The 1,153,433-nt window shown below is 38.6% G+C and overlaps 6 protein-coding genes, 1 long non-coding RNA gene and 1 pseudogene across 12 annotated transcripts; 3 read left to right on the plus strand and 5 right to left on the minus strand.

Annotated features, from left to right (window-relative positions):
• Nucleotides 1-262,566: 262,566 nt before the first annotated feature.
• On the minus strand, nt 262,567-480,217 carry LRRIQ3 (leucine rich repeats and IQ motif containing 3). Its single transcript, XM_055403712.2, has 8 exons — nt 480,123-480,217; nt 457,131-457,379; nt 452,519-452,842; nt 428,700-428,833; nt 393,634-393,787; nt 351,676-351,784; nt 269,684-270,413; nt 262,567-262,723 (listed from the first exon to the last, which is right to left on the minus strand). The coding sequence occupies exons 2-8, from the start codon at nt 457,377-457,379 to the stop codon at nt 262,567-262,569; spliced, it is 1,857 nt and encodes a 618-aa protein (XP_055259687.2). The 5' UTR covers nt 480,123-480,217.
• Nucleotides 333,890-337,252, plus strand: LOC148778043 (uncharacterized; annotated as a pseudogene).
• Nucleotides 480,218-480,361: 144 nt separating the features above from the next.
• On the plus strand, nt 480,362-864,097 carry TNNI3K (TNNI3 interacting kinase). Of its 4 annotated transcripts, XM_055402899.2 has the most exons (27): nt 480,362-480,517; nt 482,308-482,475; nt 483,604-483,696; nt 532,946-533,054; nt 546,847-546,932; nt 548,159-548,256; nt 566,421-566,531; nt 623,181-623,279; nt 625,714-625,852; nt 631,555-631,699; nt 631,793-631,897; nt 637,360-637,454; nt 638,166-638,315; nt 652,874-652,960; nt 653,536-653,592; nt 654,542-654,634; nt 654,721-654,778; nt 654,898-655,092; nt 655,818-655,922; nt 744,791-744,843; nt 745,315-745,367; nt 749,372-749,504; nt 767,610-767,719; nt 797,496-797,555; nt 801,314-801,483; nt 860,430-860,509; nt 863,846-864,097. In XM_055402899.2, the coding sequence occupies exons 1-27, from the start codon at nt 480,436-480,438 to the stop codon at nt 863,920-863,922; spliced, it is 2,811 nt and encodes a 936-aa protein (XP_055258874.2). In that variant the 5' UTR covers nt 480,362-480,435; the 3' UTR covers nt 863,923-864,097. The 4 variants fall into 4 exon arrangements, with proteins under 4 accessions (XP_055258874.2, XP_088691519.1, XP_088691517.1 ...); XM_088835391.1 differs by lacking the exons at nt 480,362-480,517; nt 482,308-482,475; nt 483,604-483,696 and adding exons at nt 532,203-532,340; nt 849,126-849,194; XM_088835392.1 differs by lacking the exons at nt 480,362-480,517; nt 482,308-482,475; nt 483,604-483,696 and adding an exon at nt 532,203-532,340.
• LRRC53 (leucine rich repeat containing 53) lies at nt 772,139-785,979 on the minus strand. Its single transcript, XM_088836009.1, is given in 5 exon segments — nt 772,139-774,468; nt 777,037-777,552; nt 782,764-783,071; nt 783,073-783,571; nt 785,892-785,979. Coding segments are annotated over 5 exon segments (3,741 nt in total).
• A 32,696-nt stretch (nt 864,098-896,793) lies between the features above and the next one.
• ERICH3 (glutamate rich 3) lies at nt 896,794-1,022,101 on the minus strand. Its single transcript, XM_055403336.2, has 15 exons — nt 1,021,729-1,022,101; nt 991,019-991,112; nt 988,028-988,153; nt 983,679-983,750; nt 981,945-982,073; nt 975,296-975,454; nt 966,676-966,894; nt 952,279-952,459; nt 943,108-943,294; nt 934,026-934,327; nt 927,205-927,441; nt 916,544-916,987; nt 905,061-905,171; nt 899,169-901,543; nt 896,794-898,561 (listed from the first exon to the last, which is right to left on the minus strand). The coding sequence occupies exons 1-14, from the start codon at nt 1,021,749-1,021,751 to the stop codon at nt 899,187-899,189; spliced, it is 4,641 nt and encodes a 1,546-aa protein (XP_055259311.2). The 5' UTR covers nt 1,021,752-1,022,101; the 3' UTR covers nt 896,794-898,561; nt 899,169-899,186.
• A 30,474-nt stretch (nt 1,022,102-1,052,575) lies between these two features.
• LOC129540942 (uncharacterized) lies at nt 1,052,576-1,062,977 on the minus strand. Its single transcript, XR_008682735.2, has 3 exons — nt 1,059,367-1,062,977; nt 1,057,559-1,057,789; nt 1,052,576-1,055,092 (listed from the first exon to the last, which is right to left on the minus strand). It is a non-coding gene; the product is annotated as an uncharacterized LOC129540942 (long non-coding RNA).
• A 3,414-nt stretch (nt 1,062,978-1,066,391) lies between these two features.
• CRYZ (crystallin zeta) lies at nt 1,066,392-1,096,010 on the minus strand. The gene is made up of 9 exons (XM_055402506.2): nt 1,095,893-1,096,010; nt 1,090,055-1,090,178; nt 1,087,996-1,088,148; nt 1,083,935-1,084,098; nt 1,078,411-1,078,462; nt 1,072,500-1,072,649; nt 1,068,258-1,068,359; nt 1,068,065-1,068,160; nt 1,066,392-1,067,431 (listed from the first exon to the last, which is right to left on the minus strand). The coding sequence occupies exons 2-9, from the start codon at nt 1,090,163-1,090,165 to the stop codon at nt 1,067,267-1,067,269; spliced, it is 993 nt and encodes a 330-aa protein (XP_055258481.1). The 5' UTR covers nt 1,090,166-1,090,178; nt 1,095,893-1,096,010; the 3' UTR covers nt 1,066,392-1,067,266.
• On the plus strand, nt 1,096,011-1,117,544 carry TYW3 (tRNA-yW synthesizing protein 3 homolog). 3 transcript variants are annotated; one of them, XM_055402507.2, is made up of 6 exons: nt 1,096,012-1,096,294; nt 1,100,525-1,100,605; nt 1,102,847-1,102,945; nt 1,103,159-1,103,230; nt 1,105,762-1,105,895; nt 1,117,106-1,117,544. In XM_055402507.2, exons 1-6 carry the CDS (start codon nt 1,096,121-1,096,123, stop codon nt 1,117,320-1,117,322), a joined length of 777 nt encoding a protein of 258 aa, XP_055258482.2. In that variant the 5' UTR covers nt 1,096,012-1,096,120; the 3' UTR covers nt 1,117,323-1,117,544. The 3 variants fall into 3 exon arrangements, with proteins under 3 accessions (XP_055258484.1, XP_055258482.2, XP_055258483.2); XM_055402509.2 differs by lacking the exons at nt 1,105,762-1,105,895; nt 1,117,106-1,117,544 and adding an exon at nt 1,103,949-1,105,728 and having other exon boundaries at nt 1,096,011-1,096,294; XM_055402508.2 differs by lacking the exon at nt 1,103,159-1,103,230.
• Nucleotides 1,117,545-1,153,433: the final 35,889 nt, after the last annotated feature.

Here is a 1,153,433-nt window from a genome sequence, read left to right on the forward strand (position 1 = left end):
CCGTCTAGTCAAGGCTATGGTTTTTCCCTTGGTCATGTATGGATGTGAGAGTTGGACTGTGAAGAAAGCTGATTGCCGAAGAATTGATGCTTTTGAACTGTGGTGTTGGAGAAGACTCTTGAGAGTCTCTTGGACTGCAAGGAGATCCAACCAATCCAATCTAAAGGAGATCAATCCTGGGTGTTCACTGGAAGGACTGATGCTAAAGCTGTAACTGCAATACTTTTGCCACCTCATGTGACGAGTTGACTCACTGGAAGAGTCTGATGTTGGGAAGGATTGGGGGCAGGAGGAGAAGGGGACGACAGAGAATGAGATGGCTGGATGGCATCACATACTCGATGGACATGAGTTTGAGTGAAGTCCAGGAGTTGGTGATGGACAGGGAGGCCTGGCGTGCTGTGATTCGTGGTGTCGCAAAGAGTCAGACACAACTGAACGGCTAAACTGAACTGAGGTTGGTCATAACTTTCCTTCCAAGTAGTAAATGTCTTTTAATTTCATGACTGCAATCACCATCTGCAGTGATTTTTGGAGCCCAGAAAAATAAAGTCAGCCACTGTTTCCATTGTTTCCCCATCTATTTCCCATGAAGTGATGGGACCAGATGCCATGATCTTAGTTTTCTGAATGTTGAGCTTTAAGCCAACTTTTTCACTCTCCTCTTTCACTTTCATCAAGAGGCTCTTTAGTTCTTCTTCACTTTCTGCCATAAGGGTGGTGTCATCTGCAGGTTATTGATATTTCTCCCCAATCTTGATTCCAGTTTGTGCTTTCTCCAGCCCAGCATTTCTCATGATGTACTCTGCATACAAGTTAAATAAGCAGGGTGACAATAGGCAGCCTTGATGTACTCCTTTTCCTATTTGGAACCAGTCCATTGTTCCATGTCCAGTTCTATCTGTTGCTTCCTGACCTTCATGCACATTTCTCAAGAGGCAGGTCAGGTGGTCTGGTATTCCCATCTCTTTCAGAATTTTCCACAGTTTATTGTGATCCACACAGTCACAGGCTTTGGCATAGTCAATAAAGCAGAAATAGATGTTTTTCTGGAACTCTCTCGCTTTTTCCATGATCCAGCGGATGTTGGCAATTTGATCTCTGGTTCCTCTGCCTTTTCCAAAACCAGCTTGAACATATGGAATTTCACAGTTCACGTATTGCTGAAGCCTGACTTCGAGAATTTTAAGCATTACTTATACCCATGTATAAAACCTTAAAGCTGAAATAAATTTTTTTAATTGGTTTCATATAGAATATTTTCTTTGACCACATGCAATTATCTTAAAAATTAATATCAAGCAGATAAAGTAGAACCTTTAGAAATTTAGGAATTAAACTTTAATGACCTCTAAATCACAGAAGAAATAACAATGGATATCAAAATGACTTAGAACCTAGTAATCAGTTCAGTTCAGTCACTCAGTCGTGTCCGACTCTCCGCGACCCCATGAATCACAGCACGCCAGGCCTCTCTATCCATCACCAAACTCCTGGAGTTCACTCAAATTCATGTCCACTGAGTCGGTGATGCCATCCAACCATCTCATTCTCGGTCGTCCCCGTCTCCTTCCGCCCCCAACCTTTCCCAGCATCAGAGTCTTTTCCAGTTCAACTCGTCGCATGAGATGGCCAAAGTATTGCAGTTTCAGCTTTAGCATCAGTCCTTCCAATGAACACCCAGGATCGATCTCCCTTAGAATGGACTGGTTGGATCTCCTTACTGTCCAAGGGACTCTCAAGAGTCTTCTCCAACACCACAGTTCAAAAGCATCAATTCTTCAGCGATCAGCTTTCTTCACAGTCCAACTCTCACATCCATACATGACCACAGGAAAAACCATAGCCTTGACTAGACGGACCTTGGTTGGCAAAGTAATGTGTCTGCTTTTTAATATATTATCAAGATTGGTCATAACTTTCCTTCCAAGGAGTAAGCATCTTTTAATTTCATGGCTGCAATCAGCATCTGCATTGATTTTGGAGCCCCAAAAAATAAAGTCTGACACTGTTTCCACTGTTTTTCCATCTATTTCCCATGAAGTGATGGGACAAGATGCCATGATCTTAGTTTTCTGAATGTTGAGCTTCAAGCCAACCTTTTCACTCTCCTCTCTCACTTTCATCAAGAGGCTTTTGAGTTCCTCTTCACTTTCTGCCATAAGGGTAGTGTCATCTGCATATCTGAGATTATTCATATTTCTCCCAGCAATAATGAAGCATTAAAATTCGGCCACACAATCAATGTGGGAATTTTAACATTTAAAATACAAATGTTAGAGAAAAAGAAAGGCTGAAAATAATGTGGTAAGATTTAATTTAAGAAATTAGAAAATAAAGACAAAATAATTCCAAAAGAATTGAAGAACAAAAATAATATGCAGAAAATGATAAAATTGGAAGTTGAAGCTACACAAAAGAGAATCAACTAAGTCAGAATATAGTTTTCTAGTTTCTTAAAGCTTTGTAAAATAGTTAAATCTGGGAATATTGGTAGAAAAGGGGAAGGGGAAAGAGAAATAACCACATATTGAGAAGAGGTATATGTTAATAACAGAATAAGATTGACTTTAGGCATGCTGCAAGTGTTATTTTCAGTTGTGACCACTAATGAGAATGAAAATTCATAGCTATATCAAGTTGCCTTTATTATCACCTTAACAGAGTGTGGCTCAGATGGTAAAGAATCTGCCTGCAATGCAGGAGACCAGGTTTCCATCCCTCAGTTTGGAAGATCCCCTGAGAAGGAAATGGCAACCCACTCCAGTATTCTTGCCTTGAGAATTTTATAGACAAAGGAGCCTGGTGGGCTACAGTCCATGGAGTTACAAAGAGTCAGACACAACTGAGCAAGTAACACATTCACTTTCACCAAGAGAGATAAGAATACAAGTAGATGAAGCTCCCAATGCTAATTCCTCCAGAATATGACCCACACACCTGCAGTGAATAGAAACCCACCAAGTGTGAGAATCTCAGTCCAGAAATCAGCTGCCTTTTATACCATTAGGTTGGAAGGATAGACAAGTTAGTGCTTAAGGACTGACCTGCTGCTGCTGAGTTGCTTCAGTTATGTCCGACTCTTTGTGACCCCATAGACTTCAGCTCACCAGCCTTCTCCACCTATGTGATTCTCCACGTGAAAATACTGGAGTGGGTTGCCATGCCCTCCTCCAGGGAAGGACTGATCTAGCACGTAATTTGATTGACTGCTGTGCCACATCTAGGTATATCTGTGTTATACTTCAAGTTTACAGTGAGTGTGGCCATGTCTTTAATAAATATAAATGGAGAGAAAATTGGAAACTTTAAGACATAGAAATAACCAAGAAGATTATAACTTCCTAAAACTGCTCAAGAAGAAATGGAAGGAATCTATAATCATTAAAAAATTTGGTAGCCATTAAAAATTGACCATATACCAACAGTTTTACATGCAATTGTGACCAAATATTCAAGGAATTGACATCTGATATATATACAATTTGTTCCAAAGAATATAAAAAGTAATATACGTTTATTTTTTAAGGTTAATGTGACCTTATTACCATATAAAGAATAAATATAAAAGGGAAAAATTACAAGCCAATTTCACTTATAGATGTCAAATTCTAAATAAAATAATATGCAATGATAGAACAAATGTAAAATGAAACCATATAAAGAAATAATTTTAGCAGAGTACAATAAGTTACTGAGGAAAAATGTGATATAAAATAGATCATTACAGAGAAAAAATTAGATAAAATTTTAAAAGTATACTAAAATAGATGAATAACCATGACATCCACATTGATAAAAAGACTTATAGATATCTCAATTATTCAAAGATATAACACCATTCAAGCTAAATATAATACCAATTGATATCTTAACAGAAGGTTTGAGAACTTGATATGTTGGTTTTAAATTTTATATTGAAAAGGAAAAGATCAAGAACAGCTGTTGTATTGTTCACTCACTAAGTCATGCCCACTCTTTGTGACCCCATAGACGACAGCATGCCAGCTTCCCTGTCCTTCACTATCTCGTGGAGTTTGTTCACACTCATGTCCATTAGTCACTGATGCCATCCAACAAATTCATTCTCTATCTCGCTCTCCTCCTGCTTTCAATGTTTCCCAGCATCAGTATCTTCCAATAAGTTGGCTCTTCATATCAGATGGCCAAAGTATTGTGGCTTCGGCTTCAGCATCAACCCTTCCAATGAACAGTCAAGGTTAATTTCCTTTAGGATTGACTGCTTTGATCTCTTTGCAGTCCAAGGGACTTTCAAGAGCCTTCTCCAACCCACAGATCAAATGCATCAATTCTTCAGTACTCAGCCTTCTTTATGGTCCAACTCTCACATCCATACATGGCTACTAGAAAGACCATCAGTTCAGTTCAGTTCGATCGCTCAGTCATGTCCGACTCTTAGCGACCCCATGAATCACAGCATGCCAGGCCTCCCTGTCCATCACTAACTCCCGGAGTTCACGCAAACTCATGTCCATCGAGTCGGTGATGCCATCCAGCCATTTCATTCTCTGTCGTCTCCTTCTCCTCCCGCCCCCAATCCTTCCCAGCATCAGAGTCTTTTCCAGTGAGTCAACTCTTCTCATGAGGTGGCCAAAGTATTGGAGTTTCAGCTTTAGCATCAGTCCTTTCAATGAACATCCAGGATTGATCTCTTTTAGAATGGACTGGTTGGATCTCCTTGCAGTCCAAGGGACTCTCAAGAGTCTTCTCCAACACCACAGTTCAAAAGCATCAATTCTTCGGCACTCAGCTTTCTTCACAGTCCAACCCTCACATCCACACATGACCACTGGAAAAACCATAGCCTTGACTAGATGGACCTTTGTTGGCAAAGTAATGTCTCTGCTTTTTAATATACTATCTAGGTTGGTCATAACTTTCCTTCCAAGGAGTAAGTGTCTTTTAATTTCATGGCCACAATCTATAGTTTTGACTATACAGACCTTTGTCAACAAAATGATGTCTCTGCTTTGTAATACACTGTCTAGGTTTGCCATAGCATTTCTTCCAAGGAACAAGTGTCTTTTAATTTCATGGCTGCAGTCACTGTCCCACATTGATTTTGGAGTCCAGGCAAATAAAATCTGCCACTGGAATTAGAATTGGCAGAGGAACCATATATCAAATTGCCAACATCCATTGGATCATCAAAAAAGTAAGAACAGCTAGGATACTGCTAACGAAGGACAGTGAGGAGGACCTTTCTGTACAAGGTATGAAGATTTATTACAAAGCTATTATAAATTCTGGTATTAACACAATGACAACAATTATACCTCTTAATAAAAAAAAAACTCAGAAACATACACACGTATGGAAACTTGATAAATATAGTTGAAAAGGACAAAGAAAGACAGAAAGACAATTTGTGAATGGTTCTCAAAACTCATGTTAAAAATAAAAGAATACATGAATAAACAAACAAATATACTCTGGTTAATAAACAAATGAAGTTGAAAAAATAAGCAAGTTTAGGCTATGAATTATATTTTTTGGCTGTCTAAATATCCATTCAATGAGCCAGGTAAACTGAATCTCCACTTGACTTTTTGCTGTGTAAACGTAGTCTGAAAGACATTTTAAAGAAAGGAGGATGTTGTGAGTAATTGACCTTTTCTCTGGAAAGGAAATAGTGATATTTTCAACAACTACAGTAACATCAAGCAGGTCACACAAAAGGAAGGTCACTTTTTTATTGAAAAGGAGGGGGAAACACGGTGGAGAAATTTATTTTCTTCCCTAAATAATTGGAAGTCTTGTGTAGAAAATGAAAGGCATGAAGCTTTTAAGGGGACTATTAATGCTCATTTCCTGAGCTTTACATCATATTAACATAGTTTTACCTGGAAAAATGCACTGCATAGTGTCCTGTCACCAAGGACATTTTGGCCTGTGAGCCTCTCCACCTTAATTACAAGGTTATCTGAACCTCCAAAGGTGACTCCCTTGGATTAAATTTAGCGACACCTTGTCAGTTTCAAGCATTATGAGCCTCATAATAAGTTTTAAAATGTAAAGTTGTACCCTACAGCATTTCGTAATGACAAAGTATGATTTTTCTGAATCTCTTAAAGGTAGTTTTGTCAAGGACTGAACATGCAAAACTGACCTTATCAGAGAAGTAAATGCAGCTCCAATTAAAACTGAACTGGGGAGGAGATTTTGGAGGGATGATCACAAACTCAAAATGTTTAAGCCTTATAGATAAGGGACACTGCCATATGCTGCAGCATCTTTATTCTCATCCTGCAATTACAGGGATCAACAAAACATTGTTGGAAATCATTTCAGTTAGCATGGATGCTACTGTTGAGATTAGATTAATTAAACTGATAAATCCCAAGCATGGATCAAAAACATCTAGTAACATGAAAGCAATAAAAATATGAGACAGGCTAGGGCTGCCAAGAAGTTTTTCAAAGCTCCCACTGGCCTAGTATGATTGGAAAACCTACAATTTTGAAGAAAAGAAAACAGATCAAATGCCAGGTAAATATAAGTCTGTAGGTCTGGCATTTGCCAGAAATGAGGCTTCGTAACCAAGAGGAGCTTATCATAGCCAAAGCAGGATGCACAGTACATCAAAGTGAATTAGGCAGTTTCACCTTGGCATCCAACTTAATAACAAATAACATTGGGTCTTATTGGCAAGTGCTCTGTGCCTTCATAATTGAATGCTGAATATCAGTAACTGACCATGTAGTAGGAGCAATGACCTAAGGACGTAGAGATAGGACTGATGTAGATTATATCTGCGTGTAAAAAAGAATTCAGGCTCTTTTCCAGTGAAGAATTAACTTGAAAAATATACTGTGAAATCCTGAGAGAGTCAATTCCTAGAGCGGTTGATAAGAAGTCCAGGGTCCCTGAGGAGGAAAAGGAGTCTGGGGCTCTCAAGAAGAAGATAGGGGTCTGGAGTATTCAGGTAGGAGAAAAGGACAAACATCTGTTTTTTTTTTTCTTTTTCTCCACATTTCTTAGTCACATAAAACGTTTTTTTCTTTAAACCCAAAACTGATGATTATACAGAATCATGGTCCACTGGAGAAGAGAATGGCAAACCACTCAGGATTCTTGCCATGGGAACCCCATGAACACTATTAAAAGGCAAAATGATAGGATACTGAAGGAAAAACTCCCCAGGTCAGTAGGTGCCCAATAGGCTACAGGAGATCAGTGGAGAAGTAACTCCAGAAGCAGTGAAGAGACGGAGTCAAAGCAAAGACAATACCCAGTTGTTGATGTGACTGGTGATAGAAGCAAGGTCCAATGCTGTAAAGAGCAATATTGCATAGGAACCTGGAATGAATCAAGGCAAATTGAAAGTTATCAAACAGGAGATGGCAAGAGTGAATTTTGACATTCTAGGAATCAGTGTTTAACTCCGATGACCATTATATCTACTACTGTGGACAGGAATCTCTTAGAAGAAATGGAGTAGCCATGATGGTCAACAGAAGAGTCTGAAATGCAGTACATGGATGCAATCTCAGAAACAACAGAATGATCTCTGTTTGTTTCCAATACAAACAATTAAATATCATAGTAATCCAAGCCTATGCCCCAACCAGTAACGCTGAAGAAGCTGAAGTTGAACGGTTCTATGAAGACCTATAAGACCTTTTAGAACTAACACCCAAAAAAGATGTCCTTTTCATTATAGGGGACTGGAATACAAACATAGGAAGTCAAGAAACACCTGGAGTAACAGGCAAATTTGGCCTTGGAATATGGAATGAAGCAGGGCAAAGCCTAATAGAGTTTTTCCAAGAGAATGCACTAGTCATAGCAAACACCCTCTTCCAACAACATAAGAGAAGACTCTACATATGGACATCACCAGATGGTCAACACCAAAATCAGATTGATAATATTCTTTGCAGCCAAAGATGGAGAAGCTCTATACAGTCAACAAAAATAAGACTGGGAGCTGACTGTGGCTCAGACCATGAACTCCTCATTGCCAAATTCAGACTTAAATTGAAGAAAGTAAGCAAAACCACTAGACCATTCAGATATGATCTAAATCAAATCCTTTATGATTATAAGGGACTAGATCTGATAGACAGAGTGCCTGATGAACTATGGAAAGAGGTTCGTGACATTGTACAGGAGACAGGGATCAAGACCATCCCCATGGAAAAGAAATGCAAAAAAGCAAAATGGCTGTCTGAGGAGACCTTACAAATATCTGTGAAAAGAAGAGAAGCAAAAAGCAAAGGAGAAAAGGAAAGATATAAGCATCTGAATGCAGAGTTCCAAATAATAGCAAGGAGAGATGAGAAAGCCTTCCTCAGCAATCAATGCAAAGAAATAGAGGAAAACAACAGAATGGAAGGGACTAGAGATCTCTTCAAGAAAATTAGAGATTCCAAGGGAACATTTCATGCAAACATGGGCTCGATAAAGGACAGAAATGGTATGGACCTAACAGAAACAGAAGATATTAAGAAGAGGTGGAAAGAATACATAGGAGAAGTATACAAAAAAGAGCTTCATGACCCAGATAATCACAATGGTGTGGTCACTCACCTAGAGCCACACATCCTGGAATGTGAAGTCAAGTGGGCCTTAGGAAGCATCACTACGAACAAAGTTCGTGGAGGTGTTGGAATTCCAGTAGAGCTATTTCAAATCCTGAAAGATGATATTGTGAAAGTGCTCCACTCAATATGCCAGCAAAATTGGAAAACTCAGCAGTGGAAGCAGGACTGGAAAAGATCAGTTTTAATTCCAATCCCAAAGAAAGGCAAAGCCAAAGAATGCTCAAATTACTGCACAACTGCACTCATCTCAAATGCTAGTAAAGTAATGCTCAAAATTCTCCATGCCTGGCTTCAGCAATACGTGAACCATGGAATTCCAGATGTTCAAGCTGGTTTTAGAAAAGGCAGAGCAATCAGAGATCAAATTGCCAACATCTGCTGGGTCATCGAAGAAGCAAGAGAGTTTCAGAAAAACATCTATTTCTGCTTTATTGACTATGCCAAAGCCTTTGACTGTGTGGATCACAATAAACTGTGGAAAATTCAAAAAGAAATGGGAATACCAGACCACCCGGCCTGACTCTTGAGAAACGTATATGCTGGTTAGGAAACAACAGTTAGAATGGGACATGGAACAACAGACTGGTTCCAAATAGGAAAAGTAGTATGTCAAGGCTGTATATTGTCACCCTGTTTATATAACTTATATGCAGAGTACATCATGAGAAACGCTGGACTGGAAGAAGCACAAGCTGGAATCAAGATTGCCAGGAGAAATATCAATAACCTCAGATATGCAGCTGACACCACCCTTATGGCAGTGAAGAGGATCTAAAAATCCTCTTGATGAAAGTGAAAGAGGAGAGTGAAAAAGTTGGCTTAAAGCTCAACATTCAGAAAACGAAGATCATGGCATCTGGTCCCATCACTTCATGGGAAATAGATGGGAAAACAGTGGAAATAGTGTCAGACTTTATATTTTTGGGCTCCAAAATCACTGCAGATGGTGTTTGCAGCCATGAAATTAAAAGACGCTTACTCCTTGGAAGGAAAGTTGTGACCAACCTAGATTGCATATTAAAAAGCAGAGACATTACTTTGCCAACAAAGGTCCGTCTAGTCAAGGCTATGGTTTTTCCCTTGGTCATGTATGGATGTGAGAGTTGGACTGTGAAGAAAGCTGATCGCCAAAGAATTGATGCTTTTGAACTGTCGTGTTGGAGAAGACTCTTGAGAGTCCCTTGGGCTGCAAGGAGATCCAACCAGTCCATTCTAAAGGAGATCAATCCTGGATTTTCATTGAAAGGACTGATGCTAAAGCTGAAACTGCAATACTTTGGCCACCTCATGAGATGAGTTGACTCACTGGAAAAGACTCTGATGCTGGGAGTGATTGGGGTGGGAGGAGAAGGGGATGACAGAGCAAGAGATGGCTTGATGGCATCACCAACTTGATGGACATGAGTTTGCGTGAACTCCGGGAGTTGGTGATGGACAGGGAGCCCTGGTGTGCTGTGATTCGTGGGGTCGCAAAGTGTCGGACACAACTGAGCAACTGAACTGAACTGAACTGAACTGAATCCTGTTATCAAAAATGTAAATTATGGGAGTGGATCTAGTAAGATCTTTACAACCTTGAGACATTCTTTGATTTATTGTAATAACCAATTTAAAAAGTATATAACTCCCTTGCTAATACTAGTGAGTGGGGCACTCTCCATCCCCTTTCTGATGTCTATGTCAGAAGCTTTCTCTGCCCCTTTTCATACTTTAATAAAACTCTACTATACAAAAGCTCTTGAGTGATAAAATCTGGTCCCTGATCCTGAAGCTAAATCTTCTTCTTCAGAGATCACAAATCCGACATCATTCACCATGAGCTATCAACCCCAAGATATATTCTAATAACATATTAATTAGAAAAAAACAGAATGATTACTACTGACTGAAATTAAAAAAGAGAAGGATGGAAAGGCAGAGGAAGGGAAAGAAGGAAAAGCGATGGATGAAGGAGGGAAGGAACAGTTGATTATTCTGTAACTATTCTAGGTAATGGAATATGCTTAATGTCCCCAGGAAACAGATACACAATCTCAAAGGAAGCCTTCTATTTTATAAAGCCTATATGGGCTCATGAGGCCAAGATCAAATCAGTCTCTTTTGGAGGATGTTCTTGGACAGTCCTACTCTCAAATTTTTCCTCTGAGAGATATTCTAGGGTTACTTGTGCAATTTACAAGTAAGCCATATATATATTTTATTTACTGAATTATTTTTAAAGACTAGAAAACTATCACAAGAATAGCAAAATGGTCTTTGTACATGATACACCACCCCTCCTAAAATCAGTTTTCTTATTGTATCTATCATTGGTTCTAACCCTGGAAAAACCTTATTATCCTTCAAGCCCTGCTAAAAATGAGGTCTGTGGGGTCAAGGAGACAAAGAAAAATAGACCCACTAGTAAGGCTCAGACTTTGGGAATAAATGATCTCCAGGATGCAATTAGCACAATCCTTCACCTGGGAGATGGCAAGAACTAAGAGAAAAGACAAAAGTACGCAGGTTCAAGTGATGACTTTTAGAATAATTTTCTGTTCCAGCCACATTTTACCCTAATGACCATGCTAATCTAGTCTTGATTAGCGTGACCATGAAAATAATTATCATTTATATGCAATTTTAAATCTTAAAAACCTTTATTAAAAATGTTCTTTCCTGCTATAGGACATCCAATATTGTCTGGGATAATGAGTTCATTATAGTGTTTGCCTTTTTTTTCCTGAAGTCTATAAATGTATAGCTTATATTCAAGTGCTAATATTAGCACATCGACTCTTTTGAACCTCCAATGTGTCTTTCTGACAATTAATATCTTAACATTTTAATTTATATATTTGCTGAGATATTAGAGGAGACATTTCTGTAGTTTATATGTATTATAAACTTTTTACATAGCAAATTATATTATTCCTGGTTTGCATTATTTTTTCACTTATATCATTCTGTGTTGAGAAGGCAAAAATCACTTACACTTAAGTGCTCACTGGCTATTATTGTCCTGAAGATAGAAAAAAATATGCTTGTCCTCAACATGTACACTGAAGATTTGCTTCTATTTTTAAATGAAAGCATATGTTTACATCTTTAATGCTTTAGAATTATACTACCAATGGATATACTTGAAATATAGAAATCATGAGAAGATTTCAATGTCACAAAATATATGCAATATAAAAAGGCTGTGATTTAAAAAAAGCAACCTGACATTATTTTTAAAGTGTTCTGTATGAAAAGTTCTTTGTGAAAATTTAAAAAAGAAACTACATAGATTCTGTGGGTAAGGACTGGGTCTGCTAGAAGCATCTTTCAGCATTAATAAAGAAGATTTAAGGTAGCTTCTACATTTGCAAAGATCACACTTTTTCTTGATTTTATTAATAACTATCAGAAATTCATAAAAGATGTTTTAATCCAGATATATGCCTAGGAGTGGGATTGTTGGATCATACGGTTCAGGTCAGTTCAGTTCATTTCAGTCGCTCAATAGTGTCCGACTCCTTGCAACCCATGGACTGCAGCACACCAGGCCTCCCTGTCCATTTCCAACTCCCAGAGTTTACCCAAACTCATGTCCATTGAGTCGGTGATGCCATCCAACCATCTCATCCTCTGTCATCCCCTTCTCCTCTTGCCTTCAACCTTTCCCAGCATTAGCGTCTTTTCAAATGCATCAGTTCTCTGCATCAGGTGGCCAAAGTATTGGAGTTTCAGTTTCAGCTTCTAATGACTATTCAGAACTGATTTCCTTTAGGATTGACTGGTTGAATCTCCTTGCAGTCCAAGGGACTCTCAAAAGTCTTCTCCAACACCACAGTTCAAAAACATCAATTCTTCGGCTCTCAGCTTTCTTTATAGTCCAACTTTCACATCCATACATGACTATGGGAAAAACCATAGCTTTGACTAAATGGACATTTGCTGGCAAAGTAATGTCTCTGCTTTTTAATATGCTATCTAGGTTGGTTATAACTTTTCTTCCAAGGAGCAAGCGTCTTTTAATTTCATGGCTGCAGTCACCATCTGCAGTGATTTTGAAGCCCCCAAAAATAAAGTCTGACACGGTTTCCACTCTTTCCCCATCTGTTTGCCATGAAGTGATGGGACCAGATGCCATGATCTTAGTTTTCTGAGTGTTGAGTTTTAAGCCAGCTTTTCCTCTCTCCTCTTTCAGTATCATCAAGAGGCTCTTTAGTTCCTCTTCGCTTTCTGCCATAAGGGTGGTGTCATCTACATATCTGAGGTTATTGATATTTCTCCTGGCAATCTTGATTCCAGCTTCAGCTTGATTTCATGCTCCATCCAGCCCAGCGCTCCTCATGATGTACTCTACATATAAGTTAAATAAGCAGGGTGACAATACACAGCCTTGACATAGTCTTTTCCTGATTTGGAACCAGTCTGTTGTTCCTTGTCCAGTTCTAACTGTTGCTTCTTGAACTGCATAAAGATTTCTCAGGAGGTAGGTCAGGTGGTCTGGTATTCCCATCTCTTTTAAGAATTTTGGCCGGCATCGTATATTTAATAAGAATGATTGAAGATCTACAACAACACATGCAGTTAAATCTGAAAGCTAGTTTGCTCTGCATATACCTACTATTGGTAGAATTTCAGTTAGGAGGGCACATGGAGCACTTCCTTAAAACCAGTAAGGAGTTCACTGAAAGATAGCAAAACAGCACAGGTTTTAGATTTTCATTCAGACTCTGCTGCACCCAAACTAGAGGCCTTTTTTAAATTTAGATTTTTAACCTATGTAATGTGGATAGTAATGTTTGACTTACTGAATAGTCTCTAGTAATAAAAGACATAATAAATGATTAGCACAATTCTTCAACTGATAGCACACAATAATGATGGCTTATAATATTATCAGAAGTTAGAAAAAAATACAAGTTGTAACTTTAATAGCTTAATAAAAATCTTGCTTTAGTCCCTATATTTAGCAGCATATTTTTATTATCATAATTCTTTAAATATAGATGTCATTGCTAAAGTAAGATCTATCATTATTATATGTACACCTATGAAAGAAAAAACTCAGCTATAATACACAATATCTCATTATCTTTTTCAATGAATTACATGTCACTGTAGGTTAATCAGCTTCTGTTTAAAGCCAGCTGGAAGTTTCTGACATGGTGATATATGATGCTATATCACTGTCCTGTACAGAGCATGAAAGGCTCATACCAGTCTCTTGCTGCCTTGAAACTTTTCATCTGCTCCATGGAATTGTCAACTCTTCCTACTTTTAATTACTTTGTTTAATATATGGTAGACAATCTTTTTTTTCATGTTTTCTCACAAAGTGTAGCTAACATCGTCTATTTACAAATTAACTTAAAAGTTAACCAAAATTTTCTGTATAGAAATGAAAACCATCAACAGAATGAAATGGCAATTTATAAAATGAAGAAAATATTTATAAATCATATCCAATAAAGGATGAATATCCAAATTATATAAAGAATTCATACTGTTTTATTGCTGTTGTTTACCCACTAAGTCACATCCGATCTCATGGATTGTAGCCGTGGACTTTGAGACCCCATGCACTGTAGCCTGTCAGGCTCCTCTGTCCATGGGATTCTCCAGGCAAGAATACTGGAGTCAGTAGCCATTTCCTTTTCCAGGGGATCTTCCCAACCCAGGGATCAAACCCAAGCCTACTGCATTTGCAGGTGGATTCTTTACCACTAAGCCACCAGGGAAGCCCAAAGAATTCATATAGCTCAATAGAAACCAACAATTTATTTTTTAAAAATGGGCAGAGAATCTGAATAGATGTTTCCCCAAAGAAGTTGTACATATGGCCAACAGTTACATGAAAAAAAAGCTTAATATCAACTAATCATCATTAAAATGCAATTTAAAACCACAATGAGATATTTTAATAGAGAAGAATAAACCTGACTCCATATTGGGTCTCTAGCTCTAATCTTTGTGCTCAGTTGCCTGCACTTAGTCAGGCTGGTTCTGTACCTTTGTCTCAATTGGTGAAAGAATGTTATCTATAGACTGAAATATGCATAGCAACCCTTTCTCAAGGTTCTGCCTCCCACGCTTGACCTTTCATTCATACAGAGATTAAAAGCTACAGATGAAAAAACATTTATCTTGCTGAAGGTTTGCAGGAACATCATGATTAGATCTACCTGGACAGCTCTAAGAATAAAGATTATCACATCTGGCTAGCACCAAGAAGTCTATAACAACCAGTCAAAACCCCTTGTCCCGTTTTAGTATAAAAGAAGCCTGAATTCTAATTCAGATAAGACTGTTCTTTGGGACACTAGTCCACCATCTTTCTGAACTGAGTTATTGGGAAAAGGAATAGTGACTTATCTCTCAGTTTATTTGCCTGTTGTTTGTTGAACAGTATGAGTCTGGTCTTGATAACAATATCATCTCACATCTCTCAGAATAACTATTATCAAAAAGATAAGAAATAACAAATGTTAGCAATTAGGCAGAGAAAAAAAAACTTTGTGAACTGTTACTGGGAGTGTAAATCAGTACAGACACTATGGAAACTCTGGAAAACAATATGAAACTTCCTCAAAAATTTAAAATATAGATACCCTGTAAGATATTCCATAGTTTCCACCAATGGATAAATGGTTTAAAAAATGTGATAAATTTATTTAATGTGATAAATATATATAAATATTCTAAATACAATGAAATATTCAGTTCAGTTCAGTTCAGTTGCTGAGTCGTGTCCGACTCTTTGCAACCCCATGAATCATAGCACACCAGGCCTCCCTGTCCACCACCAACTCCTGGAGTGCACTCAAACTCATGTCCATCAAGTCAGTGATGCCATCAAGCCATCTAATTCTGTGTCGTCCCCTTCTTCTCCCACCCACAATCCCTCCTAGCATCAGACTCTTTTCCAGTGAGTCAACTCGTCTCATGAGGTGGCCAAAGTATTGCAGTTTCAGCTTTAGCATCAGTCCTTCCAATGAACACCCAGGATTGATCTCCTTTAGAATGGACTGGTTGGATCTCCTTGCAGTCCAAGGGACTCTCAGGAGTCTTCTCCAACACGACAGTTCAAAAGCATCAATTCTTCAGCAATCAGTTTCTTCATAGTCCAACTCTCACATCCATACATGACCACGGGAAAAACCATAGCCTTGACTAGACAGACCTTGGTTGGCAAAGTAATGTCTCTGCTTTTTAATATGCTATCTAGGTTGGTCATAACTTTCCTTCCAAAGAGTAAGCGTCTTTTAATTTCATGGCTGCAATCAGCATCTGCAGTGATTTTGGAGCCCAAAAAAATAAAGTCTGACACTGTCTCCACTGTTTCCCCATCTATTTGGCATGAAGTGATGGGACCAGATGCCATGATCTTCATTTTCTGAATGTTGAGCTTCAAGCCAACCTTTTCACTCTCCTCTTTCACTTTCATCAAGAGGCCTTTGAGTTCCTCTTCACTTTCTGCCATAAGGGTGGTGTCATCTGCATATCTGAGCTTATTGATATTTCTCCCAGCAATCTTGATTCCAGCTTGTGCTTCTTCCAGCCCAGCGTTCCTCATGATGTACTCTGCATATAAGTTAAATAAGCAAGGTGACAATATACAGCCTTGACGTACTCCTTTTCCTATTTGGAACCAGTCTGTTGTTCCATGTCCAGTTCTAACTGTTGCTTCCTGACCTGCATACAGGTTTCTCAAGAGGCAGGTCAGGTGGTCTGGGATTCCCATCTCTTTCAGAATTTTCCACAGTTTATTGTGATCCACACAGTCAAAGGCTTTGGCATAGTCAATGAAGCAGAAATAGATGTTTTCCTGGAACTCTCTTGCTTTCTCCATGATCCAGCAGATGTTGGCAATTTGATCTCTGGTGCCTCTGTCTTTTCTAAAACGTGCTTAAACATCTGGGAGTTCACGGTTCACATATTGCTGAAGGCTGGCTTGGAGAATTTTGAGCATGACTTTACTAGCGTGTGAAATGAGTGCAATTGTGCGGTAGTTTGAGCATTCTTTGGCATTCCCTTTCTTTGGGATTGGAACGAAGACTGACCTTTTCCAGTCCTGTGGCCACTGCCGAGTTTTCCAAATTTGCTGGCATATTGAGTGCAGGACTTTCACAGCATCATCTTTCAGGATTTGAAATAGCTCAATTGGAATTCCATCACCTCCACTAGCTTTGTTCGTAGTGATGCTCTCTAAGGCCCACTTGACTTCACATTCCAAGATGTCTGGTTCCAGGTGAGTGGTCACACCATCGTGATTATCTTCGTCGTGAAGATCTTTTTTGTACAGTTCTTTCCTGTGTGGCTCAGATGGTAAAGCATCTGCCTCCAATGTGGTAGACCCGGGTTCGATCCCTGGGTTGGGAAGATCTCCTGGAGAAGGAAACAGTAACCCACTCCAGTACTCTTTCCTGGAGAATCCCATGGATGGAGAAGCATGGTAGTCTACAGTCCATGGGGTCGCAACGAGTTGGACACGACTGAGTGACTTCACTTCACTCTTCACTCTTTACACTTCACTCACTTCACTCTTCACTCTATGCCACCTCTTCTTAATATCTTCTGCTTCTGTTAGGTCCATACCATTTCTGTCCTTTATCGAACCCATCTTTGCATGAAATGTTCTCTTGATATCTATAATTTTCTTGAAAAGATCTCTTGTTTTTCCTATTCTGTTGTTTTCCTCTATTTCTTTGCATTGATCACTGAGGAAGGCTTTCTTATCTCTCCTTGCTATTCTTTGGAACTCTGCATTCAGATGCTTATATCTTTCCTTTTCTCCTTTGCTTCTCACTTCTCTTCTTTTCACAGCTATTTGTAAGGCCTCCTCAGACAGCCATTTTGCTTTTTTGCATTTCTTTTATTATTCACCCATAAAAAAGGATTTCCAACCATTTGCTATAGTATGGATGAATCTTGAAGGCATTTTCCTAAGTGAAATAAGTCAGACAGAAAAATAGTTATACGTGAATAAAAAAAAAAAAACATAAATATAGATAACTTTTTGGTGGTTGCCAGAGGAGTTTGAGGGGGTGGGCCAATTGGGGAAGGTGATCAAATGGTACAATATTCTGCTTAGTCAGGCAGTCATGTCCAACTCTTTGTGACCCCATGGACTATAGCCTACCAGACTCCTCTGTCCATGGAATTCTCCAGGCAAGAATACTAGAGTGGGTAGGCATTTTTTTCTCCAACAAGACTCTAGTTATAAAATAAGTCCTGGGTTGTAATGCATAATCTGGTGACTACAGTAAACAGTATTATATATTTTAAAGTTTTTAAGAGTAAATTTTAAAAGGTCTCATCATAAGAAAAAAATTTGTAATTGTGTGTAATGGAATGTTAATTACACTGTGATGATCACATCACAATACATACATGTATCAGCCTGTTATGTTTCACACATATCATTAAAAAATAAGATAAAAGGAAGTTCTTTGGGACAAAAAATAAATTCTTGAATATTGGAAAGCATTTGTGTGTTGCTTTATAAGAAAATAATAAACTGTGTTCATTCCTATAAAGAAATTTTTCCCTTTAAACATATCAAAATAATGTCACACTCTAACTAGAAATTTCAATACACAAAGTAATGTTTTATTAAAATACTGATAGTATAAACTTCTTAAACTTAATTGAAATAGCAACTAAACTCAAACAGGTTATTGTGTAAAATGTTTGAACTCAACTTACTTGATGACAGCATGAAAAATATGATCAAGTTGACATGCTATGTGATGTCTGTCATCTGATCAACACAAGTTGTAAAATAGTCAACTGTAAGATGCAGAATCGACGGCGGCTCTGAAGGAGTGCACAGAAGCATGGCCAAGAGGAGCTACCCCATGCCCGAGGCCAGGGCAGCAGCCAAGAGGAGGTACCCCACATGCAAGTGGCGGCGGCTGCGCAGGTGCAGGAGGGCCGAGAGGAGCTACTCCATGTTCAAGGTCAAAAGGGGAGGCCGTGAGGAGATACCTTTCGTCCAAGGTACGAGAAACCCAAGTAAGAAGGTAGGTATTTCAAGAGGGAATCAGAGGGCAGACACACTGAAATCATAATCACAGAAAACTAGTCAATCTGATCACACAGACCACAGCTTGTCTAACTCAGTGAAACTAAGCCATGCCATGTGGGGCCACCCAGAATGGGCGGGTCATGGTGGAGAGGCCTGACAGAATGTGGTCCACTAGAGAAGGGAATGGCAAACCACTTCAGTATTCTTGTCTTGAGAACCCCATGAACAGTATGAAAAGGCAAAAGGATAGGATAATGAATGAGGAACTCCTTAGGTTGTTAGGTGCCCAGTATGCTACTGGAGATCAGTGGAGAAATAAATCCAGAAAGAATGAAGGGATGGAGCCAAAGTAAAAACAATATCCATTTTTGGATGTGACTGGGGATAGAAGAAAGGTCCTATACTGTAAGAGCAATATTACATCAGTTCAGTTCAGTTCAGTCGCTTAGTAGTGTCCGACTCTTTGCGACCCTATGAACCACAGCACGCCAGGCCTCCCTGTCCATCACCAAAACCCGGAATTCACTCAAACCCATGTCCATCGAGTCGGTGATGCCATCCAGCCATCTCATTCTCCGTCATCCCCATCTCCTCCTACCCCCAATCCCTCCCAGCATCAGAGTCTTTTCCAGTGAGTCAACTCTTCGCATGAGGTGGCCAAAGTATTGGAGTTTCAGCTTTAGCATCAGTCCTTCCAGTGAACACCCAGGATTGATCTCTTTTAGAATGGACTGGTTGGATTTCCTTGCAGTCCAAGGGACTCTCAAGAGTCTTCTCCAGCACCAAAGTTCAAAAGCATCAATTCATCGGCGATCAGCTTTCTTCACTGTCCAACTCTCACATCCATACATGACCACAGGAAAAAGCATAGCCTCGACTAGATGGACCTTGGTTGGCAAAGTAATGTCTCTGCTTTTTAATATGCTATCTAGGCTGGTTATAACTTTCCTTCCAAGGAGTAAGCGTCTTTTAATTTCATGGCTGCAATCAGCATCTGAAGTGATTTTGGAGCCCAAAAAAATAAAGTCTGACACTGTCTCCACTGTTTCCCCATCTATTTCCCATGAAGTGATGGGACCAGATGCCATGATCTTTGTTTTCTGAATGTTGAGCTTCAAGCCAACCTTTTCACTCTCCTCTTTCACTTTCATCAAAAGGCCTTTGAGTTCCTCTTCACTTTCTGCCATAAGGGTGGTGTCATCTGCATATCTGAGGTTATTGATATTTCTCCCGGCAGTCTTGATTCCAGTTTGTGCTTCTTCCAGCCCAGCATTCCTCATGATGTACTCTGCATATAAGTTAAATAAGCAGGGTGACAATATACAACCTCGATGTACTCCTTTTCCTATTTGGAACCAGTCTGCTGTTCCATGTCCAGTTCTAACTGTTGCTTCCTGACCTGCATACAGGTTTCTCAAGAGGCAGGTCAGGTGGCCTGGGATTCCCATCTCTTTCAGAATTTTCCACAGTTTATTGTGATCCACACAGTCAAAGGCTTTGGCATAGTCAATGAAGCAGAAATGGATGTTTTTCTGGAACTCCCTTGATTTCTCCATGATCCAGTGGATGTTGGCAATTTGATCTCTGTTGCCTCTGCCTTTTCTAAAACCTGCTTGAACATCTGGAAGTTCACGGTTCACGTATTGCTGAAGCCTAGCTTGGAGAATTTTGAGCATGACTTTAATAGCATGTGAGACGAGTGCAATTGTGTGGTAGTTTGAGCATTCTTTGGCATTGCCTTTCTTTGGGATTGGAATGAAGACTGACCTTTTCCAGTCCTGTGACCACTGCTGAGTTTTCCAAATTTGCTGGCATATTGAGTGCAGGACTTTCACAGCATCATCTTTCAGGATTTGAAATAGCTCAATTGGAATTCCATCACTTCCACTAGCTTTGTTCGTAGTGATGCTCTCTAAGGCCCACTTGACTTCACATTCCAAGATGTCTGGTTCCAGGTGAGTGATCACTCCATCGTGATTATCTTCGTCGTGAAGATCTTTTTTGTACAGTTCTTCTGTGTATTCTTTCCACCTCTTCTTAATATCTTCTGCTTCTGTTAGGTCCATACCATTTCTGTCCTTTATCGAGCCCATTTCTTTGCATGAAATGTTCCCTTGATATCTTTAATTTTCTTGAAAAGATCTCTTGTTTTTCCTATTCTGTTGTTTTTCTCTATTTCTTTGCATTGATTGTTGAGGAAGGCTTTCTTATCTCTCCTTGCTATTTTTTGTAACTCTGCATTCAGATGCTTATATCTTTCCTTTCCTCCGTTGTTTTTCGCTTCTCTTCTTTTCACAGCTATTTGTAAGGCCTCTTCAGACAGCCATTTTGCTTTTTTGCATTTCTTTTCCGTAGGGATGGTCTTGGTCGCTGTCTCCTGTACAATGTCATGAACCTCCATTGGAACCTGGAACGTTAGGTCCATGAATCAAGGCAAATTGGAAGTGGTCAAACAGGAGATGGCAAGTGTGAATGTAGACATTCTAGGAATCAGTGAACTAAAATGGACTGGAATGGGTGAATTTAATTCAGATAACCATTATATCTAGTACTGTGGGCAGGAATCCCTTAGAAGAAATGGAGCAGCCATCATGGTCAACAAAAGAGTCCAAAATGCAGGACTTGGATGCAATCTCAAAAATGACAGAATATGATCTCTGTTTGTTTCCAAGCCAAAGCATTCAATATTACAGGAATCCAAGCCTATGCCCCAACCAGTAACGCTGAAGAAGCCGAAGTTGAATGGTTCTATGAAGACCTACAGGACCTTTTAGAACTAACACCTAAAAGAGATGTCCTTTTCACTATAAGGGACTGGAATGCAAAAGTGGGAAGTCAAGAAACACCTGGAGTAACAGGCAAATTTGGCCTTGGAGTACAGAATGAAGCAGAGCAACTCTTAATAGAGTTTTGCCAAGAGAATGCACTGGTCATAGCAAACACCCTCTTCCAACAACACAAGAGAAGACTCTACACATGGACATCACCAAATGGTCAACACTAAAATCAGATTGATTATATTCTTTGCAGCCAAAGATGGAGAAGCTCTATACAGTTAGAAAAAACAAGACTGGGAACTGACTGTGTCTCAGATCATTAACTCCTTATTGCCAAATTCAGACTTAAATTGAAGAAAGTAGGGAAAATGACTAGACCATTCAGGTATGACCTAAATCAAATCCTCTATGATTATACAATGGAAGTGAGAAATAGATTTAAGGGACTAGATCTAATAGATAGGGTGCCTGATGAACTATGGACGGAGGTTCATCACATTGTACAGGGGACAGGGATCAAGACCATCCCCATGGAAAAGAAATGCAAAAAAGCAAAATGGCTGTAGGGGCAGCCTTACAAATAGCTGTGAAAAGAAGAGAAGTGAAAAACAAAGGAGAATAGGAAAGACATAAGCATCTGAATGACAGAATTCCAAAGAATAGCAAGGAGAGAGAAGAAAACTTTCCTCAGCGATCAATGCAAAGAAATAGAGGAAAACAACAGAATGGAAGAGACTAGAAAACTCTTCAAGAAAATTAGAGATACCACGGGAACATTTCATGCAAAGATAGACTCAAAAAAGGACAGAAAGAAGCAGAAGATATTAAGAAGAGGTGGAAAGGATAAACAGAAGAACTGTACAAAAAAGATCTTCATGACCAAGATAATCACGATGGTGTGATCACTGACCTAGAGTCAGACATCTTGTAATGTGAAGACGAGTGGGCCTTAGAAAGCATCACTATGAACAAAGCTAGCAGAGGTGATGGAATTCCAGTTGAGCTATTTCAAATCCTGAAAGATGATGCAATGAAAGTGCTGCACTCCATATGCCAGCAAATCTGGAAAACTCAGCAGTGGCCACAGGACTGGAAAAGATCAGTTTTCATTAAAATCCCAAAGAAAGGCAATGCCAAAGAGTGCTCAAACTACCGCACAATTATGCTCATCTCACACACTAGTAAAGTCATGCTCAAAATTACCCAAGCCAGGCTATAGCAATACGTGAACCGTGAACTTCCAGATGTTCAAGCTGGTTTTAGAAAAGGCAGAGGCACCAGAAATCAAATTGTCAACATCTGCTGGATGATGGAAAAAGAAAGAGAGTTCCAGAAAAACATTGATTTCTACTTTGTTGACTATGTCAAAGCCTTTCACTGTGTGGATCACAATAAACTGTGGGAAATTCTGAAAGAGACTGGAAATTCAGACCCCCTGACCTGCCTATTGAGAAACCTATATGCAGGACAGAAATAGTATGGACTAACAGAAGCAGAAGATATTAAGAAGAGGTGGCAAGAATACACAGAAGAACTGTACAAAAAAGATCTTCATGACGAAGATATCACGATGGCGTGATCACTCACCTGGAACCAGACATCTTGGAATGTGAAGTCAAGTGGGCCTTAGAGAGCATCACGATGAACAAAGCTAGTGAAGGTGATGGAAATCCAGTTGAGCTATTTCAAATCCTGAAAGATGATGCTGTGAAAGTCCTGCACTCAATATGCCAGCAAATTTGGAAAACTCAGCAGTGGCCACAGGACTGGAAAAGGTCAGTCTTCATTCCAATCCCAAAGAAAGAGAATGCCAAAGAATGCTCAAACTACCGCACAATTGCACTCATCTCACACGCTAGTAAAGTCATGCTCAAAATTCTCCAAGCCAGGCTTCAGCAATATGTGAATCGTGAACTTCCAGATATTCAAGCAGGTTTCAGAAGGCAGAGGCACCAGAGATCAAATTGCCAACATCACTGGATCATGGAGAAAGCAAGAGAGTTCCAGAAAAACATCTATTTCTGCTTCATTGGCTATGCCAAAACCTTTGACTGTGTGGATCACAACAAACTGTGGAACATTCTGAAACAGATGGGAATCCCAGACCACCTGACCTGCCTCTTGAGAAACCTGTATGCAGGTCCGGAAGCAACAGTTAGAACTGGACATGGAACAACAGACTGGTTCCAAATAGAAAAAGGAGTACATCAAGGCTGTATAATGTCACCCTGTTTATTTAACTTATATGCACTGTTCATCATGAGGAACGCTGGGCTGGAAGTAGCACAAGCTGGAATCAAGATTGCCTGGAGAAATATCAATAATCTCAGATATGCAGATGACACCACCCTTATGGCAGAACGTGAAGAGGAACTAAAGAGCCTCTTGATGAAAGTGAAAGGGGAGAGTTAAAAAGTTGGTTTAAAGCTCAACATTCTAAAAAAAAAGATCATGACACCTGGTCCTATCACTTCGTGGCAAATAGATGGAGAAACACTGGAAAGAGTGTCAGACTTTATTTCTTTGGGCTCCAAAATCACTGTGGATGCTGATTGCAGGCATGAAATTAAATGACGTTTCCCTTGGAAGGAAAGTTATGACCAACATAGATAGCATATTAAAAAGCAGAGACATTACTTTGCCAATAAAGGTCCGTCTAGTTAAGACTATGGTTTTTCCAGTGGTCATGTATGGATGTGAGAGTTGGACTGTGAAGAAAGCTGAGTGCCGAAGAATTGATGCTTTTGAATTGCAGTGTTGGAGAAGACTCTTGAGAGTCCCTTGGACTGCAAGATCCAACCATTCCATTCTAAAGGAAATCAGTTCTGGGTGTTCATTGGAAGGATTGATGTTGAAACTGAAACTCCAATACTTTGGCCACCTCATGCAACGAGTTGACTCACTGGAAAAGACTCGGATACTGGGAGAGATTGGCTTCAGGAGGAGAAGGGGACGACAGAGAATTAGGTGGCTGGATGGCATCACTGACTCAATGGACATGAGTTTGTGTAAACTCCGGGAGTTGGTGATGGACAGGGAGGCCTGGCGTGCTGTGATTCATGGGGTCACAAAGAGTTTTACCTGACTGAGCGACTGAACTGAACTGAAGATGCATCCCAATTTCAGGTATGATTCTTAGAACCTCTCAGTATAAAACATGATCATATTTACTCTTGTCCCATTATGAGGGGAGATGACAAGGACAGAAATTCGAGAAAAAAGAGTCAGGTACAGAATTTGCCATAAGAAAGTCAATTTTTAATACATAGAACAATAATACCTATTTAAATGTTTATCAAAATTCAGAATATATTTTCAATATTTAACTAATTATTGGATGTTTATAAACTTTCCCTTACCAGAAAAATACAATGTTTCCCTTTATTTAAAAAAAAATATATAAGCATAAGTTCTGGAGATTTTTTCTTAAATCATCAAAGTATTTTTTTTATTAATTTATTTTATTTAGAGGTCCATTACTTTACAATATTGTGGTGGTTTTTGCCATACAGTTATATGAATCAGCCACGGATGTACATGTGTCTCCCTGTCTGAAACCACCCTCTCACCTCCCTCCACATCCCACCCCTCAAGTTTGTTCCAGTGCACCAGCTTTGAGTGCCATGTTTCATGCATTGAACTTGGACTGTTCAACTATTTCACATCTGGTAATATATATATTTCAATACCATTGTCTCAAATCATCCCCACCCTCGCATTCTCCCAGAGTCCAAAAGTCTGTTCTTTACATCTTTGTCTCTTTTGTTGTCATTATTACCATCTTTCTAAATTCCATATATATGTGTTAATATACTGTATTGATGTTTTTCTTGCTGACTTACTTCACTCTGTATAATAGGCTCTAGTTTCATCCACCTCATTAGAACTGACCCAAATGTGTTCTTTTTAATAGATGAGTAATATTCCATTGTGTATATGCACCACAACTTTCTTATCCATTTGTCTGCCAAAGAGCATCTAGGTTGCTTCCATGTCCTAGCTATGGTAAACAATGCTGGAATGAACACTGGGGTACATGTATTTCTTTCAGTTCTGATGTCCTCTATGTGTATGCCCAGCAGTGGGATTGCTGGGTCATATGGCAGTTCTATTTCCAGTTTTTTAAGGAATTTCCACACTGTTCTCCATAGTGGCTGTCCTAATTTGCATTCCCACCAACAGTGTAAGAGGGTTCCCTTTTGTCCACACTCTCTCCTGCTTTTATTGTTTGTAGACTTTTTGATAGCAGCCATTCTGACTGGTGTGAGTTGGTACCTCATTGTGGTTCTGATTTGCATTTATCTGATTAATAACTAATGTTGAGCATCTTTTCATGTGTTTGTTAGCCATCTGTATGTCTTCTTGGAGAAATGTCTGTTTAGTTCTTTGGCCCATTTTTGATTGGGGCAGTTATTTTTCTGGTATTGAGCTGCATGAGCTGCTTGTATATTTTTGAGATTATTTATTTGTCAGTTGCTTCATTTGCTATTATTTTCTCCCATTCTGAAGTAAAATCATCAATATATTTTTAAAATATTTGTTTGAAAATCTGCATTTTATAGCAATGCTAGGATGAATAATTATTAAAATGTTTTACTTTAGAGAAATCATCTGTCATTTTAAACTTAAAAAGGAAAAGGAAACATGACACATGATCACTATTTGCTCAAATGTAGTGAACAGGCATGAAAATTCTAAATTTGAACTTGGACTGTGGGTGTGAAAAAAAAATCAAGACAAAAACTATCTACAATGTGTGGAGGAATGTGATGACTCATGGAATTAGCAATATGTTGCTAAAAGTGCCTAAAGTAGCACTGAATTACATTTTTCTATCCTATATATTCCTAGCTAAACCAACACTTCTGAGAGATGAATCAGTGCATGTATGTCTAGCTTATCCAGAAGGAAAGATTCAATAATTAGCTATTTTCAGGGGACCACAGATAGAGTGTAATAGAGATAAAAATTAACAAAGAAGTTTATTGCTTCTATCTGAGCTTGGTTCATCCTGACTTCAAGGTGAGACGTACCACAAGTTGTTACAGCTCCACTATAGCCAGTTGTACCCAATCTGACAGATAGGAATGGGGGAAGATATATTAAATCAACCTGAAGCAAAGAATGGTTGTTGAATGTTTGGGTTATAATTCACAAAGCAAAGTAAAACCTTGGGGTTCCAGAGGGAAGAGATGATAGCAAAGGCCTTGGCCTTTATGTGCATTCTTGCATCTAAAGCAAAATTATCAAGAAACACCATAGAATCTGGGAGCAGATGGATCCAATCGGGATGAAAATTTAATTCTTTCTGAATTTTCAGATGTAGCAAGAAGCCAGGATTGAATGTAACCACTAAGAAGCAAGGATTTAATAGGACAAATGAAGTGAAAGTCTCTCAGTTGTGTCCGACTCTTTGTGACCCCATGAACTATACAGTCCATGGAATTCTCTAGGCCAGATCCTGGAGTGGGTAGCCTTTCCCTTATCCAGGGAATCTTCCCAATGCAGGGGTCAAACCCAGGTCTCCTGTATTGTAGGCAGACTCTTTACCAGCTGAGCCACCAGGGATGCCCAAGAATGCTGGAGTGGGTAGCCTGTCCCTTCTCCAGGGATCTCCCCGACCCAGGAATCAAACTGGGGTCTCCTGTATTGCAGGTGGATTCTTTACCAACTGAGCTATAAAGGAAGCCCAGTAAAAATTAGGAAGCTTTTATAGAAAATCATTCTCATGTATATTGGGACTGATTGGATCAGAGAGGAAGACATACATTTCCTCTCCCTGGAATATATTAAATTATTTAGACCTAAATCCCCTACATTTTCCAAAACTTCCCTCAGTTTGCTTCGTTCTATTCACCTCTACCTGGAACCTAGTTGATACAGTATGAGAAGTCGAAGTCATATGGTCAGGCCACATATAGGGATTCCTGTTGACAGTATCATGTGGCCCACCCAGCTGAATCATCCTAGCCCAGTTTCCAAACATGTGACTGCAAAAGCCATTTTAGAACTAGAATCTCTAGCCTCAGCTATTTCAGCATCCCTTTCAAGTAACCCCCAGACATCTGAGTCTGACCTGCAGAAGTCACAGGCATCTGGGGCAGAGGATAGCTCTCCCTGCTTTCCTAGCTATCCTTTCTATATTAATGACCTACAGAACCTGTGAGCATAATAAAATGATGTTTCAAGCCACAAAATTTAGAATTATTTATTATGAAGCAATAATAACTAAAATACATTTTCTTTCCAAATAAGGAAGTTACAGCTTGGACATGGTTGTATAGTTAAGTCTCTATAGTTCACAACCTCCCTTACAACTCAATGGGGATGGATGTGTGTTGTAGACAATGGAATAAGAACAGATATGCTATCATCACTTCTAGATATGCCCCATAACTTCCTGCAATGAACTCCTATATACACATTGACTGTCCTGCAAACTAAGCCATCAAATAAGAATAATGTCCTTTAAGACAATAAGCAAATAAGGTAATCAGTTCAGTTCAGTTCAGTCGCTCAGTCGTGTCCGATTCTTTGCGACCCCATGAATTACAGCACGCCAGGCCTCCCTGTCCATCACCGACTCCCAGAGTTCACTCAAACTCATGTCCATCGAGTCGGTGATGCCATGCAGCCATCTCATTCTCTGTCATCCCCGTCTCCTCCCGCCCCCAATCCTTCCCAGCATCAGAGTCTTTTCCAGTGAGTCAGCTCATCGCATGAGGTGGCCAAAGTATTGGAGTTTCAGCTTTAGCATCTATCCTTCCAATGAACACCCAGGATTGATTGGATCTCCTTGCAGTCCAAGGGACTCTCAAGAGTCTTCTCCAACACCACAGTTCAAAAGCATCAATTCTTCGACAATCAGCTTTCTTCACAGTCCAACACTCACATCCATACATGACCACGGGAAAAACCATAGCCTTGACTAGACGGACCTTGGTTGGCAAAGTAATGTCTCTGCTTTTTAATATGCTATCTAGGCTGGTCATAACTTTCCTTCCAAGGAGTAAGCGTCTTTTAATTTCCTGGCTGCAATCAGCATCCGCAGTGATTTTGGAGCCCCCAAAAATAAAGTCAGCCACTGTTTCCACTGTTTCCCCATCTATTTCCCATGAAGTGATGGGACCAGATGCCATGATCTTTGTTTTCTGAATGTTGAGCTTCAAGCCAACCTTTTCACTCTCCTCTTTCACTTTCATCAAGAGGCTTTTTAGTTTCTCTTCACTTTCTGCCATAAGGGTGGTGTCATCTGCATATCTGAGGTTATTGATATTTCTCCTGGCAATCTTGATTCCAGCTTGTGCTTCTTCCAGACCAGTGTTCCTCATGATGTACTCTGCATATAAGTTAAATAAGCAGTAACCTATAATTTTGAATGGTTCTCTAGTTATTCTAAAAGTGAAATATATATTATTTGGGGAGCTCTTTGTTATAGCAGACTAATCTTACACCGACTCTACCATATGCAATATAGAATCCTTCATTTTCTCTTCTAAAATGGAGATCATAAGCAATGCAAGTTATAACACAGAATTGTGAGACAGTTTCAATCATCTTGTTTTGGATAAATTTTCTCAGAATTATATGAAAAGACAGCAACATGGCAAAGGGATTAGAGAGTTTAAATTTGAAGCTATTCTCTTGAGAAAACACTGGCTGTAACCTCAAACAATTTTGAAAATAAGTGCAATATAAAGATGGAGTTAAGATTTACTATTTCAAGTAGTATTAAGAACTTGCTATTCACTTTCAAACTCAGGATAATAAAAATGATCCTCTTCACTTTCTCCACCTAGGGAAGGAAAAAGAGAAGCAAAAACTCTTTTAATAAAACAAAGAGGCATTTATTAACCCAAGAAATTATGAATAAAGGTTGAAAACAGAGAAACATTAAATAGCTAGCAAAGAAAAGGAAAGTCAAGCCTGTGTACAATTAGGTTTGTAGTGCAAGTGAAGTGGAAAAGAGGGTCAGTTGGCTTCAAGAAGAAGCACAGCAACTCAAAAGCATGAAAGTTGATGGGAATTGGGAGAAACAGTATCACATAAAGGGAGATGAGATGAGGACAGAAAATAGGATAATTTAGAAATCTGTTTTAGGAAAATGAAAGCCCTTCATCTCCAACCTGACCTTTACAACTAGGGATGTATTTAATCCTAATGCTTGCCAAAGTTATTAGAGACTTTCTATACCCCAGCCTCTGTAACATCAGCCTTTTTTTTCTGTCTCCTGTATGCTATCAGCCAGGTTTATATCCCCATGTAGAATATTGAAAAATATCAGAATTGCCAGCAGCAAAATATAGAATTCTCAGAACATTAGAAAGTTCTTTTTCTCTAAAAAACTGAATGTCTAGAGCACAAATAGGAACATGTGAAAGTGTATATGTATTTCTATTTAAAATCCAAGTAGTTATCTTACATATAGTGACTTCTACTAATCCATCAAGCTCATCAAGTATAGAGAATCCAATAAGCATTTTACTGTCCCATTCTTAAGTGTGAAGAATGGAGTCAAAGGTTACAGTATATAAATATTTGAAATGGGCTATACAGCAGTCCCATGGACGGAGGAGCCTGATAGGCTATAGTCCATGGGGTTCCAAAGAGTCGGACACGACTGAGCGATGTCATTTTCAGTTTCACATACCGCATAAAAGAAAGCCAATATATGACAAAAGGACTCAAATGAAAAAAATTATTAAATTATTACTTTGTCTCATATAATGAAGATAATGTATACATAAAAAGAAGATGTTATAAAGGAGGCACAAAAAATAATCTTTGGAAATTAAAAGTATAGCTAGTTTTGGGCTAAAAAATAATTAGAAGATAAAACTGAGTACAACAAAGACCAAAAAAATGAAAAAAAGATAGAAAAGAAAAATCAAGGAGATTCAACATTTCAGTTGAAATGTTGATAATATGAGCTTCAATATGAGGTATCACAAAAAAACAATGAAGAGAAAATTGCCAAGAAAATACAAAAATATTTCATACAATGTTATAATGTGAGACTCCATAATAAAAGGGTTCATCAATGTATAAGGGCAGAAAGCAAAAAGGAATTAAGGAACCTCTTGATAAAGGTGAAAGAGGAGAGTGAAAAGCTGGCTTAAAACTCAACATTTAAAAAACAAAGATCAAAGCACCCCATCCCATCACTTCATGGCAAATAGATGGGGAAACAATGGAAACAATGACAGACTTTATTTTCTTGGGCTCCAAAATCACTGCAGATGGTGATTTCAGCCATGAAATTAAAAGACACTTGCTCCTTGGAAGAAAACCCATGACAGGCTTAGAAAGGATGTTAAAAAGCAGAGAAATTACTTTGTCAACAAAGGTGTGTATAGTCAAAGCTATAGTCTTTCCAGTAGTCATGTATGGATGTGAGAGTTGTACCATAAAGAAGGTTGAGCACTGAAGAATTGAAGCTTTTGTTTATTTTTTTTAATTGGAGGCTAATTATTTTACAATATGATATTGGTTGGTTTTGCCATACATTGACAAGAATCCGCCCCGGGTGTATATGAGTTCCCCCTTCTGGACCCACCTCCCACCTCCCTCCTCTCCTTATCCTCCCTCTGGGTCATCCCGGCACACCAGCACCGAGCATCCTGTATCATGCATTAACCCTGAACTGGCAATTCATTTCACATATGATAATATACATGTTTCAATGCCATTCCCCCAAATCATCCCACACTCACCCTCTCCCACAGAGTCCCAAAGACTGTTCTATACATCTGTGTCTCTTTTGCTCTCTCGTATACAGGGTTATCATTTCCATCTTTCTAAATTCCATATATATGCGTTAGTATACTGTATTGGTGTTTTTCTTTCTGGCTTACTTCACTCTGAATAATAGGCTCCAGTTTCATCCACCTCATTAGAACTGATTCAAATGCATTCTTTTTAATGGCTGAGTAATACTCCACTGTGTATATGTACCACAGCTTTCTTATCCATTCGTCTGCAGATGGACACCTAGGTTGCTTCCATGTCCTCGCTATTATAAACAGTGCTGTGATGAACATTGGAGTACATGTGTCTCTTTCAATTCTGGTTTCCTCGGTGTGTATGCCCAGGAGTGCGATTGATGGATCATATGGCAGTTCTATTTCCAGTTTTTTAAGGAATCTCCACACTATTCTCCATAGTGGCTGTACTAGTTTGCATTCCCACCAACAGTATAAGAGGGTTCCCTTCTCTCCACACTCTCTCCAGCATTTATTGCATGTAGAATTTTGGATAGCAGCCATTCTGACTGGTGTGAAATGGTATTTCACTGTGGTTTTGATTTGCATTTCTCTGATTATGAGGGATGTTGAGCATTTTTTCATGTGTTTGTTAGCCATTGTTATGTCTTCTTTGGAGAAATGTCTATTTAGTTCTTTGGCCCATTTTTTGATTGGGTCGTTTATTTTTCTGGAATTGAGCTGCAGGAGATGTTTGTATATTTTGAAGATTAATTCTTTGTCTGTTGTTTCATTTGCTATTATTTTCTCCCATTCTGAAGGCTGTCTTTTCACCTTGCTAATAGTTTCCTTTGCTGTGCAGAAGCTTTTAATTTTAATTAGGTCCCATTTGTTTATTTTTGCTTTTATTTCCAATATTCTGGGAGGTGGGGCATGGAGGATCCTGCTGTGATTTATGTCGGAGAGTGTTTTGCCTATGTTCTCCTCTAGGAGTTTTATAGTTTCTGGTCTTACATTTAGATCTTTAATCCATTTTGATTTTAGTTTTGTGTATGGTGTTAGGAAGTGTTCTAGTTTCATTCTTGTATTAGTGGCTTACCAGTTTTCCCAGCACCACTTGCTAAAGAGACTGTCTTTTCCCCATTTTATATTCTTGCCTCCTTTGTCAAAGATAAGGTGTCCATAGGTGTGTGGATTTATCTCTGGGCTTTCTATTTTGTTCCATTGATCTACATTTCTGTATTTATGCCAGTACCATACTGTCTTGATGACTGGCTTTGTAGTAGAGCCTGGAGTCAGGCAAGTTGATTCCCCCAGTTCCATTCTTCTTCCACAAGGTTGCTTTGGCTATTCAAGGTTTTTTGAATTTCCATACAAATTGTGAGATTATTTGTTCTAGCTCTGTAAAAAAAAATCGTTGGTAGCTTGATAGGGATTGCATTGAACCTATAAATTACTTTGGGTAGTATACTCATTTTCACAGTATTTATTCTTCCAATCCACGAACACGGTATATTTCTCCATCTATTAGTGTCCTCTTTGATTACTTTCACCAGTGTTTTATAGTTCTCTATGTACAGGTCTTTTGTTTCTTTAGGTAGATATTTTCCTAAGTATTTTATTCTTTTCATTGCAACAGTGAATGGAATAGTTTCCTTAATTTCCCTTTCTATTTTCTCATTATTAGTGTATAGGAATGCAAGGGATTTCTGTGTGTTGATTTTATATCCTGCAACTTTACTGCATTCATTGATTAGCTCTAGTAGTTTTCTGGTAGAGTCTTTAGGGTTTTCTGTGTAGAGGATCATGTCATCAGCGAACAGTGAAAGCTTTACTTCTTTTTTTCCAATTTGTATTCCTTTTATGTCTTTTTCTGCTCTGATTGCTGTAGCCAAAACTTCCAGAACTATGTTGAATAGTAATGGTGAGAGTGGGCACCCTTGTCTTGTTCCTGACTTTAGGGGAAATGCTTTCAGTTTTTCACCATTGAGGATAATGTTTGCTGTGGGTTTGTCATATATAGCTTTTATTATGTTGAGGTATGTTCCTTCTATTCCCACCTTCTGGAGGGTTTTTACCATAAATGGATGTTGAATTTTGTCGAAGACTTTCTCTGCATCTATTGAGATAATCATATGATTTTTATTTTCAGTTTTTTAATGTGGTGTATTACATTGATTGATTTGCAGATATTGAAGAATCCTTGCATTCCTGGGATAAAGCCCACTTGGTCATGATGTATGATCTTCTTAATGTGTTGTGGGATTCTGATTGCTAGAATTTTGTTAAGGATTTTTGCATCTATGTTCATCAGTGATATTGGCCTGTAGTTTTCTTTTTTTGTGGGATCTTTGCCAGGTTTTGGGATTAGGGTGATGGTGGCCTCATAGAATGAGTTTGGAAGTTTCCCTTCCTCAGAAATTTTCTGGAAGAGTTTGAGTAGAATAGGTGTTAGCTCTTCTCTAAATTTTTGGTAGAATTCAGCTGTGAAGCCATCTGGACCTGGGCTTTTGTTTGCTGGAAGATTTTTTATTACAGCTTCCATTTCCGTGCTTGTGATGGGTCTGTTCAGATTTTCTATTTCTTCCTGGTTCAGTCTTGGAAAGTTGTACTTTCCTAAGAATTTGTCCATTTCTTCCAAGTTGTCCATTTTATTGCCATATAATTGCTGGTAGTATTCTCTAATGATCCTTTGTATTTCTGTGTTGTCGTTTGTGATCTCTGCATTTTCATTTCTAATTTTATTGATTTGGTTTTTCTCCCTTTGTTTCTTGATGAGTCTGGCTAGTGGTTTGTCAGTTTTATTTACCTTCCCAAAGAACCAGCTTTTGGCTTTGTTGATTTTTGCTATGGCCTCTTTTGTTTCTTTTGCATTTATTTCTGCCCTAATTTTTACGATTTCTTTTCTTCTACTAACCCTGGGGTTCTTCATTTCTTCCTTTTCTAGTTTCTTTAGGTGTAGAGTTAGGTTATCTAGTTGACTTCTTTCTTATTTCTTGAGGTGTGCCTGTATTGCTATGAACCTTCCCCTTAGCACTGCTTTTACAGTGTCCCAGAAGTTTTGGGTTGTTGTGTTTTCATTTTCATTCATTTCTATGTATATTTTGATTTCTCTTTTGATTTCTTCTATGATTTGTTCATTATTCAGCAGCGTGCTGTTCAGCCTCCATATGTTGGCATTTTTAATAGTTTTTCTCCTGTAACTGAGATCTAATCTTACTGCATTGTGGTCAGAAAAGATGCGTGGAATGATTTCAATTTTTTTTGAATTTACCAAGGCTAGATTTATGGCCCAGGATGTGACCTATCCTGGAAAAGGTTCCGTGTGCGCTTGAGAAAAAGGTGAAATTCATTGTTTTGGGGTGAAATGTCCTATAGAGATCTATTAGGTCTAAATGGTCTATTATATCATTTAAAGTTTGTGTTTCCTTGTTAATTTTCTGTTTAGCTGATCTATCCATAGGTGTGAGTGGGGCATTAAAATATCCCACTATTATTGCGTTGTTGTTAATTTCCCCTTTCATACTTGTTAGTAATTGTCTTACATATTTTGGTGCTCCTATACTGCAAGGAGATCCAATCAGTCCATTCTAAAGGAGATCAATCCTGGATGTTCATTGGAGAGGCTGATGTTAAAGCTGAAACTGCAATACTTTGGCCACCTCATGCGACAAGTTGACTCACTGGAAAAGACTCTGATGCTAGGAAAGGTTGGGGGCGGGAGGAGAAGGGGACGACGGAGAATGAGATGGCTGGATGGCATCACCGACTCTGTGGACATGAGTTTGAGTGTACTCTGGGAGTTGGTGATGGACAGGGAGGCCTGGCATGCTGTGATTCATGGGGTCGTGGAGAGTCGGACACAACTGAGCGACTGAATTGAACTGAACTGGACTGATGTTGGGTTAATAAATATTTATAATTGCTATATCTTCTTCTTGGATTGATCCTTTGATCATTATGTAGTTTCCTTCTTTGTCTCTTTTCATAGCCTTTGTTTTAAAGTCTATTTTATCTAATATGAGTATTGCTACTCCTGCTTTCTTTTGGTCTCTATTTGCATGGAATATCTTTTTCCAGCCCTTCACTTTCAGTCTGTATGTGTCCCTCGTTTTGAGGTGGGTCTCTTGTAGACAACATATATGGGGGTCTTGTTTTTGTATCCATTCAGCCGGCCTTTGTCTTTTGGTTGGCACATTCAACCCATTTATGTTTAAGGTGATTATTGATAAGTAATCCCATGGGTGGAGGAGCCTGGTAGGCTGCAGTCCGTGGTGTCGCTAAGGGTTGGACATGACTGAGCGACGTCACTTTCACTTTTCACTTTTACACATTGGAGAAGGAAATAGCAACCAACTCCAGTGTTCTTGCCTGGAGAATCCCAGGGATGGGGGAGCCCAGTGGGCTTCGATATATGGGGTCACACAGAGTCGGATATGACTGAAGTAACTTAGCAGCAGCAGCAGCAGCATGATCCCGTTGCATTTTCTTTATTGTTTAGGGTTTGAGTTTATATACCCTTTCTGTGTTTCCTGTATAGAGAAGATCCTTTAGCATTTGTTGCAGAGCTGGTTTGGTGATGCTGAATTCTCTCAGCTTTTGCTTGTCTGTAAAGACTTTGATTTCTCCTTCATATTTGAATGAGATCCTTGCTGGGTATAATAATCTGGGCTGTAGGTTATCTTCTTTCATCCCTTTAAGTATGTCTTGCCATTCCCTCCTGGCCTGAAGAGTTTCTGTTGGAAGATCAGCTGTTATCCTTATGGGAATCCCCTTGTGTGTTATTTGCTGCTTTTCCCTTGCTGCTTTTAATATTTGTTCTTTGTGTTTGATCTTTGTTAATTTGATTACTATGTGTCTTGGAGTATTTCACCTTGGGTTTATCCTGTTGGGGACTCTCTGGGTTTCTTGGACTTGGGTGATTATTTCTTTCCCCATTTTAGGGAAGTTTTCAACTATTATCTCCTCAAGTATTCTCTCACGGTCTTTCTTTTTGTCTTCTTCTTCTGGGACTCCTATGATTCGAATGTTGGAGCGTTTAACATTGTCCCAGAGGTCTCTAATATTGTCCTCATTTCTTTTAATTAGTTTTTCTTTTTTCCGCTCTGTTTCATTTATTTCTACAATTCTATCTTCTAGCTCGCTTATCCTGTCTTCTGCCTCTGTCATTCTACTGTTTGTTCCCTCCAGAGTGTTTCTGATCACATCTATTGCATTATTCATTGTATATTGACTCTTTTTTATTTCCTCTAAGTCCTTATTAAACCTTTCTTCCATTTTCTCAATCCTTTTCTCCAGGTTATTTATCTGTAACTCCATTTTGCTTTCAAGATTTGGAATCATTTTCACCACCAAAATTCGAAATTCTTTATCAGGTAGATTCCCTATATCTTCCTCTTTTGTTTGTGTTGGTGGGCATTTATCTTGTTCTTTTACTTGCTGGGTATTTCTCTGCCTCTTCATCTTGCTTATATTGCTTTGCTTGGGGTGGCCTTTCCCTCTTCTGGCAGTTTGTGGAGTTCTCTTTATTATGTAGTTTCCTCGCTGTGTGTGGGGTTGGACGGGTGACTTGTAAAAGTTCCCTGGTTAGGGAAGCTTGTGTCGGTGTTCTGGTGGGTGAAGCTGGATTTCTTCTCTCTGGATTGCAATGAAGTGTCCAGTAATGAGTTATGAGATGTCAGTGGGTTTGGAGTGACTTTGGGCAGCCTGTATATTGAAGCTCAGGGCTATTTTCCTGTGTTGCTGGAGAATTTGCATGGTATGTCTTGCTCTGGAACTTGTTGACCCTTGGATGGTGTTTGGTTTTAGTGTAGGTATGGAGATGTTTGGTGAGCTCCTATCGATTAATGTTCCCTGGAGTCAGGAGTTCTCTGGTGTTCTCAGGATTTGGGCTTAAGCCTCTTGCCTCTGGTTTTTGGTCTGATTCTTGGAGTAGCCTCTAGACTACTCTATCTGTCATTTCCATGGTGGTTCCCTCTGTTTTAGCTTCTTCTGTTTGCTGGTCTCTTCAGTGTCTAATTTCCGCCCTAACACTAGGGTGCAGGTGGACACTTTTAAGGCTCAGTTGTTCAGTCCTGTTCTGGGAAGGGAGGAACACTGCAGACAAATATCTCTGGCATCTGTGGGGAGTCCTTGTAGTGTCTTGGCCACTCTGGGTTTGCCCCTGCTCACGGTGCATGTCCTTTCACAGTCTATACTGCACAGGCTCTAGGTTGCTCTGCTGGGCACTATCCGAGGCCTGTGCTGGGTTGTATACACTTCCCAGGTCTGAGAGGCTCAAGTTCAGGTTCTTGGGTACTCCACAAATGCACAGACTTGGTTGGGCCTGCGTTTTGTGCCTTCCGCGGTCCGAGCAGCTCAGGTGACCAGGTGTTTGGCAAGCACAGTCGCTGCGACTTATCGCCTCCCTGGTCCCTGCCGCTCGGTTTTCTGGGTGTACAACCAGCGCACCTTCTCAGGTGGATATCAACCGGCTGGAGCCCAAGAAGTCTTGATTAGCAATGAAACCTGCCTGCAGTTTGGTATCGGATGCCTTTCTGGGGTCGCGGTTGGCCCCTTCCGGCTCTGGCTGCACTCCCCTGCCTGTCTCCGTGGGTGATGGGGGATGGGCCAACCACAGCCGGCTCGTTCTGCTCAGTCCTTTGTTTTGTGAGCGGGACTGGCGGAGTCTTAAGTTAGGGCTTTCCGCCTTTTCATGGAGAAGCTATCCCACAGTCTGCTTTGCTATCCCCAGTTCTCTCAGATTGCCCTCACAGCATTCAAGCCCAGTCCTTTCTCTAAGCAGTTCAGCCGGCTCCACCCTGCGCAGCCCCTGCTTGCTAATGGTGAATGCGGGTGTCTGCGCTGCTTCTCCGCTGGGAGTTACCGTTTGGCAGGTAATCTGTGGGTTTTAATTATTTCTTTCTTTTTCTTCCTGGTTATGTGGCCCTCTGAGGTTCCAAGGCTCGCCACAGACTCGCCAGTGAGAGTGTTTCCTGGTGTTCCGAAACTACTCTCTTTTTAAAGCCTCCTTTCCCAGGACGGAGCTCTGTCCCTCCCTCTTTTGTCTCTTTTTATCTTTTATGTTTTTATCTACCTCCTTTCAAAGACAATGGGCTGCTTTTCTGGGTGCCTGATGTCCTCTGCCAGCATTCAGAAGTTGTTTTGTGGACTTTACTCCGCGTTCAAATGTTCTCTTGATGAATTTGTAGGGGAGAGAGTGGTCTTACTGTCCTATTCCTCCGCCATCTTGTTCCGTCCACCCTCGAATTGATGCTTTTGAACTGTGGTGTTGGAGAAGACTCTTGAGAGTTCCTTGGACAGCAAGGAGATCAAACCAGTCAATCCTAAAGGAAATCAGTCCTGAATAGTCATTGGAAGGACTGATGCTGAAGCTGAAACTCCAATCCTTTGGCCACCTTATGCAAAAAACTGACTCATTGGGAAAGATCCTGATGTTGGAAAAGATTGAAGGCAGGAGGAGAAGGGGACAGCAGAGGATGAGATGGTTGGATGGCATCACCAACTCAATGGACATGAGTTTGAGCAAGCTCCAGGAGATGGTGATGGACAGGGAAGCCTGTCATGCTGAAGTCCATGAGGTCACAAAGAGTCAGACACTGCTGAGGGACTGAAAAACAATAACAACAAAGTCAATGCATAAAACAACAAATTTTAGAGAACCCAAAAGAAGGCAAACTATCATAAATTTCTTAACACCAAAGAAAAAGAATCTCTAACTTTCTAAGAGGTAAAACAATGCATATAAAGGATAATCACAATGACTTCATAATTCCCAACAGAAATTTTAACAGAAATATTTACTGTCCAAATAGTGTTATTTAACTTAGAGCAATGAAGTGAGAGAATAAAGAAAATTTCAGATTATTAATGTTTTAAAATGTATTTTCCATGTAGCCTTTATCAGAAAACTACTAGCTGATGAGAAAGCAATCCAAGAAAGATGAAATGGGATTGAAATAATAGAAGAACCAACAGAGGAGAGATGAGAATTCCAAGCACAATAGCAGAAGGAAGTCTCAGACAATAGAACAGCTGGAGAACAACTTTTAACATGGGAGCAATAGGCCAAAGCCTCCAAAAAGAATGTCTCCAAAATAAAACAATGACTAAATAAATGAACTGGTAAGTTATATAACTATTTTGACCATATATCTGGAGGTAATTTATGGAACTGTGAAAGTGTTTGAGAACTGTTCATGATATGTTCTAAGAAAAATAAGCAACTCAGAAAAAATTATTAAGCCTTGGAAAATAAAATTTTATGCTAAAACATATTATAACCAGAGCATATACCTAGACTCAGTAATGAACAACACATGCATAATTGTAATGAAAACACTGAAAATGTATTCAACAGAAACTAAGATATAAACATATTAGGAAAATGTAGAAAGAACTAGGGCTAAGTTTTATAAAGAACCATTGCTGCTACTGCTGCTGCTATGTTGCTTCAGTCGTGTCTGACTCTGCGCGACCCCATAGACAGCAGCCCACCAGGCTCCCCCGTCCCTGGGATTTTCCAGGCAAGAACACTGGAGTGTGTTGCCATTTCCTTCTCCAAAGAACCATTCATTCAGTCAGTCAGTTAGTTCAGTCTGATTAAAAAATTATTTTACACAAATTTTTTGCATTTAATCCTTTGAAAAATAAAATTTAATTTAATTAGCTAATTAGAACATCCTATAAATGAATATTGGGTTTTTTTTTATCTTCTCCATTTCCAAATCAATGAATCTGGGCTTATCACACACACACACACACACACACACACACACACACACACACACAGAGAGAGCATCATAAAATAACTGTCAGGCTGACTGAATCACTGAGATGTCTCCAGAAGTTATAATATTGATGAACTCTAGCATGGACTGCAAATTTGTTTCCATTTTTTTAAGTTCCTCTTATCAAGAGTTGACATTTATGCACTCTTTGATTTGGGTTTAGTCTTATTACTTGTCCTGGCCAATTAAATGTAGAGAAAACAATGTTATGTGAAGCCCGGGCCTCGGCAGGCTTTTTGCACTTCTGCTCTTGCTATTGGGACCATACCCTCTGAACTAGTCTGCTGAAGAATGAAACAGGACTTGAGCAGAGATACAGTCTCATATTAGGGCAACCTTCGACTAGTCAGACCCCAGCTGATGAAGCAGCTGACTCCAGACATGAGTAAGCTCAGCCAATGCCAGGCAAGCCTGCTGTAGATCTGAGAACTTCTTCCTACTGACTCTAGTTTTGAAACAAATGGTTTTCTAGTTTTTAAATAAATGGTTTTAAATCTCCCAATTTGGGGGGATTGATTACACATAAGAGTGAGAAATCCTAAGGGAGATTATAACCCCTTAACAATATAGTGTACCCAAAATTGAGTTCCCTTAGAAAGATGCTGAAATAACCCCAAATTATAGGCCAATGGAACTTAAAGATGGAATGAGATGTAGTTGGTTCAGTGGAAGAAAATAACTAAAGGACAAATGGAATGTGCCTTTGTCAGTTCAGTGTGCTATAACAAAATATCACAGACTGGATGGCTTAAGCTACAAACATTCATTTCTCACAATCTGGAGGTTGGGAACTCCAAGATCAAGATGCTAACAAGTTTGATGTCTGATGAGAGTGATCTTCTTGGTTTGCAGATAGCTGCCTTCTATATGGCACCTGAGAGACATTTTTGTTTCTTCTCTTCGTCTAAGGACACTAATCGTATCATGGGGGCTCTATCCAGTTATCTTATCTAATCCTAATTCCTTTCCAAAGGCCTCATCTCTAAACACCATCACACTGGGGTTGAGGTCTTCAGAATATGAATTTTGGAAGGACACATTCAGTCCACAGCTGGATGATTGTGTTAGTCCCAAGATTTAGATGTTGTTAAAATCTGTGTCTGCCTTCAAATTAGAGCTCAATGAACAACCCATAAAATAGCTACCAGAGTAGTAATTCGGATCACACAATACAGTGGAGTATAAGACTGCACAATGGTTTTGGAGGCCAATTCTACCTGACATTTCTATCTTTAAAATGTATCCAGCAGATGTAGATATCTATATTTACAAGAATATCTGTACAGTAATACTCCCAGAAACATTAGTTTTAATAGAAAGAGAAAGGAAATATAAATGTCAATTTAACATCTTAAGAAGTGTACTATATAAAATAATGTCCATTACATATTTCTGAGTTTAAAAAGGCAAGCCACGAAACTGATAATATCCTGAATAAAATATAAACATATTCTGTAATAATGGAATTCAATTAAAAGTATACAGTCAGCAAAAGCAAGACCAGGAGCTGACTGTGGCTCAGATCGTGAACCTCTTATTGCCAAATTCAGACTTAAATTGAAGAAAGTAGGGAAAACACTAGACCATTCAGGTATGATCTAAATCAAATCCCTTATGATTATACAGTGGAAGTGACAAATAGATTCAAGGGATTAGATCTGATAGAGAGTGTGCCTGAACTACAGCTGAAGGTTCACAATATTGTATAGGAGGCAGTGATCAAAACCATCCCCAATAAAAAGGCACTGTATTAGAAGCTGGTGAAGTATCCACCTGCAATGCAGAAGACAATCTGCAACGCAGAAGTCCTGGGTTGGATACCTGGGTTAGGAAGATCCCCTGGAGAAGGAAATGACAATCCACAGCAGTATTCTTGCCTGGGAAATCCTACAGACAGAGGAGCAAAGCAGGATACAGTCCATTGGGTTACAAGAGCAACCCAATGCCTTAGCAACTAAAGCACTACCATACTTGGAATAAAGGACAAGGAATAAAATTTCTAGAAAGTATCATTTAAAAATTAATTTGATCATGTTTGGCTTAAAACAAGTTTCTAAAATAAAAATAAGAGAATAATAATACTAGGAAAGGATTTTTGGTTTTAGCCATACCACACAGCTTGTGGGATCTCATTTTCCCAACCTGAAACTGAACCCAGACCATGGCAGTGAAAGCTTTAATGTTAATTACTAGGCCACCAGCAAACTCTCCAGGAATGGGTAATCTTAACTGAGGCTAGGCTAAGTAGATATGTTTCTCCTAGAACATTTGAATGTTGCTTTTCCCAAACATTGTAGCAAAAGGGTTGGGGGGGGGGGATGCTGAAAATTAGTGTGCCCTCTCTTACTTGTTTTGTTGGAGTTCAGTTCAGTCGCTCAGTCGTGTCCGACTCTCCACGACCCCATGAATCACAGCACGCCAGGCCTCCCTGTCTATCACCAACTCCCGGAGTTCACTCAAACTCATGTCCACAGAGTCGGTGATGCCATCCAGCCATCTCATTCTCTGTCGTCCCCTTCTCCTCCCACCCCCAACCTTACCCAAATGCAAATGTGAGCTCCACTGCTCAGCTCAGCAACAATATTTTAAAATTCATTGAACCATGGCCAGATGGCAAAGCAGAAATAAAAGAGAGAGTTGAGCTTTTCATTTGAGTCCAAAATACAATTTAATAGCAGGCTTAAAGCAGAATCTTTTTTGAAAAAGAAAGGATTTTCTAAATTGGTTTGTGTCTTTAGTCTGTTCAGGTCACTATAACAAAATATCATAGATTGGGAGGATTATAAACAACAGAAATTTATTTCTTATAGTTCTGGAAGCTTGGAAGTCCAAAATCAAGGTACTAACAGATTTGGTGTCTTATGAGAACCTATTTCCTGGTTCGCAGACCACCATCTTTTCACTATGTCCCCACATGTTGGAAGAGGTGAGACAGCTCTTTGGCGTCTCTTTTATAAGGGCATGAATCACATTCATGATAGTTCTGCCCTCATGACCTGATCTCCTTCCAAAGGTTCCATTTCCAAATACTATCACATTAGAGGAACATGTTTCAACATATGGATTTGTGTTGGCTGTATACCAGTGTTTAGTCTATAGCACTTTGCCATCCCCTTTAATATGTTAAGCTGCACATTCAATTGGTGATACAATTTTTCATCAAGTGATTGCATCATCCAGATGGAACTAATGGATTGGAGATGGATAAAGAGGACAGAAAAAAGGAAACAGATGTCATCTCAACCTACGTGTTTGAGAGGTTTTGGAGGGAAAGGTTGAGGGAGGACTTTGTGTTTTGCTTTGGGAATTCTAAGAGAGTAATTCTAGCCAAGTTTGGGATAAGGTATATCTAAGCAGACAGATCCCCTGGAGGAGGGCATGGTAACCCACTCCAGTATTCTTGCCTGGAGTATCCCATAGACAGAGTCTGGCAGGCTACAGTTCATAGAGTTGCAAAAAGTCAGACACGACTGAGGTGACTTAGCACGCATGCAAGCAAACTGAGCAGGGCACTATACTTGGGCAGACTGAGGGTTTGAACTGCGTGAAATGAACTTGGTCCCTGTGTGGAATAAGCAGACACAGACTTTCATACATATCCCCAAAGTTCAGCATGAATGTTTACAGTGTCTGGTTGGGGAGCTCGCAGAAGGACTAACCATACCAGAAATAGAGGCAAAGGCCACAGCAGATAGTCTGTATCAGGAACACACATGAGTTACTCCCAGAATTTTAGAGGGATCCAACCACCAACTGCCACTCAAAGATGTAGGAAGGTATTGGGGCTTTTAAATCTCCCCCAGGGGATTCTAACCTGCAGCCAACATTGAGAACCACTGCCTTTGAGAAAACTTTCTAGCAGTCATGAAAATCTCCATATTCAAGAAAGCATTGTGTAATGTGCTTTTATCTATAATATTTTTAATTTTCATGCTAATCCCTAGAGTAGAGAGTATTAACCTTATTTTACTGGTAGTAACCTTGAACTTAAAGTAAATTATTTGCCCAGATTAGCTTGGCAGTAGAGATGGAATTCAAACTTTCTCCTCATTCAAAATTGCTTTCTCATTTAATGTGGCCTATAACACATAGTGTTTTCTGTGCTCTCCTTCTATCCTTGTATAGGCTACATAATTTATGAAACACTTCTTCTGGATATTATCTTTGGAAAGGGCATTACACAATGCCTTCTATTCAATCTGGTAACAAGTTTGCCATCGGAATTACAAGTGGATATGTAATTGAGGACTTGATATGGTCTCTTAAGACAGCCATTGCCCTGAAAAAGGATCATAACACATTCTACTTTAATATCACTCCGTAAGGATCTCCCAAGTTAAAGAATTTCCATAAGTTAAAAGGAAATTCTTCCTCTGACAGATTAGTTTAAGTAACAAAACATCTTATCACCATTTTTACATAAAAGATATTGAGATCTAGGACAGAGACATAATTAAGTTAGGCCTAGATTTATAGAGATACTACCTTATGCAAGGTGCTATTCCTGACACCAGGAAGTGCATAGACTTACAGGACAGCCAAACAAAACAATGATCATAAATCATTATGTGTCAGATACTGTGCCAGACACTTTATATGCAAAGTTCTATTAACCCTCAGAGTACAGTTATGAGTTAGGGGTCATTCTTTCTCTTCCACAAATGAGGAAACTGAGGAAAGAGAGGTTAAATTACTTGTCTATAATCACATAGTTAATAAGTTATAAAGCCTGAATATAATGTGATCTATGTCAAGATAGTAGCAATAGAGTTGGATACGTTTACCTCTTATTTAAAGCAGGGCAGAGAAAGCTTAGAAAAAAGCGACACACCCAAGCAAATGTCATTTGAAATCCAAATAAGACTTTAACAGACAAATCAAAGAACCCTCACAAAATGTGACATAATACATAATGTGTCTTGCATATTAGACACAAATTTATTTTCTGTGCATTAAGCTTAGTGATTTGTCATTAAAATCAATTGTTTAACCACCACAATGCCAGTGTTAAATCTAATATATACTTGGCACATAACTAGAACTTATTTAAAATGACACATTTTGTTTTGAGAGTAGAGGGAAGGAAGAGTAACTTGAGTAGTCAATATCATAGTCTTCGGTAGACTTGGTCTGGGAAGAGACCTTGGATGCCCACAATGAGTTTGAAGGGCACAGCAACCCCACAGGGATGCTAGCATTGAGGTTAGGAGTTCAGATCCCCAAACCTCACTCCTGGCATGAAGCAGAACAGAGTCCAACCTTAGTGGTACTTTGATTTTCAAAGCACACTTTGTCAGCTCACATTATCTATATCATAGATAGCACTTATCACATGATGTTGCACATATTCATTTATACAGCTGTTTTTGTACTAAACTACTAACTTCTACAGTACAAGGAATTGTGTTTCACAGCAACTGCATACAGTTTCTGATACCTCTTAGGCACCCACCATTTGATGGTTGAACTAAACAGAAACAATTCCACTTTGTGATAGCAAATATCATGCAAAACTAAAATAAATAAAATAAAATATTAATATTTCTCAAATACCAAATCACTCCCACTTGAGGATCTACTCACTTTTCCATGGTGTTAGAACCAGAATATGGTAGTAGATGCCAAAAGAGCCAGATGTACTTCTCTACCCATTTTCCTTGGACTTTAGGCCATATGACTTGCATCATTCCTATAATGAGACTTCAAGTTTAAGATTCAGAAGTCCATCATTTCCAAAATGCATGGCTCTGACCCAGAGCCCAGGCTATTTTTTCCCTAAGTTGACTTGGCGCTGGATCATGGTGTGATGAATTTATTATGTGCAGCAGCAGTCATGGTGCTTTTTTTGAAAGCAAGTGCCAGAAACAGAAGCCCATTGATTTTTTTAAAAAATGTTAAAACTTTGCCAATTTTCTCCAAATACCATCAGAGTAAACTATCATCAAATACAAGTCGTTTCCCCATAAATAACGGCATGGAGCGAATTTATTGCATTCCCAACTTCTTTGGAAAAAAAAATATAAAATCTAAAAATAACCTCAGAAATCTGATCTAATTATCCTGCTCATATGAACATTAGAGTGTAGCATTGACTAGCTGAACAGCTAAGACTACTGGAAAACTTTAAACAGAAGATTCCAAGAGTACATGAGTAATAATGATGGCATTGAAAGAATGTAATGATTTTTGCAATATAGTTTGAAGCCCATAAAGCACTGTAAATAACAACTGCATTTTGATATGCAGATAAAAGTCTAACTATGGGAACTTTGCTTTCAGGCTCTTTATAATAATGTACCATAAACTCAGAGCTTTCTAGGTAGCTCAGTGGTAAAGAATCCACTTGCCAATGCAGGAGATGAAAAAGATGGATTCGATCCCTGGATGGGGAAGGCCCCCTGCAGGAAGAAATGGAGACCCACTCCAGTATTTTTGCCTGAGAGAGGAGCCTGGTGGGTTACAGTCTATGGGGTCACAAAGATTTGGGCACAATTTAACGAGTAAGCACATATACACACACCATAAACTGAAGGGATCCTCTTCTTCTGTAAAAAATTATATTTTTCTGTGGAAATACAGATTTACTCAATTTCCTGACACTGAACCTTTGATTACTACAGAAAACACTCTATTCCTATCACACTCTAGTGAACCTAGTTATACTAGCATTTTCTAATTTACACTGGAAGCACTCCCATTAAAAGCCTGGTTTTTGTTAGCACAGTTTTGTACAAAACAATAGGTAGTAAATATGTGCAGTACCATCAAATGTGAGTGCTAGATATGAAGCAAAATGAAATACCATTGTGACTAACCAATGATTTCCTTTAAAAGATGCTATTAAGTTTAGATGATAAAGCAATACATACCCATACTGAAGTTGGGGCAGTGGCCAATACTCTTCAGGAAATTAAACACTGGAACCAAACTACTGATTTTAATGCAGACCATTGACAATAAACACACAATTTCTATGCTAGTATGAAATCCAAACCTCTGACATTCATTAGATTTCTTGCTGTTAGATTTTTTCTTTCTTCAGCTAGCCAAAAACATCTTTATTTTATTCTATTTTTTTGAATGGAAAGTATTGTTTACCGTTTGGTAAGAAAAAAAGCTAAGCCATAAATCCAAACATACTTCCCTACTCTTGACCTGTACTTAACCCTTTTTCCAACTCTCCTAAAAGTGTTTTCATTAAAAAAAAAAAAAAAGACTGTCTCTATAAATGCTTCAAATATTGGAATTAAGAGCTTGTTAATTTCCCTAGTTAAAAGGTATATTGAAAGGCCATGAACAAGATAGAATTGATGTGAAAAAAGAAGATAAGTCTGGAAGTAGAGCAAGACATCACAGAGTGGACAAAATCTGGAGTAGATAAGATTGAGTGAATACCTAATGTAAAAATCATACTAATAAATTACACTGTCTGGTAATTGTAGTAGGCAAGGATGTGAAAATTAAAATTGAATTAGCTAAACCCAGACATAAGTTGTAAGATTAAAATAAAAGTTTCAAACTGTTGGACTATCTTGAACAGAAATATATAAATTAAAAAAAAGTATTTTGAGGTCTTGACCAGGGTCAGTAGGAAAAAAGCATCATGATCAATTAATAATATAAGGTAATATGGATTTTTGGATATTTATCATGTTTCATTTATTTTAGATCCTCTGATTTTTTTTTTTTAAATAATGTCATACACATGCATCATGTCTGACACTTTGTAATCCTATGGACAGTAGCCTGCCAGGCTCCTCTGCCCATGGGACTCTCCAGACAAGAATACTAGAGTGAGTTTCCATGCCCTTCTCCAGGGGGATCTTCCTGACCCAGGGACTGAAACTGTGTCTCCTGCAGCTCCTGCATTGCAGGCAGACTGTTTACTGCTGAGCCACCAGGAAAGCCCCATAAGAAATAATAAAAGTGAAAAAAACATGGATAAAGATTATTATGTCATTATTCAGTACAGACAAAAATAGAAGCAACCTAAATGTCCTACATAGCAACACCAGATAAAAATATTTTAAGACTATTTAGTAATGTGGAAATGTACAAATAATAATGTTAAGAGAGGGAAAGGGAATCTAATAATAAAAATTATATAGAACAAAAAGGATAAGACATACTTCAAATGAACAGAAATTATGACAAAAAAGGGGATTATGCATAATTTTAATTTTGTTCTTTGAATATTTCATATTTTCAAAATACATTAAAACTATTTTTGTGATAAGATATTAATACATTTTAAAAGTTTTAAAATACTTATAACTCTAAAAGAACCCCCATAGAAATGGTTTTCTTTCCATACAGAGGTACCATTTTATCTAATCTCTGATATAGGTATACTCATACTATTTCTTAGATATTACTCCCTATGGAAAGGAATTCCAAATTTCCTGTTTTCCAATTCTTTCTTAAAGAATCAGTTCACCTTTCCATTAATTAATAAACATATCTAAAAAAAAAGAAGAGACCTAAATTCATCTCATAGGTAGTGTGGGATTAAGGATGTCACCCTGATCTCCAGGGGTGCACTACCAACTCTAAGGACATAAGAGACAGAAGAAAGGACTGGGGAATTCTTTAAGCATTGGTAGTCTGCTTTTTCAAGAAACGTATCGATATACAATGGGGACAAAATTTCCACTAGTTTCAATATGACTAAAAACAGGAATCGGTGAGTCTTTAAGTGACAGAACTTGTGCCAGATTATCTAAAAGGTACCATGAGAATGACTGTGACCCTTCACTCCCAAATAAATCAAGATATACCTACTGAGCTTCAGTTACATGCCTGATATGGGTGCAGGGGGAAACATCTTTCACTTGCTTAAAATTATCAGAAATAACTATGTTGTAATTATAATTATGTAAATGCAACTGTGAGAGTTAAGGGCCAAGGGAACAATTCACAAAATTAAACATGCATAAACAATTTTCCAAATCCCCTTTAGTCTGACAATGAATAGCCCAGTGGAATAGAAATTGTGGATATCTTTTCCCTAAGGTAGTTTCCTGTCATACCCAAAAGACCCAAAACCTTATGAATCTGTTTTAGTTCCATCCAATTTTAACTCAGCTAGCCTAGAGCTGTTACTAATCCAATTGTGTGTGTGACCTGGCTAAAGTGGACAGCATAATAGAGATGTAACTGTTTTGACAATATCATCCCTCTGATATGTTCCAATTATGCAATTCCATCTATGTATTAGATGCTGAGTTCTCCATGGTTTAGTCATAATTCACCTGTTTTTATGATGGCAGGGGAATAAAAGATGCCTTGGGATCCATTCATGCCCTCCAGTTCTGCTTTAGATACTTTTTATCACTCTCAGAAATACAAAAGCCCTAAGAATATATCATGAAAAATAAAGTTCAATTCAAATAAAACCAAAGGGTGACCCACAAGAGAAAGGTTTTTAAAATGTACTGCAAATCCAACACTTCTCATAACTGAGGGACAATGCCACTTTTCAGTTTAATGGAGACTACAAAACCTGATATAAATTGCCTTCATGATCTAGTCCTTCTTAAATCTACAATCAAATATCTTCCTACATTTCACCTCCCAACTTAAGCTTTAATAATACTAAGCTCCTCGCAGTTCCTCAAGTCTATATGCTGTCTTGGGCATACACCTGCTGTCTCCATCTGGAAATAGTCACGATCTCTGATAACTGTATCTCCCCAACACAATACCAGATTTTCTCTGGATAATTTCTAGTCAGTCACCGACATTCAACATAAGATTGCAGAATTAATAAATGCCCCCAATCTACAGGAATATTTGTATATGCCTTGAGAAGACTCTTGAGAGTCCCTTGGACTGCAAGGAGATCCAACCAGTCCATTCTAGAGGAGATCAATCCTGGGTGTTCATTGGAAGGATTGATGCTAACGCTGAAACTCCAATACTTTGGCCACCTCATGTGAAGAGTTGACTCACTGGAAAAGACTCTGATGCTGTGAGGGATTGGGGGCAGGAGGAGAAGGGAATAAGAGAGAATGAGACAGCTGGATGGCATCACTGACTCGATGGACATGAGTTTGAGTGAACTCCAGGAGTTGGTGACGGACAGGGAGGCCTGGCGTGCTGTGATTCATGGGGTCGCAAAGAGTCGGACACGACAGAGCGACTGAACTGAACTGACTGAGTTCTATAAGGCTTATACTCTTTTAGATAATTTAGTTTATTTAATAACTTTTTCTTGTACCTGAAATAATGCAGTAAACTTGTCATCCAATGTTGACCAATGTTATGTTCCAGAGGAAGCAAGCCAAGAACATCTGAGGCTATCACTTCCTCCCACTGTGTAGCTTGTAAAGAAGAAATGTCACTCTGGGACACAGTCCCACAACCAGTTCTGAAGTAGTAGCTCAGAGGTTTTACTCAAGAGGGGGGTGTGTGTGTGTGTGTATGTGTGTGTGTGTGCGAGTGCGTGCCCGTGTGTGCATACACACACTCATGTGTGCTCAGTTACTCAGAGAAGTCTAACTCTTTGTGATTCCATGGACTGTAGTCCACAAGGTTGCTTTGTCCATGGGATTTTCCAGGCAAGAATATTAGAGAGGGTTGCCATTTCCATCTCCAGAAGGAAAGGTAGGCAATAAGAAAAGAGAGCTCTGAATCTTTTCCCCAAGGGAACTTACATTATTTGGAATAGATTGTGAAAAGTTAAAAACCTCAGAGAACTCCCCAAAACAATGGAGATTTTGGTGTTGAGCAATTAAGAGGAGGCTGATAGCCTTTGCTAAATCATAGGCCAGCTAGTTGACCAGAAAGAAACAGAGAAAGAGACAGGAAGAAGTCTTCCTGGAGTTACAACCAATCTCAGAGACAAGCCTTAAAAACTAAATCAACTAAGGAACTTGAATTTAATTGCATCAGATTGTTAAGCAATTTATGCCCCAGGGCACCGATGAAAATACTGTAATCAGACAGCAATTAATAGAGCCTAAATCTGAGTACGATACCAATAGAAACAGCTAGTTTGATAGAGTGATCAGGACAAGAGACAGTCGAAGAGAACCCTGCTAAAGAGTCATCAAATGTGATCTGCCTAAATGAGTTTTGCTCCTCTGAAAGGTGATGTCAGAGGTTGTATGCTGTGGGAAAAACAGATGTCATGAAAATAGTCAACCAAAATCTTTAAACAAGTGAATAAGGAAACAGCAACAAGAAGCTCTGAAGCAGAAAAAAAAAACCACATAAATTTATTATCTAATTTTCCATTTAAAATTTTGAGCCAGGTAAAGAAGCAGGAAAATGTGACCCATATGCAGGGGGAAGAAATAGACAATAGGAATTGCCTGTGAAAGGGCTCAGATCTTGGACATAAAGAAGGTATTAAATCAGTTTTTAAAAATATATTAAGCATAGGCTTAACAAAATAAACAAAGGTATCATGTCTCACAAAACAGAATATTAATAGGCGTGAACAGTAGAAATTAAATTATAAAAAATAACCAAAAGAAAATTTGAAGTGAAAAGTTTAATAACTAAATTAAAAATAAAAAAGGGGCTCACTGTACATTTAATGTGATAGACAAAAATAGAAAACATAAAGATAAATCAATAGAGATCTTACAATCCAAAGAACAGTGAAAGAAAAGAATGAAGAAAAATAAGCAGAACCATAAAGAAATGTGGGACACCATTAAGTACCAGAGTACCAGAAAAAAATATGGGTTAAAAAAACAGCAGAAAATATTCGAAGAAATAATGAGTAAAACCTTCCCAAATGTGATGAAAATCTTTAATCTGCACTTTCAAGAAGCTAACTTCTTGAATTTAAATTATTGAATTTACCTCTTTGGTAAATAAAAAGAGATTCAAAACCAAGACGCATCATATTAAAACCATAGAAAGCCAATGACAAGCAGAAAATCTTGAAAGTAACAAGAGAAAAAGGACTTACATACAAGGGAACTCCAATAAGGTGAAAAGCTAATTTTTCATCAGAAACAATAAAGACCAGTGTACAGTGGGATAGAAGTGCTGGGAAAATAAATCAGAAAACAAGAATCTCATATCCAGCAAAGATATGTTTCAGGTGAAGGCAAAATAAAGACTTTTTGAAATAAGCAAAAAAATGAAAAAAAAAAAAAATCCTTCTCCAGTAGGCATACCTTACAATAAATACTAAGGGAAGTTTTGTTTTTTTTTTTTAAAGTCTGAAAGAATGTAAATCAGAGAGTAACTGAAATATATATACATAAATACACAGAGGCATAGATAAAGACAATTATGGAATTATTCAATAAAACAAATACATATTTTATCAAATTTATGCTGTTAATTTAAAAACTAAATTTGTAAACTGTATGAATATTATTCTGAAATGTTGATATAGTAGATAGAAATATCTGATAATAATAGCACAAAATAGGTACAGAAAAACACAATTCTATTGGAGTAAGAAAATGACAGCAGACAATAATTTCAATCCAGATGAAGACACAAACATCTGTTTCTGCTTTATTGACTACACCAAAGCATTTGACTATGTGGATCACAACAAACTGTGGAAAATGCTTAAAGAGGTGGGAATACCAGACCACCTGACTTGCCTCCTGAGAAATCTGTGGGCAGGTCAAGAAGCAATAGTTGAAACTGGACATGGAACATCATACTGTTTCCAAATTGGGAAAGGAGTACATCAAGGTTGTATATTCTCACCCTGCTTATTTAACTTATATGCAGAGTGAAGTGAAGTGAATTGAAGTTGCTCAGTCATGCCCGACTCTTTGCGACCCCATGGACTGTAGCCTACCGGGCTTCTCCATCCATGGGATTCTCCAGGCAAGGGTACTGGAGTGGGTTGCCATTTCCTTCTCCAGTATATGCAGAGTAGATCATAAGAAATGCTGGGCTGGGTGAAGCCCAAGCTGGAATCAAGATTGCTGGCAGAAATATTAATAACCTCAGATATGCAGATGACACCACACTTTTGACTGGAGGTGAAGAAGAACTAAAGAGCCACTTGATGAAAGTGAAACAGAAGAGTGAAAATGTTGGCTTAAAACTCAACATTTAGAAAACGAAGATCACGGCATCTGGTCCTATCACTTCATGGCAAATAGAGGGGAAACAATGGAAAACAGTGACAGACTTTATTTTGGAGGGGATTCAAAATCATTGCAGATGATGACTGCAGCCATGAAATTAAAAGATGCTTGTTCCTTGGAAGAAAAGTTATGACCAACTTAGACAGCATATTAAAAAGCAGAGACATTGCTTTGCCAACAAAGGTCCGCCTAGTCAGTTCAGGCTATGGTTTCTCCAGCGGTCATGTCTGGATGTGAGAGTTGGACTATGAAGAAAGCTGAGCGCTGAAGAATTGATGCTTTTAAACTGTGGTGTTGGAGAAGACTCTTGAGAGTCCCTTGGACTGCAAGGAGATCCAATCAGTCCACCCTAAATGAAATCAGTCTTGAATATTCATTGGAAGGAATGATGCTGAAGCTGAAACTCCAATACTTTGGCCACCTGATGGGAAAAACTGACTCACTGGAAAAGACCTTGATTCTGGGAAAGGTTGAAGGCAGGAGAAGGGGATAACAGAGGATGGGATGATTGAATGACATCACCAACTGGATGGGCATGAGTTTGAGTACCCTCCAGTAGTTGATGATGGACAGGGAAGCCTGGCGTCCTGCAGGCCATGGGGTCATAAAGAATTGGACACGACTTAGCAACTGAACTGAACTGAACAGACAAAGAGAATGCAGAATGGTAAATAAATATTAATATAACAAGCAGAATGGTAAATAAAAAGATTAATATAACAAACTTTATAAATACACTCTCAATTTCCTTTTTCTGTCAACTTCTTTAAAACCATAAAATATATAAATTATTGTAAGAGAGATAGTTGGTTTTGGAACATACATAGAATTAGAATATACAATGATAAAAATGATAGCTACACAAAAATTGGAAGGATGGAATAGAGCTATATAAAATCAAGTTTCTCTGTCTCACTGAAAGCATATTTTGATAAGAAAGCTGAATGTAGTAATTCCTAACTCAATAACTAAGAAAATAAGTCAAAAAATCTAGAAAAATGAATATTAAAGGAATTAAAATGTTATATAACTAGAAAATATTTACTTAGATGACTAAAAATGATGTAAGATTTATTGAAGACAAAAGTAATGCCAGGCAAATACAACAGTTGATTAGAAAATCCAATCAAAGAGATTGTCAGATTAGATAAAAAACAAGATCCACTGATATGCTTTCCACAGGAGACACATTTTAGATTTTTACACAGAGATAGGTTGAAAGATCAAAAAAGGTAATAAAAGACCTGAGCAACAATATAAGCCAGATAGACCTGACCAACACTTAGAGAGTACTCCAACCAAAAATAAAGAATGCAATCTTTCTTAAGTGAATATAGACTATTCTCAAGTAGAGAATATATATTCAATTTCTAAATTGTGTCTGACTCTTTGCAACCCCATGGATTGTAACCTACCAGTTTCCTCTGTCCATAGTATTATCCATGCAAGAATACTGGAGCGGGTTGCCATTTCCTACTCCAAGAGAGACTATACACTGACTATAAAAGCTATTTCAATACATTTAAAAGAATTAAAATAATACAAAATATGGTCTATGATTACAATGGAATAAAATAAGAAATCTACTGCAGGAGGAAATTTTGGAAATTCACAAATATTTTGGAAATTAAGGAACACATTTTTAAATAGAAAATGGATAGAAAAATAAATCATAAGAGAAATTACAAAATACTTTAAGGAGAATAAAAATACAACAAAAAATTATGAGATACAGATAAAATCCTACATAGAAGGGAAAATTATAAAATAAAAAATAAGTCAAATCAACAACCAAGACTTACATCTTAAAACTCTGGCATGGGAAATAAGGGGAAGAGCAGACTAAACTTAGAGCAAGATGAAGGAAGATATATTGGGATGGCCAAAAATTTCATTATAGTTTTCATATATGATGTTATAGGGAAAAAAATCAATGAAATTTTTGGCTAATCCAATATTAGAAACAGTAGAAATGAATAAAAAAGTTTATGAAAACGAGAGAGAAAAATAAATCCAAATATTGGGGTTTTAAAACGATCAACAAAATTGACAAATTTTTAGTTAATCTATGTAAGAAAAAGATTTTATTAATTTAAATGTCCTTAAAGATTTTATCCTGCACTTATACATCTAACATGCTGTATCCTACTTTTAAGTAAATTGTCTAATAGATAAACTTTCCCAAGTACTTATGAAGCTATTGTAAACATAAAATTTTAAACATAGGCAATCTTCAGGGCACTGATGTTTAGTTCAGTCACTAAGTTGTGTCCGACTCTTTGCAACCCCATGAATTGCAGCACGCCAGGCCTCCCTGTCCATCACCAACTCCCGGAGTTCACTCAAACTCATGTCCATCGAGTCAGTGATGCCATCCAGCCATTTCATTCTCTGTCATCCCCTTCTCCTGCCCCCAATCCCTCCCAGCGTCAGGGTCTTTTCCAATGAGTCAACTCTTCGCGTGAGGTGGCCAAAGTACTGGAGTTTCAGCTTTAGCATCAATCCTTCCAAAGAACACCCAGGACTGATCTTTAGAATGGACTGGTTGGATCTCCTTACAGTCCAAGGGACTCTCAAGAGTCTTCTCCAACACCACAGTTCAAAAGCATCAATTCTTCGGCGAACAGCTTTCTTCACAGTCCAACTCTCACATCCATACATGACCACTGGAAAAACCTTAGCCTTGACTAGACAGACCTCTGTTGACAAAGTAATGTTTCTGCTTTTTAATATGCTATCTAGGTTGGTCGTAACTTTCCTTCCAAGGAGTAAGCGTCTTTTAGTTTCATGGATGCAATCACCATCTGAAGTGATTTTGGAGCCCCAAAAATAAAGTCTGACACTGTTTCCACTGTTTCCCCATCTATTTCCCCTGAAGTGATGGGACCAGATGCCATGATCTTAGTTTTCTGAATGTTGAGCTTTAAGCCAACTTTTTCACTCTCCTCTTTCACTTTCATCAAGAGGCTTTTTAGTTCCTCTTCACTTTCTGCCATAAGGGTATTGTCATCTGCATATCTGAGGTTATTGACAATCTGAATTTTCATTAAATACTAGTACTTTTTACAAATTTAGAAAAATCATGTTATCCTGTTACAAAAATTTCACAATTACTGCGTGACAAATTTTTAATTGGAATCACAAGTCCAATTTGTTATGAGCTTTAAATTATACATTTAAAACACCAAATTATCTTAAATGTTACAAGTACTCAAAATACCAAAAATGCACAAATTATTTCCAAATTAACATAAAACTATGGAGAAGGAAATGGCAACCCACTCCAGTGTTCTTGCCTGGAGAATCCCAGGGACAGGGAAGCCTGGTGGGCTGCCATCTATGGGGTCACAGAGAGTCGGACACGACTGAAGTGACTTAGCAGCAGCATGAATACTATGGATTTGATTTAATCTTCCCAAAATTTAATGTTAAATGTTCCCAAGATTTAGGATGATAATTCACAAAAAGGATAATTTTGTGTTTTCAAGAAATTTATGCTTATTATCTAATGCATTTTGGGGTTTCCTCTCCTAATAAGATTGGGGTCTGCTTCTCAGCTAGCAGAGGCTACATATCAAACACAGATGTGAATCTGTTGTATTGGTGCAGACATGCAAGTTACTTTTTTTTAATCTCAATGACAGACAAGTAGGTCATTATGCCCTTTAACAGAGTAGTCTCACAATTCACCTTCCCAAACCAAAATGTACACACTATCTAATAACCAAGCACAATTATGTTCTTAATCTTTTAGTTCCCATCCTTGCCAGGATACAGTTAACCTAGTTACTTCAAGATCCATGTCTGAATTATTTTTATAAACTTCTTGTCCGGAAAAGCCAGAACTCCTTATAGATATTTATGAATATAAATAGCATACAATATGATTCTGAATGTCTGTCATGACCTTGCCTCCCTATCTCTACAATTAGGCCACTATTATAACCTCTCACTATTCATTCAGGGTCTTCCCTGGTGGCTCAGTTGGTGAAGAATCCACCTTCAATGAAGGTTCAATCCTGAGGTTCAATCCTGGGGTCGGGAAAATCCCCTGGAGAAGAAAATGGCAACTCATTCCAGTACTCTTGCCTGGAGAACTCCATGGACAGAGCAGCCTGGCAAGCTTTAGCCCCGTGGGGCCAAAAGAATCAGACATGACTTAGTAGCTAAGTGAAACTCTTTGCTACACCATAGACTATAGAGTCCATGGAGTTCTCCAGGCCAGAATACTCGATTGGGTAGCCTTTCTCTTCTCCAGGATATCTTCCCACCACCACCATAATTCATTCATTTAACAAATTCCTAAAAAGTACCTACAAAGCCCTGGGCAATTATCATATTGTGCTCTGAGTATATATCTACATGTCAGTTTCCAGCATAGCAACCAGGTTTTAGTCAGCTTGCAAGCAACACAATTGCCTGGTAAGCTATAGTCACTAAGTGCATGGAGAAATTAAAGAATTGCATGATGTATATTTGCAGGTATTTTCTTCTCTCACTCCTTCACTCTTTTCTCTCCATGTGAATCAGAAACAACCAAAAAATATTTTTACTCTTTGCATTAATACATCCAAATCACTTTGAAACACCAAATTTCAGGCATTAAATATCTGAGATATAACAGTTCTATCTTATAGAGTCATATCTACACAATGATCAGAACAGTGCTTGCACATGTAAGGTATATAAAAGTCATTAGATATTTTAATAATACAAAAAGAACAACAGAACACAATAGTCTCTGTTTTCAAATAGTTTACAGTCTAAGCGAATTAATGCAAAATTTGAAAAGTCATTCAATGTCATCCACTGAAGCTCTAGCACTGTCCATGGTGAAAGTGAAAGTCACTCAGTCGTGTCTGACTCTTTGCGACCCCATGGACTTAGTCCATGGAATTCTCCAGGCCAGAATACTGGAGTGGATAGCCTTTCCCTTCTCCAGGGGATCTTCCCATCCCAGGGATCAAACCCAGGTCTCCTTCATTGCAGGCAGATTCTTTACCAACTGAGTCACAAGGGAAGCACGTACTAGTGATTCAAAGATGAAAAGATCAGTTTTTGCCTTCAAGAGGTTCCCAGTCTCCCCTACTCAGAAATCTTCACTGTATCTTCACAACCTACAGTTTACTTGGAATGCAATGTAAGCAAACTGGATGGAACACTTGTTTGCAAGCTTATGTTACACAAGTTTCATGTTTAAAACTATCAACTGCTGTCTACATCCGCCCCACAGTTATAAGCTTCTTCCTGGGTACTGTTCATGCTATGTTTTCTGCCTTGAATATCACTCTATCTCTAGCAATTTAAATCTTTAAATCCTGAATAAAATGCAACTTGAAGGTTCATCTAATGATTTGATATCCTCTCTCCTTTCTCTGAACCACGTGTCACATGTGTACCTCTCCCTCCCTTCCGTTCCGTCGCTCAGTCGTGTCCGACTCTTTGCGACCCCGTGGACTGTAGCCTACCAGGCTTCTCCGTCCATGGGATTCTCCAGGCAAGAATACTGGAGTGGGTTACCGTTTCCTTCTCCAGGGGATCGTCCCGACCCAGGGATCGAACCCGGGTCTCCCGCATTGGAGGCAGACGCTTTAACCTCTGAGCCACCCTCCCTGGTAGCACTTAATTCATCCTAACTTGTATTATGGCGATTTGTTCTCCCTGCTGCTGCTGCTAAGTCGCTTCAGTCATGTCTGACTCTGTGCGACCCCATAGATGGCAGCCCACTAGGCTCACCCATCCATGGGATTCTCCAGGCAAGAACACTGGAGTGGGTTGCCATTTCCTTCTCCAATGTGTGAAAGTGAAAAGTGAAGTCACTCAGTCGTGCCTGACTCTTAGTGACCACATGGACTGCAGCCTACCAGGCTCCTCCGTCCATGGGATTTTCTAGGCAAGAGTACTGGAGTGGCTTGCCATTGCCTTCTCCCTACTTGACCTTATTTCTTTATGTTTTATTTATTTCTGCAACCTCTAGGGGTTCTACATAGTGCCTTGAATGCTGTTCAGTCAATAAATATTTTATAAATAAATAAGCTGGATTTGTTTTTGGAGAGACTTTTTGGACAGGTTCAGTTCATCAGTTCAGTTGCTCAGTCGTGTCCAACTCTTTGCAACCCCATGAACCACAGCAAGCCAGGCCTCCCTGTCCGTCACCAATTCCCGGAGTTCACCCAAACCCATGTCCATTGAGTCAGTGATGCCATCTAACCATCTCATCCTCTGTCATCCCCTTCTCTTCCTGCCCTCAATCTTTCCCAGGATCAGGGTCTTTTCAAATGAGTCAGCTCTTCACACATCAAACCTATCAGGCAACTTGATAAAAACTAGTTACAGTAAATCCAGTTAGTTTTATATACTATCATATGGCCTTGATTCTATCAATGTAGAACTACCAAAATGTTGAGAAATGAGGGAGAATGATGGAGAACAATTAAACTTACTTGGCCATCTACTGTATCCCAGGCATATTATTCTACATTTTACTCTAAATAACCTGTTTTAACAGATAAAATATGTAAAAGGGAGGTTAATAACCTACCCCAAATCACATAGCTATTAAGACGTAAGGCAGCAAATGACAACCAGGTCTATGTGATTCAAAACCAATGTGTTTTGGGTTGATTGATTAGTTGTTGGTCTCCTTCTCTTTTCTCTCCTTCAACATAAGGCCTGCCTTCAAAAATGTTGATGTGGCTACTTGAATCAATATGCTATAAAGAAAATTATTGGATCATTTAGGAATCACTCCAAAAGATAAAAATTAGTGAACACTGTTGATTATTCTCCACTTAAAATCTGTTTTATTTTAAATAAATGGAACCATCATTTTCATGTCTACTGCTTTTGACACAATGCACTTATATCTGGGAGATATACAGATGTGGAAGGCAAATATTTTTGCTGGAACCATTGTTGATTCATCTAATGTTAGCCCATGAATATCTTTTCTTTTCTTATCCCAATCAAAATAAATTTTACCAAAGTAAAGAACAGTCAGAGAGGAAGTAATAAAACACTGATCATAACCTACATTATCAGCACAAAAGAAGCAATTTCAAAGTATACTTTGGATGTTATAGCCTGAAATATAAAATGCACATTTATTCCTTTTCCCCAAAACACCTAAGTGACGCAGTACATGTACTGTGACAATAACATAAAATGAGAAGCAACTAGTCCATTTTCTTTTCCTAAGTGGCATGGTTTCTAGTAACTCCTCTCTGTCAATTCTTCAGAAATATTTACTGCATGGAAGAGCATTACTCTGCTGATGATTACAGAATATTTTTAAAAGACAAATTTGAGATGAAGAAAGTACAAAGAATATGTACAGAGAAAAAGCCAGGTAAAATCTTAGCACCTAGGGGAAATCCATTATGCTAGAGCAAATAATGCACAGTTAGAGCTCAAAAAATCCCTAATACCAACACTCTCCCTTACCACACCAAGCACTGGGATTTAAGATTGTGGTATTAAGCATCCTTCAGGCACAGCTTGGCACACCACAGTTGAAATTGTTTTCTGAGTTTTTACCTGGGGTTATTGTCCACCTCTTGATGCAAAAAAGCAGGAAGCTAGCTTAAAGTGTTTAGTGAGAAATATATGAGTGTTGAGTCTGTGTACTTTAAACTTACTCCATAAATCCCTTAGAATCCAGCATGTTTTAAAAATAACAGAGGTTAAACAGGAAGCTGTTACATTTTATTCAATCTACGACTCAAAATTTCTGTGACTTGCAGTAAGACAGATGTTCTCTGACTCCTTCAAAAGTTCTAAAATAAAGAAAAAAGAAGATGTAGACAACTGTCATGTAGAATGAACATGTGAAGCAGTAAAATTATTAAAATATGGGAGATAAATTATCATCAGGATGCTGGGAAAATAGCAGAAGAGCAACATGTAATACAACAAAAATATGCAATAAGCATATAAATATTTTGTTTGTAAATTAGGACATGCATAATATACAAAAATATACAACAAACATGCAAACATTTTGTTGGTATATTAGGATATGCATACTTTGTTCATTGACTTGCCCAGTCCTTCGCCTGATTCAGGCATATATGGGATCCCCAGTAAAGATTTTTTTTAATGAATTGTGTCATACAATCTAGAATTCTGGGCACTATTTCTAGGTTATTCTCAAATTTTTATATCACAATTTACATAAATAAAATAAAGCAATATATTTTTATGTTTTTCAAGTGAATTTTTTTAGCATAACTAATTTGGAATCTACATGACAAGATAATTATAGCTTCAAAAGAATTTCTTACATTACAAACTGATCCAAAGAGGAATCCTCTTCCAAATACCTGTTTCTAAGTGGAGGGAAACTTAACAATGATGTATTCCGTGGCATGTATTTTGTATGTATTATTTCTTTTAACCATTCATTTTTTCTATCAATATAAACTAACTATTATCATTCTCCATTTCATAGAGAAGGACACTGAGGCTTACAGAAGTTGAATAACTTGCCCAAGGTAAAAAAGCAGTAAATGTGACTACTGCACTTTAAGCACTGTGTGTGGATCCAACACTTTGGATCTTATACCATCATAACAGAGACTATAGAAAGAACAGCTTGTTAGACAAAACAAAGCTACTTTAAGAGAAACTGCTCCTTAGTAGAAAAGTCTTAACAAAAGATTACTTTTTCTTGATATCTTCTCTATTTTAAAGCAGCAATATGTTTACAGTATTTATATAATTTACCAAAATTGATGAACATATTAAGAAATTTACATTATACTCACTAGCAAGTGCAAATTAGATCTTTTCCAGTTTTCCCATTGTTTTTCATTCAAGGATATGTGGAAGACTCTATTTTCCAAATGAAGCCATACAAGTATAGGTAAGTAAGTACATTGAGCTATCCCATCTAACCTGCTCTTCTGACCATGTTATACTGACACATCTTCCTCAAGAGCTGAGGTCTATTTTTATTCTCTTAAACCTTCAACAAGTGTGGAATAACAGCCTCTACTAATAGAATGTGGTAGAAATCTATGAAATCTCCAAGGTAGATTAAAAAAAAGGCAATATGTTTTCATTCTTACTCTTTCAGAATGCCTATATTAGAAACTAACCACCTATTATTAAAAAAGAAAAAACCCACAACAAACAAATAAACAAAAAAAGCCAATCCATATGGAGAAGTCCCATGCAAGTGTGTCAAGCAGCATTTTTACCCAAGCTTCCAGCCAACAGTCAATATCAACAATTAAACCTAGGATGCAGGTCTTTCAGATGAATACAGTATCAAGCCTTTGATTCTTACAACTCATACTCTAAATATCATAGATGAGAGACAATACATAATTTAGTGACTAAACCACTAAACCACCATCAAAGTGGTAATGACAGTAATAACTACAATTATTACAATAGTAACAATATTTAATCCCTCAATACTGATCCTTCTATCACAGCCATAAATCAGTTCTATCTCAAAAATCCTTATTTTTAAAGTGCCACACAGCTTTGGAGGGTAAAACAGTTAATCTGAGAAAACTTAATAACATAGGAATGCTTTTGTATATAAGACACACACCACATATGATATCATTATATATTTGCATTTCAGTCACTCAGTCATGTCTGAACTTTGTGACCCCATGGACTGCAGCACATCAGGATTCCCTGTCCTTCACCAACTACTGGAACTTGCTTAAACTCATGTACATTGAGTCACTGATGCCATCCAACCACCATGTCCTCTGTTGTCTCCTTCTCCTCCTGCCTTCAGTCTTTCACAGCATCAGGATCTTTACCGATGAGTCAGCTCTTTGCATCAGTTCAGTTGAGTTCAGTCAATCAGTCATGTCCAACTCTTTGCAACCCCATGGACTAAAGCACGCCAGGCTTCCCTGTCCATCACCACCAACTCCCAGAGTTTACTCAAACTTATGCCCATTGAGTTGGTGACGTCATCCAACCATCTAATCCTCTGTCATCCCCTTGTCCTCCCACCTTCAATCTCTTCCAGCATCAGGGTTTTTTCAAATGAGTCAGCTTTTCTAATGAGGTGGCCAAAGTATTGGAGTTTCAGCTTCAACATCAGTCCTTCCAATGGACACTAAGGACTGATCTCCTTTAGGATGGACTGGTTGGGTCTCCTTGTTGTCCAAGGGACTCTCAAGAGACTTCTCCAACACCACAGTTCAAAAGCATCAATTCTTCTTTATGATTCAACTTTCACATCCATACATGACTATTGGAAAAGCCATAACTGTGACTAGGTGGATCTTGACTAGGTTGGTCATAGCTTTTTTCCCATGGAGTAAGCATCTTTTAATTTCATGGCTACAGTCACATCTGTAGTGATTTTGGAGCCCAAAAATATAAAGTCTGTTACTGTTCCATTGTTTCCCCATGTATTTGCCATGAAGTAATGGGACCAGATGCAATCATCTTTATTTTTTGAATGTTGTTTTAAGCCAGCTTTTTCACTCTCCTCTTTCTATTTCATCAAAAGTTTCTTTAGTTCCTCTTTGATTTCTGCCACAAGAGTGAAGTCATCTGCATATCTAAGGTTATTGATATTTCTTCTGTCAACATTGATTCCAGCTTGTGCTTCATCCAGCCCAGCATTTCACATGATGTACTCTATGTATAAGTTAAATAAGCAGGGTGACAATATACAGCTTTGATGTATTCCTTTCCCAAATTGGAACCAGTCTGTTGTTCCATGTCTGGTTCTAACTGCTGTTTCTTCACCTGACAGGTTTCTGAGGAGGCAGGTAAGGTGATCTGGTATTCCCATCACTTTAAGTATTTTTCACAGTTCATTGTGATCAACACAGTCAAAGTCACTGGAAAAGGTCAGTTTTCATTCCAATCCTAAAAAAGACAATGCCAAAGAATGTTCAAACTACTGTACAGTTGCACTTATCTCACACACTAGCAAAGTAATGTGTTATTTTGCTCACATTATTGCTCAAAATAGTACACAAACTGTGAACTTTCAGATATTCAAGCTGGATTTAGAAAAGGCAGAGGAACCAGAGAACAAATTGCCAATATCTGTTGAATCATCAAAAAATCAAGAGAGTTCCAGGAAAAATCTAGTTCTGCTTTATTGACTACACCAAAGCCTTTGACTGTGTGGATCAAAACAAACTGTGGAAAACTCTTCAAGACATGGGAATACCAGACAACCTCATCTCCCTCATGAGAAATCTATACACAGGTCAAGAAGCAACAGTTAGAACTGGACATGGATCAACAGACTGTTTCCAAATAGGGAAAGGAGTATGTCAAGGCTGTATATTGTCACCCTGCTTATTCAACTTATATGCAGAATCAGCTCAGTTCAGTTGCTCAGTCGTGTCCGACTCTTCACGACCCCATGAATCACAGCACACCAGGCCTTCCTGTCCATCACCAACTCCCGGAGTTCATTCAAACTCATGTCCACAGAGTCGGTGATGCCATCCAGCCATCTCATTCTCTGTCATCCCCTTCTCCTCCCACCCCCAATACTTTCCAGCATCAGACTCTTTTCCAGTGAGTCAACTCGTCGCATGAGGTGGCCAAAGTATTGCAGTTTCAGCTTTAGCATCAGCTTTTCCAATGAACAACCAGGATTGATCTCCTTTAGAATGGACTGGTTGGATCTCCTTGCAGTCCAAGGAACTCTCAAGAGTCTTCTCCAGCACCACAGTTCAAAAACATCAATTCTTCAGCAATCAGCTTTCTTCACAGTCCAACTCTCACATCCATACATGACCATGGGAAAAACCATAGCCTTGACTAGACGGACCTCTGTTGGCAAAGTAATGTCCTTGCTTTTTAATATGCTTTCTAGGTTGGTCATAACTTTCCTTCCACGGAGTAAGTGTCTTTTAATATCATGGCTGCAATCAGCATCTGCAGTGATTTTGGAGCCCAAAAAAATAAAGTCTGACACTGTTTCCACAGTTTCCCCATCTATTTCCCATGAAGTAATGGGACCAGATGCCATGATCTTTGTTTTCTGAATGTTGAGCTTCAAGCCAAACTTTTCACTCTCCTCTTTCACTTTTATCAAGAGGCCTTTGAGTTCCTCTTCACTTTCTGCCATAAAGGTGGTGTCATCTGCATATCTGAGGTTATTGATATTTCTCCCGCAATCTTGATTCCAGCTTGTGCTTCTTCCAGCCCAGCGTTCCTCATGATGTACTCTGCATAGAAGTTAAATAAGCAGGGTGACAATATACAACCTCGATGTACTCCTTTTCCTATTTGGAACCAGTCTGTTAATATATTATGCAAAATTCCGGGTTTAATGAAGCACAAGCTGGCCAAAATTGCCAGGAGAAATATTAATAACCTCAGATATGCAGATGACACCACACTTATGGCAGAAAGCGAAGAAGAACTAAAGAGCCTCTTGATGAAAGTGGAAGAGGAAAGTGAAAAAGTTGGCTTAAAACTCAACATTCAGAAAACCAAGTTCATGGAATCAGGTCCCATCACTTCATGACAAATAGATGGGGAAACAATGGAAACAGTGACAAACTTTATTTTGGGGGCTCCAAAATCACTGTAGATGGTGACTGCAGCCATGAAATTAAAGAATGGTTGCTCCTTGGAAGAAAAGATATGACCGACCTAGACAGCATATTAAAAAGCAGAGATATTACTTTGCCAACAAAGGTCCATCTAGTCAAAGCTATGGTTTTTCCAGTACTCATGTATGGTTGTGAGTGTTGGACTATAAAGAAAGCTGAGCACCAAAGAATTGATGCTTTTGAACTGTAGTGTTGGAGAAGACTCTTGAGAGTCTCTTGGACTACAAGGAGATGCAACCAGTCCATCTTAAAGGAAATCAGTCCTGAATATTCATTGGAAGGACTGATGCTAAAGCTGAAACTCCAATACTTTGGCCACCTGATGGGAAGAACTGACTCGTTGGAAAAGGCCCTGATACTGGTAAAGATTGAAGGAGAGAGGTGAAGGGGACAACAGAGGATGAGATGGTTGGATGGCATCACCTACTCAATGGACATGAGTTTGAGTAAGCTCTGGGAATTGGCGATGGATGGGGAAACCTGGCGTGCTGCTATTCATGGGGCTGCAAAGAGTCGAACACGACTGAGTGAATGAACTGAACTTAACACAGTCAAAAACTTTAGTATAGTCAATTAAGGAGAAATAGATATTTTTCTGGAATTATCTAGCTTTTTCTTGGCAATTTGAACTCTGGTTCTTCTGCCTTATCTAAATCTAGCTTGAGCATCTGGAATTTCTCAGTTCACATACTGTTGAAGCCCAGTTTGGAGAATTTTGAGCATTACTTTGCTAGTGTGTGAGATGAATGCAATTGTGTGGTAGCTTGAATATTCTTTGGCATTGACTTTCTTTGGGATTAGAATGAAAACTGACCTTTTCCACTGCTATGGCCACTGCTGAATTTTCCAAATTTGAAAACTGGCATATTGCATGCAGCACTTCCACAGCATCATCTTTTTGGATTTGAAATAGTTCAGCTGGATTCCATCACCTCTACTAGCTTTGCTCATAGTGACATTTCCTAAGGCCCACTTGCCTTCACACTCCATGATATCTGGCTCAGGTCAGTGATCACACCATCTTGGTTATCCAGGTCATTAAGATCTCTTTTGTATAGTTATTCTGTTTATCTTTTCCACCTCTTCTTAATATCTTTTGTTTCTGTTAGGTCCATACATTTTCTTTCTTTTATTGTGCCCATCTTTGCATAAAACATTCCCTTAGTATCTCTAATTTTCTTAAAGAGATCTCTATTTTTTCCCATTCTATTGTTTACCTCTCCTTATTTGCATTGATCACTTGGGAAGGCCTTCTTATCTCTCCTTGCTCTTCTTTGGAATTCTTCATTCAGATGGGTATAATTTATCTTTTCTTCTTTATCTTTTGCTTCTCTTCTTTTCTAAGCTGTTTGAAAGGCCTCCTCAAACAACAATTTGCCTTTTTGCCTTTCTTTTTCTTGTGGATGATTTTGATCATTGCCTCCTGTACAATACTACAAACCTCCATCCTTAGTTCTTCAGGAAACTGGCAATCAGATCTAATCTCCTGAATCTGTTTGTCACTGCCACTGTATAATCATAAGGAATTCAATTTAAGTCATACCTTAACGGCCTAGTGGTTTTCCGAGCTTTCTTCAGTTTAAGTCTGAATTTTGCAACAATGAGTTCATGATCATATATATATATATATATATATGAATATATATGTATTCATATATATACATATGTGTGTGTGTTTTTTTTTCTATGTATTAGCCTCTGCTGCTGCTGCTAAGTCGCTTCAGTCATGTCCGACTCTGTGTGACCCCACAGACGGCAGCCCACCAGGCTCCTCTGTCCCAGGGATTCTCCAGGCAAGAACACTGGAGTGGGTTGCCCCTTCCTTCTCCAGCATTAGCCTTTATGTATAGATATATTAACATAAACATGTATCTGTGTGTGTATGTTTTTGTGGTGTATGTTTCTGTGAAATCCTGTGCTAAAACATATGTGTGTGAGGGGGTGCTAATTATAATCATAAACCATAAGGATAGAGTAAATGGAATAGGAGGAATATAGTAGCCATGAAAATGCACCTCTCAGATCTTCTACTGTGGGGAGCATAAATGACCAACAACTCATCTATTTCACTCTGAAATATACCGCTGCATTTACACTGAGGCCACATTTCCCATAAGCTGCTCCTGGCCAAGGAGTACACTTTGCAGGAATACTAACACAAGTCAGGTCCTGGGAGATGTGGACTTCTTTGAGAGGTGACTTTAGTTTGATCAATTTCATCAACTTTACTGAATACTCTGAATTACATTGCTACCTAAAACTCCTCCACTCATTTTTTCTTCCTTTCCTCACTCCTTCAAACTATCAAAACTGCAAACTGCTCTGACAGATCTCCCAGCCTCCATCAGGTCTCTCTCTTATTTTTTTTCCTCAACTAACACAAGAAGTAAGAAAGGGCAGACAACTTCAGAAAAAGAAAAGAATATAGTCTTAACTCGGCAAATTTAACCTTAAGTTCTAAAAGCTAAAATCCTGTATAAAATGACAAAACATACAAGCCAATTCAGGACACACAATCATTGAAATGTGTGTAAGTTAGAGCTATGGGTTAGTTATCAGAGAAGATTGTATTTGTGATGTAACTGAAGCAAGACCATTTAGACCAAAAAAATCTAAATAAGGAAAATTTGTAACCAGGTCCCGTCTCCACTGCATACAACCAGAAGAATGCTCCTCTGTCTCCCCAGAAGAGAGCACATGTGTCAGGCACTTAACTGAGAACAAGGAGGAGGAGATATTTTAGAAATAATCTTTATTTCATCTCCCCAAATTGAATAGCAAGGTTTTCCACACAGTTGAAAGAAGAAGATAGAGAGATGGAAAAAGACCAACAGACTGATAGGAGAGTGGGGTAGATAAGGAGGCAGAGAGGGAAGGAAAGAAAGGAAAGAAGGAAGGAAGAAGGATGGATCACTCTGAGATAGTAGGTTTGGCAAATCCAGCAAATAAAAATGCAAGAAGGGCCATAAAATTCTAAGTATTACAATGATTTTTAGTATAATGTGTTACATGCAATGTTTGGGACACACTTCTGTGAGAAATGTATTTATTATTTATCTGAAATTCAAATTTAATGGGGCATTCTGTACCACAACGTTACAAGGTACACCACTGAAAAATTTCAAAGCACCACAAATAAAGAGAAGGCCTTAAAGTTTTCCAGAAATAAATATATAAGAACTGGGAATAGGAATGGTGTCTCACTTTCTAAAAGCAACCACAAGAGATAAACAAAAATTGAGCCATGTGTTTGAAATTCTGGGGGAAAAATTATTTTCATCCTAGAATTTTATGCCCTGACATACTGAGTTAGGATATAAATTCTCAGACATGTGAAATCTCAAAATATACCTCTAATAGCCATATGATATAAACTGAGCTTTGATCTAAATAAAATTGTGCTATTACCACATTCAGTTCAGTTCAGTTCAGTAGCTAAGTCTTGTCTGACTCTTTGCGACCCCATGAATCACAGCACGCCAGGCCTCCCTGTCCATCACCAACTCCCGGAGTTCACTCAAACTCATGTCCATTGAGTCGGTGATGTCATCCAGCCATCTCATTCTCTGTCATCCACTTCTCCTCCCACCCCCAATCTTTCCCAGCATCAGTCTTTTCCAGTGAGTGAGTATGAATAACTAAGAGAAACTGGGAGCAGCAGAAGACCCAAAGGGATAGAATGCTACAAATTGTGTTACTCAGCCCTTTGAGGAACTCCAGTGGCTCTGCCTCTTGATGTCCATTCCCTCAGATAACTCCCTCTTGCACTGGACCGATGTCTGTCCGTATGACCAATAGAATGGGACAGAAATTATAATATGTCATGCGCAAGATTAGATTACAAAAGGTTACAGTATCCTTTTAACTCAAAAATACCTGTGCCTATGAGTATGCTCTTGGGTAATCAGCTGCCATGCTTGAGGTTACACAAAGATTTGAGGATCCTTGAAATGTCCCATGTGGCAAAGAACTGAAGCTTCTCTCCAACAGCTGCCTATATGAGGCTTCTTAGAATTTGATTGTCCAGTCCCAAATGAAGCTTCAAATGATGCAGCCCCACTTAACATCTCAATGGCACCTTCATGAGAGAAGCTGAGCAAAACCAACCAGCTATATGGGCTCCTGGATATGTGACTTCCAGAAAATGTGAGATAATACATGTTTGTTGTTTTAGGCTACTAAATTTGAGGATAGTTCACTTTCTAAAAATTTTTATTGGAGGCTAATTATTTTACAATATTATATTGGTTGGTTTTGCCATACATTGACATGAATCTGCCCCGGGTATACATGAGTTCCCCTTCCTGAACCCCCCTTCCACCTCCCTCCTCCCCTTATCCTCCCTCTGGGTCATCTCTGCACACCAGCACCGAGCATCCTGTAACATGCATCGTCCCTGAACTGGCAATTCATTTCACATATGATAATATACATGTTTCAATGCCATTCTCCCAAATCATCCCACCCTCACCCTCTCCCACAGAGTCCCAAAGACTGTTCTATACATCTGTGTCTCTTTTGCTGTCTCATATACAGGGTTGTCATTTCCATCTTTCTAAATTCCATATATATGCGTTAGTATACTGTGTTGGTGTTTTCTTTCTGGCTTACTTCACTCTGTATAATAGGCTCTAGTTTCATCCACCTCATTAGAACTGATTCAAATGCATTCTTTTTAATGGCTGAGTAATACTCCATTGTGTCTATGTACCAAAGCTTTCTTATCCATTCGTCTGCAGATGGACATCTAGGTTGCTTCCATGTCCTGGCTATTATAAGCAGTCCTGCGAAAACTGGAGTACCATGTGTCTCTTTCAATTCTGGTGGGACCTAATTAAAATTAAAAGCTTCTGCACAGCAAAGGAAACTATAAGCAAGGTGAAAAGACAACCTTCAGAATGGGAGAAAATAATAGCAAATTAAACAACTGACAAAGAATTAATCTCTAAAATATACAAGCATCTTCAGCTCAATTCCAGAAAAATAAACGACCCAATCAAAAAATGGGCCAAAGGATAGTTCATTTTGAACTACTTTGCTGTTATTGTTAGTTACTAAGTCATGTATAATCATAAGGGACATTCATAAGAGCCATATCTGAATGGTCTAGTGGTTTTCCCTACTTTCTTCAATTTAAGTCTGAATCTTGCAATAAGGAGCTCATGATCTGAGCCATGGTCAGCTCCCAGTCCTGTTTTTCTGACTGTACAAGCTTCTCTGTCTTCGGCTGCAAAGAATACAATTAACCTAATTTCAGTATTTTTGGTGATGTCCATGTGTAGAGTCATCTCTTCTGTTGTTGGAAGAGGGTGTTTGCTATGACCTATGTATTCTCTTGGCAAAACTCTGTTAGCCTTTGCCCTGTTTCATTTTATACTCCAAAACCAAAACGTGCCTGTTACTCCAGGTATCTCTTGACTTCCTACTTTTGCATTCTTGTTGCTTATGATGAAAAGGACATCTTTTTTTTTTTTTTTTTTGGTGTTAGTTATAAAAGGTCTTATAGGTCATCATAGAACCATTCAACTTCAGCTTCTTTGGCATCAGTGGTTGGGGCATAGACTTGGCTTACTGTAATATTGAATGATTTTCTTTGGAAACAAATAGAGATCATTCTGTCGTTTTTGAGATTGTTCCACCCCAATCTCATTTCGGACCCTTGTTGACTATAAGGGCTATAGTCATCTGCAAGAAAAAGAAATGAAAAAAGGCAAAATGGTTGTCTGAGTAGGTCTTACAAATAGCTGAGGAGATAAGAGAAGCAAAAGGTAAAGGAGGAAAGGAAAGATGTGCCCATCTGAATGCAGTTTCAAAGGATAGCAAGGAGAGATAGGAAAGCCTTTCTAAGTGGTCAATCTAAATATAGAAGAAAGCAATGCAATGGAAAAACTAGAGATGTCTTCAAGAAAATTAGAGATATGAAGGGAACATTTCATGCAAAGATGGGCACAATAAAGGGCAGAAATGGTATGTATGCAACAAAAGCAAAAGATACTAAGGAGAGGTAGCAAGAATGCACAGAAAAACTATTCAAAAAAAGATCTTAATGACCCAGGTAAACATGATGGTGTGATCACTCACCCAGAGCCAGACATCCTGGAATGTGAAGTCAAGTGGGCCTTAAGAAGCATCACTATGAACAAAGCTAGTGGAGGTGATGGAATTCCAGTTGAGCTATTTCAAATCCTAAATGATGATGCTGTGAAAGTGCTGCACTCAATACACCAGCAAATTTGGAAAACTCAGCAGAGACCACAGGACTGGAAAAGTCAGTCTTCATTCCAATCCCAAAGAAAGGCAATGGCAAAGAATGCTCAAACTACCACACAATTGCACTCATCTCACACGCTAGCAAAGTAATGCTCAAAATTCTCCAAACTGGGCTTCAACAGTACGTGAACTGAGAAATTCCAGATGCTCAAGCTGGATTTTAAAAAGGCAGAGGAACCAGAAATCAAATTGCCAACATCCGTTGGATCATAGGAAAACGCAAGAGAGTTCCAGGAAAACATCTACTTCTGCTTTTTTGACAGGCCAAAGCCTTTGACTGTGCAGATAGGAACAAACTATGGAAACTTCTTCAAGAGATGGGGATACCCCTCACCTGCCTCCTGAGAAATCTATATGCAGGTCTAGAAGCAATAGTTAGAACCAGACATGGAACAATGACTGGTTCAAAACTGTGAAAGGAGTACATCAAGGCTGTATGTTGAAGCCTGTTTATGTAGAGAACTTCATATGAAATGCCGTGCTGGATAAAACATAAGCTGGAATCAAAATTGCTTGGAGAAATATCAATAACCTTAGATATGCAGATAACACCACCCTTGTGGCAGAAAGTGAACAGGAACTAAAGAGCCTCCTGATTAAAGTTAAAGAGGAAAGTGAAAAAGCTGGCTTAAACTCAACATTCAAAAAACAAAGATCATGGCGTCCAGTCCCATCACTTCATGCCAAATAGATGGGGAAACAGTGGCAGATTTTCTTGGGCTCCCAAATCATTGCAGATGGTGACTGCAGCCACGAAACTAAAAGATGCTTGCTCCTTGGAAGAAAAACTGTGACAAACCTAGATAGCATATTAAAAAACAGAGACATTACTTTGCCAACAAAGGTCTATCTAGTTAAGGCTCTGGTTTTTCCAGTAGTCATGTATGGACGTGAGAGTTGGACCATAAAGAAAGCTGAGTGCCAAAAGATTGATGCTTTTAAATTGTGGTGTTGGAACAGACTCTTGAGAGTCCCTTGAACCACAAGGAGATCAAACTAGTCAATCCTAAAGGAAATCAGTCCTGAATATTCATTGAAAGGACCGATGCTGAAGCGGAAACTCCAATACTTTGGCCACCTGATGGGAAGAGCTTACTCACTGGAAAAGACACCGATGCTGGGCAAGAGTTAAGGCAGGAAGAGAAGGGGATGACAGAGGATGAAATGGTTGGAAGGTACCACCGACTCAAGTGGACATGAGTTTGAGCAAGCTCCAGGAGCTAGTGATGGATAGGGAAGCCTGGCATGCTGTAGTCCATGTGGTCGCAAAGAGTCAGACACAACTGAGTGACTGAACTGAACTGAAGTCATGTCCTGCTGTTTGTGACCCCATGGACTCTAACATGCCAGTCTCCTCTGTCCTCCACTGTCTCCTGGGGTTTGATCAATTTCATGTCCATTGAGTTAGTGATGCTACCTAACCATATGCCTAATAAAAAACCTAACATTGCAAAATCTTGACTTCTAAAAATACAAACACAGAAAGAGTAGAATAGTTTTATTTTTTTAATTTTTGTTTAAAAATATTCAAGGAAATATCTAAATGATTACAAAGTAGTTTTATCTGTGGAGAAGGACTCTAGATTTGTGAAAGGAGAAAGGCAGATGATTATAATTTTTTATGACTCATCATTATAACTTTTTAATATTATTTGAATTTTTTAAAATAAATAATGTGTTACAATAGTATACAGATGTTCATATGTAAAGAAAATGTAGCTGTTCAGTGATTTTGTTTAAATATTTAATGTGGATAAATTTTGTTAGCTCTTACTCTAGTAAGAAATCCACATACATACATATTGAAAAAAACAAATAGACATAATCATATCTTATTTATAGCTATATAAACGACAAAATTAGGTGTTCAATAGATTTCTGTTGTTACTGTTTAGTTGCTAAATCATGTCCAACTCTTTTGCGATCCCGCGGATTGTAGCCCACCAGTCCCCTCTGTCCAAGGGATTTCCTAGGCAATAATACTGGAGTGGCTTGCCATTTCCTTCTCTGGGGGATCTCCCTGACTCAGGGATCAAACCCTCATCTCTTACATTATAGATGGATTCTTGACCACAGAGCCACCTTATTAATAGTGGTTTTTTTTTCTGTTAATATTATTATTTTTCATTGTGCAAAATGCTTAAGTCCCCATCTAACTGGCTCCAAGAGAGAAAAAAATCAGTATTGAATTCTGAAAGAACTAAGTAGGGTAATTTTAAACATTTGTATTAAAAAGATTGTCTCTGTATTATCCAGGCAATCTTTTTTTCTTTTCTAGTTTTTGATCATTTAGGTCACTTTTCCCCTCTATTAGCAGAGATAATTTAGCTGAATTCATGTTTGGTTGAACCAGCAGTAGGGATCTAACAGAATGAGTTATTATCTTTCTCTCTTGGATCCTTGCCAAAACAATGTATCTTCCTATTGAACACTGCAGCTCTGAAGCCAGTTTGGATACTGAAATAAAAATTCCACATTTCAGAAATAATGCTACTAATACTATTTCAGTACAAATAGAAACAACATGATTTTTAAGCACCCCAACTAGAACATCACATCCTAAGTCAGTTTATAGGCTAACTTCAGACAAGCAGCATATAGATACCAATTTCTCTGACATTTAATTAGCAAAAGGTATGTTGACCAAGGCCATTGTTCAAAGATTTCTTAGTAAAATCCACATATCCCTAGAAAGCAAAATACTTTAAGATAGCAATCCGAAGCCTAAAAATTATATGATTACTGCTGAAGAAAGAAGGCACTAATGGTAAAAGCACTGACTAGTACAGTGAAAGATGGATATTGAACTAACTGTAATAAGAAATCCATGGAGAACAGAGATTTCCCAAACTGCAAATAACCAAGCACCACACCATGTTGCATACCAATTAGGTAAATGTTTTAATATGGTCAAGATGATTTTCCCCCACGAAAGACCCTCTGTTGGAATTGTAAAAAAAAGAATTCACTATGAGCTGGAAGACCAGAATTGACTGTTTGAAGACCTGTAATATAATACAAATACACACATCAAAATTATGCATTTGTTAAAAGGCCTTTCTCAACACCATGCAATTCTGGTTTACTCCCTCTACCACGCTTTACACCACTTTCACCCAATAAATCCTTATCTTTAACATGCCACACAACTTTGAAATGTAAAGCATACAATCTGAGAAAACTTCATAATTTGGAATGTCTCAGCTTTATTTCTACAAAGGATTTTCTCAAGTGGAAGTTTACTGGTGATCTGAGGCTCTGTAGATCTCCCACGATGCTATATGTTGCCCTTCCAGTTGTGTAGAACAGATTGACCATGTTTGTATCTCTCTTCTTCCTTCAAAGGAACAATTAAAATGACCAGTCAGGGTCAGGAATGTCTGTTATTTCTGGCATCTTTCTCCCTCACTTCTGCAGAGTGCAATTACAAAATCACTGCAAGAGGCAAGAATAGAAAGTGAGAAAAAACTGAGGACTTTTTAAAAAAAAATCAATCTATTATATATGTTTGACTTAAAAAAGGAAATAAATACCTGAGAATCCACCATCCAAGGGAACAACTAGTATTTGGCATCAACTTAAGTCCAACAGTATGGTTTCCCCATCATCCTAGTTCTCTTTTCTCTAGCCCAAATTAACCATCATCTTGAATACCATGTTCATCTTTGAAAGCTAGTAACTCAGTTGTGTTTCTTTGTAACCCCATGGACTGTAGCCCACCAGGCTCCTCTGTCCATGGAATTCTCCAGGCGAGAATACTGAAGTGGGCAGCCATTATTCATCTTTACCTGGCATCTATTTTTATGTATCTTATTATATACATAAAATTAATATATTTTAATTTTTAACTTTCAGTTCAGTTCAGTTCAGTTGCTCAGTCGTGTCCGACTCTTTGCGACCCCATGAATCACAGCACGCCAGGCCTCCCTGTCCATCACCAACTCCCAGAGTTCACTCAAACTCATGTCCACAGAGTCGGTGATAACATCCAGCCATCTCATTCTCTAACGTCCCCTTCTCCTCCCGCCCTCAACCTTTCCCAGCATCAGAGTCTTCTCTAGTGAGTCAATTCGTCGCATGAGGTGACCAAAGTATTGCAGTTTCAGCTTTAACTTTAGCATGCAGTATTTAACCTTTCAGAACCTTTTTACATTTACTATTATATTGCTAATGTTCATGCATATAGTTGCATACCACTGTTTCAAACTGCTATATAATATTCAAATATGTAACTTCATTTTACTTTCATATTTGCTTTTTGACATGTTACCCCCAAAATCATCATTAAGGACCTATAAGTCACCCTTCAGTTCAGTTCAGTTCAGTTCAGTCGCTCAGTCGTGTACGACTCTCCGCGACCCCATGAATCACAGCACACCAGGCCTCCCTATCCATCACCAACTCCCGGAGTTCACTCAAATTCATGTCCACAGAGTCGGTGATGCCATCCAGCCATCTCATTCCCTGTCGTCCCCTTCTCCTCCCGCCCCCAACCTTTCCCAGCATCAGAGTCTTTTCCAGTGAGTCAACTCGTCGCATGAGGTGGCCAAAGTATTGCAGTTTCAGCTTCAGCATCAATCCCTCCAATGAACACCCAGGATTGATCTCCTTTAGAATGGATTGGTTGGATCTCCTTGCAGTATAAGGGACTCTCAAGAGTCTTCTCCAACACCACAGTTCAAAAGCATCGATTCTTCGGCGATCAGCTTTCTTCACAGTCCAACTCTCACATCCATACATGACCACGGGAAAAACCATTGCCTTGACTAGATGGACCTTGGTTGGCAAAGTAATGTCTCTGCTTTTTAATATACTATCAAGGTTGGTCATAACTTTCTTTCCAAGGAGCAAGCGTCTTTTAATTTCATGGCTGCAATCAGCATCCACAGTGATTTTGGAGCCCAAAAAATTAAAGTCTGACACTGTTTCCACTGTTTTCCATCTATTTCCCATGAAGTGATGGGACCAGATGCCATGATCTTTGTTTTCTGAATGTTGAGCTTCAAGCCAACCTTTTCACTCTCCTCTTTCACTTTCATCAAGAGGCTTTTGAGATCCTCTTCACTTTCTGCCATAAGGGTAGTGTCATCTGCATATCTGAGGTTATTGATAGTTCTCCTGGCAATCTTGATTCCAGCTTGTGCTTCTTCCAGCCCAGCGTTTCTCATGATGTACTCTGCATATAAGTTAAATAAGCAAGGTGACAATATACAACCTTGACGTACACCTTTTCGTATTTGGAACCAGTCTGTTGTTCCATGTACAGTTCTAACTGTTGCTTCCTGACCTGCATACAGGTTTCTCAAGAGGGAGGTCAGGTGGTCTGGGATTCCCATCTCTTTCAGAATGTTCCACAGTTTATTGTGATCCACACAGTCAAAGGCTTTGGCATAGTCAATGTCACCCTTAGTAGCTTCAATATTTCAACGTGAAGCACATCCTGGGATAAGATTTTGAACAAAACATTACCTGATTCTCTCAACAGTTATATGTGCATTACTGACTGACTGACTCTCCATAAAGACTCAGGTGGAGAGAAGGCTTTTCATTGTGTCTCTCTTTCATTAAAAACTATAAAAACAGCAAAAAAATTAAAGGCAAAACATCAATTTTTAAACAACTTGGTGATTTCAATATTAGATTGTCTTTTGTTAACGTAAAAAAGCCAGTTACTTAACAATGTCTACTACCTGAAATATGATATCAGGCTTAAAGAGTTGGATCATTTTTTTAATGCAGCCCACTCTATGAAAGCCTAGTTTGTAGATTCTGCACTTATGACTATACAACTATGAGCTACTGTTTCTGAAATGACAAGCATGAAAAAGTTGCACCAACCTCATGCCGGTGAAGGACCACTTCCAAATGATCCCATGTGCCAGTGGGCAGTGTGACTTAGTGGCCTGCATACACAGGACCCCAGCTCTCTCCTGCTGGAGAGCTAGTCTTGCTAATCTTGATACAAAACAGACCTTTTGATGAAACTGATTAGCATTTCTGTCTGCCTCATCCTGTTAATTGAGATTTTAGAGGCCATCGTATATCGGACATTATTATAGAAGTCTGGATAAAGCCTTAGTTCTTAGGCTCTTTTCCTTCCCTCCAAATTACTGTACTTACAGAAATACATGCTGCAGTGAGTGGGACACTGCCCTCCTACTTCTCACTGAGCCAAGAGTGTTTCACACTTCTTGAGGCAGGTACTATTTGTCTAATTATAATTTTAGACTAATGATGTTCTGTGTATAGAGAAGGGGAGGAAATAAAAGAGCTTTGGGTAAATTCAAGGAGCAGTTCTGGGTAGATTGTATAGAATAGGGCAAGCACACATAGCATAGGAGCTGAAAATCTGGGCCTGTGGCCTCGTCAGCAGGGTCCGGCTGTATGAGCTCCAGGAAAGCACTTATCATTAGGGTTTGCTTTCTTTAGTGGAAAATCTACAATGAATTGGGCTGCAATCAGAGGGATGATTTCTTACCTTTTCCTTTATTTTAAAATAATGTTACTTATTTACTTATTTTTGGCTGCACTGGCTCTTCGTTGCTGCAGGAGTTTTCCTGTTGTTTGCAGCGAGTGGGGGCTACTCTCCAGTTGTGGTGTACAGGCTTCTCATTGTGGTGGCTTCTTCTTTTGTAGAGCACAGACTGTAGTTCATGTGGGCTCAGTAGTTGTGACTCCTGGGCTTTAGAGCCCAGGCTCAATAGCTGTGGCACGCAGACTTAACTGCTGTACAGCTTGTGGGATATTCCCAGACCAGGGATCGAACCTGTGTCTCTTGCATTAGCAGGCAGATTCATTACCACTGAGCCACCAGGGAAGCCCTTCTTTTCTTTTTACTGAGACACTGTACACTGTACCTACTGTTTGTCTCCTGTCAGGCCCTTAAACATGAAATGCTCCTTCTCAGTGACTGCAGAAATACTGATTCATCTCCCCGACCTAGTTCCAAATTCCTCCCTCTCACTCTTCCCTTTCTCATAGTTACACCCTCCTCATCCATCAGATCCCAGCTCAACAAGCACTTCCTAAAGAAAAGTTTCCCTACTTGGCCTTAGCTACATGTTCCCATGCTGTTGTTGTTGTTCAGTCACTAAGTCATATCCAACTCTTCATGACCCCATGAACTGTAGCATCCCAGGCTTTCTTGTCCCTCACCGTCTCCTGGAGTTTGGTCAAATCCATGTCCATTGAGTTAGTGATGCTATCTAACCACCTTATCCTCTGCCTTCTCCTTTGGCCTTCAATCTTTTCCAGCATCAGGCTCTTTTCCAATGAGTTGGCTCTTCACATCAGGTGGCCAAAGAATTGGAGCTTCAGCATCAGTTCTTCCAATGAATATTCAGGGTTGATTTCCTTTAGGATTGACTGGTTTGATCTTGCAGTGCAAGGGACTCTCAAGAGTCTTCTCCAGAACTGCAACATGTAACCATCAATTCTTCAATTAGTGTGCTTGTGATTAAATGATCACTTGTCTCATGGTGACCTTCTCAGCTAGAAATCAAGTTGAGGGCAGTGGCCACATGTCTAGGTTTACTTTCACACTTGCACATAATAATCATGTAATAAATGTTTAAAGAATGAAGTAGTACATGTACATACACTAGAGAATTTTATATAAATTTTTAGAACATTTACAGAATTTCTAGTATCTGTATACTTTTCAATAAGATCCCCCATCAATCATTACATTTCAGACAAAAAAATACCATATGTTGTACTAGAAACAAAACTAAACAAAGCAAAACATGTTTAAGAAGAGATCAAATGAGAGAAAAATGTTAAAAGAAAATATAGAAACAATTGAAAACAAGCCCTTGCAGGATTGCTAATAATTGCACGCTTATGCCAACATAGATTTCAGTTGCTTTCAGCAAAGAGAAGATACTAATTAGTAGAATAATCTTTGTCTCCCAGTTTGAAAGATTACTGTGATTGCTTTCCTTCAGTGCCATGCTAGGTTTTAATGGTTTTAAAGATTAATTGACAGCATGTGAAAGCCAACTAGCCAATTAATGGCTGCATGTCACCTAAGTGCCCTAAAGAATGTGTTCATATTGCTTAGGTAGCTAGGTCTGATGCATTGCTTTGCACTTGTTTTTCTCATTGCAATGTGTATCTTCAATATATCTTTTCTCCTTATAGACTGTAAGCCACATATAAGTACCTCCTCATAGCTAATTTGTAAATTAACATATATTATATATGCTTAATAGCAAAAGTCTTAACGATACCAATCAAAATTTCTAGCACTTCAAAAAATGTTATATTTTTATTTTATATGTCAATTTCATGTCTAAATTTTATCTTTTGGCAAATTTTAAAATGAAGATTAATCATATGAAACCTGCCTATTCAGAGAGTTGTATGATGTGGGACAAAACACCTGGATCTTAAAGTGTTTTTATTTTTTTTAATAGAAAAAAATTACATAATTTTCTAGCCAAGGATCAGGAAATGTTGTTTTGAATTTGAAGCATCTTTTTTGCTACAGATAACTTAAATCCTCTTGCTGACTATATATTATTTTTTCATGATTATAAGGAGCTGAAAAACATTTACATTTCAATTTGATTTAATGTATAATGGTAAGCATTTGGGGGATTGACCACTCAGTCGTGTCCAACTCTTTGTAGTCCTATGGACTGTAACCCACCAGGCTCGCATTCTTCAGGCAAGAATACTGGAGTGGGTAGCCATTCGCTTCTCCAGGGGATCTTCCTAACCCAGGAATTGAACCCAGGTCTCCTATATTGCAGGTGATTCTTTACTGTCTGAACCACCATGGAAGCCCGTTTGCCCCCAGTCATGCTTTATCAGCTTCATTTTTCTTTAGACCCTAATTCCTCAGCTATTTTATTTGTTATCTTCTAATGAATTTGATCCTGGAAGCTGCTTAAATTCCTTTGGAGAAAAACTGTGAAATGAAAATAAATGAATGCACAAATTAATTAATAGCAAATCCAAAAACATTTTCTATAAGTAAATTATCTCATTCTATAGTAAAAAGCACTGAAATACAGGGGAGAACTCATCTATTTCCTGAATTCCACTTCCTTGAGCTTCCAATTTTCCCCAGGAGATACTTTAAGCTTTTAAAAAGGTCCCAGGACATGAAATAGTCATATGCAAATAACCAGTGAATAACCATTGTAGCTGTTAATTTCAATATGTCAAAATATTAGATTTACATCTCTCTATGGATATCAGCATTTTAAAAAGAGGAATGACATCCCTGATTTCATTTTATTAAGGCATTTAAGTAAGCAGTCCCACACTGCTGTCTAATCACTTGGCAAAGAAGAGGGTTTAGTTATGCAGGCTGAAATTCCTTGTTTCTCTCAATGAAGAAATTTTGGGCACCGCAAAGAGAAATGTTGGGCAGGCCAAGGATTGCCAACCACTGCATATCTCTTTGAAAGACTTGCTATTTCTTCATGCAACGAATGAACTCTGTATTGAACTCCATGCCTGTGGTGGTTTTACCTGGCTACAACACTTACTTGCCTTAAATCTTTCTGTTGCATACTGTTTGCACCTGCTATTCATTCCCCCTGGAGCAGTGTGTCTTGGCTGATTGGGATAGCAAAATCCTCTGTCGTGTTTCAAAGAAGTAAGTCAACTCCATGTTGTTATCCCAGTCACTGCCCCGTAGAAAGACTTCTGAAACAGGCCCATGGAACACAACAGGATAAAGGGTACATCTACTGGGCTGTTAATGGGTGTAAAGGAAAGAACATCTGGGCCCCAGCTAGTTCTACATCTGGCATTAACTGCCCATGGCCTTTAAGGCTGTTGCTTGGCTTCCCTAAGTCTCAATTTCCTTACCTGTAAAGTAAAAGAAGTTAGTCTGTGGTACATGTCAAAAAAGGACAAAGTCAGAAAACTTTAATGTGCGTTAATTCTCCTAGTGATCTTATTAAAATGCAGTTCCTGATTCAGTTGATCTGAGATGGGGTCCAAAATTCCAAATTTCTAGCAATCTGGGGTGATGCTAATTTTGTTGATCTAGGAACTACATTCGGAGAAGGCAATGGCAAGCCACTCCAGTACTCTTGCCTAGAAAATCCATGAACGGAGGAGCCTGGTAGGCTGCAGTCCATGGGGTCGCTACGAGTCAGACATGACTGAGCGACTTCACTTTCACTTTTCACTTTCACACAATGGAGAAGGAAATGGCAACCCACTCCAGTGTTCTTGCCTGTTGAATCCCAGGGATGGGGGAGCCTGATGGGCTGCCGTCTATGGGGTCACACAGAGTCAGACACAACTGAAGTGACTAAGCAGTAGCAGCAGGAACTACATTTGAAGAGTTAAGGAGAGAATCACAAAAAAATTCTTTGACTTCATTAGACCACCTAATTGAAAAGTAACACAGAAATATATAAAAACATCTTTCAATATTTATATTGAAATTCTTTTTCATTTACTGTGTTTTTAGGTGATACTTAACTGAACTTAGTTGAAAGCTATTCCTTTTTCTCTCCTTAATAGCCCTTTGCCCTCAAAAAAGAATAAAAATAATGTTTATTGAATAGCATGTGCCATGTGTTGAATCCTACTATGTCCTGTGAACACATAGAGTAATCACATGACAAAACTTGAGTCAAACCCAAACTAGCAGTGATATTTCTTAGGACCTCTGACAAAAACAATGAACTAGGGAACTCCAACAAAGCTGCTTTCATTGAAACTCTGGTTGTATCATTGCTATGCTCTGAGAACTAGACTAACCATCTTAGTGTGTTAGTCACTGTCGTGGCCGACTCTTTGGGACGCCATGGACTGCAGACCACCAGGCTCCAATGTCCATGAGATTTTCCAGACAAGCATACTGGAGTGGATTGCCATTCTTAATTAGAAACAAAGGGTTTAAAAACACATCTAAAAGAAAAATTATTAAAAATGAAATGCTCTAGTAGGCTACACACATTTCAGCTCAGTTCAGTTCAGTCAATCAGTCGTGTCCAACTCTTTGCAAACCCATGAAACAGAGCAGGCCAGGCCTCCCTGTCTATCACCAACACCCGGAGTTCACTCAAACTCATGACCATCGAGTCGGTGATGCCATCAAGCCATCTCATTCTCTGTCATCCCCTTCTCCTCCTGCCCCCAATCCCTACCAGCATCAGAGTCTTTACCAGTGAGTCAACTTGTCGCATGAGGTGGCCAAAGTATTGAAGTTTCAGTTTTAGCATCAGTCCTTCCAATGAACACCCAAGATGATCTCCTTTAGAATGGACTGGTTGGATCTCCTTGCGGTACAAGGGACTCTCAAGAGTCTTCTCCAACACCACAGTTCAAAAGCATCCATTCCTCGGCAATCAGCTTTCTTCACAGTCCAACTCTCACATCCATACATGACCACGGGAAAAACCATAGCCTTGACTAGACGGACCTTGGTTGGCAAAGTGATGTCTCTGCTTTTTAATATGCTATCTAGGTTGGTCATAACTTTCCTTCCAAGGAGTAAGCGTCTTTTAATTTCATGGCTGCAATGAGCATCTGCAGTGATTTTGGAGCCCAAAAAAATAAAGTCTGACACTGTTTCCACTGTTTCCCCATCTATTTCCCATGAAGTAATGGGACCAGATGCCATGATCTTTGTTTTCTGAATGTTGGACTTCAAGCCAACCTTTTCACTCTCTTCTTTCACTTTCATCAAGAGGCTTTTTAGTTCCTCTTCACTTTCTGCCATCAGGGTGGTGTTATCTGAGTATCTGAGGTTATTGATATTTCTCCTGACAATCTTGATTCCAGCTTGTGCTTCTTCCAGCCCAGCATTCCTCATGATGTATTCTGCAGAATTTAAATAAGAGGTTGACAATATACAGCCTTGACGTACTCCTTTTGCTATTTGCAACCAGTCTGTTGTTCTATGTACAGTTCTAACTGTTGCTTCCTGACCTGAATACAGGTTTCTCAAGAGGCAGGTCAGGTGGTCTGGGATTCCCATCTCTTTCAGAATGTTCCACAGTTTATTGTGATCCACACAGTCAAAGGCTTTGGCATAGTCAATGAAGCAGAAATAGATGGTTTTCTGGAACTCTCTTCCTTTCTCTATGATCCAGGGGATGTTGGCAATTTGATCTATGGTGCCTCTGCCTTTCTAAAACCAGTTTGAACATCTGGAAGTTCACAGTTCACATATTGTTGAAGCCTGACTTGGAGAATTTTGAGCATGACTTTACTAGCGTGTGAGATGAGTGCAATTGTGCGGTAGTTTGAACATTGTTTGGCATTGCCTTTCTTTGGGATTGGAATGAAGACTGACTTTTTCCAGTCCTGTGGCCACTGCTGAGTTTTCCAAATTTGCTGGCATATTGAGTGCAGGACTTTCACAGCATCGTCTTTCAGGATTTAAAATAGTTCAACTGGAATTCCATCACCTCCACTAGCTTTGTTCGTAATGATGCTTTCTAAGGCCCACTTGACTTCACATTCCAAGATGTCTGGCTCCAGGTGAGTGACCACGCCATCGTGATTATCTTGGTCTTGAAGATCTTTTTTGTACAGTTCTTCTGTGTATTCTTGCCACCTCTTCTTAATATCTTCTGCTTCTGTTAGTACCATACCATTTCTGTCCTTTATCGAACCCATCTTTGCATAAAATATTCCCTTGGTATCTCTAATTATCTTGAAGAGATCTCTTGTTTTTTCTAATCTGTTGTTTTCCTCTATTTCTTTGCATTGATCACTGAGGAAGGCTTTCTTATCTCTCCTTGCTCTTCTTTGGAACTCTGTCATTCAGATGCTTATATCTTTCCTTTCCTCCTTTGCTTTTCACTTCTCTTCTTTTCACAGCTATTTGTAAGGCCTCCTCAGACAGCCATTTTGCTTTTTTGCATTTCTTTTCCATGGAGATGGTCTTGGTCCCTCTCTCCTGTACAATGTCACGAACCTCCGTCCAGAGTTCATCAGGCACTTTATCTATCAGATCTAGTCCCTTAAATCTATTTCTTACTTCCACTGTATAATCATAAGGGATTTGATTTTGGTCATATCTGAATGGTCTAGTTGTTTTCCCTACTTTCAATTTAAGTCTGAATTTGGCAATAAGGAGTTCATGATCTGAGCCACAGTCAGCTCCTGGTCTTGTTTTTGCTAACTGTATACAGCTTCTCCATCTTTGGCTGCAAAGAATATAATCAATCTGATTTCGGTGTTGACCATCTGGTGATGTCCATGTTTAGAGTCTTCTCTTGTGTTGTTGGAAGAGGGTGTTTGCTATGACCAGTGCGTTCTCTTGGCAAAACTCTATTAGCCTTTGCCCTGCTTCATTCCGTGCTCCAAGGCCAAATTTGCCCGTTACTCTAGGTGTTTCTTGACTTCCTACTTTTGCATTCCAGTCCCTTATAATGAAAAAAACATCTTTTTGAGTTGTTAGTTCTAAAATGTCTTGTAGGTCTTCATAGAACCATTCAACTTTGGCTTCTTCAGTGTTACTATTTAAGACTTAGAAATGCCCATTCCAGGAATAACACTGGTGATTAAAGATGCAGGTCTATCCAGGGTACCTCCTGAGACAGGAGGACCTCCCCTTACCCGCCAAGGCAAAGCAATTGGAGATTCATTCCCTATGGACTAAAACTTCAAGATGAGATTAGCAGAGCAATTAAGGCAGGAGTCTGGGCCCTGGCCAGACCACATACCTCTCATTCCTGAAGTCAAGAGACCTCCCTGACAACACGTGCACATAAAAGGCTCTTTGGAGGCTGGAGGGGAGCTATGTCAAGAGATGTTCCCTACCCATATGCCTTTTTGGTAATATCCACTTGGTTAATGATGCATGTATACACATGGGAAGATTCTGAGATATATCAAATATGGACTGTGAACCAGGCAAATCAAAGTGATTGGCCAAAGGAAACCCAGAAGTAATGCCCCCATCAGAGTGATTCAAACTGCCATGAGGGCGTGACCTGGCACTCTCCCTCTGAGTTTGCTCTTGTGTGTATCCACAAGTACTATACTCTTTTTCCTCATAATAAATACTTGAATTGTTTCACTACTTTCCATCTTTGTGGAAATTCATTTCTGCAAAGCCAAAGGGCCAAGGCCCTTGTCAATCCTATCTATGGCCTAGGATCTGATGCTTTCACTGCCACTACCCAGGCTCAATCTCTAGCCAGGAACCCAAGCACTTCTCCAAGCCTTTGCAGGCCAAGGCCGCTCAAGATCACTCCCAATCTCCTTTACACACTAGATTTTCATACTAGGAGCAGATTCAAGGCCAAGTTTCTATTGCACTTGCATGTTTAGCTCTGACCCATTTTAAATGACCCCACAACCAGTTTTTCTGTATGTCATCAAAAACTTATTTCCAAAAGTATTATTTGGGAAAAAAAAATGGAACTCTTTATTGATAGTTCACTTAGTAAATCAACAGACTCAAATTAAAAGTCTATATATGTATAATGATTCCTAAGTTCCTTTTAGCAAAAAATAAGGTAGAACTATAAAAGAATGTAATGGATTATTTATAAAACTCTGTTTCAGTAGTAAAACTGCCATCCTACCTGTAACTCCAAAACTATCTTTGCACTATTCCTAAAGTAACTCCTACTTACTCTTTCATTTCTAGCACAAGCTGGAATCAAGATTGCCAGGAGAAATATCAGTAACCTCAGATATGCAGATGACACCACCCTTATGGCAGAAAGTGAAGAGGAACTAAAGAGTCTCTTGATGAAAGTGAAAGAGGAGAGTGAAAAAGCTGGCTTAAAAATCAACATGCAGAAAACTAAGATCATGGCATATGGTCCCATCACTTCATGGCAAATAGATGGGGAAACAGTGAGAGACTTTAACTTTTTGGGCTCCAAAATCACTACAGATGGTGACTGTAGCCATGAAATTAAAAGACACTTGATCCTTGGAAGAAAAGTTATAACCAACCTAGACAGCATATTAAAAAGCAGAGACATTACTTTGCCAACAAAGGTCCATCTAGTCAAAGCTATGGTTTTTCCAGTGGTCATGTATGGATGTGAGACTTGGACCATAAAGAAATCTGAGCGCTGAAGAATTGATAATTTTGAACTGTGGTGGTGGAGAAGACTCTAGAGAGTCCCTTGGACTTCAAGGAGATCAAACCAGTCAATCCTAAGGGAAATCAGTCCTGAATATTCATTGGAAGGACTGATCCTAAAGGTGAAACTCCAATACTTAGGCCACCTGATGGGAGGAACTGACTCACTGGAAAAGACCCTGATGTTGGGAAGGATTGAAGGTGGGAGAAGAAGGGGTCAACAGAGGATGAGATGGTTGGATGGCATCACTTAATGGACATGAGTTTGAGTGAACTCTGGGAGTTGGTGATGGACAGGGAGGCCTGGCATGCTGTGATTCATGGGGTCGCAAAGAGTCAGACACGACTGAGTGACTGAACTGAACTGAACTGAACTGAACAGACCCAGTGTTACAGTTCAGTTTTATTGGCAAGCAAAGGAAAATACATTTTTGATGTGTGAGTGTCAGTTCAGTTCAGTTCAGTCGCTCAATCTTGTCCGACTCTTTGCGACCCCATGAATCACAGCACGCCAGGCCTCCCTGTCCTTCACCAACTCCCAGAGTTCACTCAAATTCATGTCCATCGTAGGTGACCCAAAAGATGAGAAGAGAAGAGAAACCCCCAGCTCAATTTTGGCTCCTTTTTTATATGTTTTTTTTTCTCCCCTCTCTGAGCCTGACCTATGTAAATTGGGCTAGCCAGGAGTGCTGTTTATTTTACCTGAGGTCCTCACTCCTTGGGTCCTGAGACCGTCCTTTGATCTATTTTCACACACTTTTCCCTTCTTTGTCTTTTAGTCACTGCCATTTTGGACTCCTTTTTCCTATTCTAACTACATAAAATTTCCATCCCTATTACAATCATATTTACTCCCTAAACTAACATCTCACAAACCTTCTGAGGCCACAGAGACCTGGGTGTATTTATGTAAAGCACAAGATGAGAAAACCCCTATTTCTGCCTTTCCATTTATTCATTCACTTATCAAATACAAAAAAACCCTAATTTTATATCAGTCTTTGTAATAGGTGCTAGAAAAAAGTTTATGTCTTGATTTTCATTTTTCACCAAGTTCTTGACATGAATCTCATTTAATCTCAGATGCCCTCATGGAATGTATGATAATAACCTGATTTGGCAGAAGAGGTACAGGTTTCTCCAGGAAAGTGACTTTATTCATAGCAGCAAAATGTGAACTCTTACCCATATTTTATAAAGCAGAACTTTGTTCTTAAGCCTTAGATTCTTTCCACTTCACACACTCAGTTTCGTAACTTAGGAGAATTATAGCACTCATGTCAACTTTTGCAAAAACATTTTGTTTTTTTACTGTAACATCTAGCAGTACACAAGAAAGTTTCTGAGAAGCCCAAGCAGCATGTGTTACTAGTAGTCTAAAGCAGCCCATTTTTCTTGGGGCTGTGTACAAAAAAGTCCATGGCACAGGGAACTCAACTGAGTGCTCTGTGATGATTTAGATGGGTGGGAAGAGGCGGGGTGGGAGGGAGGTTCAAGAGGGAAGGGATTATATTTACACAGAGCTGATTCACTTTGTTGTACAGCAGAAAATAATATGAAATTGTAAGGCAATTATACTCCAATAAAATTATATGTGGAATCCAAAAATAAATGATAAAAATGAGCTTATTTATAAAATAGAAAGAAACTCACAGACTCAGAAAACAAACTTAGGGTGGTTGAGGGGAAGGGATAGTTAGGGACTTTGAGAAGGTCATGTAAACATTCAAAGGTTCAATCAATTCAGTTGCTCAGTTGTGTCCGACTCTTTGAAACCCCATCAACTGCAGCATACCAGGTTTCCTTGTCCATCACCAACTCCTGGACCTTTCTCAAATTCATGTCCATCCATTCAGTGATGCCATCCAACCATCTCATCCTCTGTCATCCTTTTCTCCTCCTGCCTTCCATCTTTTCCAGCATCAGTGTCTTTTCTAATGAGTCAGTTCTTCACATCAGGTGGCCAAAATATTCGAGTTTCAGTTTCAGCATCAGTCCTTCCAATGAATATTCAGGACTGATTTCCTTTAGGTTTGATCTCCTTGCAGCCCAAAGGACTCTCAAGAGTGTTCTCCAACACCACAGTTCAAAAGCATCAGTTTTTCAGTGCTCAGCTTTCTTTATGGTCCAAGTCTCACATCCATGCATGACTACTGGAAAAACCATAGCTTTGACTAGACAAACCTTTGTTGGCAAAGTAATGTCTCTGCTTTTTGACATGCCGTCCAGGTTGGTCATAACTTTTCTTTGAAGGAGCAAGTGTCTTTTAATTTCATGGTTGCAGTCACCATCAGCAGTGATTTTGGAGCCCAAGAAAATAAAGTCTGCCACTATTTCCACTGATTCCCCATCTATTTGCCATGAACTGATGGGACTGAATGCCATGATCTTCGTTTTTTGAATGCTGAGTTTTAAGCCAGCTTTTTCACTTTCCTCTTTCACTTTCATCAAGAGGCTCTTTAGTTCCTCTTTGCTTTCTGCCATAATGGTGATGTCATCAGCGTATCTGAGGTTATTGATATTTCTCCTGGCAATCTTGATTCCAGCTTGTTCTTCAACATTTTTTTCTAGTGAATCCTACTCAAGCCTGTGACTCTCTCCTGTCCCCCTTGAGTGTTATGTATTAAACAATACAGAGTAGAGAAAACCAATACGAGCTGCCTAATCCCATGGATGGAGGAGCCTGGCGGGCTGCAGTCCGCCAAGTCACTAAGAGTCGGACACGACTGAGCAACTTCACTTTCACTTTTCACTTTCATGTGTTGAAGAAGGAAATGGCAACCCACTCCAGTGTTCTTGCCTGGAGAATCCCAGGGATGGGGGAGCCTGGTGGGCTGCCGTCTATGGGGTCGCACAGAGTCGGACATGACTGAAGCGACTTAGCAGCAGCAGCATCCTATTTTGAAAATTCTTTAAAAATATGATGTAATTTTTGGAGGGATCATTTGTATACCTTTAAAAAATATGATACTAGCTTTATTCATCAAATTATCTTCCTTTTGCCTCCTCAGAAAAGCTGAACACAGAAAGATCTATCTACACCCAAACCCAAAGATGTGTGCATTATCTTGGCTCAGTCAGCTGTACAAGGAGAGAAATGTACTTTCTCCAACTAAAGATGACCTTCTCCAGGGGGTGTAAATCACCACTTAGATGGATAATACCATGGTGTGCAAACACAGTCAATCTTTAACTAAATTTGCTTACTCTTTAAGATATTCAGTTCAGTTCAGTCGCTCAGTCGTGTCCGACTCTTTGCGACCCCATGAACCACAGCACGCCAGGCCTCCCTGTCCATCACCAATTCCCAGAGTTCACTCAAACTCATGTCCATCGAGTCGGTGATGCCATCCAGCCAACTCATTCTCTGTAGTCCCCGTCTCCTCCTACCCCCAATCCCTCCTAGTATCAAACTCTTTTTCAGTGAGTCAATTCGTCACATGAGGTGGCCAAAGTATTGGAGTTTCAGCTTTAGCATAAGTCCTTCCAATGAACACCCAGGATTGATCTCCTTTAGAATGGACTGGTTGGATCTCCTTTGCATAATACCTGTTCTGTCAATAATTCTAAACAATAAATATTTAGGCTTCCTTTGTGACTGAGATGGTAAAGAGTCTGCCTGCAATGCAAGAGACAGGGGTTCAATCCCTGGGTCAGGAAGATTGCCTGGAGGAGGGTGTGGTAATCCACTCCAGTATTCTTGCCTGGAGAATCCCATGGACAGAGAAGTCTGGTGGGCTACATACAGTCCATGGGGCCACATAGAGTCAGACACAACTGAGCAACTAACATACAACTCCCAGTAATTCTAAACTCCAATAAATATTTATTGAATGCCTACTGTGTGTGCAGGAATCTGCGCGACTCAATAAGAACAAGTTCAGTTCAATTCAGTCGCTCAGTTGTGTCCGACTCTTTGCGACCCCATGAATCACAGAACGCCAGACCTCCCGGACCATCACCAACTCCCAGAGTTCACTCAAACTCATGTCCACAGAGTCGGTGATGCCGTCCAGCCATCTCATTCTCTGTCGTCCCCTTCTCCTCCCGCCCCCAATCCTTCCCAGCATCAGAGTCTTTTCCAGTGAGTCAACTCGTCGCATGAGGTGGCCAAAGTACTGGAGTTTCAGCTTTAGCATCAGTCCTTCCAATAACAAAGGAGGCAATAAAACCATGAGAAGACATAGAAATGATTAAATGAGAGCAATAAAAATGCTTTTTTAAAAATATTCTTTGTAAATGAGAAAGGTCTAGAAACTTTAGAAGTTAATTTTGTGAAAGTTTTATTTTCTTAAGCCTGAAAGGAAATATAATTTAAGGCATATTAATATATACCTTGTTCAAGGAAAAAGTTTCAAGTCTTGAATCAAAGACATGTTTATTATACTTGCGAACTACCTGGTATCTGTATTGTTTCAATTACTGCCTTGAAGAAAAACTCATCTGGTTTATGCTACAATATTTTATAGAATCTAATCTCTTGCCTACAGAGAGAAATAGTCTTTAAATACAACAAGGTAGTCTTCAGAAGCATTCAATAAGACAAAGCAAATGCAAACTGGGTCTAATAGCTAAAGACTTTTTGACTTTTTAAGATGTTCAATTGAACATTTAAAAGGTTTAGTCTCATATCAGTTCTAGAAAGCCCCCCTGGGGCAGGCTTAAGTAACTATGCCATTAGGCACTCAGCTGCAAATTGCCTATTAAGTTGACTGAAACTGTAAAATTGCTTTTCACAATGCAAATTAATGTAAATAAGAACAATTGGTTACACATATCACAGGCTATCAAATTGTCGACAGATGATGCATACTCCCCTCCCCCACTCAAAATTAGCATTACTTTAAAGTTATATTTAGTAGGTTTTAACAGGCTTGGGTATCCCATGATAAATTCCACAAATTTATTATAAGCAGTACATGTGTCCTATGTATGTTATCTATTATATGAAATTTAAACCTGTTTTTACCTCCCTCTGAGGGTATTTATATTCAGATTCAGTGGATATTCTACAACATAATCCATTTAGCCTCAGCTTTTCCATTACAGTTACTTAACATTATTAAAAACATTTACCTATTTTTTAACAAGTGTATTATAAGAAAGAAAAAAGTACAAGATTATAAGAATGGCATTAAGTCTCTGAATAGTAATATACAGAGAAACATTATTTCTATTATATTTATGTTATTGTTTTAGAAATTTACAAGATATTTAACATTTTAAACGCTTAGTTTCCATATCTATCAAATGAAAGTAATAGCATGCAACTAATAGAAGAGGGATTTCATACTGTAATCTGTAATTACAAGGTGGAATGAGTGAGACTTGTAAGATGTCACCAGAAAAAGCATATTCTTAACCTTACTTCCATTCAAGTACAATCTGTGGCATCTTAGGAGTTTTGGCCATCTCCCAATGCAAATTTGAAAAAAATAGCCTTGCATCTCAATGTAAAAATACATGCCACTATTGTCTTGTCCTTAAACTTTTAAGGTCTCAGCTAAAAAATGAAATAAAAATATTTTATATCTTATTACAGTATCTATGAACCTATCAATTAATCAACAGTTCTTTTAAGATTCTCCTATCATTATCACTGTACTAAGATAAATATGAGACCAGCCTCAACTTCATTTTGGAAAGAGAAGGTATAAAAACAATTAACACAGAAGTATAAGTGTATGACCTCAATCTATAACAAGCAATATTTCTCTAATTTTAGTAAAAAATGTAATACTTTACCAGAGAGTATAAATATCCATGTGAAAATAATCTATTGAACCTTATTTCTAAGATTTCATTCTACTACTATATTGCAGAAATGATCAAGATCCTATTCTTAGAAAAAAGATCATAAAAAGAATTAAAAGCTTATATAATTCTGAGGCAAATGTATAATTCAGGTGAGAAAAAGGTTATATACCTGATGTTTTATTTTCATTAATTTATTGTCATCCAAGTGCAAGTTGCAACCTTTCACCTGATATAATCACATAAAATGGTAAAGCCATTAACAAAAAATGTCATACTGCATTTCAAAGAATATCACATAGGCACTTTTCTTTAATTTCTATACATTTGTAAATAACAATATGTGAAGCACAATTTATATTTTAATATTTCTCTTTTAAGTATATTTTGGTATTATATTATATTTGGTATCTTTTGGTATTAATCTTAAAGAGTAATACCAACTGGTAAGTAATTTATTTTGGAGTGAAAATAACCACCCAAGTCCAAATAATCATGCAGACTTCAATTCCATGGAGGCAGTATTCAACAGACTAGAAGAGTGATATTCATACATTAAAAAATAAAGTAAAAAAAGAATGTGGGAAACAATCCGGGGTCTCCTACACTGCAAGCAGATTCTTTACCATATGAGCCAACAAGGAAAATCCTCCAATAAATTTGTTCCTGTATCTAAATTCAACTTACTTTTTAAAACCATCAGTAATAGTAAATGCTGGGGCTTCCCAGGTGGCTCAGTGGTAAAGAATGTGCCTGCCAATACAGGAAAAGTCAGAGATGTGGGTTTAATTCCTGGGTGGGGAAGATCCCCTTGAGTAGGAAATGGAAACCGGCTCCAGTATTCTTGCCTGGAAAATTCCATAGACAGAGGAACCTGGAGGGCTACAGTCCATGGGGCTGCAGAGTCAGACACAACTGAGCAACTAAGCAGCAGAGAGTCAGACACAACTGAGTGACTAAGCACGTATGCACACACACACATGTGCACACACACACCCAGTAGTAAATGCTATGGATACACATCAGTAGTACCTGTTAACCTGCTACTCTAACCCATCAAGAGGGAAGGCTGGAAGTTCAAGTCCTTAGGAGCAGGAGTAAGGCAATGAAATATGAGCATCAACTCCTCTACCCACTGAATGTGACATTACTGAAGAATGGTGTATGTTGTCTCCCAGAGTTCTCCAGCAGAACTGAGCAGATTTTGTCCACAGTATTGACCTACTTGATAACACAATGAAATTTCTTCCCTTTTCAATCTTAGTTCCATAACTCCCTACCTGTATTTCCTGGATGACTTCACAGATAAACTACATATACTCAAAACTTTTAAGAACCCATATTTTGATGGCACCATTATATTTTCAATACTTTTACATGTGCTACCAGTAAAGTAGAGCACAATTAAATGTTCACAACTTACTTTCTTCCTTAATTTACCGTTCATCAGTTTGTATAAGATATAAGCTCTCATCATGAATATGAGAGTGATATGTTTGCCATTTGAGGAAGTCCAGAAAGTATTGTTTTTTTAACTGAAGTTATTAAAGACACCACATTTTCTATAGTAAAAACAGTAAAAATGGATAGATGTATACCTATATAATATCTGTCCTTACATGTATTTTTCAGATGATTCTGGTAAATTGACTTTCACTGAAAAAGAAAAACATAAAATTTGGGGTTGATGTTCTCTACTAACCTGAAGAAAAGACATGAGAGCATGAGCATAAGTTGAAGGTAAAAATGAATCTACTGTCAGAATAGAAGAAAAACTATAGTTAAGCATCATTCTATCTTCCCACTGTTGTTTGGTGAAGATGGTTTTCTTTGAGGACTAGAGATCAGAGATCCTTGTTAAGAATCTATAGTAGGGCCAGTCCTTAATAACATCTTGAAACAGAAATCTTTAACTTTTTATCCTTTTATTAACTGTGATCCTTCTAGTCAGGAATCCATTTATATTACTTAGGGGAGAATTAGCATTGTTATAGAAGAAATGCAAAAAAAAAAAAAAAAGGTCAATGAGTCAAAATTCGTTCTTTATTTTTTAAGCTTCCAAATGAGGCTGCTGCTGCTGCTAAGTCGCTTCAGTCGTGTTCGACTCTGTGCGACCCCATAGATGGCAGCCCACCAGGCTCCCCCGTCCCTGGGATTCTCCAGGCAAGAACGCTGGAGTGGGTTGCCATTTCCTTCTCCAATGCGTGAAAGTGAAAAGTGAAAGTGAGGTCGCTCAGTCATGTCCGACTGAGTGACCCCATGGACTGCAGCCTACCAGGCTCCTCCATCCATGGGATTTTCCAGGCAAGAGTACTGGAGTGGCTTGCCACTGCCTTCTCCGCCAAATGAGGCTGCTTCTGCTGCTGCTGCTGCTAAGTCACTTCAGTCTTGTCCGACTCTGTGTGACCGCATAGACGGAAGCCCACCAGGCTTCCCCATCCCTGGGATTCTCCAGGCAAGAACACTGGAGTGGGTGGGGAATCAAAAGACATAACCTAGTGGGCAGTCAAGAATGGAGTATTTGATCATAGTAAAGAAATAGATTAGATTCAGAATCAACCTAAATTTTCCACTCAAATTTTCCAAACTTTCACCTTCATACCACTATTATTGGAGAAGGAAATGGTAACCCACTCCAGTATTCTTGCCTGGAGAATTCCGTGGACAGAGGATCTTGGCAAGCTACAGTCCATGGGGTCACAAAGGGTCAGACACAACTAGGTGACTAACACCACAATTATATGTAATCAAAATTCTATTCTGCCTCTTGTCTAGGAGTGCAGCCATCAGCATCTTTCTGGTGTTGTCTATTAATCAGCCAGGAGAGATGACGTTGACAATATCTGAGATGCCCAAACTGACATATTTAACCCCGTGCAAATACTGCCCAGCACATTAGTATTAGTTGCTCAGTCCTGTCCGACTCTGCAAGCCCATGGGCTGTAATTCACCAGACTCCTCTGTCCATGGAATTCTCTAGGCAAGAATATTGGAGTGGATTGCCATTCTCTTCTCCAGTGGATCTTCCTGACCCAGGGTTGAACCTGGGTCTTCTGCATTGCAGTCTGATTATTTAACCAAGTGAGCCACCAGGGAAGCAAAATATCCCTGCTGCTGCGTCACTTTAGTCATGACCAACTCTGTGCGACCCCAGAGATGGCAGCCTACCAGGCTCCCCTGGCCTGCGATTCTCCAGGCAAGAACACTGGAGTGGGTTGCCATTTCCTTCTTCAATGCATGAGAGTGAAAATTGAAAGTGAAGTCACTCAGTCTTGTCCGACTCTTAGCGACCACATGAACTGCAGTCCACCAGGCTCTTCCGTCCATGGGATTTTCCAGGCAAGAAAATATCCCTAAGTATCCCAAAATGGAGGGTGAAAAAAATGGGAACTGACAAGAAGAGACAGAAAAAGCCCCTGTGATCTTGGGTGAGACCTGCAGTGGTATTCTACTTGCCACCATTCTCACTCCTCTAACTATATCATCTGTTTACAATAGTGATTTTCAAGAGATCAAAATAATCAATGCATTGAATTGGATTTACCTTTTAGACCCCATTCTAGAGATAGAGCTGTATTTTGAAACTTCACTCAAAAACACTTCCCAATGACAAATAACCCATCTGAATATATTTTCCTTTTTTAAGTCGAATGTTTTGTGTCATGTGTCATACTGGCAGTGCTTTTAAATGTTTCTGATGGTTTTTAAGGTAATTCCTATTACACACAATCTAATTTTTATTCACCCTGACATTTCAGTATTAAAGATACAGTCTATGAGTTACAGTGTTGTTTTCTGGGAATGCTGCTGCTGCTAAGTCACTTCAGTCGTGTCCGACTCGGTGCGACCCTGTAGACTGCAGCCCACCAGGCTCCCCCGTCCCTGGGATTCTCCAGGCAAGAACACTGGAGTGGGTTGCCATTTCCTTCTCCAATGTGTGAAAGTGAAAAGTGAAAGTGAAGCCGCTCAGTCGTGTCCGACCCTTAGAGACCCCACGGACTGCAGCCTACCAGGCTCCTCCATCCATGGGATTTTCTAGGCAAGAGTACTGAAGTGGCTTGCCATTATTTTATTTCAATTCTACAGAATTTCTACTAGTCTTCTTTTATTAAAAAAGGCTTTATTCTCCCCTGATAAATTTGAATTTTTAATAACAAGATGTTTGTTGCTGCTGCTGCTAAGTCACCTCAGTCGTGTCAGACTCTGTGTGACCCCATAGACTGCCTCCTACCAGGCTCCCCCGTCCCTGGGATTCTCCAGGCAAGAACACTGGAGTGGGTTGCCATTTCCTTCTCCAATGCATGAAAGTGAAAAGTGAAGTCGCTCAGTCGTGTCTGACTCTTAGCGACCTCATGGACTGCAGCCTAACAGGCTCCTCCATCCATGGGATTTTCTAGGCAAGAGTACTGGAGTGGGGTGCCATTGCCTTCTCCGAACAAGATGTTTACTAATAAAATAAAAGAAATTTAAAATAATTTCTTTCACATGTAATCTTTAAAACAATATAGAGACTGGAATTTAATCCAAAGAGCAAAATTATCACTGATTTTAACAAATCAGAAGGCAGTATCTAAGTCTGTATTAATTTTCCGTTAGATTAGCATAAGGATTATTTTAAAACTAGTAAGTTAAACTCTATAAATTATTTGTATCCATTATTAATATAAGAATTTTAAATCACCCTATATATTTAAATATCTCTTTTTTAGGAAGTTTGCCATAGCTGTTTCTGGAAATTAACTAAATGCCATTCTTACCCATTATTATCTAAATGTCAGTCCAAAGGACTTAACATGCAGTGGTATCTTATTTTTTAAGATTCGATCTATTTCTCTTTGTCACTGTAGTCATCATGTGACTCCTTGGGTTTAGATAATTGCTGTTACTTGTGGACATTTTTTGCTCTATGTATGTTATTGTTGTTCAGTCACTTTGCTGTTCAGTCACAAAGTCATGTCCAGCTCTTTGCAACACCATGGACTGCTGCACACCATGCCTCCCTGTCCCTCACTATCTCCCAGAGTTTGCCCAAGTTCATGTCCACTGAGTCAGGGATACTATTCAACTATCTTATCCTCTGCTGCCCTGTGTATTTAAATATTCCTTAAATTCTTTTATTACATAATTCTTATGTAGTTTTTCATAGAAAACATGATAGTACAAAGATATGAAAGATATAAATCATTGATAATACTAACATCCAGCAAAAACCCATTGTCAATTAATACAATATAAATGTATTCCATATATGGTATGTGTATAAATGTGTAATTTGTATATAGGTATGCAGATATATCTTAATAAATATACATTAATACATATATATGTATACATGGCAAAGTAAGATTGAACTCTACATGCTCTTATTTTCTTGCCTCTTAAAAATTTCATTTCTACAAACTTCAGTGTGAAAATTAGTCATACATTGATGCTTCTATAATAATATTTGTTACTTATGATGAAATCCAAAAAATTATTTCCAAAGATACAAAGATATTAGATGTTTCCATATATTTAACTTTATTTTCAAGGAAAGGTTATTGAGAAAATCTGTATTTCAATGCATTGGCTTGTCTTATTTGGTAGAGATTTTATTAACTTTCTCATCTCCTCCCCCTCCCCTGTCCTTGGAAAAACATCTCCAGGAAAGACCTCTAACTTATTAATCTTTACAAAATTTTCATTTTATTCGGTTTCCTTCAGTATCTAATGCATACCACTCAAACTAGCTTTTCCATTTTTTCTCCTTCCCACCTTATTCATTGTCACTAAGATCTAAATCCAATCTACCTAAATCCCACTGGGACTCTATATCACCTTCTGGCTGGCCATTTTCTCAGGATTTTGAGAAGCCTTGTGAGCTGAAGCTTGATGATTTTGAAGACCTTACCATGGTAGCAGAACTTATATGCACTGGAGTTCTCTCTGGACTAGTTGCTATCTAAGACACATATATTTGCTGCCTACAAGAGATTCACTTCAGATCTAGAAACATACAGACTAAAAGAGGAGTGGAAAAAGATGAACAAAAGTGATAAACCTTTAATAAAGCTTATTATGAAAAAAGGGATAGGGCTCAAATCAATAAAATCAGAAATGAAAAAGAAGTTACAGTGGACATCACAGAAATACAAAAGTTCATAAGAGACTACTATAAGCAACCAAGCGCTGTTAAAATGGACAAATTCTTAAAAAGGTAAAATCTGCCAAGACTGAATTAAGAAGAAATAGAAAATATGAACAGATCAATTACCTGAACTAAAATTGAATCTGTAGTTAAAAACTAACAAGCAAATGTCTAGGACTAGATAGCTTCACAGACAAATTCTACCATACATTTAGAGGAGAGTTAATACCTATCCTTCTGAAGCCATTCCAAAACATTGCAGAGGAAGCAACACTTCTGAACTCATTCTATGAGGTCACCACCACCCTGATAGCAAAACAAGATAAAGATATCACAAAAAAGAAAATTGCAGGCCAGTATCACTGATGAACATTGATGCAAAAATCCCCAACAAAATATTAGCAAACTCAATCCAACAATATATTAATGATCATACACCATGATTAAGTGGGATTTAACTTAGGGATGCAGGATTTTTTGATATCAGCAAATCAATCTGTAGAAAGTGACTAACAAAATGAAGAATAAAAATCATATGATCATATCAATAGATGCAGAAAAATCTTCTGATAAAATTGAACAATCTTGAAAAAGAACAGAGCAGTAAGAATGAGACTCCCTGATTTCAAACTGTACTATAGAGCTATACTAATCAAGATAGCATGATTCTGACACAGAAGTAGAAGTAGATCAATGGAACAGGATAGAAAGCTCAGAAATAAACCCACACACTTAGGGCCACTTAATCTATGAAAAAGGAGACAAGAATATATTAATACAATGGAGTAAAAGACAGTCTCTTCAATGAGCAGTGCTGGGGAAACTGGACAGCTACATGTAAAAAAATGAAATTAGAACATTCTCTGACACCATATACAAAAATAAACTCAAAATATATTAAAGACCTAAATATAAGAACTGACACTTTAAAACTCTTAGAAGAAAACACAGGCAGAACATCCTTTGACATAAATCAGAAAAGTATATTTTTGCACCCATCTCCTAGAATAATGGAAATCAAAACAAAAACAACAAGTGGGGTCTAATTAAATTTAAAAGCTTTCACACAACAAAGAAAATCATAAACAAAACAAAAAGGCAACCTATGAACTGAGAGAAAATATTTGCAAATGATGCCACCAACAAGGGATTAATTTCCAAATGATACAAACACCACATACAGCTTAATAACAAGAAAACAAACAGCCCAATCAAACAATGGGGAGAAGACCCAAGTAGACATTTCTCCAAAGAAGACATACAAATGGCCAGCAGGCACATGAAAATATGCTCAATTATCAGAGAGATGTGAATCAAAACTACAATAAGGTACCACAGATACCTGTCAGAATGGCCATCATTAAAAGGTCTTGTTGTTTTGCAGTCACTCAGTCATATCCAACTCTTTGTGACCCCATGGACTGCAGCACATCAGGCTTCCCTGTCCTTGACTATTTCCAGGAGTTTGCTCAAACTCATGTCCATTGAGCTGGTGATGCCATTCAAACATCTCATCTTCTGTCATCTCCTCTTCCTGCCTTCAATCTTTCCCAGCATCAGGGTCTTTTCCAATGAGTGAACTTTTTGCATCAGGTGGCCAAAGTATTGGAGTTTTAGCTTCAACCCTTTCAATGAATATTCAGGGTTGATTTCCTTTAAAACTGACTGGTTTGATCTCCTTGCAGTCCAAGAGACTTTTGAGAGTTTTCCAAGCACCACAGTTCAAAGGCATCAGTTTTTCCATGTTCAGCGTTTTTTATTGTCCAGCTCTCACATCTCATATCTGGGCTTCCCTTGTGGTTCAGCTGGTAGAGTATCCACCTGCAATGCAGGAAGCCTGGGTTCAATACTTGGGTTTCGAATATTCCCTGGAGAAGGGAATGACTACCAACTCCAGTATTCTGGAAGAATTCCATGGACTGTATAGTCCATGGGGTCGCAAAGAGTCGGGAACAACTGAGCAACTTTCACTCACATCTGTATATAACTACTGGAAAAAACATAACTTTGACTATACGGACTTTGTCAGCAAAGTTATGTCTCTGCTTTTTAACATACTGTCTAGGTTTGTCATAGCTTTTCTTCCAAGGAGTAAGCATCTTTTAACTTCATGATTGCAGTCACCATCCACAGTGATTTTGGAGCCCAAGAAAATAAAGTCTGCCATTGTTTCCATTGTTTCCCCATCTATTTGCCATGAAGTAATGAAACCAGATGCCATGATCTTAGTTTTTTGAATGTTGAGTTTTAAGTCAGTTTTTTTCACTCTCCTCTTTCACTTTCATCAGGAGACTCTTTACTCCCTCTTCGCTTTCTGGCATAAGGTTGGTGTCATCTGCATATCTGAGATTATTGATATTTTTCCTGGCAATCCTGATTCCAGCTTGTGCTTCATCCAGCCCAGCATTTCACATGATGTACTCTGCATATAAGTTACATAGCAGGGTGACAATATACAGCCTTGACATACTCCTTTCCCAATTTGGAACCCGTCCCTTGTTCCATGTCTGGATCTAACTGTTGATTCTTGACTTGCATACAGCTTTCTTAAGGGGCTGGTAAGGTGGTCAGAAATTCTCATCCCTTTAAGTATTTTCCACAGTTTGTTTTGTTCTGCACAAGAATTTAGCATAGTCAGTGAAGCAAAAATAGATGTTTTACTGGAATTCTCTTGCTTTATCTATGATCCAACATATGTTGGCAATTTGATCTCTGGTTGCTCTGCCTTTTCTAAAAGGTCTACAAATAATAACTGCTGAGAAGGTATAAAGAAAAAGGAATGCTACTGTTCTGTTTGTGGCAATGTAAATTGGTGTGGCCACCATGGAGTATAGTATGGAGGTCCCTTTAAAAACTAAAAATAATGCTTCCCCATGATCCTCCAATCTAAATCCTGGGCACTTATCTGGAAAAAAATTCTAATTTGATATTATACATACACCCCAATATTCATAGTAGCACTATTTACAAAACCCAAGACATGGAAGCAGTCTATATGTCCCATGACAGATGAATGGATAAAGAATGTGTGGTATATGGACAAAATGGAGTATTACTCAATCAGAAAAAATAATGAAATAATGTCATTTGTGGCAACATGGATGGATCTAGACATTATCATAGTAAGCGAAGTCAGGCAAAGACAAATATCATATGATTCCACTTTTATGGGGAATCTAAAAAAAATGAAACAAATTAATTTATTTGCAAAACAGAAATAGACTTACAAACATGGAAAACAAACATGTTTACCAAAGGAGATAGTGGCAGGGGTCGGGGCAGGGAGATAAATTAGGAGTTTGTGATTAACATCTACACACTGGTATATATAAAACAGGTAAACAAGGACCTACTGCATAGCACAGGGAATGATACTCAATAACTTGCAATAACCTATAATGGAAAAAATTTTGAAAATTTTATATATATATATAAATATATGGATAACTGAATTGCTTTGCTGTATATATGAAACTAACATGATGTTATAAATCGTCTATCCTTCAATCAGAAAATGAAAAAATTTGATGAAATACTCAGATCATGGATGTCCTTATATTGAAAAATAGCAAAGGCTGTAGACAGGTTCAACAAAAGCATTGACATTCTAGCTTGAGAATTTTTAGAAACTCAATAACCCACTCTGCATAACCAAAAGACTTTCCTCTACCATCATCTTGGAATTCACTGGATTAATAATCTCCATAATTCAATTTCTGGCTCTTCATTTTAATGTGGTATTTAATATTTCTCTTACTATAGCTGATCTTTGCTACCAGCTCTAACAAATGATTCAACTGGTTTCATAAGAACAAGAATCTTCCAGACACTATTATTCACACCCTGTTTTGACCCATTCAAGAGGTTTCTGATCATCTCTAAATTGATCAATATCATGATATTTGCTTTGAGTAGAAAAAGAGACTGACACTTGAACTTCATGGGTGCTCAGGACTCAAGAAACTAGGACTACTGAGAGTGCTCCCACCCTTCCCCAGGCATATTTTTGTGTTCTGGATATTAATAGGCTCATCGGCTAACCAGTTATCTTCAAGAATTACCCTTTCCTGGAGTATTTCCAAATAAGATCTACTTGCATTCTTCCTCATTAACTCAGGTAAGACCTGTCTCCTCCTTTCTTCAAAATTCCTTTGAAGACACAAAGTTTCTCAGTTCCCAATCCTTTTCTCTGAGATGTTCCTTATTAAAGAACACTGTGCCTATTTTGGCAGCCTGAATAAAATCATCTCCTTAATTCTTTAGTTCATTGTTTATGACTCTGGGTCAGAAGGACAAAGTCTATATCTGGTTCTATGTGCTTTTAACATGATCCTAAGGTTTCATCAGGTACCAGAAATTAAAATGTCACCTCAAATGAGTTGTTTTGTTCTAGAACTCACTTTTCATATAATCCTACTGTAATATGTCTTATTCTTCAAGTATAAAATTTGATAGACAAAGGAGTGTCCATTTGTCCAATGCAACAGACTAATTATCAGATCCTCTTCAGCAATGTAATCCATAATACAAGCAGCTACCATTTATTAAATGTGCACTAAATTCCAGACATTTTTAGAGTATTTTCTACTTTAGCTTCATTTTAAAAACAAGCATAAATATATACTTTTTATAAAACTGAAAGAGCCAAGGTTCTTTTTTCCTGTTTCCACCCTTTTCAAAACCCTCTTACTAAGTTCTTGTTTATAACAAAGCCAAGATTAACAAGGAGGCAGGTGGCACAAAGATTCAAGATAGGAGAAGAGACCAAGTCACTTTCTATATAATAACCAAAGACTTAGCATAATGGTGCACAGACAACATGCTAAAAGAGGATGTGTCTTGGCGGGGTTAAAAGTCAAATTATCCTACAAATGAGGTATCCACAAAAACTAAAAGGAAAAAAATGTTCTAAATAGTCTCATCTGTATCCTCAATTTAGGGCCCAAATAGACTAGAAGTAGCTGGAAATGAATTGGAGCTAGAGGTTGAGGCAAATAACAGAGATACCCTAGAACAGCAGAGCAGAGGAATTAAAGGAAAGAGCAAAAGGAGGTCAAGGACATTTAGCTCTTATGGAGGTAAAGGGGTTATGTTGAGTGTGGAGACTGAAGGACTCATTAGGAACTGAGATGAAAAATTGAATAGAAGAGAAAAGTCACTTAGACGTTCCCTGAGGATTCCTCATGGATAGAAAGACACATTCCCAAACCAGAGAAAGGAATATTCTGTACATTTTTTCTGGATTGCTTGTGGGTGCATTACCAGCTAAACAATATAAATGCTTAATAGTAAATAGTATAATTGCTCCCTTCCACCAGTAAGAGTATTAGTAGGATAGTTTCAGCCCATGCATACCTGCCTCTTTTCCAATGAATCGGCTCTTCACTTCAGGCGGCCAAAGTATTGGAGCTTCAGCATCAGTCCTTCCAATGAATATTTAGCATTGATTTCTTTAGGATTGACTGGTTTGATCTCCTCGCTGTCCAAGGGACTCCCAACAATCTTCTCCAACACCACAGTTCAAAAGCATCAATTATTTGGTGCTCAGCGTTTTTTTATTGTCCAGCTCTCACATCCATACATGACTACTGGAAAAACCATAGCTTTGACTATATGGACCTTTGTCGGCAAAGTGACGTCTCTATTTTAAAATGTCAACTCATTGGAAAAAGCTCTGATGCTGGGAAAGAAAAAGGCAGGGGAAGAAGGGGATGACAAGAGGACAAGATGGTTGAATGGCATCACCAACTCAATGGACATGAGTTTGAGCAAGGTCTGTGAGATGATGAAGGACAAAGAAGCCTTGGGTGCTGCAGTCCGTGGGGTCACAAAGTCAGATGTGACTGAGTGACTGAAAACAACATGCTTCCCTTAAAACATGATTCATTCATTCATTTTCTTTATTTCTTCCTTTCTTTTTCTCTCTTTTTCTTTACTTCTCTCTCCTCCCCGATTCTTCTTCTTTACCTAACTTATTTCTTTCTTCCCCTTTTTTTCCCTGTTTTTACTTTTTTTTTTCTCTTTTGCTATTGCCTACTTCATCTTTTGTTTCAAGAAGTCAAAAGTTACTAAATAACATGGTTTCAGTTAAGAATAAGGGAATTCAGTAGTCACATAAGTAAAACCAGCAGGATAAATTCTATTAGTTCTCTTATGAAAAGTGCCCTGCAGTCCTTGAAATGTACATTTCACAAAGCAGTTTTCTGTGCAAAGCTCGTGATGTGTCAGCATCAGGTTATTTATTTACAATCGTATTTCTTGCTAAGGTGAAAGGTAAACAAGGAATGAAAGCAATTATCACAGTTTTTTTTCCACTGGTCCTGTCAATGCTGAGTGCCCCTGTGACACAGCCTGACACTTTTAATGAATTCCCAGGGTTATGTGACATTGCTACTAACACCCACATCTGTCACTTGGAGATAGGGATTTTCCTTCCGTTTTTGAGCTTGGATGTTAACATTCTTTGTCCCAGTTAATGAGGATCTGACTTTTTATTTTGGAGCAGGCCACTTTAATAATGTGCCTCCACAGATCACATTGAACAAACCCTTAAACTGATTCAGTCAGAGGTAATTCCAAATACAGCGTTTAATAATACTTCAGTGGAACATGCTTAGAGACTTTTTTTTGCGGATACAGCTGTACGTATTGAGTGAGAATGCCCATAGTTAAATGTACCACTTTCTTCTTTACAATGGGCACTACTTTGCCTTAAGTCCATTTTTGTGCACTTGCTCACCTCTTTTATTGACAGAGATTTCTGAAAAATTATTTCATTGAACTCTGACAGAAATGTATGGCTGCCCAGCACAAACAATCTATGCTGGGGGAGAAAAACTGTCTTCTAGGAGTCATAGATTCTTGACTTCCTACTCAAACCTGATTTTAAAGAGTCTCTACTCAACCTGTTCTGTTATGAGAAACCAAAACATTGATAAACAGGATATAAGGTGTGAGCAAACAAAAGATAAACAGGGTCTTCTGGGACAAAACTCATAGTCTGAGCACTGGATGTGGGTTCAAATGAGAGTTATAATAAAACTCCAGCATCTTAGGAAGAAGGGGAACATTCTCAAGAAGGGATCTGCCTATAAGCCCATCTCTGGAGGCTAACTAGAAGCCCAAGGTATTGGGTACAGTCATAAGAGAGGCTGTGAATACAGTCTTAGTTTGCAAAGTCCATTTCCGAAGATTCATTGTAGTAGGTGAGCTGGGTCAGGGAAAGTCCAAGTTGTGAGTAGTATTAATGGGTAATATTAACACAGATGTGCATTCCCAGCCAGATTTGAAGTTGTCAGTCCATTTAGAGCAGATCACTAGTCAAGAGCAGGAGAGATCACATTGGATAGGATCCAGTTAGCAAAAGCCATGGAGGATGTCCAACCCCAGAATGTGAACAGAAGGTGAAAAAGAGCTTAAGTACCAGTTGAAAACTTAGATACCACATTCTAGAACCAAGTTAGATTCCTGATGATGATACTTCAATAAAGAAAAGGTATAAAACAAGAAAGGGCAAGAAACAACTAGTAAAATGAGTTAAATTTTTAATCAATTGTTCATTAAGCAAATTGATCCATAAGAAAACAGGTATGAGGTTAAATGACTTTGGCAAAGTGGACTTTTCCCGGGTGTAGAGAATGTAAAGGGCAAGCTACAATCTGCACAGCCCACAGATGCCTGAGATAAAATCAGATCAAAGGCAGTCAAGTTTGTTCCATATCCCAGAGGTTGAGGTGTCAATGATCTCAACAGGTACCTTTCCAAGATCAATAATGGTCAGAAACTGAGTGAAGCTCAATATACAGGTAGAAAGCGTCAGTGACACCAGCAGAGAATGGCTGGAAGAAGACTGAGATGTACTCACAAGTGAAATCATCTTATGAGGGTCAGAAATGCCAGTAAATCAGTTCAGCTTGAGAAAGACATTGCTAAGATAAAGGTTCTGCTGTCACGGCTTTTATTTATTTATTTTACTGTTAATTTTGTGACAATAATTTATTAATGGTCATATCTGAAACCTTTAATTTTATTTTTATTTTAAACTTTTTATTTTGTATTGGGGTATAGCTGATTAACAATATTGTGATAGTTTCAGGTGAACAGCAAAGGGACTCAGTCATACATATACATGTATTCATTTTCCCCAAGCTCCCTTCCCATTCAGGCTGCCACATAGCATTGATCGGAGTTCCATGCACTATACAATAGGTCTTTGTTGACTATCCATCTGAAATATAGCAGTGTGTACAGGACCTTCCCAAAGTCCCTAACTATCCCCTCCCCCCAGCAACCATTAAGTTCACTATCTAAGTCTGTTAGTCTTTCTGTTTTGTAAGTTTATTTGTATCATTTCTTTTTAGATTCCACATATAAAGGATATCATATGATAGTTCTCCTTCTGTGACTTGTTTCACTCAAGATGACAGTCTCTAGGTCCATCCATGTTGATGCAAATGGCATTATTTCATTCATGGAAAATATTACTCTGCTGCTGTTTTGGGGACAACAAAGATAAGGACTATAACATTCCCTGATAAATATATTTAATCTTCCCTTACTCCTGCCACGTTTATTACCTTAACTTCTTATTTGAGAAAATCCAAGAATATCTTTCTGAAGATCCCACAGCAGAACCACGATTTAACATCAAGGACAAGAAAGCCTCTCATACTGTAGTCCATGGGGTCGAAAGAGGCAGACATGACTTAGCAACAGAACAACAGCAACAACAGCACAACAGCAACAACAGCCTTAACTTCTGCAAAACAGCCTACAAACTTCTTAAACAATCAACAAGCAAAATGGGAAACATAACTTTAAGGCTACATGTCCAACATTGTGAAAGAAACTACCATTCTGATTTCTACCACATTTTCAGACAATTTTCTGCATCCTCCAAATTGCTGGTCTCTGTACATGGGATGTAACTCCTTACTTTGTGAATCCTTACTAAGCATACTTTATTCTAAGAAGTCCTTCCTAGGGATGCACTGGTGTTGAGTAAAGGCAGCAAAATGTTGGCCTATTAGTCAATGTAAAATTTGGGCAACACTGAAAAGGTGATAATTTGTACTTTTTTCTAGATGGTGAAGCATGGGCATATGATTAATATGTATAGAACTATTTCTACATATATATACATATGTATAGTTGTATACATGACAAATATATATATACATATAGATATGTATATCTATACAAATATACATATGTATATTTCTATACATATGTATAGAAATAGTTCTATACATATGAATAGGCATATGAACTTGTAAAGAACTATTTCCTCTCAAACTTCCTGCACAAATACTATGATAAGAATTCCAGTGTGGTGGCAAAATTTTATCACTGAAAGTCTCGAGCTTTGGAACAGACAATTTGGTGTTTATATCTCCTGGATCTACCTCTTATTAGCTGGGATCATAATTTGTACTCTCAAGCCTTAGTTTTCTCATCTTGTAACACATATAATTTAATCCAAATCAGAATGTTAGTGGGAGGATTAAATTAGATGTTATGAAGCATCTGTGTCTAGTGCTATCTCTAGTAGGTAGTAAGTGGGCATTCGGTAAGTCCAAATTCCTTTTCCTTGCCTCGTTTCCCTTTCATGAAAATCACTTGAGGTTTGAGCAGCCTGTACAAAGCTGGAAAGTTCTAAGAGATCAGAAGCTCTGTGCAGACTTCCAGGTTAGGATCCCATACTAGAGGGTGAATTTTCTGAGAAAAATTATCTTCCATTCAAGGCTGCCCCATATGGTTGTACAGTTTGTGCCCTGCAGACCCATTCACAGGACAGACCTCATCCATTTGTTTATTTATGACAACGATTTACTGGCAGATGGCAGTGTTTTGTTCCAGCAAAATCAGTATATCACAACAAGTTTCCAGCAGATGGAAGTAAAGTGTCTTGAGGAACGGGTGTTTTTAATGTCCAGAGGTGCTTCAGGTGCTAGCAGAGACCTTGAACTCTGATTTGCCTGAATGTTTTTCACTTCCATACAGCCTAAAATTCCACAAACTATATTAATTTTAATATATTTTCTTCAAAATGGATATGTATTAAAATTTATTAACTCTTAAGTCATTCATGCCTGCTACATTCAGGCCTTATTTTTACTACCCTGGGATAGCTCTGGGGAAATATACCTCTAAAGCTCTCTAGAGGGAGATACTATTTCTAGGTTCCAGGGCTGCTCGCTGTTCAAACAGATCAGGAAGTCCAGGCTATGAAAAAACATGAGCAATCCATGAAGAACTGTCTCTCAACACCCTCCACCCTAAAGACATACAGTGTAATAATACCACTGTGGTGCTCAGTCACTCAGCCATGTGTGACTCTTTGAAACCCCATGGACTGTATGTAGCCTGCCAGGCTCCTCAGTTCATAGGATTTCCTAGGCAAGAATACTGGAGTGGGTTTCCTACTCCATGAGATATTCTCAACCCAGAAATCGAACCGGAGTCTCTTGTGTTTCCTGCATTGGCATGCGGGTTTTTCTTTTTTTTTAACCACTATTGCCACCTGGAAAGCCGCATTACAGGATACTAAATAGAGGCTGATAATTCAATATTCTCTGTTCTGCCATAATATAATGGAGAAGACAATGGCAAGCCACTCCAGTGCCTAGAAAATCCCATGGATGGAGGAGCCTGGTAGGCTGCAGTCCGTGGGGTCGCTAAGGGTCAGACACTACTGAGAGACTTCACTTTTCACTTTCACACATTGGAGAGGGAAATGGCAGGCAACCCACTCCAGTGTTCTTGCCTGGAGAATCCCAGGGACGGGGGAGCCTAGTGGGCTTCCGTCTATGGGGTCACACAGAGTCGGACACAACTGAAGTGACTTAGCAGCAGCAGCAGCAGCAGCCATAATATAAACATGTATGAAGGATTCTATGCCATGCTAATTTTAGAGCCCAAGTATAAAATATTTTGTAACTTACCACTTAAAGTCATAAATAAATATAAGGTACCTGTACTACCCATGAAGCATTATACTGTTATTTTAAAGTAGACTTAGATTAGTAGTAAATGTATATGCCAAACTTTAAGAAAAACATTAAAATATATTTTAAAAAAGTATAATAGGTATATTAAGAGAGGAGAGAAAATGGAATCATAAGATGCCCTTCAGTTCAAACTAGAGAAGGCAGAAAAAAGTGAAAGACCAAAAAAAGAAAAGGACTACAAATTTAAAAATTGTTATGCAAATAATGAATTTAAATGTGAATGGTTAAAATATACAAATCATAGGCAGAGACTGTGAGTGGTTAAATCTAACCATTTTCTTTCTTTAACAAAGCATGACCCAAATATAAGTTGCCTATAAGAAATTCACTTTGCAAACACGTATCTGATAAAAGACTTGTATCCACACTATACAAAGTATCCTTAAAACTCAACAATGACAAAACAATTCAATAAAAAATGGACAAAAGATATGAACCTATATCTCACCAAAGAAGGTAACAGATGACAAATAAGGATATGAAAAGATGGTCAACCTCAAAAGTCACTAAGAATTGCAGATTAATATAACCAGTTAGTACTACAGAACCATTATAATGGCCAAAATTCAGAGTCCTGACAATAACAAATGCTAGCAAGAGTGTGGAGCAACAAAAATTCTGTTTCATTGCTGGCAAGAATACAGAATAACACAGCCTCTTTGGAAGACAGTTTATAAGTTTCTTATAAAGCTAAACATATGCTAAGTATATGATCTAGCAATAGTGTCTCTAGGTGTATATCAAAATAAGTTGAAAATTTATGACCACACAAAAATCTGCACATGAACATTTATATCGGCTTTAGTTATAATTTATTTTTTTTAATTTATTTATTTTAATTGGAGGCTAATTACTTTACAATATTGTATTGGTTCTGCCATACACTGACATGAATCCACCCCAGGTGTACATGTGTTCCCCATCTTGAACCCCCTCCCACCTTCCTCCCCATACCATCCCTCTGGTTCATCCCAGTGCACCAGCCCCGAGCATCGTGTATCATGCATCGAACCTCGATGGTGATTCATTTCACATATGATAATGTACATATTTCAATGCCATTCTCCCAAATCATCCCACCCTCGCCCCCTCCAACAGAGTCCAAAAGACTGTTCTATACATCTGTGTCTATTTTGCTGTCTTGTATACAGGGTTATCATTACCATCTTTCTAAATTCCATATATATGTATTCAGTTCAGTTCAGTCGCTCAGACGTGTCCTACTCTTTGAGACCCTATGAATCACAGCACGCCAGGCCTCCCTGTCTATCAGCAACTCCCGGAGTTCACTCAAACTCATGTGAATCGAGTCTGTGATGCCATCCAGCCATCTCATTCTCTGTCGTCCCCTTCTCCTCCTGCCCCCAACCCCTCCCAGCATCAGAGTCTTTTCCAGTGAGTCAACTCGTCGCATGAGATAGCCAAAGTATTGGAGTTTCAGCTTTAGCATCAGTCCTTCCAATGAACACCCAGGATTGATCTCCTTTAGAATGGACTGGTTTAGTGTACTGTATCAGTATTTTTCTTTCTGGCTTACTTCACTCTGTATTATAGGCTCCAGTTTCATCAACCTCATTAGAACTGATTCAAATGTATTCTTTTTAATTGCTGAGTAATATTCCATTGTGTATATGTACCACAGCTTTCTTATCCATTCATCTGCAGATGGACGTCTAGGTTGCTTCCAAGTCCTGGCTATTATAAACAGTGCTGTGATGAACATTGGAGTACATGTGTCTCTTTCAATTCTGGTTTCCTCGATGTGTATGCCCAGGAGTGCGATTGCTGGGGGTAGTTATAATTTCTAAATTTTGAAAGCAACCAAGATGTCCTCCAATAGATGAATGAATAAATATAAATATAATGGAATATTAAGTGGTAAAAGTTACACTATCAAATCACAAAATGACACAGAGGGGACTTAAAAACATATTGCTAAGTGAAAAAGCTGGTTTGAACAATCTACATACTGTATAATTCTAACTATAAGACATTCTGAGAAAGGAAAAATTACAGAGACAATAAGATTGGTGGCTGTCAGGGATTTGAGGATGGGGAGGAAGCAGTAAATAGGTGAAGCACAGGGTATTTTTATAACTGAAATTATTATATATGATACTATAATGTTGGAAACATGACACAAATTTGTCAAAAACCACTGAAATTGTACAAAGAGTAAACTCTAAATGATGACTTTTAGTTAATAACGATGTATCAGTACTGTTTCTTTATTGTAACAAATGAACCACACTAATGCAAAATGTTAATAGGGAAAATGCTGGTGAGGAGGAACTCTAGTACATAAGAAGTCTGTACTTGCACAATTTTTCTGGAAGTCTAATACTAAAAGTCAAAAATTATTTAAAAATTATATTAAATTTATACTTTAAAATTATTTAATGTCTCCTTCTACTTCTTGGGCTTCCCTGGTAGCTCAGAGGTTGGAGCGTCTACCTGCAACGTGGGAGACCTGAGTTCAATCCCTGGATCAGGAAGATTCCCCTGGAGAAGGAAATGGCAACCCACTCCAGTATTCTTGCCTAGAGGATCCCATGCATGGAGGAGCCTGGTGGGCTACAGTCCATGGGGTCACAAAGAGTCGGACACGACTGAGTGACTTCACTTTCACTTTCTGCTTCTAGACTATATGCTCTGTAAGGATCAGAGCACAATGGTTGCTGAATAAATTAATAAAAACCCCAAATACATTAATATTATTTATCCTATCTAGGAAATACTGATTAAGAGTTTGTACAGTATTACCCTAATTTGTATCCACACCCTTACCATTTCTGAGTCCTCTTGGAAATATCTGACATACAGATATAATCTTGCCAAACTAATTGCTAAGTTTTACATCAATGATCAGTAAAGACATTTAATAGAAAATTATATGTGATGATCATTAAGCCAGTGTAAGGCACATGAAAAGTGAAAATTCTATATATTATTGAGCCCCAGTTTTGTTCATATTATTTGTGATGGCTAAAATAATGGAGGGCCTTTTTAATCCACCTTCCTTGCTGGGCTCTGCTAGGACCCTTCTACCAAGGTTCTCTCACTGACTAGAACTATAACAGAAACATTTCCTCTAAATCTTTGTTTCGTACAAACATTTGTATGTTGAGGTATTAATCCAATCACTTGTTCTATGCTCAGTGATTAATATACCAGCTCTCACTTTCATACATGGCCTTAAACCAAGAGAAATAAAAAAACTGCAGATTATTTTTTTTCAGTTACTTTCTTTGCACTTCCAAAGATATCTTCCTCTTTCTCTTGATAGTTTTTGAGCTATTTGGATTTGTTTCACTTTTAGTTTTTGTCCTTTTGGAAGACTTCCTACCTCATCAATCTAAGAGGTACCCCCCCACCTCCAAAGCAACCTGTATCTCATAAAAATATCCTACCCTCAGTGTTTATGACAGTCAACATCTCCAGTTGTTTTAATTTGCTTCCATATATGTTACAACTTTATGTTTCATGTACATGCACTTATGTATCTATGTGAAAGTAAGAAAAACCCTGACTGTGTACTAGAGTGAACTTCAGATATTAACATGCATCTTTTTCCAAAAGTAAAGCTCTAACTAAAGTTACATAAACGGGTAATGAGAGACCTAGGCTTACAAGCACGGATTCCTGTTTACCAATCCAGTGTTATCTCTACAAACCACTCTGAAATTAGACTCTACTTCTCTATAAGCATTGCCTACCCTGGATGGAAATAAAGATTATTTTCATTGCCATGTTGCCTGAGGGATGTCAAGAGGAAATCAGAGTCCCTTGCATCTTCCAATTTCTTGTACTCAAGCTTAGTAACAATTGGAAATTATCCTCTGGCGCAATGCCATTTCCTGAGCAGGGGGATGCTAAGTCCCACTCTGGTGCAGTTTGCATTTTAGTGTATTTTGTAAATAAATTCTTAACAGATGGACAGAGCAGCAGGAAGCCAACACCAGGGAGTCAGCAGGTGGACAGGAAAGCCAGAAATGGACTGGCACTGATCAGATTAACAAAACTAAAATATCTTGGGATTCACACATGCTTCCCACAGAATAAGTTGGCACTGACCAGATAGGCAAACTCAAATCAACCCTGAGCATGGAAAATTTCCATTACTCTGTTCCTATGGGGTACCAGGGTCCCTCCCAGATGGGGATGCCAAAGCTATAAATCCTTCAGAGTGGCAGTCTGTCTTCTTTTCTTCCCTTGGAATTGTCATACAGCAAGAAGGTGAGATACAGATTGCAATTATTAGGAGTATTAAACTGCTCTTAATTGCTGCTGCTGCTGCTGCTGCTAAGTCACGTCAGTCGTGTCTGACTCTGTGTGACCCCATAGACGGAAGCCCACCAGGCTCCCCCGTCCCTGGGATTCTCCAGGCAAGAACACTGGAGTGGGTTGCCATTTCCTTCTCGAATGTGTGAAAGTGAAAAGTGAAAGTGAAGTCGCTCAGTCGTGTCCGACCCTTAGCGACCCCACAGACTGCAGCCTACCAGGCTCCTCCATCCATGGGATTTTCTAGGCAAGAGTACTGGAGTGGCTTGCCATTGCCTTCTCGCTCTTAATTGCACTAACCACGAAACTAAGCAGAGAGGGAGGAAGATACAATCATTGTACCCTATAAATCATTGGTATAGTCTCTCAAAAGACTTAGATTTCATTGCTTACTATAAGAATATCCCCCTCTACTCTCTAATCCATGGCATTGTTCCCCATAAAGTATAAGTCTAATAGCTTCATTTTAAGGTCTGCTGCCCTGCTCACTCGAAGATGTTACTCTTGCATTAAAAGCCTCTTTCCCATACTAAAATCTGTCTCCCAAGGATCTCTGCTTTTTGCCTTGAAATGTGGGTATTATCTGATGACATAATGGCTGGTAACATAGGTCTAATGCTGGCTGGACATCCGAGACCATTGTGCTGGGCACTTATCCTGGTCAGGCCCAGGGGTCTCTAACTAAGTGTCAAGGTTTTCCAAGACTCCAGGAACTCATAGTCTTCATTTGGAACTTCAGAGATGCTTAATTACATTGCTTAATTTTTATGAGATTTTTAAGATGTGCATCAAATCCTTGGAGTCCAAAATAGATTCATATTTAAATTCTGATTTTGCCATTAACTGTCTAATGATGAAACAGTTGCCTAAGACAGCTAAGCCTAACTTTCCTTAGTTCTGAAATCATGATTGTGAGAATTAATTGAGAACATGTATACAAGAACTCAGCAAAGCAACTGGTACATATTAATGAATATGTAATAATTTTTGCCTGGAGAATCCCCATGGACAGCGGAGCCTGGCAGGCTATATAGTCCATGAAGTTGCAGAGTCATACCTGACTGCAGTGACTTAGTACATACACACACACACCATAGTGTATTCTATCATCATTAACATTTTCATTTTTACTGAAACTTGAACAGAACTGGTGTAAAGAAGGTGATTTGAAAATTATTCTTAGGGATCATTGATATCCCTGGCATTTTTGTTATTGTATAGTCGCTAAGTCATGTCTGACTTTTGAGACCCCATGGACTCTAGCATCTCATCTGTTCATGGGATCTCCCAGGTGTTAGTACTGGAATGGGTTGCCATTTCTTTCTCCAGGGGATCTTCCCAACCCAGGGACTGAACCCGTGTTTCCTGCATTGAAGCTGAATTCTTTACTGCTGAGCCACCAGGGAAGCCCTTATACCTGACATAGGAGATTTCAAAACAGTTGTAATGTATGGTGAGAGTTCAGAAGAAGAGATAAGTGCAAGGGTAAGGTTGGAGAAAGTTAGATTTGATGGCTCAACCTGCCTGTACATGATTTATGAAACCCACAATGTTACAAGAAATGTGGTTGCAAAGAGAATCCAATTCTAGTCCAAACTGATGGTAATCATCATCTACATCAAGTAGACTAAACTGATATTCCAAGTTTAGTCCAAACCGGTAGACTTGAAACAGACAGTTCTTCATATAACAAGGATAATCCAATTCAGAGACCAGACTATGACCAGGATATTACGGACAAAACCAAACTAGTCCCAAAATTCCAAATAAAATTAATTTATTACAAGACCAAATATGTCCTGTTCTGTCTTGACATCCTTAAAACCCACAGGGCCCTGAAGATCTAACCGTGAGTTCCCCTCCTCTCACCAGATATGCCCTCATGGACGAGGGAAGAAAGGATCTCACCAGGCTAGTTTCCCTCTCAGCCGGGCCAGCGCTACTTCCCCTAGTGCTCAGCCCACTGGGTTTCACTTCTCTGTTAGTCCTGGAAATGATTCAAACAAATCAATAGTATCCTCTCACAAGAACCAGGGGTTGCCACACCCTCTTGTTACAACAAAGCCTGTCTCCCAACCCCCTGCTCGTTCACCCTACTCCCAAGTATAACCTAGGTGGACCTTGACTGCATTCAGTGTCTTTCTCCCCCAAGCTGTGAGTATGCGTAATCAGTGCACTTCTGTTGAAGTTTCCTTTCCAGGATTAGATATTGTGCATTTGGTCATCTCCATAGCCTTAGGATGAGAATTACCCTTTGCCAATGGGGTGGTGAAGAGATGGATAAAATATCTACTATAATCAGATCAACTGAATAAAGAACAGATAGCCTTTCCTGGTGGAGAAGAACATACTCAGAAAACTAAGTCCAACTAACTGGTGTTCACAGTGAGGATATGAAAGGAAGGCTGCATTATACAGTAGGTTTAAGATACAAAGATCAAGAAGGGGAATGGCAGGTACAGGATATCATAAGCCTCTAGATACCATAAGCTTCCTGATTTCCTGCCGACAAGGGCTTCCCAGGTGGCTCACTGGTAAAGAATCTGCCTATGGATGCAGAAGATGTGGGTTTGATCCCCAGGCCAGGAAGATCCCTGGAGGAGGACATGTCTATCCATCTAGTATTCTTGCCTGGAAAATCCCATGGACAGAGAAGCCTAAAGGGCTACAGTCCTTGGGTCACAGAGTTGGACATGACTGAGTGAGCCTGTATGCCTACAAATGGATTACAGAGAGTAGCCTTCAAAGGCTTGCTTTGTCTTTAACCCAGGTGAAAATTGAGCTGCCAGAGTTAAAGGCTACAACTCAAACTAGTGGTATGCCTTAGTATATCATACCATTTGAAAAGGAGGAATAAAAATGAGGAAACTTAAACTTGTTTACCCATCTATTATCTCCATAAATGATGAAACAGAAAAAGAGATTGAAGGGAAAATTTATAGATGTAATGTTTTTATATGCTGTCCCTAAGATTCACCCTTCTATTCTCAGGAGTTGGGGACAGAATATAATTTATGATGACCTACTGGATCACCTCTATGTAGCCGTTAACATTTTCTTTATAACTCTTGAATTACAGGGTGAAGAGTGAGTAAAATTCAAGTTTGTGTGGCCCCCAGCCATGCTGCATATTCAAATTGTTCTAATTGACTTTTTGAGCTATCAGCAAGTGCTTCATCTATATTAATTCTAATCAACTAAGCTAAAATCTGATTTTTAGACCTCAATACACATTACTTAAAATACAGCTCTAGCAGATTTAGCCAAGATGACTTTTTCCAACCCATATTTATCCACATCTGTGAAATATAATAGGATGAGACTCCCAACTCTTTTTGACAGATACGCTGAAGTATTCCCTAAAAAGCTTTCCTACATCCCCTCAATATTATAAGGATTTGTTTCTAGCTATTCCTGAATGAAATGCCTGAATTGTGGATCAAAATGTATGATTATTGATTCGGATACCTCTATGATCATGATGAAAGTTAAAGCTAAGCAAACCAGGATTTAGAAACAGCATAATGACTAATACAAAAAAGCTATTTTATGCAAAGGACATTTTGGCACCCGGTTTTTAGTAACAATATACACATCAGAAGATACAGTTTAAGTTAACATTTATGTAATCAATCTGATGCTTTAAGTAATTGATGACTTCTTTTTTATTAAGGCCTATGATTAGAGAGTCTTAACTGAGTTCCCCTAAAGTGGACTCTGAGATTAGGATTTGAGTACAAGTAATTCATCTGGGAGCTGATCCCAGGAAATGTCATCGGAGGAGTGAGGAATGAGATAGGGAAGAAAAGAAAGGTAATAAAAGGTCTACCATCAAGCTAGTCACTATAGTGGTTAACTCGAGCTCAGAAACTGTGGATCCTTCACTTTTAAATGTGAAAGAAAGGGGTAGAGAATCACTTTCCAAAATGATTTCTGTGCAGCCCAAATTGGGATAGGAGGGTGAACCACATGCCTTCTCAAGGTCTCTTCCAATCTTGTGATTATATGATTGCTCATTATTGAAAATTGGCTGGTAATTGGTTTGACACAAAGAGGTCAGGATGTGAAGGGAACTGCACAACCTCTGGATTTTATAGTAAAGAATGATGTGCTTATTCCAGGCACATTTCAGAGAGAACTTTTTAAAAAAAATTTCATAAATATACCACAATAATCTTCAAAACTTCTAATTAAGAAAGACTATCTAGGAGTTGGCCTCAATTCTGACATGTAGAGAAGGAGTTTTGATCGTGATGGACAGGAGAAGGACTCATGATGAACCGTTAAGTACTCTATAGGTATGTACAACACTGCTTTTGCTGTCTGTTTGCTTTTAAACTACATATGTTCCTCATATATCATTAGATACTGGTTTTAAGTATCTTAAAGGCTTAAGTTAGAAGAAAAAAACCTATGCTTCATCTTTATTGCTTTTAATTGGAAAATATCACCTTTTTACAAACAAATGGGGATCTGAATATAATTATGTGACTTTTTGTACATAAATTTACATAAGATTAGTCACCCAGAATGCATATTTTAAATTCACTGGCTCTTGCTAATTGGCCAACAGTGAATTTTCAAAGTGATCAGTCCAATTACTATCTGCCAAGATGCAGAGATCAAACATAGCTTTTTTCTTTTTTAGAGTTCTAATGTTTATAGAAACAGAACACTTATGAATTTATACTCAGAATATTTTTAATGTAGCAAATTAATGAAGTTAAGATTCTGTTTTAACTGAAATAGGCAAAAGAATGCAAGATAAATTATCTAAATAATCTTTATTTTAATTAATTTTGTTCACAGGATCTCTTAAATCAAACCTGCAATAATATAAAATTGGGGAGCTGAAAAAGATCTTAGAGACTATACAAGTCCAATCTTTGCATTTCGTAGATAAGGGTTGAGAGAGGTCTCACGCCAGCAATAATTTGGTGACACCAAGTACCCTGTGTTAGAATTTGAACTCAGATGTCTCATTTGTTAAGTTAATGTTCTTTCCACAACACTAATTGGGGATATAAAACTATGTGTTAAACCATTTGAGAAATAGTTTAACAAAATTTGAAAAGCAAGTGTTTGTAATAAGAACCAATGAAAAATTACATCTTCTGATTATGTACCTGTAAATATCACCCTGTGAGTCTACTGTAGAAATTCTTTAAGGAAGAAAAATTCAAGATTGGGGTGCTCATTTTTAAGTCTAATTGGCTTGTTTTTTGAAGTTAACACTAAAGCAACATTTTCTGGCAATCTGATTATTGCCATATTACCTAAGTCCAAGATTGCCCTGGAAATAGATTTAAATAATTTATTCACTTCTACCAAAGAGATTTATAGGCTTTCAGTGATCTGAATTTCCTTTAGCATCCTCTCTGGATGAAGAGAAGCCTATAACTACTAATATTTGCTTCAAAAAAAGATTATTGAGGAAGAGGGGAAAGGAGCTTCCTAGTATTGCAGAGAACTCTTATGAACAAGCAAGAAAAAAAATTAGTTTTTCCTACGGCATATATGATTTTCTCTTACTACCATTCAGTTCAGTTCAGTTCAGTTCAGTCACTCAGTCGTGTCCAACTCTTTGCGACCCCATGAATCACAGCACGCCAGGCTTCCCTGTCCAACACCAACTCCCGGAGTTCACTCAAACTCATGTCCATCGAGTCAGTGATGCCATCCAGCCATCTCATTCTCTGTTGTCCCCTTCTCCTCCTGCCCCCAATCCATCTCAGCATCAGAGTCTTTTCCAGTGAGTCAACTCGTCGCATGAGGTGGCCAAAGTATTGGAGTTTCAGCTTTAGCATCAGTCCTTCCAATGAGCACCCAGGATTGATCTCCTTTAGAATGGACTGGTTGGATCTCCTTTCAGTCCAAGGGACTCTCAAGAGTCTTCTCCAACACCACAGTTCAAAAGCATCAATTCTTCGGTGCTCAGCTTTCTTCACAGCCCAACTCTCACATCCATACATGACCACGGGAAAAGCCATAGCCTTGACTAGACAGACCCTGGTAGGCAAAGTAATGTCTCTGCTTTTTAATATGCTATCTAGGTTGGTCATAATTTTCCTTCCAAGGAGTAAGCATCTTTTATTTCATGGCTGCAATCAGCATCTGCAGTGATTTTGGAGCCCAAAAAAATAAAGTCGGACACTGCTTCCACTGTTTTTCCATCTATTTCCCATGAAGTGATGGGACCAGATGCCATGATCTTTGTCTTCTGAATGTTGAGCTTCAAGAATAAAGAACTGAAAACTATGCTTTTGTTTTTATTTACTTTATTGTAATTGTTTTAGTACTTCAACTACACTTTTATTAGGCTGTGGTCTATGTAAACTGTCTTATTAATTTTCATATTTTTAGTGTCTAGCCTAAATGTCTACTATATAAAAGACAAAAAATATCTCATAAGTGAATGACTGAGAATCTGATATAGCTAGAAGTTGTAATAAAATCTATAACCACAGAAATAAGAGTACAAAGATAGAGCCAGGTGCTAATGGAGAAGAAAGAGAAAAATTTTATCAACAAGGCCTAGGAGAAGGTATTGTAAATGAACAGAAGTCAGCTCAGAACTTCCTGAGAGTCAACGTAAAAAGATCATATGATTTTCACACTTAAATAAGAAAAATAATAACTATTAAAAGAATATTTTATAATATTTTATGAGAATATTTTAAAAATAAAATTCAATAAATATAAATGAAGCACCTACTATTTCTAAGATGTTCCTTTAGTCATCAGATTTAGAAGCGTTGTCTAATGGATGACACAGGAGAAACAATGCATGAACATAATATTGGACAAGATATAAAATAATACAGAGGAATACAATGGGATTCAGAGGAGAGAGGAATCACACATGACTGCAGGGATCATGGAAACATTCTTTATACGTTCGTTTTTTGGTTGCATCCTGCAGCATGTGGGATCTTAGTTACCCAACCATTAATGGAACCCATGTGCCCTGCAGCGGAAACACAGAGCCACTGGACTGTCAAGGAAGTCCCCATGGAAACATTCTTAGAGGAAGTTTGGGCCTTGACTTTTAGGTAGATTTTTCAAAGTTGCATGTGAGAAAGCTAAGGAAAAACTTTTCAGACATAAAGGCAGCATGTACAAAAGCACTAAATTAATAGAATGCATTTCATGCTCCTAGGGAAGTGAACAGTCCTTGTAATACAAGTTTAGCTCTCACAAAGGTTTTCAGTCAGGAAATAGTAAGAGATAAAGTTGAATTAGTACTTGTAATACTAGTAGAAATTCCGTTCCTCCTGAAGAGAAGTAATTTTGCATGAATCAAATTCAGGATCCTTATCTTGATTCAAAGCTCATCTTTAATTTCCACTCAGGTTTGAATCCTTTGGCATATCTAATTTTAATAATTAAAGGACTCTTTGGACTACATAGCATCTAGTGTTCTTTTATAATTCATGAACTTGGAAAAGTTTTAATATTGTATGGATATGAATGAGATTACTAAAACAGGCTAACAAGCCATCTGCTTCATGACACACACTTCTATAAATGTCATGAAACTTTATGTTACCATAAAATTGGCAACAAGGAAGCACCTTTCTGTGGAAGAGAAGTTCTCTAACAGTCAGTTGCAAGATACTCTGGTCTTTGCTTCATCTGGCACGTTACAGCTATAACAATAAATGCCCCTATTAGAAACAGAAGAAAAATTGGCTGTAAACTTTCAAAGGAGAAAGCTTGATGCTTTAACCATGGTTTCTAAATTCCTGTTCCAACAAAAAAAAGGCCATTACTATCAAAGTACCTACAATATTTAGAAGATCCCACAGGACTTAAATCTTCTTGTTTAGAAGACTCGGATACCAAGCCAGAGAATATACTATTTTCTTGGTAATGTCAGTGGGTGATAGACAGTGGGTGTTTTTACTGCTCCCTGTTCAGGACAAAAGAAACTTGCTAATATCTTTCCAAAAACCCTACTGCTATACTTAAACTGCCTCCTAAAGGAGTTAATCCGGGTTCCAAGGATGAAGTATTTTAACTCTTCCTCATAGTAAAGGGTACGCAAAAGAACTCTTTGTATAAAATATCCATATATTCATCATGAAGTGAGGCTAGAGTCTGCTTTGGTTATTGGTATCAGACACATCTTTAAAATGAATTGTAATTCTGTAGTCACAAATGGGTTGCCACAACTAGTTCCCCATTTATCTGTGGCTTGCATGGACTTATCAGCAAGTCTGCAAACTTCACAATTCTATGGATTCATTTCCATGTGGTTTCAATGTCTTCCCTGCTTACACATATGTAGAAGTTACTAGTAAACAACAAATATGCCATAGAAAAGCAATCCTGCAATGGTTCAGGTTTTATGTTCTAATAATACTTAAATCCCAACTTCTAGGATTCAGTGTACTGTATCACAATAATGAGTAAAACTACTGAAACTCATTAAAAAACTTGCTGATCAGTACGTTAATTGAGGCTATCTGTTTCCTATTATACAGAGACAAATTAAGCAGGTTACAATGATTTCCAGAAAACATCTGTGGAAACATGTCAAAATTAATGATAAATAAAATCGAGCTCCCTTTGTGCTTGATTTTTGATCCAGCTGCATCTTAAAAAATGCTATCAAAGAAAACTGCTCATTATTTGTCAAATAAGAATAAATTCCCCAAACCACGAACAGTATTTTTCTTATCTTCTCTCAATTAGAGGTGAACAGACCTTAAAATAGCCACCTACTTGCACAACATTGTGTGAATTGGAAAAAAAAAATATTGATCCTGTGGAAAGAAATGTACCAAATCTATGTGAAAAGTATAGGCATAGATAATAACTTTCAGAATGTGTCTTATAGCATAAATCAAAATTATCTTTTCCAGAAAGAACTGCTTGGGTTATTAGAAGCATGTTTTCCATCAAGAGTCTTTTCTTTGGTGAAGGAAACAAGCTATTTAGGAAAAGTTAGCAGAATATATAGGAAGATTATCTCTATATAAATCCATATATAATATATGTACAAATACATATGGACCACAAGGAGATCAAACCAATCAATCCAAAAGAAATCAACCCTGAATATTCATTGGAAGAACAGATGTTGAAGTTCCAATACTTTGGCTACCTGATACGAAGACGCAACACATTGGAAAAGACCCTGATGCTAGGAAAAATTGAGGGCAGGTGGAGAAGGGGGCAACAGAGAATGAGACAGTTGAATGGCATCACCAACTCAATGGATGTGAATTTGAGCAAACTCCAGGAGATACTGAAAGACAGGGGAGCCTGGAATGCTGCAGTTCATGGGGTCACAGAGTCAGACATGAATTGGCAACTGAACAATTCATATATATATGTGTGCGCATGTGTATGAAAATCATGCTATGAAACCAACCAGTCCCTATTGTAACTAAATTAAATATCACCAGGTCATGTTACCCTCCTGCTTAGAACTCAACTTTCCTTTGTTCTTAAAGTTCAAAATTCTTGATAGATGATATGAAGCTCCCTACAAACTAGCCTTGAATTTCCATATCAGCTTCATTTCTTATTCCACTCTCTGCTTTACCCTGATAATTTATATATACTTATTTTTCTGTGTTTTTTTAATTGTGCTTACCCCACTAGACTCCAAGATTTTTTTTTAATTTGATGTTTCTGCTCCCCTAATAGCCTCTTCACCGATTCACCACTTACTGTCCACAACTGGATGACTGTCATACACCCTATCAACTTAATGTCAGTTCCCTTTGAACTAAAATATAAACTAGATTTTCCCATAATATACTTTTTATTTCCCCTGTCTCTTTGGTAAACTTTTTTACAAAACTGTGAATCAATTTAATCATGAATGCTGAGTAGTAAAATTGGTGGGATTCTTCTCTGTGTGAAGAATGATGGAGGGAAAGACGAAGTTTATAGATTGGGAAACAGGATAAAGGATATGCCATTCACAGGGAAAGGGAAAGGTAGGACAAGAACAGAATTAAGGAGAAGAGAGGTAATGAGTTCAGTTCGGGGAATATTCGGATTTCAGTACCTCAGTTTAGTTCAGTTCAGTCGCTCAGTCATGTCTGACTCTTTGCGACCCCATGAATCACAGCACGCCAGGCCTCCCTGTCCATCACCAACTCAGGGACCTCCAAATAGAGATGTCTAGCTCACAGTGCCATAGAAAGCATAAAGAAAATATGTAAAATATAAATTCAATACAGTTGTAGGGAAATAAGACCATATAGAGTGTAATACTAAAGCTAGCATAAGGGTTAACAGCCACAATAGTAAGAGAAAATCCAAGAGAGTTGGTGTCGACAAAGCAAAAGAAATATTCTTTAAGAACAGAGAGTCAACAGTGTCAAATGTGGCTAAAAGGTTCAGGAAGATATGGACTCAAAATGTTTGATATTTATCAACAATGATAACCTTGGCAACTGTAGTAAGAACAAAGTGCTGAGAGAAGATTGGATGACACAGAAGTAGAAAAAAGTACAGTAGTGAATGAAAGAAGGAATTTTGTGAATGAAAGAAGGAACTATACTCTCTAAAGAGACTGTGATACAGAGTTCTGTTTTGTTTTTGTGTTTGTTTTTTTCTCTCTGTTTTATTTATTTGCATAGTAACAAGAGTATGTTCAATTGCTTATAGAAAGGAATCAGCAGGAAGCAGAGGTGAGGCTATGTAGGAGAGAAAAATTAGTAAATTAGGTCTTCCGAGAGATATTTACATATAAGAGAGAAATGGTAAAAAAAAAACATGAAAGGACTGAGAAGCAGTTTTAAATGCACAGTGGAAGCTGAAGACATAAATTTATGCTGAACAAAACTATACCATTTTATAAATTCTTCAGCTACGTTAAGCACTTCAAATGTAAAGACAAGATTATTAGATTAATCAAGATGTCTTTCCTGCATAAGTTCAACAGCAGAACAGGTAATAAAATTGAAAATATTGCTAAGAGAGTCATGAAGGTAATGGTAATTTGAAGTTCAATCTGAAGAAGAAATAAAGTAGGGGTGAGGAGAGGAGGCTGTTGGAGAAAAAGTAGATGGACCAAAGGACTGAAGAGCTAAATGAGGAGAATCATCAGTAACTTATTTAGACTATCTGAAGGTTAGGAAACTGTGTCAGACAGTAGGCTCTTTGAATTTAGTACTTTAAAGGGGTACTATTCCCAAATAATGAGAAAGCTCAGAGTATCACCATGGGAATGAGTGGATAAAATGCATAGAAGTAATAATGCCTAAAGATGAAGAAGTCAGGGGCCTGAGAGACCAGAATATTTTTTTAAAAGCCAGTTTCCCAACATGTTTGTTGAAGACATGTTAAGTCCATAGGTCTCTAGGGCAGGGAGTAAGCATATGAATTGGGTGTCAAAGTCTTCCATAAATGAAGAGGGATGATCGGATAGTTGGTGTATGATAATGAAGCAGTAAGTAGAGTGCAGAAGAATCAAAAGCCATGGGCTTCATGGCTATGTGGGAACAATAGCTCAAGTTCACAGTTAACAAAGACAACCGAGTCTCTAACTTTGAAGTAAAATGACTATAAAAGTAGAGTGTCCATCCGTGCATCTTTCTTAATGCCAATATCAAACAAAATGTACTGCAAGGGTTAAAGAAGTCAACAAGGATTCTTGAGATCAGTTAATGAAAAGGTAGCTTATAATCCAAATATGGCTCAAAAATGCATTTTACTTTGTTGGTACAGTTTTACAAAGACAAAATTTGATAACCTTTGGACTTCCCTTGTGGCTCAGATGGTAAAGAATCTGCATGCAATGCAGAAGACCCAGGTTCAATCCCTGGATCGTGATGATCCTCTGGAGAAGGGAATGGCAACCCACTCCAGTATTCTTGCCTGGAGAATTCCATGGACAGAGGATCCTGGTAGACTACAGTCCATTGGAGTTGTAAAGATTTGGACACGACTGAGTGACTAAAACACACAGTCTGGGCATACAGTTTAGTTTTTTTTTTTTTTTTCTTAGCCATACTACTGACCACTTCCTATTTTGTTATAGCTGACATAATAATTTCTATACAAACATTACATACTTCCTGTCAGTGGTACTGAGTATTGAACATCTGCCCCAGATTTTTTTCCAGGAAGAAAAAGGGGAAATTTTTCTGTTTGCATTCATTCTCAGTTCTCCAGAAAAATCCAAAAATGGCCTTGGGTGGTCCACAAAGCTTATGTGTAGTGATAGGATGAGCAGGATAACTGTGTTAGTGAGAAAGGAAACTAAGGTCAAATAGCACTCTCAATTTAAGGCAAATTAGACATCAATTACTGTGAAATTTCTAAGCTAGTAGACAATCAGAAACTAAATAAGCAAGAAGCTTAATCACTGTGTAGTTAAACATTAGACTTCTAGCTTTAAAAGGCAAAAGTATGGTTATTCAGATCTTCTCCTGCGAGAACTACAAAATTACAACTCATTGCTGAAGAACCATCAACAGGATCCCACCAAAAAAAGATACTGCACATCCAAGGGCAAAGGAGAAGCCCCAGAAAGATGGTAGGAGGGGCAAACTGACATTTAGAATCAAACCCCAAACATGCCAGAGATGCTTGGAGGGCTCAAACAAAACCTTGTGTGCACCAAAAGAACCAGAGGCCTCACAGAGACTGAGCCATACCTGCCTTTGAGTGTTTGAGTATCTCCTGTGGAGGTACGGGTCAGCAGTGGCCTGCCACAGAGGATGGGGGACTGGATGCAGCAGACCTGGGTCACACAGCATGTGGCATAAGCCCTCGTGGAGGAGGTTGCCACTAACCTCACCAGAGAGCCACTGAGCAGAAGACCCACAAACTGCAGAACAATTATACCAAATAAGTTCTCACACTGTTAAGAAAGTTCGGGACCCACAACAGATTTCCCAACTTGGAGATCTGGCAGAGACTGACAACCCTCAGGGAATTTGACTTCGGAGGCCAGTGGGATTTGATGAGAGAACTTACACAGGACTGGGGAAACAAACTCTCAGAGGGCACAAACAAAACCCTGTGTGCACCAGGACCTAGGAGAAAGGAGAGTGACCCCATAAGAGACTGAGCCAGACTTTTCTGTGAGTGTCCAGGAGCCTCTGGTGGAGGCATGGGATAGTGGTGGCCTGCTGCAGGACCAAGGGCACTGAGTGCATGCATGGGACTTTGGACAGAGGTCACCATTATCTTCATTACTGCCACCATAGTTTGGTCTCAGGTCAAACAACAGGGAGGGAACACAGTCCCACCCATCCACAGAAAATTGGACTAAAGATTTACTGAGCATGGCCCTGGCCATCAGGGCCAGTGTCTGTGAGAAACAAGACCCAGTTTCTCCAAAATCAGTGTCTCCCACTAGGAAGCTTCCATAAGCCTCTTGTCATTACCCATCAGAGAACAGACAGAATGAAAGCCACAATCACAGAAAAATAATCAAACTGATCACATGGACCACAGCCTTGTCTAACTCAATGAAACCATGAGCTATGCCATGTAGGGTCACCGAAGACAGATGGGTCATGGGGAGAGTTCAGACAAAATGTGGTCCTCTGGAGAAGGGAATGGTAAACCACTTCATGAACAGTATGAAAAGGCAAAAAGATATGACACTGAAAGATGAACTCCCCAGGTCTGTAGGTGCCCAATATGCTACTAGAGAAGAGTAGAGAAACAACTCCAAAAAGAAAAGAGAGACCAAGTTAAAGCAAAAACAACACCCAGTTGTGATGTGATGGGTGATAGAAGCAAATTCCAATGTTGTAAAGGACAATATTGCATAGGAATCTGGAATGTTAGGTCCATGAATCAAAGTAGATTGGAAGTGGTCACAAAGACGATGGTAAGAGTAAACATCAAAATTTCAGGAATCAGTGAACTAAAATGGACTGAAATGGGCAACTATAATTCAGATGACCATTATATCTATTACTGTGGGCAAGAATCCCTTAGAAGAAATGGAGTAGCCATCTTAGTCAACAAAAGAGTCTGAAATGCAGTACTTATAATCTCAAAAATGACAGAATCATCTCTATTCATTTCCAAGGCAAACCATTCAATATCACAGTAATCCAAGTCTATGCCCCAACCAGTAATGCTGAAGAAGCTGAAGGTGAATGATACTATGAAGACCTACAAGACCTTATAAAACTAACACCCCTATAAAAAAAGATGTCCTTTTTATCATAGGGGACTGGAATGCAAAAGTAGGAAGTTAAGAGATACCTGGAGTAACAGGCAAATTTGGCCTTTTGCACGAAATGAGCAGGGCAAAGGCTAATAGAGTTTTGCCAAGAGAACACACTGGTCATAGCACACACCCTATTCCAACAACACAAGAGAAGACTCTACACATGGACATCACCAGATGGTCTATACCGAAATCAGAATGATTATATTCTTTGCAGCCAAAAAAGGAGAAGCTCTATACAGTCAGCAAAAACAAGACTGGGAGCTGACTGTGGCTCAGACCATGAACTCCTCATTGCCAAATTCAGACTTAAATTGAAGAAAGTAGGGAAAACCACTAGACCATTCAGGTATGACCTAAATCAAATACCTTATGATTATACAATGGAAGTGAGAAATAGATTCAAGGAATTAGATCTGATAGATAAGAGGGCCTGCTGAACTATGGATGGAGGTTCATGACATCGTACAGGAGTCAAGAATCAAGACCATGCCACACATAAAAATGCAAAAAGGAAAAATGGTTCTCTGAGAAGACCATACAAATAGCTGAGAAAAGAAGGGAAGCTAAAGGCAAAGCAGAAAAGGAAAGATACACCTATTTGAATGTGGAGTTCCATAGAATAGCAAGGAGAGATAAGAAAGCCTTCCTCAGTGATCAATGCAAAGAGATAAAGGAAAACAATGCAATGGGAAAGACTAAAGTTCTCGTCACGAAAATTAGAGATATCAAGGGAAGTTTTCATGCAAAGATGGGCACAATAAAGGACAGAAATTGTATGGACCTAACAGAAGCAGAGGCAGTTCAGGTGGTCTGGTATTCCCATCTCTTTCAGAATTTTCCACAGTTTATTGTGATCCACACAGTCAAAGGCTTTGGCATAGTCAATGAAGCAGAAATAGATGTTTTTCTGGAACTCTCTTGCTTTCTTATATGCAGGTCAGGAAGCAACAGTTAGAACTGGACATGGAACAACAGACTGGTTCCAAATAGGAAAAGGAGTACGTCAAGGCTGTATATTGTCACCTTGCTTATTTAACTTATATGCAGAGTACATCATAAGGAATGCTGGGCTGGAAGAAGCACAAGCTGGAATCAAGATTGCTGGGAGAAATATCAATAACCTCAGATATGCAGATGACACCACCCTTATGGCAGAAAGTGGAGAGGAATTCAAAAGCCTCTGGACGAAAGTGAAGGAGGAGAGTGAAAAGGTTGGCTTGAAGCTCAACATTCAGAAAACAAAGATCATGGCATCTGGTCCCATCACTTCATGGGAAATAGATGGGGAAACAGTGGAAGCAGTGTCAGATTTTATTTTTTTGGGCTCCAAAATCACTGCAGATGCTGATTGCAGCCATGAAATTAAAAGACATTTACTCCTTGGAAGGAAAGTTATGACCAACCTAGATAGCATATTACAAAGCAGAGACATTACTTTGCCAACAAAGGTCCGTCAGAGTTGGACTGTGAAGAAAGCTGATCACCAAAGAATTGATGCTTTTGAACCGTGGTGTTAGAGAAGACTTGAGAGTCCCTGAGATCCAACCAGTCCATTCTAAAGGAGATCAATCCTTGGTGTTCATTGGAAGGACTGATGCTAAAGCTGAAGCTCCAGTACTTTGGCCACCTCATGTGAAGAGTTGACTCATTGGAAAAGTCCCTGATGCTGGGAGGGATGGGGGCAGGAGAAGGGGACAACAGAGAATGAGATGGCTGGATAGCATCACCGACTCGATGGACATGAGTTTGAGTGAACTACGGGAGTTGGTGATGGACAGGGAGTTCTGGCGTGCTGTGATTCATGGGGTCGCAAAGAGTCGGACACGACTGAGTGACTGAACTGAACTGAACTGAACAGAAGCAGAAGATATAAGAAGAGGTGGCAAACATATACAGAAGAACTATACAAAAAAGTTCTTCTTGACCCAGATAACCATCATGGTGTGATCACTCACCTAGAGCCAGACCTCCGGCAATGCGAAGTCAAGTAGGCCTTATAAAGCATCACTATGAACAAAGCTAGGGAGGTGATGGAATTCCAGTTGAGCTAATTCAAATCCTAAAAGATGATACTGTAAAAGGGCTGCAATCAATATGCCAGCAAATTTGGAATACTCAGCACTGCCACAGGACTGGAAAAGGGCAGTTTTCATTCCAATCCCAAAGAAAGGCAACGTCAAAGAATGTTAAAACTACCACAAAATTGCACTCATCTCACATGCTAGCAAAGTAAAGCTCAAAATTCTCCAAGTGAGGCTTCAACACTATATGAATTGTGAACTTCCATATGTTCAAGCCAGATTTAGAAAAGGCAGAGGAACCAGAGATCAAATCGCCAACTTTCGTTGGATCATTGGAAAAACAAGAGAGTTCCAGAAATGCATCTACTTCTGCTTTATTGACTACACCAAAGCCTTTTACTGTTGAATCACAACAAACTGTGGAAAATTCTTAGAAGTGGGAATACTAGACCACCTTAGCTGCCTCCTGAGAAATCTGTATGCAGATCAAAACTGGTTCCAAATCAGGAAAGGAGTACGTCAAGGCTGTATATTGTCACCCTACTTATTTAACTTATATGCAGAATACATCATGCAAAATGCTGGGCTAGATGGAGCAAAGCTCAAATTAAGATTGCTAGGTAAAATACCAATAACCTCAGATACAGAAATGACACTACCCTTATGGCAGAAAGTGAAGAAGAACTAAACAGCCTCTTGATGAAAGTGAAAGAGCAGAGTGAAAAAGTTGACTTAAAGCTCAACATTCAAAAAACTAAGATCATGGCATCTGGTCCCATCACTTCATGGCAAATAGATGGGGACAATGGAAACAGTGACAGACTTTATTTTCTTTGGCTCCAAAATCACTGCAGATGTTGATTGCAGCCATGAAATTAAAAGACACTTGCCCCTTGGAAGAAAAGCTTTGGCCAACCTAGATAGCATATTAAAAAGCAGAGACATTACTTTGCTGACAAAGGTCCATCTATGCCAGCAGATTTGGAAAACTCAGCAGTGGCCACAGGACTGGAAGAGGTCAGTCTTCATTCCAATCCCAAAGAAAGGCAATGCCAAAGAATGCTCAAACTACCGCACAATTGCACTCATCTCACACGCTAGTAAAGTCATGCTCAAAATTCTCCAAGCCAGGCTTCAGCAGTATGTAAACCGTGAACTCCCAGATGTTCAAGCAGGTTTTAGAAAAGGCAGAGGCACCAGAGATCAAATTGCCAACATCCGCTGGATCATGGAGAAAGCAAGAGAGTTTCAGAAAAACATCTATTTCTGCTTCATTGACTATGCCAAAGCCTTTGACTGTGTGGATCACAATAAACTGTGGAACATTCTGAAAGAGATGGGAATTCCAGGCCACATGACCTGCCTCTTGAGAAACCTGTATGCAGGTCAGGAAGCAACAGTTAGAACCGGTCATGGAACAACAGACTGGTTCCAAATAGGAAAAGGAGTGCGTCAAGGTTGTATATTGTCACCCTGCTTATTTAACTTATATGCAGAGTACATCATGAGGAACGCTGGGCTGGAAGAAGCACAAGCTGGAATCAAGATTGCTGGGAGAAATATCAATAACCTCAGATATGCAGATGACACTACCCTTATGGCAGAAAGTGAAGAGGAACTCAAAAGCCTCTTGATGAAAGTGAAAGAGGAGAGTGAAAAGGTTGGCTTGAAGCTCAACATTCAGAAAACAAAGATCATGGCATCTGGTCCCATCACTTCATGGGAAATAGATGGAAAAACAGTGGAAACAGTGTCAGACTTTGTTTTTTTGGGCTCCAAAATCACTGCAGATGCTGATTGCAGCCATGAAATTAAAAGACGCTTGCTCCTTGGAAGGAAAGTTATGACCAACCTTGATAGTATATTAAAAAGCAGAGACATTACTTTGCCGACCAAGGTCCGTCTAGTCAAGGCAATGGTTTTTCCCGTGGTCATGTATGGATGTGAGAGTTGGACTGTGAAGAAAGCTGATCGCCGAAGAATCGATGCTTTTGAACTGTGGTGTTGGAGAAGACTCTTGAGAGTCCCTTATACTGCAAGGAGATCCAACCAGTCCATTCTAAAGGAGATCAATCCTGGATGTTCATTGGAGGGACTGATGCTAAAGCTGAAACTCCAATACTTTGGCCACCTCATGAGACGAGTTGACTCACTGGAAAAGACTCTGATGCTGGGAAAGGTTGGGGGCGGGAGGAGAAGGGGACGACGGAGAATGGGATGGCTGGATGGCATCACCGACTCTGTGGACATGAGTTTGAGTGAGCTCCGGGAGTTGGTGATGGACAGGGAGGCCTGGCGTGCTGTGATTCATGGGGTCGCGGAGAGTCGGACACGACTGAGTGACTGAACTGAACTGAACTGAGACAAAGCTATGATTTTTCCAGTAGTCACATACGGATGCTGTAACAACATCTCACAGAGAGTTGGACTATAAAGAAAACTGAGCACTGATGAATAGATGCTTTTTTCTTTTTATTTCTAAAAAAGAATTTTATTAAAAAAGCACAAATGCAAAGAAATGAACAGAGAACAGTCTTTGGGACTCTGTGGGAGAAGGTGAAGGTGGAATGATTGGGGAGAATGGAATTGTAGCATGTATATTATCATAAGTGACCAGTCCAGGTTCGACGAATAGATGCTTTTGAACTGCGCTGTTGGAGAAGACTCTTGTGAGTCCCTTGGACTACAAGGAGATCCAACCAAGTCATTCCTAAAGGAAATCATTCCTGAATATTCTTTAGAAGGACTGATTCTGAAGCTGAAGCTCCAATCCTTTGGCTACCTGATGCGAAGAACTGACTCACTGGAAAAGACCCTGATGCTGAGAAAGATCTAAGGCAGATGGAGAAGGGGATGACAGAGGATGAGATGGTTGGATGGCATCACTGATTCTATGGACGTGAGTTTGAGTAGGCTTCAGGAGCTGGTGATGTACAGGGAAGCTTGGCATGCTGCAGTCCATGGGGTCACAAAGAGTTGGACATGACTGAGCGACTGAACTGAAATGATGGTTATCCTGTGTAAAATAACTTGCAACTGTTTGTCCCAGGGCACATTATAGATTAAGATAAATGAGAAAAAAGTACCGCCCTCCATAGTCATTCCTACAAAAACAGAGGGACACTAAAATGACATTGCCAAATGACTGTACAAAGCAGATGTGAATATTGATCAATGTTTTGTGACATAAGCATGGCACATAGAGAGCAGGAATGGAGATAAGATTAGCAGCTGAAGAAATAATAAGAGCCTATCATGTCTCCTCAAACACATCTACATTGCCCATTATTTTAAGTACAAAAATAAAATAAAAATAGGGGTAAAAGAAAGGGTTAAAAAGCAAAAGAATAACAACCAACACATAGAATTCTGGTATATGATTGCAAGGAAAAGCAGTTCTATAACATTAGCTTATTTATTCTTTCAACAAATATTTCCTGAGCACTATGTTAAACTTAGTAGTACACTAAGCCCTGAGGCCTGGTGACAAAACATAATGAGCCTGAGCTCTCTTAAGTTTATTGTCTATCCATGAACTTGATGCAATGTTTCCAGCAATCAATTCGTTCATCATCCAAGAGTTACAGAATAGCAATATCTGAATGAGAGAAAATGATACACACACACACACACACACCTGGAAATGTGCAGAGAACAGTAATATAAACATGCTATATAGTTTATGCAGTTTTTCAAAGGCCTATGCTGGAAAGCAAAAGCAAGGATGTACTTTTTATCTCCCACCACCCCCCAACAAAAAACTGGTCTAACTTTGAAAGAGACGCAGAAGCTAGAAAACAGAATCCAACTTTTATAGTATAAAACATTTTATAACTATTATCCCACTAGAACAATAATAAAAACTGTGATCAAGAATCATTCTACATAGACAAGCTACTATCAAAAAAAGGAGACTAGAATGGACTTTCAGAATTAAAATGGGCTGAGATTACACATCTCAAGTGAGATGTGTACACATTCAACAGGGAACGCTTTGGTACAACTTGTGGTGAAAACTGTAACAAAACCCAGAAATATAATCCCTCTGGACTTCCTATGAAGCTCCTAACAGGTCCTTAGAGAAAAATGACTTTGTGTCAGGTATGGTGATTACCAGTTTTTTGAGCAAACTGAAAAGGTCCCACTGACACCAGGAAGCATGCCATTGTCCCCTCCACCTCTGTCCTCTGATCTGGCTGCAGTATCTTCCCATCCAGATGGATGGCATATCACAACAGGCCCAGACTATTCATGCGCTTGACCTACTAAATTGTTTGCTAATATTTTTGATGCTGGCTCTTTAAGGCTGCCATGACAACCATTTCTGTTACAGATTCACTCTTTGCACAGCATCTCCTTTGACAGTGATAGTATAAAAGGGCATTGAAATCAAGACTCACAAACCCCTTCTGCCCAGGATAAAGGAACTTCCTGAGGCACTTCAAGCCCTCTGTTGCACAGACGAATGAGATAAAAGGAAGCAAATCCTGTTGATAGTCATTCAGAAGCAGCCAGTTTGCTCTGCTGTGTGCTTCCCCATAGATCTCCAATTTACCACGATTGTCTCATTTTCACAGAGCACTGACAGCACATAATGTAGGTACAGAGACCCTTGAGCAGTCAAAGCCTCTGTGAAGAGATCTCTGGTAGAGAAATCCATCGCAGGAAGTGGGTTCATATCTGCCCTATCATTTGTTTTGTTGATTGGTTAGTTTTTGTTCATAAAGAAAGTCAGGGAAACGAACTACCTCCATTTGAGGATCATCAGCATCCTAGAAGCCTGAATCACTAATCTTTAAAATAGTGGGCCTGACAAGATAGGATCTACAAACAAAGCTTGTTGACTAGATCAAGTGTTTCTTTAAATCAACTGCTTAAGTATTGGGTTGGCCAAAAAGTTCGTTCAAGTTATTCTAAACCATCTTACAAAGACCCAAATGAACATTTTGGCCAATCCAATAATTATTAGGTATAGTAGGGTCTGACTTCATTTTTTTTGTTTTTTTAATATTTGATTACTGACAGCTTTTAAGCCCTACTCTCTTCCCTTCTGCCCCATATCTGAGCAAGCTAATAAAGAGCCAGGTGTCCTTTTTTTTTCGGGGTGGGGGGGTGGGCACTGATGGGAATTTAAAACCATACAAGCCCTAACCCATGTAGGGGAACCCTCATCCCTGGTCTACCCTCTATCCACCATAAAATTCCAACCTTGTTGTTACTCCTGATCTCCAGAGTCATTTTTGGACCTATTTAGCAGGCTTTCCTGCTCTCCCCAGAAAACCTAATTTACATACTAAACCATTTTAGATCCTATTGAATGTATGACATCATCATTCTCAACACCCAAAGCAAATTTTGGGTGGAAGGTCTCTCAACCCTGCATAATGACTACTACATTAAAATTATCAGGAGAATAGTAATTTTAATAAAAAATAACCTATTATTAAAATCTATGCACCATACCCCCATGAACATTATTTATGCAGAACTCTGTGGGTCTTACACAGAAACTATTAATTTTCATTTACAAGCAATTTTAACAAACTTTCCCAGGTGGCGCCAGTGGTAAAGAATCTGCCTGCCAGGGCAGGAGATGCCAGAGATGCCGGTTCAATCACTGGGTGGGGAAGAACCCCTGGAGGAGAAAATGGCAACCCTAGAAATTTCCATGGACAGAGGAGCCTGACATGCTACAGTCCATGAGGTCGCAAAGAATTGGACACGACTGAACACATATGCCATCCAATCACAAACTTACTAATCTGACTTTTAAGTCTTTAGCTGTTTAAAGTAAGAAATTAGAAAAAGGAAGAACTTCTTGATTTTTCCATAACATTCATAATCACTATTATGAACTTCAAATGCAACATATTTTATGTAAACACAGGGACAATGATAGGAAGGGAACATCTGATAGATAACCTAAGAGCAAAGGAAGAAACAAGTTGTAGTCATCAGCCACAAAAATTCAGAAAGTCAGAGACCTGAGAAATGAGCTGTACATTTTGATTGCTTGTGTTTAATCACAGCAAATTATCAATGATTCTGGAGTAAAGAAAAAAGGTTTGTAAATGTTTAGTGTACTTAAGAATATAAAAAAATCATAATGCTGATTTAGAGAAGGTTCCATTAAGAAAAATGTCAAATATACCCTTTGGTGATTAAAGTCATTACAAGTAATCCAATTCTACTACTAATATTAGGAAAAGAGATACTTTTATTTATTCAGTTGAACTTAATAACCATTTCTTTTTTCTGTCACTGCTATTTTGTTCAGTTTATAGAGAGATTCCATCTCCAGTATTCCCATAGCCAGCAATCAATCTTATACTACCCACATACATATTTGTGACAACTCTCTTACATGCAGTAAGCCTATCATATGACAACACAGTATAAAATTAAAAACTTCATACAGAGAATATTAATGCCACTATGAAATGATAGCAAAATGTTTCAAAGCCATCCATAACTTTGTTCACATCTTCCTCTGTTCACTGCTCTCTCTGCCTCTATCTGCTCCCATCATCCTCATAATTCCTTTTCAAGTCCTCTAGAACAAAAGGGCAAGTGCTCTCAGTAACCCCTCATCTCTCTCTCCACACACACAAACCCCCAAGGGAAAGAATAGTAGTCTATTCTTCCTACATAGAAAAGGGTCAGGAACTGAGTCTTGTTGCAGATACCCTATGAGTCACATTTACAGAGATGAGTATGAGTTAGCCAGGTTGATGGGAAGGGAAATGCTATGACTGTGACTCTTACTATCCCTGGATATCTATTCACACACCTGCTGCGATCCTTTTATGAATTGCCTGCAGGAGACTGACTGGTCTTCAGACAGCAGGACAACTCTGAGCTTAGTTGCTAGAAACTGCAACATCAGTTTGTCTGGTAAGCGAGTGTTAGAGCAGAGTACATGTCAGGAAAAAATGCCTAGTTGCTGTGTTATCTGCAGCTAAGACAACACACTAATAGTTTCTGACTGAGAATTAGGACCACTTCCCTAGTTACAAAGACAGTAACAGCAGTGCGCATGGCAGTCATTCGAAGTATTTGAAACTATGATCTTTGTCCTGCCTGGCACTCAACACTCCTGCTGTTTTGCGGAAATAGCACTCTCATATTCCTCTGAAGAATCCTCCTCTGCCTATGTTTTGCGGGGTACACTACTCAGGTTCTAGGCCTCAGAATGTGACCCCAGGTGTCGTATTGACAGCATCTCACACTCTGGGACAGTGAAGTATTTTCTAGGACAGTACTTTCTTAGAGTTACTCAGAAAGAGGGGGTCTCTTTTTCCTGATGAGTTTGTTACTTCTGCTGGTTACGCTGCCTCTGTAAGGTTAGATTCTACCTAAATCACAAAAGTCAGACAGATCAGAGGCGTTGAAGCCAAAATTTGGAGAAATATAGATCTCTGACTGCATAATTGATACATCTGTCCTCCCTGAAAATGACTTGGGTTATCAGTTATTTGAGCCAACTCAGTTCCTCTGATTATTAGGCCTATTTAGTTGGGCTGTGGTCACTTGATATCAAAGACTTTTAGTGTCTTTGTTGTCACATATGTTTCTCTTTTTGGCTGAAAACACTTAAAAGTCAGAGATAGTTTTCATAGGCTTTCGATATTTTGTTAGAAATGTATTAATCCATATCAGTCTCTAATGCAGTAGGTCAATAAATGTTCTTTAGTGAAAGACTAGGGAAAATATGTAAATATACACACACGGAAACTTGTGTTGAAAGACCTTGTAGCAGCAATAATACATTTGACACTATCTTGAATTTTCAAAATTTGAAATTGAAAATTTTCAGAGATAAAAGTATATTCTCATGGAATTCAACAAATAACAATTAGTGGTTCCTAAAATAAGGTTTCAGTATCTCTTTTCCTTTTCTTCTCCTCTTTATTCATTATATATTTATATGTAGATATTAGAAAGTACATAAAAATGTTTTGGTAATTATTACATTTTCTTTCATTGGAAACAATGCTAAATCGATTAATGGGGGAAAGTGAAGTCTCTCAGTTGTGTCCGACTCTTTGCAACCCCATGGACTGTAGCCTACCAGGCTCCTCCATCCATGGGATTTTTCAGACAAGAGTACTGGAGTGGGTTGCCATTTCCTTCTGCAGGGGATCTTCCCGACCCAGGGATCGAATCCAGGTCTCCCTCATTGTAGGCAGACGCTTTACCGTCTGAGCCACCAGGGAAGCCCAATGGGGGAAAGGTGAAGGTTAACGAAAACTTTTGGTAATTATTGACCTATTCACTTAGATAATATATGAATTATGCAGTATAAAGTATACACAAAATTCAAAAGTAAAGAAACAAATTACTCAATTCAATTTACCAAAATTTTACTACCAGCATTTACTTGTTTACAGGTTTGATGTTCCTTCAAAACCAAACACATTTTGGTAAAGGAATAGGATATCATGCCATTCAGAACTTCTCAGTTTTAGCAGATGTCAATGGCTAAGAGTTGGACATGACTGAGCGACTTCACTTTCACTTTTCACTGTCATGCATTGGAGAAGGAAATGTCAACCTACTCCAGTGTTCTTGCCTGGAGAATCCCAGGGATGGGGGAGCCTGGTGGGCTAACGTCTATAGGGTCGCACAGAGTTGGATATGACTGAAGTGACTTAGCAGCAGCAGCAGCAATGACTAGTTCAATGATACAACAACAAACATATTCATAAAATGCACAAGTAAATTAAACAATAAAATAATTATTTAAATCTATGTTTATTGTGTATGCTACCACGTGTAAAATAGCTTGTGGGAAGTCGCTGTGATGATCTAGAGTGGCAGGATGGAGAGGTGGGAGGGAGATTCAGAGGGTGGGGATGTATGTATATTTATGACTGATTTATGACTGATTCACACTGTTGGACAGCAGAAATCAACACAACATTGTAAGGCAATTACCCCCCCCCAATTAAAAATAAATTTTAAAAAGGCTGTTTATTATTATCTGGCTCTCTATATAGAAATTATATATTTGGCTAATTTTTAAATATCAATTACAATTTTCTTATTGTTCTTAGGGGTATATCATGAGCCTAGATCATTTCAGAGATGATGGTTATGAGAATTTCTGGGAAAAATAAAGAAGTGGAAGATACTTAAGACCTTTTTAGTGCAACAAACTATATAACTAAATCATATCTCTACCATATTGTTCTGTTCTATATTTTTTGAGTCATAAGAGTGAGAATGAATGACTGTTGTTAAATCACATACTTGCCATGTCTTCCTACAAAACATACGGCCGTGGACACTGATATGGCATCCCTCCACTATCTCCCAGTAGACAACAAATCTGTAAACTAAAACAAGACCACAGTCGAGGAGCTTTTTATGGGAAATAATTTTCCAATGTATTTTAAAAGAAAATAGTTAAAAATGCCATCACTTATGGTGCAAAAACTGTGTGACTAAACATTAAACATATTTATTCTTTGAAATGCCAGTAATGTATATAATTTTAAAACAATTAAACATTGAAGCTTTAATACAATAAATTCATATAAGTTCAAAATAAAATATGGCATAAGGGAGTAGTTCATGTTACTTTCTTTTTCTTTTTTTTTTAAATCCAAAAGGGCACTTCTCAAAATTGCTGTCTTCTGCTTACTTAAAAATGTCTTCGGAATTCCTTTATGCAAAATCTCATACTTAGCCTCGGCTTTCTACCACTTGTGTAGGTTGAAGAAGTTAAGAAATAAAATACCACAATGAAAATTTTAAAAATTGACAGTGTCAACACTGGGGAATCTCCTCATGGTGTATAAAATATCCTCTTTTTCTGTGTCCCTGAGATTTCTCCAGTCGGTGAGGATGCTAACTGAACCCCTGTCAGATGCCAGGTATTACGTGAGACATTTTCACATATATTTATGGGCTGAATTCACCCAGCAATCCCAAGAAAGTACATTTGATTCTCTTCTCAACCAGAGAATAAACAAACAGCTTTTACAAGGTCACAAAGATAGTAAGCAATTGAACAGGGACTTAAACCCAGTTCTGGCTACTTCAGAACCTATTACTTAAGGATTTGCCTTTGGTTGACTGATTTTTCAGGTGAAAACTGTATCTCTTCATGGCAGAAATCAGGACTCTGCTGTCAAAAGCCTCTTCCAAATGAAAAATGGCATCATTCTTTCCCTTCCTCTTTTAATTGGCTGTGTAATTTATCTGCTATAAAGTTATCACATATTTATATGTATTATTCTATAAGTACAAATAGAAAATAAAAATGTTTCTATTCATCTTTATTATTATATGAACAACTAGAGATATAGCTAAAAGAATAAATATCATTATTATTTTCTGGATTAATGCATCAACCACAAAAGTAATGAACAGAGTTGGGGTTGTATATCATCAAAGGTCCACTTGAGGAAGAAGTCCAGGTGCTCTGGGTCATTGGAAATCATCCTCTGGGCCTGTCCCTATTTTAAATATCACTACACAAATGACTACAGCATACAGTGTATAATCAAGTGGTGGGATATTTGGTTTGAACTGCAGAATCTTTAGGAATTTAGAGGAGAGACTGATGAATGAAATTTACACAGGTAAGGAAGCAGAGCATCTCTTAAGATTTGGTAGTCTGAATTCATGTACTATGAAAAGTTATTCTTTAGGGTGCACTAGAATTTCTCATTTTTAGGAAAGCAAGACTTTAAGCAGTGAGAAAATTTAATAAAAAGAATATCATTGGGATGACTCAGCTAAAATAAATCAAAAGCCATAAATTGAAGTACAGAGGCCAGCAGTTTCCTTTATTAGAATCAAGGCGGGGAAGAAGCATTATCTCCGCTGGTCCCCTGTGCTCACACTGGATCCAGCAAGAGGTACCAAATGATAAATGGCCACAGCATACTTAATTACATTCCTTAATTACTTGGAGATCTGTGGTAGCAATAGTATTTCACATGGGTCCATTTTATTTCTACCCCTTGATTGGGTAAGGAAACCAGGTTTTCCTTAGCTCATTTCCAAATGAGCAAAGTTGTAAACAAAAGTCAGTACTAAGCAACAAAGGTAGTCACTTCCATGACCCAAAGCCTCGCATCCAGAAAAAAATTTCTTTTTAAAAGCTAATTCCAGACTTTCATGTTCACAAGTTATCCTGGAATAATCACATGTGGGGTCCAGGAGAGACTATGATGACTCCTCTGCTACTCTCACTACAATCAGTTAAATCAAGGATCTAACTACTGACCCTGTGACCTCAAATGCTGTAGCTGAGTGGTACCATGAAAAAAATATTCTGAAATACCTGAAACAATGTGGTATTTCATTTTGCAACCGTGAATCATTCCCTGATTTAGTCTCCTGAAATTCATTGTCATCATAAACTAATCTTTAAAGTGTCAGACTGTGATTCGTAACACAGACACATTTGACAGACTTGGTCCTCAGAGCTGTGCCTACTCTGTCACTATAGAAAGTTTGGTAGAGATCTTGGTGATAATAATCTTGACACTTGGAAAACTGGCCCAAAATGAAATATGTCTCCTTACAAAATAAAATTTGACCAAAATTTCACATCCATAATGGCTGAATGCTTCTGAATAACCTATATCATTACATAGATGATAGATGGAACCTATAGGTTTGTGAGGGTTGGGAGGTGAATTTTGTTTAAGATTTCAGAGAAACATCTGTATGTTTCTGAGTTAATCACATTTTCACTCTACAGTAGTATTTGAAAGGTCACAATTTAAGAAAAGGTTTTTGGACTATTAGTTTTAAATATCATTTGCTCTGAATAGTCTTAAAATGTTCTTAATATTAAAAAATGCAACATATTTTCTAAGAATATTCTTTACCAAAAAAGTATTATAGAAAAAATATTGTGAGGAAGAATTTGAAATACAGTTTAAGATGCCATGAAAGATACATGAGTGAACCAAGGCAAGTGACATTATAAATCCCTTTGCAACTCTTAAAAATGTTCATGGTTTGTGTGTATGACAGTGTATTCACAGAGTCTTCCTGTAACTTCTTAGAAGGATATTTGCTTTTTCTTTTCCATTACAGTTTATTACAAGATACTGGATATGATTCCCTATACTATAAAGTCAGACCTTGCTGTTAATCTATTTAATACATAGTAGTGAAAGTGAAGTTATGTCCGACTCTTTGCGACCCCATGGACTGTAGCCTACCAGGCTCCTCCATCCATGGGATTCTCCAGGCAAGAGTACTGGAGTGGGTTGCCGTTTCCTTCCCCATAGTACCTGCTAATCCAAGTCTCCTAATTTATCCCCACCTACTCTTTTCTTTTGCATTTCTTTTCCATGGGGATGGTCTTGGTCCCTGTCTCCTGTACAATGTCACGAACCTCCGTCCAGAGTTCATCAGGCACTCTATCAATCAGATCCAGTCCCTTAAATCTATTTCTCACTTCCACTGCATAATCATAAGGGATTTGATTGAGGTCATATCTGAATGGTCTAGTGGTTTTCCCTACTTTCTTCAATTTAAGTCTGAACTTCGCAATAAGGAGTTCATGATCCGAGCCACAGTCAGCTCCTGGTCTTGTTTTCGCTAACTGTATACAGCTTCTCCATCTTTGGTTGCAAAGAATATAATCAATCTGATTTCGGTGTTGACCATCTGGTGATGTCCATGTGTAGAGTCTTCTCTTGTGTTGTTGGAAGAGGGTGTTTGCTATGACCAGTGCGTTCTCTTGACAAAACTCTATTAGCCTTTGCCCTGCTTCATTCCGTGCTCCAAGGCCAAATTTGCCAGTTACTCCAGGTGTTTCTTGACTTCCTACTTTTGCATTCCAGTCCCCTATAATGAAAAGGACATCTTTTTTGGGTGTTAGTTCTAAAAGGTCTTGTAGGTCTTCATAGAACCGATTAACTTCGGCTTCTTCAGCATTACTGGTTGGGGCATAGGCCTGGATTACTGTAATATTGAATGGTTTGCCTTGGAAACGAACAGAAATCATCCTGTCATTTTTAAGATTGCATCCAAGTACTGCATTTCGGACTCTTTTGTTTACCATGATGGCTACTCCATTTCTTCTAAGGGATTCCTGCCCACAGTAGTAGATATAATGGTCGTCTGAGTTAAATTCACCCATTCCAGTCCATTTTAGTTCACTGATTCCTAGAATGTCGACATTCACTCTTGCCATCTCCTGTTTGACCACTTCCAATTTGCCTTGATTCATGGACCTAACATTCCAGGTTCCTATGCAATATTGCTCTTTACAGCACCGGACCTTGTTTCTATCATTGGTCACATCCACAACTGGGTAATGGTTTTGCTTTTGCTCCATCCCTTTATTCCTTCTATAGTTATTTCTCCACTGAGCTCCAGTAGCATACTGGGCACCTACCGACCTGGGGAATTCCTCATTCAGTATCCTATCATTTTGCCCTTTGTTACCGTTCACGGGGTTCTCAAGGTAAGTATACTGAAGTGGTTTGCCATTCCCTTCTCCAGGGGACCACATTCGGCTGTGGTCCATGTGATTAGATCAGCTAGTTTCCTGTGATTATGATTTCAGTTTGTCTGCCCTCTGGTGCCCCCTAGTAATACCTACCGTCTTATTTCGGTTTCTCTTACCTTGGTCGTGGAAAATCTCTTCACAGCCGCTCCAGCAAAGTGCAGCTGCTGTACCTTACCTTGGACGAGGGGTATCTCCTCAAGGCCCCCCCTCCTGACCTTGAACGCGGAGTAGCTCCTCTCGGCCCTCCTGCGCCCGCGCAGCCACCGCCTGTTGGACGTGGGGTAGCTCCTCTCGGCCACCGGCCCTGGCCTCAGGCGTGGGGTAGCTCCTCACGGCCGCACCTCTTTGCGTGGCTCGTTGCGCCGGGGCCTGCGTCTCTCGCGTCGCGTCTGCGCCGCCGGGGCCGGCGTCTCTCGCATCTGGTCCCATCACTTCATGGGAAATAGATGGAAAAACAGTGGAAACAGTGTCAGACTTTGTTTTTTTGGGCTCCAAAATCACTGCAGATGCTGATTGCAGCCATGAAATTAAAAGACGCTTGCTCCTTGGAAGGAAAGTTATGACCAACCTTGATAGTATATTAAAAAGCAGAGACATTACTTTGCCGACCAAGGTCCGTCTAGTCAAGGCAATGGTTTTTCCCGTGGTCATGTATGGATGTGAGAGTTGGACTGTGAAGAAAGCTGATCGCCGAAGAATTGATGCTTTTGAACTGTGGTGTTGGAGAAGACTCTTGAGAGTCCCTTATACTGCAAGGAGATCCAACCAGTCCATTCTAAAGGAGATCAATCCTGGATGTTCATTGGAGGGACTGATGCTAAAGCTGAAACTCCAATACTTTGGCCACCTCATGCGACGAGTTGACTCACTGGAAAAGACTCTGATGCTGGGAAAGGTTGGGGGCGGGAGGAGAAGGGGACGACGGAGAATGAGATGGCTGGATGGCATCACCGACTCTGTGGACATGAGTTTGAGTGTACTCCGGGAGTTGGTGATGGACAGGGAGGCCTGGCGTGCTGTGATTCATGGGGTCGCGGAGAGTCGGACACGACTGAGCGACTGAACTGAACTGAACTGAACTCTTTTCTTTTGGGTAATCATCAATTTTCTATCCTTGTGATTCTGTTTCTCTTTTTTAAATAAGTTTATTTCTATCATATTTTTAGATTCCACATATAAGTAGTTTCATATGATATATGTTTTTCTTTGACGTACTGCACTTAGTATGATCATCTCTGCTGCTGCTGCTGCTAAGTTGCTTCAGTCGTGTCCAACTCTGTGTGACCCCATAGACGGCAGCCCACCAGGCTTTTCCATCCCTGGGATTCTCCAGGCAAGAACACTAGAGTGGGTTGCCATTTCCTTCTCCAATGCATGCAAGTGAAAAGTGAAAGTGAAGTTGCTCTGTCGTGTCTGACTCGTAGCGACCCCATGGACTGCAGGCTACCAGGCTTCTCCATCCACGGGGTTTTCCAGGCAAGAGTACTGGAGTGGGTTGCCATTGCCTTCTCTGATGATAAGTTCTAGGTCCATCCATATTGTTGAAAATGACATGATTTCATTCTTTTTACAGCTGAGTAATATTCCATTGTGGTAAGTATACTTTCAGTTCAGTTCAGTCGCTCAGTCATGTCAGACTCTTTGCAACACCCTGAATCGCAGCAGGCCAGGCCTCCCTGTCCATCACCAACTCCCAGAGTTCACCCAAACTCATATGCATCGAGTGGGTGATGCCATCCAGCCATCTCATCTTCTGTCATCTCCTTCTCCTCCTACCCCCAACCCCTCCCAGCATCAGTCTTTTCCAATGAGTCAACTCTTCTCATGAGGTAGCCAAAGTATTGGAGTTTCAGCTTTAGTATCAGTCCTTCCAATGAACACCCAGGACTGATCTTTAGAATGGACTGGTTGGATCTTCTTACAGTCCAAGGGACTCTCAAGAGTCTTCTCCAGCACCACAGTTCAAAAGCATCAATTCCTCAGCGATCAGCTTTCATCACAGTCCAAATCTCACATCCATACATGACCACTGGAAAAACCATAGCCTTGACTAGACAGACCTTGGTTGGCAAAGTAATGTCTCTGCTTTTCAATATACTATCTAGGTTGGTGATAACTTTCCTTCCAAGGAGTAAGCGTCTGTTAATTTCGTGGCTGCAATCAGCATCTGCAGTGATTTTGGAGCCCAAAAAAATAAAGTCTGACACTGTTTCCACTGTTTCCCCATCTATTTCCCATGAAGTGGTGGGACCAGATGCCATGATCTTAGTTTTCTGAATGTTGAACTTTAAGCCAACTTTTTCACTCTTCTCTTTCACTTCCATCAAGAGGCTTTTTAGTTCCTCTTCACTTTCTGCCATAAGGATGGTGTCATCTGCATATCTGAGGTTATTGATATTTCTCCTGGCAATCTTGATTCCAGCTTGTGCTTCTTCCAGCCCAGCGTTCCTCATAATGTACTCTGAACGTGCACATACACAAATTAACCACATCTGCTTTTACCTATTCTTCTGTCATTGGACGTTTACATTGCTGCCATGTCTTGACTGTTGTAAATAGTAGTTCTATGAACATTGGATTAAAGGCATCTTTTCAAACGAGACTTTGTAAGGATATTTAGATTTGACTCAGCTGATATGACAAACAAGCTATTGGAGAATGACTCTTGCACCAGGTCTTCTTTTACCCATCAACTTTGTTTGTCAAACCAGAAAGAAAAACTTTATATTCAGAGGGAAAAGTTAGTCCTTCAAGTAGCCTTTCTTCAAACAGATATCTACAATTATGGGACCATGGAGTTCACTCTCAAGTGTGTATGGTTAGGAAATGGGCTTTAATGTGTATAGGAAAAGCAAGGGAAGGATGTAGTAGTGTTTCTAATTTCTATCTTCAAATGTGAGGCTCCCCTGGTGGCCTGATGGTAAAGAATCCAGTTACTAATGCAGGTGACACAGGTTTGATCCCTGGGTTGGCAGATCGCTTTGAGAGGGAAATGGCAACCAATTCCAGTATTCTTGCCTTGAAAATCCCATGGACATAAGAAGCCTACCAGGCTACTCCATGGGATAGTAAGAGTCAGAAATGACTTAGCGACTAAACAACACATTTGCAAGTGTGTGCTATTAGGAAAAAGCTATAGATCAGAATTGTCTGTAAAGTTTCTCTGTCAAAGATGCAAAAACTCGTTAAGAACCTTCCTATGTATCTTTTTACATGGGACTAGGGCAAGAGCTGGAGAAGGCAACGGCACCCCACTCCAGTACTCTTGCCTGGAAAATCCCATGGACAGAGGAGCCTGGAAGGCTACAGTCCACGGGGTCGCTGAGGGTCAGACACGACTAAGTGACTTCACTTTCACTTTTCACTTTCATGCATTGGAGAAGGAAATGGCAACCCACTCCAGTGTTCTTGCCTGGAGTATACCGGGGACAGAGGAGCCTGGTGGGCTGCCATCTGTGGGGTCACACAGAGTCGGACACGATTGAAGTGACTTAGCAGCAGCAGCAGGGCAAGAGCACCTGTCTATGATGAAGGCTCAGACTTGGAATCTATCGATTTATCACTTTAGTCCAATGGCAGGCATTAACATTTAAAATATAGAAATTTTAACACATGATCTTTGAAAGAAAACTATCTGTTCATTTGAAGAGAGCCACAAGTTTGCCATTTGAAGTTTACATGGCATCATCTAAGTTATATACGAAAAAAGTCAGTCTCAAGTTGCTGATACCAATCCTCTGTAAAACCTGCAGATATAAAAGTTGAGGAGTAAATTAGAGCACTAATAAAGTTAACCTGGTAGAGTCCAAAATGGCATATGCAGCAGAGAAAAAAAGCAAACAGAAACAGTTCATGCTGTTCTAATTGCTACAATTTCATTGGCAATTTAAATAAAATAATTCAAATTGCTGCAATTAACACACACACAGAATTCAAAGGATGTCGTGTGACCTCGCACAAAACACACAGTGGAATCAGCCCTCCTCCAAAGAAATAACCTTCATAAATAAAGGAAGCCTGGCTTTACACTCTGCAAAAATTATCAGCACAGTAAAATTAAGGTCCCTAAAAGAGAATGCCCATCAACAGCAAGCACTGTCTCCTGGTTTATTTCATCCATATGAATCCACACAGGTTGACTGTGTTACATTCACAAACTCCCTGACTGACAGTGGGATTTTGCTTTTTCTGCCTGGGTGCCCCTAAGCAGCTTCAGAGGAACTGTTAGCAAGGACTCCTGGCTGCTGCATTGCTGAGAAGTGAGTCTAATTCTTGTTGACAGAGATGACACTTTTACTTGACTGCAGGGGCACGAGACCATTCTGCCTGTGGTTTAGGTCTGGGTAACGGGCTCTCTTCTCCAACACATTAGAGTGCAGTAGCCACAAATTGTTATTTGAAATGCAGGAGAAATGTGTTCAATATTTTTTCTCGTCAACTGAAACCAAATTTAGGACCTACTATCTGGGAGGTGTGGGGAGCCTTTTTCTCTTATTAGGTCAGCCTTATGCAAGCACCGAATAGACACTGCCAAGAATGATGATTTGTGATCAAAAATCAAAACAGTAACAGTTGGACGAGTCTAATACAAGTGAGAGATGACCTCTAATATCCCTGGTTCCGAAGTCTAGATCTGAGGAGTAAGACAAATCATTTGAACAACTGCCTAATGTACATGGCTCAAAAATACTTTTAACATCTAGAATGTGTAATTCTTTAACCCTGTAAAAGTAAAGTCAACTTCAAAAATGCTATTTCAAGATCATAAAATTCTGACATTTGAGTATACACATAGATCCTTGATAACACAGAGGCAAAGGGAGTATTAACTTACTATTGACTATTCATGTTTTCCCTTAAAATTATTATCTTAAGGGTTCTATGCTTGTGCCTTGTGCAATTTATAATGATGCATGTTTAGTCAAAATAATGTTTAAAAGAAGGAGTCTCAGGATAAATTTAATTTGTGTTATGGCTATTACAGCATTGCAAAAGGAAGGTAAAGAATAGTTAATAAGGGAATAGTTCAAGTCAACTTGGAGTAGGAAGTACAACTGTACTATAGAAATAGTAACTGTGAATTGAGAGGGAACTGTAACGTCTCTGGAAATTATTCATATAAATAATAGTCTCTCAAATGGGGACATCAATAAACAAATGGATTTATTCAATAGAGCATCTCCTTGTGAAGGAAAATGGGAACCACTCTTTCAGAGAAATTCTATGAATGACCGTGCCTGGTTTTAGAAGTGTCTGGCAGAACAAAATGGGAGGGGGGATGTAAAATAAAATCAGAGTAGCTAGCAGAAGCATGGAACTTGCAATAAAAAGTTCAAGTCCAATTAGGAAAAAAAAAAAAGTATTGGCAAATTGAAAGAAAATGGAATTAAAAACAGAAACAAAATCAGAAGTTTTAAATTTCAAGTTTGTATGCAAATAAGCAGAAATGAAAGCATTTTCTCTTCGAAATAAGTTCTCTTTAAAAGGTTTCCAAATCAGATTATTAAATGGTTGTCTGAACAATAGTTGAAACTGCTTAAATGGTACACACTCAGAAACTTAAAAAAAAAAAATTAGTAATTTATTCCCAATGTGACCTTTTCCAGACCATAATAAATCATCCATATATGCTGTCTTTTTTCATGAACCTTCCATTTAAAGAAGGCAAAAATGGAGTAATGCTGAGAGCATGAGACAGTCACTGACTCCAATAAGAGAGAAATTGGAGCACATAAGCAGAAATCTAACTCCCTGGCTGAAATTCATCTTTGAAGGAAGTGCATGTCTTGTCAATAACTGCCTAAAATCATTCCTTGCTCCAGTCCCATATTTCTTTCACCTCTGTGCTAGTCAGGAAAAGAAGAGTCATTGTTCTTGCTATTTACATTCAAATGTTGAATAAGAGGGATTTAAATAAATGAACAAAATGATCACCAACAGCTGTATTTGTCCCATTGAAACAGAAGCCCAAAAGACTAACTTTTGAATTGGAGTTACTCAAAATGTTCAGTATTACTCTTATTAAAAAATGAACTGTCTAAATCATAGTTATTATAGTAGTAATAATAATGATGACTTTTCATCTTTTATGTCTCTGTTCTTTTTAACTAAAGTGTGAACCTCATAACCCAAAATTCTGTCTAAATTCTAGGCTAAAATTTTAAAGAAAAAAATTTCTGGAAAATCTAGAGCTTCATTATATTGTAGATTTTCACACATTCCAGCCCAACACACTATACATTATTATTCATAAATTATTTGATATGAAACACAAACATGGGAGTGGGAGAGTTACACACTTGATATAAATTCTTATATTTTAAATATAAGGTCAATTAGAACCAAAGAGAAGATGAAAAGACAGCAATATAACCATTTTCAAACCCAATAAACAGCTGAAACAAAACAAAACCACATTTCACATTTGTTATGAGTGAGTGAATTTTAAATTTTAAGTGAGTGGTAATTAAAATCCCTAAGATGAAAATGGGTTGCTCACAAGTTACCCTCTACCATCATTTTTAATTACAAAAGAAAAAGTACCACAAAGCAAATGAGATTGATAATTTGCTATAGTATTATAGCATCATAAACATACCTACAGTTTGATATTATACTCTATATTAAAATTACGTAGATATATTGCAGGCAAAACAAGAGTTGAAACAGACTCATATGTAATAATCAGCTTTGCAGAGGGCTTTTACTAAAGAGATACAGAGTGTGTTGCTTGTGTGCTTAGTCGCTCAGTCATGTCCAGCTCTTTGCGACCCCATGGACTGTAGCCCGCCAGCATCCTCTGTCCATGGAGATTTTACAGACAAGAATACTGGAGTGGGTTTCCTTGCTCTCTTCCAGGGGATCTTCCCAACCCAGGGATCAAACCCAGGTCTCCCACATTGCAAGCAGATTATTTACTGTCTGAGCCAACAGGGAAGCCATTAGATTAGTAAAAGTGCAACAAAAATAGTAAAAAGTCTTACACTGGAATATAGATTTGAATCACCTCCATAAAGTATTGTGGCTTTCACCCTATCTTGTGGGAAGAAGTACCCAGATCACAGCAGATTACATAGCCCTGTGCAGCCATGAATGGACAATTTACTGACATGAATTTCTATCATAGCAAGCAGTGTTGGAAAGGAAGAAGTGGCTAAGCACCATGTCTCTCACCGGAAGTGAGCCTTTGGCTTGATCGGTCATATGGTATGCAGTCAACCAACCAAAGCAGCTTTACTCAAACTGCTCAGACATTTTTTCAAAATCCATACAACTTGAATATAGAGGAAAAGGGGGAAAATTCTAAGAGTCTATATGAACTAGCTGTACTAGGAGAAATGGAAGGTAAGGAGGGCATTTTTCAATTTGACCAGAAAAAAACTGTTGCCCAGAGAGAATGGTTAAGAAAACTAAAGAACAAAGGTATCAAAGTGGTCAAAGTAACCTTTAAATAGCTCTGAAGAGAATATCAGAGAACTTAGAATAAACATTTTCAGTAACCCACTATATTACTTGTTAATATTTTATTTTCTTTAAGAAATATACTTCAGAAAACTCTTACTTGAAATGAGAAAAGTAATTCTACTCTTTTTGAACAATGCATCTCTCAAAGCATTACTTATGAATTATTTAACTTTTCCTTATGTGGTCATATAGTGAATAATGATTAGGTGATAACTTAAAAGGAAGAGTTAAAGTTCAAAAATTTTTCAGTCCTTCATGTATTAATGTATATATGATTAAAAAAAATAGCTAACTGCAGTTTCAAAAATGGTATAAGATGCAGGTATCATACTAGCAGGATTTTGTTCTCACTTGAGGACATTTGCAGTGATAGATTTCTTTAATCTAGCTACTTTAACCTGCTTACTTTTACCACAAGCAATAAACACTTGCCTTTTATGCAAATGATTGGGACAAGGCTATGATGAAAAGTCTGCAATTAGAGTTAAAACCTAGTAAAACATTGACCTCCGAGATTTGACAAGATTGATCAATCAGTTGAAATTGCCACACATCACTTTCTCCATTTGAACTAGGGTGGTGTATTGCCCTAGATATCTGGGATTTATAATAATCAAGTATTATGACCAGGGAGCATTTTCATAGCATAATATAAATCTCATATTTTAAAATCCTTTCTGAGATATTTATCACTGTACAATTCAAGTGAAAAAAAAAAAAACTAAGTCAAAGAGGAGTAAAATGAATCACCCCAGTTCTAAGGACTAGGAGAACATGTTGCTGGAAGTAGAATATGAAGTTTGACTCACAGACAATTGCTAAGCCAATTCTGATCCAAAGGCAATAATTTTTCAAATGAAATTTCAGTAACTAAGGAGTAGGTGGGATCCTTCACTGTGCAATACAGTGGGCAACTGATTAAGTAGTGGGGAGACAGGGACTTAAGAGGGAAATGCAAAAGGAGGTAAGAGACAAAAAAAATGCATAAGGTTAACTGCATTTTAACTTTTTAAAGTCATGTAGCAAAAAAGAGGTCTATGATTGTACAATCATACTGGGGAAATAAGTATTATTATTAACTCTTCCTTTTAAGTTATCACCTAAGCATTATTCAATGCTTCTACAGACAGGAAACTGAGTTGATTGATACAGCCTAAAAAGTAGAACCTCTATGTTCTAATTTGAGCCAGGCAAAAGAAATAAGTGTGTGTGTGTGTTAGTCATTCAGTCGTGTGCAACTCTTTGTGACCCATAGATTGTAGCTCACCAGGCTCCTCTGTCTATGGAATTCTCCAGGCAAGAACACTAGACTAGGTTGCCATTCCTTTCCACAGGGGATCTTCCCTATCCAGGGATTGAACTTGTGTCTCCTGCGTTGCAGGCAGATTCTTTACCGCCTGAGCCACTGGAGAATCCCAGATATGTGCATGCGGTACTAGTTTTTCTTAAAGAAAAGCAACTGATTAGCAGGATTGTTATTGTCTCCTTTACTGAAGCTCCTGCTCCTCTAAAAGAAAATGGATTCAGCAGCAAGTAGTATACCAGGCATTATTTTGCCAAGAAAGCAATCACATTTCAATAATTTGTCTCCAAACTTAGAACTCCTACATATCTATCCATATCTTACCATCTCCACTGCCAGTATCCTGTCAGTGCTCATCTAGACTATTTTCTTTTTTTTTTTTCCCCCGGTGTTGTTTTATTTTATTATTTCCCTTTTTTTTTTTATTGGAAGTAAATTATTTTACAATATTATATTGGTTGGTTTTGCCATATATTGACATGAATCCGCCCTGGGTGTACATGAGTTCCCCTTCCTGAACCCCCCTCCACCTCCCTCCTCCCTTTATCCTCCCTCTGGGTCATCCCCACACACCAGCCCCGAGCATCCTGTAACATGCATCGACCCTGAACTGGTGATTCGTTTCACATATGATAACATACATGTTTCAATGCCATTCTCCCAAATCATCCCACCCTCACCGTCTCCCACAGAGTCCAAAAGACTGTTCTATATATCTGTGTCTCTTTTGCTGTCTCGTATACAGGGTTTTCATTACCATCCTTCTAAATTCCATATATATGCGTTAGTATACTGTATTGGTGTTTTTCTTTCTGGCTTACTTCACTCTGTATAATAGGCTCCAGTTTCATCCACCTCATTAGAAGTGATTCAAATGCATTCTTTTTAATGGCTGAGTAATACTCCATTGTGTATATGTACAAAAGCTTTCTTATCCATTCATCTGCAGATGGACATCTAGGTTGTTTCCAGGTCCTGGCTATTATAAACAGTGCTGCGATGAACATTGGAGTACATGTGTCTCTTTCAATTCTGGTTTCCTCGGTGTGTATGCCCAGGAGTGCGATTGTTGGATCATATGGCAGTTCTATTTCCAGTTTTTTAAGGAATCTCCACACTGTTCTCCATAGTGGCTGTACTAGTTTGCATTCCCACCAACAGTGTAAGAGGGTTCCCTTCTCTCCACACCCTCTCCAGCATTTATTGCATGTAGACTTTTGGATAGCAGCCATTCTGACTGGTGTGAAATGGTATCTCATTGTGGTTTTGATTTGCATTTCTCTGATTATGAGGGACGTTGAGCATTTTTTTCATGTGTTAGTTAGCCATCTGTATGTCTTCTTTGGAGAAATGTCTGTTTAGTTCTTTGGCCCATTTTTTGATTGGGTCGTTTATTTTTCTGGAATTGAGCTGCAGGAGCTGCTTGTATATTTTGGAGATTAATCCTTTATCAGTTGCTTCATTTGCTATTATTTTCTCCCATTCTGAAGGCTGTCTTTTCATCTTATTTATAGTTTCCTTTGCTGTGAAGAAGCTTTTGATTTTAATTAGGTCTCATTTGTTTATTTTTGCTTTTATTTCCAATATTCTGGGAGGTGGGTCTTGGAGGATCCTGCTGTGATTTATGTCAGACAGTGTTTTGCTTACATTCTCCTCTAGGAGTTTTATAGAATCTGGTCTTACATTTAGCTCTCTAATCAATTTTGAGTTTATTTTGGTGTACGGTGTTAGGAAGTGTTCTAGTTTCATTCTTTTACAAGTGGCTGACCAGTTTTCCCAGCACCACTTGTTAAAGAGACTGTCTTTTCTCCATTTTATATTCTTGCCTCCTTTGTCAAAGATAAGGTGTCCATAGGTGCATGGATTTATCTCTGGGCTTTCTATTTTGTTCCATTGATCTATATTTCTGTCTTTATGCCAGTGTCATACTGTCTTGATGACTGTGGCTTTGTAGTAGAGCCTGAAGTCCGGCAGGTTGATTCCCCCAGTTCTATTTTTCTTCCTCAAGATTGGTTTGGCTATTCAAGGTTTTTTGTATTTCCATACAAATTGTGAGATTATTTGTTCTAGTTCTGTGAAAATATAGTTGGTAGCTTGATAGGGATTGCACTGAATGTATAAATTACTTTGGGTAGTATACTCATTTTTACAATATTTATTCTTCCAATCCACGAACACGGTGTATTTCTCCATCTATTAGTGTCCTCTTGTTTACTTTCACTAGTGTTTTATAGTTTTCTATGTACAAGTCTTTTATTTCCTTAGGTAGATATATTCCTAAGTATTTTATTCTTTTCGTTGCAAAAGTGAATGGAGTAGTTTCCTTAATTTCCCTTTCTATTTCCTCATTATTAGTGTATAGGAATGCAAGGGATTTCTGTGTGTTGATTTTATATCCTGCGACTTTACTGTATTCATTGATTAGCTCTAGTAGTTTTCTGGCAGAGTCTTTAGGGTTTTCTGTGTAGAGGATCATGTCATCAGCAAACAGTGAAAGTTTTACTTCTTCTTTTCCAATTTGTATTCCTTTTATGTCTTTTTCTGCTCTGATTGCTGTAGCCAAAACTTCCAGAACTATGTTGAATAGTAGTGGTGAGAGTGGGCACCCTTGTCTTGTTCCTGACTTTAGGGGAAATGCTTTCAGTTTTTCACCATTGAGGATAATGATTGCTGCAAGTTTGTCATATATAGCTTTTATTATGTTGAGGTAAGTTCAGTTCAGTTCAGTCGCTCAGTCGTGTCCAACTCTCCACGACCCCATGAATCACAGCACGCCAGGCCTCTCTGTCCATCACCAACTCCAGGAATTCACTCAAACTCATGTACGCAGATTTGGTGATGCCATCCAGCAAACTCATTCTCTGTCGTCCCCTTCTCCTCCCACCCACAACCTTTCCAAGCTTTGAAGTCTTTTCCAGTGAGTCAACTCGTCGCATGAGGTGGTCAAAGCATTGCAGTTTCAGTTTTAGCATCAATCCTTCCAATGAACACCCAGGATTGATCTCCTTTAGAATGGACTGGTTGGATCTCCTTTTAGTACAAGGGACTATCAAGAGTCTTCTCCAGCACTACAGTTCAAAAGCATCAATTCTTCGGGGATCAGCTTTCTTCACAGTCCAACTCTCACATCCATACATGACCACGGGAAAAACCATTGCCTTGACTAGACGGACCTTGGTCGGCAAAGTAATGTCTCTGCTTTTTAATATACTATCAAGGTTGGTCATAACTTTCCTTCCAAGGAGCAAGCGTCTTTTAATTTCATGGCTGCAATCAGCATCTGCAGTGATTTTGGAGCCCAAAAAAACAAAGTCTGACACTGTTTCCACTGTTTTTCCATCTATTTCCCATGCTTGTTAGTAATTGTCTTACATATTTTGGTGCTCCTATGTTGGGTTAATAAATATTTATAATTGTTCTATCTTCTTCTTGGATTGATCCTTTGATCATTATGTAGTTTCCTTCTTTGTCTCTTTTCACAGCCTTTGTTTTAGGGTCTATTTTATTTGATATGAGTATTGCTACTCCTGCTTTCTTTTGGTCTCTATTTGCATGGAATATCTTTTTCCAGCCCTTCACTTTCAGTCTGTATGTGTCCCTCGTTTTGAGGTGGGTCTCTTGTAGACAACATATGTGGGGGTTGTTTTTGTATCCATTCAGCCGGCCTTTGTCTTTTGGTTCGGGCATTCAACCCATTTACGTTTAAGGTGATTGTTGATAAGTATGATCCCGTAGCCATTTTCTTTATTGCTTTGGGTTTGAGTTTATACACCCTTTCTGTGTTTCCTTTAGAGAAGATCCTTTAGCATTTGTTGGAGAGCTGGTTTGGTGATGCTGAATTCTCTCAGCTTTTGCTTGTCTGTAAAGACTTTGATTTCTCCATATTTGAATGAGATCCTTGCTGGGTACAGTAATCTGGGCTGTAGGCTATTTTCTTTCATCCCTTTAAGTATGTCTTGCCATTCCCTCCTGACCTGAAGAGTTTCTGTTGAAAAATCAGCTGTTATCCTTATGGGAATCCCCTTGTGTGTTATTTGCTGCTTTTCCCTTGCTGCTTTTAATATTTGTTCTTTGTGTTTGATCTTTGTTAATTTGATTAATATGTGTCTTGGAGTATTTCGCCTTGGGTTTATCCTGCTGGGGACTCTCTGGGTTTCTTGAACTTGGGTGATTATTTATTTCCCCATTTTAGGGAAGTTTTCAACTATTATCTCCTCAAGTATTCTCTCATGGTCTTTTTTTTGTCGTCTTCTTCTGGGACTCCTATGATTCGAATGTTGGAGTGTTTCATATTTTCCCAGAGGTCTCTAATATTGTCCTCATTTCTTTTAATTCGTTTTTCTTTTTTCCGCTCTGTTTCATTTATTTCTACAATTCTATCTTCTAGCTCGCTTATCCTGTCTTCTGCCTCTGTTATTCTACTGTTTGTTCCCTCCAGAGTGTTTCTGATCTCATCTATTGCATTATTCATTGTATATTGACTCTTTTTTATTTCCTCTAAGTCCTTATTAAACCTTTCTTCCATCTTCTCAATCTTTTCTGCAGTTTATTTATCTGTAACTCCATTTTGCTTTCAAGATTTGGAATCATTTTCACCACCAAAATTCGAAATTCTTTATCAGGTAGATTCCCTATATCTTCCTCTTTTGTTTGTGTTGGTGGGCATTTATCTTGTTCCTTTACTTGCTGGGTATTTCTCTGCCTCTTCATCTTGCTTATATTGCTTTGCTTGGGGTGGCCTTTCCCTCTTCTGGCCGTTTGTGGAGTTCTCTTTATTATGTAGTTTCCTCGCTGTGTGTGGGGTTGGACGGGTGACTTGTCAAGGTTCCCTGGTTAGAGAAGCTTGTGTCGGTGTTCTGGTGGGTGGAGCTGGATTTCTTCTCTCTGGATTGCAATGAGGTGTCCAGTAATGAGTTATGAGATGTCAGTGGGTTTGGAGTGACTTTGGGCAGCCTGTATATTGAAGCTCAGGGCTATTTTCCTGTGTTGCTGGAGAAATTGCATGGTATGTCTTGTTCTAGAACTTGTTGACCTTTGTGTGGTGCTTGGTTTTAGTGTAGGTATGGAGACGTTTGATGAGCTCCTATCGATTAATGTTCCCTGGAGTCAGGACTTCTCTGGTGTTCTCAGGATTCGGGCTTAAGCCTCTTGCCTCTGGTTTTTGGTCTTATTCTTGGAGTAGTCTCTAGACGTCTCTATCTGTCATTTCCAAGGTGGTTCCCTCTGTTTTAGCTTCTGTCTGCTGGTCTCTTCAGTGTCTAATTTCCGCCCTGATACTAGGGGGTGGGTGGACACTTTTTAAGGCTCAGTTGTTCAGTCCTGTTCTGGGAAGGGAGGAACGCTGCAGTCGAATGTCTCTGGCATCTGTGAGGAGTGCTCACAGCGTCTCGGCCACACTGGGTTTGCCCCCGCTCACAGCACGTTGCTGTCCCAGTCTATACTACACAGGCTCTAGGTTGCTCTGCCGGGAACTGTCCGAGGCCTGCACGGGGTTGTATGCATTTCCCAGGTCTGAGCGTCTCAAGTTCAGTTTCTCGGGTACTCCACAAAGGCGCAGACTTGGTTGGGCCTGTGTTTTGTGCCTTCCCCGGTCCGAGCAGCTCAGGTGACCAGGTATTTGGCGAGCACAGTCGCTGCGACTTAACACCTCCCCAGTCCCTGCCACTTGATTTTCTGGGTGTACAACCGGCGCACCTTCTCAGTCGGATATCAACTGGCCTGAGCCCAAGAAGTCCTGATTAGCAACGAAGCCTGCTTGCAGTTTGTATCAGATGCCTTTCTGGGGCCGCGGTTGCCCCCTCCGGCTCTGGCTGACCTCCCTACCTGTCTCGGTGGGGGATGGGGGATGGGCTGACTGCAGCCAGCTCGCTCTGCTCAGTCCTTTGTTCTGTGAGGGGAGCTGGTGGAGTCTTAGGTTAGAGCTTTCTGCCTTTTCGTGGGGAAGCTATCCCAGTCTGCTTTGCTATCCCCAGTTCTCTCAGATTGTTCTCGTGGCGTTCAAGCCCAGTCCTCTCTCTAAGCAGTTCAGCCAGCTCCTCCCTGCCCAGCCCCTGCTTGCTAATGGCATATGCAGGCATCTGCGCTGCTTCTCCACTGGGAGTTACCGTTTGGCGGGTAATCTGTGGGTTTTAATTATTTCTTTCTTTTTCCTCCTGGCTATGTGGCCCTCTGAGCTTCCAAGGCTCACCACAGATTCACCAGTGAGAGTGTTTCCTGGTGTTAGGAAACTTCTCTCTTTTTAAAGCCTTCCTTCCCGGGACGGAGTTCCATCCTTACCTCTTTTTTCTCTCTTTTTATCTTTTATGTTTTTTTCCTACCTCCTTTAGAAGACAATGGGCTGCTTTTCTGTGTGCCTGATGTCCTCTGCCAGCATTCAGAAGTTGTTTTGTGGACTTTACTCCACGTTCAAATGTTATTTTGATGAATTTGTGGGGGAGAGAGTGGTCTCGCTGTCCTATTCCTCCGCCATCTTGTTCCTTCCCCTCATCTAGACTATTTTCATAGCACTGACTGAGCCCCATCTTATGTTCTCTGGCCTTTTGAGCCATTCTTCAAACTCTTCCACTGGAGAGAGCTAACTCTTTCAAATGCAAATCTGATTACATTGCCTCCAGTAAACCCCACTCTAAACCAAGCAATTTCCTGGGAAATCCCATGGACAGAGGAGCTTGACAGGCTACAGTCCATGGGGTCACAAAGAGTCAGACATGATTTAGTGACTGAACATCAACAAAAAAACTTGCAATAGCTCCCCACTGCTCACAAGAATAACCTGTCCTACAAACCTCTCTGTAGCCAGTCAGCCATTCAAACCTCAAACTGAACAGCTCTTAAACCTCTCCCTATCCCGGGCATACTAGGCTTTATTCAATTCCTGAGTGCCTTTGTTCTCTTCCACTACTGGACTTTAACACAGACTCTTCCTCTCTCTGGAATGCTCTTTCCCTTGTCTCCACTCTCCACTGGCATACTTGTGCTCAGTTCAAACTTTTCCTCCTCTGGTTGCTAAATTCTCTCATAGTCTTGGATTGTCTTCTTCCAAAGCACCAATCTTTGGAAGTTGACCCAAGAACTAGGCAGAGGTTAGGGACACAAATCCTCTGCGTACAGCCAAAAATTAAGTACAAATTGATCCGTACTCCATATCTGAAATTCTGTATCTGTGGATTTAATTAAACATGATTCATGGAGCACTGTTATATATTTATTTTTAAAAATTCTTGTATAAAGGGACCTTCACAGTTCAAACCCATGTTGTTTGAGGGGCAAATGTTTGTTTATATGTGTTTCAGTATATATTTTTCAATGCTTTTGTCATGAAATATAAAATAACACAGAAAAGTACACAATGCAAAACTGGACATCTCAATGACTTATCATAAAGGCATCATACAAATAACCTCTAGATTAGTCAAGAGGTAGAATTTTATGTGCATAAACTCATACCCTTATCTTGTCACTGCATACTTTTACTACTCCTCCAAAGTAAAGCACTGATATGACGTATATAATAAAAGCTGTGGAGAGTTTTACTATCCGAGCATGCATTCCTAAATACAAAGCATAAATCTGCTTGCTTTCTTGGTATTCTGGAAATGGAATCATTTAGTAATTATTCTTTATGTCTTGATAGTTATTAACGTAGGTCTTTCAACTTTACTTTATTTTTACTGAAAATTACCTTCACAATTTTTGGTAGTGTGCATTTCAAAATAAATTTTGAATCAGATTTTCAATTTCCACCAAAAAAAAAAAAAAAACCAAAATACTTTGCTGGAATTTTGTTAAAACTATTGATCAATTTGGGGGTAACTGATATAATGACAGATACTAAATTTCCCAATCCATGTAAAGGTTTTATTTAGCTCTTCATTTATGTAGCTCTTCATCTTACTGATGTTTTATAATTTTCAGTATAGAGGATTTGTACATATTTTTTGTTAGATTTATTCCTAGGTAGTTTTCTATGTTATTGTAAATTGTACCTATTTAGAATTTCATTTTTTATTCATTTAGCACTAGAATATAGAAAGTCAATTAATTTTGTTCATTTACTTGTACCCAGGATCACTAATAGATTAATTTTTAAGTTTTTCTGTAGAATATTTGGATTTTATACACATACAATATGCTGCTGGTGGATATTGACATTTATTTCTTCCTTTCTGTTCTCATAACATTAAAAAACAATTCCTGATTTATTGTTCTGGATGGGGCATCCAATATAATGTTGCCTAGATAATAATGAAACTGCAATACTTTGGCCACCTCATGCGACGAGTTGACTCACTGGAAAAGACTCTGATGCTGGGAAAGGTTGGGGGCAGGAGGAGAAGGGGACAACAGAGAATGAGATGGCTGGATGGCATCACCGACTCTGTGGACATGAGTTTGAGTGAACTCCGGGAGTTGGTGATGGACAGGGAGGCCTGGTGTGCTGTGATTCATGGGGTCGCAGAGAGTCGGACACGACTGAGCGACTGAACTGAACTAATAATGAATATCAAAATTTTGTTCCAAATTCAAAAGGAAAGTTTTCAATAATACAAAATAAGATATGCTGTAGGATATAACTTCTGCTCTCTTAAATCATTTTTTACATTCTGGGATCCTAGCATGGTTTTAAAAAAGCATTAGGAATGAATGAATGAATGAATACATGAATGACATTGTATATTTTAGTCATCTCATGTCTCTCAGAATAATGTCTTTAGAAAACTGGCGTAATGGATAGCAACAACAATGAAAATGTCTTAGGAAAAGGCATTTAAAAAATTAACATCAATAAAAGGGTATGAAACCTTCACCCATACAGAGTAAGCACATCTGATATCTGTTTCAACAATATCAGTAAAGCTAAATTGGAACAACTGACATTCTATATAATCATTCAAGTTAATAGATTCACTCAAACACATTTTGTATCTATTTGTTCATCTCCGCATAAACAGCAGTAAAGAGCTACTGTTTGCTAGATGCTTAACTTTTGTGAGTGCAGCATAATTATGAGTGAATTGATAAGTAATGAAAACATTAAGTGCTGCGTAAAGATTATGACTCCATTGCCTAGTAGGACAATTAAATCTGATGTTTGTTACTCTGTCTCACAGTGAATAATGATATGGTTTCCCCCATGACTATGTAAATAGCTGATTGATAACAATAGAGAAGTAGTTATGAAGGCCAATTCGACTCATTATTAAATGTGTGACTAAGCAATTCATTTTACAATTAAGGTGATTGGCTGAAAATACTGTGATATGGTACAGATTAGATCAGTGTTGGACCTTAATGAGTGCAACACAGTAAATACTTTTTATTTTTTAAATATATTGGACTGTGATAAAGATAAGAAATGAATGTCATGGAGCATTAGTAAGATGTGACTTTATTGCAATCCATTTGCCTGAGTTCAGCAAACAAATAATAACATGAAGTAGAGCCAAACTTTTCAGAAAGTAAAATCATATAAGGCCCAGTATATTGCAGATGGCATGGATTCAGTGAACATATGTTTATTTTATTAAGGTGTTTTTGTTTCTTATTTTGTTAGTGTTTAACTATCCTTATAGCAAGAAATAGTTTGACACATGAATAATACCTTTAAAATACATTTTGTCAGTCTAAAGTCTTTTGTTTTCATATTTGATTCAAGAGTGGCAAGGTATCAATAGTGGATATAAGAATTAAATAAATGGATAATAACAAATCAGAGAACCTTTGGGTTACATCTAGATGACCTAATAGGCATACCAGAAATAAGGGAATGAGCAAAGAAGAGCACCAATTTTTGGAATAATTTTATATTTTATAAAAAGGTATAGAACTATTTATGACAAGAAATAGTAAAACTGTTGGACATTCAAACTTTATTTGATGTTGTTGTATTGGTTTTGCTTTTAATTACACCAGATTGAGTGGGGCCTAGAAGTAGCTTAGGTGCTTTAAAAGTTTCAGTAGGCCCTGTATTTTGGGGAAGGTAAGAAGATAGCACATTAAAAAGCAGAGATACTACTTTGCCAACAAAGGTCCGTCTAGTCAAGACTATGGTTTTTCCCGTGGTCATGTATGGATGTTGAGAGTTGGACTGTGAAGAAAGCTGACCGCCAAAGAACTGATGCTTTTGAACTGTAGTGTTGGAAAAGACTCTTGAGAGTCCCTTGGACTGCAAGGAGATCCAACCAGTCCATTCTAAAGGAGATCAATCCTGGGTATTCATTGGAAGGACTGATGCTAAAGCTGAAACTCCAATACTTTGGCCACCTCATGCGACGAGTTGACTCACTAGAAAAGACTCTGATGCTGGGAAGGATTGGGGGCGGGAGGAGAAGGGGACGACAGAGGATGAGATCGCTGGATGGCATCACCGACTCAATGCACATGAGTTTGAGTGACAGGGAGGCCTGGCGTGCTGCGATTCATGGGGTCGCAAAGAGTCGGAGACAACTGAGTGACTGAACTGAACTGAAAGTGCTACCTTGGACACAAGAATAAATTAAGCTCTATATATTAGAATGACTGTTACATGTTCATATTATTACATATCATATAATATGAATGATTGCTATATGTTCTCTTTATTAGAATGATTATTATATATTATCTATATTAGAGTGATGAGAATGACATATTCATGTTAGAATGATTATTATACATTAGAATAACTATTGTATGTTATTATATGTACATTAGAATTACTTTTATATTTTTATATTATATATTATGCATATGAATTCCAGTTTCATATATTATGAACATGAATTCTGTATGTTATGGGATAATATGAGTATGAATTCTAATTTCACAGTGTTGATAGGAATGTTTATTGAAATTTGGACATGTACAGCTTGTATCTCAGAGCCTGAGGCTTTCTTAGGAATAAAAAAGAGGAGAAACAGTTGGAAGATATGTAATAGGTCATGTTATATTATCCTGCTCCTTGAAACAAAATTTGTCCCAACATTGTAAATAAAATCAAATTGTTTTAAATTTGAATTGGCTATTTTGATTACAGTCTAGTCCTTTTTGAATCATTATCTTCTCTTTATGTATTCAGAATAATTTTATTAGTCAGAAGTAGGTTTCTGAAGTTGCAAGGTAGAAATTGTCATTTTAAAAGATAAATAATTCTGGAAAATGTTTTACTATCAAAAGTTAATATTTACAATAACTCCAAATCTTCTTTGCTTGACACAATTAACCATCTGGCAAATGGGATATAATTAGGTCATCATTTGGCAATGTGATTTCAATAGACAGACAGAATACTAATAACACAATGAGCCAAGTTCCATAATCTAATATAATTCATTATCATTTCTCTAGCACTTCATTTTTGTTTTAAATGACTCTATTTGTTAATCATTCACCATCTCTTTGCTAAGGATAAATAATACAGCACATTCCCAACTGATATACATGAAAACTGAAAATAATCAATAGGAAGCAATTTATTCTTGGTCATACTGCCAGTATCTGAGAAGGCCATTATTATTAATTCAGCTCTGGATACCTTATGAGACAATTCACTTGACAAATATTTTCTGGATACGTACCATGTGTCAGCACTTTGTCGGCCACTATAAAATCAAACATGAAGACAATATAGGTCTTGACATAAATGAGTTTGGAGAAAGAAGTCAGGAAAAAATATAAATGCAAGCTTAAAGCAAAGTGATAACAAGCAGTTCAGAATTAAATTTTCTGGAGATTAGTAGTAGCCAGGAAACTCTTCATAAAATGGGTTTTGAGGATATAGTTCAAGAAGTTTGCCAGGTTACAAATTTATTGGCTTTGGGAGTTCAAGAAGATAGAAGCCTAAAAGAATCTTTCTTTTCTTTCCTCTTTTCCTTTTTTTTTTTTTAATTAAACTAACAATGTATATGGTATTCTTAACCAGTATGGGTGATTCGTGACTGAATATAAGGCTCGATGGCAATTTCATGTATAAAATACAAGAACTTTCTACTCAAATTCTGGCATTACTGATCAGGATGCAACATAGTTGAAGTAATAGGAATTATTAACAAAAGGAATAACCAGAAAGAATTTGAGTAAGAATAGATAAAGTTTGAGGGTTTAAGTGGTGATGAGAGAGGCCAAAATATCTAAAGAATTTGGGGGTTTAAGTGGTGATGAGAGAGGCCAAAATATCTAAAGAAGAAAGGTCACAGGTATAAGAAGCAAGAAAGGTCACAGGAGTTTGGGGGTTTAAGTGGTGATGAGAGAGGCCAAAATATCTAAAGAGTTTGGGGGTTTAAGTGGTGATGAGAGAGGCCAAAATATCTAAAGAAGAAAGGTCACAGGTATAAGAAGCAGCAGCGTATAGTGTCATAGAAACAAATAAAAACAACATCAGAACAAGGGTTAAACTTGTCAGTTTTATTTTCTCTACTGATGCTATATCAAAATCCTCAACATATTAGTGCGTAAAACCAAACATCTATTTTTCTTCGTTATTGACCCATGTGTTAGCAGGAAATTTCTGCTTCATGCTTTGAGCAAGCCAGCCTTGACTTCAGCTACAGGTTGAGTTTAGGTGCCCTCTGTGTAACCTAACGGTACATTTTGCTGACAAGACTACTACTAAGTGGGCTTGTTTTCCTCACTGCATATGGGAAACATCTTTAAACTCCTTGCTCATCTCATATTCATCAACATTCTATTGGCCAAACAAAAACATATATCAAAGGATCAGAGATATATACTCTACTGACTCTAACAATAGAGGTTTGCAAAGTTGTTTCAAAAGGAACTCATAAATTTATAAGTGTATACAATGATGAGAGTGAAAGAGTGAGAAAGCTGGTTTAAAACTCAACATTTAAAAAAACTAAGATCACAGCATCTGGTCCCGTTACTTCATGGCAAATAGAAGGGGGAAGAGTGAAAGCAGTGACAGATTTTCTTTCCAAAATCACTGTGGATGGTGACTGCAGGCATGAAATTAAAAGACTCTTGCTCTTTGGAAGGAGAGCTATGACAAACCTAGACAGCATATTAAAAAGCAGGCATCGCTTTGCCAACAAAGGTCTGTATAGTCAAAACTATGGTTTTTCCAGTAGTCATGTACAGGTGTGAGACTTGGACCATAAAAAAAGGCTGAGCACCAAAGACTTGATGTTTTGGAATTGTGGTGCTGGAGAAGACTCATGAAAGGGTCCTTTGGACTGTAGAGAAATCAAACCAGTCAATCCTAAAGGAAATCAACCCTGAATACTCATTGGAAGGATTGATGCTGAAGCTGGAACACCAATAATTTGGCCACTTGATGCAAAGAGCCAATTCACTGGAGAAGATCCTGATGCTGGGAAAGATTAAAGGCAAAAGAAGGGAGCAGCAGAGGATGAAATGGTTAAATAGCATCACCGACTCAATGAGTCTGAGCAAACTCCAGGAGATAGTGAAAGACAGGGAAGGTTGGCTTGTTGCAGTCTGCGGGGTCACAAAGTGTTGTACACTACTTAATGACTGAGCAACAGCAAAAATATACAAACAAGGTCAAAATTTAAAACTATAATTCAATCCAATCTACAATCAAAGGATGTGATCAACCCTCAGACATCAAATAGGGAGGAGTTTATTGTAATATGAAGTTGTAGACCCATTCCCAAGGACAATGATTTAGAGAAAATAAGAATTTCCTATAGTACTTATTCTCTACTTTGTAGAGAAGTAGAAATGTCAGGGGAGTTTTGGTTTTTTTTTTTTTTAATAATTATCTATGCAGTTTAACTATACAATTAAACCAAAATACTGTGGCTAAGACAGACATTTTTAAATTTTTTTCATAGCTCCTGAAGGTGATTATAATGTACAGGCAGGGTTTATAGAAAAGATCCCTCACTTTTAAGAGGATGGTAAAGAAAATATGTATAACTTCAATGTCACTTTATAATAGTTTCAATTTTATGTGTATGCATGTGTGTATGGTAGTGTGTGTGTGTGATGTACACAAAAAGAGACAGATGGACACAAATATCATGATCATCTCTAGACTTGCATATTGTAAATGTTTTTCATTTTACTCTTTGTACTTTTATTTTCTATGTTTTCTGCAGTAAAATGTACTATATCTAAACCTGACACAACATATCAGTTTTACTAAATGGAAATTCATACTAAAATAGATGCCCAGAATGAAAACTTCAAGATATTAGAGATTCATGAAAATAGAATAATCTTCTGGGGAATGTTTTGAAACCTGAAAGAGAAGAAGAAACTGAGATCAAACTATTTTCTATAAGTGGTCAACATGTTCAAAGAGATCACGAGGTGCGCTAAACTGCAGTGATGTACTTTCCTTTGAATCTAAACGATTTCAAGATTTCAATCCAGAATTCTGTCATAAGGGTCTGACTATACTCTGAAATATTAGGCGAAAATAGGATTGAGAATAAGTTAGTGACAGTTCAGTGTCCAATACACATTTATCTCTCCTGCCTTTCATGAAACTTGATGTGTTAAAATTGATCTTTTCATACTATAAAATGGGATAATTTTTCATCTCAGTTTGATTTTATCAGGCATCCTGTACCTCTTCACTTGATGACAAAAATAAAACATACCACTCCAATAGAAAAAATAATGAAGAAAACTGGAGTAAAATGGAGAAGATGGGAAAGTGGCAATTGCCAAAAGTTTGGATATATAAATATGCAAATGTAATATATCCCAGGCTTTAACTCGGTTGATTTGTTGAGGCTTCACAAAAGATATGGGCAAATTTATGGACCATTTCCCCCCATCTTTCTAAAAAATTATTTCATTTCTGAGCATTGAAAGGGGAAGACAGTCTGCATTTTTGTAAATAAATGTTCCTGTGGTTTGTGATATCTAGGCACATATGTTTCAAGCATAAATGTTCTATTGGGAACTCTATAGAAAACCTATTATTGAGAATTAGATGATTTCATGCCTCATAAGTTTAATACTAACTGGCAGGAGTCAAAAGGAATTAACTTTTCTGAAACTGTGTCACAACTCTAAACATTGTGCCAAACATCCCAGTTTTTCAAAATTGACTGGATACAATAGTTCATTTGTAGTTAATACTTCTATTGAACTTCCAGCTAATCATTGCTGTTTTTTTATATTATTGCTGCTGTTGTTCTTATTAGATGTAAATCAAATATATGCCCCTTTGCCCTCAAAAGGTGATCTGCATCTCCAAAATTACTCTCATATCTTTAGAAAAAATCTAATGTTGCAACAGGAACTTCTTTAATACTATCCTACACTACTTCCAGATGTATATTAACATTACAGAAGAAAATAAGAAGCTTGTGACCACAGAGGTATTATCAGAAAAACTTTTAAACAATACATATTTTCTTTCTTAGGGAACTTTGAACATTTACAAACTAATTAAGAGAAATTTAGTGGCTAGCCTAAGCGTGTTAATGACAGAAATAAAGTATATGAATCCCCAATTCCATGTTCCAGTCATTTAACTGTCCTCTGTATCTTTCCTTTATCCAGAGGCAAGCTTCAGGGAGCAGAGTTACATGAACTCTCCCATGGCAACACTAATGACTTGCTTAACAGAGGGTACAACTTTTCCCTTTACAAACCCATCAAACTGAAGACACCCAGAAACTTCTTTGCCCACATTGAGCTTTAAGATCTTCCCTAAGATACATTCAACTACTATTGACCTCAAGGGAGATAACTACAGCCAATGTGCTCAGCATGCAGTAATCCTGTGTTAGTCATGAAGCAAGAATAACCCTTTCCCTAGTTGAAAACTCAAAGGGAGGCCAAGATCATGTTACGTTAGTAGAGCAAGAACACTAGTATAGTGTATAACATCATTCATTGAATAGGGGGAGACAGCTTCCTAGAAACAGGAAGGTTTCTAGGTTTATTCTCACTGCTAAGAAACAATAAACTTCTTAAGAGTGGTTACCTTTAGTAGAGAAGGGTTTAATTTACTATTTCTTTAGTACCACCTATTGAGGCAAGCTATATTAACCCTGAGTACAAGATTACAATTAGGTTTTACCTAGAAAAAGAATGAACAACAAAAATCAATAATCAGATCCAGAATGACGTCTATGTGCTTTGTTCAATATGAAGAAAAACTGAAAATTCCAAGATCCAAAGATGATTTCAAACAATAGAACTTCTTCCCTTCTGGTGCCATGGGAACTGCTTTTGCTTGTTAACCACCCTGGAAAAGATCAATTGCAACCTGTCGCTTTAAAAGAAGAAATAACTGTTCGCTGCATTCAAGCATGACTTCTCCTTTTAAAAAAAATTCTGAATAGAAAATGCCAGAAACATGTATGACATTTAAAATAATGTATTTATTTTTAGTACATTGGTTTTGAGAATAGCTATTTAATGATATCTAATGAATCGCAATCTTATCATAGAAATAATCTTATGAAAAAGCATCCGTTTTGGGCTTTGGAGTAGTAGGGAGTGCTTGTGCAAACAATTTTTTTTCCTGTAATTGAAATGTTATTTACCTCTTCTTACAGAGTGAGCTTGTCTATGTGGAATGGTATTTAAAAGTAATGCTGGATTTTCATCTGGTCTTTTCTGGCTATGAATATCTCCTGACAACTCCTCCCCCCAACTCCTTTTCTTTCCTTAGATGTCACAAAAGGGCAAACTCAAATATCCAGTGTTTTTATATAAAATGTCATTTATCACATGGCTATCCCCATCCATTTATTGTAAATTATTATTGAGAGAGGTCTAAGAAGAAAAGCCTGGGGAATAACTCATATGTGACATTAAATCTAAAAGAAACTCAACATGCAATCTGCTTAAAGTCAGAGATACTACCTGTATTAAGCACAATTTACAATATACTATTCATTTTTCTCTTCCTCTAAATGTGTGCTTAGATTCTTAACTGAGTTAGAACATCTACTTGACAAAAATCTATTCCTTTAAATTTCCATGGTGAAAAACTATTAACAACCTTCCATGAGGCGATAGATCACATTTGGAAAGACCAATTTGATGCTAGCCATTTGATCTCTGAGTGGCATATATTCCAGAAGGAAGTTTAATTATACATCTGACTCCCACTTGCCCATTTGGCAGAGTTACATTTGATTTTTATTAAACATAAGACTTGAAAACATGAGATATAGCTTTATCTTTCATTCTTTTTTATCCAAGTAGAGTTTAGAAGCTGAAGTTTAAGCTCAAGTAGATGTAATTTTTTGTTCCTATTGCTTTGGAACTTATAACTTCATTCCAAATGAGAAAACAGATTTTCTTCTGAATACTTCATATTAGATAACTTTACTAAGAATTTCCCTCCATTCCAGGCTCCAGGTTACAGAGTAAAACAGAGACTCTTTCATAACTAAGAACTCTCCCAACTTTCCCTATTAAATGTACAATTTTAATACACTCTTGGGAAGTAGTAACCTTAGGTTTACTCTTTGGGAACAAGATTTATTGTCTATGTGTCTAAATTCTTCCTGAGCCTGAGTTGAATCATTCATTCAATAATCTAAATATAGCAAAATAGTTAAGAACATCCTAAGACATTCTGAAAGGTTTGAAATCTATCGCCTTTTTGTTATTCTCCAGCCTGGCATTTTGGGAAAGGACTACATAAAGTCTGCATATTGTCACGCTGCTTATTTAACCTGTATGTAGAGTACATTATGCAACATGCTGGGCTGGATAAAGCACAAGTTGGAATCAAGATTGCTAGGGAAATATCAATACCCTTAGATACGTAGATAACACCATCCTTATGGCAGAAAGCGAAGAAGAACTAAAGAGCCTCTTGGTACAAGTGAAAGTGGAAAGTGACAAAGATGGCTTAAAACTCAACATTCAGAAAACTAAGATATGGAATCTGGTCCCATCACTTCATGGCAAATAGATGGGGAAACAATGGAAACAGTGACAGACTTTTTCTTGGGCTCCAAAATCACTGCAGATGGTGACTGCAGCCATGAAATTAAAAGACGCTTACTCCTTGAAAGAAAAGCTATGATCAACCTAGACAGCATATGAAAAAGCAGAGGTGTTACTTTGCCAACAAAGGTCTGTCTAGTCAAGGCTATGGTTTTTCCAGTAGTCATGTATGGATGTGAGAGTTGGACTATAAAGAAAGCTGAACACTGAAGAATTGATGCTTTTGAACTGTGGTGTTGGAGAAGATTCTTGAGAGTCCCTTGGACAGCAAGGAGATCCAACCAGTCCACCCTAAAGGAAATCAGTCCTGAATATTCATTGGAAGGACTGATGCTGAAGCTGAAACTCCAGTACTTTGGCCACCTGATGTGAAGAACTGACTCATTTGAAAAGACCACGATGCTGGGAAAGATTGAAGGCCAGAGGAGAAGAGGATGACAGAGGATGAGATCAGAGGATGAGATGGTTCCATGGCATCACTGACTCGATGGACATGAGTTTGAGTAAGCTCCAGGAGTTGGTGATGGACAGGGAAGCCTGGCATGCTGCAGTCCATGGGGTTTCAAATAATCAGACATGATTGAGAAACTGAACTTAACTCTGCATACAGATTAAATAAGAATTGTGACAATATACAGCCTTGATGTACTCCTTTCCCGATTTGCAACCCATCTGATGTTCCATGTCCAGTTCTAACTGTTGCTTTTGTCCTTCATACAGATTTCTCAGGAGGCAGTTAATGTTGTCTGGTATTCCCACCTCTTGAAGAATTTTCCACAGTTTGTTGTGATCCACATAGTCAAATGCTTTGGTATATTCAGTAAAGCAGATGTTTTTCTGGACGTTTCTTGCTTTTTCAATGATCCAATGGATATTGGCAATTTGATGTCTGGTTCCTCTGCCTTTTCTAAATCCAGTTTGAACATCTGGAAGTTCACGGTTCATGTACTGTTTAAGCCTGGCTTGGAGAATTTTAAGTGTTACTTTGCTAGCATATGAGATGAGTGTAATTGTGCGGTAGTTTGAACATTCTTTGGCATTGCCTTTCTTAGGGATTGGAATGAATACTGACCTTTTCCAGTCCCATGGCCACTGATGAGTTTTCCAAATTTGTTGGCATATTGAGTGAAGCACTTTCTCAGCATCATCTTTTAGGATTTGAAATAGCTCAACTGGAATTCTATCACCTCCACCAGGTTTGTTCATAGTGATGCTTCCTAAGGCCCACTTGACTTCACATTCCAGGATGTCTGGCTCTAGGTGAGTGATCACACCATTGTGGTTATCTGGGTCATTAAGATCTTTTCTGTACCTTTCTTCTCTGTATTGTTGCCACCTCTTCCTAGTATCTTCTGCTTCTGTTAGGTCCATACCATTTCTGTCCTTTATTGAGCCCATCTTTGCATGAAATATTCCCTTGGTATCTCTAATTTTCTTGAAAAGATCTCTAATCTTTCCCATTCTATTGTTTTCCTCTATAATAAATTTATAACAAATTTATGATAAAGTTATTATAGATTTTACTTATGTATACTAATTATCAGGATAGTCCAAGAGTTTGGTATTTTGTTAATTATAGCTCTGCTTTCAACCTATTTGTACTTTATCTTTTAAACATAGGTCATGTTTGAGATTACTAAATATTCTATGATTTGATGATTCTCCTATGATTTTCACCAAATTATTATACATTCTCCAAGCTTGCCAAGTTTAACAAATTTTTAATTTACTTGGGCCAGATGATTCAGTCAAACAAGTGGTGATTTGAAAAGATTCTAATGAATTTGGGATAAGATGGGGAAGCTGTTGATCAGGTTAAACCATCTACCTAGTAGCCCTGTGTACTGGCATGAAAAACCAAGCAACTATTCATTCTTTTCAAAAGAATAAATATGCTCCGCCACACAGAGAAGTGACAGTCTCCCTCTGCAGCCACAGGTCAGATACAGGATAGCTTATTCTGACCAATAAATTTATGTGGGCTAGAGAGTCCATTCATAAACTGAGAACATGCTGGAGCTGCAAGGAGTTCTTGTAGCAGAATGAAATGAGATAAAGGAAAAAGCAAGAGACAATTCTCCACCAGTCAGGAGACCAGAATTTGAGTCCTGATATAGCTGGTGACCAGTGTTGATAACATGATCAATCCATTTTTCTCAGTTTTCTAATCTCATGCCTGGAAGTAATAACACTTGCCCTTTCCATTTCAAGGGCTTCTCTGATGCCCTGAAAGCAATCATACACATGAGAGCATGTTGAAAAATATAAAACACTATACAGATATGAAAGAATTTTCTGCTTTGGTCTCTATCATGAATTAGTGAATGACATTAAAGACGAAGGATATACAAGAGAAGTTGAGCTACTGGTTCTCTAGATAAAAGTTTTTTAGGGAGAAGAGATTGTAAATTCTGTTTGATTCCATTTAAATTTAATAAACATTTATTGAGCCCTATATGTGTGTATAGGGCTTCCCAGGTGGCTCAGTGTTAAAGAATCTGCCTGTAATGCAGGAAACACTGGTTCAATCCCTGAGTCAAGAAGATCCCCTGGAAAAGGAAATGGCAACCTCTCCAGTATTCTTGCCTGGGAAATCCCATGAACAGGGGAGCCTGGCAGGCTACAGTCCAGGGGGTTTGCAAAGAGTTGGATATAACTTAGAGGCTGAGCATACACCCATGTGTGTATATAACATTATGATGGCTCTTACAGAGAGCAGACAATATAAAGGTGGTTAGGTGTCCCTTCCATATTCAGATGAGCTTACTAAATGGAAAAAACACTGTGGAACTAGAAAGGTGCAAGTTTTAATAAATTCACTGACACTTTAACACAAGCATAATGAAAGGCAGTTTTTGAGCAGAATCTGAAGGATGAATAAGAGTTTGGGAATGGAGAAAGAACAGAAGAAACAGTCACATTCAGTAAAGTAAAAGCAAAAGAACAGGAATAGACATGTGAGTGTATGACAACAAGAAGGATGATGGAAGAAATGCTGACACCTTGGAAGCAAGCAGGAAATGCCATGAGGAATTCAGTACATCAGGTGAGATTAGAGGCTCCTAAACACTTTGTTGTGTGCACCTACTAATCCACCCAGCAAAATACCAACACTTTGGTTCAGATATTTGAATTGCAAAGTCTAGTCTTTGCGCAGGAGATGCTGTTGATCAGACTTTACATCTGAGTAGCCCTGGGGATGTCTGGCACCTCTCCACTTCCTAGAAAATGTTCAGAGCCAATGCATCCAAATCAGATATTACTTTGATCAAACTGCCATTGAGCTCAATAAAAGGTTCCTTCATGCTCTGTCATCCAACAAAACAGATAAGAATCAACCAAAAAATTACTTGTGAAGAGAATATTAAAGAATGAAACTTGAAAACAATTTCCAAAAGCCTATTGCCCGAAGGCATTGAAGGACTCCTTGGAAATTTTCTGAGCAGGTGGTGTGTCTGTACACAAGTGATTGAATTCATGTGCATAGTGAAATTATACAATCGAGACATGCAGCTGAAATATAAACCTGAGACAGTCATTATCAATATCAAATGGTTTCTCAGAGTCTTCCCACCTATATTTACGTGGGCTTCAGATCTGATCCTTTCTGGTAACCCTGGTTTAGTCTATGTCTCTAAAACTTGAAAAAAAGGGATGAATTCCATTACATTTACAATTGGTGCCACTTCTATTAAAGAATTGTGATTTTACCAGTCCTTTGTACATAAATAACTTGACTTATTCGAAACAAAACTCCATCTTCACTGCAACTCCTGCCTCTGCCCCATTCTCATAGTATCAGCCAGGACAGACTATGATGCAGTAAGAGTCCCAATACTATATGTGCATATTGTCCTCACTCTGAGAAGTTAATGCTGCAACCACTGTTTGAAACATGACCTACCATTGTAGAAGACAAAAAGAAAAATACTGAGTCTCTCTTGGCAATCAAATGCTTGGTCCTGAGTTGAAACCATTTTTCATCATGAAAGTCAAGCTTAAGGTCATATCAGATATTTTATCAGTCTTAGTACCATTTTACATTGATAAAAATTCTCAAATTTTTAAATAGACTGGTATGAAATTATTTCTTTTCCAAATCATTTCTTCCCCAAATGGTATTTGTGAAATCTATATGACTATATTTATTCTTGAAAGTCTTTTCCTGCTCTTTTTACACCAGTTGTTTTACCCTAACAAGTAAATTGTCTGTCATATGAACTCATATTTCCAGTTTGAGGCCCTTTGTATACAAGGATTATATTTCTTAAAACTGCTTGAAAGGAAAAAATTCTTCTGAGTCAAATATATTGAAATTTCTTCAAAACTTCAAAGCCAATATTTCAACCACTTTTAACCTGAGTTCTAAGTTGTAGAACCATCTTCCTTGTGATATATTAAAATAGCAGAATTTTCTAAAAATACTAAATATATACACCTAAAACTTACTTTCCATAGATTATATAACTGAGAGATTTAATATAGATTCAAAATATTTTCAGACCCAAAGGAGTACAGTTACAGAACAGATAAGAATGAAAGAAAAATGGTAAAACCAAAAATTTCTTAATTAAGTCAACTAGAGTGTAACTGATAAGTAGTAAAAGATCAGTTCAAAAAAATTTTTTTTTGGACTGGTCTTCTAACAGACATACTGAAAAGTTTATTTTTTGAAATATAAAAGAAGTTTTGTATCAGAACTTCATGATAGAGAAAAACATCAGACATGGCCCCTGCTTCCTAAAGTGGGATGAATAGCAAACATATTAATAAACAATATCAGAGGTGATTTCAAGTCTGAATACTTCATTGTATTCAAAAAGACACACTTAGAAGTCTGATTCAAAATTTAAGCTGGTTTAAGTATACTGAAAAGAAACCAAAAAGGTGATAATGATTTCAAATCATAAATCATAATATATAGTAATTTATACTTTATTACCAACTGAAATATTCCCCTACATCCTCCTGTACAGAATCAGGGTGTGTCCATTGACTAAGCCAATTAAAGTCAGTTTAAAGGGTTAAAGTTGGAGTAATTGCTTCTATAGGGGATGGCAAAGGGTGGTGACAATCGTAGCAGGGAGTCTGAACTAACGTGCTCACAGATCATGAAGGCCAAAAGGAAAACGTTGGCTAAGGGCCAAAGACAGTATATTAAGACAATCAGTTGTAATGAGAAAGAAGAGAGGTTAGAAGCAACATGATGGGAGTTCCAGACTGTCTTGAATGGAACTGAAATGCCATCAAACTTGTGCTTATTGTTAAAGAATATACTGAACTGGTGTAAAGTGAGAGATTTTGGTTGGAAAAGCTTCTATAACATTTATTGATCTAGTAAGAATTCTTGCTGGATGGCATCACCGACTCGATGGACATGAGTTTGAGTGAATTCCGGGAGCTGGTGATGGACAGGGAGGCCTGGTGTGCTATGATTCATGGGGTTGCAAAGAGTCGGACACGACTGAGCGACTGAACTGAAGAATTCTTGTCTCAAGGGGAAAATATCTAAATATCTCTGGTATATAAAGTCAAATAATTAACTTTAAAAAATACTAAAGTTGCTAATATTAACAATATATTTAATGATATTATAATCAAAGGAAGAACTAAGCAACTAAGATTCAATATAAAGAGGCAGCAGGCAGGTCCAGACACCGTAATAGCTAGGATTCGTGGATCTTTATTCCAGAGTCTAGAGTACTACCATTACCTTGACACAGCTCCAAGGGTCAAGTTTCTTTTCCTAGATCACTAAACTATGGCCAGTAGGTCAGAGTCATGTAAGCCAGAAGGGCAATCAGGGTGGGCTAAATCGCCCCAAGGGATGGCCACTATATTTTCTTATAGTTAGTGTTTAACTACAGACGTGAAAGTAACATTGTGTTGCATAGGAGCCACATGCTAGCTCAAAGTCAAATGAAGTAAGTTATTGTATAGCACAGCACCTCTCAGATAGCTGAAGTTAAACCAGTAGATTGCTCTGTCCTTCTGCTCTTTTGAGGTATTTGCTGTAATGATTCTCTAAATAAAGCCAGTCTCTCTGCAGTAGCATTATGAAGTCATAAAATGGCACTGAGAGATACCTGGCTTTTCTGGATTCCAAGTACCAAGAACACTTTCTGCACACAGAAGCCCTTAATATTTGTTGGATAATTTTAAACAATGAGGAAGTGTTTTCTCTGGTAACTTCTAACTTTCAATTTCTAGAATAAAAACAGTCTGTTGATTGGACATTATAGGCAGTGAATACAAGTGTCTCTAGACTACCTTACAGTGGTTAGCACACAATCACATAAAACTTGTGATTGTGTACAGAGGTCTGAGTATTCTGGATAAGAAAGTATATGAGAAAGAGTATCAGGTAAGAAATCAGGATATCTTCTAAAATCTAAAGGAACCCTTGAGTCAGAGGCTAAGACACTGCTCTGTAGAGCAAGCAATCAGGGTAAAAATCAATTGCATGACAGTTTTATCCTTTATTATTATATTTCAAATTGCCTAGAGCTTTATTCTAGAAGCATTCTTTTTGAAAATCCAATAAGATTATTAGTTCTATTCACATCCCTTACGTGACTGTAGCACATATTTGACTTTGTTTCTGTACTTTATCAGCAACTGACCCTTAGGCACAAGAACTTTTGCAGCAAAACACAATAAATAGTGACCAGAATAAGCAAGGGCTATAGGGTATAACCAATATAAAGTTAATGAACATTTCATTTTTGCTTCTGAACAACCTCTTGCAATGCCACAGTTTAATTCTCAACATACCCCAGGAAGAGAACAACTCTCACTGTTCTCAGGGCATATTTATTAGGGATACAAAGAAGCTAAAGACATTAAACCATTTTCTCTGCTATGAGAGAACAACAATGCCAAAAATCAAAGGGAGCTGTAGTCAGAGCTCAAAGTCTGGGCAATTACCAAATACCCATGAACCTTGTTCTCACTCAAGGTCAAAATGTTTCCATTTGGGGAACCCTTTCTTGTTAAACTACTTTCAGAAAATGAAAATGAGTTAAGTTCCCCTAGGGAGAGATGTTTTTCATTTGGAACACATGGTGCCTACCCACAGGGAAGACAGTAATCAATTGGCTAAATTGCTTCTATTGTCCTCACTACTGCTCTTTTGAGTGCCCTCAAAGTTAACTCTCCCAAAAGGCATAGGTGACTAGATAATTGAGCAACAGCAGGGAATAGAGTACTTTCCCTATGCGGTATTTCTTAAAGGGATTTTATGATCTGCTTCTTTATAATAAGGGAATTCTAAAAACTTAGAAATTGAAGTTCTATTAAAAGCATTGATAATTCATTTAATCCAGCATTTTCCAAATGCACTGACCTTCGGATTGTTTCTTACAGAACACATCCAAAGGAATATGTTGGATACTTTGGAAAGTGCTCCTGTGAAGGACTGAGAGTGCCTTCTGGAAAGCATACAGGTGGTGCTCTGTCTTGAAGGCACTGAGAGTCTGATAATTATTGAGTTACCTTTTAGAACTAGGATCCTGAGTGTGACTCTCTCGGTCCCTACCCCATCAGGCCTGCTGTCATGACTCAGAGCCCAGCAAAATCTCAAATGGACTAGGTGTAGCTAAAGTGAAGCTAAACAGTTTTAACAGCATGTCTCCAAGGCTGAGAGATATAAAATGTACAAGGAGAACGCAACCCCATTTGAGAAGAGAAACGTCTGATTTGCTTCTTGGGAACACAAAAGAGACCAACAGTATGTGTGATCAGTTTAAGTACCATACCCCAGAATTGGAGCCCATCCAGCATATTAGCAAGCATCATTTAGAAAAAAGTAAGAGGAGGAGGGGGAAAAGGAAGAAAAGGAGAAGAGGGTGAGGACAAGATAGAAAGGAAGATTAGAAAAAAAAAGATCATTCAAAAGAAGTCCACTAAGAAAACTTTTATAGCTTGAACTTAGAAAGGTAGATGTTTTGGCAATTGAACATTTGGGACATGAAAAGAGAAAGAGAGGTTTTTATTCCCTAGGATTGAGAGAACTGTGGGTCCTTTCACCCCGGGAGATTTCAGTCCTAAAATTCATCCACCCTACCAAGGCTTGGAACACTACTGAGTCTGAAGGGAGCACTTCTATCCTATAGAGATAATGAGCCAATAAGGTTAATTTACAGAAGGGGGTCAGACTCACAAGGCTAGCTGGGAGTAGGCTTTCAGTGAAAGTCACACATTTCCAACGAGCTCAGTACAGCCTTTATGGGTTGCCCATCTGCCGAATTATGTCCAATATGCAACTGAGTCACACCAAAACATTACACAATAGATGTACATGATAGATCATCACACAATAGATGCCCCCCTCCTACTTTTTTCTAAATGATCCTTGCCAATATGCTATATGGGCTCCAGCTGTGGGGTACAGTACATTCACAGGATTCTAAATAGAATCCTGCCCACTTACACAGCCCATATTCCATATGGTTATCAGGGGTAAAAATGAGTATTTTTGGAGCATACAACCTGAGAAGTGATTTCAGTATTGACTTACCTTGTACTCCTTTCATTCAGGGCCCTGGATCTTGACTCTAGGCAGTGGGGCTGATTCTATGGGAGGTCCACAGACACAAAGCCTTCAGGGCTATCAATACATGCTCACTATGACAGTACCTGCAAAGCCATCTTTTTCCTAACCATGCCCTTTTATGCCCATCAGTCCTCTCAATTTCTGATCCAGCTGCTTCCTACTGTTACAGCAGGCAGGTAGCTAGGTATGAGCAGAGAAATGGGGCAGGGGCCAGGTGGCAGGAAATCACGTATCTTGTAAACAGAGGGCCCATGGGCAGACACAGGAAACCACATATTTTAGATGATAAGGGTCTTCGTAGCAGACAAAGGTGGAGAAAGGCAAGAATCTCCTGCTCCAAATGTAATCTGTTGCTCATTATACTCTAATCACAATAAAATTAGCCTTGCAGACAAGAAGTACCCTCACGCATGGACACCATGACACTTCTGTAAGTAAGTAAGTGAAAGTCGCTCAGTTGGATCTGACTCTTTGTGACCCCCAGCCCCTCCCCGACTGTAGTCCACGGAATTCTCCAGGCCAGAATACTGGAATGGGTAGCTTTCCCCTTCTCCAGGGGATCTTCCCAACACAGGGATCCAACCCAGGTCTCTCCCATTGCAGGCGGATTCTTTACCTATGAGAACAAAAATCCCAAGTCCACTCAGGAAAGTGGAGCTGGGATGAAAATCAGAGACAATGACCCCCAAACTCCTCCTTTTCCAGTGAACATTGTGCCCCTATATCTTATGCCTCTCGTAACCAGCTTGCCAAAGAAACCTGGGGCAACAGCTCCTTACTTCTCTGCCCATTCTCCCTCTGAGAGCGTACCTTTGCTTAAATAAGCTTTTACTTTACTTCTTAACCTTTCTGCTTTGTCTCCAAATTCTTTCTATAAGAACCTCAAATTCCCTGGGAAACATACCATCCCCATTGCTATAATTCTAGTCTGAGTCACCACCATCTGTCTCTAGGACATCTGCAATGAGCTCCAGTGATTTCACTCATTCCCTGTTTTCCCACCACTCTTATCCCCAAGATTCATTTGTTGATAGCCTCCATACACAGAGAACGAGGAGAGACTGAAGAAAGAAGCATTTACGGTGGCAGGTTTCATGAGCAAAAGAGTATTTATTTACAAGTCTTATCCTGGGTGGTTGGCAAGATGAGTAGATCTCAGCACACCTACAAGAATCTGACAATCTTATCAAGTGAAAGTGAAGTCACTCAGTCATGTCCGACTCTTTGTGACCCCATGGACTGGATTCTACCAGGCTCCTCAGTCCATGGAATTTCCAGGCAAGAGTACTGGAGTGGGTTGCCATTTCCTTCTACAAGGGAATCTTCCTTACCCAGGGATCAAACCTGGGTCTCCCGCATTGCAGGCAGACACTTTACCATCTGAGCCACCTGACAAGCTTATAGCAAGGACTTAACAGGATTTTTTTTTTTTTTTTTTGTCAATTAGGGCTAAGTGATTGAACATGCTGTTCAAGTCGTCTATATACTCAGTGATTTTATGTCTACTTGTTTTATCAATTTGTGAGAAAGGAGTGTTGAAATCTTCTATTATGATTGTGATGGGTCTTTTTCTTCTTTCAGTCCATCCATTTTTCTTTAACTTATTCTCTTTCACCACTGCAAAATATTCTACAATATGGATGTACATATTTTACCAATCAAAGGTGAGTGAATTTAGGTTAATGTAACTGTTTTATAGTGTGGCAGTAAATATTCTTGAACTTAGAGGAGAAATTACCAAATTCACATTCACTAAGTCAGAGGGCATGTACATTTACATTTTGACAGACTGCCAGCTTGCCCTCCAAGAGAGGTGTTTTTATTTATATTCAAATCAACAGTGCCCAATTCCCTACACTAAATTTTACCAGTTGCTGTATTGTAATTTATAGAAAATATATATTTGGTCATTCAGACAACCAAAATATATTCTTCATATATATTGGCTCTTCATCCACTGCTCTTGCCTCACAGATCCCAAAGTTCTTGGGATAAGTCATAAGAGCAATGGGAGAATGTTTTTTTTTTTTTTTTTTGAACAGAGGAAAATTTATGCGTCGAACCTGGACTGGTCACTTATGATAATATACATGCTACAATTCCATTCTCCCCAATCATTCCACCTTCACCCTCTCCCACAGAGTCCCAAAGACTGTTCTAAATGCCTATGTCTCTTTTGAAGTCTCTTATACAGGGTGCAGGTTACCATTTTTCTAAATTCCATATATATGCGTTAATATACGGTATTGATGTTCTTCTTTCTGGCTTACTTCACTCTGTATAATAGGCTCTAGTTTCATCCACCTCATTAAAACTGATTCAAATGCATTCTTTTTGATGGCTGAGAAATACTCCATTGTGTATATGTACCAAAGCTTTCTTATCCATTCATCTGCAGATGGACATCTAGGTTGCTTCCATGTCCTGGCTATTATAAACAGTGCTGCAATGAACATTGGAGTACATGTGTCTCTTTCAATTCTGGTTTCCTCAGTGTGTATGCCCAGGAGTGCGATCACTGGATCATATGGCAGTTCTATTTCCAGTTTTCTGAGGAATCTCCACACTGTTCTCCATAGTGACTGTACTAGTTTGCATTCCCACCAACAGTGTAAGAGGGTTCCCTTCTCTCCACACCCTCTCCAGCACTTATTGCATGTAGACTTTTGGATAGCAGCCATTCTGACTGGTGTGAAATGGTATCTCATTGTGGTTTTGATTTGCATTTCTCTGATGATGAGGGATGTTGAGCATTTTTTCATGTGTTTATTAGCCATCTTTATGTCTTCTTTGGAGAAATGTCTGTTTAGTTCTTTGGCCCATTTTTTGATTGGGTCACTTAGTTTTCTGGAATTAAGCTGCAGGAGCTGCGACTTAACAGGATTTAATCACTATACCACCCAGGTGATCTTAATAACACATTACTCTCTTAAGGCTGCATCCTCAAAAGCCGTTCCAGCTGTGGAAATGGTGGGCTGAGTATACTTCCAAGAGAAGAGAGGGAGTAGGGATCCTAATTCCCCAGGTCTCCCAAAACCTTCCAAGGTCATTCTCCAAACAAACCAGAGATTTATGTCAAGCCCTTTCTCTTCCCTTTCCTCCCATGACTTCCTATTGCAATTAGAGTAAATCTGGTCCCATCACTTCATGGGAAATAGATGGGGAAACAGTGGAAACAGTGTCAAACTATTTTTTTTGGCTCCAAAATCACTGCAGATGCTGATTGCAGCCATGAAATTAAAAGACGCTTACTCTTTGGAAGGAAAGTTATGACCAACCTAGATAGCATATTAAAAAGCAGAGACATTACTTTGCCAACCAAGGTCCGTCTAGTCAAGGCTATGGTTTTTCCCGTGGTCATGTATGGATGTGAGAGTTGGACTGTGAAGAAAGCTGATCGCCAAAGAATTGATGTTTTTGAACTGTGGTGCTGGAGAAGACTCTTGAGAGTCCCTTGGACTGCAAGGAGATCCAACCAGTCCATTCTAGAGGAGATCAATCCTGGGTGTTCATTGGAAGGACTGATGCTAAACCTGAAACTCCAATTCTTTGGCCACCTCATGCGATGAGTTGACTCACTGGAAAAGACTCTGATGCTGGGAGGGATTGGGGGCGGGAGGAGAAGGGAACGACAGAGAATGAGACAGCTGGATGGCATCACCAACTCGGTGGACACGAGTTTGAGTGAACTCTGGGAGCTGGTGATGGACAGGGAGGCCTGGCGTTCTGTGATTCCTGGGGTCACAAAGAGTCGGACACGACTGAGCGACTGAACTGAAAAAACATTTTCAATGCCTAGGGTATCCCAGCTTCTGCCCATTTCACCCTAGTTAAACCCCTGCAGTGTCCCCACTTCATGTTCATGTTTGTTGCTCAGTTGTGTCAGACTCTTTGCAACCCCATGGAATGTAGCCTACCAGGTTCCTCTGCCCTTGGAATTCTGTAGGCAGGAATACTGGAATGATTAGCCATTCCCTTCTCCAGGGGGATCTTCCTTGTCCAGGGATTGAACCTAGGTTTCCCGCATTGCAGGCAGATTCTTTACCGTCTGAGCCACCAGGTAAGCCATTACTTGCTATCTTCTAGCCATACTGGTCTTCACTTTGTCCCTGGAGTTAAGTTTATTCTCCTCCAAGGCATTTGCCTTTGTTCATCTCTCTGCTTGGATTATTTTTTCTGCAGGACTCCTTATGACTGCCTTCCATTCATCTTTCAGGTTCAAGTTTAAAACTCATTTCCTTAGGTAGAGCTTCTCTGATCATCACTACACCTATCCCTGCCATTGTTCTTAAACATTTTTATATGTTTATTGTTAGACTATTCAACTGACACGTAAGCTCGATGATTGCAGAAACCTGGTCAACTTATTTACTGATGTATTTTCAGGGCATAAACACTGGTTGATACAAAGCAGGCACTGTGAAAAAAAAAAAGTTTCTTAAACAGATGAATGAAAAAATGATGCTTGGACTGTAGCTCAACTCAGTCAAATCTTGCAACCACAGGAATCTAAACTAACCATGACCTTCTAGTAGAGTTGATGTTGCAGTCTCTCTTCTTATCCTTCCTTGTATGTGACTGACCGGACGCCTACCTGATTGAAGCTTATCTAGCACATGTTATTTTCTCTGCAAAGCATATCAGCCTTTTTGCACTTAGGTAACACCAGACAGCATTTTGGCACTATGCTTGGGGGCCATTTTGGACAGAGAAATTACCCCCAAAATTCCCCCAAATGTGGCACTAAATATACTGCAAAAATCCACATTTACAATAAGAACGCTAAAAAAAGGCACCAGCGTAGCTCCTTGTTCACTGACCTCAGTTGGGAATGAGTTTGTCCAAAGATTCGAAATTTTTGCTAATCTGCCATTAGCTCCAAAAGCACTGGGAGTTGATTGAGAGATTACAAATAAATTTTAGCATGTAGGCAAATTTGAAAGCAGAGAATCCACGGATATTGGGTATCAACTGTATTAGACACTCCCTTACTAAAACTGCCACCAGCACTCTCTTGCAGGCTTTTTCTCCATTCTTCGTTGCCTCACCCTCTTACCATCTTGCTGGTTTATTTCAGCTCCCTTCAATTTCCCATCTTATTTTCTCATCCAGTTCTCCCAGAGTACACCTCTGGTATAAATTCTTGTCATTCTGCTATGAGAAGTGGTATATCCAAGGCAATCCTTCAAGAGGTGCATCTAACAAATGATTACACAAAATCAGCCATAACTCTGAGATTACAGCCTTTCCTGTTACATATTGCTTTAGTTTTCTAAGGTTGCCATAGCACAATAACACACATGGGGTGGTTTAGAACAACATAAATTTTTTGTCTCACAGTTCTAGAGGCTGAAAATCCATAATCAAGATGATGGCAGGGCTATGTTCCCTCTGAAACCTGCTGGAGAAGATCTGTCCTTACATCTTCCTAGCTTCTGGTGGTTTTCCAGCCAGCCTCGTGACTCCCTGTCTTGCGACTTCAGCACTTTAACCTCTTCCTCCATCATCAACTGGCATTCTCCCCACATGTGTCCCTGCATCTCTGACAACTTTTCTTCATCTGGGTGAAGGGAGGCCAATTAGAGTGGTAGATCTTGCAACTTGGGGAATAGTCTATCAAATTTCTGAGATGTGTGAGTATAGGCAGTCAGGAGGCATTATAATTTTCCATGCACTGAAGTGTTACGCACTTGGGAACAGTTTGCAATGACAGCTAACTTTCTGCTCTGTTGCCCCATTTAAGGATTATTTCACCACTTAATGGTGCCCTCATCTGAAGGTGGCTTCCCCAATGGCTCAGCTGTAAAGAATCTGCCTGCAACGCAGGAGATTCTGTTTCTATCCCTGGGTCAGGAAGATCCCCTGAAGGAGGAAATGGCAACCCACTCCAGTATTCTTGTCTGGAAAATCCCACAGACAGAGGGTTGTGATGGGCTACAGTCCATGGGGTTGCAGAGTCAGACTCAACTGAGCACACATCTGAAGGTGAATAGGAGTAGATTCATGTGTATGTGTGGTTGAACCCCTTTGTCGTCCACCTGAAACTGTCACATGTTAATCAGCTATACTCCAATACAAAATAAAAAGTTTAAATGGTAAAAAAGAAAGAAAAGAGTGGGAAATATTTGTTAAATTCTCTCTTAAACACAATGATCACCCCTCTTCACTATGAACTCACTTCTCTTCGAAGGGTCAAGCCTCAGCAGCTAAATTTGCAGTATCTGACACTCCTTGAGCATATTTGATTGGACAAGGTATACACTAAGCTGGATCACTAACATTACCTCTGCCAGAAGTTTATTTAATGAGAAAGAGATGCTGGTTCCTGCTAGTTAGTTGAATTGACAACAGCTAAACTTGGCAGCTGTAAGGAAATGATCTTCCATTATATGCCCAGAGAAGCAGAAAGAGAAAAATCAAATGGACTTGAAAGGGGAAGCCACAATGAGAAACAATGAGTTCCACAAAAAGAAAGATCAAGACAGTTTCTACCTCAGAGCCTGACAACTTTATTTCAATCCTATTGGAGTCTCAAGCATACTTTTTGCCACAGTGCTCCATGGGACACACCTGGGTCAACACCTGTGCACAAGCATTTCCTCCTTCTTTACACTAGTTTGATTTACTTCTGTTTTTGCAAATAAGTAGTCTTCATTAAAATCAAACTCAGTTAGACCTTTCCATCATCTGTCAGTCTCCTGGATAAGACAGTTGAGCTACTAACATGATTCTGAAAGGAGAGAATTTCTTTAACCTCCCATACAACTTATCTGCCCAGCAACAGTGATATGTAAATGATTCAACTGCAATATTTTAATCATATGAGACAATGATTCCTGACCCACATGATCAAACTGACATGGGTACTTTGTCTCCTACCCATTTTCAATGAAATATTCACTTCTTATAAAATAGCATTAATAAATTTATGGTCAACCCTTCAGTTGTGGCTCAGCAGGTGAAGAATTCACCTGCAACGTTGGAGACCTGGTTTTGATCCCTGGGTTGGGAAGATCACCTGGAGAAGGGAAAGGCTACCCATACCCACTCCAGTATTCTGACCTGGAGAATTCAATGGGCGGTATAGCCCATGGGGTTTCAGCTGACATCATGCTTTCTCAAAACACAAACCTTATGTTCTATTTATCATTACCTTCTTTTTTAATAATGTTTTTAAGCTTTCCTAATATTTTATGTTAGATATGATATACTTACCCTGGAACATTTTTATCTTTACAGCCCTCAGGAGCTGGCATATAAAATTCTGTGATCGTGTTCTACAACAGAGGTATTCACTCTATCATTTATACTCCAAATTTTGTGGAACATTCTCCAAAGGTGATGTTTTTGTGAGGCACTGGTCCTGCCTTCAAGAATCTAATAGTAGGAAAGCTAAAATACATACACATATTAATCTAATTTAGTTAGAAAACCATAAGTATCTTAAGAGAGAGCATTCAGAGACCAAGATAGCATTACTTCTGGATGAACAGATTAGGAAATATTTTGTGAAAGAATAAAATTGGAAATATGAGAAGTTGAGAAAAGATAACATTGAAAACACAGGAAAGGTAAAAACTGAAAAACGTTGCACAAAGTATTCATTTTCTTGGCATTTTTAAAATTAAAAAGGCATATTTTCTTTTAAGTCCAGCTAAAATATATGTCCCTTTTGTTTTTACTGATGGCTTGTTCTTTTAGCAGTCCTGCATTTATCAGAAAACCCCATGTTATTTTCATCTTTGCCTTTGACCTCCCTAAGATAATCACAGGGCTTCCCAGGTGGCTCAGTGGTAAAGAATCTATTTGCCAAGCAGGAGACATGGGTTCAATCCCTGGGTTAGGAAGATTCCCTGGTGAAGGAAATTGCAACCCACTCCGGTATTCCTGCCTGAGAAATCCCATGGACAAAGGAGCCTGGCAGTCTATAGTCCATGAGGTCTCAAAGAGTCAGACATGACTGAGCGAGTAAACAGCAACAAGGTAATCATAAGTCTTCCCATAGTCAAAAGGCCAGCCAGCCCTTCAAAGTCAACATGTACGTTTTAGTTTTCCCTGTGCATGCATGCATGCATGCTTAGTCACGTTCATCTCTGCACTATCCCATGGACTGTAGTCTGCCAAGCTACTCTGTTCATGGGATTTTCCAGGCAAGAGCATTTGCATGGGTTGCCATTTCCTCCTCCAGGGCATCTTCCTAATACAGGGATCGAACTGAGTCTCCTGCAGTTTCTGCTTTAGCAGGCAGATTCTTTACCACTGAGCTACCATTTCATCCCTTTACCACAGTTTGTAGAGCCTGTTGCTAGACCTCCAATTCCCTGAAAATTTTTCAGAGCAAATAACTGCCCATCCTTCATGTCTGCCGTGTCCTTCAATGTCTGTCCTACTTATGAATAAGCCCCAGTGAGTAGAATCCCACTATGAATCAGTATTCATCAAAAGAAGATCTCAATGAATAAAAGTATGTTTCCCATTGAAAGACATTGTTTATACCCAGAATATTGGGGAGAAAATCATTTAAGCTCAAGAAAGAATTTGAATAACCTGTCATTTCATGTGCATGTTGTTTCCAAGTGATTAAAAAAAACAACACGATATTTTATAAGTCTGACTTGAGTACTAGCAAGAAATCTAATGACGAGGATGGCTGTATTCCCAAGTTACGTGAAATTAAATGTATTTTGCCTCCTGAAATCTGCAGAACTTCAGGGACCAAAAGTATGGGTAGTTCTTTCCAAGCAGAAGCAAATTCTGGTTGGTTTATGTGTAAACTTATTCTTCAGACCAGGTAGGAGGAAGTTATTTAGTTCTCCATCCAAGGAAGAAAAACATGGGAAGCTGGTATTTAATCCATATTTTTCTTCTCTTCCTGTTTAGAGGTGAAACATCACACATTATGGATGTACTTTTTTGTTAGCTGAAGAGTCATCCCTCATCAACACTCAAACTGCATCCTTTCCATCGAGGCAGATATCTAAAAGAGACTCCCTCACCAATGTGAACTTCCAATGAAAACACTGATGGAAATACACAGACTAGTTGCACAGATATGAAAAGAGAAGAATGGATGTGATCACCTGAAGGGAGCAAGGATTTCTCTTTCTGGCACGAGGAGAGGCTGGGTCAACTGACCTCAGCAGACCTGTTCACAAACCCTGAACTGCCCTGGAAAATGAATACTTGCTGAAATTTCAGTAAGAATGGGGCTGTAATCCTGACCTGCAATGAAGGATTCTGTCATTGTTAACCACACAAAAGCATCTAGCTAAGAGGGCAAGAGGGAACCGACATCCAGTTCACAGGCCAAGACATGCTTCCAAAAGAAGTAACATGCTTTTCTAATTCACACAGACGTATTCTCCTCTCAGAAACCATGGACCTGAAGGACTTGGCTTTCTGCGATGGAGTGCTTCTCTTAATCCCCACAGAGGCATGGTATGGGCAAGTATTGTCCTAGAGACAAATACCAAAGTAAAGCTTTTAGTCTCTTATTAAGAGATAGGTGTATGCATGCTAAGTCGCTTCAGTCACGTCTGACTCTTTGTGACACTATGAGCCTGCCAGACTCCTCTGTCCATGGGATTCTCCAGGCAAGAGTAGTGGAGTGGGTTGTCATGCCCTCCTCCAGGGGATTTCCCCGACCTAGGGATCCAATCTTCAACTCCTGTGACTCTGACATCACAGGTGGATTCTTTATCACTGAGCCATCGGGTAAGCCCTATTAAGGGATAAATAATACTGAATATAAAGTAGAAATAGTATTATGTCTTAAGCATTTACTATGCACCTGGCATTCTGTTAGTTGCTTTCTTGTAATCTATTAAACCCTTCCATAAACTTTATAAGGTAGATGCCATTACAAAATACCTTCTTAAGCATCTTCCATATATCGACATTCTCCACCCCCTTAAACATACTGAACAATGTTTTGTTTTGTTTTTAAGTAATTTATTTTTTTATTGGAGGCAAATTATTTTACAATATTATATTGGTTGGTTTTGCCATACATTGACATGAATTCGCCCCGGGTTTCCATAAGTTCCCCCTCCTGAACCCCCCTCCCACCTCCCTCCTCCCTTTATCCTCCCTCTGGGTCATCCCCGCACGCCAGCCCCGAGCATCCTATAACATGCCTCAACCCTGAACTAGTGATTCGTTTCACATATGACAACATACGTGTTTCAATGCCATTCTCCCAAATCATCACACCCTCACCCTCTCCCACAGAGTCCCAAAGACTGTTCTATACATCTGTGTCTCTTTTGCTGTCTCGTATACAGGGTTATCATTTGCATCTTTCTAAATTCTATATATATGTGTTAGTATACTGTATTGATGTTTTTCTTTCTGGCTTACTTCACTCTGTATAATAGGCTCCAGTTTCATCCACCTCATTAGAAGTGATTCAAATGTATTCTTTTTAATGGCTGAATCCATTGTGTAAATGTACCAAAGCTTTCTTATCCATTCGCCTGCCGATGGACATCTGCACAGCAAAGGAAACTATAAGTAAGGTGAAAAGACAGCCTTCAGAATGGGAGAAAATAATAGCAAATGAAGCAACTGATAAAGGATTAATCTCCAAAATATACAAGCAGCTCCTGCAGCTCAATTCCAGAAAAATAAACCACCCAATCAAAAAATGGGCCAAAGAACCAAACAGACATTTCTCCAAAGAAGACATAAACATGGCTAACAAACACATGAAAAAATGAACAATGTTTATCACACACTGCATATTTGTAACCACCAGCCCATTCTTTAATACTAAAGAGTACTGAAAAGTATTCTTCATCTAGCGTTTGGATTTTTTGCTACCAAGAATCAGTTGAGTTGGAGCCTGAAACTTTTAAGGTCAATTGTAACTTGTAAACCAAAAAAAAAAAACTTAAGAAAAATAGTTGTTTTCTATAAACTTAAGTAGATTCTTTGGGGAGTTGAATAAAGATGGCTCAATAGAAATTCTCTTGAATTATTTGCTTGTGCAACCACATTAGCATCAAAAATAAATAAAATAAAAATAAAGAAAAATTTCAGACAGACGGCTTCCCAAGTGTCTAAGTTCTTGTTCCTTTGAAAGAAACTAAGGCTGAAAATCATAGATGAAACATAGTGGGAACGGTTTATGTAAGACCTCACGGAAGCCCAATCAGCAGACCTGTAGTAGAAGAAATCATTCAGCTATTGGCAAATGAGTATGTGTTTAAGTTATAATCAAAAACTTCAGTTTGCATACATCACTTTTTGTGATTGCTCACTTTACCTTTTTAAGAGAGTTTCTACCATATTATTAACATTAGGCATGATGAAAATGAGTTAGCTTGTTATACGAGTTGTGAAAAAAATCACAGTCAAGATATTAGTTATTGCCTGTTGCTTATCCTTCTGTCCCAAACAGAGTACAGGTAAATGTATTTAAGCTTACAAACTTTATATAGCCCTTTGTATAACTTTATGGGGTTACATACTGTTTATATAGTATCAAACCTAGTGCCTGACATATAATTGGTGATCAATATATATTTGTGGATGGAAATCAGGAAGGGAGATACGCTGAGAGAATTTTAATTAATCTTTTATAAGATAAGGAAATTAAAATGTCACCAAAAGATTATGAACTATAAGAACAAATAACATGCTGGTCACAAAACGTGTAGATAGCCAACCTGATCTTAACTACTTTTGATCTTTCAGGATCAGTTGATATTTACCTTTATAAAATCTATTTTTATCATTGTTTGTTCAATACATTTAAAATTTTTAAAAATACATGCTGAAAAATGACCTAAGATATTCAGAAAATAACTTTTATATACCAAGTATTTTAAAATTTCATTGTCATTACAGGAATCACATTATTTCAGACTCTACTATTTAAAATGTGTAATTATTCAGGCATAGACGAGTGAATTGTATACTTGTAAATTCAAGGATTAAAAAAATTCAACTTTCAAAACCAAAGAATAATATGAAAAAGAATTACAGGTAAAATATTTATCTGATTTAAAAGAATTCCTTAAAGCTCATTAGAAGCATCTATCTGCATAAAAGTAATCAATAGTATAAATGAAATTCATTGTCTTCTGTTCTTTAAAGCTGGTTCCTTAGCAGGTTTCCATGCAATTCTTTCTTAATCTAGGTTAGGTTACCTAAAAGTAATAAAATTCATTTCAAAAGTATAATTTTAAATTTTAATAAATTAAAATGTCCTATCTATTTCAGGCAGTTCTCAATCTTTTCTCTTTTTAATTTTTATTGGGGTATAATTAATTTACAATACTGTGGTAGTTTCAGGTGTATAGCAAGGCAATCAGCTATACATATACATACATCCACTTTTTCTTAGATTCTTTTCCCACATAGGCCATTACAAAGTATTAAGTAGAGTTCTGTGTGTTATATAGTAGGTCCTTACAGTGTGTATGTGTCAATCCCAAACTTTTTTCTACAATACACAAGAAGGATAATTATTTATCTCATTATTCATGTACACAATGTGCATTTATTAAGAGCCTACTGTTTTCCAAATATATACTCATATATTCAATAAGCATTTCTTAAAAGCCTACTATTTTTCCAAATCCTTTGCTGCTGCTGCTAAGTCACTTCAGTCATGTCCGACTCTGTGCGACCCCACAGACGGAAGCCCACCAGGCTCCCCCGTTCCTGGGATTCTCCAGGCAAGAACAGTTGAGTGCTAGGCACTGTGACTATAGCAAAGAATAAACAGATATGACCCATCTTTCTTATATTCCACTGGATACATAGGAAAAATAAACAGCAAGATGAAAAAGTGACAAGTGCCCTATGATGAAAATAAATGTGTGATGTGATATGGAGTTATTTCAAATTGAATATTCAGAAAACATTTTTCTGAGGAAGAGATATTTAAACCAAGACTAGAAACTGCAATACTTTGGCCACCTCATGCGACTAGTTGACTCACTGGAAAAGACTCTGATGCTGGGAAAGGTTGGGGGCGGGAGGAGAAGGGGACGACGGAGAATGAGATGGCTGGATGGCATCACTGACTCTGTGGACATCGGTTTGAGTGAACTCCGGGAGTTGGTGATGGACAGGGAGGCCTGGCGTGCTGTGATTCATGGGGTCGCAGAGAGTCAGACACGACTGAGCGACTGAACTGAACTGAACTGATGTAGTCACAAGGAGCCAGCCATTCAAAAATCTGGTGAAAGCATTCCAGGCAAAGGAACATAGAATAAGGGCAGAGAGATAAGCAGGGAGAGGATCATGGAGAGCTATGTAAGCTAAGAATTTGAGTTTTATTATAAATGTGTTGTGGTCGTTCAGTTGCTAAGTTGTATCTGACTCTTTACGACCCATCGACTGCAACACGCCAGGCTTTCCTGTCCTTTACTATCTCTGGGAGTTTACTCAAATTCATGCCCATTAATCTCATCCTCTGCCACCCTCTTCTCCTTTTGACTCCAATCAATTGTAAGTGCAATTGTGTGTGATTGGAGATTTTAAGGAGATGAGAGAATGTGATTCCAAATGTCCTACACATACTCTGTAAAGACTGGTTTAGCAAAGGCACAGTTTAGGGAGGAAGTGAACAAATGGAAATAGTGAAATCAGTCAAGAGACTATTTCATTTGTCAACATGACACTAAATGGTAGCACTGGAGAAATGAAAGAGCAGACAATTTGGGGACATTTTAAAGGAAGAGTCTATAGAACGTAGAGATGTTTGTCAGAAACGAGGGAAAGAGAGGAACAAAGATTGACTCCTCTGTTTTGGGGTTGAGCTACTAAATATTAATGGCATTCACTTAGATAGGAAAGACTGGGAAACAATTAAGTTGGGATGGAGGGCCCAGACCTCAGCTTTGAGTGCTTAATAACTATTTATTAAGTATCCAAATAGATAACTCATAGAAAGTTGAGGCTTAGAGAAGAGATTGAGGTAAAAATAAGCCTTAGGATTCACCAGCAAAGAGATTGAATTTATAGCCATAAAATTGGAGGAAACTGCCTAACAACAGAACAGACAGTAAAAAAGAAAAATGGTACCCACAAATGAGATTTATGGCATATCATTGTTTGAAAGTTGTGCAAAGACATTGAAGAGAAAGAGAAGCAGACTCACAAGGGAAAACAAAGGCCAACAAAATTTATTACCATAGAAGCCAGAAGAAGAAAAAATTCCAAGAAGGACGGTGTCATCTACTTTGTCAAATGCTGTTGACATCTAGTAAAGTGAAGAGAGAAAAGTGGACACTGACTTTAGGAAGATAGTGCATTGTTATCAGATACAAAAAATAATGAACAATTTTAGTAGAATGGTAGTTGTGGAAGTCAGATTAACAAGAGTTGAAGGAATGACGAAAGTGGAGGAATACAGAGTAAACAAATGGATAATTCAAGAAATTTTGCTATTAAAAATGAAAAAATGAGGATATAGTTGAAGTGGGACATGACGTCAAAAGAAATAGAATATAAAAGATCTGTTCCTCAACTTAGTTCTGACTACTATCAACTGGTGTGACCTTGGGAAAATTGCATAATTTTTATAAATCTCTAAAAAATGATATCTCTTATCTGTACCTCACAGAGTTTCTATAAATTCAATTTATATATATATAAAGTTCTTTGTATAATTCCAGGATTGTGTCAAGCACTCTTTTAAGATAATGTTGTTTTTATTATTTTCCTCTTTTTCTTCTGTGAAACTGCTGTTAAAGTACATTTTCCTCTCTGTCTTTAGCATCTCTTACAAAAGCCATCAAATTCAAAATTCCATTAACGTACTATCAATTCTGGTGAAAGAGAGCATGTCTCTTATTATTAAGACAAAGAAGACTTAAGTAACAGTATGATACCCATTTTATATTTGCTTCTAAAATGATAAGAGGTCAATTTAACATTCAATTAGAATTACTCAGTTCAGTTCAGGTCAGTCGCTCAGTCGTGTCCGACTCTTTGCGACCCCATGAATCACAGCACGCCAAGCCTCCCTGTCCATCACCAACTCCCGGAGTTCACTCAAACTCATGTTCATCAAGTCGGTGATGCCATCCAGCCATCTCATTCTCTGTTGTCCCCTTCTCCTCCTGCCCCCAATCCTTCCCAGCATCAGACTCTTTCCCAGTGAGTCAGCTCGTCACATGAGGTGGCCAAAGTATTGGAGTTTCAGCTTTAACATCAGTCCTTCCAATGAACACCCAGGATTGATCTACTTTAGAATGGACTGGTTGGATCTCCTTGCAGTCCAAGGGACTCTCAAGAGTCTTCTCCAACACCACAGTTCAAAAGCATCAATTCTTCGGCGATCAGCTTTCTTCACAGCCCAACTCTCACATCCATACATGACCACGGGAAAAACCATAGCCTTGACTAGACGGACCTTTGTTGGCAAAGTAATGTCTCTGCTTTTTAATATACTATCAAGGTTGGTCATAACTTTCCTTCCAAGGAGTAAGCGTCTTTTAATTTCATGGCTGCAATCAGCATCCGCAGTGATTTTGGAGCCCAAAAACATAAAGTCAATCTCAAATTTTGGTTGTATCTCTACCTTGTCAATAGATTTCATTTTTGTAATTATTTAAGCATGTATACATATATGACACATATATATGTGTGTCAAAATATATTTGTCCTTAAATGAATTAATTATAATTTATGGCCAGTTTTAAGAATTCCAAAGATGATAATTAGAGAATCTAAGAGCTATCTTTCAAACATCAGCCATAAGTCTAGTTAGCCCTAGAATGAATTTTGATATTCTTTTAAGCAAAAGTCCTTTACAAAGTCCTCACAAAATTAAAGTCAAGCAGATATGTATAATAAGAAATTTAACTATTAATTTGTTCATTTCAGGATGGAGATCAAGACTTTTTGTGTTTCTTTGAAATTGCATCTAAAACCTCAAAAGAAACTCACCAAAAACATGCCTCCAGGACTTACTGAACCATCATCTCTACGCAACCCTCTGTCTACCTATTCAAGTAAAAGTCTAAGGAGTTTAAGGAATTTCTCCAAGCAGCAGTTATCCACTAAGAGAAAGAATGCAACTGGAAGAGGGTGTTTCCACAGACAATTGAAGAGATGCTCCAAGAGAAACCACTCCAAAAGACTGCAGTTGCTGGCGTTTTCTAAGAAACCACAGTGTCTTTTTTAACATCAACCAATTCTCTAATTCTCTGACACCAACTGGGTGCTCAGCAATTCAAATCTTACACCAACTACCCAGTTGACACAAACCCCACAACACAAAACTGCCTTCATTTCAGATGCCAGCTGAAAATGGGGTGTCCAGGTTACCCACACTTTTGCCCAGATAACTACAAATTCAAGGGTCATTACAACTTCATCTTCAGGTTTGATAATTCAGTAGAATGACTCACAGAATTCAGAAAAGTACTTTACTTACAAAAACCAGTTCATTATAAAAGATAACTCAAAAACAGCCAAATGGCAGAGATGTACAGGGGAGAGTAGACAGGCCGGGTGCAGAGCTCAAGCCCTCTCTGGGCACACCAGCCTGCCGGCACAGTGATGGACTCCCCAACCTGGAAAGCTCCCTGACTCCTGCTGTAACTAATAAATGGAGTTTTCATTAAGTGGGCATCTAAGTCACTGGCAATTAATTACTCAACTCATTCTCTAACCCCTTTCTCATCCCCAAAACTGGGGCTGGGGGAGGCTGAAATTTCTAACACTCTAATTATGCAATTGGTTTTTGGAGGTAACAAGACCCTATCCTGAAGCTATCTAGAACCCCACTAAGAGTAACTTTATTAGCAGACCTGTGTGCATGGTAAGTTGCTCAGTCATATCTGATTCTTTGCAACCCTACGGACTGTAGTCTGCCAGGTTCCTCTGTCCATGGGATCTCTGGGCAAGAATACTGGAGTGAGTTGCCATGCTCTCCTCCAGGGGATCTTCCTGACTCAGGGACTAAATCCACCTCTCCTTTGGCTCTTGTATTGCAGGCAGATTCTTTACCACTGAGCCACCAGGAAAGCCCTTTTTTTTAGCATATGCAACATTAAATTGCAAAAAGCTTTTTGCTGGGAACTGGGGACAAAACCAGATATTTATTTTCATTGTATTGCACTGCAAGAAATGCAACCTGGCAGGTTATCCCCCTTGAATATTTGCAGTGACCTGATAACTGTCCTCAGGCTGCTTCCACAAAGGGGCAGCTTCTAGCAAAGCAGAGAGGATACACTGAGCTTTAGTTCTTTCAATATTTGCTGGAAACTTCCTTTAAAAAAAAAAAAAGGAAAGGCAAGAATTAACCTAGATCATTTGAGCATATAAAGCAGAGTTTATTCTTTTTAAAATTGATTGTATATTTATTCAATATGGATTTTTTTTTTCAAGCACCAAGCCAAATACTGTTCTAGTTGTGCTGAACACAACTGTAAGCAGAACAAAGCCCCAGCTTTGTTCACAGACAACACATTGTAATGGAGTAAGAGTAGGCACATATATGTAACAGTGTATGTAATAGTTTCAAAGGAAAGTGCTATGAAAAAGCAGGATAAGAGTACAGGGACTTGGATAGGGAGATGAGGTTATTCTAGAGAAGTTCTCATTGTAGAGTTGACATTTGAGCAGAGATGAGAGGGAAGTGAGGAAGCAAGACACATGAAAATCCAGTGAACATATTTTGCTATTCCTTAAACTATGAATGAATATGGGAACTTTAAAATAACTAAAGAAGAAATTCAGGTTTAAATAATGATATTCTAAAGTAGTAAAGGAGAGTTTGGGTAGTCTAATTATCTAATAAGTATATCTTATTTACAATTTACCAGCAATCTTTCTTTGTGTAACAATCTTAACAAAAATAAAGGAAATATATCCAATTTTTCTATATTTCACACACACTAATGCTTTAAAAGAACATACTTTTTAAATCATGCAAACTGTATATCGCCTTCTAATCGATATGTGGAAATCAATGATGTAATGATACCTAATGAGATTTGAGGGATGCAATGCTTCCTCTTATTCTTTAAATGTGAAAGTTTAAATTATGTGGATCAATAGACAATGATCTAAACTGCCCTTTCTTGCAGACAAAAGGGTATATCCAACTAAAAAACTACATTATGCAGGCACTTGGTGCAATCACTTTCTCCTTTAAAACCAGTGAATAGTTTGCTAATCTTTCTGTTATGACATTTCCTTTATCTGAATTATAGTCAATTCTGGATTTGACTTTTGACCACTAGCACAGGAACTGTACTTTAATCATCATTTTACTCCTTACCCAGCAAGGATTTGCACATAGTAGGTAGAAATAACTGTTTGTTTCCTATAATTTTAAATTCTAGTTTTAATAGATAATATATTTTAATTGTTCAACAATCAAAATAGTATAAAAAATTATTCATTGAGAGCTTTTACTCACATCTCTATCCACCCTTGACCATTCCCCCACTATACTCAAAAGATTACAACTCCTTTTAATTTTTCAGTGTTTATGTGAATGTTCAGTTCAGTTCAGTTCAGTCCCTCAGTCGTGCCCGACCCCATGAATCACAGCACGCCAGGCCTCCCTGTCCATCACCAACTCCAAGTTCACTCAAACTCATGTCCATCGAATCGATGATGCCATCCAGCCATCTCATTCTCTGTCATCCCCTTCTCCTCCTGCCCCCAATCCCTCCCAGCATCAGAGTCTTTTCCAGTGAGTCAACTCGTCGCATGAGGTGGCCAGGTATTGAAGTTTCAGCTTTAGCATCAGTCCTTCCAAAGAACACCCAGGATTGATCTCCTTTAGAATGGACTGGTTGGATCTCCTTGCAGTCCAAGGGACTCACAAGAGTTTTCTCCAACACTACAGTTCAAAAGCATCAATTCTTCGGCGATCAGCTTTCTTCACAGTCCAACTCACATCCATACATGACCACAGGAAAAACCATAGCCTTGACTAGACGGACCTTTGTTGGCAAAGTAATGTCTCTGCTTTTTAATATGATATCTAGGTTGGTCATAACTTTCATTCCAAGGAGTAAGCGTCTTTTAATTTACACAAATAAAAATAAATAACTTTAAACCCTTATTTTCTCCAACTCTTACACAAAGATAAACATAGCTCTATAATGCTTTGCTTTTGACATTTTTCTAATTTAATATTGTATCTTTCTGTAACCAAATGTCTTTATGCTTTTTATTCAGTTCAGTTCAGTTCAGTCGCTCAGTCGTGTCCAACATAATACTCTATTGTGTAAGGTGCAGCGGCTGCGCTTTCTTGGAGCAGCTGTGAAGAGGTATCCCACGCCCAAGGTAAGAGAAACCCAACTAAGATGGTAGGCATTGCAAGGGGGCATCAGAGGGCAGACACATTGAAATCATAATTAAAGGAAACTAGTCGATCTGATCACATGGACCACAGCTGAATGTGGTCCACTGGAGAAGGGAATGGCAAACCACTTCAGTATACTTGCATTGAGAACCCCATGAACAGTATCAAAAGGCAAAATGATAGGATACTGAATGAGAAATTCCCCAGGTCGGTCGGTGCCCAGTATGCTACTGGAGAAATAACTCTAGAAGAAATAAAGGCATGGAGCAAAAGCAAAACCAATACCCAGTTGTGGATGTGACCGGTGATAGAAGCAAGGTCCGGTGCTGTAAAGAGCAATATTGCATAGGAACCTGGAACGTTAGGTCCATGAATCAAGGCAAATTGGAAGTGGTCAAACAGGAGATGACAAGAGTGAACATAGACATTCTAGGAATCAGTGAATTAAAATGGACTGGAATGGGTGAATTTAACTCAGATGACCATTATATCTACTACTGTGGGCAGGAATCCCTTAGAAGAAATGGAGTAGTCATCATGGTCAACAAAAGAGTCCGAAATGCAGTACTTGGATGCAATCTTAAAAACTACAGAATGATTTCTGTTCGTTTCCAAGGCAAACCATTCAATATTACAGTAATCCAGGCCTATGCCCCAACCAGTAACGCTGAAGAAGCCGAAGTTGAACGGTTCTATGAAGACCTACAAGACCTATTAGAACTAACACCCAAAAAAGATGTCCTTTTCATTATAGGGGACTGGAATGCAAAAGTAGGAAGTCAAGAAACACCTAGAGTAACAGGCAAATTTGGCCTTGGAGCACGGAATGAAGCAGGGCAAAGGCTAATAGAGTTTTGCCAAGAGAACGCACTGGTCATAGCAAACACCCTCTTCCAACAACACAAGAGAAGACTCTACACATGGACATCACCAGATGGTCAACACCGAAATCAGATTGATTATATTCTTTGCAACCAAAGATGGAGAAGCTGTATACAGTTAGAAAAACAAGACCAGGAGCTGACTGTGGCTCAGATCATGAACTCCTTATTTTCAAATTCAGACTTAAATTGAAGAAAGTAGGGCAAACCACTAGCCCATTCAATATGACCTAAATCAAATCCCTTATGATTATACAGTGGAAATGAGAAATAGATTTAAAGGACTAGATCTGATAGATAGAGTGCCTGATGAACTCTGGACGGAGGTTCATGACATTGTAAAGGAGACAGGGACCAAGACCATCCCCATGGAAAAGAAATGAAGAAAAGCAAAATGGCTGTCTGAGGAGGCCTTACAAATAGCTGTGAAAAGAAAAGTAAAAAGCAAAGGAGAAAAGGAAAGATATAAGCATCTGAATGCAGAGTTCCAAAGAATAGCAAGGAGAGATAAGAAAGCCTTCCTCAGTGATCAATGCAAAGAAAGAGAGGAAAACAACAGAATAGGAAAAACAAGAGATCTCTTCAAGAAAATTAGAGATTCCAAGGGAACATTTCATGCCAAGATGGGCCAGATAAAGGACAGAAATGGTATGGACCTAACAGAAGCAAAAGATATTAAGAAGAGGTGGCAAGAATACACAGAAGAACTGTACAAAAAAGATCTTCAGGACCAAGATAGTCATGATAACATGATCACTGACCTAGAGCCAGACATCTTGGAATGTGAAGTCAAGTGGGCCTTAGAAAGCATCACTATGAACAAAGCTAGTGGAGGTGATGGAATTCCAGTTGAGCTATTTGAAATCTTGAAAGATGATGCTGTGAAAGTGCTGCACTCAATATGCCAGCAAATTTGGAAAACTCAGCAGTGGCCACAGGACTGGAAAAGGTCAGTCTTCATTCCAACCCGAAAGAAAGGCAATGCCAAAGAATGCTCAAACTACCGCACAATTGCACTCATCTCACACACTAGTAAGGTCATGCTTAAAATTCTCCAAGCCAGGCTTCAGCAATATGTGAACCGTGAACTCCCAGATGTTCAAGCAGGTTTTAGAAAAGGCAGAGGCACCAGAGATCAAATTGCCAACATCCGCTGGATCATGGAGAAAGCAAGAGAGTTCCAGAAAAACATCTATTCTGCTTCCTTGACTATGCCAAAGCCTTTGACTATGTGTATCACAATAAACTGTGGAATATTCTGAAAGAGATGGGAATACTAGACCACCTGACCTGTCTCTTGAGAAACCTGTATGCAGGTCAGGAAGCAACAGTCAGAACTGTACATGGAACAACAGACTGGTTCCAAATAGGAGAAGAAGTACGTCAAGGCTGTATATTGTCACCTTGCTTATTGAACTTATATGCAGAGTACATCATGAGGAATGCTGGGCTGGAAGAAGCACAAGTTGGAATCAAGATTGCCGGGAAAAATATCAATAACCTCAGATATGCAGATGACACTACCCTTATTGCAGAAAGTGAGGAGGAACTCAAAAGCCTCTTGATGAAAGTGAAAGAGGAGAGTGAAAAGGTTGGCTTGAAGCTCAACATTCAGAAAACAAAGATCATGGCATCTGGTCCCATCACTTCATGGGAAATAGATGAAAAAACTGTGGAAACCGTGTCAGACTTTATTTTTTTGGGCTCCAAAATTACTGCAGATGCTGATTGCAGCCATGAAATTAAAAGACGCTTACTCCTTGGAAGGAAGGTTATGACCAGCCTTGATAGTATATTAAAAAGCAGAGACATTACTTTGCCAACCAAGATCTGTCTAATCAAGGCTATGGTTTTTCCCGTGGTCATGTATGGATGTGAGAGTTGGACTGTGAAGAAAGCTGATCACCGAAGAATTGATGCTTTTGAACTGTGGTGTTGGAGAAGACTCTTGAGAGTCCCTTGGACTGCAAGGAGATCCAACCAGTCCATTCTAAAGGAGATCAATCCTGGGTGTTCATTTCAAGGACTGATGATAAGCTGAAACTGCAATACTTTGGCTACCTCATGCGACGAGTTGACTCACTGGAAAAGACTCTGATGCTGGGAAAGGTTGTGGGCGGGAGGAGAAGGGGACGGCAGAGAATGAGATGGCTGGATGGCATCACCGACTCGATGAACATGAGTTTGAGTGAACTCCGGGAGTTGGTGATGGACAGGTAGGCCTGGTGTGCTGTGATTCATGGGGTCGCAGAGAGTCGGACACGACTGAGCGACTTAACTGAACTGAAACTGTATTGTAATGAATAACCTTTGCTTTGCAGTAGGCAGAATTTTAGATGACCACCCAATGATCCTGGTGGCTCAGAGGTTAAAGCATCTGCCTCCAATGAGGGAGACCCGGGTTCGATCCCTGGGTCGGGAAGATCCCCTGGAGAAGGAAATGGTAACCCACTCCAGTATTCTTGCCTGGAGAATCCCATGGACGGAGAAGCCTGGTAGGCTACAGTCCACGGGTTCGCAAAGAGTCGGTCACGACTGAGCGATGGAACTGAACGGAAGGGACCCAATGAACTACACCCTTACATAATCCCCCAGCCCTTACATAATCCTCTTCCCCCTGGGTGTGGAAGACACCTGTGTATATATATGATGGACTATCACTCTCTTGATTAGCATGTTCTATGGCACAGCTGACTGGAGAAAGAAATTATCCCAGATAGGCCTGATCTTGGAGAAGGCAATGGCAAGCCACTCCAGTACTCTTGCCTGGAAAATCCCATGGATGGAGGAGCCTGGTAGGCTGCAGTCCATGGGGTCGCTAAGGGTCGGACACAACTGAGAGACTTCACTTTCACTTTCACACATTGGAGAAGGAAATGGCAACCCACTCCAGTGTTCTTGCCTGGAGAATCCCAGGGACGGGGGAGCCTGGGGGGCTTCTGTCTATGGGGTCACACAGAGTCGGACACGACTGAAGTGACTTAGCAGAAGCAGCAGCAGGCCTGGTCCGGTGTTTCCTTGGTCTCTCAGTGGTAAAGAATCTGTCTGCCAATGCAGGACACCCAGGCTCAATCCCTGGTTCCAGAAGATCCCCTGGAGAAGGAAATGCAACCCACTTTGGTATTCTTGGTTGGGAAATCCTATGAACAGAGGATGCTGGTGGGCTACAGTCCATAGGGTCACACAAGAGGCAGACACAACTTAGCGACTGAACAACAACAACAGGCCTAATCTAGACATGCTTTGAAGGAAGAAGTTCAAAGCAAAGTAAAAAATATTCCACGGCTAGTTTTGAAAAAGCAGGGGGACACATGTCAAAGATCATAAGCAACTTCTTAAAATGATAGCAAACTACCACCCCCAGCCAGCAAGAAAATGGAGACTTCAGTGGTACAGCAGCAAGAAATTGAATCCTGCCAAGGACCCAAAGGAAATTGGAAGAGGGTTCTGAGCTCCAAATGATAAGATAGCCCAGCCAGCATCTTGACTTAACTCTGTAACACCCTGTGCAGAGAAGCTAGTTATATCACAGCTTGACTTCTGACCTACAGAAACTGTGAAACGGTACATTTTGTTGTTTTAATTTTTTCAAGTCTGTGATAATTTGTTATATGACTCCACTTTATTAGAGTTTCTCAGGCTGATCTTGCTTGCTTAATTTTTTTTTATATATATAAACTTTTTAAAGTTTTTATACTTCTAGAAAGCTAAAACTATGGTATTTTTAAATTAACTTAGGGATAATTGATATTTTATTTATTTATTTTTTTCTATGTATCCTTTTATTATTATTTTTTATTGAAGGCTAATTATTTTACAATATTATATTGGTTGGTTTTGCCATACATTGACATGAATCCGCCCCAGGTGTATATGAGTTCCAATTTCTGAACCCCCCTCCCACCTCACTCCTTTCCTTATCCTCCCTCTGGGTCATCCCTGCATACCAGCACCGAGCATCCTGTATCATGCATTGACCCTGAACTGGCAATTCGTTTCACATATGATAATATACACGTTTCAATGCCATTCTCCCAAACCATCCCACCCTCACCCACTCCCACAGAGTCTCAAAGACTGTTCTATACATCTGTGTCTCTTTTGCTGTCTCGTATACAAGGTTATCATTTCCATCTTTCTAAATTCCATATATATGCGTTAGTATACTGTATTGGTGTTTTTCTTTCTGGCTTACTTCACTCTGTATAATAGGCTCCAGTTTCATCCACCTCATTAGAAATGATTCAAATGCATTCTTTTTAACGGCTGAGTAATACTCCATTGTGTATATGTACCAAAGCTTTCTTATCCATTCGTCTGCAGATGGACATCTAGGTTGCTTCCATGTCCTCGCTATTATAAACAGTGCTGCGATGAACATTGGAGTACATGTGTCTCTTTCAGTTCTGGTTTCCTCGGTGTGTATGCCCAGGAGTGCGATTGCTGGATCATATGGTAGTTCTATTTCCAGTTTTTTAAGGAATCTCCACACTGTTCTCCATAGTGGCTGTACTAGTTTGCATTCCCACCAACTGTGTAAGAGGGTTCCTTTCTCTCCACACCCTCTCCAGCATTTATTGCATGTAGACTTTTGGATAGCAGCCATTCTGACTGGTGTGTAATGGTATCTCATTGTGGTTTTGATTTGCATTTCTCTGATTATGAGGGATGTTGAGCATTTTTTCATGTGCTTGTTAGCCATCTGTATGTCTTCTTTGGAGAAATGTCTGTTTAGTTCTTTGGCCCATTTTCTGATTGGGTCATTTATTTTTCTGGAATTGAGCTGCAGGAGCTGTTTGTATATTTTGAAGAATAATTCTTTGTCTGTTATTTCATTTGCTGTTATTTTTTCCCATTCTGAGGCTGTCTTTTCACCTTGCTAATAGTTTCCTTTGCTGTGAAGAAGCTTTTAATTTTAATTAGGTCCCATTTGTTCATTTTTGCTTTTATTTCCAATATTCTGGAAGGTGGGTCATGGAGGAGCCTGCTGTGATTTATGTCGGAGAGTGTTTTACCTATGTTTTCCCCTAGGAGTTTATAGTTTCTGGTCTTACATTTAGATCTTTAATCCATTTTGATTTTATTTTTGTGTATGGTGTTAGGAAGTGTTCTAGTTTCATTCTTTTACAAAGTGGCACACCAGTTTCTCCAGCACCTCTTGTTAAAGAGACTGTCTTTTCCCCATTTTATATTCTTGCCTCCTTTCTCAAAGATAAGGTGTCCATAGGTGCGTGGATTTATCTCTGGGCTTTCTATTTTGTTCCATTGATCTATATTTCTGTCTTTATGCCAGTGCCATACTGTCTTGATGACTGTGGCTTTGTCGTAGAGCCTGAAGTCCGGCAGGTTGATTCCCCCAGTTCTATTCTTCTTCCTCAAGATTCCTTTGGCTATTCGAGGTTTTTTGTATTTCCATACAAATTGTGAAATTATTTTTCTAGTTCTGTGAAAAATATAGTTGGTAGCTTGATAGGGATTGCATTGAATGTATAAATTACTTTGGATAGTATACTCATTTTCACAATAATTAATCTTCCAATCCATGAACACAGTATATTTCTCCATCTATTAGTGTCCGCTTTGATTACTTTCACCAGTGTTTTATAGTTCTCTATGTACAGGTCTTTTGTTTCTTTGCTGCTGCTACTGCTAAGTCACTTCAGTCGTGTCTGACTCTGTGTCACCCCATAGAGTTTCTTTAGGTAGATATATTCTTTAGGTAGATATATTCCTAAGTATTTTATTCTTTTCGTTGCAACAGTGAATGGAATAGTTTCCTTAATTTCTCTTTCTGTTTTCTCATTATTAGTGTATAGGAATGCAAGGGATTTCTGTTTGTTGATTTTATATCCTGCAACTTTACTGTATTCATTGATTAGCTCTAGTAGTTTTCTGGTAGAGTCTTTAGGGTTTTCTGTGTAGAGGATCATGTCATCAGCGAACAGTGAAAATTTTACTTCTTCTTTTACAATTTGGATTCCTTTTATGTCTTTTTCTGCTCTGATTGCTGTGGCCAAAACTTTCAGAACTATGTTGAATAGTAGTGGTAAGAGTAGGATATTTTATTTTAAATATGTTTTAAGCATCTTGCTCCTTGGAAGGAAAATTATGACCAACCTTGATAGTATATTAAAAAGCAGAGACATTACTTTGCCAACCAAGGTCCGTCTAGTCAAGGCAATGGTTTTTCCCGTGGTCATGTATGGATGTGAGAGTTGGACTGTGAAGACAGCTGATCGCCGAAGAATCGATGCTTTTGAACTGTGGTGTTGGAGAAGACTCGTGAGAGTCCCTTATACTGCAAGGAGATCCAACCAGTCCATTCTAAAGGAGATCAATCCTAGATGTTCATTGGAGGGACTGATGCTAAAGCTGAAACAGCAATACTATGGCCACCTCATGCGACGAGTTGACTCACTGGAAAAGAGTCTGATGCTGCGAAAGGTTGGGGGCGGGAGGAGAAGGGGACGACGGAGAATGAGATGGCTGGATGGCATCACCGACTCGATGGACATGAGTTTGAATGAACTCTGGGAGTTGGTGATGGACAGGGAGGCCTGGTGTGCTGTGATTCAGGGGGTCGCAAAGAGTCGGACATGACTGAGCGACTGAACTGAAATGAACTGAACTGAACTGAAAAATAGAGATGCTTCAGTTCAGTTCAGTCGCTCAGTCGTGTCCGACTCTTCGCGACCCCATGAATCATGGCACACCAGGCCTCCCTGTCCATCACCAACTCCCGGAGTTCATTCAAACTCATGTCCATCGAGTCGGTGATGCCATCCAGCCATCTCATTCTCTGTCGTCCCCGTCTCCTCCCACCCCCAATCCCTCCTAGCATCAGAGTCTTTTCCAGTGAGTCAACTCGTCGCATGAGGTGACCAAAATATTGGAGTTTCAGCCTTAACATCAGTCCTTCCAATGAACACTCAGGATTGATCTACTTTAGAATGGACTGGTTTGATCTCCTTGCAGTCCAGGGGACTCTCAAGAGTCTTCTCCAGCACCACAGTTCAAGAGCATTAATACTTCGGCGATCATCTTTCTTCACAGTCCAACTCTCACATCCATACATGCCCACGGGAAAAACCATTGCCTTGACTAGACGAACCTTGGTTGGCAAAGTAATGTCTCTGCTTTGTAATATGCTATCTAGGTTGGTCATAACTTTCCTTCCAAGGAGTAAGTGTCTTTTAATTTTCTGGCTGAAATCAGCATCTGCAGTGATTTTCGAGCCCAAAAAATAAAATCTGACACTGTTTCCACTGTTTTCCCATCTATTTCCTATGAAGTGATGGGACCAGATGCCATGATCTTTGTTTTCTGAATGTTGAGCTTCAAGCCAAACTTTTCACTCTCCTCTTTCACTTTCATCAAGAGGCTTTTGAGTTCCTCCTCACTTTCTGCCATAAGGGTGGTGTCATCTGCATATCTGAGGTTATTGATATTTCTCCCAGCAATCTTGATTCCAGCTTGTGCTTCTTCCAGCCCAGCGTTCCTCATGATGTACTCTGCATATAAGTTAAGTTAGCAGGGTGACAATATACAACCTTGACGTAATCCTTCTCCTATTTGGAACCAGTCTGTTGTTCCATGTCAAGTTCTAACTGTTGCTTCCTGACCAGCATACAGGTTTCTCAAGAGGCAGGTCATGTGGCCTGGAATTCCCATCTCTTTCAGAATGTTCCACGGTTTATTGTGATCCACACAGTCAAAAGCTTTGGCATAGTCAATGAAGCAGAAATAGATGTTTTTCTGGAACTCTATTGCTTTCTCCATGATCCAGCAGATGTTGGCAATTTGATCTCTGGTTCCTCTGCCTTTTCTAAAACCTGCTTGAACATCTGGAAGTTCACGGTTCATATATTGCTGAAGCCTGGCTTGGAGACTTTTGAGCATAACTTTACTAGCATGTGAGATGAGTGCAATTGTGCAGTAGTTTGAGCATTCTTTGTCATTGCGTTTCTTTCGGGTTGGAATGAAGACTGACCTTTTACAGTTCTGTCGCCACTGCTGAGTTGTCCAAATTTGCTGGCATATTGAGTGCAGCACTTTCACAGCATCATCTTTCAGGATTTGAAATAGCCCAATTGGAATTCCATCACCTCCACTAGCTTTTTTGTAGTGATGCTCTCTAAGGCCCACTTGACTTCACATTCCAAGATGTCTGGTTCCAGGTGAGTGATCATGCCATCGTGATTATCTTCGTCGTGAAGATCTTTTTTGTACAGTTCTTCTGCATATTCTTGCCACTTCTTCCTAATATCTTCTGCTTCTATTAGGTCCATACCATTTCTGTCCTTTATAGAGCCCATCTTTGCATGAAATGTTCCCTTGATATCTCTAATTTTCTTGAAAAGATCTCTTGTTTTTCCTATTCCATTGTTTTCCTCTATTTCTTTGCATTGATCGCTGAGGAAGGCTTTCTTATCTCTCCTTGCTATTCTTTGGAACTCTGCATCTAAGATCATATTAATTAATTCCATCTTTATTTCTACTTTTATTGATTTAAAAAAAGTATACATTCAGGAAATATGCAGAGGAAGTATCCATGAAGATAACTTGCTCTCTCCTCTGTTTAGCATATATTTCTTTCTGGGCTTGTGCTTAGCCATGTCAAACTCTTTGAGACCCTTTGGACAGTAACCCGCCAGGCTTCTCTGTCCATGAGATTTTTCAGGTAAGAATATTGGAGTTGTTTGCCGTTTCCTCCTCCAGGGGGGTCTTCCCAACCCAGGGCTCAAATCCATGTCCCCTATGTCTCCTGCATTGCAGGTATATTCTTTACTTGCTGAGCCATTAAGGAAGTCCAGATTTGTTTCTAGCAAACAGTTAAACTTGGGACTCACGGTTATTTCTCAGGGCTGCCTATAACAAAGTACCACATACTAGGTGGCATAAGCAATGGATATTTATTCTTTCATAATTCTGGAAGCTAAAAGTCCAAAATCAGCGTGTCAGCAAAGTTGGTTTCTTCTCAGGGCTGTGAGGATGCATCTGTTCCGTGCTTCTCTCCTAGCTTCTAGTGGCCTCAGGCTTTGGTCTATAGATGATATTTTGCCTGTGTCTTTATATCATCTTCTCTGTATGTCCATCTATCTCTGAGTCCAAATTTCCCCTTGTGAGGACATAGCCATATAGGATAGCACCCATTTTAGACCTCATTTTAACTTGATCATCTGTTCTTCAATATGGTCACATTCACAGGTATCACGGGTACAACATCATTTTGAGGGTACACAAAAGGCCTCTTCATTGGTTTTTAAACAGATATCTAGTTCCATCTCCAGTAAAAATATGGAGAGTAATTTTTTAAATTATTTTTTAAATTCTACTACCTTATGACTAAGTGGCAAGTGATTTTTTTTTTAATGGAAAGATGTTAAAAATAATTTTTAAAAAACTTTTTTAAGCCTGAAAATCTTCACAATTCATTAATGATGAGTTCAGCTTGAGACTATAGAGGAGCATGTTTTCTCACTGAAATTTCTGACTTATCCTATTCCTGGGAAGAAACATCATAGAAACTAAACTCCAAACTTGTCAACTAACAAGATGTGTGGTGGGGGGAAAAAAAAAGCTTCCTTTTACTTTATTGCATTACTTGAAATTTAGTTAGCATTTCACAGGGAAAGTAGACCTGAATTTTTATGAGTCCTTTCAGAGTTTAATGAGTTTCAGTTCTTAAGTAAACCTTTATTGGAGGAAATTAAGATCTTACAAGACCTTAAATGGAACAAAAGCAAAATCAAAAGCTAGTGGTGAGGCAGGTCATAACCTCAGATACAATCGTTTAATCATTTGTTACCATATGTGGGGAATTCATTAGACTTCACTGTGCAGTTTTTGAGAGCAGACTCATCTAAGTCTGAAAATAAGCAATGACTTATATGTCTTGGAGTCAAATACTAACTGGTTCAGCTCTAACAGAAAATTTACTATATTCTGCCACTCTTTTTTTTTTTTGACCATGCTGTAGAACATGAGGGATCTTAGTTCCCAGATGGGTATCAAACCCATGCTCCCTGAAGTCAGTGAAAGCACCAAGTTCTTAACCACTGGATGGGCCAGGAAATTTCTCTGCCTCTCTTAACATAATCTTGCATATTGATGTGTCAGTGTGTGTCAGAGAGACAGAGAGACTCTCCTAGTGATTAGTATGGTAGTCTAGGCTTGAGGAGAGGAACAGAAAGCAGGAATGAGATTTTCCAAATTCCATTTGTCACTTTGGTAACTGTATTTCTATTGTGTGCATGAATTTTTCTTTTTTTTTGCTTTTCCCTTCTATTTGTGAAATAAAAATTGACTAACGTCTAAAGCAGCTTCTTTTCTTTCTCTTTCCTCTTCTGCCTCCCCTTCTGCCTTTGCCTCCCTCTTCCATTGTTATAACTAAAGACTTTGTCACAGGAGCTAGCAATCAGTAATGAAGGCTGATCGTCTTATTGGAATCACATCTGCACTTATAATATCACCCTGAATTCTACCTTTTCTTTAGAAATGGAGAACTCTTAAGTCCACAAAAATTACACCAACTCAATCAGCTCAGGAAAGGTTTCTTATGGCTTTAATTATTATTAAAGCCATATTAATATATTATTATTATTGACATCAATGTTGTTATTTTTATCTTTTTTTTTCCTTTTGACTTAAGCAGATTTGTAGAGTATTGAAGCAAAGGGAGGAGGAGAATCAAGCTGTCCAAAGTAAGCAGGATTCTTGATATACAAACTGAAGGTGAGCTGCTCATATAATCTGTACAGGGCAGCCTACATAGAAAGACAGAACTTACTCTATCCTTAATGTTGTCATCATATTGTATCATAGCAAAGGAACCACAGAGATCCTCTGGTTAGGCCAAATCTCCATAGATGAATAACCTGAGACCACAGTCTTGCAAAGAGTGGCTGTTGTAGAGTCCACTGATTCACCCCAATACACATTGTCTCCTCTTTCCTTTTAGTAATAAATTTTGGCTTCACATTTGACTTCATAGCTAGAGACTGTATTTTAAAACTTCCTGAATCAGATTTCTATTGCTGTTATAACAAACTATCAAAATTTATCAGCTTAAAATAGTCCCCATTTATTATCTGTCACAGTTGTGTAGGCAAGAAATCCATATAGACTCAGCTACATTATTGACCCAGGGCCTCTCAAAGCCAAAATCAGGATGGTGGCTGGGCTAAGCTCCTACCAGAAGACTCTGAGGAAGAATCTGCTCCTAATCTCAGTTAGATTGTAGGCAGAATTGAGGTATTGCCATTTCTAAAACTGAGAGGTCTCTGTTTTCTTAATACATAGTCCTTCATCTTCAAATCAACAATTCTCTTGCTCTGAATCTCTGATTTGCCCTTCTGTTTCAACCACAGAAATATCTCTGCTTTTAATAGTTCCATTGCTTATATTAGGCCCAACTGTATATTTTAGGATGATCTATTTACCTTAAATTCAGCTGATTAGTAATCATAATTACACCCCTTTTGACATATATTTAAATATAATCTTTAGAGAAACATTAGAGGGCAAAAGTTATGGATAGTACAATTCTGCCTACTACAGCTCTCTTGCAGTAGAAGCCACCAAGCCAGGGCTGCCACTCTGCACACAACCAGGGGGGGCATCAAGACCACAAAATCCAGTGCCAATGATGCCCTTGGGTGTATACAACGTGGGAAAAGCATACCATATAATTAAGTTTAGCCAATGGGATGGAAATGGAAATAATGTGCATGAATTCACACTATTTTAATGTAAAATGTCTTGCCCAGTTTTTTTCTCCTTTTCTGCTAATCTGAAAATGACAGTAACATAAGCCATTTTATTAAGAAAGAAAAAAAATTCTCTTGTATGTTATGGTTTCTTTATTACAGAGGTTTATCTTGCTAACTGTGTTGTTCAGTTCAGTTCAGTTGCTCTGTGGTGTCTGACTTTTTGCCAACCAAAGAAATGCAGCAGGTCAGGCTTCCCTGTAAATCACCAACTTCTGGAGTTTACTCAAACTCATGCCCATCGAGTCAGTGATGACATCCAAACACCTCATCCTCTGTCGACTCCTTCTTCTCCTGCCTTCAATCTTTCCCAGCATCAGGATCTTTTCCATTGAGTCAGTTCTTCGTGCCAGGTAGCCAAAGTATTGGAGTTTCGGCTTCAGCATCAGTCGTTCCAATGACTATTCAGGACTGATTTCCTTTAGGATGGACTGGTTGGATCTCCTTGCAGTCCAAGGGACTCTCAAGAGTCTTCTCCAACACCACAGTTCAAAAGCATCATTTTTTTGGTGCTCAGCTTTCTTTATAGTCCAACTCTCACATCCATACATGACTGCTAGAAAAACCATAGCTTTGACTACATGGATCTTTGGTGGCAAAGTGATGTCTCTGCTTTTTAGTATGCTGTCTATGTTGATCATAACTTTTCTCCCAAGGAGCAAGTGTTTGTTTGTTTGTTTGTTTTTTTATTTCATGGCTGAAGTTAACATCTGCAGTGATTTTGGAGCCCCCAAAAATAAAGTCTGAAACTGTTTTCATTGTTTCCCCATCTATTTGCCATGAAGTGATGGGACCATATGCCATGATCTTCGTTTTTGAACGCTAAGTTTTAAGCCAACTTTTTCACTCTCCTCTTTCACTTTCATCAAGAGGCTCTTTAGTTCTTCTTCACTTTCTGCCATAAGGGTTGTGTCATCTGCATATCTGAAGCTATTGATATTTCTCCTGGCAATCTTGATTCCAGCTTGTGCTTCCTCCAGCCCAGCGTTTCTCATGATGTACTCTGCATATAAGTTAAATAAGCAGGGTGACAATATACAGCCTTGACATACTCCTCTCACAATTTGGAACCAGAATGTTTTTCCATGTCCAATTTTAACTGTTGCTTGTTGACCTGCATACAGATTTCTCAGGAGGCAGGTCAGGTGGTCTGGTATTTCCATCTCTTTAAGAATTTTCCACAGTTTGTTGTGATCCACACAGTCAAAGGCTTTGGGGTTGACAATTTGATCTCTGGTTTCTCTGTCTTTTCTAAATGCAGCTTGAACATATGGAAGTTCATGATTCACATACTGTTGAAGTCTAGCTTGGAGAATTTTGAGCATTCCTTTCTAGCATATGAGATGAGTGCAACTGTGTGGTAGTTTGAACATTCTTTGGCGTTGCCTTTCTTTGGGACTGGAATGAAAACTGACCTTTTCCAGTCCTGTGAGTTTTCCAAATTGGATGGCATATTGAGTGCAGCACTTTCACAGCATCATCTTTTAGGATTTGAAATAGCTCAGTTGGAATTTCATCACCTCTACTAGCTGTGTTCATAGTGATGCTTCCTAAGGCCCACTTGAGTTCATGTTCCAGTATGTCTGGCTTTGGGTGAGTGATCACACCATCGTGATTATCTGGGTCATGAAGATCTTTTTGTATAGTTCTGTGTATTCTTGCCACCTCTTTTAATATCTTCTGCTTCTGTTAGGTCCATACCATTTCTGTCCTTTATTGTGCTCATCTTTGCATGAAATGTTCCCTTGGAATCTCTAATTTTCTTGAAGAGATCTCTAGTCTTTCTCATTCTATTCTTTACTCTATTTTTTTTAGTTTTCATTGATCACTTAGGAATGCTTTCTTATCTCTCCTTGCTATTCTTTGGAACTCTGCATTCAAATGGTTATATCTTTCCTTTTCTCCTTTGCCTTTCACGTCTTTTCTTTTCTCAGCTATTTGTAAGGCCTCCTCAGGTAAACATTTTGCCTTTTGCATTTCTTTTTGGGGGGATGGTCTTGATCACTGCCTCATGTACAATGTCAGGAACCTCCATCCATAGTTCTTCAGGCACTCTGTCTATCAGATCTATTCCCTTGAATCTATTTGTCACTTCCACTGTATTATTGTAAGAGATTTGATTTAGCCCATACCTGAATGGTCTAGTGGTTTTCCCTATTTTCTTTAAGTCTGAGTTTGGCAATAAGGAATTCATGGTCTGAGCCACAGTCAGCTCCCTGTCTTGTTTTTGCTGACTCTATAAAGCTTCTCCATCTTTGACTGTAAAGAGTATAATCAATCTGATTTCAGTATTGACCATCTGGTGATGTCCATGTGTAGAGTCTTCTCTTGTGTTGTTGGAAGAGGGTGTTTGCTATGACCAGTGCATTCCCTTGTGCCATGTCCTATAGGGCCACCCAAGCTGGACAGGTCATAGCGGAGAGTTCTGACAAAATGTGGTCCACTGAAGAAGGGAATGGCAAACCACTTCATTATTCTTGCCTTCATGAACAGTATGAAAAGGCAAAAAGATAGGACACTGAAAGATGAACTCAACAGGTTGGTAGGTGCCCAATATACTACTGGAGACCAGTGGATAAATAACTCCAGAAAAAATGAAGAGACAGAGCCAAAGCAAAAACAATACCCAGTTGTTGATGTGACTGGTGATGGAAGTTAAGTTCAATGCTGTAAAGAGCAGTATTCCATAGGAACCTGGAATGTTAGGCCCATGAATCAAGGCAAACTGGAAGTGGTCACACAGGAGATGGCAAGAGTGAACATCAGCATTTTAGGAATCAGTGAACTAAAATGGACTGGAATTTGTGAATTTGACTCAGATGACCATTATATCTACTACTGTGTGCAAGAATCCCTTAGAAAGCCACCTTAGTCAAGAAAAGAGTCTGAAATGCAGTACTTGGATGCAATCTCAAAGATGACACAATGATTTCTAATCATTTCCACGGCAAACCATTCAATGTCACAGTAATTCAAGTCTATGCCACAACCAGTTATGCTGAAGAAGCTGATGTTGAACTGTTCTATGAATACCTACAATACATTCTAGTACTAATACACCTAAATATATCCTTTTCATTATAGGGGACTGGAATGCAAAAGTAGGAAGTCAAGAGATACCTGGAGTAACAGGCAAATTTGGCCTTGGAGTGTAAATGAAGCAGGTCAGAGGCTAACAAATTTTTGCCAAGAGAACACACTGGTCACAGCAAATGTGTTTTAAAATCAAGATTAAGATCCAGACAGCTTGATTCCCAGTCCAGGTCTTTTTGTTGTCATCTTTTCTCTCCTTATTCACATATTTGTTTAGTTCTGAACACCACCACTAAACATGGAGCTGATTACTTTAAGTTCCTTCCAATTTGGTAGGTCTAACATCTGTTTTCTCCTCCAGTATCCTCCTCTTGTGTTCTCCAAAAGTTCTATAAGCATCTCTGATGGTACAGATGACAGACCTGGTGGGAGTCTGAAAAGGCATGGTTTGAATTAGGAGTAATAAGGGTGAGGGACTCAGTTGGGTGAGGTTGGCTTGTGTAATACCTCAAGTCTCTTTAGATAAAAAATGTGGGAGTAAAAGTTAAGTTTTATAGTTTGTGTGTGTTAGTCACAGTTATATAGAACTCTTTGTGGCCCCGTGGTCTGTAGCCTGCCAGGCTCCTCTGCATATGGAATTTTCCAGGCAAGAATACTGGAGTAGGATACCATTTCCTACTCTAGAGGATCTTCCCAACTCAAGGATCAAACCCATGTTGCATCTCCTGCAATGGAAGGTGGATTCTCAAATTCCTGAAAAGTGGTGAATAATTCTAGCACAAAATAAACTATCATAATAAAGAAAAAGCAAATGTTATTTTCTAATAAATAAAATAAAATATCAGGTATGTCAATATTACATACAACATCAATGTGAAGAGTAAGTAAATAATTAATTTTAAAAACTGAGTATCTAAAAGTAAGCATTCATAAAATAAAGTTATTGACAATGATCAATCAAGCAATAGATAGCCTTTTTGTATATCCAATAGCTATATTTTTCTACATCTTCTTCATTAACTGGCATTCAAAGTCTTTGTAATGCCTCAGATTTAGCAATTTCATTAATCTTGACATCAGTGTGAGTATTGTTCTGATGAAGCCCTCTCTAAGGAGAGAATTCAGCCAATGTCTGTGATCTCTTAGCTCTTTTCATTCTGGCTGATAACTTCCCTCTTGACTCTAATTGCTTCTACAGCTCTGAATTTCCCTGAAATGTTACTGATGATTTTTAGGCATTATTTGTATTAAAAAAAGATAAAACCTCAGAAAACATGTAACTGGAAAGAGTGTAATCTAAGACAATTTAAAGAGTACAAAATCCTAAAGTAACTGTAAGTGCAGATGTTGGCTTGGAAATTGCCTTATATCTTGCTGAATAGTTTCATATTAGGTTTCACCTCAACATTTGAAAATATTTTTGAATCAACTAATGATAAGACTAACAGTATAATCCCTACCTTGTAAAAAGTTATATTGATTGTATAATTATGCAAATTATTTCTATACATTAATAAAGGTGCTAGTTTTTTCACTGTATTCTCAAGAAACATGAAATAATTATGGATAGACTGGGTTGCCAGCTTATCAGCCACAGAGAGATACTTGTTATTTGTTCTAGGGTTGGCTGAGGAGTTAAAGTAGAATGTCTAGAAAAGGAATAAATAATAATAATAAACAAAGAGGAGACAGTAAAAGTCAGCAGGATCTGGGGGATAGGCCTTTTGCTAACCGCATCACATTTTGCAAGTGACCAAATAATTCTGAGTCCATTTCTTCTAAGACATGGGGCTCCTAGTACCTGTCTCTCTATGAATTTTTGAGGATAAAATGAGGAAAAGGTAGAAAGAAAGTATAGTCCTTGAAACCTAGCTGGCACCCTACAATGGTTTTCTCTTACTTCCTCCAGTTTCTGCAGGGGAAACTCTAAAAAGGACAAACAAGATTTAGAAAGTGGAATATTCCCTGGGTACAAGTGTATTCCCAGCCTTTACTAGTAAATAGCAGAAGAGTACACCAGACCAAGCTACTAAGGGTTATAGAAGGAGGATATTATACTAAAGTTTACCCCATGTGTTAGTTTTCTTATATTGTATAACAAATAAATAAAACAACACAAATTTATTGTCTCTGTGTATCAGATGTCATAGTGTGACTTGACTGGGTACACGGCTCCAGGTCTTACCAGGCCATAATAAAGGGGTCAGATAGGGCTGTATTCTCATCTGCAGCTTGTGGCCCTCTTCCAAATTGTTGGTCCTGATCACACTCAAGAGGAAAGTATAATAGGAAGATCTTATGCCAGTTGGTAGAAACTTTGGGGGCCATCACAGAATTTTGCATACCATACTCCATAACTTGTTTCAAAGCAATACAATAAGATTCTGAGTCAGGAAGAAATAATATTTTTCCTTCATTAAAATCTCTGTGGACCCCGATGTTGACATATCCTGCTGGTATATCATCCTTTGTAATCTGATTAGAAAAATCTCAGATATTGGCTTCTAATCTTCTGCCATTCTAAAAAGACATTACCAACCAGTTCCTTCATTCACATAAAAAGTGAACTTTTTTCGTTTTTTAATTGAAGTATAGCTGATTTATGTTTTGAATATTAATTTCAGGTACAATATAAATGATTCAACATTTTTACAGATTATACTCCATTTAAATCTATTATAAAATAGCAGCTATATTTCCCTGAGCTATACGAAATAACTGTTTTTCTTATTTATTTTATACAAAGTAGTTTGTGTCTCTTAATCCCTTACACCTATATTGCCCCTCCCCTCCCCTCTCTCCTACTTGTAACTACTAGTTTGTTCTCTATATCTGACTCTGTTTCTGTTTAATTATACATATTCATTTGATGTATTAGATTTACACGTAAGTGATAACATAGTGTATTTGTCTGATTTATTTCACTGAGCAAAATACTTTCTGGGTCCACCCACATTTTTCACAGAACTAGAACAAATAATACTAAAAATTTATATAAAACCACAAAAGATCCCAAATTGCAAAGCAATCTTGAGAAGAAAGAAGACAGCTGGAGGTATCATGCTGCCTATCTTGAGTGCTACAAATCTACAGTAATCAAAAGATCATGGCACTGGCACAAAAACAGACACATGGATCAATGGACCAGAACACAGAGCCCAGAAATAAACCCAGGCAGTTATGGTCAATTAATTTTCCTTCTGCGGAGTCTTAGGGAGAAAGTCTATTTCCTTGCCTTTTTCAGCTTCTATTCCTTATTCCTTGGTTTGTGGCTACTCCCTCAATCGTCGAAGTGTGGCATCTTCAAATCTATTTTCTATCATGTCCTCTCTTCTTGCATTTTTCTACAAGCAGCAAGAATAAACCAGGCCACATCTTCAATACTTTTCTTCTAAAAATTTTCAGCTGAATATCCAAGCTGACTTCTTACATAGTCCTAGAAAACAGATTGACTGCATCCCAAATAAAATGCTAAGAAAGTCATAGCATAAAGGTTTTAGACAACCCCACTCAAAAGGAGAGAAAATGAAAGAGAAAAAGTCACTGCTCTTAAGTAATTTCAAAATCCAGTTTCACTGCATCTGAAGGTTCATTGAAGGGACTGATGCTAAAGCTGAAACTGCAATACTTTGGCCACCTCATGCAACGAGTTGACTCACTGGAAAAGACTCTGATGCTGGGAAAGGTTGGGGGCGGGAGGAGAAGGGGACGACCGAGAATGAGATGGCTGGATGGCCGACTCTGTGGACATGAGTTTGAGTGTACTCCGGGAGTTGGTGATGGACAGGGAGGCCTGGTGTGCTGTGATTCATGGGGTCGCGGAGAGTCGGACACGACTGAGCGACTGAACTGAACTGAAGGTCTAGGAATAATACTCTTCGACCTGAGCCTCACCACTCTGGGCCAGGAGTGCCACTCTGAGTCATTCTTTCTTTTTCAGGAAGGTTAGAATGTGTTTGTAGCTGAGTAGTTCAGTCAGCCTATTTCCTGTTTTCCTTTAGACTTTGGAGAGTCCAACAGCCTTCTCTCATTTTATCTCCACTCTATCCATTTAGGATAAAGCTGTCAATATTTTGCTGCTGCAATAGTCTCAAAACTTTGTGGGTTTTCTGGGTATGTCATGGGGATTCATTCCATTAAACAAGAAGCTTTTTCACAGGTTTTCCTAGATAATTCCATCTATACATTTGACTCTTCCTCAGTTGGTAAACCCCTTCATGGATCACAGCCTTGTGGTGGTGACTTCAGCCAAGAAATTGAAAGACACTCACTCCTTGGAAGGAGAGTTATGACAAACAGACAGCCTATTAAAAAGAAGAGACATCTCTTTGTCAACAAAGGTCCATATTGTCAAAGCTATGGGTTTTTCTAATAGTCATGTATGGATGTGAGAACTGGACCATCATAAAGATGGCTGAGCACCGAAAAATTGATGCTTTGGAATTGTGGTGCTGGAGAAGACCCTTGAGAGTCCTTTGGACTCTCAAGCAAGGAGATCAAACCAGTCAATCCTGAAGGAAGTCAACTCTGAATATTCATTGGAAGAACTGATGCTAAAGCTGAAGCTCCAGTTGATGCAATTTGGCTACCTAATGCAAAGAGTTGACTCACTGGAAAAGACCCAGATGCTGGGAAAGATTGAAGGCAAAAGGAGAAGAGGCTGGCAGAGGATGAGTTAGTTAGATAGCATCACTGACTCAATGGACATAAATTTGATCAAACTCCGAGAGACAGTGAAGAACAGGGAAATCTGATGTGCTGCAATCCATGGGCTCAAAAAGAGTCAGACATAACTTAGCAACTGAACAGCAATAACAAGTTGGCAAAGGGAATCCATGAGTCATGAATCTAGTCTCCTTAAAGAGTCCTATGTGTGACTGCATACTGTGACTTTTTGTTCTTTCTGGGGTACTAACAAAAGATCGTCCAACCAGATCCTTGGCTTTTCTTCAGAGTACACTTTTCTGACTGTGAACCTCCTAATTTTTTACAATTAGATACGCTGAAACTCTTCAAAACATCAAAATCTGATTCTTTTTTGATTAATAGTTGTTTCCTCAATTTACTGCTTCCTCTCACTTATTACTAGAAGCTAGAAGAAGAAACCAAGCCTTATCTTTAATACTTTGCTTGGAAATGTCAGTTAAATATCCAAGTTTCTCACTTATAAATAAAGAACACAATTCAAGTAATCTTTCTGCCATGTATAAAAAAGGATCCCCTTTCCTCTAGTTTCTTATATTTTTTTTCTTAGGTGTAAAGGTTATTTTGATGGCAAGATATAATACATTGACACTTGAATAGGAAAAAGGCAGAACTCACTGGACAACTACACATAAAAGAATAAGATTAGAACATTTCCTCACACCATATACAAAAATAAACTCAAATGAATTAAAGACCTAAATGTAAGACCTGAAAATATAAAACTCCTGGAGGAAAATATAGGCACAGCACTCTTTGATATAAACATTATCAATATTTTTGGGACTCTGTCACCTAAGGCAAAATAAATAACAGCAAAAATAAAGAAATGGGACCTAGTTAAATTTAAAGGCCTCTGCGTGGCAAAAGAAGCCATCAACAAAACAGACAGGCAACCTAATAAATGGGAAGAAATATTTGCAAATGATATGACTAAGAAGTTAATATCCAAAATAGGTAAACAGCTCATACAATTTACCATTAAAATACTTAACTTAATATTTTAAAAAACCAACCCAATTTAAAAATGGGTAAAAGACCCAAATAGACATTTTTCCAAAGAAGATATACTGATGGCCAACAAGTATGTGAAAAAATGCTCAATATCACTAATTATCAGAGAAATGAAAATCAAAACCATGAGATATAATCTCTCACCTGTCAGAATGGCTAACATCAAAAAGTCTACAAATAACAAATGTTGATCCTGATGTGGAGAAAAGAGAACACTATTTGTGGGGTTGTAAATTGGTTCAGGCACTATGGAAAACAGTATGGAGGTTTCTCAAACACCTGAAAATAGTACACCTAGGGCAGATTCATGTCAATGTTTGGCAAAACCAATACAATAATGTAAAGTAATTAGCCTCCAATTTAAATAAATTAAAAAAAAAGAATAAAAAAAAAACTAAAAATAGAACTAAAAAAAAAAAAAAGAACTTCCATATGATCCAGAAATTCCCCTGCTGGGCATATATCTGAAGAAAATGAAAACACTCATTTGAAAAGATCCATGAACCCCCCCTCCAATATTCATAGTAGTAGTATTTACAATACCCAAGACATGGAAGCAACCCAAGTATCCACCAACAAATGAATAAAGAAGATGTGATAGACATATGTAATGGAATATTATTCAGCCACAAAAATAATGAAATTCTACCATTTGCAACAGCCTAAATAGAGGATATTATATTTAATGAAATAAGTCAGACTCTAAAAATGCTCTATGTTTTCATTTATATATGTAAACTAAAAATAAAACAAATAAGTCTATATAACAATATAGAAACAGACCTGCAAACATAGAGGACAAATTAGTGTTTACCAGAGGGAGAGGGGATGGCAAGGGGCAGGATGGTGGTGGTTCAGTCACTCAGTCGTGTCCAACTCTTTGTGACCCCAAGGACTGTAGCCTGCCAGGCTCCTCTGTCCATGGAATTTTCCAGGCAAGATTACTGGAGTGGGTTGCCATTCCCTTCTCCAGAGTATCCTCCCAGACATAAATTACTATGCATAAAATACATAAGCACATATAGTGTACAGCATATGGAAATACAGTCATTATTTTATAATAACTTTAAATGTAATATAATCTATAAAAGTATTATAAGTTACACTTTTGCTTTTGTGTTATTTATTTCTGAGCACTGTTTTGCAAGAATTTTAAAATATTTTTGTCAAGGTAAAAAGATTCTAATTTGAGCTTTATTTTAATTATATTAAACTTGCAACATAAGTTTCAGTTCAGTCAGTTCAGTTCAGTTGCTCAGTCGTGTATGACTCTTTGCGACCCCATGAATCACAGCACACCAGGCCTCCCTGTCTATCACCAACTCCCGGAGTTCACTCAAACTCATGTCCAACTAGTCGGTGATGTCATCCAGCCATCTCATTCTCTGTCGTCCCCTTCTCCTCCCGCCCCCAATCCCTCCCAGCATCAGAGTCTTTTCCAGTGAGTCAACTCTTCGCATGAGGTGGCCAAAGTATTGGAGTTTCAGCTTTAGCATCAGTCCTTTCAATGAACATCCAGGATTGATCTCCTTTAGAATGGACTGGTTGGATCTCCTTTCAGTTCAAGGGACTCTCAAGAGTCTTCTCCAACACCACAGTTCAAAAGCATCAATTCTTCGGCGATCAGCTAATATCTTAACAGTATTCAGACTTATCATCCAGAAATATGGTATGCTCGTTTTTTCAAGCATGCTTACATTCATTTCTTATTAGAGCTATTTCTACATGCTTTACGTTATTTGTTACTGTGAATGGAATTTTAAATTATTAGTATTTTATTCTCTTACTATTATTATGGAATTGATAGGCATTTATCTCTATAAATGAATTCAAGGATACATTTGTGAGTAAAACCATTGCATTTTCAGATAATTCCAAGCCAAGTAGGATTGTTACTATCTTGAGAGCAGGTAAGAAATTCAAAGTTAACAAAAAGTAGATAGAAAATCAGGATCAAAATGCAGATATGCACTTAGTGATTATTTTAAAGGGGAGCATAAAGAAAGATATTACAAGTCAAAAACCAAAAAAAATGGACTAATATCACAATTCATAAGTTTAAGCAGAAAGGGATGGTGTATGATGCTCTCTGAAAAGAAACAAACAATGGGCAAGACAATTAGACTGTTAAAAAAGAAAAGGTCAAGCAAGAGTCTGCAAGTAGTTGTCTTCATTCGTCAATAACTGACCTCCTGGTATAACAGTGAATTGTTAGGAGCCAATATTCTATTAATAGTAGCTTTTTTCATAGTAGTTTGTTTTCTTTTATTAAACATTTTAGAATCATCAAATTATTAACAGTTGGAGCAATTTGACAACTTGAAGACTTAATATTTTGTCTTTCTTATTAAAAAAAAATAATGGACTTAAGCTCTATTAGGCAAAGAATGTTAAATAGCATCACTGACTCAATGGACATGAATCTGAGCAAACTCGGGGACATAATGGAGGACAGAGGAGCCTGGCAGGCTACAGTACATGAGGTGACAAAGAGTTAGACATGACTGAGCAACTGAACAACAACAGCAAAGTTAAGCTCAAATTAGGCAAAATTATTTTCCATGATTTCTCTTTTTGGGTTAAAGCTGTCAGAAATCAGCCAAGCCAGAAATCTGGGTCATTGCAACCCCATACCCAATTAGTGATCCATGTGTTCTTTGTTTTCATATCCTAAACACCTCAATAATCCATAGCCACAGAGGAATTTCAGGTCTTCATCACTGCCTCCATCCTTGCATGCCACAACTATTTCTGTGCAACTTCTACCAGACACATATACTGGAAATGCAACAGCAAAATTCTGTTTGTTTCTGCATTGTTGTTGTTGTTCAGTCACTCAGTCCTGTCCGTCCCGTCTCTTTGTGACCCCATGAACTGCAGCACGCCGGGCTTCCCTGTTCTTCACCGTCTCCCAGAGTTTGCTCACACTGGTGTCCATTGAGTCAGTGATGCCATCCAACCATCTTATGCTCCGTCATCCCCTTCTCTGCCTGCCTTCAATCTTTCCCATCATCAGGGTCTTTTCCAATAAGTCAACTCTTCGCATCAGGTTACCAAAGTAAATTTCAACTTCAGCATCAGTACTTCCAATGCATATTCATGGTTGATTTTCTTAAAGATTGGGCTTCCCTGGTGGCTCAAACAGTGAAGAATCAGCTTGCAATGTGGGAGACCTGAGTTCGATCCCCTGGGTTGGGAAGATGCCCTGGAGAAGGGAACAACTACCTGTTCCTATATTCTGGCCTGGAGAATTCCATAGACAGAGGATCCTGACAGGCTAGAACCCATGTAGTTTCAGAGCCTGACACAACTTAGTGACTTTCACTTCACTTTCTTAAGGATTGACAGGCTTGATCTCCTTGCAGTCCAAGGGACTTTCAAGAGTCTTCTCCAGCACCACAGTTCAAAAGCATCAATTCTTCAGTTCTCAGCCTTCTGTATGGTCTTTAATACATGACTCTGCACTAGGCTCCCTAATGGCTCAGTGGTAAAGAATCTGCCTACAATGCAGGAACCACGGGAGATGCGGGTTCGATCCCTGGGTTGAGAAGATCCCCTGGAGAAGGAAATGGCAACCCACTTTAGTATTCTTGCCCAGAAAACCCCATGGACAGAGGAGTGTAGGGGGCTATAGTCCATAGGGTCACAAAGAGTCAGACAGAACCAAAGCAACTTAGCATGTGCTCTTTATTTTCATCCATCTTGCACAGATTTCCTGAAGAATTTTTACAAAACACAAATCTTATTACAATTTTCCTTGACTAAATTTCTCAATAATTTTCTGCTGTCCTGTGGGACTAATACTGAACCCACTATCTCCTCTCGATATGAACTGCCTTATGATTTAGGTCCCTTTCCTGGTTTATGTATGTGTTTTTGGTCTACCATCCCATAGATCCTGTGCTATAGCTACAATGAAATATTAACTTTTACCCAAATATGACAAGCACTTTCACATTGTAAACATAGAATGTTAGCCTCCCTTTCTCTAGTATATTTGAGGCAAAGTGAGTATGTCTTATATCTGATCCTGAGTTATCCCTTTGGTGTTGCTGTTGTATGAGATATGACTTTCCCTCTGCTCTCAGCTCTAGTCATCATTAACTCTATGGCTGGATACCACCTGATACTTAAGGATGCTCTAATCTTCTGCAGCTGCAATGGAAAATGATATAGGGACAGACACACCTTCCTTTATGCACCCATCCCTTAATTCTCCACAAGAATCAAGACAAATAATCTTCTGTATATGAGACTTTATTGCAGTTTTGATAATTAGAAGAATTAAAATGAATGTAAAACAAATCTAGATGCTGCTGCTGCTAAGTCACTTCAGTCGTGTCCGACTCTGTGCTACCCCATAGACGGAAGCCCACCAGGCTCCGCCGTCCCTGGGATTCTCCAGGCAAAAACACTGGAGTGGGTTGTCATTTCCTTCTCCAATGTGTGAAAGTGAAAAGTGAAAGTGAAGTCGCTCAGTCATGTCCGACCCTTAGCGACCCCACGGACTGCAGCCTACCAGGCAATCTAGATGCTACGAATCACCATTTCTTGTGTTCAAGGAAAAAGAATCCTTAATTCTTTTGTTCCTAGACTTGCTTTCCCATCCTGACTTTTCGCCTCTCTCCCTCTGAAGTAACTGCATACTTCAGTGCATCCCAGGATTAGTATTCAGCCCAATCCTACTCCTACCTCCTTCCCCCAGGATACTCTAATCCATCCATAACCATTAAAGTTGTTCGAGCTTTAGAACCATGAGGCTTCGGCAGCAGAGTCCAGGGAGTGCATGAGGAAACATTTTGTCACACCATGTATTCTCTTCTCTAAGATCTCTATCAAGGTGTGAGGTCCAATCAATACACTTCCTAATTCCTTGTATAGTTTGGGGTGGGTAACTACTAAGACATGTACACACCAGAGAAGACCTTTATAAGAACATTAGAAAGAATCATCTAAAACCACCTTAAAGTGAAGAATTAACTCATTGGAAAAGACCCTGATGCTGGGAAAGGTTGAAGGAAGAGAAAGGGACAACAGAGAATGAGATGGTTGGATGGCATCACTGACTCAATAGACATGAGTTTGAACAAGCTCCAGAAGTTGGTGATGGACAGGGAAGCCTGGCGTGCTGCAGTCCATGGGGTCACAAAGGGTCAGACATGGCTGAGTGACTGAACTGAGCTTAAAGCAATTTTTATTCTGTGTGCAAAAGGACTGCACTATTTTCCCTGGCCACAATTTATATAGAACTGAATCTTTTAATGAAGAGCACATTTACCTTCTTTTTATATTCTTTTTCTAAGTCCCAGATAATGTCTGAAGGATTATTGAATCTTTGAAAGTGGTCCATTAGTTTACCATGAGAAATATTGCATACTCCTGTCTGGGGGTGGGGGTGGGGTGGGGGCGGGGAAGAGGTTAGACATGTGAATGTTAGAGAAGAAAAAAAAGTTACTGCCCTTTTATTTATAATATTTTCACAACTTATTTCTCCTGCTAAAAGTGCTACTTCTTCTAATGAAAAGATTCAAGTTGGAATGTCTTCTCTGTGATACCTTTCCTAACTCCCCTGTAGTCATGCAATAGTCTCCCCTAGGCTTTGCATAGTAAACTGCACTTCTACCATAGCTTTCAACATATTTCTGTGTTTATTTACATCTACTTGTCCCATATTGCCTGTGAGCTCCTGTGAGGACAAGAACTATGTTTTATTCATCTTTGTCTTCTAGTACCTCACCACCCTAGGTGCTTAAAAAGTGTTTTGTGAATAAATGAAAGAAGAAATAGATACCTTAAGTTATACAAGTTAGTGGCAGAGCAGATAGTAAAACTCAGACTTTCTGACTCCTACTCTACTATTTCCCACCATCATCTAATTTGGTCTCCAAGTAACAGTAAATTTCCAAACCATAGACTTGAAATCCAAGAAATTTAGTGAATTGTTCAACATCGTATTCATAATGTCAGAAGTGCTATGATTTCAGTCAGGATAGGCTAGATTGTGCTGTAGGAATAACCAAAAAATTCCAAAGGCCTAAAACAACAAAGTTCTATCTGTTACTCCCAATATAGTTCCACCACGGATTAGGAGGGACAGTTGACCCTTCATTCAAAGACAAAGATTGATGGACCAGCCACAAATGTGGTCACTTCTTACTGCTATGTCAGAGTTCTGGCACTAGCTATGGCATGGAAGTTACACATGTAGTGTCCACTCAGAGCTCATGGCATAAGACCAGTCATATTCCCCACCAACCAATAAGGAGATCATGAAACACAATTCTTCAGTGTTCCTTGATGGAGGAAGAACTGGAGATAACTTGGTTAGCAACCATTTTTCATAGAAATGCAAGTTAATCAGGGCTCTTGTAGAAATATCTATGGTAAGTCCGAAAAAGAGAAAATTGAAAGTGCTAGTCGCTCAGTCCTGTCCCAACTCTTTTCAACCACATGAACTGTAGCCTGTAAGTCTCCTCTGTCCATGGAATTCTCCAGGCAACAATACTGGAGTGGGTAGCCATTCCCTTCTCCAGGGGATCTTCCTGAGCCAGGGATAGAACTCAGGTATTCCACATTGCAGGCAGATTCTTTACCATCTGAGCCACCAAGGAGGTCCCATAATAAGTATATCACAAATCTAAGTTGAGCATAATTTCCATATATTTGAGTATAATATTCTTCAGTCAGTTCAGTTCAGTTCAGTCGCTCAGTCGTGTCCGACTCTCCACGACCCCATGAATCACAGCAGGCCAGGCCTCCCTGTCCATCACCAACTCCCGGAGTTCACTCAAACTCATATCCACAGAGTCGGTGATGCCATCCAGCCATCTCATTCTCCATCGTCCCCTTCTCCTCCCGCCCCCAACCTTTCCCAGCATCAGAGTCTTTTCCAGTGAGTCAACATGTTGCATGAGGTGGCCAAAGTATTGCAGTGTCAGCTTTAGCATCAGCCCTTCCAATGAACATCCAGGACTGATCTCCTTTAGAATGGACTGGTTGGATCTCCTTGCAGTATAAGGGACTCTCAAGAGTCTTCTCCAACACCACAGTTCAAAAGCATCGATTCTTCGGCGATCAGCCTTTCTCACAGTCCAACTCTCACATCCATACATGACCACGGGAAAAACCATTGCCTTGACTAGACGGACCTTGGTTGGCAAAGTAATGTCTCTGCTTCTTAATATACTATCTAGGTTGGTCATAACTTTCCTTCCAAGGAGTAAGCGTCTTTTTATTTCATGGCTGCAATCAGCATCTGCAGTGATTTTGGAGCCCAAATCTAGTCTTAAATTCTTTCTCCCAAGCAATTCTGGAATCTCTTATTTCAGAAAAGATACAATAGATGTGAGATATATTTTAAGATGATTCTGATTAAATAAAATGAATGTGAAACTATTCAATAAATTATACATCTTGGCTTAAAACTAAGATATCTGAGTGAAAAATGGCTGACTTAAACCATAAAGAAGGTGATTATAGGAAAAAACCATCAAAAGTTTTTCTCAGATGACTTAAAGAAATAGATTTAAAGTCAATATTTAAATGTCAAATTAGGTGATTTTCATAAGAGTTACCTAAAAATGCCATGGCATACAAAAAATAAAAAAGGACACTTGGTAGGAAAGCCCAAGATTCTAGACCTAAGTACATCATGAATTAGCTATGTGTCCTTGGGTGTTCTGTAGGTATATAAAATGAAAAATGGAAGAGATGTATAAGGTTTCTTGCAACCTAAAGTAATTTGACCTATGTAATTCAACTTGTCATAACTCATTTTAGGAGCAACTACTAGGGTAATTAGAGTAATAGTTACTATAGCAAGTACACCCCAAAATTTCAATGGCTTAAAATAGCATAATTTTATTTTTCACCCACAGAACAGTATTCCTCTCTGACAGGTGATTTTTTTCCCACATTCTGACTCAGGAAATCCATGTTTTCTTCCATCTAGTGACTCCATCCTCCACTGGAGCCTCAGAGCGCTGTGCTTCTACTCAGAAGAAGCAGGGGGCATAGTGGAGAAGGCTAGTCTAGATGTGGCACACATCACTTCTGCTCACTTTCAACAGGACAAAGACCCCATTAGAGAGAACACACGGCCCTACGTGGATGTAGGGAGGACTGGAAAATGCAGTGGATGACTGGAGACCCTTCTCCCAGCACCAATTTCATCCTGTGGAAGTAGGGAGCCAAATTTGTAGAGAACATTTTGCCCTCACCTAGTCTTTCATGCGGAGAAGGCAATGGCAAGCCACTCCAGTACTCTTGCCTGGAAAATCCCATGGATGGAGGAGCCTGGTAGGCTGCAGTCCGTGGGGTCGCTGGGGGTCGGACACGACTGAGCGACTTCGCTTTCACTTTTCACTTTCACACATTGGAGAAGGAAATGGCAACCCACTCCAGTGTTCTTGCCTGGAGAATCCCAGGGACGGGGGAGCCTGGTGGGCTTCCGTCTATGGGGTCACGCAGAGTCGGACACGACTGAAGTGACTTAGCAGCAGCAGTCTTTCATGATGGCCACCTCCCTCCTTGAAAGAATTAACCACTCCTCTCTGTTGCTCCCCCTGCACTCAGACAGAATGCTATCCTGGTACCTCCACCACTTGATTCCTTTAGGTGACAAATATTCAAGGACAGGGACCACTGTTTATTCAGCCATGTGTTTCTCAGCACCTGGCCCTTTTCTGGAGCAAATATTGACTAAATGAATTTACTCAAAATCCTCTCTCCTACCTTTGTGGTTTTTTTTTTTTTTTCACAATATGTTAACTTGGAAAAGTATCTTAAATCTAAAAGAAATTTTATTGTAGAACTTTATCAAAACGCATTGATCCTGCAAAATTTGTTAGGATTATTACATGAAAAAAACTCATTAACTGTCTAGATATAAATGATGATTCCCAGCCCTTCATTCTCCTCTGGAAACCATATTCCCTTCATCAGCAGATGGAGGACAAGGTTCTTTTTGAAATCCTGATCTTAGAGACAGAACTTGAAATATCCCTTCATTCTTTCAACTTATCTCCATAAACCCCAGGTTTTTAAGTTAATAAAAGTGAAAATGATAAGTCATATTGTTCCTCTAGAATAATTAGACTGTGTAAACTTACAAAAAATACACAAATGTACCCTGAAACTTAGGAATTCTCAGGTGGCATTAGTGGTAAAGAACCCACCTGCCAATGCAGGAGACATAAGAGACATGGGTTTGATCCCTGAGTCAGGAAAATCCCCTGGAGGAGGGCATGGCAACCCAGTCCAGTATTCTTGCCTGGAGAATCCCATGGACAGAGGAGTCTGGCGGGCTACACTTCATAGGGTCACAAAGAGTCAAACACAATGGAAGTGACTTAGCAAGTACACACCCTGAAAAATAACATTTAGACAATAGAAAACACCTAGAAAATTTTGTCCATAAGCAATAGTGAACATTTTGAAAAAAAATTAACTTTTCAGTCAATTCCTATTTAGTCCAGACCAAATATATAAATATGTAATGATATGTGTATTACAGAATCCATTCATTTATCCAACATTTATTAAGCACCTAGTTTGACTTACTAACCTAGATTATTTAGGAAAAATCAAGCCATTTTTTCAAATTAACTGGATAATTATAGAATACTCAGCACTGGATATGCAGCAAGATCTTTGGGGAGAATTTTTAATTATAACTTATGGTTCTTTAAGGACAAGAGTTCACATCTACTCATTGCTTGACTTCCTAATAAATATTTATACAATAAATTACTACCAAAATAAATCCACTTTGTTTTTAAATCTGTTTAAAAACTTTTTTTACCTATGACAATATTGAACTTTATCAGAATCCTGTGACCCTGCAAAACAGCAATAATTAAACAAAATACCTTTTTGTGTTCCAGGCAGTGATTTACCATAAAGAAACAACTTTTCCCATGTGAGTTAGGTAAGATTAATGAAGGCTCCCCTTCATTACCTATGACAAAGAAAGATAAAATCTCTCTCTTTCACTTACAAATGATTAGCTGAACTACTTGTCTCCACTGATTAATCAGGGCAGAATGCTTTTTCATACCTTTCTTCTCCTGCCCCCAATCTCTCCCAGCATCAGGGTCTTTTCCAATGAGTCAACTCTTCGCATGAGGTGGCCAAAGTATTGGAGTTTCAACTTTAGCATCAGTCCTTCCAATGAACACCCAGGACTGATCTCCTTTAGAATGTTCTGGTTGGATCTCCTGGCAGTCCAAGGGACTCAAGAGTCTTCTCCAACACCACAGTTCAAAAGCATCAATTCTTTGGCGATCAGCTTTCTTCACAGTCCAACTCTCACATCCATACATGACCACGGGAAAAACCATAGCCTTGACTAGACGGACCTTTGTTGGCAAAGTAATGTCTCTGCTTTTTAATATGCTATCTACGATGGTCATAACTTTCCTTTCAAGGAGTAAGCGTCTTTTAATTTCATGGCTGCAATCACCATCTGCAGTGATTTTGGAGCCCCCCAAATAAGTCTGACACTGTTTCCACTGTTTCCCCATCTATTTCCCATGAAGTGATAGACAGCTTCAGGGTAACACAATCCCTGATCCACTCCCATCCCACTTACCCACATTCTGTTTTTATTAGCCTTGTTTATTTTTCCCTATGAAAGAAAAACCTTTCTGACTAAGTGTTGAATGCTTGCAAAGCTCGCTGCAATAGTCCCCCTCCACCATTAAAACAGACTCTTGTTCTGCTATAATAATCCTTTCAAAAAAATCTCTTCTTACTTAGGTTCTAGGTTTTTTTTTTAATTTTATACCTACATTAAAAGAAAATTACTCCTCAACACACCCAAAACACAAAAGTGAACTGAATATCTAATAGACTCTTAATTTTATTTTCCTGATCTGACATCATATAAGGTATGATTTTCTGATTCCCTGACATAGAAATGTGTACTAACATCCAAGTTGAATAAGGTAAATATTTAGAACCTATACTAAACATAGACAATTTTAGAAATAAGAATTCTGGATTTTGTCTTGGGATTTGGGGAGCACTTATAGGAACACACACACACACACACACACAAAATGACACCTGATTGTTAGGGGATACTGTGTTGTTGCTATACAAACTCTCTTTTTCTTAAGATTGAATATGTACTGCCATCTACTGGTACGTGGTACAAAATCAAGTTAATATACAGACAGCAGCTTCTACAAAATGATGAGAGCATATTTGCTGAAAAGACAGTCTTCTCAATACATAACAGACAAAATAACAAATATTTATGTTTTATATGCATGAATTATTGACCCACCATGTTTAAATACTCTTCTCTCTCAGTTTAGTTCAGTCACTCAGTCGTGTCCAACTCTTTGAGACCCCATGAATCACAGCACGCCAGGCCTCCCTGTCCATCACCAACTCCCAGAGTCCACCCAAACCCATGTCCATCGAGTCGGTGATGCCATCCAACCATCTCATCCTCTGCCATCCCCTTCTCCTCCTGCCCTCAATCTTTCCCAGAATCAGGGTCTTTTCAAATGAGTCAGCTCTTCACATCAGGTAGCCAAAATATTGGAGTTTCAGCTTCAACATCAGTCCTTCCAATGAATATTCAGAACTGATTTCCTTTATGAGGGACTGGTTGGATCCTTCTTTCAGTCCAAGGGACTCTAAAGAGTCTTCTCTGACACCACAGTTCAAAAGCATCAATTCATCAGCGCTCAGCTTTCTTTATAGTCCAACTCTCACATCCATACATGAGCACTGGAAAATCCATAGCCTTGACTAGAAGGAACTTTGTTGGCAAAGTAATGTCTCTGCTTTTTAACATGCTGTCTAGGTTGGTCATAACTTTCCTTCCAAGGAGTAATCATCTTTCAATTTCATTGCTGCAATCACCATCTGCAGTGATTTTGGAGACCAGAAAAATAAAGTCTGACACTGTTTCCATTGTTTCCCCATATATTTTCATGAAGTGATGGGACCAAATACCATGATCTTCATTTTCTGAATGTTGAGTTTTAAGCCAACTTTTTCACTCTCCTCTTTCACTTTCATCTAGAGGCTCTTTAGTTCTTCTTCACTTTCTGCCATAAGGGTGGTGTCATCTGCATATCTGAAGTGTTTGATATTTCTCCTGGCAATCTTGATTCCAGCTTGTGATTCATCCAGCCCAGCATTTTTCATGATGTACTCTGCATATAAGTTAAATAAGCAGGGTGACAATATACGGCCTTGACGTGCTCCTTTTCCTATTTGGAACCAGTCCATTGCTCCATGTCCAGTTCTAACTGTTGCTTTCTGACCTGAATATAGGTTTCTCAAGAGGCAGGTCAGGTGGTCTGGTATGCTCATCTCTTTCAGAATTTTCCACAGTTTATTGTGATCCACCCCATCAAAGGCTTTGACTTCTATCTCAGATTTTCCCAAAAACATTTTTAGTTGGAAAAAACTTTCATTTTATTATGCTAAAGCCTTTGACTGTGTTTATCATAACAAACTGCAAAAATTCTTAAACAGATGGGAATACCAGACTACCTTACTTGCCTCCTGAGAAATCTGTATGTAGGTCAAGAAGCAACAGTCAGAACCAGGTGTGAAACAATGGACTGGTTCAAAGTTAGTAAAGGAATACATCAAGGCTGTATATTGTCACCCCGCTTATTTAACTTATATGCAGAGTACATCATGAAAAAATGCTGGGCTGGATGAATCACAAGCTGGAATCAAGATTGCCAAGAGAAATATCAATAACCTCAGATATGCAGATGACACCACCCTTATGGCAGCAAGTGAAGAAGAACTAAAGAGCCTCTTGATGATAGTGAAAGAAGAGGAGAGTGAAAAAGTTGGCTTAAAACTCAACAGTCAGAAAACTAAGATCATGGCATCCAGTCCCATCATTTCATGGCAAATAGATGGAGAAAAGTGGAAGCAGTGACAGACTCTATTTTCTTGGGCTCCAAAATCACTGTGGATGGTTACTATAGCCATGAAATTAAAAGACTCTTACTCCAAAGAAGAAAAGCTATGACAAACCTAGATAGCATATTAAAAAGCAGAGACATCACTTGGCTGATAAAGGTCCATATAGTCAAAGCTATGGTTTTTCCAGCAGGCATATATAGATGTAAGATTTGGAGTATAAAGAAAGCTGAGCAGTGAAGAACTGATGCTTTCGAACAGTGGTGCTGGAGAGGACTCTTGAGAGTCTCTTGAACAGTAAGGAGATCAAACCATTCAGTCCTTAAGGAAATCAACCCTGAATATTAATCGGAAGTACTGATGTTGAAGCTTCAATACTTTGGCTATCTGATGCAAAGAGCCCACTCACTGGAAAAGACGGTGTGCTGGAAAAGATTGAAGCCAGGAGGAGAAGGGGAAGGGAATGACAGAGGATGAGATGGTTGGATGGCATCACCAACTCAATGGACATGAGTTTGAGCAAACTCTGGGAGATGGTGAAAGACAGGAAAGCCTGGCATGCTGCATTCTGGGGTCACAAAGAGTTGGACACAGCTGAGCAACTGAACAATAACAAAATAATTTTTAAATGAGTCTGGGTAAAATATCTGAATAAGTCTAATAGTTACATACATTGAATAGGGTATCAAAGTTCAGTATAATATTCAGCTTGATGCAAAAAATATGGTGTATATACAAGCAATACCAATATCATTTGGAAACTTGTTAGAAATTAATCTTAGGCTTCTCTGTTGACCCACTTGACAAGAATCTACATTTTCACAGGATCATTAGGTAATGTATATGCAGGTTCAACTTTAAGAAGCTCTGATAGGAAGTACCGTACAGCATTGTATGTCAAAAGAACTTTTTCAAGAAAGGGAAGTTCTCGAGAGTTTTGTCATGGTTTCAGAATAATTTTTCATTTTTCAATCTTCAAATGGATTTTATCTTGCAGTTAATTTTTTTTGAATCACTGTAAGATCAATTGAAGCAGTCTTAGAACAAATTATTCCTCTGTTAAAGAAAGACAAAGAACAATACCCTCAGGCTATATGTTAACATTATACATTTGTGCATACTGAAGTTCATTAAACTGTTCAGCATCATTGATGAGACTTTCTACATGATTAATTACTGATACTGCCACGCTTCCCAAATAGGTCAAGGGTTACATAATCAAGGGAAAGATACAAACAAGCTAAAGAGTTGAGTTGAGAACAGGAGAATTTAAGCAGTGAATTGCAAGCACATGGGCTCACGCACATACACACATTGACAATGAACTCCTAAAGTCAAGTTGACAGGCCACAGGAGCCAAACTTTAACAGCTCCCTGGTTCTTCACATGTCCCACAATTACATGTGTTAGAAACGAGTGCCATTGTTCAAGCAACTTCATTTATAGTACTGGATGTCTCTTTAAAAAAGCACACAGATAAAAGTGTATGTTCTACAGAGTAAAGGACATAGCCTTAATTTTTCATGAGAAAAATGTAATATAATACCATTTTTGGTGGAAAATTGTTGAGACTTCCATGGTCTAGCACATAGCCAATATTTAAACATTTCATGTATGCTTGAAAATGTGCATTTTCTAGTTAGTGGGTGCTAAGTAGAAAGAGAAATCAAAATTGTTAATTGTTAATTATGGTATCCATGTTTATATCATAATTTCTTCTTTGTTTGAGCTAGTTAATATAAGTACATTAATATTTTCCACTATCATGATGGATTTTAGAAAATATATCTTGTTCTAGCAATTTTGCTTCTTGAATTTTAAACCTGCTCCATTGTGTCCAACTCTTGAGACTCTATGGACTAGCCCACCAGGCTCCTCTGTCCAGGGGATTTCCTAGGCAACAATACTGGAGTGGATTTTCCTGACCCAGGAATGGAACCCAGGTCTCTTGCATTGCAGGCAGATTCTTTACCCTCTGAGCCACCAGGGAAGTCCCATTCTATTAATAGTAGACTATTTATATTTTCTTGAGAAAAAACAATATCATGATTATATTATGACCATCTTTATTCTTAATAATGCTTTTCATCTTAAATTCTGAATGATTTATTCTACCCAAAGTAAGCCAAATGCCAAAGGTTAAGGGCACAGTCTTCTAGAAGTCTTCAGTTCAGGCAGTACCCACAAGTTCATGCATCCAGAAGGCCACCCCAACTGCTAACCAGCTGGCTATAATTTTATATAAGCTCTTTATATATTTTAGATATTAAGGACCTATCAGACATATGATTTATAAATACTCTCTTTCATTTAGTTGGTTGTCTTTTTGTTTTTCTGATGATCTTTCTTAGTACAAAAACTTTTTAGTGTGATGTCACCTCACTTATTATTGTCTTTGCTTTTGGTATCAGTTGAACTTTTAATTGTCTAAGGTCAAAGCCTTCTTTCTAGGATTTCCTTTGTGTTGTCTTTTGCAGCAAGATAGAGATGACACCATTCATATCCACAAATAAATTTTCTGTCCATTCTCATCCAACAGTTGTTTCAAAAATAGCTCATAAAATTACTAGCCAAGTGACATTTTCTAAGAGAGAGTTTTTTGAGAGTTCTAAGGCATCTAGAAGTCTAAGTATTCTGTCACTAGTAGAGATACAGGCAAAACCTTTAGTGAATTCACAATACACAAGAAGAGTTGTAGAGATAGACATTGGAATTGTTATGTCTCTTTAACTGTCTTTTATTTCACCTCCAGGTTTATTTCCTAAATTTAAGCCTCAGAATCTTCTACTTAAGATTATTTTTAACAACCTCCTAATGGACTTTCTCAGAGAAGGCAATGGCAAGCCACTCCAGTACTATTGCCTAGAAAATCCCATGGATGGAGGAGCCTGGTAGGCTGTAGCCCATGGGGTCGCTAAGGGTCGGACACGACTGAGTGACTTCACTTTCACTTTTCACTTTCACACATTGGAGAAGGAAATGGCAACCCACTCCAGTGTTCTTGCCTGGAGAATCCCAGGGACGGGGGAGCCTGGTGGGCTTCTGTCTATGGGGTCACACAGAGTCGGACACGACTGAAGTGACTTAGCAGCAGCAGCAATGGGCTTTCTGCCCCCAATCTTGTCCCTGCCAGACCCATTCTTCACTTTAAAACCTGAGTGATCTTTCTGAATCACTCATTTAATTATGTCATTCCTATCCTCAAAATCCTATGTTATCTTACATATCTTACCTTATCTTAACTGCTTTTAGGATAGGTTCCAAACACCAATAATAAATTAGAGGCCTATTTTTTCAAAATGAATTTCAATTATTTGAATTCACACTTCAATTTTTATCCTTCAGGTCATTGCTCTTGCTTTTGTTTCCGCTTGGAATAATACACTTTCTCCATCATCTCTTCATGTGGCTAACTCAGCTGAGCCCTTGATCCTTGCATAAAACTTCCCTGAATCTCCAAAGGCTAGATCAGGGGCTGTCCTCCTCTGCCATCACATATGACCAGAGAACTCAGTACTTAACCCTGTTGTAGAATTTATCACTCAGCTCCTCTCTAAATTCTGTGAGGGCTAGCATCATATCTTAACTTGTTCACTATTCCGTTTTTAACACGAATGCACTTACAGTGCATTCCCATTGTAAGTATTCAGGAAAGTTTTTATAAATGGGTGAATTAGTAAAGCACAAAATTATTCAGAAAAAAAGAAACATGTTGCTTCCTGCCAGTACTTTTTTCTACTAGCAAACTCATTTTTGGAGAATAAATTTCACTAATTTAAACATGCTAGAATATTGCTCTAAAGTTAATAGATACAAAGAAGTAATATTTTATATAAGATAAACTCATGTTGGACTCACAGAATTAGTTGCTGATGATCCCAAAATTCAATTCAGTTCGGTCATTAAGTCATGTCTGACTATTTGCAACTCCATGGACTGCAACACGCAAGGCATCCCTATCCATCACCAACTCCTGGAGCTTGTTCAACTTATGTCCATCAAGTTGGTGATGCCATCCAACCATCTCATCCTCACTTGTTCCCTTCTCTTCTTGCCTTCAATCTTTCCCAACATCAGGGTCTTTTCCAATGGGTCAGTTCTTCGCATCAGGTGGTCAAAGTATTGCAGTTTCAGCTTCAGCATCAGTCCTTCCAATGAATATTCAGTATTGATTTCCTTTAGGATTGACTGGTTGGTTCTCCTTGCAGTTCAAGGGACTCTCAAGAGTCTACTCCACCACCACAGTTCAGAAGCATCAGTTCTTCAGCACTCAGCTTGCTTTATAGCCCAACTCTCACATTCATACATGACTTGGAAAAACCATACCTTTCACTAGTCATACCTTTGTTGGCAAAGTGATGTCTCTGCTTTTTAATATGCTATCTAGGTTGGTCATAGCTTTCATTTCAAGCAGCAAGCGTCTTCTAATTTCATGGCTGCAGTCACCATCTGCAGTAATTTCGGAGCCCCAAAAAATAAAGTCCAACACTGTTTCCATTGTTTCCCCATCTATTTTCATGAAGTGATGGGACCAGATACCATGATCTTCGCTTTTTGAATGTTGAGCTTTAAGCCAACTTTTTCACTCTCCCCTTTCACTTTCACTTTCATCATCACTCTTTAGTTCTTCTTCATTTTCTGCCATGAGAGTGGTGTCATCTGAGTATCTGAGATAGTTGACATTTTTCCTGGCAATTTTGATTCCAGCTTGTGTTTTATCCAGCCCAGCATTTCTCATGATATACTCTGCATGTAAGTTAAATAAGCAGGGTGACAATATACAGCCTTGATGTACTCCTTTCCCGATTTGGAACCAGTCTGTTGTTCCATGTCCAGTTCTAACTGTTGCTTCCTGACCTGCATACAGGTTTCTCAAGAGGCAGGTAAGATTGTCTGGTATTCCCATCTCTTTAAGAATTTTCCAGTTTGTCGTGATCTACACAGTCAAAGGCTTTGGTGTAATCAGTAAAGCAGAAGTAGATATTTTTCTGGAATTCTCTTGTGTTTTTTCTATGATCTAACGGATGTTGACAACTTGATCTCTGGTTCCTCTGCTTTTTTCTAAATCCAGCTTGAACATATGGAAGTTCATGGTTCACAGACTGTTGAAGCCTGGCTTGGAAAATTGTGAGCACTACTTCGCTAGCGTGAGATGAGTACAATTGTGCTGTAGTTTGAGCATTCTTTGGCATTGCCTTTCTTTGGATTTGGAATGAAAACTGACCTTTTCCAATGCTGTGGCCACTAAGTTTTCCAAATTTGCTGGCATATTGAGTGCAGCACTTAAACAGCATCATCTTTTAGGATTTGAAATAGTTCAGCTGGAATTCCATCTCCTCCACTAGCTTTGTTCATAGTAATGCTTCCTATGGCCCACCTGACTTGGCATTCTAGGATGGATGGCTCTAGTTTAGTGATCACACCATTGTGATTATCTGGGTAGGATCTTTTTTGTATAGTTCTTCTGTGTATTCTTGCCACCTCTTCTTAGTATCTTCTGCTTCTATTAGGTCTGTACCGTTTCTGCCTTTATTGAGCCCATCTTTGCATGAAGTGTTCCCTTGGTGTCTGTAATTTTCTTGAAGAGATCTCTAGTCTTTTCCACTATATTGCTTTCCTCTATTTCTTTGCACTGATCACTGAGGAAGGGTTTCTTATCTCTCATTGCTATTCTTTATAATTCTTTATTCAAATGTGTATATCTTTCCTTTTCTCCTTTGGCTTTTTCTTCTCTTCTTTTTACAGCTATTTGTAAGGCCTCCTCAGACAACTATTTTACCTTTTGCATTTCTTTTTCTTGGGGATGGACTTGAGCACTGCCTCCTGTACAATGTCATGAATCTCTGTCCATAGTTCTTCTATCACTCTATCAGATCTAATCTCTTGAATCTGTTTGTCACTTCCACTGTATTATTGTAAGGGATCTGATTTAGGTCATATCTGAATGGTCTAGTGGTTTTCCCTACTTTCTTCAATTTAAGTCTGAGTTTGGCAGTAAGGATTTCATAATCTGAGCCACAGTCAGCTCCCGGTCTTGTTTTTGCTTACTGTATAGAGCTTCTCCATCTTTGGCAACAAGGAATATAATCAATCTGGTTTTCATATAGACCATCTGGTGATGTCCATGTGTAGAGTCTTCTCTTGTGTTGTTGAAAGAGGGTGTTTGCTAGGACCACTGATTTCTCTTGGCAAAACTCTGTTAGTCTTTGCCCTGCTTCATTTTGTACTCCAAGGCCAAATTTGCCTATTACTCCAGATATCTCTTGACTTCCTATTTTTCATTCGAGTCCCCTATGATGAAAAGTCCCCTATGATGAAAAGGTGGCCAGTATTGAAAGGTTTGCATGCCAAGATGCATGGCTAAAATATATGTCTCTCTTACAGAGTAAGCCGTCCCAGCACAAGAAATCCTCCAGTGCTTTGCTTCAGAATACTGAAGAGCTTAACATGTAAGAGATTTTTAAAGAAAACTGGTATTTGGAGATATTACAAAAAGAGTAGAGAAGTAAAGCTTTTGTCCATAAAATAGAGCTCTTTTGTTTTGCAAATCAAGTTTAATTCACACAGACACAAATACCTGCCACTCAGAAAGAAAAATGTAAATTATTTTTTACAGGGAGAGAAAAATACTATACTTTAAAGGATTTTATCTTCTACCTTGCCAAACTGGAATCATGCACAGCTCTGTGAGGTAATTTGCACGAAGTACATTCACCTTGCAAGACTGAAAACAAAGAAAAAGCTTGCAAATTTTTTTTGTAAAATAAAGAAGCACACATATGATAATTTGGTGTATTACTGCAAACAAAATACACATTTTGAATGCTTCAGAAAACTACAACTTTGTTACAAGTTAATAGGTTGTTTCTTATAACTATATGCTAGGACACCTATCAAAATCATGTCCAGTCAAGAGGTTGACATAGTTTCAAAGAGAGGCCATTAATCTGGTGACAGCAATCCATTAAACTAACTCTGCAAATCATTTTGTTGGAGGAATGAAATATTGGAGTGAGAGTACGACTCTTGTTTACTGTCATTATTGACTAATTACAACATGACTGCTTAGGGACAAGCCAATTTTTTGTACCATGTAGAAAGATAACAAAGATAAAGAAACTCTTGTTTAGAGCAACTCAGCTTTTTAAGGGAATATATTTCTCCATTTGACTCTCCACAGAAAACAAAGAGAAACTTGTTCTTCTATTTTAGGTAGGATGGATGAGAGCAGATTTAATTTAAGGTAACATAATTAGTAAAACACTTTTTTATTCTGTGACTAAACTATGTGAAAAATTCAATAGAATTCTAAATAACTTATTATCTACTACACCACTTTACACACTACTAAAGCTAATTATTTTTCTCTCAAAAAGTTTCTCAGATTTTGGTTTCTAATATAGAGATATAACAATAACAGCCAGAAAAATATTGATCTAACTAAAGGAATCAAATATCTCTTAAAGTTGCATTTATAGCTTTTTAATTTAATCTAAGTTTGCCATTATGAAAAGTCATGATGTTTTTTGGAATCATTCTCCAAGATGTACACTCAATTTTTGATTATCTAAGACAGCAGAGTATAGAAAATAGCAACGATAGCTAGATATACAAATCACTTCCTTGCCTAAACCTCAACTAACATATTTCATAAAGCAACTTCAAGTTAAAGGATTAATAATCAGGGAAATGACCAAAAAGTGAGTAGCAAAAGAGGAAAGAAAGAAAAGAGAAAACTGAAAAATGTGTTAACTACATTAACTACTAATGATTAACTCTCAAAATACTCCTTTAAAGCGGTGGAAGAGGGGATAATTGGATTGAATAAAATGCAGGCCAAAGTTTGGCCTATCGGGTGTAAGTAATACACACACGGGTGTCCCAGGTAGCACTAGTGGTAAAGAATCCACCTGCCAATGCACGTAGATGTAAGAGACACGGGTTCAATCCGTGGATTGGGAAGATTCCCTGGAGAAGCGAATGGCTACCCATACACTCCAGTATTCTTGCCTGGAGAATCCCATGGATAGAGGAGCCTGGTGGGCTACAGTCTATGGGGTCACAAAGAGCTGGACACCATAGAAATGATTTAGCATGCACACATTATACGTACACAGAGACTTTACATATTATGAGATATAAACGGAGTAAGTGAACAGGCTGCATAGGACAGAGGAATAGAATTTAGTTTCTGTTATTGTAGAATGAGGCAGTAACTGTTTAAGCATTTTTCACTGATTTATAAAATATCCTGAGTGCATCTAGATATTGCAAAATGTGTAGGAACAGTGGTCAGTAAGACAGGTACAGTAACTGCTTGAATCTTCAGAAGAATAGATATTAAGTGATGACAATTAATTAATCAATTAATTAATGCTATACAAAGTCTATGAGGAAATAAAGGGTGCTATGATAACACAAAACAAGGACTTGACTGAGTCTGAGAGGGTATTATCCTCTAAGGAAGTAACATTTAAAGGTCACCAGGAGGTAATTCCATGTAACAAAACTTTATTGAGTGTAAGCTGTGTGTAAAGTACAACACCTTTTTTTTTTTTTTCTGAATAACAATAGTAGAAGGTATACCTCTAAATGTATTCCCAGGGCCAAGAAAGGACAGCAAAGCCTGAACGAACAGCTTGCATTCTGCACACATTTGTATCCTGCCTGAGAAAAAGCCCTCTCAACACATCTTCTAGGACCAGATCCTACAACAGTGTGAAAACAATAGTCCCAAGAAGCCTCTAGAGCTGAACTTTGTAGTGGACCATAGGCTGATAATTTGGGTACATGAAGCTCCAGCTCTGGATTTAAAATCTTAGTCATAAAGAAAGAATGAAATAATGCTATTTGCAGCAACATGGATGGACTTAAAGATTATCATTCTGAGTGAATTAAGTCAGACAAAGACCAATGATACCACTTATATGTGGAATTTTAAAAAGTGCTGGAGGATATTCTCAGCAAATAGTCAACCCAGGATTGAACCCATAATCTTATCTATCATGCTTCTATTCTTCCACTGTTAATGGTGATTAATATTCAAAATGAAACAAAAAATGAAATTTCACTTTTAATTTAACTCTGAGTTGCAAAGTTCAGAGATAAAGGGAGGAAAGAGGTCTGTTGAAGAGGAATGTTCACTGCATACCAAGTCATGTTCCTTATAGCAACAGAGAATCTCACTGCTGCCCTGGGCCTGTGCCACATGCTGTACTGAACAGATCCCACGAAAGCTATGGTCTGCATGTGATGTTTGATTTTAATTTAAAAATGACTTTTAAAGTAGCCAAACATTTTAGAGTTAGATTAAAAAGTATTTTTTAAGTTTTCATTTTTTGGGGGGTTGTTTTGTTTTACCTATTCATCTGTCAGTGGACATTTATTAATATCCTCATGTTGTATCTCCTCTTTGTTGCTTTCTCAGAAAGTAAATATATTCCTTCTCTATTGTCTTGACTGTAATATATCAATAGATGGTCCTATCACCTAAAAGGGTAAATAAAATTTGTAAGAGCTACTAGCTTACTGGTTCAATAAAGCCAGGGTTAAAGTAAGTTGACTGCAACTCAAGATAACAGAAATGACCAAGAAGGATCACTGATATGTGCCCATATTTACTCACTGAATAAAGGAACAAAGGATATTATAAGGATGATACAGTACACTGCAGTAGTGACTAATCTGATTTTAATTGCTCCAGAGTCCAATTATTTTCTTGCTCTATTTTTGCACAATGTTCGCACAATCAATTCTTTATTCATAGAAGAATTTTTCACATCATTAAAATTGAGAAAAAAATTAAACCTATATATCACTGTGCTGTTGGTTTCCATTTTAAATATGCCTACACATTTTCATTTGGAAATCAATTGGAATTCTGGGCTAACGCCTCTGTGGGTATTTGGCCAATTATGCCATAAAGCTCAAGACAAATGAGACCCTTCTGAATGATCCAGTTTTGCACACAATGGAGAGAAAACAATTGACCAGAAAACAGATCATTATCTAAGTCTTACAGATTTACTTTTAACAATAAGATTGTTGATTTTTTAACTGTATGAAAAATGTACTACTGTGACCTTCTGAAAATGAAAATTTCCATGGATACTTTTATAACTTCAAGTAGGAGGTCATCTGAAAAATGTTCTTGTGATAATTTCTAGTGTAGCCATTCAGCTAAGGTTAAAATCAAACAATAGAAGTTATTTTATGTTTATTCAAGAATTGCCTTTTCACATTTTCATTTATACAAAATTTATTTCATATTGTTCACCTGTTTTAACTACTTTTCATAGTTGGTCAATTCATTTCAACACATAAAATGTTTTTTTCTTTCTGCCTCCTTTTTTGTTTGTTTGTTTTGCTCATTTCAAGTTTGGGAAGCTTATAGGTAGTATGAGGCAGGAATTGATACAGTTGTTGCTGTTAACAACATTCATCAGCTGTCAACTCTTACCAGATAGCAGTAAGTATTATGGAAAGTTATAAGTAGATGGACGCTTAGTTTCTGCCCTCAATGATGATGTAATCTAATGAAATTCATTTAATATACTCTCTTGGAAATGTAAGATACACTAGAAAAACACATTACAGATATTTAAAGAGCAGTATTTCAAGTACCAGCTCAAGTGTCATAGATAAATGTCTCCAATTCTTTGCTGAAAGTTCATTGGGGTTCCACTGCTAATACTATTAAGAACAACAGATATCAAAATGGCCATGAAAGACCGAAGGATCTAAAAAGATACTGTGGTAGTTAAATTTTACAGAGTGTCTAACAAATGCCAAGCCCAGGAGTTTTACATACATCATTTCACTTAATCCTCATGACAACTTTGCCTGCAAGGTTTATCCCCATTTTCCATATTAGGTTACTGAGGCTTAGAGAAATTAAGTATTTAGTCAGATCATATAGCTAATAATGGCAGAGTCTGGATTGATAACACGTTATTCTAACTCCTAACTTTCCCCGTTTCCCCCACAGCCTCTCAGGCTTCTTTACCTGGCCAATTTTCTCAACTATTTTTCCCTGCTTTACTCTCTGATCTCAACCAATGCTTCATTATCTCCTCCCATTTCCCTCGCACTTTCTTCCTGCGCTGAACCCACGAGGTGACACCAGCTCCACCACAAGGTACAAGGCACTGCATCTTCTTGAACTTCTGTGTGGGCCCAAGCCTCTCCAGCCATGCTTCTGGCTATAGTCAGTGACTTGCTATCTAATCCCAGGTGGCACTAGTAGTAAAGAACCTGCCTGCCAATGCAGGAGTCCTAAGAGATGTAGGTTTGATCCCTGGATTGGGAAGATACATTGGAGGAGGGCATGGCAACCTGCCTCAGTATTTTTGCCTGGAGAAGTCCATGGACAGAGGAGCCTGGCAGCTCCTCTGGGGTCATGAAGAGTCAGACATGAAGCAACAGCACACACACAATCCTCCAGCTCCAGTTTCAGGCCTTCCTTTCTCACCTCCTCATATATTCTTCACTCCCTAAATTCCCTCTACTGCCAAAAATACATTTTGAAGCTGACTGATGTATGGATGTGAGAGGTGGACTGTGAAGAAAGCTGATCGCCGAAGAATTGATGCTTTTGAACTGTGGTGTTGGAGAAGACTCTTGAGAGTCCCTTGGACTGCAAGGAGATCCAACCAGTCCATTCTAAAGGAGATCAATCCTGGGTGTTCATTGGAAGGACTGATGCTAAAGCTGAAACTGCAATATTTTGGCCACCTCATGCGACGAGTTGACTCACTGGAAAAGACTCTGATGCTGGGAAAGGTTGGGGGTGGGAGGAGAAGGGGACGACAGAGAATGAGATGGCTGGATGGCATCACTGACTCTGTGGACATGAGTTTGAGTGAACTCCGGGAGTTGGTGATGGACAGGGAGGCCTGGCGTGCTGTGATTCATAGGGTCGCGGAGAGTCGTACACGACTGAGCGACTGAACTGAACTGAACTGAACTGATACAGTCACTAATTTATAAAACTCCTCTTTTTCATCTTCATTCATGTAGAATGAATTGCAATCAGTTTTTAAGAGATAATTCTAGGGAAAGGGAATTAGCACTAATTGAGCAGCTTCTATGCCTGACAGACAATGTCTGCTGGGTCTTTTGCATCTTACCTGATTTCCAGTTCAGTTCAATTCAGTTGCTCAGTCGTGTCCAACTCTTTGCGACCCCATGGACTACAGCACACCAGGCCTCCCTGTCCATCACCAACTCCCAGAGTTTACCCAAGCTCATGTCCATTGAGTCAGTGATGCCATCCAACCATCTCATCCTCTCTCATCCCCTTCTTCTCCTGCCTTCAATCTTTCCCAGCATCAGGGTCTTTTCAAATGAGTCAGCTCTTCGCATCAGGTGGCCAAAGTGTTGGAGTTTCAACTTCAACATCAGGCCTTCCAATGAACATTCACTACTGATCTACTTATTTCCAGTAGTAAGTCATTATACCTAAGGTAACTGCTCACTCTTCTGAATGTCCAGGGTATTTATTGACTCAACTCAACAAATGTTTACCAAGTGCTCATTAGATTTCAGACATTGTGTGTGTTGCTGATGAGAAAATGATGAGAGGACAGGTCTCAAACTCAAGAATATTACAGCCTAAGGGAAGAAAGTCAATGGACAAATACATCACTATATGATGAAAAATAATCACAACCATCTATAGAGTCGTATGCACACATGGAAAAGACTCCAGACCCAGAATGGGAATAGGAAGAGTAAAGTGAGAAAGATAACTTTCCAAGGAAGGTATACATATGCAATCTCTCAATGATGAATATGGGTGAAAGTGAAAGTCCCTCAGCTGTGTCTGACTCTTTATGACCCCATGGACTATGGAATTATCCAGGCCAGAATACTGGAGTAGGTAGCCTTTCCCTTCTCCAGGGGATCTTCCCAACCCAGGGATCAAACCCAGGTCTCCCACATTGCAGGCAGATTTTTTACCAACTGAGCCACAAGGGAAGTCCAAGAATACTGAGTGGGTAGCCTATCCCTTCTCCAGTGGATCTTCCCCACCCAGGAATCAAATCAGGGTCTCCTGCATTGCAAGTAGATTCTTTCTCAAAGCAAGTAGGTGGTGGGGGTTGGAATACATCAGGAATAAAAGATACACCGTCTTCAAAGTGTCTGTGTGTGACTGGGAAATAGTGTAATTAATAAATACTAGTGGAGAGTTGGAAGCAGAAGGAGGAACTAGATCTTAAAGGGCTTTCTGTGCTGTGCTACATTGCTTAGATATTAATCTCAAGGCAATGGGAAGATATTAATGGTTTATTTTTAGCTAAGTGGGTCTAGATTTTTACTTTGGAAAGATCAATATGTCTGAGGTTTGGAGACAGAAAAGCTAGAAGGAGAGGAGTTAAGTGACTTCGTTGCAATATATCCAAGGCAAAGATGATGAGGGTCTGAACTAGTGATGGCAAAACGTACTTTGCTTTAAGAAATAGATTTTAAAGATTTTAAATAGAAATGATCTATAGATTTCTAGATGCAGGGAAAAGAGAGGCATCAGTGGAATAGCTGGGTCCAGCATGTTGTCCTGGGGTCTGCCTTGGATGGTGGGACCCTGGGAAGAGCGTACTGGTGGCATGGAGGAAGAGATGAGGGTCCCTTTGGTTACAGGCTTGAGGGGCCTCCCGACTTTCAGATGGGAACGCCTAGAGTACATTTCTGTATGAATCGATTGGGATATATCACATGTTCATTTTTATTGTAATTTACTATTTCATGTGCATTTTTATTCTGACCAAGTATTTTTTTTTTAATTCTTTGAGTAAAGAGTGAGCAATACCTTATAATTCTTTGCATTTATCACAGGTCACACACAAATTATGGCTAATAGTGGGTGCTCAGGAAAGATCTGTTTCTTGACAACTGAATTCACCAATTAATTACTATGTGTTGACTCTAATACATACTGAGTAAAATCAGATAAAGGTTGTAAAGGTTTCATAAAGACTGTATTGTGTGAGGGTTAGAAGAACACTGGCATAGCATATTTATGAAAACCTTATATATTTCTTGTGTGTAACCCTAAATATGTAGTATCCTAAAAACAATTATTTATATATTTTTGATAACAAAAGTTATCTTATTTTGTCCTGTTTTCTCCCAAGCTTTTATAGCACATAGTAGGTATTCAACAAATACTTGTTGAATAAATGTGCAAATCACTGTTAACAATTTATGGAAACAACTATCATTTATATACCATAATTGCAAATTATTAAAATCTATATTTAATAATTTACATTAAATAATAGAGTTTACCCAATTTTTTACCATCCAGTAATCACAAAGTATCTTTGTTTGCTATCTTTGTAATGCGTTTGCAGTTGGAGTCTGTCCCTTTATATCTGAGCAATTCTGTCTCCATCTACTCGTGATGCCAGATGGAGGAGAGACACAGAGACCAAGAGACTAGTGAAGCAACTCATCGAGTTGTTTAAAAGGCAAAAATATTTAAGAAAATCAAATCGGTTGAAATGCCCTGTCTGAAAAGTGATGGTTGTACATTATATAACTTTAAAGTTTCTGGAGGTTAAAAAAAAAAAAAAAAAAAAACTAAAGGAAAACTTCTGAAGATAAATTGTTAATGACTTGTAAGGATATCCATTTTGGAAAAACATGTACTATCATCTTCTTCTCAGGGTCTATGTTACACCCCGATAGCAACGAACATTCACTCGTTCTGACCATAAGGGTAAAATTAACTACTCTGGGGACTATGGAGTCCATTAGTGAAAATAGTTTCCCAAGGCTCTTTGCTGGTGATGGACTCAGACACCGTGAAATAAGTGTGCAAGCCAGTCTCTTCAAAGAAAACTCAGTAGTTTACAGAAGGGATGGTGCCTGTAATTTATAGGAGAAAGGAAAGGCAGAATCAGGTGAACTCTACTGGATCTTACAGTTCTCCAGAAAGCAGTAGTGAAGATGGAGGGGAAAAAATCTCACACATGATATTTTAGGACTGTACCAGACATTAGCCAGTGGGGAGTACAAGATAAAATAATATCCCTCAAATAGTGCTATAATGCAATAAACTATATTATTCAACTCACAGTACAAAATACATTCTAGTAGAAATAAATTCATTTTAAATATTGGTAAGTTGTAAAATTGCATGACAAAGAAAAGATATTAGTGTTATTACAAATGAAAAACTACACAATGATAAAGTATGTTTAAATAACAATCAAAAGAAGTGAGAGATTCTACCAAAGATTCACCCAAACCAATGATCATGAAAACTTATCCATTAAATTTAGACAATTTCCCTCTTTAAAGGAAACACATATCTTCTCAGTTTTCCTTCTCAGCTCCTTCTGAGGCAAGTGACAAATAGATCTATAGTTGACAGTCAAATTCTCCTTGGGCCTAATTTGGTTTTCCTGACATTTAATTTCTCAAGGTCATTTTTTTTTTTTTTTGGTTGAAAATATCTCAAACCTATTAAGAATTCCGAGTTCAAATTATTTTCTAAACCTGGCTCATTTGACTGAATATAAGATTTTTGAACTGCAAATAATTTTATTTAGTAAAAGCCACCATCAGGTCACACTTGTAAAGAGAAATTTAAAAAAAGAAGAAGAAGAAAAGAATGAAGAGGAGGAAGAGGAAGAGAAGAATGGGAAAGAGGAAGGGAAAGAGGAGAAGCAGCACAAAGTTAGAGTATTAGGACTTAACTTGATGTACGTTATAGAGATACATGCTTGCTTTTTGCTTCTTTCAGGAATTAGAATCACTGTGAATAATCTGTATTCATTTATTTCTTCATTCACTCATTTATTTGCCAAACATTTTTAAGGACTCTGTATATACCAATCACTATTCTAATTATTAATTATAGATGGCATAGATTTTAAGTTTCCATATAAGTGTAAATATCAGAAATGAAGTCTTCTTGGGAATATTGATCTAAAAGAATGCCCAAATAATCTCCATAGTATAGGTGAGTATGGCTGAGCATGTACCCAATAAATTTTATCTGCTCCCCAGCATTTCCCAATGCTGTTGTATTAGGCAAGTCCATGTGGACAAAGAGCAATAAACAGATGTGATATATATCATTTTGGAGCCAAGACATTTAAGGGCTACTGGACTACCTTCTTTTCACTATGCTCCCTTTCCTTGCCATAGCAGCCTTGGCAGCCATGTGTAACAGATGCTGAAGCTATAAAATAGTGACACTTTTCTTAGGCCCATTGAACACGTAGTATCAGTGAGAAATGAACTAAGTAGAACTAAGCCATTGAGACTGGAGGGTTTGTTACCCTAGCCTGACTGTTTCAGGCCAGCAAGCATGAAGAGATTATCTTAGTATGACAGAGGAAGGATTGATATGAAACACAGAAATTACATTTGAAACATTTTTTGACTTCTAGACACCATGCACATCAATTCAGAAGTACTGCATACTGTAGAAACACAAAATTCATTTCTTGCCTGGTTCATCTCAATTTATAAGAAGATGAAAGAAGAATCTATAGCTCTGACAGTCTCATTTTCTCAACAATTTTTTCCTACCTCATCAAGAGATTTCTAGGTTTCAGGCTATGCAAGAAGACAATAGGACTTAATTTTTGTACCTGTCATTTTATAGGCCCCTTCCAAGGTCTTTGTCTAATTTCATATTTATAATTTTGGATAATTTTTCTAAAAAAAAAAAAAAAAGTGATAGTTGCTCAGTTGTACCTGATTCTTTGCAACCCATGGACTGTAGCCGGCCAAGGCTCCTCTGTCCACAGAATGCTCCAAGCGAGAATACTGGAGTGGGTTGCTGTGCCCTTGTCCAGGGGATCTTCTCAACCCAGGGACTGAATCCAGGTCCCCTGCCTTGCAGGCAGATTCTTTACTGTCTGAGTCAAAAGGATTCTCCCAATTTGAATAAATTTCCAGACAGACAAAACCCTGGATCCAGCCCTATCCAGTGTTTCACATTACACTTCTTACCTCACACTAGGTGTTATCTTTGTTTTCACCAGGTGATCTAAAAGTAAACTTATATAAAAAAGATACCTCTTACCTGGCACTAGGCATTATGTTTCTATTTACATCAGGGATTTGTCTCACTCTCCTATAGTAAACTAGATAAAAAGGCCTTTTCTCCTCATGATCTGGGAAATTATCATGTATATATTTCCCCTCGAGAAGGCAATGGCAAGCCACTCCAGTACTCTTGCCTAGAAAATCCCATGGATGGAGGAGCCTGGTACGCTGCAGTCTGTGGGGTCGCTAAGGGTCGGACACGACTGAGCGACTTCACTTTCACTTTTCACTTTCCACTTTCACACATTGGAGAAGGAAATGGCAACCCACTCCAGTGTTCTTGCCTGGAGAATCCCAGGGAAGGGGGAGCCTGGTGGGCTTCCGTCTATGGGGTCACACAGAGTCGGACACGACTGAAGTGACTTAGCAGCAGCAGCAGCATATTTCCCCTCTAGGCAATCAAATCCAAGAAATGTTTCCTTGGGCGAGTGTTTAAACTACTGTTTTTCCTAGCTTCTGTTATTTTCAGTAGTGCTCATTTACACATATAAACTGGCACCTGCATATTTATATAAAATGGAAACACACACACATGTAATCACAGACTTAAGAGCATATAAGTATATTTTACGATCTGTTGGGTTTTTTCCTCCATGTATTAAGATGACTTTGTAATAGAGACCTTTATTTGTAATAGAAACCTTTACCACAGGCCAGGGTCAGGTAAGCAAGGCTAATATCTACAGATTTCTGACACATAAGTTGACCATTTTCACGAGGCCCAGCTCATCGCCAAGGCCACATACTGTTCTCTGAGGCAAATTACCTCAACAATTAAAGCCCTGTGCTGATGATTTCTTGGAGTTAGCACTCCCTGGCCCTTCAAACAGAAAAAAATCAATGCCTGTAGGATAAGGAGCAGGCTTTCCTCTTTTCCAAAGCACTTTACTTTGTGTATCATGAGGGTAGTGGCATGATCATGGCTGTCATTTTCGCAGGGAGCTTAACTGCAATCTCTATTCTAGCAAGGAGGATGCAACAGGAAAGGAGAGAGGATGCCGGGAAAAGTATCGTTACAATTATGCATGCAGGTAGTATGTAAGGAACTCTTTCCAAAGCTATGATAAAGTACTTCATTCTTTATTTAAACTCCCATAATCACTCTTCTTCTTTATCTAAAGAACCACATTTTTAGAAGAAGCAAAATTCTAAAAAAAATTCGGCTTTCAAGTTCGTTTTTTCCCCTCTAAATGTGGGAAAGAAGGGAGAGTAGGAAGTTTCTGAAATGACTAAAAAATGGGGGTTTTAACCTAAAATTTGATTCATCAGCAGAACAATTGAGATAGTTAATTCAAAGAATAAGGTAGAACTGAGTTTACTTCTTGAAATTTTAGTGGCACTTAATGACTTTATCTCAATTTTATTAGTCTATGTATTTATCAACCTGTTTTCCCTACATTGATGAAAAATATTTTACTGAAAACAAAATATATTAAAGGGCAACCATTTGGTCTTGAAACTATTCTAAGGACTATGTAGTATACACAGAAAAGTTTTTTAAAAATCCTATTTTCATTTTTTAGCACTAGGGATACCAAAATAAATACTAGTCAAATACTATGGCCAACCTAGATATCATATTAAAAAGCAGAGATATTACTTTGGCAACAAAAGTCCATCTAGTCAAAGCTATGGTTTTTCCAGAAGTCATGTATGGATATAAGAGTTGGACTATAAAGAAAGCTGAGTGCGAAAGAATTGACACTTTTGAACTGTGGTGTTGGAAAAAACTCTTGAGAGTCCCTTGGACTGCAAGGAGATCAAACCAATCAATCCTAAAATAAATCATTCCTGAATATTTATTGGAAGGACCGATGCTGAAGCTGAAATTCCAATACTTTGGCCACCTGATGCGAAGAACTGACTCATTGAAAAAGACCCTGATGCTGGGAAAGATTGAAGGCAGGAGAAGTGGATGACAGAGGAAGAGATGGTTGGATGGCATCACCCATTCAATGGACATGAGTTTGCACAAGCTCCTGGAGTGGTGGTGGACAGGGAAGCCTGGCATGCTGAAGCCCATGGGGTCACAAAGAGTTGGACATGACTGAGCGACTGTACTAAACTAGTCAAATGAGTGGAACATTATGTAATCAACTTTGCTGTAATGCCATGTGATAAATGTTATAATGAGGCATATAGAAGTACAGTGGGAAAGCTCTTGTAGAGAATACCTCTCAATTCTAAAAGATCAATCAGAAATTCTCTAAGTAGACAAGAATATAAGGCAACTTCAGACAAAGGAATTTGAAATTTGTGACTCCTTTGATGGCAGGAGAGGGCTGGAAAGATAGGGGTTATCAAGATCACTAAGTTTTTTTTTTTTTTTTTCTGCTAAATGAAAAGGTTTTTGACTTCATCCTCCATGAATCCTATAAGTGGAAGACATAACCAAAGAGTGGATTTGCATTTTAGAAAAATATTCAAGGTAGATTTGAGGAAAGAAATAGAATTATATAGTGCCATTGGAGAAACAGAGATGAAGAATTTTGAGAGCAGATGCAAATGCATGGATGAGATTTGATTATATAAGGTAGGAAGTAAAGAGGGATGTTTGGGATTACCCACAGGATAGGTTATAAAAGGAAAGGAGGTGATTTTAGTTCATAGCATGTCGAGTTTGAGTTCAGTGGAGGACATCCAAGTAAACATACACAGTGGATAGTTAGAAATACATTTGGAACCCAGGAAAGATGTTTCTAGGACCTGTAAGATAAAAAGTTATCCTGTAAAGCATGGCCCTGTATCCTGTCAATCAGGATATAGACTGAGGGAAAAAACTGTAGATGGAATCATGAGTAGCACTAACATTTAAGTAAAAAACAAGAGGAGCACAAAAAAAGGTCAGAAGAGTAAGAAAGAATATGAAGACCAGCACATGGTGTCATGGAAGTTGAGGTGGAAAAAGACGCAGCAAAGAGGAAGAAAGAGATCAACATTATCCGATGCTTCCACAAACTCCAGAAAAATAAGAACTAAAAAATGTTGATTTCATTTAGCCATAGAAGATCACTAGTGATATTTTTAAAGGTGTTTTCACTAGTGTGTCATAGAAGGTAATGGAAATCTGATTTTACAGAATTGATATGTGTATTTCAGTATACACATTTATAATAAAAATAAATATATAAAAGCAGTTTTTCTGCTCTTTTTTTTTTGGATGTAGGCTTTAAGAAAAGTCTTTTCACTTAGTTATTGAAGTGAACACTGACTAAATCACAGCTGAGAAAAACATCAATGAATGATCACTGAGGACCACCTATAGTGTACAGGACTTTGCTAGAGACAGCTGGGAACAAAAAAAAAATGATGACACACATTCCTGACCCCAAGGATTTTATACCCTAACTAGAGACATTAAACGAAAAGACAAATGACCATAGTACAAGGAAAGATGAGTGTCGCAGGATTGCAGCCTCAAAATACCATGACTTACTTTCAATATATGCCTTCTCATTATCAGCCTCTGATTCATTCCCCTCCAATTTCCCTAAAAGCTGAAAAGTTACAGCACTGAAATTGATTAAAAATAATAATTTATTAATATAAATTAATACAATGATTAATAACATTATTATAGCACTTCTCTCAGCCCTGGCACTGTTCTGGGTGCATTGTATTCACTACATTTAAAATCTTCATGATTTTATAATAATTATAGATTATATTATATAATAAATTATATGTTTATAATTATAAAGATTATATAAGATTATATATTATATAAGAAATGTAAAGATTATATGATATAATATATATTATATATATTATAAAAGATTATAATATATAATAAATTATATGTTATTATAATCTTTGACAAATGATTAAGGCACAAAACCTACTATTCCAGTTTCAGAAAAGAAATCATTTACACTTGAGACAAACTAAGTGTATTAGATTCTTATTCTTGCATGCAACTGAGACTGTTGCTAGTGAAACAATAAAGGTACTCACTGGAAGGATATCAGGTTACTCAAATCAACAGGAGAAATCTGGGGACAAAGCTCACAAAATAGGCTAAAACCAAGGGAGGATAAGTAGCAGGAATCCAGACTGGACAATACCACAGAAATGATCAACTTTTGGATTTCTAATGCTGGAAATTTGATGCTGCCGCTATTGAACTCTTAATGTCATTGTGAATGACTTCTTTTTTTTTTCCACTTTATTTTTAATTGAAGGATAATTGCTTTACAGAATTTTGTTGTTTTCTGTCAAACATTAACAAGAATCAGCCATAGGTACACCCATGTCCCTTCCCTCCTGAAACTCCCTCCCATCTCACTCTCCATCCCACCCCTCTAGGTTGATACAGAGCTCCTGTTTGAGTTCCCTGAGTCATACAGCAAATTTCCTTTGGCCTCTATTTTACACATGATATTATTAAGTTTTCATATTACTCTCTCCATACATCTCATTCTTTCCCTCCACCCCTTCCCCCATGCCCACAGGTCTGTTCTTAACTTCTTAATGGTCTTTGTACTACTCTCTTACGATTAAAAGTGATAGCATGGACATCAAATGGCTGGCAGAAGCTGGGGTGAAAATTATTTGAGCCTTTTGAATTTTGTGTTGGGACATAGATTTGTACTTCAAAAATATGATCTAACTAAAGGATATGCTCCCAAAAAATGTCATTCAGACGGTATAGAGACAAAAACAAACTTGACTAATTCGCAGCTACATCTTTCTTCTGATACTAACACTTCTCAATCCCCCCAAAAGACTCAATTCTAGCATAAATGTTTTTTTATTCAACAAAAAGAAAATGCATCCACTTCCATAAGGGAAATAATTCAAATCTCATTAGTTACTATATCCTACGTTGAGCTCAGGATCACTATGCAATGTCCTTTCCTCTTTAGTTCTATTATGATTACATTAATATTATACATATAAGGACTTGGGAAAATGGAGAGAAAGAAAAAGATATTAATTAAATTATACAAATATGTTCATCACACAACTATGAAAACAGTATGAGTAGAAGTTGTAATCTTTATTTCTATATGTATTTATGAGGCCATAGTTAAAATATAGAACCCCCTCCACTGTGGTAGACAGATCTGTTTTTTCCTTTAAAAGCCTACAAAGTGGGAGAAGTTTCTGCAAATGTAATAAGGATGCTGCGATACAGTTTTTTCAAGGTTAAATACCCACCAAACTGAGAAAAAAATTCTCTAGTCTATCAGTACTTTGCCTCCACTTTGCCAGTGGAGCTGAAAAGACTTCACTCTCTTAAAATAAAGTAGGAAGATAGATTGTACTGCTACCACTTCTGCCTCCTGGTTCAAACTCAGGATCTATAGAAGCATAAAAATGGGATAATTCTTTCCCAGTCTGTGCAAGTACCACTGTTTATGTTAGATTCTGCTGAATGATTCTGTATATTCACCACTTATGATACGTGAATTATAATAAACATTGGTGAGAGGGAGGATATGCTTGGATGTGTTGGGTAGTGCTGATAGTAGCTCATATTAGACCTAGTTACCACAGGGATATGTATGTGGTCAAAGACAAGAAGAGCTCAGCTAACAATCATGTGTGACCCAGAAGGTGGGGTGGAGGGTTTGGGTGGCAAGCATGGAAGAGACACTGATGAAAAGAACACATATACACCTCTCAATCTGAAATGAAACACATCAAAATTTTAACAGTGATTACCTACAGGTTGCATATTTTAAATGCTATTAATTTTATGTTTCACTGTATTTTCTATTTTTAAATCATGATAATGCTTTTATAATTGAAATATGATATTTTAAGTACTATGGTGTTTAAGAAGAAGGAATAGAATACATATAATTGAGAGAATTTCCCATCATGGATCACAGACTTGGGTGAAGGGACTTGCATAATTCAACAAAGCTATGAGCCATGCCATGCAGGGCCACACAAGACAGGGCATAGTGAAGAGTTTTGACAAAACATGGTTCACTGGAGAAGGAAATGACAACACATTCAAGTATTCTTGCCTGGAGAACTCCACCGATAGAATGAAAAGACAAAAAGATATGATACCAGAAGATGAGCCCCCCAGGTTGGGAGGTGTCCAGTACAATACCGGGGAAGAAAGAGAGACTCAGTTTTGTCTGACTCTTTGTGACCCCATGGACTGTAGCCTGCCAGGTTCCACTGTCCATGGAATTCTCTAGGCAAAAGTACTGGAGTGGGCAACAATTCCCTTCTTCAGGGTATTTTCCCAACCCAGGGATTGAATCAGCATTGTAGGGAGATTCTTTACTGTCTGAGGCACAAGTGAAGCCACTGGGGAAAAGTGGAGGGCAGTTACTAAAAGCTCAAACGATGCTTAGTTGTGGATGTGTCTTGTGGTGAAAAAAAAGTCCAATGATATACAGAAGAATATTGCAGAGGGACCTGGAATGTTAGGTCCATGAAGCAAGGCCAATTGGACATGGTCAAACAGGAGACGGCAAGAGTGAACATCAACATCTTAGGAATCAGTGAATGAAAATGGACAGGAATAAGCACATTTAATTCAGATGACCATTCTATCTGCTACCATGGGCAAGAATCCCTTAGAAGAAATGGAGTAGCCCTCATGGTCAATAAGAGTTCAAAATGTAGTACTTGGGTGCAACCTCAAAACAACAGAATGATCTCTTTACATTTTTCAAGAAAAACCTTTCAAAATCAGAGTAATCCAAGTCTGTGCCCCAAACACTAATGCCAAAGACGCTAAGACTGACTGGTTCTATGAAGACCTAAAACACCTTCTAGAACTAACACCAAAAAAAGATTCTCCTTTTCCTTATAGGGTTCTGGAATACAAAAGTAGTAAGTCAAGAGATACCCAGAATAACGGCAAGTTGGCCTTGGAGTACAGAATGAAGCAGGGCAAAGGTTAACAGAGTATTTCTACAGAATATGCTTGTCATAGGAAACATCTTTTTCCAACAACGCAAGAGATGACCTCTACACATGGATATTACCAGATGATCACTTCCCAAATCAGGTTGATTATGTTCTTGGCATTCAAAGATGAGAAAGCTCTACACAGTCAGCAAAAACAAGACCCGGAGCTGACTGTTGCTCAGATCATGAACTCATTATTGCAAAATCTGGGCTTAAGCTGAAGAAAGTAGGAAAAACCTCTAGGCCATTCAGGTATGACCAAAATCAAACCCCTTATGATTATACAGTGGAGGTGATAAATAGATTCAAGGGATTAATCTGGTAGACAGATTGCCTGAAGAACTATGAATGGAGGTTCTTCACATTGTACAAGAGCCAGTGACCAAAACCATCCATAAGAAAAAGAAATGCAAGTCTTTACATATAGTTGAGAAAAGAAAAAAGCAAAATGCAAGGGAAAAAGGGAAGGACATACCCACCTGAATGCAGAGTTACAGAGAAGAGCAAGAAGAGAAAAGAAAATCTTCTTAAATGAACAATGCAAAGAAATAAAGAAAAACAATAGAATGTGAAAATTTAGAGATCTCTTGAAGAAAACAACATATCAAGGGAACATTTCATGCAAGAAAGGGCACAATGAAGGACAGAAATGGTAAGGACCTAAGAGAAGCAGAAGAGATTATGGAGAGGTGGCAAAAATACATAGAACTATAAGAAATGTTATAATGACCCAGATAACCACAATGGTGTGGTCACTCACCTAGAGCCAGACATCCTGGAGTGTGAAGTCAAGTGAACATTAGGAAGCATCGCAATGAACAAAGCTACACTAGGTGATTGAATTCCAGCTGAGCTATTTAAAATTCTACAAGATGATGCTGTCAAAGTGCTGCACTCAATATATCAGCAAATTTGGAAAGCTCAGCAATGGCCACAGGACTGGAAACAGTCAGTTTTCACCCCAAGACTGGAAAAGTTCAGATTTAATCCCAGGACTGGAAAAGTTCAGTGTTCATCCCAATCCCAAAGAAGGGCAATGCCAAAGAATATTGAAACTATTTTAAAATTGTGCTCATTTCACATGACAACAAAGTTATACTCAAAATCCTTCAAGCTAGGCTTCAGTTGTACATGAACCAAAAATTTCCAGATGCACAAGCTGAGTATTGAAAAGGCAAAGGAACCAGAGATCAAATTGCCAACACTGGCTGGATCATGGAGAAACCAAGGGAGTTCCAGAAAAACGTCTTCTGCTTCATTGATTACTCTAAAGCCTTTGACTGTGTGCATCACAACAAACTATGGAAAATTCTTCAAAAGATAGGGGTACCAGACTACCTTACTGGTCTCCTGAGAAACTTGTTTGCACATCAAGAAGCAACATTTAAAACCAGACAGGGAACAATGGACTGGTTCTAAATTGGGAAATGAATACAACAATTGTCACCCTGCTTATTTAACTTATATGCAGAGTACATCATGTGAAATGCAGGGCTGGATGAATCACAAGTTGGAAACAAGACTGCCACGAGAAATAACAACATCCTCAGATATGCAGATGATAGCACTCTAATCTAATGGCAGAAAGCAAAGAGGAACTAAGAGTCTCTTGATCAGAGTGAAAGAGGTGAGTGAAAAAAGCTAGCTTAAAACTCAATATCCAAACATCTAAGATCAAGGCATCTGGTCCCATCACTTCATGGCAAAGAGAAGGGGATAAAGTGGGAACAGTGACAGATTTTATTTCTTGGGCTCCAAATTAATGCAGATGGTAAATGCAGCCATGAAATTTAAACACCCTTACTCTTTGGAAGGAAAGCTATGGCATATGTAGACAGTGTATTAAAAATCAGAGACATCACTTTGCTGAAAAAGGTCCGTATAGTCAAAGGTACAGTTTTCCAGTAGTCTTATACAGATGTGAGAGTTGGTCCATAAAGAAAGTTGAGCACCTAGGAATTGATGCTTTTGATTTGTGGTGCTGGAGAAGACTCTTGAGAATCAGAGTCTTGGACTGCAAGGAGATCAAACCAGTGAATCTTAAAAGAAATTAGCCCCTGAATATTCATTGGAAGAATGTTGCTAAAGCTCCAATACTTTGACCACTGATGTGAAGAGTCAGCTCATTTAAAAGACCCTGATGCTGCAAAAGATTGAAGGCAAAAAGAGAAGGCAGTAGCAGAGGATGTGATGGTTGGATAGCATTACTGACAATGGACATGAATTTGAGCAAACTCTGGGAGATAGTGGAGGACAGAGGAGCCTGGATTGTAGTCCATGGGATCTCAAAGAATTGGACAAAATTTAGTACCTGAACAGCAACAATTGAAAGAATTAGTCAAATTTTCATAGACCACAATGTTGGGATATTTCTTGAGAAATTATTCTGGTAGTGTTTGCAACATGGAGCATTGTAGCTGGGAGGGAGAAATATTGAAATCAAAGGAGGAAAGCAGAAAATCATGGCATTTTCAAGAAGCAGTGGTATTCAGCATGATTGGAACATAAGCAACCAAGAATAGTATTAGAAGGTAAATACAAAAAACAAATCAGGGAATTTGGTAGCACTTCTAAAGAGAGAATTCTAGCAGAGGTCAAATATTGTTCTTTAAGATTTTTTTTATTGTGTCCACTACCCTTATGGCAGAAAGTGAAGAGGAACTCAAAAGCCTCTTGATGAAAGTGAAAGAGGAGAGTAAAAAAGTTGGCTTGAAGCTCAACATTCAGAAAACAAAGATCATGGCATCTGGTCCCATCACTTCATGGGAAATACATGGGGAAACAGTGGAAACAGTGTCAGACTTTATTTCTGGGGGCTCCAAAATTACTGCGGATGCTGATTGCAGCCATGAAATTAAAAGACACTTCCTCCTTGGAAGGAAAGTTATGACCAACCTAGATAGCATATTAAAAAGCAGAGACATTACTTTGCCAAAAAAGGTCCGTCTAGTCAAGGCTATGGTTTTTCCTGTGGTCATGTATGGATGTGAGAGTTGGACTGTGAAGAAAGCTGATCACTAAAGAACTGATGCTTTTGAACTGTGGTGTTGGAGAAGACTCTTGAGAGTCCCTTGGACTGCAAGGAGATCCAACCAGTCCATTCTAAAGGAGATCAGTCCTGGTTGTTCATTGGAAGGACTGATGCTAAAGCTGAAGCTCCAATACTTTGGCCACCTCATGTGAAGAGTTGACTCACTGGAAAAGACTCTGATGCTGGGAGGGATTGGGGGCAGGAGGAGAAGGGGATGACAGAGAATGAGATGGCTGGATGGCATCACCAACTCGATGGAGGTGGGTTTGAGTGAACTCCAGGAGTTGGTGATGGACAGCGAGGCCTGGCGTGCTGTAATTCATGGGGTCGCAAAGAGTCAGACATGACTGAGCGACTGAACTGAACTGAACGGAACTGATGCATACCCATACATGGGATCTGTATCTGTAAATAGGTAGATACATAAAAACATCCTGGTTAAGTCTAGAATTTACATTGAAGGCAAGAGTTATTCTATGGAATAATGCAACAGAATCTAAGAAGCTTTAAAAAACGAAGTGGGTAGAAGAATGAAGTGGGGAAAAGTTATATATATATATTAACATTTGCATATGTAATATGCAATATTACTGTTTGAGAAAAACTTTATGTTGATTTTCTGAAAGTACTGAGGTTCAAAGGCAGGGGAGGGGTCTAACACTGGTAACACAAACACTAGTAACACCAGTAACACATGGCTTTCAGTAATTATTTGTGATGGATAAGAAACAGGTGTTTGTTATGAATGCATTATTTTTAGATGAGAAAGCCTCAAATATTTCACAAACACACACACAGTCTCCTTTGTATGCTCTAGTTTGAGTAATTTCTAATTTCTCTTGAAATTAGTAAATTAGTAATTTCTCTTGAAATTAGTAAATTAGTAAACTGTTCAAGTTTACTAATTCTTTTTTCTGCTCTGATCATTCTGCTATTAAGCCCTTCCAGTATACTCTCGATTTATTATATAGTTTTTAAAAATTACTTGTTTATTTATTTATGTAGGCTATGTCTTAGTTGCAGTGAGCAGGGTCTACTCTATAACTGCATTGCAAGGGCTTCTCGATGCAGGGTCATCTGCTTATATCTTTCCTTTTCTCCTTTCCTTTCACTTCTCTTCTTTTCACAGCTATGTGTAAGGCCTCCTCAGACAGCCATTTTGCTTTTTTGCATTTCTTTTCCATGGGGATGGTCTTGGTCTCTGTCTCCTGTACAATGTCATGAACCTCTGTCCATAGTTCATCAGGCACTCTATCTATCAGATCTAGTCCCTTAAATCTATTTCTCACTTCCACTGTATAATCATAAGGGATTTGATTTAGGTCATATCTGAATGATCTAGTCGTTTCCCCTACTTTCTTCAATTTAAGCCTGAATTTGCAATAAAGAGTTCATGATCTGAGCCACAGTCAGTTCCTGGTCTTGTTTTTGCTAACTGTATACAGCTTCTCCATCTTTGGCTGCAAAGAATATAATCAATCTGATTTTGGTGTTGACCATCTGGTGATGTCACAGTTGAGTGAAAATCAAGGAAGGTATTGATTACTTGTGTGATAAATGTTATGAAAGGTCTGTAGTATGAAATGGGAGTATTCAGGAAGGGTAACAAATATTCAATAAATATTGAATGAATGAATTATGTTAAAAAATATGATAAAAAATTCTACCATTCCTTGATAAAGTGTCTCATAGCTCTTACTTGCATAGTTGAGAAATCCTCCTATAACTACACAGAAAAGACTCCTGCCTCTACTACTATACACTTACCTTTATTAAGTACTTACTCTGTGAAATGCACTATGTTGCTTTTTATGTTTTTCTCATTCAAGTCTTATTATAAGGCTATGTGACATGGACTATTATTTTTAATTAAGTCCCCAGAAGATATGTATTGTTCTAAATACAGAACAGAAAAATGGGGTAACAGAGAGATTATCTAATTTGTTATGGAACTCTACATCTGTCATACTTTTACCCCTTCACAGTTTCCCCCTTTGTTCTTTTTGAAAGATAATTAAAAATACCAATATGACTTGCTCATTAGCTATCTGCAAATTAACCAGAAAACAGAGAGCTGGTGCAATGGATTTAGATAGACAGTTACGATTTTACAGAAAATTAGGGAAATGCTACTAGGATTTTTTAGCAGTCCAACAAAGAACACAATTAATAACTGCTATTGTAAAATACTTAATTTTTGGAACTTTGGCACAGATTAATAAAATTAGAGAATTTTTAAAAAGAAACACAAAACCCTGCATATATAACTGATGAGCAGTAAAGAGAAATTTTGAATGTTATTAGCTCTACTGCATAAAGTGAACAATGTCATAATAATAGTGAGACATTTACTTTTCTAGGCTGAAAATACTATTGAAAATCATCTAAAATTTAACAAAGACTTTTCATGTATTTTTATATTGTTCTTTACATTTTAAATTCTATACCATATATTACATAGACTTCAAATGATTATATACCATTTCTGGGTACTTTATAATCACAGTTACTTAATTATGTGTCCTTTCTCTAACTCTCTCCTCTGCTCCCTATATAAGTGAAGGGTAACACAACAAAAGTAAATATAGAAAATCTTACAGTCTTCTAGGAAGTTATTACAAATATTTAATTTTCCTTTTCAATTTATATTTTCTAAATTCTTAGAAGAACACAAGTCACCGATATAATGGTGAACCTTTTATTTTGAAAAAAGAAATTGTTTTAATAAAATAAACATGAAATATAATTAAATATACGAAAACAGGCTATGAAACTGATCAAAGAACACAGTGTCTTAATAAAAGTCAACAGCTGGGACCAAAAAAACTATTCAAAGTTTGCCATAGAAGCTGTAAATAGATTACAAATTGCTGAACTCATGATATGAAACAATAAAATTAACGGCTTTGCAATAATTCCTGCAATAAATTAAGCCAGCTTTCATTGTTCCCTGGATATCTGGATATATAAGGAATCTTTGGGTGTGCCAAGCCAATCTGATTTAAGTTAAATTATGATCGAGAAGAGATACATTTTAATTATTCTTTATATTTTAGAAGATATATATACAAATCAATCTTGTGACATAGAGTACTCCTTCTTTCACAGTATTATTTCAAAGTCCTTTAACTAAATAATGGCCATAATTCAAAATGACCACAGAATGTGATCTGGCTTCAGCTCACTTTGTCATTCCATCAGGAACCTTAGTGACTAAATTCTTTTTCACAATTGCGGCTTTTGTTCTAGCATCTTGAAGTCTTTCACAAGCTTTCTCAAAGGCAATCATATCATTAACAAACTTTTCTTCACAGTGTCTTTTACGGATTTCTTGAGCCCTAAGAACAAAGAAAGGTAACACAATGAGATACTTTTAAACAGCTAAAACCATAACAATCAATCAAACTGTAACTATAATTAGATGTCTTCAAAATAGATACATACAAATGGGAGAAAGATAAAGCTCCACTTACTGCATAAAATTTTATTATATGATTAAATAATATTCATCTTTGGCTAATATTTCGAAGTTTTCTGTTAGCTGTAACTGAGAATTCTTAAAAACACTGGCTTAGATTCCCAAAGTGGCATCTAAACCAGACTCTGCCATGATTTGCAGAACTTTTACTTCAGTTCAGTAGCTCAGTCGTGTCTGACTCTTTCTGACCCCATGAATCACAGCACACCAGGCCTCCCTGTCCATCACCAACTCCTGGAGTTCACTCAAACTCACATCCATTGAGACGGTGATGCCATCCAGCCATCTCATTCTCTGTCGTCCCCTTCTCCTCCTGCCCCCAATCCCTCCCAGCATCAGAGTCTTTTCCAGTGAATCAACTCTTCGCATGAGGTGCCAAAGTATTGGATTTTCACCTTTAGCATCAGTCCTTCCAGTGAACACCCAGGACTGATCTCCTTTAGAATGGACTGGTTGGATCTCCTTGCAGTCCAAGGGACTCTCAAGAGTCTTCTCCAACACCACAGTTCAAAAGCATCAATTCTTTGGTGATCAGCTTTCTTCACAGTCCAACTCTCACATCCCTACATGACCACTGGAAAAACCATAGCCTTGACTAGACGAACTTTTACTTAAGTCTCACTAAATTCAAGCTCTATCTAGGACTCTATCTGTGGACACTACTCCACAAATTCACATGTTGAAATACTAACCCAAAGTACCTTAGAATGTGACTGTTATTTGGAGAAAGGTCTTTTAGAGGTGGCCTTATAACAGCTTCCCTGGTGGCTCAGAGGTTAAAGCATCTGCCTGCAATTCAGGAGACCTGGATTCGATCCCTGGGTCAGGAAGATCCCCTGGAGAAGGAAATGGCAACCCACTCCAGTATTCTTGCCTGGAGAATCCCATGGACAGAGCAGCCTGGTGGGCTTCAGTCCACGGGGTCGCAAAGGGTCGGACATGACTGAGCGACTTCACTATTCACTATAAGAATATGAGGGGACATCAATGATACACACACATAAAACAAAGGTTATGTGAGGACACAGTGAGAAGGTAGCCATCTTCAAACCAAGGAGAAAGGCCTCAGGGGAAGCCAAACCTAAAAACATCTTCATCTTGGACTTCTAATCTCCAGGACTTGAGAAAACAAATTTCTGTTGCTTAAATAACCTAATATGTGGTATTTTGCTATGGTATCCCTAGCAGACCAATAAAGACTCTTACTATCTTAGAGAAATGTGAACCAGATTACTCAGGCAAACCTGAGAAATGCCATAGGTCTTAGAAGAATTATTTCATTAATCCTCATTCATTCAAGAGTTATATAGTATAATGTTTGAAACATAAATAAGGTAAAATTACGAGACACTTATAGAAGGTAAAGAGAAATAAAGGTTCAGTTCAGTTCAGTTCAGTCGCTCAGTCGTGTCCGACTCTCCGCGACCCCATGAATCACAGCACGCCAGGCCTCCCTGTCCATCACCAACTCCCGGAGTACACTCAAACTCATGTCCACAGAGTCGGTGATGCCATCCAGCCATCTCATTCTCCGTCGTCCCCTTCTCCTCCCGCCCCCAACCTTTCCCAGCATCAGAGTCTTTTCCAGTGAGTCAACTCGTCGCATGAGGTGGCCAAAGTATTGCAGTTTCAGCTTTAGCATCAGTCCCTCCAATGAACATCCAGGACTGATCTCCTTTAGAATGGACTGGTTGGATCTCCTTGCAGTATAAGGGACTCTCAAGCGTCTTCTCCAACACCACAGTTCAAAAGCATCAATTCTTCGGCGATCAGCCTTCTTCACAGTCCAAATCTCACATCCATACATGACCACGGGAAAAACCATTGCCTTGACTAATGAAATACATATTATTATACTTACATTTGTATTTAGGTATATTCAGAAATGTGGATTTCGGGAGTGAAAGAGAGGCCTAAGTCTAGAAAGTCCGAAACTTATTGACCACATGATTTTGAACGTTACGTAAGTTCTCTCTACCTCATTTTCTTCATCTTTTAAAAGGGAATAATTCAACTCATAGGATTTAGTGAAGGACTAAATGAGTTAATGCATTTAAAATCCTGGTGTACCCAACATTTAATAAGGTGTTAACCATGGCCATGGTTCTCATTCAGGTCTTGGGGTTCTCTTTCCAAGACTCCTAATTGTCAGAATTCATTTCCTTCTCACTCTCCCTACATGACTCCTCTTATTTTCAAGTCAACAATGTCATGTCAAATCTTTCTACTTTGAGTCTCTTGACTTTCTCTTCTACTTCTGCATTTAAAGACTCATGAGATCTATTGGCCCACCTGAACAATCCAGAATAATCTTCCTATTTTAAGGTCAAACCTCAATTACAGGTGCAGAGTCCCTTTACCACATAAGGTAGCACATCCACAAGTGTAGTATTGATGAGCACAAATCCAGGTTTCTACAAGATGTGCCACTCTGGTACGAGAATTATTTTGAGCTAAAAAAAACCATCTAGGCCCAAAAGAATCTTTGAACTTTCCCCTTATTGCCTACAAGAATTTAAAATTGAGGGTATGCTCCAGGAAGAATAAAGTGTTAGATATTGTAGACAGTGAGGAACCTAGCACAGCTCATTTGATCAAAATTTACTCTGCAACTATAGTTTTTGGATTGCCCTGCAAACATTTTTTATCAATCATTAACTCTTTTGGCTCTTCCTGTGAATGACCTTACTTCCTTGAAACCTCACACCCCTACCTTCTTCTCCTCAGTCTAGAGTGTGTGTATATATATATATATATATATATATATATATATATACACATATGTATACACATATATGTGAAGATTTCCAAAGACATTAAGGCAAGTTATGGTGTATCTGCCTTGATGTCTTTGGAATTCTTAATACTTATGTGGATTCCCTTTGTACATGTAATTTGATTTTCTCCTGTCAATCTGTCTTATACTATTTTAATTGCCAGCCAAAAGGAACTAATGGGGAAAGAAGAAATTCCATCTCCTTCCCCAACAGAGGACATCCCTGGTCGCTCAGATGGTAAAGAATCTGCCTGCAATGTAGGAGACCTGGGTTGGGAAGATCCCCTGGAGAAGAAAATAGCTACCTACTCCAGTATCTTATCCTATTCACAGTCCTAGGGATCAGGGCATGGTATCTTCTTGGGGGCCATAATTCTGCCTAGCACAGAGGTCTTGCATTACCCATTTCAAGACTAAGAGCAAAAATAGAGGGATCATTAGTTCTTAACAGGAAAATAGGACCCTAATCTTGAGACAGTATAAAATTAAACAATAAATATAGGCTATGTAGAAGCTTATGGGCTTCCCGGTGGTGCCAGTGGTAAAGAACCTGTTTGCTAATGCAGGAGACTTAAGAGTTGTGGGTTTGACCCCTGGGTTGGAAAGATCCCCTGGCGGAGGGCATGGCAACCCATTCCAGTATTCTTGCCTGGAGAATCCTGTGGACAGAGGAGCCCGGTGGGCTACAGTTCATAGGATATAACTGAAGTGACTTAGCACGCATGCACACAGAATTTTATAGATAGTGCAAGAGAAAGTGAAATAAATTCAAGCTAGAAGGACTAAAATTTATTTGGGATAAAGTGAGTGACTTGCTGCGGAAGAAAGGTCAGAGGTAGCATTTGCATAGGAAGCTCTATAGCTGATGAAGTTTGAAATATTTTGTAGGTAATGAGAGAAAAAGTAAGCACTTGAGAGAACTGCTAAAGTTGGATGTCACAGAATTGAAATCAGCATAAATTTACAAGTCACTGATGCCTTCCAGCCATTTTTACCTGAATACAAAAAATGAAGAAACATAATTGGACTGTTCCAACGTAGGGGCTGAGGTGGTTAGCATGGTGGAGGCAATGAAAGGAAAGGACATCAGAGACACTGGATGAAACGGGAAAAAGAATTCAATGTAAGAATCCAGGAAGCTACATTAGAAAGTCTATAAGAAGAGTTATTTGAGGAATGAGTGTCATAATATATTTGAAGAATACATGTGGGGAAAGGAAAGGAAAAAAGAATTGAAAATATAATAGATTTCAGTCATTTTTAAATATACAGGAATTTAAAATTTAAGAGGTGGGGCAGTTCCAAGAGATAGGGGGCACTTGTATGGTTGTGGAAAAGAGTTAAAAGGCTGTTGGGATTCAAAAATGTTTAGGTGAGGCAATTGAGAGAATTGTTCTTATGAATTCCAACTGTGATAAAGGCAGAAGTTGGATAAAGGAAAGCTTCATGCATCAACATAGAAAGACTACAGGGAAGGACAGGAAGTCAACTGATGACAAAAATTAAGGACAAGAAGAAGATGATGTAACTGGATAACTGCCTTAGGTGCCAGATCTTCCAAGCTAAATTATACTCCACTCTAAAATGGGTACAATACTGTTCTGCCCTGGGCAGTGTCATCACTTTTTTTTAGAGTTCAGTTCAGTTCAGTTCAGTTCAGTCGCTCAGTCATGTCCGACTCTCCGCGACCCCATGAATCACAGCACGCCAGGCCTCCCTGTCCATCACCAACTCCCGGAGTACACTCAAACTCATGTCCACAGAGTCGGTGATGCCATCCAGCCATCTCATTCTCCGTCGTCCCCTTCTCCTCCCGCCCCCAACCTTTCCCAGCATCAGAGTCTTTTCCAGTGAGTCAACTCGTCGCATGAGGTGGCCAAAGTATTGCAGTTTCAGCTTTAGCATCAGTCCCTCCAATGAACATCCAGGATTGATCTCCTTTAGAATGGACTGACTGGATCTCCTTGCAGCATAAGGGACTCTCAAGAGTCTTCTCCAACACCACAGTTCAAAAGCATCGATTCTTCGGCGATCAGCCTTCTTCACAGTCCAACTCTCACATCCATACATGACCACGGGTAAAACCATTGCCTTGACTAGATGGACCTTGGTTGGCAAAGTAATGTCTCTGCTTTTTAATATACTATCAAGGTTGGTCATAACTTTCCTTCCAAGGAGCAAGCGTCTTTTAATTTCATGGCTGCAATCAGCATCTGCAGTGATTTTGGAGCCCAAAAAAAAACAAAGTCTGACACTGTTTCCACTGTTTTTCCATCTATTTCCCATGAAGTGATGGGACCAGATGCTGGGACAAGAATATTCGAGGAACCTTTTGACCAGGCTTTTACCTGATATAGAACTTCTTTCATTTTAAAGACTCTTAAATTCATTCTTAAAGACTCCTGTGGGTATTTTATCAACTTCCTAAACTAGAGTTCCCCTTTCTTCACTCATTTTTCCTCATTCCAGAACAGGATCATGAAGCTATATTCTCAGTAATGACTTCGCTAGCTATTGAGATTCATTAGAATGCTTTTAGTGGTGTTTGATACATTAATGAAGACTCAACTGGCAAAAAAAGAAGTGAAAAACTTCTGAAGTCTTTACACAGATTTTACTTTTTTGAGTTACAGATCTTTTCTGCACATTGATACTCAATCTTTACTTGAAAATGTTTATAGTAAGACTCATAATGCCTTTTAGGAAACATTACTGACATAATCAGAACATTGCCTTATTCCTGTGTGCTTTCAAGGATATCTTTGCAGCAGCTTACAAGAAAAGATAATTCAGTTAATACACATCAGGAAGCTTACTTGACTCTGTATCTTCTACAAATAAATGATAGCCAGATATTCAACTTGCTGTAATAAAACTAAGTTGATTATATTTTCTTTAACACTGATTTGTGCTAGACTTGTATTTTGATATAATAGACTAGCTTTCATTCTCCTTTCATTCACTCCTCCAAAATATATTTTCTATTAAATTATAAAAATTTATTTCCAAAATCTTTCTCCCCCTCCCCAACATGGTATACATTAGGGAAAACATTTGTAAATTTTGGAGGAGAAAATATAAAATATTTTTCATACTTAAAAAGATATTATATAAAGTACCTCAGTAAACAGTTTTAAATTTGCTTATAACTAGGAAAAGACAAATGCTTTCTTTTTATTTTATACTTCTTTCTAGTACAGACTACTTTTTAAAACAATAGCATTTAAAAATGTAAATGAAATAAGCAGTTATGCAGGAGACTTGGGGTTTGATCTCTGGGTCAAGAAGTTCCCCTGGAGAAGAAAATGGCAACTCACTCCAGTATTCTTGCCTGGAGAATCCCATGGAGAGAGGAGTCTGGCGGGCTACAGTCCATGGAGTTGAAAGGAGTCAGACATGACTGAGGGACTAACACTTTCACTTTCATGATCTTTATGTATTTACAGATAAGCCTTAATCATGTGTATTTACGGTTTGACCACTTAAAATATCACCAGGATAAAACGGTGGCTGACAAGCCTCAATCTAATATCAGAAAAAACAAACAAACAAACCTGTGTGAAGAGCACACAAGGGTAAAAAGGGAAAATTACTGGGGCCCTGCGTAGTGTACCCTTCAGTATTATGTGTGTCTTTCCATCTCTTTGAGCTTTCCTACAGCTCTAAGTTGAGGAAGAGGTGGATGACCAAAGCTCTAGAAACTTGATGGAGAAGACAATGACTGAGATCTGTCAACCCTACCATTTTTTACTGTGCTTTTCCCGGTAACCTCCCATGATTGGTTCTCTGTCCCCAATACCTCTTTTATATTTAGCTGAAGATGGTATTTATGGTGATGGCTTCACCTATTTGGAGGGGGGGCGGTACTCAGTTTTCCTGGGTCTCTCCCATGTATAGATGTTATTAAACTTTTGTTTGATTTTCTCCCATTACTGTCTTATATCAATTTAATTCTTAAACCAGCCAGGAGAACCTAGAAGGCAGAGGCAAATTTCTTCCTCCCTGACAACTTAAAGGCTACTATTATATAAAAACTGTACCAACCTAATTTCCTTCCTTTGTTTAAGTAAATCCCTTTGGTACTTTTCAGTTGCCAATTTTTGCTGAACAATCAGACTTTTCTCTTTCAAGGCAGCCTGCTTATTCTTCAATCTGTCAATTGCGCTCATTCCTTTGGTCAAAAGTGTGCGCTCATTATTTAGGTTCTGAATTAATAAACGGTCTTTAGCCTTTTGTTTTTTTTCTTCCAGGAACTGAGCTCTTCTCTCTTTAACTTTCTCAAGGTAGCTGGATCTCTCCTGATAACGTTGTTGTAAACCATCCTGAATTATCTCATCATCTCTTGCAGTCAGTTTATGTGTAGCATATATTTTATTATTTAAATTTTCTCTCATAGTTATTCTAACTCGTTCTTGGGCCATTTGTGCCATGCGTACAGCTGTTACTTTATTTTTACTGCTTTCCTGCTTCTTTTGTTCTGAGAAATATTTATCAACATCACAAAGTGCTTGGAGTTTCATACCAGCTCTTTGTGTTGCCAAAAACTCTCTTCTTATTTTCTTTTTCATCAGCATGTCTTTTATTTTAACTACTGGTTTTTGATGAGCAGGAGAAAACGGCTGGGCACACGTAGGAAAATAATCTTGTTCTTTTGCTCTCAATAGTGCAGCATATCTCAATGAATCTAAAGTATATATGGGTAGTTTGAAGACTGATATCCTAAAACTGACATCCAATTCTTCATCCTCAGTTTCATCTTCAGACTCTTTCTGACCTACATCACACAGCAGACAAATATAATCCATTACACAAGTGTTAAGCACAGTTTATTTTCTGTCACAATTGTTTTGAAAGCTACATTAATAAAATTGACAAGAACCTACTATTTACCTTATTAAGAAACATTTTCCCAACTGATATTCCTTTTGTGATTTAATCATGATTTTGGAGAGAAAAATCACTATTGGAACACTTTAACAAAGAAATACACAGGTTACTGTTTTTCCTTTATTATTTCTCACAATTATTTAACTTGCACTGACTCAGTAGCAGCATTTTATCTTATACTAAGTATGTAATTATACATATCATTTTTACATATACTTATTATTATCTTGGGATTCCTTGGTAGCTCAGTAATATAAGAATCCGCCTGCAATGCAGGAGATGTGGTTCAATCCCTGGGTCAGAAAGACCTCCTGGAGAAGGAAATGGCAACCCACTCTAGTATTCTTGCCTGGAGAATTCCATAGATAGAGGAATATGGCAGGCTGCCATCTGTGGGATTACACAAAGTCAGATGTGACTTAGCAACTAAACAACAATAATTATTATCTCACATTTGTAAAAGACTTTGTAATTCATTTTACCTTTTCTTAACTCTAGTGAGAATTAATAGCTGCCATCAAAAAGTATTTTTCTCTTCATTGAACACGCAAAGAAACAAAATCTCTCAGCTTACTCTATTCTTACATGTGGCCATGAGATTAAGTCTTCTCCAGGACAGTGTGAATAGAAGTTATATGGGTAATATCTGGACCAAGGCTATTAAGACACAAATGTGCTTCTTTTGTATTTTCTTTCTGCTTCTGACTTGCTGCACAGAGATGAGGATAAAGTGATAGAAGATGGTAGATAGATGGACTCTGGCTCCTTGAATCCCTGATTTTTTAAAAAAGTACCCAGTGACCAGGATTATCCAACGACTCTTATGGAAGCCAAAATAAAAGGGAATTATGTTTGATCAACATACATTTCTGGGTTTATTTTTTTATCATAGCTACCCCATCCAATATAGCAATCTAAATGAATCACATTATTGTTCATTATTTATTTTCTGACAAGCTGGTGGATGAAGTGAGGCTCAGGTGGCAAATACAGGTGAAAAAAATGCTGATTAATCTTCAGAAAAAATGTTTTCCATGATTGATTGATTACCGCTCTCTATTAAAACTGCATCACTGCTTACTCTCATCTATGAGGCTTCTATCTTTTCTAATCTTTTAATCTCCTAATAGAAGATTCTCTTAAAGTTTCATATGTCATAATGCCAAATTTTATAGTGGGGCATTTATGGAAGTTAAGGTGGCCATGAAGAATGGCAGAGCCTTTGGGCTAATCAGGCAGTAGGAAAGAAGTGGACAGGTAGGATTATCATTAAAGGCCTCAGGAATGTTAACATTAGAAAAGGAAGCAGATTCTAGAGGTAGCAAGTGGAAAAGGTAATCCACCAGGATACAAAGCCAAAGTGTCCAGAAATAAGTATTAAGAGTTGCTGCTGCTGGTGTTAAGTCTCATTAAGAGTTTAGTCCATAGCAAAGTACTAGAGACTCAGAGGGATGAAAGCCAGAATTTCAAGTAGAGAGCAAACAGGGTATGCTCTGGAATGACTACCTAGAAAAGGTACTCTTATGCATAAATTTAATTTTATGTGGATAACTTGACATAAGAAAGTTGGCCAAGAATTAAAGGTCAGGGCTAGAAAACATAATGTTCCTAAAGGTTCTGGTTACCAATTCTCCCATACTCCCATACTCCCAAGCAATACTCTGACACCAGCTGGGTGTCCTACAATTCAACTTAATTCTAGCACTATCTACCTAGAGATAGGATCAGATCCCACAGGTTATGAGCTCAGTTCTACCAGGCTGTCTGCCCCCTTCCCTCTCTGGACACCGATTGCAAGTCTTATCACAGGAGAGAAAGGGGGCAGGGAACAATCTTTAAAAGAATGACATAGCTCATAAGGAAACATAAAAACTGGTTAGAACATACTAGGCCCAAGATGGCTGAAGATTCGACTTCCAGAAGACGTTGAGCCTCATTATACCGTCACTGTAATATATCAGTAAGCTAAATGACACTCCCGCAGGCACCATGACAGTTCTGAGGCTGATCATAAAAGGCCAAAAAGTGAGTGGTGGCCCAATTTCTGGAAATTTCCTCTCCTTCCCCCAAATAGTTGTAGTAATCCTCTCACTTCTAGCCTATGAAATTGTGTGCGTGTGTTAGTGGCTCAGTCATGTCTGATTCTTTGTGACTCCATGAACCGTAGCCTGCCAGGCTCCTCTGTCCTTGGAATTCTCAGGGCAAGCAAACTGGAGTGGGATCTTCCTGACCCAGGGATCTAACCCAAGTCTCCTGCATTGCAGGCAGATACTTCACTGTCTGAGCCACCAAGGATTTACTAGGTGTAAGCAAGTTATTTGCTTCTTAGGACTTCAGTATGACAACTGTGAATGGATATAATAATTCCCAATTTATAGGGTTCCCAATTTATAGGGTTCTAACTGGATTAAATGAGTTAAGATAAAGAAGCCCAACAAGGTATATATAATTATTAGAACAATGTCTGACAAAGAGTAAGACGATGTTCAGTTCAGTTCAGTTCAGTTCAGTCGCTCAGTCGTGTCCGACTCTCCGCGACCCCATGAATCACAGCACGCCAGGCCTCCCTGTCCATCACCAACTCCCGGAGTACACTCAAACTCATGTCCAGAGAGTCGGTGATGCCATCCAGCCATCTCACTCTCCGTCGTCCCCTTCTCCTCCCGCCCCCAACCTTTCCCAGCATCAGAGTCTTTTCCAGTGAGTCAACTCGTCGCATGAGGTGGCCAAAGTATTACAGTTTCAGCTTTAGCATCAGTCCCTCCAATGAACACCCAGGATTGATCTCCTTTAGAATGGACTGGTTGGATCTCCTTGCAGTATAAGGGACTCTCAAGAGTCTTCTCCAACACCACAGTTCAAAAGCATCGATTCTTCGGCGATCAGCTTTCTTCACAGTCCAACTCTCACATCCATACATGACCACGGGAAAAACCATAGCCTTGACTAGACGGACCTTAGGGTTTTATTTTTTTTTTCATTATATTTGATATGGAAAACAAGGAGTTTATCTTATCTCTTTAATTCCATCAATGGTATTATGTTCAAATAGCAATATAATTTAGTAATAAATAGGGAAAAGACAGCACGGTACTTTTTCACACCCCTTAACATCTACTGGACACTTAACATAGAAAGTACAGGAAAGCCTTCTTTGTATATGTATTTTATTTCAAGACTGTATAATTCATCTCATTTATTATAGGAAAAATATTAATAGAAGTCAAGTGATAGAAGTGATCTCATGTTTCCATAACCAAATATATAAGCTTGTCTGTATATTCATGCATCTTCTTCTACCCTGAAATTCTTCACACATGTTTTGGCCCGATCCCCCTGTAGCTTTGCTTCTATGATTATCTTAGCTTTCTCCTTTATCATCCCTCTCTACTGGACCATTCACAGCCATGTTTAAACAACCATAACCACCTCTACCACCAGCAATGCAAGAACCACATTTCTTTGACCCCCATTGCCCTCTAGTTACCATTCCATTTTTTCCTATTCAATTTTAGGATGAAAACTATTGAGAACGTTTTCTTTCTCAACAACTTTCTCTATGTTGTTTTATTCACCTTTTATTAATTCCTATCCTGGTAGCTCAGATGTTAAAGAGTCTGCCCACAATGTGGGAGACCCGGGTTCGATCCCTGGGTCAGGAAGATTCCCTGGAGAAGGAAATGTCAATCCACTCCAATATTCTTGTCTGGAAAATTCCATGGACGTAGGAGACTGGTGGGCTACAGTTTTATTCACCTTTTATTAACTCGTCAATTTACCATTTTCATTTATATATGGATTTTAACTCTACTGTTTTCACCCACCTGTTGAAGCTCTCCCTAACAAAAGCTTCTATGGTGGCAAATATAAAGGACACCTTTTTTACTGTTCTAATTTTCTTGAACTTTCAATGGCATTTAACAGAGTTGATCATTCGTCCTTCTTGAAAAACATTTTTTCATATTTTCTGATTTCTAGATTCTCTAAAACTCTCCTGGTATCATGAAGATATCTTGTTCCCATCCCCCACCCCCGTTTGTTTAAAGCTCTCCTGATTTTTCTTCTAGCTTTCTGATAACTTCTTCTTAGTTTTGTTTGCAGACTCTTACTAGTCATCAAATTTCTGGAGCGGTTGAAAATTTGATACTATGTCCTCTTCCCATCTCCACTTTCTCTGCTGAAGTGAATCTCTCATGGCCTTAAATATCAGCCTCTATGCTGAGAACTCTCAATTTTATCATTTCAAGTTGGAAATATTATATGTATTTTTCAAACTTGGCACATTCAAAACACATTCAAAAGATCTCATTTGCTACCAGTAATCAATTGCCTCTAAAAATTAACCCTCCCTATCTCAACAAATAATACCTAATAGCTTATTCAATTTTATCAATCAGTCCCATAGATTTTATCTCAAAAATATAGCTCAAATTAACTGATTTTTTGCTCCATTTCCTTGCTATCACCCTACTTCAGGTTTTTATTATCTCTTACTTTGACTATGTCTTCTTAAGTAGTCTCTGCATTTTTCAACACACATCCCACATAGTGATCAAGCCAGAGTAATCTCTTAAATGGTGGGTTTAAAGATCTATGACTTATGTATGCTTTCATGATAAAATTCAAGTTCCTTGCCATAGCCTATAAAACCTTGCATGACTTTATACTTGTTTTCTCACCCAATACAGTTTCCAACTATTTCTAACATGCATTTCTAACTGCTATAGGCAAGACATGAATGATTTGTAGAGTAATTTCCAGGCACAGTTTTTGAGTGCCAGAACTATAAAAGAGAAAACAAGATCAGGTCCTTTGAATATAGTTTTACAAATAGAAAGTTCAATTTGACTTAAATAAATATGTGATACCTAAGATCCAGGGTCTTGAAAAAATGAAAATAATGCTGACTCTCAAGAATCCTACAGTATAAGAAAAAATTGTAAGTCTAGTGGGGAAGGCAAATACATAAAGGAGTCAACTTCTAAGGACTCTGGCATGTGTTAAGACAAAAGTATACACAGTTCAGTTCAGTTCAGTCGCTCAGTCTTGTCCGACTCTCTGCGACCCCATGAACCACAGCACGCCAGGCCTCCCTGTCCATCACCAACTCCCGGAGTACACTCAAACTCATGTCCACAGAGTCGGTGATGCCATCCAGCCATCTCATTCTCTGTCGTCCCCTTCTCCTCCCGCCCCCAACCTTTCCCAGCATCAGAGTCTTTTCCAGTGAGTCAACTCGTCGCATGAGGTGGCCGAAGTATTGCAGTTTCAGCTTTAGCATCAGTCCCTCCAATGAACATCCAGGATTGAGCTCCTCTAGAATGGACTGGTTGGATCTCCTTGCAGTATAAGAGACTCTCAAGAGTCTTCTCCAACACCACAGTTCAAAAGCATCGATTCTTCGGCGATCAGCTTTCTTCACAGTCCAACTCTCACATCCATACATGACCACGGGAAAAACCATTGCCTTGACTAGACGGACCTTGGTTGGCAAAGTAATGTCTCTGCTTTTTAATATACTATCAAGGTTGGTCATAACTTTCCTTCCAAGGAGCAAGCGTCTTTTAATTTCATGGCTGCAATCAGCATCTGCAGTAATTTTGGAGCCCAAAAAAATAAAGTCTGACACTGTTTGTACTGTTTTTCCATCTATTTCCCATGAAGTGATGGGACCAGATGCCATGATCTTTGTTTTCTGAATGTTGAGCTTCAAGCCAACCTTTTCACTCTCCTCTTTCACTTTCATCAAGAGGCTTTTGAGTTCCTCTTCAATTTCTGCCATAAGGGTAGTGTCATCTGCATATCTGAGGTTATTGATATTTCTCCCAGCAATCTTGATTCCAGCTTGTGCTTCTTCCAGCCCAGCGTTCCTCAAGATGTACTCTGCATATAAGTTAAATAAGCAAGGTGACAATATACAACCTTCACGTACACCTTTTCCTATTTGGAACCAGTCTGTTGTTCCATGTCCAGTTCTAACTGTTGCTTCCTGACCTGCATACACCAGAGATCAAATTGCCAACATCCGCTGGATCATGGAGAAAGCAAGAGAGTTCCAGAAAAACATCTATTTCTGCTTCATTGACTATGCCAAAGCCTTTGACTGTGTGGATCACAATAAACTGTGGAACATTCTGAAAGAGATGGGAATCCCAGACCACCTGACCTGCCTCTTGAGAAACCTGTATGCAGATCAGGAAAGTATACACAGGAGCCTAATTATCACTGAAGAAAGACATCTGGGTCAGGTAGGTGGTTGTCAGCAAAAATGTTCTGGAGAAAGTAACAGTTGGGTTTACTCTTAAGGAGAGACATTATTTTATATTTGTATTATTATAAAGCTCATATATTTTGGGTATGTGGGAAAATATAATGAACTTGCAAAATGTATAGGTAAAAGAATAGGAAACAAGGCATTCCCAGGAAAAAAGAATTTCATAATCAAAGATGCAGATGTGAAAAAAAGAACAAAAAGTGAAATTTGGTTTTACAAAATATAAAGTCAGCAGCTTTTATCAGCAGTTAGTTGCTAGAAACTGCAACTCCAGTAAGCATGAAGGTACATGAACAGAATCTAAATGCTGAAAGATAGGGAGATAAACATTTGGGAATCAATAGCACAGAGATTTTAGGTATAACTATGAACATAATCAAGGGAAGACAAGAGAGCTAAAGATAGAATCTTGGGAAATCAATAATTATCAAGTACATACTAGGTAAACCAAACATTAAGGAGGAAAAATATTTCCCAGACTCTTTGCATGTAAGTCTCTAAAGAAATCACTATATGTAAAGGAAACTAGTATATGTATGCACCCTGGTTTGTCATGGATAGTCCCTGTTTATGCCTACCATCCTGGTGAAACATAGCTTCAGAAGTGACCTAGTATGGAAGAAAATTATATGGTCACCCTAGCTACATGGATACTGCCCAAAGATAGACAAGAAGGAGGAGAGTAACACTGTGTGATCTTCATTGTTTAAGTTAAATAAAGATTTTGGTACAGTGCCTAGGACTTAGTAGAAAAATAATAAATGTTTTTGTTAAAACTTAGGTTAAGAAACCCCTGAGGCTCCAAGAAAGTTACAACCATGCCTATTTTATTTACCAATCTATACTAAGCATTTTAAAGAATGTCTGCTCCATTCTTTCAATAAATATGAGTCTACTACTTTCAACAAACATTTTTTTCTAGAGACAGTTAAGCCAGCTCAGGGACACTCTCCAGTTTGGTTTGAAGGCTTTGGATGATACATTTGCACTTACTTCTTACTTCTTCATTTTCCTGTCTGTATTCCCCTTATCGCTCATTCCCTTTAAAAAACCTACACTTAAAATATAAAAGTTACAACTTCTGAACAGGACTTAGATACTTCTTATGTGTGTCTCCCGCTATTTCCAATACTTTGAAAGACCCCATGTGAATCAACACCTATAACAAGACTGTATCTTGAGTAACATAAAAACTGTCATCTATTGAGCCCTTACCATCTGGCACCTGCTGGGCTAACTTTCTTATACATATATTTTTTATCATTTACATTGATTACTTCATAAGATAGATATTACTGACGAGTAATCATAAGAATATAGTTAATACTTACTGAATGATTACTGGAAAAGGTCACTCTTCATTCCAATCCTAAAGAAAGGCAATGCCAAAGAATGCTCAAACTACCGTACAATTGTACTCATCTCACACGCTAGTAAAGTCATGCTCAAAAGTCTCCAAGCCAGGCTTCAGCAATATGTGAACCATGAACTTCCAGATGTTCAAGCAGGTTTTAGAAAAGGCAGAGGAACCAGAGATCAAATTGCCAACATCCGCTGGAACATGGAGAAAGCAAGAGAGTTCCAGAAAAACATCTATTTCTGCTTCATTGACTATGCCAAAGCTTTTGACTGTGTGGATCACAATAAACCGTGGAACATTCTGAAAGAGATGGGAATTCCAGGCCACATGACCTGCCTCTTGAGAAACCTGTATGCAGGTCAGGAAGCAACTGTTAGAACTGGACATGGAAAACCAGACTGGTTTCAAATAGGAAAAGGAGTGCGTCAAGGTTGTATATTGTCACCCTGCTTATTTAACTTATATACAGAGTACCTCATGAGGAAGGCTGGGCTGGAAGAAGCACAAGCTGGAATCAAGATTGCTGGGAGAAATATCAATAACCTCAGATATTCAGATGACACCACCCTTATTGCAGAAAGTGAAGAGGAACTCAAAAGCCTCTTGATGAAAGTGAAAGAGGAGAGTGAAAAGGTTGGCTTGAAGCTCAACATTCAGAAAACGAAGATCATGGCATCTGGTCCCATCACTTCATGGGAAATAGATGGGGAAACAGTGGAAACAGTATCAGACTTTATTTTTTTGGGCTCCAAAATCACGGCGATGCTGATTGCAGCCATGAAAAAAAAGACGCTTACTCCTTGGAAGGAAAGTTATGATCAACCTTGATAGTATATTAAAAAGCAGAGACATTACTTTGCCAACCAAGGTCCGTCTAGTCAAGGCTATGGTTTTTCCCATGGTCATGTATGGATGTGAGAGTTGGACTGTGAAGAAAGCTGATCGCCAAAGAATTGATGCTTTTGAACTGTTGTGTTGGAGAAGACTCTTGAGAGTCCCTTGGACTGCAAGGAGATCCAACCAGTCCATTCTAAAGGAGATCAATCCTGGGTGTTCATTGGAAGGACTGATGCTAAAACTGAAACTCCAATACTTTGGCCACCTCATGCGATGAGTTGATTCACTGGAAAAGATTCTGATGCTGGAAGGGATTGGGGGCGGGAGGAGAAGGGGACGACAGAAAATGAATGGATGTGTGGCATCACCAACTCGATGGACATGAGTTTGAGTAAGCTCCGGGAGTTGGTGATGAACAGGGAGGCCTGGCGTGCTGTGATTCATGGGGTCACAAAGAGTTGGACATGACTGAGCGACTGAACTGAACTGAACTGAATGATTACTATAGGTCAAACTGTTTTTAGACCTTTAAACAAATTATCTCAATACCAAATATGAGGTAAGTTCAGTTCAGTTGCTCAGTCATATCCCCATGAATTTTTGCGACCCCATGGATTGCAGCCTGCCATGACTCCCTGTCCATCACCAACTCCTTGAGTTTACTCAAACTCATGTCCATGGAGTCATTGATGCCATCCAACCTCTGTCATCCCCTTCTCCTCTTGCCTTCCATCTGGGTCCCAGCATCAGGGTCTTTTCAAATGAGTCAGCTCTTCGCATCAGGTGGCCAAAGTATTGGAGTTTCAGCTCAACATCAGTCTTTCCAATTCAGTACTGATTTCCTTTATGAGGGACTGGTTGGATCACCTTGCAGCCCAAGGGACTCTCAAGAGTCTTCTCCAGCACCATAGTTCATAAACATCAATTCTTTGGCACTCAGCTTTCTTTATATTCCAATTCTCATATCCATACATGACTACTGAAAAAACCTTCGATGGCAAAAAGTAATGCCTCTGCTTTTCAATATACTGCCTAGGTTGGTCATAACTTTTCTTCCAAGGAGTAAGCGTCTTTTTATTTCATGGCTGCAATCACCGTCTGCAGTGATTCTGGAGCTCCGAAAAATAAAATCTGTCACTGTTTCCACTGTTTCTCCATCTATTTGCTATGAAGTGATGGGACCAGATGCCATGATCTTCGTTTTCTGAATGTTGACCTTCAAGCCAAACTTTTCATTCTCCTCTTTCACTTTCACCGAGTGGTTCTTTAGTTCTTCACTTTCTACCATAAGGGTGGTGTCATCTGTATATCTGAGGTTATTGAAATTTCTCCCAGCAATCTTGATTCCAGCTTGTGCTCCCTCCAGCCCAGCATTTCTCATGATGTATTCTGCATATTAGTTAAATAAGCAGGGTGACAAAAACAGCATTGATGTACTCCTTTTCCTATTTGGAACCATTCTGTTGTTCCATGTCCAGCTCTAACTGTTGCTTCCTGACCTGGATACAGGTTTCTCAAGAGGCAGGTCAGGTGGTCTGGTATTCCCATCTCTTTCAGAATTTTCCACAGTTTATTGTGATCCACACAGTCAAAGGCTTTGGCATGTCATTAAAGCAGAAATAGATGTTTTTCTGGAACTCTCTTACTTTTTTGATGATCCAGCAGATGTTGGCAATTTGATCTCTGGTTCCTCTGCCTTTTCTAAAACCAGCTTGAACACTGGAAGTTCACAGTTCACATATTGTTGAAGCCTCGTTTGGAGAATTTTGAGCATTATTTTACTAGCATGTGAGATGAGTGCAATTGTGCAGTAGTTTCAGCATTCTTTGGCATTGCCTTTCTTTGGGATTGGAATGAAAACTGACCTTTTCAGGTCCTGTGACCACTGCTGAGTTTTCCAAATGTGCTGACATATTGAGTGCAGCACTTTCACAGCATCTTTAAGGATCTGAAATAACTCAACTGGAATTCCATCACCTCCAATAGCTCTGTTTGTAGTGATACTTCTTAAGGCCCACTTGACTTCGCATTCCAGGATGTTTGGCTCTAGGTGAGTGATCACACCATCGTGATTATCTGGGTTGTTAAGATCTTTTTTGTACAGTTCCTCTGTGTATTCTTGCCACCTCTTCTTAATATCTTCTGCTTCTGTTACGTCCATACAATTTCTGTCTTTTATTGAGCCTATTTTTGCATGAAATATTCCCCTAGTATCTCTTAATTTTATTGAAGAGATCTTTAGTCTTTCCCATTCTATTGTTTTCCTCTATGTCTTTGCACTGATCACTGAGGAAGTCTTTCTTAATTCTCCTTGCTACTCTTTGGAACTCTGCATTCAAATGGGTGTATCTTTCCTTTTCTCCTTTGCTTTTTGCTTGTCTTCCTTTCACGGCTATTTGTAAGTCCTCCTCATACAGCCATTTTCCTTTTTTTCATTTCTTTTTCTTGGGGGTGGTCTTGATCCCTGTCTCCTGTACAATGTCATGAACCTCCATCCATAGTTCATCAGGCACTCTGTCAGATCTAGTCCCTTAAATTTATTTCTCACTTCTGCTGTATAAACGTTAGAGATTGATTTAGGTAATACCTGAATGGTCTAGTGGTTTTCCCTACGTTTTTCAATTTAAGTCTGAATTTGGCCATAAGCAGTTCATGATCTGAACCACAGTCTGCTCCTGGTCTTGTTTCTGTTGACTGTATGGAGCTTCCCCATCTTTGGCTCAAAGAATATAATCAATCTGATTTTGGTGTTGACCATATGGTGATGCCCATGTGTAGATTCTTCTTTTGGGTTGTTGGAAAAGGGTGTTTGCTATGACCAGTGCATTCTCTTGACAGAACTCTATTAGCCTTTGCTCTGCTTATTTCTGTACTTCAAGGTGAAATTTGCCTGTTACTCCAGGTGTTTCCTGACTTCCTACTTTTGCATTCCAAATAATGAAAAGGATGTCTTTTTTGGGTGTTAATTAATTCTAGAAGGTCTTGTAGGTCTTCAAAGAACCATTCAACTTCAGCTTCATCAGCATTACTGGTCGGGGCATAGACTTGGATTACTGTGATATCGAATGGTTTGCCTTGGAAACAAACAGATCATTCTGTCATTTTTGAGATTGCATTCAAGTACTTCATTTTGGACTCTTTTGTTGACTATGATGGCTACTCCATTTCTTCTAAGGGCTTCCTGCCCAGAGTAGTAGATATAATGGTCATGTGATTTAAATTCACCCATTCCAGTCCATTTTAGCTTGCTGATTCCTAAAATGTCAACGTTTTCTCTTGCCATATCCTGTTTGATCACTTCCAATTTGCCTTGGTTCATCGACTAACATTCCAGGTTCCTATGTAATATTGCTCTTTAGAGCATCAGAGTTTACTTCCATCACCAATCACATCCACAACTGGGTGTTGTTTTGTTTTGTCTCTGTCTCCTCATTCTTTCTGGAGTGATTTCTCCACTGATCTCTAGCAGCATATTGGGCACCTACTGAGTTGGGGAGTTCATCTTTCAGTGTCCTTTCTTTTTGCCTTTTCATACTTTTCATGCGTTCTCAAGCCAGGAATACTGAAGCAGTTTGCCATTCCCTTCTCCAGTGGACCACAATTTGTCTGAACTCTCCACCATGACCTGTCCATCTTGGGTGGCCCTATATGGCATGGCTCATAGTTTCACTGAGTTAGACAAGGCTGGTTAGATTGGTTAGTTTTCTGTGATTGTGGTTTTAGTCTCTCTGTCCTCTGATGGAGTAGGATAAGAGACCTATGAAAGCTTCCTGATGGGATAGACTGACTTGAGTGGGATACTTGGTCTTGTTCTGATGTGTGGGGCCATGCTCAGTAAATCTTTAATTCAATTTTCTGTTGATGGGTGGAGCTGTGTTCTCTCTCTGCTATTTACTTGGGGCCAAACTACGGTGGAGGTAATGAAAATAATGGTGATCTCCCTCCAAAGATCCCATGCATATACTGCTACAGTCCTTGCCCCCAGTCCTGCAGTACTCATGCCAGAGACTCCCAGACACCCACAGGCAAGTCTGGATCAGTCTCCTGTAGGGTCACTGTTCCTTTCTCCTGGGTCCTGGTGCACAGGGTTCTGTTGTGCCCTCCAAAAGTCTATCTCCCAGTCCTATGTAAGTTCTGGTAGCTCTATGGTGGGGTTAATGGCAACCTCCTCCAAGACGACTTATGCCATACCCAGACCCAGAGCCCCTGTCCCTGCGGCAGACCACTGATGACCCATACCTCCACAGGAGATGCTCAAACACAGTTCTGTCTCAGTCTCTGAGGGGTCCCTGGGTCCTAGTGTGCGCAAGGTTTGTTTGAGCCCTCCAAGCATCTCCAGTAGGAATGGGGCTTAAATGAGAATTCACCCCTTCTACTGTCTTGCTGGGGCTTCTCCTGTGCCCTTGGACGTGGTGTATCTCCTCATAGCTGTTCCAGTGCCTACCATCTTACTGGGGTTTCTCTGACCTTGGACGTGGGGTATCTCCACACAGCCAGTCAAGTGAAGCACAGCCACTGCTCCTGACCTTGGACGTGGGGTATCTCCACACAGCCAGTCAAGTGAAGCACAGCCACTGCTCCTGACCTTGGACGTGGGGTATCTACTCATGGCTGCTCCAGCGAAGTGCAGGCCCCGCTTCTGACCTTGGACATGCGGTATCTCCTCACAGCTGATCCAGGGCCACGCAGCTGGAGTACTTATGAGGTAAGTACTATACTATTTTTATTCCCATTATCAGATAAAGAAACTGAGGCTTAAAGAAGTAGTCAATACATTGGAGTAAGATCTTAACATCTCGCCAAAAAAAAAAGGGCCTGAAGACTTTGGAAAAAGGTCAGAAGCAAGTAGATTTTAACAGTATGTTAAAACAAAAATATTAACACTCCTAAAACACAATCTGGAGAATTAAAATACAATATTTGCAATGCCAACAATATAATTCAAGTGTTAGTCGCTCAATTGTGTCCTACTCTTTGTGACCCTATGGACTGTCGCCAAACAGGCTCCTCTGTCCATAGGGTTCTCCAGGCAAGAATACAGGAATGGGTTGCCATTCCCTTCTCCAGGGGATCTTCCCAACCCAGGGATTGAACCTGGGTCTCCTGCATTGCAGGCAGATTCTTTACCATCTGAGCCACTGCTACTGCTACTGCTGCTGGCTGCCACTAGGGAAGCCCAAAATACACAATATTAACAAAAATTATATTATGAAAGATTCATGAAAGGTAGAAGTTCAAAAAAAAATACAGAACTCATGCAACCATACATGCTGTTTAGATTCCTTTCTATAGTCTCTATGAAGTGGTACAATATTACATCCGTTCCGTTCGTTCTGTCGCTCAGTCGTGTCCGACTCTTTGCGACCCCGTGGACTGTAGCCTACCAGGCTTCTCTGTCCATGGGATTCTCCAGGCAAGAATACTGGAGTGGGTTACCGTTTCCTTCTCCAACAATATTACATAGACTGTGCTAAATTTAGAATTTATATTATAATCTCTAGAGAAAATAAACGTATAATGTGAAGAGGTTCAACTAAAACTCCAACAGATAAATTAAAATGGATTATTAAAACATTATTTGAATAATCAAAAAGAAAATAGGAAAAAAGAAACAGAAAAAAAACTTAGGACCTATACAAAACAGAGCAGAAAACAAATAAAATGGGTGGGAAGCCCACTCTAATAGGATTACTGTCCTTAAAAGGCTCTACACATGGACATCACCAGATGGCCAATACCGAAATCAGATTGATTATATTCTTTGCAGCCAAAGATGGAGTAGCTGTATACAGTTAGCAAAAACAAGACCAGGAACCTACTGTGGCTCAGATCATGAACTCCTTCTTGCCAAATTCAAACTGAAATTGAAGAAAGTAGGGAAAACCACTAGACAATTCAGATATGACCTAAATCAAATCCCTTAAGATTATACAGTGGAAGTGAGAAATAGATTGAAGGGACTAGATCTGATAGATAGAGTGCCTGATGAACTCTGGACGGAGGTTCGTGACATTGTACAGGAGACAGGGACCAAGACCATCCCCATAGAAAAGAAATGCAAAAAAGCGAAATGGCTGTCTGAGGAGGCCTTACAAATAGCTGTGAAAAGAAGAGAAGCAAAAAGCAAAGGAGAAAAGGAAAGATATAAGCATCTGAATGCAGAGTTCCAAAGAATAGCAAGGAGAGATAAGAAAGCCTTCCTCAGTGATCAATGCAAAGAAATAGAGGAAAACAACAGAATAGGAAAAACAAGAGATCTTTTCAAGAAAATTAGAGATTCCAAGGGAACATTTCATGCAAAGATGGGCTCGACAAAGGACAGAAATGGTATGGACATAACAGAAGCAGAAGATATTAAGAAGAGGTGGCAAGAATACACAGAAGAACTGTACAAAAAAGATCTTCACGAACAAGATAGTCATGATAATGTGATCGCTGACCTAGAGCCAGACATCTTGGAATGTGAAGTCAAGTGGGCCTTAGAAAGCATCACTATGAACAAAGCTAGTGGAGGTGATGGAATTCCAGTTGAGCTATTTCAAATCTTGAAAGATGATGCTGTGAAAGTGCTGCACTCAATATGCCAGCAAATTAGGAAAACTCCTCAGTGGCCACAGGACTGGAAAAGGTCAGTCTTCATTCCAATCCCAAAGAAAGGCAATGCTAAAAAATGCTCAAACTACCGCACACTTGTACTCATCTCACACGCTAGTAAAGTCATGCTCAAAATTCTCCAAGCCAGGCTTCAGCAGTATGTGAACCGTGAACTCCCAGATGTTCAAGCAGGTTTTAGAAAAGGCAGAGGCACCAGAGATCAAATTGCCAACATCCGCTGGATCATGGAGAAAGCGAGAGAGTTCCAGAAAACAATCTATTTCTGCTTCATTGACTATGCCAAAGCTTTTGACCGTGTGGATCACAATAAACTGTGGAAAACTCTGAAAGAGATGGAAATACCAGACCACCTGACCTACCTTTTGAGAAACCTGTATGCAGGTCAGGAAGCAATAGTCAGAACTGTACATGGAACAACAGACTGGTTCCAAATAGGAAAAGGAGTACGTCAAGGCTGTATATTGTCACCCTACTTATTTAACTTCTATGCAGAGTACATCATGAGGAACACTGGGCTGGAAGAAGCACAAGCTGGAATCAAGATTGCTGGGAGAAATATCAATAACTTCAGATATACAGATGACACCACCCTTATGGCAGAAAGTGAAGAGGAACTCAAAAGCCTCTTGATGAAAGTGAAAGAGGAGAGTGAAAGGGTTGGCTTGAAGCTCAACATTCAGAAAACAAAGATCATGGCATCCGGTCCCATCACTTCATGGGAAATAGATGGAAAAACAGTGGAGACAGTGTCAGATTTTATTTTTATGGACTCCAAAATCACTGCAGATGCTGACTGCAGCCATGAAATTAAAAGACGCTTACTCCTTGGAAGGAAAGTTATGACCAACCTGGATAGTATATTGAAAAGCAGAGACATTGCTTTGCCAACAAAAGTCCGTCTAGTCAAGGCTATGGTTTTTCCCGTGGTCATGTATGGATGTGAGAGTTGGACTGTGAAGAAGGCTGATCGCCGAAGAATTGATGCTTTTGAACTGTGGTGCTGGAGAAGACTCTTGAGAGTCCCTTATACTGCAAGGAGATCCAACCAGTCCATTCTAAAGGAGATCAATCCTGGGTGTTCATTGGAGGGACTGATGCTAAAGCTGAAACTGCAATACTTTGGCCAACTCATGCGATCAGTTGATTCACTGGAAAAGACTCTGATGCTGGGAAAGGTTGGGGTTGGGAGGAGAAGGGGACGACAGAGAATGAGATTGCTGGATGGCATCACCGACTCTGTGGACATGAGTTTGAGTGAACTCTGGGAGTTGGTGATGGACAGGGAGGCCTGGCGTGCTGTGATTCATGGGGTTGCAAAGAGTCAGACACAACTGAGCCAGTGACCTGAACTGAACTGAACTGAACTGTCCTTAAAGGAGAGACACCAGAGAGCTTGCTTTCACCACTTCTCCTTGCACACATGCCCTAAAAGGGCTACACTGAGCACACAGCTAGCTGGCTGGCATGTACAAACCAGAATGAGAGGTCTCACTAGAAATGGTCCACTAATCACCCTGGTATAGACTGGATTTCCACAGCCATCAGGCTCCCTTTTGTCATAAATTTTATATAGGCCTTTCGAGTTCATATGTTGTCTGACACTATTCTACAGTCATGGCAATAGAAGGGGGCTCAGGAGGCTTTCTGTCACTTGAAAATGTGCTTGAGCAGTGAGTTACTGTGTGTGGTGCTGTTTACTACTGACAAGAGACTCATAAAATAGGTTCTTAACATGGCACATAGCCCAACGTTTGCCTGATTCCGGGTAGGGCCTGCCAAATCCAGACCAGTCATCCCTTGGTATCCACAAGGGGTTAATTCCAGGAGAACCCCCACCCCACCCTGCCCGGCCCGTGGTTACCAAAATTCACAGTCCCTTATATAAGATGGTGTAGTATTTGTATATAATATATCATATATCAGTTCAGTTCAGTCGCTCAGTCGTGTCCGACTCTCCGCGACCCCATGAATCACAGCACGCCAGGCCTACCTGTCCATCACCAACTCCCGGAGTACACTCAAACTCATGTCCACAGAGTCGGTGATGCCATCCAGCCATCTCATTCTCTGTCGTCCCCTTCTCCTCCCGCCCCCAACCTTTCCCAGCATCAGAGTCTTTTCCAGTGAGTCAACTCGTCGCATGAGGTGGCCAAAGTATTGCAGTTTCAGCTTTAGCATCAGTCCCTCCAATGAACATCCAGGATTGATCTCCCTTAGAATGGACTGGTTGGACCTCCTTGCAGTATAAGGGACTCTCAAGAGTCTTCTCCAACACCACAGTTCAAAAGCATCGATTCTTCGGCGATCAGCTTTCTTCACAGTCCAACCTGTATGCAGGTCAGGAAGCAACAGTTAGAACTGGACATGGAACAACAGACTGGTTCCAAATAGGAAAAGGAGTGCGTCAAGGCTGTATATTGTCACCTTGCTTATTTAACTTATATGCACAGTACATCTTGAGGAACACTGGGCTGGAAGAAGCACAAGCTAGAATCAAGATTGCTGGGAGAAATATCAATAACCTCAGATATGCAGATGACACTACCCTTATGGCAGAAAGTGAAGAGGAACTCAAAAGCCTCTTGATGAAAGTGAAAGAGGAGAGTGAAAAGGTTGGCTTGAAGCTCAACATTCAGAAAACAAAGATCATGGCATCTGGTCCCATCACTTCATGGGAAATAGATGGAAAAACAGTAGAAACAGTGTCAGACTTTATTTTTTTGGGCTCCTAAATCACTGCAGATGCTGATTGCAGCCATGAAATTAAAAGACGCTTGCTCCTTGGAAGGAACGTTATGACCAACCTTGATAGTATATTAAAAAGCAGAGACATTACTTTGCCAATGAAAGTCCGTCTAGTCAAGGCTATGGTTTTTCCCGTGGTCATGTATGGATGTGAGTGTTGGACTGTGAAGAAAGCTGATATAGATTACTTAAAATACCTAACATAATGTGAATGCTATGAAAATAGTTATTTGTGACTAGCAAATTCAAACTTTGTATGTTGTAACTTTCTAGATTTTTTTTCCTGTATATATTTGATCAGTTGGTTAAATTTGTGGATTTGGAACCCTCAAATATAGAGGGGTGACTGTAGAGATATATCAGATACTTCAATCTATTCTTCGTTGATATACATTTTTAATGATATACTCCCTAGAAGCAAAATGGCTTTTCTTCTGTAAATTAGAATTTCATCATAATTTTGAAATGTAAGATGATATAAAAATTCAACTAGATTTGAAGTCCATTCATATTTTCATACACACATACACAATCAAGGTTATATCTGTTAATTAAAGAAATAGGAAAATAAATTCTTGCACAGAATATTTCAACTATTGAAAATATCTCAATTATTATAGAATAACTTTATATTTTTTATCAGTTAATCAGCCTAAATTACTTCCTACTGGAGACTATGAAGAGTTAAAAATGATTATCATTAAAAACTGGTATATTAGATGGTTACTGTTACACAGCAAATTACTCTAAACAGAAAGGCTTTAAAACAATAAATATTTATTTTTTTCACAGTTTCTTTGGATTAAAAATGTAGGAGTAGCCTAGTAGAGTGGTTGTGGCTCAGAGTTTCCCAGAGATATTATAACCAAGATGTCAGCTAGGGTTGCAGACAATCAAAGGCTGTACTGGAGTTGGAGGATTCCATTCCAAGTTTCCTCATTAACATGACTATTGACAAAGATCTAAATTTCTTACTGGCTGTTGGCTGAAAGCCTCAGTTCCTTGTCTGTGAGCCGTTTAAAATAATTACTTGGTATACATAAGTGTGGGCTTTTCCAGTGGCTCAGGGGTAAATAATCTGCTTGCAGTATAGGAGACAGAGGAGATGTTGGTTCAATCCCTGGGTTGGGAAGATCCCCTGGAGGAGGAAATGTCAACCTGCTCCAGTATTCTTGCCTGGAAAATCCCACGGATAGAGCAGCCTGGCAGTCTATAGTCCATGGGGTCACAAAGACTTGGATAAGACTGAACAACTAAGCAACAGTTGTAGCATATATATGTATCCTTCTGACACAGCAGTTGACTTTCCCCAGATCAAGTGATCTAACAGAGAGAGCCCAGAGCAGGACACAATATCTTCTGTGATGAAGTCTTGTGAGTCACATTATCATCTCTTTTGTCATATTCTGTTCATTATATTTAAGTTACTAAGTCTACCCCACAAAGGGAGGAGAATTAGGGTTTACTTTTTGAAGGGAAGAGTATCAATGGGTTTGTGGACATTTTAAAAATCACTACATCTGATGTAAATGTTTTATGTTCATGGGATTCAGGCTCAAGTCCATCAATGAGATGGTTCTGAAGACTACTTATAAGTTTTATATAAATTTAAAATTTGATATCTAATGATTTATATTCTATTTTTATTACTGTAATTGTATAATATAAACAATACATTTTCTACTAGTTACAAATTCTCTCATTTTAACACAACAAACTTATAAATATTATTATTATTAATTGGTGCCATAACTGGAAGCACTGTCATAAAACTGGGACAAAATCCACTCATATGGTTCACAGAGAATTCTGCTTGTGCAGTAACTATCCATCTTGACTCTTTCTGTAAGTTTAGATTTTAAAGGATAAGGACTATGTCTTATATCTGTTTATATCTTCTATAGTTAAAATCGTATTTTACATTTTTGGTATATGATTTTAAAAACTCAGCTATTTACTGAATATAAGTATTCATACACAAAACTGGAATTTTAAAAAAAGTGTGAAATGAACTTTAAATATATTAATTTTTCTCAAAGGCAGTCTGTGTTTTTTCATAAAGAAGTCAAAGAGTTCCACTATAAGATTTAAGTATAACAGATGGATAGACAATTTGAATTATTTGACATGTACTTTCCTCATCCTGTTAACTTATACTTTCACTCCACTTTCCCTTCTACTGGCATCTTTTCCTGATTAACAGTCTTTTTGCTTCAACTACGTATTTCCTAGGTCTTTATCAGATCTAGCTGGCAGCATTAGGGACCAAAACAGTGACTATAATAATCTAGGAGGTTGCAAAGTGAACTTTCAATACAAGCAAGTATAAGGTCTACATGTGTAACAGTTTTGTATTGGTGACATTGCTTTCTGCTTCTTTTATATTATAAAACAAAAATAATAATCACAAGTCTCCTTCCTTATACAAGTTCAAATCTTTGAGGTAGATTGTTGATCTGATATGTAAGCAGCTTCTGTATGACCTGGAGTGACTTGATATCCAGCAAAAACTTTTCAATAACAATGGGCCCCAAAATGACATTCCTTTTTGTGAACTGGGAATTGACAATAAATGCAATCCGAATGAAAAGTCCCGAAGGTCACCTATCTATATATACAAGGTAAGCAATACAATAAGGAGCATCACCTTTGAATATTAAGGGCATTGACATAAAATATTGCAAACTAAACACTGTTCAAATAGAAAAGGAAAAATGTGACATGAGGTAGTTGTGGTACTGCATCTCTGACCCAAGCTTACCATAGGAAAATGCTGAGATGGACTGACGCATATTTCCCAAACATTGCTTGACACTATTATGAAATTAATCCTTTACCTAAACTACTGAATCTCTTAAGAAAATAATTTATATAATCCTATTTAACACTCTTCCTTTGCATAGCATTTTTTTTTTTTAATTTCCAGGAAAAAAAAAAAACACATAGAATTGACTACTTGAATTGTAGGGTTAGAAATGACAATTACTTGGTCACTGATTTAAAGAGCTGTCATAAGATGGAAGTAAATAAGGTATTAACATAGCTTCCAGTTGCACACTTAATCTGAAAGACAAGAGCAGGCTATCAGAATTATAATTGGTTACATACACAGGTGTTCTTGGAAACCTTTGACTGAATTTCTAAATGCAAGCAGATCCAACCAGTCCATCCTAAAGGAAATCAGTCCTAAATATTCATTGGAAGGACTGATACTGAAGCTGAAACTACAATACTTTGACCACCTGATGCAAAGAACTGACTCACTGGAAAAGACCCTGATGCTGGGAAAGATTGAAGGCCAGAGGAGAAGGGGACGACAGAGGACGAGATGGTTGGATGGCATCACTGACTCAATGGACATGGGTTTGGTTGGGCTCCGGGAGTTGGTGATGGACAGGGAGGCCTGGCGTGCTGCGGTTCATGGGGTCACAAAGAGTCGGACACGAGAGTGACTGAACTGAGACTGAGAAGCTCTTTAACGTTCACCAAGAAATTAATGATTATTTCTGCCTCCTGAATACAAAAAGAGATGCTTAACAAATTGCAACTGTTAAGCAAATAACGTGAAATTCTGAAAGCCAAGCAAAATTCATGTTAGGCTGATTTTCTTTTCTTTTTTTTTTTAATGTTGCTACTAAAAAATGTAATTTGTCTATTAAACAATCTTTGAATAAAATAATGGAGTCATGTTTGGATGTCATCCTTGCCAATGATTTCTATTTGAAAATATGTTGTAAAATGGCCTGAAGAATACCACACGTAGAGAAACTCCATTTCAAGAAAGTCTTTTATATCTAACACACGACTCCAATTAAAAATAAATAAAATTAGCAAAAAACAGTTACGGTACAAATATACTCAGAAACTTTCCTGTTTCTTTGTTTTTTCCTTCTTTTTGCTGTTTCTTAAGCAGAGGGTAAATGGAGTGCACATACGGACAAAATGATGAAATGCTTAATACTGTTTTGGTAGATAACAGAGGGCATGAAATAGGTCTCTGGCTTAGTGTCTTAAAATGTCCTACTATTTGTTTTAAAAATATAGTTTATCATTTGCTCTTTAGTACTCTTTTCTTTCAAGTTAAAGAACTCCGTTTAGCCTTTTTCCTGTAGGCAGGTTTGAAAGTGAAAGTGAAGTCGCTCAGTCATGTCCGACTCTTAGCGACTCCATGGGCTGTAGCCTAACAGGCTCCTCCTTCCGTGGGATTCTCCAGGAAAGAGTACTAGAGTGGGTTGCCATTTCCTTCTCCAGGGATCTTCCCAATCCTGGGTTCGAATCCGGGTCTCCTGCATTGCAGGTAGACGCTTTAACCTCGGAGCCACCAATGAATTCCCACAACTTTTCTTATAATATCAGGAAAAAAGCAAGGATGTTATCCTGTTCAAAATAGTACTGGAAGTTTTTTGAGTAGTTAGAAAAGAAAAAGAAATAAAAGGCACCTAAAATCAGAAAGGAAGAAGAAAATTTTCCCTGTTTGCAACAAGATATGAACTTATATCTAGAAAAAACTATAGACTTCCCCCAACACACGTACAAATGATTAGAACTGATATATCCAGTAAAGTTTCAAGTTATAAAATCAACATACAAATATCAGTTTCATTTCCATACTCTAATGATAAATTATGTGAAAAAGAAATTAATAAAAGTCACATTTACTGAACAATGAAATACTAAGAAATAAATTTAACCAAGCAGGTAGGAGAGAGCTGTACACTGAAAACACTGAGACACTGAAAAATAAAATGAAGACATAAAGATACCCCATGTTCAAGGACCAGCAGAATGTTAGTAAAATGTCCATACTACACAAGGTGATCTACATGTTCAGTGCAATCCCTATAGAAATTCTAACGGCATTGTTTACAGAAACAGAAGAACAGCTCTACATTTGAAATGAAAACATAGAAGACCACAAATTGCCAAATCAATCTTAAGAACTCAGCTAGAAGGATCACATTTCCTGATTTTAAAATATATTACAAAGCTACAGTAATTAAAACAGTAATGTACTAGCATAAAAACAGATATATTGACCAAAAGAGATTAGAATAGAGCCCAGAAATAAATCCATACATATACAGTAAACCGATCTTTAACAAGCATGCCAAGAATATACAATGGAGAAAGGATAGTCTCTTAAATTGTGTGGGAAAACTGGATCTCTACATGAAAAGAATGAAATTGAAAAGTTATCTCATATAATATAAAAAAAAATCACTCAAGATGGATTAAAGACTCAATTCTGAAGTATTACTAAAACTCCTAGAAGAAAACAGGAGAAAATGTCATGACAAAGATTTAATGGACATGACATTAAAAGCACAGGCAACAAAAGCAAAGAAAGAAAGATGAGATTACAACAAACTAAAAAGATTCTGCACAACAAAGCAAACAATCAATAGAATAAAGAGACAACCTATGGACTGGGAGGAAATATTTGCAAATTGTAAATCTTGTAAGAGTTTAATCTTCAAAATAAATCAAGAACTCCTACAACACAACAATAAAAAATGATATTTCAATTTTAAAAATGTACTGAAGACATGAACAGACATTTATTCAAAGAAGATATACAAAATGGCCAACAGACATATTGAAAAATGTTCTGTGGGGGAGACTTTTCTATATTGTATCAGTAGTCAACAATAGTGTATTGTACACTTAAAATTTATTAAGAGGAAAGATCTCATGTTAAGAGTTCTTACCATACCAAAAAGAATTTTTTATAAAAATATAGTTAGGCCTAATCCGCAAAATGCACCTCTCCACCTTGAATTTAACTATTGTCTGTAATACAAACAATGAGAGATATATTTCCTTACTCCCTGCTTTCACCCTTTCTTTTATATCTTTCTTCACTTTAAACACGTCAAGACAAAAAGATATTGCCAAGTTCCAGTACAGCAATTAGAGAAGCCAGAACAGTTGACCTTAAGTGTTATTTAAATAAGTCCCTTTAAGTAATTCTTAGAATAACCTCTAAAGGATCTAATTTTATAAGTTTCAATGATACAAGCTTCAAAGTATAAATCAACAAACAAATGAAATGTCAGAAACCTCATAAAACCTTCAGAGACTATATACACTCCACTACAATGTAGCTATTTAAGATTTTAATTGTTGCTTGTGGTCATATTAGAATTCATTTTTCTCCTTTTCTCATTCCTAAATTATTAATTTCTATTTCATTTTGATTATAATTCATTCTGATATGTTAATGATTCTTTTATTTTAATTTCTTTTTGGATAATTGACCTAGTAAGTCCAAGCTTCTGTGAACATTTATCCAGCCTCAGATCTCAACTCTCAATTTCAGTGTTTTATTAATGTAATAGACACCAATTTCTTGCAATGGCAGCTACTTAAAATTACATATGGTCTCAATGAAGAATTTAATAGCTTCAAGCTTCCTAAAATCATTTTGATTTATCTATTAATTCATCTATCTATCCATTCCTCCATCCATCCACTCATATTTTAGGAGCTTGAAAATTCAACTGAAATTCAGAAAACACAGTATGAAATTTCTTATTTAAACTCCTTCCAGGTCTTAATTTTCTTAGATTTTCCTCTAAATTTTATTTTCCTTTTTAATGGTTTGAGAATTATTTGTTTTCTATGTATATTTTCAAACTTTCTTTAATAAAAAATGTTTTTATTTGCTAAACAAAGCAATCAAATAAGAAATACAATACCTATAAAAACTTAGCATTGAACATTTGCTATGTATATGACACTTATACACAAGGAGAAGAGTTACTATGAAAGGTACAGTCTCACTGAACTCCTAGTGGGAGAAACAGATAACAAAACCATAAACAAGAAAATATCAGGAAATAAGTGCTCTGGTGGAAATCAATCAGGTTAAAACAACAGCAAGTCTAGTAATTATATTAGGGAGACAAGAAAGATTTTTTAAAGGAAATACAATTCCATCTCAAATCTGAAAGATAATAAAGGATATGTAGTGGCAAAATTGGGGGGGAAAGCATATGCCAGGGGAAATGAGAAGCTATCGTAAGGAAACCAGGCAGGAACACATACAGGGTCTGTTGGGAATACAGAAAGGAAGCCACTTTTGCTAGCACACAGTGAGCAAAAGAAGGGTGGTGCGAGATGTGTCAGAGAAATAAGGCAGGAGTCAGATTAAATGGGACAATACAGGTCACAGAATAACTGGATGGAATACTTGGATATTATTCTGAGATTCAGAGCCATTTAAGTAGGTGAGTGATGTGATGTGTGATTTTACCACGAAGAAAATGGATCTGAATGTGGACCACAAGGAGGTAAAGGAAGGAAACTTGTTTATAAGTCTCCTGTAGTGGCCCAAATAAGATTTGATGGCAGGTAGTGCTGGAGTGAAAGCAATGAAGTTACACAGAAGAGGAAAGATTTAAGATATGTTTTAAAAGCAAGGCCAATACGGCTTGACAGTAAATCAGATCATAGAGGAGAGGGGGGAAAAGTAATTAAGGATGAATGCTAGCATTTTGGCTTGAGGGACCAGATAGACAGTGATGCCACGTACTGAGACAGGAAATACAGGAGGAAAATCAGATTTGGTGAACTAGATTAAATATGCTTATACAAAAATAAATAAATAAATAAATATGCTTATACATATTATTCTTTCTGAAGTTCACAGCTTTCATACTCAAACACAATCTAACACTTCCTTAATAAAATCACATTTAAATTCTTTAATTTAAAACATCATTTTTGCTATACAATGTCATTTAAGATTTTATTCTAAAAATAAGAAAAAATATTTTGAACTCATATTACTTGTTTCTATTTACATGATTACTAATAATACTTAGATAAAAATTGAGGAAAATTACACCTTTTTATACTTTTTATTTAATAATACTAGGGAATTTTGAGGTACAGCTATAATGTCCAGAAACTGAATTATTCAAAAAAGGGTGACACAATTTCTTTAGCTATAGTTTATTACATGAATAATAACTATTTGCTAAAAGGAAATTATCCTTATAGTTGTACTTTATATGAAATTTTCTATCAAAGAAGAAAACAACTAGACCACATATAACACATTTATTTTCAATTGTCTCAACAGATAGTTTTATTGTCACATGAACCTTTCAGAGGAACACAGAAGCCAGTACCATTTGCAGTCAACAGAGCTTATCTGGTCCTTCTAAATGGATTATAGATTTATGAGCTATCTGTGAAGAAACAAATGGTCTAAAACTATTTAAAATCAGTGTAGCTATGATCTGAATGGTCAAAAGTGGGTCTGAAGCACTGCTCTTTTCAACAAAAGTGTCTGATGTCTCAGCACAAGTGGATGGCTTTCATGGTAAACAAGCTTTGAGGCAGCTTTGAGTTCAGGTGAAGCAAAGAATAGGAGGGAGAGGGAAACAAAGTAAATGTAAAGGAAAAAGCAGTGACATTGACTTCTGTCATGCACTGAGTTCTTCCTGATTTGTTAGGCATATAAATGTCACTGAAATTACAGTGGCCATCAGTTTTCTTGGTAACAATACAAAAGCGTCTGAGGGCTTCCCCAACCCTATCCTATTACACATTCACACATAGACAGCCTATGTATGATTCACAATCTCCATAATAAGGAATGTTACCAAAAATCGGATATCTCAAATGAAACAGAGGTATACTGAAAACTGATTACAATAGGATAGAAAGATAGATACAGAGAAATTATCTCTTCACTTAATACCATGAATATATTTCTGAAAATTAGACATTCTATGTGGAAATGCTATCCAAGAACCTGTATCTGTATATTCTACATGGAAGAAATTGTAATGCATTACAAGTTAAATACAAAACCTTATAATCCCCCAAATTCTTTAAACATGATAGCAGTAAAAAAAAAAATTTACAAGCACTTTACATACTAATAAGTAAAATAAATAAAATATTGTTACTTGATCATCAACTAGTTAGGTTGATTACAAATAACTGTTTCAATTGCTCCTGTTAATGACAGCAACATCTCAGATAAACATCACCACTGTTGACATCCACGTGTTTTAAAAATGTTCGCAGTTACTTGCAGACGAATGGATAAGAAAACTTTGGTACATATACACAATGGACTATTATTCAGCCATTAAAAAGAATACATTTGAATCAGTTCTAATGAGGTGGATGAAACTGGAGCCTATTATACAGAGTGCAGTAAGCCAGAAAGAAAAACACCAATACAGTATACTAACACATATATATGGAATTTAGAAAGATGCAAATGATAACCCTGTATACGAGACAGCAAAAGAGACACAGATGTATAGAACAGTCTTTGGGACTCTATGGGAGAGGGTGAGGGTGGGATGATTTGGGAGAATGGCACTGAAACACGTATGTTGTCATATGTGAAACGAATCACTAGTTCAGGGTCAATGCATGTTAAGGATGCTCGGGGCTGGCATGCAGGGATGACCCAGAGGGAGGATAAAGGGAGGAGGGAGGTGGGAGGGGGGTTCAGGAGGGGGAACTTATGTAAACCCGGGGCAAATTCATATCAATGTATGGCAAAACCAACCAATATAATATTGTAAAATAATTTGCCTCCAATAAAAAATAAATTAATTACCTAAAAAATAAATAAATAAAAGATCTTTATTAAGATATAGTTAACATATCATAATAATTAACCACTAAAACATTAAAGTGTATAATACAATGACACATGCAGAGTTGTGCCTCCATCACCACGTTTAGAACATTTTTTATTATGCCAAAAATAAATGCTATAACCATTGGAGTCACTTTCTATCCCCCAGCCTCCACCATCTCCCAACCCTAGCCAATGGGTTATCTACATCATATCCCTATAGACATCTGTATTCTCGATATTTATTACAAATGCATTGTAAAATATGTGGCCTTCTGTGATGAGTTTCATTATTTCAAAGAAGTCAGCTGCAGCTTTAAGATTTCTTTCCTTTTTAAGTTTGCCTTTTTCATAGTTTTATATAGTTCTACTTCTTTGGTAATTTTAGATAGAGCAAAATATTCAAATTAACTCCACATCTAGCTATAAACAGTGAAAAACAAAATCAACTCTCCACAAATTTTCGATCAGTGAACATTCTATAGGTTCCTGAATTACTATCAACCAGTCTTTTGATATGGGCTTCGCTGGTGGTTCAGATGGTCAAGAATCTGCCTGTCATGAAGGAGACCTGGGTTCGATCCCTGGGTAGGTAAGATCCGCTGGGGAAGGAAACCCACTCCAGTATTTTTGCCTGGAGAATTCCATGAACTGAGAAGCATGGCGGGCTTCAGTCTATGAGGTAGCAAAGAGTTTGACATGACTGAATGACTAATGATTTCAATGTCTTTTAGTCTTTTGATGATTATATTACTTCCCTTTACTCAGGTTCACCATTTCTGTAATCTTCTAAGGAACATGATGGCTCTGTTTTTTTTTGTTGTTTGTTTTTTTCTCCAACTACTGTATCTTAATTTGAGGATCTAAACTTCTTAACCTGAAATCTGTCAAATATGTGTTTAACTTGGACCACACTGATCACACAGATCATACTAGTCCAATTCTATTGAAAGAATGCTTTGACTCTACCATTCTGTTGATTTTGAGTCACTGGACAATAACAACTACTATTGGATAGTGATTAGGAATATAACAATAGGAACGAGGAATATTTTAGCATTCCAGAAAGTAACTTTAAGTAAGACACTTAATTGCCTATGCCACTGTTTCTTCATCTATAAAACTGAAGAACAAAAGTGCTTTCTTTATAGATTAACTGTGAAACATTATTGTTAAGTGAAACACTTTGTACATAGGATGAATTTTTTAAATCTCAATTTTATTAGCTCAACTATTAATTTCACTTTGAACACTATAAATTCTCACTTCCTTGATGATGGCAAACATTACTGATTTACCCAAAAGCCTTTTTTCACACTCCCAGATATTTTTTCAGAATCTAAAAACAGTACTTTAGGCAGATTGCTGCAGTTAATCAGAGTGCACTATGAACTGATGCACATTTACTATATGTGAGATAATAAACTGTGATTAACCTTTTATTATACAATAATTACAAATCTCTTCTTGAACTGTTCTCTCTTTATAATATACTTGAACTACACTTCTTTTAGTCTCATATATCTGTCACACCTGGGTGTCTTAAAATTCTTGATTGTGTGAATCTTAAAACTGTTATTAATCCAGGTTTGCAATTAAGTTTCAGTTTAAAGGTAACTGTTTATCCATTTACTTGTTGACTATTCTTTCTGATTTTTTTCAAATCACATGTTTATTAAGATATAATTCTCACACCAATGAATATATCTTTTACAGTGTACAATTACAGTAATCAACACAGTGTGGTATTGAGAAAGAATATACAAATAAATTAATGGAACAGAATAAAGAGCCTAGAAATAGATCCACATAAACACAGTAGAATAATCTTTAACAAAGGAGCAAAGGCAACACAAGGGATCAAAAGAGTCTTTTTGACAAGTGATGCTGAACATCATAAGCAAGAAAATGAATCTAAACACAGATTTTATGCCCTTAAAAAAAAAACTCAAATGGATCATGAACCTAAAACAAAACTAAGAAAATTCTTAGATGAAAACACAGAAGAAAACCTAGATTATCTTGGGTGAACAAATGACTTTACAGATGTAACACCAAAGGCACAATCCTTGAAAAAAAAATTGATATATTGGACGTTATTAAAATAAAAAATTTCTGTTCTGAGAAAGATGACACTAAAAGAAAAAGACAAGTTACAAACTGGGAGGAAACATATGCAAAACACATACCAGATAAGCAGCTATTATCCAAAATATAGAAAAACTCCTAAAACTCAACAATAAGAAAACAACAATCCAGATAAAAATACTGGTAAAACACAAAATGAACACCTCAACCAGGAAGATATATAGATGGCAAATAAACCTATGAAAAGATATTCAATACCATATATCATTCAGTTCAGTACAGTTCAGTCACTCAGTTGTGTCCAACTCTTTGCGACCCCATGGACTGCAGCACGCCAGGCTTCTCTGTCCATCAACAACTCTCAGAGTTTACTCAAACTCATGTCCATTGAGTCAGTGATGCCATCCAACCATCTCATCCTCTGTCGTCTGCTTCTCCTCCCACCCTCAAACTTTCCCAGCATCAGGGTCTTTTCAAATGAGACAGTTCTTCACATCAGGTGGCAAAAGTATTGGAGTTTCAGCTTCAGCATCAGTCCTTCCAATGAATATTCAGGAATGATTTCCTTTAGAATGGACTGGTTGGATCTCCCTGTAGTCCAAGGGACTCTCAAGAGTCTTTTCTAACACCACAGTTCAAAAACATCAATTCTTCAGTGCTCAGCTTTCTTTATAGTCCAACTCTCACATGCATACATGACTACTGGAAAAAACCCTAGCTTTGACTAGATGGACCTTTGTTGGCAAAGTAATGTCTCTGCTTTTTAATATGCTGTCTAGATTGGTCATAACTTTTCTTCCAAGAAGCAAGAGTCTTTTAATTTCATGGCCGCAGTCACCATCTGCAGTGATTTTGAAGTCCCCCCAAAATAAAGTCTATCACTGTTTCCACTGTTTCCCCATCTATCTGCCAGGAAGTGATAGGACCAGATGCCATGATCTTAGTTTTCTGAATGTTGACTTTTAAGCCAACTTTTTCACTCTCCTCTTTCATTTTCATCAAGAGGCTCTTCCTCTTCACTTCTGCCATAAGGGTGGTGTCATCTGCGTATCTGAGGTTATTGATATTTTCCCCCATTTATCATTAGGGAAACTGAAATAAAAGCAATAAGGAGATATACTACACTAGTATCAGAATGGTGAAAATCCAAAACAATGACAATAACAAATGCAGGGGAGGATGTGGAGCATAGGAAATCTAACTCACTGCTGGTGGAAATATTAAATGGTACAGCTTTCATTCCAATCCCAAAAAAGGGCAATGCCAAACAATGTTCAAACTACTGCACAACTGCCCTCATTTCACATGCAAGCAAGGTAATTAATGCTGAAAATCTTCAAACTAGTTTTCAACAGTATATGAACTGAGTACTTCCAGATATACAAGCAAACCGAGCTCACTGGAAAAGACCCTGATGTTTTGACAGACTGAGGGCAGGAGAAAAAGGGGGCAAAACAGAATGAGATGATTGGATGGCATCAGCAACTCAATGGACGAGTTTGAGCAAACTCCAGGAGAAAGTGAAGGACAGGGAAGCCTGGAGGGCTGTAATCCATGGGGTCACAAAGAGTCAGACATGATCAAGCGAGTAAACGATAACAGTTACTTTGGAAGACAGTATGGCAGTTTCTTACAAAACCAAACATAGTTTTACTATGCAGTCTGATCTAGTGATCACGCTTCCTGGTATTTAACCGAATGTACTGAAAATTTATGTCCACACAAAAACCGGCACATTAATATTTATAGGAAGTTTACTTATAACCACCAAACTTAGAAGTAACCAAGATAGCCTTCATAACTGAGTGGATAAGTAAATGGTGTATATACAGAGGAGCTTCCCAGGTGGCTCAGTGGTAAAGAATCCACCTGCCAATGCAGGAGATGGAGGTTTGATCCCTGGGTCAGGAAGCTTACTTGGAGGAGGAAATGGCAATCCACTCCAGTATTCTTGCCTGGAAAATCCCACGGATAGAGGAGACTGGTGGGTTACAGCCCATGGGGTCGCAAAGAACTGGACACAACTGAGTGACTTAGTATATATCTTCCCAAAGGAATATGTTGAAAAAACTAATTTCATGACATCCACTCCCATCACTTCATGGCAAATAGATGGGGAAAAAGTAGAAATTGTGACAGATTTTATTTTATTGGGCTGCAAAATCACTGGGGATGGTGACTGAAGTCATGAAATTTAAAGACACTTGCTTCTTGGAAGAAAAGCTATGACAAACCTCATCAATATATTAAAAAGCAGAGAAATTAGCTATAAAAAGGAACACATTTGAGTTAGTCCTAATAAAGTGTATGAAACTGGAATCTATTATACAGAGTGAAGTAAGTCAGAAAGAAAAAGACATATACTGTATATTAATGGACATATATGGAATTTCGAACGACAGTAATGACAATCCTATATGCAGGGCAGCAAAAAAGACACAGATGTCAAGAACAGATTTTTGGACTCAGTGGGAGAAGACAAAGGTGGGATGATTTGAGGGAATGGCATTGAAACATGTATATTACCATATGCAAAATAGATGACCAATCCAAGTTCAATGCATGAAGCAAGGCACCCAAAGCCAGTGCTGTGGGATAATCCAGAGGGATAGGTAGGGACAGAGGCGGAAGAGGGTTTAAGATGAGGAGCCACGTATATCTGTGGCTGATTAATGTTGATGTATGGCAAAAAGCATCACAATATTGTAAAGTAATTATCCTCAAATTAAAATAAATTAATTGAAAAAAAAAAACAATAAAAAGCAGTGACATCACTTTGCACACAAAGGTCCATATAGTTAAGGCTATGTACTTTCCAGCAGTCATATACGAATGTAAGAGTTGGACCATAAAGAAGGCATAGTGCCAAGAACTGATGCTTTGAAATTGTGGTGCTGTAGAAGACTCTTGAGAGTCCCTTGGACAGCAAAGAGATCAAACCAGTCAATTCTAAAGGAAATCAATCCTGAATATTCATGTCAAGGACTGATGCTGAAGCTAAAGCTCCTGGGCCACTTGATGGGAAGAGCTGACTCACTGGAAAAGACCCTGAGGCTGGGAAAGATTGAAAGCAGGAGAGAAGGGGGCAGCAGAGGATGAGACTGATTAGATAGCATCACAGACTCAATGGACATGAGTTTAAGCAAACTCCAGGAGATAGTGAAGGACAGGGAATCCTGGTATACTGCAGTTCATAGGGTCGCAAATAATTGGACACGAATTAGTGGCTGAAAAACAACAAAAAGAAATAAGTTGGGCAGAAGATCTACAATCGTATACAAGGCTTCAATAACACTACAAATTAATCAATCCTAAGAGACAAAGTAGAAAGTGAAAGAGGAGAGTGAAAAGGTTGGCTTGAAGCTCAACATTCAGAAAACAAAGATCATGGCATCTGGTCCCATCACTTCATGGGAAATAGATGGGGAAACAGTGGAAACAGTGTCAGACTTTCTTTTTTGGGGCTCCAAAATCACTGCGGATGCTGATTGCAGCCATGAAATTAAAAGACGCTTACTCCTTGGAAGGAAAGTTATGACCAACCTAGATAGCATATTAAAAATCAGAGACATTACTTTGCCAACAAAGGTCCGTCTAGTCAAGGCTATGGTTTTTCCCGTGGTCAAGAATGGATGTGAGAGTTGGACTGTGAAGAAAGCTGATCGCCGAAGAATTGATGCCTTGGAACTGTGGTGTTGGAGAAGACTCTTGAGAGTCCCTTGGACTGCAAGGAGATCCAACCAGTCCATTCTAAAGGAGATCAATCCAGGGTGTTCATTGGAAGGACTGATGCTGAAGCTGAAACTGCAATACTTTGGCCACCTCATGCGATGAGTTGACTCACTGGAAAAGACTCTGATGCTGGGAAGGATTGGGGGCGGGAGGAGAAGGGGACGACAGAGAATGAGATGGCTGGATGGCATCACCGACTCTGTGGACATGAGTTTGAGTGAACTCTGGGAGTTGGTGATGGACAGGGGGGCCTGACGTGCTGTGATTCATGTGGTCGCAAACAGTCAGACACGACTGAGCGACTGAACTGAACCGAACTGAAGAGACTATCCAGTGAGAGAATAAAGCATATTCTTTTCAAATGCCCATGTTTTACAGAATAGACCATTTACTGGCTATGAAACAACAGTCAATGACATTCAATAGTCAATGAATTTAGAAATACTGAATCATACAAAGCATGCCATTTCAGTTCAGTTCAGTTCAGTTCAGTCGCTGAGTTGTGTCTGACTCTTTGCGACTCCATGAATCACAGCACGCCAGGCCTCCCTGTCCATCACCAACTCCCGGAGTTCACTCAAACTCATGTCCATTGAGTCGGTGATGCCATCCAGCCATCTCATTCTCTGTCGTCCCCGTCTCCTCTCACCCCCAATCATTCCTAGCATCAGACTCTTTTCCAGTGAGTCAACTCATTGCATGAGGTGGCCAAAGTATTGGAGTTTCAGCCTTAGCATCAGTCCTTCCAATGAACACCCAGGATTGATCTCCTTTAGAATGGACTGGTTGGATCTCTTTGCAATATGTAATTAAATTAGAAATCGGTAGTAGAAAGAAGTTTTGAACAGTTACAAATATGTGGAAATGAAATACACTTCCAAATAACTAATAGATCAAAGAAGAAATCACCTGTGACATTAGAAAAATATAAGATGACAGAAAAGCAAAAGAAATCATGGGATTCAGCAAAAGCATTGGTCAAAATAAAATTTATATCTGTAAACAGCTATATTAAAATGAAAGTTCTCAAATAGATTGCTTAACCTTCCACCTCAACAAACTAGTAAAATAAGGTAAATCAAAAGCCAACAGAGGGCAAACCATTCAATGTAACAGTAATCCAAGGCAAATCCAAAGCAAACTCTTCAATATCACAGTATCCAAGTCTATGCTCCAACCACGAATGCCAAAGAAGCTGAAGTTGAATGATCCTTTGAAGACCTAAAAGACCTTCTAGAACTAACAGCAAAAAACAATGTCCTTTTCATCACAGGGGACTGGAATGCAGAAGTAGGAAGTCAAGAGATACCTGGAGTAACAGGCAAATTTGACCTTGGAGTACAAAATGAAGGAGGGCAAAGGCTAACAGAGTTTTGCCAAGAGAATGCACTGGTCATAGCAAACACCCTCTACCAACAACACAAGTGATAACTCTACACTTGGACATCACCAGATGGTCAATACTGAAACCAGACTAATTACATTCCTTGCAGCCGAAGGTGGAGAAGTTCTATACAGTCAGCAAAAACAAGACTGGGAACTGACTGTGGCTCAGATCTTGAACTCCTTATTGCCACATCCAGACTTATATTGAAGAAAGTAGGGAAAACCATTAGATCATTCAGCTATGACATAAATCAAACTCCCTACGATTATACAGTGGAAGTGACAAATAGATTCAAGGGATTAGATCTGAGAGATAGAATGCCTGAAGAACTTTGGATGGAGGTTTAAAACCATCCACAAGAGGAAGAAATGCAAAAAGGCAAAATGGTTGTCTGAGGGGGCCTTAAAAATAGCTGAGAAAAAAAAGAAGTGAAAGGCAAAGGAGAAAAGGAAAGATATTCCCATCTGAATGCAGAGTGCCAACAAATAGAAACAAGAGATAAGAAAGCCTTCCTCAGTGATCATTGCAAAGAAGCAGAGGAAAACAAGAAGATGGGAAAGAGTAGATATTTCCTCAAGAAAATTAGAGATACAAGGGAACATTTCATGCAAAGATGGGCACAATAAATGACAGAAACAGTAAGGCCCTAACCCCAACATAAGAGATTAAGAAGAGGTAACGAGAATACACAGAAGAACTGTATAAAAAATGTCTTAACAACCCAGATAACCAAGATGGTGTGATCACTCACGTAGAGCCAGACATCCTGGAATGTGAAGTCAAGTGGGCCTTAAGAAGCATCACTACAAACAAAACTAGTGGTGATGGAATTCCAGCTGAGCTACTTCAAATCCTAAAAGATGCTGCTGCTAAAGTGCTGCACTCAATATGCCAGCAAATCTGGAAAACTCAGCAGTGGGCACAGGACTGGAAAAGTCAGTTTTCATTCCAATCCCAAAGAAAGGCAATGCCAAAGAATATTCAAACTACCGCACAATTGCACTCATCTCACACGCTAGTAAAGTAATGCTCAAAATGATCAAAGCTGCATCTCCTGTGTCCCCTGCATTGCGGGTGGATCCTTTACCACTTGAGCCATCGTCTAAATATTTTCCACTTTATCCTAAATGTTCTTATGAGAATCTCTTTAATTCAAAGATATTCCTGAAATCAAGATAGACTGTATAGACATTATCTATTATTGTTTTAATAATTGTGGGCACATGAAGTCTATCAATAACAACAGAAATAATAACAGCAGTAGCTACATTTACTGAACATTTATGACATGTCAGACATTTTACTGTATGGGTATATGCCATGTGTTAAGCTTCATGCCAAGTACTATACATATGTTATTGTTTAATTTTTATAGGAAACTTGTGGAATACTCTTTTAGTACATCCTTTCAGTATACCCTTTTGATTAAGTAAGATGTGATCACTGTGGTTAGAATAATTAACACTAACTGCACATGCGTGCATGCTGTCGCTCAGTTGTTTCTGGCTCTGTAAAATCACATGGACTGTAGGCTATCAGGCTCTTCTGTCCATGGGATTTTTCCAGGCAAGAATACTGGAGTGGGTTGCCATTTCTTCCTCCAGGGGATCTGTCTGATCCAAGGATTGAACCCATGTCTCCTGTGGCTCCTGCATTGGCAGGTAGTTTCTTTACCACTGAGCCACCAGGGAAGCCCCTAATTCTAGCTGTAGTAACAGATAAAAACAAAGTCAAATGGTTAATAAAGGTTGATTTTGCTCAAAAAAGTTGACTTTGCTCATGTAAATCTAAAGTAGATAGACTATCCACCTTCTATAATGTAGCTGAACCATCTGAAAACGTGAGCTCTTCAAGGATTTCGCAGGAAAAAAGTTCGGTTCTCCATAGTGACTGTACTAGTTTGCATTCCCGCCAAGAGTGTAAGAGGGTTCCCTTCTCTCCACACCCTCTCCAGAACTTATTGCATGTAGACTTTTGGATAGCAGCCATTCTGACTGGTGTGAAATGGTATCTCATTGTGGTTTTGATTTGCATTTCTCTGATTATGAGGGATGTTGAGCATTTTTTCATGTGTTTGTTAGCTATCTGTATGTCTTCTTTGGAGAAATGTCTGTTTAGTTCTTTGGCCCATTTTTTGATTGGGTCGTTTATTTTTCTGGAATTGAGCTGCAGGAGCTGCTTGTATATTTTGGAGATTAATTCTTTGTCAGTTGTTTCATTTGCTATTATTTTCTCCCATTCTGAAGGCTGTCTTTTCACCTTGCTTATAGTTTCCTTTGCTGTGCAGAAGCTTTTGATTTTAATTAGGTCCAATTTGTTTATTTTTGCTTTTATTTCCAATATTCTGGGAGGTGGGTCTTGGAGGATCCTGCTGTGATTTATGTCGGAGAGTGTTTTGCCTATGTTCTCCTCTAGGAGTTTTATAGTTTCTGGTCTTACATTTAGCTCTTTAATCCATTTTTGAGTTTATTTTGGTGTATGGTGTTAGGAAGTGATCTAGTTTCATTCTTTTACAATTGGCTGACCAGTTTTCCCAGCACCACTTGTTAAAGAGACTGTCTTTTCTCCATTTTACATTCTTGCCTCCTGTGTCAAAAGATAAGGTGTCCATAGGTGCATGGATTTATCTCTGGGCTTTCTATTTTGTTCCATTGATCTATATTTTTGTCTTTATGCCAGTACCATACTGTCTTGATGACTGTGGCTTTGTAGTAGAGCCTGAAGTCCGGCAGGTTGATTCTCCCAGTTCCATTCTTCTTCCTCAAGATTGCTTTGGCTATTAGAAGTTTTTTGTATTTCCATACAAATTGTGAGATTATTTGTTCTAGCTCTGTGAAAAATATCGTTGGTAGCTTGATAGGGATTGCATTGAATGTATAAATTACTTTGGGTAGTATACTCATTTTCACAATATTTTATCTTCCAATCTACAAACACGGTATATTTCTCCATCTATCAGTGTCCTCTTTGATTACTTTCACCCGTGTTTTAGAGTTTTCTATGTACAAATCTTTTGTAGATATATTCCTAAGTATTTAATTCTTCTTGTTGCAACTGTGAATGGAATAGTTTCCTTAATTTCTCTTTCTATTTTCTCGTTATTAGTGTATAGGAATGCAAGGGATTTCTGTGTGTTGATTCTATATCCTGCAACTTTACTGCATTCATTGATTAGCTCTAGTAGTTTTCTGGTAGCGTCTTTAGGGTTTTCTGTGTAGAGGATCGTGTCATCAGCGAACAGTGAAAGTTTTACTTCTTTTTTTCCAATTTGTATTCCTTTTATGTGTTTTTCTGCTCTGATTGCTGTAGCCAAAACTTCCAGAACTATGTTGAATAGTAGTGGTGAGAGTGGGCACCCTTGTCTTGTTCCTGACTTTAGGGGAAATGCTTTCAGTTTTTCACCATTGAGGATAATGTTTGCTGTGAGTTTGTCATATATAGCTTTTATTATGTTGAGGTATGTCCCTTCTATTCCCACTTTCTAGAGGGTTTTTATCATAAATGGATGTTGAATTTTGTCGAAGGCTTACTCTGCATATATTGAGATAATCATATGATTTTTATTTTTCAGTTTGTTAATGTGGTGTATTACGTTGATTGATTTGTGGATATTGAAGAATCCTTGCATTCCTGGGATAAAGCCTACTTGGTCACGATGTATGATCTTCTTAATGTGTTGTTGGATTCTGATTGCTAGAATTTTGTTAAGGATTTTTGCATCTATGTTCATCAGTTATATTGGCCTGTAGTTTTCTTTTTTTGTGGGATCTTTGCCAGGTTTTGGGATTAGGGTGATGGTGGCCTCATAGAATGAGTTTGGAAGTTTCCCTTCCTCAGCAATTTTCTGGAAGAGTTTGAGTAGAATAGGTGTTAGCTCTTCTCTAAATTTTTCGTAGAATTGAGCTATGAAGCCGTCTGGACCTGGGCTTTTGTTTGCTGGAAGATTTCTGATTACAGCCTCTATCTCCATGCTTGTGATGGGTCTGTTCAGATTTTCTATTTCTTCCTGGTTCAGTTTTGGAAAGTTGTACTTTTCTAGGAATTTGTCCATTTCTTCCAAGTTATTCATTTTATTGCCATATAATTGCTGATAGTATTTTCTAATAATCCTTTGTATTTCTGTGTTGTCGGTTGTGATCTCTCCATTTTCATTTCTAATTTTATTGATTTGGTTCTTCTCCCTTTGCTTCTTGATGAGTCTGGCTAGTGGTTTGTCAATTTTATTTACCTTCTCAAAGAACCAGCTTTTGGCTTTGTTGATTTTTGCTATGGTCTCTTTTGTTTCTTTTGCATTTATTTCTGCCCTAATTTTTACGATTTCTTTCCTTCTACTAACCCTGGGGTTCTTCATTTCTTCATTTTCTAGTTTCTTTAGATGTAGAGTTAGGTTATTTAGTTGACTTTTTTCTTGTTTCTTGAGGGGTGCCTGTATTGCTAAGAACCTTCCCCTTAGCACTGCTTTTACAGTGTCCCAGAGGTTTTGGGTTGTTGTGTTTTCATTTTCATTCATTTCTATGCATATTTTGATTTCTTCTATGATTTGTTCATTATTCAGCAATGTGTTGTTCAGCCTCCGTATGTTGGCGTTTTTAATAGTTTTTCTCCTGTAATTGAGATCTAATCTTACTGCAATGTGGTCAGAAAAGATGCTTGGAATGATTTAATTTTTTAAAATTTACCAAGGCTAGATTTATGGCCCAGGATGTGATCTATCCTGGAAAAGTTTCCATGTGCACTTGAGAAAAAGGTGAAATTCATTGTTTTGGGGTGAAATGTCCTATAGAGATCTATTAGGTCTCACTTGTCTATTGTATCATTTAAAGTTTGTGTTTCCTTGTTAATTTTCTATTTAGTTGATCTATCCATAGGTGTGATTGGGGTATTAAAGTCTCCCACTATTATTGCGTTGCTGTTAATTTCCCCTTTCATACTTGTTAGTAATTGTCTTACATATTGCGGTGCTCCTATGTTGGGTTAATAAATATTTATAATTGTTATATCTTCTTCTTGGATTGATCCTTTGATCATTATGTAGTTTCCTTCTTTGTCTCTTTTCACAGTCTTTGTTTTAAAATCTATTTTATCTGATATGTGTATTGCTACTCCTGCTTTCTTTTGGTCTCTATTTGCGTGGAATATCTTTTTCCAGCCCTTCACTTTCAGTCTGTATGTGTCCCTCGTTTTGAGGTGGGTCTCTTGTAGACAACATATATGGGGGTCTTGTTTTTGTATCCATTCAGCCAGCCTTTGTCTTTTGGTTGGGGCATTGAACCCATTTACGTTTAAGGTGATTATTGATAAGTATGATCCTGTTGCCATTTTCTTTATTGCTTTGGGTTCGAGTTTATACACCCTTTCTGTGTTTCCTGTCTAGAGAAGATCCTTTAGTATTTCCTGCAGAGCTAGTTTGGTGATGCTGGATTCTCTCAGCTTTTGCTTGTCTGTAAAGCTTCTGATTTCTCCTTCATATTTGAATGAGATCCTTGCTGGGTATAGTAATCTGGGCTGTAGGTTACTTTCTTTCATCACTTTAAGTATGTCTTGCCATTCCCTCCTGGTCTGAAGAGTTTCTGTTGAAAGATCAGCTGTTATCCTTATGGGAATCCCCTTATGTGTTATTTGTTGCTTTTTCCTTGCTGCTTTTAATATTTTCTCTTTGTGTTTGATCTTTGTTAATTTGATTAATATGTGTCTTGGAGTATCTTGCCTTGGGTTTATCCTGTTAGGGACTCTCTGGGTATCTTGGACTTGGGTGACTATTTCCTTCCCCATTTTAGGGAAATTTTCAACTATTATCTCCTCAAGTATTCTCTCTTGGTCTTTCTTTTTGTCTTCTTCTTCTGGGATGCCTATGATTCGAATGTTGGGGCGTTTCACATTTTCCCAGAGGTCTCTAATATTGTCCTCATTTCTTTTAATTTGTTTTACTTTTTCCCTCTCTGTTTCATTTATTTCTACAATTCTATCTTCTAGCTCGCTTATCCTGTCTTCTGCCTCCATTATTCTACTGTTTGTTCCGAGAGAGTGTTTCAGATCTCATCTATTGCATTATTCATTATATATTGACTCTTTTTTATTTCCTCTAATTCCTTATAAAACATTTCTTGCATCTTCTCAATCCTTTTCTCCACTTTATTTATGTGTAACTCCAATTTACTTTCCAGATTTTGAATCATTTTCACAATTAAAATTAGAAATTCTTTATCAGGTAGGTTCCCTATATCTTCCTCTTTTGTTTGTATTGGTGGGCATTTATCCTGTTCCTTTATTTGCTGGGTATTTCTCTGCCTCTTCATCTTGCTTATATTGCTTTTCTTGGGGTGGCCTTTCCGTCTTCTGGCAGTTTGTGGAGTTCTCTTTATCATGTAGTTACCTCATTGTGTGTGGGGTTGGACGGGTGACTTGTCAAGGTTCCCTGGTTAGGGAAGCTTGTGTTGGTGTTCTGGTGGGTGGAGCTGGATTTCTTCTTTCTTGAGTTCAATGAAGTGTCCAGTAATGAGTTTGAGATGTCAATGTGTTTGGAGTGGCTTTGGGCAGCCTGTATGTTGAAGCTCAGGGCTATTCTCCTGTGTTGCTGGAGAATTTGCGTGGTATGTCTTTCACTGAAACTTGTTGACTCTTGGGTGGTGCCTGGTTTCAGTGTATGTATGGAGGCATTTGATGAGCATCTATCCTTGGAAGGAAAGTTATGGCCAGCCTAGATAGCATGTTAAAAATCAGAGACATTACTTTGCCAACCAAGGTCCGTCTAGTCAAGGCTATGGTTTTTCCCGTGGTCATGTACAGATGTGAGAGTTGGACTGTGAAGAAAGCTGATTGCTGAAGAATTGACGCTTTTGAACTGTGGTGCTGGAGAAGACTCTTGAGAGTCCCTTGGACTGCAAGGAGATCCAACCAGTCCATTCTAGAGGAGATCAATCCTGGGTGTTCATTGGAAGGACTTATGCTAAAGCTGAAACTGCAATACTTTGGCCACCTCATGTGACAAGTTGACTCACTGGAAAAGACTCTGATGCTGGGAGCAATTGGGGGCAGGAGGAGAAGGGGACGACAGAGAATGAGGTGGCTGGATGGCATCACCGACTTGATGGACATGAGTTTGAGTGAACTCCGGTAGTTGGTGATGGACAGGGTGGACTGGCGTGCTGTGGTTCATGGGGTCGCTAAGAGTAGGACACGACTGAGCGAATGAACTGAACTGAACTGAACTGATCAATTAATGTTCCCTGGAACAGGAGATCTCTGGTGTTCTCAGGATTTGGATTTAAGCCTCTGCCTCTGGTTTTCAGTCTTATTCTTGCAATAGGCTCAAGACTTCTCCATCTGTTACTTCCAAGGCAGTTCCTTCTGTTAAAGCTCTTCTGTTTCCTTGTCTGCTGCTGCTGCTAAGGCACTTCAGTAGTGTCCGACTCTGTGTGACCCCATAGACGGAAGCCCACCAGGCTCCCCCGTCCCTGGGATTCTCCAGGCAAGAACACTTCATTGGGTTGCCATTTCTTTCTCCAATGTGTGAAAGTGAAAAGTGAAAGTGAAGTCACTTAGTCGTGTCTGACCCTTAGTGACCCCATGGACTGCACCATACCAGGCTCCTCCATCCATGGGATTTTCTAGGCAAGAGTACTGGAGTGGCTTGCCATTGCCTTCTCCGGTTTGCTGGTCTATTCAGTGTCTAATTCCCATCCTGACACCAGGGGGTGGTGGTGGACACTTTTTTTTCAGCTCACCTGTTCAGTCCTGCTGTGGGGAGGGAGGAACGCTGCTAACAAATATCACTGGTGTCTGTGGGGAGTGCTCATAGTGTCTCGGCTACAATAGGATTGCTCCCGCTCACTGCACGTGTGCTTTCCCTGTTGATGCTGCTCAGGCTCTAGGTTGCTCTGCCAGGAGCTGTCCGCGGCTGGCGCTGGGTTGCATGCACTTCCTAAGTCTGAGCGGCTCAGGTTCAGGTCCTTGGGTACTCCACAAAGGTGCAGACTTGGTTGGGTCTGCGTTTTGTGCCTTTCCCGGTCCAAGTAGCTCAGGTGACCAGGCGTTTGGCGAGCACGGTTGCTGCGACTTATCACCTCCCCGGTCCCTGCTGCTCGGTTTTCTGGGTGTACAACCAGCACACCTTCTCAGGCAGATATTGACCGGCCTGCACCCAAGAAGTCTTAGTTAGCAAGGAAGCCTGCCTGCAGCTTGGTATGGGAAGCCTCTCTGGGGCTGCGGTTGCCCCTTCCTGTGCTGGCCGCCCTCCCCTGCCTGTCACGTAGCGGGGGGTGGGAGATGGGTTGCCTGCCGCGGGCTCGCTCTGCTCAATCCTTTGTTCTGTGAGCGGGGCTGGCAGAGTCTTAGGTTGGGGCTTTTCACCTTTTCTCAGGCTTTTCGCCTTTTAGCTGCACAGTCTGCTTAGCTATCTCCCGTTAGCACCCTCAGATTGCCCTCAGGGCGGTCAGGCCTGATCCTCTCTCTAAGGGCTGCCACCGAGCCTCCCTGCCCATCCCCCACTTGCTAGTGGCGGGTGCGGGCGTCTGCGCCGCTTCTCTGCTGTTTCCTCTGAGCACTTAGTCTGTGGGTTTTAATTTATTTCTTTTTTCTCCCAGTTATGTGGCCCTCTGAGGTTCCAAGGCTCGCCACAGACTCACCCGTGAGTGTTTCCAGGTGTTTGGAAACCTCTCTCCTTTTTTTTTTTAGGCCTCCCTTCCCAGGATGGAGCTCGGTCCCTCCCTCTTTTGTCTCTCTTTTTATCTTTTATACTATTTCCTATCTCCTTTTGAAGACTATGGGCTCCTTTTCTGGGTGCCTGATATCCTCTGCCAGTATTCAGAAGTTGTTTTGTGGGATTTACTCAGCGTTCAAATGTTCTTTTGCTGATTTTGTGGGGGAGAAAGTGGTCGCCCCATCCTATTCCTCCGCCATCTTCTACTTATCCCCTCAAAATCCTTGCCACAAGTCATCACAGATCATTTGATCCTTTTTCCCCTAAATATAGAACATACTCCTGAATAAAAACAATTGAAAGTCCCATCAAGTCCAGAATCTCTAGATGTTTTTAACAGTCTCAATCAGGCCTGAATAAGGTTTTGTCTAAAGACATGAATTACAAAGACAAGTCATCTCCTGAATCACTCACCCAGACACATACTGGTATACGGAAAAATCAACTACAAATGGGGAGAACAGGAGGGACACACTAGTTACTGGTTTTCTCTGTGAACTGCTCCTGTCTTTAGGTGTGGATGGGTCCTGGATTAGTCTCTCATATTGCTTTCTGTGAGAAGTCCTGTCTTTCATTATCCTTCTTGGTCACATCTCAGATGGGGTGAAATGCCTACTCTGAAGGGTATAACAACTTTCTCAGTGTATTTCTTGTTTGCTAAAGATTGGAGATTCAAGTGTATATTTAAGTCTTGAATGTATATTTAAGTGTATATTTAAGTCTTGAATGCTCAAAGTTATCTCAGACTAAGATACTCTTGTAATACCTTCCCATTAAACTTTCAGCTGTTGATCTATTTCTAAAAGTCGTTTGGAGTCATATATAATGTTCAGATCTGCTTTCTTTTTCTTTCTTCCAATCTCTCTTAGTCTACCAATTTAATGGAAGTTACTATGAAGCTATCCACAACAGTAGGTGGGAAGCCCACACACTTAATCTAACCTCTGTCCTAAGTCATCATCTTCAACTAAGAGGTTTGGGCCTTTGTCGTAAGCCTTTTTTAATTTCCTGTTTTGTTTTACTATTTGGGATTATAGAAGCAGACAGATTTTTCCAAAGCCCTAAATTTCTGAACTCTTCATTCTCTTTTATTTTGCCTTGAAAATTAGCTACTTTGCTGAAAGTGAAAGTGAAGTTACTCAGTCATGTCCAACTCTCTGTGACCCCGTGGACTGTAGCCTACCAGGCTCCTCTCTCCATGGGATTCATCAGGCAAGAATACTGGAGTGGGTTGCCATTTCCTTCTCCAGTGGATCTTCCTGACCCAGGGATCGAACCCGGGTCTCCTGCTTTGCAGGCAGACACTTTAACCTTTGAGCCACCAGGGAAGCCCCTACTTTGATGAGCTCTTCTTTTTTCTATAGGGTAACTTTCCAAACACAGTACAGTACAACCAACACACAAAATCAATACCCTATTTTTCCCCTAAAGCCATTAAGTTAGTAGACACACAGTTTGCCTTCAAACATGTAACAGGGAAATGCTTTGCTACTATAAAACTTAGACTGCCAATTTTTCTCAATCTCTAACAGTTTTCGTATCTGGTCACTAAGATGAGACCATTTTTAAGGGTTTTCTTATGTATCAATTTCTGTATTTATCAGTATAATTAACCTTAATTTCTTCTATCTCTATAAACCCAGTAGCTTAGCAGAGTAAAGATTTATCCATTTCTCATTTAAGAACCAATGTGTGTCAGTAGTACCTTTTAAAAATGCTAATGGAACACATGGCCTCCAAGATCTACAAGGGAGGAAAGAGAATGATACTCTTAATTGCTGTTACTCTGAAGTCATGAGTTTCACTTTCGCTCACAGTCAAGTATACAGAAATAATCATATAATCCTTTAGTGCATGAGAAGCTGGACAATGCAGGCGGGTATATGGCATAAGGGCCTGGAATGTAATCGTATTGTGATTTAGAATTAGAAAGAAAAACCAATACATTTGATTCAAAGCCTATTTTCTTTCCATCAAGCTATACTTACTTTCATTTGAATTTAACCTTCTCCCTCTCTATTCCTGGTAGTAAGAATATTAAAAAATAATTAAAAAGCAATTTGAACTATTATACTGATACAAAATAAACTTTATTTGCTTTCAATTTTAAATCCAGCAACAAACATTTCTAGTTTTACATGCATGAGTATGCTCTAATTACTCATCTGAAGTAATTTAGTTTATACTGTTTTATATCCTGGACTAAAATTAAGTCATTCCAGCAAACAATTTAGGAGGAAAAAAAAAAAAAAAGCACTGATAGAACTGCCTAAAGCACAAGTGGATTGAAATCAGCAAGATATGATAAATTGGATGAATTTGGAAGAAAAATGTTGGAAGCAGAAAATGTAATGTGTTTCAATGGAAACCGTAAAATCTCCTTGAGAGTTTTCATTTCAGACTCATAAGTGGATTTAGAGAAAGACAAAGTACATAATGGAGGTAAAATAACTAAGGATTGTATAAATCTGATCACAGGCACTTGGATATAATGACCCTCAAATAATTAATCCTGTGACCTCATATTCTGAATTGAAAACAGCAGTTTTGTTCTCAGAAATGTCTTTTATATAACAGCTGGCACTTGTGAAAAATACCTGAATTTCCTTCTTCATAACTGCATCTGTATAAATTTTGTTGAAATAACTGCATATAATTGCCCCATCTTTCAGCTATACTTATAACAGAGGGTTAAGAAAACAATAACACATGCTCGTACGGTTGCAATGTCTGCTTGGTATGCCATATCCCTTCAGTGTAAATCAAGATATTTATATGTTTAATTTCTAACAATGGAAAAAACTCAAAATACAAGATAGAATAAGTATTCCTGAAACATCATATCTCTTTAAAATATCTGACATGCAGTATATCGTGAAGAAAAAATAAAATATTTGGTCAGGCAATTTAGAATAAAATCTAGAAGGGATAACAGGTTTAATTTAAATAAAATAAAACATTTATTACAAGTTAAAAACAAAGAGGAATTTTGGATAATGTTTACAACAAAAATAATGAGTAGTTAAGCTGTCATGCATAATTCGATTGATTTATTTGCTAATATAAATGAAACAATATAGTATATATCCTTAAGCATATGTTATAACTTCATAATCTTACAGAAGTTCCACTGACATATATAATATCGTCTTTACCACTAATATACTAGCTTCATGAGGATAGAGTTTTATATGCCTTATTTACTGTAGGATTTTGAATACCTAGAGCTGTTAACAATATATATGTAATAATAATCTAAAGTGTACTTAAAAAAATACTAAGTGTAATAAAATGCTCTCTAAATTTCAAAACCTGTTGGAGGTGTGGCAAGAAGGAGTTAAAGTATTTGGATGGTGATCCATTCATTCTGTTTGTAAAGTGCCCAGGGGGAAAGGAAAGAATACGCATGATCTGATCTAATCCCCATGTCAAATGGAACTCCAAAAAAAAAAAAAAAATGGACAAATGATATTTTCTAGGAGGAAGAGATCTTATCTATCAAATGCCCTTAGCAGGATGATGCCTGGCTAAAGGATTGATTATATTAAATAAACCCAGAATCTATAAGGTTACACTGTCTGGAGAAAGTCATAGAAACTATACAACTTTCTGAAAAAGTAAACAGAAATATTTCATAATGTGAATAAATACTTACGTCTGTGTGAGGTAAACCGAAAAAACTCATAGAGATCTCATCTACTTTGCTGGGCCATGGGTGCAAGTTCTTCAAGGGAAGAAAAAACCTGGAAAGCCACGTCTGATGTCCCAGACCTATGCCTGCCTCATTTGAACCTCACAATTATTTGTATGCTTGAAATTATTAGTAAAGTTTTAATTGGTCTATCTATTGAAGAGAGAAACAGTATGGCATTTAATTTATGTAATCATATATTATTCAAATTAGAACATGTTCAAGATTGAAAGGCACTATTATTAATAATTATACCAAGACAGCAGGCACTAAAAGAGACTTTACAGAGCAATAAGTACATGGTCATGGTACAAACAGCCATGGGTCATTCATTCACTAGTGTATTTGTTTATCTGATAAATATTTCAAAAGTTTGGCTACTTGAAATGTCACAGTGAGAAAGTAAACAGGGAAATATGGCCCTATGTAGGAGTTAAAATACTCAGCATATAACATACAAATTATTCTGGCTGGCCTTACAGTAACAATATAAGCATTAGAAAAATCATAGTATGACATGATTATATGTCATTTCTAATTAAACATTCAGTTCAGTTCAGTTCAGTCACTCAGTCGTGTCCGACTGTTTGCGACCACATGAATCACAGCACTCCATGCCTCCCTGTCCATCACCAACTCCTGGAGTTCACTCAAACTCATGTCCATTGAGTCGGTGATGCATTCCAGCCATCTCATTCTCTGTCGTCCCCTTCTCCTCCTGCCCCCAATCCTTCCCAGCATCAGAGTCTTTTCCAGTGAGTCAACTCATTGCATGAGGTGGCTGAAGTATTGCAGTTTCAGCTTAAGCATCAGTCCTTCCAATGAACACCCAGGATTGAACTCCTTTAGAACGGACTGATTGGATCTCCTTGCAGTCCAAGGGACTCTCAAGAGTCTTCTCCAGCACCACAGTTCAAAAGCATCAATTCTTCGGTGATCAGCTTTCTTCACAGTCCAACTCTCACATCCATACATGACCATAGGAAAAACCATAGCCTTGACTAGACGGACCTTGGTTGGCAAAGTAATGTCTCTGCTTTTTAATATACTATCTAGGTTGGTCATAACTTTCCTTCCAAGGAGTAAGCGTCTTTTAATTTCATGGCTGCAATCAGCATCTGCAGTAATTTTGGAGCCCCCCAAAATAAAGTCTGACACTGTTTCCACTGTTTTTCCATCTATTTCCCATGAAGTGATGGGACCGGATGCCATGATCTTTGTTTTCTGAATGTTGAGCTTCAAGCCAACCTTTTCACTCTCCTCTTTCACTTTCATCAAGAGGCTTTTGAGTTCCTCTTCACTTTCTGCAATAAGGGTGGTGTCATCTGCATATCTGAGGTTATTGATATTTCTCCCAGCAATCTTGATTCCAGCTTGTGCTTCTTCCAGCCCAGCGTTCCTCATGATGTACTCTGCATATAAGTTAAATAAGCAAGGTGACAATATACAGCCTTGACATACTCCTTTTCCTATTTGGAACCAGTCTGTTGTTCCATGTCCAGTTCTGACTGTTGCTTCCTGACCTGCATACAGGTTTCTCAAGAGGCAGGTCAGATGGTCTGGTATTCCCATCTCTTTCAGAATTTTCCACAGTTTATTGTGATCCACACAGTCAAAGGCTTTGGCATAGTCAATGAAGCTGGGAGTTCCCAGTTAACATATTGCTGAAGCCTGGCTTGGAGAATTTTGAGCATGACTTTACTAGCGTGTGAGATGAGTGCAATTGTGCGGTAGTTTGAGCATTCTTTGGCATTGCCTTTCTTTGGGTTTGGAATGAAGACTGACCTTTTCCAGTCCTGTGGCCACTGCTGAGTTTTCCAAATTTGCTGGCATATTGACTGCAGCACTTTCACAGCATCATCTTTCAAGATTTGAAACAGCTCAACTGTAGTTCCATCACCTCCACTAGTTTTGTTCATAGTGATGCTTTCCAAGGCCCACTTCACACTCTAAAAGATCATATATTATCCTTATGGATATTTTGCTTACCCACATTCTATTTATCCATTTGCATAATTGTTGCCATGTAATTTGCCTTGCTCAGATAAATGTAAACTTAATTTATAGCTTGATTTAAGATCTCTTAAGAGTACTCCATGTGTATATGATAAGCTGCCAAATGCTAAGGAAGACACAGAGACAGAAAATCCATCATTTTCAATAAATTCATATTTTGGCAAGGGGAAGATTGGTCAAAACAACCACAATAAAAAGTACATATAGAGTGTTATGGAATGTACAAGATGAAGACATTAATTGTAATTATTAAGGAGAACAAAAACTTAGTGTAGAAAACAAATGTAATTAAGGTACTGCAGAACAAGTGGATTTCAAAAGGCAAAAATGGACGTATTTTCAGTTGGAGGAAAAAATATAAGCATAGGCAAAATGTTATATTCTTGGAACTGTAAGTAGCACTTTATATGCAAGTAGAACAAAGACCTGGTAAGAAGGATAAGCACTTGAGATATCAGAGAATCTCTGGGAATACATCCTCACAGGATAAAATAAAACTATATCAAGAAAAAGATAACAAGCTGGACAAGAGATGCTACAAGAAGCAATATTAGACGAAATAAGAATTTCAATTAATTATATTGAACTTACAAAAAAGGGGGAATAAAAACAATATAAAATAAGAATGAGAAAAAACAGTAATAAAATATATAAGTGAAAATCTTATGTAGGTGGATGATACAAATAGTAAAATCGATGTTACTAAAGAATAGTTCAGGAGCTTAAAGATCAGACTGAACAATTTCCCGAAAGAATTCTGGGAAGGATGAAGAAATAAAAAATTAAAAAGAAATGGAAACATATAGAGAAGTAAAAGTGCTGAGGTAACTGGTTTCCCAGAAGATTAGAAAAAAATGGAGAGGGGAAAAAATGTGAATAAGTAAATGTAAGATATGATAGATCACTGAGGAAGTCTTTCCTATCTCTCCTTGCTATTCTTTGGAACTCTGCATTCAGATGCTTATATCTTTCCTTTTCTCCTTTGCTTTTCGCCTCTCTTCTTTTCACAGCTATTTGTAAGGCCTCCTCAGACAGCCATTTCGCTCTTTTGCATTTCTTTTCCATGGGGATGGTCTTGGTCCCTGTCTCCTGTACAATGTCACGAACCTCCATCCAGAGTTCATCAGGCACTCTATCAATCAGATCTAGTCCCTTAAATCTATTTCTCACTTCCACTGTATAATCATAAGGGATTTGATTGAGGTCATATCTGAATGGTCTAGTGGTTTTCCCTACTTTCTTCAATTTAAGTCTGAACTTCGCAATAAGGAGTTCATGATCTGAGCCACAGTCAGCTCCTGGTCTTGTTTTCGCTAACTGTATACAGCTTCTCCATCTTTGGTTGCAAAGAATATAATCAATCTGATTTCGGTGTTGACCATCTGGTGATGTCCATGTGTAGAGTCTTCTCTTGTGCTGTTGGAAGAGGGTGTTTGCTATGACCAGTGCATTCTCTTGACAAAACTCTATTAGCCTTTGGCCTGCTTCATTCCGTGCTCCAAGGCCAAATTTGCCAGTTACTCCAGGTGTTTCTTTACTTCCTACTTTTGCATTCCAGTCCCTTATAATGAAAAGGACATCTTTTTTGGGTGTTAGTTCTAAAAGGTCTTGTAGGTCTTCATAGAACCGATTAACTTCGGCTTCTTCAGCATTACTCATTGGGGCATAGGCCTGGATTACTGTAATATTGAATGGTTTGCCTTGGAAACGAACAGAAATCATCCTGTCATTTTTAAGATTGCATCCAAGTACTGCATTTCGGACTCTTTTGTTGACCATGATGGCTACTCCATTTCTTCTAAGGGATTCCTGCCCACAGTAGTAGATATAATGGTCGTCTGAGTTAAATTCACCCATTCCAGTCCATTTTAATTCACTGATTCCTAGAATGTCAACGTTCACTCTTGCCATCTCCTGTTTGACCACTTCCAATTTGCCTTGATTCATGGACCTAACATTCCAGGTTCCTATGCAATACTGCTCTTTACAGCACCGGACCTTGCTTCTATCACTGGTCACATCCACAACTGGGTATTGGTTTTGCTTTTGCTCCATCCCTTTATTCCTTCTATAGTTATTTCTCCACTGAGCTCCAGTAGCATACTGGGCACCTACTGACCTGGGGAATTCCTCATTCAGTATCCTATCATTTTGCCTTTTGATACTGTTCATGGGGTTCTCAAGGCAAGTATACTGAAGTGGTTTGCCATTCCCTTCTCCAGTGGACCACATTCGGCTGTGGTCCATGTGATCAGATTGGCTAGTTTCCTGTGATTATGATATCAGTCTGTCTGCCCTCTGGTGCCAATGCAAAGAAATAGAGGAAAACAACAGAATAGGAAAAACAAGAGAGCTCTTCAAGAAAATTAGAGATTCCAAAGGAACATTTCATGCAAAGATGGGCTCGATAAAGGACAGAAATGGTATGGCCCTAACAGAAGCAGAAGATATTAAGAAGAGGTGGCAGGAATACACAGAAGAACTGTACAAAAAAGATCTTCACGACCAAGATAGTCACGATAACGTGATCACTGACCTAGAGCCAGACATCTTGGAATGTGAAGTCAAGTGGGCCTTAGAAAGCATCACTACGAACAAAGCTAGTGGAGGTGATGGAATTCCAGTTGAGCTATTTCAAGTCTTGAAAGATGATGCTGTGAAAGTGCTACACTCAATATGCCAGCAGATTTGGAAAACTCAGCAGTGGCCACAGGACTGGAAGAGGTCAGTCTTCATTCCAATCCCAAAGAAAGGCAATGCCAAAGAATGCTCAAACTACCGCACAATTGCACTTATCTCACACGCTAGTAAAGTCATGCTCAAAATTCTCCAAGCCAGGCTTCAGCAGTATGTAAACCGTGAACTCCCAGATGTTCAAGCAGGTTTTAGAAAAGGCAGAGGCACCAGAGATCAAATTGCCAACATCCGCTGGATCATGGAGAAAGCAAGAGAGTTCCAGAAAAACATCCATTTCTGCTTTATTGACTATGCCAAAGCCTTTGACTGTGTCGATCACAATAAACTGTGGAACATTCTGAAAGAGATGGGAATACCAGACCACCTGACCTGCCTCTTGAGAAACCTGTATGCAGGTCAGGAAGCAACTGTTAGAACTGGACATGGAACAACAGACTGGTTCCAAATAGGAAAAGGTGTACGTCAAGGTTGTATATTGTCACCTTGCTTATTTAACTTATATGCAGAGTACATCATGAGGAACGCTGGGCTGGAAGAAGCACAAGCTGGAATCAAGATTGCCGGGAGAAATATCAATCACCTCAGATATGCAGATGACACTATCCTTATGGCAGAAAGTGAAGAGGAACTCAAAAGCCTCTTGATGAAAGTGAAAGAGGAGAGTGAAAGGGTTGGCTTGAAGCTCAACATTCAGAAAACAAAGATCATGGCATCTGGTCCCATCACTTCATGGGAAATAGATGGAAAAACAGTGGAAACAGTGTCAGACTTTGTTTTTTTGGGCTCCAAAATTACTGCAGATGCTGATTGCAGCCATGAAATTAAAAGACGCTTGCTCCTTGGAAGGAAAGTTATGACCAACCTTGATAGCATATTAAAAAGCAGAGACATTACTTTGCCAACCAAGGTCCGTCTAGTCAAGGCAATGGTTTTTCCCGTGGTCATGTATGGATGTGAGAGTTGGACTGTGAAGAAGGCTACCGCCGAAGAATCGATGCTTTTGAACTGTGGTGTTGGAGAAGACTCTTGAGAGTCCCTTGGACTGCAAGGAGATCCAACCAGTCCATTCTAGAGGAGATCAATCCTGGATGTTCATTGGAGGGACTGATGCTAAAGCTGAAACTGCAATACTTTGGCCACCTCATGCGACGAGTTGACTCACTGGAAAAGACTCTGATGCTGGGAAAGGTTGGGGGCGGGAGGAGAAGGGGACGACGGAGAATGAGATGTCTGGATGGCATCACCGACTCTGTGGACATGAGTTTGAGTGAACTCCGGGAGTTGGTGATGGACAGGGAGGCCTGGCGTGCTGTGATTCATGGGGTCACGGAGAGTCGGACACGACTGAGCGACTGAACTAAAGATATGATAAGTAGAAGGGAGAAAGAGTAAATATACACATAAGCATGTTTACTTTTAATTATATGTGTGTGTGTGTGTGTGTATAAAAAAACATATTATAGTAAAATTTAAGGACCAAAGTCAGACAACTTTAAAAGCTTCTAAAGGAACAGCTACGCTTTGCTGGAGCAGCCATGAAGATATACCCCATGACAAAGGTAAGAGAATCCCAAATAAGATGGTAGGTATTGCGAGAGGGCATCAGAGGGCAGACACACTGAAATAATCACAGAAAACTAGTCGATCTGATCTCATGGACCACAGCCTTTTCTCACACAATGAAACTAAGCCATGCTGTGTGGGGCCACGCAAGACGGGCGGGTCATGGTGGAGAGGTGTGACAGAATGTGGTCCACTGGAGAAGGGAATGGCAAACCACTTCAGTATACTTGCCATGAGAACCCCATGAACAGTATCAAAAGGCAAAATGATAGGATACTGAATGAGGAATTCCCCAGGTCGGTAGGTGCCCAGTATGCTACTGGAGATCAGTGGAGAAATAACTCCAGAAAGAATGAAGGGACAGAGCCAAAGCAAAAACAATACTCAGTTGTAGATGTGACTGGTGATAGAAGCAAGGTCTGATGCTGTAAAGAGCAATATTGCATAGGAACCTGGAATGTTAGGTCCATGAATCAAGGCAAATTGGAAGTGGTCAAACAGGAGATGGCAAGAGTGAATGTAGACATTGTAGGAATCAGTGACCTAAAATGGACTGGCATGGGTGAATTTAACTCAGATGACCATTATATCTACTACTGTGGACAGGAATCCCTTAGAAGAAATGGAGTAGCCATCATGGTCAACAAAAGAGTTCGAAATGCAGTACTTGGATGCAATCTCAAAAACGACAGAATGATATCTGTTCATATCCAAGGCAAGCCATTCAATATTACAGTAATCCAAGCCTACGCCCAAACTAGTAACGCTGAAGAAGCCGAAGTTGAACGGTTCCATGAAGACCTACAAGACCTTTTAGAACTAACACCCAAAAAAGATGTCCTTTTCATTATAGGGGACTGGAATGCAAAAATAGGAAGGCAAGAAACACCTGGAATAACAGGCAAATTTGGCCTTGGAGCACGGAATGAAGCAGGGCAAAGGCTGATAGAGTTTTGCCATGAAAACGCACTGGTCATAGCAAACACCCTCTTTCAACAACATAAGAGAAGACTCTACACATGGACATCACCAGATGGTCAACATCGAAATCAGATTGATTATATTCTTTGCAGCCAAAGATGGAGAAGCTCTATACAGTTAGCGAAAACAAGACCAGGAGCTGACTGTGGCTCAGATCATGAACTCCTTATTGCCAAATTCAGACTTAAATTGAAGAAAGTAGGGAAAACAACTAGACCATTCAGGTATGACCTAAATCAAATCCCTTATGATTATACAGTGGAAGTGAGAAATAGATTGAAGGGACTAGATCTGATAGAGTGCCTGATGAATTATGCGCGGAGGTTCGTGACATTGTACTGGAGAGAGGGATCAAGACAATCCCCATGGGAAAGAAATGCAAAAAATCAAAATGGCTGTCTGAGGAGGCCTTACAAATAGCTGTGAAAAGAAGAGACGCGAAAAGCAAAGGAGAAAACGAAAGATATAAGCATCTGAATGCAGAGTTCCAAAGAATAGCAAGGAGAGATAAGAAAGGCTCCTTCAGTGATGAATCCAAAGAAATAGAGGAAAAAAACAGACTAGGAAAGACAAGAGATCTCAAGAAAATTAGAGATATCAAGGGAACATTTCATGCAAAGATGGGCTCGATAAAGGACAGAAATGGTATGGACCTAACAGAAGCAGAAGATATTAAGAAGAGGTGGCAGGAATACACAGAAGAACTATACAAAAAAGATCTTCACGATGAAGATAGTCACGATAATGTGTTCACTGACCTAGAGCCAGACATCTTGGAATGTGAAGTCAAGTGGGCATTAGAAAACATCACTACGAACAAAGCTAGTGGAGGTGATGGAATTCCAGTTGAAGTATTTCAAATTCTGAAAGATGATGCTGTGAAAGTGCTGCACTCAATATGCCAGCAAATTTGGAAAACTCCTCAGTGGCCACAGGACTGGAAAAGGTCAGTCTTCATTCCAATCCCAAAGAAAGGGAATGCCAAAGAATGCTCAAACTACTGCACAATTGCACTCATCTCACACGCTAGTAAAGTCATGCTCAAAAGTCTCCAAGTCAGGCTTCAGCAGTATGTGAACTGTGAACTTCCAGGTGTTCAAGCAGGTTTTAGAAAAGGCACAGGAACCAGAGACCAAATTGCCAACATCTGCTGGATCATGGAGAAAGCAAGAGAGTTCCAGAAAAACATCTATTTCTGCTTCACTGACTATGTAAACACTTTGACTGCGTGAAACACAACACACTGTGGAAAATTCTGAAAGAGATGGGAATACCAGACCACCTGACCTGCCTCTTGAGAAACCTGTATGCAGGTCAGGAAGCAACAGTTAGAACTGGACATGGAACAACAGACTGGTTCCAAAAAGGAAAAGGAGTATGTCAAGGCTGTATATTGTCACCCTGCTTATTTAACTTATATGCAGAGTACATCATGAGGAACACTGGGCTGGAGGAAGCACAAGCTGGAATCAAGATTGCCGGGAGAAATATCAATCACCTCAGATATGCAGATGACACTACCCTTATGGCAGAAAATGAAGAGGAACTCAAAAGCCTCTTGAAGAAAGTGAAAGAGGAGAGTGAAAAAGTTTTCCTGAAGCTCAACATTCAGAAAACGAAGATCATGGCATCTGGTCCCATCACTTCATGGGAAATAGATGGGGAAGCAGTGGAAATAGTGTCAGACTTTATTTTTTTGGGCTCCAAAATCCCTGCGGATGCTGATTGTAGCCATGAAATTTAAAAATGCTTACTCTTGGAAGGAAAGTTATGACCAACCTAGAAAGTATATTAAAAAGCAGAGACATTACTTTGCCAACAAAGGTTCATCTAGTCAAGGCTATGGTTTTTCCAGTGGTCATGTATGGATGTGAGAGTTGGATGTGAAGAAAGCTGATCACCGAAGAATTGATGCTTTTGAACTGTGGTGCTGGAGAAGACTCCTGAGAGTCCCTTGGACTGCAAGGAGATCCAACCAGTCCATTCTAGAGGAGATCAATCCTGGGTTTTCATTGGAAGGACTGATACGAAAGCTGAAACTCCAATACTTTGGCCACCTCATGTGACAAGTTGACTCACTGGAAAAGACTCTGATGCGGGGAGGGATTGGGGGCAGGAGGAGAAGGGGACGACAGAGAATGAGGTGGCTGGAATGCATCACCGACTCGATGGACATGAGTTTGAGTGAACTCCGGGAGTTGGTGATGGACAGGGAGGCCTGGCGTGCTGCCATTCATGGGGTCGCAAAGAGCCAGACACAACTGAGGGACTGAAATGAACTGGACTGAAAGGAACAAGAATAAAATGACATCACATTTCCTAGCAGCAACACTGAATGCAAGAAGACAATGAAGTGACTGTTCGGAAGTACAGGCAAAACTCAGAGATACACAGGTTCAGTTCCAGACCAGCTTGATAAAGCAAGTGTCACAATAAAGTAAGATACAAAAAGTTTTGGTTTCCCAGTGCATATAAAATTATATTACACTATAGTATAGTCTATAAAGTGTGCAAATGTATCATGTTGAAAAATGTATATATCTTAGTTAAAAGTATTTTATTGGTAAAATCTGCTAACCATTATCTGAGATTTCAGCAAGTCACAGGGGATCTGCCCTGACGTTGATGGCTGTTGGGTGGAGGGAGGTGGTTGCTAAAGGTCATTGTGGCTGTGGCAATTAAAATAAGATAGCAAAGAAATTTACCTCTTCAATCTTCTCTTCCTTTCACAAACAATTTCTATATAACATATTTTCCCACCATCTGTGTACTCAGTCACTCAATCATGTCTGACTCTTTGTGACCCCATGAACTGTAGCCTGCCAGGCTCCCCAGTCCATGGGGATTCTCCATACAAGAATACTGAAGTGTCGTTGCCATGCCCTCCTCCAGGGGTCTTCCCAACCCAGGTATCGAACACAGGTCTCCCACATTGCAGGCGGATGCTTTATGTCTGAGCTACCCACAGTAGAACTTTCAAAACTGAAGTCAATCCTCTGAAACCCTGCTGCTGCATTAGCCACTGAGTTTATGTAATATTCTAAATCCTTTTTGGTCATTTCCACAATCTTCACAGTATCTTCACCAGGTATAGATTCCATCTCAATAAATCACTTTGCTCATCTGTAAGAAGCAACTCCTCATTTGTTCAAGATTTATTGTATGATTGAAGCGGTTCAGTGAGATCGTTAGTCTCCAATTCTAATTCTTTTGCTATTTCCACAAAATCTGCAGTTACTTTCTTCTCTGAAGTTTTGAACCCTTCAAAGTCATTGAGGAGGGTTGGAATCAACGTCTTTCAAACTTCTATTAATGCTGGTATTTTGACCTCCTCCCATAAATCACAAGTGTCCTTAAGAGCATCTAGAATGGTGAATCCTTTCCAGGAGGTTTTCAATTTACTATGAACAGATCAATCAGAGGAATTGCTAACCATTGTAGCTATAGCCTTACAAAATGTATTTCTGAAAATAAGACTTGAAAGTCAAAATTACTCCTTGATAAATGGACCACAGAATATTGTGTTAGCAGGCATCAGAGTGACATTAATGTCATTGTACATCTCAATCAGAACTATTGGATGACCAGTTGCACTGTCAATGAGTAGTAAAATTTTGAAAGAAATTTTTTTTTTCATTTTTAAGTGGTAGGTCTAAACAGTAGGCTTAATATTCAGGAAACCATGTTATAAACAGATGAGCTGTCATCTAAGTTTTATTGTTCTATTAATAGAACACAGGCAGAGATGATTTAAGGTTGTAACTCTAAGAATCCTAGGATTTTTAGGATGGTAAATCTGCCTCCAATGTGGGAGACCCGGGTTCAATCCCTGGGTCAGCAAGATCCCCTGGAGAAGGAAACGGTAACCCACTCCAGTATTCTTGCCTGGAGAATCCCATGGATGGAGAAGCCTGGTAGGCTACAGTACACGGGGTCGCAAAGAGTCAGACACGACTGACAGACGGAACGGAACGGAACGGAACGGAAATGAGCATTGGCTTCAACTTAAAGTCCCTAACTGTGTTAGACAATAATAAAAGAGTCATCCTGTCCTTTGAATCTAAACATTGACTTTTCCTCGCTAACTATGAAAGTCCTCAATGGCATCCTTTTCCAATATAAGGCTGTTTTGTCTGCATTAGAAATCTGTTGGTTAGTGTAGCCACTTTCATTAATTACTTTGTCAAGATCTTCTGGATAACTTGTTGCAGCTTCTGTATCAGCACTGGGCGCGTCATCTTGCACTTAAATTTTACAGAAATGACTTCTTTCCTTCAACCTCATAAACCAAACTGTGCTAGATTCAAACTTTTCTTCTGCAGCTTCCTTACCTCTCTTGTCATGAAAAGGATTGAAGAGAGTTAGAGTCTTGCTCTGGATTAAGCTTTGGCTTCAGGGAATGTCGTTAATGACTTGATTTTCTATCCAGATCACTAAAACTTTCTAAGTATCAGTAGTAAGGATGTTTCACTTTCTTATTATTCATGTGTTCACTGGAGTAGCATTTTCGGTGGTGGTGGTGGTGGTGGTTTAGTTGCTGAGTCGTGTCTGACCCTTTGAGATACCATGGACTGTAGCCCACTAGGCTCCTCTGTCCATGGGATTCTCCAAGCAAGAATACTGGAGTGGGTTGCCATTTCCTTCTCCAGTAGCATTTTTAATTTCCTTCAAAAATGCCTCCTTTGCATTTACAACTTGGCTAACTGTTTGGTGCAAAATGCCCAGCAAAACTTGCCATTCTCAATAAGCTTAATCATTTCTAGCTTAAATTTTTTTTTAACTGAAATGTAATTGATTTACAATGTTGTGTTAGTTTCTGCTGTGTAGCAAAGTTATTCAGATGCTGCTGCTAAGTTGCTTCAGTTGTGTCTGACTCTTTGTGGGCCCATGGACTATAGCCCACCACACTCTGTCCATGCAATTCTCCAGGCAAGAATACTGGAGTGAGTTGCCATTTCCTTCTCCCGGGGATCTTCCCTACCCAGGGATCGAACCCACAGTTCTTACGTCTCCTGCACTGGCAGGCAGGTTCTTTAGCACTAGTACCATCTGGGAACCCCACAGATATCTTTTTCATATTCTGTTTAAAATTAATTAGAGTGTACTTGCTTTACAAAGTTGTGTTTCTACTATATAGCAAAGTGAGTCAGCTATACATATGTGCATATTACCTCTTTTTTGGATAATGCATATATGTAGAATCTATAAAAATGACATACATGATCTTATTTGCAAAGCAGAAATAGACACAGATGTACAGAACAAACATATGGATACCAAAGGGGAAATGGGGGCTGGGATTAATTGGGAGATTGAGATTGATGTATGTACACTATTGATACTATGTATAAAATAGAGAACTAATGAGAACCTATTGTACAGCACAGGGAACCCTACTCAGTGCTCTGTGGTGACCTAAATCATTTCTAGCTATTGATTTATAGTTAGAGATGTGTGAATCTTCCTTTACTTGAACATTTTGAGGCCACTGTAGGGTTATTAATTGGCCTAATTTCACTATTTTTGTGTCTCAAGTAATAAGGGAAGCTCAAAGAGAGGGGGAGACATGGGTGAATGGCTGGCGGGTGGAGCAGTCAGATCGCATATGACAGCTATTGATTAAGTTATTCATTTTTATGGGCACAGTTTGTGGTGTCCCAAAGCGATTACAATAGCAACATCAAATATAATTGATTGCAGATCACCATAACAAATATAATAATTACAAAGTTTGAAATACTGCAAGAATTACCAAAATGTGAAACAGACACAGAGTAAATGTGGTTGGAAAAACAGTGCAAGGAGACTTGCTTGATGCAGTTGTGCCATAAATCTTCAATTGGTAAAAATGCATATTCACAAAACAGAAAACAAACTGAGGTACGCTTGTACAGAAAGAAAATAATCTTAAACATAGACTTAAAAATTTAGTCAACTTATTGTTCAAATGTGAGGTAAAAAATTAGGGTCCAGATAAAAGGTGAAAGGTTTTCTACTCTAGCCTCATGTAATAAATACTTTTGAAGAAAAGTGAGGTGCAGCAAATTAAGAAATAAATCCAGGAGATGCTACAAAAGATATGGAAAGTAAGGTCAAACAAATAAGATTTGTAGTTTCTTAAAAAAAAGATATTAAAATAAAATCAAACAAAAAATGACACAATTAAAACCTAGGCAATATTAGGACTGGATCCTGGACAAATCAAAAACATTACACAACTGGTAAAACATGAATATGGTTCACAGATAAATAGTATTGTGTGAAAGTGAAAGTGTTATTCACTCAGTCCTGCATGACTCTTTGCAACCCTGTGGACAATAATCCAGGTTCCTCTATCCATGGAATACTCCAGGCACGAATACTGGAATGGGTTACCATTTCCTTCTCCAGGGGATCTTCCTGACTGGAGGGACTGAACCTGGGTTTCTCACACTGCAGGCAGATTTTTTACCACCTGAGCCACCAGTATGGTTTGAATGTTAATTAAATTCCTGTTTTAATAACTGCGCTATGATTATATAAGGTGATAACATCTGGGTAACAGGTGAAGGGTATTTAGTAATAATTTGGAATATATGTGCCTTTTCTGTAATTTGAAATTATTTCAAAATAATAAGTCAAAGGAAAGGAAAAATATAGATATTTGTTATGAAAAAACAAGAAAGTAAACAAGAATAGAACTGGAAAAAAGTAGAAGTTAGAAATAGGCCCAGTTATCTCAATAAATATAGGAAAAATAAATGGACTACAGAACTGGACCAGCAATTTGCTATTTTCATTACATATATCAGAAATTCAAAAATGAAAGGACGAAAAAGTATATATGGAAAATTTAAACTAAAATATAGTTGAGCATATATACTAATATCAGACAACAGAAAATATGAAAAAAAAAACATTATTAGGAACAGAGAAGGTAAATATATAATAATAAGAAGTTCAACTTACCAAAAATATTTATCAATTATAATCAGGTAGGTACTTAATAAAATAACCTCAAAACGAGGAAAAAAAAATTTGACAGAATTAAGGAAACACAAACAAATTCACAATTAGAGTGGAAGAGTTCAATATACCTGTTTCAATACTTGGTTAAGTAGACTAAAGAAAAATCAGCAGGCAGAAGTAATTGGATAATAAAAATAGAATATTTGGATAACTATGCAAAGTTTGAAACAATGGACTTAAGAATTTGTCATAACTGCTTTTTTTACAAATACCAAAGAGTAGGTATAAGCTGGGATTGAAAAAGGTTCTTCCTATGAAAATCATGAAAGTTAAAAGATGCTGCTTCCTGTGGGATTGCAAAAGCACTCCTCTCATTACTCCCAGAATTGCTCATCTTTCATTTTAGAGGAAATGAATTAACTAGTGCAGAAAGGTTTGCATCACAAACACAATGGTATTACCTGATATTAACTAAATAGTAGAAACAGACTGCCAAACTTCTTAATCTTTCAAACTAAGGTTTGTTGAACTCACACTTGAGTATGGTCAGAGAAAGAAATTACACCAATAAATCTGAAAGGAAATCTTTATAGTGAAGAAAGGAGAAACACTTCTCAGTAGAAAAGTATTTCTCATCCTATATCACTTTGACTATGTATTTGAATATATTGTATAGAAATTGGTAGAATGGTTTACGATAATCCTAAATATAAAAATGCAATAATTGGAAAGCAACAGAAAATACTACTTAGTTAATAAAAAGGTGATTTTTAATACTGAATTGATAAAATATTATGCAAAAAAATAATACTAAACTGTTGAAGTAACATCAGTATAATTTCTGGCCGCTTAAAATTGACCAATTTGTTAAAGCAAGTATAAGGAAATTGTGATTTAAATTTAAAAATATAGGAAGAAATGTTAGTTTTTACTCTAATTCCAACGTTTTTAGATAATTATAATGATTTTAGATAAGTAAAATACTCTTTAACTCTCATGGCTTTTTTAAACATCAGGAATATTAGAATAAATGGGATATAATTGATAGAATTTTATATAAAATGGGTGGTCCCACAATATTTGAAATGACAGAGGGAGTGACAGATTTTATTAGGTTTCATGGATTCAGATAGCTTAATCTAATACAACCATATTCTGACACATATGATTTAATTATTTCATAGTGATACATTTATGGTCCTCAGGAGGCATCATGGTGAAATAGAAAGGGCACTAGGCTTTGAATCAGGAAACAGCCTGGGAATAGCAAAGCTCTGGCATTTATGGATTATGTGACCTTGAGTAAACTACCTTAGCTTTTTAAACTCACCCCTCATCTATAAAAGAGAAACAATAAATTAAATTAAATGTTACAATGTGACATTATCTGGGATGGTTAACACATTTTAATCTTCATGATCCACTGATGATGGCTACAAAAAGTATTCACTTGAAAAGGAAGTCAATCAGAATTCAGCATGATTTATAATTGACATTTTTTAAGGGTTAAAACATCCCTTGTCTCTCACAGAATATATGTTCCAAAACTTCATATTCCCTCCTTTTCACCTTCTTATCTTACCTTCTTTTCACATATCTAATATAAATTGTGAATACAAGTCAGATCAATTTAAAATATCAATGTTGATTTCAGATTAAAAAGAATAAATTGTTTCAACATATTAATTTTTTTCTTCCTCCCTGAAACCTAGTACCATAATAAAAAATGAAAAAACCATGTAAAGACAATGAGAAAGAAAGAAAAAAGCAGTGACATATTAAAAAAAATTGGAAGAAGGAAAGCAGATGAATAAAAGGTAATGGACAACAAATATTATAAAGTTGAAATTTACTGCAAGGAAACAAGAAGAAAGCTGATTCACAATACAGAACACTAAAAAGGCAGAGAATTGGAAACACGACTTAAATAATTGTTTTAAAGGCATAATTATGTCAACAGAACTTTTGGTAACCACATGTAACCAAGTGACTCTTCCATCCTTTTGTAGGAGATGGGAGATTAAAGATTCATTTTACAGAAAAGTTAAATTAGAGAGATTCTATATTCAGGGACATAAGCACAGCTAAGGATTCAGGGGTACCTGACTGAAAAATTGGGAAATGAAGGTCCTCATACCAAGTTTTGCAGAGAATTCAGGGCTCTATGGTGACCTAAATGGGCAGGAAATCCAAAAACGAGGGGCTATAAGTATGGCTGATTTACTCTGCTGTATAGCAGAAATTGACACAGAAGTATAAGGCAACTATACTCCAATAAAAAAATCAAATCCATGTGATATTAGTATTCTCAGATAAGGAAAAGAAATTGCATCTATTAACTAAATTGCACCTATTAACTAAGAACTGTTGTTGCGCATTTTAGTGTGTATTTTAGAATTTTGATTACATAATTTAAAAAATAGTTAGAAGGAAAAACTTAGTAAATATTCCATAAAAGAGGGAAAATTTAAAAAGGAGGAAACAGGTTATAAAAAGTAGGAAAGTTAGAGGATCAGTCCAAGAAGTCTGTCTGAATAATAGGGATTCTAGAAAGAGAAAAAGAAATAGATAAAATGGATGAAATAAATACAAGAATAATGGGCCAGAAAGATGGTACACTAGGAATCTATGAGAGTACCACCCATATCCTCAATCTTTCACAGGAAAATGAAATAAATAACTATAGAATGGCCAAAACAGCTTTATACAAGCTCTGGAAATGAGTCAATGATTTACAGCAACTAAGTAAGCACTCAATCCAGAAAAAGCCACATTCAAGAGTCAGATATTTCAAGGGATCATTTAGATGTAGAAACATATGGCAGAAAAGATATTTTATTAGAATGATAATACTTATTAATATTTAATGAAAATATCTATTAATATAGTGACAGAAAAGTAAGATATTTTATAACATCTTTATTTGCAGTTCCCTACTTGTACATGGAACAACAGACTGGTTCCAAATAGGAAAAGGAGTACATCAAGGCTGTATATTATCACCTTGCTTATTTAACTTATATGCAGAGTACATCACGAGGAACGCTGGGCTAGAAGAAGCACAAGCTGGAATCAAGATTGCTGGGAGAAATATCAACAAACTCAGATATGCAGACGACACCACCCTTATGGCAGAAAGTGAAGAGGAACTAAAAAGCCTCGATGAAAGTGAAAAAGGAGAGTGAAAAAGTTGGCTTGAAGCTCAACATTCAGAAAACAAAGATCATGGCATGTGGTCCCATCACTTCATGGGAAATAGATGGAAAAACAGTGGAAACAGTGTCAGACTTTATTTTTTGGGGCTCCAAAATCACTGCAGATGCTGATTGCAGCCATGAAATTAAAAGACGCTTACTCCTTAGAAGGAAAGTTATGACCAACCTAGATAGCATATTAAAAAGTAGAGACATTACTTTGCCAACCACGGTCCGTCTAGTCAAGGCTATGGTTTTTCCCGTGGTCATGTATGGATGTGAGAGTTGGACTGTGAAGAAAGCTGATCGCCAAAGAATTGATGCTTTTGAACTGTGGTGTTGGAGAAGACTCTTGAGAGTCCCTTGGACTGCAAGGAGATCCAAACAGTCCATTCTAAAGGAGTTCAATCCTGGGTGTTCATTGGAAGGACTGATTCTAAAGCTGAAACTCCAATACTTTGGCCACCTCATGGTATGAGTTGACTCACTGGAAAAGACTCTGATGCTGGGAAAGGTTGGGGGCAGAAGGAGAAGGGGACGGCAAAGAATGAGATGGCTGGATGGCATCACCGACTCGATGGACATGAGTTTGAGTGAACTCTGGGCATTGGTGATGGACAGGGAAGCCTGGCATGCTGTGATTCATGGGGTCGCAAAGAGTCGGACACGACTGAGCGACTGAACTGAACTGAACTCCTTCCCCAGTGTGGTGAAGCAGAGTCAGGAGAAATCAACCCATTGTCAGTTCTCTTACTTATGATGGAAGGAACAGAGCAGAATTTGTTTGGAATGTTCTAGCTTGTTTTGGGGTTGCCTGAAGGACTGGTTTGTCTCTCACCTGACCCAAAGATCAGAAGGGAAATGGAAATAAAGATTCCAGGCTAGAAACCAAAGAAATAGTGCTGAACACTGTAAAATCTGCAGGGAACTGTTGATCCACCGACTCAAGGGGAAAGCAGTGTGGACTGAGAAATACAAATCGAAAATCTAACATTCCAAAATAAAGCTGTGTAGAAACTCTTTGGGAAATTAAGACATTTCACCTGGGGACATAAAACAAAAATAAACAAATGAGACCTAATTAAACTTAAAAGTTTTTGCACAGCAAAGGAAACCATAAAACAAAAAGACCTATAGGATCAGAGAAAATATTAGCTAATGATGTGACTGACAAGAGATTAATCTCAAATTAAAATATACAAACAGCTCATAAAACTCAATAAACAAACAAACAAGTAAAACAATCCAATCAAAAAATGGGCAGAACAGAGAAATGGTGGGCTTGAGGCTGAGTACAGCAGGAGGAGTTTATGGAGGTGGGAAGATTCTGCATTTTGGTGTAAATATCACTTGATCAGGGATCATTTCTCAGACTCAAGTTAGAAGTGAGAGTTCAGATAAGTGAGGTCCCCATTGCTGCTTTGAACACCTCAGAAGGGGAGAATGGATTTATCAGAGGTGAAAGAGAAGTTTGCTAGGAGTCAAAGAAAATTATTAATAAAAGGTCCAGCACTAGGGCTCCTGCTCCTTCTCCTACCAAATGCAAAGATCACTCTTATAAAACTCCAAGGATCGCTCTAGAGATAAAGTGACCATCAAGGAGTCAGGCAAGAAGGATCATGACTGGTATAAAACTCAAAAGTGGTGCAGTGCTTCCACTGGTAGCAGCAGCACCAGGTCACTGTTGGCTCCATCTCCAGTTCGGGCCCCAGCATGGGCTCCAGCAGCAGCTCCAGCTCATTCTCAGCATCCAGCCTCTCAGAAGTTCCAGCATATCCTGCAGCTCCAGCTCCAGCAGCGCCTCTGGCTCTCAAGAGTCCTTCTCAGGGCAAATATGACAACAGGTGGGGCTCCCCTCCAAATTCAAACCACCCAAAAGAGATAAAAAGAAAAGGCAGAGACCTTCCCCCAAACCCACCAAAGTGCTCATCAGGAGATTCACCATGAATGTGACCAAGGATCACATCATGCAGATACACTCCAACTCTGGGAAAATTAATGATTGACATGTCTGTAGAAAGGATGCACCCGCATCTGTCTAAAGATAACACATATATGGAGTATGAGAATCCAGATGAGGTGGAGAAGGCAAATCAATGGTCAGGAGAGCACTGCTACTGCTGTGCTAGTCCCCTGGCCTCGGTCAGCTCCACCAGCAATTCCAGTCAGTCCTCCCAGGAGAATGCTAGTACCACCTCCCACATGGCACAGGTCACTCCCATGGATGAGGAGAAGGTTGCTTTCCCCTTGGCACAGGGCCTCTTTGCAAAGGCGAGCCTGCTCCCCCTGAGGCCCACCAAAGGAGCCACTCCAGCTCCGACTCTTCCCTATAAGCAGGGCCACTGAAGTCCTGCCCCTGTGACTTATATCCCATCCAACACACTCTTGTAACTTTTCTAGCTGAAGGAGTATTGCCAGGAAAAAAATCCCTCACCTGGGGGCAGGCTTCGAAGGTGAAGCAACCAATTGAGATATTTCCCCTATCAGTATGATTCCTCTGTCAGGCATGTTGTTGGTTTGGGGTCATGCTTATAAGGATGACCTCTAGTTTTCTGGCTAGAAAGATTCCACACTTATAGTTCCTGAGAGTCAGTTTAGCGGCAAAGTCAGCAGGGATGAACAGAGGGCTTCAAGTGGTGTTACAGCTCCAGGTGGGAGCTTGTTTTGCCATTCCACAGATGATCTGGGGCTCCTCTGGTGGTAGGGTCAGGCTCTAACCTGCTGGCCTGCAGAGTCCTACAGGAAAGGGAATGTTTTTACACAACTGCCTTTCCTGTTAGCCTGGCTCTGTTTCCCTGTTTGAGTCCTCCGATCTCTAGGGTCAAACACCACCTGTTATCTGCCCAAAATGATTCTTTTCACATGTACTCATGTGTATACACATATGTGCACACAAACACACCCACATCTCCCTTTCTTTCTGAAATGGTGAGTAAGTTGAAAACCAGCTCTGATAGGTCATCACAAAACCCCCTGTTGTTTTGGTATTCATGGTGGTTGTACAGGTTACCTTGGCAACATGTACATTCTTTTCTGGCTTTTCTTGTACAGTCAGTATTATTAATTTCCTGTTTTGAGTTTTTTAACTTTGCAGCATTTTAGATAATGCGATGTTTCCATTTTGTTATGTAGAATAAAATAATTGTGTTGAATAAACCTAGGATTAGAGTGCAAAAAAAAAAATGGGTAGAAGATCTAAATAGACATTTCTCCAAAGAAGACATACAAATGGCCATATGGTACCTAAAAAGATATTCAACATTGCCAATTATTTGAGAAGTTCAAATCAAAACTACAGTGAAGTATCATCTCAAACCAGTCAGAATAGCCAACATAAAAACATCTATAAATAATAAATGCTGAAGATGGTGTGGAGAAAAAACAAACCACTACATTGTTGATGGGGATGTAAACTGGTAAAACCACTAAGAATAGTATGGAAGATCCTTAATGAAGTAAAAATAGAGCTACTATATGATCCCACAATCCCACTCCTAGGCATAGATCTGAAGAAAGACATAATCTGAAAAGATACACCCAACCCAATGTTCCTCGAAGTACTATTTAAAATTGTCATGACATGGAAGCAACTTAAGTGCCCATCAACAGATGAATTGAAAAGTAGATGTGGCATGTATATTTTTATATATATTTAGAATATTATATATAATGTAATATTACTAAGTCATAAAAAAGAATAAAATAATGTGATTTGTAGCAAAATGGATGGACCTAGAGATTATCATAAGTGAAGCAAGCTAGATAAAGAAAGACAAACAGCAAATGATACAACTCATACGTGGAATCTAAAAAAATGACACAAATGAACTTATTTAGGAAACGGGAATAGACTCACAGACATAGAAAACAAACTTAAGGTTACCAAGGGAAAAGGGTAGGAGAGGTGGGATACACTGACCCAGACAGGATGCATGTCCAGAAAAGACCCAAGAAAACCTTAAATATATATTCACCTTGGGTTAAACTCAAGTTTAAGGGGTTCACTAACCAGTAAGAGGGAGAAGGCAAAGGCATCCCACTCCAGTACTCTTGCCTGGAAAATCCCATGGACGGAGGAGCCTGGTAACCTGCAGTCCACGGGGTCCTGAAGAGTGGGACACAACTGAGCGACTTTACTTTCACTTTTCACTTGCATGCATTAGAGAAGGAAATGGCAACCCTCTCCAGTATTCTTGCCTGGAGAATCCCAGGGATGGGGGAGCCTGATGGGCTGCCGTCTATGGGGTCATACAGAGTCAGACACGACTGAAGCGACTTAGCAGAAGCAGCAGCAACTAGTAAGAGATTTCCATGCAAGTCTACAAAGACTGGAACATGTGACTATTTTACAAATGTCATATTTTCAACAAGGCATACAAAGGAAATAGGGAAACAAGGCCCATTCAAAGGACAAAAAATAAATACCCAGAAACTTTCCCCAAAGAAACATTCATATCAGCTTTATTGGACAAAAGTTTTAAAACACTTTTAAAATTTGCTCAAAGACATGAAGGAAAATATAGACAAAGAACTAAAGGAAATAAGGAAAACAATCCATGAATAAAATATCAATGAAGGCAAAGAAATAATCAAAGAAACAGAATTGGGGGAGGGAAGAAAAATAAAACAACCAAATTGAAAAGTTTACTGTGCAATGCTTAGCCATTCAGTCGTATCTGACTCTTTGTAAGCCTATGGACTATAGCCTGCCAGGCTCCTCTGTGCATGGGGAATCCCCAAGCAAGAATACTGGCGTGCATTGCCAGTCCCTTCTCCAGGGAATCTTCCCACCCCCGGGACTGAACTCAGGTCTCCTGCATTGCAGGTGGATTCTTTACCATCTGAAGCCAGCAGGAAAGCTGGCTTTCACAAGAAGGGTTCAAAAACAGACCTTTAAAAAAGAAAGCAGGATCAGCAAAATTTAAAGATGTCATTTGAAATAATTGAGCCTGAGGAAAAAAATGAAAAGAGAATGAAGATAAGTGAACAGAGACTAAGAAACTTATAAAATCCCATAAAATGTTCTAATATATTCATTATGGAATTCCCAGAAAGAGAAGAGAGAAAGGAGCAGAAAGTTTATTAGAAGAAAAAATTGGCTGAACTCCCAAATTTGAGGAAATATATGAATTTGCAAACCAAAGAAGCTCTATGCATGCCAAGGAAGATAAACAAAATGAGACTCACATTGAAAGACAGAATAAAAAGCCTGTCAAAAGTCCCAAATGAGGTGAGAAATTTGAAAGCCAAAAGAGAAAGTGAGTCATCGCATACAAAGGATTTCCAATAAGACAACCAGCAGATGCATCAGCAGAAACTTTACAATCGAGAAGGCAGTGGAATGATATATTTAAAATGCTGAAATTAAAAAAAAAAAGGTGTCCACTGGGAATTTTATATTTAGTAAAACTACCTTTGATAGTCAATTTTATGTGACAATTTAGGCCATGTACTCAGATGTTTGGTCACACATTATTCCAGATGTTTCTGTGAAGGTAAATTTTGGACAAAATTAACACTTAACCAGTAGACCTTAAGTAAGGATATTCTATAATAAAATAAAGACATGAAAGACATTATATAATAAAGATGTTATATAACAAAATAAAGGCATTACATAAAAAAGGGTGAGTTAACCAAGAAATAATAATTATGAACACACATATGTCAAACTTCAGATGCACAAAATATACGATGCAAACATTTACAGAATTGAAAGCAGACACAAACATCTCTGAAATAAATGGTATGAGACTCAGTGCCTCACTTTCAATACAGGATAGAACAATAGAGATCAAAAAGTAAACAGAAGATTCAAACAAAACTGTAGATCAGTTGGACCTAACAGACATATGCAAAACACTCGATCAACCACAGCAGAATATACATTTTTCTCAAGTGTAAATGGGACAATCCAGGATACACAATATGTTAAGCCATAAGACAAGTTTTAAAAAATTTTTAAATACTGAAATCATACCAAATGTATTTTGAAATCATAAGGGAATGAGAAAATCAACAGCATAAGGAAAAATGGAAAATTCATAAATCTGTGGAAGTTAAATGGCACATTCTTAAAGAGCCAATAAGTCAGAGAAGAAATCACAATGGAAAATATAAAATATCTTGAGGCAAATAAAAATGCATGCACAGTATACTGAAACTTATGTGATGCAGCAAAATCAGTGCCAAGAAGCAAGAATATAGCTGTAAGTGATCACATTACAGAAAAAGAAAGATTGCAAGTAAACAAACTATATAGCTTATGGAATTAGAAAAAGAAGAATCAACTAAACTCAAAGCTAGCAGAAAAAAAGGAAATAATAAATACTAGCATAGAAATAACAAAACAGAATTATAAAAACAACAGAAAAAAAACACTGAAAACAGGGTTTGCTTCTTCAAAAAGGTAAGCAAAATTGGCAAAACTTTATCTAGAAAGACTAAGAGAAAAACATAGATAAGGATCAAATAGCTAAAATCAGAAATCAAGGGGACTAATCAATATTACAAAAATAAAAAATATTATGAGTACTATAAACAGCTATATTCAAATAAATTGGAAAACTTAGAATGGTCAAATTCCTAGAAATATGCACATACAAACACTGAATCATGAAGAAACAGAAATTCTAAATGAATCTATAATTCATAAGGAGACTGAATATTAATCAAAGACTTCCCAACATTTTCCCAAAGAAAGCTGAAGACCAGATGGCTCCCTTAGTGAAGAAGAAAAGAACAACAATACTTCTCAAATTCTTTCCAAAAATTGAAGAGGAAGGATTATCTCCTAACTCCTATGAGGTTATATTAGTTTTATACCAAAGCCACACAAAGAAATTAGAAATAATGAAAATGAATATACTTTATGAATATTGATATAAAAATCCTCAACAAAATACTAGAAAATTCAATTAAACAGCATTTTAAAAATATTACACATCAAGACCAAGTGGGAATTATTCTTGAAATGCAAAAAATGGTACAATATATGAAAATCAATGTAATATACATTAACAGAATGAATTTTAAAAATACAATTATCTCAATAAATGCAGGATAAAAAATGGCAAAATTCAACAAACTTTGATGATAAAAAAATACCCAACAAACAGGGAACAGAAGGAAACTACCTTGTTTGCAAAGTGGCTCAGTGATAAAGAATCTGTCTGTCAATGCAGGAGACAAACAAGAGTTAGGTTCTATCCCTGGGTTGGGAATATCCCCTGGAGGAGGAAACCCACTCCAGTATTCTTGCCTGAAAAATCCCACAGACAGAGGAGACTGGTGGGCTACAGTCCATGGGGTCACAAAGTGGTGGACATCACTGAGAACACATGCATGCACACACCTCAACATAAGTTGAAAATAACATTACTTTGCTGGCCAAGGTCCATCTAGTCAAAGCTATGGTTTTTCCAGTAGTCATGTATGGATGTGAGAGTTGGACTATAAAGAAAGCTGAGTGCCAAAGAATTGATGCTTGTGAACTGTGGTATTGGAGAAGACTCCTGAGAGTTCCTTGGACTGCAAGGAGATCAAACCGATCAATCCTAAAGGATATCAGTCCTGAATATTCATTGGAAGAACTGATGCTGAAGCTGAAGCGCCAATACTTAGGCCACCTGATGTGAAGAACTAACTCATTGGAAAGGACCCTGATACTGGGAAAGATTGAAGTCAGGAGGAGAAGGGGACGACAGGGTATGAGATGGTTGGATGACATCACCCACTGACTCGACGGACTTAAGTTTGAGAAAGCTCTGGGAGTTGGTGATGGACAGGGAAACCTGGTGTGCTGCAGTCCATGGAGTCGCAAAGAGTTGGACATGACTGAACAACTGAACTGAACTGAGGGTAATAACAAGGTCTTCCCTGTTGGCTCAGTGATAAAGAATCCACCTGTCAATGCAGGAGACGCAGGTTTGATCCCTGGGTTAGGAAGATCAGCTGGAGAAGGAAATAGCCACCCACTCCAGTATTCTTGCCTGAAAAATCTCATGGACAGCAGAGCCTGGTGGGCTACAGTCCATGGGGTCACAAACAGTCGGACATGACTGAGCATGCATGCGTGCACAAACCTCAACATAATTTACATCATATGGGAAAATAACAAGGGATTCCCTGGCTGCTCAGTAGTAAAGAATCCACCTGCCAATGCAGGAGAAGCTATTTGACTCCTGGGTTGGAAGATCCCCTGGAGAAGGAAAAATCCACCCACCCCAGTATTCTTGCCTGGGAAATCCTATGGACAAATGATCCTGATGTGCTACAGTCCACTGAGTCACAAAAGAGTCAGACAAAACTTAGCAACTGAAAATAACACGAAAATAACATACCTAACATCACATTCAATGTAAAAAATACTGAAAAAATTTCCTCTAAGATCATGAATAAGACAAGGATGCCTAGTTTTGTCTCTTGTATCTAACAGAGTACTGGAAGTCCTAGCCAGACCATTTAGGCAAGGAAATGAATTAAAAGACATGCAAATTAGAATGGTAGATATAAAATTATCTCTCTTCATAGAGGACATAATCTTATAATTAGAAAATCTTTAAGATTTTAAACACACACACACACTCTGACATGCCCCAAATCCTGTCAGAATTAATAGACAAATTCAGCAAAATTACAGAATACAAAGCCAAAATGCAAGTATCTTTTGTTTTTCTACACATTCTCAAAGAATCCAAAAAGGAAATTAAGAAAACAATTCCATTTATAATAGCATCAAGAAGACTACCATACGTAGAATAAACTTAAACAAAGAGGTGAGGTAACGGTACATTGAAACCTTAATGCATTGCTGAAAGAAATTAAAGATGACACAAGTAAGTGGAAAGGCATCCTGCGTTTATGAACTTGAAGATTTAATATTGATGGCTACTATTTAAAGTAATCTACAAATTCAATGCAATCCATATAAAAAGCCACTTGTTCTCACATATAAGCCCCCATTTTAAAACTTACTGCAAAGCTTTGGTAATCAAAACAGCATGACTCTGATATAAAGACAGACATACAAATCAAGGGGAACAGAAGAGCCCAGATGTAAACCCCTGCAGGTATGGTCAAAAGACTTTCAACATGGGTATCAAAACCATTCAATGGGGAAAGGACAACCTTTTCAACAAAATGTTGGGAAAACTGCATTCCATATGCAAAAAAGTGAAATTGGACCCTTACTTTGCATCGCATGCAAAAATTAACCCCAAATGGATCAACAGTCTAAATTTAAGGACTAAAACTATAAAACTCTTAGAGGAAGACACAGGGCAAAAAACTTCATGACAGGATTTTTAATGATTTCTTTGGTATAACACCAAAAGCACATACAACACACACAAAAACAAATAACCCAGGGAGAGGATATATGTATACGTACAGCTAATTCACACTGTTGTATAGCAGAAACTAACATAACATTGCAAAATAATTATATTCCAAAAAAACCTAAATATCTCAACTTCATTAAAATTTTATGCATCAAAAATAGGCAATCCACAGAATGAGGGAAAATATTTACATATCACATATCTGATAAGGGATTGATATTTAGAATATATATATATAAATAAATCATACAACTCAACAACAAATATCAAACAAACCAATGAGGAAATGGGCAAATGATGTGAATAGATATTTTTCCAAAGACGATACACAAATAATAAATAAACACAATAAAAATGTTCCACATAACTAATGATTATGGAAATGCAAATCAAAGCCACAATGAGATATGACTTCACAACCACTAGGATGGCAGTTAACAACAACAGCAACAGAAATAACATCTGTTGGTCAGGATGTGGAGAAATTGGAATTCTTGTGCACTAATACTGAGAGTGTAGAGTGGTATAATCATTGTGGAAATAAGTATGGTAGTTCCTCAAAAAAATAAAAATAAAATTATATCATCCTGAAATTTCACTTCTGGTTATACACAAAAAACAATTGAAAACAGGGTCTCAAAGAGATATCTGTACATCCACATTCATAGCAGCATTATTCACAACAGCTAAAAGGTGGAAGCAACCCAAGTGCCAATTGACAAATGAATGGATAAAAACATGGTACCTGTTACAATGGAACATTATTCGACCTTAAAAGGAAAACAATTTTGTTACAACATGGGTGAACTTTAAAGATATTATGCTAATTAAAATTAGCCAGTAAATAAAGGGCAGACGTTGTATAATTCCACTTATATAAAAATACCTGTAGTAATCACACTCATAGTAATTCTAGAGACAGAAAGTAGAATGGTGATTTCCAGAAAAGGGGAGGATGGGAAGACTGGAAGCTAGTGTTCAATGGGTAGAGCATTTCAGTTGAAAGAGTTTATAAAAAGCTCCTGCAGATGGATGGTCATGATGGTTGTACAACAATATAAATATGCTTAATGTACAGTTAAGATGGTTACAATGGTATGTTCTGTGTTATATTTAATATATGTATTAGCTTAAATAGACGAGAAATACTGACAAATGAGGGATATAAATTTTCAGATTGAAAAGTCACAATAAATTGCATCAAAAGAAAATCTTCACAAGCAGACAGATATTTGAGCCAAATCACTGTGAAATTGCAAAATATCTGGTACAGAGATAAACTGCTAAATGTTTCTAGTCCGAAGACAAAAACAACACACAGAAGTTCACACACATCAGAATAAGAATTACATGGCAATGGACTTCTCAAAGGTAACACTGGAAGCTGGAAGACAATGAAACAATTCTGAGAAAACTAAGAAGATTCTGCACAGTTAAATCATCAATTAAATATATATGTATTTTTATATTGTTTGGAGAAGGAAATGGCACCCCACTCCAGTGTTCTTGCCTGGAGAATCTCAGGGACGGGGGAGCCAGGTGGGGTCACACAGAGTCAGACACGACTGAAGTAACTTAGCAAATATATATGTAGCATAAAAATATGTTTAGGCTTTTAGGTTTTTTTTAATTACTTCTAATGTATAATTTCTCTGTAAACTAGTAAGAAAGTATTGTATTATATAAGAAAACAAACCAGGAAAAAGATATAGACACTTGTAAACAGGTCAAAAGCCTCTTGATGAAAGTGAAAGAGGAGAGTGAAAAGGTTGATTTAAAGCTCAACATTCAGAAAACAAAGATCATGACATCTGGTCCCATCACTTCATGGGAAATAGATGGAAAAACAGTGGAAACAGTGTCAGACTTTGCTTTTTTGGGCTCCAAAATCACTGCAGATGCTGATTGCAGCCATGAAATTAAAAGATGCTTGCTCCTTGAAGGAAAGTTACGACCAACCTTGATAGTATATTAAAAAGCAGAGACATTACTTTGCCAACCAAGGTCCGTCTAGTCAAGGCAATGGTTTTTCCCGTGGTCATGTATGGATGTGAGAGTTGGACTGTGAAGAAAGCTGATTGCCGAAGAATCGATGCTTTTGAACTGTGGTGTTGGAGAAGACTCTTGAGAGTCCCTTATACTGCAAGGAGATCCAACCAGTCCATTCTAAAGGAGATCAGTCCTGGGTGTTCATTGGAGGGACTGATGCTAAAGCTGAAACTGCAATACTTTGGCCACCTCATGCGACGAGTTGACTCACTGGAAAAGACTCTGATGCTGGGAAGGATTGGGGGCGGGAGGAGAAGGGGACGACGGAGAATGAGATGGCTGGATGGCATCACCGACTCTGTGGACATGAGTTTGAGTGTACTCCGGGAGTTGGTGATGGACAGGGAGGCCTGTTGTGCTGTGGTTCATGGGGTCGCAGAGAGTCGGACACGACTGAGCGACTGAACTGAACTGAACTGAACTGAACTGAACTGAAACAGGTCATAACACAGTATATGAGATAAATGAATTCTCAGGATCACAGTACCGAATGAGTGCACCAAGATGAAGTGATGACCAAGATGACAGCTGTTAAAAGCAAGTTTAGAAAGCATGTAGTCCTGATTTAATTAGCAAATTAATGTCTCAAGCAGAAGTATCTTGAAAAAATATATATGTATGGATGTATTTGATGAGAGTTGATTCTTATGAGGTTTCCAAACAAGTTTTTAAATAATAGTATAAGAAGGCAAACATAGTCTAGTATATTGTGGGACTCAGCTGTAAGTATTTATATAGCCATAATAATTAAAATATTAATTATTAATTAATCCCTAAATAGTGATCATATAATTCTATTGGGAGAAAAGGGGAGGGGATATGTTTAGAATATGTATTAGGGAGGATTTATAAATAATTAAATCTCCATCTTTCACAGTAGAAATTGCACACAAAATCTAAAATTAAAAAAGAAATTTTAATGGTATAAATATATTACTTGGAAATATGAAAGTAAGTAACAGAAGAGTCATCAAAAATTATTAAAGGATTATTGCTCTGGGAAGCAACAAAAGTGAGTGGGTATGGAGCATGGGACTACTATATTTCTTTCATTTCATTTTGGCTTGTAAACATAGGAGCTAAATAATTGGATTAAAATAACATAAATAAAATCTTTTAAATAAAAGATGCAGAGCTTTAGGAAATATATAAAGTACATGAACTTAATAGAGAAGTGATAAAGTAACAAAGCCACTGACAAATAAGAATCTGGTAGAGTTTGACGAGTTCACGTACACAGAAGACAAATAATTAGTAAGGATAAAGACACAACCATGAATTTTTAAAAAGAAAAATAATCGAATATTTAAGAATTAAAAGGATGGAGGGAGGGAAAAATGGGGAGCTGCTGTTTAGATATTATACATATCCAGTCATACAAGATGGAAAATTCGGAAGGATCTGCTGTGCTTATAGCCAAATGTATTGTACACTTAAAAAATCAGTTAAGAGGGTAAGCCTAATGCTAAGTGTTCTTATCATAATAATTTTTAAAGGGTTTAAGAGAAAATTGGAAATGGTCAAACAGCAGAAGGCAATAGTGAACGCTGACATTTTAGAAATCAGTGAACTAAAATGGACTGGAATGGGTGAACTTAACTCTACTACTGTGGGCAAGAATCCCAGAAGAAATGGAGTAGTCATCATAGTCAACAAGAGTCCAAAATGAGATACTGGATGCAATCTCAAAAACGACGGAATTATCTCTGTTCATTTCCAAGGCAAACCATTCAATAACACAGTAATCCAAGTCTATGCCCCGATCAGTAACACAAAAGAAGCTTAAGATAAATGGTTCTATGAAGACCTACAAGACCTTTCAGAGCTAGCACCCAAAAGAGATGTCCTTTTTATTATAGGGGACTGGGATGCAAAGTAGGAAGTTAAGAAACACCTGGCATAACAGGCAAATTTCGCCTTGAAATATAGAATGAAGCAGGGCAAAGGCTAATAGAATTTTGCCAAGAGAACATACTGGTCATAGCAAACACCCTCTTCCAACAACACAAGAGAAGACTCTACACATGGACATCACCAGATGGTCAACACTTAGATCGTTTATATTCCCTGCAACCAAAGATGGAGAAGTTCCATATAGTCAGCGAAAACAAGACTGGGAGCTGACTGTGACTCAGATCATGAATTCTTTATTGCCAAATTCAGACTCACATTGAAGAAAGTAGGGAAAACAACTAGACCATTCAGGTATGGCTTAAATCAAATCCTTTACGATTATACAGTGGAAGTGAGAAAGAGATTTAAGGGACTAGATCTGATAGACACAGTACCTGATGAACTATGGATGTAGGTTTGTGACACTGTACAGGAGACAGGGATCATGACCATCCCCAAGAAAAAATAAATGCAAAAAAGCAAAATGGCTGTCTGAGGAGGCCTCACAAATAGCTGTGAAAAGAAGAGAAGTCAAAAGCAAAGGAGAAAAGGAAAGATGTACGCATTTGAATGCATTGTTCCAAAGAATAGCAAGGAGAGATAAGAAAGCCTTTCTCAGTGATCAATGCAAAGAAATAGAGGAAAACAATAGAATGGGAAAGACTAGAAATCTCTTCAAGAAAATTAGAGATACCAAGGGAACGTTTCATGCAAAGAAGGGCTCAATAAGGACAGAAATGGTATGGACCTAACAGAAGCAGAAGATATTAAGAAGAGGTGGCAAGAATACACAGAAGAACTGTACAAAAAACATCCCCATGACCCAGATAATTATGATGGTGTGATCACTCACCTAGAGCCAGACATCCTGGAATGTGACGTCAAGTGGGCCCTAGGAAGCATTACTACGAACAAAGCTAATGCAGGTGATGGAATTCCAGGTGAGCTATTTCAAATCCTAAAAGATGATTCTGTGAAAGTCTGCACTCAATATGCCAGCAAATTTGGAAAATTCAGCAGTGACCACAGGACTGGAAAAGGTCACTTTTCATTCCAATTGCAAAGACAGGCAATGCCAAAGAATGCTCAAACTACTGCACAATTGCACTCATCTCACATGCTAGTAAAGTAATGTTCAAAAATTCTCCAAGACAGGCTTTAATTATACGTGAACCGTGAACTTCCAAGTGCTCAAACTGCTTTTAGAAAGGCAGAAGAACAAGAGATCAAATTGCCAACATCCACTGGATCATTGAAAAAGCAAAAGAGTTCCAGAGAACCATCTATTTCTACTTTAATGACTATGCCAAAGCTTTTGACTGTGTGGATCACAATAAACTGTGGAAAATTCTGAAAGAGATGGGAATACCAGACCACCTGACCTGCCTCTTGAGAAACCTGTATGCAGGTCAGGAAGCAACAGTTAGACATGGAACAACAGACTGGTTCCAAATAGGAAAAGGAGTATGTCAAGGCTGTATATTGTCACCCTGCTTATTTAACTTATATGCAGTGTACATCATGAGAAACACTGGCCTAGAGGAAGCAAAAGCTGGAATCAAGATTGCCGGGAGTAATATCGATAACCTCAGCTATGCAGATGACACTACCCTTATGGCAGAAAGTGAAGAAGAACTAAAGAGCCTCTTGATGAAAGTGAAAGAGGAGAGTGAAAAAGTTGGCTTAAAGCTCAACATTCAGAAAACAAAGATCATGGCATCTGGTCCCATCACTTCATGGCAAATAGATGGGGAAACAGTGGAAACAGTCTCAGACTTTATTTTTGGTGGCACCATAATCACTGCAGATGGTAACTGCACCCATGAAAAAAAGATGCTTATTCCTTGGAAGGAAAGTTATGACCAAGCTAGACAGCATATTAAAAAGCAGAGACATTGCTTTGCTAACAAAGGTCTGTCTAGTCAAGGCTATGGTTTTCCAGTATTCATGTATGGATGTGAGAGTTGGACTATAAAGAAAGCTGAGCACTGAAGAATTGATGCTTTTGAACTGTGGTGTTAGAGAAGACTCTTTTGAGTCCCTTGGACTGCAAGGAGATCCAACCAGTCCATCCTAATGGAGATCAATCCTGAGTGTTCACTAGAAGAACTGATGTTGAAGCTGAAGCTCCAATATTTGGCCACTGATGAGAAGAGCTGACTCATTGGAAAAGACCCTGATGCTGGGGAAGATTTAAGGCAGAAGGAGAAAGGGGACGACAGAGGATGTGATGGTTGGATGTCATCACCAACTCAATTGACATGAGTTTGTAAAAACCCCTGGAGTTGGTGATGGAGGTGGAGGCCTGGCGTGCTGCAGTCCATGGGGTCACAAAGAGTCAGTCACAACTGAGCTACTGAACTGAACTGAAGAGAAATTCTGAGAAAAATTATAAGGTCTTCTAATTATTTTACAGAACTGGTTTTATTAGTCTTCTGTGAAAGAGATAAAGAAAGTAATGTCATCTGCTTAGAATACAACATTTTATCAAAAAAATTCTGCAAAAGCAAAATAAAAACAAGTACACATATGATGGTTGTGCTAGGGGTAAAGAACTCACTTGCTAATGCAGGAGACATAGATGAGAGTTCGATCCCTGGGTTGGGAAGATCCACTAGACGATGGCATGGCAACCCATTCCAGTATTCTTGACTGGAGAAACCCATGGACAGAGGAGCCTGGTGGGCTACAGTCCATACGGTGGCAAAGAGTCAGACATGATTAAGGTGACTTAGCATGAATGTGCGGATATGATGACCAAAATGTTATTAAGATGTTTTTGTGTAATAAGAAATAATTATCTTCAAAGTCTGAAAGACATTTTATATCATTTTTAATTTAAATGATTTATATTAATCTGATAATTGACAGATTTCTTGAAGGATGTACCATGCTGACACAATCATACAGTAACAAAAATTTCAATATGGTTCTTGCTAATATGTGTGTGTGTGTTTTCAGTTGCTCAGTGTGTCCGACTCTTTGCAACTCCACGGACTGTAGTCTGCCAGGCTCCTCTTCCATGGGATTTTCCTAACAAGAATACTGGAGTGGGTTGCCATGCCCTCCCTCCTTCAGGGGATCTTCCTGACCCAGGGATCAAATCTACATCTTCTGCGTCTCCTGCATTGTAGATAGATTCTTACTGCTGATCCACTGAGAGAGTCCTTCTTGATGATAATACTTATTTCTAATTCCCAACTTCAAGTCAAAATCAGGGCTTTCATATCCATGAAACAACTTTCTGAATACATATATATATATTTATAAAATACTAAATGAGATATAGATATTTTATCTAGAAGTCTCAACATATATTTCATGGAGTCATATTTATAGTTCAAATTAACATGCCCAATGTTTAACAAATATAATTGCTCTTCATCATAAATTGTTCATAAAATATAATTTAAAAATTCATAAAACTAACCTTTTTGAATGAGATATCTTGGTTTTCTTGCTTTTAATTCATATAAAATAGAAGAAACATGTTTTCTCTGTTCAGTAGAATATTTTAAATCAACAGGAGAATATATACTCTGTGGAAACAAAATAAAAGCAATGACAACAATGATAATATCTCATATATGTTTTAGAGTTCTCAAAGAACTCTCACATGTATTATAATATATTATCATGATTGACTTTTATTTTAAAAAACAACAGCAAAACCTGTGAGGTAGGCAGGGTTTAGAAAAGATGAAAAGAGTTCCATTACGTATGATTCTGATAAACAGCCCTCCTATTAAGAGCTGATGATATACTTAAGACAATGTTCTAACAGAGATTGAGGGGATGGGGAAGGGGATCTGTCAGGAGGGTGACATGACAAAGGAATCCAAAGGGAGAAGAAATAAGAATAAACAAAAGAAGCAAGAAGCTTTCCTTCAGAAAGCCTGAAGGAAGACTGTAAGAAAGGAGGGACAAAATTATTTCACAGAACACTAAAATACAGTAAAACAGGAAGAAATAACTGAGGCCAGAATTATCACAAGCCTTAAAATTATGTGTGGAAAGGATAATAAGTAGCATACTGATAAGGAGCTCTGTGGAGAGCAGAGGCACTCTCAGATGTAAACTATACAATCTCTGTAAACTGGTTGGGAATGATTTAATAATTGATACTGTGTTATCTCTTTCTTCACAGTCCATTCAGGATTGGTACAGATAACTACTTGAGCATCAAATATCATATCTATACTTCAGTCAGCAAGATGGAGGAAAGGATAAAATGATAAAAGGGTACAGGCCATGTTGTCTTAAGGAACTTTCCTAGAGGCCCTTCCAATAACTTCTGTTCACATCTCATTGACTTCCCACAACTAGAACTGAGAGGGCAAGAAATGCAGCCTTTGTGCTATGGACTTTACTTCCTGGAGTAAAATGGCGGGTCTGTAACCAAAGAAGAAGAGAAGGACAGACATTCGTGGGGAACTATCACACTGCTACAGGAAAAAAAAATCAGAATTTTAGGAAAGACATATGCTTGTATTTGAAAAACCCTTCCCAGGATATTGATGAGAACCACTGGTCTAAATTTTGAAGATTCACTGATCTAAATTTTGATTAGACACATATATTTATATGTGTGTGTGTGTATATATATATATATTTGTGAATCATAAATATATTTGTAATTTGTAAATATATTTGTGAATATATAAAAATATATATTCACACACACACATATATATATATGTGTGTGTGTGTGTTCTCAGGTAGATCTCTTTTCTGGGATTTGGTTCTGTATATTTGTTTATTGAATACTTGTATAGTGTTTATCATATTTGCCATTATTTTATACTCTTTATAGATATTAATTTATGTAACACTCATGACCATTATTAACTGAGCTCTTTTGCCCTGGGAAATCTTACAGACACAACATACTCAACAGTTTTGATGTCATATCTTTCCTCTAAACCTTTTAGTACTTATTTCTAGTTCTTGGGAATAGTAGTACCTTCATCCAAGGGGAGAAAACTCACAAAAATTCTCTAATATATGATAGGTGATAACATTTCTAAACAGATTTTTTTCATAGTCCCCTTGCCTTAACTGTCCAGTTGTCAAAACCTCTTTTACCGTACAATTTAGAAGGAATACTTGGATATGTGTCCTAGTCCCCTGCATTCACAATTTTATGAACAAATTTCTGTACCATATAATAGACATACTTAATTAAAAATCCTTGAATTTCTTTTTATCTTTTAAATTTTATATGTCCTCTATATTATTTTTTGAAAACACAGTCTCTATGCAGTGACTCATTACGCAAGGAAATATTTTTAATGTTTGTGTTAGGTACTTGGTATTATCTGGTCCTGGAATTAATCTCAATTTTTATTCTGCTCTAAAAAATCCTTCCCTAATAACTTTTACATAACATTATTTTAAGTTCTTACATGACAAAAGTACTACTTTTTGCCAGAAAGACAAATAGGTAGCTACTTTTGAGCTTACCTATTCTCTCTGTATTTAGAAATTTTTCTTAAGGTTATCAAGAATAATTATAGTAATACACAGTAACACATTACCAAAGAATGGCAATATTTTAAGTAATGCTGTTTCATTTTCATTTGGGGTCAATTCTTTCCACTAAACAAAGTATGACAGAAAAATGTAGACTACTGTTTTGCAACCAAATCTTAACAATTTCAAAAGCTTTTCAATCTCAAATTTGTCCATCAATCTTCTTCATGCCATATTATCATTCTGGTATCCTTTTACTTGTATGAATTTTGTTCTATTTTGGTAACCACATTCGGTCTCTCCCTCTTAACAATGTAATTCATCATATGTTAAAAATCAATTCAAATTCTAATTCAGTGATAGAAATGGACTGTTTCTTTCTTCAAGATCTCACACTTACAATCTCCTTATAAGAAAATAATAGAAGTAGAATGAAATGGTACATGCAACAATTCTTTTTCTACTAGTACTTATTCTTTTACCCCTCTAGAAGAATAGAAAAAATTTTTTAAATGTATTTTTCAAATCTGAGTAGCCAAACTCTTTCACAAATAAAGTTTATTTGCAGAATCATGAAGTTTAAAAGCCCTCAAGTCAAATCAATATATATATATATATATATTGGTTTTCCCCCTTATCCTTTTTCATATATAATTCACATATCATTGTTTGTCATCATTTAAAATAATTTTCCCTTCCTTGGATTTAATAAAAGGAGAATCCATGACACAGGGTGCATATGTGATGTGAAACAAATCTATAGAAACATGATCAGAGTCTAAAACTTCAAATGAACTGAGACTTAGATAAGCTGTCAATATAAAGAAAATGGAATTTTTGTTTCATATACTGCAATTAAAAAAAGGAAAGATGTACCCATTTATTGATTGATCTTCAAAATCACAGAGAAAGCAAGTCATGATACCACTGGAAATAATCTAATAAGTATCTTGTTTTCAATAACTGAAAGAATATTCTATTAACCAAAGTGCCTTAACCTTAACACTGGTCTTCAATAACTTAGGGAAATATTTTAAGGACTTTTGGTAGCATTAAGAAAAGAAATAATCACCAAGGAGCAGCATATATTGAAAACAAACTTATTACATCAGGTATAATTTTATTTTTAACAGTGTCAGAATCAGGTTCAAATGCCCTTGATAAGATACACCTGAATTTCAGCAATGTTTGATAAATACTTTCACTACTTTAGGTACAGATCAGAGATGTTGGGTTATCATATGGAAAAGAGGAAGGAATAATAAAATGAAGGGAGCTCTCTAATGTCATGATACATGGACATGTTCTTAGCCTTATGCTGATCAATATTTATCTGAATGATGTGAATAAAACTATAAGGAAAATTCTTATAAAATTCTCAAAGGAGGTGGTAAAAGAACACAATCAGCCAAGATCAGACAAATTTAAAAGATTACAGATAGATGGAGGAATGGGTCAAATTGGAATATATGAATTTTAATAGGAATAAATATACAGTTGGGAAAATGCATTTAATCACTAAAATAATATTATTGAAAACATGAATGATAAAAATATTTTAATTAAGACTATAGTAAAAGTCTATTGTGTGATGACTTTTAGACTCTTGAGAGTTCCTTGGACTGCAAGGAGACCCAACCAGTCCATTCTAAAGGAGATCGATCATGAGTGTTCATTGGAAGGTCTGATGTTAAAGCTGAAACTCCAATACTTTGGCCACCTCATGCGAAGAGTTGACTCACTGGAAAAGACTCTGATGCTGGGAAGGATTGTGGGGCAGGAGGAGAAGGGGACGACAGAGAATGAGATGGCTGGATGTCATCACCGACTCGATGGACATGAGTTTGAGTGAACTCCGGGAGTTGGTGATGGATAGAGAGGCCTGGTGTGCTGTGATTCATGGGGTCACAAAGAGTCAGACATGATTGAGCAACTGAAATGAACTGAACTGAACTGAAAACACTTTAAGTCATCAGCAAATCTCAGCAATTCTACTTTCTAAATCTATTTCAAATCTGTTTGCTTCTCTCTGATTTCACTTCACTTCTCTAGTATAATCTACAATCATCTGTTCTAAACAGAAATATCAATAGTTTCCTATTGGTCTCTGCCATAACCCTTGCTCTCACAAGATATATTTACATTTGGCAAAAGGTAACTCTGATTATTGTTTTTCTTTGGCTTTAAAATCCCATAATGGCTGTCCAAGGTCCTTACAATCAAACTATCTTGTGCTACTCAACTTGGTTAATTATACTCCTTCTGTATGGATTTCATTCAGTCCTTTGAACCCAATCGAACTAAAACAAGCTACTGCATGCCTCAGTTCCTTGTGTAAGCTCTTTCCTCTGACTAGAACACTCTCCTTCCTATACTTTTCATGACTAGCTTCTTATCCTTTATGTCTTAATTTTAAATATTATTCCCTCAGAAAAAAACATTTTGTGAAAATCCTATGAGAAGTTGGCATCCTATTATTCTCTTTCTCAGTACCTTATTTAATTCATAACATTTATCACAATTTTATTTGTTTACTAAAGTTATATATTTTTTCTTAGGATCTAGTCCACAGAGCAGGAGAAGGCAATGGCAAGCCACTCCAGTACTCTTGCCTAGAAAGTCCCGTGGATGGAGGAGCCTGGTTGGCTGCAGTCCGTGGGGTCGCTAAGGGTCGGACACGACTGAGCAACTTCACTTTCACTCTTCACTTTCACACATTGGAGAAGGAAATGGCAACCCACTCCAGTGTTCTTGCCTGGAGAATCCCAGGGACGGGGGAGCCTGGTGGGCTTCCGTCTATGGGATCACACAGAGTCGGACACGACTGAAGTGACTTAGCAGCAGCAGCAGCAGTCCACAGAGCACTAAGAATTTTGCTTATCCTGTTTACTCAAAGTAAAGCATGGTCCTTGGCACTCAGCACATACTCAATAATTATTTGTTACATGCGGAATGAATAGCATTAAAGAGAAATGCTAGAAGCAATGAGCGGAGGTTTAGGAACATCGGCTAGCATAATACAAACTCCAGTTTTTGGAAATAGTCTAACAACTAGACGTTGCTGTTTGGTCGCTAAGTCATGTTCAGCTATTTGTGACCCCATGAACTGCAGCATGCCAGACTTCCCTGTCCTTCACTATTTCCCACTGTTTGCTCAAACTTACGTCCATTGAGTCAATGATGCCATCCGACCATCTCATCCTCTGCTGCCCCCTTCTCCTCCTGTGATCAATTTTTTCCAGCATCAGGGTCTTTTTCAATGAGCTGACTGTTCACTTCAGTGGCCAAAGTATTGCAGCTTCAGCTTCAGCATCAGTCCTTCCAAGTGAATATTCTGGGCTGAATTCCTTTAGGAAATCAGTGGTTTGATCTCCTTAGTCCAAGGGACTCTCAAGAGTCTTCTCCAGCAGCACAACTCAAAAGCATAAATTATTTGGCACTCAGCCTTCTTTATGGTCCAACTCTCATATCCATACATGACTACTGGAAAAACCATAGCTATGACTGGATGGACATTTGTCAGCAAAGTGAAATCTCTTCTTTCTGATATGCTGTCTAGGTTTTTCATAGGTTTTCTTCCAAGGAGGCAGTATCTTTTAATTTCATGGCTGTAGTCACTATCCACAGTGGCTTTGGAGCTTAAGAAAATAAACTCTGTCATTGCTTCAATTTTTTTCCCCATCTATTTGCCATGAAGTGATGGGACCAGATATGTTGATTTTTGTTTTTTGAATGCTGGGTTTTAAGCCAGTTTCACTCCCCTCTTTCCCCTCATCAAGAGGGTCTTTAATTCCTCTTCACTTTCTGCCATGAGAGTGATATCATCTGCATATCTTAAGTTGATATTCCCCCTGGCAATCTTGATTCCAGATTGTGAGTCATCCAGCCAGGCATTTCACATGATTTACTCTGCATAGAAGTTAAAAAAGCAGGGTGACAATATATAGCCTCGACGTAATGTTTTCCCGATTTTAAACCAGTCCATTGTTCCATGTCTAGTTCAAACTGTTCCTTCTTGACCTGCATATAAGTTTCTCAGGAGACAGGTAACGTGGTCTGGTATTTTCATCTCTTTAAGAATTTTCCATAGCTTTTTCCATTGTGATCCATACAGTCAAAGGCTTTTGCATGGTCAATGAAACATAAGAGGATGATGTTTCCCTTGCTTTTTCTATGCTCCAACATATGTTTGCAATTTGATCTATGGTTCCTCTGCCTTTTCTAAATCCAGCTTGAACATCTGGAAGTTCTCGGTTCACATACTGTGAAAGCCTAGCTTGAAAGATTTTGAGCATTACCTTGCTAGTATGTGATATGAGTGCAACAGTACAATAGTTTGAAAATTCTTCGGCATTGCCTTTCTTTGGGACTGAAATGAAAACTGACCTTTTCCTAAATTGCTCGTTTATATTTTTTAAAGGACTCTACCCAAGCAACACTTTAAAATAATTTGTTCTTTAATTCCTTAAATTTTTCCTACTCTAGATCTACTCCAAAGCATTTCACTGAGCAACCCTTTACAATTCTCCTATTCCCTTCTTCTAAACATTTTATCATATACATCAACAGAGACTCTCTAAATTTCCTAAAGGCTCTTTAACTTTACCATTTCTCAATGTGTTATCCACAGAAAAACATAACCATCTGGTAAAAACAATTATTTTATACACACACACACACACACAGAGATGATTCAGGTACATCTCTCTATGTACCTGTTATTTTGATTTCTATATCACAATAAGCCAGAGAAGAAAAATCACAATAAAAGAGTTCTTCTTTGATAATACTGAGTAGAGAAGCCAAGAAAAAAAATCATCTGTAAGTAGTGTTAAAATAGGGAGAGAGAATCTGTATATGAATAAATCTCAATCAATTATAATGAAAAAAACTCAGAATGTTAAGGAAAGTTAGAATACATTAACTGAGGATCCATGGAGTTTCTTGTAATTGACAAACCAGACAAGTACATGGTTGTAAAATATCAGGTGGTTGACTGTACTAGCTATTTAATTCCCCTTCCCAGGAATGGTGACAGTGGTAACAATTTCCTCAATCTTCTTTCTAGATCAAGGGTAAATATTTTAAGTTGAACTTTCTGACTGTGAAAATCAAGATTCATTTCCAATCCTTAGTGGTCTGAGTTCTAAATTTAGTGTAGTTATGTGTTCTGAAGATTGTTGGCTTTGTTTTCACGATATATATTACGCAAATAAGAGTCCTTTGACTTTAAAGGAAATTATGTCTTTGATTAAAGCAGATTGTTAATGAGACTCATTGTTATGTTATCTATTCATGCCTATACTATCGGTAGTATCCTGTACCTGAACAAGCATTTGCTTTGACTATATTGTATATTATTCATTGCAAGTAGTTTCCATTTTAATGATGATTCTAAAAACCTCTTCAGAAACCCAGCCAAGATACCAGCCCCTGGTGTCCTACCCCGTTTGTTGTTGTTTCTGTTGCCTTTTCTTTTGTCAGCCAAAACAGGACCTTTAAAAGTGCTAATCCAGATCTTAGATATTCTATATAATACTCAAAAAACTTCACGAATATGCTAAAATCCAAACTAAAAAAGTTGTTCCCTTTTGTCTGAATGATAACTAGTAGCTCTAGTGTTTGGCTAGACATCCTGTCACTAACGTAGCAAGCAAAACCTTTGCTAATGCATAGTGATCCATGTAAGCCAAGTTCCACTTGACCTTAGCTTTCAAGAATGTCAGTGTATGGCAAAACCAATACAATATTGTAAAGTAATTAGCCTCCAATTAAAATTTTAAAAATTAAAAAAAACAAAAAAAAATACAGAAGTTTCTAAATAAAATACCTAAATGAAAATGGGAAGAAAAAAAAAAGAATAAGTGTTGGTTAGCAGGAAAAGCCATTGAGGAAGGGGCATGATATAAGATAAAAGTTTTATGAGAAAAAGTTACTTTTTAAGATATTCCCCTTAAGGAACTGGCAGGTTTAACTGCTAGCTGAAAAATTGCTACTACCTTATATTTGATCCCAAACTTACTTTATTGTAACAAAAAAGACTAGAAATGAAGTGATAATATTCTTGATAAATGGGGAAGAGATTTCAGAAACCTGGATAAACAGGAGAAACCTAGCAGATATAGAATGAAATGCAACATTTCTCGTCTATGCAAAAAAGAGCCACAGAAATAAAGATGGCTGAAATTACATTTTGCTGCAATTGTCCAGTTAAAAAACATGTGAAAAAAGCATCATAGGAAGTTATGCTCCCTCAGTTGAAGAATGATTAAAGTCTAAGGTCTATCCTTACCAAGATCAGAGGTGCCAATGAGCAAATCATTGAGGCCCACTCTTAAGTGTGCTATATGACACTGGTAACATAGCAACTGCTTGGTAGCAGCAGTTGTCAAAAACTCAGTAAAAAGAAATGTTGCAAACTTCCAGATTTCAAAGTAAGTTATAATTTCAAGTTCAGAGAATACAATGGTAGTTCATCAATAATAATAATTGATACTATAGAACAGAAGTAAAGGGCATGAGGAAATTTCAGAGTATACAGGTTTATGCTTCTTTGAAAAATTTCTCCAGAAATATGTTTGATTAATTACTATTCACATGACAATGCAATTCTATTCATAATCCTTTTTTCTAAGACATTTTAACATTGTCTAATAGCCAACATATTATATAGCAGTAGTTGAAAATAATTCTGTATCTGATTTACCTAAGGATCACATTTTAAAAAGTATATAACTCTACATAATCAATATCATTTTTTCATATCTTCCAAGCACTTATTGAATTCTACCTTATATAATAGTTAAGTACATTTTTCATCTCTAGAAGACATTATTCTCTCTGAGAACTGGGGCCATTGTTTACTTATCTCAATATCCCTGCACCACTTTGACTGGATTCTTCAACCTCTGTTGCAGTATCAATTCACAAATAACAAAAAAGAATTGAGATATTTGATTAGTTTTTCAACAAATATGCATTGAGTGCCAGCTATATCCATGGTACCATGCTAGGCAAATGTACAAAGTTTTTATTTTGTGAATATTTAAATTCTATGCTTCTCAAAATATGGCATGATTTAATGATTAACCCTCTATATAGATATGGAAAATATCAGAAGCAAGATAAAAATATTGAAAGTGAGAAAAAGCTAGTAGAAAGTAAAGGCTGAATGCTAAACACATTCCTGATAAAAATCTGCATTTTATTAAACCCCAAGTATTAATTGGTTAAAATAATATTTAGTAAATAATTTTTAAATCTAATCATTTTGAAATGAAAGAGAAATACTATGCATTGGTAATATAAATTAATACTGCTTAAGTAACCTCCAAATGAGATCACTAATATGCTGGTGGTAAAATTTAATGATGGGCAATGAAATAATATTTTTTAGGGAAAAAAAAGAAAAAAACTTTTTCATTAACAGTAAAATACATAGCTCAAGAATCTGTATTTCTAGGTATATTTCAACAATGTTTGTATTTATGAAAAAAGGAGAAAAGAGCAAAAATTGAGCCTGCCAATATTTTATGATGTTTAGGTTGTTCTCCGTTAACCTACGCCGCTCAGTCATGTGTGATTCTTTGCGACCCCATGGACTATACAGTTCATGGAATTCTCCAGGTCAGAATACTGGAGTGGGTAGCCTTTCCCTTCTCCAGGGGATCTTCCCAACCCAGGGATCAAACCCAGGTCTCCCTCATTGTAGGTGGATTCTTTACCAGCTGAGTCACAAGGGAAGTCCTTAACCTACACTCCTTAAGCAAATATAACATTATAGAAAGTTTTAAATTGGTTTAGAATCTGAGAAAGGGTTTATATTCACCACAAAGATCTCAATAAATTAACATAGTAGCCATAGATATAATTGTGTTTTAAAGTGGTGGTTGGTTGGTCGCTAAGTTGTCTCTCACTCTTGCGACCCCATCGACTATAGCCTGCCAGGCTCCTCTGTCCATAGGATTCTCCTGGCAAGAATACTGGAATGGGTTGCTACGTCCTTCTCCAGGGGATCTTCCCCACCCAGGGATTGAACCCCAGTCTCTTGCAAAACAGGTAGATTCCTTACCAACTGAGCTAAGCATACTATATACAACTTAAATGTGCTTAATAAATACATATTGATAAAATATTAAATTGACTTGGTAACAACTACTTGGATAATATTTTCTAGAATTGAGGATTTAGATTTCTGCACCTGGCAGTGATATACTCATTTGGGGAATTCAGAATATTTGTAAATGTTGCTTCATATAAGATTTTATTACTATACCAAGGACTAAAACAACCGTTTTAAATGCAGTATAATCAAGCTTCATCCCTCCGAATTTTATATATATATATATATATATAATGAATTGTGGGGACTGCTTTGAGCAAAAATTGGATTATATAATAGGATTTATAATATATATGTCTACATATGTTTGTGTGTGTGTAAAACAGTATGTGTACACACACTCATGAGACAGATAAATAGAAAGGTTCAACCAAGTGCTTTAATTAACCCTGAATTGCCAGCCTGTAAGTTCTACAGCTTCAGTACAAATCTCAGTCTATTCAACTTCACAATGTATTCAGCACAGCTTCCTAAACAACCTCAGTCCTACTGCTCTTATTTCCAGTAGAAAATATTTCAACCATGGTCCAAATGCCTATTATTTAAATGAAGTCAAATGCTCCTGTGTCTAGGTAAATGGCTCAAAACTGTAGGTACTAAAACTTTCAAAAGCAAACAGGTTTATTTGCAGTTCTTAAGCTAATAAAGTAGGAATTGTCAGAATCATTATAATTTGTAAAGCAAAAACTTAAATATAAAGAAATGCCTGCAATTTACCATGAGTCTTTACAGGCTTTCTAGATGGATATAATCAGCTAAATTCATGCTTAGATGGAATGTCTCTAAAAATATCTTAATAGATCAGCGAGCAGCAATGTGATTCAGTAATTAATATTTTCCAAGTCATGGTGCTAAATTTGATTTGAGAAAATTCAGACCTATCAATTTCCAGATGAGTCATAATACACAAATCTTTGTCATTCAAAGCTTAGACCAATATTAAAATACACTGAAATAGCTACTCTCTCTTACCATGAACAAATAAAAATTCATTTTAAGTAAGTGGTAAAGAATGGTCATTTTATTAACTTTGTTTCTTTTTATTATAAAAAGATGGACAGCCTGAAAAGTTTTGCATTAGCAGTATTTGCAAAGCCAATTTTTTTTGCTAGTACATTTCACTGGATTTAAAAATGGTAATATTAGCTTTCTTGCATAAGGAAGTAAATAATTTCATGAACATTTTTATGCAAGTTTCAAATAGCTAAAACATGCAGGCTTGGATGATTATTAAGTGTATTTCTCTTTTCAACTTTACACTTATCTTGTGTGTACAGCTGATATCCCTAGTGTCCAATCAGAGACAGGTTTTCATCCTGTTGTCCAGGGAATGATGGGCACAATTCCTTTGACACTGATGAGAGGTGAATACATAAATCCAGCCCACTTCAGTGAAAATTGACCCATAATTTTTTTTTACCCTGAAGAAAAATACAGGTAATAAAGTTTAAAGATGGAAAAATATACAGTTAAAATTCTTGAGGTGTACCATTATTTAACAATAGTCAGCAAACATTATATTTTGCCTTGAGGACAATGAGCTACAGATTTGCTTTCAGGTGCTCATGAATTCTAATAATCATGGTTTTCTATATAATAGAAAGAAACCTAAAAATATGAATGATAGGTTTTTCACATTTCAATGAACTCAAAAGTTAAAACTAAAAAGAAAAGCATAATTTTTCAATATTTTCTTCTACCTCTACTCTCCCTTAAGATGTTTCTTATGAAATGAGTGTATGCATTTTCTATAAATATTTAGTAGTGGAAAATACACACGATTTTACACATAAAGACTAGCCACCAAATTAAAAATGTGTGGATCTTGTACATCAACTAGTATTTTCAAAATTATATCAGCTTTTCTAAGATTTGGGGGAGAAATGACATGGTATAGTAAGTCAGATCAATTGCCCCTAAATGAAATATCCTACCTCTAACAGTAGCAAAAAGAAATGCTGTGAACAGTCAAGGCTATTCAACAAAGTATTTTCATTTACTTTAACAACCCATTAAGGATTTATTATTATTTAATTTATCCATATAACTTAATTTGTTTATATCATTGGCCTATAGCATTTCCAGAATAATGAGTTTTATTATAATTATCACAGTATATGGTAATCCTTTTCCTTATCTTTGAAAGGTGTTCTAAGTTATTCTGTAACAGGCCCAGCAAGAAAATCTGTTTTATTTACATAGTTCAAAACTTTGTAAGATCCTTTTGCACTCTATATTTTATTTTTGACTTGCATCTTATTTTAATCTATCTTCTTTCAATGATAACCTTAATTCTTCCTGTCCCACACAAAGATCTCAATGATAAGCAGAATTCTATTAGCTACTCTTTTCATGCTAGCACAGTGCATTAATATTTTCAGAAAATATACTGAAACCACACCATGAGTTATAAATTATGACTCAAAATATGAGTTAAGTTTAAACTTCTTGTAAATGCAGATAATAGAATTTTCAATCAGTAAATATTTGTTGAGTGCCTCTTATGTGCATATTACTGTGCTAGGTAAAAGATGGAAAAACAAATAAATTACAATCTGCCATAAAGTGGCTTATATTCCTAGAATAAAGACATTCACATAAAATAGTCACTTTCTAAGGAAGTACAGTGTAAATAACTTTACATAGAAGTAGACAGAAGAAAAATATTACTAACAATATTTTAACTGAGAGAAACTAATTTCCTCTAATATAAAAAGAGAAGAAATCTCTGTTCTGGACCACGTCAGGGATTTTATTGTTTTATTTAATGCCGCAAACTGAAGAGAGAAATAGGTAAAGAGGTACAATTCTGGGAATAATCTCATTCTTAAACAAAAGGAATTAAAGATGAGATTCCAGGAAGGAGGCTTTGGCTTTGCCACCAAAACCTTAAGGTGAATGAACAAAAGCATTTTAGTCCCTACTTTGAGACGGAGGCTGTATGATGGTATAATCATAGAAAGAAGGCAATGTGCTGGAATGGGGGTGAATTGGAGGAAATACATAGCAACATTTTATATATTAGCTCTATCTCTGAAAAAGACTTTGCTTTCAATAACTGGCTGATTCACAGCAGCCAGGATCAAATGTAGTTAATTCTACTGAGTTTAATTCTAATACTGGAATCTTACACAAAATGCAGAAATGGCTCTCTTCTGAAGGAAAAAGTGCTGGTGAGATATAATGCTCAATTTCTGTAAGCATCCTTTCCCTCCTTTGGAGTTAAGTCTCCAATATACAGACTCCATCTTCCTTTCAATTCTAGGACTTAACTAACATAGGAGATAAGACTGAATTCTGTAAGACAATAAGACTAGTCTTTCAGACTTGGGAATTTCCTATTAATTTACCTTTGCTCATAGTCTACACAATATTATGCTAATTTATATTTTTCATCATTCTGAGGGCTTCACCACTCCCTTCTACCTTTGAAATGCTTCCTAGTTCTAACTTGACATGTGCCTTGGACCATTTTCTGTCCCTCCATTTGAGCAATCCAGTCTTAAGTACCAGTTTTTTGTTTTTAAAGTCATTGAGCACTGTCCAGGCTTTAATAACTAATGACAGATTTCATTAATACCACTTTTTTTTTCTCAACCTGACCCAATTTTAATTTTGCTAAACTTTTCATATCAGTAGGTCATTTCTTGCTAGTCATGTAGACAGTGAATAGAGCTCACTAGAGATGAAGCTACTTACCAGACTGACACTCCTCTGCTAGTTCCTAGCACTATAACCATCCTGCTCTAGTGGCGAAGTCAAAATTCTTTCTTAGCCTAAACAATTTTTCTTTAATTAATATACCATTTCCCATGAATCACAAGATAAAATGCATGTTAAAGTTCAAATCTGAATATTTTTGAACATGAAATATTATCATAAGATTGAGCTCATTAGAAAGTATCTTGAAGAAACTGGCAACATGAATTAGGCACATGTAAAATAAGTGATAATGCTTAATTCACATAAGGAAAGCATGGGGCAAACAGGAGACGGAAGAGAAAGGTGAAGAGAGTGAGCCATTTGAAGCATATTGTGTATAAGAGAATAGGAAGCAAGAAACATTGAAAACATCAGTTCAGTTCAGTTCAGTTGCTCAGTCGTGTCTGACTCTTTGTGACCTCATGGACTGCAGCACACCAGGCTTCCCTGTCCATCACCAACTCCCGGAGCCTACTCAAACTCATGTCCATTGAGTCAGTGACGCCATCTAACCATCTCATCCTCTGCTGTCCCCTTCTCCTCCTGCTTCCAATCTTTCCCAGGATCAGGGTCTTTTCCAGTGAGTTGGTTCTTTGCATCAGACGGCCAAAGTATTGGAGTTTCAGCTTCAGCATCAGTCCTTTCAATGAATATTCAGAACTGATTCCCTTTAGGATTGACTGGTTTGATCTCCTTGCCATCCAAGGGACTCTCAGGAGTCTTCTCCAACACTGCAGTTCAAAAGCATCAATTCTTCGTTGCTCAGCTTTCTTTATAGTCCAACCCTCACATCCATACATGACTACTGGAAAAACTATAACTTTGAGTAGATGGACCTTTGTTGGCAAAGTAATGTCTCTGCTTTTTAATATACTGTCTAGTTTGATCATAAATTTTCTTCCAAGGAGCAAGCATAAGTGGATACATAATTATAAAACTTCCATAAAGTACTGGAATCTATGGCCTATATTATGCTCTTCACAAGAAGAGCTGATTCATTAGAAAAGTGTCTGATGCTGGGAAAGATTGAAGGCAGGAGACGAAGGGGACAGCAGAAGACAAGATGGTTAAATGGCATCACCGACTCAGTGGACATGAGTTTGAGCAAGTTCTGGGAGATGGTGAAGAACAGGGAAACCTGGCGTGCTGCAGTCCATGGATTCACAGAGTTGGACATGACTGAGCAATCAAGGCTCTTTCATCTAGTTTATGGAAATCTTTCTACATTCTCTGGTCCTCTGTGACATTTTAACACATAGACAAATTTAGGCTTATAAGATTTCACTCTTTACCCTCTCCTTTACAACATAAATAAAATGATTAAATAATCATCCTCAGATTTCGTTGCCCATTATCCTATACAAAGCTGAACAGTAAATATAACATGTTAATTCTAAGTAATTCAATAGATATATAGCTGTATATATGGTATTAAAATGTATAGAGAGACTTTTTTTGGCCAAATAATCATTTTAAGCACTCAAGTGAAGACTAAAATGTCCATTAACAGTCCTATCCAACTTCAGTTTGCATAGTTCCTCTCATAGTTCCCTTCCCATTCACACATCTGTGAAGCTATTTTTCATCTCCACAATTTTGTTCACATTTTTTTCAACCTAACCTTTGATCTTCGAAAAAGTAAGAGAGTTTCAGAAAAACATTTATTTCTGCTTTATTGACTATGCCAAAGCCTTTGACTGTGTGGATCACAAGAAACTGTGGAAAATTCTGAAAGAGATGGGAATACCAGACCACCTGACCTGCCTCTTGAGAAACCTGTATGCAGGTCAGGAAGCAACAGTTAGAACTGGACATGGAACAACAGACTGGTTCCGAATAGGAAAAGGAGTACGTCAAGGATGGATATTGTCACCCTGCTTATTTAACTTATATGCAGAGAACATCATGAGAAACGCTGGGCTGGAAGAAGCACAAGCTAGAATCAAGATTGCCAGGAGAAATATCAATAACCTCAGATATGCAGATGACACCATCCTTATGGCAGAAAGTTAAAAACTAAAGAGTTCTTGATGAAAGTGAAAGAGGGGAGTGAAAAAGGTGGCTTAAAGTTCAACATTCAGAAAACTAAGATCATGGCATCCAGTTCCATCACTTCATGGCAAATAGATGGGGAAACAGTGACTGACTTTATTTTTCTGGTCTCCAAAATCACTGCATATGGTGATTGTAGCCATGAAATTAAAAGACGTTTACTCCTTGGGAGGAAAGTTATGACCAACCCAGAAAGCATATTAAAAAGCAGAGACATTAATTTGTCCACAAAGATCTGTCTAGTCAAGGCTGTGGTTTTTCCACTGGTCATGTATGGATGGAGAGTTGGACTATAAAGAAAGCTGAGCACTGGAGAATTGATGCTTTTGAACTGTGGTGTTGGAGAAGACTCTTGAGAGTCCCTTGGACTGCAAGGAGATCCAACATGTCCGTTCTAAAGGAGATCAGTCCTAGGTGTTCATTGGAAGGACTGATGTTGAAGCTGAAACTCCAATACTTTGGCCACCTGATGTGAAGAGCTGACTCATTTGAAAAGACCCTGATTCTGGGAAAGATTGAGGGCAGGAGGATGAGATGGTGGGATGGCATCACCAACTCAATGGACATGGGTTTGGGTGGACTCCGGGAGTTGGTGATGGACAGGGAGGCCTGGTGTGCTGCAGTTCATGGGGTCGCAAAGAGTCGGACACAACTGAGCAACTGAACTGAACTGAACCTTTGATTTATTCATTTTGATGTTCATTTCATAATATTTCTATCACACATTGTGTTTATTTATACAGATGTATTGGTCATTTTCTATAACCCCATCTAAACAACAAATTCCTAAAGAACAAAAAATTCTACTCTTCTGATTTTCCCATAGTATGCTGAGGTGAAAATAAGCACTAAAGTTAGAGCATAGCACTTGAAACTTATGCTTTATGGTGACCCAGATGGGAAAGGAATCTAAAAAAAAGTAGATACATGTGTTTCTATAACCAATTCACTTTGCTGTACAGCAAAGACTACCACAACATTGTTAAGCAATTAAAATCCAACACATGCTTAGTTCCTCAGTCATGTCTGACTCTTTGCAATCCCATGGACTGCAGCTTGCCGGGCTTCTTTGTCCATGGAATTCTCTAGGCAGAAACAATGGAGTGGGTTACCATTTCTCTCTCCAGGTAAAATCCAATAAAAATTAATAAAAATAAAACTAGTTTTTAACATTCATATAAAAATATCTATATTGATATCTATATCTGTATATATATAAGTATGCTGCTGCTGCTGCTAAGTCACTTCAGTTTTGTCCGACTTTGTGCAACCCCATAGACGGCAGCCCACCAGGCTTCCCCGTCCTTGGGATTCTCCAGGGAAGAACACTGGAGTGGGTTGCCATTTCCTTCTCCAATACACGAAAGTGAAAAGTGAAAGTGAAATCACTCAGTCGTGTCCGACTAGTAGCGACCCCATGGACTGTAGCCCACCAGGCTCCTCTATCCACGGGATTTTCTAGGCAAGAGTACTGGAGTGGCTTGCCATTGCCTTCTCCGATAAGTATGCTAATATATATCAATTATATTTAAAGTATGTAGGCAAAGTTGATTTTGTGATTATGAAGGCCATAAAATTTGCAATATACCATGTGGTCTCTCAGTGGGATAAACACATATTCTATGGATATAAGAAGCCTCTGTCTCTAAGGTCTTTGAATATTCTTTCCACTTGTCAGTTCTTAGAAACTCTCTCCCCACATCAAATTTTCTATCCATCCATGAATCTTAAGATTGGAAAACTTTTCAAAAACTTGGAAGTAATATATAACTGGAACACATGAGAGGAGTTTCCATATTGATTCATCTTTGAATCTGAGTATGGTGATATCAAACACAAATCTGAGGATAATAAATTTAAATCTTAAGCATAACAAAATAGAGATTTGCTAGACATTTGTAAGACATTGGGCTTTTTTTTAAGTTGCATATTATTTAAATACTAAAAATTCTAGAGTAAAAATTGATTGTGGGGGATAGACATACACATCAATGAAATAAAACTTACAGTCCATAAATAAATCTTTATATATAGTCAATAAAGGGTACCAACATAATTAAATAGGAGGAAGTTAAGTTTTTCTCTTTTCTTCCTCCAAATAAACATGGTGTGAAACAACTAGATATTTAATTAAAAAATTATTTTGTACCTCTATCTCATACTATATAAAGATTATCTCAAATGAATCATATGCCTAAATTTAGGAGCTAAATTTAGAAAACACTTAGAAAAACCATAAAAATAAATCCTTGAGACGATGGTTCAGAAAATGGTTTCTTAGATGTCACCAGAAAAATATGTGACAAAAATACCTATGTAAATTGGATTTCATAAAAATTAAAAACTTTGTGCATCAAAGGATACCATTAAGGAAGTGAAAAGACAACATACATAATGGCAAAATATTTTCAAGTAATATGTACGACAAGAGACTTGTATCCAAAAATATATAGGGGATTTTTATAATTCAACAATGAAAACGCAAGTTATTATAAAATGATCACAGGATTTTTTAATAGATAGCTCTCCAATGAAGATATACAAATGGTCAGTAAATATATGAAAAAGATTCTCAGCATTATTAGCCACTGCTGATGCTGCTAAGTCACTTCAGTCGTGTCCGACTCTGTGCAACCCCATAGACGGCAGCCCACCAGGCTCCCCTGCCCCTGTGATTCTCCAGGCAAGAACACTGGAGTGGGTTGCCATTTCCTTCTCCAATGCATGAAAGTGAAAGTGAAGTCGCTCAGTCATGTCCAACTCTTCGCAAGCCCATGGACTGTAGCCTACCTGGCTCCTCCATTCATGGGATTTCCCAGGCAAGAGTACTGGAGTGGGGTGCCATTGCCTTCTCCATATTAGCCACTAGCAAAATGCAAATAAAAATCATAGTGAAGTACTACTTCATAATCACTGTATCTATAATTAAAAATACAGAAAACCATAAGTAATGGTGAGTATTTTGAAGAAATTAGAAGTCTTATGTACTGATGTATAAATGCAAAATGGTGCAGTTGCTGTAGACAATAGTTGGCAGTTCCTCAGAAAGTTAAACATAGAATTACTGCATCATCCTATAATTTCACTAATAGATATATACACGACAAAATGGAAAAGCATGTCTACACAAATATTTATACATGCATATTCAGTGCAGAATTAGTAATAACAGTCATAAACTAGAATCAATCCAAATAACGAATGATTTTAAAATGTGGTATATTCTTATAGTGAAATATTATTAAATTATAAAAATAAAGGACTAATACATGTTACAACATGGATTAATTTTTAAGATATTTCGTTAAGTGACAGAAGGCACACAAAGATCACATATTTTATATCCAATTTATATTAAATGTTCAGAAGAGGCACACTCATGGAGATAGAAAATAGATTAATGGTTGCTAAGGCCTGTTGGGAGTACTGCTAATAGGTATGGGATATTTTTGGTTTTGATGAAATGTGCTGGAATTAAGATAGTGAGGTTGGGAAAGTTTGTGAAAAGATTAAAAACCACTGAGTTATATAGCTAACAAAGATGAATTTTGTGTTATGTAAGTCATATCTCAGTAGAGATGTTATAAAAGAAACTGTGTAGACAATAGTTTCAGCAGTGCTTGTCAGAATGCTAATGAAATGCTAAAATTATAAAGGATCAAAATTATTAACAGAATACTAAGAGACATGATTTTCCAGGTGTTTAGGAGTCAAGTTTTCAAAAAACTATAGAAGTGTTCTTCATGATAATTAAGGAATGCAAACAAAAAGTAAAATAAACATGCAGAATCATTTTTTTTAGTATTCGCCGAAACTGAAACACAAACTACCTGTGCAAAACAATACATTTATCAAAAACTAACCATGCACCGTGACCTTAGAGATGTTCAAGCTGAATTCAGAAAAGGCAGAAGAAGCAAAGATCAAATTGTCAACATCCGCTGGGTCATTGAAAAAGAAAGAGGGTTCGAGAGAAATATTTACTTTTGCTTTATTGACTACGCCAAAGCCTCTGATTGAGTGGATCACAACAAACTGTGGAAAATTCTCTAAGAGATGGGAATACCAGATCACCTGACCTGCCTCCTGAGAAATCTGCATGTGGGTCAAGAAGCAACAATTGGAACTGGACATGTAACAACAGACTGGTTCCAAAGTGGGAAAGGAGTACATCAAGGATGCATATTGTCACCCTGCTTATTTAACTTACATGCAGAATACATCATGCGAAATGCTGGGCTGGATGAAGCACAAGTTGGAATCAAATTGCCAGGAGAAATATCAACAACCTCAGATATCCCGGTGACACCAGCCTTATGTCAGAAAGCAAAGGAAAACTAGAGTCTCTTAGGAAAGTGAAAGAGGAGAGAGAAAAAGTTGCCTTAAAACCCAACATTCAAAAAACAAGAATCACGGCATCCAGTCCCATCAGTTCAGTCCAGTTCAGTCGCTCAGTTGTGTCCAGCTATTTGTGACGCCATGGACTGCAGAACATCAGGCTTCTCTGTCCATCACCAACTCCTGAAGCTTGCTCAGATTCATGTTCATTGAGTCGGTGATGCCATCTAACCATCTCATCCTGTGTCGTCCCCTTTGCCTCCCACCTTCAAAATTTCCCAGGATCAGGGTCTTTTCCAATGAGTCAGTTCTTTGCTTCAAGTGGCCAAAGTATTGGAATTTTAGCTTCAGCACCAGTCCTTCCAATGAATATTCAGGAATGATTTCATTTAGAATGGACTGGTTGGATCTCCTTGCAGTCCAAGGGACTCTCAAGAGTCTTCTCCACCACCACATCAATTCTTTAGTGCTCAGCTTTCTTTGTAGTCCAACTCTCACATCCTTACATAACTACTGGAAAAACCATAGCTTCGACTAGTCGGACCTTTGTTGGCAAAGTAACACCTCTGCTTTTTCATATGCTGTCTAGGTTGACATAGCTTTTCTTCCAAGAAGCAAAAAATTTTAATTAGATGGCTGCAGTCACCATCTGCAGTGATTCTGGAGCCCTCCTCCAAAAAAAAACCTGCTACTGTTTCCACAGTTTCCTCATTTATTTGCCATGAAATGATGGGACCGGATGCCATGATCTTAGTTTTCTGAATGTTGAGCTTTAAGCCACCTTTTTCACTGTCCTCTTTCACTTTCATCAAGAGGCTCTTTAGTTCTTCGATTTCTGCCATAGGGTGGTGTCATCTGCATATCTGAGGTTATTGATATTTCTCCGGGCAATACTGATTGCATGATGTACTCACATATAAGTTAATAAGCAGGGTGACAAAATACAGCCTTGATGTACTCCTTTCCCAATTTGGAACCAGTCTGTTGTTCCATGTAAAGTTCTAACTGTCGCTTCTTGACTAAATACAGATTTACTAGGAGGTAGGTCACATGGTCTGGTATTCCCATCTCTTTCAGAATTTTCCCCAGTTTGTTATGATCCACATAGTCAAAGGCTTTGGCATAGTCAATAAAGCAGAAGTAGATGTTTTTCTGGAACACTTTTGCTTTTTTGATGATGCAATGGATGTTGGCAATTTGATCTCTGGTTCCTCTACATTTTCTAAATGTAACTTGAACATCTGGAATTTCATGGTTCATGTACTGCTGAACCCTGCTTGGAGAATTTTGAGCATTATTTTGCTAACGTGTGAGATGAGTATAGTTGTGCAGCAGTTTGAACATTCTTTAGGATTGCCTTTCTGTGGGACTGGAATGAAAACTGAACTTTTCCAGTCCTGTGGCCACTGCTGAGTTTTCCAAATTTGCTGGCATATCGAGTGCAGGTCTTTCACAGCAACATGTTTTAGGATTTGAAAGAGCTCAATTGGAATTCCATCACTTCCACCAGCATTGTTCACAGTGATACTTCCTAAAGTCCACTTGACTTGGCATTCCAGGATGTCTGGCTCTAGGTGAGGGATCACACCATTGTGATTATCTGGGTCATGGGGATCTTTTCTGTATAGTTCTGTGTATTCTTGCCACCTCTTCTTAATATCTTCTGCTTCTGTTAGGTCCATACCATTTGTGTCCTCTATTGTGCCCTTCTTTGCATGAAATGGTCCCTTGGTATCCCTAATTTTCTTGAAGTGATCTCTAGTCTTTCCAATTCAATTGTTTTCCTCTACTTCTTTGCACTGATTACTGAGGAAGGCTTTCTTATCTCTCGTTGCTACTCTTTGGAACTCTGCATTCAAATGGGTATATCTTTCATTTTCTCCTTTGCTTTTCACTTCTCTGTACAGCTATTTATAAGGCCTCCTCAGACAACCATTTTGCCCTTGTGCATTTCTTTTTGTTGGGGATAGTCTTGATCCCTGCCTCCTGCACAATGTCACAAACCTCCATCCATAGTTCTTTAGGCACTCTATCAGATCTAATCCATTGAATCTATTTGTCACTTTCACTGTATTATTGTAAGGGATTTGATTTAGGTCATACCTGAATGGTCTAATGGTTTCCCCTACTTTTTTCAATTAAGTCTAAATTTGGCAATAAGGAGTTCATGATCTGAGCCACAGTCAGCTCCCTGTCTTTTTTTTACTGACAGTACGGAGCTTCTCCATCTTTGGCTGCAAGGAATATAATCAATCTGATTTTAGCGTTGACCATCTGGTGATGTCCATGTGTAGAGTCTTCTCTTATGTTGTTGGAAGAGGGTGTTTGATATGACCAGTGTGTTCTCTTGACAAAATTCTATTAGCCTTTGCCCTGCTTCATTCTGTACTTTAAGGTAAAATTTGCCTGTTACTCCAGGTGTTTCTTGACTCCCTACTTTTGCACTCCAGTCCCCTATACTAAAAAGGACATCTTTTTTGGGTGTTAGCTCTAGGCCTTGTAGGTCTTCATAGAATCATTCAACTTTAGCTTCTTCAGCATTACTGGTCAGGGCATAAACTTGGATTACTGTGATATCGAATGGTTTGCCTTAGAAATGAACAGAGATCATTCCATCGTTTTTGAGATTGCATCCAAGTACTGCATTTTGGACTCTTTTGTTGACTACGATGGCTACTCCATTTCTTCTAAGAGATTTTTGCCCACAATAGATTTAATCATCATCTGAGTTAAATTCACCCATTCCAGTCCATTTTAGTTCACTGTTTCCTAAAATGTCCATGTTCACTCTTGCCATCTCCTATTTGATCACCTCCAATTTACCATGATTCATGGACCTTACATTCCAGGTTCCTATGCAATATTGCTCTTTAGAGCATCAGAGTTTACCTCCATCACCAGTCACATCCACAACTGGGTGTTGTTTTTGCTTGGCTCTGTCTCTTCATTCTTTCTGGAGTTATTTACCATTGATCTCCAGTTGTAAATTGGGCACCTACCAACCTGGGGAGTTCATTTTCAGTGTCCTATCTTTTTGTGTTTTCCTATTGTTCAAGGGGTTCTCAAGGCAAGAATATTGAAGTGGTTTCCCATTCCCTTCTCCAGGGGACCATGTTTTGTCTCTTCACTTCATGGCAAATAGAAGGGGAAACAAGGGAAACAGTGACAGACTTTATTTTGGGGGGCTCCAAAATCATTGCAGATGGTGACTGCAGCCATGAAATTAAAAGATACTTATTCCTTGGAAGAAAAATTTGACCAAACTAGACAGCACATTAAAAAGCAGAGATAATACTTTACCAACAAAGGTCCATTTGTCAAAGCTATAGTTTTTCCAGTAGTCATGTATGGATGGAAAAGTATAAAGAAAGCCAAGCACTAAAGAATTGATGCTTTTGAATTGTGGTGTTGGAGAAGACTCTAGAGTCCCTTGGAATGCAAGGAAATTAAACCAGACAATCCTAAATGAGATCAGTCCTGAATATTCATTCGAAGCACTGATGCTGAAGCTGACACTCAATATTTTGGCCACCTGATACAAAGAACTGACTCACTGGGAAAGACCTGATCCTGGGAAAGATTAAAAGTGGGAGGAGAAGGGGACAACACAGGATGAGATAGTTGGATGGCATCATTGACTCAATGGATATGAGCATGAGTAGGCTCTGGGAGTTGCTGATGGAATGAAAGCCTAGCGTGCAGCAGACCATGGGTCACAAATTCGGACACGACTGAGCAAATGAACTGAACTGAACTGAAGCATATACACTTTAATAACTTTCATTTGAACTTATTAATAGAATTTTAATATGTTTTATTACTCTTTGAATCTCCAACACAAATTATTAGTGACTTTTAAAAAGTCATACTGAATCCAGTTTCAAGCTATACTACTTAAAACTGAGACAGAAACCTACAAAACCATTTATTTTAAGGCTGAGATAAAACATTATTAGAATTCGACTGTAAAATAAAAGAATAATGACAATTATTGGGTACATATTCCACCAAACACACAATAGTTACTCAATTGCAAACAATAATGTATAACATACAGGCTATTGTGGCAATGACTGCAAAAAGAAACACTGAGTAATAAATTTAACACTTTAAATTATAAAATCAATGTAAAGTAAATTAGATTTGAGATTTAAAACACACTTTAAGAAAATAAGATGACGGCTATTGGGACAAAAAAAAATTGTTCCAGTTATTTAATAACAGAAAAGGAACATGTAGGGTCAAGATACACTCACAATTGGCAGAACAAAAATTTGGGCCAATTATAAAGTATAAAAATTCCAGATAAAAGAATTTTTTAAAATTCTTTTGAAAAACAGAAGAGATTTATCAAGAAAGTCAGGATTTATGAGGTCAAAATTTAAGAGAAGGGAAAACCCCAGTGAGTTAAGCCCAGCACTAAAATCAGTGTTTGTTCTGAGATTATCTGGAGAAACAACTTTTAAACTAAAGTAAAGATTTGGTGGCTCAGGAGGTTGAGAGTCAAATATCAAAGCCCATGTCCACCCAAGGAGAGGATGCTGTCTACATTTAACTGGAAACTCAAAAGACTACATGATAAAATGTAAGTGAACAGTTGGAAACAAAAATGAAACTTGAATAATTCATAGAATCTCAAATTTTGAACTTTCAGCTAGACCAGTATTGATAGTACTTGAGTTCAGTTCAGTTCAGTACAGTCACTCAGTCGTGTCCGACTCTTTGTGACCCCATGAATCACAGCATGCCAGGCCTCCCTGTCCACCACCAACTCCCGGAGTTCACTCAAACTCATGTCCATCGAGTCGGTGATGCCATCCAGCCATCTCAGTCTCTGTCGCTCCCTTCTCCTCCCACCCCCAATCCTTCCCAGCATCAGAGTCTTTTCCAGTGAGTCAACTCGTCGCATGAAGTGGCCAAAGTATTGGACTTGGTGAGAGTAAATGAAAATACTATCTGGAGGAAACTATCTTCATTCTAGAGTCCAAAATTCCAACAAATAAAATTTCAAATACAGTGACCAGTACAAAAGACCTGAGTTGTTTAAACTGATGTAGGCTGTAGAGTTCCGTCTAGTCAAGGCTATGACTTTTCCCATGGTCATGTATGGATGTGAGAGTTGGACTGTGAAGAAAGCTGATCGCCGAAGAATGGATGCTTTTGAACTGTGGCGTTGAAGAAGACTCTTGAGAGTCCCTTGGACTGCAAGGAGATCCAACCAGTCCATTCTAAAGGAGATCAATCCTGGGTGTTCATTGGAAGGACTGGTGCTGAAGCTGAAACTGCAATACTTTGGCCACCTCATGCGACGAGTTGACTCACTGGAAAAGACTCTGATGCTGGGAAGGGTTGGGGGCGGGAGGAGAAGGGGATGACAGAGAATGAGATGGCTGGATGGCATCACCGACTCTGTGGACATGAGTTTGAGTGAACTCCGGGAGTTGGTGGTGGACAGGGAGGCCTGGCGTGCTGTGATTCATGGGATTGCGAAGAGTCGGACATGAGTGAGTGACTGAACTGAACTGAACTGAAGGCTGTAGAGTTACTTTGCTTACTAGTTTTTTAAAAAGAAAAATCAAGCTTGTCAGAGCTACAGGAAAAAAATAAAATGGAAAGTTTGGAAAAGAAACATAAAAGCCTTATAAATCTGAAGTGTAAATCTGTATTAATTAGGAATGAAAATGCAAGGTCTAATGGAAAGATGGGCACAATAAAGACAGAAATGGTAAAAACCTATTAGAAACAGAATATATTAAGAAGAGGTGGCAAGAATACACAGAAGTACTGTTCCAAAAAGATCTAAATGACCCGGATAAGCATGATGGTTTGATCACTCACCCAGAGCCATATATCCAGGAGTGTGAGGTCAAGCAGGTCATTGGAAGTCTTATTACCAACAAAACTAGAGGACATGATGGAATTCCAGCTGAGCTATTTCAAATCCTAAAAGACGATGCTGTTAAAGTGCTGCACTCAGTATGCCAGCAAATTTGGAAAACCCAGAATGCCCACAGAACTAGAAAAGGTCAGTTTCATTCCAATCCCAAAGAAGGGTAATGCCAAAGAATGCTCAAACTACTGCATAATTGCACTCATTTCACGTGCTACAAGATAATGCTCAAAATCCTTCAAGCTAGGATTCAATAGTACATGAACCAAAAACTTCCAGATGTACAAGATCAGTTAGAAAAGGCAGAGGAACCAGATCAAATTGCTAACATCCACTGGATCATAGAAAATGCAAGGGAAATAAATAAAAGAAAAAACACTATCTACTTCTGCTTCATTAACTACGCTAAAACCTTTGACTGTGTGAATCACAGCAAACTGCAAAATTCTTCAATAGATGGGAATACCAGATGACCTTACCTGCCTCCTGAGAAACCTGTATGCAGGTCAAGAAGCAACAGTTAGAAGGGGACATCGACCAATGGATTGGTTCATAACTGAGAAAGGAGTACATCAAGGCTGTATATTGTCACCCTGCTTATTTAACTTATATTCAGAGTACATCATGTACTAGATGTAGGTCAGGCTACATGAAGGTCAAGCTAAAACCAAGACTGCCAGGAGAAATATCAATAACCTCTGATATGCAGATGAGACCACCCTAATGGCAGAAATCAAAGAGGAACTGAAGAGCCTCTTGATGAAGGTGAAAGAGAAGAGTGAAAAATCTGGCTTAAAACTCAACATTCAAATAACAAGGATCATGGCATCCAGTCCCATCCCATGACTTCATGGCAAACAGACATGGGAAAAAATGGAAACAGTGACAGAATTTATTTTATTTGGCTCCAAAATCATTGCAGATAGTGACAGCAGTCACAAAATTAAAAGTTGCTTGCTCCTTGGATAAAAGGCTATGACAAAACTAGACAATGTAATAAAAAGCAAAGACATTACTTTGCTATGCAGGTTCATATAGTAAAAGCTATGGTTTTTCCAGTAGTCATGTACAGATGTGAGAGTTGGACCAAAAAGAAGGCTGAGCACCAAAGAATTGATGCTTTCGAACTGTGGTGCTGGAGAAATCTCTTGAGAGTCCCTTGGACTCCAAGGAGATCCATCCAGTTAATCCTAAAGGAAATCAACCCCAAATATTCATTGGAAGGACTGATGCTGAAGCTGAAACTCCAATATTTTGGCCACTTGAAGCAAAGAGCCAACTCACTGGAAAAGACCCTGATTCTGGGAAAGACTGAGAGCAGGAGGAGAAGGGGGCAACAGAGGATGAGAGGATGGCATCACTGACTCAAAGGAAATGAGTTTGAGCAAACTCCAGGAGATAGTAAAGGACACAGAAGCCTAGCTTGCTGCAGTCCATGGGTCTATATGACATGCCTTGGCAATTGAACAACAACAAATACTCTTCTCTATGCCTAGCAACTTTCCTTGCTGTGAAGTCTGCTCTGTCTGAACTTAACATAGCTACTTCCATTTTCTTTTGATTAATGTTAACATGGTATATCCTTCCCCAATCATTTACTTTTAATCTACATATGTCTTTAATACTTAAAGTGAATTTCTTATCTACAACATGTACTTGGATCGTCATTCAAAGTGGCTATATATAGTTGGATTAATATTTATCCTATTTGTTACCGAATTCCTTTCTTCTTCTGTTCTCATTTTTGTATTCTATACTATTTCTGATCTCTGTAATTCTAATTGAGCATTTTTATATAATTCCATTTTCTCTCCTTTCTTAGCATATCATTTAATCCTTTATTAAAATCTTTTAAATCACTGTCACAGTTTGCAATATAAATTTCCAACTCATCCAAGTTCGCTTAAATTAACACTATACAACTTCACAGGTACAATTAAGTGCCATTTAATAAGAAAGTAATCCTAATTTCTCCCTCTTATGCTTTGCATCATTAGTTAGATTTAAGTGAATACATATGTTCATAAGTTAACATAATTAAATCAGTTTAGTTCACTCGCTCAGTCATGTCCAACTCTTTGCGACCTCATGGACTGCAGCACGCCAGGCTTCCCTGTCCATCACCAACTCCCAGAGCTTCCTCAAACTCATGGTCATCGAGTCAGTGATACCATCCAATATCTCATCCTCCGTCATCCCTTTCTCCTCCCACCTTCAATCTTTCCCAGAATCTGGGTCTTTTCCAATGAGTCAGCTCTTCACATCAGGTGATCAAGTGTTAGAGCTTCAGCATCAGTCCTTCCAATGAATATTCAGGACTGATTTCCTTTAGGATTGACTGGTTTGATCTCCTTGGTGTCCAAAGGACTCTCAAGAGTCTTCTCCAACACCACAGTTTAAAAGCATCTTTGGGGCTCAGCTTTCTTTATATTTCAACTCTCACATCCATACACGACTACTGGAAAAACCATAGCTTTGATTAGATGGACCTTAGTTGGCAAAGTAATGTCATGCAGTCCATGGAATTGCAAAGAGTTGGACATGACTGAGTGACTGAACTGAATTGGACTGAGGACAGAGCCAAAGTAGGGTAATATCAGACAACATTTGTGGCTACTCAGATGCAAGGGGTGTGGCTAGCTGACAGCTCCAGCTGTTAGCTGTTCAGTGTTCACCCCTGCTTTCAAGTTGAGGTCATATTATTCTCTGGGCCAGCTTCAGGTGATTACTGAGTAAGGCAGTGTTACAAGGACCTGGCCATTACTGGTCATTATTAGACTTTCAGATAGAGACAGACTTTGCTTCAAAGCTCCTGGTTGGTTGGCAGAAACTTTGACTCTCTACTTCTTCCGTTTTCCTTTAAAGTGTTTTCTGTGTGCATGCTAAGTCTCCTCAGTCATGTCCAATTCTTTGTGACACTATGAAGTATAGCCCGCCAGGTCCTCTGTCCATGGGATTCTCCAGGCAAGAATACTGGAGTGGGTTGCCATGTACTTCTCCAGGGGATCTTCCCGCCACAGATCAAACCCGTGTCTCTTATGTCTCCTGCATTGGCAGGCAGGCTCTTTTAACACTAGTGCCATCTGGGAAGCCCTTAAAGAGTGTTACTTCCCATTAAAACTTTTGTACAATTAACTGCCACGGTACTTCCTTTCTGGAAAAACCTGTGACACCACAAACTGTGCTTGATTCCATAGACATGATAAGAAAAATTTTTAAATCCAGAAATTCCAGAATTATTTTAAAAATATATTAATAAATAATTTAAGTTATAAAACTGTGAGGGTTGCCTGGGTCACCAGAGAGCTCACTAGGAGATGAGAGAACTGAGCAGATGATTTACCTAATAGCATAACACATGTGGAAAGGCACAGGGACTAGAATCATGAAGTGCTCAAAGTAGAGTATGTGTGCTATGTTGCTTCAGTGATGTATGACTCTTTGCGATGCGATGGACTGTAGCCTGCCAGTCTTCTCTTGGGATTCTCCAGGCAGGAATATTGGAGTGGGTTGCCATTTCCTTCTCCAGGGGATCTTCCCAATCCAGAGATCAAACCCTCATCTCGTATGTCTCCTGCACTGACAGGCGTTCCTTACCACTAGGGCCACCTGGTAAGCCCGTACTGCTCAGCAAATACTTTGTATATTGAGGTTAATAAAGGAGAATGAACTGACGTAAACCTGAGATAGATAGAAATTAGGAAAAAAATATAAGGGAGATACCTATAAATTATGCCAGATGGTAACTCTCTTGGCATGATTTAACATCTCCTTGCAAATGTCAATTCTGTTGATCCCACGTGCATACCTAAGAACTGTAATATAAAATATGTTGACTTTCTTGTAAGGGTTATAAGACAAATAGAAATACAAATGTAAGTAAAAATTTCTTTATTCTTAATATTATTCAATGAAGTGTCCATTTTTCTCTTACTGAAAAATGTTTTTCATAATCATATTTCCTCCTCAGCTGTTCATATTCATATATCTTCATGTTATCCTGACCCTCTGGCACCAGTTAGAGAACAGCTGGCACTGTAACCACAGAACAACTTCTTTGGTTAAAACACACAATGTGGAATTTACCTTTTGCTCTGTGTATATATATATAAAGATAATGTGTCCACATTTCCAAGGACTGCAAGGAGTATTCCTCTCTGAATTATATCATGGAAAGGCTAGAAATATACCTGGTACCCTGTAGGAGACACAAGAGACTCCTCCCTGGGTTGGCATGATCCCCTGGAGGAGATAATGGCAACCCACTCCTGTATTTTTACCTGGAAAATCGCATGGACAGAGGAGGCTAGCAGGCTATAGTCTATGAGGTCGCAAAGAATAAGACACGACTGAGCAGCTGAGAACACACACCCTTCAGCTCAGTTCTCTTCGGTAGTCAAAGTTTCTTGATCCCCCCCCCCTTTTTTTTTGGCAACTGACTCAGAGGTGAATACTGATTTTATGACAAGCAGAAAACTGGCTCAAATTTATGTGCTTAAATTATTCTCATCCAGTACATTTTCCATACTATAGGCACTTATACCACCATTTCTTAGGATAGGTTTTCTGGCATGATCATGGTTTTTGCTGTGATCCTGAAACCACAGTCTTATTGCACACTTTCAGACAGCTTTCTTTTTGCTTATTCTCTCCTTGACTTGAACTAAGCTAAATTTGCTACAGGCCCCTTTCCTGATAAGCTCCCAACCTATTACTGTAATTGTTCTTTCCATTATGCTCCAAAATTATTAATGTTCCCTTCTAAATGATATTCTATGGCTCATTTGCTCTTACCTCTGATTATGTCACAGTTTGATAATTAATATTAAAAATTTATAAACTTAAATGACTTTGTAAACCTTTAACTCTTTGGAAACATCTAAACAAATAAGATAATATAGTTGCATTATGAAACATGCAAATTTGACTTAGACTGATCATTAATAAAAGACAACTTCTTTATAGTGACCACTTTTATTTTACACTTTGTGACTTATCTTTATTAACTTTTTCTTTGTTCATATTCTTTTTTTATTGTTCTGTTGGTATGGACTTGCCATATAGAATTTTATTCCATTTAATTTGGAAGGAATAATTTCAGTGAATTTTTCTTTATCATATGTTTTTTCCTGCTTATCACTTGTATATTAATTTTATTTATTAGTGTCACTTTCTGTTCAGAAAATTTTAATTCTAAAGTGATCAAATCAGTGAATACTTTGGGATTCTATTCTTTATACAATGTTAAAAAAAAATTATTCCCAACTCTAGGATTATAAAAAGATGAATCACTTTATTCTAACATTATTGCTTTTGTATTTTTACTTTAAAATATTTATTCCATTTGGAGATTATTTATTTTGGGGTTGTAGTAAGGATATAACTTTATATTTTTTTATGGCATACTGGCATTTGTAGCAATGTGGATGGACCTAGAAAATATTATACTTAGAGAAGTCAGTCAGACAGAGAAATACAAATACTATATGATATCACTTCAATATGGGATCTAAAAACTAAAACAAATAAAAGTATATGCAAAACAGAAACAAAACCACAGTTATCAGAGACAAATTTGTGATTATCAGAGGGGAGAGGGAAGGGAGGAGAGACAAATTAGGGATATAGGATTAACAGATACAACTATTATATATAAAATAGATAAGCAATAAAGATATGTTATTTAGCACAGGAAATTATATCCATTATCTTTTAGTAACCTATAATGAAGTATAATCTGCAAAAATACTCCGAATCACTATGCTGTATACCTGAAACTAGCTTTATATTATAAATTAACTATACTTAAATTTTTTGAAAAATATTAATTTTACAGGAAAAGAAAAATCCTTTATATTTTTATATATGGCAATTAAATTATTCCTACACTATTTGTTACTTATTATTCTGCCAAGATTCATGCAAAGGTGGGCACAATAAAAGACAGAAAATGTATGGACCTAACAGAGGAGCCTGGTAGGATGCAGTCCATGGAGTCACTAAGAGTCGGACACAAGTGACTTCACTTTAACTTTCATGCATTGGAGAAGGAAATGGCAACCCACGCCAGTGTTCTTGCCTGGAGAATCCCAGGGACAGAGGAGCCTGGTGGGCTGCCATCTATGGGGTCACACAGAGTCGGACACAACTGAAGTGACTTAGCAGCAACAGCAGCAGAAGATATTACAAAAATACACAGAACTATACAAAAAAGATCTCCATGTCCCAGATAATCACGATGGTATGATCACTCACCTAGAATCAAACATCCTGGAATGCGAAGTCAAATGGACCTTAGGAAGCATCACTGTGAACAAAGCTAATGGAGGTGATGGAATTCCAGTTGAGCTATTTAAAATCCCCAAAATTGATGTTGTTAAATATGCCAGCAAATTTGGAAAATTCAGCAGTGGCCACAGGACTGGAAAAATCAGTTTCCATTCCAATCCCAAAGAAAGGTAATGCCAGAGAATGTTCAAACTACCACACATTTGCACTCATCTCACATGTTAGCAAAGTAATGCTCAAAATTCTCCAAACCAGGCTTCAACAGTACATGAACCATGAACTTCCAGATGTTCAATCTGGACTTAGAAAAGGCAGAGGAACCAGAGATCAAATTTCAAACATATGCTGATTTGTCAAAAAAGCAAGAGAGCTCCAGCAAAACATCTACTTATGCTTTATTGGCTACGCCAAATCCTTTGACTGAGTAGATCACAACAAGCTGTAGAAAATTCTTAGAGATGGGAATAACAGACTTACCTGCCTCCTGAGAAATCTGTATGCAGGTCAAGAAGCAACAGTTAGAACCAGACATGGAACTACAGACTGGTTCCAAATTAGGAAAGGAGCATGTCAAGGCTGTATATTTTCACCCTGCTTATTTAACTTATGTGCAGAGTACATCATGGGCTGGATGAAGCATAGGCTGGAATCAAGATTGCCAGGAGAAATATCAATAACCTCAAAGATGACACCTCCCTTATGACAGAAAGTGAAGAACTAAAGAGCCTCTTAATGAAAGTGAAAGAAGAGAGTGAAAAAGCTGGCGTAAAACTCAACATTCAGAAAACTAAGATTATGGTGTCCAGTCCCATCACTTCATGACAAATAGAGGGGAAACATCTAACCCTACCATGGACCCCCTAAACCCCAGGACTAGATTGCCTCAGGCCAAACAACTACCAGGGAGGGAGTGCAACTCCACCTATCAGCTGATAATAGTTACTGAACAAGGCCCTGTCCACCAGAGCAAGTCCCTCCCATCAAGAAGCTTACAGGAACCTTTTAGCCTCATGCATCAGAGGGCAGACAGAAAAGCAAGAAGAAGCACAATCCCACAGCAGCTAAAACAAAAAACATATTACAGAAAGTTAATCATAATGAAAATGTAGAAAGTTATGTGTCAGATGAAGTAACAACATAAAACCCCTAAAAAACAACTAAATGAAGTGGAGACAGGCAACCTTCCAGAAAAAGAATTCAGAATAATGATAGTGAAGATGATTCAGAATCACAGGTAAAGAATGAAGGCAAATGTTGAGAAGATGCAAGAAATTTTTACCAAAGACCTAGAAGAAATAAAGAACAAATAAATAGAGATGAAAAATATATGAGAAGGAAGCCAAAGCAGAATAACTGAGGCAGAAGAATGGATAATTGACCTGGGGGACAGAACAGTGGAAATCATTGCCACAGAACAGAATATAGAAAAAAGAATGAAAAGAAATGAAGACAGCCTGAGATCTCTGGGACAACACTAAACACATGAACATTTGGGTCCCAGAAGGAAAAGAAAGTGAGACAGAACCTGAGAAATTATTTGAAGAGATAATAGCTGAAATATACCTAAGATGGTAAAGGAAATAGTCAACCAAGTCCAGGAAGCACAAAGAATCCCAGGAAGGATAAGCCTAAGGAGGAACACAACAAGACACATAGTAATCAAACTGACAAAAATTAAATACAGAGATAAAATATTAAAAGCAACAAGGGGAAAATGACAAATAACAAAGAAGGGGACTCCCATCAGTTGATCAGCTGATTTCTGAACAGAAACTCTACAAGCCAGAAGGGAATGGCATGACATATTTAACGTGATGAAAGGGAAGAACCAACAACCAAAAAAATACTCTACCCAGCAAGACTCTCCTTCAGATTTGATGGAGAAATCAAAAGTTTTCCAGATAAACAAAAATTAAGACAATTCAGCGCCACCAAATCAGCTTTACAACAAATGCTAAAGGAACTTATCTGGGCAGAAAACACATGAGAAGGAAAAGACCTGCAGAAAATAAACCAAGAGCAATTAAGAAAACAGTAACAGGATCATACATATCGATAATTACCTGAAATGTAAATGGATTAAATGCACCAAGTAAAAGACAGACTGACTGGGTGGATGAAAACATGTGCATGTATGCACTTTCACTTACCACATCACTCCACTTGACCCCCGTCCAAATTGTATGTAATCATTTTATATTGTTAATCATGTTTCCATTATGGCTTGCAATTGTAATTATCTTTTTTAGTTTAGCTATTGATTGTGAAAACTGATAAACATCTTTTACTAATGTGATTATGTAACTATTACTCAAGGAATACCATTGTATCATGATGGGTCAACAGAAAAATAGTAAAACTCTATATCACCAAAACTAGGATCTAACAGGAAAACCTGTAATCACTTTTTAAAATCCAGATGCATATAAGAATTATATTGAAATTGTTTGAAAAATACAAATGCTCAGGTATTGCTTTTTTTCTCTAGAGTTCCAGATATGTTTCTAATGAGCAGTCCACCCATCAGCAAAAAATTAGATTAAAGATTTACTGAGCAAGGCCTTGCCCACCAAAATAAGACCCAGTTCTCCACACAGCCCATCCCTCCCATCAGGAAGCTTCCACAGGCCTCTTTCCTTATCAATCACAGAAGAGACGGAATGAAAACCACAATCACAGAAAACTAATCAAACCGATTACATGGATCACAATCTTGCCTAACTCAATGAAACAAAGAGCCATGCCATGTAGGGCCACCCAAGATGGATGGGTCATAGTGGAGAGGTATGACAAAATGTGGTCCACTGGAGAAGGGAATGGCAAACCACTTCAGTATTCTTGACTTGGGAAAGCCATGAACAGTATGAAAAGGCAAAAATATATGACACTGAAAGATGAACTCCCCAGGTTGGTAGGTGCCCAAGATGCTACTGGAGAAGAGTAGAGACATGGCTCCAGAAAAAATGAAGAGATGGAGCCAAAGAAAAAACAACTCCCAGTTGTGAATGTGGCCTGTGATGGAAGTAAAACCCACTGCTGTAAAGAAAAATACTGCATCGGAACCTATGAATCAAGGTAAATTGGAAGTGGTCAAACAGGAGATGGCAAGAGTGAAAATTGACATTTTAGGAATCAGTGAACTAAAATGAACTGGAATGGGCAAATTTAATTCAGACGACCATTATATCTCCTACTGTGGGCAAGAATCCCTTAGAAGAAATGGACTAGCCCTCATAAGTCAACAAAAGAGTCAAAATGAAGTACTTGGGTGCAATCTCAAAAATGGCAGAATGATCTTGGTTCATTTCCAAGGCAAACCATTCAACATCACAGTAAGCCAAGTACCTGCCCCAACCACTAATGACAAAGAACCTGAAGTTGAATGGTTCTATGATGACTTACAAGACCTTAGAAGTAACACGCCAAAAAAGATATCATTTTCATCATAGGAGACTGGGATGAAAAAGCAAGAAGTCAAGAGATACCTGTAGTAATAGGCCTTAAATTTGACCTTTGAGTACAAGATGAAGCAGGGCAAAGACTAACAGAGTTTTGCCAAGAGAATGCACTAGTCACAGCAAACACATTCTTCCAACAACACAAGAGAGCAATCTACACATGAACATCACCAGATGGTCAATACCGAAATCAGATTGATTATATTCTTTGCACTCAAAGATGGAGAAGCTCCATACAATCAGCAAAAACAAGAGCAAGAGTTGATTGTGGCTCAGATCAAGAACTCCTTATTGCAAAATTCAGACTTAAATTGAAGAAAGCAGGGAAAACAACTAGGTCATTCTGGTATGGCCTAAATCAAATACCTTACGATAATACAGTGGAAGTGACAAATAGACTCAAGAGATTAGATCTGATAGACAGATTGCCTGAAGAACTACGGACCGAACAGTTCATAACACTGTACAGAAGGTAGTGATCAAAACCATCTCCAAGGAGAAGAAATACAAAAAAGCAAAATGGTTGTCTGAGGGGGCCTTAAAAATAGCTGAAAAAAGAAGAGAAGTAAAAGGCAAAGGAGAAAAGGAAAGGAATACCCATCTGAATGCAGAGTTCAAAAGAATAGCAAGGACAGATGAGAAAGTCTTCTTAAGTAAACAATGCAAAGAAATAGAGAAAACAATAAAAAGGGAAAGACTAGAGATCTCTTCAAGAAAATTAGCAATACCAAGGAAACATTTCATGCAAAGATGGACACAATAAAGGACAGAAATGGTAAGGACCTAACAGAAACAGAAGACGTTAAGAAGAGGTGGAAAGAATACACAGAAGAACTATAGAAAAAAGATCTTCATTACCCAGATAACCACGATGGTGTGATCACTCATCTAGAGCCAAGCATTCTAGAGTGTGAAGTCAAATGGGCCTTAGAAGCATCACTATGAACAAAGCTAGTGAAGGTGATGGAATTCCAGTTGTGCTATTTCAAATTGTAAAGATGATCTTGTTAAAGTGGTATGGTCAATAGGCCAAAAAATTTGGAAAACTCAGTCACAGGGCCTGAAAATGTCAGCTTTCATTCTAGTCTTAAAGAATGGCAATGCTAAAGAATGTTCAAACTACCAAAAGATTACACTCATTTCACATGCTACAAGGTAATGCTCAAAATCTTTCAAACTAGGATTCAACAGTATGTGTATTGACAACTTCCCAATGTATAAGCTGGATTTAGAAAAGGCAGAGGAACCAAAGATCAAAATGCCAACATCTGTTGGATCATAGAAAAAGCAAGAGAATTCCAGAAAATAATCTACTTCTGCTCATTGACTATGCTAAAGCCTTTGACTGTAGGGATCAACAACAAACTGCGGAAGTTTCTTCAAGAGATGGGAATACCAGACTACCTTACCCATCTTCTGAAAAAAAAAAAAAAAACTGTATGCAGGTCAAGAAGGAACAGTTAGACTTGAACATGGAAGAACAGATTGGTTCCAAATTGGGAAAGGAGTACATCAAGGCTGTATATTGTCACCATGCTTATTTAACTATATGCAGAGTACATCATGCAAAATGCCAGGCTGAATGAAGCACAAACTGGAATCAAAATTGCCGGGGGAAATATCAATAATCTCAGATATGCAGATGACACCATCTTATGGCACAATGCAAAAAGAAACTAAAAGCCTCTTGATGAAGGTGAAGGAGGAGAGTGAAAAACCTGACTTAAAACTCAACATTCAAAAAACTAAGAAAAGGCATCTGGTCCCATCTGTTCCCATCCCATTTCATGGCAAATAGATAGGGAAACAATGGATATGGTGACTTTATTTTCTTTGGCTCAAAAATCACTGTGGATGGGGACTGTAGCCATAAAATTAAAAGATGCTTGCTCCTTCGAAGAAAAGCTATGAAAACCTAGACCGAATATTAAAAAGCAGTGACATTACTTTGCCGACAAAGGTCTGAATAGTCAAAGCTATGGCTTTCCAATAGTCACGTATGGATGTGAGCGCTGGATCATAAAGAAGGCTGAGCTCCAAAGAACTGATGCTTTTGAATGTGGTATTACAGAAGACTCTTGAGAGTCCTTTGGACTGCAAGGAGCTCAAACCAGTCGATTCAAAAGGAAATCAACCCTGAATATTCATTGGAAGGACTGATGCTGAAGCTAAAGCTCCAATACTTTGGCCACCTGATGGGGAGAGCTGACTCACTGAAACAACCCTGATGCTGGGAAAAACTGAAGGCAGGAGAGGAAGAGGATGACAGAGGATGTGATGGTTGGATGGTATCACCGACTCAATGCACATGAGTTTGAGCAAGCTCCAGAAGATGGTGAAGGACCAGGAAGCCTGTTGTGCTGCAGTCCATCCAGTCACAAAGAGTCGGTCATGACTGAGCAACTGAACAACAACAAAGCTACTCTGAAAGAAATACATGACAAATTGCTTTCCCTGACTCCAAATCTTTATCCTTTAAGTTAGAATGAGTGTGACTTTCTCTTATACTATATCATTGGAAGGACTGATGCTAAAGCTGAAACTCCAATACTTTGGCCACATCATGCGAAGAGTTGACCCACTGGAAAAGACTCTGATGCTGGGAAGGATTGGGGGCAGGAGGAGAAGGGGACGACAGAGAATTAGATGGCTGGATGGCATCACCGACTCGATGGACATGAGTTTGAGTGAACTCCGGGAGTTGGTGATGGACAGGGAGGCCTGTCGTGCTGTGATTCATGGGGTCGCAAAGAGTCGGACATGACTGAGCGACTGAACTGAACTGATATCCCTTCTAAAATTCATGTTTGCAATATAGAAAATAACTATTCAAGATAAAAAAGCATAGGTAACAAAGAATATCTCGTAGTGTAGCCCAGGTTACTAAAATATTGCAATTGAATTTTAGACAAAAGCCTCAGTTAGGAACTGCTTTGTTTGTTATCACTTTCTATATATATATTCTCCTTGGTAACTTTTGAGTGACCTTTTGAGTAAAAGGATTGACTGTGCCAAAGCAGATTTCAAATATTTTTGGGTGCCCCAGCAAAATTCATCATAATAGTGTCTAGATTTTCCAAAAAATCCTCCATAATAATATATAAATGTCCCTAAAGCTTGATCTAATTACCACCAAATTCTATATTTATGTTATTCTATTCAGTAACAGGAGAAAAACCACCCCCTGATGAAAATCTGTAAGCCAGGGACAAATAATGTCCATAGCAATTGTTTTAGAGTCTCAGTTTCTCCTATGTCAATACATTTTTTTTTTTTCAGATTCTTTCATCATGGCTTCTGATTTTTGGTTCTGCATCTCATTTATAGTTTATTCTTGCACCATGAACTCTGGATGTTTATAGAACTTTTGGCTTTAAAACACAGCATTTCCTAAATGAATGTGACTTGAACTCACTCCTCTGGTTCTTTCCATTTTAGGTTACCATAAATATCAGAAATTTTAAGTCCTTAGGAGACTAAGCACATTTCATCTCAAAACAGGAGCAGATTCAGACAATGATTACTTTATCTAATTACTGAAACCTGAACTCCATTCTTGATTAACCCTTTTCATTACTTTGCTCACAGTATATTTTTCTAATGAGCTTATTAAATGCTGATATTTTCTCAAGCCTTCCCCTTTCCCTACTCTCTAATTTCTTTAGTGTTTTCTGGATCCTTGGTTCTCTTAGGCATTCTAGGGTATTAATTATTCTCACTATAGTTTCCAACAAACCAAGTCAATAAAGACAAGTGAATAGTAAAAATAATAAAAGAATAATATATCAACAGAGTGAACTGAAGAAAAGACTAAAAATGAAACTAACAGAAGATGGAATGGCAATTTTATATAAAAGGCATAGATTCAAAGATGAATCTTACAGAGAAAAATTACTTCAGTCACTTTAAGAAAGTGAGCTTTGGGCTTCCCTGGTGGCCCCATGGTAAAGAATCTGCCTGCCAATGCAAGAGACACAGGTTTGATTTCTGATCCAGGAAGATTCCACATGACACAGCTACAGAAGCACACACACTCCAGAGCCCATGCTCTCCAATAAGAGACGCTATCACAATGAGAAGCCCACACACTGTGAGCAAGAGTAGCCTGGCTTACTGCAATTGGAGAAAAGCCTGCACGGCAATGAAGAACCAGCACAGCAAAAAATAAATTTAAAAAAGAAAGTGATCTTTGGAGACAACTTCAGTAATGTTCTATGAATAATGGTCCATGAATGGTAGCTATAAGCAGTGAAAAAAACATGACTAGAAAAGAAAAGCTTTTAATAAATGACATTAGTAATGATGTGGTTAATAGAATCACTAACGTCAAGGAGTTTTAGAAAACTCCTTATAATTAATATATTTTAGCAAAATATTTGTAATATTCAAAATACTTCCAAAGATCCAAAATTGTATATTTTATGTATCTTCATAGGTATTAAATAACATAGCCTTTATAATATAGGGATTCCCTGGTGCCTCAGACAGCAAAGCGTCTGCCCACAATGCGGGAGACCCAGATTCGATCCCTGGGTTGGGAAGATCCCCTGGAGAAGGAAATGGTAAGCCACTCCAGTACTCTTGCCTAGAAAATTCCATGGATGGAGGAGCCTGGTGGGCTACAGTTCTTGGGGTCGCAAAGAGTCGGACATGACTGAGCGACTTAACTTTCACTTTCACTTTATAATATATATTGTTCCTATTTATGATTTTGTAATAGTTGCTTGCCATAACACAACATATTATATATGAATGTATGTATATACGGATCTGTATTTACATATGGTTGTTAGCTATTGGCATACCTAAATTGATTATCAGTATACAACATACCCATATCTAATTTGGATATCACTATACAACATCAGTGAAAGTCTTCTCTATATAAAGCATATAAAAAGCACATGATATGCTGAAATTAGTAAGTATATATTTTACAAAGAGAGCCAAAAGATGTTTCACATAATCTTTACAGTGCATACTATCATCTGGAGTAAATTAATACAGTTGGCACTCAGTGCTAGTGAGGAAAATGTTTTAAATAGGATAATCTGCTTTTGAAAATCTATCCTTTTATTCAATGGAAAAACTTTGGTGGGATTTAAGGGATTGAGGACATTACTATATCTACTGTGTCTAGAACACATGTCCTCAATTACACTGAAATCAGACTAATTGCAGTCTGGACATTTTGCATTTTCTTCTAATTATGTTAATGTAATAGAAATATTTGTAGCTCAGGCTACTCAGGTACAATTGGAAATATGAAGGAGTTTACATACAAAAACAGTGCTTTACAATTCACAAAAAGTTCATTTCAGTTAATTATACTATAATGCCAAGTTTTCATTTTTACAATTACCTAGTATTCAAAGCAAAACTCTAAAAAATAAAAAAAAGGCACATATTATGAGGTCAGAAGATCTCTGAGCTAAGTGCCAGCAATGTCACTTAACTGTCTGGGTTTTAGCAAGTTAATTGACCCCTCTGAGCTTTAGTTTCCCTATTCATAAAAAAAGAGGTAAAAGTATCTATATTACTGTATTATGAAGAATAAACTACCTACCACATGCAAAATACCTAGCACAGTGCCTGGTACATAGTAGGCACTCAATAAATACAAATTTCTTTCTATTTTTATTGTGTCCTTAAAGCAATACATAATTTAGCATAAATCACTCAGTGAATATTTTGCTATATGTACAATTATCAGTCTTTAATAAACTAAATATTTCTTTATGTTTTCAGCTACTGAGAAGAGATTTTATATCACTATTAATAATTACCTGCAATAATTAATAAGAGAAAACATATATACAAAGCACAAATTAGTTTTGGAGTGATTAATATACCACAAAATCATATTTATACTATATGACTTTTATCACATCACAAAAATATCAAGAATATTAACAAGATAATACAAGATATTAAAAGAGATTAAAGAAATTAATATAATATGAACTATAACTATAGTATCTTAACAATATTTCAAAGAAACATAATAAAAAATAAAGAAATAAAAATAGTAAGAAAAAAGAAACATAATAAAATAATTGTACTTACATGTTTCCAACGTGCAAACTTTTCTGTTACATTAGTTCCAGGCTGAAAAAAGAGTTCCTTAAAGAGTTTATCATCAAACCCTTTGTGTTTGTAAATCCATCTTTTTTCACATTCCCTAATAGATTTTTCATGTTTTTTATACAAGAACAAGTGGCTGAATATAACGGAAGAAGAGGGAATTGCCATTTAGTCTTTTTACCAAAAAAAGTGGGAGAAAACTACTGATAAATTCACTTACATTTTAGAAAGCACAGTGGTAAATTTAATATACTTGTTTTCATATTATTACTATATAAAACTATTTAGGCACTCTAGGACTTTCTCATCAACATTCATCAAGGGATGAATGAGTGCTGAGAAATCTCTGGTGATATGAATGCCCAAACAATTATCAAACTACACCTGGCTATGCATTTTATAATATAATGTTGGAGAGAACATGACTAAATTATCTATACGGATATAAGATAACCAATGTGAGCTCTTCTTACTTTCCTTCTCCATTTAAGAAATAACTTATTTCCACCTTGGAATACTACTCTACAGCAACACTGTCCAAGAGAATATAATGTATGCCATAAAATAACTTAAAAGTTTCTATTAGTTACACTAAAAAACAGTGAAAATAGATAAGATTAATTTTAATACAGTTGACATATGAATACCACAAGTATGAACTACATGAGTCAATTATACATGAATTTTTTTCAATAAAAAAAGTACTATACTTTCTGTGATTGATTGAATCTATCACACTATGAAAACCACAGGTATACAGGACCAAGGGTAAATGACTAGAGCATCTGCAAATTCTGGTACTTGCAGCAGATCCTGAAACCAACCTCTTGCAGATAAAAAGATGACTATATTACGTTTTATTTAACTTAATGTATTTAAAATACTACTAGATAAATGACATCAACAAATTAATATTGTAATAATAAAATACCATATATTATCTCTATAAGACCAAAAACAAGTGATAACATCTCTCACCCACCCTATTCAACATATTCAACATTGTACTCAAAGTCCTGCTCAGTTCAATGAGGCAATAAGAAGAAAATCATATCCAATTTAATCTTTGAGAATAGATGCAAAAATTCTAAACACGAGTAAAAAGAATATAGCAATGCAAACAAAGAATAATAAGAACACTATGATTAAGTATTACAAAGCTCATTACATAAATAATAGAGAGAAAATGTAAAAATATATAAATGGATACAGAAAGGCACAAGATAAAATTCAGTAACCAATAATTATTCAAAAATTTTTAAGAGAGGATATCAAAGTAAGCTACTTCAATATTATATAGACAGATCACCAAAAACCAGTAATATTCTTTATATGTTATGAAAGAGTAAAATCATTTGAACTAAAATGATGAAACAGGTAGGAAGCTTACTACTACTATTACTATTAAACAGCAAAATAAGAAGTTAACCAAGGAAAGCAATTTTTCCATTTCTGAAATTTTTAAGTGGGCTCTATCAAGTTATTCCTTCACTTAAATATTTTCACTGGTGATCTAAAAATTAGGGTGAAATACATTAAAAGAATAAAACTTCAGTTCAGTCACTCAGTCGTGTCCGACTCTTTGCGACCCCATGAATCACAGCACGCCAGGCCTCTCTGTCCATCACCAACTCCCGGAGTTTACCCAAACTCATGTGCATTAAGTGGGTGATGCCATCCAGCCATCTCATCCTCTGTTGTCCCCTTCTCCTCTTGCCCCCAATCCCTCCCAGCATAAGGGTCTTTTCCAATGAGTCAACTCTTTGCATGAGGTGGCCAAAGTACTGGAGTTTCAGCCTCAGCATCAGTCCTTCCAATGAACACCCAGGACTGATCTCCTTTAGGATGGACTAGTTGGATCTCCTTGTAGTCCGAGGGACTCTCAAAGGTCTTCTCCAGCACCAAAGTTAGGATGAAATACATTAAAAGAATAAAACTTACAATGATTCAACTAAGACAGAGGCTACTTTGCTTGCATGCAGTCTACACTGGTTGAGCAGTGCTGCTCCATAAAATAATTCCATCTTTCCTCACCATGCTTAAGTGTTAGTCGCTCAGTCATGTCTGACTCTTTGCAATCCCATGGACTCTAGTACGCCAGGCTCCTCTGTCCATGGTATTCTCCAGGCAAGAATGCTGGAGTGGATAGACAATTCCCTTCTCCAAGGGATCTTCCCAACCCAGGGATGAAACCCAGATCTCCTGCATTGCACGCAGATTCTTCAACACTGAACCACCAGGGAAGCCATGTGCAAAGACACCATCATTGACCCACATGACTAATGCATTTCAGTCCATGGGAAGTGAGAGGCATGAAAACAAAGGGAATCCAATTACCATTTAAGTGTCTGAAGCAGCAACTGCATCCATTAATTCTGTGCACTTACAAATCTAACAAAAATATAGTCAGATGAACACACTTAGATGTAAGTAAAATTGGTTAATAAATATCTAGTAGTTACTTAACTACTAAAAGAAAAAGAAAACAATGGATTTTCAAGAAAAAAAATAGTATATTGAAAATGACCAGTAAGTGCTCTCTAAACAGAAGTCTGTAATACCATGAAGCTGACATTCTCTGATAAGTAAAATTAGATAATAGAGAAATAGAAGACTAAATATATAACAAGTGAATTGCTTTTCACATAGGCTGAACTTAGTATTGCTAAGAGGACATATGCTACAGTAAGAATATTAAAAAAACATTCGAGTAAAGCAAACAAGAAAGTACAATAGGTAAAAGTATGCTTAAGGAGGCCAGAACATATTTGACATGTTTGAAGAATGCGAAGAAGGTCACTGAAATGGATAGTCACTGTAGAGTTTTGAGCAGAAGCGTGGCTTTAAGTTCAGAGAAGATCAAGATGGTGGAACAGGAGGACATGGGAATCACCCACCCCCCCGTGAAAACACATCAAAAATACATCTACATGTGGAACAATCCAGAAAAGTAATCAGAGACTTGAAGAAATATTCCTGAGTGACCAAATCTGTGAGAAAATCCACACAGAATCAGGTAGGAAGGGAAGAGATGGGATCAGGTCAGAACCTGTGCCCCTGGGAGGGAGACTCAGAGGAAAAAAGATATTACACAAGTGGAGGCCCTCCTTGGGGAATGAGCTGTTCAGATCACACACTGAGCACCCAGCCTTGGAGTCCGACACTGGGAAAATGAGCCCACTTCACTGGTTCCAGGGCTAGTGGAACTAACAGCAGGGCTGTAGGAAGCCTACTTGTAAGAAGCATGCACAAACTCACTTGATCCCAACACAGGGCAGAGAGGGAGAAGTAAGATTGCAGGGTGGTTGGCTCTTTTCCCAGAACCACCCTGGCCTGCATACCAACCTAAGAAGAGCAGTCACTTATGATGCACCTCCACACTGGGGTAAGGGGACGTGATATACCTCTACACTGTGGCTAAGCAACAAAGGACAAAGGCTCAGACCCAAAGCAGCAACTGAGGGGCAACCACTCCTGGTGCTCACACAAACAAGTGCCTTGAAGTCATCCAGGTCCCTGCCCAAGCCAGACCTCCATAGCCGGGGTCCTGGCCCACACCAAGCATATAAGAACAGCATTGAGTCAAACAAGTAGACATTTTGGATGAAATGGAAAAATTCCCCCAAAGATACAAATTTCCAAAACTAACTTAATAAGAAGCAGGAAACCTAAACAGACATTTAACAAGCAAAAAAAAAAAAAAAACCTCACTGAATTAATAATTTAAAATATTCTCATAAAGGAAAGCCCAGGCCAAGATGACTTCATTGGTGAATTCTATAAAACATTTAAGGAAAAAATAAAATTCTTCACAAACTCTTCCACTCTTTAAGAAAATAATGGGGGGAACATTTTTCAATATATTTTTATTATTCCAGAGGGAGTTTTGCTAGCATGCCAGACAGTGACAGATGCTTCTTTTTTAATAAAAAAGAATGGAATATCTTTTGTAATACTAGGTTTCCAGTGTGAAGTCATTTGCTTTAGCAAGATTACCTTAGAAGTAATAGGAAAGATTATTTTTTAAAATTAGAGGATCCAACTACCTTTCCAATTCTATTATCAGAAAGATAGTGATTTAGATACAAAATAGTAACAAACTATGGAATCAAAATACTTCTTCTAATAACTAACATCAGGAAAGCACTGCCTATGTGCCAATCAATTCTGAGCACCTGCTGCTACTGCTAAGTCACTTCAGTCGTGTCCGTCTCTGTGTGACCCCATAAACGGAAGCCCACCAGGCTCCCCCGTCCCTGGGATTCTCCAGGCAAGAACACTGGAGTGGGTTGCCATTTCCTTCTCCAATGTGTGAAAGTGAAAAGTGAAAGTGAAGTCGCTCAGTCGTGTCTGACCCTTAGCGACCCCACGGACTGCAGCCAACCAGGCTCCTCCATCCATGGGATTTTCTAGGCAAAAGTACTGGAATGGCTTGCCATTGCCTTCTCAGTCTGTGCTCACAAACATTACTGTCCCTATATATTGAGCCTCAGAGGAAACTTAACTCACTCAAGGGCCAAGAGCTGCAGAATGTGCGTATCAGGTCTCAATATCTAGGTCAGGTCACTTCTCACCCCCAAAGAGATTCATAGTGTACCAGTTGGTAACTTTGCAGAACAGCTTTCTGGCACTCTGGTGGGTAGCTTACCAGCAATTACAAAAATAAAGAATTCCACAGGCATCCTGGAAGAATATATATATCTAACTCATTATATATTAGAAATGGCAAAAATTCCTCAGTATTTTTGGCTGTTTCGCACTCTTCCTTATTTTGAGCACTAAAGAGTTATATTGATCTTCACTCACCACTCAATTTTTGCTTTTACTCTGGTTATTCTAGTCATTTTCTAAGAGGCACATTGAGAAGCCTTTCTTAGTCTTTATTTTTCTTCACTGTGAATAAAAAATTCTCTCATCCTATTTATTGTTTCCTCTCTTCAGCAGAAGTGAAGGCTGAAGCGGGGGACATTTCAGTTCATTTTCATACTGAAACTCAAACCATAAACAATTACAACAGGAAAATTTTAGTCTTGTTTTCCAGATTTTACCCTGGATACTTATTTACTTTAGTTTCAAGTACTAAATTAAGTTTATTGTTTTCCAGTTATTGTCAAAAAAAATCTCAATTATTTCTAAAATGCTATAAATTTATGACTTTCTTTCATCTATAATTTCTTTGGTTTTCAGCTCTTATGGGCCAGGAAGGTCTTCACAATTATCTTACAGGTCAGGAACATCTTCACAACTATCAGCACAAAAATAACCTACAACCTATTTAATAGACTATACATCTAGCATAATTATAGAAAAAAGTAGTCAAAAATTAAAAACTATCCTTTATTTAAAATTCCTATTCATTCATATTTGATTTTTAACATTTTAATTAAACAACAAAAAACTCAACAAGACACAATAATCTGCATATTATTTGCTACTGCAGATTTCATATAATCAGCAACTTTGATTAAAGTATAAAAATATATATGCAAAATCTTAACAAGTATGGAATTGTGATTGCTATTAAAAAGGTAGAAGTTAACTTCAACTTGCCAAGAAAGGAAGCAAGAGAAGGGAAAAGCACAGAAGACGGGAGGACTGCGTAAGGTTTGGCTGCTATTCATGTAATCCCTTAAACCAAAATCTTTGGTGACACCCATTGTGTGCTAATTTTTCTGTTAATTTTAAAAATTTTTAATGGATTTTACATGTTAGACCAGTAATAGGTTCATAGCAAAACTTAGAGGAAGGCAGAATTCTTATATATCCTTTGTTCCCATACACGCATAGTCTCCCTCATGATGAACATCCTCAACTAGAACGGTACATTACAATTGGTGGATACACATTGATACATTACTACCACTCAAGGACCATGAATGTCAGTGGTGTACACTGTGTGGATTTGCACAGATATACAATGACAAATAATCATCATTATATATGATATTGAGTATTTCACTGCCCTAAAAATCCTCTGTTCTCTGCCTATGGCAATCACTGATTTTTGTATTATCATAAGAGTCTTGCGTTTTTCAAAATGCCAGATAGTTTGAATCACAAAATATGTAGCCTTTCCAAATCTTTCAGTTGGTAATATACATTTAAATTTCCTCCATCCCATTCATGGTTTCATAGGTCATTTTTTATCACTAAAATGATTCTATCATCTGGATCCATCATATTATTTATTCATCCATTCACCTACTAAAGGATGTTTTGTTTGCTTCCAAAGTTTTGCCATTACAAATAAAATTGTAATAAACAATCATGGATAGGTTTTTGTGTAGGCAAACATTTACAACTGCTTTGGGTAAATACCAAGAAGTGCATGGCAAGAGTATGCTATTTTTCGATTTCATTGACTTATGCTCTAATTATTATGTTTCTGTGTACCTTAATTTGTTCTCTTTTCCTAATTGCCTAAAGTTGAAGCTTACATGACTGTTTTTAGATATTTCTTCCTTTCTAATACATGCATTTAGTCCTATAAATATTCCTCTAAGCACTACTTCTCTGCATTCCAAAAGTTTTCATCAGTCTTGATATAATTTTCATTTAGCCCAAAATGTTTTAAAATTTCTATTGAGAGTTCTTCAACCCATGTTTTATTTGGAAGTGCTAGAAGATTTTAGTCTGCAAGCAAACTGGAATTTTCCAGCTAAATTTCTGTTTCTGATGTCTTGCTTCATTCCACTGTCTCTGAGAGCATACACTGTGTTTTCTATCCTTTTAAAGTTGTGTTTCATTTTTTTTTATTGGAGGCTAATTACTTTACAATATTATATTGATTGGTTTTGCCATACATTGACATGAATCCGCCCCAGGTGTACATGTGTTCCCCTTCTTGAACCCCCCTCCCACCTCCCTCCTCCCCTTATCCTCCCTCTGGGTCATCCCCGTGAACCAGCCCTGAGCATCCTGTTTCATGCTTCGAACCTGGACTGGTGATTCATTTCACATATGATAACATACATGTTTCAATGCCATTCTCCCAAGTCATCCCACCCTCACCCTCTCCCACAGAGTCCCAAAGACTGTTCTGTACACCTGTGCCTCTTTTGCTGTCTCGTATACAGGGTTATCATTACCATCTTTCTAAATTCCGTATATATGCATTAGTATACTGTATTGGTGTTTTCTGTTCTGGCTTACTTCACTCCGTATAATAGGCTCCAGTTTCATCCACCTCATTAGAACTGATTCAAATGCATTCTTTTTAATGGCTGAGTAATACTCCATTGTGTAAATGTACCAAAGCTTTCTTATCCATTCTGCAGACGGACATCTAGGATGCTTCCATGTCCTGGCTATTATAAACAGTGCTGCAATGAACACTGGAGTACATGTGTCTCTTTCAATTCTGGTTTCCTCGGTGTGTATGACAATGAGTGTGATTGCTGGATCATATGGCAGTTCTATTTCCAATTTTTTAAGGAATCTCCACACTGTTCTCCATAGTGGCTGTACTAGTTTGCATTCCCACCAACAGTGAAAAGAGGGTTCCCTTTTCTCCACACTCTCTCCAACATTAATTGCATGTAAACTTTTGGATAGCAGCCATTCTGACTGGTATGGAATGGTATCTCATTGTGGTTTTGATTTGCATTTCTCTGATTATGAGGGATGTTGAGCATTTTTTCATGTGTTTGTTGGCCATCTGTATGTCTTCCTTGAAGAAATGTCTGTTCTTTGGCCCATTTTCTGATTGGGTCATTTATTTTTCTGGAATTGAGCTGCAGGAGCATGCCCCTCAAGTCAGTAATGTCATCCAAACATCTCATCCTCTGTCATCCTCTTTTGCTCCTACCTTCAACCTTTCCTAGCATTAGGGTCTTTCCAGTGAGTCAGTTCTTCGCATCAGGTGGCCTAAGTATTGGAGCTTCATCTTCAGCATCTGACCTTCCAGTAAATATTCAGGACTGATTTCCTTTAGAACTGACTGGTTTGCTCTCCTTGCTATCAAAAGGTCTTCTCCAACACCACAGTTCAAAAGCATCAGTTCTTCGGCACTCAGCTTTCTATATGGCCCATGTCTTAAATCCATACATGACTACTGGAAAAACCATAGCTTAGACTATATGGACCTTTCTTGGTAAGTAATGCCTCTGTTTTTTAATATGCTGTCTAGGTTGGTCATAAGTTTTCCTCCAAGGAGCATCTTTTAATTTCATGGCTGCAGTCACCATCTGCAGTGATTTTTGGAGCCCAAGAAAATAAAGTGTGTCACTGTTTACACTGTTTCCCCATCTATTTGCCATGAAGTGATGGGACTGGATACCATGATCTAAGTTTTGTGAATGTTGAGAATGTTGAGTTTTAAGCCAGTTTTTCCACTCTCTTCTTTCACCTTCATCAAGTGACTCTTTAGTCCTCTTCACTTTCTGCCATAAGAGTGGTGTCATCTGCATATCTGAGATTATTGATATTTCTCCCGGCAATCTTGATTCCAGCTTGTGCTTCATCCATTCCAGTATTTCTCATGATGCTATCTGCATATAAGTTAAATAGGCAGGGTGACAATATGCAGCCTTGATGTACTCCTTTCCCAGTTTGGAACCAGTCTGTTGTTTCATGCCCAGTTCTAACTGTTGCTTCTTGACCTGCATACACATTTCTAAGGATGCAGGTAAGGTGGTCTGGTATTCCCATCTACTAAAGAATTTTCCACAGTTTTCTGTGATCCACACAGTCAAAGGCTTTGGCATAGTCAATAAAGCAGAAGTAGATGTTTTTCTGGAACTCTCTTCCTTTTTTGTTCTCTGGTTCCTCTGCCTTTTCTAAATCCAGATTGAACATCTGGAGGTTCTTGGTTCATGTACTGTTGAAGCCTAGCTTGGAGAATTTTGAGCAGTACTTTGTTAGTCTGGGAGAAGACAACAATGGTGCAGTAGTTTTAAAATTCTTTGGCATTGCCTTTCTTTGGGATTGGAATGAAAAATGACCTTTTCCAGTTCTATGGCCACTACTGAGTTTTCCAAATTTGCTGGCATATTGGGTGCACCACTTTCACAGCATCATCTTTTAGGATTTTAAATAGCTCAGCTGGAATTTCATCACCTGCACTAGCTTTGTTTGTAGTGATTCTTCCTAAGGCCCACTTAACTTCTCACACCAGGATGTCTGGCTCTAGATGAGTGATCACACCATCATGATTATCTGGGTCATGAAGATCTTTTTTCTATAGTTCTTCTGTGTTTTCCTGCCAGCTCTTCTTCATATCTTCTGTTTCTGTTAGGTTCATAACATCTCTCTCCTTTATTGTGCCCATCTTTGCATGAAATGTTCCCTTGGTATCTCTAATTTTCTTGAAGAGATCTCTGGTCTTTTCCATTCGATTGTTTTTCTCTATTTCTTTACACTGATTACTTAGAAAGGCTTTCTTCTCTCTCCTTCCTATTCTTTGGAACTCTGCATTTAGATGGACATATCTTTCTTTTCTCCTTTGCCTTTCACTTCTCTTTTTTCAGCTATTTGTAAGGCCTCCTCAGTCAACCATTTTTCCTTTACCCATTTCTACTTCTTGGGGATTGTTTTATCACTGCCTCCTATACAATGTTACAAACCTCCATCCACAGTTCTTCAGGAACTCTGTCAGATATAATCCTGTGAATCAATTTGTCACTTCCACTGTATAATCGCAAGGGATTTGATTTGGGTCATACCTCAATGGTCTGGTGGTTTTCCCTACTTCCTTCAATTTAAGTCTGAATTTGGCAATAAGGAGTTCATGATCCTAGCTACAGTCAGCTCCTGGTCATGTTCTTGCTGACTGTATAGAGCTTCTCCAACTTTGAATGCAAAGAATATAATCAATCTGATTTCAGTGTTGACCATCTGGTGATATCGATACGTAGAAGTCATTTCTTGTGTTGTTGGAAGAGTGTGTTTGCTATGACCAGAGTGTTCTCTTCGGAAACCTCTGTTAGGCATTCCCCTGCTTCATTTTGTACTCCAAGGCCAAACTTGCCTTTTATATCAGGTATCTCTTGACTTCCTACGTTTGCATTCCAGTACCCTATAATGAAAAGGATATCTTTTTTGAGTGTTCATTCTAGAAGGTCTTGTAGGTCTTTTAGAACCGTTCAATTTCTGCTTCTTCAGCATTACTGGTTGTGGCATAGACTTGGATTACTCTGATATTGAATGGTTTCCTGGAAACGAACAGAGATCATTCTGTTGTTTTTGAGACTGTATCTAAAACTGCATTTTGGACTCTTTCGTTGACTAGGAGGGCTACTCCATTTCTTCTAAGGGATTGTTGCCCACAGTAGTAGATATAATGGTCATTTGAGTCAAATACACCCATTCCAGTCTAGTCAACTGATTCCTAAAATGTCAGTGTTCACTCTTGAGATCACCTGCTTGACCACTTCTAATTTACTTTGATTCATGGACCTAACATTCCAGGTTCCTATGCAATACTGTTCTTTACAGCATTGGACTTTACTTCTATCACTAGTCACATGCACAACTGGGTGTTATTTTCGCGTTGGCTCAGCCTCTTCATTCTTTCTGGAGTTTTTTTTTTCCACTCTTCTCCTGTAGAATCTTGGGCACCTACCGACCTGGGGAGTTCATCTTTCAGTATCATATCTTTTTGCATTTTCATACTGTTCATGGGGTTCTCAAGGCAAGAATACTGAAGTAGTTTGTCATTCTCTTCTCCGGTGGACCACATTTTGTCAGAACTCTCCACCATGACCCGTCCATCTTGGGTGGCCCTACATGGCATGGCTCAAAGTTTCACTGAATTAGACAAGTCTGTGATCCAAGTGATCAATTTGGTTAATTTTCTGTTTTGTGATTTCCATTCTGTCTGCCCTCTGATGGATAGGATAAGAAGCTTGCGGAAGTGTCCTGATGTGACGGACTGTCTGTGGGGGAATCTGGGTCTTCTCTGATGTGTGGGGCCATGCTCAGTAAATCTTAATCTACACTTTATGCTAACTATTAATGAAATATAACTTTTAAAAACTGTGAATCACTATGTTTTTATACCTGAATCCTACATAATATTGCAAATCAATGATTTCTCAATTTTTAAAATAAGTTTACTTTCACTTATTCCTTTCCAAATGTTCTTTTTCTATGTAGATTTGCTTCTGATCTAAATCATTTATTTCTCTCTTAAAAATTCCTCTTAACATTTCTTGCCATTCAACTGTACTGGCAACAAATTCTCTCAGTTGTTTTTTATTTATTTTTTCTTTTTTAAATGTTTATTTATTTGGTTGCACCAGATCTTAGTTGTGCCATGTGGGATCTAGTTCCCTGACCAGGGATTGAACCATAGCCCCCTGCATTGGGATATGAAGTCTTAGCCACTGGACCACCAGGGAAGCCCCTCTCCCAGTTGTTTACCTGAGAAAGTTTTTATTTTCCTTTACTTAATAAGGATAATTCTTCAATGACTAAATTCTAGGTTGAATTTTTTCCTAGGTTGCTATTTTGTTGCTGCTACTTAATTTTTCACTCCCCCCACTTCTTTATAGCAGGATTTCCTAAGAAAAGTCAGTTTTAAGTCTTATCTTTGCATCTCTATATTAAGGTGTATTTATTGTCTGAGTTTTTTATGGATTTTTTTCCTTTCTTTTGATTTTTCTGTGTTTGAATATGATATACCTAAGGGGAGGTTTTTAGCGTTTTATCTTGCTTGGTGTTCCTCTGATGTTCTGGGATCACAATTTGGTGTCTGACAATAATTGGGTTTAAATTTTCCATTCGTCTTGTTTGAAATATTACTTGTTTTTTTTTCCATTCTGTATGTGTTATACCCTTTGCAGTTGTCTCACAGTTCTGATATAATCTGTTGTGGGTTTTTTCAGTCTTATTTTGCTTTTCAGTTTTAGAGTTTTCTATTGATATGTCCTTAAGCTCAGAAGATTTTTCCTCAGTCATTTCTTGTCTTAAATAAACAACAGTAAATTATCTTGGGCAATTCGGGGCATATTTTCTTGCTTTGTGAAAGATTTGTCTAGTCCATTACTGTTTTCATTATCAAAGACAGGCAATATATAAACTCAAAAGCAGTTTTATCATTTAATCTTAGAGAGAGTAAACTAAGAATGATTACTTTCTCCTCAATAGCATTCTCATTCTAGTCTATGAAAAATACTCATTCTCAAGTTCTTAGTTGTCTACTAAGTGAAATAAGGAAATTCACTTATCCCTCCGAAATTATTAAAGCTTCAGTTTAGGCATGATCTCCTACTGAAAGTATTCTCTGACTTTCCAAAAGCAAAGTTTATGTATGACCAGTCCACCACAAAAAATGCTTAACGGTAATAAGACTGGTTGTGTTTGACACACTGCCCTAGCACATCAATCAACAGATTTAAGAGACGTAATAAGACAGTGCGACCTTGGTGCATTCCCTGATGATTCAAGTTCTCATAGAATAATTCCCTTTGTATGAATCAGTAACACTCAAGAAGTGGAAGTTGAATGGTTCTAAAAGACCTACAAAACCTTCTAGAACTAACACTCAAAAAAGATATCCTTTTCATTATAGGGTACTGGAATGTAAACGTAGGAAGTCAAGAGATACCTGAAGTAACAGGCAAGTTTGGCCTTGGAGTACAAAATGAAGCAGGGGAATGCCTAACACAGGTTTCTGAAGAGAACCCATTGCATAGCAAACACATTCTTCCAACAACACAAGAAATGGCTTCTACACATTGATATCACCAAATGGTCAATACTGAAATCAGATTGATTATATTTGCATTCAAAGATGGAAAAGTTCTATACAGTCAGCAAAAACAAGACTGGGAGCTGACTGTAGCTCAGATCATGAACTCCTTATTGCAAAATTCAGACTTAAATTGGGGACTGTTTTATCACATGTGTATAGTTCTTACTCTATTAACAAGCATGTGTGAACATTCGAGAAACAAGCATTCTTTAAAAATATATAATTAAAAACAAATCATCTGAGGAACATGGCACTTAAGCTACTGTTACAGTCAGATTTGTATTTGTGACCTATAGGCTTTTACCGTCTATTTCAGAGAGGTTTCCCTGGTGATTTCAGTCATCTCCAACTCTTTGCAACCCCATGGACTGTAGCCCGCCAGGCACCTCAGTTCAGTTCAGTTCATTCACTCAGTTGTCTCCGACTCTTTTTGACCCCATGCAGCACACCAGGATTCCCTGTCCATCACCAACTTCTGGAGCTTGCTCAAACTGATGTGCATTGAGTTGGTGATGCCATATAACCATCTCATCCTCTGTCATCCCCTTCTCCTCCTGCCTTCAATCTTTCTCAGCATCAGGGTCTTTTCCAGTGAGTCAGTTCTTCGCATCAGGTGGCCAAAGTACTGGAGTTTCAGCCTCAGAATCAGTCCTTCCAATGAATATTCAGGATTGATTTCCTTTAGGATTGACTGGTCAGATCTCCTTGCAGTCCAAGGCACTCAAGAGTCTTCTCCAACACCACAGTTAAAAAGAATCAATTCTTCATCACTCAGCTTGTTTTATGGTCCAGCTCTCACATCCATACATGACTACTGGAAAAACCAAAGCTTTGACTAGATGGATCTTTGTTGGCAAAGTAATGTCTCTGTTTTTTAACATACTTTCTAGATTTGTGATAACTTTTCTTCCAAGGAGCAAGCTTCTTTTTAAGTTCATGGCTGCAGTCACCATCGACAGTAATTTTGGAGCCCAAGAAAAAAATATTTGTCACTCTTTCCATTGTTTCCTCATCTATTTTCCATGAAGTGAGGCCATGATCTTAGTTTTTGAATGCTGAGTTTTATGCCAGCTTTTTCAGTCTCCTCTTTCAGTTTCATCAAGCAGCTCTTTAGTTCCTCTTTCCTTTCTGGTGTCATCTGCATATATGTGGTCATTGACATTTCTCCTGGCAATCTTGATTTCAGCTTGTGCTTTATCCAATCCAGAATTTCACATGATATATTCTGCAGAGAAGTTAAATAAGCTAGGTGACAATATACAGCCTTGATGTACTCCTTTCCCAATTTGGAACCAGTCCATTGTTCCATGTCTGGTTCTACCTGCTGCATACAGATTTCCCAGGAGGCAGGTAAGGTGGTCTAGTATTCCCATCTCTTGAAGAATTTTCCACAGTTTGTTGTAATCAATACAATCAAAGGCTATAGCATAGTCAATGAGGCATAAGTAGATGTTTTTTCTGGAATTCTTCACTTTTTATTCACAACTCTTTAAAAAAAAAGTAAAAAAAAAATTCTTCTTGGCTTACAGGCCATACTAGATTTTACCTATAGCCTGTATTTTGCAGACCCCTGATCTATATCACATTCTGAAACATACATCTATGTTCAGGAAAACATACATACACACATTTCTATTTTGCTTAGAGACTTCTGGTGAGAATTGAAAAAAACTGCATATATATATATACACATATGTGTGTATATATATATATATTAGAATAAAGATACATGTGTGTATACACACATATACACACACACACATGCTTCCCAGGTGTAATGAATCCACCCACAATTACTTCTCAGTAGTAATGAATCCACCTGTAATGCAGGAGACCCGGGTTCAATTCCTGGTTCAGAAAGATCCCCTGAAGAAGGAAATGGCAACCCACTCCAGTATTCTTACCTGGAGAATCCCCACGGACAGAGGAGCCTGGCGGGCTGTCCACGGGGTCACAAAGAGTTTGTGTATATATACTCAAACCACTGAATTGCCAATTTTTTCTCCAGGATATCTTCCCATCCCAGTGATGGAACCTGTATCTCTGGCATCTCCTGCATTGGCAGGTGGATTCTTTACCACTGAGCCACCTGGGAAGCCCATATGAGAAGTTATTGACTGGTAAAACTGAAAAACCCAGGGCTAAAGTTCTAGGCTTGGTTTGTTTGAAACCCAGTCCCATTTCTCTCAAGTTTACTTGGCTCAGCCTTCTGCCATGTGTCAACACTTCCCCAAGCAGGTGTGTCTTACACCAGAAAAAAATAGCATAATAATAATCCAGGAGGCAGAGAATAGATGATACCTGCTGCTGCTGCTGCTGCTAAGTCGCTTCAGTCGTGTCCAACTCTATGCGACCCCATAGACAGCAGCCCACCAGGCTCCTCTGTCCACAGGATTCTCTAGGCAAGAATACTGGAGTGGGTTGCCATTTCCTTCTCCAATGATACCTAATTACCAAAAATAAAACAAAAAGCTTGTACCTCATGCTACTTTGGGTTAAACCCGAATTCATTCCCATGAGCATGGAACTAGTATGGACTAGGCAGTGTAAATCTACCAATCCCTGTAGACAATCCCTGTAGACAAAATCTTCTTCTGGTTGGACCAGAATGATCTGGTCCAACCCCTGTATTTGAGAGTCTGATTTATCCTACTCTTCACAATGGTGAGGGGTGGAGTAGGTGTTAGGTACACAAGAAGGTCCATTAAAATCTATTAGGTTAGTGCAAACTTAATTGTGGTTTTGGGCTATGAATTTCAAATTGTTGTAAATAGGCTCAAACACATTTCTTTATTAATCAAAATAGGAACCATTACAATCAATACCTTTCTGCCAACAAGAAATGTTTATTTATTCCTATAGCATAAAAAACTGGGCTTTGGGATTCAACAAACTCTTCAAAGTGTTTTCTCCATTTTACTAGTTGTGGAAGCATTTTCCCTGCAAAATGTTGTCAAGATGCTTGAAGAAGAGGTAGTCGGTTGTCGTGTAAAATCCACTTTTTGTCCCACATCACAATCCGATTGAGAAATGGTTCATTGTTGTTGCAAAGAATAAGAGAAGACAACATTTCCAAACAATAATTTTTTATAAATTTTAGGTCAGTTCCTGTGGCACCCACTTATTAAGCTTTTTCACTTTTCCAATTTGCTTCAAATGCCAAATAAATAAAAAGAATGGTCAACTATGAGTTCTTCAGCAATTTCTCATGTAGCTGTAAAAGGATCAGCTTCAGTGATTACTCTCAGTTGGTCACTGTCAATCTACAGTGGCCAACCACTATGCTTCTATTCATCAAGGCTCTTGTCTCCTTTGCAAAACTTCTTGAAACAACACTGCACTGTATGTTTGTTATCAGTTCCAGGGCCAAAACACATTACAGATGTTGTGAGTTGTCTCTGCTCCTTTATGCTCCATTTTGAACTCAAATAAGAAAACTGCTCGAGTTTGCTTTTTGTCTAACATAATTTCCATAGTCTGAAGTACATATAAAATAAACAGCAAATAATAAGTCATTAGCAAAAAAACATAAAGCAAGAATTGTGCATTCAAATGATGTATAACATAACACATTTATTTAAGATTGTATTGCAATATCAAATGCAAATTTCAACAAAGGAAAAACCACAACTACTTTAGGAAAGGAGTATGTCAAGGCTGTGTATTGTCACCCTGCTTCTTTAAATTATAGGCAGAGTACATCAAGTGAAATGTCAGGCTGGATAAACCACAAGCTGGAATCAAGATTGCAGGGAGAAATATCAATAATCTCATATACGCAGATGACACCATCCTATGGCAGAAAGCAAAGAGGAACTAAGATCCTCTTGATGAGAGTGAGAGCAAAAAAGCTGGTTTAAAACTCAACACTCAAGGGGAGATGTATGGAGAGAGTAACATGGAAATTTATAATACCATATGTAAAACAGATAGCCAACAGGAATTTGCTGTATGACTCAGAGAACTCAAACGGGGGCTCTGGGACAGGCCAAAGGGTGGGATGGAGAAGCGGATGAAGGGAGATTCGGGAAGGAGGCGACATGCGTATAACCTATGGCTGATTCTTGTTGATGTATGACAGAAAAACAACAAAATTCTGTAGAACAATTATCCTTCGGTTAAAACGTTTAAAAACAAACAAACAGAAAACCCCTGAACATTCAAAAAACTAAGATCATGGCATCCAATCCCATCACTTCATGGCAAATAGATGGGGAAACAGTGCAAACAGTGATACAGGTTATTTTCTTGGGTTCCAAAGTTACTGCAGATGGTGACTGCAGCCATGAAATTAAAAGATGCTTGCTCCTCAGAGGAAAAGCTACAACAAACCTAGACAGCATATTAAAAAGCAGAGACATTACTTTACCGACAAAGATCCATATACTGAAAGCTATGGTTTTTCCAGTAGTCATGTACGGATGTGAGAGCTGGACCATAAAGAAAGCTCAGCACCAAAGAATTGATGATTTTGAACTGCAGTGTTGGTGAAGACTCTTGACAGTCCCTTGGACTGCAAGGAGATCAAATCAATTAAGCCTAAAGGAAATCAGAGAATAGTCATTGGAAGCAATGATGCTGAAGCTGAAGCCCAATACTTAGGCCACTTGATGGGAAGAACTGACTCATTGGAAAAGACCCTGATGCTGGGAAAGATTGAAAGCAGGAGGAGAAGGGGATGACAGATGATGAAATGGTTGGATGGCATCACTGACTTGATGGACATGAGTTTGAGCAAGTCCCATGAGTTGGTGATGGACAGGGAAGCCTGGCATGCTGCAGTCCCTGGGGTCACAGAGTTGGACATGACTAAGCTACTGAACTGAACTGAGTACCTATTTGAATATCAACATCAATATCACTTTCCCATACATTTATCTACCAAATCATCAATGTGTACATGAAATATATCTACACCTTCTCAAAAGGAGAGAGTTCAAAAACACATCTAACACTGAATCTGGGTGTAAGTTAAGGATCCTTGGCAATTCATGGTACAACAAGTCTGGATAAATATTATTCATCCCCAACCTACCTACCCAATATATAAATGCATATTAAAAAAATCACAGTGACGACTGATGAATATAAAGTGGTCACTGGACCAAAACATATTATCATATCCTAACAAACAAGAATAGGCAGGACTTTTTGCTGGGGCAGCAGAGTTTATCCCTGGTCAGTAAAGTTAAAAGCATTCCACTGTACTTTCATATAGGTACTTCCTTGAATACTGCCCTCTCCTTGAGATGAATTATAAGGGTATCTTAAAGATGTTAGTGTAGCAGAAGACTATGTCCTGACAAGTGGAACACTGAATGTGCCAAAAGGCTTAAGAAAATCTGCATTTTTAGAATAGCTCTAGATTTATCTGGCTACTCCATTCCCTAAACACTCAGTAAGCAAGTTCATATTTTTAATGCCCACCCTTGAAAACAAACAACTTTCTAGATGTTAAAAAACCTTTCTGCCAGTGTGAAGACATTCTTCTCTGCCCTCCCGACAGGATTAAGTTTAACAACTTACTTCAGCTATGCTCTGCCTTGGGGTACACTAATATTTCTTTATCATCAAATCAAAGGCTTTACCTTTCTAGTGAGGTTTAATAGTCTTTGACTCAGAAAGAGAATGCTTTACAGAAGATACTGCTGCTGCTGCTAAGTCGCTTCAGCCGTGTCCAACTCTGTGCGACCCCAGAGACGGCAGCCCACCAGGCTCCCCTGTCCACAGGATTTTCCAGGCAAGAGTACTGGAGTGGGGTGCCATTGCCTTCTCCGACAGAAGATACTAGTTTCTTCTAATGTCTTACCTTTCCAAGTCCTAACTTTATCTTGGGGTAAATATATCTTTTTTTCTATTTGATAGACTCCCAAATAGCAAACATTTCATCAAATTGCATCACAGATCACTGGCATAAAAACACCCTTCTTAGCAAAGTTGTATTTTCCTCCATCACTGATTTCATTTATACCCGTTTCAAGTTAATTATTATATGCATATTTCTTAAAATAATCTACTATTAGAGTTAAATAGAGAAGAGATAAGCAAAATGTTGATGATACATAGGCCCACAGAAGTAACCAAAATATTCAATATCTGTTATTTTTTCATACTAATCCTAATTTCATACCTTCTGTAGGCAAAAGTCAATCTATAATATAAATAAAAATTTAACCAACTATTTCTCAACTACATAAAAAGAATGACCAACTGCCCAGCTCAGGACAAACAATTTATCACCATTCTCTTTTCAGTTTAGCTAATTTTACAATTTGAAATCTCTTCCTTATAGTATCAACTTCTTTTTACACATAACAGTAAAAAGCTCAAACTGGTACAAACGTCAAGGGTAATATCAGGGTTAGGGTAGGATTCAAGTTTTATTTGGGATTCCAAATCAATTTCTGTCAATCTGCTCAGTCACATAAACTAATATACCTATTTATTGTTTATACTAGTTTGTCTTGGATATTCTTTTATTTCTTCTATTTCTTTTTTTTTCTGTTCAACTATTTTGGATACATGTATATGTATAGCTGAGTCCCTTCACTGTTTACCTGTAATTACCACAACATTGTTAATTGGCTATACCCTAATACAAAATGTTTTTGATCTTCTACTTCTTTTATTAAGATAATCAAGTCAATCCTAGTATTAATAAAAACAAAGTTCCTTATGTCAGAAATTACTCATCTGGGTGTGATGTGTATAGTCAAATCAGCCCAAATCATATTACACATGTTGGGAACAGTTAAATTCAGAGGACACAAGTAAAAGGCTGATGATATATAAGAACACTGGTGTTATCTGTATAAATTAGTACTCCTTAAATCTTGTCAACTATAAAATATTTCACAATAGGTCATTAACATTGTTGGAATTACCAATATCTATTTATGTGAGTTTATTTTTAATATTATTAAGAAACATAAATTAGATTTGAATAACATAGAATGCATGAGAATGGATGCTTGATAAGAGTCTTTTTACTGTTAAGTAAAGTGCATGTATGGATGTGAGAGCTGGACTGTGAAGAAAGCTGATCGCCGAAGAACTGATGCTTTTGAACTGTGGTGCTGGAGAAGACTCTTGAGAGTCCCTTGGACTACAAGGAGATCCAACCAGTCCATTCTGAGGGAGATCAATCCTGGGTGTTCATTGGAAGGACTGATGCTAAAGCTGAAACTCCAATACTTTGGCCACCTCATGCGAAGAGTTGACTCACTGGAAAAGACTCTGATGCTGGGAAGGACTGGGGGCGGGAGGAGAAGGGGACGACAGAGAATGAGATGGCTGGATGGCATCACCGACTTGATGGACATGAGTTTGAGTGAACTCCGGGAGTTGGTGATGGACAGGGAGGCCTGGCGTGCTGTGATTCATGGAGTCGCAAAGAGTCGGACACGACTGAGCGACTGAACTGAACTGAACTGAAAGAGTAGGGAGGTAAACTATGTGTCAATTATCTTTCTCATAATGTATAAACCTATGTCAATTTATTTTTTTAACTTTTACTTACTTTAAAAAATTCTTACATTCCTTCAAATTTAAACACAAACTAAAGCCTTAGTGCAAAGAGATAAGAAGTAAACCCAAATCCAACTTTCAACCTCAGAACATTTACTTCACTCAGATAATCTTGAACTTTTGTATTACTGGTAGGCTTGAGTATTACAAATAAAGAAGAGTAGCATCTCATCAGGAAGGAGGTTATAACGAGAAACTTTCACAAAAAATCTAGGATCAAATGATGTACACCTCCAATGCACCAACATCACTATTCCCCTCACTCTAAAAATTTCCAGAAGAAGAAAGTTTCCATCATAGACCTACTTTGCCCAAAAAAAGGAAAAACAGTCTTTACTGAAAAGTTTTAAAAGCAATGTATTCCTCACATGACCTGAGTAATCTGTAAAAACTGTGGAGATGATCCTTTTCAGTTTTAATAGACATTTAAAAGTAATCAAAACATCCTCTATGCAAAAACCAATCTTCATAACAGAGTATTAAAGACTTTAGAAAAAGTCCCAAGGAATATGAGTTGACCTTCAAAATCAGAGTGTACAAGGGAATGATGCACAGTAGGTGAAATCCATAGTAAAAGTAGACAGAAGAATCAAACCCATAAAGACAGCAACTTCTAGAATTATGAACTACTGAATAAAATAAGGATGCTTAATGTGTTTTTAAAAATAAAGGAGGATTAAAACTAGGAGAAAAGAATATTAAGAAAACAAAATCTGAAAGAGAACCAAACAATACTTCTACCTATTAAAATATATAATACTTAAAATGAAAATTTCAATGGCTAAATAGCAGATTATATATCACTGAGGAGAAAATTATTCAACTAGAAGATTAATCTAAGGATCTTCTGTATAGGATGTAGAATAGAAATAATTATAAAAGAAATATTAATAGACATTGTAAATTTGTTGTATGATTTAAGAATATTCAATTATATTTTAAAGGCAAAGAATACAAATACTTAGAACAGGCAAAGCTCATAGATGCCAAGTATAGATACTGAACAAGCAAATGAGAGATACAGATAACATTCATAAGGTGTCTCAAGTATACACATTAAGGTAGCAACCTGAAAAACATTATGTAATAAATGAAACAAGTGTGTGAAGAATATTGTCATAAAGGAAGGAATAAAGTATGGAAGGACTAAATAACATTTTAGAACATTCATGAAGCATTTATTACATCATCTTCAGAGGCACAGCTATGACTCCCACCAAATCAATCATCCATCAGTAACCTAACACAACCTCATGCATGCTATACCCAAAACAATCAAATAAAACTCATCACTTCTTGGCAGGTTGTCAGTTACTTAGTTCACAGCTATGGTGAGGAACACTTGCTCCTACATCTCTCTAAAAAGTCAAGAGTATGGTGGCTCCAATCATTTTCTGGCTGTTGAAGACCCTCACTCACCTCTACTCTGGTTCTTATAACCCAACCACCAGAGAAAGCCTGATGGAACAAAGTGAGAAAAAGGATATATGAACACTGCAAAATACATGTTTCAGATAATGTGGTCATTTCACACCACTTGTACTCACTTCTATTCCATTTTTCTCCCTCGTTTCTTGCTATATGTTTTAAGTAGATTAAATAATCTGATTCAATCATCTTAATTTGATCTCTGAGGTTTTTTACTCTGTGAGCTCTGAAATAGCCTGCCTGGTAACTTATTTGGAGGCTATCACAGCATCTAGGCAACTTTTCACCACTACAGCTGGCAATGAGAATGGGATACAATTAAAAGGCATCCTAAATAAATTATAAGAGAAACAAGATCTTGCTTCACAAATGAACATTCAAATCAAAGCAATATTTAAGAGTCCCTGATATAAAAGAACCACTAAAACTTACCCATAATACAGAGTAGAGAAGAAACTGAGCTAGAGATTAGAAAATAAAATCAGAACAAAACTCAATGGAGGCCTGATTATTATCTCCAACTAGACTCTTGGATCAATAGGAAGAACTCCTAAGCCCAAGGGCATTACCAAATAGCAAGTCAGTCTGTGACCACGACCTCTGTTCCAGTCTACCTGTTAATTTACTTACAGACTCCACTGTAAAGAGGGTAACTTCCCATCATAAGAAAAATGGGGAGTATAGATGTTTTGAATAGATTATCAATAAATAAAAGGATGTCTGGAAATCATCCAGAATTGATAAAGGAGAAACCAATCCCTAGATGCATAAAGCCAGCAAATATTAAGTTGCATAATAAATATAAGGTGATTTTTATCTCAGCAAAGTAAACATCTTCAGAAAAATATCAGAAATACCTTAGATTTAAAAGTAGTAAGAGGGAAAAGAAAGATAACCTGTAAAGAAAAATTTAGCCTGATAGTTTACTTTTCAACAGCAACAATAAAAGTCAAAAATAGTGAAAATATATTCAGTGAGCTAAAGGAAAATATCTATCAGCCTAAAATTAGAATTCTCAAAAGTATATATCAAGCTTCATAGAGGGAAAAAATTCCCCTATCTCCATTCTTTTGTTTGTTTTAGTCTATAATTTTAGTGATTAAATAATGTTTAGTGATGGTCAGCTATACTTTCATCTCTAGAATAAAACACTAAATATCTCACTTCAGAATAAAATTAGGAGAGTTTAACTGATTCTAAACAGGGATTTAATAAATGTTCCTATTTGTGCAGCACTGGTTCCATGCATCTTTAAATTCTAATTATGCCTGTGTTTTGCAATATGAATCACAGCTTTACTCGTGGGCTTCTGATATAGTCAGGATAGGCTATAGAAAAGGTTGGCAAATTTTCCCTTTAAGAGCCAAATACAGATAGTAAATACGTTAGGTTGTGGCCACTAGTCTGTATCTTATTCAGCTTTTCCATTATAGCTTAAAAGCACATTGACAGACAATATATAAAAGAATAGGTGTGACTGTGTTCCCATATAATTTAATTACAAAATCAGGCTGCCGTCCTAGGGACCATAGTTTTCTGATCTCTAGTTGTAGACTTCTAAGATCTGCAAAGTCAGTTATACATACCTATTTGCTCCTTTGCAAAATTTTGTTGCCATCTTACTCTTTGCACTTCTCTTGCCCTTTGACTTCTAAATCCTCACATTATCAGTTAAATGGGATTTAGAGAGTGAGCAGAGGCAAACTGTAAGGCCAGCACAATATTATTTTTCAAAGTATGTGTTTTAAAGGAAAACTCGTACAATTTTGTTTAGTAATGCACTGCACATATAAATCAATTTAGGAAAAACTGACATTTTTATTACACTGATTCATTCAATGTCATAAAAATGATATAGTCTTATATTTATTTCCATCTTGTTCTATCAGTAATGTTTGGTAGGTTTCTTTCTAGAGGTAATTCACATCTTGGCTTTCATGTCCTTATACATGGTTTATGACAGCTATGGAAGGGTACTTCTTAGATCTCCTGGAAGAAGACCCACTACTAGGAGCAGAGCTGACTGACAGCCCCAGCTCTAGCCATTTGTTTAGATCCATCACTACACTTTTGCCAAGTCTATTCCCAGTCATTGACCGAGGAATTGTTATAGAACTGGCCCATTTCTGACTGATGCGGGATTCCTCCAATGGTCAAGCTTTGCTCAGGGATCCCCCACTGGTCTGGTCTAGATTTTTTCAGAGTTGTGTTGCTGAATTCTTTCTGCCCAATCCATTGTCTCTCTCCCTTCACAGATTAGCATAAAAGCATGAGTATATTTCCGTGCCTATTCCCACTTCCTCTTTTGTTTGTCAAAGGTATTACTCCCAATAAATTTCTTGTACACCTAATCTAGTTTATGTGTCTGCCTTTGAAGATCAATCCAACAAGTAATGGGGTTTTTTTACTATTATAAATGGTAGATTTTAATTTCATTTTCAAGTTGGTGATTGGTACTATATATCTAAATAATATTGATTTTTGTATTTTTATTAGCGTTCACATTCAGAATTATAACAGCTATAAGAAATTATAATTTTATTTCTTCCTATCTAAACCTTTATCTTTTTATTTTCCTTACTTTGTTCCACTAGCAATAGTTCCAGAATAGTTCCACTTAGTTCCAGAGCAATACTAAAGTGCTAACAGCTGACGCCCTTGTTGTTTTTCCCTAATCTCAGGGAAATAATTCCAAGATGTCACTAAGTATTAATAAATGTGTTAAAATATATATATTATTAGATTTAGAAAGTTTCCTTTTAATCCTAGATTGCTAAAAGTGTTCTTTTTTTTTTAACCTTAAATAAGTGCTGAATTTTATATTTTTTGTGTAGACAGTAAGATGATTGGATTCAGGCAGTCCTCACTTTACACAGAACTACATTAACGAATCCCTGTGCATACCAGAACTATACTGTCATTTTGCACAGGTCTACTGCATATTATTTTTTCTATTACTGAGTAACAAATTGCACAAACTGTGAGTAGTCTGCATTCTTTCTTATCTGGAAACTTAGGGGAAAACATTTGCTTCTAAGCTCGTTCAAGTAGTTGGTAGAATCCAGTTTCTTATGTAGGACTGATGTCCCCATTTTCTTGCTGGTTGTTGGTGGAGGGTTACTCTTAGCTCATAAAGTCGTCCTCAGGTCATTTGAATGTGGTCCACTCTACCTTTAACACAGCAACAGTACATCAAATCCTACTTGCATTTCAACTTTCTCTGATAACCTGTTCTGCTATCAGTCAGAAAACACTCTGTTTTTAAAAACTTCATTTGATTAGGTAAAACTAACTCAGAAAATCTATCTTAAGGTCAACTTATTAGTAAAGAACCTTAATGACATCTGCAAAATACCATCTGCCATGCAATATAACATGATCATGGGAGTAATACCGAGGAACAAAGATCACACGGGCCATCTTGGAATTCTGCCTATCACAAATTGATGAGATCAAATCTCAGTTACTTTAGAAGCTTGAAAAATGAGAGTACGTTCAAAGTACGCACAAATTTTAGTTAATGTGATAACAAAGTGAGAAACACTGAGATGTTTTTCCCTCACTCATACTCTATTGATGTGATTGGTTTCCTAATGTTAAACTAACTTTTTATTCTTGGAATAAACCTATGTTGGCTATAGGATGTTAACCACTTTGCATACCTCTATATCTAATTTTCTAATATTTTACCTACAATTTTTACGTGTTCATACATAAGACAGCCTGAAGTTTCCTTTCTTATAATGTTCTTGTCAGGTTTTGCTTTTAAAGTTATGCTGATCTCTCAAAACATGAAAAGTATTCTCTTCCACTCTTTGGAAATTTTGGTTTAAGATGGTATTAAACGTTCCTTAAATGTCCAGGATAATTCACCAGTAACCTAGAACTGAAGTATCTTTGTGGGAAGGATTTTAATAATGGATTCAGTTCTTTTAATGTATGAGTGACTACTCAGCACTGTGATTTCTTCTGTCACACTGAAAATTGTGTTTCTTCAAAGAATCTGTACATTTCACAGATTATCAAATTATTTGGCATAAAGTTATTCACTGTATTCCCTTTAATTTCTGTGGACCTGCAGCAATGTTGTTTTTTTCATTCCTTATCATGGTAAATTGAACTTTTCCTTCTGTCTCTTTGTTACAGCAGTCATGATGGAGCTTTATCAATGTATTACTCTCAAGATAACCAATTGTTGGCTTTATTGATTTTTCTGCACATTTTCTCATGTTCTTTGTATCCTTGTTTTATATTTCATTAGTTTTTGATACTATTTTTATTATTCCTTCCCTTTTACTCTCTTTGGGTATAAATTTTGCTACTTTTCTATCTTCATGAGACAGATGCCTTAGTCACTTGGTTGCAACCCCATAGACTATAGCCCTCTACGCCCCTCTGTCCATGGAATTTCCCAGGCAGGCATACATGAGTGGGTTGCTATTTTCATTACCAGATCTTCCCGATCCAAGGATTGAACCAATGTCTCCTGTGTCTCCTGCATTGGCAAGCAGATTCTTAACCACTGAGTCACCTCAAAAGTCCCAGATCCTTGATATGCCAACACTTTTGCCTTCTTTATATATGTATTTAGAGGTGCTGGGCAATAATTACACCTTTGGCTTTCAAATATACTCTGAAAAAAAACTGGTAAATACCTTCCAATTAAAATATTTCCTTTTGGCCTTTGTCAAAAAAGCCAAATTTCTTTGTCAAAGAAACTCAAAATTCTCCAAGCCGGGCTTCAACGGTAGGTGAACCATGAACTTTCAGATGTTCAAGCTGGATTTAGAAAAGGCAAAGGAACCAGAGATTAAATTGCCAACATCTGTTGGATCAGAGAAAAAGTAAGAGAGTTCCAGAAGAACATCTACTTCTGCTTTATTGACTATGCCAAAGCCTTTGACTGTGTCTTAAAGAGATGGGATTACCAGACTGCCTGACCTACCTCTTGAGAAATCTATATGCAGGTCAGGAAGCAATGGTTAGAACTGGACATGGAACAACAGACTGCTTCCAAATAGGAAAAGGAGTACGTCAAGGTTGTATATCGTCACTCTGCTTATTTAACTTATATGCAGAGTACATCAACAGAAACGCTGGGCTGGATGAGATGTAAAAGCTGGAATCAAGATTGCCGGGATAAATATCAATAACCTCAGATATGCAGATGACACCACCCTTATGGCAGGAAGTGAAGAAGAACTAAAGAGCTTCTTGATGAAAGTGAAAGAGAGTGAAAAAGTTGGCTTAAAACTCCACATTCAGAAAACTAAGATCATGGCATCTGGTCCCATCACTTCATGGCAGATAGATGGGGAAACAATGGAAACAGAGACAGATCTTAATTTGGGGGCTCCCAAATCACTGCAAATGGTGACTGCAGCCATGAAATTAAAAGACGCTTACTCCTTGGAAGAAAAGTTATGACCAACCTATATAGCATATTAAAAAGCAGAGACATTACTTTGCCAACTAAAGTCCATCTAGTCAAAGCTATGGTTTTTCTAGTAGTCATGTAAGGATGTCAGAGTTGGACTATAAAGAAAGCTGAGTGCCAAAGAACTGATGCTTTTGAATTGTGATATTGGAGAAGACTCTTGAGAGTCCCTTGCACTGCAAGGAGATCCAACCAGTCCATCCTAAAGGAAATGAGTCCTGAATATTCAGTGGAAGGACTGATGCTCAAGCTGAAACTCCAATATTTTGGTCATCTGATGCGAAGAACTGACTCATTTGAAAAGATCCCGATCCTGGGAAAGGTTGAGGGCGGGAGGAGAAGGGACAACAGAGGATGAGATGGTTAGATGGCCTCACTGACTCAATGGACATGAGCTTGAGAAAACACTGGAAATTGGTGACAGACAGGGAGGCCTGGTGGGCTACAGTCTATGGGGATGCAAAGAGTCAGACATGACTGAGCGACTGAACTGAACTGAAAGAAGCCAAATTTCATACAGATGGCAAAGTGGTCAGATAAACATCCCATTTCATAGCAATCCTTTTTGTCCAGTGTGCCCACATTACAAACTGTGGCCATATACTGGCCAAGGAATATAAGAGGAAATGCTTTATTCCCAATTAGGCTGATTAAAGTTGCTGCTTTAGTGTGGTGATGTGACCGTTCTGCCATTCAGTACTGCATGATCCTTCCACAATGCTGCCGGATGTAACAAATGGAACTTTGGCAGCCATATCAGAACACAAGTGAAATCAAGATAGAACACACAAATAGGAAGATATACTAAAGCTAAAAGAAACTTGGGTCCTGATTTTGTGCAATCACAGCTTTATACTTCAACACTTGATAGAGATGTTTCCTAAGGCCCACATGACTTCACACTCCAGGATGTCTGGCTCTAGGTGAGTGATCACACTATCATGGTTTTCTGGATCATTAAGACATTTTTTTTGTACAGTTCTTCTGTGTATTCTTGTCACCTCTCTTTAATATCTTCTATTTCTGTTAGGTCCTTACCTTTTCTGTCCTTTATGGTGCCCATTTTGCATGAATCGTTCCCTTGGTATCTTTAAGTTTCTTGAAGAGTTCTAGTTTTTCCCAATCTATTGTACTCTATTTCTTTGCATTGTTCACTTAGGAAGGCTTTCTTAGTTCTCCTTGCTCTTCTTTGGACCTCTCCATTCTGAAGGGTATATCTTTCTTTCCTTTTCTCCTTTGTTTTACACTTCTCTTCTTGCTGCTGCTGCTGCTAAGTTGCTTCAGTCATGTCCGAGTCTGTGTGACCACATAGACGGCAGCCCACCAGGTGCCCCTGCACCTGGGATTCTCCAAGCAAGAACACTGGAGTGGGTTGCCGTTTCCTTCTCCAATGCATGAAAGTGAAAAGTGAAAGTGAAGTCTCTCAGTCCTATCCGACTCTCCACGACCCCATGGACTGCAGCCTATCAGGCTCCTCCATCCATAGGATTTTCCAGGCAAGAGTACTGGAGTGGGGTGCCATTGCCTTCTCCGACACATCTCTTCTTAGCTCTTTTTAAATTGAAGAAAGTAGGGAAAACCTCTAGGCCATTCTGCTGCTGCTAAGTCACTTCAGTTATGTCCGACTCTGTGCGACCCCATAAACGGCACCCACCAGGCTCCCCCATCCCTGGGATTCTCCAGGCAAGAACACTGGAGTGGGTTGCCGTTTCCTTCTCCAATGTGTGAAAGTGAAAAGTGAAAGTGAAGCCGCTCAGTTGTGTCCAACTCGTAGCGACTCCATGGACTGCAGCCTACCAGGCTCCTCCGCTGGTGGGATTTTCCAGGCAAGAGTACTGGAGTGGGGTGCTATCACCTTCTTCTGGTATGGCCTAAATGAAATACCTTATGATTATCAGTAGAAGTTACACACAGATTCAAGGGAATAGATCTGATAGAGTGCCTGAAGAACTATGGACAGAGGTTCATAACAGTGTTCAGGAGGTAGTGATCAAAACCATCCCGTTGAAAAGGAAATACAACAAGACAAAATGGTTATTTGAAGAGGCAAAACTATGGAGACAGTAAAAAAAATGAATTGTTACCAGGGTTAGAGAGGCAGGTAGGGGTGACTAGGGAGAAGACTGAGGATTTTATGTGGCAGTAAAATTAAATAATGTGAATCCATAATGATGGATATATGTCATTGTACATTGGTCCAAACTCACAGAATGTTCCATTCAATGAGTTTTATGTAATGTAAACTGTAGACTTTGGGTGATTATGGTATTTCAATATAAGTTTATCAATTTAAAAAAAAATGTACCACTCTGATGGGGAATGGTTATAATGGGGGAGACTATATAAGAATAGGGGCTGGGAGTATAATGGAAATCTCTGTACTTTCTCCTTAATTTTCCTATGTAACTGAAGTTGCTCTAAAATAAAATCCTATCTAAAAAAAGAAATTAAAACTTTTCAAAAATTATAAAAACATGCAAGGCCACATAAATTAGAATTAGACTAATTTAGAAATGCAATGAAAGGACCCAGAATAAGACATTTAAAACTCATTTAAATAAATACTAACCTAAGAGAAGCAAAATTACAATGAACAGAACAAAAAATACCCTAAGAGAAAGAGAAGGAAAAAACTAAGATTTTTTAAAATTAAAAATAAAATCATTAGATGAGGAATTAATACACTATGCACTAAGTGCCCATTCAACAATTATTTTAAATATATATATATGTGTGTTAGTCACTCAGTCATGTCCAACTCTTTGTGACCCCATGGACTATAGCCCACCAGTCTCTCTGGTCCAGGGGATTTTCCAGGCAAGAACTAGAGTGGGTAGTCATTTCCTTCTCCAATACATACATAAACACACACACACACACACACACACACAGCTTCCCAGGGAATCTGCTTTTCAATGCAGAAGATGTGAGTTGATCCCTGGGTTGGGAAAATCCCCTGGAGAAGGAAATGGCAACCCACTCTAGTACCCTTGCCTGGGGAATCCTATGGATAGCCAGGTGGGTTACGGTCCATGGGATTGCAAAGAGCTGGATATGAATTAGTGACTAAATAACAACACATAAAATCTATATATATGTGTGTGTATTTGTGTGTGTATGTATATATGTGTGAGTGAAAGTCACTCATTCATGTCTGACTCTTGCGACCCCATGGACTGTGCCCCGCCAGGCTCCTCTGTTCATGGAATTTTTCAGGCAAGAATACTGGAGTGGGTTGCCATTTACTCTCCAATACATATAATGTATCTATCTATCTCCAATCTAAAGACAAAGAAAAAAAAGTCCCGCAACATATTTTAGTTATAATGTTTCTTGACAGTACTTCATGTATAGTAATACTGAAACTATTTTATTCAGTTCAGTTCAGTTCAATTCAGTCGCTCAGTTGTGTCCGACTCTTTGCGACCCCATGAATCACAGCACGCCAGGCCTCCCTGTCCGTCACCGACTCCTAGAGTTCACTCAAACTCATGTCCATCGAGTCGGTGATTTAGGATTGTGCTAATCAGTAACATTACTGATAACACTGGCAATCAGAATTTGCATGGTGCAAGAAGGGAAAGATAATGTAGAAAGAAGACAGCAGTGAAGAACCTTCTGTGTTGAAATAGCATTAGAGGTATCAACATGAATTTATCACTGAAAAATATATTTTCTATTCTGTCTACTGAAATAGCCTAACCACCACGACACTCCAGTAGCCATTAACACATTTATTGCCCACTCTTTCGTTCCTAAATTCCATTCCCTTCTAAAAACACTGGGATCTTTGGAAAACAGCTGTTTCTGGGGTTTCAGAAAGAAGCATATAAAGGGCACAAAATCTGGCCTAAGTTAAAGCAATTCAACGTTTGGAGATTGAACATACAGTTTCATCTCTTTATGACTGACCAAAAATGTCCATAATAGCTTAGCTCTCTGCTATGGATACAAATCCTAATCTCTCAACCAACTTTGAATTCTTAATTCTTCATCCGAAAGACAGAAAATAAGGGACAAACTCAAAAGCTCTGCTGTATTAAATGTTATAAAGTAGATTAAACTACCTAATATAGGACTTTGCATATAACACACACTCAAGAAATGTTTGTTTCTTACTTTAGCCATTCTTTTACTTTCTTTCCATCCCAATGACCCAACTAATAATCCTACATGTGACCTCACTGTAGCTGACCTTACTTAAGTTTCAGTTCAGTTCACTTCAGTCGCTCAGTTGTGTCTGACTCTTTGGGACACCATGAATCACAGCACACCAGGCCTCCCTGTCCATCACCAACTCCCGGAGTTCACTCAAACTCATGTCCATCGAGTCAGTGATGCCATCCAGCCATCTCATTCTCTGTCGTCCCCTTCTCCTCCTGCCCACAATCCCTCCCAGCATCAGACTCTTTTCCAGGGAGTCAACTCGTCGCATGAGGTGGCCAAAGTATTGGAGTTTCAGCTTTAGCATCAGTCCTTCCAATGAACACCCAGGACTGATCTCCTTTAGAATGGACTTGGATCTCCTTGCAGTCCAAGGGACTCTCAAGAGTCTTCTCCAGCACCACAGTTCAAAAACATTAATTCTTCAGTGCTCAGCTTTCTTCACAGTCCAACTCTCACATCCATACATGACCACTGGAAAAACCATAACCTTGACTAAATGGACCTTTGTTGGCAAACTAATGTATCTGCTCTTTAATATGCTATCTAGGTTGGTCATAACTTTCCTTCCAAGGAGTAAGCGTCTTTTAATTTCAAGGCTGCAATCAGCATCCGCAGTGATTTTGGAGCCCCAAAAAATAAAGCCTGACACTGTTTCCACTGTTTCCACATCTATTTCCCATGAAGTGATGGGACCAGATGCCACGATCTTAGTTTTCTGAATGTTGAGCTTTAAGCCAACTTTTTCACTCTCCTCTTTCACTTTTCATCAAGAGGCTTTTGAGTTCCTCCTTACTTTCTGCCATAAGGGTGGTGTCATCTGCATATCTGAGGTTTTTGATATTTCTCCGGGCAATCTTGATTCCAGCTTGTGCTTCTTCCAGCCCAGCGTTCCTCATGATGTACTCTGCATAGAAGTTAAATAAGCAGGGTGACAATATACAGTCTTGACGTACTCCTTTTCCTATTTGGAACCAGTCTGTTGTTCCATGTCCAGTACTAACCGTTGCTTCCTGACCTGCATACAGGTTTCTCAAGAGGCAGGTCAGGTGGTCTGGTATTCCCATCTCTTTCAGAATTTTTCCACAGTATATTGTGATCCACACAGTCAAAGGCTTTGGTATAGTCAATAATGCAGAAATAGATGTTTTTCTGGAACTCTCTTGCTTTTTCCATGATCCATCGCATGTTGCCAATTTGAGCTCTGGTTCCTCTGTCTTTCCTAAAACCAGCTTGAACATCTGGAAGTTCACGGTTCACGTATTGCTGAAGCCTGACTTGGAGAATTTTGAGCATGAATTTACTAGTGTGTGAGATGAGTGCAATTGTGCGGTAGTTTGAGCATTCTTTGGGATTGGAATGAAAACTGACCTTTTCCAGTCCTGTGGCCACTGCTGAGTTTTCCAAATTTGCTGGCATATTGAGTGTAGCACGGAGGCTGCAAATCTGATCATAATATTTCACTCTAAAAATAAAAGTATGCCCTCCTTCTATGATATTATTTGTGTTAGAATAATACCACTTCAAAAGATAAACAGCATTAATCATAATGATTTTCCAAATTTAAGCAGCATATGCTATTTCAAGGCAGCACATACAATTACAACCAGTTTAAGTGAGTAAATTTCAAGCAAAGTACAAAATATTTGGGCCCAGGGATACATTTCTCACAGCTCAAAATAGACATACAAGAGGACCAATCACTGGACCTTTAAGTTATAGGAATCCACAGGCACCTCTCAGAGGAGCTTTTCATGTTTCTCAATTATTTCTCTTTTTGTTTTCCCATAGATTAATCCAGAAATACTTTTCTAAGCTCTTCTAGCTTCCACAAGCTCTCCATTTACTAATATATTCATCAATTCAGCAAATAGTTTTTGAGCATCTGATGTGTTGCTCATTCTATTATATATAGATACAGGGTATGTAACATATTTGTAGATATAAGATATAGATAATTATACAGACAACTTCAATACATATTGCAAATATTGATAATTAAAGTATGTGATGCACATTGTACTGGTCAATATCCCAATAGTTTGCTCTAAGCAAATTAGGAGCAACCAGAGGATTTTAAGTTGGTGAGTTAAGATTTGATCTATAATTTTGAAAGATTACTCTGTGAATGATGTAGTAAATGTAATTGGAAGGGAGCAAGAAATTCAAGGAAATATTGTTTTCCATGCAAATAAATAATAGAGAATATGAGGTAGAAAACAACAATAATCATGATATTTAAAAATATCAGCTATTAAGAATGGAATTTTCACATTTGCCAGATACTATGTGGGTTATATTCATGACCTCAATTGTCACATGCAAGTAGAAAATTAAGTACTGCTATTAGCCCCTGCTCTCTACCATTTATTAGTAACGTATAGGAAACTCAGTCCCAGAGTAGTTAAGTAATACACCTAATGGAACGGTATTTTAAAAAGAAAAAGAACTAAAATCATTCTGTCTTGAAGCACTGATATATTTTTACTACTGACATTTCTCCCCACAAAGCTCATTCAGACCCTCTTCTTGCCTGCTGAATTTTCAGACTGTTTCCATGTACAAGGTTATTATCTCATGGTACATGAATATCAAAGGAAACCTTGATTCTAAGAGAGAAAAACTCAATCCCAGGGGCATAAATTAAAGACAAATACATTTAATTAGATGTTTATTTCACATAAAATACATGCAATTTAACTGAAACATATGAGATAGAAAAAATATTTTAAATAAATATGTATGTGTTAGCAACTGCCTGATTCTTTTCACCTCTTTTACTCTAAATCACTTTACTTTTCTCCATTCATAAGCCCAGTCTCTCCCACAGTTTGGCCTTTGTTAGAGAAGTATATGGAATCTCATCTTCAGAAGTTGCAGGCACTGTATTATGTTCAGTTTTGTCTTTCATACTGATCTCTATCAGGGCTATTGCCATCTATGATGTAGTACATGCAGGCTAACACAAGACAACGCTGTCTCTGCCTTACCACAGATGCTGAATATCATTTCAGTGAAACTTTCTAATCTTTCTTTCTCAAGGAATGCCTGTTTCCCAACTCCAGATCTATTTAATCCTACCTGTATTTCAGGGCCATGTTCTCTTTCTATCTTTTGAACTCTACCATTTAGCATCTGAAAATAAGCATTAGGAGAAAGCTCATTTCTTTTCTCATGTGTTTAGTGTTTTGCATGACTAACACAAATACACTGATGACATAGTATCCTATCTTCCCTCTCCAGGTACAATGTTGAGAGAGTCATAGGAAAAATTTTCCTATATTTGTAAAATGTCTGCTACTGAAAAGGGATGCACGGAACAGAGAGAGAGGAAAAAGTATTCATCAATAGATAATGTAGATGAAGGTGGCAGCAGATGTTTTGGCAAAATTATCTTCATATCCAAACAAAATACAAAATCCTCATATACTCAGAGCTTGTACTTTTTTCTTATATTGTACATGGCTTATATTTCTATTATGTCCCATGACATAGAGAAATTTAATTTACATTTTCTACTAATGCTTTTAATTTCATTTAAAACACTATCAGAATTACTCAAGATTAATAAAAAATTATTGAGTTATTTATATGGCCATTTTAAAAAAAAAAAGATAATCAAATTTTGATTATATTAAATATTATAGTAGTATAGAGTCTGTGATGTTTTTCTCAAAATTAGTTTAAATAGTCTATAAAGTACCAGATTGATAGGGAATACAAAAATGCATATTATTACAGAAATGACTTTTGTCAATTATCTTTTAATATTTAAATAGTGAATAAAATAAAACATACCTCATTTTTTTCCTAACTAAGAAACCACGTGTCCATCTTTGAATAATCAAAACTGGTGAGTTGTGAGCCAGAATTTCATTAATTTTTGAAATAATGTATTTGATATTCTCGATTTCATCTTTATAGGTTGATCCCTGTATAAAGAAAATTACTTAATAGTCATATTTCATGAAAGTATTTCCAAAAGATATTTTAACTTGCTAGTCTGATGGAATACTATTAAAACATTCACAGGTGTCTTACACACATAATACTTAAGTAACATATACATTTTTCAAATCTATTTTTATTAGATCATAAGATCAAGAATTAATAGCACAAAATAATTCCAAATCTTTACACAAAATTCAAGATCAATAAGGATAACTTTTTCCATTCTAGATTCTTCTATCTGCTATCATAGGTATAAAATTTTGCTCATAATCATGTCGATCTATGAAAGGTAGGGGCATGAATAGATATCCAAAGACCCTTAAAAGTATTCTGCAAATCATCATAGATGACTCTGATATATGTTGGATTTATAACAACTTGTGGTAGTTCAGAATTTTGTTGCATCTTAACTAGATACTTTACAGGAAGACAGTACATTCCCTGGGGGAAAGACTTTATGTTATCTTTAAAGAAATTATCTCTAAGATATTTGGTCCTGTATATTTTTAGATTTTGGAACCATAGACTCCCTATATCTTCATAAATATATAATAATGAAATATCAGTTCAGTTAAGTTCAGTCGCTAAGTCGTGTCTGACTCTTTGCAACCCCATGAATCACAGCACACCAGGCCTCCCTGTCCATCACCAACTCCCAGAGTTCACTCAAACTCATGTCCATCGAGTCGGTGATGCCATCCAGCCATCTCATTCTCTGTCGTCCCCTTCTCCTCCTGCCCCCTATCCCTCCCAGCATCAGACTCTTTTCCAGTGAGTCAACTCGTCGCATGAGGTGGCCAAAATATTGGAGCTTCAGCTTTAGCATCAGTCCTTCCAATGAACAACCAGGATTGATCTCCTTGCAGTCCAAGGGACTCTCAAGAGTCTTCTTCAGCACCACAGTTCAAAAGCATCAATACTTCGGCACTCAGCTTTCTTCACAATCCAACTCTCACATCCATACATGACCACTGGAAAAACCATAACCTTGACTAGGTGGACCTTGGTTGGCAAAGTAATGTCTCTGCTTTTTAATATGCTATCTAGGTTGGTCATAACTTTCCTTCCAAGGAGTAAGCGTCTTTTAATTTCATGGCTGCAATCAGCATCTGCAGTGATTTTGGAGCCCCAGAAAATAAAGCCTGACAGTGTTTCCACTGTTTCTCCATCTATTTCCCATGAAGTGATGGGACCAGATGCCATGATCTCTGTTTTCTGAATGTTGAGCTTCAAGCCAACCTTTTCACTCTCCTCTTTCACTTTCATCAAGAGGCTTTTTAGTTATAATGAAATATAACTATGAAAAACTTTGAAATATTGTGAGAATTACCAGAACATAACACAGAGACATGAAGTGAGTAAATGCTGGCCACCTCCCAAAAATAGCTTATTACTTGTTCCATGCAGGGTTGCCACCAATTTAAATTTGTGATAAAAAAGCACAATAAAATGAGATATGCCTATAAACTCAACTTGCCAAAATATGAATCCTCCTCCCTAACTTGCTTTCTCACAAGCTCTTAGTGAATGGTGGTACTGCCCATACAAACCTAATCCAGAAACTCTGAACCATCAGGCTCTCTTTTTCTCTTCTTCATATCCAAATGTTGCCAGCTCCAATATATTCAACATCCCAAATATCTGATCTCTCTCTCTCTTCTTCTGTTCTCCACCATTGTTTTTTGAATCTCTTTATTACTTCTCTAACCTACTAAAAATGTCCTGATAGCAGAAATAATCCATATTCCCTACTCTTTCCAAATCATAATATGCACTATTGCAGTATGACTTTCAAAATGCAAAACTGATCATGTGGCATTTTTGCTTCATATATTTCATTGGTTTAGCATTGAAAGATGAATTACAAATTTCGTGACTTGGCATACAAAATCCTTGATCTAGTCCCTTCTTACCTTCACAGGATTATCTTCCTTCACACTACATGTAGTACATTCCATTCTGGCAAAATCCAACCACTTATATTTCTGAAAATGGCCTGACAAGCCTCCATGCTTTTTGCATGCCATTCCTGTTTCTTGACTGCACTTCTCAATTTCTTGTCTCATTATCTTAGTCTTCTGTTGACTCAGTCCTTTCCTCCAAGAAGCCTTTCTTGACATTGATCTGAGTTTAATATCTTTCTACAATATTCTGTTCTGTTCTGTTCAGTTGCTCAGTCGTGTCCGACTCTTTGCGACCCCGTGGACTGTAGCCTACCAGGCTTCTCCATCCATGGGATTCTCCAGGCAAGAATACTGGAGTGGGTTACCATTTCCTTCTCCAGGGGATCTTCCCGACCCCGGAATCGAACCCGGGTCTCCCACATTGGAGGCAGACGCGTTAACCTCTGAGCCACCAGGGATTACCCTGTGTTATTTGTTACACTTGACAATGATGAATTTTACGTAAGCTCCGTAAAACAACCTTCTTTTCCCGGGATTCTGGAAAACAATGAAGGTTAAGAAACCTCCTTATCCCTTCGTCTCAGGAAAATTTAATACAAAGAAGAATCCTTCCATCATATTACTTAGATTATACCCATGGATGTCCCTCTTGTTCATCTTTGACAAGGTCCTGACACACTTCTCTAAATTCCCACTCTTTGCCTATTAAAAATTTGTCAAACTGCTTTGTTTACTCTGAGCAGTTTGAATAAAATGCCTTCTGGGTAAGACTCTTTCTCCTAGTAGCTTGAACCTTGCCCCACCTTCTGTCTAAGCCAGCATATAACCCCTCCTTAATAATTTATCATGAAATGGACTCCTCTCAGGGTAAAATGTCAGGCTCTCTGTGAGCCCATGGACACAAAGATTCCCTGCTTGGCTCCTCTGTCCATGGAATTCTCCAGGCAAGAGTACTGGAGTGGGTTGTCATTTCCTTATCTAGGGGAGCTTCCCGACCCAGAGATTGAATCCTGGTCTCCTGCATTGCAGGCAGATTCTTTACCAACTGAACCACTAGGGAAGGTGAAAATATTTTCTGTTCTATTGTCAGATCACGCCACTTCCCCTCACCTTACGATCACGCCACTTCCCCTCACCTTACTTTGTTGTTCGGTTGCTCAGTCGTGTCAGACTCTTTGTGACCCTAAGGACTGCAGCACACCAGGCTTCCCTGTCCTTCACTATATCCCAGAGTTTGCTCAAACTCATGTCCACTGAGTCAATGATGCCATCCAACCATCTCATCTTCAGTCACCCCTTTCTCCTCCTGCCCTCAATCTTTCCTAGCATCAGGGTCTTTCCATTCTACTTAGCCACACCATTTCTTTCTAGCCTTAATCCCTCCTCTAAAAGAAAACTTCTTTTTAGCCTTTAAGGCAAAATATCACCTTTAAGACGCTACAGACCTTAACAGAAGCATTCTCCTTATTACAATAATATTCATTTGCCTATTGCAATAGCCCTTATCTCTCCCTTGAGATAATCCTTTTGAAAAAGTCTCTTAAGTCCTGATTTGTTATTTTATTTGATAAGCTTATGCTATAAAGTAATTATTGGTCTATCTTTCCCACTGCAACATAAACTCACCAAGTGTAACACCTCTTTTTTTATACTGAATCTCTATGAGTAAGTAAGCTATCTAGTCTGTAACTGGCATTCAAATATTAGTTGACTATTAAATCACTAAGTAACAGACACTTGTACACTGTCATATTGGTCTCCAGTTTTGCTGTGGCAATGCCAATCTGTTCTTATAACTTAACTCTTACTTGGCTGCAGTAACACTAATTTTTCTACCTTTTGGATTTTTATTTTTCAGTCTGTTTTCCTGTTTGCTCTTTTTCTATAACTATTTAAATAGAGTATAATTTAGGTTTGCTTCTTTTTTCACTTCTCTTTGCTAAGTTTCTTTGAATGATCACATTCCTTGCTATACCTTACTATTTCACATATGCTGATTATCCTATATATCTCCTGGCAAGAATTATCTCTTAGATTACAAACCGATAAAATGAACTTCTAGTTCCATTTGTCTACTTACATGTCAAAACCTGAAATAATTCTTCCCCCCATTTGAAAACACCCACAATCTTACTTCACACCACATTACAGATAGTCATTAAAATTATTTTCCTCCTTGTCAACCAAATAAATTCATTCTTCTTTCTCCTCTTTTCCATCTACTAAGTCACTTAATTCTATCAAAAACATCTCTCTTCAATCTGTTCCCTATAATCTATACATACTACCAATTTATTAAATCAGCTCTTATAAACTAGAGTCCGAACTATAGACTTTCCTCTAATTTCCCTACATTCAATTTCCCTCCACTCTAAAATTACAGAATATAGGACTTTTTATCTAAAATGAAAATCAGGTCATCTAAAATCCTTAAATATTCCCCTCAAATCTTACAACATACTGTGCTATATTCTTAGGATTACATGTAACTCCCTTTGCTCTATTAACCCTATTTTTTTTATTCCAGCATCTTTTGTCATGCCCAAGCATTTCTTCTAAACCCCAAGAACACTTGTTATCACTTAACTGCATTTAGCATCACCTCTGTGCCTTTGCCATGCTTTTTACTCTACCTCAACATTGCACAATTACCAACACCTCCACTTACTTGACTTCTTATTTTCAAAAGAACTCATCTGAAGTATAAATATTTAATTTTGCTTTTTATCCATGACAATAGGTATGAAATTCAAAATTTTAAAGAAAATACATGTAGATCTTTCACAGATTTTGTCCCATATTCAGAACTATATTTTTTCTCATTATTTCTTGAATTACTGCTGCTGTTGTTCAGTTGCTAAATCATGTACAACTCTGCACCTCCATGGACTGCAGCATGTTAGGCTCCCCAGTACTCCACTGTCTCCTGGAGTTTGCTCAAATTCATGTTTATTGAGCCTGTGATGATATCTAACAGTCTTATCTTCTGCCACCCTCTTCTTTTTTTCCTTCAATCTTTCCCAGCATCAGGGTCTTTTCTAATGGATCAGCTCTTCATGTCAGGTGGCCAAAATTTTGGACCTTCAGCTCCAGCACCAACCCTTCCAATGAATATTCAAGGTGGATTTTCTTTAGGATTGACTGATTTGATCTTCTTGAAGCTCAAGGGACTCTCAAGAGTCTTCTCCAGCACCACACATCAATATTCTTTGCCACTCAGCCTAAATTTACAGTTCAAATCTCACATTCATATGTGACTACTGGAAAAACCATGGCTTTTACCATATGGATCTTTGTCAGCAAAGGGATGTCTCTGTTTTTTTAAATAACACTGTCTAGGTTTGTCATATCTTTCCTTCCAAGGAGCAAGAATGTTTAAAATTCATGGCTACAATCACCATTTGCAGTGATTTTTGAGCCCAAGAAAATAAAATCTTTCACTGCTTCCACTTTTTCCCCATCTATTTGCCATGAAGTGATGGGACCTGATGCCATGATCTTAGTTTTTTGAACGCTGAGTTTCAAGCCAGTTTTTTCACTCTCCTCTTTCACACTCATCATCAGGTCCTTTAGTTCCTCTTCACTTTCTGCCATTAGAGTGGTTATCATCTGTATATCTAAAGTTGTTACTATTTCTCCCGGTGATCTTGATTCCAGCTTGTGTTTTATCCAGCTTGGCATTTCACATGATGCATTCTGCATAAAAGTTAAATAAGCGGAGTGACAGTATACAGCCTTGTGGCACTCCTTTCCCAATTTTGAACCAGTCAGTTGTTCTATGTCCAGTTCTAACTGCTGCTTGTTGACCCACATACAGGTTTCTCATGAGATAGGTAAGGTGGTTTGGTATTCCCATCTCTTTGATTAATGTTTCTCCTTAATTTTCTTTATTTTCTCTACTCTAATTACTATTCATGCATTAGGTATTCTAGAGCTCACCTCGATGTTTTACATTTTTTACTCATCATTTTCAGTTATTTTTTCTCAATTTGGTGAAGACACGCTGTCAAAGGTTAGCTTTCTTGTACTGAGGTTTTTTAATAGCTTGTCAACTACTTCAGTTGTGGCTGAGCCTAAGCTCCTTTCTGAAACTCCTGTCTGCCTGTCACAGATGATTCTTTCCACAAACTATAATAGTTTGCTATTATAACCCTGCCTGTATGAGGGCCTCTCCATGAAATGTATCCTCTGATTTCTAGCAAGAGACCCCACCTGTTATTTAGTCTACTATCAACCGTGACAAATAGGGAGATTTGCAGAATCTCCTCTAGTTCCTGTCATTTTGTTTTATATATCAAGAAGAATAGCTCAAAGTCAGGCTGACCCATTCCCTACCTTTGATTCAGTCATATCTTCATTATATCAAAAATCCATTATGTATAAAAGTACCTCTATGATACAATCTATTATTTAATTCCTATCCTTTACTGGTTTCTAGTAAAGATGTGATTTTCTCCAATCTTCATGAAGTTTTTTGTTCATTGCATTTGAGCTCATGGAGTGTATGTGCATATGTATTTAGAATAACAAAGTATGCCACCTCAAATATGCTCCATATACTGATTATTGAGTCATAGGCATTTGAAAAACAGCAAATGCAGGGAGAGGCACTCTCTGAACTTCCTTTATTTATCTAAAGACAGATTCCCCCAAAGGCATTAAATTGTCATATTTTGTCAACCAGGAAAGGAGTCGCAGCTCAAGAAAGGAGATAAGGTGATTAGAAGGGGAGAAAATTAGAAGACATCACAACCAAATGAATTTTGTCACAAATTCCCATCTATTCTTCTAGAGACCCATTCATCTTTCTTAAAAATAATTTACTGTCTCATAAGAGGCCTATATCCTCCCTCCCTTTCCCCCTATTTAGATGGTATTAAGAATGAGTTCCCATCTCAAGGAGACATTCAGTTCTCCCTGAGCATCTTCTCAGTACACATGAGATATAAATGTTAATAAGCTTCTGTTTACTTTTCTCTTGTTAACCTGTCTTATATTACAGGGTCTCAGCCAAGAGCTCAGAAGGGTAGAGGGAAAATTGTTTTTCCTCCTCTAGTTTGAAAGTGAGGAAGAATAATACAGGAAAAAATTTAGATGGCTAGGTTTAAGTGGTCCTGGTCAGACTTTGCACTTCTCACCAGCAGAGAACCATCAAGCTCACATTGCAGTTTACAGCAGAGTCTTGCTTCCCTCCAAGGTATGGATAATCCGTCTCTTTTAAGCAAATAAAGGGAATTATCAGCTGTGGGTGGGGATAGGAGTCTCTGCCAAAAAAACAAGTAACCTCTAGACAATAGTCAAGATTTATGATGTCCTAAAACAATTATGCTGTAAAATGCCAATAAAGATATCACCTACTGTATACTAGAGGGAATTTTACTCAATTCTCTCTGGTGACCTAAATGGGAAGAAAATCCAAGGAGAGGGTACATATGTATATGTGTGGTTGATTCACTTTGAGGTACAGCAGAAACTACCACAACATTATAAGGCAACTGTACTCTAATTAAAAAAAAAAAAAAGACATCACTGCAAACTTGTGCAAATGCCATAAACCATTTGATAGCTGAGGACAAATGGATGTATCTTCTAAGGGAAAGTAATGCATATTTCCTCTACCACATGAGTGATGACTTTAAAGAAAAACCGCCTGGGTTCAAATTCCATTTCTACCACTTGCTAACTATGCAATCTAGGGTAAATAACCCATCTGTCCCCTATTAATCATCTGTAAAATAGAGAAAACTTCATTGGGGTTTTGTGAGAAAATATTTGTAAAGCACAGAGAACAGTGCTAAAACATTTCAAGCATCCAAATAAGGTCATCTGTCAACAGCTTAAGGACTTCTATATACCTTACCCTATTTGATACTTAACAAATTAGTACAGGAATTTACTAAGCAATTTATTCAAACATAAAAAAATTAAGAAATTAACTGTGAACTAATATTTTCAACCCAATAAAATGAATTAAAGAATTATAGTAAAAGCTTGCCAAAGGACAACACACATTTACAGAAAATATTATCAAGAATCAACAAAACATGATAAAATAATGAAATATCTGTACTCTCCCACTTGCCATTGTAATCTTGGAATGAAAAAACGGCTACTGCAAATTCTTTCATAAAGCATAACAAGGCATTTCCAAGAAAGTTAAAACTTTTGTAAACATGATTCATATGGAAGATAGTACTGTGTTCTAACACGAAGTGTAGCTTAAAAAACAAACTTTCAAACAACAATCTTTTCAGATTGTATACAATTACACAGAGAGATTCCCAATTAATCTGATATTCTAAATACACCTGTACTTATTTTTTCTTCCTTCTCCCCATTTTTATTTCTTTCATATGTATCTATTCCCTATACTCTTAAAATTCTATTTGTATTTTTTTCCATCAGAATTTACTGATTTGACACATTCGTCTTAGCATAACTGAAAAATGTAAATCATGCTACTCCCAGAAGTATTTATTTCACATAGAATAAACACATGCAGTATTCACCTTTTTATTCCATCTGTAATATATTCACTTTAACATTCACATGCAATGGTGAGTATCTCTGAAACTCCCCATAAAGACTAGAAAGATTTTATATTATTTTAAATCAACATTTCTTAGGATCACTGGTAAACACTTTGGGAACAAACTTTAGACAATTCACCAATTAAAAAATTTCACCTGAATTAAGTAACATTAAATAACACACAAAAAAATTTAGAACCATAATAATAAAAGACTAAAATTTTTAGGACAGACAAAAGTACAAGAATAAAAAACTTTACACAAATTTCCACTACTTGAAGTACCTATTATCATTTTTTCCCTCATCCTGAACCCCCCTCCCACCTCCCACCCCATTCCATCCCTCTGGGTCATCCCAGTGAACCAGCCCCAAGCACCCTGTCCCATGCATTGAACCTGGACTGGCAATCCGTTTCACATATGCTAATATATATGTTTCAATGCCATTCTCCCAAATCATCCCACCCTCGCCCTCTCCCACAGAGTCCAAAAGACTGTTCTATACATCTGTATCTCTTTTGCTATCTCGCATATAGAGTTATCATTACTATCTTTCTAAATTCCATATATATGCATTAGTATACTGTACTGATGCTTTTCTTTCTGGCTTACTTCACTGTGTACAATAGGCTCCAGTTTCATCCACCTCATCAGAACTGATTCAAATGTATTCTTTTTAATGGCTGAGTAATATTCTATTGTGTATATGCACCACAGCTTTCTTATCCTTTCATCTGCTGATGGACATCTAGGTTGCTTCCATGTCCTGGCTATTATGAACAGTGCAATGAACATTGGGGTACACATGTCTCTTTCTATTCTGGTTTCCTCAGTGTGTATGCCCAGCAGTGGGATTGCTGGGTCATATGGCAGTTCTATTTTCAGTTTTTTAAGGAATCTCCAAACTGTTCTCCATAGTGGCTGTACTAGTTTGCATTCCCACCAACAGTGTAAGAGGGCTCCCTTTTCTCTACACCCTCTCCAGCACTTATTGCTTGTAGACTTTTGGATAGCAGCCATTCTGACTGGCATGAAACGGTACCTCATTGTGGTTTTGATTCGCATTTCTCTGATTATGAGTGATGTTGAGCATTTTTTCATGTGTTTGTTAGCCATCTGTATGTCTTCTTTGGAGAAATGTCCGTTTAGTTCTTTGGCCCTCTTTTTCACTGGGTCATTTATTTTTCTGGAATTGAGCTGCAGGAGTTGCTTGCATATTTTGGAGATTAATTCTTTGTCAGTTGCTTTGTCTGCTATTATTTTCTCCCATTCTGAAGGCTGTCTTTTCACCTAGCTTATAGTTTCCTTCATTGTGCAAAAGCATTAAAATTTATTTAGGTCCCATTTGTTTATTTTTGCTTTTATTTCCATTACTCTTGGAGGTGGGTCATAGAGGATTCTGCTGCGATTTATGTCAGACAGTGTTTTGCCTGTTTTCCTCTAGGAGTTTTATAGTTTCTGGTCTTATGTTTAGATCTTTAATCCATTTTGAATTTATTTTTTGTATGGTGTTAGAAATTGTTCTTGTGTCATTCCTTTAGAAGTAGTTGACCACTTTTCCCAGCACCACTTGTTAAAGAGATTATCTTTTCTCCATCGTTTACTCTTGCCTCCTTTGTCAAAGATAAGGTGTCCATAGGTGTGTGGATTTATCTCTGGGCTTTCTATTTTGTTCCACGGATCTATATTTCCGTCTTTGTGCCAGTACCATAATGTCTCAATGACTTTAGCTTTGTAGTAGAGCCTGAAGTCCGGCATGTTGATTCCTCCAGTTTCAGTCTTCTTTCTCAAGATTGCTTTGGCTATTTGAGGTTTTTTGTATTTCCATACAAATTGTGAAATTATTTGTTCCAGTTGTGTGAAAAATACCATTAGTAGCTTGATAGGGATTTCATTGAATCTATAGATTGCTTTGGATAGTATACTCATTTTCACTATATTGATTCTTCCAATCCATGAACAAGATATATTTCTCTATTTGTGTCCTCTTTGATTTCTTTCATCAGTGTTTTATAGTTTTCTATATGCAACTTTACTATATTCATTGATTAGCTCTAGTAATTTTCTGGTGGAGTCTTTTGGATTTTCTATGTAGAGGATCATGTCATCTGCAAACAGTACGAGATTTACTTCTTCTTTTCCAATCTGGATTCCTTTTATGTCTTTTTCTGCTCTGATTGCTGTGGACAAAACTTCCAAAACTATGTTGAATAATAGTGGTGAGAGTGGGCACCCTTTTCCTGTTCCTGACTTTAGGGGAAATGCTTTCAATTTTTCACCATTGAGGATAATGTTTGCTGTGGGATTGTCATATATAGCTTTCATTATGTTGAGGCATGTTCCTTATATTCCTGCTTTCTGGAGGGTTTTTATCACAAACGGATGTTGAATTTTGTCAAAGGCTTTCTCTGCATATATTGAGATAATCATATGGCTTTTATTTTTCACTTTGTTAATATGGTGTATTACATTGATTGATTTGTGGATTTTGAAGAATTCTTGCATCCATGGGATAAAGCCCACTTGGTCATGATGTATGATCTTTTTAATATGCTGTTGGATTCTGTTTGCTAGAATTTTGTTAAGGATATTTGCATCTATGTTCATCAGTGATATTGGCCTGTAGCTTTCTTTTTTTGTGGCATCTTTCTCTGGTTTTGGTATTACGGTGATAGTGGCCTCATAGAATGAGTTTGGAAATTTACCTTCCTCTGCAATTTTCTGGAACAGTTTGAGTAGGATAGGTGTTCAGTTCAGTTCAGTTCAGTCGCTCAGTCGTGTCCGACTCTCCGCGACCCCATGAATCACAGCACGCCAGGCCTCCCTGTCCATCACCAACTCCCGGAGTTCACTCAAACTCATGTCCACAGAGTCGGTGATGCCATCCAGCCATCTCATTCTGTCGTCCCCTTCTCCTCCCGCCCCCAACCTTTCCCAGCATCAGAGTCTTTTCCAGTGAATCAACTCGTCGCATGAGGTGGCCAAAGTATTGCAGTTTCAGCTTTAGCATCAGTCCCTCCAATGAACATCCAGGATTGATCTCCTCTAGAATGGACTGGTTGGATCTCCTTGCAGTATAAGGGACTCTCAAGAGTCTTCTCCAGCACCACAGTTCAAAAGCATTGATTCTTCGGCGATCAGCCTTCTTCACAGTCCAACTCTCACATCCATACATGACCACAGGAAAAACCATTGCCTTGACTAGACGGACCTTGGTTGGCAAAGTAATGTCTCTGCTTTTTAATATACTATCAAGGTTGGTCATAACTTTCCTTCCAAGGAGCAAGCGTCTTTTAATTTCATGGCTGCAATCAGCATCTGCAGTGATTTTGGAGCCCAAAAAAATAAAGTCTGACACTGTTTCCACTGTTTCCCCATCTATTTCCCATGAAGTGATGGGACCAGATGCCATGATCTTTGTTTTCTGAATGTTGAGCTTCAAGCCAACCTTTTCACTCTCCTCTTTCACTTTCATTAAGAGGCTTTTGAGTCTCTACATATTTTGTAGAATTCAGCTGTGAAGCCTTCTGGTCCTGGGCTTTTGTTTGCTGGAAGATTTCTGATTAGTTTCAATTACCGTGTTTGTGATGGTCTTTTAAGATTTTCTATTTTTTTATGGTTCAATTTTGGAAAGTTGTACTTTTCTAAGAATTTGTCCATTTCTTCCAACTTGTCCATTTTATTGGCATATAGTTGCTGATGGTAGTCTCTTATGATCCTTTGTATTTCTGTGTTGTCTGTTGTGATTTCTCCATTTTCATTTCTAATTTTGTTGATTGGCTTCTTCTCCCTTTGTTTCGTGATGAGTCTGGTTAATGGATTGTCAATTTTATTTATCTTCTCAAAGAACCAGCTTTTAGCTTTGTTGATTTTTGCTGTGGTCTCTTTTGTTTCTTTTCCATTTAGCTTACTCCTTGGAAGGAAAGTTATGACCAACCTAGACAGCATATTAAAAAGCAAAGACATTACTTTGTCAACAAAAGTCCATCTATTCAAAGCTATGGTTTTTCCAGTGGTCATGTATGGATGTGAGAGTTGTACTATAAAGAAAGCTGAGTGCAGAAGAATTGATGCTTTTGAACTGTGGTGTCGGAGAAGACTCTTAAGAGTCCCTTGGACTACAAGGAGATCCAACCAGTCCCTCGTAAAGGAAATCAGTCCTGAATATTCATTGGAAGGACTGATATTGAAGCTGAAACTCCAATAGTTTGGCCACCTGATGCAAAGAACTGACTCATTTGAGAAGACTACTTATGCTGGGAAAGATTGAGGGCAGGAGGAGAAGGGGACGACAGAGGATGAGATAGTTGGATCGCATCACCAACTCGATGAACATGGTTAGGTGAACTCTGGCAGTTGGTGATGGACGGGGGACCTGGTGTGCTGTGGTTCATGGGGTCGCAAAGAGTTGGACACGACTGAGCGAATGAACTGAACTGAACTTTTAAAATTTCTTTCCTTCTACTAACCCTGGGGTTCTTCATTTCTTCCTTTCCTAGTTGCTTTTGGTGTAGAGTTAGGTTACTTAGCTGATTTTTTTCTTGTTTCTTTATGTAAGCCTGTAGTGCTATGAATCTTCCCCTTAGCACTGCTTTTACAGTGTCCCATAGCTTTCGGGTTGTTGTGTTTTCATTTTCATTTGTTTCTATGCATATTTTGATTTTTTTTTATTTCTTCTATGATTTGTTATTTATTCAGCAGCATGTTGTTCAGCCTCCATATGTTGGAATTTTTAATAGTTTTTCTCCTGTAATTGACATCTAATCTTACTGCATTGTGGTCAGAGAAGATGTTTGGAATGATTTCATATTTTTTTAATTTATCAAGGGTAGATTTATGGCACAGGATGTGATCTATCCTGGATAAGTTTCCATGTGCACTTGCCAAAAAAGTGGAATTCATTGTTTTGGGATGAAATATCCTATAGATATCCATTAGGTCTAACTGGTCTATTGTATCATTTAAAGTTTGTGTTTCCTTGTTAATTTTCTATTTAGGTGATCTTTCCATAGTTGTGAGTGGGGTATTAAAGTCTCCCACTATTACTGTTAATTTCTCCTTATATACTGATTAGCATGTGCCTTACGTAGTGTGGTGCTCCTATGTTGGGTGCATATATATTTATAATTGTTATATCTTCTTCTTGGATTGATCCTTGACCATTATGTAGTGTCCTTGTCTCTTTTCACAGCCTTTAAAGTCTATTTTATCTGATATGAGTATTGCTACTCCTGCTCTCTTTTCATCTCTGTTTGCATGGAATAACTTTTTCCAGTCCTTCACTTTCAGTCTGTATGTGTCCCTTGTTTTGGGGTGGGTCTCTTATAGACAACATATATAGGGGTCCTGGATACAAAAGTATCCATTCAGCCAGTCTTTGTCTTTTGGTTGGGGCATTCAACCCATTTACATTTAAGGTAATTATTGATAAGTATGATCTCGTTGCCATTTACTTTGTTGTTTGGGTTCAAATTTATACACCTTTTCTGTGTTTCCTGTCTAGAGAAGATCCTTTAGCATTTGCTGGAGAGCTGCTTTGATGGTGTTGAATTCTCTCAGCTTTTGCTTATCTGTAAAGCTTTCGATTTCTCCTTCATATTCAAATGAGATTCTTGCTGGGTATATTAATCTGGGTTGTAGATTTTTCTCTTTCATCACTTGAAGTATATCCTGCCATTCCCTCTGGCCTGAAGAGTTTCTATTGAAAGATCAGCTGTTATCCGTATGGGGATCCCCTTGTGTGTTATTTGTTGTTTTTCCCTTGCTGCTTTTAATATTTGTTCTTTGTGTTTGATCTTTGTTAATTTGATTAATATGTGTCTTCGGTGTTTTGCCTTGGGTTTATCCTGTTTGGGACTCTCTGGGTTTCTTGGACTTGGGTGACAATTTCTTTCCCCATTTTAGGGACGTTTTCAACTATTATCTCCTCAAGTATTTTCTCATGGTCTTTCTGTCTTCTTCTTCTGGGACTCCTATGATTCAAATGTTGGGGTGTTTCACATTGTCCCAGGGGTCTCTGAGGTTGTCTTCATTTATTTTAATTCTTTTTTCTTTTTTCCTCTCTGCTTTATTTCTTTCTACCATTCTATCTTCTACCTCACTTGTCGTATCTTCTGTGTCCATTATGCTACTGTTGGTTCCCTCCAGAGTGTTTTGATCTCATTTATTGCATTATTCATTATATATTGACTTTTTTTTATTTCTTCTACGCCCTTGTTAAACCTTTCTTGCATCTTCTCAGTCCTTCTCTCCAGGCTATTTATCTGTAACTCCATTTTGTTTTCAAGATTTTGGATCATTTCCACTATCATTTTTCTGAATTATTTTTCAGGTAGATTCCCTATCTCTTCCTCTTTTGTTTGGTTTGGTGGACATTCATCTTGTTCCTTTACCTGCTGAGTATTTCTCTGCCTTTTCATCTTGTTTAGATTGCTGTGTTTGGGGTGGCCTTTCCGTATTCTGGCAGTTTGTGGCTCCTCTTTATTGTTCTTCGCTGTGGGTGGGGTTGGACAGGTGGCTTGTCAGGGTTTACTGGTTAGGGAAGCTTGTGTCAGTGTTCTGGTGGGTGGAGCTGGATGTCTTGTCTCCAGAGTGCAATGAAGTGTCCAGTGGTGAGTTCTGAGATGTCAGTGGGTTTCATGTAACTTTGGGCAGCCTGTATATTGAAGTTCAGGGCTATGTTCCTGTGTTGCTGGAGAATTTGCATGGTATGTCTTGCTCTGGAACTTGTTGGCTGTTGGGTGCTGCTTGGTTTCAGTGTAGGTATGGAGGCTTTTGGATGAGCTCTTATCAATCAATTCCCTGGAGTTAGGAATTCTGTGGTGTTCTCAGGTTTTGAACTTAAGCTTCCTGCCTCTGGATTTCAGTCTTATCCTTACAGTAGCCTCAAGACTTCTCCATCTCCTTTTGAAGACAATGAGCTGCCTTTCTGGATGCCTGATGTCCTCTGCCAGCATTCAAAAGCTGTTCTGTGGAATTTGCTCAATGTTCAAATGTTCCTTCGATGAATTTGTGGGGGAGAAAGTGGTCTCCCCATACTATTCCTCTGCCATCTTAGGAGCGCCCCTATTGTCATTTTTAAAATTTCACTGCCAAAAACTTTCCCTGACTCTGAGCTTATCTTTTCATTCATTTAACAGGGTCTTTTACAGAGTATTTTTAAAAACTGATGAAGTTCACTTTACCATTTTTTCTTTTAAAGATTGTGCTTTTAGTATCAGGTCTGTCTTTGCCTCAGCCTAAATCCTGAAGATTTCCTTCAATTTTATTTTTTCTAAATTTTTGTTTTGTTTTGTTTTCAGTTATACATTTAACTCCAAGATCCAATTTGAGTTAATTTTTTTGAGTTATAAAACTTAAGGAAGTTCATTTCTTGTGTGTGTGTGTGTGTGTATGTATGTCCAACTGTTCCAAGTAACATTTATTGAAAAAGCTATATTTTCTCCATCAAGTTTTGTTCATATTTTGTTTGATTTACATCTAAGTATTTCATTTTTGAGTGATTATAAATGACAATATGTATTTAATTTCGGTGACCATGTACTCACTGATAGTACACAGAAATAGGATAGATTTTTGTTTACCTAGCATGCTGCATTCCTGCTAAGCTCACTTTTTACTTTTAAGAAATTTTTTGGTAGATTCTGTGGCATTTTCCACATAGGTGATCATTTCACCTGCAAATAGTTTATTTCTTCTTTTCTCATCTGTATGTTTCTTTATTTCCTTTTCTCACTTTACTGCACCACCTAGACTTACCAGCAGCATGTTGACAAGAGGAATAAGAATAGCCATCTGTTTTGTTCCCAGTCTTAGGAAGACAACATTCTTGAGTCCTTTGATATGGGAGATTACATTAATTCATTTTCAAATATTGAACCAGCTATGCACCCCTGAAATAAGTTCTACTTGCTATATAATTCTTCTTACATATGCTAAATTATACTTCCTAAGGTTTTGTTAAAAATTTCTGTGTTTATATTCACTAGGGATATTTTTATACCAGGGATAAATCCCACCTCATCATGATGTATGAACTTTTTAATATATTAGTGAACTCAGTTTGCTAACATTTTGTTGAGGGTTTTGCATCCATATTCATCATGGATATTGATCTGTAATTTTCTTTTCTTCTAGTGTCCTCATATAGTTTTGGTTTCAGCTAAGTGTTTCTTTAGATTCTATTTCTTTTTGAAAAGTATGAGAAAAATTGATATTAATTTTTCCTTAAACATTTGGTAGAATTTACCAATGAAGCCATCTGCTTCTAAACTTTTCTATGTTAGGAAACTTTGATTACTGATTCAATCTCCCTGCTAGTAATTAGTGCCTTAATTTTTTTTATTTCTTCATGATTTAGTCCTAGTAAGTTGTATGTTTCTAGGAATGTATCCATTTCTAGGTTGTCTGTTGGCAAACAATTGCTGATAGCAGTCTCTCATAATCTTGTGTATTTGTGTGGTATCAACTGTGATGTCTCCTCTTTCTTTCGAATCTGACTTCCTCAGATCCTCTCTCGCAAGTATAAAAAGAGTTTGTCTATTTTATCTTTAAAAAAATAAATCTCTTGGTTTCATTTATTTGTTCTGTAGTCTTTTTAATCTCTATTCCATTTATTTCTGGTCTTTATTTCCTTCTTCCCACAAAATTTGGTTTAATTTGTTCTTTTTTTCTAGTTCCTTGGGGTGTAGATTGTTCATTTGAGTTCTTTTTTTTAATGTAGGCATCTATCACTATAAAATGCCCTCTAACAGCTTTTACTATATCCTATTAGTTGTCATTCTATTTTCAAGATTTTTTTTTCTTCGTTTTCAACACATTGGTTAAGTTTTTTAATCACCACATAATTGTGACTTTTCCTGTTTTCCCCTGTAATTGATTTCTTGTTCTATCATTCAGTTGTGTCTGACTCTGCAACTCCATGGACTACAGCACACCAGCTTCCCTGCCCTCCATATCTCCCAGAGTTTGCTCAAAGTCATGTCCATTGAGTCAGCGATGCCATCCAACCTCTCATCCTGTATTGTCCCCTTCTCCTCCTGTCCTCAATCTTTCCCAGCATCAGGGTCTTTTCCAAAGAGCTGGCTCTTTGCATCAGGTGGCCAAAGTATTAGACCTTCAGCATCAGTCCTTCCAATGAGTATTCAGGGTTGATTTCCTTTAGGATTGACTGGTTTGATCTCCTTGTGATCCAATGGACTCTAAAGAGTCTTCTTTAGCACCACAGTTTGAAAGCATCAATTCTTTGGCAACCTCTGGGACAACGTTAAATGCACCAACATTTGCATTATAGAGGTCCCAGAAGGAAAAGAGAGAAAGGACCTGAGAAAATATTTGAAGAAGTATAGCTGAAAACTTCCCTAAAAATAGGAAAGGAAATAGTCAACCAAGTGCAGAGAGTCCCACGCAGGATAAACCCAAGGAGGAACACACTGAGACACAGTAATGAAAATGATGAAAATTAAAGATAAAGACAAAATGTCAAAAGAAACAAGGGGAAATGACAAGTAACATACAAGGAACTTCCATAATGTTTTCAGTTGATTCTCAACAGAAACTCTATAAATCAGAGGAGAAGGTCAGGATATTGAAAGTGATAAAGGAAAGAACCTACAACTAAGAATACTCTACCCAGCAAGACTCTTGCTCAGATTTGATGGAGAAATCAAAAGCTTTCCAAATAGGCAAAAGTTAAGAGATTCAGCACCACCAAATCAACTTTACAACAAAAGCTAAAGGAACTTCTGTAAACAACACAAGAGAAGGAAAAGACATACAAAAAATAAACCCAAAACAATTTAGAAAATGGTAATAGCATCATATATATTGATAATCACCTTAAATGTAAGTGGATTAAATGCATCAACCCAAAGGCATAGACTGGCTGGGCAGATGAAAACATGTGTATGTATGCATTTCCATTTACCAAACACTCTAATAGACCCCCAAAATTGGTTGCAATTATTTTATATTGTTAGGTTAATCATGTTTCCACTATGCCTTGAAAATGTAATTATCTTTTATTTTCTATTAAGAAAACTGATAAATATAATTTACTACTGTTATTATGTAACTATTATTTCCTTAATACCATCGTATCATGATTGATAAAAAATAATAGAATTCTATATCACTAAATCTATCATTTAATACAAATCCTGTAATCACTTTTTAAAATCCAGATGCATATCAGAATTATCTTGGAATTTTTTGAAAATACAAATAAATGCCCAGGTATTGATATTTTTCTCAAAAGCTCCAGATGTATTTCTAATGAGCAGCAGCTGCTGCTGCTAAGTCACTTCGGTGGTGTCCGACTCTGTGTGACCCCATAGACGGCAGCCCACCAGGCTCCACCGTCCTTGGGATTCTCCAGGTAAGAACACTGAAGTGGGTTGCCATTTCCTTCTCCAATGCATGAAAGTGAAAAGTGAAAGTGAAGTCGCTCAGTCATGTCTGACTCTTATCAAACCCATGGACTGCAGCCTAGCAGTCTCCTTTGTCCATGGGATTTTCCAGGCAAGAGTACTGGAGTGGGTTGCCATTGCCATCTCCGTTCTAATGAGCAGCCATGTTTAAAAACAACTGTACCATATGATGATCTTTTACCTAAAAAAAAAAAAAGGAAAAGAAAATCATGTGGATTCCAGATATAGAATCCTTTGGCATTTAGGTTACTGAGTATAAGAATTAAGTTGTTAGATTAATTCTTATTTAGTATTTTAATACAGACAGGGGATGCTCAATCTACTTTCTTTTTAGAATTATAACTGACAGGATTTGACAGAACGTTTTTTTTCTTATAATTAAGTGAATCTCAGAATGTGATTTTAAAATACTTGGGAGGCCCCAAGACCCTTCAAGAACCCATGAGGGCCTTCTTTTTCTAATTACATATCTGTATGAGGCCATATTTCCTTTATATACTTCAGTCAAAACAACATCCCAATAGTTTGAATGCAGAAGTAGATATGAGAAAATATCTGTGTTTTATTAAGACATACAGAAGAGATGTATAAAAATGTAAAGCAATGTCATTTTTCTAATTATTTTTATTTTGGAAAGCATATTTTTTCATAAAATGTGTTTGTGTTGATATAAAATGGGTTTGTTATTTCAAATGACTTAAGTACATATTTGAAAATTCTCTTTTAATTTTTAATAAATTAATATATAATCTATATAAACAAAAACTTTCCGGGATCCTCAATAACAGGCCCAGGAATTGGACCTTATTATATTTTCTTAGTAATTATTTTTCATCCCATGTGTTCTGTCAGCTCCCAGTAAGGAAATATTTTATTCTATATTTATCTTTGTATATGTATTTCCTTACACTGTCTAGCATGCTGTAGAAAGATGTTTAATAAATGTTTTTTGAATTAAAAATAAATAAAATGTTTACAGAAACAAATTTACAGAGACAGAAATAGACAAATGGTTACCTAAGACCAAGGTAACAGTGGGGGTTAATTGCAAATGGGAAGAAGGAGAATTTTGGGAGTGGTGGAAATTTCTAACAATGGATTGTGAAGTCAGTTATATGGCACTACAAATTTACCAAAATTACGGACTCATACACGTTCAAGGTCAGGGGGGTGGCCTTGAGAATATACCCCTTGTCCAAGGTAAGGTGCAGCAGCTGTGCTTTCTTGGAGCAGCTGTGAAGAGATATCCCACGCCCAAGGTAAGAGAAACCCAAATAAGATGGTAGGTATTGCGAGGGACAATCAGAGGGCAGACACACTGAAATCATAACCAAGGAAGCTAGTCGTTCTGATCACATGGACCACAGCCGAATGTTGTCCACTGGAGAAGAGAATGGCAAACCACATCAGTATACTTGCCTTGAGAACCCCATGAACAGTATCAAAGAGCAAAATGATAGGATACTGAATGAGGAATTTCCCAGGTTGGTAGGTGCCCAGTATGCTACGAGAGATCAGTGGAGAAATAACTCTAGAAGGAATGAAGGGATGGAGCAAAAGCAAAACCAATACCCAGTTGTGGATATAACTGGTGATAGAAGCAAGGCCCAGTGCTGTAAAGAGAGATATTGCATAGGAACCTAGAATGTTAGGTCCATGAATCAAGGCAAATTGGAAGTGGTCAAACAGGAGATGGCAAGAGTGAACATAGACATTCTATGACTCAGTGAACTAAAATGGACTGGAATGGGTGGATTTAAATCAGATGACCATTATATTTACTACTGTGGGCAGGAATCACTTAGAAGAAATGGAGTAGCCACCATGGTCAACAAAAGAGTCTGAAATGCAGTACTTAGATGAAATCTTAAAAATGACAGAATGATTTCTGTTTGTTTCCAAGGCAGACCATTCAATATTACAGTAATCCACGCCTATGCCCCAACCAGTAATGCTGAAGAAGCCAAAGTGGAACGGTTCTATGAAGACCTACAAGACCTTTTAGAACTAACACCCAAAAAAGATGTCCTTTTCATTATAGGTGACTGGAATGCAAAAGTAGGAAGTTAAGAAACACCTGGAGTAACAGGCAAATTTGGCCTTGGAGCACGGAATGAAGCAGGGCAAAGGCTAATAGAGTTTTGTCAAGAGAACGCACTGGTCATAGCAAACACCCTCTTCCAACAACACAAGAGAACTCTACACATGGACATCACCAGATTGTCAACACCGAAATCAGATTGATTATATCCTTTGCAGCCAAAGATGGAGAAGCTCTATAAAGTTAGCAAAAACAAGACCAGGAGCTGACTGTGGTTCAGATCACGAACTCCTTATTGCCAAATTCATACTGAAATTGAAGAAAGTAGGGAAAACCACTAATCCATTCAGATATGACCTAAATCAAATCCCTTATGATTATAAAGTAGAAGTGAGAAATAGATTTAAGGGACTAGATCTGATACATAGAGTGCCTGATGAACTATGGATGGAGGTTCGTGACATTGTACAGGAGACAGGGACCAAGACCATCCCCATGGAAAAGAAATGCAAAAAAGCAAAATGGCTGTCTGAGGAGGCCTTACAAATAGCTGTGAAAAGAAGAGAAGCAAAAAGCAAAGGAGAAAAGGAAAGATATAAGCATCGAATGCAGAGTTCTAAAGAATAGCAAGGAGAGATAAGAAAGCCTTCCTCAGTGATCAATGCAAAGAAATAGAGGAAAACAACAGACTAGGAAAAACAAGAGATCTCTTTAAGAAAATTAGAGATATCAAGGGACCATTTCATGCAAAGATGGGGTCGACAAAGGACAGAAATGGTATGGACCTAACAGAAGCAGAAGATATTAAGAAGAGGTGGCAAGAATACACAGAAGAACTGTACAAAAAAGATCTTCACGACCAGGATAGTCATGATAATGTGATCACTCACCTAGAGCCAGACATCTTGGAATGTGAAGTCAAGTGGACCTTAGAAAGCATCACTATGAACAAAGCTAGTGGAGGTGATGGAATTCCAGTTGAGCTATTTCAAATCTTGAAAGATGATGCTGTGAAAGTGCTCCACTCAATATGCCAGCAAATTTGGAAAACTCAGCAGTGGCCACAGGACTGGAAAAGATCAGTCTTCATTCCAATCCCAAAGAAAGTCAATGCTAAAGAATGCTCAAACTACCGCACAATTGCACTCATCTCACACGCTAGTAAAGTCATGCTCAAAATTCTCCAAGCCAGGCTTCAGCAATATGTGAATTGTGAACTTCCAGATGTTCAAGCACGTTTTAGAAAAGGCAGAGGCACCAGAGATCAAATTGCCAACATCCGCTGGATCATGGAGTAAGCAAGAGAGTTCCAGAAATCCATCAACTTCTGCTTCATTGACTATGCCAAAGACTTTGACTGTGTGGATCACAATAAACTGTGGAATATTGTGAAAGAGATGAGAAAACCAGACCACCTGACCTGCATCCTGAGAACCTGTATGCAGGTTAGGAAGCAACAGTCAGAATTGTACATGGAACAACAGACTGGTTCCAAATAGGAAAAGGAGTACATCAAGGCTGTATATTGTCACCCTGCTTATTTAACTTATACGCAGAGTACATCATGAGGAACGCTGGGCTGGAAGAAGCACAAGCTGGAATCAAGATTGCTGGGAGAAATATCAATAACCTCGGATATGCAGATGACACCACCCTTATGGTAGAAAGTGAAGAGGAACTAAAAAGCTTCTTGATGAAAGTGAAAGAGGAGAGTGAAAAGGTTGGCTTGAAGTTCAACATTCAGAAACAAAGATCATGGCATCTGGTCCCATCACTTATAGGGAAACAGATGGAAAAACAGTGGAGACAGTGTCAGACTTTATTTTTTGGGGGCTCCAAAATCACTGCAGATGCTGATTGCAGCCATGAAATTAAAAGACGCTTACTCCTTGGAAGGAAAGTTATGACCAACCTAGATAGTATATTAAAAAGCAGAGACATTACTTTGCCAACCACGGTCCGTCTAGTCAAGGCTATGGTTTTTCCTGTGGTCATGTATGTATGTGAGAGTTGGACTGTGAAGAAGGCTGACTGCCGAAGAATTGATGCTTTTGAACTGTGGTGCTGGAGAAGACTCTTGAGAGTCCCTTGGACTGCAAGGAGATCCTACCAGTCCATTCTGGAGGAGATCAATCCTGGGTGTTCATTGGAGGGACTGATGTTAAAGCTGAATTTTCAGCTTTTTTTTGCTTTTTCAGCTTTTTTTCAGAAATACTTTGGCCACCTCATGCGACGAGTTGACTCACTGGAAAAGACTCTGATCCTGGGAAAGGTTGGGGGCGGGAGGAGAAGGGGACGACTGAGAATGAGATGGCTGGATGGCATCACCGACTCTATGGACATGAGTTTCGGTGAACTCCGGGAGTTGGTGATGGACAGGGTGGCCTGGCGTGCTGTGATTCATGGGGTCACAGAGAGTCGGACACTACTGAGCAACTGAACTGAACTGAACATGTAAAATGAGTAAATTTTATAGCATGTAAGCTATACGTTCATAAAGCTATTAAATATAATGAAGAACCCTCAAAATGTTAAATACTTGTTTCTCCACAATTTGATAATCCCATGATCAGTAATTTTTAGCAGCAGGCACATAAGCTTTTATAAATTTTGTTATAAGACATTAGTATGATAATATATTCACTAGTTTCTGATATTTCATGTTAGTGATAAAAACACTGATATATATAATTTAGGTAATAAAAATTAGAAGTTAAGGTTTTACGTCATTTATTTAAAATGAAACTCAAATGAAGCCAACTACCTTTTTCAAAGCAGAGCAGAAATTAAAGAGAAGTCGGTGGTTATATTTCTTGAATCTTTCGGGAAGATGCCAGTTTTGAATTATTTCTTCATCAGAAATCACATGATGATCCAATGCTTTGAGAGTCCATATACTGTTGACAAGAACATGTCTATATCCTTTTTTAAGGCTTACTGGACAATCAAACATAGTGAGGGCAATGAGGCTCGGACAGGCAGATAACATACATACATTCTTTAAGTTTGCAAACCCATTGTCATGTAGATAGAGAAGTTTTAGATTCTTCAATCCACTCCAAAATTTGGTATCTGGTAGACTCTTTATCTGAAGCAATAACAGTAATACTTTAAATACAAATACCAATTATCCCTGAATTATATGGAAAAAAGGAAAAATATTAAACATCTTCTATAATTCAATATTCAATTCAAATAAAAAATTTTTCATTAGTAAACAAAAATGGAATTTCTAATTATCCAAAGGATGACTGGGGTAAACTAAAATACATTAGCTAGTTAGTTAGTTAGTTCAGTCGCTCAGTCGTGTCCAACTCTTTGCGACCCCATGAATCACAGCACGCCAGGCCTCCCTGTCCATCACCAACTCCCGGAGTTCAATCAAACTCATGTCCATTGAGTCGGTGATGCCATCCAGCCATCTTATTCTCTGTTGTCCCCTTCTCCTCCCACCCCCAATCCCTCCCAGCATCAGAATCTTTTCCAGTGAGTCAACTCTTCGCATGAGGTGGCCAAAGTATTGGAGCTTCAGCTTTAGCATCAGTCCTTCCAATGAACACCCAGGACTGATCTCCTTTAGGATGGACTGGCTGGATCTCCTTGCAGTCCAAGGGACTCTCAAGAGTCTTCTCCAGCACCACAGTTCAAAAGCATCAATTCTTCGGCAATCAGCTTTCTTTATAGTCCAACTCTCACATACATACATGACCACAGGAAAAACCATAGCCTTGACTAGACGGACCTTGGTTGGCAAAGTAATGTCTCTGCTTTTTAATATACTATCTAGGTTGGTCATAACTCTCCTTCCAAGGAGTAAGCGTGTTTTAATTTCATGGCTGCAATCAGCATCCACAGTGATTTTGGATCCCAAAAACATAAAGTCTGACACTGTTTCCACTGTTTCCCCATGAAGTGATTTAATTACTAGTGTAATTAAACAAACATATAATGAATTCAATGAAAATTCCTTTGTAATAAGTAGACTTTTTAATCTTTACTAAAATATTTTCCTTACATGAAAAACTTAAGGGGTCAAATCAGTCAATGTGATACTCCACATTAACAAAAATGAAGGATATAAATCATATAGTCATCTCAATAGATATAAGAAAGGTATTTGCCAAAATTCAACATCCATTTAGTTAAAACTCTCAACAAAGAGTATAGAATGAATGTACTTCCACATAATAAAGGCCATATATGACAAGCTTACAGTTAACATCATTCTCAATGGTAAAAAGATAAAATCTTTCCCTCTCACAGCAAGAATAAGACAAAGATGCCCAGTTTTGCATTTTCATTCAACATGGCACTGGCAGCTAGAAGTCCTAGTGAAAGCAATTAGGCAAGAAGAAACAAAGACATCCAAATTGGAAAGGAAAAAATAAAACTGTCACTTTTTGCAAAGTAAACGACCTACATTTACACCTCAGAGATTTTGTGCATTTGGTTTCCAACTACTGCAATATAGCAAATATTGTAATAAAGAAGGACTTTTTTTTTTGGTTTCCCAGTGCATATTAAAACTGTTTACACTATATTACAGTCTATTAAGTGTGCAATGGTGGGCTTCCGTCTATGGGGTCACACAGAGTCGGACACGACTGAAGTGACTTAGCAGCAGCAGCAGAAGCAGCATTATGTCTAGAAAAAAATCAAAGTACACATCTGATGTAAAATATACTTTATTGCTAGAAACTGCTAATCATCATCTGATAATGTAGGATTGCCACAGATCTTCAATTTTAAAAAATGTAGTACTTGCTAAGTGCAATAAAGTGATACCCACTAAAATAGAGTATGCCAGTACACAGAAAACACTAAATACTCCAGAAAATAACTGTTAGAATAAACAAAATCAATTAACATTTCAGAATACAAAATCAATACACAAAGTTATGCTGTCTTTCAATTTCTGAGCTATTAATTGTTGGAAAGGGAAATTAATAAAATAATCCCATTCATAATTACATCAAAATAGTAAAAATACTTAGAAATAAATTTAACCAATGAGGTGAAAGATATGCATATACACTGAAAATTATAAGACATATCGAAAAGCAATTGAAGAATACAAATAAATTGAAAGATATTCTGTCCTTGTGGGCTGTAAGAATTAATGCTGTTATAACATTTATACTACCCAAAGCAACCTACAGATTCAATGAAAGCCACGCCAAAATTCCAGTGGCATTTTTAACATAAATAGAACAAATAATCCTAATATTTGTACGAAACTAAAAAACACTCAAATAGGCAAAGACCTTGAGAAAGAATGAAGCTGGTGCCTTCACACTTCCTGAATTCAAAGCATAATATAAAGCTACAGTTAAAAAAAAAACAAAAAAACAGAATGGTACTGGCATTTTAAAAAAATAGGTCAATGGAACAGAAACACAGCCCATGAATAAACCCACACACTGATTTACAAAACTGATTTACAGTAAAGATCAATTTATTTACAAAAAAGGAGTCAAGAGCATATACTAGGAAAAGAGCATTTTCTTCAATAAATTGTGTTGGAAAAATGGGACACACACATGTGAAAGAATGAAATTTGACCACTATCTTATGCTGTACAAAAGAGTAAACTCAACATGGATTAAAGACTTGAAGGCATAAAATTCCAGGCATAAAGACTCTGAAACCATAAAATTCCTAGAAGAAAACACTGGTGGTAAGCACCTTGGTATGGGTCTTGGAAATAGTTTTTTCAATCTGACACCAAAAGTAAAGGCAAAAAACTCAAAACTGAACACAGTGAAATGATGTCAACCTAAAAAGCTTCTGTACATAAAGGAAACCATCAATAAAAAGAAAAGGGAACCTACTGAATGGGGGAAAATATTTGCAGATCACACCTGAGATGAGGCTAACATCAAAAATCTATAAAGAACTCATACAACAATAGGAGGAAAAAATCCAACTAAAAAATAGGCAGAGGATCTAAGACAATGTTTTTTCCAAATAAGACATACTGGTGGCCAGCAGGTACATCAAAAGATACTCAGTATCACCAATCATCAGGGAAATGCATACTGAAACCACAGGACCGTTCTCATGCCTGTGAGAATAGCTATTATCAAAAAGACAAAAAATAAAGTGTTGGCAAGGATGTGCACAACAGGGAACCCTGTGCAGTGTTTAGAGGATTATAAATTGGTGTAGTCACTAGGTAAACAGCAAGCGTTCCTCAAAAAATTCAAAGTAAAGCTTCCATATGACCCAGCAATTCTACTTCTGGAAATTTATTACAAGGAATTGAAAACACTAGCTCAAATAGACACATACACTCCCATGTTCACTGCAGCTTTATTTATAATAGCCAAGACATGAAAGCAACCAAAATGTCTGTCTACTACTGTCTATGAAAATGTAAAGAAAATGTGATATATACATCCAGTGTAATATTATTGACTCACAAAAAAAGAATGAAATCATGCCATTTGAAACAACATGATGTACTTTCAGGGTATTACACTACATGAAATAAGTCAGAGAGAAAAACAAGTACCATGTGATCTCACTCAGAATCTGAAAAAACAAAAAACAAACTCTTGGTGATGGACAGGGAGGCCTGGCGTGCTGTGATTCATGGGGTCGCGGAGAGTCGGACACAACAGAGCGACTGGACTGAACTGAACTGAACAGAGAAGGTATCAGTGATTCAGAGGCAGAGGAGATGGGGGAAATGTGAAGGTGCTAAAAAGATACAAATTTTCAGTTAAAAGCTAACTGAGTCCCGGGAATGTATTCAATAATATTCAGTAGGGTAAGTATGGTTAATAATATAGGATATATATTTGGAAGTTGTTCAGTTCCGTTCAGTAGCTCAGTCGTGTCCAACTCCTTGCGACCCCATGAATCACAGCACACCAGGCCTCCCTGTCCATCACCAACTCCCGTTTGGAAGTTGTTAAGAAAATAGATAAGAGTTCTCATCATGAGGGAAGGATACTAACTTTACTTATTGTGATCATTTTGCAATATACACAAATGCTGAATCATTATGCTGTATACTTGTAATTAATATAATGCTGTATGTCAAGTATATATCATTAAAAAAATTAAGCAGTCAAGAAGTAGTCTTAATCAAGACTAAGAATTTAAGAAGCAAAATAAACCAAATCACACACTGTTGGTTTACATATTTTAAATTACAAATGTTTGATTATATTTAAAATGTTTATTAAATGGTTAAATTGTTTGCTTATATTTGTGTTTATATATTTATTTTTTATTTAGTTCTGAATTGTTTATATTTCACACAGTATTTCTCCAGACTACCTGGGAGAAATACTGTGTATAGATAACCTAAGAGCTTATTAGATAAGAGCTTCATTTATATGCGAACAAGTGAAATGACTATTGCTTACCTGATTTCCATGGAGATCAAGTTTGATTAATTTCATACAACTCTGAAGTGGACGAATATCTGTAATAAAATTGTTTGAGAAGATGCATACTCTAAGAGATATACAAGACTGAAGACTTTCCACAGATTTTAAATGAAGGCCACTGAACTTTACAAAAACAAAATCTTTTTGATCTTCTATTATGTTTTCATTATAGTGATTCCATTCTCTGTGATTGGTTAGCTCTTCTATGATTGTCCCATGAAACATCTAAGAAAAATGAGAAATTTTGAAAGTTTTTCTCAAATAAACATTTCTGAAAATAATAACATTTTCTAAGAGTAAGAATAAAATGGGTAGAAAAGTCAAAATTATTAAAAATATAATTTCCAGAAAATCTTCCATCCCAAAGCATTTTTGTGAGTTTTTCTTAAATTTTTACTGGAGTACAGCTGATTTACAATGTTGTATTGCTTTCAGGTATACAGAAAACTGCATCAGTTATACAAATACATATTACCACCCATTTTTTAAAGATTCTTTTCCCTTAAAAGCCATTGTGGAGTAATGAGTAGAGCTCCCTGTGCAGGTTCTTGGTTATCTATTTTATATGCAGTAGTGTTTTTATGTCAATCTAAATCTCCCAATTTATCCCTAGCCCCTCCTTATCCATTTTCTACAACTAAATGAAACTTGAGGACTTTATATTAAGTGAAATAAGTCAACAGAGAAAGACAAATACTATATTCTCTTGCTTAATGTAGAATCTAAAACCATTGAACTTTATTCAAATAGAAATTAAATTGGTGGTTGCCAGTGGTGGCCAAAATGGGGTTGAAGAAATGGGAAGATGTTAAACAAAGGGAACAAAACTCCAGTTATAAAATGAACAAGTTCAGGGGATACAATGTAGAACACCACAAGGGAACTTTAGGTTGCTTCAGTCATTTCTGACTCTTTGTGACCCTGTAGACTGTTGTCCCCCAGGCTCCTGTGTCCACGGGGATTCTTCAGGCAAGAATACTGGAGTGGGTTGCCAGGCCCTCCTCTAGGAGATCTTCTTGACCTAGGGATCAAACTCCTGTCTCTTATGCCTCCTGCAATGGCAAGCAGTTTCTTTACCACCAGTACCACCTGGGAAGCCTACAACACCCTGACTATAGTTAAAAATACTATATTGTATACTTAACAGTCACTTAGAGAGTAGGTCCTAAATGTCCTCACACATAATAAAAAAACCAACAAAAACAGGTTATGAGGTGATAGATGTGTTAATTAGCCTTATTATCATGATAATCATTTTGCAATTTATATGTGTATCAAATTATCACATTGTATATATTAAACTTGTAAATGTTATATATCAATTATATCACAATAAACCTGGAAGTAAAGATTCCTAATAAGTTTCTCTGATTTAGATTAAAATCTGTTAATTCTTTGAAATCCTTCAGTTTGAATTCTCTACAAACAATATCCAATGTCTTTTTTAAAAAAGTGCACATTTTTTCATATATTTCCACTGTGTAATAAAGCACCACAAAACCAACTGTGTTTAAAAAAAAAAATCAACATTTATTCTTTCTTAGGTCTGTGGGTTGACTTAGTCAAATGGCAGTTCTTTTCCAAGTGACGTTGATCTGAGATTCAATCTTGTGGGACTCATCCAAACTAATACCTCCAAGGTGGCTAATTTACATATGTGAAACACTGGCAAGGACAGCAGGAAGGTAGGTTTTGCTCAGCTACTGGGATGTATGGGTCTCCCTCACCATACTATCCCAAAGCGTCTCTAACTATCGCAGTACTCATGATGTCATCCTCTCACATGTATATTCATCTATCTCTGTTAATAAGGAAGCAAGGTTTCTATATGGTTGAATCAGGGCTCCAAAAAGTACAAACATAGAATATGTCAGGACTTCTAAAGGTTTATGTCCAACTTGCACAGCTTTAATTCTTTAATGTTCTATTGCTCAGAGGAAGTTATTTTGATGGTTTGAACCAGCTTTAAGGTAGTTACAGATATAAAGACAAAAATAAAAGTTGTTCTGAGCTTGGTGACCTCAGGCAAGTTAAGTATCCTCTGCTTCATATGTATCAAAATTATGTGCCTCAATTTCCTCATCTATAAAATGAGGATAGTAACACTATTTGATGGAAATAATTGTCATGAGGACTAAACGAGTCTGCATAACGGCTTTAGGACAATATGTGCTGGCACATAGCAAGCACTATATGATGACTATTACTTATAAAGCAAATACCTCGTTGAATTAACAACTCAAGATAGAATGTCTATTCAAAAAGTAAGTGAGGGCACTTCCGGTTTTCAGTCCATCATGTAAGGAGTTTGGAAGTTGTCACACCACCTTAGCAAGTAAAAGCAGGACAATTAACTGAAAAATCAACAAGTCTTCTTAGATTCATCAAAGAAGGGAGGTCACAGGGAAACCCAATACCCTCAAAATCAGAGACAGGTAGGCAGATATACAGATTAGAATTTATGGGAGTGGAAATTCACCAGCAAAGGTCTCTCGAGAAAAGTGTCTCCAAATAGGAAAACCTATAACTGATACACATCCTTGACGTACTCCTTTCCCTATTTGGAACCAGACTGTTGTTCCATGTACAGTTCTAACTGTTGCTTCCTGACCTGCAATCAGGTTTCTCAAGAGGTAGGTCAGGTGGTCTGGGATTCCCATCTCTTTCAGAATGTTCCATGGTTTATTGTGATCCACACAGTCAAAGGCTTTGGCATAGTCAATAAAGCAGAAATAGATGTTTTTCTGGAACTCTCTTGATTTCTCCATGATCCAGCGGATGTTGGCAATTTGATCTCTGGTTCCTCTGCCTTTTCTAAAACCAGCTTGAACATCTGGAAGTTCATGGTTCACATATTGCTGAAGCCTGGCTTGGAGAATTTTGAGCATGACTTTACTAGTGTGTGAGATGAGTGCAACTGTGTGGTAGTTTGAGCATTCTTTGGCATTGCCTTCTTTGGGATTGGAATGAACACTGACATTTTCCAGTCCTGTGGCCACTGCTGAGTTTTCCAAATTTGCTGACATATTGAGAGCAGCACTTCCACAGCATCATCTTTTAGGATTTGAAATAGCTCACCTGGAATTCCATCACCTCTAGCAGCTTTGTTCGTAGTGAAGCTTCCTAAGGCCCCCTTGACTTCACATTCCAGGATGTCTGGCTCTAGGTAAGTGTGAATGATCACACCATTGTGATTATCTGGGTCGTGAAGACATCTTTTGTACAGTTCTTGCCACCTCTTCTTAATATCTTCTGCTTCTGTTAGGTCCATACCATTTCTGTCCTTTATTGAGCCCATCTTTGCATGAAATGTTCCCCTGAACATGGAACAACAGACTGGTTCCAAATAGGAAAAGGAGTACGTCAAGGCTATACTGTCACACTACTTATTTAATTTATATGCAGAGTACCTCATGTGAAATGCTGGGCTGAAGGAAGCATAAGCTGGAAGCAAGATTGCCGGGACAAATATCAATAACCTCAGATATACAGATGATACCACCCTTATGGCAGAAAGTGAAGAAGAACTAAAGAGTCTCTTGATGAAAGTGAAAAGGAGAGTGGGAAAGTTGGCTTAAAGTTCAACATTCAGAAAACTAAGATCATGGCATCTGGTCCCATCACTTCATGGCAAATAGATGGGGAAACAGTGGAAACAGTGGCTGACTTTATTTTTCTGGGCTCCAAAATCACTGCAGATGGTGATTTCAGACGTGAAATTAAAAGACGCGTACTCCTTGGAAGGAAAGTTATGACCAAACTAGACAGAATATTAAAAAGCTGAGACATTACTTTGCCCACAAAGGTCCATCTAGTCAAAGCTATCGTTTTTCCGTTGGTCACGTATGGATGTGAGTTGTACTATAAAGAAAGCTGAGAGCTGAAGAATTGATGCTTTTGAACTGTGGTGTTGGAGAAGACTCTTGAGAGTCCCCTGGACTGCAAGGAGATCCAATCAGTCCATCCTAAAAGAGATCAGTCCTGGGTGTTCACTGGAAGGACTGATGTTGAAGCTGAAACTCCAATACTATGGCCACCTGATGTGAAGAGCTGACTCATTTGAAAAGACCCTGATGCTGGGAAAGATTGAGGGGAGGAGGAGAAGGGGATGACAGAGGATGAGATGGTTGGATGACATCACTGACTCGATGGACATGGGTTTGTGTGGAGTTGGTGATGGACTAGCGTACTGTGGTTCACGGGGTCGCAAAGAGTCAGACATGACTGAGCAACTGAACTGAACTGAACTGTATTAAGAGATTAAAAACTCCAGGAGTCAACGAAGGGAACCCCCCTTGCTTTTGTGAGATCAACACCCAGGAGCTCTCACACATCCTCAGAGTGAACACTGGACAAAAATCCACTTATGGTTCCAAAAGGGGAGAGGAAATAAATAATTCTGAAATATACCAGAGCATTCTGCTCTTAATAAGGCCTGTCTTCAAAGGAAACTGTTGAACGGACCCTAGATGACTGAGGTTTTATTAAAGTCTACCTGACGTGGGAGAAGAAAAATACTCAATTCCATCTCCCTCTAGCATTCCATTTAGAGGAAGGGGAATATCCAACTCTAGACCACTCTTACCCTCTTGCCCAACTAAGAGTTATGTAAACCAAGAAATACTTGTGAAATTCACAACCCAACAGCACGGGCTTACTGAAAGACTAAGACTTAATGATATGACTGTAGAATACATCTTTCTACCCACACCTCATCACTACAAAACACCATTATTTTATGAGTTCCTTTCACAAGTACATCATGTCTGTCTTTCAACAAAAAATTACAAGACATACTATAATAAAAGACAAAAACACAGAGTAAGCATAAGAACCACAATCAGCCTTGGCAAAGATGTTGAAAATACCAGACTAGAAATTTAAAACATATAAGATTTACATGCTAATCAACTGAATGAAAAAAAATTAGGTCATAAACAAGAACAGATGGATAGTATAAGGCAGAAAGATAGAAATAAAAAAGAGATGCTAGAGATATAAACTACTATCACATAATTGATGAATGTCTTTTATTAATCTACTAAAAGCTCATTTAGTAGATTAGATATGGCTGAGTGGCTGATGAGAGAATCTTTGAGCTTGAAAATATGTCAATAGAAACTTCAAAAACTGAAAAGCAAAGAAAACAAAGACTGAGAAAAGCAGACCAGAATAGCATAACTACAAAAAGTATTCACTATGCATACATGAAATACCAGAATGAGAAGAAAGTGCTAAAGGAGAAAGGAACATTAAAAAATATTGAAGCAATAATACTGGTGAATTTATGTAAATTAATGTTAGATACAACCTAGATAGCATAGTAAAAAGCAGAGACATTACTTTGACAACAAAGGTCCATCTAGTCAAGGCTATGGTTTTTCCAGTGGTCATGTATGGATGTGAGAGTTAGACTGTGAAGAAAGCTGAGCACTGAAGAATTCATGCTTTTGAACTGTGGTGTTGGAGAAGACTCTTGAGAGTCCCTTGGACTGCAAGGAGATCCAACCAGTCCATTCTAAAGGAGATCAGTCCTGGGTGTTCATTGGAAGGACCGATGCTAAAGCTGAAACTCCAATACTTTGGAGTTTCGCACCTCATGCGAAGAGTTGACTCATTGGAAAAGGCTCTGATGCCAGGAGGGATTGGGGGTGGGAGGAGAAGGGGACGACAGAGGATGAGATGGCTGGATGGCATCACCGACTGGATGCACATGAGTTTGAGTGAACTCTGGGAGTTGGTGATAGACAGGGAAGCCTGGAGTGCTGCGATTCATGGGATCGCAAAGAGCTGGACAAGACTAAGCGACTGAAGTGAAGTGAACAACCCAATGACAAGGAAGCACAAAACGCCAAGCCTGAAAAAGATAAAAAAAAAAAAAAAAAAAAACCTAGATATATCATTTTCAAATTTCATTAAGAAAGAAATGTGAAAGATGCCACAGGAAGAAGACCCTTTGTTCACAGAAAGGGAAAAATAAGAATTTTATCTAACTTTCCCTAAGAAACCAGGCTAACAAGAGGATAGTGGATACAAGAGTAAAGTGTTGAGAGGAAAAAAATCACCAAGGAAAAAATTTATACCTTGTGAAATTATTCTAAAAAAGCAGATGAGAAAAAAAGAATCACAGACAAAAACAAGAACATTCTTGTCAGCACACCTGCCTTAAAAGACTGGTTCTTTAGAGAGAAGAAAAATAGTATAGTTCAGAAACTCAGATCTATGTAAAAAAAAAGAATTCTGGGGCAGGAACAACTGAAGGTAAAATAAGAATCTCTTTAGTTTTCTTATTTTTAGTATATATAACAGATAAAAGTTCAAATATTAATAGCAAAAACGTATTTGATTATATATGAATATCTATATACAGTTGATGTTTCTACAACATGGCTGGAGGTAGGGGTGAAAACACTCACACAGTTAAAAGTCATTTGTCTCTCAGTAGCCACAGAGAATTGGTTCCAAATACCACCACAGATAATGAAATCGATGAATGCTCAAGTCACAAAGTCAACCCTCCACAAAATTATCCGAGGATCTGCATCTTTGGCTTCAGATCAATTCAGTTCATCGCTCAGTCGTGTCTGACTCTTTGCGACCCCATGAACTGCAGCACGCCAGGCCTCCCTGTCTATCACCAACTCCCAGAGTCTACCCAAACCCAGGTTCATTGAGTCGGTGATGCCATCCAACCATCTCATCCTCTGTCATCCCCTTCTCCTCCTGCCCTCAATCTTTCCCAGCACCAGGGTCTTTTCAATGAGTCAGCTCTTTGCATAAGGTGGCCAAAGTATTGGAGTTTTTCAGCTTCAACATCAGTCCTTACAATGAACACCCAGGACTGATCTTCTTTAGGATGGACTGAGTGGATCTCCTTGCAGTCCAAGACACTCTCAAGAGTCTTCTCCAACACCACAGTTCAAAAGCATCAATTCTTCAGTGCTCGGCTTTCTTTATAGTCCAACTCTCACATCCACACATGATCACTGGAAAAACCACAGCCTTGACTAGACGGACCTTTGTGGGCAAAGTAATGTCTCTGCTTTTTAATATGCTGTCTAGGTTGGTTATAACTTTCCTTCCAAGGAGTAAGCATCTTCAAATTTCATGGCTGAAATCTTCATCTGCAGTGATTTTGGAGCCCAGAAAAATAAAGTCAGCCACTGTGTCCACTCTTTCCCCATCTATTTGCCATGAAGTGATGGGACCGGATGCCATGATCTTAGTTTCCTGAATATTGAGTTTTAAGCCAACATTTTCACTCTCCTCTTTCACTTTCATCAAGAGACTCTTTAGTTCTTCTTCACTTTCTGCCATAAGGGTGGTGTCATCTGTATATCTGAGGTTATTGATATTTCTCCCAGCAATCTTGATTCTAGCTTGTACTTCCTCCAGTACAGCATTTCTCATGATGTACTCTGCATATAAGTTAAATAGGCAGGGTGATAATATACAGCCTAGACATACTCCTTTTCCTATTTGGAACCAGTCTGTTGTCCGTGTGCAGTTCAACCAACCACATATTGTATAATACTATATTTACTGAAGAAAAACAAAGCATAGAAATGGACCCCACAGTTCATACCCATGTTGTTCAAAAAGTCAACTGCACATTTTTAATGGCAAGCCACTCCAGTACTCTTGCCTAGAAAATCCCATGGATGGAGGAGCCTGGTAGGCTGCAGTACGTGGGGTCGCTAAGGGTTGGACACGACTGAGCGACTTCACTTTCCCTTTTCACTTTCATGAATTGGAGAAGGAAATGGCAACCCACTCCAGTGTTCTTGTCTGGAGAATCCCAGGGATGGGGGAGCCTGGTGGGTTTCTGTCTAAGGGGTCACATAGAGTCGGACACAACTAAAGTGACTTAGCAGCAGTAGCAGCAACTATGTTTATGTATAAATGAATAACAGCAAGGATACAAGGAACAGGAGAGAGTAATTAGGGATATTTTAAGATATTTATGCCAAAGACGAAGCAATATACTGTTGAGAGTGGATTTGAATTTTTGATATCTCAAGGGAAATGGTTTAAAAACTTTTTTAAAGTAAAATGGAACACTAAGAAAATACAGAAAATAGAATCATATACAACGCTCTATTAAAAATCATAAGAGGCAGAAAAGAAGAAGGCTTTTTGTGTACGAAAAACAATAAATAGAAAGATTAACAAATATAGATATTAATCCAACTATGTAATTAATCACTTTAAATATCAATAGTGTAAGCATCAAAAAAAGACAGAGTGGATCAAAGTTAGAGTGGATCAGAAAGTAGTTCAACTATATGTTGTTGTTTATAGGAAAGCCATTTATTACATAAAGATAAATGTAGAATAAAAGTAAAATGATTGAGGTGAATCCTTAAAACATTTAATGAAGAATTAATATAAATTCTTCTCAAATTCTTCCAAAGTATAGAAGATAAGGGAACTTTCTGAAACTCATTTTATGAGGCCAGCATGACCCTACCACCTAATAAAACAAGATATCACAGATAAATGTACACATCAATATCCCTGATAAACATATATATAAAAATACTCTACAAAAATTATCAAACAGAACTGAACAATACTTTAAAAGGATTATATACCATATTAGATGAGATTTATTAAAGAGATGCAAGAATCCACAGATCAGTCCATGTGATATATACCACATTAACAAACTGTCTGAACAATACAAATCATATGATCATCTCAATAGATGCAGAAAAAGCATTTAACAAAATTGAACACCAGTTTATGATAAAAACTCTCAAACTTGGTATAGACAGAACATGTCTCAACATAATAAAGGCCATAAGCTACAAGCTCACAGCTAACATCATAGTCAAAGTTGAAAAGTTGAAAGCATTTCCCTCAAGATTAGAAACAAGACAAGGATGCCCACTCTCACCACTTGCATTCATCATACTTTTGGAAGTCTTAATCAGAACATTGAGGCAAGAATAAGAGGTAAAAGGTATTAAGATTGAAAAAAAAAAAAAAAGGAAAACTGTCACCATCTGCAAATGACAACATGTTACATATAGAAAATCATGAGGATTTCACATACACACACACCACAAACTGTTAATTAAAGTATCAGTAACATTATAGGATACAGACTCAATACATAAAAATCTGATGCATTTTTGCACATTAATAATAACTTACCAGAAACAGAATCAACCCCATTTATAATTGTCTCAAAAGAATAAAATACTTAGGAATAAATTTTACTGAGGAAGTAAAAACCCTATACACTAAAAAGTATAACACATTAATGATAGAAATTGAAGAAGAAAGATATTCTGTGATCATAGAGTACAAGAATTAATAATGCTAAAATGTCCATGTAGATACTCAATGTCATCTACAGTTCAGTATCAGTTCAGTTCAGTTCAGTTCAGTTCAGTCGATCAGTCGTGTCCGGCTCTTTGGGACCCCCATGGACTACAGCACACCAGGCTTCCCTGTCTATCACCAACTCCTGGAGCTTACTCAAATTCATGTCCATCAGATTGGTGCAATATAAACCCTATCAAAATTCCAATGGCATTTTTCACAGAAATGAAACAATCCTAATATCTGGATGAAACCACAAAAGACCCTAAATAGCCAAAAAATATTGAGAAAAAAGAACAAAGTTTAAGCCATCATACTCCCTAATTCAAACTGTATTGCAAAGCTTTAGTAATGAAAACAGTATAGTACTGGCATTAAAAACAAACATATAGATCAGTGGAACAGAGTAGGCAGTGCAGAAACAAAACCATACATAGTTAATTGGCTTAGAACAAAGAACAAAATAATATACAATGAGAAAAAAGTCTCTTCCCTATATAGTGGTGAGAAAACTGCACAGACACAAGCCAAAGAATAAAACCTGAGCATTATTTTACATCATACACAAAAATAAACTGAAAATGGATTAGAGCCTTAAAAGTAATAACTGAAATCATATAACTCCTTGAAGAAAATATAGGTGGCAAACTCCTTGACACCGGTCTTGGTGAAAATATTCAGATCTAACATCAAAAGACAGAGGATGAGATGGTTGGATGGCATCACAGACTCAATGGAAATAACCTTAAGCAAGCCCCGGGAGTTGGTGATGGACAGGGAAGCCTGGTGTGCAGCAGTCCATGGGGTCACAAAGCATCTGACAGACTGAGTGACTGAAATGAACTGAACACCAAAAGCAAAGACAAAAAAAGCAAAAAAATAAAAGAAGGGAAATACATCAAATTAAAAATATTCTGTACAGCAAAGAAAACCATCAACAAAATGAAAAGACAAGCTATTGGATATTTGTAAATCATATATCTGATGAGGAATTAGTCAAAGTACATAATCATACAGCTCAACAGCAAAAAATAATTCCAGTAAAAAATGAGTAGAAGATTTGAATAGATAGTTTTCCACAGAAGACACAGAGGTGGCTAAAAAGTATATGAAAAGATGCTCAACATCACCAATCACCAGGGAAATCCAAATCAAAACCAGAACGTGGTATCACCTCACACCCATCAGAATTGTTATCATTACAAAGGAAATAACCAGGGTTGGCAAGGATGTGGAGAAAAGGGAATCCTTGTGCACTGTTTGTAGAAATGTAAATTGCTACAGTCACTCTGGAAAAGAGTAGGGAGGTTCCTCAAAGACACTGAAAATAGAAAAACCACATGATCTAGCAATTTTACCTCAAGGTACTTCTCTAGAGAAACAGAAACACTAATTTGAAAATATATCTAGACCCTCTTTTTCACTGTAACATTATTTAGAAAAGCAAAGACATGGAAACAGCCTATGTGTCTTGTGATGAATGAATGGATAAAGAGGATGTGGGATATATATGTGCGTATGTGTACGACAATGGAATATTATTCGGCCATAAAAATGAATGAAATTTGTCATTTGTGAGAACAAGAAAGGAACTTGAAGCTATTATGGTAAGTGAAATAAGTCAGAGAAAGACAAATACTGTATGATCTTAGTTATACATGGAGTCTTAAAAAAAAAAGTAAAAATGAAAAGCTGGCCCATAAATACAGATAAGATGGTGTTCCCATAGGGGGATAGTACAAGTTTGGCAAATAGGGTGAAGGGTTCAAAAGGTACTAATTTCCATTTATGAAATAAATAAGTCACAGGAGTAATATACAGCATGGTGATTATAGTTAATAATACTGTTTCATTTTGCAAGTTGTTAAAAGAGTACACCCTAAAAGTTTTCTCCAAAAGCAAAAAATATTTTGAATGGTATGGTGATAGATATTAACTGGACTTATTGTCATGATAATTTTTCAATATATACAAATATTAAATCATTATTTTTATACCTGAAACTAACATAATGCTATATATTAACTGTACCTCAGTAGGTACTGCAATTGATAGCTCCTACTCTACCAAGTTAAAAGCCTGTGTAACAAGTGCTGTTAATTTTAAATACGAAAATTTAAGAAGCAGGCTTCAGTTCATTTTTGACTTTAATAATTTTAAAATTATTTTGCTAAGCATACATACAAATGTGTATATAAAGTTCAAACAATAATATTAGTAAGTTCAAATGTATATAATATTAAGTTCAAATATGTTCAAAAGGCAAATTTAATTGAAGTATCAGTTCAGTTCAGTTCAGTCGCTCAGTCGTGTCCGACACTTTGCGACTCCATGAATCACAGCACGCCAGGACTCCCTGTCCATCACCAACTCCCGGAGTACACTCAAACTCATGTCCATCGAGTCGGTGATGCCATCCAGCCATCTCATTCTCCGTCGTCCCCTTCTCCTCCTGCCCCCAATCCTTCCCAGCGTCGGAGTCTTTTCCAGTGAGTCAATTCGTCGCATGAGGTGGCCAAAGTATTGGAGTTTCAGCTTTAGCATCAGTCCTTCCAATGAACACCCAGGATTGATCTCCTTTAGAATGGACTGGCTGGATCTCCTTGCAATACAAGGGACTCTCAAGAGTCTTCTCCAGCACCACAGTTCAAAAGCATCAGTTCTTCGGCGCTCAGCTTTCTTCACAGTCCAACTCTCACATCCATACATGACCACGGGAAAAACCATTGCCTTGACTAGACGGACCTTGGTTGGCAAAGTAATGTCTCTGCTTTTTAATATACTATCTAGGTTGGTCATAACTTTCCTTCCAAGGAGTGAGTGTCTTTTAATTTCATGGCTGCAATCAGCATCTGCAGTGATTTTGGATCCCAAAAAAATAAAGTTTGACACTGTATAGATATACAATAGAGAAAGCATCTGGGTCTAGTTACAGTTTCAAAGAAACTGCAATTAAAACGTAATCAATATCAAATGAACTTATTTACAAAACAGAAACACACCAAAAGACACAGAAAACAAACTTATGGTTAACAAAGAGGAAAAGGGTGGGAGAGGGATAAATTGGGAGGTTGGGATTAACATATAAACATTACTCTAAAATTGATAATCAACAAGGACCTACTGTATAGCACAGGGTACTATACTCAGTATTTTCTACTAAACTATAAGGGGTAAAAGTGGAATCGTGGCAGATTTTATTTTCATGGGCTCCAAAATTACTTCAGACAGTAACTACAGCCATGAAATTAAAAACCAGCTTGCTCCTTGGAAGCAAAGCTATGACAAACCTAGAAAGCACATTAAAAAGCAGAAACATCACTTTGCCAACCAAGGTTCATATAGCTAGAGCTATGATTTTTCTAGCAGTCATGTACGAATGTGAGAGTTGGACCATAAAGAAGGTTGAGCGCCAAAGAATTGACGCTTTTGAACTGTGGTGCTGGAAAAGACTCTTGAGAGTCCCGTGGACAGCAAGATCAAACCTGTCAATCCTAAAGGATATCAGTCTTGAATATTCATTGGAAGGACTGATGCTAAAACTGAAGGTCCAGTACTTTGGCCACCTCGTATGAAGAGCTAACTCACTGAAAAAGACCCTGATGTTGGGAAAGACTGAGAGCAGGAGAAGAAGGATGAGACACATGACATGGTGGGATGGCATCACTGAGCTAATGGACACTAATTTGAGCAAACTCCAGGATACAGTGAAGAACAGGGAAGCCTGGTATGCTGCAGTTCATGGGGTCACGAAGAGTAGGACATGACTTAGTGACTGAACAACAAGAATTAATTGGCAAGAAATATCAAAAGAATTTCTTTAAAGAAAGGCAATATAGTTCAGAAACTATAGTTCAGAAACTTAGTTCTACATAAAGCAAGGAAAAGCACTGAGAAATAAAAAGGTGTAGGTAAAATAAAACTTTTTAGTTTTCTTCTTCTTAACTGTTCTAATAGATACCAAGCTGTCAAAATACAAAAAGCAAACACATGAAATTATGAATGCTTGTATATATGAAATTAATCACAGTAATAATAAGAGACAGAAGAAATGAATTAGGTTTATTTTCTTATTATAAGATACTCAGAATACCTTGAAAATGGAATTGGATTAGTTATAAATGTGTATTGCAAACTTTAGGGCAACTACTAAAAAAAGTAAAATAAGAACTATAATGAATATGCTAATAATGGAGGAAAATGGAATCATATGCAATGCTCAGTTAAAACCACAAAGGCCAGAAAAAGTGTGAAAGGCAAAAACAGAAACAAAAAACAGTGGCAATAAACAAAAAACAGTAGTGAATATGGCAGATATTAATCAAATAATAGCAATAATCATAATGATCATCAGTAGTCAAAATGCAATAATGACAAGAAATTGACAAATGACAAGAGATTATCGAATGAGATAAAAAAAAGAGGAGACTCAACTATATGTTGTCTATAACAAAGCCCACTTTAAAGTAAAGTGATTGAGAAAGATATAAAATGCCAATACTAATCAAAAGAAAGCAGGATGGCTTTATTAATTTCAGATAGCAGATTTCAAAGCAAGGAAGTTAGCAGAGATAATGAAGGGCATTACCCCGTGAACTATCCAGTCCATGGAATTCTCTAGGCCAGAATTCTCGAGTGCGTAGCTGTTCCCTTCTCCAGAAAATCAGTTAAGGATATAGCTGAACTCAAAAACACTATCAATCAACTATAATTAATATCTACAGACTACTTAATCACACAAGAGCCGAATATACACTCATCAAAAGATCACATGAAACGTGTAAAGATAGAACACATTCTGGACCATAAAATAAACTTTAGCAAACTTAAAAAAATTATACAATATCCGTTCCATACTTCCATGAAATTAAAGTAGACATCACTAGCAGAAAGATAGCTTGTAAATCCCCAAATAGGTGGACATTAACAACACATTTCTAAATAACACATGTATTTAAATAATGCAAAGCTCAAAAATGATAATTTGTTTAATATTTTTAACCAAATGAAAATAAAAATACAACTTATCAAAATGTGTGAGATACACCAAAATTGGTGCTTCAAGGTAATTTTTAGCACTGAATGCATATACTGCCAAAGAAGAAAGATCTAAAAGTAACATCTAAACTTCTATCTTATTAAATTAGAAAAATAAGAGAAAATTAAATCAAAGGGAAGAAAAGAAATAATATGAATTAGACCAGAAATCAACAAAATTGAAAACAGGATGTCAATACAGAAAAACCATTAAACCAAAAACTGGTTCTTTGTCAAGATCAATAAAATTAATAAGACTCCAGCCAAGCCACAGAAAGAGATAGGGGGTGGAAGGGACAGAAATAACCAATATCAGAAAGGAGAAATGGAAAACACTACAGATCCCACAGACAATATTATGAACAACTCCATGCACACAAATTTGATAACCTTGATGAAATGAACTGATTCCTTAAAAGAAAAAATCTGCCAAAACTCACACAAGAATAATTCTGAATATGTGTATATCTAAGAATGAAATTGAATCAACAATCAATAACCTTCCAAAACAGAAACACCAAGCCCAGATGGGTTCAATAGGGAATACTAAGGAAGAAGTTATACAATCTCTACAATCTCTTTCAGAAGACAGAGCATAGGGAATACTTTCTAACTCACTCTATGAGCCACCATTATCCTGATACTAAAGGCAGTCAAAAACATTACAAAACTATAGACAAGTATTTCTCATGAAAACGATATAAAAATCCTAAAAAAAAAAAATTAATAAATCAAACCCAACAATGTACAAAAAGAATCATACATCTACTACTGAGGAAGGTGACTGCAGCCATGAAATTAAAAGACTCTTGGCTCCTTGAAAGAAAAGCTATGACAAACCTAGACAGCGTATTCAAAAGCAGAGACATTACTTTGCTGACAAAGGTCTGTCTAGTCAAAGCTAGTGTTTTTCCAATAGTCATGTATGGATGTGAAAGTGGGACCCTAAAGAAAGCTGAGTGCCGAAGAATTGAGGCTTTTGAACTGTGGTGCCCTTGGACTGCAAGGAGATAAAACCAGTCAGTCCTAAAGGAAATCAACCCTGAATATTCATTGAAAGGACTGATGCTGAAGCTAAAGCTTCAGTACTTTGGCCACCTGATGGGAAGAGCTGACTCACTGGAAAAGACCCTGATGCTGGGAAAGATTGAAGGCAGGAGGAGAAGGGGATGACAGAGGATGAGATGGTTGGATGGCACCACCGACTCTATGGACATGAGTTTGAGCAAACTCTGGGAAATGGTGAAGGACAGGGAAGTCTGGCATGCTGCAGTCCATGGGGTTGCAAAGAGTCAGACACAACTGAGCAACTGAACAACAACAAAAACACCAAGCTGGATTTATTCCAGATATACAAGACTCCTACAACATTCAAAACCAACTAATGCCATCTATCACATCAACAGGCTAAAAAGAAACATCACATGATTATATCAACAGATGCAGAAAAAGCATCTGACACAATCCATTACCTTTTCATGATAAAACTCTAATTATACTAGGAATAGAAAAAACTTCCTCAACTTGATAAAGATTGTTTTTTAAAAAATCTATAGCTAATATCATAATTAGTGATGAGAAAAAAGGAAGCTTTTCCACTAAGAAGTCCAAGACTAGAAATGTCCCATCTCACCATTACTTCCCAATATTGTACTGAAAGTACTAGCTTATGCAATGAATGAGACCAAAAAAAGAAAAAAAAAGAAAAATGTGCAGACGACATCTCTGTTCACAGATAACACGATCATCAGTGTAGGAAATTCAAAAGAATACACAAATACCCTTGGAACTGTTAATACTAAGTGGTTACAGCAAAGTTGTACATTGAGGGTTAAAACACAAAAGTCAAACACTTCTCTATATACTAGCAATGAATGAGTTAAAAAAACAACATCATTTCCATTTACCACTACCAAAAATAAAATATTTCTGTGTAAATGAAAAAAAAATGCACAAGAAAAACAAACAAAAATGCTAATGCGAAATTCAAAGAATAAATGAATGCAGAAAGACTTAATGTTCATGGATAGAATGATTCAGTACTGTCAAGCTGTCATTTTCCAAATTATCTTTTGATTCAAGATAACCCCAGGAAATCTCAGCAAATTATTTATCAGTATTGACAAACTGATTCTAAATTTTATATAAAGAGGCAAGAGATCCCCCAAACACAATATTTAAGGAGAAGAACAAAGTTGAAAAATGACACTGCCTGAATTTAAGACTCACTATCAAACTATAGGTTGGGCTTCCCTGGTGGCTCAGATGTGTGCGTCCAATGCGGGAGACCAGGGTTCGATCCCTGGGTCGGGAAGATCCCCTAGAGAAGGAAATGGTAACCCACTCCAGTATTCTTGCCTGGAGAATCCCATGGACGGAGAAGCCTAGTAGGCTACAGTCCACGGGGTCGCAAAGAGTCGGACACGACTGAGTGACTTTACTACTATCAAACTATAGTGATGAAGACAAAATAATACTGCCAAGAAAAAAGGTAGATCAGTGGAACGGAATAGAGAGGCAAAAAACAGACAAACATGAATACAATCAACCGCAATGGAGCAAAGACATATTTCCAAAAAATGGTGCTGAAACAGCTGGACATTCACATGGGAAAAAAAAGGAATCTGAACACAGATTTTATACCTTCAGGAAAATTAATTCAAATTGGAATATATTACCTAAATATAAAACATAAAACTATAAAACTCTTAGAAAATCACTTAGGAGAAAACCTAGATGGCATTAGGGATGATGATGATTTTGTTAGATACATCATAAACATAATCGATGAAAGAAATACATTATAACCTACAGTTATTTAATATTAAAGACATGATCTGCAAAAGTTAATGCCAAAGGAACAAGAAGACAAGTCACAGACTGGGAGAAAATCTTTTGCAAAAGTCACATGTGACAAAGGACTCACTAAAAATGTACAAAGAACTCAAAATTCAACAATAAGAAAATGAACTAGGTTAAAAATATAAGGCAAAACCTTAATACAAACTTCAGTAGAGAAGACAGAAAGATGGCAAATAATAATATGAAAGTTGCTTCTCATCACATGTCATCAGGAACAAGAAAATTAAGACAAGAATAAGATACCATTACACACCTATTTGACTGGCGAAAAGTCTAATACTGATAACACAAACTGCTGACAAGGATGCAGAGCAACAGGAACTTTCATTCATTCGTGTAGGAATGCAAAATCATAGAGCCACTCTGGAAGACAGCTTGTTGGTTTCTCAAAAAAACCTAAACATACTCTTTCCATAATATCCAGCAGTGCATTCTTAAGTATTTACCCAGATAAGTTGAAAACTTATTTAACATATTACCATGCACATGGATATTTATAGCAGCTTTGCTGCTGCTGCTAAGTCGCTTCAGTTGTGTCCAACTCTGGGCGACCCCATAGACAGAAGCCCACCAGGCTCCCCCGTCCATGGGATTCCCCAGGCAAAAACACTGGAGTGGGTTGCCATTTCCTTCTCCAATGCATGAAAGTGAAAAGGGAAAGTGAAGTCACTCAGTCGTGTCCGACTCTTTGCGACCCCATGGACTGTAGCCCACCAGGCTCCTCCGTCCATGGGATTTTCCAGGAAAGAGACTCATCATCAAAATTGGGAAGAAACAAGAAATACTTCAGTAAGTGAATGCGTATATAACCTATGGTACACACAGAAAACGGAGCATTTACTCAGCACTAAAAATAAATTAGCTATCAAGCAATGCACTCAATATGCCAGCAAATTTGGAAAACGCAGCAGTGGTACAGGACTGGAAAAGGTCACTTTTCATTCCAATCCCAAAGAAAGGCAATGCCAAAAAATGCTCAAACTACCACACAATTGCACTCATCTCACATGCTAGCAAAGTAATGCTTAAAATTCTCCAAGTCAGGCTTCAGCAATACGTGAACCACGAACTTCCAGATGTTCAAGCTGGATTTAGAAAAGGCAGAGGAACCAGAGATCAAATTACCAACATCCTCTGGATCATCAAAAAAGCAAGAGAGTTTCAGAAAAACATTTATTTCTGCTTCATTGACTATGCCAAAGCCTTTGACTGTGTAGATCACAATAAACTGTGGAAAATTCTGAAAGAGATGGGCATACCAGACCACCTGACCTGCCTCTTGAGAAACCTGTATGCAGGTCAGGAAGCAACAGTCAGAACTGGACATGGAAAAACAGACTGGTTCCAAATAGGAAAAGGAGTACATCAAGGCTGCATATTGTCACCTTGCATATTTAACTTATATGCAGAATACAAATTGAGGAACGCTGGGCTGGAAGAAGCACAAGCTGGAATCAAGATTGCTGGGAGAAATATCAAAAACCTCAGATATGCAGATGACACCACCCTTATGGCAGAAAGTGAAGAGGAACTCAAAAGCCTCTTGATGAGAGTGAAAAAGGAGAGTGAAAAGGTTGGCTTGAAGCTCAACATTCAGAAAACAAAGATCATGGCATCTGGTCCCATTTCTTCATGGGAAATAGATGGGGAAACAGTGTCAGACTTTATTTTTTTGGGCTCCAAAATCACTGTGGATGCTGACTGCATCCATGAAATTAAAAGACGCTTACTCCTTGGAAGGAAAGTTATGACCAACCTTGATAATATGTTAAAAAGCAGAGACATTACTTTGCCAACCAAGGTCCGTCTAGTCAAGGCTATGGTTTTTCCCGTGGTCATGTATGGATGTGAGAGTTGAACTGTGAAGAAAGCTGATCGCCGAAGAATTGATGTTTTTGAACTGTGGTGCTGGAGACTCTCGAGAGTCCCTTGGACTGCAAGGTGATCCAACCAGTCCATGCTAAAGGAGATCAGTCCTGGGTGTTCATTGGAAGGACTGATGTTGAAGCTGAAACTCCAATACTTTGGCCACCTGATGCGAAGAGCTGACTTATTTGAAAAGACCCTGATGCTGGGAAATATTGAGGGCAGGAGGAAAAGGGGACGAGAGAGGATGAGATGGCTGGATGGCATCACCGACTCGATGCATATGAGTTTAGGTGAACTCCGGGAGTTGGTAATGGACAGGGAGGCCTGGCGTGCTGTGGTTCATGGGGTTGCAAAGAGTCGGACATGACCAAGTGACTGAACTGAACTGAAGTGAACTGATCAAGCAATGAAAAGACATGGTGTAATCTTAAATGCATATTACTTAGTGAAACAAGCCAATATAAAAGGGCTACATACTTAGAATCTACCCATATGATATTCTGAAGAAAGGAAAACATGAAAGCACAAGTATCAGCAGATGCAGGATTTGGGGAGAGGGATGAATAGGCAGATCTCAGAGGATTTTTAGGAGAGTTAAACTACTCTGAATAGTATTATAACAATGTATATATGTCCTTATACTGTGTCCAAACCCACAAAATAAAAAGACCAAGAGAGAATTGTAAGGGAAACACAAACTTCAGGTGATCATGATGTGTCATTGTAGGTTCATTAATTACAACACATGTACCACTCTGGTAGGTATGTTGACAATAAGGGAGGCTATGCATGTGTGGGGTATATTGGAAACCTCTGTACCATCTTCTTAATTCTGCTATGAACCTAAAACTGCTTTAAAAAATAAAGAAAGCAAAATATAAGTTAGGGGGGAAAAGTTTCCCTTTGCCCAACAGAAAGGGGGTGAAGATTTCTTCAATAGGACACAGTGGGGATAAAAATAGTGAATAAGTTGAGACCAGACTAGCTGAGTTAAAAAATCCAAAGAAAGAAAACAGTAAAAAAAAAAAAAGGAGAGAGATTTTTTGTTTTCCACTTCACATCAGGTAGAGTAAGAGGAGGAAGAGTGGTTAAACAGAGAAATGATACTCAAATAATAGAAACAATGAGAACCCCAGCATAAACTGGCCAAGCCATGAACCTGAGCTCCATGGTCCATAATCCAGGACCTCATTTGGATTCAGTTTCTTTTCATGAAGGAGAATAAAAATTTAATGTCTCTCAGCGATTTTCACACAACCTTCACAGTTTTGCCTATGGTGATAAAAATAAGTAAACTGGCATTAATTGTAAATAAGCACAAAACATCTTATTCGAATGATGGAAATCTGTACCCGGTTTGTGGTCACAGTTACACAACTCTGTATATTTACCGAAAATCATGAAACTTCTCACTTAAAACAGGTGAAGTTAATGGTATGTAAACTATAACTCAGAAAAGTTCTTCAAAAGTCCATTTCACTTCTTTTTATGGCACTTCTTCAGATACTCTCTGCCAATAGAAAAAAAAAAAAAAGAAGCCCAAATGCCTCTAAAAAATATCTTTTTTTCAACTTATTATAGTTTGGCTTGTCTGATGTCCCTTTTAAAATATGGAACTCAAGATCAAGCACATCATTTCCATTCTATACAGAATAATGGGTTACTACTAATCTGTATCGACATATTTTATTCTGGTCACTGTAGTTTATGACTGTTCAAACAACTATATCACGCTAATTATATAAAACATAAACTTAAATAAAATCCATTAACTTTTTTTACCAGTATAATCGACTGCCAAAGATATTTATTCCCAATCACACAGTATATAACATTTTTTTCATTTTTTACTTAAAAATTAATATTAGTAATAATTTGAAGAAAATAGAAAAGGCAGAGGAAGGACAAAAACCATACTGATATAGTATTAATACAATCCCTCAGCTAATAGGCTCTACTGATCTTTCTTTCCTTAGGGCTATAATTATCTAGTTCTATAATTTAAAAATTAACTTCATCTACCTTCTGACAACTCCCCAAATTATATCTCCAGCCCAGACCTGTCTCACAAAGTCCAAATTCATGTATAATGCAAACAAACACATACACACACAAGTGACCATTACAAATGCATTGCATACATATACATCTGTGTATTTTATGCGTCCAAAACCAAATGTTGAACTCTCCGTACTATCCCAATAACTGCCTCTACTTCCTAATCCATAGCCTTTCCCATTTCACTTGTCCCTCTAGACTTCAAGCAGTTATCCATGATTCCTCTTTCTTTCACATGCCAGAGCCATTTCGTTAGCAAATTGTATTAATTGTGCCTTCAAATCTACATCCAGAATCTAACCCAGTTCTCATCACCCTCACTGTTACCATCCTGGCTAAGACTTCACCAACTCTCACATGTTTTGCTGGAGAAGCCTCTACACAAGTCTCTGTTTCTATCACTGTCTCATCTTCCATTACAGTCTATTCTCACATTTCTACATACTCTTTTCAACCATTAAGGAAGTTGCATAAAAACCCAGCAATGGCTTTGCTTCACTCAGTAAAGGAAAATCCTTTATTTAGGCTGTTATCATCTCTCTGACCTTCTCTCTTGCCATGTTTTTCCTTTCATTCACTCATCTCATTAAGTATTCTATATTTTCTAAACATTCTTAATGCACAGGTTTTTTTTGTTGTTGTTGTTGTTAACAGAAAAGAAAGCTTTTAAACAATAAAACGACAAGAGAGTAATTTCCGTTTTTATTCAAATGCTTTCTTAGTACAGAATTGAATAACAGGGTTAAAACTTTAGAAGAAAAAACTAAGTTCATGGTAGTAACTTGCAAGCCCTTGAAAGTCTAAGTTGCTGATGAAAATTTTAACGAGGACAGTCTTTTTAAATTGTATCGTGCAGTAGAATGATTTCTGAGTTTGGAATTGAAATATCCTGCTTAAATCTTCTCTCTACTGCTAATTGTGAGACCTTGACTAAGTCACTATTCTTTCCGATTCATAGCTTTCTCATGTATAAAGATGAATAGAAGAATCGGTAAAACTCATCATAAACTCGTGCTTTACAAGAGAATAAACTTATTTATCAGTACCTAACAGAAACACGGAGAAGGCAATGGCAACCCACTCCAGTCCTTTTGCCTGGAGAATCCCATGGACGGAGGAGCCTGGTAGGCTATAGTCCATGGGGTCGCTAAGAGTTGGACACAACTGAGCGACTTCACTTTCACTTTTCACTTTCATACATTGGAGAAGGAAACGGCAACCCACTCCAGTATTCTTGCCTGGAAAATCCCAGGGACAGAGGAGCCTGTTGGGCTGCCGTCTATGGGGTCGCACAGAACTGACGCGACTTAGCAGCAGCAGCAGCAGCAACAGAAACACATCCAGTAAGTCTGACTTATTGCCAGGGATGCTACTGAAAGTTCCAGATTAATCTTCGGCCACAAAAGGATGCCAAAGAAACAGCCAAAAATACCACAAATGTTAAGGGCCTCACTGCATAAGTTTATAGAATTTCTAAAGCCGATTAAGTGATCTCAAAACTGAGAGGGGTGGAGAGGCTCACTCTCTAGTAACTAAAAGGGCAAAGAAGCCACAAAGCTTCCGGAAGAAATACGGATTTTAAACGTTCAGAATGTGTATCTGAACATTGGGGATGGGGCAGATGGTTTCAGATGACGATCCGAGGATTAGGGATTATCTTTCAAGAGATCCTTGGGAACTGCTTCTGGCTAAAAGAAACCACGCGTTAGAAGGACGAATCGCCTTTGATAGAAAGCTACAAGATAGGCTGTAGTTTCGACTTCTTAAGCTGGTGAATTCTCGAAATTTCGTCTCCCAAACTGAACCACTTACCGGGTCTAGCGGGCTGCAATGCCTTATGAGTTGGGAACTAGCGGCCCAGACCCGGCACTGTCAGACAAATCTCTAGGTGGCCATTTCCGTTCCGGAGACCGTTACTAAGGCAACGGGGCGAGGCTCTACGCTGAGCCCATCGAAGTCTTTCCTGGGCGGGCCAGAGAGCTTCGGGGGCGTGGTTACGTGAAGGACGCAAGCAGGGGGCGGGACAGACGCGAAACCGGACCAGGTTTTGTCCCAGGGCGCATGCGTGCGGTGCTTGGCTGCCGCATACCTGGAAGTCCTCGGCGGCCTCGGGTAAGGTGCAACTATGGAAGCAGAAAGTGCCCCTGCCGGCGAATCTTTGCGAGAAGCCACCCAGCGAAGGTTGCGGAGGTTTTCTGAGCTTAGAGGTACCAAAGGAGGAACCCTAGCACCTCCCCTGCAATGGATAGGAGTGTTTTACGTGCTGGGATATATGCTGGACTGCCACTTCCTTTTACTAATCACCTGCAGACCTAGGACACTGGCCCAGGCGAAGCTAATGTTCCTGTTTTATATTCTTCTGTCACTCTGCTTTCTTTACGTTGTGTTTGTTACTTTCGTCCTTTAAGTTTACTTCCTATTGCATATGTGTGAGGAGGGTGGAAAAGACAGACACTTACTGGCCTGACTGCTGCTGCTAAGTCACTTCAGTCGTGTCCGACTCTGTGTGACCCCATAGACGGAAGCCCACCAGGCTCCCCCGTCCCTGGGATTCTCCAGGCAAGAACACTGGAGTGGGTTGCCATTTCCTTCTCCAATGTGTGAAAGTGAAGTTGCTCAGTCGTGTCCGACTCTTAGCGACCCCGCGGACTGCAGCCTACCAGGCTGCTCCATCCATGGGATTTTGTAGGCAAGAGTACTGGAGTGGCTTGCCATTGCCTTCTCCGACTGGCCTGACTAGTGAAGCTATAAATACAAGTTAAACATTTGGTTAGTTCATTAACAAAAATTACTTCAAATAAACTTAGAAGATATAAAGCATAGTGTTTTGACACTTATAAATACAATTTTAGCTTTCTTCCAGTCCCTACCTGTTTCACCAACTTGTTCCATAATGTGAACGCTTACTAAGTGAAAAGGCAAACAATATGGAGGAATTATGGACAAAATATTTAAAGGGTTAGAAAAAAATTTTAATTTTTTTTGAAAGACTATACCACTTGTCATTTCTTGTACAACTATGTAATAGGTTATGTTTTTATAGACATTACTGCTCTTAAAAATACAGAAAATAGTACTTAGATAACCTCACCATCAGCCAAAAGTTCAGTCTGTCTTTTGTTGAGTTCATCAAGGACCTGGGAACTTCTCTGTTATCTGGAATTTGGTATCATTCTCCAATATCCTTTGTAAGCTTGCATGATTCAGCTTAACGTAATTAAAAATTAATGTGCCCATATTTATAAACACCAACATTGTAGCAATAGATCCTTGGGTTTAATCTTAGTCAACAAACATTAAGTCGTACCCATATGTGAAAATTGATTTTCAAAGCTTGAGATTGATTGATTCCTTTGGCTTCTCTTTTTATTTAAGAATTGAGCCCATCTTTAGTACTCCAGTACTCTTGCCTGGAGAATCCCATGGATGGAGGAGCCTTGTGGGCTGCAGTCCATGGGGTCGCTAAGAGTCAGACACGACTGAGCAACTTCACTTTCACTTTTCACTTTCACACATTGGAGAAGGAAATGACAACCCACTCCAGTGTTCTTGCCTGGAGAATCCCAGGGACGGGGGAGCCTGGTTGGCTGCCATCTATGGGGTCACACAGAGTCGGACACAACTGAAGTGATGCAGCAGCAGCAGCAGCAGTTAGCAAGTCAAAAGTACTTCCCTTAATCAAGAAACATTTTAACTCTCAGAATATCTAAGTAAATGGAATGGTAGACCAAAAAAGGAATAAGTGATCTAAAAGAGAGGAAGAAATAGAATTTGTCAACAATCGTTAGGAGAGAAAAATAATTGAATTGTCAACAATCCTTATTAGAACTATTTTGAATCCTGCTGGCTGGCCGCTCCTTATCCCGGATTCTCAAAAGAAGAAGATACATTTTTGGAGATACTGTTACCTGTTTCTTCCTTTTTTTCAAAATAGGTAAAACCTGTAACAGCTAGAGAATTCTAATAATATTTATCTTTTCTTTCTTTTTCCACATAGGCAAATCTATGACAGCTGGAGAATTCTGGGACATTGTTGCAATAACAGCAGCTGATGAAAAACAGGAACTTGCTTATAAGCAACAGCTTTCAGAAAAGCTGAAAAAAAAGGAGTTACCCCTTGGAGTTCAATATCATGTTTTTGTTGATCCTGCTGGAGCCAAAATTGGTATGCATTTATGGTTAGATTTATATCATAAGTTGTGGGTAGAATAATCACTGAAGAAAAGTTTTCCTGTAGCTTACAGTTTATGGACTATGTTTCCACCTGTAGTCTTTACAAATATAAAATTGTTTAATGTAAATTCACTGTTTTTAAGAAAGATAAAAGGGATGGCAGGTGTTTTTGCACATTGTGGACATACCATGAAAAACTTCCAGAATATTATTCTATGTTGAAATAAAATTTATTAGTCTTAGTAAAATTTATTCTGATGGTAAACATTCCTTTGAACCTTATCCGTAGTTCTCTTAAGTTCCCTCCAAACTCCACAGTTTGTTCAGAAATTAAATGAAGGGAGCAAGTCAGGAAAAATACATACTGCCTTTTGAGACCACAACGCACAATGTGAAAGAGCACAGTCTAATTGCATATGTATTGTAAGATGTTTACTTTTAAAAACAAGTTGTCAGCTTTGCTTTTACCTTCCCTTATAAATAAAAATACATGCCATTTTTCTGGGGGCCTTTTTCCATGTGATATTTAAAGCTAAAGCCCCTTGATACCAAAATTAGGGTATTTGTATCTAATACTGGCATGTCCTAATTAGCCGATGTTTTAACCTTTGTAGAAAATGTGGTCAGTATGTTTGAATGAGATTTAGGCACAAAATGTTAAATAACTTGTCCAAGGTAACTAGTAAATGGAAGTTACATTTACTTCCATTTGTAAGTTTTTAGGAAACGTACATGATTTTTAGGAAATCAGGTTCTAGAAAACTTTTTGGAGAGTAAATCTAAGTCAAATATTTGATCATATGGGAGAATTATTTTAATGAATTTTATGGTTCTTAAGTCCAAGTGAATGTGCAAATTTATAGTCTTCTAGTGCCTAATTTATCATTTCTTTCTTTATATTACTATTTTCATGAGAGGATTAACTCAACTTTTATTACCGAGGCCTGATCTCTGGGTTTTATTACTAATTATGTAATTGCCAGGAAATGTGTATTTAATTTGATTCTTTTGCCTGTACCTTTGCTCTCTGCCTAGTTAATTTTAGCCAAAGGATCTTATCCTCAAAGTTATAACACCTAAATTTACTGTAATAAAATAAACCCTGCTTTTTAACTTTAAGGAAATGGAGGATCAACCCTTTGTGCCCTTCGATGTTTGGAAAAGCTTTATGGAGATGAATGGAATTCTTTTACCATCCTATTAATTCACTCTGGTAATGTTATACTTTACTAATTTACATTTTCTTTTAGTATTTTACCCTTGATATGTCAGGGACGTTTTTCTCCCTTACTAATACTTCTTTCTTTCTTTTTGTTCTTTTGTTTTGAAGTTAATTCTGCTTTGGAAGCAAATATTTCATGTATTTCTTGATATTGTTAGGTTGTTAGTAGCATAATATCTTTCACAGTGTTTAACCTTAAAATCATGGATCACGTACATTATCAACTTTGCATGGATATTGTTCCATTTTCCTAAGATAGAACTCATCAAAATATGAACATTTCTTGATAATGCTTTAGAAGGATTCTTGCTTTAGGGGAGAGGCTGCTTTAGTACTGTGATTACCAGACTTTAGACAAAACCTCTGTTACACATTTTTATCTAGTTATTGGTGGCCAAAATCTATAATCCTGAAGAGTTTAAAAACAAAAGAAAAGGTGATGACAGAACTTAAGAGTTGACAAAGTATAAAAGGGGGGAAATCACATACAAATAAGGCGGTAGAAATATAAGAAAGAAATAATCTCAGAATAAAGGATAGTTTTCAAATTGGACAAGTTTGGTTGTATTATAATTTTGGTTGTATGATAGAAACCTCTGTTACTTTCCCTCTGTGTACGGAGGGCTGGTGAAACTTTGTCAAGGACCTGCACTGTGCAGTTACAGATACTTTAGAATCATTTGTCCACATGGTTACCAAGGCACTTTTCATTTCTTACGATTCACACACAGAACAATTCTTTTTAAAGATGATATCAAGTAAAGCATCCAAGTTCTAATTTTAAGGTTAATTTAAAAGGTTAAAAAAAGGCTTACAGTTTTATTCCAGAACATTATTATTATTACCAATTTAGTAAAAATTAAGTTAGACACCAGAAAATGTATACAATTGATCCTTGAATAACACAGGGTTTAGGGGTGTTGACCCTTACATAGTCTGAAATCTGCATGTAACTTTGTAGTTGAACTTCTGTAGAGGTGGTTCCACTCTGCATATCCACAGTGTCTCATCAGGGATTCAACCAACTGGGGTCATACAGCCTTACAGTATTTATTGAAAAAAATCCTCATATAAAGGGACTGGTGTAGTTCAAACCCTTACTCTTCCAGGGTCAAGTATAATTAAAAATAGGTAATTCTTGTAATGTGAAATTTTACTGTTGGTTAGTATTTGGAAAATGACAAAGAAAGTATTAACTCTTGTTGGATGAACAATGTACTCTGAGATGAGTACATTACTTCTATTATTGATCTTATAATAATAATTATGATAAAGAAAGCATTATTCCACATCTGCTGTCTTAGAATAAATCCAAAGATGAACAATTAAAAAATGGTATACCAGAATTTAAACCCATTTTTGTGTGACTCTTTCTACCATGTCTCTCACTATAATTAGTTACGTAGTTACATAAAATGATGTAACAAATTATAGTGTATTTAATGTATTTAAGATAACGCACTTCTCAAGGAATTAAGTCATATGGCTCATCATTGAGGGAAAAGCCATTTTAAATTAAAAACAAGTATATATTGTAAAATGCTTTTGTAAAATGCACCTTTACTGCTTTTAAATGTAGGTAATAATTTGATGAAAAATGTTGCATCTGGAAATTAGTCTTTAATAGATAATTATGTATACTGGTTTTTTGGTGACATTTTTCCCCAATGAAGTGGATTTTTAATATAGGAGTTTACACATGGTTGAAATTTACTGTTTAAAATGTAGATACAAGATCATATTTTTGCTCATTTTCCTTTTTACTTGTTCTACAGTTGATTCAAAAAAGTGTCGTAGCCTGTAAAGCATATTTAGAATTCTTTCCTAGTCTAGAACTGCATTATATCAAATCTTTACAGGAGAATTGCTCTTTGAATTTGAAATTTATTATTCTTTCCTGGGGTATAGTAATGAATATATTTTAAATATCTTTAGAGATATTTTGAGTTGTAACTTATGCTCCTACATCTTTTAATCTTACAATCTTATAAACATTTTAAAACAGTTATTTTGTTTAATTCTATATAGGTGGCTACAGTCAACGCCTTCCAAGTGCGAGTGCTCTGGGGAAAATTTTCACTGCTTTACCTTTCGGTAGCCCCATTTATCAGATGTTGGAATTAAAACTAGCCATGTACATTGATTTCCCCTCACATATGAATCCTGGGATTCTGATTACCTGTGCAGATGATATTGAACTTTATAGTATTGGAGAATCTGAGTTTATTAGGTTTGACAAACCTGGTTTTACTGCATTAGCTCATCCTTCTAGTTTGACTGTTGGTACAACACATGGAGTGTTTGTTTTAGAACCTTTTAACCATTTAGAATATAGAGACCTTGAATACAGAAGTTGCCATCGTTTCCTTCATAAGCCCAGCATAGAAGAAATGTATGAGTTTGATGCTGTGTGTAGACCTGGAAATTTTTTTCAACAGGAATTTGCTGGGAGTGTCATACCCTCTCTTAAATTAGAGCCTGAGTATGTCTACACAGACAGCCTATTTTACATGGACCATAAAACAGCAAGAAAGTTACTTGCTTTTTATGAAAAAATAGGTACGCTACACTGTGAAATAGATGCCTATGGAGACTTTCTTCAGGCTTTGGGACCTGGAGCAACTGTGGAGTACACAAAAAACACATCAAATGTTACTAAAGAAGAGTCAGAGTTGGTAGACATGAGGCAGAGAATATTTCATCTTCTTAAAGGAACACCATTAAATGTTGTTGTTCTTAATAACTCCAAATTTTATCACATTGGAACAACAGAAGAATATTTGTTTCATTTGACTGCAGATAGCAGTTTGAAGTCAGAGCTTGGCTTACAGTCTATAGCTTTTAGCCTCTTTCCATCGATACCAGAATGCTCTACTAACAAACCCTGTATTATCCAAAGTATAGTGGATTCAACATGTTCTGTGACACCTGGCTCGGTTGTGGAGTATTCCAGATTGGGGCCTGATGTTTCAGTTGGGGAAAATTGCATCATTAGTGGTGCTTATGTCAAAACAACAACTGTCCTGCCTGCATATTCTTTTGTGTGTTCCTTAAGCTTGAAGATGAATGGAGACTTAAAGTATTCAACAATGGCATGTGGTGTGCAAGACAACTTGAAAAAGAATGTTAAAACATTGTCAGATGTAAAGTTACTTCAATTCTTTGGGGTCTGTTTGTTGTCATGCTTAGACATTTGGAATCTCAAAGTTACAGAGGAACTATTCTCTGGAAACAAGACATGTTTGAGCTTGTGGAATGCTCGTATTTTTCCAGTTTGTTCTTCTTTGAGTGATTCAGTGACAACATCCCTAAAGATGTTAAATGCTGTACAAAGCAAATCAACATTCAGCCTGAATAACTATAAGCTGTTGTCCATTGAAGAAATGCTTTTCTACAAAGATATAGAAGACATGATAACTTATAGGGAGCAAATTTTTCTAGAAATTACTTTGACTAGGAAGCAGTCTGATTTAGAGACATCTTATTAAATATTGTATTGGAGAAGGAAATGGCAGCTCACTGCAGTGTTCTTACCTGGAAAATCCCATGGACAGAGGAGCCTCATGGGCTATAGTCCATGGGGTTGCAAAGAGTTGGACACGACTGAACTTCTGAGCACAAATATTGTATACTTTGCCTTTCTTGATTGAGCAAGATTGCAAATGCAGGAGTTTTATGTAGACTATTGGTTTTTAATTGAAGTGAATTAATGAAAATTATATTAACATGATTGATGTAGCATAACATTAATAACACAAAAATATAAACAGTTTTTTAATGAATATTAATATTGTAGTGCTGTAAGTTCAGAAAAATGAGTTTTTAAAGTTTTATCACTATTTTAACTTTTCTTATAAAGATGGATTTATGGAATGTTATTTATTCACAGAGTAGTATAGCAGTCTTAAAGGTGATTTTCTAAATAAACTTTTAAAATTTTTCATCTTCTTTTGGACTTTGGTTACAATGAAGTTCTAAGTATTCACTGGCAGTTTTCTCCTCAAGTGCATTAATCCTATTCTAGTGAACTGTTATAAGCGTGCCATACTATAGGGTCTTCAAAACATGTAGAAATGATGTAGAAGTACTTTTGCAGAAACAAATCTATGGCAGACAGTCAGATAAAATCAATGCTTAAACTATTGTGATAGTCTTAAGAAGTACAAACTGTTCTGAAATTGATGATAAAAATCTCTTGTATTAATATTATCAAAATGAAACCAAAAGGATATATGTGCTGTTTTAGCCTTATAAACTTGAACCCGTGTTTGTGTATCTTAAAAATTTTCCCCAAAGTTTCATCTATAGGAAAGTATACATACACATAAAACTCAAGAATCTGTATAGGAAAATTTTGGAATAATTGGGATTCCCTGATAATTCATATAAGTTCATTTTGGACATTATCTTCATCCTCCCTCATTAATCCTTTAACAGAACTATTAAAATTACCAGATGGACAGATTTTTACTTTTCATTTTTTAATTTTCTGACCATACACTAGTAATGATACTGAGAAGCCGTAAATGGCCAAAGGTAGACAGCAGGAAGGTGCCAGAAAAATAGAATGACTGTGAAATTGTATAGATGATAAACAGCTTCAAGACAATAAAAGTTGACTGGAACTCTAAGCCCTGTGTTCTTATTTTGGTATAGGCACACATTTGAAATGTTTTCATATAAAAGTCTAATAATAGAGAAAAGTTTTGTCAAGAGTTTTGTGTTTTAACATGAATAGAAATAAAACTGGTCGGCGCCTCTATTATTTATATGTCAATATAAAATTAGCATATCAATATGAAAATAATTGTTTGGTAAACCAGAAGTGACTTATCAGCAAGACTCAGTTATGATATTTATGTGTATTTTCCCCAAGTTTCTTCTCAAGGGGAAAATAAAGATACATGGTAGCTGTTGTTTAGCAATTACTGATTTACTTGCAGAGATTTCAGAGGATGTTATGTGTCATTCATTAAAAATTCATTGCTATATTTCTAATCGATTTAAGGTACCATCAGTTATTAAGAATCATCATTTTATGTTTCATTGAAAAACACTGCCAATATAATAAGATGCAATGCTTTTCTCATTACTTGATGTTTTTATTTATTGGAAATCTTTTTGAAAAGCACTTGTATAGATTTGTTTCATGTAACCCTTTTGCAAATACATGTAAAGAAACAAAAAAGTGAAATATTAAAAAACAGTCAAAACTTTTCCATAGCTTCACATCTAGAGACAAACTTTTCTAAACTTAAGAGTGGTTGATCCATGTGTTTCCATCTAGTACCATCTGTGCTATCAAAGGTCTTGGTAAAGCTCTATATTCTTCAAGTGCCACCACCACACTGCTGCCTGGATTGACCTTCAAGCCGTGGCCACCAGATACTTGTTCTGCAAGTTGGATGCTGATGCTTTATTACTTGATAAAGTTGTTTCACTTTTGCCTTAGTTTAATCAACATCTATTGAAGGTGGTTGACTTCTACTTAATATCAGTGGGAGGTTTCTGAGAAGTTGGCGGTCACCATGTTAATCATATTTCTGCACGATGTATGAATGCTAATTGCTTTGAAATGTTATCTGTTCCAAGAATTTGGCAGTGTCTCCTTTAATATGCATGCCTTGGTATATAGTACCGCACGTGTACCACTGTACCTAACTGAACCAACATGATAATCACATGCATGAATAAATAAGAAATTGAACATTTTCTCTTGCTTTATCATTTTTACTTCATAAAATCACAGCCTTTAAATCATAGGCTTTCAAGGTTTGTAAAGGACAACTACTATTTGTAAATAAATATATTTTATAAACTTACTAATGAATTAATAATGACCAAGAAGGGCATAGAAAAAAATGCAACTTTTGATACTGATCTTCTATCTAGGGCATTTATCTTCCAAACTAAACAAAACAGAAGTAAAGAGTGTGTACTAATTATATTAAGTGGAAATAAATTTTCAAAAATCCAAGTAATGCTGACAGTCACAAAAATTTGATGGAATGAATCCAGAATCACTTCTCACAAGCAATGATCCATTCATCTTCTGAGTCTAGATGATATTACCTCTGTTAACGATTACCAAATTTAGCACAGAGCCAAAATAAAAATTTTGCCTACTGCAAAATATATGCATGGCTATCATGGCTGATAACTAGTGTACTACACATGCCATTAACATACACAAAAATATCCTCTGGACTTGAGCAACTTGGAGACCCAAATTTAGGAACCTTGATGTAATCTGGAAGATTTAAAATTTAAGGAAAAGCATTTATCAATTTGCTTAAAATTGTCAAGCATTTCAGGTGCTCTTTTTGTTTAGCTAAATGAAGCACAAGTCTTCATCTATGTCAATAACTAAATTATTCCTATAGATTAATGTAAAATATTTCAGGAGAAATATTTTAAGCTACCATGAGCTGCATGATCATGTTAGTACCTCAGTCATGTTCAATTATTTGCAACCCCATGGACTAGCCCCGCCAAGCTCCTCTGTCCATGGAGTTCTCCGGTCAAGAATATTGGAATGAGTAGCCGTTCCCTTCTCCAGAGAATTTTCCCTACCCAGGGATTGAAGCCAGGTCTCCTGCATTGCAGGCAGATTCTTTACTGTCTAAACCATGAGGGAAGCCGATTATTTTTAAGCATCAGTTCAGTTCAGTTCAGTCGCTCAGTCGTGTCTGACTCTTTGCGACCCCATGAATCACAGCACACCAGGCCTCCCTGTCCATCACCAGCTCCCAGAGTTAACTCAAACTCACCTCCATCGAGTCGGTGATGCCATCCAGCCATCTCATTCTCTGTCATCCCCTTCTCTTGCCCCCAATCCCTCCCAGCATCAGAGTCTTTTCTAGTGAGTCAACACTTCACATGAGGTGGCCAGAGTATTGGAGTTTCAGCTTCAGCATCAGTCCTTCCAGTGAACACCCAGGACTGATACCTCCCTATTGTCCCTTCTCCAAATACCATCATATTAGGATTTAGTTCAGTTCAGTCACTCAGTCGTGTCCGATTCTTTGCGACCCCATGAATCAGCAGGCCAGGATTAGGATTTAGGGCTTCCACATAGTTTAACTTAAATCTTTTGTTCCTATAAAATATGTTTAGAATTGGAAGTGGTCAAACAGGAGATGGCAAGAGTGAACGTAGACATTCTAGGAATCAGCGAACTAAAATGGACTGGAATGGGTGAATTTAGCTCAGATGACCATTATATCTACTACTGTGGGCAGGAATCCCTCAGAATAAATGGAGTAACCATCATGGTCAACAAAAAAGTCCAAAAGGCAGTACTTGGATGCAATCTTAAAAACAACACAATGATTTCTGTTCATTTCCAAGAGAAACCATTCAGTATTACAGTAATCCAAATCTATGCCCCAACCAGTAATGCTGAAGAAGCCGAAGTTGAACATTTCTATGAGGCCTACAAGACCTTTTAGAACTAACACCCAAAAAAGATGTTCTTTTCATTATAGGGGACTGGAATGCAAAAGTAGGAAGTCAAGAAACACCTGGAGTAACAGGCAAATTTGGCCTTGGAGCATGGAATGTAGCAGGGCAAACGCTAATAGAGTTTTGCCAAGAGAATGCACTGATCATGGCAAACACCCTCTTCCAACAACACAAGAGAAGACTCTACACATGGACATGACTAGATGGTCAACACCGAAATCAGATTGATTATATTCTTTGCAGCCAAAGATGGAGAAGCTCTATACAGATAGCAAAAACAAGACCAGGAGCTGACTGTGGCTCAGATCATGAACTCCTTATTGCCAAATTCAGACTGAAACTGAAGAAAAAGGACAGAAATGGTATGGACCTAATAGAAGCAGAAGATATTAAGAAGAGGTGGAAAGAATACACAGAAGAACTGTACAAGAAAGATCTTCATGACCAAGATAATCACGATGGCGTGATCACTCACCTGGAGCCAGATATCTTGGAATGTGAAGTCAAGTGGGCCTTAGAATGCATCACTAAGAACAAAGCTAGTGGAGGTGATGGAATTCCAGTTGAGCTATTTTAAATCCTGAAAGATGATGCTGTGAAAGTGCTGCACTCAATATGCCAGCAAATTTGGAAAACTCAGCAGTGGCCACAGGACTGGAAAAGGTGTCTTCATTCCAATCCCAAAGAAGCAATGCCAAAGAATGCTCAAACTACCGCACAATTGCACTCATCTCACACACTAGTAAAGTCATGCTCAAAATTCTCCAAGCCAGGCTTCAGCAATATGTGAACCGTGAACTCCAGATGTTCAAGCTGGTTTTAGAAAAGGCAGAGGCACCAGAGATCAAATTGCCAACATCCGCTGGATCATGGAGAAAGCAAGAGAGTTCCAGGAAAACATCTATTTCTGCTTCATTGACTATGCCAAAGCCTTTGACTGTGTGGATCACAATAAACTGTGGAACATTCTGAAAGAGATGGGAATACCAGACCACCTGACCTGCCTCTTCAGAAACCTGTATGCAGGTCAGGAAGCAACAGTTAGAACTGGACATGGAACAACAGACTGGTTCCAAATAGGAAAATGAGTATGTCAAGACTGTATATTGTCACCCTGCTTATTTAACTTATATGCAGAGTACATCATGAGGAACGATGGGCTGGAAGAAGCACACGCTAGAATCAAGATTACTGGGAGAAATATCAATAACCTCAGATATGCAGATGACACTACCCTTATGGCAGAAAGTGAAGAGGAACTCAAAAGCCTCTTGATGAAAGTGAAAGAGGAGAGTGAAAAGGTTGGCTTGAAGCTCAACATTCAGAAAACAAAGATCATGGCATCTGGTCCCATCACTGCATGGGAAATAGATGGGGAAACAGTGGAAACAGTGGCTGACTTTATTTTTTTGGGCTCCAAAATCACTGCAGATGCTGATTGCAGCCATGAAATTAAAAGACGCTTACTCCTTGGAAGGAAAGTTATGACCAACCTAAATAGCATATTAAAAAGCAGAGACATTACTTTGCCAACCAAGGTCCATCTGGTCAAGGCTATGGTTTTTCCCATGGTCATGTATGGATGTGAGAGTTGGACTGTGAAGAAAGCTGATAGCCGAAGAATTGATGCTTTTGAACTGTGGTGCTGGAGAAGACTCTTGAGAGTCTCTTTTACTGCAAGGAGATCAACCTGTCCATTCTAGAGGAGATCAATCCTAGGTGTTCATTGGAGGGACTGATGCTAAAACTGAAACTCCAATATTTTGGCCACCTCACGCGAAGAGTTGACTCACTGGAAAAGACTCTGGTGTTGGGAGGGATTGTGGGCGGCTGGAGACGGGGACAACAGAGAATGAGATGGCTGGATGGCATCACCGACTCGATGGACATGAGTTTGAGTGAACTCCGGGAGTTGGCGATGGACAGGGAGTCCTGGCGTGCTGTGATTCATGGAGTTGCAAGGAGTCGGACACGACTTAGTGACTGAACTGAACTGAACTGAAAGCCAATTTCTGTTGTGATTGAGGAATACAGCTTTTTTTGTTTATACTTAGTGAAATTATATTATTAATATTTCATGTACTGAACTTTGTCACAAGTCACATTCTCCTTCCTTTCAGTACTGATATGCTCATTTCCAATATGCTAGTATTCATGTTCCCATTTGTCTATATTCACAAATATTTCGAGCTCATTTGTTTTTAAATTATTATAAAGAGCAAATTGCATCAGTTTCTGGTGGGAAACAACCAGTTCCTGTCTCTGACAGAGCTATTTACATGAGCCACAACAAGCCAAATATGCCATATCATTCAGACTTGCCAGTTGGGTGTACTCTGCTGCTGCTAAGTCACTTCAGTCGTGTCCGACTCTGTGCGACCCCATAGACGACAGCCCATCAGGCTCCCCCGTCCCTGGGATTCTCCAGGTTAGAACACTGGAGTGGGTTGCCATTTCCTTCTCCAATGCATGAAAGTGAAAAGTGAAAGTGAAGTCTCTCAGTCGTGTCCAACTCTTAGCGACCCTGGTGGACTGCAGCCCACCAGGTTCCTCCATCCATGGGATTTCCCAGGCAAGAGCACTGGAGTGGGGTGCCATTGCCTAATAGACCACAATTTTGGATTAAGTTGAAAATTGGAATAAAGGGTCTAACTGAAAAATAGGCAGAGAATCTGAATAGACATGTTTCTTTGCTTGTCCTGGAGCTTTGGCCTGAGGGGCAGGCTTCAGATTTGTGGCCTTCCAAACTGCTATTAAGGAACATTGGCTATGGACACCACCTTGGTACTCTCCATTTCCTTGCACCAGCTTTCTGGCATCTCCAAAAAAATGACCTCATTCACTTGTCTTGGGCTTCCCAGTTGGCACTAGTGGTAAAGAACCTGCCTGCTAGTGCAGGAGATGTAAGAGACATGGGTTCATTCCCTGGATTGGGAAGATCCCCTGGAGAGGGAAATGACAATCCACTCCTTGCCTGGATAATCCCATGGAGAGAGGAGCCTGGCAGGCTACCATCCATGGGTTCACAAAGAGTTAGACACAACTTGTCTAGGGCTCCTATTTTTGCAGTTGCTACATATGAGACCTAGATTACCTGACTCTGGTGGCTAGTGGGACTTGGGTTTCTGTCCCACAGACAGTATGTATTTGCATACTTTTAAAGCTTCTGAGTGAAGGTCTAGCTTCCAGTCAGCCTGAATCTAGATAATGATATCCCCCGCTTTGAGGCATTGACAGGTCTTGGAGCATCTTTATCAGCTATGAGCTATTAAAATATAATAGCTTATTGAACAAATACAAAGATTTGAAGGACAAGAGCTAGGGTGGGCTGAGTGACAAGGTTCATCTCCTATGTGAGATCACTCCTTTACACAGAGTGAGGTAATGATTTTCATCTGCTGTGTACAAACCAATGCAGAGAGTTAAGCAAAATGAAAGAGAAATATGGTCCAAATGAAAGAATAGCATAAAACCTATACAATATAGTGGTTAAAAGCTGAAAACCTTTCCTCTAACTGCAAGAAGTTAAGTATGCCCACTTTTGTCAGTCTTATTCAACAGAGTTTTGGAAGTCCCAGCCAGAGCAGTCAGGCTAGAAAAAGAAAGAAAAGGCATCCAAATTGGAAAGGAAGAAGTAAAACTGTCACTATTGCAGATGGTGTAATACTATATAGAAAACCCTAAAGACGCCACAGAAAAATAAAAATAAAACTGTTACAACTAATGAAAAATTAGTAAAGTTGCAGGATATAGAATCAATGCACAAAATATGTTGTCTTTCTATAAACTAGTAAACTACCAGAGAAATTAAGAAAATAATTTCACTTACAGTTGCATTCAAAAGAATAAAATGGCTAATATTAAATTTAAACAGAGTTGAAAGTCTTGTATATTGAAAATTATAAGGCATTAATGAAAGAAATTTAAGAAGACACAAATAAATGGAAAGATTCTATGCTTGTGGATTAGAAGAGTTAATATTGTTAAAAGGCCTATTCTACCTAAAGCAGTCTACAGATTCAGTGCACTCCTTATCAAAATTCCAATGGCATATTTCATAGAAATAGAACAAACAATCCTAAAATTTACATGGAACCACAGAAGATCCCTAATATTGACAAAGAAACAAGAACAAAGCTGGAAGCATCACACTCCCTGCTTTCAAACTATAGTATAAAGCTATAGTAATTAGAATAGCATTGTATTGCATAGAAACCACCACTCAGTACAGAATATAGAGTCTAGAGATAAAACCATATATATATATATATATATATGTTAATATACATTTGTATATATATATGTGTTGTTTAGCTTATGATAATGGAACCAAGGGTATACAGTGGGAAAAGAACAGCCTGTTAAATGACGCTGGGAAAACTAGACAACAACATGCAAAAGAATGTAACTTCTCCACTATCCTACACTATACACAAAAGTTAACTCAAAATGGGTTAAAGACTTGAAGTATTACCTGAAACCATATAACTTCTAGAAGAAAACATAGACAGTAAGCTTCTTAACATAGGTTTGGTAATGATTTTTTGAATCTGACACCAAAACAAAAGTAACAGAAACAAAAATGAGTAAGAGAGACTACATTAAACTGAAAAACTTTTGCACAGCAAAGGGATCCATCAACAAAATGAAAAAGCAACCTACTGAACAGCAGAAAATATTTGCAAATCATATATCTAATAAGAGCTAAATATGAAGCTCAACATTCAGAAAACAAAGATCATGGCATCTGGTCCCATCACTTCATGGGAAATAGATGGGGAAACAGTGGAAACAGTGTCAGACTTTATTTTGTTGGGCTCCAAAATCACTGAAGATGCTGATTGCAGCCATGAAATTAAAAGACGCTTACTCTTGGAAGGAAAGTTTTGACCAACCTTGATAGTATATTAAAAAGCAGAGACATTACTTTGCCAACCAAGGTCCGTCTAGTCAAGGCTATGGTTTTTCCCATGGTCATGTATGGATGTGAGAGTTGGACTGTGAAGAAGGCTGATCACCGAAGAATTGATGCTTTTGAACTGTGGTGTTGGAGAAGACTCTTGAGAGTCCCTTGGACTGCAAGGAGATCCAACCAGTCCATTCTAAAGGAGATCAATCCTGGGTGTTCATTGGAAGGACTGATGCTGAAGCTGAAACTCCAATACTTTGGCCACTTCATGCGACGAGTTGTCTCACTGGAAAAGACTCATGCTGGGAAAGGTTGGGGGCAGGAGGAGAAGGGGACGACAGAGAATGAGATGGCTGGATGGCATCACCGACTCTGTGGACATGAGTTTGAGTGAACTCCGGGAGTTGGTGATGGACAGAGAGTCCTGGCGTGCTGTGATTCATGGGGTCGCGGAAAGTCGGACACAACTGAGCAACTGAACTGTCTGAACTGACTGACTGATCCAAAATATATGAATTCATAAAACTATTGATTTGATTTAAAAATGGGCAGAAGATCTAAATAGATATTTTCCAAATAAGACATACAGATGGACAAAAGATATGTGAAAAGATGTTCAACATCATTAGTTATTAAAGAAATGCAAATCAAAACCACAATGTGATATCACCTCACATCTGTTAAAATGGTGTATTTTAAAAGACAGGAAATGATAAATGTTGGAAAAGATATGAAGTAAAAAGAACCATTGTGCATTGGTAGGAATGTAAACTGGTGCAGCTACTATGGAAAACAGTATCAAATTTCCTCAAAAAATTAAAAATAGAATTACCACATGATCCAGCATTCCTTTTCTGAGTATTTATTCCCCTAAAATGAAAAGTGAAAGTCGCTCAGTCATGTCCGACTCTTTGCAACCCCAAGAACTATACAGTCCCATGGAATTCTCCAGGCCAGAATACTGGACTGGGTAGCCTTTCCCGTCTCCAGGGGATCTTCCCAGGTCTCCTGCATTGCATGTGGATTCTTTACCAACTGAGCTATGAGCAAGCCCACAGTGATAATTCAAAGAGATATATGTACCTCCATGTACATTTCAGGATTATGCTTGCAATACAGTAGTCAATATGGAAACAATGTAAGTCTTCATTTATGAATGGTTAGAGAAGTAGAATACACACACACTTATAATGAAATGGAGTAATGTGGGATTAAAAAAAATATTAGGTTGGTGCACAAGTGTGGTTTTGCATTGTTGAAGTTTGCCATTTGATACATTCTTGGAATACTTTCATGGAATGCTTTCTTAATTGTGGTTATATTATACATCCTTATAATGCACATTTCTTGCTTTATACTTTTTGCTAATGAATTTTTACTTGCTGTTTATATTATATGTGTTTTAGACTATGGAAATGAGGTTAGACAAAAAGCAAATTTGAGTGATTTTCTTATTCAAGTTCAAAATGAGTCGTAAAGTAGCAGAGAGAAACTCGCAACAATGCATTTGGCCCAGGAGCTGAAGCTGGTCCTCTTCCAACTACAGGGGAAGTTGCCCAAGAACTCAGCATCAACCATTCTATGGTCATTTGGTTCAGTTCAGTTCAGTTCAGTCACTCAGTCATGTCTGACTCTTTGCAAACCCATGGACTGCAGCACACCAGGCCTCCCTGTCCATCACCAACTCACGGAGTATTTGAAGCAAGTTGGAAAGGTGAAAAAGCTCGATAAGTGAGTGCCTCATGAGCTGACAAAAAATAAATAAAATGTCATTTTGAAGTGTCATCTTTTCTTATTCTATGCAACAACAACAAACCATTTCTCAATCAGATTGTGACACGAGAGGAAAAGGAGAGTTTACCAGCTCAGTGGTTGAACTGAGATGCAGCTCCAAAGCACTTCCCAAAGCCAAACTTGCACCAAAAAAAGGGTCTTGGTCACTGTTTGGTGGTCTGATCCACTATAACTTTCTGAATTCCAGTGAAACCATTACATCTGACAAGTATGCTCAGCAAATCAATTAGATGCACCAAAAACTGCAGTGCCTGCAGCCAACATTGGTGAACAGAAAGGGCCCAGTTCTTCTCCACAACATCTCCTGATCACATGTCACACAACCAACACTTCAAAAGCTCAACGATTGGGCTACAACTTTTTGCCTTATGTGCCATGTTCACCTGACTTCTTGCCAACTGACTACCCCTTTTTCAAATATCTTGACAGCTTTTAGCAGGGAAAATGCTTCCACAACCAGCCAGAAGCAGAAAATGCTTTCCAAAAGTTTGTTAAATCTTAAAGCATAGATTTTTATGCTACAGGAATAAACAACCATTTCTCATTGGCAAAAATGTGTTGATTTGCAATGGTTCCTATTTTGATTAATAGAGATTTGTTTGAGCCTAATTATAATGATTTAAAATTCAGGGTCCAAAATAATAATTACTTTTGCACCAACCTAATAAAAGACTCTGATGCTGGGAGGAATTGGGGGCAGGAAGAGAAGGGGATGACAGAGAATGAGATGGCTGGATGGCATCACCGACTCGATGGACATGAGTTTGAGTGAACTCCGAGAGTTGGTGATGGACAGGGAGGCCTGGTGTGCTGTGATTCATGGGGTCGCGGAGAGCTGGACACGACTGAGCGACTGAACTGAACTGAATAGCAACACACAATAAAAAAATAAAACCAAGCTCATAGATACTGAGAACAGATTAGTAGTTGCCAAAGGTAAACTGTGAGGGGTGGGCCACATGGGTGAAAAGATTCAAAAGGTAGAAACTTCCAGTCCATAATGACTGTAAGTAATATACTATATTGCATATTTGAAAGTTGATAAGAGTGTAAATCTTAAAAGTTCTCATTATAAGAAAAAAATATATAACTATATATGGCAATGAGCTTTCCTGGTGACTCAGATGGTAAAAAATTTTCTTGCAGTGCCGGAAACCCAGGTTGAATCCCTGGGTCAGGAAGATACCCTGGAGGAGGGCATGGCAACCCACACCAGTATTCTTGCCTGGAGAATCCCATGAACAGAGGAAACTGATGAGCTACAATCCATGGGGTCACAAAGAATCAGACACGACTGAATGACTAGCACTTTCTCTTTTTTTTTCTTTTTCTTATATGGTGATGTATATTAACTAGACTTACTACAGTGATCATTTCACAATATATAAATATTTTAAATCTTCAAGTTTTCTACTGAAACTAACACAATGTTTGTCTATTACACCTCAGTTAAAAATGCCTCCAAAACGGAATAAATATATAATAAATACTGATTCCCTACCGCATCAGTACCTGCAACAGCAAGAGTTTTAAGTCAGAAAATGCCTGTGAATTAGTCATTGCTATCATCTACCAGTACCACATCCTGATTATTGACGTTTGTGTCTAAAGATGTGAAACCCATGTAAGTAAATGGCTGAAACTAACAGACTTAATGTTTTCTTCTGGGATGGTTGGACAAATAGTCTATCTTTTGAAACCTTTCAATATAGGAATCTAGTAGCCTTCCAAAGTGTAAAATTCAATCATTCAAACAGCAGTTCATCCCTGATTGTTGCAGACTGTTGCAATCCATCTGCTACTGTCATTTCCTAGCTCTCTATACCAGGTTTATATTTCTTCAATTGTACTTCAGTGCATCACTAAGGCAATCAAAACTCTAATGTCTATATCCTTTGGGCACTCTTTTAAGGTGTGTCACCAACTGGTTATTGAATCTCCAGCCTCCTTAAAGGCTCTTAATATCTTTGCTTACAACCAACACTGTGGCTAAGTAATGTGAATGATATTTTTGATTTCTTTTCTTCACTAGTATCAACTCTTTTTCTCTCTGCAGATCATTCAAATGGTTCATATTAGTTTTCCTTTACCATTTCATTGTAGGAGAGTATCATATTGCCCTGAAAAGAATTAAAGCATTTACATCTTGAGGCAGAAATCTTTTTAAAACACAACTCTGGAAATCAAGTAAGTGTTTCTTTTGTTTGCAGGTTGAGAAATGTTGCATTCAATGAAATTTTACATGATTGGTTTCTTTACTATTTATTTTAGCCTTGGGGTTTGAGAAAGTAAATTATACCCAACAATATGCTGTTCTTCGAAAAATTTAAAACACTTTTAATAAAATCTAGAGCTAGAAAACTTTCGCTACACAAAGAATTATGATCATAGCAAGTGGTCCATGTACAGATTTAAATGTACAGGTGCACTGACAAGATCATAAATTAGCTTATGAAATTCACTGCTTATATATCAGTAGGATCTTTCTTAATGAAATTTAACAGTAAAGATCATCACTTATTATAATTGGTTAAAGTTAATGCAGTTTATAATTAACCATTATCCAGTCAAATCAGAAACTATTTTTGGAAGCTGGTCTATCAGAAGGAAGGGAGAAAGTTTGGAAATTCTCTTTTTCCTTGTTACAACTGAATCTGTTTAAATACAAAATAAATATTTGCCCTGAATTTAGTAGAAAAAGTATATTTTTCAGTTCCCTAAAAAATCCCTTTCCACTCATTTTATATGTACATAAATCACATAGATTATCTCCAGGAAGTGGAATCCTCTCATTCTAATAAGTTTCCCAGTTCTTCTCTCTCCAGACTGTATTCCAAACACTATGCTGATCTTCACGTATTCAGACACATCAGGATACTTAACAGAACCTAAGGGCCTTTCATTTCCAAGATATACTTTGATTAGAAGTTTTTATAGATATAAATAGACATTGTCCCCTGTAATACAGTTGCTTTTTTAACTTTGAAATTTGAGCATAAGGTTCAGTTCAGCTCACTCAATCATGTCTGACTCTTTGCAGCTTCATGGACTGCAGCATGCCAGGCTTCTCTGTCCATCACCAACTCCCAGAGCTTGCTCAAACTCATGTCCAAAAGTAGGTGATGCCATTCAACTATCTTATCTTCTGTAGTCCCCTTTTTTTCCCACCATCAGTATTTCCCAGCATCAGGATCTTTTCAAATGAGTCAGTTCTTCATATCAGGTAGACAAACTATTGAAGCTTCAGCTGTGGCATCAGTCCTTCCAACAAAAATTCGTGACTGCTTTCTTTTAGGATGGACTGGTTGGATCTTCTTGCAGTCCAAGGGACTCTCAAGAGTCTTCTCCAACACCACAGTTCAAAAGCATCAATTCTTCGGTGATCAGCTTTCATTATACTCCAAATCTCACATCCATACATGCCTACTGGAGAAACCATAGCTTTGACTAGATGGAAATTTGTTGGCAAAGTAATGTCTCTGCTTTTTAATATGCTGTATAGGTTGGTCATAGCTTTTCTTTCAGGAGCAAGCGTCTTTTAATTTCATGGCTGCAGTCACCATCTGCAGTGATTTTTGGAACCCCAAAAATAAAGTCTGTCACTGTTTTCATTGTTTCCCCATCTATTTGTCATGAAGTGATAGGACTGGATACCATGATTTTAGTTTTCTGAATGTTTAGCTTTCATCCAACTTTTTCACTCTCCTCTTTCACTTTCATCAAGAGGCTCTTTAGTTCTTCGTTGCTTTCTGACATAAGGGTGGTGTCATCTGCATATCTGAGGTTATTGATATTTCTCCTGGCAATCTTGATTCAGCTTGTGCTTCATCCAAACTGGCATTTCACATGATGTATTCTGCATATAAGTTAAATAAGCAGAGTGACAATATACAGCCTTGATGTACTCCTTTTCCTATTGGAACCTGTTGTTGGAGTCTGTTGTTCTGTGTCCAGTTCTAACTGCTGCTTCCTGACCTGCATACAGATTTCTCAGGAAGCAGGTCAGGTGGCCTGGTATGCCCATCTCTTGAAGTGTTTTCCATAGTTTGTGGTGATCCACACAGTCAAAAACTTTGGCATAGTCAATAAAGCAGCAGTAGATGTTTTCTGGAACTCTCTTGCTTTTTCGATGATCCAACGAATGTTGGCAATTTGATCTCTGGTTCCTCTGCTTTTTCTAAATCCAGCTTGAACATCTGGAGGTTCTCGGTTCACATACTGTTGAAGTCTAGCTTGGAGAATTTTGAGCATTACTTTGCTAGCATGTGAAATGCATGCAACTGTGTGGTAGTTTGAACATTCTTTGCCATTGCTATTCTTTGGGATTGGAATAAAAACTGACATTTTCCACTCCTGTACCACTGCTGAGTTTTTCAAATTTGCTGGAATATTGAATGAAACACTTTCACAGCATCATCTTTCAGGATTTGAAATAGCTCAACTGGAATTCCATCACCTCCACTAGCATTATTCATAGTGATGCTTCCTAAGGTCCACTTGACTTCGCATTTCAGGATGTCTGGCTCTGGGTGAGTGATCACACTATTGTGGCTATCTGGGTAATGAATATATTTTTTTATAGTTCTTCTGTGTATTCTAGCCACCTCTTCTTAATATCCTCTGCTTCTGTTAGGTCCATACCATTTCTGTCCTTTATCGTGCCCATCTTTGCCCTTTATCGTGCCCATCTTTGCATGTAATGTTCCCTTGTTATCTCTAATTTTCTTGAAGAGCTCTATAGTCTTTCCCATTCTGTTGTTTTCCTCTATTTCTTTGCATTGATCACTGAGGAAGGCTTTCTTATCTCTCCTTGCTATTCTTTGGTACTCTTCATTCAAATGGTTATATCGTTCTTTTTCTCCTTGCCTTTCACTTCTCTTTTTTTCTCAGTTACTTGTAAGGCCTCCTAAGACAACCATTTTGCCTTTTTCATTTGTTTTTCTTGGAGATGGTCTTGATCACTGCCTCTTGTACAATTCTTCAGGCACTCTTATCTATCAGATCTAATCCTTTGAATCTATTTGTCATTTCCACTGTATAATCGCAAGGGGTATGATTTTGGTCATACCTAAATGGTCTAATGGTTTTCCCTACTTTCTTCAATTTAAGTCTGAATTTGGCAATAAGGAGTTCGTGATCTGACCCACAGTCAGCTCCCTGTCTTGTTTTTGCTGACTGTATAGAGTTTCTCCATCTTTGAATGCAAAGAATATAAGCAATCTGATTTCGGTACTGACCATCTGGTGATGTCTATGTGTAGAGTCTTCTCTTGTGTTGTTGGAAGTGCATGTGTGCTATGACCAGTGCATTCTCTTGGCAAAAATCTGTTAGCCTTTGACCTGCTTTGTTTTGTACTCCAAGGCCAAATTTGCCTGTTACTCCAGGTATCTCTTGACCTCCTACTTTTGCATTCCACTCCCCTATAATGAAAAGGATGTCTTTTGTGGTGTGTTAGTACTGTAAGGTCTTATAGGTCTTCATAGAACTTTTCAGTTTCAGCTTCTTAAGCATTACTGGTTGGGATATAGACTTGGATTACTCATATTGAATGACTTGCCTTGGAAACAAACAGAGATCATAGTGTTGTTTTTGCATGCAAGTACTGCATTTCAGACTCTTTTGTTGACTATGATAGCTACTCCATTTATTCTAAGGGATTCCTGCCCACAGTAGTAGATATAATGGTCATCTGAGTTAAATTCACCCATTCCAGTCCATTTTAGTTCACTGATTCTTAAAATGTCAATGTTTACACTTGCCCTCTCCTGATTGACCACTTTCAATTTCCCCTGGAAGGCTTTCTTATCTCTCCTTGCTATTCTTTGGAACTGTGCATTCAGATGCTTGTATCTTTCCTTTTCTCCTTTGCTTTTCACTTCTCTTCTTTTCACAGCTATTTTTAAGGCCTCCTCAGATAGCCATTTTGCTTTTTTGCATTTCTTTTCCAAGGGGATGGTCTTGGTCCCTGTCTCCTGTACAATGTCACGAACCTCCGTCCAGAGTTCATCAGGCACTCTATCTATCAGATCTAGTCCCTTAAATCTATTTCTCACTTCCACTGTATAATCATAAGGGATTTGATTTAGGTCATATCTGAATGGTCTAGTGGTTTTCCCTACTTTCTTCAATTTAAGTCTGAATTTGGCAATAAGGAGTTCATGATCTGAGCCACAGTCAGCTCCTGGTCTTGTTTTTGCTAACTGTATAGAGCTTCTCCACCTTTGGCTGCAAAGAATATAATCAATCTGATTTCGGTGTTGACCATCTAGTCATGTCCATGTGTAGAGTCTTCTCTTGTGTTGTTGGAAGAGGGTGTTTGCTATGACCAGTGCATTCTCTTGGCAAAACTCTATTAGCCTTTGCCCTGCTACATTCCATGCTCCAAGGCCAAAGTTGCCTGTTACTCCAGGTGTTTCTTGACTTCCTACTTTTGCATTCCAGTCCCCTATAATGAAAAAGACATCTTTTTGGGGTGTTAGTTCTAAAAGCTCTTGTAGGTCTTCACAGAACCGTTCAACTTCGGCTTCTTCAGCTTTACTGGTTGGGGCATAGACTTGGATTACTGTAATATTGAATGGTTTGCCTTGGAAATGAACAGAAATCATTCTGTCATTTTTAAGATTGCATCCAAGTACTGCATTTCTGACACTTTTGTTGAACATGATGGTTACTCCATTTCTTCTAAGGGATTCCTGCCCACAGTAGTAGATATAATGGTCATCTGATTTAAATTCACCCATTCCAGTCCATTTTAGTTCACTGAGTCCTAGAATGTCTATGTTCACTCTTGCCATCTCCTGTTTGACCACTTCCAATTTGCCTTGATTCATGGACCTAACATTCCAGGTTCCTATGCAATATTGCTCTTTACAGGATCGGACCTTGCTTCTATCACGTCACATCCATAACTGGGTATTGGTTTTGCTTTGGCTCCATCCCTTCATTCTTTCTGGAGTTATTTCTCCACTAATCTCCAGTAGCATACCTGGCACCTACCGACCTGGGGAATTTCTCATTCAGTATCCTATCATTTTGCCCTTTGATACTGTTCATGGGGTTCTCATGGCAAGTATACTGAAGTGCTTTGCCTTTCCTTTCTCCAGTGAAGCACATTCTGTCAGACCTCTCCACCATGACCCGACCATCTTAGGTGGCTCCACACGGCATGGCTTAGTTTCATTGAGTTAAACAGGGCTGTGGTCCATGTGATCAGATTGACTAATTTTCTGTGATTATGATTTCAGTGTGTCTGCCCTCTGATGCCCCCTCGCAATACCTACCGTCTTATTTGGGTTTCTCTTACCTTGGTCGTGGGATATCTCTTCACATCTGCCCCAGCAAAGTGCAGCCGCTGCACCTTACCTTGGACAAGGGGTATCTCCTTAAGGCCGCCACTCCTGACCTTGAATGAAGAGTAGCTCCTCTCGGCTCTCCTGCACCCGCGCCGCCACAGCCTCTTGGACGTGGGGTAGCTCCTCTCAGCTGACTGCCCAGACCTCGGGGTTAGGTAGCTCCTCTCAGCTGCTGCCCCTGACCTCCGGTGTGGAGTAGCTCCTCAGCAATCAATGCAAAGAAATAGAGGAAAACAACAGAATAGGAAAGACAAGACATCACTTCAAGAAAATCAGAGATATCAAGGGAACATTTCATGCAAAGATAGGCTTGATAAAGGACAGAAATGGTATGGACCTGATAGAAGCAGAAGATATTAAGAAGAGGTGGCAAGAATACACAGAAGAATTGTACAAAAAAAGATCTTCATGATGAAGATAATCACGATGGCGTGATCACTTACCTAGAACCAGACATCTTGGAATGTGAATTCAAGTGGGCCTTAGAAAGCATCACTTTGAACAAAGCTAATGGAAGTGATGGAATTCCAGTTGAGCTATGTCAAATCCTGAAAGATGATGTTGTGAAAGTGCTGCACTCAATATTCCAGCAAATTTGGAAAACTCAGCAGTGGCCACAGGACTGGAAAAGGTCAGTCTTCATTCCAATCCCAAAGAAAGGCAATGCCAAAGAATGCTCAAACTACCGCACATTTGCACTCATCTCACACTCTAGTAAAGTCATGCTCAAAATTCTCCAAGCCAGGCTTCAGCAATATGTGAACTCTGAATGTCCAGATCTTTTAGCAGGTTTTTAGAAAAGATAGAGGCACCGGAGATCAAATTGCCAACATTCGCTAGATCATGGAGAAAGCAAGAGAGTTCCAGAAAAACATCTATTTGTGCTTCATTGACTATGCCAAAGCCTTTGACTGTGTGGATCACAATAAACTGTGGAACATTCTAAAAGAGATGGGAATACCAGACCACCTGACCTGCCTCTTCAGAAACCTGTATGCAGATTAGGAAGCAACAGTCAGAACTGGACATGGAACAACAGACTGGTTCCAAATAGGAGAAGGATTACGTCAAGGTTGTATATTGTCACCCTGCTTATTTAACTTGTATGCAGTGTACATCATGAGGAACGCTGGGCTGGAAGAAGCACACGCTGGAATCAAGATTGCTGGGAGAAATATCAATAACCTCAGATATTCAGATGTCACCACCCTTATGGCAGAAAGTGAAGAGGAACTCAAAAGCCTCTTGATGAGAGTGAAAGAGGAGAGTGAAAAGGTTGGCTTGAAGCTCAACATTCAGAAAACAAAGATCATGGCATCTGGTCCCATGACTTCATGGGAAATAGATGGAGAAACAGTGGAAACAGTGTCAGACTTTATTTTTGGAGGCTCCAAAATCACTGCGGATGCTGATTGCAGCCATGAAATTAAAAGACGCTTACTCCTTGGAAGGAAAGTTATGACCAACCTAGACAGCATATTGAAAAGTAGAGACATTACTTTGCCAACCAAGGTCGTCTAGTCAAGGCTATGGTTTTTCCCATGGTCATGTATGGATGTGAGAGTTGGACTGTGAAGAAAGCTGATCACCAAAGAATTGATGCTTTTGAACTGTGGTGTTGGAGAAGACTCTTGAGAGTCCCTTGGACTGCAAGGAGATCCAACCAGTCCATTCTAGAGGAGATCAGTCCTGGGTGTTCATTGGAAGGACTGATGCTAAAGCTGAAACTCCAATACTTGGCCACCTCATGTGACGAGTTGACTCTCTGGAAAAGACTCTGATGCTGGGAGGGATTGGGGGCAGGGAAATGAGATGGGGACGACAGAAAATGAGATGGCTGGATGGCATCCCTAACTCGATGGACATGAGTTTGAGTGAACTCCGGGAGTTGGTGATGGACAGGGAGGCCTGGCGTGCTGTGATTCATGGGGTTGCAAAGAGTCGGACACGACTGAGCGACTGAATTTTCAGACTGAACTGAACTGGACTGAATTTCCCTTGATTCCCGGACCTAACTTCCTGGTTCCTATGCAATATTGCCCATTACAGCATCGGACTTTACTTCTGTCACCAGTCACATCCACAACTGGTTCTTGGTTTTGTTTTGGCTCCATCTCTTCATTTTTTCTTCAGTTATTTCTCCACTGATCTTTAGTAGCATGTTGGGCACCTACTGACCTAGGGAGTTCATCTTTCAGTGTCCTATCTTTCTGTGACTCTTGGAGGGCACAAACAAAACCTTGTGCACACCAAGACCCAGGAGAAAGGAACAGTGACCCCACAAGAGACTGATCCAGACTTGCCCGTGAGTGTCCAGGAGTTTCCAGCAGAGGCCTGGGTCAGTGACAGCCTGCCACTCAGTTCACCCAGGGGACACTCAGTGCAGCAGTGCATGCATGGGACCTTTTAAAGAAGGTTGCCATTATATTCATTACCTCTGGGATGGTTTGGCCTCAGGTCAAACAACAGGGAGGAAACACAGCCCCATCCATCAATAGAAAGTTGTATTAAAGATTTACTGAGCATGGCCCTGCCCATCAGGACAAGACCCAGTTTCCCCCTCAGTCAGTCTCTCCCGTCAGGAAGCTTCCATAAACTTCTTATCCTTATTCATCAGAGGGCCAACAGAATGAAAACCACAATTACAGAAAACTAACCAAACTGATTACCTGGACCACAACCTTATCTAACTCAAGGAAACTATCAGCCATGTCATAAAGGGCCACCCAAGACAGACGGGTCATGGTGGAGAGTTCTGACAAAATGTGGTCCACTGGAGAAGGGAATGAAAACCACTCAGTATTCTTTCCTTGAGAACCCCATGAACAGTATGAGCATAAAGTAAACTAGTACAACCAAAAAGTCTCCCTGTGCTTAGTGACTGACTGAGTACATGTCATTACTATAAAGCTTTTCTAAGTAATAGACTGCTACATATTTTTGGATACTGATTTACTGTGATTATGGGAGGAGGCTGAAAGCTTAAAAGATGCTGTAAATAGTATATAAGGAGAGTTTTTTACTATAAAAACTTATATCTCTTACTCTTATCAACTGAGCTTGAAGCATTTTATTTTCTACTCTCTAGAACGCCCTGTAAGGCTCTGTAATCTTGTCTGTGTCTTTTCTGTAGTATTCTAGTGACTCCAGAGAAGCTACAACTTCTGAAATGGGTTCTAGGAATATAGTATATTATTCCTAAAGACACGAGAGACGCCGGCCCCGGCGGCGCAGACGCCAGAGACGCTGGCCCCGGCGGCGCAACCGACCAGGCAAAGAGGCTCGGCCGAGAGGAGCTACCCCACGCCTGAGGCCAGGGCCGGCGGCCGAGAGGAGCTGCCCCACGTCCAACAGGCAGTGGCTGCGCGGGCGCAGGAGGGCCGAGAGGAGCTACTCCACCTTCAAGGTCAGGAGGGGCAGCCTTGAGGAGATACCCCTCGTCCAAGGTAAGGTACAGCAGCTGCACTTTGCTGGAGCGGCTGTGAAGAGATTTTCCACGACCAAGGTAAGAGAAACCCAACTAAGACGGTAGGTATTGCGAGGGGGCATCAGAGGGCAGACACACTGAAATCATAATCACAGAAAATTAGTCAATCTGATCACATGGACCACAGCCCTGTTTAACTCAATGAAACTAAGCCATGCCGTGTGGAGCCACCTAAGATGGTCGGGTCATGGTGGAGAGGTCTGACAGAATGTGCTTCACTGGAGAAAGGAAAGGCAAAGCACTTCAGTATACTTGCCATGAGAACCCCATGAACAGTATCAAAGGGCAAAATGATAGGATACTAAATGAGGAATTCCCCCAGGTCGGTAGGTGCCCAGTATGCTACTGGAAATCAGTGGAGAAGTAACTCTAGAAGGAATAAAGGGACGGAGCAAAAGCAAAACCAATACCCAGTTGTGGATGTGACCGATGATATAAGCAAGGTCTGGTGCTGTAAAGAGCAATATTGCATGGGAACCTGGAATGTTAGGTCCATGAATCAAGGCAAATTGGAAGTGGTCAAACAGGAGATGGCAAGAGTGAACATAGACATTCTAGGAATCAGTGAATTAAAATGGACTGGAATGGGTGAATTTAACTCAGATGACCATTATATCTACTACTGTGGGCAGGAATCCCTTAGAAGAAATGGAGTAGCCATCATGATCAACAAGAGTCAGAAATGCAGTACTTGGATGCGACCTTAAAAACGACAGAATGATTTCCAAGGCAAACCATTCAATATTACAGTAATCCAGGCCTATGCCCCAACCAGTAATGCTGAAGAAGCCAAAGTGGAACGGTTCTATGAAGACCTACAAGACCTTTTAGAAAGAACACCCAAAAAAGATGTCCTTTTCATTATAGGGGACTGGAAGGCAAAAGTAGGAAGTCAAGAAACACCTGGAATAACAGGCAAATTTGGCCTTGGAGCACGGAATGAAGCAGGGCAAAGGCTAATAGAGTTTTGTCAAGAGAACTCACTCGTCATAGCAAACACCGTCTTCCAACAACACAAGAGAAGACACTACACATGGACATCACCAGATGGTCAACATCGAAATCAGATTGATTATATTCTTTGCAGCCAAAGGTGGAGAAGCTCTATACAGTTAGCAAAAACAAGACCAGGAGCTGACTGTGGCTCAGATCATGAACTCCTTATTGCCAAATTCAGACTTAAATTGAAGAAAGTAGGGAAAACCACTAGACCATTCAGATATGACCTCAATCCAATCCCTTATGATTATACAGTGGAAGTGAGAAATAGATTTAAGGGACTAGATCTGATAGATAGAGTGCCTGATGAACTCTGGACGGAGGTTCGTGACATTGTACAGGAGACGGGGACCAAGACCATCCCCATGGAAAAGAAATGCAAAAAAGCAAAATGGCTGTCTGAGGAGGCCTTACAAATAGCTGTGAAGAGAAGTGAAAAGCAAAGGAGAAAAGGAAAGATAAAAGCATCTGAATGCAGAGTTCCAAAGAATAGCAAGGAGAGATAAGAAAGCCTTCCTCAGTGATCAATGCAAAGAAATAGAGGAAAACAACAGAAAAGGAAAAACAAGAGATCTCTTCAAGAAAATTAGAGATTCCAAGGGAACATTTCATGCAAAGATGGGCTCGACAAAGGACAGAAATGGTATGGACCTAACAGAAGCAGAAGATATTAAGAAGAGGTGGCAAGAATACACGGAAGAACTGTACAAAAAAGATCTTCACGACCATGATAGTCACAATAACGTGATCACTGACCTAGAGCCAGACATCTTGGAATGTGAAGTCAAGTGGGCCTTAGAAAGCATCACTACGAACAAAGCTAGTGGTGGTGATGGAATTCCAGTTGAGCTATTTGAAATCTTGAAAGATGATGCTGTGACAGTGCTGCACTCAATATTCCAGCAAATTTGGAAAACTCAGCATTGGCCACAGGACTGGAAAAGGTCAGTCTTCATTCCAATCCCAAAGAAAGGGAATTGCAAAGAATGCTCAAACTACGACACAATTGCACTCATCTCACACGCTAGTAAAGTGATGCTCAAAATTCTCCAAACCAGGCTTCAGCAATATGTGAACCGTGAACTCCCAGATGTTCAAGCAGGTTTTGGAAAAGGCAGAGGCACCAGAGATCAAATTGCCAACATCCGCTGGATCATGGAGAAAGCAAGAGAGTTCCAGAAGAACATCTATTTCTGCTTCATTGACTATGTCAAAGCCTTTGACTGTGTGGATCACAATAAATGTGGAACATTCTGAAAGAGATGGGAATACCAGACCACCTGACCTGCCTCTTGAGAAACCTGTATGCAGGTCTGGAAGCAACAGTCAGAACTGGACATGGAACAACAGACTGGTTCCAAATAGGAAAAGGAGTGCGTCAAGGTTGTATATTGTCACCTTGCTTATTTAACTTATATGCAGTGTACATCATGAGGAACGCTGGGCTGGAAGAAGCACAAGCTGGAATCAAGATTGCTGGGAGAAATATCAATAATCTCAGATATGCTGATCACACTACCCTTATGGCAGAAAGTGAAGAGGAACTCAAAAGCCTCTTGATGAAAGTGAAAGAGGAGAGTGGAAAGGTTGGCTTGAAGCTCAACATTCAGAAAACAAAGATCATGGCATCTGGTCCCATGACTTCATGGGAAATAGATGGAAAAACAGTGGAAACAGTGTCAGACTTTATTTTTTTGGGCTCCAAAATCACTGCAGATGTTGATTGCAGCCATGAAATTAAAAGATGCTACTCATTGGAAGGAAAGTTATGATCAACCTAGAAAGTATATTAAAAAGCAGAAACATTACTTTGCCAACAAAGCTCTGTCTAGTCAAGGCTATGGTTTTTTCAGTGGTCGTGTATGGATATGAGAGTTGGACTGTGAAGATAGCTGATCGCCGAAGAATTGATGCTTTTGAACTGTGGTGTTGGAGAAGACTCTTGAGAGTCCCTTGGACTGCAAGGAGATCCAACCAGTCCATTCTGAGGTAGATCAATCCTGGGTGTTCATTGGAAGGACTGATGCTAAAGCTGAAACTCCAATACTTTAGCCACCTCATGCGACGAGCTGACTCACTGGAAAAGACTCTGATGCTGGGAAAGTTTGGGGGTGGGAGGAAAAGGGGACGACCGAGAATGAGATGGCTGGATGGCATCACCGACTGTGTGGACATGAGTTTGAGTGAACTTCGGGAGTTGGTGATGGACAGGGAGGCCTGGCGTGTTGTGATTCATGGGTTTGAAAGAGTCATTTGGTCACGACTGAGTGACTGAACCGACTGAACCGATAGGAAAAGAGATGAGGTTTGTGGTTACTAAAGGCAAGAGGTAGGGGAAAGGGAATAGAATGATGGTGGTCAGAAAGTACCAAGTTTCAATTATAAATAAATACTAGGAATATAATGTGCACCATGAACAATATAATTAAAACTGTTATATGTTAAGAATAAACGTTTTAATAGAGTAAATCTGAAGAGTTCTTATTGGAAGGAAAATATATTTTCCCTTTCATTTTGTATCTGTATGAGATGATAGATGTTTACTAAACTTATTGCAATTGTCATTTCATGATGTATGTAAGTCAAATCATTATGCTTACACCTTAAACTTATACAGTCATTTATGTCAATTATGTCTCAATTAAACTAGAAGGAAAACAATGCAGTATCCTTTCTAGTTCTCATCTTTATGCCAGGTCAGCAGCATTTGTCTCAAGTGATCATGTCTTTGCAATACATTCTTCATTTGGGTTCAGGGAATCCCACAGTACTAGTTCTTTTCCTAATTCATTCACCCTCTTTTGAAGTGTCAATAATTTGTTCCTCATCATCACTCTTTCCTCGTATTACTGGACGATAACAGGTCATTGTGTTCAGGTTTCTCTACCTGCTTTCATTCCTTTGGGATTTCATTCATTTGTATATCATCTGTGTACTATCACCTCTAGAATCTATATTTCTAATTATCAAAGTATAATTCTCAAAAGTGTTAAGAATGTAATTATTCTATAAATTGTGAACATTCATCAGAATTCTATTTAATTCATTAATGATTAAATCAGTAGACTGATGAAGTTGGCTTTGTATTGTTTGAGATATTACAAGGAAGAAAGTGTTCATACAGTATTAGAAATAACTTTGCCCAAAAATACAGTTAATTGTCTTATTAGATAATAAGCTTCCTAACGCCAGAAAGATTGAAGCAAAGTAACTAGAAGACAATTTACCCAAGAATTTTCCCACGAAGTCCTTTTTTTTTTTTTGATAAGAGGTAGGATTAGATAATCAGAGAAGGCAATGGCAAGCCACTCCAGTACTCTTGACTGGAAAATCCCATGGATGGAGGAGCCTGGTACGCTGCAGTCCATGGGGTCGCTAAGGGTCGGACACGACTGAGCGACTTCACTTTCACTTTTCACTTTCACACATTGGAGAAGGAAATGGCAACCCAGTGTTCTTGCCTGGAGAATCCCAGGGATGGGGGAGCCTGATGGGCTTCCGTCTATGGGGTCACACAGAGTCGGATACGACTGAAGTGACTTAGCAGCAGCAGCAGGATTAGATAATGGCTGCTGGTTGAGTGTTCTGGAGAGCAGGATCTGAGATGGAGTCTAGAGTCAGTGCATTTCTTAAGAAATGCTTTTGAGACTAATAATTGCTCCAGGAATGCAACAAAAGCAGGATTGAGCATAAGGGAGAAGTCAAGCTGTGATGGAGGTCCAATGACAGTCTTGTTTGGCTAATCCCAGGAGGAGTTCTGGTGCCAGAATGGCACTTTAGTGTTATCCTGAGTTGGACCTTAGTGGCCACAACTTATAGCACTCATCAACTATCACTGGATATGGCTATTTTGGGAATGAGCATTTTGGGCAAGATAGCTCTCTGTGGCTGAGGCAATCTTTGAATGGGGTTGACAGCTGAAATATATCTATTGACAGCACTCCCAGTAGCTGAAGTTACTGAAGTAATAAGGCTTTTTAGAAGAAAAATGTGGATGCCACATCACAGTGTTAGATTCTCTTTTTATATGCAACTGTTTTAATAAAACATTGCATGTTCTGATTCAAGTTGAATTGCCATGACTTCCAAACTAAGCATGCCCTATTACACATAGTTTAGGTGGACTCAATCAATGATGAAAAAAAGAAACTATGCTTTAGTAGATATGTCAATCATTGATTTATAGAAGCAAATTTTTATGATATATGTCACAAATCTACATGATAATCCCAAGTGCCAGATTTTACTTTTGACTCGCTGAGCAAGCTAAAATATTCATAAATTCACATGGAGCCAGATGGCTTCCCACTGAATATGCATTTAAATGATTCCTGTACATTATTTTTTCAAAGAAATACACAAAATATACCATCATCATAGTAGGGACTCCTAATAAGTTTATTTCAGTGAGGAATCAAGGAATAATAGGCGTCTAGTATACTTATCCGGAGAAGGCAATGGCAAGCCATTCCAGTACTCTTGCCTAGAAAATCCCATGGACAGAAGAGCCTGTTAGGCTGCAGTCTATGGGATCGCTACGAGTCAGACATGACTGAGCGACTTCGCTTTCACTTTTCACTTTCACACATTGGAGAAGGAAATGGCAACCCACTCCAGTGTTCTTGCCTGGAGAATCCCAGGGAAGGGGGAGACTGGTGGGCTTCCGTCTATGGGGTCACACAGAGTCGAACACGACTGAAGTGACTTAGCAGCAGCAGTATACTTATCATATTTTAGGGTGAGCTTTGAGTCCATGTGTGTTAAAGAGTTAAAAAGCAAAATAAATACAGTAACTTCCCAGTGGTCTTTGACATATCAAGAATCTGAAATAAAGATGTTTCAGCAATAATGGCTAGCATTAGGTAAAGAAGAAAGTTAAACTTTGCCAAGATTTTTAAAAAATAATTTGCTAGGGGCTCTAATTCAAACATATAACACTTAATAAAATTTGTAACCATTTTTTATTAAATTGATCAATATTTTTGGAGGGTGTGTTTTTTTTCTTTTCAATATGAAATTCCATGTGTGAATGTAAACTGAAAACAAAATTTAGTTGGTTTCTTAAAAATATTTTGAAAACAGGAATGAAAATTTTCTGATGCTTAAACATTTTTTAATTCATGGGTTTCCTTTTCAATGAAGTCTGCTTTTTCCCTTGAGAGCTTCCTATTCTCTAGAGATATGCTTATTGCTGTCATGTCTCATGCTTACTCTTGTTTTTTACCTTTAAATGTGGTAAGCAAGCACAATTGTTTTATAGACTGTATTTGGTAATTCCACTAGCTACTAATTCTAGTTTTTTAGATCATATCCCCATGCTTTCTTTTATGTCTGATTAGCATTAACTGTGGCTCATTGTCCTTGGTAAAGTATCTATAGAATTTCCCCATGGCCTAAGTTGAATGGACCCGCCCCCCAGGACTTTGCATTTGCTTCTGTCAGGAGACTGGAGAGGTATTACAATCTTAAATTATGTTTAACTGAGGTTCTCTAGCCCATGCAGCTCTGCATATCCACAGGAGAAGTCCATATTGAGCATATTTAGGGCCAGAATTTCTCAGGGATATTATTTTCCTTTCTTTATCATTTCCCCTGTTTTGCTCAATGCCAAAGCAGCCTTTTCCACAATTATTTTGATCTGGAGTATAGTATGACAGATTTTACTTCTAGTTGATTTTTAATCTGAAGGCACATTTGGCAGGTGAGAGAGAAGTTCCTGCCTAATCTATCAATGATCCCGTCTAAGACTAACATGTGGGAACGCTGGACTGCTCTCTGATTAAGAGCAAATGTGTAGTTTTGGCTAATTCCTCAAGGCAAAAACATATTCCATTTTCCATTTACATTTCTGGGTTCAAACTTCACCCTAAAATAGTTTTTATATACTCTGCTATTATTTTTATTTCTTCAGATATTTGCATTTATTACTTTTACATTTTATTTAGAATTTAGAAATCAGTCATCTGTTATCATTCAATGAAGCATACATTATCATTTTTCATTTACTGTCTTATTATTTAACATTTTCCCTAGTAATGTTCGGAGAAGGCAGTGGCACCCCACTCCAGTACTCTTGCCTGGAAAATCTCATGGACGGAGGAGCTTGGTAGGCTGCAGTCCTTGGGGTCGCTAAGAGTCAGACACGACTAAACGACTTCACTTTCACTTTTCATTTTCGACTTCCATGCAGTGGAGAAGGAAATTGCAACCCACTCCAGTGTTCTTGCCTGGAGAATCCCAGGGACGGGGGAGCCTGGTGGACTGCCGTCTATGGGGTCTCACAGAGTCGGACACGATTGAAGCGACTTAGCAGCAGCAGCAGTGATGGTATGTTGTTAATAGTAGAGGACATAGTATATAAGTAGAGGGGGTGGCACCAGTAGATGTTATATTTTTATAATGAATATCATGGTCATGGAATATAACGAGCATCGAAATGCTAAATTTAGGAAAGTATGAAAAGGAAAAAGTGAGCTAAAGTGAACATCTAGAATCTCATCCCTTTTTAGACCATGTTAAGGAAACCATATATTAAGGCAAACAGCCCAGAGCCTAGCATAGTGTCTCTTATGAGATGGTATGTTAGAGATGATAAACTACCTTAACTCTTCACAGAGGAAGTCAGAGGATGCATAAGCAAACAAAAATGTGTTCAATGTATGTGCTTTAAAGTAGGAAATGAATCTACACGGTTCCTTCCAAAATAAGATTATAGTTTCAAACAGATAAATAATATAGGCCACTGTTGGGCCCTCTCTGACTTCAAAGTATCAAACGTATATTGAATGTTAGCAATGTGTCAGCCCCTTTGCTAGATACTCTGAGGGTTTTCCAGTGTATCAAATGATAAGACAGATGGAAAAAGGAATCCATTGCAGTAACTAATGAGTGAAAGTGAAGTCAGTCAGTCATGTCTGACTTTTTGCGACCACATGGACTGTAGCCTACTAGGCTCCTCCATCCACAGGATTTTCCAGGCAAGAGTACTGGAGTGGGTTTCCATTTCCTTCTCCAGGGGATCTTCCCAACCCAGGGATCGAACCCAGGTCTCCCGCATTGTAGGCAGACGCTTTACCGTCTGAGCCACCAGAGAAGTCTGAAATTTATAATTAGAGTTACAATACAATTAGACTTACATCCTACAAGATGTCATCCAGCTTAAGGGACTATGTGATTAAGAAAAGCCTCTCAGGACATATGACATTTATACTGAGACCTTGAGAGACGAGTAAGATTGGCCTATTTATATTTCTTTGATTGTTTTTGGAGGGTAGGCGTAACAAGAATGAGTTCATGAATGTATTTTAGCAGTGGGAGCAATGTTTGTGAAGATTGGGAGGAGGGAGTGCCTGGTCATAGGAGGGTCTAAAAGAGGGCCAGCCTGAAGTGTAGTGTGTGAGAGTAAGATTGGTTTGAGGAAATATCTACTCTTTAGGTTAACTTATACTGGTTTATAAAAGTGTCCAGGTACCTTCTTAGAAATTAAAATGCTGACCAAAAATAAAAGGAAGGAAGTGATGGTGGCAGAGGTGGTAGAAGTAGCAGTAATAATAGTACTAGTAGTAGTGTGTGTGATGGGTGAGCGTAATCATCCCAGTACTTGACTACCAAGTGACAAAATTGACATGAGATTCTGTTGAACAGTAAAAAATGGAGAAGTTTAAAAAATATCCAGTGTATCCCCACAGATCACTTCCTAGTGAAATGATAGTGGAAAGTGGTGATTCACTTGACAGTACTGCATGTTGATGGGCTTCCCTGATAGCTCAGCTGGTAAAGAATCCGCCTGCAATGCAGGAGACCTGGGTTCGATCCCTGGGTTGGGAAGATCCCCTGGAGAAGGGAAAGGCTACCCACTCCAATATTCTGGCCCGGAGAATTCCATGGACTGTATAGTCTACAGGGCCACAAAGAGTCGGACATGACTGAGCGATTTTCACTCACTCACTCACTGCATGTTGAACTGTGTGGAAATGACACAGAAAAGAAAAAACTAGGGGAAAGAAAAGTTCACAAACATATTAACATAGCATAATATTTCACAGAACTGTGTTTGCTTTGAACTTAAAAAAAAAAATTGATTGATTTCAATACTTTTAGTGTTTAATCCCGGAGAAGGCAATGGCACCCCACTCCAGTACTCTTGCCTGGAAAATCTATGGACAGAGGAGCCTGGTAGGCTGCAGTCCATAGGGTCGCTAAGAATTGGACATGACTGAGCGACTTCACTTTCACTTTCATGCTTTGGAGAAGGAAATGGCGACCCGCTCCAGTGTTCTTGCCTGGAGAATCCCAGGGACGGTGGAGCCTGGTGGGCTGCCATCTGCGGGGTCACACAGAGTTGGACATGACTGAAGCAACTTAGCAGCAGCAGCAGCAGTGCTTAATCCTGTATTTTCAGTTCAGTTCAGTCGCTCAGTCCTGTCTGACTCTGTGTGACCCCATGGACTGCAGCATGCCAGGCCTCCCAGCATCACCAACTCCCGGAGCCTACCTAGACTCATGTCCATTGAGTTGGTGATGCCATCCAGCCATCTCATCCTCTGTTGTCCCCTTCTCCTCCTGCCTTCAATCTTTCCCAGTATCGGGGTCTTTTCAAAAGAGTCAGTTCTTCGCATCAGGTGACCAAACTATTGGAGTTTCAGCTTTAGCATCAGTCCTTCCAATGAATATTCAGGACTTATTTCCTTTAGGATTGACTGGTTAGATCCCCTTGCAGTCCAAGGGACTCTCAAGAGTCTTCAACACCACAGTTCAAAAGCATCAATTCTTCGTCACTCAGCTTTCTTAATAGTCCAACTCTCACATCTGTACATGACTACTGGAAAAACCATAGCTTTGACTAGATGGAGCTTTGTTTGCAAAGTAATGTCTCTGCTTTTCAATATGCTGTCTAGGTTGGTCATAACTTTTCTTCCAAGGAGCAAGTGTCTTTTAATTTCATGGCCTCAGTCACCATCTGCAGTGATTTTGGAGCCTCCCCCAAATAAAGTCTGTCACTGTTTCCACTGTCTCCCCATCTATTTCCCGTGAAGTGATGGGACTAGATGCCCTGATCTTCATTTTCTGAATGTTGAGTTTTAAGCCAACTTTTTCACTCTCCTCTTTCACCTTAATCCTGTATTTTATATTCTCTTTAAACACATATTTCTGGAGAATAGTTTTGTTTATACAGAAATAGCTACCTTTTGTCTTTATAAGATGTTATCATCATCTTTGCTGAACTAAAAATTCAGTATGCAGGTGGCTTTTTTATTAATATAGAAATGATACCACATATGATGGTATTTTATCAATTTGATTTAAAGAGCAAAAGCATTATGTTTCTGTAGTTAGATACTTAGTAGAAAGCTACACAGTATAAAAATAGAATCAACAATAACCAAACTACTTATATAAATGCATATTTTATAGTCCATAATCAGATGTTAGTGAAAGCAGTGAAACCATCTTCAAAGTTTTCTAGTGAGTAAAAACAGAATGTAATTTTCTAGTTAAGCATAAAACTCAGCATAGGGCAAAGTATAAAAATTGGACAGTGCTTTAGATTGGTTCCTAATGCTACCCTTAACTCCCTGTGATCTGCATTTAGCTGTAAGTTAAGATATCTGAACACCAAAGGCCACTGGGCAGTGTAAGTCTGAAATGGTTTGATATAATTTACTGGAAAGCCTTTTGCAAATTTAAATTTAAATCAAAACACCTTCTAAATGGGTAAAAATGTACAGCCCATTCAACTATGATATCTAGGGAAATTTAATGGAATTATTAAAGGAGCATTTAGAGAATATGTACAGTTACTCTCTTGAGCCAGTAATATATTTCATAACCCATTTCTTCATTTCCAAGAAAAATTTTCTTTCTTTGATTGTTCTTCCTTTCATGATCATGAGTAGATATTAAATACTACATTTCAAATGTAACCTCAAGAGACTTACAACAAGCAAAATTTTACTATCCTCTTTAAGAAATTATGCCAACGTTTAAACCACTCAGCTTCCTCAGTATTTCTTGCCATAATGTACCATGAATTCAAATATAGTTTGCATAATCTTCTCATTGATAGACACTGGCTTATACTTCTGGCCAGGTGCTGCTCTCCTCTGACAATTAAGGTTGTCTTAGCTTTTCTAAGTTCTCTTCTTTTAAAAATAATTATTTTTAATTGAAGGATAATTGCTTTACAAGATTGTGTTAGTTTCTGCTATGTATCAACATGAATCAGTCACAGTATATATATCCCCTCCTTCTTGAACCTCCTCTAAGATCTCTTGATTGGACTTTTCTCCTTTTGAAACTCTTATTGTCTTTCTTGTTCCTGTTTTCCACCATTGCTACAACTTTATGTACTTTCTCTATTACTTGGTAATTATGGCTTTTCGTAACTTAATCTCATCCATTGTTAGTCTCAAAAAAAAATCAAAATTAAGTTTAAATTATTTTGATCCCATCGTGCACGCCTGCATGCTTAGTCACTTTCATGTCCAACTCTTTTCAAGCACATGAACTGTAGCCAAACAGGCTCCTCTGTTCATTGGATTCTCCAGGCAAGAATATTGGAGCAGGTGGTCTCTTTCCCACCCAGGAATTGAACCCAGATCTTCAACATTGCAGGCAGATAAAACTAAGATCATGGCATCTGGTCCCATCACTTCATGGGAAATAGATGGGGAAACAGTGGAAACAGTGTCAGAATTTATTTTGGGGGGCTCCAAAATCACTGCGGATGCTGACTGCAGCCATGAAATTAAAAGACGCTTACTCCTTGGAAGGAAAGTTATGACCAACTTAGACAGCATATTAAAAAGCAGAGACATTACTTTGCCAACAAAGGTCTGTCTAGTCAAGGCTGTGGTTTTTCCAGTGGTCAGGTATGGATGTGAGAGTTGGACTGTGAAGAAGGCTGATCGCTGAAGAATTGATGCTTTTGAACTGTGGTGCTGGAGAAGACTCTTGAGAGTCCCTTGGACTGCAAGGAGATCCAACCAGTCCATTCTAAAGGAGATCAGTCCTGGGTGTTCATTGGAAGGACTGATGCTAAAGCTGAAACTCCAATAATTTGGCCACCTGATGTGAAGAGCTGACTCATTTGAAAGACCTTGATGCTGGGAAAGATTGATGGCAGGAGGCAAAGGGGACGACAGAGGATGAGATGGTTGGATGGTATTACTGACTCAATGGACATGGGTTTGGGTAGACTCTGGCAGTTGGTGATGGACAGGGAGGCCTGGAGTGCTGCGGTTCTTGGGGTTGCAAAGAGTCGGACACGACTGAGCGACTGAACTGAACTGAACCAGTCTGATGTAACACTTTCCTCTTTTTAATTTATTTAGCTTGGAGGTTTTTTTGCACCATTAATTAATGTACATCAAAAACTACTTTGTATGGTAAGTGATCCTTTCGAATATAAAATTAGGTTATATTCAGACATATATATGCAGTAGACAGGGACCCTACTGTATACTTATTTTATGGACAAACAATGTCACAATCACTTTGGAAGTTTTTTTTTTTCCCCTAACTCAAGGGCCTGATCCCAGTGGATTCTGATTTAGTTGATCAGGTCCTGGTAATTGTAGGGTTTAGAAACTCTCCATGATGTCTGATTTGTAAACTATTGCTAGAGCATCATATATCTTGTAAAAATGGTTAATGTTAACAACTCCAAGTAATGCAAAAACTTCTTAAGTTATAGGTAAAATTTTAAAGAGAATATGAGAAAATATAAAGAGATTAGAATTATTTATCTTTGCATGGAATTTCAAAATGCTGTCATATTTTGTCTACAGAATTGGCAATGGTTTCATCTCTACTCACTTTACCTCTGTTTTAGACCTGGGCAGTATTTCCCTTACTGAAGAGATTGAGTCTACTCAATTTAATTGTTTCAATCTAATACAGTTTGGTTCAGTTTAGTTCAATTCAATTCAAACCAAAACAATTAAATTTATATCTGTATCTGTCTGGCTCTATGCTAGGCTGTTGGGAATGCAAAAGTGAGTAAGACATAATTTCTGCTCTTAAGCTGCTCACAGCCTAACAGGAGAGATGAAAGCATTAGTTCTATCATCTGTAATAAGTGCTTTAATAGAAGTAGATATTGCCTTCGTATAGGCTTTACTGGGGTAGGACTTCACAATGTCAGTTTGCTGTATTATTGTTTTTGTGAAAAGTGTATACATATATTGGGGCTTTCCAGGTGGCTCAGTGGCAAAGAATCTGCCTGCCAATGCAGGAGAGCAGGTTTGATCCCTGGGTTGGGGATCCCCACTCCAATATTCTTGCCAGGATAATGGGGTTGCAATCCATGGGGTTGCAAAGAGCTGGACATGACTGAGCAACTTTCACTCACACAAGCCCATGGACAGAAGAACCTGTTGGGCTACAGTTCATGGGGTCCCAAAGAGTCAGACAGGACTAAGTGACTGAGCACTCACTCACTCTTATATACATATATTACATATGTATGTAACTTATGCATATGTATGTATATATAATCTGCATGGATACACATATATAGTTATAATACATACTTGTCAAATATGAATATATTTGACCAATGAAAAGGTATAATTACCAGCCTTAATAACATTAAAGGATGCTTCCCTGATCTTAAGATGATTTTGTGAATTAGTACATGTACAGATTTAATAGAAAATAAATTGTCTTGAAGTTCACAATTACAGTCTATTCTGGATAATCCAAATTAAAGAAAAGACATAAAATGTATATAAAAAGAAGAAAATGTATATAACTGTTCACAAAGTCTAATTTAAAACATAATTTTTAATTTATACTTAGATTATTAAATTCTGGATGGGAAGGATATATTATTTGAATGCCAGTAAAATTAGGTATGCTGCTGCTGCTGCTAAGTCACTTCAGTCGTGTCTGACTCTGTGACCCCATAGACGGCCTCCTACCAGGCTCCCCCGTCCCTGGGATTCTCCAGGCGAGAACACTGGAGTGGGTTGCCATTTCCTTCTCCAAAATTGACTATAAAATTGGAAGCACTTACTTGGGTTTATTATCAAAATTCTGCCTGGTATTAAAGATATACTAAGACACTTACTCCCTGGAAGGAAAGTTATGACCTAGATAGCATATGAAAAAGCAGAGACATTACTTTGTCAACCAAGGTCCATCTGGTCAAGGCTATGGTTTTTCCCGTGGTCATGTATGGATGTGAGAGTTGGACTGTGAAGAAAGCTGATCATCGAGGAATGGATGCTTTTGAACTGTGGTGTTGGAGAAGACTCTTGAGAGTCCCTTGGACTGCAAGGAGATCCAACCAGTCCATTCTAAAGGAGATCAGTCCTGGGTGTTCATTGGAAGAACTGATGCTAAAGCTGAAACTCCAATACTTTGGCCACCTCATGCGACGAGTTGACTCACTGGAAAAGACTCTGATGCTGAGAGGGATTGGGGGTGGGAGGAGAAGGGGACGACAGAGAATGAGATGGCTGGATGGTATCACCGACTCGATGGAGGTGGGTTTGAGTGAACTCTGGGAGTTGGTGATGGACAGGGAGGCCTGGCGTGCTGTGATTCATGGGGTCGCAAAGAGTCGGATGCGACTGAGAGACTGAACTGAACTGAAAACATTACTTGTTATAATAGGTCCCCTAATAATGGGCTTCAGAGACAATAGCCCCCGCAAGAAGAAATCAGATACTCTGTGGACCTATAAACTGTGACTTTCTTTTGATTCACCCAACCAAAAGTATTGATCTGTTAATGGAGCTGTGGGTAAAATTAACTTTTTTTGTACCCCCAACAACTTTATGCCAATTTAACCATAACACTGCTTTTAATTTATACTCAAGATTATATGTTGTAAAATTTCAACTGTGAAGGGAGCCATTTTAGTTCTTCTACTATAGTATAACATGGATAGAATACATTTTACAATTGAGTCAAGTCAGTTCTGATTGGTGGAATACTGAGGTGGACAATGTAAACAGAAGGGAGATCAGGAACTTTGTGTACATGCCAAAGAATGGTGCTATTTCTAACACTGACATGGTATTGAATTGAAAAGAAGATGGCATGAAATGGTATGGCATGGCAACCATTATTACTATTCTACCACTAAGAAGATACAGTATAGGGCATGTAACAAAAATAATGATAACTGTGCTTGGACAGACTACTTACTGAGATTGTTTCTGCTTGGATGGTCTAAGCAAAGAACTGGTCATATGTAATCACCAGCAGGCTCTTTAACAACCACATGTTACATAGATCCGTTGTTTGAAGCTTTAAGTAATTTATCTTACCTACATCAAATTTGTTTCACTTTGAGACACAGACACAAGTGGATAAATGATAAAGAGAAACTTCAGTTAAGTAAAACCATTCTTTTCCTTTGTCCACCGTTTTTCCCTTTGTTTTTAAATGAGGAGCCTCAGACATGGAAATGGTATTTGCCCAAAGATAATAAGTAGCTATTACCTGAACTATAATTGTAAAACAATAATATTTCCTTAGTAGGCCATCTGACTCTCAGGAGGAGGAAAATAGGACGATGAAAGAATGAAAGTGGTCTGAGTCATGTTTAGATTGGTCTGATCGTTTTAATACCTCAAAGAAATATTTTCCAATTGAAAGCTTGACTTTATTAGATGTACCTTCTCATTATGAGTCATATATATATATATATATATATATTCATCATAAGACAGATACTATATTACAATTGCCTATTTCCATGTCTGTCACTGTCCCCATGATCTCTTTGGAGTGCTAGGTACTGTTCATGCTTATTGAGTGAATAAATGAATCAATCAACTAATGAAGAGCTGAGCTGATAACTGAAATAAGTCCTATCAATTTGGGAAAGAAAGTTTTAGACACTGACAGAGATATTACTGTTTACTTTAGATTCTTTAATTAACTCTACTACATGTTCACTCAGCAACAAAGGGAGGTACAAGAAAGATTAAAATCTTTTCATTTTCAGTTGTAGTATATTGGAAATAAAAATAGTGATTTTTTTTCTTTTTTTAATATACTCTCACAGTTAGAGATACTGAGAGCACAAGTTAAAATTACTGTGATATTGATTTGTTCACATTTGCTTTCATTTTTATACAATAGTTACTTTAAATATTGTATAGCATTTATATATATTCATTTTTGAGGATTAATCTGAATATTACCTCAACAATGTTCAGATTCCTAATGGTGATTTATAGTTCCACCCAAAATACTGTAAATTTAGATATTCTATTTGAAAAGAAAGGAAATTTAACAATAATAATCTTACTTATTATGCCTGTCTAATGTAAAAATATGTTGTTTGAAAAGAAATTAATCAAAGAATGTTTTAATTGAATAGGTATAGACATCTTAGTGTTCAGTTTTTATTTCAGATACCTTTGTTTCAATACACATAATGTTTATTAAAAGAAGGTAAAAACCTAAATATATATCAATTAGTAATTCTGGCTTATTATTTTTAAAGCTATGATTCTTTTATTGCTTGTCAACCGGATGCAACACATCAAAAATTTAAACTTTTAAAACTTGGGCACATCTTAACGAGAATTCATATAAACAATAGAAGAATCATTTAGGTTTAAGTGTAAGTGAATTCACAGTCCTAAATATGATAAAAATTGTTTAAGTGCATTGGTTTGATTTCATGAGGTACATGTTCTTTATAATTTTTCTGTTGGAATTATAAAGATAGAAGAAGTGTCAGGGTCAAATTTATATTTTTCATCTTGAAAGCATCCTTTAAAATATTTATGAAAAGACTAGTATAAAATAAAAATAGCGGATGCACAAGCGTAGGTTGGGATAAATAAATCATATAACCAAAAATAAAGGAATTCAAAAAGAATGTATATAGGCTATTGCAGAAGTATTAGAATATCTATGTATGTGCTGAAGTGTTCTGATGAATCAGTTGAAAAGATGAAGTCATTAACATTAGACTTAGGCAATTCAGTAGAACGTGAATGTTAGTCAAAGAGGAATAGTTGAAGAAATAAGGTATTTACTAAATCTACCCTGACATTTTGAATGAAAAACACATACATACAAGCAAGTGTAAAAGAAAAACAAATACTGTTAGTTATATATTCCTTAGAGATAATCTTTCTTTGTGAGTTATAAACAAACACGCCTGGAAAAATTCAAGTGGTCTTGCTAAGGAGTTACTGTTTTTGTTTATTTATTGTTTTATATTTTCCTGAATTAAAAAAGAATACTAGACCTTTTCTACAAACTTATGGTTACCAGAGGATTAGGGGAAAGGGTTAGGGGTAAATTGTGAGATTGGGCCTGACATATATACACTACTATATATAAAATTGATAACTAACACTAACCTCCTGTATAGCACAGGGATCTCAACTCAATACGCGTAATGGCCTACATGGGGAAAAAAAGAAAACTCTTTAAAACAAAAGACAAAAACAGAAGTAGAGTTGCATATGTAGAAAGCTAATTTATGATTACCAGGGAGTAAAGGGGAAGGGATAAACTGGGAAATTAGGGTTGACATATGCACACAACTATATATAAAATAGGTAACTAATAGCCCACTATATACAAGAGACTATTCTCAATACTCTGCAATGACTTATATGGGAAAAGAATCTAAAAAATAATGCGTGAATATTCAGTTATGTCCAACTCTTTGTGACCCCATGGACTGTAGCCTGCCAGGCTCCTCTGTCCATGGGGTTTTCCAGGGAAGAATACCAGAGTGGGTTGCCATTTTCTCTTCCAGGGTATCTTCCCAACCCAGAAGTCGAACCCACATCTCCTGGATCTCTTTCATTGGCAAGCAGATTCTCTACCACTGAGCCACCTGGGAAGTAACCCCCAAAAAAGGAGTAGATGGTTAGATAGCATCACTGACTCAATGGACATGAGTTTGAGCAAACTCTAGGAGATAGAGTAGGACAGGGAAGACTGGTGTGCTGCAGTCTATGGGATCACAAAGAATTGGACACGACTTAGCGACTGAACAGCAACAATACGTTTATGTATAATTGATTCACTTTACTGTACAGCTGAAATTAATACAACATGATAAATCAACTGTACTCCAATAATTTTTTTTAATTAACAAAACCCTTTTATTAAAGCAGTTGTAGATTTACAGGAATTACTGAGCAGAAAGTATAGAGTTTCCATATACTCCTTCTTTCCTTTCCCCCAGAACAGTTTCCCCTATTATTAATATATTAAATTAGTTTGGTACATTTGTTACCATTGATGAACTGATATTGATACATTATTAACTAAAATTCAGAGTTTACATTACTATTTTACAGTTCTGTGGTTTCTTCCAAATATATAATGGCATGTATTTACCATTAGAATGTCATGCAGAATAATTTCACTGCCCTCAAGATTCCCTGTGTTCCACCTATTCCTCCCTCCCCTTCTCACTGCTCCTCTGGCAACCACTTATCTTTTTACCGTCTCCATAGTTTTGCCTTTCCCAGAACATAGTTGGAATCATATAGTGTACAGCCTTATCTGACTGGCTGTTTTAATTAGCAGTACTCATTTAAAGTTATTCCATGACTTTTCTTGGCTTGGTAACTCCTTTCTTTAATTGCTGAATAAGTCTCCATTGTATGAATGTACATGTACATTTGTTTATTCACCTGTAAAGGGCATCTTGGTTGTTTCCACTTTTGTGATTCAGTTTTACAGTACAGGACTATATGCATGTGTGCGTGCTAAGTCGCTTCAGTAATGTCCGACTCTTTGCGACCCTATGGACCATAACCCACCAGGCTTCTCCAGGTGGTGGGATTCTCCAGGCAAGAATACTAGAGTGAGTTGCCATGACCTCCTCAGGGATTGTCCTGACCTAGGGATTGAACCTGCTTCTCTTATTTCTCCTGCATTGGCAGACAGGTTCTTTACCACTAGCACCACCTGGGAAGCCCATGAGTCTATAGATGTATAGCCAAATCACATATTGCCTCACTGATTACCATAGGATAGAACCCACTGAAAATCTGAAACAATCTTCTTTTTCTCTTTATCTCAATTTTCTCTCCTCTTTTCCCATATACGGAATTCAGAGACTCAGAAAATTCCTGGTGAGTATGTATCTCACTTTCAGTTCAGTTCAGTCGCTCAGTCGTGTCCGACTCTCCACGACCCCATGAATCACAGCACACCAGGCCTCCCTGTCTATCACCAACTCCCGGAGTACACTCAAACTCATGTCCACAGAGTCGGTGATGCCATCCAGCCATCTCATTCTCCATCGTCCCCTTCTCCTCACGCCCCCAACCTTTCCCAGCATCAGAGTCTTTTCCAGTGAGTCAACTCGTCGCATGAGGTGGCCAAAGTATTGCAGTTTCAGCTTTAGCATCAGTCCCTCCAATGAACACCCAGGATTGATCTCCTTTAGAATGGACTGGTTGGATCTCCTTGCAGTATAAGGGACTCTTAAGAGTCTTCTCCAACACCACAGTTCAAAAGCATCGATTCTTCGGCGGTCAGCCTTCTTCACAGTCCAACTCTCACATCCATACATGACCACGGGAAAAACCATTGCCTTGACTAGACGGACCTTTGTTGGCAAAGTAATGTCTCTGCTTTTTAATATACTATCAAGGTTGGTCATAACTTTCCTTCCAAGGAGCAAGCGTCTTTTAATTTCATGGCTACAATCAGCATCTGCAGTGATTTTGGAGCCCAAAAAAATAAAGTCTGACACTGTTTCCACTGTTTTTCCATCTATTTCCCAAGAAGTGATGGGACCAGATGCCATGATCTTTGTTTTCTGAATGTTGAGCTTCAAGCCAACCTTTTCACTCTCCTCTTTCACTTTCATCAAGAGGCTTTTGAGTTCCTCTTCACTTTCTGCCATAAGGGTAGTGTCATAAAGGACAGAAATGGTATCTCACTTTAAGCCATCTTAAATGACTATGCCAAAGCTTTTGACTGTGTGGATCACAATAAACTGTGGAAAATTCTGAAAGAGATGGGAATACCAGACCACCTGACCTGCCTCTTCAGAAACCTGTATGCAGGTCAGGAAGCAACAGTTAGAACTGGTCATGGAACAACAGACTGGTTCCAAATAGGAAAAGGAGTGCGTCAAGGTTGTATATTGTCACCCTGCTTATTTAACTTATATGCAGAGTACATCATGAGGAATGCTGGGCTGGAAGAAGCACAAGCTGGAATCAAGATTGCTGGGAGAAATATCAATAACCTCAGATATTCAGATGACATCTTAAAATAGTGCTCCTCAAAGCTTCAAGTAAGCATCTACTTTAGAATCACTGCTTCTACTGCTAAGTCACTCCAGTCGTGTCCGACTCTGTGTGACCCCATAGACGGAAGCCCACCAGGCTCCCCCGTCCCTGGGATTCTCCAGGCAAGAATACTGGAGTGGGTTGCCATTTCCTTCTCCAATGTGTGAAAGTGAAAAGTGAAAGTGAAGTCGCTCAGTTGTGTCCGACCCTTAGCGACCCCACGGACTGCAGCCTACCAGGCTCCTCCATCCATGGCATTTTCCAGTCAAGAGTACTGGAGTGGCTTGCCATTGCCTTCTCCATTAGAATCACTAGGGATGCCTATTAAAATTAGATTCTAAGCCCTGCTCCTGTTCTACTGAATCAGAATTTCTGGGTAAAGAGCCCTGGTTTCTATATTTTCACAAAGCTTCTCAGGTAGTGTTTACTCTCACTAAAGTTTGAGAAGTTGAGAAAAATGACTAAAGTCATTTTTTAAATTGGGTTTTATTTTTTATAATATTTGACATTCTGCACTTCTGAAAATCTCAGAACTGGGAAGAGCAGAGTTCAATTTAGAGCATGTTATCAACTCAAGGTACAAAGAAGTAATTTTTACAGAGATACACAGTGCAGTGGAGGAAATATTTCCTGCTTCTGTGTGGATTCCCTCCAGCATTCCTTAGGAAAGAAAAGCAGGATTGTTATCCTGGATCATTTACTTATTCCAGCCTTTTCTTCATGTCCCTGAAGGCATCTGTATTGCCCTCAACCCATGACCTTGACTCACAGTCACAAAAGGGCTAATAGATAGTGTTCCTTTGGAAGCAGGAAATTCAGTAACATTTAATATTTTAGGTATTGAGATTATCATTTTCACCATTTTTAGCAAAATTTATTGCCTCAGGGTATAGAAAAATCCGATTGAGTTGTTGATTGGATTTTAAAACCTATTGCAAAAATTGTAGCTTTGAAAGTCATAGCCTTCATTTGTAAGAGCAAAGCTTTCTGAGATAATAAAAAATATTTGCAAAAATTAAAAGGAAAAATCCTAAAAATCAATGCATTAAATTTACATACCAAAGGGGAATTTGAAAAGACAGTGTAAGATGATATAAGAATTAGCTTTTCCTTCATTGGTAGAGGCAGTGCACACCCACTTATACACAGAGATATAAGCTATGAAATAGTGGAGAGAGAAAGAAGAAAGAAGATCGGGAAAAAGACAGACAGATTTAGATGTCCTCAAGAAGGTCAAAAGCCCTGGCTCCCATCCCTGTCCCTCTCGATTTAAGATATGAAAACCATGGAAATCTGAGAGAAGGGAACTTGTATGTTACTTTCCAATGTGTGGCTCTGGGAGATTGCTGGCCTCTTTAAAAAGACTATCTAGTTTGGTCTTCAGGACTTCAGGATGGGACTGAATGCTTGGTCACCAGAACCAGGCATTTAGGAAGTCAGGTGCCTAGGCCAGTGAGCCTGAGAAGAGCATATCTGGGGAAAGCAAGGACTTTCTGACCTAAAGGGATGGGCATCACCCAAGTGCTGAAAGCTGGTATAGCTGAAGTCCTCAAACAAGGAAAATGCAGAGTGCATGGATCAAGTAACCAGAGGCCACCACAGTGAAGCAGACATCAATGGCCCTGGCAGCATATACTGAGGAAGGAGAAATCAGGATTATATCCATGAGAGGACAGAGATGTCCATAAGGTTAGATACCGACTTCTCAAACTATATCTGATCAGTATAGAGACTGTCCTTCTGGAACTTAGATTACCTTTGCTGAGAAAAAGTTGTGGGAAATGATTAATTTGTCTAAGCAGTTGCTTCAAAAAGAAGCAGTTATTTGAACATTCAACTTCAATAAATAGGAAATTCATGTGTATTACATTGAAAGTATAGCCTCTAAAGGAGGATTTCAAGACTGACGTGTGTGTATTCTAGGTGTAAATAATTACATTATCCAAAAGAGATATATAGTTGAAAATCTCTGGGTTTTCCATTTATTCTCCATCATACCCTGAGTTCATTTATATCAATAGAAATATGCATGTCCAAAGAGGAATGCTGCTGTTTAGTGTAATATCTAACTTAGACTTTAGAATCATATAAACTCAGAATTAATTTCATATTCCTCTGCTGCTGCTGCTGCTGCTAAGTCGCTTCAGTCTTGTCTGACTCTGTGCGACCCCATAGATGGAAGTCCACCAGGCTCCCCTGTCCCTGGGATTCTCCAGGCAAGAACACTGGAGCGGGTTGCCATTTCCTGCTCTCTGCTAGCAAATCTGGATTTTCTCATCTATAAAATGAGACTACTATACACCTTGCAGGATTATATAAGGTATAAATGACAAAATGCATATAAAACACTTAGACTAGTGTCTGGATGCTAAGCAGTCCATCTTATTATCTGTAATCTTATTGTTCTTGTCATTGTTATTTTATGAATTGCTGTTTGTAGAAATCACTGTCTTAGATCCTTATCTGTGACTCACGGTCAATATAATCAACAAGTGGTATAAATTAATCATGGTCTATGTTGAGAATTTCTTCCTGGAAAAATAATTTTGTAGCTCTGCTCTAGGCCAAATTCACATTCATTTCTATTAGTAGTATGCCATAGGATGTTGATTTCCATTATTTATATTCTATTGAGACAAATTCTATCTCAAGTCACCATTTTCCAACAACCTTTACTTTGGCTTAGGAGAAAATGATGCTGAAAGACGATCTAGGTAGTTTTAATAGCTCTTTCTGGACCTCAGCCACTCCAGTACTATTGCCTAGAAAATCCCATGGATGGAGGAGCCTGGTGGGCTGTAGTCCGTGGGGTCGCTAAGGGTCGGACACGACTGAGCGACTTCACTTTCACTTTTCACTTTCACACATTGGAGAAGGAAATGGCAACCCACTCCAGTGTTCTTGCCTGGAGAATCCCAGGGACGGGGGAGCCTGGTGGGCTTCCGTCTATGGGGTCGCACAGAGTCGGACACGACTGAAGTGACTTAGCAGTAGCAGCAGCTGAACCTCAGATGTAACAGAATGACTTTCTAGATTAAAAGAAATGCCCATCAAGGTACATATGGGTAAATAATCAATGGATCAAGGCAAATAATCGTATGGAAACATTTACTCTTTATCTTTGCTATAGCTCTTTTAAATAGACTGACTAATTCCTTTCATGATTGCACCGTTGAAACCACAAACTATTTTATTCTTTGTCATTGTTGCATGACATTCCATTTGACAGTCAGCTTATTTTTAGCCCGACTATCAAAGTATTTTTCAACTGGACTGTCACTGCACTTGAACTTGGAATCTTGCAGCCTCAGGAACTGCACTGGGGAAAAGAAGAAACTTCTAACAAATGGGAAATTATAAATCCAGACCAACGCAAACTTGTACTGGTAATTATTCTTATATCTTTAAATGTAATATAATTCAGTAGGTATTATATATAGTTAACATTTCACTGGAATATCTGCTAATTTTTGCAAGAGGACAAGACAAAATTTATGCAAAAGTGTTAAGATTATCTGAACTCAAATTATTTTTTCTCAGAAAGATCTTTAGAAAAAGCCATAAAATTTCTTATAATACTATAATGTTTTAGTTCCTAGATATAATGCTATAGAAAAAAAATTTGGAATACTGTTGAATATAGGGATTTTAGGATTACATTTTAAGTATCTAGTACTTAAAACCTAAAAACTCTTGTCTAGCAACTAGAGATTGCTATAATTATAATGCAATAAAATCAAATGAAATAAGTCAAATATATTCTTCTATGTAAATATATTATCCAGTATCAAATGGGTTTTTAATTACTACAATTCTATATGATTGCCTTTTAAATATAAACATTTGCATTTTAAACTAAATCAGTAATTTAAATTAAGTATTGTTTAATTCAGAGTAAGAGCAGAGTTTTAATCACTTGTATGTTATGAGTTGTGTCTACATTTTGCAAAGCACAGCTATGAATCAGTCCCTTTTTGTTTTTCTTTACTAGATGAATGGAAGAAGAAAGTCAGTGAATCTTATGTTATTGTAATAGAAAGATTAGAAGATGACCTGCAGATCAAAGAAAAAGAACTTACAGAACTGAGGCATATATTTGGGTAAAGTTGTCAGAGTTATTATTTCTATGAATGTGTCTTCATTGTTGATCTAGTTTTTAGCTATACTAAAATGCAGCCCATGAAACCTTCAACATTAACCTTAGAATATAAGGTTATATTCTAACCTTTCATATAGCCCCTGACCATTCATATAGTCCCTAAAATTACAAATATCTTGCCTCCTTAAAATATGCCTTGCCTGTTCCCATCACTTAAGTTTAAAGAGAGAGGAACCTGAAGGTTAGCCTTTGAAAACAAACTGTTGCTGATCTGAGTAATCTCTAGAATTAGATCACTCTTATAAGCCATTCCATGAACAAACACTAAGACTTCTTTTCTCAAATGCTGGTGGAATACTGGCCACATTTTTCTTTTTGGACTACCGGAGAACTCCAGATTTATCAAACCCTTTGGTCCCTTGACATTGAAAGGTTGTCCCTTAATGAAACGGAGTATTGCTCTGCCCTTGAACAATCATACAACAATGTGTAATATTGGCTTCAGGCTTTCACTGGGTTTTGTTCCATGATAACAAGATAAAAATAATCTGGCATAGTGTCACAACCTTGTAAGACACAAAATGTTCAGAGAAGAGGGGCAGAGCCCTTATACACATTAGCAACCTTCTGGAGAAATTGAATCTGGCATTGAGAAACAATATATTTTCGAGAGTCAATTTGAGTTAGCTGCCTGACAGGAAAAGTTCCATGAAGGCCAATTAGCCATGTTCACTTATAGCTGTGTTAATCATATAATACTTTTATAACAAAGAACTCTATCCATTTTACTCAGAAAATAAAGGTAATAAAGCAATGACCAAATGACATATTTTCAAGAAAAATTTCAGATATAGTAAACATACAAAGCTCACATAACTGGCAAATAAAACTACCCATGTATAATATAGTTTATATAAAATTGTCAGTGGTTTAATAAGGCATTTATAAGTATTCAGTTTATAGTTTGGGAAATAGTTAATTCTTTGTGTTATTTAGCCCAAAATTATTAACTCCATTTTGACACTTTGATGAGATACCCTAGGATGGCTTTTGCAAGTATTATCACATACTGTCTTACAGGAAAATATTTGAAATTCCTATAGAGATGTGACTGACACTGTGGTATAATAGATTTATGCGTACATATTAATTTTGTTGAAAAAAGCTATGAATATAGAACTTAATCATAAGTCCTCTAGTTCTTATTGACTCAGATAAATATGCTGAATAAGATGTGATTAAACTGGAGATTTTCCTCGACTATATTTGTCATTTTTTTAAATTTGGGAAGTATTATGCCAATATGTCAAGGCTAATTTAAACAGACATATCCTTCTAAGAATTAAGCTTGAAATGTACTTTTTCTCTCAAACTATATCAACAACAAGTAGCTATTTCTACAGGTCTTGTTCTGGCCTAGTTTTCTCCTGTATTTCTACTATATGTGATAAATGTGACCTTCTTTTTGCTGATTAGTATTATGGGGGTTATAGGTGAAAGACAGGAATCAGTGTAACTTATAATTCAGAATTTATTGTGCCAGCTATATTCAAGGTGCTATTCCAGATACACTGAATATGAACCATTCATTATTTAATCATCACCATGACCCTGTGTGATAGGTAATATTCATTCTGGTGGATAATAAACTAAGGAGTAGAGATGGTGGATCTGGTCAAGATCATTTGGTCAAGCATTGGAACTATGATTTATAGCGAGGTCTACCCAGCTCCATAGAGAGAGCTTTTCCTACCACATCCTGATTCTTGTTCCAGGAGTTCATAATCTGGTTGAGGGGAAACACATATATAAATAACTCACAGAAGACAGTCTATGACAAGCACTAAGTGGAAGGAAAAACAGGACAGTTTTCAAATATAAAAAATATGAAGTTTGATGTCTTGATTTATTCATTGGCTTTATAAAGCATTCCAGATAAAAGGCAGAGTTAAGTAAGTATATATAGGCAAGAATGGATGAGAACCATGGAAAGTCTACAACAACCAAGAAAACTTTATGTCTTGGCCATTTTATCTAAGTTGAGTAAAAAAGCTGTTTCAGTCAGCATTTACAAGCTATATATCCTTGGTTATATTGCTTTATCTCCTTGAGCCTCATTTACACTGTAAAATGTAATTACAGCCTCACAGGACTTTTAAAAATGATGTCAAATTATGAGTACAGGGCCTAATGCACAGTATGCATTGAATAATTGGAGGTTTTGATTATCATGATTAATTGGATAAATAAGGGCAGTTTGAAAGACTGAAGACCTTATTGACAAGTGGGAGTAACTTTGACAAGTTTATTCAAAGTTAAGAAGTGAGAAAATTAGGATAAAGTGTTTTTACATCAAGAAGACATTTTCAAAAATAAAAATGTAAAATGTTGAAACAATTCAAAATAGTGCCAACATCTGACATATAACTTTTAAAGATTGCGATCAAGAGGGATTTGAACATTTTTCAGACTAGAGTATTAGAAAGTTCATCAAAATGGATGTCAAAGATGGTAGGGCATTTTGAGGAAAGGAAGACTGGTAGCCTGGTGCTGAAGCCATTAAAGAAGCTGTAGAAATGTCCCATTATCCAGAAGTAATAATGAGGCTGAGGCCAGGAATACCCACAGCCTAGAATCATGTCTCTCCAAGGGCTAAGGACCTCCCACAGTTTTCTTACAAAAATTTTAGATTCCATTATTCTATCCCATATCAAGTGAATCAGAATCTCTGGGGCTGATTTCCAGAGACCTGAATTTTTAACAAGCTCCCCCAGGTAATACCTTTGCATGCGAAAAATGATACTTCAGCTAAAGTTTGGAAACAACACTTCTAGAAAGGTATCTAAGTTGCACTGAGAACTCTGCTTGCTGTGATATTGTTAAAGGGATGAGGAACATGAAAACAGAAAGCAAGGCAACTAGTATGGTCTATAGAGACAAGGAAGCAAGCAAACAAACAAAACATGAGTACTCTGCTCTTCTATCAAGGCAAACAGCATCAGAGGGAAAGAAAGTCAATCCTGCCTAAGGCAAAGTCCTGAGACTTTTTTTCTTTTCTCTAGAATAAAATGATAGATGACAAGCAAAGAAAAAAATGGAGTACTGAGAATATATTATAAATTGTCTTACTCATTGGCTCACACACCAAAATTTTAAAAATAATGCAGTTTAAGCAGAATTACATGGACACAGGAGCCTGACGGGCTACAGCCCATGAGTTGCAGAGTCAGACACAATTGAGTGACTGACACCAAATATTGTATGAAATCACATTTAATTGAGTATCTACGACATTTTAGCTGTTAAATCTTAGAATCTTTCTCATTTTTATTCATACTTTATGTAATGTAAGGAGTACTTCAGTGATGAACAACTCTGTTATGCTGCTTGACATCAGGCTTCCTCTGAACAGGTAGATAGCAGGAAAAGTATCAGGTGCCTAAAATGAATTATTTAATACCAGAGTCATAACTGAAGGATCACTAGTGCAAACATAAGTTTGTCTGTGTTTTTGTGGGTTTTTTTGCAGTTTTTTGGTTGTTTTCATTTGTTGAAGTTTATTTGTAGCAACTAATACCATTCATTAAAAGAGACTTTCTGCCTCATAAATTAAGAATTCAGTTCAGTTACTGACTTATGTCACATCAAATACACAATTTCCAGTATAGCTTTCACTCACAACATAATACAAAGCAATATAAGTGCTAAACTTAAAAAAAGACAAAAAGAGCTAAAAGATGATTGATTATGCCAATTTATAGCAGCTTTGCAAAGGGAACTTGATATGGGAAAGAAGTGGAATGGAAATTGAATGTTCCTTCATCTTCCATAATAAAGTTGCATTCACTCTTAATTTTGAACATTTCTTAAGATAATAGATGAGAGACTGGAAAAGATGAGGAAATAGAGAAGCAGAAGAAGGAAAGACAAAAGTGGTACCCTGAAGTACATTATGTGGTTATTTCCTCCTCTGCACCATCTCTGATCTTTGTGTTTATCAGTATAATAACACTTAATACTTGGTGTTGTCTTTATCAATTTACAGGTCTGTCTATTAACTGGTATTAATAAATATGTTCACTAAGGAGAGCTTCTTTGACTATTCAGCTTTATCTGTAGTTGCATTTATTTGTAATACCTATTTGTATATCACTTGAAAACAAATTGACAGTTTAATGCCTACCATTTGTCAGGCATGGTAGTACGTATTTTAATATGTATTAACTCATATGATTGGCCACCTCATGCGATGAGTTGACTCACTGGAAAAGACTCCAATGCTGGGAAAGGTTGGGGGCAGGAGAAGAAGGGGACGACTGAGAATGAGATGGCTGGATGGCATCACCAACTCTGTGGACATGAGTTTGAGTGAACTCCGGGAGTTGGTGATGGACAGGGAGGCCTGGCGTGCTGTGATTCATGGGGTCGCGGAGAGTCGGACACGACTGAGCGACTGAACTGAACTGAACTGAACTGAAGGTGCTTTGAGCACAGTAACTGTCACATGTACAACACTCAAAAATGTTAGTTAAAAACTAATCATCATTATTTATGTTCACATCTTTCTGGGGTTTATATTGCACTTCCATTTTATAACTGAAGAAAATAAGGCTAGTCAAATTAAACTGGCTTGAACCAGGTTACACATAGTTCTCTCTAACTTAGTACCTTACTCACTTCCACTATCTCTCCCTCTTTTCTCCTCCCTCTGTTCTTCTCTCCCATCCCATACTGGAGGGAAAAGAAATATGGATAATATTATCTTTGAAAACTTTTCACCTTCACAATGCCACTGTACAGTTTTGCTGTGTCCTGTATATTAGTACTGTCCTTACATGCGGTAATGAAGGAATATCATTTACAATCCCACTCCCACCCCTTGGTGATACATAGACTTCTTCCACAATCTTTGTAAACCACTTACAAGTTGACTTTCCACATGCAACTTTTGAAAGACTTCCAATTTAATTGTTTTGTTTCAACGTTCTTAAGTCTTTAGAAATTTTAGAACTATGTTTTTCTGATTTCATCATCAAGCCTACTTTTTACCTGCTTAATCTGTAATATATCTATAAAGAGATTACCAAAGAAGTTATAATTTTTCAGTGCTCTCACTTTTCAACATAATCAGAAGAACCCTATTTTTTTTTTCTCATTTTTAACCTTATTTTGACATTGAATAGATATACTTTGGTCAATAGTGTATTAACACTTTGAAATTGTGAAATGTCTCACTTTGAAATTGATTAGGTTTAATAAATAAGAAAGGTCAAAAGTCTATTCAGTGAAAAAGCAGTTGCAATGTTAAGAGGAATTAAAAAAGAAAAAAAAAAAGGAAAGGGAAAAATAATGAAGGAATTTTCCGAGTTGTATCTTCCTGCTTCTTTTCTTCCTGAAAAGTTCCTCTGGGCCCAGCTGCAGTCCACCATACTTATCTAACAAATGAAATATCTCCTCTAAATCTACTTTTTCAGAACTATAAACAATTATGAAATTTAGCTGTTATAAAATGAATAGCTCCAGAAACAATACAGGCTGATCTTGCCTAAGAAGAGTGAAATTTTCTATCAGGGAGCTAAGTAGAGTGTTGAGGGAGGAAGTTACATCTTAATAAAATTGAGTGAAAGATTATTTGGTATTTTGGTGAGTGTATTGTGTTAATTAACAATGAAACAGAAAACAAACAACAAACAAACAAAAAGATCTCAAATCAAAAAGCAGAGAATTCACACTGTCCCAAGACTGTTTACCTCTCTATATCTTTTCTTGCTTGTCTCCATAAAACTTAGTGGGGTTTCCTGGTGGCTCAGATGGTAAAGAATCTGCTCACAATGCAGGAGACCCAGGTTCAATCCCTGGGTCAGGAAAATCCCCTGGAGAAGGGAATGGCAACCCACTCCAGTATTCTTGCCTGGAGAATTCCATGAACAGACGAGCCTGGTGGGCTACAGTCCATGGGGTTGCAAAGAGTTGGACAGGAATGAACAGCTAACACTACTACTACTAAGTAAAGCTAGTTATGAATAAAAGTTTTACAGGAATATTGAGTAAAAACTTTCAAGCAGCTTGATCTCAGACTCTCGCTCACTCTCTGTCTGTCTGCCTCTTTCTCTTTAACTTAGTACTTCACTAAGTCTTACTGGCTTTCTCCATTTTATCCTCCTTTCGATCTTCCCTCCCATCCCATTCTGCCTTCCTCTTCCCTTTCTACTTTCCTATCCCTCTTCTCAAATGCAAAGCAAAATAATAAAAAGGTTAAAATAATTAATACCAATAGTTTCAGCACTCTAGTAAAAATAATTATTATAGCAGGTAGTACTTACAAAAGTCTTAAAAGATCTAACTCATTTAAACCTCAAAATAACCCTATGAGCTAAGAATTCTTATTATTTCAGTTTTATTTTCCTTAACTATACTTTCGTTTCAGTTATGTCCAACTCTTTGTGACCCTATGGACTTCAGCATGCCAGGCTTCACTGTCCATCATAAACTCCCAGAGATTGCTCAAACCAATGTCCATCGAGGTTGTGATGCCATACAACCATCTCATCCTCTGTCATCCCCTTCTACTCCAGGCTTCAATCTTTCCCAGCATCAGGGTCTTTTCTAAAGAGTCAATTCTTCACATTAGGTGCAAAGTATTGGAGCTTCAGCTTCAGTATCAGTCCTTCCAATGAATATTCAGGGTTGATTTCATTTAGGATTGAATGGTTTGATCTCCTTGCAGTCCAAGGCACTCTCAAGAGTCTTCTCTGACACCACAGTTCAAAAGCATCAATTCTTCAGTGCTCAGCTTTCTTTATGGTCCAGCTCTCACATCCATACATGACTACTGGAAAAACCGTAGCTTTGATTATACAGACCTTTGTTGGCAAAGTAATGGCTGTGCTTTTTAATATGCTGTTTTGGTTGGTCATAACTTTTCTTCCAAGGAGCAAGTGTCTTTTAATGGCTGCAGTGACCATCTGTTCTGATTTTGGAGCCCAAGAAAATAAAGTCTGTCTCTGTTTTCTTTGATTCCCCATCTATTTGCCCTGAAGTGATGGGACCAGATGCCATGATCTTCGTTTTTGAATGTTGAATTTTAAGACAGCTTTCTCACTTTCTTCTTTCTCTTTCATCAAGAGGCCCTTGATGAAAGTGAAGTTCTTCTTCGCTTTCTGCCATAAGGGTGCTGTCATCTGCATATCTGAGTTATTGATATTTGTCCCAGCAATCTTGATTCCAGCTTGTGCTTCATCCTAGCCCAGCATTTCACATGATGTACTCTTCATATCAGTTAAATTAGCAGGTTTACAATATACAGCCTTGATGTAATCGTTTGCCAATTTGGCACTAGCTCATTGTTCCCTGTCTGGTTCTAACTCTTGCTTCTTGACCTACATATAGGATTCTCAGGAGGCATGTAAGGTGGTGTGGTATTCCTGTCTCTTGAAAAATTTTCCACAGTTTGATGTGATCCACACAGTCAACGGCTTGGCATAGTCAATAAAGCAGAAGTAGATGTTTTCCTGGAAATCTCTTGCTTTTTCTGTGATCCAATGGATGTTGGCAATTTGATGTCTTGTTCCTCTGCCTTTTCTAAATCCAGCTTGAATATCTGGAAGTTCACTGTTCATGTACTGTTGAAGCCTTGCTTGGAGAATTTTGAGCATTACTTTGCTAGCATATGAGAAGAGTGCAATTGTGCAGTAGTTTGAGCATTCTTTGGCATTGCCTTTCTTTTGGACTGGAATGAAAACACCTTTTCCAGTCCTGTGGCCACTGCTGTGTTTTCCAAATTTGCTGGCATATTGAGAGCAGCAGTTCCATAGCTTCATCTTTTAGAATATGAAATAACTCAGCTGGAATTCCATCAACTCCCAGCTTTGTTCATAGTGATGCTTCCTAAGGCCCACTTGACTTCACATTCCAGGATGTCTGGCCCTAGGTAAGTGATCACACCATCGTGGTTATCTGGTTCATGAAGACCTTTTTTGTATAGTTCTTCTGTGTATTCTTGCCACCTCTTCTTAATATCTTTGCTTCTGTTAGGTACATACCGTTCTGTCCTTTATTTTTTCTTTGATATCATTTAGCTCCAGGAATACAGTAACATATCAAAAACTCTTTATAACCTCATGAACTTTACAGTCCATGGAATTCTCCAGACCAGAATCCTGGAGTGTGTAGCCATTCCTTTCTCCAGAGGATCTTCCCAACCCAGGGATCGAACCCAGGTCTCCCGCATTGCAGGCAGATTCTTTACCAGCTGAACCACTAAGGAAGCCCAAGAATATCAGAGTGGATAGGCGATCCCTTCTCCAGCAGATCTTCCCAACCCAGGAATCAAACCAGGTATCCTGCATTGCAGGCAGATTCTTTACCAGCAGAGCTACCAGGGAATCCCCAGCTCTTCTTTATCTACCACCATATCTCAATAATTTTTTAATGTATGAATGAAAGAATGAATATGCTTCATAGTGTTAGTTTGCAAACTTGATCTGGGAGATACTGGAAAAATATGTTTCTGTATATTTCTTGTGTATACATTCTGAGAATAAGTCTTATTGATGATTTTTCTGTTTTTATTAGGGTTTTTGGGGGGACGGGCATCAGCAGCATCCATTAAAAACTACACAAGAATTTACAACCAGCCATTTGAAACCTAAATGATCAATTTTGGGAACTACATGGACCATAACAAAATTTGGCCTTCTTTCTACCTTCTGTGCCTTTACCTACATTTCGGCCAATGAATTAAAGAAATGTATCTACCTATCTTTAGATTTTCCTTTGCCAAGTGTTAAAATGTTGAATTTTAATAAGTTTCCATTTGTGATCATGTCACATAGTTAGTTCCTTGAAAGGATGGAGTCATGAGAAGAAGTTTAATTGGATCACAAAACTTCATACTTTTCAGGAATAAAGATAAATGCTAAGGAAAGAGTCCATTATGTTACAAGAAAGAAAGTAACCTTTGGACACAAAACAACCATTTTTAATGATTAAGGACAGAATTTACTATTAGAAGTATATTCATAATAGTGACTTCATTTTAATTAGGAACCTCATTCATGCCCCAGCAAGCACTGTGAACTCATTAGGATATGTTAAGTTACAGTATGACATGGCAGGTGATGAAAAATGTAAGGGAGAATTAAAAAATAAATTGAACTTAGAATATTAGAATATGTAAGTGATATTCATTTGGCAGCGAATTTGACATATACAGTTCCTTAGAAGAAGCAGAAGAAGAGAACAAGAAATATCTATCACAGGAATGATTGCTTTAAAATCTTGAATACTTTAATTGCATGTGTCAAAACAGAAATATATGACTACAAGCAAATGGGAAGTAAGAATTAGAATTCAAATGTAGCCCAAAAGTTACTCTCATTAAGAAAATTACATTCCAATCATTAAAATTTATATTAAAATTTTACTATTAAAATTGCACTTGACTGCCATTATGGGAGTCTATTTTCTGCTTATTCATTTTGTTGGCATTAACAGAAGCTGCGTGAGTTCAGGGAGAGTAGAATTCAAGAGGAAAACAAAAGTAAGAGACTACAGCTCAGTTTTGACAAAATGCTATTTAGCACTCTACTGATTCACACCTGTAATGGAGGTGCGGGTTTGATTCCTGGGTCAGGTTACAGTCCATGGAGTTGCAAAAGTAGGACACAATTTAGCGACTAAATCGCCACTACTACTGATTCACTTATGAATGGTCAGGTCTAGTATAAGATTTAATAAGTTGAAGAATGATTGTTAAATAAAAAGTTTCTAATATAATTCATATTTTCAGTCTTATGTAAATAGACATGCATTTGGTATTTTTTAAAAATAAAACACTGGATGTTAGCACTTTACTTTTCTGTTTATTCAGTATGTACTTCCTTTGCAAAGCTGCTTGAAGCATTAGTGATCAGGATTAATACTAAGGTCAGTTTCAGGATTCTATCTAGTATGCATATTCCCAAGACTGATGCACTTAAATGATCTGGGAATTAGTGAGTAGTTTCTATCAAATAGACTGCTGAGAACAACCTGAAACAAGCATTAAGAACAGAGGTGGAGCACACAGTTGATGTTCAGTAGATGCTGTGCCAGACTGATTGAATATATCATCAAAGTTAGATCATAGAAAAAGAAAGCAATTAAGTCTGTCTTCTCAGTAAAATGATTTTCAGCACAACCTTTTTTCCTTTGGATTTTGTTGTTCTTTTAATCGCTTCAGTGTTAATACCTTCCCCATAATAATGATGCTGCTGGACTTGCATCACAAAACCATGATAGTTTGCACTGTCAATCACTGATAGTTGCTCTTAATCACTGATAGGTGCTAGGTGTCACAACGGTGAACTTAGTCAAAATAGGGAAATTTACAGGTTGTCAAATGTGAGAGGTCAAAGAAGGTCAAACTTGGTTTGAAAACTGTGCTAAAATTCTCTCAAGATTTAGACTACAAAAGGAAAGTCATATATTCACAGTAAACTTGCTAAAAATCAAAATAATGTTTAATAACATATCATGTACCGAATACTGTAGTAAGTACTTAATCTCATTTTCTTCACAATGCAATGTCATATGAATCCTTTTAATAATTTTGTAACTGAAGAAAACGAGGCTTGAGGAGGTAAAATAACTTGCTCAAATTGGAGGGGGAAAAATACTACTTAGAAACAGGATTTCAATCCTGGTGTATATACAAGGCCCATGATTTAAAGTACTTACACTGCTGAAATGATTTCTTCCACTTTTAAAACATCAAAACATGGTAGGCATTGCTGCATAATATTAGAGATACACATTGACAAACTAATTTACTCAAGGGTTTATTACTCCAGAGGAGCTCTCAAGTTCTATCTTCTTTCAGCATTTTGCCATCCGTTCTGTTCTGTCGCTCAGTCGTGTCTGACTTTTTGCAACCCGTGGACTGTAGCCTACCAGGCTTCTCCGTCCATGGGATTCTCCAGGCAAGAATACTGGAGCAGGTTACCGTTTCCTTCTCCAGGGGATCTTCACAACCCAGGGATTGAACCCGGGTCTTCCGCATTGGAGGCAGACGCTTTAACCTCTAAGCCACCAGGGAAGCCCGCATTTTGCCATGTATTCCATTATAGTTAGCTCATAAGAAAGTACTTTCTCCCATTCTCTCTTAGGCTGAAGATTTTATATAGTTCTTTACATTTAACAGAAGGCTTCCCTCTCCTGCCCCACTCCAATACTCTGTGTTCTGTCTTGTATTCTTTTTTTTTTTTGGTCATTTAAAGCAGATCTTTATTTCTTTTAAATGGAAGGAATTGTGAAAGAGAAAAAACAGAATACATATATAACCTCAACATTAAGTTTACAACAGAGATTCAATCTTTGTTATTGAATTAACACTGAAGAAAGATAATTTTTTATGAAATGGATAAAATAATTGGCATGAATATAAAACATTTTATAAGTGTAAAACATATCAAAGGTATATGATTTTTAAAGTTAATCATATAAATTTACAGTAATTATCCTTGAGCTGATAGCAACTTTCTTTTTTTATTGGAGGCTAATTACTTTACTGTTTTGTATTCTTATTGTGTGTTTCCTTTGCTGGATGATGACAGGACCAAGGAAGAAAAGCCAAAGCAGTTCAGAGCAATCTTCAATTGCTACTTACAGTTTTCTTTTCCTTTTTATTATGGACACTGAAAGGGAAATGTTAGTCTCTCAGTCTTGTCTGACTCTTTAAGACCCCACAGACTGTAGCCCACCAGGCTTCTCTGTCCATGGAATTCTCATTCCCTTCTCTAGGGGATCTTCCCCACCCAGGGATCAAACCCAGGTCTCCTGCATTGCAGGCAGATTTTTACCATCTGAGCCATCAGGGAAGCCCATTATGGGCACTAATTTCCTACAGATTTTAAGAAAAAAATCCAATCTACCTAGCTTTAAAAGTTGAGTTCAGCTCTTCAGAAAACCGGTGTTATTTGAAATCAAAACTATAGATAAGATGTCTGTGAATGCACTTCCAAGTATGGGCTACTGAGTGCACTTTGTTTAGGATCACCTATCAATGAAATATCTCCAACACATCTATAATACAATTAACTTTGAGAATTTAGATATCTGGCTCAGCCTAAGGCCATGTATTTCCAAGAACCAAATTATTTCATAAAATTTCCATTCATACTATGAAATAGGTATAACATTTACAATTAGGCTCATTTGGGTAGACAATTTAAATAGTGGTGTTTTCATCAGATTTTTTTTTGGTGTTCTTGCATTGTTCATTGAGGTAGGAGAAAGTGCAAATAGAAACAAGTTAAATTCTTAACTCTTTTTCATGAAATCCTGGGCTCCTTGCTACATTAACAATTAGTAACAATGACTTGGAACTTATTGTACTTCTATGTGTCGCATTCCAAAGAGAGTTGAGGTATGTTTCTCAATATAAGTAAATGTGTCTATGGACTTTGCTACTGAGAAGTTGAAGCAAGAAGGCTAAGGGGGTGGGAAAATTCTGGAATATTCTCATGTCTCTGAAAACAAACCATTGGACTTGCCATTGCTAATTAAAGCATTTTACTAAGATCCTTCAAATTCCCTAGAATTAGAGGCTTCTCTTTTTAGCAGCACCCTGGAGAATAGCGCCTTTTCTTTTTCTGTTTTAAAATTTCAATAGCTTTTGAAGTTTTTAACTGGGTGCCTTGATGATAATGTTCTGAATTCATAGTACCTTTCACATGTAAGTACTTTACGAATGATAATAGAAGGCTTATTCACCAAAGACTTTGCTATCTCACTAAAGCTGCTGGAGATTTAAATGGCAGGAGGCAGCCTGAAATTAACCTGGAAGGCCAAAAATGTGATCTCATATCTACTGAAAAATGTGTGGCAGTTATCAGTGACCTCAAGAGGTCAAGAATTTAGCTTTACATTTTTTTCAAAGGCTACCTATGGCTCTCTAGGGCCCTCCTGGGGCAATAGTCTTTGTTCAGACAAAGTCAAGGATTTCATTAATTGAATCAGTAACACTACTTCTCTTCTCACCTGGGACTGTATCATAGATACCCTATCAGAGTTTAGACCTTCTTTATCTGTGAAATCTGACCCAGTCAGAGTATAAGAAAATTTTCCTTCAGGCAGAATTTGTAATACATTGGGACTCTATTCCTGTCTCCAGAATCTTATCAAACGCTACTTTTATTTTTCTTTTTGGAGAGAATTTCTTGAATTTCTCCGTAAGTATTTTATAAGGCGTTGATTGTGAGAGAAATGAGTTTCCTTTCAAATATCTGTGTTTTCTACTTATACATAAATTTTAATTCATCAGGGTGCCCCGAGAAGTTCAAATTATACACAGAACATATACCTTGTATGAGAATCATTAATTTAAACTTGATCTCTCAAACTTTTAATATTATTTCTCATGATTTTAATTGTTCTTCAGCTAGTTGTTGTTGGTCACTAAGTCATGTCCAACTCTTTGTGACCCCATGGACTGTAGGTAGCCCACTAGGGTCCTCTGTCCATGGCAATAATACTGGAGTGGGTTGCCATTACCTTCTCTAGGGGATCTTCCCATCCCAGGGATTGAATTTACATCTGCTGCATTGGCAGGCAGATCCTTTACTGCTGAACCACTAGGGAAGCCCCTCTTCATCTAGAGGTATAATCAAAATTATTTTTTCTAGGTACATAAGAATCCTATAAAAGACATATTTCTGAATTTGTAGTAACAAGATTGCTATTATAATTTTTCAAATGAGAAAATGATAAACTAAAAGCTGAAATTTGTAATCATCTGTAAATTTTTTTTTCAGCTCTGATGATGCCTTCAGTAAAGTCAATTTAAATTACCGCACAGAAAATGGTCTGTCTCTACTTCATTTATGTTGCATTTGTGGAGGTGAGTGCTTGGAACTCAATACTCTGTAAACTAGTTATATGTATACATGGTCAGTGATTTGAGCTGCTTAATAGTCTGCAAGAGAATTCTATTCATACTGTTTTTTCTTTGGCTTTGCTTCAGGTGAAGAAGTAACTGACTTCTAGACAGATATTCCAATTGATTTAGATCTGAATTTAAGTTTTATTGTGTTCCTACCTTGAATTAGGTATGCTTGGAAATTTTTTTAAAGGCATTTTTTTCAGTATCAGGTATGCTAGTCAGAGATTAGGTTAAATTCAGATGCACTTAAAGCATTCCCCAAAATATCATCAAGCAACCCCGTGGACTGTAGCCCTCCAGGCTCCTTCTTCCATGGGATTCTCCAGGCAAGAATACTGGAGTGGGTTGCCATTTCCTTCTCCAGGGAATCTTCCCAACCTAGGGATTGAACCCAGGTCTCCCGCATTGCAGGCAGACTCTTTAACCTTTGAGCCACCAGGGAAGCCCAGTAAAATATATAGAAGGTAATAAATGCCAAAGACAAAATCCCAAAGTGAAAATTGGTCAAAGTGAAGACTAAGTGAAATTTGGTTCATAACTTGTTCTGTTCTGTTCATTAATGTATCCCAAGCATCTCAGATGGTGCCTGGCATATAGTAGGTACTCAATAAATTTACAGACTTGGTAAATGAATACTTTTTTTGTTAATCCAAGCTAGTATGCTTTGAACTCAGTTTTTAAAAGAAAACTAATATATAAGTATTGACTCTAAATATATCCCATCACCACTCCCCAAACAACATATCTTCCCAAATTTAAACACACCTTTCCAACCTTAGTCATTTCCTCCATATTTCTCTGATCTAAATAAACTAATGATGTAGTGATGTTCTGATTTCTATCGAAGCTTTTTCACAAATATTAAATCATTTACTAGGGTGAATGTTTTCATGTTTTTACCTTTTAAAGCATTATTAGAAGAGCACCAAATAAAAAATATAGCATGAATTCATTAAAATACACCGCTCTGATAGAAAATTTTATAAATGTAGTAGTAGAAATGTTCACTAATAAGTAAGGCTATTGATTAACTGAAAACTTAACAAATGGCCTGCAGAACAGCAGTCTGACATTTTCATACATTGGTGTGATGTTTATCATTCCGCTAAAGATTAACTTGAAGATTTTTAAGTCCCATAGTCTATCTCCACAATTTGACTTTTCTCAATTTTTTTCTCTCTAAGGCAACAAGTCACATATTAGAACCCTTATGTTAAAAGGTCTCCGCCCATCTCGACTGACAAGAAATGGATTTACAGCCTTGCATTTGGCAGTTTACAAGGTATACAAGTTTTGTTTTAGAACCAAAGATGATGGGCTTTGTTTTTTGTTTGTTTGATTTTTCAAATTAGTAATCATGGAAAATATGCAGGGTGATGAGAGCATTACGTTACTGGATAGAGTTCTAGCTACCTCTTTGTTGAGCAGATATCATCAGAACATATTCACTTTATTGCTTTCCATCTTTATCTCATTTAATTCTCACAAGAACCCTGGGAATAAATACTATTATTATCTCAGGGTTACATGGTTAGCTAGTGGTTAGCCAGAATTTAAGATCTGACAGCCTGGTTTTCTTGCCAGAGCTCTTTCTAAGGAGACCAAGCTGCCTCAATGTAGAAGATGATGAAGCTGCATTTGAGGATAAAAGAAGCACGTTGAAGCTGCATTTTTCTGCGTGTTTTCCTAATAAACAAAATATCTCTAGGGCTCCCTTTAGTTTCTTTCTTTTATCATATTTGTGCTTCAGTTTTTTGTTTTTTGTTTTTCCTTTGTATCAGACCTTGGTTTCAACATAATTTTTTTTTTTAAAAAAGTGGATTGGATAAACTGGGATACTCAGTTTTGGGATAGATCCTTGAGACTGTCATGAATATGAATTTATTCAACATATAAATTAAACATAAAAGCTCATTTTCTCATTATTGTAAGCTTCTACTTATTCTGTACTTATTACAAGCTAAATATCTCACTAGGTTTTATATACATTATTTCTTTAACATTAAAATAACTTAGTGAGTTTCCTGTTAGTCCTTATTTTATGGAAAAGGAAATTGAAGATTAAAGTTGGATATCTAGTCAGAGAAGCCTGGCAGGCTGCTGTCCATGGGGTCACAATGAGCCAGACGTGATTGAACAACAACAAATGATTAGTATCAGGTACAGTTGGTTCTTATTGCATATTGTTCTTTCTCAATGTCGTATGAATCTGTGATAGGATTTTATTTCAGTTTTGTACGTGCAAGTGTGATAGTGGCTGGGGCAGGGGGGTTTGGAGGGGGCAGCTGTTTGCTTGTATCTGGATCACTTTCACTTTGCTTTGCAACCCTCCCCCAACCCTTAGAGAGTTTATCTCAAAGGTTGTGGGGGGAGAGAGCTGGTATTCCCGTGACTCACATTCACATATGTTCTTGTGATTCATCGTGCAAATGTTCTAATCCTCATCCTTTTCAAGCTCAGTCAATGCTTAGTCAATTTGTCCAATTCCTTGTGGAAGAGAGTGTCAATAAGTGCTAAGTTGTCTTTAACACCAAAATCACTGAAGATGGTAATTGCAGCCATGAAACTAAAAGACGCTTACTCCTTGGAAAGAAAGTTATGACCAACCTAGACAGCATATTAAAAAACAGAGACGTTACTTTGTCAACAGAGGTCCATCTAGTCAAGGCTATGGTTTTTCCAGTGGTCGTGTATGGATGTGAGAATTGGATTATAAAGAGGGCTGAGCGCAGAAAATTGATGCTTTTGAACTGTGGTGCTGAGAAGACTCTTGCGAGGCCCTTGGACTCCAAGGAGATCCAACCAGTCCATCCTAAGGGAGATCAGTCCTGGGTGTTCATTGGAAGGACTGATGCTGACTGAAGCTCCAATACTTTGGCCACCTGACGCAAAGAGCTGACTCACTGGAAAAGACCCTGATGCTGGGAGGGATTGGGGGCAGGAAGAGAAGGGGACGACAGAGGATGAGATGGTGGGATGGCATCACCAACTCTGTGGACATGGGTTTGGGTAGTCTCCGGCAGTTGGTGATGGACAGGAAGGCCTGGAGTGCTGTGGTTCATGGAGTCACAAAGAGTCAGACACGACTGAGCAACTGAACTGAACCGAACTGAATCATCCTACAGAACTTGAGTGAAGACTGAGTTCAAGGTATTGGAAACAGTAATACCCTGATACCAGCTTTTCTGCTAAATGGCAGAATGTGACAGTAGAAGTGCTCCAAGGAATAGGAAGCTGGTGATGGACAGTCAAGTCAGTATTGTGCAACCCTGAATCTGACTGTCTGGGAAAGTCTTTCTATATTAGTTCATTTTCCTAAGACAGCGTGATACAACCACCCAAAGGGTTTCTGAATGATTTAGTACTACAACGTTAAGAAAATATATTTCTTCCACCTCTGTTTATGAAACCTGCTGCTGCTGCTGCTGCTAAGTCACGTCAGTTGTGTCCGACTCTGCGTGACCCCACCAGGCTCCCCCGTCCTTGGGATTCTCCAGGCAAGAACACTGGAGAGGGTTGTCATTTCCTTTATGAATGCATGAAAGTGAAACGTCAAAGGGAAGTAACTCAGTCGTGTCTGACTCTTAGCAACCCCATGGACTGCAGACTACCAGGCTCCTCTGTCCACGGGATTTTCCAGGCAAGAGTACTGGAGTGGTTCGCCAGTGCCTTCTCCATTATGAAACCTAAATTTCTATTTTTAGAGTTTCCTTTGCTCTAGTTGTTGTGTTTTCTTATATTTTACCAAAGGATATATGGACTACAACTTTTCAATAACAAATTTAAGCAAAGTTAGAATCTTAGGACACAAAGTAGGCAAAAATTGTTAAGAAGACATAATAGAATGCATGATTACTTATTTTTTAACAAAGATGAAAACAAATGAAATTTACCATTCCACTGTAAACAAGGAAACAATATAAATTAGTCATTCATATTAATGTTGTGTTAAATGTAGTTCTAATTATGTCTTCCCTGGACTACCGCAGTAGGCCTCTAATTCATTTGGGGCTATAGTTTTCTTCCCCCATATAATTTTTTATTCTATTTTACTATTGTTTTAAATAAAATGACTTCAAGACTATTACAAGAAACACTTTATCCAGATGAATTGTTTACATTTTGTCCCATCTCCATCATCAGTCTGTTCTTTTTCGGAATCATTTGAAAATAAATTTAAGACATTTCCCATAACTACTAAAGTCTATCGATATCTTCATTTCTGAAGAAAAAGGAAATTCACTTACATAATCACAATACAGTTACCAAAATCAGAAAATGTAAACTGACACTATAGTCTTTATCTAATCTATACTCCAAATTCAAATCTGGTCAGCTATTCCAATACTGTCATTTATAGCTATTAATTTTTTTTTATTAGCGTTCTGTCCAGAATCATGTTTCTTGTTTTCTTATCTCTGTAATCTCCTTTAATCTGAAGGAGTTTCTCTGATTTGCCTTGCCTTTCTTGATCTGAGTATTTTTGATGCATACAGAATTATAATTGTTATATGATTCTTTTGATTTTTAGAAATGTTACAATTGAAATTTATTTTATTCTTAATACTCACAAAAAGAATAATTTAATTTTCAAATCATTTTATTGGCCACATTCAATTATACATCCTCCAATGCTGGGCTTGCCTCAGAACTAAATATTTTTCACAGGTGAGGGCATGTCTGCTTTCATTAGTAAGAACAGAGAAGATGATTAGCTTTTAAAAGCCATGTAAATAGTTAGATGCCATACTTCTCTTTCTTTGTTTTTTTGAAGGAATCAGATTTATTGAGATATAATTTATGCACAATAAAACTCACAATTTTAAGTGTAATAGTTGATGACTTTTGAAAACGTATATATTCGTGTACATCATTGTTATCGTGATAGAGAACTTTGCCATCATACACTAAAGTTCCCTCATACCTTTACTCAGTTAATTCCTTCCTCCATGTCACGTGGCCTCTGGAAACCACTGACGCCTTTTCTACCCCTATGCTGCTGCTAAGTCACTTCAGCCGTGTCCGACTCTGTGCGACCCCATAGACGGCCTCCCACCAGGCTCCCCCATCCCTGTTCTTGTTCTCCAGGCAAGAACACTGGAGTGGGTTGCCATTTCCTTCTCCAATGTGTGAAAGTGAAAAATGAAAGTGAAGTCGCTCAGTCATGTCTGACTTGTAGCGACCCCATGAACTGCAGCCTACCAGTCTCCTCCGTCCATGGGATTTTCTAGGCAAGAGTACTGGAGTGGCTTGCCATTGCCTTCTCCGTTTCTACCCCTATAGTTTCCCCTTTTTTAGGATTTTATATGAATGCAGTCCATTCAGTTTATTTTATTTTGTGTATGGTTTATCATAATGTTACTGTTGTGTGTTCTATAATTCATTTCTTTTATTGGAAAGTTGTATTCCCTTATAAGGATATACAACAGTTTAACACTCTACCTGTTGAAGGATTTACTGATAATTGTTTTTAGATTTTGACTATTATAAATAAACCTGCTATTAACATTCCTGTACAGATATTTGTTTGAACATATTTTTTATTTCTCTTCTGCAATACATATTAGTGAAATTGCTGGGTCATATGCATAGGCTTCCACGATGGCTCAGTGGTAGAGAAACTGCCTGCCAGTGCAGGAGACACAAGAGACTCGGGTTTGATCCCTAGGTCAGCAAGATCCCCTAGAGGTGGAAATGACAACCACTCCAGTATTCTTGACTGGAGAATCCCATGGACAGAGGAGTCTGGCAGGCTTCAGTCCATAGGGTCCCAAAGAATTGGATACTACTGAGTGACTGAGCACATACACACATAGTTAAGTGCATGTTTAATTTTAATAAGATGTCAAACTCCTTACCAGACTGGCTGTATCATTTTCCATCAGCCATGTATTAGAATTCTAGTTGTTCCACATTTTTGTCAACATTTGATATGGTAAATATATTTTTATTTTAGCCATTCTATTAGATGTATGTTATATTATCTCATTATGAATATTTTGAATTTCCCCAGTGACTAATGAAGTTGAAAAGATTTTCATGTGTTTGTCACCAAAAGGTTTTTTGGTATAGTGTCTGTTCAATTATTTTTTCCCATTTTAAAATTTGGTTTATTGTTTTCTTGACTTGTAAGAGACTTTTATATATCCTGGATACAGATTTTGTGTTGGATATACATTTTGCAAAAAGTTTCTCCTGTTCTATGGCTTGCTTTTTCATTTAACAGTGCCATTTAAAAAGAAAAAAGGTAACATGCATTACTTTTTAATTGAGGACTCCAATGATTACACTGTGATCCTTAATATATCACAGGTACTTTCTCTTAATATTGGCCTGTGCTGTGCTTAGTCACTCAGTCATGTCTGACTCTTTTCGACCCCATGGACTGTAGCCCACCAGACTTCTCTATCTATGGGGATTCTCCAGGTGAGAATACTGGAGTGGGTTGCCATGCCCTCCTCCAGGGTATCTTCCCAACCCAGGGATTGATCCCAGGTCTTACACACTGCAGGCAGATTCTTTACCATCTGAGCCACCAGGGAAGCCTATGAATACTGGAGTGGGTAGCCTATCCCTTTTCCAGGGGTTCTTCATGACCCAGGAATGAAACCAGGATCTCCTGCATTACAGCGGATTCTTTGTCAGCTGAGCTACCAAGGAAGCCCTAATATTGGCCTACTTCACTTTAAATGTAAGACCCTTTCAATTGTATAGTTCCACGTTACCTTCATTCTTTATACTACTTTTGCTATATGTCTTACATCTATACATGTATCATCTCCAATATGTTGTTAGAATTTTCCTGTTAAGCATTAATATATTTTAAGAAAGTAAAAGAAGATAAAATATCTTTGGTTGTGAGTAGATGGGTTATAATAATCCCATGTATGAATTCCTCTGTACAGTGCTTTTTGACCATTGAATTTCTTAAATATGTAAGTTTGTTATCAAATTTAGAAATTTTGACCATTATTTTTTCAACCATGTGTGTTAGATTGTTTGATAAACTTCCAAAAATAACCAAGTCTCTGTTCAGTTTGTCGATCCTCTTTCTCTTTGTTTTCAAAAATTATTGCTGTTTATTTGAATTCAAGTTTTAATACTATTTATTTGCCATCTCCCATCTGATATTAATCTACTAAGAATTATTCATTTCAGATGTAATTTTCGGTTCCAGAATTTCCACTTAGTGTTAAAATATAATTTCAAATTCTCTGCTATGGTTACACTTCTGTTCATTTATGTTTCCATCAGTTCAGTACAGTTCAGTTGCTCAGTCATGTCCAACTCTTTGCGACCCCATGGACTGCAGCACGCCAGGATTCCCTGTCCATCACCAACTCTCAGAGCTTGCTCAAACTCATATCCATCGCGTCAGTGATTCCATCCAACCATTTCATCCTCTGGCATCCCCTTCTCCTCCCGCCTTCAATCTTTCCCAATATCAGGGTCTTTTCCAATCATTCGGTTCTTTGCATCAGATGGCCAAGTATTGTATTGAAGTTTTGGCTTCAGCATCAGTCCTTCCATGAATATTCAGAATTGATTTCCTTTATGATTGACTGGTTGGATCTCTTTGCAGTCCAAGGAAATCTCAAGAGTCATCTCTGACACCACAGTTCAAAAGCATCAGTTCTTTAGTGCTCAGCTTTCTTTATGGTCCAACTCTCACAACCATACATGACTACTGGAAAAACCATAACTTTGACCAAACAGGCCTTGTTGGTAATGTCTCTGCTTTTTAATATGCTGTCTAGGTTGTTCATAGCTCTTCTTCCAAGGAGCAAGCATCTTTTAATTTCATCACCATCTGCAGTGATTTTAGAGCCCCCCAAAATAAGTCTCTCACTGTTTCCATTGTTTCCCCATCTATTTGCCATGAAGTGAGGGGACTGGATGCCATGATCTTAGTTTTCTGAATGTTGAGTTTTAAGCCAATTTTTTCACTCTCCTCTTTCACCTTCATCAAGAGGCTCTTTAGTTCTTCTTCACTTTCTGCCATAAGGCTAGTGGCATCTGCATATCTGAGGTTATTTATATTTCTCCCAGTAATTTTTATTCCAGCTTGTGCTTCATCCAGCCCAGCGTTTCTCATGATGTAATCTGCATATAAGTTAAAAAAGCAGGGTGATAATATATAGCCTTGATATACTCCTTTCCCATTTGGGAAATATATTTCCATATTTTCATTTAAATTCTTTAGCTTTTCATTAATGGTTGCTTTAAATGCCTTATATATTGTTTCTAATACCTGGATTATTGCACTGTTTGTTCCTTTGAATGCTTTTTCTGTTTGACTACATATTACATTTTTTGTTTTCCTTATGTACCAATTTTTATTGCATGTTAGACATGTGTATTGATTGTTGCAAGAAATCTTCATTAAGCCATCTTCCTTTAAAGATGTTGAGTTTGTTTGTTTGTTTTCTGGCAGTTAGTTTATGTTGGTGGATTCATGTTTTATAGCTAGTCTTGATTTGAGAACAACCTATGAATATGGTTCTTATTTCTAAGGCCTGGATTTGTAGTATCTCACCTGAATGCCCAAGATACTCGATAACATCTCACCCTTCTGGCTGACTGAAACTCTAAAATCTCCTAGCACTACCATAACCTCTGATTTTGGCCATAAATCAAGTGATGATTCCTACATCTTAGAGTCTTTCTCTGAGGCCCAACTAAAGAACCTATATTGAATCTCCATGCAGATTTCTACAGTCCTCTCTGTGCAACTTCTTTCTTTGTTCAGTTTCCCTGTTCCTCAAATTACAGCCATTTTATAATCTTTGAGCTCACTCACTCATGTTCAGTCATATCCAACTCTTCTACCTTATGGACTATACCCCACCAGGCACCTCTATCCTTGGGATTTTCCAGACAAGAATACTGGAGCAAGTTGTGATTTCATCCTCCAGGGGATATTCCCAACCCAGGGATCATACCCGGGTCTCCTGCAGCTCCTGCATTGGTAGGTGGATTCTTTACCATTGAGTCACCTGGGAAACCCATAATCCTGGAAATCTGATTGTTATTCTCAACTCAGTAAATCTACCTTTCTACCTTCTCTTCTGTTACAGGCAGAAAGCCAGGGAGATCATGGGATACTGTGGAGGCTTACTTTGTGTCTTTCCCATCTCCCAAGTTCTTTCTTCATGTTCTTTATTGCCTGAGAGCAGTTGTGTCTTATATTTTGTTCCATTTTATACATTTGACCTGTCAGTAGGGAAAATCCATACAGGTTATACTGTCATGATCACATATATTTTTAGATTGCCTCTAAAATGATCTCAAGTAAACCTGGAATGTTAGGTCCATGAATCAAGGTAAATTAGAAGTGGTCAAGCAGGAGATGGGAAGAGTGAACATTGACATTTTAGGAATCAGTGAACTAAAATGGACTGGAATGGGTGAATTTAATTCAGATGACCATTGTATCTCCTACTGTGGGCAAGAATCCCTTAGAAGAAGTGGAGTAGCCCTTATAGTTAACAAAAGAGTCTGAAATGCAGAACTTGGGTGAAATCTTAAAAATGACAGAATGATCTCTGTTCATTTCCAAGGCAAACCATTCAATATCACAGGAATCCAAGTCTGTGCCCCACACCGTAATGCTGAAGGAGCTGAATGTCTCTATGAAGATCTACAAGACCTTCTAGAACTAACACCCAAAAAAGATGTCCTTTTCATTATAGGTGACTGGAATGCAAAAGTAGGAGATCAAGAGATACCTGGTATAACAGGCAAATTTGGCCTTGGAGTACAAAACAAAACAGGGCAAAGGCTAACAGAGTTTTGCCAAGAGAACGCACTGGTCATAGAAAACACCCTCTTCCAACAACACAAGAGAAGACTGTACACATGGACATCACTGGATGGTCAGTACTGAAATCAGACTGATTATATTCTTTGCATTCAAAGATGTAGAAGCTCTATACAGTCAGCAAAAACAAGACTGGGAGCTGACTGTGGTGACTCAGATCATGAACTCCTTATTGCCAAATTCAGACTGAAATTGAAGAAAATAGGGAAAACCATTCAAGTATGACCTCAATCAAATCCCTTATGATTATACAGTGGAAGTGACAAATAGATTCAAAGGATTAGATCTGATGGCCACCCATTGCCTGTATAATAAAATTCAAACTCCTAAATTAGATATTCAAGATCCCTTAGTTCATCATTTTGATGATTTCAATTTCCAGACTTTTCTTGCATTCTCTGAACTTCCAAAATTAATGGCTTTCAAATTTAATGGGGTTAGCTGTAGGTTTAAAATGAATATTTCCCTCTCCACATCACCATAATCTAATTTGGTACATCTAATCACTTCATGGGAAATAGATGGAAAAACAGTGGGAACAGTGTCAGACTTTATTTTTTTGGGCTCCAAAATCACTGCAGATGCTTACTGCAGCCATGAAATTAAAAGACGCTTACTCCTTGGAAGGAAAGTTATGACCAACCTTGATAATATATTAAAAAGCAGAGACTTACTTTGCCAACCAAGGTCCGTCTAGTCAAGGCTATGGTTTTTCCAGTGGTCATGTATGGATGTGAGAGTTGGACTGTGAAGAAAGCTGATTGCTGAAGAATTGATGCTTTTGAACTGTGGTGTTGGAGAAGACTCTTGAGAGTCCCTTGTACCGCAAGGAGATCCAACCAGTCCATTCTAAGGGAGATTGATCCTGGGTGTTCATTGGAAGGACTGATGCTAAAACTGAAACTCCAATACTTTGGCCACCTCATGCAATGAGTTGACTCACTGGAAAAGACTCTGATGCTGGGAAAGGTTGGGGGCGAGAGGAGAAGGGGACGACCAAGAATGAGATGGCTGGATGGCATCACCGACTCGATGGACATGAGTTTGAGTGAACTCCGGGAGTTGGTGATGGACAGGGAAGCCTGGCGTGCTGTGATTCATGGGGTCGCGGAGAGTCAGACACGACTGAGCGACTGAACTGAACTGAACTGAATATAGGCTGAGAATATAATTTTCTTTAGCAAAGAGTTAAAGCAGCTTTGATGCAAGCAGTCAAAGGCAACATGTTGAGGATTATAGTTCAAGTCTTGCAACTCAAATTGTGGTCAGAAAATCAGCTGCATCTGCCTCAAATGAGAGATTTGGGGGAATGAAGAATCTTACTCCCTATTCAGCCAGAATGTGCTTTTATTAAAGAAAAGAAAAATCCCACATAACATGATTGTGAGCTAAAGTTTGAAAAACACTGTTTTAGATTATTCCATACTTTAGATTATGTACTTTCATACTTGTGTTTTTATTATTATTTCTTTTGCTGAATACCTTTTTCAAATTTATTTTCCTGATATAAAAGTATTATTTGTTTAAAACCAAGAAAATTGAGCCTTCTTGAGCTTTCACAAATTGATGTTACTGAACTCTCTTCTGAGTTTCAGTTACAAATTCATGGTTTTTTGTTTTTTATCAAATTATTAAATTAAATTGTTAATTTGTATATTTCACCTGTGAACTCTGAATACTGGTATTTTTGTTTGTTTGTTTCTTTATTGTATACAGACTGTAAAAGATCCTTGATAAATACTTTTGAGGAATTAATGAGTACTCAAACATTAGTACAAAGAATGCTTGATATTTATTTATGCAATAATGTACCTTAATAAATACTGCCAGCTTAAAAGCTACACTATTCTTGTTAATATATCAGTTCTGAGACTTAGCAATGTATATCTTAGACAAATTGCCCTCTTCCTCTGTATCTCTGAAATAGAGGAAATATAATTTCTGATTTCATTGAGTGGTTTACAGCTTTAAAAAGGAAAAACCATGTGCAATATGACATGCAGCAAAATACCTAGTACATAGTAAGTATTTATTAAAAGCTAATTATTATTGTTGCACTTTTATTTCAAAAAAATTTATTAGAGACATACTATGTCATTCATACTGTTCATGGGGTTCTCAAGGCAAGAATACTGAAGTGGTTTGCCCTTCCTTTCTCCTGTGGACCACGTTTTGTCTGCCTCCTGAGAGATCTGTATGCAGGTCAAGAAGCAACAGTTACAACTGGACATGGAACAACAGACTGGTTCCAAATCGGGAAAGGAGTACAACAAGGCTGTATATTGACACCCTGCTTATTTAACTTATGTGCAGAGTACATCATGAGAAATGCCAGGCTGGATGAAGCACAAACTTGAATCAAGACTGCCGGGAGAAATATCAATAACTTCAGATACGCAGATGACATAATCTTTAGGCAGAAAGTGAAGAAGAACTAAAGAACCTCTTGATGAAAGTGAAAAAGAGTGAAAAAGTTGGCTTAAAACTCAACATTCAGAAAACTAAGATCATGGCATCCGGTTCCATCACTTCATGGCAAATAGATGGGGAAACAATGGAAACAGTGAAAGACTTATTTTATGGGGCTCCAATATCACTGCAGATGATGATTGCCACCATGAAATTAAAAGATGCTTGCTCCTTGGAAGAAGAGCTATGACCAAGCTAGACAGCATATTAAAAAGCAGAGACATTGCTTAACCAACAAGGGTCTGTATGGTCAAAGCTGTGGTTTTTCCAGTAGTCATGTATGGTTGTGAGAGTTGGATTATAAAGAAAGCTGAGCGCTGAAGAATTGATGCTTTTGAACTGTGATGTATTTTCATCACACTGAAACCTTTAATACTTCATATCTTTTGTGAAGATATATTCAGAATTATTTCAACAAAAACCGTGAAAGTATGAACTTTCATGAGCAGTTACTATCATTGAATTAGGTCAGTCTTGGTGTCAGTACATTAATATGAGTATATAAACTTATACTTGTAAGGATATGGTATGTACTAACATTTATGTATACCATTTTGTACTCATGCAGTCCATGGGATCGCTAAGGGTCCGACACGACTGAGCGACTTCACTTTCACTTTTCACTTTCACACATTGGAGAAGGAAATGGCAACCCACTCCAGTGTTCTTGCCTGGAGAATCCCAGGGACGGGGGAGCCTGGTGGGCTTCCGTCTAAGGGGTCACACAGAGTCGGACACGACTGAAGTGACTCAGCAGCAGCAGCAGCACTTATGTAAGATAGATACAAGAGGCTTGCACATGAAAGGCAAAATTTTTCTAATAGAAAGGTGGTTGGCAGTGGATGGTAACATATCTTACCCAGGAGACCTAAGTTCAAATTCCAGATTGATTTTTATTTAAATGCACATTAAAAAGAAAACATTCTATGTTATGGTGTGCCAGCTTAATTCTTGGGTAGCAGACCTGAAAATGATCTGGAAGTACAAGAAATTTATGAGGAAGTGACATTTTAAAAGGAAAAGGAAGGTAGGATTGGTCTGGAGGTGCTGTCAGAACACAGCGCAGACTTTCTGGAATCTCTACAACCCCAGTGGGATCTCCAGAACAAACTTTGGCCTAGGAATGTCTCATTGAGTGGAAATGGCTAGGCTCTTTTACTACCTCCTTTCTCAGTCATTGACTTGGAGCCACCTTGAAAAAAATCATAATCTCAGCTCAAATGCTGCAGAGAATCCTGAAATAGCTAGCTCAGGGAGGCTGCCAGCTAACCACCCTCCTGGCACAATGTTTTTGAAGGGGAATCTGAGTGGTACATCTCTGCATCTGCCAGGCATGGGAAAATGCTCCTGATTTTATATTAAATGAAAAAGAGAATACTTACCTCTATATGTAATATGAGTTCAATTGTGCACCTAATAATTGATAATAAAAATTATGTTTCAAACATTATGATAAATTTAGTACATTATTTGATTTAATCCACACAACTCTATGAGATTTGTACTGTTATTAACTTCACTTTACAGGAAAAAATTTATCCAGAGCTCAAGAGGTAAAGAAACGCAGGAAGTGGCCTTCAGTATGCAAGCACAAGTTTGTTTGCTGTACTAGTCTGTGCTCTATTTAGTTTCATGGAGTTACATACATAGGAAAAACAATGAAAGAAAATAAATACACACATAAATGGTGATAGTGATTATATGGTAGGTTTGTTGTTGCTTAGTTGCTAAGTTGTGTCCAACTCTTTTGTGACCCCATTGACTGTGGCCCGCCAAGCTCCTCTGTCCATGGGATTTCCCAAGCAAGAATACTGGCATGGGGTGCCAGTTCCTTCTCCAGAGGACCTTCTTGACCCAGAAACCAGACCCATGTCTCCTGCATTGACAGGTGGATTCTTTACCACTGAGCCATCGAGGAAGCCTATATGGTAGGATGCAGGTTATTAAAATTTTTATTCATTTTCTGCTATGAGATACTTTGGTTATCTATTGAGGCATAACAAGCTACCCCAAACTTATTTTTATCATTCAACGATCATTTCAGAAATTCAAACAAGATATAGTGGCGATGGCTTGATGCTGCTCCACCATGTGTAGGGCCTTAGTTGAAAAGACATGAATGACTAGGAGTTACTCCATCAACTGAGGAATTGGAATCCTCTGGAGATTTCACATGTCTGATGCCTGGGCTGGGATGACTATAAGGCTGGTCTTAGGTGGGTCATTTGATTGGAGAACTTTATATGCTGTGTACCTTCTCATGTGGCCTTGGATTCCGTACAGCATGGCTACCTCAAGTTAGACTTCTTAAATGGTCGCTCAGAGCTTCAAGAGCAAATTTTCCCGAAAACAAGGAGGAAGCTATGTGGTTTTCTATGACCTAGCCTTGGAAGAAATGTAGCTCATTTCTGCCATACTCTTTTGGTCAGAATCCTCCCAGAAATGAGGGGAAAGAATATAGATTTCACATCTAAATGGAAAGATTGTAAATGAATGCTTACTATATTTAATTAATAAAACTTCCAGAGGATATGGGGCTTCCCAGATGGCGCTAGTGGTAATGAACCCACATGCCAATGCAGGAGAAGTAAGAGACATGAGTTCTATCCCTGGGTTGGGAAGATCCACTAGAGAAGGAAATGACAACCTACTCCAGTATTCTTGCCTAGAGAATTCTAGTACAGAGAAGCCTGTACAGAGAAGCTACAGTCCATAGGGTCACAAAGAGTCAGACACAATTGAAGTAACTTAGCATGTACACACCAGAGGACATATTTCCATAATCAGAAAAAAGGAAAATTTAGATATTAAACAATCCCAGTTTAATTTTTATTATGGAATAGATTTGGCAAAAATCTGTGTGTGTGTGTGTGTGTGTGTGTATTTTTAATTTATGTAATTTGGTAACAGAGAATTTGAGCTCTCTCATACTGTCTGTCTGTCTGTCTGTTCAGTCGCTCAGTCGTGTCCGACTCTTTGCGATCCCGTGGACTGTAGCCTACCAGGCTTCTCCGTCCATGGGATTCTCCAGGCAAGAATACTGGAGTGGGTTACCGTTTCCTTCTCCAGGGGATCTTCCCGACCCAGGGATCGAACCTGGGTCTCCCGCATTGGAGGCAGACGCTTTAACCTCTGAGCCACCAGGGAAGCCCCTCTCTCATACTAATACCTACATTTTCTGGATTTATCTATAATTGTAGGGTTAATAAAAGGCAAGATAGTAGATACTGTATTCAAGTTTTGTGCATAGGAAAATGTTGAAGTTGCTACCACTATAAAAATTTTTCATCGGTGTACATAAATCTTCAAAGGTCTATTGTACCCTTAACTCTGTTTTATCAACTAGATAGCTGGACTGATTTTTCTGTCCAAGCCTCACTCTTTCACACAGAATTTTCCTTTGTTTAAAAATCATAAGTGTTTCACACATGCAAGTGTTACAGAGGCTTATTTATTACACACTTTAGAATGCTTCTGTGTATTCCACTAAATAATAATGATGTAAATTTGGCTGAAAGGGAAAACCTAAGGGAAAGCCTGTCAGTTCCCCAGAATAATATTCCCAGACCACATCTTGAGTCTTTCTTTTAAAACACTTGCCCTCAGACACTTTTTATATATTACAGAATACAAGCAGGAAGTGAGGTCAGCTTTATAATATTTAAAATTTGCCTGATATTTTTATTTTCTATTAATTTCCTTTCCAGAAGATGTGCAACAGATTGCTGAATTTTTTAATTATTCCATCAGAAAACAATATTCCTGTAGAGTAGGGGAGAAATGTTTGGCATATGTCAATTAAATACAACAAAATGCAATAAAAGTAAATCCTCTCAATTTTTTTCCTTGAGATTGAAACCAAGGAAAAATCAGTGAAAACACTATGGATAGTCAAAAGTGAAGCGTGGTCTTTGGAATCAAACAGACCTGAGTTTGTATTTAGCTTCAACACTTACAAAGTATTTCTGGTTCTGCAAGAACTTTGAATTCTTGAGCTTGACTGTCATCAACTATAAAGTAGTTCAGTTCAGTTCAGTCACTCGCTTGTGTTGGACTCTGCGACCCCATGAACTGCAGCTCGCCAGGCCTCCCTGTCCATCACCAACTCCTGGAGCTTACTCAAACTCATGTCCATCGAGTTGGTGATGCCATCCAACCATCTCATCCTCTCTCATCCCTTTCTCCGCCTGCCTTAGGATTGACTGGCTAGATCTCCTTGCAGTCTAAGGGACTCTCGAGAGTCTTCTCCAACACCACAGTTCAAAAGAATCAATTCTTTATCCCTGTAAAGTAGGGATAATAATATTTTTCTTATAGGTAAATTGTGAAGCTTGAAAGAGGTGTAGATTAAACATTTTACTTGGTACTTAGCTCATAGAAAATTATGTAAAAGTAGCAATGATTATTTTATTTTACCGTAACTTGATAGAATTGGAGTTCTATTTTTATAGTATTTAATAAAAATATATTTGGATCAATCAGAAGTCAGCTTGAGAAATCCAGCCAAGATATGAAAGGGTGATTTATTACTTTTAAGTTTTAACTTCACTATTTGCCTGTTCTGAAGGAATCATAACGTACTTTCTCTTAAAATCCACAAATTCTAGCTAAATAAGAGGACATACAAAGTCAGCTGAGAAAAAGATGAATGTGTGTTTACAAGAATCTGCCCAATAGATGAATATTTCATATGCTCAATGATTTTCATATAATTTATTTTAATTTAGCATAGTATGGTACTTGTCATAAGGTATATATCCATTAATAAATATTCATTGAATTAAAGCATATCCATCTTTTTACTGATTTATATGAGTTTTTCATATATTAAATATACAAACCACTTGTCAGTTTTATATGTTGTGAATATTCTTTCTCCAATTTGTCATTTTCTTACAATATTGTTTTCCTCATGCTTTCATTTGCTTGTGTTCCCTCTATTAAAAAGATTATTTTACGCTTAAAAATGCCACCTTCATCTCTTTACATTTAAATGTTCATCTGCAAGGAAACATGTTTTAAGGTGATATCTCTCCCATTTATCTCAGAGACTATTCATGCAGGAAATGAGTGTAAAGGGGTTATGTAACTTGCCTTAGTTTATGTAGTCATTAGCAGAGCTGGGATTCTAACTAGGAAGGCTAATTCTAACAGTCTTAACCCTGCATTGTAAGTATCCCAATTTAATATTTGAAAAACAGAACATTTTTTTCTACCTCAAAAACTGCCTTTTCCTGTTCTGTATATTGGTGACATATCATCTTACTGCCTGCAAAACCCTCCAAGATCAGTTGCCTTTGATCTCATCTTGCACAATACTCTTTCCTTCTTTTATTTTTTTTAACCTTGTTCATCACTGACCTTAAATACTCTAAGCTTATTTCCATCTTATTTCTGTGGAGAGTGATGTCAGAAATAAGGAGAAAAAATGTGAGAGGTACTAGTGAGTAAAAACCAGCAGAATTCTGAAACTGATTGAGTTAGAGGGACTCAAGGTCATTTGGAATGAGAAAGTGCCATTAATGTAAATAAGGAATGCTAGGAGATGACAGTTGGAAAACACTTGGAAAATTATGAACGGTTTTCACAACAGTACTTTTGAGTTTTTAATTTGAGATGGCATTGGTAGTCAGGATATATGGAATTTGGACTTAGCAGAGAAGTCAGGACTGAAAATGAAGTTACTGGACTGTGTCAGAATAACCAAAGGTGGCAGTTAGAATGAGAAAATAGCTTGGGGCTACACTCCAAAATCACTCGATTTTTGGAGACAGAAAGGATATTGATAAAATTAGCTTACTTCAGTGGAAAAAATGATGGAGGTTTTTTGGTTTGTTTTTGTTTTAGAGTGGAAAAAACATTAAGTCTGTAATTTGAGCAGAAAGAGCCAATGGAATAGTAAAGGAAGATGAATTTTTTATTTAACTTTCTTTCTAGAGCAGGCAAACAGTGAAAGATTTGGAAAATATAACATTAATCTTGCTATTTGAAGTACTTTGTCAAAGTTATTTTCTTTTTTTTCAAATGTTATGACTTCCAGACCTTCACTTATATGTGACAGCATTAAGAAATCAGACTTTGTTTTATAATGGGAGGATTTTCTTAACTGACAGTATTTGAAATTATATGCATAAATGCAATGACCTATCCCATGAAGACTTGGCTTTCTTCCCACTGGGTGTGTGACATGTTGATGGCCAAGTAATATAAAGTTATGGTTTGAATTCTCCCTTTGAGGGAGAGAGTTAAACATGAAGACCTTTCTTCACATTCCCTTCCAGATCTAGAATTCTGTGAATATGTGACACTCCATATTACTCTTTTGAAAGTTCTGAGTTATAAAATGAGGTTTATAGTCATTTTTCTTGAGATCATTTAGATAAATTTTATTTTTAATGTGTTTTTTGTCAACAACTATTTTGAAGTCTCACCATGTGCCAGTTTAAATATTAGTGCATATGAAAGGTTAATTACATAATAAAAATTCAATGAATGTTCATTTCTATTAATATTATTAAAAAGTATCATGTCTCTCCAAAGACAGTGGAGAGGCGTACGATGCAAATAATAGTATGAAGAAAATAATTTGGTCATCACATAAATTACTCTAACTTAAATGCTCAAACAATGCTTCAAGCATTTTCACTGAGTGAAAATATTTTAATGAGCCAAGTTATTAATAAGAAAACCACCACTGATTGATTATATAGAGAGTCCATGACACTGTGCTTTAATTATGTATTGGACCCATGACACATATGTGTTAGACGAGAATCAATTACTGAACTACCATGAAATGGTCCACTGCAGCCAGTTCAATCGTGCAGTTGCTGGAAAAAGCATATTTATTGGAGTGACCTACAAGTAAGATTGAGTTGAGTTTGCAAGTGTCTAACTGTAGGTAAATGTCCTTTCTGTCTCTCACGGTCAAGTGGTAGAAGATTGATTATAACTGAACAGTCTGTCATCTGTTCCTACATTTCAACCATCTGAGAGCTTCTCTTTGCTTTTTCATGTGCTCTGTTGCTAGAAATCACACTTAAGTTTTCTCTGGGTGCGTAAACTGGCTGACAATCAGTGAATCAATATATCCTGTTGCACAGTGTTCAAACCTGCTATTAAGAGAAAAGTAACACTAAGGATTTGTTTCCTTACAGGATAGTGCAGAATTGATCACTTCTCTGCTTCACAGTGGAGCTGATATACAGCAGGTTGGGTATGGTGGCCTCACTGCCCTGCATATTGCTACAATTGCTGGTCACCTAGAGGTAAGTCACACCTTGGTCATCTGCAAAAACAAATCTGCCTCTTTGGAATCTTGTTTTTAACTGTTTTCAAATGCTGACTTTTGAAATTCTAGGAGTTGGTTTAATTTTAGCTAATGAAGCCACACATTTTGAGGGAGACCAAAATAAGCTGTATAGATGTTCTTTTGATAGTAAATTCAATCTGTTTTGTAACAGTGTAATCAAATATTAATTAATATAAAGATGGCTAGATACATAGAGGCTACGTAGCATTGAGAGACTTCCTAGGTGGTGCAGTGGTAGAGTATCCACCTGTCAAGCAGGAGGCACCAGAGATACAGGTTTGATTCCTGGGTCAGGAATATCCCCTAAAGAAGGAAATAGCAACCCACTCCAGTATTCTAACCTGGAAAATTCCATGGACACAGTCCATAGAGCAGCAAAGAACTGGACATGACTGAGCAACCAGTCCATTCTAAAGATCAATCCTGGGTGTTCATTGGAAGGACTGATGCTAAAGCTGAAACTGCAATACTTTGGCCACCTCATGCGGCGAGTTGACTCACTGGAAAAGACTCTGATGCTGGGAAAGGTTGGGGGCGGGAGGAGAAGGGGACGACCGAGAATGAGATGGCTGGATGGCATCACCGACTCTGTGGACATGAGTTTGAGTGAACTCCTGGAGTTGGTGATGGACAGGCGTGCTGTGATTCATGGGGTCGCAAAGAGTCGGACACGACTGAGCGACTGAACTGAACTGAACTGAGCAACTAAGGGTCGGACACGACTGAGCGACTTCACTTTCACTTTTCACTTTCACACATTGGAGAAGGAAATGGCAACCCACTCCAGTGTTCTTGCCTGGAGAATCCCAGGGATGGGGGACCTTGGTGGGCTTCCATCTATAGGGTCACACAGAGTCGGACACGACTGAAGTGACTTAGCAGCAGCAGCAGAGCAACTAAGTAGCAGCATATAGCAGTTATTAGAAACAGATATTGGAGTCAGGCAACTGTTGCTACCACTTGCTATATTTACCTCAAATAAGTTACTGTACCTTCAAACATCTGTTTTCCTCATTATAAAACAGAAATGATAGGCCCATTATAGTGATTAAATTAGATGATCCATATGAAAGACTTTGCAGATTGCTTCACTCAAGGTAAGGACTCAGTGAAAAATTATTCAGTAATTCATTCACTCATGCATTATTTGATTTATTAAGCATCTATTGTACACCAGATATTGTTCTAGTTGCTGAGGTGACTCTAACAAATAAGACAGGGAATATTTTGGAATTTAGTTTTAGAGACCAAAACAAGCAATAAGGAAAAAATTATATAATGTTAGTTGTGAATGTAAGAAAAATAATAAAATGAGGTAAAATGAAAACAGCATGAAGTAGGCACCATTTTAAACAAGCTATATAGTGAAGCTATGATTAATATATGTAATAGTACCTGCAAAGCCCTGAGGCAGAGATAGCTAAGTGTATCTGAAGGGCACAAGAAGTCATTAGTATATATGAGCTGGAAGTAGAGTGATGCACATGAGGTCAGGTGACGGATACAAATAATATTGCAAACTGTTTTAAAGGCCATAGAAGGGACTCTGGCTCTTATCTCAAATTTAATTGTTGAAATATTATTTTATATATGAGAAACACTTTAATTTTCATTATTTAAATTACTGCAGAAATCCTCATGAAATAGTTTTTATCATCACTGCCATTTAATAGATATAAAACCAAGGCTGTTATATAGTAATTATCTTTACAGATTACAAAGCCATGGAGGAAAAAAAGGCCATGTTTGGAATCCTGGTCATTTTACTCAAACTCCCATGATTTTCACATGATATTAATTGTGGTACCCATGTGTAACGTGTCTGAATGCAGCTCCATGGACTGCCAGGCTCCTCTGTCCATGGGATTCTCCAGGCAAGAATACTGGAGTGAGTTGCCATTTCTATCTTCAGGGGATCCTCTAGACCCAGGGATCAAACTGGGGTCTCCTGCACTGCAGGCAGATTCTTTACCAACTGAGCTATAAGGGAAGCCCAAAGTGAAAGTGAAAGTTACTCAGTCCTGTCTGACTCTTTGGAACCCCACAGACTATCCAGGCCAGAATACTAGAGTGGGTAGCCTTTCTCTTCTCCAGGGGATCTTCTCAACTCAGGGAGTGAACCCAGGTCTCCCACATTGCAGGCAGATTCTTTACTAGCTGAGTCACATGGGAAACCCATGTAAATCCAATATTGTAATAAATGAGCAGTCTTGTGTCTTCATTATTAAGTCGTTATCTATCTCTCTCTTTTAATCATGTTGCAATTTAAGGTGTACCTTCCTCACTAACACACAGGCACAACTGTGAACAAATAGAACTGCATGTAAACTCACACATAAAACCTGTAAAATAGGTGTGTGTCATCCCTCTTAATAGTGTCAATTCAAAGGGCTCTTCATTCAATAAATATTAACATATCTCATTGGGAGTAAAACAATTTCCCTCATGTTGACATTTCTACTCCTTACTGTATTTCCCTGAAAATAGATTATCTCATTTCCCAGAATATAAAGCTTTTTGATGATATTCGTTATAAACATAAATGAATTTGTATTACTTATTAGGAGAAGAGAAATCCCATTAGAATTACTTAAATATAAATATTATCCAAAAAAGAAACTGACTAAGATCAGTGATAAACTAAATGGAAGGTAAATATACAGAAATCTGGGTAGAAGAATTGATGAGGTAGACATTAAGTCCCAGTAAAATACATTCAACCTCTTAATGCCAGGAAACATTTTGCAAAACAAAATCCTCTTTGTTTAACACTGAACTGATTATATTTGTGAGTGATAGAATTATAACAGGGTCAAAAGTAAGATGGTTAAGAGTTTGGTGTCAGAAAGGCTGCTATCCAAAAGTCTACATGCAATAAATGCTGGAGAGGGTGTGGAGAAAAGGGAACCCTCTTACATTGTTGGTGGGAATGCAAACTAGTACAGCCACTGTGGAGAACAGTGTGGAGATTCCTCAAAAAACTGGAAATAGAACTGCCATATGATCCAGCAATCACACTCCTGGGCATACACACCGAGGAAACCAGAATTGAAAGAGACACATGTACTCCAATGTTCATTGCAGCACTGTTTATAATAGCCAGGACATGGAAACAACCTAGATGTCCATCTGCAGATGAATGGATAAAAAAGCTTTGGTACATATACAGAATGGAGTATTTTTCAGCCATCAAAAAGAATGCATTTGAATCAGTTTTAATGAGGTGGATGAAATTGGAGCCAATTATACAGAGTGAAGTAAGCCAGAAAGAAAAACATCAATACAGTATACTAACGCATATATATGGAATTTAGAAAGATGGTAACCTGAACCCTGTATCCGTTCCGTTCCATTTCGTCGCTCAGTCGTGTCCGACTCTATGCGACCCCGTGGACTGTAGCCTCCCAGGCTTCTCCGTCCATGGGATTCTCCAGGCAAGAATACTGGAGTGGGTTACTGTTTCCTTCTCCAACAAGACTGCAAAAGAGACATAGGCATATAGAACAGTCTTTGGGACTCTGTGGGAGAGGGTGAAGGTGGGATGATTGGCGCGAACGGCACTGTAGTATGTATTTTATCATAAGTGACCAGTCCAGGTTCGACGCATGATACAGGATGATTGGGGCTGGTGCACGGGGATGACCTGGAGGGAGGATATGGGGAAGACGGAGGTGGGAGGGGGGTTCAAGAAAAGGAATACATGTACACCTGGGGCGGATTCATGTCAATGTATGGCAAAACCAACCAATATATTAATGTAAGATAATTTGCCTCCAATAAAATGAATTAAAATAAAAAGAGTTTGGTGTCTTCGTCTCTTATTCAAATAACTGTTTTCTTGCTTTGTAAATCATAGTAAGGAAGTAAGAATTATATCGATTCTGCCAGCCATAGGGCAAATTTTACTAAAATAATTCCAAATAGGCATTAACTCCTATGGTACAGTTCTCCAAGAGTTTTCCAACTTCCTTCATTAGATCTGGTGTAATATTTAATGACTTTTATAAGTCAATCATGAATACTGCCATAATAAGGTGTATATATGTTAATCTTTATTCTCTTATCTATTGGACTAATTTAGTTACAGATCTTATAGGAAAACTGTGTTAAAAAAAAAAAAACTGAAAGCATCATATTCAAAATACAGATTTTTTTTCTTTGAATTATTTCTTTCAAAGTTAGTAATTGCAGTGCCGACTTTATATTCATTCATTCGTTCATTTAACAAGTATTTTTCAGCCTCTATTTTTTTCCATAGTCTTTTGTTAGAATATGGGAATGATAAAATAAGACATAGTTTCTCCCCCTAAAGAGTTTAAATCATAGCTGAACATAGAAAATGGAAAATTTATATAAAGAATTCAAAAGTAAAATAGCAATATAGTCATGTATAGGAAAGGAAAGAGTCAAAGATCAGAGCAGGTTTGATATTAGGAATAATTAGAAACATGATCATTGCATAATATGTGCAAAGAACAGAGAAAGTGTGAGGATTTCACTGGGAATTGAGATCAAGGTAGATTAGAAGATTTAGGAAAGGATTTTTGAGAAGTGGTTTAAAATCAGCCTGAAAAGTGGTTGAATTGGACAGAGAAAGGAGGAGAAATTATGTCTAAATCTATGAAAGAAAAATTTCAGTTCAGTTCAGTTCAGTCGTACATTTAGGGGAGAGTAAATAGAATGATAGCATGAAACATATTGTGAAGAGTCCCTTTAAGTAAAACTGGGTGTTAGGAATGGACCAGATTAAGGAAACTGAAAATGGGAGTCCAAGGAGTTTAATTTAATTCAGTAAGCAAATATAGTTCATGACGTACTATATGCATGACCAGATGGTATGGTAGATAAAGAGATGACTAGAACACACAGATTCCCACTCTTCAAGATACTTACAACAAATACGATTGCTTTCCAATAGGAAATGAGAAGATATTAAATCTTTTTGAGCAAGAGAATGATAGGATGCATGATATATAATATGTTGAAGAGGATTTCTTTGACCTCAGTGTTTTGTATTGATGCCAGAGTGATAACATGATGATTAAATAGATGAAGACAAACTGTGTAGAGGATTCAATTCTGAGGAAAAACTTTCTCCAGACATGTAGATTTGCCGATAATACCCAGATTTTCAAGTGGAAAAATTTGTTAATCATTTAAAAATGTACAGTTAGTATTCAGTGAAGAATCTGGGAATTAATGTAAGTTTTTGGAAATTATATGGGATATTTGCAGGAATATCAGTAGCTGAAATGTGGCTGAGAACTAAGCCTAAGAGAACATCTACAGAGACTTTAGGAATTACTGAACAGCTTTTGAGGAAGCAAAGAAGGATTGTTTGGAGTGGTATGAGGGAAACAGGCATATTGTAACCACACAGTAATTAGGGGGATGGAGAGTTTCAATAAATAAAGGATTCTGGGCATCAAATGATGCAGAAAATTGTGTGTAAGAGAATAAAATATATATAATAGGAGTGGAATATGCATTAGTTTTAGTTACTAGTTTTTACTCTTGGTTATCAGGAATGATGGCAGTGGATCAGTGGGAGTTTCCTTTCATTAATAGTCGCTTTCCTTTATTGCCCACCTTTTTTTTATGTGAAACAATGACTGATGCTGTCTGAAAGCCCTCTTTGTCTACGCATATCAAATTCAGACCCTCCATTACTGTCTCAAGTGTTTTGGTTCTCCCATAATTGTGAATTCTATTAAACAATTTTGTAATAAAATTTACATTGACTAAGCAGCTGTCTCCTTCAATAACAGAGGAGAACATGTGCTGCAGATTCTGAGACATGCTGACTGCAATTTGAGACTTAGATTTAGATTTACTGTGCTTTGAAAAGCAGGCCAATATTGGTTGTCCTGGGTCTCACTACTTTTCCCTGAGTGATTTATCCATCTATCAGTACATATTCACGTGCTGCTTTATACAAGGCTGAGATCCTGTCAGCACTCAATAAACAAGCATTAAGCCCTTTTCTCCTCTTTGAGTCCAGAGGGCACACGAATCATATGCTCTCTCAAGCATGGAAATTGAGAACTATTGGCTAACATGTGGTAGTGTTTTATCATTCACATATTTGTTATTCGGTTCTTTTGAGGTAGCTATCCTTAAACTCAGCTTACCAGTGAGGACTGCAGAAGTTAAGTGACTTCCAGAGGATCATGCAGATAATAAATAAATGAGATTAATAGGACTCAAGCCTGGTTATCTGACTCCAAATCTCTGATTTTGTCAATAAAAAGACAATTACTCCCTTATGACTCTTGTTCAGTCGCTCAGTTGTCTGACTCTTGGTGACCATATGGACTGCAGCACGCCAGGCCTCCCTGTCCCTCACCCTCTCCCAAAGTTTGCCCAGGTTCATGTCCATTGCATTGGTGATGCCATCCAGCCATCTCATCCTCTGATGCCTTCTTCTCCTTCTGTCCTCAGTCTTTCCCAGAATCAGGGACTTTTCCAATGAGTTGGCTGTTCGTATCAGATGATGACTCTTGTATATATTGCTAAAACAGGGCTTACAACCATAAGGCACAAAACAAGTATTCAGAAAACAAAATGGAAACTGAATATGTTACTATCTGAGGCCCAGCTATTGCTGTGAGTACAATTAAAGCAATATTAATTGATTCAAGTATAAGTTTATATGGTGCTTAGTAAATGGTCACAAGAACCCATGGGGATATAATGCAGGTATGTAAGCATTCAGTATGTACACATCCCCTCACATGCATATGCACACACATACACATACCCCAAGTGAAAACACATTATATTTAGTCATATATCTCTTTAAAAAGCTGTTACATTTTGATGTTTCATGCAGTTGTTTCTGCAGTTAGCAGGAGACAAATCAGTTACGTGTAGCTTTAGAAAACTGAATCGCAATGAGAAAAGCATATCTGGGATGATGCAATATATAATGTACAGGAATTGTGAGTGTTTTATTTTTCACGGAAAGGTATAGTTTCATGTATACTTTGTGCAGGTGATATATTATTTTCATAGTTGAATTTACTCTGTCCTACTTTATCCTATTTTTGGACTGTTGAAAACCTTGCTTCAGAAATGCTTCTCAGTTCTTTTATAATTTATATCTGATTTCAAGGAAATGTTGTCGATGTTTTTCCAGTTCATTTTTAGCTAAATCTTCTGAACGCTTCAGGAGAGAGTTGGGTTTGCCAAAAATTTCTCACTCTTGTTTCTTTAAAACGGCTGAAGTTTTCTTTCCAAAGGCACAAACAAGTGAATGCTTGGAATTACAAAATATGGTTTCTCTCTCTCTAAGAGATACTGTACTCATGAGTTTTATAGCTAAAAAGTATCAGATGTGCCTTCAATTTATGACTAGGCAGTAATTCCTTATGAACTTCATTTGCAATGAGGCAATTGACTTAATCCTCATTTGAGATTTTATCTTCATTTTCCAGATTAAAAAAACTGAGGTGCAGAGAAGTTAAGTAGCTTGCCCAAGGTGACAGAGCTAATGATTGGTAGAGTAGGTGTTTACATGCTGTGTGGTGTCAGAGCCAGCTCTCACAATGCTATACTACCCTTCTAGTATTTAAGCTTCAGAAGTTCAGAATTCAAATCTCAGGGAAACTTCTTCTATTCTCAGTTCTGAGTTGTCTCAAAGACTAAGCATATCAAGATATTACAGTCCGTTTTTATATGAACCCCATTCTTCTAAGCTCTGTTCCTAATTTCTGATATTTCTGCATTGCATTTCTAAGCAGTTCTCTTGACATATAAATCATATGCCACACAATTCATCTATTTAAAGTGGACATTCAGTGGTTTTCGACCAAATTCACAAAGTTGTATAATAATTACTGTAATTTAATTTTAGAAAAATTTCGTCACCCTGAAAGGAAATGTAATATCCAGTAGCATCAGTCCCATCTACCTTTCATGGCCTCCATCTAGACAACCACCAACCTACTGTCCATCTCTATAGATTTGTCTAGTCTGGCTACTTCATATAAATGGAATCATAAAATATGTGTTCTTTTGTGATTGACTTCTTTTACTTAGCATAACATTTTCAAGGTTTATCTAGTTCAACAAGATTGGTTTATATCAGAATCATGTTATAATTATATATGCCTTTATTTAGCAAATCATCAAAATGTATATAGTTCAGTCAATAGTGTAACTGCAGTTCTCTTCAGCTATTCCTCTATTTTCATTATAAATTGATTCTGGAAGAAAAATTTCAACCAAACCTTCAGATTCTCAAACTATATTATGTAGTCAAAAGCATGTACTTAAGTTGTCAGGCTAGGAACACCTCCATTAAAGAAAGTGGTCAAGTAAGGCCTGTTTCTGAATGGGCATACCACCTCTTACATGGGCACTAGACAAGACCCCTGTTCAAGGTGATCAATTCCCCTGTCTACCAGAGGCTCATTCTTTAGATTTTGAAGCACTTATAAATTTTAAGACATCTCTAACAATGCAAAATTCCCTAATGCTTGAAGTTAGCTCTTGTAGTTAAAATCTTAGTAATCAGTTCATACCCTAAAACTTCACTAATTGAACTATGATCCCTGACCAACAAAGTAGGATTATCAGGGAGCTAGTTAAAAAATAGAATCTTTAGTTCAGTTCAGTCGCTCAGTCGTGTCCGACTCTTTGCGACCCCATGAATCACAGCACACCAGGCCTCCCTGTCCATCACCAACTTGGACTGCGAGGAGATCAAACCAGTCCATTCTAAAGGAGATCAATCCTGGGTGTTCATTGGAAGGACTGATGCTAAAGCTCAAACTCCAATACTTTGGCCATCTCATGCGAAGAGTTGACTCACTGGAAAAGACTCTGATTCTGGGAGGCATTGGGGGCAGGAGGAGAAGGGGACGGCAGAGCATGAGATGGCTGGATGGCATCACCGACTCGATGGACATGAGTTTGAGTGAACTCAGGGAGTTGGTGATGGACAGGGACCTACCTAAAATCGACATTTTAACAAGATTCCCAGGTGATTGATATACATACTCAAACTTAAGAGGCACTTCCCTGAAAAATATTAGAAGTTAGATTTAAAGGAGATATCTGTGAGAGAAGGATAGCTTGAAAATATTATGAATAATTACAAAGAAGTACTATCTTAATTTGTTTTATAATTTTGTTTCTTTCTAACCCCGACTCAAATTATTTTAGTAGCCTTTGCAACATTATCAGAGCTTATTCCAGAGTCCAGGATGTAAATCATATGCCTAATACTATGACACATAGTAGGTACTCTGTGCATGTTAACTTCTATTTTCCTTTCTGAGATATAAATCTTATAAGAGCAGTATTTAATATAAGAAAATTTAAAATATAATGGAGATATAACACAATAATTTGAGCTACCAGCGAAGCAATAATTATTAATAACCCAGTTTAAAAATTAACTAAGGATTTAAATTGATGTTTCTCCAAAGAAGATATACAGATGGCCAAGAAGCACATGAAAAGTTGTCCATCATTACTCATTAGAGAAAGCAAATCAAAACCACAGTGAGATGCCACATCATATCCAACAGGATAAATATAATTTTGAAAAGACCATAACATGGACTGGTGAGGATATGGAGAAACTGGAACCCTCATACATTGTTGGTGGAAACATAAACTATTGCAGCTGCTTTGGGAAACAGTTTGGCAGTTCTTCAAGAAGTGAAGTCATAGAGTTACTTATAGGACCCACTAATTCTGCTCTAGGTATATACCCAAGACTCACAAAAACTTGTGCATGAATGTTCATATCATTATTATCTATGATAATCAAAAAGTAGAAACAAATGTATATCGACTGATGAGTGGAATAAGTAAAGTTTGTTGTAACCATATTATGGAATTTCAATAAGAAGGAAAGAAGTACTGAGATGTGCTGCGACATAGATGAACCCTGAAAATGCCATTGACTTGTGAATGCTGCTACAGTAGGAGGGGTGCAATGGACCCATCTAGCCTTGACATCCATGATGATTTATGCTTATATGTGTAGCTGAGCAAAAGGGTATATGAATTTTATATTTTTATAATTATTGCCAAAAAGCCTTTCAAAAAGTAGATTTATTTACTTTTTACAGTGTGAATACCTTCTTTCCTTTGCATAAAATATCAATATCTATTATCTTTTCCAACTTAAATAAATAATAAAATCTTGTTAATAAGGGGTTGAGGTTATTTTTAACTGATATACTATTGATTTTTATATTCCTTATTCTATATGATGCCTATTTTGTATTAACTTTTTTTCTTACTGACTTGGAAGAATTAAGCATTTTGAGGAATTAAGTTTTGTCATATCTGTTGCAGGCTATTTTATTAGTTTCCCCTTTCAGAATTTTTATGTGTATTTTCAAATTTTTATGACCATATTTTTAGTTTTTTGCTTTATGGCCTCTGCTTAGAAAGACTTGGTCCTTTAAACATGGTATTAAAAAAGGAAATATTTCTTCAAGTACTTTTAATTTTGTTTTTCCTCCCATATGCTTATTATATCTGTAATGTTTTTAAATATATGATAAGAAATAGGAATCCAGTTTTTAGCTTTCTCCCCCCAAAATTATCCAGGTATTCTAAAACAATTGTACTGAATTCTCCTTATATTCCCCCCTGTCTTAAATATTTGGGTATATCTGTGTATTCCAGTGCTAATAGCAAGCACAACTCTTTTATTAGTGTATATTTAGGTTATGTTTTAATACCTAAAAGTGCAAGTACTCTCTCCTGCACCTTTTTCTTCTGTTTTTTTTCTCAGAACTTTTCTGACTATTCTTCCATTTTTAAATGACCTTCAGAAGCACTCGATTACAATAATAAGAGCATGAACTCCAAAGCTAGATTCTGTGAATTTTAATCTCAGAAAATATCTACCACTTACTAGCTGCATACTATTGGGGAAGACACTTTTCCTGTCTGGTTCTCAGTTTTATAATTTTAGAAAACAGATTATATTATTATGCACCTACCTTATTGGCTTTGTGTGTGTGTATGTGTGTGTTTATTATATTGTGACCTAATATATTTTAAATTTTAGACAGTGTCTAGAACATAAAGTGCTAAGAAATTTGGCTATCATTTTTTATTTGTTTCTGACTTAATTATTATTTGATTTTTTCCTAAGGAAAAATGTGATGGTATCCTAACTAGAATTAGTTAAATCCTAATATAAATCCTAATTTATAAATTAAGACATTAATAATCCCATAATATTGGGTCTTTCTATTCAAGAATAATATGTTTCTTTCCATTTATTAAAGTTTTTGTAGAATATTTTCCCTGTGGTTTTGTTAAAATTTATTTCTATGTATTTTTTGCCACTAATGCAAATGACATTTTATTTTTTAATTTGTCATAGTTTGTTTATAAGAAACTTGTTGATTATTGCTTTTTAATTTTGTAACCATTGAACTTACTGATTTATTTTACTGTTCGTAATAGATATCTCAGGTTGAATCTTTTGTGTATCCCTGATTGACAGTTATATTCTCCAAATATGGTAATAATTTTGCTTCCTTCAGTTATTAAAATCTTGTTTTTCTCTTTCCTAATTTCCTTGGCTGATTCTCCCAGAACAATTGTCATTCTTCTGCTGAATGATTTTGTACTTCCACAGTGACACAACTGGTCATGACATATTATTCTCTTAGCTTGCTACTGACCTTGTTTTGCTGATATTCATAAGTGGGGTTAGTCTGTGGTTTTCTTTTTTGTATTGTTATATTAGTTAGCTAGGTCTTCCATAACAAAATACCACAAACTATATGGCTTAAATCATAATTTATTTTCTCACAGTTTGGAAGCTAAAGATTCAAGATCAAAGTGTAGGCAGGTTTTGTTTCTTCTGAAGCTTCTCTCCTTGGCTTGCAGGTGGCCTTCTGCACCTGTGGACATGGCTGAATATACCTGGTGTCTCTCTTTGTGTGTGTGTGTGTATGTGTGTGTGTGTCCTAATTTCGTCTTACAAGGATATCACTTGTATTGGATTAGGGACCACCATAACTTAATTATATCTCTAAAGACATTATCTCAGAATAGAATTACATTTTGAAGGACTGAGGTTTGGGGCTTCAACATATAAATCTGACAGCATTCAGGAGAAGCCCCACTCAATCCATTCCAATTATCTTTGTCAGGCTTTGGAATAAATGCTGGATTTGTAAAAAGAGTTTAAAAACTTTGTCTATGTCTGTCTGTTTTTCTTTCTCTGAGATTCTAGTATATAACACTATGTGATTTCTTTTTTTTAATAATTAGATTTATATTTATTATTTCCATGTACTTTCACATAATTTTATATTATAAACAATACCTTGTAAATTTTTTTTCTTTTTTTTAATTTTTATTTTTTATTGGAGGCTAATTATTTTACAATATTATATTGGTTGGTTTTGCCATACATTGACATGAATCCACCCTGGGTGTACATGAGTTCCCCTCCCTCAGCACTATTACCTTATCTCTGATTTCACCCAAAATTTTGCAGACAGGAATAAATCCTATGTGAACATCATGGGCTAACCACAATTCAGGTACAAAAAGCATAAACAAGGGTCAACTCTACCAGTCAATGCACATCATTATAAATTATTGCTTACATATCACCTTACTGATGCCATTAATAATTGATAGGTATTCTTATAAGTATTCATTGCCATTAACTCTAAACTTGGTATGAATAGTCATTTGTGGTTCCATGATGCCAAAATTTGAGAAAGTTTCAAGTCAAATTGTTTAAGCCCAAAACTCAACACACGGTCTTAAATAACTGAGATTTGATTTAGGAACACTATATCTTATGTGGCATTCAGAAGTGATTTTCTCAGAAGCCAAAATTAGAAACTCTATGCTCCAATCACTGAATGTGCCCTGTGTGTCAGAATACTGTTTATTAAAGGCCTGAAGGCAGTCTCCTACTGTCTAGGCTTTTGGTCTGGAGATTGAGACAAGATCATAGATCATGCATCATAATCAGTAATATTATGGTCTCAGTAGCAATGCCTTAAGCATATATCAAGTGTCAGAGAGTTGTAAGGGTATACTAGCTGAGTGTCACTTTTCTTTCTGGCACTTAAGTCTTTGCCATTGATTCTATAGGATATTATTTAACATTAAGTATTGCATATGGGGATTTAGGGTAATGTAAAATAGGATAAGCAGGGAAAGCTTTATAGGCTAATAAAAATGTAGATGAGATATTCATCAGCTTGCTACCCTAGAAAATGAGAAAAGAAACATTACTTGAGAAATTACATTCAAAGATTGTTACTAATCAAATCAATCTGAATTTGAAATCCCATTGTTACCATTCAGTGTTTTTGTGAATTTGCCTCTCTATGCCAACCCTCGTATGCACTGAATTGATTTCAACACCCTAGGTCCTTCACACATTTAAAAAATAGATAGATAGATAGATGGATATAAAGATAGGTATAAGGATTTGTATGTATCATGTATCATTCATATATAAATTAAATTATACAGTATTGGGCTGCCGTCTATGGGCTCGCACAGAGTCGGACACGATTGAAGTGACTTAGCAGTAGCAGCATATCAGCTGTAGAAATTTCTTTGTTAGGCATTTAAGAAACAATTCTATATTTTGATACATCTGCATGTAAGTTTCTTTTCCCATGCCATACTCCCTAGCAGGTATTTGAAAGCTGAGTTTTGAATCAGGGTTTCTATAGCTTGCTCAAGTTATATCCCCAGAGTTTCAGACCCCCAGGCATCCTATGTCTCAAGAGGGTCAAAAATTATTATCTCCTCAATTACAGATACATTGGAAGACCAATATGTTCTACCTGACCTTCAAATCCAACAGTAAATAGATACTAGTAAAGGAGACTGTGTGTGCTAACTTTCTCTCAGGGATGCTTCATTCTGGGATGGTATTTAGGGAGTAGAGACCTTTAATTATTTTATCTTCTCTGAATATTGTGTGTTATTTTCCATGATGACTCCCTTTAGTGGCTCTCAAAATAACCTTTAGAAACTTGTTGAGATTAAGTGGAAGTAAGAGACTAAAAACCCCATGACTGGTTCTAACAATTGCCCTCTCTCGTCTCTTTTCTGAGATGCCCCTCAAAGGCCCTCAGCACCTCTCCTTCTTATCATGTATTCTTGCCCAAGTATCAGACCAGTATAACTATTATAAAGCATAGATCAATTCAGAAAGGTACATAAAGCCTTCAGTAGTTACCCCGAGAAGCAATTCAAGTGGAACCCCTTGAAGCAACTTAAACCACTCTGCCCATTTCCCTGTTTCTGTGCCTGGAGCAGGCTGCTGCTGCTGCTGCTAAGTCACTTCAGTCGTGTCCGACTCTGTGTGACCCCATAGACGGAAGCCCACCAGGCTCCCCCATCCCTGGGATTCTCCAGGCAAGAACACTGGAGTGGGTTGCCATTTCGCTACTAACTCCCAAATCTCTGGGCTGAGCTGCCCCATAATTATTGCAAAGCTCCACACCTGAACATGTCCTGCCAGGAGTAGAAGAATCATTCTCATAATTGCCTCCTGAAAAGGTATACATTGACTGTCTGGGAAACTTGGAGGAAATTCCAAATAAATTAAGACAAAGGGCAATGGATGTACATCATTTGTCTGGAACTATCATGAATGTTCCTAGTAGTGGTCAATATGTTGCTTCAGGCTTCTCTTCATTTGTACTGTCATCATTCTCCTGGACTTCTTGTGGTAGTACTCTGACTTATAAGGCTGTCCTCCAATCTTTTACAGTCACTTTATCCTAAGAATTCCTAAAGATGTACTGGGTTCTCTAAAACATGACTTTGATAAAGTCATTCCTCTGACCAAGAACCTTGGTGACTGAAGATACACCCTGAAAGGGATTAGAGTGGTAATGACCCAGCTCAGCTACCTTTTCAGTCATGATCTTCATATTCTTAATTTTGCAACCCATGCTCTAAATTAAATTAAACGCCCTATTTATATGCCCTATGATTTTTATTACATCACAGCCTCTTTATAGCTTGCCTATTCCACCCACACTCAAAGATCAGCTAAAATCCCACCTTCATGAAACTCCTGGATCCCTCCAACTTGAGATGGTTCTGTGCTCTTAACAGCACAGCACTTTATACTTTTTTGTAGCATTTAGTACTGCCTGTTTGATAAACATGATTTTATTTGATTGCTTTATTATGTATTTTAATTGTGCATCAGAACTGCATGTTAAAATATTTACAGCCCTCACAGGTAAAAGTTTGTGATTTTGCATATAGTATATATTTTTAATAAATGTTTGTCAAATGACTATTAATAATTATTCAAGGGTTGTTTTAAAAATTATACAAAATAAGTAAAATTATTTCTACTTTCAATAAATGCAGAAGAGATTCTAATGATACCTTCCATAAGAAAAATAGCTTACAAAGTCACAATTTTTCTGAATAGTTTCATACAAATTACTTTTATAAATTCTGTAAAATGAAGTATACAGACTATGCAGACAAACTAATGATCAAGTTTCATCTTTAAAATTTTTTCTCTGTCCATTCAATATATCTTTTAACCTATTTAACAAATCAGTGAGGAATTTGAACTTGATCTAATGATTAAGCTTGTCCCTAACAAAAGAAAATTACAGAGTTTAAATTTAATTCTACTCCACAAAATGAAATCCAGCGTACCCAAAAGGGAGTGCTCACAGTTAGATCTGCATGTTTCTTTCTATGACTTGGCTGAACCTTACTTAATCTCCATTCTAATCGATAATGTTTTCTCGAATCCAACATGTGAATTGTGTTCTCTAGCATAAAATCAGTTACTGACTCACTGTCCTGTGCTATCACAGAGCCTCCACGTTGATAGCTTGTGATCCATTTGTGAACTGTCAAGATAAATAATAATCTTTGGATTATTTTTATCTAACACCACCCCCCCAACACTTATCTAATAATTAGAGAATTGCTGTTTGTCTAATTCCTATCCAGTTTGGGCTTCCCTGGTAGCTCAGCTGGTAAGGAACCTGCCTACAATGTAGGAGACCCCAGTTCAATTCCTGGGTCAGGAAGATCCCCTGAAGAAGGGATAGTTTATCCAATCCAGTATTCATGGGCTTCCCTGGTAGCTCAGACGGTAGCATCCGCCTGCAATGTGGGAGACCTGGGTTCAATCCCTGGGTTGAAAAGATCCCCTGGAGGAGCGCGTGGCAACCCGTTCCAATATTCTTGCCTGGGAAATCTCCATGGACAGAGGAGCCTGGTGGGCTATAGTCCATGGGATCGCAAAATTGGACATGACTGAACAACAAAGTCCACACACACTCACCAGTTCGATTTTATATCTTTTAGTGTAATTTGTAGCCAAAGTGAATGCACAGCTTTTACACTGATGATGCTAAAAAGGGTTGAAATGTGATGTTCCAGTAAGGAGAGTAAGTTAGTTTAGATGGTGGGACTCCCATGAGCAAGTATGACAGCATAAGTCCTTGAAAATCCATTCAAAAGGCTCTGTATTATAATATTTTACTGTAAAAGCCTCTGAATGTTTTTAGCTTGTTGTCTTGCTGTTTCTAAAGAAACTATCTTTAGATGGTTGCTTCTAACTTTTCTGGGTTTACCCTGGAAATCCTCTGTCAACCAGGAAAATTTAGAATTTCCAGCTAAGAAAGCACTTTTTGAACATTTCCACATATGGGATAATATACCAGGTTTGGGGTTACAGGTATGTATTTTGCCATTCTACATTTCTTTTCTTTTTGCAAGAGATCAAGTCTGAGCTCTCACTGGAGCTGCTGAAATTATTGCAATGGTGTCTAATTTTGGTAGCTAAAAATTTCAGATCTCTCTAAGCTTATATAACATTTGTAATTGAACAAAACACAGGACCAATATGTGAATAATAAATTTATCTTTGAAATACTGCTGTCAAAATATGATGAAAATTTTCTGCATTTTTGGCCTTAAAAATTTGTCATGCATTATAACATAGCAAATCCACTCCTAGAAACTTGTTTTATGGAATTATAAGTTAAATTATAAGGGTCCCCCTGAAGATATGTAAAACAAGAATGCCTAGCAATAAACACTGACTAAATCAACAAGGTACATGGGCACAGTGGGATACCTTGCAATTGTGCAGTACTGTGCAATAAATGTGGCATTGTACAAGATTATGCATTGACATGGAAAGAGGTAAACAAGGTGTTGTGAAGCATATATTGTCATTTAAGATTGCTTACTCCATTTACTTTTTTTCTTTTTAGCTTGTTACTAGAGTGAAAGATTTTCTACCTAGATTATCTTAAAAAAAAACTTTACAAAATAGCTATAAATTAATGGCTACATACCTCTCCCACTCATTGTTAGTCAAAGATAACTACTGTTGATATTTTGATGGGTTTTCTTCCAGATTTTTTCACATATATTTTTTTTTCAAAAATGGAATCATACTAAATGCTTCTAAAGCATCTTTTGCTTTAGAAGTATTTAAAAATACTTCCTTTTATATATAAAAAGTATATAAAAATACTTTTAAATACAAAATATTTAAAAATACTTTGGACACCTTTCCAACTATGCAATACATTGTTTTATTCTTTTCAAATATATATTTTATTGAGAAAAGTATCATGCATATAAAAAGATACATATAAACATATAAGGGCTTCCTTGTATGAGCTTTATGTGACCTTCCAGTTTCATCTTGTTTCCCTAGATTTATCACTCTTATCTCTTTTGACTTATGGTGACTATTCTTTTGCTTTCCTAGATATTATGTATATGTATGTGTACATGTATAACATCCTGAGTCATATTGTTTTTAATCTTCGTGTTCTTGAACATTGTGTAAATGGACTCACACACATAAAATTTTTGTGACTTATTTTGTTCAACATTAACTTTGTAAGATCCATGTTAATTTGAAGGGCGGCAACTCATTTATTATCTATTTTTCCACAATTTATTCATGAATTAATATTTGATTAAATAATCTTCTACTATTGACAGGTTGTACAATAATCTTTGTATATGTTTCCTGGAGTATTATCTTAAGATATTCCCTGGAATATAAACCTAAGATTAGAATTGCTAGGTTATACAGGATGCAAATATTCAAGGAATTGAACTATCCCACCCAGTGGATGATTGAATATGTGAGTGTTTTCTTGCTTTATATTGTCACTGACATTTGTATAGAAGACTTATTTTTCCCCCAAACTGGTGGGTATGGAGTGTTTTGGTTTTAATTTGCATTTATCTGGTTATTTTTGAGATTAAACATTTCTTATATGTATGTGACTATTGATGTTTCTTCTTTTTTAATACTTTTTTTATTGAAGGATAATTGCTTTACGGAATTTTGTTTTCTGTGAAGTTTCTTCTTTTTGTGAAGTGCCTTTTCATATTTTTTCATTGATTTGTTAATCTAATTGATTCAGTAGAATTGTTTTCAGTGTTTTATGAATAATAATAATAGCATTTATACATATTATGTGCCAGGTAATGTTGTAAGTACATTCTACAAATTGTCTTATTTTATCTAGGAGATAGACTTAATTGTTAGTCTTGTTTTAAAAATTAGGAACCTGACATGTAGAAAGGTGAAAGAACTTTATGTAGGTCACACAGCTAGTAAGTGATGTAGGTGGTATTCTGTCCTAGATTGTATGACTTCATAACCATGACCTTAATCACTGTTTTAAACAGCCTATCCTTTCTTTTTTATGGTCGTATGTTTTGTAATTGGCTTCTTTGATTTAAGGTTAAAGCTTGCATCTATGTTCAAGAATCCCCAAGACCCAGTTTCATGAAGTTGTTTTCTTTTATTTTCATTTTAAAGTTCTGTGGTTTGTCTTTAATATTAAGTGTTTCACCTATCTAAAATTGATTGCAGTTTATGGTGAGAGATATGGGTCCAGCTTAATTTTTTCTGTGTTCAGTTGTCAATATTTATTTAAAAGCCTGTGTTTTCCTTATTGATGATCTATAATATCAACTCTGTGATACATTAAATATCTATTTCATTGTGAGTTCTTTTCTAGATTTTATTATGTTCAGTAGTCAGTTTGTCTATCCGTAGAACATCATCATATTACCTTAATTACTATCCATAGGAAAAAATCTTACATTTCATCTAAATATTCAAACATCACATAAAATTGCTTACAATATTCTCTTAGGGTTTTTAGTTTTCCACACCATCAATAGTGCTATATTCATTTTCATTCCTGATACTAGTTATAGTGGTTTCTCTTTTTACTTGTCAGTCTCATCAGAAGCCTAGCAATTTGTAAGTCTTTTCAAAGAATCAGTTTCTTGCTTTGCTGTTTATGATGTTTGTTTTCTTTTTTCACCAACTTTTTGCTCAAACCTTTCTTATCTTACCTTTAAATTTATTTTGGTTAATTTTTACTGTTTGTTTTCCAGTTCCTTAAGGTAGGTGCATGGCTTAGTTCATTGTTTTTTTAACCTTTTTCCTAATACCCTTTAAAGCTATGCATTTCAGTATTCTATTTTGACATATTTTTCAGCTTTTGATGTGTCATATTTTATTATTCAGTTCAAAGTATTTTCTACTCTGAGTTCTTTCTGACCAACAAATTATTTAGAAGTAAGTTTCTAACTTTAAACACAGTATTTTTTTAAAATTTAACCTCTTCTTATTGATTTTTAAATTAATTTGCACCATGGTCAGAAAATTTTATCGTTAATTTTCCCAACATTTCAAATATATTAAGTGTTGCTATACAGACCAGTATATTTTTAGAGGTATTGTAAATCTGCAATAAGTGAAGGTTGTCATGCTTTCATGTGTTCTTTAAATGAATAAACATTCTACAGTTGTTTATTACATGTTTTTTATTGCCAATTAGGTCAAATGTTTCTGTCCTTCATATCTTTTATATCCTTTTGTGGGAGAGGGGCTTATTCTATCAACTATGTGTTGAAATATCCCACCATGACTCTGCATCTGTTTCTTGTTTTAATTCTATTAGCTTCCCTGGTAGCTCAGACAGTAAAGCGTTTGCCTACAATGCGGGAGACTAGGTTCCATCCCTGGGTCGGGAAGATCCCCTGGAGAAGGAAATGGCAACCCACTCCAGTATTCTTGCCTGGAAAATCCCATGGACTGAGGACCCTGGTAGGCTACAGTCCATGGCATCGCAAAGAATCGGACACAACTAAGCGACTTCACTTTCACTTTGGTGTTACGTGCTATTTAGGTGTGCAGAAATTTAACATGATTATAGTTTCCTGAAGAAGTGATCCTTTCATTGTAATGAATTGACCTTTATCTCCAGCAGTGCTCTTCATTACCTAAGAAGTCTAATTTTTCTCATATCAATATAGCAATACCAACTATTCCTGCTTAAAATTTATTGGGCATATATATTTTTTATCCTTTTAGTTTAAGGCTTTATAAATACTATACTTTCGAGATGTTGTTTACAAATAGCATATAATTTAATTTTATTTTATCCTGCTCAGATATTCATTCTTTTAAAGATTAATCCATTTGCACTGAATGTTATTACTTACATATTCAGTGTTAAATCTGCCAATATTTTTTGGTGCTTCCATTTGTTCTGTCTTGTTTTATGCTAAAAATTAGATGTCTGTATTCATAACAATCTGTTTCTGGACTCTGTTTTGTCCTACCGATCTAGTTGTTTTACAGATGTCAGAATCACACTGTCTTCACTGCTGAAGCTTTATGATGAGTTTTCATATCCAGAAGTATAAATGTGCTTATCTTGTCCTTAAGATTTTTCTTTGCCATTTTTGGCTTTTGACATCCATTATAAATTTAAAAATCAGTTTGTTAATTTCTGGGATATTGTAACTGTATCGTCTTTCATTTCTTTCCTTTAATCCCAGATTCAAAATATACTCACCTCTCCAACTTCTCTACAAAAGCCATATTTCATTACCTCATCATACTCGGATTCCGGGATCTCATAAAGTAAATCAGGTCCAAGTGTGGATGAGAATCCTTGAGTTCAGTGTCTCTACTATGCTTTATCTCAATCTGAATTCCTGTGAATGAAAGAGACAAGTTATCTGTCTCTAAGAAAACACTCAGCATACAGTGGTGAACTAGGCACATATTATCACAGTAGACATACCTGTTCAAAAAGTAGAAAATGAAGGTGCACAACAGATAACCTGATATTTGTGTCACAAAGACCCAAACACCACAAAGAGTCAGGGAGTACAAATAGTAATGAATGATTATAGTGAGAACTCTTGTTCATTTATACAATTTTGAAAGTAAACATTAAAGTAATAAATTATTGTGTGTATATTGCATTTAAACAAAAGTGTACAACTGCAAATTGATAACTATAATTTTTTTCATGCTGTTATTAACTAATATGTCATCATTCAATTTGGAGTTAAATTTTAACATCTAAATTTTTAGAGGTATCATAAATCTGCAATAGATCAAGTGCTAGGGATTAGGCTTAATCATCTTCTACTGTCCTTTTAAATCCTCAAATCATATCACAATTTTATACCTATCAAGTTTGGGCTATGAAAACTGAGGTTCTTCTCTCATATTCTATATAGAACACACTTCCCTGTACTTTATATGAGATATGCATGAAGTAATACTTAAGATCATCAGAACAGTAGACACTTCATGTTTAATGAAAGTCCATAAAATATTTTAGTTGTTTTAATTTAAATTCTCAGGAATCAGAAAGTGTCCATCTTGGCTTATAAAAGAACATTAATAGCTCCTCTAACAATGCCATAAATAAGACAGCAACTGGCAGATTTATTATTGATCCATGTTTAATTTAAACTTGTTTTTGGAATATAGGAAGAGTAGTGAAAGGAAACTGACAGCTTTGAAGATATATTTTGTCTGAAACTCTGTGCTGCATCACTCATTTTAAATTTAGACTTGATGTTATTCTTTTGAATTATATTAGAGGTGGAAAGAGACAGAGTGAGGTCCTTTTCTTTGGGGGCGGGGGGAAACAGAAATAAAGAACTCTTGAATTATTGATTCTATGAAACATATCAAATTAGTTGCCACCAAAATGATAGCAGCCTCGAACCTGAAGTGTGCTGACTGGTGATGACTTTATGTGTTTGGATGCTTATGGTGACTGGCTTTTGTACCTTTATGACAGAACACTGAAGTTTATTTTTCACTTAGATAATTTATCAATATATCTGTATGTAATCCTGTTTATCTTGCTGTTTTATCATGCTGCTAGTGTGAGCCCAATTTTTACAGTTACCTAAGTAGAGACTTTAGCAATTTTGAAAGAAAAATCTTGATATAGTAGATTTCCATACTAACAGTATATCATTGACTAAACTATTGGGAAGTAAAATATAACACAGATTAAGCCACCTGTCTGTGAAAACAACTTTTATTGAGTGTTTTCAAAATGCCAGTCATTTTCAAAGCAGTTTGCATTGATTATCTCTTTATATTCTTGTAATAACACCATAAGATAGGTGGTGATATTATCCTCACTTTATAGATGTGGAAACTAAGTCACCCTTTTTGATGTGGGAACATTTAAGGTGGAGCAAACAGTATAAATAAAGTCACAGAGGCAAGAAGCATAATGGGGTATGTAGGGGAATACAAGCAATTCTGTGTCTGGACTTTGAAATTTAAAATAAAGGGATTTGGAAAGATGATGCTGGAGAGGCAGGCAGTGGGAGGAGAAGGGGACTACTACAGAGGATGAGATGGTTGGATGGCATCACCAACTCAATGGACATGGGTTTGGGTGAACTCCGGGAGTTGGTGATGGACAGGGAGGCCTGGCATGCTGCGGTTCACAGGGTCGCAAAGAGTCGGACATGACTGAGCAACTGAACTGAACTGATTGAGTTAAAGAGGTACCAAATAACAAAGAAAGTTTGTATTCTTTTTCTTCACATTCAAAAAGCTTTCCAAACTTTCTAGCTCATTTTATAACCCAGAATTCAACACATTTGTTTTCATTTTGAGTCCCCACTTATGGCTATAGAACTATCTTCTTTGCCTTATTAATTATGGGGGAAGCATTAAATGGAGTTCATCATAACTTTCACAAAACAAAACCTGAGCAATTCATTAGACGCCTAGGGACATGCTAAGAAAAAGAAACGTTTCTGAAAAGAATTATTTGGCTAGATAGGTGTTGAATCCAGGATGTGGACCACAAGATTTGTTTTTATATAAAAAATTAATATTTGAAAGACCTAGAAAATTTACAAAGTCAGATATTTCACAGTGTATTTATACAGTTATATCAGTGCCTCATTTCTAACGATTTTCTTTTAAAAACAACTCATACTTGACCTCCAACCAATGTTAGTTACTATTCTTGAGTGGAATTGCAGAATTTTCATTTCAATGTTAGAGCTGAATTGAACCACATAAATGATTTGCCTGAGGGCAAAGTGAAAGTCAGGAGAGTGCCTGGAGAGGCGCATGGAACACTGAAATCTTAAACCCAGAGAACTGGTGCTATTTGTCTAATAAAGATCACAGTTCTACTAAGATATTACACCAGAGGTCAAATTGCCAACATTCGTTGGATCATGGAGATAGGACAGGAATGCCAGAGAAATATCTATTTCTGCTTCATTGACTGTGTTAAATTTTTGACTGTGTGGATCACAGCAAACTGTGGAAAATTCTGGAAGAGATGGGAGAACCAGACTGCCTTACCTGTTGCCAGAGAAATTTGTCTCCTGGTCAAGAAGCAACAGTTAGAATCGGACATGGAACAACTGACTGGTTCAAAATTGGGAAAGAAGTGTAACAGAGCTGTATATTGTCACCCTGCTTATTTAATTTATATGCAAAGAACATCATGTAAAATGCTGGGCTGGATGAATCACAATCTGGAATCAAGATTGCTGGGAGAAATAACTACCAGCCTCAGATTTGCAGATGATACCACACTAACGGCAGAAAGTGAAGAGAAATTAAAGAATCTCTTTAAATTAAAGAACCTTTAATTTTAAAGAAATTAAAGAACATTTCACCCTCTTGATGAGGGTTAAAGAGGAGAGTGAAAAAAATGGCTTGAAACTCAACATTCAGAAAGCTAAGATCATGGCATTTGGTCCCATCACTTCATGGTAAATAGAAGGGGGAAAAGTGGAAGCAGTGACAGATTTTATTTTCTTGGGCTCCAAAATCACCGCGGACAGTGACTGCAGTCACAAAATTAAAAGACGCTTGCTCCTTGGAAGGAAAGCTATGACAGACCTAGAAAGTACATTAAAAAGCAGAGACATCAATTTGCTGACAAATGTCCAAATAGTCAAAGCTCTGATTTTTCCAGTAGTCATGCATGGATGTAAGAATTGGACCATAAAGAAGGCTAAGTGCTAAATAATTGATGCTTTTGAATTGTAGTGCTGGAGAACTCTCTTGAGTGTCCCTCAGACAGCAAGGAGATCAAACCAGTCAGTCCTAAAGGAAATCAACTCTGAATATTCATTGGAAGGACTGATGCTGACGCTGAAGCTCATATATATATATATATACACACACACATACATATATTTATTCATTCATTTATTTACAAAATATAATATATATATGTATATCCAATATATCCACTCACTGGATTAAACCCCAATGCTGAGAAAGATTGAAGGCAGAAAGAGAAGGGGGCAGCAGAGGATAAGCCAGTTAGATAGCATGGTGGACTCAATGGACATGAATTTGGGCAAACTCTCAGAGATACTGAAGGACAGGGGAGCCTGACTTGCTGCAGTCCATGGGGTTGTAGAGTGGGCACAACTTAGTGACTAAATAACAAATTCATAATTTCTATCCTAGTTTTGAGTAGACACCAGTCATGAGGCAATATACCTATTGGTTTAAAGTGTGGTTATGCTCTAGAGACAAATTTAGGTTTCAAGTGTGAATGTTACTTTTACTACCCAGCTGGCCTTGGTGTAGGGTAGGGTTATTGCTTTACTAACCCTAAACCTATTTTTCTCTCACCTAATTATGATTACAGTGAAAAATAAATATAATGTAAGAGCCTACAACCATGCCTGATATTGATAAATGCACGTTCTGTTCCCTTTATTCAACATAAAGATGCTGATAAAGTGTGCTTGTATGTTTCAGTGGAGATGTATTTGGAGATTCTGTAAAAGATATGATTATAAAATACATAAACATTCCCTTTGTTTTGTTTTCTTTGTGGTAAGAACACTTAACATGAGATCTGTCCTCTTAACATTTTGAAGTGCACAGCAGCATATTGTTAACTATGAGCATTATACTGTGCAACAAATTTCTAGAATGTATTCATTTAGCACAACTGAAACTTCAACTCCCCATTTTCCCCATACACCAGCCCTGGCGGCCACTGTTGTATTTCTACTTGTAGAATTTGACTTTATTAGATAACCTCATATGAGAAGCGGAGAAGGCAATGGCAAGCCACTCCAGTACTCTTGCCTAGAAAATCCCATGGATGGAGGAGCCTGGTAGGCTGCAGTCCATGGGGTCGCTACGAGTCAGACATGACTGAGCAACTTCACTTTCACTTTTCACTTTCACACATTGGAGAAGGAAATGGCAACCCACTACAGTGTTCTTGCCTGGAGAATCCCAGGGACGGGGGAGCCTGGTGGGCTTCTGTCTGTGGGGTCACACAGAGTCAGACACGACTGAAGTGACTTAGCAGCAGCAGCAGCAGCATATGAGAAGAATCATGCAATATTTGCCCTTCTGACTTATTTCACTTAGCATGATCTCTAGATTCATGCACATTGTCACATATAGCAAAATTTCTTTTGTAAGGCTGAATAATATTTCATTGTAGTATATACCAAATTTTCTTTATCCATTCATCATTTGATGGACCCTTGGGTTATTTCCATATATCAGCTATCTTGAATAATGCTACAGTGAACTTGGGAGAGCTAATATCTTTTTGAAATACTGATTTCAGTTCTTTTGAATATATATTCAGATGTGGGGTTACTGAATCTGACAGTAGTTCCATTTTTAATTTTTAGGAATATCTGTACTTCAATAGCTGCAGTGCATTTTATATTCCTGCCAATAGTATACAAGGTTTCTTGTTTTTCCATAAACTCACCAACACTTGTTCTGTCTGTCTCTTTTTAATAATACCTATCCTAATAGGTGTAAGGTGACATCTCTTTGTGACTTTGATTTGCATTCTCTGGATAATGGCATTAAGCAATTTTTACATGCATGTTGGCTCTTTGTATGTCTTCTTTGGAGAAATGTCTGTTCAAGTCCTTTGCCCATTTTTTAATAGAATAGTTTGTATTTTTGCTATTGAGTTAGTACTGGATATATTCATTGCCTTGATTGTGGTGATGATACTGTGAGTGTTTACATATACCCAAACTCATCAGATCATACACATTAAATATATGCAATTCTTCATATAAAAATTATGCTTAAATAAAACTGCTTAAAAATAAAATATGTACACATTTCTCTCTTGTGTGTGTTAGTAAGGAATAATATGGAAGATTGGAAGTAACCTAGATAATTCCAGAAAAGATAAGAACAGAAAAAAAAAATGATTAACAGCAAGTCATATTAAATGCTTAGGTGGAGAAAGTCTAGTAGAGAATAGTTCAGATTCACAGGGTAGTCAAAGTCCCCAAAACACAATGGAAATTTAGTGCAGAAGAGTGACCCCCTTTGTTCTGAGAGTTAAAATCTTTGGATGACCTTAGTGGGGACCATAAAGAAGGCTGAGTGCCAAAGAATTGATGGTTTCAAACTGTGCTGCTGGAGAAGCCGCTTGAGGGTCCCGTGGACAGCAAGTAGATCAAACCAGTTGATCCTAAAGGAAATCAACCCTGAATATTCATTGGAAGGACTGATGGTGAAGCTGAAGCTCCAATAATTTGCCCACCTGATGCAAAGAGTCAACTCATTGAAAAAGACCCTGATTCTGGGAAAGACCGAGGGCAGGAGGAGAAGGTGGTGACAGAGAATGAGATGGTTGGATAACATCATCAACTCAATGGACATAAGTTTGAGAAGTCTGAGCAAACTCCAAGAGATAGTGAAGGACAGGGATGCCTGGCATGCTGCAGTCTCTGGGTCACAGAGAGTCAGACATGACTGAGCTACTGAACAAGTGTGGCAGAGCTGCTCACCAAAATCAAAAGAAACGAAAGAAGCTGTTCTTTCGTTGTTCCTGGATATTCAAAATGACTTCATCGCCGTCTTTCTGGCAGTTTGCTGTGGCCTCTCAACCGAGGACTCAGTAAAAACAAGGTACACCATTTCTAGGTCTGGACCCAAAACCCTCTCAGCTACTCCTCCATATGTTTTGCCCCTTTTAGTTGACTAGAAAGAAGTTAATTCTCAGAGGAACCTTGGAAACCACTTGGTTAAAATAGCAGAAACATCCAAAAAACTGTGTGGAAGAGGGCTATAATGCCAATTTGTTTGTGTATTGTTTATTGGTAAATGATTAAATGTGTACTTCTGTTGCGTTTGAGACATAAATTTGTTTGTTGCAGTAGCTGATGTTACCATATTATAGTTATTAATTACAATGATATGGTGATGGATATAATGAAAGTTACAGTACACTGAAGTAGGAAATCTGCTGTTCATTTTTGTGGACCTACACAGGAGAAGGCATGGAGAGAGGAGTTGAAAGAGGTAAAGGGATGGAAAGAAATTGAAGACTGTGTCTCTGGGTTGTGTCTAAGTCAGATTGTCAACTTTGACATTGATTCTCAGGCAGGGTGCAAGTGGTCAGATGTTCTCTGAGAGCCAGATTAAAGTGAAAGCGCTGTGGAAGCCTGTTGCAGCACTCATGAGAGGCAGCCTCACACAGACATTAAGTTCAGGGTGTTTATCGGAGCCGGCTTTCAGGATCAGCACCTGTAGTGAAGGGGAGAAAGCAGGAATGAGCTGGGGAGAAAGTGGACTGTGATATAGTTTCAACAAAAGCTCAGTCAATCCCATAGACAGCTCTGAAGCTGGGATGACCTTTGAGAGTTTTTCAAGTTGGAATGAGTTGGCTCAGCTTTTATACTGGCAGAACAACCTATCATTAGATTCTGGTTACAAGACAGCTCTCTTTAGCCAAAGGAAATCCCCTGAGAAGGCAGCCCGCTGAGGACTGTGCTGTTGGTCCAGCAGCTTAGGTCATACCTTCTCAGACATTACAAACCTCTTATCTCAGGTGATCAGGACCCAGATTTAATTGATTAATTGAAAACACATTGAATAAAAAAAGAACTTATATTAAAATGCATGCTATATTTGACTATTTTGTTTTGACATATAAATACACATTTATTCATCATTCTTTTGATATGAGGCCAAGGCCTTTACTTTAAATGTAGATCATTCGGTTGGTATTCAGAATCCTCTTTCCCGCTTTATCACTATTTTTATCTGGTTAGTTTTCATTAATACTCATATAAATTACATACATAAAATAGCAATAAACTAGCATTATCAAATTTGGGATGAAATATGACTGATTTTGGGGTAGCAGATGGTTCAAATTGGAGGAAGTGAAGTTCTTGAAAGAGACCTACCAGCTACAAATGTTTGAGAAATATATCACCAGCCTCTGTTTTACTAGATAAGTAGCAATCACTTTGGGACAGGCTATATAAGCTCCCACTCCAGTTCTCACTGGCTGTCCCAATTTTTTATGAACTCTCTTGAGGCATGATTGAAAAATTAAAATTGTATATTTTAAGTTGTACAGCATGATGTTTTTGATATACATATATATTGTGAAATAATTACCACATCAAGCTATTTAACATAAACGTCACCTCGTATTGTTATATTTTTGTGTGTGTGATGAGGATATTTGGAAACTACTCTTTTAGCAATTTCACATGTACAATACATTGTTATTACTATTATAGTCATCAAGCTATACAGTGGTCTCCAGAACTTATTCATTATGTAACAGAATTTTGCCCTCTGACCAACATATTTCCTCCACCCACTTAGTCTCTTGTTACTACCACTCTACTGTCAGTTTCTATGAGTTTTAATTTTTTTTTTTTGAGTCCACATATGTGAGATAAGGAAGTATTTGTCTTTTTGTGTCTGATTTAATTCACGTAGCATTCAGTTCAATGTCGTCCCCTTCTCCTCCCGCCCCCAATCCTTCACAGCATCAGAGTCTTTTCCAGTGAGTCAGCTCTTTGCATGAGGTGGCCAAAGTATTGGAGTTTCAGCTTTAGCATCAGTCCTTCCAATAAACACCCAGGACTGATCTCCTTTAGAATGGACTGGTTGGATCTCCTTGCAGTCCAAGGGACTCTCAAAAGTCTTCTTCAGCACCACAGTTCCAAAGCATCAATTCAAATCTCTAGTGTTCTCTAAATTCATCCATGTTGTTGCAAAGGGTTGGGTTTCCTTTTTCATAAGGCTAGATAATACTTCATTATATATACTATATTTTCTTTACCCATTAGTCTGTTGATGGTACTTAGGTTGTTTCCATATTGTGGCTACTTTGTAAATAATGTTGCAATGAACATGAATGTCACATGATACCAGTTGGAGACAATTTGGATTTATTTCTCTTGGATATATAGTCAGAAGTGGGATTCCTGGATAATATGATAGTTCAGTTCAGTCGCTCAGTCGTGTCCGACTCTCCGTGACCCCATGAATCACAGCACGCCAGGCCTCCCTGTCCATCACCAAGTCCCGGAGTACACTCAAACTCATGTCCATCGAGTCGGTGATGCCATCCAGCCATCTCATTCTCGGTCGTCCCCTTCTCCTCCCGCCCCCAACCTTTCCCAGCATCAGAGTCTTTTCCAGTGAGTCAACTCGTTGCATGAGGTGGCCAAAGTATTGCAGCTTCAGCTTTAGCATTAGTCCCTCCAGTGAACATTCAGGATTGATCTCCTCTAGAATGGACTGGTTGGATCTCCTTGCAGTATAAGGGACTCTCAAGAGTCTTCTCCAACACCACAGTTCAAAAGCATCAATTCTTTGGCGATCAGCTTTCTTCACAGTCCAACTCTCACACCCATACATGACCACGGGAAAAACCATTGCCTTGACTAGACGGACCTTGGTTGGCAAAGTAATGTCTCTGCTTTTTAAAATACTATCAAGGTTGGTCATAACTTTCCTTCCAAGGAGCAAGCGTCTTTTATATTTTAGTTTTTTGAGGAACCTCCATGCTGCTTTCCATCATTGATGTTCTGATTTACATTCGCATCAGCAGTAAACAAGGGTTCTCTTTTCTTTACATATCCATGAACACTTATTTTTGACTTTTGGTAGTAGCCATACAAACAGGTTGAGATAATGTCTTATTGTGGTTTTGACTTGCATTTCTTTGATGATTAATGATATTAAGCATCTTTCATATACCTATTGACCATTTGTGTATCTTCTTTGTAAAAATTTCTACTCACATCCTTTGCACATTTTTAAATTGACTTTGTTGTTGTTGTTGTCATTTGCTATTGAGTTGTATGAGCTCCTTATATATTTTGGATATTAGCCCCTGACAAGACATATGCTTTACAAATGTTATCTCCCATTTCTTGAGTTCTCCCTTCATTTTTTTTTTTCTTGTTGTGTAGAAACTACTAAGTGTGACAGAGTCCCACTGTTTGTTTTTACTTTTGTTGGTTGTGCTTTTAGTGTCAAATCCAAAAAATCATTACTATGACCTATGTCAAAGAACTTTCTCTATATTTTTAGGAGGTTTATATCTATGTTTTATATCTTTAATACATTTTGAATTGATTTTGTACGTAGTATAAAATAAGCATCCTATTTTATTTTTTGCATATGGATATCCAGCTTTCCCAATATCATTTATTAAAAAGGCTATCCTATCCTTTTGTGTATTCTTGGTACCTTTGTCAAAGATTAGTTGAACATGTATACTTGGTTTTATTTCTGAGCTCTCTATTCTGTCCCATTGGTCCAAATGTCTATTTTTAAACTGCTACCATATTGTTTTAATTTTTATCAAATTAATAATTTGAATTGAGTAAGTGTGATGCCTTCAGTTTTGTTCTTACTCAAGATTGCCTTAGCTATTTGGGTTCTTGTGGTCTCCATGTAAATTGTTCTAGTTTTGTGAAAAATGCCATTGGAATTTTGATAGAGATTGCCTTGAATCTGTATACTGCCTTGAGAAGTATGTACATTTTAGCAATTTTAATACTTCTAATTCATGAACATGGAATATCTTTCCATTTACTTGTCTCTTTGGTTTATTTGTGCAACTGATTTTTATATTTATATTTTATTTTATGTTTTTCATTTTTATTGAATTTACTTACTGATTTTAGCAGTTTTTTTATTTTTTGGTGAAATCTTTAAAAGGTTTCTATATATATGTCCTCATAGAGCAGGCCACTGGGTCCACACCAGTGAACACTACAACACACTCCTCCATTCCGTTCCGTTGCTCAGTTGTGTCCGACTCTTTGTGACCCAGTGGACTGTAGCCTACCAGGCTTCTCTGTCCATGGGATTCTCCAGGCAAAAATACTGGAGTGGGTTACCATTTCCTTGTAGAGGCTATTGGGCTCTTCAAAGAAAAGGCTGCTGTGATCCTCTGCAGTGCAGGTAACTGAGGACCATGGTGGTACCTAGTGTGGCTGATACTGAGAGTGCTCACCCGTCTTTTTCCTAGCCAGCTCCAGACATCTCAGCTATCCACATCTCCCCAGAAATACTATGAGTGTGGTTATTCTCCATTTTTTGCTCCATTGTATTGCTGCAGGTTCTTATCTGGCCTCTTGGACCCTCCCAGGGCCATCTTCCTTCATGAACTTCAGTTTGATCGTTCTTCTATTGACCGAGGGACAAAGGATTCTATCTCCTACTCTATCATTTTGCTGATATCACTCCCAGATGATTCTTCATGATGCTGAATCTGCCTTGCTTTTAAGGATGTAGCTGACTACATGGAACGTGATGGGAAATCAACTCCTTCCTGTCTGACCCATAAGTACCTGCTATGTCTCTATTTGTATGTGGTGACATGACACCTTTCGTTCACTTAGTTTCACTGAGGGAGTACCTCATTCAAGAGGAGAGAGGGTGATCCAGTACAATGATCTCTACCTCTACGCTGTACTATTCTCTTCACACACTAGTTCTCTTCACAGCAGAACTAAACTTCAGATAGCTCTAAGTCACTTCATCCCCAGTTAAACATTATTTCTTTCAGGACAGAGATTTCAAATTATAGTTCTGCTTATTGTTGGACAAGTTTGTTTTTAATTTTTTCACAATTAATCTTAAAGTGCAATTCACTGACTTTGAACTATACGGTATGATAAATTTAGAGCTGTTTGATATTTGAAAATATAACTTTTAGTTATTATTTGTGAATCATTTCACAAATATGGAGGAATTTAGCAGTTAAAGTGAGTTACACTAATAAGATTTTAATTATCATAACCAGACATATTAATTCAGAAGTTGTTGGTTTCTAGCTGTCAGGAAAAAAAAAATCAGTCATATACAATGGAGGACTTTTAAAATTATTACTTAATTAATTTCTCTTTTAGTAAAGATAATCATTAGTCCAATTATTAATTCCCTTGGTTCCAATGAAGTAGGATTAAATATGTTACATCCCCTATTTTTATATGAAAACAGCTGTAAATATATTAACACAGAATGTAATACCTGAAACATGACAAAAGCAGATGCAAGCCCTTTTTTTCTATAATAGACTCCCAGGGCACATTTATGGTGGTATCAAGAGCAGTAAATTATTTTTAGGATGATTAGGAAATTTCTATTATCTGGACCAAATTTGAGATATCTTTGTTCTTAGAGCATTTTACCATGTAAATGGGAGTGAGTCTTGCCATGGGTCTGAAAATGAAATTTTGTTCTTTGTTCTCTCTGCCTCTCCTCTGAATACTGAAATTTTGTGCATAGAAAATTCCCTACTTTTTATATAAAGCTATATGCTAAATGATAGATCCACTATATTTTGTGTAGGTGTATGTTTTGAGGAACTTACAACTTCACAGCTTTTGGGCCTAATCATGAATGATTAAAATCAAACTATAAATCTTTGTGTTTTGCCTAACTTTGTAAGCTTAATAGCCTGTGATCACCTCTGTGATTTTCACTTCATGTTGTATGTATTAACATTCTGTGAGTTCCCTGTTCCCTTGATTTTTAAAAGAAAAACAGCTTTTCTGGGGATATCTGATTATTATACTTCCTGTGTTGAAATTTCATATGTTTATTCACTTATTTACTTTTTAATTTATGAAGCATATGGTCATAAAAAGCAAGTCAGGAGGGAGATATAATTACAAAGAAATAGTGGAATGTCTCTTTTATAGATTATCAAAAATAGGATAAATCAACATCAATCTCATTTGTTATATGCAGTCCCCTGCCTAAGAAGCCAGCAGGTGGAGTTCCTTTTGTCTTCTCAGTGATCCTCTACTCCAAGATTTATGTGTTCAAGAGTATATGGCACTGACTGTTTTGGATCTAGGGTAGCACAAGATACAAGGTGTATCACAGAATGTGTTCATGAATTTGCAGCAACGATGAGTTAAGGGAAAACAAAACATAAGGACAAAAAACCAGGGTGTCTTCTGAAGCTCAGTCTACTGAAGACTGATCTTGTCTTTGCAGATTTACTAGAAGTGGTGATGAGGTCTCTTTTATTTTCAATCTAAATAACCATAAAGAATTTAAATTATGAAGAGGACTTAGGTCAGGAGGTCAATTCCTTATTATTCTGAACTATTCTCTAATTGGTAAAGTGTTCTAGCTAACCTTACCAAATGATCTTTTTGGCCATTTCTGTCTTCATCATCACTTTGATTAGATGGTTAGGAAAAGAAGAGATTATGACATCTGGCCTTTTCACTAGACACTATTTAAATATTCCATAGAGGAGAAGGGGTGAATCTTAATTAAAATGAGAATCAGGGATTCCTGGTATAATTCCCAACTCTGCTAATCTCTCTTCTATTATTCTCTCTGTTCCCCTTGCCCCAATTTCTTAGCCTCAACCTTCCTGGTTTATCTTATTAGGAGATTGGTTTCTCCTAAGAAGACTCAGTTTTAAGACCAATCTGAACCTAAGCAGACAATATTCAAAGAGCCCCAGCCACATTTTACCTGGTCCCTTCCTATGAAATTGAGACTGATTCATTGTCCTGGACTGTAGAACCTGGGATTCCTCTAGTTTTATATGTTTGGAACTTCTTTCACCCTTCTTTTGTACAACTCCCTTGCATCTTTGCAAGCAAGATTATAATACATTATCTTTTTAGGGGAGCCACTTCTCCTATCCAGTGTCTCATCTTTGTTCTATAACACTACATTTCTTTTCTAGCATACTACTCTCATTATGTTTTTATCATACATTTATTTTTCTCTCACCCAAGACAACAACCTCATTTATTACAGTATTGGTCATCTCTCTTTGTCGCCTGTGCTTGGCACAGAATAGGAATGAGATGCTTATAAATGAATGACTGATTGACTCGATCTGAAATTGCCCTGGAGTCACAATTTTCTCACACGACTTCCCAGGTCTGGCCTCTGTTTGGGTTCCTCCTTTCCTATCTTCATCTTATCAGACTTTTTCCGAAGCTTGGAGTGCTGGTTTCTGCAGCAGACTCCATGGGCGTGAGTTTGAGCAAGCTCCGGAAGTTGGCGATGGATAGGGAAGCCTGGCGTGCTGCAGTCCATGGGATCTCAAAAGTGTCAGACACGACTGAGTGACTGAACTGAATTGAAGTTAACAGATTGCCCAGAAGATAATTATCTCCCTGCTGAACTATATTAGTGCACTCAGGACTCACAACTATTGGGCTTCCTGCACAGATTCAGCCCTCGGAGTTGCCCCATTGGAACTAAACTTGCCTTACCTTTAGACATGGCATCAGGCATGATTTGGATCCCATGCCATCTCACTGACTATTCTGTCCTGGCTGGAAGCTGCTCTCTCTAAAATGCCGGTAGAGCTGATGTTCTAACAGGAGAGATGAGGAAATGAACATTTATGAAGGATTTCCTTTAGTCAGGTGTTTTGCTTATTTTATTATTACACAATTCTCACATAACTTTATTGATGAGAAAACTAAAGCTCAAAGAGATGAACTGGTTTGCACCAAATGGCATAGCTGTTAAGTATCAATAGTGCAAATTCTAACCCAGGCTGTCTGCTCCAAAAACTGAGCTGTTAATTTTCTATAGAGCCAAAGAGAGAGGACTTTTGGAAATATTGTCTCAGGGAAACTAATAGGAAAATATTTAAATATTCTTAAATATTTCTACTTCTAAATTTGGCTCTTTTTAAAAATGATTCTCAAAATTCCTCACTAATAAGGTAAATCTTTGAAAATTATACTTCCTACCATCCTTTAACCTTTATTTTTTAACTCAGTTGAAAAGGAAATTTTGTTAAAAATAATTTCAACAAAGAACATGTCACTTTTTAGTCATTTTTAAAATCTCATTTGTTTCTGTATCTTCTGCTTCAGCTGCTATCTGAGAACCTAAAGATTTATGTTTCCACATGTTGCTTTCTTCTTTTTCAGAAAAGCTTCTGTTATTTCTCTGCTTAAAGACTGGACTACAGTTTATTTCATATCTTTACTGGCTACATAATTTGCAGATCTCAATGAAAAATATATGAAGTCCCTTGTTTTAAAAATAGGGATTAATTTCAGGATAGCAGCAGCAGATCATTAAAACGAATGTGGAGATTATTTTAAGCATGGAATCCTGTGTGACTGCATAGGTTGCACAGCATGATTTGGCCCTACTTCTCATACAATTTATAAATGTTGCTGAAAATATTTCAGCAGGAAAATTATCAAAATTATAATTAAATGGAAGACTGACAGTAGAAAATTACATGTAGAAATGTTTCTGTTCTCCTTAGTTTGATTAGAATTGAGAGAGGGAAAGCATACTTGGTTAATAATAATGACACTCCACAGCCTCTTAAGCTATATGTTGTAGTTCGCTAGAGCTTAGGAAAATTATTTGGGTTATTCATAGTTAATATTTAAGAAATTGGACAAGGGAAATAAAAGCAATTGGAAATTTGTGTTTTAGGTCTCCACCTCATTGCTTGTCCAATCATAAAAGAGTCACAAAATGTCTTTTACTAAACCTCCACTAACTGTGACCAAAACACAAGCATATGGAAATATATTTCTGGAAAGAAACCACAGCTCATTGAAATTTCTCTCCATATAAATGCTGCATAGTCCATGATTTGCATACAGAGTGTTTATAGAAAGAAATTAGGTTTTGTCTTGATTTAGTCATGGGGATTTGTGACATAGCGAAAGAGAGCTCATAACAGCAGTTTTACAAGTAAGGTAACTTTAGAGAGGAAGAAGAAATCAGAGACAGCGAAGACTCCGTTATTGGCCTAGTTTAAATCCTATTTCTAAGCTGGTATTTAAAAAACATTGTATATATTCAGCCCAGCAAAGAACCACTAGAGAATGAATAATGTATTTATTATATATTTCAAATGTATCAAGTATTCCCAAACAAAAATATATTATTTTTGCATACTTTAGTCAACAGATGCCTACATTTGTTTATTGCAATATTATTACACTGGACTGAGACTTGGTTGGTAAATATTGTAGCTTTGATTTTTCTCAGTGTATTTTTGACAGATATGACCGAATTTTAGTGTCTCTTTTTTTAATTGGATCTGTAAGAAAACAAGATAGCTTGCCCCATTATTATTGCTTTCCTAGAGGCAATTTTGCAGCTATGATTATAAATAAATTTCTATTATAAAGTCTTATTTCCCAAAAGACAGGAAAAAAATTCATTGGTTCTCCCTTGTGAAAGTTTCATAGTTTCTGGCAATGTGTAAACCTTAAGAGTTCATGTTCCCTGTTTAGAGTTTTTAAGGCTAATCTTGGCTTACAGAACTTTTGTTATTCTACAGATTTTTCTTCAAGGATGTTTATAGTGTAGAAGTTATAAATATTGACTAGGGAAAAACAATTCAAGTCAGTTCAGTTCAGTTCAGTCGCTCAGTCGTGTCCGACTCTCCGCGACCCCATGAATCACCGCACGCCAGGCCTCCCTGTCCATCACCAACTCCCGGAGTACACTCAAACTCATGTCCACAGAGTCGGTGATGCCATCCAGCCATCTCATTCTCCGTCGTCCCCTTCTCCTCCCGCCCCCAACCTTTCCCAGCATCACAGTCTTTTCCAGTGAGTCAACTCGTCGCATGAGGTGGCCAAAGTATTGGAGTTTCAGCTTTAGCATCAGTCCCTCCAATGAACATCCAGGATTGATCTCCTTTAGAATGGACTGGTTGGATCTCCTTGCAGTATAACGGACTCTCAAGAGTCTTCTCCAACACCACAGTTCAAAAGCATCGATTCTTCGGCGATCAGCTTTCTTCACAGTCCAACTCTCACATCCATACATGACCACGGGAAAAACCATTGCCTTGACTAGACGGACCTTGGTCGGCAAAGTAATGTCTCTGCTTTTTAATATACTATCAAGGTTGGTCATAACTTTCCTTCCAAGGAGCAAGCGTCTTTTAATTTCATGGCTGCAATCAGCATCTGCAGTGATTTTGGAGCCCAAAAAAACAAAGTCTGACACTGTTTCCACTGTTTTTCCATCTATTTCCCATGAAGTGATGGGACCAGATGCCATGATCTTTGTTTTCTGAATGTTGAGCTTCAAGCCAACCTTTTCACTCTCCTCTTTCACTTTCCTCAAGAGGCTTTTGAGTTCCTCTTCACTTTCTGCCATAAGGGTAGTGTCATCTGCATATCTGAGGTTATTGATATTTCTCCCAGCAATCTTGATTCCAGCTTGTGCTTCTTCCAGCCCAGCGTTCCTCATGATGTACTCTGCATATAAGTTAAATAAGCAAGGTGACAATATACAACCTTGACGCACTCCTTTTCCTATTTGGAACCAGTCTGTTGTTCCATGACCGGTTCTAACTGTTGCTTCCTGACCTGCATACAGGTTTCTCAAGAGGCAGGTCAGGTGGTCTGGGATTCCCATCTCTTTCAGAATGTTCCACAGTTTATTGTGATCCACACAGTCAAAGGCTTTGGCATAGTCAATGAAGCAGAAATAGATGTTTTTCTGAAACTCTCTTGCTTTCTCCATGATCCAGCGGATGTTGGCAATTTGATCTCTGGTGCCTCTGCCTTTTCTAAAACCTGCTTGAACATCTGGGAGTTCACGGTTTACATACTGCTGAAGCCTGGCTTGGAGAATTTTGAGCATGACTTTACTAGCGTGTGAGATGAGTGCAATTGTGCGGTAGTTTGAGCATTCTTTGGCATTGCCTTTCTTTGGGATTGGAATGAAGACTGACCTCTTCCAATCCTGTGGCCACTGCTGAGTTTTCCAAATCTGCTGGCATATTGAGTGCAGCACTTTCACAGCATCATCTTTCAAGACTTGAAATAGCTCAACTGGAATTCCATCACCACCACTAGCTTTGTTCGTAGTGATGCTTTCTAAGGCCCACTTGACTTCACATTCCAAGATGTCTGGCTCTAGGTCAGTGATCACATTATCGTGACTATCTTGGTCGTGAAGATCTTTTTTGTACAGTTCTTCTGTGTATTCCTGCCACCTCTTCTTAATATCTTCTGCTTCTGTTAGGTCCATACCATTTCTGTCCTTTATCGAGCCCATCTTTGCATGAAAAGTTCCCTTGGAATCTCTAATTTTCTTGAAGAGGTCTCTTGTTTTTCCTATTCTGTTGTTTTCCTCTATTTCTTTGCATTGATCACTGAGGAAGGCTTTCTTATCTCTCCTTGCTATTCTTTGGAACTCTGCATTCAGATGCTTATATCTTTCCTTTTCTCCTTTGCTTTTCGCCTCTCTTCTTTTTACAGCTATTTGTAAGGCCTCCTCAGACAGCCATTTCGCTCTTTTGCATTTCTTTTCCATGGGGATGGTCTTGGTCCCTGTCTCCTGTACAATGTCACGAACCTCCGTCCAGAGTTCATCAGGCACTCTGTCAATCAGATCTAGTCCCTTAAATCTATTTCTCACTTCCACTGCATAATCATAAGGGATTTGATTGAGGTCATATCTGAATGGTCTAGTGGTTTTCCCTACTTTCTTTAATTTAAGTCTGAACTTCGCAATAAGGAGTTCATGATCTGAGCCACAGTCAGCTCCTGGTCTTGTTTTCGCTAACTGTATACAGCTTCTCCATCTTTGGTTGCAAAGAATATAATCAATCTGATTTCGGTGTTGACCATCTGGTGATGTCCATGTGTAGAGTCTTCTCTTGTGTTGTTGGAAGAGGGTGTTTGCTATGACCAGTGCGTTCTCTTGACAAAACTCTATTAGCCTTTGCCCTGCTTCATTCCGTGCTCCAAGGCCAAATTTGCCAGTTAATCCAGGTGTTTCTTGACTTCCTACTTTTGCATTCCAGTCCCCTATAATGAAAAGGACATCTTTTTTGGGTGTTAGTTCTAAAAGGTCTTGTAGGTCTTCATAGAACCGATTAACTTCGGCTTCTTCAGCATTACTGGTTGGGGCATAGGCCTGGATTACTGTAATATTGAATGGTTTGCCTTGGAAACGAACAGAAATCATCCTGTCATTTTTAAGATTGCATCCAAGTACTGCATTTCGGACTCTTTTGTTGACCATGATGGCTACTCCATTTCTTCTAAGGGATTCCTGCCCACAGTAGTAGATATAATGGTCATCCGAGTTAAATTCACCCATTCCAGTCCATTTTAGTTCACTGATTCCTAGAATGTCGACATTCACTCTTGCCATCTCCTGTTTGACCACTTCCAATTTGCCTTGATTCATGGACCTAACATTCCAGGTTCCTATGCAATATTGCTCTTTACAGCACCGGACCTTGTTTCTATCATTGGTCACATCCACAACTGGGTATTGGTTTTGCTTTTGCTCCATCCCTTTATTCCTTCTATAGTTATTTCTCCACTGAGCTCCAGTAGCATACTGGGCACCTACCGACCTGGGGAATTCCTCATTCAGAATCCTATCATTTTGCCCTTTATTCAAGTCAGTAAATGCTTATTGAGCATTTATACACAAGAATGTAGACTAGTTGTGGCAAAAATTGACAGAAGTATAAAATGTAACTTTAAGTATCATACTAGGAGCTTGCAAACTAGTAAAGAAATGAAAAATTGGAATACAATAGTGTACATTCATTCTTTCTTCCACTCAATTATCCAACTACTATCTATTAAGGAAGTAATAGATTCCAAGGTCTGTATTTGACACTGGTAATTTAATGATGTGTAAAACCTAGCCTCATAGAGCTTGCAGTCTAGTGGAAAACACAGGCAATCAAAAAAAAAAAAATCACACAAAATCGCCTCTGTGAGAAGAGCTGTGAATATCAGCCTGGATCTCTATCTAAAAGAGGGTCATTTGATCCCCCTCCTTCTGTCCTTTCCCCCTCAGCCTTTTCTGACAAGAAAGCCTGAGTGAGCCTTTTAAAATTTATTTCATTTAAAATTTCAAAAACTGTAACTTTCACCGTTTTCTTATTTGTTGTTTTTCAACTTTAAGTTCCTTAGACATACCAGGCACGCACTGCCTCAGGTCCTTTGCACTGCTCTGACAGGTCAAAACCACTTTTTTTTTTTTAAACTAACCGAATATCTTACTCCCTATCTTCTTAAGATCCTAGTTCAAATGTAATTTTCTCAATAAGGTTTTCCCAGACTATGTGTTTTTTCAAAGCTCTGGCACTCTTTTATTTACTGCTTCTTTATTTCTTTCCAGCACTAATCACTATATAATAATCTATCATTTATCTCCTTTGCTTTATCGTATGTCTCCTGTGCTAAATTATACGCTCAACAAAGACATAGCCTTTGTAGCTGTTCATTTTCTCTCTGTTGTCCTCAATTCCGAGCACAGGGCCTTCCTGGCTTCTAGGAGACACACAGCATTTCCTAAATGAATATGCCCATAGTCAATTGAGGTTAGGAGAGGATCTCTGAGGAACTGATTATTTGGCTTATAACCCAAGACCTCAGGAAATGTTTAGCAAGTTGTTGTTCAGTCACTCAGTCATGTCCAACTCTTTGCAACTCTGTGGACTGCAGTATGCCAGACTCCCCTGACCTTCTTGACCCACTATCTCCCAGATTTTGCTCACTCATGTCCATTGAGTCGATGATGCCATCCAACTATTTCATCCTCTGTCATCCCCTTCTTCTCATGCTCTCAATCTTTCCCAGAATCGGGGTCTTTTCCAATGAGTCTCCTTAGCAAGTAAAGAGAAGAAATAAACCTGACAGTAGTAGTGGTAGCAATAATGGTGACTTTCAGTGGTCAGTTCAGTTCAGTCACTCAGTCATGTCCGACTCTTTGCGACCCCATGGACTGCAGCACGCCAAACCTCCCTGTCCATCACCAACTCCCGGAGATTACTCAAATCCATGTCAGTTGAGTTGGTGATGCCATCCAACCATCTCATCCTCTGTCGTCTCTTCTCCTCCCACCTTCCATTTTTCCCAGCATCAGGGTCTTTTCAAAGGAGTCAGTTCTTCACATCAGGTGGCCAAAGTATTGGAGTTTCAGCTTCAGCATCAGTCCTTCTAATGAATATTCAGGACTGATTTCATTTAGGATGGACTGGTTGAATCTCCTTGCTGTCCAAGGGACTCTCAAGAGTCTTATCCAACACCACAGTTTAATAGCATCAATTCTTCTGTGCTCAGCTTTCTTTATAGTTCAACTCTCACATCCATACATGACTACTGGAAAAACCATAGCTTTGACTAGACAGACCTTTGTTGGCAAAGTAATGTCTCTGCTTTTTAATATGCTGTCTGCTGCTGCTGCTGCTAAGTCACTTCAGTCGTATCTGACTCTGTGCGACCCCATAGACGGCTAGGTGGGTCATAACTTTTCTTCCAAGGACCAAGCATCTTTTAATTTCATGGCTGCAATCAAAATCTGCAGTGGTTCTGGAGCCCCAAAAGAGAACATCCGCCACTGTTTCCACTGTTTCCCCATCTATTTGCCACAAAGTAATGGGACCAGATGCCATGATCGTAGTTTTCTGAATGTTGAGCTTTAAGACAACTTTTTCACTCTCTTCTTCTACTTTCATCAAGCGGCTCTTTAGTTCTTCTTCGCTTTCTGCCATAAGGGTGGTGTCATCTACATACCTGATGCTATTGATATTTCTCTCAGCAATCTTCATTCCAGCTTGAGCTTCATCCAGTCCAGAAATTCTCATGACGTACTTACTCTTCATTTAAGTTAAATAAATAGGGTGACAATATATAACCTTGACATAATCCTTTCCCAATTTGGAACCAGTCTGATGTTCCATGTTCAGTTCCAACTGTTGCTTCTTGATCTGCATACATATTTCTCAGGAGGCAGATCAGGTGGTCTGGTATTCCCATTTCTTGAAGAATTTTCCACAGTTTCTTGTGATCCACACAAAGTCTTTGGCATAGTCAATAAAGCAGAAATAGATGTTTTTTCTGGAATTCTCTTGGTTTTTGATGAACCAATGAATGTTGGCTATTTGATCTCTGGTTCCTCTGCCTTTTCTAAATCTAGCTTGAACATATGGAAGTTCACAGTTCACATACTGCTGAAGCCTGACTTGGAGAATTTTGAGCATTACTTTACTTGCATGTGAGATGAGTGAAATTGTGAGGAAGTTTGAGCATTCTTTGGCATTGCCTTTCTTTGAGATTGGAATGAAAACTTACCTTTTCCAGTCCTGTGGCCACTGCTGAGTTTTCCAAATTTGCTGACATGTTGAGTGCAGCACTTTCACAGCATCATCTTTTAGGATTTGAAATAGATGGAATTCCATCACCTTTTAGGATTTGAAATAGATGGAATTCCATCACCTCCACTAGCTTTGCTTGTACTGATGCTTCCTAAGGCCCACTTGACTTTGCATTCCAGGATGTCTGGCTGTAGGTGAGTGATCACACCATCGTGATTATCTAGGTTGGGAAGTCCTTTTTGTATAGTTCTTCTGTGTATTTTTGCCACCTCTTCTTAATGTCCTTCGCTTTTATTAGGTTCATACAATTTTGTCCTTCATTGTGCCCATGTTTGCATAAAAAATTTGCTTGGTATCTCTAATTTTCTTGAAGAGGTCTCTAGTCTTTCCCATTCTATTGTTTTCCTCTGTTTCTTTGCACTGATCAGTGAGGAAGGCTTTCTTATCTCTCCTTGCTGTTCTTTGGAACTCTGCATTCAATTGCATATATCTTTCCTTTTCTCCTTTGCCTTTCACTTCTCTTCTTCTCTCAACTATTTGTAAGTCCTCCTCGGACAACCATTTTGCCTTTTTGCATTTCTTTTTCTTGGAGATGGTGTTGATCACTGCCTCATGTACAATGTCACGAACCTCTGTCCATAGTTCTTCAGGCACTCCATCTATCAGATCTAATCCCTTGAATCTATTTGTCACTACTACTGTATAGTCATAAAGGATTTGATTTAGGTCATACCTGAATGGTCTAGTGGTTTTCCCTATTTTTTTTCAATTTAACTCTGGATTTGCAAATAATTCTTGATCTGAGTTCTTGATCTTTGATCACCAGAAACTAGCACGGTGCTTAGAAAACTTAGGCACTCATAAATATTTGCTGATTTGAACTGTTGTTCCACTTGATATTCAGAAGTGGCCTATTTAACTATTGAATATAGATGTCAGTTGTGACCTGGATTTTTTAGTAATAAATTGAGAGGCACAACCATACATGAGCTAACTTTTGCTGCATAAAAAATTTATCTCAAAACTTTATGGCTTAAAACAATAAACATTTTTTACCTTGCCATTTTTGTAGCTCAGGAATCTCAGGATGCCTTAGCTGGGTCCCCTGGCTTAGTATCTCTCACAAGGTTTCCAATGGGGCTGCGTCTTCTAAAGAGCTGAATGAAGGGAGTCCTCTTTTGTGCTCACTCTTGTAGCTGTTGGCAGGTTTTGGTTCTCTCTGGCTGTTACATGGAGACACCAGGGCCTTGCCAAGTGATGCTATTCTTAAGAGAGCTCATAATGAGACATCTGGTCTCCATCAGAGAGAGTGATGGAGAGATCAAGGTAGAGTAAGTGAGATGAAGTCACAGTCTTTTTGTGACCTAATCTTGGAACTGACAGTCCATAACTTTTGTCATTTTCTATTAATATTCATGAGAAATGTCATTCCCACATTCAAGGAAACTACTTAGCCTCATGAATAGCAATACCACTTACATTTTCTCAAAGATGATAACAAATGTATATGTAGATGGATTTATAGAGGGATTATAAATTATGTCTGGAAGAGAAGAGCTCTATTAACCCAGGAAACTTGGCATGATTCTATACTTATATTATTTGACCTTGTATTTTTCTTAGAATCAAAGATGACTAGCAGGTAAGTGTGGTGAACAGTGATTTCCAGTATGCACTTTCTGGATGTCTACCATTCCACGCTAGTAAAGTCATGCTCAAAATTCTCCAAGCCAGGCTTCAGCAAAATGTGAACCGTGAACTCCCAGATGTTCAAGTAGGTTTTAGAAAAGGCAGAGGCACCAGAGATCAAATTGCCAACATCCACTGGATCATGGAGAAAGCAAGAGAGTTCCAGAAGAGCATCTATTTCTGCTTCATTGACTATGCCAAAGCCTTTGACTGTGTGGATCACAATAAACTGTGGAAAATTCTGAAAGAGATGGGAATCCCAGACCACCTGACCTGTCTCTTGAGAAACCTGTATGCAGGTCAGGAAGTAACAGTCAGAGCTGTACATGGAACAACAGACTGGTTCCAAATAGGAAAAGGAGTGCGTCAAGGCTGAATATTATCACCTTGCTTATTTAACTTATATGCAGAGTACATCATGAGGAACGCTGGGCTGGAAGAAGCACAAGCTGGAATCAAGATTGCTGGGAGAAATATCAATAACCTCAGATATGCAGATGACACTACCCTTATGGCAGAAAGTGAAGAGGAACTCAAAAGCCTCTTGAGGAAAGTGAAAGAGGAGAGTGAAAAGGTTGGCTTGAAGCTCAACATTCAGAAAACTAAGATCATGGCATCTGGTCCCATCACTTCATGGGAAATAGATGGAAAAACAGTGGGAACAGTGTCAGACTTTATTTTTTTGGGCTCCAAAATCACTGCAGATGCTGATTGCAGCCATGAAATTAAAAGACGCTTACTCCTTGGAAGGAAAGTTATGACCAACCTTGATAATATATTAAAAAGCAGAGACATTACTTTGCCAACAAAGGTCCGTCTAGTCAAGGCTATGGTTTTTCCCGTGGTCATGTATGAATGTGAGAGTTGGACTGTGAAGAAAGCTGATCGCAGAAGAATTGATGCTTTTGAACTGTGGTGTTGGAGAAGACTCTTGAGAGTCCCTTGTACTGCAAGGAGATCCAACCAGTCCATTCTAAGGGAGGTCGATCTTGGGTGTTCATTGGAAGGACTGATGCTAAAGCTGAAACTCCAATACTTTGGCCACCTCATGCGACGAGTTGACTCACTGGAAAAGACTCTGATGCTGGGAAAGGTTGGGGGCGGGAGGAGAAGGAGATGACCGAGAATGAGATGGCTGGATGGCATCACCGACTCTGTGGACATGAGTTTGAGTGAACTCCGGGAGTTGGTGATGGACAGGGAGGCCTGGCGTGCTGTGATTCATGGGGTCGCAGAGAGTCGGACACAACTGAGCGACTGAACTGAACTGAACCATTCCAGAGGCACCTCGGAGCTTATTCAAGGAGAAAGGAAGGAGTTATAAGCTCATGCCTCCTACATCCAGTAGCCACCCAAGCCAATTCTATCATAGTACCTCTGCTGAGTACTTATGCTGAGTTCATTAAGTAAAAGGTTGAAAAATGTTTGAAATGTAAGAGAAACTGGGATTCTAGAGTAATGTTTTTTGGCTCCACCAGTATAATACATGTAGTGGTGGTGTAATTTCTAAGTCATGTCCAACTTTTGCAACCCCATGGACTGTAGCCCTCCAAGCTCCTCTTGTCCTGGATTCTCCAGGCAAGAATGCTGGGATGGGTTGCCATTTCTTTCTCCAGGGGATCTTCCCAAACCAGTAATCAAAACTGGGTCTCCTGCATTGCAGGCAGACTCCTGCACTGCAAGTGGATTCTTTACCAACTGAGCTTCGAGGGAAATCAATATATAATATATAGACTAGTCATTAGGTATGTGGCCTTTGGAACCAACATGCCTAGGTTTCTTTGTATCCAGGTTCTGTCATTTACTACCCTTGTGAAACGGTTAGAAATCTGGGCTTGAGTCTCACCCACAGTTATTTCTTAGCCCTTTCTATGTCTGAAGCCAACAGGCATACTTGGTATTGCACTTTTTTCATTTTCATTGTAGGCTTCAACTATTAGTCTCCCTGTGTTAATCTTAGTTTACCTTAATTTAATAGTTACCAACATTATTCCTTCCACTTTCTGTCCTGATAATAGGTCAAAGATTGAATGATGGATATTCTTTAAATAAACTTATCTAGAAAGAAAATTATCTATAATTGATCTGTATACCAGTCAATACATACTGTTTCATAATCGGCTAAAATATTTTTATGACTGGATTTACCAATATTATTGTGTCACTTATTCTAAGTTATTGCAGACCAACATTTTTAATTATGTTGTTAAATAAAGAGTCTATAGGATATAATTGATTACCTAAGTTAATATCTTGCAGTTCATCAAATAATGTTTTCTGCCTTATTTAATGAGGACGCTCAAAAAAGGAAGCCTTAAACATTCTGTATAGTGTGCTTGAAACAAGACTAATCCCTGTATCTGAGACTTAACTGTTGTCTTTTTTGACTTTTAAATCCCTGCTGGTGGAAATAAATTGATCTTTGAAATAATTTTTAGGAAGATTCTTATTAATCTTTTTTATCGAAGAGTCAAAATCTTTATGTGGTCCTTTTGAACTGTGGTGTTGGAGAAGACTCTTGAGAGTCCCTTGGACTGCACGGAGATCCAACCAGTCCATCCTTAAGGAGATCAGTCCTGGGTGTTCATTGGAAGGACTGATGCTAAAGCTGAAACTCCAATACTTTGGCCACCTGATGCGAAGAGCTGACTCACTGGAAAAGACCCTGATGCTGGGAGGGATTGGGGGCAAGAGGAGAAGGGGACAACAGAAAATGAGATGGCTGGATGGCATCACCGACTCGATGGACATGAGTTTGAGTAAACTCTGGGAGTTGGTGATGGACAGGGAGGCCTGGCGTGCTGCGATTCATGGGGTCACAAAGAGTAGGACATGACTGAGTGACTGAACTGAACTAAACTGAACTATGGTCTATTACTTGACTGCAACTCACCTTCAAAGTGGAATTTAGAAGTTTATTTTTCAAGTAGAGGCAAATTACATGATTTCACTAGGTGTCTTGGGTTGCAGAATAGGTCATGAGAAAATTCTTTGTCAGATTACAATGTCCAGGGTGTAGGCAGTGTAAGGAAGGCCATCCATGAGAGGGAGCCTAACTTGTACTACAGTTTTCAAGTCTCTACAATTGCAGTATAGCCAAAAAATGCTGGACCTTTGGCAAACTATAAAAAGAAATCTCATAGGAAAAAAAATTGTGGCTTTCGAAATGCATAGAACATGATGTATTCATAACACAGTAAACATTGAAAGCCTGTTTTCTCAGCCAGGGATTTTAAAATAAGACCCTCACATAAGGAAATGCTACAAAAAAGAATATATATAAGAAAGAAAATAGCACAGCAAGATGATGATTAGCTGGAAGGCTCAGAAAATTTAGCCTGTCTCTTCTTTAAAATTTCTCTTCCATGGGCTTCCTTAACAAGCATTCCTTTGTTCTTTTCTTTCATGGATGACTCTTCTCTTTCCTTTGCTAGCTCCATTCTTTCCCACTTTTTAGCCATAAATATCCCTCAAGTATCTCCTTTTACCTATGGAACTGGTGTTATCACCTAACTTCAATTATTACTTCTCTAAAATGATCCCACTTGTAGCTACAGCCTTGACCTCACAGCTTCTCATCACTCTTCATCCACCAGCTTTTCTACTTACATAATTACAATTTCCTGAGAAGCTATTTATATAATCAATGGAATTCTTTTACTTTATGTATATAAGTTGATATACCTTTAAGTTCTGTTTCTACAACATAAGAATATGGAGTGTCCCTTTAATTTCTTTGATAATGTTATCTTGTGGAATCATTTTCTGAGTAATTTTCAGACCAGATTTAATTTTAACCTGAGATAATAAGAGAAAGATCACATAAGAGAACCTCATTTCCGTGACAGCCTGAAGAAACTATTTTCCAGTAAGTTTTTGTACTCAAATATTTAATTAGAGCTACGTCAGGTAAAATAAAAAGTCTTTACAAAAATATTCAGTTAGTGTTTTAAATGAAAAACCCCTGTAACTATATGATAGGGAGTTCTCACTTAACAGTTGTAATGGGTGTAAAGAAGTCAGTATATATACAGCTAAAAAGTTTTACAGAAAATAGAGCATGAAGTCAAAAGAAGTGCTTATTTTAAATCTAAAGCAATGTTGTGATCTAAAATGCTAGGTAATGAAGCCTTAAATACAAATGGATAAGCAATTATTGATATTTTTAATTGGCATAGCTTTGGTAGTTGTTTGAAAACTCAGGAATTATGTTTGCATTTTGATTGAGGGATCTACCCCAGCTGAAACAACTGTGGTTGGATAAGCTCACAATGAATTGCTAAAGGGAACTGCTGCTGCTGCTGCTGCTGCTAAGTCGCTTCAGTCGTGTCCGACTCTGTGCGACCCCATAGACGGCAGCCGACCAGGCTCCACCGACCCTGGGATTCTCCAGGCAAGAACACTGGAGTGGGCTGCCATTTCCTTCTCCAATGTGTGAAAGTGAAAAGTGAAAGTGAAGTCACTCAGTCGTGTCTAACTAGTAGCGTCCCCATGGACTGCAGCCCACCAGGCTCCTCTGTCCATGCGATTTTCTAGGCAAGAGTACTGGAGTGGCTTGCCATTGCCTTCTCTGTGTTAAATGATTCAGTTCAGTTCAGTTCAGTTCAGTCGCTCAGTCGTGTCCGACTCTCCGCGACCCCATGAATCACCTGAGAGAAACTATGGGTGATGTTCCTACTTCTTAAATTCACAAATTAGAAACAGTTTTACCCTCATGCTTATTTCCCCTTGTAGGCTTCCTCTTTTATAGTCATCATTTGTTAATAACTTCCGTCATCTCTCCCCACCCCCAATATGCTGAGTCATGCAATTGTATCATCTTAATATCTCTAAAACCCATTCTCCATCCCTCGGATACTACTACTACCTCATTTTTATCTACTAGATAATTTTTATCCTTATCTCTTTCTTTTTAGCTGGCTGTTGAACCCTGCTAGCTGGTCACTCTGCTTCTAGTTTGCTTTCTCTTCAGTCTGTTTGCTATAAAATTACCAGAAGGATCTTTTTAAGGTGCATATAAAAATGTACTTTGCTCTTGCTTAAAATCTGTTGGTGAAACCCCCTATGGAAAAAATTCAGGAAAAATTCTAAAATTCTTGTCATAGTATATATGACTCTTCAACATCCCTAACATGTCATGTCTACTTAGAATAACTTTTAACTTTATTTTTTTCAGTCATCTGCAAGCAATTACAAAGTCAGAATCATACTTATTGATATACTGGCTACATAGATGTCCTTGAAAATCCTTGAAGAACATCAACCAAGGGCAATATCCTGTACAGAACTGTCTGAGGTGGCAAGGAATTATAGGCTGCCCCCAAATAATAGCACACATAAGAAAAACACTGTGGAGTAGTATGATTCTTTTGACCTCTATAGATCCGAGTTTAAACTTTGGTGCTTTTCCTTAAAACTGTGTACTTCTTAACCTTATTTTTCCTATTTTTTAAATGGGGTTATTAGTAACAGTGCCATGAGATTGTTGTGAGAATTAAATGAGATATCCTTATTTAGCTCATAGATGGGCTTCCATAGTGACTCAATCATAAAAAATCTGCCTGCAATACAGGAGCTGCAGGTTTAATTCCTGGGTTGTGAAGATCCTCTGGAAAAGGAAATGGCAACCCACTCTAGTATTCTTGCCTGGGAAAGCCCATGGCCAGAAGAGCCTGCTGGGCTATAGTCCATGGCGTTGCAAAAAAATCAAACACAACTGAGCAACTAAATAACAACATTCTCAAAGCACACATCCTAATGCTTCATTCACATTACCAAAAATCAAAGGGCAAGTGATAAAGATGAAATCACTGCAGGGGATTGTATAAACCCAGAGTAAAAGTAATTGGGAAACAGGGGAAACATATAACCAGTCTGCTGCTGCTGCTCAGTTGCTCAGTTATGTCCAACTCTTTGCAACCCCATGGACTGTAGCCCAACAGGCTCCTCTCTCCATGAAATTTTCCAGGCAAGAATATTGGAACGCCATTTCCTACTCAAGGGGATTTTCCTGACCCAGGGATCAAACCCACATCTCCTGCAGTGGCAGGCAGATTCTTTGCCACTGAGCCACCTGAAAAGCCCCCATATAATCAAATTCTGAGTTGCTAAGTAAGATAGACCCCATACTGGAGGAATCTGGATAAAATACATGCATCTGGAGAGAGAAGTATGTGTGTGTGTTTGTGTCTGTGTGTTGTAGAAATAGTACCAGTATTAGTAATAGTAGCAGCAGTAGTAGCAATAGTGATAGAATCAACCAGAGAATGTTTAAGGCGAGATAGCTAATAACTACCACTGAACACTTCCTCTTAGCTTACCAAGTTTTGTCCTAAATGGTTTCCGTGTATTATCTTAATTAATTCAAGGCAATTAAAGCAGACAAAGGAAATCAGAAGGTAATACAATGTTAGTGATAAAAAAGCAACACTGAAGAAACACTTAAGAGATAAACAGAGTCACCTCTAGAGACGGACAATAGAAAGCTGGCAGAGAGGTAGGGATCAAACTCAAAGATCATTATGTCAGTCAGTCTAAGGAAGAATAGGATCCTAAGGAGAAGACAAATAGAAATGCTGGAGAAATATTAAAATAAGGAAAAGACCCAAGGACATATGTTGGAATTGACAGTTGGGCCATCTTTGATGTCATTTTCCAAAGAAATTTCCCTGAATTTGTAAGGTCTGAAGCCAGACTGTAGGTGGGCTGAGGAGTGGTTAAGAGGTGAGAATATGTGAATAAAAGATGTAGACTACTCTTGAAAAAAATGAAAAGTTTAGAAGAGAGGGTAATAGTTCAATGGGACACAATTGGAGTGGGTTATTCAAAGTTAAACAAAAGAGATGTGGGTTCTGTCCCCGGGTCAGGAAGATCCCCTGGAGGAAGAAATGACAACCCGATCAGTATTCTTATCTGGAAAATTCCATGGACAGAAGAACCTTGTAGGCTATAGCCCATGGGGTGGCAAAAATTGGAGACGACTGAGTGACTGAGCACACACATTGAAAGTTAGAACTGGAAACATTGAAAAATTTCAAATCTAAATCAACTTGCATATTAATATCTTTGGGATCATTTTGAGTTCCTGAGGCATAAACTTTCAAAAACATTTTCTTCTAAAACTTTGTTAATACAGATTTTTTACTAAATGGAAGTGGGTATTATCCCAAAAGAGATTTATGATTCTGTTCTCTATAAGTCTCAATAGTAAAGGTTAGATAAAGATATATAGAAGAGAAAACTGTGACTTTAACCAAACTATAAATCCTAAGGAAAATATCCTTAGGATTTATAAGTATGTAAGTATGAATTTGAGAGAGACTCCAAAGAAGTCACAGGAAATGAGATATCACTTTAAATAAAGAAAAGAAAAACTTAATTTCAAAGTGTAGATATTTACTGGAAAGTCTACTATGTATAAAACACATTTAATTTTGGGAATTTCAGCTCTGATTGATTGCCATTTTATCCCATGTAGAATTTACCTTACTTTACTTTCTCTTCCATGAGACATTTAGCTCCTCTTGATGTAGTCATTTTTTTCTTCTTCATCATTGTCAATGGTTTTCATAAGATGAAGTTCAGAGTTGGAAGCCAATTGGGTGCAAGTCAATAAGTTAAAGTCATACTGTAGCAGAAACATTCAGCAAATAAGAACAATGGGGACTTTTCTCTTGTAGGCATTACTTTTTAAATCTCTGGAATTTAAAACGATAAGGTATAACTCTTTTAGTTAGAAGCATTAAATCCCAGTGTCTCAGGTGCAAAATCCTTCTTAATCTGGAATCAAAACCTCCTACACTTTATTGAGACAAGTTCAGAGCATGATAAAAATAGTTTAATTAATTTGTGTATAATAGTGGTTTCAGTTCAGTTCAGTCACTCAGTCGTGTCCGACTCTTTGTGACCCCATGAATCACAGCATGCCAGGCCTCCCTGTCCATTACCAACTCCCGGAGTTCACTCAAATTCATGTCCATCGAGTCGGTGATGCCATCCAGCCATCTCATTCTCTGTCGTCCCCTTCTCCTCCCACCCCCAATCCCTCCCAGCATCAGACTCTTTTCCAGTGAGTCACCTCTTCGCATGAGGTGGCCAAAGTATTGGAGTTTCCGCTTTAGCATCAGTCCTTCCAATGAACACCCAGGACTGATCTTTAGAATGGACTGGTTGGATCTCCTTGCAGTCCAAGGGACTCTCAAGAGTCTTCTCCAGCACCACAGTTCAAAAGCATCAATTCTTCAGCGATCATGAAAAGATTAACTTGTGAGGATAAATAGTATAAGCATTTTAGAGAAATAAATGTTTAATACAGTAAAGTATTTGTGAAAGGTTCTCAGAGGACCTGGGAACTGAGCTTGGCCTTGAGACTAGGTATATTACAGTCAGAGAAAGAAAACAGAAACTTTCTAGTAAGAAAGAGCAGAATGTTCAGACAAGTATTTAACTTACAACCTGGAAATTGTAGAGATTCTACTTGGATATTTTGAGGAGTCAACTAGCAAATGAAAATATTTTTAGTGGGTAATGTATAGTAATTCTTTTATATCAAAACAAAGAGCTCTAATCCATTTTTTGTGCTCATAAAACAATGACTTTGTGATAGACACTTTGTCGTGCTTATTCCTTTCATCAATAAAGAATACCCGTACATCAGGGCTGTATATTGTCACCCTGCTTATTTAACTTATATGCAGAATACATCATGAGAAATGCTGGGCTGCAAGAAGCACAAGCTGGAATCAAGATTGCTGGGAGAAATATCAATCACTTTAGATATGCAGATGACACCACCCTTATGGCAGAAAGTGAAGAGGAACTAAAGAGCCTCTTGATGAAAGTAAAAGAGGAGAGTGAAAAAGCTGGCTTAAAACTTAACATTCAGAAAAACTAAGATCATGGCATCTGGTCCCATCAAGTCGTGGCAAATAGATAGGGAAACAGTGGAAACAGTGGTGGACGTTCTTTTTTGGGACTCCAAAATCACTGCAGATGGTGATTGCAGCCATGAAATTAAAAGATACTCCTTGGAAGGAAAGTTATGACCAACCTAGACGGCATATTAAAAAGCAGAGACATTACTTTGCCAACAAAGGTCTGTCTAGTCAAGGCTATGGTTTTTCCAGTGATCATGTATGGATGTGAGAGTTGGACTATAAAGAAAGCTGAGCACTGAAGAACTGATACTTTTGAACTGTGGAGAAGTTCAAAGAACTATGGAGAAGACTCTTGCGAGTCCCTTGGACTGCAAGGAGATCCAACAGGTCCATCCTAAAGGAGATCAGTCCTGCATGTTCATTGAAAGGATTGCTGTTGAAGCTGAGACTCCAATACTTTGGTCAACTGATGCAAAGAGATGACTCCTTTGAAAAGACCCTGGCGCTGGGAAAGATTGAGGGCGGGAGGAGAAGGGGAAGACAGGATGAGATGGTTGGATGGCATCACCGACTCGATGGACATGAGTTTGGGTGAACTCCGGGAGTTGGTGATGGAAAGGGAGGCCTGGCGTGCTGCGGTTCATGGGGTCTCAAAGAGTCAAACACGACTGAGCAACTGAACTGAATTGAATGTTTGAATCTTGGTTCTTTAATAATAATAATACTGATATATATATATACTGATACATATGTATTTGTATCATTAATACATCTAAGTATGATGAAGTTCTTTTTTTTAACGAGTTTAAAGGTTATTAAGACATCCTTTCTGTGATAAGACTTTTTTTCTAGGATACAGTTTCACTAGTAGTTTTGTTATTGTTTTGGGGGAGAAAAAAATCAAAACTATGTATTTTCTTAAAAGTATTTAATACAACAGAATTTTATGGCCTGCAGAAAACTTAATGAGACAGTGTATGTAAAAATGCCAGTGACAGTTCCTGCAGGCATTTGGGATTTGCTAAAGGTTAATTCAGAGTAAAGGATCAATGAACGTGTGCATTGAACTATTTAAAAATTTCTATCATATATTTGGATCCTAATTGTTAATGTTTAAATTCCTTTATGACTAGTAGATATATATTCCTATTTTTTAACTAGAAATACAGTCCAATTCAATAATAATCTGGATGTCTATTATATATTTAGCATAGTGGTGAATAAAAGCAATTCAGTTTGGGACTTCATGGGACTTCATGTAGTGAAAAGGAGATGTAATTGATCTACCCACTCTTTCAGGTTCCAGATTAGGGGAAGAATGGTTAAAATTATTTAATAGATATATGTTCCAGCCTAAGCATTAATATGAGTGTGTTTATCTTAACCACAGGACAAGCATATTTGTATATCATGATACAGTATATCCCCGTAAACTTGGTAGGAGATATACTCCATATCATGACTTGAAATATAATAAGAAGCAATAGATGCATTAAATTTATATAAATAGACTGTGAAATTATTCAGATAATTCCAGTGTACATTGCTCTCAATGGTTAACTGTTTTCTTGAATTTTCAAACAAACTAACTAAAACCTACAGTTCAATAATGACTCTGTGTGGTTTCATTAAATCTTACATTTTGACAGTTTCTCAGAAGGCCAACACTTCATAATTAATGAATATTGAGCCAAAAGATTGACCTTCTGAATAACTGGATAAGTACAAACTTAGGAAAAAATTACTGTGGACTAAGAGCCCTTATCTTTTAGAATGAAAGTAAGTTCTGAAACTATGCCTAAGAAATTGGGTCTATATGTTAACATTTGAGAATTCTTTTTACAATAAAAATTCATGCTATCTACTTTATTTTATGCTATGTTTAAAATAAGAGAATTTGTAAAAAGCTCCATTTACCTTGATCACATGTGACCTCCTTTAAACGTTCCCAAGATTGAACTCACAGGCATGTGAAGTCTAAGATAGCAGACATTTGATATAAATGGTTCCAGCATTCAATTCCAAGCTGAATCTACAAAGCTGAATCTAACAAGCTTCTACTGACAGAAAGCTTCATTTCACCTGAGATTGATTCAGTTAGTTCATTTGTTTAAAGGTTAGTGTTAATGCGATCAAGGTCACAGGAAAGATCTGATGCAAAGAAACTTCAAACAAGCCTAAATTTGAATTCCAGTTCTGCTTCCTTTTAATTGTATGATCTCAGATAGGTTAAAAAGCCTCCTTGAGGCTCAGTGTCTTTACCTTTAAAATGGGAGAGTGGAACCTATCTTTCCATGTTTTGGAGTGAGACAGAGGCAATCCAGTTACCATTTATGCCCTTGACTTAGGATGCAGGCATAGAAGAGAACAGAAGAGGTGTGGGAACAGATGTTCCTTGAGCTTTTTGATCCTAGCTTCACATTCTCTCTTCTAAGACTAACAGACTTTTGAAATTTTCCCCAAATGTATATTATTTTACCAACTGAAGAACAGAGAGTACATTAGAAAAATTTACAGTGAAAAAGAACACATCTGGAGGAAGTGACTTCAATCAGTTTTCTAGAGAAAAGAGGTTTGGAGATGAGTCTTTGGTAGAATAAATCTAAAGGGTCAGCAGATTTGTTGGCAGTCTGTGCTTTTCCATGAAGGCAGTTGATCCGTAGCTCTTGCTAGTTTTTTGTTTGTTTGTTTGTTTTAATCACTCATTCATTCAACAAATTTTCATTGAATGATTACTGTTTTCATGGCAACATGCTAGGGTAGGATTATATAGATGAATTTGGTATACATTTTGTCCTTAAAGAATTTGGTCTTTAATAAAGGTGATAAGGCATGTATATAAATTTGTAAATGTTCTAAATGGTATGAAAGAAAGTTGAGTGAGATGAAAAAGGAAGGAAGACAATTTTAGCAAATAATTTAGCAACAAATGGTGGGAAAGTAAAGAAATATTGGAGGAGATGGCATTTAGCTTGGATTTAAATATCTGTAGATTGGGCAGAAGGGAACTTCTGACTGAGGAAATAATGTGAAAAAAGACTCAGAGAAGTGGGAAATAGAGTGCAGTTTGATTGTACAGTTGGGTTTATGAAAGAGAGTCATGGAAACTACATTTTAAAGGATACCATCAGATTGAGAGGACCTTGAATACCATAGTAAGGAGCTTGACTTTTATTTTCCTAGGCAAAAGCTAGCCTTTGGAGATTTCAGAGAAGGGAGAGGGAAAAATATTGTGTTTAAGAATGGTAACTCCTAAAGACGAGTTGTGTTAATACATTTTAATTGTAAAATGAATTTGTCGGACAGATGCCCCCAATGAATCTCCTAACCCAGATCTTTCTTATCCAGGCTGCTGATGTGCTTCTGCAACATGGAGCTAATGTCAATGTTCAAGATGCAGTTTTTTTTACTCCACTGCACATTGCAGCATACTATGGGCATGAACAGGTAAGTCAGTAAGTAAGTGCGTAGGTAAGTCCAAAGCCTGGGGCATCACTTAAGTGTTCCAGGCTTTTCTTGAACTGTACTGTATTCAAAGAAAGGCTACTTGAGCTATCCTTTGAATCATTTTTGCCATTTTCTCATCAGTTCTACCCTTGAAAAGCTTTTGCTGATCCACAGAAAAATAGCAGCTACCAAGTTATTCATTTTCACTGACCATTTTCATTCTTCCTCATTTTATCTCCCTAGATCTCTAGTATTACTCAGTTATGCAGCAGAATTACACCTTTGTAGAGGTCATGCTATTGCACTTCCTGAGGACCCCAAGTTGAAAATCAAACTTACTTGTGTCTCTGTGCTGTTCCAGTCATTGTGCCTTTATTTCTTTGCTGGCTGGCATATGCCTGGACACTCTCAAGCCTGTGAAGCGTGACCTCTAGCTAGGGAAGATTGCTCATTTCATTGATGTGCTGCTCAGAGTGCACTGGAGTGCACTGGAGAGCTGGGTACTGAAAATGCTTCTGAAAGTACAGGGTCCAAAGCTCAAGTGATGAAAAAACTCCAAACTTTTTCTGATTTCAGGCACACGCAGGATATACACAATGCACGTTGTTTGTTGAGTCATCCTCTTTGGCGATTAACCTCATCACCCAGCAGAAACATAAAAAGCTTCTCTGCATGTTATGTGGAGTGTTAAATTTGTTTACTTTCCCTGAATATATAGTCACAGTATTATAAAATTATGCTAAAGTGTGGATGGCCCTTTTATGATAAGGGACTCACTTTCTATGTGCAAAGATAGCACATAAGTAATTTATGGATTCTATTGTCACTTACTAAAATATGCTGACAGGGGAATGGCACATTTGTTTTATAAATGTGCCTGATATGCCATGTTCCTTGGCATTTGTTTATTTACTTATTTTTAAGTGAAAGAGTAGATGTTTTATACCAAGAGCAATATTTCCTAGGTATATAATAATAGTGCTTAGTAGACAATCGATTTCAACGATAGTTTAAATCTGTCCATTATAAAGTCACATAATCAGAATTTATGGAGTCTGTATAAGTGGAAATATCTGCTTAGGAGTGCAAGGTTCCTGAGACTAAATGTCTACTACTGTGCAGCTTTCTCCTGAATTAAGCATTGGTGTGCCCATTAGCCAACAAATGGATAAAATACACATTCCACATTGGTGCTACCTCTTCTGATGTCATTTACTGAGTACCCGGCACTTTTCTAAGTGTTTCATGTGTAATAACTTATTTACTCCTCACAACAACTCTATGAGGTATTCCCATCTTAGCGATGAAGAAAGTGAATTTTGAAAAGGCCAAATCATTTACTCAAAGTGACATAACTAATAAATAGAAGCCTAATTTCAGAACCTTTCTTCCTTACCCACTGCACACAATAAGAAGTTCTCCCACATTCCACCAGCTATTTTTTTCACCTAGATTTCTATCAAATGTATACCATATTCTTGAGAGGCTTCTGCCCAAAATATATTTGCTGCCAGAAATAGTTTCAGAGCTTGAATTCACATTTATGCTGATGCGTCAGTGGTCAAGACTTGTTTTTAGAGATTTTTTTGATATGGACCATTTTTAAAGTCTTTATTGAATTTGTCTCAATACTGCTTCTGTTTTATGTTTCGGTTTTTTGGCTGCAAGACATGTGGGATCTCAACTCCCTGACCAGGGATCATACCCACACCCCCTGCGTTGGAAGGCAAAGTCTTAACCCCTGGACCACACGGAAAGGCTCTCAATGGTCAAGAGTTTTGAGGAGTCCTCCCATAACTGTTATTTTAATGGCACAGGTACATCCTAACTTATCTCTTGGGACCACTGTGATGACTTCTGAAATTCCCAGAGGAGAAAATGTCAAGTTTAGAAAAAGTATTTGAAAGATTCCTAAGTGGATGTGTAAATAATTTGAACAAATCCCATAAATAACTAGAAACAACCCTTGGATGACTCCTGAGTTGTGAATCTCAACCAGTTTGGGAAGATACTAAAGGCTAGTGTGGCTATCTCCTGCTTACTCACAAATCAAAACAGGACCTAGAATCCCAGTCACAAGATGACCATTGGTGACCTATGCATGGAGTCACTATGAAAATGAAAAATCACACAAACGCTGCTGACTCTGGCCAGAAGAAGATTTTAAAGGATTGTTCAGAGATGATTATGGGTGACTTTTGAGAAGACTGTTTATGTACAATGAAGACCCAACTCTGAAATTGCTCCAGTTTTTAATTTCTTGCTAGGTGATATAATAATAAATACCTTATTGTTTAGGCCAATTGAATTAGGATTTTTTCAGGCAAAAATTAACCAAAAGAACATCTTAATGATATGTCTCCTTCCATACTGCTGAAAGCATTGCATTATTATTTGACATTTGACACTAATCTCAAATGCTTGGATCTTTTAGGTAACTCGCCTCCTTTTGAAATTTGGTGCTGATGTAAATGTAAGTGGTGAAGTTGGAGATAGGCCCCTCCACCTAGCATCTGCAAAAGGATTCTTTAATATTGCAAAACTCTTGGTGGAAGAAGGCAGCAAAGCAGATGGTAAGATTATGGTTAGAAGAAGAATTTTGCAGTCTTTTCCTTTATGTATACTTTTTCTTATACTTTACTTATTTACTAGAGAATAATCTTGACATTGATTAATTCTAGTTTTCATGTACTAATTTGTTCGTCATAATTTATTATTTTTAATATATTAATTAAATCTATATGTTAATCCTTCTTTGCATATTTTATTTCAAATTAATATGTTCTTAAGACGTTCTTTTGGTACAACCATAAAAGTAAGGGGTTTTCCTAAGTTTTTCCTACTTGTTGTTACTAATCTTTTTTTAATTGAGGTAAAACTTATATGTAAGAAAATTCTCAAATCTTAACTGAGTATTAAGTGAATATTTCCTTTTGAATACACACTCACAAAAGCCTCCAAGATAAAGATATAGTATTTTTTTCTGGAAGGTTGCAAATATTTCACCTGGAAAGTTCCCTTGTGCCCACTTCTTAGTAAATAGCTTTTACCATGAAAGGTAATCCATATTCTGGCTTCTGTTATTGCCATAGGTTAAATTTTTTCTGTTTTTTAGAAAGGAAGATATATATGTTTATATATATAGAGAGAGAGAGAGAGAGAATTGATGAATCAAAGGTCATATACATGTTTAACTTTGGGAGAAATTTCAGACAGCTTTCCAAAATATTTACACTATTTTTCATACCCACAACAATATATGAGCATTCCATGTTACTCCCCACATCCACCTCAGTATTTGAGACTACCATTATTTTAAATGGAAATAGAGTTAGAGTGTGATCAGTTTGGGAAAAAAGCTTTAGAATACACAGAAATATTTTAGATGCATTTAATAGAATAAAATTTCCTGTAACTTTTTTAGTTTTTTAATTACAAAATGAGTTTTGGAAAATTGAAAGTTTTGAAGAAAAGTTCTCTCTTTCTCTTTTTTTATCTTCCTCACAAACTTTATATCTTGACACAGATTCACTCACAGTTACATCTTGTTGTTAAATTCTCTCAGGCATATCCAGCCTTCTTCCACTGACCCTCAAGAGACCTAATTAAAAGCCCAGCTGTAAGAACTGCTGGCCTTTGCAGCAGAAATGATGCACATTTCCAAAAGCACAAGGTTGTCAAAGCTCTAGAACTGCCATTTCCTTGGTCCAAGGTTGAGATTGATATTCAGTTAATAAAACTAATCGATGTTTCCGTCTACTCATAAGGAAAACACAAAGGCTCCCAGGGACAACTGTGGCAAGAGGCTAAGGCAGTTTCATTTCCATGTTGGGAACAGGACCATTTTATTTGGCAATGTTTGAGAAATGTAGTTTCTATCAGTTTCTGAGCCTGTGTGCAGTAACTCAGGAATTTTTTTATAGCATTATCATAAACAACCTGTGTTGTCAGGATGCAAGGAGCGCTGTTCGTTGGACCTTATTTAAGCAGTCTCTTTGATTCTGTAGTTTTAGGATAGTCAGAAGTACACCAGTGTGAATCACTGAGCACATAATTGTTTTTGAAACTGCCTCACTTTTCCAAGGGGTCAGGAACTGCTCACATTCTTCCTTTTATTATCAATGCCAACCTCAACCTTTTATTCCTCTGAACAACTCCAAAGCTCAGTGGTGTCAAAATGAGTGTCATTTATGATCAGCATGTCTCCAGGATCAAAGGACTGTTCTACAAAAGGCATTGAAATGTGTGCTGCACCCGTATTCCCCATACATACCAGCATCATATTATATAATTTTTCGCATTTTCTTTTTGACTCACAGAAGCACTCTAATGCCTCCTACTCAATCATTTAAAAAAAAAATCAAGAGACAGACTCAGATTTTTAAGCATTGTATTTCCTTCTAATACACACTTGATATTTAAGTCCCTTTTGCACTTAAACCAGTTGCAAAGAATAAACCAGAAAATCTTTAGTGCTAGTGGATGCTGCACAAGATTTATTATCAGCTAGTTCACTTACTCTGAAATATATCTAAACCTTCAAATGATTTATTTTAGGTCTGAACCTTGCCTGGGGTTAATGGACATAAGGGGAGAAGTAAATGAATGACCCCAAAAGGAGCGCAATTTGAAATCTGGTATTTACATTATGTTTCCATGGTAACAGAACATCACAAATGAAAATAAATTAAGGTTATAAAATTAACCAAAATGTAATTCCGAATGCATGTTCAGCATGTTTGGGAGACTGACCTATTCAGTCACATATGTTTTAAGTCCCTAGTCTTCTTTATACCTTGTAGGGAAATGAGAAAGGAGAAACACAATGCTTGTTGATTGAGATTGAAAAGGTCAAATATTGCTGGACTCCATAAGAAGAAAATAAAGATACAGAGTTAAAAATGAAAAATTTTAAGTTCAGAAACTATTACTTTCTGTCATGTGATGAAGACATAATTTTGTTAACATGGACATGGATATCAGAAAAAGTCACAAAAGTTTCTAGGACATGGTCAGTAAAGAGAAGTAATTTATTTTAAAAAATATATCTTGTCAGAGCTATCACACAGATTTGTTACTGAAAATTTATTTAAGATACATTTGGAAGTTGAGTTATTGGCATGTGCTAACATTACTGGGTTAATATGGAAGCGTTTATTCTGTCTTTAAGATCAATGAGCAGAAGTGAGCAGGAAGTAGCATCCATCTACCTACGTATTCATCCACTCTTCCTTTCAAAATACACTGCTGAACACATAGCTCTTCAAGGTAGAGGACTAGTGACCACATATTTTTCTAATAATGATTTACATGTATTCCTTTGTTTAAAATTTTCCTTTACTTAGATCTCTAAATTATGTATTAAACTAGAGCAAACAGACTATCATTCATACATTCAGTTTTCCTCAGATAATAATAATATGTGTTTTTTTATCTTTGCAAATTGGTCTATGACAAAATTAAGGTATCAGAATGGCTGAAGCAGAAATGGAATTATATGTAACATATAAACTCTGTATCTGATCCAGATTTCTCCTGGCTTATCCCTTTGGTTGGTATTAATATCTTCTTTGATGGGAATAATGTCCAGGCTACTGCCGATAATTTATCAAGGAAATAATCTGCTTTGAAGTTTATTGGTTCAACTGGAGAAGAACAATGTTGGGTGAGGCCAGAGATGGCCAAAGGAAAATCATGAATTAATTGAATATTGTGCTTTATTCTGTTTTACAATGTCCCCTCTGGACCCCAAGAATCCTCATGTGACCTCCTGATTCCCTGGGCTCCCTACTGTTCTCAAGCATTGACTCATGTATTGACTTTCCCTGACTTCCAACAGAATGTGAACAAAGGAAAAGAATCTTAAAAAGGAAGATAATCAAAACAACCAGGAACATTCTTCTGAAGGAAGAGTGTCCTTCTGAGCCACTCATTAATATAAAAGATTCAAAGATTCATTTTTCAATAACAGCCCTGAAAGGAAGAGTTCAGTAACTTTGTTAAAGATTTCTTTTTGGCTTAAGATCTTACAGAACAATAAAATAAGACTCATTGTCTACAAATATAGCAGCTATAAGGCCTAAATCAGTGCTTATTAGATGTTAAATGATTATTCTATTTGAACATTTAAAAAAAAAACTAGTATCTTGCCTTTCTTTTCCTTCCTATTGCTTATTATTAAAAGAAAATCTTTCCATCAACTTTTTTGGTTCAATGGATGATTTCTATTACCTATAATAATGAAAATGAATGTTAAAGTCTATTTTTTTCTATTTTGAATAAAGCCCTCTATACAGATGGGCAGAGTAATAAAATAACAAAAAGTGGCTGTAGAGCAGTTGATCTGATTATTTTTAATTTGAAAAATTGTGCTAAAGCAATCCAAAATTTAGCAGCTTGGTGTTGACTTGTATTACTTCAGGCCTGTAATTATTGACTATTCAACTAGATTGTAAATTATTTGAGGGCATAGACTCTATGCATTTATAGCTTATTGGCCTTAGCATTTGGTAAAATTCTGAGAGGAAAATTAGTAAAAAGGGAAAGTAGACATTTTTTATTAGATGTCTAATATGTGACAGCCATCATGCTAGATACTTTCCAGAAATTATCTCCTTTAATCCTTTCAGTATCTCTGCTGCCCAACAGTGTTATTCCTTCAACTGATAAGTAGTCAATATCCACAACACCTAGCACAATGCCTGGTGCATATTGATTGCTTGTTGAGGAATGACTGTGTCAGTCAGGTGTTCTTATTTGCCAGATTTGGAAACTAACGCCTGCTAATTTAAGCATGACGGAATACTATTAAATGATATCAATTATCATAGAATCTTCCCCAGAACAGAGTAGAAAACTGGGTTTGGCATTCTCACAGTGAGAAATGGTGTCCATAATCACACCCCCAAAATTAATCCTTTGAAGGCACACTGCCACCCTTGCTAACATACACACCAGCACTTGTGTTTCTGGCACCAACAAAGTTGGGTACCCAATCTGTGGCTGGAAATTAGATGGAGCGATTCCACCACTGCTACTTTCCCAACACAGAAGAGACTCTGCTTCTGTATGTCATCAGCTCTGATGTAAGAGTCTGAAGTAACGTGTTGAATAGAAGAGCCTGTAGATAAGCGTCCAACCAGGGCATGGTTGAGAGTGAAAGTGTTGCTATTAAAAATTATGCTAGCTAAGAACACTAAACTGGGACATATGGTCACTCTGTGCTAATCCTGCGCCCTAACTCAAAGGAGACTTGGAAAGCATTTTTCCAGCTTCTATGATAAAATGTGATTTTGGCATCTAGTTAGTACTTTCAACATAGGGAATTCCCCAAATATCAGAAGAGGTTATAAGGCTGGATTGGACAAAGAAAAAGTCAAATGATCACTACCGATTGGAAAATTTAAAACTGTAGTTAATGTTAAACAGTTGTCTTGGGTAACACAATTAATGAGGTCTGAATCACTTGATGCCTTTTCATTATACCATGCTTTGTATATTATAGTATAGCATTTTTCAGTCGAGGGAACATCAGAACCTCCTAAATAGCACTATAAACATACAGCATACTAGGTCTCATGCTAATATATTGGGCCAAAATTTGGGGAAATGATGCTCTGTCCAGAGTTTGAACTTTTTAACATCTTCCATGAGGGGTGGAAGTATAATCAGTTTGAACAGTGATACTTGTGGAAATAAGGCCATGAGTACCTTTTATATACTTATTAGTTTCCTGAACTCTTTCATTGTGCAAGGTAGATTTGATTAGATGTGTTCCATAGATTTATGGGAGCTAGGAGAAGGCACTGGCAACCCACTCCAGTACTCTTGCCTAGAAAAATCCCATGGACGGAGGAGCCGATAGGCTGCAGTCCATGGGGTCGCTAAGAGTCGGACACGACTAAGCGACTTCACTTTCAATTTTCACTTTCATACCTTGGAGAAGGAAATGGCAACCCACTCCAGTGTTCTTGCCTGGAGAATCCCAGGGACGGGGAAGCCTGTTGGGCTGCCGTCTATGGGGTCGCACAGAGTCGGACATGACTGAAGTGACTTAGCAGTAGCAGCAGAAGAAAGTCTGCTTAATGTGGTAATAGGCTATAGAAGAGAATTATAACTTTTTTAATCGGTTGCACTTAATTTTCTTTATTGTTGTCATTAATTGGCAATTTCCAGGAGTCTCTCGGGTACTTAGAAAAGTCCCTGATCCTACACATGAGGAGGCTGAGAAATAGAGAATTCTAGAAAACATATCTTTCCTTTCTTTTGATGACAGTAAATGCTCAGGACAATGAAGATCACGTTCCACTCCATTTCTGTTCTCGCTTTGGACATCACAATATAGTGAAGTACCTGCTCCAGAGCGATTTAGAAGTTCAGCCACATGTTGTCAATATCTATGGAGACACCCCTTTGCACCTGTGAGTATTATGTATTGTTCCTTGTTCCATAGGTACGCCAGGTATACTGTGTGTACCTTCCTACTATTCTCAAAATATTTTCTTTATCTCTAGGGCATGCTACAACGGCAAATTTGAAGTTGCCAAGGAAATCATTCAAATATCAGGAATAGAAAGTCTGACTAAAGAAAACATCTTCAGTGAAACAGCTTTTCACAGGTAAAGGAATATTTAAGCACAATTGCCACTAAGCGAACACTCTTCGACACCAGAAGTCGTGTACGTAAAGCAAGAATGAATAGTGGCAGATGTTACAATCCGAGAGCAAGAGCAGAGGGTGGGCAGAGGATAGGAAGTCCAAGATAGATGCACGGAAGAAAAGGTAGAGGCAGATGCTGCAGTCAGTACAACAGATGGGGCTGGAGCCAGATGCTGCCTTGCTGGCAGCAGCCACAAAGACAGGGGCTGATGTTGCCAAGGCAACAGGCATGTCAACATCTGTAAGCATATTGCTTCTATTCCATTTCATTCTGCAGAAAGCTGCCAAAAGGAGCAGTGCCCATAATCCTCCTCCGACAAGAATCTCATTACCAGAATTCATCAGCATCAAAAGTGACATTTTTTTCCTTACCACTTAAACCTTATGTGCAAATGTATCTACCTATCTAAGACATCCATCTGTCAGCCTGTAAGAGCTTAGTCAGGGTGGCCACCAAGATACATAAGAAGGCATTAACTCCTTGCTAGGAATCCATTAGAGTCCTTTAGAGTGAGCTCTGGAAAAGCACACAGAAGGAACATCAGGGGGAAAAGTTGTGACTAAGAAAGAAAGAAAAGAGGAGAGAGGGAAGAAAAAGGCTGATAAAAACTCAGGACTTATGTAGCTAAGATGTCCCAAAGGAAGGCAGACATTCATATAATTTAAAACCATCATTGACAAGCTACAGTTTTGCTTATTAAATAAAAGTGTAGTCATTCAAAATGAGTAAACCTTGAATATAAGATGCATTCACCTACATATTGCTGATCTCTTGGCTGGTTTGTAATGCCTAAAACATGTATTTGAGACTAATGTGTTATTTATATAGTGTCTGTACCTTACTGGTGAATAATAGAAATGAGAGATTAACTACTGATTCATACTGAACTAAAATTAAGCTTATACTTCTGCATCAAGCATCAACGTGTCAAATTTCACTTGGATTTCCAGATTTGTCTTACCAGCCAAAGAGGTCAGCCAAAGGGGAGGAGAAGACAACTTCCATTTATGGAAAAGTGAATATGTGCTGGATGATTCACATCCAATATTTCATTTAATCCTCGTCACCATTTTATGAAGTTGGATTTACTATCCCTTTTTTACCAGTGAGAAAATGGAGGCTCAAGAAAACTAACTTGCCAAAGATTCTTATGGCTAGAAAATTATGTATTAAATGCCTGCTGCTGCTGCTGCTGCTAAGTCGCTTCAGTCATGTCTGACTTTGTGCAACCCCATAGACAGCAGCCCACCAGGCTCCCCCATCCTTGGGATTCTCCAGGCAAGAACACTGGAGCGGGTTGCACTTCCTTCTCCAATGCGTGAAAGTGAAAAGTGAAAGTGAAGTCGCTCAGTCATATCTGACTCTTCACGACAACATGGACTGCAGCCTACCAGGCTCCTCTGTCCATGGGATTCTCCAGGCAAGAGTACTGGAGTGGAGTGTTATCGCCTGCTCTGATTAAATGCCTGACTAATTCCAAATCCTATGTTTTTATGTATCTTCATGTTCTAATACCAAAATATTTTGCCTGTTTTCTACACATTCTGTCCAGAACAGATGCACAAATTCTTTAGATCATGCCTTCAGTTAAAGTGAATCATGGAATTTGTCCCTAAAGGGGCAATCGGGAGAACTGATATTTGTGAGGTATTTCAAGTCCACTTTTTCCAATAGGTAATTCTTATGGAGGCTGACACCTCAGTCTAGTTTTCAAATCATTCTGCTACTCTGTGCACACACTGAAACCAGTTATAATCTGAGGATTATCATCACCTTCAGAAGATTGTCCATAGGAGAAGATTAGTGTTGTTGTTCAGTCGATCAGTCGTGTCCAACTCTGCCATCCCATGAACTGCAGCACACCAGGTTTCCCTGTCCATCAGCAACTCCCAGAGCCTACTCAAACTCATGTCCATCGAGTCAGTGATGCCATCCAACCATCTAGTCCTCTGTCATCCCCTTCTCCTCCTACCTTCAATCTTTCCCAGCCTCAGGGTCTTTTCTAATCAGTTGGCTCTTCGCATCAGCGATCAAAGTATTGGAGCTTGAGCTCCATAATCAGACCTTCTAATGAATATTCAGGATTGATTTTCTTTAGTATTGGCTGGTTTAATAGCTTTGCAGTCCAAGGGACTCTCAAGAGTCTTCTCCAACACCACTGTTCAAAAGCATCAATTCTTCGGCGCTCAGCTTTCTTTATAGTCCAACTCTCACATCTATACATGACTACGGGAAAAACCTTTGTCAGCAAAGTATTGTCTCTGCTTTTTAATATGTTGTATAGGTTGGTCATAACTTTCCTTCCAAGGAGCAAGTGTCTTTTAATTTCATGGCTGCAGACACCATCTGCAATGATTTTGGAGCCCAAGAAAAGAAAGTCTGTCACTGTCAGTGACACTCCACTGTTTCCCCATCTATTTGCCATGAAGTGATGGGGCCAGATGCCATGATCTTCATTTTTTGAATGTTGAGTTTTAAGCCAGCTTTTTTACTCTCTTCTCTTTCACCTTCATCAAGAGGCTCTTTAGTTCCTCTTCGATTTCTGCCGTAAGGGTGGTGTCACCTGCATAGCTGAGGTTATTGATATTTCTCCTGGAAGTCTTGATTCCAGCTTGTGCTGCATCCAGCCCAGCATTTCACCATGATGTACTCTGCATATAAGGAGATTAGTGAAGTGAGTTAAAAGTATGTATTAACTGTTTTATTTTGTCTTAACCTGTGGCTACTAGCAACAACATATTAATATTTTTATTCTATTCATTTTAAGTACATATTTATAAAAGAAATACTCCTTTTACATGAGGAGCTCACTACAATTATGGTTTTTTCTATGTATAAATCACAGTGCTTTGCACATAGCACTCGGTACATTTCTGTTATTGTTTTCATATGCTATATGTACACACATTTGTATACACACACTCACATATATATATATTTATATGTATGTTCAGAACTTATCATTTCCTGTAAATAGTTACTTTGAAATGAAACAATGAGGGAATTCAGGCAAACATTAAAAGTATAGTGTTACGAGTCCTATTTGTAATATAAATAATTAATGGTGATAGGATCTATTACACTGACAGTGACTTTTTATTCACTCAGCTATTCAAGAAAGACTTATTGAGAAGCTATATTGTGTTGTCGCTGGTAGGAACATTGACATGACACAATCCCTTCCCTCCTTAAGGAAACTCTGTTGTAAGGCATCAAAGCACACACAGGTGTATCCATTACCATAACACAATATGAAAGGCACCATAAAACTGAACTGACAAGGAAGCGGAGGGGATAACAATGAACTCAGCTTTTGGTTCATGAGAAGACTTCATAGACGAAACATCAGTTCAACTAGATAAATAGTGGCATTTATTTAAAGAAAATAATAAAATTCTATGATAGAAAAAGGATTTAGGCAAAGTCATCCCAGGAAGAGGAAATAGTAAGACTCAGTGAACAACCTCTTCTGGAACAAACCTGGAAGGAAAAAACCCTGTTTTTCTGTACTGTCCCATAACACACAATACTTCACTTCCAAACACAAGATACCAGCTGTGTATAAGGGTTTTCTGCACCACACAGTTCTCCAGTTCTCTGGAGTCACTGAATGGGTGTCCTCCAGTTCAAATTATTTTTGACACTACCTACCTGGTCAGGAAGCAACAGTTAGAACTGGACATGGAACAACAGACTGGTTCCAAATAGGAAAAGGAGTACATCAAGTCTCCTTTTATATTGTCACCCTGCTTATTTAACTTATATGCAGAGTACATCATGAGAGACGCTGGGCTGGAAGAAGCACAAGCTGGAATCAAGATTGCTGGGACAAATATCAGTCACCTCAGATATGCAGATGACACCACCCTTATGGCAGAAAGTGAAGAGGAACTAAAAATCCTCTTGATGAAAGTGAAAGAGGAGAGTGAAAAAGTTGGCTTGAAGCTCAACATTCAGAAAACTAAGATCATGGCAACTGGTCCCATCATTTCATGGGAAATAGATGGAGAAACAGTGTTAGACGTTATTTTTCTGGGCTCCAAAATCACTGCAGGTGGTGACAGCAGCCATGAAATTAAAAGACGTCTACTCCTTGGAAGGAAAGTTATGACCAACCTAGATAGCATATTACAAAGCAGAGATATTACGTTGCCAACCAAGGTCCGTCTAGTCAAGGCTATGGTTTTCCCAGTGGTCATGTATGGATGAGAGAGTTGGACTGTGAAGAAAGCTGAGCACTGAAGAATTGATGCTTTGAACTGTGGTGTTGGAGAAGACTCTTGAGAGTCCCTTGGACTGCAAGGAGATCCAACCAGTCCGTCCTAAAGGAGATCAGTCCTGGGTGTTCATTGGTAGGACTGATGCTGAGGCTGAAACTCCAATACTTTGGCCACCTCATGCAAAGAGTTGGCTCATTGGAAAAGACCCTAATGCTGGGAGGGATTGGGGGCAGGAGGAGAAGGGGACGACAGAGGATGATGAGATGGCTGGATGGCATCACCGACTTGATGCACGTGAGTTTTGGTGTACTCCAGGAGTTGGTGATGAACAGGGAGGCCTGGCGTGCTGCAATTCATGGGGTCGCAAAGAATCAGACACAACTGAGTGACTGAACTGAACTGAACCTGGAATTAGCATCCGATCTTCAGGGCTTCTCTCCTCCTGCTTCTGATGTAATCACAAGTGTAATGTATCATTTAAATTTCTCAGAACCTTCCTGGTTTCCTTCATTCCATTCAGTTTCCCTGCAGAATGCCTAGAAAAGAAGTCATATCATAAGAACTATTTAATAATTAATAAGAGAATGCTAGAAATTTGATACAGCTCCTTTCTTAAAGGCTCCTCTTTGAGAATCTTCAGGATTGTATTGCTTCTGTGCTTTTTTTTCTTATCACCCCTGCTTCTCTATCCCTTCCTCCTTCTATCTTTTCTGGCTTTTTGGCACTCTTATGTAAACACCAGCATCTAAAATAGCCTGGGTAAACCAGGGCTGCTTTAGCTTTCTAGGGCTACCATAACTAAATACCATGCCCTAGATGCCTTGAACACCAGAATTGATCTTCTTATAGTTCTGGAGTCTGAAAATTCAAGATCAAGGTGTCGGGTTTGGTTTCTCCTGAGACCTTTCTCTTTGGATTGCCAGTGGTCATCTTCTTTTCTGTATCTTCATGAGCTGTCCTTCTGTCCCTGTCCTAATCTTCTAATCTTTCCTTCTTGTAAGGACACCAATCATATTTGATGAGGGCCCAGCCCACCCTAACTAATCCACTTTCACTTAATTACCTCTGTAAATTATACCTCTTTAAATTATAGTCACATTGTAAAGTTATGGGAATCAGAGATTCAACGTACTAAATTTGGAGGGCACACATTCAGCCCATAACAGAGGCCTTCTATTTCCCCTGTGTTATATCTTTGCAGTGCTTGTACTTATGGCAAGAGCATTGACCTGGTTAAATTTCTTCTTGATCAGAATGTCATAAGCATCAACCACCAAGGAAGGGATGGACACACAGGTAAGACTGTGGTGCGAACAACAGTTTCTAATGCATATCAATGCTCAAGAGAAGTATGGTCAAGAGGGAGGGGAGCAGTGGCAATGGTCAACCCCAATAATGAGGAATATTTTATCAGTGACATTTTTTAAATTGATGGTGCATGGGGATAATAGAAAGCAGATTGACCTTTGGTCAGTTTCATTTTTGTGCAAAAGTATTTACAGTCAATGCATCCAGTATGACCTGCATCAAGAACACACTGATCACACTATCTTACGCTTGGTTTGCTGCTGAAAATTTTTTTTTGTTTGTTTAAGGTCTTTATTCTTTGATTTATACAAAGATGCTAATGTTTGTTCTGGTAATTACAGTGGATGTAAAAATACTAAAAAGTGTGCTTAAGCAAAAGGTAACCCACTCCAGTGTTCTTGCCTGGAGAATCCCAGGGGCAGGGGAGCCTGGTGGGCTTCCGTCTATGGGGTCACACAGAGTCGGACATGACTGGAGTGACTTAGCAGCAGCAGCAGCAGTCTCTATATATATTGACTAGATACTTCTTTAAAGTATGTCTTGTTTTCTCAAAAACAGAATTAATTATCTGTCAGAGAACTCAACTTTTGTTATATATCTCTGGCAACAATGCTCTTATGTGGTAATGACTATCTTTTGAAAATTGGGGTTCAGTTTCCCCTTTTCTCCTTTCATATTTTCATTCTTATTCTATTATAGGGTTGCACTCTGCTTGCTACCATGGTCACATTCGCCTGGTTCAGTTCTTACTGGATAATGGAGCTGATATGAATCTGGTAGCTTGTGATCCAAGCAGGTCTAGTGGTGAAAAAGATGAGCAGACGTGTTTGATGTGGGCTTATGAAAAAGGTATATTTTTCACCATTGCATTGCTCTATTGATAACATTGAACTGTGAGCACTGTTGATGTCACTACATCAATCGTTCTTTTGCTTCCATGACTTGTATACTCCCATTTCCTTTGGAGATTGTATTTGAATCACTAGGAATGTGGATCAAAGAGTATAGTAGGGAAGGCAACTCCAGGGCTGCAGGTGAGCTGAAGGTACTTTTGGCATTGGCATTTTGAAGAGAGAAGGAGCTGTCACATTTCTAGTTCCTGGAGAAACAAAATTGTGATACGCCACGTTAATTACTTTGTTAGAGGAGATGTAGAGCTAGTCTTTACCTCCTATATGGAAGAATTTGGATGTGGCTTTGAATTATTAAAATTAAATTAATGCAAAGAAAGAATGAACAAGTATTTGTCATATCTAACCCTGCTAACAATACCTATATTAGAAAAAGTAAGGGAGCCAAAGTTCTGTGCTTAAGTATAAAATTATTTGAGTTCAAAGTGGTGAAAGCTTGGGTTGGAAGAACATGGGGTTTAAATCAAACTATAATGCTAATCTTGGGCAAGTTATTTATACTTGCTGAACTTTAGTTTTTTCATCTGAAAAATGAAGACAGTAGCAACTTCATAAGATTGTAAAGATTAAATTAGATAATATGTGCAAATTGCTTATAACAGTGACTGGCACAAAATAAATACCTAATAATTGGCATTTTGGCAATGATAGTAGTGGTTATAATAGTAGTCCATAAATAAAGAATGAAAATGAAAACTAATAAATTTTCCTTTTAAGGGAAAGGAAACTAGAGACAATCAGAAGGTAAAATATCATTTTGTCATTTTTATTGAGATATATTATACCTCTTAAGTGAGCTCTACATAAATACATAAACTCAAACAGAGTTTAAATCTTCAGGTGAGATAGAACAGTATTGAAATTAGAGAGCTACAACTAAATACTGTAAAATATATCAGATTTTGATGTCTCCTTTACCTTATTAGGATGTTCAAAGTATGTAAAGTATTCTTATGTTTTTAAGTATTAGAACACCATGCTTACAAGAACAATTACTAAACTGGAAGATTTCTTAGGCTGTCAAGGTGATCTAAAAGATTTTCTGTCTGAAGTAGGACATGAAAGTCCATTAATGAAAGGAGAGATGAAGTTTAATGAATAGAAATAGAGAGCTATTGTAAGCACATAGACAAGGAAAAAGAAAAGCATATAGGTCTGAAGACTGCTAGTGAGGAAATGATATACAAGGTACTTTACAAGAAAGAAAAGTGAAAAGACATGGAATAACAAGGCATGAGTTAGATATAGGCCTGTTATGTTTTTACTTTTTGTTTGCTGCTGCTGCTGCTGCTGCTAAGTCACTTCAGTCGTGTCCGACTCTGTGTGACCCCATAGATGGAAGCTCACCAGGCTCCCCTGTTCCTGGGATTCTCCAGGCAAGAACACTGGAGTGGGTTGCCATTTCCTTCTCCAATGTGTGAAAGTGAAAAGTGAAAGTGAAGTTGCTCAGTCATGTCCGACCCTTAGCAACCCCACGGACTGCAGATTTTGTTTGAGTATTGTATAAATACAGATACACACACACACACGCAAACATATGTCTGCACATTATAGCTCAAAGAATTTTCACAAACTGAACTCAATAAGCATTCAGATGAAGAAACTGAACATGATCCACACCAAGAAGCCCCACTTACGTTGTCTTCAGCTCACTCACCAAGAATGGTATCACTGCCTTTTGAGGCATAGATTAGCTTTACCTCTTTCTGTACTTAATATGGTTGCAGGTTCAATCCCGGGTTTAGGAAGATTACCTGGAGATCCCCTGGCCCGGCAACCCACTCCAGTAATCTTGCCTGGAAAATCTCATGGAGAGAGGAGCCTGGCAGGCTACAGTTCATAGGGTCGCAAAGAGTCAGACACAACTGAAGCAACTGAACATGCACATATGTATTTAATATAAATGACATGGTGTGATGTATACATCTTAATGTCTGACCTGTTTAGCCCAATGAGTTGCGAGATTCATCTATATTGTTGCATGTAGCTCCAGATCATTCATTCTTATTGTATGGTATTGTTTTTAACTATATTACAATTTATTTATTCTGCTGTTTCAGGGTATTTGGATAATTGAGAACTATTAGGAACACAGCTGTTATACATGTACATATCACATACACATCTTTTGATGAATATTTGTGTACATTTCTGTTAGGTATAACTACCTTCTAATTTGTATAAAGGGAAGTCCAGGTAGTTTTGTATGTGTGTGTCAGTTGGAAAATTTTACTTATTCTAAAACCTCAAGAGGCCTTACTAAGTTCTAGTTATGTTGCATTAATTCCAGTGATTCTCAGATAACACCTCTCAAGAAATCTGAGTTTCAGAGAAAGACTTTACAAAGCATTAGTCTTCCAGAAGACAGCTCAGAAATAGCTGCTGCAGCCAGCTTTTCACAGGGTTTGGCTTTGTTTGTTTTTAGTTGATTGAGAATGATGGTTGAAAACTGGCTTTACTTTTATTTTCTGTGGAGTTCTACACTTTATAAAACCTTGAATCATTGTGCAAGCTCCTAAGATTTCCTACCAAAAGACAGCAACAAAAATCCTTTAGCTTAGAGGACTTACCCACTGGTCTCTGCAACATATGCCATATTTGTCACCCTTATTTGTTCAACTAATGTGGCAGGCATCAGTGTTGCATTTCATTATTACTATGAATTTTAACAAATTGAATGTTACCACTCAGGAGACAGATGGATGTTTTGCATATGTTCTAGGGCAAAGCAAGTCAAAGCAACAAAATAAAACTGTTGCTATTTTCTCTTGCTAGAGAAACGTTTCTTTGTTTTCATGTGTTCAGGGAGCATTGAAATGTCCTTGTTAAAATATTGTCAGTGGTGCACTGTCCCTGTTTTCTTTGGATAAATAGTTTACATTCTCCTTCAGAGAGGGAGTCACCAAATTAATTGATCTGGCATACCAAGGATTTCCTCAGCTGCTTGGAAATGGAGTTGAAAAAGCAATAAAACCACTTGGAGTTACTTCTTCAAGAAATAGAGATGATGTATAACAGAAGTGACCCCACCATAGTTTGCCTGTACCCTATCCAGTCCTTAAAAGAGAAAACCCAGAAGAGAGCTTTATAACCAGAGTCTGTTTGGAAAGGATTACTTTTGGATGTGCCCTGTTTGAATAGCTCCTCCTAGTGTACCTTCAAAACAGAAAACTAGGAGACTTTCTCAACAGCACTCATCTCTGAGTGATTCTAAGACCAATTTTGCATCTGTCCCAAACAAAATTGTTAGCTGACCCTCTCTGCCATTCTGTTATCGCATATTTACAGCTGCTTTGGAGTTCTGAAATAATTATCTACTGTCTTTTAGAATACTTTTAGAAAAGAGTTTGCTCACTATGGCTCCCTGCGGGATCAAGTATGAAGAATATTTTCTATTTACATAGTCTTTTTAGCCTAAATATATCAAAATCAATCTTGGAAATAATTTTCCCAGTGACCTTGGTTCTATACAGAAGCCTACTGGTTAAGTTTCAATATTTCTCTGCTAGACTGCTCAGAGCTCCAATTTTACAATACTTAGTGTTTCCTCGGAGAAGGAAATGGCAACCCACTCCAGTGTTCTTGCCTGGAGAATCCCAGGGACAGGGGAGCCTGGTAGGAGGCCGTCTATGGGGTCACACAGAGTCGGACACGACTGAAGTGACTTAGCAGCAGCAGCAGCAGCAGTGTTTCCTCTCCCCAGTCTGTCCTCCCTTTTCTTTTTTACTCTTCTGAGAGTAGCCATATCTGGCTCACTCACTGGGATTTGTTCTGCCCTTCCCCTGGGGTACAAAGGACTTGTATGAATCAATTTAAATTGGCCAGAAGAAATAGCCAGCAGCCTGCTTATGTCCAAATTCTCTGCCCTAATCACCAGTATGGAAAACTCATTGAAAAGAGCCACATATAATCTTACATCCATTGCATTAAAGATGAAACTGCCGAATTGAAAAGATCTCAGCCAATTAGAATTGAACACATAGCTCAATAGTGTGTCTGGCAGTTAGATTTGAAAAGGCTGCCTTTGACAAAGAAAAGCACTCCTTTATGTCAGGCTGTTTAGGGTCAGAAAATAACCCAAACCAGAAACAGAACTAAAAACTTCTTATTTGCTTCAGTACTGACACCAGTTAAAGTAATTTACAGAGGCTCCTATCCCAATATCTAATTACCCAGAATACAATATTTGTATACAGCAGAACTACTCTAATTCATAGTGACAGGGAGCTGCAGTTGGAAAATTAGTGAGTAAGTGAGCAAAAACAATAAAAATCAAGGCTCCTGTACTATGATATATACTTTGTTCATTCCTTTTGACAAGTGTAGTATGGTGTGAATTATTTATAGTAAACGTACCATAGTGTATTCTCTAAAAGTAATGAAGTCTTATAGCTGTGAGTTTCTACAGTTTTCAGCCAGTAAAAATTAACTAAGAGATAAGGGTGAGGGAGGAGTATAAGGAAGGAGAAGTGACTTCATTAAATTTTTTGAGAAATCTTCATCCTTGGATTGTAAACTCCCAGTCTTTTTCTATATTGAATTCTTACCTACATGGAGTTTAGTTACTTAGTTTAATAAACATAGTTTATTATGCCAGGGTGGATCGGGATGAGGTAAAGGAAGGAATAAACAGAACGTTTAGGTGGTGTTTAAAATTCTATGTGTAATTTTCTGTCTCCTGGTTCTCTCTCTACATGTTTAGTTAACTCTCTTTTTAAAATAAATAAAATAATACCAGCTCTCATTAGAATAGGAAGAACCTTTATTCTTGTAGGGGCATAATACAAAAAATTTTGAAACATAATAACTATATGTGAAACTGTATACATCAATACAACTAGTAGAAGAGAACTTTACACTCGTTAATCACTTATTACATATGCATATGTGCAAGCATGCATGCTCAGTTGCTCAGCTGTGTCCAACTCTTTGTGACCCCATGTACTGTAGTCTGCAGCCTCCTCTGTCCATGGGATTCACCAGGCAAGAATACTGGAGTGGGTTGCCATTCCCTCCTCCAAGGGATCTTCCCAACCCAGGGATGGAACCCGAGTCTCTTGCCTCTCTTGCACTGTCTGGTGGGTTCTTTACCACTGATCCAACTGGGAAGCCCCACATATGCATATATGTATATATATATATATGTAATTATTTGTATTACAATTGTATTACAGAAAAAATGTTTGTGACTTTGAGGTGTTAAGTCACACTAGCTCAAACCACATAGCTCTTTGGTGGAAATCTGATACCAAACAGAGGTCTGTCTTATGGCACGAATCAACCTAACCACCTCACTCTAGAATCAAGTAAATCTAAGTCCAAATTCCATACTTTTTATTGAATGACCTTGGGCAAGTTATTTAACCCCTCTGAGGTTTAATCTTCAAATTTAAATAAATTAATAACTACTTTACAGAATTCTGCTATGGGTTAGGAATAAGAAATAATGTTTGGATTACAGATTCTCAATAAAAAATAGTGATATCTGTTATTATTAAGTGCACAGAAGAGACACAATCATGCTCCAGAAAACTTTAAAATCTCAAAATCTTTCTAATTTACAACATGCATTAATGTACAGGAAGAAATATGACATTAGCATATTAAGATAATGGGTATCCTCTTTAAACCTTTTCATGAAGCCAGATATCACTGACGAAACCCAGAATATAGAAATCACTTGTGTTATTTGGTTGTGTATATATTTCTTATTTATGAAAAATAGTAGCATTCACTGAAAACTTAAGGACTACAGCAAGAAGTTTTGAAGATCACTCATCAAAATGTTAAGCAATTTAAAATCATTGTTCTAATATGTATATGTGCATGATCAGTCACTCAGTCATTTCCAACTCTTTCTGACCCCATGAACTGTAGCCCACCAGGCTCCTCTGTCCATGGGGTTTTCCAGGCAAGAATACTGGAATGGGTTGCCATTTCCTTTTCCAGGGAATCTTCCTGACCCAGGGACTGAACCTGCATCTCCTGCTTGGCAGGCAGTCTTTGCCACTGACCACCTGGGAAGCCCCCTAATATGTGTAGCTGCATACAAATATATAACATTTTATATATATAATATTTTAAAAATTTAGTACAGATTTCCAAGTCTCTTTACTTCAGCAGGATTTCCCCCCTTCAGTCATGGAGAATTACATGATTCTATGGCTTGTTTTCAAACCATTACACCATCTGATTTGCTGGATCCCTTTACTTGGATATCTGAGGAGCATAAAAAGCTCAATAAGTCCAAAACTGAACTTAATATCTTTTTTTCCTTCATCATTCATGGTCTCCTACCATATCCCTTATTCATGATGTCATTTAATGTCATTGACATTCTCTTAGTCACTTGAGTCAGAAATCTGGATTGATCCTTGACTACTGCTTCTCTTTCATCCTCGCTTCCCCCATATCCATTCAATCAAAAAGTCTTGTCATTTTACTTCATACTTATATTTTGAATCTATTCTTTTTTTTTTACTCTCACTGTTTTAGTTCATAACCTTTTCCTTCTCCTGATCCATTTTATTCACCTTATAACTACTTTTTTTTTTTTTGTCTTCAGCTTTGATTCCATTTTCCAACTGTGATCTAAAAGATGTATCCATGGTGTAAATAGGACCATATCATTCCCCAGCTTAACCTCCTTTACTGACACACTATCACCTATAGAAAAAAGTCCCAGTTTATTACCATTACCTCAGTTTGTTATGATGGCATACTCTGTGCCCTTCCTACCTCTCAAATATCATATCCAGTCACTCCTGTCACATGAGTGACCCCATATGCTACAATTGTCATCACATTCTTTAGATCACTAACATTCACTGAGGTTCACTGTATGTCAAGCATATTCCAAATTGCCTTATCTCATTAAATCTACACAACAACCCTGTAAGACAGTGTCTATTCACATGATGTTGTTGTTCTTTACTCGCTAACTTATGTCTGACTTTTTTGCAACCCCATAGACTGTACCCTGCCAGATTCCTCTGTCCATGGGATTTCCCAGGCAAGAATCCTGGAGTGGGTTGCCATTTCCTTCTCCAGGGGATCTTCCCAACCCAGGGACTGAATCTGCATCTCCTGCTTTGTCAGGAGGATGCTTTACTGCTGAGCCACCAGGGAAACTCATCCACAGGATAGCTATGCAAAATTACTTGCTCCTCCCTACACATGTCCTGTTATTCCAGTTTTCTAAACCTTTTCTCATGGCATTTTCTCTTTCTCTATACCCTTCCACCTTGCCTACTCCACTTCACCTTAAATTTCTGATTTCTACTTAGACTTCAAGACTCAGTTTATGGATCCTGTCTTCTAGAAAGTCTCCCCTGACATTCCAACCTAGTACACATGTCCGTTCTTAGTGTTTTAGTGTGCCATCCTCATTCTTCTATCTCAGTTTGAAACATTATTCCCCTTAACTTTTTTGACAACAAACATTTGGGCTACTAATCTTTGTCTTCCAAAACCTTAATTCAATGACTGATTCCTAATAGCTGCTCAATACACATTTGTTGACATGAAATAGAGAATGAGGAGATATTTCATAGCATTCTATTAGGAATCTCACTACATGGCATACAATCAGTCATAACATAGCTGATCTTTTCAAGAACACTAATTACTATACTAATTCTTTTCAAGAACACTAATTACTGAACACTAATTAGTAATTACTAATTACTGATATTAGTAATTACTAATTACTGATAGGTTTTTGTATTAACTGCACAATTCTAATACAGTAATAGGCAAAAGATTTTAAAGAATATTCTAAATAAACTTCCTCTTTCTACTCATTGGAACTGCAAAAACTTTTATTCTGGCTAGAATGCTTTTATTCTCCCTTTTTGCTTAATAACTCATGCTTATCTTTCAAGTTCAGCTTAAAAGACACTTCCTCAAGGAACACTTCCATGACCCCTCCAGCCTATTGTAAAATAACATCATTATGCACACTCACAGCATCTTCTACCTTTCCTTCCTAAAGAATCCACCTGCCAATGCAGGAGACACAGATTTGATCCCTGGGTCAGAAAGACCCCTGAAGAAGGAAATGGCAACCCACTCCAGTATTTTTGCCTGGGGAATTCCTATGGACAGGGGAGCCTGGCAGGCTGCGGTCCATGGGATTGCAAAAGAGTTGGACACGACTTAGCAACTAAACCAAAATATTTGCATTCTAAACAAAATATATAAAAGATGTATATATATATATATTTATACTATACAACATACACAAAATTTACAGTGAGTATATATATATATGTTTTTCTACTACACAACATTACAAGAGTAAAGGGCATTTCTGTTTCAACATTATACTCTTGTACTTTGCTTCATTCATTCATTCAAAAATCTGTGTCACAAAACTACTATGTGATAGATAATATACTCAGAACTGAAGTAAAATAGTGAGCAAAAGAGATAATATCTCCCTGCACTTAAGAAGTTTGCATTTCTAGCAGAAGAGACATGTCATAATATGGATAACAAATAGAAACTATCAGATAATAATAAGTGCTAAGAATGAAATAAAAAGGAAACATGCCAGCAAGTGAAAAGTTCAAGGACACTATTTAAAATGAAAAAGTCACAGAGGGCTTCCCTGGAAAGATATTGTTTGAGCTGGTCTCTAATGGGCACTCAATAAATATGTGTGGAAGAGAAAGGAAGGAGAAATAAAGGCAAAGTGCAAAGGGAGGGAAAAGAGGAAAGAGGAATGTTAAATGGTTTGTATAAATGTTCTTTAGCCAAAAGTATTCATCCTTGTGGAGTCTTATCTCAAGATGAAGGAAGACTAGCGACATTCTATCTGGTCCCGGTGAACAAGGAACAAGAATTCTTGTTAAGGAACAAGAATCATGGGGGAAGCAGGGAGTGTGCTCTCTGTCTCACAATATCAAATTAAATCAGTTTTCGGGTTTATGTCAGAAGAACATGTCACAAGTCTGAAATTTTTGTTCCCTCTGGTTTTATTGCCAGTGTGAGGAACCAGGACTGTCAGGAGGCAAATGAGCCATTGAAGGGCAACAAACATCAGGAGCCATCCTCTGATCTCACTTTCCAGTGTTTCTGGAAAATGGGTTTTTAACCTGAATGTTAGGGGGAATAGCAAAATATAGTCCCATCTATATCATTGCTGTGAGAGTTCTATTTTTTGAGGCAGGTATAAAGAAGGTCCAAACTGTTGTTTTGATGGCCCGGACATGTGGTCCATAGATCAATAAGAATTTCTTGGCTTCTTTATCAAGATCAAATCTCTATGTTTTCTACTTAATCTCAGACCCACAGAGCCTCACAGTTGGAAAATCAGGGAGAAGGTCTTAATACTGGTGTCATTCACCATTAATCTTTAGATCTAGTTTTTAAAATGGTTTTCATGGCAAGCTTTCTTCTGTGTTCTTAAAATAATTTCTCATAGCAGTGAAAAACATCCATTGTTTCTAGGATGAAATGGTAGGGACTGAGAGACAACCTTATAGGGAAATAATAAAATTTGTACTTTCCTTTCTTGAATAATTTAAAATCCTCTTTTGTGTATGTGGCCACGATATAGATACTAAATTGTCCATATTCCAGCCCTTTGGATGGACTTGTAGCCTTAAAGGACAACTTAGGTTTTATTTATTTTTTTTAAATTTATTTTATTGGAGGCAAATTACCTTACATTAATATATTGGTTGGTTTTGCCATACATTGACATGAATCCGCCCTGGGTAACTTAGGTTTTAAAATAAAGAGCAATTCATAAAGTTTTGGAGGGGTGGGTTATGGGGGAAATCACTCCTAATGTAAGGAATAAAGGAACATAAGAAGACATTAAAGGGGAAGCCCGGTGCTTGGGGAATAAAGACAGGACTGGAAGAGCAGGGAGCTGGAAATGAAAGTGACTGCAAGCCAGCGGGGAAGAGTCCCATATGCCAAAACCCTCAAGGGCACCCGTGAGTAATAGTCTGAAAGTGCAAATCATTATTATAACTGCATTAGGCTAATAACATAGCAACCTCCTATTTGGGTAAAACACTTGGATGTAGATAGTAAATTCTTAGATATGGGAAAACATTTTATTTAATTAGTAGAACTTCGATTATCTCTGGATGTGTTCCATTAGTGTGCCTTGGTTATCTGGGTATGTCCATTATCAGGAGTTTGTCTCACAAGTCCATTTAGTGAGTTCCATCAAGGCCTTTTTCTGCTTAACCCCTCACAGCCAAGTATCAGGGTACTGGGCTGTAGTCATTTTCAGGTTTCTTTGCATACACTGGTAGTTTGTCAGAGCAATGCTAGCAAAGGAGAATTGCCTATACATGTAGCAGGAGGTGGGAAATCAGGCAGAGATGCCTTCCAGAGCCAAGGGGGCCTCTTGGCATTTCCCTGGCAGCCTTGTGCTTATCATCCGCCAGAACCCAGGCACTCATTAAGCTCTTGATGAAAAGCATCCTAAGGAAAATGCCAGCAAATTGTGCCACTGTGCTGGCAGGAAATTAAAACTGCTCAGAGCAAGTGGAGCCAAGAGAGCTGTTGAGATGAAAGGTAACATCAAGGGTGTGATCACGGACTCACACAGGCATTCAAGATTCAAGATGTGGCTTTCTGCTTCACTAGGGAAAGCAGGAGGCCCTCTCAGCTGTCAGTCACTGTCATTCCAACAGAGGGGCTGGGACTGGCGAGGCAGTGGGCTCTGTGATTTAAGCTTTGTTGTGCTTGGGTAAGTGCTTGTGGTTTGGGTTCTTTTCTTTCCCCAAAGGAGCCTCTCTTAGGAAAAACAGAAATAAGAAAAAGATTTGTTTTTGATTTGTTCTGTTCTTCCTGGTCCCAAACACTTAAAAATCAAACTAAGTAAAATAACAGTTTCAAAAGTATCACAGGTCTTATTTAAATAGGATCAGATAGTGTGGGTAGGAGCAGATAAAACCTTAGAGCCTAAGAATCTAGCAGTGGGATAGATGAAGGGGTGCTTTAATTCTGTGGGAAATTCTTGGTGGTTTTGCTAATTTGCCTGAGGCTCGAATGGTCATTAGCAGTGGAGAAGAAAGAAAAGCAGTACCAACATGCAAACATAAGCACATGGTAGGCAGAGCAATGGCCCCCAAAGATGCTGAGGTCCTGTTCCCTGGAACCTGTGAGCATGCTGCCTTACGTAGCAAGTGGCAAAGGGGAATTAAGGTTGCAGATGGAATTAAGGCTGCTGACTAGCTGACTTTGAAAGAGAAAAGAAACCTGGATCTTCCAGATGGGCCTAATGTAACATCGGGCTCCTTAAATGTATGCAGAAGCCAGAGTGATAGGATGTGAGAAGGACTCAGCCAGCTGTTGATGGTTTTGAAGATATAGAAAGGGGGCCACAAGCTGAGGAATTTTGGTGGCCTCTAGAGGTCTGCCTGCAATGCAGGAGACCCGGTTTTGATCCCTGGGTCAGGAAAATCCCCTGGAGAAGGAAATGGCAACCCACTCCAGTATTCTGGCCTGGAGAATCCCATGGAGGGAGGAGCCTGGTAGGCTACAGTCCACGGGGTTGCAGAGTCGGACACGACTGAGCTACTTCACTTTCACTTTCAGAAACTGGAAAAGGAAAGAAAAGGAAACTGATGTTCCCTAGGGCCTCTAGGAGGAATGCAGGCCTGCCAACAGCTTGATTTTAGCCCAGTGAGAATCATGTGGGACTCTGACCTTCAGAACTACAACATAGTAGAGTTGAATTAAACCACTATATCTGTGGTAATTAACAATAGCAGCAAAGAAAATGAATATACTGGTATTTATACTGGTATTGAATATTCATTGGAAGGACTGATGCTGAAGCTGAAACTCCAATACTTTGACCACCTGATGCGAAGAACTGACTCATTTGAAAAGATCCTGATGTTGGGAAAAATTGAAGGCGAGAGGAGAAGGGGACGACAGAGGATGAGATGGCTGGATGGCATCACTGACTCAATGGACATGAGTTTGAGTAAACTCCAGGAGTTGGCGATGGACAGGGAGGCCTGGTGTGCTACAGACTATGGGGTCGCAAAGAATCAGACACAACTGAGCGACTGAACTGAACTGATTGATTTAGAAAATTTATCTGAAGTTCCAAAAAAAGAGTTTCCAAGTTCATTTACAATTCTTGAAGCAAAATAGTAAGGCAAGAAAGCAGTGAAAAAATCCAAAAGGCATATTTATGTGTTAGAACTGTTAGGCATATTACATCTATTATCTCTCTTAATCTTTACGACAGCCTTATGAAGAAGTCTCACCACCTCTAATCTGTAAACAAGGATATTTTTGAAAAGTAAAAACAAATCATGCCCTTCAATTATTTAACATCTTCCAGCAGTCTCCCGTCTTCTCTGCGTTAGTATCCAGACTCCTTATCCTCACCTATAAGCTGTAAAGCTCCACATCAGTAGTATTAAAGTGTGGATTACTGATCAACCTCACCTGGGACTTTGTTAGAAAAGCAAATCACAGATCCTACTAGAGACGTTTTCAATCAGAATCTCTGAGAGTAGGGCTCAGGAATCTGTGGTTTAACATGCCCTCCGGGTGATTCTTGTACACACAATTAAGTCTGAAAAGCACTCCTCCACATGATGTGCACTCATCTACTTCTCCAGCTAAATGTGGACTGCTCATCCTTGCTCGTGATGCTGCAACCAAACTGGCCATCTTTCATTTTCTGAACATGTCATGCTTTCTCCTATTTGGGGCTCTTTACCTTATCTCTTCTTTCTGATTAGTAGACTCTTTAGAAATTTACCTGTTGGCGTATGTCTTTCATGTTTTGCAGTTTCCCTGACTGTGAGCACATGAGAGTCGGGTAAAAGAACATTGATGGTACTAGTTTCCCATCATTTCATCACGCATGCGTGCCTGCTAAGTTGTTTCAGTCGTGTCTGACTCTTTTGCAACCCCATGGACTGTAGCCCACCAGGCTCCTCTGTCCATGGCATTCTCCAGGCAAGAATACTGAAGTGGTTTGCCATGCCCTCCTCACCTGTGTCAATGATTTGAGAAAATCATTGATCTGCTACAGTTGATAAGATAATGGAAACTAGTTGTTAACTGTAGATATGTTTTTCTACAAGTTTAAACAATCATAGTTACAACTTTATTTTTTACTTTCTTCAGGAATCTGGATCTGAAATGTTGCTGATAAATATCTTAATCATTTCATCCCATGATCCTTCATACTCTATTAATTTTAATTTTTTTTGAAGGGAGGATTTAATAAGCAGGCACAATTCACAGCATATTCTCTATATTCTAGCTAAATGTATCTGAAGTCATGTTAACTATGAACCCTTCATGATAGATAAGCACTTATACTTTTTCAGTTTCTAAATTTTGCCCTTTATACAGTGAGTTCTGTTGGAATTCACAAGTCTCTTGGCAGGGTCTTTAAGGCTGACTTTGTTATCTTCTTGTATAAATTAACTACAGTAGATTATTTTCACAGTTAAAGCATAAAATAGTATCAAAGTTTAGTTCTATTGAAAATTGTCTACTCAAGGAGCATTTGACATTTTATTCTTTGTAATTTTAAGTTCATAGTACAATTAACAAGTTCCCGAATTTTGGTGGTATTATGTAATAGAAATTTATTTCTCAGTCATGTTACAGTTCAGGGTAGGCATTTCTGGTCAGTGGATTGCTTTCTCCCCTCCCTTATGGTCTCAGAGCCCTCCACATCCAGCTAGCAAACAGGGAGAGAAGACAAGACTCACTTATTTCTCAAAGTCCAGACCTGGAAATGACATCACTTTTGCTCATATTTACTTGATGGGTATTTGTCACAAAGCCCCAGTTAGATGCAATGGGGATACCGAGTTTTTGTCTGTGGATGGGCAGCCATTCTCAGTGACAAATTCACTCTGTGAATAGGAACTACAAATATTGGTAGGCAGCCAGCTGTCTCCTGCCACAGGAATCTATGGAAATTATCTTAATGCCCTGTTATACTGCACTTGCCAGTCAAATGTACTGCTCGGTCACAACAAATAAATCTCTCCTTCCTGTTTACCAAAGACTTTTCACTCTTCTAATCATGATCTTTTTATATACTCCCATTGCACTTGATGTTTACTCTTTTAGAAATTCTATAATTCTTATTGTTTGTTCAATTACATTAAACTTCCTGATAGTAGGACCACAGTTGCCTTGTTCATTGCATCCCCCATACCCAACATAGTGCTTGAAATAGTGCCTCACATATAGCAGTCTTTTTTTTTTTAGTTGAAGTGTACTTGACTTACAATATTATATTAGTTTCATGTGTATGACTTTGTGATTCAATGTTTTTGTATGTTACAAAATGATAGTGGCATCTTAATGAATTATTTTGAATGAATGCATGAATGAAAGCACTCAATTCCTATCACAATGTATTACTTCTTAAGATTCATCCTGTTTCAAGCTATCTCTGGTTATTTTGCAATTAGGTGATGAGCTGAACAGATCAAATAAGAATTAAGACCCTTTGCCCTTCTTTGTCTTTTCATAAAGGACATGATGCAATTGTCACACTTCTGAAACATTATAAGAGACCTCAGGATGAATTGCCCTGTAATGAATATTCTCAGCCTGGAGGAGGTACCCTCTTTCTTTTTAAATTTTCATTGTAGTGATATTGTGGCTAAAGGTAAACCTGTGTTTCTGTTAGCAACATTTTAGGGTCTGGGAGGAAGGCTTATCAGATTAGCTTTATTTTAATAAAATTTATGTCTGAGTAAGGCTGAAAATAAAGAAGCCCCCACTTAGGCTACTTTCTAACTCACCCATTTGCAGTTCCTCCAAGTTATACATCCCCTGGACTGGGTGTTTATGAGGCTGGTACATGCCTAGGAAGGCCTGATAAGCTGAGCATTCATTTTCCCTTTCAGCAATCTATTAAGACAGGACAGAGAATACTCATATGCAGACACAAATTAAATTTGCTGGAGTCTGCTAGACCTTGTATTTTTATTTTTAATCATTTTATGTACACTCTAAATAAATACTTGCTATACAGTTTCAGTATCCAGAGAAAGACCTGGGCTTAAGTTACACTCTCACTTGGTGTTATTAGCAAGTTTTCCTTTGTTATGTGCTTCTTTGTATAATGTTTAACTTTTATGTAGGAAAAATCATTTGTTACTTTTAACTCTATAATATAATTTGATTTCTAGATGGCTCCTATGTGTCTGTTCCATCTCCTTTGGGGAAGATTAAAAGCATGACAAAAGGTATTTTAATATGGGACAATTGTTATATTTTATTACTGAGTAATTACTGCCTCAAATATTATAACTTCCTATTTTGTCTTACATATTACAAATGACTATTTTGCAGGCATAAGTAATATTATTAGCAGATCATTATTTCCACGATTAACCTCATCTGCTGTTATTTTGCATATGTCCTCTTAGTTCATGAAGGTATAACAGTGAAAATTCCATATGAATATTATAAGAAGATCAAATTCTCATAGACTTCTGTATTTTTAATGAAAGTTAAGTTGTAACTATTAATATCTTTCATAAGAATTGGTAATAGGTTTGTCACAGGGAAAAAACTGAAAAAAAAAATATTTTTTAAGAGATCCCAAATAAGTAATACTTTGGGAACCTTTTGAATGTATACTGCACACAGAAATTAATACCACTGAACCAGGGAAGTAAAACAGATACAACTGTAAATTTGTATTGAACTATTTAGAGTTTGAAATTTTTAAAAATTACTTCTGGGTTTGAATGTGTCTTCTGAATGATTTACATGCTTATTTCCTAATTGGCATCTCTTTAAGGTTGAATTTATGGCTATCTGACTAAGCTTTTTGTGACAAGTTGAAGGGATTGACCAGATAAGACTCTTTATCATGATGTGATGTGAAATGTATTACAGAGTTGCCACATCATACAGACAAGTAGTTGTTGGCCAAATCAGGTATAAACTCTCAGCCCTGATAACAAAGGTCAGGTAGCAAAGGCAGAGAGCTAACATGCTTTTAATGCACAGGGATAGGGGATCATTTGTGATAAGGTTTTTGTATGTCCAAATAGTTACAATTGGAAAATTAAATGGTACTAGGGAAAGATGTTTTTGGTTAAGCATATATGTGCATGTTTGTTTAAACCTCTACATGTTTGCTGTTTATTTTTTAAAAAAATGTAAAATAACAATTCCTGTTTGCAGAGAAGGCAGATGTTCTCCTCTTAAGGGCTGGCTTGCCTTCACATTTCCATCTTCAGCTCTCAGAAATTGAGTTCCATGAGATTATCGGCTCAGGTAACTTAAGAAAATACTAGTCTGTTTTAGTTTAATGAGCTCCATATGATAACATGTGTTTACTTGTTTGTCTTACACAATTTTAGGTTCTTTTGGGAAAGTGTATAAAGGACGATGCAGAAATAAAATAGTGGCTATAAAACGGTAAGCAAGCAAATGAGAACTTTCAGCATCTGAGTAGTAAACGTTGAGCAGTATATGCATGGTGAGCCCCTGGTTGATTTATCTGGTGACTGAAGACTTCCTGTTGCTGTCATTTCCAGTTACCGAGCCAACACCTACTGCTCCAAGTCAGATGTGGATATGTTTTGCCGAGAGGTGTCCATTCTCTGCCGGCTTAATCATCCATGTATCATTCAATTTGTGGGTGCTTGCTTGAATGATCCCAGCCAGTTTGCCATTGTCACTCAGTACATATCAGGGGGTTCCCTATTCTCCCTCCTTCATGAACAGAAGAGGTATGGTCACTGATTTATCATTTTGCATGTCATTGGAATTACAGTTACAATACTTCATATGCTTTCTGCTTAGATGAGCCTTTACTTTCTGAAATCTCTGAGTTCTAGGAAATGGGGCATTCTAAAGATGGCTAATAATTTATGCCCAATAATTATTTTTTAATGAATAGAAAGACATATATTTTCTTAACAAGAATCCAGTTTAAGATAACAAATTCAAGGAATTTAAATCAGTAACTGAATAATTATGCTAAATTTGACGTACCAGGAAAGCAGATATGTGTAAGCTCAGAATAAAATAATTACCAGGGGTCACAGTATTTATTTTTAAAAGTTTTAAGAAAGAATAATCTTGTACAAGTCTAATTTGAATTCACTTCCTAGATCTATGCATATGATAATTAGAATGTGGTTTTTACTTAGTGATTAGTTTTCCTTTTTATGTTATTATAAAGAAATTAAGTGTAATATTATAAATGTTATAAAATCAAGTTGAATGTTTAAATAAGAGGGGTTGGTATCTGATTTGATCTATAGTTAAGCATTATCAGGTGTAGAAAAGCTATTTTTTCCCCATTTGTTGAGTTTTTAGCTTAACCTTCAATCAAGCAAAAAAGAACTGAAATTGTACAGAATAACAAATTACACACATATTGATTTCTTTTAAAAGATGTAGTATTGGATTTGACCATTTCATCCTCATTAAATCTATTTTTAAATTCTAGGATACTTGATTTGCAGTCAAAATTAATCATTGCAGTAGATGTTGCCAAAGGTATGGAGTACCTTCACAACTTGACACAGCCAATTATTCACCGTGACCTAAACAGGTATTTTTCCCCCTAAATAATGAACCTGAAATTGTGTAACTGACCAAGAGTCTAAGATAGATTTCAGTGAAGATACGTTTTATATTTATTGTGGAATACAATTTTCTACTCTGTGGGTGAGGGGATGGGCTACCATTAGCCTCGGCAACAGAATTTTGCACCATTGTCTTTTATAGAAATATAAAGCTCTATAACTGCTTCTCAGGGGTCTTTCAAATATATGAAAAATATCCAGAAAGATGATAACATCTGTAAAATTCAACAGCTAGCTAGCTCAGCCACTAGAGTCAGATCAAGGATTGAGATCAATGACCATTATAGAATGTCATGTCTCATGCAAAGTTAGGTATTGTAGGAGGACCTGATATAAAATTGTTTGAATACTACTTTTGTGCTAACATTTTGGTATTTTTCTTATAAGAACAAACTCAGACAAAACACAGCAGCTCCTTTACCTCACTATCACATGAAGATGTTTTCATGTGGAATGGAGAATTGAAACAAATAGAGAATTATTGTGTCTCAGTGGTGGAATCCCAAGGTTTTTTGTTTGTTTGTTTGTTTTAGTAGTGAATGCTTTCTCTAAGCACAGTCTTACAGGGAGGCCGATACACAAAATGGAACAGCTTTAGTCGAAGGCTGAGTGTACAGTTCAGTTCAGTTCAGTGCAGTCACTCAGTTGTGTCCGACTCTTTGCGACCCCATGAATCACAGAACGCCAGGCCTCCCTGTCCATCACAAACTCCTGGAGTTCACTCAAACTCATGTCCATCGAGCTGGTGATGCCATCCAGCCATCTCATTCTCTGTCATCCCCGTCTCCTCCCGCCCCCAATCCCTCCCAGCATAAGAGTCTTTTTCAGTGGAGAATTCATTTCTCTACTGTTCATTTCTCACTGCCAAAGAGGGATCTCCTTGGGCCATCTCTCTGTAATCCCAGAGATGCTAAGGAGAAAAGGTGGAAAAATCTGATAAATCACTAGTTTATGAAACAAGTCAGATTATTCAAAATCAATATGTTTATTTTATGGTTGTCAATAAGGTTCAAAGAGGTCCCATGTATGACCCTTTATATAAAGTCCACAGTTCTGAAACTACTAAATATTCATTAATTATGCCAGTCATTTGTTCAACAACTACTTGGGTATCTACTATGTTCGAAGCCTTTTTACTTGGCACAACAGAGCCAGGTAAAACTGTCATAGACTCCAGTACTCAATATACTTTAGGTATAAACCAATAAGTTATTTTAAGGAGATAGGGAAATATTTTCTGTAAAATTTCAGAAAGAAGAATAAAAATTACTTTTGAAGAATTTAGAAACAACTTTATGGAAGAGGTGACATTTGAGCTTGACTCTAAAGGATGGATAGAGTTTGAAAGAGCATCCCAGGCTTAGGGAAGATGTGAAAAAAATAGATGTTAGAAAGTTAAAGGCATGTATAGGAATACTGAATAGTTTCACTTCAGTGGATGAAATGTATAAATGTATTTAGTTTATGTAATGTATGAAGAGGACTGTTGGGAGAGAAAAATAAATTGAAACAAGAGCACAGAAATTATTAAATGCTAGAGTAAAGCAGTTTAGACTTTGCTCTAAAAGCAAGAAGAAGGCACTGAGAATATTTGAGCAAGGAGTCAGAAATTTGGGACTGTATTATGGAAAGATTAATTCAGCATCTTTGTAAAAGATCAGCTTGAGCAGAAAGTTAAGAAACTGGTGAAGCAGTTGTTGCAGTGATCTAGATAAGTAATGAAAAGCAGAATTTCACTAATGGCAGAGGAAATGAAAGGCAGAGACAGATATGAAATATAGGAGCGATAAAATTAGATATGAGCAGTGGCTGAATCTTAGATATTGGAAGTAAACATATATAGGACACAATATATTTATAATTATTTACTAGTTTTCAAATAAAAGTAATTTCTTTCCTGTTATTATTTTCTTTGTGTGTTTGCAGCTCAGTTGTGTCCAGCTCTTTGTTATGTTATGGACTGTAGCCTGCAAGGTTCCTCTGTCTGTATAATTATCCAGGCAAGAATATTGAAGTGGGCTGCCATTTCCTTCTCCAGGGGATCTCCCCAACCCAAGGATCAAACCTGAGTTTGCCACATGTAGGCAGATTCTTTACCATCTGAAGCCCCAGAGAAGCCCATTATTTTCTTTACCTCTCTTTGAAACGAATCACCAGTTCAGGGTTGATGCATGTTACAGGATGCTTGAGGCTGGTGTGCGGGGATGACCCAGAGGGAGGATAAAGGGAGGAGGGAGGTTCAGGAAGGGGAGGATAAAGGGAGGAGGGGGGTTCAGGAAGGGGAACTCATGTACACCCGGGGCAGGTTCATGTCAATGTATGGCAAAACCAACCAATATAATATTGTAAAATAATTAGCCTCCAATAAAAAAAAAAGAGAGAAAAAATAAAAATATTTATGTTAATAAACATATTTTTTCTATGGGTTTCAGTGGCTATTGGTAGGTGGAGAAGGCAATGGCACACCACTCCAGTACTCTTGCCTGGAGAATCCCATGGAAGGAGGAGCCTGGTAGGCTACAGTCCATGGGGTCGCTAAGAGTCGGACATGACTGAGCGACTTCACTTTCACTTTCCACTTTCATGCATTGGAGAAGGAAATGGCAAACCACTCCAGTATTCTTGCCTGGAGAATCCTCGGGACAGAGCAACCTGTCGGGCTGCCGTCTATGGGGTCACACAGAGTCGTACATGACTGACGCAACTTAGCACCACAGCAATAGTTAGGAAACTTAGATTTAGGTGATAAATTATCAAATTCTAACTGGTGATTGTGAGTTTTAGGCATATTATTTTTCATCCCAACCACCTTTGCCATGTGTCATTAAAACAAATGAAAGATCACTGAGGTTTCTCTGGCTGCAACTCTTCATTTATGGGGCAGTTGAATGTGTGTTCTGTTGCCCTGAGAGTAAGTGTGAATTGTTGCCACCAGGTAATAAAGCAGGACCAAAAATATAAATGTTGTTGGTTAAGAGTTTCAGTAGAACATTTATTATATAACAGAAGTTTATATTTACCACTTCTGTCTTTAACCTAAATACTTAAATTGTACCAAAATGTCTTATGAAACACTGTTTCATAGGAGCTTTCACTATAACAGAGTACCAGATTATTATATTTATTATTTGTGGACATTCTTTTCTACTGCTCTTTAGTCTCAGTTTAGTTCAGTTCAGTCACTCAGTCGTGTCCGACTCTGTGACCCCATGAAACAGGCTTCCCTGTCCATCACCAACTCGCAGAACTTGCTCAAACTCATGTCCATCGAGTCAGTGATACCATCCAACATCTCATCCTCTGTTGTCCCCTTCTCATCCTGAGTTCAATCGTTCCCAGCATGCGAGTCTTTTCCAGTGGGTCAGTTCTTCGCATCAGGTGGTCAAAGTATTGGAGTTTCAACTTCAGCATCAGTCCTTCCAATGAATATTCAGGAATGATTTCCTTTAGGATTAACTCATTTGATCTCCTTGCAGTCCAAGGGACTCTCAAGAGTCTTCTCCAACACCACAGTTCAAAAGAATCAATTCTTCAGCACTCAACTTTCTTTATAGTCCAACTGTCACATTCATACAGGACTATTGGAAAAACCATAGCTTTGACTAGATGGACCTTTGTCAGCAAAGTAATGTCTCTGCTTTGCCAACAAAGGTCTGTCTGTCTAGTCTAGCTCTTAGTCTAGTGACAATAAGACATTCAGCTTTTCAGGTTTATGTAGCATGCATACTGCCCAAAACAGTCCTCTCCTCAGAGGGCTTACTACAATCCGGTTAGGTACATAAAACATATGCTCAGGAAGCAAATTAATTGCCATTTAATGGGGAACGGTTAATCAGTCATTTTCAAAGGATTTTTAGTAAATTAAAAATCACCATAGAATGGAAAATTTCCTGGAGGATATAGAGCTAAAACTAGACTTTGAAGGCTAGGCATGTATCTTCCCTCAGTCTTTTCGTAACATACTAATCCTTGCATTTGGACAATGCTTACAGATCCCCTCCCACTGAAATAGGTGGAAGAAAAGATATATAAAACAGAGTGAAGAACTCAGGCATTGCATTTGTATTGAAATAACCTTTCATGTTTCTCTTCTCTATTCTGGGCAGGTCAGGGCTTCAGGATCAGCAACCCTGCTCTCTTCATCTCAGATTTACAAAACTGAGCATAGTGTCTCACACAGTGCTGTTCAGTCAATGCATTTCTAACTGAACCAAATTCCTGAGGCATTTCTGTGAACATCATTTCAGAAAGCAGTGATCTACTTGGTACAAGTATGACTACTTGTAGACAGAGTCCAAATAACTTGCCCAGTACCTTTTATAGTTCTAAAGGAAAGATGTTTGTGGTTACAGATCAACCTACACAGAGGGGAAACTTATATCTTTGGTTTCATGGTTATTGATTTATTTGAGTGAAAGAAAAAAACTTTGCCTTTTCCCTTGTAAGTTTCTTACCATATAAATCTGAATGTTATTTTCAATTTTCAGAATATATTAGAAATTCAAGGAGTGCTTAAGGAGGTAGTTCTTTCCAGTGATTATAATAATTTATTTAGTATTTACAATGTGAAAAAGCTCTGCTGTGCCTTTGTCATGTATATTTTCATTTAATTTCTTAGCAATTCTACAATATAATTATTATTATGTCATTTTACTGTAAGGAAATTGACTGAAGGTATTATGCCCAGACGGAGAAGGCAATGGCACCCCACTCCAGTACTCTTGCCTGGAAAATCCCATGGACAGAGGAGCCTGGTAGGCTGCAGTCCATGGGGTCGCGAAGAGTCAGATACAACTGAGCACCTTTACTTTCACTTTTCACTTTCATGCATTGAAGGAAATGACAACCCACTCCAGTGTTCTTGCCTGGAGAATCCCAGGGACGGGGGAGCCTGGTGGGCTTCCATCTATGGGGTCGCACAGAGTCGGACACAACTGAAGCGACTTAGCAGCAGCCAGAGGCATTATGCCCAGAGCCACATCCTTATAGACATATTGTGCTGTCCCAACAACAACAAAACCAAGTCAGTACAGAGAGAAAGAAAGAAGCTGGTGATGTTGGATGAGCATCAGCCATATTTATCAACCTTGCTCTTTGTACCTCAGTCCTGTAGCCTAAATTCCTGTGACCCCAATCACTTCTCATGTCATCTCCTTGTGCTTCTTTATTTCTGCTTTACTTCTTCTTCTGTACCCCATGTTCTGCAAGCACGGAGCAGAGGTTGCATGTGAGGCACACGGATGTTTTCTTTGTCCCATAGTGTTCACTGTTGTTGTTCAGGCACCCAGTTGTCTGACTCTTTGCGACCCCATGGACTGCAGCACACCAAGGCCTCCCTGTCCCTCACCATCTCCCAGAGTTTGCCCAAGTTCATGTCCATTGCATTGGTGGTGTCATCCAGCCACCTCATCCTCTGACACCCTCTCCTCCTTCTGCCCTCAATCTTTCCCAGCATCAGGGACTTTTCCAGTGAGTCAGCTCTTCCCATCACGTGGCCAAAATACTGGAGCTTCAGCTTCCACATCAGTCCTTTCAATGAGCATTCAGGGCTGATTTCCCCTAAGATTGACTGGCTGGATCTCCTTGCTGTCCAAGGGACTCTCAGAAGTCTTCTCCAGCACCACAGTTCAAAGGGAGCAATTCTTTGGCGTTCTACCTTCTTTATGGTCCAGCTCTCACAACCATACGTGACCACTGAGAAGACCATAGCCTTTACTATACAGACCTTTGTTGGCAGAGTGATGTCTCTACTCTTCAACACACTGTCTGGGTTTGTCATAGATTTCCTGCTAAGAAGCAATCATCTTCTGATTTCATGGCTGCAGTCACCATCTGCAGTGTTTAAATATTTTAAAATGTGTAGCTCTAGGCAAGAATGTACTTTTCAATTTATCATGGATCCTACCACCTACCAACTTACCATTTTATATCTGGTCCAATTTATATATTCACTTTGTGGCATTGGAGCTTGAAAAATATGGTTTACAGCTACACATTTTAATGTTTTTACTTTATACAAGTAGTATGTTTTCTTGGAAAAATACATTTTCCAAATTTTTTGATGTTGAAACCAAACATCACTGCAAACATCAAATAAATGGTCTTTCCCCTATATAATTATATAGTATCAGTTCAATTTAGTCACTTAGTTGTGTCCGACTCTTTGCAACCCCATGGACTGCAGCGTGTCAGGCTTCTCTGTCCATCACCAATTCCCAGAGCTTGTATATAGTATAACAACACTGTAACCAACAAAATAGTGACGTTTCCAGCAGAGTGGCCATGACACTCCCAAGAGCGATATAAATGAAAGCCTCTTGTATTACCACTAGCACCACCTGGGAAGCCCTGTGAACTGTGAAACACTATAGAGACGTCAGTTATTGCAGTTCATCCCTTATATGTTCCTTTGTGAGGATGGAAAGACGCTCCCCAATATTCTCATTTATATGGATATATATTCTTATACAACACAACTAACTAATTGGGGCTGTAGGTCTAGATATGAGGACATTTTTGAGTGTCAGCTTATTCGAATGACTACAAAGAAAAATAATTAGAGATGATTTAAAAACAGCCAACTTGCTGATGGCAAATGACTGATAATTTAAAATGACAGCACTAGTAAAAGAATTTTAATTTTGAAAATGGATTTAACTAGTGAAGATTTCATAAAGTATTAAGAAAATATTGACTATAATTTTTAATAATTATTTTAAGTTGACGTATGCATTTGCCTTTCAGTTGAATAAAAAATATAAAAACCATGCATTAAAAAAAACACAGTAATTAAGTACACATTAACGAATTATTGTTTTTCTAATCACCTATTAGGTACAATTGTATTCCTTGATTAACCTGAATTATAGAGTTCACTCTTAGCTAGTCCATTCACTTGTGACTTTTCTAATAAGTGACTATTCAAATAGAATTTAACATTCACTGGCAGGTACCATCTTGCAGAGAATTCTGAATACTTGAATGTAGGCCAATTAGTTGATTACACTTCAGTATTTACAGTAAATCTTAAAAGCGAACCCTTAAAACTCATGAAATTTTTTTTCACAATTTTTCACAATTCACTTGTGTAAATCTCTAGTAAAAAACCAATCACAAGTGGCATTTTTAATTTTGTCAAAAAGTTTTTCATTTACTTGGACTTAAAAATTAAGGTAATTAATTAATTAATATCCAGTATTTGAATGACTGATATGAGCCAGAGTCTATGCAATGCCTGTAAGAATGGCTGAGAATGAAGGACCAATAGCCCTTTTCCAGCAGAGTTTAGAGCCTAAGTATTATTTCCCAGCATTTCCCTGTCATAAGTATCATCTACAGGCCCTCATTTAAAAAACAAATTCAGAAACCCCCTTCTGAAGGCACAGATTGAGAATATCCTAAATTGACTTGAGAACCGATACTTTAAAAAAGATTACCATATAATTCTTATAATCAAGCAAAGAAAGAAAATGTTGTTTTAGTTGGAGTGGTTCTAAAATTTGGCTGCACATTTCCTGGTGGCTCAGACAGTAAAGGATCTTCCCGAAATGCAAGAGACCTGGGTTCGATCCCTGGGTAGGAAAGATTCCCTGGAGAAGGGAATGGCAACCCACTCCAGTATTCTTGCCTGGAGAATTTCATGGACAAAGGAGCTGGATGGGCTACAGTCTATGGGTTGCAAAAAGTTGGACATGACTGAGTGACTAACACTAGAATTTGTAGGAAAAGTTCAAGAAAACTCTGATGCTGCTATAATCAGAATCTCAGGGTCTATGCCCAAGTGTCATATTTTCAGAGAACACTGTGAGCAATTCAAACATGCAGGCAGCAATGAGAACTACCTTCTAGTCTAATACCAGTTACTTCTCTTAACCATTTGCTATACAATGCCATCCTTCTCCACTGCCAGGCTGGAGTAGGAATATTGGGGAATCAAGTTACAGTGTAATTCTAAATAGTTTGTGAATCATTGCCCCAAATACAGTATAATCATTCATTCATTCACTCATCCAACAACCAATGCCAAAGACAGATCCACATACTTATGATGCCTTTGCTACAGAGTGAGTTCCAAGATCCAGCAGTTAATCATGGGAATTGTGCTGTGTATACTAATGCATTCTAGAGCATCTAATTTCTAATTCATAGTTAATATCAGAAAGTTCCCAGGAGTGTAGAATCTTCACCAGTAGCCAAAAAGAAGTAAGAGTTTCGATTTTGGACAATTTCTATGTACACAGTTCATATAGGTATTCAAGGCTATAAAACCCTGGAAGAATACAGACCTACATATAATAAATTAATATACACATACATAAAGATTTGCATAAATGTGTATGTTAATATTATATATCAGTGCACAAATAAGCATGCACATTTTTATGTTTTTGTGATGCTTCCATTCTTTATCATCTGCAGTTTTGAGGAAATTAAGCCCTGAGGAAAATAATTTGAGAGATATTTTTCTCAGTTTAAGGACGAGACATAGCTGTCACCAGTTGGGATTTATAGAAGGAAAATTAATTCATTACATGCAAGGGGTACCTTGGAGCTTAGGGCTTAAGGCCTAAGGGCTTAAGGGGTGCCTGTAGTTGTGAAGTGTCTATATCCAAATTTGTAAGGTGACACAAGATTTTCAAAAGTATTTTTTAATTATTTTTAATTAGAAGATAATTGCTTTACAATGTTGTGCTAGTTTCTCCTATACAACAATGTCAATCTGCCAGAAGTATAAATATATCCTCTCCCCTTTGAGCCTTCCTCTCACCTCTTCCCCATCCCAGCCCTCTAGGCCATCACAGAGCACCAAGCTGAGCTCTGAATGCTCTACAGCTGCTTCCCATTAGATATTTATTTTACACATGGTAGTGTGCATATATGAGTGCTGCTCTCTCGTCTTACCCTCCCCTTCCCCCATTGTGTCCTTAAGTCTGTTTCTACATCTGCATCTCTATTCCTGCCCTTCTAATAGGTTCATCAGTACCATTCTTATAGATTCCATATATATGTTAATATATAATATTTGTTTTTCTCTTTCTGACTTTACTCTGTTTAATAGGCTCTAGGTTCATCCACCTCACTACAACTGATGCAAATTTGTTTCTTTTTATCACTGATAATATTCCATTGCATACATGTACCACAACTTCTTTATCTATTCATCTATCAGTTAAGTAATCAGGTACAATCTGTTTCAATTTCATTACTACTCTGAGTAATGAGGAAAAATTCTAAACTATACAGCTTTCCAAGATGAACTTTGGATTTATTTGAGTAGGTTGTCTACATTGGGTAGGTTATCTACTGCAATAATAGACCTCAAAATGCATAATGGTTCAAAAACAATAGAAGTCTATATCATGATTGTGTGAATGAATAGGTTATTGGGGTTGTCCCATATCCATGTGGTTGTTCAGGACCCATTTTCAACATGTGGTGTCCGGGGTCTTCTTCGTTTTCAGCTCCATTCCAGTGAGCATCAATGGAACAAGAATATGTGAGATGTGCATGAAATGTTTTACAGACCAGGCATTAGAGCCACATATATCACTTTCAGTCACATGTTATTGGCCACAGCTCAATCAAATAGCCCTGCTTGACTGCCAGGAGTTCTTAGAAACGTAGTCCAGCTGTCTGCCCAGAAGAGGAAATGAGTTTTAGTAGACAGCCAGCAGTCTAGATTACACTCACCTTCTTTGCACTAGTGATAACAGGTACTAGGGTTTGGGTAGAAAGGTGGTCTAGATTGGCATGAACTAGTTGCACAAACATAATGTTAACTGCATACTAAATATTTTTAGTCTATAAACATATTTGCACAATGTATAAACTAATACCACTAACTGGGAAATGTAGTGAAAACTACGCAGTAAAGCATATTATATATAAATTAATTTTAAAATAATTTTCATTCACTTTGTTACATTGAAAATATAAGAATAGCTTTGGAAATGGTGGAACTTGTCCCTGAACCAAAACATGGTTCAAGAGTAAAAACATGTACTGTAGAAAGATATAACAGTATGAACTAGGCTATATAAATTCAAAAACATCTCACGATTCCATTCGCTCCATGTCAATGAAAACACACACACATTTTCTTTAAAAGTGAAAATTAAAACACAGGCTCTGATCATGGTATTCAGAGAACCTTATACCATATTCATATGAAAGGGTTCCTCAAACATTTAATTCTACAAATTGATCCTATGTCTGAGCTTCACTCAAGAGTTGATATTCAGTCACATTTTCCATTCCCATTTCTGACATGTTTAAAGTCAGTCTGCCTGTCCTCAGCTCCATGAACCTCCAGAAGAAGCAGACAGTTTCCTCTGACTCTCTACCTGTTATTTAAATAAAATTCATCAGCCAGTTCATCCTCCTCTTCTCTGATAGTAGATCTAGCCCTGCCCTCTTACCGGATTCTCACAGTTCCCAGAGGGTCAGCTGTGTCCCAAACATTCTCAGCACGTTTCATTTTGGTTCCTCATCCTGAATCAAATTAGCAGTCCCCCCCTCCCCTACTCGATCCTATAATATCCCTTAATCCTGAGTTGTCCTTTCTTTGTACTCCAATGGAAATAGAAAGTTTCCTCAGAGGCCCAGTTAAAATTTTCTTCCTCTCTCAGCTGCCTCCATTAGAACCTCTCATTTAATTTTGGCTGCATCTACTAATTCTAAAAATAGTGTTCGTACTTAACACCCCATTAAGTAAATTCCCTCAGACACATACTTCCTTTAAACTAAAGCAGGTATATTTAAATCAGAGGAAAGCTCTGTTTCTTCTGCCCACATTATCATATTGCTAACACAAACCTGGTGGAACCTGCCATCTTTCACTGTAACTTCCATCAGAATCTTTGCCTTGGTCCTCCCAGTTAGACACAACCCTGAATCTCACATCATAGAGGTAGAATCTAAGCCACCCTACACCATGTGATACATTACACAAGATTATGTGTGCACCCAAAATAATGTATGTGTAAAGAGAACATAGAAGGTCATGGTTTGGCCAAAAACAGAAATTCTGTGATACCAAAATTCACTTTTGGTTTGACATAAAAATACTATTGCCCCACATGAAACCTGGCCTCAGGCTTTCTTACATCAGTGCTTTTTGTGGTGAACTGGTTCAGTCCACTGCCTCTTTGCTCAATACACAGCCATACCTTGGGAATTCCCAAAGTAAGAGAGCCTGGGGCAGGGTTACTTTCTCTCATCTAGGTTGGAGCTTGGAGGAAAAGCAGTACCCCTCTTGACCTGACAAAACCTTTCCAGTGCTTCCCTGTTCCAGGCAGTGAACTTAGTGGCCTGCAATTTTTTAGTGTTGCTGGCTCCTCACATTGCCATTTTCCATCCTTCGGGGATATGGCCTGTATAAAGTTAGCTTTTGAAAATGTCAACAAAGGCTTTTCTCTGGTCAGTCTCCTTTCTCCTCCGCTCTCATTTCTTGGGAGGCACTTTGAGTGCCCCTCTTGGCACCTTGTCGATTTCCTAAGCAGCTAACCCTTCAATAATATTAATGCCGCCTTGTGGTGATCTATTTCTCAGTTCATCATTTGCAACCTTTGTTTGCTGAGATTCATTCATGTGGTTGTATTCTTAAGATCCTGGAGTTTAACAGAGATCAACCTGATTCAGGGCCCACAACCAGAATTTCTAGCTAATAAATGAGGAACAATCTTAATAGGTGGATATTTATTTTTCCATTGATTGAATTTCCAATAACTCTACCTTGAATTTGATCTAGAAAAAGAGATGCAGAAAATCATAAATGTTCTTGCCTTGTTCAATATTTTCTATCTCAAAATCCTCCTTGTTAGACTTGTGAGAAAGCAACTTTTCCAGTAATATTAGTCTTCTTTTGAGCTTGCAGCATGGACAGTTCTGAGAATCTGTATTGCTGTGAGTTACCACCCTATTAGAAGGCTACAGGATGAAGTAATTGAGATTTCAGGCCACAAAACCAGACTGTACAGGTTCAAGTACCAACTCTGTTACATCTTACCTGTGTCCTTCTGCAATTTGTTTAAATAACAGTTTTCCAGTTTGCAGGATGACAATGATATACCTATCTTACTGGGTTTTAATGAGAAAACACATTAGATAATATTGTCATTATTTTTCTTATTTATTTCTTCTGAAGGAATATTTTCACTACTTAATATTCTTGAATGCCCAAATTTCTTTACTGAATTAAATGTTTCTAAAGACCTGGCTCCCTTTTTTATTATAGTACCACAAATTTTGTTTACGACATCTCAGATGCCTTGTTTCTTCTTGTAAGAAAGATGTAAGAGGTGACTGGATTGTTTGTAGATCTCTTTATATATGGAGAAGAAAATGGCAACCCAATCCAGTAATCTTGCCTGGACAGAGGAGCCCAGCAGGCTACAGTCCATGGAGTTGCAAAAGAGTCAGACATGACTCAGCTACTAAATAACAACTGTTTATATATGTAAAGACAGGGCCAGGGAATTCTCATCCCATATTGCTTCCTTCGTTGAGACCTCTCTATCCCTTCCTGGTTCAAACTTGCAGCAGGGATTCAGTCTGTCACATTAGGTTGATGCAGATGTAGAACAGAATTTGGATAAAAACATAGCTAAGGGTTGACAGGGTTATTTGATTATCCAATACCCTTCTCAGTGATCCTAGGGCTCATTCACCCAACTTAAACATACAGCTTAAACACCTGCCATTCAGTCATTCAGCAATCATCACTTGGGAGCACAATATAAGAAATGGGGAAGGCACATCCCAGAGTTCTTGCAGGTAAAAAGGTCAAGTAGGAAAAACCCTGATTTTGCAGAGGCTGTATGGAGTGGGGCATCTAGGTAGGTATGCATCTTTCCTTCCGTGCACACTGTCCTTCTCACTCTAAGGAGAAGGGGAGAATATTTTCAAAGTTAACATTGAGAAGGTTGCCTCTGCTCTTCCTTCAGTTGAAAAAGAAAAGGAAAAAAATCATCCTATCACACCCTCTTGATTCCCAGAAGACCATCATTTTTCTCATTTCTATTTCTGTTCTCATCGTGTCACCCTTGTTATGTCATTTGACTTCTTTCTGCCTCAGGTTCCTCATTTGCAAATGAAGATAATGATGTCTGTGTCTACCTGTTCACAGAGATATCTTTGCAGTTAATAGGGGTGTACATGGAGTACTTTAGAGAAATACTCTACAAGAAAAATCAGTATAACATTTTATTAATCATATGGTACTGTGTTGCCAGAAAGTCTCAGAGGAAGACTCATTTTGCATCCAACTGCTGGATCTCTACTATTTGTAGAGTAGTCTGAATTATCTTCCTCCCACCAAAGGTGAAAGCTGTTGTAGTTAATAAATAGTATGGGAGACAACATACTCCTTTTCTGAAAGGCTTACTTTTACCTTGACCAGCATGGAGAAAAGAGCACATGAGCCTCACAGAATGATTAGAACTCTTTAATCCTGGAGGGATGGTCTTTGTATCAATTATATTTTAAGCCTTGTATGCGAAGAACTGTATTCTCAGTCACTAAACCCTCTTTTAACGGCTTTAACAACCTACAGAAAGTAAGTGAAAAGCATGCCTAGTGCCATAGATGAAACAGTGTTAGAGCATTGATGATGTCTTGCTTCTTTTCTTTGGGGAGGGAAATCCCCTTCTAAATTCTTAAAATAGCAGTTGGCTTTCATTAAATCTATTCAGAGTTAAGGGTCTGAGGATCTTGAGTGACCCCTTTCTTTGGGAACGGAGCACATTTTAATAGGCTTTTTCCTGTCTGTGGTCCCAGAAAGATTTAGCCGCTGGCAGGCCTCCTGAATTGCTGGGATTTGTAAAGGAAAGAATTGATTACACCCTTCCTCTAATTCTTTCTCTTTCTTTAATTTCTTTTTTCCCATTTCATACAAAGAATGAGAAAGATATTCTGAGTTTCCTTCTATTGAGATATGGTTGGCCTTTAGGGCAGACATTTTAGCATTGAACTTTTATTAACTTCTACTGGGATTGACAAAAATTGTTTTTGTTTTTTTTTTTTGCTTCCTAAATATGAGGCTAAAGAGTTCCTTTTTACTAAGCTTCTTCCCCAGAATTGTAAGTAGTAGAAAGAAAACAAAAGTTTGGGGATTTATTTTTATTATTTTATTTTGTTTTAGGGTTTTTTTCTTGTTTTGTTTTTTTGTTTGGGGTTTTCTCTTTTTTTGGCTTGTCAGTTGAATTGCATCTATATGCTCTTAAATATAGGACTTAAAATAGGAGTTAACACATGCTATTTGTTCTGATGAAAATACCCACCCCTGCCCAAACCTGCTTCCTTTCTTCTTCTTAGTGCCCCTTCTCTCACCTCCTTCAGTAACACCTTTCTCCTGTCTAATTCCTGCTCCTTCTTCCAGGAAGCACTCCTAGGTGTTCCCCCAGCACATCCTACTTATCTCAGGAGAGCACTCTTAAAATTACTCATGTATTTCAATACCTTTTCTGGCACACACTCAGGACAGGGGCTGTGGATTTTATACCATTTTATTCCCAAATGCTTCTCACAGTGTTGTGCTGTGCTTAGTCACTCGGTCATGTCCAACACTTTGCTGCCCTATGGACTGTAGCCTGCCAGGCTTCTCTGTCCAAGGGGATTCTTCAGGCAAGAATACTAGAGTGCCATGCCCTCCTCCAGGGCATCTTCCCAACCCAGGGATCGAACCCAGGTCTCCCACATTGCTGGTGGATTCTTTGCCATCCTAGCACAGTGAATGGGTCCTAATAGAAATTCAAATCATATTTATCAATTGCATGAATGAATTAATAACATTTAAAGGTATATGAGAATATCATATATTAATGTTTCTTTGTGCCAGGCACTGAGCTCAGTGTTTCTAGATATTAGCTTATTAAATACTCTGATAGCTTTTTAAAAAATATGTTACAGAAACGCTTAAAGAGAGTAAGTGAATTATGAAGGTGATACAGTTAGTAAGTGACAGACTAAGGTTACTCCCCATACTATATACTCATATAGTATAATACATGGAGATATATAGTCATATAGTCCCTCAAACCAGGAGCAGCCCTGACTGAACAGCAAAGCAGTGTTTGAAAGATTGCCTTACCGAGTGAGGTGTAGTTTATAGAATTCATAGCAGAAAATGAGAGGGTAGTTTTTAGTTAATATTGAACAATTCAGTAGCATTTAATAATATGAAAGTCATTCCTGTGCTCAATTAAGACTGCTATCCCACAGGTCACTTACCTAGCTGTTTTGTGCTGTAGATAATTATTCACACGCTAGTCGCTAAAGCTTATCCAAAAAAACAGTGAAGACAGTAAGAAAAGAAAATGTAATCGGCTGTTTGACTGCTCTGATTTTCTAATTTACACAGGTGAAAAGTTAGCCAAACAAAGAACTAAAAACTGTCTGATGATTCTTAAGAAAAATACCATCCCCTGAAGTTCTAGTGATTTCTAGTCACTACTGACCATCTAGATTTGAACCAATACCTCCTTTTTCTAAATTGATTGATTTTCCTTCTCATAGGCAACATTTTATTTTCTAACCTGAAGCACTTCTATGCCTGACTGGAATATTTTTGCATTTGATTAATGTTTTCATTTGACTTTCAATGAGGTCTCAAAACAGTTTGGCTTGTCACAGTCAAATTATTTAAATATCCTCTGAAAAGAGTATGTGGAAACTAAAATCAGATGCATGTGAACCTGAAAAACCAGTGGTGACATTTCCTGAACTTGTTATATTTTTATGTCTAAATTAATCATTTCACAATTTTTTTAAGCTGATGTTCAGCTTCTTAAATACAGTGATTATTGGATGCCTTAATGGAAAAGTTTTAATTTTTAACTGACCCAGAAGTTGTTTTGTGGTAAGGATTTGTGTTCCTTTTTAAAATACTGTTTGTAATTTCCACAGTACAAATATAGTATGTCATCCACTCATATTAAGATTTGGTTCCCTTGTTTTTTTTAACACACAAAAATTTACCTAAATTATCCTTTCACCTCTTAGTTACTCTTCACTCCTAATTGATCAGAATTTTCCCAAATATGGATTCAAATATGGTCTGCATTCTCTGTCTACATTCAACTTATGCCATGTAAAAGAAGGCACACATTAAAGAGTACCTACCATAAGATTTCATTTATATACAATTTTAGAAAATGCAAACTAATCTCCAGTGTCAAAAAGCAGATCAGTGGTTACCTATGGCTGAGCTGAGAGAGGAATGAACTGCAAAGGGAGTGAGGAATTCTGTTGGGGTAACAGAAATGTTTTGTATCTTGATTGAGACAGTGATTTCACAGGAGTATATGTCTCTCAAAATTCATTGAATTGTTGTTTTTAAATAGATGAGTTCTTCCTTCTAATGTGAATACAAATGAATTCCCTAATGTAAGTGGTAAATATTAAAAGTGAAATCCTTAAAAAGAGATGGGTAAAGTAATATGAATTGTACCAGTCTGGTAGGCTGCAGTCCACGGGGTTGCAAAGAGTCGGACACGACTGAGCGACAGAACGGAACGGAATCATGAACAAAAGGTATTTATTCACTCTTTTTAAAACCTTAAAAAGGAGAAATAAACATTTACCAAATAATCTGAGGATACAAAAATCAATTCTGGCTGGAGAAGAAGAATCAACAGAACTGAATTGGAAGAAAAAAGGTTTACCCAGATGCCATCATTGAATACAAATCTGTATCACACTGAGGTCAAATTAGCTGTCTACACATGTTAGCGTTCAGTCAGAGGACTGTAGACATTGACGGGAAGGAAGATGAGAGAGTGTCTTTGAGACTGTGCACTTACCCTCTATTTATTCTTGTAGGTTCTGGTCTGATGCAAATGATATTCAGTACCAGAATTTACTCCTCAGCCAAATGTGAAAGTGCATACGTTGAATGGCAAAGACAAGACCCCGAGTATTTGTATATCATAAAAAAAGAATTGATGGGATGAAGACATTAGATCTCAAAAATTGCAAACTGGCGGATACAATATCTGGAAAGAAAAAAACTACCCTGATATCACTAAGTTGATTAAAAGCAATGTGCTCCTAGATATGCAGCATGAAACTGTGCATCGTGGGAATGCAGCCAACTGGCTTTTTCAGTTTTAAAAATGTCATTTATGAGAGAAGACATCTAAGGTGTCTAAAGAAAAATTGATGTTGTGATTCAGGAAAGATACAATGAAAGAATTAATTTACAATCAAGATTATGGAAGTGAGGTTGGATAAATAAAATAACTCATGTGCAAGAAATTTAAAATCAAATTTCTTCAAAATTAGAATTGTTAAACACTTTTATATAAGTGTCAATAAATGAAAAAGTATATGTCAAATACCTGCTCTGTGAAGTGTTACCATTTGCACTCTGATCTGAGGTCAGTATAGCCCAAATTCAGAACATTGGGTCAGAAAATTGAAAATTAGTTGGGACAGGGCATTACATGATCAATGTGACTATTTAAGCTTCAACAATAAACACAATGAAGGTGTTATAAACAGATCTTCTCTTTATGACTGTAAATGACTCAGAAATGTATAGTTTGGATGGTTCTCAGTTGAGCAGTAGTTCATTTATTTTGCTAAATTTAGCAGGATACTAAGCTACCCTACTTGTTATGAGGGCAAAGCAGGTTTAGTCACTTCAGCTAGCCCTTTGCTTACTTTAAATGTTAAAATTTCTATATATAGAAATGTATGTATGGTAATGTATCAACTATATGTATTATTCTAATTTAGAGAATACATTTAACAAATAGTTTTTGCTACAAAAACAATTACTGAATTACTGAAGAAAACTTACATTGTCTAAAAGTTTAGACCTCTTTTGGTCAAATGTCTCAATAAATGGATATTGCAAGTACCTAATTATATATATATATATTTTTTTACTTTGTATTTTTCAGAATGTTTTAAAGGAAAGTATGTTTTTTAACTGTGGGGCTTTCTTGGTAAATAAAAAAATAGCTTCTACTGTAGCAAGAACTAAGAGAATATACTCTTGGTGAAAGTACACCTCCCAAAGAAACCAAGTAATAAATTTAATTAAAATTTATATTTTGAGCATTTGATCAATGAAATGCTGTTATAACCAGCAAGTTTACAGAACTTTATACACAAGAAGTTTCTGCTCTGAAGGCCAACACTCAGAAGTATGATTTGTTGCAACAAGAAAACCTTTGAGTCTTCTCAAATTAAAGCTCTTCTCTCAAAAGCTGGGATTGACTTGCCCACACTAGCTTACAATATCATTTCTTATATAGAAAGTTACTGTAGGTTTGGGCCAGCAATACAGAAATTAAAAATTAAAATAGCAGTTTTAAGAGCAGTTTAGTATCAAAGAGAACATATATTCCAGACATGGCAGAAAGACTGTGTATTTTCAAGTCGGAGATATCCAAGGCTTAATCTGTCACTCCCTAATAAATTATTTCTAAGCATCTGTTTCTTCATTTATAAAATAGGCAAGGTATCTACTTTATAGGCAGGTCTTGGCACAACTTACTTTCTCCTAAAATGCTTTCATATGTAATTTATTTGCCTGGATGTTTACTCAAGTTCCAACTCATATATTTGCTACAAATAAGAGTTGCAAAGAATATTTCTCAAGGAAAAACTTAGTAATTATTTCTCTGACTTCTTACTCTCTCATTCAACCAATTCCTGGTGTTCTTAACGTGTAATAATTAGAGGGGCATGAGTGTACGAGCAGAGAAGGCAATGGCACCCCACTCCAGTACTCTTGCCTGGAAAATCCCATGGACAGAGGAGTCTGGAAGGCTGCATGCAGCTCGTTATTAAAAACATACCTTCTAAAAGTCAGACCATAAAGAGTCAGTCTCTTTCTCCTCTCTTCTGCAGTGTCAGATCTTACCTTAATAAAGCCACCTGAGATGTCGATAGGTAAAAAGGAAATATTGTATCACCATAAGTAATTCATAGATGGATAATTGAGAATTAACACCAGGCTTCAGCAGTATGTAAACCGTGAACTCCCAGATGTTCAAGCAGGTTTTAGAAAAGGCAGAGGCACCAGAGATCAAATTGCCAACATCCGCTGGATCATGGAGAAAGCAAGAGAGTTTCAGAAAAACATCTATTTCTGCTTCATTGACTATGCCAAAGCCTTTGACTGTGTCGATCACAATAAACTGTGGAACATTCTGAAAGAGATGGGAATCCCAGACCACCTGACCTGCCTCTTGAGAAACCTGTATGCAGGTCAGGAAGCAACAGTTAGAACCAGTCATGGAACAACAGACTGGTTCCAAATAGGAAAAGGTGTACGTCAAGGTTGTATATTGTCACCTTGCTTATTTAACTTATATGCAGAGTACATCATGAGGAACGCTGGGCTGGAAGAAGCACAAGCTGGAATCAAGATTGCTGGGAGAAATATCAATAACCTCAGATATGCAGATGACACTACCCTTATGGCAGAAAGTGAAGAGGAACTCAAAAGCCTCTTGATGAAAGTGAAAGAGGAGAGTGAAAAGGTTGGCTTGAAGCTCAACATTCAGAAAACAAAGATCATGGCATCTGGTCCCATCACTTCATGGGAAATAGATGGAAAAACAGTGGAAAGAGTGTCAGACTTTGTTTTTTTGGGCTCCAAAATCACTGCGGATGCTGATTGCAGCCATGAAATTAAAAGACGCTTGCTCCTTGGAAGGAAAGTTATGACCAACCTTGATAGTATATTGAAAAGCAGAGACATTACTTTGCCGACCAAGGTCCGTCTAGTCAAGGCAATGGTTTTTCCCGTGGTCATGTATGGATGTGAGAGTTGGACTGTGAAGAAAGCTGATCGCCGAAGAATCGATGCTTTTGAACTGTGGTGTTGGAGAAGACTCTTGAGAGTCCCTTATACTGCAAGGAGATCCAACCAGTCCATTCTAAAGGAGATCAATCCTGGATGTTCATTGGAGGGACTGATGCTAAAGCTGAAACTCCAATACTTTGGCCACCTCATGAGACGAGTTGACTCACTGGAAAAGACTGTGATGCTGGGAAAGGTTGGGGGCGGGAGGAGAAGGGGACGACGGAGAATGAGATGGCTGGATGGCATCACCGATTCTGTGGACATGAGTTTGAGTGTACTCCGGGAGTTGGTGATGGACAGGGAGGCCTGGCGTGCTGTGATTCATGGGGTCGCGGAGAGTCGGACACGACTGAGCGACTGAACTGAACTGAACTGAACTACTTTTTTGTTTATGTTTTGTTTAATCATAGCTTACATCTTTTGGCTTATCTGAGGGAAAAAAGAACAAGGTAAATGGTTGTCATATTTAGACATTTTCAGGCCTATTTACTATTATGTTTCTTGAAAAATCTACCATCGAATCATAGGCACAGAATCCCATTCAAAACTTTCACACTGCCCAGAGAAACATCTCTCAGAGATCTCTCTCCTTTAGGCTTTGAAATGAGACGAGAGCTGCCAAGTCCAGGACAGTGCAGAAGCTACCATTCTTGCTAGGAATCCTTGTCGCCTGTCTGTAACATTTGCATGCTGCCTGCCGCAGGCAACTAATACAAAAGTTTAGCCATCCTCAAAGCACCCATACCACTGTAAGAACATTGTTGAGTGGAGAGAGCATATCCCATCTCATTGCTAGCTTAACGGGCAAGGAGACAGACCACAGTTTCAGGACACCATAAGATAAATTTTCAAACATACCTCTGGCAGTGTCATAGAGGGGGGCTTAGTATGGAAGAATAAGGTTACTAGAGAGTTAAATTAGCCCATGTCAGAAGTAATAAGGGTCTGAATTGAGACAATGGCAGTGGGGAAGTAAAGGAATAAAAGGATTAAAGATCTATGGTGGAGATAAAATTGACTGGATTTGGTAACTGATCTGAAGTGAGGATCAGGAGGGGAAAAAATTGAAAGATATCAAGATACCCTGGGTAACTGGGGAGATGATGATTGGTACATTAAGATACAAGTGTGTTGAAAACAGTTTCAACCATGTATATTTGAAATTTCATTGAAATGCCAATGAAATAATCATCAATACTTTATGTAAAATTGTGAGAAATACAGTATAGGGCATTTGGAAATTGTCAATAGTCTCACTATTTTAAATGCAGAAGACCCTGTTTCAATTTCTTGCTGTAATGGATTCTCTACCAATAAGGATAATCCTCCATTTCATGTTTACTCACTTGGCTGACTTCCTATATTCCACACTCTTCCCTCAACAGGCTTTCCAGTTTCTATTTTCTGAGACTTCCAAATAAATGTGAGTTTGTATTGTGACCAAGTACCTCCTAAAATGCATAATTTTCCTCCTTTATCATTTCTGGAACAAATAGAGGAATTGCAAAGGGGCTACACCAATGAGATGTTTAATTTGAGGTTTTAATTTTGTGAGTGTTGAGAAGCATAAATAAGGTTCAGGCAGTACCTAAATGTCTTTAGGAATACAAAATAAACTATTTTGTATCTAGAATTTTGAGAACATTTTCTACTTAAATACAGACCTCTTTGGGCCGCTCTTCTTTGTGACACAAGTGCCTGGTAGATGAAACACAACATGTAGTCCTCATAGAGGTGGCAGGCAAAATGCACAGCTGTTATTGTGACAAATAGTAGAAAACAGTGTGCTGGGGGAGATGTGGAGGTGGAGGTGAACAGGAATGGACACTGGTTTTACATTTCTTTTATTCTCATAATTGCAAGGCAGTTTTCTTCAATTTCATTCTAGATGATCTCTCAGGTAATTCAAACAGTGAGGAGAGAAAGGAATCAGATGGACATACAAGTAGGATAGTAAAGACTTCTGGGGAAAATGTGAGCACAGAGAAGTTTTGAAATCTTAAGAAAAAAGTTATTTACAAGCATTTTTCTGGATCAGCATGCAACTTAATTATTTTTTTAATGAAAAAAAGAAAAAAACAATAGACACACACACAGAGGTGTGGCTCACCCATCAAGAATGAAGATGGGGAGAAAAGTGAGTTTACTTTAAATAGTGATGGAGAAAGAGCTACTGGTGTTCCAGCCCATGAAATGGCTATTTCAGACTAAGAAATGCAAGTGAAAATTTCCCAGGCAATTTCAATCTCAGACAAAGTCTAAACACAGAAGCCTGTTTGAACAAAAATAATATCAATAACCTCAGATATGCAGATGACACCACCCTTATGGCAGAAAGAGAAGAACTAAAGAGTCTCTTGATGAAAGTGAAAGAGGAGAGTGAAATAAAGCCCAACATTCAGAAAACCAAGATTATGGCATCTGGTCTGATTACTTCATGGCAAATAGATGGGCAAACAGTGGAAAACAGTGGCTGACTTTATTTTGGGGGGCTCCAAAATCACTGCAGATGGTGACTGCAGCCATGAAATTAAAAGAGGCTTACTCCTTGGAAGGAAAGTTATGACCAATCTAGACAGCAAATTAAAAACCAGAGACATTACTTTGTCAACAAAGGTCCATCTAGTCAAGGCTATGGTTTTTCCAGTGGTCCTGTGTGGATGTGAGAGTTGTACTATAAAGAAAGCTGAGCTCTGAAAAATTGATGCTTTTGAACTGTGGTGTTGGAGAAGACTCTTGAGAGTCCCTTGGACTGCAAGGAGATCCAACAAGTCCATCCTAAAGGAGATCAGTCCTGAATATTCATTGGAAGGACTGATGTTGAAGCTGAAACTCCAATACTTTGGCCACCTGATGAGAAGAGCTGACTTATTTGAAAAGACCCTGATGCTGGAAAGATTGAGGGCAGTAGGAGAAGAAGATGACAGAGGATGAGATGGCTGGATGGCATCACCAACTCAATGGACATGTGTTTGGGTAAACTCCGGGAGTTGGTGATGGACAGGGAGGCCTGGCATACTGCGGTTCATGAGGTCGCAAGGAGTCAGACACGGCTGAGCGACTGAACTGAACTGAACAGAACTGAAGGTCAAGTAGCAAGTACTCACAAAATTACTTTTTTCTGCTTCTTTTGGAATAGTATTCTATAGCTACAGGATAAAAATAGTAAAAATGATTGATGCATTCATTCAATAGATATTTATTGGGCTTCTATTAGACTGAATCATATGAAATTGCTTTTTTTCTGTCAAAGTGGTTGCAAACTGACAATATCATATGATTAAAGGTAATACTATCTTTAAGGGTGAAAATGTCTTTTATAACTGAAATCAATCAATATATATTTACTGAACATAGAGTACAGATTCAGAACCTCCCCAAACGTTCCAAATCAGTGGTAATAATGATTTTCAGTATGATAATCTCTTTGAGTGTTAAAAGTGGGACAGACCTCAGGGATGCTGTTCTACCTTTAGAGTCCATCAAGTGAGAAAATGCATAACCAAGCTGGCACAATATCAGACACTTATAAACTATTTTTATTTATAACAGTGATATTGCATATATTTGAAAAATAATAACATATATATGCTGCTGCTGCTAAGTCACTTCAGTCGTGTCCGACTCTGTGTGACCCCATAGACGGAAGCCCACCAGGCTCCCCCATCCCTAGGATTCTCCAGGCAAGAACACTGGAGTGGGTTGCCATTTCCTTCTCCAATGTGTGAAAGTGAAAAGTGAAAGTGAAGTCGCCCAGTCGTGTCCGACCCTTAGCGACCCCACAGACTGCAGCCTACCAGGCTCCTCCATCCATGGGATTTTCTAGGCAAGAGTACTGGAGTGGCTTGCCATTGCCTTCTCCAGATGCAAATAACATATATATATATATATATATATATATATATACGCACATATATGTATATGTGTGGAACATGTACATTTATATATTTAATCACTAGACAAGGTTTAGTGCAAATTTGGATTGTTAGGCTGTAAGACTTTTTCTGCCATTAGAGTGGTATCATCCACATATCTGAGGTTGTTGATGTTTCTCCCACCTTTCTTGATTCCAGTTTGTAACTCATCCAACCTGGCATTTCTCATGATGTGCTCAGCATATAGGTTAAACAAACAGAGTGGCAGCAGAAAGTTCTGTTATACTCTTTTCTCAATCTTGAATCTTAATCAGTTGTTCCATACAGGTTCTAACTGTTCACATCTTGACCCGCATGTAGGTTTCTCAGCAGACAGGTCAGATGGTCTGGTAGTCCCATCTATTTAAGAGCTTTCCACAGTTTGTTATGGTCCACAAGTCAAAGACTTTAGCGTAGTCAATGAAACAGAGGTAGATATTTCTCTGGAATTCCCTTGCTTTCTCTATGATCCAGCAAATGTTGCAATTTAATCTCTGGTTCTTCCTTTTCTGTGTGGATCACAATAAACTGTGGAAAATTCTGAAAGAGATGGGAATCCCAGACCACCTGACCTGCCTCTTGAGAAACTGTATGCATGTCAGGAAGCAACAGTTAGAACTTGACATGGAACAACAGACTGGTTCCAAATAGGAAAAGGAGTACGTCAAGGTTGCATATTGTCACCCTGCTTATTTAACTTATATGCAGAGTACATCGTGAGGAACACTGGGCTGGAATAAGCACAAGCTGGAATCAAGATTGCTGGGAGAAATATCAATAACCTCAGATATGCAGATGACACCACCCTTATGGCAGAAAGTGAAGAGGAACTAAAAAGCCTCTTGATGAAAGTGAAAGAGGAGAGTGAAAAGGTTGGCTTGAAGCTCAACATTCAGAAAACAAAGATCATGGCATCTGGTCCCATCACTTCATGGGAAATAGATGGGAAAACAGTGGAAACAGTGTCAGACTTTATTTTTTGGGGGCTCCAAAATCACTGTGGATGCTGATTGCAGCCATGAAATTAAAAGACGCTTACTCCTTGGAAGGAAAGTTATGACCAACCTAGATAGCATATTAAAAAGCAGAGACATTACTTTGCCAACCAAGGTCCGTCTAGTCAAGGCTATGGTTTTACCCGTGGTCATGTATGGATGTGAGAGTTGGACTGTGAAGAAAGCTGATCGCCGAAGAATTGGTGCTTTTGAACTGTGGTGCTGGAGAAGACTCTTGAGAGTCCCTTGGACTGCAAGGAGATCCAATCAGTCCGTTCTAAAGGAGTTCAATCCTGGGTGTTCATTGGAAGGACTGATGCTAAAGCTGAAACTCCAATACTTTGACCACCTCACGTGACGAGTTGACTCACTGGAAAAGACTCTGATGCTGGGAAGGATTGGGGGTGGGAGGAGAAGGGGACGACAGAGAATGAGATGGCTGCATGGCATCACCGACTCAATGGACATGAGTTTGAGTGAACTCCGGGAGTTGGTGATGGAGAGGGAGGCCTGGCGTGCCGTGATTCACGGGGTTGCCAAGAGTCAGACACAACTGAGCAACTGAACTGAACTGAACTGAAACCCAGCTTGGACGTCTGGAAGTTCTTGGTTCATATAATGCTAAAGCCTAGCTTGCAAAATTTTAAGCATGACCTTACTAGCATGGGAGATGAGTGCAATTGTCTGATGGTTAGCACATTTTTTAGTACTACCCTTCTTGGGAATTGGGATGAGGATGGACCTTTTCCAGTTCTGTGTCCACTGTTGGGTCTTCCAGATTTGCTGACCTAGTGAATGCAAAACCTTGATGGCATCATCCTTTAGGGTTTTGAATAGTTCTACTGAATTCCATCACATCCACTAGCTTTGTTAGCAGCAGTGCTTCCTAAGGAAGGCCCACTTGACTTCACACTCCAGAATGTCTGGCTCTAGGTGACTGACCATATGTCAGATATGCAGCTGATACCACTCAAATGGCCGAAAGCAAAGAGGAACTAAAGAGCCTCTTGATGAGGGTGAAGGAGGAGAGTGAAAAATCGACTTCAAACTAAATATTAAAAAAAACAAAAACAAACACTAAGATCATAGCATCTGGCCCCATTGCTTCATGGCAGATAGACCAGGGAAAGTTAGAAGTAGTGACAGATTTCCTCTTCTTCTTGGGCTTTAAAATCACTGAGGATGGTGACTGCAGACATGAAATCAGAAGACAATTGTTTCTTGGCAGGAAACTTATGACAAATCTAGACAGTGTGTTGAAAAGCAGACACATTACTCTGCTGACGAAGGTCCATATAGACAAGGTTATCATCTTCCCAGTGGTAACATATGGTTGTGAGAACTAGATCATAAAGAAGTCAGAACACCACAGAATTGATACCTTCGAACTGTGATGCTGGAGAAGACTCCTGAAAATCCCTTGGACAGCAAGGAAATAAAACCAGTCAATCTTAAGGGAAATCAACCCTGAATACACATTGGAAGGACTGATGCTGAAGCTCCAGTATTTTGGTCATCTGATATGAACAGCTGACTCATTGGAAAAGTCCCTGATGCTAGGAAAGATTGAGGGCAGAAGGAGAAGGGGGGAACAGAGGATGAGATGCTTGGATGGCATCACCAATGCAATGGACATGAACTTGGACAAACTTCAGGAGATGGTGAGGGACAGGGAGGCCTGGTGTGCGGCAGACCATGGGGTGGCAAAGAGTTGGACACGACTGGGCAACTAAACAACAACAAGGTTAACCATTTTAAGTTACAAATTGCAGAAAACCCAACCTCAGATGGCTTAAGCAAAACAGAAAATGATTTTTGCTTACATAACTGAAAAGTCCACAAATAGACGTGTTTTAACCATGGCTAGACCAAGGATTTCAAATTATATCATCAGACTTGTTTTTCCCCATGTCTAGGCTTTTTTCCTTATTGACTTACTCATTCTTGGCTTTATTCTGAATCTTCACCTGGTGGCCCCTGCTGCAGAGTAAATTAATCCTCTGGTTCCACATCACCAACACATGTCCTAGAATTATGTATCATTGGCTCTGACTGGCCTTGCTGTGGCCTCATGCTTATTCCCGAGCCAATCTCTATAGACAGGAGAATGTAATGTTCTAATTGGCCTGATAATTCATAAACCACTCCTAGAATCCTAGGCATACATAAACTTCATGAACTAAAACTGAAGAAGGAGAGAAATTCCTAAAGGAAAATGAAGACGTGTGAATACATGCTAAACAAACAAAAATAACAGTTTTCCAACAAAGTAATCCCCATGAAATAACTCATTGCTGCTAGGGACGATGACATATGTGTTTGACATCACTGCTACAAAGATTATACAATGAAAACTATTTGTATAGGCTTGCCTTGTTCTTACAGGTCATTGGCTTATTCGTTTGCTGGGGTTAATCGCTTCAGCTGTGTCTGAATCTTTACAACCCTGTGGATTGTAGCCCACCAGACTCCTCCGTCCATGGGATTTTCCAGGCCAGAATACTGTAGTGGGTTGTCATGCCCTCCTCTAGGGGATCTTCCCAACCCAGGGATCAAACCGACGTGTCCTGTGTCTCCTGAACTACGGGTGGAATCTTTACCTCTAAGCCACCAGGGAAGCCCCAGCTTACTCCTTTATCCAGGAAGAATTAATTGAGGGTCTATTGTGTATTATGTTTTGTACCAAGAGATTCAGATTTAACTAAGATGTAATTTCCATTTCAAGGAGTTCTAGGTCTTGACAAAATTGATGAGCAATCAACCAATTTTTAGGAAAAGTACAAAGGAAAGTGTAACCAACTCTATACAGAGAATGTGAAAAAGCTCATAGGCACAATGATATTTGAGGTAGGACTTAACAGAGTAAGAATTTTCATCTAGAACAAAAAGTAAAACAGCAATGACTAAAATAAGCCAAAGTAATTTGATTCTTAAGAGGGATTCCTAAACTCTTACTGCTGTATGAGTTGAGAGAATTTAATGCATTCACAGTAGGAAAAAGATTTTCTAAAAACTTTTTATCAGTTTTAATACTTAACTATATAATCCAGCCCTTTGTAATTCACAAGTTGTATTGAGAGGTACATGAGGGTCAGGAGGGAAAACTTTGTGTGTTCACACATACCACAAACACAAACAGCAATGAGATAAGGAAGGTTGGGAGCAGTTTAAAACATCATGAGCATTTATATACAACATCTCAGACCACTGCTTGATAAGAGAGCTTTTCTCAAGAGCTATTTAGTAGTGTAGTGTGTGTGTGTGTGCGTGTGTGTATTTATTCGCTAAGTCATGTCCAACTCTTTGCAACCCCATAGACTGTAGCCCTCCGGCTCCTCTGTCCATGGGATTTTTCAGGCAAGGACACTGGAGTGGGTTGCCATTTCCTCCTCCAGGGGATCTTTCCAACCCAGGAATTGAACCCATGGCTCTAACCATGTCTTCTGCATTGCAGGCAGATTCTTCTACACTGAGCCACGAAGGAAGCCCCATTTAGCAACAGAGAAATCAATTTAAAAAGGGAGAAATAAAAAGAGTTTACCAGCTCCTCTTGGTGAGAGACAGAGGAATAGGAAGAAATTCCTATTATTGCAGCAATGTCTTTGGGAGCAGAGTACTGAACCATTTCAATTCTGATCTTATGAGGAAATAAGAAAATATCAGAAAAGTTTTGTGTGATTTCTACAATCTAAAATAGAGCTGACCTCAGTAGCACTTAAAGGTAGGATGTCAGGAATATTGAAATATTTTAAAGTCTTAAATTCAAGATTCTTTTCAAAAGTTGATGATGAGCCTTATACTAAAAGTAAGTTTTTAAGTAGCTGTTCTGGACCAGCAAAGGGTTTTTCACTTCCATGCAGATATAGCTATGTGAGAGACAAACACATGTTTCCTTCTATAACATATTCAAATCTGTTGCATACATATATAGGATACACTAAATGCCCATATTTGTTGATTTTTTTCAGGTCATAGCAATTCTGGTACTTTGTACATTTCTCTGTGATGAGTTAAAGATTTTTTTAATGCATTCACAGTAGGAAAAAGATTTTCTAAAAACTTTTTATCAGTTTTAATACTTAACTATATAATCCAGCCCTTTGTAATTCACAAGTTGTATTGAATCTTTAATAACACTATCAATGAAAAGGCATGTACCTGTGTGCATTTTGTAACAAAAAGGAAAAATATATAAATAGCTTGCCATTGTTTGGTAAATTCTACTGCTCAGTTATGGGAAAGCTAAATAATCCATACTCCATGTGAACAGTTAGAAAAGAACATTTAATGAGCTATGGACGGAGGTGTTTTCAGAGTACTACACTCATTTTAATAAATGTTGCTGAATAGGCAATTGCTCAAATATAGTTCTCCCAATAGGGAGTTAAGAGAGATAATAACAGCTAAACACAGAAGGAGATAAAAGAAATAAGATGTCAAATATAATCAGATCTGTCTTTGCCATATAAATTCAAACAATAAGATGGCTATGTAATTATTTTAAAACTTTGCTTATTTTATTTTTAAATATTAAATTCTTCAAGCAATGGTTTACTAGTACATTTGGACTTTGGATCATCCATACTATTTGCATTTTGAGGGGAGCTCATTATTTAAGAGGAAAGAATGCAATTTTGGATCTATCCCTATTATTGCCATCCTAAATGATATTCATAAAGATGATACAAAATTTTTATTGGTATATGTTGAACCCCGAATGATAAACTCACAATGGAATAATCTGAGTAGCCTCATCCTTCACATTTTTAGTCTATTTCTTTGTATTTTAATAACTAACTTTTATTCCATCATAGTTATCCAAGTGTATATAAATCAAAATAGGATCAAGTGACCAGACTTCTTATATCAACTCTTGACAGTAATTTATGTGACTCTTGGAAGTAAAGGAATGAAGCAGTATTAAGATAAAATTTCAGTGGGCAACCCAGTAAGCCTAAAGCCTGCCTTAATGGCGATTATACTGCTCTTCCTTTAGAAGTTCCTGAGGAAGTTTTAGTACAGAGAACTGTGACAAAGGAAGGAATAGTAAGGAATTGTTAGCTCAGAATTTGGCTCCAAAAACCTACTGAAAAACTTATTTCTGCTGTGAACCGTATGGAAAACTCATTTCCCCCATTCTAAGATATACTCTGAAGTCTTAAACAGTGGAGTATCAGATCCAAGCTTGAATGGCTAAGCATCACCCCTTCCATGCTCCTGATGTGTAACACCATAAATTAATCTTGCCTGGTTCTTAGCTTTTTATATTAGATTATAGACACTCTTTGAAAACATCTGGCTTCCTTTGTTCCACAGTCTTTTTATGAATTGATCTATTTAAAACAGTAGTATTCTATTCTACAAATATACTTATTTTTCAATTTTAGTGTTGATGGGTATCTGGGCTATTTCCATAGGATAAGAGTATGCTGTGCTGAACATTCTTTACATGTCTTTTGGTGGTCATATGCATGTACTTCTGTTGATTATTTATATGGGAATAGAACAGGGAAATTCTCAAAGCAGGAAATTGACCCTTCAATTCTAGTCTCACATCTTTGTGTTTCCTTCTCCTCCTTATCTTATTCCCTTAATTCTGCAGTTTTTTAACCATTTTATGTCTTCAAATAGATTTTTTTAAATGCTTTGTATAGCTCCTCTCAGGCTTCCCTGGTGGCTCAGAGGTGAAGAATTTGCCTGCCAAGCAGTAGACACTAATTCAACCTCTGGGTCAGGAAGATTCACTGGAGAAGGAAATGGCAATCCATCTGAATAATCTTGCCTGGGACATCCCATGGATAGAGGAGTCTGGCTTGCTACAGTCCATAGGGTTGCAAAGAGTTGGACAAAACTAAGACACTAAACAACATAGATCCTATCAGAATGAAGTTGAGGTGCTATCACCAGAAGTGGAACTCCAAAGGCACAGCCTCTTTTAACGGATTTTTAACTTGTTAACATCGTTTCATGTTCAATTCTACATAGCAGATAGGATTGTATTTTGTTCTGAATTTTCTTGGTTCTGAAGTAACATTTGTTTCTCTCCTCTCCTGTATTACTGCCAAACTTTGGATATCTCATTGCTAATTTAATCAAGCAGTGCTGAACATATAGTGGGATTCAATAGACATTTGATCAATAGACTCAAAACAATAGCAAGTTACCAAAGGGAATAAAAAAAACAAAAAACAAAAAACATTGTACTGGCCATAGCTATCAGAACACCTGCATAACAAGTGAAAATAAATCAGTGGCTTTGTTTATACAACACCAGACATTTAGATTTGGGGAAATTCCTAAATCATCTGCTGGGTTTTCATTCTTATGTGAATCTTTGGCATCACATACACAGCCACATGGAAACTGTTGTTCTTGTTAAGAATTCTTGGGCATAGTTAATGAGAAGCATAGTTGAAAGACTTGGCTAAAGTCCATGCTAATTACATTACTATGAATGATGGAAAACAAGCTGAGTATTTGTTTTCAAGTGTTGTGCTTCATTTTGCCTACATCCTATTCTCATTACCTTCATTTGAGTAAGGAATTGAAAATTGTTTGGTCTTATTTATGTTTAATCTACTTAAGGATGTATGTCAGTCAAGAAGCTGGTTCCCACCCCCAATATCCTATTATATGAACTAGATCCACTGCTTGATACCCATGCTTATGCTTTAGTTGTGCTCCAAGTCAGGATGTTTGGACAAGGATTGTAAGAAGCTAATGCCTCTCACCGAGAAACAAAGGGTAATACATATCTGAGTCACCTAGAAAGATATTAAATATGAATTCTTACTCCTGTCAATTTCATCACCCCAAGGGTGTATCAGAATCCATACCTACCATTGCCACTAACCTATTGAGACTTACCACGTTAGGAAATATTGGCTCAATATTGCAGTCTTATTTGCTTTCTTTCCCCCTGTAATTATTTCTCTATCTCTCTATATCTGTTCAATTCCATCAGGACTGATAGCTTAACTTTTTATATCTAGTGTCTCTTAACTCCAACCTTTCTTCCCAGCAGTTTTGACCCTTTAGATATTTGACACTGCTGGCTAAGCTCCAAGTACCCCATCTTATTATCTTGGCCTATGCCAGTGGTTCTCAGACTACTATCTGGAGGACTTATTAAAGTACTGTTTCTGGACTCCATTCTCAGAGCTTCCAGTACAGTAAGTCTGGGTTAGAGCCAAAACTTTGCATTTCTAACAAGTTCCCAGGTGATACTGATGCTGCTAGTTTAGGAACCACACTTTGAAAACCACTGGCCTATGCCAATCCCCTAAACTCTGACTCATTCTAAGTTCAGTTCCCTATAGGTCATCCCTTATATGAATCACTTATGTTTTGGGATCTAATTGTTATGTGTATTTTCAGCCCACTTTACGCCAGTAACTTAACTCCCAATTCTAAGTCTTGATCTGTGTGTTTGGTTGGTTGGTTGGCTTTGGTTTTCTTAGACCTGAAGAACAACCAGAGCTCTGTTAACTTACTTAATTCATTATTCATATTATTAATTCATTCCATGATCATAACATATTACTTCTTGCCTAGTAAGTGACAGTCATTGTCTATGCATATGAGAAAATGCTTGCCTTATTGTAAAGAATGTTATAGTTTAAGAGGGAGAGATCATTAAAAAGCTGATGACAATACAATACAGTAAGTTTTATGACAATGTTAAGCTCAAGTTCTACAAAAACACGTAAATGAGAGATCTAACCCTGACTACACAGGAGCAGAATAGAATTCTAGATAAAAAAGGTGCGTCACTTGTGCCCTGAGGTACCAATTGGAGTTATCCAGTTGATGGATAAAGTCAAGAAACACAAAGAGGGTGGAGCATCTACAAATAACTGTGAAAAACTTAAGAATCTCAGTGTGATTAATCAAAGAGTATTAGATATGAGTCTAAAAAGAACATGAGGCTAAAGAATTAAGTATGTGATAAAATATATGAGGTTGCTGAGGTCAAGCCAGTGAGTATGGATCTGTAGGGATTGGATTTTAATCAGGTAGATGATCTGATCCTCATTACCTATTTAGAATTAGAAAGTACTGAAAACTACTACTCTTAGGGAAATAAACAAAGATGTAAGTGAATAATAGTGAGAAAATAAACCAAAATAGTGAAAACAGATATTCAACAAACTAAAGAGATTTTTAAAAACTGTGAATGAGACTGTCTTTTCTCCATTTTATATTCTTGCCTCCTTTGTCAAAGATGAGGTGTCCATAGGTACGTGGATTTATCTCTGGGCTTTCTATTTTGTTCCATTGATCTATATTTCTGTCTTTATGCCAGTACCATACTGTCTTGATGACTGTGGCTTTGTAGTAGAGCCTGAAGTCCGGCAGGTTAATTCCCCCAGTTCCATTCTTCTTCCTCAAGATTGCTTTGGCTATTCGAGGTTTTTTGTATTTCCATACAAATTGTGAGATTATTTGTTCTAGTTCTGTGAAAGGAAAATATCGTTGGTAGCTTGATAGGGATTGCATTGAATATATAAATTACTTTGGGTAGTATACTCATTTTTACAATATTTATTCTTCCAATCCACGAACACGGTATATTTCTCCATCTATTAGTGTCCTCTTTGATTGCTTTCAGTAGTGTTTTATAGTTTTCTATGTACAAGTCTTTTGTTTCCTTAGGTAGATAGATTCCTAAGTATTTAATTCTTTTCATTGCAACAGTGAATGGAATAGTTTCCTTAATTTCTCTTTCTATTTTCTCATTATTAGTGTATAGGAATGCAAGGGATTTCTGTGTGTTGATTTTATATCCTGAAACTTTACTGTATTCATTGATTAGCTCTAGTAGTTTTCTGGTAGAGTCTCTAGGGTTTTCTGTGTAGAGGATCATGTCATCAGCGAACAGTGAAAGTTTTACTTCTTCTTTTCCAATTTGTATTCCTTTTATGTCTTTTTCTGCTCTGATTGCTGTGGCCAAAACTTCCAGAACTATGTTGAAGAGTAGTGGTGAGAGTGGGCACCCTTGTCTTGTTCCTGACTTTAGGGGAAATGCTTTCAGTTTTTCACCATTGAGGATAATGTTTGCTGTGAGTTTGTCATATATAGCTTTTATTATGTTGAGGTATGTCCCTTCTATTCCCACTTTCTGGAGAGTTTTTATCATAAATGGATGTTGAATTTTGTCAAAGGCTTTCTCTGCATCTATTGAGATAATCATATGATTTTTATTTTTCAGTTTGTTAATGTGGTGTATTATGTTGATTGATTTGCAGATATTGAAGAATCCTTGCATTCCTGGGATAAAGCCCACTTGGTCATGATGTATGATCTTCTTAATATGTTGTTGGATTCTGATTGCTAGAATTTTGTTAAGGATTTTTGCATCTATGTTCATCAGTGATATTGGCCTGTAATTTTCTTTTTTTGTGGGGTCTTTACCAGGTTTTGGGATTAGGGTGATGGTGGCCTCATAGAATGAGTTTGGAAGTTTCCCTTCCTCAGCAATTTTCTGGAAGAGTTTGAGTAGAATAGGTGTTAGCTCTTCTCTAAATTTTTGGTAGAATTCGGCTGTGAAGCCGTCTGGACCTGGGCTTTTGTTTGCTGGAAGATTCCTGATTACAGCCTCTAGTTCCGTGCTTGTGATGGGTCTGTTCAGATTTTCTATTTCTTCCTGGTTCAGTTTTGGAAAGTTGTACTTTTCTAGGAATTTGTCCATTTCTTCCAGGTTATTCATTTTATTGCCATATAATTGCTGATAGTATTCTCTAATAATCCTTTGTATTTCTGTGTTGTCAGTTGTGATCTCTCCATTTTCATTTCTAATTTTATTGATTTGGTTCTTCTCCCTTTGTTTCTTGATAAGTCTGGCTAGAAGTTTGTCAATTTTATTTACCTTCTCAAAGAACCAGCTTTTGGCTTTGTTGATTTTTGCTATGGTCTCTTTTGTTTCTTTTGCATTTATCTCTGCCCTAATTTTTACGATTTCTTTCCTTCTACTGACCCTGGGGTTCTTCATTTCTTCCTTTTCTAGTTGCTTTAGATGTAGAGTTAGGTTATTTAGTTGACTTTTTTCTTGTTTCTTGATGTGTGCCTGTATTGCTATGAACTTCCCCCTTAGCACTGCTTTTACAGTGTCCCAGAGGTTTTGGGTTGTTGTGTTTTCATTTTCATTCATTTCTATGCATATTTTGATTTCTCTTTTGATTTCTTCTATGATTTGTTCATTATTCAGCAGCGTGTTGTTCAGCCTCCATATGTTGGCATTTTTAATAGTTTTTCTGTTGTAATTGAGATCTAATCTTACTGCATTGTGGTCAAGAAGACATAAAGATGGCTAACAAACACATGAAAAAATGCTCAACATCCCTCATAATCAGAGAGATGCAAATCAAAACCACAATGAGATACCATTTCACACCAGTCAGAATGGCTGCTATCCAAAAGTCTACATGCAATAAATGCTGGAGAGGATGTGGAGAGAAAGGAACCCTCTTACACTGTTGGTGGGAATGCAAACTAGTACAGCCACTATGGATAACAGTGTGGAGATTCCTCAAAAAACTGGAAATAGAACTGCCATATGATCCAGCAATCGCACTCCTGGGCATACACACCGAGGAAAGCAGAATTGAAAGAGACACATGTACTCCAATGTTCATTGCAGCACTGTTTATAATAGCCAGGTCATGGAAGCAACCTAGATGTCCATCTGCAGACGAATGGATAAGAAAGCTTTGGTACATATACACAATGGAGTATTATTCAGCCATTAAAAAGAATACATTTGAATCAGTTCTAATGAGGTGGATGAAACTGGAACCTATTATACAGAGTGAAGTAAGCCAGAAAGAAAAACACCAATACAGCATACTAACGCATATATGTGGAATTTAGAAAGATGCAAATGATAACCCTGTATACGAGACAGAAAAAGAGACACAGATGTATAGATCAGTCTTTGGGACTCTGTGGGAGAGAGTGAGGGTGGGATGATTTGGGAGAATGTCATTGAAACATGTATGTTGTCATATGTGAAATGAATCACTAGTTCAGGGTCAATGCATGTTATAGGATGCTCGGGGCTGGCATGCGGGGATGACCCAGAGGGAGGATAAAGGGAGGAGGGAGGTGGAGGTGGGAGGGGGGTTCAGGAGGGGGAACTTATGTAAACCCGGGGCGAATTCATGTCAATGTATGGCAAAACCAACCAATATAATATTGTAAAATAATTTGCCTCCAATAAAAAATAAATTAATTACAGAGCAAGAACAAGAAAAAAAAAAAAACTGTGAATGAAATATCCCTCAGGCAAAATATCCCTCTATGGCAAAACCAATAGATACACCAGGAGGAAAAATTGAACAGGCTAGTTAGATAAAAAAAAGAACATTCAGTTCAGTTGAGTCGCTCAGTTGGGTCTGACGCTTTGGGACCCAATGAACCGCAGCATGTCAGGCCTCCCTGTCCAACACCAACTCCCGCAGTCCACCCAAACCCATGTCCATTGAGTCAGTGATGCCATCCAACAATCTCATCGTCTGTCATCCCCTTCTTCTCCTGCCCTCAATCTTTCCCAGCTTCAGGGTCTTTTCAAATGAGTCAGCTCTTCGCATCAGGTAGCCAAAATGTTGGAGTTTCAGCTTCAACATCAGGCCTTCCAGTGAACACCCAGGACTGATATCCTCTAGGATGGAATGGTTGGATCTCCTTGCAGTCGACGGAAATCTCAAGAGTCTTCTCCAACACCACAGTTCAAACATCAATTCTTCAGCACTCAGCTTTCTTCACAGTCCAACTCACATCCATCCATGACCACGGGAAAAACCATAGCCTTGACTAGACGGACCTTGGTTGGCAAAGTAATGTCTCTGCTTTTTAATATGCTGTCTAGGTTGGTCATAACTTTCCTTCCAAGGAGTAAGTGTCTTTTAATTTCATGGCTGCAATCACCATCGGCAGTGATTCTGGAGCCCAGTAAAATAAAGTCAGCCACTGTTTCCCCATCTATTTGCCATGAAGTGATGGGACTGGATGCCATGATCTTAGTTTTCTGAACGTTGAGCTTTAAGCCAACCTTTTCACTCTCCTCTTTCACTTTCATCAAGAGGCTTTTTAGTTCTTCTTCACTTTCTGCCATAAGGGTGGTGTCACCTGCATATCTGAGGTATTTGATCTTTCTCCCGGCAATCTTGATTCCAGTTTGTGCTTCTTCCAGCCCAGTGTTTCTCATGATGTACTCTGCGTATAAGTTAAATAAGCAGGGTAACAATATACAGCCAGGACGTACTCCTTTTCCTATTTGGAACCAGTCTGTTGTTCCATGTCCAGTTCTAACTGTTGCTTCCTGACCTGCATCAGTTCAGTTCAGTTCAGTTCAGTGGCTTAGTCATGTCCGACTCTTTGCGACCCCATGAACCACAGCTCGCCAGGCCTCCCTGTCCATCACCAACTCCCAGAGTTCACTCAAACTCATGTCCATCGAGTCGGTGATGCCATCCAGCCATCTCATTCTCTGCCGTCCCCGTCTCCTCCTACCGTTTCTCAAGAGGCAGGTCAGGCGGTCTGGTATTCCCATCTCTTTCAGAATTTTCCACAGTTTATTGTGATCCATACAGTCAAAGGCTTTGGCATAGTCAATAAAGCAGAAGTAAATGTTTTTCTGGAATTCTCCTGCTTTTTTGATGATCCAGTGGATGTTGGCAATTTGATCACTGGTTCCTCTGCCTTCTCTAAAACCAGCTTGAACATCTGGAAGTTCACGGTTCACATATTTGTGAAGCTTGACTTGGAGAGTTTTGAGCATTTTACTAGCATGTGAGATGACTGCAATTGTGCAGTAGTTTGAGCATTCTTTGGCATTGCCTTTCTTTGGGAATGGAATCAAAACTGACCTTTGCCAGTCCTGTGGCCACTGCTGAGTTTTGCAAATTTGCTGGTATATTGAGTGTAGCACTTTCACAGCTACTACAGGATTTGAAATAGCTCAATTGGAATTCCATCACCTCCACTAGCTTTGTTCGTAGTGATGCTTCCTAAGGTCCACTTGACTTCACATTCTAGGATGTCTGGCTGTAGGTGAGTGATCACACCATTGTGATTATCTGGGTTGTGAAAATCCTTTTTGTACAGTTCTTCTGTGTATTCTTGCCACCTCTTCTTAATATCTTCTGCTTCTGTTGGGTCCGTACCATTTCTGTCCTTTATTGAGCCCATCTTTGCATGAAATGTTCCCTTTTTATCTCTAATTTTCTTGAAGAGATCTCTAGTCTTTCCCATTCAATTGTTTTCCTCTATTTCTTTGCATTGATCACTGAGGAAGGCTTTCTTATCTCTCCTTGCTATTCTTTGGAACTCTGCATTCAGATGGGTATATCTTTCCTTTTGTCCTTTGCTTTTCACTTCCCTTCTTTTCACAGCTATTTGTAAGGCCTCCTCAGACAGCCATTTTGCTTTTTTGCATTTTTTTTCCATGGGAATGGTCTTGATCCCTGTCTCCTGTACGATGTCACGAACCTCCATCTGTAGTTCATCAGGCACTCTATCAGATCTAGTCCCTTAAATCTATTTCTCACTTCCTCTGTATAGTCATAAGGTTACAAAATATGTTTTTTTAAGTGAAAAGAAAGAAACATGATTTTTTGTGATCAACTGTTGAGTTCCGTATAAAGATTTGTGCAATATTAGAATGAGCCAACTAATGTAGTATTATTCCCTAATGATTTTCAAAAAGTAAACTGACTGCTAATTTGGATTTTTTACATCTGAATGTTGATGATTTTATTTTTTAATTAATTTATTTTTAATTGAAGGATAATTGCTTTACAGTATTGTGTTGGTTTCTACTATACAGTGACATCTTCACATTTACTTGTATTCATTAATTAGTTTCTGCTATAACAAATAAACACAAAATTATTAACTTTAAAAAATATAACCTTATTACTTCACAGTTCTCTGGGTGAAAATTTGGGTTGGCTTGGCTGGGGTTTTTATTTCTGGAAAAAGAAAAAAAAATACAAAAGTGTGCCAGTCAATTAGGCTTTTACTGAGAGGCTCTGGGAACAACCACTTCCAGAGTCATTCAGACCCAATCCTTGTGGTCGTAGGACTGAAGTGCCTGTTTACTTGCTGGCTGTCAGTCAGAAGCTTCCTGTAGCTCCTAGAGACCTCGCTCTAGTCCTGATATGTTGACCACTACATTTCAGAGCCAACAAGGCACATCAAATACTTCTCATGGCCTGGGAGCTCTCTGACTTCTGCCATATCTCTTCTGCTTCCAGCTGAGAAAGTTCTGGACTTTTAAGAGCTCTGGTGGCTACATTGAGCTCTTCCAGTCAGTCCAAGATAATATCTCTATTTTAATGTCTGTAATTTTAATTACATTTTCAGAGTCCTTTTTGTCACATATATAATAATTAAAATATTCACAATTAAGGGGATGAGAGTGTGGACATCTTCGGCAGCCTCTTCTGCCTACCACAACTCCTATTAGGTCTTTCCATTTACTAAGGTAAATAGAAATTGTGGTCCAGTATGAATGGCTTATGCCATTTACCATTGTCAGAGCAGAATTTCTCTGCTTCTCCCCTCTTGACACAAAGAGCTTCCATAAATAGGCTGCATAACAGCCTATTTTGCTATATTTCAGACTAACTGATTTATAATTACCTTTTCTCTTCTTTCTTTCTTCTCCACTTTTGTCACTCCATTTGTCAAAGTTAGCATCTTTGGTATCAGTGAAAATGCATTTCTGTCAAAGCTGACTACAATAAATCAGTTGTTGATTTGAGCTCTTTTTAAGCTAATGAACACACAAGATTAGTATGTATATTTGAAAGCATGGTATTCGATGAAAACCAAAGTTAATGAGAGAATCAGTGAAGATTATTTGCTCACATTTTTGCCACCCCCCTCTCCACTGAAAGTCAATATTGCATGACAAATAATTCAACTATTGATGATGCAGTTAATCTACACTAGCAAGTCTACCAGGGGCTTCTAAATATGCCATTAACTCAGAACTCCTTGGAAGATGTAATTGTATAATATCCTTTATTGCTGTTATTATGTTGCTTTGTCTTCCAGCAGGGATTTCTGCCATATCAGATACATGGAAATGTAATTCTGGTACCTAATGTGAAAAGGAAATGTGATGGCAGGAATCAATAGGAAATTAAATTAGTATTATATTGTTTTACAATTATAAAAATATAATTTTATAAATTTTATAAATTATTATATAATTATAAAATTTTGTTGAAGGAACCATTTTTTTAGGTCTTATGATTGTGTGCTAAGTCGCTTCAGTCATGCCCAGCTCTTTGTGACCCCATGGACTATAGCCTACCAGGCTTCTCCATCCATGGGATTCTCTAGGCAAGAATACTGGAGTGGGTTGCCATGTCCTCTGCCAGGTTATGAAGGGTTGGACTTGACTGAGTGATTAACATTTTAAAGGCCTCATGATTAAATAGTTGCAACTTTGCATTTGGTACAATCACAGGTTTTATTGTTATTTTGTTTTTTCTGAAAATACGTATTGGAGTAGAGTTTAGCTGGATCCTATGTCTTCTCCAGACTCATGCCCTGTCTTCACTTTGAAATACTTGAATTTTCATTATTTTCTTTTAGTGTTACAGAAAAGAAGGAAGCTCAAGCCATATTCCTTGGTGATTTGGAAGAATTCAGCAAGACAAATGATTATCAGAATATTTCTCCCATCTTTGCCAGCATTTTTCTGGTTCTCATTTTTAAATCTCTAGAAGAGGAGAAATTTATTTTCTGTAAACCTAAATCCTTTAGTCTTAGAGACTGAGAGAAAATAGCATGCCAGGGAGATGAAACGTACTATGCCTAACATAATAAACCAGTGTGCTCTAAGTATAGAGACTGTTACAATCCAAGAAGAGATGATGCCTTCTGATACCTGACAACTCTTTCTGGTCTCTAACCTTCATCCCCTTTCTGTATTAAGAACTGTACAAGATGGTACAAAATAGAACCTCTTCTTAGGTCCCAGTGAGAGAAGATGTTGGAGATTTTGGCTTCTCTAGATCTGCTAGAGGCTAATATAAGGAGACACCTCTTATGATGCCTAAATAAGGAGAAAGATGGAACTCTGGCATTTGGGTAGCCACCTACTCATTGTGCAGACCCGGTTGGGTGTGCCCATGGTTATCACCAAGTTTTTGCCTCTGTTCCATGGTGTCACTCATCCTCGTAGATCTTGTTCACAAATGTGAGCTACTTTACTCTCTGCCTGTCTCCGCTTGTACCACTCCCACCCACATGGTCAATGTTATAATCATTTGTCTCCAAGAAATCCCTGGATTCCTAAAAACCCCTCTATTACCACTTGAAGAACAAGGTGATTTTCTCTCTACCCGCCACACATGTAATGGCTAGACATAAGAGCCTTATACTTCATAGTAACCAGTCAAACTTGTTTCCTACCACAAAGTTCTGTGGGTATGTGGGTGGGATTCTGAGTACAAAGCTGATGACAATATTTCAGTATGGCTTGTTTTTCTTATGATGAATTGACTTTAGAAAGGCCCTTTTTTTGTTCAGCCACTCAATTGTGTCTGACTCTTTGCGACCCTATGGACTGTAGCACACCAGGCTTCCCTGTCCTTCACCATCTTGTAGAGTTTGTTCAAACTCGAGCCCATGAGTCAATGATGCCATCCAGTCATCTCATCCTCTGTCATCCCCTTCTCCTCCTGCCCTCAATCTTTCCTAGCATCGGGGCCTTTTCCAGTAAGTCAGCTCTTTGCATCAGGTGACCAAAGTATTGGAGCTTCAGCATCAGTCCTTTCAAGGAATGTTCAGGGACGATTTCCTTTAGGGTTGACTGGTTTGATCTCCTTGCTGTCCAAGGGACTCTTGAGAGTTTTCCAGCACCATAGTTGGAAAGCATCAATTCCTTGGTACTCAGCCTTCTTTATGGTCCAACTCTCACTACTGGAAAAACCAAAGCTTCGACTACATGAACCTTCGTTGGCAAAATGATGTCTCTGCTTTTTAATATACTCTCTAGGTTTGTCGTGGTTTTTCTTCCAAGGAGCAAGTGTCTTTTAATTTCATGGCCATTAGCTATCACCAAAATGCTTTTATCTCTGCCACTTAGTGCTTGTGGGCAATATCAAGTATTCCATTTTATTCACTCCCACTTTCTTCTTCTATAAAAATTAAAATTAATATTACCATTTGCCCAGCATTCCTGTTTCAGTGAAGACTGATTGAGGATATGTTTCTAAGAAACCTTTCACACTGCCAAGCGTGTAACAGATATATAACAAGTGTATCTCCTTTCCTCAATTCTCTCTTTCTTACTTTTGTCAAGTATACATTCTTATTTTTCCAGTCATTCATTCTCTCTCGGCAGTTATACATCTACCCTTCATATTTTATCCTCCCACAAATCAAATTTGGAAAGTACAGACCCCAATTTTGTGTGCCTTATTAATCAAGTAAACTCAAGTTAGTCTCAGGTCATAGGCCTAGAATGTTAAATCCTTCTTTATTTGGTGTATCTTGATAAACAAATCAAAAGTCCCTGCTTCAAATCCAAATGCAGCATAGTGTTAAATTTTGCAGTTCTTCAGGCTAAGGCTGCAGTTTGTCATTCAACTTGACAATTTCAGAACCCAAATCTGTGTAAGTTATTTTGTGGTGTTATACGTTTTTGTAGAAAACCTATTTTTAATTCATCATTCAGTTCAGTTCAGTCGCCCAGTCATGACCAACTCTTTACGAACCTGTGAATCAGAGCACGCCAAGCCTCCCTGTCCATCACCAACTCCCGGAGTTCACTCAAACTCATGTCCATCGAGTTGGTGATGCCATCCAGCCATCTCATTCTCTGTTGTCCCCTTCTCCTCCTGCCCCCAATCCTTCCCAGCATCAGAGTCTTTTCCAGTGAGTCAACTCGTCACATGAGGTGGTCAAAGTATTGGAGTTTCAGCTTCAGCATCAGTCCTTCCAATGAACACCCAGGATCGATCTCCTTCAGAATGGACTGGTTGGATCTCCTTGCAGTCCAAGGGACTCTCAAGAGTCTTCTCCAGCACCACAGTTCAAAAGCATCAATTCTTCGGCGCTCAGCTTTCTTCACAGTCCAACTCTCACATCCATACATGACCACGGGAAAAACCACAGCCTTGACTAGATGGACCTTGGTTGGCCAAGTAATGTCTCTGCTCTTCAATATACTATCTAGGTTGGTCATAACTTTCCTTCCAAGGAGCAAGTGTCTTTTAATTTCATGGCTGCAATCAGCATCTGCAGTGATTTTGAAGCCCCAAAAAATAAAGTCTGACACTGTTTCCACTGTTTCATACCCATTAATTAGAAAAATCTTTCTCTTCTTTACATGTAAATGTAGAAGGCTTCAAGAAAGTTGACACTGATCTAATGCCTCTACATAGCCAGAAGAATAAAGGCTCTGCTTAGTGCCAGGTTTAGCTACTGCTCCATCAAATAAAAATACATTGGCAAAGCACTTTGCAATCTGTAATTACTTTTTCATCCATTACTCATTTGATCTTCTCAACAACCTGTCCACCTGAGGAAATTGAGGCTAAGAGAGGAATTCAGTTCAGTTCAGTCCAGTTCAGTCGCTCAGTCGTGTCTGACTCTTTGCGACCCCATGAATAGCAGCACGCCAGGCCTGCCTGTCCGTCACCAACTCCCAGAGTTCACTCAAACTCACGTCCATCGAGTCGGTGATGCCATCCAGCCATCTCATTCTCTGTCGTCCCCGTCTCCTCCTGCACCCAATCTCTCCCAGCATCAGAGTCTTTTCCAGTGAGTCAACTTGTCGCATGAGGTGGCCAAAGTATTGGAGCTTCAGCTTTAGCATCACTCCTTCCAATGAATACCCAGGATTAATCTCCTTTAGAATGGACTGGTTGGATCTCCTTGCAGTACAAGGGACTCTCAAGAGTCTTCTCCAACACCACAGTTCAAAAGCATCAATTCTTCGGTGCTCAGCTTTCTTCACAGTCCAACTCTCAAATCCATACATGACTACTGGAAAAACCATAGCCTTGACTAGACGGACCTTGGTTGGCCAAGTAATGTCTCTGCTTTTTAATATGCTATCTAGATTGGTCATAACTTTCCTTCCAAGGAGCAAGCGTCTTTTAATTTCATGGCTGCAATCAGCATCTGCAGTGATTTTGGATCCCCTAAAAAATAAAGTCTGACACTATTTCCACTGTTTCCCCATCTGTTTCCCAAGAAGTGATGGGACCAGATGCCATGATCTTAGTTTTCTGAATGTTGAGCTTCAAAGCAACTTTTTCATTCTCCTCTTTCACTCTCATCAAGAGGCTTTTTAGTTCCTCTTCACTTTCTGCCATAAGGGTGGTGTCATCTGCATATCTGAGGTTATTGATATTTCTTCCGGTAATCTTGATTCCAGATTGTGCTTTTTCCAGCCCACCATTCCTCATGATGTACTCTGCATATAAGTTAAATAAGCAAGGTGACAATATATAGCCAGGATGTACTCCTTTTCCTATTTGGAACCAGTCTGTTGTTCCATGTACAGTTCTGACTGTTGCTTCCTGACCTGCATACAGATTTCTCAACAGGCAGGTAGGTCGTCTGGTATTCCCATCTCTTTCAGAATTTTCCACAGTTTACTGTGATCCACACAGTCAAAGGCTTTGGCATAGTCAATAAAGCAGAAATAGTTTTTTTTTTGGAAGTCTCTTGCTTTTTCCATGATCCAATGGATGTTGGCAATTTGATCTCTGGTGCCTCTGCCTTTTCTAAAACCAGCTTGAACATCTGGAAGTTCACGGTTCACATATTGCTGAAGCCTGGCTTGGAGAATTTTGAACATGACTTTACTAGCATGTTCCGTTCCATCGCCCAGTCGTGTCCGACTCTTTGCGACCCCCTGGACTTTAGCCTACCAGACTTCTCCGTCCATGGGATTCTCCAGGCAAGAATACTGGAGTGGGTTACCATTTTCCTTCTCCAGGGGATCTTCTCGACCCAGGGATCGAACCCGGGTCTCCCGCATTGGAGGCAGATGCTTTAACCTCTGAGCCACCAGGGAATAATGCAAGTATGTTAGATGAGTGCAATTGTGAAGTAGTTTGAGCATTCTTTGGCATTGCCTTTCGGTTAGGTTGGTCTAATTTGTTTTATCCATTTTTTTGTCATTATTTTGAAATATCATGAAGGGGTTCTTTATTGCTTTGGTTTTTCTTAAGGTTCCATGCCTAATGCTTTGAACTATGTATTCTATGGCATATAGATATTTTATTTCATATTTCTGATTGTATTTGTGTATATCTTTAAAATTTTATGTAGAACTTTTAAAAATAATATTTTAGTATTATTGGCACTTGGATAGTATGGTGACTTTACTGTGAAAGCCAGTGAGTAAATCTGAAAGTGTATTCCAACCGATTCAGTGGTTATTCCTAGATACTCTGAAAAACACAGGTTCTTTGAAAATACCTCAACAACTGGCTTCTGCTAAAGATGCCTAAGCATAAAGTTGTCTTAGTAGAAGTAATTTAAAGCACATATGAAAACAATTTTGTTTTAAAATAATTCTTGAATGATGAATATGATAATGGGATTCTATATGATGAGCTAATTCTGGATAGCTATTAGGGGACCCAAGCTCCTAATCACATCAGTAAAGGCAATTTCTACTTTTTAATCATATATTTCCATCTATAGACTCTAACCTCAAAATATACAATTAGAGTAACAATTAACTTCCAATTACTTATTAGTAGGTGGATTCTTATTCACTTCCCCACCAGCAAAGTCACATTATGACTATCTTGGCTTCCCAAGTGGAGCAGTAGTAAAGTATCCACCTAGCAAAGCAGGAGATGCAGCTTCCAGGAAGATGCCCTGGAGTAGGAAATGGCAACTAGCTCCAGTATTCTTGCCTGGAAAATTCCATGGACAGAGGAACATGGTGGGCTACAGTTCATGGGGTCACAAAGAGTCAGACATAACTGAGCACACACATACACACACATACACATATAAATTAATACTTCCTAGAGAGGTTGTTTTAATCCCCCACAAATCATCCAACAAGTTAATATAAGTGGAGATTAGAACTGTGCCTCAAGTCTGTTAATCCTATTTTCTCCTTCCACTACTTAGTCTCCCTCAATATTTGAATTTCCCAAATTTCATGAGAGTATAGATGTTGTATCTGTTAAGATATAGAAAGGTATACTTAATTTCTAGCAGAATAAGAAATTTATATTTTTATCTGCATTTCACCCTTGACCTCAAGTTACACTACAGTTCTTTCATCAACTGGGTTTTAGACCTTGTCCTGTATTCTCTTAAGAGCTTACCAGCTGTAAAATTAAGCCATGAAAGACCAGATATAAACTCGACATAAGAGGAGAATGGGGATAAAAAAACCTAGTACTCCTTCTAAGATATAATAGTATAAAAGCCAAGATGATGAGATAACTGTCAAATGCCAATAGGGATCTTGAATTGAGATTTATTCTTTGAAGGCCTAACTATCCTCTTAGGGTGCTCTCAAAATCAGTCGTATCTTATGAGTGATCACAGCCTGAGACTGGCTTAGAATGATCCCACCATGAGTTTCAAACAGACTGATTTCTTTCAGTGCTCACGCATGTCCTGTGGTGATTAAGAGATTGTTATAAAGAAAAGGTTTCTCTCCTTGACAAATGGTGGGTCATTGTGGAATTGTTTTTTTTTTTTTTTTTTGATCTTTATGTAGTTGTACCTTAGAGCATACATTGCATGCTAAGTTTCAGGGCTGGAAGAGTTCTAATGGTCTTCTGCATTTCAATTTTATACCATAAAATTGAAGTTTCTGGCAAAATGCATAGCATCACTAACTCTATCAGCTGCTAGGCTTTTATGATATCTATATACTGTAGTTTTTTTCTATTTGAAGACTTCTCAATGAAGGATAATAGTGTGACCGTTCCATTAAATAATAAGCGTGACTGTAAGGCCCCTGAACAGGTAAGGTTCTATTTAAATGCTAATTATCATCATTATAAACCATTTGGGATGCAACTAAGTGTGGATACCCTGAGATAAAAACTTTTTATCTAAAAGAGAGGATAATAACCATGGGTATAACTCGTTGGCTCTTGTACATATCAACCTGAGACAACCCTCAATTAGAAATTCTCTTAGTACAAATGCAGCATAAAGGGGTCTAATGAGTATGTCAAACAGGTAACAAACACTACAGTGTGCATTGAAGAAAAATTTCCCCACTGCACATACACATATGCTCTCCTCTTGTCCAGAAATAATGGCTGTAAAGAACTCTGACTGCTGCCTGAAATTCTGCCAACACACCTATTCACTAAATCATTCTCGATTGCCTATTATGTGCCTTGCACTGAGGGAATAGAAAAATGAGTTTGAAACAATCACTACTCACAAGATAGTAGGATAGGTAAAGAAAAAAACATTCAGAAGAAAGAAGAACATAAGGGATACAGATAAAGTAGGGAAATACTAATATCTAACTGTTGGAGGAGTGGGCACGAGGGAAGAATTGATAGAGAATGTGTGCTTGAATCTGATCTTAAATGATGGTCAGGATTTGGGCACATAGAAACATGGGGATTAGGTTTTCCAGGTTGAGAGAATTAGATAAATTAGGGAACTGTTTCCTATTAATGTCCAAACACCTCCTGAATGTATTCTTATCAATTAATGGCAGGTGACTTTTAAGATTCATTTATACTAGATTCAACAATAAAACAAGGTTATGAGTCAAGAAGGGCTCATGCCTTCATCTTTCTTTAAGTTTCTACCTGTCATGAGAATTTTTAAATGTTCACATTTCCCCTGTCTTTAGAGAATTAATGAAAAAATAGAAGTTTGTTACTCCACTTTTCCCTTCAGTTATCTCAATAGGTCTCTCCCATCACAGGCAAACTTCTCATAAAAGTTAGAAACACCAAGCTACCACTATTACTTCTTCCATTACCTATTCTATACTCATTAATCTGAAATTCTACCTTGATTATCCCATTGCAATATTCAAAGGCATGACTTTAATTATGACTTTAGTTACGATCTCAGTTTTTTCTTTGACGCCAACTTCTCTTCTATGCTTAAGATCTTAATATCCAACTATGTACTTGGCCTTCTCATTTGGATAACTGAAAGGAGTCTCAAACTCAAGATATCCAGCAACAAACATGTGATCACAGCAATGTTCTTATCCAGTGTTTCTTTTCTCAGAAATGGTATTGCCATTTACCCAAGTACACATATCAAAAGTTTTACAGTCATCCTGTATAATTCCCTCTTTCTCATTCCCATATCCAGTCCAACCAAGTCCTTTGGTTTTTAACTCATAAATAGTTTTCAAATTTACTTGCTATTCTGTATCCCCATGCCACCCTCTCAGTTTGAGCTACTAATATCTCTCCCTTAGTGGCTGAAATAGGCTCTGAACAGGCCCTCCCAAATTTCATCTTCCTCACATTAATCAGTTCTCTATTTTGTGTCTGGGGTGACTGTTCCAGAATATATAATCAGCATATTATGGTTTGGTACGTTGTAATGTTAAGCTCACCCACCCCAGTAAATCATGCCTTCTGGGTATCCATTTCCCCGTGAGGTCTGTTCTTACCCCAGTGTGAGGCATGGACAAGTGATTAAATTTGACCAAAGGGAAATCAGGAAACATGACACACACAGAGGTCTGATAAATGCTTGTTCATTGAGACTTGCCCTTGGGAACACTGCTGTAACCATGCAGAGAAACCCATGCTAAGAACAGGGAGAAGAAGCTAGAGGCAGCTAGAACATGGGAGGAGAAAGTGGAGGCAGCCAGTGTTTTATTGTTGTTGTTTTTTTTTTTAATATTTAGGATATTTAAGATTCCTTCTAAACATTGCCTCACCTTGTCTCAATAATAAAAGCCATGTGATTTTGTACAATTTCTTGGTCACACTCAATCTTAATTCCCTGTTCCTCAAATACAAGCCATGCATTCTAAGTGAGTCAGAAAAGCAAATGTAGGTAACTCAGGAAAAATACTCATTATGGCTAGAAAAACAATCCAATGCAAGGATTATATCAGTGATGTCCAATTAACAATGCCTTGGTTAATCAATTGGTCAGTTAACTAATTCATTCATCTGTTTATTTTACTTGTATGGTAACTGTCTATTTAAACATTTATTAAATATTTACCACGTGTCAGGCATTGTAGGAGCAGAGAAAGGAATAAGAGGTTCTTCTACAAAGCATTAAATAATAAGAAGATAGCACCTGAATAACAACAACAAGATAGAAATATTGGTTACATTCATAAGTGTGTTTGTTGGACCAAGAGGAAAGTCCTAGTTAGTATTAGATAGTCACTTTATTGTTCATAGCTAAGTCGTGTCTGACTCTTTGCCACTCCTAGACTGCAGCATGCCAGGCTTCCCTGTCTTTCACTATTTTCAGGAGTTTGCTCAAATTAATGTACATTAAGCCGGTAATGCCATCCAACCATCTCATCCTCTGTTGCCCCCTTTTCCTCCTGTCCAAAATCTTTCCCAGCATCAGGGTCTAGTAGATGTACTTTGTTAAACTTTTCTAGCCTCTTCCCAATATACCAACACAATACATTTCACTGTAGAAAGGGTATTTCATATTTCATCCTAAACAATTCTAAGCTATAGTAGTTTCTAACATGTTGTCATTGTTTAGGCACTAAGTCACATCTGATTCTTTTGCACTTTTGACGTTTTTGCAAGCCCATGGACTGTAGCCCACCGGGCTCCTCTGTCCATGGGATTTCCCAGGCAAGAATTCTGGAGTGGGTTGCCATTGTCTAGATCTTCCCAGCCTAGACATTGACCCCACCTCTCCTGCATTTTGCAGGCGGGTTCTTTGCCACTGAGCCACCTAGGAAGTTCAGTGTCTAACATAGTGGTAATCAATTTTAAAGGAGTGGTCACAGGAGAGCCACATATTCTTCCTAAATTTCAGGAGTATTGTAAAATCTGATTTGATAATGTCCAAGAAATTAACTGAGCTTCTCTGATGAAATGTCTTTAATGCAAATTATATGAGTCATTGCATTTAACGTCATTTTGAAGATTCAGCTTTAATGGAAGTTAATTGGAGGACCTTTATGTTCTATATGAAGAATATTGAGAGTTCTGCCTAATTTGAATGCAAGGAAGTATCAAAAATGTGTTTATAGTGGGGTAATGTACTTGGTTTTTCAGTGTGCATCCAGATTACTTTACTTTTTAGTGTTATTTCCTAAATATGTTCAAAATGTTTTTAAGAGAGAATAGAAAAGAATGTGTAAAGTTAGAACAATATATAGATTATAGTGAAATCAGTTGTAATCAGTTGTTTCAGCTGCATGATGGCAAAGGATTTAAAGTGGGTATATTTTTTTTGCACTTAGACTGCTTTAAGATGTATACTATCTATTGGATTACATAACGATGAGCCCATGCTTTTCAGTGACTGTTTGCTACATGGTGGAATAGGAGCACTCTGCTAGTTTTAGTCCCATCAAAGCCTACTGTAAAAATTTTGAATTAATGGATCATTGAGTGCTTTGAGAGTTAATGATTTTATAATCGAGCTGTTGTGTTTATTATTACTGTACTTGTAGCATCTGAATTAACCACTTTTAAAGGTCTTTTGAAGTTTTGACTTGAAAATGTTCCAACTGTACATAACCATCTATGCTGGTTATTTTACTTTGATTATATATAGGCTAAATGTATTGTGCTTTTTCTCTAAAATTTATGTTTTGACATTATGATGTAAAATTCTAATAGCAGTTCATTTTAAAGAATAAAATATGCATGGAGTTTTGCATGAAAAATTGTCAATGAATGAAACGTATGACCATTTGGTCCAGCGTATGAATCTCAGCCTTTCTTTTAGTTCTACGGTAGCTTGTTATTCTCATGATTTATGTCGAGTAATGGGCTCATAATTCCTGGGTGACATTGAGTGCATTTTATGTTTTTCTGCTTCTAATATCATCTGACAGTGCTCATTTTAAAAGAAAAAGATCTGTATATAGAAATTAAATTAAGTTAAAAAATACAGATTGCTTATTATAGGGCAAATACTATGTTAGTGCAAAGGTTATAAGCTAAATAATACATTTATTCTGTCATCGTGAAACTTAAATTCTTGTAAGGAAGACAAACAAGCAAATCAAGAGCTACAAAAGGCATCTAACCAATCTGAAAATTCTATCAACTCTTTCTTGAACACATGTCCAGATTAGACCATTTCTCACTCTGTGCACCACTACTATCCTTATCCCAACCTCTCTCATCTCTCACCTGGACTATCATAGTGAATCTAGAATTTATCTTCCTCTTTCCATTCTTGATCCCTTCAACTCTTCATTCTATTTTCAACAAAGCAAATAAGGCATTAAAAAAAAAAAGCCAGATCATGTCAATCCTACCTTCAGAATGTTCCAATAACTCCCCAGGTCACTTGTAATAAAAGTCAAAATGCAGTTGCCTAAGAGATCCTACATCTTCTGGTCCCAGCTAATGCTCTGATGGGAACACTAGTACTCTCCCCTTGGTTTACTCCTTTCCTGTTCCTTGAACACTCCAAACTCAACCTCAGAACTTTGCAGTTTCTGCTCCATCTGACCAGAACCTTCTTCCCCCACTTTTCTTGCTTTCCTTACTCTGCTGGGTTTTCATACACATCCCTTCTCATACTTTCATTTATTTAAATCAGTGGTTTCCTAAATGTTAATATACTTATCCCAAATGTATATAAATTCATGAGTGTAGGAACTTATATGTTTTATACACTTAGATAGCACCATCAATTCAATGGACATGAATTTGAGCAAACTCTGGGAGATAGCAGAGGACTGAGGAGCCTGGTGTGCTGCAGTCCATGGGTCACAAAGAGCTGGATACAACTTAGTGACTGAAAAATAACAACAACAAATTATTGCTTGATATAGTATCTATTTTTTTTAACTTTTACCATCCCTTCTGTCATGACCTGTGCACAGATTGGAAAAGAATTTCCAAATATGAGGCAGAATGAGAAGAAAATAGAGTTTATTAGAGCAGGAAATGCTATTTGAACAGTAGGCCGGCTCAAGGGAGAGCAGACCCCAAGCAGGGGTTACTAGCCAATTTTTAGAGCCTCAAGACAAAGAGAATTCCAGCTGAAAAGGTGCCATTCAGTTCAGTTCAGTTCAGTTCAGTTCAGTCGCTCAGTCGTGTCCGACTCTCAAGGTGCCATTAGTCATGCCTAATCAACCATTAGGTGATTGGTTAAGGGGCTATCAGGTGAGTAATAGGGTAGGTATTTTTACCTAGTACGGGATCAGGGAGCTGGCCAGTTTAGACCTAGGGGACTCATGGCAATGGTTGCTATGGGACTTAGTTCTAGAGATGACCTTGGTATGGGGCTCCACATCTATGGTCTTGGTACAAGGCCTGGCACCTGAGACCTTGGTATAGGGCTCCACACATTCTTTGATTGTTTTTGCTGATTTTATTTATATGATAAATCTTCCCGTACTTTAAAAAAGTCTTTTGTGTAAAAATCTTCGTCTTTTAGTACTGGCCTTAAGTACAATCACATTTATTATCATTGTCTCTATTAGACTTTACTAATTAGGTTGGCCTAAAAGTTCATTCAGATTTTTCGTAAGATGTTATGGAAAAACCTGAAAGAACTTTTTGACCAACCCAATACTTCTTGGTTTCTATACTTTTGTTGCTTTATTGAATTTTTTTTAATTTTTTAATTTTTTTTTAATTTTTATTTTTATTGGAGGCTAATTATTTTACAATATTATATTGGTTGGTTTTGTCATACATTGACATGAATCCGCCCCGGGTGTACATGAGTTCCCCCTCCCGAACCCCCCTCCCACCTCCCTCTACCCCTTATCCTCCCTCTGGGTCATCCCCGCATACCAGCCCCGAGCATCCTGTAACATGCATCGACCCTGAACTGGCGATTCGTTTAACATATGAAAATATACATGTTTCAATGCCATTCTCCCAAACCATCCCACCCTCACCCTCTCCCACAGAGTCCCAAAGACTGTTCTATATATATTTCAGTATGTCTTTTGTATATGGACTAAGATTTCTTTGTATTTCTTTTCCCCAGTGATTTGAACAATATACACCCTGTTCTTGTTTCTGGGTTGCAGTCATCTTTACTTTTTTACAAACCACTGTTGAACTTTTTCTCTGTTTTTTATAGGGGAGGTGGGAGTCCTAGCTTTTGGCCAAGCTGTAACTACTACTGATATATAGCCATTTCTGGTTTTCCTTTCAGGGAAGACTGTATTTTAGATGGTTTGCTTGAGGAGTTCTGTGTAAGAGAAAGTTCTCTGAAACTGTAAGAGAAAGTTGTGTGAAAGAGCACAAAGAAGCATCCGTGTGGAAAGGGAAGAACTAGCATAGGTCAAGCTCAATCTGGTCTCAGACTCCTCTGAGTCCCAGTTCTGAAATCTTTAAGGGGCTCTACATTAGAGTAACAGTTACTCTTTTCGTAGCAGCATGTTGGGTTCTCAGATGTCCAATATGGCACATTAATTGGGAGAGGGAATTTTTCCTGCTTTGACATGAAACAGCGCAGATTGGAATTCAAAGGCCAGAAGAATTCAGAGAGCTGAGTCAGGTTTTCAGTGGATGATTTGCAGCAGCCTCTGGTGATAATTGCCTAGGACGTCGCAGTCGGTCCTACCAAAAGGAACCATGGTGTGGTGCCCTGGAAGAGCTGCACTAATGATGAAGCATAACGGGCAGAGCTGAAGCAGCAGGGTCTGTTGAGCAGGCATGGAACAACTGGAAAGAAGAATTTGTTAGCACACATGACGTAGTTCTCAGCACCTAGATATTATTAGAGTAAATTTTTCCAGGAGATATACATCTTAATAGGCGGGGTTGTGGAAAGAGAGCTTATATAAAGTGAAGAACCATATTGTAACTTTGGACTCCCCTATTTGAAAACAAGAACTCTAATATGCGTTTGTTTTTCCACTTCTTAATATTTTCTAACATTATTTGAAATTAGATACACTTATTTTTATTAATGCATCTTTCTACTTTTATTAAATATCTTGTCTTTCAAGAATAATTTTAGCTCTTGCAATTTAATTTTGTTGTATTCTCCACTCTCACTTAGAGAATCATACCTATTTTTGCTGGTTGCAATGTTTTCTGGAGTTCTGATGTGCCACAATTTCTCATTTCTATCTATTTTTTTCTGTTCATTTCTTCTAGAGTATATCTGTGTGAAAGACTCCGTGATGTGTATATAATTTGAACCTTTGAATATCTGATAATCTCCTCCTAGTACTTTTAGATATTAATAAAATTTTGGCTAGATTGCCTCTCCCTTTTTACTCTCCACTGAACTCCAGAAGCTTATAGTAGTTAACTGTCCACTGGTCATCTCCACTTGAACATTTAAAAGATATCTCAGAATATATTAGGTAACTGTGTCAGCATGGAAATTTCAAAGGCCTAATAATGACAATGGTAGGAGAATATTTCAGTTCTTAGGAACATAATGAACTATTAAATGTTACAGCAATGATGAAAATGTGCTGCTCAGATCTTCTATTGTAAGAGCATAGTTTACTGCTCCAGTTGCCGTTTTTATGATTCCACCTCCAAGCAGTGTTCTTAAACCATGACACAACACACCAGAGAGAGCAGAGCAGAAAAGAAAGGAGTCTGGATTCCTAATGTCTGCGGTTAGCACGGGAGCCCTAGACTTTCTACTTCCAGGATTCTTTAACAAGAGAGGGAAACAAACTCCTATCTAGTTAAAGAACTTATTTGTTATTGAGTTTCTTTAGACAGCTAATTTAAATTAACATAGCACTCAAGGCTGAAGATTTTATTTCCATCCCCACTCCCAAATCAACATTCTTCTTAGTCCATTCTTCTAGATGCTTAAGAGAAATACCTTCTAAAACTCTATACTTTTTTCCGCTGAAGTATAGTTTCAATATTATTGTAGTTTCAGGTAAATAGCATAGTGATTCAGTATTTTTATAGATCATACTCTATTTAAAGTCATTATAGAATAATGGCTATAGTTCCATGTGCTGTATCCTTGTTGCTTGTTTGTTTTGTACATAGTAGTTTGTATCTCTCACTACCTTACCCTCATTGTGCCCCTTTCCCCTTTCCTCTTCCCGGTAGTAGCCTGTTCTCTTTCATCTATTTTTGTTTGTTTTATTTACATTCATTTGTTTTATTTTTTAGATTCCACATAGAAGTAATAACGAATTTGTTTTTCTCTGTCTGATTTATTTCAGTAGGCATAATGTTCTCTAGGTCCATCTGTGGCAGAATTTCATTTTTTCTTATGATGAGTAATACTCCAGTATATATTATATATATATATATGCTTGTATATATTATATATATTGGATAATATTGGAGAAGGAAATGGCAACCCACTCCAGTATTCTTGCCTGGAAAATCCTATGGACAGAGGAGCCTAGTGGGCTATACAGTCCATGGTGTCACAAGAGTTGGACACGACTTAGTGACTAAACCAACCAACTAATACATGTGTATATGTATGTGTGTATACATGTATATATATATGTGTGTGTGTATATGTGTGTAGGGAATTTTTTTCATGTGCCTGTTGGCCATCTGTATATCTTCTTTGGAAAAATGTCTGTTCAGTTCTGCACATTTTTTATATGGATTGTTTGTTTTTTGATATTGAGTTGTGTGAGTTGTTCATATATTTTTGCATATGAACCCCTTTTTGGTTATATAATTAGCAAATACTTTCTGCCATTCAGTGGGTTTCTCATTTTGTCTATGGTTTCCTTTGCTGTGTAAAATCTTTTAAGTTTACTCAGGTCCCATTTGTTTATTTTTGTTTTTATTTCTTTAGCCTTAGGAGACAGATCTAATAGAATATTGCTATGATTTATGTCAAAGAGTGTTCTTTGACATATGTTTTATGTTCTTTTCTAGTTTTATGTGTTTAGGTTGCACATTTAGACATTTAATTCATTTTGAGTTTATTTTGTATATAGTGTGAGGAAATATTGTAATCTGGTTTTTTCTTACATGTAGCTGACCAGTTTTTCAAGCACTACTTATTGAAGATAACCAACCTATTATGTCACTTAAGATCTCTGTTCTCTAACTGATTTTCTGTCAGTGACTTTAAATGTGTTTAGCACACAGCAGAGTCTCAAAAAATAATTTTTAGTAAATGGGTGGGGATAGAATTATTTGGTTAAAATCCTATTACCCCAGAACACTATAGAACAGTATTCTATTTCCTTATGGCCCACAGGTTGTCAAGAAAAAAACCTAAAGTAGATATGATTTTTATCCCTTTTTCTTAACTCAGTTTCTTTCTTGGGTGCTTATAGGGTATCGTCAATGATCAAAATTTTAATCATTATCAGGATACATTTAGATGTATCAACATCTGAATGGTCCTACAATAGATAGGTGATGACCATTAAGGAGAATGTGGATGCCTTCTCCTAGTTCCTCCCTTGTTTCCGGTGGTCCTCTGAAAATTCTGTGCTTGATTTAGCAGGGAATCAATTTCTATCCAGTCCCATCTATGGTAGGTTCCTATGGCTGCCATGACAAATTGTCACACTTTCAGTGGCTTCACAGCACAAATTTATTACCTCACAATTCTGGAGACTGGAATTCCAAAATCAAGGCTGAAAGTCCAAAATCAGTTTCATTCTCTCCTAAGGACCTAGGGAAAATTCCCTGCATTGCCTCTTCTAGCTTATGGTGGTTCTTGGGCACATCATTCAATCTCTGCCTGTCTTTAAATCACCTTTCCCTCTGTGTATTTTTGTCTCCTTTTCTGTCTCTGACAAAGACACTTGTCATTGGATTTAGGACCCACCCAAATGCAAATAAGATGATAATAATGTAAGATTACCAATAAGGTGTTATTCATAGCATCTGGGGATTTGAAGATGGACATATCTCTTTGAGACCACCATTCAACTCACCATTCAACACTATCCAAACTGCAGTTAAGGGAATTTCTTTCAAAAGATTAGCAAATCACTAATTTGTGCCATTGTGTATTATGTGTATTTCACAGTGCTGTTGTGGAATTTGTGTGTGTGTATGTGTGTATTTCTATGTATTTGTGATGTGTGTGGGCACATATGTGTGTGTGTGTGTGGAAGGAAGCTCAGGGCTACCCAGTAACAAGTGTATACAAGTTAGGTAATCAGGACCTATATTAAATGATATGGTAGTTTTTCAGGCAAAAGTTTTACCCCAGTTTTCTTCCAAAAGGTAAGAATTCTTGATAACCTACATAGAATATTATCAAAATAGCATAACAGATGGAAACTGATGGCAAAAGCTAAGTATTATTTTATTTGTTCATTCAATACACATTTCTGAAATGACTACTAGATACCAGGCACAATGAATACAGGAAGTTAACAAAGACTCCACAATATCTTAGAGGAGTATGACATAAATGTCTGTATATCAAAAGAGAAAGTAATAAGTATCCAAGAAGAAATCAAGTGGCATGGGAGTCAGGGACAGATAAAAGATTAACATTTTAGGAAAGAGGTGCATTAGAAAAAAAAATAGACCATTTTTAGAGCAATTTTAGGATCACAGAAAAGTTTAGAGGAAGTCACAGAGACTTCCTCTCCCCACACATGCATCGACATCCCACATTGTCAACATCCCCTAGCAGAGTGGTACCTTGGTTACAGTTGATGAATCTACATTATACGTCATCATTATCACATATAATCCATTAGTTACATTAGGGTTCACTCTTGGTGTTCTGCATTCTGAAGGTTTGACCCAATTTATAATGACATGTATCCACTATTATAGTATCATAGAGAGTAGTTGCACTATCCTAAAAATCCCCTGTGCTCTGCTTATTCATCCCTCCCTCCCCACTAACTGAGGCAACTAATCTTTTTACTGTCTCCATACTTTTGCCTTTTCATCTAGTTTATGTCATATAGTTGGACATACGGAGCATCATAGAATGTGCAATCTTTTCAGATTGACTTCTTTCCCTTAGTAGTATGCACGCCAGTCTCCTCCGTGTCTTTTTATGGCTTGATAGTTCATTTCATTTTAGCACTAAAAGTATCCCATTGCCAGGTTGAACCACAGTTATTTATCCATGCATCAACTTTCAAGTTATAAAAACTGTGAATAATGTTTTAGAAATTGTGATAAACATCCATGTGCATGTTTTTTGTGTGGACATAAGCTTTCAGCTCGTTTGGGTATGTAATAAGGAATGGAATTGCTGGATCTTTTGGTAAGAGTTATGTTTGATTTTTTAAGAATCTGACAAACTGTCTTCCGAAATGGCTGTATTGTTTTTCAGTCACACTGGCAATGAACGAGTTCCTGTTGCTTCAGCATTTGGTTTTGAGATGTGCGTTTTGTTCTTTTACCACGTAGGTATGAAATGATTGAATAAATATATTAGCATGCATTTTATGCATGTATAACTACCAGAGATGTAGAAATCTGTGTAAGTGTAAAGCAGAAATTATATGGAAGAAATCCTAATGTAAAACTGCAAATAAACATTTGCTGGATGTTTTCTATGTTTAAAATTTATGCATTTAAAAGCTGCTGTTTGAAAATAAACATTTTAGATCTCATATATTCCATTCTATGCATCTAATTGCTCAAAGAAAAGAACAAGAAAAGATTCTAGCAAGGCTGCCAGAGGCAGGTGTTGGAATTTGCTTCTGTGAAGTGTCTTTCTTGACTTTCACTTTGCCTTAAGGTTAGGCATAGGACTCCAGAAATACTTCAGAGTTTTCTAGCCATCCATGTTTTGCCAAGCTTTCGCAAAGCTTTCAAAATTATCAAACATCAACATACATCTCCAACACTATTACTTTATCAGGAAAAGATACTGCAAATAGCATCTCAACTTTCAAAATTCTTTTTCATGTCATAAACCAGCTGCAACCAAACTGCAATGCATCCACTCAAGCTATAACAAAGCAATGTTGGCATTAAGACATAATGTTCCACAGATGCCAGTTTAAGCAATAGTTGTAATAAGTGTCAGAGGAAACATTATCTTGTGGTAGCTCTTTCAAGTTAGGAATGTGACTTTTATCCATCTTTGAAAATAATTGTTTGACTTCAAATTTACATGCCACTTTAAAATGGGGAAAGATAGTTTGTTCTTACTTACTTGTACTGTCTGTAATTTTAATTAGTTTTCCTCTTTTTCTTATTTTGAACATATTTTATCTCTATCTATAGTCAGTATCAGTTACCTTCTAGACGGGAGAGAAATTACTAGAACTTTCTTAAGAGTTCCTATGAAGTTTAAAGGTTTTTCCTGCTATTTGACAATTCCTACAACACTGCCAGCATGTATATCTACAGAGTACCCTGTGTGCAGAAAACAAAAACAAAACCTTCACCAACTTCTAATCCCTGAAGATTCAAACACATGAAAAAGAGGGTTTATGCTGGTAAAGTGCTCATGAAGGATGCAGAAATACACCCATGTAATGAATGGTTACATTTTGTAGTGATTTGCATATTACTAAAGTCATACAGAGAGGCCTGGCGTGCTGTGATTCATGGGGTCGCCAAGAGTCGGACACGACTGAGCGACTGAACTGAACTGAACTGAAAGTCATACAGACTTGTTTTTTTATCTTTACCAAAACCTGAAAAGTTATTAATAGCTCTTAAAGATAAGAGAATTTCAGGTAACAAATAATTTGAATAATTTTTTTTCAAAAAAGCTTCCTTATTGGGAAAGCTGTATTAAAGTCCAAGTCTTGTTTCTCTAAATCTACTGTTCTTTCTATTAATACTCTGCTATAGCTGTAAGAGTTTAAACTAGGAACAAAAATGATTATAGGATGAAGAAATTTGTTGGGACTTCACAGGAGAGGTCTAACTGCTAAGGATAAGAATACTAACATCACCTGAAAGCTGGCAGGAGTAGACATGAGTCATGTCATAGAGGTGGGTACTGGCTGGGCCCACTCTGCAGATTACCACAATAAGCACTCTTGTATGGAAAGCACTCCTGACTACCAAACTCTCTATTTAGCAACCTTCTGAAAGAGTCTTCCCCAGATGAGCAAACTCTGAAAAACTAAGAGCAATATGAGAGTCAAGGAAAAACAAGAGACCTAGGTTGTCATGCTTTTTAATTTATTCAGTGCAATAGCTTCTTTTTAGGAGCTACTCCTCCTAAGAATGAGTTTTCTAAATCTGGGGGTTAAATCAACCCTTCTGAGATATGCAATGACTTGTAATCTTTGGAGCCACTTAATGTCTTAAGTGATGTCAAGGTTATTTGTTCTTTTGCTCACAATTTAAAATTGATCATACATCCCCATTCACATGGCGATTCTATAAGGAATGATACCAACCAGGGTTCTTGGCCTTCTCCAATAAATAGAAATTGATCAGTGGTCAGACAAGAAATTCAGGCAAGGTTTTGCTGGGGCCCGTGCTAAAGTGTGTGGGGGTGGGGGGCGTTGAGAACAAACAACAGTTTTCCTTGCTTGCTCACTTCCTGAAGGGGAGCAAGCTTGTACCTTAAATGGGGTAAGGATATTGGGCCAGAGGGTGGCTTTGGTGGTTTGCCCACACCTCTGCTAGTGTTGAGTGCAAAGAGCACTCAGTACCCTGCTTTTGCTCCGGACAAAAAAAAGTGCCCTATTTTTGCTCCAGGCTCTTCAGAAGTGGCAATTGGGATTTTGGGTCTTTTTGTATCTTTTGTCTGGAATTTGCCCCAATTGCACATGCACACAGTTTCTTTTTTCTTTTTTTTCATTCTGGAGGACAGGTTTGTATTTTCTTGCCAGAGGACAAGTATATGCAGGTTCAAGCTGCAAAGGGTCCCAGGTCCCAACCTGTCTCAGAATGTATCATTTATTTGTTTGCATTGTCATCTTTGTGTCAGGTTTATGTTACATGAATTTTTTACAAGTATGATTTCATTTAATCTTTGTTTTCAAGAAACAGTGCTAAAGAAGAGAAACTTGAAGGTCAGTAAATTAACTGCTTCACTCAAGTCACTCAGTTGACTAAATGGCAGAGCTGATATTTGGACCCAATTGCTCTGATTCCCAGTGCCTTACTCATCCCATGTTCCATAAATGCCCTCTACCCAAACTTCAAGGGCCTAAATAGAGGTCCACTTCAAATCATCACATCCTCTGGAAACTAGACATTCAAATAGATGTTTGCATTTGTTTCCTTGGCTACACAGGGTTTATGGGTAACATTTATAGGATTGTTGTTTCCATCATCAAGTTAAATAGAAGGGCTATACACAAATCAAAACCAAAGCCAAAAACAACAAACGAAACAAAAAAAAAAAAAACACTAAATACTTTAGGAACAAAATGTTCTGCAGTGCTGGGTAAGTACAGAATACAAAGTATCCACAATATGCTGAATAGCTTCTAGACGTTTTTAGAATACCAATCATGTGTCACTTCCAGGCTGCATGCAAAGACTGGGTAGAGGGTAAACTTGAATAAAATCACTGGGTATCTTTCGGCTTTCTTTCAGCTGGTAGATTCATGAGTAACCCAGTCACATAAGGCCAGAATCATGAAATATGCATGTCGTTGAACTATTTAGTCACATGTCACATTTTCTATTCACACATTCTCATTAGATTTTGTAAACACTATCAAGGCAGTTCATCCTTTCATGCTTCAGCTTAGCTCCTCCTGCCCAGCTCCTCCACTCTTCCACACCTTCACCTCAACTCTCTGCTTTCCTCCTCTTTCCATGTCCAGTCTTTTCTCTTTAGTCATTATTTTCTGTACTTTATTGCACTTACTTTCTTTAATTTATAGACTTCACTATTTTGATGCTCATCCTCTTTGCTTTCATTAAAAACAATATTCAAAAGGAAAGCGAAAGTGAAAGTGAAGTCACTCAGTCATGTCTGACTCTTTTGCGACCCTGTGGACTGTAGCCCACCAGGCTCCTCCTGTCCATGGTATTCTCCAGGCAAGAATTCTGGAGTGGGTTGCCATTTCCTTCTCCAGGGGATCTTCCCAACCCAGGGATTGAACCCAGGTCTCCCTCATTGCAGGCTTTAACCTCTGAGCCACCAGGGATAAATGTTCCTAAATTAATATGACAGATTAGAAATTAGGCTGTACCTTTTAATGTTTCTTGAACTCTTCCATGTGACCTTGTTAAAGCATGTGTGGAAGACAGTAAACGAATCTGCAAAGCAACTAGATGTGGATTCCGATCATAATTCTGACACTTTTACCAAATATATAGCCTTAAGGAAAATTATTTTAAGTTTCTCAGCATTAATTCCTCAGCTACAAAATGAAATGTTAATACCACCATGTAAGGCGACTACAGAAACATAATGAAATGAGGAATTCAGAGCTCCTAGCTGTGTTACTTTAAGGGAGTTACCTAACCTTTCTATGATTCAATTTCTTCATGTTTAAAATGGTATAAGTATTATACCTACCTCAGTGGGTTATGGAACAGATAGGTTAACAAATATTACTTAGAACTATGCCTGCTGCTGCTGCTGCTAACTCACTTCAGTCGTGTCCGACTCTGTGTGACCCCATAGACGGCAGCCCACCAGGCTCCCCTGTCCCTGGGATTCTCCAGGCAAGAACACTGGAGTGGGTTGCCATTTCCTTCTCCAATGTGTGAAAGTGAAAAGTGAAAGTGACGTCACTCAGTCATGTCTGACTTGTAGCGACCCCATGGACTGCAGCCTACCAGGCTCCTCCGTCCATGGGATTTTCTAGGCAAGAGTACTGGAGTGGCTTGCCATTGCCTTCTCCGTAGAACTATGCCTAGTACATAGTTATATTTAAGTATTACTTACTGTTATTACCTAATGCCTGACACCATGTCTAACTTGAAAGATCTCCTATACATAGTTCTTTTCTCCAAATGGGAGGTGAGTAAATATTATTGACTTGTCCAAAGGGAATAAGTGCACCAGTGTAGAAGGCATAACTGGGCAGATATGGAACATATTAAAAATTTAGAATTGATAGGACATGATGACTGACTTTTATGAGGGGACTGAAGGACAGGAAGCAATCAAGGTTGGTTCCCTGGTTTTTACTTGGGTAGCTCAATTCATGGTAATATCTTTCACTAAGAGAAAAGAAGCAAGTTTGGCCAAGGAGAGCTTAAGATAGCATATGATACAAAGACTAACAGCCCATGGCATTTAGAAGAAGAGAAGTTTACAGGTGGAAAGAAGGTTTATTAGAGTGGCAGAGTAAAAGTGAGACTAGCAGATTGATGAGAGCATAGTCAGTAAAGAAGCAGCAGGAGAAAATTTAAGAAAACCCTTTAAGAATATGTACCATGAAAGGGAGAAGAGAAATAGAATCTTGTCTAGAGGGTTACTTGGAAAAAAGCAAGATGTTGTATTAGTATCTATATTGATTATTCACAACCATATTTCTTGAACTGCTATAATTTGTCAAGTCCTAGGGAGGAAAAGTATAATAAAATTATTTAAGAATATTTTTAATATATCTCAGGGAAATAAGATATAGAAGAAATAAGAAAAGAGCAAATACTAAATGCCAGATGTATGGAACTGAACATAGTGTTACAGACATTCAGTGTCAAGAGTCACTGATGTGGGCTAGAATATTTGGATAAGCTTGTTCTTGAAGCAGCTAATAAATCAGGGGCATGGAGAAAGGGTCAACTGGGTGAAGAACGTGTCAGGCAGAGCAGTCAGAGGGATAAAGTGGGAAGTGTTTGTTCAGCTCATCTCCTTAATCTTTAACAGAAAGGTGGGTTGTTCTAAAGCTTTGTCTGTGTTCAGCAGTATGAGTGAGTGAGTGAAGTCGCTCAGTCGTGTCCGAGTATAGTAGATTCCAAATAAATATTGACCAAATATTTGGTAAATGCAGATTTTATAGGAAACTGACAAATAAAAATTTTCCTAGAATAAGGCTAAAAAGTGAAATCAAGGTCTTAACTCTCAGGGAACTTGTTCTGAGTCACAAATTTGTATCTATTATGGAAAATATACTATGACAATTTGGTCAGAGTACCTTCAGAATCAATTCTATGAAATTTAGGAAAAGTCACTGCTGAATATAACCACCCCATAAAATCTCCAATCATTGTAATTCTTTCTTTACCATTAGTTCTCTAGCATCAAGAAGAAAATGTAATTCAATGAGAGTTTACTGATCACTAATAATTTCCCTGGTTCATGGATCTTGTGCCTGTGGAGTTTATAGTCATACTGGGGTCAGGCGCTAGGAAAGCCAGGATGAGAAAAAAAATCACTGGACTGAATGCTGGAAAATGGGGCTATTTATTTAGAGGAAAGTTGGAAGTGAATTCAAACTTGAAAGAGACAACAGGAATAAAGTGAAGGAGAGCCGGAGGAAGAGCCAAGCGGTATGTGGGGACAGCCACTCAGCATAGACAAAGGGTTAGAGTTAAAATAGCCCCAAACCTTCATGGCTAATGCGTTTCGTATCTGTGACTAATATTCTAACCCACGGGGCTAGACCATCCAGTGTCTTGAAAAAAACGAACGGCTCCTCTTCTCAGCAAGGGAAGAGGAGCAGAACGATTCAGAGAGTTTTAAAAAAATAAAAATAGACTCGTTCATTTCTTTTGAATGTTCAAAGTGTCCTTGAAGGAAGGCACGCAGGATTAAGTACATTTTTAACCTGCCCTTTTGCAGAGACGCGGGTATTTAGTCTCCCTGTGCTCACAGAGAGGAATGAAGATACCATAGTAAAAGGCATAGCGTCCGATTAGTCCGGCAGGTCAGAGGTTTCCTTTCCTGACTTAGCTACAAATCCCTGCTTCCAGAAGGACCCCAAACAAGTTCCCCTGGAGCCACACTTGTTTAAATACTCATCCGTGGCTCATTCTGAGAGTTAGAAAGAGACACTCAGAGGTCGAGCTCCACAGGAGCCCAGCCTCTGTTTGTCAGAGATAGAGCCTCCTCGTCTGCTCTCAGGGTGCCTTATTTGTTGATAAAGCCCAGCTCTCCTCTCAGCTGTTATTTTTAAGCTCAGCTCTCCTCTGCTCAACACGTGTACACCTACTTCGGGGTCTTTTAACAAGAAACTTGGCACATAATCAATGGTGTGTGCATGCCAAAGTCAGAGATTTTTCTTCTCTTACTTTTTCATATGTTTCAATTCTTATTCTGCCCTCTCTCTGGCTTTTTCTCTCCCCCCCCCCCCATCAGTGTCTAGGGGATCTAATAGAGATAGAGGTTTTCACAGATCTTTTGAGTCTTAGTGTTGAATAGATGCTCAGAAAGCCCAACACTCTCAAAGAGTTGGCACTGATCCCCTGGAGGAGGGCATGGCAATTCACTCCAGTATTCCTGCCTGGAAAATTCCAAGGACAGAGGAGACTCACCAGCTGGCAAAGATTAGGACATGGCTGAGCAACTAGCACGTTCACTTTCACTGCTCTCTTAAACATGGGTGAGAAGAGTCCTATGACACTTTGGGTACAAGTGAGTCTGGGTTGTCTGTAGTTGTTCTATATCTCTGAATTTAACATGAACTGGAGACTTGCTTGGATCCTGAGAGATCAGGAAAAATGAAGTAAGTGAGGAAAGAATATGAATAGTTATTAGTCAGGAGATTCAATAGTGACCTTGACAGAAAACAGCACTTCAAATTCTTTCTTTATGAACAGATCATTTAATAATTTCTAATATCCTTCCAAATTCTAAACTACTGCTTGCTATATCTCTTGCTTGTCCTAAGTACTCCTAGTTCTTGTTTCCATATTATAATCTATGTTTTGTTTTGACAGACTCATGTTCTCGCCTCACAGATAAATAAATGTCCAGTGCATTTCAGAGTTTTCATACAAAGTAGGGTTTGCAAATGGACTTAGAAGTTTGGGGTATTACTAAATATCAGAGTGTTCACTATTTGCAGGGCAACAATAGAGACACAGTAGAGAACAGACTTATGGACATGGGCAGGAGGAAGGAGAGGGCAGGACGAATGGAAAGAGTATCATGGAAGCATATACACTACCATATGTATGACAGATAACCAGTGGGAATTTGCTGTGTGACCCAGGGAATTCAAACTTCACTTCTGTAGCAATGTGGAGGGGTGGAAAGGGATTTGAGGGTGGAGGGAGGTTCGAGAGGGAGGGAACATATGTATACCTATGGCTGACTAATGTTGATGTATGGCAGAGGCCAGCAAAACATTGTGAAGCAATTATCCTTCAATTAAAAATAAATAGACTTTAAAAATCAGAGTGTTCAAAGTGGATAACCAACAAGTTCCTACTGTATAGCACAAGTTCCTACTGATGCGAGGGGAGTTTGGGGGAGTATGCCTACATGTATATGTATGTTTCAGTGGCTGAGTCCCTTTGCTTTCCACCTGAAATTATCACAGCATTGTTAATCCGCTATACTCCAATATAAAATAAAGTTTAAAAAAATCAGCGTGTTCAGAAAAGTGACTGGGAAGCAGCATTTAAATGATAGTAGAAGTAGCAAAAGCTGGAAATTTGTCAATGCTTTTGGTTTTCTGGTTTTATTTTGGTAATCAGGTTAGTTAACTGTTATTTGTCTCTTTGTTAAGTGATAATTAACTCTTTAATATCATACATCTGAATTTTCATCCTCCCTCAAAATTTTGACCATGTGCTTTGTGGGAGAAAATGTCCCCCATTGTCCTGTGACCGCCCCCCCCAAAGAAAACATAGGTTTCACAACCAACTGTCTGAAGGCAAAACCCTCTGCTCATCAATGGTCCCAGTGCATTAGGAAAAAGACTCTGTGGAGAAAATGTAGTCAATATTATGTTTTCCAGTATTCCCTTTCTCAATTTTGAATTAAAATAAAACAAATGATATATAATGAACACATAGCTGTTGATGCCTGTGATATTGATTGTCACTTTCTCATTTAAAAAGGTTCCATTTTGCAGTTTGCATACGTCAGATTCCTCATAAGATTATGCCCTATTAAGAAGCTGATAAGCAGTATGGTTAGCCATACATAGAAATGTAAATCATACGTCGTTGTCATTCTAGGACACTAGCTTGCAGAAACTTCACATCAATAGTGTGTGTGTATGTACATGTGAGTATGTGTGTGTGTGTGTGTGTGAGTGTGTGTGTGTCTATGTGTGTGTGTGTGTCTGTGTCTGTGTGGTTAGATTTATTCAGTCATTCTCACGGCTCCACTTGTTTTTCATGGTGCTGAGCAAACAGTGAGTGAAAAGTATGAAGTTTTTTCACATTACCCTCAATAAATGGGTTTAACCACAATACAAATCTTATAATCCACCTCTTCAATCCCACTGGCAATGGGACAAATCCAGTAGCTTTAGAAGTAAGCCTTCAAATATACTTCTACTGACAGACTGGAGCTTGTTTTAAGAAAAGTCAAGGTTCTGCAGTCCTCTGCATTTATTGGAGTTTTCTGTTTCCATGGTTTCCAAGAGTTCATTGAAATTAGGCTTTCAGTGTTTAGAAGTTCATGATATGGGACTTTAGTGATGTCCTTCTCTGTTACCTTGATTATGTTCAAGATCAGCGTATTGCTATTCGTGAATAAGCTTAAGGGGCTATTGTTCTGTCAACATGGTTCTTCCCTACATGCCTTTTCCAAAGGACCAAGGGTAGATACAAGTCAGTTTGTATAAAGTCAAACCAGAGTCACTTTTTGGCAGCATGGAAAAATAAAATTACAGTTCTTATTTTTTAGTGAAGAACTACCATCAAAGAGATTAATAGAGAAATATAGGCTTAGACTCCTCTGGCCTTTGGCAAGGAGGGTACCCTGATGAAATAAAATCTTAAAAATTGGGTTTCAGAGGCTTCATGCTTCTTGCAGAAGATTGACAACAGAATTTCATGGTTGTGGTAGGCATCTCAGAATAGTTTCTATTGAGCCTCAGAGTACAAAGGAAGCATAAAAAATATATGTAGAGACTTTATTTGGCTATGAAGCGGCGTATGTGATTTCTGATGTTATTGTATGATTGTTACCAGGTTTCTACATGAAGCCTAAATCGAGGGACTCTCAGGTGGTTGATAAGGGTCCTCTTACCACATAACATACATACTAAGTGACTATCAGTAATTTCTCTGAACCCAAATGTGCTGTCCCCATATCTGGGCCTCAAACCCAAGACTTCCAGCAGTTACCACTCATGAAAATAGTGAGCTTTTGATTAGTTGTTGTTATCTAATGAAGTAAGAAGTAGAGGTAGAAAGATATGCCCCCAAAAGAGTGACTATGAGAATATGTCTAGACTATAAGAATCTAATTTAGATGACTTGGAAGTATATTTTTAGGAAAGGGTAGAAAGCTCCAAAGCAAGTAAACGTGAGTTGCACTGCATTTCAAGAGTCTAGTTAGTACCTTGGATTACACTTGAAACAAATTGGAAGCAGTTCAAAGTATGAGGGTCACATATTCAGAGGTAAAGGAGCCACACTGAGTTTGGCAGTGGTAAAGGTTCAAGGATGGCTGGTAAGGAGAGAGTAATAATGTGGTTGCCTATGCTGGAGGTCAAGAGGGCAGTGCTCCCCAGAGAGTGGTCTTTAGCAGGAAGACCTGGGTCATCACGTAGTACCACCATACCACTGCAAAATGTGACAGCAGGCAGTTCTAAGACTCCTCAGCATCAGGTCTGAGTGATTGCTTGTCAAACAGATGTGTTTGTAAACTAATGACTTTCACAGTGTGATGAGATTGAAAATGAAGCCTAATTGCTTCCGCTGATTTAACCCTTGGAATGCTTCCAGGCATGCCGATAGCCATGTGTCTTTAATCATGTAAGTTAATCACCTTCAGGCATAGAACAGAAAACAGTGGCTTCTAGGAAGTCTGGGATGCATTTCTGTTCTGTTATTAGATTTACAGTTCTCGGGCTGTCATCTCTTCAAATAAGGATACTGCGAGGTTGGCCATGGTGCCCTTAAACTAGTGTTTGTTAGTAGCAACTGACATAGGCAATTACATGGTTCTATAATTCAGAAAAAAAATGAATTAATATTTATGCGATTTTTAGAAGTGACTTAAAAAAACTCTTAATGGCAGTGGAGTGAGAGTTGCAAGTCACCTTGATCCTTCTAAAGCTACTATGAACTTCAGTCTGGCTCTGGAAGAAAGTCAGAATTGGAAAATGGTCTAATAATCAGGCCAGTCTGATTAATAGTGACAATTAGTATTGGACTATAGTGCATAACCAACTGATTATGAATCATTTGAGCACTTTAGGTAAATTTTCAATACAGGCAATTAAAATGAAAAGACTCATGATGCTTACATAATGACTTCATTAAATTAATTCAGTTATGAAGTTGGAGAAAATTTTCTTTTGTTGCAAGGAACCAGCAAAATTTACCTTCCATTTATTTGTGTTAAAAAGAAAATTGAAGAAAACATTCATACTCAGGCACTAGACTCAGGCACACCCATATCACATTGAAAGCAGCTTATTCTTTCCTAAAAGTGAACTGTGTTACTGTAGAAGACAGAACTGAAGGTCAGAGCATCAGTTGTATTCACATCACTTATTTGTATGAATTAAATCTTGCCCTCAGTTATATTCTGTATTCTGCTAAGTGCATGCATTGTTAAGGTTAAAAGAACATTATTGTGGAGTGATCTGTAAGGGATAGAACTTCAAAGAGATAAATACTCAGTTCTGTTACATAAACAATTGACCCAAATCATTTGCTTTCTGATGAAAGACAAAGCTAGAGCCAAGTCCAAATATTGCAGTATCAACGTAGTCAGGGGAACAAAGATGCCTTTATTTGAAATGCAGTCATTCAATCAAGTAGTGATAGTATTGTAGACTTAGACAATGAGACCGGAAGGAGAAGAGATTCTAAGAGTGAGTTGAAATATTTCATAAGTCAGTTTCTATTGTGGTTTTGATTCAGGACTCCTATATGGCTGTGTAGTTTGTACAGCACATTTGCATTTAAGTCATGCAAATACTCTGTAAACTAAGTCTTATGTTTATTAATAATAAACTAAACCTATTTAGAAGTCTCCAGTTTACAAAATCCCATGTGTTATCTCTTTTTAATTTCCTCATTCACCTCACAATTTTTAAAGATAGGAAAGGAAGACTCAAAAAGTTTAAGTATTATTAAATTTAATGTTATGTATTATAATTTACTCACAGGACTAGAAACAGCAAAACCAGGCATCCTGAATATGGGTCCTTGCCCTACATACTACCTCCTACCCCTCCTATTCCTAAGTTCCTTTCTTCTCCTTTGTTAATGATCTTTTTCAGAATTAATTCTTACAGTTACTGTATTCTTCTCTGGGTCTTACAGAATGAAAACTGCTTTAAATTCTAGCTTGTGGTGATAAAATTTATCTCTTTGAGTCTGCATTGCATTTCCAATCAAACTGCCTTCTCTTTGAAGGCAGACACTGCAGTTTCTAGCACAAAAAAACTAAGCCTTTAGAGCAGAAAGAGTGAAGCTGAGCAGTGCTCACGGGGGTGACCATCATCACAGCTTATCATTTCTCCTACAACGCAAGATGACGGCGAGGAAGCGTTCTGAGCTGCTGACACTGCCAGGGTGACCCAACACACTTGTCAGGCAAGCAGCTTGCTTCTGAGCAAAACTTGCTTATCACAATGAAATCAAAAGTTAGCAAATAACATGGACTTTTAAAATCGTACTCACTTAGATTAAATCAAAATGATAAATCCGGAAGTGCCAAAAATTACTGTAAGAATTAAGGACTTGTGGACCTCTATCTGAGGTTTCCCGGGTGGCACTAGTGGCAAAGAACCCACCTGCCAATGCAGGAGATGTAAGAGATGCCGGTTCGATCCCTGAGTCAGGAAGATTCCCTCGAGGAGGGTATGGAAACACATTCCAGTATCATTGCCTAGAGAATCCCATGCACAGAGGAACCTGGTTTGCTATAGTCCTTGGGGTCACAAACCCTTATGGCAGAAAGTGAAGAGGAACTCAAAAGCCTCTTGATGAAAGTGAAAGAGGAGAGTGAAAAGGTTGGCTTGAAGCTCAACATTCAGAAAACAAAGATCATGGCATCTGGTCCCATCACTTCATGGGAAATAGATGGAAAAACAGTGGAAACGGTGTCAGACTTTGTTTTTTTGGGCTCCAAAATCACTGCAGATGCTGATTGCAGCCATGAAATTAAAAGACGCTTGCTCCTTGGAAGGAAAGTTATGACCAACCTTGATAGTATATTAAAAAGCAGAGACATTACTTTGCCAACCAAGGTCCGTCTAGTCAAGGCAATGGTTTTTCCCGTGGTCATGTATGGATGTGAGAGTTGGACTGTGAAGAAGGCTGATCGCCGAAGAATCGATGCTTTTGAACTGTGGTGTTGGAGAAGACTCTTGAGAGTCCCTTATACTGCAAGGAGATCCAACCAGTCCATTCTAAAGGAGATCAATCCTGGATGTTCATTGGAGGGACTGATGCTAAAGCTGAAACTGCAATACTTTGGCCACCTCATGCGACGAGTTTTCCATGTCACTGGAAAAGACTCTAATGCTGGGAAAGGTTGGGGGCGGGAGGAGAAGGGGACGATGCAGAATGAGATGGCTAGATGGCATCACCGACTCTGTGGACATGAGTTTGAGTGTACTCCGGGAGTTGGTGATGGACAGGGAGGCCTGGCGTACTGTGATTCATGGGGTCGTGGAGAGTCGGACACGACTGAGCAACTGATCTGATCTGATCTTGGGGTCACAAAGAGTCAGACATGACTGAAACGACTTAACATGGAACTTTATCTACTTGTTTTAGTGGTTTACAAACTCACTGCTATTTAGAGAGTGTTCCTTGGTGGCACTTCACCCTAAACCACATGTTTTGAGAATTTAGGAGACAAGCATGTCTATAGGTGGACATGAGTGCTATCGTGTGTACAGATTGGTATATTACAATAGCTCTTCTCCAATTCCTCCTTCCTCTCAGAGTATCCTGTCTCATGTCCTGCCCCTTACCTGGCCTGGATTACTTTCCCAGGAGGAAGGATTTGAGCTAAGGTGCTAGCGCCAGCAGTTACTGACTGGTTTGTTTATCTATCAAGTTCAAATCAAAAGGGTCTGACTCACAGGACTGTTTCCACCAGATGTTACCATGTGCTGAAGGTGCTCTGTAAAGCATCAACTTAACCACAGACTGTCGGCAAAAGCAAAGAGATAAAATGAACCTCCCAAATGGTCTTCTAGGGGAGAGGAAGTCTCAGGACTCCCATCACTGTTGTTTTGTTTCTCTCTTCTGATTCTGATGACAGTATCCAAGGCACTGGCATTCTTCCCATGTCTGGCTTATTCCCCAGGTCAGATTGCAAGTCCCAGTTCACAGGGACTGTGCTTCATTCCTACATATGACCATCAATCATACTCTGAAAGGGAGGAAGGTTAGTCTTTGCCTGCTGTGTCTTGGTACAGAGGTATATCAGATTACATTCCACGTAGCTTGTTGACGTCAGTCTCATTACCTTACAGTCATACATCAAACACAAGTATTTTGGACACTACTTGGTAGACCTCTCTCTCTCTCTCTTTCTCTCTCTTTTTTCTCCTAGCCATACTACATAACATATGGCATATAGGATCTTAGTTCCCCAACCAGGGATAGAACCTGCAAGCCCCTGCAGTGGAAGCATGGTGTCTTAACCACTGGACCACAAGGGAAGTCCTCATAGACGTGTGTGTGTGTGTGTGTATTTAGTTGCTCAGTTGTGTCTGACTCTTTGCAACCCCGTCTACTGTAGCCCATCAGGCTCCTCTGTCCGTGGAATTTTTCCGGCAAGAATACTGGAGTAAGTTGTCATTTCCTACTCCAGGGGATCTTCCTGACCCAGGGATCAAACCCAAGTCTCTTGCATCTCGGGCATTGGCAGGCAGGTTCTTTACCTATCAAACAAAATTTCTGGAATTTCTGTCCACACATCTGGACATAGCAGTTTTTGGCTCCTCAGGTCCATCTTTCTCCTAGAAAGTTTATCCTAGAAAATTTCTCCTGAAAGTTTTCTCCTAGAAAACTCAGTGATAAACCTTGAGTTCATCACTAATAATTATCATACGACTTCTATTATAGCAGCTGTGTCACTCCAAGGTCTTTCTTCTCCCTAGGAACCCTCCACTCTGATGCTGGTGACCCATCAGATGACCTCGCTGACATAACACCTACCAGGAGGCCTTGGTGCTTTCACTGATTAGCACAGATCCCATCAATTTCATCCCTACCTGCCCCTCCATTTATTTCACTCCAAATAGGAAGTAGCAGTAACTAACTAAAAAATAGATGAATCTTAAAGGAGCAGCCCCAGCAAGATGGTAGGCACTGGAGTGGCAGCTGCGCAGCACTGGAGCGGCAGCTGCATGGCTCTGGAGCAACTTTGAGGAGATACCCCACATCCAAGAACAAAGAAGCCCCAGAAAGATGGTAGGAGGGGCGAAATTGCATTTAGAATCAAACCCTATACCCACCAGAACGCTCAGAGGGCTCAAACAAACCTTGTTTGCACCGGGACCCAGGGACCCCACACAGACTGAGACAGAACTGTATTTGGGTGTCTCCTTTGGAGGTGTGGGTTAGCAGGGGACTGCCGCAGGGGCAGGGGCTCTGGGTGCAGAAGACCTGGGTATGGCATAAGCCCTCCTGGAGGAAGTCGCCATTACCCCCACCATAGAGCCACCAGAACTTACACAGGACTGGGGAAACAGACTCTTGGAGGGCACAAACAGAACCTTGTGCACACGAGGACCCAGGAGAAAGGAGCAGTGACCCCACAAGAGACTGACCCAGACTTGCTGATGAGTGTCCAGCAGTCTCCGGCAGAGGTGTAGGTCAGCAGTGGCCTGCTGCAGGGTTTGGGGCACTGAGTGTCGCAGTGCATGCATGGGGCCATTTGAAGGAGACAGCCATCATTTTCATTACCTCCACCATAGTTTTGTCCCAGGTAAATAACAGGGAGGGAACACATCCTGACCCATTAACATAAAATTGGACTAAAGATTTACTGAGCATGGCCCCACCCATCAGAAAAAGACCCAGATTCCCCCTCAGTCAGTCTCTCCCATCAGAAGCTTCCAGAAACCTCTTATCCTTCTCCATCAGAGGGCAGACAGACTGAAAACCGCATCACAGAAAACTAACCTGATCACATGGACCACAACCTTGTCTAATTCAATGAAACTATGAGCCATGCCATGTAGGGCCAACCAAGACGGACAGGTCATGGTGGAGAGTTCTGACAAAACGTGGTATACTGGAGAAGGGAGTGGCAAACCACGTCATTATTACCTTGAGAACCCCATGAAAAGTATGAAAAGAGAGAAACATAGGACACTGAAAGATGAACTCCCCAGGCAAGTGGTGCCCAATATATTACTGGAGATCAGTGGAGAAATGACTCCAGAAAGAATGAAGACATGGAGCCAAATCAAAAACAACACCCAGCTGTGGATGTGACTGGTGATGGAAGTAAAGTCTGATACTGTAAAAAGCAATATTCCTTAGAAACATGGAATATTAGATCCATGAATCAAGGCAAATTGGAAGTGGTCAAACAGGAGATAGCAAGAGTGAACATCAACATTTTAGGAATCAGCAAACTAAAATGGGCTGGAATGGGTTAATTTAACTCAGATAACCATTATATCTACTACTGTGGGCAAGAATCTCTTAGAAGCTATATAGTAGCTATCATAGTCAACAGAAGAGTCTGGAATGCAGTAATTGGATGCAGTCTCAAAAAGGACAAAATGAACTCTGTTGGTTTCCAAGGAAAACCATTCAGTATCACAGTAATCCAAACCTATGTCCTCACTAGTAACGCTGAAGAAGCTGAAGTTGAACAGTTCTATGAAGACCTACAAGACCGTCTAGAACTATCACCCAAAAAAGGGTGTCCTTTTCATTATAGGGGATGGGAATGCAAAAATAGGAAGTCAAGAAATAACTGGAATAACAGGCACATTTGGCCTTAGAATACAGAATGAAGCAGGGCAAAGGCTAATAGAGTTTTGCCAAGAGAACGCACTGGTCATAGCAAACACCCTCTTCCAACAACACAAGAGAAGACTCTACACATGGACATCACCAGATGGTCAACACAGAAATCAGATTGATTATATTCTTTGCAGCCAAAGATGGAGAAGCTCTGTACAGTCAGCAAAAACAAGACCGGGAGCTGACTGTGGCTCAGATCGTGAACTCCTGATTGCAAAATTCAGACTTAAATTGAAGAAAGTAGGGAAAACCACTAACCATTCAGGTATGACCTAAATCAAATCCCTTACAGTGTAAGTGACAAATATATTCAAGGAATTAGATCATATAGAGTGCCTGATAAACTATGGATGGAGGTTTGTGACATTGTATAGGAGACAGGGATCAAGACCATCCCTAAGGAAAAGATATGCAAAAAGGCAAAATGTTTGTCTGAGGAGGCCTTACAAATAGCTGTGAAAAGAGAAGAAAAAGCAAAGGAGAAAAGGAAAGATATACCCATTTGAATGCAGAATTCCAAAGAATAGCAAGGAGAAATAAGAAAGCCTTCCTTAGTAATCAATTCAAAGAAATAGAGGAAAACAATACAATGTGAAAGACTAGAGATATATTTAAGAAAATAAGAGATACTAAGGGAACATTTCATGCAAAGATGGGCACAGAAAAGGACAGAAATGATATGGACCTAACAGAGGCAGAAGATATTAAGAAGAGGTGGCAAGAATTCACAGAAGAACTGTACAAAAAAGATCTTCATGACTTAGATAGTCAGGATGGTGTGATCACTCACCTAGAGCTAGACATCTAGGTGAGATCACCTAGAATGTGAAGTCAAGTAGGCCTTAGAAAGCATCGCTATGAACAAAGCTGCTGCTACTTCTGCTAAGTCACTTCAGTCATGTCTGACTCTGTGCGACCCCATAGACGGCAGCCCACCAGGCTCCCCTGTCCCTGGATTCTCCAGGCAAGAACACTGGAGTGGGTTGCCATTTCCTTCTCCAATGAACAAAGCTAGTGGAGTTGATTGAATTCCAGTTGAGCTATTTCAAATCCTAAAAGCTGATGCTGTGAAAGTGCTATACTCAATATGCCAGAAAATTTGGAAAACTCAGCAGTGTCCACAGGACTGGTAAAAGTCAGTTTTGATTCCAGTCCCAAAGAAAGGCAATGCCAAAGAATGTTCAAATTACTGCAAAACTGCACTCATCTCACATGCTAGTAAAGTAATGCTCAAAATTCTCCAAGCCAGGCTTCAACAGTATGTGAACTGTGAAATTCCAGATGTTCAAGCTGGTTTAAGAAAAGGCAGAGGAACCAGAGATCAAACCAGAGTTTCAGAAACTCTCCTGCTTTTTTGATGATCCAATGGATGTTGGCAATGCCAAAAAGTTTGACTGCGTGGATCTCAGCAAACTGCGGAAAATTCTTCAAGAGATGGGAATACCAGACCACCTGACTTGCCTCTTGAGAAATCTGTATGCAGGTCAGGAAGCAACAGTTGGAACTGGACATGGAACAACAGACTGGTTCCAAATAGGGAAAAGAGTATGTCAAGGCTGTATATTGTCACCCTGCTTATTTAACTTATATGCAGAGTACATCATGAGAAACGCTGGGCTGGAAGAAGCACAAGCTGGAATCAAGATTGCTGGGAGAAATATCAATAACCTCAGATATGTTTGTTAAAGACACAAGAGTTAACTTTGAGTATTGTTTCAGTTTAATAAAAGTGAAAGCTATTTATCTGGTAAGTCCAATATTTCCAAGCGCAGAAAGCACTTGAGTCAAATTCCACAGCCTCCCAAGTCAGTCACTATCTTTTTCATAAAAAATTTTTACAGGATATTTAGTAAGACAGCCATTTCTAATTGGATATGTTATTGCTTTCTGCTTAAGAATTCCAAACTAGAAAACTTGAAGGTTATCCTAAGTTGTTTTTGTTCACTTTTGTTCTCTATAGCAATGCTGTCCCAAGACCTAGACTCTTTCAAATATGTTGATGGATTCATACTATCTTTTTTGTTTTGTTTTATTTCCCTTTTTACCTTATTGCTTTTGCTTTTCAGTACCAAAACACTCAAATTATTTTTGAACACTAGTCCCTTGCTTTCAGAGTATTGCACCCTCTACATAAAAACCTGCTAACTTTTTGTATCAAGTCTGGAACTCCCTCTCTGACTTTCAAATTCCATTGTAATCTAACACCACTGCCAGTCAATTCCCGCCTTCTCCTCATTATTCTTTAGCATGTAGTCTCCAATTTAGTAAGTACATTCTTCTTTTATTCCCCTTAAAGACTACACACATTCCCAATCCTTGGCATTTACCAAGATTTTCCCTGACCTACACTTCTTTCCTGCTTTGTCTCTGCCTCATTTTCTCCTCACTTCACTGTAAGCTCATAAGCTCTTTGCCTATCTTGGTCACCACTATTCCAAGGGTACAGGAAATTTTCTAGCACATCATCAGATCTCAGTCAATATTTGCAGACTTTCTGAATGCCCCTCAAGGCTCACTTAAAAACTAATTTCTTTTATAATTACACTATTTTCTTTAAGTTCTTATATACCCACACTCATCTAAGCTTTCATCAACCGATTATAAAGTCCTTGAAGATGGAATCTATCATGTGCATCACTTAGCATCTCTCATAGTGTCCTTTTTTAAAAAACGACATATACTTATTATTTTACATTTGTGGAAGTCAGAGGATCGAAATCAATTTTACGGGGCTAACCTCAAAACATCATCAGAGACAGTACCTTCTGCAGCCTCTAGTAGAGAGAATCAGTTCCTGGCTTCTTTCCACTTCCAGAAGTTGTGACAGTCATTGGCTACTGAATGGTTTGCTCTGCTTTTTGTCTTCATCATCACTTTGCTTTATGATTGCTGAATCAGTCCGATGTTTGCATAGATTTATATGGTTTGATCTCTCTTTGCTGAAAAACCCAAGCAAATGCAACCATTATTACTTGAAAGCCACTGGAGAAATAAGAAAAGAAGAACTAAAAAAAAAAAAATAACCTTGAGTTATTCTTCTTTTTATGTTTTTTCATTATTCTTCTCTTAAAGTTCAGGTCATCAAAAAAGTGGTGCTTAAAAGGCTGAGGTTTCTAAGGCAAAGTCAAGTTATCAAGATTCATATAACTTTGCTACTGAATTTGTGTTATCCTAAAATTAAATTAGTTATATAAGATTTTGACTTAAAATATAGATGTAGGAAAAGCCCCTCTTGGGAATGTCCTACAAACTTAACAAAAAATGTTTAAAAACTTTATTAGAATATACCTGATTGTAATGTGGTAATGCTGAAGAAGCCGAAGTTGAACAGTTCTATGAAGACCTACAAGACTTTTTAGAACTAACACCCAAAAAAGATGTCCTTTTCATCATAGGGCACTGGAATGCAAAAGTAGGAAGCCAAGAAACACCTGGAGTAACGGGCAAATATGGCCGTGGAGCACGGAATGAAGCAGGGCAAAGGCTAATAGAGTTTTGCCAAGAGAATGCACTGGTCATAGCAAACACCCTCTTCCAACAACACAAGAGAAGACTCTACACATGGACATCACCAGATGGTCAACACCGAAATCAGATTGATTATATTCTTTGCAGCCAAAGATGGAGAAGCTCTATAACGTTAGCAAAAACAAGACCAGGAGCTGACTGTGGCTCAGATCATGAACTCCTTATTGCCAAATTCAGACTTAAATTGAAGAAAGTAGGGAAAACCACTAGACCATTCAGATATGACCTAAATCAAATCCCTTATGATTATACAGTGGAAGTAAGAAATAGATTTAAGGGTCTAGATCTGATAGATAGAGTGCCTGATGAACTCTGGACGGAGGTTCGTGACATAGTACAGGAGACAGGGACCAAGACCATCCCCATGGAAAAGAAATGCAAAAAAGCGAAATGGCTGTCTGAGGAGGCCTTACAAATAGCTGTGAAAAGAAAAGAATCAAAAAGTAAAGGAGGAAAGGAAAGATATAAGCATCTGAATGCAGAGTTCCAAAGAATAGCAAGGAGAGATAAGAAAGCCTTCCTCAGCGATCAATGCAAAGAAATAGAGGAAAACAACAGAATAGGAAAAACAAGAGATCTTTTCAAGAAAATTAAAGATATCAAGGGAACATTTCATGCAAAGATGAGCTCGATAAAGGACAGAAATGGTATGGACCTAACAGAAGCAGAAGGTATTAAGAAGAGGTGGCAAGAATACACAGAAGAACTGTACAAAAAATCTTCATGACGAAGATAATCACGATGGCGTGATCACTCACCTGGAACCAGACATCTTGGAATGTGAAGTCAAGTGGGCCTTAGAGAGCATCACTACGAACAAAGCTAGTGGAGGTGATGGAATTCCAATTGAGCAATTTCAAATCCTGAAAGATGATGCTGTGAAAGTGCTGCACTCAATATGCCAGCAAATTTGGAAAACTCAGCAGTGGCCACAGGACTGGAAAAGGTCAGTCTTCATTCCAATCCCAAAGAAAGGGAATGCCAAAGAATGCTCAAACTACCGCACAATTGCACTCATCTCACATGCTAGTAAAGTCATGCTCAAAATTTTCCAAGCCAGGCTTGAGCAATATGTGAACCGTGAACTCCCAGATGTTCAAGCAGGTTTTAGAAAAGGCAGAGGCACCAGAGATCAAATTGCCAACATCTGCTGGATCATGGAGAAAGCAAGAGAGTTCCAGAAGAACATCTATTTCTGCTTTATTGACTATGCCAAAGCCTTTGACTGTGTGGATCACAATAAACTGTGGAACATTCTGAAAGAGATGGGAATCCAAGACCACCTGACCTGCCTCTTGAGAAACCTTTATGCAGGTCATGAAGCAACAGTTAGAACTGGACATGGAACAACAGACTGGTTCCAAATAGGAAAAGGAGTATGTCAAGGTTGTATATTTTCACCTTGCTTATTTAACTTATATGCAGAGTACATCATGAGGAACGCTGGGCTGGAAGAAGCACAAGCTGGAATCAAGATTGCCGGGAGAAATATCAATAACCTCAGATATGCAGATGACACCACCCTTATGGCAGAAAGTGAAGAGGAACTCAAAGGCCTCTTGATGAAAGTGAAAGAGGAGAGTGAAAAGGTTGGCTTGAAGCTCAGCATTCAGAAAACGAAGATCATGGCATCTGGTCCCATCACTTCACGGGAAATAGAGGGGGAAACAGTGGAAACAGTGTCAGACTATATTTTTTTGGGCTCCAAAATCACTTCGGATGCTGATTGCAGCCATGAAATTAAAAGACGCTTGCTCCTTGAAAGGAAAGTTATGACCAGCCTAGATAGCATATTAAAAAGCAGAGACATTACTTTGCCAACCAAGGTCCGTCTAGTCAAGGCTATGGTTTTTCCCGTGGTCATGTATGGATGTGAGAGTTGGACTGTGAAGAAAGCTGATCGCTGAAGAATTGATGCTTTTGAACTGTGGTGCTGGAGAAGACTCTTGAGAGTCCCTTGGACTGCTAGGAAATCCAACCAGTCCATTCTAAAAGAGATCAATCCTGGGTGTTCATTGGAAGGACTTATGCTGAGGCTGAAACTCCAATACTCTGGCCACCTCATGTGACGAGTTGTCTCACTGGAAAAGAGTCTGAAGCTGGGAGGGATTAGGGGTAGGAGGAGACGGGGACGGCAGAGAATGAGATGGCTGGATGGCATCACCGACTCAATGGACATGAGTTTGAGTGAACTCCGGGAGTTGGTGATGGACAGGGAGGCCTGGCGTGCTGTGGTTCATGGGGTCACAAAGAGTCGGACACGACTAAGCAACTGAACTGAACTGAACTGATAATGTGGTGTTAGTTTGAGGTATACAGCAAAATGGTTCAGTTATTGATATAAATATATTCACTCATAGGTTCTTTTCCCATATAAGCCATTGCAGACTATTGCATAGAGTTCCCTGTACTATACAATAGGTTCTTATTAGTTATTTTATATATAGTAGTGTATATATGTCAATCCAAATCTCTCATTTTTGTCCCTCCCTGTTCCTTACCCCCATTAATCATAAGTGTATTTGAGTAAGCTCTTGGAGTCAGTGATGGACAGGGATGCCTGATGTAGTGCAGTCCCTGGGGTCACAAAGAGTCAGACGCAACTGAGAGACTGAACTGAACGGAACTGAACTCTATTTCTGTTTTGTGGATAAGTTCATTTGTACCTTTTATTAGATTCCACATATAAGCAATATTATATGATATTTGTCTTGCTATGTCTGACTTATTTCATTCAGTATGACAATCTCTAGGTCCATCCATGTTGCTGCAAACAGCTTTATTTCATTCTTTTTATAACTGAGTGATATTTTCCATTGTATATATTTACTTATATTTATCCATTCTGCTGTTCATGGACATTTAGGTTGCTTCCATGTCCTGGCTATTATAAACAGTGCTGCAATGAACACTGGGCTGCATGTATCTTTTCGCTGGTGCATGCATGGTTTTCTCTGGATATATGCCTTGGAGTGGGGTTGCTGGATCATATGATGGCTCTATTTTTAGGTTTTTAAGGAACCTCTATATTGTTCTTCATAGTGTCTGTACCAATTTGCATTACCACCAACAGTGTATCTTGATAATGTGAAGAAAGTAAATACCATGCTTTGGGGTAAGGTCCATAATATGAAACATAAAATTCACTGTCACCTACTATTTGCCAGGGACTTTTCAAAAATCTGAGATTCTGGCCTCGATGAACTGGATTCAATATCTTCACTGCCCCTGAGGTGGTGCAGGTGCTCAGTTGTCCGACTATTTAAAACCCCATGGACTGTAGCCCACCAGACTTCTCTGTCCATGGAATTTTCCAGGCAAGAATACTGGGGAGAGTTGCCATTTCCTACTCAAGGGAATCTTCCCAACCAAGAGATCGAACCCATGTCTCTTGCATCTCCTTCATTGACAGGGGGATTCTTCACCACTGTGCCACCTGGAATCCTCACTGCCCCAAGCTACTTATATAACATCTGTCGATATACTTAGATTCTCTGAGATTTGGGCTTCACTTCTGAAGCTAAGAGGTTAAAATAGGTTAGTTCTAGTTTATCTTCCAATCTTACAAGTATATGAAAGTTAAATATTTATAAGGTGATGACTGATATTCAATAAGATGGAATTACCTCACAAAACATAGTCTACTGGAGAAGGAAATGGTAAACCACTTCAGCATTCTTGCCTTGAGAACCCCATGAACAGTATGAAAAGGCAAAAAGATATGACACAGAAAGATTAGCTCCTCATATCACTAGGTATCCAATATGCTACTGGAGATCAGTGGAGAAATAGTTCCAGAAGGATGAAGAGGCTGAGCCAATGTGGAAACAAGACCACATTTTGGATGTGTCTGGTGGTGAAAGTAAAGTTAGATGCTGTAAAGAACAATGTTTCATAGGAACCTGGAGTGTTAGGTCCATGAATCAAGACAAATTGGAAGTGGTCAAACAGGAGATGGCAAGAGTGAACATCGACATTTTAAGAATCAGTGAACTAAAATGGACCGGAATGGGTGAATTTAATTCGGATGACCATTATATCTACTACTGTGGGCAAGAATCCCTTAGAAGAAATGGGGTAGCCCTCATAATTAACAAAAGAATCTGAAATGCAGTAGTTGGGTGCAGTCTCAAAATGACAGAGTGATCTCTGTTCATTTTTAAGCAAAACTTTCGTTATCACAGTAATCCAAGTCTATGCCCCAACCACTAATGCTGAAGAACCTGGCGTTGAACAGTTTTCTGAAGACCTATAAGACCTTGTAGAACTAATACACGCACACAAAAAAAGTCCTTTTTGTCATAGCAGACTGGAATGCAAAAGTAGGAAGTCAAGATATACTGGGAGTAACAGGCAAGTTTGGCCTTGTAGTACAACATGAAGCAGGGCAAATGCTAACAGAGTTTTGCCAAGTTATACTGGTCATACAAACACCCTCTTCCAACAACACAAGAGATGGCTCTACAAATGGACATCACCAGATGGTCAATACTGAAATCAGATTTATTATATTCTTTGCAGCTGAAGATGGAGACTCTCTATATGTCAGCAAAAACAAGACCTAGAGCTGACTGTGGCTCAGATCATGAACTCCTTATTGCCAGATTCAGACTTAAATTGAAGAAAGTAGGGAGAACCACTAGGCAGTTAAGTATGATCTAAATCAAATCCCTTACAATTATATAGTGGAAGTGACAAATAGATTCAAGGGGATTAGATCTGATAGAGTGCCTGAAAAACTATTGTTGGAAGTTCATGACATTGTATAGGAGGCAGTGATGAAGACCATCCCCAAGGAAAAAAAATGCAAAAATGCTGTCTGAGAATGCCTTACTAATAGCTGAAAAAAGAAGAGAAGCAAAAGGCAAAAGAGAAAAGATAGACCTATATGAATGAAGAGTTCAAAGAATAGCAAGGAGAAATAAGAAAGTCTTCCTCAGTGATCAGTGCAAAGAAATAGAGGAAAACAATAAAATGGGAAAGACTGGAGATCTCTTCAAGAAAATTAGAGATACCAAAGGAATATTTCATGCAAAGATGGGTACAATAAAGGACAGAAATGGTATGTACCTAACAGGAGCAGAAAATATTAAAAAGAGGTGGCAAGAATACACAGAAGAACTATACAAAAAAGATCTTCATGACTCAGATAATCACGATAGTGTGATCACTCACCTAGAGCCAGAAATCCTGGACCATGAAGTCACATAGGCCTTAGGAAGTATCAATACGAACAAAGCTAGTGGAGTTGATTGAATTCCCCCTGAGCTGCTTCAAGACCTAAAAGATGATGCTGTTAAAATGTCGTACTCAACTCCCAGCAAATATGGAAAACACAGCCATGGACACAGGACTGGAAAACCTCAGTTTTCATTCCAAACTCAAAGAAGGGAAATGCCAAAGAATGTTCAAACTACTACACAATTGCACTCATTTCACATGCTATCAAAGTAATGCTCAAAATGCTCCAAGACAGGCTTCAATGGTACATGAACCGAGAACTTCCAGATGTTCAAGCTGGATTTATAAAAGACAGAGGAAGCAGAGATCAAATTGCCAACATGTGTTGGATCATCAAAATAGCAAGAGAGTTACAGAAAAACATCTACTTCTGCTTTATTGACTACATCAAAGCCTTTGACTGTGTGGATCACAACAAACTGTGGAACATTCTTAAAGAGATGGGAATACCAGACCATCTTACCTGTTTCCTGAGACATATGCAGGTCAAGAAGCAACAGTTAGAACTGCACATGGGACAAAGGACCAGTCGAAATTGGAAAAGAAGTATGTCAAGGCTGTATATCGTCACCTGGCTTATTTAACTTGTATGCAGACTACATCGTGCAAAATGCTGGGCTGAATGAAGCACAAGCTGGAATCAAGATCACTGGGAGAAATATCAATAGCCTCAGATATGCAGATGACACCACCCTTATGGCAGAAAGAGAAGAGGAATTAAATAACCTTTTGTATGGTGAAAGAGGAGCATGAAAAAGCTGGCTTAAAACTCAACACTCAAAAAACTAAGATCATGGCATCTGGTCCCATCACTTCATGGCAAATAGATGGGGAAACAATGGAAATAGTGGCAGACTTTATCTTCTTGGGTTCTACAATCACTGCAGATGGTGACTGCAGCCACAAAATTAAAAGGCACTTGCTCCTTGAAAGAAAAGTTATGAGCCACCTAAACAGCATATTAAAAAGCAGAGACATTATTTGCCAACTAAGGTCCATAAGGTCAAAGCTGTGGTTTTTCCAGTATCATATATGGATGTGACAGTTGAACCTCATAGAAGGCTGAGCAGCAAAGAATTAATGCTTTAGAACTATGGTGTTGGAGAAGACTCCTGAGAGTCCCTTAGACTGCAAGGAGATTCAGTCTATCCTACAGGAAATCAGTCCTGAATATTCATTGGAAGGACTGATGCTGAAGCTGAAACTCCAATACTTTGGCCACCTGATGAGAACTGACTCATTGGAGAAGACCCTGATGCTGGGAAAGATTGAGTGTAGAAGGAGATTGACAGAGGATGAGATGGTTGGATGGCATCACTGACTCAATGGACATGAGTTTGATCATGCTCCAGGAGATGGTGAAGGACAGGGAAGACTGGCATGCTGCAGTCCATGGAGTCACAAAGAGTGAGACAGTCTGAGCGACTGAACAGCAACCATACAGTTGTGCTCATTTCACATGCTAGTAAGAATATGCTCAAAATCCTTCAAGTTAGGCTTCAGCAGTATGTTAACCAGGAACTTTCAGATGTACAAGCTGGGTGTAGAAAAGGCAGAGGAAACAGAGATCAAATTTCCAGCATCCATTGGATTATAGAAAAATAGAGAATTCCAGAAAAAATATCTACTCTACTTCATTGACTACACTAAATCCTTTTACTGTTTGGATCACAACAAACTGTGGAAGTCTTAAATAGATGGGAATACCAGACCACATTACCTGTCTCCTGAGAAATGTGTATGCAGGATAAGAAGCAACACTTAGAACCAGACATGAAACAGTGGACTATTTCCAAATCGTAAAAGGAGTACATCAAGGCTATATATTGTCATCCTGCTTATTTCACTTATATGCATCATTTCATTGGAAATGTTGGGCTGGAAGACTCACATGCTGGAATAAAGATTTCTGGGAGAAATATCAACCACCTCAGTTATTTAGATGTCACCACTATAATGGCAAAAAAAAAAAAAAATGAAGAGGAACCAAAGAACCTCTTGATGAGAGTGAAAGAGGAGAGTGAAAAAGCTGACTTAAAGCTCAACATTCAAAAAATGAAGATCATGGCATCCTGTTCCATCATTTCATAGAAAATAGATGAATAAAAAAGTGGAAACAATGACAGATTTTCTTTTTTTAGGCTCCAAAATCACTGCAGATGATGATTGCAGCCACAAAATTGAAAGATTCTTACTCCTTTGAAGAAAACCTATGACAAACCTAGACAGCATATTAAAAAGCAGAGACATAACTTTGTCAACAAAGATCTGTATAGCCAAAGCTATGGTTTTTCCAGTAGCCATGTATGGATATGAGTGTTGGACCATGTAGAAAACTGAGCACAGAAGAATTGATGCTTTTGAATTGTGGTGCTGGAGAAGACTCTTGAGAAGCCTGTGGACATCAGGACGATCAAACCAGTCAATCCTAAAGGAAATAAACCCTGAATATTAACTGGAAGGACTGATGCTGAAGCTGAAGCTCCAGTACTTTGGCCACCTGATTCAAGAAGCCAACTCATTACAAAAGACTTTGATGCTGAGAAAGATTGAGGGGAAGGGGAAAAGGGGTGACAGCAGATGAGATGGTTGGATGGCATCACCAACCCAATGGACATGAGTTTGAGCAAACTCCAGAAGATAGTGAAGGTCAAGGAAGCCTGGCATGCTGCAATTAATGGGGTCGCAAAGAGTCAGACACAACTTAGTGTCTAAACAACCACAATTCAATAAGTACTTGCTTATTAACTAATGTGATCTTTATGCTACCAAACTTGTGACTTTCTATTTTAAGTTTTTTTATTTGTTTAAAAAACATTTATGAGTATACTCAAATGTGATGAGGAGTGTAAACAGTGTGCCAAAAATAAGCACATGCTAAAAATGCTGTAGTTACAACTATGAGCATGATCCCTGTATCCTGAGACATCCTTCCCCTCATACCAGGAGGAACAGAGCAGCCCAGTGATCAAATTCATTTGTTTCTTTTGCTGTTGTTTAGTCACTTCAGCTGTGTGTGATTCTTTGCAACCCCATAGACTGTACCCCACCACACATAGACTGTACACCACAGAGTACCACTGTCTATGGGATTTTCCAGGCAAGAATACTGGAATGGGTAGGCATTTCCTTCTCCAGGGGATCTTCCCAACCCCGGGATTGAACCTGTGTCTCCTGCATTACAGATGGATTCTTTACTACTGAGCCACCAGGGAAGCCATTTCTTTTGCTCGAAGAGTAAAATTATGCTAAACTATCCCAATTCCAGTTATTATCATCCTTATTCTGAATAACGTAAAATATTTAGTAGAAATTTAAACACACGAATAAACAAAATATGCCCAAGGCTTCTCGTGGACAGAAGCTTGGTGGATTACCATCCATAGGATTGCAAAGAGTCTGACACAGCTGAAGTGACTTAACAGGCATGCACACACAACATCCAAAATTTTAAGCTGTTGCCTCAAGGACCATGATTTTGAAACAGGTGAAGATTCAGTAGGGTTTCTGTCAGCCTTTTCCGGTGTTCAACTAGGGCAACTTCATTTAGATACCTCTTTTTTTGTATTGAGAATATGCTGCTAACTATTTTGATAACCATTGTTCTACATTATTAATTTGAATTAAAACTAAATTAATGGATAGGATACTATACATATAATCATTTAATTCAATTGGTAATTCATGTTTAGCATGTTTTAATGATATCTATGAACTGTGACCCTCATTATCTTTTGATAGATTAAGGGACTGTGGTATAATAACTCACCTACATCCTTCAAGTAATCTAGTGGTACAGCACTTTTGATGCATTCCTCTTGTTGCTTTTGAACTTCCAGAGAGCTCTGGGTACTGGAGAGTTCTTTATCCTGATAGTGTCATTCTCACAGAATGTATTAATTGGTAATATACAGTTAAAGATAACATCTCAGGGGGCTTTTCACTTTGAAGTCCTCTTACTTCTCTGGGCTTCCCAGGTGGCACAGTGATAAAAAATCTGTCTGCCAATGCAAGAGACACAGGAGACATGGGTTCTATCCCTTGGTCAAGAAGATCCCCTGGAAAAGGAGATGGCAACCCACTCCAATATTCTTGCCTAGAAAAGCCCATGAACAGAGGAGCCTGGTGGGCTACAGTCCAGTCCAGGAGGTCACAGAGAGTTGGACATGAATGAACAACTAAGCATGTGCTCACTCATTATGTTTTATAAATTAGCAATTAATTAACATTACTTCTACACTGGTCTCTTCCAGGCAAAAAAAAAAAATAGCTTGAATATATTGTAGATTTTTGCTAGTTTAAAAGAGAATTAAGTGTATACCATAAAAGTAAAATTCATTTATGACACAAGAGAAATTCAAAGCTAACTTTCTTATAAAGCTTAACTCAGTAGCTGAAAGCACTTATATAAATGGTTCAGTATCATACTGGAGTTATTCAGACCAAAAGATTTTCCTTTTTCCATCACAAAGCAAAACAATGAAAGAAAGAGCAGATAAATTAATATTGAATGGCCAATGTGCACTAAAAGAAATTCAGTGGATTATCTCCTAATGCTGAAATGACTCATTTAGAAGCTAAACGTGAAATGAGCATAAAGAAAGGCATTCAATAAGAAACACTCAAAGACCATCTCGGGTCACAATATGTTTGTCCATAAGAGATCTCATAACTCAGTTCACCAGTATGTGAGAGAAATGGCCTCTAGTTAGACTGTCCCAACCTTGGTTTACTTCTTGAAAAGGACATCCTTGTTCTAGCTTGAATTTTGGTTTGGAAAGGAGACTTTGAAGACCTTTCTATGTTTTCCTCTCCAAGAGCTTAAAAAGTGCCTCATTTCAACAGGCCTTAAAAACACTTCTTTTTCCTAGGATACCAGCCAGAACACATTGACCAAGACATTTTCCATAAAGATTCCTTTTCCTGTATTCATGTTAGGTCCTGCCTTGAACTGCCCTTGTGCCTAGAGTTCAAGCAAACTTGTTCCCTTGCTCTGACTCTGATATGCTCACAGATACCTTTTACTATTGCCTGTAACCAAATTTTGTTAGCAACTGAACTTCAAAGAGCTGAAAAACTTATCTTCAGCTAATGGGTCTTTAGAATTTAGAAGGTTTACCAAAAGTAAAATACTTTGAATACTTTCAAAGTCAGATATAAGATGATCATATTATATATACATTCCTTTCATATTAGCAAACTAAGAAAATCAGAGTCACTAACCTGAGATGTCTGTTAACTTTTGGGGAGTAAACATTTGGGGTAAACAAATGATGATTGTCATCCTCTTCCTTGAGAGACCATTCAGACTGAAAATAGTAAACTTTACTCAAAATCTACTTTTCATTTTTTTTATAGTCACAATATTCTTCTCTGTGAGGATGGGCATGCTGTGGTGGCAGATTTCGGAGGTGAGATTTCATGAATAATGTCCCCAGTGACATCAGTTTCTTTCTTCCTTCCTCATCGGTGGAGATATTATATGATAAACCTGGAAATGGATATCACCCTGACAGCTATATTTTGCTAAATCATTCATTCAAGTTATCATGGAGGGGTACTGGGAAAAGTTTTCAATTAGCAAGACGGAGGTGACATGTGCGTACCTATGGCTGATTCATGTTGTATGGCAGAAACCAACACAATATTGTAAAGCAATTATCCTTCAGTTAAAAACAAATAAATTTTAAAATTTTCAATGAATTTTAAAAGTAGGTCATTTCTTTTCAGTTTTTCCTCTTTTATATCTTCAGCTAAAAAAATGGAAGTAAAAATTTAAATAAGACAGAGGTTTCCTTGGGGTTTCAAACTTTTAGCTATAATCTTTGACCTTGGTTTTAAAATACTTCCTTTGACATGAATTTGTTTTCTCTTTTCCCCAGAATCAAGATTTCTGCAGTCTCTGGATGAAGACAACATGACAAAACAACCTGGGGTTTGTTGCTGCTCATGTTCCCTATAATTATGAAACAATTAGAATGTGTAAACTCAGCATGAGAGAAAAGGAGATGAAAGCAGCTTTAACTGGAAGAAATGTCATTGTCCCAGAGGCAGGATAATGTTTTATGTTTTTATTTTTAGTAAGCCCCCAAAAGAACTATTTCAAGGCTCTGTTAGAGAAATAGATTAGATATATATTTGAAAAATGTTACAGAAAAAGTAGCAGAATTTGTTTCAAATCTAATTGAAAAGTACATGGTGAGCATGGATAATTGACTTTCATGTTTAGAGCTCCTTATTAAGTGGTAGAGTTAAAATTTAATAGGTAACCATAAAATCCATAGTTTACCTGCATCTATTAACAATTTATAGTTTTCCATTTTAACATTGCAAGGCAATAGGTGATACAGTCAAGCATTAATGTTTAAGAAAAATATAAATTATAACATCTGAAGCAAACATAAATTGTACTCGAAATGTCTGCATTTAGATTCATTATCTGCTTTTCCCTCTCCTCTCCCCACAAAAGGAGTATACTTCTCTTTCTGACATGGCTGTGTTATTTAATTACCCAAGCTTGGGCTAATTTTCTGTTCCTTCCTTTTCCTGCTTCTGCTTACACAGTGCTCAATCACTTTTTATGTTTGTTTCTATTTCTTTACCTTTTTAGTTTATCACAAACTTTCATTTACCACTGCCTCAGTTCAGGTCTTCCCCATCTCTTTTCTGGACCATTGTTCTAGGCTTTTAATTCCAGTCCTCTTCTCTAGTTCATTCTTTGCAACATCAGCCAAGTGTTGTGTTCTGACAATTCACTTCTTTCTGTAAATTGTTAATGATGCTTAAAATGGTGTGTGTGTGTGTGTGTGTGTGTGCACATTCAGTCCTGTCCGACTCTGCGACCACATGAACTATAGTCCACTATAGTCCACAGGCTCTCCTGTCCACGGAATTTTCCAGGCAAGAATACTGGAGTGGGTTGCCATTTCCTCCTCCAGGGAATCTTCCCGATCCAGGGATTAAACCCACTTCTTTTGCATCTCCTGCATTGGCAGGCAGATTCTTTACCGCTAGCCCCACTTGGGAAGCATTAAAATGTTATAACACTCTCCCCCCAGTCTGAACCCAAGACTCTTCTGCGACTTCATTTCCCACTAAACATTTTCTCAAGTCCCCTATGCCTCCCGCAACATACATACAAGCCATCTGGCTATTCCCCAAATATTTTATTCACTTTCACAGATTTATGACTCTGTCAAGGTCATATTCTCTGCCCAAAAACCTTTCATTGCATCCCACCTCGAGAAAGTCTAATTATCTTGCATGACCAAGAAAAGTTTATCCATTTTAAGTACCTTCTGTCCTGTAAACTGCCCCTTCCACCTCCTCCCCACACACTTTTCTGTCTGTGCTTTTATAGCACTTTTTTCACATTGCTAGGTAGTATTCTTACTCACTCAACAAACATTTATGAAGGTCTACAATGTGTCAGGCATTGTACAAAAGGCCAGGAATACAAAATGTGAATAAAAGCTTGTCTTTGATCTCAAGTAACTCATTTTGCAGTGGGAAAAACCATGTGCAAGGGTGAAGGCAGTATGGACATTCAATGATAGAGATGTGGCAAAGCCTCATGGGAGCTCAGGTAGAATGAACAGGGATAAATCAATTCAGACAGAATGAACACATGAGCAAAGGCACAGGGGAGGGAGAAACACCAGCCTTCCTTGGGGACTTTAAACAGCTTGGCATTGTTGGCATACACTGTGTGAGAAAGACAAAGTGAGAGACGAGTTAAAGAGGAAGGCAGGAACCACGTCATGGATTAAGGATTAAGCGTGCTGGTTTCCCCAGTTAAGTTTCATTCATTCAACAGACATTTATGGAATACCTACTAAGTGTCAGACATTTTCAAAGAACTGGGAATATTGCTATGAACAAAGCAAAATTCTCATGGGGCTAATATTCTAATGGAAGATGATAAACATTGAACTAATTAGTAAAATATATATCAGGTGGTGATAAGTGTTATGAAGAAAAAACAAAGCAGAGCAGATGAATGGAAAGTGATAGGGGGTGTCATTTAGATGAGTGAAATAGAAAGATAGCATTTGATAAGAGACCTATGTGGGAGTTATCCATAAGAGGAGAAGAGCCGTGTAGAAGAGGAAACAGTAAGCGCAAAGGCCCTGCAGCAGGAGAGTCCTTTGTGTGTTCAAGGCCAGATCGACGAGTGGAGTAAGAAAGGAGTAGTATGGTAAGATATGAGAGAGGTGGGAAGAGTGGGTCCTTTTTTTGACAGGACATACAGATCTTATCTGGCATCTTTGAGCTAGAGATAGCTAACTCAGTGGACTTCAAACCTGGCTACACAATGAAATCACTTTGGAAACTTTTGTAAAAGCGTTCAACCTGAATCCAATCCCCAGAAATTCTGATCTCACTGTCCTAGGGTTCATCTTGAGTACATGTATCTTTTAAAAGTTTCCCCAGGAGATTCTAAAATGTAGCCAGTGGAGACTGGTTAAACATCCTTTTGTTGAATGAAATTGAATTGAATTTCAGCAAAGCAAGTAACATCCTTCTATCCTAGGAGTGGAGTCTTAAAGCACAGCCCTACTTAAGGTTTATTTTGAAGGCTATTTTACTTCTTACTAGTTATGTGGCCTTATATAAGTTTGCTAATTACTCTGTTACCCCCTGTGAAAAAAATGGGCATACTGTATGCTTACTCCTGCTGATGCAATGTTGTGACAAAACTCATAATCTGCTATATAATTGGAGGCTACTTGGAATATGAAAGCTCATGTGGAAGGATTGCATATAAGCACCATAATCGAAATAAAGACATTCTTGGAACGCTGCAATTATGCATGACTTCAAAATAATGTAGACACTTCAAAAGAATTATCAGCAGGCAGCACTACACACAGAATATCGCTAAGAGTAATAAGAGATACTAGTTTCTTTCCGAGGAAATACAAAGACGGAAGGTATTTGGCGAAGTTCATTTATATGATTATGTAGCCACGAGATTTTAGAGCTGGAAGGGCCTGACTCCTGTGTTACCCTTGAGGAATCTCAGGTCCAAGAAGCATAGGAGACTTTCTCAGAACCACCCAAATAGTTGATAGTAGGCCCAGAACTAGAATTTTCTTTCCCTAACTGTAGTATTCTTTTTCCTAAACCACACATAAACCAAATTTATGCAATTGCCTCCCATAATGGAAACTTATATTTAAAAATGAAAAGAACGTACAATTGCAAATAAAAAGAATGTAAATGATGCCATCAAAACATGAGGGTGGAACTTTGTACGGAGAAATTTGTCATGTTTTATGGGCTTGCTTTCAGGAATATTGCACAAACAGAATTTAGAAATAACACCACTGGGCAAACAAAGGAGATATGACAGACCTGATCCTGCCAGTGAGAAATCTCCTTCACACGAATATTCTGGGCACTCCCCTGAGACCCTTTCTCTCCTTAGTCATCAGGGCACTATTTATTGGTCTAATTTAGTGACTTCCTAAATTACAACCTGAAGCTGTAAAGGAGAGATGCTTCCCCCCAGAGTGCCTGATTCACATCCAGGGAGGTATAGAGTTCTTGGATGAATCCATGGTTGGCTATTCAGAAGCTTGCAAGGATTCCAGGGTAAAGATACTCAGAGATAAGCAAAACAGTGCTGCTGCTGCGCTCACCATTTTACTTGGCAATTAATATTGTTGCAGTATATTTGGAAGAATTATGGATTTCAATATCTTCCAATGATTAAAAAACTGCCCTTTGAAAAACTAAAAGGCAGCAGTAAACACCATTTCTGTGTAAACGTGCCAGTTTATCATTGCACACATTGAGGGCAGTATTGATGTTATTTTACGTTTATATTTTTGAGAACATAGAATAGTTAACAAATCCTCTCTAAGAAGAACACTGTCCTACAGTAGAAGAACCAAACACTTGGTCAATGACTTGTGGATGTTTCTTGACCCGTAGAACCTCCGCTGGATGGCTCCTGAGGTGTTCACACAGTGTACACGCTACACGATCAAAGCCGACGTCTTCAGCTATGCTCTGTGTCTGTGGGAACTTCTCACTGGAGAGATTCCCTTCGCTCATCTGAAGCCAGGTAAGCCATGCTGCAGTTAAGGTTTCTCTGAGGGAATTCCCTGGTGGTCCAGTGGTCAGGATTGTGTGGTTTCACTGCCAAGGGCCCTACTAGGAGAAGTAATATCCCACAAGCTGCAGGGTGCAGCCAGGAAAAAACAAAAAAGGTTTCTCTGATTTCCAGAGTTCTCTGCATTTTCACAAATTCAAGAAATATTGTTCCCCCAAAATGACAGTTCTTGGTGGATTGGCAAGATGAGAAGTAAAGAAACAGTCTCAAGGTATGTGCCCAATCCAGAAGACTTAATGGTCTATAACTATATGATTTTGGACACAGACACACAGAAGGATAGGTATATTTTAATATTAAAGTCTAAGGTTTTGATTTATCTGTTGTTAATAAAACAAGCAGATGACTATGGCCATGTGGAATGTGGGTACAAATAACATAAATAACGCCATATTTACTTTTTGAGATTTGATTTAGAAGTGCCTTTTTGGTGTGCTTATAAGGGTGAGATGAAAGTAGCAACACATAAAAATTATCTATCAGGTCTGCTTTCAGCTTGTCTCACTTTATACAAAGGAGAATGGCTTTTCTAATTTTGTATTATATATATAGATGCATTTGAAAACTGGGACTTTGTGAGTGAGCCTATAATTTTGTTGTTGATTATATTTGATAATATACATTATACTCTGTGTAACTGCAGAAGATGGAGGTAGGGAATCTAATCACAGGAAAAAATTTACAAATATTTGAAGCAAATTTGATTTGCATTTCTCTCCATTTTATTTGCTCTGCTTTTTTTGTCTGGTCACACTGTTTACTTACTTGTATCCACCATGAGTCTAAAAACCCCTTGACTTTGCATCCCCAAAACTTACCATGATTCAAAAGTAGTTTTTAAATTAAATCATAAAGAAATTTTATAATGAATTATAGTGTAAGCTCCTTAAGTGGTCACCCTATCAAAATATATCAGAAGTGAAGTGAAAGTTACTCAATTGTGTCCGAACTCTTTGCAATCCCATGGACTGCAGCCTGCCAGGCTCCTCCATCCATGGGGATTCTCCAGGCAAGAATACTGGAGTGTGTGGCCATGCCCTCCCCCAGAGGATCTTCCCAACCCAGGGATCAAACCCAGGTCTCCCTCATTGCAGGCAGATGCTTTACTCTTTGAGCCACCAGGGAAGCACAAATATGTCAGAAGGATCAAGTCAAAAGGGATGTAGGGAAAGACATACCTTTCAAATGTGTATATTCACACAAGTTCAAAGTCTTAACCGGATCACAATATTTATTAGTACTCATGGGCAGAGCAATAGCCATATCTCATACTGTCTTTTCAAGGTATTTTCCTCCTAATAACCACATGGTCTTTAATTACACTCTGCATACTGTCTTACCAAGAGCTTTTCACAAATTATATGCTCTGTACATCATTGTCCTAACCTTTCTCTATATGCTTTCATAGTTTTAAATGATGGGATCTGGCCCTTATTATAATGTGGATAAGAGGACTCTATTCTGAACTGGACAAGAATTGCTGTTTATTTCTTGTTCTGATCTGTTATCATCTCTCTACCTCTTAGAATATGATTTCTGGTAAGATTTATGAGTATATTAAAAAACCCACTGTAATTCTAGACATATTGTAGTATTTTTGTGAGAGCTTCCCTTGTTCTTCCCTTGTGTTTCTCTTGGGCTTCCCTTGTGGCTCAGCTGGTAAAGTATCCACCTGCAATGTGGGAGACCTGAGTTCAATCCTGGGGTTGGGAAGATCCCCTGGAGAAGGGAAAGGCTACCTACTCCAGTATTCTGGCCTAGAGAAATCTGTAGACTGTATAGTTCATAAGGTCGCAAAGAGTCTGACATAACTGAGCAACTTTCACTTCACATGTCTCCCTTTTTCTCATCTCCTGCATCAATCAGTTCATCTCTTCCTGTGGATTTTACATCCTAAGAACAGCTTAGATTTATCCACTACTAATCATCATCTTCCACCATCCTAGCTCAAGCCACCATCTTCGTCATTTAAATTATTGCAATTGTCATTTTTTAAAAATTATGTTTAATTTATACAGTATAAGTTGAGATATAACTTAAATAGTAAAAGTTACCATTTTAGGCTAATAGTGCAAGGTGTTTATACAGCTGTATAATCACTACTACAATCCCGATAAGCAGTAGTTCCAATACTTCAGAGGTCCCCCCATGCCTCTTTGGAATCAGTTCACCTTTCATACCTCCAGCCTCTAGCAACCACTAATCTGAATTATGTCCCTGTAAGTTTGACTTTTCCAGAATGTCAAATAAATGGAGTCATGTTAGTACATTTATCAGTTATTTGTTCTTTCACATTCCTGTGTAATATTCCATTATGCTGATGTGTGTGTGTATGTGTGTGTGTGATCCAGACAGTCACAGGCTTCAGCATAGTCAATGAAACAGAAGTAGATAATTTTTCTGGAATTCCCTTGCATTCTCTCTGATGCAACAAATGTAGGTAATTTGATCTCTGGTTCCTCTGCCTTTTCTAAACCCAGCTTATACATCTGAAAGTTCTTGGTACATGTACTATTGAAGCCTAGCTTGAAGGATTTTCAGCATTACCTTACTAGCACGCAAAATGAGTGCAGTTGTCCAGTAGTTTGAACATTCTTTGCATTGCCATTCTTTGGTATTGGAATGACCCTGTGACCACTGCTGAGTTTTCCAAATTTGCTGGCATATTGAGTGCAGCATTTTAAAAGCATCATCCTTTAGGATTTGAAATAACTCAGCTGGAATTCCATCACCTCTACTAGCTTTGTCTGTAGTAATGCTTCCTATGGCCCACTTGACTTCACACTCCAGGTTGCCTGGCTCTAGGTGAGTGACCACACCAACGTGATTATCTAGGTCATTAAGCCCTTTTTTGTACAGTTCTTCTCTATTTTTGCCACCTCTTCATAATGGTCTTCTACCTCTGTTAGGTCCTTACTCTTTCTGTCCTTTATCATGCCCATTGTCACATGAAAATTTCCCTTGATATCTCCAATTTTCTTGAAGAGATCTCTGGTCTTTCCCATTCTATTGTTTTTCCCTACTTCTTTGCATTTTTCATTGAAAAAAGCCTTCTTATCTCTCCTTGCTATTCTCTGCAACTCTGCATTCAGTTGAGTATATCTTTCCCTTTCTCCCGTGCTTTTTGCTTCTCTTCTTTCCTCAGCTATTTGAGAGCCTCCTCAGACAACCATTTTGCCTTCTTAAATTTCTTTCTCTTTGGGATGATTTTGGTCACTGACTCCTATACAATGTTATGAACCTCTGTCCGTAGTTGTTCAGACACTCTGTCTATCAGATCTAACCCCTTGAATTTATTTACACTTCCTTATGATTACACTCCCACTGTATAATCATAAGGGATTTGATTTAGGTCATACCTGAATGGTATAGTGGTTTCCCTACTTTCTTCAAATTTGCGATAAGGAGCTCAGGATCTGAGCCACAGTTTCAGCTCTAGGTCTTGTTTTTGCTGACTGTATAGAGCTTTTTCATCTTCAGCTGCAAAGAATATAATCAATCTGATTTTGGTATTGACCATTTGGTGAGAAATGCCCAGCTGGATGAACAACAAGCTGGAATCAAGATTGCCGGGAGAAATATCAATAACTTCAGATACGCAGATGATACCACCCTAATGGCAGAAAGTGAAGAGGAACTGAAGAGCCTCTTGCTGAAGGTGAAAGAGGACAATAAATAAGCTGGCTTAAAATGTAGCGTTCAAAAAACTAAGATCATGACATCTGGTCCCATCACTTTGTGGCAAATAGATGGGGAAAAAATGGAAACTGTGACAGGCTTTGTTTTCTTGGGCTTCAAAATCACTGCAGACAGTGATTGCAGCCATGAAATTAAAAGATGCTTTCTCCTTAGAAGAAAAGTTGTAACAAATCTAGACAGCATATTAAAAAGCAGAGATATCACTTTTCCCACAAAGGTCCATATAATTAAGGCTATGGTTTTTCCAGTAGTCATGTACGGATGTGAGAGTTGGACCATAAAGAAAGCTGAGCACTAAAGAATTGATGCTTTCGAACTGTGGTGCTGGAGAAGACTCTTGAGAGTCCCTTGGACAGCAAGGAAATCAAACCAGTCAGATCCTAAAGAAAATCAACTCTGAATATTAATTGGAAGGACTGGTGCTGAAGCTGAAGCTTCACTACTTTGGCCCCCTAATACCAAGAGCTGACTCATTGGAAAAAACCCTGATGCTGGGAAAGATTGAGGGCAGAGGGGAAAAGGGGGTATAGAGGATGAGATGGTTGGATGGCGTCATCAACTCAATGGACGTGAGTTTGAAGAAACTCCAGGAGATAGTGAAGGCTATGGAAGCCTGGTGTGCTCATGGGGTGTCCATGGGGTCACTCAGTCAGACACGACTGAGTGACTGAACAACATCAACAATGTGTAAAGTCGTCTCTTGTGTTGTTGAAAAAGGTGTTTGCTATGATTGGTGTGTTCTCTTAACAAAACTCTGTTAGCCTTTGGCCTGCTTTATTCTGTACTCCAAGACCAAACTTGCCTGTTACTCCAAGTATCTCTTGACTTCCTACTTTTTCATTCCAATGTCCTCTGATGAAAAGGACATCTTTGTTTTTGGTGTTAGTTCTAGAACGTCTTCTCAGTCTTCATGCTGCTGCTGCTGCTGCTGCTAAGTCACTTCAGTCGTGTCTGACTCTGTGTGACCCCATAGACGGAAGCCCACCAGGCTCCCCCGTCCCTGGGATTCTCCAGGCAAGAACACTGGAGTGGGTTGCCATTTCCTCCTCCAATGCGTGAAAGTGAAGTCGCTCAGTCGTGTCCGACCCTTAGCGACCCCATGGACTGCAGCCTACCAGACTCCTCCACCCATGGGATTTTCCAGGCAAGAGTACTGGAGTGGGGTGCCATTGCCAACTGGTTAACTTCAGCTTGTTTGGCATCAGTGATTGAGGCACAGACTTGGATTACTGTGATATTGAATGGTTTGCCTTGGAAACGAACCAAGATCAATCTGTTTGTTTTGAGATTGGAACCAAGAACTGTATGTCTTGTTAACTATGAGGGCTACTTCATTTCTTCTCAGGGATTCTTGCCTACAGTAGATATAATAGTCATCTGAGTTGAATTCACCCATTCCCATTCATTTTAGTTCACTGATTCCTACAGTGTTGTTGTTCACTCTTGCCATCTCCTGCTTCACCACTTCGAATTTACCTTGATTCATGGACCTAACATTCCAAGTTCCTATGTAATATTGTTCTTTACAGCATCAGACTTTACTTTCACCATCAGACACATCCACAACTGAGCATCCTTTCTGCTTTGGCACAGGCCTTCATTCTTTCTGGAGCTATTAGTAATTGCCCTTCACTCTTCCCCAGTAGCATATTGGATACCTTCTGACCTGGGAGGTTCATCTTCCAGTGTTGTCTTTTTTGCCTTTTCATACTGTTCATGTCCGTGGGGTTCTCACAGCAAGAATATTGGAGTGGCTTGCCATTTCCTTTTCCAGCGGACCATGCTTTGTCAGAACTTTCCACTATGACCCATCCATCTTAGGTGGCCCTGCATGGCATGGTTCATAGCTTTATTGAGTTATTCAAGCACTTTCGCCACAAGGTTGTGATATAGGAAGAGGTGTGTTGATATACCTTTGTTTTATTTATCCCTTCACAAGTTGATGATCATCTGAGTTATTCTCAGTTTGATGCTATTATGAATGTAATTGCCGAAACCATTTAGGTTTTTGTGTGTTTGTTTTCATTACTCTTGGACAAATATATATGATAATTACTAGATATTATAGTAAGATTTTTTCCAAGCCATCTGTACCAGTATGACTTATATGAGAAGTGTATGAGAATTTCAGTTGATACACATCCTTGCCAGCACTCTTTTTATTGTCCACTTAAAATAAATTATTAACAATTTGAGTAGGTATATTATGGTAAATAGTTGTGGTATTATTTTATATTTCTCTAATGACTAATAATATTGATAATTTTGTGTGTTTATCTGCTGTTCATATCTCTTTTTTGGTGAATTATTTGTTTAAATTATCTTATATACTAATAAGAGTATTTTAGATTCTAGGTAGACACTTTATCTGCTATGTGTTTTGCAAGTAGTTTCCTCTAGTCTGTGACTTGCCTCTTCATAAATCTAACCAATGCCTTTCAAACAGCAAAAGTTTTTTTTTTAATTTCAGTGAAATTTACCTTATCAAACGTAAATATTTTTATGTATCCTATCTAAAATATTCTTGCTACAGTCAAGATCACAAATATTTCCTCCTGTGTCTACTTATAGGAATCTTGTAGGTTTAGGTTTTATATTTATAAGATCTATTAGGATTACTTTTTAATGATATAAGGTAAGAGTTGAATTTGTATTCTTTGTTAATTATTTTTTAATATGGATGCCCATTTTTTAGCATGATTTATTTACACTTCCTTTATCTATTAAGTTATTTTGGTACTGTTATCAAAAATTAATTGACCACAGGTATGGACTCTATTCTGTTCCATCAATATAAGTCTTCCCTTATGCCAATATCATACTATATTGATAAAAGTCTTCCCTTATGCCAATATTATACTATATTGATAAGTTACAGTAAACCTAGAAATCACATAATGTGAATCCTCCAACTTTGCTCTTCTTTGTTAAAATTGTTTTTGCTATTGTAGAGTTTTTGTTTTTTCCATATAAATTTTAGAACCAACTTGTCTATTTCTACAAAAAAATCTTGCTGGAATTTTGATTGAATTGCAGTGAATCTGTAGAGCAATTCGGGAAGAACTGACAACTTACACACATTGAATCTTCCAATTGATAAATAGTGTATCTCTCCCTTCATTTAGATCTTTGATTTCTGTCATCAATGTGTTTGTAGTTTTCATCATAGAAACCTTACACATATTTTTTTTAGAATTATTTCTATGTTTCTTGATGCTGTTTTAAAGGTTTATTAATTTCAGTGAATAATGGTTTTGTAAGTATAGAGATATAATTAATTTTTAACAACCTGCTGCTGCTGCTGCTAAGTCACTTCAGTCGTGTCCGACTCTGTGCGACCCCATAGACGGAAGCCCACTAGGCTCCCCCGTCCCTGGGATTCTCCAGGCAAGAACACTGGAGTGGGTTGCCATTTCCTTCTCCAATGTGTGAAAGTGAAAAGTGAAAGTGAAGTCGCTCAGTCGTGTCCGACCCTTAGCGACCCCACGGACTACAGCCAACCAGGCTCCTCCATCCATGGGATTTTCTAGGTAATAGTACTGGAGTGGCTTGCCATTGCCTTCTCCGTTTAACAACCTAGTACCCTATAAATTTGCTAAATTTACTTATCAGTTCAAGTATCTTTCTTATACATTTTTGGGGCTATTAAACATAGATGATTATATCATCTTAGAATAAAGAATATTTTACTTCTTTCTTTCAAATATGTGTATTTTTCATATATTTTTCTTGCTTTCTCACACAGGCAAGGGTCTCTGGTACAATACTGAATAGAATTAGTGAAGTATATATACCCTATCTTCATCTAAAGTTTTATCCACCACCACCTTAGTTCCAAGTGCCATCTTAATCACTTTACTGCAAAAGCTCTTTGACCATTCTCTCTTTGTTCTTCTCTTCCTCTCCAATCTCTACACATCCACTACAATGATATTTTAAGAATATAAATATGACTGTGTTACCATTGCTTAAAATCATCCTATGGTTTCCCTTGTTCTTCAGAATAAATCTCAAATTCTTAATATGTCCTGCAACACTCTACATGATTCAGGATCTCGGACCTTGCTCATATTATTTCACTTTCTGTGCTCCAGCCACTCAAACCTTCTTTTGCTTTCTTGAATGTGTTGCATTTCATCTGGCCTCTAGTATCTTTCACAAGCTCAGTTTCTTCAGTAAATGCAATTAATGATGACTCCACAGAGATTACTCTGAGGATCAGATGAGATGATTCTGTGACTGAATTTTATAAATTGAAATCTCTCTGCAACTGTAAGATAAAAGATAAGGGCAAATTGTAATGCAGGCTTGAGGCTTCCTATGATTCTGTGCTTGAGTAGAATTATCATTCGCCAGAAGCCCATATAAAAACTTTAAAATCATCCTTGACTTTTCTCTTTCCTTCTTTCTTTCCTTTTTCCTTCCTTCCATCCTTCTTCCCTTCCTTCCTTATTTACTTTCATTCTTCACTTGTTTTCTTATTTTTCAATCCTTCTTTCTAAATATCTTTCAAATATATCCGCTTACCTCCCTCTCCATGGCTACTTCCTTATTTCACAAGTAGAATTCTGCAGAGTATCTTAACTATCTTAAAAGTCTCCAGTTTTGCTCATCATCTTCTTTTCACCAATTTCCGTACTGTATCTAGATATAGCTTTCTAAACACTCAAATTTGATCATCTAGCTCCCCTTACTTGGTCTTCAATATGTTCCTTTGTTCTTAAGATTAAAAAAAACACTTTTAAAACAATCTATTGGTATACAGGAATGCCAGTGATCATGGCAGGGATAGCAATGCTAGCTATTCCTACAGGAGCACTGAGAAGTGTGCTTAGCTGCCACGATATTTTCTCTTTGGGCTCCAGGGTTTCTTTCCCCCAAAAGTACATCCTGATGGACTAAAGGAAAAAATTACAATGTAAAGTAACTGCTGCAAAACATCACAGTAACAGTTTACTATACAGTCCATGGAATTCTCCAGGCTAGAATACGGGAGTGAGTAGCAATTCCCTTCTCCAGGGGATCTTTCCAACCCGGGGATCAAACCCAGGTCTCTTGCATTGCAGGAAGATTCTTTACCAGCTGAGCCACCTGGGAAGCCCAAGAATACTGGAGTGGGTAGCCTATCCCTTCTCCAGTGGATCTTCCCAACCCAGGAATCAACCCAGGGTCTCCTACATTGCAGACGGGTTCTTTACCAACTGAACGGGTCCCAGGGAAACCCTAGATATAGCTTTCCAGACACTCAAATTTGATCATCTAGCTCCCCTTTCTTAAAGTCTTCAATATGTTCCTTTGTTCTTAAGATTTAAAAAAATTCTTAAAACAATCTAAAAGCCCCTGTGGTTAGGCTTCTTCTTGCCTCTCCAGGTCCAATGCCTACCACTCGCAGCCTCTCTATGCTCAGTCACAGTGAACTGTTTCATTTTCCCAATGTGACACATTTCCTCTCCCTTCCATGTCCCTGAACATGGGAGTTGTTTGTCAGACACACTCCTCCCCACTTTTCATCGTACTAACTCCAATTTACTTTTAGGTCTTAGTTTAAATATTACTTCTTCCAAACATAGCCTCCTAAATTCTTTAATACTTGGTTAAATTCAGTCTCTTCCATGCCCTAGGTTGTCATTTATTATCATATTAATCATATTTTACTTATATATTTTTGCAATTTTCTCTACTCTTTTACTCTTTGCTAATTATAAAATGAATATTTCAAAAAGATAAACATTCCCTCTCTCATGGGCCCTCAGAAATATTTACTGTTTTTGGAGGGAGAATATTATATAATAAAACAGAAGTCTCACCAAAGATAAGTTGAATCCAATATCTCATATATTAGAATTTATAGTACTTTATTGGAAAAAAAGAGTTTGTTTATGATAGATGCTGAATTTTTTAAAGTTAGACAGTTACCATGCATCAAGAACTGAGACTGTTAATATCATTGCAGTGGTTAGGCAGTCTAGCAAATGTTCAGCAATAAATTATGTGAAGGATCAGATTCAATATAAGCTACATATTAGCCATTTACAATGAGGAACAAATCCATGACTACAGTGTGGGACAGCATTATCAATTATGGGAACAGCAACATTACACATGGCTCATCCTCCTGGATTTAACAGAATCCTATTTCCTGGGAGGAATACATAAATAGAATGCAAATATTAGCATTGACTACAAGTGATACAAGTGATGAGTGTGCCTTTAGAAGAATTTGAAGTTAGAGTCTGTTTTACACAAAATATATTCAAATTAACCTAATAATCTCAGGTTCAGAAAACACTGAAAAAGCTATCACATCCAGCATATCACGATCAAATGCCCACATGATCAGGAGAAGCAAGTAAATGCTTGATGCAGGGCAGTGTGATGGACAGGAAATCACAAGCTCTTACTCAAGGGGACAGCTGCTACCTAGTTGCAGCCAAACAGTGCCAGGAAAGAAACATAGGGATGCCTACTCACTGTTGCCATATCAACTAACTTCTGTGTGCTTCTTCAGAAATCTAAAGATTTTTAAACATTGGCAATTAACTCAATTTTTTAGAAAATATTTTTCAGGCTAAAGAGACTTGGCATAAGTGTAAAAGCATGAGTCTTGTGATCTTACTCAAAGCTGCTTAAATAAGCTATACTTGAGTACTTCGGTGTCTTTATTTTTTAAATGGGGATAATAGTAGGACCTGCCTTAAAGGGTTGGAATGATGATGGCAATAGTAAGCACTCAGTAAATATTATCTTAAATCATCATTAAGTACTCCTCTGGCCAGAAACTGTGCTAAAATAAGAGGAAGACAAAGAGGAAAACAGCATTGCTCAGGACCTCGTAGTGCAGAGGGAGCATGAGAAAAAGAACAATCAACAGAGTATAACCCAACTGGAGGGAATCAGAGAGTGCAAAGAATGCTCCCTGGAGGGCTCTCCTGCCCAGAATGGTGGTGCAATAGGATATCAGGGAAGGATTCTTAGACAGAGGATACTGAACTGCATATTTAAAAGATGAGTACTATTTAATAGGTAAATAGTGGGGAGATGGAAAAGGTATCCTGGCAGAAGGCAGCCTGGGCAAGGTGCAGGGGCATCTTTTGGGAGGAATGAATCAGAGCGTATAAGGGAATCAGCAGCAAGAGACATGCTCTAAACATGAAGCTAGAGCTTCAGGGTAAAGAGCCTTCTTTATCAATAGTGGAAGTCACTGCAGGATTTTAAGCAGGGCAGTGGTACAACTCTGTTGTCTTAGAATGTTCCCTCTTGCTGCAAAACAAAGGGTAGATTGGAGAAGTTTGAAAAAGAAGCAAGGAAACCAGGTAATCCAGAAGAGAATGTGTCAAATCTTAACTAAGATTTCACTAGTGAAGAGAAAGGAGAGGCTAGTTTTGAGAGATTTTTAACAGGACTTGCCGACGGATTGAGGTGAGAGCATGAAGGAGAAGTCCTGGACTGCCTCTGGGCCTCTGACTTAGCCAGCTGGAAGATGATGGGCACAGAAAGAGAGCAGATCTCTGACAGAAAGATGAGATGGGAGGGAGGAAGAGCCAGGCTATGAAACCAAGCAGAGAAGAATCAGGCAAGATGAAAAAGAAGCTAGTATGACCTGGCAAACAAGACCTGTCCTGGATACATTTTAAAGAAGGAAACCAACACCTGCTTCCCAAATTTTCTCTCTCTCCTGGGTCTGTCTCCTCTCATATATCATGAAAAACTAAAGGAGAAGTCTGGGATGAGTTAATTCATCAGTCCATATTTTATCCAGTCCCATCCCCTTATAACCAGGTACTCAATTATGCAGGTCATTTTTGGATTATAGTTTGGCACTAGAGAAAAGAGCCTCTTATTTTCCTTTTGTTTCCATGTATGCTGCCATCTGGTTCGCAAGGGGACTCAACTCGGTGTCCTGGGATTCCTTAATGCCAGACTCTTAACTAAGTTTGGGATATGGCAGCAAATTAAGAACAATTGACAGTTTATCCAATTTAGCCAAATTTTGGTGAAACTTCATATTGAGGCTTTATGTCAGAATTGCAAACCTATAGTCCAGTATCTAAATATGGCTTGCAAACATTTTGTGTGTCACATGTGGTTTTAAAAAACATGAATTAACGTAATTTAGAGACCCAGTTATGTCACAGATCTCATATATTTGCAGCCATTTGCTTTTTCTACCCTTGCTTAATATTAGATGACTATGTTCTGGTCCATATATGATTGGGATACTAAAGGGCATGATACAGAATAACCTCAAAGGGCAGAAACACGTTGCAGATGTGGACAGTGCTTTGGCAGTGATACGAAAATAGGAGTGAACGTAAGTTCTGAAATACTATGTTTGCTGTGCTAATCCTATCAGTTTATCACTCAGAAGAGTAATGCCAGCCAGTCACTACACAGATCACAGGAAAGATCAAATCGGTCCAATGGATGGTGATATTTCTATGAATATAGCTGATATTAACATTCCAATACTTCATTACACTGACAAAGATTGCAATGAGAACAGACAATGGTGCAAATTAATCTATTCTTCTGACAGCCTGTAATGAGAATGGGATGTGGTTTAAAAAATTAAGCCATTCTTAGTACAATCTCAAGATTGCAATCTCATGGTCTCTCTCAGATGCTGTATGCTCTGGTGATACATCACTGAAAAGTGACAGTTTAACAAAGAATGTGTCTCAGCTCTTGCTGGGATGGTAGACTGAATTTTCTTTGTTTCACCACATCCCTACCCATTAAAAACAATGAAGTAGAATCAATTGTGTTTTTTATAACACATATACACACAAACCAGAAAAAAAAAATCTGGCAATTTTATCTTAGTCAAAACTTACAAACAAAATATTGTACTTTATTGCTCTCTTTTTTACTTTTATAAAACATAAGATATGAAGTGATAGGTTACTTGAGGAATTTAGAATCTAGTACCAGTTTATCCATAAACAATGGAAAGCTAATTAAGTTCATCATGGATTACTGCATAGTCATCCTCTCCACAATGGCTATGTCATGGTATGAACTGGGGCTGATGACATGCTCAATAGCATCTGCTACTAACAGATATGGTCAAGACTTAAATTCATGGCTTCTTGTCCCCAAAACCCATGCTTGTCACCATTACAGTGTGCTCTCCTTGCTTCATCTTACATTTAGAGAAATTAACACTCACAGAGGCAAATTGGCTTAATTGGGATCTCCGAGAGAATTAAAAGCAGAACCAGACTGAAAATTAGGCCTCCAGATATCCTAGTTAAGGGAATCTTGCTATTCATACTGCTTCAGTTTATTGAAGCGCCCCCCCCAACATGTTTTGAACAAAAAATGACATTATGGACTCCATATGTCACATGCTAGTGCTAAGTTGCTTCAGTCGTGTCCGACTCTGCAACCCTATGGATTGTGGCCTGCCAGGTTGTGCTGTCCATGGGATTCTCCAGGCAAGAATACTGGAGTACGTTGCCATTTCCTTCTCCAACAATATGTCACGAGATATCAATAATTTAAGTATGTTTTAACTTCACATCAAACAAAACCTAGTATTCATTCTATATTTCTTGATAGCTAAGCATCATGCTCTGTCCTAAAAACATAATAATGAGCAACATATTAATTGGCATTAATTCATCATCTTCATTCATTTGTATAAAAAAATGTGTAGTGAGTCCTATATACCATGGTCTATAACCAGTCCATTCTAAAGGAGATCAATCCTGGGTGTTCATTGGAAGGACTGATGCTAAAGCTGAAACTGCAATACTTTGGCCACCTCATGCGACGAGTTGACTCACTGGAAAAGACTCTGATGCTGGGAAAGGTTGGGGGCGGAAGGAGAAGGGGACGACTGAGAATGAGATGGCTGGATGGCATCACCGACTCTGTGTACATGAGTTTGAGTGAACTCTGGGAGTTGGTGATGGACAGGGAGGCCTGGCGTGCTGTGATTCATGGGGTCGCGCAGAGTTGGACACGACTGAGCGACTGAACTGAACTGATATTTTTTCCAATGAAATCATGTTTTGAAATATCACATTTATTGATTTATCATTACTTATCTATTGAATGCCTGCTAGTTGCCAATCATTGTGCTAAGCACAGGAGACAATGGTGAAAAGACACAGTCCTGACCTCAAGGAGCTTGTGATCTATTTGTAGAGACAAGCAAATAACTAGGCAATTAAGTTAAGTGCTTGCTATTATAGTATACAGTGCTATGGGAGTCCATAGGAAGGGACCCCGGAGAGAGTTTATCTAAGCTAAGACCTAAAGGACAGTAGATGTAATGCAGGGAAAGAGGATAGGGAAAAAGGAATCACCGGCAAAAAGAGTCACATTTTAGAACTTATGGTTGAACTATTAAATCAGTGAAAATTACAGTAATTCATTATTATTCATTCATTTAGTAATTTTTTGAAAAGCATAACACTTCATTTTTTTCTGCCTGTCATCACTCACATAGAATGTGCAATACATTTTAAATAAATGAATGAAGGTTAACGCATGTTGTATTGAATGCTTCTTCTGTTACTAGCCTCTTTTGAGAGACAACATTCACAGTCTCCTTTCATATCTTTTCTTTTGTTGGTAACAAAGAACTTGAATCCACAAATCAAAACTGTGGTTATGCAAACACCTGAGGTTGACTCGCAACTTTGTGTTTGTCTCATTCAGGATAATGGGAACTGTGCTCTAGATTTGTGCTGTACAGTATGGAAATCACGAGACATACATGGCTATTTAAATTTAAAATAATAGAAACCAAGTAAAATTAAAAAGATTCTCAGTCACACTAGCCACATTTTAAGTTCTTAATAGACGTATGCTACTATATTGAGCAGGACAGAAGGACATTTTCATCATTGCAGAAAGTTCTATTGGACAGTCCTACTCTAGAATCTAGATTATAAATTTGTCAAACTATTGATAATTGTGTCAGGGTAGTATTGAAGGAATAAAAGGCACTCAATATAAAGTTATTGATATTTTCAAATGGATCCTTATTCTCTTTTTAATAGCAAAGTTTCAGTTGTGAAAGTGGAAACCAATGTTTATGTAAGTCATTTCACATATTTTATGTAGCAGCCAAGGTAAAAAATTTGATTAATGGGCTGACACTTCTCTTTCCTGAATCTGGAATACCAGAAAGTTCCCGGCTGCTAGTGTGGCATGGCCACTTAGGCAAGACTGACAAAGCAAAGCAATCTCAAAGGTGACAAATTTCAATTCCATGACCCTCACGTTGCATTGCCCACTTTCTGGCAGAGGTGCTAATGAGTAGTATCACTGCCAACAATGCATAAAGCAAAAGGAAGAAGGAGATGCCAAGGCCCTGCAGAATCTACTTTGAATAATGAAGAATTAAATATCATTCATCTTAAACTGATTTTTCAGACACAGTGCCAAGAAGCAAACAAGTAACTTTATATACTTGGCATCAGAGTCTAAAAGAGTTTCAAAGGAGACGTTTGGCACCTGCATCTGAGTTTAACTCACTTTATGAATGGTCCCTCCCCACCCATTAGGAGATGTATAATTAGTTTAAATGTGTTCACTACACTGGTTTGTGTGCTTATAGCTGCACCAGTTCAACAATTTCCAAATGATCATAAGGTGAAAAAGCAGGGTTAGAAGACCAATGATCATTAAGCATCAGTTTATTTGTTTGCTTATTTATTTACGTCATTCTAAAATGAATGAGAAATAGTCAAGAGCAGCCACTGGAGGAACCTAAAAAGCCTAGTTTTCTGTGACACAAAAGACATACTTTATGTCATGTTTTAAAATTTGCTGAATATGTTATAAGCAGTCTTTTGTTTCTTTGTTTTCTTAGTATCAGCAACTGTAAGTCTACTTGATAGTGGCCAGAAATGGATTGAAAATGTAACAAATATATTACAAAGGGCATTGAAGACAAAAGCAGGAATGAAATTCCTGACTCTTCCCTCAGCCTGGAACCATTGTACAGTTAGATGGCTATTGAAAGGAAATATTGAAGTTCCAGGTGGGCAAAGGGAATGAACTTAAGACTTCAAACACAAATAACTAGTCGATAAATATTAAGCCTAACTACTTATCAAAGAACAAAATTTAAACAGCAACAAATGAGCAGATATATTTGTGTGTGTGTGTGTGCATGCTCAGTCACGCAGTCATATCCAACTCTGTGACCCCATGCACTGTAGCCTGCCAGTCTCCTCTGTCCATGGAATTTTTTAGGCAAGAATACTGGAGTGGGTTGCCATTCCTCACTCCAGGAAATCTCCCCAACTCAGGGATTGAACCTGTGTCTCTTGCATCTCCTGCATTGGCAGGTGGATTCTTTACCACTGTGCCACCTGGGATATATTTACCTCTCATATTAGCAAAATCTTCTATAAAATGAGAAAACCTAACTCTGATTCAGGTATAATGACAATGCTCTCACACACTTCTTATTGAGAGCATAAACTATTACAACTGTTTGTTTGGAAAAGTGGTCATTATGCCACCTGGGATATATTTACCTCTCATATTAGCAAAATCTTCTATAAAATGAGAAAACCTAACTCTGATTCAGGTATAATGACAATGCTCTCACACACTTCTTATTGAGAGCATAAACTATTACAACTGTTTGTTTGGAAAAGTGGTCATTAGTATGTATCAAAAGTCTCTAAAATGGTTACAGCCTTTGACATATAAATTCACTCCTCAAAATACCTCAAAAATGATCTGTGAAATTGGAAAAGTTGTACTGTAAAATATATTCTTTGAAGTGTTTACACCCAAATTTGAACAACCTAAAACTAACAAATAATTAGGTAAATCACATTAAATGCAGTCATTAAAAATGTGTTAACATAGAATTTTAATAGTATGAGAAAATACTTATATTTAATTTAGGAAAAAAATATTCCATAATTTTATATTGGACATGAGCTCAATGATATGAAGAATATATAAGAAATGCTCAAAATAGTTTAACAATTGTTTCCTCTGAATAATAAGATTATAATCTTTCTAATTATTTTAATTTTCTAAACTTGTAAGAAAAACGAGTATTAATTTTACATTTTGGGAAATTATATAGTAATTCTGAATGATCCGTAAAGCAAAATGTTAAGTGACATTGCATATCATTGCATTACATCTGCTGGATGTAGATCCATACACAGAATTTAATTTGAGTAAACTTTGTTAAAAGACAGGTAATGGTTGTGGGTCATATCTCAAAAGTCATTAAGATAGAGACAGATGCTTGTGACATCATAAGAACACAGGAAGCAGTGTCCTGGAACTTTAGCCTCCCATGGGTGCAGAGCAATTTTTCAGAGGAATAAAAGAGCCTCATGTGCTGTTTACGAAGTATTTTCAATGTGAAGTGGCTTAAGAGAGCATGAAATCTGGGGGGAAAAGATGTTGTGCTAACTACTGGTTATAGTAAAATTTTTATAAGTTAAAAACTACCCACATATAACCCCCCCACATACATGCAATATACATACACATATATACACACACACAAACACATGTAACAGTAACACCTAACTTTCATGCATAGTTTTAAAGGATTGAAATAATTTCTGTATGTATCTACTATGATACTTAATATAAAATGTGTTCAATAGAAGTAACCATTAGTTTCCAAGGGAGTACAGAAATCACTGGTTGCACAACAGAAAAAATAATCAGCAATCAGGAATCTACAAAGAAGTCCCAAGAATCACAAAACAGTGATGGGGACTTTGTGATGAGCAATATTCAGAAATCTAAGCAAGCAGGCAACACTAGGGAGTTCAATCAATGAGCAGTATTAGCTAAAATGATGGATTGGAGTATCTGAGTTTAGCAAATAATAACTACTTTATAAATATTAAAAATTAAAATGCCAACATTCTTGTAACCAGTAACCAGATTTAAGTTTTAAAAAATAACCTATTTTGCCCAAATGATACAAGTGCTCTCAAGGGTGCAATGTTCAGTGGTACCTCGTCTTATACGTGTAATATAAGTGCTTTAGCCTGGGATTTATGGCATCGTATAGCCGGTCCAGTCTGCCTTTCAGTCTTTACTTCCTAAAACATCATGTATATACCCAATACTACTTGCTGCTTGTATGCTCCTTTGTTTCTTTGCTCCTGTATAAACCCCCTCTGCTCACCATTTGTTGAATGAACAACCAAAAGAATGAACAATTACAAACTTACAGTAGCAATTTATCCACTATGTTGCTTAAACATTTTAAAAAATATCATAGAGCCCTCTTTGAATCTCTGCTGATGTTGCACAGATTGATTTTTAATGATTTCTTTGTTCTCCATTCATATGTTTCTTGAAATAAATATGTGAATTTCAAAACTGACATGACCATTTGGTTTGCAGCGGCTGCGGCAGCAGACATGGCTTACCACCACATCAGACCTCCCATCGGTTATTCCATCCCAAAGCCCATAGCATCTCTGCTTATGCGAGGGTGGAATGCGTGTCCTGAAGTGAGTAATTTTTATTTCCTCTTAGCAAATGTGTTATGGTCAAAATCTGTCACCAATAGTGTAGCTCCAAAGTCTACTTTCCGTGTGTATTTTAAGGCTGTCAAGGCAGAAAGACTGATTTGCCTTCTGCTCTTTAGTCTCTAATTGCCTCAAGAAGTCTGAGCATCTCATATTTCTTTGCTGCTGCTCTCTGGTTCTGAAATGTTTCTCACAACTGATTAGTAAAAGAGAGACCAGGGTATGACAGATGACTCAGTCTCATCTCAGCTGCAATTTTATTAACTATGCTTGAGCCACACTTAGTCATTTTTTTAAGAAAGAAGTTTGGCACAAGATGGATTTGTGTGGGCCGTTCACCATGAAGCAGGCCTGCAAGCAAAGATTCCATAACCAGTGGGTTTTTTTTTTTTTAATTTTATTTTATTTTTTAAATTTTCTGGCTGTGCTGGGCCTTCCTTGAAACACTGGGTCTTCCTTGATACACTGGCTTTTCTCTAGTCGCAGTATGCAGGCTTCTCGTCTTTTTTGGGGGTAGGATTGATGCCCAAGTAACAGTTTGGAGAATGAGAAAGAGAAACCAGAATAGGACCAAAGGAAAATACTATTAAAGATCAAAAATAAAAATACTAAGAGGCCAAAAATTGAGTGCTTAGTAGAAGGCTTAACTGGTAAGCAGGGGCAGTACAAACTCTGGGCTCCGGGGATGTGGTTCTTCTAGAGGAGGATGGAGAGAAAGTATAGTAGGGAAGGCCAAGTCTCGGACTGGCTGGCAAAGCCTGGGCTTCTCAGTCACTCAGTCGGGTGGGTCCTGGCTTGGCTGTGGTATCCATCTCAGCAGTCTAAATTTGAGCTGGCTCTGCGTGTGACATGCCTAAGTCATCATTGCATTGCCCAGTAAGGTCTTCAGCTGGTCAGTGAGCTAAGTGGTGAGGAGAAAGGGAACAATGGGCTAGTTTTCACTCTTTCCTTAAATAACTATTTATTGAATCTCTACTGAATACAGCCTCAGGGATAGGTAAGGAGATTCAATGGAGATGTGCTCTTCATAGCATTTAAAGGCCTCAGCAGTTGTATGGAGATTAATATCATATACACATTTATGGTTTTATAGTTACAAGCAAAAATGAAGGAAACCAGGATTAGATGAGATGAGAATGGATGCTAATGGAGTTACAGCAAGTAGGGAACAAAGCACGAGAAGGCAAATTCTCTGTGAGAAAAGACACACGAGAGACTGTATTAGTCACTGGAATATTGTATTCATAGCTACTGAGGGACTGTCCCAGGCCCTCATTTGAAACAAATTCATCTTTAGATCTAAGACACTATCATCACACTGCCTGGTCAGTGTTTGCCAGATTATCAGCTTCACTTCTCATTCTTTCTTCTATGTCTGACTTTGCTTCATTCCTTAAATTTGAAGCACATGCATGTCTTCTTAGCCAAGGCCCATAAAGATGGGACTTCCTGGTGGTCCAGTGGTTGAGAATCTGCCTTGCAATTCAAGGATCGTAGGTTTGATCCCTGGTCAGGGAACTAGCGTCCCACATGCTGTGAAGGAACTGAAGACCGCGTGCGACAACTACTAAAGCCCATGTACTTTGGAACCTGCATGCCACAACTAGAAAGTCCATGCACTGCAAAGAAAGAGCCTGCCTGACACAACGAAGATCCCACATGCCACAACTGACACTCAAACAGCCAAATAAATAAATATTTAACAAAAGAAGAAGACAATGAAAACATTAGCCTATCAAGAGATAGAGGATGCTTGTTGGAAAACAGTGAGAAGGGGGGAAATGTTCTGATTATTAGATGGGATCAGATTTTGGAAAGCTTTGGAAACCAGAATAGGGAATTTGGACATGAAATTTTAGACAATTATATTTTTTCTCGAAAGTAGTGAAAGATATGACAAAAGTAATTCTCTGGAAAGTTCATTGGAGTTTAGTATGAAAGATTTGTTCACTTAGAGAATTGTGCGTAGTTCCTATGGTGAGGCAGTCACTGAATTATCTCATAGTGTGCACTGCAATAGCTAAGCATTGTTTCTTAGCGTAGGCTATGTGTTACATGCTCCAGATTACCCCGAAATGTTTGTCAAAATGAAGATGCTGGGACCCTATTCTAAATCTACTGAATCAAAATCTCTGGGATGGAGCCTACAACTTTGCATTTTAACATGTACCGCAGGTGATTTGTTCCTAATATATGCAGAGGACTAGTGGGCTGAAACAGAAGCCAAAGACATTGAAGTCAGAGCCTCTGACTGGGCTGCCATTGCAGTAGTAATCCAGTTGATTAGAACACAAAGACTACAGTGGTTACCATGGGGATTCAGGAGCAGAGCTAAACCTTAGAACTACTTCAAAGGAAACTGCTGCTGCTGCTGCTAAGTCACTTCAGTTGTGTCCGACTCTGTGTGACCCCATAGACAGAAGCCCACCAGGCTCCCCCGTCCCTGGGATTCTCCAGGCAAGAACACTGCAGAGGAGGTAAAAGACTGGATTTAGGAAATGGATGAGAAGAAAGAGTCCAGGAAAACCACCATCCCTGCCCTCTGAGTGAAAGCTAGTGACGAGAGTACTCTAGGCCCTTATGTATCAGGGGCATTACTGGCAGTGACAAGAGGACAAAGTTAAGGGGTCTGCAGTAAGATGAAGGTGTTTTAAAAAGTAGGAAAAGGAAAAAGAAAGACAGCTACAGAGAAAAAGTGTAACCAGCTCCACAAAACTGAGAGAGCTGGCAATTAGAATTGTTTAGTCGCTAAGCTGTGCCCAACCTTTTTGCTCTCCCATGGACTGCAGCCCACCAGACTCCTTCGTCCATGGGATTTCCCAAGCAAGAATACTGGAGTGGGTTGTCATTTCTTTCTCCAGGGGATCTTCCTGACCCAGGGATTGAACCCATAGGAGTCTCCTGCATTAGCAGGCAAACTCTTTACCACTCAGCCACCAGAGAAGCTCAGCACTTAGAATACAGTAAACTTATTCTTCAAGGAGTTTGTGTACGTGCTCTTCTCACCTTCAAGGTACTTGACAAAATGAAGTGGGATCAGGCGAGGCAGACAGATGGCGTAGGAGTTGAGCTAAAGCAGAGAGGGGAGAGGAGTAGGCATTAAAAGCAAGAAAATCTTGAAATCCAGGTAAGATGGGAAAGAAAGGGAGAGAATAAGTTTAGGGACTTTTCAAAATAAAAAGTTTGTCATTTGCTAGCAATTCTGAATAGGAAAGAAAACGGGAGACAGGTGGCCTTCTAAGCAATATTTATATTGTTCTAAAAGCTTTTAAGCTTTATAATATTGCCACATGTAGATTACAAGGATACAGAGACTTATATAGAGAGATAGGGAAAAGAAAATTGTCTTTGCAACCTGTTTTTTCCCACTAGGAAATATGAAATATTATGTTATTTTATACCATGAAGATATGGTTTCAACATTTTACTAGGATATCACTAATAAAATTGAGTATACCTCTCACTTTCAAATAAGTGTGGCTTTGAATAACAAATGCTTATTCTCCCATTGCTTGAAATCTAATATTTATGAAGACATTTAATCCCTGTGCACAAAGAGGAATACTCACACCAAACAGTAAATGGCATGCTAAATGCAAGAGCTCAGGCCTTGAACGCTTACATGCTAATGGGTTATTTAGTTTTCAAAATCTTAAGTTAATAACAACTGGCAATAAAGCCTGTTAAGATGCCTTTTGTTCTGAAGCTATTGTGTTGATTTTGAAGCCCCATTTGTTCTAAAATGATTGAAGTCAAGATCTCCACCTAGTGGATTTAGAGGATTTAACAGATTTTACAGAAATGGCCTACTACCTCTGGAAATCTGTAATGTTTTTCCCTTTGAGAAATAACAGGTTTTAAAGACTTCTACTTAGGACCTAGCATAATTGTTAACAGAACAGTTGCAAATGGTTGAAACATGCCAATATGCATATCAGCTAGACTACAGTTAACAAAACTCAATTTTTATTTTCATAGCATAATTAGGAAAACAGATCAGGCACAAATATGAATATATAATCATCTGTAGAAAGCAATATTGTAATACCACTAATTGAGATGTGTATAGTAATTTCCATAAAATAATCATCAAGTGTAAATCTGCTCAAGCACTTTTTCCTATTTAATCTTTCATTTGCTTAAGGCTTTTTTTTTTTTTTTTTAATGTTTGCTTTCTTTTCCAGGATGAGGCCCAATTCTTCTTTCCCATTTTCCCATTCTTTAGAGAAGCAAACTCAATTAATTGTGTCAAACGTATCTTATGGCTCTGTCTTTGATTTTTGTGTTATATTCAACTATGTACTTTTATTTTATTGATAACAAAGAGTCACTGAAGATTCTTCTTTCAAAATAATACTTTTGAAATGCATGCAAAGGCTAGGGGGTGTTTGTGTGTCTTTTTTAAGAAAGCTGAAGTAGAAAAGGATTATTATTTGAGTTATTTTGTTCACTTTGTTCTGCCTCTAAAGGTGATGAATTAACATATTCAGCAGCTGGTGGATACAGTGTAGGTTTAGGAGCAGAGTTTTCAGCTTCATTTATTCTTTGAGGAATTAGAGGCACCTCATTTTCTGCCTCAAAACTAATGTCTTTTAACTCTGGTAATGTCTCCCCTGTCACTGCACCTTCTTTATGTGCATTGTTATCTTTATCTGGTTGAATATCTTGAACTTCTTTCAAATAATGCATATTACTGTTAATTTTAAGATCTATTTCACTACAAGGCAGTCTATTCTGGGTGTCATGGGAACTCATCATTCTTAAATCTTTAGTTGCCTCAACAGAATTTGAATCAAATAATACATGTTTTTCACTTTTTCCATTTTCCCAAGTTTGTTGCTTTTCTTCTCTGGTGCCATTTAAGGTCATCTGTGTGGTCCTAATTAACATACTAGAATTTGCCTTGCTTTCGTCGAGCCTTTTTTTCTCATCTTTCCCTACTATTTTTATCTCCAGTGCTTCAGCTCCGTCATCTCTGGGCGATGCATTTATGCTGTCAATTCCTTTTCCACTACTATTGGTTAGAGGCCAGATGGCTTGAGTACTCAGAGAGGTACTGATATCCTTGGGAAGCGCTATTCTATTTTGGTATGGAATAAAATTTGTCTTCATAAATGTTAAGTTGCCCTTGGATTGTGTCTGGGGAACAGAAGAGCAATCAAAAGTTTCTGTTTCAGGAAGTTTTGTTTCTACATCATTTCCCTCATCCATAACACAGCTTTCCACAATTGGATGTGATATTTTGAGTTTTGTCATTAATGTTTTTTCATTTCCAAGTTGTTCGTGACTTAAGAGTTGCTCTGTATGTTTTAAGGTTTGCTTTTGATTTAAAGTATGTTCCTCGTAGGTGTCAGTCCTGCAGATTTGATTCCCTAGGGACATAGAAAACTGGCTTAGCTCACTGGTCTTCAATTTGTCCTGCTCCATGTGTTCAGTGGGCTCTGTTGCCCCTTGGTCAGTAGCCCCCCTAGAATGGTGGGATGGTAAAACATCCCTTCCTATGTTTTCCCAAGTTGCTTGTAAATAACTTGGGATGCCCATTATGATGCAAGCTGTCCCTCCCATGTGCTCAGTTGAGAAGGAGGAGTGTGAATGCCCGCGTTCAGCAACAGTGGATGTGGGCTGAGTCAGTGTTGATGTGTCTCCATCAGGAGTATGACCAGTAGGGTAACAGGTGCCTTCCACAGAGCTCTGGTTGGCCACAGACAAGTTGTTAGCACTGAGCAGAGAAGGCTTTTTCATGTTTTTCCTGTAATATGGGGTCTGCTTGGGGGCATGTTTGAAAGGCAGCCTCTTTGCAATGAACTTAACATAGTTGTTACCCTCTGACTGTTGGCGAAAATCTGCAGAGGGCTCAAGGTTTACTCTGTCTTCTTTCTCAGAAGCTGTGGAGAATTTATCAGGAGGTAATGATACTCGTTTGAGTTTCTTTGGGAGATCTGGTAAGGATTTTTCTGGATGGACTCTGACTTTTCTAAAAGGGCTTAAATTTAATTTTATCCTTAAATTTTGTCCTTTAATTTTCCCTTTGAAATCAGCCGGATTGGGTCTCTTCTTTTTCAGAATCTGTGAATCAGTAAACTCCTTTCCTCCTTTGTTTCTTTCACGACGGTTGCTATATTTTTTGAGATCCAAATTGGTCAGGTTACTTTCATTTTTCTGCTCTTTCCAATGGCTTGATGTTTTGGATGACATCACCAAACTATTTTTTTCTATTAAATCAGGATGATGGAAGCTAACCCTCTTAGGGGAATATGTTTTCTTGATTTTTGTTGATAACCCTGATAACTCCATGTTGTTCTCACTCATGAGGAATTTTTCTATTGCTCTATTAATTTGGATTTGCTCTTTCTTAGGCTTTGAATGTTTTTGACTATTTGGCTTCTTTTCTTTCATGTAATCGTGAAATTGATCACAGGGCACATATTTACAGATAAGAGAATTGTTTGGCTGAAAATACCCAGGACTGCTCTGTGTTAACAGTCTACAAGGATCATCATATTTTGATCTGTGTTTTTGCAAGATCCTTTGTACAGAGTGTTCCTCAGGCTCACAAGGCTTGGATGATGAGCCTATAATAAAATGTCTCTGCCTGTGAGGTTGTAAGCCATTGTCTCCTTTTTCCATTGGATGCTGCCATGATTCATTTGTTAAATGCTTTTCAAGACTTTCTCTTGCCAAGGCTGAAGCCGATGTTGCATATCTTCTACTAAATGTGTCACTGCTGATATCTGCTGAACAATAAATGCAGGAATTTAGCACTGAGCATAGTTTTATTACCCCAACCAAACAAATGCTTAGAAACCTTATGAAAGGTACAAAAAAGTCTCCTCCAATTATGGCAGTTCTTGAATATTTGCTTAATATTTTAGCCAAATACTTAAGGGACATCTGTCAGTTTGGTGTGTTTGCAATGACACTCTTTATGAACACATTTTAATAAGTTGTGATTGATGCTGATGTAGAAGTTGTGGAATTAGAAATAAAAATATTCATAGTTGTAAATCTTTAGATTAGTTGTCAGTTAGGTTAGCTTTAAATATGAATAATGCTTAAATTCTTTCCAAATAGCTATAGGAATTTTTTCTTAACTCATTTACCACTTGGAACTAAATCATTAGGAAGAACGTAATACAATATTGAGTAACAGTCAGGTTTCAAGCAGATGATAAACTCAGCAGCAACAGATATACTTGTGATATTACTGGCTCCATTCTTGTGGAGTCCATATCTATTTTAATTCCCTTAATAGTGTATTCATTAAATATTTGTTAAATGAATGTGTTTTGGACTGTGGCCTGGTCTGTGTTGAAGACTTTTAAATGGTTTGCATTAATATAATATTAACCATGTTAAATAATGTTAATGACAAAAATAATAGTAATAGTTCACCATTAATTGAGCATATACTAAGAGGTCAGCATTGTACAAAATAGCGTACACTCATTATTTCATTTAAGAGACCTGATCCATTGGATAAATCCTATCATGTTTACAGAGAAAGAAACAAGTTTAGAGAAGTTGAATATTCTCCACCAGTCACGTGTCAGCTAAATGATATGGGCAGAGTTTGACCCAGATCTATCTGACCCTAAACCCTATCCTCTTCCACAATGCATATTAAGTTTAAAATTACATCTTATCAGTGTTCTTTCTCTTGGTCTGTGAAATTGTTTTATCCAAAGAAGTATTTCTTGGAGCAATAGAAACAGGTGAAAAAGCCCCAGCTTGCATCCAATTCTAATCTAAGATCTGTCTTCAACATTCAGAATGACCTTGGAGAAGTCATTAACTCACTGGATATCAGGAGATTACACTAGAAGGGAACGCTTGCAGTTATAAAATTATTCTGAGGAGAGAATTTCTAGCCTTTATCATATTCTAAGACAGCTCCATTTATTAAAGATAAATATTAAAACCTTTTGGACAAAATCATCTCCAAAATCTCCTCTACCCCTGAAATACTGTAATTCTGTGTTTCGGACTTAGAAGGCCTAATCAGAGTGACATTGCCTCTTACAGACTTCTTTTTTAGAGCTGGTGTGGTCTTGACTGTTTTTCTCTTTTTCTGGATGCAGTACAATGCCTGGCATGTAGAATTTCAAGTCTTTCTTAAAGTGATTGTGTTGATTTGACAAATCAGTGTTCTCTGTGTGAAACAAAAGACTGGGTTTTAAATGGTTAAGAGACCACATTCCCTTCAGTATAGGAGTTTCCCACAGAGATGCGAAGGCTCTCAACAAAGCTAAAATGAAACATCTGCCTAAGGTATGATTCTATGGAAAGGTTAAGTGCTTATTCCTTTATAAAATAAAACTAATCTGATTGAGTTTCTGCAGCAGATGTTTCCTTTCTTGGCCATTTCTCTTTTCAATCAAATCATGATATGACCCCAAAACTGGTAAGATCTGAAGTCTGGGAGATGCAGTAGCATAAATTCACATCCTACTTTATATCACATGTGAAACAACATACAATTTCATTTGTTTCCAATTGTCCCTAAATCCTTAGGGCCAGATCCCCATGGTAAGAATTTCTTGGTGCAGCACCTCTGTCATTCATGTTCTGAGAGAAAGCTCTGCTTGTTGTAAACCAATTCAAATAAATGACAGGAACCCCTTTACAGAGTGGCTGTCAAAGTTTTCACCACTGAGCCTGAGAGCATTGCCTTACTATTCAAGGAGGAAAAGGAAGACATTTAATTCATTGCTTCCACCTAAATACTGACATCGCCCATGTACAGTGGGTAGTGTCACGGCCAGATTCACTTGGCTCCCAACATGGGACGATGAATTAAGTCCTGACTTTCCCTGAACTGGGAAGTTATCATCCCTGACAGCTCAGCAAGCATAGTGTGTGTCTCGACATCATTCCTGAAATGAATCACTAGCATTAGAAGGCCCATTCTTCTAACATGTCATGCTCTGGGAAGGTTGCTTGCTGCAGAACTGGCATTAGAGCTCGACGGATGTTGGAACAGAAGCCAATACTCAGCCTCCCATAAATCTTAACAGCGCTATTGCTATTGAAAAGTCTTCTTTAAAAAAAATTGTTAGGTGTTGGGTCCTGAAATTCACTTTCCAAGGGGTACAAGATGTACTCTCAGCTCCTGAGGGTTGAAAACATCCATGTACACCTCACTGTAAACACACATGTGCATACATACACACAAAAATGCATGTCCAGTATCTTTAGGAGAAGAATAACCTGGTGCCATGGTGATTTTTATGGCATTACTCTTTCGAGGAAATCAAAAGAGATTTAAACCAAGTGGGACTTCGTCAAACAAGACAACTCACCTGTCGTTCTTGTTACATGCTGTGGCAGAGTTTGAGGTTGGCCTTCCCCAGGCTCATGATTCCTCCACCTTTCAACTCTCTGTGGACAATATCTTGTAAGTAAGTCAGCTTCATTAAAAGCTGCCATATTCCCAGAAGGCTCTGAACATCCTGACTGCAGCAATCTGCCACCAAAGCAGAAGAAAGTGCTGTCTGCCCCATGGCCCTTCCCTTTCAGGTTTCTAAATGATCCGTCAAGGGCTGTGGAGCCAGAGGCCTGTACTGCTTGAAGGCTGCTTTCCTGTGAAAGTGGCATTTCCTTTCCAGCCCCCACAATGGACATGACCTTTATCTCGTTTTCCTGAGTTAAGTGGCAGTTACAGTATCCCTGAGCGTGGTAATTTCTTGCCTCATGATCACACAGGGATTCATTGAAGGTTCTGCAAGGAAGGTTTTCTGATGTGTGTTCATTTGCTTTGCCTTGTTGAAGTTTCCAGTTAAATACAACTAAACCTAGGCAAGTGAGACCAACAGCTCCTGTGACAAATGGAGAGACTATTAAAAGATAACATCATAGAAAGAAACATAAATCGTCAAATGTGAAATCTACAAGTACCAAGGTTAATGGCTTAGAGGGCATTGAAATGGGTGGGCGATCTATCACCATGTGGAAAATATTAGTTCAGATAGAGGCTATTTAATCAACATTGTTCTGTTTTCCAATTTGGATTTTGTATCTATTAAAAATTATAAGAAACAATACCATCTGGAATGTGTTTGACAGAAAAAGTTTTTTCATGGACTGAAATTCATTCAAATTAAAATAATTCCTACATTAAAATTCTTTTCTGCCTAAGGGGAAATGAAACTTCCATTTCTTAATCCCATAGTTAATAAAAATAGACAATGTTTAGCATATACCCTGAAATTCTCATATACAATAACCTCCTCCCCCAAAGAAAAAAAGATTCTACAAGCTATTGCCATATTTTAATCATCCCTAAAGATTTATCCCCTACCTCAGAACACATCATTGGCTTCTATTAGTATAAAGGTCAAACTCCTTGGCATTCAAGACTCTAATTTGGCCATAACCTCCCTTCCTAGCCTTATTTTTTAAATTATTTTTCACATTCAAGCACTATGCTTCAGACTCTTCAATTCATTAGTCTTAAAATGTCCTTCTAAGCCTTTATGTATTCTCTTATTAATGCTTATAATACTTACTCCTATCTCTGCTTATTTGAATTTTATTTATCCTTTAAAATCTAAACCAATACCTCATGGTTTCTTGATAGTTTTGCTTTTTTTTTTTTTTTCATCTTGCAAAGATCACCCCCTTCTATGAACTCCCACAATAAAATGATTGACACCTAATCTCAAAATTCCTGGTACTGTCATCTCATGTTCTCTGTAGGCTAGCTTATCATCTAAATATAATAGTAAAGCGCAGTATTTCTCAGACTCAAGTGTAGAGTCTTACCTATTTCTGCCTCACAGTTTTTCATCTTGACAAATGGCATCCTCAGCCACCTAGATGCTCAAACCAAAGTCTCAGTTACACCCAGCTCTTCCTCCGATAGAATGATTTCTTTTTCTTAGCACTTAGAACAGTATAAAAGTTTTGTGTTCACTTATTCATTTGCTTATTCACTGTCTGTCTGCCCTTGTTAGAATTAACCACTGTGAGCAAATGGACTTTTTCAGTCTTGTTTGAGATTGTATCTCCAGTGACCACAACACTGGCAGGGAGGAGGCACTCCAGAAATATTAATTGAATATTCTTAAGTAAACAGAAAGAATTCTGTTTATGAATTCTAATAATGAAAAGCACTGATTGGTCTAATCTCACAAATCTCCAGAACGGTAATCAGGAGAACATGTCAGTATAGACTGAGTTTGGAGCTCTGTGTTCTACATCCAGCTTTATCTATAACTTGCTGTGTGACCTTGGGCAAGTCAGTTGCCCTATAAACTCAGTTCCCTGACTCTGGAGATAAAGGCAGTGAATGAGATGTTTTCAGCTTTCTAGACTCCTTGATAGCACTTTGCCTGGTTCTCTCTATGGCAGATAACTTTAGTGAAAATGTGATGATATGTCTTTAAACTTTCAAGAAAAGAGAAGGTATCAAGCATAGTTGTTTCATTTCTTCTGTTAAAGATGAAGATTAACCAAATAGAATACCACTTTCTGGTAAAAAAAAAATGAATAAAATTTTAAAATATCTGCTAACCTTTGTGTAGCTTACCAGATCTTAATGTTTTGCACCCCATTTTAATGTATTTGACAACAATACATTCTTGGAGAATGTTATAACATATTGAAATAATGAAATCTCTAATAAAAACACAGCATTTTTTTAAAGTAGTAGCCAAAGTTAGGTCAGAATATTTTAATTGCAAGATCTTAGAATCTGGGCTATTCCAAATAAAAGTTTTGATTTTTAAATGTCAAAAGTATGAAAATAATAAAATTATAGACATCTCTATATCTCTTATGCAGAGTAAGAAAGCTTAGGATTCAAAGCTCTGTTGTGATACTTTTCTTGGGCACATTTTCTAACCTCTCTAAGCCTTATTGTTTCTCTTCTATCAAACAGGAATAATTAATACCACTCAGAGATGAAGTGAGACAATATATGTGACATGTTTAACACAGTTCTTTGACATAGTGAGATTCACTGAGTGGTCATTGTTATGTATTATTGTGGTTATAATTTCTGGTGCTACAAAAGTAGGCTTTGTATTATCCTATTAGATCCTAGAAGCCTCAGCTATTGGGGGAAAAGTCCAAAACAAATTATTAAGAGAATACTTTGTATGACTGATGCAGTTACTAAACCATAATAAAGGAAGAAAAGACCTCAATTTTATGAAACAGATGATTCAACCATTGAAATGAAAGTACATATAATTTGATTATAGGATAAAGTTTCTCTGTAATTTTATCCAAACCATGAGGAACCACTCACTCTCCCACTATTGATGCTAGAGCTATGTCTGTATCATGTTACCACTGAGGTATGGTCACTTTCAATTAGTACAGAGAGTAAAAGCAGCAAATGAAGCTTGTAGGCAGTTTGAACCTGCTGTCAAGAAGATGGCTGAATTTTCATTGCCATGGGCATTGTTGCTATTTTTTAAAAGTGTGTTAACAATCCTCCCGAGTTAGAAAAATACAGTATTAATGATAAAAATCTCATTGAAGTATTGGAAATGTTACAGCTTCATGAAAGCTTTCTTTGTTTATCCTGCAGTTCACAGAATAGGAAGGGTCAAGAGGTTAGGTGTCAATTAGCCACTTAGTTTAAATTCATGTGATATGATTTTATATATTCTCTGGAATTGTAATGATTTATCTATAATCAAAGAAGAAAATAAAATCAGAGGCCAAATTTTAGTTCTAAGTCTTCTTCCCACAATCTAGAGATATAGATTATTGATCACACTTTTGCTTTAAGAGGAATAGCACCTTAAAAGGAGTAAATTGATATCAAAAGTCAGAGTTGTATTAAAGATGAATCTCTTAAAAACAGCATCGGTAATAGTTAATCAATGAAGGGTACATTTTTCTGGTAATTTCACATGCTATAACAACATATAATAGTATTTATAATGTTTATTTTCCTATCATTTCGATAAAACCTTTGGAATCTTCCAGAATTTTTACGTATCTCTACACTAATGCAGAGTTGTTAACTTGGCAAAATATTTTCTAAAAATATGTATCAAAAAATACCTAGGAGATACTAAAAATGTATCTATTGTAATATTTCCGAAGCAACCTCCTACAAAATACAAGTTCAATGAAAATTTCCTCTGTGGGGGAAAAAAAGGTTAATGGTCAAATAAGTCTGAGATGCTCCACAGTGTATCTTCCTCTTAGAGACTCATAATGTGTATTAGAAAAATGAAAGATAGAAATGCTGTGGGAAAGAAGCCTATTTCACTTTAATCCAGTATTGCTCAAATCTGTTTGAACCTGACAATATATTGCTTATATAGGCATCTCTTGGTATTTTTATTGGAATATCTATTAATTTTCCCCTTGAACTAAGATTCTATGATAAACACATTTAAGGAAAAACTCTCTGTTGCCCTAGTGTTTTTGCTTTTTGTAGCAAATTGTTTCTTAGCACATAAAATTACTGAGATGGTTACACATTTTCTAAAACAATTTATCTTTCTGAAAGGATTTGAACTCACTTTCAAGTGAATTTGATTACTGCTGGTGGTGGTTTCAGTGTCTAGACCTGACACTGGTTTCCATCTATCCTGATTAAAAGTATAAGTGTCAGGAGCTAAAAATTCCCCAAACACACACACACACACACACACTTTTCATCACCATGGTTACCCACAAGTACAAAGGATCTTACCATGCACTGAAAGCATACAAACATCTAGATAACTCAACAAATCTCATGCATATTTGGTCTTTGACTAATGACAACAAAACATTACACTACATCATAATGAGATGTAATGAGATGTAATGATGAATATTTAAAAAAATTTAAAACTACTATAGAAAAAGGGTTGAATGGTATCCTTTCCTTAGTCAGTTGGGAGTGGGTTTGGCAATGGGCCAAGTATATGAACAAGTTAGATAAACAGAAATCTTTAAAAAATTCAAAATCCCCAAAGAGGTGAAAACCAAGGCACAGAGCCGCTAAATAACTTGCCCAAGTCACACAGCAAGTAAGAGCAGAACCAGGTTTCCAACCTGGGTAATCTAACTGTGGAGTTCATGCCCCTAATCATCACTTATTTGTTTTTGTTTAGTCCCTAGTCGTGTCTGACTCTTTTGTGACCCCTTGGACTGTAGCCCACCAGGCTCCTCTGTCCATGGGATTTCCCAGGCAAAAATATTGTAGTGAGTTACCATTTCCTTCTCCAGGGGCTCTTCCCAACCCAGGGATCAAACTTACATCTCCTGCATTAACAGGTGGATTCTTTACCACTGAGCCAGGAGGGAAACCCAATCATCACTTATACAAGCACTATAAAGCAGGACCTGATTGTCATTATAGCATCTCCCCCTGCACTTGGTAAAGCCCACTGATTCTTACTACCACAGAGAGGCACATAGATACGAGTGCCTTGAAGAAAGAGACTAGGTCTCACGACTTTTTGAAACCCCTAATATCTTAATGAATGTATCAGTATGCATCAGTGAATGGATGACTGAAATATAGGGTATTCCTTCATTACAGACAAGAAAACTAAAGTCTGAACAGCAAAGTACTGAAGATCACAGTGCTAGTTATACCAGGACCAGAGCTCTTGGGACTTCCCAGGTGGCACTAGTGGTAAAGAACTCGCCTGCCAATGCGGAGAAGTAAGAGATGCCAGTTTGATCTCTGGATTGGGATGATCCCCTGGAGGGGGAAATGGCAACCCACTCCAGTATCCTTGCCTGGAGAATGCCATGGACAGAGGAGCCTGGTGGGCAATAATCCACAGGGTCGCAAAGAGTCAGACAGGACTGAAGCGACTTAGTACATACCCACACATCAACACAGAGCTCTTGAATTCTGGCTCAAGGCCCTTTCCTCTGTGTTAGACAGTTTCTTTGCAACAGGAAATTTTTGCAGCGTATGCCAAATCAGCTAGCATCTTCCCACACTACTGACAATGTCTCTCTTCCACAAGCCCTGAAAAGGCTCCCCAGTTGCCAGAGAAAGGCGTCATTTAGTGAATTTCAAGAATACGGAGAAGAGCTGGGCACACTTCTCCCTGTCATACCTGCAAAGCCAAGGACAGTCAGCAGGGCCACATCCTGCCCTGGGAAGAGGGGACTTCTCTCCTTTAGAACCAGAGTGAGGTTGGCAGCCTTGGAATCACAGTTGGTCTCAGACAGCCTTAGTACACTGTTTGTAGTGGCTGCAGCCATGGTGGACGGCTGACAACTTAGGTCCTTGGTATTCCTGAGCGTGCGAGCAGAAGACTTTATGTAGTTTCTTAAGAATCAGGCAAGCAGGTAGAGATCACAAGTGCAGCTCCACTGGTTCTTATCTAAACTCAGAAGGATTAACTGCTTCGGGGAGTAAAAGCATGTGGGCCAACTTATTTCGAGAAAGGTCTATTTCCTGTGGTTGAGGCAGGGGCCGGACAGCATCTTTCCCAATAAAGGAAATAAAATTGTTAGATAAATCCAGATGCCTGAGACTGTGGAGACGTGTGCCTCCAAAAGAACTGTCCGTCAGATTAGTAATCTGATTCCCATCCAGCTGGAGCCGGGTCAGGCCCCTGGTGTTTCGGAACCAAGACCCTTGCAGGGTGGGGAGGGCATTGTGGCTGAGCGCCAGCACCTGAAGTCTGCGAAGCTTGCTGAAGGTGTGATCGGTGAGCGAACAGCTGGATATTCGGTTGTGCCCCAGCAACAACGACCGCAACTTTGAAAGGCTGTGCAAGGCATCTTCCCGAACATCCTCGATGCCATTTCTGCTCAAAGAGAGCAGGGCGAGATTAAACAAGAGGGACAGATTTGTACTCTCTATAGAGGAGAGATATCCATCAGCGATGATTAAAACCCTCGTGGTCACAAGGGCTGCTGTGGGGAAGAAAACCACAGACTAGAAGCAAGTACACACATGTGGGAGGGGAGCACCGCGGAGAGCAGAGATAATCAATACCCTCTGAGCAATCTTATCACCTGGGTAAGAACAATAAACAAAATGAAAATGATCCTCTGATTTCTCAGTTTAAGGGGAAGGCAGCTCTTTATCAGAATGATGGATTTTTATATTCTTTGTTACCATGACATGTTTATTTGAGAAACCTAAACCCATCTGTTCGTTTAAATGTCAAATTTAATTCATTGTTTGGGATTATCATCATGGATTTTTTTTTTTTTTGAAAGTGGCTTCTCAGGCTTTCTGTCTGTGAAGCTGTGTACCAACCTACTCCAGCCCTGCTGGCCCAAGACAGATTCACTCAAGAGCTGAGCCTGTGTCTGAGTTCCTAACCAGTTTTCTGCAAGCAATGTATATTTATACTGTAAGGCCAATCATCTTTTTTCTCAAACATAAAGGTGTGGGTTGGGGTGGGGGAAGTGAGAAGGAGCACTGGTTTCTGCTTTTTAGCTCCAGGCTAAAAGTCGGCAACTTGGTAAGGATCTATATTCTCTCCAGACAAGCCGAGGATCTGTCAGTGGGGTTCTCATTATAGTCTGGGCCATCCTGGCCTCCTGTCTAATATCTGTTCCCTCCAATAAAGTCCATCATATGATGACAGGTGGTACTCAGGGCTTCCAACTGTTAAATCCCTTCTCCATAATCACCCCAGAGCTATCACTGCTCTGTCATTAGAAATCAAAGCATTTTAACTCAATAAAGATGTATTATAATCAAGAGTTATTGTAACACATCTTTATCATGCTAAAATTGTTTTGACTGCCAATGACAGTGTCATAAAGATGGAAGAGTCCATTGTCCCTGGGAGGTCTACAGGTGATATTAGAACAATGAGCCATGGGGGAAGCAAATCATAATTCCCTTATGAAATTCAGACTACAGCATTGAAACAAAGAGAGGAAAAAAGAATGTAAAAGACAAAAGATTTCCACAGTGCCTTCTTTTGGAAGAATTGCTCTCATTTCTGTAGCAGTAGCAAGTCTATGTCATGGGGTTTTTGTTTGGGGGGTGCTATTTTTTAGAATTTATTACTGATTATCTGAATTCTGTTAATTCTGGCCAGGCTGGCATTTTGTTCCTTTCATCATTGTTTTTGATATGGATTGAGAGTTTTGGTTTTTTTTAAAGGATCCTCAGTCCCCTAGAGATTCTGACTCTGCAGGAGCAAGCTATTGTTTCTGTCAGTTACTTCTTGTTTAGGACCAGACAGGCTCCACTCGCAAGTCATCCATTTACTTCTCTGTGTTTATGAAATCTAACTTCACAAATGTGGCATTCTGTAAATGAGAAGGAAGATATAGAAGTGCAGTGATGTAGATGAGCAATATTTGTTTCTTACAGACATCAGCTCTCTCTGATAAAAAAAAAATGTAGTGAAGTTTATTTGAGCGGATGGGAATTTAGTGTTTTTTAAGTGTTTTCTACACAGACTGGAAACAGTGTACGACCAACTAGCCTTGAAACTGTCTCTTCCCTGTCAGGAAGGACAATGCCATTTTCCTCTTAATTCTCATGGAGTCATAGGATTTTAGAAATGAAAGAACTCATTTTCTTCTACTCCATCTTAAATTTGTTTCTGAAATTTTTCGATTGGCAGAGTTTATAGCTTGTTTATCTCTTCTTGGATATAAGGATGTAAATCACATTCTCCTCAAATTTGTTAATAAGGTGTCTTATTAAATTGTTGACTTAAGCAAGCAATATGTAATGAATACAGGCAGTGTATCTTGTTAGCATTTCTACAGCTCATTTACCACCAATAAAAAAAGACTACACTTTCAAAATTAGATGCACTTTGATAATAATCTGTTTTGCTGGTACATCACTTAATCTTACTAATGCTGAACAATTGCAGTTCAAGTTTCTGATTCATTGATATTCCTTCCACCCTGTGGTAGGTTTCAAATCTGCACAAAGTATGGACGAAATATAATTAAAGTGATCTATTTTTTTCATTTATTAAATAAGTGTGCAACTGACTGAAATGGTGGTATTCTTTTGGAATAGCAAGATATCTCAATTACCTCTAAAGGTCTTAAAATAGTTTTGGTTGAGACCACCGGGAACTAACAGGAAAATAAAATTTTATCAATATTTAGTTACTAAAGATGGCTTGCTCTTTAAAAATGTTTACCTCTTTCAGGCTGAGCCCAGAGATCAGTCAGTACAAAGAAGAGTATAATAATGAATTTTCCAAGTACACTTAACACTGATTTTTAGAGTGATCAGTTTTATTACCTACTATATAGGTTAGCTGGTGACAGAGAGTTACATCTTTGGTGCACACCGCACACGACGCAGGGCAGGCTGCCCCCAGCCACAGCATGATGGCAAGGAGTATGAGCCATCCACCTAAAAGGATAGTAGAGGGCAATGCATGCCATAATGTTGGCATTTATTATCCAAGGATTTCAGTATATTCAGTTCAGGAGACATTTTGGTGATTTCTCCTTTCTAATGAGCAACGTGAGTTCTCGTATGGTGCCAGATAAATGGCAAGAATCCTTAATTTGAATAGAATTTAAACTGAACCATTTTAAGGAACAAGGATATATTGGACAGTGCAGAGAAATAGAGCTATGATTTGTAATAACTTTATTTGTAAATTAATTAATTTATTTTAATTGAAGGCTAATTACTTTAAGTATTGTGGTGGTTTTTGCCATACATTGACATGAATCAGCCACAGGTGTACATGTGTCCCCCATCCTGAATACCCCTCCCACCTCCCTCCCCATCCCATCCCTCTGGCTTGTCCCAGTGCACCAGTTTTGAGTGCCCTGTTTCACGCATCAAACTTGGACTGGTCATCTATTTCACATCTGGTGATATACATGTTTCAATGCTATTCTCTCCAATCATCCTACCCTCACCATCTCCCACAGTGTCCAAAAGTCTGTTCTTTATAGCTGTGTCTCTTTTGCTGTCTTGCATATAGGGTCATTATTACCATCTATCTAAATTCCATATATATGCGTTAACATATTGTATTGGTGTTTTTCTTTCTGACTTACTTCACTCTGTATAATAGGCTCCAGCTTCATCCACCTCATTAGAACTGATTCAAATGCATTCTTTTTAATACCTAAGTAATATTCCCTCATGTGCATGTACTGTGTAATAACTTCAAATGGAGTACAATCTTGGGCTTCCCAGGTGGAGCTAGTGGTAAAGAACCTGCCTGCCAATTCAGGAGACATAAGAAACATGGGTTCGATCCCTGGGTTGGGAAGATCCGCTGGAGAAGGAAATGGCAACTCATTGCAGTACTCTTGCCTGGAGGATCCCCATAGACAGAGGAACCTGGTGGGCTATAGACCATGGGGTCACAAAGAGTTGGACATGACTGAATTGACTGAGCGCAGGTAGTTGCTTTACAATTCTGTACATAAAGTGAATCATCTATATGTATACATATATCCCTTCCATGTTGGCCCTCCCTCCCATTCCCATCCCACCCATCTAGGTCATCACAGAGCACTCAGCTGAGCTCCCTGTGCTATACAGCAAGTTCCCACTAGTGAGTTCTTTCACATGTTAGTCTGTATCTATCAATGTTACCCTCATCCCACCCTTCCTTTCCCGCCCTGTGCCCACCTGTCTGTTCTTTATGTCTGCATCTCTATCACTCTGTTCTACACCTAAAATTAATATAATATTGCAAATCAACTGTGCTTCAATATATACACATTCAGTTCAGTTCAGTTGCTTAGTTGTGTCCGACTCTTTGCAACCCCATGGACCACAGCATGCCAGGCCTCCCTGTCCATCACCAACTTGCAGAATTTACTCAAACTCATGTCCACTGAGTCGGTGATGCCATCCAACCATCTCATCCTCTGTTTCACCCTTCTCCTCCTGTCTGGCTCTAGGTGGGTGATTACACCATCGTGATTATCTGGGTCGTGAAGATCTTTTTTGTACAGTTCTTCTGTGTATTCTTCCCACCTCTTCTTAATATCTTCTACTTCTGTTAGGTCCCTACCATTTCTGTCCTTTATTGAGCCCATCTTTGCATGAAATATTCCTTGGTATCTCTAATTTTCTTGAAGAGATCTCTAGTCTTTCCCATTTTATTGTTTTCCTCTATTTCTTTACATTGATCACTGAGGAAGGCTTTCTTATCTCTCCTTGCTATTCTCTGGAACTCTGCATTCAAATGGGTATATCTTTCCTTTTCTCCTTTGCTTTTCAATTCTCTTCTTTTCTCAGCTATTTGTATGGCCTCCTCAGACAGCCATTTTGCTTTTTTGCATTTCTTTTTCTTAGGAGTGGTCTTGATCCCTGTCTCCTGTACATTGTCACTATCCTCCATCCATAGTTCATCCGGCACTCTATCAGATCTAGTCCCTTAAATCTATTTCTCACTTCCACTGTATAATCATAATGGATGATTTAGGTTTTACCTGAATGGTCTAGTGGTTTTCCCTACTTTCTTCAATTTAAGTCTGAATTTGGCAATAAGGAGTTCATGATCTGAGCCAGTCAGCTCCCAGTTGTTTTTGCTGACTGTATAGACATCTCCATCTTTGGCTGCAAAGAATATAACCAATCTGATTTTGGTATTGGCCATCTGGTGATGTCCATGTGTAATCTTCTCTTGTGTTGTTGGAAGAGGGTGTTTGCTAATTCCCGCAATAAACAAACAAACAGAACTGTTAAAGCATTTGACTGTAAATTCAGAGAATTCACATCTAAGGCATACCCATTAATGTAGATTATTAAAAAATTAAGTTACTTGATAGTTCATTGAAATTTTGTAAATACATTACCTGATTTAATTCTTTTAATTTGGCAAGTCAACTTGAGGCCAAGAAAACTGAAGCTCAGAATAAACCATCCAAGGTCACAGAGCCATTACATATTTATCATCAAGTTATTTTCATTCTAAATCCAGTGTTCTTTCTAGTATGTAGGAGCTAATCTCAGGCATTGAATATTAAATAATTACAACTAAATTTTCCTTTATTACTAAAGATGCCACACTTAAAGAGGGAGAATGAAGGAGCATTAAGATCACAAGCTCCACCTAGCTTTGAATTCAGTTCTCCTAGTTATTGACTATACTATCTTAGATAAATTATTTTTCTAATTTTTTTCCTTTTCATGTTTAAAATAGAAATAATAAATGCCAACCTTACAGGTTTTTATGAGTTTGACAAAATGTTAAGTGTCTAGTGAGTATCATTTGTTGTTGTTCAGTTGCTCAGTAGTGTCTGACTCTTTACGATCTGATGGACTGCAGCATGCAGGCCTCCCTGTCCTTCACCATCTCCCAGAGCTTGCTCAAACTCATGTCCATTGAGTTGGTGATGCCATCCAACCATCTTGTCCTCTGCTGTCCCCTTCTCCTCCTACCTTCAATCTTTTCCAGCATCAGGGTCTTTTCCAATGAGTCAGCTCTTCACATCAACTGGCCAATGTATTGAAGCTTCAGCATCAGTCCTTCCAACAAATATTCAAGGTTGATTTCCTGTAAGATTAACTGCTTTGACCTCCTTGCCATCCAAAGGACTCTCAAGAGTCTTCTCCAACACCACAGTTTGAAAGCATCAATTCTTCAGTGCTCAGCCTTCTTTATGGTCCAACTCTCACATCCATATAAGACTTCTGGAAAAATCATAGCTTTGACTATACAGACCTTTGTCAGCAAAGTGATGTATCTTCTTTTCAATATGCTGTCTAGGTTTGTCATAGTTTTTCTTCCAAGAAGCAAGCATCTTTTAATTTCATGGCTACAGTCAACATCTGCAGTGATTTTTGGAGTCCAAGAAAATAAAGTCTGTCACTGTTTCCATTGTTTCCCCATCTATTTGCCGTGAAGTGATACCATATTTTACCATTATTTTGATACTTTTTTAGTCCTCCAATGAAAGAGTAACATCATTTGGATTTAAGTTCAAGAAAAGGCTGTTAATTTATAATGCATTTCCTGATTGGTTTAAAAAAAAGGTAAAGGTAATTATAATAAAAATCCTCTCCCATACAAAAAGACAGTTTGAAAATAAAATGTAAATAAAATTTAAAACTACTAATTCTATCATACTTTCAAGTATTTATTGAATACCTTCTGTTCACCAACCATTCCTCAAGGCAGTAGGGATAGAATTCAGTTCAGTTCTGTTCAGTCGCTCAGTCATGTCCAACTCCCTGCGACCCCATGACTCACAGCATGTCAGGCCTCCCTGTCCATCACCAACTCCCGGAGTTCACTCAAACTCATATCCATCGAGTCGGTAATACCATCCAGCCATCTCATTCTCTGTCATCCCCTTCTCCTCCCACCCCCAATCCCTCCCAGTATCAGAGTGTTTTCCAGTGAGTCAACATTTCGCATGAAGTGGCCAAAGTATTGGAGTTTCAGCTTTAGCATCAGTCCTTCCAATGAACACCCAGGACTGATCTCCTTTAGAATGGACTGGCTGGATCTCCTTGCAATCCAAGGGACTCTCAAGAGTCTTCTCCAACACCACAGTTCAAAAGCATCCATTCCTCGGCAATCAGCTTTCTTCACAGTCCAACTCTCACATCCATACATGACCACTGGAAAAACCATAGCCTTGACTAGACCAAGGGATAGAATAATAAATGATAAATCCCTACCCTCATTGGACAGTCCCAGGTAGCTCTAGCAGTAAAGAAGCTGTCTACCAATGTAGGAGATGCAAGAGATGAATGCTTGATCCCTGGGTCAGGAAGATGCCCTGGAGAAGGAAATGGCAACCCACTCCAGTATTGCTATGAAGGGATGTAAACAACAGACAAAAAGTATGCAATATGTATTAATATGTATTAAGTCATTTAATGGTAAATTCTATGGAATAAAGACTTCTTCAGTGATCAGTGCAAAGAAATAGAAGAAAACAATAGAATGGGAAAGACTAGAGATGTCTTCAAGAAAATTAGAGATACCAAGGGAACAATTCATGCAAACATGGACATGAATATTTTATTAGGACCTAACAGAAGCAGAAGATATTAAGAAGAGGTGGGAAGAATACACAGAAGAACTATTCAAAAAAGATCTTCATGACCCAGATAACCACAGTGGTGTGATCACTCACTCTTAGAGCCAGACATCCTGGAATGTGAAGTCAAGTGGGTCTTAGGAAGCATCACTACGAACAAAGCAAGTGAAGGTGATGGAATTCCAGTTGAGCTATTTCAAATCCTAAAAGATGGTGCTGTGAAAGTGCTACACTCAATATGCCAGCAATTTTGGAAAGCTCAGCAGTGGCCACAGGACTGAAAAAGGTCAGTTTTCACTCCAATCCCAAAGAAAAGCAATGCCAAAGAATGCTCAAACTACCACACGCTAGCAAAGTTAGCTCAAAATTCTCAAAATGCTCAAAATTCTCCAAGCCAGGCTTCAACAGTACATGAACTGTGAACTTCCAGATGTTCAAGCTGGATTTAGAAAAGGTAGAGGAACCAGAGATCAAATTGCCAACATCCACTGGATCATCGAAAAAGTAAGACAGTTCCAGAAAAACATCTATTTCTGCTTTATTGACTACCTCAGGCCTTTCACTGTGTGGGTCACAACAAACTGTGGAAAATTATTCAAGAGATGGGAACACCAGACCACCTGAGCTGCCTCCTGATAAATCTGTATTGGACAAGAAGCAACAGTTAGAATTGGACATGGAACAACAGACTGGTTCCAAATAGGGAAAGGAGTATGTCAAGGATGTATATTGTCACCCTGCTTATTTAACTTATATGCAGAGTACATTATGAGAAACGCTGGGCTGGAAGAAGCACAAGCTGGAATCAAGATTGCCAGGAGAAATATCAATAACCTCAGATATGCAGGTGACACCACCCTTATGGCAAAAAGCAAAGGCCTAAAGAGTCTCTTGATGAAAGTGAAAGAGAAGAGTGAAAAAGTTGGCAAAAACTCAACATTCAGAAAATAAAATATCATGGCATCCAGTCCCATCACTTCATGGGAAATAGATGGGGAAACAGTGGAAACAGTGGCTGACTTTATCTTTGGGGGCTCAGAAATCACTGCAAATGGTGGCTGCAGCCATGAAATTAAAAGATGCTTGTTCCTTGGAAGAAAAGCTATGATCAACCTAGACAGCAAGTTAAAAAGCAGAGATATTACTTTGCCAACAAAGGTCCATCTAGTCAAAGCTATGGTTTTTCCAGTAGTCATGTATGGATGTTAAGAGTTGGACTATAAAGAAAGCTGAGCTCTGAAGAATTGATGCTTTTGAATTGTGGTGTTGGAGAAGACTCTTGAGAGTCCCTTGGACTGCAAGAAGATCCAACCAGTCCATCCTAAAGGAAATCAGTCTTGAATATTCATTTGAAAGGCTGATGCTAAAGCTAAATCTCCAATACTTTGGCCACCTGATGTGAAGAACTGACTCATTGGAAAAGACTCTTATGCTGGGAAAGATTGAAGGCGGGAGGAGAATGGGACGACAGAGGATGAGATGGTTGGATGGCATCACCAACTCTAAGGACATGAGTTTGAGTAAGCTCCAGGAATTGGTTATGGACAGGGAAACCTGGAGTGCTTCAGTCTATGGGGTCACAAAGAGTCAGACATGACTGAGTAACTGAATGGACTGAACTGAACTGAAAGTGAAAAATTATTTTGTGAAATCCTTGGATACTTTCAAGAAAGATGTATCTTGTAAGTTGGACTTGAAGAGGGCAAAGGGTTTCCACAGGCAGAGAATAAGAGTTAGATAATTCTAGACTGAAAAAATAGCAAGAATAATGTTCTGCACTGAGCAGAAGATCTAAGTTCCCTTCTTTTAGCCTCCCTGGACTGCTTAGTGTCTGCCCTATGCATATGTGTTTCAGAGGTCAGCCAGAGAATTAGGCAGAGTTTATATACAAATGGGCTTCCCAGGTAACCATAGTGGTAAAGAACCCGCCTGCCAGTGTGGGAGACATAAGAGACAGGGGTTGAATCCCTGGGTAGGAAAGATCCCCTGGAGGAGGTCACAGCAGTACACTCCAGTATTCTTGCCTGGAGAGTCCCACGGACAAATGGAGGCTGGTATGCTATAGCCCCTGTGGTTGCAAAAAGTTGGACTCAACTGAAGAGACTTAACATGAATGTATGCAAATCCAAATAATGGGGCTCCCTCTTTTCTTCCAAGATTTACCCTCATTTTTAGTGCTAATGTTTAATAAAGAGGATTTTAGGTTGCCCCCACCCAAGATTCCTGTCCCCTGGTACACATGCCAGGAATAACTCCCTTCATTTGAGTGTGGGCAGAATCTATGTAAAAGATAAACAATTAAGAACATAATTATGTTTTTTAATATGGCAAAACAAATATTATTCTGTGTAGGTGTGACCTACTCAAATGACCCCCTTAAAGCAAAAAATTTTTCTTCAGTTGGTTACAGGGGGCAAAGTTTAGAGACACATGTCCTTGCTGGCCAGAAAGAAAGCAAATAGATATGTTGTGAACTGCTTATAGGGGCTGTGTGGCAGGGAGCTGTGGGCATCCTCTGGAAGCTGACAGTCACCCCTGAACAACAGTTGGCAAGAAAATAAGAACCTGAGTCTAACAACCACAAGGAAATGAGTTCTTCCAGTACCAGCAAGCTGGGAAGAGACTCAGATGATATTCACAGAGTGCACTGATGCCATAATTTTAATCTGTTGAGGCCCCGAGCAAAGGACCCAGTTAACTTGTACTAAACTCTGACCCACAGAAACTGTGAGCTAATAAATTGGCATTATTTTAAACCATGGCATTTTTGATGATTTGTTATATAAGTTTGTGTGTGCTCAGTTTTTTCCAACTCTTTGCAACCTCATGGACTGTAACCTGCCAGGCTCCTCTGACAATGAGATTTTTCAGGCAAGAATACTGGAGGGGGTTGCCATTTCTTACTCCAGGGGATCTTCCCAACCCCAGGATCAAACTTTCATTTCCTGTGTCTCCTGCATTGGTAGGCAGATTCTTTACCACTGAGCCACCTGTGAAGTAATGCAAAAAAGAGAAGGAGAATTATCCTTAGAGCACTGTCCTTGAGTAGATTAGCAGGGATAAGATCTAGCACATAGTGAAGGAACTGCCCTCAGATAGAATCGGGCAAAGTTCATCTATAGAAAAGGAAGTGAAGGCAGATTATCTGCCTTTAGACATAGGTAGGTGGTTGAAATAGTAGTAGGAGCTATAGGTTTGAAGAAAGAGGAGACGGTGCAAAATAGCCACCTAGAGTGTGAAAAAGAATGAGCTAGGAATATGAAATAGGCTCTCTGAGCAGTACTAAGGGTCTACATCAGATCCAGTTCAGTTCAGTTCAGTCGCTCAGTCGTGTCCAACTCTTTGCGACCCCATGAATCACAGGACGCCAGCCCTCCCTGTCCATCACCAACTTCTGGAGTTCACTCAAACTCATATCCATCGAGTCGGTGATGCCATCCAGCCATCTCATTCTCTGTCATCCCCTTCTCCTCCTGCCCCCAATCCCTCCCAGCATCAGAGTCTTTTCCAGTGAGTCAACTCATCGCATGAGGTGGCCAAAGTATTGGAGTTTCAGCTTTAGCATCAGTCCTTCCAATGAACACCCAGGGCTGATCTCCTTTAGAATGGACTGGTTGGATCACCTTGCAATCCAAGGGACTCTCAAGAGTCTTCTCAAACACCACAGTTCAAAAGCATCCATTCCTCAGCGATCAGCTTTCTTCACAGTCCAACTCTCACATCCATACATGACCACTGGACAAACCATAGCCTTGACTAGATGGACCTTGGTTGGCCAAGTAATGTCTCTGCTTTTTAATATACTATCTAGGTTGGTCATAACTTTCCTTCCAAGGAGTAAGCATCTTTTAATTTCCTGGCTGCAATCAGCATCTGCGGTGATTTTGGAGCCCAAAAAAATAAAGTCTGACACTGTTTCCACTGTTTCCCCATCTATTTCCCATACTTCAGATTCCGTTTCCGTTCCGTCGCTCAGTCGTGTCCAACTCTTTGCAACCCCGTGGACTGTAGCCTACCAGGCTTCTCCGTCCATGGGATTCTCCAGGCAAGAATACTGGAGTGGGTTACCGTTTCCTTCTCCAGGGGATCTTCCCGACCCAGGGATCGAACCCGGGTCTCCCGCATTGGAGGCAGAAGCTTTAACCTCTGAGCCACCAGGGAAGCCCATACTTCAGATTAGAGGGTCATAATTTTGAAATAAGACCTGTCAGGATGATTTAATCAACTAGGATTTTTCCAATTGTGTACAATTACATGACGAGTTGACTCACTGGAAAAGACTCTCATGCTGGGAAAGGTTGGGGGTGGGAGGAGAAGGGGACGACCGAGAATGAGATGGCTGGATGGCATCACCGACTCTGTGGACATGAGTTTGAGTGAACTCCGGGAGTTGGTGATGGACAGGGAGGCCTGGCGTGCTGTGATTCATGGGGTCGCGGAGAGTCGGACACGACTGAGTGACTGAACTGAACTGAACTGAACTGAACAATTACACAATAGGGCAAGAGAGTTGATGCTGTGTGGGAGTGGTTATGATTGTCAATGAAATCCAAGCTAAATCAGGGAGGAAATGTGGTGACCCTGTGATGGTGAGAAGACAGTAACAGGAACAGAAAGTAGGGGAGACAGATTAGATGATAGATAGAAGATACAGCAATACTGGCAAGAATAAGGCTTTTAGAGAGTGAAAAAGTTGGCTTGAAGCTCAACATTCAGAAAACTAAGATCATGGCATCTGGTGCCATCACTTCATGGGAAATAGATGGGGAAACAGTGGAAACAGTGTCAGACTTTATTTTGGGGGGCTCCAAAACCACTGCAGATGCTGATTGTAGCCAGGAAATTAAAAGACGCTTACTACTTGGAAGGAAAGTTATGACCAACCTAGATAGCATATTGAAAAGCAGAGACATTACTTTGCCAGCCAAGGTCCATCTAGTCAAGGCTATGGTTTTTCCCATGGTCATGTATGGATGTGAGAGTTGGACTGTGAAGAAAGCTGATTGCCGAGAAATGGATGCTTTTGAACTGTGGAGTTTGAGAAAACTCTTGAGAGTCCCTTGGACTGCAAGGAGATCCAGCCAGTCCATTCTAAAGGAGATCAGTCCTGGGTGTTCATTGGAAGGACTGATGCTAAAGCTGAAACTCCAATACTTTGGCCACCTCATGCAAAGAGTTGACTCACTGGAAAAGACTCTGATGCTGGGAGGGATTGGGGGCAGGAGGAGAAGGGGATGACAGAGAATGAGATGGCTGGATGGCATCACCGACTCGATGGACATGAGTTTGAGTGAACTCCGGGAGTTGGTGATGGACAGGGAGGCCTGGCGTGCTGTGATTCATGGGGTCGCAAAGAGTCGGACATGACTGAGCGACTGAACTGAATACACACACACACACACTATATATTGCACTGTTTTCTTCTGCTTTAGGGTATATTCGAAAATCATCACAATAAAAAGCAGGGTTTTCTTAAGTGGTGAGATGGTTTATGTGGTCAAAATTTGTTGGAGTCGGGGTTCTGAAAGAAGTGAGCTAGATAGAATGAGACAGAGCCCTGAGCGTGATCTGATGGAAAGTGTTAGGTGGAATAGTTCGGAGAAGTTGCAAGCATTGCTAGTAACAGAGTCTAGGGTATGAATGACCAGCGAGTTAATTAACTAAGGGAAGGTAGAGGATAAGATCATCACAGAAGAGGAGACAAAGGAACCCGGAAGTCAGGGGTCACCTTTGTGGTTATCTGCTTGGATAATAAAAACACTGAGAGTCATGCTAGAGAACATGACAGTGAACCAGATGCAAAATCTTTGAACAAAGGAGAGTAGCTCTATGGAAATGCTTGATAAACTGGTGGTTTTTCAAGGAGAAACCATTTGGAATTTGCAAAGTCAATGAGAAAGACACAGACCCCTTTCTTACCCCACTACTACACGCACACTCCTGGAGGTACAGAAACATGTAAGGGAAAACAGCTTCCTCTTGGAGAGCTCCGGGGGAGGCAGTGTCCTCAGGGGAGGGCTAGATATTAAGGGAGAAATTGTTCTACTAAGAATCTAAATTAGTTGGTTACAGCACCTGAATGTTAAATTGGGCTATCCACCTCCTGGCAGTGAAAGTTTCATCAAGGGAGAAATGATAGGTTATGTAGTCCTTAGGACCTGACAAAAGGAGGCATATAATTTCTTCAAAAGAGACCAACGTTTTCTAAAATCCCAAGAATTTTTTCCCTAGATCTATACTCACTTATATATCCCTAGCAACTAGAACAATGCTTACAATATAATCAGAATACTAGAACTGTTTATTTAACCAAACTCATCTGACAGGAAGATTCATATTAGATAATACCTTTAATGACAGTTTTTGAAGATAAAAAGGTTATCTTAACCTCTAAAGTAAGGCATAGTCCTGGGGTTGCTATTGATCATAGTTTTGAATCTGAGATGCTATTTTCAAAATGAACCTAATTATAAAATTAGCTGTAGCAGTCCTTTCCTTACAGACACATTGTACAGTGTATTATAAGGCACAGAGATAGTTAATAGTTTTTAGTATTCACTTTTATTCTTTCATTTTGAAGAGGAAAACCTGCTATTTAAAAGCATGCAAAGCTAATTAAAGCTTTTCCACTATTTCATTATCTGAATGTAGTTGCAAATGCTGACTTAAAACTCTTATCAGAGGGAGACTCAACATTCCTCCCTGAACAGCAAACGAACATTCAATTAACACTTCAATACAAGTGTATTTTAAATAAAAATATACTTGATGGTTAATCTCATTCTTTATACATGCAAATACTAAATTTTAAAATCCAAAGGGAGCTGCCTCCCTTTTATTCTTTGGGGGAAAAAAGTCTTTTCTTTATTTGCAGGGAAGACCTGAATTTTCTGAAGTTGTTACCAAGTTAGAAGAGTGTCTCTGCAACATCGAGGTAAGAAATTTACCTTCTGAAATATGTCCATTAAAAAGGCTTGGATACACAGAGTTCTTGGGGGATGGATGTTGCTGGTACTTATGGAAAGAATATAAGTGTGACTGTCCATAATTCCATTCATATTTTTACCCTGTCACTTAAGTTCTAATAACTGCATCTGTAGGGACAAAGGCAAATTCAGAGTGAATTTGGGCTCTTCCAACAAATGATCAGGCAAGCAAATGCACATGGGTATACATAATTTTAAAAATTGATAAGTAAAATTTTCAAATATAACAGATGATTTAAATCAATTTTTTCTATACAAAAATTCTTACATACAATGAAATGTAAGCTAAAGCATTAAGCCATTGTCCATTTATGTTCAGTAAGAACAGAAAAAAAATTGTTACTAAAATTAGCACGTAAGTTAATCGGGAGGCATTGCTTGCGTACCACACATATGTTGCATAAAGTGATATGTGTTGGTAATGAGGCTAATGGAATTTTCTTTCCTTAATATTAAGGAGCTGTTTGCTTTAATTTTCTCTATAATTGCCTTAATTTTCTATACACCTGTTCAGGAGATAGCATTTGAAAATAGGCAAGGGAACTGAAGCATGAGCACTAATTCAAAAATAATAATATGTTCCCCAATGCAGGTAAGTGCTACAAGAGAGGAAGATGGACATTACACATACAGGCTCATGTATAAATGAGTGTATGAAGGAAAGGGGCAAAAATGGAGAAAGACAGCATCAACCTGAGATTGCACAACTAAATCCCAAAGTGAAACTATCTAACAGAAGTTTTCTTTTTTAAAAATTTTAGCCAAGAGTGATCAGAATGCAATCTTTTGTACAAGTGTCCCAGGTCTGCAATTACAGCCTGCAGGGAGTGGCTCTATCTCATGACTCTCAGTTCAGTTCAGTTCAGTCGCTCAGTCGTGTCCGACTCTCCGCGACCCCACGAATCACAGCACGCCAGGCCTCCCTGTCCATCACCAACTCCCGGAGTACACTCAAACTCATGTCCACAGAGTCGGTGATGCCATCCAGCCATCTCATTCTCTGTCGTCCCCTTCTCCTCCCGCCCCCAACCTTTCCCAGCATCAGAGTCTTTTCCAGTGAGTCAACTCGTCGCATGAGGTGGCCAAAGTATTGCAGTTTCAGCTTTAGCATCAGTCCCTCCAATGAACATCCAGGATTGATCTCCTCTAGAATGGACTGGTTGGATCTCCTTGCAGTATAAGGGACGCTCAAGAGTCTTCTCCAACACCACAGTTCAAAAGCATCAATTCTTCGGCGATCAGCCCTCTTCACAGTCCAACTCTCACATCCATACATGACCACGGGAAAAACCATTGCCTTGACTAGACGGACCTTTGTTGGCAAAGTAATGTCTCTGCTTTTTAATATACTATCATGACTCTTTACTGGGGTTTATAAAGAGGAAGTTTTTCCTATGGAATGAAACTTTGGTCTTAGACATAAAGCTTCCTTTCCCTTCTCTTCAGTCCTGAATCATACAAAGTAGAGAGAAGTAAAGGTATATTTGGTAGGGCTCAAGTGGCCCCTACAAACAAAAGCATCTACCAGAGGCCTGGAATGTTGAGAAGCACTTTTAAGGCTTGAGTTTCAAGTATCCTCTCACTTTGAACCTTTGTGTTTGACAGAGCAAGGTTGTGCCAAGCATGGGATATATCCAGTTAGATTAGAGAGTGAATTCCAGAAGCAGAGATAATGGTAGAATCTACTAAACTGACCTAGCCTCTTAGCACAATCTCCCCTAGTAGAGAAGATGAGTAACTACGGGCTATATGCAAAGAGTTGCTGGAGTGGGTTGCACTAATTAATGGACTAGGATCATCTTTAAGGGATTTAACTTGTGGAGTTCCATAAGGCTCCATTCACTCTACTCTTCGACTTCTTGGTCAGTGGTTTAGATCTTGGTCAAGGTCTCTCTGCTCATCACAGTTGCAGATATAATAAAGTTGAAACAGAACAAATACTTGAAAGCAGGATTCTAGACTATTTTGGAAGATAAAGTAGTAGGACATGTCTAACAAGAATAAGTTTAACAGGAATAAATATATCATCATGCACTAGAATCAAGGAAACAACAGTAGAAGAATCAAACAATGGAGATAATGGTTTTGGAGCACCATGAAGATTAGTGGATAATAAACCTTGGGGGAGTTAGAATATGAAATATCTGTCTTGCATCAGAATAGAGAATGTGATCATTCCTCTCTCTTCTGAGATGGCCAAACAAAATAGTACCCTGCATATATCCTTATAATGGAGGAGGAAATGGCAACCCATTCCAGTATTCTTGCTGGGATAGTGCCATGGACAGAGGAGCCTGGCATGCTACAGTCCATGGTGTCACAAAGAGTTGGACATAGCTGAGTCACTGAGCACATATAATTCTTATAAAGGGATTATTAAAACTGTTACACAAATTTTAAGGAATAGAAATCAGAATGGTGAATGGATTAACAACCAATTAGAGGAACCAAGGATACTTATCCTGGAGAAGGCAAAATTAGGATGAGTCAACAGCTATTTATAAACATCTGAAGAACTATCATATGGGAAAGGGATTGGCCTAGTTCTCTGTGGGCCAACAAACAGAAATGAAGTCCAATAATAGGTGTGGTTAATTATGAGGAAGAAACTTTCCAATGGTCAGAGCCATCCTAAGATAAATGAATGGATCTGGATGTAGTAGGTTCCCCATCAGACTGCATAAGGATGAAAAGGATGAGATTGAATCACTGGAAAGTCTGAAGGTTCATTTCAACATTGCATGATTCTTTACTTAGAAATCTCTTGTCTACTTGAAGAGCCTAAAATTTACATGTATTATTTTTAAATAAAAATATACTGTCTCATGAAATTATTATATCAAAGAATTAATGTTCTTCTCTGATAGCTCTGTTGGTAAAGAATCCACCTGCAGTGCAGGAGACCTGGGTTCAATCCCTAGATCAGAAAGATCCCCTAGAGAAGGAACTGGCAACGCACTCCAGTATTCTTGCCTGGAAAATCTCTTGGACTAAGGAGCCTGGTGGGCTATGGTCCAGGGGTTCACAAGAATTAGACATGACTTAGTAACTAAACCACAACCGCAGAGTGCATAAACAGCAAGTCTATAAAAAATTCAAGAAAACTATTATCTTATATTTTGTTTTCTCTTTCTCATTTTCTTCCCTCACACTCTTCTATTTTCTAACTGTACTTCGCTATGTGTAATTATTTTTAAAAACTCTCTACAGTAACTCTATTTAGTCCTCATCCTTGCTGGACATTAAAGCTTCCTTCATTTTATGAAATGGAAAAGTGTGTAAATTCAGTTCATGTAAAGGGAATAATTTCATGTAAAAAGGGAATAATCATAAGTTCCAATTTTAAGGAATTCTGCCATGAATCTTATCACCATAGTGAAAAATGTAGAGAATCTTTTAACCATTAAATAATAATCTTCTGTCTGTTTTATGAATCTGACTTGAGCCTACTGTGTTTTGAGAAAGAAAAGCATAAGTTTTGTGGGTCAGTTCTCAGCGTATAACTGGGTCAAAAAAAGTAAATTAAGCTAGCCAAGTGTTGCCATTAGAGGCTGAAAGGGAAGGCCTGAAGCAAGCTGAGCTGAATAGAAATTAAAATATAAGAAATCCTAGAATAGAAAGTTAAAATAAATCTACAGTTTATAATACTATGCCTTTAAGCCTGTTGGATTTATTAAATGATTGAAACGGCCCCTCCTTCATTCAGCTGATGTCTCCTGCTTCAAGTAACAGTAGCGGGTCTCTCTCACCTTCCTCTTCTTCTGATTGTCTGGTGCACCGCGGAGGGCCTAGCCGGAGCCATGTGGCAGCTCTACGAAGTCGTTTTGAACTGGAATATGCTCTAAATGCAAGGTCCTATGCTGCCTGGTCACAAAGGTAAGTGGTAATCTAAGCAACACAGTCAAGTCAGATTCCAGGGTCTTCCCAACATAGTCACCTGACTTGATTAATATCTGCAGGGGATTTACCACCCCTGTGGCAGACTTCAAAAGGGGAATTTTGAGCCTGTTTTCCTCTAATATTTTGACCAAAATGTAGAAATTTTGTTGTCTATTATTTTAGGTTCTCTAAGCTTCAAGTTAACCATTGCCAAAGCGAGAATTGTCTAGCTACAGCAGCAAAAGAAATTTATTGAAAGTATTCTGAGAGTTTCTTATGGAATTCAAGGAAGAATTTCTGTGTGGGAATCAAGAAATAGCTCTGAAAATCTGAGCACCAAAATTTCAGCATTCTGAGAATTACCATATGACCCAGCAATTCCACCCTTAGATATATTCCCAAACGAATTGAAAACAAATACTCAAATACCTGTACTCAAATGTTTATAGCAGCACTATTCGCAATAGCCAAAAGGTGGGGGATAAAAAAACAAAACACAAATATCCTTCAACAGAAGAATAGATAAAAAATAGTGGTATCCATACACTAGAACATTACTCGGTCTTAACAAGAATGATGTAGTGATGCATACTGCAGAGTGGAGGAACTCTGAAAACGTGCTAAATAAAGGAAAGGAACAAAGATCCTATATTGTATGACTGTATACGAATATCCAGAGTAAATTGTGTTTGGGGGGGGCTATAGCAAAATATCATAGATTGGATGATTTAAATGGCAGAAATTTATTTTCTTACCATGGAGGCTAGAAATCTAAGATGAGGGTACCAGCATGGGTGGGTTCCAGTGGGACTTACAGTTGGCCATTTTCCTAGCTTACAGATGGTCGCCTTCTCACCTCACCCTCATATGGCAGAGAGAACCCTGGAGTCTTTTTATCTTTTTATAAGGGCACCAATTCTGTCAGATCAAGGGCTTCATTCTTTTGGCTTCATTTCACCCTATTCACCTCTGTAAAGGCCCTATTTCAAATACAGTCACATGAGGCATTAGAGCTCCTACATATGAAATTGGAGGGAGGGAGACACAGTTCAGTCAATAGCAATAGGTGAATCCATAAAAACGAAAAGACTGGTGGTTGCCAGGATATGGGTAGAGAAGGGGGAAATCAGGAAACACTGCTTCTTGGATACAGGGTTCTATTTGGGGATGATGAAAATAGTTTGGAATTAGATAGAGGTGGTGGTTGCAAAATATTGTGAATGTACTAAATGCCCCTGACTTGTTCACTTTAAAATGGTTAATTTTATGTCAGTTGAACTTCACCTCAATGAAAGAAAAAAGCCACAAAAAAGTTTAAGCAAAGGGGCAAGTCAGAAAAAGAAGAAAGATGAATTCAGCCTTCTTCCACAGCAAACTGCCATTTACATGCCCCAGTCCCCACTGGACAGTCTCCTGTATCCTCTGGCATTCCTTGGTCAAGTCACAGGGCTGAGTCTGACATTGATAGGGAGAGAAAATATACTTACCCTCTAGTGGGAGATCCTACAAAGTCATATGGCAAAGGGCATAAGCACAAAAAGCAGAATGATAAGTATAGTCAGCCATGAGAGGAAATATGATTGGTCCCTTTGGATCATATGACCACCTCGAGTCTAAACAAATGTGGTTGGAATGGAGATGGGGTCATATTTCATTCTGTAAATGTGGTTGACAATGACCTGATTGGAATAGGGACCAGTAAAAGCAGTTACAGTGAGCTGGATAGATACCTTTCAAAGTGTATACTGCAACCTATGGAGAATCAGAAAAGGCTAGCTTAAAATCTCTGTCCATCTACACGTACCCAAAAGCATTTGCACATAAGCCATTACACACGTGCACTTACACACACATATGTACATCCACATATTCTGTCAAGATTTTTATTGTGAAGGTGGGGAAAGATTATCTAGTTTTAGCAAGGATCTTGTACCCTCTACAAATTGCTACTAGTGCCTTTTTAGCAAAAGTTATTACATTCCTGGTTTGACAAAAGAGTTGCAGCTACAGCTCTGAAGAGGTGGGAACCTTAATCATTTAGACTTTAATCTATGGAATGTCATGAAATTAAGTACCAGGAGGTCTGATTGATAACAAGGCAAACTGGACACAATTCTTTATTGGATTCCAGTCTCTCACATCATTTCATAAGGAGTTCACAGACCTTAGATTAGGTTGAGTCCCAGCATCATCTTCTAGTTCCACCTACTCTCCTTTTTCTTTACTTGTGGTTTTATTTATTTATTTATTTTTTTTTTTTGAACAGAGGAAAATTTATGTGTCGAACCTGGACTGGTCACTTATGATAATATACATGCTACAATTCCATTCTCTCCAATCATTCCACCTTCACCCTCTCCCACAGAGTCCCAAAGAGTGTTCTAAATGCCTATGTCTCTTTTGCAGTCTCTTATACAGGGTTCAGGTTACCATTTTTCTAAATTCCATATATATGCGTTAATATACGGTATTGATGTTCTTCTTTCTGGCTTACTTCACTCTGTATAATTGGCTCCAATTTCATCCACCTCATTAAAACTGATTCAAATGCATTCTTTTTGATGGCTGAGAAATACTCCATTGTGTATATGTACCAAAGCTTTCTTATCCATTCATCTGCAGATGGACATCTAGGTTGCTTCCATGTCCTGGCTATTATAAACAGTGCTGCAATGAACATTGGAGTACATGTGTCTCTTTCAATTCTGGTTTCCTCGGTGTGTATGCCCAGGAGTGCGATCGCTGGATCATATGGCAGTTCTATTTCCAGTTTTCTGAGGAATCTCCACACTGTTCTCCATAGTGGCTGTACTAGTTTGCATTCCCACCAACAGTGTAAGAGGGTTCCCTTCTCTCCACACCCTCTCCAGCACTTATTGCATGTAGACTTTTGGATAGCAGCCATTCTGACTGGTGTGAAATGGTATCTCATTGTGGTTTTGATTTGCATTTCTCTGATGATGAGGGATGTTGAGCATTTTTTCATGTGTTTATTAGCCATCTTTATGTCTTCTTTGGAGAAATGTCTGTTTAGTTCTTTGGCCCATTTTTTGATTGGGTCACTTAGTTTTCTGGAATTAAGCTGCAGGAGTTGCTTGTATAATTTGGAGATTAATCCTTTATCAGTTGCTTCATTTGCTATTATTGTCTCCCATTCTGAAGGTTGTCTTCTCACCTTGCTTAGAGTTTCCTTTGCTGTGCAGAAGCTTTTGATTTTAATTAGGTCCCATTTGTTTATTTTTGCTTTTATTTCCAATATTCTGGGAGGTGGGTCTTGGAGGATCCTGCTGTGATTTATGTCGGAGAGTGTTTTGCCTACGTTCTCCTCTAGGAGTTTTATAGTTTCTGGTCTTACATTTAGATCTTTAATCCATTTTGAGTTTATTTTGGTGTATGGTGTTAGGAAGTGTTCTAGTTTCATTCTTTTACAAGTGGCTGACCAGTTGTCCCAGCACCACTTGTTAAAGAGACTGTCTTTTCTCCATTTTATATTCTTGCCTCCTTTGTCGAAGATAAGGTGTCCATAGGAGCGTGGGTTTATCTCTGGGCTTTCTATTTTGTTCCATTGATCTATATTTCTGTCTTTATGCCAGTACCATACTGTCTTGATGACTGTGGCTTTGTAATAGAGCCTGAAGTCCGGCAGGTTAATTCCCCCAGTTCCATTCTTCTTCCTCAAGATTGCTTTGGCTATTCGAGGTTTTTTGTATTTCCATACAAATTGTGAGATTATTTGTTCTAGTTCTGTGAAAAATATTGTTGGTAGCTTGATAGGGATTGCATTGAATGTATAAATTACTTTGGGTAGTATACTCATTTTTACAATATTTATTCTTCCAATCCACGAACATGGTATATTTCTCCATCTATTCATGTCCTCTTTGATTACTTTCACTAGTGTTTTATAGTTTTCTATGTACAAGTCTTTTGTTACCTTAGGTAAATATATTCCTAAGTATTTAATTGTTTTCATTGCAACAGTGAATGGAATAGTTTCCTTAATTTCTCTTTCTATTTTCTCATTATTAGTGTATAGGAATGCAAGGGATTTCTGTGTGTTGATTTTATATCCTGCAACTTTGCTGTAATCATTGATTAGCTCTAGTAGTTTTCTGGTAGAGTCTTTAGGGTTTTCTGTGTAGAGGATCATGTCATCAGCGAACAGTGAAAGCTTTACTTCTTCTTTTCCAATTTGTATTCCTTTTATGTCTTTTTCTGCTCTGATTGCTGTGGCCAAAACTTCCAGAACTATGTTGAATAGTAGTGGTGAGAGTGGGCACCCTTGTCTTGTTCCTGACTTTAGGGGAAATGCTTTCAGTTTTTCACCATTGAGGATAATGTTTGCTGTGGGTTTGTCATATATAGCTTTTATTATGTTGAGGTATGTCCCTTCAATTCCCACTTTCTGGAGAGTTTTTATCAAAAATGGATGTTGAATTTTGTCGAAGGCTTTCTCTGCATCTATTGAGATAATCATATGATTTTTATTTTTCAGTTTGTTAATGTGGTGTATTACGTTGATTGATTTGCGTATATTGAAGAATCCTTGCATTCCTGGGATAAAGCCCACTTGGTCATGATGTATGATCTTCTTAATGTGTTGTTGGATTCTGATTGCTAGAATTTTGTTAAGGATTTTTGCATCTATGTTCATCAGTGATATTGGCCTATAGTTTTCTTTTTTTGTGGGGTCTTTACCAGGTTTTGGGATTAGGGTGATGGTGGCCTCATAGAATGAGTTTGGAAGTTTCCCTTCCTCAGGTATTTCCTGGAAGAGTTTGAGTAGAATAGGTGTTAGCTCTTCTCTAAATTTTTGGTAGAATTCAGCTGTGAAGCCGTCTGGACCTGGGCTTTTGTTTGCTGGGAGATTTTTGATTACAGTTTCAATTTTACTTGTGGTTTTAAAATTAATTCTCTGAAGAGCCAGATTTTGGTATTTCCAAAGCATAGTCACCTGAGATTTGTAAAGTGAAGCAGAGATTAAAACAGTGAGCTCTTGGGTCAGACAGATCTGAGGTTCAGTCTTGGCTTTGCTTCTTAACAACTCAGTTAAGTGACCCTGGGCAAGTTACCTAAGTCTTACACCTAATGGTGAGTGGCAGTTTAGTCACAAAGTCCTGTCTGACTCTTTGTGACCCCTTGGACTGTAGCCCACAGGCTTCTCTGTCTATGGGATTCTCCAGGCAAGTATACTGGAATGAGTTGCACTTCCTTCTCCAGAGGACCTTCCCAACCCAGGGATCAAACCCCGTCTCTTGCTTGACAGACAGATTCTTTACCATAGAGCAGCCTGGGAAGCCCCTTATACGTAATACACAGATAATACTACCAGCTGTTAGGATTGTGATTGGGAGAGGCAGTATTGTCAAAAGAGAAAGTGATTAGTTGAAAAATGCTAACAGACCCAAACAAAAGATGCAAGTTCCCATAATGTAGGTAAGTCACAACTTACATAGATGGCTGTGTGGAAGAGAGGCACAGCAGCACTCCCAACTGGGTGAGCTGGGGGTGGAGAGAACACAGCTTCTCTGGCCTAGGAGAACCCAGAAGGTACCAGAAAGTACACCACTACTCCTAAAACTGCCCAAACAGAGTGGGCACAAATCATCAGGTGTTCTGAGATGCTCCCTTTGATATTCTCATAAGGGTTTTTATATCTCCCTGGCCCTTCGAGACAGTTATGGAACCCTGATAAGTGCTTGTCTGTCTGCTTGGCACAAATTTCTTAAAGGCCTAGTACACTCTGAATATTTGCTGTGAGAGTGTGGTGAAGGTCAGTTTGTAGTCATACCACTCCTCAAGAAAGCTCAGTCTTTGGACTGCTTGAAATCACCTCCAGAAATAAAGCACTTAGCTGAGTTGTAAGATGCACCAAGATAGGAATCATGTCTGTTTGATTCATATCTGTGTCCCTAGTAGCTAGCAGTATGATTGGAATGAAGTCAGTATGTAATAAATATTTGTTCCACGGATAGATAAATAAATAAATTGGCTCAATAATTTGTAATTATTATTATTTTGGAGCATAGTCAGTGGATAAGCTTTAATTATTTTCTGTATTCTTTCTGTTTAAACAGCTATAACTACGCACTTCTACGGCATGCTAAGCACTGTTTTAGACACTTTTAATAGTCATTTAAGTAAACCTTAGAAAGGAAGTATTCCAATTTTATAGATAAGGAAACTGAGGCTGAGAAAGGTTAAGTAACTTTACTAAGTTTAAGGAAGCAGAATTGGAATTCTCACCCAGGATGCTCCTGTGCTTTCTGAATTTCTCTGGCACAGGAGGTGTCACTTTTCAGAAGTGTGATGTATTTTGCCAATACTTGTGTTTGCTGAACTTCTTCCTGTGCCTCCTGGAAGTTGGTCAGGGAAAGAATTCAACTACTCGTCCCAAGCCTGTCTTTTCACCATGTGTATATGAAAGACAGAGCACATGAGACGAGAGATCAGTAGGTTCTTAAAGCCCAAGATCCCAAGGATCCATCCAGCAGAGCCATGAATTTAACAGCCTGGAATTCCGTGACTCTTTGGCTGCACATTAGAATCACCTGGGGAACTTTGACAAGTACCAGCGCCCAGGACCAATTAAACCAAAATCCATGGCAATGTCGCCCAGACATCGGAAGCTTTTAAAGTTTCCCAATTGAGTCCAATATACATCCAAGCATGAGAAACACGCTGGAAGAGAATGCTACACTCTAACCTGCCAGTCACTCTGATGGAACTGATAGGATAAACAAAAAAGAAACCTGAGGGCCAAGGTGAAACAGCAGCTGTTACCAAAGGAGACCATTCCGAAGGCTGAGTACCTCTGTGCGTGCATAGTTGCTTCAGTTGTGTCCGACTCTTTGTGATCCTATGGACTGTAGGGTCCTCTGTCCATGGGAGGTTCCCACCCAGGGATCGAACCTGCATTTTCTGCAGCTTCTGCATTACAGGTGAGGATTCTTCACCTCTGAGCCACCAGTAAAGCCCGAATGCCTGTGTGGTCTCTCCCAAAAGTCCTTGCAAGGTTCTAGCAACCTCTGATCTAAGAGACAGCCTAATTCATTACAATCACACAAGGTATGATTTCTAGCCCAGCATGATTTTTTTCTTAAGTAGCAATAAGGTTTGACCTGTATGCTTACTAATGTACATTCCCAATTGTGGGTTCCAGAGCCTTCAACAATATCTTTAAAATGGTGCATTTATTTATTTTTTTTCCCAATTTTGGGGTTATAAAGTTTATAGTCTGTAGTTTTGTAATTCTTGATTAGGTGGGGGTTTTGGTTTTTGTTTGTTTCCACATTTGTTTTAATTATTATCTTCCATTATAAAATAAGTATCAAAGTGGGAAACTATGTCAAATATTTTCTCCGCGGGTAATAGGCATTCATTAATTCCCAAAGAAACCCCAAACTGATGAAGTCTGAGTTTAAGGAAGGCACTCCTGAAGTTCTGCCTCTTTTAAAATATTTTGTGTCTCTAGATATATTTGGAAAACTAAGCATGTGGCACTTGCTCCTCCCACAGGGTATGAAATCTCCCATCTTGTACATGGATTGCATCATGTAAATTTAGAAATGACAAAGTGATACTCAACCTTTCAGATGTGAAAACCAATTAGTGTTTGTGTAGGGCTGGGCTCTGAGAATAGAATGCTATGACCTAGTTAGCTGTCCAGGAGAAGAAAAGCAAAGATACAGAGATTGGAACTGTGAAACAGATTCATTTGGAATTAATTTTTCACGTTACAAAAGGGTCCATCAGAGGATTCCTTTAAATAGCTTGCCCAGTGCACTTAGAATGCAATTCAATTTACAAAAGTTGAATATAAGTTATAAATTTTTAATTTACACATAGTTTTTCCAGAATGCAGCAATTGTATAAAATGATAGCACCACGAAACCTCAGAGGAATTAAAAACAGAAACAGTGATGGGCTCATGTCCTCTCACCGCTGTGGAGCAAGATGTTTATCCAGTAACAGCCATGGTTGGTGTCTCCTCCTCACTACTGAAGGGCAAATACACCTCTTTTTAGTCTACTGCTGCTCCTACATGCTTTTTCATACTGAAATTTTCCCTCAAGCTCCTTAAATGTTCATTTTCTTTCAATCCCTTCTTCATCCCCAATTTCTTTCTCCTGCCAGCTCACCACAATCATTTCAACCCATGGCTCCAACTCTCTTTCTAAACTCTCTCTCTCACACACACACACAAAGCGTTAGCCCCCTTTGTCCAAACCTGGGCTTCCTTTGTCACGCGTGTCTCTAATTTCTCTCACTCCCATCCCAGCTTTCCCATGCCCAAATCTACTCAACCTTCTACTGCCAGCACAATCCTCCTTCTGTAGACTTCCAGTTTTACCACTACCCTACTTTAGAACCATCAACAATTCCACATGGCCTCTAAAATTAAGTGAAGTCATGTCATCCTGAATCCAGAGTCTAAAATGACCAGTGAGACACATTTCCAGTTCTACCTCTCCCTGAACATCAGATGTTCCAGTGGTTCTAGACAATGATCCCATCACTTCTCAAAAAATAGTCTAGAGCTTTGGGAACTATTTTTTTGTGTTTTGGTATTTTTTGTATTTCCCAGTGACTAGGGAGGTACTACTGACGTTTAGTGGGCAGGGTAAGTGTTGAATTTCCTACAAGGCTTTAGAAAGTCCCCCAAAATAAAGAATTATCCTGCACAAAATAACAATACTATTCTTGGTGACACACATTACAGACAACTAGAAGTTCTACTGTTTCCCATGCACACCCTATGTTTAACTGTCAACTGATTCCCATATCCTAGTTTTTAACCTTGACAGCTACCCCCCACACCAAGTCTATAAGAATATGAATCAGCCATCAGTAATATCTCAGTCAGCTTGATCACTATGTCGTGTGAGAGGCTTTACTGGACCTAACTCCTTCCCACTCATGCCTTATAAATGGCCACGGCAGTTCATGCCACTATGCATTTTTATATTGTCTTGTACTATGATTGTTGTTGGGCAGTTGCTCAGTCCTGTCTGACTCTTTACGGCCCCATGGACTTCTGCATGCCAGCTTCCCTTACCTTCACTGTCTCCCAGAGCTTGCTCAAACTCATGTCCATTGAGTCGGTGATGCCATCCAACCATCTCATCCTCTGTTGCCCGCTTCTCCTCTTCTCCCCTTCTCCCAGCTCTTCACATCAGGTGGCCAAAGTATTGGAGCTTCAGCATCAATCCTTCCAATGAATATTCAGGGTTGATCTCCTTTAAGATTGACTAGTTTCATCTCCTTGCTGTCCAAGGGACTCTCAAGAGTCTTCTCTAGCACCACAGTTTGAAAGAATGTATTATGATTATTTTAAATTCCCCATTAGCTCATAATTACTTAAAGGCAGGATTTTTCTTTTCTGGTGCCTACAGTATCTCATTTACAAATGAACTGTATGTGATGAATGTTAAATATTTTTAACTATAATAAATTAGAGGAATCATTAGTTGGGTTATGAACACCATGCTTTCACTTTCTGAAATTTGACTACAACTGTGACATTCAGAGTTTTGACCCTTACCTTCTTATCAAATTCAAATTTGTTTTTGTCCAAAAGTTACAAACCACCAGTTAATTCAAGCTTCTTTCCATCCCACCCCCTCAATATTAGGGTAATAAATGTCTGCCTATTTCTTTTTAATAAACCAAAGAATAGAACTGGGTGCTGGAAATGAGTGAAGAGAGAAGGGATTGACACTTTTATTCCCATTGTGTTTAAAAAGGGGAGATTGCTTTGAGTTGAGGTAGTTGAGAAAGGTTTCACTGAAGAGAGAGATGACAGAAATATAGTTTAGGTAAAAACAAAACAGGATGAACAGATGTGAAATGATGACGATGAACTTTCTTTTCCTGTTTTTTAAAAAGAATAATCATCTCTTTCCCAATGACCTGTAATAATAGTTCTTTCACATATCAAGGGTCTATATTTAGAAAGGTCTGTTTTAGTTTGTCTATTCTTTTCTGTGGGGATATTTGTTTATTCCTGTGACAGTTATATGCAATTTTAATTACAATAGCATTGTTAAATTCTTGATATCTGATAAGGTACATCCCATCCTGACTATTCTTGATTATTCTTGACTTTTTTCTCTTCCATATAAATTTTATAATCAGCTTGCATTTTTCTCAAAATCATAAGCTTTTGATTATAAGTATTTTAAATCTGTAGTTCAATTTGGGAAGATATTACATCTTTATGATATTGAGTCTCTGTTGCCCTGAATGTGGTGTTTTTGCATTTATTTAGATGTTCCTTAATATCTTTTAGTTAAGTTTTATAATTTTCTCTGTGAGATTCTTATACCTTTTGCCATATTAACTCATTGTTTTTGCTGAAATAATTTGAATTCATTGCTACCATATTATTTTATTCTCTCTAGGTTTTTTCCTCTATCCTTTTCTTGTTTTCCTTTGGATTATTTGAATAGACACACTGGTTTTCTATTCCTTAGGGGGTGTCCTAGAAACTTAAGTATATTAAACTTAATAAATTTTATGTTCATTTATTTTTCTTACTCTTAAGCAAAAGAGAGAGCTTAGAGAATTTTCGTCTCATTCATTCCCTCCTGAATTATATATTTCTGTCCAATATTTTATTTTCATCATGGTTTTTCTGATTCCACAGTCTAAGTATTATTTTGGTTTTTACACAGCTATAGTTTATTTAGATTTGCTTATATATACTCTTTCATTATTCATTATGCTTACATTTTACACTATCTTCCTAGATAATTTTCCTTTTTCTCAAATACATCTTTAAAAATTCTTTTAACATGACTCTATTATTAATAGAAGTAAACATCTGAAAACACCTTTGTTTTCCCTGTCTCCTGAAAGATATTTATAGGATTTAAGGTGTTTAATTAATTTTCCCCTGCACCTTTAAGATGCGTTTCTACACCTTTGTTGTTGCTGCTGCTAAAATATCATCCGTGAACTTAATCATCATTTTCTTATTTTTAATCTGGACTTTCTAATTGCTGTTAGAATTTTGTCTTTGGTATTGTACAGTTTAACTATGTTGTATATAGGTATGGATTTTTTTTTAATTTCTCTTGCTTTGAACTTATTAGGTATCCAGAATATGAAGATTGATATTTTATATAAATTCTGAATAACTCTCATTCACCACCTCTTCTTATATGTCTTTACCCCATCTCTTTATTCTCTCTTTATGGAATTCTAATTAGATGTATTTTAGATCTTCCCACTCTGTTTTCCACATTTCTCACTCTTTTTTAAAATATATTTTCCACCCTTTATTTTCTCTGTACTGCTTTCTGGTGACTTCTTCAAATCTATCTAGTACCCTTGGTAGCTGGATCTAACATGCTGCTCTCTTCATTGCAATTCTGATTCAATTCATTTCTAATATCTACTTCAATCCTAGAAATTGTATACTTTTTTCAATTTGATTAGACTCTTTTGAAAATCTGTTTCTTCTGCACACTTCTATTTTTTCACACACACATTTTATATTCTATCATATATCTGAATATCTTGTTTCTATATATAAAGTTTTTAGATATAATTATGTAGCTTATTGTTTCTGATAATTCTTGCTCTTTATTTTGTCATGTAAGCATCATGAGAGCATGAACTTCTCTCCTTTTGGATGCTGTGTCTCCAGTACTTAGAACAAGGTCTGATAGGTGCTAAATACCTACTTGTGGAATTAATGAATGATCATGACAGGTCTCACAATATTATTCCATTTCATCTTTAGAATTATCTTAATAAAGTTGGCCTCCTGGTTTCCATTTTCCAGATAAAACAAACTGAGACTCCAATGATTTAGGTAATTTGAATGAAACTGTATAGAGAGAAAATGGTAATTAATAGTTGAACCTGGGTCTGTCTGTAGTGTAATGTAGTGTTTCCATTACATCATGCTGTCTCTGAGACTCTGCTTGGCCAACATGTTTGAACTATCTTTAAGAAGCAGAAACTTCTAACCTCTGCTTTGGGCTTTGACGATGATCAGCAGGGAGCTATCCAGAGTACTGAACTACCTCCCTCAGATGCTCTGTCAGCTTCAGTGGAACATATAGCACACTCTCAGTCCATGGCCAATACAGCTTTTGACTGAAGGAAAAATTTCCCTTCTCACTCTGACTACCTCTGATAATAGCCACTTTATCTCAGCTTATGTCTGCTCATAACAGTCCTTTATAATCAGCTGCCTGCACTGATACATGCCTAACCTGAACCAAACAAATTCCACATCTGCTGCCTCATTCACCAGCAGGCCATGGCCTAACCCTGCCCTCTATCTTCTTTAGTCACGTCTCTGGAAGCCAGCCTTCCCTGGCCACATTTCTAGAAGCAGCAAAAACTAATCAAAACATACGAAAAGATAAACTCCTTCCTTCTAAATATTTGGGGACCAGTTTTGAAGATAACTCTACTTCAATATGGTTTGTTTATTGAATTAAGTACCTTGTAAAAACCAGACATTTTCTCTCATTATATGTATTCTCTATTACAGTAGTCAATTGAATTCACTGTAAAAAAATATTTTAGCTGACATTTTTGTGCAATGAAAAATCTATTCAGAGATGAGGGTTTCCATGAGTTTTTCAATCCTAGAAATGAAAAGAAATACTGCACTTTCACTCATAAATACAATGAAGGCCCAGAATCTTTTAGCTGACTCTACATATCAATTTCAAAATTTATAAATTTAAGGAAATAATAAAAAGATAGCATCTTTCACTTTCTGGACTGTCTTTTACTTATTAAACATTGTGTGTACAAAAGAACTCAGTATGTATCAAAGCATCTCAGTTCACCAGCATCTTCTGAGCTTGTAGAAAGAGTCACCTAACTCATTTGACTTAATTCTATGGGCCTTGCTCACATTGTCTGTATAATGAGTAGAGTAAGAAGTTGCTTGCCTAATCTAGGTACGAGGCAAGTTTTTTCCTCAGGATGGTTCTCACCTCTGGGATGTATAATTTTTATGACACTCACTTGCTGAAGGTCAGATATCAAGCTCATTAAGGGTCTGTGCTGGCAAACTATAAAAGCCAAAGGAGAGCAGCTGGAATCTAAGCACGTGCCATGATGCCTGTCAGTTGCCTTTTATCTCTTTCTTTTTAAGCTCAAAACTGCCCATACATTTTTTCTAATTAACAAAAACAGAAAATTTCTTAATGTCATGGGGTATGTGGTTGAGAGAGGAAATACATAGCTATGCACGTTAATGTGAGGGTGTGAACACACTTGTTATATCTTCTCATTATGTCCCTGAATGTCACCTAGTAAGGGGGGAAAATTAAAGAAAGCAGAGAGGTCTTGCAGGAAGTTAAAACTGTTTCCATAAAGGTCAAAAAATAAGCACATCCATCTGTTTATATTTACAGAAAACCTCTTCACCACAGCCCTAGGTGCCACACCCAGAAAACACTAGTGAAATAAGAAAACAATTCCCAGATGAAAACAAACACACAAAAAATGAAAGATGGAAGACTTTAAATTGATTGCTGGTGTCCTCTGAATCTCTTGCTGCTGATATCCTACCATCGATCAAAAATGGAAACAGTCTGTTCTGAAATGAGCCAGATCTCAATGTAAGAACTTCCTTTCAGCTTCTGTGGACCTACGGCGCTTGTGTTGGTAGCCTTGCTCTTTAGCGCCACCTAGCATTCAGTTGACAAAGCACGGTTGAGGCCTTCAGCCTTCTGACTGCTGTGCTGAAGAGGCTTAGAGATTTCACCAGAGGCATTCAGCTTTAAAGTTAGGACCACGTGAAAAATGTCAGTCCTTCCCTTCAGTTCCTTGACTTTAAACCACCCATAGTTTGAAATAGCCTTTCTCCATAAAAAATTGTAAAAGAAAGAACATCAGACAAAATATTCTATTCCAAAGAGGAAGTGAGGAAAAACAGGAAATTAATAAAAGTGAAGCTATGAGAAGAGCCCTACGTATATCAAATTGGCATATAAGCTTTTTTTAAAAAAAGCTTGGAGGACCTGAATTATTGTCAAGCATAAATGATTTACACAAAAAGAGTGAGGGCGTGACCTATGTAGGTTACAACATATGCACTGAAGAGAGAAATATGTGGCTCGCACCACGGCAACTTTGATGCTGTAATCTCATTTTCTTTTCTCTCCTTCAGCAGTGCTAGTTAGCAGCTTAAAATGGGTTCCCTCGTAACCCAAAGGGCGAGCCAGAGTGCATGTCCCTCTTCAAGCGTTTTGTAATACCAATTAACTAATTCCCAGCCACAGGAAGGGAACCTGTAAAGATTCACCCGAGGCAAACTGCTAAATAAATGGTGACAGATTTCTCAGTTTTCAATTAGATGATTGACATATTGGGACAATGAACAGCCTGATTTCTAATGATAAGAATTTTATGAGTTTTTCATTCCTGGAAATGAAGAGGAACGCTGGTCCTTCCTTCATTCATAAACAAAAGGAGGGCCCAGACCCATCCTTGCCTTCATCAAAGCACACAGATCCTGCCTTTGGCAATAATTGTTTGTGCACGACCAATAGTAAGACCTGGCCCCAAAACGCTGCTTCTGAGACTGCTGCTGCTCTACTGAAATGTCTGACAGGACACAGCACAAGGGCCAAAGAGAAAAACCAGCCTAATTAAATCTGCAGAGGCAGCCCTGTGCACTGTTCAGCAGCCCTGACTCCAGCTCCAGCCCCGCCCTGCTCCCTCCTGACTCCAGTGTTTGTGCTTCGAATCTCTTGCTAGCATAGCAACTGTTGCTATGTTTGCAGTAATAAGAAGTGGGTGATGCTGGTATCTCAGTAATGATTCAGATACAAGAGCAGTGATTTCTAAATAGATTTCTGAAGCAGCTCTTTCATTGACACTGCACATTTTAACAGGTTTAATTCCTCAGAGTTTCTTTTCTTTTCACCTTTCCTTCTTCCAAGTGGACTGAATCTAACCCTCATATAATGCAGAAATATCCTTCCTTCTACTTGCCAGTATTTGAAACAGAAAATTTTTCACTAGAGAAAACATATCACAAGTCATTGTTTCTTATTATCTCCTTGAAAACCATGAGATTGAGATTTTCTTAGTATTTAGGTAAGCAGTTAACCTGAAAAAAATCATAACCTAGGAAAAGAAAAAGTTCCTATGTTAACTGAAGTGGAATGAAAAATATCTACCATTAATATTTGTGATATTACCTAAGCATTTTCTAATGAGCAGCTCTTTTAAAGGCCTTAGTTGCAAAGAAGTACCAAAAATGCACAAGTAGAATATATTTACCCTCTTAATCCTTTCACAAAGTGAAGTGAAAGTGAAAGTTGCTCAATCACGTCTAACTCTTTGAGACCCCCATGGACTATATAGTCCATGAAATTCTCCAGGCCAGAATACTGGAGTGGATAGCCTTTTCCTTCTCCAGCGGATCTTCCCAACCCAGGAATCGAACCCAGGTCTCCCACATTGCAGGCAGATTCTTTACCAGCTGAGCCACAAGGGAAGAGACAACAACAACAAAAAATTAAATCCTGCTTTGGCCTTAATCAGGCATCTATTAGCCAACCTGTGTTAATGGCCCCCCTACATGTCCCTGGATGCTTATACAGCCTAGGCCCCAGGAGAGAGATGATGGAGATAAGCCATGTGCACTGATAACAGTGGTAACCTGGTCAAAAAAGCAAAAGACACATTGTGTGCTTTGATCACTATGTTCCAGACACTATTGTACATTTTTTTGTATGCCAGTCACATCACAACTCTTCTACAAGTTAGGAGTTATTTATCAGTATTCTACAAATGAGAAAACTGGAGCACAGAAAACATAAATGATCTTACCAGAGCTTTGCAACAAGTAAACAGCAGGGCCAAGATTGAGCCTAGATCAGCCTGACTCCAAGTCTTATGATCTTTTCACTACTTGCTGAGCAGCTGCAGTGTGAGACAGAGGGCTGCCCTCATACTAATCAGCTGTGTGGCATGGGCAAGTCCCTTCCTGCCCTGAGTTTCAGGATTCTCATCTGTTCTAGGCATGTGAACTGGACCTTGCTAAGGTGCGGGCTACAGACCAGCAGCTTCAGCATCACCTAACTTGTAGACAGAAAATGAATAAGGTAAGAGTGGCTTAAAGAGCACATTAGACCAGACAGATTTAATATATATAAATCAAATTCCAGCTAAAAGTATCAGAATACACATTCTTTTTCAAGTACACATGGAACACTCTCCAGGATAGATCTCATGCTGGACAAAATAAGTCTCTGTAAACTTAAGATTGAAATCATATCAGGCATCATTTCTGACTATAACATATGACGCTAGAAATCAACTACAAGAGAAAACAAACAAAAAAACCCCACATGGAGGTTAAACAGTATGCTACTAAATAACCAGTGCAGCACTGAAGAAATCAAAAAGCAAAAAAAAAAAAATACATGGAGACAAATTTAAATGGAAATACAATGATCTCTGGGACACAGCTAATTCTTAGAGAATTGCAAATCAAAACTATAATGAGCTATCATCTGGTACCTGTCAGAATGGTTATTATCCAGAAATCCACAAACAGTAAATGCTGGAGGGGGCATGGAGAGAAGGAAGCCCTGCTACACTGTTGGTGGGAATGTAAATTTATGTAGCCACTATGGGTTTCCCAGGTGTCTCAGTGGTAAAGAATCCGCCTGAAAATGCAGGAGATATGGGTTCGATCCCTGAGTCAGGAAGATACCCTGGAGGAGGAATTGGCAACCCACTCCAGTATTCTTGCCTGCAAAATCCCATGGACAGAGGAGCCTGGAGGGCTACAGTCCAGGGGGTCACAAAAGAGTTGGACATGACCTAGCAACTAAACAACAACTACGGAAAATAATACAGAGGTTCTTCAGAAAATTAAGAGTAGAACTACCACACAATTTGGCATTTTCACTTCTGAGTATTTACCTGAAGAAAATAAAGGCACTAATTCAAAAAAGATATATGCACCTCTGTGTTAATTGCAGCATTATTTACAACAGCCAACAAGTGGAAGCAACCTAAATGTCCATAGATGAATAGATAAAGAAGACATGGTGTATACACACAATGGCAGGTTACTCAGTCATCCAAACAAGTGTAATCTTGCCATTTGCAGTACCATGAATGGATCCTGGAGGGTATTATGCTAAGTGACATTAAGTCTGACAGAGTAAGACAAATGCTGCATTATCTCCCTTTTATATGGAATTGAAAAAAACAACACAAAACAAAATGAAAATAGAGATACAGAGGTATGGTTTTAGAAGGGAGGGGCTGGGAGTTGGGCAAAGTTAGTGAAGAGGATTAAGAGGTACAAGACTCTAGCTATATAATAAATAAGTCACAGGGATGTACTATACATCCTGAAGAATGTGGTCAATAATATTATAATAACTTTGGATGGGGACAGATGGTTATTAGACTTACCAAGGTGATCATTGTGTAATGTACGCAAAATGCCAGATCGTTATGTAGTAATACCTGAAAGTAGCATAATATTGTATATCAATTATATTTCAATAAAAGAAAAAGAAACAGGGCTTGTGGGAAAATATCATAGAGAAGTATCCAAGGGTATAGTCCCTTGAGCTCATGTTATCCCTCAAAATGATCTACTCTATTGAAGGATCCTATGCTTTTCCTCTCTGAATATTTAAAAGAAAAATGAAACAGGGAATATCTGGGTGACTATTTAAGGATGAAACTTCCCCTCTCTGACCTGAGAAAAAACTTTGTTTGAAAGGGAAAGTATCCCCTCAGACCTGAGAAGAGGTTTTGTTTGGAAGATAAAGTGTCTGGAGCTGACCACTATCTTGGCCCTAGAAAGATGGCCCTTTTCTCAGCTTCCACATGGGGAAAGAGGAAAGTCTCAGAAAGTGCCAGATTTGTCTATCCTCAAAATGGCGTCTGGATAACGTATAGGAAGTGGGAAGGACAAGAGATGATACTCTTCCTTGTCTACTCAATACATCACTGGTCACCTAATACCTAGTTAGCGTTCTGCTCACACTGATGTATCAAACAGGCAAGCTCTCAACTGAAGATAACAGAAAACTCAGTTGTTTAATAAAACGGGTTCATTTTTCACACATAACAGGAAGTCTGAAAGGAGATTGTTATGGGAAACGATACTGCTGCTTAATGGGCCTTCAAAGACCCGGGTTACTTTTTTTCTTCTTCAGCACATTGACCTGTCGTTTTCATATTTGTGGCTCCTTGGTCACAAAATGACTGCAACAGCTCCAGGTATCATGCCTTCATTTAAAGCAGGCATGGGAGCTAGCTTGTACCAGCATGTTTTTCTGTCCTATACCCTTTTAGCAGGAAATGAAAAGCCTTCTGGGAATATTGACAGTTAGCTCATGGTGAGAATCTGGCCTGGCACAGGTGTCAGGAGGAAGAGGATGATTTGCTGACAGTGGAAGTGGGAGCTGTGTGCTACCCTAGAAAAGGGTAAGCATTTTAGAGCCAGAGATACCTGTGTCAAATCTCAGTTCTGCCTCCTAAACACAGTGTGAACTGGGCCTGGGTTTACCAAAATAGTTACCATGATATTACCTTGCCTGGTTTTTGCAAGGATAGGAGAAGATACATACAGAACATTTAATATCATCCATACGAAGTTTGTGTTATTTGTTTTAAACTAGGGATAATTGTTCACTGTTTCATAGTTCTACCAAGAGATGGATAAACCTTTCTGTGGCTGAGAAGCAAAAGCCTGTGTTTGCCAGGAATTCAGAATTCTAATTCAAGCACCCTCTTCTCCTTTTTATCACTTATTCTCTTTGAGATAGTAGAACAGTTCTTTTTCTCATTAAATAGCAGCTTTACCCATAAATTTCTCATAGGTTTTCTTCTCCTTCTACACTACTTGTTTGTCAAATTCAACAGTGTTGACCATTTCCTAGTCAAGTTGCCATTTGGATTAAAGTCAAGGTTTCTGAATGTTTTCTAGCCAACAGCTATTTACATGAAATTACAGAAATAAGGATTTCAATTTTTCTTTCTTTGAAATCCCTGAAAAGAAAACCGTAGTTAATTGTAAATGTGCCTGCTAAATGCTACAGCATTACATGAAAATGGAGATTTAAAATGCTTTAAAAACAACACATCTAAATATACTGTTTCTACCCAAATGAGCATTTTTCATTCTATATATATATAAAAAATCTTATTGTTCAGGGTAAGAGGAGACTTACACTTTTTTCTTCAATAATATTTCACCAAATCAACATAGAGAAATACAATTATGGAATCATAAAATAAGTAAAATAAAAATTGATGACAAAACGCAATGTCAAAAAGTTGGTTGTTGTTTTTGATGAATGTTAAGGAATAGAGTGCTTGACTGTGAAAGATACATGTAAACTACTCTCTGATACTGAGCGGTCTGAACTTCATTTTTTTTAAACAACGTTTCTGCTGCTTGTTCATTTGACTATTTTCCTTCTTTTTTAAATGGTGGGCAGTTAGAGTTTAGAGACTACTTATAAAAGTTAAGCTACTTTATTGTCCTCCAGATTTTTACTTCCTGAGATCTTTAGCACAAAGGGCGATAAATTCTCATCCATTTCTTATAGCTGGCTGCAAGGAGAAAGGAGAGATAATTGAAATATTATCAGGTTTCTTGTATTGTTTTTCAGTTGCTGACCACTAAATTAGGCCAGCACCTTAAAGTATAATTTGTCCTGAAGTATAAAGATCTATGTGTTACATTTGTTTAAATGCCTCTTTATCTTAGAGAAACAGATAAAGATGCTTGAATAGTGTACCAGGTTTAATTGAATATGGCTAGAATTGGAAAATTCGTGGAATTAGTGTTATTCACAAATATGTGTTGGGCTCCTATTAGGTACACAGAACTACATCGGGTCCTATCTGGAGAACCTCCCGTATTTTGACAGCTAGGTTTGTATACAGACGCTCGGCAAATTGAATACATTATCATTTGTTCTTTTCTCCCTCTTTGTCTTTCCCTTTTTTCTTTATTTAAAGGATCGACAATATTTTACACATAGACGAGAAGAACCCAATGCATGTGTCATGTTCCCTTATTCCTCTAGCCTCTTCATTTATGGGGCTTGACTCTATTACTCTTTGTCTAGATTTTCCACTGGAGATGCATTCATCTAACATTTTTTAAGCATCTGCTATGTGCCAGATTCTGTAATGGACATCGCAGAAGAAAAGACAGGGAACATATCTTACTAGTCCTGAGAGAGTTCAGTCTAATGATGAGGTCAGAGAAACAAATAGGAAGACAAGTACTGAACCAGGTGTAGGATGCCCCGGGAGTCTGGGAAGGGTCAGAGGAGGTTACCTGAAGCCAACTCTACTGAACTTGAGTTTGAGGGAATCAGTCAAGCAGAGGAGGGAAGAAAATGTGTAGCAGGGAAAGGAAGCAGTAGGGACAAAGGTGGCTGTGTGATGCATTTGGAAAATAGCTCAGGAAGGAAAGTTATGACCAACCTGGATAGTATATTAAAAAGCAGAGACATTACTTTGCCAACCAAGGTCCATCTAGTCAAGGCAATGGTTTTTCCCGTGGTCATGTATGGATGTGAGAGTTGGACTGTGAAGAAGGCTGATCGCCGAAGAATCGATGCTTTTGAACTGTGGTGTTGGAGAAGATTCTTGAGAGTCCCTTATACTGCAAGGAGATCCAACCAGTCCATTCTAAAGGAGATCAATCCTGGATGTTCATTGGAGGGACTGATGCTAAAGCTGAAACTGCAATACTTTGGCCACCTCATGCGACGAGTTGACTCACTGGAAAAGACTCTGATGCTGGGAAAGGTTGGGGGCGGGAGGAGAAGGGGACGACGGAGAATGAGATGGCTGGATGGCATCACGGACTCTGTGGACATGAGTTTGAGTGAACTCCGGGAGTTGGTGATGGACAGGGAGGCCTGGCGTGCTGTGATTCATGGGGTCGCGGAGAGTTGGACACGACTGAGCGACTGAACTGAACTGAACTGAACTGACAGCAGAAGAGATACATGGAGAGTTAAATTGAGCAGAAATAGAAATATGAACATTGAGACAAAGTTCATTATCCAAGGAATATTGGAAGGAAGAGAACAGCTTTCCTTTGTGTAGCTTCACTTTCAGTCACTAAGACCTCAGACTCTTCATCCAGACAGCGAGCGTGTACGGCTTTGGGAGGGACTGATTGCAGCAACCAGTTGTCTTCATTGAGATTACACTGGAGCATGTCTCTAAATTCCGAGTGACTCTGAATGAATATGATTTCAGTAGCTGTGTATAGAATAGGTCATTGGAAAGACTCAGGTAGGTAGAGAAAATGCGCTGATACAGATGATATTTGAGTGACATAGACACAGTAAAGTGCCACCAGGAACTCAAGAGTGGGCCCTGGGACTATACACACCAGTCAGCGTTGCAGGGGTGGCTCTTGGCATTCAGCTAGTCCTGTATTGATGACACCACGCACATGATCTTCTGTTTGTGAGGCTGTCTCCTTAAATGGTGACGAATGGGAAATGAAGATGCAAGGATCCAGGCATCATGATTTTACAAAGAAAGAAAGAAAGAAATTAACTTACCCAAAGGTTCCATAGCTTATGGTTTTCTCATCTCCACATTGAAAAGTGGATGATGAAACAGACCTACTGAGTTAACTGCCCAGCATCTCAGCCATATGCCTTAGTCCTCTTTATAAGCCTCTCTACTCCCACACTACTTCCATCTGCCTTCATCCTTTCAGCGCCTAGAATAGCACCTGGCACATGGTGGTTCCTCATCAAAAGTTCATTGAGTGAAAGAACCAACACCTACCACTGACAGAGTGCTATTTATACTGTTCTGTGTTCCCTGTTGGGAGCTTCATACTATGTCCTTCAAAATGGGCATTCCACTGCAGCAGGCCTCACTCCACATGGAAAACTTTTCTCTTAGCAAGCCTTATGACTGGGCAGACTGCAAGAGCCCAGAGTCAGCCTTTTCTGCCTCTCATCCAGGAAGATGTCTCACCGTGGAGCACCATAGATGACTTTGCCATCTTATGATCATTACTCATGACAAGACACCAGAAGCTGGAAACACTCTTGACTCTTTAAAATGGATGCTCGTTTGGGACGGAAGGATTTTGTTGTTAGATCAGCTGAGTACGTGGGTTGCTCTATCAGTATGGTTTGACTGGCCTGAGATCACAGCAGAGGTGCCTGAGATGAGGAACTGGATGTAGAGAGAGAGTTGACATGACCCTTGGGAGGGTCATATGCTTTTCCAGTTCATGTCCTCCGCCAACATTTATTGAGCACTTATAATGGGATTTGGGAACCTACTTGACTAAGGCCCCATCCCTTCTGTCAATGAACGGATGATTTTAATCCAATGCATTAAGTACTCTTGTCAGAGAGAGTCCATGGAAAGGTGGAGATACAGGGGCACTGAGGATCTGTGAACCTGACAGTGACTGTCTTATGACATTCCCTTGGGAGAAAAGGTTTGTGCAGTAGGCACGTGCCTCTTCCACACCCTCCACATCTGCAGAGAATTTTGCATTCTCGCTGCAAGAGTAATTCCTTTTCTGTCCCTCCTTTTTCTTTTCTTACCCCTTTTTTTTCTAAACCAAACCTAAGCAAGTCTACATTATCCAGAGGCAGCTGGTGCTGCAATGTGGGCATGTTAAATGTTTAACATCTTGTCACTTGCAAAACTGATGGAGTCATCCTTTTTGTTTCAGAGTTTCGTGTTTAGGGGTTGAAAAACTAGATTGATGAGCATTACCAGAGAGAAATATTTTTTGAGAAGTAAGTGAAGCTGATGACACATTACTTTACAGTTTAGTGAAATTCAGCAAATCTAATTCTATTATCCTGTCAAAGTCTCACAAAAGGGAGACCTGAAAGCATATTTAAGATGAATCTTTAAAGATTTCAGAAACCACACCACATCTGCAAAAATCAGATGCATCTGGTGCTGACAGACCTTTGTTTTTTTATAGACTAAAGGGAGTAAATAATCTTCCAACAACTAATTAAGTTTAAATAAAGTTATCTTGGTGACACAGTGCCTGCCTCTTCTCCCTTGAAAAAGATATTCAAGCAGTAAACGATAACCATGGCTTTTTTTAATTCAAAGGCTTTTCAAAGTTTACATGGCCAGATTTACCCAGGCACACCAAAATAGAAGTTTCCTTTCTGAATCAGAGAACAGAGTACTGCAAAGCAGATTTTATAGAGCACATAAAACCAGATCATTTAGGTCCTTGTTGCATTTTCACAATCAAGTATGAGATATGGTCTAATACATACATTCTTGCCAAAATGTCAGGAGTGAGTGTTTTAAAGCATTTATTCACAACTCTATGTCTTTTTGAGGTTCACTGGTTGACAAACTGAAAGGGCTTTATCACACTTTTGACAATTGGTGTGATTGTGTGTATACCTGTACTGAAATGTTCATTATTCATTTTTAGTAGAAATTGCTTTTTTTCCTCTCTCTGCTATTTAATAATCTGTCATTAAAGAAGGAAATTCTCAGTGGAATTTATTGAGAACTTACTTTGGACTAATGTAATATTCCTAGCTGCCTTGTATATGTATCTCCACGGTGAATGACAAAGCTGATCCAAACAGGATATATGCCCTGAGACAGTAGGTAGGGAAGCTGGGGTTGGCCTCAGCCTGTCTACTCTGACATCCCAAAGCTCATGTGTGTTTTTTGCAGGGATAGCGTAAGAAATTCCCTTTGAAACTCATGATGAAAACAATGTCAAGGCTATGATTTTAAATGTGAAAGGGATGTCCCAGGTTGAGTTGTGTCCCCAAAAAATATATGTTGAAATCTTAACCCTCAGCACCTCAGAATGTGATCTTATTTAGAAATAGGATTGTTGCAGATGTAATAATTTAGGATGGGGTCATACCGGAGTGGGGTGGGCCCTTAATACAAACTGAGTTGTGTTGGTATAAGAAGGGGAGAGACACACACAGGGGAATGCCATGTGGAGACAACAAGGCAGAGGTGGTGGCATCTGCAAGCCAGAACTCTGAGAACTACCAGCAGTCACCAGAAGCTGGACACAGGCATGAGAGTTTTGGGGAGGAACCAATGCTGCCAACACCTTGATTTTGGACTTATAGCCTCCAGAACTGTGAGAAAACTAATTTCTGTTGTTTTAAGCTGTTAGTTTGTAGAATTTTGTTACAGGGCCCTAACACAAGGGATAACAGAGGTTTGCCAGCCGAAGGTTTGATGTTAGGCTGATGCCCTGCCTGAGAAGTAACAGTCACTCATTTTCCCTTCATCACTTGTGGTTGTGCGGAAAACCCACCCCTAACCCAGGATGAGATTTGAGATACATCCTTTTGGTGACTTCTCAGAAAACAAAAATATATGACTAACTGAAGCTGTGGTTAAATTATAACATTTTATAATGCTCATGCATGTCCCAAGGCTTCCCAGATGGCTCAGTGGTAAAGAATCCACCTGCCAATGCAGGAGACGAGGGTTTGATCCCTGGGTGGGAATGATACCCTGGAGCAGGAAATGGCAATCCACTCCAGTAGTCTTGCCTGGGAAATGCCATGGACAGAGGAGCCTGGTGGGCTACAGTCCATGAGGTCGCAAAGTCTGAGTGACTGAGCATGCATGCACACGTGTCTCAAGGACACTGGGAGTGGATATATTTTAGCTGAAGTTTTACTGGTGTCTCTCTGATGGTTGCTGTTGGCAACCCATCCTACAAGTGAAGGCCTAATTAGGGCAGGAGTCAAGAAGAGATTGCAGGTAATTGAGGTCAAATGCAACCGAGGTCAGGCAGGTGACTGACATCTGATGTAGCCAAACTAAGGGGATCAAGGTTTGAGGCGGGCAGAGACAATAGGTGAGGACTGGAGACTGAACACTGATGGAAATCATTAAAAGCTGGCTCCGACAAGGACATCCAAACTAAGTCAAACAGTAAATAAGACAGAATCTAAGGTAAGTTCTGAGGTTTTCATCTTCAGAAATGTAGCCTCTCTCAACTGGCTTTTTCTTTTGTCTGGAGATCTTTGGTTGTTAAAAGGACTGTACCCCTACCTATGCCAGCCTAATGCTCCATGCAGACAGTTTACCTGCCTTGTTCCCTTATAATGCTGATTATTGGATTCAATTGAGAAGAAGGAATTTGCCTTCTGTGAAAAATGTGAATGGAGAATACAAGTATTGGTGTCCTGAGGAGCCTCATGAAGATGAAGAAGATATCATTCACTTACTTCCTGATGAAGTCATCCTCTGGGCATCTCTAAGCCAGAACTAGGCTGAGATTCTGGACTTCAAGTGCAAATGGTCCATATCTATACTTTTTTTTTTTTTTTTTGACTTATGATACCTTCGGTATTTCAAGATTTTTTTTAAAAAATCTGCCCATTTCTCTTTGTTTTAAACTTTCCCATTATTGAGAAACAAATTAGTGACTTTAAAACTAGTGAGTGAATGCTGCTGTCTGCTCATTCTTTCGGGCTTTCCTGGTAGCTCAGACAGCAAAGAATCTGCCTGCAATGTGGGAGACCTGGGACAGGAAGATCCCCTGGAGGAGGGCATGGCAACCCACTCCAGTATTCTTGCCTGGAGAATCCCAATGGACAGAGGAGCCTGGCAGGCTACAGTCCCTGGGGTCGCAAAGAGTCAGACACGACTGAGCGACTAAGCACACAGGACAGATGGCAGATCAGGAGGTTCCCAGCTAAGGCAAGTAGAAACAGAGAGACAGCAAAGAAGGAGTCATCTGAGGTGACCCTCTACTTTTAGTCTGAATGGCTAGATGAATTGTTGCACCATTACTAGAAATTAAGAAGACAGAGGGAGATCTCCCTGCTGGTGTATTTCATCTCCTATTTCCACATAGCTTCCTACCATTTTCTGTCTTTATTTACTCTTTTTATTTATGAAATTTCCAAATTTTCCTTCCCTTTACCTATGGGGCCAGTTGATCCAAAGTGCAACTATATAGGCTCTTACTCTCCTCTAAGCTGCTATTCTTATTCCAGAGGACCTCGAATTCTTCCACCCACCGTCAACTCTTCCTTTATAGTGCGATAGTGTAGCTCACACTTTGTGCAAGGATCTTAGTGGATTCTACTAATCATGACTGAGTTTATGATTTCTGTGTTTTACCTGCAACCCATCTGGGGAACAAGTGGTCAGTAACATAGTCCTCATAATCCATCATGAGTGGTGTTCAAAATTATGTCTGTTTATAAGTACAAAGTTATTGTATTGGTTTTAGGGGCTCACATTTTGCTTTTATGTAATTGCTTTTCCATAAATAAAGAATGAATTTTTAAAATCCCATTTATAAATATGCATCCTTGAGGGAGTACTTAGTCTTCAGTTTAAAACAAATTACCTTACCTTAAAAGTACAATTTTTAAAAGTCCTTAAATTGATTTTTCTAAACTAAAATAATTGAGAAGGTAGAAAAATAGGAAAGAAAACTTCTGAGAATATCAATCTCACAGAGTGTATCTTTAAAAGAAAATTGGATTTTACACATGGAATTTTTCTGCTGCTGCTGCTGCTAAGTCACTTCAGTCGTGTCCGACTCTGTGTGACCCCATAGACGGAAGCCCACCAGGCTCCCCCATCCCTGGGATTCTCCAGGCAAGAACACTGGAGTGGGTTGCCATTTCCTTCTCCAATGTGTGAAAGTGAAAAGTGAAAGTGAAGTCACTCAGTCCTGTCCGACCCTTAGCGACCCCATGGACTGCAGCCTACCAGGCTCCTCCATCCATGGAATTTTCTAGGCAAGAGTACTGGAGTGGCTTGCCATTCTAAAGTGAGCCAAAGGTCAACATTCATCATGTTCACTATCTAGTGTGAAATGCTTGTTGTCTATGTTTTGATTATGAATGGTGATTCATTTTTTCAAAAAATTGACTGAACCAGGATCTTTAATGTGTAAATGTAAATTTCACATTTCATTTAAATACATTGACAGAATTCACCTCCTACTTTTCGTAAAAATCTGAGACCATCTCCCATGATTGCCACCAACTTTCTTGCTCAGTCCCTCCAAACCTCTCAGAAACTTCGTGATTACTCTTCTGTTTACCTTCAGATAGACAGTGCTGCTGTTTCTATAGATGGCCCCTCCCACTCTCCCAGGCCTTGCTCCTGAACCAGTGTCCCCTCACCTTCTCTGCCTCTGATTCATTCTCCCTCAGCCCCTCATCTTCTCCACCTTCAACTTCTTCCTTCCTCATTAAAACTGATGTCTCACAACTTTAAAAAAGAGACAAGTGTATCGATCCACCTCCATATTTTATATAGTGATAGCAAAAGAGTAGGAAGGAGGAAGGGAACTCTGGGATATAATAAGAGATATTTGGGTCTGGGCCACTTCAGGAAGGGGCTTTCCAAGTTGCTCAGTGGTAAAGAATCTGCCTGCCAATACTGGAGACGCAGGAGACTTGGTTTCGATCCCTGGGGCAGGAAGATTCCCTGGAGAAGGAAATGGCAACCCATTTCAATATTCTTGCCTGGAAAATCCTGTGACCAGAGGAGCCTGGTGGGCTACAGTGCACAGGGTTTCAAAGAGTTAGACATGCCTGAACAACTGAGCACACACATGCATGCCACTTCAGGGTGACAAAAGAAGGAGGCCCTCTGAAGTGAAGTATATGTAAGCAGCTGCAATGGGAAACTTGAAGTCAGACTAACAGAAGGCATGGGAGCCCCTCACTAAACCAGACCTGAAAGTTCCATGTGTAGCTCATTCATCTTGGAGTGTTTCCTTGGGGGCTGTAATTTGCTCAGGTATCAATAGTGGTGATGTGAGGCAAGAGATAAAGAGAAACTTGAAGAGTCCCTGCAGTCACTCGGCAGTATGGGGCTCCTGCCTGTGGCATTGCAGATCCACTTTGTGCTCTGACTGTGCTGATGGGACAGTGTTCTTACAGGGATTTCTCCTTTGGGCAATAGCCCAACCCTCAGCTTCAAATCCAGAGCATCTTTTGAAACAGTCCTCTCTCCATCTCCCTAGGGGTTTGCAGAGGTGAAGTGATGTATATGGAGGTTGTGTATAGTAGTGGTTAAGAACAGACTCTTTCAGTCAGACTGGCTGGGTTCATGTTCTGGCAATGGCTTTTACTTTGTGTGATGTTGTCCAAGCTAATTAAAATTAGCATTTCTATTTGCTGCCTTATCTATAAATGAGGAAATGTGTTCATTTCTTTCCTTTCTTCTTTCCTTTGTTTAGCAAATAACTGGTAGGGACCCATTCTGTTCCACGCACAGGGTGTACAGTGATCATCAAGACCAAATCAATCCCTGTCCTCCAGAGTTGGTGAATGGGCCATTTCAGGATTTTCATAGATGAAAAGCTTCATGACTTTTCATGAAGGGAGCAGAGACCAAGAGGGGCACAGAGTCCAAGAAGGGAATACCTGAACGAATAAATGGAGGATGAATATTTCTAGTTATTTTTTACTGTAATGTTAAGTGTTTTGATCCCAGAGAAAAAGTAACAATTTCTTTAAAACCTGTGCTAGTTTATCCACACAGGCTTCCCAGGTGGCTTAGTGGTAAGGAACCTGCCTGCCAATGCAGGAGACGCAGGAGACTCAGGTTCAATACAGTCAGGAATATCTTCTGGAGGAGGAAATGCAACCAACTCCAATATTCTTGCCTGAAAAACCCCATGGACAGAGGAGCCTGGTGGGCTGCAGTCCACTGGGTCTCAAAGAGTTAGACACAACTGAACAACTGAGCACACAGGCAGTGTATTTATAATGGCATTTCTAAAATTGTTCGTCACAACTGTTCCAAAGCCCAGAATGATTTGGGGTCTGCATTTAACTGTTGTTGAATCCCAGGTAGCTGGGATCCAAGTAGAGCAAAAAGTTCAGGTAAAAGAGATATTTCAATATCCTTCCAAAGATAGATGTTGGGAAGGAATTACTATCTGCCTCAGTTCCTACACTTCTCACCTTTCCAGCTCTCTCATGCTGAGATGCACTGGCCAGGGATTTTTCATTTTTAACAGCCTGGTTCAGATTCTATTGGAAACTTATCATAGCAGGTGAAGCATTTAGGCCCATGATGAATCAGTTCAGTTCAGTTCAGTCGCACAGTCGTCTCCGACTATTTGCAACCCCATGGACTACAGGAGGCCAGGCCTCCCTGACCATCACCAACGCCTGGAGTTTACTCAAACTCACGTCCATTGAGTCGGTGATGCCATCCATCCATCTCATCCTCTCTTATCCCCTTCTCCTCCCACCTTCAATCTTTCCCAGCATAAGGGTCTTTATAAATGAGTCAGTTCTTTACATCAGGAGGCCAAAGTATTAGAGTTTCAGCTTCAACATCAGTCCTTCCAATGAATATTCAGGACTGATTTCCTTTAGGATGGACTGGTTAAATCTCCTTTCAGTCCATGAATCATGGCCAGACACAAATAGAAGACTGTGGACTCAAGGGTTTCAAAGAGAGACATTAAGGGCCATTCCACACTTGGAGCTGCTGCTTGCATTGCTAGGGGCCAGACTCCAATGTAGGCAACTGCTGCAAATGCATTTAAATAAAGGGGGTGTTCCTATGGGAACCTGCAGCAGTTCAGGTAACCCATTCCCCAGAGGCACTCTCCTTTCAGCATGGCATCTTGTATTAAAAAGGGGACCAAAGGATACACTTACTTAGGAGTTCTTGGAGGATATTTGTAGTGGGAACGGCCCAACTGATTATCACAACACAGTATAGAAGACTTACTCCTGAGGATATTATACATTTTAAAAGTAGCATGAAAAAGAGGGACTCTTTTTTCCACATATTCCAAAAATGTAAATGGTTGTTTTTCTAAGTCCCTAAAGTGTGCGAGTGTGTGTGTGTGAGAGAGAGAGAGAGAGAGAGAAATATCTAAGGAAGTAATCCCAGAATAACATTATACATTTTCTGACTGGAGTACTGATTGTGTGATTCAAATCTGGATTAAAATTGGTATTTGTTTCAGGTTCAAAAATCATCTTTTTACCTTAGCCCCTGACTTTAGTGGAAACGTTGCCTGCAGAGGGAATTCGAGATTAGACTGTGAGCACATAAAACCCAGCACTGCATGATCTAAAGCTTCAGTAGGTTCATGACCAGAAGCCCAAATTTCTAGCACCAAACCCAGTCGTCTGCTGGAAACTGAAAAATCCAAATGGTTAATGAGAGGAAAAGCCCCATGCATTCTCACCCCAGCAGATCGCAAAGCTCTCTCCAATGCAGCAACATCATAGAGCAGAAAAGCAAGGGGCCACAGCGTATGTGGCCATCCTTCCCCTCCCTGTTACCAGCCAGGTCACTCACCTCTGCCAACAACCTGACCTTTCTGCCCTTCAGTTCAGTTCAGTTCAGTCGCTCAGTTGTGTCCGACTCTTTGTGACCCCATGAATCACAGCACGCCAGGCCTCCCTGTCCATCACCAAATCCCGGAGTTCACTCAAACTCATGTCCATCAAGTCGGTGATGCCATCCAGCCATCTCATTCTCTGTCGTCCCCATCTCCTCCTGCCCCCAATCCTTCCCAGCATCAGATCTTCAAATCACTATAATAGTAAGAGTAGGACCACCCACCCCCATGGTTGCTGGGAAGATGAAGTGAGAAATTAAATAGATATGTGAAATAGATGTTCTAACAAGACCTTATGTGAAGAGCCAACCCATTAGCAAAGACCCTGATGCTGGAAAAGATTGAAGGCAGAAGGAGAAGGGGACAACAGAGGATGAGATGGTTGGACGACATCACCAACTCAATGGACGTGAGTTTGTTCCGGGAGATGGTGAAGGATGGGGGAAGCCTGACGTGCTGAAGTCCATGGGATCACAAAGAATCAGACACAACTGAGTGACTGAACAACAACAAGATTTTTAAAAAGTGCTTTTATAGGTATTATCCTCATTGATACTTGTGTGAAACTTAATAGCTAAAGACATGTATCACAGAATTGTTTGATATTTGTGTTTTGCTCTATTCTCAGTCATGTGTCTAAGAGAACAAGGCAGTTCTCCCAAGCCACAGTCCCAGAGGCGAGGATGCTTTCAACAGAGAAGTGTTTTTGTAAAACATTGGCATTTGGTAACAGCTCAGCTGTGGCCAGCCACAAACACAGTCAAGTGATTTTTACTGCAGGGTCCAGAAAGGCTTCAGTGAATTCTTCTATGTGAAAAGTCTTTAAAACACACAGTCACCATGTGGTACTTGGCTTTAATACTGTTTGGAAGGATTCAGAAGAGCCTGTTGGGTATTTCAACAGCCTGGCCTCTGCCCCAATCAGATGGCCATGGAAACCTGCAGAGGGGCTGCCTCTGTGGGCCTTCCTGGAGGAGGGGGATTTGGCCCTTCTAATAGTGAAGTGCCAGCCCTCTGCCCCTGGCACTATATAGATCCAGGGCTGCTGCCTAGTCGCACTGGCTGCAACCAGATCTGGGTAGAGCCAACTGGTAACTCCCTACAGGGCCCCCATACAACCCTTCCCTGTACAAATATTGCACAGGAAAATGCATTAACAAAATGTCACATAATTTTTTTTTTTTTGCAAGAAGAGTTTCATAAAAGATTTCCCATTTGTCTCAGTTCTCAGGACTATGAGCATTCTTCAATTTAATCATTCATTTAGCAAATGTTTTCCAAGGCTTGGACTTCCAGGCTCTATGGATACTATGGCAAATGAAATAACCCCCTCCCTTATGGAGCTTTTATTCTAGCGGGGGAGAAGAATGACACATTTTTTTTTTTGTAAATTATGTGGTATATTAAAGCAGGGATAGAGAGTGAGAAAGAGATGTGGTTTTTAATTTAAATAGGATGGTCAAGGAAGGCCTCACCTAGGAGGTAACCTTGGAACAAAGCTGCTGAAGCTCCAATTCTTTCTCCACCTGATGCGAAAAGCCAGATCACTGGAAAAGACCCTGATGCAGGGAAGGATTGAGGGCAGGAGGAGATGCAGGTGACAGAGTATGAGATGGTTGGATGACGTCACCGACTCAGTGAACAGGAGTTTGAGCAAACTTCGGGAAATAGTGAAGGACGGAAGCCTGGCATTCTGCAGCCCATGTGTTCGCAAAGAGCCAAACATGACAGCAACTGAACAACAAAGCTGTGAACAGAGTGGACGAGGAAACCACAGGCTCCCACGGAAGAGAATTCCAGATTGTAGGAACAGCAAGTACAAATGCCTTGAGGCAGGATCATGTCTGTGAATTCAGGAAACAGCCAGGAAACCAAAAGGAACAAATTGTTCATAGGGAAAAGTAGTAGCAGACCAAGTGGAGACATGACAGGGACCAGGTCATAACAGGGATGTAGGCCATTAGGAGGACTTGGGATTTACTGATGTTAACAGGCCAATGCCAATGCAGAGATTGATCACAGAAGTGTTGTGATTAGGCTGCTTCTTAAAAGGATCACCCTATGTGATGTGCTTTATTGTCTCAAGAAGAATGGTGGTCAATTAATTTGATTTTTTTTTATTAAAAAATGGTTGATTTGCAATATTGTGTTAGTTTCAGGTATACAAGTAAGTTATTCAGATATATATATATATATTATTCTTTTTTCAGATTATTTTCCATTATAGTTGATTACAAGATTTTGAAAATAGTTCCCTGTGCTGTATAGTAAATCCTTGTTGTTTATTTTATCTATAGTGGTATATATTTGTTAACCCATACCCCTAATTTATCCTTCCTTCTTCTCTTTCCTTTTAGTAACCCTAGTTTCTTTTCTATGTCTGTGAGTCCTTTTCTGTTTTGTAAACAGGTTCATTTGTGTCATTTTTCTTTAGATTCCACATGTAAGTGATATCATATCATATTTGCCTTTCTGTCTAATTTTTTTATTCAGTATGATAATCTCTAGGTCCATCTATGTTGCTGCAAATAGCAATATTTTATTCTTTTTATGGTTGTATAATATTCCATTGTATGTCTGTAATTATATATCACATATTCTATATCCATTAATCTGCTGATGGACACTTAGGTAGGTACTCCCATGTTTTGGCTATTATGAATAGTGCTGCTATGAACACTAGGGCACATGTATCTTTTGAATGAGATTTTTCATCTTTCTAAATATATGCCCAGGAGTGGGATTGCTGGATCGTATGATAACTTTATTTATTGTTTTTAAGGAGCCTCCATACTGTTTTCCATGGTGGCTGCAATTAATTTGCTCTTTTATATGTGCTTTCCATTTATACAGTTATTTAATAAATATTTTATTTAGCTTGTCGGGTGGCTCAGATGGTTAAGTGTCTGCCTCCAATGCAGGAGACGTGGGTTCGACCCCTGGGTCAGGAAGATCCCCTAGAGAAGGAAATGGCAACCCACTCCAGTACTCTTGCCTGGAAAAGTCCATGGACAGAGGAGCCTGGTAGGCTCCAGTCCATGGGGTCGCAAAGAGTCAGACACGACTGAGTGACTTCACTTTCTCTTTCACTGTATTTAGCACAGGCTGTGAGGAGGTACTGGGGGAGGCAGACAAGTTTAAAAAGCAATGATAAAAATGTGATAAAGTATGTAACAAAGAGGGCAGCTAGCCAAGTGCTGGGGAGGGAAGCCCAGGCCCGAAAGCTGTGTAGCATTATCCAATGGGAGAGGAGAAGGAAAGAATGCTAGAGACAGAAGCGGTCATGAGAATGAAGATGGTATGTATCAGGGCTTCTTCTCCCTCCTTTCACACATAGCACCATATAATCCACACAATGACTCTATGACTATGATAGTTACTATATCATTATGCTCCATTGCACAGAAGAAAAGGGAGACAGGAAGGTGAAGCTACTTGCTGAAGGACCAGAGCTAGGAAGAGGAGGCGCTGGGCTGGAAACCTGACTCTGTTTGACTCAGACCTGAGGCTTCTGACTACTTAGCTCACCTGCACAGAGCCCTGAGACTGAGAGATGGGGCTGCAGGAGTTCAGCTCCACCAAATTCACTGTATAAATACGTGTTGAGAGCATACTCTGTGCCAGGCCCCGCATGCCAGGACTTCAGAGATAAATAACAAAGCATGGCTCCTGTACTGAAGGCGTGTGCAGTCCGCTGTGTCACACATCAAGGTTTAATAAATACCAACATAAAAATGGCCATGCAGAGCTGGCTGTGCAGATGGCCACCGAGCCTTCTTTACAGAATCCACAGTCGCATTCCTGCCAACACAGAAGGCAGGAGCAGTGGTTGGCCCAGCAGGAAATGTCAAACCCCGGGCAGCCCTAGGATTCAAAGAAGCATCACAGCACATCACACCAGAGTAGGGGAAGAGCCCCTACATTACTGGCAAGAGAAGAGCTTTTCGATGAGAACAAGGCACCCTAGCAGCCTAACACTATTTTGTTATTCAGGGTCTGACAGCACAGAATACACACAGGAGGAGAGGAAAGCTTTGGTGTTGTGTGATGAGGCAAAAGGTCCCAGAGGTTTGGTGTACATTCACTTAAAACAAAACAAAACAAAAAAAAAACATTGCTTGTAATTTTGTAACCTCCTTAGGGTGTTTCAAATGGTTTGTGAAGATCAATGTTCTGCATGTTCAAAGAGTTTAGGGAGTTTTAAAATCTTTCCATTCAGACTGGCCTGTCACGAAGAACAAAGGAACATGGAATTTCTTGCAGGGATCTGAGTTTGTTGGATGAAGCCTAGAGATGTAAAATCAACAAAGATGGCCTTTGAACTTTCCTCAATCCAGAAGGGGAAAAGAATATGTACTGCTCTGTAGGCGCTTGTGTAGTTGCTGCTTTCATCTTCTATCAATAAAATTGGCTTTGTGATTTTTATTTACGAACCCATCCAGTGACCATTATTATAAAGTAATGGTTAAAAGCCTGGGTTCAGGTGGACCTGAGTTCAAATTCAAGTTCGAACACTTATAAGTTATGTGATCTTGGGCAAGTTAGTTGAGTTCTCCAAGTCTCAAATGTCTCATCTATAGGATGAAAATAAGAATATCCCCTTCTTTCTCTGTTGCCATGAGGGTTAAGTGAGAATACAATTTATACATGGACAGTAAGCACTGAATAAATGTAAACTCTGTATTTTTTTTCTCATTAGCTCATGTATTTTAGTCTTGAACATTCCGCTTCAAAGAGAAACTATTAAAATGAAAGACGAGTGGATTTTCTACTTTTACTGAGATTGTGTTGATTGGCCCAAAGGTAGAAGGTAGCTTAGGGGAACAACACATATAGGGCTTCTCTATTGCTCTAAAACAAAGGTTAGGAAATAATGACCCACAAGCCAAATCCAACTTCCTGTCTATTTTTGTAAACGTTGAGTGGAACACAGTCATACTTAATTTGTTTACATATTGTCTATGTCTGCTTTTGTGCTCTAATAGCAGCAGTAGTTGAATAGTTCCAACAGAAACCATGTGGTCTACAAAGCCTAAAATATTTAGTATCTGGCCCTTTACAAGAAACGTTTTCTGACCCCTGCTCTAAAAACATAAACAAATCCAATTTTTCCAAGTCCCATAACTCTGAAACTGCATACACTGGAAACTCATCTCCTCATGGAAAAATGTAAAGGCTACCTTCAGGAAGCCAGCACAGTTACTTCACCTTGCCTGGTGCTGTGTAAGGCTCTTGCAGATAGAAGACTCACAAGGAGGGTCCTTCCCCAAGAAGAATCCCAGTGCCCTGATTGGGAATCAGGCGAATATGCAGTGAGACAGATTTCTATGCTAATGATCAGAGCAGATGGCAGGGGCAACACTCAAGCCACTGTGGTTTGTTATTCTTTTCCATATGGCCGTCAGCTCCATTACACAGAAAGGTGGATTTTAAACAGAGGCCTTCTGTTGTCTTCCATTTCACTTCCCTGTCCACAGGAGAGTACTGAATGCCCCCAAAAGGATGAGGACTACAGCACAGAGAACCATTCTCAGATTTTTCTGGCAATGAGGTGGAGGGTGGAATGGGCTGAGCAGGAAATAGAAACTTAGAAGCCTTCTGCAAAGGCTACTGCTCTCATACACGAACTGTCAGGGGAATACAGCTTATCCTTGAGTGGTGGCTAAAGAAATGGAAGGAGGTTGGAGATTGACTCCATGAATCAGGAGCGAGCAAAGTTGAAAATGAATGAAATTGCAAGGAAAGCACCATCATTCATTCAGTCATTCAATTATTCATTTTATGCTTATTTTTTGTCTAGTACATGACAGTGATTTTAAGGTACTACAGATCTAGACGAGAAACGCCTAAGAACATACAAGTCCTTGCCTGATGGAATTTACATTCCAGTTGGGTGAGGCAGGCCATCTTAGTTTGCATTTCCCCCAAAACAGACCATGAAATAAGGATGAGTGTAACCTGCTTTTCTTGAACATAATCTCAAGAAGTACAGTGAAAGAAAGGGAAGGAAGGAAAATAAATAAGGAGCATGTTAATACATAAGTCACTGCTGAGTACAATTATAATGAATAGCCTCAGAATTCTCCCAGTGAGCAGCAAGATAGCTAGAGTATTGATGCAACAACTTTCATTCCTCATTGACTGAGGGTTATTTGGATGTGTTGGAAGGAACATTAGCTCTCACCCCTACTTTAAGGATAGAGAGACACAGGAGACTATGAGCATGTATAAAAACATCTGAAGGTACTTCCCAGGTAGGTCAGGGCATATTGTAGATACCAGTACTATATCTACCTATCCAGGTGACCAACAATGAATAAACATTCAAGAAAACTGAGAAGGTGATAAGTGCTATGCAAATGAAACAGGTTGACAGGGTAAAGAATGACTGGAAAAGCTACGTTAAATGAAACACTTAGAATCGCAAATACAAGGAAGACCCTGGGAAACAGTGTTAAGCAGAGGTAAAAAGCAAGTGCAGTTTACAAGACAGAAACAAAGAAGAGGAATAGAAGGCCTCTGTGGTGGATAGAAGGTAGGGTGCAGGGGCAGAGTAGTACAGGATGAAGTCCCAGGTTGGCAAAGGTCAGACCATGAAGGCTTTATCAGCAAGGACATGGCACTTGGGTGGTCACTGAGGTCATTTTAAGCAAGAATGTGACATGATCTGATTACTATTTTTAAATGTTCATCCATGTTACTCTTCTTCTCTGTTTTCCCTTCCCTTCCTTTCCTGAATGTTTAATACCAAAAGCCATTAGACAGGACTGAGCAAGGTCAACTTCCCCATGGAGGTGGAGCAGGACATCTGAATCCAAGTAGGTTGCAGAGAATGTCCATGTAGATGGTGAGAGTGGTGAGCAGCAGATGCCTGGCACAAGGGTAGGAGCCAGAGTGGAAGAATGAGGGGGTTTCCATAGGGGTTGGGGCTGGTCTGCCAAGGTGCTAGAGCCCAGGTATGAGGAGGAAAATGTCTGCAGAGTAGAGAAATCTGGCATGGGATATCAGAGTCCAAGTCTGCGAGGGAGCATTTGCGAGAAGGGGCAGTGAAGCAGTGGAGCCACGTGGAGTGTCCGAGCCCACGCACAGTGGGAAGGACATTGACGAGGGGGACTTGTGGCCACTGTGCTCCCACACTGCACAGAAAGGTGTCTGGTGTGAAGAAGTTGGGGCATGAGAGGCGTGAGGGTGTAAGGGTAGGCAGGCAGTAACAGTGCCACTGATTGAAATCCAAGCACAGTGTAGGGACACGCACTTGGGGCACCCAGGTGGGGAAATCCCAGAGCAGGGTGTCAGAACACACGATGGTAAGGAGAGCATCCTGGTGGGGACAACAGTGGGCATGGAATGTTGGAGTCCAAATGGGGTAAAGGAGTGTATCTGTGTGCATTGAGGGGTTGGCATGCCACAGCAGCCAGAGATTTTATGCATTCAGGGGCATTGATCAAATAGGTAAAGATATTAAGGGTGATGGGACTCTCTCACTGTCAGAAAAGGGCATTATAGATATGCAAAGGGGGAAAACTAGGAGGACCCTGTTGATCTGAATTGGAGATACAGGTATGAATTTATTATTTGAGAGTTAATTGAGGGAGGAGGGTCCAGATGTGTATATACATGTGTACATAAATATTTTCCTAGCTTTGCCTGCCCAGTGACAGGGCTTGGGATCATAACAAGCCCCTGAATCTTGATTTTTAAATACTATTCTTCACTTTCCTCCTAAGGAAATAGAATGATTTGGAGAAATGGCAGATTTCAAGTCTGGGACAAGGAGTGTACAAAATATGCCTAGCACATCTTATGCTGGAAAGTGAAGTGGTAATCAAAGAAAGATGAGTATATGGCAAAAGGACAGCTTAGGGGCTCCTGCCTATCAACTGTGAGAAAATTTAAGCATCAAAATAAACAATCATCATAATATTATAATCCAGTGAATGAAATAGTAACTTTAAATCCATACAGATATAAATAAAGATAATGAAATTTGGTTGAGATATAGGATGTCTCCCCCACAAAATATCTACTCATTACAAAGAGAAAAAGAGGAATTTTATATTGGAGAGTCCTGTCGGACACCACCTTGATCAAATAATCCAAATTAACAACACAATAATACGATAAATCAAATGCAGTGAGATACAGTGAATAGAATACAGGATCATTTCTGTGATTCCTCCCACCAAAGATGCATAATTTTAAACTGATTATTAGTAAATCTCAAATATAGCCAAATTAAAGGACGCTCAGGCTTCCCAGGTGGTGTCAGTGGTAAAGAACCCACTTTCCAGTGCAGGAGACGTAAGAGATACAGGTTCCATCCCTGGGTCAGGAAGATCCCCTGGAAGAGGGCGTAGCAACCCACTCCAGGATTCTTGCCTAAAGAATCCCTTGGACGGAGGAGCCTGGTGTGCTACCGTCAATAGAGTCGCAAAGAGTCAGACTCGACTGAAGTGAGTATATATGCACACATGCACAAAGGACAGTGCAAAATAACTGGCTCATCATCTTCAGAAAATGTCATGAAATTCAAGTAGAGACTGAGAACTCTTCAAGATTGAAGGAGATTAAAGAAGTATAACAGTGTTGTTCTGAATTGGATCATTTTGCTGTAAAGAGCACTATAGAGATAACAGACAAATGGAGTCTGAGGGTCGATGGTGGAATGAAATGCTTCTATTGTGGCTATGTAAGAGAATGTCTTTATTTTAGGAGTACACTAATATATCGGGGAGATCATGGGTATCAGATTGGCAGTTTCCTCTTAAATTATTCAGGGGAAAATGTACTGTAGTGGGAACCTTTTTTATTTTGAGATTACTTCAAAATGAAAAGTTAAAATATATATATATATTCACTTTAGCCGTTTAATTACCTGGGTCTTCACACATACCCTTACTCAGTCCTTTTCCCAGAAGTCCCCTCCCCTTGGAAACCTTTGCTTGTCTGTCATGTCATATTATTTCCTCTGTGTAGGGAGGGTACCCTCTAGAATATGTACCATGTTCCCAGAATTAACGTTTACCTGTCCAAGTTCACATTTCTACCACAGAGGGTAGTGTCCATGCACAACACGCTCATATCTGAATCCTTCCTACTCAGCATAGTGCCTGGCATCGTGCTTGATAAACAACCATGGGCAGAGGGATAGAGACAAGATTATGATATAAATTTGGGAAACATTCCTAGAGCCAACAAGGTTAGGTGGGGGAAAGCAGGAGATTTGTTGTTGTTCAGTTGCTTGGAGGGCTCGAACAAACCTTGTGCTCATCAGAACCCAGAGGCCTCACAGAGTCTGAGCCAAAACTGTGTTTGAGTGTCTCCTGTGGAGGTATGGGTCAGCAATGGACTGCTGCAGGGGCAGGGGCTCAGGGTGCAGCAGACCTGGGTATGGCATAAGCCCTCTTGAAGGAGGTCACCATTAACCCCACCATAGAGCCACCGGAACTTACACAGGACTGGAGAAACAGAAGCTTGGAGGGCACTTCCAAAAGCTTGTGCCCACCAGGACCCAGGAGAAAGGAGCTATGACCCCACAAGAGACTGACCCAGACTCGCCCGTGAGTGTCCAGGAGTCTCTGGCGGAAGTGTGGGTCAGCAGTGGCCTGCTGCAGGATTGGGGGCACTGCGTGCAGCAGTGCTTGCATGAGACCTTTTGAAGGAGGTCACCATGATCTTCATTACCTCCACCATAGTTTGGCCTCAGGTCAAGCAAAAGGGAGAGAACACAGCCCCACCCATCAACAGAAAATTGGATTAAGGATTTACTGAGCATGGCCCCGCCCATCAAAACAAGACCCAGTTTCCCCCTCAGTCAGTCTCTCCCATCCGAAAGCTTCTATAAGCCTCTAATCCTTCTCCATAAGAAGGCAGACAGAATGAAGACCACAATCACAGAAAACTAACCAATCTAATCACATGGACCACAGCCTTGTCGAACTCAATGAAACTGTGAGCCATGCCATATAGGGCCACCCAAGACAGACAGGTCATGGTGGAGAGTTGTGACAAATGAGATCCACCGGAGAAGGGAATGCAAACCACGTCAGTATTCTTGCCTTGAGAACTCCATGAACAATATGAAAAGGCAAAAAAGTAGGACACTGAAAGATGAGCTCCCCAGGTCGGTAGGAGCCCAATGTGCTACTGGAGATCAGTGGAGAAATAACTCCAGAAAGAGTGAAGAGACAGAGCCAAAGCAAAAACAACACCCACCTGTGGATGTGACAGGTGATGGAAGTAAAGTCCGATGCTGTAAAAAGCAATATTGAATAGGAACCTGGAATGTTACGTTCATGAATAAAGGCAAATTGCTGCTACTGCTGCTGCTAAGTCACTTCAGTCGTGTTGCTGCTGCTGCTGCTAAGTCACTTCAATCGTGTTAGAAGTGGTCAAACAGGAGATGGCAAGAGTGAATGTTGACAATTTAGGAATCAGTGAACTAAAATGGACTGGAACGGGTGAATTTAACTCAGATGACCATTATATCTCCTACTGTGGGCAAGAATCCCTTAGAAGAAAGAGAGTGCCATCATAGTCAACAAGAGTCCCAAATGCAGTACTTGGATGCAATCTCAAAAATGACAGAATGATCTCTGTTTGTTTCCAAGCAAACCATTCAATATCACAGTAATCCAAGTCTATGCCCTGACCAGTAATGCTGAAGAAGCTGAAGTTGAATGGTTCTAAAAGACCTATAAGACCTTCTAGAACTAACACCCAAAAAGGATGTCCTTTTCATTATAGGGAACTAGAATGAAAAAGTAGGAAGTCAAGAGATACCTGGAGTAATAGGCAAATTTAGCCATGGAGTACAAAAGGAAGCAGGTCAAAGGCTAACTGAGTTTTGCTAAGAGAACACACTGGTCATATCAAACAACCTCTTCCAACAACACAAGAGAAGACTACACATGTACATTACCAGATGTACAGAATGATTATATTCTTTCTGAATGATTATATTCTTTACAGCCAAAGATGGAGAAGCTCTATACAGTCAGCAAATACAAAGACTTGGAGCTAACTGTGGCTCAGATCATGAATTCCTTATTTCCAAACTCAGAATTAAATTGAAGAAAGTAGGGAAAACCACTAGACTATTCAGGTATGACCTAAATCAAATCCCTTATGATTATACAGTGGAAGGGACAAATAGAGTCAAGGAATTAGATCTGATAGAGTACCTGAAGAACTATGGATGGAGGTACATATGAACATTGTACAAGTGGCAGTGATCAAAACCATTCCCAAGAAAATTAAAAAGGCAAAATGTTTGTCTGATGAGTCCTTACAAATAGCTGAGAAAAAAAAAGACGCAAAGCCAAGGGAGAAAAAGAAAGACATACCCATTTGAATGCAAATTTCAAAAAAATAGCAAGGAGAGATAAGAAAGACTTCCTCCGTAATCAATGCAAAGAAATAGAGGAAAACAATAGAATGGGAAAGACTAGAGAACTCAACAAGAAAATTAGAGATATCAAGGGAACATTTCATGCAAAGATAGGCACAATAAACGACAGAAATGTTATGGACCTAACAGAAGCAGAAGACATTGAGAAGAGGTGGCAAGAATACACAGAGGTACTATACAAAAAGATCTTTATGACCCAGATAGCCAAGATGGTGTGATCATTCACCTAGAGCCAGACATCCTGGAATGTGAAGTCAAGTGGGCCTTAGGAAGTATCACTAACCAACAAAGCTAGTGGAAGTGATGGAATTCCAGTTGAGCTACTTCAAATCCTGAAAGATGATGATGTTAAACTGCTGCACTCAATATGCCAGCAAATTTGGAAACCTCAGCAGTGGCTACAGGACTGGAAAAGGTCTGTTTTCATTTGAATCCCAAAGAAAGGCTATGCAAAGAATGCTCAAACTACCGCAAAATTGCACTCATCTCATATGCTAGCAAAGTAATGCTCAAAATTCTCCAAGCCAGGCTTCAACAGTACCTGAACTGTGAACTTCCAGATGTTCAAGCTGGATTTAGAAAAGTCAGAGGATCCAGAGATCAAATTGCCAACATTCGCTGGATCATTGAAAAGCAAGACAGTTTCAGAAAAACATCTACTTCTGCTTTATTGACTATGCCAAAGCCTTTGAATCTGTGGATCACAACAAACTGTGGAAAATTCTGAAAGAGATGGGACCACCAGACCACCTGACCTGCCTCCTGAGAAATCTGTATGCAAGTCAAGAAGCAACAGTTAGATTGGCCATGGAACAGACTGGTTCCAAATAGAAAAAGGAGTATATCAGTGTTGTATATTGTCACCCTGCTTATTTAACTTACATGCAGAGTACATCATGAGAAATTCTGGGCTGGATGAAACACAAGCTGGAATCAAGATTGCTGAGAGAAATATCAATAACCTCAGATATGCAGATGACACCACCTTTATGGCAGAAAGTAAAGAAGAACTAAAGAGCCCCTTGATGAAAGTGAAAGAGGAGAGTGAAAAAGTTGGCTTAAAGCTCAACATTCAGAAAACTAAGACCATGGCATCTGGTCCAATCAGTTCATGGCAAATAGATACAGAAACAATAGAAACAGTGCAGACTTTATTTTGGGGGGCTCCAAAATCACTGCAGATGGTGATTGCAGCCATGAAATAAAAAGATGCTTGCTCCTTGGAAGAAAAGCTACGACCAACCTAGACAGCATATTAAAAATCTTTCCAACAAAGCATTTCCAACATTACTTTACCAACAAAGCTCCTTCTAGTCAAAGCTATGGTTTTTCTAGTAGTCATGTATGGATGTGAGATTTGGACTGTAAAGAAGGCTAAGCACCCAAGAATTGATGCTTTTGAACTGTGGTGTTGGAGAAGACTCTTGAGAGTCCCTTGGACTGCAAGGAGATTAAACCAGTCAATCCTAAAGGAAATCAGTCCTGAAAATTAATTGGAAGAACTGATGCTGAAGCTGAAACTCCAATTATTTGGCCACTTGATGTGAAGAACTGACTCATTTGAAAAGACCCTGATGCTGGGAAAGATTGAAGGCAGGAGGAGAAGGGGATGACAGAGGATGAGATGGTTGGATGGCATCACAGACTCGATGGACATGAGTTTGAGTAAGCTCCAGAAGTTGGTGATGGACAATGAGTCCTGAAGTGCTGCAGTCCATGGGGTTGAAAGAGTCGGACACGACTGAGTGCCTGCTAAGTCATGTCCAACTATTTTTAACCCCATGAACTGCACCAAGCTTCCCTGTCCTACACTATCTCCCAAAGTCTGCTCAAACTCATGTCCATTGAGTCTGTGATACCATCCATCCATCTCATCCTCTGTTCAGTTCAGTTCAGTTCAGTCAGTCAGTTGTGTCCGACCCTTTGCAACCCCATGGACTGCAGCACGCCAGGCTTCCCTGTCCATCACCAACTCCTAGAGTTTACTCAAACTCATGTCCATTGAGTTAGTGATGCCATCCAACCATCTCATCCTCTGTCATCTCCTTCTCCTCCCATCTTCAACCTTTCCCAGCATCAGAGTCTTTTCAAATGAGTCAGATCTTCGGATCAGGTGGCCAAAGTATTGGAGTTTCAGCTTCAACATCCGGCCTTCCAATGAGTATTCAGGACTAATTTTCTTTTAGGATGGACTGGTTGGATTTCCTTGCAGTCCAAGGGACTCTCATGAGTCTTCTCCAACACCATAGTTCAAAAGCATCAATTCTTCGGTGCTCAACTTTCCTTATAATCCAACTCTCACATCCATACATGACTACTGGAAAAACCATAGCCTTGACTAGACGGACTGTTGTTGGCAAAGTAATGTCTCTGCTTTTTAATATGCTATCTAGGTTGGTCATAACTTTCCTTCCAATGAGTAAGTGTCTTTTAATTTCATGGCTGCAGTCACCATCTGCAGTGATTTTGGAGCCCAGAAAAATAAAGTCTGACACTGTTGCTACTGTTTCTCCATCTGTTTACCATGAAGTGATGGGACCAGATGCCATGATCTTAGTTTTCTGAATGTTGAGCTTTAAGCCAACTTTTTCACTCTCCTCTTTCACTTTCATCAAGGGGCTCTTTAGTTCTTCTTCACTTTCTGCCATAAGGGTGGTGTCATCTGCATATCTGAGCTTATTGATATTTCTCCCGGCAATCTTGATTCCAGCTTGTGCCTCCTCCAGCCCAGCATTTCTTATGATGTACTCTGCATAGAAGTTAAATAAGCAGGGTGACAATATACAGCCTTGACGTACTCCTTTTCCTATTTGGAACCAGTCTGTTGTTCCATGTCCAGTTCTAATTGTTGCTTCCTGACCTGCATACAGATTTCTCAGGAGGCAGGTCAGGTGGTCTGGTATTCCCATCTCTTTCAGAATTTTCCACAGTTTGTTGTGATGCACACAGTCAAAGGCTTTGGCATAGTCAATAAAGCAGCAATAGATGTTTTTCTGGATCTCTTGCTTTTCGATGATCCAGCGGATGTTGGCAATTTAATCTCTGGTTCCTCTGCGTTTTCTAAAACCAGCTTGAACATCTGGAAGTTCATAGTTTACGTATTATTGAAGCCTGGCTTGGAGAATTTTGAGCATTACTTTTCTTGCGTGTGAGATGAGTGCAATTGTGTGGTAGTTTGAGCATTCTTTGGCATTGTCTTTCTTAGGGATTGGAATGAAAACTGACCTTTTCCAGTCCTGTGCCCACTGCTGAGTTTTCTAAATTTCCTGGCGTATTGAGTGCAGCACTTTCACAGCATCATCTTTTAGGATTTGAAATAGCTTAATTGGAAATCCACCACCTCCACTACTTTTGCTCATATTGATGCTTCATACCATCCAACCATCTTATCCTCTGTAACCTGCTTCTTCTCCTGCCCTCAATGTTTCCCAGCATCAGAGTCTTTTCCAAAGAATTGGCTCTTGGCATTATGTGGTCAAAGTATTGGAGCATCATCATAGGCCCTTCCAATGAGTATTCAGGGTTGATTTCCTTGAGATTTGAATTACAACTTTGTGACCTTGGACAAGATTTAGACTTCTTAAGCCTTGGTTTCCTTGCATGTAAAATGAATTTTTGGATGGAGCAAAGATTATAGGGATTGTCAAAAATCTGGTTGTGTTCCTGGCACTTAGCAGATACACTGCAAATTTTAGTTTCCCTCTCCACTTAAAAATAAGAATAAAAATCATCAAAGAAGACTAGAGGTTTACCACTCCAGCTTATATTCTTGACTCACTCTAACCTTAGCATATGAACTTGAATACGTTAATTCACTTTACATGGCTTCAGCATACTTCTCAGTAAAATGAGAGGTGGATAAATGGAGGGATGAGGAGTGGGCTTAATGACTCTCATGCTACCAAGATCTACAGTTCTGTATTTAACAAGATTTCCCTTTTTTGGATACAAACAGTGAAGGATAAGAAAGATTCTGCTATATTTAAAGGATCTTCTTCAGTTTAGCAGGCAAAATCCACCTCCTGCTAGATTGTACAGCTGACTCATTTATACCTTTTTAAAGCAGAGGTAAATTGAGAGGTGGTAGTGTTGTCAGGTTACTGTTGAGCACATTAATAATTTATAAACCATCAAGAAATTAATGCACACTTTCAGTTCTCACTGCATTTTTCCTTATTCATAATTCTTTACCTAATTGTTTTTTTTCTTTAAAAGTAAGGGAGCTGAGACCTTGGCTATTTGCCTAATAGCTCAAACAGAGCCATGACCCATTGCCAAGTCTTTCAGTCTTTTTATAGCCCGGGGACATTTGCCATTGATAGAAAGCTGATGGGCTTAATTTTCCTGAAAAAGATACTTTGCACTGACCTCTGACCCCATTAAATACTTTGGCCATTGCCCATTTACTGTAATGGGTGCAATAAATTTGTTTTAATTTAGGACATTATCAAGTAGGGAATATTGACAAAGACAAAACAATGTTTTCAAAACAGCCAGAGGGAAATCATGAATAAATAAATATGTTGAATCCAGCTGATAAATTAACAAAGGTTTATTCGTAGTAATCTGACTGGACTATTTCAAAGTTAGGCCAAAGGTGATTCTGTTTCTAATAGAAATGTCGTCTTTCTTTTTAGGCCAAAGAAAAGGTGTGTGGCATAGAGAGAAATTGCAAAGTGTACAACGGCATTTATCCCTTCTGACAGATCTGTTTTAAATAGATGTATTTGTTTTCAGCTAAATGCCAAAAGGAATAGCCAGATGACTCTAGTAGCCTTTTCTATGGCAAGGCATTTATTTTCTTTGTGTAAACACCTTTATTAGGGATCTCAGCAGGCTGTTTCTTCACCTTTTCTTTGTATTAGTCCTTTAGATTAGTGTCAAAGCTCTGAAATTCTGGTTAAATATTGCCTGTCTGTGTTTCCTTTTGAGTGAAATAAATGACTCCTAACTTGTATATATTCCTCTGGAGGAAGGGGATGAGGGCGCATATGGTGCCGATACTTGGGCTAATATCCTTACACAGGTAACATGGTTCAGACAGACCTCAAAAGGATCCAACAAACCACCAAGCATATTTGTAAAGCTGTGAGGCCTTAGATGGTGCTATTTTATGCAAAATCCAAATGGCTAAATCTTCCAGGTTACAGGCCGCCCTGGAGGGCATTTTTAGCTGCATAAAACTAACTGGAACAACTTGAAAGAAAGAAAATTTTGCCTGAAGTGTTTAATCACACTGGTAACCTAATTGTTTTCTATTCAACTTAGGACAGTGTTTAGGAAGATGAATCCATGTGTGCAGCTTAGAAAACCTTACACAAGCTCAGAGAGTCGGGGAAAATCATTAACATCTCATTTAGAAAGTTTGGTGTGTGCGTCTCATGTTTTGACAACACTGCTCAGGGATGGGAAAGCCATTGTTAGACAGTGGAAAGTATACTTGTTTAAAAGGTCTAACAAAGCAAGACATGAGAAGCTGATTCTGGTCTCTCTATGATGAGGAGGCATATTCTCCATAAGGATTTTCTTGATCACTTTTGTGAGAAAAGAGTCCAAAGCTCTGTAACTCATGACTCATTCACTGAGCTCCCCGTGTGGTACCACATCAACAGTTTGACATGTGCTGCTGGTGTGTGTGTGTGTGTGTGTGTGCGCGTGCACTCAATCGTGTCCGATTCTTTGTGACCCCACGGACTATAACGTGCCAGCTCCTCTGTCCATGGGATTCTCCAGACAAGGGTACCAGAGTGGGTTACCAGGCCCTCCTCCAGGGGATCTTCCCAACTAAAGGAGGAAACACATGTCTTGTCCTGTGGCTCTTGCACTGGCAGGGAGAGTCTTTACCACTAAACTACCTAGGAAGCCCATACTATTGTTAAATGAAGTGTATTTTAGAAGAAAAAGCATGCACTGGAAGTATAAAAGCCTGTGGATCATGTTCTGGTTCTGCTTTTTGCTAGTTCTGTGAGTTTATGCAGGTGATTCAAACTTCTTGAGCCTGACTTTGCACCTGCATGGGATTGATGCCTTCTCGGACACCCATGGAGGTTTTAAGCTAAACTCCATGGAGGTTTTAAACTCTTTAATCAATAGAAAAATATGTGCAAGCTATAAAGCCCTCTGCAAATATAAGAAATTATTTTTATGTCACTGTGACAGAACTTAATGTTCTAGGTCGCTTTATTTTTATCTGGTTGTTTTAATTTTACTCTTGCTTGCAAGCTAGTTAGACTGTATATGTGTGCTGTAATTCACCAAGGCAAAATCCCCAGCTTGGCGTAAGCCACATTTGGAAGAATATGATAAAAATGGTTTCTTTTGGATTGTATGCCCATCTGAAGTCTTCTTTGGAATGTAATTCTGTCAGAAGCAATTATGGCACTAGCAGATATTCTGAGAATTCATCAGTCCCACAGCCAAAGCCATGATTTGCTGCTCCAATACCAGACGCATTTGGCAGACTGTGATTTGGAAGCCACAATATGTTGTGTGTATGTGTGTGTGTGTGAGTGTGTGTGCAGGCGCCTGGTCAGTCCTGTCCAACTCTTTGTTCACTGTAGCCCTCCAGTTTCTCTGTCCATGGGATTCTCCAGGCAAGAACACTGAAGTGGGTTGACATTTCTTCCTCCAGGGAATCTTCCTGACCCAGGGATCCAACCCACATCTTACATCTCCTGCATTGGCAGGTTGATTCTTTACCACTTGTGCCACCTGGGAAGCCACAATGCTGGCTGCTTTTGAGGCTCTGAATGGGGCCATTTGTACTCACTGAGGCATTGCCTGCTCCCACCACTGAGGAGAGATGGGACTCTGATTCCCCAGGATTTCTTCAGACAGTCTTTTTCATCCTTCCTCATGGACCTTAACAATATACCTTTCTGGATTAAGAGATGATAATGTTTTAGGGTTTTTCCCCACCCCTCAGGTGTTCGACATGCGTATTCTGTAAATGTGCCTTATATAAAAACCCTTGTGAAGCAGCTCAGAATTTTTCAGTGCCAACCTTACACAGCCTGTCATTCAAATGCTTAATGATAGGTTTATGTGAAAGTGACTTCTCTACACTTACCTTTGCTTCATCTTAGATGGCAGTATGGTTCTTCCTTTGAAGAAAAAAAGCACTCAAGAAGACGGTTCCTTCAGGCAAATAGCATGGTTCAGTTACTGTATCAAATGAAATGTATATAGACAAAAAGCTACAAACACCAGCTTGAGCAGAAGTGGTAATGTAGAGCTAGGTATGCGGTGGTGTGTGTGTGGGAATCAGGCATTCAGCCCTGGCCAAATGTCAGTCAGTGCAGATAAGAAAGATAAAAATCTTCTGCCTAAGTGGGAACTGTGTAATTTCACTCTGCCTTTCCAATACATCAAAGCTAGTTTCAGAGACTACATCATTCCCAGAAACCTTCTAAAGAATCATAGAATGTAAGAAATAGAGGTCGTGTGACTTCCAGATGGACACCAGGATCCCTCTGTAGCACCCAGTTGGAACCAGATGTTCCAACCACAGCTGGAATATGCCTGGAGATGGGATGGTACCCCCTTCTAGAACAACTCAATCTATTTATGGACAGTTCTAATGTTAGGAAATGCAGTATTTTGTTTTAACTTTTCCCAATGTCTAAACTGTAAGAGATGTCACTTGCCTGAGGTCTTTGTCAATTCTGAATATTCAACCAGTGACAGTCTAATCTAACCATTGTCACCTGGCACAGACCTCGCCTCATTACTCATAAAGCGATCAGGCGAAGTTCTGCCCATGATGTGAGTCTAGCTCTATGTTCTAACCTATGGATTGCCCCTTTAAATTTATCCTTACTGAAAAGAAATAAAGCCAATCTAGAATTTTTTTTTTTTCTTACTGACGCAATGCTAGCTTTCAGTGATCAGAACTGTTTTTAAGTGTACATAAAAACTGTTTTCATATTTCTTTTGGGAGTTTTTCCCATAACACGCATTAACCCACCAGTTTAGTTTGTGGACTCTGCCTAACTCCTGCTTTGGAGAGTTGAATCTATATTTGGGTGTGTTCTGCTAGTGCTTTTCCCACTCTTCAAGGTTCCTCTGTATCTTATGTATATATTGATCTGCTTCTCCCTGGATAATATTTTTGCTTAATGTGCTTGTCATGAGAGTCATTATCTCTGCATTCATTTCAGCCAACATAGCCTCATATTTTAGTTTTGAATGTCCTTCTTGTCTTTGCTCAGGGTACATGAGTGACTATTTGCAAGCAGGCTATGTTGCGCTGACAAGCCACAGTCTGAATGGTATGCACACACAAAAATACAAATTGCGTTATTTGGATTTGGGTGTGAACTGGCCTCATTAGCAGTCAATCAACTAGGTAGTCTGTAACATAACACGTGGCTTGAGAAGCAAAAAATAACTTCTGAATTTTGGTTCAGGTCTTCCTGTTGGATAAATTACTCATTCCCTAGTGTACCTTTTGGGTATGGTGGCTCGGCTGGTAAAGAACACGCCTGCCAGTGCAGAAGACGCAAGAGACACAGGTTCAATCCCTGGGCTGGGAAGATCCCCTGGAGAAGGAAATGACAACCCCCTCCAGTATTCTCACCTGGGAAATTCCATGGACAGAAGGAGACTGGTGGGCTCCAGTCCGTGGGGACCACAAAGAGTTACACATGACTGATTGACTGAACAGACACACACGCAGTATATCTTTATAAGAGAAAATGACTGATAATTATGCTTATCTTTGCATATCCATCACAGAGCTAAGATGAACTATTTAGCCTAAAATGACTGAAACTGTTTGAGCACTAAAATAAGATATATCAATATAATGTTGAAGTATGCACAAACTAACCTAAAGACTATATTATTCTCTTTAAAAGACAAAGTTTCTTTCTGTTCCCATAAAAGGTACATATAAAATTACCATTATAATATATCATTCATATATATGTCTATATATGAGACATATTATCCTTTTAGCATAAAGAAAGCCTCCTAGGTGACCAGTAACATGAAACGCTGCTAAATTGAGTGTTGTCCTTACCTGCCATTGGTTCAGATTTACTTTCACTGAATTCATGGGGCAGCTGCATCCTGGAAATGCCTATTTACACTGGCCATGACTTCAGCAAACAGAGGTCCCAGTGTGTCTCTGAAACTCTGGGCTTCTGTGAAACTCCCACTGAAGTCTGGATACCCATGGGTTGAGGACAGTTAGTTCCACTGATCAAGGTCTGGTTTCTTCTGCTTTGTTTGCCTTGACTGTGCTTAGCTTCCATCTGTCTGTCATCCTAGAATAGCAGCCAGAGACAGCTTATGTGGTACCTCTTGGGCAGGAAGGTTAGGTCCCCTGGCACGGATTGCATTCAGCAACTAAATACATAAGACAACTTGGAGATGGGCTTTTATTCATAGGAAACCAGATAGCCTTTTTGATGATAAAATATTTATTCCCTATTATCTTCTTGTTGCCAAGACTACTGCTTATGGCTCATTTCTTAAAAGGAGCTTGAGTGCTAAGGAGGTTACAGGAATTAGTAGGGTAATTTTGATTTTGAAAAATATCTTGAATGAGATTATGTTGTCCAAAACTGAGTGTGATTTGCCATTTAATGTTGATCGAGATCATGCCATGTCCCACTTTAGTTCAATACTTCCTTTTTTTAATCATTGTTTAAGAAACAGTATCTTCACTTTATAGCTTAAGAAAGTAACCAAACATGTAGTCATTTTTTAGGCAGCTAATATCTATGGGAATTCATGTAAGTGTTTAGATAATTCTAAACTTCTCCAAATGAATATTTTGTAATAATTTAATTTAACCACTTTTATTATTTTAACTATTTACAAAGTACCAACTAAGTCCTGCAGAAGACCCACAGGTGTTAGGATCTCAGACCTGCACAGGCATTCTGTTTAGTGGGGTATTAGTATGAAATATCCAGCTCTTGCCTGGAAAATCCCATGGATGGAGGAGCCTGGTAAGCTGCAGTCCATGGGGTTGCGAAGAGTCAGACACGACTGAGCGACTTCACTTTCACTTTTCACTTTCATGCATTGGAGAAGGAAATGGCAACCCACTCCAGTGTTCTTGCCCGGAGAATCCCAGGGATGGGGGAGCCTGGTGGGCTGCCGTCTATGGGGTCACACAGAGTCAGACACAACTGAAGTGACTTGGCAGCGGCAGCAGCAGCAGCAGGTAACATTTTTGAGTGCTTACTAAATGTTAGAACTGTTCAAAATACTTTAAAACTTATTACTATTTCTTTAATTCTCTAAAATTAACATTATAAATGAAGTCTTGTTATAATTCCCATTTTATAGTTGCACAAACTGAGGCAGATGACAGTTAAACAATTTGCCAAAAAGGTTGCAGAAGTAATAAATAGTGGAATGAAGACTCAAATTCAGGAGTCTTGCACCAGAAGATTATTGTCGTTCTTAAAGGAGGCCAGAATATACAATGGAGAAAAGATAATCTCATCAATAAGTGGTTCTGGGAAAATTGGACAGCTACATGTAAAGAATGAAATTAGAACATCCCTAACACCATACACAAAAATAAACTCAAAATGGATTAAAGACCTAAATGTAAGGACAGGCACTATAAAACTCTTAGAGGAAAACATGGAAAGAACATTCACATAAATTGCAACAAGATCTTTTTTTGACCCACCTCTTCAGTTCAGTTCAGTCACTCAGTCGTGTCCGACTCTTTGCGATTCCATGAATCAGAGCACGCCAGGCCTCCCTGTCCATCACCAACTCCCGGAGTTCACTCATACTTATGTCCATCGAGTCGGTGATGCCATCCAGCCATCTCATTCTCTGTCGTCCCCTTCTCCTCCTGCCCCCAATCTTTCCCAGCATCAGAGTCTTTTCCAGTGAGTCAAGTCGTCGCATGAGGTAGCCAAACTATTGGAGTTTCAGCCATAGCATCAGTCCTTCCAATGAACACCCAGGATTGATCTCCTTTAGAATGGACTGGTTGGATCTCCTTGCAGTCCAAGGGACTCTCAAGAGTTTTCTCAAACACCACAGTTCAAAAGCATCAATTCTTCGGAGATCAGCTATCTTCACAGTCCAACTCTCATATCCATACATGACCACTGGAAAAACCATAGCCTTGACTAGATGGACCTTGGTTGGCAAAGTAATGTCTCTGCTTTTTATATACTATCTAGGTTGATCGTAACTTTCCTTCCAAGGAGTAAGCGTCTTTTAATTTCATGGCTGCAATCAGCATCTGCAGTGATTTTGGAGCCCAGAAAAATAAAGTCTGACACTGTTTCCACTGTTTCCCATCTATTTCCCGTGAAGTGATGGGACCAGATGCCATAATCTTTGTTTTCTGAATGTTGAGCTTCAAGCCAACCTTTTCACTCTCTTCTTTCACTTTCATCAAGAGGCCTTTGAGTTCCTCTTCACTTTCTGCCATAAGGGTGGTATCATCTGCATATCCGAGGTGACTGATATTTCTCCCGGCAATCTTGATTCCAGCTTGTGCTTCTTCCAGCCCAGCGTTCCTCATGATGTACTCTGCATATAAGTTAAATAAGCAGGGTGACAATATACAATCTTGACGCACTCCTTTTCCTATTTGGAACCAGTCTGTTGTTCCATGTACAGTTCTGACTGTTGCTTCCTGACCTGCATACAGGTTTCTCAAGAGGCAGGTCAAGTGGTCTGGGATTCCCATCTCTTTCAGAATTTTCCACAGTTTATTGTGATCTACAAAGTCAAAGGCTTTCACATAGTCAATGAAGCAGAAATAGAAGTTTTTCTGGAACTCTCTTGCTTTTTCCATGATCCAGCAGATGTTGGCAATTTGATCTCTGGTTCCTCTGCCTTTTCTAAAACCTGCTTGAACATCTGGAATTTCACTGTTCACGTATTGCTGAAGCCTGGCTTGGAGAATTTTGAGCATGACTTTACTAGCGTGTGAGATGAGTGCAACTGTGAGGTAGTTTGAGCATTCTTTGGCACTGCCTTTCTTTGGCATTGGAATGAAGACTGACCTTTTCCAGTCCTGTGACCACCGCTGAGTTTTCCAAATTTGCTGGCATATTGAGTGCAGCACTTTCATAGCATCATGTTTCAGGAATTGAAATAGCTCAACTGGAATTCCATCACCTCCAGTAGCTTTGTTCATAGTGATGCTCTCTAAGGCCCACTTGACTTCACATTCCAAGATGTCCGGCTCTAGGTCAGTGATCACGTTATCATGATAATCTTGGTCGTGAAGAACATTTTTGTACAGTTCTTCTGTGTATTCTTGCCACCTCTTCTTAATATCTTCTTCTTCTGTTAGGTCCACACCATTTCTGTCCTTTATTGAGCCCATCTTTGCATGAAATGTTCCCTTGGAATCCCTAATTTTCTTGAAGAGATCTCTTATTTTTCCTATTCTGTTGTTTTCCTCTATTTCTTTGCATTGATCGCTGAGAAGGCTTTCTTATCTCTCCTTGCTATTCTTTGGAACTCTGCATTCAGATGCTTATATCTTTCCTTTTCTCCTTTGCTTTTCACTTCTCTTCTTTTCACAGCTATTTGTAAGGCCTCCTCAGACAGCCATTTTGCTTTTTTGCATTTCTTTTCCATGGGGATGGTCTTGGTCCCTGTCTCCTGTACAATGTCACGAACCTCTGTTCATATTTCATTAGGCACTCTATCTATCAGATCTAGTCCCTTAAATCTATATCTCACTTCCACTGTATAATCATAAGGGATTTGATTTAGGTCACATCTGAATGGTCTAGTGGTTTTCCCTACTTTCTTCAATTTAAGTCTGAATTTGGCAATAAGGAGTTCTTGATCTGAGCCACAGTCAGCTCCTGGTCTTGTTTTTGCTAACTGTATAGAGGATCTCCATCTTTGGCTGCAAAGAATATAATCAGTCTGATTTTGGTGTTGACCATCTGGTGATGTCCATGTGTAGAGTGTTCTCTTGTGTTGTTGGAAAAGGGTGTTTGCTATGACCATTGCATTCTCTTGGCAAAACTCTATTAGCCTTTGCCCTGCTTCATTCCGTGCTCCAAGGCCAAATTTGCCTGTTACTCCAGGTGTTTCTTGACTTCCTACTTTTGCATTCCAGTCCCCTATAATGAAAAAGACATCTTTTTTGGGTGTTAGTTCTAAAAGGTCTTGTAGGTCTTCATAGAACCATTCAACTTTGGCTTCTTCAGCGTTACTGGTTGGGGTATAGGCTTGGATTACTGTAATATTGAATGGTTTGCCTTGGAAACGAACAGAAATCATTCTGTCATTTTTAAGATTGCATTCAAGTACTGCATTTCAGACTCTTTTGTTGACCATGATGGCTTCTCCATTTCTTCTAAGGGATTCCTGCCCACAGTAGTAGATATAATGGTCATCTGAGTTAAATTCACCCATTCCAGTCCATTTTAGTTTACTGATTCCTAGAATGTCTACATTCACTCTTGCCATCTCCTGTTTGACCACTTCCAATTTGCCTTGATTCATGGACCTAACATTCCAGGTTCCTATGCAATATTGCTCTTTATAGCATTGGACCTTGCTTCTATCACCAGTCACATCCACAACTGGGTATTGGTTTTGCTTTGGCACCATCCCTTCATTCCTTCTGGAGTTATTTCTCCACTGAATGAAAATAAAAACAAAAATAAACAAATGGAATCTAAAGCTTTTGCATAGCAAAGAAAACCATAAACAAGACAAAAAGACAACCCTCAGAATGGGTGAAAGTATTTGCAAACAAAGCAGCTGACAAGAGATTAATCTCCTAAATATACAAACAACTTATGCAGTTCAATATTAAAAAAAAAAAGAACAGCCCAATCAAAAAATAGGTGAACGACCCAAATAGACATTTCTCCAAAAAAAATATAGAGATGACCAGCAGACACATAAAAAGATGCTCAGTATCACTAATTATTCTAAGTATTAGAGAAGTGCAAATCAAAACTGCTGCTGCTGCTGCTGCTAAGTCACTTCAGTCATGTCCGATTCTGTGTGACCCCAGAGACAGAAGCCCACCAGGCTCCCCCTTCCCTGGGATTCTCCAGGCAAAAATACTGGAGTGGGTTGCCATTTCCTTCTCCAATCAAAACTACAATGAAGTAAATCCTCACACGATCAGAGTAGCCATAAGCAAAAAAAAAATCTATGAACAAAAGTGCTGGAGAGGATGTGGAGAAAAGAGAGCCCTCCTATACTGTGGTGGGAATGCAGATTGGTACAGCCGCTATGGAGAACTGGATAGCATTTCCTTAAAAAGCTAAAAATAGAACTACCATATGACCCAGCAATCCCATTCCTGGGCATATATCGAGAGAAAACCATAATTCAAAAAGGTACATACACCCCAAAGTTCATTGTAACACTATTGTAATAGCCAGGACACAGAAACAACCTAAATACTCATCAACAGAAGAACGGATAAGGAAGACATGGTGTGTATATACAATGGAATATTACTCAACCATAAAAAGGAATGAAAATTGTGCCACTTGCAGAGACATCAATGGACCTAGAGACTATACAGAGTGAAGTAAGTCAGAAAGAAAAGAACAAATGTATATTAATACATGTATGTGGAATCTAGAGAAACTGTACAGATGGACTTATTTGCAAAGCAAAAATAGAAATACCGATATAGAGAACAAATATATGGATACCAAGAGGGGAAAGGAGAAGGTGGGATGAACTGGGAGATTGGAACTGGCATTTATATATATATATATGCTACTATGTGTACAATAGATAACTAATGAAAACCTACTGTATAGCACCAGGAACTCTACTCAGTCCTATGTCGACCTAACTGGGAAGGAAATCCTCAAAAGAGGGGATATGTGTGTATACATATAGCTGATTCACTTTGCTGTATAGCAGAAACTAACACAGCATTGTAAAGCAACTACACTCCAATAAAAATTAAAAAAAAAATAGAAGAAGACGAAAAGAAAAGCATTCCAAGCAGACTTCACAAATCCAATAGCTGTGAATTGAGAGAAAGCTTGAAAGGTTCAAAGGACAGAAAGAATGCCAAAAGAAGTGCTTAGCAAAGATGGTGAGAGGGGTATGAAACAAGGTTTGAGAGAGCCTTGTATCTGAGCCTTGTGTTTTATTCTTAATGAACTGGGAAGTCACTGGAAGGTTTTAAATATGTTTTATTTATTTATTTATTCATTTATTTATTTTTGGCTGTGCTGGGTATTGGTCACTGCACGAACTTTTCTCTAGTTGTGGTGAGCAGGGGCTACTTTCTAGTTGTGGTCCATGGGCTTTTCATTGCAGTGGCTTCTCTTGTTGTGGAGCATGGGCTCTAGGGCATGCAGGCTTCAGGAGTTGCAGCACATGGGCACAGTAATTGATGCTCCCAGGCTCTAGAGCATAGGGTCAGTAATTATGGCACATGGGCTTAGTTGCTCTGTGGCATGTGGGACTTTCCCAGATCAGGGATCAAACCCGTGTCTCCTGCATTAGCAGGTGGATTCTTTACCACTGAGCTTCCAGGAAGCCCTTAAGTGTGTCTTAGGTAGGTAAATGACTTCAGTTCAGTTGCTCAGTCATGTCTGACTCTTTGTGACCCCAGGGACTGCAGCACGCCAGGCCTTCCTGTCCATCACCAACTCCCAGAGCTTACTCAAACTCATATCCATTGAGTTGGTATTGCCATCCAACCATCTCATTCTCTGTTGTCCCCTTCTCCTCCCACCTTCAATCTTTCCCACCATCAGGGTCTTTTCAAATGAGTCAGTAAATGACTTATGCTTTTATATTTTGAAAAGACAACTCTGGGTAATATATGGAGAATTAATTAGAAGGGGACAGAAATGAAAGCAGGAAAATCAATTAGGAGGCAAATTGCAGCAGTCCAGACAAGAAAGATATATGGCCTAAATCTTGAAGGAGGATAAAGATTTGAATTAGGTGGAAGATATAAGAAAAAGAAAGGTACCAAGAATGACCCCAGAATTTTGGGTTAAGTAACTGAATGGTGTAGTGCCAGTAATGAGCTGGAGAGAACTGGCTTGGGGACAGAGGGAGTTACAAGTTCTACTGTGGACGTAGTGGGACAGCTCTGGGGGTAACTTGGGTTGCCTCTTTAAGGATGCTAAAGTGTGGATGAGAGAAATGGATGCAAGAGGAATTGCAGATATATGACTGACAGATGTGATTTATAGGTTTTGAGTCTGAAAAGGTAGAAAAGAAGCGATCCCATCAACCTACATGGTAGAGTAGAAGTTTGGCAAAGAGAAGGATTCATTTAAGCCAAGGAATCATGAGAAAATTCCCAATTGAATACTGGGCAAGGATACAGGCTTTAGAATATGGAAGACTTGGGTTTGAATTCTAGGTGAGCCATTTACCAAATGTATGTAACAAGTTTCTTAGTTGCCCCAGCCTCCGTTTCTAATCTATGTATTCAGAGACACTCAGTCATGGCCAACTCTTTGCAACCCCATGGACTGTAACCTGCCAAGCTGCTATGTCCGTGGGGTTCTCCCAGCAAGAATACTGGAGTGGGGTGCCATTTCCTCTTCCAGGGCATCTTCTCCACCCAGGAATGGAACCCAAGTCTCTTACATCTCCTGCATAGGCAGGCAGATTCTTTACCATTAGCGCCACTTGGAAAGCCCTTCTGATCCAGAAAATGAGAGAAATAATAATGAAAAAGATTAAATATAATGATATATGCAAATGTTTAATATATAAAAATCATTCAATAAATACTATTATCACTGTCTTTTGTAATTCATGTTATAATAATATCAACATAAAAATAACATTACCTTTTGGGATGTGTTTCATTTCTGTTGATTATGATTCAGATGATAATGTTCTGGTCATTAGTTCCTTTTAAGCAAGACTTGCAAGGATAGTAAACCAGATTTTATATTCAACTCTTTTTGCTATATTTAATCATCAAGACAAATTGCATATTATTTGTGTACTTACCCTGATTTACAGATCAACACACTAAGGCTGAGAAACGGTACTATGTCTAAGTTTATACAGTTAGGAATTGGAGTTTACCTAGATCTGACACACCTAGATCTAACTTGCTGAAAATAATTCTGAACCCTTCCCCAACAAGTCAGTATAAGATAAAAGTACCATTGTATCACATTGCCAGTTCTCTGATATCTATGCTGAGAGAATAAATCCTGTTTTATAAAAATGTTGTTAGCAAACGCCACCGTGGCTTTCACAGTGTCTCATGGAATTTTCTAGTGCTGGACAATGTTCCACTCAAGGCCTGTCTTTGGATGACATGAAGAAAAGTCTTCAGTTCTCTACCATTGACAAATATGGTAAGTATACAGATTCATCAGATTGACGAAGAAAACTACCCCAGGAAGGTGATATCTGTTTGATAATGAGGGAGAGAAGATTCTATTTTGTAATAAGTAGAAATGAAGGGTGCTTTTAAAAACATTATAAAAGTGGGAAATTTGCTCTTGTAAGTCTTATATAAGTCTAGTTATCTTTGCGTTTAATAACTTGTGCATAAGTTTGTAAGTGTATGTACAAGTATATGGGAGTGTGTGTACACGTGGAAAAAGTACAACTCTTATGAAAATAATCTACAGCTCATGACGTCCAAACACCTTGCTGCCACCTTATTGAGTTCACTGCCTCTAAGCCCCACATCACAGAGATGTAGGGAAGAGGAGGAAACAAGAGATGAGTTTCCACAATTGCACCATATCCTCGGGAAGTGTTTCCTCTTTAACAAGTTCCCGAGAGTAAAATATGAACCCAGCTATTCTCTCAAAAAGCTGGAGAGGAGGTGAGGGCCTCACTGATGGGATCCATTTTGCACAGGACTATTTAGAAAGAATTAATATAGTTCTTTGAAACAGTTACCACAGTTCTATGCTTGCCCCTGGAAGCCAAAGGATGGGCAATAACTGTAATCATCAGCTCCCATGTTAAAGTGCCAGGCCTGTGATGTCCTTTCTCCAACCTCTAAGCCTGAAAGGCTCTATATTTTATTGGAATTTTAGCACAATGGGCTCATTTATTCATGGGAACTTCCTTTGACAATATGTAGAACTGAAAAAAAATGTATGTCAGTTAAATAGATCAGATTTATTATAAGAACTGGGTTTGTGGAAGAATAAATCATATATTATGTTCCTGGCTCTGTGTTATTGATGCCAGTAGACCCTGCAGCTTTGGGATCCTCACCAATGCACTTTGTCTGCAGAGTATCAGTACCTAAGGCACTAGGAAGCCTTTAAGAAATGAAAGGGGAAAATGTTCTGTATAGATACGACAAACTACTTGGAAACATTAAAGAAAGAAACCTTTGTGCTTCTGACTCCCAGTACACGTCTAGAATGCAGCCGAGAGCTTTTCATCGTCAACTTTACGACATAATTGGCCACTCCAGTAACGGAGGAAAATATGTGCTAAGTGTCACATCATCACATTTTTTTATAGATATAATATCGTTTTTTCAAACCTTTACAGATGTGACTGCACAACCACAAAATATAGGGCACCCTTTGAAATGTGGGCTTTGACCAGGAGTCTTTCCTTTCTTGGTGGAGTTTCAAGATGAAGCACTTCTTAACGATCTGTTTCTTAAAGGGATAATACATTGAACAGAATTCCTCAAGATGGAGAAGTTGGACAAAAAAAGATGTAATCATACAAAAGTAGGTTTTTCCTATGTGTATATATACCAGGGGTAGAAGAAAACATTAGGGTGTTTGAATGGAGTGAGAGTCCCAGTAGATGAAAAAGATGTTTTCAATGTCTCCCACTAGGAACATCACATTGTACAAGACAGAACCCTTTAATTGCCCTCCATTTCCACTTCATAAACCACTTGTGGTATATAACAGCAACTTTATGAACTGTTTCTTCCCCCAAAGAACAGGGCTAGAGAATGCAGATAAAATTAAGTGCATAGCTGTACTTGAGACCTTTCACCCTTAAGAAACAAAACACGCAAACATGATTCAGTCTTTTCTTAAAGCCATGGTCCAATTTCATTTGGTCCCTCTGAAGCCGACTGACTGCACAAAGAGTGTCCCTTCAACTCTGCTGATGATGGTATCAATAATAAATGTCAGCATCTATGTCCTGCTGATTTTGCTACCCATACCCGAAGGCAAGCCTGCCCACACTAGCAAGAAGGATGCTCACAATCAGGCTTCCACTGGAACCCTATGGAGAGAGAGGCATGGAGCATTGTAGACCAGTAAAATTGTATGTGGTACATTAGACAGTTGATTATACAGTAATGAGAGAATTACGAGCTTATTAAAGCATCTATCTATGCCTGGGATGGAGTTGCTGCTTCAGGCTGAACAAAAGGAAATATTTTTGCTCCAAGATTCAGATTTTTCGTCCACGCAGAGTTAGGATTCAGTAATGTGACTGAGCGACTGAACTGAACTGAATGTGACTCCCGCTTCCCATAACTGCAGCTGGCCAGGGCCAGCCCCACTAGCAAAAGGAGCCCTTCAAGCAGCATCAGCAGTGGTGGCTCTGCCTTTCCTGAGAGTTTATGTGCTGCCTAAGAGATGCTGATGGAGATCTTTCTTATGAAAATAAATATGCCCATTGAACTGTGTATCGCCAGATGTCTTAATGAAAATGTGGATGGCTGAGTTGGTTTTGAAAACTCAGCTATCAAAAGGGAGCAAAAGGAGCATTAGCTACTGACAAATATGCCCATTTTCACAGAAACAACGAATGGCTTCCCTACTCAGAGTGGAAAGGTAACTAACTGCTTCCCTGTGCACGTCCTACGTTCTTTAGGACCGCGGCCAGATGCTGAGGCACTAGCTCAATTTTCTGGACACATCCAGGACTAGTGCTTCACTGAGCATCAAACGCCACTAGAATTCAGACCTAAGCATTAATGCACACTTAAAAACTGGAGTCTCAAAGAGAAAAGAAAAAACAATCAGAGCCAATCTGATATGGAGAATACTCTGCTCTTCTCTATTGCCATCTATGTCTCCCCTTTCCAATAGTCATCATCCGTTTCTCACTCACTATGCATCAGACACTGCTAATTGTCTCATGTGTGTCACCAACTTTTTGGCTAAGTACTATTACTTCTCCCCTTTACAATGAAGAAACCGAGGTTCAGAAAGGGTAACCAAAATCACAGAACTGGTAATAGTGGAGCCAGAGCGCAAACCCAGATTTGCCTGACATGAAGCTCATCCTTTTAGCCATCATGATATACCACCTTCCTGAACTGTATGTACCCTCCTTTACTCCAAACTGTCACCTGGCCAGCTTGGGTTCACATCAGACTGCCATCATTGATGTTCCTCTGGCCTCAGCTCTCCGTTATCATTGTAAATTTTGCTTTTGTTTTATAATTGCTTGCCAGCAACGGGCAGGCAGACTCTTCACATGAGCCAGGAGAAGCTGGTTGGCAGCTGTGTGTTACACTGGGTGAAGCTGTTAAGAAAAATGGGGAGGGGACTTCCCTGGCAGTTCAGTGGTTAAGACTCTGAGTCCCTGATGCAGGGGGCCTGGGTTCGATCCCTGGTCAGGGAACTAGGATCCCACATGCTGCATGGCATGGCCAAAACATTTAAAACAAAAAGAAAAGAAAAATGGGGAGATGGGCTGAAAGGCTAATAAGTAACATCTGAACTTCTTTCCTGATGCAGGCTATGTGTCTGATCCCATGAGCCCGAAGCATTTTCATTCTTGCCGGAATAGTGGCAGCTTTGAAGATAGCAGCTGACAGCATTCCACATTTACCTAAGGAGAGTTTTCCTCCAAACTGACAGTAACAATTCCAACCATGGCAGTCTTGCTTCCAATTATAATATTTTACCCTCTAAGGTCTCCTTAAATTGGCTTGCTCATAGTGGTCCTATTTAATTCCCTACCACAAGTTGGGCTTTGGATTTGGGGCTGAGGAACGAGATGCAGAAGAACCAAAACAAAATGTATTTGAAGAATTTTTTTTTTAATTTTGTAAATTAAAAAAATAAATTCACATTGTTGCTTGGAGATGGGGCCTCAGTCCATGGTGGGGACTTAACAATTATTATGTCTTCCTAGCCTGAATTAAGTAGACTTGTGTTTGAAAGCCATATGATTGATTTCTTAGAATTGTTCATTTTCTTATCTCATTATGTTACTTCTAGTGCCCAGTTTTGTGATTAAACATTTTTAGTGGCATACAAAATTGATTCAGAAGTGTATTTCATTCCAACAAGACTTACACGAGGTACACCTTTCTTTCAGACATACTGGTAAAAAGAAGTAATGATCCTCAGATTAAGAAGCTCACAAATATATAGCACAATTATTTGGCCTACTCTCTACATGGTACCAAGTGCTCTGTGCTCTGCCTGAGTGACCTGCTGCTGTCATCTCCAAGGTGTCGCAAATGCCATCGGTACCGGTATGAAAGCAACCCACAAATGCAAGGCTGTCATTCATACCAGAGTCTGGCACTGTGCATCGGGAGGATAGCTAAGATGCCCGTTGCCTTCAGAAAATGAGAAATCTGCCCTTCAGTCTCCCAACCAGGGAGACAGAAATACTTCCACTAAACAAAATAGTTTTGCCATTCAGAGACAGACCTGGCAAAATCAAGCAGGAAACAATGAAAATTCAGTGTTATAATTACTGCTTTGCACCTTGGTAAGAGAAATAACATTAGTAAAGGAAGATTGGGCATTCTCTCAACCAGGGTTACTGGATCTCAGAATTATTGGGGAACTGACTCTTTGTGGGGGCTATCCTATACACTGGGGGATTTTTAATAGCTTTCTGGCTTCTCCCCTCTGATGCCAGTAAGAGCTCCCTAAGTCACAACAATCAAAAATGTCTCTAGACTTTTCTAAATGTGTTTTGGGGGACAAAATTGCCCCAGGTTAAGAGCCAGTGCTCTCAATCTTGAGATTAGGGGCCTGAAGAGAAATGAGAAGAAGATAGATCCTGACTCTGGCTGACTGCATTTAGGCAAAACTGCTTTCTCCTCCTCCTTAGTAATGTGCAATCATAGACAAACAGAGCTGAATAAGTACTGATTGCTCCTTCTATGTCTGTGGCAAGCTGCTCCATCCTCCCCAACCCCCTAAGAACTAGAAATTATGTTGCTTGCGGGCAACTTCTATCAGAACAGCAACCCCACCTCTAAATCCTTCTGAACATTTTCTTAGGAGCTGTGGTCGCAAAGTTGAAAGCCCCCACATGTGCTGAAGAGCTTGGTGACAGCCCAACGAGAATCCAGAGGTGGAAGTGAAAACCATGGTACTTCCAATTAGATTTATCCTTTTTTAGCCCCCAGCCTTTTCATTTTCCCACCCAATTATTCTGGAGTCTCACGTACTCTATCCCACCAACCAAGTCACCAAGGAGCTTAATAATAAGCAGGACCCAAGGAGCCTGAAGTGGCCATATAGGCAAAATACTTTCTGGCAAATACAGAAATAAAAAAGGAAGAAAAGGAAGAGGGCTGGTTAAAAAGCACCTGTCTCCACAGCTCTCCCTCTGTCCTCGGTTCTAGCTGCTTTAGGAAATGAGCCAGCACCAGCCTGGGAAACTTTGGGGCTTTTATGAGTTGAGTTAAAAGGAGTGCCTTTGAAAGTTAAAAAGTTTTGAATATGTACATACATACCAGTTTTAACTAAAAGATTCACAGTAGGGGTAATGCCGAATGTGTGTCTGATCAGACCAGTGGTGGGTAAAACGGGCATCCTCCCAGGTTCCCACGGAATGGAGACAAGATCCAGAGGAATGACTGTTCGCTTCTGAAATACCCCTCTTTCAGAGAAGGATTTTCTAGAACAAATCTGTCAAGCTCCCTTTCTTTGTTTCCTCTAACCACCTCCTCTCTCCAGATTACATCTCATGTTGCTGCTTCCCTCTGGCTCTTGTCTTATCACGTATCTGCAAATAATGAGACCAATGTGTCTTGATTTCTGAGAAGGGGGACCTTTTCACAGATGCCAACCTATAACTCACAAAACCTTTTCATTACTGTGCCTTTAATGGGGCCCAGGGATTATCTCAGAGTTGTCTCGAGATCATGGGTTTTTTTTCCTCCTTGCTGGAAAAAATGTCTCACTAATTGCTTTCTTTCTATGCTGGTAAAAATGGACTTCTATGATCATGTTTTTGCATGCTTAGCACATTAAAAAATTTTTTCCATGTGCATGCAGCACTGAGCTCACTTGGAAGATGTTCAATTAGCCATAATTGTAAGCCAAATTACAGCAGCACCAGGAGAGAGTTATTGCAACACAGTGATTATTTGGGTTAAATTATTTCCAAAGCTGACATTTCCCTGGGAAAGAGGGAAAAATGGGTGCCAGTAGTAGGGAAAAGGGCTAGTGATAGACAATCCATCTGAAATGAAATATCTGATTTCCTTCTCTTTATGCTCTCTGCTTTTCTTTCCTTAATTTTTTCTTTACTTCCTTCTTTCCATCCTCCCTTCCTCCTTCTCTCCCTCCAACAATAAGCATTAAATTTGGAGTCACTCTGACCTTTTACAAAAGTTGTGTGACCTTGGGCCAGTCACTTTACCTACCTGAGCTCATTTGTTATCTGTTTGATGGTGATAATACAAATTATGTTGTAAAGTTTCTCGAAGGGTTGCAAATAATATAAACTGTGTTGCAGAGTTCCTGGCACACCATAGTCAATATTGTAAATGTTGTTTATTGTTACATTTCATCATGCAGGCAAAGAGCTATTCTACAGTTGAAGAGCATTAGAAGGGTAGAGATTTTTCTCTCTTGTCGATAACCATTGACATTCCTAAAAAACCCACCTTTGCAAACAGCAAACTGCCAAGCTTAGGCTTCTGAGGCAGTTGGAGTCAAGATCCATCAGCCTTAGACAGTGATATCTTATTTATACTTGAAATAAAACCTGAAGAGAAATGAAATTCTTTAAATGAAATATAAGAACCAGAAAGAATTTCCCAAACAAGGGAGCTGATAATTATAAATCTATTTTTCTGAACCCAATAGTTCAGTGGTTAAGAGTCCTCCTGCTGATGCAGAGGACACAGGTTCAAGCCCTGGGAAGATTCCACATGCCTCGGAGTAACTAAGCCGTGCGCCACCACTACTGAAGCCCGAGCACTCTAGCCTGTGCTCTGCAACAAGAGAAGTCACCACAATGAGAAGCCTATGTATCACAGCTAGAGAGCAGCCCCCACTCACCGCAACTAGAGAAAGCCTGTGTGAAGAAACCAAGACCAGTACATCCATAAATAAATCAACAAAAATCTTTTTAAAAGTAGAAAGAAAATACATTTATTATCTACTATGTGACAAGAACTGTTTTAGATGATTTTAAGGGTATTATTACAATTAGTAATACTTCTTGGAATATCTTTGGAAAGGGAGAATGCTCTTCCTTATTTTTGAAGTGGGTAAATAATGAATCCAAGCTTCTATAGAACAGAATCAGGTTTCAAAACTCAGCTTGTCTTGCACTAGTATCCATGAGTTTTTCCCTACATAGTACTGCTGCCACTATGATGGAGAAAAAGGAATAAAAATAACAACATCCACAATCCAGAATCATAAAAACAAACAAATCTGCAGTTCTTCAGGCCTGAGGAAAATTTGGGAATTACCCAGGAGAAGTTGCAGGGAACCAGAAAAATAAAAAAGCAAACCTTTCTTGATTACTATAGCTCATGATTGCAAAGTTAAACCAAAAAAAGAAAAAATCATCATCATTTTCTCTGTTTTAATTATGGAAGAAAGAGGGCTGGAATAATCTCAAGGTTCAAAAAACATACATTGTTATTTTCTAGGCAGAAAGAACCAGAAATGATTGACAGAAGCAAGACTCTCACCGCGATAAGCAGGAACAAAAAAGTTATGAGGGCAAAGCACGGCAATTAGGGAAGCCAAGGAGTTTCACATTTTCCTCTCCTCATTAGCACACTGGGTAGGGAAAGTAAGGCGAGATGGTGTGGCCATTACCAGTAAAATCTGAATACTTTATTCCTTCCTAGTTTTGTGTTGCTTGTAGTTACTCAAGCATGCAGACCGCAGAGCTCCCCCTGATCAATTCCCTTCCATATTTCAAGAGTCACAAAGGCAAAGATGAGCCATTTGACATTTGCAATCCCTTCACAGGAGATCAGTTGAAGGCTCAGCTGCTGCTGTAACCGACAGTGGTCCAAGACAGTCAGCTCAATTAGCACCATATGCAAAACATGATGGAGAAGCAAAGTTCCTCTCCCTCCTTGGACATCCTACCTTTTAGAAGGCTAACTAGATATAAAAAAGCAGGGGTTATACATTTCTCCTCAGGCCCGAGATCCAAGGCTGCAAGCAGCCGACCCAGTGGCAGGGTGCTAATTAAATTAGGCCTCTTGAATTAAAACGCTGCCACGGGTGCCAGGCCCTGCTGACGAGGACAGGTCTCCAAAGCACTCTCAGTCTAACTTTATGTTTAATTAGTGAGATAAAAAGAATACCATCTCAAATATCTATCTTTTAAGCAATGGACTCATATGCAGGAAAAGGTATCTTTACCATCTTTAAAGAAGGTTTTGAAGCTCAGTAATTTCACAAACTTCCATCTCTTCTTTTATCTCAACTAATCAGGAAGGAGTGATTCCAGCAAGACCACAAAATGCAATAAAAATAATTTGAATGTTGGTTTGCCCTTCAGTTTTTACTCATAATAATCCATGGTCTGCTTAACAACACTTCAAAAATTAATCCACAGTGAAGAGTGTCAGGTTCTTCTTTCAGAGGAATTTTTTTTTTTCCTTCCTTAAACTCAAATTAGTCAAAGGGAAAAGAATCAGTGTCAGAAATGAGGATAATTTGAGATGAAAAGAAAAAACATAAATGGGACACTGGATGATGTATGTTTACCCTGTGCCAGGTATGAAATTGCAGGAACCTGAGTAGCACAGAGCATTCTCAAACTTTGGTGTTTGTCAGAATCAGTGGAGGGTTCGTTCAAATGCAGATTCCTGGGCCCCACCCTAGAGCTTTAGAATCATAAGTTTTGGAGTGGGACCCCAAAACATGCATTTCCAAGAATTTCCCTGGAAACTTGATGCTGCTGGTGCCAGGATGACACTTTGAGAAGCATTGGCATTGTGGTAAAGGGCACGAGCTTTTGAGTCAAGCATAGGTGAAAGTCTAGTTCAAGCCCTTAAGGTATGTATGACCTTCCGTAGGCAGGTTACTCTGTCCCTCTGTTCTTCAGGTTCCCCATCTATAACGTGGAGACAGTGATTATAACCTCATAGAGAGGATTAAGTAAAATAATGCAGGAAAATCACACATCACAGTGCCAGGCACATAATAAGTGTTCCATAGCAACTGGCCATGCTTAATATAACATGACTGAGCACGAAATCAACCAAGCACCAAGGGTGAATCATTTACTTCCTGGATGCTAATTAAAGGATTATGGTTTGAGAGAATTTAAGTGTTTGTGAGACAAGTAAATCCTAAATTAGCATCCTATAATCAAGGCTATATAACAAAAAGGATATGAGAATAATATAAAAAGCACAACATGAATAAAATTATAACCACATTTGCAGTGCAGTTAAGGTAAATGTAAACAATTAATTACTAATGTCTCCAAGAAACATGTATTAGGTTCCTCTTTTGTGTTACCTCAAATCTTGGTGTGTCATCCATCACCATGGCCAACTTTCTGTAGGCACCGCTTGACCACACCTTGCCTTGTACCCCTCAGATCACTGCTATGGCACACCCCTGTTACCCAAAGGAGAGATGTCCCAAGTTCTTGAGGTCTTTGCAGGTCACCCTGGCAGTCAGCATTTGGGGACCTATGGAGTAAACTTTAGACTAATAGGGATCAATGCCAAGGAATAAGTCTTCCCTTCTCCACCACATCACAAACGTCCTGAGGCACTGCCAGTCTTAGAGTCTCAGAGGACAATTCAGTGAGGCTGACCATCAGTTGCCCTTGATCGCAGACAGTGTAGCTCAACACTGCACTGTAGAATTGGCTCTCCTTCCCAGCTTCCCTTTCTCACTCTTGCTTCCATGGAATTGCATTTCCTAAAGAAACAGTACTACCTGAGGTTTTGGCTAGGGCTCTACTTTCTGCCTATTTAACTTATATGCAGAGTACCTCATGCGAAATGCAGGGCTGGATGAATCACAAGCTGGAAGATTACTGGTACTATGGCCACAGGACTGGAAAAGGTCAGTTTTCATTCCAATCCTAAAGAAAGGCAATGCCAAAGAATGTTCAACCTACCACACAATTGCACTCATCTCACACACTAAAAATGTAATACTCAAAATTTGCTTTCCATTGTTTCCACATTTATTTTCTATGAAGTGGTGGGACCAGTGGTGGAACCAGTAAAATGCTCAAAAAAAGTAATGCTCCAAGTGACACTTCAACAGTTCGTGAACCGAGAACTTCCAGATGTTCAAGCTGGATTTAGAAAAGGCAGGGGAACCAGAGATCAAATTGCTGACATCCGTTGGATCATTGAAAAAGCAAGACAGTTCCAGAAAAACATATACTTCTGCTTTACTGACTACACCAAAGCCTTAACTGTGTGGATCACAACAAACTGTGGAAAATTCTGAAAGAGATGGAAATATCAGACCACCTTACTTGCCTCCTGAGAAATCTGTATGCAGGTCAAGAAGCAACAGTTAGAACTGGACATGGAAAAACAGACTGGTTCCAAATTGGGAAGGGAGTGCATCAAGGCTGTATATTGTCGCCTTGCTTATTTAACTTATATACAGAATACATCATGCGAAATGCTGGACTAGATGAAGCACAAGCTGGAATCAAGATCGCAGGAAGAAGTATCAATAACCTCAGATATGCAGATGACACCACCCTTATGACAGAAAGCGAAGAGGAACTAAAGAGCGTCTTGATGAAAGTGAAAGAGGAGAGTGAAAAAGCTGGCTTAAAGCTCAACATTCAGAAAACTAAGATGATGACATCCGGCCCCACCACTTCATAGTAAATAAATGCGGAAACAACTCAAAGAGTGACAGACTTCTTTTCCTTGGGCTCCAAAATCACTGCAGATGGTGACTCCAGCCATGAAATTAAGAGACACTTGCTCCTTGGAAGAAAAAATCTGACCAACCTAGACAGCATATTAAAAAGCAGAGACATTACCTTAACCACAAAGTCCATCTAGTCAAAGCTATGGTTTTTCCATAGTAGTTGGACCATAAAGAAGGCTGAGTGCCAAAGAACTGATGCTTTTGAATAGTGGTGTTGGAGAAGACTCTTGAGAGTCACTTGGACTGCAAGGAGATCAAATCAGTCAATCTTAAAGGGAATCAACCCTGAATCTTCATTGGAAGGACTGATGCTGAAACTCCAATACCTTGGCCACCTGATGCAAAAAGCTGACTCATTGGAAAAGACCCTGATGCTGGGATTGATTGAGGGCAGAAAGGAGAAAAGGGTGACAGAGAATGAGATGATCAGATGGCATTACCAACTTAATGGACATGAGTTTGAGCAAACTCCAGGAGACGGTGAAGGACAGGGAAGCCTGGTGTGCTGCAGTCCATGGGATCACAAAGAGTTGAACACAACTTAGTGACTGAACAACAACAGCTTTCTAGAATGACCAAGGTAGGATAGACAGCATGCAAATAAATGAATTTTGACTGCTAGTTACTCTTAGTAAGGAGTGGTTTGTGGACTGATGGGGTGAGCAATTGGATAATTAAATGGGAGTGAGAATGAATTAACAAAGGAGTAAGGGGATTCAGTAGTCTGCTGGAGTGAGGTCATCATGTTAGCCTGTTTCTTTCAACTACTTCGACTCTCCTATTATCTCTGTTAAAAGATAAATCCAGGCATTTTAAAAAATTTGAAGAGAGACTTCCCCAGCTGACCAGGGGTTAAGACTCCTCCTTCAATGCATGGGCCGTGGGTACACGTTTGGGGAACAGTTCCCCTGTTTGGGGAACTAAGATCTCACTTGCTGCCAGGTGTGGTTAAAAGCATTAAAAAATAAATAAAATAAAAATAAAAACAGAGAAATGGCCAACAATACTTTAAAAAAGAATTTAACATTTCTTTGAGCAAAAATCCATTCACAATGGGCAGTGACCAATTGGGAATAGTTATGAGTACTCTAACTGCAGGAACCAGAGGTAAGACTTATGGAAAAGAAACAGGAAAAGAAAAACAATTGTTTGGTTGGCTTCAAGTCAAGTGATTGCCTTAGTTAGGAAAGACTAGCCAGTTGTTTGTGATAGGTTGTCCTTAGATTTTGATTTCTTAACCTTGAGGTATTCACAGGTTTAGGTTTTGGGTTGCTTAAGTAGGTTTCTAAGGCGTTAGAACCACCTAAGTCTAGTGGCTTCCTTGTTTAATTAATTTAACACTGTTTTCACTCTCTCACAGTTTCTTTTTTAATGTGTGGGATGTGGTACTTAGCACTACTATGTTTGATTATGCCCTTTGTAAGTAAGCCTGTCTTCAGCAAAACTAATACTGTGTTGCTAGGGATTTGCTAACTTCCTTCTAAATTTCTGCAAGTTGATTTTTTTCCCTTTCCCTTTTTGGTGGTTATTATTTCTCTCATTCTACCAATCTGGTTACTAATTTTTGTACTTTATTAGTATATTACTATATAGCCTTCTCTTCATTACTGCTATTCTTTTTCCTCCCTAGTTGTGTGTTTTGTGTCTCTGCAAGCTGGAAATGACTTCTTACATGACCTTCTCGGACTTCTGTCTTACATGAAAATGACCAGCTTCCTGGCATTGCCAAGAGGGTTCAGTTCAGTTCAGTTGCTCAGTCATGTCCAACTCTCCGCGACCCCACGAATCACAGCACGCCAGGCCTTCCTGTCCATCACCAACTCTCGGAGTTCACTCAAACTCATGTCCACAGAGTCGGTGATGCCATCTAGCCATCTCATTCTCCGTCGTCCCCTTCTCCTCTCGCCCCCAACCTTTCCCAGCGTCAGAGTCTTTTCCAGTGAGTCAACTCATCGCATGAGGTGGCCAAAGTATTGGAGTCTCAGCTTTAGCATCAGTCCCTCCAATGAACACCCAGGACCGATCTCCTCTAGAATGGACTGGTTGGCTCTCCTTGCAGTACTAACCTCCAAAACAAATTCTGTCTCTATGGTGCTTCTTGTTCTTTCAGTTTAAGCACCTTGTACCCCTTGCTTGGAAATCTAATGAATGAAATGCTCTGTCATTGTTTTTGCTTTCAACTCTTCAATGTTTATTAAATATGGACTTCATGTATTTTTTCAATACCAGTCCCCAAAGAATAAGAAAGCAAAGCTCAGATTTTTGTTATTGCAGAGTCCCATCTACCATGTTATAGTTCCTGCTTAGTACAGTGATTGCCTGCCCATCCTTCAAGCCATAGCTCTTCACATAGACAACATGGAAGTTGAATGAAAAATGAACAAAGTAGGGCTGGTTTGGAACAGCACCAAATTAAAGGCAAAGACCAGGATGAATAGCAATGTAATAAAGACATAGGCTTCTTAGTCTACCACTCCACTCTGCAGAACCCCAAATGTCCAGGTTTTTGACATCCACATTTTCACCAAAAATCTTCCATCTCCATGTTACAAAGGCAATGCATTTTGGGGGCAAATTCAACTTATCAAATCTGTGCAAAGTAAGCACATTTTTTAAAATTCCAGCAATTAAAATAATTGGCTAGCTAAGAAAAGACTGTCCTAGTTAATTGGTCTCCACTGAAGAAACATTAGGCTTAAGGGAAAATTTATGTTTAATAGAAGTAATAAGTTATTAATACAAATGGAAATTCTGCAAAATGTAAAATAGTGAGTTGTGAAAACTGTTCAAGTTGCTTGCTAAAACTAGTTTGTTCCTTTTTCCTGCACTATCCATTAAGCTGTTAATTGATTTAAAATATTAATAGAGTTCAAGAATCACAGAGAAACACTTCCTTATTTGCAGTTTTTCTGTCAGATGTCTTACTACTGTATCAAAAATGATTATCCATAGTACAAGCATATGCTGCAATTAATCAAAGCCATATGCACAGCAAACAGGAGTGTTTACAAATGTTCCCAGAGTTCTTAACTTGGTTAAAAACAGATCCTCTATCTCCTTATAATTTTAAATGATCTGCCTTAAAAGTCATGTTTTCTTTCATTTTTACAGACTCCATTTTATAGGGTTCATTTTGCCTCTGGTGCTAATTTATGGTGTTTATTTGTAAACCTGGCATTAATAACTATCAAAAAACCCACTTTGCATAAAGGGAGCTGTTAGTTGTGTCTCCAAGGAGAAGATGACTGCTTTTCTGTGCCCTCATGCAGCTACCTGTCACCCTGCTGGGTCACTCAAGGGTTTTATGATAGAGTATAAAGCAGGCAAATGAGTGTTTATTTGTTTTTTTTTTAAATCATTTCTTAGGGCTTTGTTGCACATTGCCTGTGGAGAACTAGGATAAGCCTTGAGGGTGCCACGCAGAGCCCCTTTTCCCCAGTCTTTTTAAAAAAATTTTATTTAATTGTGTATTTTTTACTGTGCTGGGTCTTTGTTGCTGCACGGGCTTTTCTCTAGTTGTGAAGAGTGGGGGCTACTCTCTCGTGGTGTGTGTGGGCTTCTCATTGCGGTGGCTTCTCTTGGGGGCACAGGCTCTAAGGGGCACAGGCTCTAGGGGGCACAGGCTCTAGGGGGCACAGACTCTAGGGCACACAGGCTTCAGCAATTGCCCCACATGGATGCAGTAGTTGAGGCTCCTGGGCTCTAGAGCACAGGCTTGATAGTTGTGGCACGTGGGTTTAGTTGTTCCGTGGCACGTGGGACCTTTCTGGACCAGAGATGAAACCTGTGTCTCCAGCATTGGCAAGTGGATTCTTTACCACTGAGCCATCCAGGAAGCCCTCCCACTCTTTTAAGGCCTGGTCAGAGACAGAAGCAACATCCTCCTTCACACCCTGTGGTCTCTAGGCCTTACCCTAGTTTCCACTCTGCTATTTTATTTTTTCTAACTTATTTTAGATAGTGATTAATTCCTTTGAATTTACACAACAGTGTACAGGGAAGTCCTGTGTATTCTTCTCCCAGTCTCCCCCAATGAAATATCTTGCTAACTGCAGTGCAATATCAAACCTGGAAATTGACATTGGTCTACTCCCCTTTCTGTTTTTAAATTTTTTAATTTAATTTAATTTTATTTTTTGACAGGAAAGTAGGATTTATTGATGGGTATGAGTAAGAAGGGGACAGTGCCAAGGCTTTCCTGAGTGCAGGACCAGGGGATGTATTTGACCGCAAAGCCATCCAGGTTGAGCCATTTTTCTGCCACCAAGTTTCTGCCATAGAATTTGAACTTGGTCTGGAGAAAACAGCATAGTTGGTTGAATAGGCTGCAAGGTCTACCCCCTTTTTAAAGGGCCCTGCTACTTAACTGAGTAAAAAGAGGCCAGAGCTTGTCTCATTTTACCAGCCAGTGGACAAATTACAAGAGAGTGAAAAAAAATTAAAACTGAGGTACTCAAAAGGTAGAGTACTTCTTTGCTTCTGTACTAGGAAGTTTCACACAACCTAGTTGTTTCCTTGACCCATCTGTGAACTCTTCCTTGAAGTTGAAATAGGGGAAAAAATACCACTAAAAAGAGCATTACAATTTTAAATGCCACTAAAAAGAGCATTACAATGTTAAATGCCAATAACAAGAGCGTTGCGATTTAAAAATCTCTTCACAACCATTTTAAGACAATTGTGTTAAGCTATCATTTAAGAAGCTATAGTTGTAGAAAAATTTAGTCTCAATTGCTGATATCTTTGTAGTCAACCCAAATCTTATTCTTGGGAATTTGTAACTATGCATATTTGAAAAAATATATTCTCTTACTTCACAATTAGATGATATAATTATTTGAAGATTATGTCAAAAGTCTGCCTCTTGTAATATAGGGACTTGCTTCTTTAAAGGACTTTCTCACTATAGTACAACTGAAACCTAAATAAAATTAAAATTTGTATTGTAATGCTGAACTTGCAGGGAATAAGGAAACACTTAAGAAAAAGGTGAGCAAAAAACTTCAGTGATCATGTAAGCAAAAGGGGAAAATAAGGATGCCCTGAGAGCAGTGGGATATTAGTACTAAGATTGGTGATTAAGCCTTATACCAATGGGGGGGAAATTTATTAAAAATTGGCACATTAAATTGGACCCTGAAAGAATTATTCTCAAACTAAAATTAACTCAGTCCTGACAAATAAATGAGAAATAAACCACCAAAAAGGAAAATTAACAGAAATAATAAACTAATAGTTCCAGACGCTAAAGATATCAGAAGTTAGAAGAATCCATTTCAGAATACAAAGTAGCTATGCGTATAGTACTTAAAGAAATCCTTAAAATAAAATGACACAAAGACTGAAAAAAATTAGCAAGCAGCATAAGACCATCAAAAATAAATAGACAGATTTGCAGTTTTGTAGTTAAAGGAGAGGGTACTGAAGTACATAGTACAATCACATGCCTGGTGGTAAAATGAAGAAATAGGTGTAATGTTGGTAGGAAACGTCTGGTGGGTTGGGAGATATGCTGAATAACAAATGACAATATCATTGTGCATCTATCTTTTCATGTATGTTTAAATTTGCTTTGCTGTTATAAGAGATTTGCTGTCTTAATACTGTTGATGATTATTGCCACTGTAGTATTATCCCAGAGTTTTATCATGGAGTTCCATAGATGCTTTCTCCTCTTTAACTGTTGACAGAGGTGACACAGATATATATACCTTGGGTTTTTTGGCATGTTTGGAAATTCAATTTAGCTTCTTTATAAGTGGTTTTCATACTTCTTTTTCCCCTGCCCTGTAGTCACTTGTGTTTCATTCTTATTTTATGCCTATTACAGAAAACCATCAGAATAGTTTCTGTGCATACTAGTGATTTATACTAAATAGTTAGTTTTCACAACTTCATATCACTTTTTAGCTAGCTTTAGCTTAAACATTAATTCATTTTGAATATTTCAAAATCAGTATCTAATTGTTATAGCTCAATATGTCTCTCAAAATGCTTTACTATGGAGATGATTGGACTTCCCTGGTAGTCCAGTGGTTAAGACTCTGTGCTTCCACTGTAAGGGACACAGATTTGATCTCTAGTCAGGGAACTAAGAGGTTTCCCAAGTGGCACAGAGGTAAAGAAACTGCCTTCAACGCACAAGATGCAAGAGCCTCAGGTTCAGTCCCTGGATGGGAAAGATCCTTTGGAGGAGGAAGTGGCAACCCAGAATAATTCCATGGACAGAGGACCCTGGTGGGCTACAGTCCATGGGGTGGCAAAGAATCAGACATAACTGAGTGACTGAGTAGGAATGCACAGGAAACTGAGATTCCGTACACCACGTGGCTCGGCAGAAAAAAAAAAAAGATGAAAAAGAAAAAAGGAGAGAGAGATGAATAAGGCTTACTGATGGACTTTACATGGAATATAAAACAAACAGATGACAAGTTTTTGTGGAAAAAGAAATGCACAGGTAGACTTAGATTAAAGACTAAATACAACGTTCAGAAATGGAAAATAGAATTGTTGAATGCATGAGTACAGTGAATGCATTAAATAGAAGATTAGATAGACAAACAGAAAAGAACTGGCAGATAGCTCTGAAGAAATTACACAGGTATAACCTTAAGGAACAAAAGATAGAAAAATCTCAAAACTTTTGTGCTCATCTGTAAAATAAGAATTAAACTGCAGTCATTCCTCAAGGTCCATCCATCCATCCATGTTGCTGCAAATGGCAAGATTTCATCGTTTTATGGCTGGGTAGTATTTCACTGTAATATTGAATGGTTTGCTTGGAAACGAACAGAGAGCATTCTGTCATTTTTGAGATTGCATCCAAGTACTACATTTCGGACTCTTTTGTTGACCATCATGGCTACTCTATTTCTTCTAAGGGATTCCTGCCCACAGTATTAGATATAATGGTCATCTAATTAAATTCACCCATTCCAGTCCATTTTAGTTCACTGATTCCTAGAATGTCTACGTTCACTCTTGCCATCTCCTGTTTGACCACTTCCAATTTGCCTTGATTCATGGACTTAACATTCCAGGTTCCTATGCAATATTGCTCTTTACAGCATCGGACCTTGCTCCTATCACCAGTCACATCCACAACTGGGTATTGTTTTTGCTTTGGCTCCATCCCTTCATTCTTTATAGAGTTATTTCTCCACTGATCTCCAGTAGCATACTGGGCACCTACCGCCCTGGGGAGTTCCTCATTCAGTATCCTATCATTTTGCTTTTTCATACTGTTCATGGGGTTCTCAAGGCAAGTATACTGAAGTGGTTTGCCATTCCCTTCTGCCATGGACCACATTCTGTCAGACCTCTCCACCATGACCCGCCCATCTTGGGTGGCCCCACACGGCATGGCTAGTTTCATTTAACTAGACAAGGCTGTGGTCTGTGTGATCTGTAATATTGAATGATATTACATTACATCCAAGCCTATGCCCCAACAAGTAATGCTGAAGAAGCCGAAGTTGAATGGTTCTATGAAGACTTACAAAACCTTTTAGAACTAATACCCAAAAAAGATGTCCTTTTCATTTTAGGGGACTGGAATGCAAAAGTAGGAAGTCTAGAAACACCTGGAGTAACAGGCAAATTTGGCCTTGGAGTACAGAATGAAGCAGGGCAAAGGCTAATAGAGTTTTGCCAAGAGAACGCACTGGCCATAGCAAACACCCTCTTCCAACAACACGAGAGAAGACTCTACACATGGACATCACCAGATGGTTAACACCAAAATCAGATTGATTATATTCTTTGCAGCCAAAGATGGAGATGCTCTATACAGTTAGCAAAAACAAGACCAGGAGCTGACTGTGGCTCAGATCATGAACTCCTTATCGCCAGATTCAGACTTAAATTGAAGAAAGTAGGGAAAACCACTAGACCATTCAGATATGACCTAAATCAAATCCCTTATGATTATACAGTGGAAGTGAGAAATAGATTTAAGGGACTAGATCTGATAGATAGAGTGCCTAATGAAATATGGACAGAGGTTCGTGACATTGTACAGGAGACAGGGATCAAGACCATCCCCAGGAAAAGAAATGTAAAAAGGCAAAATGGCTGTCTGAGGAGGCCTTACAAATATCTGTGAAAAGAAGAGAAGTAAAAAGCAAAGGAGAAAAGGAAAGATAAAAGCATCTGAATGCAGAGTTCCAAAGAATAGTAAGGAGAGATAAGAAAACCTTCCTCAGTGATCAATGCAAAGAAATAGAGGAAAACAAAAGAATAGGAAAGACTAGAGATCTCTTCAAGAAAATTAGAGATTCCAAGGGAACATTTCATGCAAAGATGGGCTCGATAAAGGACAGAAATGGTATGGACCTAACAGAAGCAGAAGATATTAAGAAGAGGTGGCAAGAATACACAGAAGAACTGTACAAAATATATCTTCACGACCAAGATAATCACGATGGCGTGATCACTGACCTAGAGCCAGACATCCTGGAATATGAAGTCAAGTGGGCCTTAGAAAGCATCACTACGAACAAAGCTAGTGGAGGTGATGGAATTCCAGTTGAGCTATTTCAAATCCTGATAGATGATGCTGTGAAAGTGCTGCACTCAATATGGCAGCAAATTTGGAAAACTCAGCAGTGGTCACAGGACTGGAAAAGGTCAGTCTTCATTCCAATGCCAAAGAAAGGCAACACCAAAGAATGCTCAAACTACCGCACAATTGCACTCATCTCACACGCTAGTAAATTCATGCTCAAAATTCTCCAAGCCAGGCTTCAGCAATACATGAACCGTGAACTTCCAGATGTTCAAGCAGGTTTTAGAAAAGGCAGAGGAACCAGAGATCAAATTGCCAACATCTGCTGGATCATGGAGAAAGCAAGAGATTTCCAGAAAAACATCTATTTCTGCTTTATTGAACTATGTCAAAGCCTTTGACTGTGTGGATCACAGTTAACTGTGGAAAATTGTGAAAGAGATGGGAATACCAGACCACCTGACCTGCCTCTTGAGAAACCTATATTCAGGTCAGGAAGCAACAGTTAGAACTTGACATAGAACAACATACTGGTTCCAAATAGGAACTTGACTAGTATGTTAAGGATGTATATTGTTACCCTGCTTATTTAACTTATATGCAGAGTACATCATGAGGAATGCTGGGCTGGAAGAAGCACAGGGTGGAATCAAGATTGCTGGGAGAAATATCAATCACCTCAGATATGCAGATGATACCACCCTTATGGCTGAAAGTGAAGAGGAACTAAAAAGCCTCTTGATGAAAGTGAAAGAGGACAGTGAAAAAGTTGGCTTAAAGCTCAACATTCAGAAAACTAAGATCATGGCATCTGGTCCCATCACTTCATGGGAAACAGATGTGGAAACAGTGCCAGACTTTATTTTTTTGGGTTCCAAAATCACTACGGATGCTGACTGCAGCCATGAAATTAAAAGATGCTTACTACTTGGAAGGAAAGTTATGACCAACCTAGACAGCATATTAAAAAGCAGAGACATCACTTTGCCAACAAAAGTCCATCTAGTCAAGGCTATGGTTTTTCCATTAGTCATGTATGGATGTGAGAGTTGGACTGTGAAGAAAGGTGATCACTGAAGAATTGATGCTTTTGAACTGTGGTGTTGAAGAAGACTCTTGAATCCCTTGGATGGCAAGGCGATCCAAACAATCCATTCTAAAGGAGATCAGTCCTGGGTGTTCATTGGAAGGACTGATGCTAAAGCTGAAACTCCAATACTTTGGCCACCTCATGCGAAGAGTTGACTCACTGGGAACGACCCTGATGCTGGGAGGGATTGAGGGCAGTAGGAGAAGGGTACAACAGAGAATGAGATGGCTGGATGGCATCACTGACTCAATGAACATGAGTTTGAGTGAACTCCGGGAGTTGGTGATGGACAGGGAGGCCTGGCATGCTGTGATTCATGGGATTGCAAAGAGTTGGACTCGACTGAGTGACTGAATTGAACTGAACTGAGTTTTTCACTGTGTGTATGTACACACACACACACACACACACATATATACATCACATCTTATTTATCTATTCATGTTGATGGATACTTAGGTTGATTCCATATCCTGGCTGTTGTAAATATAGCATAGTGGTGAACATAAGAGTGCAGCTATCATATTCAATAAGTATTTTCATGTTCTTTGGATAAGTACCTAGAAGTGGAATAGCTGGGTCATATGGTAGTTCTATTCTTAATTTTTTGAAGACTCTATACTGTTTTCAACAGTGGCTGCATAAAAACTTATAGATAAACACAAAAAATGAACAAACCAAACAAAATAAACATAGATACAGAGTAGTGATTATCAGAGGGGAAGGGGTGGGAAGAGGTAGGGAATGAATAAAAGGTCTCAACTTTATTCTTTTGGATGGATAAGCTTTTGGAGGTGAGCACATTATAGGATATATGCAAAAGTAAAAATATAACATTATCACCTTAAAGAAAAATGCAGTGTAAAAATTATGAATTAAGTCTTATTCAGGTTACTTACTGAGGACTATAGCCCAGGAAACAGTCTTTCAGTAGCTCTGAAAGGACCACTCTGAAGAAGTAGGGCTGGAGTCAGTATATATATGAATTTTGGAGCCGGGAAATATGTATAATCAAGCAAGCATGTGTGTGTGAGTGTGTGCACTCAGTCACATCAGTGGCCACCCGATGGACCGTAGCCTACCAGGTTCTTCTGTCATGGGATTCTCCAGGCAGGAATACTAGAGTGGGTTGCCACGCCCTCCTCCAGGGGGTCTTCCCCACCCAGGGATCAAACCTCAGTCTCTTGTAGTGCAGGCAGATTCTTTACTGATGAGCCACTGGGAAAGCCCATAATCAAGCATACGTTTTGGTAAGAGGTTACTGTTAATTACAGAGAACAGTTCATCCTAATTTAATTATTTTAGTGCTTTTCTGTGTATGAGAAGATGAAAGAATCTGGGGTCACTGAAGTTCTTCCTTAGATATGCATCTTAACTATGAATTCCCCTTGGGTTTTCTGTCAGTGGGTGACTGCAATGGGTTGTGACTTAACCCTTTGTGTATTGGATGATGAGCAACACTCTGCCCTTTTTGTTTATATCATACACATAAAACTTATATAATGTTATAAATTAGTGTTATTTCAATTTATAAAATACAGTCATACCTTAGTATCTGGGGTTCCAGGACCCTCCTTTTGATACCAAAATCCAAGGATTCTCAAGTCCCTTATATAAAATGTTGTAGTGTTTGCATATAATCTATGTACATTCTCCCATATGCTAGTCATGTTCAGCTCTTTGCGACTCCATGGATTGTAGCCTGCCAGTCTCCTGTGTCCATGGGGATACTCTAGGCAAGAATATTGGAGTAGGTTGCCATGCCCTCTTCCAGGGGCATCTTTCTGTCCCAGGGATCGAACCAAGGTCTCCCACAGTGCAGGTGGATTCTATACCATCTGAGCCACCAGGGAAACCCAGATCATCTCTAGATTACTTATACTACTTTAGTTCAGTTCAGTTCAGTCGCTCAGTCGTGTCCGACTCTTCACGACCCCATGAATCACAGCACGCCAGGCCTCCCTGTCCATCACCAACTCCCGGAGTTCACTCAAACTCATGTCCACAGAGTCGGTGATGCCATCCAGCCACCTCATTCTCTGTCGTCCCCTTCTCCTCCCGTCCCCAACCTTTCCCAGCATCAGAGTCTTTTCCAGTGAATCAGCTCGTCGCATGAGGTGGCCAAAGTATTGGAGTTTCAGCTTTAGCATCAGTCCCTCCAATGAACACCCAGGATTGATCTCCTCTAGAATGGACTGGTTGGATCTCCTTGCAGTCCAAGGGACTCTCAAGAGTCTTCTCCAGTACCACAGTTCAAAAGCATCAATTCTTCGGCGATCAGCCTTCTTCATAGTCCAACTCTCACATCCATACATGACCACGGGAAAAAACATAGCCTTGACTAGATGGACCTTGGTTGGCAAAGTAATGTCTCTGCTTTTCAATATATTATCCAGGTTGGTCATAACCTTCCTTCCAAGGAGTAAGCGTCTTTTAATTCCATGGCTGCAATCAGCATCTGCAGTGATTTTGGAGCCCAAAAAAAAAAAATCTGACACTGTCTCCACTGTTTTTCCATCTATTTCCCATGAAGTGATGGAACCAGATGCCATGATCTTTGTTTGTTTACTTAACACAATATAAATGCTATGTAAATAATTGTAAGTAAAACGTAAATGCAGTGTAAATAGTCGCCAGTGCATGACAAATTTATGTTTTGCTTTCTGAAACTTTCTAGAATTAAAAAAATGTATACTTTTGATCTGTCTTTGATTGAATCCGCAGATGTAGCACCCATAACTACAAAGGGCCAGCTGTACCTGCCCTATCTTATGTCTGCCACTAGATTTTACTTAATGGGAAAAATGCAAGGTAAATGTGGTAATAACCCATAAGTGGAAACCACTATTATATACCAAAAAGGTAGAATGGAGACTACCTTTGTCCCTTTCCATCTTTCCCTCAGATTGAAATTGAAAGTGTTAGTTGCTCAGTCATATCCAATTCTTTGCTATCCCATGGACTGCAGCCCAGCAGGCTCCTCTGTCCATGGAATTCTCCAGGCAGGAACACTGGAGTGGGTTGCCATTACCCTTTCTAGAGGATCTTCCTCACCCAGGGATTGAACCCAAGTCTCCTGCATCACATTGCAGGCTGATTCTTTTCCATCTGGGCCACCAGGGAAGCCCTCAGATTATCCTTATCTAATTTTGTTTTCTCTTTGTTGCTGTTCCTCATACCATTCTTGTTCATTATACTCTGATTTTCCTTGGACATAACTGTTGAGAGTCAGGGTGAATATAATCTATGATGTAGCCCTGCTCCAATCCCTTAGAATCAACAGAGATACCTGTTTTCCAGGTCTGGACTGGACAGGTGTGGAGTTTTTTTTATCATACTTGTTATAGGCACTCAGTTGAGAGGTGATCCTTGACTGGGGTGGCTCAGGGTTCTCGACCCTTTCACACTGAGCTTTAGGAGACACTTGGGCTAGGTATTGCTAGGAGCACTGGTTCTCCTACTGAGAACCGGCACTCAGCTCTCCATGACTGTCCAGAGGCTAAAATCAACCACAAATCTCCGGAGACTCAGCTTCACAGATTTTGCAGTTTGCAAATAGAGATTAACATTTGAAAACAACGGAAGCTAATTGCTACTGAGAAGCAATCCCCTCTAGAAGAGGCCTCAGCGGTGAAGGGAAGGACTTGTAGACTAATAGGGTATGACTCAAATACAGCCTCTCGGGTGACAGAGAATGATTCCAGCATTATGCTCACAATTATAGTAGTACTGTGTGTCAGAAGCCCTCTTCTCTGTGGTGTGAAGGTCAGGATACAGAGTTTTGGCTCAGAGAGTAGACTCAAAAGCAATGGTTCTCTACCCCGGCTGCATGGGGAGTCTCTTTTAAGAGACTGGCACCCATTCCTACTCCCCAGAGAATCTAATGGTCTGGGGCAGCCTGAATATCAGGAGCTTTCAAAACTTTCCAGTGGGTTCTAATATGCAGCCTAGGTGGAGAACCTTTGAGAACGGTGGTTCTCATAGTTCAGTGTGCATCAGTGTCACTTGGTGGGTTTTTTAAAACACTATCTGAACTCTGGGCGCAAAGACTTGGCAACCTCAGCATCATGAGGGGATTTGTTAGACATACAGATTTTCAGGTGCCTTGCAGCTCTAATGGGCTGAAAACTCAAGGAGTGGAACCCAACAAATTCTAACTAAAAGGCCCTCCAGGTGATTGTAATTCAAAGATAAATTTTGGGAACTTCTGCTCCAGATGGAGCCATCTTTTTCCTGGGTTAAACCCCATCTGTGACACTTCCCAGCTTTATGGCTTGAATATGTTACTTCCTCTTTTTGTGTCTCCATTTCATCATCTATAAAATGGGGCTAATAGTACCTTCCTCATAGCATTGTGAGGCTTAATGAGTAAAAAAATTGAAGAGTAAAAGAAGAAAATGAGTAAAGTAGTAAAAGTATAATGTGTCAAGCTGTGTTATACTGATTTAATTTATGCTTCTGAAATCACATTTACAGTTTACTTTTCAAAGTCAGTAGTTCCTCAGAATTGAGATCTGTGGGGCCAAGCCTTGAGTCCAAATAGTAATCACCTCGGGAGATATTTTTATGTCCTCATCCCTGAGTCTCAACCCCAGAGGTTTAAAAATTCTCCTTGGAGGAATTCTAATGTGCAGCCAAATTTGAGAATCAGTGATTCAGACTTGAGTTTGTTAATCTGACTTATATATGCATGGAGAGGTTTGTAATTTATTGAATTCTACTGCAGAGTTCTGTGCTTAGTTAAGTTCAGTTCAGTCACTCAGTCGTGTCCAACTCTTCACGACCCCATGAATCACAGCACGCCAGGCCTCCCTGTCCATCACCAACTCCCGGAGTTCACTCAAACTCATGTCCATCGAGTCGGTGATGCCATCCAGCCATCTCGTTCGCTGTCATCCCCGTCTCCTCCCACCCCCAATCCCTCCCAGCATCAGACTCTTTTCCAGTGAGTCAACTCGTCGCATGAGGTGGCCAAAGTATTGGAGTTTCAGCTTTAGCATCAGTCCTTCCAATGAACACCCAGGATTGATCTCCTCTAGAATGGACTGGTTGGATCTCCTTGCAGTCCAAGGGACTCTCAACAGTCTTCTGTGCTTAATAGGGAGTCACTAATAATATGCTTAGTTCAGTGGGGAGAGTTTCCATTCATTTACAAAGATTTTCTCTTCTTTAGTCAATGAGGTGTGTGTGTGTGTGTGTGTGTGTGTGCAAGCATGCATGTGTGTGCATAAAATAACTAATTTGTGGTATTTCTGCTGTCTCTAACCATAGACCTTTGTATTGTCAGTGGGGATTGTAAACCAGCAATGGCAGATCTTGGGACATCTGTAATTCAGACAACCAAAATGTTTCACATAAACTGCATTTGAAAACTTGTATTTCAGGATTTGCAAAGCAAGAGCAAAATTAGCTGCTCTAAAAACCAAAACCAAAAAAAAAAAACTATCAAGTTTTAGAGAGTGAATTTGATTAGAAAGTGGTATTCTGTATCTCTAACAAGAAAATCTGACTAATGAGGGACAGCATTGTGAAGTGAAATAAGCTCTAGACTAAAGATGGGATTTATAATCCTGTTTTAACCCTCACCAGGGTGTAGCCTATGGACTTCCCTCATAGCTCAGTTGGTAAAGAATCTGCCTGCAATGCAGGAGACCTGGGTTCGATTCCTGGGTTGGGAAGATCCCCTGGAGAAGGAAATGGCAATCCACTCCAGTATTCTCGCCTGGAAAACCTCATGGACAGAGGAGCCTGGTGGGCTACAGTCCATGGGGTCGCAAGAGTCGGACAGGACTTAGCGACTAAACCACCACCACCACCAGGGTGTAGCCTAATCCTCAGACCCACTCGGTCTCTGCTTTCTCAATCTGGTATCTATAGAGATGCTGGAGGAACCTTTGCTCTTTTGGGCCCCTATTACCTCTAATATTTTATGAAGATAATGACCATTTTCTCTTCAGTCCACAAATTCAGATACTCCCTGCATCCTGCTGCTGCTGCTGCTAAGTCACTTCAGTCGTGTCCAACTCTGTGCGACCCCATAGACGGCAGCCCACCAGGCTCCGCCATCCCTGGGATTCTCCAGGCAAGAACACTGGAGTGGGTTGCCATTTCCTTCTCCAATGTGTGAAAGTGAAGTCGCTCAGTCATGTCTGACTCGTAGCGACCCCATGGACTGCAGCCTACCAGGCTCCTCCGTCCATGGGATTTTCTAGGCAAGAGTACTGGAGTGGCTTACCGTTGCCTTCTCCTGCATCCTAGCAATGTCAATTAAATTTCAACTTAAAAATTTCAGAATGACACGTAACAGTATTACCTCTGCATTTTAGTTCTGTTAATCATCCTTTTACTGATATTTATTGAATGTGCACCATATCCAGACATTGCTCCTGGCACAGGGATTTGAACATGGACCCTAGCAGACCATGCCTGTTCACTCATGGAGCTAAGGTTCTATTGCAGAACAAGTCAGCCTATGTTACAGGAAATGTAATTGTCACAAGTCTACAGTTCGTTTCCCTTTCCTCACAGCATCTCATATTTGCATTCTAACAGATGTACCAGAGAAGATGGCAATGGTATGGAAGAAGGGCTTGGAAACCTGACTAAAATGAAGCTTCTTAATAATAGTCTTAAAAAGAGAGGACGATTGTAATAAATCATCTTATTCCACAAAGGAGTTAAAGGGAAATTAGGTCCTTTGTGCTAGTTGTTTCCTAACTTTTACTATTAAGGCATATTTTTGAAAACTAAAATATCTGTGGCATACGGGGCAGTGAGGGTTTAGGGAGTTTCCGTGAGGATTAGTCTACATAGTTATAGATGTGGACTGCTTTTCAAGACACAGTTCTCAGGCAAAATTTGGCAGGCCACCTTTCTTTTTAAATAAAGCTTTATTAAAACACAGCCACACCCATTTGTTGAGTAGCCATACTCATTTGTTGAGTAGTTTTGAAATACTCAGAACCTGCAGAACCTGAAATACGTACTGTTTGAAAAGATTGTGCTGAAACTGCTCTTTACCACTGAATTGCTATGGGAGCACACTTGTTTTCGTGATTGTGTACTTGGACACACTCAAGAGGCACATTTCCTTCCCTAGGAGCAGCTAGGCATTGTTCTAGGACTCTGACTCCTTCCGTGAGCCATCCCCAGGCTGCATGACCCACTCATTTATTTTTCTATTAGACATCATCACTGTTGTAGCATGTAACCAAAACACATTTTACACATTAATAGAGATTTTTGCAATCACTTGTGATGGCTGCCATGCCTTGTAGCTTGAGAAACCTGTTCACCTTGTCCTTTTACACCAGTGCTTTTTAAAATATTTGTGCTCACTAACCACTAAGGGAGCTTTGAAAAACTGTCAGTCCCCTCTTATACATTTTTTACACTGACAACAAGGCATTCTCATAAATCTAAATAACAGATACAGACTTAATTTCTAGTGTGTTATAAAATGGACTGTTTTAAGATGAAATGGTTACATCTCTTTCCTAAATGCATTTTAAAAATTGAAGTGCCATCCCAATCTGACAGCACCTTTATCCAGGTAATGGATGCTATGGCGTGCCACCCTGGTGTACACTTCACACCCGACACATTTATTCTGCCTGGAGTGGGTCTGCTGCTGGCACACATCTGAGTATTCCACCAGAAGTGGTTTTGACGAAAGGCTGATACCTACTCAAAGGTTGTGGTCCCTCCTGGGAAGGCATCACATCCAGTGACTGGTCTATTGTGGGGACTCAGAGACATGGCCCTGTTGCCTTCCTTCTTCCATCAGAGCTCCAGAGCATCCTTGGGATGGATGCAGCCCCCAGGGCAACTATGCCACAACCCACCTTTCCTGTCAACCCATTCCTGCTTCCCTCTCCCATCACCGCCCCCCACCCCCCGGCCACAAAGCTTAAGCCCATCCCAAAGTACACCCCAGTAAGCCTTCTGCACAAAAACCTCTATTCTTTAGCATTTCCTGGGGAACTTGACCATTTTAAAAAGTACGTGAGTAAGATTTTCTTTAGCATTAGGAAATCTCACAGAGTTTTTTTCTTAATTTGCTTACATTTCCATTCCACTTTGCCCACAAAATTTTAGCCTTCTGTTGTATATTTTTTATGTTTGAAAGTCCTTTATTGATCATCATGTCATACTCCTCTGCAACTAAATTATTATATAAAATTTAATTTAAAATTTTCTGTGACCGTAATGTTTTACATGGTGAATTTCTTTTGAATTGAGCTACCATTGCAATTGTGGTGCTGGAGTGGCGAGCAGCCGAGAGGAGATACCCCACATCCAAGGTCAGGAGTGGTGGCTATGCTTTGCTGGAGCAGCCATGAAGAGATTTCCCACATCCAAGGTCAGGAGCGGCGGCTATGAAGAGATATCCCACATCAAGGTCAGAGAAACCCCAATAAGAACGGTGGAGCAGATGTGAGGAGATACCCCACATCCGAGGGCAAAAGAGAAGTCCCAGAAAGACAGTAGGAGGGGCGAATTCATGTTTAGAATCAAACCCCATACCTGTCAGAAATGCTCAGAGGGCTTAAGCAAACCTGGTGTGCACCAGGACGCAGAGACCCCACAGAGACTGAGCCAGAACTCTGTCTGAGCATCTCCTGTGGAGGTTCGGGTCAGCAGGGGACTGCCACAGGGACAGGGGCTCTGGGTGCAGCAGACATGGCTATGGCATAAGTCCTCTTGGAGGAGGTCACCATTAATCCCACCATAGAGCTGCCAGAACTTACACAGGACTGGAAATAGACTCTTGGAGGGCACAAACAGAACCTTGTGCACCAGGACCCTCGAGAAAGGAGCAGTGACCCCACAAGAGACTGACCCAGACTTGCCCATGAGTGTCCAGAAGTCTCAAGCAGAGGCGTGAGTTAGTGGTCCCTGCTTCACGGCTGGGGGCGCTGAGTGTAGCAGTACCTGCATGGGATCATTTGAAGGCAGTCACCATGATCTTCATTACCCCCACCATAGTTTAAAGTGAAGTCGCTCAGTCATGTCCAACTCTTTGCGACCCTGTGGACTGTATGTATGTAGCCTACCATGCTCCTCCTCCATGGGATTTTCCAGGCAAGAGTACTGGAGTGAGTTGCCAAGTTTGGCCCCAGGTAAATAGCAGGGAGGGAACACAGCTCCACCCATCAAGAGAAAATTAAAGATTTACTGAGCATGTCCCTGCCCATTAAAACAAGACCCAGTTTCCCCCTCAGTCAGTCTCTCCCATCAGGAAGCTTCCATAAGCCTCCTATCCTTCTCCATCAGAGGGCAGATAGACTGAAAACCACAATCACAGAAAACTAACCATTCTAATCACATGGACCACAGCCTTGTCTAACTAAATGAAACTATGAGCCATGCCGTATAGGGCCACCCAAAACGGACAGGTCACAGTGGAGTGTTCTGACAAATTGTGGTCCACTGGAGAAAGGGACGGGAAACGACTTCAGTATTCTTGCCTTGAGAACCCCATGAATAGGATGAAAAGGGAAAATGATAGGACACTGAAAGATGAATTCCCCAGGTCAGTAGATGCCCAGTATGCTTCTGGAGATCAGTGGAGAAGTAACTACAGAAAGAATGAAGAGACGGAGCCAAAGCAAAAACAATACCCACTTGTGGATGTGACTGGTGATTGAAGTAAAGTCTGATGCTATAAAGAGCAATATTGCATAGGAACCGGGAACGTTAGGTCCATGAATCAAGGCAAATTGGAAGTGGTCAAACAGGAGAGGGCAAGAATGAACATCGACATTTTAGGAATCAGCAAACTAAAGTGAACTTCAATGGGTGAATTTAACTCAGATAACCATCATATCTACTACTGTGGGCAGGAATCCCTTAGAAGAAATGGAGTAGCCATCACCATCAACAAAAGAGTATGAAATGCAGTACTTGGATGTAATCTCAAAAAAGACAGAATGATCTCTGTTCGTTTCCAAGGCAAACCATTCAATATCACAGTAATCCAAGTCTATTCCCTGACCAGTAACGCTGAAGAAGCTGAAGTTGAACAGTTTTATGAAGACCTATAAGACCTTCTAGAACTAACACCCCAAAAAGATGTCCTTTTCATTATAGGGGACTGGAATGCAAAAGTAGGAACTCAAGAAACACCTGGAGTAATAGGCAAATTTGGCCTTGGAATACGGAATGAAGCAGGGCAAAGGCTAGCAGTTGTGCCAAGAGAACACACTGGTCATAGCAAACACCCTCTTCCAACAACACAAGAGAACACTCTACAAATGGACATCACCAGATGGTCAACACTGAAAGCAGATTGTTTATATTCTTTGCAGCCATAGATGGAGAACTCTATACAGTCAGCAAAAACAAGACTGGGAGCTGACTGTGGCTCAGATCATGACCTCCTTATTGCCAAATTCAGACTTAAATTGAAGAAAGTAGGGAAAATCACTAGACCATTCAGGTATGACCTAAATCAAATTCCTTATGATTATACAGTGGAAGTGAGAAATAGATTTAAGGGACTAGATCTGATAGAGTGCCTGATGAACTACAGACGGAAGTTCATGACATTATACAGGAGACAGGGATCAAGACCATCCCTAAGGAAAAGAAATGCAAAAGGGCAAAATGGCTGTCTGAAGAGGCTTTAACAAATAGCTGTGAAAAGAAGAGAAGCAAAAAGCAAAGGAGAAAAGGAAAGATATACCCATCTGAATGCAGAATTTCAAAGAATAGCAAGGAGAGAGAAGAAAGCCTTCCTCAGTGATCAATGCAAAGAAATAGAGGAAAAAAACAGAACGGGAAAGACTAGAGATCTCTTCAAGAAAATTAAAGATATCAAGGGAACATTTCATGCAAAGACAGGCACAGTTAAGGACAAAAATGGTATGGACCTAACAGAAGCAGAAGATATTAAGAAGAGGTGGCAAGAATACACAGAAGAACTGTACAAAAAAGATCTTCATAACCCAGATAATCACGATGGTGTGATCACTCACCCAGAGTCAGACATCCTGGAATGTGAAGTCAAGTGGGCCTTAGGAAGCATCACTATGAACACAGCTAGTGGAGGTGATGGAATTCCAGTTGAGCTATTTCAATCCTAAAACATGCTGTTGTGAAAGTGCTACACTCAATATACCAGCAAATTTGGAAAACTCAGCAGTGGTCACAGGACTGGAAAAGGTCAGTCTTCATTCCAGTCCCAAGGAAAAGCAATGCCAAATGCTCAAACTACTGCACAATTGCACTCATCTCACACACTAGTAAAGTAATGCTCAAAATTCTCCAAGCGAGGCTTTAGCAATACGTGAACCGTGAACTCCCAGATGTTCAAGCTGGATTTAGAAAAGGCAGAGGAACCAGACATCAAATTGCCAACATCCGCTGGATCATGGAAAAAGCAAGACAGTTCCAGAAAAACATCTATTTCTGCTTCATTGACTATGCCAAAGCCTTTGACTGTGTGGATCACAATAAACTGTGGAAAATTCTGAAACAGATGGGAGTACCAGACCACCTGACCTGCCTTTGGAGAAACCTGTATGCAGGTCAGGAAGCAACAATTAGAACTTGACATGGAACAACAGACTGGTTCCAAATAGGAAAAGGAGTATGTCAAGACTGTATATTGTCACCCTGCTTATTTAACTCATATTCAGAGTACATCATGAGAAACGCTGGGCTGGAAGAAGCACAAGCTGGAGTCAAGATTGCTGGGAGAAACATCAATAACCTCAGATATGCAGGTGACACCACCCTTATGGCAGAAAGTGAAGAACTAAAGAGACTCTTGATGAAAGAGAAAGAGGAGAGTGAAAGCATTGGCTTAAAGCTCAACATACAGAAAACTAAGATTATGGCATCCAGTCCCGTCACTTCATGGCAAATAAATGGGTAAACAGTAGAAACAGTGACAGACTTTATTTTTCTGGGCTCCAAAATCTGCAGACGGTGACTGCAGCCATGAAATTAAAAGACGTTTACTCCTTGGAAGAAATGTTATGACCAACCTGACAGCATATTAGAAAGCAGACATTACTTTGTCAACATAGGTCCATCTAGTCAAGGCTATGGTTTTCCAGCAGTCATGTATGGATGTGAGAGTTAGACTATAAAGAAAGCTGAGCACAGAAGAATTGATGCCTTTGAACTGTGGTGTTGGAGAAGACTCTTGAGAGTCCCTTGGACTGCAAGGAGATCCAACCAGTCCATCCTAAAGGAGATCTATCCTGAGGGTTCATTGGAAGGACTGATGTTGAAGCTGAAACTCTAATACTTTGGCCACCTGATGCAAAGGGATGACTCATTGGAAAAGACCCTGATGCTGGGAAAGATTGAAGGTGGAAGGAGAAGGGGATGACAGAGGATGAGATGGTTGGATGGCATCACTCAATGGACTCAACGGACATGAGTTTGGGAAACTCTGGGAGTTGGTGATGGACAGGGAGGCCTGGTGTGCTACAGTCCATGGGGTCACAAAGAGTCGGACACGATTGAGCAACTGAACTAAACTGACCATTGCAATAATTAGTAATGTACATCTGATCAAAATAACACACATAAATTTTGATAAACCTTATACATGAAAAGTAAAAGTAGAAATGTGTGTTTAAGGTAGTGATTTCTATTTTTAATTAGTTTGTGTATCTGTGAACAAATATTATTTCCTGCTACAATGATAGTGTTCATCATTTCTGTTACATTTTCTGTTTTTTACTTTTAGATGTACAATGGGGCTTCCTTGGTGGTTCAGATGGCAAAGAATCTGCCTGCAATGCGGGAGAGCCAGGTTTGATCCCTGTGTTGGGAAGGGAATGCTACCAATTCCAGTATTCTTGCCTGGATAATTCCACGGACAGAGGAGCCTGGCAGGCTACAGTTCATGGGGTTGGAAAGAGCTGGACATGACTGAGTGACTAATACAAGTACAGTATCTGTGCATGTCACATAAATAAACAAATGGGAATGGAGGTAGTTTGCTTTACTTTGAACTCCTGAGTGATTTTTCAGAAATGAAGGACTGATAAAATACCAAAGAAGATTTAAGAGGCTTATCAGCTGACAAGTCAATTAGGTTCTCATTTAGTTTTCTTGAAAACAACTGAAAACCACTTGAATTACAGAAGGATTTATTAACCAGCCATTAAGGTCATTCCCTTTCTCAATATCTGCACCATACTTCAAATCATTTCTTTGTTGTTTTGTGTCATCCCAGAGGCAACACAGTAAAACGGGTAATGGATGAAGAGCTGGCCTCTGTTATGAATGAGAGTGGGAGACTGGCAAACGTGAAGACCTTGACTCAGGCTAGATCTCAGGCAGGTCCATTTTATGACAAAAGTGTATGTGGAGGTTGACATCCACAAAGAAGCCTACAAGCATCCTTTGAAAAGCTTTATCTCCCCTCACAGGAACACAACACTAGCTTGAGGGTCTCTGTGTCACATTAGTACCAAGCTCCTGAACAAGTGTGATTTCTTCTATAATTTTGTCCTTTCTATACCCTTTGATTATAAGCAGATGTTAAAAAAACCAAGAAATGTTTCACAAAGGAGGCAGAGAGTTAGTTCTTCTATATTCTTTGGTATCAGCTCATCTGTTTCAGGTATTTCTATGTACCTCGTTTTCTCTAATAAAAATGAGGGTTTGCATCACTCCAAAATATGACACGGTTGCACAGATTAGTAAATAGTCTGAGACTTCTGATTGGAATTTTAAAGGGAGTGTGCATTCTCAAACATCTAGCATTTTATTGTAGAGCTTATGTTTTCTGTTATTTTGAAAAGCATAGTTTTCCTGTCGCAAGGCATGATATTAGAGTGAAGGAGAAAACATAATAAAAGGGGAAAAAGGGTGAGTTTGAGAGCAGCTTTTAAAGAATTCCAGTTGTATTTATTCCCTGTTCTTTTGTACCTCTTGTTTCTGGCCACGTAACTGGGAACATCTTTCAAATGACACAATCATGTGGTTTAAGAGACTAGAAGAAAATGTTATCAAGGTCAGAAGTGTCCTCTCAAGGGCCACAGTCCTTGAAGCTGTTGGAATATTTCACATGCTAGATGAATCTTTTTTACAGTCTTCTTTTCTCAAATAATGATTTCCCATGGCAATCAAAATTATTGATCTTAGACGTTTTAAAGGACTCAACTATAATTTAAATTTACAACACAAGAGTTTGCAGTCATAGAAAAAGCCTCACTCAAGTAATTCAGGCCCTTCTCTGGTTGTCCAGTGACTAAGACTTCAAACTCCCAATGCAGGGGGCCCAGGTTCCATCCCTGGTAGAGAACTAAATCCCACATAACGCAATCTATCATATTCTTTGGTTGATACTGACTGGAACAATAACCCTTTTCTTATTGACACAATATATATTAATGAGGTTTGATTTTTATCTCTACAAAGTAAACAAAAATATGTAAAGATTCACATATAATACCTTAGTATCTATTTAATATTCCTCTTCCTAGAAGGAAGTGTATGTGATTTTTTAAAAAGTCAGGGTTTGGAGTGAGAAGAATGATTATGATTTTAGAGAAGCCACTTAATTGAACTTCTATTTGCTTATCTATGAAATAGTGATAACAATTTTCCTCTCTGACATTATTGCATATATGTGAAAGACATATGTGAACATAAAGTGAATATAAACACATATACTCAAAAATACAGACCAATGAAAATAATTCTCTCTGCTGTACTCTGTGGAGTTTAAATTTTAAGGAAATGACAAAGATTTTAAAAGTCTAGTCTTACTTGTAAAGGATCATTTATGTCTTATATATATACATATGGCTTATTTATGCTTTTAATAATGAAACTAGGGAAAAAATTAGTTCAGTTTAACACATAAATAATTTTATCACCATAGTATTTTCAGAGAAAGAATTCACTTCATTGAAATATCACAACAGTGAATTTCACAGTTAAACCCACATGCAGATTGTAGTATAATTTTACAGAATGTGTTTTGATGGAATGTGTTAAATATAAAATAACCCAATGCAATTTCCATTTAGCACATTGTACAAAATGAATTCTTCAGTGGAATTAACAAGTTCATAATCTCTCCCATAAGGTGCTGTTATGTATTCAAAGTGCTCTGTAGCAATGAGGTTGAGATCAAAGAAAAAATACTGTAGAACTCCACACAAATGCAGCTCAGTAATAAATGAAATTGGATATAATGGAAAGGAAACCTATTTTATAATGTAAGACAGTGGTGATCTATGATGTGCCATGAGTGATGTTCATCCTCAAAAGGGGGTGGGGCTGAAGGATTTCACATATATATCACTACAGTCATAATAAAAATGAGTTTAAAGTTGAGGTCATCACTTTTATAGTGACCATCATTTTCTCAAGTGAAAAGAGAGAAGAGACACAGAGGGTAGAAGAGACAGAAAGAGACAAAGTTCATAATACTTCTGTGATCCATTTTCCAACTGAGACTAATCTTCAATACAATCAATAGTCCGTGACAGCAGTTTTCAGACTATAGTGTACATCAGAATTACCCAGAGGGCTTGTTAAAACACCAATTGCTCTGCCCCACCCACAGAGTTCCCAATTTAATAAGTATGAGATGAAAGCAGGAATTTGTATTTGGAACAGTTCTAGGTGATGCTGATATCCTGATCAAGGCCACGTTTTGCGAACCACTGGTCCATTATATTAATACCTTTGATCATGGAATGATTCCTTTATTAAAATGAAACACATCTCTAAAGATAAAAAAAAATAAAGATAGTATGCCTGATTTTTAGGGACATAGGGCAACCAGTGTGGACTGTATAATGATTAGGGCAGCAATTCTCAATCTTTTCTACATAGTAAAATCAACTGAAAAATTAAAACAACAAAACAAAAAACTAATGTCTACACCCATCTAAAACTAATTAGATCTGAATCCCTGGGGTAGGATCAAGGATTGATTCATTCATGAAAGTGCCCCATGAAAGTCTAATGTATATATATATGGAATTTAGAAAGATGGTAACCTTAACCCTGCAAAAGAGACATAGGTATATAGAACAGTCTTTGGGACTCTGTGGGAGAGGGTGAAGGTGGGATGATTTGGGAGAATGGCATTGTAGCATGTATGTTATCATATGTGAAATGAATCACCAGTCCAGGTTCAACGCATGATACAGGATGCCTGGGGCTGGTGCACAGGGATGACCTAGAGGGAGGATATGGGGAAGAGGGAGGTGGGAGGGGGGTTCAAGAAAGGGAACACATGCACACCCGGGGCGGATTCGTGTCAATGTATGCAAAACCAACCAATATATTAATGTAAGGTAATTTGCCTCCAATAAAATAAAATAAAAAAACTAAATATTAAAAAAACAAACAAACTGAAAAAAAAAAAGAAAGTCTAATGTGTAGTGTAACTGGAGAATCACTGCTTTAGGACATCTTCTTTCACTTCCTTACATAATAAAAAGATAGCCAAACATATGTGCCCTTCAGGACACTGGTGTATGAACAGAGATGTCATAGGGAAATTGAAATCCCAAGAGACACAACTACACAACTATTTCTAGTGATGTTGGGGGGCAGGGGTAATTTAGAAAGCAGTCATGACCGTTGATTTGCAATGCACTGCAGGGTTAGTTCACAGGTTTGAAATAACAGAACCTGGGAAGGTGAGCAGCATGCTAATTTAATCTAAGTTTCTTTTCCATTGAATGACACCAGCCAGAGTCTATCTAGAGTCTAGAATGTTGCATACAGGCTGATGTGCAATGTTTACCTGCTATAATGATTTTTACTCATTTTACTCAGCTAAATTATTTACTACATTAATTTAATTTGAGTGGCCCTATAAATAAGTCCCCCAAGGATAAAATTCCACAAGCATTTACCTGTTCACCTCAGAAAGCAAGACTATAGAAACATGCAAAAAGAAAGGGCATTTTGAAATAAGATTTAGACATTAAATTACTGATCCGGCATAAATAGAAAGCATGACTATTTATAAGTAAGTAGACATGCCATGGCGGAGAAGGCAATGGCAAGCCACTCCAGTACTATTGCCTAGAAAATCCCATGGATGGAGGAACCTGGTAGGCTGCAGTCCATGGGGTCGCTAGGAGTCAGACACCCCTGAACGACTTCACTTTCACTTTTCACTTTCACACATTGGAGAAGGAAATGGCAACCCACTCCAGTGTTCTTGCCTGGAGAATCCCAGGGATGGGGGAGCCTGGTGGGCTTCCGTCTATGGGGTCACACAGAGTTGGACACGACTGAAGTGATTTAGCAGCAGCAGCAGCAGCAGACATGCCATGGAACCCTTTTCTGGAAGGACTTACAGGTCTGGAGCAGGCTTTAGCACTGAAGGTACCCGGAAGAATGTTTAGAACTCATTTTCACAGACAAAGCGAAAGATTTTAAATCAAATGCTCATGTATGAAGCTGGGACTAATATGTGATTATAAATAAATAGAAATTTAAAGAAACTCCAGATATCAGGACTGGGCCTTTCAGGTAATCTTTGGTAAAAGTCAAGCATTTGAAAATGATCAGTTTGATTTGAATATAGACATGGTGACTGTGTAGAATTAGGTAAGAGCCTCCCAGTCCTCCATCAGAAACCAGCACTCCAGGAAGGAGCTGAGCACCTTTTCTCAAGGTGCTTGAAGTGCTACAGACCAGCTGGCAGATTGGGAATCACTCAGACAAGCACAGGGATTTTTTAAAAAAAAGTCCTGGTGAGATATTCGGGAAGATCCTTCTCCTCCACTCCAAGACTTCTGGAAGACATCTTGAAAATATCCTGAAAGACAATAAAAAGGATAGAACTATGAATATAATCACTCAGAATAGTAGAAACCAGGCATTAAGGACACATCAGGCACATAGTAGAAACACAAGGAAATGCTAGAAATAATTTTGGTCTTTAGTTACAGTCATCAGTATTTTACAGATATACATATATTTTTTTAACACGCTTCAAATATTTTAATATATTTTACTAATATATGCTATATATATTCGTTAAACTTCAGAGAACTTCAGAAATGAAGACAGAGAGCCCATTTAAAGGCAAATTAAGTCTTTTTCCCTTTGTCCCCATGGCATACACCCTTCTCTGTATCCATCTTCCTGGCCCTGTAAGGGAGAGGAGGAGGATCTCACTGCTTGAGAGCTGTGCTTGCAAAGGTAGAGGCTGGGATTCAGAGTTGTAGACAGGGTAGAAATGGGTCCCTGTATGCCTCTGGTCTGCCTGTCCATCTCGCCCAGCCCCTATCCTGATGGGCTCAGCAGCCCCTGAAACTGAAGCCTGTGTGTGCAGGCACTGATAAAGGGATGAGACAGCCCACAGAAGAGACCCCAGGTGGGAGATCTACGTAATCCTGCAAACAGGTTGGGCTTAAACTCACCATCAGCCATGAAGTCTCTTAGGCCTTCCCCAGACTCAAGGAAACTTCCAGGTCTTCACTTCCTCTTTGCACTGAAAGCTCTTGCTTCTCTTGGATTTCCCTGCAGTTGGGCTTTTCAGGCAGTGTTTCTGCATCCTGTGGACTTTCTCTCCTGGTCTCTGACCTGCTCTCTTGGGATAATTCCAGTCTAAATTCTTCAGCTTCCCCTGACTCCTGCTCCCCATCAGGACTCCCCATCCCTGCCTCCTCTCCCACCAACTCAGACTCAGCCCTCAGGGTGGTTTCAGCTTTCTCTGCCTCCCCAGCTGGCCCTGGCTTTGGGACCTTCCCTTCCAGGTTAGAAGGTTCCCCTGGAGCCTCAACCTCAGCCTCCAGTGCTGAAACTGCAGTTATCTCCTTGGCCACTGGCACATCCTCCCCGCTCAGCACTATGGCCTCTACAGCCACCTTCTCTGCAGCTGCCGTTTCTCCTGGCATCTCATGTACTGTGTGCCAAGCTTCCTCCCCAGCAACATCTGAAAAGGAGGAGACTTTATTTGCTTCCATTTTCCCCTCAGCAGAATCTTCCTCCCTCTTTGCAGCTTCTTCTGAGGCTCCTCCTCCTTGATGGGGCTCTTCCACAGTCATAACCACGCCATGCATGCTCCCGTCCCCCTTAGGGTCCCCATTCTTCGGCACTCCTGTCCCCAGTGTGCACTTTTTATCCGCCTCCTCCTCTGCGTCCTCATCCATCACTTCACTGAGTTTTCCTGCCATCGTGGAATCTCCTTTGGGAACATCTTGGGTCAAGGCTGTGATGACTACTCCCTCTGGCCCCTGTAAAGGCCCGTCTTTATTTCTCCCCTCCTGGCCAGCGACCATGTCTTGATCTTTGGTTGCAGACCCCTGGGCCTCGCCTGCATCCCTGGGAGTCTGTGCTCTCCCTGTGGACTTGGTTTCGGGAGCCCCTGACACCCCCTCTCCTGCAGGGGTGGACCCCTCTTCCTGCTCTTTGGGGGCCACATTCTCACCAAAGAGCAGCTCTGCTGAGCCTCTGAGCTCTGTGGTTCCGGCATCTCTCAGTCTTTCCCCTCCTTCCCCTTTCCCCCAAACCGTTATGTTTTCTAGGGGCTTTTCAAATCCAGGGGCTGCTGCAAACATGTCAACCTCCCCGTCTCTCAGTGAGTCCTCTCCTTGTTGCACTGTGTCTTCAGTCACTTCAGATGTCCCCATGGCTGCTTCATCCTCAGCATCACGCTCCATTTCATTTGGGGAGGCTCGTGTCTCTTCCTCTGGTCTTTCTTCCTGCACAGGCTCCCCCTCTTTCCCTTTAAGATTTGGTTCCTCTTCTAAAGTGTCTTCATCCTGAAGCGCCTTTGCCCTTGTCACCTCTTCTCTCTCAGATTCAGTTTCCCCCAGAGGTGTCTTTGACCTCTCAGCTTTCCTCCTCTCTCTCTTTTCTGAGTCTAATTCCTCAGGTAACATTTCTGTCCTATCATCATCTTTATTAGACTCTGACTCCGTCACCACCCCCGCCTTTTCCACCTGGTCCTTACGAAGTCCTTCCAGGCTGTCCACTGAACTCCCCATCTGAGTAGCCTCAACCCTCTCAGAAGTGGAGGAGCCCAAAGGCGTCTCCATTCCCGTGACTGCCCCTCTCTCTTTGGCCGGCTCGTCTTGCCCCAGCATTTCCTCTCCTAAACCCTCCTCTCTGTCAGATGTAGCGTCTTCCATGGGTCCCCTGTCCTCCAGGTCTGTACATGCCTCCTCTTCACTGTTCTCCACGCCCGGCTTTGCAGACCCAACCGCGCTCACAGCCGCGCTCTCAGACTTCCCCTTCTCTGGCCTCACTGCCTCCCTTAGGGCCGCTGTCTCCTGAGCACGCCCTGAATTCAGAGCTGCTGCCTGGCTTGCCAGCAATGCCCTCTCTGAAGCCTGCCCACCTTCAGAAGCTGCCTTCTTCGTCTCCAGCACTGTTTGCATCAAGGCCCATGCCTCAGCAGCCTCACCTTCATTCAGACCTCTGGAGTCTTTTGCTGCTTCTCCTTCTCTGGCACCTAACCTTTCTTTAGCCTGCCTTCTATCCCCTTCTGCTTCTGCCACTGCCCCAGCTGCTATGCCCTGAGAGAGCTCTCTTTCCTCCGTAAACTGTCCTACTAACGCCAGCTGTTCTACTTTTGGCTTCCCCTGCCCCGAGGGAACCTCATTAACCCTGACTTTTCCCCGCAGTGCTGTATCCCCTTTTCCTTCTGTGTCAGCATCCCTGTGTTGAGGACCTTCACCTTCCTCCACTGCTTCTTTCATCTCCAGGGTATGCTCTTCTGATGCAACTTGCTTGGATTTCTTATTTGAGCTGAGTGTAGTCCTTTCCTCCACCACTAGATTCCTATTCAGTGCTATAAAATAAGGTTAGAAATCAAGGTTACTTTAATCAAAGTGCAGGAGGAGACATTACATATAATTTTCTATATATAAGAAATATTTATATATAATATCAATGGGCTACTGATATTATATTTCATTTCATCTCAATTCTAGGATGCCATCAGCTATAACATGCCATCAGCTATAACATGCACCATGATTTAATAATGGCTTTTTGTGATGAAAAAAAAAGAGCTATCAAATTTAATGGACACACATTAATATTAAAGGAAATTGAACATTAGAACTGTTGAAAACAAACAAACAAAAAATCCATGTCTTAGAATAATAAAATCTCTCTCCCTCCTTCTCTTTCTTATACACACATACACCCCCATACATACATACGTATATCCCACTTTCGAATGAAATATTAGAACTTGCAGGAAAAAAATTATGCAACGAGGAAAATAGTGAGGATTTCATTTTAGCAATCATTGTTCCCTACAGGACCATAATATGCTTGTTCTCAGCCTAGGTTTCTTGTACTCATGTGAGCATTTAGCAACAGAATCATAATACAATATGAACTGATCATTATCCCATACATTGCTCCCATTAAAGCTACTATATCTAAATTTAGTCATCAAATAACTTCGTAGCTCAAGGTAAGACTTTTTACTATAGATACAAATTTGTGTTGTAGGTCAGAATACCTCCCCTCTACCTTTAGAGATTGATTTGCCATTGGCAAAAGAGGATCACAGTGCAAGACAAGACTTTGTAGTCTGGGACAATTTTCAACATAAATAACCTACTGGAAGCATTTCATAAGTTTCTCATCCATACTTTCCTGCAAATCTGAGTGTGCTAGCTCTCATACTTCAATAAATACAAGTTCAATGTGTTTCTTAAAAGGCTTCAGATAGATTTCTTATCCTTTAGCAAATATGTGCATTTCTGTTGCAGTGATCCACGCGAAATAAATAAAAGCATTCCAGACCAAAGGCCAAAGCATTTAAAATTTTCAACTGCAGAATAATACTTAGGGAGATTAGAGATTCTCAAATGGTCCTCTCAACGCTTTCTATCAATCTAATCTTCTTTGTTTGTAGAAGACACTGGAATAGATTCTACAAAATAAGTTATAATGCCAGGGTGCCGACTTCCAAATGGCATAAATGTATAAAGTAGGCAAGTGTGTCTTCCTTATGGTTTTCGCTTGCTTGCCCTTTTGGCTAACCATCTCACCCCTACCCACCACCAACAATCTCCCGGAAACCGAAAGCCCTGATCTTATTCACTTCATCCTTACTCTGTTACTCCATCTGGGACTGTCCTAACTTCCCCTGGAGAAGGGATAAGCTACCCACTCCAGTTTTTTGAGGCTTCCCTGGTGGCTCAGTCAGTAAAGAATCCCACTTGCAATGCAGGAGACCTGAGTTCGATCTCCCTGGGTTGGGCAGATCCCCTGGAGGAGGGCATGGCAACCCACTCCAGTATTCTTGTGTGGAGAATCCTCATGGACAGAGGAGCCTGGGGGGCTGCAGTCCATGGGGTCGCAAAGAGTCAGACGCAACTAAACACAGCACAACAGAAACCTCAGGTCTATCAGTAGGGTGCGGTTAACTTTTATCGGAGGTCCTCAGCATACCACAGCAGTTATTTATTATATTAAATGTAGAGCCAAATGGGCTTCCATGGAACCAGTTCACCTGAAAGAATGTGGTTTGTTTTATTTCATTACAGATTACTAGACTTAAAATTAAATGAAAGCCATGAGAAACAACATATCAAGTCTCCTTAATAGTATATCTATTACTATTCAAATTCCTGCATGAAAGTATACTTCAATAGTCAGTTATAAAAAACATTTAAGGAAAGTCCTCTGTTTTGCTAAGCTGACCTCTAAATTTATGGATTAATTAAAGAACATTCAGAAATACAGGGTAATAAAATTGCCTAGCCACTATGTAATAATATATTGTGCCTAAATTCTCAGAGAAAAAGTGCTAATGGCACCTAGCAGAGTTATTACACACACACACATAGGGGAGTTAGACATGACATTCCTGAAGCAAAGGAGAAAGCATAATTGAAGCCCTTCTAAGAAATATCAATACAAAAACATGACGTGCTTTTGCTAGCAACCTCATGGGCTTTTGAAAAAAAATAATGAATATAGGAAACCAATCAATATTCACAAACAGGGGCAATTTGATTTAGTGACTGAATGTGTACTTGGGAGTCAGGCAGATCTGGGTGAGAATGCCAATTCTGCCACGTAATTGTGTGAACTTGGGAAACATATCTTGAAGCCTTCATTCTCTTATCCATAAAGCAATAATAGCAATCCTTGACTCACAGAATCTTTGCAAGAACAAACTATAAAATGCTTGGCACAGTGCCTGGCACACAGAGAGCCCTAACAAATCTTACTTCTACATTCCCCTCTCACTGCATACAATATGTGATATTTTCTTGCTTGAATCAGATTTAATAGACAACAACTACTCTGCCTATACTGCATAAGTTTGGGGAGGTATATTAGAACTCCTCTGGTTGAATGCCCACTATGAAAGACTTGGATTCTTGAAGCCCAGAGTCCTTCTGCAACTCAGTTCACTCAAGTTCGAGTGTCACCTGGCCCTCTCCACATTCCCTGGGGGAACTTGAGCTCAGGGAGCCAGTCTAAGTGCAAATCATCTGACTGCTACTATTTGTCTTGAGTAACAAAGTCCTTTTTCTCTGACCCATGAATCTTGTATCTTCTCATGCATCTGTGATACTGGCTAATTTGTCTGCTTGAAAATAGAGTGAAATCTCAAATACCTCACAGGGTTTGATGCCCATCATTAAAAATTGGATGTGGGGGGTAATGTGACCACATGATGAATGCAATGAAGCCCTCTCTCCCTCCCCTACTTCCACACACACATACATGTATTCAAATTGGGGTATTTTAAAAAAGTTATCTACTAAATACAGGGAAACCTGATTTCAAGGACACAGGCTGTGTGACTAGATATGTATGAGTCATGGTCTGTTGAGTCACTCTAATTGGCACTCCTGCAGCTGGAATACTCATCATCAAGAGCTAGGTCATTTGCTGATGGCAATGAATTCTTGTCTAATTTTAAAAAATAAGGAGTTCAAATAAATCATCATGAAATCTGTCTGGGTTCTTCAAGTCTCCAATGGGTCAGTTAGGCACATCCACCTAACTGGGAGACAAGCTAAGAAGTAAGATTGGTCTGAAAATCCCTACCAATATTTTTTGTTATTTGCAATCCTTTTTTTATTATCTGAAATCCTTAAAAAAAAAAAAAAACTCTAGGCACCAAATGTATTCAAAAAAATGATAACTTTCATATCTGATGTCAGCTCCAAAGCTCCCCTTAATGCCTCTCAACCACCTCCTGCCATCACACTCACTGGTCAAAAAGAAAATAAAGATAGAATCAAGGATAAGAAGATGGAAGATGGAAATGGTGCTGCCTTTTGCAGAGGCTTTCTGAAGCTCTTTCCCAGGTAATGATGCACCCTTACCTGCACCTGTGTCAGTCTCCAGCTTTCTTGAGAGCTTCTCTCCTTCGTCTGTGCTGCTAATATCAGACTTGGAGTCATAGTGGCAGTGGAGGCTACAGTCCACAGCTTCAACTGATTGGAGACCACATAAAATATCAAAAGGCATTAAAAACATAAAAACAGGTCAAGGAAACATTGTAAATGAAACAGCAGCAAGTGGGGTTAATTTAAAAGCATTCACGTTAAGATAAGACCCTGTTTTTAAAATGTCATGATTAAACAATGTTCAATCTACGATTTCAAAATGAAAACAAAATAGGAAATCATGAAGAAATCCATGCAAAGAGATACTTGCTTTTAAAAAAAAAAAAAAGGCAACAGCCAGAAGCAGTGACAGATTTGCCAAACGCACATGCAATGAAATGACTATAAAGGAATTTAGTTGCCTTTTCCCTTTTAGAAACATGTTATGGCCTTTATAATCCCAATCATCACTATTCTTTTAGATCTCTAAAACTACCAGAACTGACTATGCTACAAGCATTTCATCCATTAGTAGATATTTCAGTGATGTGACCCCAACACTCCATGTAGACAGAGCAGAAAAGATATTGCATAATTCCTATAAATTTGACAGTAAAAGCTGCTGTAGACATTTCTGTTTACCTGCACTGATTACTAGCATTGAGCTTTAGGTACACAAAGACCTAAAGAGTTCAAGTTCCATATTAACTGTGTCACCTTGGGTAAGTTCTTTGGCCTAAGGCTCAGCCTCAGCTTCAGTCTACTCATCTGTCAAAAAGAGATATCTTAGTGATATTGGGAGCATTAAATGAAATAATACCTATAACTTATTAGCAAGTGCCTAAACACCTAATGGGGCTTCCTTGGAGGCTCAGTTGGTAAAGAATCTGCCTACAATGAGGGAGACCTGGGTTTGATCCCTGGGTTGGGAAGATCCCCTGGAGAAGGGCATGGCAACCCACTCCAGTATTCTTGCCTGGAGAATCCCATGGACAGAAGAGCCTAGCAGGTTACAGTCTGTGGGGTTGCAAAGAGTCGGACACGACTCAGTGACAAAGGACAAGCACCTAATAAATAATAATAGATGAAATGGTGAGCATGTTTATTGCAAGCATTATCTCCCACCTTGATATAATTCTAGGCAACCCTGTAATAATATCCATTAAGTTCGTCTTTAGTTTCTGACACATCTTTGTCTACATCCCTTGCTTATCATATGATGACCTCTGTCTCTAAATCTCTGACAGCTATCATTACCCCACTTCCTGGCTAACAAAAGCTCACAAAAGAATACTAGACCTAGATTATCCCTTTTATATAAAAACATAGTTTCTCCAAAATATCCTCCCTCTCTATCTTTCTCTCCTTTTCTTTCTTTGCCTCCCTTCTCTTACTTTCTTGCTTTCTGTCCTCTCAGATAGTCTGATCCAGTTGATCCAAAGACTGTACTTCAAGAAAAGCAGAACTAGAATGTGATCCCTTGCTCAGTTTAAGGTGAGTTGCTTAGAGGCAGTTAAGTTACTCACTCATCCCTCTGTGTTTGGAAGCAAATAGTGAGATATCTGGTTCATATGGCTTGCAGGGAAAAAATGGAATGAGTTGACTACATTAACCCTAAGAGAAAAAAGTGTGGAATTGAAAAGAAGTGCATCACATAGGTCAGATGTATTCTCTGTAAGAAGTCTTTGAGCATCAGTTTTCTTCACTCATCCAATCCACCAAATACAAAAAGGTTTTTTTTTTAATAATATAGTTCAGAGATGACATCAACTCATGACAATTAGGTTATCATTGGTTTTTTTTAATCAAATCAATCTTTAGTAACTTTATAACATAGTATATATAAGTTAGATATCATCTTTCCTACTATACTAATGCTGGCACTGTTTAACTAGAGAGTCTAAATAAACAGAGGTTTAGGTCTTTGTGTATAAATCTGCTTGACCTACTAAGCAACAGAAATCCCAAGGCTGACAGGACAGGAGGGTAGCGGCAAATCTGATTTGGCACCTCCAATTACTGAAGCTCTGTTTCATCAGAGCCAACAGGCTTTTCCCCAAGTAGTCCACAGGCTATAAAGAAATATGGTTTACTATAGTTACAGAATTGTTATGTTGTATACCTGAAATTAATACAATGCTGTGTGTCAATGATACCTTAATAAAAATTTAATATGATTTATAATAATAATAACTAAAACAATTAGCAGCTATTGAACCAAAAGACTATTCTAAGAAGCCAAACAGTACTAGCATAATCTGTAAATTAGAGACTCACTCAGAATTTCTTAAAGCATGTAGTCCTTCTTTCTCGGGACTGTAATCTCCACTTGCCCACGTCAGCTAGCTTGCCCCTAGAGGGTTAGGCTTTGGAAGTCGATGAGAGCCTATACAGTTAGGTGCTCCCTGCTTCAGAGTTAGTAAAAATGGAACACTGGACTGAGCATCAAGGATTTATTAGGTGTGAGATCAGAAAAGGCCTCACTTGGTCATTTTTTTCTCAGATGTTCTTCTGAAACTGAAACTTAAAAGCAAGACCTCAGCCAGTGTCTAACCTTGACCATTTCCCACCTACTGTAAGAGAGGACAGTGCACGCTGAGACTCCTGTGTCAGCAGTGTGACACATCACCCTGCTTCCTCTATCTATTTAGCCCTTCATCCCTCAAGGCTCTGCTCCTTCACCTTGCTATAAAGATGACCATTAAAAGCAAAGAGAACTGTCAGTTCCCATAGCATCTGTAGCAAAATGGAAGAGGCTCATACAGAGAATTTCATAGGAAAACATCTTTTCCACTCAAATGCTATAGGATATTTTGAGATATTTTTAAAATACCAAAATATTATTACACTACAGTATTAGCTTTCTATTATGAAAACAAACATTTTAAAAATAATATATGTTAATTTCTCCAAGTATGAAAAGAGTACATATTCACTACTTGAAGCTTGAAGTAATAATAATAATAAAATACAGAGTTAATACAACTAAATACAACAATATCCTAGTTTCACTATTCAGAAACAACTACTAGTCGGCATTTTGGCAGGTTTCTAAGTATATTTTTTTTTACTCTACTACTACTATAGATAACATTTTGTATCCCATTTTATTCATTTAGCAAAATATTGTGACTGTTTCCATGTATCATTTAATAAGAACTATTCTTTAATAACCGCACAGAATATTCTTATAAAGTTTTACTAAAATTTGGCTAACCAATTGCCTGGTGTTAAAAGTTGAATTGTTTCCATTTTTTGTGATTATAAAGCTACTTCAAATATAGCTCATAATTATTTTATTATTTCTGACTATTGCCCCAGTATAAATTCCTGGAATTGGAATTATTGGGTCAAAGAGCATGATAATTTTTAGACGCTTTTGATATATGTTTCTCTATGTTCTTCAAAAAAGGAGGTATCAATTAATAATTTCACCTATAATGGTAAGGGGTCTTATGTCCCTGTACTATTGCTGGCACTTTCTCAGTTTCCACCAATTCCTTCTAAATTTGATAATTTAGTAATTGAAAAGAGGTGGCAAGGATATAGTTTTCAATATTAGTAGGCAAGCTTTCTAAATCCATTCCCTTTCCTCTGCTTCTTTTGAAGCTAACCAAACCAGCAATTCTGTATCAGAAGAAAGTTTTGCCAAGAATTGTCTATCTGAATTTTAAGAGCCCAAGAAGGCCATAAAAACAGAGTAAATATATATCCAGGTTTATTCCAAGTTCCCGGTCACTTTGAAAAATATGACTGTTCTTTGATCATTGTCTGTGTCGCCAATCAATTATCTTCCTAGCAACTCACCATGACAAAATTCATGACTAACATCATCTACCTACACAGTGAAGATGTTCATACATTACCTTTGGCATCGAAACATGGCTTACAAAAACCCAGGATTAATTGCAACTCATGACCACACCTGTTCAAAGAACAGATTCAGAAAGCTGAGGTCTATCCTCTACACAGTGGCGAGAATAATTTTTTCAAAACTTTCAGTTCATGTCATTTGTACGCTCTGATTTTTCCAGTGACTTCCTATCGCAGAATAAAATCCTCCTAATGGCATAAAAGTTTCTTTCCCTCTGGCCTCATCTTCTCCCATGCTCAGCTTGTCCATTCTGCTTGTGTCACACTGACCTCCTTCCAATTTCTTCACTCAAAAACTATGCTCCCAATTTAGACTCTGCATTTGCTGGGCTCTCTGCTTCTTGTGCTTCTTCAGACAGAGTGACTGACCCATGCATCTCATTTCCCTCTCTGCTCAAATGTCCCCTCACTGAGAGAGGCCAGTCCTAAAAAACACTACACCTTCCTCAAACCATCACTCTATCTCCTTACCTTGATTTTCTTTTCTGCTAGCACTTAGCCCATATACCCCATTACATGTTTGTTTTTCACTTATTGGGCATATCTCTGCCCAGAATATAAACTTCAATATAGGCAAGCATTCTGTTATGTTCACACCGAGAACAGTGTGGCATAAAACAGATACCTAGCAAATATTTCAGAAGGAATCTATGAAAACAAATAGCTATATGCTTTCACAAATCACTCAGAAATTGTATTTAGAACTGCAGCTCTTAATGCATGATTTTCTTATTCTTTCATCAAGACCATTCTATCCTGCCTTCATGATGATAAAATTGCATTTTATTTAAATCCTACTATTTAGGTTTATATTACTTGGCAAAGCACTATGGCTTCTTCTGATTCAAGTATGAAAGTATAAAATGCCTACTTCTATATACATTTTACATTATAGAAAACTTTATTCTTCATATTTTATTTATATTCATAATGTATAAATTACATTAACTTCACAAATTAAGGCACATGAATTATTCCACTATGAAAATACAATGTGTCACAATGTATTAAGACAGCTTAAACTAAAAATAACAGAGAAAAATAAACACATTTAAATAACACTATGCTCTATAATACTGAATTAACTCCCAAGGACACGATCTCATTGTAGCTAGCAACTATAATCTTTTACTTTACCCACTTCACTGCGAACGACTTATCTTTTCTATAAATTCACCTGATTTTTTGGTGGACTGGACAAAACCTAATTAAGTGTGACATATTATAAAATAGTTAGAAGGAAGCTATCACTTTATGTTATCAACATGAAAGGTATGAAGGCATTAAATGCAGAACTTTACAAATTTATCCATCGTTATAAGTGAAAATAATTCAGATTAAGTTTTATTAAGTTAGACACAACAAAACATCATTAATTGTGTGTGACTTTTTGGCCCAGAGATGTTCTTAACATAATCACAATTTTTATTCAAAGTCTAGTGGAAAATGATTAATTCAGTGCTATGCAAAATGAGATAGAATCCTTTACACATTATCTCAGCCCCCATTCCATTTCAACCTAAGGTTCTAATCAGGGAGCTAAGTAAAATATTAAAATATACACATTTCAATCTTCACATACTTTCTGGTTTAATTTATATAAGCTATGTTTTGCAGCAGAGTCACCTAAATGACCTTCATTTCAGCACATAACTTTGGTTCCATCCCTTTCTCCCTCAGCCACCTAACTGAAGATTTAATTAAGGAGAGGGAACCACCATAACCTCTCTGCTTGGCATCAGTATAACACACGATGCATTCAAGACTTGGTTTATTTTATCTGAAATTTTCTTAGGAATGTTTACTCATATAAAGACTTTTGAGAATATTTGTCATTCCCTTTAACCTATTATTTTAAAAATTTACAAATTTATTGCATCATTTCCTTGAGTTTATTTTAAAAACACCAGCACCCAACTGTCATTAATCTACTAATCCTTAGAGGTTTTGATACCATAATTCTTTTACATTATCCTGAGTATTTTACAAGGTCCTTGTGCTATTTTGCTTATAAATGTCTTATTTTCCACTGTACTTTAATCTGTCTGCCTTGAGGTCTCTCTAACGTAGAAATTTTATTCTTTTGTGGTAGATAGGCCATAAAACAAATCTACCAATTCTTACACAGAAAGCAATATTTAAGAAAAGTTAAAAAAAAAAGTTGCGAAGTTATAAGATACTAAGGCAATACAATGGCATAAACTGTATAGTAAATAAGAATAAAAGTACAGTTATATATGCAGATATGCAAAGATATTCAAGATATAATGTTAAGTGAAAAACAACAACTTGTAAAACAAAATGTATCATGTTTCTATCTGCATATAAAAATGACATCTGTATATATATATGATACATTTAGATATGTTTATATAGAGAGAAACTTTTCTGAAATCATGCACATAAAAAAAATACTTATCCACAGTTATTGCTCAGGAAATAGAAAAAAGGCCAGGCAAGGAAGACCCTAGCTTTCACCTTATTCTCATCCATTCTGTATTATAAAAACTTTTCAACCAATCTTTTGTAATAAAATAATTTTTTCTAAAACTTAAAAATATCTATTTCCTTGATCCAGAAATAAAACTTATTGGAAACTAGCCTAAGAAAATAATTACTAATTTTAAATTATCTTCTTAGATAATAAGATATTAGGGCACTATTAACAGTAGTGAAAACAGGGAAAAACTTAGGGAAACGGTAAAATTATGAAAAAAACACTGGATGGAATAATACACAGACATTAAACATATTCATGAAGATTACATAGTAATATAAAAATGCTTATGGTATAAGGTTATGAATAAAAAGCAAAATACAACATTTTATAGAAATATGACAACATAGATTTGTAACTCTAACTTTAGAAATAAGCCTGACCAAATGTTGAAAGTGATTTTTGTGTGTGATAAATCCACAGATATTTTGAAGACCACTTTTCACAATCTCCTAAATGTTATTTTGTAAGCTATTAATGAAAAATAAACACCAAAAGAGGTCTGGTACATACATACAATTCAGTTCAGTTGCTCAGTCATGTCCAAGTCTTTGCAACCCCATGGACTGCAACATTCCAGGCCTCCCTGTCCATCACCAACTCCCAGAGCTCAAACTCACATCCATTGACTCGGTGATAACATCCAACCATCTCATCCTCTGTCTTACCCTTCTCCTCATGTCTTCAAACTTTCCTAGCATCGGGGTCTTTTCCAATGACTCAGTTCTTTGCATCAGGTGGCCAAAGAATTGGAGTTTCAGCTTCAGCACCAGGATCCTCCCAATGAATATTCAGGATTGATCTCTTTTAGGATAGACTGGTTGGATCTCCTTGCAGTCCAAGGGACTCTCATGAGTCTTCTCCAACACCACAGTTCAAAAGCATCAATTCTTCGGTGCTCAATTTTCTTTATAGTCCAACTTTCACATCCATACATGACTACTGGAAAAACCATAGCTTTGACTAGATGGATCTTTGTTGGCAAGTAATATCTCTTCTTTTTAATATGCTGTCTAGATTGATCATAGCTTTCCTTCCAAGGAGTAAGTGTCTTTTAATTTCATGGCTGCAATCAGCATCTGCAGTGATTTTGGAGCCCAAAAAAATAAAGTCTGTCATTGTTTCCATTGTTTCCCCATCTATTTGTTATGAAGTGATTGGACCAGATGCCATGATCTTCATTTTTTGAGTGTTGAGTTTTAAGCCAACATTCTTACTCTCCTCTTTCGCTTTCATCAAGAGGTTCTTTAGTTCTTCTTCTCTTTCTGCCATAAGGGTGGTGTCATCTGCATATCTGAGGTTATTGATATTTCTCTCAGCAATCTTGATTCCACCCTGTGCTTCATCTAGCCCGGCTTTCACATGATGTACTCTGCATATAAGTTAAATAAACAGGGATACAAGATACAGACTTGACATACTCCTTTCCCAATTTAGAACCAGTTTGTTGTTCCATGTCCAGTTCTAACTGTTGCTTCTTGACCTGCATACAGATTTCTCAGGAGGCAGGTCAGGTGGTCTGGTATTCCCATCTCTTGAAGAATTTTCCACAGTTTGTTGTGATCCACACAGTCAAAGGCTTTGGCGTAGTCAATAAAGCAGAAGTAGATGTTTTTATGTAATTCTTTTAATTTTTCTATGATCCAATGAATATTGGCAATTTGATCTCTGGTTCCTCTGCCTTTTCTAAAACCAGGTTGAACATCTGGATGTTCACAGTTCACATACTGTTGAAGCCTGGCTTGGAGAATTTTGAGCATTACTTTGCTAGCGAATGAGATGACTGCAATTTTGTGGTAGTTTGAAGATTCTTTGGCATTGCCTTTCTTTGGGTTTGAAATGAAAACTGACCTTTTCCAGTCCTGTGGCCACTGCTGATTTTTCCTAATTTGCTGGCATATTGAGTGCAGCACTTTCACAGCATCATCTTTTAGGATTTGAATTAGCTCAGCTGGAATTCCATCACCTCCACTAGCTTTGTTTTAGTGATGCTTCCTAAAGTCCACTTGACTTCAGACTCCAGGATGTTTGGCTCTAGGTGAGTGATCACACCATCATGGTTATCTGGGTCATGAAGATCTTTTTTGTATAGTTTTCTGTGTATTCTTGCCACCTCTTCTTTATGTCTTCTGCTTCTGTTAGGTCCATATAATTTCTGTCTTTAATTGTGCCCATCTTTGCATGAAAAGTTCCCTTTGTATCTCTAATTTTCTTGAAGAGATCTCTAGTCTTTCCCATTCTGTTGTTTTCCTCTATTTCTTTGCATGGATCACTGAAGAAGCCTTTCTTATCTCGCTTTGCTATTATTGGAACTCTGCATTCAAATGGGTATATCTTTCCTTTTCTCCTTTGCCTTTAGCTTCTCTTCTATTCACAGCTATTTGTAAGACCTCATCAGACAACCATTTTGCCTTTTTGCATCGTCTTGATCACTGCTTCCTGTAAAATGTCACAAACCTCCAGCCATAGTTCTTCATACATTAGATCATAAGAAAGTCATAAACCTTGCCAACTAGTGTTGAACCCATTTGAATGAAAAGATAACAAAATGTTTTAAAATTATAGATGTGATCAAGAACACAGATTTCCCATAATAGTTGAGAAAAACAATAAACCTATACACTTTTCATTTCACAAATCCAGAGGGAAAACCCACTCTTTTCCAAGTGACATGATTCTAGTCGAATGCTTCTATCAGTCTATCCATCACCTAATTAAAGCCCATATTATGTGCAGATTATTTTACAGAAAGCTGTCTACTTTCATAAATCCAAGCAAACAATCTAGTTTTCTGATGTGGAAATAAATGAAATAATAATATCAATGCTGCTACTGAACTTTAACATTCTACCTTTTGGGTCAGCAGTTTGCTAAATTGTACAAATATTCTAGATTATATTCCATGTATCAGAATTGAACGATGAAATCCAAGATCAGACATTTGAATTATTTTATTAAAGAGCTTCAAATGTATTTTAATAGGAACCCTAACTCACATATGGCAAAATCATTTTGAAAATGTAGGGGGTCTTAATGTTATAATTCTAGGGCAGAGGTTGGCAAACTTTTTCTGTAAAGGACCAGACAGTGAATCCTGAGGGCTTCGTGGGCCATAAAGTCTCTGTTGCAACTACTTAACTCTGTTCTTGTAGAGCAAAAGCTGCAACTGAGAATATGTAAATAAATAAGCATGACTCTTTTTAATGAAACTTTATTTTCTGAAACTGTAATATGAATTTAATATAATTTTCATAAGTTATCACACATATTCTTTTGATTTTTTTCCAATCATTTAAAAATGAAAAAAAATATTCTTAGCTCACAAGCAATAAAAAAGAAAAGTGGTAGGCAAGATTCAGCCTATGGGCTGAGGCTTGTCAAACTGTTTATTCTAGAGTTTCTGTTTAACTTATTCTAAGCTAATATCCCTTGCTACTTCCCCCTATTCAGCATGCTTGTATCCTCCATCCCACCTTCAAAATCTTATCTAACCTTTAAAGTCCTCAAATATGTCCGTCATGAAAACTTTCTAGGTGTCCTTTATCAAATGGGCCTTCTCTTCCTTTGAAACTTTCATTTGACTTTCTCTGGTTTTATACATGACTACTGACCTTGTCCAGTTATGTATATGCCAAGCCTTCCTCTTAACATTTTGTGGATGCAACCCTCTCTTCAGTTCAGTTCAGTTCAGTCGCTCAGTCATGTCCAACTCTTAGCGACCCCATGGACTGCAGCACGCCAAGCCTCCCTGTCCATCACCAACTCCCAGAGTTTACTCAAACACATGTCCATTGAGTCGATGATGCCATCCAACCGTCTCATCCTCTGTCCTTCCTGTTCTCTCTGTTCTCCTCCTGCCTTCAATTCTCTCCCAGAATCAGGGTCTTTTCAAACGTAACCCTCTCGTACACATTTCTTACTGACCATGGTGCATGGCAGAAGGTTAATGATGATGGTAGAATAGAAAGATAACCATTTGACATCCTCAATTCCCGGATATGGGCCCCAGTGGTTTAATAACAGCTTTTAAGTTTCTAAAAAAATATTACAGACATTAAAAGTATTCATAAGATTTAAAACATAGATGATTTTTAGTAATATTAAAATGTGACAACAAATTTTACCTTGGAGTCAAAAAGAATGTCCACCATGTTGGTAGAGAAGACAGATGGAGAGATGGGAGGGATATAAGGCACAGGGTGCTATGTGAGAGCCAAATATCCACAGGACACAACTCAGTCCTTTAACTGTCCTCCTAGAGTTGAAAAAAGTATCAGACCTTCCACTGCCTGTGGTATCAGGGCCTGATCATCATGGGACACGTCTTAGGACTTTCAATGTCACATTGAACTTCCAATACACCCAGGAAACCCCTGCACCAGAAAGTTACTCAGCTTCAGACAACTCAAAATGAAGTTTGGAGATGTCTATGAAATCTTTAAATTTTCACTTAACTCTAAATTCCTGCTGCACAGATGCAATAGGAGATGTTCAGAAACTGGAGCCACTCTCCCTAAATTCACCTCCTAGGAATGTTTCTTGTTATCTATATAATCCTTGACATCTCCCTTAACCTCTCCAAACCACAATTTCATCATCTGTTAAAAAAAGAGATGATGACAAGAGAACCTAACTCATGGGGATATTGGACTATTGTGAGGATTAGGCGAGTTTCTATATGTAAGTACTTAGCACTATTACATAGGAAACATCTATCAGTGTTAGCTATATATACAGATGACTGCATATTTAGAAAAGAACAAATAGCATTGCTAATATTAAATAACCTCTATGAAGCCACGCATACCCTTGCCTTCAGACAGACATGTATTGTATTTTATTTGATTTTTGAGATAGAACTGCCATAGGAAGGAATTACAGAAAATAGGAGACAAGCTATATAAGAATTATCAAGTAATTTTTAAAATGCAGGAGAAGGAAAACAGCTGAAAATACATGTATGGTTATGTGACATAGAGAGAAATAGGAAAAAACTGAATCCTTCTGGCATTATCACAACAGTATTTCCCAAGCTTTGGCAGAATGCAGTGATCAAGATCAGGTTCCATGCACAGGGACAATGGCAGGTCAACTCAAAGGCCATACTTACCACCTTTATCCACCCTATGGGGACCTGCCTTTTTGTCCTTCACCTTAGCAGTGCTTTCTTCCCAAAGCTTACTCTTACTCTTTTCTTTTTCTTCCTTGGAAACATGTTCCCTGGACTTCTCAAATAAGCTCTCTGCAATCACTTCAGTTCCTTTCTCTGCTTCCTGTTCAAGAACATTCTCCAAATTTTCCTCTGTCAGCAGAGGCTTGGTCTCCACATCTGCTTTTATTATTTCCTTTTCTTCAATTTCTGGAGAATCCTCAGTTGGAAGGTGGGTTTTTCCTGGCTTATCATTTTCACTCAACTCTTGGGAAGATGGACTTCTGACACTTTCATTTGGACTGTTTTCAGCGTGGGTCTCCTGGTCCCCCAGTGAAGATTCATCTTCACTAGAACTAGAATATGGGTGACTTCTGGATGAGGTTGATGAAGCAGTTTTTCCATCTATGAAAAATAAAAATGATGATATCATTGTATTTTCATAGGGGAAATTTAATAATTATTGTGGGAATTGTGTTCATAATTAATCATATTAACATTTTAAATATAGTTTAGTAGATTTGATTCCCTTTTCCCATATATTCCACATACTTATCATGATAAAGAAAAATCTATGTAATCTGTGAGTCTATAAAAGTTTTTAATAGAAAGTCACATTTGAAAACAAATAGTATTTATTTTTTGAAAGCCATCTCATTGGAAAAAACTATCTGTTTTGTTATAGAAGAAATGGAATCATCTTTTACCTGTTCAGCAGGAGCACTTATTTCATTATCAACTTGGGTAGCCACAGTGTTCTCTGTACGTAAAGTTTATATTTTTCTCTATTGCAACACACACCATACTAGTATAGTGTGGTAGTTAAGTATGGTAAAAAATATCCGTCGTTGTTGTTCAGTCCCTCAGGTGTATCCGACTCTTTGTGACCCCATGGACTGCAGCATTCCATGCTTCCCTATCCTTCACCATCTCCTGGAGTTTGCTCAGATTCATGTCCACTGAGTCAGTGATGCCATCCAACCATTCCATCCTCTGTCGCCCCCTTCTCCTCCTGCCCTCAATCTTTCCCAGCATCAGTTATCTTTGTATTTGCATAATACCTAGGTACTTAAGAAATATTTTGAAATAATGCTTGTGTGTGTGTGTGTGTGTGTGTGTGTCTGCGCGCGCGCGCGCATGTGTGTGTGTAGAAGGAAATGTTGTCTTTTTTCAGGTTCCCCAGAAGCAGCTGCTGAGATGAGGACGCACAGGCAAGTGATGTATTAAGAATATGCTCCAGGAGAAGTTCTTCCAGTGTGGGGGAAGCAGGGAAGGGAAGGAAAGAAGTCAATGAAGGGGGCTATTTCAAGCAACATCTCAGCCTCAGCCCAAACTCAGGGGAAACTCTGAAGTCTAAATTATATTAGAATTTTTCCTCCCTGGAGGACTCTGGGCTCTCACACTCTGCTCCAGTTCGACATGGCTACAGGCCACCCTGGGGGGACATAAACTCCTTGACACTTCCAAGCTCTTTGTGCCTGAGGGTGAAGCCAATCCAGTAGCCCAGGGCTGTTCTCTGAAGAAGACAGAGGATTCAGAGCTGGAAATGGGCACACAGAATCGGTAAAAGAGATTCTAGGAGATTTATGAAGTACGCTGATGTGATGCTACAGATACTCAGTCTAGAAACTTACCGCAGCCAAAAATGGTTTAGCATTTGCTACCTGCAAACACTTTAAAGCATCTCCAAGACAGTCACACACACACACACTGACTCTATAAGGAAGATGTGCTGCCTAAATGTCACGGCATACACTGCCACGGGCCAGAAAAATACAAACTTGCCTTTGATTTTTTTAACCAAATAGATCCATGTTATAATTGTTTTTTTACAGAATACATTTTTTTTTTTCCAAATGAAAGAGCCCACACTTCAAGCTGCTTAGCCTTCTTGTTTTTCTCTTCTCTGTGTGCTCTGGACTCTTTTTTTCTGTTTATTTCTTTTCTGCCTGGCAGCTACCCAGATGGCTGTAGCAGCTGAGGTAGAGTTTAAGGGAAGAAATACCTGTCTTTACTCTTATCCTCTTTCCTCCAGCCCCAACGGCTCTCCATGACAAGGTTTAGCATTTTAAATATAGTCACTGAGACATATCAGAGTCTCCACAAAGATTTCAGAGATGCTTCACAGCAATAAAAAACAAACTCCAAAAAGCCTTTAAGCAACAGAACCCCTTAAGTACAATTCCATTTGTTCTTATCACTCAACTACCTTGACAGGCACCAGATGACCACTGTTTCTCAAAGGAGTCACATACTTCAGCGGCTCATTTTTTATCTCTGTTGTATAAGATCTAGACGTGCTGTTTCTCGGTGGGGAATGTACCGATCAAGGACAGACGTTCTCTATTTTATTTGTACTAGTTGAGAAACTTCAGGGACTATGATCTCTTCAGTGTCTCACATTTGTGTTTTTTTTTTTTTTAAAAAGAAAGCAATTCCTGTTTGCTAGTGGTTTGATCAGTGGTTTTCATTAACTGCACAATTAGCTAGGACACAATGTTATATTGATACTTGTTATACATCCCAAAATATCCATATCTACCATCTGAACTTTGGCATGAAGTTGGCTCTGAGTGTTGTTCGCATAATTTAAACAATGAGAGTTCCTCTTTCTTTAGCAGCTTCTATTAATTGATTATTTTATTTCAAAGACTGAAACGAGCTCTGGTTCAATTTTGAGTCAGTCCTTAAGAAAGATCAGCAGAATGAATGGCGAGGCTATCTGACCTCCCATATAAACTCATTTCAGTTTTCAAATTTCTCTCCAACCTCCTTCCACAATCTTGTTTCACTCTCATTTCTTATTTTCATCTTCATCCAGATGCTGGGGCAAGGCTTTGCCTACAAAAAAGCTCAAGATGCTTTAGGGCCACAGATTGGGATTTTCAACACTAAAATTTTATTTATTCTCTTAGAAATAAAGTTTTTATGTAAAAATTTTTATATAAATGAATTTTGAGAGCAGACACGTAAATTGTAATTTTTTTCACCAGAAGGGAAAATAATTTGTCTTGGAGGCATGTTAGAAGACCGCTCTGTCTCCTACCTGGAGTAGTAAATGGCAACCCACTCCAGTACTCTTGCCTGGAAAATTCCATGGACAGAGAAGCCTGGTGAGCTACACAGTCCATGGGGTCGCAAAGAGTCAGACACAACTGAGGAACTGAGCATGCACTGCCTCCTACCAAAATTCCATTAGTCTCTAAACGCTCCTTTAGGGACTGATGCTAAGAATTTACCCTTGGTCTCCATGGTAGGGACCTGACTTGCACCCATTCCCTAAGTCCTCTGCCAAAGCCATCATGTTTTGTGCCACAGTTCTACCTCCTAAGAAGGATCCCTAAATTTTCTCTCTCCACATTCAATCAGACCCCAAATCCCTTCACTATCTTTTCTCTTCACGTCATCATAACTACTCAGTGATAATAATTTCTTCTTTTACATCCCTATTTCACACAACATGAGACTGAGAGAAAAAACTACGTTTTTCTGTAAGACAACCCTAGGTGTTCCAATCATGACTAAACTACTGATTACCTACAACTTTGGTTATGCTACTTCTCTAAGCCTCTGTTTTCTTGGCTGTAAATTCTACCTATCATTATCAATAATTACAGAAATTACATGATAAAATTAATCTCACCAAATCAAATAATAATTTCTTTATGATTTTCAGTCTTCTTCCCTAATATCATACATGAGAGTCAGTTCACTTGCTCAGTCATGTCTGACTCTTTGTGACCCATGAACCGCAGCATGCCAGGCCTCCCTGTCCATCACCAACTCCCAGAGTTTACCCAAACCCATGTCCATTGAGTCAGTGATGCCATCCAACCATCTCATCCTCTTTCGTCCACTTCTCCTCCTGCCCTCAATCTTTCCCAGCATCAGGGTCTTTTCAAATGAGATAGCTCTTCACATCAGGTGGCCTAAGCATTGGAGTTTCAGCTTCAACATCAGTCCTTCCAATGAATATCCAGGACTGATCTCCTTTAGGATGGACTGCTTGGATCTCTTTGCAGTCCAAGGGACTCTCAAGTCTTCTCCAACACCACAGTTCAAAGGGATCAATTCTTCGGCACTCAGCTTTCTTTATAGTCCAACTCTCACATCCATACATGATCACTGGAAAAACCATAGCCTTGACTAGATGGACCTTTGTTGGCAAAGTAATGTCTCTGCTTTTTAATATGCTGTCTAGGTTGGTCATAACTTTCCTTCCAAGGAGTAAGCGTCTTTTAACTTCATGGCTGCAATCACGATCTGCAGTGATTTTGGAGCCCAGAAAAATAGTCTGACACTGTTTCCACTGTTTCCCCATCTATTTCCCATGAAGTGATGGGACCAGATGCCATGATCTTAGTTTTGTGAAAGTTGAGCTTCAAGCCAACTTTTTCACTCTCCTCTTTCACTTTCATCAAGAGGCTCTTTAGTTCTTCACTTTCTGCCATAAGGGTAGTGTCATTTGCGTATCTGAGGTGATTGATATTTCTACCTGCAATCTTGATTCAAGCTTGTGCTCTCTCCAGCCCCACGTTTCTCATGATGTACTCTGCATAGAAGTTAAATAAGCAGGGTGACAATATACAGCCTTGACGTACTCCTTTTCCTCTTTGGAATCAGTCTGTTGTTTCATGTCCAGTTCTAACTGTTGCTTCCTGACCTGCATACAGGTTTCTCAAGAAGCAGGTCAAGTGGTCTGGTATTCCTATCTCTTTCAGAATTTTCCACAGTTTATTGTGATCCACACAGTCATAGGCTTTGGCATAGTCAATAAAGCAGAAATAGATGTTTTTCTGGAATTCTCTTGCTTTTTCCATGATCCAGAGGATGTTGGCAATTTGATCTCCAGTTCCTCTGCCTTTTCTAAAACCAGCTTGAACATCTGGAAGTTCACGGTTCATGTATTGCTGAAGCCTGGCTTGGAGAATTTTTAGCATTACTTTACTAGCGTGTGAGATGAGTGCAATTGTGCGGTACACTTTGGGCATTTTTTGGCATTGTCTTTCTTTGGGATTAGAATGAAAACTGACCTTTTCCAGTTCTGTGCCCACTGCTGAGTTTTCCAAATTTGCTGACATATTGAGTGTAGCACTTTCACAGCATCATCTTTTAGGATTTGAAACAGCTCAACTGGAATTCCATCACCTCCACTAGCTTTGTTCATAGTGATGCTTCCTAAGGCATGATAAGTACATTCTAATAAATTTCTTTCTTGTGATTTCACCCTGTAAATTATATTAGGAATAGTAGTCACGGTCACCACTTAATGAGGAAAATAAGACAAAACCTGATCATGATTATGCACCTACTCTACACCAAGCAATGAGGTAAGCACTTTACAAGCAGCTCATTTAATCCCAAGGAATACTTGTCTTCTTTTTCTCGATCTAGAAGGTAAAAACTACAGAAGTTAAATAATATCCACTGTCCATTAGCTATAAAGGAACAATTTTTGTAAAATACTGCTTTTGTAATGAGATGTTTCCACCCAAGTTCAATCCCTGGGTCTGGAAGATTGCCTGGAGAAGGGAATGGCTACCCACTCCAGTATTCTCACCTAGAGAATTCCATGGACAGAGGAGCCTGGTGCGCTACAGTCCATGGGGTTGCAAAGAGTTGGACACAACTGAGCAACTAACACTTTCACATTTTCAGTGACATGTTTGCATTTGGTGTAAGGAAGAACATATATCCTCCCTTGATAATGAAATGAGTTCATTATGAATTCATCAGTAAGATAAATATATACATTACTTTGTAAGGGTAAATATCTCAAGTAAATTCAGATGGAGCAGGAGGAGAAGAAGCAAGCTTAAAAGTTCCTCTACATTTATCTTTAATTGGGTTTTCAAAACATTAATATGAATACTTAAAATACTGAGAATATAATCAAATCATCTATCACACTGTGCTGCTTAAGGCTTTATCAATTTATCCATTAATGTAGTCCACCAGCCATGCATTTGGTAAGATTTTATTGAGTGTCTCAATAATTCCATTGCCATGTACAAGGCAGATTCAAAACTGTAGAGAAACACCTCACAGACAAATAATTTATGTGAACTAAAAGATGATGCTGCATTTAAGTATCCGAGAGCCATGACTTCCTACTTCAGTGATCCAAAAGTGAAGATAAAATGAGGAATTCTTACAGTTACGAAAAATTAAAATGTGACTAACCACGCAAAAAAATGCAGATTTCTGACCAAAAGCTGAGTACAATCTTCCCCAACCCTCTCCGGTCTAAGATTTACTGAAGTCCACAGAGTGTGGTTTCAGAGCATATACAATTTCAACACAGAAGGAGCATCATCCCCTCATATGCATCTCTTCCAGCCCATAGTCAGACCCAGAAAGGAAGAATGAGATATCTGAAGTACGTCAAGTAAAGAGAATATTTTTGTGACACTGAGATTTTTAAAGTAGTTAAGGCCGACTGCTTCAACAGAGTGAAAAATAGCACAAGTAAAATATTATCTTTCTTACTAGAAAAAAATTGCTTTAATTCTCGTTCCTGTCTTTGCATTATGGGAACAGATTCCACCTCTTTCTCTCCCTCTGCTTCCCCCCTGTTCTTTCTCATAAGGAGCTACTTAGTCTTTCCCTCTTACTCATAGGTACTACCATCCAAACTGTCCACAAAAGTCTATTCTCAGCAACATGACGCTTTCCCCCTCAACCTTATAACATTTATCTATGACAATATATTTTCAAGTGGTGAATTAGCTCCCGGGGTTGTCAACACAAACGCAGAGAATAGGAAGCTGTCATTCTTTTTCAATGAAGGGAAGTCTCACACATCATTCCCAAAGTAGGGTCTTCTCTTAGTGGGTGCTCAGTCCCTGGCACTCCATCACTTGTGAGCTGCTCAGCACAGGGTATTCATCAAGGCAGGCCGATACAATTGTTCGCTGGCAGTTTAAATGGGGCCGACTTGTCACAGGAGTGACAGCCTGGGCAATTGTTTGCCCTCTGGGAACAGGTGCAGGCAGGTTCAAATGAAACACATCCAAACACTAACAGCAAGATTCTTAATCATGTCAATAAAAAGGATGTACCAGTGTCTAGGATGCAGTGGTCACAATATGCCTCTTAGACTTTTGAAGATGAAATGCTGTCTGGCTTTTCAATAGTGTACCAAGGAATCTATTATGTCATTATCATTTTTAATACACATTTCTTGTTTGCCGGATGAAATCCCTAATTCTGATACTCTGCATGCTAAAAAGCATGTTTTTGAATAACACAGGGTCAGGTTATCAAAATAATGGAATGGAAAATAAAAGAGCCTGGAGGTGGAGGAAAGAAATGGTAATAAGCAATGAGATTTTTACTTCAGAATAATGGCAAAGTTTAAATGTAAATATCAAGAATGCAAAGGAGCTCTTAAAAAGGATTATTCAAAAATGTCATTACTGAAAGAAAAATAATTAACCAGTTTAATTTGGGGCTTTTAAATGTCCCAACATTGTGGACTAGATTCTATACGTTCTGATAGTTTTTCATTACATAACTATTTAAAATATTATGTATTCTCTACTTACCTTATGCAGCTAACTCTATACAATGTTTTGAATAAAATTCCAATAATAATCACATAGTGTAAATGTAAATAGATAGCATGGCACTGACAAAAGTATTTTAGGACTCTTGGTGTTAATCAAGTAATTCTTAATATTCACAAAATATCCTTTAGGAAATTGCCACTGTGAGAAATAACAAAAACAACAAAGTCCTAGCTTTTGTAGTATAATTAATCTGTGTATTACTAACTTGGGTAATTAATTTGAGAGGCAAAATTTAACACACATGAAACTGTAAGTGGAAAATGAATTATGGCATGATAGAGTTTCATAAAATAAAGAGCTCAATGAAGACTGTGGAAGTAGGAGAGTCTCATGGAAGAGGAGGGCAATGAACTGGAAATGAGCAACAGGCCGGGGAGTGGATCAATGGAAGAGAAAGGTAAATTTAGGTAAAATTAAAATTTTTCCATTTTATTTTCTTCTTTTTAAAAGCAAAACAAAACCCCAAAACAGAGGCTAAAAAATAGAATAAGATGAAGAACTCAAGATAAACGTCTCTAAAATACACATTCTTAAGGAAACAAAATCCTTTTATTAGAGGGATTTGCATTAATTTTAGATAAGTAGACATTGACTGATTTGGAGAAATGTTACATTGTTTTTCTCCAAAATCCAGGCTCTGAAATTTTGCGTCTTGGCTCCACCACTTTTCAGCTGTGTGAGTTACTTAATCTCATTATTTCCAAGTTTCTTTACTTGTAAAATGGAGGCCAAAAGTACCTGTTTTTTAAAAGTTGTTTGAGGTAAATCAGATAATTCATGTAAAATATTTAATACAGAGCTCAGCACAAAATACAGTCTTATAAACACTACCTATATACTGCAAGGAGATCCAACAAGTCCATTCTAAAGGAGATCAATCCTGGATGTTCATTGGAGGGACTGATGCTAAAGTTGAAACTGCAATACTTTGGCCACCTCATGCGACGAGTTGACTCACTGGAAAAGACTCTGATGCTGGGAAAGGTTGGGGGCAGGAGGAGAAGGGGACGACCGAGAATGAGATGGCTGGATGGCATCACCGACTCTGTGGACATATGTTTGAGTGTACTCCGGGAGTTGGTGATGGACAGGGAGGCCTGGCGTGCTGTGATTCATGGGGTCGCGGAGAGTCGGACACGACTGAGCGACTGAACTGAACTGAACTGAACTGATAGGATACTTTCCTAAACATGGGATTCCAGTTATTTAAATGCAAGCAGTATTCAGTGTTAAAGCTTACCCATCATTGTCAGCTATTCAATAATTACAGGTCTAAATGATTAAAGCTTTCCCTCCAAGTAAAATTCAAGTACTGCATATATCTTTGTCTGCTTGAACATAAAAAAATTATTCTATCTTGGAACAAATTCATTTGATCCCAGGAAGAAAGTTGATTACGCAATACAAAAATAATCCTCAGATGACCATATATTGAAATAATGTACTGACTCTTTATAAAATCAATAGATGACAATTCCCCACCATTATAGAAGAGATAAAAAATTGAGTTTCTCTTTGTTTTGACTAGATTACACACAAACACATTTTCAATCTTTTTACAGGTTCAAGTATAGTTTCTTTAAAATAGGATTCAAGTGACATAACTTTTCCATAGAATTCTTTTAACTTTTTCTATATCATATAGGAATATAAATTAAATTCAACATTTACATTCAAGATGAGAAAATAAACATATATTAGGCATGCCTAGAAATATAAAATGTTAAGTATTGAGAAATTTAAAAGGCCTAATTTAAGACTTTACTAAAAACTTTCAATGCCTGACTATTAATATACAGCAGCTCTTTCAACTGTAATTTAAATGGCAGCAAATCTTTTCAAATGTACTGAAAGTTAAAGTCATTCTAGTTTTCACACTGTGTTTTTCACAATGTGTTTTTCACATTGCTTCACTCTTTGCTTTGACTATCAGAAAGTTCAGGATTAAAGTTTAACTCAAGGGTAGTCATGATCCCCTATGCAGCTCCTAGCAAAACTATCTTCTCTCTTACTCTAAATAATTTCTGTTCTTTATTTTATTGTCCTGTGTATGTCTGCATGAAATTTTAGTATAGTTTTCTTAAATTCTTTATAGAAAAGGACAAAGTGACAAACTATTTGCTCTTGTGATTATTGTTTAATTTACTCTTATTTTGTATAATTCAAATATATTCTTTGAATTCAAACTTTTGATATTTTTATACAAGAAAAAATTTGAGAGGTGAAAAATGGAAAAAATGGACAGTAATTCAAAAACTCATCATAATGTGACCTCATTTCTCTAGTCTAAAGTAAAATGCATAGACACACATACACTTAAATACAAGAGGCTATTATTATCACTGATAAAATGCCCAGAATGTACCAGGGAAGATATTTCATTTATTTACTAAGACCCACGTAACCCTGGCCAAACATTTGCAAGGAACAAAGCCAGAAATGGATTCCTTCTTTGGATATTATCTTAGTAACTTAACATGTTTTCAAAGATTTTAAAAATTCAAGATATGCCACAGATGATGAGGGTTTTTATCTACCTGAAATATTATATATTTTTCCTATGAAATTCAGTCATTTTAAGCTTGAATATTATAAAGGGGAAATTTTATCAGTCTTTCCATAAACTGATATACCAGCATCTTGTGTTCAAAGAAAATTAAAAAAAAAAAAAAAGAGTATAAATAAGGGAGAAATTTTCAACTTTCCTTTAATTGAATAGGAACCACTTTTCATTTTCCAAAGCCAAAAGAAATGGTCTATATGTGTGTATATATAAGAGAACATTGAAAAAATTTTTAAATGAAGTAACTTTCTAAGTAAACAGGAGATGTCCCTACAAGTTTTATCTGACATCCTGCTGAAAAATCCCAGCAAATTAAAGAGAAAGGATTCCATAATGGGTATCTATGGAAGATGGGTTGACCAGCATCTTCTGGTAAGGGTACCACATTCTAAACAGTCTTAAAAGAGGATTATCTCATTAAACATAAGAGAAAGTAGCGAGCACACTTGCTAAACAGCCTATGTCACGTGATAAGCTAAACAACTTGCCTTGTTTATCATCTTCCAATTCACTCTCCGAGCATCCATCAGCCTCAAGTTTCACATTGTCATCAGCATCTGGTGCCTTCCACAAAGAGGTTTCACTTTCCCTTTCAGGGTCTAAATGATCTTTTTCATCATCTGAGGGTGACTTTGACATTTCATACATTTGATGATCAGCCTGTCCTTCTTCATTAGCTTTCTCATCTTGTTTCTCCTCGTCTGCTTCAAAATCTTCTTCATATTCTGAGAAAAGAAAATCTCCACTATGAGAATGAAAACAGAATCCCTAATACTGAGCCCATTTCACTTTAATGAGGACTTTGACTCCATTATCCTCTGTTCTCTGGGCCTTTCTTCACTTCTTTTTCACACAATTAGTGAACATGGAAAACTAATAGCAAATGATCAAAGATAGCAATCAGTTACATATACAAGAGCATTAAAGAAATGAAGCTCCAAATGACAAGCCTGAAACCTAATAAAAGCTCATTTTCAAATGGACATCGTCATCTACAATAACCAAAATGGACAAGAGAAGAACTTGATAGAAAACAATAAATTAGAAATAAATTAAAAATGAAGAGAACAGGATTATAATAATGAAAGTTAATTTGAAGATCCAGTGAGGTCATATTTTATAGGAAGAATGTTCAAAATATTTGGATATCAAGTTAATGAATAGTGAAGTAGAAAAATTCAATTAATCAAGCCCAAAGGCCCTGAGAAGTAACACTGTGAATAGTAAATTCTTTGAGAGCATCAAATGGACATCAAAAAGGCATTATGAAGGATTCTATACCTGGGCTAGAACTGAAATCATATGCATTATTCATTCCTACAATCAATAAAATAATTACATTCCAAGGATAAAAATTCATATAAAATAGAATATTCCTGTCACAATCATAAATTTGCTTCATTCCCTACAGAAGTGTAACACATCTGCAGCAGGAAAAGGAATCTGTCACATCAGATAAACGCCATCTGTCCCTTGTGGTTATAATTTTTCACCTTTCATATTTAATTATTCCCCTTTTTCTTCCACCAAAAACTAAAAATCTTGAAGTGACAACATGCCAAGGATAGAGAGCAAAAGGATTTCATGCAGAACCAATTAAGCAAATAAACAATTATCTTCAAAATAAAGATTACAGGGAAAATAAAGGTTTCCCTTTTTCTGTGTTTTAGTTATTAGATAGTCTGGTTTCTTCTCCAGTGGTGGGGGCCTCTTGAGTAATTACTTGAGAGTGGTCCACTCTGCCACAATGAGAGACACTTAATTCAGAAATGCATGCCCTGTGCATATGTAGAAAGCTCTTTTCATGCAGAGAAGGTACAAGGATCATGTTAGAAAAACAGTGAAATCAAAAACTGTAACTAAAAAGCAAACTAAAAGAACTGGTGAGAATATCTTCATGAAAAAGAGCTAATATGTAGAAAGAGAAATGCAAATTATCAGTAGAACAAAATTATAAAATAAGCAAGAAGATGAAAAATTTAGTTTATATTGCATAATACAAACAGAATGTACTAATAAAAACAAATATCTTGATTCAAACATTTCAGGCCAAGTAAGAGGATAACTCCTCACTTGGTCCAGTCAGGTTCTCTTTATTGAGAACTTACCATGTGGAAGAGGATAAAATTGCAAGATAAAAGACATTACAGTAACACAGCACCTGCCTATCAATGGAGCTCCAATTTTTGTAGAGGAAATAAGACATAGACGCACAAGAATACTGTACTCATATTTGAATAGTTTTTATCCATGACCCTCAGCAAGTTTAGTTTTAACACTATTGGGCTTGATTGCTGTAGATATGGACTCTTGATTAATAACATGAAATAACATCAAATAAATGTAATAGAGTCAAATTTAAGAGAGAAAAGTCATTCAGAGATTGTGAAAGACTTCCTAGGGAGTAGCTGAAGTTAGCCACAGAACACACACACAGAGAAACACATCAGAAACAGATATTTGCTGCTGGTCATAGGATAAGCAGGGACAGATAGTACATGAATAAATTGCTTCAATTTCATCAACTATTCAGTTCAATTCAGTCGCTCAGTCGTGTCCGACTCTCCGCGAACCCATGAATCACAGCACGCCAGGCCTCCCTGTCCATCACCAGCTCCTGGAGTTCACTCAAACTCATGTCATCAACTATTACAGAGTGGTAAATATGAGGGTTTTGGAGTCACACTGCCATGTGTCCAGGTACCAGTTAAACACAACTGTGTGACCTCAGTCAATTTGCTGAATATCTTTAAGTTTCAGTTTCTTCATTTATGGTATGCCTCATAAAACTGGGGAATATTAAAAGGAACAATGCTTAAAATGTGCTTAGTATAGTGCCAAGGAAAGTAGCTACCTAACAAATATTGTTTTGTTGTTTTAGTTGCTAAGTTGTATCTGATTCTTTTGTGACCCCACGGACTGAAGCCTGCCAGGCTCCTCTGTCCATGGGATTTCCCAGGCAAGAATATTGGAGTGAGTTGTCATCTCCTTCTCCAGGGGATCTTGCCCACCCAGGGATCAAACCCTGGTCTCCTGCACCCCCTGGTCAGGTGGGTTCTTTACCACTGAGCCCTCCCTCAGGGAAGCCCAAATAAATATCAGAGATTAGTAGTAATTGTGACTGATTGGGGAGTGGAGGGAGTTGGGAGTAGAACAAGAGAAATCACACACAATGTGTGCTATATTGACAGCAGTACACTTTCATGGTGGCACCTGATTAAAAGGAGAGAAGTACAGTGTCCATCCACAATTAGGACACGATTGCAGTTATATTATTGAAGCAGAGGAAAAATCCCTGCATCCTGTTTGGCAGGAGCTTCAGTGCTTTCTCTCAAATAGGAAATTCAAGGCTGCCCCAGCTTTGTTCTGTCATCACAGATGACAGACTAGATACTAGTCTTCTATTAACCAGGAGCTGCTCTGCATTAGCATCAGAGCTCAAAACAACTCCATCTATCTACTCATGTTTTCAGTACGAATGAACTAGTGGCAGGCTTTCTGGATCCTTTTTCATAATTTCTTCTGTTTCCCCATCTCATCTTTATTCTCCCAGAGAATGTAATTAGGTTGTTGTTTCAGTTCAGTTCAGTTTGTTTACCATCCCCACTAATGAGGAAGCAAGTCAGTGGAAGGTCAACATCAATCCAGCCGCAACTCTGCCTGGCTGACCTCCACACAGGCTTCTTGCTGCCCTGACCATCAGTGTCTGTTTTACAGAGAGCTGAAGACTTTATCAGCTTTTTCTTCTTTCTTTTAAATGGAAATGGGCATTTAAAATCCATTTAGAAAGATCTTGAGAAAAGCTGTATTACAGGCATAAAGTATGCTACTCATAGCACTATTTTGGTTTAAGAAAGAAAGTACAGAAATTGAACATGGCCCAAATAAACATACCTATATATCCTGAAATAGATGGGGAAAAAATGGAAACAATGACAGACTTTATTTTCTTGGGCTCCAAAATCAGTGCAGACAGTGACTGCACTATGAAATTAAAAGACTCTTGTTCCTTGGAAGAAAAGCTATGACAAATCTAGACAGCATATTAAAAAAGCAGAGACATCACCTTGCCGACAAAGGTCCATATAGTCAAAGCTATCATTTTTCCAGTAACCATGTATGGATGTGAGAGCTGGACCATAAAGAAGGCTGAGCTCTAAAAAATTGATGTTTTCAAACTGTGGTGCTAGAGAAGACTCTTGAGAGTCCCCTGGACTGCAAGGACATCCAACCAGTTAATCCTAAAGGAAATCAACCCTGAATATTCACTGCAGTCAACTTACTGGGTATTAAAGGTAGCAGAGTATGCCACCACACACTATGCCACTTGGGCATAAGGATTATTTTGAGCTGAAGGCAACGGAGAAGTTGTAAACAGAAGAGCTCTCAGCCCTCATCCTATTTCCCTAAAAACAAGGCATAAATGTTTCTCTAATTTTTTTTTTTAACTGTGCTGGGTATTCCTTGCTGTGCGAGGGCTTTCCCTGGTCGCTGAGAGCAGGGGCTACTCTCTACTTGTGGGGCACAGACTTCTCACTGCAGTAGCACCTCTGATTGTAGAGCAAGGGCTCTAGAGTACATGGCTTCAGCAGTTGTGGTGCACGGGCTTAGCTCCCCCTGGAAGCATTTGGAATCTTCCTGGACCAGGGATCAAACCATGTACCCTACACTGGAAAGTGGCTTCTTAACCACTGGACCACCAGGGAAGTCCCAGGACATAAATTTTGGAAGGTGTCTCCCCTTTCCTCTCTCCCAGGAAGGACAGAAGTTAATCATAGGAGGCAACTCTGATCCTTAACAGCTCAGAGACGGCACGAGAGAAATCAACATAAACGTCACTGAAACTAGCCCTTATATAACGTTAGTTTCCACATAATATTTGCTTTCCCACAATTCGCTGTCCCTGGAAGCCCAAAGTCCTTTTCCTTTGCCTTGTCACTTCTTGAGTAAATGTATTATTCGTCTATTAGATGCCATATAAGCCCAATTTCTAATCACCACTTTGAATTACTCCGCTTTGAGTGCTCCCATTCATATGCACAATGCACCTGCTAACAAACTTCTGTTTTCCCTTTTTTGATCTCCTATTGGTTTTATTTACATGGACACAGCTAATGAACCTAAGATGGGTAGGGGGAAAGTCATTTTTCCTTTCCTACAGTATGAATCCTAGCTCTCTGCTTTCTCTCTGTATGTCTGAGCCTTATTTTCTTAAAATGGAGAGAGTAATAATATCTACTGGAGAAGGCAATGGCACCCCACTCCAGTACTTCTGCCTGGAAAATCCCATGGATGGAGGAGCCTGGTGGGCTGCAGTCCATGGGGTCGCTAAGAGTCGGACACGACTGAGCGACTTCACTTTCACTTTTCCCTTTCATGAACTGGAGAAGGAAATGGCAACCCACTCCAGTGTTCTTGCCTGGAGAATCCCAGGGATGGGGGGGCCTCGTGGGCTGCCATCTATGGGGTCGCATAGAGTTGGACACGACTAAAGTGATTTAGCAGTAGCAACAATAACATCTACTATATCAAAGGAAAGCTATGACAAACCTAGACAATGTATTAAAAAGCAGAGACATTACTTTGCAGCAAAGGTCCATATAGTCAAAGCTTTGGTTTTTCTCATAGTCATGCACAGACATGAGAGTTAGACCGTAAAGAAGGCTGAAATGTCTTAGAATTGATGCTTTTGAACTGTGGTGCTGAAGAAGACTCTTGAGAGCCCCTTGGACAGCGAGGTTATCAAAGCAGTAAATCCTAAAGTAAATCAACCACGAATATTTATTGGAAGGACTGATGCTGAAGTTGAAGCACCAATACTTTGGCCACCTGATGGAAAAGACCCTGATGCTGGGAACGATGGAGGACAGGAGGAGACAAGGGTGACAGAAAATGAGATGGTTGGACGGCATCACTGACTCAATGGGCACGAGTTTGAGCAAATTCTGGGAGATAGTGAAGGACAGGAAAGCTTAGCATGCTACAGTTAATGGGGTTGCAAAGAGTTGGACATGACTTAGCAACCGAACAACAGCAACATCAAAAGATGAGGACGTGTATATATACAAGGTAAGGAGATAGATATATACACACATACATATATATGTATGTGTGTGTATGTTTAGAGGGGAAATAAAGGAGGAGAAGGAGGCAGAAGAGGAGGATTAGAAGGAAGAAGATGCAGAGGAAGGAGGACAGGAGGGAAGGGGAGGGGAGAAGAGGGAAGGCAAGGGAGGAAAAAAATTAAAAAAACAAGAAATGCAGAGAGGCTCCAGGACCCCAGGCCTATATTTACAAATGTTTTCAGTTATGGAATTTTCTTTCATTGTATAATCATATTGGCTGTGCCTTCCTGATGCCAAAGTATCAGTTTCATCAGAGCAAATACATCAGTTCAGTTCAGTTGCTCAGTCATGTCCGACTCTTTGTGACCCCATGGACTGCAGCACACCAGACCTCCCTGTCCATCGCCAGCTCCCGGAATTTACTCAAACACATGTCCATTGAGCCCATGTTGCCATCCAACTATCTCATCCTCTGTCATCCCCTTCTCCTCCTGCCTTCAATCTTTCCCAGCATCAGGGTCTTTTCAAATGAGTCAGTTCTTCGCATCAGGTGGCCAAAGTATTAGAGTTTCAGCTTCAGCATCAGTCCTTTCAATGAATAGTCAGGATTGATTTCCTTAGGATGGACTGGTTGGATCTTATTGCAGTGCAAGGGACTCTCAAGAGTCTTCTCCAACACCACAGTTCAAATACATCAGATACTGAAAAAAATAGACGAAATTCTGGTCTCTCCCTGCAGAAGTGAACGGAGCCTCTGCCCACACAGATACAAACTCTTCCCTGCCTCCCCTACAAGCACCTCCAACCTCCTGGAGTTAGGCAGCCCTCCTCTAAGACAACTCACACAGAGTGAAAGTGAAAAGTCGCTCAGTCGTGTCCAACTCTTTGCGACCCCATGGACTATACAGTCCATGGAACTCTTCAGGCCAGAATACTGGAGTGGGTAGCCTTTCCCTTCTCCAGGGGATCTTCCCAACCCAGGGATAGAACCCCGGTCTCCCACATTGCAGGTGGATTCTTTACCAGCTGAGCCCAACTCAACAAGGGAAGCCCAACTCACATAGAACTCCTCACAAAACAATGGAAGAAGGTGATCAGCGAGAATCCCCCTTGCAACAGAGTTGCCTGAGGATCAAAACTGAGTAACAACATTTAATGGATATTTTTGCAAATTTTCATAATTACACTCTAAAGACTTCAACAAAACAACAGCAACAACAGAAGAAAACAGTATCATGCGTTACCGTATTTAAATATGTTTTCTTGGTCATCTTCCCAGACATCTTGCCCTGGTTTTTCTTTACATTCCATTTCTTCGACAGCAGTTCTCACTTCATTGAGCCCTGCGTGTAGTTCTTGAGCTGAAACAATGACTGAAGCTGAGGCTTTGCTCCCCTCCATATCTCTCCTTCTTGGTATCAGGTACTCTCTATCCTTCCTCAGTTTCCCCTCACCCTTCTTCTGTCCCTCTCTTTTCTCAGTGTTCTTTTCTTTCCTGGGTTTTGGAGAAGTTGTTTTTTTGTCAAGGCCCATTGCAATAATGCACCTAGGAAAAACATTAACATAAAGAGTGATTAATCTTTATACACAGCAGAACCACAAAATCTTTAAACTACCTCTGTTACCCCAGTAAGAAATGTTACAAGAAACATACTTATCATAGTGTACATAGTTAATTACAAATTAACTACTTTTTCCTTATTAATTTAACAATCTTGTAAGTAAACACAAAAAAATCCTAAGTTTTACCTACAATAGTAAACAAGAAAAGGAAGCAACTTAATAATTACGAATTATAGTCTCAAACTAAGCTTTGTGCCTTAAAGTATATTTTTGGCTCTATAACAGAGCCAGGTAAAGAGATAGATAGATAGATATTTAAGTCTTTAAATTAGAATTATGTGATAAATGGACATTCAGGTTTATCAGTAAAAGGAAGCTGAGATAAAAGTTATCAGAAGACATAATTCAGTCTTTGATAATTTACTATTCCAACATCACAATCAAAAAAAGACTTACATATAAGGTTGAATCTAAATAATTGATTTTTTTTTTAAGAAATACAAATATTTTTGCACCCTTTAAACAAATACTTCAGGAGCCTGAATGCTTATTGTAATAGAACTGTCATCATTACTTTTAGAATGGTCTTTTGAAGGCTGTGGGCTTCCCTGGTGGCTCAGACAATAAAGAATCTGCCTGCAAAGCAGGAGACCTGGGTTCCGATCCCTGTGTCAGGAAGATCCTCTGGAGAAGGGAATGGTAACCCACTCCAGTATTCTTGCCTAGAGAATTCCATGGACAGAGTAGCCTGGTAGACTACAGTCCATGGGGTTGCAAAGAGACACAACTGAGCAACTAACACATAACAACTTTGAAACCTGTACCACAATATTTTGTTAATTTTTGTTCACAATAAGTTTTTGTGCTTTGAAAATGGCAATAATCTCTAGAGGTCATATGGTCATTCAAATTCAAATCTGGTGAGCCAGCAGATGATATGAATGTATTAAGACATTAAAAAATATTTTTAAAAATCAGTTATAAAAAAGTTAAGATCAATAAATTCTTCTATAGTTTTTTCCTGTTTCTCAAGATAATATCAAAATAGGAATTGTAATTATGATAATACACAATAATAAATATGATGACTATGATAACAATAAAAGTATCAAGTGCTCCTTCTGTGCCAATCTCTTTGCTAGGTACTTTGTATACATGATCTTATAGGATACATTCCCCTACAGACCAATTACTTAAGAATTATCATCATCACTTTATAAATGAGGAAACCGAGGCTTTAAGGGTTCCATGACTTGCCCAGGTTCAACCAGCAGGTTAGTGATGAAACTGGATTTCAGCTCAGGACTATTAGACTCCATCACCTCACACTGAAGTATATCCATATTAATCAATTACAGCTACAGTCTTCTCAGATGACTGCTTATACAGACAAATGTCACATGGCTGGGCTTACCACCAGTGCAAGTTCTCACACTCTCACCAGAAACTAACACAATGTGGAGAAGTTTTTACCAAGGCCTAGAGACAATCTGTAACCCGAAACAGGTGCCTGGTAGTTACTGGTCTCCTTAGCCTCCTCTAGAACTTCACCCAGTTCTTTCTCTCCATGTCACACAACTCTTTGTGAACTGAGCCAATTAGAGCGGGATTAGAATGTAGTCAAGACTTGTCAGTCCAGGAAGAATCAAAACAATATGTAAAAATCTGAAAATTGCCTCAGTGTCAATCAAAACTGATGGCAATCTCTTCAAATAAAGATCTCACTAAATTTCAGCCATCCCTAGACTAGCAGTAGCAAAAAGAGGGCTTAGTTATATCACTTATCCTTTCACCGTCTCCCCATAAAATAAGGCTAAATGGATAGGCACTCAAAGTAACTATCAGGGGCTGTGAAAAATGGGATAATAAGAATACACTTACCTCACCCATATTAGCATGATAAATTATTTCTCAACTATAATGATGATATACCTAGCACATTGCTTTCCTTGGAATAAAGGTGTCATGAATCTTCAAAGACTATGATTACTAGCATTGCCTTCTGTTCAAGCTGTTCTTCCCTTATCAATGGCAACACCAAATCCATTGATTTGGAGCCTCTGATATGCTGTTACTTTTCGTTTATGTTGTGACTGTGTAGAGGCTTTGATGCCTCCCTACTGCCTGTGCAGACGTTTTATGGCCCATCTGCTTAAGGGAATTAGACAAACAAAGTGGGTAACATCTGTGCTCTCCTCGTCACTGACTACCTATTTGACTTCTGAGTATAATTTGAGGTGTTGATTCTGATTACTGAAGCTCAAAGCAGTATGCATTCTACTTGGTTAGGCAATTTTTCTTCCTGTGTTTCAATTTAGCAACTGAAAATAACCACCATGCCTCTTCAAAGAGGTCCCATGATTGAGGGATGGGTACCAGTGTGGAACCTCCACACTTTGGTAATGAACACTGCTGAACTTTTCTTGTTTTCTAAGGACCTCAGAACAGGTAATTCCAAATCACTTATTAAAAATAGAACTCCCTATTGTTTTAGTTGCCCTCCTTCTCATAATAAAAGTTCAAGGAACCAGTATTTTTTAAATGAATTAAAATGAACTTCATTTTTAACAAACTGGGGGAAGCACATCTCTCAAAATAACTAAAGAAAGGTATTATTATGGGTGTGACAAAAGTTACAGAATATTATAAGTGATATCAATCTCCTGAGGGATAGTTTTCAACTTTCACTGGAGTTCTTCAGTGTTGATGCTTCTGGAATAAACAAAGTCATCTTAAGTAGAGCAGAGCCAAACAAGCAAGGCTGTAGCCCTCACTGGTCCATCCCTGCCCCATTTAAACCAATCTGCATTGAATTGGCTTTCACCTGAGCTGCAGTAGGGAAACATGAAATGATACCATATGTTCTACTTGGGACATTTCATTTGGAGAAATGATTATGAAGCTAACAAAACATTGAAAATCAATGTCCTATGAGAACTTTGCATTTTAGTTGAGGGTCAAGAGTTACCTGGAGTAACAGGCAAATTCAGCCTTGGAGTACAAAGCAAAGCAGGTCAAAGGCTAACAGAGTTTTGCCAAAAGAAAGCACTGGTCATAGCAAACACCCTCTTCCAACAACACAAGAGAAGACTCTATACATGGACATCACCAGATGGTCAATACTGAAATCAGAATGATTATCTTCTTTGCAGCCAAAGATGGAGAAGCTCTATACAGTAAGCAAAAATAAGACTGGGAGCTAACTGTGGCTCCGATCATGAACTCCTTATTACCAAATTCAGACTTAAATTGAAGAAAGCAAGGAAAACCACTAGACCATTCAGGTATGACCTAAATCAAATCCCTTACAATTATACAGTGGAAGTGACAAATAGACTCAAGGGATTAGATCTGAGAGACAAAGTGCCTGAAGAACTATGGACAGAGGTTTGTGACATTGTACAAAAGGCAGTGATCAAAACCATCCCCAAGAAAAAGAAATGCAAAAAGGCAAAAAGGTTGTCTGACAAGTCCTTACAAATAGCTTAGAAAAGAAAAGATGCAAAAGGCAAAGGAGAAAAGGAAAGATATACCCATTTGAATGCAGAGTTCCAAAGAATAGCAAGGAGAGATAAGAAAGCCTTCCTCAAATCAATGCAAAGAAATAGAGGGAAAAAATAGAATGGGAAAGTCTAAAGATCTCTTCAAGAAAATTAGAGATATCAAGGGAACATTTCATGTAAATATGGGCACAATAAATGATAGAAATCTTATGGACCTAACAGAAGCAGAAGAAATAAAGAGGTGGCAATAATACACACGAACTATGCAAAAAAAGATCTTCAACCCAGATAACCACGATGGTGTGATCACTCACCTAGAGCCAGACATCCTGGAGTCTGAAGTCAAGTGGACCTTAGGAAGCATCACTATGAACAAAGTTAGTGGAGGTGATAGAATTCCAGTTGAGCTACTTCAAATCCTAAAAGATGATGCTGTGAAAGTGCTACACTCAATATGCCAGCAAATATGGAAAACTCAGCAGTGGCCATAGGGCTGAAAAGACCTGTTTTCATTCCAATTCCAAAGAAAGACAATGCCAAAGAATGCTCAAACTATTGCACAATTGCACTCATCTTACATGCTAGCAAAGTAATGCTCAAAATTCTCCAAGCCAGGCTTCAACAGTGTGTGAACCGTGAATGTTCCAGATATTCAAGCTGGATTTAGAAAAGGGAGAGGAACCAGAGATCAAATTGCCTACATCCATTGGATCATCAAAAAAGCAAGACTGTTCCAGAAAAACATCTATTTCTGCTTTATTGACTATGCTAAAGCCTCTGACTGTGTAGATCACAACAAACTGTGGAAAATTCTTAAAGAGATGGGAATACCAGACCACCTGACCTGCCTCCTGAGAAATCTGTACGCAGGTCAAGAAGCAACAGTTGGAACTAGACATGGAACAACATACTTTTCCAAATTGGGAAAGGAGTACATCAAGGTTGTATATTGTCACCCTGCTTATTTAACTTATATGCAGAGTACATCATAAGAAATGCTGGGCTGGATGACACACAAGCTGGAATCAAGATTACAGGAAGAGATATCAATAACCTCAGATATGCAGATGATGACACCCTTATGGCAGAAAGCGAAGAACAACTAAAGAACCTCTTGATGAAAGTGAAAGAGGAGAGTAAAAAAGTTGGCTTAAAACTCAAGATTCAGAAAACTAAGATCATGGAATCTGGTCCCATCACTTCATGGCAAATAGATGCATAAACATGGAAACAGTGAAAGATTATTTTTTTGGTCTCCAAAATCTGCAGATGGTGACTGCAGCCATGAAATTGAAAGACACTTGCTCTTTGGAAGAAAAGCTATGACCAACCTAGACAGCATATTAAAAAGCAGAGACATTTCTTCCCCAACAAATGTACGTCTATGCAAAGCCATTGTTTTCCAGTAGTCATGTATGGATGTGAGAGCGTATATAGAAAGCTGAGCGCCAAAGAATTGATCCTTTTGAACTGTGGTGTTGAAGACTCTTGAGAGTCCCTTGGACAGCTGTCCATCCTGAAGGAATCAGTCCCGAATATTCATTGGAAGGACTGATGCTGAAGCTGAAACTCTGATACTTTGGCTACCTGATGCGAAGAACTGGCTCATTTGAAAAGACCCTGATGCTGGGAAAGATTGAAGGTGGGAGAAGGGGACGACAGAGGATGAGATGGTTAGATGGAATCACTGACACACGGACATGAATTTGACTAGGCTCCGGGAGTTGGTGATGGACAGGGAAGCCTAACATGCTGCAGTCCATGGGATCACAGAGTCGGACACGACTGAGTGGCTGAACTGACTGACTGAATAGACTTTACTCTTAAATATCAAAACCATTTTATTTGTTGATGTCGTTCAGTCGCTAAGTTGTTTCTGACTCTTTGAGACCTGATGGGCTGCAGCATGCCAGGCTCCTCTATTCTTCACTATCTCCCAGAGTTTGCTCAGATTCATGTCCATTGAGTCGACGATACTTTCTAACCATTTTGTCCTCTGCCATGCCCTTCTCCTTTTGCCTTCTATCTTTCCCAGCTTGAACATTTCAAAGAAAGAAGCTAGAGGAAACCAAGTGAAATCATATAAAGAATTGTACAGATGCTCGTAAGAACTGAATAGGAGAGTAGATGCCATCAATCAGATTTTGGTACTGATTATTAAACCTCCATATAAAGTGTTTAGGACCAAACATTTTATAGCTTGGATTTATACAGCAATTCCCCGTGAGTGCTGCGTGTTCACACATGTGTGATTGTATAAAAACTCATTAGCTTTCCTGCGAGTTAAACAAAAATGTGTTAAATGACTTGCCCACAAATATGGAGAATGCATATTTGACTTGGAACAGAAAAGCAACTGCAGGTACATCCTCAGCACACCTCAGCATTCCGACTACTTGCCCTAGACCATTCACTGTGCCTCTTGTACATCTTCTCTCACCTATAATTTCTAGATTCTTCCTCCCTTAGCTTTAACCTCAGCTGATAAATTCTTGTTTGACCAGAAAATAGAAACAATCAGCAGAGAACTTCCAGGTGGTTCAAAAACATCCACCAATTTACATCTCTCTCGGCCTGATAGCCATCTTTCTTCGTGTTACTTCATCTAAGGCTAATACCTCCATTTGAGCCCCAGATCCCATCTCTTCCCATCTACTCAAGCACTAAATATCTCCCTCTATACCATGCCTGATCAATGCTTTCCTTTCCTCAGGTATTAATCCTATCAATCAGCTTTTAACCATATTATAATATCTCCAATCTTAAAAAATAATAAGCCCCTCTTGGGCCCCTGCATCCTCCCTCCTGGCTGCCACTCAATTTCCATCCTTCAGAGCAAAACTATTTAATAAGAGCTGTCTATAAACTCTGGCCTCAGCTCTTCTCCAATTGTATATTAAACCCACTCCAATCAAACATGCATTCCTACCACTCCCTTAAAGCAACTTGTGTCAAGATCACCAATAACCAACACATTACCAAATCATGCTCAATCCAGAGTCTTCACATTGCTTCACCTAGCCACACCTTGGACCCAGTTGATCATGCCTAATTCTTTAAAAAATTTTTTCATTTCCAGGATATTGCTTTCTCTAGGTTCTCTGTCTAATCATTGGCCTCCCTTCCCTAGGCTTTTTTCCTGGTTCCTCTTTATCTTCCTTCCCTTTGATGAAAGTGACAAGAACTCATTACTCAGACATCTTTTCTTACTGCCTTCCATTCTTAAGCAGATTTATCCTATCTTATGACTTTAAATGCCACCCATATGTAAACCATTCTCAAATTTATATCTCCAGCCTGGACATCTCACCAGAGGCCAGATTAACTGATCCAACTACTTAGTCAACATTTCTACTTGCACATTTCATAGATGTCTCCAACTCAATGTATCTAAAACCAAAATGCCTTTCTTCCACTCCCAAACCTACATCTTCCAGTCTTTCCTGTGTTAACTGGGAATCTTTTGAATCGTTCAGGCCAAAAACTTTTCAATCACTCTGACTCTGCCCTTTATCTCATGCCCTGCATCCAATCCATCAATAAATCCTATAAACCCTACCTTCAAAATTCATCTAGAACCTAATTTCTTATAACTCTTTCCACCATTCTCTTGCCTCTAGATTAAAGTAGTTTCCACCATTTCCCCACCCTCCCTAGTTTATTTTTTCCATAAGAGCTACTGTCAGATCATGACAGGCCATTGCTCAAACCCTACCTTAGAGGCTTCCCACCCCCCTCAGAATAAAAGTCAAAGTCTTTGCAGTGACCACAGGACTCTGCATGACTTGACCCCACTGTCTCTCTGACCTCATCTTCTATCACTGTCTCATTCCTCCTTTGTGCTCTGACCACACAAGCTTACATACACCAAGCATAATCCTGTCTCACACCCTTTGTCTATGCTTTTCCTCTGCCTGAAAACCTATTTTAAAAAGGGAACATTTTTTTTCTGGTTTCTGCTTGAAAGACATCAGAGAGGCCTTTACTATCCATCCTACATAATGGAATACTGCCTTCTGACCCTTTTACCCCTTGCCATTCCTTTTATCTCCCTTATCTTGTGTTTATCACATTTATCACCATCTCATATATATTAAAAGAAGACAGAGCACCAAAGAATTGCTGCCTTTGAAGAACTGTGGTGCTGGAGAAGATTCCTGAGAGCTCCTTGGACAGCAAGGAGATCAAACCAGTCAATCTTAAAGGAAATCTACCTTGAATATTCTTGAAATCAGTCCTTGAAAGGACTGATGCTGAAGCTGAAGTTCCACTATTTTGGTCACCTGATACAAACAGCTGACTCATTGGAAAAGTCCCTGATTCAGGGAAAGACTGAGGGCAGAAGGAGAAGTGGGCATCAGAGGATGAGATGACTGGATGGCATCACCAATGCAATGGATATGAACTTGGGCAAACTCCAGGAGATGGTGAGGGACAGAGAAGCCTAGCATGCTGTAGTCCATGGTGTCACAGAGAGTCAGACATGACTGGATGACTGAACAACATACATTAATTGGTTGGCGTACTATTGCTATATTGGCATTGATTTATTGGTATATTACTTGCACTTCCCCAATCAGAAGGCGCTCCATGGGTCAGATTCTTTGGTTGGTTTACTCCCATGTTCTATCTTGGCACAGAATCAATTGATTCTCCATGAGTACTTTCAGGAGAAAGTTAAACAAAGCTTGCAAGAAAATCTACTGATCTCAAATAGAATGTCCAATATGAAAACCGATAAATAGTAGTCAGAACTGACCTGTTTATATGTATTTTTTACACCTGAGATTGAAACTAGTGGCATGAAAGTGATCATTGGGCTACACAATAATGAAGGCATACCTCTAATATATATAACCTATAATGTTCAATTGTATAAGCTGGATGCTTGACACATGCTCTGGAGCTCAGCCCAAAATCAATTACTAGGAGGAATGAGGTGGGAAAAAAAACCTCCCTCTTTCTCTTTAGAAACAGAACTTAAGCATCACGAGGAAAGGAAGAAGTAGAAAAGAAATAGAATTTGAAACACTACCAGCTTTTATCCCCACTATATAATACAACTGAAAATCTACTTTTCATCTTATAATTTTAAATACAATGCACAGGATTGTGATAAACAACCTTAACCTTAGATATTTTAGGCTCATCTACATTAATATGATTCTTAACAAATTGTGCTGAGAAATACATCAGTAAAAGCATACAAAGGAGCATGTAGCAAAACTTGCCCTCTACCAAAGGAAATTTGTTTCCATACTTGTAACAAGGAGATGATCTCTCGACACACACAAACCCGAAGTAGCCTCGTTTGCCTCCAAGTCTGGAACCTTTTCGATGCTTATATTCACAGCAGGAGCTTAACCTGTTCACCTGTATCCCATTCAGGAAAAAGGTGAGGCTGAAGGGGAAACCTTGGTGCCTTTTGGAAATAAACTGAAAGGTCTCTGGAATTTAAAAAGGAAATACATTAGTGAAAGCAACTGACCTTGAACTAACCTGTTCTAAATCACGTTTTTCTGGTAGATAAGTACAATATTATTTTCTAGATCTCCTTTGTTTTTTTACTTGAGGACAATTTTTAATCACAAAAACACATTCTATTACTTATATATATAGTATAACAAATACTCCAAGATATTATAAAACTCTTTGACTGATAATAAAATAATAAAACCTAAAATTATATGAACACTTAATATGGCCAGACATTATGCTTGATTACCTTGGATGTATTATTTCTAGACAACCATATGAAGTGTGGATACTACCATCATTAGTTTCTATAATGCAGAAATTTAAGTTTAGATGGATTCAGTAATTTAGCCAAGATCATACGGTAAGTGGGAGAGTCAGTGTTTGAATCCAAACATCTCTCTGGACTCCACGCCTCTGTGTTGCTATGCTATCTACCAATAAAGCACATAACGAAAGGTGACTATGAGCTCAGCAATGCGTCTATGTCACTCTCTTTTAATTCAGTAGTGTTTTAAAATAAATTTATTTTTTAGCTGTGACTCAAAACATCCTGATACATGTATGGATGAGGCAGAATCATTCTATCTTCAGTTCATTCTCAGTTCTGCCTAGATTTGAGATCTTCTTGATCCCCTACCCACCCAAAAGTCTCACCAATAAATTAAGAACCACTGTTTGTAATTAGCAGGTTTTAATCATGCCATGTCTCTATAATGCTCTTTGAAGAAGTCTCACCCTAGACATTCCAAAATCCAATTCTCTAGGCAAGAATACCAGGGTGGGATGCCATTTCCTCCTCCAGGGGATTTTCCAAACCCGGGGACCAAACCCATATCTCTTGTGTCTCATTCATTGGCAGGTAGATTCTTTACCATTAGAACTACCTGGAAGCCCTCTAGCAGGGAAGAACATGCCATAAGTAAACTGCAGTTTCACTGTCAGTGGAGGATGACTTGATTTGGAGAAAAAAGAAAACCTAAAAAACTTTGGTCAGTGGAATTATGAGTAATCTACAATCTCAGAAGCAAATTAACAGGGAAGGTCAGAGGTTCTTCTAACCATGAGATTGTAGTTCTAATTAGAGCAAGCAACAGGTCAGCAGACTAGCCAGAAATTTAACAGGGAGATACAGGCCATAAGGCAGGCACAGACACATTAAATAAGCTTTCCACACATCCCCAGCTAACTGGAAGCAGCACGGATTGAAGCAGGCCCAACCTATTCACACAGCCCTGTCCTACTGGGAGCTTGCACCTGTGCAAAAAGGAAATATGAGAGCCTGGTGGAAAGTAAAAGTTGAAACAGACCTGAAAACTGTCAGAACTTTGAATGTACTCCTGAACCCACTATAGCAGGTTGAATCAGTTCAGTTCAGTTCAGTCGCTCAGTCGTGTCCAACTCTTTGCAACCCCATGAACCACAGCACGCCAGGCCTCCCTGTCCATCAACAACTCCCAGAGTTTACTCAAACTCATGTCCATCGAGTTGGTGATGTCATCCATCCATCTCATTCTCTGTCATCCCCTTCTCCTCCCGCCCCCAATCCTTCCCAGCATCAGAGTCTTTTCCAGTGAGTCAACTTGTCACATGAGGTGGTCAAAGTATTGCAGTTTCAGCTTTAGCATCAGTCCTTCCAATGAACACCCAGGATTGATCTCCTTTAAAATGGACTAGTTGGATCTCCTTGCAGTCCAAGGGACTCTCAAGAGTCTTCTCCAGCACCATAGTTCAAAAGCATCAATTCTTCGGCGATCAGCTTTCTCCACAGTCCAACTCTCGCATCCATACATGACCACTGGAAAAACCATAGCCTTGACTAGACGGACCTTGGTTGGCAAAGTAATGTCTCTGCTTTTTAATATGCTATCTAATAGCCAGGACATGGAAGCAACCTAGATGTCCATCTGCAGACGAATGGATAAGAAAGCTTTGGTACATATACACAATGGAGTATTACTCAGCCATTAAAAAGAATGTACTTGAACCAGTTCTAATGAGGTGGATGAAACTAGAGCCTATTATACAGAGTGAAGTAAGCCAGAAAGAAAAACACCAATACAATATACTAACGCATATATATGGAATCTAGAAAGATGCAAATGAGAACCCTGTATACGAGACAGCAAGAGACACAGATGTATAGAACAGTCTTTGGGACTCTGTGGGAGAGGGTGAGGGGGGATGGTTTGGGAGAATGGCATTGAAACATGTATATTATCATATGTGAAATGAATCACCAATTCAGGGTCGATGCATGTTACGGGATGCTCAGGGCTGGTATGTGGGGATGACCCAGAGGGAGGATAAGGGGAGGAGGGAGGTAGGAGGGGGGTTCGGGAGGGGGAACTCATGTACACCCAGGGCGGATTCATGTCAATGTATGGCAAAACCAACCAATATAATATTGTAAAATAATTAGCCTCCAATAAAAATAAAAAAAAAAAACCAAAATATGCAGAATATCCACACACACACACAAAAAAAATATGCTATCTAGGTTGGTCATAACTTTCCTTCCAAGGAGTAAGCATCTTTTAATTTCATGGCTGCAATCAGCATCTGCAGTGATTTTGGACCCCAAAAAAATCAAGTCTGACACTGCTTCCACTGTTTCCCCATCTATTTCCCATGAAGTGATGGGACCAGATGCCATGATCTTTGTTTTCTGAATGTTGAGCTTCAAGCCAACCTTTTCACTCTCCTCTTTCACTTTCATCAAGAGGCTTTTTAGTTCCTCTTCACTTTCTGCCATAAGGGTGGTGTCATCTGCATATCTAAGGTTATTGATATTTCTCCCAGCAATCTTGATTCCAGCTTGTGCTTCTTCCAGCCCAGCGTTCCTCATGATGTACTCTGAATATAAGTTCAATAAGCAGGGTGACAATATACAACCTTGATGTACTCCTTTTCCTATTTGGAGCCAGTCTGCTGTTCCACATCCAGTTCTAACTGTTGCTTCCTGACCTGCATACAGGTTTCTCAAGAGGCAGGTCAGGTGGTCTGGGATTCCCATCTCTTCCAGAATTTTCCACAGTTTATTGTGATCCACACAGTCAAAAGCTTTGGCATAGTCAATGAAGCAGAAATAGATGTTTTTCTGGAACTCTCTTGCTTTCTCCATGATCCAGCGGATGTTGGCAATTTGATCTCTGGTGCCTCTGCGTTTTCTAAAACCAGCTTGAACATCTGGAAGTTCATGGTTCACATATTGCTGAAGCCTGGCTTGGAGAATTTTGAGCATGACTTTACTAGCATGTGAGATGAGTGCAATTGTGTGGTAGTTTGAGCATTCTTTGGCATTGCCTTTCTTTGGGATTGCAATGAAGACTGACCTTTTCCAGTGGGTTGAATAGTGCCCTCCAAAAATTCATGAATACTCAGAACTTCAGAATGTGATCTTATTCTGAGATAGGGTCTTTGTAGATATAATCAGGAAAGGCTCAAGATGAGATTATCCAGCATTTGTTTTGTCCTAAATCCAATGACTGATGTTCTTATAAGAAGAGCAGAGGACACACACCCACACCCACAGACACACACACACACACACACAGATATGCAGAGAAGAATGACATGTGAAGATAGAAGCACAAGTTGAAGTGATGACGCTACATGCCATAAAACACCAAGGATTTTGCTAAGGATCACCAGATGTTGGAAGAGGCAAGGGAAGATTCTCCCCTTAAGCTTTTAGAGGGAGCATGGCCGTGCTAAGACCTTAATTTTAGACTTCTGGCCTCTAGAACCACAAGACGATAAATTTCTATTGTTTTAAGCCACCAAATTTAGAGGCATTTTCTATGTCAGCCCTAGGAAACTAATAAACCTACAAACAGATTCATTGGCATAAGACAGAGGGTATACTGGCTCAAAGTGTTTACTCTGACAAATCATTGGATGATCACTAAACTATGAAAATACAGAGACAAGCCTAAGAGATTAGCCTGAAAAATATAAACAAAATTAAAAATAATCAGAGCAGAGACATTAATGGCTATATACCAAGGGAAGAGGGTATGAACTTCAGATTTGTTCTAGATAAGCTACTAAACAACAACAAAACCAAGAATAACTTTCCAGAGGGAAAGTGGAATTCAGAATCCACAGCTGCTATAATACATGATCTAAAATGTCAAGTTTTCAACAACAACAACAACAAAAAATCTTCAAAGATAAATAGAAACTGGAAAGGGTGTGACCCATTCTCCGGAAGTGAAAGCCATCAAACCCACTCCTAGGACGTGGCTCAAGAGAAATGGCAACTGATGTCTACACAGAAATCTTGTCTTTGTATACTAATAATTACAGCATGATTTATAATAGTCCCAAACTGGGAAAAGTGCAAGTGAAGTGAAGTCGCCCAATCATGTCCAACTCTTTCTGACCCCATGGACTGTAGCCTGTCCGTGGTATTTTCCAGGCAAGAATACTGGAGTGTGTTGCCATTTCCTTCTCCAGGGGATCTTCCCAACCCAGGAATTGAACCCAGGTCTCCTGCAGGAAGACTCTTTACTGTCTGAGCCACCAGGGAATCCCACCAGGAAAACAATACAAAGGTCCACCAATTGGGTAAATGAATAAAATGTGGTAGATCCACAAAATAGAATATATGCAGTGCTATGAGAAGAGAGCAACTATTGATAAATGCTACAGTGGATGACTCTCAAAAATACTATAACCATGGCTGATTCATGTTGATGTATGGCAGAAACCAAGACAATCTTGTAAAGCAATTATCCTCCAGCTTCCCAGGTGTCCCAATGGTAAAGAATCCACAAGCCAATCAAGGAGACACAGGTTTGATCCCTGGGTCAGGAAGATCCCCTGGAGAAGGAAATGGCAACCCACTCCAGTATTCTTGCTGGGAAATCCCATGGACAGAGGAGCCTGGTGGGCTACAGTCTATGGGGTTGCAAAGAGTCAGACACAACTTAGTAACTAAACAGCAACAAAAAATAAATTAATTAAATTTTAAAAAATTATATACAGTAAGTTTAAAAACCCTATATGCTAACTGAAAGAAGCAATATACAAAATCCTACCTATTGTATTATTTCATTTACAAGATGTCCAGAGAAGGCAGACTTGTAGAACCTGAAAGCAGATCAGTGCTGCTCTGGGGCTGCCTATGAGAGTGAGGATTCATTGTCAAAGTGCTGGCACAATGGAAAACAGTGATAATGACTGCACAGTCCTATAAAATTCCTAAATATCAGTAAATTGTCCACCTAACGGTGGATGAACTTTATGGAATGCAAGTACGCCTATTTTTTTTAATTTTCTAAAAAAATCAACATATAATAACAAGTAAAAAAAAAATAGTTAACATAAGTCAAGGTACAATAAAATACTTCAGTTTTTTGTACAGACTAAACCATGACCAATCAAGAGAGAGGGATAAAACAGAATAGAAGTCAGCTGAGAAAACTTCACAACCTTAATCTGAATCTTAAAAGATGGGTAAAGATTTGAATTTAAAATACAATTTTGAATTTAAAATTATTTGTCCTGTTACAAAGAAAAGAGCACAGGAAAAGATCAGATAACAGTGTGTGGTGGAGGTGGGAAGAGGAAGAAGAGGGACCAGTGAAGCAGTTGCTGTGTTTGTGAAGAAGTAGTGAGGGATGCACAAATAGTTACAACAGGATCAGGTTGTGGAAATATAAGAAAATGGGGCAGAAAGGGGATTATAAGAGAGCCAGAAAAAAGTTACTTTGTTCTTCATATCCACATGAACCCAGGAGGCCAACATCTGCCTTATTTGAAAGGATGAATGGTAAATAAAACTGCTGTGAAGAACTGTACTCTTAACAAGTAGCAAAAATATTCTGTGACTTCACAGGTGTACATAATACACAATCAATCTATGGCCTGATGTCTAAAATCAAACTGCAAGACATCATGAATCACTATGATAATAAAAGATGTGCTTGCTATGTTCCTAAATAATTGTATTGTTATGCTCATCCAACAGCAAGACAAATTAACAAATGCCACATTTTTAATGAGTTTACTGCTCCAAGCATAATGCTAAAGGCCCTTTTTCTTAAAGCAGAAATTTTCTAAAAACCTATTCACATTTCACTGAATCACACACAGCTTTGATTTGTAAAAGGGCAGATTCTTTTCAGTCCAGCTAAATTGCTAAGATTGCTGAACTACAAGTCAAGTTGAAGCCACCCAACTTTTTCAGTTTTGAACAATTACTTGCCTAGCAATCAAGGGCAAGCTGAGAAAAAATTATTGTGTGGACAGGATTCAATTATTTAAGTCCCTATTCCATCCTATTATTTAAGATTGTCCAATGACATAACATAAAGTCAGTCTTAGGATCAATATGCATGCAAAATAACATTTAGCTGTGTAACACTCTCCAGTAACCTTTTGCAATCTTATCACACAGTGTATATCATCTCCCAGAAAATCTTTCAGCCAAGTCTTTTTCTGTTTTCAATTGTATGTACATTTTCCAACAGTCCAAAAGCCATTATATATGAATTCTGTTGAATAAAGTGTGATCCAAGACCCAGGAAAAGTTTCATTATGATAATTCCAATTTGAGGCTACAGCTAATTTTAGAAATTCTTCTAATAGTTGAAAATGATACTTTCAAAAAATAAGTGCTACCATTTATCATTAGGGGTTTCATAGCCCTCATGTTATGAAAATATTTGAAACCCTTTGCTACTGAGAATAGCTAACTGGGGCCAGATAGTATTTAATACTAAACAACAGTCTTGACCCTAGTGTCGGGGAAGGGTGGAATCAGCTCTCAACCCTGGTCAGAGCTGGGAGTGTGACTTTGGGGAGGTCTGTACCTCTGATCCCTCTCATTTTTCTCATTTACGCAATAAAAGGAACGAATTCGCAAATGCTATGACAAAATAAAGTAAATTCTATTTCAGGCAAGTACATAAAATGGGAAAAATAATTTCTAGCATTATTTTTTAAAAGAAATTTTTTACACTTTTATAAAGAAAAATGTTTTTCATTATAAGACAATATATATATTTCATTATATAATTTGATATGCATATAATTATTTATAATATATAATATTTTACTCTAAATTAAAACCAACATTCAAATGTTTATCCTTTCTTATGTTGGAAAGTTTTCAATATTTTACTCTTAAATGTGTATAGTTCTTTTTAAGTGTTAGAACTTTTTAAAGTTAATAGTCACTGTTTTTGATTGATGAGGGAAATCAGAAAAGTCAAAAGTAACAATACCATGCTTGCTCCCAACTCCTCCCTTCAATCTCTAAGTCTATATCTAGATTACTCAAATATAAATATTTCTTTTAATCAGTAAAAGCTCTATCACTTTCTAAAGAGTTTCTTAAGCAAGGAAATAACAAACACAATCTTATAACAACACTTCCTTTTAATTGCAGTTCCACAGAACTAAATTTCAGTGTGTCAACATTCAGAAAACAAAGATCATGGCATCTGGTCCCATCACTTCATGGGAAATAGATGGGGAAACAGTGGAAACAGTGTCAGAATTTATTTTTTTGGGCTCCAAAATCACTGCAGATGCTGATTGCAGCCAGGAAATTAAAAGACGCTTACTCCTTGGAAGGAAAGTTATGACCAACCTAGATAGTATATTAAAAAGCAGAGACATTACTTTGCCAACCAAGGTCCATCTAGTCAAGGCTATGGTTTTTCCTGCGGTCATGTATGGATGTGAGAGTTGGACTGTGAAGAAAGCTGATCGCCGAAGAATTGATGCTTTTGAATTGTGGTGTTGGAGAAGACTCTTGAGAGTCCCTTGGACTGCAAGGAGATCCAACCAGTCCATTCTAAAGGAGATCAATCCTGGGTGTTCATTGGAAGGACTGATGCTAAAGCTGAAACTCCAATACTTTGGCCACCTCATGCAATGAGTTGACTCACTGGAAAAGACTCTGATGCTGGGAAAGGTTGGGGGCGGGAGGAGAAGGGGACGACAGAGAGTAAGATGGATGGATGGCATCACCAACTCGATGGATATGAGTTTGAGTGAACTCCGGGGGTTGGTGATGGACAGGGAGGCCTGGCGTGCTGTGATTCATGGGGTCGCAAAGAGTCAGACACGACTGAGCGACTGAACTGAACTGAACTGAACAGAACTAAATATTGACCAAAAAACACTTTGGTACAATATGTGAAATCCTATATTGGATATAAAAATTATCTTATGCTAACAAACATGGATTTATGATCAGAGGGAAATGAAAATGTAATAAAAGGATTTAGCCAAAGTTTGTACTGCATTGTTTAGGTGTGGTCTACCCTGAATGTTACTAGATTTGTGATTTTACCTCAGCATACTTCTAAAGAACAAATTGCCAATCTAATATTTTTCTCTTAGAATAATGTATGATATAATTCATTCAGTTCAGTTCAGTTCAGTCGCTCAGTCGTGTCCGACTCTTTGCGACCCCATGAATCACAGCATGCCAGGCCTCCCTGTCCATCACCAACTCCCGGAGTTCACTCAAACTCATGTCCATCGAGTCGGTGATGCCATCCAGCCATCTCATTCTCTGTCGTCCCTGTCTTCTCCCACCCTCAATCCCTCCCAGCATCAGACTCTTTTCCAGTGAGTCAACTCGTCGCATGAGGTGGCCAAAGTATTGGAGTATGGCAAGCCAAATAGTTAACTTGTAATTTGGGGGACAGTTATTTGTGCAACATTTTAATGATCATATATCTACATCTCAAGATTAATCTGTTACTGGGTTAAATCACTCCAAATTCTTTCTTCCACAATCTGCAAGAGTAATTGCTGCTTCAGTTTCAATCATGGAGCAGTAAATCTGGATTTACTTTTAGGCAGCTGGTTTATAAGTCCCTGGATATGCATAATTTCATAGAGTGATTGAAGTCATTTTGACATTATACCAACAACAGCTTATCTATAGCATCAAGTGCAAGCAATTAAAAAATTCACATTTTATGTTTACCTTTTTCAAGTAGCTTGCCTGTGTAGACACACAGGTTTTCTCCACCACAGTGCTGTTGATAAACTTTTATTTCATCCCGGAAATCTGGGTGATCATAAGCTAGGTGCACATTTTTCCCCAAATAGATCATTGTAATAGCTGCATTACTATGCAGTGGTGTTTTATGAATCCTTCTTGAATCCTAGAATAAACAAAAAGGGGGACTTATTAACTAATCTCCTTCTAATCAGAGTGTGATGACATTGTAATACAAAGACTACAAAAGGCTATTTTTATGTACCTAGCAAAACCTTTATAACATGTCAACATATACAGTGCACAAAAAGTCAACCCCATTACAAAATAAATACCCTTAACAATTATAACATATATACACTTTGGTTTTGTATTTTTAATGTAAATTCTGGGGATCTGGACAAAGTTTGTCACCTTTTAGCTCATGTATGTATCTTTTTTTCATGCAACAAAAACATCAGTGATGTGAAGAGGAAAACTACTCTTGGTTCTTTTAGCTGGTTCCCAAATAAAAGTTTAAATCAAATTAATTAAATAAATATTGGTGACAAAATTTTATTCTAATCCAAATTGACGTTAACTGAGATTTAGCAATTGTTTTTGTAATTGCATGTTATATCTTTATGCTTGTGCATTGACAAGATATCCTTCCCTGAGTTTATTCTATGTGAGAGGGAGAGGCATACATTTGATTCTTCCTGCAGTCACCCTGAGGATCAAGAATAATATATGTCAGATATTTGGGATTATCCAGTTTAATAGGAGTCATTCAGTTCAATGAAAAACCAACACTATCAATATTAGCCTTAAATAGCAAACAATATACCCAACCAAAAAATATCACCTCATAAGCCTATCTGATATTCTATGGCACTGACCAATTTAAATTATGTATAAAATAAACAATAAACTCAAATGTGAGATTAAGTATCCAAAGCCTTGCCTCTTGGTTTATATTCTGAAGTATTTTTTCATAGTAGTGAATAAGCACACTGTTTTGCCTAACCTCTAAGAGGAAGACAGGGAAAGGGAAGTAGGAAAAGGAAGAGAAGAGGCAGTGAAATGGAATGGCTCCTTGAAAGACTTCACGAGGTCCCAGTAAGAATATTGTAGGCTGCTAGAACTATACAGACACAAGGCATTACTTTTAATCTACTTCACTTTTCTAAAAGTCAATTTTTAGCTAAATGAAAAATGTGAAGAGACCAACTTTCAGTGAATCCAAAGCAGTGATCTGAGTTTGATTTTGTTGACTTACAGATGCCTTGGAAGCATGCATTTTATTAAGAATGACAAAGCTCAAACAAACAAACAAAAATTCTGAAGGAACTACTAAAATACTTCTATCTCCAAATCCATTTCCTTCTACCTTGGAGGATTCTTTTTTTTTTTTTCATTCACTTCTATTTCTTTGAAGCAAAAACCAGAGGAGGTAAATTTGATGAAATTCTGCAAATGACAGTCCGAGGTTTAAAATTTGAGTGCACTGTCTTGCCTATGGACAGAGCTTCCAAATAGAGAGATAATCCAGAGAACAATTTCAGGGACTTTAGGAGCCATGACGGCAAATCAGCAAACTGGATAATTCTCTGCAGACTAGAAACTTCACTCTGCATCACAGCTGAAAGCATAGGTATGATGGCAGGCCCAGCTCCTAGTTGCAGTCATCCCATGTTTCCTCTTGCCTGAGCGACTATGGAGCTGTGACACGCACATGTGCAGCCCAACCCACAATCACCAGCCTAAGGCAAATCTAGCTCCAAGCTCCCACTAGAGCATTTAATGATGTGGAGGATTAAATAAGAACATCCCACTTCGTTAAGCAGTACTTTCTGAAGTGGCATGGATTCAGAGGTAGCCCTGAGAGCTTCTGGGAGATAAGCACTACATAAATGCAAGGTAATAGAGGGATTAGAGTGGAGGAGGGGCCCACCTCCTCAGTGCAAAAAGAAAACCTGGACGGAAGAATGTTTAAAAATAAAATCAAGAACAGCTCTTCACCCTTCTCATTTACTCATATTCATATTTTTTCTGCTAAAGTGTGTTTCTGATAGCAATATCTCTTTTCTCTTGGGTCTGGTTGCTTCATTCCTTTTTAAAATATTCCCCAATCATTGCCACCAAGTAACTCCTTCTGGGTTCTAATAGGAGGCCTAAGTGACAGCTCATGATTAAATACATCCACTAAGAAATGAAGAAAGCTGATCATGGAAGAATTGATGCTTTTGAACTGTGGTGTCGGAGAAGACTCTTGAGAGTCCCTGGGACTGCAAGGAGATCCAACCAGTCCATTCTAAAGGAGATCAGTCCTGGGTGTTCATTGGAAGGACTGATGCTAAAGCTGAAACTCCAATACTTTGGCCACCTCATGCGAAGAGTTGACTCACTGGAAAAGACTCTGATGCTGGGAGGGATTGGGGGCAGGAGAGAAGGGTACGACAGAGAATGAGATGGCTGGATGGCATCACTGACTTGATGGACGTGAGTATGAGTGAACTCTCGGATTTGGTGATGGACAGGGAGGCCTGGCGTGCTGTGATTCATGGGGTCGCAAAGAGTCAGACACGACTGAGCGACTGAACTGAACTGAACTGAAGAAATGAACGATTGTTTCTTGCAGTTGACTAAACTGCCTCTAAACTTACAATCTTCCAAGGTTATAATGAACCCAGACTGATGAAACTTTAACAAGGTTTCATGGCCCTTTCTGCTGTCCTCAAGCAAGTATCAGAACCTTCCATGAAAATTCAGTTGCATTTCAAGAACAGGAGCAAGTCCCAAGCCTCTGTATAAGTAAGGATTATCTCTCTTACCTCCTTGACCAGTTGCTTATGACTTTCCTTCTCATTTCTTTTCATATTTCTCAAGCAAGTATAATCTGAACTGACAAACAGCAAGCCTATTGAGTAGTGAACCAGTCAGCTGCTATATATTAGTAATATTTAGCATTCAGTGGATATATTAAATGTTCACTGGCATCTCTTTATCCCTGCCCAGGTCTATGTAATAGGTGGATTTTAGAGACTGAATAAGTGTCAAAGTTCCTGTTCTTGTTGATGTGTTGGCCAGCCAATCCTCTCTAAGACAAGCCCTGATGAATTCTGAACATCATATCGTACCTGGATCACTGTAATTAACTTGCAGTTAAAATGCTAGAAAAAAAGAGCATAAATTTGAGCTGTTCCAGGAAATCTGGATGTATGATTACCTTATTAATTGACCCCACACTTCTATCTTATTGTCCTTCAAATTCTCCCTCCTCCTGGATATCAGAGTGATCTACTGTCACTAAATAGGTCATGTGACTCTCCTGCTTAAAGTTTTCCAATGATCCCCAACATCCATGGGATAAGGTCCAACATTCCTCAGACAGTAAAAAAAGTCTTATAGTCTCTAACTCCTATCTTTCAACTATTGCAATTTCTTGTGTTACATCTAAAGGTACAGCAACTGAACTAATTGTAATGGTCCACACATGACCAACATGCTTTTAATCTCAAGGCCTATATAACTGTATGAGTCACATGGCATTGACCTGTTTCCTTGTATTCCTCTCTCTCAGTAGATAAGGACAGTACCTTATCAATCTTTATGCCCCACCCACTATGTCTTGTCAGTGCTGACAGCTATGCTGTGCTGTGCTTAGTTGCTCAGTCATGTCCAACTCTTTGCGACCCCACGGACTGTAGCCCACCAGGCTCCCCTATCCATGGGGATTGTCCAGGCAAATATACTGGAGGGGTCATCATGCCTTCCCCCAGGGCATCTGCCCAACCCAGGGATCGAACCCAGGTCCCCCACATTGCAGGTGGATTCTTTACCATCTGAGCCACCAGGGAAGCCCAAGAATGCTGGAGTGGGTAGCCTATCCCTTCTCTAGGGATCTTCCCTACCTGGGAGCCAAACCGGGGTCTCCTGCATTGCAGGCAGATTCTTTACCAGCTGACCTACTAGAGAAGCCTGCTGACACCTAGTAAAAGCCTAATAAACATTGATCTGACTGGACACAGCCATGGAACAATTAGAGATTCCACATTCTGACCTTTGCTGAGACAAAAGCAGGCTGACCCCACCCAAAATCAGAAGCGTTCTACATTTACAGGAATTCAGTAGGTACTAAAGCATGAAAATTGATTCGCGGTGTCCTGTTAAACAAGACACCACCTTTGTTGATTAAGTCTTGCCATTGATAAAAAGCCTGGCCATAAAGAGCGGCAGACAGTCTTCATGTGAACTCTTGATTCAGATCTTATTGTGCAGTCACTAAGTCAAGCCCAACTCTGCGACCCAGTGGACTGCAGCCCGCTTGGCTCCTCTGTCCATGGGATGTCCCAGGCAAGAATACTGGAGTGGATTGCCATTTCTTTCTCCAGGGGATCTTCCCGACCCAAGGATTGAACCCATGTCTCCTGCACTGGCAGGCAAATTCTTTACCACGGAGCTACCAGGGAAGCCCTATTCGAGGCTTTAGGAGAGGAAATTCTGACTTGAGCTGGAGGAAGACTGCTGCAGCGTTCATACCCTAATGTTGTGATGGAAACCTGTCTTCACTTTCCTCATTTAGCTCTGCTCTCTCCCTCCTCTTTCTCACTGGTTTTAACTTGTTCTCTCCTTCTCCCTCCTTTGCTTTTACTATGCATCTTCCTTGTACTTTACCCCTGCCTATTTTTCTTACTACTGTTGGACCTATATCTCATGCAAATTCCTGACCTACCCCCAAACGCTTTGGTCCTTCTGGACTTCTGGAGGAATCTGAGCTCCACATTTTGAGGATGCTGAACTGACACTGGATCCTTTACTTCCTCATCCCCCTCATTCATCTCCCTCCTCCCTCATCTCCTTTTCTCCTTCATCTCCCTCCTCATCTCCTCATTCTCAACAGAATGAATTCATTAAGTCTGTTAAGACCAGAAATCATCCAGCTGGATTTTGATTTTGGTGAGAAGGCCCCCAAATCGGACCTTCTTAGTAGTGGTCTGCCCTGACTCCTAGAAGCATTTCTGGTTCTTCTTTTCTTCTAGGGTTTTGTACACAATGCCAGCTGCAAAGATATTTTGATTGTTGAATTGACTTTTTTCATACTGTTTTTAAGTTCTTTTTAGTTATGTAGTTACCAAACTGCAGTGCTAATTTTAAGCAAAAGCATTGTTTAAAGGAAGATGTTGCCTAAAATAAATCAAGTCTACTATGAAATATGTTGAATTAGCATATATTAAAATCATGCTGATGTTTTTCCTTTTTCATTCTCAAATCTTAGTCTACTGATGAGAAAAACTAAGAGTAAAAATACCACGGTAATGCACTGCCCTGAAGAAATTTTTAAAGTATTTTAAATTTTAAAAATATTATTTAAATTAGGTCAACAAAAGAAATGTGCAATTTCCCTACAAAGCTAATATTTGTTAGGCTTTATTTGTTACTGGAGAAAAGGGATCTATAATTGAAAAGCATAATTGTCATCTACAAAATTTACCTAAGCTAAAAAGTATAACTAAAACTTACTTTTTGCATGGATAATAAAGCAATACCCATTTATGAACGCACTACTAATAAACATGTGACTAAATGTAAATAAAATCAAACACCTGCCCTCAACAAGTTTCATAACCTGGGAGTATAAGTAAGAATAAAGGTACATGAATATTTATGTTAAGCAGAAAATATTAAAGAACATAGGAAAAGTAACAAAGTCTTTTTGAAGGGAAGAAGAGATGGAATCCTATTACTGTGTAAATTAGTTTGTGCCAGATATTCTATGAATTGCCTGAGAATGCATAACAGATAAGAATGTGTTTCTCCACCTATTTTTCCATGATCTTCTCAAAGACTTTATGCTCTATACTGTATTTTTATACAGTATAGAGCATAAAGTCTATACTGTATTTTTATACAGTATAGAGCATAAAGTCTATACTGTATTTTTATACAGTATAGAGCATAAAGTCTATACTGTATTTTTATACAGTATAGAGCATAAAGTCTATACTGTATTTTTATACAGTATAGAGCATAAAGTCTATACTGTATTTTTATACAGTATAGAGCATAAAGTCTTTGAGAAGATCATGGAAAAATAGGTGGAGAAACACATTCTTATCTGTTATGCATTCTCAGGCAATTCATAGAATATCTGGCACAAACTAATTTTTAAAAAGTATATACCTGAGATGGGGAAGTAGTAGACCAGCTAGTTGAGGTTATATAAAATAGTTCAGCTTGGTTTGGCTAGGAGCAGAGAGAAAGCTGGAAAAGGGCCAAAATCAGAAGCCCTTAAACGCTAGTACACTAAGCATACCTCTTTATTCTGATGTTTTGACATCTGGGTCCTTGCTGACCCTGGGATACCTCACCCAAGACTAACCAGTTCCTAGACATAATAAGGGCTTCCCTGGTGGCTCAGTCAGTAAAGAATCCACCTGCCCAAAGCAGGAGATGCAAGCGACTCTGGTTCAATACCTGAGTCAGGAAGATCCCCCAGAGAAGGAAAGGGCAACCCACTCCAGTATTCCTGCCTAGGAAATCCCATGGAAAGAGGAGCATGGCAGGCTCTCGGCCATGGGGCCACAAGAGTTGGACAAAACTTTGTGATTAAACCACCAGACATAATAAATGTCTTGCCTAGGAGAACATTTATCATAAACAAACTAACCAACTGAGAGCCCATATCCACCCTCCCCCAGTCTCTAACAAACTGGGTCCATATTCCCCTAGCCTTACCAGGTACCAGACAACTGAGGACAGCCCAGCACCGAAGCCTGCCAAAATCATTCATACCATCCTCTCCTAAGCCTGCTTACCCTCTGTTGCCTGATCCTTCCTCAGAAACCACAACAGATGCTCTTTCCCACTGTTTCCTCCCACCCTCACTCCTGACAGTCCTGGTGACCCCACAAGGCCTGGGGTGACGCTTAATTTTATCTGTCAACTTTGCTGAGCCACAGTGCCAGACATATGGTCAAACAATATTCTAGATGGAAGCCTGACTAAAATAAACAGGTGGGTCCCTTCCTCTTGAGAACTGAAGTGACAAACTTAAAGGCAAGTATAGGTCTCAACACAGGTGAATAATGTGACGTTTTAAAGCAGGCAGAAGACTACCTCATTTTCATTGGGAAAGAGGAAGCAAGTGAAAGGTTTTAAGCAGGGGAGAAAAAAGTTGGGAGCTATTCTACAAAGTTTAATTTTAACACCATTATGTAGAATCTACTACTACTGAGATGGACTCTGCTTACACTCCTCTCCCATTCCTGCCTTTAACCCTCTGCTCCCTGATTTTGTTTGCAAACTTCCTACCCACCTTTCAGGCATCTGTAATTGCATAGGGCTTATCTGAAGTCTAGAAGGTGGACAGGGGACCTCAGGCAAATAGGAGAAAGCCCCAGACTAGTTCATGCTTGGAGAAACTCTTTGCCCTCTTTTTCACAAAATATATAAGAAATTAAGGCAAACTATGTTTCATTTTTTTAACTGATAAACATAATGTTTAAGTAGGTTCTTATTCACGCTTCCCTGGTGGCTCGAGTGGTAAAGAATCTGCTTGCAATGTGGAAGATGCAAGTTTGATCTTTGGGTTGGAAAGATCCCCTGGAGTAGGAAATGGAAACCCACTCCGCTATTATTGCCTTGAGAATCCCATGGATAGAGGAGTCTGGCAGACTACAGTCCATGGGGTTGCAAAGAGTCGGAACCAACTGAAGCAACTTAGCATCCATGCAGTTTCTTATTTGAAAGCCTTGATTTTTCACATCTATAAACACTATTCACATCTGTAAACACTATATAGGACAACCACATTTTCAGTAGGCGGCTGTGTAGAATAGGTGATAGGCAGTCCTGAGTGGAAACACAAAAATCTGCAGATTGGTGAGGTAAAACTCAGAGTAAAATCTAACTAATTGCAGAGATTCCATGAAAGCATTATAAGCTCTGCAGGTATTATATCTTCACAGTATAAAGTAACAGGGTACAGAGGCAATGTGCTGGGCTGTGAAATTTACACCATGTCATTTGGCTTCTTGGATCACGGCCTAGAGACAGAGACCAAAGAAGCCAGGGATCCTGTTCTACATTTGCACAGAGGAACAAGTGATGGGCCACCAGCAAGCCATATTTCTTTGGCTTTTTCTTTTACCTCTTTCTTTTAAGAGCATTTTTCTGGGGATGGTAGTCATGAAAGTATGAATTTAATGTGTAAATGAATCATGAGAGTCACCTTTCCTTAAATGAGTCTTTTCTAGATCAAATATAAAATAAATCCAAATGTTTAAATGAAAGTACACGATTTACCCCACTGTGCCAATTTCATTCTTAAACCCAGGCCCTAGGAGCTAGTGACAAACCCAAGAGACATCTAAAACTACTGAAGCCATGTGAGAAGATGATCATATTTTGAATAGAAAAACAAGTGTCAAGGTCTAAGCCTATGATGATGCCCAGGTTTAGGGGTGAAGATGAAAGAGACACAGAGGAACAAGATAGTAGGTAAAAGGAGAGAGCAAAGAAACATGAATGTAGACTGCCACGAGGCAAGAGAGAGAAGCTTCAAGGAAGAGGCAGTAATGACATAAGGTACTACTATCAAAGAAAAAGCATGGTAAGTAGAAAATATAAACTAAGATGGTAGAAATAAGTCTAAACATACCACAAAATAAATCAGTAATTAAACTCACTAATTAAATGGACAGATTCTCAGTTGAAATAAACAGAAAGTACACATATGCTACATAAACATATTTAAAGTCTAAAGCTTTAAAGACATTGAAGAGTGAAAGTAAAAGGAATATAAATATATATATTCATATATATATAAATAATCTTTCTGTGATTGTGATTTTCATAGATGGGAAAAAAGTTGAAACAGTGACAGATTTTATTTTCTTGGACTCCAAAATCACTGTAGACAGTGACTGCAGCCATGAAATTAAAAGATGCTTGCTCCTTGGAAGCAAAGCTATGACAAATCCAGACAGCATATTAAAGAGCAGAGATATGACTTTGCCGACAAAGATCTGCCTAGTCAAAGCTATGGTTTTTCCAGTAGTCATGTACAGATCTGAGAGTTGGACCATAAAGAAGGCTGAATGCCAAAGAATTGATGCTTTTGAACTGTGGTGCTTGAGAAGACTCTTGAGAGTCCTTTGTACTACAAGGAGATCCAACCAGTCAATCCTAAAGGAAATCAAACCTGAACATTCATTGGTAAGACTGATGCTAAAGCTGAAGCTCCAATACTTTGGCCACCTGATACAAGGAGCCGACTCACTGGAAAAGATCCTGATGTGGGAAAGATTGAGTGCAGGAGGAGAAGCGGGCAACAGAGGATGAGATGGTTGGATGGCATCATTGACACAATGGACATGAGTTTGAGCAGACTCCAGGAGGTAATGAAGGACAGGGAAGCCTTGTGTGTTGCAGTTCATGGGGTCTCAAAGAGTCAGACACAAGTTAGCAACTGAACAACAATATATAATCTAAAGAAAATAAGGAGAAGTACTATTAGACAAAATTTATTTTGAGGCCAAAAGTAATAATAAAGAGGATCTTTTTTTAATAATAAAGAATATTTTCACCAGTAAGATAAAGTATCCTAAATCTGAGGGCATTATAACCAAGTATTCTCAATATTTACAAAACAGAACTCAATTAATTACAAGAATAAACAGACAAATCCACAACTACAGAGAATTAATTCTCACTAGAACTCAAGAACTAAGAGACCACATGGATAAAAAGAATAATAAGGAGTAAATTATGAGTAACACAATTGGACATTTCTTACCTATTGGACATAATTGGACATTATGAGTAACACAATTGGACATTTCTTACCTATTGGAAGAATTCTGCTCCCAACAATTAGAGAATCACATTCTTTACAAAAGTTGAGCCTATCTTAGCCCACAAAGCAAATCTCCACAAGTACCAAAGGATCAAAATCATACAGAACAAGATTCTTTTTAAGAGTAGCATTCAGTGAACAAAAGGAGTTCTAGGATTTAAAATATGGCAGGAAAAGAAAAATGTCAATAACCCACAGATATAGAGAACGGACTTGTTGCCAAGGGGAAGGGGATTGGTGAAGGAAAGATTGAGAGTCTGGGATTAGCAGAGGCAAACTATTATATACAGGATTGATAAACAAGGTCCTACTGTATAGCGTGTATGCGTGCTCACTCCTGTCCAACTCTTTGCAACCCTAAGGACTATAGGCTACAAAGCTCCTCTGTTCATGGAATTATCTAGGCAAGAATACTGGAATGGGCTGCTGTTTCCTTGTCCAGAGAATCTTTCTGACCCAGAGAATGAACCCACATCTCCTGCGTATCCTGCATTGGCAGGTGGGTTTTGTGTTTTGTTTTTTTTTTTTACCACTGAGCCATCTGGGAAGTCCAATACATAGCACAGGGAACTAGAGGCAATATCCTGTGAAAAATCCTAATAGAAAAGGATATGAAAAAGGATATATAACTGAGTTACTCTGCTGTACAGTAGAAATTTAACAGAACATTCTAAATCAACTATACTTTAATAAAACTTTAAAAAAGAAAAATGTCAATAGAATGTGTGGAAGATAAAATTGAAGAAATGTCCCAGCAAGTAGAACAAAGAGGTAAAGAAGTAGAAAATATGAGAGAAAAGCTAGGAATATTAGAGCATCAGTCTAGTAGTACCAACATTCTCAAAATAAGATTTCCAAAAAGAGAGAACAGAAGTTAAAAAAAAAAAAAAGACCAAGTCAGACTGAAGCCTTGTGAACTCAAAAGCCAGACACACCAAGGTCTGTCAAAGCCAGGATGCCTGCTGACACCCATTGTGTTCCTAACCTGAAGTAGAATGCCCAGGGGAAGCTGGCTCACATGCTTATCTATGCTTCACTGGTCATGACCACAGGGTGGAGAAGTTGCTGCTCTCTCCTCTGTGCACAGCTACAGAAGCCTATTTGCCTGAGTATATTCCTGCTGGACATCTAGCATCTGGCTCACATGAGGCCTTCACTAGATGCCCTAATTCTGGTGAGTCCCATTTTTCTAGGAAAATTAAAAGACACTTGCTCCTTGAAAGAAAAACTATGACAAACCTAGACAGCATATTTAAAAAGTAGAGACATTACTTTGTTGACAAAGGTCCATAATAGTCAGTGCTATGGCTTTTCCAGTAGTCATGTATGGATGTGAGAGTTGGACTGTAAAGAAAGCTGAGGGCCAAAGAATTGATGCTTTTGAACTGCAGTGTTGGAGAAGACTCTGGAGAGTCCCTTGAACTGCAAGGAGAACAAACCAGTCAATCCGAAAGGAAATTAGTCCTGAATATTCATTGGAGGGACTGATGCTGAAGCTCCAATACTTTGGCCACCTGATGCAAAGAACTGACTCATTGGAAAAGACCATTGAAGACAGGAGGAGAAGGGGATGACAAAGGATTAGATGGTTGGATGGCATCACCGAGTCCATGGACATGAGTTTGAGCAAGCTGTGGGAGTTGGTGATGGACAAGGAAACCTGGCATGCTGAAGTCCATGGGGTTGCAAAGAGTTGGACATGACTGAGTGACTGAACTAATATTTTTAGGAACACTCATGACCTGACCTCCCTTACTTCCCCACCAGGAGCTCTTAAAACTGTAAGGAACCAAATATAGATGGTTTATTTATAGTTTATTTTCTCCTGGAAATATTAGCCTTTCATTACAGTTACAGTTCAGTCGCTCAGTCGTGTCCGACTCTTTGTGACCCCATGAATCACAGCACGCCAGGCCTCCCTGTCCATCACCAATTCCCGGAGTTCACTCAAACTCATGTCCATCGAGTCGGTGATGCCATCCATCCATCTCATTCTCTGTCATCCCCTTCTCCTCCCGCACCCAGTCCTTCCCAGCATCAGAGTCTTTTCCAGTGAGTCAACTCGTCGCATGAGGTGGCCAAAGTATTGCAGTTTCAGCTTTAGCATCAGTCCTTCCAATGAACACCCAGGATTGATCTCCTTTAGAATGGACTGGTTGGATATCCTTGCAGTCCAAGATACTCGCAAGAGTCTTCTCCAACACCACAGTTCAAAAGCATCAATTCTTCGGCGATCAGCTTTCTTCACAGTTCAACTCTCACATCCATACATGACCACGGGAAAAACCATAGCCTTGACTAGAGGGACCTTTGTTGGCAAAGTAATGTCTCTGCTTTTTAATATACTATCAAGGTTGGTCATAACTTTCCTTCCAAGGAGTAAGCGTCTTTTAATTTCATGGCTGCAATCAGCATCCGCAGTAATTTTGGAGCCCAAAATCTAAATTCTGACACTGTTTCCACTGTTTCCCCATCTATTTCCCAAGAAGTGATGGGACCAGATACCACGATCTTTGTTTTCTGAATGTTGAGCTTCAAGCCAACCTTTTCACTCTCCTCTTTCACTTTCATCAAGAGGCTTTTGAGTTCCTCTTCACTTTCTGCCATAAGGGTGGTGTCATCTGCATAGCCTTTCATTACGATGCTGTTTGAGCTTTTTTTCTGAAGTTTTATGCATATAAATATTAGAACTCCAAAGAAAAGCTGGGACTCAATTAAAACATTTGTCAGTATACTGGTTGCTCTGAGGAGTCGGGGATGTAACAAGGCAGGAAATAGGGGGCTTATCATATGACAAAAGTCTGCTACTTTGTTGAGAAGTAATGGTATATACATACGTTTTTAATTGTTGTTTAACTTGAACATATAGATTTTACATATTCTTATGGTTTATATGATATTTAAACATTTTTTAGAAAAGTAGGACTGGGTAGAGTTCATCCCAATAATATAAATTTGCCACCAAATAAGGACAATGAGGAAATTACCCTTCTTGCAAATGGAAGCCACAGCCTTTAAGAGAGCATATTTGTTGTCCTGGTGGAGACAAATGCCAGCATTCAAAGAATACATAGTAAATTTGTGGATTAGTAGATTCTAATATCATGGCTGCAAATATTCACTGCCCCCTCTTTATAAGAGGATGATACCTCTAGTCTATGTCAGGCTTTAGTTATGGAATTCAAGTGTTAAGTGACAAGTATCACTCCTGAATGAAATCTACAAAGCATCCCATGACTCTGTTGTCCACAAGGCAAACACACTCAGGCAGGGATGATTCATCCAGTCTGGGTCTCAGACTTGACACTGAACACCAACAGACAATAATGATAAAAAGAAGTTGCTGCTGTAATCTGAGTCACCTGGGGTTGCCTTTTAGAAGGAAGCTATAGTAAACTAGACTTCAGAGAAATCTGCAGTAGGAAAGGAGATAACAGAAGTCTCAGGCTACAGAATATGAGGAAAGGATTTAGTTACTCTATATAAGGACTGGGTATATTGAGAGACAGATCAATATTAAAGGAAAGAATAAACATCCAAATAGGAGAGAAAAATGACAGACAGTGCAAAGTGCCATGTAATGGGAAAAATACACTAAAGGAACAGGGCTGGGGGAGAAAGGGGAGGGAACCTCGAGGATGAAGGATACAAAGCTCTGTCAGAGACCAAGACAAAGATAGAGAATTAATTGGTGAAAGGTGTATTGAAAGAAGGAAATCTAAGCAAGCAAGAAGAAGGTAGTCACAATTTTTAGAGAATGTTATTGGTGAGGGTAGCTGCTAGGAGAGAGATGTGGATGGGGGTAAATAAAGCACTTGAACTAGGCTGGTTTTGAAGAACCAGCATGCTATCAATGTGCAGTGTTGGAACTTCACTCCCTGATTCTCCATCAGTGAAATGTTGACCCAGCCAGTTGCCAATAACCACAAAAATTGCATATAACAGCTTATTTGTTGTGTATTTACACTATAAAGTAAGAAAGTTTTGACCTTTATACTAGCCTGTATCTGTAAAAGTGTAAAAGTGCCCTTAGAACTACATTCTTTATCAGTATTTTGAAGAATGATCACAACAAAACAATATATTTTAAGAACATGGAAAGGAAAATGTTTATAAATATTATACAGTAATTTTCCAAAAATTATTAAAAGTAAGTTTTAATAATTATTTTATATGGTACATCGTGGCTTTCAATATGTTACTGAATAGTCACAAATTAAATGTTAAAATACTTTCTGACATGATTGAATGGCAAATTGAAGGACAGAAATGATTTGGAAATGGATATCGTACAAACTAAATTTGAGTATAAGATGTACTTAATTTTTTTGTCAATTATGCTAAATTATTCAACTGGATTACTCAAATATTTGTTTTTGGAGTCATTCAAGCTTACAATTACTATATTTACAAAATTATTATATTTTTTATGTAAGTCATTTGGCATTCAATTTCCCTAGATTCTGTTACTGCACATCTAGAAATCTAATAGTACAATGTAATCGGTGCTAAATTGATGAAAGAAAAGTTGATTCTATAATCACCTTAGTAAAGACAGGTTCTAAGCCATTTGGAGCAGTGGTTGGACGAAATCTTCTCCTTCTCCATGTTTCAGGTCTATTTTCTCTTGTGATTTTTCCACTGGTGGGAGGAAGTGGAGGAGGAATAGGCATAATGTAATGGTTAATGCTTGGAAATTGGTATCGATTCATTCCCTGTGAATTGTCCGTAGAGTTCCTGAACTTCATCATTGCCTTCTTGTCCTATAATTAGATTTCATGACATAAGAATGAGTGAAATAGAATTGGTAACCCAACATAACTCAAAATTACAGAAAAGACTATGATTGACACTGCAGGCAAACACAACTGATATTAACAGGCAAACAAAGTGAAAGTGAAGTCGCTCACTTGTGTCCGACTCTTTGCAACCCCATGAACCCCTGCCAGGCTCTTCCATTCATGGGATTTTCCAGGCAAGAATACTGGAGTGGGTTGCTGTTTCCTTCTCCAGGGGATCTTCCAGACCCAGGAATGAAACATGGGTCTCCTGCACTGCAGGCTAACTCTTTAAAGTCTGAGCCACCGGGGGAGCCCCATTTAATAGCCCTGTAGAGATTTTTTCAAGAAAATTAGAGATACCAAAGATGGGCTCAATAAAGGACAGAAATGGTATGGACCTAACAGAAGCAGAAGATATTAAGAAGAGGTGGCAAGCATACACAGAAGAACTAAACAAAAAAGATCTTCACAACCCAGATAATCATGATGGTGTGATCACTCACCTAGAGCCAAACATCCTGGAATGTGAAGTCAAGTGGGCCTTTGGAAGTATCTCTATGAACAAAGCTAGCGGAGGTGATGGAATTCCATTTGAGCTTTTTTATTTTTTTTTTATTTTTATTTTTGAAAAGTTTAAGTGTGAAATCTTTATTTTTTTTTTTGAGGTGATTTTATTGATTGATTGATTGATTGATTTTATTGGAGGCAAATTACCTTACATTAATATATTGGTTGGTTTTGCTATACATTGACATGAATCCACCCCGGGTGTAAATGTGCTCTCCCTCCCGAACCCCCCTCCCACCTCCCTCCTCCCTCCCCATATCCTCCCTCCATATCATCCCCGTGCACCAGCCCCAAGCATCCTGTATCATGCGTCGAACCTGGACTGGTCACTTATGATAATATACATGCTACAATGCCGTTCTCCCCAATCATCCCACCCTCACCCTCTCCCACAGAGTCCCAAAGACTGTTCTATATGCCTATGTCTCTTTTGCAGTCTCGTATACAGGGTTCAGGTTACCATCTTTCTAAATTCCATATATATGCCTTAGTATACTGTATTGATGTTTTTCTTTCTGGCTTACTTCACTCTGTATAATTGGCTCCAATTTAAATTGGAGCTTTTTTAAATCCTAAAAGATGATGCTGTGAAAGTGCTACACTAAATATGTCAGCAAATTGGGAAAACTCAGCAGTGGGCACAGGACTGGAAAAGGTCAGTTTTCATTCCAATCCCAAAGAAAGACAATGCCAAAGAATGCTCAAACTACTGCACAATTGCTCTCATCTCACACGCTAGTAAAGTCATGCTCAAAATTCTTCAACCCAGGCTTCAGCAATATGTGAACTGTGAAATTCCAGATGTTCAAGTTGGTTTTAGAAAAGGCAGAGGAACCAGAGATCAAATTGCCAACATTCGCTGGATCATTGAAAAAGCAAGAGAGTTCCAGAAAAACCTCTATTTCTACTTTATTGACTAGGCCAAAGCCTTTGACTTATATGGATTACAATAAACTGTGGAAAATTCTGAAAGAGATGGGAATACCAGATCACCTGATCTGCCTCTTGAGAAACCTGTATGCAGGTCAGGAAGCAACAGTTAGAACTGGACATGGAACAGACTGGTTCCAAATAGGAAAAGGAGTACGTCAAGGCTGTATATTGTCACCCTGTTTATTTAACTTCTATGCAGAGTACATCGTGAGAAATGCAGGCTGGATGAAGCACAAGCTGGAATCAAGATTGCCAGGAGAAATATCAATCACCTCAGATATGCAGATGACACCACCTTTATGGCAGAAAGTGAAGAAGAACTAAAAAGCCTCTTGATGAAAGTGAAAGAGGAGAGTGAAAAAGTTGGCTTAAAGCTCAACATTCAGAAAACTAAGATCATGGCATCTGGTCCCATCACTTCATGGGATATAGATGGGGAAACAGTGGAAACTGTCAGACTTTATTTTTTTGGGCTCCAAAATCACTGCAGATGGTGATTGCAGCCATGAAATTAATACACTTACTCCTTGGAAGGAAAGTTATGACCAACTTAGACAGCATATTAAAAAACAGAGACATTAATTTGTCAACAAAGGTCCGTCTAGTCAAAGCTATGGTTTTTCCAGTGGTTATGTATGGATGTGAGAGTTGGACTATAAAGAAAGTTGAGTGCCGACGAATTGATGTTTTTGAACTGTAGTGTTGGAGAAGACTCTTGAGAGTCCCTTGGACTGCAAGGATATTCAACCAGTCCATCCTAAAGAAGATCAGTCCTTGGTGTTCATTGGAAGGAATGATGTTGAAGCTGAAACTCCAATATTTTGTCCACCTGATGCGAAGAGCTGACTCATTTGAAAAGACCCTGATGTTGGGAAAGATTGAAGGCAGGAGGAGACGGGGACAACAGAGGATGGGATGGTTGGGTGGCATCGTTGACTCAATGGACATGGGTTTGGGTAAACTCCAGAAGCTGGTGATAGAAAGGGAGGCCTGGGGTGCTGTGGTTCATGGGGTCACAAAGAGTCGGACATGACTGAACGACTGAACTAAGCTGAACTGAATCACATTTCATGACATAAGAATGCATGAATTAGAAGTGGTAACCTAACATAACTCAAAATTACAGGCATTGATGTTCATGCAAACACAACTGATATTAATAGGAAAACTTAAGACATCTCAATCTGTTGAAAAATGGCATTTTGCAGTATCCATAGCAAATCAAATTTTCATGGATTTCTAAACTTATTTAAGTATATATTTTAAACCAAACATACAATCATGGCATTTTTATAGCACTTGGGGATTTTCCCTCAGTGATTCATTAAATCTAAGGAGACCCAGTACAATGAAGCAATTTAAAATCAATTGGTTTAAAGTGTTGTACTTCAAGACAGGACTGGGTAGTCAACTAAATGATGGGGTATTTGCACTTTTTTTTTACATTGATTTCACCCATCCAGGTGTTACAACATTCCTTGATAATACGGTTTCAAGGAATCAAAAACTTTGACTCTGACCCAAAGTCTCTATTCAAGTTATTTTCTCCTAGAAATTTAACTTGTAGGAATGAATTTTACCCAGTTAACTACACAGGTACATTTATGTAAGTGTGTATAAGGATACATACACAGGTACACACACAAATATGTCTAAAAAATTTATGATCAGGTTGGGATTGACACATACACACTGTAATATATAAAATAAAATGCTTTTCCACGACAAAAAGGAAAAAAAATTTAGTTGAACTACCAAGTCCATCAGTAAAAGGATAGTTAAAAAAAATTTGCTTTGTTATAAAAGATTCTAATCAAGCATTAAAGAGAATACTGTTTAATCTATTCTTTCAGAGTCCTGACATAAAAAACTCCATGCAGCATGGTCATACATTTCATTTAAATAATTTATCTTTGGATTTTGATAAAATCAGGGATGGCTGGAAGACTCTGAACACAGGGTTGCCTTTAAGAATTTGGATTATTTGTGGGGGTGGAGCATATAAATTTAGTCAACATTTAGTACCTTAATGACTAAAAAGTACCTAATGTATAATCAAAAATTTTAGTTTCACATGTATTTGAGCCCCTGAATTTTCACATATTGATAATTTTTGTATATCTGAGGTAGTTTTCAAACTTTCAGTTCAGTTCAGTCGCTCAGTTGTGTCCGACTCTCCGCGACCCCATGAATCACAGCATGCCAGGCCTCCCTGTCCATCACAAACTCCCGGAGTTCACTCAAACTCATGTCCACAGAGTCGGTGATGCCATCCAGCCATCTCATTCTCGGTTGTCCCCTTCTCCTCCCACCCCCAACCTTTCCCAGCATCAGAGTCTTTTCCAGTGAGTCAACTCGTCGCATGAGGTGGCCAAAGTATTGCAGTTTCAGCTTTAGCATCAGTCCTTCCAATGAACACCCAGGATCGATCTCCCTTAGAATGGACTGGTTGGATCTCCTTGCGGTACAAGGGACTCTCAAGAGTCTTCTCCAACACCACAGTTCAAAAGCATCAATTCTTCGGAGATCAGCTTTCTTCACAGTCCAACTCTCACATCCATACATGACCACGGGAAAAACCATAGCCTTGACTAGACGGACCTTTGTTGGCAAAGTAATGTCTCTGCTTTTCAATATATTATTAAGGTTGGTCATAACTTTCCTTCTCAAGGAGTAAGCATCTTTTAATTTCATGGCTGCAATCAGCATCTGCAGTGATTTTGGAGCCCAAAAAAATAAAGTCTGACACTGTTTCCACTGTTTCCCCTTCTATTTCCCATGAAGTGATGGGACCAGATGCCATGATCTTTGTTTCCTGAATGTTAAGCTTCAAGCCAACCTTTTCACTCTCCTCTTTCACTTTCCTCAAGAGGCTTTTTAGTTCCTCTTCACTTTCTGCCATAAGGGTGGTATCATCTGCATATCTGAGGTCATTGATATTTCTCCCAGCAATCTTGATTCCAGCTTGTGCTTCTTCCAGCCCAGCGTTCCTCATGATGTACTCTGCATAGAAGTTAAATAAGCAAGGTGACAATATACAGCCTTGATGTACTCCTTTTCCTCTTTGGAACCAGTCTGTTGTTCCATGTACAGTTCTAACTGTTGCTTCTTGACCTGCATACAGGTTTCTCAAGAGGCAGGTCAGGTGGTCTGGGATTCCCATCTCTTTCAGAATTTTCCACAGTTTATTGTGATCCACACAGTCAAAGGCTTTGGCATAGTCAATGAAGCAGAAATAGATGTTTTTCTGGAACTCTCTTGCTTTTTTTCGATGATCCAATGGATTTTGGTAATTTGATCTCTGGTGCCTCTGCCTTTTCTAAAACCTGCTTGAACATCTGGGAGTTCACGGTTCACATATTGCTGAAGCCTGGCTTGGAGAATTTTGAGCATGACTTTACTAGCGTGTGAGATGTAGTTTGAGCATTCTTTGGCATTGCCTTTTTTGGGGATTGGAATGAAGACTGACCTTTTCCAGTCCTGTGCCCACTGCTGATTTTTCCAAATTTGCTGGCATATTGAGTGCAGCACTTTCACAGCATCATCTTTCAGGATTTGAAATAGCTCAACTGGAATTCCATCACCTCCACTTTAGATTATCTTCAATTATTTAAATCTGTCATACCAATTTATTTAGTATTGTTTTAAATTTATTTTCAGCCAATTTATATTTTATTTTGAGATGCTTAAATTGTAAAAAGTTATTCTTAAGAAAGAGAAGTCATTCCCCAAACATTCTCATTGCTATTACACAAAAGCAGATTAAATAAAGGCATGGGTACTCCATATTTTGATTGAAATCAACATTTCTATGAACAGAAGGTATTTAAATATATATTCACCAAGGGGCTTAGAATTATTAGATTGCTTGATGTTGCAGGTATTATTTATGCTCTCATTTTTTTCTTACATTTTCCAATTTTTCTGTGCTGCTGTGCACTGACATTGTAATAACAAATATAAATTAAAGAAGTGAAAATAAGATAAAACAATAAAATCAATGAATTCAGAACTTTTTGGTCTTGGGAAGTTCTACTTTTAATTTCTAAGTAGTTATCCATCATTGGTATGCCCTATTTGGTAATGAAGTTTAGTAAATTTTTTAAAAATTAAAATTTTGCTCCATACCTTGCTTTTTTTTTCTAGCCCAAAGAATCTTGGACTTCTCCCTATGGCAGTATAAATAATTTACCTTATTTTTAAATATTATTTAATATGCTATAACATTTTTAAACAATAAATTCTTAGGTGTCTTCCAAACGTTCACTATTGGAAATATTATAATTCTAAAATCCCTGAATCTATTTCTCTTCACATACATGTATGTTCCTAGGATAAATTCCAATATGCTAAAATGCTTGAGTATGTTCATTTAAAATGTTGATAAATATTCCCATACTACATTCACAAACAGTTGTACCAATTTCTGTTCCTATCAATAGTGTATAAGAAACTCTCATTCCAAGTATAATCATTTTCAGTCATGTCATTAATTTACTCAACAGCATCTCAACCAATCTGTTTTGACCAAATTGCTTTTGCCTAAATCTAAGATCCTCACTCCTAATACTTGGAAAATTCAACTTACTTAAGTATGTCACACCTTCAAACAATTCTCCCATGCATATCTTTTACTATTTAGTGGGTGCTTACTACATACTCAGCAGTCATGCAAACTATTATTCTTTAGGAATTTCTTGTCTGATTTTATATTAAGTAATTTTCATTATCAATGCCATTGCAAGAATTACATGTCTTTCTTGGCGATATATTTTGACTGTGTACATCACAGTATAAACTCCAAAAAGTCAGAGAACATTGTCTGCTTTGATAATTCATATATTACTAATGCCTAGAGCAGGACCCAGTCAATAGTAAATGCCCAGTTCCACTGGATGAAAAATGTTAAGCTTAGCTGGTTGAAATTAACATGGAATTGATCTCAACCTTGTCAGCACGTATAAGTACCATTTTTTAAATTAATTTATTTTTTAACTGAAGGATAACTGCTTTACAGAATTTTGTTGTTTACTCTCAAATCTCAACACGAATCATAAGCTACCATTAAATGTCAATCCCTTACTCATTCACATCCCAAAACTTGGAAATGGTAAAATAAAAGGCCCTGTAAAGATTTAATTAATAAATCTACCCAGTGCCTCAGAGCAGATTTGGAAAATCACCTGAAAGAAAAACCATTCACTAGTCAGAAGAAATTGATTACCTGATTGATAATGGTCACATATCTAACAGAAAGTGAGTCCAATCAAGTAGAGTTAACAGATAATAGGAACTTAGAAAAGAATATAATCACCTTGGCAAACATGGAGAGTGCTCATTTGAGTACTATCTAAGGGAGAGGAAATCCCACCCATTGGACTTTGAATATTTCCAGTCCTAAAGGCAAAGTTATCCCTGGAGGATTCAGAGGGCTTTAGCCAAAGACCTTTGAGCGTTCTGGTACCTTTGGCAAGCCCATTCCTAAGATGAGACAGATGCATCGGGCTAAGAGAGCCTGATAGCATTAACATTCCATTCTACCATAACCCCTCATTCTGATTCGTACTCACTAGGCAACCATCTCATTGTTATCTGGCTTCCCATCTAGGTCTGCCTACAAGGGGAAAATGTACTCTTTCTACAAACTTTGATTTGACATCTGGTGATTTAATGGCCCCTAATTATGATTTGATTCCCTATTTTGATTTACAATAGTGACAAAAATGGGCTTGTCATGTCTTAGTTTAGTTAGCTTCAGACAATATCTCAGGACGTGACCATTTCTGGACACTAGCTTGAAATGGGAAATCTCTGGACATTTAAAGTGGAGATCAGATCCTAGAAAGTGTCAGTAGAATTGGCTTATGACCCAATAACTTCTGCCCAGCTCTAAGTAGTATTCCCTAGACAAAATGCCACCAGTTTTTAATTTATCCTTCTTTCCAAGAATGTACTATTAAATTAACTAAAATAAGGTTTGTGAAAAGTGCTTCACCAGCTAAAAAACATATTAGTTGGATTAAAATATTATTTATCATTTCGGGGTTATATTTATACTTTTAATGTGAAAATTTATTTCAATTAATTTCTTAGTGACAAGGTCATCTGTCAGCTTTAGGTAAAAACATCTTAATTTCATATGCCTTATGTTTCCTAATAATGAATGGAACTAAATTCACCCATTTGAGCATAATTACAATTGTACTCATAACACAGGTTCTTTCTTAAGCTGGCAAATGTTTCTTCTTGGTCTTAGAAATACAAACAATACCTTTGCTAATTACTAAATGTCCCAATTGTCCTTCCCTGTTAGAGTAACTCATGTTTTATGACTTCCCTACCTCCTTCCTGTGCTTTGTTTAAAATAAGTGAAAATTACCTGAGACATAACCTTGAAAAAGAAGCATAGTCAAGCTTCCAAGTGTGATTAATTCAGGATTTTTTTAAGACAGACATTCTTTTCCTTCTATATCCAACCTTCTCCAGAGTCAAACTTGAAGCAATTTCATACACTGATGGTAAAGTAAGTCAGCATGCAAATGCAAACCTATTCTTGGAAATTTTCATTTTCTAGGTTTCATGCATTTTAAAATTTGGAAGCAGTCAACACTGTGTCTATTCTTTTAGAAGTCATATCTAGCCATAAAAAGATCCTCTTTGTTTTTATACAACCTTTCAAGTTCATGAGAGATCATCTTATATTATTATAAGTCTATTCCTTACTATTTTTCCCAATAACACAGAAATTATAGGTCTTCCAATTAAAGTAAAATATAATTAAACAGAAGTACAGAGCAAGTGTTTAATAAGTACACAATATAAATTTCACTGAATAGATTAATTGAATCTAGCATCTTAAAAACTGAGAAGAAAAAGCATTTACCCCAATGGGAAGTGGAATTTCAGTTTCCAGCAATGCGGTTTTTGATCTGGATCCCAAAGTTATCTTTGGAACAGTTCGCACTGCAGGATTACTGGGAAGAGGTTGTAATCGAATTGGAGGCTGCATATTTCCAGGAGCAGTGTATGGTCGAGGGGCTGTCTAGACAATTAAGGGAAAAAATTCCATTTAAATTAGTATCTTGACATGTTTCCAGAACCAATTAATAACTCAACAAATTGCCTAGAGTAATTAATGGTGCCTTTTTACTGAACAGATTAAACTTTAATTATGTCCTTCCATTATACATACCCTTATGACCCAATGTATTTGTTAAAACATATGGTGTAGAAGTCTTCTACATACCTAAATGCCACAATTTAGAGTATTTTAGATAAAGATGTTCTCTGTTAGGTTCCTATATTTTATTCATACTGTAAACTCACTGACAATACCTAGTTGATGCTGTACATAGAATGAAAGTTTTAGTTGCTCAGTCATGTCCGACTCTTTACGACACCATGGACTGTAGCCCACCAGGCTCCCCTGTCCATGGAATTCTTGAGGCAAGAATACTGGAGTGGGTTGCCATGCCCTTCTCCAGGGATCTTCTCAACCCAGGGAACCGAACCCAGGTCTCCCACATTTAAGGCAGATTCTTTACCATTTGAGTCACCCGGGAAGTCCTTTATTCAATTAAATGTTAAGTTGAATAATGTTCCAATTTTAGAGACCTAAAGGCATATGATTAGAATGAACTCATTCCAGGTTTTAAGCCTTAAGACTAGTGCTGAAGTAAAAGTAGACAACATGATTCAAAACGAGGGACGGCGAATGCTTACCTCTAATGCATTACCATTTGTTCAATCTCTTCCTTGAACTATTAGGAAAACAAAAATGAAACTTTGGAAAATGCTATCAAAATGTAGATGTTTGGAGATGTTTTCCAAGCTAGAGAGTTTCCATTTGCTCCTCTTCTCTGCCTTCTCCTCTCTGCTCTGGCTGCTGGGAGTCATTTCTTAATGGACCATATCAACTAACCTCAGGTTTCCAGTCAGATTTGGCCAGTGAAAGACACTGGCAGGAGATCAAATTCAGGAGGGAAGGAGACTGGGGTCCTAATGCTGCTGGACCCTCCTGCCAAGGTCACGATGGTCCAACTGGGTCCCTCCACCAAAGTCCACAGCTCTTCAGGAAGTCTTCTTCCAGAAACTGCATGCTGGTTCTGGTGTGCAATACCTCCCTTTCCCCTTAGTCCTACATGATGTGGTTCCCCACTGTGTTCACCCCAGCACGCTTTACATCCCTAGTTGGTTTCCCTTAACCCTGCCCGCATCTTTCTAAATAGTTTCTTTATTAAACTCGTCCTAATTACCCTATTTGTGTGAGCCATCTGTTTCCTGCTGAGACCCTGACTGATGCATTTTCTAATCAAGAATGTACTGCAGAGAACACCAGAAGTGCCAGTTCAGAGCATTAGGTGTGCCTTTGGGAGCACTGACAGAACATTGTAACCTTAGCATAAAGATCAGCAATGTTTCAAAAATGGAAAAAACAAAATGTTTGGCCCAGTTGTTCTATTACAATAAAATAGTGGTAAACCTGCTAAGAATAATACATGCAAATTTGGGTAAGAGGGTGTAAGAAAGATAGTAAATGATTCATAAAAAAGGTTTATTACATTGACTCTAAAGAATAGTGACCACAAACATTCAACTCTGGAAAAGTGTTGTATAAATACAATAAAAATGGTGATAGGGCTGCTCCCACCACCAAAAATTGATCTAATATGTTGCCAAAGCTCTGCTTTTGTTAAGTCAGCACTTACTGAATTCCAATTCTAGTCACTGTGAGGAGATGAAACAGTAATTTGTAACATCTAATGGCAACACAAGACAATTAGTGTCAAATGAACCACACAAATACTGCCAAAGAGATAATAATAACAAAATACATGAGAACTAATCTCAGTTCAGTTCAGTCGCTCAGTCGTGTCCGACTCTCCGCGACCCCATGAATCACAGCACGCCAGGCCTCCCTATCCATCACCAACTCCCGGAGCTCACTCAAACTCATGTCCACAGAGTCGGTGATGCCATCCAGCCATCTCATTCTCCGTCGTCCCCTTCTCCTCCTGCCCCCAACCTTTCCCAGCATCAGAGTCTTTTCCAGTGAGTCAACTCGTCGCATGAGGTGGCCAAAGTATTGCAGTTTCAGCTTTAGCATCAGTCCTTCCAATGAACACCCAGGATCAATCTCCCTTAGAATGGACTGGTTGGATCTCCTTGCAGTACAAGGGACTCTCAAGAGTCTTCTCCAACACCACAGTTCAAAAGCATCAGTTCTTCGGCGATCAGCTTTCTTCACAGTCCAACTCTCACATCCATACACGACCACGGGAAAAACCATAGCCTTGACTAGACGGACCTTTGTTGGCAAAGTAATGTCTCTGATTTTTAATATATTATCAAGCTTGGTCATAACTTTGCTTCCAAGGAGTAAGCATCTTTTAATTTCATGGCTGCAATCAGCATCTGCAGTGATTTTGGAACCCAAAAAAATCAAGTCTGACACTGTTTCCACTGTTTTTCCATCTATTTCCCATGAAGTGATGGGACCAGATGCCATGATCTTTGTTTTCTGAATGTTGAGCTTCAAGCCAACCTTTTCACTCTCCTCTTTCACTTTCATCAAGAGGCTTTTGAGTTCCTCTTCACTTTCTGCCATAAGGGTAGTGTCATCTGCATATCTGAGATTATTGATATTTCTCCCAGCAATCTTGATTCCAGCTTGTGCTTCTTCCAGCCCAGCGTTCCTCATGATGTACTCTGCATATAAGTTAAATAAGCAAGGTGACAATATACAGCCTTGACGTGCTCCTTTTCCTATTTGGAACCAGTCTGTTGTTCCATGTCCAGTTCTAACTGTTGCTTCCCTACCTGCATACAGGTTTCTCAAAAGGCAGGTCAGGTGGTCTGGGATTCCCATCTCTTTCAGAATTTTCCACAGTTTATTGTGATCCACACAGTCAAAGACTTTGGCACAGTCAATGAAGCAGAAATAGATGTTTTTCTGGAACTCTCTTGCTTTCTCCATGATCCAGCGGATGTTGGCAATTTGATCCCTGGTGCCTCTGCCTTTCCTAAAACCTGCTTGATCATCTGGGAGTTCATGGTTCACATATTGCTGAAGCCTGGCTTGGAGAATTTTGAGCATGACTTTACTAGCGTGTGAGATGAGTGCAATTGTGCGGTAGTTTGAGCATTCTTTGAGAACTAATCTACTTAGAACTAAAAGTTATTTGGAATAAGCCAATGAGACAAGTATTAAAAATGAAAGCTTCACAGAAGTAGTTACATTTTATCCAAATGAATGAGCAATAAAGGATAATGTTAAATAGAAAAGAGGGATGGTGAATTTGGACATCCAAGTAAGAAGAATCAGTTGTGAACCAAACATGGAAAGGAGAGCAAAAGTAATATATCCAAGATTTGCTTTCCTTTCTTTGTGTAATATAACATTTATTAGGGAACATGTGTGCTGTGTTTAGTCGCTCGGTCGTGTCCAACTCTTTGCTGCCCCATGAACTGCAATCCATGGGGATTCTCCAGGTAAGAACACTGGAGTGGATTGCCATGCCTTCCTCCAAGTGATCTTCCCAGCCCAGGTCAATCAATCCCAGGTCTCCCACATTGCAGGAAAATTCTTTACTGACTGAGCCACCTGAGAAGTCCAAGAATACTGGAGAGGGTAGCCTAATCCTTCTCTGGGGGTCTTCCCAACCTAGGAATCAAACTGGGGTCTCCTGAATTACAGGCAGATTATTTACCAGCTGAGCTTCCAAGGAAGCCCATTAGGGAAGATGGCTATAACAAATAAAAACTATATTTCCCAGCATCTCTTCCAATTCCATATAGACGTATGCCTCAGTTTTGGCCAATAAGATGTGAGCAGAAGTGATATATGAAACTTCTAGATCATGTTCTTGGAAAGAAAAAAAATGTCTTCACTTTCCCCTTATCCTCTTCTCTGAGGCTGAAATATCCACATGGTAATATACAGGGATGCCTGGCGTGCTGCAGTCCATTGGGTCACAAAGGGTTGGACATGACTGAGCAACTGAACAACAAAAATATGCCATCGTGGCTTGAGTGGATGAAGACAACACACTAAATATGGCAGATCAGTGACACAAAAGGAGTCTGAGCTTTTTATGACTGAGAAAGTAGAGATGGCACAGGACCTGAAACTTAATGTGGGGAGCACATCCTCACATTAAAGTTGTTTTTTGGTATCTGCACACAAACCTAAACAGGAAACCAAGTGGATTGACTAGAACAACATTTAGTTGAAAGAAATAGGACATAAACCTCTATGAGCCAAAAGGTGCAAGGTCTTAAAACCCACAAAGAGAAATCAAACTAGATGTTTTCTGAAAAAGGGAATCAGATTATCCAAAAGAATTCTTTTGATCTCTGTGAAAGAAATATGCCTTAAGACTCACTCCTGTCTAAAAATCCAACCGAATACAAAAACACTGAACGTTGGATTCGGAAAGCAGGTTACTATAAACTAAAACATGATCTATTTGCTGCTGTGCTCTAAATGTTACTTCCCCACATTTGCATTCAGTTAGATGAATGTGGCAGTCAAATGTTTAACTGATTACATGTATCTCTAAAAAACAAATCTGTACCATTCAACTAACAGCTGTGAGCTACAAACTGTTGTAGTTCACATCAGAAGCCACCTTAAATTTGCTACACTTTAAACTGTTCATAATGTATTTTCTGGGAATAAATATGGCACTGTAGCTTAACATTTTCAAAACTGTACCAGAATGTGAATTGAAATTGACTACCTGGTGATTACTCAGCATAGCTGAGCATTTCTAATTCTTCTAAGAAGATCTCTGGGGGTGAATTTTCCAAGCATGTACAAAATTACTTGAATGACTCTCCACAGTTTTAATGGCATAGTGCAGCTAAAAGCTACATGCTATTTTGAAAGTCCAGGTGCAATTAGTGATCAAGTGCAGTAACTATTCACTGTATGCTTTCCTTATTCACTAAAGAAAGTTCAAAGAGAAAAATGGATGGCAGTATCCCCAAAGGATTATCTTCATCCCAATAGCACCTAGAGGTCAGGAGTCAAGTTTAGAGGATATGTAAGCAAGTCAGGGAAACAATAAAGAAGAACTTGAATTTCTGTAAAATGCGAAGTACAATTCTAAGATCACAATAGGTATCCCTTCCAGGGCAGAAGCACTGCAGGGGGTGATCAAGTGAGGGATCCTGGCTTACGAGATAGAAAGGCTGCTAAAGTGCTGGTGTCAGTGTTTCCTGTAATTTTTAAATTACTTCCTCACTCCTGCCACATTAAGATCTCCTGGATGTATCATAAACTACTTATTGAGGCTGTTCAGCTGGAAAATTGAAAAGAAAGCCTTTCAAGGGTTTTTTCTCCCTAAACAGGTGGGAAGATAGAAAACGGAACTTGATTATTTCTTTTGTTTCACCCAGGATAAGCTTTTGAGATTCTAGTGAATCTGCCACCTAATGAAAGAATATTTGTGTACATATACATTTAAATGAAGCCTGGAAATATGGTAACAAAGGAAAGACAGTTTGTTTTTATAACTTGGGCTGTTCATTGGTAAATGTCAAAACATATTTACCTTTGAAAAATGTCAAAGCTTAACACTATATGTGATGAACCTACTTCAATAATCTGTGAAAGCACTGCAATACCTCTATAAATACTGTGCAATCCAAAAAATGTTCATGCTAGCAAGGAAATATATTAGGCCACAAAAAGCAAGAATAAAGATGTCATCAAAGCTATTTGTTGAAAGCTGAAACCATCAACTGCCAACAAATATTTTGCAAATCTCTTCCTGTATTTATAGTTTCAAACTACCTATTTCTTCTAGCAAATACCACCCCTAGGTTGTAAATGAATTGAACTAGAATGAAATGTAGGGGTATGTGATTTCTTTAAATAGAACTTTTGTACATTTAATTATTTTTCTTTTAGATTATGTACATATACTTCTGATAAAAGAACCTCAGATGTAAGTATCTGGTTCGTGTTCTATAGTATATTGAATTTGTGTGCATAAAAAAACCTTTACAGATAAGATAAGAGTAGAGAGAAAAGCAAGAACAAAATCCAGAAGTCAGAAAATCTAGAACATGTATGGAACAACCAATGGTTCAACTGTGCTGCACTACAGTGCATAGGGTCGCAAAGAGTCAGACACAACTGAACACACTCACACATTGGGTGCTAAAGGGTAGTGGTAAGGAAAAATATTAAGATAGCTAAATTGATGTCATGTGGTTTGGGGTCTTAAATGTCAGTTGCAAGAGTCTGGATTTCTCTATAGGTGACACAGAGCCAGTGAAGGTACTTGGGCATGTAAGTAACAAATAATCTGCACTTCAAGAAAACTAATCTAGTAGTAACAAAATGGATTGGACAGTGGTGACATTGGCTGAAGGTGGGACATTCAGTAGGCACAGAGTTGAATGGATATAAGACTATAAGGATGATACAACCATGTACCCAGAGTGCATTCTTTCTGAGAATTATAAGAAATAGTGAATTAATTATTGGCATGGTGCAAGTCAGCACGATTAATGTGACTCACCGGTGTTACTGGACTGGAATGCCCTTCATCAACCAGAACACTATGGCCACGGTTAGTCTTGGGGCCAGCGGGGGGGTGGGGAGACAGGAAGGGTATGTTATTTTCTATAGTCCATCTCGTGTGCTCTCCCTAGAATAAGAAAGTGATTTAACAAATCAATGCATAATTAGTCATCTAGGTTAAATTAACAGAGAAGAAGTGTTATATGACTAGAGAAGTTCTTCCTCATGCTTTTCTAAAGTACTCCATCTGAGGACCATCTTAATAACGAAGAGATGTTTCTACAGCTGTACTAGAGAGCTGGGTATGGTAGTGAAAGGCAAGAAATTGAGTATGCTTTACCTAAAGGGACAGCTGTGCTCATGGTAATAGCCACAGAGGCAATGTATCCTTAGTTTTAGCATAATATTTATTAATTTGCTTGAAGCAGATCACTAAAGAAGCACAATGTTCCTCATTACTTTGATCAGTAGAGACGACCAGAACGTATTACATTTCTGTCTTTAAAAAATTAAATAATGCCATAAGCAAAAGGTTATACATGACATAAGGGGGGCTTAAAATTAAGTCTTTTGCTGAGTGAAGCTACAGGTGAAAATCGTGATGAATAAAAGCCATACAAGGAGGAAATGAAGTGTCTATCAGGAATTTCTGCAATGTTGCAACATGCCCATGTACCTGGATAGTGTGTCTGGTAATACAGGCAAGAGTGAATACAACACTGTTTCAGAAACCATTTCCAGTAACCATTTTCTCCATCAACACTTCAGCAGATAAATTATAGAATCTATCATTCCTTGACAGAGAACACTATTGGCAAAGTTGACTTAACTACAAATCTTTCCACACCAACTTTTCTGATCTGGAGAAACTGACCTATTGTCTGTTATTCAACAACACTTTTATAACAGGAGTATGTTTTGACCAAGATAAAATAGACAGATTTGAGTCTATCAGGCAAGAGGGAAAATTACTGTTTCCTACTGCAAGTTATTCTACAGAAGCTCCACGAATATTCATCAGTTTGTGAAATGTGTCTTAAGTCCCACATTTGTAGTACTACACTGAAATTGAAGAACAACATGTGGGTTTGAATGACTCAACAAATTGAGTAAAACTGCCAGCCTAAACTGAAACCTTTCAAATATGCCTAATTGAATCTCTCAACTCTTGATTTAAATGTATATATCTCCTAAGTTGACTGCAAAGAAAAAAAAATATCAAATGCAAAAGTAGAAAACAGGAATTTTTAAATGACTTCACAAAACCTCTAAATCTTGTGTTTTGTTTACTAATATAGATCTTTCCTACCATATATTTTCAAAGGTCACATTCACATGAAAAAGTACTATTGGATAATTCTTGAAATGCTCCATTTTCCATCACATGGAGAATATCACTATCTATTTTTACCTTCTTATGACAAACAAATCTTTTGGTCTCTATCACAAATCAGTCAAGAAAATACAAAAGCAAAATTTCAAACTTAAGGACATTTTCAAGTTTTTCTTTGAATTAATTGTGTCTGATACAATTTCTCTTGTACTGTAGCTCCTATTTTGTTACGATCTTCCAGAATAACAGTGGCCAAGATTCAAGTATGGTGGAACCATTTGATGTCAGTTACAAGTTACCCCAAAATAAAGTGACCCCAAAGAGCTTCAATAATAGTACCACTGACCTTCAAAATCATGAAATAATATTATGAAGTAAAATAGTTATGGAACGCCTTACCTTAAATCTCTGAATCCGCTCCTTCCTAGCTAAGGTCTCCAGTTTCTTTTTAATTTCAAGCTGATGGTAACGCTAAGCAAAGAGGAAAGAGTAAAGGAAAGCATCATATCAATTATAGTAAAGAATTTTTGAGAGGAAAATAACCCCACTAGCTAACGGTATTCTCAATTACCCCTCTTGTCACTGAGATGGAGAAGAATCATGTGCATAAGTGTGCAAGTGGGAATATAAATTGGTGCAACTCTTTGGAAAGCCAATTTCTAACATACATTAGGCAGTTAAAAGTGCTCCTACTCTATCACCCATAAATTTCACTTCTAAACCTAGGGGAAAACCTAAATAATAAAAAAAAATGTTTTATGCACAAAGATGCTGTCTGAAATTTTTTTGTTTTCCTTCAAAGCAAAAATTCAGAAGCATTATAAACTTTAAAGAGAATGGTTTAAGTTTGGGGCACATCCATCTAAACGGAACAGAATGTAATTTTTAAAATAAGGTCCCGAAAGATTTGGCTTTAAAAATGGAAAATGCATGTAATGCTGATAAAAGTAGAATGCTGAACTGCATGGAAATGCAATTTTGTTGATCGAGCTCACATCGTGTGCCTGTCCCAGTGCTGGGAGAGTGTCTCGTGAATATCATCTCTTCTTGAATAATCCCAATTGCTAAGCAGTCTAGTTCTACAAATGAAGGAACTGAGGCAGAGGACCATGAACTTACCCCAGGTCACACATCTAGTTAGTGGTGGAACTGTAATTTGAATCCTAGTTCTGGGCCTCCCTGGTGGCTTAGCTGGTAAAGAATCCGCCTGCAATGCTGGAGACCTGGGTTTGATCCCCTGGAGAAGGGAAAGACTACCCACTCCAGTATTCTGGCCTGGAGAATTCCATGGACCGTATAGTCCATGGGGTTGCAGAGAGTTGGCACAACTGAGCGACTTTCACTTTCTTTCTGACATTAACTTCCTGGCTTGTCTTTTTTTTTTTTTGAGAAACCATGTTTCTCTCACACCATGATATGGGTTTATTAATGTCTATATATTAATAGACAAAAGACAAAAAGGAAATGTGATTGTGTTAACAGCAGTTATCTCTGAGAGGAGAAATTATGCATAGTTATTTTCTTTTTTTATGTTTTCCAAAGTTTTGGTAGTATATTAGTTATATAACTTGAAAATAAATTTCATGTAAAAATAATCTGCTTATAATTCAATTTGAAATCATTCAGACACCTTTGAGAGTGCTTGATATACTGTTGCTTTTAAAAACTGTTTTTTAACTGTCCTTGATCCCCTCCTGCTGCCTTTAAGACACTGCAGACTCAATCATTCCCTCTATAAGTATCATTGGTCTTCTTCTCAAAGACTTTCTTCTGTCTTTCTTTCCTGTTATCTCACCCACTTATCACCAAACTTCACTAGAGTCACTATCAACTATTCCCCACCTTCCGTTTATTCTCACCTCACTGCAGTCTCCACTCCCACCCTCACTCCTCTCTGTGCGTGTGTGAGTGCTCAGTCGTTTCAGTCGTGTCTAACTCTTTGCAACCCTGTGGCCTGTAGCCCACCAGGCTCCTCTGTCCATGGGGTTCTCCATCCAAGCAAGAACACTGGAGTGGGTTGCCATGCCCTCCTCCAGATCTTCCAGACCCAGGGATCAAACCAGTGTCTCCTGCATCGCAAGAGGATTCTTCACTCACTGAGCCACCTGGGAAGCCCTACTCCTTTCTACCATCTCTGAAACCACTTTCACCAAGGCTAGCAATGTCTTTGCCCTTGAGGTCAAACAGAATTTCCTTTTCTCCCCAGTAGTCATCTTACGGAACCATTCTGTAGCTTGTATGACCCTGCTGGCTTCCAGATCACCACTCTATCAGGTTTTCCCACCAGCTGGAGGCTCTTATCTAGTCCATGTTGTTGTTCCCAGTTTCCTGCAAGACACACACCACCAAGCTAGAAACCTCAGAGTGGCTCCCGTGCCTCCCTCCCTCTCCTGGTCCAGGCAGAGTCGGTCTTGCTGTTCTCTCTCCCTCTTCCAGATCCCCGTGGACAGCTGCTTCGCCCTGGCACTTCCACTACTGCTGTGAGCCCACACCCTCTGGCAACAGCTTCCTAATTGACCTCCCACCTCCAATCTTTTCCAGCTCATTAATCCATCTTCCACATTTTTAGCAACATCATCTTTCTAAAGCAGCTCTGCTCATTAATTTCACTCCCCTGCTGAAAAATGTTTCATCGCCTCATCACCTACACATCTAACCTAGCTGAGAATTGAAGGCCTCAAGAAACAGGGCCCCAAACTTACTAGAGAGTGTCACTTGCTGCCACTTTTTCTGCCAACTCACAGTGCAGTCTGGCCTCAGTGAGCTTTCCTTTCCACCCACAATGCCCCCTCACACCTCTGCAACTTCACATCTGCTTTGCTTACATCTTTTCATGTCAGGAATGCTTTGCTTAGATCTTTTCATGTCAAGTCGCATTCAGTCCTCCAGGCTCAGTTCAAATGGCAGGACCTCTGTTCAGCTTCTTCCTACTCTTACAGAGGCAAGTCATCATTCCCTGCTTTTCTGGGTTCAGTCTCTTTGTTCTTTTTGTCTAGCATGTGATTACTTTCTACAGCATTTTCTAAAAAATTATATCTCACAGATCACGTAACCCCATACTGGTACATGGTAAGCTGGCAATTAACTTTTCTTGTATGAATGAATATATGAATACTAAAACCAATATTAGTAAACAGTATTGGCATAAACTAAATGTGAGACAAAGGTGACAAATTAGAAATACCAAATATTTTATTTTAAATTATATTAATATATTATGTATAATATAAAGTTATATTATATATTACACATTAACATTTATCTGAACTGTTTATTTCAAACTTTAAGAATACATAAAGACTTTAATAACTGCACATTTAATAGTCATGACGTGTGCATTATATGAAACTTTAGAAAACCAAAGTTCAAGGATCAAAACTGATATAGAACTTGGTCCCTATTGACTAAGTCTGAAATTATGTATAGGTTAATTTTACACTCTACTATTTTTTCAACATTAGTTGTAGAATTCCAACTAATACTTTTACAAGGAAGTGATCTGAGAGCCATAAACAATGATTCTATATAATTCATACCCATGATATAAGTCACAAAGTGTTAGTCGCTCAGTCATGTCTGACTCTTTGCAACTGCACAGACTGTAGCCTGCCAGGCTCCTCTGTCCATGTAATTCTCTAGGTAAGAATACTGGAGTGGGTATACACTCCTTTCGCCAGGGGATCTTCCTGACCCAGGATTTGAACCCTGGTCTCCTACATTGCAGGCAGATTCTCTACTGCCTGAGCTACCAGGGAAGCCCATAAATCACAAAATGAATTCCTAAATGAACAAATCATATACATCTGAAGTGAGCATTACACTTGCTCACTTTAGTAGCAGCATACTAATAAACATTTTCAGTGACACTACACCCACTCCAGTACTCTTGCCTAGAAAATCCCATGGATGGAGGAGCCTGGCAGGCTACAGTCCACGGGGTCGCTAAGAGTCGGACACGACTGAGCGACTTCACTTCACTTCACACTTACCATTGGTTTACTCTTGATTCTACAGTTATTCATAATTGTATAGTGCACCCACAGGTCAATGGTTTCATGAACCAAGTTTTCTGATTTACTGCTACTTGGTCAAGCAGAGAAGTGACATGCTTTTTCACAGACATTAAAACAATGTCGATGCTTGAAACTACAAGTTCCATGGAGCAAGGCTAAAATGATTTATCAAGTTAGCTAGATATCTTTCTAAAAATGCCATGTCAGATTGGAAAAAAAAAGTTGTAGATGCTTGGGTTGTGAATCTATGCTGACCAATGTAGCCTAAAGTAGGAGGGACAGCAGATGTTCCAATGCCTGTTCCTTGAAATTTAGCATACGGCTGAACTTCGGAGCCTTCAAAGAATAACAAATCTGAAATAATTCATGGCAGTGGAATTACTGATATTTAAACAGATGTCACTTTTTTTTAGCAAATGGAAATTGAGGTACAGATGGTGAGGACTGGTATGTTTTAAAGAAGCCATTATGGACTAAAAATCTACATTTGTTAAATTAAATATCACAAATTATACAACGAAGTCCATATTTTTCCCTAACTGAAATGAAGAAATGCTTACTTTGGTGTCTTGCCTCCTCTCGTTACTTAGAGAGATATACAGTATTTCTCAAGTCACCTTGTTTCATTAATTTTTAATGAAATACAGGGAGAATTCCCCCTGCTTCTGGGTACAGAAAGTATTAATTTTCTTACTAGAAAGTATCAGTTGTGAAGAAAATAGTTAATACTTGTACCTCCATATCAAGAACCTTATGGAAAATAGCCTGGGCTAAGCACTCCCGGATGTATTTTTGGTGATCCTTCTTCATGATATTTAGTTTGTATTCCTTTTCAGAAAGTATTCTTCCATTTCTTGTGATCTGTCATGAATAAATAAAACATACATAGAAACACAAAGCAGAGAAATAGATGGACAGTCAGTTAATCAGAAAGAGAAATAGGCAGCATTTTTAAAGCCTATAGAGTACAGTACTATGGTTGATAAACTTTCACTTTTAATGAATGTTTCATAAGGTGAAAAAAAAGCAAAAGGCAGTCTCATAAACTCATCATTGGGAAAACACATACAGGTGGTGCACTTGATGTTTAAAACAAGGTTTTCATTAGCGTAACAATTTTCCCTTGATAGAACCCAGGTGTTCTTTTCATTTCTTTTTTTGAACACATTGGGGAAGAAGGGGTGGGGTGCTACCTTGAAACAATGAATAGGAGCAGTGATAACAAGGCTGATGATCTCACAGGAAATACTTTGAAGGGCAAAACATGTAAGCTACAGAGGATCTCATCAATTTGTTTTTAAAATAATTGGTTTCATTACTTTGTTTTCACACTGCTTTTCTTCTTCTACTCTCCAGCCCAGAATGTAATTTAATTTGCTGTGATTCAGATATTTTCAGATTATACTCTACTACAGATACAAAGTATTCCAGATGGGTTTCAAGAGACATCATTGCAAGTCCCAGGAGTGATAGTTTCTGATTTTTATTTTATTCCTTCCTATGTCCTATGGGCATATTTGTTCTATTTTTAATATCTTCCCTAAACTGAGGATGTTATACTTCCTAGAATGTTCATCTTCTTCCTTTTCCCTTATTTAAACACTGCTCTTCTCTTCTCATCTAATTCAAGCCCACATATTTCTTAACTGATAACTAGGTTTTTAGCACTGTTGTCGCAACATATTGGAGTATTGAGATCAACCAGAATTGTGCTACAAGTGATTGGTTATTGATCATCATCTTCATGAATGCATTTTCTAACAGAAGAAAGGGGTGTGGTTATAGAAAGTGTGCTTGGAACTGTGAATAAATCAGTTACAGACCTTGAAATGTGTTGTCTATGGGATACCATGTCCTGTTTATCCAATCAGGAAAAATTGTTGAGAACTTCCTGTACTGCCCCTCCCTCAGCAATTAACATTGTTATTTCTCCCCGATTAGACTGGAAGCTTCTAAAGGGCAGAAGTTTTTAAACTTGAGATGAAGAATCACCTGGAAGACAAGCTGAAAAAGACTGATGGGCCCTCCTCCAGTTTCTGACTTAACAGATCTGGGGTGTTGTTGTTTTGTTGCTAAGTTGTGTCTGATCCTTTTTAACCCCGTGGACTGTGGCCCACCAGTATCCTCTGTCCATGGGATTTCACAGGCAAGAAAACTGAAGTGGGTTGCCATTTCCTTCTCCAGGGGGTCTTCCCTGATCAAACCTGCATATCCTGCATTAGCAGGTGAATTCTTTATTATCTGAGCCATCAGGGAAGCAGATCTGGAGTGGTGCTCTAAGTTCCCAGATGACGCTGAACACTCCCGATTCAGAGACTGTATTTGCACGACTGCTCTAGAGAAAGGGTTGTGTCTTTGCTGTTTGAGTTGCCATGTATATAATTGGTATTCAATAAGTGCTTGTTAATGATGTTGATGAGAAATACAAAGTCCTTCTCATTTCATAGGAAGCTCACAGACTGTTATCCAAAGAAGCAGTGTTAATAGTAACCACGGTAATTACAACAACCATTTCTTCTACATCTCTGATTGTCACAACTCTGAGTGCTGGGTATCATTATCTTCATTATCTTTCTTCAACTGAACACTTTGGAGCTGAGAAACTTAAGTGTTTTGCTGAAGATTTTGTCTTGTAAATGGCAGAGCCAGGTTTCAGCCAGGTCTATCTGATAACAAAGCCCCAGGAGACAAAAAGCAAACTCTCTGAGACCTACCCAGACAGCGTGCCAAGCACATAAACAACAATTAGAAATGCGATGCATATCCTTTCAACACCATGGCAACAAGAGTTAAGGAAACTCACTGTGTTTTAAGAAAGTAAACAGCTAAAAATCGTTAGTCACACTTTTAATAACCACACCCCTTACTTTGAACGGAAAAACTATAGTATTTTTTAAAGGTTTTCACATTATAGACATTTAGAGAAGTGGAAATTTTCTGGAAATGATAGTTTTGGAACTAATGAAAGACACTGATGTATCAATAAAATGTCACATGAAATGAAAGAGTTTTTAAAAATTTAGAGGAAAATTTTAAACTGTTCATGTCTTCCACATGATATCCTGTGATTATTAAAAACAATATTTTTTCCTGAAGACAGTAAAGACTTCTCTATCCTAACTCCCTAATAGTTCCTGGTTTATACAATATGTTCAATGCTGCTAAGTCACTTCAGTCGTGTCCGACTCTGTGTGACCCCATAGACAGAAGCCCACCAGGCTGCCCCATCCCTGGGATTCTCCAGGCAAGAACACTGGAGTGGGTTGCCATTTCCTTCTCCAATGTGTGAAAGTGAAAAGTGAAAGTGAAGTCGCTCAGTCGTGTCCGACCCTTAGCGACCCCACGGACTGCAGCCCACCAGGCTGCTCCATCCATGGGATTTTCTAGGCAAGAGTACTGGAGTGGCTTGCCATTGCCTTCTCCGAATATGTTCAATAAATATGTGCTAAATAAATGAGTGAATAAACAAATGAAATATGTTGTTGGAAACTTATAGGGATTTTCCTTAATAATTTATAAGTTGCCTTAGCAGCCATCCTGACCTCTCTTCTTATCTTTTGAAACACAGACTCAAATAGATAAATCAGAACTTTGGAAAGGAAGTAATTGTTTTGAAATGAGGGAAGGGAAAAGATATTGTTAAGCTCAAAGAGGAAACTAGAAAAGATAGGGAAATATTGGACTTAATGAAACAAGAGGGCAGGTAGAAACAAAACCAAATCTTACCAGCCCTGATCTTAAGAGATGCCGCCTTATCCTTGTATTGTTAAAATATCCAGCCAGGTGTTTATCCGTGAGACTATTATACGCAGCAAGTAATCTGAAACAGAAAAATGAAACCATTAAGGTTTTATGAAGTGTTACTTGATAACCAAGGAATTCTTGACTCTCATCCCCAAACTGTGCATTATCTTTCATTCATGCAGCCAGCAGTCATGTGTGTATGTGTTTAATAAACAGGTGTTAAGCACCTATTGGGGCTTCCATGGTGGCTCAGGTAAAGAATCAGCCAGCAATTTGGAAGACGTGGGTTCGATTCTCAGGTTGGGAAGATCCCCTGCAGGAGGACATGGCAACTCACTCCAGTTGGAGAAGACTCTTGAGAGTCCCTCGGACTGCAAGGATATCAAACCAGTATTTCCTAAAGGAAATCAGTCCTGAACATTCATTGGAAGGACTGATGCTGAAACTGAAGCTCCAGGACTTTGGCCACCTGATCAAAAGAGCCAACTCATTAGAAAAGACCTGATGCTGGGAAAGATTGAAGGCAGGAGGAGAAGGGGATGACAGAGGATGAGTTGGCTGGATGGTACCACCGACTCTATGGACATTAGTTTGAGCAAGCTCTGGGAGATGGTGATGGACAGGGAGGCCTGGTGTGCTGTGGTCCATGGGTCCCAAAAGGTCAGACACAACTGAGCGACTGAACAACAAGCACCTATTGTTTTCTAGGTTTGATGATAAGAACTGGGAGACAGTTTGATGCCATTTTATCCCAAAGACAAGTATGGAAATCAGATGTGAACTATTAAATTGGTTGTGAAAAATCCAATAACAGAAAAATACAAAAAACCACAGGGACACAGAGACAGAGATCAGCAACTCCTCTTGTCAAGAAAGTCTTCTTAGAACTTCCACAGTGGTCTGGTGGTGGGAAGCACACCTGCCAGTGGGCCTGATATCTGGTCCACATGGATCCACATGCCACCAGGCAACTAAGACCTTCCTTAAGAGGCTTGTCTTGGGCGGTTACGAGATGAGTATCTCTCCACACCTGCCCACCAGAATCTTAAAAGCTTACATAGAGGCCTTAACTGGGTTCAGTCATGCACAGGGTCCCAGTGGTCTCAACAACACATTGCTCTCAAGTCTGGGGCATACACTCCATGGATGCGGGGTGGGGGATGAGGAGCCTCTGATCACCCAGGTCCAGCTTGAGGCGGTCACATGCTTTCAATAACCTCATTCAATACCTCTGCTAGATTTGAAGACCAGGATGGCACATTATTTTCAGTATCCTTACTGATGCTATTAATTATGGATCTAAATAATGATGTGTTCAACACATGAAGATACAATTTTGTTTGTGACATATTCTCATTGGTATAAGTTTCTAACCAGCTTAAGCTCAGCAATTTAGAACTGTTAACTTCCACATACATAGCTAGACAATTTCATTAATTCCACATCCAGAACCAAAAAAGAAAAAAGAAAAATTCATAGAATTCCAGCTGATTTTTAGGGTTTTTCACTTAAACGAGAACAAATTGGTTCCCTGGTCATATGCTACACCTTGGTTCAGTTCAGTTCAGTTCAGTCGCTCAGTCATGTCCGACTCTCCGCGACCCCATGAATCACAGCACGCTAGGCCTCCCTGTCCATCACCAACTCCCGGAGTACACTCAAATTCATGTCCACAGAGTCGGTGATGCCATCCAGCCATCTCATTCTCGGTCGTCCCCTTCTCCTCCCGCCCCCAACCCTTACCAGCATCAGAGTCTTTTCCAGTGATAAGGGTATAAATCACAGTTTGAAACTATGTTTTCTAAGTTTTAACCTATCCTTATTAACTGTTATCTTACAAAAGCAGGCACACTATACATGTACACATATGTATGACTGTGCATACACATATATATATACATAAATATGACTGCGTGTATATACATAGAGAGACATAGGGAGTGAAGGAAAACACATAAGCCTAAACACAGCCCTAACATAGAGCTGTCCTAAAAAATGCATGCCCTATTACCTGCCACAAAGATTAATAATCTATATGTTTAATGAACAGCTGATTCTTAACTTAAACTTATTCTGAGACCAGAGCAGGGACGCATATTATAGAATGAAGTAAATGTCATTAGCAACAATTTTATTTAGCTATTTGTATTGCCTTAATTACATGGAGATGGTATTGATGAACTTTTCCTGTCTCTTTTCTCCTTAATGCCCACCTCAGGAAAGTTCCATGCTGTTGAACAGTATGGAAAGTTTAATTTCGTCCACAAAAGAGAGTGAAAAGCATTTACAAAGCTCAGAAGCCAAGGTGCCACATGAGAGCTGCAGATGCATGAACAACTGCGGAAACCGTTATTTCACTGGGTTTACGTAAAAAGACAACCTGAGGGCTTCAGTAATGCACACACAAAACCAGCCCTGGGTAATGCTTTGAAACCATCTTTTAAATGAACTGTCTTGGTGTCCTATAGTTCATCAAAGGTTTCCTGTCTCCAAAAGGTCAACGTTGTATCCCTTACCCTTTCTGAATCTCAGAATACCTTTTCAGCAACTCATTTCAGAAAGGTGAGCAGGTGTCTCTCAGTCCTAACAATCGTGATTCCACAGTTCACAGATTCTTAAGATAAATCATTAGACTGATATCATATATAGTCTTTTGTCTGTTTTTCAGGCTCACATTTTTAAAAATCAATAGTTTTGGAATAACTGTGAGTGCTAAAACCCTGATTAAATGTAGTAGGGTCAAAATGTTAAGATAATGTGAACCTCAACTTCCCTATTGACAGTAAAATATCCCATTCTTTTCATTTAGACTTTGAAACATTTTTAATATTTAGGTCTTAATAAGAAAGCTTAGCCAGCTTTGGCACCATCTCATTCTAATTCTGCTCTCTCAGGCTCCTATTGAATGAGTATGTGTCTGTGAGGCCCCTCCAATCTTACTGAGAAATGGAATAGATCTAGGCAAGTTGAAATATTTGCACACATCAGTTTTCTCACCTTCTACTGTTTAGGAAAGATTGAGGGCCACTGGTAGGGATGCCATGTGTAAAGCATCTCTTTCCATGACTATGAATAATAACCAGCTGGGTCCCCCCAGGCTCAGTCATTTATTTTTCAGACAATGCCTTAATTTTTTTAACTGAAATTATAGATAAATGAATTGTTTGCTAACAAGAAACTGTACTAAATTATATACAGATTTAGTAAAGTGGTTGTTATGGATTGAATGTATGTTTCCCCCAAAAATTCATAGGTTGAAGAATTCCCTGGCAGTCCAGTGGTTAGGTCTCTGAGATTCCAATGGCAGGGAGCATGGGTCAGGGATCTGGGATCCCACAGGCCCAGTGGTGCTGCCAAAAAAAAGAATAAATATCAAAGGTTGAAACCGTGTTCCCCCATGTGATGGTATTAGGAGGGGGGGCCTTTGGGAGGTGGCTAGGTCATGAGGGTGGAGTTCTTATGAATGAGATTAACACTCTATAAAAGAGACCCCAGAGAGCTCCCGTGTCCCTTCCACCATGTGAGGACACAGCAAAATGGCCATCCACAAACCAGGAAGCGAGTTTTCACCAGACACTAAATCAGCTAGTGCCTTGATCTTGAATTTACCAACCTCCAGAATTGCGAGAAACAAATTTCTGTGGTTTATGCTGTCATAATACCAGTTTATGGTATTCTGTACAACAGACTGAACAGAGACAGCAAATGCAAACATTTCCACAGTCAACATATAAATGTCACCCTCATTGTGACCATCAAGCCCCCTTCACAGGGAGAGGGTAGCAATCCCATGGCTCAGTCACAGCCATATCTGTCTCATCCTTTCCACTCTGTTTCTCTTCACAGGTCTTGGTATGATTTGCAGCTTCCTTTCGCATGTATTCAATTACAAGATTTACAATTACAGACACACTTAGATTTAGCAGAGCTCTTTTGATCTTTCTGCCTTTGTTCTCTCCACTCACTGCCACTGTTTCTCCTCCCCAACACACACACACACACACACACATTGTTTCCTTGCACCCAGCACAACCCTGGACCAGATGAGGTCACCTCGCCTGGGCTGGGATTGTGCTGCATCTTGAATATTCCATTCTCTTGTAAGCTACTGTCGGCATCCGTCAAAGCTGGACTTCCTGGTCACCCACATCAGCCCTGTGATCCTCTCCTGCTCCTATCCATAAGATCAACAGCTGTATTGGTCACAGTGACCACCTGGCTACTGTGACCACATCACTCACACGCCATGCTGTTTACACAAAGGCCCATAACTAACTGGCCAAACCAACTTATTGGCTTCTTTACATGATGGACACTGGGTGGGTAACAACCCACTTTCTGGTTCAATGCACTGGGAAAACTGTCCCCCAGGAAACAAAGCAACTCTACATTGGTTCCTGTTTCCCCCCCTTCAGTCTGCACCTCCCCATTCCTGTGGTGCCTGAGTATTAAGGAGCAGCTGCTGAGTCACAGGGAGAGTGGCCTTCCCAGCTGCAGCCTTTCAACATTTGACCCTTCAACCCTTGACTCCTGCCTTCCACCATGTAGATGATATAATCAGGGCTCTGAACTAAAAAGGTCAGTTCTTATCAATCCCTCCATCTGCCCCTTAGAGAGGTTATCCATAGAAACCTAGACTAAAAGGAAAGGCATTATAATATGCATCACAGACTATTTACTGAGTACTATTTTCGGGGCATTCTGTACAGCCCCAGGGACCCAGAGATGGCACAGGCACTGTACTCATGGAGCTCCAATGGGGGGCTATGCATGTACATAAGTGTGTGTGTGTATGTGCGTGCACGCATACATGCTTGATTTCTTCCCATGTCATAGACTATTTCTTTCACAAATAGTTACTGAGTGTCCCCATGTCAGACACCATGCCCTCAGCTGGGGAAGGAGTGTGGAATTTCTGTCCCATTCCGCAGATTACACTTTCACATACATAGTCCCACTTGTCTGCTTCTAGGCCTCTGGAATGTGAGCAGTATCTGTTACAGCTCTTCCATCTTCCTAAAATGGAAAAGCTCCAAAACAGGATTATTGCTTAAGGTGAGTCAGTCCAAAGAAAACACGACAAGAGTAAGGCATCCTGGACCACACTGATAGAGGAATCTCTTGAGCCCCAACACCCACTCCCAGCATGCCAGTCCCCACACCGTCTACTTCTGTAGAGGGAGGGATGTAGGGAGGGAGAGGGATGTAGTGGTAAAGACTCCAGCTTCAGTCCAATCTGGTTTTACCATTACTGGCTGCACAACTGGGAGCACATGAATTAACCTCCCCGAGTGAGCCTTGATGATTCTGCCTTCCACAAGACACTCCAACAGTTACACAATTCAGTCAAGTTCCTTGCTACTTTACAACAAGGATCACCTTTCCTTCAGTTTCCAATAACGTAGTCCTCATTTCTGTCTGAGACTCCATCAGAATGGCCATTACCATCCATATTTCTACCAGTGTTCTGTACCGTGATGTGTTGTGTAGGAAGCGGATGCTTCCTCTCCTGCTCCTTTTTCTTTGAGTCCTCATGAGAATCACCTTTAAAAGCCCCTTCAGGAGAAAATAGTTTCACACCATATATATCTGATAAGGGGTTGGTTAATATCAAAATTATATAAAGAATTCATATAACTCAATAGCAAAAGCAAACAAAATAAAAAACAAAAACACAGATAATCAGATTAGAAAATGGGAAAAACACCTGAATAGATATTTTTCCAAAGACTTATAAATGGTCAACAGGAACATGAAAAGGTGCTCAGCATCATTAGCCACCAGGGAAATGCAAATCAAAAACACACTGAAATATTATCTCACACCTGTTAAAATGATTATTATCAAAAAGACAAGAGATAACATGTTTTGCCAAGGATGTGGAGCAAAGGAAATCTGTGTGCACTGTTGGTGGGAATTTAAATTGGTGCGGCCACTGTAGAAAACAGTATGGAGGTTTCTCAAAAAATTATAAAATAGAACTCCCGTATGACCCAGCATCCCACGCTTGGGTACACATATAAAGGAAATAAGATCACTATCTCAAAAAGGTATCTGTACCTCCATGTTAATTTGGAGCATTATTCATAATAATCAAGACATGGAAACAAGTATCCATCAATAGAAAAATGGATAAAGAAAATGTAATACACACACACTTGAATATTATTCAACCATAAAAAAAATGAGGAAATCCTGTCATTTATGACACAAATGGACCTTGAAGATTGTCAAGTGAAGTAAGCCAAAATGTGAAAAAGAAACACTGTATGATCTCACTTATATATGGAATCTAAAAATCCAAACATAGAAACACAATAGAATGGTGACTGCCAGGAACTCAGGGGTGGGAGAAATGGAAGAGACTGATTAAAGGGTACAAACTTCTGATTATAACGTAAGTAAGTTCTGGGAATCTAACACATAGCATGGTGACCTAGCAAGGTTATGCACAAAATCTTTCAAGCTAGGCTTCAGCAGCACATTAACCAAGAAATTCCAGATGTACAAGCTGGGTTTCAAAGAGGCAGGGAAACCAGAGATCAAATTGCCAACATTTATTGGATCATGGAGAAAGAAAGGGAGTTCCAAAAAACATCTACTTATGCTTCATTGACTATGTTAAAGCCTCTGACTGTGTGGATCACAATAAACTGTGGAAAATTCTTAAAGAGATGGGAATATCAGATCATCTTACCTGTCTCCTGAGAAACCTGTATGTGTGCTAAGAAGCAACAGTTAGAATCAGACATGAAACAACTGGTTCAAAATTGGGAAAGGAGTATAACAATATTGTATATTGTCACCCTGCTTATTTAATTTATATGCAGAGTACATCATGCAAAATGCTGGGCTGGATGATGTACAAGCTGGACTCAAGATTGCTAGGAGTATTTACACCACAGAATTGGCAAACACTACAAGTCAAGTCTCTTTTTTTCTTTCTGAGTCAGTTTATTAGCACACCACTGACTAAATTTAAAAATAAGTAGCAAGATATATAACATGAGATAAATAAAATGATTAATTATATGAGCCAACATATAGAAATATGTTTCATATACTTTTAATCCAGAAATTGATCTTTTGTATTTAATATTTGATCAAATGGCCTAATATTCCTATCCAACTTTCTCCTATCCCTAACAACAACAACAACAAAAAAACACATAAGGACTCCAACAAATACACTGATATTTTTCAGCAGCATTTCAATCAGGAAATTTTATGCAAGATGTCTCTTTACATTGCCGCAAATGGAAAGATTCAACTCATCTACCAGTCTGGAAAAACTGATTACACCATTGTATGCTCAACAGAATCAAGTGAGACTTAGGTGAATGAGCACAGTTTTATTACTAAGGATGAGAAGCCTAATCAAGAAGTGTTTTACATTTCAGAGGTCACTAAATCTGCAATTTGTAGAGTCTGATGGTGTCCAAGGGGTGCCTATATCAAATCTCCATTGCCAAGGCAGGCTTTCAGCCAGATAAAATGTTTCCTCAACTCACATACCAAGTGCTTGTACTGGGAAAGCAAGTTAAACAAACCACAGGATATTATGGCTTGATTGCCTTCACGTTACAGTTCATGAAGAATGGAGCACAGTGCACCAAGCAAAATGTCTCTCTTTCTGTCCACCAGAAAAAAATTTGCAAGAATCTACTGAACTCCCACTCCACGAAGAAACTCATCACATTCACGCCAGCCAACCAAATCAAAGATTTTGAATCGCAGTGAGTCTTAGCAAAGAAGTTAATAATATCTAGATGGAAACAACTTCCCCAAATAAAATATTTGAAAGCGTCACTAATAACTAGAAAAAGCTTTCTATCATTAAAAACTGCAAGTTTGTTATTTAGGAGTAGGAAATTTAAGAAATATGTGACCTGACACCTTAACTCTTAAGAGGTGCAATGATTTTCCTGCAATTACTTAAGGCAAATACATCTATAACACTTCCTGCCCAAAGTAAATTTAATGAGATTAAAAAAAAGGATAGGATTTGGAACCAGAAGGCTTGAGGTCAAATAATAACTCTACCCCTTAAAAGATGCCTGGCCCTGGAGAATTCAATCTTCTTCCCTTTACAATTATTGTCACCATGAAGTAAAATGCTGTGACTGCTTCCTGAAGTGGATGATCTATGCTTATGAGTCTGGAAACAGATTTACCTGGAGCCCTTCCCAGGTGGTGCTAGTGGTAAAGAACCCACTGCCAGTGCAGAAGACATAAGAGACATGGGCTTGAATGCTGGGTCAGGAAGATCCTCTGGAGGAGGGCATACTATTTCTTGCCTGGAAAATCCCATGGACAGAGGAGCCTGACAGGCTATAGTCCATAGGGTTGCAAAGAGTCAGACATGACTGAAGTGACTTAGTACAGCATATTACATCACTGGATTACAGAAATTCATATGTGAAAAGGTCTGGTCAACTCCCTCATTTTATATTCAGGAAACTGAGGTTCTAAAAGTAGGCATGATTCATTATATATTCAGATCCAAGTCCTCACAAAGAAAATGCAGAATGTCGCAGGAGTTCCCACAAAATTGTTCCTATCCCTTTCCTAGGATCTTTGTCTTGCCTTCCACCAGAATTTCTTTCATCCATGTTTAATCACTCCATTTAAATTCTTGCAAGATTCTTCCTTGTACACTTCTCATCTGTTGTAGTATGCAGCCAGGTCCACTGTAAATACCCATCCAAAACTGGTTGAATGAATGGTCAATCAGTTAATAGAAATCAAATATATCAGTCCAATTCATCAATGCATAACCTTTAAAAAAAATCATGTGGAAGAATCATAACATTTCTTCGGCTTCAGGATAAGAACCGAAAACAATCTACAACAAAAGAGACTGACGAGCATGTTTTACATATTTGGACTTTTTTTAATGCAGAATGCTCAGTGTGGATGAGCACACATTGCTGACAGTGTTATTGCTGTTGTTTTGGTTTTGTCAAATAAGTGCCTTTGTGGTGTGCTTCAAAGTTACATTAGAGGAAAAGTTCCCAGGGAATCAAGGAAAAAAATCCTTTTGAGGAAACTTGAAGAAAGACCAGTACAGAAGAGCAGTTGACATAAGGGTCAATTATTTTCCAGCCCTTTATAAGAAAACTCTGCCAACTAAAATTAAACCATGAGTTTCTGCTGCCTGCCCCTTTATAGAGGGTGATTGGACTAATATCATATAAATGATTTTATATTACATTCTTCATTCTTTTTTACTTGCATCCAAATCTGCCATATTTCAGCAATTATGCTAAATATTGATTTACAATTTCTCTCAGTTTATTCTAATTAGGCATCCAGAAGTGATCCATCAGGTTATTTTATTTGTGGCCTTAATATTAATAGTGTGGAGTGACTAGTAAAAACAAAGCTAGTCTCCAAACTATGCTGACTGCTGGCAAGATAGTTTTTGCAGTGTTCACAGATGAGGCAAGAGAAAAACAGGTCATGGGGAGTCAGCAGGGCTAAGACACACTAAGGTTGACTAATTGTCTATAAGAATTGACCTGAGCTACCAAGCTCTTCTCTGGAGACTTAAGAATTTTATATATTTTAATAACAAAACAATTGTGGCCACTTCAAAAATATTCATTAATAGAAGAATAATATCCAAACTAAGGGAGAGGACTAGGCTGTTTGGAGGAAAGGTGACCAACAGGAAAGCTCTAGAAACCAATAATTTTTATCACTAGTATTTATTGATCATTTCCTTTTTTGTTAGTGGTTGTTGCTTAGTCACTCTTTGTGACCCTATGGACTGTACCCTCCAGGTTCCTCTGTCCATGGGATGATCCAGGTAAGAATACTGGAGTAAGTTGCCATGTCTTCCTCCAGGGGATCTTCCAGACCCAGGGATCTAACCCAGATCTCCTGTGTCTCTGGTACTGGCAGGTAAATTCTTTACCACTGAGCCATCTGGGAAGCCCAAACTCTCTATATAACATGCACTGTGTACTTTAACTCTCACAACAACCCTGCAAAGTACTATTATACTCCCTCTTCATAGATGAATAAACTGACATGTAGAGTAGTTATTATAGACAATGGCACCCCACTCCAGTACTCTGGCCTGGAAAATCCCAGGGACAGAGGAGCCTGGTAGGCTGCAGTCCATGGGGTTGCTAAGAGTTGGACACGACTGAGCAACTTTTCTTTCACTTTTCACTTTCATGCTTTGGAGAAGGAAATGGAAACCCACTCCAGTGTTCTTGCCTGGAGAATCCCAGGGACGGGGGAGCCTAGTGGGCTGCCGTCTATGGGGTCGCACAAAGTCGGACACGACTGAAGTGACTTAGCAGCAGCAGCAGCTCACAACTAGTTAAAAGGCATATTCTGAAATCAAACAAGGGGATGTTGTGCTTTAATCACTAAACTGAGCTGTGCTCTATGAGGTACAACTGCCCCATGGAGCTCAGCCTGGAGAAGGAAAGGCAAAGGTGCTAAGAAGGCAGGACTGTGACAGGTGACAAGTGAAAGTTCAGGGAGGATATGTTACCTCAGTAAAAAGAAAATTGTTTAAAAATCAAAGGAAGGGCCTGTAAGATGGTGTGCCCCATGCTCCCAGGACTGGATGGTTTTGTGACCACAGTGAAGAGTTTTAACAGATTACCCTAACCCTCCTTTTAACACCAAATTCCTCCTGTTGTGTCTTGAGGAGGCAGAGTACAGTAGGTAGTTGAGAGTCTGACCTCTCTAGTCTGGTTTCCTGAGTTTGAACCTTACTAGACTAGCAATCAGAGGCAAGGGTTACAGTACAGTACAGTTCAGTCCCTCAGTCATGTCTGACTCTTTGCAACCCCATGGACTGCAGCACACCAAGCTTCCCTGTCCATCACCCATTCCCAGAGCTTGCTCAAACTCATGCCCATCAAGTTGGTGATGCCATCCAACCATCTCATCCTCTGCCATCCCCTTCTCCTGCCTTCAATCTTTCCCAGCATCAGGGTCTTTTCTAATGAATCAGTTCTTCACATCAGGTGGCCAAAGGATTGGAGCTTCAGCTTCAACATCAGTCCTTCCAATGAATATTCAGGACTGATTTCCTTTAGGATTGACTGGTTGGATCTCCTTTCAGTCCAAAGGACTCTCAAGAGTCTTTTCCAACACCACAGGCAGGGGTTAAATAATGGAAATAATAATAGTGCTATTCAAGAAACTCAGAGCATCATATCATTCAATCTTTATATAGCATTTACCCAATACATAGAAAATGCTCAATGAATGTTAGAAATTACCATTGATAATACTCATCCCTTCTCATCATCACTTTAAACCCAAACTGAAATACTACTACATGGGTTAAATCTAATTACTTCTTTAAAACTTCCAACATGTGTACTTTCTTCCCATATTTAACTTTCCCCATTGGCAGAAACAGCTTCCCTAGTGGCTCAGATGGTAAAGAATCTGCCTGCAATGCAGGAGAGCTGGGTTCAATCCCTGGGTCAGGAAGATCCCCTGGAGAAGGGAATGGGTACTACCCACTCCAGTATTCTTGCCTGGAGAATCCCATGGACAGAGGAGCCTGGCGGACTACAGATCATGGGGTTGCAAAGAGTCAGACACGATTGAGCGACTAAGTACACATGTACATTGGCAGGAAAATCTTCCTTAAGGAGGCTATGCTCAAAATCTACTTATCCTTATTTGTTCCTCAAAAAGTGGTTAATCGTTATCCTCTCAGGAAGGGGTTCCATAAATCTAAACAGTATATTTTTGAAGTGAGAAAGCCAGAGACCTTAATTGTCCTTTTTCTGTATTAAAACTTCATGAGAGCATTAACTTTGTCCTACTCACTATGACCTATATAACATAACATAACTATAACAGACCTAGCGTTCTGGTTACACGGTACAATGGAAACTACTTTTTGGATATACAAATATTTTTGCTTTTTGTATCTCTTCAAATCCTTTCTAGTTGTAAATACCCATTTTGAGTTAAGAAGTCAGAAAACTAGTCTTTCAGAGAGGAAGGATCTGAAAACCCTTCATGTTATTCCATTTGTATAGAAACCAGAAACCCAAGTCAAAGAGGTAACTTTCAGGAGTGGTGAATATTTTCTAAAATCCAGTATGGAGGTAATTGTCTCCTCTATTTCATTAATATCCTATTTACTTTAATCCACTGATCCAAGTTAGGATGCAAAGTATTGCAAGTAGTATATTGCCAGTCCTTGATGTCATAAATGATCACATTTGGGAAGCCTCTCTTTTCCCTTAATCTGAAATTGTCTATGGTAACTCTTATCCAAATTACCTATTCAAATTCACTAAAAGAATATTGAACTTTGATTCTGTTGGCTTCTGGATGTCCATATTTTCCAAAGCTAGTTGTATGTTTGCACTTAATATTCAGCTCCTCTGCTTGGTCAGTGATAATCACGGTGGACAGCTCTAGGCATGGGACTGACCAATCAGTGAGCAGTCAACTGACATCTGTAGGTATGTCCCACAAGCCAAAAAAAAAACATGCTCTGTTCTCTAATGTACTTTTAAGAATATCATATGAGGGAAAAAACTAAAACTGTACTAAAGAATTTCTGCAAAACTTCTGTTGTTTATGAAACCCAAAGTTTAAGTCAGTTTCACAAGGGCTGGGTTTCTTTTTAAAATGTCATGCTATTTCTAATCATTTTCAAGACCATGTCACCAGTGGGTTGTCCACTCAACCCCACCATCTAGAATCAGAAATATCCAGTTTAAGTCTTATACTGCTACTTTTGCTTTTTGAGTTTTGACAAGTTGTTTAATCACAATTATCCTGTTTCCTCATCTGTAAAACAGGGGAAATAATAGTGCCTCACCCTTAGAACTTAAAGATTAAGGCTTGAAAGGTTACAAGGTGAAAGATTAAATAATATAGTGCCAATAAAGCACTTAGTACAGGGCATGGCATCATTCGCTGCTGTAGTGTTTAACAATGTTTTATTCTTAAAGGAACCACATATACACCTGTGCTCAGGTAGGGATAAACACACCATGCTTTATGATCACAGAGGAGGTACATCAAAAGTTGAGAGTAGAGGGCTAATTCAAAAAAACAGGAATGAAATGAAGTCTGAGCCAGTAGAAGGAAGTCTAATAAATGCCAGGCTATGTGAAGAGGGTGAAGGAATTCACATCAAGACTGTTCTAGGAAGAGGGAATATATGCAAAAGCTCAGGGATGAGAGAGCACCCTGGTCCCAGACTTTACCTGTAGTCCTGCCAGCTTCTCCTCCTGCCCCAAATGGAGCTTCCATTTCCACATCCATTGCATACACACACACACACACACACACACACACACTCTTCCAGAGCCTCCATGGGAAGCATGGAGGATTTCACTGTTTCAAACGCCAGAGGATAAAACTGAGAGGAGGCTAGTTAGTACACCTCTGAGGTTCATACAGTTTTATGTAACAGGATGCTTATTAGGTAATAGGCCCGGACTGTTGAAAGGTTACAAGGGATCTTTGAGGTCTTTGCCCTCAAACTACTTTAAATCCAACTGAGGAACTACAAGCGTACCTCAGAAATATTGCAGGTTTGATTTCAAATCACTGCAATAAGGTGACTATTGGAATAAAGTAAGTATTATAATAAAGTGAGCTACGTGATTTTTTTCCTTTCCTGGTGCATAAAGAAGTTATGTTTACAACCTGTATTCTATTAAGTACACAACAGCATTATGTTAAAAACACCTTTATTAAAAATATTTTATTGTTAAAATATGCTAACCATAATCTGAGTCTTCAGAGAGTAATCTTTTTGATATTGGAGGGTCTTGCCTTGATCTTGAGGTTGACTGCAAGGTGGTGGCTGGGGCAATTTCTTAAAATAAGACAACAATGAAGTTTGCTGCATCAATTGACTTTTTGATGAAAAATTTCTCTGTAGTATGTAATGCTATTTGACAGTATTCTTTGCTCATCAGTAAGATACAACTCCTCAGCCATTAACATTTTACCATGAGATTTCAGCAATTCAGTCACCTCTTCAGGCCACACTTCTAATCCAAGTTCTCTTGCTATTTTCACATCTGCAGTGACTTTCTTCACTGAAGTCCTGAACAATTCAAAGTCATCTACAAGGGTTGGAATCAACTTCTTTCAAGCTTCTGTAAATGTTGGTATTTTGACACTTCCCATGAATCACAAATATTCGTAATGACATCTTGAGTAGTGAATACTTTCCAGAAGGTTTTCAATTTATTTTTCCCAGATCCATCAGAAGAATCATTATCTATGGCAGTTATAGCCTTACAAAATATATTTCTTAAATAATATGACAAAACTGAAATTACTATTTGGTCCATGGGCTGCAGAAAGTATGTTATATTAGCAGGCATGATAACAGCATTAATCTTATCATATGTTTCTATCAGAGCTCTTGGGTGACCAGGTACATTGACAATGAGCAGTCATACTTTGAAAGGAATCTTTTTTTTCTAAGTAATAGATATCAACAGTGAGCTTAAAATATTCAGTAAACCATGTTGTCAAAGATGTGCTGTCATCCAAGCTTTGATGTACCATTAATAGAGCAGAGATAAAGTAGATTTCACATAATTCTTATGGACTTTAGGATTCTCTGAATGGCAAATAAGCATTAGCTTCAGCTTAAAGTCACCAGTTGCATTAGCCACCAACAAGAGAATCAGCCTGTCCTTTGAAGCTTTGAAACCAAGCATAGACTTCTCCTCTCTACCTATGAAAACTCTAGATGGCATTTTTCTCCCCATATAAGCCTGTTTTTATCTACACTGAAAATCTGTCATTTGATGTAGCCACCTTTATTAGTTATCTTTACTGGATTTTCTTGATAGCTTACTGCAGCTTCTACAATAGCACTTACTGCTTCACTGTGCACCTTTATGTTACCAAGATGGCTTCTTAAACCTCATGAACCAATTTCTTCTATAATAGCTTCAAACTTTTCTGCAGCTTCCTCACCTCTATCAGCCTTCATAAAAGTGAAGAAAGTTAGGGCCTTGCTCTGGATTGGGCTTTGGCTTAGGGAAATGTAGCTGGCTTGATCATCTATCCAGATCTCTATACAGCAATAACATTGTTTTGTTTTCTTATCATTCATGTGTTCACTGGAGTTGCACTTTTCATTTCCTTCGAGAACTTGTCCTTTGCATTCACAGCTTGACTAATTGTTTGGTGTAAGAGGTCTAGCTCTTAGCCCATTTTGGCTTTTGACTTGCCTTTTTCACTAAGCTTAATGATTTCTAGCTTTTGAGAGATATATGACTCTTCCTTTCACTAGAACACTTAGAGGCTATTGTAAGGTTATTAACTGGCCTAATTTCAATATTGTCGTATCTCAGGAAATAGGGAGGCACAAGGAGAGGGAGAGAGATGAGGGACCTCCTTGTTGCTAGAACAGTCAGAACACACGCAACAGTTATCAATTAGGTTTGCCGTCTTATATGGGCCAGTTCATGGAGCCCCAAAACAAGTACAGTAGTAATAGCAAAGATCATGGATCATGGTAACAAATATAAGAATGAAAAATTTGAGACATTGCAAGAATTACCAAAACGTGATGCAGAGACATGTAGTAAGTGAATGCTTTTGAAAAAAAACAAAACAAAAAACAAACAGTGCCAATAAATTGCTCCATGAAGGGTTGCTCCTCCTCCTCCTCCTCCTAAGTCACTTCAGTCGTGTCCAACTCTGTGTGACCCCATAGATGGAAGCCCACCAGGCTCCCCCATCCCTGGGATTCTCCAGGCAAGAACACTGGAGTGGGTTGTCATTTCCTTCTCCAATGTGTGAAAGTGAAAAGTGAAAGTGAAGTTGCTCAGTCATGTCCGACCCTTAGCGACCCCGTGGACTGCAACCTACCAGGCTCCTCCACCCATGGGATTTTCTAGGCAAGAGTACTGGAGTGGCTTGCCATTGTCTTCTCCGGAAGGGTTGCTACAAACCTTCAATTTGTAAAAAATGCAATATCATTGAAATGTGATAAAGTGAAACACAATAAAATGAGATATGCCTGGAATGGAAGGACAGTCTGATGTGCTATAATCATAATAGCTTATCATACTTGGTATACATGATCTCATTTAATCTTCAAAACACCCTATGCACCAGATTTTTAACCCCATTTCACAAATAAGTGGACTATGCCCACATAGGATGAGTATCCCAGGAGAACTGAAATCAGAACTGGATCTTGAATGACAAGTCAATTGTTGAGGGAGAAAGTAAATGTAAATGGGTAATGATAGGGGCAGAAATGCTGTCCAGACCCATGCTAAGAAAGGAAAACATTATATACAAAATGTCCCAAAGAGATAGAACACAAATCCCCAGTACTCAAGTTGAAACTTGTTAATAAGTATTTACCATAGAATTAGTGCAATCAAAGAGAGTTGAGTTCTATAGTATTACTAAATCATCAGTTAAGTCAGTTACATATTATATGTCAAATAGGCTTCAGTGGGTTGTCTTGGCTTAGAAGTCTGGTCATTGCTTATATTTGACCTTGGAATATAACCTCATATAGCAAAGAGCTGCTTAAAAAAAAAAAACAAAAAACCAGCCACTAATGAGGGCAAACACCAATAAAGTTACCAAGCGTGTTGGGTGGGAAAGGCTAATATAATCAACCTCTTTAAAGATTGTCTCCTTCCTCTAAAATGTAATTCTTATGTGCAGGAGTGAGGTTTAAAATAGTAAGGACATCCAGTCAAAGGTTAAAGAGGCTGACTAAATCTTAAATGATCAATCATTTTTTAAAAAGTACTTATAAAATTTTACCAGTCCTTCTAGCATTTGTCAATGTCAATGTAATGATGCAGTTTTCTGTGTTTGTCCTTAGTTCTTGAATTAGATAACAAAACTAAGTATTCTGGAGAAGTGAAAATGCTCTGGGTCAGTTTCCGTTTTATAAAAATTCTCAATTGTCCAGATCATGGTTTCTTTAAAAGGGCAGTTTCATTTTCAAGGTTATGAATAGGTGGATCAGTGCTAATTTTCATTGTAAAAATTCATGAATTTAAAAACAGGTTACCATTTAAAATAAATTAGTTTAATTGAACAAGAAAGTGATTTATGGACTAGAAATACATTCCTTATCTTCCCTTTCAGTTAGTTTAGTCTATTTCTATTTATTTTGAGCTGTATATTTACGTATTTTTGGTTGATGTACTTCAAGAATGAAATTTTAAGGATTTGATAATTAATCTTATAATAATCATTTCATAATATATACATATATAAAATCATCATCATTGTTCACCTTAAACTTATATGGTGCTATTTGTCAATTATATCTCAATAGAGCTGGAAAAATAAAACCAGAGGAAAAAACAAACAGAGAAAAATACATATGCAGCATATGCTTTGCACAAAGATCAAAGTAAATACACAACAGCTGCCATTCATTGAGTCTGTAACATGTGCCAACATTCCTGCAAGGGAGGTATTTATATTTACCCCATTTTTTGAGAGAGGAAAGTGAGACACAAAGGAAATTGACTTTTTTGAGTTCACATAAGGCACAACTGAGATTCAAACCTATATCTTTCTGACTCTAAACACGCACCTCTTTCTACTATGGCATGCTTATTTCCTATTTTTTAGATGAAACATTGAGTTTCCTCTTGGAATATCATTTCTTTTCATTTAGAGAAACACAAAAAAATAAGGACAATTTTCACACACTTCTAATCCTGCAGATACTTCAAACCTTTGCTTGTTTTCCCTTTAAAATGTTCTGGCCTTCTGCCCACACTCCCCAGAACAATTTCTTAATGTTCTTCAGTCCTATCCCCCAGCTTCCTCCTTGAGCTACCCTGCTCCCTGTCACTTGGGATCCCTGGGACTTTGGGATCAGTTCTTCCTCCTTGCTCTTGTATTTGGCCCTGAAACCAGACTTCTTCCCTTCTGAATCAATATCCTCACTAAAAACTGGAACCTCAAACCCCTCTCTACAGACTGTAGCCTGAGATTAGCCTCGCTCACTCCTTAAACCTACTTCCAATTCTGGAAGATACCAGCCAGGGTCAAAGTTCTCAGTCTCAAGTCTGATTGACGGGGAAGGAGAGTTTTTATACGAAAGAATTTAACAGTGATAACTTTATGCAAATCCCTATGAATTGTGGTATAAAAAGTCATTTGCTGGCAGTTATAGACAGAGAGTCTAATTTCAAGGAGAAGAAACACTCAAACTCACTTTTGAAAAGATTTTGGAGATGAACAGAGATAAATCAGAAATTAATTTCTGACTCAGAATTGAAGGCAAAGATCTTTCAGTTAAAAAAGGAAATCCTAATGCACACATTTGGTGTCATATCCAAGGTTCTAAAACCTGAGCAGAAGAGAGTCTTGAAAGAGACAAAACCAAATTTGAAGTATCGACTTCTCAGGTAAACCAGATTTTGCTTGGTTTTATAGCATCCTTGCCTGCTCCTAAGGGTTTGTCAACTAAATAAACAAACAGTGTTGTCTTCTCTCACTTATTCAAAGTCACAAATGGCTACTCTTTTCCTGGCAATGATGACTGTACTTATAATACTGATTTTAGAGAATACTTTTTACTTTTTTTAAATGTTTCCAGATATCTTTTCTCCCCTCTTTCAAAACTCTTCCCCCAAATTTAATCTCTCCAGCATACCTTGTCCAATTAATCCAACTCTACATCTGGCTCAGGACTTGTGTATGGTAGTTCTCCTACAGAAAGCTAGGCTTATTCACATATGTTGCATCTAAGCTCTCAGGCACTCAGTTAGCACATTAACACTTTCTATGTGCTAGGTCCTGTGCTAAAAGCTTTAAAGTATTTCATTCAATCCTCACAAAACCTACAAAGCAGATATGTTCCACAAGGATGAAAAAAACAAGTCAGAGACATGATAGAGAATTTACGTAGGGTCACACAGCAGCTATGTGGCAAATCTCAACACAGACTACCCATATCCCAAGCCAGACAGCTCATTACTGAGGCTCTGCACTGGACACTGTTGACTGGCTCCCAGAAACCTTTCCCAAACCATTCTCTCTTGCCTATTGCCCACAGATGTTAGGAAAGTCAAACCTATTCTTTCCCACTCTGGTAAGTAGGCATGTTCATTGATGCAGTTCTTGGGCAACAAGATATAAAGGAAGGTCTAATGAAAACTTCTGGAAATGTTTTCCTCCCTTCAGATTAAAAGAAAGCCATCTTTTTTCTTTACTTTCCTTTGTATTTTTTAAAATTTATTTACTTCTAATTGGAGGATCCGTTTCCGTTTCCGTTCCGTCGCTCAGTCGTGTCCGACTCTATGCGACCCCGTGGACTGTAGCCTACCAGGCTTCTCCGTCCATGGAATTCTCCAGGCAAGAATACTGGAGTGGGTTACCGTTTCCTTCTCCAGGGGATCTTGCCGACCCAGGGATCGAACCCGAGTCTCCCGCATTGGAGGCAGACGCTTTAACCTCTGAGCCACCAGGGAAGCCCAATTGGAGGATAATTACTTTAAAATATTGTGCGGTTTCTGCCACACGTCAAAATGATTCAGCCACAGATATACAAATGTCCCCTCCCTCCTGAAACTCCATCCCACCTCCAACCCCATTCCACCCCCTAGGTTATCACAGAGCACCAGTTTGAGCTCCTTGCATCATACAGCAAATTCCCACTGGCTATCTATTTTACACATGGTAATACATATGTTTCCATGCTACTCTTTCAATTCATCCCACCCTTTCCTTCCCCTGCTGTGTCCATAAGTCTGTTCTCTGTCTGTATCTCCAGTGCTGCCCTGCAAATAGATTCATCAGTATCATCTTTCTGGACTTCATATATATGCACTAATATATGACATTTGCTTTCTCTTTCTGACTAACTTCACTCTGTATAATAGGCTCTAGGTTCATCCACCTCATTAGAACTGGAAAAGTATTTTTTTTCCATCCATGTTTTTCCTTTCAGTTTGGGATGGTTTTATAAAGCTATTGTACATGGATCTAGGATGGTCATCTTGGTACCATAAGGAAAAGGCCAAAAAAATTTAAAATAAGGACCTTGATATGATAAAATAGAATCACCTACCTCCCAACTACTTGTGAAATAAACAGTAAATGTTGTTATAATTTTAAGTGAAAGTGTTAGTTGTTCAGTTGTGTTCAACTCTTTGTGACCCCATGGACTGTAGCCTGCCAGGCTCCTCTGTCCATGGAATTCTCCAGGCACGAATACTGGAGTGGGTAGCCATTCCCTTCTCCAGGGTATCTTCCTGACACAGGGATCCAACCCGGGTCTCCTGCTTTGCAGGCTGATTCTTTACCATCTGAGCCACGAGGGAAGCCCATTTGGCTTTCTGTTACTTGCCAATGAAAATATTCCTGTCTGATACCTACTAATCACCCTGCTGCCCTGCTGCCCAAGGATGGCAAAATTCTAGGAAGGTCAGTGACTTTTAAATCTTTTTTTAAAAAATAAAACTTACTATTCTGGTCTTTTCTAGAACTCAAATGACTTTCTGGAACTAAATATGTGCTGAATATGATAACATAGTTAGCACTCGGCAAATATTAATTGAATTGATGAGCAAATGTACTCTTGAAATTTACCAAAAACAGTCACTAAAATAGGTGACATATGTCAGCAATACCTGAGCTAAGTCCTAGGGATATTGGACAAACACAGATATAGAGAGGTGTGGTCTATACCCTCACAGAGTTTGCAGTTTATAACAGAAGTAAGAAGACAACTGGAACACTGTGAGGGCAGTGCCCATATGGTACTTTAAAACAACAGAGTCTTAGAAACAGCTTTTTTAAAAAACAGAACTTTGATAGTATCACTTAAAAATAGGAATATTCCACAGAAAAATGAAGAAGAAAGAAAATGACCAAAATGATAATTTATGGATGGGAGGATTTCAAGCAATTTTCATTTCCCTCTTTGAATTTTTCCACATAGAAAAATTTCAAAATACAGATAAGAGGGAAAATAAAAAATCTATTGTGTCACTAGTACCAAGAGATTTGAGATCCTTTCTAAGTCTATTATTCTAATTTACAGCAGATTAGTTTTATTTGAATCTAAGCAACAGAAACAATATTATTGTAAATATCTTGGAGCAAGCTATGAAGAGAGACAACTTCTTAACATGAGAGCCACATAATATTCACAGATATGAAATATTAGCATCCATGGTATATAGAGAATGCCAAATTAACTGCTATTATAAAACATTATGATTCAATTCAATTTAAAATCCTTAGCTTTTAATGCTGTTCCATAACTACTATGTGCAATTTATATTGTCTGTTTAGTTCCCTGCTGTGTTTTTTCTTGTTTCAATATTTTGCCCTAAGAATTTTCATTAATTTATAAATGTTTCTTACTATTATAAGAAAATAATAACCTTCATAGAAAAATGGATCACCAGCTTCACTTGTCTATCCCAAGTAGTGTCAGACACTGAGAGGTGGGGAGTAATTTGATTACTAATCAGACTTAACGAAAGAAAAGCTCAGTACTTACCAGTAGAGATCACTGACTTAGTGCCTTAATTATTTCTCCTCACTTAGTCCTTTAATCATATTTTCTGTTTGCTTTCATTTTTATCTCCCTTTTTGAATTTCTGGCTTCCAATCTCCACTCCCTATGACCCTCATATTGTTAAATCACTTATTTTCAGTGATCCTACACGTGTCATAAAAACCATCTTCAGCTTTAGAAGGACCAAGTTAAAAAAAAAAAAAGCATCAGAAGTTGCAAACAGGTAGTATCATTGTGCTAGGGTTTCCATAACAAAGTACTGCAGACTGGATGGTTTAAACAGAAATGTATTGTCTCACAGTTCTAGAGGCTGGAAATCCAACATCAAGTTGTCAACAGGGTTGATTTCTTCTGCAGGCCATGAGGGAAGGATAAGCCCCAGCCTTTCTCTTGGGCCTACAGATGGCCATCTTCTCCCTACACCTTCTTATGGTCTTCTCTCTGTATGCACGTGTCTGTGTTCTAATCTCCTCTTCTTAAAGGGACACCACTCATACTCGATTGAGGCCCACACCATTGGCCTCATTTCAGCTTAATTAACTCTTTAAAGACCCTACTTACAAATATAGTTATAGCTGAAGTATGGGGTGCTAGGCTTCAACATAAAAATTTGTAGGGAGGGGAGAGACAAAATTTAGCCCCAAACACAGCTATAACCAGAAAGGTGATCGATTTAAGTATGTAACATGGACTTAGACAAAGGTAACAAAGAACATGCTTCCTGGGTTCAAAGAAATGCAAGCTACTGCACTTTGTGCTGACAAACGGAAAAGATCACTGATGATCCATCAAAACAGGAAACAGATACCTCCTGGATCCCATCACATCTGTGCAGGGAACTGGGATGGATGACAAGAGGATAATGAAACTCTCCAAAGACAGTTCCCAGAGCACGGGGCACAAGAAGAAACTGCACCTCATGGTAATCTGCCCATAGACAAAAGAGTTTACCATACAAAAGGGGCAGGAGACAAGAAGAGGAATAGTGAGAGGGGTCCCACCAGACAAGGAGAAATTATTTAAAAATCCAGGTCCATACACCCACACTTGAAATGTTCTTCACACATTTCTTGTGGCTCACTATAAAAACAATTTGACAACAATTCTCAGAAAAACTTTAATCCTAATACCGACCAGAATCTCTCTAAAGCATGATTTTTCAAGCTGTGGCTACTGAACTTGTCACATCTTTTTCTCTTTTCTCTGGAAAGACATTAATCCAGAAAGGTAAGCTCCCAGGTGGATAAGTTTAATTCAAATATATTTTCTGATACAACAAGGCACAGCAATGGTCTTGTCAATGAAGGATGTATTCCCTAACTGGGAGTCCTACAAAAAGAGTGGTTTGGTGCTAGTGAAAGAACCAAATGGCTTCTTCTGGGCTGGAAACAAAGGTATAATGCAGTATTACATTTGGGTGGGGGTTTCCCTGATGGCCCAGATGGTGAAGAATCTGCCTGCAATGCAGGAGATCTGGGTTCGATCACTGGATTGGGAAGATCCCCTGGAGAAAAGAATGGCTACCCACTCTGGCATTCTTGCCTGGAGAATTCCATGGACAGAGGAGCCTGGTGGGCTATTGTTAATGGGATCACAAAGAGTTGGACACAGCTGAGCAACTAACACACACACACACATATTTGGGTTGAATTTTTAGCCAGCACAAGATACAAATGAACTATGTAGCAAAAATTATCATTGAAATTTTAATTCATAAAGTATAATAATGGTTTTCTGTACACTACACTATTCAGTCATTCTTTCCTCATCCTCTTTAAAAATATAAATCATATTCATAATGTATCATTTGGGATTTCAAGTTTAGAGAAAAGTGACAAAAGACACTTGAAAACCAGTATGAATGCAGAAACTTATTTTTCTCTTTTTCACAAATTATACCCCCAACTAAATCATGAGGAACACTGGGCTGGAAGAAGCACAAGCTGGAATCAAGATTGTCGGGAGAAATATCAATAACCGCAGATATGCAGATAACACCACCCTTATGGCAGAAAGTGAAGAGGAACTAAAAAGCCTCTTTAGGAAAGTTGAAGAGGAGAGTGAAAAGGTTGGCTTGAAGCTCAACATCCAGAAAACAAAGATCATGGCATCTGGTCCCATCACTTTATGGGAAATAGATTGGGAAACAGTGGAAACAGTGTCAGACTTTATTTTCTTGGGCTGCAAAATCACTGCAGATGCTGACTGCAGCCATGAAATTAAAAGACGCTTACTCCTTGGAAGGAAGGTTATGACCAACCTGGATAAAGTATTAAAAAGCAGAGACATTACTTTGCCAACAAAGGTCCGTCTAGTCAAGGCTATGGTTTTTCCCGTGGTCATGTATGGATGTGAGAGTTGGACCGTGAAGAAAGCTGATCGCCGAAGAATCGATGCTTTTGAACTGTGGTGCTGGAGAAGACTCTTGAGAGTCCCTTGGACTGCAAGGAGATCCAACCAGTCCATTCTAAAGGAGATCAGTCCTGGATGTTCATTGGAAGGACTGATGCTAAAGCTGAAACTGCAATACTTTGGCCACCTCATGCGACGAGTTGACTCACTGGAAAAGATTCTGATGCTGGGAGGGATTGGGGGTGGGAGGAGAAGGGGACGACAGAGAATGAGATGGCTGGATGGCATCACCGACTTGATGGACATGAGTTTGAGTGAACTCCAGGAGTTGGTGATGGACAGGGAGGCCTGGCTTGCTGTGATGCATGGGGTCGCAAAGAGTCGGACACGACTGAGCTACTGAACTGAACTGAAATGGACAGTTTATTTTAAATTGACGGACATTTATGGAATCATTCCAAAGAATACACAATTTTCAACTATTTGTATGGGGAACTGAGTAAGGCATAGAGGGAAAGATCCAAAGATTCAATGTGCATACTATTTCTTTTGGTTTGTACCAAAATCAGCAACTAAAGCTTAAGGATTATTTCAGTACTAAATTCTAGAATCTGAAGTTTTCATTGAAACTGATATCTGTGGAAACCAAAAGTCTTGAAAGTACATAAACATCCCAGATCAGGATTATTTGAGGTTGACTTTAGAATTGCACAATGAGTCAATTGAACATTGAAAATGTTTTATTTTCTTGTCTCTCCCAAAACTTTTCATAGTTATTATTAGCCAAAATAAATTGGGGGAAGTCTCTACTTCTAACAGCTTAGAGATGCCGATCTTCAATAGGGAATGAAAGAAGTGTGGATTGCTACAAAGCAGCCTGCATTTGACAGCACCCTGTGTGCTAAACCAGAAGTTTGTAAACTGGGATATGTACTCCCATGGGATACCCAGAGACCTTCCTAGGGGAACCCAGGCAAGGGTTGTTTGAAGGGAATCAATCTCTAGACCCTTAAGTTTCCTATACTCTCCTAATACTGGTCTGCCTAAAAAATGCACTCCAAGCCATGTCGAGTCACCTCCCGCCTTTCCGTTTTGTAATCAACTTTCCACTTTCACAAAAGAAACGCATACATCTCACCACATGGCATCTTCTTATGGTGTACTGAACTTAGAAAAACATTTGTGAGACAAAGGGACAATTTGAAGTATTATGTAGGTGTTGATATAATAAATGGCTTTGACTGGGCAACAAATATGATTGCAAGTAGTTTCCAAGGTTTGCTTCCAGCACAACTGAAGGAGGACCTAATTGAGCTGTAATTTGACAGGTCATTGAAAAAAAGGGGTAATAGAGCACTATGTGATGTTTGTCATATATCTCTGAACTGAGTGATGTTGTATAGCAAATAGGGCTTCCCAGGTGGTGCCTGCCAATGCAGGAGACATAAGAGACATGGGGTTTGATCCCTGGGTCTGGAAGATTCCCTGGAGGAGGGATTGGCAACCAACTCCAGTATTCTTGCTGGAGAATCCCCATAGACAGAGGAGCCTGGTGGTCTATAGTCCACAGGTTTGCAAAGAGTTGGACACGACTGAAACAACTTAGCACACACACACGCAGGCATAAAACAAATAGCAAATCCCTTTCCATTCCCATCTAGTTATGTGAACAGGTTTGTTAAGCAAAGGGATAAGAGATGACATCTTTTCTATAAAATATAAGAGAACAAACTCTGTAACAAAATGATCGGAGAGGAAGCCAAGACAAATGAGCATGTTCAATTCACCTCCTTTAACCTCCTTTAACCAGAAACAATTTACTCTATGAAGTCATGTTAATATTTAATATGAGGGTAAATAGAAACTACCCAATTTGAAATCAAATATTTAATTACTTCAAGTCTGAAATTCTGTGCCACAGATAATTTTGGTGGTAGAAGTGGTGAGCAACAAAGAGACTATAAAGTACTACACTTGCTAGTAAGGTAAAGATACTGTAATAAGTTTCATTAACAGTCAACACTACACATAGTTACAAATTATGTACGTGTGTGTATGTGTGATAACTTTTAAGATCTACTCCCTTAGCCACTTTCAAATTTAAAATACAGTATTATTAACTATTGTCACCAAGATGTACATCACATCCACATGACTTATTTACTCTATAACTGGAGGTTTGTACCTTTGACCACCTTCACCCATTTTCAAACTGCTCCCCCACCCCCTGACCAATCTATTGGTCTATCTGGCCACCACCAGTCTATTCTCTGTATCTATGAGTTCATGTTGTTGTTGTTGTTTTAGATTCCACATATAAGTGAGATCATTTGGTATCTGTGGTGATCATTTTGCAAAGTAGACAAATATCAAACCATTATGTTGTACACCTGCAACTAATATAAGCGACTTAGCAGCTGCAGCATGTTAATTATATATCATTTTAAAAAACAGAACAAGAAATACCATACTGGATTGACAAAAAGAAGGCAGAGACAAAATGCAGTGGATATCCCATATGTAAATGATGTGGGGTTTATAATCTTTGTCACTTTTGGATATACATATACATTATACACTATCTCGGAGAAGGCAATGGCAACCCACTCCAGTACTCTTGCCTGGAAAAATCCCATGGGCGGAGGATCCTGGTAGGCTGCAGTCCATGGGATCGCAAAGAGTCGGACACGACTGAGCGACTTCACTTTCACTTTTCACTTTCATGCATTCATTCCAGTGTTCTTGCCTGGAGAATCCCAGGGACAGGGGAGCCTGGTGGGCTGCCATCTATGGGGTTGCACAGAGTCGGACACGACTGAAGCGACTTAGCAGCAGCAGTAGCAGCATACACTATCTAAAAACTGATCATTTTACCTATAGCACTTTGTACTCTGCCTTTGATGAAATAGAACTGAGTAATTAGAGAGTACTAAGGGAGTTGGTGATGGACAGGGAGGCCTGGCGTGCTGTGATTCATGGGGTTGCAAAGAGTCGGACACGACTGAGCGACTGAACTGAACTGAACTGAAGGATAAATGGCAACCCACTCCAGAACTTTTGCCTGGAAAATCCCATGGACAGAGGGGCCTGGTGGGCTACAGTCCATGGGGTCGCAAAGAGTCAGGCACGACTGAGTGAATTCACTTAAGGATATGATCATTCTTTCTAAATCACAGTTCAGCATCTTCTGTTACTATAGAAACATATCTTCACATTATAAGGTATAAATTAATAAGTCTAAACCAAAAAAGAAAAGTTTCAAAACCTTGGAATAATCTTTCCAAACATACATCTTCTGCATTTTTATTTTCTCATAAACTATAATGCTTCCCATTCTTCCAGTTCCTCAAAGCAAATTTACAGATGAGTGTGACTATCTCGACTCAGAGCCAAGCTTATCTTTCACACAGGGAGCCAACTGCACATGGATTCAGTGATGATCCTTTGAAGGAGTCAGAAGAGCCATATCATTTCATCCTCATGCATGACTGAGGGGTATAAAATCCCCATTCCACCTCCAGAACTAGAGCACAACCCACAAACACCCACACAAACAAATAGCAACTCAGGATGAAATTGAACAAACTAGAGGGACTATCAATTGAAATTTTCCACTCTAAAACAATTTCATTAAAGATGGCATTGCCAGAAACAGTATGTTATAGTTGACTTCCCCCAAATTACAATGCAGCTCAGAAACAAAGTCTCTATTATAATCTTTGGCAGAAGTTTTTAAGACAATTTTTATTTACTCCAAACTCTATTGGAACAAAGTCAGCACCAGGCCCTTTGCAATTTTTACGTCAAGTGTTTCCTGCTGTAATTAAGGAAGCAGCGGAACTCAAAGCAACACCAAGAGAAAGCATCTTATTAACTGGTGGAATTTTAGGAATTTTAAATTTCTGTTTTGCTGTACAACTGCATTTTATTACCACTTTAAATCTTAAAATGTAATAAATACAAATTGCTTCAGTAATGATGGAAAACTTTCTCAGCTTTAATGAAACCTTTTATTTGCTACTGGAACTTTTATTATTTCCAAATGGTAGCATAGACAAGAAAAATAATGACTACTCACACTGAGGGAAAACTTTAGCAATTTGAATAATTTTATTCTTGGGTGACTTTTAAGGCATTTGGAGTTGTTATGTTTATTGTTTTCATTTATTTTTGAAGTAAAAGCAAAAAATATATACATATGGACACTATCACAAAATTATTTTCTAATTCTATATCAAAATACTGATAGCTATGTACCACTCTCACCCATCAGAGGTTGGTCTGATCTGATTGAGAATTTTCATGTATTTAGGGCTCCCTCACATCTCAGCCAGAGAAGGCAATGGCAACCCACTCCAGTACTCTTGCCTGGAAAATCCCATGGATGGAGGAGCCTGGTAGGCTGCAGTCCATGGGGTCGCGAAGAGTCAGACACGACTGAACAACTTCACTTTCACTTTTCACTTTCACACATTGGAGAAGGAAATGACAACCCACTCCAGTGTTCTTGCCTGGAGAATCCCAGGGATGGGGGAGCCTGGTGGGCTGCCGTCTATGGGGTCGCACAGAGAAGGACACGACTGAAGTGACTTAGCAGCAGCAGCAGTACATCTCAGCTCTTGACCATGAGAGGCAGATAGTGTAAAGGTTAGTCACACAGGCTCTGCAGCTGAACTCTTTGGCTTTTTATTAGAGCCCTGACCCCTCCTACCTGTGAAATCTCTGAAAACTTCTCAGTCCTCAGTTTTCTTATGTGTGAAAAGAAGAGTGACTAGAATCTACCTAGTGAAGTGAGTGGGAAGATTAATGAGATACTTCCTGTAAAACAGTAGACTAGAGTCTAGCACATGGTAAGCACTTAATAAATATTTAGCCCTTATAAGGTTTTCTTTTGTGAATCCATCCACCTCTAGACTGGATGCAGTCAGATGATATCATGCATTCCACAAACATCTGTTGAGCACTATTTTATACAGGAATAAGCAAAGGGGGCACAAAGATGAATGAGCCACAGTGTCTACACTTTTAGTGCATGATTATTATTGCATCTTGCTATCTTTCTTGCAGAGTACCATGAAGCACACTCTTTCACTAGATCCCACATTTTCCTATTTTTCCCATGTGCTTGGAACTAATCGAGCTTCAGAAAAATTTCACTTCAGTTTCTGAAATCTTAATCATGCACAATTTAGTCAGCAGCTACAGGTTTTTCCACATTTGAAAATAGATGATTAAATGGTCTAATCAGATTCTGACTTAGCCAAAAACTTGAAAAACGTAGGAAGACAACCATGACTGACACATTCATTTTCCTGAATGTGGACACTGCAAAAAGCAGCTGCAGAAAAATAGTGCTATTTACATCCCACTGACCCACAGCAACTAAAACTGCACAGGAGTTCAGCATCAAACCCTTCAAGTACTAAGTGTTAGTTGCTCAGTTGTGTTTGACTCTTTTTGACCCCATGGACTACAGCCTGCCAGGTTCCTCTGTCCATTGGATTCTTCAGTCAAGAATACTGAAATGGGTTGCCAGGCCCTGCTCCCGGAATCTTCCAGACACAGTGATCGAGCCTGGTCTCTAGCATTGCAGGCAGATTCTTTACCATCTGAGCGACTAGAGGATCCCCTCAGGTATCTAAACTAAACTCAATTTGAGATAAAATAGGAAGCTTATTTAGGCATAGTTTCATCACTTTCCAAAAAGTTCTGAAACTGACTTCCAACTGGGCACCTTATAGGCCTTTAGTTTTTTCAAACAATTTCATTTATGTCTTGCGTTCAGAGAATTCATTAAAAAGTAAAATCTTTAAGTTTGACTATAAATCCCGAACCCAGCGACTAATGTGGTATTTCAGACATCACAAATTCCAAATGATCTTAAATATGTTGTCCTTGGCTAATTTGCTGCTCTTGAAAATGTGCAGTAAATTCAATTAAAAAGGAAAGCTTCTTCAAATTAGTTGCAAGATCAACTAGGACATTATCTGCTTACTAGATGTATCATAATAAAAAAAAAAACCCCATCTAATATGCATTACATTGTTTAATTCAGAAGGAAACTGGATACTCTCTCTTCCAATAAAAGGACCAAGATCCGTTGGGGGTTGGTTTTATTTTTTTCTTTTCAACAGCCAATAATGACTGTGTTAACTTTCTAAAATAGACTGAATAACTGCCAAAATATGTCTTCCGAGGAGTCACCCTGCCCAACACAACAGGAGATCATGTGTAAACACACAGGCACACAACTGCTTCCTTCTTGCCTTCCTGCATCACACCAGCTCCCCTGATCACAATATTTAAAAAAAAACAAAAAACAACCCTATGACCCTTTTGAGATGGGGCAAATAAAAATCCTGAAATATGGGGTACCCTCACAGGAAACCTCCCTCAATGCGTCTTAAATCAACGCACAACTCGTTTGAATGCAAGACGCCACAGTGAGAATTTATCTCTAAGCCTTGATTCTCCAAACGAATGCGCCTGTTTTGCCCTTTGCTTTTGTATTTAAACACGTTTGTTCCACCAGGCCGGATCCTCTTGGTCTCAGCTAATGTCCCTGCTTAATGTATGCATTTTTCACATTCATTTTTTAATCCTTCCTGAGTGAACATTTCAAAGGGGGCAAACGTAATGGAAAGTGAGGGAGCGGTGGGGGGAGATAAGCCTGGGATGTCTGACATCCTCCCTGCGACCCAGAATCCGTATTCTTTTCCTTCTCTGCCCAGCCCCCTCTGCCCGCTCGCCCCTTCCCTCTGCGGCAGGAGGAAGGGGCGGAGGGGCCGCTGGCTGCAGCCGCCACCTGCCGCGGCGTGGAAGAGCTCCAGTTGTCACTTACCCAGCAGGGTGAGAATGGCTCATTTTTGCAGGATCCCTTTTGGACCCGCGGCGGACACGGAGGGTGGGTTCGGGGGACCTGTGCACGCCGGGGCCGCGACAGTCGCCTTTGCCGAGTGGCTCCGCACTGCGCTCGCCAGTGCGCGGGGCACTGGGGCTGGGCCGCCGCCCCTGGGCGCCCGGGCTGCACGCAGCCTCCCAGGCCCTCACCCGCCCGCGGTATCCACGGCCTCCGGTTGCTAAGGCGGCAAGGAAGGCAAGCGGGGAGGATTCAGAGAAGCCCAAGCGCTGCTGGAGCCAAACCCAGGGAAACTGGAAGTGAAGCCCAGCTTCCAGCACTTTTACTGGGCCCAGATGTGAGAGGACACCCAGGTCCCTGCGCTGTAGCTCTGGGGATTCTCGTTCCCTAGGCACCTGCGACATGAAAACACACACCCACAATGCGGGCAGGTTCCCTAGGCACCTGCGACATGAAAACACACACACGCCCTGCTTAGGCTGGTGTGCTTTCTGCCAGGCCCTGGGAAGGGAGGGTTAGTTAATTAAGAGCAGGGAGCAGCTACTGTGTTTTTACCTTGGTTTCCAGTTGTAAAACAGACCCTAGATTGCAAGTTCCAGGCAAAGAAAGCTCTGGCTTTTGATTTTGTTTCTGCAACTGCCAGAGATTGTTGTTCCTGGATTTCCTCCTTTGGAAAACCCCCAAACTTGCTCCTAGCCGAGGTCACCACTTCTGGCAGATAGGGTTGAGGGTTCTGACGTTCAGAAAGTGGGAGAGATGCTGTTCCTCAGTGAAGCATGCTGACACCTGGAACTTGTATTTGAATCTAGAAGGGAAAATGCAAGGCTTAGACAAAGAAGCCTGGGTTTATTCAAGCGCACCTTGGTGTGGAGGAAGTTGAAAGAGGCCGGGGTTCAGATGAGCTATTCCTAGTCCTGTGTTTGCTTTGTCAGATTCTGTGCTGGGTAATTTGACCTCCGGCCTCAGGTTTGCCTTGTGTAAGTCAGGGTTGGACACGTTCAAGGTGACTGAGTTCTCCAAGGATCTCAGTTCTAGCTCAGCCACACTTACCAGTGTGAAGAGCATCACCTCATTAACAGCACTTCGCTTTCCCACACGTCCTAAAGGCCCACCAAGAACGTCAGAGTCCAGTCTCCTTCACATGACATTCAAGCCCCTTTATCATCTGTCCCCAGCATCCTTCGTCAACCTCATTATGACCACTTTCTCCACCTCTGCTACCCTAAACTTTAGCAAGACAAATTTTCACTTTCCCTCTCATGGGAACATGCTTCTTCCCTGACAACTTGACAAACTTCTATTCCTCCTTCAACTCTTACCTCAAATCTTGTCTTCTTTGACATCTCCAGGTGAGTTGATGACTCCTGCCTCTGGGGTCCCACTGTGCCTGGATATATCTGTTTCACACTTACTTACTGATCTATGACTGCCTTTTCTACTTGAACCTGAGCTTCTCTATTTCATGGTATATATCTATTTTATTTTTCAGTAGTCTCAGAGGCAAACAGCAGTTTAACAATTGTTTGGCGTATAAATAAAGGAAAAAAGAAAAATTTCTTCAAAATGGTAGTATTTTTACTGAGTACTTACTAAATGCTCTCCTTGGTCTTTTATTGAGCACTTAGTAACTATTCGTTATGTCACTTAATCCTCATTTCTATTCTCTAAAGTTGGTTTTTTCCATCCATTTCATAAGACACAGAGAAGTTATTTATTTTGTCTGAAGTGTATAATAGCTTCTAAGTGGAAAAACCAGAATTCAAATACAACTCTAATTCCAAAACCTGTGTTTTTAACAATTACAGATTCCTTTCCCCATAACTCCCGTGCATTGCTGCAGAAGTCAAATTTTCTATACTATCAGAGTTTTCTGACCTGAAAGACCAAGAGTCATCTGTGTAGAGACAAAATAGTGTTCTAGCTCAGTAGCTTAGGTCCTGAGACAGAGGACTCCAAGCTGCTTTGGGGAGCAGATGGTTAGAGCAGCTAGAGAGAGGCCACGATTGTCAAAGAAGAAATATGTGATTTGTAAAAGTGGCATTTTGTGTTTACACGAGGAAGCCTTACAGATAGATACCTAATCACTGCACAGCCATAAATGGCACTTGAACCCACCCTTCCACCTATAAGCTTACTCCTATTGATTGTAGTTTCCCTTGGATGATGTCCTTAAAGTTCACTGTAAGTAGATTTCACCTGAATAAAACCTGGGAGGAAAAGAGAAGTGACTACAGAAAGACTTCATCATTTTCCCAAGTTCTACCAATCCCTAAGGATGGTGTAAATAAAATAATATTATGTACGTACTAGTTGTTACATATTAATTCATTTGTGCAAATAGAAAGTGGTATTCTCTCACTGGTGGAATGAGAAAGAAAATTAAGATCCTCTATTTAGATACTCACGGTTTTGTAGGAAAGACTATCTGGCACTCAGCAGACAGTGAGGTACCCTGAGCAGCATGTAATAATTCATAAATGGGGTTTGAGTTCACTACCCCTGCAAGCTGCACAATTTCACATCCTTGATGAAAACTGCAAGGAAGCTACTAATTTTCACTTCAGAAAGTGCTCACTGTGAAAATGCATTGGGAATTTAGCCAGAAGGAATTTTTATGTTAATTTCTAGTATGGAGATGGGGAAAAGAAAAAGAGGAAAAAAAAAAACAAACAGTAAATTAAACTGTTTCAGAGACCAGATAGTCACTAGAGTCATTTTCATTTTCTCACAGGGAAACAAATCCCCAGATGTCCCTGGTAGTATCATAAATACAAAGAGATTTCTGTTTTGTACAAAGACCTGTGGAATTGTGCTTTGGGGACAAGAGGTTGAGAGAGAAGAAACACAAGAATTACTCCTAGAATGCTGACTGGATCTCTGCTTTGGTTGAATACTAGCTGAACCTGGGAATCACAGATCTAAACCATCAGTGACCATCTACTAGGTCAGGGGTGGGAATTCCATGGCTCATGGGTCAAATCCATGTTGCTGCCTGGTTTGTACATTCCACAAGTGTAGAATGGTTGCTACGTTTGTAAATTGTTTGAAAAAGTCTAAAGAAAAATAATGTCATAGGATTCATGAACATTACATGAAATTTACATTTCAGTATCCATAAACAGAGACACACATTTGTTTATGAATCACCTATGGCTGCTTTGGTGTTACAAAGGCAGAATTGAGTAGCTGTCACAGTGACCTTATGACTCACAAAGTCTAGAATATTTACTATCTAGTCCTTTACAGAAAAAATTTGTCCACCCCGGCTTAGATTGTCACTGCAGTCAGAGAGGTAATTTAACCTCCTGGACTTTGAGAACAGATACCACATCTTTTATCTTTTATCAGAACCTACCACAGTGCTTCTCACAAAGTATACTCAACAAGCAAATGAAGGAAAGCATGAACAGATGAGGAATAAGTTTTCCCAAGGGTTTATTTTCTCCCACAGGTAAAGATCAACTCATCAGGTTTTCTCCTCAGGTTTAACAAACGTACATGACGATCTGATGTGACCTTCTTTTAGCAGCACTATATATAACTCTATTTTCCTGGGTTCCAGAATCACTTCAGACAGTGACTCCGTTCCGTCGCTCAGTCGTGTCCGACTCTATGCGACCCCGTGGACTGTAGCCTACCAGGCTTCTCCGTCCATGGGATTCTCCAGGCAAGAATACTGGAGTGGGTTACCGTTTCCTTCTCCAGGGGATCTTCCCGACCCAGGGATCGAACCCGGGTCTCCCGCATTGGAGGCAGACGCTTTAACCTCTGAGCCACCAGGGAAGCCCACTACAGCCATGAAATTAAAAGACACTTGCTTCTTGGAAGAAAAGCTATGACCAACCTAGACAGCATATTAAAGAGCAGAGACATTACTTTGCCGACAAAGGTCCCTATAGGCAAAATGACAGTTTTTCCAGTATTTATGTATGGATGTGAGAGTTGGACCATAAAGAAACCTGAGCACCAAAGAATTGATGCTTTTGAATTGTGATGTTGGAGAAGACTCTTGACAGTCTCCCTTGAACAGCAAAGGATGATCCAAGTCCTTGCTTTTAGTGCAGAAATCTGAATCCTGGGAGCAAATGTTATGCTTGAAATGTATGAGTGTGATTAGCTTCCTACTTAATAATACATATTTTATTTTTTAAAATCAACATTTTTATTACTAAATATACACACAGAACCATGCACAAAATTGTGCATGGTTTTTTGCACAGTCACATCCCAAAGGGTGTCAATCCTAAAGGAGATCAGTCCTGAATATTCATTGGAAGGACTGATGCTGAAGCTGAAGATCCAATACTTTGGCCACCTGATGTGAAGAACTGACTCATTGGAAAACATCCTGATGTTGAGAAAGATAGAAGGTCAGAGGAGAAGGGAATGACAGAGGATAAGATGGTTGGATGGCATCACTGACTCGATGGACATGAGTTTGAGCAAGCTCTAGGAGTTGGTGATGGACAGGGATGCCTGGCTTGCTGCAGTCCATAGGGTTGCAAAGAGTTGGACATGATTGAGTGACTGAACTGAACTAAAACTCCAGTGGGACTGCCCAGGAGGCTCAGTGGTAAAGAATCCGCCTGCCAATGCAAGAGATGCAGGAGACATGGGTTCAATCCCTGGGTTGGGAAGGTCCTCCAGGGGAGGAAAAGACAACAGCCCACTTCAGTATTCTTGCCCGGGAAATGCCATGGACAGGAGCCTGGCAGGCCACAGTCCATGGAGTCACAACTGAAGGTCACATGACTGAGCATAAAACTCCAGTAGAAAGTAGTGGAAGCATTTCATCAGGACACAGTTGTAGATGGTTACGTTTATAAGAGAGCTTCCTAATACCTTGTATCCTCCAACATTAGCTTGGGTCCTTCAGAACTGCAGCATTGAGAAGTTGAAAAATAAAACACAAATGTACAAGGATTTAATTTCAAACCTGAATTGTTTTCCAGCTTTCCCTAATAATCTTCCCTAATTAGCTTAATTCCAGTGAGTCACTTAGTGAAGCATGGTATTGGGTATTATCTAGGAAGGGCTTAGCAGGCATATACAGCGGATAGAGTGACAAACTCAAGGGGACAGTCCTAATTTAGAGTTCTGAGCAACCAGGATAGGCAAGGTGTCTCCAAACCCTTCTACCCCTATTTCTGAGCTAGACAGAATCTACAGACAGATTGGAACGGACATTCAATAGACTTATTTAGTGGCCATAGGAAATCAATGGCATTTTCTGTACCTGAGGCCGCAAAGACAAACAGAGTGACTGTCTACCCTGAAGCTGAAGTATATTGGCTACATAGACATGCAGACAAAGAACGACAAAGTAAGTGCAAAGTGCAGTGATAGAAGTACAGATATGGTGCAATACAGGGGTGCCTTTTGACTAATGGCCTCATCCTACCCCGTCACCCATCATTTCCAGTCAGGTCCTCACTCATTGTAAAGATGAACACCAGTTCTCACTAATCACATTCTTATTTCAACAGCCTTAATACCCGATTGGCCCTCACCAACGCCCAGGGATTCTATGCCAAGAGAGGGAAAAGACTGGCTATGTTGGAAGAGAAACATAGAAGCTGTTGGGAAAGCATAACCATAAGAAATCTGAGAGTAAAGGATATTTGTGTTTTAATTACCATTATAATTCTGATAAGTGCATTCTCTACCCCATCCCAAAATTTGTCTAGGAAGGTCAAGGAAGGACTCACAGAGGAGGCAGTGTTTAAGATGAGCCTAAAAAGATGTGTAGGAGTTGGCCAGGAAGATGGGGCTTTGGAGGGAAGATGGTGTCTTCCCCAAGCCGGGACCTCCCCATTCAAGCCTCTCAAGCTGACAGTGGACTCAGCCAGTCTGTAGATCCTATCCTGGTTTCTGCAGCCCAAACATTAGTGGAGGTTGTGATTTGGAAGAGAAAAAAGGAAGAGGAGGAGAAGAAAAGGTAGGAGATGATGTTTTTATCAAGAAAATGGGAATTGAACAGAGCTCAGTTGGGTTAAGCCACTTCTACGGGGCTGTCTCCTCTTCTAAGGCTTTTTCTGCAGTGCTCATGCTACATAGGCATATACTGTGTTTTGCATGCATGTCTCCTCCAACCCCAAGCTAAGTTTCTGCTCTCTATACCAGGCCAATCAAATTGCCATGAATTTAGGAAGCCCTTAATAAATATTTGTTAAGTAAGTGGTGTAAGGGGTGTAATCTATGTTGTGCTAGACACTCCATTTGGAGGAGAGGATGTGAAGCAGGTGATAAGAGTCATAATAATTATTTCCCAGGCTATGGCTCTAACCATGTAGGACTGAATTTACTTGTTAGGTGTTAACAAGTTCACCATGTCTGTGATTATCCACCATTAGCCAAAAACTGCTTTCTAAGTCATAGGCATTGAATCTGGGGAGAGGAAATGAGCAGAGATCTCACAACATCTGGATGCAATGGAAGACTTTCTCCCAATACGTTTGCTTATTTGGTCCAGTGTTTTCTAAGCAGCTTCAGATGGCTGACACTACGTTTGTCATGAAAAATAGCATGTGTGGAGTCCCCAGAACCCCATTCCGGCTCCTTTTGACCTAACAGCAGAGAATATCCATTGACTTTACTGTGTACCAGACACTATGTTAAGTGCTTCACTCCTTGAGTTCTCACTGTAAGGTGGGTGTTATTTTTCTCTCTATTTTATAGATAAAGAAACTAAGATTCAGGTAAGTTAAATACCACCTACTGAATGGCACAACTGAGATTCAGATTCCATTTTCTGTGATCCTAGAACCCACAATTTTAAACACTTTGCTCTCTTCCCTCCCACCTTAAAGAGGTAAGAAATACAGCCACACAGGGGGAAGGTAATTGCTGTAAGTTCGCTGACTGAAAGGAAAGTTGTCCTCAATTATACCAACTGTTCCCCCAGCTTTCCCCATGCACCGTGGCTCAATAATATGGCTGGTGAAAAGAAACCGCAAGCAGGAATTTCATTTATTACTGCACATCTGTTTTCTGACAGAGTAAATAGAATGGTCCACATCCTCTAGCCCTTAAAAGAAACGATCTCTAAAATGTTTTACAGCTTCATTTGATTTAAATGGCACTGGACTTGGCTCTTCCATGGGAGCAAACTGCCTTGAACTTTAAGCATTCCAGCATCAGAAAAACTGCTGACTGAATTTTCTTTTCTCTAGACAGAAGAAAAAGGGGAATGTGTATATAGTACTCTATACGATGAAGTTGATTGTATAAACAAAAAGACTGCATTTCTTAAACTCAGGTTAAAAGTAGATTCATGGTGTTAAAGAGAAGACTACGATTGTTCATATAGGAGGTGGATGATAGTGAAACTTGTGAAACAAACCATCTGAACTGTGGTATCTATTTTTAAATAAAAGCATAAGCTTTATTGGGGCTTCCCAGGTGGCACAATGGTAAACAATCTGCCTGCCTGCAGGAGACACAGGAGATGTGGGTTCGATCCCTGGGTTGGCAGGATCCCCTGGAGGAGGAAATGGCAACCCACTCCAGTATTCTTGCTTGGAAAATCCTATGGACAGAGGAGCCTGGTGGGCTACAATCCGTGGGGTCGCAAAGAGCTGGACATGATTGAGTGACTGAGCATGCATGCGTGCATAGCTTTAATACCTACAAATTCATATTATAACTCAAGCTAGATTAAGGTCTTAATCCCAAAATTAAGGTACTACTTGATAAGGTCCTTGAGAAACAAATACTGACTAAAGATATTTTTTGTTAATTAATATATTAGTTTCATGTAAATAAGTACCCATAGAGGAGTTTGAGTATGCTTTCACTAAACTGCTCAGTTAACACTTTCTTCCTAAGAGCACAGAGGTTAAAAAAAAATAGTATTGTCATTGTTAGAGTGGTCACAGATTCTGAATTAATGAGACTTTCCTATCCTGATCAAAGAAATGGACATGTGGACCAAGCAGCAAAGAACATACAAAGGGGAAAATACCATTCTGGAATGGAAGTTGGAAACTGAAATTATCCACCTGTCAGCTAAGTGTAGGAAAACGCAGAACAAGTGAAAATAAATCAATAGGTGGGCAGATTAAAACAGGAAAACCATGAGTTCCTGAGCTCTGCAGATTTATTTGGAAAGAAAAAATCTGGTGAGTCCGTGAAATATGGATTATGTAACAGCCACCATAGCCGACCTGAAGTCAGAATTGTGGGGTTCTCCCTTGCTCTAAGTTATTTTCTTTCTTCAAAGTGAGTTTTTCTGTCATTTAATAAAGGCCATTTCAGATTCCACAATTCGGTAGAGGAGGAGGTACCATGACCACAGGGCTTATTGTCTGCATCTGTGCAGGGTTGTCACCATAGGGAGCTTTTGTCCCTGAGCTAAATGGTCGGCCTAGGTGGGGACACAGGAGAAGGGCTCTGATGAGCCAGAGTTCCACATCACTGGACACAGGAGCAGGAAATTTCGTGGCCTCATTCCTCCGATATGTTCTATAGGCTCACATGGTAACCAAGACTATTTCCTTGAATGTAAGCCAAAGAGGGAAAAATGAAGCTGTTAACATTAACATGTGCTGTGGTATGCAGATGCTTTTGGCAAGCAGGGAAAATATAGCTTTAGTGACTTAAAAGGTACTAAGTGGCAAAGAAAGAGGCAAAGTCTTAAATGGAAGGTACTTAGTTTCAATCATCCACAATCACAAAAAAGTAAAATACATAAATCCCCTTCACTTTGCTTGGTACCACATCTTTGCACTTAGACTTAAGTGGTTATGTATATGTGACATTTAGATTGTGAGAATTTTCTTCAGATATACCAATGAGGCCATGTTATAAAGAATAGGTTTAAGAAAAGTAAGAGTTTCCAGCTCCCCTGTTTCATCCAGATTTAAATCAGAGACGGGTTTGAACTGGAATGCTGTCACCATGTGAGGTGACACCCATATCTGCTTCTTGTCCACTTCAGATGGGGTTGCATGTCTCTGTCACCTTGATATTAGGCACGGCCATAATTCTTGTTCTGGCTGAAGAAATACAAGTGAAAAATGACATGTGTCACTTTGAGGTAGAATCATTTGAGGGCTCTGCAGGATTTCTCCATCTTTTATCCCCTGTTGTTGTTGAGTCTCTCAGATGTGTCTGACTCTTTTGTGACCCTGTGGACGGTAGCCTGCCAGGCTCCTCTGTCCATGGGATTCTCCAGACAGGAATACTGGAGTGGGTTGCCATTTCCTTCTCCAGGGAATCTTCCCAACCCAGAGATCAAACCCCCATCTCCTGCAATAGTGGGTGGATTCTTTACCACTGAGCCACAGGGAAATCCCCTTTTACCTGCTGGGCCCCAAAATCAGCGACATTCCTTAGCCTATTGTCCAAGTAAGAGAACATGGCGCAGAGTCTCTTGCAAACTCGACATGAACAAAAAGGAGGAACAAACTTTCACTTTTTGAAGCCACTGAAATATGGGGGTTATTGGCTATCACAGTTTGCTGGCCTATAGTGACTAATACAGCTGTAGAGTGGCTATGAAAGCTACTGACAGGCTCCATCCCTCAATTTTCTCATCAGAAAATAAGGGCCTGGTATATGGAGAGCTTTCAAAGAATGGTAGCTTGTTCATCCCCATAATAAGAGCCACTCTTTAATAACGACTTATACTCTGCCAGTCGATGTTTTCCCTTTCCATGCATCATCTCTCATCCTCACACCAATCTCATGGGGGAGGTGTTATTGATATTCCTATAGATGATGAAACCAAGGTGCAAAGAAGTATGCTAGCTTTATGAAAGTTGATCAGTAAGCTTGTAAGTAATAGGAACCAGATCTTTCTGATCTAGGGCTCTTACTTTTCCCACTGTGCCTCCTCCCCTCAAAATAGCTCACCTCTACATAAATGAGATATTAGTACTTAAGTCTCTTGACCAACAAAGGATTAGTCTCTAAAATTTACAAATAGTTCATGCAGCTCAATACCATAAAAACAAACAGCCCAATCAGAAAATGGGCAGAAGAACTCAATAGACATTTCTCCAAAGAAGACATATAGATAGCCAAGAGGCACATGGAAAGATGTTCAATGTTGTCTTAGAGAAATAAAAATCAAAACTATAATGAGATATCACCTCGTACCAGTCAGAATGGCCATCCTCAAAAGAATCTACAAACAATAAATGCTGGAGAGGGTGTGGAGAAGAGGGAACCCTCCTACACTGTTGGTGGGAATGTAAATTGGTACAGCCACTATGAAGAACAGTTGGAGGCTCCTTAAAAAACTAAAAACAGAGCTGCCATATGATCTAGAAATGCCACTCCTAGGCATATATCTGGAGAAAAACTTGGTTCAAAAGGATACATGTACCCCAGTGTTCACTGCAGCACTGTTTACAATAACCAGAACATGGAGACAACCTAAATGTCCATCAACAGAGGAACGGATAAAGAAGATGTGGTATGTATATACCATGGAATATTACTTAGCCATTAAAAGAGTGAAATAATGCCATTTGCTGCAACATGGATGGACCTAGAAATTATCATACTAAACGAGGGTAAGTCAGACAGAGAAAGACAAATTATCATATGATATCACTTATATGTGGAATCTAAAAAAAATGATACAAATGAAGATATTTAAAAAACAGGAGCAGATTCACAGACTTAGAAAATGAACTAATGGTTACCAGGGGAAAGAGTGAGGGGGAGGGACAGATTGGGAGTTTGGCATTGACAGGCACACACTGCTACGTTTAAAATAGATAGCCAGCAAGGACTAATTGTATAGCACAGGGAATTCTGCTCAGTATTCTGTGATAACCTAAATGGGAAAAGAATTTGAAAAAGAATTTTTAAAATGATAAGCGTCTTATTAAAGAAACAAATAAAAATAGAATAAGTTATTTAGAGCTTTAAATCATCATCTTTTACATACATGACATCTTTCTCACTAAAGACTTGGTTTTAATGATTCCAGCTAAAGCCATAACCAGCAATTTCTAATCTGAGATTGCCAACTGCAAAAGGTTTATTAAAGTAATAATGTGGGTTTTCAAGCTATTTTCAAGATTTCCACAAGTCTAGAAGAAATAATATAGTTTGGGCAGGTGACATGGCTAAGCTAAATAAAAATAATCACCATTTTATTTTCTATTTTCTCAAAGATTTTGGATCATCTCACTGTGGCACATTTAGATTTCTCAAAGGAAGCAATATTTGTTATCATTCTTGAATAAAAATGTAGTCTTTTTCAGAACGTGAGATTTATGATGATTAAAAAAATAATATACAAGGAACTCTTGGTTATAAAAGGTGGTTAAACACTATTTATTTTGGCTTCCCAGATGGTGCTAGGGGTAAAGAACCCACCTGCCAATGCAGGAGACGTAAGAGAAATGGGTTCGACCCCTGGGTTGGGAAGGCCCCTGGAGAAAGGCATGGCAACCCACTCCAGTCAGTATTCTTGCCTGGAGAATTCCATGAACAGAGGAACCTGGTGGGTTCTGGTCTATAGAGTCACAAAGAGTTAGTCAGTTAAAGTAAGTCACAAAGAGTTAGTGACTTGAGCGACTTAACAAACACTTTCATATCCCAAATCTCAAATTTTTACTCAAACAAGTCTAAATTTACTTTTCTCCATCTTTTTGCATCTTAACTCCTAATAACCCAGGTTGCCCCCTAGAGCCCAGGGAGGCACTGAGAAGCTGCACAGCAGGAGACATAGATGCCAGCATAGGAAGATGGCAAATACTGCAGTGTTAGTAGAGAGATCAGCAGGGGAGGGTATTCAGAGAAATCCATAAGGGGAGCAACTCCTCTGTAGTTAATTCAATAAAAGGAAGAGCTGATGGATTGAAATGAAAGGGACAGAATAAAAGTAACCTGTCACTTTTGGGGATATGCTCATGACACCTAGAATTAGGGAGAGGATACATCTCAGAAGAATTTACAAGAGATATTTGTAGGAAATGTGAATCAGAATGAATGAAAGATGATCAAATGGCGTTCTGTAGCCATCCCTCCCTCCATCTCCCTCTGCTGGAAACCTGCTACTCACTTTCAGACTTATTAAATTAGAGGTGCTCCTGGCGTCCCCAGAGCAAGCACAGTAAAATGTGTTTCAAATGGACCTTTTGTCCAGGTTTCAGGAGGACACTTTCAGCCTCATCATCAAAGCAAATAAGCAACTCAGCTATAGTTGCAGCAGCAGCACAGTAACGACAATTAAGGAAAAGAATCACTGAGTATGTGTTGAGTGCCAAGTTCTGTGCTAAACACTTTAAATGTCATGTTCCATCTTATATTCAAACACTAGTATTTCCTCCTATTAACAGAGAAAGGAGCTGAGAAGCAGGGAATTGAAGTAATTTGCTCAAGTCACAGGCTTGTAAGTGGTGACACTTTCTTAACAATGGTGCTCAGACCTTGTGTTACACTGTCCCCTGCAGGGTGACTGGGGATGAACAAATCCACCAATGGAGGGTGTCATCAAGAAGGCAGAGGGAACTGGTATTTATCAAACTCTTCCAATGTGCTAACCACCCTCCCATACCAGCCCATTAAACTCTCACAATTCTAGGTCAGGGGAAGAAGAAGAGGAGAACATTGAGGCTCGGGGACATTCTTGGATTGGTCAACCAGATAGATAAGGTGAGACCCAAACCAAGGCAATCTAAATCCACATTTGATAGTGCTGCCTCTGTAGCAAGTTGATTCTTATTTGACCTCAAAAAAATTATTTTTCGGGATACATGACCCAATTGCAGTTTATATGAGAAATACCTAGATTTTTGCTTGGAAACTCAATACAAAGTCATTTTGTTACATGGCAATTAAACAATGTGATACTGGTTTACATTTTCAGATGGACAAGTTCTGCTGTATTATGCATTAGTCTGGTCACATCTAGACAGTGTGCCCACATGATAGGGTCCTGTCTCTAGGTGCTTATGTCCCTGCATTCTCCAAATTCAGAGGCAAGGCCCAACCAAGCTCTCTGAATTGCACTCTGAAATCCCTCTTCATTTGGTTCAAGGTAAAGGAAAAGCATTTCCCTCTCATCCATGGTACACAGTTGTGGAATCAGGGAGAAATCAACATGCGTATAGCTTTTTCCAATGAAATCTTCACCACCAGCTTCTTTCTTCTGGCAATGAATTGCCTTCCTTCTTAAACCCTGGTAGTGAGTGAGTGATGGGTTAATGCACATTCTCTAAGTGTGATCAACACTTCTAAGAAGTGTCTGGGACAACCATGTAAGGTCACGAAGGTTGTGCACAGCAAGTACAGTCCCAAAGAGTACTGTTCACAGACCATAATGTGAATGGTGCCCCCTGCAGTTGTGCAACTGGCAACCCTACTGGCACCTATTGTTTTAGTCTCCATCTAGGGGACCTCTGCTGAAATTAAGATACAAAAAGACTGTTTCACTTATTTCTGGGTATTACATTTAACAATCCAAAATAAAATAGTTGCATTAAAAATGCAATAACAAGTATAAGTTTATCAAAATGGTGAATAATCTGGAAAGCATTTCATTGACAAATCCACTGAAATAACTGGTGATGTCTAAGTTAAACATGACTTGGATAGTATCAGTGTCATTAAATATCTGAAAAGATTTCATGCAAAAGAGAGAAAAGCCTGAGAAGTTTCAGGGACAATAACTAAGGAAAGAATCTATAAGATAATTTTTGGTTAAGTAAAAGAAAGACCCTTCCAGAACCAAACAACAATTATAAATCCTATTGAAACGACTCTAGAGGTGAGAACACATTTTATACCCATGTTATAGAGGATATCCAAAAAAGCAATGGGCAGTGTTTGATGATAGAGAGGTCATTATCTCTTCAAATAATCAAAGACGAGAATCAGAAATGCTCTTGAGAAGATCCTCACAGAGAGTTATATTGACCTAAATGGATCATTAAGCTTCTCCTAGGAAATCTTCACTTGATGAATGCATGATAGTGGCAATCTCCTGTGATCCTCCAGCCTTGAAAGAAAGGAAGCCCTTCACCTTCACCAACCCTTATATGTGGCAATTTAGAAGTTTCTCTCAGGTCTCTGGAGGGGATGGGGAGAGTGGGACGAATTGGGAGAGTAGTATTTACGTATATCAGTTCAGTTCAGTTCAGTTGCTCAGTCATGTCGGACTCTTTGCAACCCCAGTGACACCAGACCTCCCGGTCCATCACCAACTCCCAGAGCTTGCTCAAACTCATGTCCATCAAATCAGTGACACCATCCAACCATCTCATCCTCTGTCGTCCCCTTCTCCCCCTACCTTCAATCTTTCCCAGCATCAGGGTCTTTTCCAATGAGTCAGTTCTTCACATCAGGTGGCCAAAGTATTGGAGAGCTTTAGCATCAGTCCTTCCAATGAATATTCAGGACTGATTTCCTTTAGGATTGACTGGTTGGGTCTCCTTGCAATCCAAGGGACTGTCAAGAGTCTTCTCCAACACCACAGTTCAAAAGCATCAATTTTTCAGCACTCAGCTTTTTATGGTCCAACTCTCACATCCATACATGACTACTGGAAAAACCGTAGCTTTGACTAGATGGACCTTTATCAGCAAAGTAATGTTTCTGCTTTTTAATCTGCTGTCTAGGTTGGTCATAGTTTTTCTTCCAAGGAGCAAGCATCTTTTAATTTCATGGCTGCAGTCACCATCTGCAGTGATTTTGGAGCCCAAGAAAATAAAGTCTGTCACTATTTCCATTGTTTTCCCATCTATTTGCCATGAAGTGATGGGACCAGATGCCATGATCTTAGTTTTTTGAATGTTGAGTTTTAAGCCAGCTTTTTCACTTTCCTCTTTCACTTTCATCAAGAGGTTCCTTAGCTCCTCTTCGTTTTCTGCCGTAAGGGTGGTGTCATCTACATATCTGAGGTTATTGATATTTCTCCCTGCAGTCTTGATTTCAGCTTGTGCTTCATCCAGCATGGCATTCCACATGATGTACTCTGCATATAAGTTAAATAAACATGGTGACAATATACAGCCTTGACATACTCTTTTCCCCATTTTAACCAGTCCAATGTTCCATGTCCAGTTTTGCCTATTGCCTCTCGACCTGCATACAGATTTCTCAGAAGGAAGGTAGGGTGGTCTGGTATTCCCATCTCTAAGAATTTTCCACAATTTGTTGTCATCCACATAGTCAAAGGTAGAAATAGATATTTTTTTCTGGAATTCTCCTGCTTTTTCTATGACATATATAAACTGCCATATGTAGAATAGATAGCTTCCCATAGCAGCTATGGGAAGCTGCTGTATAGCACAGGGAGCTCAGCTGTGTACTCTGTGATGACCTAAAGAGGTAGGATGACTTGAGGGGTGGAAGGGAGTTCTAAGAGGGAGGGTATACATGTATACATATAGCTGAATCACTTCACTGTACTGCAGAAACTAACATAACATTTTAAAACAATTATATCCCAATTTAAAAAGTTTCTGTCAGGGCTTTTATAACCAAGCAAACAGCCACAGAGAGTAGACAGTTTAGTGAAGCAGCTGTATGTTTTCTTTTCTGGAAGATCCAAGAATCACAATTTGAAAAGGGAGTGGGAATAGAAATAAGAAACCCAACATTTCTTTGTATGTTAATGAGTTCTACTGACTCCACTGTGTCCAATCTAGGATGTTTTTCTTCCTCCTTACACCAGGAGTCAAAAACCCCAAAAAGAAAGAGAAAGTAAGACACTAAGGAACAACAGGCCTGTAGCAGACATGGTCGTATGGCCTGCCTAAAACTGGGCTCCGGAGCTCAGTTGTTTTGTTATTTTCTAGAAATGCGTTGTAGAAATGCCACATCTTGTTTTTCCAAAGAAGCTAAAATGCCAGATGTTTTTGGTGAAATTTTCTGATTTTTAGAACACTATGCAAGCCAAACAAAAATTATCTGTGGTTAGAATTCTGCCCACTGACTTTCAGTTTATGACAGCAGATGAAGAGTTGACTGTCTCTGGAAAGGAAGGCTTATCCTTCAGAGAAGGGTGGGAGGGAGGTCTGCCATGCAGTTACATTTCCACGTGAGCCAGCAGAATTCTGCAGGGTGGCGGAAGATAAAGCGAAGTGTGACTGGCTGTACCCATGGGCAGATCTAAGGAAGGATCTCTCAGGGTGACTCCCCGACGTGACGCTGCTCTGCAGGATTCGATACAGGGCCCTGCGGCTCTGCAGGGCTACATGCTGCCCTGCACTGTTTTGCTGGAGCTTCTGGGCATTCCTCTCTCCCCTCAAGATCAAACTTGGGGAGAATACTGGACCCTCAGGCAGTTCCAGCCCCTGTACTTGAGGACTACATTTTCCCCAAAGGGTACATGAAAATTCTCCAGGCCAAGTTTGCCTCTGAGAAAGATGTTCTTAGGAAGAAGCATAGATCTTAGGAAGTTCAGCAAAGATAGAAACGGGATGACCACCAAGAGATCCTTGAGAATGTTTTAATTCCTTGGATATTTTTCCTCAAACTGGGGGAAAAGTCATATTTACTGTGTAGTTTTAAGTGTCTTTCCCTGACTAAGGTATAATGCTTTAGTTCATAGCACATCTGACTTCAGTCCTGTTTTTAAATGTAAGCTCTTACAGCTTGTTCATATGGATTTTAGTTTTGATAAAAGTTTGGTTAAACAACAAAGCACGAGAAACACCACCAACAACAAAAAAAAGGACAGGTATAGAATAATTGTGTTTCACTCTATAGGGGAATGTGTTTAAGAAGGATAAATTGAAAAAGAACAAAATTTGAGATATGGTTAGATTGTAAAGGTAATGGAGCTCATATACAGATATTATAATAAGCCTCAGAGAGGCTGTCCTCAATTTTCCAGACTGAAAAGAAACATGGTGAGTAACTCCAGGGCTTATACATTGTTTTTCACTTACTTAGTGAAGCTCAACACACTCAGCTATTCAGAGAAATCCATCAGCGTGGAGAGGCAGCCACATGATGAAACGGCCAGCCAAGTCAGGCCAGATGGCGTCCAGCCTGAACCGCCCTGCACAAAAATGGGTGTCAGACAAGGTCGTCAATAGACCCTAAGCTATCTAGCTTCCTTGTGCAAGGATGCTCAATCATGCAACAAGAATCATGAACATCTGGGTAGAACGTGCAGCTGCACCTCCCCAGAGCTCTCTGGTCTCATCAGATGGCTGGCCTCCACTAATGTCTTTGGGGCAGGCCAGCCCTGAATGACTGAGTGCTAATGACTATGAACTGCAGGGTCATACACCTGAGGTTGTATGTCTGCTTGTCAATCATTTCTCAAATTTGGCACGGCTGCACAGGCTGACAATTAGCCTGAATAAAACTAAGGTGATGTTTTTAGTTGCCCCAGGCAAATCGGGCAAGCAACCAAAAATTACCATCAATGGCGTGGAGTTAAAAGTCATATTCAATTCCCACTGCCTATGTAGTCTCCTTGCTATATAGTAACAGGTCCTCTCCTCTGCTTTTCTGTGGTTCTTTGAATAGTCACCAGTAGTGGAGCTCATTATTGGAACAAGGAGTAACAACGCATTTTAATAAATCCAGCTTACTTGGGGGAACTTGACAGACAGGATTTGTGGTGATAAAGCATCTGATTACAGATAAAAACCAAAGTGCAAGACTGCCCTGCTGTACAGTCTCCTTTGTGGATGTAAAATTTAGTTCATTACGTTACCTCCTGGAATAACATTAATTCCACTCTGCACAAAACATCAAATGGCAGCACTGGTAACCTTATGAAGAAATAGAGCTACTCTTCAGCAATTGACATAATATTTGACCTGCCTTTTTAGGAATTGGCAATAGTTTCAGTTCAACACTCATGGATATAATGAAGTTTTGCAGAAGCGCACAAGAAAATCTACAGGAGTTATAATCCATTGCATAGACTGCTAATATTCTAACAGTGTTTGTGAAATAGTGATCCAAACTTCTATAATTTTTTAAGGAAGAAAAGTTTAATTTCCTGCACTATTTGGTTTCTTTTGGCGGCAAATAACTCAAATGTAAAAGCTGAAGACAAATAAAAGGAGAGAATATTAGAATCGAATTGAGGATATAAATTGCTGTAGGGTTTGCTTTCTGCTGAAAGGGTTTTGCTTTCGGTTGAATTAAATCTTAGAATTTCCTTTCTCTCTTTCGCTATTTTAATTTTTGCTTCTTCTTTTTCACCAAGCCTATAGGAAGTAAGTTAGAATAATAACACTCTGGATACCAATGCATACAAAAATGTGTACTTTCAAGAAAGCAAATTTTCCTGTCCAAATCCACTTATTCTGGAATGGAAAAGACAAACTACTAAACAACTTAAAATCATATGTATGTATTGAAACCAACAAATTTAGAAATATGGATCATTAACGTTGCAAGATATAGAAAGTGATCTTTATTTAGTAAACGTTTGTTGAGAGCACATTCAGGGGCAAGGTTATTCCTGTTGTCTCTCAAGGTGTCATCTTCCAAAACTGGTTTTCTCCTATAATAGAAGAAACCTTCAAAGTCTCATCTATCTATCGCTTCAGGTGTAAAAGGTATCTGCAGTCTCGATCTGATGACAAATTCCTTTATATCTTTTTCCTTCAAAAGGAAGCTTTGAGCAGGAACATATTGGCAAATACATCCAGGGCTTCCTTAAAAGCACCAGGTCTAACTCCCACTGCCGCAAGACTACCAATTCTGACAAAGCTCACCGTGCATGAAAATCCCTCAATGTTGAGAGATTGGTAGTAATATCTACAATTTCCATATGCGAGAAATGTGTAAAATAAGTACCCTACAATGAAACTTCAACTTTCAAACTTTCCAAGATACAAATGTGCACAGAAGGATGTAGATAGACAACAGACAAACCGCAGAAATTCATGACGCAGGAAATGGCAAGGGAATTTTCTTTATTTGAGGAGGCACTGTTAGTTTTTCAGGCACAGTACCGGAACGTAGAACCCTGCACGAAGATCCAGTGCTACCGTGTCATCTATGATGAGAAAAAAGAGCTACTACCCAGACACCACTGGACCATATTTTCAAGAGGGTAGATAGAATTGAGTCTAGCATCAGAACCAGAACCTGTGCCATCAACATCGGGGTGAGTGAAACTGTGGCTTGCCCTCCATCTCCCATTGCTGATGATCCTTCAGCTCTACCATCTCCTCCCTCCTCCGTCTCCTCCAGTCAGTAACTCTTCTTGCATGTTCACTCGATACCAGCCCCTGTATGCCAGCTGTTGTTCTGTACTTAAGTGCTTTTCAAGGTATTATTTTTTTGTATTATTTGTGTGAAAAGTATTATAATCCTGTTACAGTACAGTAATGTATAGCTGATTGTGTTACTGGGGTACCTAGGCTACCTTGTTGGACTTACAAACATGTCCTTGGAATGGAACTTGTTCATATGTAGGGACTTAACTGCACTGAAACATGGACATGACCAGGAGTGAGTGTAGGTACCTATGAATGCAGTTCAGTGACTAGATGAGTCTTGCCTAGTGGAAGAAATCAAAGGTACTTTTATGTCAAGTGCCCCCCAGCACTTACCTGCAACAGGGTAAATGCTGAATAAATGTTAATTTCACATTTCTCCTCCAATACTACTTTATGTTGCTATAGCATTTTAAAGAACAGGAAGAGTATTTACATGCATTACCTTATTTGACCATTACAACACCATTTGGATATCAGCTTTATTTTATGTTTCAAAATACAGACAATCTGAGAGGACAGATCTATATAGCCTGAGGTCACACAGCTAGTCTTAGAATTCATAACTCTGATCTTCTGATTCCAAGACTTAGTCTCTCCTCTACTGTTCCAAGCTGCAAGTATTTAGTAATGTGTATCTGGCCATTTTCTATCTTATTTTAAAAATTCTTTTCACTGTATGTCTTCACACTTCCAAGGATCATTTATCATCTCCTTTGTTTTCTTTTCTGTTTGTTTCTGATTCCCTGATTCTCAGGTTGTGCAAGTATGAGATGTATAATATTCATAAGTGCATGATTAAAGGTTCTTTATGCAGGATCTTGAGTTCCTCAAAGCTAATGACACCCTACAAACAAAGCACATTTTACTCTGGGCTTTGTTTTTCCTTCGAGCCCTTTCGCTCAGATCCCAAACACAATTTGCTTTTTGCTTGTGAGATGGAAAGAAACAGTTGTGTGGCTACAGCTATTATTGTGCCATTACCATTCTGAGGTGTTGATTTTGTGCTTCACATTTTTCCTGTGTTCTTAACTTGATGTCCCATCTTGAATTTTTATTTCACTCTAATCATCTTTTAAATTTGAAGTCTTCTTTTTACTTTGGCAATTTCAATTGGAACACTAGGTTTGGAAAAAAATGTTCACAGAAAAACTGAAGGTTAAATCAGTTTTATTCTGTAAACAGTGCCTAAATTATCATCTCCTTCCCATAACAACCCAATTAATATGTGAGAGCGGAACAGAAAAACCAAAACGTGCTCTAAAAACATAGAGCTAGTGCGACACCTACTGGTGAACAACAAACTGCACTTTGTCATCAGTAACAAAATGTACTTCAGTCAACGGTCCTCCCAGAGATTTTATTTTAACAGACCTATAATGTGCGACTACCTGGTAGGTCTCAGGCTCTGTGACATGCACTTGAACTACTGATAGGAGAGAGATGATCCTTCCATTCAATAATCTAGCCATGAACTGGGGAAGAAATGTCCATCTACACACCTATCTTTAGGGACATGACATGTCAGTACTGTATTTGGGTTGGGGACACAAGATGTTACAGAGGTCAGAGAAGCAATTTACTCTCATGGATCAGGAGGGATCCACAGAGGTGGTGATGTTGAAGTCCTGAAGGTTGAGTAAGTTTAAGGCAACTTTTAACTGGGGTCAGTGTAGAATCCCAGAGCTGATCTGCAAATCATGCTCCTTTGTGTGTGACCTTGGGTGACTTTTCTAAGAGAAATAAGGGAGTGGAGAGTTGACTGCATTTTAAAAAATCTAACGCAGGGTGGGGAGGTTTTTCATAATATTTTGGGGCTTTTTTTCTATTCACATTTCCTTTTAGCCTTGAATTCTTACTAAATTTCCTCCTGATTTTAAAATCTTGCTTCTAACCTGAGAATTTGCTATCTCAGTACTTAATGCTACACCAGTTTTTCCAGAGTTCAAGCCACTTTAACACCGAAACATGGTCAACAACTTGCAGCCATTCAAACACAGTAGCGAGTAGGGCGTACAGAGGGAAAGGAGCTGCACGTTGGAAATCGGAAGTTATTTTGGTTCACTTGGAACACAGAGAGCAGGCAGAGAGATGAGGCTGGAAAAATGGAGAGGCCCCAACCCCAGGGGGCTTTGAAAGCTCAACTAAGGAGTGTGGGTTGATGGTTTAGGCTTCAGGCACCAGTGATAAAATCGGATTTTCTAATTAGAAAAATTACCCTCACTGCAGTGTGGAGGGAAGGAGGAAGACTGGTGAAGCCCAGGCAGGTAAAGTTCAAAGCTGTTTAAGAGCTCAAGAGACAGAAGAGCCTGTCTGAACTGGGGCAGGATGTATGGGGATGCGCAGAGAAGAAAGTGCTTTAGGAAGGAGCATCAGCCAATATCAGAGTGTGTCTGGATGTGGACTCTGAGAAAGAAGGATTTTTAAAGACACTTTATGCTTATATGGCTAGAAAAAAAGAGGACATTTCTTTTCCTTAAAGAATGAAAGCCCAGTCTTTTAGCGCAGATCTTTTTCTTTATATCTAACATTCGTTTCGTTTCGTCGCTCAGTCGTATCCGACTCTTTGCGACCCCGTGGACTGTAGCCTACCAGGCTTCTCCGTCCATGGGATTCTCCAGGCAAGAATACTGGAGTGGGTTACCATTTCCTTCTCCAGGGGATCTTTCCGACCCAGGGATCGAACCCAGGTCTCCCGCATTGGAGGCAGACGCTTTAACCTCTGAGCCACCAGCGACCTAACATTCAGTTCAGTTCAGTCGCTCAGTCGTGTCCGACTCTCCGCGACCCCATGAATCACAGCACGCCAGGCCTCCCTGTCCATCACCAACTCCCGGAGTACACTCAAACTCATGTCCACAGAGTCGGTGATGCCATCCAGCCATCTCATTCTCCGTCGTCCCCTTCTCCTCCCGCCCCCAACCTTTCCCAGCATCAGAGTCTTTTCCAGTGAGTCAACTCGTCGCATGAGGTGGCCAAAGTATTGCAGTTTCAGCTTTAGCATCAGTCCCTCCAATGAACATCCAGGATTGATCTCCTTTAGAATGGACTGGTTGGATCTCCTTGCAGTATAAGGGACTCTCAAGAGTCTTCTCCAACACCACAGTTCAAAAGCATCGATTCTTCGGCGATCAGCCTTCTTCACAGTCCAACTCTCACAACCATACATGACCACGGGAAAAACCATTGCCTTGACTAGACGGACCTTGGTTGGCAAAGTAATGTCTCTGCTTTTTAATATACTATCAAGGTTGGTCATAACTTTCCTTCCAAGGAGCAAGCGTCTTTTAATTTCATGGCTGCAATCAGCATCTGCAGTGATTTTGGAGCCCAAAAAAACAAAGTCTGACACTGTTTCCACTGTTTTTCCATCTATTTCTCATGAAGTGATGGGACCAGATGCCATGATCTTTGTTTTCTGAATGTTGAGCTTCAAACCAACCTTTTCACTCTCCTCTTTCACTTTCATCAAGAGGCTTTTGAGTTCCTCTTCACTTTCTGCCATAAGGGTAGTGTCATCTGCATATCTGAGGTTATTGATATTTCTCCCAGCAATCTTGACTCCAGCTTGTGCTTCTTCCAGCCCAGCGTTCCTCATGATGTACTCTGCATATAAGTTAAATAAGCAAGGTGACAATATACAACCTTGACGTACACCTTTTCCTATTTGGAACCAGTCTGTTGTTCCATGTCCAGTTCTAACTGTTGCTTCCTGACCTGCATACAGGTTTCTCAAGAGGCAGGTCAGGTGGTCTGGGATTCCCATCTCTTTCAGAATGTTCCACAGTTTATTGTGACCTAACATTAGGAAAGAGTTAAAATATTTCTCATCAGGAAGAGCATAATTGCTCCACAAGCCGAGCATGCAATTTTACAAACTAAATTTGGAAACTTTCAAAATGTATTGATCGCACCTGAAAACATTTAATGAATGCAATTGGGAAACAAAGGCCCAGAAATGACAATTTGTATCAACAGTGCCTTAGTACTGCCATAAAAACCACACCCACAATCTCTGGAAAATTTGGATCACCATAATATTTGCAAAAAAAGTTTTAAAATTTTTAAATGAACAGCTATGATTGTAAATTGAGACATCAAATATAATGTGAAAGAGACTATGGTTTCCGTTGCTGTCAAAGTAATTCTAAAGAATACATTTTGTCCATCGAGTATCAGAATAAAGCATTCACTTATTGATACATTTATTTATTCTACAAATATTTGTTGAGTGTTTGGATGAATGAGCTGCGAAGAAAAATACAAGTATGATATATAAATCTCTAACCTTCCGTGAATGGATGGTTCATTTATTTTTCAAAATTTCTGTATGTATATCCTACCTACACCTATATGTATGCATATATGCACATATGTATGTATGTGTGTATGTACATACATATCATATATATATATCCATTAAACAATAGTTTTAAAGCTATAAAGTGTGAGAAAATATTCTAGAAATAAACAATAAAAATCTCTTCTTTAGTAAACCTATTTGACCTGTGACAGTTGAAGAGTGAGAGGAGATTATTTAATTCAGGTCTTGTTTATATAAAAACATAACTTTACAGCTTTAAAGCACTCCTTACACTTTTAACCATCTATATCATACTGCCTAACAATGTACTTGCTGTTGTTGTTCAGCTGCTAATTTCCTGTACGACAGTTTGCAACCCCATGGACTATTGCCCCCAGGCTTCTCTGTCCATGGGATTCTCCAGGCAAGGATACTGGAGTGGATTACCATGTCCTCCTCCAGGGGATCTTCCTGACCCAAGGATCAAACTTGTGTCTCCTGCATTGGCAGGCAGATTCTTTACCACTGAACCTCCAGAGAAGCCCGATATAATATTCCTCCTTCAATTGGGTTCATTAAATAAAGCTTATAGAAACTTTAAAAAGTCAGGTGACTATTGAATTGACAAACTAAAGTTATGATTAAGATATATATATACTATATATACATATATATACTTACACACACTTCTTTGGGCACTACATACACAAGATATGCATTTTCTGATGAAAACTGTTTCATTTAGTACTTTACATGGTTCCAGAAGAATAACACATAGTATTCTCTTCAAAACAAAGTATGTATGAAGTATATTAAAAGCAGCACAAAGGAGAATAAAAACAACATAAAGTGAGTAAGGTGGTTACAACCATCACCTGGGAACATACATCCTATAGTAGCTAAATAGGCAAACTGAATTATTTTTATCTGTAAAATTATTTGCTCAAGAAGTAAAAATTCTGTTTATTATAAGGTCTGTTTTTGAATCATCTGCTTAATATCTGCAACATGTATTTCAGATGCTAAATTAAATATCATCAGGTGGCATCTATCCATGTTTTGGAATTTTACATTGTTCCTAGGTGCAAGAATTGAAAAAAGACAAACTCTAACTTTCTTATAAAAAAACAAAAAACAAAACAGCTTTGGCTGCATTACCTGGATTTGTTTATCAGAATGTTTACCACATCCTGACCTATAAAGCAATGAGCCTTTATGAGGGTCAAATAAATAAGCAATGTTGCTAAGTGTACAAGGTGTTTTGGTCCTCTACCAGGCCTGGGAGGGAATGATTGTCCATAACCAGCTTTCTCATAAGTTTTGACATGCTTTACATGTAGACAAGTGAATTCAAACTAAGGGATAGACTGATTTCTCTTTTGATATTAAGAAATGAATGATAACAGTTTATATCTATTGAAATCTTTGGATGTACGTAACCATCATAGGCAAGATGACTTTAAGCTTTGATTCATATAACCATACACATTTCATTCTTGGTTTTACAGAAATGTTTAGTCAGTTTTCAATAAGATCACATGAGTACATTTCCCCAGGATTGAGCCATGCAATCTATTTTGTGGTAAAATGCATAAACTGTTGAGTGAATGAATGACATCAGTTCAATGAGTGAGTGGACCTAGATTGTAATATTTAATCTAACACAAGATTACCCCAATCACCATAGTCTCTCACTGGATCATGGTGATGGCCTCCCTTTGTATATTCTCTACTTAGCAGCCAGAGTGGTCTTGTTGAAACAACTCAGATCGTGTATTTCCTTGACGTCTTCCTGTTTGGTGGATAATCTACTGGGGCCTCTTCTAGCGTGCCTTCCTGTATGCAAATGCCAGAAAGACAAATTTCATGATAAAATTAAGTTCCCCCAACTACAGATACCCAAGCCACATTTGGAAGACAAGTTAATTAGATTTGGAAGACGAGTTAATCATCTTCCTGCCATTGGGCCATTGCCCTGATGAGCAGCACCTTGGAGACCTCAGGATTTTCCACATCAGTGCTCTCATAGCCAGTCACTCATTCTTTGGGTGGCGAGATCATATTCCTGGTGGTTTGTTAGCCCTGGATTGTAGCTAACTCTCCATCTTCTTTATAGGAGCAGAGACAGCAATGCCACTTGGAAGGTGCTTTAAAGACTTGTTCTCGGAGTCTTTCCAGGAGGTCCAGCCTAGACCCCCATCCCTATGTCCCTTCTAGTGATGTTCAAGCACTTATTCTCTATATAAACCACTTCCTGCTTCACAAAGTGCTTTTATGGGTACACTTCTGACTGAGATTAAAAATCTAAATATTTCCACTGATCTCTGATTCCACGGTAATCTCCTTGTTACTGTGCAGATGTCACCTTCTGTTCCTCTCCCTATTCCTCATTCCACCTTGGTCACAGCTCCCCGATCTTGTTGAGATACACCACATGCTCCTTCCTCAGGGCTTTGCTCGTGCTATACCCATTGCCTCAAATACTCTACGTCCAGATATTTTATCTGCATGCCTGACTCCATTATTTCTTCTAGATCTCTTGTTTAAAGATCACCTTCCAATGTATGGCAAAACCAACCAATATAATATTGTAAAATAAAAAAATAAATAAAGATCACCTTCATAGGTGGCATCCCTAATCACACTACATAAAATAGCAATGGCTCCCAACACTCTCCTGCCCCTTACTCTGCTTGATTTTTCTCTATAGCTCTTATCATCACTCAACATTCTGTGTACTTACCTGCCTATTTGCTTATCACTGCCTCTTTCCACTAAAGTGCAAATGCTATGAAAACAGACACTGTCACTGACATATAACCTGCCTAGAGAACAATGCCTGTCTTGAGAGCAGGTGCTTAACAAATAATCACTGAGTGAATGGTGTGTGCTAAAGTGGTTGTGAAAGTCTTTAGTCAAATGGGAGAGCTAGAGATTTTCACAATTTACCAACCAGTTACTATGTGGCAAATACCATTCTCTACCTTACATGAGACGAAAGACCATCACCTGTCCCTGGACAAACAAATGGGGCTCAGACAAGTCAAAGATAATTGTAGTCAATTACACATCAATAAAACTGGGAAGAATAGATAACTGTAATTTATTCACTCATCCAACATATGTTTATTGAGCACCCACTAGAAGAGAGAGAAGTTTTTCACAAGCTTTCTATGTGCCAACCACTGTGAAAAGGCACAATAAGATTTATCTAATGGATTTCACCAGTCTGTTGTTCCATGTCCAGTTCTAACTGTTGCTTCCTGACCTGCATACAGGTTTCTCAAGAGGCAGGTCAGGTGGTCTGATATTCCCATCTTTTTCAGATTTTCCACAGTTTATTGTGATCCACACAGTCAAAGGCTTTGGCATAGTCAATGAAGCAGAAATAGATGTTTTTCTGGAACTCTCTTGCTTTCTCCATGATCCAGTGGATGTGGGCGATTTGATCTCTGGTGCCTCTGCCTTTGGAGTTCAACAAGGTTGTATATTGTCACCCTGCTTATTTAACTTATATGCAGAGTACATCATGAGGAACGCTGGGCTGGAAGAAGCACAAGCTGGAATCAAGATTGCCGGGAGAAATATCAATAACCTCAGATATGAAGATGACACCACCCTTACGGCAGAAAGTGAAGAGGAACTCAAAAGCCTTTTGATGAAAGTGAAAGAGGAGAGTGAAAAGGTTGGCTTGAAATTCAACATTCAGAAAACAAAGATCATGGCATCTGGTCCCATCACTTCATGGGAAATAGATGGGGAAACAGTGTCAGAATTTACTTTTTTGGGCTCCAAAATCACTGCAGATGCTGATTGCAGCCATGAAATTAAAAGATGCTTACTCTTGGAAGGAAAGTTATGACCAACCTTGATAGTATATTAAAAAGCAGAGACATTACTTTGCCAACCAAGGGCCGTCTAGTCAAGGCTATGGTTTTTCCTGTGGTCATGTATGGATGTGAGAGTTGGACTGTGAAGAAGGCTGAACGCCAAAGAATTGATGCTTTTGAACTGTGGTGCTGGAGAAGACTCTTGAGAGTCCCTTGTACTGCAAGGAGATCCAACCAGTCCATTCTAAAGGAGATCAATCCTGGGTGTTCATTGGAAGGACTGATGCTAAAGCTGAAACTGCAATACTTTGGCCACCTCATGCGACGAGTTGACTTGCTGGAAAAGACTCTGATGCTGGGAGGGATTGAGGGCGGGAGGAGAAGGGGACGACAGAGAATGAGATGGCTGGATGGCATCACCAACTCAATGGACATGAGTTTGAGTGAACTCTGGGGGTTGGTGATGGACAGGGAGGCCTGGCGTGCTGTGATTCATGGGGTCGCAAAGAGTCGGATACGACTGAGCGACTGAACTGAACTGAATGTATTTCACAGAAGCCCAATATGGTAAGTGATTGTTGTCCCTGATTTACAACCAAGAAATCTAAGGCAACCTGAGGCCCAAGGTTTCCCCATTAGTGAAAGATAAAGATTAGACCCTAGTTCTGTCTGACTCAATACTATTATTCTGCTTAAAGGGTCTTGGAAAAAAGCCATTTGCTATGAGATCAGAAGAGCTTTCTGAGTAGAACACTGAAGGTAAACCTCCAAAAGTAATATGCTGAAATCAGTAAAAGATTGGAGGGTAGGGCATGCCAGGCTGATTGAATGGCATATGTGAAATATTGTGACAGTCTACTTTGCCTGAAGAAAGAAACACAGGTTGTCTGGGTTTCTGTTTTCATTGATAAAGTATGCTAAATTTTGGCCTTCTGAATTATAAAACACACACATGCCATTATAAACAATGGTATAATCAATTTAATGTGTGATATAAATCAATCATGCAATGCAAATAATCAGCATGAAAGAATTACATATAAAAATGAGATTGAGGAAGATCTAGAATTCCAGAGTCTAACAAAAGAGATATGATTGCCTATAAACAACATTTTCCATTTATAGCATATAATTAAATAACTTACGTGACAATTAAATTACATGCCAATTAAATAGAATTGCAAGCTTTAATAAAACAAGTTAAAAACAAGTGGAAGTTATTACTGAAGCACATCAGTTGCTTTTTTTTCTTCTAAGTTGAATTGACATTCTAAAAATTAATACTGACCTACGTTATGCACTTTCTGTATTTAGAATATAAGTTTAAGGACAGGCTGCTAAACATTTTCAAGGTAAAAATTAAATAAGATTAGAGGATTAGATGCTTATTTCATCCAAAAAATTGATAATAAAGGGAAATAAATGTTTTGAGGGATGGGTTTTACTTTTATTTTTTTAAGAATTTCATTTTTTTTTTTCTGTTGACCATTCAAAGTAAGGTTTTCTTTGAAGCAAGATAACAAGAGCTAAGCTTCGATAGCACATAAGGTCAACTTTTTCATATTTAATCCAAATGCCAATTTTGTAATTTATTGTTACTGTACAAACCTATACACACACCTCTGTTTTCTTCTGTGACACAATTTAAACTTCAAATTAAATATGATATACATTGTGTGTGTGTATTAGTTGTGACATAAAATTTTACAGGTAGGAAAACCTAACCCACCTTCATCCTCCTTCATTCTTCAAACATCTGAGAGCCTGCTCTTGGCTAGCACTCTGCTAGGTCTTATTCCTCACCTCAAGAAGCTTAAGTTCTAGTGCAAGAAAGTTAAAGGGAAAGATGAAAACATTCAGTCCTCCTGATCCGCAACTGCTAATCATACTAAGCTTCAGTCATTCCATCTTCTTTCCAACTGTGTTTTTTAAATTTATAGAAATTCACTCTCACAAATGGTTTGAGTGACATCTGATGAATAGCTGCTCCCACATTCTACCTACCTTCCAGAAGGAAAAATGTCTGGCTCATCTTCTAAATACATGCGCACAGGAATACATGCAAATCATCATAAAATTAAATGATGAGTTTCCAATTTTGTCTGGAGAAAAGGTTATAAATGGGAAATAAATGACATGGACAGAAGCAAGGGCAGGAAGACTCTGAGTTTGAAGGGCAAGTCAGAGGGGAGGGCTGAGCAGCATATGCTACACACAATTGGCTAAACTTAAATATAGATGAAGTGAAGTAGTGAAAATAAAGCTGGAAGTTGAAGGTTGATTATAGGTTTGCTCCAGGGTTAGGTTTCCTTGAGTGGCTTTTGTAGGAACGTGGCTCAAGGTAGTTGAGGGTGTTCTAATGATCACCCTAGGCTTGATGGAATGGGAGGTTAAGGCCAATGAACTGGGGAGAAATGAGGGGTCAGATGAATGAAGGGACTAAGTGAAGATGAAGATAGGAATCATTAAAACAAGAAAAAGGATTTTAAACTACCTCTGCTCTGGAAGCTGATTTCTCCCCTCTAATCACTTTAGAAAGGAGTATTAAATTGTCCTGGCCCTCACCCTGGGGGCTGGAAGTGAGGTAAATGAGGTCACAGCCATAGTAATAACACAGATTCTACTACTTCAGTGAGTCCATCCACAGGCTCAGGGCACCCAGCTCCCTGAAAAATCTTCCCCAAGTATTTCTGTCTAGACAGAGTCTACTTTTCAGGAACCTGAGTGCTGTTGCTTCTGTACTGCCTAACCCAGTACCAGTCCCCCAGTCAGCCTCTGAACACCCCTACCCCGGGGGAAAAATGGGCAGAGTGCTTGGACCACCTGGTTGCCAATTCCCTATCTTTGGTGAAATCACAGTGTTCTGAGTGTTTATTTTTAAAATGCCTTGTGAGTATATTTTCACGCAGAAATGAAGGTATATCCCACAAATTAGTCCATAATGAATATTTACTCATTTATTCAAGAAATACTTGGTAAGTTCCTTCCGTGTGTGAGGTACAGAGAATTCAGGAAATGAAATACAGAGTCCCTACACTCAAGACATTTACACTACTGTAGTTATGGAAGCAGGCAAGTAAGTAGGAGATTGCAATAGCCTCAGTTCAGTTCAGTCGCTCAGTTGTGTCTGACTCTCTGAGACCCCATGAATCACAGCACACCAGGCCTCCCTGTCTATCACCAACTCCCGGAGTTCACTCAAACTCATGTCCACAGAGTCGGTGATGCCATCCAGCCATCTTATTCTCTGTCGTCCCCTTCTCCTCCCACCCCCAACCTTTCCCAGCATCAGAGTCTTTTTCAGTGAGTCAACTCGTCGAATGAGGTGGCCAAAGTATTGCAGTTTCAGCTTCAGCATCAGTCCTTCCAATGAACACCCAGGATTGATCTCCTTTAGAATGGACTGGTTGGATCTCCTTGCAGTCCAAGGGACTCTCAAGAGTCTTTTCTAGCACCACAGTTCAAAAGCATCAATTCTTCGGTGATCAGCTTTCTTCACAGTCCAACTCTCACATCCATACATGACCACAGGAAAAACCATAGCCTTGACTAGACGGACCTTTGTTGGCAAAGTAATGTCTCTGCTTTTTAATATACTATCTAGGTTGGTCATAACTTTCCTTCCAAGGAGTAAGCGTCTTTTAATTTCATGGCTGCAATAGCTTAAGATGTGCTTATTTGCTTCTATGTTTGTGGGGGGTTTGGGTATGTGTATGAGTGTGTGTTTAGACATATCTTTTTCCAAAACAGAATTTAACAGTCTAGGCAGGGTGGCAACTGTTCACATTTACTCTAGGAGTACAGAAAAGGTGCCCGACTCTGACTAGAGGTGGTCAGGGAAGACTTTGTCCAGGAGGTTATCATATTGTAAGGCTTGAAATTCCATGTGCTGCCTTGACCTCTTTGTCTCACAGCGTCCCAAAAGCTTAGCAATTGAATTCCTCTACTCTTGCCAGATATGCCCTCACCGGGCAGGAAGGCCTGCCCCTGCCCAGCAAGTTCCTCTGTAAGTTGGACTGGCTGCAACCATCCTGTACTCAGCTTAATGAGTTTTCCCTGGAAGCCAGCCTATGAAACTCTTCAAACAAACAAATCACACCCCAACAGGAACCACAGGATCCTCTACCCCCTTGTTACTACAAAGCCTGCCTCTCACACCCGGTCTGGAGCATTCTGCCGCTGAATACATCCCCCTTGGGACCCCAGATAGCATTCATTACCCTCTTCCCTGGACTGTGAGTATATGTGACTATTATCACTTTCCAATTCATCTAACCCATGTTGGGTGTTGTGAGTTCGGCCATCTCATACTGTTTAGGGAAAGAGATTGATAGCTTATGGTGAATGGTGTCGGATTCATGATCTCCGAAGATTTAGCTTCCGGACAAGGGACCAAGCTTGATCACTCAAGAGCTTTTGGATAGCAGAGTTTTACTGAAGCAAAAAAGGGACAGAGAAAGCTTCTGACAGAGACATCAGATGGCGGATGGACAGTGCCCCTCTCGCTAGTGTTAGCAAGGGAGTTATATACTTTTAAATTAGTTATTACAATAAATAAAAAAAGGTCTCAAGGTTGTAAAGAGTTTACTAGACCCACTCCCATAATTTACATTTTAAGATAACAGGATTAGCCAGAGGTTTTCAGTTCAGTTCAGTTCAGTTCAGTTGCTCAGTCATGTCCGACTCTTTGTGACCCCATGAATCAAAGCATGCCAGGTCTCCCTGTCCATCACCAGCTCCCGGAGTTCACTCAAATTCATGTCCATCGAGTCGGTGATGTCATCCAGCCATCTCATTCTCTGTCGTCCCCGTCTCCTCCTGCCCCCAATCCCTCCCAGCATCAGACTCTTTTCCAGTGAGTCAACTCTTCGCATGAGGTGGCCAAAGTATTGGAGCTTCAGCTTTAGCATCATTCCTCCCAGTGAACACCCAGGACTGATCTCCTTTAGAATGGACTGGTTGGATCTCCTTGCAGTCCAAGGGACTCTCAAGAGTCTTCTCCAGCACCACAGTTCAAAAGCATCAATTCTTCGGCGATCAGCTTTCTTCACAGTCCAACTCTCACAACCATACATGACCACAGGAAAAACCATAGCCTTGACTAGACGGACCTTGGTTGGCAAAGTAATGTCTCTGCTTTTTAATATGCTTTCTAGGTTGGTCATAACTTTCCTTCCAAGGAGTAAGCGTCTTTTAATTTCATGGCTGCAATCACCATCTGCAATGATTTTAGAACCCAAAAAAATAAAATCAGTCACTGTTTTCACCGTTTCCCCATCTATTTGCCATGAATTGATGGGACTGGATGCCATGATCTTCATTTTCTGAATGTTGAGCTTTAAGCCAACTTTTTCACTCTCCTCTTTCACTTTCATCAGAGGCTTTTGAGTTCCTCTTCACTTTCTGCCATAAGGGTGGTGTCATCTGCATATCTGAGGTTATTGATATTTCTCCCGGCAATCTTGATTCCAGCTTGTACTTCCTCCAGCCCCTCGTTTCTCATGATGTACTCTTCATAGAAGTTAAATAAGCAGGGTGACAATATACAGCCTTGATGTACTCCTTTTCCTATTTGGAACCAGTCTGTTGTTCCATGTCCAGTTCTAACTGTTGCTTCCTGACTTGCATACAGGTTTCTCAACAGGCAGTTCAGGTGGTCTGGTATTCCCATCTCTTTCAGAATTTTCCACAGTTTGTTGTGATCCACACAGTCAAAGGCTTTGGCATAGTCAATGAAGCAGAAATAGATGTTTTTCTGGAACTCTCTTGCTTTTTCCATGATCTAGCGGTTGTTGGCAATTTGATCTCTGGTTCCTCTGCCTTTTCTAAAACCAGCTTGAACATCTGGAATTTCACGGTTCACATATTGCTGAAGCCTGGCTTGGAGAATTTTGAGCATGACTTTACTAGAGTTTGAGATGAGTGCAATTGTGCAGTAGTTTGAGCATTCTTTTCAGAAAGGAGAAACTGTCCTCAAGTAGGACACATTGTTGTTATATAATCCTTAGTACAGAGTTTAAACTGAGTTGTTTGTCATGTAATCATCAGTTCCAGGCCTAAAGAAAAAAATATTTTAATTGACTAAGACTAACGAATGTAGAGGAAAAAAAGGTGTTTGTCCTTTCCTCCTCCTTGAGAATTCCAGACCCTTATCTCCTCCTTGAGAGCCCCAGACCCCTTTCACCTCCTCAGGGACGGCAGACTTCTTATTAACCTGCCTAGGAATTAACTTTCTCAAGTTCTGTCCTTCACCAACCCAGTGACTAGAAGGTGATTAGAATAGTTAAGTGTCAGTTAAGTTTTAATAATTAGTTAATTAATAATAAATAATAATATTTAATAATTAAATTATTAAATAATATTTAATAGTTAATTAAGTTTAATAATTAGTGTCAGTTAAGTTTTGGAGAATGAATAAGATTTAGGTAGGTGGAGAAATGGAGAAAATAGAAGGGTGTCAGAGCAGAGATATAAGAGTATGGTGTATTGTCTAAAGGAACAATGGGTTGATAAGACTCCATGTAGTGAAGGCTGAAGCTGCAAAGGCAGGGCCCTTTGTGCAAAGCTGTGGAGCTCATGGTTCTTCCTAAAATGCATTAAGCGATTTTAACCAGATATTTTACAAAGAACATTCTGGCAGTGTGTAGCCAATGGATTTAAAGTAGGGCAAGAATAACAGTTGGGCAGCCAGTGAGAACACCACAATAGAATAACAAGCAGGAAGCACCAAGGGTTCCAACCAAGGCATGGGCAGTGAGTCAGATTCTGTAGGTACAAAGAGAATAGAATCCATTCAACTTGGTGACCAACTGGATGCAGGACTGGGGACACAGGAGAGGGAAGAAGAGAGAATGACTGCTGGACTTGGGTCAGCAGGTTCAAAACTATATTCACGCACTGAGATAGGAAATACAAGAAGAGGAACAGATTTGTGACTGAGAATTCAGTTTTGACATACTGATTTGGAGAGGTTCATGGAACATCCAAGTGCTTTCCAGTGAAGAAGTCCATATGGGTCTTAGAGAAGGTTGGAGATAAAAGTTGGAGAGTCATCAGTTCAAAGGTGATACTAACGCCTGGGTTCAGGATGAGGGAATGCATAGAGAAAAAGGGGTGCCAGTCAAGGGCAACAGATACAGGAAAGAGTCCTATACAGTAAAGCACATCCACATTTAAGAGGTGAATGGAAGAAGCAATGCTTGCAAGAAAACTGAGAAGGTTCCAGGGGTACCAGGAGAATAATGTTTTGGAAGACCAGATGGGAAAGAAATTGAGGTGTTTGTATTTTAAAAGTGATAATGAAGGTACAAGATTGAGGGGCTAACTGATAGACCAATGTTCATGAAGAGGCCAGAACAATGGGATTCAGAGAAAAGACAGAAATTATTCTTAATAAGGGACGTTATCACTTCCAGTGAAGCAGGGGATAAAGACAAAAGGCTGCCCGTAAATTTGTCAGTGTGAATAGGGTTAGTGTTTTCTTCACTGAGAAAAAAATTTCAGATAAATTGCCTACCATTGGGTGGAATAACACTCTGGAAAACAGTATTCTTCATTTGGTTAACCAGCAGGTTGATGATAAAAAGGCAAAGAATTCCAGCATCTTAAAAGTTCTCATTTATGTGGAAATGTAGTTTGATAGACATAAAAGGAACATAATCTGAGATGCACTTAGAAGTTAGTGATAGATCTATAAACAAGAATATGTGAAACCAGCTAATAAACTCAGAACCTACTCCAGGATGAAAGAAACTGCAAGACATGTAAAAACTCAAATTACATGGATAAACTGTGAAATAGAATTACAGTGTTAATTCCTAAGAAAATAATAGCTCACCGAATAATGCAAGGGTACAATTTTGTTAAAACACATTTGTCACACCTACTAAAACTGCTTTGATTAGAAGTGAGGCTTTCAGTTGGATTTCAACTGTGATGCTGCAATCAAAATAAACATCCAAAACAAACTGATGAACCCAAGTTCATCTTGGGTTTTATATTAACCATGAGTGAAGTCTGAGAGTTCATTACTGGGAATGTAAACACAAAGTTTTCTCAAGATCAGGTAGTTCTTATCACCAAAACAATCTTTTTAAAAGAAAATGGAATATTTTCAGAGGACAACGTATTATTTCAAAAAACAAGAATAAACTAAATAAATCATTATGATCCACTTAGGACAAATTTAATACAAATACACTATAATTTTCTATGGAGTATGTCATAAGGATAAATCATAAATTATCAACACAGGTAAGAACTAATTCTGAATGTGTAGACATACAGTTATAGAAGAGTCAAAATAAATATATGACTCTGAGATGTAATAAGTTATTTATTTTGATATTAAACTCTTTAAATCTTTATTTTAGAAAATACTTCTCTTAAATAGAATTTAGCTACTGATTTGTCAGAAATAACATTTTGTTAAAAAATACTTGAAAATGTCAGAAAAATAAACATGTTGGGGAAAAATATTTATAATCCCACCACTAAGATAAAACATATTAAAAAATAACTACCAGATATCTCTTGCAATGGTCTTCCTGATGGTTCAGCAGTAAAGAATCTGCCTGCAGTCAGGAGATGTGGGTTCGATCCCTGGGTCAGAGAGATCCTCTGCAGGAGGAAATGGCAACCCACTCCAGTATTCTTGCCTGGAAAATCCTATGAACAGAGGAGCCTGGCAGGCTGCAGTCCGTAGGCTTGCACAGAGTCAGACATGACTGAGCACACACCCATCACTTGCAACCCTTTAAGTAAACACAGACAACAATATAGAAGTGGAATTATAATATGCATCTTCTCTATCCTTTAAACTAAATATTCTTAATACTATGTCTTGAACACTACTAATCTATATGTCATTGAAGTTCTTTTTCCACTTCTACTAATTTGTTCTTTCTTTTATAATTTAAGCTTTTGAATAATAGTAGGAAGAAATTTTCACCTCTAAAGATTGTAAAAATAGTCTATCATTTTTTTGTTTTATATAATTTCATTTATCACATTTTAAAAGTTTGAACCATCTAAAAGTCTTTTGATACTATATGTGAAGTCAGATTGTAGTTGGTTTTTCTCCAAATGGGTACCCAGTTCTCTCACTAAGTAACTTTTCCCCTTTGAAAAGCTATTTTTATCACCGGCTAAAGTGAGAAACATTTCTAGACTGTTTGTTCCACTGCTCTATTGCTATTCTTGGACTAATATGTCTCTACTGTAGTAACTCTAATTTGGGGGAAAAATTCATGTCTTGTGAGACTTTTTCCAACTCTTTTTTTCTGAAGATTTCTGGCTAGTTGTCCCCTTTTTTTTCTTCTCATAGACACACACACATAATGAACTTCAGAAACATTTTTTCAGGTTCCTAAAAAGTCCTACTGAGATTTTAGTATGAATTACTTTGTAGAGTATGAGGGGAAGGAAAATCTTTACATAAATCTGACCTAGAAATCTTTGAGTGTTCTTCTATGTCTCCCAGGAAAGTTTTATAGTTGTTTTTTAAGATCCTATATGTTTCTTTTAGATTTGGTTACCTATATTTCACTGTCTTTGAACTAGTAATAGTTGTACTGCCAGTGTGAATAAATTCTTTTCCCATTATATTTTCTAAGTGGTCAACTGACATTTACTAATTTTTATATATTAATTTTGTATATTTCTTATGCAATTAACTACTTTTCTGAACTCATTTCTGTTTGTTCTCTTGCATTGTCCAGGTTTTAAAATAACAGAACTGTAAATAGTGATTCTTCTGCACACCCTCTTCCAGTATCTGATTATGTAAAATTTTAAAAATTTAAATGATATGCTTATTATTCGTACTTTCCATTGATTTTGCATAGACAAAATATATACTATCAGTGAATAAACTTAGCTCTTTTGGTTGACTCAGTAAAGATTTCCTTAATTACTATTTTTTTTACCCCCTGGGTTCTTTGGAGGGAGCACACCTGTAATTCAAAGGACGCATTTAGGACTTCCCTGGTGGTACAGTGGACAAGAATCTACCTGCCAACACAGAAGGCATGGGTTCGATCCTGGTCTGGAAAGATTCCACGTGCCACGGAGCAACTAAGCCCATACACCACAAGTTGCAGGGCCCACACATGGCAGCTGCTAAAGCCTGTACATCTAGAACCTGTGCTCCACAATAAGAGAAGCCACCACAATGAGAAGCCTGTGCACTGCTACTAGAGAAAGCCCACGCAAAGCAACAAAGACTTGGCACAGCAGAAAAAAAATAGGTTGGATTTGTATTTGTTTTTTGTTTGCTCTTACTTTTTTCTCATTGCTTTTCTTTACATTTTTCAAGAGGGATAAAACTTACCCATATGACCAATGAAGTTTACTGTAGTCAGTAATGCTGACTCGTACCTCCTATGGGAATTTGCATTTAGGTTTCCTTTTATTTTTTGGCATATTTCAGGATGCTCCATCCTCATTCCTCCTTTTTCTCAACTTATTTTCTATGGTTAATAAAAATGAAAGGATGATTATTTAGACACTTTCTGCAGGACTGAAAAAGGTCAGTTTTCATTCCAATCCCAAAGAAAGGCAATGCCAAAGAATGCTCAAACTACCGCACAATTGCACTCATCTCACACGCTAGTAAAGTCATACTCAAAATTCTCCAAGCCAGGCTTCAGCAATATGTGAACCGTGAACTTCCAGATGTTCAAGCTGGTTTTAGAAAAGGCAGAGGAACCAGAGATCAAATTGCCAACATCCGCTGGATCATTTAAAAAGCAAGGAGGTTTCAGAAAAACATCTATTTCTGCTTTATTGACTATGCCAAAGCCTTTGACTGTGTGGATCACAATAAACTGTAGAAAATTCTGAAAGAGATGGGAATACCAGACCACCTGACCTGCCTCTTGAGAAACCTGTATGCAGGTCAGGAAGCAACAGTTAGAACTAGACATGGAACAACAGACTGGTTCCAAAAAGGAAAAGGAGTACATCAAGGCTGTATATTGTCACCCTGTTTATTTAACTTCTATGCAGAGTACATCATGAGAAACGAGGGGCTGGAGGAAGTACAAGCTGGAATCAAGATTGCCGGGAGAAATATCAATAACCTCAGATATGCAGATGACACCACACTTATGGCAGAAAGTGAAGAACTAAAGAGCCTCTTGATGAAAGTGAAGGAGGAGAGTGAAAAAGTTGGCTTAAAGCTCAACATTCAGAAAACGAAGATCATGGCATCCAGTCCCATCAATTCATGGCAAATAGATGGGGAAACGGTGGAAACAGTGACTGATTTTATTTTTTTGGGTTCTAAAATCACTGCAGATGGTGATTGCAGCCATGAAATTAAAAGATGCTTACTCCTTGGAAGGAAAGTTATGACCAACCTAGAAAGCATATTAAAAAGCAGAGACATTACTTGGTCCACAGAGTTCCGTCTAGTTAAGGCTATGGTTTTTCCAGTAGTCATGTATGGGTGTGAGAGTTGGACTATAAAGAATGCTGAGCGCCGAAGAATTGATCCCCTTGAACTGTCGTGTTGGAGAAGACTCTTGAGAGTCCTTTGAACTGCAAGGAGAGCCAACCAGTCCATCCTAAAGCAGGTCCGTCCTGGGTGTTCATTAGAAGGACTGATGTTGAAGCTGAAACTCCAATACTTCGGCCACCTGATGTGAAGAGCTGACTCATTGGAAAAGACCCTGATGCTGGGAAAGATTGAGGGCAGGAGGAGAAGGCGATGGCAGAGGATGAGATGGTTGGGTGGCATCACCGACTCAATGGACATGGGTTTTGGTAGACTCTGGGAGTTTGTGATGGACAGGGAGGCCTGGTGTGCTGCGGTTCATGGGGTTGCAAAGAGTCGGACATGACTGAGCAACTGAACTGAACTGAACTGCAGGACAGAGTGCTAATAAGTACTTTATAGACATTATCTTGTTTAACTTGTGCAAACTCTCTGAGGTAGATGTTACTACCATACTCAGTTCAGTTCAGTCACTCAGTCATGTCTGACTCTTTGCGACCCCATGAATCACAGCACGCCAGGCCTCCCTGTCCATCACCAACTCCCGGAGTTCACTCAAACTCACATCAATTGAGTCGGTGATGCCATCCAGCCATCTCATTCTCTGTCGTCCCCTTATCCTCCTGCCCCCAATCCTTCCCAGCATCAGGGTCATTCCAAGTGAGTCAACTCTTCGCATGAGGTGGCCAAAGTATTGGAGTTTCAGCTTTAGCATCAGTCCTTCCAGTGAACACCCAGGACTGATCTCCTCTATTACATATAAGGAAATCGACACTTCAGATCACTAGGTAACTTACCCAGGACTCTACAACTAGTCAGTAGTAGAGCCAGGATTTAAAGCCAGGTCTTCTGCCTCCATAACCCATGCTTCTAACCCTACCAGAGAGCTTCATGTGCTTTGGCTCTCCTCCCTGCTCATGAGGGAGCTGTTCTCAGATCTACACTTGGAGTAAGGTGGCCTCCTAAATGTTTGCTCAAGTAAGACATGAATGTCTTCTGCTCTGTCATCTACAAATTGGCACTTGCCATCTACCTCTACAAGGATCAAATTATGAGCTGCTGCAGCTGCTCTCTTTCAACATCCCCCGAAAGTTCAGGTGAAGATCAGCAATGAGGAACTTTGTACTCTGGAAAAAACTGGCAGAACAGGTTTCAGATAATTAGATATTTTCAGAAGATTTTATGAGCCCAATTCTTGCAACTCCTTGTATCTAGAAAAGCATTAAAATCCTTTATGGTGACTTCTGCTCATCGTGACTAGCAGTGACCTTCACAAGACTAGCAGCAATATGCTGCGAAACTTTTGATTGATTGTATGCAATTCCCCTTCACCAAAATCACATATATACTGACCATCTCCTCTACCTCTTTGGAGCAGTTTCTCAGAGCAGTTTCTCAGTGTCTTGAGACACTGTCTCCTGGGCTATAGTTCTCATTCTGCCCTCAAATAAAACTTAAATATTTGTGCCTTTTTCCCCCAATTGACAGTTCTTAGTCTGGCTTTTCTGAAGTCAAAGACAAATGTCTGTTGTGTGACTGCTGTGTACTCTCCAGCATTTGCTACAATCTGAGCCTGCCACTCTCCACCCATTTACAAGGCTTTCTTTGGAGTGACTGTATATCCAAGAGTGCAAAGTCGCCCTTCCTCTTGAACCTGAAGTTGTACCAAAAATTTAATCCTGTAGTCTCTACAAAGATGAGGGATGCTGAGGACTGGGCATATGTCTCCAGCTGGCTCGGATACTTTCTGTGTAATAAGGTTTGATAGGTGGCCTGCATTAGAGGTAGTGACTGAGTGGAGGCTTTTTCTTTTTATCTACTCGGCAGGTAATTTGGATCAATAAGTCAAATGACTGACAATGGAGTTAGTATATATTCCCAATGGACTTTGGCACAGGGCTTCCTCTTTAGTTATTAGTACTGTTGTCTCTTTGTGGATACCTTTACATGAAGCTGGGAAAAGATAAAATCCAAGCCTGCTATAGGAAAAGGAGTACGTCAAGGCTGTATATTGTCACCTTGCTTATTTAACTTATATGCAGAGTACATCATGAGGAACGCTGGGCTGGAAGAAACACAGGCTGGAATCAAGATTGCTGGGAGAAATATCAATAATCTCAGATATGCAGATGACATTACCCTTATGGCAGAAAGTGAAGAGGAACTCAAAAGCCTCTTGATGAAAGTGAAAGAGGAGAGTGAAAAGGTTGGCTTGAAGCTCAACATTCAGAAAACAAAGATCATGGCATCTGGTCCCATCACTTCATGGGAAATAGATGGAAAAACAGTGGAAACAGTGTCAGACTTTAGTTTTTTGGGCTCCAAAATCACTGCAGATGCTGATTGCAGCCATGAAATTAAAAGACGCTTACTCCTTGGAAGGAAAGTTATGACCAACCTTGATAATATATTAAAAAGCAGAGACATTACTTTGCCAACCAAGGTCCGTCTAGTCAAGGCTATGGTTTTTCCTGTGGTCATGTATGGATGTGAGAGTTGGACTGTGAAGAAAGCTGATCACCGAAGAATTGATGCTTTTGAACTGTGGTGTTGGAGAAGACTCTTGAGAGTCCCTTGTACCGCAAGGAGATCCAACCAGTCCATTCTAAGGGAGATTGATCCTGGGTGTTCATTGGAAGGACTGATGTTAAAGCTGAAACTGCAATACATTGGCCACCTCATGCGATGAGTTGACTCACTGGAAAAGACTGATGCTGGGAAAGGTTGGGGGCGGGAGGAGAAGGGGACGACCGAGAATGAGATGGCTGGATGGCATCACCGACTCTGTGGACATGAGTTTGAGTGAGCTCCGGGAGTTGGTGATGGATAGGGAGGCCTGGCGTGCTGTGATTCATGGGGTCGTGGAGAGTCGGACACGACTGAGCGACTGAACTGAACTGAACTGAACTGAAGCCTGCTAATCTGTGGCCACATTTACTTGCATGCATTCGTGCTCAGTCACTCAGGCATGTCCGACTCTTCTGTGACCCCATAGACTATAGCCTGCCAAGCCGCTCTGTCCATGGAAATTTTCCAGGCAAGAATACTGGAGTGGGTTGCCATTCCTTTCTCAAGGGGGGTCTTCCCAACCCAAGGATTGAACCCATGTCTCCTGCACTGGCAGGTGCGTTCTTTCCTACTGAGCCACCTGGAAAGCCCATTGCCACATTTAACACATGCTTAATGAGCATCTGTATCAGGCAATCAGTTTGGGATCAGTGTTAGATACCCTCTTAAAGAGCATACATGGACTGTCCCCATCAACACCTATCGATCACTGACACAGGCCAAAGTGGATTTAGATTTCTTTCTATGATACATTTCCTAGACTCCTTCCTTTGCTGGAGGAAGCTCCCACAATACAAGCTATTCCTAAGCCCTATGGATTAGCAAAATTGTCCTATGACAGTTTTAAATGAAATTTTTTAAAAAAATCACTGGACCAAAGGAAAAGGCAGCATTGGAAAAAGAACTAAGGATTGAGCTGAGGTGTTTTCCTGTCTGTGAAACATGGTTGAAGAGGCTGAAAGAGCCAGGTCAAAGTGACCTGCTGTTCTTGAGTTATCTTGTGCAGAAAAAAAGCTTTTATATTGTGAACTGTGGCAGCCCCTTGGCACACACAGGATTTCTTGCCTCTGTAAAGCTGAGCTAAGGACATTATAAAATGCTACCTGATTTTTCTTCCCCTTTCTGAAGCATTCAAGTTATTTTGTACTTCTCTGGCCAAAGCTCCTTTGGATAGCAGGAGCGAACAAATGCATTGAAATATTAAGAATGTAGTTGGCAGCCTCAAGCTCCACTAGGTGTCCCTCATTTTTGTCCCTAAGTCACCTTTTGCGATGGTCAGTTTTGTGTCAATGTGTCATATTTTGTGTGTTTTAAGTAGATTGTTTTAAGTAGATTGCCCTCCATGGTGCAGGTAAGCCTCATGCAATCAGCTGAAAGCCATAGGAACAAAAATTGAGGTTTCCCAGAGAAATAATTCTGCCTTAGTACTGCAGTACAGAAACTCATCAGGACCCATAATTGTATGAGAAAATTCCTTAAAATAAATCTATCTATCTAGCTATACAAATATATACACATTTTACTCCATGTGTTTTACTCAGCTCTCATCTCTACTCCGTTCTAAGTTCAAGAATGTGGACTATGTCTTATATACCTTTGTATCCTCAAATTCCAGCACAGTGCCTTCTAAACTCAATGTATTCAATATTTTGAAATAACAGAATAATCCCTTCATAAAAGACTTGAATCAGAAGGTAAGTGACAACTGAGGTAAAGATGATTAACAGGGTCAGAACTAAGCATCTCGGGCAAAATGAGGCTAGAAAGCAGGCAGCCCAACACATGCAGTAGCCAGGGTTACAAGCCAGGAATGCCAAAGGCCTGGAAATTAAATGAGTTTAATTTCAGCCCACCAACATAATGTCAGCTCAGTTTTATCCTATTAATCATGTGACCACTGGCATGACAGTTCACCTTCTTGGGCTCAGGGTGGCTGATCTGTTTGATCTTTTAACACACATATTATATGATGCTTCCCTGGTGGCTCAGAGGTTAAAGCGTCTGCCCCAATGCGGGAGACCCGGGTTCGATCCCTGGGTCGGGAAGATCCCCTGGAGAAGGAAATGGTAACCCACTCCAGTATTCTTGCCTGGAGAATCCCATGGATGGAGAAGCCTGGTAGGCTACAGTCCACAGGGTCGCAAAGAGTCGGACACGACTGAGCGACGGAACGGACGGACAGACGGACGGAAGCAAATACAATTCTAAGGTCAAAGCAAATGGACAGAAATTCAGATGCTTAAAACATGAAATAATGCTTGTTGATTCTACAAGTTATTCTCTACTTTGTCTCAGGGACAGCACCAGTGACTGGGGTAGTAGCCCTGGGACTATAAGCAGCAATAGTGCTGTGAAAATAGTTTGCTGAAAACTCAGACAAGGACAGAACTAGAATGACAAGGAGATGTGTACGGGAAATATGTCCAATGCTATATAATCACATATATAGTAGTTAATGCATAAAATTTGCCTAGTTTTTTCTTTGAAATAAACTGAACTGTATCAATGAATTGTGCAGTGTTAAGTTAGCAGTATGCTTTAGCTTATTCTATAGATGAGGCAAATGTGAAAACAGATTAAGCTGACTTTTACAAAATAATCATTCCTTTATCTTTTTGAATGGGAAGAATTCTTCCATTTTGAAATGTATATAAAATGTTAGTCTCTAGATTCATAACATTGCTTTTTAAACAACTTTTTCAAATGTTATTTTACTCTACAAGACTAACCTGTAAAAGAGATAATAAACTTGGAAAATACAAATAGTAAAAACACTTCCGCATAGCACATGAGCCAGAAGCCAATGACAGCCTTGAATTATAAAAATTAGCAGTGCTTTCTGTTCACTATGAAAGCAGGATTCCCTGTTCAAACTAGAAATTGTTATTCAACAGAACAAATCAGGTCAAGAGAATCAACCATACAACAACAGACAGGAGGCTGTGCTCACATGAAGAAAAACAAGAACAAAAATAACAATCAAACCTCATTTCCTGAGACATAATGTTAATGGCTTCCCCAGTGGCTCAGATGGTAAAGAATCCACCACCAATGCAGGAGACCTGGGTTCGATTCCTGGTCAGGATGATCCCCTGGAGAAGTAAATGGCAACCCACTCCAATATTAATGCCTAGGAAACCCCACGGAGAGAAGATGCTGGTGGGCTAAGTCCATGGGGTTGCAAAGAGCTGGACATGACTGAGCGACTAACATATATATTATTGATGGCAAGATTTCCAGGTAATTATCCTTTTATTTAGTTTAGATCAAGACTTCCAACACAGAACACTGTTAGGAAGTAACCTTAGTTTGGTGCTATGTAAAGCTGATATAAGGCAAGTACTACATGTAAAATAAACTAGAAAACCACCATTTTTAATTGCCTCTAGAATTTATTGCAATTACCATGTTATAATAACAAAAGCAGATCATTCTTAATGCATCTAATTTGATTATTAATTTAAATAAAAATATATGATCCCAATCACACAAAGAGATAATTCTAAATTTACTTTGAAGTTGAATCAATCAATACATACCTATTTGGAAACTATGCACCCAGTATCATTATAGCAGAAAGAAAGCTAATGTTCTCACAGAATATGTGGCTCATTAACCTAGTGAATATCATAAAATATTGGAAATATTGGAAAAATAACACATTTCTCTGGATACTGTTTATTGTGCCTTTCTGAGAGATTTGTAGATATAGACGAGATTAGCTTGGGAAAGGGGTCTCGTTTACTCCAGAGAATCATCAGAGTCCAATATAGTTCTGGGCTAATCAGAGATTAAAGAACCTTCACAAGGAGAAGTAGGCTTGGAAATCAAGCAGTCCTATTTTGAGTTAGTATGCTTTAGTCAAAGGTATGGGATTAATGATGAGTATCGGTTAGCAATTTCTGTAATGTCCTCCAATGCCAAGTGACCACTAACATCCTATTTCCTACTACAATGATTCCTTGATGAAAAGTAGAAGACATAAAGAAAGTTGCCAGCTATAAAATAAACAGTACTCCAATGCTTATGATGACTAAAGAGAAACCTTTTTTTTAAATGTTAAGAAACTCACTGAATCAAATGAATGCTAAGTAGAGCAAACACAGTGTACATAAAACTGAGATATGAAACCTCTAATTACACAGGAAATCAATGGATGGATTGATCATTTTAAGAGAAGAATCATTTTTCCAGTAGCCCCACTGCTATGAATGATATTTTCATGAGCCTGGGTAGCCTTCTCCAGTGAATACTGGGGACCTATTACTGGTCTCAACCAACCAATCTCCATTCCGGCTTGAAGGGCTGCTGCAAACTGCTGAAATTCCTCCTGAGGGAAAGAAAATGTCTTTTTCAATAGAGGAACACATGACAATTTTCAGAAGAATTAACATTTTTCAGAATCTAAGCAAGCATTAAGAGTTTTCTCATAAATGTGTGGCTTTTGTCAACTTGTCCAGAACTATAAAAAAGTAGTTTCCTATAGGTCAACCAACACTGCAATTTGTCTGTGGCAGTCTCAGTTTACAAAATACCTATTGTTATGGAGTAATTAGTAATTACCAACAGTATATCCTCTCTCCTTCACAAGTGCCCTGGCGTGGAAAATAAATTATATTGTCACCCTAGTTATCTTCCAGGGATTAATCCTTAACCCACTTAGATAACTAACCTTGAAAGTGAAGTCACTCAGTTGTGTCCGACTCTTTGCGACCCCATGGACTATAGTCTACCAGGCTCCTCCATCCATGGGATTTTTCAGGCAAGAATACTGGAGTGGGTCGCCATTTCCTTCTCCAGGAGATCTTCCCGACCCAGGGACTGAACCCAGGTCTCCCACATTGTAGGCAGACACTTTACCGTCTAAGCCACCAGGGAAGTCTTAACTAACCTTAACATCTACTTAAATTTTCAGTCTGCCTACTAGGCAAATTATACCAATGTATCAGAATCACTTTTCTACCTTGGTGGATGAAAACAGAGTAACTCCTTTTATGCTAGATTCCTTTACCATGGTGTCCCGTGGGCTTATTTCAATAGGGCCTCTGCTGCCAACAACCTAGCATGAAAAACAACATGTCTATAGTTAAAGATTACTGCAAAATAGTGTTAAATTATGAAAAAACTGCAAAGTGATAAAAAAATGAGATACTTACTATTACTCGTCCTCCATGTGACAAAAGATTTAAATCTTTACTAAGATTTACATTAGCTAACATTTCAATAATCACATCAACTCCTTTTTCACCAACAGATTTCTATATAATATAAAAGAATGCAGAGTAGATTAGAAAAAAAAGATTATCATAGTGCCATATATTACAGAAATATATTTCAAATGACATAAAATGCTATATTTTTAAAGAGTAACAATGCCAATTTTAAGATAATTTAATTATACAGTGATGCTGTAATTCCAAGGTACCAGCCACATCTAAAATGACAGATTTGTATTAAATAAATTGCTATAATGAAATAAAATTTGTCCAAAATTTTCATGTGTTTAGATTCAACTTGACTATAAAGTACTTCTTCCTTAAGTGAAAATTTTCTGTCTTCAAAACGTATTAATAGAGTAGAAGCAACAAATCAAAAATCAAAAACTGCATTGGGGCTTCCATTTTTATTAAAAAACAGACAACAAAAGAAAAAAACTACTGACTTTTTGGTATTGCAATATTCTGTTTGTGTGTGTGTATGCATTTAGCTGTTTTCTCAGTGGTCAACAATCAGCTTGGCACACTACTCCTTTTCTTTTGGGCTTTCTGATGTCAATTCCCAACATCTAAAACTGGCTCTTAAATGAGCTAAGCTATACATTTTCATTTTAAGGAAAAAATGAACACCTATGCCCAGCACTGTGAGGTATGATGAATGTCAAGATGGACATAGAGAACCCAAAATAAAGCGGAAAATGGAAAACATTACAATTAAAGGTGTGATGTGATGGGCTTAAGTACTGCATTGAAAGTGAAAGTGAAGTCATGTCTGACTCCTTGCGACCCCATGGACTGTAGCCTACCAGGTTCCTCCGTCCATGGGATTCTCCAGGCAAGAGTACTGGAGTGGGCTGCCATTTCCTTCTCCAGGGGATCTTCCCAACCCAGGGATGGAACCCAGGTCTCCTGCATTGCAGACAGACACTTTACCATCTGAGCCACCAGGTAAACAAACCATAGATTTTAGAGGGGGAAAATGTTACAATGCCGATCACCTGTGAAGGTCAAAGAAAATTCCACAGAGATGACGACCTCAGCCCCGAAGGATAGCAGGAGTTCTTAAGTAGAACAGAAGGAATACGGGGCAAGGAGAAGCTACTCATGAGGCAGTCAGTCTGGATAAAAGAAACAGAAGAGCAAAGATGTAGGGATGGAGAGTAAAAGCTGAAATTGGAAAGTGGCCCAGCAGAGCTGGACTATGCATTTGTGAAGGAGATGGGGGCGGGGTGGATGGGAGAGGTAGGAGATAAGAGACTACAAATTGGTTCAGACTGTGAAAATACATCAAATGCCACATTAAAAGATTTGGACTTTGTGGGGACAGATGTTCACTAGTTAATTCTTATGCCAGGCACTGTTTCAGGCACTGGAAGTACAGCAGGGAACAAGAAAACTGAAATTCCTGTTCTCGCGGAGCTCTCATTTATTTCTGAGGATGTTTTTCTTTTTCTTTCTTTGAAACAGAGAACCAAATAACTCTGGAGACAGTAGAGGAGACAGAAGGGGGCATTAGGCCAGCTGTGAATAAGAGTCAAGACTGGAAAAGATGGTTTTTCCAGTGGTCATGTATGGATGTGAGAGTTGGACTGTGAAGAAAGCTGATCGCCAAAGAATTGATGCTTTTGAACTGTGGTGCTGGAGAAGACTCTTGAGAGTCCCTTGGACTGCAAGGAGATCCAACCAGTCCGTTCTAAAGGAGATCAGTCCTGGGTGTTCACTGGAAGGACTGATGCTAAAGCTGAAACTTCAATACTTTGGCCACCTCATGCAACAAGTTGACTCACTGGAAAAGACTCTGATGCTGGGAGGGATTGGGGGCGGGAGGAGAAGGGGAGGACAGAGAATGAGATGGCTGGATGGCATCCCCAACTCAATGGACATGAGTTTGAGTGAACTCCGGGAGTTGGTGATGGACAGGGAGGCCTGGCGTGCTGTGATTCATGGGGTCGCAAAGAGTCAGACACGACTGAGCGACTCAACTGAACTGAGCTGAAATGAAGTTACAACAGTGAAGAGGAAAGAGAAACAGAGACATATATGACAGGCATGGCAGAGATGAAACTGATAGATAAGGTGACCAATTTGATGTGCAGGAGGGAGAAAGGTGATTAAACAACAGGAAAAGGAAATGAAATGTGGGTGTCTATCCCGGGGGACCAGATGAACGGCCATGTCTAGCAGGCTGATGGTGTGAAGGAATGAAACAGGCCAGAGGCTGCTGGAAACCAGCAGTGTAAGGACGTGTATGAGATGGATCAGGATGAAGGTGCAGCACCAGAGAAAGAGATAGACTAAGAGGAAAGACCTATGGAATACCGAGTGAAATGAAGAGAAGGGGGACTAAGAGTGAAGTTAGAGAAGTGAGAAGAGAGCCAGCTTGCAGGAGGTGTGGTCAGGGTCCAGTACGATGAAAACTGAGCCAACAGCAGCTGACTGGTGATGGGATTATCAGCGCCCCTGACAAGCCATGTAAGTACTGGTGTGTGCATGTGGGCTAAGTCACTGCAGTAGGGTTTGACTCTTTGCAACCCCATGGGCTGTAGCCCATCAGGCTCCTCCATCCATGGAATTCTCCAGGCAAGAATATTGGAATGGGCTGCACTTCTCTAGGGGATCTTCCTGACCCACATCTCTTCCATCTCCTACATTGTCAGGCAGATTCTTTACCACTAGGGCTATCTGGAAAGCCCTGGGGTGGAAGCAAAATTGCAGTGGGAGGTAAGGAAGTAAGAGAAGTTTAAAAAACCCCTACTTTTTCAAGAAATGTATGGTAAAGGAGGGAAGGGGAGGAGAAAGGTTAAGAGAATGTTTTTGGAGAATGAGAGAGACTTAAGCAGAAGGAACCAGTAGAAGAGATAGAAGCCACAAGGTCTTGTGGTCTTAGGATTACATGGTAAAACAAAAACCGATTCCTCAACACATACAAAGGAGAGCCTTTATTCAGTTTTTTAGCAAGATGATTTAGAGGTAATAAACAAACTCGCACTCATTTTTTCCTCAGTTTGTAATGACCTTGTTTACACTGTAATCAGTACCTGGGATAACCTAATTCTTTCTCAACATGAGCAAGTACTTTGAAGATCAACAAAGTTCAGCAAAGTAATCAGTGTTCAGTAAATTGTTACTGTGGCAAAGATGGAGAACTCCAGAACCTGCTTGAATTGGACTGCAGCAATGCGACGAGTTGACTCACTGGAAAAGACCCTGATGCTGGGAGGGATTGGGGGTGGGAGGAGACGGGGATGACAGAGAATGAGATGGCTGGATGGCATCAGCAACTTGATGGACATGAGTTTGAGTGAACTCCGGGAGTTGGTGTTGGACAGGGAGGCCTGGCGTGCTGTGATTCATGGGGTCGCAAAGAGTCGGACACGACTGAGCGACTGAACTGAACTCAATTGAATGGAATAGATGTAACACTAACTAAATTCTGCCTCACCATGTTGGATGAGGTAGTGGTTTCTCCTCCAAAAACATCCAATAAACAGAGAAACTCAATTCCCTAGGCCAGACAGATCCAGTTAGTAATCCATGGATAATTTAACTTTCTACGGAAAATTTACACCAATAGAAGTAATATTAAGAATACCTTTTTGATGCCAGAGGTGGGGCAAGGGGTGGGGGATGGGTGAAAGGGATAAAGGTGGGATCAAAAGGCATAAATCTCCAGTTGCAAAATAAATAAATCATGAGGATGTAATGGACAGTGACTACAGTTAGGAATACTGTATTACATGTTTGAAAGTTGCTAAGAAAATAGATCTTAAAAGTTCTCATCACAAGAAACAAAATTTTATAACTATGTATGGGGACAGATGTTAACTAAATTTATTGTGTTAACTGAATTTATTTCACAATATATAAAACTAAATGTTCAAAAAATGCCCCAGAGCTGCAAATACAAAGCTGTGGCTTTACTTAAAATGTGATTTGCATTAAAGAGTACTGATTTTTATAACTGTAAGCCTCTAGAGAGGCTATATTTTATTTAGTAAAAATAAACAAGACAGAAATGATAGTGAAGGTTTGAAAAGTAGACATTTCTACTTTTAAATTAATTAAAGCTTTAAAACACATAGGCAAAACAAACAACTTTAAGAGAGTAGTTAATACTAAAAAAAACTTACAAAAGAACATGAAACAAAATTTTAGTTTTATAAAATTATAGAACAATTTTACCTTAATTTTATCAATATAATTAGCTTCTTTGTGATTAAACACTTTGTGGGCTCCATTTTCCAAAACAATCTTTTGTCCTTCCTCAGTACTAGCCGTGCCCAAAACCTTTAAGCCATAAGCTCTCGCAATTTGGCATGCTGCTATTCCAACCTTAAAAAACAAAATACAGCCCAGTAGTTTTAGGTACTTTGCATCTCTGCAAACATTTATTAAATACATACAATTAACATAAGGTTCTTCTAGGTTCTAGACTATTGCTAATAAATGTTAGAGTCTAAACAAAGAAATAAGAAACACGGTGCAAAATGTTCACTTAGCATCTGCTTTGTGCAGAAGATACAGGGTTTAAAGATGGTCAAAATATGCTCAGTGACTTCATACTTTAACAGTACATATAAAATACTACATAACAGTAAGTCATCTACCTCTTAGTTAGAAGACACAGGTATGTACATGGACAAATTTATATTCATGAATATGATAAACATTTATTATTTACTATGTGCAAGACATATGATAGAGTGCCTGAAGAACTATGGATGGAGGTTCGTGACATTTTACAGGAGGCAGTAATCAAGATCATCCCCAAGAAAAAGAAATTCAAAAATGCAAAACAGTTGTCTGAGGAGGCCTTACAAATAGATGTGAAAGGGAAAGGAGAAAAGGAAAGATATACCCATTTGAAGACAGAGTTCCAAAGAACAGCAAGGAGAGATTAGAAAGCCTTCCTCAGCGATCAATGCAAAGAATTAGAGGAAAACAATACAATGGGAAAGACTAGAGATCTCTTCAAGAAAATTAGCAATACCAAGGGAACATTTCATGCAAAGATGGGCACAATAAATGACAGAAATGGTATGGACCTAACAGAAGCAGAAGATATTAAGAAGAGGTGGCAAGAATACACAGAAGAACTATACAAAAAGGATCTTCACGACCCAGATAACCACGATGGCGTGATCACTCACTTAGAGCCAGGCATCCTGGAATGTGAAGTCAAGTGGACCTTAGGAAGCATCACTAAAACAAAGCTTGTGGAGGTGATGGAATTCCAGTTGAACTATTTCAAATCCTGAAAGATGATGCTGTGAAAGTGCTGCACTCAATATGACAGCAAATTTGGAAAACCAGCAGTAGCCACAGCACTGGAAAAGGTCAGTTTTCATTCCAATCCTGAAGAAAGGCAATGCCAAAGAATGTTCAAACTACCGCACTACTGCACTCATCTCACACGCTAGCAGTGTAATGCTCAAAATTCTTCAAGCCAGGCTTCAATATTACATGAACTGTGAATGTCCAGATGTTCAAGCTGGATTTAGAAGGCAGAGGAACCAGAGATCAAATTGCCAACATCCGTTGGATCATCAAAAAAGCAAGAGAATACCAGAAAAATATCTGCTTTATTGATTACACCAAAGCCTTTGACTGTGTAGATCACAACAAACTGATGGGAATATCAGACCACCTGACCTGCCTCTTGAGAAATCTGTATGCAGGTCAAGAAGCAACAATTAGAATCAGACATGGAACAACAGACCAGTTCCAGATAGGGAAAGGAGTACATCAAGGCTGTATATTGTCACCCTGCTTATTTAACTTCTATGCAGAGTACATCATAAGAAATGCCAGGCTGGACGAAGCACAAACTGGAATCAAGATTGCTGGAAGAAACAACAGTAACCTCAGATACGCAGATGATACCACCCTTATGGCAGAAAGCAAAGAACTAAAGAGCCTCTTGATGAAAGTGAAAGAGGAGAGTGAAAAAGTTAGCTTAAAACTCAACATTCAAAAACTAAGTTCACGGCATCTGGTCCCATCACTTCATGGCAAATAGATGAGGAAACAATGGAAACACTTACAGACTTTATCTTTTTGGGCTCTAAAATCACTGCAGATGGTGACTGAAGCCATGAAATTAAAAGACACTTGCTCCTTGGAAGAAAAGCTCTGACCAACCTAGACAGCATATTAAAAAGCAGAGACATTACTTTGCCAACAAAGGTCCATCTAGTCAAAGCTATGGTTTCTCCAGCAGTCATAGATGAATGTGAGAGTTAGACTATAAAGAAAGCTGAGTGCCGATGAATTGATGATTTTGAACTGTGGTGTTGCAGAAAACTCTTGAGAGTCCCTTGGACTGCAAGAAGGTCAAATTAGTCAATCTTTAAGGAAATCAGTCCTGAATATTCATTGGCAGGACTAATGCTGAAACTGAAGCTCCAATACTCTGGCCACCTGATGTGAAGAACTGACTCATTGGAAAAGACTCTGATGCTGGGAAAGATTGAAGGCAGGAGGAGAAGGGGATGACAGAGGATGAGATGTTTGGATGGCATCACGGACTCGATGGACATGAGTTTGAGTAAACTCTGGAGTTGGTGATTGACAGGGAAGCCTGGCGTGCTGCAGTCCATGGGGTCGCAAAGAGTCGGATGAAAGTGAACTGATTGAACTGATGTGCAAGATGTAGTTCTTCACCCATGAAACTTATGTTCTAAGGAAAGGGGAGATAATAAACATATGAAGAAATAAATGAATAAAGTAAATTCAGAGAATGAAAAATACTTGAAAAAATAGCATATTGGGTTATAAAGAGAGAGAGAACCAGGCCAATTAGGTCATCAGGAAAGGCGTTCTGAAGAGACCTGAATGGAGAGAGGGACAAGCATAGTCTGGGACAGGTCTGGGACGCCTGCTGGAGAATGCTGTAAGCTGAATGGTCACGGCTATCCTGCTGAAGAGGGAATGAGCTTGGGGCATTCAAATGTCAGAAAGAAGGTCAATGTGGCTTAAGGGCAGGACATGTGGAAGAGAGCAAAAGATGAGGCCAGAGAGGCCCAGAAAGGCCAAGGCACACAAGGCCTTGGAGGTAAAGACTTCGGATTATATTTAAGAGCCATGCAGAACTATTGGAGAATTTAAGCAGGAGAGGAATATGATCTGAATTAGGCTTTTAATAGAACATTCTAATTATATGGGAGGCAAAAAGAAGGTAGGGGGAAATGGGAGCAGGAAGATCAGGACTTCATCAAAGACTGGAGGTGGGAGGTGAGGAATAGAGAAAAATCAAGAATGTCTCCGAGGTCTCAGGCCAGAGTACCTGGGTAGATTGACTGGGATGAGGAAGATGAGAGAGGATCAAGTTTGTGACAGCATCAAAAATTCACTTTGAAGACACTGAATTCACCCAACTAAAGATGCTCAACCATTAGTTGAATATGGGTATGGACTTGAAAAGAGTTCAGAATTGGAAACATAAATTTGAGACTCATCAGTTTATAGACAGTACTTAAAGCCACAGGATTGCATGAGATCACTAGAGCACTAGATAAATGTGCTTAGCATAAAGGAGAAATAAAACTATTTTAGGAATATAGATAAAAGCAATCATTTAAATTATAATACTAGGACACATGTTTGGTCCCATGCCAAATGGATGGTACAGATAAGGGTCAGCCCATACATTTAGAACAAGCTTTCTCACACTTGGCACTATTAGGCCAGGTAATTCTTTGCTGTGGGGACTATGCTGTGCAGTGAAGGGTGCTTAGAAGGAGCATGCCTAGTTTCTGTCCACTGGATGCCAGACCCTTTCATCCAGTTGTGACAACCAAAAATGTCCCCAGACACCACCAAATGTCCCCAAGTGGGAGAAGAGATGGTATGAAATCACCCCTTATTGAAAACCACTGATTTAAAGGAAGATACAATCATTAGGGACTGGGCAAGATAGAAGAGAACTGAGATGAAAAAGATGATGGAAACTAATTAAAATTGTAACAGAATCACAAAGTCCCAAGGTTGAAATAAGACCTTAAAGACTGTATGGCATATGGGAGTAAGGAGCCTGAACCCAGTTGGGTTATGCTGAGGATTTGATTTAACCAAACAAACACAGGGAACTCACTGTGAGTGTGAGAGACATTCAGTTCCATGAAATACCAATACACCATGGGGTTAGCATGGCCGATTTTTGCTACTTTAATTTTTCAATTAAAAAAAGGGGGGCTTCTAATAAAACCATGTTTTAACCTAAGAGATAATGTAAATATTATCTCTTTATGCTCTATTACTACTTCAAAGGGGCACTCAAGAGCTATTTTAAAGGAGTTGCTTATTCTATTCTTGTCAACAATTATACTAACAATATTTCTTCAATAGATTATATACCATTATGTGTCAACTGTTTTTTCTTCTATTTATTTTGCTGACAATAAAACAGGGCACTCCCCACCAACATATCAGGATGTTGGCTGTGTTCACAAATTCTACACCATTTTAAATACACAACATAATCCCAAAAGAATTTGATTTAAATGAGGACAGAAAGTACAAATAGAAGCAAGACAAAACCCAGCACTGCTTCCCCCTGATGGGCAGCGAGGATCAGAAGCGCTTCACACACCAGGTCGCCAGCCTATCCCTGCCAGCCAAGGATTTAACAAACTCAGCCAGCACGGAGAACAGTCTGGATTTTGCCTTTAAAAAAAAAAATCATGATGAAGTGACCTGGCTTTTTACAAGAGGGTAAAGGGAATAAAAAGAGATTTTCTTTAAACTTGTCTCTCCCCTTCCTACTGAAATCTCTCTTTTTAATACAGAGCACAAGGTTAGCTCTGTGAAAGCCAAGGCAATTTAAATAAAGGCATGTTGGACAGATTCTGTACTTATTTAATATTAAATTAACTTATTTAGGGCTAAATTTAATTTAACCCCCAAACTGCCTCTTCAGTGAGGCTAAACATCGGGAGTTTTTGACAAGGGTATGTGTCATATTTTCTCAAGTCCCAGAAAGACAATCTTGGTGTGTTTTTAAGTAAACAGTCTATCTGTGAAATCCTTGAGTTGATCTATTGGAAGTACATAGGAAGCTGGGCTTGAAACCTTGTGATACATCCACGGAAAGTAACAATTATACAGAGGTCTGAATGCTCTGTATTACCTGTCCACTTTTAGAGGTAAATGCATTTTCAGGATGCCTCTCATTATGCCGGGAACAATCTGCCATTAATAGGTTACTTCTTTCCATCTCCTCTCTGGAATACAGTGTCCTGAAAGGGTTAACCTGCTTTCTCATACATCCAGCCCCAGGTCCTGTATTTTAAAAAGGTGAAATCGTGTCTCCAAAATTTCTAAAGCCTCTACATGCAGGATAGAGGTCATGTGGATTTCTTGTTAAATTCCAACCTCAGAGCTCTAACTTTTCCTCTAAGCTCCTTGGAGGCAGATTGACAGCCAGTTTCTTGAAGAGGTTTCTGACAGCTCTGTGTTGGGTGATTTCACTGCAGGGCTGATTTGATAAGTTCTGAATATTCCCCAACCCCCACTCCTAACACATCCATTAGCATTTTAAGTTGTGGGTTGCGGTGTGAAGGACACAGCTGTATACTGTGCACCCTGCGAATGTCATCAAAGCGCAGCAGGAGAGCAGGAAGGGAGCTAGAAAGGATGAAGAACTCACAGTGTGGCTTTGCAGTGCTGTCTGGGGCAACAGAGGTAAAGCTTTAATGAGCCTTAGTTTTCTTATCTAAGGGGATGTGGAATTTATATTAACCTTAAAGAACTATTTAAAATTCTAAATAAATATTCTTATAACATTCACTTCTTGAAGAGAAAAACAAAGCCCGTTTATCTTGGTCCATACCCAACACAGGTGGAAAACCTAATGCATACCTTTCTGATCAGGTAATCTGTTGAATTTATTAACCAGGAAATGCTAAACGAATATGATGGGAAATCACCTTCAGAAGACAGAATCTAAAGTCTCACCACAAAAAGAAAAAAGTCATCACCCTTGACTATATTTATAAATCTGGTTTTTAAAAGCAACTTAAAGAAATATAATGTGAAACCCACAAACATAAGCTCTAAAAAAAAACCAAAAAACTTTAAAGAAAAAAATACTTACTCCTCCACTAGCTCCATGAACCAGAACACTTTCTCCAGGTTTCACACGGGCACTGAAAAAGAAAGCACAGGTTCATCGCCTTACTTTGGAGCTAATTAAGCTCAGTGTTTGTCATAATTCTTAAGAAAATTCTACCTTCATTTCAACCAACAGTTACCCAAAGAGGAAACTCATCCTGATAGACAACCTGAGATATTCTCCACACTCCCCAGACTCAAACAATGGTTCTTTAGAGCCACAGATAAAAGAAAACTTTCAATTCATTTATTCATTCAACAAATGTCTACCGGGAGTCAGCCATGTGCCAGATATTGTTGGGGTGCCAAGATCATGTAATTGTGCTACCTGCTAAGAGGCTCTGTGGATGTGTTAAGGGAAATTGCTTCACCTAGAAGAACTGGAGTCTCCCATTCATTCCCATAGAGAGTGTCTCAAAAAGGGTCATTATAGCTCAGTCTTTATTCCACGGTTCAGGCTCACAGCTGAGTAAAGGCAGCAGCTACTGTCTTCCTTCTCTATGCCTTTCAACACCTGGCTGCACAGCCTCCAAGCCCTTGTTTCAGAAACCAATGCTGAGTCAGCAATGGGAAGAGAGTAAGAAATATAACAAGTCCTGTCACACAGGTTCCCCTACCACTCCCCAAAATGCCCAGAGCCTCGTAAAATGATGTATTCTTTTGCCTTCTGGTTTACCCACTCCTTTTCCATTACACTGAAAACAAGGAACATGCAGCAAGACAAAGCGATGCTTTATCATTTCACATGGACAAGTGCTGATGTCACAGGCCAGCAACAGCTGTGTGGTCCAGATCTGACTCTCAGTGAGGATCCCTTGTTTACCAGGACAATAGTGGGTGGTCACCCTGTAGAGTGGCAAAGGAGTGGAAACCCACTCCAATATTCTCACCTGGAAAACCCCATGGACAGAGGAGACTGGTGGGCTACACAGTCCATGGGGTCACAAAGGGTCTGACACGACTTAGCGACTAAACCACACCACCCTGGACAGATACTCTGTTCAATCTGGAGTGAGAACAGTCACCCAGAGTCCCGCTCAAGGCCGTGTGCCAACAGCTGACAAATGGCAGCTGTGAGTCAGAACATGAAGTGTCTCCAACATGCCCGCTTGGAGATGGGGGTTGAGCACAGTGAGTTAAACTGCGGGTTTGGAGTGATAAACTGAGACAGCTATTACCAAAACACTTTGACATTTTAAAAAGTAAATACAAATTTAAGGGAATAGGATTACTAATGTTATACTCTGGGTCATGAAATACTTCCAATGATTTTTTCTAAATCTTATAAACAAGTCTCCACACACTAAGTACATTGTTCTAAACCCCTGGCCTGCAGCAGGTAGAGAAACAGCAGGCTAACTGTCTACCGGGTCTTCATGGCTACCGTCCTTCTACCCTCGTGTAGTCACTGTGATGGTTAATTTTAAGCGTCAGCTTGGATGCTGGGCCCTGGTGCTGGATATGGGTCAAACATTCTGGATATTTCTGTGAAGGTGCTATTTTGGATGAGATTAATGTTTAAGTCAGGAGACTTTGAATAAAGCACATTATCTTCCATAGAGTGGGTTGGCCTGGCCACTTGAAGCTCTTAATAAAACAAAGACAGACTTCTAGAGCAAGAAGAGATTCTGACAGCAGACTGTCTTTAGACTCGAACTGCTACTCTTCTCAGGCTCTCCAGCTTGCTGGTCTCTCTACTGATTTTAGACTCAGCAAGACTCCATCCATCATTATACACATCCTTTTGGTTCTGCTTCTCTGGAGAACACTAATAGTCTTCTGCCCCTGGGGCCTGTAGCAGGGTTGGAGCATGTGGCCTGGCCTTCCGCGCTGCTGTGTTACCCGCTCCTAGTCATTGAAGCCTAGGACCTGGCTCACAGGTTTCCGTGTTGTCCAGTTGCTAAGTCAAGTCCAACTCTTTGTGACCCTATCGTCTGCAACGTGCCAGGCTTCCCTGTCCTTCACTATCTCCTAGAGTTTGCTCAAACCCATGTCCATTGAGTCAGTGATGCCATCCAACTATCTCATCCTCTGTCATCCCCTTCTCCTCCTGCCTTCAATCTTTCCCAACATCAGGGTCTTTTCCAATGAGTCAGCTCTTCACATCAGGTGGCCAAAGTACTGGTGCTTCTCATAGGTTTTTTCTTCTACCCCAAATCCAGCCCCAACCTGAGAGATTTCAACATTCATGGGAAGAAAAGTCACAATTCCTGAATTCTCCTCTACTTCTACCACTTTCTTCCCACACCTAGTAGTCATCCCTAACCACTCTACCTGAGCAATGTCAGACACTAATAACCAATATTGATCTCCTGTTCCGATTCTGTAACCCCATATTCCCTCAAAACTTTTTTTTTGGCTTCACAGAGCTTGCTGTCTGCTCCTTTTCTGCCCTCGTGCTGCTCCTGCAGCACTCCCATCAGCCTGGATGCCACGGACATTATCCCAACTTCTCTCTTTCTCTCCAGTGTTCCCATTTCCTTTGTGCTCTTTCAATTTGCCGCTAATAGTCCAGCCCTGGATTAATATTATGGTCTACCTTCCCTGGATACTGTATCCAAATGGCTAACTGCCCTAAGAAAAAAATCACATGACCATGCATTTTGGTACCACTACAGTTCTGATTCTCAAAAAGTCACTTTGCTTCCTATTTAGTTATGAAAATGAAGCAATCACATATGAGTTCCTTCAATGCCTCACCTCCCTGCCCACAAACTTTCAATTAAGTACACCAATGCTGAAAGGTTGTTGTTGAACCACAAAAGAAGCTGGGATTCTTGGCCTCTGGAGAAGAATTCAATCCAGGCCTAGAGACGAGGCTTGATCGCTCAGAGCTTTGGTGTAATAAAGATTTATTAAAGTATAAGACAGAGAGAAAGCTTCTGACATAGATATCAGAAGGGGGCAGAGAGAGTGCCCCCTTGCTAGTGTTAGCAATGGAGTTACATAATTTTTAATTAGTTATTACAATGAATCAAAAGAATGTCTGGAGGTTGTAAAGATCTTACTAGACCCACTCCCATAATTTACATTTTAAGATAACAGGATTAGCCAGAAGGTTTTTTCCAGAAACTGTCCTCAAGCAGGATACATTGTTGTTATATAATCCTTAGTACAGAGTTTAAACTGAGTTGTGTATTGTGTAATCATCAGTTCGAGGCTTAAAGATAAAAACTTATCTTTAAAAGTGACTTATGTGACTAAGACCAAGGAATGTAGAGGAAAAAAAAATTTGTCCTTTCCTCCTTCTTGAGAATTCCAGACCCCTCTCTCCTTGGGGACCCCCAGACTTATCAACCTGCCCTAGGAACTGACTCTCTCATTGCCTCTTCCAGGTCTGACAGGTGAGTTCTCCTTTCAATCGGAAGCCAATCTCTCTACCTCTGTGCTAAGTCCAATCCTTGCCCAGCACAGGATGTTCTTACATCTGCTACTCTGCCTTCTTCTCCAAGCTTCCCATCTGTCTATTTCTGTTAGATCCTTTCTTAGCTATAAAAATGACTAAGTCCTATCCATCTTAAAAAAAAAAAACGCTTTTGTTCCCATACTCTCTTCAAGTAGTTTTCCTACCTCTTCCTGCCTGTCTCCCTGCTTTTTAAGAGCAGTCTCCATTCAAGAATTGATTTCCTTTTCCTTTCTCAACCCATTCATTCAAGCTTCACTCTATCACTCTACTGAAAATGATCTGATGAAAGCCACCACTGACCTATCACTAAGCCTGGCTGTTACTTTGTTCCCAAACAGTCCTCACTGCTGCATTGACAGCTAGTTTCCCTCCTTGGTAGCAACATCAACTACCACCTCTAACACCACCCACACTAACTGAGCACTTGTTCTGTACTATTTAAGTACTAACAGCATTACCTCATCTAATTCTCACCACACCCCAAGGTGCTTGCTATTATTATCTGTATTTTTCAAGTCAGTAAACTACAGTTGAGAAAGGAAAGCAACTTGACTAGTAGTAGGTGGAGATAGTACTAAAACCTAGGCCTTCCTGGCTTCAACACCTACGAGCTTAATGGATGTTTAACAGACACAGTGACCTCTAGACTCTTTGGCCTTGGCTTACACTCCCTTTGCCTCTCAGGACTCGGTCCCCTACCTCTGACCACATTCTAAATGTTAATGCTCAGGACAGTTCCAGTCTCTCTCCTCTTTGTTCTCACTCCCAGAGGAATTTCAGTGATTTTCATTTCGTCAGCTCTTACCACATGCTGACAGCCCCAAATTTAAAGCTCCAGCCTTCGAGTTTCAGACTCTTTCATCCGACAGGCTGCTAGACTTCTCCATGATGATGTCTGTCTCAGTTTCATGTCCAAAACTGAACTCAGTTTCCTTTTGAAACTTTTCCCTCCTTCTCTTTGTCAAGTCAGACATTACCTGTTATAAAGCCGTAAGTATTCTTAAGCTCTTTCTCTCCCTCATTCTCCACATGCAAATAGTTACCAAATATTTCTGATTTTACCCCCTAAATAGTTATCCTTTCCTCTCCACCTCTACCATGAGCCTTGCTCTGGCTGTTAAGTATTAACAATGTCCAGAGGGTACTTCTATAAGATTCTCCCATGTCCTTCTCCACTCCTGTCATAACATCCATCCTTTCCATAGCAGATGGGTGATCCTAATAAAACACAGACATGACAATATCATTCTCCTGAATAAAACACTACATGACCCCCAAGTCCTTACAGAACAATATGTGAGCACTATCATCTAGCTTTTTACAATCTGAGGTGCACCTATTTGATAATGACAGCTAACATTTACTGAGAGATTACTATGTTCCAACTTTATTCTTCAGCACTCTTTGCCTTGAAATCTTCTAACAAAAGCAAACTGCTGTGGCTCTTCTCCCCAGATACCCCGATGTTTGCTCCCCACACCAGTTCTTCCCATTCTCTAGAATACCCTCCCTATTCCCAGCTACCCTTCCCCAGGATAATGCTCTCTGATGCTTTTCAAATACCTAGGGAATTTGACCAAGATCTAGATTCTTAGGTATCAGCCATGGAAACTGACCAGGGGGACTAGGGTAGAGCCACTGTACTTTAAAGTTGCAGCAATTAGTTTCTGGAGCTGAATGATGAGATTTTTGAACCATGGCTTTAAAATAATCCAAGACTTATGCCTTGCCAGGAAGCCTGACCTCATTACCACAGGCATGTCCCTTGTGATCCCGTAAATCCCTATGTACATCTCTACCACTGTCCTTTCCACATTATATATCAGTATTATTACTCTTACGTCTCTCTCCCTTACTAGACTGTGAACATCTTGAAGAAAAAGATGGGGTTTTGCTGTTCTTGTCTTTTTCTTCAGTGATTAGAACAATCTACCAAATTAGCAGAGTTTCCGCTCCATAAACCTTAACGGTAACTTAATGGGAACCAAAAATGACCAATGGGTAGACGGGTGGTAGGAAGCATAAATTATATATTACCTTCCTCCAATTAATATCGCCCTCCTCTGGTGCTGGTTATAAAGCTGACAGAGTGTGTTATTACCTGTGGAGCAGAGCTCGATAAGCAGTAAAGTATGGGATGCCGATGGCAGCTCCTTGTTTAAAGTCCAGTTTTTCTGGCAGTGTGTAAACAGTGTGATCGGCTGCCAAAGCATACTCAGCATAGCCCCCAGAGATCGTCCTGGTGGTGAAAACTCTGTCACCTTTCTGGGGAAAGCAATAAATTAATAAATGCTTCAGGGATTAAAAAGGTTGTCAACATGGGTGTACCCTTTAGAATGCAACATTTATAACAAGAAATAAAATGAGTATTTATATATTGTTGTCTACATCCTAAGGTCTCATGAAAACAACTTCAAAATATGGAATATTTTTAAATGTTTTATTAATGGAAACTAGGAAGAAGAAAAATCAAGGGCAATAGGAAAAATAAGAAAAGAGAGAATGTCCAGAATGGTCTAAAGATTATGATGATAACTTACCTTTATTGACAGCTTGCTATGCAAGGCACAGCATTAAGTGTCTAATGAGTGTTATCTAATTTGATCTTCACAACAGTCTATGAGGAAAGCTTTCATTACCTCCCTTTAGATAATCCCACTTCAAAGATGAGGAAATGGAGGCGTAAATAAGTTCAGTAATTTGCTCAGATCAAGCAGTTAATAAATGGTAGTTAACATAAATGTTTTTTATCCAAAATATTGGGGAGAAGAAACAAATACAATGTAAGGTTTCTTCCAAACACCTGTTCTAAATCCTTTCTGTAGGTTTGTTCCCGCATTTCCCTCATTTTTCATGCATGGGCCAAAAAGGCAGGCAACTCTGCCTGGATCCCAACAACAAAGATGAGCCAGGAAAAGTGTTTTGACCTGCTGCAGCACCAGGAACATACAACAGACTCTCCATAAATGCCTGCTGGGTCCTCACTACGGGAAGGCAGATGTGTAACTGAGGGTAAGGAAAGGCACCAGGCAAGCACTACAAGCTGACTCCATGTGACCCGTACACCAAGGAAATTAGACTGCCCAGTACAAGCACATTTTCTAAATCCTGTTTCTTCAATTAAAAAAAAAAAAGTAAATAGTCCTTGGAATAAGCAAAACATTAAGGCAATAACTCTCAATACACTTAAATTTGCCCTATAATACAACACTATAGGGTGAGGTAGACAGAAAAGGTTCCCAGTGCACCAGGAGTCAAAGACCAGCATCACTGCTTAACAGTGTTGCCTACAAATGGTCAAGTATGACTAACATCAGATTAGTCCTGTTTCTACAGCTTAATCCTGTTTTTACACTGCATTGATTTCAGTACAATCCCAACCTGTTTAAGAATTTACTATGAAAAGTAGTAGTTTTAGTTATGTGATGGATATTAATAGCAAGACATTCTCCCTAATCTCAAGCTTCTTAAACTTCAGGAAGAGGGGAAAAAAGGAGAGAGAGAATTTTAAAGCAAGGCAAATCTGATGAGCCATCAAAGATAGATATGAGAAAAAGAAAGAACTATTTAGAAGTTGAAGGAATCAAGAAAAACTAAACTGAGAAACTAGTATTTGAATTAGGTCTTAAAAGATAAGGGGCTTCCTTTGTGGCTCAGCTGGTAAAGAATCTGCCTGCAATGCGGGAGATCTGGGTTCAATCCCTGGGTTGGGACAATCCCCTGGAGAAGGGAAAGGCTACCCACTCCAATATTGTGGCCTGGAGAATTCCATGGACTGTTTAGTCCATGGGGTCGCAAAGAGTCAGACACAACTGAGCAACTTTTTCACTTTTACTTTGAAAGATAGGACAAGATCTTGAAAACTGGAAATGGGAAGAGACGCTAGCGATAAAGGAAACAAAATTAAGTCAGGGAACAGTGAAAGGAATAGGTGCTGAGAAGTCACCAGCATGCAATCCCAAGGAATAAGTAGTCTAATATGTGGAATATAACAGTTTCGGGAGATAAAAATGAAAAGAAATGAAAGCTGGAGGGTAAAAGCCCCTGAACCCATGTTTATAAGCTTTGATTTAGTTCTGTCAAATAGAAGAGCCAAAACAAAGTCACAGAGATGAAAGAGCATGGGACGTGCAGGGAAGAACAAACAGTTATTACTAAAGGATAAACTACAGAGTGAGAAGGAATGGGAGATAAGAATGGAAAGAGGAGTAGGAGAAAGAGCACGAGACAGTCTTCTTTTGTAACATTAGCATTTCAGCAATACCCTGAAATCTATAAAGAATTGATATAAGATTTGAAACATAGTGTAAAACACTCTAAATTACATTTTAGAAAATTACTCCTTATAGAGCAAGGATAAGATTCGAGGTGCTAGGAGGGCGGGTGGTGAGTTAAGTGTCCGTTATACAAATCCAGATAAGGGACTGTATAAGATAACCAGAACCACACTACAGTGGGGAGGAGAGAGGAAACGGTCCCAGTAAGGGAGAGCCGAGTGAGGGATAGATAAGCCTCAGACCCCAGATGTCACCAAGACAGCGAGTCCCACGCGAGCAGCAGGTCTGCTGGGAGAAAGAGAAGCTCAGTTTTAGACACGAGTAGGCACTGGCAAGCCACTCCAGTACTCTTGCCTAGAAAATCCCATGGATGGAGGAGCCTGGTAGGCTGCAGTCCGTGGGGTCGCTAAGGGTCGGACACGACTGAGCGACTTCACTTTCCACTTTCACACATTGGAGAAGGAAATGGCAACCCACTCCAGTGTTCTTGCCTGGAGAATCCCAGGGACGGGGGAGCCTGGTGGGCTTCCGTCTATGGGGTCACACAGAGTCGGACATGACTGAAGTGACTTAGCAGCAAGAGGTTCCTAGAGTTTGCGGATGTGGGCCCTGCAACACAACTTTCTGTGATGACGTAAATGCTCTCCATCTGCACTGTCCAACAGTGGCCACTAGACACTTGGCTCTATTAAGCAACTGAAGAATGGAATTTTTAATTTTAATTGAATTTGAATTTCAAACAGTCACACGTGGCTAGTGGCCACCGTATTTGGAAAGGACAGGTCCAGCTTCTAAGCTAAAGATATCACACTAGATAATGCAAACTGAGGGAGCATATGAGCCCATCATGAAGAAGGAAGAGAATACAAAAGGCAGAGTCTACATAGGGTCAGTGGGCGCTGGGCAACACCAAGATGTGAAGAACATCCTGAGAAAAAGAAGCTTGAGAAAGGATGCTCAGAGAGGAACGGGAGGTGGGGGTGGGAGGGAGACCTGAAGAATATAATGTCACAGAAGCTGAAGAAGAAGTTGTTTTTTAAGAAAAAGTAAGTGGCTGAGAGTGTCAAATGTCCCAGAGAAGTCAAGACAGATAATGACATAAAAGGACCCATTAGCTTCAGCAATGTAGAGGCCATTAGCGACATTAGTAAATATCGTCTCAGTGGAGCGTTGGGGGCAGGAGCTGGACTGCCATAGGCAGGGTAGTAGAAAGCAAAAGGAATTTTCCTGGCTTCCTGGGCCAGACCCTGTTAATCTTCGCTCAGTTCAATTTTGGTAAATGTGCTGCCACAGTTGAGCAGGTCAAGGAATGATGAGGACAGATGCTAGAACATGAAAATGCTATCTAGGTTTTTTATATCTTTTTGCACATAAATAACAAAAGTTCTGATCATAACTCATAACATCTACATTGACTCAGCCACCTTGGTCTGAATCATAGCTCTAAAAATGTATAGTTGACCTTGCATTTGTTCATCTTTTACTTATTATTCAAAAGAATTAGCCTTCCCTTCATTTTGTGGAACTAAATTTTATAGAAGGAAAAAAAAAGAAAAAACTATGTTGGCTGAGTATTATCAAGTGTTAGGAAACAGTATAATTTCCTTGCTTTTTCTATTCTTTCCTTAAGTATTTCTGTTAAATCAAAGGACCACAGTTCAATTCTACGGGGATGTGGACCCCACACTTAATTCCAAACAAAGCAAACAAACAAGGTCCCTGGATAAAAGGTAATTTCTTTTTTGACTAGAGGAGTCCCCCAAGTGGCAGAAATTGTGTAATAGGGCCTTTTAAAGACTTAAATACAGACACATTTTAAAGCTATGTCAAAATGTTAAAAAATATACGTATTAAGCTAAAATAGAAATAATTAAAAGTGTAATACCTTGAAAGCAGATACACTCTCTCCAACAGCTTCTATTATCCCAGCCACATCGAAGCCAGGAGTATAAGGTAGAGGTGGTTTTATATTGTGAGTGCCAGAGCGAATGTATGTGTCCACTGGGTTTACACCACATGCTTGGACTTTGATGAGAACCTGCAATGACAATGTACTTCAGTTCATACAGAGCAGTTAGGCACTCATTCAGCATTATCATAGGACTGCAGTGGAGTGACCATGGGAGCTACAAAAACAGAGGGAAACCCTGCCTTCAATGAGCTCACATTCCAGTTTTAGAAATAACCATATAAATAAAAAGATAAGACAGAATGGTTTACGTGCTATACTAAAAACATCTGGGGAAAACAGCGGTGGAGATATCTGAGGGGATGTGTGCAGAGACCTCTACGCGCTCATCAAACCTATTTTCTCCTCCTGGACAGGAAGGCAGGAAGAATATTCCTTCCTGGTTCCTTCAGTTATAAGCAGCCAAATGGAATGTAAACATAAGTGATGAGAGCTACTTTCAGGACCGACCCACAGAGTCCTTCCTAGGCAATGTACATAGTGTTTCCACCCTTTCTTAGTGACCTCAGAAGACAGGTGTTGAAGGTGGCAAAGCCACACAAGGGAAGAAGTACAGGTCCCTAAATCACTTTGGAAGAGAACTCTAATCCAGTGACATTTTAGAATTGTGGAATTTAGTGAATGAGAACCACTGAAATTTTTTTTTTTTTTTACTTTTTATTTTGTATTGGGGTACAGCTGATTAACAATGTTGTGACAGTTTCAGGTGAACAGCAAAGGGACTCAGTCATACATATATACGTATCCATTCTCCCCCAAACTCCCCTCCTACCCAGGCTGCCAACCATTGAAATTTTGAGGCTATATCTATTACAGAAGCTCATCTGACCTTAATACAGAATGATTACTTCTGCTATCAAAGTAAGGAGAGGCCTTATGAAGGAAGTGGTATTTGATCTAGATCTTAAAGGATGAGTAGATAGATATCTTTCAGAATGGAAGAAGTATATTTCAGGTAAAAGGAACAGTATGTGTAAAGACAGAAGGAATGAAAGGATCTCTTGGGGAAACCAGACAAAGCTTGTATTGTCCCAGCAGTCTACTGAGAAGAAATGATAAGAAATAAATCTTTGCCAAATCATGACCAAACTGTAAAAACTCTCATAAGGCTTGCTAAGGAAGTTAGACATGGGAGCAATGGAAGGTGCAGTAATAAAAATACACAATTTTTATTGAAAAAGTATATTGTTAAAGTCACTAGAAATGATTAAAATCTATATTTAAAATCTCTTGTATGTAAAAAAGCATGTATGCAGAAGAAAATTATTCTCCCCATGCATAAAACAAAGATCATGAAAGACTGTAATTGAATAATCATGACTCCATTCGGAAAAATCCAATTACTTCACTACACAGATGATTTTCAACTTCAAAAATTTTCTTATGTTCTTTCTTTTTGGGGCTTCCCCAGTGGCTCAGAGGTTAAAGCATCTGCCTCCAATGTGGGAGACCCAGGTTCAATCCCTGGGTCGGGAAGACCCCCTGGAGAAGGAAATGGTAACCCACTCCAGTATTCTTGCCTGGAGAATCCCATGGACAGAGAAGCCGGGAAGACCCCCTGGAGAAGGAAATGGTAACCCACTCCAGTATTCTTGCCTGGAGAATCCCATGGACAGAGAAGCCTGGTAGGCTACAGTCCACGACGTTGCAAAGAGTCGGACACGACTGAGCGACTTAACCTTCACTACTTAGAATTATATGTTCTCTTTGTCAGAGCTTATAGGTGTAAACCGTACAGTGAAGTGAAGGTAGCTCAGTCGTGTCTGACTCTTTGTGACCTTGTGGACTGTAGCCCACCAGACTCATCTGTTCATGGGATTCTCCAGGCAAGAATACTGGAGTGGGTTGCCATTTCCTTCTCCAGGGTCTGTCCTAAAGCAATGTCTTTATAAATCATTCTTTCAAACATTAACTTCATGTGCTAAAGACATACACTCAGTAAAATTATTGCCTGTTTTTAAGTTATGATTTCCACCTGATGATCTTTTGGAATTGGTACAGCAACATCCGACTGGAGTTTCAGCACTTCTGGTCCACCAAATTCAAACACTCTAATAGCTCTCATCAACTTCTGTCCAGTCGCCATGGTGATCTAGATACTAAGAAAAAAAAATAACATATTGTCATATTGTATCTAGGCTATCACTGTGTTTTTCCCCCTGGAGGGGGAAGATCAAACAATTTTTCAAACAACAATTTAAATCATGAGCTTACCACTGATCTCATTTCATGTTTAAGGACCTTTCATCTTACAAATCCTTCAGCTACAAAGCAAAATGCTTCATATTATTTCCTGTAGGGATTCAGTGCTTTCAACAAGGGAATCAAACATACAAACAAAAACATCTGGATAGACGATGCATGATACAATTATCTTAGGTTTCGTGTTGTGTAAGCTTGGGCTATAACATCTTGGAAATTCTAGGAGCTAATGTAAGTTTTCTTAACATTAGATAAACAGATCTTCTTTTGTTAGATTACATTTCAGATATATAGAGAAATATAAAACATACTATAAACATTTACCTGCTACCCAGCTTTAACAAACCTTACCACTGTAAAAACCTAAAACGTTGTATTATAGATATAACTGAAGCCTCCTCTAACTGTCCCCAAACCCATTTCTGTTCCACAATTCTAGGAGGTGACTATTCCCATAAACTCAGACCTCATCCTTCTCAGGCAGGATGTAATTCCACTGCTACATGTATTTGCACTGTTAAACAGTATGTGCTATTGTTATTATTTTGCATGTTTTCAAACTTTATAAATAAAGTTTATAATCATATTGGATCATATTGTACTGAATTCTGCAACTTGCTTTTTCCTCTCAGTATTAAGTTTTTGGGATTTATCAACACTGAGATATTTAGCTTTATGAAGTTCATTCATTTTAACAAAGAAGAATAAACAGCTAAAAACTACTTTGTGTGTAATCTTCTGTAAATCATAACTGCAATTTATAGTTACCCTTTCTCTTCTACCACTGTAAATACTGAAATGAAAACTCAAGAGTTAAAATAGGCTTAGAAAGGTAAAGAAAGGTATATATATATACATATATTGGGTAACTGGAAATCTTACATCTATAGAGATGTAATGAAAGGGCTTTGTCTGACCTCCATAATTTGGCTCGTCTGCTATGACAATTTCTTGAAATTAACCACACCAAATATTGCTAAACTCTGCCTCCACCAGGAACATCTTTCCTAACTTCTGGAATAATCATATTCACCAACCACGAGCAGCTGAAACATCAAAAAGAGTTGCAGAAACTAAGACTTGAGATGAAAGAATTCAGACTTTCACCGTACTGAAGCCCAACATAGGATTCCTTGGAACAAAGCTCATGCTGACTATAAAATGCCCTTCCATGTGTGGGGGGAAGAATCAAAGCACTTTGATGGTGTTATTAATGGAAAGTTCTTGATATAATTAACCAAAAGTTGTGCCATTTTAAAACCCTTTATTCAAAATGATTTAATATAGTACCTAGTACAGAAGAGAAAATAAACTCTCCATTGCTAAAAGGCTGTTTAGCAATAAAATAGCCTAAAGGGCAGTATTCTTATTAATAAAGGGGGTGGGGTCAGAAGCAGGTATAAGCCTCACGCACTGTAGAGCAGCAGAGCATTCTTAGCGTAAGAAGCCCTGTGCAGGAACTAGGACAGGGGAACAGGCAGTTCATGCCGTACCTACCCAGCAGTTTCACTCCTGCCTTTCTATTTGGATCTTCACTCAAGCTGAGTATTTCTTAAGACTTGAAAGCAAAAATACATATAAAGAAAATAAAACAGAAAAAGAAAAGGTTGTACAGACCAGAGTTTTCTACTCTGAAAATAAGAACATAGCTCTTTTTTTCTCCTTTTTGTCTTCAGCATGGTAATGTGAAAAGAGTGAGGGCTTTGGAATCTGACAGCTCTCAGTATGAATCCCAGATCTATCCTTTACTAGCCATGTGGCCTTGGGCAAGACAGTCACTTTTCTTGAACTTCTTCATCTGAAAACTGAGTTCTACTCAGGGTTACTATGAAAGAGCCAGGGCAGGTATGAAGCACAGAACCTGGCAAATGTTCACTTCTATACATAGTGATATCATGATTCCTTTCCCCGCTAGTTTCTCCTTTCCAATTTCTTATTCATTAAGATACCTTTGGTTCTATAATCCTATAGTCATCTGTGATTTAACAATGTTTATAGGACTGTTGTAAACTCAAGTCCTTAACCTCAGAGTTCACAGTCCAGAGAACTATTCAAACAAAGCACTAACACCGAACACTGGTTGTTATTCATTCAACATGCATTTTTGAACATTAACTATTAGGGAGGCACTGTGCCACACACAGAGAGCACAGAGGGCAAGGATAACAAGCCCCAGACTCTCCCCACTCTGCCCTCATCTCCCCTCAATGCACGCACGCGGACACACAAACACACACACACACACACCCATGTTAAGAGGAGTAGCTCTCTTTCCACTTTCAATATCTACTTACTTCCTCCCTATTTATTTCTTTCAAATTTCCCTATTTATTTCTTCTTTCTCTCCTCCCCATATATTTCTCATATCTATCTTCTCACCAACAGACATCAAAAAACTGTAGTAATAATAAAAGCAAAATTACCCTGAAATAGGATCTGTCAAAAATATCTAGCACATACATTTTTTCCCTCGCATCTGGACATTTGCTAAGTTGGAAGAAAAGAACAAAGGAAGGAAGAGACACACCCTTAATCCTGGATTTAGAAGACCCCACCCCCAGCCCGGTCTTGTCCAGTACTACCCCTTAACCTGTGGAGTTCATAGGGAACCAGGGCATGACCTTGACAACTCTAACTTCTACTTTGCTTCAGGTGGTCTTATTTTCTGCTGAGCCCTTGCCACTATGATTGCTCAGGCTCCAATCTGCATTCATTGTCTTTGAACCCCCTCAACTACCTACAGGATCATCATCTGCTTCATAATATAGGTGCTATGCCAAAATATTGTTAAAATAGTAATCATTATTCTTAAACCCTTGCAATACCTGATTTCTCCTAAATAGCACATCTTTCACATCCATTAACAATGTTCACAATAGGTAGAGAAGCAACAGTTATTAAAACCACCATTTAATTGTATGCAGAACTGGAAATAAAATCACCATCCTTCTTACAGATGAGGAAACATCTAAGGGGTTGAGATTCACTAGGGTCACACTGAAGCACAGCTGAAACCCAACACCTTAAATGTTATTGGGCATTTTTCACCCCCTAACTGTAAAATCCTTTTCATCTCACCCTTTGAAATACTGGCAGAGAGGACATTTAATTTCTTAGAGATAGAATTTATAATGATGACAGTGAGACAGACTGAGCTAGAGATATGAAATTCAGCTAACCTGCAGGTAGCATTACATATTTTATGATTAAGACATCTGATTTGAGTCTGAAATTTTTCAAATGCCCATAAGTTAAGGGATCTACTAGACATACACAGAATGTGATTCTTTCAGGAAAACTATAATAGTAATAATTTTCCTATCTATAAAATGGGGCCAATGCTCCCTAGCATAGGATCCTTGTGAAGATGAACTGCAGCAGCACATGGGGAGTGCTTCAGAGCATGCCTGACAGGCTATAAGCTCTATTACTCAGAGTAAATAATTTACAGTCAGCAGAAGGCTCATCACACTGCTTGTGTTTTTTAATTAAAATGTACTTTAGCAGGTTTTTCTATTTATCAAATATAAACTTTGATGCTTTTGAACTGTGGTGCTGGAGAAGACTCTTGAGAGTCCCTTGGACTGCAAGAAGATCCAACCAGTCCATTCTAAAGGAGATCAATCCTGGGTGTTCATTGGAAGGACTGATGCTAAAGCTAAAACTCCAATACTTTGGCCACCTCATGCGACGAGCTGACTCACTGGAAAAGACTCTGATGCTGGGAAGGACTGGGGGCGGGAGGAGAAGGGGATGACAGAGAATGAGATGGCTGGATGGCATCACCAACTCAATGGACATGAGTCTGAGTGAACTCCGGGAGTTGGTGATGGACAGGGAGGCCTGGCGTGCTGTGATTCATGGGGTCGCAAAGAGTCGGACACGACTGAGCGACTGAACTGAACTGAAACTTTGAATCAGAGCACCTTGGTTTATTGTTCAGTTTTACTTTTTAACCTATGAAATGTTGCCAACCATATTTTGCAAATGGAGGAAATATAGAATTTAAAATTCTTCCTTCAACACTGATCTTTTTCAAGCTATGCTTGAATCCATTTGGTTTAAATGCAAATTAAAGGGATAGGGAAAAAGTTAGAATTATATTCTCACATAGAATGAACAGATCGATTCACAAAGCCAAAGACATATTTTTTTTTAATTCTTAATTTTCAAGAATTTCTAACAAAAAGAAAAAAAAACTTGGAAAAGAGAATCAAACATTATAAATGTGCTATTGCTGATCAAGAATGACTCATAGTATCATATTTATTCTTAAGCCAGAAAAAAAGTTTTTTTAATTAAAAGAAAAGAAAAGCCAAAGAAAAGTCTCTTCTCAGCTGAATGACCTTGTCAGGATACTACTTCATGGGCCTGGCTCTTAGTATCCACTTCTGATTAGGAGGGCAGGAGGAGTTGATCAGATAGTTATTCTAAACCCCTGCAGGAAGAAAAGATTGGGTGGAACTAACTGGTCAGGCTGCTCCTGCGCTGGGGGAGCAGAGTTCCATGGGATTTACTACTGCTGACCAGACATTCATGGAGTGTCCCAATAGTTTCAGTGGGAATCACACAGCCATTTTCCACTAATGCTGTGCTATGCTCAGTCCTGTTGGACTCTTGGGGACCCCATGGGCTGTAGCCCACCAGGCTCCTCTGTCCATGGAATTTTCCAGGCAACAATACTGGAGTGGGTTGCTATTTCCTCCTCTACGGGAATCTTCCCAAGTGAGGAATGGAAACTGCCTCTCTTCTCTCTCCTATGTTGGCAGGCAGATTCTTTAGCACTATGCCACGTGGGAAACCATTTCCACCAGTTGCTGACAATCAGTCCAAACTTTAGCCTTTCAATGGCTGAATCGTTAATACACCTTCCTTGGTCACTGAGATAATCGTTCAGTCACGTCCGACTCTTTGAGACCCACTGACTGTAGCCTACCAGGCTCCTCCGTCCATGGAATTTTCCAGGCAAGAGTACTGGAGTGGGTTGCCATTTCCTTCTCCAGGGGATCTTCCCGACCCAGGGATCGGACCCGGGTCTCCCGCGTTGCAGGGAGACGCTTTACCATCTGAGCCACCAGGGAAGCCCCAAGTCTCCTCTAGAAACGTGTCAATACCCAACGATGTGCTAACAGGGAATTTTGTTCTGTTTTGTTTTTTGGAAGAGTCTCCTAGATGAGGTCATGGCGGAGTGGAAGGGGTCTACACAATTCTCTCCAAGACGTCATCAAAGCAGGAGGAAAGACCGGAAGGAGCCCTAGGAAACCCGAACCCGAGTGGCCGCAGGAATCCAGAGCCCAGGCCGAGGGGAAATCTAGCGGGCGGCAGGCAGGCAGAGGCTGCGGGGTGGGCGCCCCGCGGTGGGACCCGAAACGCTGACCCTGCCAGTAAGCAAAAGCGGGCTCTCAGGACCAGCAAGTCAAACTGCCCTGGGGCCCTACGGGTGATTGAAGCCCCCGGTGCGGAGTAACTTTGGCCACAAACTCCTTATCCCGTGGTTCTCGGGGAGGACGGGACGCAGGAAAGGAACGCAGCCAAAATCCAGCTCGGTTCCTTTTGGACGAGCGCTGGGGAAATCCTCAGCCTGAACGGAGGGACTTTTAAAACCACTTACCCCGTTCTAGAGTGGAAAATCAAAATCTGCCAGCGCCCCGTGAGACTGCACGGGAAAGCCGGGCGGGCCGGGCCGGCCACGGCAGCTTCAGGCTCCGCCCCGCGCCGCCCCAGGGGCGGGTCCCAGGGAGGAGTTTGGACCTTCCCGGCCACCGTTGACTTCAGTATGGCTGCCTCCAGGGGAAAACGAGGCTAACCAGGCAAGTCCAGACCCTAACTCCTTCGTCGCATGGATCTTAGCGCAGAGTTCAAGAGGTGGAAGGCGCAGTGTCTGAGCAAAGCGGATCTCAGCCGGAAGGGCAGTGTGGACGAGGACGTGTTAGAGATTGTGCAGCTCCTAAACGGGCAAGAACAGTTTTTCACCACCAGTTCCTGCGCTGGCCGAATCATCCTCCTAGACGGGGTGAGGACCTTTTGTGCCCTTCCAGTCCTGCCCTGTAGTGTGTGTGCACGACGGCAACTCCTACACCCGCCCGATGCAACACCCCAACCCAGCTTGCCTATTTGTCCTTCTGATCGGTGGTCTCGGTCTCTTTAAACTGACAGCGTTACTTAAATCGATGTGGATAAATTTGTAATGTGTTTATTAATTACTTGGGAGAATTTTTAAAATACATATTCTGATTCTGTACGTCAATGGTAGGGCGTAATCTACATTTCTTACAGGCCCCCAAATGATGCTGAAACTACTGGCCTGGGAATGATGTTGAGTTGCAAGGGTTAGAGACTTTTATTTTTTTTAACACTAAGGGAATTTTATTTTTTCAATACTAAGGAGATTTAAACATTTTCTAGTCTGGTGAGGCGGCTCCCGTCTAGTCGACCGCTCTACCAAACCATTGTTAACCAGTTGATTGCTGCTCGCTATGGTTAAGGAGTTCACTGCCTCCTAGTGGCCCACTCCATTATTACAACTCTGGTAATTTTTCCGTTCCGTTCCGTTCCATCGCTGTCGTGTCCGACTCTTTGCGACCCCGTGGACTGTAGCCTACCAGGCTTCTCCGTCCATGGGATTCTCCAGGCAAGAATACTGGAGTGGGTTACCGTTTCCTTCTCCAGGGGATCTTCCCGACCCAGGGATCGAACCCGGGTCTCCCGCATTCGAGGCAGACGCTTTAACCTCTGAGCCACCAGGGAAGCCCTCTGGTAATTTTTACGCTATTTCAAAAAAGAAAGCCAGGAGGGAAGCCCTTGTGTCTCAGCTGGTAGAGAATCCGCCTGCAATGCGGGAGGCTTGGGTTCGATCCCTGGGTTGGGAAGATCCGCTAGACTGGAAAGGCTACCCATTCCAGCATTCTGGCCTGGAGAATCCCATGGATTGTATAGTCCACGTGGTCGCAAAGAGTTGGACACAACTTTGAAACTTTAGCACCTTGCCTGGCATATTAAGTGCACTATAAGTTAGCTGTGTGTTCACTTTAACATTAAGATTGAATTCAGAGCTTACAAGACACTATGCTTGTAAACTCATTCTTTAGATCTCTCACTGACAGGTCATGTGAATGTCTCCCAGGTTAGCAGGGTCTCTTCATTCTTATTTTGCTTCCATTGCTTGGCTTGCTTTCTGTCTCTTCCCTCATTTCTCCTGCCCTGTCTTACCTGGATTTACGCAGTGATTTCCTAACAGGTCACTGAACTACCAGTCTCCCTACCCCAGGCCGTGTTACACGCTGGTAACAGATTCCCCTTTATAAAACATAGTTCTGTATATGTCACTCATCTATGCTAAAATGCTTTGTGCTTTGTTGTGCTTAGTCACTCAGTCGTGTCCAGCTCTTTGCAACCTCATGAACTGTAGCCCGGCCAGGCTTCTCTGTCCATGGGGATCCTCCAGGCAAGAATACTCGAGTAGGTTGCCATGCCCTCCTCTGGGGATCTTCCCAACTCAGGGATGGAACCCAGGTCTCCTGCATTGCAGGTGGATTCTTTACTGTCCGAGCCACCAGAGAGCCCTAGTGAAATACTCTAATACACTTTTCAGCTGTTTTTCCCCTCTGACTCTTCATCTTAATCTGGTCACTGAAGCTGAACTATTCTCTTTTTCCTCTTACATTTATCTGCCTTTGTTCATCTTTATTTTTCCTGAAATGTTTACCCCCATCTTTGCATATCTGAGACATACCTCGCCAAACTCACCTTTCCTACCTGAGCACAAACACACACATCCACTTGGAAGCAATGACTACTTCTTCTGAACTGCCTTTAGGACTTTTTCCTGAACATCTTTTCATTTTATGTATTACCTTATACCTTGTATTTATTTTCATTTTGCCTTATTTCTAGAAGAATTTGGATCAACTTACAAGTAGGCAATATAAGAAGGAAAATAAAAAGTGAGAAAATCTGGATAAAAGGAGTATAGATAAGATGAAGCAGAAATGGCATTAGTTCTCAAAATATACCACGAGACTGTTAATTTGCTAGAGGTGGGTCACGCATTTGGTTGTAAGATTTAGGGCAGCCAGCATTAGATCAGAACATCAGTACCTGACTGAGATCATTCAATGAAAACAGATCAGTTATTTGGACAAGCACAACTCATCTCCATTCCAAAGCCAGATGGCAAAGTCTCCTGTGTACCTAATGTATAAAAGTCACCTTGTGGAAGTATGGTGATTGGTTTATTTTCATGAAACACAGCATGACTATATTTTAATACACAACCAAAATATAAAACATCATAGAAAATTGACAATAAAATACAGTATTTCATTTTCATTGCCTGACAAATGGTTAACCTCCTTAGTCATAAATGAGCTCTTGGAAACCAGTAACAAAGACATTGATAAACCAAGACAGATTAAAAAAAAAGAAGAAAATGAAATAACACAAGTGACTAGTAAGGATGAATCATAAGATGACTGAACTGAACAGTAGCAAACGAAAAGCAATTTCTTTATAATACCATATTTGGATCTGACCTGGGTCTCCTGCAATGCAGGTGGATTCTTTACCGTCTGAACTACCAGGGAAGCCCAATATTAACATTTGTACAGTTTTAGGAAACATACCCACATAAGCACTGGGGGCCAAGACTGATGAAATCCCCTCTGCATAGTAGGGGAAAATCTATCATAGTTTAGATTCAAAACTATAAATTTTGGATATTTTTAGCCCTAGCAGTTCCAATTTGTTGGAATTATTTCAATAAGTTAGTTAGATAAATTTATAGTTTATATATAAACCATGTTTACTGCATAGAATGTGCATGTGATTTCCTGTATCCTTTTTCAGTTGTCCTTGAGGATAGGATCTGTTTATATTTGTTGTTGTTCAGTAGCTCAGTCAGGTCTGACTTTGCATCCCCATGGACTGAGGTAAGCCAGGCTTCCCTGTCCTTCACCATCTCCCAGAACTTGCTCAAACTCACGTCCATTGAGTCAGCAATGCTATCTTACCATCTCATTCTCTGCTGCCCTCTTCTTCTTTTGCCTTCAATGTTTCCCAGCATCAGGGTCTTTTGTAATGAGTCAGTTCTTCACATTAGGTGGCCAAAGTATTGGAGCTTCAGTTTCAGCATCAGTCCTTCCAATGAATATTTAGGACTGACTGCCTTTAGGATTGACTGGTTTGATATCCTTGCTGTCCAAGGGATTCTCAAGAGTCTTTTCCAAAACCACAGCTAGAAAGCATAGTTCTTTGGCACTCAGCCTTCTTTATGGTCCAACTCTCACGTCCATACGTTACTACTGGAAAAAGCATAGCTTTGACTATACAGACCTTTGTTGGCAAAGTAATGTCTCTGCTTTTTAATATGCTATCTAGGTTTGTCATAGCTTTTCTTCTGTTTACATACAAAGTACCTAATAGAACTTGACAAATAAACATTTTTACAGTTAATAAGCAAAGAATACTGGTAAAATATTTGCCTTCTTGAAATTCTGAACTTTCAGTCCTAGCTCTGCCCTTTGGTGCTACATATAAAGTCTAATCCAGAGGTCCCAGATTTATGCCTATAGTAACTAGGGACATAGAAAGGTATGATGAACAGATCAGGCATCAGTAAAAAGTGTTAGGTCCTGTGTGGGACTGGAACAGTGCTTTCTTACAAAAGGAATTTTAAGAAATGTTTTTAATGTTCTACTAATCATATAAAACAGCTGGAGTACAACTTAGGGGCTACTAGTGTACAACCCCTTGTAATAATACCTTTTCTCCTAACAAAACATAACCATATTTCAGAAAATATTTATGAAGTATTTTTATCTTAATAAGCAAATTACTTTCTATCTCAAATAATTTCATTTCATTTTTGTTTTATGTTTAATTTTACCCAAACGCCTATTGAATTGTTCTTAGTCATTCTTAAAATCACCACTTGGGGTTCTTAGTTCTTAGGAGAAAGCCTAAAATGGGCTTCCCTGATGGCTCAGATGGAAAAGAATCCTCCTGCAGTGTGGGAGACCTGGGTTGGATCTCTGGGTTGGGAAGATCTCCTGGAGGAGGGCATGGCAACCTACTCTAGTATTCTTTCTTGGAGAATCCCCACAGATAGAGGAGCCTGGGGTCGCCTAAGGGTTGGACACGACTGAGTGACTAAGAACAGCACAAGGACAAAATATGCTACACATTGTACTTCTTATTTGATAAGTATTATGTGACTAACTTAAATTATGTTATTTTTTCATTTTAGAGTATAAATGGTTCTGAGGTTCAGAAAAAAAACTGTTGCTGGCTACTGGTTACACATAAAGCCTGTGTGAAAGATGATGTGGTAAGTTTTTGTACATACATTTAGAAATAAACTTTAATTCACAGTCACTTTAAATATATGTGAAATAGAAGATTCCATTTATGTGCACAGTTTTAATGACTGAAGATTACAAGGCCTAAAGAGCATGCATTGCAATGGCTATTGTTTTAGTTGTGGGAGACTACTGTCTGTGCTGGATTATTTAGTTCCCTAACTTAAAATGTTTAGGTGAGTTCATGTAAATTCATATCAATCAGGTGTTTTGCATTACCAGCCCAGGTGGTTGAATGTTGTCTTCCGAGCACTCACGCCATCTCCACTGGGTACTGCTTCTCTCTGTATGTCTGCCCTTCTCTTCTGCTGCAGATAATCTCTGTGGCAGGAAAGATAGCTGCCAGCAATCCCAGCAGAAGAAGATTCACTTTTAAGATCCATGCATTATTTCCAGAGGACTCTGAGTCATCCTGCCTGGTGAGGTCTTCTCCGCCAAGATGAGTTATCTTTGCCAGTAGAATAGAATGCTCTCCTTGATCAGACCCAGGCACTTGTTGTCTCTGATATTATACAGTGGGAGCGATGAGCAACAGGGTCACACTGACAGTCGCACCAGAATCAGATGATGTGAAGGAGGGAGAATGGTGCAGGTAGGTCAGGCAGACAGAAGTAACAACTGCCTTGTACAGATTCTGTTGTTGTTCAGTCACTAAGTCATGTGCAATTCTTTGTGACCCCATGGACTGCAGCACGCCAGGCTTCCCTGTCCTTCACCATCTCCTGGAGCTTGCTCAAACTCATGTCCATTGAGTTGGTGATACCATCCAACCATCTGTCGTCCCCTTCTCCTGCCTTCAATCTTTCCAGCATCAGGGTCTTTTCCAATGAGTCAGTTCCTCCCATCAGGTGGCCAAAGTATTGAAGTTTCAGCTTCAGCATCAATGAATATTCAGGACTGATTTCCTTTAGGATTGACTGGTTTGATCTCCTTGCAGTCCAAGAGACTCTCAAGAGTCTTCTCCAACACCACAGTTCAAAAGCATCAGTTCTTTGGAGCTCAATTTTCTTTATCATCCAGCTCTCACATCCATATATGACTACTGGAAAAACCATAGCTTTGACTAGACAGGCCTTTGTAAGCAAAGTAATGTCTGCTTTTTAATATGCTATCTAGGTTGGTCATAACTTTTCTTCCAAGGAGCAAGCGTCTTTTAATTTCATGGCTGCATTCATCATTCACAGTGATTTTAGAGCCCAAGAAAATAAAGTCTTTCACTGTTTCTATCGTTCCCCATCTATATGCCCTGAAGTGATGGAACCAGATGCCATGATCTTTGTTTTTTGAATGTTGCGTTTTAAGCCAACTGTTTTCACTCTCCTCTTTTACCTTCATCAAGAGGTTCTTTAGTTCCTCTTCACTTTCTGCCATAAGGATAGTATCATCTGCATATCTGACATTGTTGATATTTCTCCCAGCAATCTTGATTCCAGCTTGTGATTCATCCAGCCCAGCATTTTACATGATGTACTCTGCATATAAGTTAAATAAACATGGTGACAATATACAGGCTTGACATACTCCTTTCCTAATTTTGAACCAGTCTGTTGTTCCATGTTCAATTCTGACTGTTGCTTTTTGACCTGCATACAGATTTCTCAGGAGGGAGGTTAGGTGGTCTGGTATTCCCATCTCTAAGAATTTTCCATAGTTTGTTCTGATCCACACAGTCAAAGGCTTTAGCATAGTTAATGAGGCAGAAATAGACGTTTTTCTGGAATTCCCTTGCATTTTCTGTGATCCAACAGATGTTGGAAATTTGCTCTCTGGTTCCTCTGCCTTTTCTAAATCCAGCTTGAACATCTGGGAGTTCTCGGTTCACATACAGATTCTAGCTGAAGCATAATAATACATGTGTCTCAATCTTCATTCTAACAACAAACCATTTAGACAGATGTAGTACAGTCTTTACATTCCATATTCCTTTATTAAAAATATAAATTAATAGTTTGCTTGTTTGAGGTATGGTTTGAAAGAATGCCACAGACGGTTTATGAGAGGATTAGAAATCAAGTCTCTTAGAAGAATATGCAGATTAATTAGTCTTGGAGAAAGAGATCCAAGAAAGCAGAGTGAAAAGTTACTGTGGAAGAACAATGCAGAATGAGTCTGAAAGTTCCTTGGAAATATTGAAGGTACATAGGATAAAGGGTCACCAAGGAATAGGCTCAGGTGTTTGTGTCTAATCCTAATATTTGTCATGTATTTAGATTGTGGCCCTGAAGAAAGCGAATGGCGATGCCATTTTGAAGTTTGAGCCGCTTGTTCTTCACGTGCAGTGTCGGCAGCTGCAGGATGCACAGACTCTGGTAAAATGTTGTGATTATACTTGAATTTATAGGTATATGGGTAGATTTAGTTTTGAACTTTAAATCTTCTGCCACAGTTAATACAATGCTAGTTTAATCAACTAATGTTTTTTCTAATTATAGATTTGAGGTTATATATGTTTCAGCAGTTTGTAGAGCTAAAGTGTTTATCTGGTTAGCCAGTTTATCAGAATTTAATTTATTTTCTTACAGCATTCAGTGGCAATAGATTCTGGCTTCAGGAACTCTGGGATAACTGTAGGAAAGAGAGGAAAGACTATGCTGGTAAGGTACCTTTTGGTAAAAAGCAATTCTTTGATCATGAAGTAATCCAGATTATCAAATAACCTTCTACTCAAATCTTCCTGCCATTCCCTGCTCAGAAACCTTCACTGACTGACTTGTCTATACAGGGCAAAGTCCAGAGTTCTTAGCTTTACATTTGAGGCCTTATAATATTCCCGTCCACTTACTTTTCTGCTTCCCTGGTGCCTCAGATGGTAAAGAGTCCACCTGAAATGAAGGAGACCCGGTTTTGATCCCTGGGTTGGGAAGATCCCCTGGAGAAGGAAATGGCAACCCACTCCAGTATTCTTGGCTGGAGAATCCCATGGACAGAGGAGCCTGATGGGCAATAGTCCGTGGGGTCTCAAAAGAGTCGGACACGACTTAGCAATTAACACATACATCACTTACTTTTAACCTGATTCTCTCTGGCCTCTGCATTCTGAATAGTCACAGCCCAGTTCAATCAGCACCATGATGTATTGGGAAGAATTACAGAGGGCTCTAAAGTCCTCTACAGGGATCCATCAGGCTGAACTTTTTCAGCTGTATCAGGGATCTATCAAATTGCTGCCCTCGGGCCACATCCAGCCTGCCACGGGAGACCAGTTCCAGTACCCCTATTTGATTAATTGCTGTCTAAGCTTGCTTTCATGCTCCAACGGCAACATTATATTGCCTGCAGAGTTGAAGATATTTACTATCTATCCTTTTACAGAAAAAGTCTGCCAGCCCCTGGACTAGAGGATCTGTAAAGTTCCTTCCAAGTCCCAGAGCCTCTCTGAGTCCTTTCCTGGCCAAGCCAGCCCCTAGTGACTTTTGCCCTTTCATGCATTGGAGAAGGAAATGGAGAACACCCACTCCAGTGTTCTTGCGTGGAGAATCCCAGAGACGGGGTAGCCTGGTGGGCTGCACAGAGTCGGACACGACTGAAGCGGCTTAGCAGCAGCAGCAGTAGCTTCTGTTGGTGTTTATTGTTTGGCATGGTGCACACTGTTTGCTTCTGTAGTATTTCAGATTGTCTTCCATTCTAGCTCCCTGGATGTCCCAATTTTCTATCTATTTTTAACAAATAGCCTATTTTCCAAAAAGAGGTGGCTTACAAAAGAAGACATCTGTACAGCATGACTAAATAGAAAAGCAAAGCTCATGGTACTGATTTGAGTCCCCGTCTCACTCCCCACTGTGTGCGTCTGGTGGCCTGAGCAAAAACAGAGCCACTCTGCCACCTTTCTCTCCTTTGTCTTCTGTGTTAAATTAGTGACAGATCTGTCACATCTACCTCTAAGTCCTCACTCCGGACCCCGCCTCTCCCAGCCCTCTTCCACTGCCCCTACTTAAGCCCTCTTCATCTCTCACCTCTGTCTTTACAGCAGTCTCCTGCCTGGTCTTCGTCCCCCGCACCTTTTCCTTCAGTCCCTCTAGCCAGTAGTGTCAGAATCCCCGTTTTAAAGAAGTCAAGGTCGCCTTTCAAGACCTTATGTAAATAAACTATTTTGCATCTACCTTATTTATACTCATGTTCCACCAGCATACTTCCACTCCAGCCAGATAAAATACTGTTGGCCATTTCCTGAATGTTTTGTGCTTTTCATGTCCTGTTACTACAGAAAAGTTTTTTTCTCTGGCTGAACGCTCCTCTTCTCCCATTTTTACATCTGGTGAAATTATTCGTATGCTTTAAAATCCCGTAAAACCACCACCTGTCTCAGTTGCTCCTCTTCTGTTTCCTTAGTATTTTGTTGTGTGTGTGTGCTCACATGCATGCATGCACGTGCACATTTATGTGTTTCTTCTTAGTACCATGTTGGACTGTGATTCTTTGTTCACTTGGTTTTTTTGTTCAGATGTGTTAGCTCTCTTTTAGATGGGGACCGTGTGTATTCATCCGGTGTCTTCATACCTTTTGTGGGGCCTGGAAAATTGCAGACACTCAATAAAGGCTCATTGAATGAGTTTTTGTGCCTCGTAAGAGTTTCTGTTGTTTCTTAACTTATATGCAGTGTTTGGATTTACTGGGAACATGCTGACTATTTCCTCAATGGGGTTACTAAGATTGGCAACCCTAAAGCATCAGAAAGCAGCCACTTTGTGAGATGGAACAGGCCTAGTTTATCTTGTAACCACCCTGTGCAAGCAGTGCTAAGAGTCCCTTTAGCATCCAAGCCATTTTGATTTTCCCTTAAAACTTCTGTTGAGGTTCCATTTATTTTGTTTCTTTAAATAGTGTATTAAAACTTTCTTAGATTTAGTGAGATTGATACTATTAAGTTTGTTGGGCTCTTTGATAATATCTGCTTCTCTGAAAGACAATGTAAAAAATGATTTTCTTTACAAATGACTTTATATGATGGGAAAATCTATTTAATCTCCTTTGATTCAACTGTATTTGACTAAATTGTATCAAAGGGCAAGCCTAAGTGCTGTAATGGAGCTAAACTATATATAAACACAGCCCTAAGTGGACTGTTCTTTAGTTATTTTCAGCGTCTCTAGTACATAAGTCAGCCAATCTAAGTTGTTCCTTGTAGGCTGTCCGGAGCACGCACAGCTTAGAAGTTCCATTAAGCCATCAAGGAAAACTGATGGTGACAGAGGAGTATATCAACTTCCTAGTAAAGATAGCAAATCAAAAAATGGAAGAAAACAAGAAGAGAATTGAAAGGTATGTTCATTATATATTCCCATGTTAGTCTCATATACCTAGGTCTACTTTGAAAATATTAATACATATCACCTCCAGTTTATACTCCCAGCTGCTTTTATATTTGTAGCCTTATTATGAATAATAAAGATAATGAAAATAATTGATGAGAGTAGGCCAGTGGTAAGGAACCTGCCTGCCCGTGCAGGAGACATAAGAGATGCGGGTTCGATCCCTGGGTTGGGAAGATCCCTTGAGAAGGAAATGACAACCCACTCCAGTGTTCTTGCCTGGGAAACCGCATGGACAGAGGAACCTCATGGGGTACTGGCCACAGGGTTGCCCAGAGTCAGACACAACTGAAGAGACTTAGCGCATAGCACGCATAAAGGCCAAACTGCAGTGGGTACCACATGGAGCATAAAGGGGAGGAAGCTCCGGGCAGGACAGGAGGACGTGCAGCTGCCAGCACCAGGCATTAGGGAGAAACAGTTACTCAGGGGAGCAAGGCAGCCACAGGGACATAACCGATCCAGCCGAAGGCAGCAGGGACATGGTACACTCCACCTCTGGGATGGGACCTACTGAAGATTACTTAGAATCTCCTTTTGAAGAGAACAGCCTGGTTAATTTTAATCTGATAAATATTTTATACCTCTGGCTAGATCAGAACCCAGCTCTTGTCATGAATTAGATTTGAACTGGCATAATTGTGCCAGTCAGAAGGATTATGGCTGTCCGTGCACATCTTTGTATTTCTCTTGTTTCTGCTTGATTAATTTTACATGACTCTTTCTCAAATTTTTTCTCAGAATAGAATTTTTGATATAAAGAAGTGACTATTATGCTGCTTTTTATATATGAAGAGAGATGCCACTGACCTACCATCAGTAAGATGTGTATTTCTGAGTTACTGAAGGAGTCATCTTGTTGTCGTTTATTATTTCCTTTTTGCTTTCTCGCCATCCCTTTGGTCACCTCGCAACCAGTCAGTCACTGCTGAAATCACCCTTGACGCATTCTCCTCTCCCCACCCTTCCTGCCACATTCTTCGTTCAGGACCACTGATCTAAGAGTAGAAAATCCAGGGTGTCTCTCTGCTAAGCCGTTCTCCATATCGCCATCAGAATCCTGTCTGTAAAATGAAAAGGAATCCTCTTGCTTAACTCGTCTGCTTAACATTCTTTAAAACTCAGCTTCTTTAATGCCGTAAAATTCTTTAATACCTAGAATTTTTTACAAAAGAGCTAAAGCCAAAAGCCACTGTGGCAGCAGAGTGGCATGATGGAAAGAGGTAGAATTGAGTTCCAGAGGCAGAACCGAGTTCAAATCCTGCTGCCACTACAACTTAACTCTCTTGGCTTCAGTTTTCTTGTATCTGTCTTAAAGAACAGTTTTAGCATATATTAGACAGCATATATGTAATGACAGGCCCCATCTGTGTCATGTCATGATTCTTAGGATAGCCTTTCTCCTCCTTCACTGACTCATACAGAGAATAAACCTATAATCACATCAGTATCGCCATCCAGGTTTTTTCAGCCAGGGCTCCTTATGTGAACCATAAAATTAACAAGATTATGCAAGTGACTATTTCTCAGTTATCCCAGCAGTGCCATATAAATTATACCAGCCAAGATACAGTGGAGATAAGTTAATTCATGACATATAGTCGCTGTCTGTGGGCATTAGGGCTTAATTTTTTAGTGGAAACCTGATTGAAAAAGCCTAAGAGTTTTCTTGATCACAGGGTACTTTGAGCAGATGTTCTAAATAAAGTGATTTCAAGAAAGTGACTGAAGGTACCCAGCCATTCCACCAGGCTACAGAGTTTGAACTGTACATAGGTATTTATTGGCGGTTTTTCAGTCGCTAACTCGTGTCCACCTCTTTGTGACCCCATGGACTGCAGCATGCCAAGGCTGCAGTATTTATTGGTACCATCCCAAAAGTTGGCTACATTCGTTAGACAGTATTCTAACTGTGAGACTGTTGGTGGAAAAGTAGGAGGCAGGAAATCAGTTTCTCTGTTTTCTTACTTGAATTTCAACAAGATTATAAATATAGCCCAAGATCAACTAACTATACACCTGGTGAAGTTAATTGAGCCACGTTCACCAACTATAAAATCAAATTATGCTTTAAATCCATTGACTCAAAAATATGTTTTGAGATTATAGTGTGCATGCTACTATCAAGAGAGTCATGCTCATCATATAAAATCAGTGAAAAATTAAAGAAGGGTAAAAAGTGTCTTAAGATACTGATTAGAAGATTACATGTGAATTCAGAAAGAGTGAACAAATTAGGGAGCTCCTTGGGGAACAGCTGTATATTCAACCAAATGCAGAAAAAGAGCTACTCTTCTGATGTGGAAAAGAGAAAAATTAAACACTGGAGGTGATGAGTTCTGCAATCAGATGTTGAGTATAAAATTGGTTTGTCATGGGACCAAAGTTTCACAATTCAAACAGCTGTAATAAGAGAAGTTTTAAAAGTCAAAATCCTAATGAGTAGCATTCCAGCAACAAGAAACATTCTTGAAATGCGAAAATTAAAAGTTAAGATAATTTTAATAGCAAGAGGTCTGTTTTATAAAAAAAAATTCCCAAGCCCACTTCTTCATGAGAAGAGTAAGATAATTTCATCTATAATGATTTCCAGGTGAAACATGGGAAGTTTGGAGGTTTATTTACCAATTACAAGAGGAGGGCTATCTTTGTAGCTGTTAATAAGAGATCAAGACTGACTTCGATTGGATAAAATTAGCCATGTTCCTCTTCTCACCAACTGTGTAATAAGAAAATAAATGTTAAATAAAATGTAGAATAAAAAGTCCAAGTATATTGGCATATCATATTGATAAAAATTAAACAAATTAGAGCAAAAAAAGTAAATATTTCTAATGGTTGGTTTTTTGTTTTTGCTTTTTTATGGTAAAATAAGCATAACATAAAATCTACAATTTTAGTCATTATACAGTTCATTGGCATCCTTTCCTCAACATCCTTGCCAACACTTGTCTTTTGTTTTGTTTTGATAAGTGCCATCCTTGCAGGTGTGAGGTGGTATCTCATTATGATTTTGATTTGCATTTCCTTTAAGATTAATGACTGAGCATTTTCCTTACACCTGTTGGTAAGCATTTGTGTGACATCACTTTGCTACTTTCCTTCCGGTGCTTTTTCTTAGCTTCCTTCTGGGCTTCTCTTGTTATTCTACCTGTTGGTTAAATACTGTTGTTCTCCAGGATTCCTCCCACGGCCCATTGCATTAGCTTCCCCAGACACTGGTTGCTAAGTTGCTTCAGTCATGTCCGACTCTGTGAGACGCTATGGATTGCAGAACGCCAGGCCCCTCTGTCCATGGGGATTCTCCAGGCAAGAATACTAGAGTGGGTTGCCATGCCCTTCTCTAGGGGAATCTTCCCAACTCAGGGATTGAACCCACATCTTTTATGTCTCCTACATTGGCAGGAGAGTTCTTTACCATTACTGCCACCTGGGGTAGATCTTCCAAATATCTCCCAAGTTCTGGGTCCATATATCTAATAACCTATTGAACATATCTAATCAAATATCCCATCAGCCTTTCCTCAATATCTTATCTTAGTCTCAACCATTTACAAGCATTATTACTGTTTATGCCTCAGTGCAAAGAGAAGTGTGAACCATATTGAGTTACACTTATTTAATTGCATGTATGTCTTTTTTCCCCATTACAACATGGTCACCTTTTAAGTAGGACTTACTCCCCCCACACACAGATACCAACCAAACACATATCCATACATCCCCACACTATAAATATCTCTTATCTTAAAACTTTATTGAATTAATCATAAATAATAAAGGAACTTAAAAGTTAATACATTATACTGAGTTCCCTAAAGGCGAGTACAGTTTCTTATCATTTTCTGAGTGTCTGATAGGAGAACAGTAGTTAATAAATGCTTGCCGAATTTATTTGACAGACTTGTTCTAACAGTAGTGCTACTTAAAAAAAAAATAGTGCTACTTTTATGGCTTCACAGACTTAAGGTCATTATTCTGGAAGACATGTAGGATGGCTTACTGATGGGGTGACCAGAATAGACTTGCTATGCAGTCTGGGTAAGAAGTAACAGGACTCCAAGTAACAAGGTAAATGGGAATGATGCTGCAGAGCATGATCCTAACTTGGCAGCAGATAGAAATGAGGGTAGAGGAGAAGGAGGAGTCAAGTCTTATTTTTTTAATGGAAATAAAGCTGGTAAATAAATAACACACAATTCTCTATATACTTATGGTCAGAGAAGTAAGTAATATAAAGGGAAAACATACATTTTCTGGTAGTTTCTCCTTGGATGTCCCCTCCCCTCAGTTTTTCCTCTCATAATTCCTCTCTGTGCCAGAAGAGAGAGGAATTCACCTCGCCAGCTCCCATTCATCCTTGCAATTCAGCCCAGGCTTTGGTGTTTTTTTTTTTCCCCAAGGAGTATTTCTTGATCTTTCTTGGGGCTAAGTGCCCCATGTTCTCCTATTTTATCTTAGCTTTTTTGTGGCACATTGAATTTATCTTTACAGCTCTGCAACTCCCATCAAACCCTGAGCTCCCTGAGGGTACAGACCATCTCTTACTTGTTTTTAGCACCTGGCACAGGTTCTGTCACATATATGTTTTTTATAGAAATGCTAGAGTTTAAAATCAGTTAAAAATCCAAATACATAATATATGAGAACAGTTTTCTTTTGTTATTTGTGAATAATAAAAGCCTAAAAGGGTGTGAGGGCTTCCCCAGTGGCTCAGCATTAAAGAATCCACCTGAAACACTGGAGATGCGAGTTCAATCCCTGGGTTGGGAAGATCCCCTGGTTGGGAAGAACCCACTCCAGTTCTCTTGCCTGGAGAATCCCATGGCCTTGCAGGCTACAGTCCATAGAAATACACAGAGTCAGACACAACTGAAGCGACTTTACACACATGCACGCATGCAAAAGGATATGAAGTTGTGCTTAAGATTTCACTAATTTTATGTTCCTATTTCAGAAGTCAGAGATACCAGCTTTTTATTGCCCATGGTCCCCTAACTGATCTGAAGAAAATTTGTTTTCCCATGGCTGGTCTGAAAAGTTCTGTCATGAAGAGAACTATAAACAAGTTGCCCTGTGTCATGATAATCTTGACTACAGAGCTAGAAAAACGGAAGACAATTTGCTTTTCTTTGGAGGGAGGCAGAAAAACAGTTGCCTAGCATATATTTCTTTTTATACTCCCAGCTCTTTTTGTTGCCTTTGAAAGTTGAGAATATTATACTTTGAGAATCAGGCTTTGGAATGCTGTGTAAAGGGTCATAGCATGAGAAGAGAAAATGCAATTGAGAAACAAATTTCTGACTTAATGAGTAAGATAGTTTCCCAAAAGACATTTTAAAAGTTCCCTTAACAAAGAAAAAGAAAAAAGTAGTTGAAGTTGTATTCTTGGATCTCAACATGGAAAAGGTCTTTGTTCCTTTTTACCACTTGTTTCTTTGGTCCCCCAAGGATTATAGCTTTGAATTCTTAGGTTGTTTAATGGAAGATTAGAAGTAAGGCACCTATTCCTCTTTAATTACCTTTTTAGTGTGGTCAACAAGGTATTTTATATAGCTGTTAATTTGCTGTGCTCATAAAAGAGGAATTTAATCTTATCTTTAATTTTCTAGAAATACAGTAGAATCCAGAGAAAAGACTTGGTTACCTAAGTTTAAAGAGCAGGGTTGGGTAGAGACTGATAGAAGATAATGTGGAACGTCATGAACAGCCTCTTATGATCAGATAACGGTTATTCATACCCTTTTGTAGCATGCTTAGATTTGTTTTAGATAAAGTGAGTCATTCTACTGAGGCATTTTTTAAAACCATGCTATATAGGCAGTGTGAAAAATGAGAAGAAAAGCAATCATTGAAGTCACCCAGGATGATGGCAAGACCTGGAGACAAAGATCAGGCCAAGTGTAGAAGTCTTCATGAGTGTAAAGGACTGAACAGAATATTGGTAGATAATCTGAGGGGCAGATAAAGGAGTTTAGTCTGGAAAAGTGTTGGTGAGGCAGGTGAATTCTTACCTTATCGTTCACCTCTGTGGTGGGCAGGATACTGAAAGAATAAGCATTCTCCACTTGACAGGAATGCAGGGCAGTGGTGTGTTTGTGGGCAACCAGGTTTCAGTTAAGTAAGGATATAAGGAATACATTAAATGAAAAGGTTGTGACCATGTTATGGGATCTAAAATAAATATCAGTTTAAAATTTTCAAAACCTTTTTGCTGTAATTCTTAAAGTACTGTTTTCTGTTTCACTGTACCTCCCTCTTTAAGTTTAATTTATTCATTCTAGAAATACTATTTCAGTTCAGTTCAGTCGCTCAGTTGGGTCCGACTCTGTGACCCCATGAATCGCAGCACTCCAGGCCTCCATTTAGCCCTAGTTATCTGCCAAGGTGTATAGTGGTGACTACATACGTTCTTAAAATATGGATAGGAAATGTGGTAATCATGTTAGGTATATCTTAGCATTGTGTGAAGTATTTGGGAAGAGGCAATTAGCTTGGCTTTCTTAGGGCAGTTTTAGAGCTTTTTCAAGTGGGACTTAGCCTGTTTATTGAATTAAAGAACGTAATTGGTCCAGACAGCAATCTATCCTGTAGATATCAAAAACTTCCTGTCATAATCTCCCATTATAATAGGATATAAGAGCATGATGGAGAAGGGAATGGCAAACCACTTCAGTATTCTTGCCTTGAGAACCCCATGAACAGTATGAAAAGGCAAGAAGATAATGACACTGAAAGATGAACTCCCCAGGTAGGTGCCCAGTATGCTACTGAAGAAGAGTGGAGAAATAACTCCAGAAAGAATGAAGAGATGGAGCAAAAGCTAAAACAATGCCCAGTTATGGAAGGGACTGGTGATGGAATTAAGTCCAGTGCTGTAGAGAACAATATTGCATAGGAATCTGGAATGTTAGGTCCGTGAATCAAGGTGAATTGAAGGTGGTCAAACAGGAGATGGCAAGGGTGAACATCGACATTTTAGGAATCAGTGAACTAAATGGGCTAGAATGGGCAAATTTAATTCAGATGACCATTATATCTACTATTGTGGGCAAAAATCCCTTAGAAGAAATGGAGTAGCCATCATAGTCAACAAGAGTCCGAAATGTAGTACTTGGATGCAATCTCAAAAAAGACAGAATGGTCTCTGTTCTCTGTTCGGTTCCAAGGCAAACTATTCAATATCACAGTAATCCAAGTCTATGCCCCAACCACTAATGCCAAAAAAGCTCAAGTTGAATGGTTCTGTGATGACCTACAAGACCTTCTAGAACTAACACCAAAAAAAAGATGTCCTTTTCATCATAGGGGACTGAAATGCAAAAGCGGGAAGTCACGAGATAACCTGGAGTAACACACAAGTTTGGCCTTGGAGTACAAAATGAAGGAGGGCAAAGGCTAACAGAGTTTTTCCAAGAGAATACTGGTCATAGCAAACACCCTCTTCTAACAACACAACAGACAACTCTACACATGGACATCACCAGATGGTCAATACCAAAATCAGATTGATTATACTTTTTGCAGCCAAAGACGGAGAAGCTCTATACAGTCGGCAAAAACAAGACCAAGAGCTAACTGTGGCTCAGATCATGAACTCCTAATTGCAAAATTTAGACTTAAATTGAAGAAAGTAGGGAAAACCACTAGACCATTCAGATATGACCTAAATCAAATCCCTTATGACTATACAGTGGAAGTGAGAAATAGATTTAAGGGACTAGATCTGATAGACAGAGTGCCTGATAAACTGTGGACAGAAGTCCGTGACATTGTACAGGAGGCAGTGATCAAGACCATCTCAAAGAAAAAGAAATGCAACAAGGCAAAATGGTTGTCTGACAAGGCCTTACAAATAGCTGAGAAAAGAAGAGAAGCAAAAGGCAAAGGAGAAAAGGAAAGATATAACCATCTTAGTGCAGAATTCCAAAGCATAGCAAGGAGAGATAAGAAAGACTTCCTCAGTGATCAGTGCAAAGAAATAGAGGAAAACAATAGACTGGGAAAGACTAGAGATCTCTCCAAGAAAATTAATGATACCAAGGGACTATTTCATGCAAAGATGGGCACAATAAAGGACAGAAATGTATGGACCTAACAGAAGCAGAAGATACTAAGAAGAGGTAGCAAGAAGAACACAGAAGAACTATACAAAAAAGATCTTCATCACCCAGGTAACCAGGATGTCTGAAGTCAAGAGGGCCTTTGAAAGCATCACTACGAACAAAGCTAGTGGAGGTAATGCAATTCCAGTGGAGCTATTTCAAGTCCTAAAAGATGATGCTATTAAAGTGCTGCACTCAGAATGCCAGCAAATTTGGAAAACTCAGCAGTGGCCACAGGACTGGAAAAGGTCAGTTTTCATTCCAATCCCAAAGAAAGGCAGTGCAAAAGAATGTTCAAACTACTGCACGATTGCATTCATCTCATACACTAGCAAACTACTGCTCAAAATTCTCTAAGCGATGCTTCAATAGGACATGAACTGAGAACTTCCAGATGTTCAAGCTAGATTTAGAAAAGGCAGAGGAACCAGAGATCAAATTGCCAACATCCGTTGGATCATCGAAAAAGCAAGAGAGTTCCAGAAAATCATCTATTTCTGCTTTGTTGACTACCTCAAAGCCTTTGACTGTGTAGATCACAACAAACTGGAAAATTCTTGAAGAGATGGGAGTACTAGGACACCTGACCTGCCTCCTGAGAAATCTGTATGCAGGTCAAGAAGCAACAGTTAGAACTGGACGTGGAACAACAGCCTGGTTCCAAATTGGGGAAAGAGTCAAGGCTGTATATTGTCACCCTGTTTATTTAACTTATATGCAGAGTATACCATGTGAAATGCCGGGCTTGATGAAGCACAAGCTGGAATCAAGCTTGCCCGTAGAAATATCAATAACTTCAGATATGCAAATAACACCACCATTTTGGCAGAAAGCAAAGAGTAACTAAAGAGCCTCTTGATGAAAGTGAAAGAGGAGGGTGAAAAACCCAGCTTAAAACTCAACATTCAAGAAACTAAGATCATGGCATTTGGTCCTATCACTTCATGGCAAATAGTTGGGGAAACAGTGTAAACAGTGACAGACTTTATTTTCTTGGGCTCCAAAATCACTGCAGATGATGACTGCAACCATGAAATTAAAAGACGCTTGCTCCTTGGAAGAAAAGCTATGACAAACCTAGACAGCATATTAAAAAGCAGAGACATTACCTTGCTGACAAAGGTCCTTATAAAGTCAAGGCTATGATTTTTCCAGTAGTCATGTATGGATGTGAAAGTTGGACCATAAAGAAAGCTGAGCACCGAAAAATTGATGCCTTTGAACTGTGTTGGAAAAGACTTGAGAGTCCCTTGGACTGCAAGGAAATCAAACCAGTAAATCCTAAAGGAAATCAGTTCTGTATATTCATTGGAAGGACTGATGCTAAAGCTGAAACTCCAATACACTGGCTACGAGATGCTAAGGACTGACTCATTGGAAAAGACCCTGATAGTGGGAAAGACTGAAGGCAGAAGGAGAAAGGGATGACAGAGTATGAGATGGTTGGAAGGCATCACTGACTCGATAGATATGAGTTTGAGCAAGCTCTGGGAGTTGGTGATGACAGGGAAGCCTGGTGTGCTGCAGTCTGTGGGGTCCCCAAGACTCGGACACAACTGAGCAGAACTGTTAAAAGCATAAGATCTCAACAGTGGCAGAAACGTTCTCAACTTTTAGATCATTTTATTTGGGACCTAGGACAACACCTCAGATGTTTACCTTTTTTTTTCAGTTGTTATTTATTCACTTATTGGTCATATTTTTTACCAGGTGTGGCTGCACTGTACTCCATGCTAAGAATATAACAGATGACAAGATAAATGGAGTCCTTGGTCTCACGGAGTTTATATTCTGTACGAATAGTCACATTTGAGAACTTAATCAGTGCCAGGGTCTGTGCTAGATACTTACATATATAACCCTCTGAAAAGCCTGCTAGGTACAGGATAACAGCTAGTTTTATAAATGAGGAATTCGAGACTCAGTGAGGTTGAAATTAGCAACCTCAGCTTTCCCAGTGGAGCGCTGGTGTGAAGCACACGGAGCAAACCAAGCCACCTTGCTGCTTTCCAGCGTTTGCCGAAAACAAACACAAACCCTCCACTGGGAAAATGAGTAAAGGAAAAGAATATTTTACAGTAAAAAAATTCAAATAACAATAAACAAAAAAAATGTTCACTTTCAAAGAAATAAAAACTTAAATAATGAGAGACCCTTATCACTTATCAAAGTAAAGCATGTTTTTGATGTAATATTCACGGTATGAATGAAGTGGTCTCAAGTTCTGCTGTTAGGAGCATATTTTTTTGAATACCCATTCTGGAAACCTGTTAGTATTTATCAAGAGCCCTAAATATTTACACCTTTTAACCATGTAATTACTTTCAAGGCATCTATCCTAGATAGCTGAAGATGCAGATCATATTATTTCCAAAATGTTTATAACATTGTTTGTATTGGGAAAACTTGAAAATAAAGGCCAATCTAAGTGACATAATGTTATGCTACCATTAAAAAGTATTTTGTAATTCATTTAGTGATGTGGAAAGTGTTTTCAATAAATATTAAATTTGGAAAAACAAAGTAAAACTTTGTATGTAATATCACAATTATATAAAAGACAGGTATATGTATACATGGACAGATATATTAATTCAGAATACACTCATAAGCTGGAAAAAATAAAAATATTAAGAGTGGTTATTTTTAGGTAATTATGTGGAGGTCATCTCTATTTGTAACTTCATATATTTTCTAAATTCTCTAAAATGGACTTCTGTTACAGTTATGATTTTTTTTTTAAGAAAAATATTTCTGTTCTTTTTTTTACCTTTGTCTGACTCCTACAATTGGAATAGAAATTAAGGTAGGATAGAGGTTGTCAAGAGGTGATTCCAATCCAGTTTTCAAGACTGTTCTTAAAGAACTGAAAATGCATTTCTTTTCATAAATAAGCAATCATAAAAACAAGAAGTACATTATTTCTGTGATTTATTTCATATCTTAAGGTTAATATGAGATACCAGATTTACATAATTTTATGTTGGAGGTATATTTCAGTTATTTTGTTTCAGAACACACAGATACATAACAGAAGTATTTTATTTGTTTACAGGTTTTACAACTGCCTACAACATGCTTTGGAAAAAGAAACTGTTTCTACAACTTCACATCCTAAAGAGAAAGTTAACTCATCATATAGTCGTAAAAAAAAAAGGAACCCAGAAAAAGCACGTGGCAAACGTGTTACTAAAGAAAATGATAAAGAACTTGAAAATAACGACCATGATGATCCAGGAATCAGTGTTACTATCTTCCCTGAAGATTACTGAGATTTGGTTCTGAAATGTCTTGGTAGAATGATGTTTCTAATAGATATTATAAAGTTGCTCTTAATAAGAGTTTATTGAGTGTATCAGACTTTCAGCAAAGCAAGATTTAACTTTTCTGTATATTGTAGAGAAACTCTTTTATAAACAGTGTATAATATTTACTCTTATATACTATCTTTTAAAATCACATAGTCATTGCAAAAATAAAATTATGATTTTTAATGCCTCTAAGTTTCAGTGTATACTTCAAAACAGAACTATAATACCCTTTCAAGGGAACCTTAACATTAGGAATATTTGAGTAAAAGTCATAACATTTTTCTTAGTTTTCACTTAGAAATCAACAGCTTTCAAGGGGATCACGTTGCTGCTTATTTTCCTGGAGTCCAAGGACAGGGTTTTTCCTCTCTTTAGACTCTGTGAATAAAACAACTGATATCTTTTTTGTTCAGGACAAAATACTTACACCTTCTTTCACCATTATTTCTCATAAACCAGAGCTTGCCACTGGCACAGCCTCTGTGGAACAGGTGGGCATAACTTTTCACTATACTTGGTCAGAAATGATAACTTAAGACAGGAATCTCAATAAACAAATGTGCTGTGAAAAACTGCAAAGAATCAGAAGCCTTGGTTTGAGTTCTGACTGCGACAGAATCAATTTCCAAGGGCTTCCGTTTCTTCTTCTGCATAACAGTAATTCTAATCCCTTCCATATTTATACCAAAGGAGTGCTGACATCTAAGTTAAATAAAAATGTGAAAGCACTTAATAGACCATTTTGCATACATATTAATATTTATTTTCACTATATATTGAAGACATTTCACAATGTATTTTCAGAATATCAACTCATAAAAAATATATATTTAAAAAGAAATTACTAGTTAGTCATAGAGCTAATAAATTGAAAAACAAAAACACCAGAACATCAAATAAAAATTATATGAGTTAGTCAACACTGAGTTGTGGTTTTGGCATTTCAGTTGGTGATGGACAGGGAGGCCTGGCGTGCTGTGATTCATGGGGTCGCGGAGAGTCGGACACGACTGAGCGACTGAACTGAACTGAACTGAATATTTTAATAATTTATCTAAGTCTTTATATAAATTATTTTTAGATTTGCATCACAGATGCTTTCCTTCTGACAAATACCATTTTATACTCTCATTTTAAAAGTTGATCAACTTGATAACTATCTGCTATCATCTAAAATTTATCAGGAATGGGATCCAGGAAACTCCAAAGTTACTGTGAGATTTTTCTTTATTCCTCTTTTTAAAAAAATTATTACTCTTTCTTAATTTTTACTGAAGTATAGTTGATTTACAATGTTGTGTTAATTTCTGCTGTATTCATCCTAAATGTAGCGGTTTGCCTCTGTTAATCCTAAACTCCCAGTCCTTCCCTCCCCCGCTCCTCTCCCCCTTGGCAACCACAAGTCTGTTCTCTGTCTGTGAGACTATTTCTGTTTCATAGATAGTTCATTTGTGTCATAATCTAGATTCCACATATAAGTGATATCACATGGTATTTGTCTTTTTTACCTCACTTAGAATGAAAATCTCTAGGTCCATCCCTGTTGCTGCAAATGGTATTCCATTCATTATGGCTGAGTGATACTCCATTGTCTATATGTACCAAACCAAATCTTTATCCATTTATCTGTCAATGGGCATTTAGGTTGTTTCCATGTCTTGGCTATTGTCAATAGTGCTGTTATGAACATAGGGGTGCCTCTATCTTTTCAAATTATAGTTTTGTCTGGATATATGCCCAGGTTTACTCCTTTTTTTTCTGTCACAGCTCTGAACTCTCTCTTTGGCCTTTAAAGTAAGAGCTAATATTTCCTTTAGTCATTTTGAGTCCTCCATCTCCTTGCCATCCTGTAGCATTTGGCCTGTTAACACTCTTATCCCTGAATTTGCCCTTTCATCAGCATCCTGAATGCTTTCTTGTCAATCATTTCCCTATTTATAATCTTTCTCAGTTCTTTTTCTCTCAAACCCTTTAACATTTTCCAACATTTCTTGCACCTTAGAACCATGTTTAGAACCTTGAAAAAACACGAAAGCCCTGAGAAAGTTCAGGGATAAGCACTTCTTTTTTTAAACCCCCAAGTTGTTCTCTAGTTGGAAACCAAAGGGTAATGACATTGTGCGTATGTGCGTGCTAAGTCGCTTCAGTCATGTCTGACTGTGACACCATGGACTGTAGCCTGCCAGACTCCTCTGTTCATGGGATTCTCCACACAAGAATACTGGAATAAGTTGCCATGCCTTCCTCCAGGGGATCTTCCCGACTCAGGAATCAAACTCACATCTTTTTATGTCTCTTGCATTGGGAGGTAGGTTCTTTACCACTAGCACTAACTGGGAAGCCCCAGTGACACTGTAGGCATTCCCAAGTTTCTGTCTTTGGCCTTCATCTTGTTTTCCTGTCTGCACCCCAGCTAAACTCATCCATCCCAGTAGCCTTACCTTCTGAGACAATGACTTCTGCCTCTTCTGTCCTGGTCTGTCTCCTATACTCTGAATAACTGCTGGGCCTCTCCAGTATGGCTATTACTTCTCAGAAGTTTTCTCTTGTTTGACTATTTCCTGGTTCTTTGGCTAGAGAAAGCAGGCTTTTGTTGTGTTCTTTTTGTTTGTTTTGCATTTCCAGGTTGCTGGCTTTTCTAGTGCCCCGTCTGGGATATGTAAGGTAAAGAGAAAAGCCAGGGAACACATGACTGTGTTGTTCTTTAGGTTCCCAAATTCCTAGCTGGTCTACCTTTCCCTTGTCACTTCTCAGAGTCTTCTTATGTTTGTTTTATATGTAGTGTCCAGAGTTTTTTTTTTTTTTTTTGACCATGCTTATGAGATCAAGTTTGGCTTATGAGATCTTAGTTCCCTGACCGGGGATTGAACCTGGGGCCCCTGCAGTGAAATTGCTGAGTCCTAATCACTGGACATCCAGGGAATTCCCTGTGCAGAGTTTTTAGCTGCGTTTAGTGGAAGGAATAGGAAAAAGTGTATCTACTTCATCTTTGACGATCAGAAGTCTATAATGTATTTTTCTAATTAATGATGATATCACACCGTGGGGTGTTCTTGAGGATAGCTTTGGAACCCACCCAGATAGCCACAGCTCCCTCAACTTAGCACTGCCCCTTGTCTCCCAGTTTGTATGCTTTGCTGCTCTTGCTGTTGGCTGCTGCAGCCTCTTCATACTATAGTAGAGGAAAAAGAATACCTGGAAGTCTGTTTCCTATCCTTTACCCTCCACCCCCACCACATACATACTCCCTGTCTCACAGCCAATGATGACAAGTGCAGAGCTTCAAAAGACAATTTCGTTGCCCAGAAATGGGATAAACTTGGATGTGCAATTGCCATTTAAGCTCCCCATCAGGCTGAGGTTTGGACTTCACCTGAACCCTATCATATTTTTCCCACTCCCTTCCCCGTTTTTCCTGGGAGCTCCTGCTTAATAAATCACTTGCACTAGAATGGTGTCTTCTTCTGCAAGAACCTGACCTAAGACAGATATTGGGAGGATTTTGGCTATATTTTAGAAAGTTTGATGGCATACATTTACTATAAAGAGCTGATGTTTTAATGTGTTAGAAATTATACAATGCAAATAAATATATTAGGTACAGAGTTTTAAAAATTCTTTGGGGGTAAATATCTAGCCAACAATATTTGAGGATCACTGCTATAATACATACTCTTATAAGAACTTAGAGTGAAGTAAGTCAGACAAAGGGAAATACAATATCATGATATTGCTTATGTGTGGAATCTTAAAAAAAGGCTACAAATGAACTTATCTACAAAACAGAAATAGAGTTACAGATGTAAAAAATAAACTTATGGTTACTGGTGGGTAAGGAGAAGAGGGATAAATTGAAGACTGGTATTGACACATACACACTACTATATATAGAATATATAGCTAATAAGCACCTACTTATGGCACAGGGAACAGATAACTAATAAGGACCTACTGTGTGGCACAGGGAACTCTGCTCAATATTCTGTGATGGCCTATATGGGAAAAGAATCTTAAAAAGTGAATATGTATATATATGCTGCTGCTGCTGCTGCTGCTGCTAAGTCACTTGAGTCGTGTCCGACTCTGTGTGACCCCATAGACGGAAGCCCACCAGGCTCCCCCGTCCCTGGGATTCTCCAGGCAAGAACACTGGAGTGGGTTGTCATTTCCTTCTCCAATGTGTGAAAGTGAAAAGTGAAAGTGAAGTCGCTCAGTCGTGTCTGACTAGTAGCGACCCCATGGACTGCAGCCTACCAGGCTGCTACATCCACGGGATTTTCTAGGCAAGAGTACTGGAGTGGCTTGCTATTGCCTTCTCTGATGTGTATATATATATATATGTATATGTATATATATATATATATGTATATTATATATATGTATAAGAGAGAGAAGTCGCTCAGTTGTGTCCAACTCTTTGCGACCCCATGGACTGTAGCCTACCAGGCTTCTCGATCCATGGGATTTTCCAGGCATGAATATTGGAGAGGGTTGCCATTTCCTTCTCCAATATATATGTATGATTATATGTATAAATTCACTTTGCTGTACACCTGAAACGAACACAAGATTGTAAATCAGTTATACTCCAATAAAAATTTAAATGAAATATTTAAATCCTATATTTAAAAAAGAAAAACTTAGGGACAGGAATAATGGATTCAAGGCAAGGAAATACTGCAAGTCCAATTCAAGGGGATACTATTTTATTTAGTTTTAAAGGCCAAGAAGCAAGTCTCCTTGACAGAAAAAATCCAAGAAAAATTCCTGTTGTCAGAAGAATGTGTGTATAGTTGAGACAACAAAGAACATGATATATTCAGTGACGTTAAAAATTCCATTAAAACTGAAATACAACATGTGGTATGAAATGAGTCAAACTGGTTGAAAAGCAACTGTGAAGGGCCTTGTGGCCTAGCATGGAGGTAGACCAGTGTTGCCAATATATTAATTAGTTAAGTCACTGTCCTTATCCTTAGGTCTAAAGCAGCTGCCAGGAGGAACGGCCACATGTACAGCTGTGTAAGTTGAACTCTGTATAAACTCCAGAAGGAAGAGGCATTCCCTATATTTGAAAATGTGAATGGCACTCCTTGAAGTTGTGCAGTACACATTCTTATATACTAACACATAGGGCAGTCTTGCCAGGAGGGAATTTGGGGAGAAAAAATGTACGGCCTCAGAATATCTGGAACATTTCTTCTAATTTAATGAGTGGAATATGGAAATACTTGTCAGGCAGGTAGATGGAAAGAGAAGAGAAACAAATTTTTAAAAAATAATCCCTAAATACACAGGAATTTCAGGAAAAGGGTGTGTGTATGGAGAACAGCAACCTGGCGTGGAATGACTTATGTGTTCTCTTGTTTAAAATTCTCTCTAAAGGGCTTGTAATCCATTGACTTTCCTTCACTTATTCAACCTGCCCCCTGAGGGAACTATGTATTCTAAAGATTGATAAACAAGAGGATCCTACCATATTGCAGAGGGAGCTATATTCAATATCCTGTGACAAACCAATATGGAAAAGAATGTATATATGTGTATAACTGAGTCACTTTACCATATAGCAGAAATTAACACAACATTGTCAATCAACTATTTTCAATAAAAAATAAAGATTCAGTAAACAGTATAAATTGCCTCCTAACTGCTTTATCTAAGGAAACAGAATTATCCTGGACCTTTTAGATTAGTAGAGAAGAGAGACCAGGTGCTGCCCTGGGCCCAAGAAAACACTGAATCCCACTCACTCCTTGCCATGCCGTGGTAAGTCACTTCAGTCACGTCCTACTCTTACTGACCCTATCCCACCAGGCTCCTCTGTCCATGGGATTCTCCAGGCAAGAATACTGGAGTGGGTTGCCATGCCCTCCTCCAGGGAATCTTTCCAACCCAGGGACTCAACCCACAGCTCTTACATCTCCTGCCTTGGCAGGTGGGTTCTTTACCACTAATGCCACGGGGAAGCCCCACTTACTCCTTGGCATCCATTAATATGTTATTTTACTTATATATTCAATCCACATGCCTGATCAACAACATTAATAACTGCAGCAGGGAAATTTAGTAATAATTTAATATATAAGATAAGCCATTGAGAATTATCTTGTAGTTTGTTTTATTGTCGTTGATCCATCCTAAATGAAAGGAAATATTTTTCTTTCCCTCAGGATGGAGGACAGGCATCTATTCCTCTGGATTCTCCATTTTTTTTAAAAATATTGTTAACTACTTTTGTGCTCAAAAAGAGAGAGGGAAAAAAAGTTGTCAATTTTATTGAGAAATAGGAAGGGAAATTAAAAAACATGGTTTTGTTTTTAAAAATTTGGGCCAGACACCATAAACTAGTGACTGAGTTACAGCCAAGCAGATGTGTTTTGTTTGGCCCACACAAAGGATATTTTTTCCTAATTGAAACAATATTTTTAAATATATGACTTTTTAAAAGTACGTCTCTAATTTTTCTTTAAAAATTGGAAGATCTGGCTACAACGGGCCAGTGACAACACTTAGCAGAGTCCAGTACTGGGCTGTCCCTTTTGGACATGCTTGTTTCCCTAGCACCACAGCTGCAGCAAGCCCTGCTGGCTCCTTGGCTCACCTGCTGCAATCGTTCACACTTCAATGCTTGGTTCTTGTTGGGGACCAGGGTTGGCAACCCTTGGTTAGAAATTTGGGGGAGTTAAACCATGATCTTAGTATATTATAAGTAAGAGACTAGAGCAGGACAGGTTACTTAACTTTCTGGAGATAATACAAAATGGACATGTAGGGTCCCTTGTTAAAATGTTTAAGAATTACAAAATGGCAACAACAGAGCATTAAGGTTAGTGCAGGGCGCTTCTGAACTTGAAGACCTGTGGAACTACACATGATGTTAAACCAGTCCTGGAATGGGGGCTTGGTGCATCAAGAGCTGATGAGGGGAATGGGTGCAGGATGTCTAACCCTCTTCCCAACTAGAAAAGGGGCAGAGTGGTGCCCGGACTTGGAGCACCTCTCAGGTGGTGGGACCATGTGTGGCTGTTTGGGAGCCTGCAAGACCTGAGCACTCATCACTGATGTTCTGGAAGCTAAGGCAAAGGTCTCAATGGCTAAACTGAAACCGAAAGAAATAAAGCCTTCAGAGCCACCTGATTTCAAATGAGAGCAAAAACAGTGATGAGCATTATGTTTTGAAAACAAAGGCTTTCCCTATCATGACAGGAGTTGTACAAGTTCCTGGGTTAAGTGCTGAGCAATCCTGAAAAATAGTTGCCATCATCCTTCTGTGTGTGGCCCTCACACAGGCTTTAATTTGGCTAGAGGAGGGGGAGTAAATCTAGCCCTACCACGGAAATTTATAACAAGGAATATTTTGGGGTTAGGACTTTCAACTTTTAAAAATGGGCTTTGACCCTCAACCCTCTCCTTTTCCTGCTCTACTGTGCTGCTCTCAACATGCAGACCTCTCCTACTGCAAAATAATTTTAATACCTACATATGCTTATGTTCAATGTCTTGGATTTTTATGTATTTGACTTTTGCTAGTCATGTATGGATGTGAGAGTTGGACTGTGAAGAAAGCTGATCGCCAAAGAATTGATGCTTTTGAACTGTGGTGCTGGAGAAGACTCTTGAGAGTCCCTTGGACTGCAAGGAGATCCACCCAGTCCATTCTAAAGGAGATCAATCCTGGGTGTTCATTGGAAGGACTGATGCTAAAGCTGAAACTCCAATACTTTGGCCACCTCATGCGAAGAGTTGACTCACTGGAAAAGACTCTGATGCTGGGAGGGATTGGGGGCGGGAGGAGAAGGGGACAACAGAGAATGAGATGGCTGGATGGCATCACCGACTCTGTGGACATGAGGTTGAATGAACTCCGGGAGTTGGTGATGGACAGGGAGGCCTGGCATGCTGTGATTTATGGGGTCGCAAAGAGTCAGACATGACTGAGCGACTGAACTGACTGACTGACTGACTGAGGCATTTATTTCTCAGTCCTTTTTCTTTTGCCTCTAAAATGGTTCAATTTAAACTTTAATTTTAACCCATTGTACATATTACTGTTTATTTAAGTATATTTTATTTTTTTAGAGTAGTTTTAGGTTAACAGAAAAATTAAGAAAAAAGGAAAGTGAGATCTCGTATATATCTTGTCCACTTCCCATTTCCGTGGCAGAGTTTCCCACTTAAATTATTGTGTTGCTTTAGTTACAATTGAGGAGCCAATTTTTAAACAGCATTATTAACTAAAGTCTGTATTTCATGCTTCTCCTCATCTCTATTCTCTCCTTCAGTTCAGTTCAGTTCAGTCGCTCAGTCGTGTTCGACTCTCCGCAATCCCATGAATCACAGCACGCCAGGCCTCTCTGTCCCTCACTAAATCCCGGAGTTCACTCAAACTCATATCCATAGAGCTGGTGATGCCATCCAGCCATGTCATTCTCTGTCGTCCCCATCTCCTCCCACCCCCAATCCCTCCCAGCATCAGAGTCTTTTCCAGTGAGTCAACTCGTCACATGAGGTGGCCAAAGTATCGGAGTTTCAGCTTTAGCATCAGTCCTTCCAATGAACACCCAGGATTGATCTCCTTTAGAATGGACTGGTTGGATCTCTTTCCAGTCCAAGGGACTCTCAAGAGTCTTCTCTAACACCACAGTTCAAAAGCATCAATTCTTTGGCGATCAGCTTTCTTCACACTCCAACTCTCACATCTATACATGACCACGGGAAAAACCATAGCCTTGACTAGACGGACCTTGGTTGGCAAAGTAATGTCTCTGCTTTTTAATATGCTATCTAGGTTGGTCATAACTTTCCTTCCAAGGAGTAAGTGTCTTTTAATTTCATGGCTGCAATCAGCATATGCAGTGATTTTGGAGCCCAAAAAATTAAAGTCTGACACTGCTTCCACTGTTTCCCCATCTATTTCCCATGAAGTGATGGGACCAGATGCCATGATCTTTGTTTTCTGAATGTTGAGCTTCAAGCCAACCTTTTCACTCTCCTCTTTCACTTTCATCAAGAGGCTTTTGAGTTCCTCTCCACTTTCTGCCATAAGGGTGTTGTCATCTGCATATCTGAGGTTATTGATATTTCTCCCGGCAATCTTGATTCCAGCTTGTGCTTCTTCCAGCCCAGCGTTCCTCATGATGTACTCTGCATGTAAGTTAAATAAGCAGGGTGACAATATACAGCCTTGACGTACTCCTTTTCCTATTTGGAACCAGTCTGTTGTTCCATGTCCGGTTCTAACTGTTGCTTCCTGACCTGTGTACAGGTTTCTCAAGAGGCAGGTCAGGTGGTCTGGTATTCCCATCTCTTTCAGAATTTTCCATCGTTTGTTGTGATCCACACAGTCAAAAGCTTTGGCATAGTCAATGAAGCAGAAATAGATGTTTTTCTGGAACTCTCTTGCTTTCTCCATGAGGAAACTGCTATTAGTCATACACATTGGACCTACTTTATCTATTTTCCATCTCTCTCACCCTTTTCATCTATCTCCTCCACCACCTCTTCATTCTGTGTCATGTATTCGGGTTATCTTTCAGTAAATTCATTCCTTCTTCAGCTGTGTCTAGTTTACAGTCTAGCTGGCCGCACTAAGTTTTATATTTTAAAGACTATGTTTTTTAATTAATTTATTTTTATTTTTACTATTTCTGGGATGTTGTCTTTGATTCATTTTCAAATCAGCAGCAGATTATTTAAATACTCTAGGAGTTTCTTTCTCTTCCTATATACATTTTTTCCAGATATTTCTGACAAAACTTTTCACACTGCTGAATATCATAGAAATGGTCTACTTTCTCTAGCTATTCCAAGGATAACTGAAAAGAGTCCTTCCTCTGAATATGTCATGCAAGAGAAAAAGTGAAATCTTTGCCAGTGACCAGATTGTTTACTTGCCATTCATACATGTATACAACAATTGCACAATGGTTTGATTATTTATTTACTTGGAAAATAGCGAGTGCCTACTATGTGTCACTCACATAAAGACAAAGCAAAGTCCCTCTCCTCACAGGGTTTTCCTTCCGGTAACACTATTAAAGACTGTGTTAAGGTCACTGTTGTGTGGTTGCTAGGTTCTTCTGTGCTCTTTAAATTCTACTTATCATTCAAGGCCCAGCTCAAGTGTTGCCTCTTCTGAGAAGCTTTCTAGATAGCCCATACCAGAATTAATTCCTTCCATCTCTGTTTTCCCATGGTTATACTACTTCGTAATGCTGTACATTACATAGCACTTTGTTTTCATCTCTTTATTCATACATATCAAAGAATAACTTTTCTTTACTTACCTTTTTAAAAAAATATTTTATTGGAGAATAGTTGCTTTACAATGCTGTGTTAGTTTCAGGTATACAACGAAGTGAATCAGTTATAAACATACATATATCCACTCTTCTTTTTGTTCTTTTCCCATATAGGTCCTTACAGAGTATTGCGTAGAGTTCTCCATGCTATACAGTAGGTCCTTGCATGTGTGCGTGCTAAGTCGCTTCAGTCACGTCTGACTCTCTGGACCCTATGGACTGTAGCCCTCCAGGCTCCTCTGTCCATGAGATTCTCCAGGAAAGAATACTGGAGTGGGTTGCCATGCCCTCCTCCAGGGGATCTTCCCGACCCAGGGTCCTTACTGGTTACCTAGTGCATATATGTCAACCAGAATCTCCCAATTTTTCCTCTTACTCCTTTCCCCCTGGTAACTATAGTTTGATTTCTCTATCTGTGACTTCATTTCTTTTTTGTAAGTAAGTTTATTTGTATTTATACAAATTTATTTATATTTTTTAGGTTCCACATATAAGCAATATCACATGACATTTCTGTGTCTGACCTACTTCACTCAATATGACAGTCTCTAGATCCATCTATGTTTTGCAAATGGAATTATTTTTTTCTTTTTATGGCTAATATTTCATTGTATATAGTTACCATATCTTCTAAAAAAGGGGGGGAAGCTTGACATGGATCAATCGAACACATACATATCCACCACCATCACCCTACTGAACTTTGACTGCTTGAAGGAGAAAGTTATATTTCCCTTATTTTTGTATCTCCAATGCCTTGCCCATTGTTCAGTTCAGTTCAGTCGCCCAGTTGTATCTGACTTTCTGTGACCCTATGGACTGAAGTATGCCAGGCTTCCCTGTTTATCACCAACTCCCAGAACTTGCTCAAACTCATGTCCATCAAGTCGGTGATACCATCCAACCATCTCATCCTCTGTCATCCCCTTCTCCTCCTGCCTTCAGTCTTTCCCAGCATCAGGGTCTTTTCCAATGAGTCAGTTTTTCACATCAGGGGCCAAAGTATTGGATCTTCAGCTTCAGCATCAGTCTTTCCAGTGAATATTCAGGACTGGTTTCCTTTAGGATTGACTGATTGGATCTCCTTGCAGTCCAAGGGACTCTCAACACCATAGTTCAAAAGCATCAATTCTTCAGCGCTCAGCTTTCTTTATGGTCCAACTCTCACATTCATACATGACTACTAGAAAAACCATAGCTTTGACAAGATGGACCTTTGTCGGAAAAGTAAGGTCTCTGCTTTTTAATATGATTTCTAGGTTGGTCATAGTTTTTCTTCCAAGAAGCAAGCATCTTTTAATTTCATGGCTGCAGTCACCATCTGCAGTGATTTTGGAGCCCAGAAAGATAAAGTCTCTCACTGTTTCTGTTGTTTCCCCATCTATTTGCCATGAAGTGATGGGGCCGGATGCCATGATCTTAGTTTCTTGAATGTTGAGTTTTAAGCCAGCTTTTTCACTCTCCTCTTCCACTTTCAAGTGGCTCTTTGCTTTCTGACATAACGGTGGTGTCATCTGCATATCTGAAGTTATTGGTATTTCCCCTGGCAATCTTGATTCCAGCTTGTGCTTCATCCAGCCTGGCATTTCACATGATGTACTCTGCATATAAGTTAAATAAGCAAGGTGACAATATACAGCCTTGACAAAATGTGGTCCACTGGAGCAGGGAATGGCAAACCACTTCAGTATTCTTGTGTTGAGAACCCCATGAACAGTATGAAAAGGCAAAAAGATATGACGTGGAAAAAGGAACCCCCAGATCAGTAGGTGCCCAGTATGCTATTGGAGAAGAGTGGAGAAATAGCTCCAGAAAGAATGACGAGGCTGAGCCAAAGTGAAAACAACACCCAGTTGTGGATGTGATTGGTGATGGAAGTAAAATCCAATGCTGTAAAGAACAATATTGCATAGGAAACTGGAATGTTAGGTCCATGAATCAAGGTGAATTGGAAGTGGTCAAACAGGAGATGGCAAGAATGAACATGGACATTTTAGGAGTCAGTTAACTAAAATGGACCAGAATGGGTGAATTTAATTTAATATCTACTACTGTGGGTAAGAATCCCTTAAAAGAAATGGAGTATCCCTCATGGTCAACAAAAGAGTTCAAAATGCAGTACTTGGGTGAAATCTCAAAAATGACAGAATGACCTCTGTTCCTTTCCAAGGCAAACCATTCAATATCACAGTAATCCAAGTCTGTGCTCCAAACACTAATGCCCATTGTTGGTTTCTAACAAATATTTTCCCAATTGTTTTAATATAGTTTGGTTCCTTTAATTGATGTATAATTGACATATAACATTACATTAGTTTCAAGCGTACAACATGACGATTATATATTTATATATGTTGTGGAATGATAAGTCTAGTTAACATACATCACCATATATAGTTACAAAATTTTTGTTGTTGTTGTGATAACTTCTAAATTTACTGTCTTAGCAATTTTCTTTCTTTTTAAAAATATATTTATTTTTGGCTAGCAGGGTCTTTGTTGCTGCACAGGCTTTTCTCTGGTTACAGCAAGCTGGGGCTACTCTCCAGTTGCATTGTGCAGGGTTTTCATTGAGGTGACTACTCATCGCAGAGCACAGGCTCAATGGTTGTGGCACATGGGCTTAGTTGCTCCGTGGCATGTGGGATCTTCCCAGATCAGGGATCGAACCATTGTCTCCTGCATTGGCAGGTGGGTTCTTTACCACTGAGCCACCAGGGAAGTCCCAGCAACTTTCAAATATGCACTACAGTTTGTTAACTATAGTCACCATTCTGTATATTATATCCCATTACTTATTTATTTCATAATTGGAAGTTTGTATACTCTAATCGCCTTCACCTATTTCTTCCACCCCTCCCTTACCTCCCACCTCTATCAACCACCAATCTGTCTTCTGTGTCTGTGGGCTTGATTTGAGGGATCTTGTTTTTGCTTTTAGATTTCTCATGAGTGAAAGTGAAAGTCACCCAGTCGTGTCCGATTCTTTGCAATCCCATGGACTGTAGCCTGCCAGGCTTCTCTGTCCATGGAATTCTCCAGGCCAGAATACTGGAGTGAGTACCCATTCCTTTCTCCTGGAGATCTGGCCAACCCAAGAATCAAACCCAGGTCTCCCACATTCCAGGAGGATTCTTTATCATCTGAGCCACCAGGGAAGCTCACTAAGAGAGCTCATACAATATTTGTCTTTATCTGACTTATTTCACTTAGCATAATGTCCTGAAATTCCATCAACATTGTTGCAAATGGCAAGATTTTGTTCTTCTTTATGGCTGAGTAATATTCCTGTGTGTGTGTATGTGTGTGTGTGTGTGTATGTGAGACATTCTCAGTCAAAGAGATCTTATTCCCTGGCATTTAGAAACTACATTCTGAACCCTTCATGTGTTCATCACAGAAAGTTGCTATTTTTTTTAATAATTATGAAATGACTCATCAGTGTATAATAATCACTAAGTGATCATTATTCAAAGGTTGGATCTATCAGTTTACCCCATCCATGAGATGTGTTGACAGAAATGACATCTAAAACTGTCTGCTAAGTTCATTTCTCTGTGAAGTAGCAGCAGGAATGTTCACATTAATATGTGGAAATGCTGTCTCATTATATTCATTTAATGAATTCCTTTGTTCTTTGGCTTTTCATAATTTAATATATACCCCTACCTATTTTGAGGAAAATGGTAAGATTTAAATAATCTGTTCCTTACTCCTTGGAGAAAAGCGCTATGAAGAGATCAAGAAATTTTAACAAATTTCATTTTACTTAACAATTGCCAATAATTTATTCAAGCCTCCTGTTAATCTTGCAACTAATTTGTACTGATGCTTTGAAATGAGGCAAGAGAAAATTAGTAAGTCACATGAAGTAGCCAGTGTTCTCACAGCAACAGGCATATTGTAAAATTGAAGTTTAATCCATTAGTTCTGTAAAGGAGAGGGTAAAGGGAAAAGAAACAGAATGCCCAAGCACACTGTCTAGATCTTTCACAAGTCGCCACCAGGTGGCAGAGTACCACACACAGTAGCGCTAAGCAGAGCAGTTGGAGCATCATTTAAAATTGAAGTGGTAAGTGTGAGTTTTGCTCTGCTTTATTTTCTTTATAAAACCAATCGAGAATATTTTGGTGTTTTTGTTTTTAAGAAACAATGGTACTAAGAAAAATAACTCTGCCATTTACTCTTCTAAAAAATAAAATCACAAATGTCAAATGATATTTTCACTATATGGTATTTTAAGAACAGAAGCTAAATATTCAGAGGGTTTCTCCGGCAGTTCAGATGGTAAAGAATCTGCCTGCCAATGCAGGAGACCTGGGTTCTATTCCTGGGTGGGAAGATTCCCTGAAGAAGGAAATGGCAACCCACCCTAGTATTCTTGGCTGGGGAATCCCATGGCCAGAGGGGCCTGGCGGGCTATAGTCCGTGGGATTGCGAAAGAGTCGGACACGATTTAGCAATTAAACAACAACAACAAATATCCAGAAGCTTTCACCTTTGTTGTTCCAGTATGCTATTCCAATTATAGTATGTCTAAGGCAAAAAATGAAAGAAATACTGGGAACAAGCTATATTTCAAATTTTTATCTGCTTGAATCTAAAATCTATGTAGAATTGTAAGATCATCTTCATATCTTTAAATATTTTTCACGCATATAAGTAATGTATATGTGTAAAGAAAATGCTTCCCAGGTGGATCAGATGGTAAAGAATATGCCTGCAATGCAGGAGACCTGGGTTTGATCCCCGGGTCAGAAAGATCCCCTGCAGAAGGAAACAGCCACCCACTCCAGTATTCCTGCCTGGGAAATCCCATAATAAACATTTTTTTTTTTTTTACAAATTCAAAAGATAAATCTATATATTTATATATGTATAAACTCCAAAGAAAACTGCTGTCTCTCTGCTTATCTGTATTCTATATACAGGTATCCTATTTAAAAAAAAGGTGGGTAATTATAATGAAATTTAGCAGGATTATAGATTTCCATGTCAAATTTTTTTCTTTTGTGTTTTTAATGTTGCTATTCCTCATGAAATTCGCTTTATTCTTTATATTAAGTATAATGTTCAATACTTGGGCAACAAGTAGTTGCCAAATTTACCCATTCCAGTATTCTTGCCTAGGAAATCCCACGAACAGAGGAGCCTAGTGGGCTGCATTCCATGGGATTGCAAAAGAGTTGGACACAACTTAGCAACTAAACAGCAGCATCAGTTACCAAATATAAATATCTGTATTCAATCACCAAGTCTATAAATAATCCATTGCTGTTGATTTAAAACAATCATTCTATGATTGATGTTCACTGATTCCTGATGACAACATATTCCAGATTTTTTCAGGCACTGACAGAGTTTTTTCATCTCTTGATTTTGAGGGACTTTTGTGACACTGAATTTTCTTCCTGAATGTATAGGTAAAATGTAAAAGGTACACTTTCAATTTAGAGCATAGTGCTGAGGATTCCAAAATTCAGCTGAGTATTTAGGACTACAGTTGTGGGTGGTGTGGTCGTGAAACCCAGTATGAAAGCGTGTCCTTAAAGATAAAGTTCATCAAATGCTGACAAATCTTCAGTGATTAGTTTCCTTCTCACTGTTGTGTCCTAGATGTAGTCGTGACATCACCTGGTTTGTCCTTGTAATCTCTAATTTACACTTTGCATTTGAAAAACAAAAGAGCATTTTTCTTCAATATTACATTTGTATTTTCACTTACAAACTTCTGGAGGTACTTGGCACATTTCCTCAGTGAACTTACATTTTTGCTTTCTTGCCTGAATTTCCTTTTTGGATCCTAAGCTTAACCGTTTCCCCAGATTTCTCTATACTGCACTCTAAGCAAGTCAGACCTCTCAACGGGAAAATACTCTTTGTGAGAGATTCTTTCACTCAAGAAACGAAGCACAATTTCCTTAAAGGAGTTACTTTTCATCAACCATTTCTGTCTTTCCATGTTTTTTAAATTGGAAAGCTACATAAGATGCTTTAACTCTTGGTTGATCAGTCACAGGACTGCTGCACTGTTGACACTGAGCAGTCTAAATACAGAAATGAGCATATAGCTTGCATCAGTTCCAGTATCATGCCTTGTTTCTATGGAAAATACACGATTCAATTTAATTACATAATCTGCTGTTCTCTAAGACAAGGCTTCCAACAGGGCCAAACAATTCTGAAGCGGGTTCCTCTTTTTTTTTTAAGAGAGCTAATCAGAAGGGATTTGTGATATTGAAATCACTAAGAGGTAATTATGAATGATTTTGTGCAATTCAGAAATGAAAAATTCCTCCCCAAAGCCCCAAATCTTCAAGTCTATTTTGTTTTAAAATAATGGAAGTTTGTTGCTTCACTTACCTTTCATGCTAGTGTTGTGCATGGATTTCTCAAATGCTGAAAACGAAAATATATTCTTACAAAGAAAAATGAATAAAGAATGATGAATGGATCCAAAGTGACAATAAGAAATGACACCTAATATACTTCTGGAAGCAAAAATTTCCACAGTGATGAAAGATAAGAGAATTTATTCCATGAAAATAAAATTAATAATGCCGGTCAACACAGATTTTTTTCATTGTTTCCTTACAACCAGAGAAGAAAAACATTTTCCAGAAAACTTTCCATAGTCTGTTGACATGAACATCAATTTTTGCTATTAAAGTAGAAACTAGTAATTACATTTTTAAAAATGATGCTCTGGTAATTATGTATTTTACGTATGAATCTTGATGTTTAATTAGGTCATATGACTGTAATATCAGCTTGCATTAGCAGCAGATTATCAAATCCTAACAATTCAACCCACAAAGACAAGAAGAAAAGGCTGCTATAATTGTGAGATTTAAATAGAATAAGCCATAATGCAGTACAATATTCTTTAGATATTTTAATGTTTACTGATGTTATTGAGTAATGAAGTTTATCATTATGGCATATTCTTCTTAGATAATTATTCCAGCAGCAATAAGCACATAGGAAGAAGCATGGTGTTTTCAGGAAATTGCTCAAATTAAGCTCAGAACAAAATTCAAAACATATATTTGAAAGTGGTCTTGTGTATTTTTAATGTGCAAAATGTGTGTAATACTAATTTATCCTGAAATTAATGACATTGTGCTTGGTTGTTTAGGTAAGTGATTTTGATTTTTTAATCTGTATCATAAATCTGTATTTTACTAGCTCTTTTACTTTCTTTCTAATGTTCATTGATAAATTATGCAGTGCAAACAAAATCTCTTATTTCAACATAAGTATCTATCATTTATAATCAATAGGTTTTAAAAAGTTAAAACATATGCCTATGTTTTGTATTTCGTTTCATTTTGCATTTACTTATTTATCATGAGTGCAGGTTTTTTGTCAATTTTTGTTTTAATCCCTCCTTGCTCCTCTAAATCACACTGGACTTCACTAGTTTTATTTATTTGTCACAAACATAGGAAAGTCATAATAGAGTTTAATTATTCATGATTGAATCAATGCAACCCTCTCTCAGTACTTTTTCTAAGCTAAAGAAATCCCTTTGTAATGTGTGTGTCGCATTTTTTTGCTACCTTGTGGGAACTTTATTCCTTAATATTATATTTTCACCCTAAATTTGCTCTTTAAGATATAAAAATTAACTGTTAAATGGCTACAAGATTCATTCATGTAGGTTTAATGATACAAATGTGTTTAAATACTTAAAAATTATAAAGTTTCATTATAATGTCTAATGATTTACACAGCTAAAACAGCTTGAGTACTTTCCCATTTAGTCCATATAAGCTAGGATTTCCTCTACAGAGGTAACTGTACCACTCAAGAAGCCTGCGATGAAATTATTCTACACACTCTCCTTGACAATGCTATAAGAATTTTTATTTAAAAACTCTTTATTTTTTTCTCTTCATAGCTACATCTGCTATAACTCACACGTATAAACATATATTTCGTAGTGAGAAAAATGTCCCCTCTGAATGACAAAAATCTAATGTTCCTTGAGTGGATCTGAGGATTAGATATTCCTATACTTAATATGCAAAAGAAAAGAGATTGCCTTTATAGTATGCTTTATGTCTTTGTGTTGGCTAAAACAGCTTATTGTATTACAGAGATAAGATGTATGTGCTATCATTACTGTATATATAAATAAGATTGGTGCCTATGATTTACCCTAAGGAATCTATTTCCTAGCACTAGGGGTCATTTTGGAGAAGGAAATGGCAACCCACTCCAGTGTTCTTGCCTGGAGAATCCCAGGGACAGAGGAGCCTGGTGGGCCGCCATCTCTGGGGTTGCACAGAGTCAGACATGACTGCAGCGATTTAGCAGCAGCAGCAGGGGTCATTTTAGCTTGTAATATTCTAAAGATGTTTAGTTTTAATAAAATAGAAGGTTAGGAATATGACATTTCCTTTAAAAGTGCTGTCCTTGAAGTACATTTCCCTGGGCTCAGATCCCTAATTTTTCCCCTAGTTGGACTGTGAATGGATTTTGTTACTTTATCTAACTTTAGAACTGTAAAACAAAAATATGGTTTGAGCTTCTTATCTAAAGTTAATTTTTGCTAATTCTACTAAAATTTTTTGGCTGCTTTTGAAAGCATGATGCTTCATCCCATGTTTTTGCCTGTGATCACTGCTTCATATTGTGTCAGCTTTTAGGCTTGCTTGGCCTTTCTCTTCAAGCTTTTACATTCTGACACTCCTGAGCCACAGTAAAAGTCTTACTGATTTTTTGCTAATCTTCAAACTGTTTTCAAGTGTAGCAAATGTATTCATTAGAATGAATATTTCCTTTCCAAAACAAAATGAATACCTCTCACTACAATATCTCAGATTTCTTACTCTTAAAAGTTTTAAAATTTCAAGCTCCGCTCTAAAGTACTTTGTTTTGCCACTCTGGGACTTAATGATATCAATACCTTATTTCTTTTAGAAAATTCATTTTAAGGCCGTAGTGCTGGGTGTGAGAGATGATATAAAAATTTTTTTTCAGAGTAGCATTATGTATTTTAGAATGTGCTACAGATTATGTAATATGAATTATGATCCTGTTTATATTGAATGGAGTGGGTAATTGCAAGCTATAAATCATTTTTGGGTATCCGAAAATTTTAGCCTTCTTACTCTAGTTATACACATAAATAAAGATAGTTGTATTTGTTTTTCTAAACCTAATTTTTAAGATCTGCTTAAAATCTATTGTTCTTCAGAAAGCATAGTATATTATGTTTAACATTTTCCATTTAAAATCAAAATATTTCCTTTGATTCAAAAACTAGATATGTTTTTTATACCTAGTATTTGCTAGATGTATGGAAAATACCAAAAGGAAGTTATTTTTTTCTACTAAAATGAATAAATAATTTTAAAATGCTTATGTTTACATTGACTCAAACAGTAGGGAGTTCTACTTTTTCTAACTTAGATTTAAAATTATGACCTGATTTTCCAGTCATGTCAATTGCCTTTTTTACAGCTGCAAAGGTCTGTATTGTGCCCACAGAATTCTTCTGCTGGTTGCCTACCACCTGAAAAGAGAAATGAAAGAACAATAGTGTGTTTGGTTCTGCTACTAATTGTCTATTCTGTCTTGGATAACTGGTCTTAATTTTGGGAATAAAAGAGAAAGAAGGATATTTTCAACTGATGGTATTTTAATCATCTTATGTCATAGGAACAAAAGGGTTCTAACTTACAATGAAATTTTGCTACGAAGATAATGGAAAGTGAAGAAACATGCAGAAACAATATTATTGCTCACACGATAGGCTTAAAGTTGCATGTTGATGTTAAGCATATCCTATTACAAAAATCACTGGTGTTTGTACTATATGAGGCAAACATGCCATATTTTACTAAAAACAGATCATTTAAAGCCACTTTGAAGAATGATATTGAAAGAATAAGATATAATGCAAAAGGTGTATTGGTGGGAGTAAGGATATTCAAGTCTCAATTTAATCTGTCACTTAGTTGCCTGTGACCTTTAGGAAGTTACTGCCTTTTCCCAGCCTTTGTCTCCTTATTTGCATAATAATTAGGCCAAATAGGGTGAACTCCACTATCATTTTGCCATTGTGATTATATATATAATTCCTCTGCCCCATACTCTTATAGGCTAATTTTCTTTCTCAGAAAGCAGCATGGTCCAAATCTCTTTCATATAATAGTACATGAAATATGTATGCTTAGCTGCTTTGTGAAGAAAATGTGTGTCTTGCTTGGTAGAAAATAATTACATTAATCTCCTAAATAGTACCTATGTAAAAGGTATCACACATTTATGAATGTAAAAGGTTAATGAAATGATTGCCACGTATATATCCATTCTAATGTACACATTAAAAAATAAAAGTGTAGAAGGTGACCATGTATCACTATATTTCCATGAGCAAAAACTTATCTGAGCCAAATCCATCAACAGTGCAACACTCAATGAAAAAGTCCATAGAGTATTTAACAGTGCTTTTTTTTTTTTTAATGAAATCAAATTCTCCAAAAGGACAAAAATCCTTTCTAAAACAAAGATACTTGAGGACATTCACTCAAACTTATTTGAGTATTGTAGATAAATGTATACAAAAGAATTGACAACTCCTCTTCCTCCCTTTTTCTTTGAAGACCTATAACTTTGACCATATTGAAACATGTGACATGGCATAAGATATCACCATTAAAAAAATATTTCCAATATATATTAGTTGCTATTCTAGCATGGCAGCAATGGGATTTGATGTCATGTAAATGGTAGCCCACAAGAGAAACACATTACAAAAGCAACTCCTTTCCACCCTCCTCCCCTCCCCCTGAAATAATAACAATTTGCTAAATTGTTGGGAAGTTGTTATAATTCCTTTTCCAAATTATTACTCGCCCTTTAGATTAGAAATGAGGCCAGGGTTAGCAATCAGCTATAAATGGTAGGATTTTTCAAGTAAGAAGCACTTGTCTGATTGTGAAGTGGAGGCCATTACTGCCTTGATTGGGCCTTTTTTTTTTTTTTTTTTAGTTTGCTTGATTTGTGGTTGAGAGTGCGTATTCACTCCTGTACTGTGAGCAATCAGAGCCTCCCCTCTCTCATTTTTTCTCAGTGATTTAGGGTCCACTACTTTGGCACAGCTGCCACCTTTTAGCCTCCATCATGCAGAATATCTCCTTTGAAAAAAAAAAAAGAGAGAGTGGGGGATGGGAGCAGGTAACTCATGTACATTTGGCTTCTTAATGTGCCTATTTTACATTTTCAGAGAGAACTTTTCACTCGAAATAACAACAATGTTGGAACTTGGATTTCTACACCTAATAAATAAGTTTGGACAGAGACTTGAAACTTGTTAGAGCACGTTTTCTATTTCTTTATTTATCCCACTGGGAGTGGGGGGATGGGGAAATAGTGGTACAAGGCTGATCCTGAGGCATCTGAAGGCACGTGTGGCTTGTGTACTAGCATACTCTTTGTTCTCTGGGGAAATGATATAGAAACAAGGGCTTTTTTCTTTGCTTTGGGGCATGGGGGAGCATTTTATAACTTTTTCACCAGACTTGAGGTCTATAGGAACAAGGTATTAACAACTCTTAAAAGTGGAGTCCTATTGTCAGGTTTAAAAATTATTTAATACCTCTTTTAATTTAACACAGTCTATTCCTGCTGTTGACAGTGAAGAATTATTTTTTCTAGGAGTTAAAAAGTTCAGCACATTTCATTCCTTGGAACTCATTAGAAGAAACTGGAGTTTCAAAATTAGAATTAGGTGATTATCACGGGCAACTTCCTGGATCTTGTCAATCACAGGCAAATAATAAGGCACGTGAACATCCTAGTTCTGCTCCTGTTTCTCCAAACCAAAATACCCAGAAAACTTCCATGAAATAAATACCATACTTTTATCTTTCTAAGTACACTTAGTTGCGATCATAACAAAACTGTAATATAAAGTGAGGCTCCCAAAATTAAGAATACCATCTGGTAAGTAGTAGTCTCCCTTAGGATCTGGGTCAGAACTCATAAGAAATCTTTCTTTTTCCTCTAGTTCTATTGAGATATAATTTATCAGTCATAAAACTTACACATTTTAATATTCAATTAAATGAATTTTAGTATATTTATAGTTGCACACCTATCACTACTATCTGATTTTATATATTAATATTTCCATGATCCTGAAAAGAAACCTACCCACTGACAATCATTCTCATTCCTACTCCCAGCCTAATGTGACCAGTTATCTACTTTTCTCTCTCTATGTTTGCCTTTTTTTGAATATTTCATTTAAATGGAATAATACATGTTATTTTATGTTAGGCTTTTTCACTGAGCTGTTTCTGAGATTTGGCAGTTCACCCATGCAGTAGCATGCTGTCCCTTTTTATTGATGAATCAGTTCAGTTCAGTTCAGTTGCTCAGTCGTGTCTGACTCTTTGCGACCCCATGAATCACAGCATGCCAGGCCTCCCTGTCCATCACCAACTCCCGGAGTTCACTCAAACTCATGTCCATCGAGTCGGTGATGCCATCCAGCCATCTCATTCTCTGTCATCCCCTTCTCCTCCTGCCCCCAATCCCTCCCAGCATCAGAGTCTTTTCCAGTGAGTCAACTCATCGCATGAGGTGGCCAAAGTATTGGAGTTTCAGCTTTAGCATCAGTCCTTCCAGTGAACACCCAGGATTGATCTCCTTTAGAATGGACTGTATAGCATACTGTTATATAGATACACTGTATCGTGTCTACTCATTCATTCAAAGACAGTCCTTCTGGTTTAGACTTTTGGGATACTTTTTATTGGTACTGGTTATGAACATTTGTGTAAAAATCTGTGTATGGATATATATTTTCAAATCGTATGGCTAGATACATAGGAAAGTAAAAGGGAAAGTCACTCAGTTGTGTCTGACTCTCTGCAACCTCATCAATTATACAGTCCATGGAATTCTCCAGGCCAGAATACTGGAGTGGGTAGCCTCTCCCTTCTCCAGGTGATCTTGTCAACCCAGGGATCAAACCCAGGTCTCCTGAATTGCAGGCAGAGTCTTTATCAGCTGACAAGGGAAGAGACATAGGAGTAGAATTAAAAAACTAAGATCATGGCACCCGGTCCCATCACTTCATGGCAAATAGATGGGGTAACAAAGGAAACAGTGACAGACTTTATTTTGAGGGGTTTCAAAATCACTGCAGATGGTGTCCACAGCCATGAAATTAAAAGATACTTGCTCCTTAGAAGAAAAGCTATGACAAACCGAGATAGCATATTAAAAAGCAGAGACATGACCAACAAAGGTCCATCTAGTCAAAGCGATGGTTTTGTATGTAGTCATGTATGTACGTGAGAGTAGGACCATAAAGAAAGCTGAGCGCTGAAGAATTGATGCTTTTGAACTGTGGTGTTGGAGAAGGCTCTTGAGAGTCCCTTTGACAGCAAGGAGATCAAACCAATCAATCCTAAAGGAAATCAGTCTCGAATGTTCATTGTCAGGACTGATGCTGAAGTTGAAACTCCAATAATTTGGCCACCTGATGCAAAGAACTGATTCATTGGAAAAGACCCTGATGCTGGGAAAGATTGAAGACAGGAGGAGAAGGGGATGACAGAGGATGAGATGGTTGGATGGCATCACTGACTCGATGGACATGAGTTTGAGTAAGCTCCGGGAGTTTGTGATGGACAAGCAAGACTGGTGTCCTGCAGTCCATGGGGTTGCAAAGTGTCAGACATGACTGAGCAACTGAACTGAAATGAACTGAAGTGAACTGAGTCACTCAATCATGTCTGACTCTTTGTAACCACATGGACTGTAGCCCACCAGGCTCCTATGTCCATGGAATTCTCCAGGCAAGAACTGCCAAATCATATGGTAAATCTATGATTAACGTAATAAACTGCTAAACTGTTATGAAAAATGGCTTCATCATTTTCCATTTTCCATAGCAATGTATGAGTTCTAATTCTTGCCAACACACGTTACTGACCATCTTTTTTTTTATTATAGTAATTCCAGTGGGTGAAAAAGGGGTCTCATTGTAGTTTTGACTTGTATGTCACCAATGACTAATGATGATGACAGTCTTTTCTTGTGCATATCAGCTATTTGTAATTTCCATGGAGAAATGTCTACTCAAACCCTTTGCCCATTTAAAAATATTGAGCTGTTTTCTAATTATTGACTTGTACGACTTCTTAATATACTCTTGATGCAAGTCCCTTATTGGATATATGATATTTTCTCCCAATCTGTGGGTTGACTTTTCACTTTCCTGATAGTGTGTTTGAAGCACAAACGTTTTTATTTTGAGAAAATCTCTTTTGAACCCTTAATGGAGCACAATATTCCATCAGCTCTGAAATGTAATTGTTTAAAGAGAGAGAAAGAGAAGTAAAAGGTTAAACATAAATTCAATAATTATACTTGAGTCAGTGAAAGAAGAAAAGAAGAAATAGTTTTTACTAATCCATTTCCTTTAAAATAATATAAAAGCTTTCACTAGAAGAATAAGTATTTTTGATTTTTTAAAAAAACTCTTTATTGCTAACTTTGTGTTGTTCATTTGAATCTTTTCTTAACTGGGGTAGCAGAAATACAAAATTCAGCCTTGCCCAGGTCAGAAGTGGTCGTGAAGAAAGTTCACATATAAATGAACCTGATGCCACAACCTCGACTCTTTGTGCTTCTACCTCTGAGTAACAACAAATGACCAAAGAAAAATCAGGGTACAAGAAGATTATTTTCAGGCAGGAGATATTGAACTTTGCCCTCCCAGGCTCACGCCATTATCTTATTTTTGAAATGCCTTCTTCTCAGGTACACCCACGTAAGTGATTAGTAGCAGCATCAACTTTACAACCACTGTTGAATGCCAGGTTGTTCAGGCAAATTTCATAGAGATGTGGATAAACTGTTAGCAAGCAATGCATCTGTTTAGAAACTCCTTGTGGGGAGAAAAAAGAAAGAAAGAAACCTACCTGTGAGTCAGACCTAGAACTTGTTTATAATACCCCACAGATCAGCTCAGAGTAGGACTTCCCTGATGGCTCAGACAGTAAAAAAAAAAAAAAAATCTTCCTGCAATGTGGGAGACCCAGCTTTTAATCCCTTGGTTGGGAAAATCTCCTGGAAAAGGGAATAGCAACCCACTCTAGTATTCTTGCCTGGAGAATTCCATGGATAGAGGCTACAGCCCATGGGGTTGCAAAGAGTCAGACACAACTGAGCAACTAACACATAGCTCAGACTAGTGCAGGTGCACATACCTTGCTTTTAGCAGGAAAAGTAGCAAACAACTCAATACTTTCCAGGGCCTACAATTTAAAAGTGCACCTCACTCACTTCCTATATTTGGGCTTCCCTGGTGGCTTAGATGGTAAAGAATCTGCCTAAAATGCAGGAGACCCTGGTTTGATCCCTGGGTGGGGGAGATCCTCTGGAAAAGGAAATTGCAACCCACTCCACTATTCTTGCCGGAAGAATACCATCGACAGAGAAGCCTGGTGGGCTACAGTCCATGAGGTCTCAAAAAGTCAGACATGACTGAGCAACTTTCACTCACTCAACGGTGGATCTTTTAGAAATTAAGTAATCAACTGTTGATAGGTTCATTTTGCAAGTTCAGATTTTCACCTGGCATTTGCTGTGTATCATTAACATATCACATCCGTAGTGCAGTCTGGTTGCCCTGGGTGCCTTTCCCACCTTTGTACCAACATGGATTTAGCCACCAATACACACACAAAAAGCACATACAGTTGCATAAAATGTTGAGAAGTACTCATATTCGACTTTATAGGAAACTCCAGAGTGTTTTTTAACCAAAACTCTGGATAGAACTAAGAATTCAGTAACTACCATTGTTACATTTTATCTTATAGATGTAAATGTTGTTGCAAAAGTTGTGTTTAAAATGACAATTGTTACGTATTCTAAACGTTTCTGTCAAATTCAGTTGCACACAAGTAAGAAGAAGTCATCCTTGTTATTATTTTTGTACTAAACATAGTACTATGTGTCACCTGCATTTCTTTTTTTAAAAAATGACTTTTTAATAATAGCTTTCCATTGAGACTCATACTATCACCGAGTCTAAAAAATCCATTTTTGATAAAGTGGTATATTTGTTCAAATTAATACACTGAAACCTGAACTGAAGGATGTTGAAGTTATAACTGTTGATTGCAATCTATCTAGTTGATTATGCAGTGCTAATAAGCAATTAATTAAAATAGAAAGGTATATTAAGTATAGTCAAGCTTTACTGGAAATAGAAACAAGTGAGTTGAGAACAAGAAATTGTCTAACAAATGCTAGGTAACGACAGTGTTTCCTAGCAGCTTTTATAAAATAAAAATAGAAAAGACATAGTCTCACACAATAAACTGTGCTCTGGAGAGAAGAGAAGAGAAGGAAAGGGAAAGGAAGAGAAGAGAAAGACTATACTGATTTCTCCTAGGAACAAATGGAACTTTTAGTAGAATAGCATCTGTTGCTTGGATCAGTAAGATTTATTCTAAAACAAGATGAATATTCTTTGATCTCTTACATGAATGCATTATGTCAACTGAGCAACTTTCTATACAAGAAGGAAATAATCCACTTCTCCCCATCATTAAAATTCCAGAAGAAGGGAAATAGATGTTATCATTTACCAAAACCCAAGTTCAAAAAGGCCTCAGCAGCTTATTTTATAGGTGGAGTAACATGAACAGTAGTCATGCAGGCTTCATTGATTTTTGCTCCCACATGCTCTGTAAGACCTCAGACTCTAGAAAGTTCTCAGTCCCTGTTCCTGAGAGTTCTCAGAAGATATGTATTTATGAATAAACTGAATGAGTGATCCTGAGATATTTGCTGTTCTGAGAATCCCAGGGACGGGGGAGCCTGGTGGGATTCCGTCTATGGGGTAGCACAGAGTTGGACACGACTGAAGTGACTTAGCAGCAGCTGTTCTCATGGAGTGTTAGCACATTTATTGACCTTCACTGCTGCTTCTATTAGGTACCAAAGTGTATACCAACCATCACTATCCCTCCTCCTCTTCCTTTTCCTCCCTCTCTTCCTTTTCCTCCCCCACCTTTTTAATTTATAGACCTCTCTCCATGGAGATTGTCTAGGTGTGGATCTAAGTGCCAAGAACTAACACACTTAGTACTCAGATTTGCTTCTCTATCTTATAAAGTCTGAATCTATTTTATATAGTTTCCATGTCTGTACTTAAATTTATCATCTCTTCATACAGGTTTTTAACCTTTTCTATTATATCCTTTCATATTTTGTATTACTGTTATTTAAAGTTGTAGTCTGATAAGTCTAACAACTAGGTCATCTCTGAGTCTGTTTCTATTGACTGCTTCCTCTCCAGCACACTTGCTTGCTTCTGTGTGTATTTTGTAATATCTTATTCTATTCTATATATTTTTAAATGAAATAAAATAAATAATATTTACCTCCAGAAGAGAGCACACATCTGTTTTCCTGCCCAGCTACTTCTGTGGTCTTTTTACATTAGTTTAATTCAATCCTTGACTGGTTTTAAGTGTTTTGAGGATAAGATTGATTTTTTTTTTTCCCCATCCATAGCAGTTAGGCCCTGATGAGATTCCTGAGATCTCTTTATGCTTTACAGCAATGCCTCCAGCATTCTGAACTGTGGGAGAGCTCTCTCTGCCATTCACCATCCTGGTTCAAATGAGTCTGATCTCTTGTCTGGATATTTGTAATAATCTCCTAATCTGTCTCTCTGCCTGTCTATCTACCCATCTACCTGTCTCTCTATCCATCCATTATCTATTTACCTATTCATCACCTATCTATCAATCAATCATATTTTTTTAATCCACAGGTCTTTTTTATTCTTTAAATGTCCCTTTTTATAGAATTCTGTAAATGTAAGACTTGGAAAAATATAATAGATATTTTCTATTTGTCCTCACACTTCCATTTTCTCATGTTATCTGTAGAGACAGACCCCAAATTAACTAGGTTTACACCCTATAAAATCCTTTCCCTTTGAGTGTAGGTAAAATGTTGACTTGCTTCTAATTAAGAGAATATAGCAAAGGGGATGAGCTGACACTTCCATAAGTAGGTAGGTAATATGGTAAAAGTAGCAAGATGTCATTCCTATGGTTACTTTATATGCATATACATGTGTAAAGAGAGACTGGCAAAATGAAGCTTACATGTATAATATATGCATGTGTGTGTGTTCAGTCACTTCAGTCGTGTCCATCTCTTTGTGACCCTATAGTCATCTTGCTAGTATGCACTAGGGATACTCTCCTTCTGGCCTTAACACAACAAGGACCTGCAGGTGGCCTCCTGGACCTGAGGGCGGCCACCAGGTTACAACCAGAAAAAAAGCCAGATTCCTCGTCATGTAGCTGCAAAGAAATTCTTCCAACAAACCTGAAAGAACGTAGAAGTGAATTCTTCCTCAGTCAAGCTTCCACACCAATGGTCTTTACTGCAACCTACAGAGATCCTGAAGCAGAGCATGAAGCTAAGTCAAGCATGGATAGCTGATCCACAGGTACTGTGAGATAATCAGCATGTGTTGTTTTAAAACTGAAGTCACTAAGTTTGGGTAATTCATTCCACCATAAAAAACTAAAGAAGCTTTACAGAACTGCCTCAGTGGTTGAGAGGCTGGACTCTGGGAATAATTGCCTGGACTCAAAATTCAGTCCTGCCACTCTTTTGAACAAGTTACATAATCTTCCTCCTCAGTGTTGTCATGTATGAAATAGGGATGATAATGGTACTCAGTGAATAATTATGAGTATTAAATGAGTTAATATATATAAAGCACTCGAATAGTGCCTAGCATGTAATAAGAGCTGTATGTTTGCTATTATGGTAGTTCTAATAATGAAAGCTAGTAAATATGAATAAATAATATAAACTAACATAATATAAAATAATAAAATGAAAGAATATAAATATAGACAGTTATGATATACAATATAATTTTTAAATAGTATATTGCTATCATTATATCAATCAGAATAGACTAGGTTATGCTGCAAAAACAAGAAATCTCAAAATTTCAGCAACTTTAAGCACAAATGTTTATTTCTTGCTTACAATAAATGTCCACTGCTGACAGGTCTCTTTTTATTGTATTCTCATAGACCCAGGGTGATAGAGGAGCTGCCAGCTTGAATGTTGACCATCACTGTATCAGAGTTAAAAAAGTTTTTGGAGAGTTTCACTTTAGTAATTAAATGCTGCAGCCTGGAAGTGACACATCCCATTTCTGCTACAACCCATTGGCTCCATGCAAGTATAAGGAAACCAAAGCCATACAATCTTATCATATACTTATAAGTGGAGAGAAACAGAAATGTTTGCCAAAAAGAATGCTACACTTTTTTAGTATTTGTGTTTGACTCTTTAGTCTATTGGGGAAGGAAATGGCAACCCATTCCAGTGTTCTTGCCTGGAGAATTCCATGGACAGGGGAGCCTGGTGGGTTGCAGTCCATGGGGTCACAAAGAGTAAGACACGACTGAGTGACTAACACTAACACTTCAGTCTATGGACATGTTTTAATAAAAATAAAAACTAAATTTAAGAAAGAAAATAAGGTGCCATCTAGATTCAAAATGGGTTAATCCTAATTATTGTCTGAAGTTGTTTCAGAAATTGGGACTCCTCTAAATCTCATTCTTGTTTTTGCAGCATAACCTAGTAAGTTATTGTGAAACAAATCACTGATTTTTCAATACACTGTAGATACACCTAGAAACCTTTGCCTCTTAGTGCTCAGGTATTTTATTGAACAGATGTTTTCTTTTTATAATGAAAATGCTGCAATTTTATTTGTTCTGCTATAATGCAAAAAGCCTAACTTTTTATTTTTTCAAGACAGAAGCTACAAACAGAGAAACTACAAGGGCCATCATGTGGAAAAGACTCATTGCATCCTGCTGGGCCCCTAGACTGTATAGTCTCTATATCTAGAGCTTGACAACTGCTCCTCTTCTAGCTCCAAGTGAAGTGAAGTGAAGTGAAGTGAAGTCGCTCAGTCGTGTCCGACTCTTTGCGACCCCGTGGACTGTAGCCTACCAGGCTCCTCCGTCCGTGGGATTCTCCAGGCAAGAGTACTGGAGTGGGTTGCCATTTTCTAGCTCCAAGAAACCGGGCCTATAAACAAGGGTTATCTTAGGTTAAAAGAAAACCTCACAGACGAGGAGCTGACCAAAGTGAGCATAACTCATTGTTTGTAGTTTTGTTGTCTTCTGAGACTAAAAATGGACCTTCACAATTGCTGGGATTTTTTTGGGGGGGGGTTGGGGGAGCCATCCTGGAGGAGGGCATGGCAACCCACTTCAGTGTTCTTGTCTAGAGAATTCCATAAACAGAGGGGCCTGGCAGGCTACAGTCTAAAGGGTTGCAAAGAGTTGGACACGGATGACATGACTTAGCACACACGCACAGGGAGCTACATCCCTTCATCACTTGAGAATCTCAGACTAAATAACTTTTAAAACATAATACATATAAATAGATGGTCTACAGGTAGTAAGTGCTTTCCTAAACCTGACTAAACAAAAATACATTTAAATACTTCTAAATTAAATATGTTTGGCAACACACAGAAAACGACAAATCACAATTGAAAAGTTTTTTGTTTTCTAATAATAATGAAAACAGAAACAATGTCAATATAAATGGAAAGTAAGATACCTACAATATAAATGAAAGAAAAAAGGTTAATGACATTCTATACAAAGATAATATATAAATATATTCAATTGAATAGTGTCACAGAAAATAGAAATAGAAAAGGAAAAGTTTAAAAGAAGTAATATAAATGGTTAACTATATATATATAATGTATAAGTTATTTAAAATCAAAATGAGAACCAAGATACTTTGATTCTTTTTTAAAAGAAAATACCTATCACTGTTAGGCTTGTGGAAAAATAGATTATTTCAACAATTGTTTGATAATGGTCATGTAACTTGGTTGAATTTTTCTGGAAGATAATTTTCATTATGTATAATAAACCTTAAAATTATCCATATTCTTCAACTCAGTAATTTTATTTCTATAGATTTCCATTAGGAAACAACCAGAGGTGAACTGAAAGCAATGTAAATGTTCTATAATAAGAAATTGATTAAATAAATTGTTATAATTCAAAAGATGAAACACTAGAATACAGTTTACATTGTTTAGTATTAAGAGCATTAAATGAAATAAGAAAATTTTCATGATTATTGTTAAGTGAAAAAAGAAAACTATAAAATATTAAGAATGTATAATTGAGGTCATTAAAATAATAAAATAATATTTTAAAATATCTATACAGAAAAAAAAGTGAAAAGCTATAAACCAAGGTTATCAATGGCTATATATCTCTAGACAGGGAACTCACAAGTGACATTGTTCTTTTAACTTAAAAACATTTTATTACTTTTGAAATGGTCTCAAATTTACAGAAAAGTTGTAAGTATTCTACAAAGAAATTTTATTTCCTGAACCATTTGAGAATCACTTGTCAACTTGTTGCTCCAACATCCCTGAAAACTTTAGGGTGTATTTCTTAGAAGTGAGAACATTCTTATACATTGTCACAATAACATATTAAAATCACAAAAATAACATCGATACATTACTACCATCTAATCCTCAGTCCCATTCAATTTCCACTAAACGTCCACAAAATGCACAGTATAGCAAAATAAACCTAGTTCGGAATCACATATTGAATTTAGTTCTCATGTCCCTTTCGTCTCCTTTGTCCTGGAACTGTTGCTCAGTCTTTCCATGACTTTCATGACCTTGACATTTTTGAAGTTTATAAGCCAGTAATTTTGCAGAGTTTCTCTCAAAACTGGCATTTGGTATGCTCTCATGATTAGATTCTGGTTAAGCATCTGGGCCAGGAATGTCGAAAAGTGATGTGTTCCCCTTATTGCATCCTATAGTATAACTCATGATATTGATTTGTCAGCATTATAGTTGTTCACTTTGATCACTTTATTAAATCTGTGTCGCCCAGCTTTCTCCACTGTAAAGTTACTCTTTTCTCACTTATAATTAGGAAGTATTTTTGTAGGGAGATATTTGGGGACTATGCAAATATCCTGTTCTACATCAACCTCCAATTTATAAATTTATATAATTAAGGACTCATAGATTCCCATTTTAATTCATTAATAATATTATTTATTCTCATGCTTAGTTTGTCTCCTATTTGAACACTGGCAGCTTGTTTAATCTCAGTTTTGTGTCCTTCCTTCCTTTCTTTATTTCCTCCCTCCCTCTCTCTCTCTTCCTTCCTTCCTTTCTTCTTTTGCAGGGTACGTCCTCATCATGTGTTGCTTTCTGTCGTTTCTTTGCTTTCTGTCACAAGATGTTCTGGCACATCTTTTACTTCCTGTGCTCCACTCCTGGAATCAGTCATTTTTTTTTTAAGGAGCCTTGGTTCCTTTTAGTGGAGAATGATATTTAAAACCTACGATCTCAGAGCTAGATGTGCTCATTTTTAAAGGTGTCTCTGTTCTCAGGCGATCTCAGTGTACAGAGCTGGGGAATATATGTATTTAAATGCATATTTACATCCATATTTACTAGTATATCTATCTATAATGACTGAAATTTATGAGTCCACATGAATGTCTTCAATTCCAATCAAATATCACAAGGTTCTTTATAGTTTTTTCCCTTTGTGTGTTTGAAAATCCCTCTCCTGACACTGAGAAACTTTGCTCCCTCCATTCTTAATATATTTATTTGTATGACTAATCATACATTTATTTGTATGATTTGTATGCACCAATATCCTGTCCCAATAAGGCTCTGAATCCCCAGTGCAGCCACCTGCTTACACCACTGGTGCTCTGTACCTCATGTTTGGCTACCCATTCACAGAAATGCCCTCCCCACCTTCCTCAAGATCTTGACTTGACTCTCTGGGGAAGTCCTCCTATGAAGTTCAGTTCAGTTCAGTCGCTCAGTCGTGTCTGACTCTTTGCAATCCCACGGACTGCAGCACGCCAGACTTCGCTGTCCATCACCAACTCCCGGAGCTTGCTCAAACTCCTGTCCATCGAGTGGGTGAGGTCATCCAACCATCTCATCCTCTGTTTTCCCCGTCTCCTCCTGCCCTCAATCTTTTCCAGCATCATGGTCTTTTCCAAAGAGTCAGTTCTTCGCATCAGGTGACCAAAGTATTGGAGTTTGAGCTTCAGCATCAGTCCTTCCAGTGAATATTCAGGATTGATTTCCTAGGACTTTCTCTAGGACTCCAAGAAAATGGGGTAAAGAGAGCCTATATTCTGGCCTGAGGCAACTTCCCACTCCTGCTTAATTTCTCTAGGCTTTATTTACATTTTTATGAGGCTCTCAGGGCTAGTAGCTGTAAAATGCATTGTAAACAGTAAGGTGTTACATAATACTTCCCTAGAAATGAGTTCTGAGAGGATGAGGTAACAGAAAACTTTGTAAAGATCAAGCAAAAATGTTTGGATTTTATAATAGCTAGTGGATATTCAGTAATATGAAAATGGAATATGTGGAAGATTAATGTGACAGCGATGCAGAGGATGAAAAAAATGAACTTAAAGATATGAGCTAAGAAGTGTATGCTAGGACTTAGGTATGAAAACAGAAACAATTAGGTCCAAAATAGGAGGAAGAGGCAGTGGGTCTTATGAGCGATACATCAATACATCCAGGAAGCCAAATAGTGGGCAGGAAAAAGGAGAAAGGAGAGGAAGATGAGGAAGGGAAAGAGTAAGATTGAGAGAGGATTTTGTTAGATTCATTTGCATAACAAATCTCCAAAAACATTCTGTCAACAGGCTGTAGCCACTTACGCTGGAATTTTAAAAATACTTAGGCTAAAACTGAACATGCCATTTTTTTTGTATTGAGGAAATGAAACAGGAAAGATTTGCCTAAGATGCCAAGTGCATTAATTTAAAAGCTTCAAAAACCAAAGAAGTGAATAGCCACAGGTTTGGGTAAGAAATGTGTTTAATATATGTAAATAGAACAATAAACAAGTTTGTCTCAGTCTCTCTCTACCTTTCTTCTTAAGATCAAGAAGGACTGACCAGTCTTGAGAGCATCTTGTTAATAATTTCCCCATTGTTTGTCTAACTTTACATGTTCATGAACTTTGAAGCTCCTTAGGATCTGTTGGTCCCTGATACTAGTTTGTTGGTGAGGAAAGTTTGTCACAAGCCTTTTTAGAGCTATTCTGAAAATTGTCACAAAATTCCCATGAGTCTAAACTTGGGTTAGGAAATTTTGACTTATTAAAAGAAAGCTGTTCTGACAATGACCAAATTTGGTTTTTAGTGTCAGCAAAGACATTAATTGTGGATCTCAGGCAAAACAATTATCATTATGTGGCAGGATAACACTTTCAAAAAATAAATTGTGTATTCTTTCTTCTATATGGCTATCACCTACCCTGAATAGCTTGGAGAAGTATGGCTATCATCTACACTGTGGGATTAATTGTCAAAATAGAACCAGAACACAATATAAAATCCTGTTTAAGCTGTGCCAGAAAGAAATGCAGAAAGTGGAAGCAGGAGTGGTTTTTCCGGCTCTGAAGTTTCTAGTCCTGGCTCTCTTCCTTTTTCAGAACAGAGGATCTTATTCCTGCCCTATTACAAGCATCAAGGTCGGTGACCAGCAACTGTAGCTGCTGGGTAGATGAATGAATAATTACAGGGCCTCGGGTAAGTTATTTATACTATCTGGATCCAGGTTTAAATTTCTAATAAATAATATTCTCATTTAAATTTTATTTGAAGAGATAAAATATTCTCTATCAATACTAAGTCTAGTGATGTTGACTTAATGATGATGGTGATGAATACAAAATGCTTTTGTGATTTCCCCAGATTTCTCTGCACATTTTTTCTTCTACCCAGGAAAATCTGGACATTTTGGCTGTTCACAGCGAGCAGAATTGAATCTTGTATAAAAATCTGGAGGCACGTCTTTTTCTCTAATTTAGAAAAAGAATGGTTCTTCTAAATGAAGGAAAGATGAGGGGTATATAGGGAGAAGAGCTGAAAAACACTCATCTTCATGTGACAAAAGAGGCTATCGAAATTCTTTAGAAAAGGTAAGGGCAAAAACGCTAATAAACTGGTTCCAGCATTTGCTCTGATGCTTGAACATAACAAGGAAACGAGCCCAAGTTACCAATTCCCAGCCCAATGCTACAGCTCTTGGTTGCTTATTATACATACTTCCTCTTTAATGAAGTTCTAATTCAAGGGTCTATGTCAGATGGGGATGATTTGGAAACATTTTAGGAACCCATGGCTTATCAGAGTACTTAAATGGCCACAGAATGATTAAAAGGAATGTGTGTGTTCAAATACAAATGAAGACTGATTTGAAGGTTGGGCACAAGGGATAGCAGATGGTAACTATTAATTATTAGCCTATTACCAAGGCTTCAGTCCAGTAAGAAGGAAGGTATTCTATGTCTGAATCATCATCATCTAACCCTTGTAATGCTTTGATTTCTTGTAAGAACAGTAAAGGAAGACATTTCCTCCCTCTGTTGATGCCAAGAGATCTCTGTGATGTTCAGCACAGAAGAACTGTGTGGCCATTGATAGAATAAAATCACATTAAATTCCAGAACTTATGTATAAGGCTCCAAGAGGCAAGAAAGGCCCGAAACATTATTATTCGTGTACAGCTTTTGAGAAATTATTCTGAATCTCTTGTTCTTCATTAGTGTAGTTCTACAAAACTGAGCTGGGCACATGGGGATCTGAGACCCCCCTCTCAGCCTTGTCT

Source organism: Moschus berezovskii, chromosome 4, assembly GCF_049115385.1.
Source record: "Moschus berezovskii isolate FMDL1 chromosome 4, NW_MosBer_1.0, whole genome shotgun sequence".
In the NCBI taxonomy this organism is placed as follows: domain Eukaryota; kingdom Metazoa; phylum Chordata; class Mammalia; order Artiodactyla; family Moschidae; genus Moschus; species Moschus berezovskii.

What these genes read in the sequence shown, in the direction of transcription:
- LRRIQ3 (XM_055403712.2), bottom strand. Translation starts at nt 457,379, where the DNA reads ATGTTTCATGGGACAATCATAGAAGAGCTAACCAATCACAGAGAATGG. An exon ending in TCTGCTCTGCTTTGAAAAAG is followed by an intron (nt 428,834 to 452,518) that starts GTAGTTGGCTTC and finishes TTCTTTATACAG; the next exon opens with GGATCAACCTATAAAGATGA. An exon ending in AGTTTGCACGTTGGAAACAT is followed by an intron (nt 351,785 to 393,633) that starts GTAAGTACAATT and finishes TTGTTTCCACAG; the next exon opens with AGTATATATTCTCCTGTTGA.
- CRYZ (XM_055402506.2), bottom strand. Translation starts at nt 1,090,165, where the DNA reads ATGGCGACTGGACAGAAGTTGATGAGAGCTATTAGAGTGTTTGAATTT. An exon ending in TATCGAGCTCTGCTCCACAG is followed by an intron (nt 1,078,463 to 1,083,934) that starts GTAATAACACAC and finishes TTTCTTTTTCAG; the next exon opens with TGCCCGTGTGAAACCTGGAG. An exon ending in CTCTGTTTTCATCCACCAAG is followed by an intron (nt 1,067,432 to 1,068,064) that starts GTAGAAAAGTGA and finishes TCTTTCCCTCAG; the next exon opens with GAGGAATTTCAGCAGTTTGC.
- TNNI3K (XM_055402899.2), top strand. Translation starts at nt 480,436, where the DNA reads ATGGAAGCAGAAAGTGCCCCTGCCGGCGAATCTTTGCGAGAAGCCACC. An exon ending in TCCTGCTGGAGCCAAAATTG is followed by an intron (nt 482,476 to 483,603) that starts GTATGCATTTAT and finishes TTTAACTTTAAG; the next exon opens with GAAATGGAGGATCAACCCTT. An exon ending in GAACTGAGGCATATATTTGG is followed by an intron (nt 533,055 to 546,846) that starts GTAAAGTTGTCA and finishes TTTTTTTTTCAG; the next exon opens with CTCTGATGATGCCTTCAGTA.
- ERICH3 (XM_055403336.2), bottom strand. Translation starts at nt 1,021,751, where the DNA reads ATGAGCCATTCTCACCCTGCTGG. An exon ending in TAGAACCTGTCTTTACTAAG is followed by an intron (nt 952,460 to 966,675) that starts GTGATTATAGAA and finishes TGTTTATTCTAG; the next exon opens with GATTCAAGAAGGATTCATAA. An exon ending in AGATCATCTCCTTGTTACAA is followed by an intron (nt 934,328 to 943,107) that starts GTATGGAAACAA and finishes TGTTTTTCCTAG; the next exon opens with GTGCATTATTGCAATGGGCC.
- TYW3 (XM_055402507.2), top strand. Translation starts at nt 1,096,121, where the DNA reads ATGGATCTTAGCGCAGAGTTCAAGAGGTGGAAGGCGCAGTGTCTGAGC. An exon ending in GAATCATCCTCCTAGACGGG is followed by an intron (nt 1,096,295 to 1,100,524) that starts GTGAGGACCTTT and finishes TTTTCATTTTAG; the next exon opens with AGTATAAATGGTTCTGAGGT. An exon ending in TGCAGGATGCACAGACTCTG is followed by an intron (nt 1,102,946 to 1,103,158) that starts GTAAAATGTTGT and finishes ATTTTCTTACAG; the next exon opens with CATTCAGTGGCAATAGATTC.